Genomic DNA, 1,153,433 nt, shown 5'->3' with positions numbered 1-1,153,433 from the left:
TATCTGATCACTCTTCATCTCTCAGAGTCCTGAACTCTCACCACCCCCTGGTGATGCCTGCAGAGAGAATCCTGAGAGGTCGGTACTGCTGGAAGCCCTTGCCCCTGATATTTCCTCGTAACATTTTTCCATTCACTGACAACCCCCCACCTCTGCCCCACTTTGCTGCTACTCCGTTTTGAATTCTCACTCGCCAATGTGAGAGTTAGATCTGAGCCTAGTCCCTCCCCAAGTGCAAAACCCCATTGCCGTGCTGCCCCCCACATTGATGGTCCTAGGCAAAGTGTGCCTTACCACACTTTAACAATCCTCGTTGGTTTTTTTCCTTTGATAGAAGCACCAGGAATTGTTCTGTGATGTGCAAGATTTTCCTAGTTTACATTAACATATGTAAATGTAAATGCTTCAGGTTTCTTTTCCCCTGATGTGTCAGGATAAAAATAAATGAAACTACAGCTGACTTTAACTGAATAACTAAAGGCAACAAATAAAACAGAGACAGAAATAGAGTTGAGAGAGAGGGAGAGAATTACAATGAATTCTCTGGAGCCAGAGGTAGCCTTTGGGGTTTGACGTCTTCTGGCCTGCACACCTGGCCGGGCTGGCCGACCTCGGCGGACTGGCGTGGGAGCTGCCTAATTATGTAAGATATAGAAAGAGGAGAGAAAATCGGAAGGAAGAGAGTAGGAAGAGTAACAGAGGGCATCATGTCAAGTTTCAAACATTGCTGAAGCTCTAGCCATCAACTATAGGTAGGAATTACATAAATAGACCTTTTTTTTTCCAACAGTGAAGAAAGATTTTCTTTTCACTAGCTCAATAATGCATACTTATCGTAGAAAACTCAGCCAGTGTCTACATTAGGACTATAAACCATCCTGCCCCTAGAGCTTGCTTCAGTGGTGTAGCCCGCCCATCTGGGCTTCATGATCACAACCAATGACACTTCTGTTCAGGCCCTGTTCCATCTGCTGCTTGACCCGAGGCTTCTCCCTTGCAAGGGCATCAGGCACCCTTGGAACTGCTGGTTCCTAGGCAAGAACAACCCAGAAACACGGTGGAGTCACCCTTGACCAATGCTAACAGGAGTAGATGGAAAGGATTCCCCCCTGGGATCTCTGGGTGAATAGTATTGAGGTGCAGTTCAGAAAGCTCCTGAGAAGGTCCCAGGGAAGTAAGTTCCAGTTACCTGCCACCAGAAAGTGTGCCTGACGTTGGCTCTCCCTTCTTTGTTTCTCTTCCCGTTTCCTAGCAGCACATCTTAATCAACCTCACTGGAGGAGCCCAGAGCAAGACGGAATGTAATGAAGCAACAAAAACCACCCCCCACATAGCCCTCCAGGTGCAACACACTGGTTACCCTCTACTCAAGCATGGGATCATATCACAAGTGATTTTTTAAAAATCAGCCTTTATCATCATCATCATTAATATGTGCATATCCCTCTTTTCCTTGCTCCCAGCTAATTCCCTCTCCCACTCACTGATCCCGGATGCTCATAGGATCGTGCTCTGACATGAGCAGGCACACAGCCGCGCACACGCAGACCACCAGTCGGGCTGCACTAGAATTCTGTGTGCTCACAAGACCCCGGCATCTCAGTGGTCTCTTGCCCCAGGTTTTGTCTCAATGGCATAAGATCAGCAGGCCCTGGGGCGACTTCCTGGGGCAGCTGTGCCCAGGACGGCAGTTGTCCTCGGCAGCTGAGCCGTTGAGCAGTTTATGGGATGTCCTCGTGGATTCTCCACCCCAGGTCTTTGGTTTTACTAGGGCAGAGGAGAGGGACTCAGCACTGCCCAGAGACATTTTCTTCCAGAACTTTCTGGGGTAGATATGGTAAAGGTGTTGAAGGAAACAGAGCCTCAAAAATGAAGTGATTTGTCTGAGGCCCCAGTTGGAAAGCAGGAAGACAAAATTCCCTCACCGCCTCCTGCGGCCCTCTCCATCTGGATCAGTACTTCAATAATGCAGCGCATTTCCTCTGATCCTGACACCATGGCCTTGCAGGAGAGCATGCCTATCAGATCGAGTTTGCCCTGGAAGCAGGGAAAGAATGAAAGGAATTGCCCTCTGAGGAACATCCCAGAATAGTTCCACCAGGTAAACACATTCTTTCCTAATAGAAGCCTGTTTGGAAAAAATTGCCTTTCAGAACAGTAGTCAACTGCTGTTGCTAAAATCAGAGGATGATTAATTACAACCAAGTCCACCCTAAAAAGTGCCATTTCCAACAGGCAGATGGCAATGTGGAAAGAGCAGGGTGCAGAGGCTGCTAGTTGAGCTGCAGGGTGGCAGAGCTGGGGGTGGCCTGTGCTGCCTCACCCCGAGGGCTCTGGTGGAAGACCAGGGGTCTGTCTTGGGCACTTACATCCATTGTGGAGAATTGGATGTGTGTAGGCATTTCTATTTTTTATTTTATTTTTTTGTAAACAGGTCTGACAGTGAAACTAGAACTCAGGCCTAAGTTTCCTCCTTATTCTCAAATAAGCCATGTTTCCATAATGTCAAATTTATTTGGATTCATTTGTTCTGGGGTTAAGGCTATCATTTTTTCAATTTTAAGACAGATTAAATGTCTTTACCAAATTAACATTCTATTTTAAAGACATTTTCTTTGTTAGAATTTCTCATCAAAACCTGCTTCCAAGCACAGCATTTCTCATGGAATTAATACCACAGGCCCTTAGCTCAGCCCCAGAGCATTCTTGGCTGCTGTGATACCACAAAACCTGACAGTTGCCCATTGTGAGTTACATGCTGTTGCAGTTGGAGATCTTTCTAATAAAATTATAATAAAAGTTCTTTGAGAGGAAATCTGCCTTAAGAAATGGATTGGGAAATGAAAGAACGAACGAGGCTTGTTGTGGGAGCAAATGCCGTATATTGAGGAACAGCTCTGCATATTTATAGAGCCAGGGGTGGTTTGACAGTTGGCATGGGGTGCTTTTTGATTGGAGGGTAAGGATCAGGTGAGCCAGCAGAGTATATGGGTTGGGAACTAAAGGATGTATGTTGTAGGCCCAGAAGAACTTTATGGGCCTAACAGAAGTGTTGATGAGTCGTAGGTAGGACCATTGGGCTTTTTTACCTCTAGTATGGGAGTAAGGGGAATGAGCAGGACGGAGGTACCCCTTGCTAAGAAGATCCTGAATAAACAGGAAATGGTGGAGGGGGTGTGGGTATCCCATACAATCGGGTCAACTAAGTTAGTGTGGTATTTCATGTCAGCCTCACAAGTGGAGCAGAATGGCCAGTTTTCTGCCAAAAGGGCCAGAAAAGATGAACAGACCGATTCTGGGGCCTGACTGATGCCAGGAGCCTGTATATTGATTGTTGTATTGAATTTAGAGAGAATATTTCAGCCGAGCAAAGGAACTTGACATTGGGGCATAACTAGGAACGTCTGAGAGGTTGGGAAGTTGTCTATGGAATAGAGTAATAGGGGAGTCTTTCTTGGATAGATGGTCTTTCCTCCTACCCCAACAATAGGAGAGGTGGACGGCACTGTTTACCCCCAGAATTCTGTCAGGACTGAGAAAGTAGCTCTGGTGTCAAGGAGAAAGTCAACCTTGCACCTATCCACCTGAATCTGCACCCTAGGTTTCTGTCTATTGATCGTTACGGCCAGGGACAAGGATCCAAGGCACCGTCAATTTGAAATTTGAAAATAGAAACAAACAACTGTTCTTCAAAATGCTTATAAGTCCATCAAAGCAACTCACTGGTTTTGTGACCGAGCTGCTTTATAGAGTAGATAAGTAACTGACAGCCTTGTGATGAAGTATTTCTCAAGGCTGTGTGTTTGGTTTTTCCACTTGATTTGGTGGCTGACCCAGAATCCTCCCCAAGAGCCCTCCGAATTCAACCTCCTTGAGTCACATGACACAATACAAAACATTAATTTATCCATGATCTTCTTGGGGTGCAATGGGCACCAGGCACCAAATGCTTCAAGATACATAAACTTTCATTGACTCCTCTGAGACTGCAGGAAGGGTGGGGCTGTCGCAGACTCCGTCTGGCCTCACAGTGCTCAGACGCATCTGAGTACCCAGCTGCCCCTCTCTTTGTGTCTGAGGTGTTTCTGTAAAAAGACCCTGAAGCTCTCAGAACCGGGAGTAGAATGATTGTCAAATGCAAGATTTACCCAGCTCCCCAGCCCATAGTCCAGTGCAGTTGCCCACTGAGGACACGGCTCCTCAGCACTCCCTTTGCGGGCTGCAGTCTCCTCGGGTGACTTCTACCTTCTGCCCATGTTACTCATACTTCCCAGACATGCTCCCGCTCACATCGCTGTCTGCACATCTGCATCTTAGAGAAACCAGTCTAAGTAGGACTGGGGAAGGAAGGTGGGGAAGATGTAGCTCAGCATCGGCCATGTGTTGAGTGCCCTGCAAATGCTAGTCCACCTCTATTTTACACACGTGGACCCCGAGGGACAAAGGAGACAGGGTACTCACCCACGGTCACTCAGCTAGTAGGTGGAATGCTCAGGATGGTCATCACCCTGCATGACAGCTCTGGTCCACTGTCTGGACAAGGGCTTCTGGAACGTGGCACTGTTGACATTTGGGGCGGGTAATATTTTATTTTATTTTTAATTTTGATTTGTTCTACTTCATTGTACATGACAGCAGAATGCATTTCAATTCATCGTACCCAAATGGAGTGCAACATTTCAGTTCTCTGGTTGTACACAGTGTAGAGATGCACCATTTGTACCTAGGGTAATGATGTCCACCTCGTTCCACCATCTTTTCTGTCCTCATGACCCCTCCCAACCTTCCCCTTTGCCCAATCCAAAGTTCCTCCATTCTTCCCATGCCCTCCCCCATCATAGATCAACATCCACTAATCAGAGAAAACATTCGGCCTTTATTTTTTGGGGGATTGGCTTACTTCACTTAGCATAATATTGTCCAACTCCATCCATTCAAGACCAACAAAGAATGACCCAGAGTTGGAGAGTATTACTGATTACTGTCCGGGTCATTCTTTGTTGGGGCTTGACCTACGCATTTCGGGATGTTAATCAGCATCCCAGCTGCTGTGCATGGGTCCCCTTAGCACCCCACCTCCTGTTTTGACAACCAAACAAGCAAGTCTCCCCAAAATGCAAGATGCCCTCAGTAGGGAGGGAAGGATTCCCCCAAGAGAACCAGGGGCCAGAGAGCCAGCTTTAATCAGAAAAAGTGCAGGGACAAGGATCTGTGCTGAAGGAGGGAAGCTGAGCGGCCCCACCCAGACAGCCCCAGGTAAGCCGTCACCATCTGTGTCTTCTGACTGCAGCCCTGGCCCACCTTTCCAGTGTGTGGGGCCTGCTGGGATCAATTGTTCCACTGCTGTGCTGGTTAGAAAGTTCTTTCCTACTGAGCCCATGCCGCCTCCTGGTAACTGACTTCATCAGTGAGCCCTGCAGAGCCCTGCAGAGCCCTGCCGAGGGCTTGATCCCTCCTCATGGGCTGGCACTTGAACTATTTGAAAACAACTCATGTGTGCCCGCCCTGTGCACGGCGCCAGCCCCTCCCGGGCCTCTGGGTGTCTTCCCGGCTGCTCGGGCACTGGGAAAATTCACTCTGAACAACAAAGGCAGCGACCACACGTGCCAGGGAACTATTCTTACAGGGACAATGACATCTGGTGGAATAAGTGACAGGAATGCAGGATGCAATCCCAGAAGTGGACCCACGGGGAGCAGAAGGGCGGTAGGATGGCGGAGCAGGAAAATGCCAGGTCTCCCCAGCACCTAAGGAACTGGAGAGAAGACCCCGAAGCTATGGCACCACAACACATCCAGACAAAGCTCTGGAGTTCCAAGAAACTGACATAAAGAGCAAAAAAATAGCAATGGCAGAGAAGTGAGTGCGAAGGTTGGAGTAAGTCAGTATCCATTCAGCTGCTGGTTGAACAGAGCCCTACGTATAATTAGATAATTCCCATTTGCCTGAGGCTTTACTTTACATGACCCATATTCTATTTTAAGGGTTTCCGAGCTCTATTAAGGAGCATGTAATTTTATTCCTTCCTTTAGCTGTCCCTTATTTCATTAAGTAAATCACAGTGGCTTGCTCCTTTTTGGGGGGTGAGTATTTCTGATATCCTATTCCTGCTGCCCCTCTGAAACAGCCCAGATGCAACTCTAAGCCTTTGACTCAAGTCCCTTCTAATGGATAGATGTCCTCCTTCCTTCCTCACCAACATCTTCCTTTCCTCTGGGTAGAGGCTCATGTTATTTCTGGCTGCCCTGATCGGGTCCTGGGCAGAGTCTGCAGCAGACACTCCCCTCCCTTGAGCCTCAAGGAGTCTGGATGATGAGCACAAAGTTTGTAAGTGGGTAAAGACCCCAGCTGCCACACCGCCACTTCTTTTAAAAGTGAAATGGAAGTCCACCTTGAAACCACACCACAGCAGCTGGGCACCCTCCCGGAAGCCTCTGTTCTGCTGGAGTTATATTCATGGATTTTTTTAATGTTTATTTTTTTGGTAGCTGTACACAATAACTTTTGTTTATTTTTATGTGGTGCTGAGGATCGAACCCAGGGCCTTGCACATGCGAGGCAAGCGCTCTACCGCTGAAAGATAACCCCAGCCCCATATTTATGGATCCTTTGAGGGAAATTCCATTTCATGTTGCAAGGTCTCTCTCCCCCCGCCCCCCCGTGTGTGTGTGTGTGTGCGTGTGTGTGTGTGTGTGTATGTGTGTTGGGGAAGAGAGAGCATGAGAGAGAATATAGCAAAGCAATGTGCCTCTGCATAGTGGCGGGTAATGCTCCCCTAAATAACTTGAGCTTCCACTGGCTGGCTGTTGTTCATGAAAAGCTAATCCTTTCAGGACAGATCTATATAAACATCATGATTAAAGGGTGCCCAGAAACCTCAAATCTCTTCTGCTCCATAAGGTAAAGGCATATCTAACAGAAATCATTTTGAGGGTACTAACAAATAATCTTTTTTAAAAAAAAAACTGTCCAAATCTTTAAAATATATGAATGTACAGTGTAGACACTAAGTAGATTATAGGACTTATTTTTCTGGCTTGTTTTTCAATGTACTGCTGTCTTTTGGGAGGGAATCTGTCATGTCAACTATAATGACAGGGAAGGAGTGACTTTGTCTCACAAGGAAAAGTATAGCAGGTATTTGACTGGAAACAGCTCTTCTTCTCTTGTGTGCCAGATGCAGAAATGTCTTGAACTTAATGTGCTGCATCTCAGGGTGACATGTGGGAATTCCACATGCAGTGTCACACTGCGGTCTCCTCTGAAGCCTGGAGATGACGCTAGCAGTTGATATTGTGTGTGTGAGAGGCTTGGGTGGGTTACGGCTCTCAATACCCAGAGCCCTCCTAGGAGGGGGGACATTATCTGCGCTTTCAACGCAGATCACTTATGGTGGAGCCGCCAGATGCAGGCGTCTCACCAGAGCTGAGAGGTCTGCACTCAGGACCTACTGTGTACTTTTCAGTAGCCAGTCTGCTATTTTTTAGGCAGAACCATTAACTTCCTGAAATTGTGGGGAAGTGGAAAAGAAGGAGCAAGTATCTGCAAGAGAAAAAAACTCCTGCGTAGCACAGACTGGTAGAACAGTTTCCACTGGTGAGTGAGTTAGAGAACGGGGGCAAATGTTTGAATGGCTGATTCTAGAGTCAGTGAAAACATCACATTACCTGCACCACAGCCTACTTCCTGTGTGATTCTGATGCCTGGAGGTGAGAGGGGCAGGCCCCCTGTCAGGGTGTGGGATGGAATTCCAGATGCTGCACAGGGCTGGGGTCCTTCTCTGTGTGCCTGTTCACTGGTCAACTCCTCACCTTAATAGCTGGCTTCGGTGTGGTTTTTACATGCTCGGTAGTCATGGGTGGGTTGGGTGTCTGGTTGCCATCCTCTACTGGCTGAGACAATAGGACACAGCGTGTGTAGAATAAACCCAGATGGTAAAAATGGGTAAGGAAAAGCATTTATGTTTTGTGGGAAAGACCAGGGCTGTCACTGTCACAGCATGGAGCCAAGCCAAGTGTTGCAAGTAATTTCAGGGCAAACTAGACAAGGAACACTAAGGCTGAACCCAGGCAGCTTGGGCTGCGCTGACTGGTGGGCACCAGGCAGGGTCTGCAGATGGGCTCCTGCTCTGCCTCAGGGCCCTGTCACTGGCCACCTGCAGCTGCTCTTGGGCTGCTTTTCAATTTCTCCCTGTCTGGATTCCCCACCTGAGACAGGATGTAACAACAGTGCCTGATTCAGGGGGTTGTTGAGAAGGTACACACAGAGCACTACAGCACTGTGCTGGGCAGTGGTGAGCACGGTGGTCCTCAGGCTGCCTTGGGCATTTCTGCGTTGATGCCATAGCCAGGTCTCCTGTGCCCAGGCAGGCGGAGTTCTCGGTGGTTTATAATCACTTTGGGTCTTCTGTCGCTCACCGTTGCCCCATGAGCAGGGCAGATGCTGTCATCCCCTTTCTGCTGGTGAGGAAATGGATGCTGAGGGGATTAGGTGGCTTGCCAAGTGTGAAGAGTGGGGAGCCAGGCCAGGTTCCTGGCTTGCAGCCCAGTGCTCTCTACCGTCTTCCAGCGGAGCCTCAGATGAAAGTAGAGCAGCCTGGCGCTTGCTCCAAACCCTGGCTTGGCTGCTCGGCCATGATGCCATTACCCTTTATTATCCCCAATGGTATGCAAAGCGGGGCAGGTCTTCTTTATTGGAATTCAGATCCAAAAGTTATTGGAAATGCATTTTTAGATCCCCAGAACTTAGTGATGTGTTACAACACTGGGTGACACTAGAGAATGGCAAAGGTTGCAAAATAACCAAACCTTGCTCTAGCCCCGAGTGACAGTCTTGTTCCCGGGCTACACCTGCTCTGAGTTTGCGTTTCTCCATGTGTGGACTCGGTTGTGTTTCATGTTCTCTCTGTACCTTGCTCTGCAAAGCCAAATGGCAGTTCCTTGGGTGGCTCCTGGCTCTCCCAGGGAACTAAGCTGAAAAGCAGTCGCTCTTTTCGGCTCAGCACATGCTAAGGCGATAAGCTACACTCTTTGGATCCTTCAGGGAGAGTCAGACTTTCCTTGGGCCAAGTGACACGGGTCTTGTCCAGTTCTTTCCTCCCAGCAGGCTCCAGCTATGGACGTGTGTCTCAGCTCTGCGCAGCAGTCCCTGTGCCTGGGAGAGGCACCGAACTCCCCAGGTGGCTGGTTGGAGGAGGAGGAGGGGGCTCTCCAGGAAGATGGCACCAGGGGACCCCCAGGAGGTAAACTCCTTTTCTTCACTGCCACAGCTTTCCTCAGTTGCTTTCCTAACGATGACATTTTCAAGTTAACTTCGGCCGCAAGAATTTCCATTTCCTTTTAACTCTAAATTCTTACCACAATGAAGCATGGTTGACAACGCCTTTGTGTGTAGACTGAAACATCACCCCGATTTTCTCATTCGCTTTATCAAGTCTGCAACTTTGTTTTATCTTGTATTTAAATCTGAGATTGCCATATGTTTGTAACAAGAACTTTAAAATATAGTTTGTTCTTTGCCGAAATGCATTCCAGCAGTGTGATGGACCCTTGTCAATCACGGTGCATTTCTCCACTAGGACAGCAGAGTGGCAGTGTAGCTGCATTTCTGGGCACAGCTTCAGAAATACATAAATAACAGACATAAAAATGGTATCATAAGCGCCATTTAAAACACAATCATTTATAGAGTACAAATATGTCTTAACTCTACTAAATGAGCATGTTATTTATTTTTACTGACTCATTTACATAAAAATGCAACTCTACCTTCTCTCTCAGATCTGATCTCTGAACTAGCAGGCTAGCATAGACAAAATAGATGAAAATATTTAAAGTGCTGCAGTCATACAATTTTCTGTGTTTGTAGAACTTCAGGGGGTCTTATGGGAAAACATTTGTAAGCCAGTGTTTCTTAATAATGTTGATCAGAAAAGTACACCGTTAAGCTCATTCTTTGTCAGTTTACTTACTTGTGAAGGGATGAGCTATGCAAAATCAATCCACCAACTTTTCCTACAGTTCTGAGAGAAAGATAAGTCCCCAACAGGCCGTCCTTGGGAGGAAGGGAGGAAGGTGCACCTGAGCAGAGGGCAGGGGCGCAGGGGCTGGCAGGTGCTGGCTGCTGTCAGTCTCCCACCCCAGCAGCATGCTGGAGATGGCATTGAATTTCAGGAATTCTGGTTGCGGAACATGCCATATTAAAATTTAGAATATATAGACTTAGAATTCAATAGATTATATTAAAGGCAATTGTCTATTAAGAAGCCAAAACAATAAATGCTCAAAGCTCCTCAGCAGTTACTTTACTCCAGTTCACTCTCAGCCATGCTCTTGAGGTGGTTTCTGGGGGCTGGTCTGTGTGCAGGCAATATCGCTGGGCCGTGTGCGGCTGCCTGTATTTCCCCTCAAGTGGCAGAAGTTGAGACTCGGCCACGGTGGGAGTATTTGCACCAGGGCCTTTGCCAGACACTACAAATCAGGGCTTTTTCCGTCTCTCACATGTGGCTGCTCCACCTGCTTCAGCACAGGCGGCCTGTCCTGGCTTCTGCCTCTCAGCCCGCGGGTGAGGAGCTGGCCCTCCTCGGTCACTCAGAAGTGCCGGGCTGGTTTTGTTCAGTGTGCATCGCCTCCTATGACAGAGGCAAGTGAAGGCCGAAAGTCTCCTCCTTACCTGGCAGCCTCTGACCACCCCTGACAGGAGGGCATGTGACAGCAAAGAGCCCAGTCTCAGGCCACATTGGCTATTTATTGCCAGGCACCTACCAGCTCAGGGAAGCTCACCTTTTTGAGATTCCTCTTCCAAGTGGTAGAACACACAAAGGAGAGCCATGGCCATGAGCAACACTGGGCAGAGCTCAGGGCATTCTCTGCTCATTTACAAATGACTCACTTCACCCGTGGTCAAGGATCATCTCCTAAGATACTGCAAATGATACTTCAGTAAAGTACAATGAAAAAGGACAAAAAGAAATGAAACCTACATAGACATTTCTGGGCCCTTTCTTCATAATTATCCTCAACGGACATCATCAACTGGTATTTCCAATGCTCACTGCACATTCCCGTACTGATGGGTCAGCCTCCCAGCATAGAGCCACTCGGGTGCACTCTGAAATCAGTGATGTCGGAAATAGCTGTGGGACCTGCCTGCGAGGGGCGGCCTGCAGATCAGCTTTCTTCCAAGGCTCACTTTCCAGGTATCCACATCTCCCTCTTCCACCTTGAGTGGCTACTTCTGATGAGGGCGCTTCAGATGTTAACCGACAGCTCTTCTCTCAAGCCCACATTTCACTGCTGGTTAAAGATCTTCTATCGTATCCCAGGCAACAAGGCAACTTTCCTGCAGATAAAACCAGTCCCTGGGCTAGGAAACTCCTCCCTGCTAATCCCTTCCCAGCGTCCACAGCCCCCCTCCGCCCCCACCAGGCAGGGTCCCTGAGTGCGCATGCGCGCAGCATCCTCCCTCCTGACACTTATACCCGCGGCTCTTTTACTCTGAAACCTTCTGGGAAACGCTTAACCATGTGCGATTCTGTGATGTCAGCCCCGTCAGGCGCTCTTCCCCTCATTTTATCTGCTATTCGAGAGCTGCTATCGTGGGTCATGGGGGTTAAAGGAGTATTTAAAGCCTTAGTAACTTAATAGCCAGGTCTCATGTGACAGCCGCCCCACTCTATGGCCTGTGCCTTTTGAGGGGCAGTTGCGGGAAGGATTTTGGGAGCTCGCGGCAGTCAGCGTGTGGGAATGTTACTTCACGTCAAGATCTAAAAATAGCCCGGTTCGTGTTCACCTAGATCCTCCTTAATTGCAGAGAGTCTGCTCTCAGGTGCCATTTTCCTGATAATTTCCCTTTCTCCTGACCCAGAACACAAGTTGGGGATGGTCTTCACCTCTTCAGCAGAAGGGAGAAGCCAAGGGCCTCCTTCAGTATTTTGCTGCATGATGAAAAGGTCACATCTGAACCTTGTGTCCCATCCCCTCATAGAACACAGTTTGGTGTTAATTGCAGACACTGGTTGATGGCACTGCCCCACTTGGGGAAACATTGCTGGTCTCCTCCGTCTTACCCAGTGTAGGTTCACCCCGGATCGATGGAGCATGAAGCCTGTCTTATTTTTGTGCTTCACAGACGCTAACAACATAGAATCGTCTCTTCGTAGCCTCCAGAAATTCGTTCCGACAGATTATGCCAGCTACACTCAGGAGCATTACCAGTTTGCCGGCAAGAAGATCGTCATCCAAGAGTCGATAGAGAGCTATGGAGCTGTGGTGTGGCCAGCGGTGAGCGCATGGTGACGTTTGTGCCCTTAGTCTTTCTGAAGATGACAGTTTTGTACATCTGTGTTGCTGTGGGCAGGTGGCCACCTACTTCTATCTCTTGTGCTTCTCAAGTTGAGGATGGATTACCTGGTCCCCCAGAGATGCTGGTGGTGTGCTTGGACCCCAAAGAAGCATAGCATTTCCTTCGGAAGCATTGGTTTTGCTTTAAGCGATGTTCCTTAAACAATATTTTTATGTTAAACAAACCTGACCTTATTGGGAAGTAGAATGCAGCATGAATACAATTGCTAAGTAAAAAAAAAAAAAAAGAATATCAGGAATTTAGAGTTTAGACTTTGCCATAGGCACCTTTGGGTCACACCCACTGGCTCTTGGCCATCCATACCTCCTTGACTTGATGGACATTTTCACAGAAATATTTAGGAGGTATTATTCCACCTGATGTCACCCCTGTGACGGCCCAGCAAGGATGGTGCAAGAATGGAGGAAAACCTGCCATTTTCAAGCTGCAGGGGCCCAGGTGCTCACTGCACCTCCAATTGCCTCCATTTCCACATTTGAAACCTGGAGTAGAGGTAATGTCTAGTTCCTGACATGGTTATAACAAATGCAGGGCTACACGTAAGCCTACATTAATTGTAATTATTAATGCAACACTATTCTCACCTCCTGACTAAGGACAAGGGAGTTCAGAAAGCTTCCTTGGCTTGATGATAAAGCCATTCTCCTGGGGCACACATGGCTCTTTCCACCTAAAGGCTGTCAGCCTGAGCTTAGAAAGGCTCCAGAGCAGAACTTCTCAGCCTTTCGGTTCTGAGTCACACTGAGATCTTATTAAATGCAGACTGTGATTCAGGTGTGGAATGGTGTGAGTGTGTGCATGTCTGTGGTCCTGCATGTCTTAAAAACTCCCCAGTGAGGCACATCTCCTGGTCCAGGATCTCGAGCAGAAGTTCATGACAAGAGGTTCTCAGGAGCTGTCCAGGCAGTCCTGGGAAGTGGTAGCAAGTGAACTGGGAGAAGAGGAGCCAAAGGGTCCCCGGTTTTTAGGGTTCTGCTCCCTTCTAAGCAGAACCTTATTCATGAGTATGATTCTCTTCAAACAAAGGCTTTCTTTTGCTTTAATAAGTTTGATAATACCTAATGCCTTCCGAAGCTTCCTATTCTAATGCATTTAGCAAATAGACAACCAGAGCGGTGGTAACAGATTAGGAATGGAAACGGCACATTTGTCCACTCAGTTGTTTTACGCTAAGGCCTCAGCCATTTATGCACCCAAACCCACCTCTCTTGGGATCCCCTGAAAGCTTTAGGAGAATCGCATGTCAAGTGGGAAGACCCTCTGGGTGCCTGCAGGGGCGGAATCTGTGAAGGAGCTCCTTTTAGAGTTTGCTCACAGGGCTAAGAGGGATGGGTGTTTGTCATGTCAAAAGTTGTAGCTGTTCCTGAGAAGGCTTTTATCTCCAGATGACCTCTGACTGGGGCCAGACCCTCCTGGAGGACAGGGCAGCATGTGTCCTCTGGCCATGCCAGTGACACTCTCCTCTTATTGAATGCCTTCACAGAAAAACTCAACTCCTTCCTCAAAACTCCCCTTCTCAACTCTGAGTGCCTTGCCAAGTGCTGCAGGTTGGTGCTATTTGACACCATTGTCTCACCAGGTGGCCTCACCTGGAGTGCCCCGCCCCCTCATCTTTCCACACTTGGCTCACCTCTCCCTGGCACCCAGAATGCAGCCCTGACTCCCAGCAGCCTCTATCATGTGCTGCCCCCAACCTGGTATATATCTATCTCCCTGAAATCATTGCAATTAGTTTATAATTGGTTTGCTTACCTCTAGCTCTGCCACCAAATACCTTGGCAGTAGAGAAAAAGGTGATATTCATGTTTGCATGTGTCCATTCCCTATGCACACATGAGGATGAAATAAAGTGACTTATGGGGTAAAATCTGCAGTACTAGCCTTGTTACTGGCAATCATAAGTGGCAGGTCTGGAATCACCCTGGCCAACCTAGACTAGAACCTGGAGTCCAGAGGCAGAAGAGCATATCTATATCTGGGGCCAAAACATAAAAACCAATTATAGAGCTCAATAGTTTTTCATCTCAATGTTCCTTCCCCAGTGCTAGGCTACTTAAATAACTTTCTTATGCACAGTTGTTCTTGTTCTCTCTAGCCCAGGGCATTGCTAGTGGACACTTCCTTTACATAAATAACGCCTGGAGAAGCAATGCAAATTGAACATTCATTTTCTCTTTCCAGAAATGTCAGGACGGGGCTGGGGATGTGGCTCAAGCAGTGGCACGCTCGCCTGGCACGCGTGCGGCCCGGGTTTGATCCTCAGCACCACATACAAACAGGGATGTTGTGTCCGCTGAAAACTGAAAAATAAATATTAAAAATTAAAAAAAAAACCCAGAAATGTCAGGACAAGGTAGAGACAGAATAGAATGAATAAAGGAGAGAGATGGTTGGTTTCATGTATAATGAACAACTTGTCCATACTCAGAGTGTGGTCAGCAGGCCAGCAGGCTGGCTTCACTGGGAGCTTCTCTAGACATGCAGAATTTTGAGACAGAGCTACAAGAGAAGGATCTGCATCTTTAATAAGCTACCCCGGGGCATTTGTTGGCACACTAAAGTTTGAGAAGCACTGTTTTTTTTTTTTTAAATCCTTATTTGTTATATATAACAGTGGAATGCATTACAATTCATATTATACATATAGAGCACAATTTTTCATATTGCTGGTTGTACACAAAGTATATTTACACCATTCACATCTTTTTAAATGTACTTAGGGTAATGATGTCCATCTCATCCCACCATCTTTTATACCCCTATGCCCCCTTCCCTCCCCTCCCATCCCTTTACCTTATCTAGAGTTGATCTAATCCTCCCATGTTCCCTCTCCCAACCCCACTATGAATCAGCCTCCTTATATCTGATAAAACATTTGGCATTTGTTTTTTTGGAATTGGCTAATTTCAATATTCTCCAACTCCATCCATTTACCTGCAAATGCCATGATTTTATTCTCTTTTAATGCTGAATAATATTCCATTGTGTATATATGCCACATTTTCTTTATCCATTCATCTACTGAGGGGCATCTAGGTTGGTTCCACAGTTTAGCTATTGTGAACTGTGCTGCTGTAAACATTGATGTGGCTGTATCCCTGTAAGTATGCTGTTTTTAAGCCTTCTATACTTTGGGTATAGACCAAGGAGAGGGATATCTGGGTCAAATGGTGGTTCCATTCCCAGTTTTCCAAGGAATCTCCATCCTGCAGAAGCGCTGTTCTGATAGTCTGTTTCTTTGATGAACCATTTAAGAAAACAAGAACCCAAGAAACAACCCAGTTGTCCAAGATAGCACAGTCCTAACGAAGCTGAATTTTGATTGATTGGGAAGAGAAGTTTTCAAGTTGATACAACACTCTAAATGCAGCTGCAGGCCCAAAATGATGAAATCAGGGGAAGAAGTCGCTGTTTAGCTACATCTCCCCAATTTGTAAGAGCTGAGCTAATCTACAGATCTCCACCCCCTGCTTTTTTGGGGGGAGGGGGGGAATTGGTCATAGCTAGTATAGTCAATTTAATGAATTTGTTTCTCCAGTTTGTGACATGCAATTTATTATAACTTTTATGTTCCAGGGGTCTAAATATGGCATTGAATGAGATTTTGGTTCTTTTGAACCCTTCAATAAATAGAAAATGTCTTTCAGTCTTTAACTCTGAGGGTAGAGGGGTTGCTCCTGGTGTCCAGTGTTCCAGTTCTCAGGTGAAAGTCCTGGTTGTTCCTGTGTTTTAGGCTACAGCTTTGTGCCAGTATTTGGAAGAACATCAAGAGGAGTTGAATCTCCAAGATGCCAAAATCCTGGAAATTGGTGCTGGACCAGGCCTTGTTTCCATCGTGGCCAGTATTCTAGGTTTGTTCCTTCCTTCCTTCCTGATCGTGTTGTAAAAGACCTTCACGGTGACAATGACAGAGTGCTTTTTGTGTGGCAGGCAGGCTGTGGTAGGAGCTTGGCCACAATTTCACTCACTGTATCTCCCCAAAATGCCATGCGCCAGGAATCGTGACTGTCACCTGCAGAGATGACCGAGTCCTGGAGAGGCTGAGCAACTCCTCGAGCTCACCTTGTTTTCAAAGTGACTAAGTTGAGAGTCCAGAGGTGACTCTGAGCCCTGGAGGTCTTCACCTCAGGAGTGGGGTGGAGGGTTTGCAGTTACTGACATCTGGGGGCGGGGGAGGGAGAGACTGGGGAGCCTACTAATCACCTTGCTGTGTTCAGAATCGGCCCACACACAAGAAAGAACTGTCCAGCCTGAGCTATGGCAAGCGCAGGCCGAGGGCCTGGTTCTCTTATGATCTCCCGGAGTGTATCAGTACTCTGGCCGCCCGAAAGTTTCCAGGTGATTGTTACCATCTCTCTCTCATTTAGGAGCTCAAGTCACAGCAACGGATTTACCTGATGTCCTGGGAAACCTTCAGTACAATCTCTTAAAAAATACCCTGAAATGCACAGCACATCTGCCTGAAGTGAAGGAACTGGTGTGGGGGCAAGACCTGGAGCAGAACTTCCCCAGGGCAGCCCTGCATTACGACTATGTCTTGGCCTCCGACGTGGTGTACCACCATTACTTCCTGGACAAGCTGCTCCTCACCATGGTGCACCTTTCCCAGCAGGGGACCGTGGTACTTTGGGCAAACAAGTTCAGGTTCAGCACAGATTATGAATTCTTAGATAAATTCAAGCAGGTTTTTGATACGACTCTCTTAGCTGAATATCCAGAGTCAACAGTCAAACTTTTTAAGGGGACATTAAAATGGGACTAAATAAAACAACTTGTCTTTCAAAATGAGTCTCTTTTGAATCATGTTAGAAGTGGCACAGGCAATCGGATTCACAACTCGTGAACTTACAAGATGTAACTTAATACTAAAGCAACTTTAAATATATTTCAGATTATTTGAATAATAAAATATCTACAGAGAAAAACATAACATGAAAGTAATTTTGTTGACTTGCAAGAGTCTCAGTTTGTGTTCAACGGGTCTGACACGAGTAAGTTAATGAACAAAGGGATTTCTCCCTTGTTTCTGCTGTTGAGCTCAGGTTTTGCACTTGTCAACATACTTTTTCACATGCTTTTTGACACTGAGCTTGAAAAGGTCATTATAACAGTTTGAAGAAACTACTCATACAGATTTTAACTGTAGCAAAGGGGAAGAATTTTGAGTGATAGAAAATGTATCGGTTTCACATTGATTAAAAGTAGAAAATACAGAAACTGCTGGAATGAAGAAACAGGTTCTGTCTTAGGAACTTCTTAGGAGAATTTGTACAAATCCCCTCCCTTTGTGTCTATTACCTGTGACAATTTCAAGGTGAACTTCTTGATTGTCTTGTTTCTTTGTAATTTTATGATCAAAGTTCTTAAATATTATGAAAGAATGGAATTTTTAGTCCGATAAAAGCTATAGAAAATTAAAAAAAAAATAACATACTTAAGAAATTGAGCTTATCCTTTGAGATAGGGAAGAATTTAAAACTCTCAGCTACCACTGTTTCTTTCTTACTTTACACTGGAGATTTTAGCTAATGTGGTAAAATAAAGAAAATAAATAAAACAGAAGAACTAAAAACTGCACTATTCACAGATGATGATGATTGTGCTGTGCCAGGCTAGCAAACTTTCTGTAAAGGGCCAGATAATAAATATTTTAGACTGAGCAGGCCACTCACTGTTTCTGGAGACTGTTCCTTGCTTTTGGGCATTTACAATCATTTATTAAAAGGTTAAGAACTATTCTTGGCCTGTGAAAACAGGCTGTGAGTTGGATCTGGCCTGCAGGTCATAGTTTGCTGACTCCTGGAACTGTAGGCAATCTACAGTGGAATTACTGGAATTTGAGTTTAGCAAGCCTGTCAAATGTCAACAGGCAAATCTCAACATCACTTATAAATTCTAGCCACAAATAGAAAACAAAATTTCAATAAAGTCACAACTTATAATGCAATGTCAAATATATAGAAATAAATATATACCAAAAATATATGAGAACACAATTTATAGCAATGTTTTAAAAGCTTAATGATATCTAATGAAGAAACAAACCAAGTTTGTACATTGGCAAACATTTCAAAGCTGTCAATTTTTTTTTCCAAATTTATCAACACGTTATGCAGTCATTACCAAAATCCCAGTATGCATGCTTGTGCAACTCGTCCAGCTGATTCTAATTAAAATGAAAAGGTCAAAAGGAACAGACACACTCCTGAGGAAGAACCTGGAAGACATACTTTGAGGTCAAGAACTATTCTAAAGATGTGATGATTGAGAAAGCAGTTAGTATTGGTTGCTAAGACTACTACATGGTTATTTCTAAAAGAACTTTAAAGACACTTATAATTTTTTTTTTTAATTTAAGGGTAAAATACATATTCTAGATATAATTTCAAATATTTATTTGCCTGTGTTCTCCTTGATTGATGTTGTCAATTAAGAACCTGAGTCTCCAAGGAATACCATGGTGATGTTTTAAAATATTCCTTAATTTCTGCAGATAGATTAAAATTTCTTCTCTTTCAAAATAACTAGTATTAATCAACTAACATCAAGAGCTCTCTGATAAAAATCTCATTTGCAAGATTTTAAAATTAATACTTAAAATAATGAGAGAAAAAAATTTTTATATTCTTTTGGTTTTAATTTAAATTTGATTTTATTTTTTTAAATACACAACAGCAGAATGCATTACAATTCTTATTACACATATAGAGCACAATTTTTCATATCTTTTTATATAAAGTATGTTCACGCCAATTCATGTCTTTATACATGTACTTTTTTTGCATTACAATTTTTATTACACATATATACCACGATTTTTCATATCTCTGTATATAAAGTATGTTGATAACCAATCCGTGTCTTCATACATGTACTTTGGATAATGATGTCCATCACATTCCACCATCCTTGCTAATCCCCTGCCCTCTCCCTTTCCCTCCCACCCCTCTTCCCTATCTAGAATTCACCTATTCCTCTCATGCTCCCCCTCCCTACCCCACTATGAATCAGCCTCCCTTATATCAGAGAAAACATTCTGCATTTATTTTTTGGGGATTGGCTAACTTCACTTAGCATTATCTTCTCCAATGCCACCCATTTACCTGCAAATGCCATGATTTTATTTTGTGTCTCCTACTTCCACCAAGTAGATAAACAATAAAGTTAATTCTTGGCTGAGGCAATAGCCTTAATTTCCTTCTCTCAAAAGGGAAGAAAAATGCCTTTTGCAATGACCTCTCCTAGAATATAGAAATCATAAGATCAGGCCCCCAAAGCAGATGAACAGTTGTAGGAAATGACAGATGTCTTCACAGCTGGACAATGTTTGGCAAGCAGGGGATGCTCACCTAGATTCCTGATGACCCACCCAGTGGCTGCTGCCTCTGTCCAATGAGCGAGGGTGGGAAAGGTTAAGTCAATCTGGACATCATTCGTTCGTGTGAGTTTCAGTAACCAAGTCAGTTAATATTAACATAGGCATGTTGGTAAACGGAAAACAGAGTTCAGAAGTTGACCCACGTGTGTGGTCAACTGATTTTGACAAAAGTGCCAAGATAATTTAATTGGAAAGTATAGATTTTAAAACCAGTGGTATTAGAATGATCATAAACACACACACACTCCTGAACCTTCTTTCACTGCATACACAAAAATTAAATTGAAAGAGATCATAAACCTAAATTCAAGAGCTACAGCTATGCCAATTGTAAAACTTCCAGAAGGAACCAAGGTAAATCTTCATTACCTTGGGTTAGCCAAAGATTACCCTAGCTGTGATACCAGAAATACAAATCATAAATGAAAAAAATTGTGATCTTAACCTTATCAAAATTAAAAATCTTTACTCTTCAAAAGACACAATTAAGAAATACACTGGGCTGGGTGCAGTGGTACACACCTGTAGGCTGAGGCAGGAGGACTGCAAGTTCAAGGTCAGCCTTAGTAACTTAGTGAGGCCTAAAGAAACTTAGTGAGACCCTGTCTCAAAAAATAAAAAGGGCTGGGATATGGCTCAGGAGCATAGTGCCCTTGAGTTCCATTCCTAGTACCAAAGGGGGAAAAAAACCAACACTGGGCAAAAATGTTTATGAAGCATTTCTGGAAAAGGGGTTGTATCCAAAACTCCTACAACTCAATAATGGGACAGACAATCCAACTGAAAAAATAAGGGTGGTGGTGGCGGACTAGAACAGAAACTCCACCAAAGAAGATACACAAATGTTTATTATTTGTAATAGAAATGCAAATTAAATCCACAATGAGATACTAGAACTCAACCAAACACTAGAATAACTAAAGTTAAGAAGCTGAAAAATATCAAGTATCTGTGAGGGTGTATAAAACTTTCACACTTCGAAAGTGGGGATGCAAGATGGTATAGCCACTTTGGAAAACAGTTTGCTGGTTTCTTCCAATGTTTGAAAGGAAATATACCATTCAACAGCAGTTTTCTTTCTAGATGTGGGTAAACAAAATGTGTTTACATCGTACAATGCAGAACTACTCAGCAATATAAATAACCAATACACCCTATAGCTGGTATTCTGCAGAAAAGACAAAGTTCCCCAACACCTCTTGATCCACTGTCCCTGGGGACCAGAGTGCATGTGCAGAGACCTGCCTACAGATGCCCAGGTGTCCTTCCTATTAGAATGACACACCTTCCTTTCCTGGAGTTCCTAGGAAGGGATGTGTCTGCTTCCTTTTTCAATTTAGTGTCCTTTACTAACGATGTTGGTTTTCTCGTCTTGGTTTATAATGTTCAGACTCATGGTTCTGAGCTCATTTATTTCTTACTCTTGAAGAAACCCCCTCCCTGCAAGTTGTTTTTGGATGGGCTAGTGGTGAAAAGGGGCCCTCTTATCCATCTCCCTACACACAGGCTTCTTGGATCCTAGAGGTGAAGAAGATACACATATATTCCTAATGCTGTTGGGCTGTGAGTGCAGAGAATGAAAACTACACAAGACTGTTAATTCAGATTAAATAATTTTTGAGCCGGAGCTCACACACCAAATCCAACACTGTAGTTTCCTGGTCAGGCATAGGCTTGTCATTGCCTGAGCCAGGTTAGACAGCAAGGCTGCACTTCCAGCATTGCACCCTGGACTTCTTGGGGTGGGATAAAGTGAAAAAGAGGTGTCTTGAGATTTGTGGTGTCCCAGAGGAGGATCATGCTGGACTGTTCTGGGATAAAGATGCAGGTAATATTAGGACTGAGAAATCACATGACAGCAAAATCACCAGTAATGATCGGGAGCTGCTTATCACTGGAAATGGGTCACGGAACTAGTATTGAGCACACACTCTGTAATGTTTCTTTAAAAAGTTATCTTTACCCACCTCTTTGTTTTCAGTGGGTATGGGGCAAACGCTGGCTACTCTGACCAGAAGCAGACTGAAAAACACCATCTTACCTCTTGCATCCTTTCTTACATTATTCTTAATCTAATCACATAGAAAGAAACAGGAATGATTTTGCTGACATGTTCTTCTAGAGCTCACTCAGGTTCTCCTGTCCCCAAGGCAGCACAGTAAGATCTAGACAGAACCCAGCAGCTGCCCCTGGCTGTAACATTTGTGAAGCAATGTGCAGTCCAATAAAACCCTCATTACAAAAACAGAAGGCCCCAGGGCCATGACCAATTGATGTAGGAACCTGCCCGAGGTGGTCAAAGAATCAGTCAGTTGGCAGGGTGAGCTTGAGAAGTAGTCCCGGTACTCTTTCCAGATTTTCATTCTCTTACAGGACTAAATCTATACTATATGGGGATTTCAATGTGTGCAGATGAAAGTACTTGTCATACCATGAGAGAACATGTCCAAGTGGCTGTTCACAAAGAACTTTTGACTGTGGACACTGTGTGCAAAATGTTTTTTGTGTATATTTGTGTTTTCTTATAAAGGCTCTAATGCTTTCATCAGATAAAAAGCAGTTCTGAGTGACTTAGACTAGATTAGTTGGTAGGTCTTTTACAACAGTAAAATTCTATAGGAACAAGATGAAAAAAACCACACATACACACAAACAATTTGCTATTCAATAAGTGATTACAGATGTTTTAATATTATCTATTTCTGTCTATTTCATGGAGGCAGGATAAAAGAAGCAAGAATAGTAACCAGGAAAAAAAAGATAATAAAAAGCTGAACATACACAAAAGCCATTCACACAATAAGAACTGGAAATATATTCAAATAATTGCAAGCCTATAAGAAACGGTATAAAATAAATTACTTGTTTATTTTTTTGTCTGTAGATTTAATATATATTATTTGTTTTAACCCCCAATTTGATTTATGAAAAATTAAGACCAACTTTAGGAAGCTTCAATATTCACTTTTATTATTTATTAAAAAAAATTAAGGTATCAGAGTGCATATGGTGTACTGTGATTCCGGTTTTGCACATTTATTCATGTGTTTTACATTATTTCAACTTTAATAAACATACCACGTGTGTATCTTTACAATACCTGATAAAGAGTCAGCTGTCTGGCACTTATACACGCATTATTAATTCATTCTGATACTGTGTACTTCAAGGATGTAAAAAATGACTTGCCTATCATAACCACAAGTTGAAAATTTATTGAAACAGTTATGTTCTAGCAAATGCTACACATTTGTGAAGGTTTTATTTTTTTTCCCTTAATTGACTGTAAACATTTGCCAAAAAAAAAAAAAAAAAAAACCTGGAAATGAGGTTTTGTTAATTTTTAGTCCAATAAATAATTTTAGCTACGCTCAATGTAGCTTTTTTAAGGCCTTTATACAATTGAAAAAAATTAAAGTTGAGCGTGTTAAAACCCTGTTCATTTATAAAATAAAAAATAGAATTTTACAGGTTTGCTTTAAAAGTTGCTGTTCTGAACCTATCATGCATGTAAGAAGCTGTGACCCAACTCAAAGTGCTCGGGGTTGGCAGCAAGGTTTATCCTCTCCTGCCAGCCATCTGAGGCATTAAGAAAACACCATGATGTCAGAGTCTACATTTACATGTATTAAGCCACACGCCAGTGAATTCTCTGATAAATACACATTGTTTTAATGATCAGTATTGATAGTGGATGAAAACATGCATTAGACTAAAAATGCCACAAATTTGTTCTTATATCCATTCACTATAAAACTTTCCTTTTCAAAATTTAAAGTCTTGGTTCTTATTTTAGAATACACAATAGTCAGGAGGATACATGATGGGGAGCCAGTTTTCAGTAAAAGATGCACAATGGGTCCATCCAAGTAATTTCATCAGCTACAATAAAACACAATTAATATATTACTAAGAGATGACAGATTTCCAAGCTCAATATTTAGGGTGAATTATCCATCAACTATTTAGCAACAGTAAAGTAACAGCAGACAGAATCTTCCTTCTTTCCATCAACCAACCCTAAGTCCACCACCCATTGACCTTCTTTCTTCCCTAGTACCCAGCTTTCTTATCAACCAACCAACTTTCCACCAACTGGCCCTCCCTCCCACGTGACCATGACTGCTACAACCTTCCTTCTTTCCTCTTATCAACCTTGCCATAGTCCCTTCTGTCCAGCCTAACTTCCTTACCTTGCTACTACCACCCTAACCTCCTTTCGCTCATTTGTTCTGGGTGCCTGCTGTTAGGTAGGACACTGTTCTAGGCACCGAGATGATAGCTAACTAAACCAACTCTCCACCTTCAGGAAACAGGATCCATCAGGAAAAACAAATAAGCAAGTATGAAGTTACTGATCTGGTATACAATGAAAACAAATGATACACCACAGGGTACAGCTGGGAAGCTAGATGGGCAAGTATGGATCTCTGAGGAGGTGGCGTGTAAGATGAAATTTTCTCTAAGAGTTTGGGTATGAACTTTCCATATAGACACTACGGCAGTGTTCAGGGCCTTCAGTGGGAAGGGTGTGGTTGTTTGCAGCCACTGTGGAGAGTTTGGGTGTGGCAGAAACAGTGAAGAGGAAGTGTGGTGTGGACATGGTTGGAGAAAAGCAGGCAAGAACCCATGGGCTACAGGGAGGGGTTGGATTTACTCTAATGTGACAGAGATGCCTAGTAGGCATCAAAAGACATCTTTCTGGCTGTTGGGTGTAGAACAGACAGTAGTGGGGCAGAGTTGAGGGGAGACACATTAGGAAATAATGCCCAATGTCAATCTCTGGAAGCGCCACTGGCTTTCACATTTGTATAATATAGCTCACAAATTATATTCTATGATGAAAACCACACTAGACATAATAACAACTAGCTCCAGAAAAAGTTCTCTTACCCAAGTAAAAGATCTGAAGAACCTACTTTAAACTGTCTTACAATTTGGACTCACTGGCTAATGCACGCTTGTATACAGAAAAAGTTCCAAGGGTAAACATAATCTACAGCTCACTGTGCCAAACAATTCTGCAGAAACCTACTGATCCATTTTACATCCAAATTTAGCTTTATATACAAATATAAGTGCCCTACACTAGATCCTGAGCTGCATCTGGCGCCACCAAAACTCCCTGCTGTCATATATCATTCAGGCATAAAACAATTATGCATTCAAAGACAATTGCAGGAATAATTTCTGCAAAATTCCATAAGTTTTTTTATATTAACTTGTATAGAAAGCTCAACTATAGAGTTTCTCTTATACAACGTGATACATGGTAAAATAATTAACAAAAGTGGCCTAGGATCTCAAGTGAAGAAAATCAAATACAAGCTCTGAGTTCAATCATTTTAGGACTGTGGTATTAAAAGAAAGTTAAAGGAGTCAAAAGTTTAGTTAAAAGAAAGTTTTCTTCATAAAGGAAAATTCTGTCTTCTAATTACATAAAACAATGCATTTTTTTCTTGTTGAAAAGATCTGGAGCTAATACAAGTTTCTCCCCCGGCCCACAGAAGTGAAGAATGTTTTTAGAATTTAAATAGTTTAATGAGGTCTCTTATACACATTACATTAATTAAAGTAATAACTGGTCATGATAACATCAGTATTGCTATGTCACTGCCATAAGCCCTTTAAAAGTCTCTCGTCACTGTGCAATACTGAAGTGACACTTAAAAAAAAGACAATTTTAACATCACTTACTTGAATACAATTTTTCCAGTTTTCTTTTGTTGGTTTTTCTTCCACAAGTTTAGTTGCAAATTTAAGGCCTCTCCCATACATTTTATTTACTAATGCATGCTTGTATGCAAATGTCAAAACCTATGACATAGAACAAGATAAAGGTTATCTATGAAATGGTTACATTTTAAAGCATGTAACTTTAATAATAGAAGAATTAAGGCTTTAACAGAAGTGTAAGTAAAATCAATGTGTTACATCAAACACATTTTTAAAAACTTTAAAAAACAAATAGTGTCTTTGAAAGGACTGAGGAATTCCATAGATGAGGTAATTTATTTTGGGGAAGAAAAACAGTAATATGAGAGGTCACTTGTTGAAATCTACTTTAAAATACCTCTTCATGTAAAAGAAACCAGAGTTAACACAAATAATTGCAAAAACAAAAATTAGGGCAGGTATACAAAAAAATGTAGAGAGACACTATAAATCACTAAAATTGTAAATGAGGATAAGTTCAAAAAAGTTATCAAATTATATATACAGGTCCCTTTTGTACAAGTTTTGTACCTTTAATTATTACATTTGTCAAATCTACTTGTAATAATTTATTTACATTTTGGACTCCATTTTAGAATGTAGAGAATGTCCTCAAAGAAAGGACTCCTGTCACACTGATTTGTATTCTGGAGCCAAGCAAGTGTTTAACAACCGAGCCGCAAATGTAGTGAACAGACTAGTCATGGAATGCATAGGCAGCATTATCCCTAAGGGTCTTATTGTTAGGTCCACCAAGTGTTCACAGGCTCTGCTACATTCCCTAACAGACAGGGCCCAGGTTCTTGTTCATTTTAGCTTCCAGCTGTCTTGGCACACAGCAGAACTTCAATAACTGTTAATAACAATAGGAAACTTGTTGGGGACCTTCCATCTACTTAATACCGTTCATAACACCCTAGGGTAGGTACTGTCCCTGTCCTCATTCAATAGACAAAAAAACCGAGGTATCAAAATTAGTAATTTGCCTAAATTCACAAACTAAAAAATGGTAGAGAGGCAGAAGTCTAACTCCAGGGATGGAGTTTAAGATCTAAGTTCTTAACTTCTGTGCAATTTTGACTCTACGTTTCCTGAACGAGACTGAGTACCCTTCTATAAATCTATTCTGTACTGTGGAAGGAAATCCGAAGCGTATAGAAAAAATTTTTTCCTACTTTCAGGGTTCTTTGGTGCAAGTTACCATAGTTAATTCTGAGATCAAGCTGCTGACAACTAAAATAAAGAGATGGTCTGTGCTGGGTGAGGAAAATTCTGCTGCTTTACTTTGTGCCTTCATCGCTACAGCAAGGAAGACTGACAGAAACTTGTAGTTGTATAATCTCTTCTCTCCTCTCTCTGCAGTACTGGGGTGCTTTACCACTGTGCTACATCCCCAGTCCTTTTGATTTTTTTGATAGGGTCTTGCTAAACTGCTGAGACTGGCCTCGAACTTTGGATCCTCCTGCCTCAAACTCTTGAGTAGCTGGGATTAAAGGAGTGTACTGCATCTGGCTTAGTAGTTATATAATCTCTATTGTCGGAATTATAGCAGAGAGCTGAAGGGGACTGAAAACATTTTAATAACTAAAATCTAAAAAAGTTCATCAATGTTACATTTTTTCAAAAAAGGGTTCAGAACAGAGTAGCTTCCAATTAAAATAATTATTTAGAAGTTAGGGGGTTTTGAGGAAAATACTATCTAAGCAATCAGTAAAACCGCCCCTCAATACACACATTAGCGCATCAACAAGGTGAGGAGGCCTGAAGATGTTTCTAGAAGACTTCTCTGATTTACCTTCATACATAACTGGTTTAACTAAAAGACTATTACATGTATTTTCAAATTGCCTTGAGGATCATCATGGTTAAACAGACCCTCTGTAGACGTACAGTAATGGTAAATTTTCAAAACAGGCAGGACAAACATGAGGCACAGGGTCACGGAGTCCTCCTCAGAGCCGAGCTGAGTTCCTTTCATTCTTCCCTTCCTTTTTTGGCAGCAGTGAGGCTCAAGAGAGTTTTGTTAAAACAAGGAGCAGGAGATTACCTTATTGTCAAAAAGGTCAGTCCATTTTGTAGTTTCCCAAAATGTCTCTGACAGAGACTCCAAAGCACACTCTCCTTCGTCTTCCTTTCCTTCTGCATCACCAGCTGCTGCCCCATCGTGAGCCTGCGTGTGAAGAAGGTGGTCCGCCAGGGCACATCCTTTCCTACAAAGGGCATCTACCAGGGTGGACTTCTGTTTGTCCATATCACTGAATAGTAATTAAAAAAATATTTCACAGATTAGCAAAATTTGTTATCATGACCATATTACCTAAAATTAAATTGCATACAGTCTTTTACCTAAGATTTACAATGCAGAACTATTTTAGACTCACATATGTACATTTGTATTTTACATCAAATATGATTCCTTATATCAATAAACACTAAATGAGCCATTGTCACACACAGAGATTAAGCGAATCAGGAAGTTGTGCTTGGGCAAAATAGAATGCCATTAGCAACAGAGCTGAAAGGGCAATCAGCTCTTAACTGATTCTCAGCTACAGAACCCTAGGCCAATTCTCTGTAGTCTCCAGATTTCTTACAAAAAGCCTTTTTTCTTTTTTTGTGGTGAGAGGCAAGCACTCTACCAACTGAGCTATATCCCCAGTCTTCTAGATTTCTTACAAATAGCCATTATTATATCTTCACTTGTGGATATGGACAGGAAGACAGGTTCTTCTAGGCATGAATTTTTATGTACAAATAGAGCAAACATAATGTTTACTCTGAATATGCCACTAACCATCCTAGCATTTAACATATTAATTCATTTAACTCAATTCTGTAAGATATTCATTATCCCCATTTTGTGAAGGAGAAAACTGAAACCCTAAGAGATTGAGAATTTATCCACAGACCTGTAGTGAGGAAGTGGCCAATGTGGAATTCAGGCTAGCAGTCTGCCTCTGCAACATGCGCTCAGTCCCTAGAGTGAACTGCTTTGCTCTGGGGCAGGAACAGTATGCACAGGTGCCTGGGACATACTGACACTCAACAACTATCAAGTGAAACAGGTACCACCTTCCTTCAAGGAAAAGCAAATCTCTAGAATAGAGTGCTGATTTCTGGCATTCTGTCTAACTCATGTCAGATACAAATGAAGACCATGAAGACTGAGAGTGCTGAGCAAATGACCAGGAGGCATGAAGCTGTGGATGCCCTAGGAGTAAGACTGCTCTGAAGGAGCCAGGGTGAAGCGTGTGACACGTGGAAACACCGGGACTAATCTATAAGAATTAGTAGGAAAGACAATTCCCAGCCCAACAGCTCAGGGGCTCCGGGGCTCATCCATTAACCTTGCACACGGAGTCCTGTTAATTCAAGAGGCAACATGGTAGGGCATGGGAAGACTAAGTACCATGAAAACGTTGCTGCTAAAACATTGCCCAAGATAGGTACATTCTGTGGTCCAAAGTCCATCTGGTTCTGTGAGGTCTTACCTAAGAAGCCATTACAATTTTAACACAGTTGCAAAGTAGATAAAATTTGTCTATAAGACGCTTAACAGTTTAGCACTAAGGGTTTCAAAGCTTTAAAGAACCACATTCACTCACTTTTTGTGGAAACATATCTGAGAGCTGCTTGGTCACTCCGGACTTAAGAACAACAGGATTTATGAGTTGACTTTGGTGGCATCTACACGGCTCTCATTTACTGAGTGACCCTCTTTCTCCCACCTTTCAGATGCCCTCTCTGCAGTCTTTCATTTATGTTTTATGACAACCTGGGAGTCAGGCACAACTATTAGTTCCCTTTGTGAGAAGAAGGAGCACTGAGGAACAGAGCTGGATGGCATGGCGGGCTTCGTCACTCTCACTGTGACTGGCCAATCCTGACTGCTCAGAAAAGGGCTGGAAGGATGCAGAAGGCAAGCTGGGGGCAATCTGGGTGCTCTGAACTTGCCAAACCTGGAATAAATCACCTGCAAGGTGCCTTTCTATTTCAGCATCCTCTGACTCAGTCGTCTAATTTCCACACATCTGGAATATTCTGTTCCTATACTCTTGTCCCTTAGTAACAAATTGCTCAGACAGAATGCTCCTGTTAATTCCTAGGGCTTTCCCCACTCAGGAAAGGCAGCTTTCTCTTCTGTAGGCTTCTGTATCTTAAAATGCCGATTATATTTCATCTTTACATTCTTTAGATGTTAAGTTTTCTTAAAGTAATGTACCTTGTTCATTTTTTAAGTTCTCCCCAGTGAAGTCTTACATACAGTATTTGCTCAATAAACACCTTTTGAATCAGATCTAGTTAAGTATCCATGAACTGATCTCACTACATTTTAAGTAAATCCTAAATTTAACTTTAATGATTAAGTAAGTGGTCTAAATGTAACTAAAAGTTGGTATCAGATGACATACAAAAAAGCCAGTATCATTTTGAGGACTGTAAAATGGCCATTGTATTATTTTTCATGAGTGACTGAAGTGAAAACAATTTTGCATGAAAATGAGAAATCAATGACTAATAAGTCTGCTGCTATCTGCTAACAGGTAATACCCCAAAGGGAAAAAATAACCATTTCCTGATAGGATCTCCTCAAAAGCAACTTATCTTAAACATTGCCACTTCAAGTTTTCAAATAAAAGTATTCTACTCTAAGTCAACCTGTTCAGAGTCCAAAGAAAGGTCCCAGGAAATGGACAAACTGATCCAATGTTGTCAGAAATCTTAAAGCCAGCTTAATTCAGCATTTTAGTGCATTTTGGCTCTTTTCTAGATTTGTCAAAGTTTATTTCAAAGCCCTGACAGGTATGCTGTTTAACAGCAAGCACTCTATGATTACCACTATATCCGTCAATAGTTTTGTTAAGAGTTCAGGGTTCAGCACTCTCCAAAGGGCAGAAGCTGAAGAAAACACTTGAGATGAAAACAGTGGGGAAGAATACATTTCTGGCTCACTGTAACCTGGAACTGAGTTTCCTCCATGGATAAAATTTGAACAACACAGGCAAAATATCAGGAGAGAAAAATGGACCTTAATATTTACTGAAATATCAATATGAGTCAGAGGTGTTGTTTCACATACACTTGAATGTGGGGGAAATTATAGCATTTTCACAAAGTAACTGATGCTAGATAGAAGGCGTAGGAGACAGCTGACATCAGGGGCCATGATGAGGTTGATCGGGGAAGGTGCAGAATGGGCCTGTGACCCCTGGGGTTCTGGGAAGGCAGGTGTAACGTGATTAAGGCAGACTCCTGCAGTGGGATGGAACACTGACTGGTGTGAAGGAAGGAGAACTGCAGTGTAGACTGGTCGTGCACAGCCAGGAGCCACGCGGGAACAGGAGCCAGTGCTGAGGCCAGGCTAGGTCCGGCCATGCCTGAGTGCAGCTTGCAGGGGAGGGAGGACAGGGTGCAGTGCCAGGCTGGATGATCAGCCCTGTGGAAGGGAGTCTCATCCTGGAGGCAGAAAGGAAGGTGGCGAGGGTAGGTGCAGCAGGGAGTGGAAAAGGAGCCACGTGCGCTCCACAAGACAGGGCAGGTACATGTGGAGAAATGAAAGGCACGACTGGTCACAAACGCTGGCTTTCCCACTTCCAGAATGGCTCCTTGGCCACGTCCTCTTAACCTCCCTGAGCACCACTTTCTCCCCTATGAGACTGGGATGAAAATGTCCTACTTCACAGGTTGTTTGGAAGACTCACTACAAATGAGGTAATACATTTCAAAGCCCTAAACAGTCCAGTACACGTTGGCACTTAAAAAACAGTTAATTATTGTAATAATTAATAATATTGACAAAAGGGCAAGTTTATAAAAATTTCTTATTTGGAAAATATGAGAGGGCAGTAACAATGGCCAAATGGCCAGTGTTTTTTAATAAATTTAATTCCACTTGAAAATTACTGCTTATAAGATATTCATAAGATCTTATAATGTCAATATGAACAAGGTGGCAAGAGTTAAAGCAATTTCCAATTCCAAATACTTTAGAAAAAAGTACTGAATAAAGCAAATTGAATTTTTAAGGAAAATCATTTAAGGTAGCTGAAGCAATTTAGGTTATTACTTATAATAACTAAAGGAATGAGGATATTTTTACCCTTGCAAGTTAATGACACCCAATGTTGAAAATAAATCAGTGACAGGAAAACCGGATGCAGGTGAACTACAATGTGATAGTGAGAATTCACAGAAGGGTGGGCCAGGCATGGTGGTACATTCCTGTAATCCCAGTGACTCAGGAGGCTGAGGCCGGAGGATTACAAGTTGCAGGCCAGCGTCAGCAACCGAGAAAGACCCTGTCTCAGAAAAGGGACAAGGATGAAAGTCAGCGGAAGAGCACTTGCAAAGTTCTGGGCTCAATCCTTAGCACCACCAAAAAAAAAAAAAAGAAGAAGAAAGTTCACAGAAGGGTATAAGAGACCAAACATGGAACACAGCCTGGTTCAGACCACTGGACCATCACATCTCTCACATACACACCTGGGTGGAAAGAACCACACCAACCACCAGTAAACCCAGTTAAGCTCCAATATCTGCATACAGCCTTAGGTCTTACAAAGACTAAACTATAAACTCCCCCTTACCATTCTCCAAGGTAAAGAGAGCTACAGAAAAACTAAGGTTGCTAAATAACAGGTTTAACTTAATTTTTAAGATAATTTGTTCTATGAGGCATTACAAACTACAATTTACATTTTTCCTTACCTTTTTTTTTTGGTGGTGCTGGGGATTGAACCCAGGCCTTGTGACTGTGAGGCAAGTACTCTAGTAACTGAGCTATATCCCCAGATCCCTAACATTTATACTTTTCATGCTAAGGGTCAATAAATCATTTAAAGATTAATTTCTAGGTGCCATGCTTTGGTCCTCTCAATTTGTCCAGGTCACATAAACCCCCAAGGGGAGAGACTACTTGGTCACAGCTACTCAAACCATTCCACCCTGACACACTTAATGGTACAGAAAGCAAAATGCTTTCCTGGCTGAGTCTTAAAAGGACTGAAGAAAATTATTACAACATTTCTAAGGAGGGAGTACCCAAATATTGATAATCTTGATTATAGGCAAAACCATACATCAGAAAATAATATCCTCAATAACATCAGTCCCTAATTTTTATACAAATAACTAAGAAATGAGATGCAAGAAAGATTATTTACTGGTTAGGTACTTTTTTATAGTAGCTGCATCAGGCCTGGGGTCAGTCTTCATTGCAATATAAACTGCTAGTGCCGTCTGATCTATATGAGAAATTACAGCATTTGCAGCTTCAACAATTTCATTAAGTCTCTTCATTCGTTCCTGGGGAGAAAAAAGAGAAATTGAAAACTGGGTATATTGCTCAGTACAATACAGCATTTGATTTTTGTTATCTCGACCATGAGAGCCGGGTCTGCAGTGAGATCATCTATATCTACATGCAGCCCAGAGGCTCTGTCCTATTTCCTGATGAAGACTCTGGTAGTTGCCAACATCTCTGGAAAACATAAATATACCTAACTTACACTTCCTGCTATAGATCAACAGTGAGAGTAAACCATACATGAAGTTTGTAAAAATGTTTTTTTGGTTTGTCTTTTTACAAAGGACACCCATTTTCTGCATGTCAGAAGATTTCAGAGATGTGATTGGCTATGTTGTTCCACACATGAAAGCAGAAGTAAAAAAAAAAAAAAAAAAAGGAAAGCACTAGCTGATGAAATAAGCTGTTTTCTAATCAATCATAAAACAGATGAGAGTAACAAGATTATTATACTCATAGCGTCCAACTGTGATCACCAGAGTGCTCAGCAGTTGGCTTTTCTCCTATTCAAGTCTTTTAAGAGCTCTCTTTTAAACATACTCTAGGTGCCACCTTTCCTGATTTCTAACTGATTATGACCAGCAATTCCCTCCTGCCATGGTCCACCTTACAACAGTCTGCAACTGTGGCTCATCCTTACGAATGAGAATCACTAATGAAGTTAACACAAAGCAGGGACTTTTGCACCACACGTGTTCAGATTTCCATCTGGCCAGGAACTTGCCCTTTGGGTTAATGTCACAAGTCAACCCATAGGCTATCTTCTCTACTACCCCTTCTCACTAACCACAAGACTACTAGGTCACACCACATACATACTACATGCTACCCAGCATTGCTGCCAGTCAACTCCCAGCAGTGGCTAGGTCCTATAACCACATTAATGAAAACAGAGTAACAGGACACTTGATTTGAGGAAACATGTTTTAGTTGGCAAGAACAGACTACAAAGATAAGGATTAACCTTTATTTGAAGTACAAATCTTATCTAATATTACAGACAAAATAAGATTTATTAAAAAAAGAACATGTCCAACCTTTTCAGCATCCAGTTGATGAAGCCGTGCAACATACAGGGGAAGGTAAGTGGGATAGGTTTCTTTCAATTCATTATAAATGTCACTAGAATCCAGCCTATGGAGGTAAGAGAGAGAAACATTCACTATTTTCTTCTAAAAAGAACATTTATCTTCTGTATTTTTTTTTTTTTTTTTTTTTGGGTAGCAGGGATTCAACTTAGGGGTACTTTGACCACTGACCCATAGCCCCAGCCCTATTTTGTATTTTATTTAGAGACAGGGTCTCAATGAGTTGCTTAGTGCCTTGCCATTGCAGAGGCTGGCTATGAACTTGCAATCCTCCTGCCTCAGCCTCCCAAGCCACTGGGATTATAGGTGTGCAGCACCATGCCTGGTTTATCATCTATATTGTTTAACATTGTTTGAAAGTTCCAGTCAAAAAAGACATCAATTTGAAATACATATGTCATTGACAAAGATGGTCACTATTTGCAGGTACAAATGCTTACCTAGAATACCAAGAACAGTAAACTGAAAGTTATTTCATATAAGAGTTCTTTTAGATGTTCAGATGAAAATAAACACCAACAGCTTTCTTACATACCAGCTATAAACAGATTTGTTAAAAATAAGGAAAATCACATGCCTATTAAAAAGGAGAAAACAGCACATTCACAAAATAGCAAGAAAGATTAAAGGTCTAGAAATGCCTAAGATCTATATGAAGAAAATTCTAGACTTTTCCAAAAATTCTACAGTATCAAATAAAGAGACATAAAGCAATGTTTTTCTGTGGTTTTGATGCGCCTTTCCCTGAGGACTAAGGACGGTGACCATCTTTTCATGTGCTTATTGGCTTTTTATAATCTTCATTATAGAAATGTCTGTTGAGACTCTTTGACTATTTATAAAACTGGGCCATCTTGGAGAGGATTATGCTCAGTGGCAGAGCACTTGCCTCACACATGTGAGGCACTGGGTTCAATCCTTAGCACCACATAAACTGAATAAAAGTACTGTGTCCATCTAGAACTGAAAAACAAAAACAAAAACAACAACAACAAAAAAAACCCCAAAACTGGGCCATCCAACTCTGGATTACCGACTTGTAATTTTTTATATATTCTGATAGAAGCTCCTCAGATATTAAAAAAAAAATTTATATATATATATATATATGTAAATATTTTATATATAATATATATATTATATATATATAAATATTTTATATATAATATATATATATTATATATATATATAAATATTTTAACTCACTCTTCTCACTGTCCTGATGCTATGCCTTCAGACAAAAATGTTTTTAAATTTGAATTGTGTAATCCATGATGTTTCTAAGATTTACCATGATGTCTTCATTCAGAAACTTCAGTTCTTTGACACATTTTTAAGTAAATTTGTGTAGAAGATGTAAGGCAAAGGTCCACCTTAATTCTTTGTCCGCAGAGCCATCTAACTGACCCTGTACCTTTGTTAAAACATCAGTTCTTCCTCACTGAACGGTTTTGACATTGATACCCTTGTCAAAATACAAGTGGCAGGAAAATGACATATTTTTCTGCATGACAATCCTACTTTTGGAGCTGGGCACTCTTGGTGGAGGGAGAGAGGGAGTCTGGGGTTTCCTTGGCTTCCTGGCCAGATGTGGTATCACAATGCCCTGAGCACTGGGGTCCAGTGTTCTCATCATACTTCCCAACTAGGATGAGGTAACAAGACTATAACCAGAGAGCCCAACTGTGAACACCAGAATGCTCAGCAGTTGGCTTTTTTCTTATTCAAGGCTTTCAAAAGCAGAAGGGAATCCCCACTTCTAGAATGCATTCTGCTAGAACCTAGCCTTAGCAACAGGTGGCTGGAAAGATATGAGAAATGATGTCCTGGTTCCTCCTGAAAACAAAGTGATCCCTCTCATGGGAGCTGGGTGAGAGGGAGCCTGTGTCCACACTGGCACCAGTTTGAAGTTAAATTTCTGTTTCACTGAATTGAGAGTGAAGAGTGAGCAGTGGTCTTTGTTGGAACACCACAGACTTTCATTTTTCTTACCATTTTGTAGATATTTCTGAGCATGTTTCTTCACTTGCTGTGCACCCTTAGGATAATTTTTAGAGTGTTGTTCTTTAAAAAAATAATTTTTCACTAGTTTTACTGGGGAGCAGAATTATTGGGGTTCTCAGGCTATCATCATTATACAAGTCAATCTCTGCAATTTCACTTTTGAGAAATTTACGTTGTATTGTTAAGTTCTCATCCTCCAATAAGTCAGAGTAAGACTTTGACTCCTGGTTGAGAAACAATCTAGCTTTAAATGGGAAGGTATATTTGCATGTGGACCCACACATAACGGTTCAATCCTTGGGAATTATTTTTACATTATAAAGACTTCTGTTCCCTCCAAGACTTCATAACTGCAAGCATGCATATATAATCAGCTAAAGGGACTCTCACAGAAAACCAGTGATGAAAGAAACACTGCATACAAGTGGAAAAAGGAACTCATTCAACTACATAGAATAAAATATTGTGGAAAAAGTAAGCCTAGGGGCTGGGGTTGTGGCTCAGTGGTAGAGCGCTCGCCTAGCACATGTGAGGCAGGGTTTGATTCATAGCACCACATAAAAATAAAAATAAAATAAAGGCACTGTGTCCAACTACAACTAAAAAAAGAAAAAAGAAAGAAAAAGTAAGCCAAAACTCAAAGTTGTTGAAAATCTGTGACAAATACAGAAAAACATTAATATCTTTTATATTAAATTTAAACTGACAAGAAAAATCTAATGTTCCAATAAAAGACTAGGCAAAGAACATATTTATAATTGATAGAAGCTATACAAATAACAAATAACTTGCAAAAAGCTCAATTTTAGTGACTAAAGAAGTGTAATTACATAATTTAAGACAGCAATAATGGCTTCTTTTTGGCATCCTGTAGTAGTAGTATATATATATATACACAGATGAAATAGAAATTATATTTGCACTAGAAGGCAATTTAGCAAAACAGATCAAGATGACTTAAAAATTAATGTTTGACTAAAAAATTACACTATGCTACCTGATGGAAGTTAAAGAAATCTTTATAAAAATGGTCACACAGAATTAGTAAAGAGTTTTAAACACATATATGCTAAATGTTTAAATAGATTACACTGTATCCATAGTACCATCAACTATACAGTAATTAAAAATGGTTCTTTAATGGGTTACTAAATCACACAGGAAATGCTCATACCCCTCTGCCCCCAATAACTGGAAAGCTAGGACACATTATTATTTACACTGCTAAATGTAAAAATATAGAGAAAAATAATAAAAGGACAATGATTATCTTTGGTAGGAAAAAGTTTTCTTTCTTTTCCTTTGTATACCTATCCACCAATAAAATTATCTTCAAGAGCAAATTAAAGTGATTGAAATATTTAAATTTTTTGTCACAAAAGATTATTATAAAAATGAATATATATTCATATATATATATATATATATATATATATATATATATATATGAAACATTTAGAAGAAATTGTAATCCTACTATCCACTATTAGCAGTTTTGGATAGAATGTGGATATCTACACAATATTGTAATTGGGAAAACAAAACTAAATATCTGGAGGAATAAAACCCACTCAAAAACTTACTTTGTCATCCACTGAATTTTAAGATCCCGTAATGCTTCAGTAAACTCTTCTTTTAAATCTTTCTCTTTTTCTGAATCTTTTTCTTTGTCTTTGCTACCATTCTTAGTCTTTGTTGGTGGGGGTATTAGGTAGTAATGAACAGGAATTACATCCTATAAATGTAGAGAAAGAATTTTAGATTAATATGCTTAATTTTTTGTACCATTAAATCCTCTTCAATAACTGAATATCATGTAATATATATATCATGTTGTGTCTGAATTGTACTACCTTATATTCCAGATTCTAAGGGTCATAATACATCAAAAGTGTCCACCTGTAATCACAATACTCCCCCACCCCCAAACTTTAAAGTACTAATACTTCTAATAGTACCTTTAAAAATAAAGGAGACAAGAACAAGCTTTTCTCCAGTTGAGTGTATTTGGTATTCTTAGCTTTATAACTTATATTTGACAGAGTAATGACAGGAGTCTGTTGACCTTTCACATTTTAAATTTAAGCAGGAGAGGGAATAAGTTAAAGATATAAAGAGATAAGATCCTCATTTCTAAGTAAATCTAAGAGCCATTAACTCCTTTGTTTAACCAATAGGATTTGGTGAGCTCCTTCAATGTGTCAGACAATGCTCTAACAGATGAAAAAAAGTGCAGAGAAGGCCCTTTCCTGTCCTTACAGACACACATTCTAACTGGCAAAGTGAGAAATACACGTACAAGAAAGTAAGAGATTAATTGATTTCTGATAGTTTGAAGTCACTAACAATAAAAGAACTCAGAGTGATGGTTAGGTAAGGTGAGGGAACCAGTGTAGACAGAATGGCAATGGAAACCTAAATGGATCTAAAATGAGCACATGAATGAGTATAAATAAACCTAAATAATCTAACTGAAGAGAGAATGAGACATACCCCGTTGAGTAATTAGGTTTTGAAGGCAGAAGGTTTAGCAGCAGACACAGTAAACAGGATTTGATGAAATATAGTTAAACAAATAGATGTTAAGTACTTAGCAGAGCCTAGCGCAACAGTTTTATGCAAAATAGTTGATTTAAGACACAACTAAAGAATTCTGCTTTTAAATGACTTGATCCTATGTGGATTAAATTTTTTCCTTTGTTTTTTAATACCTCCCCATAATATTTGGAGAATGGATCACAGAAGGCAAAAGAAGAGGCAGGGAAACAAACCTAGGAATTGTGACATGGCATTAGAATGAAGGACAGGCTATGGAAATAGAAGAAAATGAACAGAGAGAAATTGTTTGAAGGAATCACCAACAGTGCTTCCTGACATTGCTGAAAACTATGGGGATGAGTAAGACCACCAGGACAGGAGATGGGGAAAGAGAAGCCCAGGGCTTGTCCCAAAGCACTCTACTATCTAGAGCACTGTGATTGAGAGAGCAAGCAAAAGCAATCTGGGGTCAGGGACACCTTGAGGAAAAACCACCATGAAGACAGGAGCAACCAAGTGATGGCAGAGCTGGGGTGGTGCCCGACAGGGAAGAAGGTGAGCTGACACCTGGCAGCAAGGAGCCTGTGGCCACCTTGGGAAGAGCAGTGCAGTGGGATAAAGGCCAAGGAAGGAAGAGAATAGGGAGGGAACAAGTCTATATATGTTCTGAGAAATTTTACTCTGTAGAAAACATAGAAATGGAGTATAAAAACATTTGTTTCATAGCAGGAAGGCTTTTCTTATGAAAAGTAATGCACTGTTTGGCAAATGAAATCACATATTACCACACTAGGTTTGTTTTGGTTATCTTTAAATCATTATTTATAAAGTTAGTTTCTCAAATGCTATCTTCATGTTCACATTAAAAATAATGTTAAATCAAAGCATATGTTCCATTTAGTTAAGTTTCTAAAAGCAGAACAAATTATGTTATCAAAAAGACTTTTACTGCCGTCATTATAGTATTTAAGAAAAAAAAATTCACATACATTGAGACAAAGATAGCAGTACAAGGCCCTATTTCCTCCAAACAGAGTTTTTCAGTATATATACTATATAAATATGTTCACTTTAACAAAGTTCTCAGTGGAATTCAATTTTGGGTATAAAATGCTATAACAGTAAATCTGAAGAACGACTGCTGTAATTTTAATAGTGTTTCAACACAAAACAATAACTATTATCTCATAATTCATTTATAGCACAGAAAACCACTTTGACATGAGATTCTGAACAAACACATCTGCAGCCATTTGGGACCCCTCTCCTTCTGAGGCCAGGGATAGGGCCTGAATAAGGGCTTTATCTGAAGTGTGAGATCGGAAAAAACAAACAAACAAACAAACAAGCTATTGCTTAGCTTTTTTAGGACCCTGCCATAGTTCTTTAGGTTGACTCTCCTGAGTGGGTGTGGCCTTGGGCAAAGCCTAGGTAAAGTGTTTGCTAATAGTCTACCACCAAGGACCTACTGAAACACTGTCTTGGCTCTGTCTGCTGCACAGACACCAGGCATCCAGAAATTAAAGATAGAAGAGGCTTCCAGTATTCACTTTCTGTTAAGGCAGTTCGCTTTATCGTCCAGTGTGTTAGAGTGAGAATGCTGCTTGCCAGGCAGCCCCCACTCATTCTAACAGTTTCCCAGACTAGGAAGAACTGTGACATCTCTGGATAGGAAAACCATGTAGTATTTATTGTAAGGCAATGTCTCCTCTGGAACTCAGAGGTAAGGCATTTTCTATTATTGTTTTAATACTGAAGAAAGAAAATAGAACTGATTAAAAATGAGAAATCCACTAAAATAATTTATTATAATAAATTAACAAAGACCTATAAAAAGCAGAAAGAAATTCCATAATAGAAAGCTTAATCTATTAGGAAAAATACAAAAGAAAAGTTTATGATGAATTATCTTAAGCAAAAAGCAAACCTTTATAATCAGTACCATTATAAATGCTAGTAAAATTCTATAAAATACTTCAGAACAAGAATTTATTATCAAAATTATAAGTCTGATAGTTTTAATTCAATTATTATCAAAAGAAAAAATGAGGCTGCCTTTCATTTGTGATATCAAAATCATTTTATTCTTTTTTTTTTACAATAAGTATCTTTTCAACCTGCTTCTCGAGGCTCAATGTAAGGTCAATTTAATAGAAATGGTTTTGTACCTTAAATCTTGATTAGGGTTTAAAAAGACAGCCAAGAAGCATCATCAGAGCAGAAAAGCTCTGAAGAGTATTCCATAGTAGACATTTAATGGTAAATAATAAATTTTTTTAATTCCACTTACGCACAAAGGATTTCAGTAGTGTTCAAATTGACACAAAGTCAAACTCACCTGTCAAACTACTCTTTTAGCAGCATAACATTGCCATTTATATTCTGATTCAAAAATGCAAATTCTCTAGTTCTTAAATTATTATTAACTGTAAATTCAAAAATTCAAAGCTTTATACAAACTAAAATAACTAAAGATTAATGCTATATATGATCTTTTAAAAGTAACTAAATTCTTTCACATTGTATATCCATACACAATTTTCTTTGTAATGTGCCTACACTGCTTATTTTAAAGTTAGAGCCTACACTTGCACTGAAGACAGGAAGGAACAGGCAGAAGTCACTATAGTGGCCAAGTTCCTCATACAAAGCCTTACTAGCCATCTAGCAATGACAATCTGATTCATTCAACTCTTTCTTACCTTGCACATCTTAACACAAACAAAACCCACCAGAATGCCTCCAAAGTCAACCAAAATATATTAAGAGGAAAGAAAGAAAAAACAAACAAACAAAAACCTAATTGGGCATGACCTTGATGATATGCATCTTCTATCTTCAATGACTCCTAGAATACTTTCTCCCCTTTCTTGAAAGCAATGACTTTCAAACTATCTTCGTGACAAACCAAAGATGCAAACATCAATATATAAAATGAAATACAGTTTTTACATGCTGCCTTCATTTCTTCAAATAAATTTACCTGACCCACAAATGGGTCAAAATGTCCACTTCAGACATACTGGTCTTTATTCTTCTATCTGGGAAGATAATTTCTGGGGTGTACTGTGTTTGAACAAAGCATTTATTGTTGTACAACAGTATGAACATTTTAATAAAGGAATTTTACCTATTATAAAATGGTGATCCCCAGTTCCATAACACTAGAAATTAAGAAACATAGTTATCTTTTGTCTATGTCTTAAAACACTACTGACTCTCCACTGCAGTTAGTTCCTGCTGAAGCAAATGCTAAACGGTGCCAGTGGAGCTTCACTAAATGTGAATCTTTTAAAATTTTCTTTGTTGAGTTACATTTGGCTCTAGCTGTTAACAGGTTCCCTTATGTGCTATGGGGAAGTCAAGCAGACCACTGGAAGGCAAAATCTGTTCATATTTAGTATATGCTTTAATTTTTTTGTCAGCAGTTCTTATTTCTGGTCCTGTGATCTCCATTGATGTCTTTTGTCTCTATCCTTCCAGAACAGGATAGATTCAAGAGCCGGGAATAAACTTCACTTTAGAAAGCTGGAATATTTTATTAATCATATCAATCCAGTTTAAAAGTGATTTTAATTTTGTATATAAGTGCTTTGGCCTCTATGGCTAAATTTTTAGGATGATCTCTTTGTAAGATTTTAGATAAACAAAATTCCAAATTTTATTACTTGATATCATATCTGTGGCAAGAAATGAATAGCATTAAAATTTTTTGATACAATGGAACAATAGGAGTCTTCCAGCAATTTACGATTGGAAAAAGCCTTTAGAAAAGCAGTATGTCAACACTGCTTGTAGGTACAGTGAAGAGCGCTGTACTGCAGAATGTAAAGAAAGGAAACTAAGGGTGAGATTTTTTTTTTAAAAAAAAAAGATTTATAATAGTGACAGAAAGTTTAACTAATATGTAAATAAGGTTTTAAGACATTGTTTTTAAGAACTGACAATCAGTACCTTTTTAAATTTTCCTTGTCGTTTGGCTGCAGACTGCCCCTGGGAGTTAGAACGACATTCTGTAAGAAAACATGCACAATCTACACAGGATGGAGACACCACCTCTGTCTAATTTTCTTCTGACTTGCATTCCACCTGCATGTGTCTGTGATCCAAATGGCATGCTTTTATACAAAGCAACACTGCCACTTCAAATATAAGTATGCTACTCTAAGAACAAATGTTTTTCAGCTTTTTATCTAAAGTATTTAGTGACCAAAGTTCATTGCTTAAGATTAAACACAAATTCAGCTGACAGTCCGCAGGATCTGATTCTAAAGGGTGTCATCACAATAATGCAAGCCTATGCATTCTAATAAAAAGCATCATTCAGGGTTATCATGAAAGTCAAACAGAAGTAAAACAGTTACCTCCCATCTGCCAAAAAACATCAGGAAAGCAAAACTACTGAAGAAAGATTCAATAAATAATGCAATGGAAATTATAATGCACTCAACAGCTTAGGTTACTGCTCTAAGAAAGTCTACCTTACTGACTACAGTTAACTAACCATGGTTCATGCCACCCGGCTGTAATTTCACAATTGCTTCTGAAACTGCAGTCAGGAAGTACAAACAATTTATGATATTTCAATTCTTTTCTGTTATGCTTGTCACACAAAGTGGACTCTTCACAAGAGTCATCTGTCATCTGGGTGAAAAGTTCAGAGCTGCAGCCTCATATCTGAAGCAGCTATGTTTCCAAGGAAATGAAATCTACAAAAAAGACTATAAGGATTTCTTAAATTCCAATATCAACCACTGACTTACTTCAAATTATACTAAAGGATAACTTAGAAATGAGACCCAAGAAACATTGGGACAAACAATTTTTCTAAGTACAAAATTCCTAAATTATGCTTCAATGGCAGTGAATAAATGACCTTGTTTCAACAGTGGCAAAAAATAAATTAGACTTTAAGATGCATAAAATTTCATTTTGATAACATTAATAAATCCCAGCATCAAATGGTAGACTGACTTAGCTTTGTAAGAACTAATGCTAAGCTGTAAGAATGCAAAGCTGTTAAGAATGATAACTTTAATGAATATTGAGCTAAAATGACTCTATGACAAAAGGTGACAAATGGATGTAAGTACCATTCTCATAGTGAATTTGTAATGAAAACACAGATGGAAAAAACTGACAAATACCTATAAAGTTGTAATATTTGTTTCTAAACTATGACAACCAGAAACAGGTTTCTAAGAGAAAGCATAATTTTGAAACAATAAAAGGCAATGCTAAAAGACATTTATTTGCCTACATTAATTATGTAAGATTTCAATAAGAGAAAGGTTTGCTCAAGTGTGAAAAATGTTGTTCATTTGTAATAAATGTTCTAATTGGCTTTTAGAAGCAACCCAAGACAATGTGATTTACTCTAATTTCTATAATATTAATGAAAATTCTACAGCATGCTTTAATTTTAAAGATTTCATTTATTTAAGCCAAGTTTGATTTGAATGTACAGGTTTCATAAGAAACTCAAGTACATCTGCCACTGAGGCAGGATGGATTCAGGGCCAGAGCACACAGGCTTGTGGAAAAGACTAAATATTTAGAAAATATGACACATTTTAGACAGGCAAATATTAATCCTGTTTCACTAGTTACTTGAGGAAAAATACTTTAAAACTGCTTCCCCTCTACCCACTGCCCATGGATATTTTCTTTTACCCAAACTGAAATGTGGAATTAATTCCTATCTTTAAAGAAATGGAAATTTTGAAACAGATAGTTTCAGTGTAAATAACTAATACTTACAGCTTTTTTGCCAAGTTCAGTCTTTGACAATGTTAGTGATCCTGCAAGGTAGCATCCAGGTCCCGCCCCTTTAGGTATTCTAATGGGAGAATTAAAGAGGGAAAAAAGCAACAAAGAAGAAAGTTTCACAAAGATAATTAGGGGAAAAATGTCAAAACAATTCTGTGCTGAAAAAATTCCCCATAGCTAAGATTTCAAAGAAATAACTTCAGTTTAAAGTGACAACATTCTATAAAAATTTTGCCTAATACAATGAACTCAAATTGGAAAGACCACAGTACAGGTGTTCACAGACCACAGTATCAGCAAAGTCATCACTTACTTGTCATCAGGTAAGGAAGTAACAAAGAATGGTTGGTTATATTTGGGTGGTAATGTCAAGTTGCTTGATTTCTTCTTTCCTAGAAGTGCAAGGCTATGATTTTCATGAATATCTAAACTCAAGGTATTAGATAACCTATGAGAAACAATAAATGGAAGGTCTTTAAGACGCTCCAGGTCACTGATTTGTTCATGACGAATCTGTAGTCGAATTGTATAATCTCCTTTCTCCAATTTCAAAGAATACTAAAAAAGAAAAACAAAACTAAACTAAACATTTGGGGAAAGTTCAATTTAATCAAGCAAAAAGAAATGACAATAAGAGGATAAGAGAGGGACACACAAGTGAACAAGATACATGCACAAACTAAATGCCTCATGTGCCAATGAGCAGACAGATCAGGACACTGAGCTGCTGCCCCTGGTCACACAGGTAGTGAAGCACAGGAAGTTCAAGTCAGGTCAGACTCCTAGGCCTTTACTCTTCCCACAACAGAATACTGCCATATTCTTGGCTAAACCAGTGTCCATTCTAGACTGATAAAAGCAATTTTTTTAAAGTTCATGGGTCCTCAAAGACACAAACTACAAAAAAAAAAAAAAAAAAGAAGTGCTGTATAATATCTAAAACAAATACACATGGTGCATGTGCCTACATATGACTTCTGGTAATGTTTACACTGTAACTCAAATGTCACACCCCTTTACATCGAACAAGAAAGAGGAAGCCAGCAGAGATCAAGGAATACACAGTGATAATGTTCATGGAGAATGGATGTTGTATTTTGCATCTGCACTTTCTTCTGAGAAGATCTGAAAAGTAACCAAAGTAACAGCACTGCAGTGATTCAGTCTGCACCAAGATGAGACTACTGCTTGCTTTGAGGAAAACAAATTTCAATCAGGGATAAGATTTCTATAAATTATAATTATAAGCACTTAATATACAGCTGTCAAATTAAGAAGTAGATTTGAAAGTGGTAACAAACTGAAGCCACCTGGACACTGCTTAATGTTCCCTTTAGCTCATTAGACCTGGGGTCACTTCGAGGTGCTCACGTACCTAGGATGATTTGCCTTCCACTTTCACATAGGTAATGGCAGTGTGTAGGAAGGAGAAATACTACAAACAGCTACACTGGGCTAGGGGTGTAGCTCAGTGGAAAAGCATGTACTTAGGATGCACAAGACCCCAGCACCTTAAACAACAACAACAAACTACAATGCCCAGGGCCCACAGGCATCATGCACGCCCTCCTCTAACCCCACACAATCAGCTTAACTACATGGCGGAAGAGCTGTCAATCTGTTCCTCAACAACTACAATAGACAAGGAAGTTCCTGCAGTTTGTAAAAGTACTAAACTGCAAGACCATGGCATCTTTAAAATGCACAAATATTACAATAACAAGAAATTAGGGTTTCGTGGGATAGTTTCTGTTAGTTCTAACAAATCATCACTGCCAATTTTATACCTGATGTGGATAGGCATCACCTGAGCCCATCTGTCTTTTGTTCTGGTCAAAAATAATCCAAAGTTGGCTGTCAAATTCTGATTCATATAACAATTCACAAAGAAGTGGGCAGCTTGGAGTTACTTCTCCACTCTTAGGCTATAAAAAAAAAAAAAAAAGCTAATTATACAATGTGGTTTATACATGTAATTTCTTTCCCTTTTTTGGGGGGTACTGGGGATTGAACTCAGGGGCACTTGACCACTGAGCCATATCCCCAGCCCTATTTTGCATTTTATTTAGAAACAGGGTCTCATTGAGTTGCTTAGTGCCTCGTTTTTGCCGAGGCTGGCTTTGAACTCACGATCCTCCTGCCTCAGCTTCCTGAACTGCTGTTTACTATGATTTCTAATATAGATTTTGAATACTGGTATCAAGATAAGATTTTTTTCATTAAGAAGTATTCAGAATGCTTTCTTCTAAAACTTACGAAAATGCAGAACATCTAGTATTTTGACACTAATTAAAGACACTTTTCTTTACAAATGTTAAAAAATACAAACATAGCTATTATGTTCTTGTTAACCAAGCAATAAATATTCTTCAAGACCTCTAATTACTTTATAAAATTGAAATCTGACAATTTATTGACATCTATTTTTTCCCTAACACCAAAACCAAATTCATATTTATCATATTTTTACTGAAATCTCACTATAAAAACTCTGATCCAGTGTTTACACTGGTTTCAAGTACTGTCACACTCATTCCACCCGGGAGCCATTCTGAGCTTTTACTCCTTCGAAGCCCCCTTCGGCAAGCTATCATGCCTGGCACCATGATCCAAAGGACTATGACACATCCAAGGCATCTAATCACTCTGGGTCAGATGGCATTAAGGAATAGGTATTACTAAAAGGTCACTACTAAATTATGCTTTGTGACTTCACATCAGAATGGTACTTAGATGAGTAGAAACCATAATTTCCTAAGCATAATCCCAAACTAACCAGGGTTAATAACTTGACTCTCTGATTCATGAAACACAATATTTCATCATGTGGATGTACTTTACCAGGCAAACACTTACTTGATGAAAGTTATATGTCAGGACCATCTCATAAAGTTGACGATTATTTGGCAAAACATCTCTTGCTCCTAAAGGTTTTGTTTTTGCACTCACTGGGCTACAATAAAGCAATCACACATTTTATTTGATTCAAAAGTTCATTTAAGAAGACAACATGGTAAGCAACAAAATTTATAACATATTACAGAAGTTACAATGAGTATTCCTAAAAATTGCTTTTTTCAGTACACCTCATAATATTTTAATCATTAACACATATGGTTCTTTATTGCCTGAGTCTTAGCAACACAGTTTAAATTTTGCAGTAAATATTACAAAGGCAATATTTTCAGGATAAAAATATTATTAAATATTGCAAATAGCTCTTAGCCCAACTAAATCTCACCACTAGGGTGGACAATCACTAATAGTGCTGAAGGACAGGTTTTGATTTTGCATCCGGTTCAAACTGCTGCTAGTGCTGTACTGCCATGGCAGGGCCATAATATGCCCTTGTCCTGATAGGGAATAGCATTTAATTTTTTTTTAATATCCTCTAATGCAAGTCACTGTACAAATTTTTACAAAAAAAGCACTGAGATTAGGAGAATCACTTTTTAAAATAGTTAAAAATGTGAAATTTATTAATGTTGTTATCCCATTTTTATAATGTTAGCAGAGATAGCCTGTGGATAGCACAGTACAGATGATTCTATTTTTTCATTTTATAATTTGTAAGCCACATACACACATATAAAGTGCGCGCTCTCTCTCTCTGGGCCACTGAGCCACATCCCCAGCCCTATTTTGTATTTTCCTTAGAGTCAGGGTCTCACTGAGTTGCTTAGCGCTTGCCTCACTACTGCTGAGGCTGGCTTTGAACTTGAGATTTTTCTTTCTCAGCCTCCCAAGCTACTGGAATTACAGGTGTGCACCACCGCACCAGGCCTCTCTCTCTTTTTTGATTATAACATTCACAGGACTTTCTAATTACCAGATTCTGGCCTATAGTGAGTGCTAGATATTAAAAGCAAAGGCTTTGTGTCACTGATACTTAGTTCAAATTTTTGAGATTTAGGGGTAAAACTTCCAAGAAGATACAAGCTAGACATACCCTCAACTACTATTCCCTAAGAGGTTCTCTTAATGCATTCACTACCACGCTGTATGCTGCTATGGGACAAGGGCAGATTAAACAATAAAAAAACAAGTGCTCTCCTTAACACAGCAAGAGTGAGCATGTAGCTCAGGTGCCTGTTTTCTAGGGGAGCTGCTGAGGCACAGAGTCCAAAAAGACCTGCCAGCATTATGAGTTCTGGAAGTGACTGGCTAAGGATGCACAAATTAAAATCAGAGATTACGTTAACTTGTTGCTTTCTGTCAAGAAATGAAAAGGCTAATGTCCATGATCCTAACGTGTCCTGACAGGATCACCTATCCTCTGTCCTGAGCTTTGCCAGCCAAGTGGGACAGTGAGGACAGAAACTGCTGCTGGGCTGCCTTGCAGAGACACATGAAGGCTCCTAAGCTGCAAAGTCAAACTGGATTCTCATCTCCAGTGTTCACATAGCTTAAGAAAAACGACTTTTCAAAGAATGTAAGAGATTCCCCACCCACCACCCACCATCAACATTTGTAGCCCCTAAACACTGAGTGATACCGTAGTGTTTGGACCCAATTCTTCAAAGTTATGCAGGGAGCCAGATCTTCGTATTTTAAGGACGACTGAACATCAAAACGGTTGATTCCTTCTGATGCGTGCTACAAAGGATATTTAACAAATTAATTTCCCAAACTTTAACTGAAAATAAAAAGTACTTTGTGTCTAATATAAATGTATCTAATGTAAAATTTATAAACACCTATGAACAAAGATTATTATTTTCAGAACCACAGATTAATTTCTCCAATAAGGTTTAAATATAACCAATGAAATTAGTTTTCAATAACACAAATAAATGACATTTAAAAATGATGAAAATATCACAGAACTTACAATGTTCAACTGAGGAGCAGTACAAACTATTCCATGGAAAGAAATGGTATAATCAATATTGACATCACTTAGACTTGCCCACCAACGAGCAATACAAAATTCAATTGCTTTCCCACCCTGCAGATAAAAATAAGAATAAATTATAATATATAGATCCCTATTTCCTCTAATTACAAAATATAAAAATTAGCTGTTTTTTTAAGCAATTATTTTCTTACTTATAACAAAACTCAAAGGACTTTTGTCATTTGTGCTAGGTGTTGTTAGGCACTGTAGATGTAGACTTAGATGATTACTGGTACTTAAATACACAATTATTTATCATAATCTTACACTTCTTATCAAAACATTTGAGGCATCTTTTGAAAGCATATACAGTAAAATAATGCTGAAAAAGTGGAATAAAAATTAGGATCAAAAGAAAACTAATTAAGAGAGGATAAGAGAAAGGATAAAACTTTATAAGGCACATTCAATAGGCACAGTTGAATTTTAGTCTAAGAGCCTCCTGCAAACTAAAAGAAAATCAAAATTATGGTGACACCTTTCTCCCTGTTAATAAAAGCAAAAAGGGGAAGAAAAACTGTTCCTAGCCCTGTTTTAAATTAGGTTTTTTAGAAATCAAGTGCATTAGAAAGTTTAAAGAGAGCAACCATGTAACACTGATGCAGTGCAAGGACACGGAAGTAACAGGAACAGGAAGCAGGAGATGTGGGAGAGACACACCCGCTCAGACTCAGAGCAGCAAGTGTGTGGAAGAATAGGGTAAGTCCACCTGTCTCACTTCTTACACTACAGCCAAGGGTAGAGACCTGTCCTGGTGAGGTAATCCGAACGCCAAACCCCTCAGATTCGTAAGGCATTAATAAAATAAGTGACCTGGAGAAAAGTGTTCCATAAGGAAATAATTATATAGAGGAAACAATTAAAACCAAGGTCCAAATTATGAAGTGTCAGAATCTACAAGATTAGCACTTTTCTTTGAGTAAATTATTCAAGAGTTAAAAAAGGATGAATATTTTTGTCTAATACTTAGGTTTAAGTACCCTAATTAGACCTCATTAGACTTCATACTTCATTTAATTTGTATGAACAAAATATAGAGTCCCAATGTGCTCTGGGTAGAAACTATTAAGTCAAATTCAAATAGTTAGTCTTAGCCCCACCAAAAAGGAAAGTGAGATTTCAATCTGTTAATCACACTTACTAGGACAGGAAAAGCTTCTGTCAGAGTTCCTTTTTCTGGAAGGGAGCAAAACTTATAGAATTCATGACTTCGATATGCTCTCTGTTTCACAAGCTGCACTGCATGAAGAACAAACTTGGCTGACACCTCAGAAGAACATGAACACACAGTAACTTCTAGAATAAGAAGGAAAGAAGCAAAGCTTTAAACTAGTCAGATTTAAAATATGGTTTTAACAATGACCTTTTGTTTAGGTAGTAACATATAAAGAATAAAATGATATACTGAAATGAAACCTGTGTACCTCCTTAAAAACATAGAAACAGAATATTAATAAAGCCAGAGGGCAGAAGATAATCTGCAGAAAAGAGATAAACGGGTATTAAACTGAGCTGCCCCTTGCTGCAAGCACCAGGTGACACAAGCAGCCCACAGGTACATAACAATTATCCTTATCAGGTACCTACCTCTCTCTTAAAGATCCTTCTTTTTCCTGGTTTTAGCTGAATGCCTCATATAGAAAAGAAGATTATAATTTTTAAAACCTCTATTATTTATCCTGGCCTAAATTCTATTAGCAGCTATTCATTCAACTTATTTGGTAATTTTTCCTAGTCTCTCCTGTCTCTCTTGATCTGTCTCCATCTGGTCTACTTCTACTTGCTTAGCTTGACCAGAAGGCAGTGCTGGAAATGAGCCTAAACCACGTGAGGCAAGACCAGCAGCTCATCAAAAGAATATTCTCTATTCTAATTCAAGGGAAATGGAGCAAGGTTCAGTTCTCTGTGGTTCCCAAGGACAAGTGGGCACACAGCTCTTGGAACCTAATCAGTTGCTGAGAGTACAAAATCTAGCATTATGACAATATTTCTAATTATTTGAAATAGTAACCATTGTAATACACTTCTACTCTAACATTGTAAAATGCTCTGAAATACTTGCATTCTAGATAATTCAATAACTTTTTAAAACAAAAGAAAGTATTTTCAATACCAACCTACACAAATCATAATCAGGGCAGTATATCCACTGTCATTTTCCACTAAATAAATATTAAATTCAATATTCAGTATTAATTAAAATTTTTTTACTCTTTAATATCATTGGCCTTGAACTGTACAATTCTGAGAAGGCCTATATGAATGCTACTACAGAGATGTTCAATTTAGCACCTCTAACCCTGAGCCCCAGAATAACTGTCAAGGATATAAATCTCAACATGGACAAGCTATGTCTCAGATGCTTCATAAGCTCTTGAATCTTTTAGTTTAAACATAATTAGCTGAAAGACAAGTTTGGTTAATTAAGCAACCTGCCCCAAGTAAGCATTAAGGTAAGACAGAGTCTGGATCTGAAGCCCAAACTTGTCAGTCTCCAAAGCTCCACTGCTCCATGCTGCCTTCCTCTGATCCAGGTTCTCTTAATCACCAAGTAAGTCAGAAGTTTGGACTGGAGGCTCACAAGGACTCTCCTTGGGGAAAGGCCTCTAGAAGCAATCCTTCTCTATGTAGCTCACTACCTCACCCTCTGAAAAGGACCTGGAACACAGATTATGCATAAAAGTATGTGTGGGGAATGAGTATAGTGCACCTCCTGACTATCATCTGTGGTGGACAAAGAGGAAGAAAGCAACACTCCAACAGGGGTGCAGTTCAACAGGATATACTGGACCCTGTTTCAATATGGCACTCTAACTTGCAGTTTTTGTTATTTATTATTTTGCCTTTACCACATTATATGTAATAAGAAAAGTCTTTCATTTCCGGTGATATCAAGAGGGAGGGAGACAGACAAACTGCATTTAGACAAATGACCAGAAGATAGTACAAGGAACCACAGAGATAACAAGCTCTTCTCAATGAGGTCTCACACATGTATTTCATGATTTCATTTTAAGCAAATGCTCAAAAGAGATATATACAAGCACAAAATGCTTTCTTAAGCCAAATATAAACCATTTTTAATAAGGATACTTATTGGCCTAGACAAGATAACCTGTGTAAAATGCTGAACAGTGTGTCCACACCCTAGAGGTATTCAGTAATGCTGGCTATTAATTTAAATTGGGTTCACATATTTATAACACATCATCATCCAAAATAAGAGGTCCAGACAAATTTTACTTACCAGCCCATGTTGCACCCTCAGGAACCTCAATGAAATGCCTTCTAATCTGACCAGGTTTAAAATGTACATCTGTAAAGGCTAGATCATAATGTGAAGATTCATTTACTCTGAAAATTAACAAAAATATTATTAAATGTGATATTGTCATAAAAATAGTTATGTTTGTAACATGCCCACTAGCACTCTAGATCTTATATAATACATGCAAGAGTAGTTCACCAGAAATGAACACTGGGACTTGTTATAAGTTGGTCATGAAACAGTAAATGAAATACCACCTTATTTTTAACATGTTAGCAGAGGTAACCTCTGGTTAGCAGAGGATAGATGATTCTACTTGCTTATTTTGTAATTAAAAAAAAACTTAAAGTATTTATTTCTTAGGTATAGGTGGGCACAATCTCTTTATTTTTATGTGGTGCTGAGGATCGAACCCAGTGCCTCATGCATGCTAGGTAAGTGCTCTACCTCTGAGCCACAACGCAGCCCTTATTTTATAATTTGTAAAATACACACACACATTTAAAAAGCTCATACGCCCCCCTTTTTTTTTTCTTAAAGGAATTCTACAATATTCACAAAATTTTCTAATTTCTAGATTAAGGACTATAGTGAATCCTAGATATTAAAATAAAAGGTAATGTATATTTTTGTGGCACTGATAAGTGTCTTGCAGCTATGATAAAAACTGGTGTTAAGCCCCTCATGTAGCTTCAAAAATGCCCCCTACTGTAAAAATAGTAAAGACAAACCATTTCCATGAGAAATTAAATTAAAAAAAAATTAAAAGTCAAAGGTATAACTACCTTCTACAGAAAGTGTATGTAGAATCAAATTCTTATCAGTAGGACAAACATTTAATGAGTGTTTATATAGGGTAGCTAGAAATGTAACAATGAGTAAAATATGATCCTTTGATCTAGACGAATTAGTGGGGAGGGAGATATTTTACACAGTAGGGACATATCAGGGAAAACTGATGAAGAGTTTTTGGTTCATTCAAAGGGAACCTGCAGAATCTTCCTGAAAGAGAAAACGTTATCAGCTGATTGTTGAAGGTCTTACACAGAGCCTTGTTGAAATTTCCATTGCACTTCTAGGCAATGTATGACCAAAAATTTAACTTCTTTCCCACATACATGCCATTTTTAAAATTAATTTCCTTAATTTCATCCTCTATGCCTCATAGGCTGAGATCCACCTGAGTAACTAACTCAACAGAAACTGGTAATTTAGAACTGCCACTTGTTTTCAGTATTCAAAATCCAATCTCACAGTTTGTTTTGCACATCCTGTTTAATAGGGTCCATATAGGATGAATTAAGATATAGTCTGACTTCAGAGGGCTCAAAGTCAAACAGCATAAATTAAATAAGTAAATTTTGTCCTGAGCCGTGTAAAGTGCCATGATGTAGAAAGACTGGACTACTTTTATTCAGATGCCCAGAAATGAGCCTGGTCAGTTAAAGGCTCCAGTGCAGCAAAGGCTTCAGTCGAGCAAATGCTCTCATCAACTGTAGAAACCTGGAGAGTCTGGGTGGAAAGCTGCTCAGAACCTGCACCTTGGTGTATGGCATGACAGGAAGCACTGGGTTGGGGCTAGAGCTGTGAGGAGTCATCACTTGCTATTTTAAGGAACCTAAACTTGATACTTGGAGCTGCCAGTGATGTATTTTAAGCAGGAGTAACATGATCAAATGTGAACTCCTTGGTTCCAGGGTGGACAGAGAGGAAAGGATTAAGAGTCTGGAAGCACAAAGTGACTAGAAAGGAGGAAGAGCCAGGAAAGCAAGGAGGGTGGTGTGGAGAAGGATGAAACAGCTCTTCCAAGGGCCGCAGAGGGCTTGGGGAAGCGGAAGGCTATGGTACTCCTTCCCGTGGAGCTCGGCAGCAGCCCCTACACCAGTATATTCAGTGAAGGGGGTGGGGAGGAGGCCAGGTTTCCATGGTTCTCACAGCCAACAGGGACCAGCATGGCTGACTACATGCCACCGAAAAAAGGGAGGAAGATGCGAACTAAGACTAAGCTCTGGTTACCTGGTTCTGTGGCCTAGTAATCCAAAAAGTCCACAGTATCCCACACATAGCTATTAACAACTTAGATGTAAAAATAAGTTGTGAACAACCTCTTACTTACTTTGCTGCTATAACCGCAGTGATGGGAACTCTGAACAGAGGCCCTGCATTGGGGGAGGCTATGTCATAGCCGCAAACCTTGAAAGAAACACAGTTTCAATATCTATAAATATACTTGTAGAACAGGGAGTTTAAAGGGATAATCTAGTCATAGAATGAATTAATCTTAAAACTGAAAGGTCCCACACATAAGTGGAACAGGTTTCCTGACACTAGGTCACATAATATTACTAGCAAAAAGCCCTAACAAATGCATATGTAAAAATCTTTAAATAATTGAGCATAATAGGGAAATGAGACATCAAATTTAAAAAATTGCTTTTTAATGACTCAACTGCAAACTAGCATCACAGACAGCATTGGAGGTAGTTACTGTTTACATACAACTACCATGTATCTAACAGATGCTTTTTCCACCTGAGTATGCAGCTCAGGTTCAACCCAATCAACCAATTGATGAATTAGAAGGAAACCTAACTGAAAAGGCTTTACTGTTCTGCTTGTTTCTCTTGCCTTCTTCACACAAGGACACATTATATTCTTACTGTACCCAACTGCTTAAATGAATATAGGTAGACCAGATGAGCTACAAACTCTGGCAAGTAGAAAGGCTGAGTTGATTCTTAACAAGAAAGCAACATCTTAGAAATATACTTGGAATTGTTTTCCTTTTTACTCTTAAACATGTTATCTACCTGCTTTTTATTTTTGTTGTATTGTTTTTTTGTTACTGGGGATTGAACCTGGGGCACTTAACCACTGAACTACAATCTCAGCCCTTTTTATTTTTGAGACAGGATCTTGCTAAGTTGCCCAGGCTGGCCTTGAACTTGTGATCCTCCTGCCTCAGCCTCTCATTTTTACTGGGAATATGGGCCTGCACCACTGCACTTGGCCTCTCAAAACATTTTAAAGAGTAAAGAAATGAAAATGAAGATATGCCAATACCTCTGTATAATGCAATCCTTCTCGTAAGCCTCTGGGGTCCACACGTATGTTTATGTGTCTACATTGATTCATGAGTTCCAAATGGCTGGGACACTGAACCCAAGATGAGTTTGAAGTTAAAGCTAAATGAAGCTGAAGGGATATTTTTTCAGAGTTTTCTGGCATTAAAAAGACCAAAAATTAAAATCAGCATTTCCTCCCTTTCATTTCAAAAAGTTCTATCTCTTGTCAAGAAAATTCAGCAACTTAGTTTGTCTGTTCTAAAATGTACTAGACATGGCACCCAAAGCACAATTTAAACAAAACTGTCATAAGTCTTCCTTGCCTTTTAGTGTACTCTTGAGGATCTCATTCATAATTCTCACCAGACACTGCTATGCCTTAAAATACAGAATTTTAGTGGACATGTTACATCATTGTGTGCAGGTAACAGAACTTGAGTGAAATAAAGACTGTCAAATATACAGTGATGAGTTTCCCTGACACCTGTTGTTCCCCTCAGCTGCTACTACTTCTCACTCTCACCTGAAAGCTCTGGCTTATAACCAAGTAGTAAACGGGAAAAGAAAGGGAATGTTATTTTACTATCAATTTAATAAAACATAGGTCACTGCAGTCCTGTCCTGCTGTTTTCCTTGGTGGTCGAGATGCTAACTGAATTACCATGGTACTGGGGTCCTTAATTGCTCTAGTTTCCCTTAAGTTTATTAACTTTTTATAGTTATTTATTTATTTTTTTTGCATTACGATTCTTAATTCACCATTATACAATAATTTATGTATAAATGTATAAACATCTAATTATATATGAGGTATGTTGACACCAAATTCAAATCTTCATACATGTATTTTGTATAACGATGAGGGTCTCCTTTCACCATCCATGCTATTCCCCTTCTCCCTCCCTTTCCCTCCCACCCCTATTCTCTATCTAGAGGTAATCTTCCTCCCTTGCTACTCTCTCAAGTTTATTAGTTTTAAATAATCATCTTGCCAATTCTTACTTCTCTTCAGACCATTGGCCACACAGCATCCCTCTGTCAAGCAGCATTTGTCTGAACCATCAGCGTGAACACTTCAGCTCACTGCCAGCCTCCTACTTACCTGTGTTCTCTGGAAATACAGGCTCAATGCCAACGCCATGATCTGAAGGTGCAGCCACCTGAACAGGATCTCGGAGGTAGATGCCACGGTTATTTCCAACAGTAACAGTAAAACCTAGTCTATTAGCAAATGATGTATTCTGAACGAGGTAGTCATAGGCTTTGTCAACCTAATTAAAAGAATATAACTGGTAAGATAAAATGGATGAAGAAAATATTTTATTACAAATTACCAATTAACTTGACGTCAGTTATAACAAACTACTATAAACAAAAAGTCAGTTTCTATATTCACTGTATACTACTCAATACTCCCTCCAACTCAGATGCCAATTCTACATTTTTACCACTAGATGAACATTCCATTTCACTCTGTTCACATTGTTAATGAATGCTGGAATTGATCCACCTGCCATTATGACTGACAAATTTTTGCTTCTACTTCTGTTTTGAATTTCCAGCCTCTATACGTCTGTTTCTCTTAGTATAACGAATCTGTCTTAACTATAAAATTTGGTTTTGGTTGTTTTTTTGCCCTACTATAACCACATAATCTGGAATTTATTTTTATTTTTTTTTAAAGAGAGAGAATTTTTTTTTTTTTTTTTTTTTTTTTGGGGGGTAAATGGACACAACACAATGCCCCTTTTTTTTTTTTTAATGTGGTGCTGAGAATCGAACCTGGGTCGCACCTGTGCTAGGCGAGTGCTCTACCGCTGAGCCACAATCCCAGCCCCATAATCTGAAATTTAGACACAGTGAATCATGTTACAATAGAAGATATTATTATTATTATTTTTTAATGAGGTAACTTTTTTCCCCCATAGCTTTATTCATTTATTTTTTATGTGGTGCTGAGGATTGAACTCAGGCCTCACATGTGCTGGTCAAGTGCTCTATCAATGAGCCACAACCCCAGCCCTCTGCATTATTATTTTAAGGGTGCTTTAAGTTTCTCATACAGACAACAATACCTGAATAATACCATGTCCTTGGGCAAATACTTCTATGTTGTCAGCCTTCACTGCAGTGTTTTCTAAAGCTCTTCTGACTGAATGAACTGTATAGTCAACATTATTAGCTTTCAGACCTAAAATTTAAAAAAAAAAAAAGAAAATTGTGTTAGTGAGCCTGCTACTGGCAACTTTCTTTCTCCAATCAGTGTAACAAGTAGTCTCTGGTTTTTCATGTCTTGAATTTCAACACTTATTTTAAAATCTCTTCTTAAAAACTGAACTCAACAGTCTGGCTCAATTGCTTGCATTGCAGACTTCACTCAAAAATCAATGCATACTGATTGGCAGGCTGCACAAAGGTGACATCAATGCACAAAGCAGACACCCAATGGCATCTGAATGATATTTTCTTTTTTAAAAATATTTTTTAGTTGTAGATGGACACAATACCTTTATTTTTATGTGGTACTGAGGAACGAACTCAAGTGTCTCACACATGCAAGGCAAACGCTCTACCACTGAGCTTTGGCCCCTGCTCCTGAATGACATTTTCTTTAAGGTACTATTGGTCAAACACCATGGTTACTGGCAGCAGATTTCAATTCACATGCATCAGGGAACTAAGGCAAAAGGCAGCTGAGGTTTTGTAACAGACCAACTAAATGAGAATCTTTAAGGACTGGATCCAGGGATTGTGATTTATTATAAGCTGCCCAGGGGATTCTAGCATGCAGCCAGGTTTGAAACTATGAGAAGGTTACAAAAGGCCTTTATACTGTTACTGATAAAAAGATGACTGCTGAACCATTTTTGTCCTCTCCAGAGCTCATGAAACACATAAAAATGTATTGTAATAAGCCATAAGAGCAAATCAAGGACATAATCAATTTTGTTCATGAGAATCCAAAAAAAAAAGAGCGCTATCAGAGGAATAGGTAGATGACCTGGATCTTACAGAATGCACAGGAATTTGGCACAGCCTGTAATCCCCACTGCTAGAGAGGCTGAGGCACAAGAAACCTAAGTTCAAGGCCCACCTGGGTTAAACACCTTGACTCACAATAAAATTAAAAAGGGCTGGGTAGCTCAGGGATACAGCACTCACCTAGCATGCACGAGGCAATGGGTTCATCCTCTAGCACCCTCACCCCACCCTGCCGCAGAATGCATAGGCGTCTGCAGGTCCGAAAAGGATTTAGGGGCAGAGATATGCTCAAAGATAGGTGACGCTGAATAGGACTAGAAATGAGGTAGAGACATCAGTGACCATCTGAAGAATTCTGACTCAAACTGGCAAATGATGTGGCACTGACAGGTGTTTTAAAATCAGTGATTAAAAAACTATTGGCATGGGCTGGGGATGTGGCTCAAGCGGTAGCACACTCGCCTGGCATGCGTGCGGCCCGGGTTCGATCCTCAGCACCACATACAAAGATGTCATGTCCGCCAATAACTAAAAAATAAATATTAAAAATTCTCTCTCTCTCTCTCTCTCCTCTCTTAAAAAAAACAAACAACAACAACAACAAAAAACTATTGGCTTTTGTTGTTATCTCTTGGCATCAGCAGAGATGAGTTGACCAGACACACGGGCAGAAGAAGACAGCTGGGGTAGTCGGAAAAGGGGTGAATGAAGAAGGCAGGGAGACCAACCTTGAACAGAGGGGCACTTCTGAGGAGGGAGCTTCACTGCAGCTTGTCCATCCTGAGTCCCAGGCCACCCTGATGGTGCCCTCTTTAACACTGCATATCATCCTAGAAATCCTCTGTTCCATTTAATTCTTCTCTATATCAGTTATCACATTCCAACGTGTAATACAAGCACTTTTAAAATTTTGTTCAAAGTCTGTCTCCCCCAATTATAACATAAACTTGAAATAGACAAGGTATTTTACATGTTCTGTTCATTAACTTAGCCTCTGATAAGCAAAGAGCCAATAAATATGTTTGCCAAATGAATGAATAAGCAAATGGTCATTATTACATAAATCATTTTCTACTCAAAACTTTACTTTGTATCCAGGACATTACCAAATAAACCATGTTTTCTCACCATGAGAACTGCAGAAAACATGCAGTCAGCAGTAGGAGAAGAGGGCGGTCACAGGCAATATCCTCACCTGAGAGTATCAGGGCAATGCCCCCACACGCGTTGGGGGAAGACATCGACGTCCCGTTCATTAGCTGAGTCCCCCTCAATGTCCAGTTAGGGACAGAAGCAATGGCTCCTCCTGGTGCACTGATACTCACGCCAAGGGCCCCGTCGGCACTAAACAGAAAGCCATTGAGGTTTGTTCATGATGGTGAAACTGGGATATATATGGGCATTCTTGAGAAGGCCACTGGTCAAATCCATTATAGTCCAACACCATGGACTACTTGTAGTCATTACATATAATGACAAAGATATCATCATGGGGAATCATGGGGGGGGTGGGGGTGGGGGGGACCTAGCACAGCTATTTTTCCAACAGGTAGCAGTTATTTTTTCCTCACAAGTGGACAGAAATCTGCCTGTGTGTATGTATATGTATCTGGGTCTATGTGTGACAGGCCAAAGATATCAGGTATATTTAGAGAGAAAAAAATAAATGTTCAGACTCCTTGGTGAAGTTTTCTACTGTTTATAATCTAATTCAGTATTGTATAATAGAAAAATAAAGTGGGTCATATATGTAATGTGAAATTTTCTAAGAGCCACATTTTAAAAAACTAACAGGAGACTGGTGAAATTAATTTTAATAACATTTTATTTAACAGAACATATCCAAAATATCATTTCAAAATGTAGTTGATAGAAAAGAATAAAAATGAGTTAGCTTACTTTTTTTTTTGCACTAAGACAACTTCAGAATCCAGTGTATACTTACAGCACATCTCAATTCAGACCAACCTCACAAGACTGGTGGCTGACAGACCAGACAGCTCAAGTTTAAAAGGACTACCTAGTTGAGGCCTTCAATAATAAGACTAAGGAGCTAAAAGCCCTTGGAGTTTATGATCACACTCATGCTGTCATCCAACACAGTTCTATTCTATTCCCCCACAGAGGCCGTTCTACCACTATGATTCTCCCCCAATCAATTGAGCTTTTGCTTCTGGCTAGAAATATTAGGGCAATTTGGTCTTACATTTTTACAGAGCTGAAGACAATGCACATATATCACTTCCAAAATGCATCAGTGGCACCTTTTTAGTGAATATCTTTACATGAATATTATTGGGTAAATATCTGTTGACCCATAAAGATGCTCACACCATATTCCTGAGTGACAAAAATACATGAACAGCATGATTTCCCATTTATGGTCAGAAGAATGACTAAAAGAATGTTTGCCAAAACATCACACATACATATATACCACTCACAGATAATGAGATTTAGTATGATTTTTACTTCCTTACTTGCACTATGTTATCTACCAATATTCACAATGAGCAATGGATATTTTATAATTGAAAAAATAACAAGTTGAAAGAGTCATGAATTTTAACTGAGTACTTTCAATTGCTCATTTTTACCTTTTCACTAGTCTGTAAACTGGCTGGCAAATCTTAAAGTATTTTCTAAGTATTTAAAAAAGTATTCTAAAAATGAGTTTAATGAATGTTTCTTTAAAATTAACAACAACAACAACAAAAATAAGTGATATTTTCCTCCTAAACTATTATACATAAGAGAAACTCAAGCCCTTTTATGTAGACATTATGGGGTAGTCTGTCTTGGAGAGGCCACACCCGCAAACACCAAGAAATAAAAAAAAAAAAAAAAAAAATGGTATGTGTAATGCTCAATACTGAAGGAGAGGAAGTGGTTTTCAAAGAAATAAAAAAAAAAAAAAAATATATGGTATGTGTAATGCTCAATACTGAAGGAGAGGAAGTGGTTTTCAAAGAGCACTATGGAATATATTCTGTTTATGATCATTAATCCATGTTTTATACTTTATACCTGTTTAATAATGAAACCAAGTATTTGCAATAATATTTCACGTGTATACAGGTAAGCATGCAACAAACTCTCTTAGAACAAATGATTTGTGAACTGATATCTGCTTTAATCTAAGCTTCCCTTACAATTCATGAGCTGTGTTGTTTTATTAAAATATATTCTTCATACATTTTTTGTTTTGTTTTGTAGTTTGGTGCTGTGAACTGAACCTAGGGCCTTACACATGTTAAACCTGTACTCTATCACTGAGCTACAACCCCCTATCCCTAGCACTTGAAATAATTCTTTAAATGTTCTATGGCAAATAAGATTGGCAAAGGTTGGAGTAAACAATTCTCTAATATTTTGTTTTTATATTGACCCTAACACATTTTAATAATTTGATACTTTAGTTAACTGAACAAAGAACACATAAACCTTTGCTAACTTTTGACTCTTAGTCATTCTTATTCAGTGACATTAGTTGGGCTACTGAGGGCAGTCTATGATCATGGTAGGAAATAAAGCGTTCCAATCCATAGAGACTGCCAGTCTATTTTCCAAGACAGTCTATAATAAAGTAATGGAATAAGATTACATTTTAAAGAAGAAATTACCTAGAGAAGATTAGGAAGATATGTGCAATTCAAAGAATTAACTTTTATCATATTTGCTCTGATTCTAGCCAATTTTTGAATCTTATCTTCCAGTATTCTTTATTATCTAATTTATACTCCAAACACATCCAACTACTAGTTACTTCCTCCCAAACCACTTAGTTTCGTATAATAAATTATTTTTATAGTACAACCTGCTTATCTTTGGGTTCAAGCTGTCCTCACCATATAGAACTCCCTTCTCTCTCAATGTTCTATCCATGCTTTAAAGGTTGACTCCAATACTACCTCCTACATGAAGGGTTCAGGTGACTGCTCCCACCTCTGTGGTCCCATTTTCTACAATGACATTCTGAATGTGGATAACAACCTTCATGCCTTGCCTATTTAGTGCTATGTTGACACCAAGATATTTGCTGATCTGAACTCAAAGTCTATTCTTCTAAATTAACTCCAAAGAGGCAAAGATATGAATTAAAATAGGCTTTATTTTTCAGAGGGTGCCTGTACTAACTGATGTAATAAGGGATTATAAAAATTAGGACTCAACATACCTCGAGAAAGATAATCAGTTCCCTGAATTAGACTAATATAGTTCAGAGGGTGTCAGCGAACCTAAACATCTGATAAACCTAAACACTGATAAATGTCATTTATCAATCAGAACTTGCTCACTTATGGATCTTATCCAAGAGGTTCAAAGGTTATAACTTCAAGAGCATGAACACAGGTGCACAGGCTCTGTAACTGCAATGCTTTAACAAACATTTAGGGCTTCTGTTACACCAAAGCTCAAATATCAAAATTATTTAAAACGAGGCCATCACCACTTATTATCTAAAACTCTGCCTCCCAGCCACATAAAATATAACCAAGTACATGTAATGGTCCCATGTACTGCCTCACCCACCTTGGGCCTCTTGAAGACCATGTGTACTGATTTGCAGGTAATTTCTCTCTCAGGGAATACTCTGCAACCATCATATCAGGGGAAACATAAGCACCAACACCTGTGAGACGAATTTTTATCATTAACAAAAGGAATCAAAATTCACTCAATGGATCTTAATTTTCCCAATGAAATCCACTGTTCACATGGATAAACTGCTTAATACCTATACCAATTCTCTCATGAAACAGAAGAGAAAATTTAACAGGGAAAAGTACCATGTATCACACATTATTCCAAGCCCTCTGCTAACTTAGAATGTCGTTATGCCATCTTTTCCTGATAATGTACCAAAAGATGTATATCTGTTTTTCTATTAGACAACTTATTCTGGGCTTCCTTAAATTGTAATAAATTCTAGACAAGCTGTTTTCCCTATTAGACTTTGTTTCCTAAGGACACATTTAGTCTACAGTGTTTTGCACTGAGGAGAGATACAATTAACATTTGATCACCATTTTGGTCTGCTTGTTTTTAAACATTTCTATTTCTAAAGCAGGAAACTAACCTATCACACTTGACGTGGTGCCACCTGGACAACCGACGGTGGAAAGGCATGGACCATTATTTCCAGCACTGGAAACGTAAATGATATTGTGCTTCCATACTGCTTCATTAATTACTTCACAGATTCTCCTGAAAAAGAATATTCCTTTGAATAACACTGTCCCATTTCTTATTTATATAAACAACAAATTACAAATGGGATTCAAACTGTAGAAGTTAAACAGTAACTATAAGGAAGGGGTGTGCATTCGAGTCACTCAGTTGACCTTCTTAAACTAAAAATACACAGCCTCTACTGCCTAAGTGTATAGAGTACCAAAATGCTATTTAAATATATGGTTACATAAATGTTGGCAGGTCTACTTTTGGTGGAATATGATATAGTGATTTTAAATGAGGTACTCATTGGATTTTAGCATAGGTAAGGAGTTATGAGACCAGTAAGTATAGGAAAAATGCTAGATGCAAAACTTTATATGGAAAAAATATATTACAAAGCACTACAATATTAGCAGTGTCTGGAGAGTAGGGCAGTAAATTGGTCCATTTCCACCCCCACTTGAAAGTATTTAGAGACAGTCTTCAAGGTATTCCTATGCATATTTTCACCAGGAATTATGTAACCCAAAAAGCTAGTATATTTAGTGGCAAAGATAAAGTGGAAATAAGGTACAACTGGTGACTGTGACTATAAGATGTGAGAAATCTGATCAGAGATCTTTACAGACAACAAGAAAACTTTACTGGCACTTATTAAAGAGAAAGAAGTTAGCCAGGTGCAGTGGTGCATTCCCATAATCCCAGTGGCTTGGGAGGCTGAGGCAGTAGGATCACGAGTTCAAAGCCAATCTCAGCGATTTAGGAAGTCCCTAAGCAACTCAGCAAGACCCTGTCTCTAATATAAAAAAGGGCTGGGGATGTGGCTCAGCAGTTAAGTGCCTTTGGGTTCAGTCCCCGGTACCAAAAAAAAAAAAGGGGGGGGGGTGGAGAAGTTAGATCACGAAAAAGAAAATGGAGTTAATATAAAAAAGGTATAGGGTAAAGATTCACCAAAGTCCCAAGTATGAATATCTGAGCAAGGAAAGAATATTGGGGAAAGATAACTTTAAAAGAATAAATGTCCAAGAAGAGGAGAATACACTCGTAGAAAAAAAAGATACTGAGGCAAGAGGAGAAGGGTCAGGATTGTGCGGAGGAAGAAACAAGAGGATGGGGTGCACACTGCAGGGCAGTCAAGTGTCCTCTCATAAGAAACACAGCAAAATAATTTCAAAACAACAAACTACAGGGTCTAACTTGGTAAAAATTCTCATTTTGAAAAGATTTCAAATATAAAGTTTTATAAACCAGATAACTGGTGTATTTTAGTGGCTTGGTGGTTGGAGACGCGGAGAGATGACTGGTAAATAAGAACTCTAAATACAGTAATTTAAATAGATACTACTGTGAAGGAAAAAAGACACAGAAACATCAGGTCAATGCCATAGCACTGGATTTGGAGCAATATGACACTGATGACACAGCAAGGGAGGAGGTGAGCAGGTTGAGGAAACACACTCTTCACGTGCAGAGAGTGCATGTGTCCAACCACCAGCGAGTTCTGCAAATTAGCTGCAGGGCCACTGAAGGGAACAGCAAGGTTTTGGCAAGCTTAGGGGTTGGTCAGGCAAGGCTGAGGAAGGCTCCAGGGTGACTGTAAAACAGTAATCATAACAATGGACAGTCTGAGGGTCTAATCTGGCTGGCAAGGAAAGTAAGGATGCCATGGAGCCATCAGTGAAAAATACCAGAGGGCTTGGTAGCCTGAAAGTCTCAGGAGAACAATTATGGTGGCTGGCTACCACAAGGGAGTGCTCAGTATTGAGATTTCAGGTATGGTGCAGTGACTGGTACTGAATCATAGAGAAGACACAGGAATTGGGGCCTGAGGGCTAGGCCACATGGTTTTCATCTCACCACAGGGCTGCTGTTGTCCACTGTGATGTTCAATCCATGTGTTTAAAATATTTCATGTATGCCAGCCGAGGTTCTACAGTAACAACTGTCAGGGAATACTCACCCAGAATTTGGCCAGTGAGTTGCTTCTCCATAGCTGTAGTTGACAAGATCACACTTATGATTTATGACTTCTATCATCTATTAAAGATTAAGAGCCTAGTTTAGGCAGCTGAACTAATTTAGTTTCTAATTTACAAAAACAGTAAGCAAATATAAAAGCACGTAATTATATAGTTTCTTGACCAATCATTCTCCAATTTATAAGTTATTTCCATACATAATAATAAATAAAAACCAAAGGGCAGGAGGAGACAAAACACTGTAGTAGTCAGTAAAAAATAAAACCAGTGTTTCTAGAATGGAATGGGATTGGAGGAGGACAGCAGCAAGCCTAGTTCTTACTAGGTTTAAAATCACTAACGTTACACGTCAAAATGAAATATGGAGTATTAAAAATTTTTAATTCCTTTTAGGCTGATGGAGCAAGCTGACTAAGATGACATTTTCTTTAAAAGTATCACAAAATTGCTTGCTGGAGAATTTACTAGAAATGGTAAGTATAAAATAGATATTTTCTTCCACAAAGGTTTTAAACCAAAAACTTTTTTCGTAATAAATTTTATTAAAAATGATTTTAAAAGTAGAAAATATTTTTGCTTTTAAAAATAACATCCTGTACACAAAATGCAGTTCAATGTATTCTTGGTAAACCAGAAGCACTTTTTAAAAACCCTAAAAATATCCAAGATTAATCATTAATCTAAATCAACAATTCATAAACACTCACAGCTCTTATGAGACCTGTGCCTGTTTCCATTGTGCTTAATCTTGTATCACCAATTTTTATTGATAGAATTTGAGCACCAGGAGCTACTCCATTCCGTTCAGGTTCTTCTGGAAAATGCCCAGCAGCTATACTAGCTACGTGTGTGCCATGAGCTCCTAGAAGCAACAAGGAAGGAAATGACAAAATATTTTCCCATATGAGAATTTTAACCATTCATTTCAATCTACATATTATTAGTCACTTCAGTCACTATATATTGGTTATATACTCTTAAGACATTTGAAAAAGTGTTTCACCAAAGAGGATATCCAAATGGCAAATAAGAAGGAAAAATGTTCAAATTCATTAGTTATCTGGAAACTGCAAATTAAAGCCACAATGAGATGCCTCTATGTAATTTTTCAGGATGGCTAAATTTCTGAGGGCTGACAGCAGAAGTGTGGGCTGGGTGGAAGTGCAAGCTGAGCAGGCACCTTCCTGCCCCTATCTACACACCTGACAGAAATGCACACACATGTACAACAAGACATTCACAAAGCATTCATGGCAGCAATATTTGTATAATTCAAAAACCAAAACAACTTTCAGGTCCATTAATAGTAAATGGACATATGGTATCATCAATTCACAGAACTGACAATTAACTGCAATAAATATGAACGTCTATGTACTGAGATGAAGCTCACAAAATAAGGTTGAACGAAAATTCCATACAAAAGGATTTATATTGTTTATATAAATAGAAAAAGGTCGAACCATAGGAAATTGCCATTATTTTATCATGTCTAACTTATAAAAGACAACATCATATGGCCCAAAGTAATGTGGCAATAGAAATGACGATAGTAGTTAAATTTGGGGTAGGGGTAAGGACACCGAGTAGAAAGATACAAGATGGGGGCTTTTACAATATTTTATTTTTGACGTGGGTGGTAGTTACACAGGATCATCTACTTTGTGATAATTCAAGGAGTATATAATTTGTGATTTGTATGCTTTCCTGTACATGTTACATATCAATAAAGTAAAATAAAAACCTAAGACTCTTCCCATACATGTTACATATCAATAAAGTAAAACAAAAACCTAAGTGAGAAGTTTCTTAGGAGACATGAAGAAAAACATGCCACTACTGTCAGGAAACCAACATAAGTACAATGATAACAGCAGGTGGCCCTGGGCCTATTTATATTAGGGACAGATGAGAGGTGGAGCTCCAGAAGCAATGAACAAGACCCTTCCAGGTGGGTTGGCCACCATGCTGAGACGACTTTGTTCTAACCAACTGCTGTCACATCCCGCAAGAAAATGTGCACCCAATGCTGCCAATTCTACTTCCTTACTTTTTTCCTAATCTTGCTGCCTGCACACAATAGTCACAGTGGTTATAGTAAAGAAGACTGACCAGGCCACAAACTGAAGAGGATGGGGAGCACCTGGAGGTCTGCTGAGGTAGTCCCAGAGGAAAACAGTTTGGGAGCTTTTAAAGTTCAACATATATTTAGCACATCCAGCCAGTTCTCCTTGAGATGGGTCCAAAATAAACAAAACCCTATTTCCACACAGAAGCTTATACACAAATGTTGAAACAACCTCAATGTCCATCAATAAGTGAATGAAAACAGTGAGGTACATTCACATGATAAAATATGATTCAGCAAAATGAGGAGCACACTACAATCACAGCAGTGACCAACCTCAAAATCACTATGCTGAGTGAAAGAGGCAGGCAAAAAAATCATATTTCTTATTCCACTTATTTAAAATTTTGGAAAATACAAAGTAATCTAGAGTGATAGAAAGCAGATCAGTGGCTCTGGGGATGTGGGCAGAGACTGGATCACAAAGGAAGACAGCTGGCTGCTGGAGGCAATAGTATCTTGGTGGTAGCTTATCAGGTATACATATATCAAAACTTATCAAATTATAGATGCATGTGCAGTTTACTGTACTTCAGCTATACCTCAATGGACCTGGGGGTGAAAGAGCTAGTCACCTTCCTTCATTCTCTTTTCTCCCTCCCCCAAAGTAACCATTTTGAAGCTAGTGTGCATAATCTTTGCATGTTTTTATACTTTCACCAAAGAAATATATACATAAATATTGCATAGTACTTATTTGGTATGTTTTTAAATTTTACTAAGTGTTTTATTATCAATATAGTTTTTCATTAAAACTAATTTGATTGCTATGTAATATTCCATAATATGAATAACATAATTTTTAAAAACCTACTGTTTTTATCCCTCGAGGTAAGAGCAAAAAGTTTTATATAAAGGATAGAACGCAGAAGGGGGGAGGGGGGAAGGAGGGGGGGACACCAAAAAAAGGGGCAAAATCCTACTTTTTGTTAATGGATATTTAGGTGGGTTCCAACCATTTTGAAATTACACAGAAAGCTGTGGTGAGGATCACTCTAAATGATTCTCCATATTCATGAGTGAATTTTTCAAAGGTGAATATATTTGGAAATGACATTACTATTTATAAGAATCATGTTGATGAATTTTGTGACATGGGTCATATGCTTACAGTCTCAGAATGGATAGTACATGGTTATGACTTTAAAAAACAACACAAATCAAACCACAGCTATGATTCTAGACCTAATCCTTTAGTGGTAATCTCTAGATTAAATTCTCTAGAAAGTTGCTTTGAGCTACAGAAATTTATTGTCTTGCTACTCCATAAATTTATCTCTCATTAGTAAATCTGAAACAGAATACCTCCACTGGTCACAATGGAGAGCAGGTTTCCATCATCATAAATATTAACAGAGTAATTCAACATCTCAGCTGTGCCAAAAGAACCATATTCTTGGGCTTCTTTGTAGTTTCTCAATACAGTAGATTTGCTCAAGTCCCCATCTTCATTTGAATCAATGCAGGCTCTGTTAATTGAAAGAAAAAGCAGGTTTCAAAATACATCATTTTCTCACCTTTCTAAAGAAGATCACACACTACAGTGTCCTCTGTTTTCTTCTTACTACCTTCCTACTCCCACCATCACAAACACAGCAATCCTTTGCTTCACAGAGGCAGCAGGAAGGGTCAGGTCAAAGAGTGCCCAGGATGCTTAAGCCTAGGCACAAAGGCCTCAGAATGCTGTCTGTTACAGACACCAGGCAGAAATCCACAGGGCCACCAAAGAAATAAGAAATGAGAACTAGAGCTCGGCCTGGAGCTTTAGGATAGGATGGTGCAGATACACGGCCTAGGTAGGCCTTAATTCCTGCTGCTTCTGTTAGTATTTAGCCTGTGAGCTGGATAGCTCATGCAGGATCCTTGAAGCTAGATGAACTATACTGAGTGCAGTCTCATTCAGACTTTGGGCAAACTTTTTTTTTTTTTTTATTATAAAGAGCATTTTCTACATAATTTTACTCTACTTGTTCTTTCCTCGTTTTGTTAGCTATTTAAACATACATGTACACACACATGTATATGTATGAAGCATCAAACAAAAATAAACAAGTGAAAGGATGATCAGTAGAGTAGAGAAAGGAGAATGGGGGAGGGAAGGAGGAGGAGAATGGGGGGTGTCACCCAGGACTGAAATGGAATAAATCAAATTCCATGCATGTATGATTTTTGTCAAATGAACCCAACTAGTATGTGTAACTATAATGTTCTAATAAAACTACATACATATTTCAAATACATTGGAAGACAATCTGATTAAAATTACATATATTAATTATTAAAAAAGTCATAAATTATACACAACATTTAACTATCAATATTATGTTTTTGGTTCTTAGACCTTAGGACATGTTTGTTTACATAAGAACTGTGTTTTTTCAAGTTAAGCAAGTCTCAGTCAAAATTGCTAAAGTGAACATTGAAAGCCCTCTAGTTTTGCACACGGATCATTTACCACAAATATCGAAGCACATGCATCATTAACAAACTAAGTATTTAGGAGGAAGGATCCTTCAAAATTTGTTTTTACACATATACCAACAGTGATATCCCAAAATGATCTACAACATTTCAAAAGAACTGAACACCTATAAGGAAAATGAAGCAAAAAGAAAACAAGTAGCACATCAAACAGAATCAGGATTGAGGTGAACATTTAAAATGTATATCACCAAATCATCTATGTTAGAAAGCGCAAAACATCTGTCTCCAAAATGTATGTAATTGGCCAGCATCCCTCCAGGAAGGCATCTAATAAGTGCTCCCATTTTTCCCTCTCAGTCTTCTGATCACCACAGTCTATCTTCCGAATGTGTCCATTTCTCTATTTCCACTGTTTCTTCCTTACCTATGCTGCCTGATGAGTTGATGGTCTATCTGTAGCTACAGTGATTTCTTCAAGTCTGATCATCTGATTCCTGCTTTAAACCATTCTACATCTTCCAATGGCTCTCATCATAATGTTGAAACTCCACAAAGGCCTCACTATCAAACCTCTACTTACCTCCCTATGTCCTCTTCCCACTACTCACTCCGTGGCCATACCAAGTTTCTACACTTCCTCCAGTGACCTCTATTCTTTTCTTCCACCTTCAAAGCTCTTTTCTATTTTCTACTTAATTAATTGTGCTGATAATTCATGTTTCAACTTAAGATGTTCCTTCTGGGAAATTCTTAATGCTTCTTAGTTTGGTTCCATGTTTAAAACACATGCTTCCACAGAGTCTAAAATTCATGGAATAGCTTCTATACTACAAAGAAGGCACTCAATAAACACTTGACAAATAATGAAAGAATTAATGAGTCAACAACATCCCACAGCAAATGCAATGACACTTTCTAGGTCAGCTTCTTATAATGAGCATCAGCGTAGAGTGACTCAACAATACAAGTATCTGCCTAAGTAACTCCATAGAGCACAAATATGAGTGTTGCAAGAGTACAACTTTATGAAGGTCTGGTTGGCTGAATTCAAGGAGCTGCTGTTGGAATCCAGAGAAAAGGAACATGGAATGAGGTTCACAGAGCATATGAGTGAGAGTGAGGAGAGGCTGAGATTAAATATATTATTACTTGACATTTTCCACACATTTCTTTGTCAATTATGGAAAGAATCCAGTTTTCATCAAGAATTACAAAGGAAATGTGACATAATGAGGTCAAACACCACCCAAAAGAAACTGATTAATAACCCTTTCTTTATGCAATTCTCTGTAAACAGTTTCTCTCCACCTGTTTTGCTCCATTTTGAATGAAATCAAGTTTGACACTATACATTCTGACAAATGCTCAAAGAAAAGAGTATCATTATTAGGTTACCTACTAAGTGCAGAGATAGGGGTTCATAATTAGAAGTGGGTAGGAAGGGGCAGACTTGACATTCTTAACAAAAACAAAACAAAGTACTTAAAGAATAGGTCACTTTACCTCCCCTCAGAAACAGGTGACATTTCTGAAATGAGAAATGAGAACATTTACAGATAGTAGCTAAATTGTAAATTCATGCTAGGTATTGTGAGATCTTCAAGAGTCTCCTCAAAAAAGTCTGAAATCAAAGTACTACAGGATATACTATATCATATTTAAAAAAAAGAAGGTTAAATTGTTTCTGGTAGCACCAGAATGCTATTTTTTCACTGATTATAATAAAATTTTCTAAAATATTCCTCTGGGATTTTAGATTTTTATCAGTTCTATTGTCTGACTAAATATCATTTCCAACACAAATATTCTAAAAGAAGTATCACGCATAGTTGTTAGCCAATGGCTACAAGTGAATCATTTTATCAGACTGCTGGAATAAGGAAACTTTCTGGAAATACACTGGTGCCCTGGGCTCTACTACTATTTAAGAGTTCAAAAGGTTTGTCCAAAACTAAAGCTGATTTGGGTCTCAAATAGATTCACTGAGTGATAATGTCACATAAACCAAAACTTTGTATAGCTCTAAGAGTTTAATGTTCTTCAGAAAGAGAGAGAGACCCTTTCAAGTGAAGATCTATACAATACAAAAAACTCACCTCCAAGCTTCACCATCATGCCATACCAGGCAGTCATACACAGGGCCAGGATCACTATATTTTTTCTCAAAAGAATTTAGCAATTCCACTTGACTTTGAAGCTCTTCCTTGATTAGTTTGTTCACCTAATTAATTAAAAAATCAATTAATATTTAGTATACTTTGTGCTTCTGAAAGTTACATCAACATATGACCAAAGACACAGTGTTAACCAATAGTAAAATCATTTTTCTCTGGAAAACTGTAGTTCAATTACATGTTAAATGAATATAAAAGGAAAAAGTTAAATTTGTATATAGGTATATAGGACATTAGTTCCCTTTTTGTTAAACTGGGGATTGAACTCAGGGGCATTTTAACACTGAGCTACATCCTCAGTACTTTATTTTCTACTTGAGACAGGGTCTCACTAAGTTGCTCAGACCATCACTAAATTATTGAGGGGAGCCTTGAACTTATGATCCTCCTGCCTTAGTCTCCTGAGTGGCTGGGATTATAGGTGTCATTGCCATGCCCAACCTTAGGCCATTAGTTCTGAACCCTAACTGTCCTTTAATTAGTGGTTCTAGGAAGCTTTAATATCTCCCTCACAAGGCTTCAATTAAATTTTCTATAACACAAGTACAGTCAGTTTTAAAAGCTCTTCGTGTGATTCTAATAGCTGTCAGAGCTGGGAACCATTTTTGGTTAAGAAAAGTACATGCATGTATTAAAAGAATAATTCAGAAGGATAAACACCAAACTGTGGTGATCATGCCTGTGAAGTGAGATTATGAAGGCTTTTCATTGATTACATTGATTCAAAAACACTTAATGGGCAAGACGTAGAACAATGATTATTCTCATATACTTATTATGGGAATATAAATTGCTACAATCACTTTATGACCTACCAAAAGGCATATACAACAATGTTTAGAATAGGATTATTCTTAATAATAAAAAACAAAGCAAGAAACAATATGAAAAATGGACAAACTGTGGTTCATTCTTGGAAGAAAACATCTGGAGTAATGAAAAAGAACTGCAGCACCCAGAGCCTGGATACACATCACACCACTATGCAAAGGATGTGCACAGAAGACCACATGCTGCCAGCTTCCACCTCACCAAAACTACCCTGTGGTACCACCAGTCAGGGAACAGCTGGCTCTGGGGAGAGGGGTGGATTTCCTGGTGCAGCTTATAGGAGAGAATCCAAAAGACACACTTAGCACTTACTTTCTTTTACCTACATATATTATGTGCTAAGTTTTGAAACACTGATACATATGTAAATTGACTTCAGCTTCAACAATTATGGAAAAATATAAAATTGACCCGAGGAGAACATTATGAAAAAGGAAAATCTGCGAGAGCATTCTACTTATTCCCCAAGCACCCAGTTATATGGTTGTGTGGCAACATCTAGATACAAGTGACTAGCACCAACTTGGGAAGAGCCGTTGTTGGCAACATCAAATTCTTCCTGTTTTCTACAGGCTTCTGCAAGGGCCACTCTGTGAACAGGATCCCAGATTTTTTCCTTCCGTTCCTTCTGCAATGACAAAAAAGTGACCTTATGATTCAACTGACAAATACTCAGTTAAACCTCAATGATAGTTTATATACATGGACTTTGATGTCAGCAGATATGATGCTCGACCATTCTCATGTGAGGGTTTAAAAAAATCACTTCTAAGGAAGTTGATGAAGTAACAGATCAATTATTAATAAGTGGTTAGTTAATTCACTGCAGTCAGAATTTAAGAGAATAAGTTTACCGAGACATGTATTTTTAATATTCATATTCTCCAATTTAAATCCTCACCTTCTCTAACAATACCTAATACCATGTTCATAACCTGAATTTTCATCTAAAATAGGAAAACATGGTATCCTGGGCCCACACAAAATTTGGGAATACAGTGAAGCAAGAGCAAGCAGAGGACCAGAGGAAGGCTGTAACTGTGTTTCAGACATGTGTTCCTCCTCAATTTCCTTCCTCTCTAGGTTTTTTTCATCTGCTTTGACAGGATATGGTTCTGTGTTATTGAAACTGGCCTTAAATCTCCAGTTTCTTTAACCCACAGTGTCTCCTGACAGAAGTCTGCTAGTTTATGAAACCTTTCCAGAAAAATAGGCAATTCAGCTAAGCTAAAGGAAAGGTCCACTTCAACTTAATCTCTTCATTTGTATGACAATTTGTACCTATGCAACACAATTAATTTTAATAAACTGCACACAACTGCCATAGTGTCTGTGTACTTCAGCCTGAAACTTTAAAATAGTACTCAGTCAGAGTTACATGTATGAGAGTAACTTCTGGTTCATGGACCCCAGGGGAAGCAAACAACACTGTGATCAGATCCTGGGGCCACAAATCTTATCCGTCAAGATCAGTTTCAAGAACTCTATCTTTTAAAAAAAAAAAAAAAATATATATATATATATATATATATATATTTATTTATTTATTTTTTAGTTGTACACAATATCTTTATTTTGTTTATTTATTTTTATGTGGTGCTGAGGATCGAACCCAGGGCCTTGCACATGCTAGGCAAGCATTCTACCACTGAGCCACAACCCCAGCCCAAGAACTCTATCTTTTTTACCATTGAAACATTGGATGTGTATCAGTACTAGTGTCACAGCAGACTTCTAAAGTGGTACTGACCAATTCAGTATCCATTAGCCACATGTTGCTATTTAAACTTAAAACATTACATAAAATTACAGTTCTAATTCCATAGTCCCACTAGCCACATTCAAATTCTCAGTAGGCTTGGTGGCTAGTGGCTCCCCTAATGGACACAGCTGATAACCAACACTTCAAACACTCTCATCATTACAAAAAGTTCTATGGAATAGCACTATTTTAAAGCAGGCTCCTTACCACTCTTACTTATGACCGAGTTGTGTTTTTTACATTGCTATTTCAGTAGTGTTAGGTCGACTGATTCTTTTCTTAATACTGAATACTAATAAACTAGGAACAAAAAGGTCAGCCAAGGGCTGGGGTTGTATGTGGTACCTCTACCACATGCAAGGCACTGGGTTACATCCTTAGCACCACATAAAAATAAATAAAATAAAAAATAAATGTATGTAAAAAAGAAAAAAGAAGTTCAGTCAAACAGCAAGAAAAAAATGAGCAAATTATAAAAACTACAGGAACAAGAATAAATAAGGAGGCCTGGACTTTAAATGAGTTGTCTTTAACCTTTATCAAGTAAAAATCCTTTCAAAAATTCAATGAAAGCTCTATGCCATCTCCCAGAAAAACACGAATAAAGTATGAGTGTAATTTCAATGTGTACAGATTCCCCAACCTTATCCATGCATTCAGAATTAAAAACCATGCCTTTAAATGGATAACATTCCAATGAACAGAATTGATTTTAAACAGTCATTTTTTAAAAAGCTTCCAAACACCCGAAATAATTAAGAGTTAAGGAGATTTTATGACAATTTTATTTTCCCCCAAGAGGAATAAAATCTGAAAAAGGAAATATCGGAGTCACTGATACTAAGTTGTACATTACCTGTATCCTTTCCTTGAGAGCCTTTGGATAGAAGTCATAGCCATTTTTAATGCCAATATGATATTTGCCTGAAGGATTTGTCCAGCTTGTAGGAATCTATAGAAAAAAGAAAATTGTTCCTTCAGTCAATGCCTCCCAATGCCAATGATTCACCACTAGGGAGAATATTTTACATCAACTCCAATAGCTCATGTTGAATTAGCAGGCCCATGTATTTGAGGACTACTTTCAATATTCTAAGTAGTCACTTAATATCTCTGACTTTTTTTTCGTCTGTAAATAAGATGATTCAACTACACTTCCAAAGTGCTTCCAAAATATACTGTCTCATTAAACCTCAAAGATTATTATTAGTTCTTTTTCCTTTTCTTTTCTTTTTTTTTTTTTTGTGTGTGTGCAGATACTGTAGATTGAACTTAGGGCTTCAGACACATGGGCAAATGCTCTTCATCTAGTCCTATTTATTTTGAGACAGGGTCTCACTAAGTTGCTCAGGGTTGGCCTTAGCAACTGTGATCCTCCTGCCTTAGCCTCCCCAAGTAGCTGAGATTACAGGGATAGGCCATATTTTTTCTTTTTAGTTATAGATGAACACACAGTATCTTTATTTATTTCTGTGTGGTGTTGAGGATTGAACCCAGTGCCTCACACACACAAAGCAGGCGCTTTACCACTGAGCTATGGCCTCAGCCCCATGATTAGTTCTTAAACATAGCCGACACTTCATCTCCTCCTTCAATAGGCTAGTGCCCCAGATAATGGAGAGGGGAAGCAATTTAACAACCTTTTCTACACTTAAAATTCCTTTTAAGAAAAAGAACCTCACTCTCCTCTACAACACCACAGGGATAATGCAAAGATACTGAACAAGAGCTCTTCGAGTCCTTATGAAAAATACTCTATCAAACCATGTTAATTACATATAAAATCTTTCCAACTATCTCACAGTATTTAAAAATAACACTTGAAGCTTTAATTAATAGAATGATATAAACAGTATGCCCCGTTTCCAAATGGAGCAAGCAAAGCAACAAAGAGAAATTAAATTACCCACCCAAATAACAGAAGTGTCAAAAACTGGAACCTAGTTCCGTTATAGAGACCAAAAAATTCAGTACAAAGGACATAAGATTTAAAATCAGATCAATATGGCTGTGAATCTAAACTTTACCAATAACAAGGGGCAACTGCAAGACTATTTCTTCTTCTGGACAAGGAAGAAATCAATCCCTATTTTAGTATTCTTAAGAATAACAAAGTGCACTAAGCATCAACCCATCTGAAATGTCAACATGTGGGTATGTATTCATGCTCTCTGTAGCACAGGACTCCAACTATCAAGCACTGAAGTGTGCAGATTATAAGATGAGCCATCAACCCCTTGGAATTGGCCGACTCATCAATCCTCACTTGTGCATTTTCTTCACCCAAGTCCCTCACCCAAGTATCTTCTGGGCAGAAAACTTTTGGGTGAACTTTTCCCACAACTAAATACAGGAAAACATCATTAAATGTGTCATTAACGATTTCTCAATCAACTAGTTATCTAGATAATGTAAAAGTTCAAATATGCTGGCTATAAACTAGTACTTATTATTCAAAACTTATCAATTTTCTTTTGATAATAGGGATTCTTAACTTTACTATTCTTGCAACAGCCCATGGAATTACAAAAACAATAATAAAATGTGACGACAGCATAGTTAATCATAACAGAACCACAAGCAGCCACTACACCACTATAGGGGCGTCATGACCCTCGGCTAATGTCAGCTTCTTTCTAGGAAAAGACTACTAAAAGCTGTGAAATGCTCAAGGAGTAAACAGAAATTGCTAATAAAAACACTGAAAAATAAAAAGGTATTAAAACATGTTTAATCAGAATTATCTAAAAGATGCAATACAATCAAAATAATCCAATAAAATAATTTATATTTAATTCTCAAATATACCAAAATCTATTTGTAGGATCCATGGAATCAGATCACAACTATATATTTTCCTTAGTGAAGGCAGATTAGATAGTTATAAAAATTACACATGAAAAAAAATCAGAGAATAAGGTATAATTATGGTTATGCTATTTAATCATAACTAAGGTAGAGTAAAGCTAACTTTAGCCTATGAGACAATTATGCAATACATTATTTTACACATTTGAGTATTGTATATAATTGAAGTTATTTTTGGTCTCTAAGAATCAAACTTTGCATTTTGACTGTTTTAAGCTGATCTTTAAAATGGTTCAAATTCCACAACCACCACAGTGCAATAAGGCTGATTTTCATGTGACATATATAAAAATCTCATTATTCTCTCAAAGAGAGAGGGCCTAACAAAGAGAACATTTTTCTTAATGAGTCAAGTGTCATTATGAGTGTTGCCATACTATTAGTAAGATCCAACATCCTTTTAGTTTTGTTGTTGTTGTTGTTATTGTTTGTTTGTATTTGCTTTTTGCCTCAAAACTACTTTGGCCTCATGGCACATGCCAGTGTACATACACCAGTTCCTTGGCTGCTGCTGCATTTAAACACTGTACTATTTTTGGCCACATCATTTAGTACACCTGGATTTATCTTTAAATTTTTAAAAAATATATAAGTCTAAATCTTAATGATTTAAAAAATAACTTCAACTTAAATATAGTAAAATAAAAAGAAAAGAAAAACAAAACAAAACACTGCTCCCTTCCAAAATTAGAATGGGAGGGGGCAACCACCCCCAAACCAAAAAGAGAACAGAAAACGAGGATTCAGAAGGTCAACAACACATTTTGAAGTTTGCACAGTAAAAAGGAGGAACTGAAACTCAGTGGGGGAAATCATGGAATATATGATTTTGGAACACTGGGTCTATGGAAAAAAGGAAATTGGACTTCTATTTCAAACTAAGCATAAAATCAATTCCAGTTGAATTCCAGAACAAATGAGAGAAAAACTGAAACTTTTTAGAAATATAAAAGAATATCTTCATGATCATGGGGTCAAGAACTCAGAGAGATTAATAAAACCTTAATCAGCTAGGTGCAGTGGTATACACCTGTAATCCCAGCTACTCAGAAGACTAAGGCAGGAGGATGGCAAATTTGAGGCCAGTCTCAGCACTGAGCAAGACCTGTCTCAAAGTAAGTGCCAGGACTGTAACTCAGTGGTAGAGCACCTGCCTAGTTAGCATCATGAGGCGGCCCTAGGTTCAATCCTCAGCACCTCAAACATATACACACCCTAATCAAAAGGTCAAAGATATTCAATTACATTTAAAAACTTCTAGGCATCAAGATTCATTATGTGGAAAGTAAAAAACATGTACAGAACGGGAGAAGACCCCTGCAACACAGGTGAGTGAAGGGCAGGTGAGCCCACAAAGTCAGTAAGAAAGCAACAGACAACTCAGCAAAATAAACAAAGAAGCAAAAGACCCTTAATAAGTACTCCACAGAGAAAAAAAATCAAAATTCCAAACACATGAAAAGGCACTCAATTTCATTAGTGAACAGAGAAGTGCAAATTAAGACCACAATATGATATACCTAGATTCCCAACACATTTTCAAAAATTAAAGTCTGATTATACCAAGTTTTAGAAAGGCAGTAGAAATACTTGGAAGAACTGTTTGGCATGACCCATTAGAGCTGGATCTCCATGAGTCAGCAATTTCACTTCTAGGCATGCACCGGAGATAGGTACAAGAATTGCTAATGAGAGCTGGGGCTATAGCTAGTGGTAGAGTGCTTGCCTAGCACATGTGAGGTACTGGGTTCAATCCTTAGCACTGCATAAAAATAAACAGATAAAATAAAGGCATTCTGTTCATCTATAACAACAACAACATGTTAAGGACAGTCCCAAACTGTAAATAACAACCATTCACCACAGCAGAATGGCTAGAATGTGCTATATATAAACCATGGCATACTACACAGCTTGGCTACTAAACAAATTACTGTGACATGCAACAACATAGAGAAATCTCATGAATCTTAAAGAATATCAAATTTTGCAAAATACCACCAAGGGAAGAAGATGTAAAATATTACAGAAATGAGGATATTCATGTGAAGCTCAAAAACAGATAAACTAAACAATGTAGGTATTCACACACCCATAGTAAAATTACAAAGGAAAGCAAAGAAGTAATTGTCACAAAAACTGAAATGGTTGTGATATGGGAGAAGGCAGGAATTTTATGAGATATGGCAATATTCGTTGTCTTGACCTGTATGCTGGATATAACATGTTTGCTTTAATCACTCATAAAACCGTACTTATGCATTTCACACACTTTTTGGATGCACATTTTACAATAAAGGCTTAAAATTCCATTCACTTTTTGCTTCTACCTGCTCATGGGAGGATCACCAGCCCTAAGTAATAGACCACTAGCTTCTCACTAGTAAAAACGATATGAATATCGTTTTTAGAGAAAGAGACTACTGAAATGTTCAAAGCACTAAGTGGTCATTCATCTTAAACTGGGAGAGGACTATATGGGCTATTTGGAAGAGAAATAGAATACAGACATTTATTTTAAAACATGACTAAGTCAAAGAAACTTGAAGGTCATACTGTAGTGTTGCTTTCTGAAAATTGTGTACTAAAGAACCGGAGAGAGCTAACTAGCCAGAGTACCAGTGCCTAATAACTGCTTTCTTTGCTGACTACTGCAAAACATCTAACACCTGTGTGTGGGTACATTTTCTGTGTGAATGGAGAATGAAGCTGGAACCAGGAAGACAGGCATAACATTTGTGTAAAGAGCAATTTGGTCTCCCACTGCCTCACTCCACATCCTTTCCAAACTTCACCAATCAATTAACTCTTCCTATGTGAGCCAGAAAGAAGTTGGGACATACAAAGCAAAGGAGAGAGAAGAAACACTGGAAATAGTCCACATGTGGTACACTCAGGCCATTATACATGGCAGAGAGTTACCAAATACTAAAGCCAATCCCAAAAAACCAAAGGCCAAATGTTCTCTCTGATATGTGTATGCTAATCCACAACAAAGGAGGGTGGGGAGAGGAAGAATAGAAAGAAGTCCATTGGATTAGACAAAAGGAAACAAGGAAAGGGAGGGGGAGGGGAATAGGAAGGACAGTAGAATTAACTGGACATAATTTTTCTAGCCTTGTATATTTGAATACACAAGCAGGGTAAATCTGCATCATGTACAACCACAAGAATAGGATCCTAATTAGAATAAATTATACTCCATGTTTGTATAACATGCCAACGTATGTATGTTTGTATAACATACATTCTAGGGACGTGTGAAACTAAAAAGAATAAAAAACAAAACAAAAAACAACAAAAAAAGTTTATTTGGCCCTCTTCCTACTCAACTTCAGGCCAAACAGGTAACTAGTATGGGGGGTTACACTAATATTTTGAGGTCCTCAAAAACAGCATCATTATCTTACAATGAAACTCACCACCAAAAGACTCTACACAAGCAAGAGAGCTTCCACACCTTGTGAAGGCCTCCTAAAGAAGAGACAGTCAGGAATGAATAGACACCCAAGGGAAATATCCAAAGTAGAAAGCAAAGAACAAAGGAGAAAAGGAAGGTGAGGTGGTACAGAAGGAGGAAGAGATGGCAGAGGTGAACAAGGAAGAAAGGAAAGGAGGAGGGGTTAGAAGCAGAGGAGGAAGCTAAGAAAAGAAAATGGGAAAAAGAGGAAGGTAAGTAGAAAGAGGAAGAAAAGATATCAAAATAATCAAAAATAAACCAGCAAAAAGAAGATCAGTAGGGAAGAGAGGAGATATAGGGGAAGGGAGGCAGGAGAGAAGGGGAGGAATGGGGATTGAAATCAAATTCCATGAATGTATGATTTTTTTCAAAATGGACCCAGCTACTATGTATAACTATAATACTAATACTCTAGAAATTTTTTTTGTAGGAGGAGGAGGAGAAAAGAAACAAGTTGAAAAAAATTATATTGTCAAAGATAAAAAGTTGCAAACATGATACAAAAACATGCCTAACATGCCTGAAAGAATATGAAGGGACTTCAGAGTTAGAAGATAATGTTCAGAAAATTTTGGAACTCTCTCACAAAGAGAAAAAGAGAAGAAAAAAGCAATAGGGGCTGGAGATGTGGCTCAAGCAGTAGCGCGCTCGCCTGGCATGCGTGCGGCCCGGGTTCGATCCTCAGCACCACATACAAACAAAGATGTTGTGTCCGCCGAGAACTAAAAAATAAATATTAAATCTCTCTGGAAAAAAAAAAAAAAAAGGCAATAAAGAGAGAACAACACAAAATTAGAGGACCCATTCAAGTGGTCCAATGTCCATATCCTAGGTCCTACTTAATAGGAATTTCAGAAATAAGAATGCAATAATTGCTTGGAAATAAAAGGCCTGAGAGTTAAGTCTTTTTCCTCTGCATGTTAATTTTACAGATAAAGTCTAAAATTAGAAAAAAAATATTAAAAAATATAAAAGTATTTGCATGTTATCTTAAACACTGAACAGAATATACTGTATTGAAAATTAAGCCTGGTGGGAGATGGAATTTATTAGAAACCTTGTAGACACTTGTCTTTTTTTTTTTTTTTCTAGGTACTGGGATTGAACTGGCGGGGGTGGGGACGAGGGTGGGGTGGGGACGGATTTGACCACTGAGCCACATCCCCAGCCTTATTTTGTATTTTATTTAGAGACAAGGTCTCACTGAGTTGATTAGCACCTCACTTTTGCGGAGGCTGGCTGCCAACTTGTGATCCTCCTGCCTCAGCCTCTTGAGCAGTTAGGATTACAGGTGTGTACATCACCACGCCCGGTGATATTTGTCTTTTTATACTATGCAGACACTGAACACAGTTAAAATTTTAAACCACCTTATACTGATGGGCTGAGAATACATAGCAGTAGAGCTAAAGAAAATATGTCATCAAGTTGAGGGAAAAAACAAAACATCAATCTTAATTGAATTAATCTTATTTGATATGGTTTTATAAGTACAAACAACTCTAGCTTTGAGAGCTAGTAACATCAGTTCAGGTGGCTTATTTAAAGCATGTGTTACTATATTTATTTAAGATTCTAAATCTGTAAGTCTTATTAATATTTTAGAGTAACATATTTCACTCCAAACTAATTCTACTTCTTGGTTTGAAAACCAGAATACTGAATCACAGTCAAATTCTTGTCATCCTCCTTACTCATTAGCTGATATACCTGGTATTACAGCTATTTGCCACTGTGCTCAGTACTTTTTCTACCTTTCTATTCAAAATTTAAAACAGAATTTGTCAACCTATTGAAAAAAAAAAATCCCAACAACAAAACAATGGCTTCTTCCAAAATTGTCCTAATGATCCCTGCTTCCTGGCAGCATGCTCCTATGAAATCCCCTCCCCTAAGACATGCTATGGATTTATAACACATGTATGGTTAAATTATGGTTATAGCCAATAAACAGAATTAAGTGAAGTGATGAGCTATCACTTCTAAGATGACTTTACAAAGATCATGGCTTTCATCTTGGGCACTCTCTGGTTCATTCACCCTGAGGGAATCCAGTTACCATGCTGTCAAGCAGCACTATGGAAAGAACCAAGGACAGCCTGTGTAACTCTGGCTAGGCCTGGCTAAGCCTGCCCCTCTAAGTAGACAGTCTGGGCCAACAGTTTGCAATCTTGAGATCCTCACTGGAGACACCCAGGTAAGTCAAACCCAGATTCCTGGCTCACAGAAAATGATGTCATCAACTGTCTATCATTTCAAACTCTGAGATTTTGGGAGTAATTTGTTATGCAGCAATTCCCCTACCACCAAATGTAATCTAAAAACATTACACACTTTGAGGCAACAGTACAAAACAAAAGTCTAAATAACATTCAATAAGATAAAAGCGCTGACCTTAAGTACTCTTCCTGAAAGACCAATAATTTCACCATCTTTTGGCTCTACTTCTGTAGCAGTGTTCACATCACCACTTCCTGTTGTATCAATGATATCAATGATTTTTGGTTTTCCGTCTGTAGTAACCTGAAAATCAAGACAATTATAATATGAATTAGATATTAGGTTTTTATCCTTAAAGAAGCACAAATGTGTGTGAATGTGCAAAACTTCTTACAAATATCTGCACTTATTTTATGTATGTATGTACATGCGTGTGCGTGTATGACAGGGAATAGACCCTGGGCCTAAAGCACACTAGTGAAGCGCTCTACCATTGTGTTGCATCCCCAAGAGAACTGTATTGTTTTAAGTCAAAAGCCTAACGAATATTAACCAGCAAATCTTATCATGAAAACACAGAATCAATCAAGTGGTTTCATATATTCATAAACACTTACAAAATATTTAGGTGTACAAAAATTCCTGACCCGACAGATCACTTACTAAAGAAATCATCAATAAATAAAAAAGAAAAATATGGAAAGTTATACAGGGAAGGGAGACAGGTGGTGTGGGCTTTTAATTTTACCTCAGCTGATCAAGGAAGGCTCAGCTGATCAGGTAACATTTGAGAAAGGATTTGATGGAGGAGAACTTTAGGGTGGATATGTGCAAAACCTTAGGGAACAAAGGTTCAGAACTATTTCATTACCGTCATAAGAGCACTGCAATCTAACAAATGCCAAGCCCCCACATCTGTTTTTCTCTAGGCTTTGCCATTTCAGGAATCATCACACATCCAGCTGCTCATGCCAGAAACTCAGAAGTCCTCCCCTGATTCTCTAGTTTATGCTTCACCTGAGGCTATCAGGAAGTCCAGTTAATTCTTCCTCTAATACAGAATTCAAATTCCTCTTCTATGATTCTCACTACCATTGTTCTGATCCTCCAAACCATTAGCAGCTCTTGTCTTTCTAATGTAGTTTACTCCTTGGAGGTCCCTCAGATTCCACTGTTGGCCCCATGGAAAGCAATACTAAAAAAGCTTATGAGGTCTCTCCTTTAAATCCTTCAGTGCACCCACAAAGCACTCAATAGGAGAGGCCCTGCTCCACCTGACTTCTGCCATTCCCAGTCACTGCCATCTCTAACCATGCTCACCTCCTTTCAATTAGAATGTACCAAACTTTTTCCTTTCTGTACACAAGGGTCAGTATTTTGTACAAAAGTCTGCCTGGAATTCTTTCTTCATTGTTTCACAGTATGCTATCTTATATTTCAGTTTTCTAGTAAAGTGTCACCCCTTCAGAAAGGATTCCCCAGTGACCTCTTTTAAATGGTGGCCTTCCTAAACTCGATTATTCTTTCATACTGTACCCTGTTTCCATCACAGAACATAATTCAATTTGTAAATACACAGATGATTCCTTATCAATTTCTTCTATCAGAAGATATGCTCCCCATAACAGCAAAAAAACCCACAAAAAACAATTTATACAAAGTTGTATTCCAAATAAATACATAATGTGGAAAATACCCCATAACCTATCTTCACCTTCATTCAAGGAGGAAACATCATTGACCTGAAGTCAAGAATAACAAAAGATTACTAATAAGTCAGACAGAGATCCTTCTAATTAGAAACCTAATTACCAGTATAAAGCACAGGAAAAAGCTTAATGAGATATGATGGCTTATTTACCATCTACTATTTCCACAAACTTTCCTTATAAAGATGTCTCTCTCTTTCACTCTCATACACATTATATACACAAATTCTCATAAAAAATTTCTCATATATCCAATTTTTCTATCCAGGTATTTTTCTTACTTTAACATTACTGGCGATCACGCCATTGAAGACTGAACAACAACAACAAAAAGAACAACAGAATTCAGGGTTAGAAAGAAGATATTTTTAAAAACCAAACTAGGTAGAATTTTGCAAAAGAGCTTTGGGAGAAGAAGGAAACTGAACTGCTAGAACTAGAACTACATCCTTTATCTTTGAGGAGGGAGAGGTGTCACATGGGAAAGCACTGAAAGCCTGCACAGAGTAATTATGGGTACAGCCAAGATAATAAGCCCTGTGTCCTGGGGTGGGAGACAGAGAGATGCTTACTGAGATACACTGGCTAGACAACAGAAGCTGCCCACAGGTTTTCCCAAAATGTCAAGGATCTAAATTACTTTATGTATCCACTGTTACCATCTTGGTGGAGGACTGATGAGAGTTGGAAGCCATTCGCTAAACACTTGCAGAGCAGACTAGAAGAAAAAGGGGGAAGTTTGCAAACTAAACCAGACGAACAAAGTCAATGTGTTTGAAATTTCAGGGGAGATATTGAAATGTTCTTTTAAGCAAGGGAAGATTTCATACGCAAAGATTATTTAGTGAATTTTATTTTGAGAACAAAATGAATAAGACAGTCTTTGCTTATAGAATGTTTACTATCAGTTGAGAAAACAGGTGAGTCAAAATAATTATAAGACTATTAATAATAGAGGTAAATATATAAAAGTATACAAAAATAAAACCCAACTTGAGGAATGATGAAAAGCTAACTGGAAAAAAAGTAATAAAATTAAGAACTGCCAGGTGCACTTGTGCACGCCTGTAATCCAAGCAGCTAGAGAGGCTGAGGAAGGAGGATCATGAGTTCAAAGCCAGCCTCCGCAAAAGCAAGGTGCTAAGCAACTCAGTGAGACCTTGTCTCTAAATAAAATACAAAATAGGGCTGGGGATGTGACTCAGGTGAGTTCAATCCCCAGTAACAGGAAAAAAAAAAAAAAAAGGAACCAATGACCTATATATGTGGTTATTTAGTTATTATACTCTATTATATTTAAGTGAGCATAAAATAGATTTTTATAGAACTACTTGTATTCTCCTTCCCCAAATTCTTCCCCCCAACTCAAGAAGACATTGGACTTTCTTATTATACAAAGATATTCCTTTTTTTCCATTCATCGAAAATATTTAGCATTATAAGCAGATTTTATACAAAATAAATTTTGATATATGCTTTCAAAGAATCTTAACTAGTAAACATGTATGTGAGCAGAAACAGTAAATTACATTTAAGTCCTATTGGTGGTATGAACAGATTGTTATGAGGGCAAAGAAGGCAAAAAATGGAACTCTGTTAGCAAGGTTATTCATATTTGAAGCCATAGGCCCTAACATAACAGCTAGTTCATATATGGTGGGGAGGCTGAACTAAATCAGTGAGTTTCTCAAAAGTAATGGGATCCAGACCTCGTTGAGTCTTAAAAGGATTAAGCGGGAGTTTACAGTGATTGTAGAAGGCCTCCTGGCAAAATACACTTCATGCAAAGGCATGTGCTGGGAAAACACCTGCAACATCTGGATGTAGAGACAGCGGAGTGCTCATGAAGGAAACAAGGGGAACAGTGGGGGCTGGAGGGGCCATGAACAGAAGAAATGGTGGGGACTGAGACTACACAGGAGGCTGCTAGAGGTGGACCATACAGGGTCTTACGTACAAAGTTCAAATCCTTGGAATTTTATTCAAAAGCAATTAGAATTTCAGATTTTTTTAAAAAAATAAAGTTTGCTTTTTAGCAAAAACAGCTTAGCTATGTGAAGAATGGATCAAAGAGAAGCTAAACTGGTGGCTGCCTCGTGTGTATTTTCTAGTCCTGCCTGTGAAATCTGCCTGGTCACCTTTATTGCCTGTTCCTCTCCCCATCTCTGTTAATAGCCAGAGTCTACAAAATGTTTAACCCAACCTTAGGCATCTGGCAAGTGCTTAAATATTTGCTGAGGAACTATTTAACCATTTACTTATCACTCCTTTCACGCTGTTCATGCTCCACTTTTAACACTGCTGGATAGCTATCATAAAAGAGAACTTGGTCCAAGGAAGTCACACAGCAATGCCAATTCACGTGTTACTCTATATATTTTCAACTGTGCCTCTAGTCCATTACTCAGATCCCATTTGGTTCTCCAAATAGCCAATTTGGCTTTCTCTTCCTTCCTTTATTTCCATCCACCTCTCACCTTAATGATGAATACATATATCTACAAAATAAATTTGTCAAAGGTAAAAGGAAAAAGTCTTTTAAAAATCCACTCATGTTTGCCAGCCATCTTACTGAATCTTTTTTAAGTGGCCCTATTTAAGTCAATACCTCATACTTAAAGTTGTTAGAAGAGTTATGTTTTCATTTGATTTTGATATTATTTGAATATTTGTTATTATAAGCAATAATATACATTTGACCTTCAAATAGTTGGTGAGTAAAAACTCAGCATAAACTCCTTCTGCTAAATATATTTACTTAAAAAAGTTAGCATTGATTTTATGCTTCTCTTGAGAGCTTTAAAAAGTCACATGTAATTAATCCTTTCAATTTTCATAGCAACAGTATGGGCTGAACACTATTTTTACTTTACAGAGTATAACTAATTTGATAAGCAGATCTGGAAATTCTACAAAGAAATATCCACAGCAATACTGCTCCAAACTTTTCTCATCCTCTTATGCTGACAAAAAAAAAAAAAAAAGTGAACCACTTAACCCAGCTGTTTTCCTCCCACATATCCCTACAAAAAGTAAATATCACAACAGAATGGGAAGCACTACTACTCTGTAACAAAGCCTCAATGAACGGAGAGTTTTCCTGTTTTAAGTCTTAGGAATTATTAACATAATAACTACTACACAAATACAGTTGCCTGGAGGAAAGGCATCACCTCTTCCTCTTCTAATTTATAGAAGCTGCCACATTAAGGTGTGTTGCACTTCAGAGCAGCAATGCAGAATTAACACCAGGAAGCAAGATTTCCAGAGAGTGGCCAGACTGCCACCCACACCCACCTTGCTCCAAGTTATTAAATTCCAAAATGCTACCTCAATTATCAGAAAGCACAATAAAGGATATGAAAGGGGAGGAACATGGAGGGAGGGGGGAGAGAAAAAGAATTATTAAACATCACTGTTTAGTGTAGAAAGAGGGCTAAGATTTACAGATGAAGAGTAAGGAAGTGATCAGCATACAGTAGGGTTAATTAGGGAAGACTTTGACTTGAATAATGATTATATGCTGTTTATTAGTAGATTTCAGTAAAAGGCTAAATTTACAAAAGCCAAAGTTTCGAGACAGATGGTTTTTAGAACTGAGACATCTTTTAAAATTACCTTTCAGTATCTTTATATGATCTATAAAGTATTTGATCTATAGTATCTTTCTATGATCTAAAGATATTTGACTAAGGTAAAACTAAATAATTTTAAAACAGCAATCAAGTATGTTCTCCTATGTTTTGAGGTTTTTAAAAATAGAAGTGCCTCGAAAGTGCACCCAAACCAAACGAAATTGGCTTCTCTTTATGTAAAACGAAGACCAAGCCACAAGAATAGATGACCCTAAACAAACACACTGCAGACAGCTTAAAAATTGAATAAGCAAAACTATTAGAGGAAATGATTCCGGAAGTGGACTCGGTTATCTTCTGGAAACCCAGTTTTGGCGTTTAAAGATAAACTATTCTTCCTAAAACCAAATCTTCCAAACCACAGCATAAAAATGAAGTCCTGATAGGTCTTTAGCCCTATCTTTCCCCCACCCCTGGCCCCCAATAATAAAAACCGTACAATTCTTGTTTAACAATATCAGCTGCCGGGTGTCCAAGACAAGAGGGTCCGCAGAGACCGCGACGAGATGGGAAGGAACCCGGAGGTGGCCGGCCTGGCGGTGCCCAAGCAAAAAGGGGCTTTCCCGGGCCACGACGTGGACCCGGGCTCCCAGGACCAACCGCGCCAGGCAGCCTGCTTTTGTCTGGGCCGGGAACACGGCCCAGCCCGGGCCCTCGCCCACCCCGCGCCCGCGGTGCCCGGGCGCCGCCGGTCCCCTGCGCGGACACCGGTGCCCCCGCTCCCGGCTCTGCCCTCTGCCTCCTCCCGGCGCCCAGCTCCCGGCGCTGCCCACCCCGGCCCGGGCTCGGCCGTAGAGCGGGGCTCCGACCTGGGAGGCTGCGTCCCGCCCGCGCCTCTCGCCCTCGCACCGGGCCCTCGGGGGCTGCCTCACCTGCATGCCCGGGGCCCCGGGGTCGACCCCCGTGTCCAGGACGGCGATGAGCACCCCCCGCCCGTCATACTCCGGGTAGCGGCACAGGAAGGAGGTGGCCCCGGTCTCTTTCTTCGGCAGGAGACCGTGAAACGGGAAGGGCTCCTCGGTCGCGGCGGTGGCCATGGACACAGGCTGGAGGACGGACGAGGAAGAGGCAAACTGCCAGGCTGCGCGCGGACGAGCAACGCGAGGACACCCGGGCGGCCGCGGGGCAGCGGCGGGGGCGAGGAGCGGGGCCTTTCCGCCGCCAGCCAATCCCGGCCCGCCAGAGCGGGGCGGCCAATCAGGCGCCGCTACGTAAGCTAACGGCGCCGCGCTCCGGAGCCGGGCCGGAGTGTTGCCCGGGCTGCAGCGGAGGGGGCGGAGTCTGGGCGCACTGCTGGAGGGTTCGGTTCTCGAACTCGCCTTTGTGGAGTCCCGGCGTTGGCACGTTTAGGAGCGCCGCCCTTTAAGCAGAAGGTTCTGGATCGAAACGCTCCGCAAGAAGGCGGGAGAGGCAGGGGCCGCGTGGCAGGAGGAGCGGGAACCCTGCTACGCGGCCGACGGTGGTTTCCGAACTTGAGGTTGTGGAGAAAACTTTCCGTGCGGTCACTGCAGGGCCCCCGCCTGGTGCCACCCGAGCAGCCGGGGCCCGCGATATCGACCAAGTCTCGAGCACGCGTTTTTTGAAAGAGAGGTCTTAGATTTAGTGGTCAAGGTTTTGTGTTCCCAGTCTTGTGCCGCTTTCGTGGGGCGTTGGGGTGGGACGAATAGGGTGGGGATAGGCAGTAGTTTCAGTCAACAGGAAGTGGGCTGCTGGCCGTTCTGTGGGCTGTGTGGCCTGAACCGGGAGACTGACAGGGGCCCCTCCTGTCCTCCTTGCTTACAGTTGGCATCCGGGACGTCTGAAAAAGTTTTGTGTTTTGTTTTTTTGGTTTTTTAAATTGAAGTTCTTAATTGCTCCTTAAGGTTCTTCTCTTAATTATCAAACCATAATTTACAGTTTTTCAGATTCACTGTAGTGGTGATCATTTACTGCTGCAGTAGTAGTCCTTTAATGATCTGTGTGTTTGTGTTCATTTCAGGGTAATCGAAGCTTTTCGTGTGCCAAAAAGCCGTTTGGCAACTGAGACTTATCTTCTCAGATAGGACATCCCCCCTCCCAACTGAACCCAGGGGTGCACTGAGCTACTTCCCAGCCCTTCCCTCCCTTTTGAGACAGGGTCTTATTTAGTTGCCCAGGCTGCCCTTGAAATTGTGATCCTGCTACCTTAGCCTCCCCAGTCGCTGGTATTATAGACCTGTGTCACCTACCTGGCTCAGAGCAGTGTTTTTATTACATTTAGTGAAATCTCGAATGACAAAGGAAAGAAGTTGGGCTGAAATAGAGTTAAAATTATTAAAATTAATTTCGTATTGTTCCAGTAGTTTTGCATTGTGTGTACGATTACATATGTGCTGCTTTTTAAGCATTACATAACGGACTAGTTGTAAGTCTGATAAACTACCATAATTTCAAAATAGTGAAGTGAGCATAAATGAGATATCTGTAACAACCACACAGATGAACTGATTTTTCCTGGTGACCGAGTGACAGTTACTGCTACTATTGTTATGGTTATTGTCTACACTTATAATTAAAGGAAACAATTATGAGTTTGGTGAAAATGAAGGTTTTTTTTTTTTTTTTTCCTACGCAGGTTTTTTTTTTTTTTTTTCTTTCTTTCTTTTTTTTTAAGTTGTAGATGGACACAATACCTTGGTTTTATTTATTTATTTTGGGTACTGAGGATGGAGCCCAGTGCCTCTCAAGTGCTAGGCAAGTCCTCTACCACTGAACTACAACCCAAGCCCCAGCCCCCTTACACAAGTTTTGAGCCCCTCAGATTCTGTGCATGGACTCCAGGAAAAGAATGCCTGGTAAAGAGAATTCCTTTGTATGCCAGTTTCGGAAGCCCAGAATTCAGGAGACTTTCCATGAATTCTCAAAAATTGTTCTAATGGCTGTGCAGTGGTTTTGGCCAATTCCTTGAACTTAATTCATTCCAAAAAGTTAGAGATGCATATTCTCTCTGATGGAGAGGAAAAGAAGAAAAGTTAATGTTCTTCTTATTTCCAATTGTGTTTACATTATCTGTAGAAAATAGATTACTTGAGCAGGATGGAAAAAAAGAATGAAAAATCTAGAAAGACATTCAACCTATAACATCAGTGAAATGGCTCACGATTTGAAATGAACTGAAGTTTAGTCCCTTCATTTTACAGATGAGGAAACAAAGCTGAACAGTTGAACTGACTGCCATGAGTTACAAAACCAGTTATTTGAAAAGGTAGTTTCCTGGTCTTATCTCCAGTATTTTCTTCCACGCCATGTTGTGCCATCTGAAAGCATGACTCTCCACTCATTGAATGGATAAGGAATGTTCATTATGAAACCTAAGTGGCAGAATTTTTATTATATTCCTGTAATAGTCTTCAAGTTATTATTTTTTATAAGTATCCCATAAAGATGTTTTATAAAAACTATCCGTTGTACAATTGTAAGTTGACATATAACTTTGTCATCATAAGATTAAGAAAGTATAATGGACATAAATACTGGCGTTCTTTAAGGAAACTTTACATCACCCATTTAAATATAACCGGTTGAGTATAACTCTTTGATGTCAACCATTGTGTTTTTTATAAAATACATTTAAAGTCATACACTTTATATTACTTTTTCTTCTTGAAAGTTTATTTCCATTCTACACAGAATTTTAATGTGATTTCCATTTATAATGGACATATTGGGCATATTGATCATTTATCATTTCTGGACAAAAATACATCTACTAATATTTAATTTTTAGAAAATTTCTGAGATCAAAGTTTTAACATTTTTCTTCAGGATTAAATTAGATTTTGATTTCAAAGTTCATTTTCACAACACGAATAAATATTCAGCTTTGATTAAAAGTTACAGATGGTAGAGTATTTGCCTAGTTTGTGTATGCCATGCATTCATTCCCAACACAACAAAAGAAAAAAAATTATAGAACAAAACAATATTTTTAAAATGCAGCTTTTGAAAAGATGCATGATGTGAATAAGACATACTTTGATTAATGACAAGTCTGTTGTAGTTACAAGGATAGGGTTTCCATGGCTGTTTCTCCTGTAAAATTGAAACCATCCACAGATAATCTTTTAGCAACACCAGGATATGGAAGTATTATGTAACTTGCCTCAAAGGTGACATGAACAAGATTCAGAAGTGCAGCCACTCCCGTTCTTATGAGCCACTCATGATAAATGTCATCTTTTGCTATAACCTTTGCCTAAATTGGAGAAAAGGTGGATTTAATGAGACAAATGAAAAGTTTAAGATAACACAGCAAAGCACTATATGCCATTATGCTTTGGTGTTTATTTCCTGGCAGCTGTCCCTCATAGATTCTGGGATAATTTTGAAAAACTGGAGCCTTTTACTAATTGTGATATTAAAACTTATTCTTGATATAAAAGTACATTGAACTGGGTATTGGACTTTGATTAAAAGTTTTACAGACAATATTTTTTAAATTATCTTTATTTGATGCTTCAGAGGCTATTACACCTGTAGGCAGTACAGAATAAGATGATTTAGGATTTGTGTCTTTTTTTCTAAAATATGGGAGACCCAGCCATAAAATGAGACGTGCAAAAGAGAATATAGATCTGTCCTTCCACCACACGCACACTGGCAGGTAAGTTTAGAAAAGAGTAGATGGGATGTTTAATTTATTGTATTGAAATTATTTGTGAGTTTGTACCACAATTTAAAAACCACTATTTTATTTTTTTGAAAGACTTGTTTATTCATAGTTTTTTTTTTTTTGAAAGACTTGTTTATTCATAGTTGATGGCTTTGAAGAAGATCTCTCAGTTGGCCAAAGAGGATGAGGAGGTCTGCCACTCTTACTTCACCCTCCAGAGATAGCAAGGAAATGGTGCAGAGGCTCTACGTCTGGCTAGTTTTTTTCTAAACCTTGATGTTTTAGTGATTCCATCTTTGTGTTTATATTTTATTATGTCTAAGTTTCTGCTCATCTGTACCAATCTGGGTCTGTCTGTGAGTTTCAATGTCTTTGTGAAGTCTCAACTTACTACCTACTAACTTCTTAACTCTGTTTTGTATATCTTCATAATACTTAAGCTTGTATTAAATTATGTGTCTCTCCTCTCTAGATGCTAACTTCTAAAGGATAGATACCTAAAAATATGGTAGGCCCTCGACAGATATTTGAACAAACCTGTGATTAGTGGATCCACTTAGTTGCTCATTTTGGTCTCTACATTTGTGTCTCATACTTTCTGTCTTGGTTGTGCCTTAAGGTTTCTGTCCTGATTCAGATGTCTAAATTCATCACTGTGTGAGACACCAATTCATAGAGGCCAGGTCATGGGCATCCCAGTGACTGGGGTGTAGTGCACCTTGGTGTCTCATGTGCAGTCCCAAGTTCTTCTGGCTCTGTCAGAACTCCATTCTGGGGTTTACTCTGCCTCTTGTCATCTCTCAGGTTTAGTCCATTGGGCTGTGTCTATCTCAGCCTTCTTCAGAGTCTCACCAGCAAACGCATATGACTGAGCAGGATGATACTTTTATCACCTGACAGAGGTAGCAAACTGTGATGCAAGTCTGATCTTGAGCAAAAAGGATAGGGAAAGAAGATTGAGTAGTAGTGTCCCAAATAAGACCTTTAAGACCTTAAAGCTTGGAATAGCTTTAACTCAATACAGATTTATTCTTCATCTTCAAGCTAAGGTGTTATATCGTTATGCATGTTTACATGTTTTTCTCCTTTGTTTGACATTCTCAGCTAAGAAGAATTTTTAAATGTTGAGTAGGTTTGTGCTTCTTAACAATTAGACAGTTCATTGAATATGGGAAAGAAACAATGAAAATATAGATAAGTAAAACAAGGCTCAGACATGGGAGGAGAAGGAAGGAAAAAAAGGGACAAAACAGTTAATAGACCAAGGTGTTAGTCACCCTATGTAAAGTCAAGTAACAGGCTGGGTGCACAAAAACTCACATAGCATTGTCCAAAACAGGAAGTGCTGAATCAGATGACAATGCCCCCGTTCACATCACTTGTCCCACTTGAGGCTGCAAGTCAATATATAGGTATAGTGAAAGGCAATATTGCTGCACCACATCATTTAGAGAATACTTTTAAATCATTCTGTAGGCTCTTTCTTCATGCTCTTGTTTCCTTTGCTGTAAAGAAGCTTTTTAGTTTGATACCATCCCATTTATTGATTCTTGATTTTACTTGCATTTTAGGAATCTTGTTCAGGAAGTCAGTTCCTAAACTGACATGATGGAGAGTTGGACCTATATTTTCTTCTAGTAGGCTCAAGGTCTCTGGTCTAATGCCCATGTCCTTGATCCACTTGGAGTTGAGTTTTGTGTGGGTGAGAGAGAGGGATTAAATTTCATTCTGCTATATATGGATTTCCAGTTTTCCCAGTACCATTTGTTGAAGAGGCTATCTTTTCTCTAATGTATGTTCATGGCACTTTTGTCTAGTATGAGATAACTGTATTTATGTGGGTTTGTCTCTGTGCCTTTTATTCTGTTCCATTGGCTTTTATGTCTATTTTGATACCAATATTATGCTGCGTTTGTTACTATAGCTGTGTAGTTTTACTTATTTATTTGTTACCAGGAATTGAACTCAGAGATGCTTAACCACTGAGTCATATCTCCAGCCCCCCCCCCTTTTTTTTCTTTTTACATTTTATTTAGAGACAGGGTTTCACTAAGTTGTGGAGACTGGCTTTGAATTCATAATCCTCTTGCCTCAGCCTCCCAAGATGCTGTGATGATAGGTGTGCACCACCACGCCCAGCATCTGTAGTATAATTTAAGGTCTGGTATCGTTATGCTTCAAGAGTCTGAAGAAAGAGCCTACAGAATGAGAGAAAACTATTTGCCATCTACACCTCAAGATAAAGTGTTAATCTCTAGGATATATAACACCAAAACAAACAAACAAACAAAAGTCAAACAAATAGCCCAATTAATAAATGGGCAAAGGAACTGAATAGACACTTCACAAAAGAAATACAAATAGCAAACAAATATATGAAAAAAATGTTCAAAATCTCTAGTAACTAGAGAAGTGCAAATTAAAACTATGCTGAGATTTCAGAATGGCAACAAAAAAGAATACAAGCAACAATAAATGTTGGCAAGAATATGGGGAAAAGGTACATTCATACATTGCTGGTGGGACTGCAAATTGCTGCAACCATTATGGAAAGCGGTATTAGATTCCTCAGAAAACTTGGAATGGAACCACCATTTGACCAAGCTATCTCACTCCTTGGTTTATACCCAAAGGATTTAAAATCATCATACTACAGTGACAGAGCTATATTGATATTTATAGCAGCTCAACTTATAGTAGCTAAGCTATAGAACCAACCTAGGTGCCCTTAGCAGATGAATGGATAAAGAAAATGTGGTATATAAATGCAATGTAATATTACTCAGCCATAAAAAAGAATTGACTATGACTTTTGCCAGTAAATGGCTGGATCTAGAGACTGGCATACTAAGTGAAAGAAGCCAATCTCAAAAAGCCAAAGATTTGAATGTTCTGATATGCAGATGCTAACATACAACAAGATGTGAGTGAGTGAGGGAAGAACAGAAGTTCAATGGATTAGACAAAGGGAATGAATGCAAAGGGGGAATAGGAATACGACAGTGGAATGAATCAGACATAACTTTCCTGTGTTCCTGTATGAATATACCACAGTGAATCTCAACCTCAGGTACAACCACAAGAATGGGATCCTAATGAGAATTGTTATAGTCAATATATGTATAATTGTCAAAATACATACACTCTACTGTCATGTATCTCTAAAATGAAAAAAAAATTAAAAATGAGAATTCTTTTAAATCAAATTCCCTAAACTGTAGGGGTCATATGAGCATTCAGCATATTCCAGCTGTTGGAGTCCTCAAGATTTACAGCAAAGACTCCCACAGGTAGCTCCCAGGCACTGACATAGGAATACTGGAGAGTGTCAATTTCTGGGAGACAGAGAATTTCTCTGATAGCTGTCTTAAGTTCCAGAACCCTCCAGTGGATTTGCCAAGCCTTCCCTACTGCATGGTTGTTTGGGACACTACTACTTAATCTTCTTTCCCTCTCCTTTTTGTTCAAGGTCCGACTTGCATCACAGCTTGCTACCTCTGTCAGACTTTGGCAAACCTTTGACTATTTCCTCTTGTATAACTTCTTGAGCCCAACAGAGAATCCTTGCTTGTCTAATTCTGTCTTGATATCTGCTTTGTGGAGGAGCCAGAGTAAAATTCTGTACATAAAATATACACACGTTCCCATAAGTATGTATAAATGTATACAGTATACCTAAGAAGTCTCAACACACTGTAGTCTAAAGCAAAGCTTCCCAATTGGATTTATCCTCTCAGTCCCGGGGAATCTTCAGAATTTGACTATGGACCTCCCAGATTGATTGCCACAGGCGCTAAGGAGCTCACTCATTTTCTTCAGTGTGCCATTAATAGCTAATTTCACGGAGGTCCCCACTTACTATCCCTGTTTCTGAGCCAATAATTGGTCTTCGGAATACAGTAGTCTCCCCTTATCTATGGTTTCACTTTTCATGGTTCCAGTTACCTACAGTCAGCTGCAGCCCAAAAATAATAAGTGGAGAAATCTAGAAATTAACAACTCTTCAGTTTTAAATTGCACATCTTTTTGATGAAACCAGATGGAATCTCTTGTCATTTCGATTCATCCTGCCTGGACTATGAATCATCTCTTCATCCAATGTATCTAGACTGCACATCTTACCTTCATAACAGTTACTTGATAGCAGTCTTGGTTATCAGTGCATTATCTAGAGTTAGGTACTATCTATGGTTTTAGGCACTACTATATTTGTAAACAAGTATACTGACTTGAGGTATAACATAGCTGATACAGTCTATGAGCTGAGAGGACTTACAAATGGGAAGTCAGACAACTGAACGATTATAAAGGAAGTGGAGAGAAATTCTGGAAAATTAAAATTGTAGAGGTCACAGACTGATAGGGCAAGGCAATGGTCAATAGCCACCCATGTCTAGCCACTTGAGGATATCAGTGTTGGGAAACAGGAGACCTGGCTTTGGGAGACTAGGAACCTGAACTTCAGTCCTGGCTGGTTTGGCTTATGATTTTAGACAAAAAATACTCTGGGCCTCAATTTGTGTGGAAGGGTAATAATGGAGAGCCCTTTTTTCTTTTTATTTAGTGTTGAACATTTTTTTAAGTTTTTAAAGTTTTACATTAGTAATATACTAAGACATAGGATTTCTGATTCTTAAAGAAGTTATCCTTTGATGTTTGGTTATTGGCTTAGAGGTTGTAGACGTCTATTATTTTGTTCTTAAGCACTTTATGAATTCCGTCTTGGTCCTTGATTGGTAAAATGATTCCATCATCTTCTTAGCAATGTTTCTTGAGGATATTCAGGGCAGTCTGACCAACCTGATGGTTCTCATGAAATTGTAAATCCTCAATTCATTAATCCCGCTGAGTTCTGCTATTTGAAAACAAAGTTTTCCTTCTCAAACAGTTTCTCTGCCATCTGGTGACATAAGAGAGAACATTGAGGATACTAGAACAATTTTAACATCGGGATAGTGAGCAGCTTTGCCAGTGGCTCTAAGACTCCAGATTGGACAAGCTGGAACAACTGTTAGTCCAAAGTGAACCTATTGTGATGTTAGCCACCACCTAGACAGCCTCCTTCTGGGCTTTAAGTTCTCTGTTTTCTAGCAGACCCACCAATGGAGGCAGCATGTCATAAGCAATCAGCTGCTAGATGTGCAGGTGGGCCCTGCAGCTATGTGGCTCAGGGCTCAGGCTCCCCACTTCTGGATAGAGGACTGAGTGCTGCAGGAGCTGGAACAGCACCCTCAGCTTGCTTGCATCAGTGACCACCTGGTGACAGTTTCCCAAGTAGGAGGGGGGCTTAGTACTCGGCTTCTCTCTCTGTGCAGCCCAGAAACTAACTCCATCATGAGCGCAAGACCCTCTCTGTGGCCTTCTCCAGCGGCTTCACTGCCTCCTCAGTAAATAATTGCTTCAAACCTCTGCCTCAATCAAGATAGTCCAGGCTATGCCATGACAGCACAGAAGCCAAGTTTCTGTGATATAAATGACATTTCTCACTCGTGCTACATTTTTACTTTAGGGGCGCATGGGATGCTGCTCCCGCTTATTTTTGCTCTTAGATCCAGGTTGAAAGAAGAGGCACTATCCATTGTAGTGGTCACCGTGGCAGGGGAAACAAGAATGTGGCGAAGCATGCACTAGCTGTTAGAGTTTCAATTATTTCTGCTCTTATTCTGTTGACCAAAGCAAGTCCTTTGGCCAAGTCCAAGTTTAAGGGAGCAGAAAAACAAGATTATGGTGATAGTTTCCCATGGTGTAAATTTCTTTGAAAGTCAGAAGGAAGAAAAGTCTTGAGTCAATTTATTCTTGATCTTAGACAAAAGATTGAGAAGCAATTTAATCAATTTCAAAGTGGTGTACTCTATTGTTAGTTAATATAAGAGAATTTTAAAGATGTGCTCCAGGACAGAGAAGGGGCCGTGTGCAAAGGAATGGTCAATCTTCTTGTGCTGTATAAAAATACCATAGCTCAGATGACTTATAGATACATTATTTTATTTCTTCCAGGATGGAACCTGGGAAATCCAAGATCAAGTTGTGGGCAAACTCAGTGTCTGGTGAGGAGCTGCTTTGTAGTTCACAAATGGCCATCTTTTTTCACTGAGTAAAATAAGGGGGGAGGGGAAGGGAAGTCTCTGAGGCCTCTTTTCCAAGGCACTAATTTCTTTCCTGAGGACTCCCATTTCATCATGACCTAGTTCCCTTCCACCTTCAAAAACCATCTCTGGGGACTGGGATTCAACATGTGAACTTTGGGTAGATATGTATATGGAGTTTGTGGCAAGAACAATAAGCAGGATATTTGAACAGCTCTGATTACTACCACACCCTCACTGATGTTCTGTTTGTTTTCGCTCTAGTGAAACATTGATAATGTCATATCTACAACAGGAAGTGTATCTCATTCTGTGGTCAGTATCCTTGTCTGAACTGCAAGTCAGACAGTGAGGGGCAAATACTCACAAATTGCCTTATAGTGAAACAGTACAGCAAATAAGGCAGGTTGTTTGAGACTCAGAGCTTTCTAGCTGTGTACCTAGGACCTGCATCGTGAATTGCATTGAGCTGTACACAGTGTCCTTCCTGGGTAGAGATTAGTGCTCCATAATGCTCACTAACTTCTCATGCTGCCTCCTACTCAGAGTAAGTTCTCAAAGCTAATCTTTGTGTGTTTGCTTAACTTATTTTAACTTTCCAGTTTTCATGCCACTTGGTTATTACCAATGGCATAGTTTTTCCATTTCTGTTGTTTTGGAGTTCTTATATGTGAGATGAGAAATGCATTAGGAAAACAGAACAGCATTATTCTTGCTAGTGCAATACAGGAAGACAGGAATGCCCAAGAGACATCTCAATTTGAAGAATGTAAAAATTTTTAGACTCCTTAAAATTGTGTATTCTTCCAGAAAGATCTTATGTATATAAAGAATACGCATACTTATCTATCTATCTACCTATCTATCTATAATATGCACATATTTATATCTTTCCTATTCCCTTTTTCACACAAATGGTAGTATAGTATACTGAAAAAATATAGTATGCTCTCTCTGTTCTATATTTTTGACATTGCAATACTTCCTGATTAATATTAGTACACAGAATTATTATTCTTTGGTTTTTAATCATGACACTATTAATTTGTTTGGATATATCATTGTCTTTTCAGTGTATATATATATTTCACTTTATTTGTTTCAAGGCTTCTTTACGAGGTGTCCTTTTATAGATTGCTTGAAATGAAAAGTTTATACAAGATTATTTTGAAGTAGTATTTTTACTTTTGGGTAGTTTCCTTATCTTATTAGGGTTAGAAATCAGTTTCTTTATTTTAAGAAGCTGTAATGCTACAGAGACATGCTGACCTTTAAGTTTTCTCTTGTGCTTTGAGAGGTCTTCAAATGAAGTTTCCAAAGTCTCTTTATCTTGGCTTCCCAAAGATTCAGTCTCTAAATTGTCTCAAGAATCTTCAATTCTGTTTTGAAGCCAAGGTACAGTTAAACTGGTCACTCTGGGAATGATAGCTCTTACTTCGTCCACAAAGTCAGTGGTGTTTTTTTTGAACCCCACTGCTAGCACACATTTTAAGCCAATGACACGGTGGAGTGTCTCACTGAGACTGGGAACCTGACAGGCAAGAACAGTTCTGTTTACACTTAACTGAATCACCTGTGAGGCGATGATGGCAGGCTTGACCGACTTACACACCAGAACCAAGAGCAGTTTCCGCCTTTCCAAGGCTCTGGTGACTTCATTAACACTGACGGCAAGCTGCTTCCTGACTCGCACAGGCATCCACCCTGACACTTGCTGGTTAGCTTCTGCCTTTTTGTCCTTCAAATTCTAACTAGTATCAACATCTAGGCTTCATCTTTTTACCCTGTGCTTCTCAAAGGTGTTTTTTCCCATTTTTTTTATTATCTTCAATTTTTCAAAGTCCAGTAGATTTGAACTTCTGCTCAAGTGTCTGTAATATGAAGTGTATGTCCTCCCTCTCCAGGGTGTTCCAACAGACAGCATAGGGTTGTTCAATGATGTCTTTAAGACTAGAGGTCTTGTCTTGTGAATGGGTGGCTTATGTGTGTTCCATTCCCCACCTTAGAGAAATTCAATCTATGGTCTCTCCTTGAGGGAAGAAAGGCTGTAAGCCACCTGTGTTTTGACAGTAGGTGATTGACTAGGCATAGTCTCCTGGCTAGAGGCAAATAGAAAGATGCAGAGAGGTATATGCTTTATGGTGGAGGCTTGGAGTGATTTTCCTGGAAGCTAAATTTCCAGGGTTTCGTGAGGCCTTAGAACCTCTGTTTTTCCAGGTCTACTCTATGGCTCTATGCAGAAAAGCTCAGGCCACAGAGCCTCAGCTTTTGGACTGAAATGTGACTCCTTGTATCCTAATATAAAACACTCTAACTTGAATTTCTTCGGAATTTTTTCTGACTTAAAAGAGTTTTAACACATCTGGTGCACATCTGTATTTTAGCAGCTGAGGAGGCTGAGTCAGGAGGATCTCAAGTTTGAAGTCAACCTCAGCAATTTAGTGAGGCTTTCCTCAAAATAAAAAAAAAAAATAAGAACAGGACTGGGAATGTAACTCTGTGGTAAAGTGCATCTGGATTCAATTCCCAGTACAAAAACAAACAAACAAAATAACTTTAACAGGGCATTTTGTCAGCTTTCCCTTACTATAACAAATACCTGAGAGTAAAATTTTTTTTCCCAGCATTGGGGATTTAATCCCAAGGTGCTTAACCTGAGCCACATCCCCTGAGCCACATATTTTATTTTGAGACAGGGTCTGGATAATTTTCTTAGGGCCTCACTAAGTTGCTGAGACTTGCCTTGAATTTGTAAACCTCCTGCCTCAGCCTGCTGAGTTGTTGGGTTTACAGGCATGAATTTATAAACAGGAAAAGTTTATAAAGAGCAAATTTATAAAGAGAAAAGGTTTAGTTTGGCTCATGGATTCAAGATTTCAAACCCTGATTATTGGTGGGACACATTGCTTTAGTTGTTATGGTGGCACATCATAGCAGGAGCATTTGGCAGAGTCACACTAGTTATTTCATGGCCTGGAAGCAAAGGAGAAGAGGAAGACAGGGCTGGGGTCCTGCCATCCCCTGCAGATCCCCATGACCTCAGGACTCCCACTAGGCCCTACCTCCTAAAGGTGCCACACCTCCCAGTAACACCACACAAGGTAAAGGGGATCCAGCCTTTGGGGGAAATTAAGATCTCAACTGTAGCACTGCATTTATTCTGTTTCACTCCAATTTCTGACATGTGTTAATCAACAAAAACATACTCTCTCCGAGTTTTCTAACAATAAATTCCTATGTTGATGATGAACATTAAATAGTACAATGAAGGAATTGTTCAAGGTGTAGTTCCTGCCCTATGTGGCTTCACTGCATAAAGCACCCCAGAGAGCACTGGGTCTTTCCATGGGCTCAGGCCAGGACCTGCCTGTCTGAAATCATTTCTAGCACCTGTGTGGGATTTCATAAATCCTAATCATCTCCCACACTTGGGGTGCCAGAAAAACCAGTTAGGTTTAGGTTTCCAATCATAAGTTGATTCAAATGATGACCCCAAGCACCCTGAATTGAGCAAGAGAGGCAGAGAATATGGTAGGAAGGCAGGCAGTCAGAAGTTAAAGGATCTTGTCTTCTGTGTTTCGTTCTGCTTCTAATTAACTAATTGACCTTTAACAAGATCTCTGTTTCCTCAACTATAAATTTGAGGGTTTTATAAGAGACAAGTGAGAAACAATACCTCCCACAGTGGCAAAACATCATTACTATTATTATAAGGAGACTGTACGTGGTAGAGATGCAATAAACCGAACCAGTCATTATCAGCATTCCATTACCTCAAGACTTAAAAATACAAATTGGTGATTTTTAAAAAAGGACTATTAAGTTTGCAAGAAATGTTTTTTTGTTAAATCAGTTTAGACATAGTAAAGAGAACTTATAAAGTTGTTTCCTTGAGGTAGATAAGATATATACCCAGTGTACATATTAAAATCAGGAAGCTGTTATCAATTAAATACTGGGCAAAAAGTTTTCTCAGCCAGTGTCTTAAACCTTGTCCAAAGATCTTAATCACCCAAGTGTTCTTATAATAATACAGTGTTCTTCCAGACCTACTGACTCTGAATCTCTCATGGAGATCTACAATATATATTTTAAATAAAGAGCCCAGTGATTCTTACTATCAGGGAAGCTTGGGAAATGCTAAGCTCAACCATACTATGTGCTGAACTCATTCCTAAGATTGCTTTTTAGTAGAGAAAATTAAAACTGGAAAGTTTCTTTAAGATCTTCTTATTCCATTGGGTAGTGTTCCAGTTATCAATTTATTGCTTTTCAGCTTCAAATCCATCCTTCTCTGCTCTGCTGTGTGATACAGATTCTGGACCCTGGGAACATGGCTCCCTTCCCAGCTGGCACAATTTTAAGATCTGCCAATTTTCTGCCATCGGTTGTCTCCAATTAACCCCCTCCAATCTTTTCCAGAAGCCTAGGATTAGACTCCACCCACCCCAAAACTGGAAAATGAATGTTTCTACTTAAAAAATTTTCTTTGGGTTTCAGGACAGTGCTCTGCTGATTGTCCACCTGTTCCCCTGCTTCAGTGTCCTCTACTAGCTCCTCCTTTTCTTCTGCCCTCTGATGTCTGATTGCTATAGAACTCAGTCTACCTACACTTAGCTCCCTGGATGATGATATCTTATTTCATGGCCTTAAGTGACATTGACTTCCTAAAGATTCCAAAATTGGAACCTCCAGTTGGACTTCCTGAAACTCCAGCTGCTTGTCTCGTATCTCCACTCGCATATACTGGATGGGAATCTTAAACTTTTCGTGCTCCAAACTTAACTGTGCAACTTCTCCAGTCTGCTCTTCTTTCAGCACTTGTCAGTTAACAGAAATGTTATGTTTCTAGTTGTTCAAGGCCAAAAATTTTGTCTCCTCACTCTCTGGTCCTACATTAAATCTATCAGCAAAATGTGTTGGCTCAGTCTTCAAAATACCCAGAATCTGATTGCTTCTCATCACCTCCACAGCAGCCTTCCTCATCCAAGCCAGTTGGTGTGTTGTCTGGGTTGGAGAGGATCCTCATTTCTCAGGACAGGCGAGGTCGACCTATAGTCCATGTGACCTCCTCTCAGTGCTTCAAAGCCCTCCATCTTTTCTGGCACAGTAATCATTGCATTGTTCCTTGACATCTTATGTTCAGGCCCTGGCTTGTGGATCAGCTGTAGACAAGTACAAGACCCCTGACCACGTGGCCAAGAGAAAAAAGGGGCATGTTGGATGATATGATGGCTTTGAAAGCTTCACCTGGACTCAAAATATGTTCCTTCTGCTTCCACTTCCATGATCAAAGCATGGGCATGCTGAGTTCAACATGACGGGAATGCAGAGTTGATTCTTGCTCTTCATAGAAGTTATGATCTGTAAGGTCACAACAAACACTAGATCAGCAAATACTAAACCCTGGCTCCAAAGTTAGGAAGTACATTGTCTGTGGTCACAATGTTTTTATTAGCTAAAACACTATTTGCCAACATCTTTGTAAAACAAGTCAGTCTCATGGTTTTTTTTTTTAAATATATGACAGCAGAATGCATTAAAATTCTTATTACACATATAGAGCACACTTTTTTATATCTCTGGTTGTATACAAAGTATATTCACACCAATTTGTGTTTCATACAAATCTCATGTTTTTTTAAAAACTTTCTTTCACACAACACTTTTTAAAAAAGTTCTCAGTAGATATTCTTGATATCTCTATTTTTATATTGGGGAAATAGAAATGAAAGCAATCTTTATCCTGGGATGTATCCAATGGCAGCTTTTTGTTCCATGGGACTAAGGAAGTCACTGAGAAATTAAAAGTTGTTTGGAAGGATCCAGGTGTGGTTGTTTTGTATATTGCGATAGGTAGAAGGGATGAGGTGAAGTGTGAAGGCCCCTCACGTCCTCCATCTTTCCTCAGACTATGTCCTGGAACCTGGGTAGAGAAAGCGCGGTCCACATTTCCTGCTTCTCAGGATGATTGATGTTCAGGCAGCAATGGAGAATGACATGCAGGAGGAACGACACACCAGGCAGATTGGTAAAGATGGTGGGCTGCCCAGTCGTGTTGTCCTGATCAGCCCCACTGGGCACTTTGGAGGCCAACACTCTGGATGGCAGCTCCATAGGACAATCCTTGCCAACCCAGGGGCTTCCAGCATGTCACTCTGTGTGAGTGGCCTCTCCAGGACCGCTAGCTAACTTTTATAAAGTCTTCCTCTGTCTCCTGATCTGCAGACTTGCCCCACCCACAGGCTGAACAATTGTCCTGCCCTATGGCCTTTTGCAACAAGCAAGCCAGCCAGCCAGGGCTAGCTGAGAAGCGGTTGACTGTTGTCCTCACACTGGGTAACATGATTTTTTTTTTCTTTCTGCCTCAAAACAATACTGTATACTGTGTCTTTTAACCAACAGTTATTTCATTGATCTGCCTCTTTTTCATATCTTATCACACACTGTACATGTTAACTTTATTACTTTCTGGATTGGTTTTACATACAAATTAACAAATTCCCTCATCTTTTTTTCTGGGATTGCCCTATTGTTGATTCATTAACATTCACTTCATGGCCAACAGTACTAACACTTGTGCCTGAATGAAGCTTATCTAATGAGAGTATTTTCTCTACAAGGTGCATTATCATCTTGTGTATGAGAACACCAGACAGCACTTTAGCATATAATGAGGAGTGTGGGCATTTTAACATCAAAATTACCTATAAAAAGCACACAAAAATGCAAACCTCCCCCCCAAAAAAAAATTCCATATCAGTGACCACAATTCCAAAAGGACACCTGTTAATCTTATGAAAGCTGAGACAAGATGATAGTGTTCCTTTGGTTGACCTCATTGAGAAATTTGTCTATTGGGCAACTTGAATTTTTCTTTACCTGGAGTAATGATTTGAAGTTACAAGTAAATTTTAGGGAGTGGGTAAACTTGCAAATATGGAACCCATGAATAACAAGAGTCACTTGTATCCTCTTCCCTTGGGACAACCATGAGATTTTCACGAACAGTAGTGGGACCTACGGCACCTCCTGGCTGACCTCCCTGAGTTAGTCTTTGCCCACTTCTCATCATCACACAGAAGCCAGAATGATCCTGTTGCAAAGCAATTCAAATTCTGTTGCTTACCTGCTGAGACTTTCTGAAAGCTGCTCACATTGCTCAAATAAAGATGATGTACTTAGGAGCGTTTGAGTGTGCCTCTGCCCCTTCCCCTACCACTGACCACTAGCATCTAACTTTACTCTGCTGGAGCCCTAGCACAGCCACTGTGCTGCACTGACTAAGTGTATTCCTTGGGGCCTGGAATGTTCTCCTCCAGGGTTCCCACTGCTTTTTTCCTCACTTCCTTCATCCCCTGCTCAAATATCTTAAGTATGTCCTTCCTTTCCAAATTACTTAAAATTGACTTCATTTTGTATTCTATTCTCTCTCATATTGCCTTTTGACACTTGCATTTTTAAAAATTCTTTCTCATGCTTGTTCATTTTAAACACTTGTTGCTGCCAGCTCCTTCGTGAAGGTGCCCAGCACAAATAAGCGAATCATTGACTACTGGAGGAAGAGATAAGGGCTCAGGTCACCAAAGTTCATTCTAAAGAACAAAGTTTGAGTTAAAGTAAATAGATACAATGTAGAAACTGTAAGTAAGATTTTCATTTGTTCCCTTATTAAATAGTGGAGCAATAGTAATTATTGGAGTTAGGTATATTCACTTGGAGAAGGGATGACTGAGTCCAGTTTTGAAGATAGGAAGGTTTGTGCTCTGGTAGAAAGTAGAAATTGTTACATATGTCAAAGAGAGGTGAAATTTGCAATGGCAGTAGTTTCAGAGCTGGAGGAGTGTGCAGTACCACACTTGTTTGACTTTTAGAGCTTACCAAGACTGAATGAATCCATATTGTCATCATTACTCTCTTCTAGCAGGGAATCTAGTAGTCCATAGGAAATGCCCTACCCTAAATAAAATGCTGCACATAAATCACTAAGATAGTACTTGGTATATAGTAAGTGCTCAATAAACAGTTATTATTAATAATAAGATTGGAAAGGAAGCTCAGATCCTCAATTTTCTCTGTCATCACTGCAGTTGTGCAGCATCCTAAACATCTCCTTTAGAGTTTTTGGAGTATCAGATCATTCAACAAATGTTCATAGCCCATCTACTGTATGCCAAATGATCCTATAGACACAGCAGGGAGCAAGAATGTCCCTTTTCTTAAGAAACTCCTAGTTTCATGGATGGTGTCATACCATGTGAGGAATTTGGGGGCAGGAACTAAATACACTGCTCAGCCAGGCTGATTAGTTTCCTTTCTTTTGTCTCAACCATGAGGATGACCTTTATAAAGAGACTAAGACCAAACTGAAGCCTTCCTTCTCCAACCTTTGGATCCCAGACTGGTTGTTTGCTCCACGGAATTTCTGGCTGAAAAACTCCTGCATGCGTCTACTGTACAGGCATCACAGTCTGAATTAAATTCTATCCTTTTCATTTTTTCCACACTCTCTAATTTTATTTGGATCATCTAGTTATTAGTAATTCTTGGCCTACAAACCAGTACAAAGAAAGAATGGGCAGAATGCACAGAAAGGTGATATGATGGACTGGAATATCCCAAATCCAGGGACACCCAATGCAAATTCTGCCTGTTGCCGACTGGGGGTGGTACTTTGATTAAATTAACTTAATTTGTTAAATAAAAAAAGTGATTACTGTGCCTCCCTCACAATATAAACCAGGTATGTAGTAGATGCTCAATAAATGTCAGTTCCACCTACTCATGTCATATACTTGAGATTGGAAGGGGTTATTGGAGAGGGAAACCATGCAGTCTGCTTATAATTCAGGTATAGTGAACAGTTAGGCTAGTTAAGAAAGACTTTGGAAAGAATAAGTAAAGTGGCATACAGACTGATAAGAATTTCAATTTAATTCAAAAAACAAAATTTTGAGCAGCAGTTCAAAATGACCCTTTAAGATATATTTTTTTATCCCTAAAAGAAAACTGATATGTGGAAAGAAGTGGTAGGAAAATTAATGTGTCCACACTTTTATTTGCAAATTGGTTAACAATGTAAAGCAGAAGTTCAGCCATACATCACAGTAATCCAGTGACAAATTGGATTCTGCTGCAGGGTAGAAACTTAAATGCCTCTTCTGGAATATTTAATCAACTGGCAAGATGCTTAGGACAAAAGTCAATCAGCAAATTTCACCAGTGAAATTAATTGGAAGATTTTTTACATGAAGGAAAGTTAAGTAGTTCTACTCAGTGAGAAATACAGCTGCTACTAAAACATTTTATGGGGAAACATGCGGTCATGATGGCAAACTTTTAAAATACATGTTCAGTTTTACATTATAATTTCACTGTAATTACATCAATAGAAATATACATTTGTTGGTTCTTTCATCCATATAAACTTTGATCCAACATCTATTTTGTTTGTGCGTGTGCACGTACGTGCGTCTGATCAAATTCTAGAAAACGTAGATCAAAACCAGTTTCTTTGGTCAGCATTGGCTTTGCAATAGTGCCACCTTCTGGCTGGAGATCGCCTTCACAAGCCAGCCCTTGTCCACACTTGTCCTTTGGTGCTTGTTCAATTGATTTTGTTGGGGAATGAATGTTTGAATTAGACATGGTAAACCAGTTCCTGCAGGCTACCCTAGAGGATGCTGGTTGGAATGTGCTAAAAGAAAAAAAAATCACACAAATAAAAGACAACATAAAGAAAACAGAACTCAGAGAAAAACAGGTAAAAATACAGCCAGTAGCAGGGATTAGCATGCTTGCTTGCTTCTGTTTGTGCAGTTCTCCTTTAGAAAGGTACATCACAACTGAATAAGATGAAGAAAGGGTCAGATGAAATGATCATCCCCAAAGGCGTAGGGATTTTCTGTAGTTTTGAACAGAGGAACTCAGTGTCTCATGACTGTTCTGGGAAGAACAACTGTGGCAGCACAGGGTAAGGGCAGCCTCTTGAAACCAGGAGTTGGGAGAGGTAGTGCCACACTCTACAGATCATGCCAACACCATAGATCTCATTAGAGTGAAGGGAGAGGAACATAAAACACGAACATAGACATTTTACATTTATTATCTAATAATTCTTGCAATAACCATGCCTTACAATGAGTCTAACCACCTTTGTAAATATGAGATCCTAGAAGCTCAAAAAAGTAAATGTCTTGGTAATGTTTGTAGAATGCATAAGTGACAGCCCTGTTTCTGACTTCATGTGTATTTTATTTGGCTATTTTTTTAATTTTCAGAAAAAGGGAAAAAAGGGAAACATGAGCTAATGTTCATTCTTCTAGCATTTACTTTGTGCTACACATTACACTAAGTGTTTTTCATATATGGCTGCATTTACTTTATAAAATAGTATTGCTTAATCACAGTGCTTTTCCCTACTTGGAGCTCAAATGTGCTACTATTAATAGCATATTATTATTGTCACTTGTCTCATCCAAGAACAAAGTCTTCCCTTCTTTTCTTTCCCTTTCTCTCTTGCTTATATCCCAGCACCATGAGATGTAATTCTAATGTGTAGTGCATACATTTATTTGCACAGATGTCCTACTGCAAAATGTGTGCTGCTGTTGTGCCTGCCTTCATTCTAACTGATGTGTGGGTGATTTTTTTTTTGTTACTGGGGATTGAACTTGGGATCACTGATCCACACCCCAGCTCTATTTTGTATTTTATTTACAGACAGGGTCTCACTGAGTTGCTTAGCACCCAGGTTTTGCTGAGGCTGGTTTTGAACTCGCGATCCTCCTGCATCAACCTCCTGAACTGCTAGGATTACAAGCATGTACCACTGCACCCAGCCATGTGCATGATTTGCTTGTCTCATTTTACTTCTTTATTCACGCAACACTGTTTTAAAAATCCTTATGTGTTGTTCTGTGTGCACGAGTGGATTACTTCTAACAGTTGACTAATGCTGCATTATGTGCCTGTGCCTCAGTTTACCATGCCACTCCCCAGGGGTGGCAGAGCAGTGCCCATCCTAATGCAAGCCTTTCAAAGATCTGAGGGTGGGAATTCCTGTGAGATACATATCTGGGATTTCTCACCAGGCAATTGAGCAGCAGCATAAGTGTTCTGATGGAGGCAAACCCACTGTTCCCCAGAATGGCTGCCAGGAATCGGGCCAGGGCCCTGCAGCACCCTAAGCTTCCCTAAATACTCATCTCAGCCACAGTGGGATTATCCAGCTTTCTAATTTATTTTTGTCCTATTAGTCTAAAATACAACCTTGTCATTGCTTTAATTGGATATTTTGATAACCAGATCATTTGAACCTTTTAAAGGCCTTGGCCCCTAATGCTTCCTATTGAGGTCTTTTGACTGGTTCTTAAGGATCTGTGGGAGAGTCACAGATGTCCTGTTAGTCCCATTTCTAGATATGCAGAGAATGACTTGGCAAGATTAAGTGACTCCTTGGAGGTCATGAGAGCAAGCTGTGAAGCAGACATTTGAACACAATACTATTCTTCTGCAAAGCTGGGCATTAGGGACAGCATGTTGTCTATTCATCTTGACCTTGTATTTCTTAACCTTGGTCATTAGATAAGAAAACTGTGGGGTTTCAATTGTTAAATAACTCTTCAGCCAATGAAAAGATGATTACCCAAAGCAAAAGCAAATGGGCTGGGGATGTAATTCAGTGGGTAAGCTCTCCTGGGTTGAATAATTGCTACCAAAATAAAAAAAATCAAAAGCAAAAGAATGAAGTTGTGTTTCCTTCGTTTGATGCATTCTTCCCCTCGCCTACATTCCTCCTAAAAATGAGTTTGTTTTTAATAAACCAAAACCAAAAGAAGATTAATTCCCCATATTTCTATCAACTTGTCATAAACTCTGTGTCATGTCATGCCTGTTTTCCTGAATTGCCTTGAAAACATGTGTAAGTGTGTAAGGCATCTACAATGTGCAAAACCCCCTCCTAGAAACCTTGAGAAACAGGCAGGATCACGATTTTACAGATCTCTTTGATTTCCATCTAGAGGACACTTTAAAGGCAAGAGCCAAATCCTCAAATTGCTTATGATCTTTGCACTTAATACCTGTCTTGATGAGGTTCTTTACATAATTCTTGTGGCAGACTGCAGACACATAGGCTATTGTTTATTCTCAAATTTAAGTTCACATTTATTCATCAAAATAAGTTTCTTATCTCTGTAAGAAGGGCCAATGATAATTTAAAATGAATTTGTAGTTAAAAAGGCATACAAAGCAGGCAGGCAAGAGGTTTAATATTATCTCATATGTTTGTCAGAGCTTTATTGCTGTATTTAAAGATTTCCACGTGACTTCACTAACACTTTAGCAATAACTAGCATTACTAATGTAGAGATTATCTAAAATGGTTAAAAGTTGGCAAATTTACTGATTAAAGAATAATGTATTAGTTTGAACTTTTTAGATGATGAGATGATGGTTCCCAGAGGCTGAGGGGAAGGGATATGGGAGAAGAAGTTGGTGAAGTACACAGGATTTCAGTTAGACAGGAAGAATAAGTTCATATCATACTTCATGGTGACTAGTTAATAAACATGTTTTCTATAATGAAATTGCAAAGAGAGTAGATTTTAGGTGTTCTTATCACAGAAAAGTATATGTGAAATAATACACATGTTAAATAGCATGGTTTAACCATTCCACAATGTAGGTAGACACACTTATATATATCAAACTATAATATATATTGCTGCAGTCTGGCTGGGCAAAATAACCGGGAGGTGACAAGCAACTTGTGAAGGTTGAAGCGGGAACTGCTTTATTGCGGGGAAACTCAGCGGGAACTGAGCGGAAACTCAAAGTAGTGGGCACCCAAGGTAGCGGGAGCCGCTTTATTGTGGAACAGCAAAAGTATATATACCTAACTGATTACACACAGCTTGACTCAATTAGCATCATCTAGATACAGCAGTCAGCCAATAAGGAATCCCCACCAACTTAATGACTCGGTGGCCTTGCCTCACAAACTACTCCTCCTGTCAAACTGCCAGGCGCCATCTTGACTTGATTTGTGGTCCCCAACATCTCCCCCCCTTTTGTTTTATTAAACAAGTATGTGGTTTAGGGACCGTGCCTGTTTTAGGTTGTCCAATATTACATATGGTCCCTACCCATCATTGGATGGTCTGATCTCAAATCGTCAGCCTCCTGGCTTAGGTTGGTACCATTGTAATTGGATCTTACCTGTCTTTGACTACCGGCCCAACATTTTTAGCCATACTTGTGGATAACAACCATAGTGGTTTTTACACAGACACCATAAACAATCTGCCACAAGCAGAAGGAGGAGGATACAAAATGCCACGATACCAAGCCAATTGACGGCTCCAAGTAAGAAGCCCTTAGAAAAATTGTACCACCGATGACACTGTCAGCAAAGATACCCTGGTACTATTATAATTTGTTGTATCAATAGATTAGTTCATAATGTATATAAGTGATACATAGTCTAGGCAAGTTCTTTAAGCAGCTTAAAGCAGAGGAATCCACCAATATGTCCATTCCTTCTCGAAGCAAATCAACTCTTTGGTTGAGCATCAGAATTCCATTTCCAAGATGATCATCAATAATGTTTTGTGTTTGTAAAGCTTGTGCCACTTGTTGAGTTACATTATTTATTGATGCAGCAGTTTATACAGTTTGTGTGATAGCTATCGCAGAAGCTGCAGCACCAGCAGCAGCAGTAGCAACAGCTGTGATGATGGTAGCTGTAATTCCGAAGTCTATTTTTGTCTTCACTGGCACTGGGATGAAGGTAGGAATTCTGGCAATGATGGCTAAAGAAAATTGTGTAGCATTCCAGCAGGCACTAAGAAAACAATTTTCTGAATAATTTAGTATATTATCCTGAACAGAATTATTAGATATAATGAAAGGGAAATGTGAAAGTAAACAAACAGATCTGTTAACCTCCATTTTTGTTCACATTTTAAAACAATCCTTGTAAATTTCTGAATTTAGGTAGATTATTTCATAGACATCAACATTTTTTTGAACACCTAGAAAAACTTGTAAGCTTAATTTTAAAGACATCTTTACTTTCATTACCCAATTTAAATTGAACTGTTTAAATCATGTGAATAAAATATATTTGGGTCCATTTTTTTTAAATTTTCATGAGCGCTCCTCATATATCTGCCAATTTTCATATCATGTATATGACATATGGACATACGCACATATAGACATACAACACATAACACAAGTGTGCACACATAACACAATAGTAAAGGCCTTGTAGCTTTTCATAGGCAAAATCTCCATTGCAATGTTTAAAAACTCCACAGTTGATCAAAAAATAGAACTGATCAGGTTCTATTAACCTAGGTCTGTATGAGCTCAAAAAATAAAATTGAAAAAGAATCCTGGCTACCACCTGGGTTTGACTCTTCTTTTGATATTCCATCCTTCTTCCTGTAACTTGCATATGGGTCTGAAGGTATTCCCACAAGTAAGCCTCAAGGTTTTTTACATTTGAAATAGGCCTTAATGGTGCTCATTATTCATTAGCCTCCAGGTGTGGGAGAACCATTGTCGCAGATGTAAGGATAGCTAAACTGGAATTCTGGATATCAGCTGTTATGGATTTGAGCCAAATCATCTTCTTTTTGGTCTGTAGAAATCGCTTTAGTTAGTCTCTCTGGAATCCAAATTGGATGCTGTTCTCCCTGTGGAAACACACAAACAGACCTCCAACTCCAGACAATCACTGGGTCAGGACCTTTCCATTGTCCTGTTAGAATATCCTTCCAAAGTACCTTGGGCTTATGTACATTTTTTGGACACATGTGCCTTTCCGTAGCACTAAGCCCTGATAAATCCAATTTTAAAAAGTTTAAAGTAAAAAGGGTTATGTTAAGTTTATCTTGGGGGGGATATATATCCCTTCCCAATTCCCTCTTTTTGTTTTAGTAAGTACATTTTAATAGTTTGATGGGCTTTTTCAACTATGCCTTGTCCCTGTGGATTATACGGGATTCCTGTTATATGAGTAATGCCAAATGATGAGCAAAATTGCTTGAAAGAAGTAGAAGTATAGCCAGGGCCATTATCTGTTTTTAACTGTTTTGGAATGCCCACAGTGGCAAAATTTTGTAAACAATGACATATAATATCTTTAGTTTTTTCTCCGGTATGAAGGGAGCCCATCAAAAATCTGGAAGAAGTATCAACTGTAACATGCAAATATTTTAATTTTCCAAATGCTGGCAAATGTGTGATATCCATTTGCCATATATGATTAGATATCGTCCTCTAGGATTGATTCCAAGATTAACTTGTGGTAAAAAGGTCACATAATTTTGACATTGTTTTATTATATGTCTAGCTTGTTCCTTAGTTATTTTAAAATGCTTTTGTAAAGTATTAGCATTGACATGGAAGGATTTGTGAAAATTTGTAGCTTCTTCTAGTATTGAAAAAAACATGTATGTCATGTGTAGTTTTATCTGCTAAATCATTGCCCAAACTAAGGGCTCCAGGCAATCCTATATGTGCCCTGATATGTCCTATGAAGAATGGATCTTTTCTGTCCCAGATTAGACTTTGTATACTGGAAAACAAAGAGAAAACAGTAGAGGAAGGGGAAATCCTACCAGCATCTTCAAGGGATATTATAGCATTAACTATATATTGACTGTCAGAAAATAAATTAAATACAGAATCTTTAAATATCACAAAAGCTTGTAATACTGCATTAAGCTTTACCTTTTGAGCTGATTTTTTGGGTACTAAAAATGTAGAAGTTTGATCAGGGGTAACTACTGCTGCTGTACCATTATTTGACCCATCAGTGAATATATTTGGAGCATTCATGATAGGTGTTTTTCTTGTCATTTTTGGAAAAACTACAGGATGCGAAGACCAAAAAGACAACAAAGGATGAGATGGTAAGTCGTTATCAAATGAACAAATAGATTCGCACATGATTATTGCCCAAGTATTTAACTCATTAGCTAACTCATCAATTTGATCCATAGTATATGGAGTAATAATTTTATTAGGAAAAATTCCAAACACTCCCTTTGCTGCTTTTATTCCTTTGAGTATTAATTGTCCTACAGCCTCAGGATACCTAATAAGAATAGTGTTAGGAGAATAAGATAAATGTATCCATAATAATGGACCTTCTTGCCAAAATACTCCTGTAGGAATATTTTTAGTTGGTCATACAATAAATAACAGAGGCAAACTTATATCAATTCTATCCAGATGCATATTTTCCATATATGTTTCAATGGGTTTTAATGTCTTTCTTGCTTCAGGTGTTAACATGCGGGGTGAATTTGGATCCGATGGACCTTTTAGGATATCAAATAAAGGTCCCAACTCTCCTGTTGGTATGCTTAGATAAGGCCTTATCCAATTTATGTCTCCTAATAATATTTGAAAGTCGTTAAGTGTTTTAAGTTGATCTACTCGTATTTGAATTTTTGGTGGGCAGACCATGGTCGAGGATAATAGAACTCCTAAATAATTAATTGGAAAATTTAATAGTACTTTATCTATTGCTATCTCTAGGTTATAATTTTTTAATAAGTTTGTAAGTGTGGCATAACATTCTAGCATTGTATTTTTATCTTTGTGTGCTAATAATTCATCGTCCATATAATGAAATACTTGTAGTTCAGGATTTTGATTTCTAAGTGGCTGGATTGCTTTGTCAACATAAATTTGACACATAGTAGGGCTGTTTGCCATCCCTTGAGGGAGTACTTTCCATTCATATCTCTGATCAGGACCTTCATGATTCAGCGCAGGGACATTAAATGCAAAACGTGGACTATCCTCAGGATGAATTGGAATGGAAAAACAACAATCTTCAATATCTATAACTAAAACATACCAGGTTTTTGGCAAAGCAGACAATTGAGGAATCCCTGATTGAGCAGGTCCCATGATAACCATCTCATTATTATTAGCTCTTAAATTCTGTAATAATCTCCATTTGCCAGATTTCTTTTTAATAACAAAAATGGGAATATTATGGGGAGATACAGAAGGTTGTATATGTCCCTCCACTAATTGTTGATTGACCAGGTCATGGGCTGCTTGTATCTTTTCTTTAGTCAGGGGCCACAGAGGAACCCATACTGGCCTTTCTGATTTCCAAGTAATTTTTATTGTCTCAGTGACCCCTTCCGAAAACCCAATCCATGTGTATCTGTTTTTTGATCTATTTGTATTGGTGCCACTATACCTTGTCCTTGTTCTCCTAATCATTTTTCTTTCCTAAAACCTTGTCCAGCCATAATAGTGGGCACATTTGGATTGATATGTGGAATGTTATTTGTTAATATTAATCCCAATTGACCTAAAACATCTCGTCCCCATAAATTTATAGGAAGATGATCCAATACATATGGCTGTATAGTTTCTTCACATCCTTCAGGATCCTTCCATTTTAATACCATCGCACTTCTATGGGGATTAGTCTCCACTCCTAGGCCTCGAAGCGTTTGAGTGGCTTGTTGTAAAGGCCAGTCTGTTGGCCATTCTTGATGAGAGATGATGCTAAGATCTGCACCTGTGTCTAGCAGTCCATTAAAATCATGTCCTTGAATAGTTAACTTTAACATAGGGTGAGAATCTAAATTTAAAGAAAGCATAGCCCAATCTATACCTGTGGAGCCAAATCCTTTGGAACCTCTTTCTACAGTATGACTAAAAAATTTGTCATGTGAGCTGTAGTATTAATAACTGTGCAATCCTATCTCCTGGTGAAATTACTGAGATACCCCTTGGAGAACTAGCTATAATTTTTATCTCACCTTCGTAGTCAGGATCAATTACCCCAGGACTTATCATAAGTCCTTTTAGAGTAGAAGAACTGCGTCCTAATAATAAGCCTACTGTTCCTTGGGGAAGAAGTCCTTTTACCCCCGTGGGAATGATTTGAACTCCCATCTCTGGAGTTAGTACTGCTCTGGCAGAGGCGCAGATGTCCAATCCTGTGCTTCCTCTGGTTTGTCTGATAAGGGAGTTAACGGATAATGTGTCCTGGGCACTACTCTGATGGTGTTGCTGGGTTCCTTCAATGCCCCATATATTTGTAGTCATGGGCCCCGGGGCATTGGGCCCCCTTGTCCGTTTTTTGGCAACAGAGTACCCTCTACAGTAGTCTGAGAACAGCATTCATAAGCCCAATGTTTTCTGCTACGACATCGTGGGCAAACACCTGGTATTTTTCTTTTTTGATCATACCCAGTTTTGTTACTTGTTTTAAACTCTCCTCCTATGGGGCAATTCCTTCTAAAATGTCCTGCTTGACCACAATTATAACATGTTTTTGGCCTGGCACCTAAAGCCTGTTGTACTGCAGCTGCCAAGACTTGCCCCTGTACCACTGGTTCATAAATATCTCTACACAATTTAATGTATGCATTTAAGTCTTTATATTTCCAAGGTCTAAAGGCCTCCCTACACCATCTATTGGCTTGTTTGTAGGCTAGTTGTTTTATTAATGGCATTACTTGTTCTACATCCCCAAAGACTCTGCTTGCTGTTTGTATAAGCCTATCCACAAACTCAGCATAAGGTTCATTCTATCTTTTTTAAATCTTCACCATGATGGTCCAATTGTGATATATTTAACAACCCCTCCTTAAAGAACCATGAGCTACATTTTTGTATCGTATCAACGTATGCTCTAACTGCTCTTGGTTTTACTGGGGTGCCTTCTTCCTTTAGCAATTTACTTAACACCCTTTCAGTTTGATTCTTACTAACTTCTGATCCCATATTTCCGTAACAAAGATAACACAACCCACTAAGATAACACAAAACAAAACTGAAACAAAAACAATACAAAAACACATTGTATCAATTTTTCTATTTTCTTGAAATGTCCATCCGTCCTCTCGCCCTATCTGTTCTTCAGGGGCGATCAGCTTTTCTCTCGTCTTATTTATTTCTAGGGACAGACAGCTTAAAAATGAAACAAAGATGAAACAAAACAAAACAAGAACACACTGTTTCTTGAAATGGTCACCCATCCTCTCACCCTATCCTCAGGGGTGAGCAGCTTACCTTGTCACTTACTCCCAAGTGTCCTTGAGCTCCCCATACGGGCCACCATTTGCCACATCTAGCTGGGCAAAATAACTGGGAGGTGACAAGCAACTTGTGAAGGCTGAAGCGGGAACTGCTTTATTGCAGGGAAACTCAGCGGGAACTGAGCGGGAACTCAAGGTAGCGGGAGCTGCTTTATTGTGGAACAGCAGATGTATATATACCTAACTGATTACACACAGCTTGACTCAATTAGCATCATCTTATTATAGTGGTGATAGTTTCTAGTTGTATTTTTTACTTTTACACATTGATGTGTCCTGGATTCTTCTTTCATTGAAATACATTGATTATACTGTTAGAAATCATTAATTTGGCATTTATTTAAATGTTAAAAATAAAATTTTGAAAACAAACAAAGCATAGAAGACACAGAGACAAACCCACAAAAATACAGTTATTTCATACTAGACAAAGCTGCCATAAATATACATTGGAGAAAAAAATATCCTCTTCAACAAATGGTGCTGGGGAAACTGAAAACCCATATGTAGCAAAATGAAGTTAAATCCCTATCTCACCATGCACAAAACTCAACTCAAAGTGGATCAAGGACTTAGACACTGTAGAACAAAGACACTGTGCCTACTAGAAGAAGAAGTAGGCTGAAATCTCTATCATGTAGTCATAGGAACTGAATTCCTCAGTGTGACTCCTGAAGTGTAAGAAGTAAAATCAAGAATCAATAAGTGGGATGGTGTCAAACTAAAAAGCTTCTTCACAGCAAAGGAAACAATCAAGAATGTGAAGAGAGAGCCTATAGAATGGGAGAAGTATTTGCCACCTGAACCTCAGGTACAGCGTTAATCTCTAGAATATATAAAGAACTTAAAAAACTTAACAATAACCCAATCAATAAATGGGAAAAGAAACAAAACAGACACTTCACAGAAGAAGAAATACAAATGGTCAACAAATATATGAAAAATTGTTCAACATCTCTAGAAATTAAAGAAATGCAATGTAAAACTACACTGTAATTTCATCTCCATTCAGAATGGCAATAATCAAGGATACAAATAGCAATAACTATTGGTTAGGATGTGGGGAAAAGGTACACTCATATATTGCTGGGTGGGACTACAAATTGGTGCAATCACTCTGGAAAGCAGTATGAAGATTCCTCAGAAAACTTGGGATGGAACCACCATTTGACCCAGTTATCTCACTCCTCGGCATATATTAAAAAGACTTAAAATCAACATACTTTAGTGATGTTGCCACATGATTGTTTATAGCCGCTCAATTCACAATAGCTAAGCTATGGAACCAACCTAGGTGCCCTTCAACAGATAAATGGATAAAGAAAATGTGGTGTATATACACAATGTGATATTATTCAGCCTTAAATAAAAATGAAATTATGGCATTTGCCAGTAAATGGATGTAAATGGAGACTATCATGCTAAGTGAAATAAGATAATCCCAAAAAACCAAAGGCTGAATGTTCTCTCTGATATGCAGATGCTAACACACAATAAGATGAGGTGGAGAATAGAAGTTCAGAGGATTAGACAAGGTGAATTAAGGGCAGGGAGGAAGGTTGGATATAGGAAAAACAGTAGAATTAATTGGACATAACTTTCCTATGCTTATATATGAGTGCACAACCAGTGCAACTCCACATCATGTACAAGCACGAAAATGGGAGGTTATACTCCATGTATGTATGATATGTCAAAATACCTTCTACTGCCAGATATAACTATACAGAACAAATACATTAATTGCAAAAAAAAAAAAAAAACCAAATGAGGCTATTATAAAAGTTAGGAATTGTATTTTATTGCCAATTTCAGATATCTAAAATAACAGTGACCCCACAATATTTTCCAGAATTCCCCTTGCAGACATTTGTGATCAGCTCATGGCTGACTTGGTATCAGAGAGCCAGGAGCCTTCTTCTTACTCTGCACCTGGGTCTGCCTCCTTAAGGTTTCTACTGCATGACAGATGGGGCTCTAGACTTTATATTCATGTTCCAAGAAGAAGAAAGAAGATAGAACAAAAAGAATGTGTCTGTCAGTGTAGTAAATACCTTACAAACCTCTGCTACCACTTGCATCTTACTGACCTTCTTTCTCTACAAGGGAGCCTGGGAAGAGGTGTTTAGTTGGCCTCATAAAAAAACCAACATAAAGGTTTTTTTTTCCATCAAGGGAAAATAAATATTGAATAGGCAACTAGCAGCATCTGACACAAATCTTAATCATCTTTTTCTTTCAGTATAGGATCACCCACTAAGAATATATGTTTAAATATCTTAAAAACATCACAAGTAATAATGAATATAAAGTCTTAGATATTAAAAAGTTTTAAACCTATAAGCAACAATATCACATTATCTGATCTTAAAAACAACTGAAAAACTGTAATAAACAAAACTGCATGATACTGCAATAAAAACAAACATAAACCAGTGGAAGAGAGAGGCCAGAAATAAATCCACACATTTATTATCAACTGACCTTTGACAAAGTTGCCAAAAATTCACAATGATAAAAGAATCGTCTCTTCAACAGTGCTGAGCATATTGGATATCTACATACAGAAGGATGAAATTGAGCCCTTATCTCACACCATATACAAAAAATCAACTCAAAATGAATTCAAGACTTTAAGACTGGAAACTCTAAAGCTAGTAGAATAAAATACAGGGAGAAAAACTTCATTACATAGGTATTGAGAAAGATTTTTTTTTTTTGGATATGACCCTGAAAGCACAGGAAACAAAAGCAAAAATGAACCAAAGGAATTGCATCAAACTAAAAGGCTTCTGCACAGTAAATGAAACAATGGAGTGAAGAGACAAGATACAAATGGGAGGAAATGCTTGCAAACGTTACTCTGATAAGGGGTTAATAGCCAACATATATAAGGAATTCAACTCAACAGCAAGAAAATAAATAGCCTGAGCAAAAGACCTAACTAAACACTTCTTCAAAGAAGACTTACAAATGGCCACTAGAAATTTATATATATATATATATATATATATATATATATATATATATATATATATATACATACACATATATATATACACATACACACACACACACACACACACACTCAATGTCACTAACTACTAAGGAGATACTATGAGATAGCTCCTTACATCAAAATTAACATGTATTGGTAAGGATATAGAAAAAGGGAGCCCTCATACACTTTTGGTGAAAGTATAAATTAGTATAGACATCATAGAAAATAGTATGGAGGTTTCTAAAAAAATTCAGAATAGAATGATCATATGATGGATCTAACAATTCCACTTCAGAGTACACTTCTGGGGAAATGAAATCACTGTGTTGAAGAGATATTTTTAACTGCTATGCTCTCTGCAGCATTATTATAAGAGCCAAGAGATGGAAAAAATGTAAATGTCCATGAATGGATAAATGGAAAAAGAAAATGTTGTGTATATACACAATGGAATACTTTTCACCTTAAAAGCAAAGCTGATCCTTTCATTTGAGACAACATGGATGAACCAGGATGACATTATGCCAAGTGAAATAATCCAAGGACAAAAAACCAAATAACACATGCTCTTGCTTATTTGTGGCATTTGATACAGTCGAACTCATGTAAACAGAGTGGAGGATGGTAGTTGAAGTGTGTAGGTGGGTTGGCAGATATTGGTCAAAGGATGTAAAATTTCACTTACATATAAGGAATAACTTCTGGAGATCCACTATGCAGTGTGATAACAATAGTTAATAATTATTAATTGTACACTTGAAAATAGCTAGGAGAGGAGATTTTAAATGCTCTTGCCACATGAAGGTAAGTATGTGAGGTGATAGGTGTGAATTAGCATGATTTAATCATTCTACAATGTATGTATATATCTAAATATATTGTACACCACAAATGTATACATGTTTTATTTGTCAATTAAAAATAAGTTAATTTAAAAATCCTAGAAGGAATTTCTCATAATCAGGGACCAGTTTTCAGTTCTGTAGAAGCTGTCTCACTGGGTTAGGTTGGAGTCAATTCTCACTTGGTAATTTATTCTTTAATCCAACAAATATTTAGCATCTATTATATTTAGGCATTCTGCCAGGAGTTTTTGGAGTGTGGATGATAATTGCCATATTTATGTCGTGCTTTATATTTTTTAAAGGACTTTGATTGACGTCTTCTCATTTAAATCTCATAAAACACCAAGAGATAGGACACAGATATGATTTTCTCATATTATAAATGGGGACATTGAAGAATGGGAGATTAAATCATTAAGGGCAATTCACAACAACATTGTGGGTCAGATCCAGATCACCAACTGGGAAATTCCGTCTCCTGGAAATTTTTCACTCCTCTGGTTTTAGAAATTGGGCTCTATTGCTAATCAGGAGATGGAGACAGCAAGCACTTGCATTCTCTCTCTCACTTTCTGTCTCTCTCTCTCTGTGTCTCTGTCTGTCTGTCTGTCTCTCTAAACATAGTTTATACAGAGGCCAGGAACTTCCCAGGTGGATCTTTTGGGCCAGTAGGGCACTTGTGTAGCTTTCATAGAAGCATTTGAACATAGATTTTGAGTTCATCTAAATGAAGTATGAAGTTAAAATTTGGGAAAACTGCCACGAGGATTTCACAAAAGTTCATCCCTCTTTTATTTCTGTTAAAACAATGCACTGTATTCAATATAACTATTAAGTTTCAATAGCCATGATTACAGCTATATTCAGGTACAGAATATGGCCAGTTCCTGAAGTGCTCCATTCACTTTTTCCCTTAGAAAAGAAGCTTATTGGCATAAGGAAGAGTTTCTTTGTTATAGGAAACCCTTGCATTCACTCCAGTGCACAAACTTCTCAGTAGGAAAGAAAGCAGACTTACTGAGGCTCAAAAACAAAAATTTAGTTTTTTGTGGATGTGAATATTAAGAAAATTTTTATGACTTTATCTTTTATTTCTTTTAAAATCTGATGATAAGCAAAGCTCCTACATGTTTGTATATTCACTACAAACCATTCATGTCATTCTGGATGTCCTTTAATCCCAAAACTAAAAGTAGTTTTGACAGACCAGATCTGGTGGTGGCTCATGAATATAGATTTCCTTCAAAGAACAAGGACTAATCTGTGCTCAAAGCAAAGAAGAACCTGTAGATGTCTTTAGTTCATCTTCTATATTTGGACCTATGAGATCATTAGTCAGCTATATTATTTATCTCCTACACAAAAGTATTTCAAGGTCTGTGGGAGTTTTCTCAAGTTAAGGTTAATCAATCTTTATTACTCTCAATTTATAGTTTCCCAGATGGTTAAGTTGGTGAAGTCTTTTTTTTTTTCCTTATTTGCCCTCCTTTAATCATTTTGAAGACCTGAATTCATGTGGCTATTAAAAATAAATAATAGGGAGACTTTCCTTTGAAAGTCTGTTATAGTCTTTGAAACCACAGCATAGAATATCATGATAAAGTAAGAATATTTATTTTTCAAATACATCATTTACATAGGAGGAGGGGTTTTGTAGTACGCCCTAATTTACCATAAAACAAAGGAATATCCAACATACTCATATTTCTACTTAGTGTGCAATATATAATTACATTTTGTCCTGAAAATGAATTACTGTATTAAGCTAACTCCTCAGCTTCCATGTATCTCTGGCTTATTGTTACAAATGCTCCTTAGCACTAAATTGGATTCCTTTTCTGTAATTGCAAATGTAATTTTCCTACCTTGCATTGTTATCCTCAGATATTATCCTCACTGATACTTTGGTGCACTATTTTCCATCAATGGACAATTCAACATTCAAATTCAATGTAAAGAAAAATAAATATTCCCACTTTATCATGGTATTCTATGTAACGTGATACACGTTTCCTTCCCTATGTTCCTTTGCTGCCTTTCTGCTGGGCTTCCAGGACACTGTCTCTGTTATCAGCCAAAGGTGACAGCAGAAGCATATAAATTTTGATACCTATGTGTATACTCTAATTCCATTTTGCAGCAAGGCACAAGGTTTGCCTTAACTTGTTTTCTCTGTTAAACGGCTTAACTTTTCCCAAAATCCACTACTAGTTTCATTTGAATTCATTCTGTCAATCAACACATATTCCCAAACTAATGCATTTAAAATCCTCTTTATTTAAAATCCAAATAAAGAATTCTGGTTAAAAAAGGCTTTTAATCTACCATCTCAAGAGACTCCATGGTAGAATCTAATGGGACAGAGAAATTCAGGCAGAGTCTGTAGCATCAGTTTTCTTTTTTTTTTTAAAATTTTTTATTGTTGGCTGTTCAAAACATTACATAGTTCTTGATATATCATATTTCACACTTTGATTCAAGTGGGTTATGAGCTCCCATTTTTACCCCATATACAGATTGCAGAATCACATCAGTTACACATCCATTGATTTACATATTGCCATACTCGTGTCTGTTGTGTTCTGCTGCCTTTCCTATCCTCTACTATCCCCCCTCCCCTCCCCTCCCCTCCCCTCTTCTCTCTCTGCCCCCTCTACTGACATTCATTTGTCCCCCTTGTATTATTTTCCCCTTCCCCTCACTTCCTCTTGTATGTACTTTTGTATAACTCTGAGGGTCTCCTTCCATGTCCATGCAATTTCCCTTCTCTCTCCCTTTCCCTCCCACCTTTCATCCCTGTTTAATGTTAATCTTCTTCTCATGCTCTTCGACCCTACTCTGTTCTTAGTTACTCTCCTTATATCAAAGAAGACATTTGGCATTTGTTTTTTAGGGATTGGCTAGCTTCACTTAGCATAATCTGCTCTAATGCCATCCATTTCCCTGTAAATTCTATGATTTTGTCATTTTTTAATGCAGAGTAATACTCCATTGTGTATAAATGCCACATTTTTTTTATCCATTCATCTATTGAAGGGCATCTAGGTTGGTTCCACAGTCTTGCTATTGTGAATTGTGCTGCTATGAACATCGATGTAGCAGTGTCCCTGTAGCATGCTCTTTTTAGGTCTTTATGGAATAGACCGAGAAGGGGAATAGCTGGGTCAAATGGTGGCTCCATTCCCAGCTTTCCAAGAAATCTCCATACTGCTTTCCAAATTGGCTGCACCAATTTGCAGTCCCACCAGCAATGTACAAGTGTACCCTTTTCCCCACATCCTCGCCAGCACTTGTTGTTGTTTGACTTCATAATGGCTGCCAATCTTACTGGAGTGAGATGGTATCTTAGGGTGGTTTTGATTTGCATTTCTCTGACTGCTAGAGATGGTGAGCATTTTTTCATGTACTTGTTGATTGATTGTATGTCCTCCTCTGAGAAGTGTCTGTTCAGGTCCTTGGCCCATTTGTTGATTGGGTTGTTTGTTCTCTTATTGTCTAATTTTTTGAGTTCTTTGTATACTCTGGATATTAGGGCTCTATCTGACGTGTGAGGAGTAAAGATTTGTTCCCAGGATGTAGGCTCTCTATTTACCTCTCTTATTGTTTCTTTTGCTGAGAAAAAACTTTTTAGTTTGAGTAAGTCCCATTTGTTGATTCTAGTTATTAACTTTTGTGCTATGGGTGTCCTATTGAGGAATTTGGAGCCCGACCCCACAGTATGTAGATCGTAGCCAACTTTTTCTTCTATCAGATGGCGTGTCTCTGATTTGATATCAAGCTCCTTGATCCATTTTGAATTAACTTTTGTGCATGGCGAGAGAAAGGGATTCAGTTTCATTTTGTTGCATATGGATTTCCAGTTTTCCCAGCACCATTTGTTGAAGATGCTATCCTTCCTCCATTGCATGCTTTTAGCCCCTTTATCAAATATAAGGTAGTTGTAGTTTTGTGGATTGGTTTCTGTGTCCTCTATTCTGTACCATTGGTCCACCCGCCTGTTTTGGTACCAGTACCATGCTGTTTTTGTTACTATTGCTCTGTAGTATAGTTTGAAGTCTGGTATCGCTATACCGCCTGATTCACACTTCCTGCTTAGCATTGTTTTTGCTATTCTGGGTCGTTTATTTTTCCATATGAATTTCATGATTGCTTTCTCTATTTCTACAAGAAATGCCGTTGGGATTTTGATTGGCATTGCATTAAACCTATAGAGAACTTTTGGTAATATCGCCATTTTGATGATGTTAGTTCTGCCTATCCATGAACAGGGTATATTTTTCCATCTTCTAAGATCTTCTTCTATTTCTCTCTTTAGGGTTCTGTAGTTTTCATTGTATCAGTCTTTCACCTCTTTTGTTAGGTTGATTCCCAAGTATTTTATTTTTTTTTGAAGATATTGTGAATGGAGTGGTTGTCCTCATTTCCATTTCAGAGGATTTGTCGCTGATATACAGGAATGCCTTTGATTTATGCGTGTTGATTTTATATCCTGCCACTTTGCTGAATTCATTTATTAGCTCTAATAGTTTCTTTGTAGACCCTTTTGGGTCTGCTAGGTATAGAATCATGTCATCTGCAAATAGTGATAATTTAAGTTCTTCTTTTCCTATTTTGATGCCTTTAATTTCTTTCGTCTGTCTAATTGCTCTGGCCAGTGTTTCGAGAACTATGTTGAACAGAAGTGGTGAGAGAGGGCATCCCTGTCTTGTTCCAGATTTTAGAGGGAATGCCTTCAATTTTTCTCCATTCAGAATGATGCTAGCCTGAGGCTTAGCATAGATTGCTTTTACAATATTGAGGTATGTTCCTGTTATCCCTAGTTTTTCTAGAGTTTTGAACATAAAGGGATGCTGTACTTTGTCGAATGCTTTTTCCGCATCTATCGAGATGATCATATGGTTCTTATTTTTAAGTCTATTGATGTGGTGAATAACATTTATTGATTTCCGTATATTGAACCAGCCTTGCATCCCAGGGATGAATCCTACTTGATCATGGTGCACAATTTTTTTGATATGTTTTTGTATCCGATTCGCCAGAATTTTATTGAGGATTTTTGCATCTAGGTTCATTAGAGATATTGGTCTGTAGTTTTCTTTCTTTGAAGTGTCTTTGTCTGGTTTAGGTATCAGGGTGATGTTGGCCTCGTAGAATGAATTTGGAAGTTCTCCCTCTTTTTCTATTTCCTGAAGTAGCTTGAAAAGTATTGGTATTAGTTCCTCTTTAAAGGTTTTGTAAAACTCTGCTGTATACCCATCTGGTCCTGGGCTTTTCTTAGTTGGTAGTCTTTTTATGGTTTCTTCTATTTCCTCAATTGATATTGGTCTGTTTAGGTTGTCTATATCCTCCTGACTCAATCTGGGCAGATCATATGACTTAAGAAATTTATCTATGCCTTCACTATCTTCTAATTTATTGGAGTATAAGGATTCAAAATAATTTTTGATTATCTTCTGTATATCTGAAGTGTCTGTTGTGATATTGCCTTTTTCATCCCGTATGCTAGTAATTTGAGTTCTCTCTCTTCTTCTCTTCGCTAGCATGGCTAAGGGTCTGTCGATTTTGTTTATTTTTTCAAAGAACCAACTTTTAGTTTTGTCAATTTTTTCAATTGTTTCTTTTGTTTCAATTTCAGCTCTGATTTTAATTATTTCTTGCCTTCTACTTCTTTTGCCGTTGTTTTGCTCTTCTTTTTCAAGGATTTTGAGATGAAGTATGAGATCATTTATTTGTTGGTTTTTTCTTTTTTTAAGGAATGAACTCCAAGCAATGAATTTTCCTCTTAGAACTGCTTTCAATGTGTCCCATAAATTCCGATATGTTGTGTCTGTGTTTTCATTAATCTCTAAGAATTTTTTAATTTCCTCCTTGATGTCTTCTATAACCCATTGATCATTCAGTAACCTATTGTTCATTCTCCAAGTGATGTATGCTTTTTCCTTCCTTCTTTTATCGTTGATTTTCAGTTTCATTCCATTATGATCAGATAAGATGCATGGTATTATCTCTACTCCTTTATATTGTCTAAGAGTTGCCCTGTGACATAATATATGATCTATTTTTGAGAAGGATCCATGTGCTGCTGAGAAAAAAGTGTAACTGCTTGATGTTGGGTGGTATACTCTATATATGTCAATTAGGTCTAGGTTATTAATAGTGTTATTGAGTTCTATAGTTTCCTTATTCAACTTTTGTTTGGAAGATCTGTCCAGTGGCGAGAGAGGTGTGTTGAAGTCTCCCATGATTATGGTATGGTGGTCTATTAGACTCTTGAACTTGAGAAGAGTTTGTTTGACGAACATAGCTGCACCATTGTTTGGGGCATAAATATTTATGATTGTTATGTCTTGTTGGTGTATGGTTCCCTTAAGCAGTATGTAGTGTCCCTCTTTATCTCTTTTGATTAACTTTGGCTTGAAATCTATTGTATTTGATATGAGTATGGACACTCCTGCTTGTTTCCGAAGTCCATATGAGTGATATGATTTTTCCCAACCTTTCACCTTCAGCCTATGTATGTCTTTTCCTATCAAATGCGTCTCCTGTAGGCAGCATATTGTTGGGTCTTGTTTTGTGATCCATTCTACTAGCCTGTGTCTCTTAATTGGTGAGTTTAAGCCATTAACATTTAGGGTTATTATTGAGATATGTGTTGTTCTTCCAGCCATATTTGTTTATTTCTGTTACTAAACATGGTTTGTTTTCCTCTTTGATTATTCCCCCCCCCTTTACTGTCCTACCTCCCACTGTTGGTTTTCATTGTTATTTTCCATTTCCTCTTCCTGTAATGCTTTGGCGAGGATGTTTTGAAGAGATGGTTTTCTAGCTGCGAATTCTTTAAACTTTTGTTTATCGTGGAAGGTTTTAATTTCATCTTCCATCCTGAAGCTTAATTTCGCTGGATACACAATTCTTGGTTGGAACCCATTTTCTTTCAGTGTTTGAAATATGTTATTCCAGGATCTTCTAGCTTTCAGAGTCTGTGTTGAGAGATCAGCTGTTATTCTGATTGGCTTACCCCTAAATGTAATCTGCTTCCTTTCTCTTGTAGCTTTTAAAATTCTCTCCTTATTCTGTATGTTGGGCATCTTCATTATAATGTGTCTAGGTGTGGATCTCTTATGATTTTGCACATTCGGCGTCCTGTAGGCTTCTAGGATTTGGGATTCTGTCTCATTCTTCAAGTCTGGGAAGTTTTCTTGTATTATTTCATTGAATAGACTTCTCATTCCTTTGGTTTGGAGCTCTGTACCTTCCTGTATCCCAATGACTCTTAAGTTTGGTCTCTTAATGTTATCCCATATTTCTTGGATGTTCTGCTCATGGTTCCTTAACAGTCTTGCTGAGCTGTCTATGTTCTTTTCCAGTTGAAATACTTTGTCTTCATTGTCTGATGTTCTATCTTCTAAGTGTTCTACTCTGCTGGTAGTATTCTCCATTGAGTTTTTAAGTTGGTTTATTGCTTCCTGCATTTCTAGGATTTCTGTTTGTTTGTTTTTTATAACCTCTATCTCCCTGTATAGTTGATCTTTTGCTTCTTGGATTTGTTTATATAATTCATTGTTGAAGTGATCTTTCATTGTCTGATTTTGCTGTCTGATGTCTTTCTTGAGACTCCAGATCATCTGAAGCATGTATATCCTGAATTCTTTATCTGACATTCCATCTGCTGCAGCTATTACCTCTTCTAACGTTGAGTTGACCTGCACTGCTTGTGGTCCTTTCTTTCCTTGTCTCTTCATACTGTTCGCGTTCCTTTCTACTTGGTGAAACTGTTGTGCTATTGAATTTTCCCCCTATATATTTATATTGGACTTGTATAGTTGCAAAGTCTCCCTCGCAGGCGCGGGCGGCGGCTCTGCCCCTCCTCCAATTGGGGCAATGTGCCTACCACGCCGGCAGGCCGCTGGGCCTGCTCTGCCGGTTGGTAGCAGGTCCGCCTACCTTGCAGGAGTGATTGGAAGCTCTGTCCCTCCGCGGGCCACTGGGCCTTTTTAGCATCAGTTTTCTAATAGGAAGAATTTTGACATCCTCACATTGAGAAACATATCTCATACAGGTTATGCATTCTTAATCTGAAAAGGTAAAATCCAAAATGCTCCCAAATCAAAAACTTTTTGGGTGTTACATTGATTTTTGGATTAGGTATGCTTAATTGGTAAAATCTGTGCAACATCAAAATTTGAAAAACTCCAAAATCTAAAACTCTTCCAGTCCCAAGCATTTCAGATGAGGTTTACACAACCTGCATAATACAATGATTCTTCTGCAGAATTGTCAAAAAAAAAAAAAAAGGAATGGATAACATTGCTCATGAATATCATTCTAAGGTAAAGATGGGAGGCGATCCTTTCTTGAGATAGAATAAACAGCTGAGGAGTATGTTATTTATAGGTGCATTTGTTTTCCTTTTAAAAAATCAGACAAGGCAGGGGGCTGGGTATGCAGTTCAGCAGTAGAGCACTTACTTAGCATGCTTGAAGCCCTGGGTTTGAACCCAGTGCTGAAAAAGCAAATCACTAAAATTAGACACTCAGAAGCTTATAAGTTAGGTAAATTACTGAGAGTTAGGTGCTGAGAGATGGGGGAGAAGGGGATGGAGCAACTGTGTTTTCTTTTTTATATTTAATGAGCTAGTGCTGCAGCAGGAGATACTATCATTGGAATGTCACTGAGCAGAGTGGGGCACATAGCTCTCAGCAACAGCTGGGACTGACTGTCCCTTGAATTACAAGGTGAGCATGTGAAAAGATTTGCTTGTATAACTTTTGCACATGATTCTTATTAGAATTTCATCCATAGTTCTAGAGTCTGCTCCATTTCCTACAGTTCTTAATTGTGGAGGGATGGTCCTCCTTCTCCCTTAAATTTGACCGGTGGACCAAATTCCTCAAGATGAACCTCCTTAGTTGAGAGTGAAACAGCACAGCCATGCTGGGAGGAGGACTTCATGGCAGATGGGAGGCTCTTTTCTTTGCAGGCAGGTGAAGCTATGAATTGTAGTAATATAGCTGCTGTGTGTTGTGAAACATCTTTGATAGAGTAGACGTGAGTTTTCTGAGCAAAGTGCCTTGAGAAGACTAGGTACTCTACATTGGTGATTCATGGTTTTGAGGATTCCATCTTTGTAGCCCACCATTCTGGCTGAAGAAATGGAAATTCAGAGAAATCAGGCGACCCCTGTATTTCCAAATATAATATACCTAAGGAAACAAGCTCATCATAAATTTCCTACCAGACTGCGATTTCCCAATTGTTTATGCTGAATTCTGTTGTGCATACATATGTGACGACTGCTCAGACGATTCCCTGTGACACCCCCTCAACTGGGAAGGCATCTGTGTAGTCTCAGTTGGGAAAGCCTGCTAAAAATGTCTTTACTTTGGCATTAAATTAGCTTATTGGAAGAATGTACACTTCAAAGTGGAAGTTTTTTACTTTTTTTAAGTGAAGTTTTTTACATTTATAATCTATTTCTAGATGATCCAGAGACTTTGCATTTAACTTGAATGCTAAGGTGAGGACAGCTTCTGCTAGCTAAGAATAGTTCCTGTCTTAATTAGGAAGTGATCAGAAAGAAGAGTTTCTTAAGGGAACATTTGGAAAGATTTATCCCTGTGATAAAAATCATGAGTCAAATTATATTCCATGCTTGTATAATTGTGTTAGAATGAACCCCAATATTGTGTATAACCAAAATGAACTAATAAAAACAAATGAAAAAATCAAGAGGACACATGGATATATTATTTTAGCAAAAACAACAAAACAAAACAAAAACACCTTTTACTATAAACCAAACATATGCTGACAAAATTTACAACAAAAGGAGAATTTTTGTAATTGTTTTTTAAACAATAAGATGAAAATTTACTTCTAAGCAGTAATGATTCAAGCTTTTCATTACATCCTAATGCAACAATTCAATTATTTGGTTATAAGATGCTTTGTGTCTATGATAAGGGCACATTAACAGGTCACTTTTTAATGCCTTAGTGATAATTTGATAATTTAATGAGGATTTACTCCTGTTATCTGCAGCATCAATGCTGGAGTTTAGTGCTATGCGAGGGTCTACACCATGTAACAAGAAGAATTTTGTGAATATGGTGACATCAAAGGCCAAAATAATACCAGCCTTGGAAAAATAGAAGTCTTCATAGTAGAAGGTCACTTCTAAGATAGCACTGGTGGTCCTCCAGTTTTGTTTTCTGTCATGAGAAAACTTATGACTTTTAAGTTGACATAGAACTGGATTCATATTTCATAATTCAGTAGGTGATTTCATGCCATTTTGGGGGAAGTTTCTGCCAGATTGGGGGAAGTTATGATTTCCCCCAACAAGGCAGGAATATACCTTCAATACCATGATTAATGTCATTTATTAGAGTTGGGATGTGGGGATCATGTATGGCAGTTAAGAAAGGGTCTAGTGCAAGAAGTAGAATGTTATTGGTGGTGGTGGTGAGGAAAGAGGGCATCCAGACCAGGGAAGCAGGGGCTGTAGTCTAGGGGGAGAAACTGGGAGAGGTTCACTCTGGCTCATCAAGTTGCATTAGAACACTAACAACTTTTGCAACTCATGTGTCTTGGACCATTCCTGATTTCCCCAGCCATCCTGGAATTGTCATAATTATGGCGAGACACCACAAGACATGCTGCTCATTGAAGTCTGTGTAACAAGGCTCTGTGTTGCTTAGGGAATGTATTCAATTAAAGAGGTAATGGCTTTCTATTGATTAGTTGAGAGCTGTTGGCTTCAGAGTAGTCTAAGAATACATTGACCTTCCAATACTGTGTCAGGGAAGACACAAAGAGGAATCTGTTGACAGACAGGAACAGGGATGCAAATACCACGGGGGGTCTTTATTTGAGTTCTGAACCCTACTTTCCCCAGTATGTGAGCTTCATTCTTGCTTATTTCATTCACTTCCTGAACACAATGGAGCACCTGGCCATTGAGTTCTTGCCTTTTTATGCATCATGATATCACTACATGGAAAAACTGTCCTTTTCTGTCTCCAATATCAAGTCAAAAGTCTTTTGGATTTTAATGCTGGAGAGGAGTTAATTTGGATTTCTTGGTCAGTCAAAGATCCTGAGGAAATCCCATTGAACCAGCTTGGTTTATGAACCCATCTGTATATCAATCAACTTTATATAAATCAGAGATTAAGCCACCAGTAAGAACCTGGAGCTGCCACTCCAGCCATGTGATGGGGGAGCCAACTCCCAGGAAGATGTGCTGGGAAGAAGCATCATAGGCCTTATGTGCAGGAGTAGGACCACTCCATCCAGTCTATTGTCTTTTAAAAATTATTGCTATCTGAGTTTCCACAAATTCCCAATCCTACTATTTGTTTCTCTAGTTTTTACTAAAAGTCTTGGTGAATAAAGTATGATAAAAACAATTTTTACTAAATTAAATAGGATTTACTTTCATGTTAATCATGATGAGAATATGTTTTAACAAATTTCAGATACTTAGTTGAGAATTAGAGATGAATATTCTGAATTTCCTTTCAACTTCTGTGGCAAAATTTTATAAGGAGTCATTTCACTGCTCTTCATATTTGCTTTATGTACACCTGTAAAGTTTAGAGGTGAAGGAGTCCATTAATCTGCGACCTTTATGAAGCATAATGAGATGGTGTACAAAACACAGAGTGGCTACTTTTTTGTGTTGGGCCAGTTGGTATAGCAGGGTGATTGCCACTGTTAATTAGCAACACTCAATGAATTAGGCAATGCCACATCCACAGGAAGTTGACTTTAAGAAGAAAGGAATAACAGGGCAGAGCTATGTTATTAGGAGGGGAGGCATGGGCATCCCTTCCCTTTCTAATCCCAGATGTTCTGGAGTCTGTTGGACATACAACATGGCGCTGGGGCCCAGCAGACAGACCATCCTATCAGCGGGGCTGCTTTCCTGTGGGGCAAGAGTGAAAGTGGCCATACCAGAGGGTGATGCAGAAGCTGTATGGGCCCAGCAGTCTGGATTTGGTACCAACTGATGAAAAAGTTTTCTGAGGAAACAAGCTGCTTTGAACCTGGTGACTGTGGGGGAATCTGAGGGAATGAAGCCACCAGGTCTGTGGGGAAAGCCCCCCTGTTGGGAGTCAAGCATGCCCATGCTGTATGTTACAGTTAGCTCATTGTTGGATCAGCCCAGAGTGGGACCTCTCAGTCATTCTGGAGGGGCTAGTTGATACAGGGTACAATGAATAAAGGCCACTTTCACCCCGGGGATCCATTTACCCGTCACTTCCCTCCCTTCTTGAGCTTTCTTCATGTTTCAAGAGACTGACTATTGTCCATGGGTTGCTGGCCCTGGCAGACATGGGTAGAGGCAGGAAAAGAAGTTCAAGTATCCATTTCCATAGCTTCTCCTACTCTGGATCCGACAGAGGGCTTCATCCCTCTTCCAAAGATTATCATTGGCTGCCACTCTTCTGTTACAGCTGTTTTGTCTGGTTTCTAGCACCGTCTTGCTGACCTCACCCGCTTAACCCACACCCATGTGCTGATGACTGCTAAAGGGGCTGACCCCTGGAGCAGCAGCCGGCCACAGTGATCCCCCGCAATGGAAATGTGGCGGCACATTGCTCCATCCTCCGTGATTCTATGGCTTCCCACCCCCCACAGTCACTATTTAAGATATATTAGGAATCTCATTAAAAGTCTCAGAAAGATTGAACTAAAGACCATCTGTTTGAAAGTTTGATATTGAACTGTTTGACTTGGACATCTACACTTACAACCACTGTGCCATACCTCTTAAATGTTCCATGAAACTTTTATAGGCCAAAATTCTGTACAAATGATAAAAATAAGGACATACCTAACTTGTCAATACCATGGGACATTGTCAATATTGTGCAGAGGGAAAAGAATGTTCTGGGAAGTTAGGAACAAATAACCATATTTGGTAAATTCTAAGCTACTGTTTTTAAAATGTTAAATTTTTCTTTAAACTCATTTTTAGCTTCATTCCTAGAAAGTCCTGAGCCCTTGCTTCTGACTGTCTCGGCTTCATCCTTATACCTAGTCAACATCCTATGACATCCACCACCACGTCTGGATTTCTTGCACCTTCTTCATAAGCACCCATCCTTATTTGTATAAATCCATCCCTTTTCCCTTCCTCGGCCCTGTTCTTCTCACCACTTTGGACCTTCTGGTGTCATGGTACTGCCAGTTGGACAAGTCCTTCCTCTAGTGTTTGAGTGAAAGGAGGCACCTCATGGGGCAGATGTAGCTCTTTTGGAATTGGGGTTGGTTGGTGGATGATGTCTTTGTGCAAATTAGGATATGGCTGCACACTCTGGAATTGTGACCCTTGTGCCAGGCAGCCCTGGTTTAGATAAGTATTTAACCCCCTAGGGTTTCTCTGCTTCTCTACCCACTGCAGTATCAGAACCCAGAACCTTAGTGAGCTTAGGTATGGGTAAGGTAGCAAAGTGCCCCTTGGAGCAAAGATTCCACTAGCCCAGGAATCTGCCACTGTTCTTAAAATTCTCTTCTTTCCTATTTGTTTGTATATGTTTAATTATAAATTTATTTGTATGATGGAAATGCCGGAAACAAGCTAGCTATCTGGCTGTTGGAGGTTAGACAGCTAAACCACTTGATGTCATCAAAAAAGAATGGTTTGAATTTTTGGACAGTTTCCGATGATAAATTAGAAACTATTCTCCAAATTCCACATTCACTGTGATTGCTCTTATGTAAAAATGAGTGTGTATACAATGATTTGAAGAAAATATTAAAAATTGTTATTCGTTGTTATAATTGTGGATGAGATTTTCTTCCAATTTCTTTTCTTTTTTTTAAAGAAATATTTTTAGCTGTAGATGGACACAATACCTTTACTTTTATTTAGTGTTTTATGTGGTGCTGGGGATCGAACCCCGTGTCTTACACATGCTAGGCAAGCACTCTATCACTGAGCCACAACCCCAGGACCCAATTTCTTTTCTCATAATTTTGGAGAACAGTAGAAAAATCTAATGTTATGCTTTGTTTGCCATTAAACAATAAATTCTTTTCTTTAAATTCACCTTCTTATTTTAAAGAAAAGCTGTTAATTTACGAATTTATCACTATGAGATAGTAGGTTTAACCATTATGTAATAGTAAAAATAATGACTAACTGATGGTGGTTTATAACTGAATCAATTGTATAATTCCATAAAATATTGTTGTAGAAGAGTTTTGCAGGCTTAAGATGGGTAATTCTGTTTCTCTTAGTAAAGGGAATATTTTGCAACCTGCAGAAAGTTTTCAACTAAGAATAGAGATAAGAAATGAATTTGTACATTTGTGTACAAGTCCACATACGTAGGATAATGATTATCTAACAAGTAAGTTCTCTGCCTGTTTTCTTTTTCTGTTTTTAAGATCTTTGAAATAGGGCTGGGGATGTGGCTCAGTGGTAGAGCACTCTCCTAGCACGTGTGAGGCCCTGGGTTCGATTTCAGCACCATATAAAAATAAATAAAATAAAAGTATTGTATCCAACTATTAACTAAAGAAATAAAAAAATGAAAAAAAAGATCTTTGCAATAGTTAAAAAAGTGTCTCACAGTATATTCCCCGAGACTCTCTCAGGAGATCTGTGAGGTCAAGATTACTTTCCTAATAATATAAGATGCTGTATGCTTTTTTCTATATACTATTTATCTATTAGGAGGCTGCAACTTTTCAGGAAAACAACTGACAATTTGTTGCCAATTATAAAATTTCAGTTTTCAAGAGAAAATTAGAACCTGAAGAACCTGGTGTCTGTCCGTATGAGCTCCACAGTGTTTCCCAGTGCTTACTGGGCTTGGGGGTGATGTTAGCAAATGTGATTTAAAAAATATTTTTAAATAAAATTACTCTGCATTTGGAAGACTTACATAATTCAGAAAACCAACATGAGCAATGCATGATATTTTAAAATCATGCATGAATAAAAAAATCTATTTGAAGAACTAGATAGGCCAGTGAATGATTGTATTACAGGGGGCAAATGTTGTTAAAATGATTTTAGATTTCATATTGCAACTCATATTTATGAAACTATCACTTGTTGATTTTTGGTATGGCCTAAAATACTATGAAAATACTTCTGACTTTATAAATACTTATCTCTGAGCATCTGAGTGTTCTTTATTTACTTCAACCAAAACAACACATGATAGATTGAACACAGAAGATGATAAAGAATCTAGCTGTCTTTTATTAAGACAAATGTTAGAAACATGTACGAAAGTATAAAAAATGCTACTCATTATTTTTACTTTTGAAAATATGGTTATTTTCATAAAAATTTGTTATGTCAATGATATAAATAAATAACATTTTAAGTTTATCTGCTTTAATTTTTTTAAAAAATATTCATTTTTTAGCTTTAGGTGGACACAATATCTTTATTTTATTTTTATGTGGTACTGAGGATAGAACCCAGTGCCCCATGCATGCCAGGCAAGCACGCTACCACTTGAGCCATATCCCCAGTCCCTATCTGCTTTAATTTTAATGAAGTAAATGTCAACAGATAAAACATACATACATACACAAAAGCTCTATGTGTAATTCTTGATGCTTTTCAGAAATTGAAATGACCCTGAGACCAAAAAGTATTGAAGCCAACAAAGTTAACAGAACCTAATTTATTTTGCTTTTCATGTTTGATTTATTAAAGACACATTTTTCTTATGAGTCTCAGAAAATATTCCTTAAATATTTAAGTTTGTCTTTTGAAGTACTGTATTTGAGAGAATCAGATTTTTACCTGTGGAATTATAATTTAAAATATCCAAGGAAATTTATTAAGTATATAAGTAGTGTTGATTAAGGAAAGTAATTTATACATTAAGTATAAAGTATTTATACATTAATTGACCATTAAAGAATCCATTATAACTTTGTTTATATTCTTAGAAATTACTAAGTTAAATTTATAAATTTAGTAAGATTTATAATCTGAACGGTAAACTCTGTATATTTTTACAAGTTACAAATTAAAATTTTTATAAATCACATGCTATTTACAACACAAGTAAGTATAGTAATCCTTTCTTTGTACAACAGAAATTTCAATATTAGGAAGTAGTTTTAAAACCCCTTAAGTAGAATTAGCAAAGTGCAGATGTCCAGGAAAATGGGACCCAGGACAGACATGTTTTACAGGGACCTGAGGAAAATCAGAGGTTTCTTTAGGAAGAACTCAGAGACATTCCTGGGGATGAGGGTGTCACAGGGCACTTGCAGGTGTAGGGAAATTCTATGGAGGAAGTAAACCCAATCGAGCCGAGGCTGTTGAAGATAACCTTCACCAATATTAACAAGTGTACTTGGTATTTTTGCTTACAGACTCACATCCCTGCCACATGGGCACTGTTACAGTGACCGTACCCCAGTTCTGTTTTACTCATGGCTCACAGTGCCTATTCTGACACACCACCCCACAGTCTCACCTGGAAGGCTCCAGTCCTATTGAATCCTTTACCTTTCCCAAATTTACTGTGCCCTTCCATTTGCCTGTTTATAGTACTACTCTAGTGAAAGTTGGAAGTTCTAGTTTAATACTAAAAGTTTCTGAATCCTACACTGATGATGGTTTGCTCTTATTTAGACTTCTGCATAACAGACTGCTCCACACCTCATGAGGGTATTATGTACATAAAAGTCACTTGCCAAGGTTTTCTAGAAAAGGCCTGTAGTGGATTTGAATTCCTCAAAGATAGGTCTGAGTACCACCCCTGGAACCTGTGAATTGGACCTTATTTGAACGCAAGGCCTTCATGGATGCAATGGGTTGGATCTTAGAATGAGGTCCTCCAGGATTGGGATGGGCCTTACATTCAATGGTAGGTGTCTTTCTAAGAGAGTGAGATTTGGTGAGTCACAGAGGGAAGGCCATGCGTGGAAAAGGAAGACTGGGGTCATGAACTACAAGCCAAGGAACATCAAGGACCACCAGCAGCACCCGAAGCTGAAGGAAGCAAGGCCTTTGGAGGGAGCATGGCCCTGTGGCCACCTGGACCTTAGCCTTCTAACCCCCAGAACCGTGAAAGAGTAAATTTGTGTTATTTTAAGCTACCAACTCTCTGGGAATTCGTAACAGCAGCCCCAGGAAAGCCCCTAATGTATAGCCTTTAACTGACTAGAGATGGACTCTTATCTGTAATTGTATGTGTCTTTATAACAGGGTATTGTTTCCAGAATTATACAGACCTATCATCATTACGGCTATATTTAGACGGCATAGTCTCATGACTAAAGTGATCTTCTTTATAAACAAGTCTCTCATAAGGTTCTAATATTTAGCAAAGCCAGAATACATATTATATATCTTTGATCTTTGTAAGTATTTCACAGGAGTAAATTCAAATGAACTATATACTTATTTTAAATAAGTAAACTTATTTATAAAGTTTAATCATATTCTATTGATTTTCCCCTCCTAATGGCTTATATCCCTTCAGTGTCAGGACTACATATTTTGGCTTATCAATTAACTTTGCTCCTGCATTGCATGACATCATATAGATAGCCCTGATAACAGTAGCTTCCATTTATGGAGTACATAGTAGTTATACGATGTGCTTAATATATGACATTTCTAAATCCTTCAGCAATGTTGCATGGCAAGTATTAACCATATTTTATAAAAGAGGAATCTGAGGTTCAGGGAAGTTAACTGATAGCTAGCATAGGCAGAATTATAATTGAAATTTGCTGTCTCTGACTTAAAAGTCTCAAGCCTTTCATCTGACCTTATTAATTTATTTTTTTTAAAAAGTTTTGTAATGTAATTTGAAATTCAAAATTTTTTTTCAGAGAAACAAGACCTTCTACATGCTCAATTATGATGAATGTGCCTTTACAACAATATATACAGCCATCAAATATTCATGTTTGAATTTCAACCTGATTTACTTCAAAAATATACTCCTCAGTTGGGTGTGTAGAATTTGGGAACATAAACACCTCTTTACTGGAAACCAGGTGAGTTTTCCTTGGATTGGTAGAATTTCAGGTGGGGGTGGGTAGGGTTTAAGGTCACTAAAGGGACCCAGGAGTTTGGGGAACAAAACACGTTGGCGTTTTGGACTATACTCACTGTATTGTCCTTTGCAGAACCCCACAGGCAACCCGGGCTCCAGCTCCCTTCTGTGCTTGGGCCTCCAAGAGGAGCTCCGTGGCCCCGAGTTTTTCCCTGCCGTTGTTGATGTCTACTGTGAGCAGCTGATTCTGATGGGGGCGGTTCTCTCCTCTGGCTTACTGCTGAGCAGAATAAAATCTCACTTCTTTTTCCCAACAAATGAAACAAGCACAGAGACCCATAGGTCCGCTTAATGGGTGAAACCACTAATACCTACGGAGAAATATGGGGCAGAAATAAAAAGGAAAAAAAGTGAAACAAGCTAATATATCTCCCATGTATATTATTTTCTCAATCCAGCAGCTGCCTCTGATTTTCTCAATCCAGGGAACAAGCGCTTACTGATCTTTCCTTTGCTGTGGATCCATTCCTGCTCTTAGGTACTCCAACCTTCTCTTCCTTATCTTCTTCCAGAATGAATGGCTTCTTTCAAAATGAATGAATGTCTCACTCTCACATAAAAGAAATCTCCAGCTCACATTATTCCTTCTCAGTCTCTGGACTCTTGAAGTTAAATGCCATCCTTTTAATTTTGGACCAGTTTTTACTAGCCTCTTGGGGGCAGCAGTCCCTCAGTACTGAATGACATTGTCCTACATGGGATGATGCTAAATTTCAAGAGAAATGGTGGTGGTTTGTTTTGTGTTCTCTAGGGAGGTAGTTGTGATGTCACCATCTTAGCTGTATACTTCAATCCGTTCAGAGAGTGAACCCATGAAATCAAAGCCAGATGTCTTTAACAAAGGACAAATTTGCTTGTTCAATGAAAGGAACAATTGACAAATTGGCTCACAGCTTAATTTAGTTTACTTCTGCATTTTCTGAAAATCTATAGTGTAAAGTTCATTTTTTCTCATTAAATCATCCAAAGAATTTGATTGTTCTTTAACTGTTTTATGTGTTTTTTTAAATGCCTGACTGTAACCTCCATGAAGTCAAAGGTTATAAAATTTATTTGTTTAACTAGCCAAGTACTTTGAATATATTTATGTAGGTACTTAATGGTATGAAATCCATTGTTTTGAATGCAATTATTTAAATGAATATTTGTGTTTCTGTTCTAGGGCAGGCATAATATCAGATAATTAGGACACAAAAATAAATGAGACATAATCCCTTTATTCTCAAGGACCTCACTTGTCTTATTTATCTTTGTGTCCTGATTCTTTATGTATTGATTTGGATTGTAATAGTCATAGGTTCAAAATTTAAAAAAATATGAAAATTTATACTGAGAAGTGCTGCTCCTATTCAAACTGCCATAAAAACCCCAGCCCCCAATCCAATCAATTTCCCATTTAGTAATGCTTATTAATTCCATGTGTCATCTTTTAGTATTTATGCAGATAAAACTAAATAGACACATATGTATGCATTTTATTATTTCCTTCCTTTCTCGTAATGCAAAAGTTAGCAAGCACACCATTCTGACTTTGCATCTTCATGGAATGTGCTTGAAAGACTGTATTCTATTTGTACATAGAGAATGCTTTTACACCATATTTTAATGGCTGCATACTATTCCATCCTGTGAATGATTGTTTAACCTAGAATTTCTCACTCTTGGAGTTATGAGGTTTGGGCTGGATGATTTTTGTTGTGGAGGATATTTGTCCTGTACAACGTAGCACATGTAGCAGCTACGCTTTTATCCACTGGATGCCAAGAGTGTCCCTCTCCCCTGTGTGACAACCAAAAATAGATCAGTACTGGTTGAGAACTCCTGGTTTAAGTATTCCTCTAATGAGGAACACAGGTTGTTTCCAATAAAGATTATCACAAGCTATGCAGTAATGATTGGTGTTGCATGCATGTTACTTTATGATCTCAGGGATATCTATTATAAATTAGTAGCCATGGGACTTCTGGGTTAAAGTGAAAATACTTTTTAGATTTTGGAAATATTGCAACATTTCCCCTCATAGGGGTTGTGCTATTTTGGACTTCCATGAACAATGTATGAGACTGTGAAAATCTTTCTAGGAAACAATTAAAAACATAAAGAAGCATGTGAATTAGGTATACCCAATGGCCACCGCATCTTCTTTTAGTAAAGAAATCAGGGTGTTTGTGCTAAAATTGAATGATATGGTTTTGTATGGGGATCCTTCTGCCCAGCCTTTTCCCATTCACCTAGGGAGAGGACAATGCAACCTCCAGGCAGAGGCTTCTGCCTTCTAAGGATGAATGAGGTTAAATCACAGGGGGCTTTGACTAGTTTTCACCAAGAAGCTATCAAGGAGAATTGCAAGTTCAAAGCCAGCCTCAGCAAAAGCTAAGCAACTCAGTGAGACCTTGCCTCTAAATAAAATACAAAGCGGGGCTGGGGATGTGGCTCAGTGGTCAAGTGCCCCTGAGTTCAATTCCTGGTATCACCCCCCAACTAGTCCCCCCGACCCCCAAAAAAGAAGAATGAGCAGGCAGCACCTGCAGGATGTTCAAATAGTTGACATAGTCCATCTGCAAGGGGAGGGCACAGAGTGAAGCTTAACAGGGCGTCAAGGATCTGAGGAAACCACTGGTTGGTCTCTTTCTCTTGGAGTCCTCATATTTCCCTCCCATTGTGGTCAAATGCCCATGCTGTACTAGCATATAGCTAAAGAGAAGGAAGAGTACGTCTAAACTAGGCAGATTCAAAACACTGAGTGAAGCACAGCAGAGGTGTGAACACAGTTCAAGGGGACAGTCAGAGTGATCCCTTCGCTGAGTAGGTAATGTCAGATTTGGGGATATTGGAAACACTGAGCCAAGAGAAATGTGCTAACAGAAGAGTGAGGGCAGGGCTAGAGACACACCAGGATTGGAAGGGTTTTGGAGCCCAGGTTTTAGAAAACCATTGCAATGGTCCAGAGGAGAGCCGATAGAGGAGTGGGCAAAGGCAGAGGGGAGGGACCAGGGACAGAGTCCGTGAGGGAGAGGCTCCTCTGGGCTCCCCAGGCTCTTGACCTTGCTCCTTCTCCAGTCTAAGGCTAAGAACACAGATCGTATTATTTTTCTGCTTGGGATCCAACTCCCAACACCTCAATCTCATTCTGAATAAAAACTCAGTTGGATATAATGGCCCGCATGCCCTATGTGACCTCCAAATTGAGACCCTGGAGAGAAACAGCTGCTTTACAGGAAAGAGGGAGCAGAGTGCAGGCTCAACTTCTCCTCGCCCTCCTGCCCTTGGATCACAAAGTGCTGGGGAGCACCAGGGGTGGCTGGTTTCTGACCCCATGGGGCAGAGGTGCATGTGAACTGGTGGGGAGGGCTGGGGGTTGGGAATTGGTGTGTGGGGGTAGTTGCTATTCTAGTCTTTAATGTAGGTGGCAGTGATGAAGGTCACAACTGAAATCAAGCAGATTAGTTCTGATTCTGTAATAGTTGAGCTTCTTGGCAGGTTGTAACTGATATTACATTCCCAGAAATTTCCCTTCTATTACTTCTGGTCCTCTTTGAATCTATCCAAAGGTTTACTGATTCTGGACTATATCTGAAGACTGTTATAGCCCTTGTTGCTGTACTTATTGAGAGAGAGAGAGAGAGAGAGAGAGAGAGAGAGAGAGAGAGAGAGGAAGGTTGGTGTACTTCACTCAGAAAAATAATGTTAAAATGTCAGGAATACTGAAGAGAATTCAAGAGATATGAAAGAAAACCATATTTTGAGATTGTTTCACTTAAATTTGTTAGCAGCCTCAAGTTATTCTCCATTTCTCTGCAGAGGGATTATTTAATCACAATAATTGAGATTTTCATTTCTAGGGCAATTTAAAGTGTTTTGTGAAGGTTTCACATTGACTCATTGTTACTAACCTCAGGGAGCAGAGAAATGTAGAGAAACACTGCACGTGGGGAGGGCGTGCTTGAAACCCCCGGAGACTTAAACACAGGGGCCATCAGCTGTTTCAAAAATAAAGCATTTGATCCAAACAGCCCTGGGAGAGTCGTAAACACAGAGGCACCACACCTACCAAGGCCGACTTAGCCTGAAACACCCAGGGGATAAAATTAAGGTGTTTAACCGCTCCGGCTCAAGTCTGTCCTTAAATCGCTGTGTGTGGATTCGGCCTTCTTGAAGTATGAATTAGTGATGACAGTACGAAGTGGCTCCCTGAAGGTCACTACTGAGAAAGCCACAGGGTAAACCATGAGCTTCCTGTCGTGCCATCGGCCTCTGCTCCACCCTGCCTCCCTCAGCCACTGACCAGTGGTCCTTTTCGGGACCCTGATCATAAGATATCCTGGCATTTTTATGTATTCTAGTTGTAATCGGCACTTACAATGATTGGTGCTTTTTGGGGTGCTTTCCCAATAAAGTGTGAAATAGTTGAAGACAAAGTTCGTCTTCTCTGGTATCATTCACTGCAAGCACAGTTTGGGGACCCCGGTGTTCAATGAGCATACTGAGGAAACAGCGAGGCGTGAATAACTTCTCCTAACTCAGCTTTCCTTTTGAACATTTGCATGTTAAATTGCCCAGAAGTTGTTGCTCAGGTATCTACATGCGTGTTTGGGGTGGAACACTGACATAAACACAAGCACTTCTCAGGCACAAGCCAGTGCCTCACTGTTACTTCTGGTGCTCAAGTCTCCAGGCCCTCTGCTTTCCACCCACTCTGGTGCCAGTTCCTCGTTCCTCCTACTACTTGACGATCCACTCGTCCTCTCAGTTCCTTATGATTTGACCACACTTCCTTAATGTCCAACATAACCTTATTTATAGCATTTTAGTTTATCTTGTAAGATGCTGTTCCTAATTCTTTGTCTGTATGAAGAAAAGAGCAAATATGTGATTGGAAATACCACTGAACAGTTGTAAAAAGAAAATCATACCAGGATTTGCATGTCACTTGCCAAGACTGCCCTCTGGCTTGTTGCAATCCACATTGGAAAGAAGACCACTGTGGCCCCTGCTCCTGCAGGCAGCTTACAACCTCATGGGAACCAGAGAGATGGATTAAGATGTTGGGGATGCAAATCAAGTCAAGATGGCGCCTGCACTTTGCCAGGAGGAGTGGTTTGTGAAGCAATGCCAGCGAGCCATTAAGATGGTGAGGATTCCTTATTGGCTGACTGCTGTATCTAGATGATGTTAATTGAGTCAAGCTGTGTGTAATCAATTAGGTATATATACCTCTGCTGTTCCACAATAAAGCGGCTCCCGCTACCTTGGGTGCCCGCTACTTTGAGTTCTTGCTCAGTTCCCGCTGAGTTCACTCGCAATAAAGTAGTTCCCGCTTCAACCTTCAAGTTGCTTGTCACCCCCTGGTTACTTTGCCCAGCCAGACTGCGGTATTAAGACAGAAAAGATTTCCCCCAACACACACACAGACAATGGAGTCTGAGTATATTGACATTATTGTGGAGGGAGTAGAGTAAGCATTGTTTATTTAGATTGAATAGAGCACACAAATGGCTAGTTCAAGATAAAGTACACTCTGGGTAAAGCCCAGATTTCTTTCTTTTTTGTTATCCTTAAGCCTGGTTTGGCTCTGCTAAGCAGATCCAACAGAAGTATTGTTGTTTTGGATTCACTTGGATAATTGCCCTCAGATTTCCTTTCCTGATTGATAAGTTTTGGGGAATTAGATCCATGTTCTCTGACTAAATGCAGCAAACCAATCAGTTATTGGCGAGGACTAAGAGGAGAACCCTATAACAGACAGCTGAGAGAAAAAGATGCAGTCAAACGACTTATGAGGACATGTTGGTCTGTGAGACTGGTCTTCATGATATTTTCAGGGACATCAAGGAGCAGGGCTTCAGGGATCTCGTGAGCTCTTCAGAGGAGGTGAGAGGCTCAGGTCTTCATTAAAAAAGGCTGAGGGCACTGCAGGGAAGACTCAGGAGCAGGGGCCCCAGGAACTGCCTTTAATGCAGACCTTGAGTCAGTCACAAGAATGCAGTGACTTCTCTGAAGGAGACCACAGCCAGAGAAGGGGAACCGGGCATCTGTGGCGGGTGAGCTAGCTGGTGGTAGAGTTGATGTAAACGTTTGGTATTGCAGGTATGTGGGGATGAGGAGGAATTAAGAAATAGGAGTTGAAATTCACTTTGGCCTTAATTTTCTTTTTTAAATTTTGGGATCAACCTGCTGGTGTCCAGAAAGGCAAAGATGACTCTTCTATCAAATAAGTCATAAAACATGTGCTCAGAATGTCCATCGCACATTTATATCCTATTATATGAACTATACAGCAAGTTCATTTAAAAATAATTTTGCAAACTTGCTTACTTTAGCCTTGAGTCATTTGCTATGTTTCATGTAAAACATTATTAATTATAAAGCACTCATCCTGTCAATCATTTAACCACACACAGACTATAATTACATAATCATTGGTTGTTAACATGTAGGTGGGTTCTAGTTTTTAAAATGTTAAATTATACCCCAAAAGAATGATATTCAATAGAAATGTATTTGATATATCTTAATTAGCACAGTGTAAGTAAAATAAATTCTAGTCATATTACACCAGTAGTTTGCTTTTTTCTTTAGTAAAGTGGAAGAAGCAATTGTTTTGCATCTATTTTTTTTCATAATAACTTTGAACAGTTTCAAAATCTATCATAAGGTGATTGTCTTACTGAACATCACTTTAAGAATAAAGTACAGAGCCAGACATGGTGGCACACACCTGTAATCCCAGCATCTTGGGAGGCTGAGGCAGGAGGATCAAGAGTTCAAAGCCATCTTCAGCAAAAGCAAAGTGCTAAGCAACTCAGTGAGACCCTGTTTCTAGAATACAAAATAGGGCTGGGGATGTGGTCAAGTGCCCCTGAGACCAATCCCCATTAACCCCTCCCCCCCACCACCACCAAAGAAAGAATGAAGTACAGGAAAGAGAAAGAGTCTGTGAAATAATATCTTAACAAGCAAAGAATTTAGATGCCCACTTTGCCTGTGTGAATGAATCATCAATTAGCTGTTCAGTTTATTGAGCCAGAAATCATCTAGACTCAAATTATGTAAAGATGATTCTAAGAATTTTGTTAATTGTGAAATTCTCAACTTTGAATCTTAGCTATACTCTATTTTTCAAAATTTAAAACAGTAGATATGAAAGGAGAAAAATGATTTTTTAAAAAATATACAGATAACCTCTTATATAAGACTTCAGTTTCTAAAAATTCAGAAATGTTTTGTGTACCTGCTCTATTTCCCTGGAACCTTCCCATCTATCTTAAAGCTGAGCATTTGCCAACTGTGGAATAGTTTGTAACAGGTGGGGATTTTGCTGGCCTTTTCTGTGGTGGTTGTTTTCTGTCTAGGAACTCTGTGTGGAAGAATGGCCAGCTTTAGGGAAGGTGTGCTTCTCAGACTTTCACGTGAACGTGAAACCGCCAGGATCCTGCTAACATGTGGATTCCACTTCCGCAGCTGCGGCTGGGCCTGAGATCGCCTGTCTAACAAGTTCTCAGGAGTTGCAACTGCTGGTTGCAGGACCACGCTTCCAACAGCGCAGACCTGGAGAAGGGTTTGGGTGTTTCAGGACTCCTCATACCTGGTGCCTGGGCAGCCTTGAGGCCAGCTGTGTGAACTTGCCAGGAAATGCCTCCCCTTGCCTTCTGACTGCTTTAAAAGTGTCAGCTATGGACAATTTCCTGATCATTGTAAATACGAAAATCTTTTGGTAAAGGCCAGCTAATTCTTTGGAAAAAAAAATTTCTTTATAAGAATTTTACTAAACCATGAATAGTCAAACATTCAAGAAACAGCAGCAACAACAAAACCAAGTAAAGCTGGAGGCATCATGTAACCTGACTTCAAAATATACTACAAAGCTACAGTAATCAAAACTGCATAGCATTAGCATAAAAATGGACACATTACCACTAGGAGAGAACAGAGAGATCAGGAATAAATCTATGAATTTAATATCAATTGGTTTTCAACAAAGATGCCAAGAACATGCATTGGGGGAAAAGATGGTTTCTTCAGTAAATGGTGCTGGGGAAACTGGATTTCCACATGCAGAAGAATCAGTTTAGATGAGCTCTTTGACATTGGTCTGGACAATGATGTTTTGGATATGACCAAAAAGCACAGCAACAACATAAGAAATAGACAGGATTACACCAAATACGATGACTAAGAGGTTTTTGCACTGCAGAGAAAACAATAAATTCTCTTATAGAATAGGGAAAAGTTTTTGCAAATCTTACATCTCTGATAAAGGGTTAATATCCAGAATATATAAGTCACTCAAACAACTCAATGGCAAAAAAACAAATTAAAAATGGACAGAAGTTCTGAATAAACATACCTCAACAGAAGACACACAAAAGCCAACAGCTATAAGAAAAAAATGCTCAACATCATTAATCATGATGTGAACTAAGACCACAGTGAGATATCTCATCACACTTGCAATAATAGCTGTTATTGAAAAGGCAAAAAAATAAATGTTGGAGAGGATGTGGAGGAAAGGGAACCTTTAATGGTGGAATATAAATTAGTATAGACATTATGGAAAATAGTAAGGAGGTTCCTCAAAAGATTAAAAATAGAATGAAACATATGATCCCCAAATCCCACTAGTGAGTATATATCCAAAAGGAATGAGATCAGAATGTCAGAGAGATATCTGCACTGCCACGTTCACTGCGGCACAACAGTCAGAAATCAACCTAAGTGTGTACCAATGGATGAGCGGACGAAGAAAATGTGATTCATAAACAAATAAAATGAAATAGTATTCACTGGGTAACAGCCCGGAGTAGCCTGGAGGACTGTGCTAGGTGGAACAAGCCAGGCACAGAAAGACAAATCCTTCATGGTCTCTCTTATATGTGGAATCTTAAACATGTTGACTTCACACAGCAGAGCCCAGAATGTGGGGACTGGAGGTTGGAGACAAGGGGGTGGGGTGACGTATGTCAAAGGAACATCTGTTAGGAGGAATAAGGTCAAGGGCTTTATTATACAACATAGTAACTATACATAAGAGTGATGTGTTCTTGGACATTTCTAAGACAGTAGACTTTAAGTGTTCTGACAACTAAAATGTTGATGCTGTGAGTCAATGCATATGTTAATCAGCCTGTTTCAGCCACTCGAAGATATACCCATATTTAAAAACAACATGTTGAATGTGATAAATATATATAACCACTTGTTAATTAAAATTTTTTTAAAATCACAAAATTAATGAGAAATGAAGTCCTTTCACACATTGTCTATGAAAAAATCATACTTGAAAATTTCAAAACTCTAAAGATAAATTTCATTAAAGTGATAAAACAAAAACTTAAAAAATAATTTTAGAATATACTTTTAAAAGAAACTAAGAAAGTAGCATCATTTGTACATCTTGAATGGAAATTATTAGTGGTTTATTAAAATCTGGGAAACACAAAATGGAATCTTCTATTCCTGGAAATGGATCTGCTGTAGTTCTGAGCATCCATATCTATCAAAAGTTTCTGTCCTAAGGGCTTCAGGATCTTTGCCTCTCACACAGTGAATGTTTTGAATTCATTGTAAAATATTATGTTTTCCACAGTTTTGGGAGGGAAAGTATAACTCATTTTACTTTTGACCTGGCCTGTAACTAGTAAGTACTGTGTAAGCAAAAAGTAAGTACAGTGTCATCTGTCCCCTGTCACAAAACAGATTCCAAGTTCTAATACATTTTAAAATTTCATGAAAAGGTGGGAAGAAGTATAAGAGACCTCCTGCTCAACATAACATACTTTTGTTTAAGTAATATCCAAGTCACATGTGAATCCCATTTGACCTTCAAAGTTGGCTTACAAGTTCAACTTTAACTCCAGGAAGGAGTTGTACACAGAACTGTTGTGCTGTGGATTACCATGATCATTGTTTATTCATTTTTGAGTAATCAAATAATTTCATTAGCAAACACACCTCTTATGGCATGCTTGACTTGACTGATGGTTTAGATCATTGTTTCTCAACTGTGATCCTTTCTGGCACCAGCAGCGTCAGCATCACCTGGGAGCTTGTTAAGGATGCAAAAACGCCGGGTCCCTCCCAGGCCCGCTGAGTCAGAAACTCTGGGGGTGGAGCCCCAGCAATCACTCTACAGGTAACTGATGTACTCTCAAGCTGAAGAATCACTGGTCTAGTTGCATTTAAATCAGCTGTTCTCGAGAGGGATGATTTCACCCCCTCCAATCCCTCATGGGGACGGGGTGCTACTGCCATCTAGTGGATAGAGGTAGGAATGCTGCTTGGCATCCTATGATGCAGCACCCCCCTCTGCGCCCCGCTCCTTTCTGTCCCCACACTCCTCCATGACAAAGATTTACCAATTCCAAACGTTCCTAGTACTGAGGTTGAGAATTCTTGGAATAAATACTTTACGGGGACTTTTTTTTTTTTTTTTTTTGAAAGTAGTTAAATGTAGTCAATAGAAAGTTGGCATGAATTAGCAAAGGTCTAGAATTCAAGTCCTGGCTCTGCTCATTAGTTGCTGTGGGGCTTCCTTCCAGTTGTCTCATTAATAAAATGGGAATAATCCCTGCCATCAAAGGAGATGATGTGCACACTTGCAAACTGTAATGCTAATGAAACGGAACTGAGGATTTTTCCAGTGGGAGGAAGATGCTAAAATAGTGAGAGCATCTGATTCAGTTGCCTGAAAATAACCAGGCTCCTTAATGTAAATCTGATTGTATCAGAGATTTTCCATCGTGTTTCTTACATCCTTCCCTGGAACGGCTTAATCTTAGCTTTCCAAGTTTTCAGTTACTGCATGATTCAGAAATAAGTTGCTTCTGGCTTCTCGCTATTCTAGAATTTCGCAAACTTCAGCCTGCATCAGAATCACTAGGAGATTCTTCTTAAAGCGCCTTAAAATGCCAGACTGCTGGATTCTGCCCTGGGAATTTTTGACTCAAGAGGTCCGGGAGGCTCCTGAAAAATTAGTTTTTTTTTTTTTTTTGGTCGAGTTCCCAAGTGATGCTGATGCTGGTGGTCTGTTGACCACATTCTTAAGAACCTCTCCCTGCCCTGTTATTAACTGAAGGACAGAAGATAATGGTTAGGCTGCTAATTTCTAATTGTCACTGGCAGGCTTTGACTGTGCACTTTTCAGTGGTCCATTGCCAAGCCTCTTTCAACATAGGAATAGCTTTTATATTCCTGGCCAGTGAAACTACCTCTCATTAATTTCTTGCCTAAAAAAACCCACTTGTTTTTTTTTCCTATTCTCAGTGATGTTAATGATTTTAGCAATTTAGTGTGATAATAGCTTTGCTTGTTCTCATTTAATTGAGGCCACTCTACTTTAGCAATCATATTTAATGACAGAGGGTGCACACTTGGCTTAAACAAGGACAGGCTGTGCTGACGTATTTTAAACCATAGTTTTGTTACCATCAGTGTTTAGCCTTAATTTGGGAATGATTGCACTACCAAAAAGAATAAAAATGATGACAGTTAAGGGTCTGAAAATCTTTGTACTTGAAATGTACCTGTGCCCAGTGTGTCTTATCTATATTTGACTCAGTAAATTGAGACATTGTCTAAAATGCCATTTCCTAGACCCCTCCCCAGAGGATGTGCTTGAATATCAGCTGCTGTAGAGAGTTTCCAAGATGGGGCCTGCACCTGCTTGCCTTGGGCTGAGCCCAGGAAGGGGAGGTCAGAGCCCTCCCCGTGCATTCGAGGGTTTGTTGCAGACTGCACCAGGTGGAGCAGGCATCTCCTGTTGGATGGCCCTGGGAGCCCTGGCACTGTACCATTGCGGAACCAGGCTTTAGAGATGGTGGCTGCTGGTCCAGTCAGAGGGCTCCACCACAGTCCCATAGTCAAGAGTGGTGTCCTCATGGCACAGGTGAGCCGGTGAGCATTCCACAATTTCTCAAAGTCTCACCAATCAGCTGAGAGACACCTGGCAGGTGTGATGTGGCTTTGACAACAAGGGAAGGAACTAGAATACCAGAAGTGTGCAAGCTGTTGAGTGCTGTCAGTCCCCAGAAGCTCATGCCAGGAAACATGTGTCCTTGGGGCACAGATGGGGGCTTCTCTGAAGGATGGAACTGGGCTAGAAAAAAATCTGAGGCCCCCAGTGATGGGGATGTGAGAGAAACTGCAGCTGAGAGCACTCCGTGGAGGTTCATACTACTCTCCCTGGGCATACTGGGGGTACGTGGCCCTCACAGCCACATCTGGATTTGCAAGTCCCAGTTCTTGCCTGTTTCAGAAAAAAATCATTTGCAGGCCACTTTTTCAGGGAAGGGAGGACACATGAACTAGAAGCAAATTTACAAAAGGTAATTATTGGCAGGTGAAACCACCTCATGAGGGTGAGCGGAGCCTAGTGTGTTTAATGATCACGTTTGTCCCCTTAGGTGTTAACAACCACGTGAGCCTTGCCCACCGAGAGGGATCTGGGAGTGTGGGAGTGTGTGTGTGTACTTGTTAGGAGGAGGTAATAAATTCAGGAGGTTTGAGTTGCTGGGACGCTAAAGTTGTCAAGGAGGCCACAACAAGAACGTCCTGTCTGTGCTTTTTTGCTTAACTGGAGTCAGATCAACACTGGAACTGTGTTTCTAAAATGTGGAGTTGTGTATCAGCACGTCTGTCAAATGAACAGGTTTGTTACCTTGGGGGAAAGATGAGGGAGGGACACTGTCAAGTCTGTGTGACGAGTCTGACACACTGGGTGCTATCTTGTGCCTGTGATTAGAATGAGCATTTAGGAGAAGGCAGGGCATGGAAATGCCCAGCACAACATAAGGTGAACGGACCCCCCTGGACCTGCCATATGGGGACGAGTTCTATGACCTCAAGCCAGCCCGAAGGGGAGACAACTAGAGGGCGAGGAGATCACACAGGACACAGGAGACAAGGGAATACTTCAAGAAGGCAAAGCTGAGTGTTGGAGACCACTAGTGTCTGATTGACCCACAGTGATTCCATTAGGCACGGAAAGTCTCTTTCTCCCTCTTTTTGTCCTAGCAGAGAACTTTCAACAGAAATCCATGGTAGTCCTGTCCTCTCTAAGATTCTCTGCGAGAACCTCAGGCGTCAGGGATGTAGACTTCAGCTTTACAAGCTTCTAGGATTTCTACTGGGCCTCAAGAGTTTGCCAATCGCTTTTTTTTTTTTTTTTTGGCATGGGGGATTGAACCCAGAAGTGCTTATCCACTGAGCCACATCCCCAGCGCTCCCACTTTTAAAAGTATTGTTTTAGTTGTAAATAGATCTTTCATTTTATTTTTTAAATTTATTTGCAGTGCTGAGGATGGAACCCAGGGTGTCACACATGCCAGGCAAGTGCTCTACCCTGACCCCCCAGCCCTTTTTTGTATTTTATTTAGAGGGTCTCGCTGAGTTGCTAAGTGCCTAACCAAGTTGCAGAGGCTGGCTTTGAACTCTCAATCCTCCTGCCTCACCCCCCCCACTCCAGTAGCTGGGATTATAGGTATGTGCCACTGCGCTGGTAATGTTGGCTCTGTGTTTCGTTGTGTGGACCCTCATTTTATATCTCTGCCGCAGTCTGGCTGGGCACAAATAACCGGGAGGTCACGAGCCACTTGTAGGCTCAATCAGGAACGAACTTTATTCCAGAACCCACGTGAACTCAACGGGAACTCCGCGAGAACTCAAAAGTAGCGGGCACCCGAGGTAGCAGGAGCCGCCTTATTGCCGGACAGCAGAGGTTTATATACACAACTGAATACACAGCTTGTTTCAATTTAGCATCATCCAGTTACAGCAATCAGTCATTATCTTAATAATTATACACAGCTTAACTTAATTATCATCATCTTAATGGCTTGCTGGTACTACCCCTCAACCACTCCTTCTGGCAAAATGCCAGGCGCCATCTTGACTTGGCTGTGGCTCTCAACATCTCCCCCTTTTGTTTTTAAACAACAAGTATATGGCTTAGGGACCATGCCTGTCTTAGGTTGTCTAATACTACATATGGTCCTTACCTGTCATCGGATGAGCTGACCTCAAGGTGTCAGCCTCCTGTCTTAGGTTGGTACCATTGCAATTGGATCTTACCCATCATTGACTACCAGCCCAGCATTATTTAGCCATACTTGTGGATAACATGCTACAAGTAGAAAGGGGAGGACACAAAATGCCATGACACCAAGCCAATTGACGGCTCCTTTTGGAAAAATTGTAGCACCGATGATACCATGAGCAAAGATACCTCGGCACTACCACAATTCGCTGCACCAACAGATAGTTGACAATGCATATAAGTGATACATAGTCCAGGCAAGTTCTGCAAGTAGTTCAAAGCAGAGGAATCCATTAATATGTCCATTTCCTCCCAAAGTAAATTGACTCCTTGATTGAGCATCACTTATTGAGTTATTATTCATTGATGCATCAGTTTATACAGTTTGTTGTGATAGCTATCGCAGAAGCTGTAGTTTGGTTTTTGGTCATCCTCTATCTTTGTATTCACCGGCACTGGGATGAAGATAGGAATTCTGGCAATGATGGCTAAAAAAAATTATGTAACATTCCAGCAGGCACCAAAAAAAAGCAATTTTCTAAACAATTTAGTATCCTGAATAGAATTAGATATAATGAAAAGAAAAGGTGAAAGTAAACAAACAGATCTGTTAACCACATTTAAAAATAATCCTCAACAGCTTTTACCTAATTTAAATTAAACCATTTAGATCATGTGAATAAAAAAAAAATTTGGATCCATTTTTTCATGAGCGCTCCTCATATATGATATATGGACATACGCACATACAGACATACAACACATAACACAAGTGTGCACACATAACACAATAATACAACACATAACATAATAGTAAAGGCCTTGTAGCTTTTCACAAGTGAAATCCCCATTGTAATGCTCAAAAACTCCACAGTCAAAAAATAGAACTGATCAGAAAAACATTAACCTAGGTCTGTATGAGCTCAAAAAACAAAATAGAACTTCATGATGTGGGAGAGGGCAATAATAGATATTGAAAAAAGCATCCTGGTTACCACCTGGGTTTGACTCTTCTTTTGATATCCCATCCTTCTTCCTGTAACTTGCATATGGGTCTGAAGGTATTCCCACAAGCAAGCCCCAAGGTTTTTTACATTTGAAATAGGCCTTAATGGTGTTCATTATTCATTAGCCTCCAGGTGTGGGAGACCCACTGTTGCAGATGTAAGGATAGCCAAACTGGAGTTCTGGATATCAGCTGTTATGGATTTGAGCCAAATCATCTTCTTTTTGGTCTGTAAAAATCACTTTAGTTAGTCTCTCTGGAATCCAAATCAGCTGCTGTTCTCCCTGTGGAAACACACAAACAGACCTCCGACTCCAGACAATCACTGGATCATGACCTTTCCATTGTCCAGTTAGAATATCCTTCCAAAGTACCTTGGGCTTATGTACATTTTTTGGACACATGTGCCTTTCCGCAGCACTAAGCCCTGATGAAGCCAAATTAAAAAGTTTAGAGTAAAAAGGGTTATTTTAAGTTTATCTTTGGGAGATATATACCCCTTCCCAATTCCCTCTTTTTGCTTTAATAAGTACATTTTAATAGTTTGATGAGCTCTTTCAACTATGCCTTGTCCCTGTGGATTGTATGGGATTCCTGTTATATGAGGAATGCCAAATGATGAGCAAAATTGCTTAAAAGAGGTAGAAGTATAGCCAGGGCCATTATCTGTTTTTAACTGTTTTGGAATGCCCACAGTGGCAAAATTTTGTAAGCAATGAGCTATAATGTCTTTAGTTTTTTATCCAGCATGAAGGGAGCCCATCAAAAATCTGGAAGAAGTATCAACTGTAACATGCAAATATTTTAATTTTCCAAATTCTGGGAAGTGTGTGACGTCCATCTGCCAAATATGGTTAGGTATCAGTCCTCTAGGATTGATTACAAGATTAACTTGTGGTAAAAAGATCACACAATTTTGACATTGTTTTATTATTTGTCTAGCTTGTTCCTTAGTTATTTTAAAATGCCTTTTTAAAGTATTTGCATTGACATGAAAGGATTTATGAAAATTTGTAGCTTCTTCTAGTATAGAAAAAATATGTATGTCATGTGTAGTTTCATCTGCTAAATCATTGCCCAAACTAAGGGCTCCAGGCAATCCTGTATGTGCCCTGATATGCCCTATAAAGAATGGATCTTTTCTGTCCCAGATTAGATTTTGTATACTGGAAAACAAAGAGAAAACAGTAGAGGAAGGGGAAATCCTACCAGCAGCTTCAAGGGATACTATAGCATTAACTATATACTGACTATCGGAAAATAAATTAAATACAGAATCTTTAAATATCACAAAAGCTTGTAATACTGCATTAAACTCTACCTTTTGAGCTGATTTTTTGGTACTAAAAATGTAGAAGTTTGATCAGGGGTAACTACTGCTGCTGTGCCATTATTTGATCCATCAGTGAATATATTTGGAGCATTCATGATAGGTGTTTTTCTTGTCATTTTTGGAAAAACTACAGGATGCGAAGACCAAAAAGACAACAAAGGATTAGATGGTAAGTGGTTATCAAATGAAACATTAGATTTGCACCCGATTATTGCCCAAGTATTTAACTCATTAGTTAACTCATCAATTTGATCTATAGTATATGGAGTAATAATTTTATTAGGAGAAATTCCAAACACTCCCTTTGCTGCTTTTATTCCTTTGAGTATTAATTGTCCTACAGCCTCAGGATACCTAGTAAGAATAGTGTTAGGAGAATAAGATAAATGTATCCATAATAATGGACCTTCTTGCCAAAATACTCCTGTAGGAATATTTTTTGTTGGTAGTACAATAAATAATAAAGGCAAACTTATATCAATTCTACCCAAATGCATATTTTCCATATATGTTTCAATGATTTTTAATGTCTTTCTTGCTTCAGGCATTGACATGCAGGGTGAATTTGTATCTGATGGACCTTTTAGGATATTAAATAAAGGTCCCAACTCTCCTGTTGGTATGCCTAGATAAGGCCTTATCCAATTTATGTTTCCTAATAATATTTGAAAGTCGTTAAGTGATTTGAGTTGATCTACTTGTATTTGAATTTTTGGTGGGCAGACCACGGTCAAGGATAATAGAACTCCTAAATAATTAATTGGAAAATTTAAGTGTACTTTATCTGTTGCTATCTCCAGATTATAATTTTATAATAAGTTTGTAAGTGTGGCATAATGTTCTAGCAATGTGTTTTTATCTTTGTGTGCTAATAATACATCATCCATATAGTGAAATATTTGTAGTTCAGGATTTTAATTTCTAAGTGGCTGGATTGCTTTGTTAACATAAATTTGACACATAGTTGAGCTGTTAGCCATCCCTTGAGGGAGTTCTTTCCATTCATATCTCTGATCAGGTCCTTCATGATTCAATGCAGGGACAGTAAATGCAAAACGTGGACTATCCTCAGGATGAATTGGAATTGAAAAAAAACAATCTTTAATATCTATAACTAAAACATACCAGGTTTTTGGCAAAGCAGACAATTGAGGAATCCCCAATTGAGCAGGTCCCATAATAACCATCTCATTATTAATAGCTCTTAAATCTTGCAATAATCTCCATTTACCAGATTTCTTTTTGATGACAAAAATGGGAGTATTATAGGGATATTCAGAAGGTTGTATATGTCACTCTGCTAATTGTTGTTTGACCAGGTCATGGGCTGCTTGTATCTTTAGTCAGGGGCCACTGAGGAACCCATACTGGCCTTTCTGATTTCCAAGTAATTTTTATTGTCTCAGTGACCCCTCCTGAAAACCCAATCCATGTCTATCTGTTTTTTGATCTATTTGTATTGGTGCCACTATACCTTTTCCTTGTTCTCCTAATCCTTTTTCTTTCCTAAAACTTTGTCTAGCCATAATAATGGGTGCATTTGAATTGATGTTATTTGTTAATGTTAGTCCTAATTGATCTAGGACATCTCGTCCCCATAAATTTATAAGAAGATGATCCAATACATAATGCTGTATAGTTCCTTCACATCCTTCAGGATCCTTCCAATCTAATACCATCACACTTCTATGGGGATTAGTTGCCACTCCTAGGCCTTGAAGCATTTGAGTGGCTTATTGTAATGGCCAATGTTTTGGCCATTCTTGACGAGAGATAATGCTAAGGTCTGCACCTGTATCCAGTAGCCCATTAAATTCATGTTCTTGAATATTTAGTTTTAGCATGGGGCGAGAATCTAAATTTAAAGAAAGCATAGCCCAATCTACACCTGTGGAGCCTAATCCCCTGGAATCTTTTCTATAGTACGACTAGAAAATTTATCATGTAGGCTGGGTATTATTAATAACTGTGCTATTCTATCTCCTGGTGAAATTACTGATATACCCCTTGGAGAACTGGCTATAATTTTTATTTCACCTTCATAATCAGGATCAATTACCCCAGGACTTATCATAAGTCCTTTTAGAGTAGAAGAACTGCGTCCTAATAATAAGCCTACTGTTCCTTAGGGAAGAGGTCCTTTTACCCCTATGGGAATGATTTGAACTCCCATCTCTGGAGTTAGTACTGCTCTGGCAGAGGTGCAAATGTCCAACCCTGTGCTCCCTCTGGTTTGTCTGATGATAGATCTAATGGATAATGTGTCCTAGGCACTACTCTGATGGTGTTGCTGGGTTCCTCCATTGCCCCGTATATTTGTGGTCATGGGCCCCAGAGCATTGGGCCCCCTTGTCCGTTTTTTGGCAATGGAGTCCAATGTTTTCCTCCACGATATTGTGGGTAAACACCTGGTTCTTGTCCATTTTTTTATAACAGAGTACCCTCTATAGTGGTTTGAGAACGGCATTCATTAGCCCAATGTCTCCCTCTATTGCATCGTGGGCAAATACCCGGTATTCTACCCCTTTGATCATATCCAGTTTTGTTAAACCCTCCTCCTATGGAGCAACCCCTTCTAAAATGTCCTGTTTGTCCACAATTGTAGCATGTTTTTGGCTTGGCACCTAAAGTGTTTTGTACTGCAGCTGCCAAGGCTTACCCCTGTTCATTAATGTCTCTACATAATTTAATATATGTGTTTAAATCTCCATGTTTCCATGGTCTAATGGCCTCCCTGCACCACCTATTTGCTTGTTCGTAGGCTAGTTGTTTTATTAATGGCATCACTTGTTCTACATCCCCAAAGATTCTGGTAGCTGTTTGTATAAGCCTATCTACAAATTCAGTGTAAGGTTCATTAGCTCTTTGTATTACCTTAGATAATTGACCTTGTAAATCTCCATGCCCCTGTAAAGTTTTCCATGCTCTAACCACAGCTGAAGCGATTTGTGAGTATATGGCAGGATCATATCCAATTTGTTGCTGCTGACCCTCATAAGGTCCCGTTCCTAACAACATATCTAGATTTCTCTGAGGATAACCCACTGCTGCATTTCGCCTAGCCATCTCCGTGCAAAATTCCTGATTGGCAACCTTCCATAACAGATATTGTCCTCCATTTAGCACAGCTTTGCACATACTAGTCCAATCTGCTGGCGTCATGTTCAAGTTGGTAATGGATTTGACCATACTTACAGTGAAGGGTGCTTGAGGACCATAGGTTGTTACAGCCTCTTTCAGCTGCTTCACTGTTTTGAAATTTAAAGCATGGTGAATTCGCTGCACTCCTGCCTCCTCAAATACAGGGCATGCTAATCTTTGAGGTCCTATCTCAGGATCCCATCTATCAACTATGGGGGTTGAGGGCCACTCAGCATATGTTGTCTCCGTATACATAGGTAGAGCTGTTGGTTGAATACTTACGCCCTCTGGTGATAGAAAGGTGTTAGTAGAAACCTCCTGTTGTAACTTGTCCCCTGATAGCCTTTTCTTCTCTAAACTTTCTTCCCCTGTCTGACTAACTCGAGAGACTTCCTCTTTTACTTGATCTAAAATGTCTTCTCCTTGACTAAGGAAACAAGATTGTACCAATGTCCATAATGGTAATATGCCAACTGGCAGATTTCCTGGGCTTTCCTTTTCTATCTTTTTAAAATCTTCACCATGATGGTTCCATTGTGATATATTTAACAACCCCCCTTTAATGAACCATGGGCTACACATTTGTATCGTCTTAACGTATGCCCTAACTGTTCTTGATTTTACTGAGATGCCTCCTTTCTCTAGTAATTTACTTAACACCCTTTTGGTTTGTTTTTTACTAATTTTTAGTTCCATATTTCTGCTATAAAGATATCGCAACCCAACAAGATAACACAAAACAAAACCGAAACAAAAATGGAACAAAAATTCATTGTATCATTTTTCTATTTTCTTGACATGTGTATCCATGGTCTATCTCTATCTCTTCCTCAGGGCCAAACAACTTCAAACCTTGAGCCAACCACTTTCCCCAGTTTGCCTGAGGAAGTTCTAGGGACAGGCAGCTTGAAACAAAAACAAAACAAATCAAAACAAGAACACAAAAAAATTGTGCACCATGATCAAGTAGGATTCATCCCTGGGATGCAAGGCTGGTTCAATATACGGAAATCAATAAATGTTATTCACCACATCAATAGACTTAAAAATAAGAACCATATGATCATCTCGATAGATGCGGAAAAAGCATTCGACAAAGTACAGCATCCCTTTATGTTCAAAACTCTAGAAAAACTAGGGATAACAGGAACATACCTCAATATTGTAAAAGCAATCTATGCTAAGCCTCAGGCTAGCATCATTCTGAATGGAGAGAAACTGAAGGCATTCCCTCTAAAATCTGGAACAGGACAGGGATGCCCTCTCTCTCCACTTCTGTTCAACATAGTTCTCGAAACACTGGCCAGAGCAATTAGACAGACGAAAGAAATTAAAGGCATCAAAATAGGAAAAGAAGAACTTAAATTATCACTATTTGCAGATGATATGATTCTATACCTAGCAGACCCAAAAGGGTCTACAAAGAAACTATTAGAGCTAATAAATGAATTCAGCAAAGTGGCAGGATATAAAATCAACACGCATAAATCAAAGGCATTCCTGTATATCAGCGACAAATCCTCTGAAATGGAAATGAGGACAACCACTCCATTCACAATATCTTCAAAAAAAATAAAATACTTGGGAATCAACCTAACAAAAGAGGTAAAAGACTTATACAATGAAAACTACAGAACCCTAAAGAGAGAAATAGAAGAAGATCTTAGAAGATGGAAAAATATACCCTGTTCATGGATAGGCAGAACTAACATCATCAAAATGGCGATATTACCAAAAGTTCTCTATAGGTTTAATGCAATGCCAATCAAAATCCCATCGGCATTTCTTGTAGAAATAGAGAAAGCAATCATGAAATTCATATGGAAAAATAAACGACCCAGAATAGCAAAAACAATGCTAAGCAGGAAGTGTGAATCAGGCGGTATAGCGATACCAGACTTCAAACTATATTACAGAGCAATAGTAACAAAAACAGCATGGTACTGGTACCAAAACAGGCGGGTGGACCAATGGTACAGAATAGAGGACACAGAAACCAATCCACAAAACTACAACTATCTTATATTTGATAAAGGGGCTAAAAGCATGCAATGGAGGAAGGATAGCATCTTCAACAAATGGTGCTGGGAAAACTGGAAATCCATATGCAACAAAATGAAACTGAATCCCTTTCTCTCGCCATGCACAAAAGTGAATTCAAAATGGATCAAGGAGCTTGATATCAAATCAGAGACACGCCGTCTGATAGAAGAAAAAGTTGGCTACGATCTACATACTTTGGGGTCGGGCTCCAAATTCCTCAATAGGACACCCATAGCACAAAAGTTAATAACTAGAATCAACAAATGGGACTTACTCAAACTAAAAAGTTTTTTCTCAGCTAAAGAAACAATAAGAGAGGTAAATAGGGAGCCTACACCCTGGGAACAAATCTTTACTCCTCACACTTCAGATAGAGCCCTAATATCCAGAGTATACAAAGAACTCAAAAAATTAGACAATAAGAGAACAAACAACCCAATCAACAAATGGGCCAAGGACCTGAACAGACACTTCTCAGAGGAGGACATACAGTCAATCAACAAGTACATGAAAAAATGCTCACCATCTCTAGCAGTCAGAGAAATGCAAATCAAAACCACCCTAAGATACCATCTCACTCCAGTAAGATTGGCAGCCATTATGAAGTCAAACAACAACAAGTGCTGGCGAGGATGTGGGGAAAAGGGTACACTTGTACATTGCTGGTGGGACTGCAAATTGGTGCAGCCAATTTGGAAAGCAGTATGGAGATTTCTTGGAAAGCTGGGAATGGAGCCACCATTTGACCCAGCTATTCCCCTTCTTGGTCTATTCCCTAAAGACCTAAAAAGAGCATGCTACAGGGACACTGCTACATCGATGTTCATAGCAGCACAATTCACAATAGCAAGACTGTGGAACCAACCCAGATGCCCTTCAATAGACGAATGGATTAAAAAAATGTGGCATTTATACACAATGGAGTATTACTCTGCATTAAAAAATGACAAAATCATAGAATTTGCAGGGAAATGGATGGCATTAGAGCAGATTATGCTAAGTGAAGCTAGCCAATCCCTAAAAAACAAATGCCAAATGTCTTCTTTGATATAAGGAGAGTAACTAAGATCAGAGTAGGGACGAAGAGCAGGAGAAGAAGATTAACATTTAACAGGGATGAGAGGTGGGAGGGAAAGGGAGAGAGAAGGGAAATTGCATGGAAATGGAAGGAGACCCTCAGGGTTATACAGTGGAGGGGGTAGAGAGAGAGGAGGGGAGGGGAGGGGAGAGGTGGGGAGGGGGGAGGGTGGAGGATGGGAAAGGCAGCGGAGCACAACAGACACTAGTATGGCAATATGTAAATCAATGGATGTGTAACTGATGTGATTCTGCAATCTGTGTACGGGGTGAAGGTGGGAGTTCATAACCCACTTGAATCAAAGTGTGGAATATGATATGTCAAGAAATTTGTAATGTTTTGAACAACCAACAATAAAAAATTAAAAAAAAAACCAAAAAAACAAGAACACAGTGTTTTTTGAAATGGTCACCCATTCTCTCGCCCTGCCCTCAGGGGCGAGCAGTTTCATTTACCCCCAAGCTTCAGGTGTTCACCGTAGGGGCCACCAAATGCCGCAGTCTGTCTGGGCACAAATAACCAGGAGGTCACCAGCCACTTGTATGTTCAAACAGGAACGAACTTTATTCCAGAACCCACGTGAACTCAACGGGAACTCAACGGGAACTCCGTGAGAACTCAAAAGTAGCGGGCACCCGAGGTAACAGGAGCCGCCTTATTGCCGGACAGCAGAGGTTTATATCCACAACTGAATACATAGCTTGTTTCAATTTAGCATCATCCAGTTACAGCAATCAGTCATTATCTTAATAATTATACACAGCTTAACTTAATTATCATCATCTTAATGGCTTGCTGGTGCTACCCCTCAACCACTCCTTCTGGCAAAATGCCAGGCGCCATCTTGGCTGTGGCTCTCAACATATCTCCACAGGTAAAATGCTCCTTATTGCGCTCCATGAGTACTCAAAAGTCTCTAAAGCTCAGACTTAAGAGAACTGATCTTAGAATTTCCATATTTAGTAACTATTAGAGCTTACTCAGATCTTCAGGGCCTGGAGATGTTTAAATCTCTCATGTTGTAAATTAGGTGTTTATTGGAGGGAACTGTCTCATCCACATGTACATCCTCAGGGCCTATACCTGAGCAGGTGATAAATACTTGTTGGATAAATCAATAAGTTTTGTGTTAAAATAACTTTCTTTGCATTAGTATTTTTCATAAAGGCAAGATCTGTGGAGGTCTAAGTTGATTCCTCCCTCCCTTTGGTGTAATTGATACTTTTTTTCTCATTTCTGTAGTGGCTTAGATATGAGGTATCCCCCAAAATTTCCTGTGCTAATTAATGCAAGAGGTGATATGATTAGATTTTGAGAGCTGTAACCTAATCCAAGGATTATTCCTATTAGATTTATTAGTAATTCGGATGGACTACGGTATTGGGTGTTAACTGTAGGCAGGTGGGGCATGGCTGGAGAAGGCGTGTCTCTGGGGGCATCTCCTTGGGGTTTATATTTTGTCTCCCTGGTTCCTCTCTCTGCTTCCTTGGCATCATGAGCTGAGCAGCTTCCCTCTGCCACACCCTTCCTCCATGATGTTCTATCTCACCTCAGCTCAGAACAATGGAGGTGACCACTGGACCTCTGACAGTGTGAGCCCAAAGTAAGCTTCTCCTTTTCCATGTTGTTCTTATCAGTGTGTTGGCCACAGCAACAAAAAGCCAACATAATTCTAATGGTTTTTTTAACCTATTATTGACACACAGCTGCACCTATTTGATGTATTTGGTTTGTTTAGCTGGGATATATGCAAACACCTGCCCTCCTGTCATTACCACAGTCGAGGTAGAAGCGTGTCAGCACCTCTTAGAATTTCTTTATGTACCTTTATGTGTGTGTGTGTGTGTGTGTGTGTGTGTGTGCTCCTTAGGGTAAGAACTCTTAGTAGGAGATCTGCCCTCTGAAGTGCACAGTGGGTGGTGTCATGCACAAGGTGTTGCACTGGAGGTCTCTAGCACTATTTATCTAGTGTGACTGAGACTTTCACCTATGGAGCAGCCACTACCCTTATTGTCTTAGGTATGCACTGTAATTCCTTGAAAGGCGCTTTGATTTGTAAGATGATTCCTAGGCTTGAAAACAAGGAGAGCTCATGGGAGATGGCCTCCTGAGCACTGCCACCTGCTTTCTAGAACTGTTTTCCTTTTCCCATACGGATCACATATGCTATCCCACGCCGGCAGCGGAGTTTGCTATGGCAGCCTCCTGTGGTTGGTCCTTGGAGGTAGCAGGGCTGTATTGGCACTTTGGACCAAAGGTATCAGAGCAGTGTCTGGAATGACAGGTTAAAAATGTCACCAGGGTCTCACAAGAGCTTCTCAGCCTCAGAAACACGTGTGGAGGTGCTTGGATTCCTACTGCCACACAGATGGGGCCAATTCTGTTTTATTTGTATTAAAGCAAGGCAGAGTGGGTCTGGAAGACTGGAAAACTTGGCATCAGGGGAAGACTTGTTCCAGGGCAGGACAGGTAGCAAGGGAGCAAGTGCTTGCTGATAGGAAGTGACCAAGTAAGGAAAGGACTGCCACCACGATTATCCCAAAGGACAGCTCATGTCTGGGGGGTACCTGCCTTTTGCATCAGGATGTACCTTACTGTTGTCCCCTCACAGCCACATGAGAAGAAAAGGATTGCCCTGTTTTTACTGAGTTTTGAAATAGTTAAAACTGTACTATACCCATAGCCACCTGGTCTCTGCAGGGAGAACCCAGAGAATGACTTCAATTTTCAACTTCTTAATGTTTTAATGACAAATTCAGGGAAAGAGTGGAATTTTTAAAAAGTTACTCACAAGTTTAAACAAATTTAAAACGTCCCCTTTAGGGAAGACTCATGTTGATCTCATCCTCATGTGCTCCTTGCTATGTGGGTCAAAACATAACTTGTTGAGGGCCACAACCAAGTCAAGATGGCGCCTGGCAGTTTGCCAGGAGGAGTGGTTTGTGAGGCAACACCACTGAGCCATTAGGATGATGGAGATTCCTTATTGGCTGACTGCTGTACTGGATAATGTTAATTGAAACAAGCTGTGTATAATCAATAATGTATATATACCTCTACTGTCCCATAATAAAGTGGCTCCCGCTGTTTCAACCTTCACAGGTTGCTTGTCACCTCCCGGTTATTTGCCCAGCCAGACTGCGGCAATAACTGGTCTATGCTGAGTAAAAATCTGTTTTGTGTTCAGGACATCTAATACCTTTGTCTCTTAAAACATTTTAATGTTGAAAGGAGGTCATTGGTCAGTCTGTTTTTGTTACAGGTAAGGGCACTGGGGCGTGCAATGATTGGGTTGCTTGTAGAATAAATGACAGAGATGGGATCAGGTCCCAAATATTTCTGCCTTCTGTAATATTTCACTGCCATTGCACACAGATTGAATATGGGAAAAAACCATCAAAGAACTTTTTAATAAAATTTTTGTTAGTGTTCAGTCATTTACATCTGTTTTTAGCAAGCTGGTCTTCCATCAGGAAGGGGATTTACCATTGTCTTGCTCATCTGTTTCCTTGTTTTCTGGTCCTCTGAGACTACTCACTTCTGGCTTCTGAGCAAAGCAAACATTTTCACACCTTTGTACTTTGCTTACACTGCTGTTGCTCTCTATGTGGCCTCACTCAAACTCCATCTCCAGCTAAGGAGGACTTCCTGACCTGATTGGGCTTTTTACTTACCCTTTTCTCTGTGTTCCTGTAGCGTTCCAAATGTAACACAGACTTCATTATAGCACTTGTCATCATATTGTACGAGAGACACTGTCCCTTCTCATAACCAGTTAATTCCTAGAGATTGCTAATGTAAGAGGAGGTCATGAAGGATACAAACAGCTCAACAATTCAGGAGTTATTTTGAATTCTTCCTAGAATGTATGTAGTTAACATCCTTGCAAGGATGAGGTACATAGCTATGAGAAATAGGAAGAGTATGTTGCTAGAATGGAGTGTACGCTCGATAAAATCTATTTTCATATTAGTATGAAAAGAAAACTCTCAAATTTTACTTGTATTCACAACTAATTTATTTATGGTAGGCAATTTGTTTTTTTAAAAAATCCATTTGCTAGGCAAGACAACTCTCTTGTCAATCATTACCTCATCTGTGCAGTCAAATCTTTATTGAACCCCTATAATGTTCCAAGAACTGAGCTTGATGAGGGGACTACAACAGATATAACAACACTTGGGGGCCTTGCTATGTACCTGCAAGCATGATGCTAAGTGCTTTACATTTACTCTTCATAAAATAATTGTATATATTTAATTCTGCATGACCTCCTTGAGAAATTGCTATTTGGAAACTTATTTAAATACAAATCACATATTTGTTGTCCATTTTAACAAAAGAATCAATATATTACTGAGTACCTACTATGTTTATGGTTCAGAAGTATTTGTACAATTTCTGACTATAAAGGTGTTATATAATCTAGGTCAGTAAATCACACAAATACAAACACTTGAATGTTATAGGCCACCTTACCAGTGCTATATCTATAATAGGTAGAATTCAAAGGGAAGAGGTGTGCATACAGGACTAGGTAGCTCGGTTGGCTCCTCTCACTAATTTTAACTAACTCCAATCTGTTACTTAAATGATAAAGTTATAACCTGACAGACTTTTTTTTTCAGCCATGTGAACAAAATAAACTTCAGTTTTATTTTTAATCTGGGCTTAAGAAGTACACTTTTCATCAAGCCTGCTTCACCAGGCTTCTTTTAGCATTCAGACAGAAGCTGAAGACCAAGAGGGGCCAGGTGGCAAGTGCTTGCTTCTAACTTACAGGAGGAAAAAAAAAAGAAAAAATTTAATTTCCCTGCAAAAACATAGAGAGCTGCTCTTTGCAATGACAGCATTTGCTTCAGCTGACCATTGTACAAAGCGTGCATGGTGTGCAAGACCACAGTCCTGGAACCCGGCAATGTGTGTGCAGGCATGCACACATGTGAGCGTGCCTGTGTGCTTTCAATCAGCCTCCTTGCAGAATGACTCACTGTGGAGTTGTCATGGGGGAAAGATGGGAAGATGAATCAGACGAACCAACTCCCTTAAGAAGCAGGATATCCACCCCCGAGCATGCCGTCCTTTCTCCAGGCTTTTCCATTCTTACTGTTAAAGTCAAGGCAGAGTTTTCAAGAAAGCTTTTGAGCCTGAGATGGCCCAGGTTTTTGTGAAAGATAAGGGGATGTTTTCAGCGGAGAGAAAGAATGGAATGAAAAGTTGATTCCTTGCCCCTGAGATTGGACAGGTCCATTTGTCACAGTCACACAAAGTGTTGCAGACTAGTTAGCCCTGAAATCAGTGTTGCTAAAATCAGCAAATTGAATTTTTTTAAAAATATTTTTTTTAGTTGTAGATGGACACAGTACCTTTATATTATTGTTTATTTTTATGTGGTGCTGGGGATCTAACCCAGTGTCTCATACATGCTAGGCAAGCATGCTATGCTACCACTGAGCCCCAACCCTGGCCCCGGAAAATTTAATTTAAAAAAATTTTTTTGTATGTTGTAGATGGACTTTATTTTATTTTTAATGTGGTGCTGAGAATTGAATTAAATTAAACTAAAATTAAATTAAATTAAATTAAAATAAACATGCCTTTATTTATTTTTAATGTGGTGCTGAGAATTGAACCCAGTGCCTCACACTTGTGCGGCAAGTGCTCTGCCATTGAGCTACAGCCCCAGCCCAGCAAATTGAATTTAATATGTAAATCAATGGATGTGTAACTGATGTGATTCTGCAATCTGTATATGGGGTAAAAATGGGAGCTCATAACCCACTTGAATCAAATTGTGAAATATGATATATCAAGAACTATGTAATGTTTTGAACAGCCAACAATAAAAAATTAAAAAAAAAAGTTTTTTTAAAAAATCTTTATTTGATGTTTTGCAAAATGAAATGTTTTCTTGTATCTCAACATAGTCTAAAGTTGATCATTACTAAAATGCTATCCTCTTTTAGTGTTTTTAAAATTACATTATCCATTGGATAGGGCTTTTCCATCTACTAGTTAGATAATAAAGTTTAACAAGTTTTTATTTCCTGTAAGTTTGATTTTATAATAAATGCTAATGTAAAAATGTGATTTTTTTCCTACAACAGACTACAATGTAGACTACAATGTAGTCTCATGTTCAAGCTGTTGCAAAAGCTGTCTGTACACACACACACACACAGGTTATGTACATCTATTTATTTCAACATATGATTCGCTTCCTCCCATGTATAGAGATGCCAATCTGAAGTTTGTGAACCACTTGCAGTATTTTTCTATTAAAATTATTTTTAAATTGCAACACTACACTTAATTTTTGTTTTAATTAGTTATACATGACAGTAGAATTCATATTGACACAGCATACATAAATGGAGTATAACTTCACATTATTCTGGTTGTACATGATGTAGAATCACACTGGGCATATAATGGCATATGTACATAGGGTAATAATATCCGAGTCATTTTACTAATCTTCCTACCCCATAATCCCTCTCCTCCCTTCACTCTCCTTTGCCTAATCTAAAGTAACTCTATTCTTCCCTAGCCTCCCCCTCATTTATCGTAAATTAGCATCCACTTATAGGAGAAAATATTCAGCCTCTGATCTTTTGGGATTGGATAATTTTGCTTATTTTGCATAATATTCTCCAGCCTCATCCATCTATCCACAAATGCCTTAATTTCATTATTATTTAAGGCTAACTAATATTCCTTTGTATGTATATACCACATTTTCTTCATTCATCTGTTGAAGGACACCTAGGTTGGTTCAGCATTTTGGCTATTGTGAATTGAGCTGATGTAAACAATGATGTGGCCACGTCACAAAAGTATGCTGATTTTAAGTCCTTTGGGTGTAAACCTAGGAGTAGAATAGCTGGGTCAAATGATGGGTTCCATTCCAAGTTTTCTGAAGAATCTCCATACTGCTTTCCAGTGTGATTGCACCAAGGTATGAGTGTACCTTTTTCTCCACATCCTCACAACATTTAATGTTGTTCATATTCTTGATGATTTTATATCTTGGAATACACAATTTCCTAGTAGACTCCTTGTGATTTGACTAACTTACAGATAAATCTCTGAAAAAGTTATTTGGGATCAATATGCCATTTATCTGGTTCTGTCATTAACATTACTAAGAACCAGACTGGCAGTTTCTTCCTCGACATAAAATTTGCCAATGTGTAAACCTCATAGTGATTTTTCTGGAAAGCATTTTTCTCAAGGTGATTTCTTAGTGGAGAAGGTCTTCGTAGACAGACTTAGATCAATTCTGACCTTTAAAGATTGTCAGGAGGCAGTGAAATGTCTCCATTCCTTGATTTTGAAAGGCCCACCCACCTCGCTTTTCCACGAAGGAGTTCCTGGTGCCTGGCTGGGCCTTGGGTCAGGTGCACACACCTGCCCCAGTGGAACTTGCTTCTAGCTCTTGTGTGGAAAGTGGACACTTGCTTTCCAGGTATTCTTCTCCTTTGAAAGGTCCTAGGCCATAACACAGCCATGCTGGGTCTGAGCACCCCCTTCCCTCTTCCCCAGATGAGTGGGAGTCGGACAAGGTAACTGGGTACTTGAGTTGAGATGGCTCTGAAGTTGAGTTCCTAGATTTAAGTTCAGGGAATGAGCCCCAGACTTAAGTGACGCCAATTAAAGATGTTAGGAAGCTAATTTTGGAACATGTTTAGATTAAATTTGCACCTCACCATACTGTCTCGAAGTGGGGCTTTGAGACAGTTGTCTCATGAAATGTCACCACCAGGAGGAGGGAGAATCTCTGAGAGGAAACCATACCTGTGGGACTGCTCACTTGGGGATTGTTTTGCCCTGGGTCAAAACGTCTATTTGTCCTCAGATTCTTCATCTGTTAAAACAGGAAAGTGGAGAAGACTGACCTTTATGTCAAATGGCTCTCCAGAGGCAGGGCTCCTGCCAAGGACATGACTGGAGCCACTTTCCCTTGCCCAAACCCTCAAACCCTCAGATTGAGGAGAAGGAAAAATCCTTTAAAACTTGTTTTTGATGTGAATTGATACCCAAACGGGGAAGGCCACAGACCTCTGTACTGCTGCTTTCACAATAGTTAAAAAGATGAGTAGGAATAGATGTGGTTGGCACATGGTTGAAAACATCTTTCTAATTCCCTTAGATTAGCATAGATTCCTGGTCACTCAGAATTAAAAAGGAATGGAAACGGTGAAAGAAAAAAAAAATTAGATGTAAACAAAATAAGTTTATAATTCGAACAGTAAATGGAAAGATTTACACCAAATATCTTTAAAAATATATATACATGAAAATATGTGTTTTAAACCTAGATGTACTAATTGCATAAATATATGCCTAGAAAATAGAGATTGTCGCCCCTGGTGCCTCAAACCAAGCATGATGCTTTCAGTGTTTACTAATTTGTGTTTTGCTTGCTTTACAACAGGAAAATTCAGAGCAAGTTAAAGTAGTTATGCGGTGGTGACATAAATGATTCACATTACTCTGCATGAATTCTGCCTAATCATAGCTAACTGAAATATTTTCTGCATTTTTTGATCAGCAAGGAGAAATCAGTAGAATTGTTGGGACTGACTAAAAATATGAGCTCTCTCTCATTAACATTGGTTCTTGTTGTTCTCCCCCTTCCCCTTCTCCCTCTTTTCCCCCTCCTCTTCCTCTCCTCTTTCTTCTTCCTCCACCTCATTAATATCCTAAAATTCAGTATTATTCAAAAAAGGCTGCTTTGTGGAATTAAAGATGTGCCTGGCGTCCATTTCTCTGAAGTGCTGTGTGCCTTACAGACTCTCGGGCCAGGCCTGGTGGGGGCCAGCAGCACCAGCAATTTACCTACTGCTGTGGGTGCCTGCTGCAATCCAGGGCGAGGTGCTCTGCCGTGGGTTAGGGGAGAAGGAAATGGAGATGGACCCTCCTGACCCCACAGGGACAGGTGTTTCCTCTAATGCTGGACCCAGAAAATGTAGCCGGTGTCATTAGAAGCTTAATGCTTACTGAACCTGTGGCCCATACAGGGACATCTTTTACAGCAGAACTTTAAAGAAAGTAATTTATCAAAATGTATGCTTCCCAAATCTAGCTAACCATTGAGCAGTAGATTTTGTTTGCTAGTTATAGATTATTAATATTCAGAGATTATCCTGAAAGATCAGAAATACTTTGAAAAATTTTTACCCACCCTAATTTCATAAGTACTCTTTAACCTTGACTACCAATATAGTTGTGACTCCAAGAATCTGAATGCCTTTGCAAAACATCATTAAATTAAAAAATTCATGGAGACAAGTGACATTAATTGGTGAATTGGAGGGAAAAACAAGCGGGGGTAGGGGTGGGGTGGGAGGGAGGAATAAAAGAGGAGAAGGCAGTGCAAATTTACCAGAAATTGGGGAATGAGAACGGTAACTGGAAATTTAGATTCCAGTAGAGTAGGTACTTGACAATAAAACTAGAGCTGTCTCCCTCTCTCTATGAAGCTGAAGTGTGAATACCTAGGGGCTGGGGAGAAGTTAAATACCTTTCAGAACACAAGTCGTTTTTCCCCAATGACTAGGAACACACTTTTTCTAACAGTTAAATTAATACCAAGTATCTACAAAAATTCAAAAAGTAATGACCTCTAGTTTTAGTTGCTCTTGTGAAAATCATCTGTACTGAAATGGCAAAGGTTAGGAAGGAGCAAGGAAAGTGCAGAGGTGCCCTTGTGAGGGTGGTAAGGTCATGGGCATTTATTTTTTTTATTTTTATGTGTTTATTTTTTGGTACCGAGGATTGAACCCAGGGGTGCTTAACCACTGAGCAACATCCCCAGCCTTTTATCTTTTTCATTTTGAGCCAGGGTCTTGCTAAGTTGCTAGGGGCCTCACTAAGTTCCTGAGGCTGGCTTTGAACTTGTGATCCTCCTGCCTCAGCCTCTCAGGTCACTGGGATTATATATGTGTGTCACCACAGCTGGCTACATTTAATTTTCCAAATGTGATTTTTTTTACAAAATTATTTTTTTCCTACTTTTTTTTACTACACAAGAAAAACATGAATATATTCATGATGTGAACAGTTCAAACAGTAGAAAGGTAGACAGCAGATATTAAAGATCTTCCTTTCTCCACTCTGCTGTGTTTCCAACTCCCCCTCCCAAGAAATAGCTACCATCAAGTGCATCTTTTACCACACTATGATATGTATGTTTGATTTTTTTATTTAAAAGGGATCAACTTATTTTGTTTTGTGACTTGATTTTATTCTAATTAACATCCCTGATACTCCTTATTCAAATATGAATGCATTTAAAAAATGAAGTAGCTTATGAAGAAAATAGCAACCCCTCACTTCTCTTCATAGTTGATTTAGCCCTCAGAGTTGGGCTTTTGGCTCCTAGCTTTCCACCTGCACCTCTCTAGATAATGCACTTTACACACCACACCTCACGGGGTCTAAGTACACGCTCTATGCCATGGAAGACAGGAAGTCAGATTTCTCTGTTCGCTTCCCTTTTCTTCCTTCCCCATTCTCCTGCCCACCAACTTGCAGCAAGATGAACTTTATAATGTGGCATTCACATTACAATAACCATGAGAACATTAATCACATTGGAGGCATAGGATCTAATATTCTTTCTCAACTTTAAGTTTTTTTCTGTAGTTAACATTTGCTCGTATTTTTCTTTGTTACTATTGCAAATTCTTGATTATACTTTTTTTTTTAAATTGGAGCTTTATGGTTATAGACATAGCTGAGTTCATCCTGATAAATTCATACATGTATGGAAATCAATTTTGGTCCATGATCCCCCCTTTTCTCTTCTCTTTTCCTCTCCTGTCTTCCCTCCCCTCTCCCATTCTCCTTCCTCTATTATACTAGACTTCCTTTTGCTCATCTATTAATTTGTATTTGGTTCTTTATGTTATCCTATGCTTCTCCCCTCCTTTTCTTTTACTCTAGCATCCACAGACGAGAGACAATATTTGACCTTTGAGTTTTTGAGTTTAGTTAATTTTGCTTAGCACGATATTCTCCATTTCCATCCACTTCCCAACAAGTGCCATAATTTCATTCTTTTTAATGGCTGAGTAGAACACCATTGTGTGTGTGTGTGTGTGTGTGTGTGTGTGTATGTGTACGTGTACGTATCACAATTTCTCCATCCATTCATCTATTGATGAACATCTGGGTTGATTCCATAATTTAGCTGTTGTGAATTGTGCTGCTATAAACATTGATGTGGCTGTGTCCCTGTAATATGCCAATTTTAAATCTTTTGGGAAAATACTCTAGAGTGGAATAGCAGGATCAAATGGTGGTTATATCCCTAGTTTTTTTTTTTTTTTTTGAGGCATCTCAGTGTTCCTTTCTACTCTCAACCTCGCCAGCATTTATTGTTGTTGTTCTTGATCAGTGCCATTCTGACTGGAGATGAAACCTTAGTGTAGTTTTGATTTTCATTTCCCTGATTGCTAGAGGTGTTGAACATTTTTTTTTTCATATATTTATTGGTCTTTTGTGTTTCTTCAGCTGAGAAGTTTCTGTTTGACTGTTTGTTGATTTTTTTTTCCTTTTGGTGTTAAGTTTCTTAAGTTCTTTATATATTCTGGATGTTAATCCCCTATCAGAGGAATTGCTGGCCAAGATTTTCTCCCATTCTGTAGGCTCTCTCTTCACACTCTTAATCATTTCCTTTGCTATGCAGACACTTTTTAGTGTAATGGCATCCCACTTGTTGATTCTTGGTTTTATTTCTTGCACTCTTTGGGGATCTTATTAAGGAAGTCAGTGCCTGCAGCTGTGTGAAGGAATGTTGACCCAATGTTTTCTTCTAGCCTTTGCAAGGTTTCTGGTCTAATTCCCAAGACTTTGATCTATTTTGATTTTGAGTTTTGTGCAGGGTGAGAGATTGGCATTTAATTTCATTTTTCTACATATAGCTATCCAGTTTTCCCAGCACTGTTTATTAAAAATGCCATATTTTCTCCAAGATATGTTTTTGGCAAATTTGTCAAATATCAGAGGAATATAGGTTTGTGGATTTGTCTCTGTCTTCTATTCTGTTCCATTGGTCTTCATATCTATTTTGATAACAATACCATATTATTTTTGTTATCACAACTCTGTAGTATAATTCTAGATTAGGTGCCTCCTGCTTTTCTTTTCATGTTTAGTATTGCTTTGATTACTCTGAGTCTTTTATTTTTTCAAATAAATTTAAGAATTTTTTTCTAATTCTGTGAAGAATGTCAATGGTATTTTAATGGGGGTTACATTACATTTGTATATTGCTTTTGGTAGTGTGGTCATTTTGACCATATTAATTCTGCCTATCCAAGAACATGGAAGATCTTTCCATCTTCTAAGTTCTTCTTCAATTTCTTCAGTTTTCTAGAATCTTTATTTTAGAGTTCCTTTACATCCTTGGTTATATTAATTTCCAATATTTTATTTATTTTTTTGAGGTTATTGTGAATGATATGGTTTTCCTGATTTATTTCTCAACTGAATTGCTGTTGTAGTATAGGAAAGCTATTGATTTATGGGTGTTGATTTTGTATCCTGTTACTTTGCTAAATTCATTTATAAGCTTTAGAAGTCTTCTGGTGAAGTTTTTTGGGTCTTCTGAACATAGGTTCATATCATCTATAAACAGAGATAGTTTGACTTCTTATTTTCCTGTTTGTATCAGTATAATTCCCTTTTCTTGCCTCATTTCTTTGGCTAATGTTTTGAGGAATATATTGAATAGGAGTCATGAGAGTGGACAGCCTATGTTGTTCCTGATATTAGAGGAAATGCATTTAGTTTTTCTTTATTTAGTATGATATTGGCTTTGGGTTTATCATAAAATGGACTTTATGAAGTTGAGGATGTTCCTTTGATTACCAGATTCTCCAGCCTTTTTAACATGAATGGGTGTTATATTTTCTCAAAAGATGGTGCTGTAGCTATTGAGAAGATCATGTGATTTTTGTCCTTAATTATAAGTGGTGAATCACATTTTTGATTTACATAAACAACTTTGCATCTCAAATGAAACCCACTTGATCATGGTGTATTATAATTTGATGTGTTTTTCAATACAATTTGCTAATATTTACTTATTTTGGATCAGGATTCCACAATACCTGATTTAAAATTTTGCATCTATGTTCATTAGGTATATTGGTCTGTTGTTTTCTTTCTTTGATGTATCTTTGTCTGGTTTTGGTATCAGGGTTATACTAGCTCCATAAAAAGTATTTGGGAGTGTTCCTTCCCTCTCAATTTTGAGAAATAATTTAAGAAAGAGTGGTTTAGTTCTTTTGTAAAAATCTGATAGAACTTGACTGGAATCCATCAGATCCTGGGCTTTTCTTTTTTGGACTGCTTTTAATTGCTATTTCTATTTCATTACTTGATATTGGTCTGTTGAGGATTTCTGTATCTTCCTGATTCGAATCTGGGCAGCTCATATGTATCTAGAAATCTCTTCAGATTTTTCCAGTTTATTGAAGAATAAACTTTCAAAATAGGTTCTTATCCTCTGTATTTCAGAGGGGTCTATGGTGTTCTTTTTTCATCTCTGATCTTGTTGATTTGGGCCTTCTCTTTCTTTTGGTTAGTTTGGTTAAAGGTTTGTCAATCTTTTCAAAGAACCAATTCTTTGTTGCATCAATCCCATGTATTCTTTTCTTATTTTCAATTTCATTGATTTAAACTCTGATCTTAATTATTTCCTGTCTTCTACTGATTTGGGCGTTTGTTCTTTTTCTAAGGCCTTGAGGGGAAGCATAAACTTATTGTTTGGAATCTCTTTAATTTTTTAATGTAGGAACTCAGTGCTATGAACTTTCTTCTTAGAACTGCTTTCATACTGTTCCAGAGATTTTGACATGTTTTGTCTTTGTTCTCATTTATGAGAATTTCTTGATTTCTATATTCTCATTTCTTCTTTGATCCATTCTTCATTTAGAGAGTATTACTCAATCTCCTTGTGTTCATGTGGATTTTATTATTTTTTCTTGCTGTTGGTTTCTAGTTTAATTCCATTTTGATCTGATAGGATACATGGGGTTATATCATTTTTTTTGTATTTGCTATTGCCTAAACTGTTATAGCATTATGAAAATCCTTTTAATACTTTAAAAAATGTCTGATAATACTTAAGGGTTTTTTCCCTGTTGGAGATTTCTAGATGAGATTTTTCTCTCTGTTCAATAAATTATTTTTATTAGAGATGTCAAAATAGTGATTTTTCTAAATCCAGCCTTCCCCCAGCATTTTTTAATGGTGGTTCTTCCCAAAAGAACAATTTTCTTTACCAACTATCCAGTTCCAGTGAAATGCAGTTAGTATAAAAAAAGCATAATAAATGATTGATTCTTTTCCTTTATCAATATTTTTAGAGGAGTTGATACATTAGTCACCCCCAGGAGAGACTGAAGACTCCTCTCTCCCCACTTTGAAGAGTAATTTTGAGTTTACAAATTTTTTAATGTATTTTATTTGTTTTAATGTACTCCAGTCATTCTTTTTGAGTGCCCCCAATTTCTCCATCTTTGGCTAGCAGGAGTCCTTTCAGTTGCTTCCCATGTCATTTTGATATACTTCTAGGATCTTTGGCTACTCTTCTTTCAGTTACAAATATATATATGTTTTATATTTGTATACACATAAATATAATCTTTCATTAAGTGTTTTACAGATACTTTAACCTATTGCCTTTCATCATACAAAAGATGAAAATATTTTATAGTAGTTACTGTTCTTTTTAAGATTACAAATATGTTATCATATTTTCTTTTATATTCTACTTTATGTTAGGTCTGTATTAATTTGAAATGTGTTTTCTTTGTAGATAGAGCCAAATTTTATTTCAGTTTTACATGAGGATATACCTAATTGTTTCAGTATCATTCATTGACTAGACCATTCCTTTCCCAAGGATTTAGAATGCCATTTTTCCCCCTCATAAGCTCGAGTTTTGTATGTATATGAATATGATGCTACTCTGTTCTACTGATCTATTTTAAAAAGGATTGGTCCTTTAAAAATGGTGTTTATCCATTGTAAATTTCAACCTTGTAAAAGCTAAGTTCAAAATCACATGGTTTAACTTTGGACTGCAAAATTCTTACTGAGGTGTTAGGTATAATATAGGGCACAGAGTCTTATAGTTGAGATGTTTCTGCATGGAACATTTTAAGATGACATACAACTTACATTTGTGAGTATTTTTTTTTTCCCTGAAAACAGTTATTTTTGGATTTATTTGGTGTCAGATGATGTGAAGTCAGAATACAGGTGGGAAAACAAAACCCATGCTAGGAAAAGGAAATTTAGTTCAGGAAACCAGGTAAGGCATTAGAAGGCCCAAATAAATAAGTAGAGGGAAGTAAGGTAGCCCAAAGAATAGCAGTAGCAGGAGTGAAGGGAAAAGAGGAGGAGATAATATTATTTGAAGAGCAGGTCACCTGGATGGTGCTGGGGGCCACCCGTCAGAAGTTAGATCCATGACCTGTAGAACTGGCAGAAGGAACCTGGGGTGCAGGAGAAGATGCAGCCCCTGCTGGAGATGTTACCTGAAGCAGGGGGAGAGGAGGAGAAATGTTCTGACTTCTTTCCTCAACTCACCTTTGACTTCCCCATCAGTGAGTTTCAGACAGCAGGGGAAATGCAGACCAGAAACACCAAGCAAACAGGGAAAGGTTGCAGATGCTGGCGGCACAGTTGGGTAGTCTAGGCTGCCATGACAAACACTATAGACTGGTGGTTCCCGCAGTGGAAATTTATTTATCACACTTGGATCATGGCAAGCCCAACATCAAGGTACCAGCAAAGTAGAGTTCATTCTGAGGCTGCTTCTCTTGACTCCTACATGGCCGTCTTCTTGCTGAGTCCTCACATGGTAGAGAGAAAGAAGGCTGGCCTCTCTTCCTCTTCTTGTAAAGACACTAATCCTGTCAAATTAGGGCCCTACCTTTTGGACCTCATTTGGACCTGAATTACTACAGAACCTAATCCAGGCAATTGGTCTGGAGGCCATGGTCTGAATCTTTCTTCTATATGTGAATTGTTTTTGGAGTCTGTGTTGGAGTTCAAGATTCAATTCTGTACTTCTCATGAGTGAACGGTGGTAATTACCATAATAATAGCAACATTTTGGTTTTGAATTCCACTATTGACAGAAAAATAACTGCATGATTCAGGGGAAAAAGCATGGAGTAAAAATATCGAAGACACTGACTTCATAGTATTGCACATTTGTACTTAACATTTTGTACTTTTCAAACTATTTTCATGAATACTATCTTATTTACTTTGCAGAATGACTAGCAAGATAGGAAGCATTATCCCTATTTTTCACATATGAGGAAATTCAAGCTTAGAGAGATTAAGTGATCTCCAGGCCCAGATATCATACAAAGTAGAGTACTCAAATTCAAATGCAAGTTTTCTGATTTTTATTATTAAGAATTATTAAGGAGAAAATTATGAAGGATAATTTTTTTAATCTTAGCTAATTCTAGACAGTTTTTTCTTTTCATTAAAAATGTCTTCAAATAGCTGTTGTGCCATGTCTACTTTACTAATTTGAACTAACATCAGCCAAGATAATCAAACATTTCAATATATAAGATGGAATAGTGTGGATTTTAGTTTTGAGATTTAATCCAGTTCATTAATCATAAAAGCCATCTGGACATTGGTATTCTTATTTTATTTCTTCTTTGGGTAGATATTGCTACATTGACTTTAAACAATTGCCTCTCAGTATATTTTGTTCTTGAGTCAACATTTAAGAAACATTATTTGAGAGTGGGCTTTGGCTTTGAATTATAAAGAGGGAGTCAGTCAGGGGGAGGCAAACAGCTGACTCATTTTCCACAATTATACATCTGGAAGAGAGCAGCACAATTGAATGCACTGCTGCTGACATTTACAGTAAGCACGGGAGGAAAGGAGCCACAGCAGTGCAAGTTGTCCTATAGGGCCCCTCTCAGTTTTTAACTGGCCAGAGGTTGGCTCTTTTTGTTCTGGATTTCTGCAAAGGTTCTACTTCTGTAGCCTCCATACTCTTAATAAGCATATGTAGAACAATATTCAGAGGTCGAAACTTGTGTTTGTTTTAATGAGAGCTCTAGGAAGTAGGATAGATTAGGGTATTTTGCAAAATCAAAGATGACAAGTTATGATGTTAATATTATATTTTTCTTCTGTCAACATAGAGCTGCATTAATGCCCTAGAATAATAGATTCAAAGAATGTTTAAGAGCTTAAGATTCAGGAAGCTGATGAAAATGTACTTTAAGTTATCAATTTAATGTGTATCAAATATATATATATTTTTGTACCATGTTCTATTTGGTGCTGGAGAGAGGGGAAAATAGGAGATAAATCTTTAGACTCTTGGAGTTTGCAACTTAGTAGAAAGGACATAACTGAACAAGGAAGATTTAGCCTGCCCAACCTCTGCTTATCCAGTCATTCATTATCCCACTGAGTGGCTGGATGGTCCTCAATGTATAAGACCAAAAATGAAGGCCCAATATTACAAGTGCCTTGACTTTTGGGGAAAACCAGGAGGGTCTCAGGTGGCCTAACTGCAAGTTCCCCTACTCACTTGGCTCCTGTGGACAAAGTTCTCTGGTCAAACAACACTCTTGATCTCCAGGACTCAGGCAAAGTGCCTGTTTATCCCTGAGTGGCGAACTTTCAGTTCCCTGCCAACCCACAGGATTATTCAAATAAGAAACCACATCTTCCCTTGGGAATCGGGGATTGCCTCACCCTCCTGTTACTGTGAAGCCTGTCAGTACAGCTTCTGCTTGCTTCCCCTTCCTGAGTGCAGTGCCCATGTGGCCCTGCATGGCATGGTGCCCTTTTCTCCCAGGCTGTGAGTATACGTGGCTAATAGCTGCTGTCAATCTCATCTGGCCAGTGTCAAATGTTGGGTTTCGCTGTAACCCTGACTCTAGGCAGGAATCCCTAACTCACCAATGGGGTCATATTCAGATAAATTGCAGTTTCTTAAAATAAATATCTACTTATTGCAAGGAATTGAGAATGAATGGAAGTACAGAAATGATTGATATCAATATAGACTACTCCTTGAAGTCACGGGACACCAAACAAATATAGAAAAATGAAAACTTAACATTGCTGTGCACCTTCCTCAGAGTCTTATTCTCATGAACTGAGAAATGGCTCAGCAACATTAAGACCTGCTTATGGATTAATTTTGTTAATGTGAACTATAACCCAATAGAAAAATTTGGAAACTTTAACGAGGGAGAGATTGAAATTTCCTATTGCTTGGTTCAAATGTTTGGCTTATTTGGAAGGTTCCATTTTTCATCTGTCAGTTTTCAATCTTAACCTTGATCTAGCAAGTCTTGCAGAAAATTATCCATCTTTGTGTCAGAAATCTACTGGGAATGGTTGACACACACTTATAATGCATCTCAGTCTGAAAATGAGGTGGGTTTTGCACGTAGCAATACTACCACTTGTTTTCCTGAAGCAATATGTCCCCTAAGGACAGATTCATCGCTTATCTCATCTTAATTAACTTATATTTTCATTTCAGTTAAAAGCAAACAAATCAGAGTCTGGCAATGCTGAAGATGAATGCTCTGCAAATCAGGCTTGCTGTGTTTGTTGGGCCGTGGCCATGGCAGCCATGACAATGGTGAGTTGAAATTAACTAGGACAATTTTGACTTAATTGGACAAAGAGAAATTAGAACAAAAATATGTAATTGCATAAAAAAGTAATCAGAACAACCATGTTGTGCCACGGAATAGAGCTGGAAATGGTGAGTCAGAAATTGTGTCCCCGATTGATGGCCTATGACAATTTGTTATGAAGCCCAGTACCAGTGTTATTATGGAGAGGTACCAGATGCCACAGTGACTTCCAGCATGCCATGCTCAGTCCATGGGATATGAAAGTCTACTTAGAGTGATTTTCTACTCTATCCTGGTACCTGTCATTTTATGGGTATGAGAGTGTGCCCTTTTATTAAGGGGGTAGAAAGGGAACAGAAAGGTAAGAAAGGAAAAACAGGATGAAGTTTAGCCTAGAGAAGCTCAAAGTTAAATTAGAGTTTAACAGTTTCTGGAACATCCAGGCAAGGAAATGGAAAGAGCAGACTGAAAGCCATTGTGAAAATTGATGGAACGGTGTAGTTATAACCACCACTGACTGAAGGTCTGCTAAGGAATGCACAGGATACTAGCTCAGTAAGGTTCTCAAACTTGGCAGGACGTTTGAAGCACCTAGAAAATTAAATAAATGAAAAAAAGTGATACCTGGTCCTATCCCAGAGATTCTGATTTAATTGATCTAGGTTTAGGCTTGAGCATATGGATGTTAAAAAGCTTCCCGGGTGCGGTAAAAATCTGAGAACCATCGATTTAATTTTCTGTATGACTTTAGCAGACATATATGATAGTCCAAATTTTAATAGTGTTACAAATAAGATTCAGAAGTTAAATTATTGAAAGTCATAGAGATAAAAGTATCAAAGCAAGGACTGGAATCCTCCTCTGCTCCATCCTGGGGCCTGTGCTTTTCCACAAACTAATCTAGTGCTCTGATTATATTAGAGGGTAGGACAGGGAGAGGAATGAGATCTGCCCCGGGTGAACCAGAGTTGGCGAGATAGCTGTGCTACCCGTTATTCATCTTTTATACTAGAAATGGGGTGTACGTGTGGAAACTGGGACTTCAGCCGCTTAAAAATGCTGCTAACATTTTGTAGCCCATGTTCCTAAGTTAAACTGATTTTTCTATATTTAGAAACATCAGAGTTGAGGTTGGTTCTCTGAGCTCCTTGACTGTAAGGAAAGAAAGGTTATATTAGAATTATGCTTCAAAGATTGAAATCAGTTCTCTTCTGTTTTATGAATGAATTGCAGTGAATATATTTGGCATTTTCTAATTTATCTTACCTCCCACATTATCTTTTTTCTAGCTCACTTTTCAAGTGACAGAGTGATTTATTGACTGTATTTTAAAAGTTCCATTTCACTGAACAAATGGTGAATATAAAAATCTGCCACTTGACCTAACACTGACTCAGATATTCAGAAGCTTCATTTGATTAAAAAGAACCCATGGAAATAGAGGCTTATAAATGTTAGAATATAAGAAAATTCCAGGATTTGTTCTTTCAAAAACCGGCAGGAAGCAATCTAAATCACATTCTTTTAGAGTGACCAAAGGCAGGGTTTACCTTTGATTTTGTAAATGACATGTATTTGTCTGCCTCCCACTGACTGCAGTCATCTTTACCTAAGGAGCAAGGAACACAGGACCACATTTCAGGAAGCACCCTTGCTCAACATCGCTCTTCCACTCTTGTTAAAATCCAGAGCAGGTTACTTGCAGAACTTGAATGGTTGGCACCAAGACAAAAATCAAACCTCTATACTGTTTAGGAATTCTTTAGCTATGAGAAGCCCGATAACTTACCAAAGCAAAACACTAGAAATGATTAAAATGATCTTGAAAGAACGAGTTGAAAACAATGAAATGTTTTATTGTAGAATAACATGATGGGGATAACCTGGATAACCTGTTGGGGTTTGATGATGGTATTGTAATTATGTGAGACAGAAAAGTTGGGCTAACACTCCACTGATAGGGAATGTTGATGCTTTCTTTGGTCTTGGAGAAACATTACCCACAGTGTTGATTTCTTAGGTAGTCAAGACAAAGTTTATCTGATGTACACTGGCAGGGTTTTAGCAAAACAAGGGCTTGCTGTTTTAATGCAATTCATAAGATTGGGAAGGAGACTTTCAAGTATCTGAAAGTTGCCAGAAAATACTTTTTCCAGGTGTAGCCTAAAGTACAATTTGAAAGAATATGTTTGCCTTCGGGCAATTTCATCCTAAGCTACTTGTTTTCTTCTTCTGCCTCTTTCTCTGCAGGACTCAGTTATTCACCTTTTCTGCTCACCTTTGCCCTAGAAATACCAACTTTTAATAGGGAGGTCAACATGTCAAAAGAGGGCAATTTTGGGGAATAGAATTTAAGTTTTAAGCTTAACTTGGGACATCAGAAAGGAGCTTAAAAGAGACCTAGTAATAGCACAGACTCCCTGCAGAAACAAAAGTCTAATCCTCTTTGAGGGAAAAGAATCCTCAATTATTGCCTTCAGTTTTTCTACAAATTAAGATGAACCAAATATAAGCTCATAATAATTCTCAGATGCAGAATGTAAAATATCAGTTATGAAATGCTTAACAAAACTAAAGGCAAAATTTTAAATCTATATGTGGTTATCCAAAATTACTGAAATACATAAATGTTTTGCTACAATATGACCAAGTCTTATTGATCTCACAAATTCAATGTTTAATGGTATTGACATACTTGGGAAGACAGTTTGGCTATTTCTTAGAAAACTAAACATGCACTTATAATACAACCCAACAATTATACTCTTGAGCATTTACCTCAGGGAAATGAAAATTTCTGTATATGTATATGAATGTTCAAAGTAGCTTTTTTTCATAATAGCTCCAAACTAGAAATAGCTAAAATGTTCTTCATGAGTGAATAAGCATATATGCCTCCATCTTGTAGAACTCTACCCCATGAAGAAAAGAAAGGAACTATTGATACTTCTAACAACTTTAGTGGCTCTCAAGGAAATTATGCTGAGTCAAAAAGTTAGTCCCTAAAGGTTACATAAAGGATTATTTCATTCAGATAACAGTTTTACGATGACAACATTATAAACATGGAGAACAGACAGCGGTTGCCAGGTCTTGGGGAGGAGGAAGGAGGCTGATGTGGCTATAAAAGAGTAGCACTGGGGACTCTTGTGGTGATGGAATTGTCCTGTATCTTGAATGGTGACATGAATCTACATAGTTGATGAAATTGCATAGACCTAAACACACATAAGCACACGTGTGCACACACACACACGTATGCATGTAAAACTGGTGGAATACAAATGAGATTGGTGGATTTTTATACGTAAATTTCCTGGTTGTGATATTGTACAATAGGTTTGCAAGATGTTACCTTTGGGGAAGTTGGGTAAAGCATATACATTATTACTTTGTATGAAAATATTAATAAAACACAATCAAGCAAAAAAATAGAAACCTATTTTAAGTTACAAAAATGTGAGTATGGTAGCATAAATATTATAAAAGATATGCATGACCTATAAGGACATAATTATTAAAGTGTATCAGGGAGACACTAGAGACAATTTAAATAAATGGGGAGAGGAACATATTCATGGATTAGGTAATTAATTATCATAATTTAATAGAATTAGGGATCCAATAAAAATTCTATTCAAAATTACTTAAGAAAGTTGATGAGCTGATTCTAATATTTAGATTTAAGGACACAAGTTCAAGAATACTCACACCTCTAAAAAATAAGATGGAAAGCCTTGTTCTATCAAAGACTTTCTATAAAGTGGTGATAATCAGCATCATCTGTTTATGGTAAGGAATGCACAAATTGATCAGTGGGAAAAGTCATGCATACATGCAATTTTTTTATTCTATAGGGCAAGTGTTGTGGATTGCTAGGGAATAAATTGTAGTAAACACTTGGTTGTTGAAATGACAAAAATTGAAATAGTGTTACTGCTTTATACCTTTTGCAAAATTAAGTTCCTGATGAATTCAGTATTTAAATGTGAAAACTTTTAGGAGAAAGTATAGAAAAATCTTTTTATAACACAGGGTAAGGAATGGCTTCTTTTTCTCCATATTTTTATTGGTGCATTATAGTTGTACATAATGGTGGGAGTCATTGACACGTATTTGTACCTGCACACAATATAACTATAAAATTTGGTCAATATCATTCTCAAGCATTTCCACTTCTTTTCTTCCTGGTTCCCTTTCTTCACTCCACTGATCTCCCTTTGATTTCCGTAAGACACCTCCCCAAACTTCCTTTTTCTTCTTTAGCTTCCCCATATGAGAGAAATTGTATGACCCTTGACCTTTTGAGTCTGGCTCATTTCGCTTAACATGATGTTCTCAAGTTCTGTCCATTTAGGACACAGTTCTTGAAATGATGTAAATAATACTAACAGAAAAAAAAGACTGAAAACTGAAGGTCAAGAACTTCAATTCATCAAGATATCATAAGGAAAGTGAAAGATGAACTTGCAGAAAATATTTACAATGTATGAAATCAAGAAAGCATTGGTATTCAGAAAACATAAGAACTATAAAACAATAAGAAAAATATAACTTAGCAGAAACATTAGCAGTGCACATTAATCAGCATCATGCAGAAAAGGGAATACAAATAAACATGGGAAAAGATGCTTAATATTATTAGTAATCAGAAAATACCGGTTGAGAGAACAGTGAAGCTGGGGGGTGATGGTATACCCTGGTGATCCCAGTTAGTAAGAGGGTTGGGGTAGGAGGATCCAAGTTCAAGTCCTGTCTGGGCAACATAGTGAGAGCTTATCTCAAAATAAAAAGGTAAAAAATGGGCTGGGGATGTGGTTCAATGGTAGAATGCCCCTGGGTTCCATCCCTATGCTACGTAATAGCAAAAAACAAAAAAGAAAATGAGATACCTTTTCATATTCAATGGATGGGGAAAGGAAAGAAGCATGTATTGATGAGGAGGTAGAGTAATGGGAAATTTTTACATACTACTGACATAAGAATGTTAGTTGCTACAATTCTTTGTAATATAATTAGGTGCTAATTGATAATTAAATATTCAGACAACCCATGCTACAGAAATTTCATCCTTAAAATGCACACTAGAGAAATTCTTGCTCATGTGTCAGGAGGTGTGTATTTGGATTTTCTTTATAACATAATTTGCAGTATCAAGAAATAAAGTCCATTTGAATGTTCCTTAATAAGAAATGGCTAGATATTTTTATGCAGTGAAAAAGTACATAGCAGAGCAGAATTAAATATAGTTCCTTTTACAAGCTTACTAGGTAATCTATAATATACCATCATTTTAATAAACCTTTAAGAGTAACAAAATTAAACTTTGTATTTATTAATTTCATTTGTCATTCAATTTGTTAATGCTGCTTTATCAAAGTATCACAGAAATGTATTTCTTACTGTTCTGAAGGCTAGAAGTTCAAGGTAACAGTGTCAACTGATTTAGTGACTGGCGAGGCTGCTTCCTGATTACCGATGCTTTGCTTTACTGTGATTTCACATTGTAGAAGGGGTGAGGGAGCTCTCATGACCTAGTCCCCTCCTTAAAGGCCCTACTGTCAAATACCATTACAGCAGGGATTAGGTTCGAACCTATGAATTTTGAGGGACACAAACATTCAGTCCATTACAATATATTTTTTAAAGGTACACACAATCCAGGGTAATGATCACCCCGGAATGGGGTGATCAGGCAGAGGTAGGGTGATGACATGGTCCAGAAGGACCACATGTAAGATGCAAGCTCCTAAGCATTGTTTCAGATCTTAAGTTAGGCTTCACAGTGACCTTAATATTGTAATGTATCACTTACAAGTGTTATATAGTGTTCGTGTTTCAAATACTAAACAATACATTTATTGAAAAAAAAATTCCTTCAATGTCAGAGATAAGTTCAAATGTCAAAAAATTCATCTTCCCATCTCATTGCAATAATACCAATTGCATGAGAAATTATATGATGGAAATCTACTGTGTTTTCAAATGAAATTATATTAATCATAACAGGTATGTGCAGATATCTGTTTGAAAACTGAATGGAGTACATTTAATTCCTCATAGAGAGCTTATGAAGGTTGAGATGATAGATATGGACTTCTTAGAATGGTGGGTGGCATTAGAATATGTTAGATTATATGGCAAAAGGGAGGTAGAGATACAGGTAGAATTAGGGTTGTGAATAAATTGACCTTGAGATGGAAAGATTATCCTGGATTAGCTGTGTGGGCCCAGTGTAAGTGATAAAGGTGCTTACAGGTGGAAGAGGGAGAGAGATAACCCAAGAAGAGGGAAGGAAGTCCTGAGGACTCGGTTTGATGAGAAATTCAGGTAGGCTTCAGAAGCTGGAAAAGTTAAGGAAACAGATTATCCTATAGAGCTGAGATACCTTATAAGACCGGACTTAGGATATCCTGAACTGTAGAACAATAAGTTATAAGTTTTGTTGTTTTAAGCTAATAAGTTTGTGCCAATTTGTTACAGCAGCAAAAATATAACATACCGTCTAGCAAGTGTGCAATAATATGGAACATAGAGAGCCAGTATTAACTTTTGGTAGCTGCTTTATAGGAAGCTAGTCCTTCTGAAGCTTATGTGTGAAGCTGCCTCTTCTTTGCCCTGGATTCAAGAAAATTAGAATAATCTTTACTTACTATGGCTCTCGGGAGTCTTAGGATGATCCTAAAGGACTTCATAAAAATTACCAAACCCTGACCTAGAAATTAAAAAAAAATTTTTTTTTTTAGTTGTAGATGGACATAATTTTATTTATTTTTATGTGGTGCTGAGTATTGAACCCAGTGCCTCACATGTGCTAGGCAAGTGACCTATCACTGAGCCACAACCCCAGCCCTGGCCTTGCAGTTTTTTAAAAAATTTATTTACTTTTTTAGTTGTAGTTGCACACAGTACCTTTGTTTTATTTATTTTTATATGGTGCTAAGGGTCGAACCAAGGGCCTCGCATGCGCTAGGCAAGCACTCTACCTCTGAGCCACAATCGCAGCCCTGCTGTTGCAATTTTTAACATCATGCTCTCATGCATCTCTAAAAAGAAGCTACTTTATATGTCTGAAGACAGATAAAGTTTAGAGAGGAGTATAATTAAGTTTTTACATTCTATCCTGCTAAACAGGAAAGGACAGAAAAAAAATCTTAAAACCAAGCAAAATGCCCTTTCTTTCATCTTGCTCTTCCCTTACTTCTCCTCCCTTGAGAAATGCAAAGTTGTCTCTCACATGGAGGGAAGCCTGATGTGGAGCCACAGGCAGCCAGGCATGTGGGGGGTGGCCTGGAAGGACAAGTAGTGCCAGAAGCTTGTCTGGGACAAAGAGGCCTTATGTGAAGAAAGGAAGTCTGGGAAGTGATGTTGGAGCCAAGCAGGGGAAAAGGAGACTTTGTGGGAAGTTGGTCCAGGTTGAAGTGTCAGAGGAGCCTGGGATGGAGAGGACATCCAGGCACAGGAGGTCCAGTACAGGTGACAGACACAAGCAGAGGATCACTTCCTTATGATGGTGTGGCCCATGGTGACTGAAACATGCTGGGTGGGCATGCTCAGAATGGCCTGGCCCAGCACAGGTCACGTTTAGAGACAAAAGAGAGTATCCCTGTGGGTGGGTCAGCTCAGTGTGGGAGGTCAGGGGTATGTGAAGGGGATGGCAGCATCTAGAGGGTTTGGTAACATCCAGAGGAACTGATCGAATAAGTGGGTATGTTAACTATTACGGGGGCCAAGTATTTTAGTATTGGAGGAGGGGCTTCATATATGGAAGGGGAGAACACCTGAATGTATTCTGTGGTGAAGAATTGGATTGGATTTGGAGGTATAGTATGAACTCTCGGTTTTCAATGTATGTAGGTAGATATAGAAAAAAAATGTAACGTGTTTTACGTATGTGTAAATATGCACATGCATGTATATATTAATATATGGATATATACATATATTGTCCACTGAGAGATTCTGGGATTAGCAATAGACCAATAAATATGATCACACTTAGAATCCAGATTTTGGCTTCTAAAAACTATCATCCACTAAAATGTATCAGAATTCCTTAGAGAAATGGCTGATTTCAGACCTGGGACTTGTGATGTCAGAAAGCACAGTATTCCAAGCTTAATGAGACCATGAGGTCACTGAAGTCAACTTCAAGGAGTTTTGAATATTCAAATTGATCACAATTTGAACACAAAATAACAATAGTGGATTATAACCCATTATATAACATGAGAACCCATGTGTCCATATTAACTATAAATAAATAGAAGAACGGAAAAATAAGTTATTAATGTACCTGTACACAAAATACTTCTTAATTACAAGAGGAAAAAGCAACTTCTTGGCAAAGAAGCCTGGCACGTGGCATCCTTACAAGAGATGAGTGTGACCTCAGTTGCTAAGGGGACAAAATCGGGTACTCCCTTTGCAAGAGCTTGAAAACACATCATTTTTGTGATATTCCTGCCACAAATCCAATCATGTAGAGAGATGAGGCAAACCCAAATTCTACAAAACAATGACTCTGTGCTCCTTAAAAAAAAAAGATTCACAGTTGTGAAAGTCAAAGAAAGGGTGAGAAACTGTATTGGGCAGAACAAGACTTCAAAGAACTTCAGAGACATGGAGCTTGATCGCAGCATGTCCATCTATAAGGACATCGGTGGCCAAACTTGTCCTTACCAGGATGAGGATTAGAGCACAGTCGTGTGTCTGTTACTTTTCTGTTTTCACGATGGAATTGTGGATGTGTATGAGAATGTCATTATTTATAGGAAACAAACCCTGGTCTGTTCCTTGGTGCTAGGTCATCCTAACCTACCAGCAACCTACTCTCAAATGATTCAGGCGGGGGGAAAAAATGTGCTATACTTTCAGTGTTCCTTTAAGTTTGAGATAGTTTCAAATTACATATTTTTTTAAACAAAGCCAGTCAGTATCAGGGTTCTCAGTGTGAAATTTCAGCATTTAGTTTTCTGTCTGCCACTCTCGTGCCCCCTGTTTGGAGGCAGGTGGACTCCTATTCATTTTGAAGATCTTCGAGGCCTCAGGGGAGCAATTACTCTCAATTTGCTCTTGACTTCAGAGGGCCACTCTTTCCTCAGGGCTGAGTCAGATTGCTGACCCAGTGAGTGAGAGTGTTTCCCCAGAGACGAGTTATAAAAGGCCATCTGTCCAGGTGCACTTTTTTTTTTTTTTTTAGGTTTCCATTTTTGAATTCTAAAATACAGTGATGTCAGATCCAGGCATGAGGGCATTTAGGGCCATTCCCAAGCAAAATAATGAATTGTACACCCCTCCAACTGTGTTTCCTCATCCAGCCTTCTTCCCAGTCCCCAAGCTCAGTTCTGGCTTTGGAGTCCCACACCCCTCCGTCGCAGTTCTGCCTGTGCTACCTTCTTCACTCCACCTGCCCCACACGGACATCTCCACCCTTCTAGGCGTCCAGGCTTACATGCTTGCTTTTGATTATCCACATTCCTGATTTTCTTTTCTTAATCAAGAGTTACTTGTGAATATAGATGGAATTTAACATAAGCAGTGAATAGAACCTGGATTTAAGTATGGAAATGTCTTTAGTGTGGAGTTGAGTTGCTTTCTACCAGGTAGACTCTTACCTGTGCTCTTCTCCTAATTTTCTACAATGTGTGTGCATTACTTTATAGTCAAGAAAATAATAAAATATACAAAGACTATAGATATATGTATGTTCCAATGAGTCAAATAGTGAGAGTTTCAAGTCATAGGAGGTTTCACAGAGAAGCCATGGTGGAAAGGCATCTCCATAATTTTCTACCTTTAAAAATCCAGAGAGACAAGCACTTTTACCCTTAGACATCAAATTAAACTCATTCCATTTGCAATAATTTACTCACTGATGTTCTTTTGAGGGTTCAAGGGATAATAAAAAATTAAATGTATATGGATATAATGGTAGCTTTACTGAGAAATCATATTATTTACTACAAATAATGGTAGTAAACCAATAACATGAATAAAAGCTGCCAATTTTTCCTTTAAAATATGTTGTATTTATTTTTAAAAAGTATATAAGCAAGACACTATATTGAATTATTTTTTCAACATTTTTACCTCATAGTCTTTTTTGGGGGGTATTGGTAAAAAATTAATCATGTCATTCAATTGGGGCATTAATATTGCATATGAAGGCAAGATGTTTTGCAAATCCAACAATAGTTTAAATATAACTCTTGAGATGTGGGGAGAGTTATGATTAATTATTCAGAAGCATAAGTAAACAGATATAGGGAGTCTTCATTTGATTGGTTCATCGATGCTTGTTAAACAGCTAAAAAAGGGTCTGGCACTTAAGAGATGCTCATTATATGTTTATTGGTAATGAATTCTATTTATTTGTAAACATATATCTTTAGACCTACATATTGTTCATATAACCATAATGACATTGCATAAATTGTTTCTCTGCCTTGCTGTGGGGGTTTTTGGCATGAGGCAGCTGTTGGGGATGTTTCTGCTTTGAAGATCCAAACTCTTCTTTACATGTGAAATCAAAATCCCAAGATCCTAGACATCAGTTCAAGTGTGAGGCTATAGACCTGGGCCATAGATTTGAGCTATTTCTCCCAGTTCAGCATTTTCTAATCACACGGGCAGTATAATCCCTACAAGAATTTCTGTCAGTTCCAAACCCAGGAACAGTTGGAGAGGTATACTTAATTATATCCCCAACTCTGGAGCATGTACTTATGGAACAAATCTATTTTTTGGCCTTTTGTGAGAAATACACTTTTTGCTTTTGGGAAAGAAACTATTTCCTATTTTTCTACTTGAAAGTTTTTGTTGTAGGGAGAACTGACAATTATGTAGTATTCAACCCCCGTCCTCCCAACCAAAGACAAGTGTGTGATGGAAGCCATAATTCTTCTCAGATGTCTCTCTCTCTCTCTCTCTCTGTCTCTCTCTTTTCCCTCTCTCTCTCTCTCTCTCTCTCTCTCTCTCTCTGTTGTTTTTTGTAATTGGGACTAGAGGAAAGCAAATCTTCCTCCCTCTCTGGTGTGATTCTGTTTTACCTCTTTTTCCTGAAAGTTAAGGGAGCAATCTTGCCATCTTTCTGCAAAATTAATTATGCCTTTTGGAATGATGACTTCAGGAAATAATAGAGGGAGTTTCAGGTGGTGCTTACCAAAATGAGACTTGGTTGGAGAAGACCCAGTGTGTGTTCTTCAGTAATGCTCAAGATGTAAGAGAAGAGTAGAAAATTGTGGAGAGAAATAGGACAGGGAATCCTAGCTAAATTTCTTTTGATTGGTTGAGGTGACAGGCAGTTAAATGTCACTCTGTCTGGCTGACTAAAAAAGGATTTACACAAGAGAATTAAATACTATTCACCTCCCCGCCCCACATTCCAAATTCCTATTTCCTTTCTGCTCTTTTTTTATGACTGCCCATGGAAGCCTCCCTAGTGTTCCCAGCCTGGTTCTGACACTGGATATCCCCTTATCATCTCTCCTCTTGGATCATAATCTGAATCTGGCACCCACTCAACATTTCTTTAATATCAACTCTTTAAGCTATAAACCCTGCTGCATACAATAATATTCAAGTTCTTTCATAAGACGTCATATTACTTAGTTAGTTTAGTGGTCTAAATCTTCCAAATTGTTCTCCAGTAATAAAATAGGAATGCATTTTTGTTAGAGAAGACATAAAGATTTATGGTCTTTTGAAATACTGGGTTTTATTCAATACAATATTTATCATTTTGGATCATTAGAACATAATGTTCATCTCGAAGGAAGTCAATACTTTTATTTGCCTGTGAACATGAAGTGCTGGTAGATTCTAAAACTGATTGAAGTAGACAAAAGAGTGACTAAGCAATGTCGGTTTGCCTCTTATTTGAAAATCTCCCACTTGTAGAAATTTGTGATTAATAAGCAAAGCCAAAAAGGCTTATTAATCTCTGTTAATCAGATAATTATAGCAAAGAGCACATCAGTGAGAATTTCACAGAGGGATATTTGAAGTCAAGTGTAGGGCAACATAAAGTGAAGCAAGACAAGATATTCAACCTTTCAGGTAGATGCAGGAACGTGTGTCCCACCAAGAACAAGAAGCATGAAAGTATCCTCTCTGCTGGCTGGTACCTGCTTCCTCTTCTGTTCTTTCAATACTGTGTGCTTTCTACCAGATCCAACATCAAGGTGGCATTGTTCCTCATTTGTTGGTGATCTGATGCATGCCAGGCTCTTTGCTAGGAATGCTGTTGACAACACACATGAATAAAAACAGTTTCTCTTGAAGGAGGGCTCATTGTGTCCCAAGGCAGATGTACATGTTCCTGTGTAAGGCACCAACACACAAGTGTAAGTGTGTCTGATTCCACTCTGGGAAAGAGGCCAGCCCTGGTGTCGGCCACTGGAGCAGGGTCATTCCCTGGGGCTGCAGGAAGCAGCCCAGGGAAAGTCCGAGTATCTCAACACAAGAGGTATCCTTGGAGTCCGAGAGCTGCAGGATGCTAGGGCATCATGGGAAGTTAGCCAAATATCAGGAGGAAGACAGGAATTTGTGAATCTGGCCATGATTAGGATGCTTGAATCAAAGGTTTCCTATTTTTTTCTTTATTTAAAAAGCTTACTTTTTAATTGAAGTATAACATACAGAGAGAGGAGTACACACATCACAAAGTGTATTTCAATGGGGTTTACCCATTCTCTTATTGATCAGCATTTGGGTAATCTCAGTTTTTGGCTCTCATGAATAGTACTGCTAACAATTCCTGTACATGTCTTTTGGTGAACATAATGATATTTTTATCTTAAGCACATGCTTCAGAGTGGTATTTCTGATCATAGAGAATACACATTTAATTTATGAGATGATGCTAAATATTTTCCAAAATAATTATCGTAATTTTATACTTCCATCAGCAGCACATGGAAGTTGCAGTATCTCCTCATTCTCACCAGTGATTTTCCTCTGTCTTAGCCATGCAGGCAGGTTGCAGTACTACCTAGTGATAGCTCATTTTGGTTTCAAATTTTATTTCCATGCTGACCAATAAAGTTGAGCACATTTGACCACTTATGTGTCCTCTTTTGTGACACATCATTTAAGCCTTTGCCTCTCTACCTCCCTTAATAAAAGAGAGATAATCTGATTTTTTTAAAAGTTGTGTGTGTGTTTTTTTTTATTTTTTTTTATTTATTTTTTTTATTGGTTGTTCAAAACATTATAAAGCTATTGACATATCATATTTCATACATTAGATTCAAGTTGGTTATGAACTCCCAATTTTACCCCAAATACAGATTGCAGAATCACATCGGTTACACATCCACATTTTTACATAATGCCCTATTAGTAACTGTTGTATTCTGCTACCTTTCCTATCCTCTACTATCCCCCCTCCCTCCCCTCCCATCTTCTCTCACTACCCCATCCACTGTAATTCATTTCTCTTCTTGTTTATTTTCCCATTCCCCTCACAACCTCTTATATGTAATTTTGTATAACAATGAGGGTCTCCCTCCGTTACCATGCAATTTCCCTTTCTCTCCCTTTCCATCCCACTTCATGTATCTGTTTAATGTTAATCTTTTATTCCTGCTCTTCCTCCCTGCTCTGTTCTTAGTTGCTCTCATTATATCAAAGAAGACATTTGGTATTTGTTTTTTAGGGATTGGCTAGCTTCACTAAGCATAATCTGCTCTAGTGCCATCCATTTCCCTGCAAATTCTATGATTTTGTCATTTTTTAGTGCTGCGTAATACTCCATGGTGTATAAATGCCACATTTTTTTTTTATCCATTCATCTATTGAAGGGCATCTGGGTTGGTTCCACAGTCTAGCAATTGTGAATTGTGCTGCTATGAACATCGATGTAGCAGTATCCCTGTAGTACGCTCTTTTAAGGTCTTCAGGGAATAGTCCAAGAAGGGCAATAGCTGAGTCAAATGGTGGTTCCATTCCCAGCTTTCCCAGGAATCTCCATACTGCTTTCCAGATTGGCCACACCAGTTTGCAGTCCCATCAGCAATGTACAAGAGTACCCTTTTCCCCACATCCTCTCCAGCACTTGTTGTTGTTTGACTTCATAATGGCTGCCAATCTTACTGGAGTGAGATGGTATCTTAGGGTGGTTTTGATTTGCATTTCTCTGACTGCTAGAGATGGTGAGCATTTTTTCATGTACTTGTTGATTGATTGTATGTCCTCCTCTGAGAAGTGTCTGTTCAGGTCTTTGGCCCATTTGTTGATTGGGTTATTTGTTTTCTTATTGTTTAATTTTTTGAGTTCTTTGTATACTCTGGATATTAGGGCTCTATCTGAAGTGTGAGGAGTAAAAATTTGTTCCCATGATGTAGGCTCCCTATTTACCTCTTTTATTGTTTCTCTTGCTGAGAGAAAACTTTTCAGTTTAAGTAAGTCCCATTTGTTGATTCTTGTTATCAACTTTTGTGCTATGGGTGTCCTATTAAGGAATTTGGAGCCCGACCCTACAATATGTAGATTGGCGCCAACTTTTTCTTCTATCAGACGCAGAGTCTCTGATTTGATATCTAGGTCCTTGATCCATTTTGAGTTAACTTTTGTGCATGGCGAGAGGAGGCGATTCAGTTTCATTTTGTTGCATATGGATTTCCAGTTTTCCCAGCACCATTTGTTGAAGATGCTATGTTTTTTATAAATGTATTCTGAGAGCTGGGGATATGGCTCAGTGGTAGAGTGCTTGCCTAGCATGTGCAAGGACCTGTGTTTGATCCCCAGCACTGCCAAACCCCCATATATATGTATATATAAATGTACATATGTGTATATATATGTCTTTTAGTCCTTTGTATGAATTACAAATATTTTCCTCCCCTATAGGAGCTGCCTTTTGGTTTCTTAACAGAAGTTCTTATTATAGTCAAAAATTTCACCTTGACTATTGAAATTAGTACTTTTTGAATACTATAAGAAATCATTTCCTACATTAAACTCATGAAGTTGTTTCCTGAAGTCTTTGCCTAAAATTTTATTGTTTTATCTTTAAACACTTAGATCTGTAATCCATTGTAAATAGATACATTTGGGCTTTTCATAGGTGTGCCCAGTTGTCCTAGCACTGTTGGTTGAAAGGATCATGTTTTCTTTCTCCCTCTACAATGCTAAATCACCTATGTCATGAAGGAGGCAGTTACATATTACAGCATTCTCCATTATGTTACATAAGTCCCTTTATTTATCCTTGCACCAATTCCACATGCTTATGCTTCTGTCTTTCTCTACAGTAGGTTTTCATAACTGTTGGTTTTAATTGTTCACCTTGTTTTTTAAAATTGCCTTTGGCCTATTACATCACCATATGCATATTAGAATCCAATGATCAATTTCAATAAATGAAATACTATTGGGTTTTACAGTGTCTACTGCTCTCTGATACATTACAAATTATGCCAAAACTTAGTCTTCATGTGACCCTGTATGCTGGAATTAATATCACATTGGGGATATCCATCAACTATGTAGGCATGCAAGTAGACTATAAATAGCAACAGTTATTTAAAAATGAAATGGAAAAAAGAGTTAAAGAGAAATGTTAGCAGTCAGTCATATAAATGTGGATTTAAGTCAATTGCAATTCTGATATTTGGAATGCTCTGCAGATACATTTCAGATTGGTAAATTAGAAATTAAGAAATTAGCAGGCAAACAAGAGCCCAGCCCTTAAACATTAGAGATTCTTTAAAAAAAACCCTTTCACTATTAAATAGCAGTTATAAAATAAAAAATTCAAAAAGTGATACCTTTATTTATATCCCTGTTGACAAGAATTTTCCCTGTCCCAAACTTTTACCAGCTGTTAAAGAAGTCTGTCACATACATGGTGAAAGAGAAGGTAGGTAGATTTGCTTATATCTATCACGACTGGTAGGAAACAATGTTTTCCCTGTCATAATAGTGAGTTACTATACTTATTTTCTTATATGAAGGGTAGCACTTCATTTTTTCATTAGTTTAGCTACCAATCTTTTGAACTACTATTGATATGATTAAGTGACTTACAACTTGGACCAACAAAATGAGAGCATATGTGAGCCTCTGAATATTTGTTCAAAATCTGACATAAATTTTATTGAAAAGGAAGTTAAAATCTTTAAAAATGTTTTCTTTTTGACTTTATGATTGAAGTTTAAAAATATTTAATAGTGATAAGTTAGCATGTCCTGAATTTGAAATTTAGTTATTATTATTTTCTTTTTTATTAAATTATTTATTATTCTAATTTGTTATACATGATGGCAGAATGCATTTCGTTTCATATTACACATATGGAGCACATTTTTTCAAGTCACTGATTGTACATAAAGTATTTTCACACCATTTGTGTCTACATACATGTACTTAGGGTAATGATATCTAACTCATTCCACCATCATTCCTATCCCCTTGCCCCCTCGTTTCCTCTCCCTCCCCTTTGCCCTATCTAAAGTTCCTCCAATCCTCCCATGCTCTCCTGAATCCCATAGCCATTATGAGTCAGCATCCTCATATCAAAGAGAACATTCAGCCTTTGTTTTTTTTTTTGGGATTGGCTTGCTTCACTTAGCATTATATTCTCCAACTCCATCCATTTATCTACTGAAGAGCATCTGGGTTGGTTTCACAATTTAGCTATTGTGAATTGTGTTGCTATAAACATTGATATGGCTGTGTCCTTGAAGTATGCTGTTTTTAAGTCCTTTGGGTATAGATCAAGAAGTGGGATAGCTGGGTCAAATGGTGGTTCCATTCCAGGTTTTCCAAGGAATTTTCAAACTGCTTTCCATATTGGCTACACCAATTTGCGGTTAAAGAGAATGTGTGAGTGGGCCTTTCCCCCCACATCCTTGCCAACACTGATTGTTGTTTGTATTCTTGATACCTGTCATTCTGACTGGAGTAAGATGAAATCTTAGAATAGTTTTGATTTGCATTTCTCTAATTGCTAGAGATGGTGAACATTTTTTCATATATTTGTTGATTGATTTGTATATCCTCTTCTAAGAAGTGCCTGTTCAGGTCCTTAGCCCATTTATTGGTTGGGTTATTTGTTTTTTTGGTGTTAAGGTTTTTGAGTGCTTTATATATCCTAGAGATTTGTGCTCTATCTGATGTGCTTGTAGTGAAGATTTTCTTAGCAAAGAATGATAAGGATTCTGGGAACCCAAGTACCTCTCATTCTCAGTTTTCAAATTTGAGAATAATTTATTTCAGTGACAACATTTTAAATTTATTTTAAAACCCCTAAAAGACAAAGAATGGGACACAAGAATTAAAACATAATTTTATCTATTTTTTTCAGAGCTTGCACCTAGCATGGAGGATGAAGTTTAAAAATAAGAATGTAGAAAAAGATATATCAGGCAAGTACTAATTAAACAAAATATTAGGGTATCAAATGACACAAACTTTGAAGAATAAGGAAGTGCTCAGCATAATGATTGAATTTTCAGTTTACCAGGAAGATGTAGAAATTTGAAAGCATGCACCTAACATATAGGGTAGAAATTGGTATTTAAAAAAATCACAAAACAGTTGCTTAAATGGAGTATTTTAAAATACTTCTCATGGTATTAGATAAAGCAAAAGAAATTAGGAAGTATATAGAATATCTAAACAAGCATCAATGAATAACCTTGATTTAATGGACAAATATAGAACGCTGCACTGGATAATTAGAACATGCATATTTTTTCAAACACATGCTGAGGCTTCATGAATGAAAAGTGCCAGCATGCCATGCCATAGACCAAGCCTCAATATAACTTAAGAAGTGTTACTAAAAAAAAAAAAATCTTCTCTTACTCCAGTGCGATTCAGTAAATAAGAGGAAATACAAGAGAAATTAAAAGCACTCTGTATTTGAAAATATAGGTATGCAGTTTTAAATTACAATTGGATCATAAAAGACATTTTAATGAAAATTAGAAATCTCCTAGAACTGGTAACAAATAGACTGCACATTAGAAATTGTATGCTCCTGTTAATACCATAGTTAATGAGAAATTTGCACCCTAAATTCTTGTATACATAAAGAAGAAGGTCTAAAATTAATACAGCTCAATTTAAGAAATAAAAAAAAAGAACAGCAGAAGCTCAAAAAATCTTCAGTGCCAACTCTCTTTTTCCTTCTCATATCAATTTGTCACTTAATGTTATTGATTCTACTTTGTACTTACCTTTAAAATTCATCTTTCCTTCTCTACTTGCCATGCCCTCATCCCATTTCTTTATTTTATCATGTTTCTAACAATGTTCTCTATCACCCTCGTACCCCATGTCTTTAATTCATTCTCTCCATCACTACAGTCTTTCTAAGTAAGAAATGTTGTCATGTTACACACTAGTTTAGAATCCATCCATGATCTGGGTTGCATAGTTTAATCCATTTTCCTCCATCATTCTTCACTGGCCAATCTCTGATTTCTTTGAGTGCAAATATCTTGTGTATCCATGCACTGGAGTGTTCCCTCCCTGGCTCCAAGGGATGTCTCTTAATTTTTCCCTATCTAGGCATTGGTTTAATCATTGGAGTGTCACTATTCTCATCAAATGTCCTGAGGGAGGTCCTCTAGGGGGGCTTCTGGGAAACACTTGGCTCTAACAAATTGAAAGGCTTAGGAGGAAATGCTTTTACTTTTCCAGTGGAACATCATGTCTATAAGAGATTTGGAAACTGTTGCTGCCCCACCTGTATCATAGGGGAATATGGGGACGACAGGTTGGGAAGATACAGGCTCTTGGGTCTTTAGCCACATCATCATGACATTGAATTAGCCAACTCTGGACTTGCCCTGTTTCTGAGCAACTCCCTATGTTGAAATCTCTCTTAGTTAGGGCTTCTGCTACTGGGAGTTGAATGCATGCTAAGCAATCCATATTCCCAACTGCTTATAGGATATGGTAGGTGTTTGTTATAAATTTTATTGGAAAAACTGAATAGCCCCATGTTGCCAGCTTCCTTTCATCAGATTTCTCCCTTTTTGTACTATCCACCCTTCCTCTGAGTGCTCCAGACTCTGTCAGGTTTAAAGGTTTATAAATACGCTCTCCTCCTTCATTTTCACCTACTGCCTTGTCTGTCTGCTAGGTGTGTCTGTCCAATCCCACCGCCACCCATTTTTAAGGTTGTAAGAATGCAACTTGAGGTGCACCCTCTTTAACAGATTTTATTATATAACAGCAGGTTTACTCTAGACACAGTGTTATAGAGCAGATCTCTAGAACTTATTCAGCTGAAACCTTATGCCTATTTAAATCAGCTCCTCATTTACCCCTCCTTGCAGATCCTAACAACCACTATTCTACTCTGTGCTTCTGTGAGTTTGATGGTTTTAGTTGTGTCATAAAAGTGAAATCATGTAGTATCTCTCCTTCACTTAGCATATTGTTCTCAAGGTTCATCCATGTCCTCACATATTTCAGGATTCCTTTCTTTTTGAAGGTGAGATAGTATTCTAAATTGTATGTATATGCAACATTTTTTAATCCATTCAATCACTGATTGACATTTAGGTTACTTGACATCTTGGCTATTGTGAGTAGTGCTGGTGTTTTGCTTTTTTAATAATAGTCATCTTGTCAGGTTTAATGAAGGATAAAAGTCATGTGATCCTTTCAATAGCTGCAGAAAAATAATTTCATAAAATTCATATTCTTTCATGATAAAAATTTTCAACAAACTAGGGACAGAACATAATTAGAGGTCATATATGACAAGTCTACAGCTAACATCATATTCAATTGTGAAAACTGGAAAGGTTTTCTTCTAATATCAGACACAGTATGCAAAGGATGCCCACTCTTGTCATTTCTATTCATGTTCAGCACAGTACTGGAAGTCCTCAGGGGAGCAATTAGGGAGGAAGAAAAGACATTCGGTTAGGAGATAAAATTGTCCCTGTTTGTGGATGACATGATCTTAAAGGAAACCCCACATACTCCACAAAAACCTGGTAGAACTAATACAGAAATTTAGTAAAGTTGTAGGGTTAAAAAAAATCAATATACAAATAGCTGTTGCATTTCTATATATTAACAACAAATTATCTGAAAGGAAAATAATTTATTCTTTTTGATGCTTTTGTAAATGGGATTATCTAGAAATAAACTTTTAACTAAGGAGGCAAGAGACTTATACACCAAATCTGCAAAATGTTGATGAAAGAAATTGAAGAAGATGCAAACAAATAGATATGGCTCATTCATGGATTGGAAGACGTAATATAAAATATGTATACTACCCAAAACAACCTACAAGTTCAACACAATCATCATCAAAATTCCAATGGCATTTTTACACAATGAAAAATGTTTTAAATTCATTTGGAACTACAAAAGACTGTGACCAGTCCAATCAGTCCTGAGAAGCAGGACAAAGCTGGGAGCATCTCACTGCCTTGCCTCAAAATATGCTGCAAAGCACAAGTGATCACAACAGTATAATCCTGGCATAAAGCAGACAATAAACAGAATAGAAAGCCCAGGAGTAACCCACATATTGACAGTCGGTTTTTTTTTTTTTTTTTTTGACAAAGGTACTAAGAACTCAGATGGGAGAAGGACTCTCTCTTCAATAAATGCTGTTAGGAAAATTGTGTATCTCCATTCAGAAGGATGAATTGGATCCTCATCAACAACTATATTCATAGATCAACTCAAAGGTGACACATGAATGATATGACACAAGGTAACCCATTATGCTATATAATGAATATGCACTGGTCAGGAAAGGCTCACATAGCCAAAAGTTTGGGCACTTCTGCAAAATATATCTTCTTTTGGAGTTTCAAATAAAGATATATTACAGTCTCATATTGCAAATATTAGGGTAAAACAATAAAGTTCAAAGGGATTAAAGATAAATGTACTAGAAACTATAAAACTACTAGGAGAAAACATAAGAGGGAAAGTTCTGTGATATTGATAAGGGCAATGATTCTTTCGTATATAATACCAAAAGGAAAAAAGAGACACCTAGAATGTCATCAAATGAAAAAAACTTCATAGCAAAGAAAATAATTAACAAACTAAATAGAGAAGCCACAGATTGGGAGAAAGTATTTGCAAACCATACATCTGATAAGTGGTTAATACCCAAAATATATAAAGAACTCAATAGCAAGAAAATGTGACTTGATATTAAAAAAAATGGGCAAAGGGTTAGAATAGACGTTTCTCAAAATAAGACATATAAATGACCAGTAGGTTCATGAAAAAGATGCTCCATTTCACTAATCATCAGAGAATGCAAATTAAACCACAACGGGCCATCACCTCACTGTAGTTAAAATAGTCACTGCCCGAAAGGTGAAAAGAGGCAGTTGTGGAGGCAAAGGAACCTTTGTGTACTGTTGGTGAGTGTTTCATTATACCTGTCTTTTCTTGTGCTGCTTTTTTTTTTTTTTTTAGTAACTGTGTTGTCTTGAGCTGTATTCAGATGTGCTGATTACTCATAAAATTTCTTCTGAAGTCCGCAGGAGAGTACTTTCAGAAGAATGCTCTGCCCAAGTGTCCAGAGTCTGGATGTTATTTTTTTCTTGCTCTGCAGTACGATTTCCTGCACCTCATGGTTTTTCCAAACTTGTGCTTTTATAAACCAAGATCTGATAGACCAGTGATTGTAGACATGAGCAGACCCACTCTTTGTTGGCACTGAGATAAAATTCTCATCTTAAATCTGTAGCTGTAGCTGTAGTTTGAATTGATGTATGGGTGACCATCCTACCAATTTCACCTCTTTTTTTTTTTTTAAACTATGGTTTTGTTTTCTCTTAAGGTCATTCCTGCTTTAGGATCTGATGAAAAATGTAAAAACACTTGTTGGTTAGGGGATGTACTTTCTGAATACTCTTCTATCCTGTTCCTACTTTGTGTTTTACTCATATAAATAAATTATGTGCTCCAGAATAAGCTATCCTCTAACCTGATTGCTTTGCCTTTGTTAGTTCTGGATTTTGTTTCCCTAATTCTAGACATATGTCAGAGACAGAAGGAGCACTGCTAGGAGGACTTGGCTCTTGTAGGTGTCAGCTCTGGGTCTCTAAGTCAAGAAGCAGGTTGCAGCAGCTACAGAGCACAGCTTAACACATTTTCAGAAGCAGATGCAGTTTAATTAACAAGAGTTGCTTATATTATATACTGAAATCCTTATATTTTTTGGTGTATTTTCTATATTATTTACTTATTGACAGTCATTTCCAAATTCTGTTTTTAAGTTGCATGTTGTCTTAGTTTTTGAGAATGTAGAGTTTTCTGAATATCTTCATGATTATTTAGTGAGCTGTTAGCAAAAGCCCCATTGAAATTGTGTGCTAAGTAAATATGAATTTGAACTGGAAATTAATAATTGTTATTGATAGACTAAAGGGATGGATATAAAATGTCAAAAAGAAGACTTTATAAAGAAAGTACTGTGTTTAAACTGACAGGAAATTTCAAGCAACACTGAGTAGTTTTGAGTTCTATTGTTCTCCCTCTTTTTTTTTAAAGGAAGTATGAAATTACTCCTTTCTGAATTGAAAATAGACAATAGTGATTGATTCCCACTACTGCATGAATACACTAGGTCATGACAATGATTATTCTGTGAATGTTAAAAAAAAGAAGGAAAAAAATGCAGGAGAATATGTAAGACAAACGGGGCCTAAAACTTATGAAATTATTTTAGCAGTCAATTGAGAATTATAGCAATAGATTTTAATTTTTTAAAAATGTATTGTTTACAGATTCTTTATCTCATTTCTGTATGCTTAATATTTGAATTTGGTTTCTCCCCCCTTTACTAAAGATTTTTCTTTAAAAAAACAATAATTAAGCAGAAAAGCATTTATGTATGTCTCTCTCTCTCTCGGGACACCACGCTTATGGGAAGCTGAACATCTCGAGGGCCATCATTTGAGGAGGCACCTGGAATCAAGTGACTGTGCTCCCAAGGTAATTTTCAGGTATGAGTTTCTCACAGTAAGAATAACCAGTGTCACACTTCATTCAGCTTTTATTTTCCAGCTTTTATTTCATTTCATTAAAATAGTTTAATAAATGTTACCAGATAGTTGAAAGTTAATTACTGATTATAGGTAGTGTTTTTGGTTATTTTTCTGGGTAAGTGGTTTAATAATACTTATTTTTCCTCTGTGAATATTTTGATATTTTTAGCTTTTTGCTTCCTTTTTTCTTTTGGTCAGCTTTAGTGAACTCTGTAGTGTTTCAAGTATAGGGTTTTTTGTGTGAGCATATGTGTGTGTGTATGTGTGTGCATGCACGCACGTGTGTATAAATTTTTTTGGACTGTATTAGCTGTCAAGTATATATATTTAACAGCTTTGTTAAGAAATAAATCACATATCATGCAATTCACCCACTTAAAGTGTACAATTTATCAGCTAACTTTTTATTGTGGTAAAATCCACATAACATAAAAGTAATAATTTTATTCATTTTAAGTGTGCCGTATAGGGGGGCATTGAATATGTTTATGCTATTGTGCATCCATCGCCTATATCCATCTCCAGAATGCTTTTCGTCTTATCAAACTGAAGCTCCACACCCTCTAGACACTCTCTCCCATTCATCCCTCCTCCATGCTCCTAGCGACCAACCATCCTACTTGGGTTTCGTGAACTTGACTACTCCAGATATAATTGCCTGAATGCAGCGTTTGGCCTTTTGCGACTGTCTTATTTTACTTAATGCAGTGTCTTCAACATTTGTCCATGTTGTAGGGTGGGACTTGGTTCCTTTCTAAGGCCAAGTAGTATTTCAGTATGTGTGTCCACAGCTCATGCAGTGCATGTGGGGGCCAGTTTATTGATCCATCCATCCGTCCTTCCAGGGGTTTGGGTTGCTTTCATCCTTTGGCAATTGTGAACACAGTGCTGCCATGAACTAGGTGCATCTCTTTGAGTCCATGCTTTGAAGGCTCTCAGTGATACACCCAGAAGTAGAATTGCTAGTAAAGTTTTAAGTTTTTAAGGAACTGTTGTACTATTTTCTATAGTGGCTGCACCAATTAACATTCCCTCCAGAAGGCATATATTTTTAAACATAGCATCCTAAAGACTTCATCCAATATTAAAGTTCCATTGACTTCTAAATGAAATGTCTTCTGAAAGCATCACATGATGAGAATTCCAAGTCCAGGTGGCCTCTGGTTTACCAATTCTGTGACAGTGGGAATTTCACCCCAGCATGTACCTAACACCATGCCCCACTCAGGGCTTGCATGTGGGAGAGGTCAAGGTATACCTATTGAATAAGTGTTTCTGTTGACAATGAGTTAGAGCCAGATGATGCAGCACTTGTCAGCATGGCTGGAGACCAGTGTCAGATGTGGCATTGCGGAAACTGGGGTATCGTGGGACCTTCTTGTTTCTCTTTATAGCATGAATTTGAGGCAAATGACAGCTCTCCTTGTTGGTTTGCCTCAGTTCACTTGAGCCCTTAATGAATAGTAAAGTATTGACATTCCCTTGCTTCTGGAATGCAGGAGTGGTTTTTAATTTAGAGAAACTACACAGTGGCCTATAGGATTTGGGGAACATGGCTCTGCAGCCATTAGGTATGTGACCTTTAAGAACAACCCCATCTTTCCAAGGCCATCTCCTCACATGTAAAATGGGATAAATACTATGTACTCTAGGAGACTATTGAGAATTTAGGTGAGGTAATGTATGTCACATGCAGTGCGTATATATGTGTATGTGTATATATGTATATGTATATGTATGTGTGTATATATATATGTATACGTATATGTATGTGTATGTGTGTGTATACACACATACACATACATATACATATACACACACATTATTGTAGATATATCTTCATGACACGTTTTCCTCTAATGTATGACTTTTTTCATTGGTAGGAAGGTCTCCAAATTAAAAGCCATGGATAGAACAGCAAAAGCTCCTATTATAAGATTTCTCTGGAGACCCCTTAATATTTTCTCTCAGTTATCTCATTAGAATTGCCTTGATCAGAGAATAAATATCTAGCATTGCTGTACTCCTTTGCAACCTATGTTACATCAACTAGAGAAGGTATAAAGTGAGATTGCTACATTTTATCTGAGCTCAAATAAAGAGACTAGTTATTAAAAGGCAGTGGTACTTGATTCCTATCAGTACGAATGCCCTGATTGCTCTGATGGAATTTACATACACTTCCCTCAGCTTTAACAAACATATTTCCATCAGCTAACAAAGGCATCAGCAGGCATGTCTTTGAAAATCCTAGAAAAAGTAAAGAAATCAAATTTCCCAAAATTCAAAGAGACTTTGCTCACTATGTATTTCAGGGAATACTTTATCCTCAAGGTTCAGAACCTGAACCTCCTTGTTCATGGTTCATTCGGCACCTTTGCTGCCAGATTAACCACAGGCGAGATATGTGTCACTGAAATGTGATTACTGCTTTTACTTTTTAACCCAGAACAGCTCCATCCAGTAGAGATTTCCTGCATTGGCAGGAATGTTCTATAATTCATTGCTATCTCACTGAGTAGACACTCGGTGCATGTACTGAGCACTTAAAATGTGTCTAGTTTAACAGCAGCTAAAATTTTAATTTTACTTTTTATAATTAAAGTTAAATAGCCACACGTGGCTAGTGACTACTAACTAATAGCACCATTTGGCAGCACAACCCTAGCGTGTCACTAGGAATGTGAGAGTTGGTACACAGTCCTATGCAATATACTAGCAAATGATCTGCACTGAGATTGCCCAGATCCCCTCATTCTACTTGTTGGTTTGTTTCAGTTTTTGTTTTTACACAAAGAAAAAGTGTTCTTCTAAACCAGAATTGACTATCATTATATTTGCTATTAGAGATATTATGAAGAGCAACGATTTACTTCACTTTCTCTATTGTTCTTGCCTTTTGTCGAGATGGAAAAGAGAGAGTGGTAGAAAGATAAGACTAAAATTTCAAAGCCTCTGTCAATTTCAATTTCTCTCTATTGCTAATGGGTAAGATCTAGATTAGAAAGCCTTTCCATTGAGTAGAAATATTAATACTGTGTGGATATGCAAAAATAGACCCAGAGTTGAGAAGCTGAAGGATCGCTTATGTTTGAACTTCTGGGTAATAAAAGATTGTCCAAAATGTCTGAAATAGGAAAATGGGGGCAAATAGGGAGGTGTGAAGTGTGGATTGGGAGGGGCAGGAGAAGGGGAGGAAGCCAGCAGGCTGGCGGGAGGCTCCATTGCCCAGGAAGTACCATCCATCCATCCCAGGACCGGAAAGCGAAAGCCACTTCCCAACAGGAAGGTTTGATTTCCAGTTTGATTGCATTTCTGCAGGATAATACCGTCTTATTTTTTGCCCTTTAATCTTTAGCAGCCTCTACTGCTCAATGCAGAGGGCTTTGTGTGGGTTGTGTGTTGGGGACAGTAGAGGAAAAGGGCTCTTTCTGATAACTTGCTAAGGGCTAAGAGAATGAAGCCTGGGTGGAGGGAGGTGGAGCAACAGTGAAAACAGCCAAAGTGATTATGAGAACATGACCCCCAGGTAAATCCTGCGTGGGGAAGTGCTCAACATCTGGAAGAGCCAAGTGACCCCCTGACATCTAAATTGCAGGAGGACGTGTAAAGTGCTGAACATTCTGCATTAGCTTGATGGAATTCTGAGCACCGAGTTCTGCACTGAGTGCCTGGCGAAGAAGTTCATGTCACGCAGCACACACGCCATTTCAACTAGAATTTTAAAAGCCTTGGGTTATTGTTTACATCATTAGCAATTCAGATTTACATTTACAATGGTCTCTTGAGGGCATTTCAGTAGCTTCCCTTATACTTTGGGCAAAAAAGAAAAATAACCCTTAATGCAGAAATGTAGTGCAACTAGATACACAAACAAGGATAAAAGCTCTGAGACTGAGGTGACTAATGGGGGTTGAGAGGAAATGTCATACACTCATGCACACGCACACACAGAATTTTTGTTGGAAATTTCCAAGAATATATTTTACAAGACCAGTGCTCTAATCCTTGAGCAATGGCGCCAACCCCAAGAGTCAATTAATAGCAGGCTTTCCTGGGAAGGAGAGAATGCAATTAGAGTCTGAGGGTTTCTCGGGTCCTGCGATACTCTCATTTCCACACCTGGAGTACCTCCTTTATTTTAATCTCAATATTCGGGTGTCTTTCTGCTGTCCTCTACTTTCCACCCTGATCCTCTCTGGGAGATTCAGTTTCATTACTTTTGTTAACTTTTTTTTTTTTTTTTTAAGCAAGTGAATTTCAACACACAGGTTGTTACACATAAAGTTGTCAGTGCCCAGGAAACGTGGTACTTGCCAGCACGCCTCACAGCATGTACTTGAAACCCATCCTTCAGGGCTTTTGGCTGAGGCCATCTGTTAGTTTTGAAGACCGGATTTCAATATGTTGGTGACTGGACTCACGCACATTCTGTCCTGCCTTTTTGCAGCTCCTCCTACAGCAAAGAATCTTTGTCTTGGAATTTAGAAAGAAGTCCAAGTCTTTTGTTTTATTATTTTTACACCAGTTCTGCTCGGGCTGGGCTCCTTTTCTTCCACCAGCTGCTGCCTCCTGGGCTGGGCTGAGCAGGCAAGTGGACTCAGCTACCCACTGCTGCTTGTTGACAAATACAGAAGTGTCTGTGAATCTATTCCTAGGGCTTATTAGATTTCCTGATGGAGAAGCAGATAAACCAGCCAAATTATATGTTATCATGTAGACGACGACCTCAAATTTCTAAGAATACTTAGTTTAAAATATAATTTTGGTCTCCAACAGTCTCCTGAAAAACAGAGTGCTTTCCTAGAACTTTTTTTTTTTTGAATGTGTTGGGGGGTTGTTTACTAGGGATTGAACTTGGAGGCACTCGACTACTGACCACATCCCCAGCCCTAATTTGTATTTTATTTAGAGACAGAGTCTCACTGAGTTTGCTTAGTGCCTTGCTTTTGCAGAGGCTGGCTTTGAACTTGTGATCCTCCTGCCTCAGCCTCCCAAACTGCTGGGATTACAGGCATGTACCACTGCTCCTGGCCTAGAAGTTTTAAGATTTTGCTTGGATTATCTTGATCCTAAATAAAAGGGGAAAATTTCTGATATCCAGTGATCTCTTATAAAGATATCTTAACTTTCAATATAAACAATTCAAATTAAACATATTATAAAATCATATTACATATATGAATAAGATCGACTGTTACACATAAAATAAAACTCATATTACATCATAAATACTTGAAGGTGAAAGCAGGGCTGGGCAGACTGTGGCCACAGACCAACTCTGGCTGATGGTCTGTGTTTGTAAAGCCTGTAAGACAGGAATTGTTTTTTACATTTTTAATGAATTGACAAGAGGAGGCAGAGAAGCGGGAATTATTTTCCCTTAAAGCCTAAAATATTTAATAGCTATACTTCTACAGAAAAAGTTTGTTGACCACTGATATAAAGGGTAATGTGACTGAAGCAGCAATTAGCTATTAAAACAAATATCATATATTCAAAAACATAAGTGGAAACTTAAAAACAGCTTTCCTAAAGTTGTCTGATAATGATCTTGTATCTGTGCCTTTAAACTTTTGTTTTATTTGATTGCTATGAGAATCAAATAGTGAAATTTTATTAGTTCTTAAGGGATAAGGCATGATTTATAAGACACTTGTAATCTAATTAAGAGAAATGTCAGTTCAGGTCAAGGAAATACCTAATGTAGCTTGGTTAAAGGAACACACTGTGCTCTGGTGGATTGTCTGAATTCTTGGTGTGTTTATACCAGATATTTGTAGCTTAGCCATCCTCCCCATATGTTATTTGTTGGAGGATGAACCTGCACAGTTCATGTTGGATGCAGAAGTCAACCGGTCCTGCTTCTTGCCAACTGCCCATGGGCTCTCTCGTCTCCCCACCATACTTGACCTCTTTGCAGTCATCCTTTCCTCCTTCTCAGAATACTTCCTTGCTTGTTTTGTTATCTCAACTCCTTCTATTCATCATTCTCAGGCCTTGGAACCAGCTTTTCTTTCTCTCCTTGACCTCTAAATGTTAGGATCCTCCAGCCTTCTGCTCTCTTCCTTGTCCTAGATGATGTGGCCCAGCTCATGCCAATGCCTCCCAGCCCACTGCCTCTGGTTCACTCCACTCCTCCCAGCTTTGGATCCACTATTGCTGCTAACTCCAGGATCTAGATCAAATGTGAGTCTGGTGTCTTTCTTTCTCTTCTTGGAAATCACTATCTTTTTTAGTGACTAGTGATTTTTTTGTTGCGTGTCTAACATAGTGTATTCAAGAAGTTTAGAGGTTCCAAATGACTTTGTGTTCTGCAAGAGAGAAGATTCTCCTTTCCTCTTTGGATGGGGTGCAAGATGGATCTTCTCACCCCCATCAGGAAGTTAGGAGAGCTGGAGCTAGAGTGTAGTTTTGGCGGGACTCCATCTGCTTTTGGCTCTGCTCCAGTTTCAGAGACTGGCCCTTCCAGACGCTACATAAACAGCAAATTCTGCACTTTAGAGGTTTTCAGCTTAGTTCTTTAACCTCCTGTTTCACATAGTTCAAAAGTTGGAGAGTGCATTGAGCAGGATTCACCTTTGTGTTGCTTCACCCACAGCCCAGAACTCAGCAAAGGCTGTGTGATCTGTGTTTGAGGCTCCACGTGTTTCTGGTGTGTCAACGCAGACAGAGTTAACTGCAACAGCTAGGCTGAGTTCTTTGCCCCAGGAGAGGTCACTATCTAGACTAAGCCCAATCCTCAGCATATGCCCAGAATAAACAGATATCTGAAGGTGGTGGTTAGAGGATCTGTGGAATGTATCAGCTCTACTTGAAATGGGTCTCTGTGTGTCTCATGTATTTAACAATGTGATTATGTAATTTTCATGCTTTTTCTAGGTGGAGGGTCAAATTGTCATGATTATTGTCTATTATCTGGAATCAGAAATTTCCTGGATGTGATATTTAAAATTTATCTTTACATCATCTCCTCATAGACAATAGGTTATCAAGCTTATCAACCTAACTTCTAATAACTCTGTGTTCAGTTCACAGATTTCTAACTTGGATGACATCACATTATCCAAAACCATCACCTCTCTCCTGAACTTCTTCTTCTGTCTTTCACATTTTCCTTCTTTCTTCAATGAATTCTTCACTCCTTGTTGGAAACTGTTTTAAAATTCAAGCTTTCATGTAACTCTCTTGGTTAAATCCCTTCAGTAACTTTTCACTGACCTTAAGATAAACATTTTTGAAAGTTCTTCATGATATCATACCTTCAAATCTCTAGAGTCCGAACTTATAACCAGCATTTCTTATCTTTTCTGTATTTTCTGACCAGACCAGCCAAAGCCCTGTTCTAATCTATAATCAGAGTCTTCCAAACTCGAGTTTCCCTTTGTATGTAATACTCTCCCAGCCTCACCTTTTCTCTTACCTAGTTCTTGCTTATCTTTTAGATCCTCCCTCAAATACCAGTTTCATAGGGCATCCTACTTTAACCCATAAAATAAATCACATATTTATAACATATACTCCCATAACATTGTCTATGTTTCCATCTTAGGATTTCCCATGATTGTATTCTATTAATTATGGAAAACACATTTTTTTTTTTCGTTTCTTTACATTTCACAGAGGCAGGGGCCACGATTGCTGTCCACCATTAATTCCACTCTTGCACAGTGTCAAGCACTTCTTAGGTATTTAGCTCTCAGTTGACTAAAAAAATAAATAAGGAATAAAGAAGCAAGTCAATGAATAAATCAATAAGTATAGAAAACACATCGAATTATGTATTAAACCAACTCAACTTACAGTGTTGTAGAAATATAATTATACGGGCATCTCAGAGCTCTTGAAAACTTAAGTTTTATCACTCACCCGTAGATGCTTACCTTTGTAAGAGATTACACTTTCTGAATCAGCTGGAACTTTGTTCCCATTCCGACTCTTCACCTTTCATTTCAACATCCCTCCCTGACACCTGTATGCTACTGTCTGTTTTTGCAGCTATTGGCAATCTCTTTCCTCTGTTCTCTTCACAGTAGTCAGTTTTGTGTACAGAATAATAGGAAAGAGAAGCCCTCCATTTAACTGTCTGAACTGTGGGAATTCCTAGTCTCCTGGTTAAAATTCCTAAAACAATGTAAAGAACTGTGGTCAGGCCTAACAATCTTGGTAGCAGTGTTTAGTTACATGAAGAAGTAAGGGTGGCTGGAAGGAGATTTTTGAATGCATTGATAATGGAGCTTTTCCACTGTATTTGGATGTTCATACTAGCACAGATTCACTACTTTAAAAGACCTAATAACTGGAGAAACCCAATTGATCTGTTCCCTGTATAAAACATGTGATGAATATTCTATTTTATTGTATATTTGAAAATTGCAAAGAGAGTAGATTTTAAGTGTTCTTACTATAAAAGAATGTGGAGTAATACACGTGCCAATTAGCTTAATTTAGTCATTCCATTAGCAATGTATTGTATTTCAGAAGATCATTTTGGATGCTGTTTTACTCATCTTCCCACTGATATGACCAAAAGACCTGACAAGAACAATTTTAAAGTTCATTTTGGGGCTCTTGGTTTCAGAGGTCTCAGTTCATAGGAGGCTAGCTCCATTCCTTGGGACTTGAGGTGAGACAGAACATCATGGCAGAATAGTGTGTCAGAGGGAAGTAGCACACATGGTCAAGAAGCAGAGAGAGACTCTACTCATTAGGTACAAAATAGATGCCCTGAAGGCATAACCCCCAGTACCCACTTCCTCCAGCCACACTCCACCTGGCTTCAGTTACCACTCAGGTAATCCCATCAGGGGATTAATTCACTAATTGAGTTAAGGCTCTCATAACCCAATCATTTCATCTCTGAATGTTCTTGCATTCTCTCACACATAAGCTTTTGGCAGACACCTAATATCTAAATCATAACATATGCCATCATTATGTACAATTTTTATTTGTTAATTAAAACTTAAAAATTTCTACTTATGAGCTACATAGGAAGGTCTTCTGCCTATTCTGAGATTCGCCATTCTCTAGGGCCATCTAATAAAATCCTCTCCAAGTCTTATGAAAATCCTCAGCATGAGGAATTCCTTGTCTGGTGTATGCTATCTTTCTTCTGTCTGTGGCACCTTTTTAGCATAGCCACAGACATTGCTTAGTTCTGCCTTATTTATGGTTGTGGCCAAGGTTGTAGTCAACTGTAAATATCATGCTTTCCCTTCTTTTTCTAATCATCAGAAAGGTAACCTCAAGTCCCTGTGGAACAAGGGAATTTTAAAAAATATGATGACAATAAGCTCATCTAAATCAAATGTGCAAGAAACTCCATTGTTCAACACAGTTGTTAGAGCCATATTCTCAAAATTAGAGTGAGAAATGTTCTATTTATTGGCTTTTAGGGACTCCTTATTTCCCCAGGTCTTCATATACTCTAAAACCACCAAAATAAATTTTAGAATACTTTCATAAACCCCATATCCATGAACACTCATTGTTCATTTCCCCTTACCAGACCTGAGTACTTGTTATTTCCTGTCTTTATGGATTTTTAAAAATCAAATCCATGTATATTATATATGGAATGAAGCATTTTATATAAGAAGAGGATAACAGTGTCCTTTATTTTGTTTCTGGCTTTTTCACTTTGGCATAATGTTTGTTTGGGGACCAGGACACATTGGTTCTATCTTTGCCCAACAGACCAGAGTAGACCATCAGCACCTCCTAGGCTGCTTTCATGTCCATGACACCAGCCTCAAAATGGCCATATCTGGAGTGCAGCTCCTAGACAGCAGTGACCCCAGGGACCCAAGGGCCCCTGCAGGAGAAAAACCTAGCCCTGACTCCTATGTCCCTCCAACCTAGGCCTGTTGCAAGAGCTTCCTGAGGATTTGGATGTCTAGGTCCTCCTCTTCTTTCTAATCTACCCTTTGTACTTTCACTTATTAATCTGAACTACTCTGCCTAAAGATCTATACTGCTTCTCCTCTAGAGTATATGATATATAAAACACAATGATACAAAAGCCACATGAAAAATATTTCTAGTTGAGAAATTTCCTGTATGTACAGGATTGGCTAAAACTTCAGAAAGATTTTGGATATCAAATTGTGAAGGAGGTGCAGATTCCATTGCTACTTACAGTTGGTTTTACCTGTGACCAGTAGAAAATACTTGGTGTTAAGATCATCACCATGGGATTTACCAAGATTCCTCCATCCTCCATTGCCATAAAAGCTGTGGGTGCAGGGTAAATTCGTTATGCTTTGTCCCTGTAGACTATGAACCCCTTGAGAATATAATCCATGCTTTCTCTATCTATGTATCTTCAGATCTTAGCATAATGTCAGTGTCAAAGTACTTACTCAAAGCATGTTTCAGAAAAAAGTAGATGAATTCATGAGTGAATAAATAAGTGAATCACCCAATGAATATTCACTTAGGGATCACTTGGGAGAGAAGTGCAGTGGGCAGGGCAGAACCCCAAGGAAAGCGTGAAGTTGCCATCCACAAACATGGTTTTGATTGGCAGGCAGTTAGTGGGAACTGTCAAAGGACCAGGCCCAAAATGCATTTAATATTGCAAGCAGGGTCTGTTGAGTTTAAATTTATCTTACTGACTGCTTCCTTGCAATCCCCTAGAATAATTCTGCTTAAATTTTAATGAATCGTATCAGAAAAATGCATGCCTGTAAACCTGTAATTTTTTTCCTTTTTTTCTACCAGTGGTTTACACTTGAAAAAGGAATTGAATTGATAGAACTCTTCACAAAGTACTTCCAGTTCTTCCTCTTTCCTGGGCACCTCACATGAAGTTAGGGGTTGATCATGTGATTGTCGTGGGACAACAGGAGGTGTTACTTGTAGTCATGACCCTTCAGATCCACGGTGCACAGCTCTTTACCGTATGGCACAACCACCTGCAATTTCCCTGTTTTGCCTCGTACCTGGAATGGGCACATTGCCAAGCAGAATTCCCAGTCAACCCTCAATAGGAATATAAGTGAGAAATAAAGTTTTATTTTAAATTGCTGAGATTTTTTGCCCTTGTTTGATATGGTAGCATGGCCTAACTTCTCTTAAGAAAATAATAGATACAAAATAAGAAAGAATCTGGATAAATACATACTCTTTTCTGGCGAGGTCAGCATCTTTGAGCCCACTCACCCTTGCTGGAATCAAGGCATTGCTTTCTAGCCTGCTAGTCTAGGATGAGTTAGGTAAACACTCTGGGTCTACAAGATTTCTACAATAATGTAGCTCAGTTCTAGACTTGTGAGGACTAGATGAGGTTAACATCTGCAAAGCAGAGCAATGCTTTGCACAGCCTAGGAACCATACACATGAAAGTTCTTGTTTTCACTTTTAGTCTTATTGGACTTGACCTTCATCTAGGTTGCCCCTTCCATTTCATTTCAGAGCTGTCTAGTCAAAGACCACACCTCAAAACAGTCTCGTGAATCACTCTGTAATTAAGAGCTACAGATATGAAAGAATAAAAATAACAACAACAGTAACAGCAAAGACAAACTCTTGGGAAGTAAAACTGAACAAATTACCTTTAGATTTAATGATCTTATCAATATATGGAGCTTAGCATTTAATTCCCACTTGGCAATGTGGCCCCTTCTATAGTTAATCATAATTTAATACTTTTTGGAGGGCAAGAGAGTGACTTTCTGGTAAATAGTTGTATAACAGCCCCTGAGTCCAATTGGAGGTTGTAGAACCATAGGTCTACACAGGAGTAGAACCAGTATGAAAAATCCCCAAACTCTGGGTTTCATATTCCTTTTGTGTGTGACCTGCCAATAAGAGATCTGGAAGGAAAAGAAGTGGGTACACCCAACTGGGCACAATGAGGATGATTAAGATCATAAGTGGCATGAGAATTAAAAATCATTACTGGGGCTGGGGTAGTAGCTCATTGGTAGAGTGCTTACCTTGCACATGTGAGGCCCTGGGTTCAATCCTCAGCACCACATAACGATAGATACCATACCTTTGTTTTATTTATCTACAACTACAAAATTTTTTTTAAAAATGAACTCATAACTATTTGGAAGCATTTTCTTTCTTTTGATTCATTACCTTTGGAAATAGAGTGACCTTCTAGGTTAGACAGCCTACGGCTAGTGTCAGAAAAATTGCTGTCAAATTGCGAACTCCATCAATCAAACTGGATTTCTCAATACATTCCAGTACTTTAGAAATCTTAATGGAAATCATACATTTTCCCATGATAAGAGGTCCTGTCTGAGCAAGACAAGCCACACCTTTACTCAGATTTGGAATTATATAATGACACTAGATAACTGAGTTGCTTAAGGTTCTGGAACCAGAAAGACCTGGGTTCAAGACTCAGTTCCACAATTTCTGGGTGAACTTGGGCAAGATTATATATATATAAGATTATATATATATATATATATATATATAATATAAAATATTATATTATAAATATAATTATTATAAAAGAAAATATTATATTATATATATATATAATATAAAATATATAATTTTTTTCCTCCACTAGGTAGATAAAATAGAACCTACCTAATAAGGTTTTGGGGAAGATTAAAGCAGATCATATGTAAAGCATCTGGTGTAGGTAATTCACTTGTGATGACATAGTAGGAAGTTTTAGAAGCTTTGGAAGAAAAATAACAACACAGAATCCTGGATGGTGAAAGTGTTGTGAGCCATTCAGCTAATAATGTGGTGTTAAATTGTACTGTGCAGAGCCTTGAGTACCTGGAGTTGGCTCAGGGACTCTGAGAGTTTGAGGCCTGGCCCAACACAACCAGGAAACTGCTTTCATCTGTTAACACATTCGTGTTTGTAGTTATAGCACTGCATTGACTATCAACAGAAAGGTTTCATTGCTATTGAAAAATAGCTTGATAACCATTGATTTAGAGAGGTTAGAGTATGTATCTGATGTAACCTGTATTATTATTATTATTAGAGTACGTATTGGTGTCTTTTCATTTCCTTTCTTAATCTCTGGATGGAGATATTTACCTAGGGACCCTAGAATCTTGCATTAAAAAGTAAAAAAGCAAATGTTGGTACAATCACAAAAGGCATTTTTATGAATTCATTGCACATTTGCGTTTCATCCAGGATTCATCACTATTAGTTACTGAATTCTCACCCTGTCCCACTGAAGTTAATCAATGACAATTAGCTTTGCAAGAGAATCCTGCATGATATGGTGATGGGAAGACAAAGAAGAAACCTATGCCTCTGACTTGCCATGCTGTAACAGGAGGAATTACTGTCACCTGTGAGGCACTTGACTTATTCTTAGCAAACCTTTTCTTGGATCAATACTGAGGTCTTCTGCATAAACCAATTAATTTTGTTATTGGTGCTCACTCACCCAAGTCATATATCAGACTTCACCAAGGGTGAGTTTGGATTTAGGCTTTTACTCATCCTACAAGGGGGTAGAAAACAGCTACACTGGCCACGGTTTCTAGAATAGGGATATGCATGATACTGTCTAACACATAGCACCTGTTTTCCCATTTAATCTCCCTATCTCCCTCCTTCCCGATGACTTCATCTGGCTTATATGTACTCTAATAAGAAGTTCTTGGGCTGGAGATGCAGGTCAGTAGTAGAATTCTTGCTTAGCACGGGCAATGCCCTAGGTTTAATCCCTGGCATTACAAAAGTTCCCCAACTCAACGGTTATAACATTTACTCTTCGTTTCCTCCCACAGTGCTAGGGGTTGAACCCAGAGCTTTACACATGCTAGGTAAACAGTCTACCTAGCTACCCCCCCATCTCCAACATTTATTCCTTTAAGTGATAGATTTCAAACCCAAGCAATCTAGCTTCAGAATCCACCAGCCTAACCATGACTCTTTACTGAGTTAAGTGTCATTTTGTAGAGGGAAAAAATTTTGGTTATAAGCCACAGGCTCATGACTAGCCTAAATCAAAGGTTTTGTGTGTTATACGGACAACCCTAAGGGAGTCATACACAGGACTAGAGGCCCAGTCTCTGAAAATCAAGTGCCTCTATCTCAGACAGTTCTCTCTTTGTACATATTCCATTCAAGAACCTTGAGGAAAGGATGACTAATCTAGGCGGAAATGCTTTCCTTTCCTTCCTAGTCAAATGGCATTTTTAAAAGAACAATATTTTGAGAGAGAGAGAGAGAGAGAGAGAGAGAGAGAGAGAATTTTTTTTTAATATTTATTTTTTAGTTTTCGGCGGACACAACATCTTTGTTTGTATGTGGTGCTGAGGATCGAACCCCGGCCACACGCATGCCAGGCGAGCGCGCTACTGCTTGAGCCACATCCCTAGCCCAAGAACAATATTTTATTTGGAAATAATTTTAACCTTATAGAAGCTAATTAAAAAATAGCATAAATGACATATAGATGAAGGTTCTACTGAACACCATCTACTACTAACATTTTACTCAATTTGCTTGATCATTTATATACCCCTTCTTTTTCTCTCCCCACATATGCGAACACATAATATCTATATAACAAACACATGCATGTATAATGTGTATGCATTATGACATCTTTATAGCACATATACATAACCATGCATAACTACTATGTATATGCATAATAGTTCTTTTTACTTAAGTATTTGAGAGCAAATTTTCTACACGACCAAATGACATCTTAAATGCATGGTATTGATTCACTTAAGAGATCCCAAGAAATAAGATATGAAAGTGAGGATTTTAAAATATGGATCTAAAATATGCCTGCCACATGGTAATAATAATAATAGTGCATAGATATTGGTAGAATGAGCAGCATCACTAATGCTGAAAGGATGGTATTTAGTAAAAGGATGGTATGTAGTAAAACTGTCTCCAAGAGTTCAAATACCTGCTCCAGAGGATGAGCCAGTCCTTGCCTTCCTGTTTGACTGACTCCAAATTCCATGCTACTCTCACTAAACCCAGTTGCCTCTCAATAAATGTGCATAAACTCGTGATTTTAAATGAGTTAATAAGCAAACACATTGCAACTGTTAGAAGCCTAACTGACCCGGAGTGTGTGCGAGTGTGCTTATATGTGTGGGTGTAGTGTGTGTGGGTCTTTGTATTTTTTGGCTTGTAATTTAATGTTCCAAACTTGGATATGTTTAATCCTAAAAAGTGGAAAGAATAGTACAACGTACATCTGTGAGTCACCACTTAGATCAACCAGCTATTAATATCGTATCATTTCTGCTTTATTTGCACGTATGTATGTAGATTTTTTTTTTTTGTTGAAACTTCAGAAGGTCTTAGCTGTCATGATACGTCACCTCCTAAAATCCTGAGCATGCACCTGCCATGGTTACATGCATTCTCATATGTAACCACAATGCCATGGTCACACGTGGTGACATTAATTAAATAATATTATTTAATACACACGTTATATGTAATATGCCTGCTATGTTCTGATTTTTCACTGGGTTATTTGGGAAGAAAGGAAATCTGAGTGTTTCCTCTGTGTTTCTCGGACTTATAGTCAGGAATGACTGCCAGATAGCAGGTGCCTCTAGACTACACAATGCTACTGTGGTCACAAAAGAGCAATATGAGCATCTTAATAAAAAGGAAAAGAATCACAGCAGCTAAGTCCTGTCCAGGAAGTGTTGTAAGGAGCACAGGCATTCGAATGACGGGCAGGACATTCAAATCGTCCAACAATAGGAGCCTGAGACTGGGATAATTTGAGGGAAGCTTAACTTTGCCAAATTGGTTTCTGCTCTGAGGATTTGTTTGTTCATTTGTTCTACAACGTCAGCCATGGTTGTAGATGCTAGTGATACATAAATTTATGGTAAAATTCCAGTCCTTGAGAACCTGAGACTACTGATGAAGCATGTCAGTAAGCGAATAATGGGAGACACAGTCCTCTGGAGATTCAACTGGTTGAAACAATCTAAAATAAATAACCTGACAACATCCAGGAGACAGCATGTATTTGCAATGATTTCAACAAATGCTATATGTGTGTATATCAACACTGCATGTAAATTAAAATCCTGGCTAAATTACATATGATATGAGATTTAGTGGACTCTTTCTCAATATTCTGTCATCTCTTTCTTGTGTAATTGAAATTCACTGGACATTTTACTTTTACTGGCTGTGTAGTATTTCTTAGTATGAATTTATAATACGGATTTAATTGTTTCCCTTTCATATAATTTACACCAAACTTGTCAGTGTCATACTCAGTTCAGAACGTAGCCAGTTCTAAACTTGGCTGGAAATTCTTATGCTGACAACCAAAGGATCAAATCAATATGTCCTGAGAAGAAGAGAAAGGATGTGAAATTTCTCATAGTGACATTCAATGACTGTAACTGCCACATGGATCTTATATCTCATCCTTTGGTAGCTATGGAAACTGAAGTTCATGCTGAGAAATGCACATGTCTAAGATTATGCAACTTGTCAATGGAAGAAGTGTGATTTGCACCAAAGTCTGGTTTACACCAATATCCACATGGGTGTGTGTGTGTGTGTTCCTTGTTCTGACTGAGGAGATTTTAATGGGTAACTGGGTGTCATGGGTGTTGTGGGAAAATCCACAGTGCAGTTTTAGAGCTATAGTCGCTGTACCCTAATTCACCAATAATGCAAAGCACTAAGCTTCTATCACCCTTTAAATTAAACAAAATTGGTTCTCCTCTTACAATTTTTGAAGATCTTCCTTTCTTACTCGTGATATTTCAGTTTCATTGACTCCCACACGCAGACGACACTTATATGCAAATATAAACATGCACACAAGAAAGGTGTGAGAATCTCAGGGCTCATCTCTTGAAATGTCAGTGGCCTTGAAGGGAAGCAACCAAAAGTCTACTGGTCTTCTCCTGTCCCTGTTGCTGTTGCTGCCACAGGGTGTCACTGTTGAAGCACAGGCAGACCAGCTGCCCGGTGCTGTCCTCTTCGTCCTCAGAACTGGGCACTGACCCGCCAACCTCAATATCCTCTCCCTAAGTGACCTGTTGACCTGGAAGTATGATCTGATCCCTGATCCCTGATTGCTCTCTGGCTTAGCTCCTCCATTCAGATGGCTCTTCCCATGGGGCAGAGTCACTAATATTCATTACACATACAAGACACATAGGTACTCGAGCTGCCTGGCTCAGGTGTGCAAACTGAGTCCACAGTCTATTGGACTTTACATCCTGTGGTCTAGGCTCACCTCTACTTGCTGCTCATATAGCTTCTTGAGTTTAGACAAATGGTGGGGGTGATCTGCTAAAGATAGCTCTATCTATTTTTTTCCTCCTTCAGTCAAAGAGAAAAAGATCTTTTTTGCTCTTGGCTGTGTGGGGGAGCTGGTTTACTAATCCAGAAGGAATGGAGGATGGAGATTACTCCTCCTAACACCATTCTCAGAGAAGGGATAAAGGCCTTTGTTTTTTAAAGTCCAAGTCTTTTTTGTTTGTTTGTTTTTTTCTATCTCAGGACAAATTTTTTTCTTTGTGTTTCAAAAGTCCAGGGCCTGCTCCTAGGAAATCATGTTTTCTTTTGGAGAGAAGGAACTGCTATTCAGAGATTAAAGAGAAAAGCAACTGATTCTCTAGTTTTTTCTAACTGTAGAGGGAAGGGGGAAGGTAGGAGTGGTACTGTTATAGGCAGGTGGCATGTGAGTTCTGGCACAATACTTCTGTGGCCCAGGCTCAGGGATCATTGGTGTAGAGACCTACCTGCTGCAGTTGGGGCACTTGGTGCATAGACTCTGAAGCAGAGGAGGTGGCTTTCAAAGAAACTTGCTGCTCTAAGCCTATAGCTGGAGATGGTTCTGTTTGGGTGGGATTGGGAGGGCAGGCTGGAAGAGCAGAGTAAGAAGGACCAGTAGCACCCATGGGAGCTGTCACCCCAGGTCTTCCTTTGCTAGAAATGGACATTTGGAGAAAGCCACCTTTGGGATTATGGAAGATACTATGTTTCTTTGATGATATAAGGGAGCATGGGAGAATCCCTGAGAGTTTAAGAATGGAGTTAGTGCCAATCTGGCATTTGGATGCCAAATCAGATTAAATATAATGGGGAGACTTTAAGCCGTGTAAGACTGCACCCAGGTGTTGAGGAACCCTCTATAGAATTACCTAAATGCCTACAGCTGCCCATCCAGCTTCAAGCCTTCCGCCATGTGGATGTGTTCCACTATTTCATGGAACCAAAGTCTAATCTTTCAACCTCAGGATCTCTGAGTCTCAAGGGCTATACAGAAACCCTTTCCTGACTCAGGTCAGCTTCTCCTTCCATCTCCTGGGTGGGAGATATGTGTTCAAAAGAAATGTGGGCCCGGTTTTGTACATGAATCAAGTTCCATCCAGGCTTTACAATATGTATGTGTCGTGTTTAGGCCATTGCATTATAGGAACCTAATTCATCTTGTGGAACAGCAGCTCTATCCCTGACCCTCAATTCATGAATACCTTTTCCTTGACCTTTGGTAGAATACTAGCAGCACTGATGTGAGAAATCATATGGAAATGTGCTCATGTGGAAATGCCAGGCTCTTTACTATCTTCTCAACTCAACCTCTCCCACTCTACTCTGCCTTCTAAAACTAGCAGGAATATGTCTTGCTCATTTGTCCTAGGCATCTTGGGGAGTTGTTGTTCTTCCTCTCCTCTTCCTCCTCCACTTTCTCCCCCTTCTCCCCCTTCTTTTGAGATGGTTATTGCTGTTTTGCCCGGCTGGCCTTGAACTGGTGATCCTCCTGCTTCGGCTTCCCCAGGTAGCTGGGACTGCAGGTTTGCACCACTGAGTCTGGCTGGGGAGTTTCTTTTTATCTCTCCTTGTTCATGATCCTTGTAGATGGGCTAGAGTGATTTTTTCTGGTCCTTTTTCCATTTAAGTTTTTCTTTTTTATTTTATAGCATAATCCCTCACTGGTTTCATTGTCCTTTTCCTGTACAATATTTCTTAGTCTAAATTTCCTCTGACTTGAATCCTGTCTGTTTGGAGCTTAGACATGGGGATGAGATCTGTCTGGATTTATTTTGGATTGGGTCTCTGATTTTCAGATCCGCTAGGAGAATAACACTACTTCCCAATTCATTTTGTTTGTCCTTATGATATTTGGACTTTTGATTTTGACTTTCCTGTCATTGTTCTTGTGTGTTACATGGCTCATGCTTTAGTGGAGGCTAGAGCAATTAGTAGCCTCCCTTGTGGATGGTGCTTGGGGAATTACAATCGTATTCTATAAGAAGCATCATAGTATGGTGTTCAGACTCCAAGCATTTAAGGACTTCTCCCATCAGAGAGATTTTGGCTCCTTAGCATCATCACAATGTGGAGAGTTGTTCTCCTGGACTGAAAGGGGGCTGAGTAGACCCCTGCTTTTGTACCTTGAGTGTTCAGATTACTGGGAAGATGTGCAGTCTTGTACTCCTCTGCTCCCAGTTAAGAACCACTAGTACCATTCAAAATGGCCCAAAGGAAAGAAGTCGAAATCCCAGGGAAGATCAAATGGTGAACACGAAATATACTGAAGAGGATACAGACCTGTCCAGTACAGATCTTGTTACTTCAGTGCATCATTATTAATTCACTGTGATTCATTAGTATGCATAGAGGGCTACAATCATTCTCTGCATAAAATGTAGATTCAGTCATTCTCATTAGATCTGTGGCATCTCAGTAAAATGCTTCCCTCCTGTCAGAATGGAAGATTCCACACCTATCACCCATGCTCAGGATCCCGTTCTGACCCTCCCTCGGAGATGTCTTGTTATTGATTACTTTCTCCCTTCTGTGTCTTTGACCCTTTTCTTTGCCCTGAGCTTTTTCCTGTCAGCATTTAAATATATATCAGCCTCTTACATCTTAAAAATCTGAATACTATTTGCCAAATAATCTTTGCATAATCTTTTCTTATAACTAGACCACTGACCAGAGCCTCAAAGAGTGATCCTACTCTATTGCCTTCTGAAGAAAAAAAGCTGCTTATGACCTCAGCAATATTAACAAATTGAAATGTCAGGACCATAATGCAATGCTGCAACCAAAGCCCATCTGCTTTTAAAACAAAATCAGGACGACTCCTCTTATGCCTCAATAGCCTGTTTGCTGCCATCATCCACAGAAGTCCAGACCTCTTCATGCATTTACTGCCACCTGAGATCCTCTTACTGTTCTTCTCCGTGTACCGTAAATATGTCTCAATTTGACAACCTTCCCCTTCGTCTCTGTTACTGTACCTTCTGGAATTCCTGCTTTATGATTGGCCAATAGCCCTCTGTATTTGTCAAATTGGGTTGCTATAAAAAAAAAAATTGATTGGGTGGTTTGAACAACAGATTTCTATTTCTTACAGTTTCTGGCATCTGTGAATTCTAAGATAAAGATGCTGGAAGGTGTGTTGTGTAGTGAGGTTGCTCTTCCTGGTGCCTCCTCACTGTGTCTTCACACAGTAGAGACAGAGTGAGCTCCAGTCTCTTCCTCTACTTATAAGGCCACTAATTGCATCATGGAGTCTTACCCTTATGACCCCATCGAAACCCAATTAATTCCCAAAGGACCCATTTGAAAATATTATAACATTTGGGGGTTAGGCTTCAACATAGGAATATTCAGTGTATAACATTATGTTCTTCTCCCCATACCTGGAACTCTTGTGTACAAAACACATTCATTCCATCTCAATAGCCCTCAAATTCTTAATGCTCCAGAATTAACTCTAAAACATAATACCCAAAGTCTTATCAAAATATCATCAAAATCAGACATGGGCAATATCTGAGGTATAACTCATTTTGAAGTAAAAATCCATCTCTCCAGCTGTAAAATTGTGGGTCTAGATAAGTTACATGATTCCAAAGCATAATGGTGAGACAGGTACAGGATAGACCTTCCCATTTCAAAAGAGAAATAAGGGAGTAGGTTTTGACTGGTCCCAAACAAGTCTCAAACCCAGCAAGACAAATTCCATCACCTCTTCAGACTGGAGAATAATCCTCTCTGGTTTTATGTTCTGCCTTCTGGACCCCATGGCACAGTGTTCTCATCTTTAAGACTGTTCTGACTCCACAGCTCTGCCAGGTGAGGGTTGTGTTGCTAAGACTTCTGGTGGTATGGACCATTGATGGTGGAACCTGTGGTAACCCCTCTTCCCTGTCACCCTTTGAAACCAAGGAATGATATTTGTGGTGATCTTTCTTTTCAGGGTCATTGTTCCCATGTTTGAGGAATAGTGTGTTAGTAGCTAGATAGCTCTGGGGCCTGGTCCTGCAGGACTTCAGACATTGACAGCCCATTGTTCCTGCACCCTCAGGTCTCCTCATGCCATTTTTTTGTTTACTCAGAACCTTTAACAGAAACATGGTGGTCCCTAAGGACACTGCTTCCCCTGAAGCCTTCAGTTGGAGGCATCTTTCCCCATCATGTGCCACGTATTTGAAAGCCATGTGGTGAGGTAGGTGTCTTCTTAATTCGCACCATCACACCAACACTTATGAACCAGTAGGCTTTTTCTCTCTCTTTTTTTTCCTCCAAAATTGCATGCTCACGGCATCTGATTCCATCATGGTATCATGAATCCCGGCGAGGGAAACAGATGGCACACTCACAGGAGGAAAAATCAAAGAATGTTTTAAAAAGAGAGCATTTGCAAGATGCAAGTAGGACAGAGAGAGACCACAAGGAAGAGTGGAGGAAACTGGGACTAGTAATAGTTGTCCCCTCAAGGGAGCACTAGGGGGTGAGTCGCCATCAGATCCCAGAATAAGAGACTCAGGTTGAATTGGCTGCCTTGAGTTATCAGTGACCTTCAGCCAAGGGACACAGCTTCATGCCTTCTGAGGAGTAAGTATGCAGACCCCCCTCCTCCAATCTACTGAGAGAATTCCTACTGACTAGCTCCTGACAGAAACCACAGGACAAGGGATCCCCTTGAGGTATTCCAGATGGAAGTCTTTGGGTCCAAGAGGAAGTACAGAGCTGATTTGATGGGCACATGAAATGGTCCAGGACAATCATTCTCTTTTCTCCCTTACTGCAGCAGTCAGCTGATCTCCTGGTCTCTCTTCTGTGAAAACTTCTTTGTCATAGCCTTCATCTTGTCCATACCTCATAACAACCTCCTTAGCAACCTCAGCATCTAGGCACATGTTCCACCCAACATCTGGCCTCTTGGTTCTTTGACTATTATTTCTTCAATGATCCTTTCCTTCCCTCCCTACCGGGCTTGCACACCCACAGTCCACCCTGGAACTTGTTACTGAAGATAGCATTGGCATTGAAATCTTCCATTTATCCCAATTTTGCAACCACCTTCTTTCTTAACAGCTCATGGGCTCAAATAATCCTACTGCAAAAATTCTTCACACCCATTAATCTTCTAAATCATCTACCTCAATGCATTCTAAAAGCCCCTTTTGCGTTGACTTGCTTGCTTGCACAATTCAGAGCCCGAGGCTGCTGCTTCTTATTACTCCTTTACCTTTTCCTCTCCTTCTGTTTTTTTTTTTTTTTTTCCTGGTGACACCCCAGTCAGTGATGATTCAACCATCCAGCCACATGTTCTGAGCTTGCATGCAGACAGCTGAGCATTGCAGGGGGGACATGATGCAGACAGCAGACTGGTTTCCCTTTAAGGACATCATCTGAGACTCAAAGGACAACCCAGTTCTGGCTGGCAACCGGTCTGGATCTGTCTTGTGAGTTGACTTCCTCATTCTTTAAGTTAACTATTTTGTACCTTTTTGTTTTTCCACAAACTTTCATCCCCTTCCTGAACTTTCCTTCCCACTAACATTTCACTTAAACATTGAAATGATCAGTTTGGAATTTCTTCTGCCTTTCACTTCCAAATCGAGAAACCTACTTATGGCTAATCTCATGCCCTCTCTAGAAGGAAGAAGATGATTTTCATCAAATTTGGGGACCTTCATTTGGCCTCCAGGTCCCATCTCTTTTTGGCCTTCTCCTGTCCTTTGATTAGATCTCCACCCTTCAGTTTTGCTTCTCTCTCTCTCAATTGGGACCGTCCCTGCATGGATATTCCTCTTCCAAACTCCAACTGAAGGTCCTAGACACTCTTTTGACTTCACTCTTCTGCTGGGAGCCATTAGCCAAGTAGGTATGACAATTTCCTTGCCAGCGTACCCCATGTTGCAGTGACATTGAATGTAGGTGACCTTGCTCAAGGACCAGGGTGGATTAGCGTGTTCCCCTTTAGGATAATCGGGTTTAGGGCGTTCCAGGTTTAAGATTATTCCTGCTGGGAATAGGGCGTATCCTGCTGCCTGAGTTCCCCTTGAGTTCTCACAGGATTCAGACAGTATATTTTGGAGATAGAAGCCCAGTGGAGTGGATTTGGGCAGAGAACGTGGATTTCCCCAGAACGTGATTGTAGACGGCTGGTGTGAGTTCAGGAATAAAGAGTTGCTGTTTGAATCTACAAGCTGTGTGGTGGCTCGTGATTGTGTGCCCAGCCAGACTGCGGCATTAGACCCGATTTATCTAACTACACTGACTACCTAACTTTAAATCTGGCTTCACTCTTCTTCCAACATCACTTGCTTTTTATATCACTTCTTCTGTCTTGGTTTGTTGTATTCTAGACCCTCATTTCCTTCTACCTAATTGGCAGCTTTTCCTCAGGCTGTTTTTCTCGAATCTCCTGCTCTATCCAATCCTTCCCTCTTCAGGGATCAATCCCAGGACTTTCTTTCTCCTTCAGAGTTCTCATCCACTTTCTTAAATACCAACCATCTGTAATCAGTTTTTTACCTCTAAGATTATGCTCTTTTATGAGGATACGAAGAAGAAGAAGAAGAGACATACAGGAAGTCACATCTATGAGTGGCCTTTTGTCCACTTTCTGATATTAAGCCTTTCCCCATCTCCAAAACAGCCCTTATTATTAGGGAGTCATAATGCTTCAGCCAGTCATGTTCCTAGAGAGAACAGTCTGCAGTCTTGATTGGCTAATTATCATTGCCTAGGGCACAGAAGGCAGAGAGGGGTCTCACTGCAGGGCTCTTTCCTTCCATTCTGAAGGTACTTGGTAATATTCTTCCCACATAATCAGAAAACAACATCATAAGCCCTCTCTAAAGAGCTGTCAATTCATTCACTTCCAATTTACAAGATCTGGCACAGAAGATAAACTTAATTTGTTACCCTTGATCTAGACAACTTCCCAAATTTAATGATATTTTTTCCTAAAGAATCTCCCCCAACTCTCTAATTTGGGGAACCCAAATTGAAATGATAAAACCTCTTTTTAAAGTGAATCAGTCCATGAAGCAGCTCTAATATCTATATCAACAAAACACTCTTCATATTTAGGTTTATGACATGATGTTTCTCTGTATCTTTTCCTTCCTGAAGGCTTAAATGCACAGTTTATTTGAAAAAATCCATAGTCCTTTCTATCACAAAAGTGGTCTTAGTTGAGATGTACTAGGCTTGCTGATCTTCTCCAAAATATTAGAAACAATGGATTCATAACACCTAAACTTTCTCTCTTGCTTGGTTGGATTCCTGGGAGAACTGTGATTCTCTACCTTCATGCAGAATACAGGAAGCAAAAAGGCCAATTGCTGGTTTTCTTTCAGGTTATCAAAAATATTTCTCTAAATGGATTTTAGAAAACAACTTCCTTCATTTCTCAGCCTGTGATCTTTCCAATCACACAAGAAAATATCCTTGGCAGCAATATTACTTCATGAGCTCATCAACTTTAGTATGAAGTCTAGGGACCAATCATGGAGCTGTGTAAATACTTGCGTCTCTCCATCTTGATTCAATTTCTCTTCTCTCATATCATGGGCATGTTTTAAAGATCTCATTTTTCTAAATTAGATACACCTGGATTGTTTGGATGCTTGATTTAATAATCATTGGCCTCATTATACTCTAAGCTCTTTATGTCTGACAGTAAAAATGTTTGGAAATCAATGTATTAGGATATTAGGGGCAATAAGCCTCCCAGGAATGAATATGGGTTTTTATTTTACATCATCTTTCTCTGAAGCCATGTCATGGAGACATATATCCACCAATCTATCTTATTTTTCTTAATCTGGTTTAAAAATACTTCCTTTAGTATCTTAATGTAAAAATTGTATTGGCAATATGAAGTTTTCTAAAATAATCAAAATATAAACTGTCCATGAATATTCTACTTTATATGATATCAGAATTTATTTTTATTCACTTTTTTTCCCCTTAGCCTGAAAAAGAGAAGGACAGGGCTCACATTTTCCCAACAAGAAACAGTTACGAAAGGTTCATTTGTCAATCATCTTTGGTATGAAAAAAAGTTGGAGGATTTCTTTAGAAAGCATATGAAAGTGAAGTATTAAGGATATGTAGGAAGAAGAGAATGCTATTAAGATTACAGTACCGTGGGCTGGGATGTAGCTTAGAGGTAGAGTGGGTGCTTTGCTTGTGCAAGGCCTGGTTTGATTCCTAGTACTGTGGAAAAAAAACCCAAAAGATTATGACAAATTATTTCATTTTGTTTGTTTTTGGTCCACTTTAAATTTTTTCTTTTTAAATGATCCATGATAACTGTAAATATTTATGTGATTCAGTGTTGATAATCAGTACATGTTTACAGTGTGCAATGATCAAATGAGGGTAATGGCTTTTTATCTACTTATATATGTATAATTTCTTTGTTTTGAGCCTTCAATCTCTTCTAGTTCTTCAAAAATCTATGATAGATAGTTATAAACTCTAACCTGTCCCTACTTTTTCTAACCTATAGTAATACTTTTCCCATTCTCTTCTCTGAGATCAACATTTTTGGCTTCCATGTGTGAGAACATGCAGCATTTGTCTTCATATGATTGAATTAGACTTAACATAATTTCCTTTACTTCTTTCCATTTTGCCACAAATGACAAAATTTTCTTCTTTTATGGTCTAATAATTGTATATGTATACCACTGTTTTAGTCAGGTTTTTCATCACTGTCACCTGACAAGAGCCATTTTAGAGGAGGAAAAGTTTACTTGGGACTCAGGGTTTCAGAGGTCGTAGTCCATAGATGGCTGGCTCCATTGTTTGGGTCTAAGGTGAGGCTGGATGACATCATGGTAGAAGAGTGTGGTGGAGGAAAGCAGCTCAGGACATGATCACCAGGACTCAGAGATAGGGCTCTGCTAAGGACAAAATGGAAACCCCAAAGGCATGTCCCTAGAGACCTACCTCCTCAATCCACACTATAGCTGCCTGCAGTCATCACCCAGTTAATCCATTCAAGTGGATTAATGCACTCATTAGGGCAAGGCTCTCAAAACCCAATCATTTCACCTCTAAACTTTCTTGCACTGTCTCACACATGAGCTTTTGGGGGACACCTTATATCTAAACCATAAGAGCCACATTTTCTTTACTCATCTGTTGATAGAAACTTTGCTTGATTCTCTATCTTGACTACTTGTGAATACTGCAGCAATAAACAGCAGATACATTTTGGTTGCTAATTTCATGTTCTTTGGATGTACACTCAGAAGCAGGATAGTTGGATCACATGGTAATTTTTTAGGAATCTCCACACTGTTCTCCATGATGGCTGTACTAATTTACAATCCCAATAAGAGTGCATGAGAGTTTCTTTTCTCCATATCCTCAAAGTAATTATTTTTTGTTGTTTTAATAATAGGCATTTTAAGTGCAGTGAGATGTATCTCATTGTAGTTTCTATTTGCATTTCCTTGATGGCTAGTAATGTTGAATGAACACTTATTGGTCACTTGTGTATAGGTCGTCTCTTTACTCTGTTGATAATTTTTTGTGCAGAAGATTTTTAGTTTGGTATGATTCCATTTGTTTGTTTTTGCTTTTGTTGCCTCTTGTTTTGGGGTCTAACCGAAAAAAAAAATCATTGCCTACATGTCTCATTTTCTTTTAGTAGTCTCATAGTTTCAGGTCTAACATTTAGGGCTTTGGTCCATTTTGTGTTCATTTTTGCACCTGGTGTAGAGACAGGGGTCTATTTTTGGTCTTCTGCATATGGATATACAGTTTTTCAAATTATTTTATTGAAAATGCTGTCCTTTCTTCAATATGTGTTTTTGGTGCTTTATTGAAAATCAGTTGGCTATAGATACGTGGATTTATTCCTGGATTCCCTATTCTGTTCCATTCCTCTGTGTGGTTTTTAAGGCAGTACCATGCTGTTTCTGTTACTACAGCCCTGTAGTGTGTCTTGAGATCACTTACTGTGATGCGTCCAGCTTTGTTTATTTTGCTCAAGATTACCTAAACTTTTGGGAGGTTTTGTGGTTCCATATACATTTTAGGATCATTTTTCTGTTTCTGCAAAGAATGCCATTGGTGTTTTGATGAGGACTGCCATTAAGCAATACTAATTTGTCATTTTACATGGATACCATCATTTTTCTTATTGGACTCCATGAGCCATACCCTTGAGATTTCACACAGGGAGAAATAATCTCAAATTTCCTACAGGTAAGGCTTTGGTATTTAATAACAGAAGAAATTTATCTAATTATTTCTGTGGTTTTAGAAACAAATAAAATTTTTCATTTTTAAGATATAATGACAAAAACATTTTAATTTTTCTATTTTAAAAACATTGTAATAAACAGTTGTTTATAAAAATCATATTTTCTGTGAATTACTTTCTTGGCTGGAATTTCAATTTAGAGTACAAACAACAGCAACAAAAATCCAAAAGGAAAGAAAAAGCCAAGATAATGGTAGAGAAGAACAACAAAAACAACAAAAAAACCCAAGTTGCTTTTTAATAAAATTTTTCTTGATTTATGGACCTTTATTTTATTCATTTATTTGTATGTGGTACCTGAGAATTGAACCCAGTGCCTCACACATGTGAGGCCAGTGCTCTACCACTGAACCACAACCCCAGACCCTTTTTTTTTTTTTTTTTTAAGTATTACATGAGAACAGGGGAAGAGGGATTTCTGTGAGTTTGAAAAAAAGTTAGTAAAGGTCGATAGACAATCCTCTTGCTAAAAGTTAGGGAATGAAATGTAAATAAAAAGCAGCAGCAAAGTGTTTTGATAAATCCAAGGTTTTAAGAAGAAAATAGGAGTATTACAATATTTGAGTAGACAATGAATGTGAGCTGGAAAGCTATGGTCAGGAAAGGGAGTATAAATGTATGCTGTGTCTGTACACACACACACACATTCAAAAATATCTAACCCTATTTCTTAAGAGGTCAAGAAACAATGACCAACTCAGCATTAACAAACTTTCATAGAACCTAGACTGTGGTCTTAAAGACAATTTACAATTTTAACAAAGTTTTTTTTTTTTTTTTTTGATAATTAACTGGGGATGGGAAATGCACATAATGGCCTTAGAATATTTTGATATGCCAGATAACAAGGAAGCTAACAAAGACTAATGTATTCATGTTAAAAGAGCTCAAAAGCCAATTCAAAAAGGTTTATGCTGACCAAAGATGGAAGAATTTGAGCTGTAATGAAGACAAAAATACGTCTTGAAACCTATCAAATACATTTAAATCCATGAGTTCCTAATTTCTATATCTTTATCTTTCTATTCTTTCTATATATCAAATGAAAGAATATCAATAATTTATCCTCCTAGTCTATTTAACCTCTGTTCCTGGGTAATCAAATAGTAGATGAGGAGAAGAGTTTCCTAAAAAATTATCCCAGTTAATAAAAACAAAAGAATAGAATTGAAACATCATTATTTTGCAAGTCCCAGTGAATTGAAGGATCTAGGCATTAAGTATCTGGTAACATCAAAAAAGGAAAAACCAGATATAAGTGCTTCTTGATGAATAAATATATCACCACTGTAACCTTGCCAAAGGCATTAAGCTTGAGTCTAATCCAGCTGCCATTTTGAAAGAAAAGTAGAGGAACATTTTGTCCTGAAGCACAAGTATGCCCTCAGCAAAATCCAGACTGTGGGAAATAACAGGTCAAAAGATTAGTTTCCTCAAATGAACTAGTTATAAGAACAGGAAAAAGATTTAAAGAAACTTAAAGATGTCACTTTTAAGAAATAGGAAGCTTAGACTACTGTATCTAGGGAGACAAACTAGGGTAAAAAAATAATAGAGGGATAATGCAAGGAAGAGAGGTGTAAAAGCCAGGAGGGTTGTCCTTTTGGAAGGAGAGAACTGTGGTTGGTATTGGATAATGTGGGGGCAACTGGAGGGGCTGGGTGGAACTTTTGCTTGATCTGTGAAGTGGGTCCTGGGATCATGAAAGGAAAAAGTTCAGAACAAAATTGGCCAATTTGTAAGCAAGAATAAAAAAGAATTTATCAATTCAGAGACTTAAAGGATTAAAAAGAGAACATCTTCTCAAATCTAAAATTAAAAGATAAGGTTGAGGAATTCTTTGAATATAACCTAAATTTATATCTCAAGGGACGAGGGAAAAAAAGAACAAAGCAGAAAATTAACAGAAGAAAATAATAAGGATCAGAACAGAAAACAGAGATGAGAAAGACTATAGAACAAAATCGACAAAAACCAGGGCTGGCTCTCATCACTATACAAAATACATGTATGAAGATGTGAATTTGGTATCAACATACCTTATATATAATCAGAGATATGATAAATCATATAATGGTGTATTAAGAATTGTAATGCAAAAATGAATTTTAAAAAAACAAAGGCTGTTTTTTTGAAAAAGTAAACAAAATAGACAAACCTGTAGCTAGACTAAGGAAAAAAAAAAGAATAAAATCAGAAATTAATGTCAAGGGCTAATGAGATGGCCTTAAAGTAAGGATAAAATAGAGAGTATTGTCACAATGATGGTTAAATTTTCTGAAAGGATTAAGGTTTTCTTCTGGTAAATCCTTTCAGTTGGACAAAGTGGCTCAAGAAACAGAATGCATGGGTGGTTCTCCTGCCAGTATGTGATGAACATGAGGTCCTTGCATTTATATTAGATGTGGGGTGTGAAATAAAAAAAAAAAGTGACTAAAATAAAAGGGATGATAAGTGACCAACACCTCTGAGAGAATTTGGTCATACACAGAACCCCCAGCTTAGAACAAGAGAGACTGTGATTGATCCGTAACAAGCCATGGAAGCTCTTGAACTTCTACCAGAAGGAAGCTGGCTGAGGAAGCTCCTCAGCCCTCCAGGTGGGCATATTCTCCAATGCTCTGTGAAGTCATGGTCAAGAATGACAGTGGAGAAGACAGGACCTCTCAGCACATTGAGCCAACGGGCAAGGAGAGCAGTGGTCTGGGAATGCCCTCCTGGAGGAGACAGCATATTGCATCCTGCAACATGAGACCGCATGACGTACTCAGATGGACTTTGGGATTGCTGTTGTTGAGTGGCTTTTGTATGCCTCACATTTTTTTTCTTTCATAAGGCAGTGTTCTGAGGTGCTCTTCCTCACTGTCCTTTGGGAGCATGAAGAGAAGATACCTTGTTTCTAGTTTCCAAGTCTTCAGATCAAGAGCCATGTAGAAACTCTTTGTATCACTGAGGCCCTAGACTGAGCAGCAAGTGGATGGAAGGGCTGGCCCTCTCCCCAGCACCCCATAGTGCTGGGTGCACTCTGTGCTGAGAAGGGACAGGGAAATGAATATTTGGTATTCAGCAGGGCAGACCCTCAAATATGGTGTTACTAGTGACCAGCTTATGGTTTTCTCTTCCGTAGGAGGATTGTAGTTCCTGACTATCAGACTTAGAGATTTTCCAGTAGTCAGTGAAATGTAAGCAGAAGTGATGTGTATTACTTCTAGGAAGAAAATTTTAAAAGTGGTTTGTTCTTTTTTATGTCCCTGGTCCTCTATAGTTACTGGAAATGTTTCAAAACTCTGTAATAATAATATATACTCAACTGAAGACACAAGAAAAGAAATTATTTATAAAAACATGTTGAAGGGCAATATAACATCATCTGCATCTAGAGAGAGTCTTTTAACCCGTCGGGGCACTAGAAATGTGGATTTCTTTAATCTGACCTAAGAATTGAGATGATCTGTCCACCCAGTTGATTTGAAGCTTGTTTCAGTCATGCCTTAGAACAGTCATCAGAGTCGCATCCTTGGCTGTCTGGGGAATTCTGATTGTTGCCCCATAGCTCTAGGATGTTGTTGCTCACCCTTTCAGCTGCCACTTCTAGACTCTCAAGTCCCCCAGGAAAGAGGAGGTGCCATGTAGAGTGCTAAAGTTTCATCATTATTTCCAACAATCTCTGATTTGTTAATTTGTTAAAAGGAAGGCATTTTCAGTGGGAGTGTTAGAAGAAATTACCTGATCTTCCATTGTCATTAGCTGAAGTCAAATTTTATTCTTTGTATTTCCAGGTTGTCTTGGAGGCACTTAGCCTGTTTTCAGGCCCTAACTGCAATTGGTTTCCTTGATGATATAATATATTGTATTATTTACTCTGATAAAACTTTTCCAATCTGTCATATTTTCCCTTTTTACTCTGTCTGTCTGAAAACTGAAATTTCAAGTGTAGTTTCACTGATCTGATTGAAACTTGGTGGATTTTATATTTAATTTTATTATTTTCTATTCTTGCAAACATCTTCTAATAAGTTGGATTTAAATAGAAAGAAAAAAGGTAATTCACACAAAAAATACACGTGAAACATAAATATAAAAAATGGAAATGGTTAACATTATTTTAGGAGAATGGGATCACAAATCACATAAATAAGAAACATGCAAAACAGAATGGAAAATTCAAAAGGTCATTGATAATATTCCAGACACTACTCAATATAATGAGAACTTCCTAATTGCATTAATTTCCTCTTAATTTTTGAAAGAGAATAGGGAGTTTCTGATAATACTTTATTTATCTGTGCATTACCTAAAGAAATGACTCACTTATCTGTTATCATACAATTATCGTCTAAATTTTAGTCTAGATTTCCCAGCATTTCTATAAGCCTTTTCAGTTTGTATCTGACAGAGTCAGCAGTTCAAGGCCGCCTCTCCTGATGTCAGAACCTCCAATGACTTTGTATGCATCTAATTGTCTAAATTAAATTCTTAATTCCCCTGGAGCAATTTCTTTTTCCTGAATTAAACACTGACTGATGAAGTCTTTTTCCCTGTGAGTTTACTTTTATGTTTATTTAAAAGCCATGGCAGAAATCCAATCCTTTGCCTGCCAAGATCAGTACTCTCTTCTTCAGGAACCTCCTCCCTGTTTCATCTAGGAGGTTGGAAAGAATATTGTCATATTCCTATATCCATGACCACTTTTAATCATCCCAGGGCTGGTCAGCTCTCCTAAAGCGATTCAGTCAAAGCATTTCTCTGGAATTTCTAGACTTGAATCTGGAGAACCAGTCTCAAACCTTCTCTGTTAGTAAAGCTGTAAGATAAAAGACCTAGGGGCTTCCAGTGGCTGTTTATTTCCTACCCTATAGAGGAAGCAGTGTTGATAGTATTGAGCTGACACTACAAGGACAACAGAATAGTGGGTAGAAGCCTCTTTGTCTTTCAAAAAAAAAAAAAAAAAACCAACTTGAGGAAGCTCTTTTCATACCCAGTGGATTCAACAGTCATATTTCTATCACTTTCATCCAAGAAAAGTCTTGAATAAGAACAAACCAGCCTGTGTGAAACTCTGGCAATGGCTAGTCTACGGCTGGCCAATGTGAATGCCAGTGCTTTAGGACAAGGGAGTTTACGGTTAGAGCAGTTTCTATAGTGAGCAGTCAGGATGTGAATGCTAATGCTGCAAATATAAGTTAGAAAGAACAGATGCACATTTCTTGCTGCTTATTCCATTGCATTTTTATTGACAAATGCTTTATGACTGAAGGTTGGTGAAATTTACAGGGTTAAATTTGGATGGGTAATACATAGGGTGTAGTAAATTAGATCCGAAGTTACCAAGCTAGGGCAAAAATCAGGGTTGGAATTTTCATGGAGCAGCAGAATAATAGAAACTCCCAGTAGAGATGAAGACTGAAGCCACATTGAGGCACAGATAAGTATAGGCGGGGGACGGGGGATGTCTGGTTCTTAAGGAGTAACAGGGATGGGGGCCAAGAGCTGGAATGAGACTTCTTGTTTAGTTAAAAGCTCTGACTCACAGTTGTGCTTGCTACAACCTGGGACCTAAGCAGTTATGAGCCTAGAGAGGAGGAAAGATAAAGACAAGTCTTTATGGCAGACATGATCTTGAAGATTTAATGTACATTATTAATATCTCTCCATGTTTAAGTGGTTACAGTGTGATAACTTCTGCTTTTCAACTGTGGTCCTGGGTCATACTTGAAGGAGGCAACTATTAGGGTGAGGGAACAAATTACCTAAACAACAACAACAACAAAATCTTCCTGTTCACTTCCATGAAGCCCAAATTTAAATTAAATGCTAAGATCTGGCTTCCTAATAAAAGCAGCAATTACAATGTGAGTTCTACTCAGTAACTTACATTAAATAACTTACTTTATAGAACAATATTATCAAGTCTTTAGAGAAACAAAGAACATAATTACATCAAATATGAACAAGAAATCATAAACCAAAATATTATGGTTTGGTAATGTGGTATCCTTCTTAAGCTCATGTGTGAGATAGTACAAGAACATTCAGAGGTGAAATGATTAGATTATAAGAGCTGTACACTAAAAGTGGATTAATCCATTTGTACGAATTTGCTGGATGGTAACTGTAGGCAGGTAGGATATGGCTAGAGAAAGTAGGTCACTAAGGTATGACTTTGGGGTTTATATTTTGTCCCTGGTGAGCAGAATTCTTCCTTTGCTTCCTGTCATGAACTTAGCAGTCTTCCTCCATATTGGCCTGCTTCACCTTGGCTCAGAGCAATAGAGTTGGCCAACCATGGGATGAATATCTGGAACTGGGAGCCAAAAAAAAAAAAAAAAAAAACGAAGATAATGGAGAGAATAACAAAGAATTAATATCTGAAAAGATAAGCGTGAATTTTAGAATTGAAGAAGACTGAATACTGAATATAATGGAGGCTCAATAAAGATAAATTCATCCATAAACATCCTTAGTGAAAATGGAGATTATCAAAGAGAAAGAGAATAATCTTAAGAATTACCACAGATTAAAAACTGATTACCTGCAAAGGACAGATAGAAGTGAATAGCTTTTTATCAACAATAATACAGGCTAGAAAATAATGGAATAATATTCTCAAAGTACTTAGAAGAAAAAGAAGTATCTACCTCAATTTTATATCTAACCAAACTGTCACTCTAATGTGAGACAAGGCAAATACTAAGAGGGGTTTCCCACCATCATCACTCACTAAACGTATTATTAGAGAGTTATTTCATCAAGATTAAAAGTGAACTCAAACGGGAGATATGAGATCTAGAAAACAAGGCTGAATACAGAAACTGATATCTGCAGGTAACTACTGACTACCCAAGTAATCACAAATTTTTGTTAAGTTAAAATTAAAATTCTTAAAGTAATAACAAAATCAGGGAGGTGTAGGCAATTTTCACTGAGTCACTCAACTGTGTTGAGATTTTTGTTGTGGTAAGAAAGAGGAGATAAACACTCATTGATCATGAAATTTGTTAGAAAAACATCAAGTTAAAATTGTGTTGGCTATCCTCAGTATGCCCCTTAGATCTATTTTTCCTTTTGGGCTTCTAGATGGTGCCTGTGAAGCCCATATTAGGAAATCTGGAAGGCAGGAGAGCAAGGGTGGTAGAAATAGCTCTTCTGTCTCTGACTTGCCCCGATTCTGAGACTCATCTTCCCATCTCCAGGGTCGTGACGCTTCTGCTGGGGTTCAGCATTGCCCCCATGACCTGTCTACAAGCTGCTCCCTACATCTTTGTAAATAATTTTTTTACTAAAATCTCTTCAAATTCAGATGTTTAAATTTGAGAGTGCTATTTGGTATCTGACCTATACAAGCAATTTTTTTAAATTGTAAACTATAAAATAACAAAAAATGCAATCTATAGCTCTGAAGCCTAAAGCAAAAAAAGAGATTCAGCCTAGTGCTGGAAAGTTCTAGCCAGAACCACTGAGCAAGATAAGGAGATAAAGGGCACTTAGACTGGAACAGAAGAAGATGAACAGTCTCTGTTTGCAGAGAACATGATTTTATTTCTATGAAATTCTAAGGAACCCACAAAAAACCATTAACAAATCAATCAGTAAAGTTGCAGAATATAAAGTCTACACACAGAAATCTGGAGAATTTCTATACACTAATAACAAACTGTTTGAAAGAGTAAACAAGAAAACAATCACATTTATAATGGCTACAAAAAGAAAATACTTAGAGATAAATTTAAGGAGGCAAAGGTTAACACACTGAAAACAATAAAACATAGGTGAAAGAAGCTGAAGAAGACAGAAATAAATTGAAACATATCCTGTATTCATGGATTAGAAAAAATAATATTGTTAAAATGTTCATAATGACCAAAGTAATTTGCAGATTTAATGCAATCCCTATCAAAATTTTGATGACATTTTCACAGAAATATTTTTTAAAAATCCTAAAATTAGTGTAGATCCAAAAAAGACCAAGAATAGTGAAAACAATCTTGAAAAAAATGAACAAAACTAGAGGCATTAAACTACCTGACTTCAAAATATACTACAAAGCTATAGGCACCCAAATAGCATGGTACTGGCTTAAAAACAGATGAATAGACAAGTGGAACAGAATAGAGAGCTCAGAAATAAACCCAGGCACTTAGGGCCAACTGATTTTTGACAAAGGCAGTAAGAACACAATGGAAGAAGGACAATCTCTGCACTAATAAACATTACATGCAGAAGAATGCAATTGTACCCTTATCTCACACAAAGATGCACTCAAAATAAGTTAAGAACTTAAACATAAGAACTAAAAGTATAAAACTGTTAACAGAAAACACAGTGGAAAATCTCCATAAAAATGGCTCAGACAATTTTTGTTTGGATGTAATCCCTAAGGCACAGGTAATAAAAATAAAAATGGAAAAATTACAACAAACTAAAACACATTACAGGAAAGCAAACAACAAAATGAAGAGATAATCTATGGAATGGGAGAAGACGTTTGTCATTCTCACATCTGTTAATATCTAAATATATCCACATAACTCAATAGCAAGGATCTGAATAGACATTTCTCAAAAGAAGAGATGTAAATGGCCAACAGGGATACAAAAAAATGCTCCACATGAGTCATCAGAGAAATGCATGTTAAAATCACATTGAGATGTCACTTTATACCTGATAGAATAACTGTTATAGAACACATAACAAGTGTTGGAGAGGATGTGGGGAAAAGATCCTTTGCACACCTCTTGTATATAATATAAATTAATATAGCCATTATAGCAAAAAGAATGGAAATTCTTCAACACACTACAAAATAGGACTACCAAATGACCCAGCAATCCCACTACTGGGTATATATCCAGAGGAAATGAAATCAGGATGTCTAAGGCATCTGCACTCCCATGTTCACAAAGCCAAGATATGTAATCAATTTATATTCAATCAAGGGATAAATGGATAAAGAAGATGTGGTATATGTACACTATAGAACACTATTTAGCTTTTAAAAAGAAGGAAATTAGGGCTGGGGGTTGTGGCTCAGTGGTAGAGTGCTTGTCTAGCATATGTGAGGCACTGGGTTCAATCCTTAGCACCATATAAAAATAAATAAGTAAAATAAACATATTGTCTGTCTACAACTAAAAAAAAAGTTTTAAAAAGAAGGAGATATATAATTTGTGACAACATAGATGAGGCTTGAGGACACTATACTAAGTGTAATAAGCTAAGCACAGAAAGACAATTATTTCCTGATCTCTCTTATACATGGAATCTAAGAAGTCTGGACTTGGAAGCAGGGACAAGAATGGTTGTTACCAGGGACTGGAAGATAAAGGGTTGTGGGGGGGGATGTTGGTCATGGGGTACACAATTTTGGTAAGAGATAGGGATAAGAGCTCTATTGTACAACATGGTGACAATACAACATGGTGACAATAGTTAATAATAACATTGCATTCTTGACAGTTGGTAATAGTACATTTTAAATGATCTCAACACAAAAAATGAGTATGTGAGGCAATATATACAATGATTATTTTGATTTAACCATTCCGTGATGTATATATCCCTGATAAATACATGTCTTTTGTCACTTAAAAATAAATAGTTGCAATAAAGGAGAACACAGCCAGTTTATGAATCCAATGGTAGGCAGGGAAAACATCATACATAAAAGGATAATAAAGGCCAAACAATCTGATAGAAACAATTCTAGATATGTCAATATTTCAATTTATGTGCATATAAGAAATTACATAATCAAAACACCAAATCTGATAAAATATTATAATCATAATAAAAAGCTAATTATATGCAATAAAATAATGTCCTATTAATACAAGATAGATGGACCTAAAATAAAACCACAGAGAGAGAGGCTAAAAATAAGAGAAATATAGACAAAAATATGGAGTATAAAAGTATCAACTTAACAAATAAGCCACTGTAACTGTTTCAATATGAAGAAAATAACACTTAACAGAAAAACCTTCGTAGGGTAAAGTGAGAAGCTCAACAGTTATAAAAGAACAAGTTGCCAGGAAACTGTAAGTCATAAACCTGTGTGTACCTAATTATAGTTTGTTCTAATACATGTTGCAGATTCATCTAAAGTGTGTATAATAAGAGGGTAACATACGCTGTTCTCAAGTACACATAAGACATTTACAGAAATAAACCATCTCTTCTCTTTCAGCGGGGTAGGAAACAGCAATAGGAATGAATGGACTATTGACTCACAAAACAGGGCTGAGTGAAGAAGCTGGTGAAAGACTCTGTTTTCTGTGAGTCCACACACACTGAGTGTAGACTGAGACAAAACCAATAAAATGGTGGAAGTCAGGATGATGGTTCTGCCTGAGGGTGTGCACATGAGGGCACAGAGGAAAGTTTTGGATGAGGTTAATATTCTGTTTCTTCCCTAGGATGCTGAGTGTGAAAATTTATTAGAACTTGTATTATGATTTGTGCATTTTCTATATTTATTATTCTTTAGTAAAAAGATTATTAAAACAGCTTAACCCTGTACCAAGCCCTGATAGATGTCTCAATATACCTTATCTCTGAACACAACATGTTTAAAAGAAATAGGGATAAAAAGAATAATGTTATCAGATGGAAAAATAAAAAGAATTATAATAGAAAGATGATAGAACTTTTAAGCTATGATGATGAATAGCATAAAACAAAGACACATCTATGGGTTTCCTTACAAATTAGTCTCATTTTGGATAGACAAATTTAATGCTGCAGAGTGGAAAGGGTTATGAAGAATTTTATTCATGCCTTGCTGGTTTACTTTCTATAAATCTGTAAGTAGAGGTGGTGTAGAGCAGGTAACAAATGATTGGTTGACTTTGGAAAAATTATTAGAAAGCCAACCCACGTGGACTTTTACTTAGCCCCATTTTTTTTTGAAGTGGTCCAAATCTTACTTTCCCATACCACATCCTTATGTCCCTAACACCAGTGTTTTGAAAAGATGGCCACAGGTGCCCTTTCTGCAGGCAGCACCATATCTCTTAGTTCAGTCTTTAAAATGACAAAACAAATGGGCAACTTAGAAATAAGCAAGTTCAAATAGTTATATTTATGTGTGTGCTCATGCAATTTCCATGTTTGAGGGAAGAGAGAAAGAGATATAATAGATATGGTCTAAATTTTAAAGCTTTCATTTGTTGGTGTTATGGGCTGGATGTCTGTTTCTCACTTAAATTCTTATGTTGAAGTCCTAATGCTCAGTGTAAGTATATTTGCGGGGGGGGGGGGGACTTTGGAAGACACATAAAGTTAGGTGAGCTTAGGAGGATGGGGGGTCTCATGATGAGACTAGTACCCTTACAGCACTAGTGTTTTCTTCCCCTGCCTCACCCCCAGGCACCAGGGAAAGTTCACCTGCGCACACAGTGAGGAGAGGTAGCTGTCTGCAAAACCAGGAAGAGAGTCCTCCCAGAAACAAAATCAGCCAGGACTTTGATTTTCCTAAGCTCCAGAACAGCGAGAAAATAAATTTCTATTGTCTAAGGCACCCAGTCTCTACTGTGCTGCTATGATAGTCCACACCAATTAAAGCAACTGGACTCATGTAGACAAAGCTGAGAATCTAGAGAGTCAGAAACAGATGTTCTCATGCTCCCAGAGCCTTGCCAAATTCCAATAAATTGGCTGGACAAATGCTGGAAATGAAATTGCAAGCATGGGTGATATAGATTTGTAAATATTTTTGATAAATAGAATAATTAATACTCAAATGCATTAGTTACAGACTGGTGGTCTACTCTACTTTCAGCTGAATGCCACTCGATGCTGACTTCTGTAGACTTAAGATAAATAATTTTCGTGCGCAGAAGATGACATTCAATAGATTGGAGAAATGTGCCTGAGAAGAGACATGTGCACAAAGAATTTAGTTTTTTTTTTTTTTTCCAGCAGTTAGAACTCAGTTGTTAAGGAATGATAAATAACTTTTAAATATCCACATAAATAACTTTTAAATATCTAAATGCTTAAGTTTGATTTTTGAGACCCATCTTTGCAAATTAGTTTAAAATGCCTACTTTATTTAAATAGCTCCTTTCAAGAAGACACCTGAGCATGTTAAAGATGGTATCTGAACATGTTAATGTGCAGAGAAACCCTTAGAAAACCAAATTTTTATTTTCAAAGTAGCAGTAAAGAGCACCACCCATGGAGTGAGCCTTGGATAGTGTCTACTCTAATGAGATATGTAACACCAGGGGAAACTTCCTCTTCAAACTGCAGTTTTCTTCTCAGAAAAAAATTAATAGTACTCATTATATTACTGAAATTTAAAATAATTGATCCATATAAAGCAGTACTTTTTCTGAGGCATAGCAAGATTTAGTTATCATCATCACCATTCCCATCAAATATAAAAGACCTGGGCTACTTGTATATTCTCCCCTTTGAGGGAGATGTTTAAATATGCTCACATTGAAATATAAAAAATATCCTTGAGACCCACTTACCTCTTGAAAATGATCCATCCACCTGAAGGTATCTTTTCCATTAGAGTTACTTTGCTCAATTGGTTTGATGAAATTTATCTTGCTATCTCATGCATGACTATCTCCATTTTCCCTCTAATGTGAACTCTCTGAGCAGGTACCAGATATTTACCAGGTAATTGTATTCAGCAAAGATTCCTTGGAAGGATAACCTATCCTGGACCATGGGTCCTCCTGGGACTCTGTTTGCTCCTGTTTGTATAACCAAAGCTAATTCCCAAGGCCAACTGTGTTTCAGGAACAAACTATGCCAAGAATCGTTCCTTGTGTCTGATGACTCAGTTTATTGCATTGGCTTCAGAATACAGATTCCAATATAGGTGCAGGATGTCGGGAAAAGGGGCATTTATTGCTGCGTGGACACCAAGATACACACAAGGCTTGGAAGGGCCTTTTCTTGTTGTTTGTTTTCACTGTAGTTTTTTTTTTTTTAATTGAAATGTAAAAAAAATGTAGAGAACACTTACATCACAATTGTTCAATGAAGTTTTCAAAACATCCATATACCTGTGTAACCAGCATGCAAAGATAGGAAATCAAACATTCAGGCACCCTTAGATACCTTCTCATTACTTCCCCCAAACAAAATACTGTTATGGTTTGGATGTGAGTTATCCCCCAAAAGCACGCATGTGAGACAATGCAAAAAGGTTCAGAGGAGAAGTGATTGAGTTGTGAAAGTCTTAACCCAATCAGTGAATTAATCTCCTGATAGGGATTAACTGAGTGGGAACTGAAAGCGGGTAGGGTGTGGCTATAGGAGGTGGGTATTGGGGCATGACTTTGGGGTATATATTTGTATCTGGCAAGTGAAGATCTTGCTCTGCTTTCTGATCATCAAATGAGCTGCTTCCCTCTGCTACCATCATGTCCTGCCTCACTCTGAGCCCCGAGGAATGGAGCCTGCTGTCTATGGACTGAGTCCTCCCAAACTGAGAACCCCCCAATAAACTTCCTCCCGTAAAATTGTTCTGGGCATATCTTTTAGTCACAGTGATGAAAGAGCTAATACAAATAGCATCTCTTCTAATAGAATAGATTAGTTTTGCTTGTTTTTTTATGTTAGTATAAATGAGATCATATGGTATGTGCTATTTCTGATTATTTGGTATTCCTTTGAACATTAGTATGTTTGTGAATTTCATTTAAATGTTCACATACTTGTAGTTTTCCCTTGTCATTGATATATACTATTCCAGTGTGTGAATATAGCATTCTTCTCTTAATGGCCATTTGGAGAGCTTCTTGTCTGGTGTGGTCACAATCAGTACTATTTAGAATATTCTTGCACATCTCTTTTGAGGAACACATGAATGTTTTTCTCTTTGGTCTGTCTACGTGGAACAGCTGGGTCTTAGGTGTACCATGTGCCTCTTTAGCTAATACTACCAGACAGTGTTCTAAAGCTGTTCTAATTCATACTCCCACTTAGTGTGTGGATACTCCAGTTGATATTTTCTTTATTTTTATTTTCACATTAATTCACAATCACTTAAACTTTTTGTGGATGTGTATATCTCAAAGTCCTTTAAATGCTGAGTAATGATTTTGAGCACTCTTTCATTAGTCGTTTGGATATCCTCTGGTGGGATGTCCCTTCAAGTCTTTTTCCCATTTTTTAAATTGAATTATCCATGTTTTCTTTATAAATTTGTAAACTTATGAAGGCATTTTGGATAGAAATCTCTGCTTAGATATGTTTTGCATATAATTTCTCTGACTCTCTGGGTTACCTTTTCACTCTCTTAATGGTGACTTGCTGGACAGAAATTCTTCCTGTTATCATAGGTTTTATTTTCCCTCCATGGTTATTTCTTTTCCAGTTCTGTTAAAGGAATTTTTGCCAATGCCAAAGTCACAGAGATGTTATTCTGTATTTCAGTCAGAAAGTTCTATTATTTTACCTGTTACTTTTAGGTTTGTAGTTAGTCTAGAATTGATTTTGTGTACGGTGTGATGTTGGGGTCAATCCACATTTTTATAACATGTATTTACAATTGACTGACCATGAGTTGATGAAAAGTCATTTTTCTCTATTGCAAGACAGTGCCATTTTGTCATAAATCAAGTACTAGTACAACTTTAGCTTTGTTTTTGGATTTTATGGTTTTTCCTATTTGTTTATCATTGCAATGATATAAGCTTTTAAAAATAGTGTTTGTTTTAAATAGATCTTGATTTCTGGTAGCATAATTCCTGCAGTTTTATTATTCAAGATTGCTTTATTATACTTGCCCTGTCATTTTTTCATATGGATTTTATTATTGGTTCTATAATTTCATTTAAAAAGTATACTGTGGTTTTATTTGAGGTTGCCATTAAATTTTTATTGAACTGAGAATTATAATACTGAGTCTTCAGTTACATGAATCTCTTTAAATCTGATTTTTAAACAGATTTTTTAATAGGATTGTATGTAGAAATTTTCACATCTTTTGATTTGTTCTTTTATAAGTAAAGTTTCAAGCACTATTACAAAGAATACTGTTTACTAAATTTTATTTTCATTTTTTTGGCATATCCACCTTTAATTTAGACCTTGCTAATGTCATATTTTAATATTTTTTAGAGAGTCTACTGAATATTTCTTATGCCTTCTGTGGGTAATAGTTCTATTTTCACATTGTGAAATATTTTTATTTATTTATTTATTTATTTATTTATTTATTTATTTATTTTACAAGGGATTGAACTCAGTGATGCTTAACCACTGAGCCACATCCCCAGCCCTTTTTTATTTTTTATTTTGAGACAGGGTCACTAAGTTGCTTAGGGCCTTGCTAAGTTGCTGAGAGCTGGCCTCAAACTTGCAATTCTCCTGCCTCAGCCTTCTGAGCAGCCTGTATTACAGGTGTGCACCACCTTACCCAACTCATTATAAAAGTTTTTGTGTAAGTTAAGCCTCTGTGCATTTCCTAAGCACACACCTTTGAAATTCCTCTCATCTACCGGAACAGCCTAAATCCTGTGAAATGGCCATGGGTACATAGGGAAATAGAGGAGGAATAAACATTGTCATCAATTCAAGAAATTTATTTTTCTAAATTTGAATTATTTTTCATTTATAGCACATATTCACAATTACCAAAACATTTTCAGGTAGTGCCAGGTTGTCTTCATTCTTACTACAATGAAATTGTTTAGGTCTTTCTTTGAGTAATTAGCAAATCACATAAAAATAAAAATAAATATTGCATTGGAAATCTATGGAGCTGAAAGAACAATGTGCTAAGACAAAGTGAACGTGGAATCACCAGGTAGCTCTTTCTCATGGAGAAAGAAACTAGAGTTTGCTGCATATCATGATAGAGCAGCTTATATTGCTTGGAATAACCTGCTAACAAAAATTATAAGAGCTGGAGAAAATCCAAGACACACACACACACACACACACACACACACACCCAAAATGGTAAAGGCACTGCAGAACCATTAGAACAGGCAAAAATTGGAAGGAATGCATTCTTTTTTTTTTTTTTTTAATTTTTTTTTTATTGGTTGTTCAAAACATTACACAGCTCATGACATATCATCTTCCATACATTTGATTCAAGTGGGTTATGAACTCCCATTTTTTACCCCAAATACAAGTTGCAGAATCACATCGGTTACACATCCACATTTTTACATAATACCATATTAGTGACTGTTGTATTCTGCTACCTTTCCTATCCCCTACTATCCCCCCTCCCCTTCCCTCTCATCTTCCCTCTCTACCCCATCTGCTGTTGTTTAATTCTCTCCCTTGTTTTTTTTTTCCCCTTTCCCCTCACAAACTCTTATATGTAATTTTGTGTAACAATGAGGGTCTCCTTCCATTTCCATAGTTTCCCTTCTCTCTCCCTTTCTCTCCCCCCACTCGTCTCTGTTTAATGTTAATCTTTTCCTCATGCTCTTCTTCCCTGTTCTGATCTTAGTTGCTCTCTTTATATCAAGGAAGACATTTGGCATTTGTTTTTTAAGGATTGGCTAGCTTCACTTAGCATAATCTGCTCTAATGCCATCCATTTCCCTGCAAAATCCATGATTTTGTCATTTTTTAGTGCTGCGTAATACTCCATTGTGTATAAATGCCACAGTTTTTTAATCCATTCATCTATTGAAGGGCATCTGGGTTGATTCCAAAGTCTAGCTATTGTGAATTGTGCTGCCATGATCATTGATGTGGCAGTATCCCTATAGTATGCTCTTTTAAGGTCCTCAGGGAATAGACCGAGAAGGGCGATAGCTGGGTCAAATGGTGGTTCCATTCCCAGCTTTCCTAGGAATCTCCATACTGCTTTCCATATTGGCCGCACCAGTTTGCAGTTCCACCAGCAATGTACAAGTGTACCCTTTTCCCCACATCCTCGCCAGCACTTATTGTTGCTTGACTTCATAATGGCTGCCAATCTTACTGGAGTGAGATGGTATCTTAGGGTGGTTTTGATTTGCATTTCTCTGACTGCTAGAGATGGTGAGCATTTTTTCATGTACTTATTGATAGATTGTATGTCCTCCTCTGAGAAGTGTCTGTTCAGGTCCTTCGCCCATTTGTTGATAGGGTTGTTTGTTATCTTGTTGTTTAATTTTTTGAGTTCTTTGTATATTCTGGATATTAGGGCTCTATCTGAAGTGTGAGGAGTAAAGATTTGTTCCCAGGATGTAGGTTCCCTATTTACCTCTCTTATTGTTTCTCTTGCTGAGAAAAAACTTTTTAGTTTGAGTAAGTCCCATTTGTTGATTCCAGTTATTAACTTTTGTGCTATGGGTGTCCTATTAAGGAATTTGGAGCCCGACCCCACAATGTGTAGATTGAAGCCAACTTTTTCTTCTATCAGGTGCAGAGTCTCTGATTTGATATCTAGGTCCTTGATCCATTTTGAATTTACTTTTGTGCATGGCGAGAGAAAGGGGTTCAGCTTCATTTTGTTGCATATGGATTTCCAGTTTTCCCAGCACCATTTGTTGAAGATGCTATCCTTTCTCCATTGCATGCTTTTAGCGCCTTTATCAAATATAAGAAAGTTGTAATTTTGTGGATTGGTCTCTGTGTCCTCTATTCTGTACCATTGATCCACCTTCCTGTTTTGGTACCAGTACCATGCTGTTTTTGTTACTATTGCTCTGTAGTACAGTTTGAAATCTGGTATCGCTATACCTCCCGATTCACACTTCCTGCTTAGAATTGCTTTTGCTATTCTGGGTCTTTTGTTTTTCCATATGAATTTCATGATAGCTTTATCTATTTCTACCAGAAATGCCGTTGGAATTTTGATTGGCATTGCATTGAACCTGTAGAGAACTTTGGGTAATATCGCCATTTTGATGATGTTGGTTCTGCCTATCCATGAACAGGGTACATTTTTCCATCTTCTAAGATCTTCTTCTATCTCTCTCTTTAGGGTTCTGTAGTTTTCATTGTATAAATCTTTCACCTCTTTTGTTAGGTTGATTCCCAAGTATTTTATTTTTTTTGAGGATATTGTGAATGGGGTGGTTTTCCTCATTTCCATTTCAGAAGTTTTGTTACTGATATACAGGAATGCCTTTGATTTATGCGTGTTGATTTTATATCCTGCCACTTGGCTGAATTCATTTATCAGTTCTAGTAGTTTCTTTGTAGACCCTTTTGGGTCTTCTAAGTATAGGATCATATCGTCCGCAAATAGTGATATTTTAAGTTCTTCTTTTCCTATTTTTATGCCTTTAATTTCTCTTGTTTGTCTAATTGCTCTGGCTAGTATTTCAAGGACTAAATTAAATAGAAGTGGTGAGAGAGGGCATCCCTGTCTTGTTCCAGATTTTAGCGGGAATGCCTTCAGTTTTTCTCCATTTAGAATGATGCTAGCCTGAGGCTTAGCATATATAGCTTTTACAATGTTGAGGTAAGTTCCTGTTATCCCCAGTTTTTCTAGTGTTTTGAACATAAAAGGATGCTGTACTTTGTCGAATGCTTTTTCTGCATCTATCGAGACGATCATATGGTTCTTATCTTTAAGTCTATTGATGTGGTGAATAATATTTATTGATTTCCGTATATTGAACCAACCTTGCATCCCAGGGATGAATCCTACTTGATCATGGTGCACAATTTTTTTGATATGCTTTTGTATTCGATTCGCCAGGATTTTATTGAGAATTTTTGCATCTATGTTCATTAGAGATATTGGTCTGTAGTTTTCTTTCTTTGAAGTGTCTTTGTCTGGTTTCGGGATCAGGGTGATGTTGGCCTCATAGAATGAATTTGGAAGAGCTCCTTCTTTTTCTATTTCTTGAAATAGCTTGAAAAGTATTGGTATTAATTCTTCTTTGAAGGTTTTGTAAAACTCCGCTGTATACCCATCTGGTCCAGGGCTTTTTTTGGTTGGTAGTCTTTTGATGGCTTCTTCTATTTCTTCCTTTGTTATTGGTCTGTTTAAATTGTGTGTGTCTTCCTGACTCAATCTGGGCAGCTCATATGACTTAAGAAATTTATCGATGTCTTCACTGTCTTCTATTTTATTAGAATATAGGGTTTCAAAATACTTTCTAATTATCTTCTGTATTTCTGTAGTGAATGCATTCTTGAAAGAGTAAGATCTACATTTTTACAACTTTGCCCTGAGGACACTTTGCTGTTTACCATGCTATGAGTGAGTGCAATCCAAACAAAATAGTTTCTCTGGATGGAGGAGACATAAATAGGAGTTCAACACAGAGCAGCCAGAAATGGAAAGGCAAAAATTGCACAGAGGCAAAAGCCACACAGGAAGGAACAAGAGAATCTGCATCGAATCTAAGATGCAAGAAAATCAGTAGAAGACATAGACTGGAAGATTAAATAGAGAGGCATGGATTTTAGCCACAGCCTAGTGCTGTGAAGCAGATGGCTATTCAAGATCCACAAATGTGGGGTGACTTAAAGAACTCAGGCTTTTAGTTATGTCGTCAGAAGGACCAGGATTAAAATGATCTAATAGTATCTCTCTGCCTGTCAGATAAAAACAACCCCCAACCCTTCCTTTTTGCTTTTCCCAAAATGTAACGGCATTTAGTTTCCCCAAATTTTTGTACACAGTGTGACAACTGATAAAAAAATGCAAAGAATAATGTATAACAGGAACAGTTGAATGGAAACCAAGAAAAATAACAATATAAAAAGAGACCCTTGGGTGATTCATTTAATGGAGCTTTCTGGTAGGAGCTTTAAAATAACTGATTAGTATGTTCAATAGAACAGGATAGGGCTGGAGTTGTGGCTCAGTGGTAGAGCTCTTGCCTAGCATATGCAAGGCCCTGGGTTCGATCCTCAGCACCATATAAAAATAAATAAAATAAAGGTATTGTGTCCAACTACAACTAAAAACTAATTTAAAAAAATAGAACAGGATAAAAAATTTCAGCAGAGGCCTGGAATGCATAAAAAGAGTAAAAATCAAGTTTAAACTTTTGCACACACATAGAGACAGAGCCATTGTTTGAAGAAGTGGCAAAAGAAATTTTTATTTTATTTTATACACTTTGTTAAAAAATTATGAAGAAGACACCTGAGGAGATATTTCACAAAAAATTAGTATTTCAAATTAAGCTACCAAATAATTACTGGGAATATACAAGATGTTGTTAACAATAGCAATGATCAATTGATTCAAAATTGAAAAATTTCAAGTTTTTGAAGTTTCAGATAAGTTTGTATGATATAATTAACATTTTGTAAGATCAAAGGACGTTAATACTTTCTAAAAATATTTTTCAGTTGTAGATGGACACAATACTTTATCTTTATGTGGTGTTGAGGATCTAATCCAGTGCCTCACGTGTGCTAGGCAAGTGCTTTACCCTTGAGCCACAACCCCAGCCCCAAGGACCTTAATATTTTTAAAAGATATCAATGTATATCCCCAAACCTCAAATTTGTATCATTAGTTTTTTGAATACTTTAACTTTTCAAAGAAGGATTTCACATAGATATGAAAAAACTGAATTTTTTCCCCTCACATTTTAGACATCAATTTTCCACCTCTTAGGTCAAAAACAAAGTTTACTGTCCTTTTTAAGCAGGTATCTGAAGTTTCCCAAATGTCCTCTCTACTGTATGATTCATATCAAAAATATCTGTGCTCCAATTTCTATGAAAAATATTATTTCTGTGGTTGTTAAAATCAGCATATTTATATATATATGTGTGTGTGTGTGTGTGTGTGTAGAAGATATGAAGCACCCATTTATGAGTTTATTGAACTGTAGGAAGAAATAGAAGACAGTTATTTTGTGTTCTTTTCCAATGCTCACTGGTTGAATCATAGAAGAATTTTACACAGATTTCCTAGATTTTTAACTTCAATTCAAAATTGTTTTAAAACAAAAGAAATTATTGCTAAATATTTAATAATCAAAATTGATAATGACTTATTTTTACTCACTAATGTCACAATGCATATGAGTGAGTTAAATTTGAAGTTCCAAAGGAAGAGCTTACTTGTGATATAAGTGGATGAAAATAAGAATTTATGTAGAAATTGAAATTTTTCATTATACAAATTTTATAGATTTTTCTAACATAAATACAAAATATTTGTTATTAACAGCATAATGAAAGTTGATTTCAATACCTATAAGAAAAATTTAAAAGATGTATTTTTTAAATTCATAGTCATCTTTCAATTTGCACAATATTCTTTTAAAAAGTATATATTATTAATACTGTGTTGACTCAAGATTTAGTGAATTTTCTTATCTTGAAAGGCATAATTTTTGCTTCAAACTCAAATCAACTCACAGAAAATTTCAACTGGTTTTGTCAATGTGGGTGAGAAAATTATAGAAAGATAATTGTTTAGAAGTTAATTCAGTTACTAGAAACTTTTAAAGTATATTTTGAGCATCTTGGTTATATAAATATATTTTTTCAAGTGAAACTTTATGAAATCAATATTGATCAAATAACTCAGATTAAAATTTAGCATTTTAATTGTGGTATACTAAAAGTATAAAATTCATTCTGGACTTTCAAGACTGTATGACTATAATTCAGAATACTTCATAGATAATGATGAATAAATGCAGAAATGATAATATTTTGCATATATTTTTTCAAATAAAATATATTATTAAATCAATTTCATCTTTCAGTCTTACCCTTTTAAATATTGCCATTAATATTTTAAAATTTCACATATGTGGCTTATGTTATAATTCTGTTGTACAGTGTTGATACAATTATTTTTGAGACAATATTAAAGTTCTGGACGTAATTAATTTGCAGAGATATCTTCATCCAACCATTGCAAAATAAAATATGTTCTGGGCCAAAAATTCACTCTCAATGTATTTCCACATATTTAATCATATAAGAATTTCTTTTGTACTGACCACACTGGAATTAAACTACAAATCAACACTGGAAGATAAATGGAAAATCCCCACATGCTTCAAGAGTAAACCTCAAGATAAATTAGAAAATAGTTTTAACCAAATAAAAAACATGACATCAAAACCTATGGTATATAGCCAGAACGGTCTTTAAAGGGGAATTTATTTCCATAAATGCATATACTGGGAAAATCGAAACGTTGAAAATCAGTAATCTAAACTTTCTCAGAAAGTCAGAAGAATAACACCAGATCAAAGCCAAAGAAAAGTTGATGGAGATAAGAGAACAATCAATGGAAATGAAAAGTACACCAGTAGTAGTGTTGTACCAAAGTTAGTTTTTAAAAGTAGAGGTTAATATAATTTACAAACTGCTGGTGAAAATGATTTTTTAAAAAGATAAAACTTGTGTGGCATACCATAAGAGGAGAGGATATTTTAAATCACATATGTCAATTTATTTAAGCTAACATGGAAACACCTCTTGAAAAACACAACAAAACTGACAAAAAAAGAAAGAAAAATCTGAAGCACTTTATACATGTTAAATAAATTGAATCTGTATTTACACAATGTATACATGTATCTATTCATCACTTGGAACTCCAAAAATGTGTACATTTTTTTTTGTTTTTAACACATTCACTAAACAATTAAATTTAAAAATAAACTTTTCCACAAAGAAGAGTGCCAGTTCAGATAGCTTTAAGTCATTTAACCTGATACAACAGAATTAATGTTTAAAATATAATACTTTACTAAAATTCAAAAAAATTCTGGTAATCAGAATATACCCTTTTGAAATTGAAAAGGCAAGTCACAGACTGGAAGAAAATATTTGCAATACATACAACAAACTTGCACACCAAAAACATTAAGGCCTCTCAGATATCAATAAGAAAAGAAAGGAAACCTAATTTAAAAAATTAGATAACTTGAAAAGACACCTCACAAAATATAATGCAAATGCAAAAAAGAGCATATGAAAAGGTGATCAGTGTGATTACTTCTCAGGAAAATCCAAAATAAAAATATGAGGTACCACTCAAAAAAGGAAATGCCAATATTGGTGCGAATGTAGAGAAATTGTAACTGTTGAATGCTGTTGTTGGGAGTGTAAATTTTTAATCATTTTTGAAAAGCTGGTCATATTTACTAGAGCTGAATGAATATATGACTAAACCCAAATCTAGATGTCTACTCATCGAAAAAGGTTATTACATCCACCTAGACATTAACAAGGATATTTATAATCTTGAGATGGAAACTAATTTCCAGTCCATTGAAGATAGAGTGGGTAAACAAATTGTGGTATGCTCAACATGGGGTATGGAGCATGGTCATAGAAAGAATGGACTGCTTCCTGTGGCAACACAAACAACTCTCACAGATAAGATCAAAAGATGCCGTACACAAAGAGTACATTTATGTTTCTATTTGTACAAATCTCAAGCAATCCGCAGTAAAAGATAACTAGAAGAGTAGTTTCCTGGGTGGGTGTTGGAGTAAATTGACTGGGAAGGTCCACCAGCAAGCCTTTGGGGCTGTGGATGTTCTTTATTCATGTGTATGGTGGATGCCCAAATATAAACATGTAAAAAGAAATGTGCTTTTTGACATGTTAAACATTTAAAATCATATCTTCAAGTCAAACACTTAAGATCATATACTTTTCTCTGTATATGTTATACCCCAATTTAAAAAAAGACAAAGCTAGTAACCATGACCAGTGTGGGAGATTGAAGGGATGATAAATGATAACCAAATATTTTTATTCTCATGCCCTGCCATTTACAGAGGTTCCAGTTTGACTTTTCCAATTTAGTATTTATTCTCCTCCACACAGCATTCCTTAAATCCAGATGCTTTTACATTCCCCTTACATGATTCCTTCAGCTCCATTCTTCTCCAGGGTCCTTTCTAAGTATAGACTCCTTGGGCCACTGCAGAAATCTTCCCCACTGTCCTGCCCACACTATGTATTCATCTCCTTCATTCTGTGGCTTTCCTAAAGTGTTATCCCAAGTTCTCGGCCAGTTCATATTCTGCATCTGCTTCCTATACTCAGAGAACTAGTGGCTTACAGACTCAGAGCAGGAGTGAAATCACTTGTGTCAGAACAACTTCCTAGCTGGAATTTTGTGGCTGCATCATTCAATCTCCTTGAAACTCAGTTTCTTCAACTATAAAATTGCCTTCCATTTCATAGAGTTATTGTGAAGTAGTACAACTTATATCTGCACCGTGTCCAACATATGCCCAATGCCCATTGAATATTAACTATTGTCACCTAACATGGCAATGTGGACTTGGAGACCCGGGAGATGAAGTTGAGAATATTCACTAAGTGAAGTTAAGATTTCAGTTCATGGATCTTGCATGCTGGCTTAGGGGGACCTATCATGGTTTTCATATGGCATAGACCATGACCCTCCACATTAAAAATAAGGTCACAATCAGAGCTGAACTCTAATAATGACTAGAATTTCTTGGTTGAAACTGCTCCTTAGCAAAGCCTTCTTGAGGCTAACTTTGTAATTTCTTTTGAAACCATCTTTGTGTGTGTGGGGGGGGAGGTGGGGGATACTATTAGGGATTGAACCCTGAACCTTCTGTATGCTAGACAAGCAGTCTACCACTGAGCAAAATCTCCAGCCTTTTTATTTCCTTTTGAGACAAGGTCCCACTAGTTTTGTGTTATACTATGTAACATGTGTCCCAGAGCAGTACTTACTAGCTGTGTACCACAAAAAGTGTGCTAACTGGCTGTGTCCCATATGAGACAAGTAACTCAGCTTCTCTTTGCCTTAATTTCCCCATTTGTATAACAGGGATTATAAGAGAACTGACTTCATAAGGTTAATGTAAAAATCCCTAGCATAGACTAAGGCTCACTAAATCTACCTGTCACCACCATCCTAGTTGTCTGTGTTGTCATTTGCATCTTGTGGTAGTAACATCTCACCTTGCAATTGCTCTCTTCTGTGCCCCAAGGGTCTGATTCCCCAAGGTTGCATTGCCTGAGCTCCCCTGTCCTGTCGTCTCGTGGGGTTTGGTAAGGGAGCTGAAGGGAGCTGAGGAACAGAGAGCAGAAGAGGAAAATCAGGGGATTTCTTTCCCCTTGTCCTCTCTGGTCCTGCACTTTGGTCGTGATCCATTCAGCTCAGAATGTCAGCCTCTGCCACCTGTTCTGGCTCTTCCTGTTCCCCTTCAACAGAGTAGTGGTAATGTTTCCCACTGGTGTTGGTGTCTGGGGAACCTCGTCACTTGTTACTTTCTTGAATGCTGCCCATATTGCTGTAAATGATTTCTTTAATAACAAATTTTCATTGATTTAACTTTTCTGAATGGAACTGACTTCTTACTGAGTTTTATGAAAACAAAGGTACCCCTGCAGATTCAGCTGAGTCCATGGAGAAGGAGCACAATCCCTCAGTTTCCCCTTCAGACGGTGTTTGAACACATGCCTTCTAACCCAAGTCTGTCGGCTTTGATCCAGCTTGTGTGTGTGACACTTCCCTGGATATGGGTCTCCTTGGTCTCACAGTGCTCCTAGTCCAATGGGTACAGAGGCAGGATGGCTAAGCATCCAGTGCTCTGTGAGAAATAGGAAAAGCATATGCCCTGGAGTGTACAATTAGAGAAATGCACTATCCCTGGAGGGTCAACCAGAAAAAGGCACTGCTGGGGTGAATCAATTAGAAAAAGAGACCCTTCTAGTCTAGCCTAGACAGAGTCCTGGCTTGGCAAATGGAGGTGGGCTGCATTTTAATCCTCAAGAGGGCCCCCTGGGTTAGCTGCTGCCTTTGAAATTTCATGTTCAGGAGGCAATATTTTCCTGCAAATAGTGGTCGTATCCTCCATATTGTAGAAAATAAAATGGAAATAGTATAGATTTTTAAATTTCAATTTTTTTCTCCCCAATTCTGCTTAATATTTTAGTTCCTGCTGCTGCTAATATTCATACTTAATTTGATAAATATTGTTTAAATTCTGTCACAAAAGTATGTTAAGTAACTTTAAATTTAATATAACACTATATCTTGTTGCTCTGCATTGAGCCCCATGACTTCCCATCTTCCACCACCTGAATGTATTTTAAAATACTGGCTTAATGGGATAATGTCAGACTTAATTTACTAATGGAGTTTTAAAACAGATACATCCAAACACTTGAGAATACCTATATAAATCATTGCTTATTTTAAATGGTAAAGAAAAACACAAATATGCTAATGTGTGTCATAGTTTTAAAAATATGTATTGATTAAGAAAAATGATTGATACTAAGGCTAAAATATAATTTTTAGTGTATTTTTCTTCCAGGTTTTTTACAAACAATAAACTTACTAAATATAACCTAAAATATTATTCTGGGTATGTCCAACTAGTTATTTATGCATTTCTATTTTCACATTTATTTAAAACTTTAAAACTAAGTAATACTCAGTAGTTGATATGTTAAGCCATTATATATATGTACTCTCTATTATTTATTTCATTCAGATAAATAATAAAGTAAAAGTACATTATTGTCTGAATACCAATAAGGTCATTAACCCAAATCAATGTTAAAACACAACATTTTAAACATTTTTGCACCTTCATAGGCAGTAATTTAATTATGTCCACTTAAATCTAATGTATTATATACGTTTGTGAGGATGTCTATTGACATGAAACAAGAATTTTTTTCTCATAATATAATCTTCAAAGTATAAATTTAGGTGGAAATTAAAGAGTCAGGACATGATTAATTATATATGTACATATTAAGGTGTTATATTGAGCAAATTAAATAACCATAATTTCTGAACTCTGGTAACATACAATACAACCAACTTGTGCTATTTATTCTTTGATATAAACTGTTTTCAAGTTGGCATTTTTTTTTTTTTGCATTTTTTTAACCTGTTAGAATATATGACACATTTTTTGGACTGAAACTTTCACATTAATTTTGATAAATTGCTTTATAAATGACATTTTATGACAGGAAATTTCAGTTTACAAGGCTAGAAACGATGTAAGAGTTGAATTTATTTTTACAAACCTCTTTTTTGAGGAAATATAAGTCCAACTAAGTCATTTGTAGTCAATTCAAAATGCAATATGCCGTAGATTCATCTTGATGCTCTCCAAAAAGTGGCTTTCTGGAAGCCCAGGTTGAGGTGCTCTGAGAATGGTTAAATGTGGGTAAAAATGAGTCTACTGGGTGGATGTTCTCATTGTCATACCAAATGTTTAGGTGTCAAGCAAATTATCACCAACTCAAAGCAAATTCCTTATCAGCAAGATGCCAGGGGCCTGTAATGTTTAGAATTGCAGCAGAGAAAACACTGCATGTATATCTGGAATTAGTTGGGAAAACTGAATCCACTTGATGTTTTCTGATTTGAGTGTCTTGGCAAAGGAATTAGGGACTTAGAACTGTTGGAAAAGTTGGGAAGTCAAATCAAGGGAACTATCATTTTTTGTGATCTCAGACGGAAGCCCTAAAAACAGATGCTGTCAGAAAGTTGGTTGGGGAGCCGCTGGGATTCTTAAGAGTTTCAGGCTATGGAGGCAATATGAGGGTTATTGAGGAATACAGTGTGAATCCCACGTCAACCCGCAGCCATCTTCAGAGAATAGTGGCCTCTTTTCTTTTGCCATCCAAGTCCTATTTGAGAGCATTTTAGAGCTAACCTTCCACCACACAGATAAATGTTGTGGGAATATTTTTTCAGCTTTTTCAGGTGAGAACGGTGTGTTGGTGGTGCCGAGCTGAGAAAGGTCATCACACAGAAGAATGTTCCTCTTCTATTTAGGTACACATTGAATAATGCTGTGCTTACAACCCAGTTATACAATTTTTACAAACTAGTATCCAGAGAAAATAATACTTTGCATTCTGGAATATATAAATCTCTCCTTAAATTGAAGAAGTTCAGTGGACAAATATGTCTAGTAATATAAAATGAGAGATCCAAAGTTGTCCTATTTCAATAGTCACAGAAATTAAGGAACCACACCACACTCTAGGCACAGAAAGCCGTCTCATCTTAGAACACTTCAAATCATAGACAGTAATGATTTCCAGCTGGGGGCACATTTCCCTAGAATAAACTATAACAAATATTTGGGTTAGTGGAGAGAAAGTGTAGTTTGAGATAGTCTGTGCCAAGATATTTGTTTCACATTGAAATTTCAATCACATTAAAGAAGGTTTGACACATTTATTAATAAGAGACACAGGCTATAAAGGTGGAGAGACATTGAAACAATGAACTATGTTGCATCCTCAAATTGTCTAGGACCAGACCTACTTGGGAATGGTTAACTCCTATCTGCCTCAGATGCTCCCCTGGATTCTTGCTGGTCGGGCAGGGAGTTGGGGCTTTATTATCAGTCGCTGCAGTATGGGCTAAGATAACGTTCATTTCAGTGAGAAATGAAACCTTGAGGCATGGTGCCAAGAGAAGCTCATATTTTGGAGGACTCCAGGGACTTCACCTGCTTTTGCCTGTGTCTCTTGGCAGGTTCACTGTTCTAGCACCATACTCTCTGATTTGCTTATATTATTTTTAGTATTGAGGGGGTCAAAAGAGGTGCTAATTAATGCTGTCTCTTCCCTCTTATTTCTGAGTTGAGATTGAAATATGAAGAAAGATGGACATATTACTGATAAAGTTGTCTGGGGGAAGGAAATTTGACCCATGAAAAAGAACTGGTCTCCTCAAGGATGCCCCCTATATCTGGAAATTCCAGTGAACATCCTAGAATACCCGGCTCTAGAGGGCAGGCTCATACACCCAGAACCCTTGCATCCTCTGTTCAGTTCTGTCTTGGCTTGGATTTTACTAAAAAACAATGGTTACAGTGTGAGTATTTTTTTGCGGGGGGAACATGGGAAAGAGGAGAGAACCAATAGCATGGTGACAAGCAACTCCCCCATCGGGAAGCCTGTTTTCATCCCACAGGGAAGTTCTAGGAAATGACGTAAACACCCATGTCGTCATTCTCTCTCCCAACAGGCAAGGGAGCTTTCCTGTGAGAGCCTAGACACGGGGAACTTCCCTCAGGCTCAGAGGTGGAGATGTTGGCAGCTGGAGTTTGACCAGAAGACATTGAAGCTGAAGGCTTGTGTGGCGGGTGTTGTCTGCTACAAGCCCTGCAAGGTGCTTAGAGAGCAGGGGATGCAGACCTGCTGCGGAAGGGAGGCCCTGGCCTTCCCACATGGAAGAGAGGACTCAGAGGAGTCTGAAAACTTCTTGGAGACAGGCAGAGCACAGAGATAGAGGAGAAATGGCTGGGCTGTGTTAGTCCAGGAATTGTTCTTTCTTACTGTGAGAAATTGGCAGGGGGCAGAGAGACCCAAGGTACCTTTCTAGATTGTTCCCTCCAGGAGAGAGGAACGGAGGTTTCCTATGTTCTGAGTCAGTGTGGGAACATGAGGGGAGGAAGAACAGGTACTAAGGAGGAAGACAGGGATGCGGAATTTAGAATCATTCCCTAAAAAATTATAGTAATTGTTAACACCAACAATAGAGAAGGAATAAGTGTGCAAACAACAAAGCTCCATCTTTTTTGAAAGAGGTTTGCGGGGTGACTAGGTCTGAGGGCTTCGTGTGCACATTGGTCTTTTTCTTTGTTGAGTTCCTTCAGGACCAACTCAATCACTTTTCTCTCTGTTCTTCTCCTTCCAGTAATCAAAGCTTTATCCCCACAGTCATAAGCTCTAAACTGTCATGGGTTGCATCTGATGGGCAGGGAACAGGCCAGAGGAGGAGGCAGGGGAAGGAAGATCTGGCAGCAGATGTTTTCCTGGTGGTGAGGATAAGCCTGCGCTTGCTAGAGGCAGCAAAGAGATAAGTAGATGCCCCAGTGGATGGAAAGGAGGATGGTAGACTGGATCAAGCTATGGGGCATATGTTATGGACTTATGCTCTTTATCATTTAAAAATAAATAACCCCAGTATGTGTGTTTTTATCAATTAAAGTCTGGTCCATAAATCAGAAGAGAAGATAAACTGCTATGACAAAGTCACACAAAAACACAATGGCTCTGCTTTGGTCTGAATTCTTGTGTCCCCCCCAAATGCTTATATTGAAACAGAATGCCCAAATGTGATAACAGTGAGAGGCAGCCCCTTTAAGAGGCGATTGAATCAGAAGGGTGGAACCCTCATCAATGTGATTAGTGCCTTTATCAAAGAGGGCCATGGGAACTCGTTGTCCCTTCCATCATGTGAGGACTCAGCAAAAAGGCACTGCTATGAGGAAACAGGCCCTCACCAACACTGGGCCTGCTGGCTCCTGGACCTTGGACTACTCAACCTCTATAATTGTGAGAAATAAATTTCTCTAGCTTACAATTTATAGTATTTTGTTATAGCAGTGCAGAGGGACTAAGATAGGCTCAGACAAGATAAAAGTTTCTTTCTTTTCATCTAATAGTGTACAGGCAGGTGGGCAGTTCAGGATGGGGCAGGTAGCTGTGTCCAGGGTCCCAGGTTTCTTCTACTCTGCACTTCACTGTTCTTGGTGTGTGATCCTGTCCTTGCTGTCAAAGCCGCTCATGCCATTACTTTGCTGTTTAAAGAAAGGAGGGAAGGAAGAAGTGGAAGGCTATCAACTTCCTTTGAAGAATGTGATGGGGAAGTTGAACATGCCACTCCTGCTCACATATCACTGGTCAGAATCTAGTCATCTGACCAGACTTAATTATAATGCAGCCTAGGAACTATGTTCTCCGTCTAGATACCCACATGTCCTTTCAAAACTGTGGTGGGCTAAGGTTTTATTACTAAAATAAGAGAAATAGAAGAGTAAAACTTGGCAACAAATAGAAAAAACATGGTGAAATAGTTTTATTTTGAACTAATGTTGTGAAAGTTCCATGTTCTATATTAAAATATAATGTACATGTTATGCTGGGGGCAGTGGCATGCTTGGTAATGCCAGTTACTTGTAAGGCTGAAGCAGGAGGATTGCAAGTTCAAGGCCAGTCTCAGTGAGATCCTGTCTCAAAATACAAATGGCTGGGGGTGTGGCTCAGTGGTAAAACACATCTGGGTGCAATCCCTTGTACCAAAAAAAAAAAAAAAAAACCAAACAAACCCCCAAATGTTATTATATCATGAAATTCTTCTCATTATACTTACTTTAAGGTTTGTTTACTATGATATACTAAAGGGAAGCTTATTTTTTAAATGAATTTGTGAGTATTGGGTTTATTTTACTTTAGCCTGATGAAAACAGTCAATTTTTTAACCAATGCTCTACATATTTACTGTAAATTCTTACAGTCTTTCCTTATTTTTACTTACATGTGTTTTAAAATTTGCCTTTGTCTTCCATTAGTTTCCATTTTGTCATCTAGTATTGATTTGAACATAGTACAGCTCAGAGCAAGCAAACCTTTTAATATCTTGCAAAATGAAACATAAATAATGGTCTGGAACTCTTGTAAACATAATATTTTTGGATCATAGTCTCCACCAATCAGTAGTGAAAGAAACCATGGCTTTCTGGCAGTCATTCTTTTTTTTTTTGGCAGGGGTGGGGAGTGGGTACCAGGGATTGAAATCAAGGGCAACTCGAACTGAGCCACATCCCTAGCCCTATTCTGTAGTTTATTAGAGACAGGGTCTCACTGAGTTGCTAAGTGCCTCTCTAAATTGCGGAGGCTGGTTTTGAACTCGTGATCCTCCTGCTTCCGCCTCCTGGGATTACAGGTGTGCGCCACCACACCCGGCCTCATTCTTCATTTTAATAGGGAATAAATTCACTCTAACAGTATAGAGAAGAGTGGGAAATTGTAGGTTCAAGAAGAGCTGGCTTGAGAAATACTCTTTATACAGAATTAGCATATAAGAAGATTCAATAATTAGGGAACATCTCCCCAAATTTTACTGTCCTTGTAAAATATCCTGGGGAACTCAGAAAACTTACAGAGCCTAGTCACGTTTGGAAAACATTGATGGAGAGTTATTTTTTGTGAAAATGGTGATGGAGAGAATTTTTTTTTTTTATTCAACTGTTTCTTTTGCATTTGCCCAGTGGTAATATATTGGGATATTCTGGAACCCCCTAGAGGACACCAGAGTGTTACAGAAGCAATATATGGTATCTGCCCATGATTTATATAAAAAATTCATTTCCTAATTGTTAGGTAATGCTATCTCACTTTTCTTCTTTCAAAAAAGAATTCTACTCTTCATGTTAATTCCAAGTATGCTTCTTCCTATTAAATCATTTGACATTAAATTCATTTAATTTAAATTAAATTCTCTTCTTTTCTTCCCAAGCTTTTTAGACTGCAATTAATCTTAGTAATTTCTTTAATCAATATGATTCTTTTGACATGTAGAAGCCATCACTAGTTACCTTTCCCACTTTTAGCTTTAATAAAACTTACTTGTTTTAAATTCTTCTACTTTAATCTAAAATTGACTGGTTTTTCCCAAAAGGTCAGGGTATTTGATGCAAATTATAATGTCTGGAAATATCTTTTATTTATTGGAACACTCAGAGAGTTGGGAAATTGTTTATTAAATTTTTATTTTCTGACAACTGATAATTGAGAAGTTTATTTTCAAAGCCAGCCTCTTCCATCATTGCATAAGTTGATTATATTTATATAATCTACATAAATTTAAATCTACTTCTGTTGCTTGTAAGATAGTTTGATTATAGCCTGCATTTGAGACAGTAGATTTAATTTTTTAAAAGTTAACCTGGAGCCTTTAAATGTATGTTTTAAAATTAGAATTCAAATTATTGTGTCAGTTTTCCTATTAAAGTGGAAGTAAGCTAGTGTAAACTTAATTCATTCACCTAAATGGAGTGAGAGTGGTCAATTTTACTTCTCCAAAATCCTCTGCTGATTTTTACTAATTTTAAGTAGTAGAAACACTGAAGTTTGTTATTGTATTTTTTTTTTCCCCTAAATAAAATCAACCAACAGCTCTATTCCAAATCCTTTGGTTTTTCTGGGTAAGTGGAGAGCTGAGTTATATAGTGATGAAAGTAGAAAACGTGTCCATTTTGTTGGACTAGACTGTGGTGTGGGTGATACATGCAGATGAGGAGTAAACAAAGTCGAGTTTAATGTTCAATTAAAGGGTGCAGAAATAAGCAGCTTAAAAGGTTGTGATTTAATCAGGGTGCTTCCTTCACAAAATATATTTTAAGATATTGGGTAGTCTTTAGAAAAGGCATGAACTTTCTCATGTGCATATACATGACCCTCTCTACAAAAAAGTAGTTTGTTTCTAGATTTCAGTGGCTGTACTTTTGACAGGCTCTTTCTAGAAATACATATTTGTCCTATAACTAGTTTACATTTTTCAAACAGCACTTTAAGTAGGATTCACATAATAAGAGTTCAAGGAACTTGGGTTTTCCTTAACGTTTGAGTTGCTTTACAAGCTCCTTTTGAAAACGGAAAAGTGGAAGTAATGATTTTTGGCTGTGTGGAATGTTATTAAACTGTCTGCACCCCCCCACCCCCCATGCATTTTCTAAGGTTTACTCATTATAATTGTTAATTTTCTTTTTCCAAATCCACTTTTAACAGAAAGCTGTTAGACTGGCTTCACGAGCCAGCAGCAGGCCGGCTGGAGCCTAGTGGAGGAGGGAGAGGGTCGTGTAGGGGCTGGGGCCGGGGCTGGGACCTGGGCGGGCTGGTGGGAAGCCTTCAGGAGGGGCCCAGGCAGAGACTGCAGTGACAGTGCCCTCCCCGGGCTGGTTGAAGCACCTCACTGGTGACGGGTCTGAGAGCACGTGGCTACGTCATGGAAAGCCAGTCTTTTCAATGCAAACTTCAACTCCTCCTCCTCCCTCTAATGCCTGTAACTCACATCCGAGGCTGGGCGAGGAATCCGGAGGGGAGATTTTCCTCATGCTCACGGTGGTTGGAAACTGGAAGAGTGAGAGGAAGGAGGAAGGGGATTTGTGGAGCTCTCTACCTACTACGAGACTGACCAGGGGAGGGGGCACCTAGATTTGCATCTTTTCTTCCTGGTGATTGAGAACTGCAGGTTCAACCCGATCCCACTGAGCACTGGCGATTGATTATTTAAAAAAAAAAGAAAGAAAGAAAAGAAAGAAAGAAAAAGAAAAAAATCGACACTGGGAGAAGGGAAGCTCTGTCTTCGGCTGCCGGACTCAGTCCCGGAGGTGGTATTGGTGTGTGAGTGTGTGTGGTGGTGGTTTTTTTTTTTTTTTTTTTTTCTCTTTTCTTTCCTTTTTCCTTTTCCTTCCTTCCTTCCTTTCTTTCCTTTTTTTTTTTTCCTTCTCTCCTAGGGGCTACACAATGGCAGTCTTCTCTCAGTAAGATGAATCCTGCTTTGCCTTCTGCAGATCCACCCATCCTCATAACGATCAAGTAAAAGGCTATGGTTTTCTCTTCGGGGATCTTTTGTGCATTACTGCTCTCCCTGATTAGTTTTGGTCTCAGTTGGGATTTCTTTGCCTTTTTGTTTGACTTCATGCTGAAAAAGGATTTTTTTCCCAACCTTTTGGTAATAATCCAGTGGTGATCGAGGGGGGATAAATCATTCACCCTGGCCGAGAAAAAACAATCACTGAGAAGTCTCAAAGAAATATACCACGTGAGGGGAAAAAACTGGGAGAAGATCCGGAATATTATCGTTTTTCCTATGGTAAAACCGGTGCCCCTCTTCAGGAGAACTGATTTCAAATTATTATTATGCAACCACAAGGATCTCTTGTTTCTCAGGGTGTCTAAGCTGCTGGATTGCTTTTCGCCCAAATCAATGTGGTTTCTTTGGAACATTTTCAGCAAAGGAACGCATATGCTGCAGTGTCTTTGTGGCAAGAGTCTTAAGAAAAACAAGAACCCAACTGGTAAGCAAAACATGCATCATGTTATGTTTTTCCTCATAATAACCTGTCTGTTGCTCATCGAGCTAGATCTGCAGTTCTGCTATGCAGGAAGGCAGGGAAACATACAAGGAACCAGGACAGTGTTGCATATAGAGGTGCTGCATGAATAAACAAGTAGCAGCTGGATCCGCGTCTGCGAACCCGAAAACCATTATCAGCATCTCTTGGCTGTGACACGATCCATCACTAGGAGGGCGGAGGAAACTTCTTTTTTTCCTAAATGTATTTGGTTGCCTATGCTTGGTGGAATATTGAAGGGTGCTACGGTTTAAGGTTGTGCCCAAGGCAGCCGAAGCTTCGGTAGTTGGCAGGAGCTAAAGCGACGAGCTCTCCCGTACTTCTGCTGCAGGTTCGGGGACGTAGCACTAGACTTTCTGATTAGCTTGCACAATATTCGCCACCTCGATCACCTTTACCAAAGTAAGAGAGGCCCCCTCCCTCGCGGCCCCGCTCCTCCGTCAGCCCCCGCCTCCCTCCCCCGTCTAGCTCTCGGTGCCCGAGTATTAACTCATTCCCTCTGTCTGCCTCTGACACATCCTGCCACTGGGAATACTTGAGCAGGGTTTATGCCTGAAGGGAACCCCGGGCAGAGAAGACAAGCCCAGCCCCTCTCGTATATGTCATTTAAATCCCCTCTTCAGAAAGCACTGTCAAACCCTGCGTCTGAGTCCCACCGGGGGATGAGTGGGGCAGAGAGTCCCTGCTTTAAGTCTCTTGGTGATCATGCGCTGGGATTCTAAAGGGCTCCAACAGGGAAACTTGCAGTACATTACATAAGAAATGCAAATGCAGGTGATTTGGGGAGCCGGCGAGGGGTTCACTTCCCCTCCTCTCTGTCTGAAGCGTTTGGGGGCGGCCGAGTTGTGGGCGAGCAACTCGGGGGTGGCCAGGCCGGCGGGCTGCATGGTGGCGGCCACCACGGGCGAGGAGGCTGCGTGCGCCTTTCCCGGAACAGCGCCTGCCTGCAGCCAGGGGCTAGGGGAGTCCCCCGACTGAGTTTAGGATGGGGAGGGACCGGCCCTGTGTTTGTGTCTGGAGCTGTGTGGGGAGGAGGGGGCGGGACCGGCTGTCCTGCAGTGGCAGCCCGGCGCTCAATGCTCTGGAAGCTGGCACTGCGGTGCAGTAGATCATGGATCTCTGTGGCCACCCTGACACCCCGAGCTCAGCCAGGGGCCGCGCTGGTACCCGGAACCCACTCTGCTGGGCAGCAAGTGGCTGCCCGCTCCCAGCCTCTGAACTTTGCTAATGCAGCTAGTTGGGGTGGTGCGCTCTGAGGGGGCTGCCGCCTGAGGGTGCAGAGGGAGCAGAGGAGGAGAACAAGGTGTGGGTGGGCGGGGAGGGAGGCAGTGGGCGTGGAGGCTGAGCACCCTTTAAGCACCACTTATGCAGCAAGAGGGAAACAGAATTTTTAGTCTGTCCAAGAGGGCCGCTGCTCACTGATGCTCAAGTACTCAGGCGGAGGAGGTTGCCCCCAGCTGGGGTGCTGAGATGGCAGTGGAGATTTTGAGAGTTGCCTTTGCCTGCCAGTCGCGCTCCGTGGTGCAGCAGACTATCTCTGTCCTGGAACCCTGGTCCTTGTGCTCCAGCTCTATCCCTGGTCTAACCATCCTCCCACCCCCACCCTTATACCCTTCTTTGTCCTAACTTCTCAGCCTTTAGCAGCCCTGTAATAGTATTGCCCCCCTGAGAATTGCCCAGGGGAAAAGCAGTATTCACCTTTCCATGTGCATTGCTATTTCAGCTAGGAGGTGTCCCCCAACCTCCAGCATCCCAGGGACACTTGCTGAGGCTTGGTTCCAGCAAAACCAACCCACATCTGCAACACCATTTCACAGGACTTCCCAAAGTGGGGCAGGTCCAGGGCTGCAGTTGGGAGGGGAGGGGCTCCCGCTTCACACCTTAAGGATCCTGGTTTTCTGAAGCCCTCTCATGTCCTCCTGTGAAAAGATTTAGCTGTCTTCCCAGAAAGGACTACTTTTGTAAAAGCATTATTGTTTAGATTTGGCCATTTGTCTAGGGACCTTGAAGTTAGTCCTTCCATAGTACCTGAGAGTGGGAAATAATTCCCCAAGAGCAGTGTATCTTTGCAGGCCTTTCTGTTTCTTTTATACATGATTTTACTGAAAACACTAATTTCCCCCTAAACACCATTCAAAACATTTTTATTACACTCCCCTCACCCCACCCACTTTCATCTCTCTGGAATAACCCCACCCCCTTTCTCAGGCTTTTTGGAAAGTGTTAAACAAATGACAGTTTATTTTTAGAGCAATTTAATTGGCAGCTTATGAATACTAAAGTACTTGTGTATGAAGTGCCGGGTTAACTCAGGATGTGCCTTACAACACAACCAATCAGGGAGTTTAATCTTAGATTGCCAGTGATTTGAGTTCCGACATGGGGGGTTGCAGCATTTAGTAGATTTTTTAAAACTGGGACATTATTATGTCACACTATCTCACCTTCTAAAAGTTTTTCTTTTAAGCTTGAATCAAACTCATGACTAGCCATCCTCTTTTAGTATTGCACTTGGCAAGTTCCATTCTCCTTCTGCTATTAACATGAGGACTAAAATCGGTTGCAGGTTTTTGATCCCAAGATAGCAGTACAACTAAGAAGTTAATTGGGTAATTAGAATAAAACAAAGACTAAAATCCTTTTAACTGTTAAAACCAAAAAGAACAGATTGACTACTACCTATTATGTTATCTTAAATCTAAAAAGAGGACAATTAACTGGTTTCAAACTAAGACGCTTGGCAGAGTACTGCAAGTACCAGTAAATTTGGTGTAAATCACCTCTTCTTATTTCAGAGATAAATATTAATTTTTCTTCCCAGTCTCCGCAAATTATGCAGCGTGGGGTAGTTTGGTCAAAAATTCCTAGGAGGAATTTCAGAGCACTGCTATATAATCAAGTTGATGTGAAAATAAGGAGATAATAAAGGTGTGAATTTAAGGATGAAGTTATTCACCTTCCCAAAAGTTATTATTAGCTTCATAGTGCTTACAGTTGTTAATAGTTGTTTTTATGTAAAATTTAACTGGAAAAGAACATGCAAAATGTATTTGTGTTACATATACTTAATGTAAATTGCAATAGTTTAAAATCTTGGATATAAATTTGCTATCATCCTAAAAATACCCAATATGGCACAGTTCAACTATTATTAGAGAATGAACACCCCTCCACACACACACACTTAAATGTCCTATTTTTCCCCACTTTGAGTAGAGCAATAGCCATGCATTTAGAATAAATGTTACCTGCTGCAACTTTAACTGTATGAGTCATGCAAGGTGACTGTATTTTGGGCAAATCATTGGACAGGAAATACTAAGTCTAAGTCATTTATATTGCCTGGAGGAGACTTGATATATTTCTTTGAACCAGTATGATAGTTTGTACTGACCAGTGTGTATAACAGGCCAGTTTGGAAAATAATCTAGGTCACTAATCTTGAAGCAAAGTGTGAGAAGAATGTGCTTGAAAGAATAAAGTCCACAATAAAGATAAATACTAAAGTAATATCATTGCCATCTGTTCAGACACATAGTTAAAAAAAAAAAAAAAGCAAAGAAAGCAATGGCCTCTCAAATGTACATATCTGGTAAGCGACCACAGGACATCCTCAAGCCTCTGTTACTTGCTAGGATTTTGGGCATGGGTCAGTGGCAAAGAGCATAGGCATGAAGAGGATGTCCTAGACCTAGTTTTGCTAAGTACTTCAGAACATCCCACAAACTCGTGGCTCAGAGTGTTTCTTTTTCTGAGCTTAGTCTCTTTCTCTGCCATGTAACTGCAATGGAACCATCAGGACTTGGTAGTACCAATTAGCACTTTCTATTTCCTGTTGTTTTTAGCTTTCAGCTCTGCTTTTGTCTTTCACTAAGCTGTTTCAGGCACCAAAGGTACCCAAGACACTTGGTAGGTCACTATTATTCACTTAGATATACACTGTATTTTTAAAGCTACTTGCTTTACATCTATTGCTGTCATGGAATTTTAAAGTAAGAAAATATGGGGAGAGGGAAGTAAAAGAGTAAGCACTTTTTACTCAGCTTGCAGACTCATTCTGGGTTTTGTAGAGTAGGGTGAACCACAAATGGGATACAGCTTCTGAATTTCTACACACTAAATATGTGGCAAACCAAGATGTAAAATTCAGACTGCATTCTAGAAGACCAAACAGGTGGAAGGTTCTTCTTCTAACATGTTTGGCTTTGGGAGTGGGGTTCCATGTACGAGGAGTTGTCCTTAGACTCCATCCAGGAAGCTTTAGTTACTGAGGGAGCAAAATGAGTTGCGCAGAATTGTGCCACTTTGAAAACCAAAAAATGGCATTCAGATAGGTTTCTGAATACTGACTTATTGGTAGAGTGGATTTTTCTTTTTTGAAATTTCTATATAAGTTAACAAATATAAAATTCAATGCTTAATAATCTAAACTTAGTTTTAATAATAAAGATGACTTTGGCTGTACCCACATACAGCCTGTTCTTCTCTTAGCATCCTTGACTGAGAAAATTTGTTCAAATGAAGCATTACTTTCAGAAGGTGCTGAAGCTAATCCTATACTATACGTCACATTTCCCACACTGAACCACTTTTTTAAAATGTTCGAACCCAGTCTTCCATGTTTTAGTAACACAAGCACTAGAGACTTTTGTGAAATGTTCTTATATTAAGGTAACAAGGACAACAACCAATGTTTTCACTCCTTTGCACATTTTGGCATCATACCTCACTCAAATTGACTCATGAGTTTTCTATAAATACTGTGTAGATGTCTCAAAATGGAAGCATTTAATCAAAATAGTTTCTTATGCTCTAAAAGGAAGCAGTTGGGAGGTTTAAGCAGTATAGTAGGATCTCCTTTATTAAGTTTTAAACCATTGCAATGTGCTTACATTTGTAATAAAAACTTTTATCCCAACTGGTAAGAACGTTTTACTCCCTTTCAGTGGGGACTATGGGTCAGGGATATATCTACTTACATATCTACCTATCTAGTGTTGTAATCTGTGTGGTTTTCATGAGGTTTTAGTTTGTATACCATGCACCAGATTTAGTTATGAGTTGAACTTGGGCACTGAAGGGCAGGGAATTTCCTGGGGGAGACTTCTCAGTTCCTTAGTATACCTCTAGAGATACAAACATACTTTTGCTATTATGCTTTGGAGGGACCAACTACTTCCTGATATTTTCCCTGAATATTTCTCTAGTTGCCACAAACTAATTTCTTTACTTAAGTCAGAATGTAAAAGGTAGGATGATGAAGGGAAAAGAAGTTAAAAGGAGGAATTCTTAGGGCTTTCTAAACCTGGGGGACAATAGGAGGAATAACAAACACACGTTTTATGAAGAACATGGAAGCTACTGTTTGCTCAACTAAAATCATCTAAGAAAATCTACCCAACAACTGTTGGGCACTACAGTCTTTATCCTTATCTCCTGGCAAAAACTCTGCTTATGACAGGAGGCAGGTTCTTAATATATTTCAGTAAAATAAATAGGGCAAAACAGGAGTCTCTGAAAAAAGTGAACTCTGGGACTATACCTGATAGTATTTATGCTTACTTCTTTCTAATAGGGCTACCCAAGAATGAGGCTTCTAAATGATAAGAAACAAAAAAATAATGGTGAAAGGTGTCACTGGTGTTAACATCAGGCTCTTCATCGGCTGTGGTAGGCCACCTGAAACATGGTGTGCAAACATGCCCTGGCCACAGTTTATAATACTCTTCCTTCTAAATCTCAAAACTTGAGGCCTGCAATCTATTCCTCACACTTGAGCTTTTCTCAAAAATACAACCTAAAGAGCCAATCACATTCTTGCCTTCAGGCATGCTCAGCCTTAAAATCTCAAAAGGTTGGTGCACCATTGGGTGCACCATCTTTCATTTTCGCCTCCTTTCCTGTAAAAGTTGAATGCATTGTTCTTTTCTCTTTTGCTCTCCTGCCTCTGAAGACGGTCACTGGGATCCTCTTTGTGGCTAAGGAACCTCTCTATTTCCATCTCTTAAAAGCAGTCGCCCCCTATCATTTCATTCTCTCGCAGTTGTAAAAGCACTCATCTTCGAACTTGAGAGCGCCTTGTCCTTCCAAACCCTGCACCATCTGTTTCTCTTGCTCCTTTTGGAGCCACTTTAGAAGGTGGCGGTGCTGGGCCGCTGTGGCCTCGGCTCAGAGGCCTGGAGTTTGTGTCGGGGACGGGAAAGTTTGGCAGAAGCCACGGCTCTGGGCAGAGAACTGTGTCACGATCTGTGTTCTGCAAAGCCTGGCGCCGGCCCGCGCCGCAGCCCTCCTCGGTCCTGTTTGCACACTAGGAGCCTCTCGGTAGGTAAGCTGGCCTCCGAGGTGGACGAGGCAGCCCTGAAGGGCGGGCGTGCCGGGACGGCCAGCGACCCAGGCCCCGCCACCGCCTCTTTTCGCTGGACGGCACAGCAGCACGTCCCCTGCCACCGAGCGCCGGGGGCTCCGCTACGCAATGCGGCGGAAGCGGCCCGTTGGAGCTGCCGTAGCGCGGGAAGTTTCCGTTGCCACGGAGATGACCTCTGACCCCGGGAGCGTCTTCCAAGGCCAGCGCAGCCGTTGCTACGGAAACCGCGGCGGCCGGAAGCCGCGGCGCTGGAGCCACTTTGCGCTCTGGCCGAGCTTCGGGTCCTCGCTGGCGCCGGGCGCGGCCCCTGTGCACCTGGCGGCCTGAGCGCTGGAGGGAAGTCCTGTCCCCACCCACAGGTGGCGGCTGTCCCCGGCCGCTCCCCAGGGCCAGCTCAGGCCTCGGGACCGATTGGAAAGAAGGACGGAGCGGAGCGTTCGGGCTTGAGCCCAAGGCCTTGCCCGCAGGGGATGAGCTGGGTGGTCTCAGCCTTGGGCTTCTCTCCTCTGCTGCAAGGACATTGGCATTGAGGAGGCCAAGCTGGCCCAGCCCCAGCTTGTTGCAACGTTCTAGGCTTCAATAAACTTAGTTTTTTACACCCAGCCCCATGTCCCTCCTTTCCTGGTACCCCTCCTGGACTGTGTGTGTAAGTAGGATTCTAAAGTCGGACTGTATCAGACACAGCCCCCTTTAGGATCCTGAACAATCTGCGCCTCTTACAAGGGTGGCCACTGTGCCAGGGCAAGGAGTGACTTCCAGGAGCTAGTTATGGAATTGTAGGCGCAGGCGCAGCCACTTTGAGCCTTGGATGAAGAGACTCTTGTTTTACTGGGGACACTCTGGGAAGCGCCTCCTGCATGTCATTGAGTGTTGTGGTTGGTGCTAAAATAGATGGCATTCCACCATTTCCATTGTATCTCCTGATGTCCTTTCCTTAGAGACTTCTAAACATTCTTGAGGAGTGGGGTGACCATTGACGCTGGCTTGTTTTTATTTCTTTCATCTTTGGGTTGTTGGAAAGAATCACTTAAGTGTTACCTATGTTTTAAAATCTCATTTGTAAATGAAGACGTTGAGAAAATTATTTTCAGGGTGTATTCCAACTCTGAAATTTATAAAGTGTTTTACTGAGTAATAACTATAATCTCCCTTTAAAACTTAATGAACATTTAAAAAGTGTCACTATGTTCCAACTTCATGCTGGAAGTGAAGGGATGAAAAGAGTTCTTCCCTCAAGGAATCTGCAGGAGAGAAGAAGAGCTGGATCAGTTCTGATGGTGTGATAGATACTGGGAGCTGTAGGCAGATGAAGGAGTTTTAAGGCCAAAGAAGAGGTCCTGGAAGGCCTATTGGAGGGAATACAACTCAGTTGGGAAGAACCACTGGGAGTTAGTCTCTTGGGAAAGGCACCTGTGTGCCAGAAATTATAATACCACTGGGCAGTCAGAGGATGTTTGTAGGAATTGGCAGGTGGTGGGATTAGAAAGTTCAAGAACAGACTGTGCATTCTGTGTGACATAATCACATTTACCCTTTAGAAACCCGTTCTGGCCACTGGGGGAAAAGTATCTTTGAGTTAGTCAAGATGGAAGGTAGAGAGGCCATAGATGAAGCAACTAAGGTAGTGAGTCATGATGTGGTTCAAACTAAAGTGCAGGAAAGGAAGTAGAGTCCATCAAAGCGGCGGGTTTAAATTTGGGAAGTAGGATGAAAGAAGATTCTAGAATTTCTACCTACAGGTTTTGATTGGACCAGTGTTGATGCCACAATCCTTTGGCCATTTGTCAGTAATGCATCCCCCGTCCTTGAAATGTAGTAAAACCTCTCCTGACTTCATATTGCGGAGCTGAGGAAACTTAATGGCAAGTCAGAAACTTCAACAAATTTCTAGGTTAACATTGAAGCCGTCAGTTTTAGGAGAGTTGCCCTGGATAAAGAATTCATTTGTTTTGACTTCAAATCTGAAAATTCTTAGGAATGGGAAAAATGCTTTACAATAAAGATGACTCACAATGATTTTTAGTGATTTTTTTAACAATTCTTTTATCAATAGCAGGTGTTTTTGTACAAAATACTTTGTTCTGTTTGAGAAGTCAAGCCGTGCATTACAAGCTAAATTTTCAGATTAACTATTCAGGTCTGGCAAGAAGAGAAGGAAGTGTGAACTTTGTTGAATTTACATATGTAAGTGTATGCACCTGCTTTTTAGATAGAAATGAATGTAGTTGTAATTAAAATGCCTTTTCCCACTCTGTAACATCTCTCTGTACAGTTACAGCGGCTCACTGAAGTATGTGTAACCTTTTTGGTAATACTCTCTTAGCGTAGCTTGGGAGGGATTATTATCTCTATTCTTTCCACTTCCTGTGTGCAGCAAATGGTATACTGTTGTTGTACTCTAAGACATAAGAAACATGAAAAAAGAAGGCTTAAAGACGAAACGAAAAAATAATATCCCTTAATTATGATTTTTTTTGAAACAGCCACTTAAAATCTGCAACTCATCTTCTAAAGTTGTATTACTATTGTGCAGCAGGTGTTGTAATTGTTAAGCAAAGAAATTAAACCCTCAGTCACTATCATTCTGCTTCAACTTTTTTTTTTTTTTTAATTTGGGGCATATTAAAAGCAGGAACCCAGTATGATTGAATATTCTCCATGCTCTTAAATGATTTTTTTCTGGGAATTTATATTTTTCATTAACTTAATTATTTTTTCTGTTACATTAAAAATATTATCCAACTCATGGCTATTAAGGAAATAAAATTTCTTATACCTCAGACATATAATAATGGATATGAAATAGAGGCAATACTTTAAAACTTTTCTTTATTAACTGATACATAAAAGCATAAAAATTGTACAATTTGATGAGGTTCCATGTGAAGCTTTTATACATGTATACATGTTTAATGATATAGGAAATACTTTTAGTGGAATGATATTAAATATGACAAATATTTTACAGACGCAGTAACAGATTTTATGTAGGGTATCATAGTCTGGTTTCTGTTGCTATAACAATACCTGAGACCAGGTAATTAATAATGAATAAAGGTTGATTTAGCTCCTAGTTCTGAAGGCTGGTAAGTCCAAGAACATGGTGCTGGCATCTGCTTGGCATCTGGTGAAGGCCTTCTTGCTGCATCAGAACATGGTGGAGGGCATCATATGATGAGGCAGAGTACATGTGCCAGTAGATAACTTATTAATCCATGAGTGCACGTTCAACTTCCTAGATTTTTATAAGCATTAACAGAAGCGTCCTAATTATTTTGAACCCTATATAATTATACCTACGCTCTAAGTAAGTGATAATCATAATTACTTTTTTAGAGAATATTTTCTGTGTGCTAGGCACACACTTACTTACCCCATTTAGCCCTGAAAACCATAGGTAGGAATTTCTATTATATTTCTGTTAAAACTTATGAAGCCCAAATGTGAAAAGGTTAAGGAAGTTTCCTGAGACTCTCCAGCCAGTAATTGAGGGATCTGGGTATATATCCAAGGGATCTTACTCCAGAATATATACTCTTAAGTCTTCATATTGCAGCTGCCCCCTAAAAAGCATATTCCACAGCATTATGTGAGAGTGATCCATAATTTGTTTCTGTGAATCATTCTGATCTGAAACTAAAAGGAGATGCAGTATGTTCAGTGTTTAGATGTCTAGAATTTTAATTATTTCTTATGAAGATATGATTTACATATATTGAAATACATAGTTATGAACTTTACAGCTTGATTTATTTTGACAATTGTGGGCATCACTGTAACCAAGACCCCAATGAAGATAAAAAAACATTCCCACACCCCAGGAAACTCTGCATTTCCATTCATGTCTTACCCACATCCTCTCTGAAAGGCAACCACTGCTTTGATTTCTCTTGCTTTAGCTTGGCTTGGCTTCATTAGATCATGAACTTCTTGAACTTTTGAGTTATTATTTTTGTCATTGTGTGATGTGTAGAATTGATGTGGTAGCTTCTGTTTTATTTTGTAAATTAGAATCTCCTAATTGAAAAGACTAACTTTTTAGTTAACATCTAGAAGTCGTCAGGAACTATCAAGGGTCACAGTTTACAGAGCTTGCCACAGTTAATGTAGATGCTGGTGAAAGACAGGAAACTCCTGGAGCAGAGAAAAAGTACTTAGGACTCAGTGTATAACAGATAGTATGAGCTTCAAGTTGTCATCAGTCCCCTTGTTACCAGATCCAGGATTTGGGCAGTGCAGAGTGACTCAGTGGATGTTTGTACACAGTGGATTTGTGTCACAACTGAGAAACTTGGAGTTTAGGAAATCCCTACTCTTCAGAGGCTTCTAGCAAAGCTGCCTATTTTTTTATCCTTCAGAGAGACAGTATGTTTATTATCCTGGTCAAGAAACAAATGTGTCCTCTAATTTGGAGGGAGACCCCATTCCTGGATTCCAAGGCTGTTTGCTATGCAAATATCCTTGGGGAGATAGTCTGGTACAAAAGCTGTTACAGGACATGTAGAAATGTCATGGGTAAGTTGTCATATAAATCTACTTCTTCAAGACAACTCTTTCTTCCCTTTCAGTGTGTCTCAGTGGTGCCAGGCTATTTCTATTGTTACAATAATGCTCTTTGTCTAGAGAAATACTTTAGGTGGAAATTAACTTAAAAATGATCATGAGGTTTTGAGAAGATGGACAATATAAAAGTCTTATGTGATAAACCTACCTGCACTTAATGACTAAATATGTAATCCTCTAGGATGAACCTCTAACCATTCAAATTTACATTTAGTTACTGAGAGAGATTTAAAATGTGAGTACTTAGTCCTTGACTCATAAGTTCTTCAGCTAAATGTACAGAGAGTAATAGGTATGAGATGGAGTTCATACAGAAGACCCATTTAGGATGAAAGGGGAAGAAGGGAAATCTTTTATAGAAGCGTGACCTGATGTGACTCCTGAAGGCATGTTTCAATTAGCAGGGGAGATAAGCAAGTTCTTGGCAATGGGAAGATGTAATTTATGTAAAAGTCAAAGGCTAGACTTATTTATGATAGAGTGAGAGGTACGGATTGGGGATTCATGGGAAAGTTAATGGAATGGTGTTTTTGGGATTAGTGGAGTTATAGTTTGAAGTCTGAAAGCCTGGTGGAGAAGTTGGACTGGAGTTATTAAAATTAGTGAACTAGAGAATGTTTCCGAAAAGGGGAGTAAGATGATTGAGAATTGCAAGATTATGGGTAGAAAGTGTGATGGATGCAACTGAATATGGGGAGGGGGAGTATTGGGAGGAAGGAGTGATTTGTGTGATTAGAAAGCAATCAAAGAAAATGTTGTTCTGTCAGTTAAAGATGGGAACCAGGGATTGATGAAAGGATGGTTCTGGGTGTGTAATAGGAGCAGAAGGAAAGTCACTCACCAGTCAGGAATGGATTAATTGAAGACCCACACTAAGAAGTTGTGGGGGCACAAAGAACCACGCTTCTCTGAACTTAAAGATGGGTGAAGTAAAAAGTGTGTGTGACGGACACTGGAGTCACCTTTGTGGAGGCTCATGAGATGATTTATTGAGAATGTGAAACAGGAAATGTAGTGAGTGGTTACGTCTATGTCCTTGATAGTTAGGTACAGTGGATAGGTAGGTGAACTTACGTTATCTAATCTCTTATATAATTTGAGGCCACTTTTCTAGCTCTGGAGCCTTTCTAAACAAGGGGAGAATGGGTTTTGGTACTCTCTTCAAGGTGTAATACTAAATCACTGTGTAGTACTTAAAGGCAGCAATTTATTTCCTTGCAACATGATGTTTTCTAGTGTCACGCCACAATGGGGAAAGGAAAAGGGTCACAGCCTATTCCTTGTATTAATACAAGGAATTTTTCATCAACTTTGTTCACATTTTTTTTTTCCTGTTGGAGTTCTAAGGTGCTGATCCGGCTTCAGTAGTGTCACATGTTTTATCAGCCCTTGATGATCATTGTTTAGTGGAGTCATGCCTTAAAGAACAGCTTGCTAACAGCACAACTTTTGGAAATGAATTTTGTTTTTTCTGCTATCTTCTAATTTGATTTGTGTTTTGGGGGGGTCAGTATCTGTGCTCTGGATGTTGTAATGTCATAAAATTTTATAAAAGAATATTTTAAGGAAGATGTCTTTTATTAAAACAAGATCAGTTGGATTATTAAAGACTAGTAGAGGAAGGGAACGGGGTGGGGGGGGCAGGAAGGGAGGAAGTACTGGTGATTGAAATGGAGAAAAATGTTATGTGCATTTGTGAATATGTCAAAATGAACCCCATTATTTTGTATAAACATAAAGTACCCAAAACATTAAAAAATTATTAATGGCTATTCAAACTTTTCAATAATGTAACTAGTAATGTCTTATAATCATTAGTTTCCATTTCGTTGATTTAGAACTGGGATCCTTATTAGGGATTATAGTTTCTAGAACCAATACTCTTAGGATCACAAGTACAATTCCCACAAAAGGGGAAGAGGTTCATTGTAGGTGGTGATTCCAGTCGTGGATATACTGTGGTAGGAGCAGATTGACAGCTTAAACCTGAATTCTGTTATTTCAGTGGATGAGTGGTGACTTAGTCAAACTTTTTGCAACTTAAGGTAAAGGCAATAGACAGTTGCACTGTATCAAAAGTCTGAATGCTGTAGTGTTAAAGGGTCTGAGGTTGTGCATTAGCATGTCTTTGAATTAAAAAGTGAAATGTTTATCCTTTGCACAGAAAGGTTCCACTCTGGACTCCTGGTCCACTCTGTGTCATTTGGGTATATACCTACTTTCTCACTGTCTCTGATGCTCATTAACTTGGATTTCTGAGAGTCTGAGGGAAGGAAGTTAAGGTCATTCAGTTCCAGCTGACTTACAACCTTATTCTTTTATTTTTATTATTCAAAGTAGAAGGACACATTGTCTATCTCTGTGCACCTTAATAACAGGTTTTACCTAACAATTCTTTCATTTCTGTTACAGTTTTAATGTAAGACAAATCTTTGACTATTCCTTTCTTGTTCTCTTTAAAATTTATAATTGTAGAAATACTTTTGAATATTTTGTTGGGAGCTAATCTTAACTTTTCCATTGTAGAATTATAAGAAAATTAAGGAAAATAATAAACTTGAGTAGTGCTGATAGATACATCAGTACAGGCCCAGGGAACTTCAAAAAATTGAAAGATAGTGAATTTCAGGTAATATACATTGGAATTATTTCTTGATTGTTGCAAGAATAGTAATAATTATATAATTATATATAGTAATAATTATAGTAATTATATATAGTAATAATTATATAATAATAATTATTTCTTGATTGTTGCTAAATAGTGAAATACTATTTTGAGTATCTCACAGGTTAAAATGTGGTTTGAGCTTTTCCAATCTTAAGGGCAAACACTCAGCAAGTTGCTAAATTAATGGGTGTGGATATATGCTAGACATTTAGCTCGTGGTTAAATCTTGGACGTTTGTGTTCTTACCCCATCTATTAGCTGAAAGAATCTTTTAACCAAGAGAGTTATTGAGGAATGGTTCATATTGATAATTTAAAAAGAGAAAGTAAAAGCTCAGAAGTATGTTTAGCACAAAAATAATTAATAATTTGTGTTTTAAATTTATGATTTTGAAATAAAAACAATATTTAATATTTATATCAGTTAATTTCTTGGCTTTCAAGCAACTTTTGTTGAAATTATTATTATTTAAAATTTAGAAGTAGAGATCTGCAGCATGGGATATAATAACTGAGCAAGACACTTTTAAGTATGTCTATTCCTATATTGTTCACTAGTCAGCGTCTTGGTTATTGGTATTTAGAGGTTAGTATAACATAAGCAGCACTTTAAACTCCTTACAAATAAATGGGCTACATAAATAACTCAGAAGTAAGGGTTGGAATCTCCAGGCATGTGGTATATTTAAATCACACTGTAGTTTCTACTATAGGTTTTAGTTTTGTCTGTTACTATGATTTCTCCTACATACCAACAGGTAGTATTAGGTGAAAAGCTGAAAATAAGACATGAAATAAAAATATGTAGCCAATAGTGCTTAAAGTTATTTAAAACTTACTGGAAGAAATGAAAAGCATTCTGAACAACTTCTATTGGCTTTTCTCTGGATAGTCATCGTGGGGCTTTTAAGATATCCTGTGTCATTGATTCTCACTGAATGTGGTAGACAGTCTTGGCAATAGTTGCTATTTCTTTTACATTATTATCTCTTAAAGACTGCTATGACTATTTCAAATCTCTTTATTAACAATTTTTATGGAACAAAGGGTGAAAAACCCTGCTTTGATGCTGTGATGATTGTTTTTTGCTTATTTTATTTGTTTTTAGTTTTCTTTAGGCACCTCACTTGATCAGGAGGGAGAAGATAACAGGCCCAATTCCAAGGCACTCCTAAAATTCATCACCTTGTGGTCACTTTGGAGGCTGATCTCCAATTTGATTAGAAGTGATGCTTTAATAAAACAAACAAAATGGATCATGTGTATCGGTGACAGTAACATTTAGCTTTTTTTCTGGTCAATATTGTAGGGTGCCCTGATATCATAGAGTGATCTTTCATTTTTGTTACTCTGGTGCTGAAGGGCCCATAGTTGTGTAACCATCACCACCATTTAATTTTAGAACATTTTTATATTAACTTAATAAGAAATCCCACACGTATCAGTAGTCATTTCTCATTTTCCCCTTCCCCATACCCTGGCAACCACTAATGTATTTTCTGTCTATATAGATTTGCTTCTTCAGGATACATCATATAAATTAAATCATACAGTATGTGGGTTCTTTTACTTAGCATAATGTTTTCAAGGTTCACGCATGTTGAAGTATGATTGATGCTTCACTTTGTTTTATTATGAGACAGTATTACATTATGTGGATATATCATTATATTTATCCATTTTTCAGTTGATAGACACTTGGATTATTTCCATTAGTTCCCACTATAGATGATGCTACTGTGAACATTTGTGTGTAAACTTTTGCATGTGAATATGTATTTCAGTTCTTTTGGGTACACAACTGGCAGTGGAATTGCTGGGTCAGATTATAATTCTATTTTTGACAATTGGAGGGATCACCAAGCTGTTTCCCAAAGGAGTTGAACCATATTACATTTCCTCTAGCAATGCAGGAAGGTTCTAATTTCTCCATATTCTTTCACAACACTTGCTATTGCCTGTCTTTTTGACTAATCACTCTAGTGGATATGAACTAGTATGGTATCATTGTGGTTTTGATTTGCATTTCTCTGATGACTAATGATATGGAGTACCTTTTCAAGTTCGAATTTACCATTTGTATGTCTTTGAAAAAATATCTATTCAAATTTTTTGTCCATTTTTAATTGAGGTGTTTGTCCCTTTATTTTTTAATTATAAGAGTCCTTTATATACTATGTATACAAGTCTCTTATCAAATTTATGATTTTAAAGTATTTGCTTCTATTCTGTTTATTATATTTTCATTTTATTAGTGGTATTATTTAAAGCACAAAGTTTTAAATTTGTTGAAGTCCAATTTATGTTTTTTCCTAACTTAAGTATTCAATATTATATCTAAGAAACCGTTTCTTAAGATCATAAATATTTCATACTAAATTTTCTTCTGAGGGTTTTGGCCCTTACACTTATGTCTATGATCCATTGTAAGTTAATTTTTGCATATGGTGTGAGGCATGGATTGATCCAACTTTATCTTTTGCATGTGGACAATCTTTCAAGGAACATTATAAAATTTTATGACACATACACATCTCTTTCTGAATGAATATATAATCAAAAGTCCTTTTTACCATTTTAATTTGCTTTGTGGAACAATGATTTTACAATGTCTTGGTATTTCAGACAAATAAATTAGTTTATCTTACATGAAGCTTAAGTAGGGATACTGTGAAATTTTTGGTAGCAATGCATGTTTTCTTTACTGTAGCTTAGTATATAAGAGCATATTAAAATTTAACATTCTTGTGCAGTGCATAAGAACTTTCAAGAAATTAAGATAGAACATGTGTAAGTCCATTCAGGGTACTATAAAAAGTACCTTAGACTAGGTATTTATAAACAATAGAAATTTATTTCTCTTAGTTCTGGAGGCTGAAAAGTCCAAGATCAAAATACCCCAGGATTCAGTGTCTAGAGAAGGCTTGTTCTCTGAGAGATGGTGCCTTCTTGCTGGATCTCACATGGTGGAAGGGAAGAACACAATCCTTCAAGCCTCCTTTAGGAGGGCACTGATCCCATTCTTGGGGGCAGAGTCCTTATGGCCTAATTATTTCCTAAAGGTCCCACCTCTTAGTACATTACAGTGGGCATTAGGTTTAACATATGACTTTTGAGAGAACACAAACCCTGAGACTCCGTGAACATTTCAACTATTTGTAGATAGTGAACTTTGAATGAATAATTTTTATATCTATAGCTTTGGTTCAAAATTATTCTGACTCTTCTATGTTTATTTTCAATACATGGCCATTTCATTAGAATAATGACAATGTGACACTATATTTACATTTAATTTGTCTGCTTAGTTTTAAAGGTAATGTGATGAAGGTCAGGATTCATTGTGTAAATTATATTTCTTTTATTTAAATTTATTCTAATTCACTTATTAAACATCTCATGCAAAATTCAGACACTCCTTGATATGAATGTCATCTGAAGTTTTAGTAAAACAAGCACTTCTGCTACAGTTTGCTCTGTTTTGTTAAAAGAAAAACCACTCTGTTATCCAAGAAATTATATCCCTGTCTTTTAAAATAGGTGGAACCTTTCCTAAAGCAGGAGGACATTCTTAGGGCTTATCATCTGAGGAATGATGCAGACATGGACTTGACCCCTGAAAGTAGGAGTTAACTCATACCTCTCTGATACTTCCCTTGGGTTTGGATATTTAAGTTGCTAAATATAATTGGGCATTATAGACAAGTTGGGAGCTGAATGGGGAGGTATCCATATACTGAACTTTAAATTGAAAGAAAAGAAACTATATGCTAGATTATTCAGTTTTATTCCATTCTATGTTGATTTCCTTTGTGTTGTATGCAAATATTTCATTGCCTTTTATTTAAATATTGTGGCCTTGCCTTGGATGTGCTCAGGGGAATTAAGACAAGAGACATTTATCTGTGCTTGAGCCAGAGTATTAAATTCAGAGCAGTTCCAGTGTTCTCCTTCTGAAGCCATCACTGGTGAGGTACCAAAGGGGAGGATGAATCTCAGGTGTGAAAAAGGCTGGGCTAGGCTTAGCTGACTTTCTAGAGAAAACTTGGAAAGATCTTTGTTTTATTTTCTGATGGAATACAATGGTTTTTCTCTTTGAGGTGAATTTTTTCCTTTATGACATCAAAGTTTTTTCAATTAATTGCCAGAGTTGAGTATCATTATGCTAGATGGCTTTTGTCTTGCTGTTCTGGCTTATTTCCTTCTAGACAAAGGCTTCCAAACCTTAGAACTGGATAGGATTGTGAACATGTGATGTTAGCCTGTTGGTTTTCTTGTTGCCTTAATCCATAGACACATTTAACACCTGGAAGCATCTACTGTATATACATACACACAGCATCCGGAAGCGTCTACCTGTATATACATACACACAGAATTAGATGTTTGATCATGTAATTCTGTGTGTATGTATATACAGGGTGTGTGTGTTTGTGTGTGTGTGTGTGTGTCCGTATTAGGTGGGTATATAGGTAAAATAAGCAGAGATATCTCTATACTATTTCTTTGTTCAGATATACTTCTTCACATCTAGAGGATTGTGTTGAATGTTAGTTTGATTTCTATGAAAATAATGATGACATTTTTATTAATTTGAATGTCTCTAATCTAAACTTAGGGGTTGAGCTCTAAGTACAACTCACCATTTTGATAGGGGTTTTGGTGATATTATTATAATATTGAAAAATAACATTTAAAAATCTGAGTTTCAATTTGCCTAAATATTTCCCTTTCACTGAAAATGTCCTCCAGAATAAGTAAAAATCTCAATATTTTATGTCCTCCTCTATATTGCAGAGGGTCTTTGGGGTCTAACTTCTAGCCAGAAGCTTGCATCTTCCTTTGTCTTGAACTGATCCAAACGCCCCCACTCTTGTTGATCTAGATGGGCCAGTCTTGAGTAATCCTGCCTCAAGGTCACTAAATGCCTCTGTCTTTTTTGTCTTCCTTTGGTATTTACTGTTAGATAGTTGTATATTTTAAAATTAATTTTTATTGCTTTTTTTAAACCAATAAAGACAGCATTCTATGTATGAAATTTAGAGTTAAAAGATTAAAATCCTATTTGTAATTTGTCTGTACCTCCAGGTTGTTTTCATTTGTTTTGCTTTTGGTGCCAAGAGAGGATATACCTCTTGATATGTTTGTATTAAAGAAGATGACATATGCGTAGCACACCTACTGTCATACCTAGCTTGCAGATGTTTATTAATTAGTTCTTTCTATCCCATTTCCTTGTCAGAAACAATGTTAGTTTCTTCTCTATATTCTCTGGTGAGTGACACATGCTAAAATTTGCAGTTTTTATCATTAAAATAATATTTTAAAGCTTTTACCTGAAGCTAGTGCTATAAGGTTACTAAATATATTTTTCATCTTTGAAGAATTTAGTTTTAAAAAGCAGTTTTAAGTTCACTGCAAAATTGAGAGGGCAGTGAAGAGAGTTCCCCAACACATGCATGGCCTCCCCCATTGTCAATAACTCCAGCACAGTGGTCCATTTGTCATAACTGGAGAACCTCCATTGACACTTCATTATCATCCAAAGTCCATAATTTAAACTGGGGTTCATTCTTGGTGCTGTGTGTACTATGGGTCTGTGCAAGTGTGCAATGGTAATATCAGCACTATGAAAATATCAACAGAGAACATTCATAGCCCTAAAAATCCTTGTGTTTTTAAAGGAAGTGTCCAAGTAAATCTTGCAGGTAGACACATTTAGAGGCCCAGAAAAGGCCTTGTTCTCTCCCTGAACCTCATTTTGTACGTATATAGGCCTCACTGTTTTTTCTTTGGTAAACCTTTAGGACCTAACATTTTTTTAGAACATTCTTTTTTTTTTTTTTTTAAATTTTGCTTAGTCGAGTGGGACAGATGGCAAGCAGTTTTAATTATATTGCTCTTGAGTTTCTAAAGAACATTGTCAAATACCTGGACTAGCATATTAGTATGTGTGCTTTTCTTACACATACTGTAGAGCTGAGTATTACTCATGTATACATTCCTAAATGAATATTTAAAGCATTTTCTAGGCTTTTATAATATGTGTATTTTACTTCATTTTTATTATCTTCATCAATTGTTTACACCTAACAATAATTACCTGAGGAGCTTTGAGGTAAACTCCATGGATCTTTCCTACTCTCTGATGTTCTCACCCTAGTTATAAATGAAGGAAGCACACTTTAAAGCAACCTTTTCATATCATTGTTCTGCAAAGAGAGTTCCCACTCCTTCACTTCTTCAGATTTAAAAGGATCTCACTTGCTGCTTTGAACTCTTCATTTTGCAGAGGGGCTTTTTATTTCCTTTCACAACTTCCTCCCTGCCTACTTCTGTCTTTGTGGTGCTGGTGGTGATTCTGCTCATACCTGAACACTGTCTGTCAATTTTTTATTAGCATGCAAATTGTGCCCCTTTTTCTTCCTTGAGTGCTTTGGCTCTATCATTCTTTTTTTTTTTCTTTAGGGGGAAAAAAAGTAATGTAGACATTTGAAGTCTACCTTGAACTTGCCTCTTTCAAAGCTTCATGGGAAGTAAGCTGTTGCATAAATGAGCATTCTGTCTGGAGTGTGGGGAGATGAGACCCAATGAGCACACTTCCCTCTCCAGGCCTCAGGTATCTGGGGCTGTTTCTCACAGCTGGCACCACTGGGCTTGTGATGGGTACTTATTGCTCAGGAGTGACAATGGATGATGATGATGATGATGATGATGATATAATAATAATAATAATAATAATAGAAAAATAATAAACATTTTCCTTTTTCTTGGGAATACCATTAGAAAACATGCAATTCCAATGTACTAAGAAAATACAGTTCGGAGAACCTGCAAGTGAAGATGGTCTGATTCAAATTGTCAGTCATCTAATTAAATAATTGATTTCCTATTGAATTTTTAATAATAAGTATTTTTGCTAGAGATATAAGACTTTAGAGTACATTAAATTTCTTCTTAAGTTACTTTGTACTTTTTTGAATATCAGTTACTTATTTGGAATTTTACAGTATTGTTTTCTTTATTTTTTTCCCCAGAGTGGCTATGAGTGGGAAAAAATATCTCAAGAGAGTTGTAGACGAGGCAGTAGTACACACTGCTGGGCAGAGCACCCTGGGCTGTCCAATGGCACGGTGGTACCTCCAGCATATGACTGGAAACTGAAAACTTGGGAAAGAACAAGGGAATAGATGGGGGGTGAGCTAGAGGGAAAAAAAAACACAGAATAGTTCTTGGACTACTTAATAAATTAAGAGGACCAGCCAGGCATTTTTATTGATAGTAGAATCAGCTGACTTATTCCTTAAAATATGGATAGCAGTGTGAGAAACACACTCCAGATACTGCAGATTCTGAATTAATACATTCTTCTTTTCTTTTCCTATTTTGACCAGGTTTGAATTCCCTCCTCCCACAAGAAAAGAACATTTAAATATATGACATAGCAGCACATCCTGTTCTTTTGGTCATAATTTTTGACTTTATGTATATAGTTTTTAATCTGCTATTGTCTTTTTAAGGAGGAGGACTTTGAATAAAGGCAGATGGGTTTTATTGACGTTTTATTTGCTACGTGAGGGTGACTTCCCTTAAAGATTGAGAATTGTTTAGCTTGTATGGAAGAAACTCAGGTGTATGTTTCTCATTACTGAAATTACTAAAACAGAAACTAAGGTTAATACTTAAAAATGAATCTTCCCCTATAAGTAGTCTTACTGTTTGAACTTAAAGTATTTATTTTACTTCACTTAGAAGGTAGGTTTTATACAATATAATTAATTTGGTTTTCATTTACAAAGCTTTGCCTATTCTTCTGCATAATTGTCATTAAAATAATTATAAGTTGTGTCAAACAGTTGACTTTCTAGACATTAAATGTCTGAAGTCTTATACTTTCAGCTACCACATTTTATTGTTTGTGTTATACTATAGGCTGGCTCTGGTTTGATCACAGCTCTGATTTAGCACCTGCCCCTAGATTTATCCCTAGTCTAGTAGTGATGATTACCCAAGTCACCACGAATGTAGATTTCATTTGTGGGGCATAGCTGTGGCAGCAGGGGTATTACTTTTTATCAGCATGAGTGACCTTTTCTATCACTCAGTGTTTCCAGTTCCGTTTGGGTATCGTCAGCAGAAATGACTGACAGATGTTTTGGCTCATTTTGCCAAAGTCTTTCTTTAACTCTGGTTCTGCTTCATTACTCAGTCTCTCTAGGTGGTGTTGCTTAGGTCAACCAAACAAAATTTTAGTTGTCTGAAATAGAAATTAGCAAATATATGTTTATTAATCAACACTTTTTCATACTTGAAATATTACTGAACCTATGGAATTAGTGTAAGTCATTAGCAACTTGTATTTTGGGGGATTCCTTCAAGTTATTGGGAATTTTAAAAAAAATTGCATAAACTTCCAATATATCTTGAGTTACTTTAGAACATTTTAGTTTAGTCCTTGATGGACAAATCTCTAGAAGGGATTGGTTTGGTTTACATAACAAAATTCCTTTCAGAAAATGTTGAATGAGGCTAGATAATCTGAAACAGCTGCTATTGACACATACTCAAGTATACACTCTCAAGTAACCTTTTACAACTTAAAAATTTACTCTATTATTTTTAAATAAAATACATAACGTATGTACTTTTACACTGATAAAAAGACTACTTCTTCCTGCATTCGCCTTTGTTACCGCTGGACAAATCTTAAATGAACCCTCTTGCACTTGGACTTCAAACATACTTCCTTTACTTTAGTTTTACAACACATGTGCCTATCACACGGAAAGGTCCAATAAAATCTGAGGTTCTGGCTAACTCCTCAGTATGGGAGGAGTATTTTGAGAGTAGTAGATGCTCAGTAGACATTTACTAATTGAACTGGTTGACTTATTCTAATATCTTCAGTATGTAATCCAAACCTGGAGAAGAATAGGTTTAAATAACAGCAGTATCCTCTTTGTTCTTTGAAACTATATCTAAGATAAATGTGACTGCAACAATTTATTTCTAATTTGCATATCCGAATAAACTTTGTCTGGTTTAGTGTAGTGTTGTAGCAAGGGTTCATGAGTCTAATAGTTAGAAGTGCCCTAAAATGTTATCCAGCCCAACTTTTCATCCAATGTTTGACTTCCTTCTATAGCAGAAGTTTTTAACCTTTGCTCTATATCAGAATGTCTTGGAGAGTTAAAAAAAAAACCCAGTTATGTAAGAATCTTCAAGGGTGAGACCCAAACACTGGTATTTTTGAAAACTCCTTAGGTGACACAGGTAATTCAGATGTGCAGCAAGGTGGGAGGTGTCATTCTATAAAATCCCTAGAAAATATTTTTCTGATTTGATGGAGGTAAAGCTGGCATCTTACTACTAAATCTAGTCTTTGTGTTTATCCCATTTATTAAAGTAGCAATTTAACTATAAGAGTGCTTAATTTGTAAACCGGTTAAGTTACATAACATAAACCGGGCTTACCAATTTAATACTCAACCATTGACAGCACTGAAGAGTTGCATTTAAATCTGAATTCTCTTCTTTGAAGTAGTATTGCAGCGCTTTTGAATGACTTCCAAAAGTCTGATCATAAAAATCACTTCAATCATTTTCGAATTTTGCTTTAGCAATAATCAAATTATTTGGTGTGACTCAGATGAACATTTTGCTCTATCTTAGAGTATTGTGATCATTTCATTTTCCAGGACCTGGGGAAACAGATAAGCGACGGCCAAATCGTTTTGTTTTTTCACCTGTACCTTACTGATTTAACTCACCATCTTTGTAGTTAGAAGTTAGTTAGAATTTTTTGAAATGTGCCAGCTTCCTAGGAAACCAGCCCTGAAAGATGACTTGGGTTAACTAAGTCCTTCCTGTTTTATTGCTTGTCGTCTTGTCTGCTACATGTGAAATTGCCAGATAAAATAGAAAATCCATGTAGATTGGGATTTAGATAAATAGCTATTTTTAGGCAGAAGTATGCCCCCAATATTGCATGTGATATTGTTATATCAAAAATTATTCACTATTTACCTGAAATTTGAACTTAACTGAAAATTCCATAGATTTTTAAATTTTATTTTACTTTTTCTGAGTCTGACAATCCTACCTCCATGCCAATATTTTGGGTTACACGTTAGACAGGTTTTATCCTAAACTAATTCTACTTTTGAATGAAATATTGTTTAATATGGGCAAAGCTTAAATTATAGCATTAAAATGGCTTTATTTGTTGAAATATTGAATTGTTGAAAATTAATACTAATAACCATAATTAGACAGTAAATATCCAGATAAAACACGTTCTCCTGTTTCTCTAGTCTCAATAACTTCAGTGAATCCTGAACATAAGGGTCTCCCCTACATACTTAGGGCACATATGATAACATAAGTGTATTCTATTTTAAGAAAGTCTGAAGTTAAAAAAGGGTGGAAGTGTGATTATTCCTTACTTCATTTTATAATTAAAGCATGCTATGTGCAAACATATCATTTATTTATATTTTACACATATTTTAATGTGGCAGTTTCTGAACATTGCTTAACACATTGAATTCTTCCTTCTAACTCTGGGTATTCTTCTTTGGTATTCATTTATTAACATTAATTCAGCATCTTCCATGTGCCAAAAATTGTGCTTGGTGTTGTCAATGTAAAAATAATGAGACAGAATTTCTTTCCATGTGGAGCTTATATTCTACACTGGAGGCAGAATATAATGCACTATAGTGCAAGGTGATGAAAGTTATAACCATAACATGAATTGCTTCTAAATATGGAAAAAGTAGCCTGAAGGAAGCTTCACTGAAGAGGTATCATTCAAACTGGGTTTTGTAGAATGAATAGAAGTTTGCCGGACAGGAAAAGAGTTCAGGCCTTTCCAGGAGGTGAGAGAGAATGGAGACCAAATCAAAGCAAACACCAAACACTTTCACTCCAACAGCACAGCCTGTGAAGGAAATTGGTTTGACTTGAAATAGTAAGCAGATGGCAGGAGGAAGGGCACTCTGGAATTGGTGTAGTGTTTGGAATGAGTAATTAAATTAAAATACAGATATGAGGAGACCCTGAAGAACATCTTATACCAGGTTATGAGTTCTGATTTTGTTGTATCATCAACTCAATTGGGTTTTAAGTAAGACAGGGGTTTTAAATCAGTAAGGACTAATTGCTGGTTTTAGGAAAATACCTGGAATGTGGACAGACAGGTGACCAGAAATTGTTGGAGTCATTGATGGGGAACATGATGCTAAGATGATTAGACCAGCTGACTAGCAGTGGAGTGATCCTATGTGGGAGACATCTGCAAGTTAGAAGTAACAGAAGTTAAATGCATTTTTCCCTTTCTGTCTCATATGAAGCAGAAAGTCAGAATATAAAAGACAGGGATTGTGTGTGTGTGTGTGTGTGTGTGTGTGTGTATACATATGTGTTATTTCCCCAAGGCCTTAAGTTCATTAGAGGCAGGGACCCTCTCTTGACAAACAATGCTCAATAAGTTCTTAAGCTTAAACATGAAAGACAAAATGTCTGTGAGTTAGCTTGCATTGCTGTGACAAAATACCTGAGATAAATAACATAACAGAAGGAAGTGTTGAAATTGGTTCACAGTTTCAGAGGTTTCAAGCCATGATCAGCTGGCTCCATTGCTCTTGGGCTGGTAGTGAGGCAGAACATCATGGCAGGGAGCACCTGGTGTGGAACAAAGCTACTCAACTCAAAGCAGCTGGGAGGCAGAGACAGGAAGGGGCTAGGTTCCCAATATACCCTTCTAGGGGCACATTCCCTAGACCTAACTTCCTTCCAGTAGGTCCCATCTCCTAATATTTCCACCACCTCACAATAACACTAGCAGCCAGGGACCATGCCTTCACCCCATAAGTGTTTGGGGACATTTATGATCCAAACCATCACAATTTGTATAAATATGTACTTTATTATTTTGATAAATCTATTAGATATTGTGGGAATAATACGGGATGCAGAGTGACAAATCCATTTTTCATCCTACTTAGTTAAGTAATCATCCAGGGGTTTGATGTATGATGATATTATCAAATTAAACTTTGTCTTTAATAACTTCTGCCTTGTGATTGTTATCATTTACTTTAAAATGTAATTGCCTAAAGTTCTTTTTTTATTATTATGTCGACAGAACTGTTCTTCTAGTTTACAGTTAAAGAATTCAATGCTAGGGAAGTCTGAGACAGATCTAATTGTGGACCTCGGATTCATGGTTGTAGCTTTGTAGCTCAGTGCTTGAATCATAAAAGCTGAGACAAAGAAATAACAAGCAGGGATGCTAACAGAAGGATTTTCATGTTCCAAGAAGGGTGTTACTTTATAGAGAAGACAATTAATGTACTATTTGTTATTACATGAATTATATGTTTCTACACTTCATTTTTTCTGCATGGCCTGTCTTTTACTTTCATGACATTTAGTGCTGACTTAAGATGCCGTTTGGTTGTGAGTGCAGTTTTGCATGGGTGCATTAAGGTAGGCACACCCGTTGAGAGGTCCTATGTGAGGTCTTCAAACACACCCAGCCTCTGAGGCAGCAATGCTTAACCTTGAACAGGTAAAGAGCCACGTGGCCCCAGAGTAGGGAGAGAGTGTGACATTGCAATCTGCCGTTGGATAATGTCTGCAGCAGGAGACTGTGTCACCATGACTCAGCACCACTCACACATGGATTCCACAGCACAGCCAACACATGGAGAGCAGAGCTGGTCTGTCAGATGGCGATTAGGGGGAGACGCTGCACCTGTACTGTCGGCAGTGCATGCCTCTCTCGTTCCCCTTTATCTGTGGATTCAGCAGGGGGAAGCAGGATGGTCTAGGCTATTTATCTTCTCACTTCTGTTGAAGAGAGCACAGGAAAATGCATGCTGTTCTACTTTTTCTATGCTGCACTGGGCATGTCGGCCATTGCTGGGAGCCCTTTAAGGAGGACATCGACAGAGGAACTCATTGTTGGGAGCCTCCTGTGGCTGAAAGGCCGCATACCATTGACCCCAGCATGCTAGTGCAGGCTGTGTGACCTGGGCCATGGCCAACACTGAAAGGCACACACGACTAGTTCTTCAGAACAGACGCGTTGTAGTAGTCTGTTCATTGAAAGCTCATAACGCATTGGTGGTAAAGTCTCTCTGGAGCATGTCCCGTGAAACTGTGCTGACTGCTGGCGCTCAAACAGCTGGATTCTCTTAAAGAAAACAATCCTCCTCATTGTCTCTTATTCATATTCTTTTAGAGGACCCAATTATAGTTCAGCTTTTCAAGTTACTGAATTTAGAGACAAGGTGGGCCTTCACATCTTACATAGCTCTGTTTGTGGGATGAAAGACCCAGTAGGATGAGGTGGCATTTAAGGGCCTCCATTAGAAAGAAGGTGTGCTGCCTTTTCTTTACATGTAAGAAAAAATGACTAATTTAGAGTAATCCTGAAATGAAGTCATTGAATTATTGTCAGGACTGGTAAATCTTTTAATGAAACTATTATCATTGCTTGACATGCAGCTGTGTGTTATGTCTTAAGTAGAAAATATGATATTTTTTGCTGGAACTATCAAAAAGCCCTGTCTGTTAGCTTCCCAGTGACACTGAGCTTTGAGTAGAAAAGAAGCAGAGTTCAAAAGGAAGAAAAGGACCTCTGAACCACTTATGGTAGCAATTTGGGGAAGAGAAAGGAGAAAAAAAACCCAATTATTTATTAACTCTTTACTATGTGATAAGTATTATTCCATTTTTTTTTGCTAATGAAGAAATGAGCTCAGAGTGGACATCATCAGAAACAGATAACTGTTTGTCATGATTTATCATGATTTATTCCTGTGTTAGGAATGTTACATAGGCTTTCCATTTTTATTCTCAAAACAAATATTTTTTTGAGGGTATACTGTACTAACAAACAGATCGCAAATTTCCATGGCCTAATAACATAAACGTTTATTTTTTGCTCATATCAACTTCATTCTAGTGCCCACTAATTTTCCAAGGCAATTCCTCCCTGTGGTTACTTGGCAGTGGAGGTCAAGGGAAGTCCTGTCACACTCTGGTAACGACGCTTAGAATGCAAGCTCCTTGTTTGTTGCTCAGGGAAATGTGATAGGAGAATGGTGCATGGGTTTGCAAGGTCTCAGCCTGGAGATCAGACATATCACGTTCCCTCACAGCCTCTGGCCAGACCCCTAGCCATGTGGACATACCTTGTTGTAAGTAAAACGAGAACTGTGAGGGACAAGGGGATAGTGGTGAACACAGCAGGCGCAGTAATATCATAATCCTTGTTTTAAAATTGAGAGGACTGAAGTTCAGAGAGGTTAATCGTGTTGCTTAGTAATTAGTAAACTTAATTCTTGAAAGTAGGTCTCTCTGAGTCTAAGGAAGCCCTTTTATCCTCCATCCCCCAACAAATGCACACACACCAAGCACCTTTGTGGTTTCAAGTTGTGTTGGATTTCTGCTAGCCAGCTCCCTAGATGGCTTACCTGATCATGACCTCCTGGTAGCCACATCTTGTGCAATTCCCTCCTCCAGGCAATCTGTAATTGATACCATATTGCAGAAATGACAGTGTGACTTCTGAGACTAGGTCATGAAAGACAGTGGTTTCTGCCCTCTTCTTTTGGGTCACTAGTTCTGGGGAAAGCCAGCTGCCATTGGGAGGGCCCTGGAGCAGCCGTGTGGAGCTCTCCCATGGCAAGGAACTGAGGCCTGCTGCTAACAGCCAAGCCAACGTGGCATTTGCGAGAGTGAGTCATCTTGAAAACAGAAATATCAACCACATCAGTCTTCAGATGAATGAACGCAGGCCCACACTGACAGCCGACTTTGAGAGAGCTTGCCCCAGCCACTCAACTAAGTTGCTCCTAAATAGTTCTTGGTCCCCAGAAATTGTGTGAGATGGCAAATTTGCTGACATTATAAGTTGATAAGTTTTGGGGTAATTTATTATGTGGTGCTTTAGGTTGTGTCTTAAGTGTCCCCCAAAGCCCATGAGTTAAATGTGTGGTTCCCAGGGAAGTACTATTAAGGGGCAGCGAAACCTTCAAGAGGTGGGGTCTAGTAGGGGGTTTTCAGGCCATGGGAAGAATTCCATTGAAGGGGCTAATGGGACCCTAGTACACTATTCTTCCTTTCTTTGATTTTTTTGCCATAAGACAAACAACTTTGCAACATGCTCCCACCATGATGTGCTACCTTGCTACAGGCCCAAAAGTAACAGGGCCTATCAATCATGGACTGAAACCTCCAAAAATGTGAGCCAAATAAGCCTTTTATCTTTATAAGTTAATTATCTCAAGTACTTGTTATAGTGACAGAAAACTAATTTGTACAATAATGAAGAACGATAGAGACATTTTTGGATTACTTTCTTCATTGTGTTTTTTCCCTCTACTCTGGGAATCTTCCTATTTATGACAGTAAGTTTTAATATGAGATGAACTATAAAGTAGTATATTTCACAGTGATTGCCGCACAGTATGATTACTCCTTGACTTGCAACGGGGTTGCACATGCCCATCATAAATTGAAAATTCCTTAAGTCAGAAATGCATGTAACATACTTACCTGACTAAACATCATAGCTTAATTTAATTTATATGGGCTCAGAATACTAAGATTAGCCTACAGTTGGGCACAATCATCTGAGAACCTATTTTATAATAAAGTATTGAGTTTCTCATGGAATTTATTGAATGATCTTCTCAATATAAAAACAGAATGTTTAAATGGGTATACTTTCACACCACCATAAAGTTGGAAAAATCCTAAAGTGAATCATTACAACTCAAGGATCACCTGGAATATGTTAGCAAATTTTAGTTGAATAAATCTTACTCATTTAATCTAGTAGTTCTAGGCAAACTGTGTGGATGTGCATATTTTTAAAAAATTACATATCCTACTAGTTCAGAAGAGACAATATTTGAAATTTATTTTCCAAAAACATGTGTCTTTTTCTGTTTTAAGGTTTTACCTGTTTTAAATTACATTTATTTTGTATTTTAAATTATATCGTGATGTTTTGAGAAAGAGAAAGCCAAGGACATTTTTATTAGTAGTTTGTTGTCAGGAGGAAGACAGAATATAGAAGTAACTGCTTGCTTCTTGGCCAGGAGAAGCATTTTCAGTGTTTTGGTGTTTATTGCTGAGGCAGAAAGAGGACAGGCTGTATCAGAGGCAGAATCCTGTGGTGGAGGACAGACTGGCATAGGGAGCCTCACCATCCTGGCACCACCAAGAGACCCGCGTGGTCTCCAGTTCACACATGGATCATGTTCACCAGTTCACACATGCGTCACAGACCTAGCTATGTCCTGGATGCTAGGTCTCAGTATTGTGTGACTATCCACTGCTGACACTTAGATTACTAACAACATGCCATGCTTACTGATACAATGACTTTATGAAGTGTCCTGAACACTAGCAGGGTGTATATTTCAAGTTTTTAAACTACTCATGTTTTACTCTTCAATATTGCTCAAGGTTTCAGAAATGGGCTCTAAGCTGGGGATTCTTGTATTTCCCAGGGTACCAGGAGGGAGAGGATAGGATTCAAACTCTTGCCAGAGTTAGATGCCTGTGAATTCCGGTAAAAGGCAACAGGATATTATTTCTATTCCATTTAACATTTCTTAATATCTCTATTTCAAAATCTTTGCTGTATTGGATGAGATGAAATTTTCTTAACAAAAGCCATTTCATTGGCTATTCATGCCCGTGGGCTCCCTTCCCCCACGAGCAAATTCTGTTTACATGGTATATACTCCCAATGTTCTATCTTGGCTGAATTTTTGCAGGGGGCAAATGATTTAACATGTTTTAAATCAAATAATACATTATTGTTAGGAACATGGTTTTGTCATAGAAACAAAGCCAAGTCAGGGACAATAATGAATATATACCATAGTCACATATGCAAATTTTGTGCATACATATACAAAAATATGACATAGGTTTATTTCCATTTATGAAAATATATGTTTATGACAGTTTGGAGGTAGGGGGTTTCCAAGGAAGACTGAAATTCAGACAGAAGGAGCCTAATCACATGGGGAGACCTTTAGAACTGATGCACACTTTAAAGGAACATTCAACAGATTTTAGGAAACAAAGGAAAACAAAAAATCAAAGTTTCTAATTAAGAGGCATACTCTCACCTACCTAAGGAAATATAATGAGAAAATTTTGATATACATAACTTTTTTTATTGATAGAAGTGAGAAAGGTGTTTACCATAGGAATATGATTGCCAATTTATAAATGAGAAAACTGATTCAAAGAATTTTAATTGATTGGCAGAAGATTTCACAGTAAAGGACAAAACTGGAATTTGAACTTGGGAGATCTGGTTTCACATATGCTTAGGTATTTTCCCATTTCCAGGGATTCCTCTGCTGGGGTATCCATATATGGCCTTCTGGGATCCATGAAGGGTTAAATTGTCATGGATACTTGTGCATATATGTGAGCTTTCCTGAATAGGGGACCCAGACTGAGATTTCCAAAGAGGTCATGATTGACAGAGCTTAGGAACTGACCTTCCTGACTAAAAATGATAAAATGGAAGAGATGGCTCTACTTAATAATTAGATCACACAAAAGGGCCTTCCCTGGGTGGAGGACCTGGTGGTGCGAAGTATTCTGATTGTAGAACAAAGAGAAGAGGGGTCAGAGGTTGGAATTTAGGTGGCTTTTTTCTTAGGGCTGGGCTGGCTCACCATTTCAGTCAGGAATACAGGCAGACTTAAGAGGTTAGGCCACACAAGCATCATACCTAAGCAGAAGACACACAACTCACCATGTACATAAGTATTCTAGGTTATTCAGATATTTCTGCTGTAGATAGTTGATTTTCTTCCCTACTACATGCTGACGGCCAAGTGCAGAGGAACTGAATGGAGAAGTTTAGAGGGTCTGTGGGTTCTGACCACTGGCTGTAGTTCCCCTGGGATAGTTGTAGTGAAGGGCGGGCACCTTGTGTTGAAAATGACCTTTGGACTTTGTTGGAGTAACTGAATAGGTTGTGACTTTCTTATGTTGAATTGAGTCCACCATGAGGTTCTGTCTGGCCTTTTAGGACAATTTTGAAACCAGAAAAACATTTCACCATGAAAGTGGTATGGTAAAGCATCCCTAATTACTCTTAACTCCCAGCATGCTGCACAACTGTGTTTAAGTGTTTACTAAGGAAACCAGAGCCATCCGATAACTACAGAAGTGCACATGGATGCTGTTGCCAAATAATTTTAAAAGTTGAGAGTAAAATCCAGTGGCACTCATGTGTTCTGCCTGTTATGGATTCATTTCCTTCCCTGGGCCACCTTCCCTATTACAACAAAGTACAATAACACAATTCCCTTTGGATCTGCTGCCATGAACGTGGGTACCCAAATAATCTGAAATCATTTGCTTAGCTGTGCCTCCCTGTCAGTGGTGGACAATGAATGGGGGTGAGATATTCACACACACCAAATTACAGTCAAGACCTTTCTTCAAGAAAGACCCACTGAGAGACTCTGGTGAGGATCCTGTAGGGCACTGAATTCCATTGCCCTGAAGATGGAAGTATCTCTCTGCTTAATGCTAAATACCAGAGTAAGGAATTTTGCCTATAAATATGTGGGGTGGATAGAGAGGAAATCAATCAAACTGTTCAAAATGGCAGCAGGACAAATAAAGAACTCCCTAAAGCTGTCACAAGCAAATGATAGAGACATCATATTTATAAAAAGTATAATATATTTTCTTCAGTCCAAGGGATGCCTCTTGTTTTTCCTTTTGGAATAATAATAAACATCAATCTTAATGGCAGTGCCATGCTATGGTAAAAGAAGTCGTTTGTAGTAGGATTTAGTGGAGAAGTGTTTGGACACTCAGTGTTCTAATCAAACATGTACAGAACCTACCCTTTTATAGCTCCATGAGTTCGCAAAGCTCTTTTAGCATTTGTTATCTCATCCAAGTGGGCTGGAGTCCTATTTCTGATTTCCTAGTTGACCATGTGAAATTTACAAAATTGCTAAACCTTCCCCAGATCACTTTCTTTTTCTTGTGAAATGAGAAAATTAACACTAAATGAGTGTCTTTTCCAAATGAGTAAACAAGATCATATTCTCTTTATAAAGAAACTAGCAACCATGATAACAGTCGCAATCAGCTGATATAAATAGTAAGCCAGCTAACCATTTGGTTGGAATTTTTGAGTGTGTCAATTTTACCTATGATTAAAAGAACTCTGATTTCTAAATATTTCTCTTTTATCTATCTATCTATCTATCTATCTATCTATCTCTTAAGACAATCATCTTTATTGTATTTCATGTTATCACAGTGGATATTATTAAAATCAAATCAGTTTGTGGATTTTAAAGCATTACACCTTAATGATTTAATTTTCTTAACATACCCATTATTTCCAATTATTTTTTTCTGGTGGAAAGTAAATAATTTTCTTTCCTTTACCACTTCAAAAGGTAATCTTTCCATGTGGATTTTATTAACATGTAAGTGTTTCTTTATTTTGTAATGTAATTAGATAAATGCATTTATGTATTATTTGACTTAAATTTTTCTCACTGAAATATAGTCACTTAAATTTTGATTTTTTTTTTCCTTACACTTATGTCAACTGTAGAAGTGTCACAATGACATTTGTTTCCTTTCTTCTTTGATTGTTGAATGAAGTAGTGATGTGGGGTTTCCCTTCTGAAGAAACTCATAATTTGATCGAGAAGAGTGACATAAATGTGTTTATTGAACTTGTAAGTGTTGTGTTCACAAAGCAGTATTGTGCACAGAGACGGAGCAGTTGGTTTTGCTTGCAAGCAAGACTAAGTGAACCCAGATCTTTCCCTTCATGTTGTAATCACCCATTTAACACTGCTGTATTCTAATGAGCAGAGCCTCCACCACATCTATTAGATATTAACTATTTAGGACAGCAGAACTCTTCTTTATCTCAATATTAGTGTTAGCCAGCTTTCCATCATATGACAAAATACCTGATAAAATCAACCTAAGAGAGGAAAGGTTCAGTTTGCTCACAGTTGCAGACCATGGTCAATTGGATCCATGGCCAGCTGACATTAAAGAGAACAAAAATTCTATGTTATTTATGTTGATGCTGAGTTCTCTATTATATGATAAATTGATACCCTAACCAATAAGAAGGAAAAAAACTCATGGGTTCAGTTTGGGAAATATGGACTCTGTAGTTGTTTTAAGAATCTGGTATTCAAAATTGTGACCGAAGACAGAATTTTAGAAATAAATTCCATGTTAATTATGGTGGAAGCATGAGAGTAAGAAGCAGGAAGAAAGCTTCAGGATAGAAGGGCAGAGAACTAAATGATGGAGGTAATCAGCATTTAAAGGGGAGGCAAATAGAGGAGCAGCAGCAAAGGGGAGAGAGGAAGAGCAGTCAGGGAAAGGTGGCTGTGTTTCAGGGAGACGTGGCTCTTGGTGTCAGTTGCTGAAGAATATTCAAGAGGAATGTTGGTGAAGAGGCTACTGGATTTGGGAGCTTAGAGAACACAAATCTCAGAGCAGTAGTTTTGGTGGCATGTGATGGGGAGAAGTTAGTTCATCATGGGTGGCTGCAGAGTAAATATGAAGTAAGAGGTTTGGTTGCAAAGAGAAAGAGTGCTGTCATGTCGTGGTTTTTAGATTACAGGGAAATTCTTGGCCATAGCAACCACATGAAGTGGGAGGTCTTAGATTGGTTCCTGGTGTGAACTAGCCAGCAATGAAAGACATCTTAGGCACAATTTAGAGAGATTAGAATAGGGATTGGCCATTTGGTGATAATAAGAAAATTAGTTATTTCTACGTATGATAATGCAAACTTGAATATGTAGGAAAATCTTAATAAAAATGAATATCAAAAAGTTTGGAGCTAGAATGTCTTGAAGTCTATCATTTGTTTTTAAAATGCTTCACCATACAAAAAGTAAAGTGATTTTAGAGAAGTTGAAACTTGCTGTGATTCCCACTCAGAGCTTTAAGTAAGCAGTGGAAACCTGAGCTAAACTTTAATATCTACAAGTCTGGCTTAATGAGCCAAATACCATTGTTCCCTGAATGCCTCAAGTTACTCTCTACAACTAAGGAACATAGTCAGTGAAAGAAGTTCAGTCCCATCAGTTAATTGTCTTAAAGTTTCCTTTAATTTCTAGGATGCATCTGACTTCTTGGAGAAGTGCTCAAAGGGTTTACAGAGCCTAGAAACGAGTCGTGACCTCAATGAACTGAATCTCTCCATTTACTTCACTAGTTTATTTTTATTTATCTCTGGAGATGAGGGAACTGAATCTCAAGTGATGATACTTCCAGTCTTGGAGCAGAGTTCAAAATCAAATTGAAGTCAATCTGATTGCAGCATCTTGTCTGCTATTTGCAATGGAGCTTTTGTATTTAGTTGAGAAACGAGTTGGATTAGTAAGAAGCCTTAGAGCACGGGCAACCCTCAAAGGTCTTCCCCTTTTCATTTATTCTTGCCTCAGTTTCCCTGCCTGTATCCTCCATGGATCTTACTTGTTGAGCCCAGGCCCTGCAGCCTCCCCTCCTAGTTGTGCTCCAGAAAGACTCAGAACCTAAAGGACTGGGAAGGACCATGTTGCCCACGCTCCTGCTGTCTGTCCTCTTCACTCTCCCCTTGTGCATTTTGATCCCCATTCTGCAGTCGGCCTCAAGTTCTCGTCCCCATTCCAGCAAGATGAGTGTCTTGTCCTGAATCCTACCTATCTTGCTCATACCTGATGTCATGCCCAGGTCTTGCCACTCCTTTCTGGAAGTAGATTCTGTTACATATTGGTATGCTTGTCTGTAAACAATTTAAAAAAAAAAAAAAAATCTCACAAGCACTACCCAGCTCTGCTCGAGTCTGAAGCCTAAATTTCCAGTAGCCAGCCTGTGTCTACTGGCACCATATCCTAAGCCATTTTGTAACTCATCAACCATAGACAATTTTGGACATCAGCCTTGGAAGCTAGGTTAATGTACTGCCTTCTCCATGCTGTCTTTCCAGACCCCGTGTCCTCTAAGCGAAACGAGTTCTGCCCGTTATAGACTCATCTCCTTCCCTGGCCACTGAAAATTCCCTCCTTAGCAGGGGGAAGGGTTGAGCATTTGACATGCTGTTGAAATGACAGTCTAACATTTGCTTTTCTTTGAGACGGCTGTGATTACCTTACAATGGAAAGCATACCAATTAATATTGCAGTGTTTTATAATTACTCCTTCACTTCCAGCTCAGACGCTGAGATACTATGTACTTGGTAATGTTTAAGGAGATGTCTTAACCCACACTGTTTTCTTTCTTTATTTGCCATTACAAGTTCCCTAAATCAGACAATGATATAGTTTGACAGCAAAATATTTTAGAATTGGCTTCAAATGAAACAGCAATATAATGTCTTCTTTTCTTTCCAGTTATGGCGTGTTTCTCTCTCTCTCTGTGTGTGTGTACTGTGTACGATGTTTAGAGTATATTATATAATAGGAACTGGCTGGCTGAGACAAGAGAACCCAAAGAATTATATTCCTACTGGAAGCAATTATTCATTTGAGGAAGAGGCAACTAGTTTATTTTGTAGGTTACTTTTTAAATCTGTAAAATATTCCTAACAAGATCTTCTTCAAATTGTATGTTATGCCATAGTTATAAAGTCACCACAAGCGGGCAAGAGGCATGATCCTGACCTCATTCAATGAGATATTGTGCATAGTACACACCTTTTTTTGTGTGTGTGTGATTCTAAGATACTTCATTAAATAGTATTAATTATTGCTCAGTGAAAGTTGTTAGTATGACTGAGGGGAAAATGGTAATCAATCCATATTTTTATGTGTTTTAGCTACTTCTAATACTTATGGATCCTTAATTTTGCTTTAAAGACATTATCATATATTTGGCCTAAATTATTGTTTTTATTCAGAATCCAGTCTTTTCATTCTATATGTGTTCTATATCCTATAACATTTTCCCCATTATATTTAGGGCTCAGAAAAACTGCAAATATAGAAAGCAAATTATTCCTCCTGAGGATAGCTTATGTTTTAAAAATAAAGCTAATTTTGAATTATTTCTCTTCTATATCTCTATAGTAGTTTCCAATGGAATAATGTTTCAACTTTCAGAAAGTTATTGTAAAAAGGTAGTGAGTTTTCTTAATGCAGAAGTTTTATTTTATAGGAGAATTTCACTGAGGTATGAAAGACTAAAAATGAATTTTTTATTTGGAACAGCAGCTTGTAACTCTAATAAAAACCACTCTACATCATCAGGAGGACTGTTCCTACTTTCCAAATTCATCAGATTATTTTGTGTGAGAGGAACTAGGTGATGAAAGGGCCACCTTGTACCTGGAATTAGACAGAGAGGAACACAACCCAGAGGTATAGAAATGCAGATTTCTATGGCATAAGGATCAAGTCACCAGAATATAGAAAGAACTGTGTTAAAAATGATGAGATATGGATAAGATTAAGGTACAACAATAGTTTCTAAGCTCCTCTGTGTGTGTATGATGCATATTTTCATTATGTCTGGCACGTACCAGGTGGTTACAATCATATCTGAATTTGACTAATGAAGATTTTTCTAGGGTTCAAGTGGAATTCATCATAGTTGTATTTCAAATGAACATTAACATTTGAAAAAGGAAATTTCATCCTGAATCCTTTTCAAAACCCTCATTATCTTGTTAGCTTTCCATTACTGCAACAAAATACCTAAAACAATCAAACTGAAAAGTCTGTAAAATAGGTTTATTTTGGATCATGGTTTCAGAGATTTCACTCTCTGGCTGGTTGACCTTGGGTCTGTGGCAAAGCAGCATATCGTGATAAGGAGCATATGACATAGCAAAGCTGCTCACCCCATTGGCATCCAGGAAGTAAGAGACAGAGAGGAAGGGGCTGGAGTCTTCATATCCCAGCACAGGCACGCCCCCAATGACCTAACATCCTTCCATTAGGCCCTGCCTCCTAAAGGATCCCCCACTTCAGGATAGTGTCATGGGCTGGGAACCAAGTCTTTAGTACATGGGCCTCTTGGGGACACTTATCCAAACCACAGCTATTACAGAGCTTTAATTTGCAGAAAGTAGTCTCAAACGTTCACCAATACCCACCTATCACGTTTTCAGAGGGAGGAGACAAACACAAACATATATACAACGCACACATGCACGCGCATGCTGTACTAGCAGTAGATCAGAGGATGACTTCAAGTCTTGCAGTAATTGGACCCTGAAAGCTCACACAGAGGCCCCACTGTATGAACCTCAGTTTGTCAGCTCCAGATTGTATTTAACCCTTCTGGCCAGATGGTCATGGTTAAAAAGTCTGTAGGTGGGGAAACCCCATAAATTCATTGGAACATACATCTGACTGAGATACGAAATCCTTATAATTAGGATGATGTCAATGTCTACTGAATGTCAAAATCTAGTTTAAAAAACAGCTCTTAGTGAACGTCACAGACAGTAATGATAGAGGGATCTCTTCACATATAGACAGACAGTCCCTGGCTTGCCATGGTTTGACTGAATGACTTTTTGGCATTATGATGGTGTGAAAGCAATAGGCTTTCAGCAGAAACCATGCTTTGAATTTTGCATCTGGGTCTTTGTCCAACTGTGCTATGTAGTAGGCTGTACTCAGGATGCCGGACAGCAGCTCCCAGATAGCCAGGTGGTAAGGAGGGGAAATGACCCCTGTTGCAGTGCACTGTGCCCCTGGGCTGTGGTCAGCCATCTTTGGTGTGTTTTCAACTTATGATATTTTCACCTTACATTTGTCGGAATATAAACCCATCATAAGTTGAAGAGCATCTGTGATTAATGTATTCCTGAAAATATATACATGAATCAAGTTTCTGTTAATGACTCATATTTCTACTGTTTTATAAGCAGATGCTATTCAGAGGAAATCAGAAGCTTTTAAATTATGCTACATTATCATTTTAATGTAAGGGCAAATAACCACTCTTTATTATTATATTTTTTAATATGAAGTTCAAGTTTTTGCCCATTGGAAATAAAATTTTCCTGAAGTGAAGTTCTCCTGTCCAGATTGAAATGATTGGGTTGCTGTTGGTGAAGACTTGTCATTCTGATCTCTCTGCTCATCCAGCTGTTTTGCATGCAATTGCTGGTGTGATCACTGTGTGCCGACAGACACGACATCTTTCCCTAGAACATGGTTCGCCAGTCCTTGTGTTAATATTTCTTTCTGAAATTGGCTGGCATGAGACATTTATAAAGTGGGTACAATCAGCAAACCCATTTTCAATAAAATACCCCCACCCCTGTCTACCCATGTGGGGACAAGAACAGTAGCAAAAAGTGACATTTATTAAATACTTCTGTTCTGAGCACTTTAGCAGTACTACCTCATTTGAAACCCACAATGTCCCTGTAACTTCCCACGTTTTACAAGCTATGAAATTGAAGCACTGAGAAATAACTTGCTCCAAGTCCCCTAGCAATAGCTGGTGGATGCCGGATTTGAATGTAGGCAGTCTGATGGCAGAGCATGCTGTTTTAACTGCTACAAAACTTAGTTGCCTTATTTGCAGGGAGAATAAGAATTCCAGGATTAAAGAATGTGTCTGTTTAGTTCTGGACCTTGACCACTGCAGTTGCTGGGACTTCTCTATATCCCAACAAGCATGGGATCAGGGCTCCCTGGGAGTGCCTGGGAGTGTGTGTGTGTGTGTGTGTGTGTGTGGCCTTTCCCTGGAGGAGGGCTGATGTGTACACAGTGGAGGACCACATGGTACCTAAGTCTGATCTACGACACATGCTCTGAAGGCATGCTACCTGGTCACCTTAGTGACGTGAATAATTTACCATAATTAAGATTTAGGGCACTTACCTTGTAAAAATGTCATGATGAAAGTAGTCCATGTTAATATCAAACAGCTAGAATTTTATGATTCAAAGTATATATGGGTCCCCGCTCCTCTTAAGACATGTGGCTATAAATCTCTGTCTGTCTCTTTCTGTCTGTCTCTCTGTATTTGGCACTTAATAATAAAGTCATACTTTATGTGTCGTTCTGGTGTTTTATTTTTTCACTTAATTACAATTTTGTAATTATCTTTCCATTTCATAAGTAATGTCAATATAATGAGAATTAACACTTGATAAAAAGTAGTTCTTAATTATTTCATTATATGAATCTATTTCATGTAAATATTAAATGTCCTTAAGATAACACAATAATTTATTTAGATGATCCCCTCTTATTGGAAATGAGGCTGCATCCTAGTTATGTGACCCAGTGGGACAGTGGACAGTGGGCCTTGGGACATTCTGAACATAGAGGTATAATCTTGCCTTTAGGTATTGAAATTGGTGTATTTCTTGACTCAGAATGCCTGATCTTTGACCCTTTAGCAAATATTCACGGTTTCCCATTGATAATGACAGCGTTTATGTAGCATACAGCTTTGTCATGGGAAAGCTTAAAGGACTCCAAGTGGTTGACATTCATTGAGCCTCACTGTACCTTTGTCAGGAAGAGGCAGGAATTCCCTATCTGAATACTGTGGACCCAAAGTCCTAGGTTTCCATATAATGGCTTCAGAATGGTTCTTGTCTTGGGAGAAACTCCCATCTTGTTCAAAGCTGCTGGATGAGTCTGAAAAACATTTCATTTCAGAGTAAAGAGTTGAATAAAGGAAGAGAAGAAGCTTTCTGGATAGGGCTGGGCATTCAGCTGGGATGTTGAAACATTTCAGTTGCTTCTCAGCAAGGCCTCACTGAAGTCTCCTTACTTAGATTTTTGTTGAAATATTCATCATTTTCTTTTTCTCTAGTTCTCCACTTAAACATCTGTTATGACCTAACGTCAGATCCAAAACTATTTTGTGAAAAGTTCTAAAAATAATAGTCCTGAGCAAGTGAATTCTTAGTGACATTATTATTGATGTCAAGGAGGGAGGGGAACTTTGAGCTAACTCAACTGTTACTCTTTCTCTGCAAAATGGTATGAGGCTTAACAGCATAGGATGTTTCCTGAGAAGAAACAAAAACCTTGGGACTGAATTAGTCCTAAACAATGTACTGTGGTGATATTTTGTTGAATTTGTATGAGAACTTTCTGTAACTTTTATAAAAATCACTTTTAGAACTTATATTCCTATACCTTATATTCCAAGTACATTGCAGAAGACTTTTAGATGACTTGAAAACATAAAATACATATTGTCAAAAGGTATGATTTTGTAACAGAATAGAGTTGAATAAAGGAAGAACTACTTACAAGTCCCTTTCTTCTTTAGAAGAACTCATGGTTGTGTCTTGGGTGGGATATGTGAGTTGTGTTAATGCTGTCACAGATTCTATGTCTTACAAGGGGCGGGGGTGAGGTCTGAACTGGCCTGAGGTAAGCAGTTCTTCCTTATGAAGCCTTTCAACTTCCAGCCAAGAGTCACCAGTCACCAAGCAACTGGACGCAGGGGCCTTTGGTATTGAGAATCCATGGATACCCGTGAAATATAATGGTTGTGCCAATCTCACTGAACATTGCTCTAGTGGGACCTAAAATACCACTTTGTTATGATCTGTGTAAGCCATGCTATGTTAGAATCTGTTAGAAAACATCTAGCCTATTGTTCTGTTATTATTACTGCATTTTTTCTATTTTCATCATTCATCTCCATTTCTTTTTTAATTAAAAAAAAAATTTTGCAGCAGGTTCTGCTAAGTTGCTCAGGCTGGCTTCCAACTTGCGATCTTCCAGTGTCACTGGGATTATAGACGTGTGCCACCACAACTGGCTATGTCTCTCATTTGTAAACATTGATTTGGTTCCTGGTGAACATTTATTAGTCTTAGATGCAGGGAATGCAAAAGTGTAAAAGTTGTACTGTTTAAAGGGGAGCCACCTTAGAGTGAGAAAATGCAGCCAGGTACATGGGTCAGGATGGCACCCAGACAGGCACTGTCAACGGTGGCTAGGTATGAGGGGAGGCCCAGGAAGTGGACAGATAAGAGAACTCTGAGGTAGGCCTTGAAGGATGAGCAGGTTTTACCAAATAAGTCAGAAGGAAAAGACTTTCTCTCCAAAGGGGGAAGAGGCTAGATGTGTACCAACCCACTATGTAAGAGGAACTGCAAATGTTTCTTTCAACAATATTGAGGAAGTGTGAACACCACACGTAACTGGGGTTTTGGGAGGAGGGTGGGAAGCTGTCATGGGAAAGAAATTAGAATGACATTAAAGTAGAATGGAGTCAGCTATGAAAATGAACGTAGATTCCATTTTGTGGTTGAACTGGAAGCAAAGGGTGGAATTGAAATAGACGGTTAATAAAATTGGGAAAAACACTCCCTTTGCATGGGATTTGAGGGGTCAAGAGTGGAGGAAGGGAACAGTTAATGGAGGGACAGTTGGAATTAATGTTCCAAGTGAGAGATGATGGGTTCTGGGAAGGGGATGGATTGAAGAAAAGCATCTACTTTGCAGGAAAGCTGAGTGGAGTGTATTGATAGGGGATTCAACATGGGGAGAGAGGATGTGTGAAAGGGAGGCTTGAATTTGGTGGAACTGTACTGAGAGGTACCTGAGGAGGAAGGTTGGTGGAGAAGAAGATGCTCCCAGTTTAGGACGTTTGGAGTTTGATGGCCCCCTGGGAGGCAAAGGTCATGGTCTTCAGCTGGGAACCTGTAGGGGTGGCCTGGTGGGGACAGCACTATGGTGATGGCAGAGAGCCAGGGCTGGAGGCTCTGGAGTGGACGAGATCAACTGGTGAGCATCTCAGAGGAGAAGGGAAGAGGACTGTGTGCAGGACCTTGAATAGTCACGCAGACTTGGTGAGAAAGGGGAGCCAGCAAAAAGACTGAGAACAGGGCAGAGAAAGACAGGAGAACCCGCAGTTTATTAGCAAACCCCATGTTGTGTCATTTCTCATGCGTTCTGCTTTCATGTGTTGTGTCTGATATTTTTTCGTATGAGTCAAATATACCTTCTTACTGGGTATATTGAGCTTATTTTTAGATGTAGGATTTCAGTTCCTTGTGAGCTAGATACTGGATTCCAATTATCTTACACGAGACACTTTAGAATTTAGACTGCATACTTTCACGTGGTATTTTTAGGAGGAGGAAAGTAAATCTAGATCCTTTTGGTTCAAGGCATCTTCCTTTCTTTCAGACAGATATGCGTAAAGGGAACAGGAAGGAAGAATGGGGATTAGAGCAATTTATTATAAAAAGGGATATTTTGAGAGGAAAATTTCATCTCTTGAAGACTCATTGTTATCTTACTGACTGTATCTTAAAAGAAGCTCTAGATTACGTGATTTCTGATGGCTGACTTTGGACTTGTCCTAGCATATGAGGGTTGCCTGGCAAGATGGTGCATAACAATAATCCCAGTTACTCTAGAGGCTGAGCCAGGAGGGTCCCAAGTTCGAGGCCAGCCTTAGCAACTTGTTGAAATCCTGTCTCAAAAGAAAAAATAAAAAGGACTGGGGATGTAGCTTAGTGGATTTAATCCCTAGTACCCGAAAAAGAAAAAGTAGATAAGGTTTATAAGTCATTAAAACAACTTGAGTCTTTAGAAGCTAAAATTCCCTCATATTTTCATTGATGAGTCAGCTAATCCTTCTGATTTCAAGGTCCTGCACACTGTTTCCCCATGGTTATTCTGCAGATATTTTAATCTTCAAATTAGTTGGAAATATGTGTGTGTGTATATAGAAGATGGAGAGGTAGGTAGATTCTGATTGAGTATCTTATGAAGGTCAAACCTATATCCTTGTGGCTCTCAACAAGGTTAAAGTCTTAATAATATGTATTTAGCAACTTCCCGGCCATCTGAATTCAGTGGCTCCCTTACCCAAAATGCTGCATTTTCAACATTGACTTGTAGGAAGATCACAGAACATTCTTTTTCCTGTGGAAATAAAGTCATAAGTGAAACTTGCATTCAAGCGTCTCTCATGTGGTGGTTTGAAATGTGTCCAGAAATTCTTTGACACATCCTTCAAATGGTGGAGCAAATTCTTCTTTGAGCGTGGGCTGGATTTAGTGACTGACTTCTAACAAATGGGAATAAAAAGCAGAAGTGACGGAGCGTGACTTCAGAGACTAGATTACAAGAGGCCCCTCGGCTTCCCCTTCTCCTCTCCTGACTCACTGGCACCAGCAGAAGCCAGCGGCCATGTCCGGAGGACTCCCAGGCCACACAGTGGGGACCAGAGGCCTTCTGCCAATAGCTGTGAGACGAACCCCTGGCAGTCGACGCCCCACTCCCTGTCGAGCCTGGGGAAGACTGCTCTCCTAGCGGATAACCCACAGCACCCTCTGACAGCCAGAGGCAGAACCACCCAGCTTGGCAGCTCTGAATTTCTGACTCACAGAAGAGGAGGCTTTATTTTGATTTTTTTATGACTCTTAAGGAGAATTTTGAGGGGCTTTCAAAGTGACTTGTCTATGCTTTTTACTTGGGCATAATTGTATTATACTTAGGACTGTATCACAGTCCCCCATTATATGTATCTTTGCTTTTTATGGTTTTAGTTATCTGAGGTCAACTGCAGTCTAAAAATATTAAGTGGAAAATTCCAGAAATAGATAATTCATAAGTTTTAAATTGTGTGTCACTCAGAGTAACATGATGCAATCTCTTGGTGTCAGGCACTATCCTGCTTGGGATATTAATTATCCCTTTGTTCAGTGAATCCACACCATATATGCTACCTGCCTGTTAGTTGCTTAGCAGCTATCTTGATTATCAGATCAAATGTCCTAGTGTTGCAATGCTTGTATTTAAATAACTCTTATTTAACTTGATAATGTCTTCAAATTAGCAATACTGGCAATTTGGGTATAGCAAAGGGAGCTTTAAAGAGTTTCCTTTAAGTATGTCTAAGTTTAAAATTTTATCATAGATATGCATGTGTAGGAAAATCAGTATATATAGGGCTCAGTACTATTGGTGGTTTCAGGTATCCGCTGGGGGTCTTGTAACATATCATTACAGATGGGGTACTCTAACTATTTTTCTAAACAATGGTCTCCCTTGACTCTTGTATAAAAGAAATGTAATGAGAGACTGAGAAGCGAGAAAGAATGGTTTTCCTGAGGCAAGAGTTGGAAAAAAGGAGGAAGGAAGAAGTTAAAGAGAAATCTGAGAAAGAAGGTTAAAAGCCACTTGGCAGTCAGTGATGGGGTGGGAGTAGGAGAGGGGAGCAGAGGGTGACTTGTCTGGAAAGGAATAGAGGCACTGTTGGTGGAGGTTCTTCACCCTTACAAGAGAAGAATCTGTTGCTTCTTAAAGACTTTGAGGTAGAATGACCTTGAATTTAAGGTGGTGATGGAAGGCAGTGGCCACTGGTCATGCACATGTAGGAAGCTCAGATAAGTTGAGTGTGCATTTATAACTGTGTCCATGTTTGTGCTTCCAGAGGTGACCATCACCTATATTTCCTGTTAGTGCTTTTCCCTTCTCAGGTTTCTATTTGAAAAGAGCAGGGCCTAATTCAGTGTGTGTGTGTGTGTGTGAATTTGTTTTTCTTTTTTTCTTCTTAGTATTAAGTTTCACTCTGAAGAAGAAAAACAGGGCCCATCAGTTCTGAGACTGCTTACCTGTGAAAGTAATATTATAAAACACTTTAGAAATTTGTTGCCTCATGATTTCCATCTAGTTCTCAGAATTTGTCCTACTTAAACCCAAAGCCATGGTTTTATGAAGTGCTATTATTGGATAAAACCAAGGAACCAAACATCATCAGGGGTTTAAACTTCCCTGCTAGAAAAATTCAACTCTTAGCTTCCTGGTTTTGAAGTTTTGATTGATAGAAAGAAAAGTGAAAGTTGTTTCTGTACAGATATGCATTTTATTATCTCTGTGGAGTGAAAATTTGCAGATTTTAGGACTCCCAAACCAGGTGGCATTATTATGGAAACTATCTTAATATGTTTTTTCAACATGTTCATGTTAGAAAAGACGAACTGCTAAGAACATGACATCAGTTCTCTTTGGGGATTTTTAAGTGATTGAAACAAGTGTTATACTCACTGTTGACATGGAGAATGTGGTTGAGAGGGTTGTGCCACTTAAGAAAAGCCATTTGTAATTAAGTAGAGAAGAGGGTGGGGGTATGGAAAGGTACAATGGAACTAGGATTTCACAAGGTTTGGTGGTACCAGTTTTGGCTGGAAAAATGGAGGAAACTAGAGATAGTGTTTGGTGTGAATTAATTTCCCTAATGTGTGGATCGTGGTCTCCCAAGAGCAGCACCATTGACATTCTGGGCTGGAGAGTTCTTCACGGTGGGGAGATGTGCTGTCACAATGGAAAGTTTAGTGGCATCCCTGCCCTTGACCAACAGATGCTGACAGTGCCACCCCTCCCCCAGTTTTGATAACTAAAAAAATCTCTCCCATTTTGTCATTTTCCCCCCTGAGGACACAGTGGCCTGAGTTGAGAACCAGTGGTGGTCGAGATAAAGCCACTGGGAAGCATCATATTCAACCTGTGTCTAAGTTTGCAGTAAGTTTGAGGAGTAAGAAATGCGTTTTTGCTCAAGGGGTGGAAAAAGGCTGGAGAGAAGGGGGCCGTTTGTCTGATGAGGCCCCCTCTGGACCAGCCGTCCCGGGTGACCACCCTGGCCTCTGTGAGCGTCTCCTTCAGTTTCATGGCATCTCCTTGGCTGTCTTAGAGTAGTGGTTCCTGGACCTGAGTGAGCTTACCAAGCCATGGATGACTGGCACACACAGTTTCTGACCCTAGAGTCCTGTTCTGGAGCCGGAGGAAGATTTTGCATTTCTGGATGGTTCCCAAATGATACTGATGCATCTCAAAGGGACCATGTTTTGAGAATCTAAACTCAAACTCCTTTGGTGCTGCCTGGCATGGCCCCCTCTTCGTTATCTTTAAGGTGTCCTTTATGCCAGGTCTGCTCTTTCTGCCCCACATGTGCATTGCTTGCCTCCTGTGCTCCTTAATTGTCTCCTTAATTGTGCTCCTTAATTGTCTTTCCTAATTCACACTCTGCACTAATGGCTTACAAAAATGCCTCCTCTTTCCTTGGTTCACTCACTGGCTGTAAAGTTTCTTTGCTTCAAACTCCTCCTGCCGCCCCATCTTCCACCGCTGGCTCTCTGGAGGAAACTTGCTCCTCGAGGGTGGGCTCCATACACATCCCACAGCTGCCAGGAACTGAAGGTTATTTGGCATTTGATGTGCTGTTTTGACTGTAGTAACACATTTTGGGGAATGTCTGACATTTCGGTTATTTCCTGAGCTGTATGTGATTCCTTGGAGCTCATCTTTCTACAGGGGACATTTGAGTATTTTACATAAACATGTAATTTTACACTTGCCCACACCAAAGCTTATCTGTGAATTTATTGTCCACTCACACATCCTCATGAGATGTCTTTACCAGATTGTATTTCATTATCCAGAAAAACCTATCCAAGGTCAGGTGCATTCTTAGAGATAGTGCCATGTCCTGTTCTTTCTTAGTCATTAAAATTTTTTTTCTCAAATAGATATAGATCAACTCTTGGGAGACTATCGGTGTTGTTCATGTGTTCATGTTGCTGAAGTACTCACTATCCAGGAGAAAACAGAATCATGGGATCCCGTTCAGATTTGGGGCTCAAAGTAGACTATTTCCTCTCTTGTGCCACCTGGTGTTCCTGGGCCCAATTATGTTTAAGTAGCTGATCCTTGGGGATCATGTGAAGCTGTCACTCATTGTAGGTGTGTTTCACAGCCAGGGAGGTTTGGATTGTAAGCACCGTTAGGAACCAGTGCTCTTAGCAACAGTGAGTGTGAGCTTCACCGATTTCTGCCCAGGCCTCGCTCCCCCTCTGCACACTTTCTAAGCCACCTTCTACCTTTACAAACTCAGCACCCTCCTGGCCAATCAGCTCCTGGCTCTCTTTCAGGTATCAACTTGCACACATCACCAGCAGAGGGTCTTCTGTGACACCCTGCCAAGCCACCATGCCAAGTGCTCTTCTCCTTCAGGACACTCTGTTCTGTGTAATTAATTATCTTTGATAATATGATGAGTCACTCACTTGCCTGTGAGTTCCCTGAGGACAGTGACTGTTTCATAGGCCACTATAAATCCCTGGTATCAAGCATAGGGCCTGGTGCCTAGAAGGACCTCAACGCTTAATGACTGGCGGCTCCGCTTATCATAACTATGTTCTCTTGAGTGACGTTAAAAAAAAAAAAAAAGTGCCCTGCTCTAAACTTTCCCATTTTGACTGGCCATGGCCACCTGTCTCTCCTTTTTTTATCCCTAATATCTAATTCTCTAAACTCTGCTTGCTTCCTTAACATTTGCTCATAGGCACGTCTCCAGGTTTCTTCCCACCTTGCCCACATGATTAAAGTTCTATTGAACGTATAGCGATCTGGTATCAGCACAAAACACGGGGAAGTGCTCTCATCCTCTGAGTGTGGTCCCTCTCTAGGACATCTTGGGACTCTTAATGATTTTAGCACCTGAGTCACTGCTGACTAATGCTGGAATTCTGATCACTGCGATGTCTCAGCTATTGGCATAATACATTTTAACTTTACAAACAATACATCATAACAAAACCAGAAACTTCAGATGAAAAATCATTTAAAATCACTTAATAATGCCACCCATCATCCAGAAACATCTAGTGTTGAAACTTTATAACCTTAAAGACTTCTCACTGAGTCATCTATATTGGTGTGTGTGGGTGTGTGTAGGTAATATAGAATGTGTGTGTATATATATGCTATGTGTGTATGTGTATTACAAGCTATATACATTACGTGTGTATGTGTATCATAAGCTTATATACACACACTCTCAACATATATATGGTTCTGTACATGGTTTCTTTCTGCAAGTAAACATAGTTCTATTCTGCCTTAGGGGGCAATATACTATAGTGGTTAAGAATTCAGGAACTGCTAGATCAGGTGTGGTGGCTCATGCCTGTAATCCCAGTGGCTTGGGAGGCTGAGGTAGTAAGGATCGAAAGTTTGAAGCCAGCCTCAGCAACTTAGCAAGGCTTTAAGCAACTTAGCAAAACCCTGTCTCAAAATGAAATATAGAAAGGGCTGGAGGATGTGGCTTAGTGGTTAAGTGCCCCTGGGTTCAATCCCTAGTACCAAGAAAAAAAAAAAAAAGAAAGAATTCAGGAATTGAATTCAAATGGACCTGGATTCGCTATCCTGCCACTTACTAGCTCCCCTCAGCCTCCTCTCCCACAGCACCTCCCTCTAGAGCTCCTGTTCCAGCGACCACGGGCCACCCACAGTCACTTCTGCTTCACACCTTCCCATCTTGGGTCACAAAGGTCCATCAAACAAAATACTCTTCATGCATTTCTTCAACTAAAAAATTATTCTTCATGTACCAAACCTTATTTCCTCCTCTCCAAAAGACTTCTTTGAACCTCATTTGCATGACTGTCCTAACACTTGCCTTTCCAAAACATTTGATATTATATTTGACATGGCCGTGATTTTTAAAATGGATGTCTCTGTTGCTTTACTGAGTGTTCTTTGTACACCCAGAACCTAGCATGTAGCGAGTGCTCAAATATTGTGACAGTGAGCTGAACTGACAGGTTGTGTCAAACAGGATGTGAGAGCAAACCTATGTCAATGATAAAGTTTTTATTTAGAAGGAAATTCAGTTTGATTTTTGAAAGTATAGACAGTTTGCAAGTAATTATTCTCATAATAGACATTGTTTGTGTCGTCAGATAACTAATTAGGGTTTGCCCAAGTGGGCAAACATGGGTATTCTTTATCCATAAGCAGCATATGTTATGATGTCAGTGGCTAATAGGTTTAGTAAGATTGTTTTTGGGGGAAGTGATTCTATTTAAATTCAGATTCTTTAAGAGGTTGGTGGAATCTTTATTAGAAATGTAGAATTTTCACAATATCTTTTTAACATTTTGGCATCTAAGTGATTTGATTAATTTAGTTTCTAATAGGTATGAGGGAATTTTAAAATATTATAGCCATAGGCTAATTTATTCATGGAGGATCACTTAACAAGTGATGAATTTCACTCCTTTCTCTTTTGGTAGAAGTAGAAAAAAGGTATGAGGATTGCTGCTGCTAACTTAATAATTTTACTGATAACTAAGAATGGAACAGATCTCTCTGTGAATTATATAATCAGCTTAAAAAGCACTCCATATTCTTTCTGTGACAGGGTATGAAAAACACAAGGCAGAGAATATGGTTATTAGATTTTTTTCCCTACAAAAGCTTAACCACGTTGTATTTAATAGTATAGTCAGAGAAAGATTGGGTTACAATGATCAAAACAGCGTCTCAAGAAATATATTTTAATGTCAGCCTTGAGTGACTTTTCTTTTTTCCTGCTAAGGAAATCTAACAGGATATTAAAAAACACATTAACCTTTGAAATATGTTTAGATTATGCTCTGCTCCTAAAGAGGCAATATGAATATGAGAGCTATGTTTAGTAGAAGGTTTGACCCATAGAGTTTGTAGAAAGAGGTCACTTAAATTTAGTTTGAAAGCTGGCATTCTCACATGATTGTCTCTAATATTGCGCCCCTGCAATCCATTTTCCATGCAGCTGGTATGGTGATCTTTCTAAAAGCAAATCTGATTATGTGATTCATCTGTTTAAAGCCCTGTAGTGGAGAAATTTAGTTCCTGAGCTTGGCAGACCAGGCCTTTCCTGAGCAGGCCTTGCAACATCTGCCCCAGTGATCTGTTCTTGTGCTCTGGGGAGCAGCTCCCGGCTCCCTGAACTCCTCAGCCATTGGCTGCTTCTTAACATTTTGCAACCTGCTCTGCCTGGAATGCATAGTCTCTGTCCAACCCTCCCAGGGATGGACTACTCCTTCCTTTGCACCCATGGTCCCCCAACATCCCTGTTCTTTGAAGCCACTCTCAACTGATTGTATATTCAATCCCTCTTCCCTCTCCGAGTCCCAGCTCTTATTATGTGTAGTCATTATCCAATGACAGGCCCTGAATGGCTCCTGGTTGAATAGATTGATAGATGGATTGACCAATACCTGAGAGACACATTACATGTTTCTACTCTCAAAAACATCCTTCTCCATAAAAATTTGCCCAGCAATTTCACAGTAAATTGCCTCCATTTTGGGATGTTTCCCTGGAACTTTGTTGTTCTACTTACTGATTTTGTATGAAGATTTTAGTTGAAAACATTGAAGATCAGTAGGCTTGCTTTATCATTTCAACTCTTACTCAAATACTCTACTTTCACCCAAGGAAACCAGCAAGGGGAGAAAAATTCTCAGTTTTGACATTTTTGATTTTTAAAAATCTATCAAAATGTGTCTTCCAAAATGTACCTGTTGACCCTGCTTCCCTGAGTTGATGGTGATGGGAGGATTTAGGATTTTCCATGAATAACAAATACAAGAAAGCATTGCTCTTTTTAGCTGGGTTCCTGAGTTGGCTTCCCTTGACTATCTAGATTGAGTCTATATTATTTTCTTCCTGAAGCCATCTTAATTGCTGGAGTAATGCTATTTCTGACTTATTTAAACTATAGAAGTCATACATTAGCAGGTAGGTATTATATATATAGCTCAGGTTTAGGAGTCACTACTGAGTTAGGTGCTATTCCTGGAGTGGATGTAGAATCAAAGTGTGGTTAAGTTAATTTTCTCCATCTTCCCTTTTCCTTTTTCATTAAGAAAATGGAAGCCCAGAATTTTAAGTGATATATGTAGGATTTCATGGTAAGCCTGGAGCCCCAGGAAAAACACTTACCAAATGCTCCCTTGCTGTTTGTATTCCAGCCATTGATTCGGGTGGTACATTAGTGGAGGGACTATTCAGGGCACAGGCTTGAAGCTAGGACTTAGCACCATGGCTTACTTTCCACTGCTTTTTTATTGTTCCCTTGCAAAAGAGTGCCACAGGGCTGATTAGTCCTCAGTGGACTGAGAGAGGGAGGCATACAACTGCTTTGTTTCAGGTGGTATCTTAAAACTACCAGGAAACACTGAGTTTCTACTTGAAAATAGAAACTTTTGAGACGGTGACTGAAGACTCCCATCGGTAGTGACTTCCATTAACAAGCGGGACTATTTCTTTCCTAGGATTATGGGGCTTCCTATTGAGCAGGTTCAGCTTGGATGACCACATGGTGTTACCGATAAACTAACAGCAGAGGCAAGGGAGAGAAAAATAGCCTGAGGGAAAAATGCAAATCATCTTGGGAGTCCATGTGAATGTACCCACACACCAGCCTCTACCTGGCACCCATCTGGTGTTCTTCCTCAACAGGTCACAGGTCAGGTCTTCTTGCTAGATGACTTTAATCATTTTGCAATTTCAAGTTAAAAACACAAAAATGGAAATGGAAGGAGATCCTCATTGTTACACAAAATTACATATAAGAGTTTGTAAGGGGAAAGGGGAAAAAAAAAAAACAAGGGAGAGAATTGAATAACAGCAGATGGGGTAGAGAGGGAAGATGAGAGGGAAGGGGAGGGGGATAGTAGGGGATAGGAAAGGTAGCAGAATACAACAGTCACTAATATGGCATTATGTAAAAATGTGGATGTGTAACCGATGTGATTCTGCAACTTGTATTTGGGGTAAAAATGGGAGTTCATAACCCACTTGAATCAAATGCATGAAAGATGATATGTCATGAGCTTTGTAATGTTTTGAACAACCAATAAAAAAAAAGAAAAAAAAACAAAAATGAAAAAAGAAAAAGTAATACTATATCTGCGTGTCAGCTTTCTATCTTTTATTCATAGTAAAAAGGGCAAAAGAATTTTGTAAAGTGTCCTGTCTTGGAGACCTAGCAGGATGGTAGCTCTCTCCATCATGGTAACAGTTCAAGTAGTGGCTTTTTAACCTTCTTGCTTGGAGCTCATACAAGAGCAGTAGTAGGTGGGAGAGGAAATGGACAACTTTAAACTAGAGAGCACTGCGAGGGAAGGAACAAAATGTGTTTGCCTTCTTCGAAGCCTGCTATTGTCTGAAACACATGGTCTGTACTTTCTTTTATTTTTTTTATTACCTTTTTAACTTTTTGTTTTAGTCAGAATGCATAGATGCACTTTGATATATCATACATAGATGGGATAACCCAGTGCACTTCATCACTGAACTCCATCCCCCTTTTATTTTTTATTTTGAGACAGAGTCTTGCTAAGTTGCCAAGGGCCTTGATAAATTGCTGAGGCTGCCCTCAAACTTGTGATCCTCTGCCTCAGCCTCCTGGTTTGCTGGGATTACAGGCATGGACTGGTCACAACCTGTCCTCTAAAGCATTTGTTGAATGAATGACTGGTTGTATAGATGGATGATGGATGGACATTATGCATCTATTTTGTGTCATTGTGAATGATACCAGATTGCCAAAATAAATGTCTCCTCATAATGGAATGTTTTTTCCTTCCATTTCCATTTGCACAAATAAGAAAATTATCCTCTAATTCTTCTCCCGAGTCATATGAAAATATTGTCTCTTTTCTGTGAAGCTGTTCATCTCATCGTACTTCTTTAGGACCCTTAATTATCCCTCTAGTTTCCTAGTCTCTCCCCTTCACAGGGCCCTTTCTGCCATACCATTTCTCCCTCCTGGTGCTCAGCTCCCTAAAGGTGTGGGAGGTCCCTACTGCCTCCTTCCCTTTCTCCTCAATTCTCTGAAGCTCAGATTGAATTCATAGAGGGTAGGGATCCCTAATTTTAAAATGAAAACAGTAATACTCCCTGACAAAGTGGTTTTTAATATTCATTTAATATCTGTTCCTAATCGACAAGTGGTTTCTCTAAGTATGAGGATTTTTTTTTTTTTTTAAACCACTATCAGAAAATACAGCTTTGTTTTCCCCCAAGTGCGGGAAGCCATTCTTTTTTTTTTTGTACTTTTGGCTTTTCTTAATTTTCCTCAAAGGCACGGCAAAAGTATTCCTCCTCTGCAAAGCTTCTTGTTGGTGTTCTATGTTGCTGTTTCTGCCTAATGCATATTTAGCATAAAGCAATGTAATAGTACATATTTTACTTTAGAAACCATCAGCATCTACTTTAGTGCTGAGTACCTAGCAGTTAATTAATAAGTACTTCTTGATCGACCCACCATTACACACGAATGGGAGACTCGCTCTTTTGAGTCAATCTGATTGTCATTTTATTACAGACTGAATGTCCATAGAAGTACATTCATCACGGTAATTTAATTGATTATCTTGTCTTCTTGCAAGAGCGTCCGCTATTATAATAAGAAACCCTTTGCCTCTTTACTACTGCCTTCTCGATCCATGTCTTGACTTTGAGGCTGGTTTGTTAGACACTCGATTGTATTCCTTTTCACATATAAAAGACCATCCAGCTGTGAGTTATTGTTTCAGAATTAGGAAACATGCTCATTAGAGGAGAGCACCAATGAGGTGATTGTGCGACCCTGGTCGTAAATTGTAAGCTGTTTGGAGATGTCACACAATTCAGGGTAAAAAGCTTGCACGTTTCATGAGATATCTGGGGCTGACGAAGACTCTGCTTTGGAGTGTGTGTGCACAGGCGGGTGTTGGGTGCGTGTGCTGGTGAGGACACGAGTTCTGAGGCTCCTCAGTTCTAGACATGTCTCAAGGAGAAGTGAGGCTGCGACTTGCTGTTGTGTCTTCCTCTTTTGGATTCTCTCAGAGAGAGAGAGAGAGAGATTTTTTGACGTGAAACACACTTGTTCCCAGTTCCAAATCACATGGCTCCCCTCTAAGCCTTTTGCCAAAATGGCAAAGGAAGCAGGCGCAGGGGCCATTTGAGTATAAAAACAAAGCCATAGACAGGAAATTCAGGGCCAGGCTCCCTCAGGCAGATTTGCAAATGAACTGGATTCAGTGGAATTTTTGTAAGTCTACTCGATTCCTGGGAATCCTCATTATTACTAAAGTCCCCTCCCCTCTTTAGTGAATTAAACAGATCCTAGAATCTTTGAAGTCTGTTAACCTCTTATCCAAACCCAAGCAGATTCTTTCCTTATTCAGGAGCCCTGGACCCTAGTTTTCTCTGGTAGCCTCCTACCAAACTAGGAAAAATGGAGAAGGGTTTGTGAGGGATGCACAACCCACCACGCATGACTTGTGCCTTTCTGATTCTTGTTTACTGTGACTTAAGTAATTTGCTATCATTTAGAAATTTCATCAACCTTTTTTGTGTGGGCCCCTCTATTTCTAGGATCTCATTTATCTCTCACTAGGGTGATTTCTAGAGAAAGGGAAAAATGTGTGACACTGCTTGTCTAAAAATGTCTCTATTCCGCCCTCATACCGGATTGGTAGATTTAAAGAATAAAGATCCTTTTCCTCTAGAATCTTAAAGCCTTCACTGCATTGTTTTCTAGTTCCAATGCTATACTGGGAATTCTGAAGCTACCTTTTCCTACTTTTTTTGTGAGGGGCCCTCTCTCTTCCTGCACCTCTTGGAATTTTTAAGTACATAATGTGGATTCCAAACATTTTCAACAGCTTCCCAATATGGAGAGATGTTCCTTCATTGTATCTTTGATAATTTCCATATAGGTTATTTTGTTTGGCCTTAAGCTATATTACTTAACATTATATCCAGATGCTAGCTAATAGGAACATTTTTCATTTATAAGCATTTTCTCTTTTTCTTACTTGTTTATAAGCCATTTGTCTTTTTGTTCCTCTTACTGGGTGAAAAAACTTTTCTGTTCATGTATTTCATTTCAATAGAGTCTTTCTTATTCTTTTATTAATCCATTTTATGACATCTTGTTCTTAATTCATGGATGTAATATATCTCTGATGATATCAAATGATATAAAAATAAACTTATTTGAATTTTCTTGTTTCTTTCTTTTACTCCCTATTCTCTCTTTTAATTTGGAAGCTTTTTTCAAACTTGCGGTAATCTTTGCTTTTCTACATGTTTGTGCTTAAACACTGTTGGGAAGATTCGTGAAGAAGTTATTTTTGTTTGTTAATCAGCCAGGTTATTTTCAGTGGGGGATCTCCAATGTCAGGATGTGCTCATTTCCCATAATCCCTCTAGAGCAGTCTTCCCACTTTCTTTTCAAGAAGCACAGCCTAGCTCTGGACATCCTAGAACAGGCCAGGATGAGGGGCATGATGTCTCCGTGTTCCTCACCCTCACTCTCAATACCTCTGATGTCCTTGAGTCCAGAGAGTCTCAGGCTCAGAATTTATATATAGAGTATTTCTCAGGAAATGAGATGGGTAGTCACTGTTATGGTTTAGATATGAAGTGTCCACCAAAAGCTCACGTGTGAGACAATGCAAGAATGCTTAAAGGTAATGATTAGAATTTTACCTCCTGAGAGCTGGAACCATCCATTGATATGGATTAAGTGGGTGGGAACTGTAGGCAGTTAGGGTGTGGCTGGAGGAGATTGGTCACTGGGGGCATGCCTTTGGGGTTTCTAATTTGACCCTGGTAAGCAGAGCTCTTCTCTGCTTTGTGGTTGCCACATCCTATACTGCTTACCAGTCATGCCTTTCTGCCATGATGTTCTGCCTCACTTTGGGCCCAGAGCTATGGAGTTGGCTGACCATGAACTGAACCTCTGAAACTGTGAGCCCAGATAAACTTTTCCTCCTTTAAGTTGTTCTTGTCAGGTCTTTGGGCCACAGCAATGTAACACTGATTAAAAGAGTAACATAATAGGTTATGTTGGAGGTAGGGGCATGAACTTAGGGAAATGATTGTTCCTTATACACACTTCCAAAAAAAGCTCTATTTTCTACCTTCTAACTCCAGGATACCCTTTCCTTACTGGTCTCTGGTTCTTCCAACTCTTGAGCTCTTTTGGGTTCTTCAGGGTAAATCAGAGCACATCTCTTGGTGACCTACTTAAGTAGGCACTTGAGTTTTAACTTTGTATCTGTGTGTTTAGTTGCATTTTATTTCATGATGGGAATAGGGGTTAGGTTATGTGGATCTTAAAAGAAATTGTTCTTATTGAGAAGATGTATGACACTATATGGAAGAGACCAGTGCATAGATACAGATATAACTCCACTAGAAGTAATTTAGAAAAAAAAATGATGAGGTCAAAGTCTAACTAATAGTAGTTACATCAGGAGAGAACCAACCAAACAGTCTATTGAAATTATCAAGGAGTGATGGAATGAGTCTAATATGAGATATGTTAGTGTATCTGTGGTGAAGATTATTTTTTCTGTCTCCAGTGGCTTCAGAGAGTGGGCCAAGTAGAACAGGAAGTCTAACTGTAAAGGATCACATGTAAACTGAGAGATATAAAGTACTAACAAATCATCTTGAATTGCTTTTCATGCAGAGAGATGCAGCAAAGCCCCTGAAGGAATAGGAGGTCTATATACACTGATGGGAAAGTGGGCTTAGGTGGAAGGTGGCAGAGGGGTGGACAGGGAATAAAAATCAGATATGAAGATAATCAAAAACCCAGGGCACATTTGAAAAGACAAAAAGCAAAATTCAAAATATCTTAGACAAATTATTTCCTGTTGGGTTCACAAATACTGTGCATGTATCATGAAGTTAGAATTCTATTCACAAAAAAAAAAAAAAAAAAAAAAGAATTCTATTCACAAAAGCCTTGAACTAATTCTTAGGCTTTATCTCAACCTAATCTGCCATTATTGGCAGTTCTTTGTAATAGATCACGAATCTGTGCAACAGGGTGCTGTTGAAGCAATAGAGCGTGTTTCCTTTGTCTTTCCTTCACTGAGTCTCTACTGCATGACACTGCTGTTTCTGGAGAGCGGCCGTCATTGGCTTGCTTTGCTGCAGACAGCCTTAGTGGCTGCAGTAATTTAGGGGCATCTGAGAGCTGAGTTTGAAGGTACATAACATACCATCAGGGAAGCGCTGAGCCTGATGTCTTCTGAGGCGAGTTTCATTTAGCAGGTGTATGCAATGTGCATTTCTAGTGAGTCACTGGATTCAGTACCTGCCTATCAGATAGGATTAATCCAGAGACATTCAAATCAACTTAAGGTTTGCCTAGGGAAATCAACTTAAAGACGATTGTGCCTGCACCAATCCATGACTTGATTGGGCCTGGTTGCTAAGAGAGAAGCTGAGTGGGTGGGCTGCTCCTGCTAGGTCTTCTGGTTGACCTCAGGTGGCTCTCTAACGGGGCTGGAGCACACCCCTTTGACATCATCTTTCTGTGTGTGTTTGGAGAGACTGGGACCTGAACAGATGGCCTCGATATGGGCTCCCATGACTACCAGGCATGCCAAGCAGGCAGATGAGTGATCTGGCTTGTTCTTTCTCTTTTAAATTGCTGTCAGCCAGGGAAAAGTGGCGAAAATAAATCAATGGCTCCCTCCTCCAGACCCAGCATGTACCTTTCAGTCATCAAAATAAGAAACATCCTGTGGCAGCTGTTGGGTGATTTCTCTGATGGGAAGAGCCCTTCGCCCACTGGAGATTCATGGGACAAATGACCAAGGAATGCCTCAGTGAGGCCACTCTATTTATCTGTGCTGTCAGGGACCACATGTTGGCTTTGGATGCACAGCAGCCGGTTTGCAGGGAGCCTGGTGATTCGCTCAGGGAAGCTTTGCGTCCTTTGCGGGTGGGTTCAGTATTTTTGGTAACTGGTTGGCAGCCGTTTTCATCTCTCATCATGAGAACACAGGAAACCATAAACAGGAACCCTGTTGAGTATCCCTGGCACTGTCTCTGGGTTGCCATTGTATCAAAAGCTTAGGGACCTCTTCTTGGGCAACACTCATTGCTTGAACTCTCCAAAAAATATTGTATAGCAAGAGGCTCAGTTCAAGATGAACAGCATAAGCTTTAACTCCTGTTTAACCTTCAAATAACAGGTTAGCCCTGGATACTGCTTTATGACCCAGTTTCCTTTTACTTGAAATAAAGACCCCCCTGCTAACTTGCTTACAAATCTGGAATGTATACGCTCACAAAATTCAAACTGCTTTTCTTGTTATAAATCATGGACATTTGATATGTTTTCAAACAATAAACATTTTACATATGTGAGTGCCATGTTGGGTTAAGATGGTAGGAAATTTTTACTTTTTGGAATGAATATATATATATATATATATGTATGTGTGTGTGTATATATATATATATATATATATGCATATATATATATATATTCATATTCAAGAGGTTTTTCAAATTTGGAAGTTTCATATGGCCTGTGGGTGGCATGTTGGATATCCCAAGATTTACTTAGTGCAGTATGGTAATCTAACTCCCAAATTTTACATAGCTTACCACATAGAATTTGTAATGTTTCTAGAAATACCACGTATAGAAATACCTTCATAAGTACTCTCTGCTGTGATATTTTTTTCCAGTTAATTTTCATTAGTTATCTAGAAGCATCCTCGGATGGTCAGGTCAAGTAACTAAAAGTCAGATTTCTGGTCTTTCTGATTTAATTTTGACTGAGCTTTTTCTTGAGAAATGTCACTTATCATGCTTCTTCTCTGATGATTAAAAATATATAAATAAAATAAAGCTGCCTAATTTGTAAGGCTTTGAAGGGGCTTCTTTTATGAATGTTAAGAAACTTGTAAGTAAAAATTATTGTTAATGATGGAAATACTTAGACCTGTCAAGAAAGATGGTAACATTTCAACCAGCCCTCGAGAGAAGACAGGTCTGCTATGAGTTAGTCATCATCTGTGGATGATGTATTTGAGGACATGATGCACAGAAGTTGAATTTATTAAAAAAAAAAGTCAGTAAAGCTCTTTTTGGAGAAATCATGGATTGCAGCCTTCAATTCTGGGAAAATGGAATTTTCCCTCGGCTTTACAAATGTGGCAGAAGGGATTTTCACTATTTTGCATCTTTGGATTCTCATTAATGTTTCACATACACACACAGAGTCAATAAAATCTGTGATTAAAAATCCTGTTTAAATGCAAGTTATATTTAAAAATATTACCATATAATGGCATCCCAGAAAAATGAGTTGCTTTTGCTATTTCATTTATGTATTTTCTATGGAGAGATGGTCAGTCGACGTATTATTCACACTTTTTTAAAAAAAAAATAAATGTTATTTTCTATTTATTGAGCTAGAATGTGACCTTTAGGCCTCAGTTTCCTAGGAAGCTCTAGGAGTCTTAGCACAACAGTCTTAAAAATCTGCCTTCTCTTTTCCTCCCCTTACAAATTACAATCAGCCACCTAACATGCCTTAAATTAGTGGCGCCTCCTGGTTCTGATGTTAAATACAAAATGAGGAAAATGAAGCTGAAGAAACAAAGTCATTTACTCAAGGAGAGTTTGCAGACCTGCAACCAGAATTCAGGTCATTGTACTCCTAATTCAGTTCGTGCACAAATATTTATTGTGCTGTGTGCCGCGCTGGTTGCTATTTCTGTGTCCTTTCCGTTCCGTTAAGAGCCTGCCTGTCTCTGCTGACAGGGACTCGCTCTGTGCGAGTTGCTGACTTTCCATACGGGAACATTTTCTTAGCATCAGTCTCTTCTCAGAAGCTCAGGGCACTTCCTCAGCATTCTCATTTATAAAGAGAGGATGCTGGACTCCCCATTCTGAACTTCCACTGTTCTATCGTCCTTTCATCCCGCCACCATGAAGAATGCATTGGAGCCTTGAAAATTCTTCATTTTGCATTTCATGAGGCTCACATCCCTCACGCTGTTTTAGTTATTTTTATTTAGCTTTGTTCTTAAGGATGGCAAGGAAAAGAAGGTTACAAAGCCCTTTGGTGCTGGGCTTGAGCGAAGGGCTCAGTTATTTTAATTTGATTACCTTTTCTTTAGGGCCCATATTTTAAATTTGTGCATCTTCTTCAATTGTAGTAACTGTGTGTGTGTGAGTGTGTGTGTACTCTGTCACAGGGTGTGTGCATTTTGAGCCACCGTCCTTGTGGCCTAGCATTATAATGAGGCAAAAGTTTATCTAATAAATGGAAGCCCACGGCACACACATGCGATGGATTGAAACAATGTTTTGATATGGGTCGACAGGATGGGGATAATGCTGATATCTGTGTTAAATTACGTAAGTTGGAACTATGTCTTTTGGGGCCTTGGGATATTAAAATATTAGAAAATAGAGCAGTTGGAGATGTAATCCTTAAAACTGCTTTTTACCTTTTGACCGGGGACAACGTAAAAGTGTCTGTTCATTTGTGGGTCATTTGCTACTTCCAAGGAATTTGCTGACTGCTTTTACATAGAGCATTTTGGGTCATTGTTTTTTAATTAATTATTTTAATAATTCTGTGGCATAGTTCATTATCCACGTTTTTCCAGTGGTGGAAGCTGAGTGTGTTGAGGTTAAACAATGCACCCTATCGGCTGCTAGCTGCGTGGAGGACTGCCGGATTCCAAAGCCCTAGCACTAACAAGAGAGAGGGAGCTAGAATTCTCCCAGATCCATCCATCCATTCATTCACCCGATACTTATTGACATATTACTGTTTTAGGTGCCAGGAAAATAGCAGAGGATAAAATAGACAAATAACCCTGATCTTACAGAGATGTTGTACTTACAGGGGTGACGGTAAGTGAAGAAATGAATAAAATGTATGGGATGTCAAACAGTGATAGCAGCTTCAGAGAACAATAAAGAGAGGGAGGAGGGGGTGACAGTCAAGGGTGAGGGGCTTGAAATTTTGCATAGGGTGGTCAGGGAGCCGTTGCTAAGAAGGTCACATTGGAGCAAAGGTGTAAGGAGACAAAACTGCAATGAGAGTGGGTGGGACTGAAGCCCTATTGCAAATGGCAAGCAAAACAAAAGGTAGAGGGCTGGGGATGTGGCTCAGTGGTAGAGGGCTTGCCTAGCCCTGGGCTCAATCCCTAGCACTGGAAAAAAAAAAAAAAAAGTAGGATCAGAGGAATTGGAGATAGAGGAGTAGAGACCACTCCTTGGCTTCAGGTGGTTCACATTGATCCTGTATCAGGAAAGCATGGGATCCTTGATTTTTAAATGCTGGAGATATCATAGCACAATTAGTTGGTAAACAGATGGTAATAGCACTTTAGAGAAGGAAGCTCAATGAAGCAAGAGAGGGCTGGAGTTTTGCTGTGGCAGTGTTCTTGAGTAGATGGGACCTCCTGTGAAGTGGAGGGCTTGGTGTTAGGAAGTTAGGAAACTGGTTTATAAAAGTAGGAGGGAAGGCAGAGGATAGGGGCCCAGGTGCTGGGAGGTGAAGAGGAACTTGTGGATTCCTTTCTGATTGCTTCTGTGTTCTCATGCAAAAGTTTATCTAATAAATCAGATCTTAAGCTGAGAATGCTGGTGGAGGCTGTGGTAGGCGAGATTCCACTCCATAAGAGGGGCCAGAACACACTTCCACAGGTTTCCTTACTTCCACCATGAAGGGGCCACTCTGGTTGGTGGTCATGGGTTCAGACTGAGGACGGCTGCTGTGCTCGTGGGTTTAATTTCAGGCATGTGAACATGCTACTCAAGTCAGGCTTGGGGTGTGCAAAATAGGTGGGAAAAATTTGAGCTTATGCTAAAAGAGTATAACACAGAGATGATAAGTATGAAATCTGAGCTGGGAAGTTGGGAACTGAGGATATAAAGAGGTAGAGTGAGGGACATTGAAAGGGTGACAAGATCAATGGATGGTAAATCATGGTAGGTCAAGCAAAATAGAGCAAGGTGGGAAGCAGGAAGTGGTGGTTAATAATGAGGCAATTCAGGGAGTATACAGTTTGCAACAGGGAGAAACAGAGGACAAGAGGAAGGGACCATGGAGCTGAAAGCCACTCTTAACGGGAAAGGGAAATCACCAAGAATCATTTTGAGTGTTCTTGGGAGGTTGTTGGTAAACTAAGTTAACTCCAGGAGGGAGGGGAGGGATCCACCGGGGATTTCAATGAGCAGCAAGTTGGTGGTGGGTTTTAAAGGAACAGGAATGGTCTGCTCCAGCAAGTATGGCTCACAGGCAGTACTGAGCACTGGGGGTCCTTCCTGAAGGAGAGGGGAGAACAGCCTGTCACCGAGCAGTGAGGACATTAGACAGTGAGGAGGACGCAGTTTGGGTAGTCTGGGGAGAAACAGCAGCCTTCACTCATGGGGCGAAGAAGAGCTGCGTCCTCAAAGGAGGGCCATGTAGATCTCAGCCTTGGAGCAAGAAGCTGATGAGCTTTGATGGACACTGCGGAGGAGTGGCAGGGTTGGGCTGTGATGGAGAGAGGGCCAAAGAAGAGCATGTGTGGAGCCTTGTGGGCTGATAATCTGAGAAAGAAGGAATGAACCAGAACTCCAGGGCTTCTTAAAAATGGCAAGTAAACTTAGTGTCGGTAGTTTCCAGGCAGAGAGTGGTGGTAAAGCCCCGTGTCCTGAGGGCAGAGGAGGGTGAGAGTTTTGCCAAGAGCATATAGATTTCTGGATTTTGCTTCCTTCATGGGGTGGTATCTCTTTCACCAGGGACCCCAAGATATCTGGAATGCTCTTCTAGCTCCTAGAATGTGAGTAGTGTTACATCTTAAATTATACAAGATATTTATACTTAGGAACTCATCTCCTTTCTTTGTGAGAATGCTCAGCTATGGAACTAGGGATTTCCCCCCTTACCAGTGTGTGATTGCTGCGCCTTCATGTATCACACTGTGCAGCCCGTCTGAGCATCCATAATGTATCAGGCAGCGCGTTGGTGCTTTAAATGAGGGAGTAGGAGGGAGCGCATAGATGGATAGAGTCCTTGCTTGAAGGATTTTATAGTCTAGAGGGGCAAGAAAATATACCAACAAATAACTACAAGGAAAATGGAAGCCTGTGATTGGTACTGTGATGGCAATAAACAGCAGGTCGGTGATGGGTTTTAAGGAAGTAAGAATGGTCTGATCACAGACAGTACTGAGGAGCTGGGGGTCTTTTGGGACGGGGGAGGGAGAAGGATAGAGGAGGTGGGGTTAGTTTCCTGGAAACATAGGAGATAGAGCATCCTATCGAGGGGGCAAATTTCACACGTTTTAGCCAGCTCATTAACAGAATTTTATAGCCACCTGCGAAGAACTGGATTTCTGGGAAGTTATGTGCCATTTAACACACAGTTTATACATGGTGTATGTTAAAAAAATTTGATTAATAAATGACTGGATAGGTGAATAATAAATCCTTCTATGAAGAGCTTCAATCTTCAAGATTATTAACTTTATTATATTGCAGACATTTCTTTTCTTTTTTTATTGGTTGTTCAAAACATTACAAAGCTCTTGACATATCATATTTCATACATAAGATTCAAGTGGGTTATGAACTCCCATTTTTACCCCAAATACAGATTGCAGAATCACATTGGTTACACATCTACATTTTTACATAAGCGAGAGAACTCAAATTACTAACATACGGGATGAAAAAGGCAATATCACAACAGATGCTACAGAAATACAGAAGACAATTAGAAATTATTTTGAAAACCTATATTACAGTAAAATAGAAGATAGTGAAGACATCGATAAATTTCTAAAGTCATATGATTTGCCCAGACTGAGTCAGGAGGATACACAAAACCGAACAGTTGGACTTCACTGTCTTCGCTTCCAGAAGGGAGAACTGAGGAGAAGAGGTCACTTTTGCTGATATTAGAGAAAATAATTGAGAAGACTCAAGAATTTTAGTTCTCTGTTTTTTTTCCCCCACAGTATTGAACAGGAGCTCCCCTTGGCTCCCCTTGGTCTACAGAGCTTCAGATCACATCCGAGTATTTGTTCTAAGTATTTTGGTTGATCCTTTCAATTCCCTCTATGCTATCCTTTGTTTATAAATTTTTTCTTTTCTTTTTTTGTGAGCAGCGAGTCTATTTAGGATATTACAGTTGTCTATGGTTGGATAAAAGAGACTTATACAAGGGATTTGGATATCTGGCCAAATTCAATTTTTTGAATTAAGAGAATAATTTGGAGTTGGAGACAACTCTTAGTAATTTAATGCATGCAATCTGCTCCATAGGAATTGATGCAAGAGTTTGTAAGACAACCATTATTGCTGTGGAATTTCAGTGGTCCTCTGTTCTGTGACTCCCTTCTGTCCTCTTTATTCTCTACAGGGTCTTATCCTTTGTACCCCCACAGGTGTATCACAAAGCAGTCAGATGGCCGGAGCTGCATGCATGTGGTTTTCAGTCAACATTACATTACCTGAAAGTAAAGACAGGTACTGAAATGGTTAATGAAGTTTTGGAGGACCAGAAAGCCCTTCCTAGGCTTGGCATGCCATGGGCTGGCATTTTTGAACTTTATTTTGAAGAAGGTACCCGGAAATATGAGCTTAGATGCTGGGAAATGAGTTTTCCATTTAACTCTTTGGTTTGGAGCTTTTGGGTCTTTGCTGTGCTTGTTCTAGGTCAGGCTATTTGGGTTTGACCTGGGAGCTGAACAGAACCTTGCTTTTGGGTTCACATTCTGTAGGGAATAATTGAGTTATCTTGATTTTTTTTTTGTGCCATTCATACACTACTGATGTGTGGCTTGTGTCTTTTAATCTTCATGGTCCTGCTTTCCCAGTCACAGTCTCCGGGACTGTGGGAGACTCATTTTCTTCACATTTGCCATTTTTTCCTTTCCTTCCTTTTATTCAATAATGTAGGGACAAATAGGATAACAGATTTTAAAGTGTCTCATAATCATTTGCGACACTTTCTTGTGTGCATGTTCTTCTGTCATCCCAACTCTATCTCAAGTCCAAGTTAACAGACATGTGGTTTTTTCCTTCCTTCAATGAGGAGGAAGTGGTGCTATGTATTCTATTCACTGTATATTTACCAGTCATTAAACTGTCCCAAGAAAATAATTTTTAAGGCCAAGGAAATCATAAGAAGGATACTAGCATTCTTTTAGTTTCCATTTATTTAAATTGAATGTAGGCTGCGAAACAGTTCTCTACCAAGTTTGGCCTAATTACACCAATAGACTTATTTGGCATTGTGTGGCTTGTAGCTATAGCATACTTAACACCACGAAATAAATTGACTGCCATGTTTCAGTGGAGAAACTTCTTTTCTTTAGTTGCTTGCATTTGACATTTTGATTATTGTTCCTGAGCTGCTTATTCTGTTTGCATTTAGTTATTATTTGAGATTATGCTTTGAAACTTGAATTGAACAGTACTCACAGTGTTCATGATTCCCCTCACATTTCAATCTCATAAATAATAGAGACTCTAAGTTTTCTTTTAAGAATGCCCAACAGGAAGCACAAAGGCCATTTTGTTTGTTCAGTTTTGCTTTTAAGCATCACCTGTGTCCTTTGGAGCATGTGTGAAAAAAATGACTAGCATTTTAAATTTATCAAGCAAAGGCTTTTTGTTTATTCCAGTGACTATCTATACACATTCAGGTTATATCAATGAACGGATTGACAAAACCAAAACAATCTATGACTTCATTGAGTTTGCATTCAGTCTGGGGTAGGCAAGTTGAAACAGACAAAAAAAAAAAACATAGTAGTGTGATAGAGAAGAATCTATACATATACGTGTGTGTGTGTGTGTGTGTGTGTGTGTAAGAAAATAATTTATAAGGCCAAGGAAATCTTAAGAGGGGTGCTAGCATTCTTTTAGTTTTGATTTATTTAAATTGAATGTCGGCTGTAGAGAATGTAGAGAAACAGTTTTCTACCAAGTTTGGCCTAATTATACCAATAGTTTTATTTGGCATTGTGTGGCTTATAGCTATAGCATAATTAACAGCATGAAAAAAAAAATTGGCTGCCATGTTGCCATGTTTCAGTGGAGAAACATGGTGTGTGTGTGTGTGTGTGTGTGTGTGTAGAGAGAGAGAGAAGAGTTAGGAGAAAAATAAAGCAGGATGGGAGATTCAGGAAAGTTGGGGTCTGGGTAAGGTTGCCAATTTAAACTATAAATGGCAAAATCAGTGCAGGCCTCTTGTAGGAGGCCAGAGCATCACCAGGACACAATCTGGAGCATGTCTGAGTGATACCAGGGCAGCTGCTATGGCTGAGTGATGTGAACAAGAAAGCATGGAAGGAAAAAGGACCAGACAGGAGATGTTCGTCAAGGGGACAACCTGCCTTTGAATGGCCCAAAGTGGTGTCACAAAATGGCCGACACTCTCTTATTAACAAGTATTTGTGTAAACATTATTTTCTTCTGTTTTTGACTTTGATCTGATGGGTTACTTTTCTTTTTTCCAAATTCTTTGGTGGGGGGGAACCAAGTACCTCCAGGTTGATTATAAATCAATATAATATTTTTAGTTTTCCCTTGGGGTCCTTTTTTTCTTGTTCCTGAGGGGTGATTGGTGGCTGTTTGTGGAGGTCTGACCCCATCTTTTACTTTCAACTTCCTTCCATTTCCTTAGAGCATTTTCTCCTTGATGTACTAAGGTTTCAAGAATCTTTTCTCTTTCTAACTTTGTAGTCTTATGACTGTGCGGTGCTGTGTCTGTGTTTATGATACTAGATTGAGAATCACAGTAAAGTTTCAAAAAAATCACCTTTAGCATTTCTAAAATTACCAACAGAAGTGACAAATATCAGTTAGTGGTTAGCAGGTGGTATGGGATGGTGAAAAGAGGGTGAGTTTTCATGAGTTATTATTTGAATGTGTTAATGTTTGTCCAGTGCTTAGGACACATAGTTTATTATATAAAAATGTAATATGTGTCTTTAATAGAGAAGGAACACTGGGAGTGGGCGAGATGCTTACATCAGGTTAGCCTTGGTTTCCTCACCCATAATACAGGGTGCATAGCTAGTGTATACAGTTGTCAGAAGGATTGGAGTCCTGTGCGTATTAGTCCTTCATGGCGCCAGGCACCTAGAAATAGCAATGATCTGACATTGCTTGAGGGCCTGTTCCCTCCCAGCCCCACGTGAGGCTTGGACCCCATATGATCAGTCCTGATCCTCACAAGGGCTACTGGATTGAGCACCCACAGAGGAAGAAATCTCATATTGGTTCACCATCATAAGCTACCCTGGGGCATAGTGCTGAGAATGTGTTAGGTACTGAGTGCACATTTGTTGAGTGAGTGAACTTAAATGCCCATTTCTCAGATGAAGAAATGGAGGTTTGATGAGATATCTAAATAACCCAAGGGATGTGTCCAATAAATGGTGGAGCAGAATTGAACCCAGGCAGTGTGACATTTAAGCCCTTAATCAGGACACTGTCAGGCTCCTATCTGTGTTGGGTGAGAGGCGCTAGAGAGAGGGTCTCCTCCCTCCACTCCTATGTCCACAGCTCCTCCTCTCCACTTGTATCTGACAGTGAGGGGACACTGAAATCTCCTGGTGGTTATTATTGTCCCTGGTTGGAAAAAAATTGTCATGTCTTTTCTTTCCCCACAACATCAGAAAAGGGAACACGTGGCAACAATGGAAACACATGTGTGCTCCAGTTCACATCACACGCATAGTGACACATGTTTACACACCTACACGCTGCTCACTGGGTGAAGATGCTCACTGGGTCTTTATCTTTCCTTGGATGCTCTTAAGCAGCAGTTTGAGGCTTAGTGAAATAATCACTGATCCGAGCTAAATATATTTCTATTAGTTTATGTAACAAGTGAAAGGGAAGCAAGCTCATCGCAGAACCTGCCTTCAAATCCCCAGAGGGTATGGCATCGTATTGCTTCCGGAGGTTAGTTTTCTTCTGATTTTTCCTGATTGATAGGATATTGGTTATTGTAGGTTATGTGTCTTTTTAGATGCTCAAAAGTTAAAAAGAATAGAGGGAAATCTTTTAAGACTATTTTTATTCACAAAGAAGTCAGAAAAGTTTTCCAAAAGATAAGACTCCTGGAAAATTCAGTCTAGATCACTTTATTAGTGATATGATTTCAACTGGACTCTAACTCTTAATCTTTACCAATGTCATGTCAATGCCTTTTGAATGGTGAAATCAACCTTTGATGTATTTATTTGTTGGATAACAAGAAAATGAAGAAATAGGGTTTTGGTGATACCAATTACATGATTCATCAATAGCAAAGACATGATAGGAAAAGAAAAGGGTTAGTGAACATGGAAATATGTTCTTATAATTCTTTCCTACTACATACTATATTGGTTTAATTTGACTCAGATTTCCAGGTATTCTTAGGGAAATCTGTGACTAACACAACTCAAATGGTTTCCAACTGATGTGTGACAAAACTTCTTAGTATTTTTTAATATATTGGAATATATCAAATGCTAATGCAGTTTGGTTGTTGTTGTTTTCTGTGTGTGTGTGTGTGTACTGCTGGGTATTGAACCCAGGGCCTTGTGCATGCAAGACAAGCACTCTATCAACTGAGCTATACCCCCAGCCCATTAATGCAGTTTTAAGAACAATTTATAAATTGATGTTGCAGCACTTTTTTCTTCTTCTTCTTTTTTTTTTTGTACTGGGGATCAAACCCAGGGATGCTTTACCCCTAAGCTATATCCCTAGCCCTTTTCATCTTTTATTTCAAAATAGGGTCTTGCTCAGCTGCCAAAGATGGCCTCAAACTTGTGGTCCTCCTGCCTCAGCCTCCTAGTTGGTATGGCTGTGGCAACTTTTAAACCTTACATTTGGGGAATAAATGGAAAAAAAATCATTGAAATCAACTTCAACCAAATGTATGTCATGGACAGAAGGCACAGGGCTTCTCCTTTACTTTTGTGCTATTTGGTAGTTTAAAAAATGCTGTTTAAAGGGTGAAATTGTGAGAGAAAAGCAAGGATCAGAGGTCAACATGGAACATTTCTCTAGCTTATATCTTTTTTTTTTTTTAATCACATGGTGATGGTTTCTTCTAAGTGTGATACACTGGGAAGAGGTAGAGATTTGACAGAATGAGAATGAATGCATATTTATTTCTTTAATGGGTATATGGAATTAGAACACGTTACAAGGTGTGTTTTAGGAATGATTTATATACACTTCAGTATGAAACTACAGATGTATTAAATCTTCTGCTGTTACAAAAGTTCCATGCTGACTTGTGTTTGACATTATTTTTACAAAGTTAAATGATGGTAATTTTACCAAAAGGAAATTGTGTAGGAGACAGGGTATGGGTTATTTTAAAAAATATATGTATAAGTATGAGAAGCCTTCCAATTTTAGGTAAAGTTTTGGATTTTTTTTTTAAGATTATATACAGTTTACGTCCAATTGGTAGTCAGTGAACTACTCTGTCACCCTAAATGCCTATGACTCAGCACCAGCCTCTAAAATTATGACAGTTATGGGATCCCCGAAAGCCACAGGAATAAATTCCCCACTGACCTTCTGGTGGACAGGCCTAATAGGTCTTTCCCGCCATAGCAAACGTGTCCCTGTAACTCTGTGCCAGGGCATATATTATTGACTTGTCATGGTGAGCCTCAGTTTTGTGGTGAAGGATGTTTCAATAATTATAGTTTAGCATCACCAAGTTGCAGGCATTAAGCTGCTGAGCTAACTGCTCCAGGAGTTGATGGCAGTACTCTGCACATCTTGGCATGACCTTTATAGAGCAATGGATAGGTGTGTTCGTAAAGTACTGTTTAAGTTCTCTTGTAAGACACATCTCCCACCCACGAGGCCTTCACTCCAGTGAATTTAGTGCTAAAGGTGACGTTGGGGGTGCTGGACAAAGGGAATGGGAGAGGAGGCCTTGTGCTAAAGGAAGGGTGCTTCAATCCTTTTGTGTTCTAAGTGTTTGAAGGTTTCTCTCCTGTCCTTCCTAGAACCAGGGGAAGCCCGTCTTGTTCCTTGTGAAGTCTGGGCTGAAAAAATGTAAAGTTTACTTTGAACCTTTGAGTTTGAAAACAATTAAAATATGGGGTTGTGCATGGGGGGGGCTGTAAATGAATCTGAACCCATTGATCAGATAAGTGATGATTCTTTATTAGTTTTATAATCACGAATCACTGAGAATTTAAAGAATCCTTATAAACTTAATGCTGCTGATTGTGAACCAGATGTGGGCTTTAATTTTGTTGTGTTTGTGTGCCCTACCAAAGTTTAGAAGTCACGTTAAGGTCCAATCAAAATCAGTGAAATGTAAGTATACTTTGGCAGTGTTCAGATGTTCAACTGCCTTAATCTGTAATCTCACATGCATGCATACACTTTAAAAAATAAAGTATCACAAAGCTTAATAACGAGAATTTTTCAGATATCCATTTATTAGTACTCTAAGATTCATTAGTAAATGAAAAATTTTAGTTTATACCTTGAGGGGTATTGCATTTCAAATTCATTAAAATGTCATATTCTTTGTAGTTGCATTGTTAAATAACTTATTGTTGGCATGATTCTTGAAAGAAAGATAATAATATGTAGCACAATATGTGTAGTTATATGGAAACTCTGTTCTAGCCATTAAACTATACACCTTATTTATCTGATACTATGCAATTAACATAGTACATAAAATTGAATTTCTATTTTCTTTCTCATATATGTCTATGTATGTATATACATATATACATATATATATATATATACACACATATTTCAATTCAGTCATTTATTGATAAGAAACTGTGATCCACAGCAATGAAGGGATTTGTCCACAACCATGTAGCTGTTTGGCACTTAAGGAGAGACTGTAGTTTGGCCTACTGACTTGCAACTTGGTGGTCTTAGGTCTACAGTGTGTGGAGCAAGAATCAGAAATTCTGACACTCTTGAGTGAATTACAGTCTCTATATATTTGAACTATACCAACTACCCAGATTACAAACTGAGTCCTTGTTCTATAAAGGCTGTTTGCAAGGTAGCTGTAGTGGTTCCATAGGAGTCTCTTTCATGTCGAGTTGGTAAAGAATCTAGTGCTAAAGGTGAGTGGGGGTGGACAAAGGGGGCAGGAAGGAGGACTTGGGCAGTCACCAACTCCATTATTATATTGTAAGTCTCTGCTTTCCAGATTTCCAGACGACAGGGACCATTGTTAGTCCCATTTCAGGGGAGGAGATGTGGTTATGTGGGCACGAGGCAAGTGGGTGTGTAGAAGATGCTGGTGAGAGGGTCTCCTGTGCTCTCGTCCTTGTAGATTTCATTTTGAAAAGCACTTGTGCCTAACAGAGGCACTGCCTTTTCTGTCTCCAACCTCTAATTATGAATAAACAAACCAAATCCCTTTCCTTAAAGATTGTACGAGAGAATGAGTCTACTCTAAAGAGGCAATGGTATAGGAAGACTGAGTGTGGGGCACCGAAAAGGAACTTGTTCTAGTCACATTTTCGGTAGGAAAATGCTATAGGCTACAGCCAAGAACACAATTTCAAGACAGCTACAGAGCAGCACTGACTGAATGCATGCTGGGGATGTGCCTAGAGTCTGCAGGGTCTGGGGCTCAGTCAGGTCTCCACCTGGATGAACACAGATGGCCTGCAAACTTTATCCCTCATTTGTTACCTTTGCTGACCTGTGAGGCTCATGAGTGTCATTTTATTTGTTATAGTTTACAAGATGCTTTCCATGATTTCTTTCATTTTATGCTCATACTTTGGGTAATAGAAATTATTCCATCCATTTTTCATTAATGGCATGACTGAGACTCAAACCAAGGATTTCTGATTAACTCCCCAGCCATTATTCTTTGTAGTGCTCTCCAGTTTCTTAGGAAGTATGTGCATGTGTGCACACACAGGCACATGCATACATTTTGAAAATGGAAATGATACAGTGTATGTCTGTCGGCTGATGCACTTTGTTAGGTACACTTCAGAACAACTCCAACAATCTGCTTCATACACTTGGAAGCTGCATTTCATTGGTAATTTGGAGATATAAGCAAAGTGGCTTCTGTTATTCTATTTATATAGACAGACATGTACACATACCTATATACATATGCAAATATATGTACATGTGTGAAATATATAGCATTTAGCATATATATCTATATCTACATCTCTGTATAGCTCATCTATATCTGTACTGTCATCATTTATAAATCAATCCCTATCTTCAGCTAGTGCCCTAAGTGTCCTCCAGAAAATGGGCAGTGGCCATTCAGCATATGCCCACAGAGCTAATTGTCTCAGAGTTGACAGAAGAACCCAGCATCTATTATTTCACTCAAGTACTTAGAAAGTCCCCCAAATCCAATGAAGGGATTTGTCCACAACCATGTAGCTGTTTGGCACTCAAGGAGAGACTGTAGTTTGTACTTTCCTGACCTCGCTTACATTTAAGTAGCAATGGCACCCCAACACAGCTACGTTTGGCTTGCTGCAGTGACAGCAAAGTTGTTTTTATGTCCCCTGCTTCATGATGCAAGTGCTTGCTGGTGCTGCTCATGCTGCCAGTCTTCCCCACCAGCTGCCCTGTGGTGTCATGTCTGTGCTCCCTGCAAGGAGGCTGAGTCTGGAGAGGCTGAGAGAGGCTGAGTAGCATAACCTAGTTCCTGGGCTGGGAGACTGGATGCTTGTTCCCAGGTTTCCCCTGTGCATGCAGGGCCTGGGTGGTCTTGAGGTGGCTACTGACAGTGTCTGAGCACCTGAGCCAAGCAGGGGCTCATTCCTCGGTCCAGGCGTACAGTTTACAACCTTTGCAGAGTGTGATTAGACATGTAATTGTGCGCCTAAATTTAGTCTACCATTTGCATATGTAATTAATTATAATACAGTTGGTTCTCTCTGGTCTCCCTTTCCTATAAATCGAATTACTCAGGGACTCTTACATGACACTAAGATCTTTTTTTAAAAGTACATGTGACATTTTGAAGGATAAAACTAAATGCTATTTATAGCACTTCAACTTCAAATTCAGAGCCTTCTGCTGTGATCAGACAGCAAGGGGGCCGCGATCTTTCAGGAAACAGCCTCAGAAAGCTTTCCAAAGCATCAGCTTCTCTTTTCAGTAGTGTTTCGTGTTCAGTAGTGACCGTCAAAACTAAAACACCCCCCAACAGGTACTTCTTCGTTGGCACTCACAAAGAATTATTCATTCCTCTGTTCCTTTATGTGTATTAAGTACCCACCACTGGGTGCCAGGTCCTCTTTCAGGTAGTCCATAGGTAGCTGTAGATGTCATTCTTGATGTTATGGGTTGAATAGTGTTCCCTTAAAATTCATGCGTTAAAGTTCTAACCTGGATATGAATTTATTTGGGAAGTGGGTAGATACAGATGTCGTCAGTTGAGATGAGGACATACTAGGGTGAGCCATTAATCCAGTATGACTGTGTCCTTATACAAAGGGGACATTTGAACACAGAGACTCCCACAGGGGAACACCATGTGAAGACAGAGGCAGAAATCAGTACAGTAATTCTACCAGTCAAGAAATGTCAATGATTGGCAGCAAACCACCTAAAGCTCGGAGAAGGCATAGATCAGACTCTTGCTCGGAAGGAAGCAGCCCTACCCTGCCAACAATTTGCTCCCAGGTTTCTCATCTGCAGAACCATGGACTGCACATGTCTTCTGTCTAAGCCACGCAGCGGATGGTACTTTGTTGCAGAGATCCTAGCAAACGAATCCATCTGAACATCTGGTTTGTGTTGGGTGGAACATTCTAAAGCTGAGGATTTAGAGTCAGGATCCTCTGCCTCTAGCAGCTCACACAGAACTCAGAGAGCTCCCTCTGTGGATAGAGTCCAAGCTGAATTCTAGCTCCTTCCAGTGGTTTAAACTTTCATGACCTCTGGGCCCTAACTGCCTTATAGGAGTGCTGAGGACTCTATCCTCTCAGCCCTCTTGGAAGCTCAGTGAGGCCCAGGTTACCTGAAACTCCAATTTCCTCCATTTCCTGAAAATGCCAAAGACTAGTAGCAATTTTTATGAACAGCAGATGGTAAATAATGGGGAGACATTTGAAAACTCGAAAGTCCGGCATGAGTGGGTCCGATTTTGATGTCCAAGCACCCAGGGTGAGGGCCCAAGTACATGAGGGCGTTCGACTTTTAAATAGGCGTAGTTTGTGATCTGGCAGGTTTTGTAGAAGGCTAGACTGGACAGGGAGGATTTATAGGAGTCAAGAAAAGATACTGTAAATAGGGCAATTTATTGGGAGGAGCTGGCAGGAGCCAGGCAAAGGTTTCCACTTGGTCAGACTGAAATTTGGAGCCTGGCTGCTGCCCAGGAAGAGTGTGGGAGTGGGGCAGGAAATCAAAGGCTGGGCAGCAGCCAGGCAGGAAAGTGGTCACATTTGGTAGAAGGGGGTGCGGGGGGAGACTGCTTCCTCCATAGTGAACAAGGTGGCAGGTCCTTCCCAGGAGGGGAGCAGTGTGCAGCTCCCCGCTTCCTGTGATGCCTAAACCTCCCAGCACAGCGAGAGTGTGGGGCCACATTTTGGCAACTGTTTAGAAGAAACAAAGGAGTTTTAGAAATCAGCACATCTACAAGCTTTAGGGGAAAATATATTCACTTATATTGAGGTGATGTAATTTGTAATAGGGAGAAAGGAGCAGAAAACTAGGAGAAAGGATGAGACCTTCTAAAATTCTTCTTACATGTGTGTAAATGAGCTGGGAGTGCTGACCCCCCATTCATAGTATCTGTATGTGCATTTTTCATCCCTCCTGTTTTTGGAGATGATTTTGGAGATCATTTTTCCAATATTTATTTTCGCTGTATAGAACACAGGTAGGAATGAAAGAGTCACAAAGAGTATCAATCGCTGGACCAACATTTACCTATTGCTCCGATGCTGCTGATAAGGAAGAGCATAGGAATCTCATTTGGAACTGTTGACTCTTACTTTGGTCTCTGCTGATGAGCTGTGTTGTGTTGTTTCATGGTCTGTTGCAGATTGGATGTAGCAAGGGGTCAGACCAGTACAAGTACATCCCGGCTAAAGAACAAATGGCATCCGCAAGGTGCTTTCTCTGTATTGCACATCTGAAAAGATAAATGCATGAAATGAATTAATGAATGGAGAGTGAGCTACAAAAGTCATGCGGAGTAGCCACATGATGGGAAGTAGTCAAGTAGATGGATCCACGACACTTAGCAGCTGCCCTTTTGCACACCTATCATCTCAAATGACATTGGTGTATACTACTTCTGATCTCAAGGATTACTCTGAGAAAGGATTATTATTTGTACTATACTTCTCGGATGTCTCATAGGCTATATGGTTAACCTTAGAAAGATATAATTAAAAAGTTTAAAAATTCTAATTCTTAATGAAGTCTGTTTCAGGCATCTGATCCAACAAACCCCTTAAATTCTATAATACAGCTAAAAAATTGCATGTCAACATTGTCAATATTTTACACATAGACACACAGAGTTCAAGAAGGCTATTTCAGGCACTTTGTAAATGCATTTGGTTTGATTTGTCCTGAGTGTTTCTCGGTGTTTTAATGTGTTGAACCTTGTAGTGAACTTGAACGATAAGTGATGTTTGTGCACAGGGTGTTCCATTTTGCATGCTGAGTGCTGAGGGTGCCACTGGAGGCTGCTCTCCTGTCCCACGGGCAGGAACGCCTGTGGAAATGCTGGTGATGGTAATGTTAGAGAGCTGACTTTGAGTCTGCTTAACTCGCAAAAAGCAGATTGTTTCTGATTTTTTTTCTATTTTAACTATTGTTGGTCATATGGCTTTTGACACCAAACAACTGCACAACTGCAACATAGTAGGATTACAGAAAAACATGATAAGTACTACGTCCGAAGGGACAGTTTAGTATTTAAGAAAGTTGAACTTTTCTCCAGGCACAAATGTATCCTTTGATTTTTTTTTTTGGTTGTTGTTTGTTTGTTATCCTGATATGTTGTGGTCCTCTAGGTTTAACATGAGGCTTCAGGTCTTCTAGTTTATATCCTAACCTCTTGGCCAGTCATATTTCCCTTAATTTTTAATACTTTATCTTCCCCAAACAATGTAGCTATGGGATTGCATGGCATTTACTATGTACCTTCTTTCACAGTGCTGGTATATAAATGAGAGGGTGTAGTGTAATATACAACAGAGTTATTTTTTTTAAATCCTGGGATATTGAAAAAGGGCATAATTTGTTAGAAAGGTAAAGAGAGGGAGTCAAGACTTTGATAAGTCTCTGTAGGACTCATTGCCTTGCTGCATTTGAGGTTTTATCTGGTTTATCTCAGGCCAGGGTTCTCCTTCAGGTACACATGACCCAAGCTTATTTAGAGGCAATGATATTTGGGACAGAAGTTTCCAACTTTAGTTTTGGCTATGCTAGGGGATCCTCAACTGTTTCAAGGAGGATGACAAAATAGCTCAGAAGTGCGTTTTAAATTTACTGGAATAAACTAATAGATGCCATTGAGGCTCATTTTCTGTAGTGATGAGATTTGACCTGGACTGCACTAAGTCCCACCATTTAGAGACAAATGGCTCACAGGTGCCAGCCCTCAGGGAGCTTAGTCAAATAAAACAGACCTGAAAAGAGGCAGAGAAGTGTTACACATACTGCTGAGAGGAGAGGGCTTGTAGGCGCTTGCTCTTGAACCTTAGGTAGCATTTCAGGGGTGGTTCTAGACCTCTCATTCAGGGTCAGGCTTGGAGGCACCTCAGACCTGGTCTCTTAGGTCTAGTAAGTGTGACTAACTCTTACAGCAAACTACTTCTTTTTGTAAAGATTTATTTTTCAGAAAGGGAGTAGCAGGATTTATAGTATTTTTTCTTTGTTATGCATTTCTTTGACCTAGTAAGAAAGGAATGTGTGTGTATATTATATAATATCTACACAGAACACCCATATATACCATATGCTAAAACCTGCAGTACATATATACTAACATATATAAGTTTGTAGCTAAAGGTAATAAAAATGAGATCAATAAAATGTTATATTTACTTTTATGTCCACAAATACCTAATCTTTAAAAAAATTATATTTGTTCTTTTTAGTTATACATGATAGTAGAGTATATTTTGACATATTGATACAAACATGGAGTATATCTTATTCTAATTAGGATCCCAGTCTTGTGGTGGTGCATGATGTGGAGATTCACAGTGGTATTTTCCTATATGTCCATAGGAAAGTTATGTCAGATTCATTCCACTCTCTTTCCCATTCCTGTCCCCAGTTCCTAACCTTTCTGTCAGATATGACCAAGGGTTTGCTTTCAGAGCCTGGTAGGAAATCCCTAAGAGTGCTTACTATGAATAACTGATTGCAAATTATTGTGATAATAAAACTAGGCTGCCATGTCTCCGAGGCAGGAGTGGTTTCTTATTAAATATTAGATCCTTGTACAAATATGGTTGGTTGGTTGAAGTAACCTGTACAGTAAAGACATATGGACATAGTCCCTTCAGTTCAGGAAATACATATGATAAAATTGAGGACATATTCAAAAGGAACTAGCCAGTGGTCAGTATGGGATAAATGTTGCTTGATCTGTGTGTTTAATAAATGTTGTGGGCCAGGACTGGGGAGAGAGATGGGTCCATCTGAGTGAAACAGGATGGTCTACACATGGATAGACTTTATTGATGGCTTCAAGTTGTCCAACTACCACACCAGGCAAATCACAACGCTGCTGACTCACTTAGGTCCAAGATTGATTTTTTATTATTGTACAAGCAGCAGAAAGAAATTTCTATCTCTTATTTTCCAATTGACCTCTCAGAAGATGAGTCACTTCTCAATATAGAATTGTTCATGAAGACGGCCTCATGACCCATGGAGTGTTCAGGAGAGTTTTCTTAAATGGCATGAGTGTGTTGGTGGTCTGCAAGTGGGCTGGCTCTTCCCATCTCGAATCGGCAGAGTGGGCCTGTTATTGCTCTTTCTGCCTGAGTGATGGAAAACAGGTTTGGTGGCTTCAGAGAAATGGTATTCAATAAGCCATTGTGTTGTTATTACCTCTAAAAGCTGATCTTATGTCTCCATCTTGAACTGCCTTGTGTTTTGTAGAGGGGTTTAGGAAACAACTGGGCAATATTGTTACTCTTCCATTTGGATCGTTGAAGAAATCACAGGGTTGATGGCTGAGTGATTTTCTGTAACCTGAAGAGTATTGGTGAATATATCCTTGAATTAAAATAAAATTTGATTTCTCTTTGGGTTGTAAATGGAAGTGGACATTTTCAATGTCATTAACTTCAACATCTACTAAAGCCAAGAATTTGAACTGTTTTGAGCCCCCTTCCCTCCAGAATATAAGGGATGTATTTCTGAGAGAACTCCCAAAGTCTAATTGGGCCACAAACTGCAACCTTCACCCTGGCCTTAGTGCCTTTCCTTCTGATTGGCACACCTTTCCCCTGACCCAGTGATGAACTCCTGCTTGCCTTTCAAGATGAAAGTCCAGTGCTACAGTCTAGATTCAGTTTCTGAGTTCTCCACTTTTGTTGTAGTTTATGAAGCCCAGGCTCATGATTGAACTTTAACTGTTCACGTACTTGCCTCCCCTGCCTGTGAGTTCCTTCAGGCTCTGGGATATGTTCTATTCTATGTGGTACTTTCAAGGTACAGTGCCCTGTCCAGAGTTGGGGTTTAAGTCATTGCTGAGTTGGTTGAATAGATGAATGTGGATCTTGCAAGGGAGCCTTGGTCTCCTCTGCTAGGAGAACTATAAGTCTGTGGACGCTGGGAAGGTGCCCTCCTGTCCTTGAACTAGATTTTCTCTGTGGCCGAGGTTCAGGTATGGGCAGGCTGGTCCGAGACGCCCTGCCTGGGTCAGGCTTCCCTCTCCCCATCCTCCTGCTTTCCACACAGCCCCTTCTTTCCTGGAGGGATGTAGGACTGTGGGCACACCAGAGCTGGTGCTTGGATTTAAGGGGACTTTCTTTGCCTTCTCTGTTTCTGGGGACATGGTTGATAGCAGAAAATAATCAGCAAGAGCTTCCTGCTTGGGAAGCTTTTCGTCATGTGGCAATAAACGTCCTTCTCTTATAAATAATCACTATTTTCTCCCCCTAGGGTTAGCCCTGAGTGTCTTTATCCATTGAAGCCATTCAGGGGCAGTTGCTCACCTTGATGGGATTGATGTGAAGTGACATAATGCCACTAATGAGGGCTCATGGGGAATAGGACTTCTGGGAGATTTTACTTCTTCTAGAATACAGGCATCCTAAACCATTGGCCGGAGTGTCTGTCCCATCCATTCTTTTAAGTAAAATTATTTGGGTGACCTTGGATAATCAGTAAATTCCCCCAGTGGTAAAACAATCATGAACATGAGCCTTCAAAGTTTGCTGTAAGGATCCGATAAGATTATGTAGGTGAACCACTTTGAAAACAAAATTTGAGTCTTATCTAGGTGGAGGCTGCTGATCTAAGTTCTCTCCCACATCAGATCCTTTTCTTACTTTCCTTTAAATGAAAAAGCAAGGTTTATTTTCCTTGTCCAGGTCTTGTATGTTGCTCATTAGGTGATATAACGGGAACTCAGGAGTACAAAAGAGAGAGCAATAATAGTTCCGTAAATCACAGACAATTCAGTGGAATTCTTTATTTAGCAGACCAGTGCCTGAAAGAGTATGTAACTTAACAAATGCTGAACAGTTCTTAGAAGTATAGTCAAACCTAAACTCTGACACTTGGTTCCTAAATTCAAATTTTATTAACCATAAATATTAAATAGTAAAACGTATGAGTTAAATTAAACGAGTGTTGAAAAATATGAGATCCTTAATAATATTCAAATACTCATTTCCATTTGGTTGACCTCAGTGTTTACAAGAGACCTTTTAGTGCATCAGTAAGTTTCCTATTTATTGTTGTTTTATTTGGTAAGTGTGATGTATCTTTTGTTGTTTGTAGGAATTATATGTAGAGGGGGACACATTTGACCACAAATACTGGAGAAGTGTTTATAGCCATGCTCAATGAGGATTTAGTTCTTTGTTTATTTTTAACTCTGGATCCTGGGTTGTATCTTGTTTTTTTCTTAAAACTTGTTGCTTTGTCTGATACTTAATCTCTGTGGTTTCCCCTTCCCCTTTTCTATAGCTCTGCTTTGGTTATTGGTTATATGACTATACTTCTGAGTTGTAATGATAGTGTTTTTCCATACCTCCAACCTGTCCCCAATGCATACGGTGAATCTTAAATCAGCCAGGTTCAGTCATGGGAAGAAGAGACACTCACCAGCACGGCCACCGTAGTTCACACTAGAGATATGTTCTTTCCTGGGAGCATCATTGCAGACTGTAGTTTTGCTTTAAAGAGCTCACACAGAGAAGACGTTTTCTTCAGCACTAATCGGGTAGCTGCACCTAGAAGATCATAAAGCTCAACTCTCCAGAGCCCAGAAACCAGGGCACGAGAAACTCCTAATGCAACGCGATCTGTTCATGACCTTCTTAGAAAAGAACATCTCGGTTCTCCCTGAGGAATGCGTCTTTCAGGTGGATCTTTCCTCCCACTCTTAAGAAATAACCTCTTCCCTTGGACCACCCAGAGCCCAGTGAATGGAGGAATGCTGGATGAGGATGCTGTCAGAGCGGCCAGCTGACTCACCCGACTGACCGATCTCTTTAAATCCTGTGTGTGTGTGCACGAGTGTGTGTAAATGTGAACTGAGGTGGGCCATATAGGGCACAGCTGGTAAAAATCAGCAGAGATATGTTGGCATGGTGGAAGGACAGGTTTGATTTAGGTCATGCCCTGAATGCAGCTCTCAGCTCCTGAAGATGAGACCCTGGCAGTCACTTCCATCCCCCAGGGGGGAACAATCTGGTATGGAATCTGGCCCCGCGTGATTGGTTGACTCCTGAGAGCAGGGACGTCAGACCTTTTGCATGCCAAGCTTCCTTCAGCTGACCGTGGAAGGGAGTGATTTCTGGTTATTAATGCACAGAGAGACAGACAGACGAACAGACAGAAGAGGAGGAAAGAAGGTTTTATTTCTTGCCTTCCTCCTTCTCCTCACAAACTGTGAGGACAGATGTAACAAAGGTACACCTGGAAGCTCAGCTTAGGCCTGAAGAGAGACGACTCCATTCTAGTTCCAAAAGCAAACTCTTTCTCCTTTTAGGTTTATCAGCTCCATTCATTTTTATGTGCCTCAATGTCACTTCTACTTTTCAAATCCCGGGATTCTGTTAGAATTTTTCACTTTGAATAGTTATAATTCAACAAAGAAGAAAAACAAAGACTTTAAGTAGGAAATGGGGGGAAGACTTCAACCAACATCCAATAGGGCAAGAATAGAACGACACTCTTACCTTCCCTTCTTTTCATCTTATGATCTTGTTAGAATTAAAGTCCTTCCAGAGTTCCCCATTCAGAGCCACACCATTTAAAGGCACACTGATGCCAGATTCCTGGGCTGGAGGGAAGCAAGGCTTCTCATTTTATAGGGAAAGAAAATGAATCATAAACTGGTAAGGTGACAAGTGAAAGTCACACGGCGACATTTGTGGACCCTGAGCATCTTGTATATTTTGTGAAACGTATTTGTGCAGGGGTGGAAAATCAGAGGTCATGGAGATGCTCACAATAGTTTTTATCCACAGAGTTTGCTAGATTCAAATTTAACTGGTGTAAGAGTAATTGAGATTCTAAGACTAGACCAGGATGAAGATTCAGAATGGTCCTTGTCATCATGTGTGGAGAAGGAGGGACCAGAAATAAGGATGTGTGCTCTCAGAAGATTGTTGTTTAATCTTATAGAGTTTTCATTAGGATGGTCTCTTGGATGACTATGTAGCTGCTCCTTCTCGTGAAGTAATGTTAACATACCATGGACTGAACATTTTTGTGTCCACCTGATTTCTGCATTTTCTCGTTGAATTTACTTCCTCAAGATTCTGTGTGTCTAAACTTCATGCAAGAGACATCACTTGTGGGAAATGAAATGCAACTTTCTTGTCTCTTTGATTTTTCTCCTAGCAGGATCTAGGCAGAATCCGCTCTGCTCTCTGGTGCTGCAGAGTGGGCTATAAAACTGCCTTTTACTGGCTGACGAGAGCAGCCTGAGAGTCCTGTCATTTCAGCTGGTTAAGAGAATGCCTTCACCTAGCTGATAAAAGCATCGGGGCTTGGAAGAGTTCCGGGGCCTCCCTTATGCTGGGAGAAAGCCGTGGCAGCATTGCTCTCATGCTGTGTGCTGTGAGTTTGGTGCACTGCAGCAAGCTTCTGTCTGGCCCATGTTGATGGCTCACTGCTCCCCTGGAAGGAGTGGGAAGCCCTGGCTCATTGCTGTGCCAGGGGATGCGTGTGTATTATATGCATGTATGCATTTGTGTGGGTGCGTGTTTACTTTCCTTTAAATCCCATTAGCCAAGTGTCAAGTACATCTGCCATGACTTGCTTTGCAAGGTTACTATTTCTGGTGTCCCATTTTTATTCAGGTCTTGGAAAACTCACTTCATTTTTCTGATTCTTTGCAGTGCTCTTTTCTCAGGGTCATATATACACACACACACACACACACACACACACACGAACTCTTCCTAAACATGAGTGGCCCTGGGATTTGGATATTTGCCATCTTCTGTCCTTGGTTCCCCCCCAGGTACACACCTCCACTCCAGTTCTGCTGTCCAATACCTGTCCCCACACTGCCTGAGTCTAACATGTCCTGGAGCAAGGGCAGATTGGTAGATTTCAAAAGGCAGAATCACAGAAGTCAGAACCAGGAAGAAATGTGACATTTTGTAGCTCAATTCTTCTATTTTGCAAATGAGGACACGGAGGCAGACAAGTAAAATGACTTGTGCAGGTCACTCAGGAAGAGCTGGGGCTGGAAACTGGGTCTGCTGACTCTCAGCCCAGTCCTTTTTCCTGAAATCATCGCATTGAACTTCTTTAGAACATTCTGATACACTGAATTTTTACCTTCCCCATATATTCTATAGGTTTCTTTAGAGCCATGATGGATGGTTACCCAATAGTCATTGAAGCTCTTTTGGTTTCTCTTGAAAGTTAAAATCAATACACTTAGAGAAAGGATACCTATTTGAAGATTCGTGAATGCTCAGCATGTTGATCTGCACATAGGAGGTATCTAATAAAATGTTGAGTCAGTCCTGCAATCAGGTGTGTGTTTGAGAAAGGGGAGGTGACTGAAGTTTCCTATGGTCAAATGCACATATTCTGAGTTGCCCATTTGGCTAATGTGCAGCCCCTCTGCCAGTGGAAAGAATCTCAGGTATCAGAGGGAGAGATCTGTTTCGTCTCAACTGTTAGGGAAGCTTTTAACTAAGATACTCCTCTTAAGAAAACATACTCATGTAGGTATACATTTCTGATTTCTCTAGAACACACCAGATAGTTGATGTGGCCAGTTGTGTGTGCAGTTCTAACCCTAGCTATCCTCTGTGCTCACTGGAAGTCACTGAGCAAGTTATTAAATTTTTCTAGGCTATGCATTCCTTATCTGCAAAACAGGGTGCTACTGGGCATGAGTGCTCTAAGAAATGGGAAGTACTTGGCTTAATATCTTGAGATATTTGCTCCCAACAAATGCTTGCTTACATGAGAGAGTTGCTGTGTGACCTGGCCCCTTACTCCTATCACCTGGGTTTCCTCATCTGCAAAATGGGGAGGACAATAACCATTATTGCCTAAGGATGTTAAGACTAAATGAATCACTATATGTAAAGAGCTTAGGAAGTTCCTATCACATAATAATATATATTTACATATGCTAAAAATATTAAGGATTAATATTGCTAAGTAAAACACTTGCACATTAGCCTGTCTGTGGTTATCTCCCCAAGAAATGGGGTAGCTCTTATTATTTTTACTCTTTCCTCCCTTTAAGGACTCTCTATAAAAATAAGTGGTATCATCGTAGTAACATTTCTAGATCTTGTACAGTGTTTAGTTTCATAAATTCAAGTTATAAGTCTGTTCTTATATATTCTTCTTAAATCAAAAAACCAGAATGACGTGTATTAATTGTCTATTGTCACTGTAAAAAAAATACGACAAATCTAGTGGCATTAAATAACATCAACTTATTTTATAATAAATCAAATTATCTTATAGTTCTGTAAATCAGAAGTCTCCCATGGGTCCCAGCTGGCTAAAATAGAGGTGTTGGCAGTCTGAGATCCTTTCTGCGGGCTCTAGAGGAGAGTTCATTGCCTGCTTATTTGGATGTTGGCAGGAAGTTGTATGTGGTGGTAGAACCAAGTCTCCATTTCCTTGCTGGTTGTCAGTTGCCCTGCCCCTCCCCTAGAAGCCTCTCTGCTCTCCTTCATGTAGTCCCTTGCACTTTAGGACCAGCAATGGCATCAAACCCAGCTCCTGCTGCTTCTCTCAGACCATGGCTGGGAATATTCTCTGCTTTTAAGGCCTCATGTGATTAGATTGGCCATCCCTGTATCACACAGGCAGGGGACTCTCCACTTTAACCTTAATCATACCTGCATAGTATTCTTGGCCATGGATGTTAATATATGCACAAGTTTTGGGGATGAGGATGTGGAGCTCTTTGCAGGGAGTATGCAGTACCATAGTTAGAATGAAAAAAAAAAAAAGTGCTCTGGCTTATGAAACTGTGGATAGTTCAAATTAACTCTATCATGAACTTCAAATTTCATTGTTCAAAAGATGAAAAGGCTCGACAGCCTCCAGAGATTTGCTGTTTTCTCTACTTGTGCTTTTGGTCTTAGGGGCCCTGGAGATGTTATTTGGTGATGATTCCTAGCAGTATTTCCAGCACAGTCGTATTTTGCGGAAGCTCAGGGTTTGTGGTGAGGGCCCTCCTTTCCTTGTCTACAGGTGACCTTCTACTTAAAGATCATGCTCAAAACTTATCGGTAGTTTCCTTTTTGGTCTATTTGTCCCCCATTTTTTTCCAGAAGGTATGATCTCTGCCCTCCCTTCCAGTGTCTGTCTCCCTTCAATCATGACGTTTTCTCTGTACTGCATTTGCCTTGGCACAAGCCTGTGTGCCTGTGAGTTCCTCCACAGCCAGGGTCATTTCTTAAACCTTAGTGCCTGACCCAGTGCCTGGTAGAAGATGAGCCTACAACGTGTTTTGGTTAGATTTTGGTGTGCTGGTTAGAAAACGAGTATTTGTCTAATCTGTTACTCAACAGTTATCTATTGATCAAACACAGGATGCAAAACTCACAGCCAGAGGCAGAGCCATAAATAGAATCACTTCCAGTCCCCTGGGGGTTTACAGCCTAATTTCTAGAGAAGCAAAAAGGGCTACATCTCTGACAAAATGAGTCGTACATCCCTCATGAAAAGGAACGGTGACCCCTTCATTTGGGGGCAGGGCAGGCCATTGAAATTAGTTTACTTTTATCTCCTAAATGCTTCCTCAGAGCTTTAAAAGAAAAGCCAAATATTATTTTAAGGCCTTCTGTCTTCAATTTCAGATTTATAACCCTTAATCCCTAAAATGTGTGATATATTAAGACCAGAGTAAATACTGACAATATTAGGTGCCCCTATAAATTGGGAGCACGTCAATTTCATCTCTACTTGGACATCTGAAGACCAACTGTCATCGGCAGTTGGGATTCTCTTGGCTTGAGCCCCACTACCTCACCTCTACTTCAAGGAGGATGCTTTAAGTCTGGGGGGAAAAAAAGATTAACTCATGGTGGAATGTCTATGTACAGATTTCTGATGAGCTTCCCAAAACAGACTTCCATTAACATAAGAAACTACAGTTCAGATCTAATTACATTGCCATTCTGATCCTCTCACAAAGCTTTTTACCTTAAGGCAGATATTTCTGTGTTGGTACTGATCATGCTATTTTTTTTCTTCATAATCACAGCCTGCTGTTGTCTTTCATATTCTGTATTGTACATCTGTTCCTGTTCTAAACAATTCACATTTGATAGGTAATCATTGCATTTTAAATCAGGACTATTGCATTAGCAGAAAATTAATGCTGCTTGGTGTTTCTTTGGAGTTCAGAGTTTAAAGTTCAATGTCTTTGGGGCTCTGTTTGCTACAGTGTAGGCTATACATTCTTGTGATTACACAAACTTATTGAAATGCTGATATTTAGGGCTCTACTGAAGGTCAGAAAAAGTGAACAAATTGTCTTTGAAAATTCCCATAATCAAAACTGCTTTGTAAAACACATTTTGGTTTTATCAGTCTTATATGCCAAATATATTTTCAATTCTGAGTTGAATTTTTTACATAATTTTCTTTTGTTATAGGGTTAATCAGGGCTTGTGATTTCTTCAGATCTACCTTTTTCCCAAAGATTCTGGGAATTCAATCCAGGCCTCAATCATTCAAGGTGATCTTTCTGACACTGGAATTCATCCCTAGCCCATTTTGTTTTTAATCTTGAGACAAGGTCTCTATGCAAATGTCGGCTGCAAACTTGCCATCCTCCTGCCTCAGCCTGCTGAGTAACTGTGATTATAGGCATGAACTACCATGTCCTGTTATAAATGGGGTTTGTATGGACATTGTTTTAGTTGTCTTTTGCTGCATAACAAATTACCCTAAAACACAGTGGCTTCAAACAAAAGTGGGCACTTATTCACTTCACACAGTTTCTGTGGGTTGGGAATTCAGGGGTGTCTTAGCCAGCAGTTCTGGATCAAGGTCCTTTGTGAGATTTCAGGTCGAGTGGGAGCTGAAGTCTCAGTCATCTGTAGGTTGCCCAGGGTTGGAACATCTGCCTCCAGGATGGCAAATGCTCATGGAGAGCAAGTTGGTACTGGCAGTTGGTAGGGAGCCTTGGTTCTTTGATAAGTGCACTTCTCCATTGGACAGCTTGGGTGTTCTCATGACATGACTGACCGCTGGTGTCCTCCAGGGCAAGAGACCTAAAAGAGCAAGGCAGCTGCTGCAATGCCCTTCATAGCCTCAGCTCAGTGACAAGGCTTAGTTGATAGGGAAGAGGACTAGAAGAGAATAGGAATTCCCGGAGGTGCGAATCACGGGAGTCCTTCTTGAAGGCTGGCTTTCAGCACCCAGTCCTCTTTGTTCTTAACCCTATCTAGCTGAGGAAGGCTGATTCTGTGCACTTATAAAATGTGATTTCAATGTCTTGACATGAGAACTCATGTTGGCATCAGGAGCTGGTAGAACATGGAGTCAACAATATTGGGTATAGCAGGTCTGGATTCAGAATCAGAGCAGCAGGAGGGATCTGGATCAGAAAGATAGGTCCAGAGAAGAGCAGGTATTGAACCAAACGCATCTCAGGCAGGTGCCTCCTTTAGAAAAGTAAATTTATGTGGTTAGGGAGGAAGACCAGTCTCCAGGGAATGGTAGGCTCTAGTGCTATTTATCCTCAGAGACAATATTTAATCTAAGTTTTTTTTTTCTGGTTTGTGCATATATTAATGGTGAATTGGGTTCAGTAGTGGCTTGGCAAACACATTTTGACAACTCAAACATTAGCATCGGCGAACACTAGGTATCTTTTTGGAGCTAAGTTGAAGCTATGCTAATTCCAAAGTTACAACAGTGGTACCCTCCATTTGCCAAGGCAATGGAGGAGGACGTGCTGAATGTCCAAATCTCTATTGCCAAATGTGATGCCTTGCAATCTATATGGCTGCTCTTCCAATCTAAGTTATCATTCAGAGTTTACCTACTGTGTGGAGTTTTGTTTTTTAATAACACTAATTGAAGATGTTTATTAAGTGTCTAAGATACATGAAGGTCATTATCTAGGTTCACTACAGCAACACAACCATGATATATGTTGTCAAAATCAAAGGGCTGTGAGGAAACAGGCTGGGTGTCTGTCTGTCCAAGTCCATTTAGCACCAGCTGTGGCTGTGGGACTTTTGGTAAATTATGTGACCACGCCCAACATTAATTTTCTTACCTGCAAAACTGGGAACTAAGAGAAACTCCCTTAAAGATTCTTGTGGGGGTTTAGTAAGACAGTAACTGCAAAACACTATGTACCTGGTAGGCAGTACAGGTTGGTTTTCATTAAATTTCATCTAGATATCCTTTTTAAAATTTTTGATTCATTTATTTATTTCAAATTATGTATTGATTTGGCAATTATGTATTAGTATCTGGGAAACAGAAGTGAAAAAACAGTCCAGCTCAGTGACAAGGCTTAGTTGATAGGGAAGAGGACTAGAAGAGAATAGGAATTCATCTTCATGGTGTGATGTTAATTTTCATAAAGAATGAAAATATAAAAATGTGTGTAAGATGGTGATAAATTCTGTGAAGAAAGTAAAGCAGGTAATGGTCAACCCAAGAGCTGCAGCTGTGGAGTAGGTGCTACTTTGTATAGGGGGATTAAGGGAATCCTCACTACTCTGCCTGGAGGACTAAGGGAAATGAGGAAGAGTGACATAGGTTTCTGGGAAAGACATCCTTCGCAAAGGGGGCAGCATCTGTGAAGGTCTTGAGGCAGACTGAGCCTGGCACAGTTGAGGAACAGCCAAGGAGTCAGTCCCCTTTGGATGGCACAGAATGAGCGAGGGAGAAGGTGGCATGAGATGATGTTGGCGAGGCTGTGGGCCACTGGCTCGTTTAGGGTTTTGTAGGTGATACTAAGGAGTTTACCTCTCACTCCCGAGGAATAGGGAGATGTTGGAGGATTTTGAGCAAAGGAGTGACGCCAATGGACTCCCATTTACAAGGATCAACATGGAGACTGTTAGCATGGCAAGGGCTAGAGTCAAAATGGAATACTTTTGAAATAGTCCAGGCACCCTGAGCCAGGCTGGTTCGGGTGGAGGCAGTAGAAAGAGATCAGGACCTGGACACATAATGAGCTCTATCTCCACCCCCAACTCCAGTTCCTACACTCCTCAAGCCCCCACTTTGCTCTCAGCCAACAACTTTACTTGTGACTTTGCTGTGAAAACAGAAGTCATCTGCTGATCCTGGGTTCCCATCTCCATGTCTCACAGTCTGTGCCCAGGACCCTTCCCTCCTGTCACTTTTTCCAAAGTGGTGCACACTTTTGTATAAGGCCATCTCTCCCACGTAAACCCCAGATCCTCCTTCGTGCTCCCTCTTAGAGAGCATTGCCAGAGCAGTTTTCTCCCTTATTATTCTTTGCTTTCCTGCCAGCTCAAGGAAAATTGAAAAAGGTTTCAAAGTATTATATCAGCAATTTTAATTGCTTTCTGCAGAGCTTCTTATTCACTGGGTTGGACATATATTAATGGTTGATCTCTGCCACCATCTCATCTGATGTATCAGCAGCCTTTAATATAATTACTCCCCCTCTTCTTCTTCCTTGAGCACTTCTTGCAAGTGCCTTCAGGAGTGTGCTTTCTCAGTCTTGCCATCAGAAGTTTCTCCAGGCCCCTCCTCAAATCCCTGTGCTGCAAACCTTGGCAGATCCAATGGCTCCTCTTCCCCAGCCCCACTGGTTCTCCAGGTGTTGCTGTGCAAGTACTAATGACTCCCAAATATGTATCTCTGAGTTCCAGACTCAGAAATCCAACTGCCCACCTCACATCTGCATTGGGATGTCTCTAAAAAGCTTCTCCAAGTCAGCAAGTCTGGAACCAGACTTTTGATCCCAAGGCCCAGGTATCTTCCTACAATCTTCCCCCTCCCAGCAACTGATAGCTCCATCTTTGTGATGATGCAGGCAGCAACTAACACTTCTTCTGTCGACTTTGCTTTCCATATATGTCTCTGGAAGAAAGGAATAATAATCTCCAGCAACAGTGTCAGATTGCAGCTCACGGCCCACTCAAGGTGAGCCATCATGGACTCAAGGGAGCTGTGCCAGTCACTCTCCACACTCTGGTGTCGTTCATCTGTGAGCAGGTGTGCAGTAAGCTTGGCTGTCAGTCACAGTGAGAGCAGGGTGGGGCAGGGCAAGATGAGGGGCAAGAGGGAGACCAGGGGAGCTCAGGAGTCAGAGGCTTCCGTTTTTGCATTTTGTCATTGATTGAAATTGGCCTTCTCTATCAATTTACAAATATTTCTATCTTCCCTAATTGCTTGTGAGCCCATGTCTTGTTCTTTGATATTCCCAGCATACTTGATAGCAGATTATTTTTCTTCCTTTAAAGCAGAAAAATCAATAACTGTCAATTGAATTTTTTCATGTTTTTCTTAGTCATTTTTTTATCAATTTCATTATGTGAAATTTTATTGTAAATTCTTTTTAAAAAGTCACCTCCATATAAATATGCATAAGGAACTGTTCCGTTCCAAAATGCCACTTTTGATTATAGAGGTATCTGCAAAGCTGAGGTAAATTAAATTTTTAACAATGTGATCAATTTTGTCAATTAAGTAGATGGATGAAACAAAGTATTTCAACAGAAGATTTGGCTTGAACTATTTAACTGTTTACATTTTATCAAATTGACCTAATGCTTGCCAATTTTCCATTTTATTTTTAGGAAAGCTAAAAGATAAAAAAATGGCAATTGCCTTTTTCCTTTACCGTTATTTCTTTATAGTGACTGTCAATTTGAAGTGTTGTTTAAGTTGGATGTGTCGGAGTGGGAAGGAGCTGGTGAGGTCAGGAGAAGAACATGGAATATAAAAAAAAGTTAGGTCAGGTGTCAGTGATTGGAAAAGGGCTCTAAAAATATCTTCCAGAGTGTGGTTGAGCTTAACATAAAAGACACATGACTACAATCATCGTCCTGAGGTACAGTGGTAAGTTTAGTCAACACATATGTGTTATATATCTTCTTGTGCTGGGTACTGTGGGTTCAGGGACTTAGTCATTAAAACAGATCTACAAACAAATACAGAATACTTGCTATTGTGGAGTTTCAACTCCAAAGGGTTTTCAACTCCAAAGGGTTAGAGTCCTTGTGGAGATGTGGGAGCTTACTGTGGTGACTGATTAGACATGAAGATCTGAGCCAGTCACAAAAGGTCATGCAGAAGTTTCATCCTGGGTGACAGAAAATGATGTTGACTGTGACTTATTTGGAGAAAGCAAGAGGATTGCACAGTCTGGACAGATGCCGGTTTAGATGTCGGATAAATAATTTCTGGAAGGGTCAGCACAGGCATTGGCTTGGAATCGACCAACAGGGATTAGGGGATTACAAAGCAGAGAGAATATTAAGCATGAGAAAAGGGCAGAAAATATATGTGATGATACCAGGGTTTTCAGGTGGAAGAAAGGGAAGATTTGGAAGAGGTTGGTGGGAGAGAGGAGCCAGGTTCTAAAGAGACAGATGCTGATTTTTGCTCTTTACGAAACAGTCATGTTTTGTATATATGTAATAGTTGATTCTAATTTTTGAATATGAGGTTTGTATTTTCTTCACGTAGCAGATTTGAAATTATATGAGATTGTAGTAGGTAGGAAACATATCATAAAATTGTAGTTTCATAGAACATGTAGCTTTAAATTATCAGTTAAATAAGATTTAATTTCAAAGGCATGAAAGATGGAATACATTATGAACAGAAGTTTGTTTGGGGGATAAGGTCAGTGAATTTTTTTTGTTTGTTTTTGGTACCAGATTAAACCCAGGGGTGCTTAACCAATAAGCCCAGCCAATTTTTGTACATTATTTAGAGACAGGGTCTCACTGAGGTGCTTAGGGCCTCACTAAGTTGCTAAGACTGACTTGGAACTTGCAATCCTCCTGCTTCAGCATCCTGAGCCCCTGGAATTACAGGCGTGCATCACAACACCCGGCTGGGGTCAGTGAACTTTTAAAAGTTCAATTCAATTCTTCTTTGAAGTTCTTGGGCATACTCCCATTTTGTATTACCCACATGTATCCCATTTTGTATTTATTGTTTTCTCAGAATCTAACCTCCTTAGGTCTCAGGGAATTTCCTTTCTCTGCTCACCCCATCTTGTTTGCCTTTTTATTCATGTTGTGGTTTTAGTCTCAAGAATAAATGCTTGGAGGAAACAAAGAGAGGAGGACGCCTTACAGTCCCGAGGCTTGGCCTCCTCCCCTCCCCACCGCCTCCTCTCCACTCAGTCCTCTCACCTGCACTGGGGAGATGGGAAATGCCAATGTGCAGGTAAAACTCCAGCCAGTCCCGGGAGCTCTCTTCCTGTTTGTTTTTCCTCTCTGTCCCTTGCCTGCTTGCCAGCCTGTATTTCTGGTAATGGGAGGCCCCTAAAGGAATAGTCCATTGAAACCTGCGTGCATGCTGAAAATTTTATAACCTTTAAAGGTGCACGGTGCTTAATCCCAACACACATTGAGTTTGGATTCTCTGTACTGCCTTATACTCCTAAGGGATCGCTAACATTCATTTTCACTTCCTAGGATTTGTTTCTCAAGTATATATTTATAAATGCCATATTTCAAAAATTACACCTCCAAAGCATGTTCCAGGCTGAAGTGCAGTAATTTTTGTGGGTCACTTTTTTGGTGGGGGTAGGTGGGTGAACAGCTGAATTTGTAAACAACCATTTAATTTCAGTAATTGTATCCTTAGAGCATCTTGCTATTCTTTAGCTTAGAAAATCCTAACAACTTGGTACAGTTCAATTTTGATTAGGATGAGTTTTCTACTCATGTAGGAAGGAACAGCTTTGTCACTATCATTGAGAAAGATAGATTCTGTTGGGGAAGGGAAAGTACATCTTAGAGATTTGGCTCTCAACATGAAATGAGAAACAGATTCACATTGAGTGTAATCCTTCTGTTGCAGAATTTATCACTAAAAGCCAAGAGAGAGAATCATGTTGCATTTACTTAGTTCTCCTCTGCACTCCTGCCTAGAGTACTTTGAAAATAGTCACTTAACTTTTGAGGAAATTATGTTGTTTTTTTAGACACTGTATTTAAATACACACACACACACACACACACACACAGAATTTTTCAGGTCTTTTGTCCTTGGGTCTGTTTTCCTACCACTTTCACATGGCATCTTATGCTCCTCATCCAAGAAGTCACTTTAATGAATTTGCTTCTTACAAGCAGCATGGTATAATTAGGCAATTGCCCTTGTGTCTAGAATCCACCAGGGAAAGATGGTGACAGAATTGCACCATCAGTTCATTATGCAACAGTGCAAAATAAAAAAAATCTGGACTTAACAAATGAAGGAATGCTGGGGAAAGGTATGGTGGAAAACATGACTGGGTGGGGATAAAACTAAAAGCCACCTTCCGTAGACTGTCTTGGTTGGCCTGTTGGGATCAGTAACAATTTGTTAATTGAAAAGACAAGTTAACAATAAAGGCAGTAAAATAAGGCTATTATTAAAAACAATTCACACGTGCCTGAAACATTTTATTTCATGTTAAATATATAAATTCCCTAGTACCTTGAGATTGCCCCATGGTGTGCTCTTTGATGATGGTGAACTGATTTGAAATCACACCCATGGCCTATGATTTCTAATTTTGGTGTCTTTAAGTGGAGCATAACTTAAAGGTGAGTGAGTGAGCTGAGTGCAGACCCTTCTTGATTTCCATGACATGTTTCTCCCCATCTTTTATGGTATGAGAACTCACACATTCAAATAAACATATTTAGCTATTTGCCTTTATCAAAATTTCACATGACAATCTATTTTTCATAGAAATAAAAATGCTCTTTGGCAATTATATTTGTAATTTCAAAAGTAATGAGATCACCAAATTAAAATAGCAAGTGCAACCTGTAGAAACAAGACTGGGAGATGAGCTGGTGAATGACAGTCTACAAGGACATTCCCCTCTGGCACGGCAGCTTCTGTGGGCACTACCATATTGCTGTCTCAAACAGAAGAAACGAGAATAATTTTGGTTAATTAAATTATTCTGATTACATCAAAATCAATAAAATAGAAGGAATAACTTTCTTTTTTTTTTTAACAAACCTCATATTTCAGAAGTGTTCTAGGTTTATGGGAACATTGGAAATAGAGTACAGAAAGCTATTATACTCCACACCCAGTTCCCCCTCCCTTGGTATCTTATGTAAGAATGCTGCATTTGTCATAGCTAAAGAACCAGTTCTGATCCATTATCACTAACTAAAATGTATACTTTGGTAGAAATCCAGTCGTTTTAACCTAATGTCTTTTTCTATCCCAGGATCCCCTATAAGATTGCATTTAGTTATTTTACATTTCACATTAGATTACATAATCTTGTTTTACATTTCAGCTTGCTGTAGTTGTTTGTCCCCTTAGGGGCCTTTAGACTGGCGGTTTTGCAAACTTTTCTTGTTTCTGAAGGCCTTAACAGTCTTGGAGAACACTGGTCCGCTATGTTGGAGATGGCTCCTCATATTTGGTGTGTCTGGTATTTTCCTTGTGTTTAAAATGTGATTATGGCTCCTGGGGAGGAGGATCTCATGTCAGTGGTATTATGACCACTGGGATATTGACCTTGATCATCCTCTAGAGATGGTGTATCATGTTTCTCTACTATAAACTAAACTCCATTTTTTCCTTGGTTTTGGTTAAATGATTCTTATAGGCAGACAAGAGGCATGAGAACTTCTGTTGTGTTTATGTGATTTTTATACAAGGATAGTTGCTACACTGAAATAGTAACATGTAAATCCTTTCAACCATTTTCTCTGGGTGATGGAATTCTATGATTTGGACTCTTTATAAGGATTTTGTGAATAGCTGAAAAAGTGCACTTTGTGTCTTCTTATTATTGCTGTTGAATTTCACTTTTCCTATGTTGTGCTTCCTGAGCTTTAGTGTCTAACTGAAGGGAAGAGAAGTTACAAACTTGTTCTTTTGGGAGTTGTTTGGAGGAAAAATGGCACTCTGTGGAGATGAGCTTCTGCGGTGTGGGATTCAGGATTTCAACACTATGCCATTCCTTGGTGCAGTTTTATTGGAATCTGGGCGAGCATTTTGAGGGCAATTTGATTTTTCTTACTACTCTTGAGTACAGTTAGCAAAATTTACTTGATAATTGCCTTGTAGCACATCAATGGATGACCTAGGCCAATCAAATGTCCATATCCATTGCCCCACTCTACAGATCATATCTAAGATGGGAAGAGATTCCAATATGATGCAAATTGGGGTTTTGTGCACCACGTTGCAAACCCCAGGAGTTCATAATCTTCCGCTTTACAGAAGAAGATGCACAAAGCCTAAGAAACATAGTTTTCTAATAAAGAACTAGACTCTTAGATAATATCAATCTATTGAAAACATTTTAATATAGAACAGAAAGATATCTGTAAAACCCTGAGCCTATCTGTTGTCTTTGTGAGCCTGGGAGACATGATCGACTTCTTTTTACCTATATTTTTGTGAAGGGGATATGAAAACTTTTCATTTTAGAATTGAAGCTCACTTATCTTACTTAAATAATAGTGGTTTCTAACACAAAGGAACAGAAATAGGGTCTGGAGGTTTAAATGTAGTCCCACATTATCAATACAAAGGAAAACCAGGCCAGTTGTTTGGTTTTCTCTTCTGTGCTCCTGAAGATCTTTATTTTCCAGTGTCATCTTGGATGACCATGGGAGCTGTGTACCTGTTTTCTCAACGTCACCATCATGTACCTATCCTTAATGTGAACCTCACCTGGAGCCCCTGAACGCTAGAAATACTTTGCTGAAAATTCCAATATTATTGTTTCCAGGTGTTGTCTGGTTTCTCTGCCTTTTGCTGAGTCTTTTGCTTCCAATGATACATCTGTATGAAGTACCATGATTTGGGAGAAGCAGCTGTTTCTTACTTGTAGAGAGGTAATCTGAAGACTTGACCTTCTTATCTCTCTGGCCTTCGTAATTCAGTTTTGTGATACTAGGCAAGATCCTTGTCTTCGACTCAGTGTCCTGAGGGAGAATGTGGGGACAATTATGACTGCCTTGCCTATCTTTAGAAAATTGGTCTTACGATCCATTATGTAATAATTTTGCAAATGTATTATAAACGGCACAGTACTGTACTAATCAAAGGGAAAGAATTTAAGGCTGCTAAGATATGAAGAAAATCTGTAGCAATCAGGAATCCCTTTTACCTACACCACACAAACTATTAGTGCAGGGATGGGTGAAGATCTACACTGTTCAAAAAAAAAAAAGTAGCTAAGAGAAACAGAAGAGAATGAATTTGTAGAGAATGTCACCAGACTCCAACATGGGTTCAGATGCACTTCAGTGGTATTGGGATCTAGGAGAACGACAATTGTTAAATGCCTGATGACAATAATTATAATTTTTAAGTATAGAAGTGTAAAAGTTAGATACCATGATTTTTAGGGTTCATTCTATCTTAAAAGTCCTATATATGACCAACTTTAAACCCACTACCTTAAAGCAACCCATTGACTAATGAGAAAAAAGACAAATGAAAATAGGTCTTTAAACATATTTTGAATATAATATGTTCACATTGAAATCACTTCAGCTTTCAAGGTGGGGCTATGAACACTGAACCAAGTTTGGACCAGTAGTGGTTCTGAGCGCTGAGCTCACTCATTTATCCTCAAAGGCACCTGAAGAGAGAGAAAAGGAAACTGAGGCCCAGGAAGAAGATGGAGTTTGATGGAGGTCACACAGTGGGTACTGATGGAACCAGACCCAGGAAAAGGGCCCTAGCTGTCAGTGCTCAAGAGAGACTAACGGAAGATTTCAATATCAGAATTAGGGGGAGAAAGCTACTTTGTCCATTGGAAAAATAGAGGATATAAAGAAGAGAAGGAATGACAAAGTACAAGATAAGGAAACAGATGGGATCAAAGGCACATCCTAGGAATTAATAACTATAATATTATTTTTATTTATAATATGAGATAATTCACAGTTAACATTAAAATATTTTAAAATAAGATAATTCTAATAGTAATAAGTATTCAGAATATATAGTTTAAAAAATATTTTAGTGGGTTGGGATGTAGCTCAGTGGCAGAGTGCTTGCCTAGCATTTTCAAGGCCCTGGTTTCAAACCCTAACACTGCAAAAAAAAAAAAAAAAAGATTCTAGAGACCAATGGAAGATCAAGAGTAAACCATGGAGAATGGACTCCACTACTGTCTAAAGCAAATTAATATGAAAGATACTTGATGGTATTTGAGTAAATATTTTCCCATTGACTTGGGTACTTGTATCAAATCATTCACAGATTCATGCCAAAAGATTTTTACTAAAGAAGTCACTTGTGTCATGATTACATAAAATTGCTATTTGTTAATGATTTTTGCCTGGCTTTTGTGAATATTATGTGTTTATGTTTTCATAATTCAGGCTTCAACATCTATTTTTCTACCTCTGAATGCTTATGAAAAATCGCTCTACCTAGGACATGTTGCAAGATTTTCCCCCTCTGTGCACTCAATTTGTGTATTATTGTATCCTATGACATTTTGAATCAAGTGCTGCTAGTACCAAGCTGCTATCAGCAGCTGACGCCAAAAATATTCATTATAACACTTCTCAGCATGCAAGTGAGAGCCCTTCAAATCACACAGGCAGAATTTACAGCCATTGTTCTTTTCTTTTTTGCATATGATACAGCCAAAAGAATGCAAAACAAAAGAGGATTTATTAGAAAATAATGCCATGGTACAACATAGTAAGAAATGAGATTGTTTGTGAAGTTTATATGAAATTCGGTACTGCATTATAGATACCTTCTCAGAGGCCTTTTATTCTCTTTTTCTGAATGTTTTTCAAGCGGCATTTTGTGTGTGGCATGGGGTGTCTTTGATTACCTCGAGGTGAAAACTACGTATATATCTGGAGATAAGTAACACCTTCCACAGTGAACCAGAAAGGAAGCAAGCAGCCTCCGTGGACGGCCTCGTATATGGCCCCTCTCTGCTGATGTATCCGTCAGGGCAACTGCAGTACTATAGCAGCAAGAAGTAGAACAAAAGGCTTATTCTCCAACAGAAGACAATTAAAAGCCAGATGAATAAGTAAGCATTATCATCTTTAATATCCAGAATGCTGAGCCTGCAACCATTGGCTGACTTCATATAAATTAATTTACTTGACAAAGTGAGGACTGAGAGTTGGAAGCCAGCAGAGCAGATGCCAACAAGTCATGGCACAGAGGAGAGTGCCTTCGGAGGTGATGGGGAGTACCAAACTCGCACCGTCACCTTCCCTTCTAGAGGAAGAAACAGAGCCTTTTGTGGGTGAGGGGTTGGGTTGGTAACAGAGAAGAAGTAGGGTTGGTGAAAAGCACCCTTCAACTTGCCAATTCTTTGTGTAGTATCTGAAAAATTGGGGTTGATGATCTTCCTTCTCTTGTTCTTGGGTTCTGGAGAGACTGAGAACAAAGGGATGGGATTGGGCAAAGGTAATTTCCATTTTAGCTTAATGAAAATATATTGATTCCTCTCTTAAAACCATGGTTCCCACACAAAGTGCTGTAACCTCAGTCCAACAGAGAGGGCCAAGTGTCACATGTGCCAGTTAGGAAGTGGTGTGGACCATTGCTGTGGTCTACGGTGTTTAAGAGAGATGCCCAGACCACTGGTTATCTCTTGCTGCCCTCTTTATGTCTTTGATTTTACCTTCCTGTTGGTGACACGGGGTTGGCTCCATAGTCTTCCAAAGTGTCATCTACAGATGTTTCCCATCTGGCTGAGTCTCAAGCCTATCATTGGGGGTGAAGTGCTTCCCTTGGTCTGGTGTATGATGTTTTACTAAGTTTGAGTTGGAAATCACAAAAGCTTCTTAAAGGAAGAACTAGATATTCACATTTAGTAAGCACTCAGGAGGTGTCTGTCACTGCGATACATACTTTCTATATGAGACCCCAGAACAAGCTGGTATCCCTGTACATGTCTTTTAAAAACACAATCATCTTGTCTACCGATCCTTAGAAACTGTTTTAGATATGGATCTCCTAGTTTCCTATTATGCATGAAATTTTAGGCAATAATATCGTAAAAGATTTACCCTTCTGCTTTGCAAATGCTTTGAAATTTCCATTTTTATTTGTTCCCCAGGGAAAGGTAGGGAATGGTTAGCAGGTAAAATGTGACTTCTTCCAAACTCTGGGTTTTTGTCAATTCATTGAAATTCATAAAAAAACAGGCCCTAGATGAACATTAGCCAAAATGCCCCAGACTGAGGCTTTCTCTAGTGGAATATTAGCAAGCTGCTGTTTTCAAAATTCTCCCAGATGATTTCTGGGATACAAAAGACAGAAGAAGGGGGAGGCTGGTTTTGTATGCACCACTGATACATGGGAAGTAATTAATGCAAGGCAGAAGGGCAGCTCTGCCTGGCTCTGGTCAGCTGGCCATTCCGCAGTGGCTGGGATTGGGCAGGGGGGAGTCCAGGTCACAGCCGAACCTGGAATACAGATAACTGTGGAGTCAGCATTCATCTGCTGACTCACTGCAGCGACTCTGAAGCATTTCTCTCCTCTTGATACTTCCAAGTTTCGTTCACAGAGATGGCAATGTGAGCATCAGGCAGGGGAGGCAGCCTGGGGTCCCGCAGTCAGAGCAGCGCCTTTAGGGACCTGTAGTATCTTTTCAGGCACACAGCAGCTGCTGGTGTCTGACTCTGCCCCTTTTGCCAGCCTCATTCAAAGGATCCCATTTTATACAGGTCACGTCTTTCACATTCTTCCCTTTGTTTCCCCTTATAGCCCGGTATCATGTGCAGCATCTCAGCTTGGGGGAGGGCAGTTTTCTGGTTCTGAAACGTTTTATTTATCCATCCATCTATTTTAATTTGTGCTTTCATATTTATTTACTTTGGCAAATGGCAAACACATACTTGATGCGGGGAAGAAATAAGCCTCATTATTAGGCTTCTTTTAGTACCACTGTGCAAGCTTTTAGACTTTTTACTCTCAAACCTCCTGAACATGCTAGCAAATGAGAGCTCTAAACATAATTTCCTTGCTCTGATGGTAGGATCAAGCCCTGGGTATCAAACGCCCAGGGTGATATTTGTAAAGACAGTATCAAAAGAAGAAATGTTTCATGTGGGAACTGCTCATGAAGGAATATAGACCATTTATACAGTTATTTGGAGCTAGTTGGTAGTTAAATAATTTCAACAGTTTGTAGCTAAAAAGTTAGCAAAATCTATATCAATCACACTTTCCAGTAAACACTGCTTTTAGAGTCATGCCCAGGAAAACAGGCAGCTTATATTTATAAAATGCTATTGCTCAATTTTAAAGCTTTCTTTGTTTTGATTTATGTGAAAGGTGGTATAAAGTAAAAAAGAATAATGTTGTTTCTCAAAAGGTTATTGGTTATATAATTTATATTCAATTTCTGCAACATTATATGTTCCTCTAAAGAAGGAATACAAACTGTAGAGGTTTGCACGTGTCAATGCAGTTCTCACCGAGACAGGGAGAGTCTCTGCTACAGAATGAAATGTCATCTTGAAGACACAGTAGATGTGGCAAGGACGGGTGACAACTACTAGGGTGGGTTAAAGGAAAGATTGTGGAGGGACAAGGCAACAAAACTGCCCTGGCGGCGGTGACAGTGTCCTTGAACCTAGCTCAGGGGTGTAAATGGTCATTCACTCCGGACCTCAGTTGAAGACCACAGCCAAGTCTTTCCAATGCAGAGGGACACGACGCTACACTGAGGTCTGGGTTCAGGTACTGGCATTTAATGGAAAAATTGGAAGTTGGCACCAGAGCAAAGCAGATCAGATCCAAGGAGCCAGAGATGAGAAGTTCTTCTCAGCCTTAGCAGCTGCTGACAATTGCATTCACAGGCGGTGCTGGGCAGATAGCAGTGATGTGAGGTTAATAATGTGCTGGGTGGCTTATTACCATTAGTCTGCTCAGGTGCCTATGAAAAATACCATTGACTGGGCAATTTATAAATATTTCTCACAGATCTGGGGACCAAGAGGTCCAAGATCAAGGCCCCAGCAGACTGTTGGTTGGGACCTACCTTTGGGCTCCCATTGCTGCCTTTCCTGCTGTGTCCTCACCTGGTGGAGGGGCCTGCTGGCTCTCTGAGGTCTCCTTTATATGGGGCTAATCCTGTTCATGGGCTCCACCCTTATGACCTTACTTTCCTCCTGTGGACCCCACCGGATGACCATCTCCTAGGGTTTCAGAATTTCACCACAGGGATTTGGGCCTTCCATCCCCTGCATCTTTTGACTTGTCACTGAGTTTTCCTTTGTCAACCAACTTCATTTCTAAAGTATTCTGAACTCAATAGAAATAACTTACCCCTTCAAGGCTAACATTTGGGCTTGCCTGGGTCTTAGACAAAGAGAATGAAGAGGTACCAACAAATTCACTCACCCATAAATAACCATATTAAGAGGAAACCATAGTTTGCAGTGCTTCCAATAAGCACGTGTCGTGAGCCTGTGACATACAGAGCATGTGTCACGCTGGAGCCAGTGTGAGCAAATCAGAGATGTCGCAGAATCTGTTCTTATGTGTCTGCAAGGGGCCAACGCAGAGGTCAGCAAACTGCTCTACTGGCTTTGTACAGCCCACCAGTTAATACTGAAAAACAAAATGAAAGAAGACTAGTATTTTGTGTTTCATGAATAATTACATGAGTTTAATTTAGGTGTGCAGACACTGAAATAAAATTGTATTGGAATGTAGCCATGTCCCTTTCTTTATGCATGGCCCATGACTGTTTTCATGTTACAGGGACCAACTCGATAGTTCCATCAGAGAACTTCTGGTCCACAAAAGCTAAAATATTTAATATGAGCCACTTTACCAAAAGTGTTTGTCAGTGGGTTTTCTAATGGATTAGAAAGCTACTAATCACGTGATCACACTGTTAAAATGATATGTGTGGAAATACTGCAGAGATGATGTGTGAACGTGTATTGTGAGAAAGAAACACTGTGGTGACCAACACCCACAGCAGCATTAAAACCTGCATCACCTGTGGGCTCACCGCACACCCACTCAGAGCGGGCAGACACTAGTGAGATGATCTCAGGAACCCAGGTGCTGACATTTCCCGCTGATTCCCTAGGGCTCTAGTGATAGAGAATCTGCAAGACAGAGGGGTGAGGACCCTGGCTGTCACTGACTAACCTTGGCACTTAAGCGCTGCAAATAAACAACTAAATAACAATTCTCTCAGAGTATGAGAAAAGTGAAAGGATACCAACTTAAAAATGAGAGAAGAGGCCACCTGTACAAATACATGAAATCACAGAAATGCATTTTACTTCATAAATTAGCAAAAAATATTTTTGTGTCATGGAGGGACTATTGAAACTTTATTAATTTTTTGTGAGAGATTCAAAGTACTTATTTTAATTCTCTGTATATCATGGAATAGTAAAAAATATAAATCTCTTAATCTGTATTTAGAACTAATACAAAGCTGAGCTTTTGGACCACTTTTCCTATTCATTATTGAAAGTAAGAGGATATATGAAAATAAGATTGTCCGCTTAATTGTGGCAGATTATTTTAGTGAATCTGTGATAGATTTCAGTTTGTAGTATTATGTTATTCTACCAACACTATCACTTTATTGGTCTTTCCTGATCATGATAGAGAATTAAAAAATCCAGATAAGATAAAATAATTATTTCCAAGTGGTGTTGATATAAAATTTAAAAAGTCAGGGCCATGTACAAAAGCCTTTGAATTTTAGATTTGTAGACAGATTCAACTTCAAAGAGCACCTTATCCTCCGATGCGACATTTGTATCATTCAAAAGATTTCAGTTCATTTGTGTATCTTCAAAAACGTCTCATTTATTCATTGATCTAACAGTTACCGAATACCTGCTGGTGTGCCAGGCCCTGTGTCTGTGCAGGACAGGCGGTTTCCATGACACTCAAGGGATGGGGAGAAAAAGAGGAAAAGCTGGACTCCAATGGCCACAGAATTACCCTCTCTAAGATTGGTCTTTGTTATGGGTGAGAGGATTACTGGGGAAGGGAATGGAGTCATATTTTATGCATAAAACAGAAATTTTTGTGTCTCTGATTTAAAAATTCCATTTGGTATATTTTCATTATGTCTTCTCGGGCCATTTATTTTAAAAATTAAACCTTCAGTATTATAAATTTGATCAATTAAGGTAGAGATATAAATTGCTACATGATCTACCCTACTGTTCTGGGTCTGAACTTTAAATAAAATGTAAGCAGAAAACATTCTGGGAAGGAGAAGAAAAAAGCATGTGTCTTCAGCAGAGATGTTTTCACAGAAAATTACCTCCAAACTGCATGTCTACTCCTTTGACAGTCTTATGAAGCAGATATTTTGATAGTGACGATGTCCTTCATGTGTCATGAACCAAGGTGGCTCTAGGTTCCAGTCACACACAATGTCACACTCTGACACCAGACACAGACATGCAAATGCACCATGCACACACGTGAGAGTTGTGGTAAGGTCCAAGTAATTTGTGCAAGGGACCAAAGCCTGGCGGTTTCCAGCCTGCTTCCTGAGAACTGTTGCCATTAAAACCCAGTCAATTTGCAAGCCCCTAAGCAACTTAGTGAGACCCTGTCTCAAAAAAATACAAAGGTCTGGAATGCGGCTCAGTGGTTAAATGCCCCTGGGTTCAATCTCTGGTACCAAACAAGAAACCCAGTCAATGATGTGTCCAGGACAGGGAAGGCTGACCAGTGATGAGCGGTGTCCTCACCAGGCTTGAGGAGGAAAAAAATAAATCTCTTCTTTTGAAATAAACCCCAGGGATTGTGTCCACAGCGTGGCTTCTGAAGAACTACACAAAGTGCCTTAGAAGCCTATTCATATTAACCAAGTACGAAATCATGATATTTTGTTTTAATACCACAAATAACTTCTGGCCCACCGGTGAAGTAATTCATTAACCGAGACTTTGTTTTGTACCATGAATTATGTGTCATTGGAAAGAAACATAACACATAAACTGTGGCCCTCTTTGATGCATTCACTAAAAATAATATCCAGTAGGCACTTTGTACAAGCAAAACACAGTGATGAGCACTCTAAGCGACAGAAGTAATACCACATGGTTGGTGGCCTCAGGAGAGTCCCTGTGGAAGCTTCATGCAGGAAAAGAAAAACGTTTCAATGAACATATGTGACTGAATGCAACGTGCAAATAAATATTGTAGCAGTGTAAGTCTTTAAGAGAAAAAGAGGATATTGTGGAAGAGCTTGAACTTGATCAGGTCCTGTGTGATGGGCAAGCCTTGGGTGGCAGGTGGCGGGGGAAGGGGGTATATAGTAAGGAGAGGTGGCATAGAGGACTAAGAGCAGGCAGTGCATTCAGAGGACAGAGTGTGGGCATATGTGGCAAGAATATGCCACAAGTGCTTAGCAACCCTAGCCCTTTAAATTAAAAACATCCATCCATGAGCATACTTAACCCATTTGTGTGATTGTTGCCTGCCTTGAACAATGAGACTTAGTTTGTCCTCAGAATACATTGTAGGAATCTGAGGTCAAAGTTTCAGACACATAGACTCAAGTTAGATCTCCTTCCTTCTAGTACTGCTTTGTCAAGGAAGCCTCCTCCCTGCACGGTAGCCCCTCCTTGGTCCCTGTCGCCAACCCTCTACCTTGAACTACAATCCCAGAGCCACACCACCTTTTGCCTTGAAGTATCTGCATTTGCTCCATGCCTTGAGCTACTACTGGCTGTTGTAACTCTGGGCAAATTACCCTCTTGTTGCCTCCATTTCCACTTATAAAAGGAAAATAAAAATAGTACTTATCTCTTTGGAACTTGTGTTGGAATATTTAGAAGCATGCTGGGTATTAATTAAGTGCTATCAAAGTACTAAGAAGAATCAAAGTTATCATTGCGGCTAGTTCACAAAGACTTGGCTTTTCCATTAGCTGCCTAAATAGATCTAAAGAGCAAAGGAGTGGTGAGCGAGAGTCAGTAGAAATAGTAGAATGGAGTGCTCCTTCAAACAGTTCAAAATCAAACCGAGAAGCAGCTAGAACAACAGCTGTGTGGTGTTAATTTTTAGTGCATCCTTCCAGGCTATGAGGAGCCAGGCTTAGTGCTGATGTGATACAAGGAGGTCAGCCTGCAATTGTTCCACCCACTCTTAGCTCATCCTGATTCCTGAAATCCATGCATATAAATCATTCCAAGAAAGTTAATTTTCAACACTTTTTTGTTATCTCCAGAAACCCAGCTACCAGGAATATATTTTATATAAAACACAGACATTCTGGATGTTCTTCTTAATGTGGTGATGAAGTCCTCCTTGAAGGAGCATATGTAGCCAAAATAATAGCATCAATCAGAGTACCAAGAACATTCATCAAGTCACAAATGGGATTTTTATAAACTCGCAACTATTATCCTTTGTTCTATGAAAAGTTTCCTCCTGACATTAGGAAAGTATATTCTTTTATACGGTCCTCTAAAGCTCTATTCCTTTTTTAAATGAGCTCTTATTATTATTATTATTATTAATATTATTTTGTATTACAATTCTTAATATACCTTTACTGTCTCTCCCATGCCTTTAATGAATCTTCTTCCTCTCCCTTTTGCAAAATATGTAATAAAGCTTAAAGTGGCACATATGAGAGGAAGAGAAAGCAAAGTGTCAGAGCTGTCCTCAAATTCTGATTTCTTTACAATAAGAAACAATAATTATATTAGGATTTTCTTTACTCATCAGTAAGAAATGTACATTATTTTAAAATAACAATAATCACAGTAAAACCAGGAATAAATATTTGACATTCTTCCTGAAATGCTTCTGTCTTATGTTTCTATTTTCTAGTTGTGTCACAAACTCAAATGTGTTCCCTTACTTCTGCTCTGTGCATTTAGTTGTATTTAATCGACAAAAATTCATACTGAAATTAATATAAAAAATTTCTTAAAACTTCAGAACAGAAAACTATCTTATACAGCATCTAGTACAATTCCACTATTTTTTAAGTGAGGAAATGGCAGTGAGAGGTTTTCACTCTGATTATTATGCAAAGGTTGTAGGTAGGCCAAGGTAGAGTTTACTAATAAATTCCCTCATTAGGACTTTGCCACATCTACAACCTTATTAGGACCTACCTTATTCATCCAGCAACACCCAATTCTTCCCTTAGCCCACTACATATATATATTTTTGAGGACCTATTTCTCAGAGTCCTTCATGAGAGGCGAGTCAATAGACTAACATGGCCTTAGGAAGTTTTCTGATCATTCTTTGTATCAAAGAGGTGAGATTTGGAGACACTCTGGGTGTGCTCTCCAAGATTGCTTTGGTGTATGCTGAACCTGTTTGCTTGACTTTGAGATGATACCAAGGGATCAACTTGTGCTATAAAACTTCTCAGGAAAAGCTACCTGTTTACTACCCGGCTTCCTGAAATTCCAGGGCCGGGACTGTATCTTCAACACCCGTTGTTTTCATCATAGACAGAAAATGTTAACATTCACCTGGTAGAAACACCTATCTTTATGTAGGTGCAAATAGTGGCAACGATTATTGCCTACTTACTGCATGCTGATGTGTTAGATGCATTGTTTCACTAAACCCCATGACAGGACTTCCATGTACTTATACATGTTTGCATTTTGCAGAGGAAATGAGACTTAGAAACTGAGATGAGGAACGATTATCCCATCGGCCCAAGCTTGTGCAGCTCGTGAGTGCCTGACCTCAACTTAAGGATGAGGGAATGAAATAATTATTCCGTGTCATTTAATATTCCCTTCCAATACATTAGGGTATAGCAATTTTGATTTTATTTTTTCAATATAAAATTGTTAAAGAGAATAATGAATGCAAAGAAGTAGTTTCATGCAAATCTTTGAAAAGACATGTTTAAAATACGTTTATAAAAGAATTTTCCAACCATGGTTGAGATACATACTAAATCTGTTGGAAATGAAAGAACACAATTCGTGGCAGAGTGTGCAGTGTGAACTTTTGAGGGGTTTAGAATGCTGGTGCAACACTTCCTTCCGGCTCACTCAATGGCCTCCATCATCTGATTCTCATTTATTTATTAGGTTTTTAGGCCAAAGTGGGTTTCATAGCTATTCTAGCAGGGACCACAAATCACTCCCCACTCTCCAGTCTCCTCCTCTTCTGTGGTAGTAGAGGATTTAGCTGAGCCCGGGGTCATGTCCTCAAGCACTCCATTTCTCAGCTTTCCCTGTAGCTAGTTGGGGGCTTATATTGGAGCCACTGCCACTGGGATACAAGTGAAAATAGTGTGAACGATTTCCAGTGCATTTGTTTAGATAGAAGGTGTACTGTGTCCTCTCCTTCTCATTTCCATTAAGTGGAAGTGAGTGTGATGGCAGGAGTTAGGGGAGCCATTGTAAGACACTGGATGAAGATTGCCTCTTGAGGACTCCAGAGAACAAGAAAGAAGGAGCCTGGTCCCTCCTGCCTGAGACCACATGCTAAGCTTTCAGAGAAAGAGGTGACATCCACCTTGTTGTGACCACTGCTCTTTTTTTTTTTTTTTATTCAGGCAGTCTGTATCCTGAAATTTATATATATTAAAAATTCAAATTGAGAACAAGGATCTGTAGGTAAGACTATTTGGCAAACATTTACATAAGTGAACCTACATGGTGTATTCTATTTTATTGCAGGACTTCTAAGATCTTTTATTACATGAGTGTTTGGGATGAATCTCCAAAAGGAAGTATGCGGAGTTTCTAATATTTAATTACGAAAATTATTCTTAAAATGGGGCATCCTGTGTAGTGGTATGTGGAGAGGTATGTGGAGAGCACTTTGAGAACTGCAACTTAAGGAAGTACGATTTTAGGAGGCTCTTAGTGTTTGAGCTTAAAGTAAACGATGAGGGCAGGTGTGGGTGTGAGGAAGCTGTGGTCCAGAGAACCATTCAATTCCACATTTCATTAGGGAGCACTAAGTGTTGTGGAGATGAAGATCCACCTTTAGAAAGAAAAAGAAATTAATTATAACTCCAGGTACCCAACCATTATGACATTACAACAGATGAAATAATTTCTCAATAAAAGGTGGTTTGAGTCACTCAGGTGATAACTATCTGAAGTCAGAAGGAGGAATGAGGATAGCATCAGGCCATCTTCTTAATTTGCATATGGGTGGGGCTTGTTGGTCATTATGTGGCTAAAGGGAGGTACCTTGTTTGCAGTGAAAACATGTGATTCTGTTTCTTTGGTGGAGTGGCAGGCAGTGCCTGGTGGAGGATGGGGGAATCTGGACCAGGTCATCCCTTGTGGCCACCACCACTTGGGAACATAGGACACTGTCTGCGTTCTTTGTTGAGATATCTAGATGGACATTTTTGGAAATAGGGGTTGAGAGCTGGGAGAAAGGAGGAATGTACAGAAATACTTTTGGAGATCATTTTCAGTGACAGTTGAAGCGTGATTTGTATGTGGAATGGACAGACAGAACCAAGAGTAGGAGTTGGAAAACAGACCATTTTAGGGACCAGTGGAGGAAGAACCATAAAATGACCGAGAAATCAGGGTCAGAGTAATAGTGGGATAAATACAAAAAGCAGTCAGGGACCCCAGGGGGACCACAGTTTGTGCAAAGACTGTGATTATCAGTCAAGGGCTGAGGGAAGGGGACACAGGGAAGCTTCCTAGTTTGGATCATCAGGAGATTGTTGGTGGCCATGGGGAGTAGGGTCAGGACTGCTTTGAAGAATGGATGAGACTGAGGAGGGAGATGAAGTGGGACAGAACATCCTAGAACATAGATGAGACACAGGCTTGCTCTGTTGGGCTGCTGTGTGGGGTTCTGAAGGATGAGCCACTCCCTCTTTGCTGGATATTTCTAAGCCCACAAAAGCATCCAAGGAGCAACAGCAATGGCAGTGCTTACTGTCTTAGGAACACACCCAGAGCCTGTAACCAGGGACTCTGTTTTGATGCCACCCTACTTTATAACCAATAAAACAATATGGTACGTTTCACCAAAGAATGGCTTGATTTCATTTAGGATGCATTTAAAATTATGTTTTATTGACCTTAGTGTAAACTTCTGAAACTCAAGTACTGGTGGAGGGGGAAGAAGAAAAGAAAGTGGTAGCAGAAATAGATGAAAAGCAGTTCTCCAAGCACCTTGCAAAGCATTTCTTTATCTTTTCCCTTTTATACTTATAGACAAGGGATTGCTTCCATTCATTCAAGGAACCCTGATAGTAAGTAAATCCTTTGAAACGCACATAGAGCTGACTCGAACCCTCCCTCTACCTTCTGCAGTCCCTCACATTTTCTGCTAATTCCAGGGGACTCCTTTTCTCCATTCACCCAGATCTGTTTCCCTGTTCCCACGAAGCTCTGGATCTCACTTTTATTTAGCTCCTGGAGCTACTCTGATTTCTATGTCCAGTGCATACCCCAAAGTGAGACAAAGAACATCCTTCAGACCAGGCATCGGTGCACACAGTGGCTTTGCTGAAGGTTCATGGCGATTAAGGTGGTTTACCTTGCAGAACCTAACACTGATCCAGTTGATGTCTGACTTCCCTGCCAGTCAGAGTGCTTTTTATGGACCGTGCCATCTGTATAATGGAACCTGTGATGTGTCTCTGCCCATCTACTTTCACCATAATGGCCTGTCTCTTCTCTTGGCACCTCCTCCATCCCTCCAGACCCTCCGTACCCTTGCAGGGAGGTCTGGCTAGCACTGATTTTTTGCAACTTTAACATAAGACATCCCCTGGGATCACATTCCCCTGCTTAAAACAGTCTGTCCAGGTGTTTCCTAAACAAAGACAAGTTCTCTTTCTTAGGGAACTCTGTTGCCAGTTGTTAAAATGGCATCTCCCCCTAATCTGCTACATAATTTTTTAAAAGTACATATGCTCTTTATTCTTCAGTGAATATGATATGTCTGGGTAATGTCGAAATAATTGCCTATTTTTCCTGCTGCATGTGGTCTAAGTAGGGACTATTATTTGAATAGAATGAAGAAGTAAAATAATTTTTATATTTAATACGTAGAGAACTACATTCGCAATACACTTCAACGTGTTTGTAATTATTATTTGCCAGGTACAGAGCTTCCCCCTTGATATCTTAAATCATGTGCAGGAGGTGGCATTGGGCTGGTCCTGCATGGAATGTACCCAAGTCATCGTCACATTTGAAAGAGAATCCGAAAGCTTCTTGTGCATGAAGCAGAGAGAGGGTAGCTGAGAGAGCTCAGGTGCAATTAAATGGGGCTCCCAAATAAGCTGATTCTGCACAAGATGTTAATAGTTATAAAGCTTAGACTTTTAGGCTGTGCTGTTTCCAAGAGGGTTTTATTTATTTATTGTTTTAATTTTTTTTTAAGGGAGCCAAGCAGAGGTGAGAAGAATCTCATTTAATGCACATTGGACACTGTGCCAGTTACTTCATCAGTGTTTGGTTTCATCTCTCAATAATTCTCAGAGATAGGCTGATGTCCCTATTTTCGGTTTAGAAATGTGCCAGTAAGAGTGGCCAGTGCATGTTATTCTATAGTCACGTCTGCCAGAGGACAACGCTAGGGTCCAACTTGGGGTTCGTCAAGCCATGGTCATCAGAGCATGGAAACACAATTCTGTATTATTCACTTCTTGAACTTGAGACTTGGTATTCCAGCCTTTCCTTAAAGAACATGAGCAAGCACGTTGTGATTCTGCAGGAGGAGGAGGGAGACAAATGTCGTATGGAGGAATGGGGCTGCTCAGGGAAGCAGTTGACTCACTATGACTACTTTCCTCTGTAGGTTTCTTTCCTATTTCCAAATGCATCAATACCACTGTTCTTATATGTTATTTTTAAAATGGCAATATGTTAAAATAGCACACTTAATAAACATGTGATGCTATTCTTTAGAGAAATGATAAACTTATATGACTCAGAGTAGGACCCTGGGGATGGCACCTGTGTTTGAAGATACAATCCATACTGTATTGACTGTGTGACCTTCAGAACATGCAGAGGGTTCTTTCTGTGGCTTAGTTTCCTCTTCTCTTTAGAGATGGTAGAAGTAATAATAGCACGATCTTATGACATCATGATGAAGATTGAGATGTATAAATACACGGAAAGTGCTTAGAATGGCACGTGGCATGTAAGTTTATTGAAATTAGTGTTATAGGCTGATGGGGGACAGGGGACCATAGTAATAAAGACATTCATATGATCTAGAACTCAAAGTTGGAACATTAAGCAGAAAACTCTAGCAACCGAGCTAAGTATAAAAAGTGAATTTTGTTAAAATTGTGCTAATTAGCTAGGCACGGTGGTGTATACCTGTAATTCCAGCAACTTGGGAGGCTGAGGCAGGAGGATAACAAGTTCAAAGTCAGCTTCAGCAACTTAGCAAGGCCCTAAGCAACTTAGCAAGAATTTGTCTCAAAATAAAATAAAATAAAATGGCTGGGGATGTAGCTAGGTGATGTGGCTCAGGGGTTAACTGTTTTTAGGTTCAATCCCTGGCACCAAAATTAAAAAAATGTGCTAATTGTACTGTTATTTAAATAACATAAAGGTAGAAATGGCCTTGATCATTGGTAAAAAGATGAGCTAGATGGTAGTTACCCAAACATCATGCTTTTCACATAGCTTATTTTCTATTGATATATGAGGTGAAAAAGAATGAAGATAGTGTGTGAACCCATCTAAAGCTATCATTTCTCTCTCTCTCCATCCATTCATCTTCTATCCATCCATCTGTTTATCCATCCAATCATCTATCCATCCATCAATCCATCCACACATGCACATATACAGAACTGGAAGGAAATACCCAGCTGTTTGTTAATAATGGCCTCTTCCTAGAGTGATAATGAGGAACTTTGACTTTTTATTTCCTCCATTAGTTTCTAATATTTTTATAAATATAAAATATATTGAATAGGATGGAGTAAGAAATTAGTCCAGTCAGTACGACATGGAATAAAGAGCATGCGTTCCTCTCAGCTTGGCTTCCTCCCTGCCTCGTGCAGAGCCTCCACTGGAGGGCTGGGGTGCACTCAGTGTTGGACTTCAGCCTTGAATTCCAAGGACATGGTGCTGGACCTTCCGTGTTTGGTGGAACTTGATTTCCTCTCACAATTGCCGTTTGCTTTCAATCATCACTTAGCTTCAAACCTAACACAGGAACATTATGATAGCAGAGAATTTTTCAGGGTATTGTGTACTCTGGATTTTCACAAAATATCTACAAAATATACTTAGAATGAAGCATGCTTTTGAGGTCATGTGTCTAAAGGCCTGAGTTTTAGAGTACATTCTCTGAAGGAATGATGCGCTTTCAGTCTGTTCTCAGTCATTCCCTGCTTAATCCACCCAGTCAGCTGATTAAAAGCATTAGCTCACAGCATCTGATGCTGGGAATGGCCATGGCGGATGTCCATATACATCAGTCTTCTGTCCACGCTCCTCTCAGAAGCTGCCTTTGTAGGATTTTTAACTTGTCCACCACTTGCTCTGTGACAGGCAAATCCTGAGCCTCAGAAGATGGCTTCCCATTAGCTCTGTCCCTGAACAAACCAGTTTACTTTACCTGACCTTCTTGTTTCTCCATCCTTGGAAAAAAGGGGGCTCTTCAGAACCCTTAGCCTGTGGCTCAGGGTGCCTCTTCTCATGGGCTATGGATGCTAGCAGGCTCATCTACAGGATTTCAGCTACAGTTTATGTGATTTCACTGGAATTTGGTTAAGGCAGGGGCAGGCTCCCACCTGGGCTGCATGCCCTAGTGGGGTTTCTCAACGGCCACTCCAGCCCAAGAGAAACATGCGGTTTAAAGCTCCTATTTGGTTCTGGGCCAATCCTTTTGCAAAGTGAATTGAATAGATATGATCCCAGTTGTATATAATTTGTAGTCTAAGACAGTTAATAATGACCTGGATAGGGATATTAAGGATGTAAATTAAACAAATAAATGCATTCAATTAGATCAGTTCCATAAGTAGGTTAAGGACTCACTGAGCACAGGAGCAGTTCTGTGGCCAACTACAGTGGAGTGTCAGAGAAGGAGCTGAATGGCTGTAAAATAAGGGGAAAAGCAGTGTTCAGAATTCAGCTGTCTTCCTCTCTTCCATTGGTAAATTCCATTAAATGAGTGAAGTTATGAAAGGTGTTCCCTCTCCTGGGATCCTACCCTGTGCTGGCCACTCTTCAGACAGTTAGGTGGTAGGCCACAGAGCAGAGCTTGGTGGTCCCCCACTCCTGCCTGGAGCTCCTCCGGGTCCCTCCCCTGGGGATGGAGAAGTTGGACTGGAGAGTGGAGTTTGAGGGCTCCCCGCCATGACTCCAGTGGCCCAATTGGGGACAACTCCTGCTCCCCCATGTGAGGGGCACCAAACCCACTGGACATTTCCCAAAGGACAGAGCATTGTTTGATACCAAGGGTGGAGTGGGACATGATCTTTATCCAAATGAGTTTTGGCTCTCCCAAGTTTTGAATAGCCTTCAGTTTAAGAAATAACTTTCCATCAGAGAAATAACCAGCAGTGTACAAATTTGAAGCAAAGAGACATTGTATTGTTTCAAACAGGAATATAAACTCAATGATGACATCTAAAATAGAGTTTCTTGACAGTCATTCTAAAATAGAACTTCATCAACTACTGTCTTTTCATTGCCTAACATCTGTTTTAAGGGAAGGTTGGTAACATTGGCTATATTCTGGTGTTGTGGCAGTGGATAAATTAATCTACAAGATACTTTTAAAAAGATTTAGCAAGCAACCTTGGCCTCCTAATCTATACTTCTTGGCTTCTGTTAATGGTGTAATGAGTGATCATGAGCACACACACCCATAAACACACCTCAAATTAGTCAAAGTCCTATTCTCCTATTATTAATGGCAATACTAAGACTTCACAACCTAATTCTTTTCATCATTTACTGTTGGCTTTAAAATACCATGTTAGTAACTAAGCACATCATTGATGTTTTTCTGGTTCTTTATATAAGATATTGCTTAAATTTAAAAATTCTCCCCAAATCGTTAAGGCCCCAACACATACCTCTCTGCAGTGTTTCAGAAGGAAAACTGTCTGTGCTGTGACAGTTATGTGTTTTTTTAGGCAACTTGAATAATGCACAAAGGACTTCAAAACTTCTCTTAAAAGGAAAGAGAATTCTTTGAACTGACAGTGAATAAACAATCTTTGCAGAGCTGCGGAGGTTTTATTTGACGCCCTGAGTCAAACACATAAACTATAAGAAAGCTTCCTTACTCTAAATATGTCAGTACTGTGGAGAAGATTCCAAGAGATCTTTGCTGAAGTGCTTTTGATTCCAGCAATAATGAACTAATGGTATATACATTAATTTCTAAGCTAGGCAGACAGAAACTTCCAAAAATCTCTATGTAGTATTATTCAGTAGTTAAGGTCTCGATAATGGGGCATTCACTTATCTATTATCCCTCAAAATTCTCACAACAACCTTGAGTCTCATTGTTTCAATTTTGCTTGTTTTTTTTTGTGGTGCTAAGGATCAAACCTATTGCCTCACTCATGATAGGCAAATGTTCTGCCACTGAGCGACAGCCCCAGCCCGAGTCTTATTGTTAATAGCAAAAAACTTAGTCTTAGACTGAGATGTTTGCTGAAAACCATCCATTCCATGGGGTCTGACATCAAAGTTAATTGTTATTTTAGATCCCACAGTGCTTCTTAAAAATAGTATATTCCACTTTAATCTTTGTACAGTAGAAAGATAGCACAAGAAGTATGTATACTTTTATGTATATTTGGTACTATTTATTGCTCTTAAATTCAATTTAAGAATATCTTGTATTAGAAAATTGGCATTTTAGTTCTTTTTCTTATAATCACCTGCATTTTGCTGGACACATGTATTAAATAGTCAAGCAAGCAAATCCAATCCAAACAAACATTCATTCTTGCTCAAATGAATACTATAGTAGAGATGGGAGGCAAATAAATAACTGATAAAATTTCAGATCCATGAGAAAGAAATGTGATAATTCATTTAGCTCATACAAGTTTGCCTTAAATAATATGCAGCATTTCTGTAGGACTTTATAAAAAGAAAACCTTCCTGGCTCTGATGGGTGTCGGTGAATGGCATGGGGTTCACTGTGACACAACAATTATATATTCAGGGGTATCACTGTGCTAAGTACCCCAAAAGAGTGTTTGAAGAGAATGTATGCAAATGGGAGTTGCAGAACAGGAGCGAGCCCACAGGTAGACAGGCACGACAGGGAGCAAGGGAGGGTCTGGAATTGTCCAGTCACCTGTGCTAGTAGCTTTCCACAAGGTGCCATTGTGACTGAACAGTGAGTCACCGTGTTTGATAGGATGCAATGAAACCTGAGAAGCTCGGGGGTTTGCTGAAGTTCCCATGATTAGAAGTGGCCGTACCTGGGTTTGGATTCATGTGAGGCTGGATTGATATCATGCAATAACTGGAGATTTTATGAATAAGTGAGGAAACCTGAAGGGAGGAGGAAGTAGAGAAAGAACAACAACAACAACAAAACCGTTGAATTTTCCTGAGAGGATAAAAGGGCTTATCACGAATTGGGAATACAGCTTGATCATCAAGAGAGCATTAAAAATCACTATTTTCTTTCCATGGAATTTCACGTGCTCTAAATTAGTACACGTAGAATATCTATTACTAAAATTAAGTTTGAGAACATGACTATTTTTTATTTCCTTCTTTAGATCACAGAATTTGCCTTTCAGCAAGCACAATGCTTATCTTTGCCACGTGGCAACACGGATGCCCATGGTCATCTTGGCGCCGGGCCACTCTCCATCTTATGAGAGCAAGCAGCTGAACAGGTGGCGAGTCTTCAGATTTCCTCTTGGTGAAGGCTGTGCACAGGGAAGGAAATTACATGTTGTGGATTAATTCTGTCTCATGCTGCTATTTCTTTTTCTCACGAATTCTATTTCCTATAAACACCATTAGTTGACGGATCAGTGGTTGGCTATTATTAACTAGGTTAGGTATATTTTTTAGTGCCCCTGTCCAAAAGTTACTCAGCACGGTTTGAACCACACCATATGTCCAGTGCTGCTGCATTTTTTTTTTTTTGTCAAAATGATGCAAGGCAGCACGGTCACACATACTACCTTCAGCAGGGGAAAGAAAGTCTGGGCCTTTTTCTGAGGATAGACATCAGATTTAGCTCTCATGTCACTGGTCTTTATTATAACATCTCATGACAGGTCCTAAGATGTGGCTTCAACAATGACAACCTAACCTGCTTTATTTGAACAAATCTTTTTTAGGACTCATGAGATACATTGTTTTATTGCATCAAAATATATCTGAAACTAGGCCTAAAAATCTTATTGATGAATTCCACCTCCTAGTTTAAGTTGAGATGCATATAGTACAGTGGTTAAGAGAATGGGGTCCCCTGTCACCGTGACATCATTCAAACTCTGACTCTATCAGTCAACATCTGTGTGACCTTGGGCCAGTAATTTAGCATCTCCATGTCTCCTTTTTCCAATCTCCAAACATGGGAATGATGACAAGTACTTTTTCAACTGCAGTTTCCTGTGTGTGTGTGTTTTTGGGTGTCACACCATTGCATGAATGCACAGAAAGTATTCGAAACAGTACTTTGTAATAGCCATTCCATCAGTGTCAGCCATCATTGCTACTGGCGCTATTGTTATTATGTATTCATTTAACAATATTTACTAAGCACCGGCTTTATACCAAGACCAGGGCTTACAGTGATGAAAAAAAGTTATGAATAAGGTTTCTGCCATCCTACAGTTTACCTTCCATGGTAGAAGACAAGTAACGGTCAATTTATAGGTTAAAAAATCAAATATGCACAGATCCATTAAGAAAAGCATGAATTAACACAGAGTGTTATGATTAAAATACAAGGGGGTGCTTTAGCTTGAGTGGCCCTGAAAGGCTTCTCTATGTCATTTAATCTGCAATTATTATTGTAATGATAATCAAGTCAAGAAGACCACAAAGAGAGGAGGTAAGAGTCAATAACAAATTCATAGGAGGGGGAACTACAGAGTGTTCAAGGAAAGAGCCAATCAGAATGGCTAGAGGGTGTGGGCCCCACAGAGAGTCAGAGAGGCCGGAAAGGGTTAGCACACAGAGGGCCTTTCATTTACGATGAGGGTCTGGATTTTATTTTACATGCAACTGAAGTCATTGCAGAGGGAAGACTGGTCACCCGTGTTTCAAAAAGATTCTTATGAACCCTGAGTGGAGAGTAGCCTATAGAATTGAAGCAAATGAGGAAACGGAGTCCTGGCAGGAAATTACTATCATGGGTTGTGTGAGAAATGGGGTCTGGTTAAAGGAAGTGGGAAATAGGATGAGAAAGAGTCAGATTTAGTTTTTGGAGTTATTTGTTATACCATGCCTCCTACTTGATCACCTATCAGACAAGAATCCAAAAAGTACTTGATGATAGTAATCATAATTCATAATCTATTTGCTGATTATGAGAGCTGTAACCCAATCAGTACCCTGCCATGATGTCCCCCTCACTTCCTTCCCAGAGCAATGGAGTCAGCCAACCATGGACTGAACCTCAAAAGCTGTGTGCCCCAAATACATTTTTCTTCTTCTTCTTTTTCTTTCTTCTTATCAGTTCTTTTGGTCCCAGTGACCCAAACCAGATTAACACAACCCACCGTATACTCTAGTATGGAAAATGGGCACATTATATTAATATGAAAAATGAAATAATGAGTTCCACGAGTGAGTAATTGGTTTGGTTCTTATAGGGACTCGCTTGTCTGGGGCTTTCCAAAATAATTCAATGGAGAAAAGATGTTTGATTTCACACTCAGATGACAGGAGAGAGTTTGTCATGCTGAAATATGAGCCGAAATACATTCTAATCAGAGAATGGAGGAGCGTGACCCAGAATTATAAATGTTCATGAAATATGTAGGGAAAATTAAGGTGTGCTGGTGTGAATGGAATATAGAAAATGGGCAAGAGCAGAGTGAAGACCATGAAGAGAAGCACGTATGAAAGTCTTGTCTTTCAGGAACAAGAGTGCAAACAACTACAAGATACAAATGAAAATCTTCCTGATAAAGATGTAGAATTTAACTTGAGAAAAAAATCACTGGATACCAAATTAACTAAAAACTACATGTGTCAATGTTAATTCTGATAAGAATTTATCATAAGATCAAGGTCAATTAATTTGATTACTACTCTATAAAATAAGAGTAATAATTTCTCTGCAGGGCTTATAGACCACCCAACTAGTATGAACACAAGAATTTGGTTTCCTCAAATCATCTTAGCTGCTTATCATACAATAATTATTTTAGAAAATAGTATAAGCATGAAAGCAATACTTCAGTGTATTTATTCAATTATAATAAAAATGAAATTGGCATTAAATTAAACTTATATAACAATTTCTGAAAGCATTTTACACAATATGTATATACAGACATCAGCTGCTATGAATATTATTAAGTAATAATATATTTATCATGAGTTGTCAAAAATCAAAAGTAAAAACAGTAGGACCCAAATAAATGAGCAAAAAACTTGAACAATTAAAAAAAAGGAAAATCAAATGGCTAAGATGTATAATTTAATAGAAAATATATATAATATATGTGTCTATATGTTTATGCTCTCTTTTAGTTGAAAGTATGTAAATTAAAATTCAACTTGTTTATCAAGTTCTTAGCAAGCAATTTGATTATATAAAAATTCTTAAAGGTTTTTATGTATTTGGTAAATAATTCTGTTTCTCAGAATCTATCCTAAGGAAAGGAAGTTAAGTAAGAAAATATTTACATATAATAATCACTTTGCAACTGTGAAGGAATGAAAACGGTTTAAATTTAAACCATAGGGAAATATTTTGGTATCAATGGTAGTTACTTCATGTAATATGGTACAGATTTTGAAATAAGATTTATGAAAATTATATAACAACATGGGTACTTCTACCAATATAAAGCCAATAAAAAGAGAATAAAAATTTATAGGAAATATCTTAGGTAGAGAGACAGTGGAATGAAAGACATTTACTATGTAGGTGTTTTTAGGAGAGGGGATATAGGTCTTTTTTTCTGCACATTTTATATTTTTCTTGAAGCAAAAGTAGTAATTTTATAACATCATTCATTTGAAATTTTATTTTAAAGTCCAGGGACTTAACATCACAGTAATCAAAAAAAAATTTTATTTGCTTTATACACAGGGCTAGGTTGCTAGGTCCTGGTGACCAATGATGGAGAATTTGCTCTGTTTTGCAGGAGCATCTAGACTAGGGTGTGATCTAGACAGACCTCAGACTCACAGCAGCAGAAGCTGGGACTTCTAAATGGATGGTGTCCATCTGTATTTTAAGGATTGCCAGGGCAAAAATTTGATTTGTCCAAGAAACTTATCACCTCCCTACTCATGCTCAACAAAATCCTCCCTTACACAGTTTAAGATCATTGTTCCTTAATATTGGCTTCATCAGAGATGAGATAATAACAACCCAACCAATACAAGGTAGAATTGTACTCTCTGGTCTTCCCAGAATAACCCTCCTGTGCCATCTGTGCTGAGAGACATTTTCAGAGCTAATGCAAAGGACTTTGTTTTATGGTCACCGTCCATTGGGAAGCATGGGGTCTGTGAGGTTGTGCTAAACATCAGGTTGGTCTCCTCCTAGCATTTTAGGACGTCTGTTTTTCTGATGCCCTGTTTTCTCTTTTTTTGGGGGTAGGGAGTACCAGGGATTGAACACAGGGGCATTCGACCACTGTTGCATCCCAGCCCTATTGTGTATTTTATTTAGAGACGGGGTCTCACTGAGTTGCTTCACGCCTCACTTTTGCTAAGGCTGACTTTGAACTGGTGATCCTCCTGTCTCAGCCTCCGGAGCTGCTGGGATCACAGGCATGTGCCACCGCGCCTGGCTTGTTTTTCATTTGTATGTGTATTGGTGCCTAACAAATCTCTTACTGTCTGCTTCAGACTATATCTTTCTTTATGATCCAATTATTGGGCTTGAATTGCATCTTTCTCATTTGAACATTATTTGAACACTTAATGAGAAGGTTCTGTTTCTTCAGATTGTTAATTATTAGATGAATTGATACAAAATCGAACACTTATATCACCAGCACAAATGACATCTAGATCTTCTTAGTAAACTTTTGAACTGTCTTCTTGTGATAGAAGTGGAAAAAATTGGTTGCTATGGTAAGTCTTTCATTAAACTTACCCAAAGACTAGTCAGGCTTTTGATATAAACATTTTTCATTATTTGTATCTATTTGAATACTACAGCATGTTTCCCTGTGTATTTTAGTGCTCTAACTTAAAGGATCATTGCTAGACTTTTCTAGATGACATGTGCAGGGTTGATTTATTTTCCATTTAAATGATATAAATTGTAGCATTATTAGTTAACTATAAAAAGTTAAAACATAGTTGACAGGTCAGAAATGAGAAGTAGAATTCTCTTTTCCCTATTACTTTCATTTCATTCATGAAAACCTTTTATTGAGGGGCTGGGGTTGTGGCTCGGTGGTGGAGCACTTGCCTAGCATGTGTGAGGCATGGAGTTTGATTCTCAGCACCACATATAAATAAATAAAAAGTAAGTTCTATTAACAACTAAAAAAAATTTAAAAAACCCTTTATTGAGATTTAAAAATGTGCTGTGTATATTTATCCAGATATTTTCCTGTACATGTTATATGTATAGTATAATAAAATATAAAGTGATATTACTTATGTAACTTTTTCATATTTACGTAACTTTTAATTATCTGTTTTGCTTTCATTCAAATGATATCACAGAATAATATTCTTTAGTATTTTCACTTAATAGAATATCATGTAAAACTTTACCCTGGCTCAGTCTTTATGGATCAGCAAAAGCAAAAACTTTTCACATCAGCCAGCGATGCTGAGTTCCTGCAGAGTACCTGGACCTATGCTGGGTGCCAGGAACATCACCCTGAGCCAGGCAGATGGGGTCTGTCCTAAAGTGCTCACATTTTTGTGGCCTTAAGGATGGTATTTATATTGCTTTCAGTTTTTCAGTAGTGCAACATTTTTTTTTCTTTTAAGATTTGATTTTATTTCTTTTATCTTTCATGATTTCAAAAGTAAGTTTTCTCCTACTCTAATGTCATAGAAGGCCCTCAAAGTTCATGATTTACTGCTTTCTTTATCTATTTTTACTTACATTGACTTTTTTGGTGTTTTTTGAAGCATAAAAATTGTCAGCTAAACTAATGGGTTTTAGCAGTTTTCTTAATACCCTTATATAATGCATTTGGATAACCATTTTTTTTTCTGGGGGAATGCTGGGGATTGAATTCGGGGGAACTTGACCACTGAGTCATATCCCCCGCCCTATTTTGTATTTCATTTAGAGACAGGGTCTCACTGAGTTGCTTAGTACTTTGCTGTTGTTGAAGGTGGCTTTGAACTCACGATCCTGCCTCAGCCTTCTGAGTTCCTGGGATTACAGGTGTGCACCACGCACCTTGTCCCATTTTTTGATTATTAATTCAACACAATGTTTGCTTGCCTTGAAAGTGAAAGAATTGCTGTTTATATTTTTTATCTCTAATTTTAGTTTTTCAGATGATTATTTTTATAGCATTAAGGATTATAACGTTTCTATTCTGTTCGATAATCGTAATTCTCATCTTTTGGATCTAGCTTTTCATTCATACTGATTCAGCACTAGCATTTGTCCTCCATACAGTATACCTTATTCTGATTTATCAATTGTTTGACATATATAAAAATATATGATGGTACATTTCATATGCCCTTGAAGTTTTGAAAATTTATTTTTCCTATATACTTCACTAAAAAGTCTTAGTTGAGTATTGTATTTAAGTTTCATTTTTTCTATTAAAATTCTGTAGGCATTTTTCCATCATGTTGGTCTGGGGAACCTGATTTGGAAATGTCCAAGTCCTGCCATAAAGACTCTTTGATTGCATCACCTATACCACACAGTGCCCAAGCAGTATCAGGTGTTGGAGGATGAGTCTCAGACGCCTTCATGGGACAGCTCTCAGACCAGGGTGTCATTCTAATCCAGTGTTTTTAAATAGAAAGTTCACCTTTGCCTTAAGGTTCAATAACTCCACCTAAATATTTATTCTCAATATTCTGCATAATTTGTTTATAAATATAGTGTGATCATTTGGCTTCAAGTTATCCTCCATAAAAATTTTCATTTTTTTATACCTTTGAAATTTTTCTGTTCGAAGTTTTGTTGTCTTCATTTTTGAACATTTGACCACTTTTTATCTTCTGTGAATATTATTTTTGCTACAAGGTGTTTATATTTTTATTTTTGTCTTGTGTGATTTGCTTTCCAAGTTCTGCTTCTTACTGGCTTCTGCAGTATGTCCTAGTGTTCTTTCAAATGTCATTTTCATCTGAGAAATAACTGTCTGAATGTCTTCAATTTCATTCCTGAAAGGGGAATTCACATTTTGTCTGTTACCTTTGAGTCCCCCTCTTATATCTTTCCTACATTCTTTACCCAGAATCCATGTTCTCTTTTTTCTGCTTATTGGAGGCAGTTCATTCCTGAAATGTACTCTTTTTCTGATCCTTACTTCTGTCCTCTTTTCTCTCTTTGGGATGAGCAGATTACCTATAGAGATTCTGCTTTTTGCCCTTGGACATTTAGATCACTTATGTTAGTTCATAATTTAGCATTTATCATTGATCTGGTGAATTTTGTCCGCACCTTCAAGAAAGATGATCCTCTGTCTTTGCCATCCTAACTGCATCTTGGACTGTCCTTTGGTGTTAAGAGTCTTACTGGGACATCACACAGATGGCCAATGTGTGTCATTGTCTTTAGGTCCGCCTCTTCTGCTCATCTGGGAAATGAAAGTTGACCCTTTTTTTCTCCATCCCAAGGATTACTAGTTAGACCTGTTTGAATTTGCCAGTTACTTTTAAGAAGTGTGCATCTTGGTCCATATCTAGAGGGGAATTCTCGACAGTTTTTTTTCTTATTTTGTACCAGTTAAATCATATTTTGCAATAGTCTTTTTAATTTCTCTTGTGAGGTCATTAGCATTTCCTAGTATTACAATTTTATCTTATTTTTCACTATTTCACTGATTTTTGTAAGTGACAATATAGGAAACAAACAATTTTTTTCTGATATTTTTTTCTATGAATCTTCATTGATATGTTTAAACACTGAGTATTTGTCTCGATGTGAAAATATTTGTATTGGTTGATAAATACTTTTCACCGTTTTCAGTTATCAGTTCTCAAAGTGTTTTCAATTCTTAGGGACAAGTATATTTATGTCGAATATATTCTGGATTCCAGTTTTGAATTCTTCACTTGCCAGCTGTGGTTTTTCTATGTAATCATTTAATTTTTGTCAGTGTTAGAGGGATAAAAATTCCTACTCACTTCACAGGGCTATTTTGGGAAAACCAAACAGAATGAGACCCCTGAAAGCTTGGAATGCTACCAGTCTCAATGCACGTGTCAGGTACAGTCAATATTTACATTTCACATATGAAAAAGCAATCCCACTGCGGTTTATAGAGGACCATTTCCTTTTTGCTTGAGCTATTTCCAGATGAACTCCTATTTTCTTGCTAAGTATGAGAGAAATAAACAAGAGTACAAGTCTGTCTTAGAAAACACCTTCCTGACGTTCGCCCAGATCATGAAACTGCTGGTTGTTTCTGATTTTGCAGAGGAGCAGAAGTGCAGTGGGCGAGAACTGCAGTGGAATTGGGGGCAGGGGTCCAGAAAGACCCACTGTGTGCTCCATGAGAAAAAATAATGGTCACCCGAAGGGTGGTAAGGACTTCTTTTCGGAGGGTGTTTTTGACGAAGGAATGAGAAAGACAGAGATGGCTCAGGTCAAAGTACATACAATGGAAAATGTATGTTTTGGGTTATGACTTGGATTTCCTTGAATGCTTTCAAAAGATGCAAGTAAGCATTAGAACTATTTTAATGGCTTTGGGTGAGGAACCATCCTCTTTGGGATACTCTGGGGCACAAGGCTTATGGAGGATGCGTTCATGTCTCCTCCCTTCTACTCTCAGTTCTACTCCCCTGTGGCTGTGCTGTGCCCTGGGAAGCTGATCCTCACCTCTGAGCAATGGGGAGCTTCGTCAAGCGAGGTGCAGGAAGGAGGAGAGTGACGGTGGGGACTTATTGCTCTTTCTTCCTGAAGGTCATTGTGGACCAGTTGTGTCCCTTGTCTGCAGTCACAGTTCCTGTGAAGGGGCCTCCTGGGACTCCAGGATTGAGTCGCCTCTCCCTCTCCTGCCCTTCTGTGTCCTGCCTTACCTGTATCTTGGCCTCCAGGATACTGTTGATACCCCATGTGGTTCCTGGACAGCCTCCATAGACTCCTGATAATAGTTTCTTTATGAACCACTTCTCAACTTACCCACTTTAAATGTGTTGTCTTCCCTGGAACCCCGGTTTCAGGACCACACAAAGCCCTTGGACCTATTTGGTTTACAGATGGCCTAGTGGCTAGATGGCTCCATCAGCTGAAATGGGCAGAACATTTATTGTTGGCCATTCTTTATGCTGGAAACAGGAGCCTAGCAAGTCAGAGAGCTGGAGCTGTGCCTGGGAGCCAGTCTTGCTGGTGGGGAGGGAGGATGCAGACTTTCCTGAGCACCAACTTCATTTTGGTATCAGTGTTCAACACCTCATTATCCTGCATCGTCCTAAAAAGAAAGGTCCCTTCTCCTTCAATTTATGCATGTGTATCATGAAGGTGAGACTTGTTTGTCAGGTTTCTCTGAACCATAAATGGCAGTTATGATCAAACCCTTTTGATCTCCAGCCACCAAAATTTGTAGTACCTCAAAATACATAGAAGCTCTTAAAAAATACAGATTGCCAGGATAATCTCTGGTCTACTGAAGAAAGCGTTGGGTGCAGCCTTTGGGTAGGTTTTATAAACTGCCTGCAGAAAATTCTGATGTTCAACCAGTTGGGAAGGACTGAGCTGAAGTTATTTCACTAGGAGTATTTATTATGATTTTCTCTCTAGGTGACTTTTTAAAAAGATCATGGATTTTAGCAATTGGTCATGAATTAAAGGCAATATGAATTATTTCCTGAAATACTTTACTAGAAATATTTTTCTCTATAATTATAATCTAATATCATTATCTCTATTAACTAAAATCAGAATATGATTTCAGATTCCATGAAAATATATTGAGACTAAATTAATAATATTGATAAAGAAATAAACTCAGGTATTATTTTTTAAACGATGCATAAAATGACAGTATTGTGCATTTGGCATTTACATATCTGCTTTTATTAATCTCATAATCTCTTTAATATTTGTGTACCATAGATAATATAAAAACTTTCCATGTTTTTGGGGGTGAAGAAGTAAACATTATACAAACCCTTAGTACCTGTACTGAATCTTATTTATATCATCAAACCATAAACCATATAAATTTTCACTAGTTACTTTTGATTTCCCCATTTTTTTAAGTAAGATAAATCCAACTTGCTTAACATCAAAGAAGTATCTATCAAATATTATGTTTGAAATGTTTATAAGTCACTGAATTCTAAGATGATACAAACTGAGAGTGTCAATAAAATACAGGTAAAAGTGAATCACTTTTATAGGGACTCATAAAATGTGTAGATACCAATGAAAATGTGTCATTTCATCAACTATTAGGCATCCAGTGTCTGATCATGCTTACCCATGAGTAGGTGCTAAATTTTGGCTTTATATGGCTATGTTGGATCATAATTACATGATATAACAAATGACTTTATGGAGTTTTCTTAGAGATATATTTTAATTTAAAATCCATCACAAATAGTTACCCCAAGAGGAATTTTGGGAAGCCTTCCTGTAATGAACAACTGCCATTCAGAAATTGCAAGCTGAAAGGGCCTGGGTGATAGGAATGACATCATCCTTTCCCTGTCCTTGTGGGATACGGAATAAGAAGTGAGCAAGGAGTAAGAAGTGAAATTTTCCCTGAGTTTCGTTGTTTGGAAGGGAGATCCAAGGAAGAGGAGGTACAGAATAATGACTCTGAAATTTTTTTTCCATCGTCAATGATCAATGATTGCTTTTGTAAAGCTTTAGGGTATTTAATCTAAATATTTTATCTTAGGCATTTATAATGTTTACTTTAAATGTGCAAACATGAAAATGTCTTATCTTTGGCAAAAACAGTACAAATATTTCTTGCATGACCACCAGGGAAAGTTTTCCTCACAATGGGAAACTGAAGATTAGCATTGACATTAGCATGTCCACATCTGTTTGTCCCGTGGAATGTGCCCAGGCCTCTGGCATGGCTGATATTGAATGAATGCATGAGCTCACTGCTTCTAGGGAGAATCACATAGCCAAAAACCAGGGAGCTGAAATGGACATCATCCCTCCGTGACTCCTGATATGGAAGCTAATGAAGCCATTCATCTCATCTGTGAATCATTTTGGATCTCCACATTAGGGAGGCTGTGGGCAAGACTCCTACATTTCCCCAGCTCTACAAAAACCCACTAGTTACCCTCTATTTTTAGGGTGATAATCTCTCTTTATTTGAAATTCAATAGGAAAAATCATTTTGCCTCTAAAGCATTATGAAATTGAAAATAGACTAAGGCTAATTTGAATTCTAGGAATATGCAAAGCTGATAGCCACCCTTGTTAGGAAGGAACCATTTAGTTATTATTTTTGAGGCCGGCTGTCATCTTTCCTTCCCCAGTTTGGGAAAAAGAGGGTAGTATAACGGGTTATTTTGGAATATGCAAGACATGTGCTGATGAGCTATAATTACATAGTGACATCTTGGGAACTGCTATTTGGATGCCGCTTCCAGCTAATTTATAATTCTTTAAAGATGCTACATTCACATTGGTTTTCCTTTGCTTTCATTTCCCCCCATTTCTTTAAAACTGCTATTGGTTTAAGTACCTCAAAGGTTTTTCTCTACAAAATGAAGCCAGTTGAATTAAAACTTCTTGCAACAGCCAAGAAGCTAAAGGTAAATTTCCTTAAATAGTTTCCAAAATCCTCTAATTGCCTCTTGCAAAACTTTTGCTTTGTTTTTGGTGCTTAGTTGTGTCCTATTGTAAGACAGTTAGACTGAATCTTAGAAGACTTTGCCTTTTTGCCCTTTGTTGAAGGCAGATGTCATTTTCCCCAGGTGCTGATCTGAAATAAAATGACATGAATTTTTTTAGATAAAACAAGTCGAATTATTTATTTTCCACTCTCTGAGTATCTCTGCCCCCAAGTGGCAATCACTTTAGGGGCAAAGACAGAGAGCAGTCACAATGGTGGGCATGATGGGAGGTGCTAAGGGCCATTGCTCATTCTCTTGAGGAGTTAGGAGAGGCTCCCTGGGGAAGTCTCTTCTTTGCTGAGACCCCTGGAACAATAGGTGTTATCCAGAGAAGGGATGGGGCCAGGAAGAGCACTGTAGGCAGGAGGAACAGGGTTCCAACAACAGGAGGTGGGAGGACAGGATGCACTGGGGCTCCTGCAAGGTGCTGGGTAGGGTGGAGTTCCTGGAGGTGAATTCAGCCCTTTTCCAGAATGTCTTCACATGTGGACAAGTGTGTTCCTCCCAGTTTGGGTGTCTAATTTGCTCTCTGCCATCTTTTAGTACAGTAAACACAAGCCAATGAGTTGGAGGGAGAAACACCATCTTGTTGCAGGGAACTGGAGAAGAGAGGCAGCTGAAGGTTTGCAGAGGAAATCAAAACACAGTGGTCACTGATACTCCCTTGGGAACAGTCCTGAAGGCTGTGTGCAGAGAAGCTCTGAGAGCCCAGCGGATGGGTCACCGCCATGCCGGCTCCCGCGGGTGTCACTTGCTGGATCCTCACCTGGTACAGAATCAGGCTTTCTGTTTTCCAGAAATGTGGTGGGATTCCCAAATTCAATGGTGAACTGGGCTATTTTTTACTTGAGATACATTGAGATTCAGTTTTTACTTGAGATATGAATAACACAGATTTGAGTATCAGTTATCTGCTCCAAAGACAGGTTTCAACTGAGTTTTAAAGAAAACTTATATAAAATTATTCTCTTCTCCCCTCTACTCCTTTCACTTTCCCTTTCCTCCTCCTCCTCTTGTTGTTTTCTTCTTTCTTCCTCTCTTGCTCCCTTTCCTGAGAGTCAAGTGCTTTCCTGAAATGTTGTCACTCTTAGCAGATATGCAAGTCCTGGACCCCCAGAAACCTACATCCCTCAGCCATGCCCCAACTGCCCACCATTCCCACCTCCTCCCAGTACTCAATTCAAATTCTTAATCCACCACATGGATTAATCCACTGGTGAGGTCAGAGCCCTCAGGATCTACTCACTTCCCCAATCTCCCACCTCTGGATGTTGCTGCATTGAGGATCAAGTCCACAACAGATGAGCTTCTGGGGGATCTTCTAGATTCATACCATAACGTTTTCTGACATTACAGCACAAAATAGGTAGAATAAATAATTCACTTAGACAGCGGTCATTCTAGAGAACTCAGGCTTGGGGTACATGGGGTGTCATCAATTTGCTGCCACCTGCTCTTATGCCACTGGGAGCATATTCTTCCTGGCTTCTACCGAAGGGGTTTGGAGAACAATACTCAAGCAGGCAGGCAAGTACCCAGGGATGTCTTACAAGGGAGCTAAAGTGGGATCACTGGGCTGAGAGGGGCATGAGAAATGAATGCAAGAAGCCAAGCAGCATCCACTGCCTACCTCCTCACCTCACCTGGGGGGTGCAGGAGAAAGGGGCAAGCCCATTGTCCAGGCTGGGTCTTCAGCTGTATCCCCAGCTGAAGGTGTAACTGGCTGAGGAGCTGTGGCAGGGAAGGACATAAGTTAACTCAGCTTGAAGATGAAAAAAATGGAGTGAGAAGATTCCTTTCTTTGAAATGAGAGTGGACCTTCGGAGAAACACTGCAGTTGCAGTCTTGTAAAAACCCACGAGTTCTTATATGAAACTCTACCTTTTCCTGTGGCTCAGTGAAATCAAATGGGAACAATGGGATAAAATGCACATTGTCAGAAGATAGATGGTTGGGAACTGTTTTGACTGGAAATGCACACACAAAGAAAAAAAAAAAAGAAAACATGGAACATTAAAATCATAAGTAAGACAGAGAATTCACTTCTGGAAAATGCTGCTATTATGAAGGCTTATTCTGGGATGTAATGATGGCAATTTTAAAAAAGATAAACTGTGGTATCTACCAGCATTTACTTTGATGATCGTCGTGAGAAAAATGTCAATTTTAATCCTTGTGGCACTATATTTTACAGCAGTCCTACGGCCTTTATTAAGCCAAATATTATGTAAGTCAATTCTTCATTTTCCTTATATACCAGATGAAGTTCAAAACAAATCACCAAATTCAGATAGATGTATTAATCTCATTTAAAAAGTAAAGACAAACAGATGTTATTTAATTGACTAAAAGTACTATTTATTTTTTCAAACAATTTCCAATTCTTGTCCTCTTGTTCTAGATTTATTTTGTAAGCCTGATATTGCATAACACATAACTTAAAGTCCAAACATGTTCTACATAGGCTAATTTTACTGTATTATCAGCATCAACTCTTAATTTTAAATCAAACAATGTCACCCATTTTTTAAGCTTCGTTTATGCTCTAGCATGAGTAATTGCTGAGGGTTATGTAATAATTTAGGACAGCTCCTTCAAAGGACTAAGCTCTGCTTAAGATGTAGGAGATTCCAGAGGATGTGTTAACTCTTTAGAGCATCTCACTCTGTAGTTCCCAAGAGAAGTTTGGGAACATTCCTAAAAGTTTTGATAAGTTGCTTGGCACTTCCGGTTTGTCTTCTCTGTTACCAACCCTTGAAAGATTTCTTGACTGCGTGTGAACTCAACTCTTAGTTGTCTTCCTCTTTCCCTTTAACTCATAGAGTCCCTTCATGTTTTCAAATGAAAATACTGCACTGTCTTTGTGCCCAACCTCTTAGCAGGTGGTATTGGAGTGATTGGTCTTTAGTACCTTTCTAATACATGATGATATATTTTTAACATTTCTAATTGCTCAAACCTACTTTTCTCTACCAGAATTGGTTCACCATCAAGCATGCCTTATAAAAGTTTCCTGACAAGGGAAGGTTTCAAGGAAGCATCCCGTGAAGTACCAAGGTTGCAGTTCCAGGAGATCCTCTTCTATCCCAAGATTAGCCCTTTAGAAATCATGTGGCACGTGTGTTATTTTTCTTCTTCTAGACATATGGTCTTAACTCAAGTAGACACGTACCACATCAGCTGGCAGTAGCTGCTGGTCTCCCAGAAGAAGTTTCAGAAGCTGGAGAAAGGTCAGGTTCCTTATCAAACTGCCCTCCAGAAACAGAATTCCTTGATGTGATAATTACTTACAATGTACACAGAGAATTACATTATTTTTTTTAATCTTTCCTCATTTGCAAAGAAGGCTAAATTTTCCATTGCACGACTTTTCTGTGTCTCTGCCTATGGGTTAGTAAGACAACTGATTGTTCCTGACAGTCTGTTTTCTTTCCTATTTTATAAGTCTAATTTATTTCCTTAAATGGATTGCTTTCCCTTCAACCCTGCTTTGGTTCCCTTCTCTCTTTGTCTCTGTGTGTGTGTCTCTCTCTCTGAGTTGATTGAAGGTAACTTGGTTAATACTGGAAGATGGCCAGATATTTGGATTTGTTCTTGATCCTGTTTACCCATTCAGCTTAAGATCAAATTTTGCTCAGATTCAATCAGAATAAATTGGAGCTATACATTATAGGAGAATCATTTGCTATTTCAGGAAGGTATAGATAAAAAAGGAAATTCGAAGGTGACCTATACTACATTCCTGTTTGATAAAAATCAAATGATTCAGTTTTGATTAATAGAAAAAACACTGAGAAAAGTGACCAGGATAAAAGGTGTTTATACTTTGACCTCTTGTTCCAAATACAATCATCAGGGTAAATTTAAATGGAACCATCTTAAATGATCAGTAACTTGGAAGTTTAATTTAGCTATTTTTCTGAAATGGCCTATTAAGACTTAGTTAAGAAATAAAGCAAGTTGGCTCCTCTGCAGGAGTCAGCTACACCTGGGGTCTTCAAGTAGCAGCCATTCCGTTTCCCAGGGGCATCGGCAGCGTGTGGAGGTGCCGGGTGGTTGTCCTGGTTGGAGGTTGGTGCTGCTGGCATCTAGTGGGTAAGGACAGAGATGATGCTAAACCTCCCACCACACCTAGGATGACGCCCCACTGAAGAGAATCATCTCTCCCCCCAAACTGTCAGTAGTGCTGCTTTGAGAACCCTGAGCTGTGCCAAAGCTGTCACAAATGTCAGATGTCCCTTACTCATGTCCTCCAACAGGGGTCTTCTGGAGCTTTGGCCATCAGAATTCTTAGAAGTCTTCCATATAAAATTGCTTCTGGCCTGGGGCTATTTAGGGTGACATGGTTCTTGGTCTCTCCAGGAGGTTCTCGTAAACCCAGCTATGAGGATCCTGGTTCAGCCACTAGGAACAATCGATAACATATGTCTAGCCGTGACCTCAGGACTGACCTAGAGATCCAGGAGACACCCCCCCCCCCCGCCCCCGCCCTGAGGCTGACTTGCCTCCCTTCAGCATTTGGGGCACTTTTAGAATGCATCTTGCTACCCTGCACTGCAGGTTCTTGCCATGGGCACTTACTATGAGAGTAACAATAGTATTCACCAGATTATGAAGGCCGCTTTCCAAGGTATATTTTTGGAGGTTTGGGGTCATTAACTTGATCTGCATTTTCTCCAAATAATGCAGAATAAATTCCCCATCCCCAACATGGCATCCACATCCTCTACAGTGGAGGGTGCAGACCCCTGTTGCTCGTTGGGGGTGTTAGTGGTGCTGTGGTTTGCAGTCCTGCCCTCATCTGACTGACACTATGTCAAAACAACATGAAGTCCGGGCAAAGAATCTGCATCTTATGTACTTCCATGTGGGGTGCTGGGGGCAGGGCAGAAAACCATCTCAATGGGATGGAGATTTTTTTTTTCCATAATCGTAAGCTTTCCAGATTTAAAAGGCTTACATGTGACTTAAAGCTTATTTACTTGTTTGGCTTAAAAAGTTTTCACCCCCATTGTTTTAAGCAATCCTCACCCTCTGAGGCAAGGATCCTTCTCATCATCCCTGTTAATTGTTAAGGTCAGCACAGTTATGAGTACTCAGTGGTGAAATCAGAACCCAAATGCTATTTCTTCCCCTTGAATCTAGTGTGTCTTCTACTCTCACGGGGCTGGACTTACTTTGGTGACCTCAGTCATGAAAGGAACTGCCTGATAAGCCTTCGCTTCTCTCCCTGCAGCCTACATTTGGCATGTGGCTTATCTTTTCTATTAGGCTGCAAACTGTGCAGAGGCCCTTTCCTGGCTCTCTTCTCTCCTAATATGGTCCAGACAGATTGGATTAGCCCCAACGATATTCAGGTGTCTGGGGTCTGTATTGGGTTGTGACTGGGCTAGTATAACATTATGTTGACTTAATTAATTTTATTTATTTGTGGGTCATAGCCTGCACAGACTGAGTTGCAGAGAAACAAAGAAAATGACTTTTGTGGGTTAGTTAATTTCATTTCAAATTTATCAATGACATTTAAATAATGAAGCACTTTTACCAATAAAGGGAGCATTATTCAGGAATTAAATGAGGCTTGGTGGAAGGACATATTTGGCAATATTATTTGGAGAATGCAGGAAGAAGGATCTAGAAAGAATTATGCAATGCGCTGGGCATCTGACCTTCCCTGAAGCACTAGGGCTATTGGTTTGTTACCCTGAGCCCCAGCCCCCAGGGTGCCTTGAATGAATTTTGAAAAGGTTTTTACTGTGGTTATTAAACAGTAAAGTATTCCAAAATATATTTGGGAAGACAGAGATTTTGCAATACACCAAATGTCTAGAACAATGCTTTTCAATATCTGTGCAATGAAAGGTTAGGTTATTAGGATGTTAATTAGTGTTCTCTGAAAAAAAAAATCCTCACATAAATATTTGGGAAATAGGAGGATTAGCAGAGTAAACAGGCTTCTCTGTTGCAGGACTTCCCAGGGAACTTAAAGTGTTAACATGCATTGTGGATCTCCAGGGGAGGAATGCACAGTGCCCATCTGTCATATTTGTGTATAAATTCCTGATCAAGACTCAACTCCACTGTGCCTGCCTGGGCCCTTTACATATTCAGTGGGGTGATATTCTTTTCCTTGGGTGGAGACTTGAATGGGGCCATGGTATTTGATCATTCTCTGATGATAACACTCCTCTTGCTAAAAAAAAAAAAAAAAGCTACATAAGATTTGCAAAAAATCTTGGACTTCTCCCAGGTCAAGGGTGGCTCAGGCTGGAAGCCTGTGTTTCAGGGAATGGTTCTCTTCTTGTTTGCCCCTTGACTTTGAGTTCCCTGACAGGACTTGGTGTAAGGTAGGAGGATTGGCGAGACAGTGGTGATCTCTCTCTGTTGCTTTCTCTCATCTTGACCAATGTCAAAGCTCACCTTTTCTCTCCTGGGGGTATTTTCAAAGGGTTCCTCCTGTACCCATGGAGGGGGACACAGGTTTCTGCATACCTGGGAGTGTTCTCCCAAACTGTGGGCCGGCACCACTCTTTCTACCTCACTCAGCAGAGGATTCTACATCTGTCAGGTGGCTTATGTGGAAAGGACCAGGTCTGCTTTCTGACCTGCATTCCCCAGACCATGTCTAGGGAGGAATTCTCAAGACTCTATCCCATGGAAGTTCAAGCCACTGTGGGTCGGCCCTCAAAGAAAATGGCCAGCCTTTCTACCAGCCCATAGTAATCGGTTCTAGAACCACAAGAGGTTTCTCATGAGGAGACTAATGGAACTACTGTTCTCTAACTCTGAAAAAGTCCTTTTTGTATATTTTAATTTCAGCATGTAGTTCAGGAGATGTCCGAGCGGTTTCCAAGATCATTCTCTTCCTAAATTCTGCTTAGGAACTGGACAATATGGAGGAGGCACTTTCTCACTTATTTATCTGAAGACTACCAGTTCTCTTCAACTGTCTCTCCTTTTCTTTGTTCTCAAGTAAGGAGAAACCCCCAACCCTTTGTCAGTCTTCCTACCATTCCTGGAATTCCCACTCATTGTAACAGACGTTCCTCCATCTTCATCTTCTAGCCTCAGCTGTCTCTGGCTTCCATTCGCATGTCTCCAAGGAACCTCATGCACTTCCACTAGATATGCAGCATACCCAGAATTCCACAGAACTCAGAGTGAATTGTTCCTTTCCAGAACATTCCTTCCTGGGCTCCCTTCATCCATCAATGACACTCTTCCTCTCCTGACCACTGAGGCCTGAGATTCTGGGATCCGTACTCCTCCTGCACCTTTGCTTTGTATGTGCCCTGGCTTCAAGTCTCAAGGGTTCTTTCCTTTCCAGGCTTTTCCCCTGTCTTTCTACTCCCTGAATTCTTAAGTGGTTCCTTCTATCATGAAAGACTGATCTGTGCTTTTTTCTCTGCCTCCAGCTTTTCTTTCCATATGCAAAATGTTTTGCGTATTTCACCTGCAGTCATCCTAAAATACAGCTTCCATTCTATCAGTGCCTGGTTCAAGGTGAATAGCTCACAATTTCCTGACAATTTAGTAATCTCAGTGATCTAGCCCTGACCTTCCTCCGTTTACATATTCACACACACACTGTGCTTTAGTCAGACGGGCCTGCACAGTTTTATACTGAGCACATTAGGTGTATTTCTCACTCCTGTCCTCTTTTTGGAGTCTCGACTATCTCAAAGAAGAAATTTATATTTGGAACTTCTGCATAATGCATGTCTGCAGCACTTCCTCATTTATCTGTTTCCTCATTTTGTTTTAGTTGATGAAGAAGTACACATTAATAATTTCTAATTGTCTGAAAGAAGGACCGTCTTTGCATCTTCGTATTTTCTACAGTGTGAACACAGTGTTCTACAAACATTATACTGCTTTGATGTTGACTGTCTGGAACATGATACAGCAGACAGAAGTTATCTTACCAACTCAGTGTCCTCGGTGGATCATGAGGATTCGTGTTTCTCCATATCAAAACTAATTCTGCCTCTTCTGGAAGTCCTGATTCCAATTCTTTAAAGGGCTTCACATGTGTGTGGACACAACTGTTAGCCATTGTGCTTGCAAATGAGATCACCTTGATTTTAAAAGTTGGCATAGATGCTAAAAGTGTAGCATTGTTTTCTTTGCTTTGTTTATTCAACACTTGGGGGCTAATTAGCAATTTGTAGATTTTAACAACATTATCATGACTGCTAAGGAAGTATAATAACTTTACTCTGAATGATCATTTGCTCCATCGATTCGCATATTCACTATGATCATTATTAAACTTTTTTGAGATTAAAGAGAGATGAATTCTGGGAATAAATCTCTCCTTAGCTTGGCAGGTATTTTGGGCAAGTGCCTGCATTTCTGTGCTTCACTTCTCTTCTAAGACAAAGGAAAATGATAATATTCACCTATCACAAATCTGTTTTTAAAAGAAAGGAATAAAACCAAATAGCTGTAATGTTTAATACAATTGAAGGTAAAGTTTTTCAATTGGTAAGTAGGGAAAATGAAAGCATATAGTTTTAATTGATTGTAGGCTAAGTTAGTGTTTCCCTTCCTATATTTTTAAATGGGATGAAATGGATCTGCCTTACACATGGGTTTGTCCCTAAATATTGAGCAATAATTCAAATTTTAGACATCAAAGGCCATTTTAAATACATATGTCAATTCTCATATTTGGTTTTGAGGATGATATTTTCCACGATGTGAACACAGTCTCCCACAAACATTATACTACTTCCATGTTGACTTTCTGGAATGGAATAGAGAAGCCCTTCATACATGCTTACCAAATGAGACAATGTCATCAAATACTCGTTTAGTCTGGTGGATAGTGTGTGTACTGTCAATGCTATTATTATCACATTATAAAATCATTTTTCATAAAGAACCTATAGGAATCAAAAAGTTAGACGAAATTAGACCAACATATTAATGGTAGTTGAGTTAGAGATGATGTATACTTTTTTCCTAAGATGCCATTGCTTATCTAATTAACTTATTCCTTCATTTCCTGTATGCTAGGCACCGTGCTAAGCACTCACCATCCAAACATGGATGGGAACACATGCTCCCTTACAGTTGAAACTGTGTCTCCGTTTTATAAAGACTCACTATGAACATTTTAAAGAAATTTCCAGGAATTGTTCTCTTTTTTAGTTGTTGATAGACATTTATTTTATTTATTTGCATGTAGTGCTGAGAATCCAACCTCCCTCATGTGCCTCCCTCATGCCAGGCAAGTACGCTACCCCGAGCCCCAGCCCCCAGGAATTGTTTTTAATGCTTTCTAATGTCTTATAGAAATTTCCAGATTTGCGTAGTGCTGTGAATTTGCCATGACACATCCATACTAGTCTTCAGGACCTTTCACAGAGGCAGTTCAAGTTGGTCATGTCTGTGATAGTTTTGGTTCAGTAAACTCACCCAAGCTCAGCAGGGCAATAGTTGGCCTTCAGGATGCTTTAAGAAGGGGCACACAGGCAAGGCTATTTGTCTCCTGGTTGAGATTTCTGAAGAGAAAATGGGATAAATACCTCTACTGCCATCCTTGAAATGATGAGTAACTGCTTTCTTTCTTTTTTCCTTTTCTTTTGACATTGATTAGAGAGAATTGGTAGTTTCCACATTTTATGAAATAAGAGCAAATTGGTGGTTTTTCTAGTAAATTACTGAAGGGCTATTATTGTGAAGTGATTTCACGCCACGGTGCAGACACATGAAATCTTTACATCTTTGTGCCCGTCTGTGTGTTCACAGAAATATATGTTTATTCCTTTGAGTGGGATCCTAGAACATTCTGGATGATGGATCAGTGTATCAGGTCTGGAAATGGCCTTCTTCACTCTGCTGAGCCACGCACACTTCAGTGTCACTCTCAAGTCCTGTATTTGTGGAGGTGACTGCTTCACCAAAGCAGTCATGATCACATAACCAATGAGCCGGATCAAATGACCCCTCATTTTCACCTAATTAACCTATTCAGCTTATTGTAGATCATACCACCGTTAAAGGACTTGAGCTCATTCATAGAGACATACCTGGGGCTTCTACTCTCAGTTTTCTTTCATCTATTTTCCCACAAGAGTCCTGAAAACTCTTCAAATTGATTAATATAAAAAATAATATAATTTTAAGAGAGAAATTTTTTCCCACCTAAAATTCTCTGCCTCTCCCTACCCCCCAACTGTGCATGTGAATTGGTCCAAGAATAGGACCTGGGGAAAACAGAGAGCACATAGGATCTGAGTGACAGCCAGGGCATGCCTGTCCCCATGCATCAGGGTGAGTTTTCGCCTCACACCATCCTGCAGGTTGCACACTCAACTAAGGAATGACTCAGACCAAATACTGAATGCAAAAAAAAAAAAAAAAAAGTCAGAATTCAGACTCAGCGTAGAGCTACCATGCTCCACAAATTCTAAGCAAAACTAATCCCAGATCTGTGAGTATCAGCTTGGATTTTACAAGAAACATGGAGGATGCAAACTTCCTTAGCAGCACTCTCATTTAAAATTCAGAATTTAGGAGAAACATTAAAGCAATTGCATGTAAGAGTCAGCATCGAAACTGCTCAGATTATTATGTGCACGTACAAATATGCCACAATGAAACCCACTGTTCTGTCTAATTATTATGCACCCCCAAAGAGAAGAATCAGCATTTACTAAATATAACAATGAGGGGCTTCAACAGGAGAAAACATCCTAGTGCAGAACAGATGGGGTTGAGAATAATAGGACATGATCAAGACCATCAGCTGAGTCTAGACAGCCCAGGAAGAGGTACTGGAGTGGGATCAGAAAGGAGAGTTTTCATCAACATAGTTGATGAAGCAATTTTATGAGTGTTTTATTTTATTCAGTGGCAGTGACGGCTCTTTACAGCTGCTGCATATAAGTAGTTCATTAATTAAATCACTTCCAATTAAAGTATTGAGTGGTTATCCTCATTCTGCCCCAGCTCCCAGGCTAATGACTTGTAGACCATCCTGCATGGATGGTCATATTCCCATACTGCATCCATTACACATGTGAAGACTCAGGAATTCAGGAACGGGGCCCGGGTCACACTGCTACTGACTGAGATCTTGAATCTGAACCACTATCTTCCTGCCTCCTTTCCATTATACCACATCTTTGATCACACCAACACCCCCAGCTTATTTAACAGCAGTGATTAGAAACTAGTTCTCCCCAACCCCGCCCCAATTAGTAGTTTTAGGTGAATAATTCAGTTGTGTGTTATTATAAATAAATGTCAGGTCTAAATATTTGTCACCAATGATTTGGGCTTATAAAATTAGATTATCTATTTTGGACTTTGAAAAATATTTTTTCCACACAGCAGAAGACCATATTCATATGGAATTATTGCCAGGAACGGTATCATTCTAAATAGCAGAATTTGTCAAACAAATTGACTACTTCCGTATTTGTTTTATCACGAAGGCCAACCTATGTCCGAAAGGCCTCAGATGACAGTGACTTAAGAAAGAGAGAAGTTTATTCTTTTCCTATGTCCAGTTAGTCTCACAGGGTACGCAGCTCTGCTCTGATGTCATTCAAAGACTTGGATCTTTCCTTTATTGCTGCTCTGCTATCCATTAGGGTTTTGTCCTCACCTTCACAGTGAACTCTGAGTCCTTGTTAAGTTCTTCTTCTAGATAGTAGGGAAATGAGAAAGCACGGTGGAGTGTAAGACAAGGATTTTATAGCCAAGGCGTGGAAGTGACGAACATCTTTTCCACTCTCTTCCACCATCAAGACTTCGACACATGACCACACCTCATGGCAAAGGAGGCTGAAAAATATGACCTCCAACTGTGCAGCCAGGTGCCTAGCCCCAAAGAACTCATTTGGAAGGAATGTGAGCAGTTGATCACATGTTAGAAAAGGTAATACCCCAGGAAGATAGGATTGATTGGGCAAATCAATCAATTACAAAACACTGGGAATAAGACAAAGGCTAAATATGTAAAGTGAATATGTGCAGAGGAGACACTATTTCGTGCTGTGGTTCTACTCTGTCCCTCAGAAAACATGTGATGGAAACTTAATCTTCAATACAACAGTTTTGGGAGGCAGAGCCCTGCGAGAGGTGACGAGGCCAGGAGCCCTCTACCTTCATGAATGGATTAGTGATGCAACCGTGGGAATGGGTTTGTTATTGTGGAACTTTGTCCCGTTGTTCCCTGTTTTTGTCTTTCTTTGCCCTTTCACCATGGGAGATGCAACGAGAAGGCCCTTGCCGGATGCCAGCTCTGATCTTTGACTTTTCAGCCTCCAGAAACACAAGCCCTAAATTTCTGTGTGATTTAAAATGACAGTCTCAGGAGTTTTGTTGTAGCAGCGCTAGGACACCCTGTTACTTCATGGCCTGGCCAGGGCTTGTTTCTTCCTGTTCGTCAGATTCTTTTTGTCATAATTGCAAACTTAAGAACAATTTGGACGGACTATTTTCCCAAATGCCCAAGGAATTCTAGAGAAAAGAGGGGCCAGGAGCAGGGCCAGCGAGGACCTCTGAACAGATGACTTATTTATGCAGGGTACAAATCTTTTCCATGTATTGTACTTCGTTTTAGCTTCCCAAAGTAGGTTATTCTGATGATGCTCATTCTACAAATGCTTTACACTTGAAATTCAGGCCAATGAGTGGAAGGAGCAGGGGATTTTGTTTTCTATGATGAAAAACCACTCTGCCTTTTACTGTCTCCACTTCAGGGTCCTACAGCCTCAAGAGGGCATTGAGTTTCTTTTCCATTTTCAGGTTCCCAAGAAAAACGTTTCTTTAAATCTTAAATACAGAGCAAGCAGAACTTGCATGGCTTGTAGAAAATTATTTCCTAACTAAAAATAAGACTTCCTGGCAGGAGCTATTTGCTGGATCAGAGCTTCAGGACTGTTCATTGGCAAAACTTTGTCTCCAGTGATTTGTCTTTCCTCATTGCGCGCCAAACAAACACTTTCTTTCTTCATTAAGTGGATGGCTCTGTAGGTAATGAAAGGACAGTTTGGCTTCTATGCATGCAAAAGATTTTTTTAATAATGGGAAAAATAGACTATCTTGATGTTGAAGTTCTTGAGCCCAAATTAGCAGAGCAGGTGGACAGATCATATTTCCTCCAGAGCATAAGCCCAGGAGGACAGTGAGCCGTTTTTGGTAGTTGTCCCAGTTCCTTTGGACTGAGACTCAACAAAGAAATATGCATCTTTTAACTTTATTGTTGTTTCTCCTAAAGAGTCCTTTTAGGGTGAGGGAAAATCAGGGTTTCCATGTCCAGTTGTAAGGCGTGTGATTTTAGGATAACCTGGGAAAATAAAACTATCAATGACATCTATAATTTGTTTACTGGGGTGAAGAAATATGGGGTTTGGAAGTATATTCTTTGTTTTGTAGGTAGTTCATAGATGCATATAGTTAGTCCTTTCCATGGGAAAGAAAGAGACAAACAGATAGGAATTGCATTGCTAGCAACATACATTCTTCTAGCTGGGATGTGTAAGAGTGTCCCTTTCTCTACAATCATCAAACCACCCACTGTTTATCATGAGTCTGATGGGAAATATAAATGCCAATTATTTTAATTTGTATTTTCCTGATTACTGGGAAGGTTGGCCATTTCATTTACATTTGATGGACATTTACATTTTACCCTAGAAGAATCATCTTTTTCAGAATTCTTGCTCATTTTTATATCATGTTGTTTTCCCCTTTTTCTTAATGATTTGTGGAAGGACTTTACATGTTATGGACCTTAAACATTTTTCTACTATAATTTGGTATTATTTTCCCCCAAAGGAGGGTAAGAATCATTCTCTTGTATTGTTTCTCCTAATCGTATTCCCCCCACCTCTACTGTTTGTATTTTCAGTCCTTCTGGATTTTGCATGTTATTCAGTGGAGGTACACGTCTTCCATTCCCTGTTGTCCTTTCCCCCCGTGACAGTGACCTCATGAGTCATCGTTCAGGACTGGGACTGCAGTCATTGAACTTATAAACTGTGTGTTTGCCATGATGCCATTCTGTAAAAGAGGGCCACTAGAAACCAGGTGGTGGGAAACAGGAAATTGGTGTGTTATTTTTTAAAGCTGCAGCTATGGGCTCTCAAATTTGCTGGAAGGGATTGATGTTTTGGGCAACATTGCAGGAGAGGTAGGAAGGGAAAGCTCGCCCTGCAAAGTGAAGACACGTCCTCGTTATATAATGTGTAAGTCAGAGAAAGCTATTATTTCGTGGCGCAGAGAGTTGCAGGGATGACAGGGTGCCTGCATTTGGCTGGCCATATGCTTTATATTCTGCCTTGAATTCAGATCACTATACATAGACACATTTTATCTGTACCCTCTAAGCTCCTGTACATAATCTTGCTGAGAGTTCTGTGTGTTATCTCCAGGAGGGTTTTCTCCCTCGGATGCTGATAAAAATGTAATAATGCACGTACAAAGAGAGGGCAGCACTGCTGGTCATACCCTTGAGGTGGGTGTGCTGTGAGTGGCTGAAGCACTATGTCGAAGTTCCTACCATACAGTGGCCCATTTTGAAGAAAAAGTCTTTTTATAATCGGAGTGAAATACTAATATATCCTTGAATCTATTTTGTAAAATTATATTCTTGATTTTTGATCCTAACAACATATTTTTGGATATTTTCCTCACTCTCATTGACATTTTTTTAAGGTGTATTTTCTTAAGTTTTGTATTAAAGGGGAGGATTTGATGGTCCTGTTTTTGGAAGGTGGGACGCACTGAGTGGGTGCATCAAAAATAATTAACAAAATGTTGGCAGATAGCAGTAAGGAGAGCAATGAATTATAAAACCCAGGGAAGTTTGTGTTTTGGTCATTTGGTGGCTCACTCACTTGCAGTAGTTCTGGAATACTTTCGATTAAGAGGCTTCTTTCATGATCTGCAGCCATTTATTTATTTATTCATTTTTAGCACTGTTAGTCAGCTGTGCAGCTGATACCATAAATCCACACCCCCCACTTACCAGCTTAGTGAGCTCCGTTCAAATCCCAAAGCAGAAGATTGGCTGTAGCCCTCTGTGGGCCTTGCTCCTTTGTGCCGTCCAGGGCCAGTGGGATCAGCACCCGCTGACAACCTCCCTCCCCAGACCTAGGAAATCAAAATTGGTGTGATTGACAAGATTTTACAATGTTTGAGAAATACCATTTTGCGGCACTAATAGAACAAGTATAACTTGGATCTTAATTTCTCTTATCTTTAGCACAGACAGGGTACATCAGATAAACGATGCATCAGATATTTCTCTGAACAGAACAAAATAAACAACACACACACACACACACAAACAAACAAACAAAAAAACCCACAAAATTCAAATACAAAAACAACCTCCCAGAACAGCTTGAACAGAGTAAAATGAAAGGGATAGCCATAAGAGGTGTTTGTATAATGCAATTGCTGGTCAGGGTTTTGGAGTCTGGCAGACTTGGGTAGGAATTCTGGTTTTGTTTGACCAGTTTTACTGCCAGCGAGTTATTTAATGTTTCTCTACCTGAGCCGAAATTAATTGTTGATTCTCAGTCCCATTGTCTTTTGACACCACTCTACACCCTACTCCATTGAGTGGATAGACAGTTCGTATTCGGACAGAATGATGTTCCACCAAATGCTTCTTCTCAGTAACTTACATTGAATTTCATATGCCCTGCCCTTCTGAGGGCAGAAATATAAACCAGACATGTAAAACAATAAATGAACTAGGAGTAAGGGAAAATGATGAGAAATCTGTATAAAAGTCCTATTAGGTTATTTTAATAGTTTAACTAACATTAATAAATCTCTAGCCAATTACATTAAAAAGTCTCCAGCAAATGTGCTTTCAGAAAATGAATCAATGATCCTGGCTCTCTGCCATCTCACCACCTGGACTTCCAATCCATCTTCGTGGCTCTGACAGTGTGGGAATGCTTTTGGTGATGATGGGATGCTTTGACCCAGTGGCTGTATGTCCATAAGTGGGTCTTAAAGGAAGGAAAAGGGAAGTTCAGTTCCTCTCTGAAATAGCGTCTGACTGAGATGTGAAATACATAAGCGACTTTTAATTTATAATGATTTAGTGCCAAAGGTGCTCATGAGTTGTATCTTTTGTAATTTTGAATAACACCACAGAAGAAAAAAAATAGTTGTAAGGAAGATACAGGTAGAAAGACAAGATATACAAGATAGGATAGAAGATGGAAACATTCTTTGCATTATACATGTTTTTAAACATTTCTGGAAAATATCTGCAAACCATTTCATCTGGAATTGTGGCATTTATTCTTGGTGTTGGTTAGCTGTTGGATTAACCTTTATTTCATTCTCTTAAAGCTGTTACTTTGTGTTTTCTTGTTAAGTAATTTCTCCAATAGACTTCAGAATATTTTGACTCAGCAGCTCTTCCTGGTACAAATTTCTTGTCCCAATTGCTTCACTTAGTAAGCATGTCAATTTAGTTAAAAGACAAATTTAATGATGATAAAAGACAAATTTAATGATGATAAAATGCTGCCCATTAAGCGCACACTGGGTAAGTAAATGGTAATTAGTAGATTGGTGGGAGAAAAAATAACTGCATAATTAAAACTTAAGCAAATCTTAAAAAACATATTTCAGGTAACATGTATCCCTTCTACCAGTTTAGAGTAAATGTCAGGATGACAGTTTCTTCCATAGATGTACTCAAAAAATGCACTCTTAAGTCAATAATAATAAATCAAATCACTTCTGTATTGAATTCAACACTTTATTATTTTAGATTTGCACTTTTGCAGTTGTCTTTTGCTAATTTACAGAAGATCATTGAGTTTTCAGGGGTTAGTTTCATACTGTGAAAATTTTTCCTCAGAAGTCCAAAGACGATCTAAAAATTATATATTCAATTTATAACTTAGATGGCTTAAAAATTCTTGGTCATATTATATATATATATATATATATATATATATATATATATATATATATATATATATATATATATTTTAAGCTTGATTTGTGCTTTGGTTGGAACAGTTTTTCCTCTCAGGTGGTTTAGAAATGTGGCACACACCCTGCTGAGTCAGGTTCTGCACCAAGGTCCCTTTTCACCTGGTAAAATCATTTCACTTCTGGGGACAGACACGCCCTGCTTGCTGGATGCTTGCTTCCAAGGACTCATGGCCACGGTCTGGAGAAGGGCTCACCAAGCCCTTTCGAGAGGTGCTGAGAGAAGAGCACAGCGGGCCCTGTAGAGGGAACTTGGGTCTGCAGGGTGCCCCACCGCGGGTACCTGTGTGCGAAGCTGCGCGAGATGAGGCCGGGAGCCGCCACACCAGGAGGAGCAACAACAGGAACGCGAAGTCCCCGGGCCTGCAGGGCTCCTTGCAGCTCTCCTCTTGTGCTTGTTTGGGAAGGTACCAGGAGGGGGATGAGACCAGAGCGTGCGATTCCTTAGAGTCAGTGCATAGGCGCCCTGTGCTGCCCAGGCTCCTGCGCAGGGGCCTTGCCCCGGGCTCTGGTCCTCTGCACTGTGTGCCCCGTTCCCTAGGCAGACGGTGAACCGCCTTGGCCTGGCCGGCTCCCACCTGCCCAGGTTCACTCCATCTCACAGACTTTTAGCAGGAGAGAAGCAACTTTGTCTGCACCCGCTGTCAATCAGCGATGTGAGCAGGGGTCTGCATGCTGTCCCCACTGACTTGGACAGCCCCACTTTGTTATCCACAGACCAAAAGTAAAGGTCCAACCTCTACTGTTGCATTTCACTCCACATCGGGTACTGACTCCTGTTCCACTGAACTTGCTACAAGGCAAACATGGCTCAGCCTGTGGGGAGCCCACGTGGCACTCTCCTGTGGCCTCCAGGACACAAACTTGTGCTGGGGTTGGTTCTGGGCTGGTCCCACCCTGAACCTCTTCTGCTTACACCCCAACCCTTTGCTGATACTGAAGTTCTCTAAAACTGTGTGGCTTCCCAGGGCTGTGTGCTGTGTTGTATTCTTGCCATCTAACTACTTACTCTTCTAACTAAAAGGGCTGGGTGTTTGCTTGGTTACCCTAAGGATGGGGAAAGAAGATGGACTGTGAATTCTCAGCCTTCTGCCCAGTGGTGAGCAATCACTGGTATGTTATTTACTGCAGGCAGAAGTCTTCCCGGGGCTGCTGAAGGATTCTCCTTCTGCAGGGGCCTGTGCTTTAGGCCATCCCTAATTATTTTTTCCTGTTCTTTCACCTGGCCTGGTAATCTCAAAAGTTGAAAGGAAGAGATTCTGTATCACATTACCCAGTTGTTTGAAGAGAGAGTTTTACCAGCTAAGAACTTGGAATAAAGATAATAAGCCATTTCTGCTTCCATCTGATCCCCTTTGAGCATCATCTCAGAAAATGTTTATAGCTTGTCTCTGTATATTCCTAGGCAGGTCTTTGCAAACTTTGAAGGACACATGAGACACCAGGGAATAAACAAGGTCTGTTGGAGTCTGGGGTCTCCACATGTAGCAAATTCTCAGGTTACCTGTGTGCTGCCAGCCCACAGATCGAACTTTGATTCACAAAGACCAAAAGTGAAAAATTTTCAGTGAATAATTTTATTAGATTGTCTCTAAAACTGAGTGGAGATTAGATGTATGAATTATTCATGGTTTTAAATTTATTCATTTGTAAAACTTTAATGACATGCTGGAATTTTGATATTGTCCTCCCTGGTTAATAAGTCTTATTGTTTGGCATGATTAGACATTATAGAAAAATAGAAACAAATCCTAAAATATAATTTCCAAAGGAATAGATGATGCCAAATGGGATTTTCTATTTTCTGTTTCATAAATTCACTGGGTATATATAATAAAGTAGGTGAATAAATCAAATTTATGAATAAAGATAATTTTCAAATGATATTTTGATTTGACCAGGCAGGTGAGATCTTATTCTTTGGGGGCTGTCAGTATGAATGTAGAGAGTATTGCGTATGTGAATGTTACAGGGTAATGGTGTGAAACAGAGATCATGTTCTTCTGATAATAAAGGTATTTTGCTTCCCCTAATGTTTTAAAACTTCACCCACTATTCTAGTGTTTTCTACACTATTTCTCTATTTACAGAAAGCAAATGTGATTCTAGATTCTGATGTACCATAACACTCATATGCCACTGGCAAGATAACAAATGCTTAACTTTCATGAGCTCATATATAATTTATTAATAATATACAATTGATGTACCTGAAGTACATATACATGTGCATATATCAATAAAATATATACGCAACTTGAGAGAACAAACCAACTTGTTAAAGATAATAATATATCTAGGCATTTCAGAAAAATGCTGAAAATTGCCTACTAATTAAAAAATTTCAACTTTTCTTTTAATTGCGGTAAAATCCATGTAACAAAATTTACCATCTTAACTATATTTGAGCATACATTTTCATGGTATTTGTAGTTTGATGCTGTTGTAGGACCACCACGACCATTCATCTCCAGAATTCTTTGAATCTTGCAAGCCAAAGCTCTATGCCCTTTAAACAACTCACCATTCCCCACTGCCCTGAGCACCTGCTAACCACCATTCTACTCTCTTTCTCTCTGATTTTGATCACTCTTGGTATCCCATATAAGTGGGAAAATGTCTACTATTTGGTAGTCAAAAGATGAAATCCATAGGTTACCTAGCAGTTGAAAATAGGTTTTAAAAACTCGACAAAGAAACCAATTAGAAACACATTCAAAGTCAGCATGATGCAATTACCAGAAGCACAAAGCCAGTTTCTCAAGGTCCTCGTTCATTTGGATGTCAGCACCTTTGGCATCTGTTGAAATCAATGGGCTTTCTACTAAGTCATGGAGGCAGTGCATGTGGTAGAAGACTCACTCTCGCATCTGATCTCCCTTCAGCTGAAGGAGCTCAGCTATGTAATCTACAGCATCAGATGAGGTGATTGGGCCAGAGGTGACATCTCAAGGTCATTCATTTGGTTCACAATTTAATTTGAGCTCTTCCTATTGCCAGGCTGTGTTACAGCCAATGAGATAACCTTGGGATATCTTGATTGGGTTCTATAAAATTACAACTTATTTTTTTAGGTAAAGTTGATATTGTTATAAATATAAAAAAACATTTGTATTTTTATTCTTTTCATCTTATTATGAATTTATTTCTGCTGTTAGTCATTTAATAACTAAAATTAAAAAAATTAAACAGTGTTAACTGTAGTTTGCTTTATTTGGCTTAGTTGTAATACTTGACTTTGGATACTTAGATGTAAGATCTCATGGGTTTCATTTATTCAGTTTCACATTGATGGTAGTCTTCTTCTCTCTGCTGCTTATCAAACCAAGTGAGAGAAAGGATTGGAAAAAAATAAATCCATACATGAATCAAAGCACACTTTAGTCTCAGCATTTTCTATCAAAATTAGTAACAAGTAATAACAGTACTAAAGTTCATTGAGCCCTTATTTGCCAGAATTGTTGCATGTACTGTTTTATTTAGTGCCTGCAATTTCCCTGTGAGATTGTAGATGAGAAACAAAGCTTTAGCAAGCTCAGGTAATTTGCAGAATGCCTATTAGTCAGAGGAGGTGAAGTCGAGTATCTGATTTCAGTCTGTTTTCCTAACCTCAGTGGACCTGCAGCAGGTTCTCCTGGGTAACCAGAGAGTCTTTGGATGGAGCCCAGGAGTGAGGACATGGAATGTGCTATCTTTGGCTGGGTTGCCAGTTATTGAATCCTTAAGAAGTAACATTTTTCCAAAGCAGCATAATTAGGATATTCATGTTAGATATGTCGAGCATCATGCCTTAGAGTTCTTTAATTCTATCTATGGAGATGTCTCCTATCACAAACTCTGCCTTCTGCTCTGGCTTTAAATTCTCTTTTCTCATCTCTGAACATTTGCAGCTCCTTCCTGTAGCCAGCTCACCTTGTGGCACTGCTGTTCACAAAGGATATCTTCCTAGGTTCACAGGTGTCAGAAGGCCAGAAAGGTGACTTTTTAAAGAAGTAAACAGATAAAAATGCAAAATGGTGCTTATTTGATGTGACCTTGGTAAGTTGTTGATTTCCAATTGCCATTCCATGTACAGTTCTTTAGCTATTTATTGAAAATTCAGGACTTAGGAAAACGAATGACGTACTCAGTAACATGATAAATCCATGTCTGAAAAAGGTATTGACCAGAGCAGCAGCTATCTCAATATGAGATGACATAAGAGAAGATAGGAAATAATGAAGAGAGTATATTTTGACTCAGGGTCCCAAGGTCAGATTGTCTTCTCCACTTATCTGCCTCCAAGGCCCTGAGTAGATCACTATGCCTCTATCCCCCACATTGGCTTGAATATTAACGATATATTTATAAAATATTGCTTTAATTAATTATATATTTATTAAGTTTCAGCAAGTGTAATTGCATATCTTTTTCAATGCTCTGTACAAGTATTATGGAGGATTAAGGGTCACTCCCATCAGCCCCCTTACTCTTCTAATTTGGAGAAGTTAGGGGCTTTCAAAAATAAGCAACACAAGTCCTTTCTAAAATAACTACCACAGCAATAGAATTACTAACAAAATGCACACACACTCCCTTTTCCTGGAATGCTCTCCACTCCTTCCACCTGCTAGATCCCCTCACCTGCTCCATGAAGCCCACCCTCCAACACTAGTGTTGGCTGTGAATGGGGGAGGTCTGTGTAAATTAATCACTATTTCCTTTGTGTCCCTGATATAATTTTAATGGATATCTAAGAAGGACATTTTTAATTTTAATGATCAATTGTTTGTTTACTTGTTTGTATCCTCCATTGGAGGACAAAGGCCTTTTCTTCATCTTGCTGCATAATTCCTGGAATGGACAGGCATTCAATAACTATTGGGTAACTGAAGCCCATTTGCCATTTTCCCTCATGATAGAGGCTCCCACTGCACACTGAACAACCTATTTCAAGTTCATCTGTGACCTTTCCACTGTCACCACCCAAAGTTCACCTGGAATTTAAGCTCCAAGTCTTCATTGAATTCTAAATCGCCAGTCACGGCCATCAGAAACCACACGTTTTGCTGTTGGAAATGGGAAACCTATTTTGTTACACCAGGAGCAAGTCCTGAGAAGCACTGAGGTGGAATAAATAAAGGGAATCCAGAAAAGGAGGTCAAGAGGGAGCAAGAGCATGAAGAGGGAAATGAGGAGAGTATTGTCGCCACAGCCGAGAGCAGCATGTCTCGGGAAAGGGAATCGCCAGCCAGCAAATCTTGATTCAGCTTCTGTACCCATCATTACCAGCAGCAAGAGTTAATGTAGGGAAGGAATGTCAGACAGGGCCATGTTATGGTTCAGACATGACGTGCCCCCAAAAGCTCACATGTGAGACAGTGCAAGAAAGTTCAGAGGTAAAATGATTAGATATCAATGTAACCAGTGGATTAATCCACTTGAGTGGATTAATTGGGTGATCACTGTGGGCAAGTAGGATGTGGCTAGAGGCAGTAGATCACTGGGCACCTGCCTTTGGGGTTTACACTTTGTCCTTGGAAACTCTCTCTCTCTCTCTGCTTCCTGGCCGTCATGAACTGAGTTGCTTTCCTCCACCACGCCCTTCTGCCATGATGTTCTGCCTTACCTCAGGCCCAGACCAAAAAGTCAGCCGTCTATGAGCTAAACTCTGAAATGATGAACCAAAATAAACTTTTCCTCCTCCGAGGTGTTCTTGTCAGGTCTTTTGTTCACAGTGATACAAAAACTGACTAAAATAGCCTGCAGAGTGTAAGTCCATACCCCAGTCCACCACCCTCTCCCTTTGCCTTACTTCAGGGAACAATGGTCAGTCTGAAGCTAGAGGCTCCTTGTGGAGATAGAGTTATAAAAATTATGTGAAATTTCCTGCGTGGAGCACGGCAGGTCATAAATGCTAAATAAACATTGGTTATTAATTTCTTATTTGTTGCATGATCCAAATGAAATTAGGAAAACAGAACTTAATATCAGGTTGTAAGATTTTTGTTGTTAGCAAACAAAGAACATTCATAAAATCCACAAAGCCTCCTGTTGCGGAGAACTCCCTTGAAGCACTGACTCCTTCTCTGTCTCCTAAGCTTCCGGTGGGGCTGGACTCTGACACCTCACCTGGGATACATAACCATTCCAGGGAACCAAGGTAAACAGTGGTGTTTGCCTCCCTCAAAATGCAAGTGAGGGTAGGAAATAGTGATATCAGTGGAAGAGGGGAGATCAAATTCAGGAGAATCTTGAGAATTCCATTTTTTAAATCAACCTGAAATGTTTGTGACTATGCTTAAAACGATTCTCAATAATGGAGGGGGTTTTGTATTTTAATATTCAGCTTGTAAAGGACAGAGGTGTGCTATGTTTAAAAGGTCAAGTAGCAGAACTTTCAAGAGCACTTCTGCAGTCAGTAAATTTGAAGTAAACAAATCCCAGCACTGGTACTTATTTATTTACTGTGTGACAATCGGAGGCTTCTTAACTTAGGTAGGCTTCAGTTTTCTTATCTGTAAAATGGTAATTGTCATAGGTAGCTCCCTGGGCTTATCTCAAAGATGGAACAGGATCACATTATCAAAAACCTTTGCAGAGCCAGGCATGGTAGCACATGTCTATAATCCCAGAGGCTCAGGAGGCTGAGGCAGGAGGATCACAGGTTCAAAGCCAACCTCAGCAACTTAGTGAGGCCCTAAGCAACTCAGGGAGACACTGTCTGTAAATAAAAATATATAAAATGGCTAGGGATGTGGCTCAGTGGTTAAGTAACCCTGAGTTTAATCTTGTATACAAAACAAAACAAAACACCTTTGCAGAAGTTCTGATACATAACAAGGAGTCAATGAGTAATAGGTATTATTAGCCTGACATTATGATGGATGGATTAATAGATAAGTAGGTAGATAGGTGGATAGACAGACAACCATTGCTTTCAGTCCTAGGGAAATAGTTATTGAGTATGAATTAGGAAATTCTAATTTTAACCTTGTTTAATCACATAAGTCAATTAACACCTTTAAGTAAGCTTGAGGGGCAATGGCCACTGTCAGGTCAGAGTAGAGAAAAAGCTATTGAGAATTTGATTGACCTGTACATCTATTAGTTTTGCCTTTTCTATTTCCTAATTGGTGCCCCATCACACAGTAATTTCAGCTACTGTCAAACAACTAGGAAAAACCCCTTCTGGTGGGAAAGCGGGAAGGCTGAGCACACCTGACGGTAAAGAAAGTGGGATAAAGTTAACCATTCATTTGGGATGAAACCAGATCTTTGAAATAGGAAAGACTGCCGTGAGAAGCCACCATGCAAGCATGTTTCTATTTTGTCACTGACAGTAAACATGAAAGGGAGTGTTGGTCAACATTAATGTTCAGTAAGAAAAGTTGGCTGTTACCCAATGAGGAACGGAGACTGTCAGATGCAAAGGGTCCCTTTGTAAACATATTTCAAATAAAGAAATCTGGAAGTGTATGTGATTCAAAAATGTGGTACATGTAATATATGATGTAAAACAAGGGCGGGTGGTTTACGTAGTTGAGCAGACAAGACGCCAGATGGTGTGTACGCTTGGTTGAATGGCACCCAAGACAAGAAAGCCTCCACCTGTTCTTTTGAGAACACAATGGGCAGAATCCTAGATCCGCACATCCCCCTTCGTTGACAACTCTTATTTTTTTTCACACTTCATGTTTCTGTATGACCTGTATCCAACATTCTAGGTTACAATCATGTCATAAACAGAATTTTTTAATCGATAAGTCTTAGTAAAATGGAGTTAGAAGGAGATGCTAGGCTGGGTGGATTGGTATTCATGGTGGTACCAATTTGTGATTATATTTGCAAACATGAAATGTGTTTCAGACATTTTGATAAATACCAGGTAGGTTAAAAGAGGGTCACAAGCATATAACATATTGCTTCTGCTCTAAAGGAGACTATACAGCAAGGGAGGAAGACAGCATCAAAAATGCAATAAGAGCAGGTGCCCAAAATCAGGTGGCTATTTTTCATGGAAGAGAAGTTTACTGAAGACTAGATGTTCAAGCAGTGCTTGAATGAATGCAAATGAACATGAAAGGGGGTGAACAGGTTGATCTAGGCTGCCAGGTGAATAGACCAAGGTAACCCAAGCTGAGAAAAAGAAAAAAGGAAAATTCCATAAAGCAAGAGAATGTGTGGCAGCGCCCAGGAGCAGCCTTGAGGGACCCCAGTGTAGCACTCCCTGGTGAAGGAAGGGGAGGTGGAAAGTGCATGGCAGGCCCGGATGTTACTCTAATCATGCAGGCTTTATTTTGAGGACATTGGAGTCTGTTAAACATGAACTAGGAGGGGAAATAACGAGAGCTGGAATTTAGTGAGACAGACTATAGGAGACTATAAACAAGACTATAAACTATGTGAACATTGGCTCTTCCATGTGAATTGGGGTGAGGATGTGAATGCCAACATTAATGGTGATACTGTCATTCCTGACTTGGACATCAAGGGTAAAACCAGGTGCCCTTACGATAAGAAAAGCTAGAAGAGGACAGGAGTGAGAAGGGAGAGGAAGAATGAGGATATGATGTGTGGCTAAAATGATCCATTTACTTCTCGTGGCTATTCACGGAAGAATGTGCTGGTGTTGCTAGAAATAAAGAACTGGTTTGTGGGAGCAAATGGACACAGATTTGGGAATCACTGGAATTGAAGCAATAATTATAAGCATGAGAGTAGGTGATGTTGCCTAAGGAGACCAGGTCCAATGAGAATAGAAATGGTGAAAAACTGGAAAAATGACTAGATTTCAGTGATGAGAATAGGATTTATAAAAGGAGACTGAACAACGTTCAGAAACATAAGAGGAAAGCCAGAAGGAAGTATTGTTGCTGAAGCATTCCAACTGAAATGTTGAAGAACATTTCAAACATATTACATTCCCAAATATTACCTGTTGTCAAAAATTGAATAGGATAAGAAATAAGAGAATATTGAAAGAGACATGATCAGACAGAAGTAAGAATAGTTTTAGCAGATAAATGGGATAAATTTAGGATGAGCATAACTAGCTATTATTTATTGAGCCCTTTCTTTGTTCTGGGTCTGTGAGCTAGAATCCTCCCAGGAGGAAGCTGCTAGGAGCCAGGGAGAGGCAGAGCACAGATGCCAGGAAGCACGTGCTGTCGCTGGGGGAGTCTGGAGCTGCGCCCCTCAGAGGGCGCCCCTCAGAGATGCAAAAGCAGGGAACCCAGGCTGAAGGTAGCCTTGGAATCCAGACGATATTTGGAACGTTTCTGTGAAGAAAAGGGATCAATTAGAGAATAAAATATTTACCGCCTGACAGTGAGGGCCAGGCTGCAGTTCTAATGCACCTGATTAGACAATGATGTGTTGAAGAAATTTTCACTTTTCTTTATGGACATGGGGAAACAGAATGATCAAAGTATTAGTAGCTGAAGACACAGTACTGCCTGTATTTGCATGAAAAAGGCAGTGAGATGTGGAAAACATGTTAAAATTGAGCTAAAACATGTTAAAATTGATCTAAAACATGTTAAAATTGAGCTAAAACATGTACTTTCCAAGTCATCTTTTATGATTACCATAATTATTAATATTAAGGTATTTCCTCCAAGGGATAAAACTATAGCTAATGTTTGCATGCTTGTATCATGTCTTATGTCGGATGGAAATACATTTCAGTATAGTTTCGATCAACTTAGAGACATGAGGATACTTAACGCATCTAATAGTTTAAAATTCATTTGGTCCATCTAACACAATTGACTACTCAGAAATACAGTCTTCCGCAGTCCTTGGTGCTTTTAAAGCTACTCTTTGTCAGTATCAGTTGGGGGAGAACCTAAAGATTGCCTTCTCTGTCCTAGGACAACCTGTGGGGATGATAAATGGAGTCTATTAATTCAACATAGGAGCACTCAAGTATCCCATGCCATGGTACACCAAGAGTCAGCACCTCTAGAAGACTGAACATAGCACAATTAAAATAAATTATTATTTATGAAAAGAGCTCTCCTTTAAGAGTACCCTATTTCAGTAGATATTCTGAAATCATACTTAACCTGAAATTCCTTACAAATTGTCTGGAACCCGATAAAAATGATACAGGTGAGAGCACCTTTCATCCCAGGGCTGTGAGAGTACTTGGTAATACACAAGAATAGCTTGCAGATATGTTCTCTATATTTACAAATTCTTCCTATTACTTATGATAGGGGAAAATTATAGGATGAAAATAATTTCAATAACATTTTGCAGCCAAATGTCTTTATTAGCTTTTAATATTTATATATGACAAGCCAAGTTATTAAAATCTGTCCTCCCAATGTCTGTGGAGACCCCCCTGACATCTCTCTGATTAATCATAGATCCACTCAAGTTCTCATTATGAAAAATCAGAATTAGTTAGTATATAATATATTCTAAAGTAAAACATTTTATAAATTAAGCTGGTGAACTATAGAAGTAAAAGTGAAGGTAGATGTTGGTGGAGATTGAAATAGCATACATGTGGACTTTGGCAGTAGATTGAAAAGACAGGGTAAAATCCTGAGGACTATTAAATGTTTAAAAAGTAGTGCAAAACTTGCTTGAAATCCACAGGTCAAAATTGACAGGTATCACCCTGCAGTAGAAAGAAAAAACAGAAAAATTACAATTTCAAATTTACGTAAAAGGAGGACTTCTGAGATAGTAATAAAGCTATAAACTGACCAGGGTATTTGAGTCTTTGCTGTGATACCAGATAAAGCATGGGGAACAATTAATTTGGGAGGTATTAAGATTACAAGTACTGTTGATCCCCTTTGGATCTCCAGTATCGAAGGCAATTTTCACTCTTTGTCTGACAAACTTTCAACATCTTGCCTAGTCCTCGGGTCCCAGACAAATACCTGTCTCTGGATCTGGTCCCTGATGTTGCTCCTACTGAGCCCCCAGACAAGTTTTTTAGGAAAGTGGTCTGGAACACACCCAAACCCCCACCCCCACAAAATTTTGGTGAAGGTATGAATTTTGTAGCTTTAGCAGTTTTCTGGGGTGGTTTTTCTCTAGATAATTTGAAACCTATATTTGGAACTGTAGAAAATGAGGTTTTAAACCAAGTGAAAGTTAGCATATTCCAGGACAGTTTGACTGACCCAGATAGCATACTGATAGAGAATGAATGACTTCTATTGAAAGCTGATTTCTAAAACTTCCCCTAAAACATGATCTCAGTATGTTTCATCCATTTTCTCTGAAATGGGATCTTGGGCAGCCTTGGAGCAGGATGGGCCTGGGTTTTGTAGGTAACTGGGGCTTCAGGCTGGAAGATGCTTTGTGAGGATGGGTGCATTTCTACTGTGTTTCGAGAAGGCATTGTGAGCGTTATGCTCATGGAGAATGACCAGAGCGACCACAAAGACTACTCAAGAAAAACGGGACACTTTCCCTGGGGATGACATGCTCTGAATGAGACGGGATTGCTGACCTATATCTTGAAAGGATATCCTCTGGAAGTAGTAGAGCAAGCTATTCGGCCTTTCCCTTAACAAAGAGAGTTAGAACTGCTAGGCAGAGGGACAAGAGAATGATTTCAGCCCTAGAGAGAATTCACTAACAACTAGGGCTGCTCCTCTTCCTGACAACCTGAGCTTTCTTGAGAGCATCTGACTACTGAAAGGGAGTAAACTGGGAATGGCGAACTATTGGCCAAAATTTCTCAATTTTGGAGATAAGACTGAAATGCATGTCTTTAACAATGCTTTCAACTTTCAAAATCACATAGTTTATAGACCGAATATTTTTTGACCACATACATGCCAGCCACTGTACTAGGACTATAAAATTCAATTCTGAATATAAAATGAACCTTGTCAGGAGGTTGTGTAGATGTCATGTAAGACTTAAGTATAATATAGGATAAGAGGTGTGATAATAGGGTTAATGAGTCCTAGAAGAACCTGGGACTAGCAGCTATCGAATCGGCAAATATTTTCTGCACAGTTGCTGTGTACTAACAGGCATTTCACTATACGTGTAGAAGATAGCTTGATAAAAGATAAAAAAGATAAAGATAAATTGTGCTTCATAGTCCAGGAACACTGTATAAAATATGCAGGGTTTGGAAATAATTCAGAAATGTAACAATGGTGTGTTACAACCTAATTCTTCATTTGCAGTTGAACTTTAACCACGTCTAGTTTTTGTTCCACCTTTTGGTAATTTATCTTTTAGTGCAAATAACTTGTGGCCAACTTTTCACTTATAATCCATTTTCTCTGTGAGATATCATCCACATCAACCCAGCACTCAACTGTGTGATCTGCAAGGTTGAAATGGAGGTGTGCAGGTTTCTATGATAAGCAGCCTCCTTTTCATTCATTTATCTATGTTGTACCTCTCCTATTTAGATTCTCAGCCCCTTAAAGATGGATGTTCTAGCTGGTTTCTTCCAGGCCCTTTCAGTGGAGCGGAGACAGACAACAGGTCTAGAGCTGGCTGCTGAATACTGAATTTGCTTGTTCTTTTAATTGGTGTTCTTAAAAGAACTATGTTTTCTTTTTGTTTTGTTTGTTTCCAAATTGAACATCCCTCATTTGTTATCAGTGGCTTTGTTTTCATTAAGTGATCTCAAGTTCTGATTTATTTCATGAGGTTTCCATCTGAGAAAATAATTTTATCTCTAGATCTAGTTCTCTAGAATTGCTTCTATAATGCAATTTGATTAGAATCACATGGATGCATTTATAAAAAAAAAAATCTGTAGGGCTAATGGATATCTGAAGACCAAGGACTCTTATGGGCGACTCCCTCACAGAATCTGTTTATGTCTCCTTTCCTTCTAATATGACAGAAGCTAGTGCTGCCATAGTCCATGTGCAGAGTGCTTTGTACTGTCATTCACTTTGGACCTGTGATCTCAAAACCTCTGCACAGTGCTTTCTGTATTTTACAGAAGGGGATAGGATATCAGGGGCATGAAGTGACTTGTCCAAAACAATGCAGCTAAAGAGAGACTGAGCTGAGATCAACGTGCATATGTCCGCTCAGGGCTCATCCTTACTCCATGCATAAATCATGTTTAATATGTGTGTTCTTATGCTCTGGAATGTGTGTGCACCAAGGAACACACCTCACAACATGAAGATTATGTGGTAATTGCAAACATTGCTCTTCAAACTGGCTCTAAGGAAAGTTACATCAACCTACAACATATGCTCTTTTGAAAAATATTTATAATATCTTGGAAAAATTAGCTACTTTAGAACAACAACATGATCAAATTTATTATTGTGCGTTAGACAGAGAAGGCTAAATAGGGAGGGCTATAGACTATTTTAACCACTTGGTATGTTTCTCAGTGATTCGATAAGTAAAAATATTTCTAACATTTTGAAAATTCTAGATATTTAGCTTTCTTCCTTCAATTTCTGCATTGGCTTATAGTAATGCCTAAAATAAAACATCTAATTTGGGATTTTAGGTATAGATTTAGAGTTTTTCCTGATGATGACTAAAAGTGAGGAGTATTTAGAATTTTTTTTTTCAGAATCTATCTTCTTAATGGATTATTTACATAACACTTTTATTTCTCTTCTTAAATGATAAATATAACCACACAATTTTGTCAAGAGAATTCCTAAACCAATTTAAACTTATGTGTCTCTTTTTAGGTAAGAACATTTTCTTCTATTGAAGTATTAGCTCATGTGAGCAGAGAAGTTTAGAATTCAAAAAGCAAATCGAGAAGAAATCTTAAAAATTTGATTTTCTTCCAACTTTTAGATTGTATGGAAGAGAAAATGGAAATCCACCAGTGTAAGATCACTTGCTAAAAGCTGTACATTTAATGTTTTCATGTGATGATTATTTGTGTAAATACTATTGCTAACAAGTTAAAGCTACATCCAAGCTATGAAGTAAAAAGTCACCCTGGGTGAATAAATGCTTCTTGGGAAGTTCTGAGGATGGCTCAGGTTTAGCTAGGGGAACTGTTTTACATCTTAGTAGCCACAGCCAACTCTACTCTGATCATTCTATATGATCCAGAGCTGTGGGTTGACTGTTGGGGCTTGATGTGTCTTAACTGAGGATATTCTAATATCAATTTCAACAGCTGAACACCCCCAGCGTCCCAGTGGTAATCCAGCCTTCCAGTTCCAGAGGGAGATGGGAGAGTGAACATGATAAATTCCTGCCTGAAGTGTATTACCGCTTATTTTCCCCACTCTTGGGAATATCACATATCCAAATTCCAGATCAATCTTCACAAGTTCAGAAGGTACAGCTCCATAGCAGACATTAATAAGATTTGAAATGGAAGGATGTTATTGGACAGTGGAAACCTGGAGATGTTGGTATCAGGCCCTGAGCTTGTTGTCTCTGGGTAACCATTGCAAGCAGGAGCAGCTCTGTAGCTCTGGGGAGGGAATATGCACCCATCTAAAGAGGCAATCACACACTCCTGAGGTTCTGGGAATGGGCAGTCTTTAAAGTACCCAAAGAGAAGCATGGCAGAGAGCGACTGTCCTTTATCCAACCAGAATACTGCAGAGAAGTCTGTTGATAAAGAAGGGTGATTGGAATATTATGTAGGCTTGCAAAGTAATGAGTTTATCACCAATTTTCTCTTAAGCAAAAAGGGTAAGATAAAAAGAAAAAAAACCCCTCTATGTTTACATTTCTACATACTCGTTGACATACTTTTATATGCATATCTGTGCCAATATATTTCATTAGCAAGCATAAAGGAGTCGATGAAAACACACCAATGAGGTGACATTACGTGGGGGCGTTGGAGGTGCAGGAGGAAGAGAGAAGAAGAAGAAGGATGAGACCCATGGTGCTCTGCCTTCATTTGATGACCTTTTAATATAGAAAGCATAGATCTGCACGACTGGATTTTCCCCCTTAATCTATTTCCTTTCTTAAAATTTCTTGTATTACCCAAAATGTTCTGAGCTCTCTAAATTTCAGTAAGGAATTCTGCCTATTGCAGTTACAATTTCCAAACCAAATATTGTTCTCTAATCTTTAGTTGTAACTTTGCACACCCAGGTGGGCTCCACCACGTGCTACAGGTGAGGCACTGGCTTGGTGGGTCCTCTTCTCTTCTGACCAAGGGCCATCCTCATGTGGCAAAGCTCTGGATCTCGGTAACAATTGCTGGAAAAGTCAGATGGAGAGCAAACTCAGCTTTGTGCTCAGCTGAGCTCTGGTTTTGAGGAGAAAGATGGAGATATGATGATAAATCTTTTTTTAGTTGGGATTGGTTCCTCTAGGAATCAATACTGAATTTGTAGAATTGGCCAAAGCAGAGTGGATGAGGGTCCAGAAGCAGATTTTGCTAGTAAAACATGGGACATGAGCATAATAGGGTCAGGATTTTGCTTCTCAGGGGAGTTTTATTTTAAGTGTCCATTTTTAGGTATTATTATTATTATTATTATTATTATTATTATTATTATTTACAGTGCAGTATTGACTCGCTCTTCACAGCCTCCATCATGCTGGGCTGGTCCTGAGCCCTTCCCTCAGTCCTCCTGGCTTTCACAGTTGGCTCTGAGAGTATAGCTCTCTGTCCCTCCCAACCCCAGCTCCTCACTGAGGACCCATCCTGACTGTACCTGAGGCCTTGCAATTGCTGGATCTGGGTGATGTGCTCTGTAGAGCTGTGCGAGAGAGAAGGCAATGTTGACATGCTTATGAATTGCCTTTCTTCTTCTGAGTCAGCACCTTCTTTTCCTGGTTTTCATATTTGCCGCTATCCTGGGAGCTTAAATGCTCATTTAAATGCACAGAGTAGGCTTTTATTTGATCCTCATTAATAGAGTGAAATGTGATTTCTTGACTTCTGAAATGTCTATCCACCTCATTTTCGGCAAATGATTCCTTAACATATGAAAAGGATCTTTTACCTAATAAAACGCGGAGGTATTCTCTGCATGCTGGTTATTAACACTGAGATTAGGCTTGGGAGATTCTGGATTGCAGTTTTCCTTAGAACAGAAAAACCTGCTAAGAAGGATTTGAGAGTACATTTTCTCCTCGGAAGGCGATAGCAATAAAACGTGTGTGTGTGTGTGTGTGTGTGTGTTTTACTCCCAAAGCATTGTAATTGTAGTGCCCCCAAAATGATGTTCTCCTCTGGAAATTAGTGGTTATTCCGGAAGTTTTAATTTGCCATTGTATTGTGTTCAGGATTCATTTTTGCTTTTACTATTGCTAAAATGTCTGGTCCCTGGTATTTAGAACACTGTGATGATAAAACCCTCCACCTGATATTTGCTAAGGCAACTAATTCTTCATACATCTACCTCAACCCACAATGAAGATATGACTGTCCCCATTTTAAGGGTAAGAGGCAGAGAGTGGGGAGATGGAAGGGACTTGTTTAAGGCCATCTGGCTGGGCTGGGGAAGCCAGGTGCAGCCCCATCTGTCCGGTTCAATGGTGTGGCTTTCCCGAAATCCGTCCTCCCTTCTCTCAGAGCTGCTCTGAGGCTTGGAGGGAAGCACATCATAGATGCAGGGTCTGTACTGAGAGGCCAACACAGCTCCTGAGAATACCGTGCATCTCCCGGCAGTGTGGGCTCTCCCTCCTTCCCTGGCCAGGCCTAGGTAGGCTCCGTGGTTTTCTTCCTGTCACTGGCTGACTTCATGCTCCACTTAGTCTCTTTGCTGATGTCTATAAATATTCTCCTACATCTCTGGTGGTTTCAGTTCACATTTTGGGGCCTATCTAGACCTCCATCTCTGACTTTTCTTTCTCTCATCCCATCTGCTCCAAGCACTTGAAAATTACAATGTCAACTCCAACTCCACCGTGAATGAGAGTGGGGCTTTCAGAAGAGGAGGCTTGTGCCTAAAATAATACACAGAGCCTCCCTATTGCCTTTCCACTCAGAAATGAGTTCTCCACCGACTTTAGTGGACTGCTACATATATGACCCTGTGCCTGAAAAAGCAGACGTGGAGATATTCAAAAACTCAAACTCTGCATCATCTCAAGAAGGGTCCGCTCTGTCCTACTTAGAACCCAACCCTTCCTGCACAGCAGCAGGGATGGTAGACATGTAGCTGAGCATGGGAGGGCTTGGCCCAGAGGTCTGTGCTCTGGTTAACATGGGTTTTGGGACCCTGAAACACCTAGTGAAAACCGTCCATGTGGGCATGGGGACAAGACATGATTTTTCTTTGGGAGCATTGGCTGTCTAGGAGAGCTCTTTTTACCTTTTCTGAATTTGGAGCCAATTTGCCTGAAACATACGTTGCATATATATTTTAGTTTTAAGAAGTACAGAGAAAAAATAAGAAGTAAAATGCAGTACCAGCTTCTGCTTAAAGGACTATTTTTAAAAATCTGGAATCAAATTGGTGAACTTTAGGTACATGTGTTCTGTTATCACTCATTCTAACTCAGAACCGGGAGGACACTGAGCACCCGGGGCCAGACACAGGCTGACCCCAGGGCTCTGTCCCCGGCCCGCGGTGCTCTTTCCTCAGCACCAGTGCCTGGCAGCTGGACTAGAGGAATGATAGCAATTAACCTGTCAGTGTCTCCCATTTTTAGTACATTACAATTTGCATATGAACTGAAAAAGAGGTAAATTGTGAAATTTTAAACTTAATTTTCCTAGAAGAGTGACTAGCGATATGCCTTTCCTTCACAAAATGTGGGTGGTGACATTCATTTGCCACCAGAAAAGAAAATGTGTTTCCCACTCCTTTTCTCATAGGTGAGTTGTTCTTTCAGGATTTATGGGAAACTTCAGGAAAATGGTCTTTCCGCACCAAACAGGAGCAAGTTGATCCAGAGAGAACATCTAGAAGGAGCTTTCTCAAACTGACACGACTGGGCTGCATATGTCTTTGCTTGGGGCAGTCTGTGTACCATCAGATGCTCACAGCATCCCCGGCCTCTTCCCACAGGATGCCATAGCAGCATTCCAGTTGTGACACCAGAAGATGTCTCCAGCAGCAGCCGCGTGTTCCCAGGGTGTGGGGTAAAGTCCCTCCCAGTTGAGATCCTTGATCTAGAAACATATATTGTAAATGATGAGCTTAATAACAACTTAGCAGGGAGGGACCCCTCCAGATGGTTGCCTGGCCTCTGCAGGGAGTGAGGAGGGTTGGAGCTAAGCAGGGTTCCAAGGAGAGAACTAAAGGATGCTTTCAATGAACTGAATGGGTGGTTTTGTCATGTGGACTGTGGGATGACCAACTTGCTCCAGAGTTTCAGAGAAGGCTGTGGAGTGGGTCCAGGGTCCATCTTTGGGTTACTTGGTGATTTACTCTCCAGAAAGAAGACCTATCTTTTTTTTTTTTTAACTTCTGAAAGTTAAATGGTGGGTCAAATCCTCAAATTAAAAATAATAGGAGACCATGGATGGAGATTCTCCATCATTGCTTCAAACTAACAGGACTTTTTTCTAATGGAAGCACTCCATCATTGGACGATAAGCAGAGAAAGGAAAGGAATGAGCAAGTGCAGAGAGGGAAGTCTCTTCCCCAGGAATGACTGACGATGGAGTGATGCTGTCAGGTGCCACTAGCTGGAGATCAGAGGCTCAGCATTGAGATTCAGGCAGGGAAGGGGAAAGGGAAGGGGAAGGGGAAGGGGTAGGGGAAGGGGAAGGGGAAGGGGTAGGGGAAGGGGAAGGGGAAGGGGTAGGGGAAGGGGAAGGGGAAGGGAAAGGTTAGGCTGAGGCTGAGAAACTGCACTGGTGACTCAGTGCCTGTTCCCAGCTGGCCAGCCGTTCAGGAGAGGGTCATCATGTCCATGGGACACAAGTCCTCAGTGGTGAGCTGAACTCCCACCTGGAAGCTTTCTCAGGCAAAGCCCATCTCTAGGCTTCCTTCTCGAGCCTGGGGCATTCTGGAGGGTACTTACTGCACCAAGGACTAAAATGCCTCCTAATAAAGGCAATGGGTAGAACTGCAGGCTGCTCTTCAAAGATCAATCTAAAGAATCTTGGCTGTGCATGGACGTCTTTGGTGCCTGGGGTATACAAAGAAGAGTTTCCTATGTTGGCTTGGTGACTGGCAGGTAGAAGGAGACTCAATTGAGCATGCTTGTTGGGGGAAGACTGTAAAAAAAATTATGCCAGTTAAATTGTTGAGTCCATTTCTTCTCACTCATCAGTGCCAACCCTCTGATTTATTGCTTTTCTCATTAACATTGACAGTAACAATAATTATCTAAATAAGTACAATATTTCAAGGTTTCCAGAGAGAACTTTCTCCTGTGGGCCTTGGATAATTGACAGATGTTCCAACAGACTCTTGACGTCATAGTCACTTACAGACCTATTGGGGGACTCCTGGAAGTCGACTTGATGCATATGCTCCATGGCATTTCTTGTATTCACCATCTAAATGATTCTTTGATCTAGTCCCAGCCCTTCCAGTAGCTGGAAAATGCAGAGGGCCTTGAGAATCACAAGCGGAGAGAACATTCTAGGAGGAATGATGCTATTTTCTAAGTACAAGGTTCTAAATTCTTTCATTTATATTTTCTCCCAGTGTGAATTACTGTATTAACATGGGGCTCCACTTAATGGAAGAGAAGTAAAGCTCTGTTAATATTTATGCTGTTTGTAAAGGTAATGGCAGAATTCCCTAGGGGGTTCACTTCATTTCATGTGCTCTGCTCCCTAAATTTCAAAGCAGGCTGGGGGGGCGGAATGCTGACTGCAGGTGGGAATCCCCTGCCTAGTGGGCTGTTGCGAGCCCTTTCCTAAGACTTCTCCATCTTTGTTGCTGTTTCTTTCAAGGTGTTGAATAATTTCAGAAGTGGCAGTTCCAACAATATGTAAAAAAAAAAAATGCCGGCAGCATTCAGCTGACTTTTCTGTTTCTTTTGTCAAAAGCCATGAGTATTTTGCACTGTAGGGGGAACGTGAGTGACAGACCTTATTTGGATTTAGTCACGACGTAGAGTCTGGTTAGAATAAAGGCTCTACAGAGCAAACCTGTCTGCAGGCCTTGCCTGGCACTGCTTTTCCCCTCCACCTCGATGTGTTCAGAGACCTGCACTTTCCAGGGCACCTCCTCACGAAGAGGAGCACTGGGACAGTTGTGTTCTTTCCATAATGATCAGTCCTGTGGTTAGGTCTGTTATGTGATGGTCAGAATCACAGTTCCCTGTTTTATTCATTCAATTCTTTCTTTCCTTTTTTTCTTCCTTCCTTTTTGTACTGGTGCTCTGCCACAGAGCCACAACCCTAGCCCTTTATTATCTTTTCATTTGAGATAGAGTCTCACTAAACTGCGGAGGCTGGCTTCCTACTTAGAATCCTCTTGTCTCAGCCTTCATTGCTGCTTGGGTTGCAGGCCAGCAATATGCCACCATGCCTAACTTCAATCTGTATTTTCAAAGCCGTGTCCAGGGTACATGATTGGTAGCTCTCACGAAGTCCATAGGAGAGGGGAGGTTTGCTCATGGCTTCCAGAACTTAAAGGCAGAGGTGGAGAAAGGTAGATGCAGCAATGACCACGATACCAAGAGGGTGCATGGCCCTGCCCTCAGGGTCCTAGTCGGGATCTGAAGTCAGGGATGCTTTGATAGCCCTGAGGTAAGATTCTGGGACTATTACCTTTGAGACTTTACTGTGCTCCATGAACTTGTGTGATGCTCTGGGTTGAGACTCTCCCTCTATTTGGAAACAGGTAGGTCAATGGTAGCAAAGGTGAGCTGGGGAACTGGCTGGGGAAGTGGAGTCAGGGCCCTCTGTCCCCGCCCTAACAACCTCTCCTGTGAGAACACCTGTAAACAAAGGGCTCTGGTGCTCCCCAGAAAACAGCTGAGCAACTGCGAAAGGGCAATTTAAACAAAACCAGACAACCTGACAAAAAGTTTTGGAAGAAGCCGAACCAAAAGTTGATTAGTCTCAAGTTAAAATGGCAGATGCAAAAATAATTTTGGAAAATAATAAAGGAGTCATATGCCCATAAATTCTCATTAGAATGAAGGGAATACATAAGTTCACAGTGAGAGCAAGGCAAGTCTTCTCTTAGATAATGCTGGGGTGAATTCCCACACAGACAGCCCTTATGGTTTCACTGTGTGTGTGTGTGTGTGTGTGTGTGTGCGTGTGTTTAAGAATAAAAGTAGATATAAGGATCTGAGCGCCTTACCAGGGTGTGTTAACTCACTCTTTCTCCACTAAAGTTCTTTTGGTTGTCTGTGTCTATAAAATAATGAGTGATTTTTATGCTGTTCATTTTATGAGTGCTCAGATTGGGAGAAATTGTAAAACTCCTTAAACCCTTTGCTTTCATACTGCCAATGCCCAAATTAAACCTGAAAAATATCTGTCCCCTTGTACATTTTTAATTGAAACCTAAATTTTATATTATTTGCTTAAATATATAGTTCCAAAATTGCAATTTTTAAAGAAAATGTTTCCTTTTTATAACAAAAGTGCTAATAGCAAGCACCACCAAGTCAAACTCAAACCATCAAAATCTTGATTCAAACATGAATCACAATGACAATCTAGGGATACCTAGACAATGAAAGCAATTATCTGCTGAATCAAAGAGAAAGAAAAAACATTTTTTAAATTGGATATATGGAGAAGAGGAAGGACACACAAATCTTTTTCATTAACTTATTGATATGAGTAAATGTTCTCCACACTTAAAACTATAAACAAATTTAAAAAGCATTAAATTATTCTAGCAATAAGTAATGTGCACCCTAGATACATGAACTAATTGAATTTTTTTAATGCCCTACAAGTTTCACCAACAGATATATTTTAAAACAATTTAAATTTTTTTGTTTATTAATCATCAATAAAAAATTTTGTTGGCTCAATTTATGATCCTAATGAAAGCCCAATTCAGAAAAAAATAAAGATTGTAAAAGCAACATTAAGTCAGGAAAGTGTGATCAGTGTAAGGCTTTGGAGTACAAATATATTACTTTAACTTCTGTGAAGGAAGTTGAATGAAAATGAGTTTCATGGAGGAAAGGCCATGATGGGAATTTTCCCTGTTAAACAAGAGATTCTTCTTGTGTTTTTAATATGGATAGTGGTGATTAGCAAATCACTGTGATGTCCTGATTTGATCCCTAACTCTTGAGAGAGATGACTTGCTGGTGCTTGCTACAATTAAAATCAGCTGGGTGGGGCACACTGTACTACTCTTCTTGGATCCCACCATCACCACCCCAGATGCTGAGAAGTTGGGACCACATTGATGGCTCACACCTGCCCCCTCCTTAGCCAATGGCCTCAGTCCCTCGCCCTGGTTCAGCCTGCAGCCTGCAGCCACTGTCCAGCTGATACAAAGGTCCAGATGCCTGGCTGTATCTGGGGACCATCTGAAGTACCTACTCTAGAGCTCCCTGCAGAATTGGCCTGAGGTCTCCACTGTAACTAAATTGAGGGCTCACTTCTCCCTCTGCCAGCCTGCCTTTCTCACATCCTTATAGGTGCATCCCAGGAAGCACCTCTCTTGCGCTCTCAGAATCTGTTCTTGAGAAACCCATTGTAAATCAGCCATTCATGAAGTGCAGGTGGGATGTGAGGCTCCTGAAGGAGTGGAAGGAGGACTCCGCTGTGAGGAGAAATGACCCAGTGGGTACAGTGGGCCTATTGCCCTTATGGTGATCATTTTCGTTGGTAACTTTTTTGTGATTTTTGTGGGATGATAGTCAACAGGAAGACCCACCCCAATAAACACTCTCCCTATAAGTCAATGCCACTTTGGTTACGCCTGGTCTATCTCCTTTCATGCCTGAGAAACAGATGAACTCAAGTGTGCAATATATGCAAATGTAATAATTTAATAATCCTGAGATTTAAAAATGCCTCAATAGATAAGACGTTGTGCTTAACGATTTGCTGTCTAACAGAGAACTTCTATGCAAACACACATATTCCTTAATAGCGGGGAGCTAGGAGAGAAGCAAACCACGGTTCATGAATAATGCAGAATTTTGCTGTTTATGCCATTTCCATCTGTTGTGTGCGTGGTATTTATGATACTCACAAGATAAACTGATAGGAGTGTGTGATCTGCTAATATGTATATTTTTTAAAAGCTTTAATTACTGTTTTTATGGAAGAATGATGTCCTGTACTCTGATTGCAAGCATAGGAGTATTAGAAAATAAAATAGCAGCACAAACAACACAAACACTCTCCAACGCCCAGGCTTTCTGTTCTTAAGTGAGTGATTATTGATGTGTGTTTCCACAGTCTGAGATCTCAGAGTGCTTACCAGCACGGCTTCTGACACCCCGTAGATGATGAAGGAGAACCAACTGATGGTGCCATTTTGCCATGCCCCTGCAGACCCTCCCCCAGCTCTGCTTCTCAGGGGCTGCCTGGTGGCTTAGCTGAGCAGGGAGGGATTGCTTTTGTTTTGCAAATGCTATATTAACTTTGGAACTTATCTTGAAAATTAAAGTTCTAATGAAGTGAGAGTCCCTAGAGAAGATAATTGAAAAGCTCATTTTTCTTCTCCATAAACTATAGGTACAACCCTGACGAAAAACTTTTTGCTCCTAATTTACAGATTATTTTTATTTGCTAATGTGGGTTAGTGGAAAATAGTGTAGACATAAGAATTAGCTTCTTCTACCATTGGGCAAGAAAATTCTTTGGTTCCCTCTTTGATTCAGTTATGAGCAATCCTCTGAACTCTTTGAATTTCACTCTCAGAATTAGGTAAATGCAAGCTTTGTGCTGGGCAAATCCAAAGATTATTTCAGGGCAGCCGACTTTAAGCATCTTATATATAGGTGGCTTTACCTTTCAGACATTCATTGGGGGCTGTTACATCTGAGACAACTAGGTCTATGAACACCGAGCTTTAGAAAAACTGACTTTCCTTTCTTTCTTAATGAAAATTAAAGAAAAAAATGTTGCAAAACTTGTTAACATGCCTTTGTTATTTTTTTCCAGGTCAGTATTTTTTTTAAATGCTTTTCAGGTACTTTGGTTCCAATTTTTAAGTTTATAAAATAAACTGCCTCTCCCCCATTTTTTTGATAATCCAGAGAAAAGATTTGTTTGTTTTCAAATTTGGCTCATTTTGATGACTATCTTCTGACAATTTCCCTGAGTTTAGACATTCAGCTTTGTAAAATGCTTCTCAGGGGTCTTCACATTAACTGAATTGAGTAAAAAAATGTGAGATCCAAGGTGCTGGGGGGCAAGATTTGCTTCTGATCATTTTGTCAGATGGTTGGAAATTGTTGACATTTGGGTGTTTAGTGGTCAAATGAGACAAGGCCCCCACATATTTTCCCCACACAGTCTGGAAATGCAGGAGATATTATTCTTTTTAGTCTGGTAGCATCTTCTTTAGAAAAGCAAACAAAATGTTGCCTATAGCAGTGTGTGAATGTATGTGTATGTGTGTGCATGCATGCGCGTGCGCGTTTATGTTTCACCAACATAAACTAGTTAAATGCATTATTTTTGTTCCAACACCTGGATTAGTATATCAAGGAAGCTTGCAGCAGTAATCCATCACAGTTCCTCACCACTGGGAGGGTCTTTAGCTTCCTCTTTCTGGAGGAAGCAAGGTCCAGTAGCCTGGTGTGTGTCTGTCCAGCTGGACAGTCCTGTGGGTGCCATTGCTCAGAGATAGTAGAGTGCTCACAGTGCTTCCCAGAGACACTCTGCCCACCTCTGTTCTAATGTGCTTCTGCAATTTTATCTATAGGCCATGAGGATTGTGAGGGGAATTTAAGCAACTTATTCCAGAGGTTTCTTAATGTCCCTCACCTCACTTGGAGGAGAGATAGCAGCTGGCTTTCATGTTCATCTCTTTCTGGTCTAGTGCCCTCCAACTTGGAGGACCTTTTTCCTTTGGGAGATGAATTCTAGGTTCCAATTTTTTTCCTTTGACTTATAAACTCTCCCTCTGCTGATCTTTAAAGATCAAATGAGGCCTGGGATCATATGTCATACTTTGTATCTCCCACGTGCAATCTATATTACATACACGATGTCCAATAACTACATATGATACCGCGGGTACTCTCATTGACTATGATGATGGTGATAGTATTGAGAGGGTCGTGTGTGGGGTGTGCTTTGTTTTAAGTTGAGCATTTCACATGAATCATCTCATTGATCCTTACCATAAAATCTATTACTAAAAACAAATTATTTCCTAATATCTGTAAGATTGCTCTTAGGAAAAAAAAAATCTTTCCTTTGTGAGTAAAACACTCAACACTTATAGAGACTAAAAAAGTTCACTTGGGTTAGCATATATGCATTCATAGGCACACACACACACACACACACACACACACAGGTCATGTGCCAAAGCCCTTCTCTGCTTCCGCAGGCTTTGAAAGCAGCAGAGAGGAGAGCTCTTCCCAACTGTCTTAAAGATGGGATGGAGTGACAAAGTATGTGCAGAGGTGGTGAGCACTGTCCCCGATTTCATCCACTTTCTCCTGAAGAAAAGAGACCTACTGGTACCTTGCCATCTCTTCTCCTTTTGTAGAACACACTCCTACATTATCTACACTATTCCCTCCTGGTAACAGGCCTCACTACGGACCTTGCTATGTAATTATCTTGGCTTTGTTACGCTAAAAGGATGTGTCCCTTTCTGTCCTGTTTTATTAAGATCCTCTCCCCAATGAAATAAAATTACTTGAGTCCTCACCCAGCTTATGGGTGGTGCCAAGCCCCCCTTGCTCTCTCTGGACTCTGGTGCTTCTCTGACCCTGATGGTGAGGCCAGGCACAGGGGTGGTTGTGCTGAGGGGAAGGAGGTCATTCACTCCACCCAGTCGCACACTGAGGTGAGATGGGACAAGAGAGACATGGGGGGCAGGGGAACTTCCTCCTGGAAAAATGGCACTAAGTGGGCTGCACACAAGATGTTTGGGGCAATCATAGACACTGTGAAGGCCCAGATCAGCCTGGCTGACGTGGGCAGAGGTGAACATCAGAGCTGCCCACCTCCCACTTTCTCCAGGTCCTGTCAAGGCTGAGTGAAAAGCCTGGTCCAGTCATGATTTTGAATTTTGCTGCTGTGGATTCAATTTGCATTGCTCTAATTAAAACATTTTAATTGGAGCACACAATCATAATCTGTTTTTACTGCCAGACTGAAGACCTCACCCACATATGGTGGCTGACCATATAGTCTTTTCCACTGAGCATAGTTAAATTAGCTATTGTGACAGAAGCTACTTATTTGATTAAGTATAAGGTGCACAGTGGGTAATGATTAAGCTTTAATTAGTAGTTGTTTCCAATTGTATAAACTCTAACGGGGTGGGGTAAATGGTCTCATGGACTTAAATTATATTTGCCCTAATGTAATTTGGTGTCAAAACTTGTGTTCATTGGTTCAAAAAAAAAAAAAAAAAGAAAGAAAAGAAATTGCAACCTTATCCCCAAAAAAAAAACAAAAAAACAAAAAAATTGATCCCAGGAAGTACATTGATAAGTGGAAAATGTTTAACATTAACTTACTCAATAGAATTTTATTTTATCTTAATATAAGAACCCAAGATTTGAGATTTCCAGATTTTAAATATAAAAAAATGTAATCCAGTTCCACTAATGTTCTCCTACTGGTCTCATTTTTTATTAAAACCAATAAATCATGTAGTTTACTTTCAAAGAGGTAATAGAAGCCTTTTACTAAATTGTGACTAGAGAGTATGGGGGAGAGAGGGCTTCCTGTGCTCACCTAGTCTGGCCCACCCACTGGGACACTTGCCACAGAGATAGCATCAGTTTTATTTTAATATCATCCCATATATTCAGTATTTTATTTTTCTTCTAAAATTATACAAAGTCTTCATATAAAGCATGCAATGTACAGGGATTTACTTCTGTGTATTTCCAAAGCAGATTCTCCTTGGTCACTGCCCAGCCTTCTGGGGAATGCCTTTCTTCCTAGTTGTTGATAGGTACTTGGGAGATACAAATTAATTTGTTGCAGTGTTTGCATAAGAAAAACATAATTCAGGAGGCAAATATATTGTTACCAAAACAAAGAGAACCACAGGCTTTGTTAAAATATTCAACTGAAGCAGGTTTGCCCCTAAGCTTTGCTGTTCTTCACGGCTGCGCTGAAGGGACCTACTCTTGTCCAGGCTCCATCTCTTTCTTGGACACAGGTAAACCCTCATGTGGTCACTGGTTATCTGTGCTGAAATGGAAAAGATTTTGGGGAGCCCGTGAGACCTACCTCCAAAGAGCCATGAAGAAGCCGGTTGGTTCTTTATGTTCACCTCTTAGGTAACTTTGGATGGGGCAAATTCTGCATCTGAGCCCTTCTCTTGCTAGTAGTCAGGATAATACCAAGGAGTTTAGAAATGGAGATTCCATAAAATAGTCTACTATTGAAGAAGAATGTTCCATTGGAAGGTCTGGATGAAATGTTGAGAAACAGTCACTCTGAACACACCAGTCAGACTCAGAGACTGAGTGCCCTGAACATGAAGCTTGTAATTTCAGCAACATCTTATATGGCAAGCATGAGAAAGTCAAATTCCATGACTCGCTCCGAGGGACTTTCCCCCAGCACTGCAGCTCTGGATGTGGTATAAAGGGTTTTCCATGGAATACCAGCATCACACTGGTGGTGGCTCACGTTGTTCTGTAGCTCTTCCCCCTGCCCTCTGGCCATCACCCTGGCCCATCACATTTTCTATGTGTAGTGTCATAACCTTGCTTTTGCTAATGAGTCTCCTTTCCTGCAGAATGAGGACCAGTGTTATCACCTCTGCACCAGCCCTGCTGATAAGCAATGTCTGCATCCTGACAGGCCCCTGGACTAGCTGGCAGTCGCAGGGGCCTTGAGGGTTTCTCTGGAGCGCTGACTTAGAGGTGGCCCAGCTCTTCACTCTCTCCTTTGCCTTTACCAGGGATGTGCTAGTCTTTAGTTTTCCTCACTCTGGATATTTGTCCCTCAGGATCTATTTCAGGATCACAAACCCATCAGTTTCATGTTGTTTTCAAACACGTCTCCCTCTCTGCCCTTTCCATTTTGTCTGTTCATCATGCTTGATGGCTCATACAACTTCTGGACCATCCAAAATTCAGCATCCTCTAAACTCTTGCTAAAGAATGAGGTGCATGTGTCCAAAGGAGATTCCATCATCTGATCCAGAAAGGATTTTCAGTGGAGCGGCAGAGGAACTGAGGCTGTGGGATTATACCTCAGTGTTACAGTTGGCCAATCTCTTGGCTTAGGGAATAGGTGAATGTTTTGGAGGAATAGGAAAAGATGGTAGCTCCCTTATTCTGTATTATTATGTCATTTTCTCCTCTTTTGCTATGAATTGCTCACAGATTTATTTTCCTAATCCCTTAGGCAATGTTATTATTCCTATCCAACTCTCATGGTCATTTCTGAAGACCACAAGTTGGAGGATCTTAAAGCAGAGTTTGATTCAAAAGTACCTGAGTTAATTTGCTGCCATACAGAAATTACTCATCAGATCTTAAATTTCAGTATTCTCATTTAAGAATTTTTGAGTAGACTTGATGAAAGAGACATTAGACTTTTTTTTTTCTTTCTTGGTTGTTTTAATGTGTGGTCCTCTCAGTGCTGTTGTTTATATCTGCCCACATCTTCAAGTTGTCAGGGCTGTTTTGAATTGCAGTGACATCCTCCGAATGTAGTTGACACTCCGCCCACTTGGTGCTATCCACAAACAGTGAGTACATGTTCTGAATGTCATTAGTGAAGATGAAGTCCAATTCATCAAGGAGAAAGCTGACAGAAGCCTGTTGGGAAAAAAAAATTCAAATGAGAATTAGGAGATTTGTATCTGCCAACAGCTCTTTTCGTGGCCCCTCGTCTCTGATCCTCCAGCCTTTACATTATTGCTACATATAATATGGAATAATGGTCTCCCTCTAGGGGTCTGGAACACATTTCCACTCAAGCACTTTCTGGCCACTCTTGATTATATATAGCACTTGTTAGAACCTGAGAAGAAGGGGTTTCCATGAAAAAGGTTATCCCTCCCTCTCTAGGAGTCCACAATCTAGTTCAGGAAGCAATCAGATAGTCCAGTTAAGCAGCAGAAGTAATTTTAGGGTATCTTATGGTTTTCAAAGCTAGTATATGTGTGTGTGCAAAATCATATATGAATAAATTAATAAATATTAATAAATTAATGTATAAATATCATGTAAAGATTAAATAAATACATGCATAAAATTATATGCATATAAACATGCACATATATGTGTGTGTTCATAAATTCATTTAATCCTTGTAGTAACCCCGTAAGGCAGTTGAGAATAATCCTGCCTTGCAGATAAAAATACTATGTAACTTTAAGTAACATTAGGAGTTCAGCACAGGCTTCTGAATTTAAAGCCTGGGGGTCTTTCTTTTGGAGCATAAATTCTTTCCCTAAATTAGAGTAAGGGTGAATCCTTGCAGTGTACTATAACTGATCAGTGCCATGCATGGCTTGCGTGGAGGAGGTGGGGCTTGAGGAAAACCTGTGCAGGTCATCTCTGATGGAGAGAAGAGCCTGTGTATGAAGGAAGAAGACACCTGACACTAGGGTTCAACTTGGAAGCCTTCAGTTACGTTGTTTTAGTGCTCGGGGACTGAATGCAGAGGGTATAGCATCTTTCCCAGTGTGTGGGTTTGGATTTTTTTCTGAAGGACTGGATTACAAGAGTGGTTATACAGTGGCCCGTGATAAGGTCAACACAGAAGGAACGTTAGGGCAGAGGCATCTGTGGAGTGGGTCACAGCCTGGGGGCAGACAGAGGAGCTATGGCACTGTCACACCCCATGACTGACAAGCTGCTGGGAACACGTGAACAAGGGAAGCTGGCGGAAGACCCCCCAAGGGACTTGATGGTGGACTTGTCCAGTCCAACATGAAGGGCTGGGATTCTGTCTCCATCGATACCAGGCTCAACGCCTGACAGGACGTTTTCCTCACCAAGAGCACCGCTGCCTGGTGCTGTTCTGAAGACAAGCGAGTGTCCACGTGAAGCTGATATGAACTCAGAACCCGGCATTGAGAAAACACCTACTAACTGTAGCAATTTATCCTAACTATTGTAAGAGGTAAAGTGGTAGGAGGAGAGATTTAAAAAGATAACACCTTGCATGCAAGTGTTTTAATTCCTTGAAGGAAAAATGCTCCATTAAACCAAGGCTCTAGACTCTCTCAACCAAGAAGCAACCAGTACCTGCCTTCTTTGTGGGCAAGATTTATTTTGGTTTGGTTGGGCAATTTCTACCCTGATGCAATGTTTGACTCATGGCAAGTGATAATAATGAGAACCACCTACACATCTTTATGACCCTTAAGAACTATGTAATAGTGTTTCATGTTCTGATTTATATGAGCCTGAGCCAGTTCTTTTTATACTTTGGGACCTTTATCATTACTGTGACATTTAGACACAAGAGGGTAATTTGGGGCTTCACTGAGGTAGCCTCAGGTTTAGAGTTTGGCAAAGCATGAGGAGTAAGCACTTTCTGTTCTCTGATGAACTTGAGCTTTAAGCTCTATCCAAAGGCCCAGGCTATCAGGTATGTTATTTGCATGTGGAAGGCATTTCAAATACCGGTGGGGAGGTTCCTATCTTCCCTCAGGGTTGGTATTTTAATGATTCTTTAAAGACATTGAATAATCAAATTGCTTTGGCAGATTTTCCTCTCAATATTTAAATGGCACTCAATTCTAAGAGCAATATTTTAAAAATCCAAAAGGAAATAGAATTTGTCAGACAGCAGAAATCTCTGGTCCTCAGAAAGAGGGACTGAAATGACCGCACCCCCACACCTCCCCTCCGAAGTCTGCTGTTCAATTTCAGCATGAATTGCCCGGCTGTATTTCGTGGTTTGGTCTCCTCTTGCTTACCAAAGGTGATTTTAGAAATCAGCAGCTGCCCATGGAATGTGACTTTGGTGGAGGCAGAAAGGTCCGCGCGCCTGCTAACTTCAGTCTGAATACTTGGCAGTGGTTCGTCCTGCTCTGGACCACAGACATCGTGGGAATGCATTTTGTTCCTCACATTAGTGTGCAGTGGGTTGTCAAGTTGGAAGCCACCTTGGCTGGGACAGGCACCGCTAGCCCCAGAAGACCATTTGATTCCTGTGCTTCTTGACCGGCAGTGTGTCCTGGTTCCTGTTCAAGCTGAGGAGAGCATCGGTGTGTGCTGCTGCTGCGGCAATCTACCTCAGATATGGAGAGCCAGGGGAAGCTCACTGGAAGAGGTGGGATGGAGGGTCAGATGACACCCAGTCGGGAGGAGGTGGTGGGAGAGGAAGCTGGAGAGGAGGAAAGAGTTTGTGCCCCGTGGGGAGATGACTATGCCGAGAGAATGGGAGGAGAAAGCTTGGCCCACGTCACTAGGACATCTGAGGCCACTTCTGCCAAGATAGCACGTTTCAAAAGGATGGTTGGTGCCTGTGTACTTAGAGGTCGCCCACGGATGATACTACCTTGAATCAGAAGAGGGCTGCTGGGCACCATGAGTGTTTCCGATCTTTTGATTCTGAGAACGCTGAAATAATTTTGTACTGATCTAAAACCCTGTCTGGACCGTTTGGAGACTTTCAAAACACTTTATCAGATTAGTAGAGTAGAGGGAGGTTCAAGAACAGAGGGAGGAAAGTGGGAGAGGGTAAGGGTAAGTATTAGGACTGGATCAGAACAAACTACATTCCATGCATTTATAATTCTGTCAAAATGAATCCTCATGTTATGTATTACTAATATGAACCAATAGAAATGAAGGAAACATGATTATCATGTGAATTTTGTTTATATAGTGTGTGTTTATCTATGTGCACGTTATGTTATCATGCTAATAGTTATATATAAATATTGTTTAATCATTTATCATATATGAGTATATATAATTTTTTTTATACTGGGTATTGAACTGAGAAGCACTTGGCTACTGAGCCACATCCCCAGCCCTGTTTGGGATTTTATTTAGAGACAGGGTCTCACTGAGTTACTTAGTGCCTCACTTTGCTGAGGCTGGCTTTGAACTCCTGATCCTCCTGCCTCAGCCTCCTGAGTTGCTGGGATTCCAGGTGTGTGCCACCATTCCCAGCTTGTTGTTTTGTTTGCTTATTTTTTGGCACCAAGGATTGAACCCAGTGGTGCATAACCACTGAGCAATATCACCAGCCCTTTTTTAATTTTCTATTTTGAGATAGGGTCTTGCTAAGTTGCTTGGGGCCTCACTAAGTTGTTGAGGCTGGCTTTGAACTTCTGAGCCTCTGGCCTCAGCCTCCCAAATTGCTGGGATTACAGGCATGTGCTACCTCGCCCAGCTCAGCTATTTCTTTACTTTAAAGGAACTGAGAAATTTATTTCCTATGGAATGGGCATCTAAAATTGCAAAAGTTTATGGGGGCAATAGAGGTCAACTAGTTTACCCCTCTCCTTTTACAGATAAAATGGGACAGAAAAGCACAGGGACTAGGCTAAGGTCTCAGGAAAAGGCAGAGCCCCACCTAGAACTCACGTTGTGTTTTCCAGGCCAGGACACTGCCCAGTGCAGTCCTGGCTCTAGTGAGCAGCTGTTGGTGCTGGTGCAGGGAGAGGCCACAGGGTCTTGAAAGAGTCCCCTACCTGGAAATGTCCCTACACTGAGGTTGACTTGATATCCCTTGTAGAAGGACCACACAGAGAAATGTTAAGAAGTAGTGGCTTAGAGAGAGTGCAATAAAACTTCAACAGGAAAATTAGAGGAGGTTAATTTGCTTCCAATGCAAATGAACACCTGCTTTTACAATGGAGCAAACTGCAGCTGTCCTCCCAGGAACCCTGGTGAAAGGCACTCCCAAAAACAGGTCTTTCCCTCCTTTTTCTCTCCACATCATCAAGACCATTCCTCTGCACCTTGCTTTAGGTTTTCCCTGTGAGGGCAGGAGGAGCAGCCTGTGGTCAGTGGTGCACTCTAAGGGTAGCCCACTGGTGACCACCTTGTACTTTCCACCTGCGCACAGACAGAGGCTGGCTTGGGTGGTGGTGGAAGGGGAGATGTTGGCGCAAGGGTACGAGGTCTCAGTGAGACTCTAGGGATAAGCGTCAGTGATCTACTGCACAGAGTGGTGAAGAGAATAAGCAATAACACATTAAGTGTTTTCAAATTGCGAAGAGTAGATTTTAAATGTTTTAACCACAAAAAATGATAATAAGTATGTGAGGCAATAGATTTGTTAATTAGGCCAATTTAATCATTCCGCATTGTAAACATATATCAAAATATCACATTGCATTCTATAAACATGCACAGTAATTTGCCAATTACAAATAAATTTAAAAATAGAAGACCAGGCCTCTCCTTTCCCCGGCTGGTCAGCCATTCTCTACTGCTAGGCATCTGAGACCAGCAGTGTGGGTGGCATTTAAATAGGAAAGATGCTTTTTCTTCCTTTTGCCTGAGTCCAGATTTCTTTACAATGGACCCACTGTGTTTTCCTCCCCTGCCTACTTCTGTTGGCTGTTCTGGAAACACAGCAATTGAGTTCAACATTTGCAGCCAGTGGCTGAAGGCCACTAGACCGGGACACTTAACTTAATATGATACGGTCAGCTTTGCTTCAAATTAAAATCAGAACCAGTAATATCTTAATTCTCTTGTCTAGACAATAGTCACGGCTGTAAATTATCCTCATAATAGCCATTGGATGGTTTCTAATGACCTTATCAAAACACTATTTGCCAATCCTATAAACTTTTTGAACATGCTGTTTAGTGTATCCTAATTAATCTATTAAGAGGTGACATATATATCTTGCTTCCTCTCTCCAAAGTGACATTTGTAGATTCAATTCTTTGCTTGTTGCTAATGCTATCTGTGATAACTACTGATCTAATTCTGTCTTCTATCTGCCAAAAATTTAATCAGAAAAACATTAACCAAATGTGATGTTCTTTTTGATTGTGTGTTTGAGATAGTAACTATTGTGTCCCTAGACACTTGGTATTGATCCTCCTAAGTGATTAACAGCTGTTTACATACACTTTGCCCAAGGTGGGATAGCAGCACATTGCTAGGCTACTAACAGTTGTGCACAACCACAAGGGTAAATGAATTCTTTCAACCACAGACTTGAAGAGCTCGAGATGTTCAGAAGATGGGCCTCCTCAAGGCTTGTCCAGAGTGCGGATCTCAGTAAGAAGCCATTTCACATTAGCAAGGGTTGGGCAGCCAATTACAAAGTTATAAGCTCAGCAGCAGATACCTGAACTGCCCATCCTAAGCCTTTGTGTGTTGGTGTTGGGGTGCGGGAGAAAGTAGGCACAGACAGCAGGAATGCCAAAATGGATTAAGAAAAGTCCAAAAACCCGGTTGCAGGGTTTTAATTTCTCTTCTTTTGGAAGCTTCTTGTCTCTTTTTGTCTGGGAAGTGCATAACTGTCCTGGGTATTGCGATCCACCTTTGTGTGGCTCTCTTTCCCCAAAGCGGCTTGCTCGCCTCTCTCTCCATTGCTCACGTCTTTCACTGAGTGGCTGTGTCTGTCTGCTTCTCCCAGCAAAATGTGGCCTCAGGGACATCATGGCTGCTGGTGACTGGGGAATCCAAAGCCCTGGGGTCCATTTCACTTGTACTGTTTTGTTTGTTTCTCTGGCTGGGTTTCTCTGCCTCCCTGAGCTTGGTTTTCTTCCTCTGAAAATTAGGATAGTGTCTGCCTCAAAGGGTCAGTGGGAAGCCTCGCAAGTTTTCAACAAAAGAAATAAATTTTTCCCTTAAATAACCAAGTTTCCAGTTCCTCCCAGTGTTTCTTAAAACTGAAATATAATTTATATAACACAAAACTTACCCTTTCAAAACGTACAAGTTGGTGACATTTATTAGACTCTGTAAACACTGTGAATACCTAATTCCAGGAGATTTTTAACACGCCAAAAAGAAACTCTTTCCTCATAAACAGTCTCTCTTGATTCTGCTATTTCCCCAGTGCCTGGTGGCCATGAATCTGGATTCATGCGGTGAGCATTTCTAAAAGTGTGATAATGCAAAATGTGGCCCTTGGCGTCTGCTTTCACTTGACATGATGTTTCCAAATTTCAGACATGTTGTAGCATGTGGAAGTGTTTCATTTTTTAATGACTGAATAGTCTTCCATTGTACTGTGTACTACCTTTGATTTAGCTATTCACTGAGTGACAGACATTTTGGTTTTCTTCCACGTTTTGTCTGTTATGAGTACTATTGCTATGGATATTTATATACAAGCTTTCGTGTGGGCATATGTTTATAATTATTTTGGATATAAACTTAGGAGTGGAGATGTTGAATCATATGGTGTTTTAGGCAGCTTTTCATCTTTGTGACCAATATACCTGACAAGAATCATGTAATGGAGGAAAAGTTTGACTCAGAATTTCAGAGGTTCAGCCCCTGGCTGGCCAACACCATAGCTCTGAGACCCAGGTGAGGCAGAACAGCATGGTGTGTGTGACAGAGGAAAGCAGCTCAGGACATGACAATCAAAAACACAGAAGTCTGCTTGCCCAAGACAAAATATAAACCCATAGACACACCCCCAGCTACCTACTTCCTCTAGCTATACCCTTCCTGCCTATAGTCATCATGCAGTGAATCTACTGATTACGTTACACGTCTCATAATGTAGTCATCTCACCTGAAGAAATACCTGCGTTGTCTCACACATATCTAAACCATAACATATGGTAACTTTATTAAGCTTTTAGAGGAATTGCCTCACTATCTTCCAAACTAGATGCCCATTTTATATTTCTTCCAGCTGTATAAAATGATTTCTACTTCTCTTTATCCTCACTAACAGTTGTGATTGTCTGTTTTTTGATTATAGCTATGCTAGGACTATGAAAGAGTATTTTACTGTGGTTTTGGTTTGCATGTGCCTGATACTAAATGATATTGGGCACATTGTGTTCACCAATTATTTCTGTATCTTTTCTGGTGTAATGGCTATTGAAATATTTTGCCCATATTTGACTTGGCTTTTCTTTCTATTGTTTTTATTACTTAGGTCTTTTATAAATTTTTTAAAATTATAAAAGTTCTTTAAAAGTGTGTGTGTGTGTGTGTGTGTGTGTAGGTGTGTATGCATATATATGTACTTTTTTGTAGGTGGTGGGGGTGGTGACAGGGATCGAACCCAGGGGCGCTTAACTTCTGAGCCACAACCTACATTCTTTTTTAATATTTTATTTAGAGATAGGGTCTTGCTGAATTGATTAGGGCCTCACTAAATTGCTGAAGCTGGCTTTGAGCTTGTGATCCTCCTGCCTCAGCCTCCAGAGCTGCTGGGATTACAGGTGTGTGTCATTGTGCTGGGCTAGTTCTTTAAATATTCTTGATACAAGACCCTTCCATATATATATTTTTTACAGATGTTTTCTCCGTGTCTATGATACAGATGTCCTTTTACTCTCATGATGAAATAGAAGAGGAAAATCTTTTAATTTTGATGAAAGTCAGCTTAGGTATTTGTTATCTCTTGTTGCTAACACTTTTGCTGTCATATTTAAGGAAACATTGTCAATCCAGGTCACGAAGAATTACCTCTATGATTTCTTTAAACAGTTTCATAGTTTTGGATTTTACATTCAGATTTTTAACACATTTTGAGTTAATTTTTGTATATGATGTGAGGTAAGATAGAACTTCGTTCTTTTGCATGTTGACATACAGTTATCCAAGACCATATGTTGAAAGACTTTCCACCTTTATTGAGTGATCTTGGCACCCTTGTTGAAAATCAATTGACTGTAAATATTAGGTTTTATTTCTGGATTCTCTGTTCTATTGATTTATATGTCTATACCTAGGCCAGTACCACACTATCATGATTACTTTGGCTTTAATGTAGAAAGACAAGTTCTCCAGTTGTTTTTTTTTTTTTTTTAAGATTATGTTTGCTATTTTGGATCTCTTGTATTTCAATATAGGTCCTAGGATCAGCTTGTCAATGTATTCAAGAAAACCAGGTCAGATTTTGATAAAGATCGTGTTTTCTGGAGATCAATGTAAGGGAGTGCCATGGTAGCACTGTGAGATCATCTGATTTTTAGGAGTAGAATGCCTTTTCATTTACTTAGGTTTTTAAAATGTCTTACAATGATATTTAATAAATTTTTGTGAACAAGTTTTATACCTTTTTTAACTATAGTTTTAAGTATTTTATTCTGTATGATGCTATTTTTAAATGGGATTGCTTTTTTGACGTTTTGTTTCTATTGCTTAGAAATAACATTAATTTAATGTGTACCCTCCAACCTAGCCAAATCTATTAGTTTCAATAAATGCTTAGTGGATTCCTTATGATTTCCTAGATACAAGATCATATCATCTACCATGTCCAGATGCCTTTATGTTTTCTTGCCTAATTGCACAGGCGATGACCTATAGTATAGTATTGTGCAGGAGCCATGAGGCATCCTTAGCTAGTGGCTTATCTAAGATGAGGGGAAGTTTTCAGTTTTTCTCAATGTCATAGCAAACATCATAGGATGTTTCCACTGGTGCCCTTTCCCAGGTTAAGGATGCTCTTTCTATTCCTATTTTGTTGAGTTTTGTTTGTTTTAAATGATTAAAGGTTGTCATATTTTCTCAAATGTTTTTGGTGTCCATTGAGAATCATGTGTTTGCCTTTTATTTTGTTAATATGGCACCTCATATTGATTGCTTTCATATATTGAGATAGCTTTCTATTCCTGAGGTAAATTCCACTTGTTCATGGTGTGTAGTCTTTCTCTTAGGTCATTGGGACTCATTTTATCAACATTAGGTTGAAAATACATGCACCTCTCTTCATAAAGTTACTTGGGGTCTGTTATGGCTTGAATATGAGGTGTCCCTGCCAAGAGCTCCTGTTAATGCAGGAATAGTCAGAGGGGAAATAACTAGATTGTGAGAACTGTAACCTAATCAGTCCAATTGGAATGGACTGACTGAATGGTCACTGTAGGCAGTTTGGGCAGGGCTGGAGGAGGTGGTCCACTGGGGATGGTACATGAAAGGGGATATTCCCCTGTAGTCCCTTTCCCTGACCTTCTCTCTCTGCTTCCTCATCCCATCATGAGCTGAGCAGCTCTCCTCTGCTGGGCCCTTCCCCCTTGATGTGCCTCCTCACTTGGGCCCAGAGTAATGGAGTCGGCCATCTATGGACTGAGACCTCTGAAACATGAATCTCAAGTAAACTTGTCTTCCTCATTGTTCTTGTTGGATATTTTGGTCACAGAGATGTGCAAGCTGACTAAAGCTGTGTGTGTGTGTGTGTGTGTGTGTGTGTGTGTTCATTCTTGTGTTTCATCTTTGTTTGATTTTGGTATCAGAATAAGACTAGCCTCAAAGAAGGGGTCAGGAAGTACTCCATCCCCTTCTGTTTTTAGGGGTGAAGTGTTTGTCAAGGATTGTGTTAATTCTTCTTTAAACATTTGTGAGAATTCACCAGAAAAAAACACTTGGGCCTGCAATTGTCTTTGGGAAGTTTTTTGATTCCCAGTTCAATCTCCTTATTTATTATAGCTCTATTTAGATTTTTTGGTTCTTCCTAGGTCACTTTCAGCTGTTTGAGTCTTCAAGGATTTGCTGTTTCTCTAGGTTACATGATTATTGACAGACAATTGTTTGTACTCTTCAATTATAATCTTTTTTAGATCTATTGTCTGTAAGTAACATTGCCCCTTCTTTCACTAATGATTTTAGTAATTTAAGTCTTTTCTCTCCTTCTCAGTCTAATGGTTTTCCAGATAAACTACTTTGGACTTATTGAGTTTCTCCATTTTTCCCTACTCTATTTAATTTATTTCAAGTCCAATATTTATTATTTCTTTCTTTCCACTTTGTTTTAATTTGCTCTCCTTTTTCTAGTTCCTTAGAATAAGTTATTGATCTGATATCTTCCTTCTCAATTAGCAAAGGTATTTACGAGAATAGATTTTAATCTAAACATTTGTTGGGTTATATTCTATATATTTTGCCATGTTTGTTTTAATTTTCAATCATCTCAAATTACTATCTAATCTCCCTTATACTTTTATCTTTGACCCATTGAGAAGAATTTATATTCTGATATTAGGAAGACTGTAATATATATCACCTGTTGGATCTAACTACTTTATACTGTTATTCAAATCTTTCCTTGTAGATATTTTACCAAGTTGTTCAACTGCTATAGGAAGTAGGCTACTCAAGTCTCCAACTATTCATGTTGAATTGTGCATTTCTCATTTTAATTCTGCTTTTTGCCTCATGTATTTTGAGGCTCCTTGGTGCAATCATGTTTATACTCATTATTATTATTTCTGGATGGAAGGACATTTTCCCATTGTAAAATATCCTTTTTTGTGTGTGTCTAGCATCAGTTTTGGTTTTAAAATCTTTTTGTTTGAGGCTGATAATAGCAACTCTAGCATTCTCATTTTGTTACAGTTTGCCACCCTTTTATTTTTGGCCTATATCTGACTTGAATCTAAACTGTGTCTCTTGTAGACAACGTACACTAGGATCGTCTTTTCTGTTCCTTCTGCCAATATGTCTTTGGATTGAGTGTTCTAATTACATTTGATATAACTACTGATAAGGCAGGATTTACATCTGTCATTTTGCTACTTGTGTTCTTTTTTTTTTCTGTTTACTCTTCCGTTATTATCTATTTTTATACTAAGTAGATGTTTTCTAGTATACCATTTCAATTCCTTTATTGTTTCTTCTATTATATTTTATTGTTGTTTTCTTAATGGTTACTGTGAGAATTACAATTATTATCCTAACAATTTAATTTGGATCATTGCCAACTTAATGTCTGCATGATGCCAAACTGCTGCTATATAGCTCCACTCTTCCCTTCTTTGTGTTTTTATAAGTTATAAAAAATCTATTATATAAATTATATAATTACACAAAATTATATAAATCTATTAAAACAGTTTTATAGGTATTGTTTTATGCAGTTTTCTTTTACATAAATAGCAGAAAAGAGTTACACACTAAAGTACCTTAATGTTGTCTTTTATATTTATCTATGTTGCTATCTACACTGGTGCTTTTAACAATTTTTCATGTGGATTCTATTATTGTATAGTATTCTAATGTTTTGGCCTAATGGGCTTTATTTAGTATTTCTCATGGGATAGGTCTATGAGAAACTAATTATTTCAATTTACTTATCTGGCAATCTCTTAATTTCTCCTTCATTTTTGAAGACTAGGTTTGCTAGTTACAGAATTCCTGATTATTACTGTTTTCCTTCTGGTACCTGGATTATGCCATCCCATCGTCTTCCGGACACCATGGTTTCTGATGAGAAATCAGTTGCTCACTTCCTCAGACTCTCCAGTGTTGCACCACTTCTGTATTGCTGTGTTCTAGATTCTCTATTTTTCACATTTGACAGCTATTTGATTATGGTATGTATACAGCTATTTGATTATGGTGTGGATCTTTTCAATTTATTTTGCATACATTCTTTGAGCTTCTTGGATGTAGAGTTTAATGCTTTAAAAATAAAATCTGGGAGCTTTGGCCATAATTTCTTCAAATATTCTTTCTGTCCTTTCTCTTTCATCTCTCCTTCTAGGACCTTCCTTTTGTGGATGCTTGTGTCACAGAGAGACCTTGAAGGCTCTGTTCATTTTTCTTCATTATTTTTTTCTTTCTGTTTGTTGGACTAGATAAGGTCAACTGCCCTCTCTTCAAGTTCATTGCCTCGTTATTCTGCCAAGACAAATCTGTTGTTAATCTCCTCTAGAGATTTCTTTTATTTCAGTTATTGTACTTTATGGCTATAGAATTTCTATTTAAAAAAATAATTTATATCTTTTTATTGGTATTTTGTATTTGCTGAGAAATCCATCTCCTATTTGCTTTTAGACCTTTATCCAAAGTTTTCTTTTGTTCTTTGAGCATAATTATAATGGCCTTTAGATCATAAATTAAAGCTAAACATTATAATCTTTGATTAGGAAATCCAGTGTAAGACTTCATATTAACTATTTTTCTTATTTGGGGGCCCTTCTTTTTCTTTGAAAGTACCATGATTTTTGTTGATAACCGTGCATTTTACAAAATATAATATGACAATTCCAGAAGTCAGATTTTCCCTCTTCACAGTTTCTTGAACTTATTTTTATTGTTGTTCATTGTTGGTTTCTGACTTTCTTTAACAACTTCTATAGTTTATCATGTGTAATGACAGGTTGCTTAATGGTCAACTAATGATTGGACAAATATTTCCTTAAATACAATTACCCCAGTCTTCCCTGAATAGTCTATATTTATGGAGGTGCATGAATTTGGTTTCCTGGTAGTCAGTTGGAAACTCTGAATTACCTTTATTTCTTCCTTGTTCAGAGCCTCAAGCTTAGTAAAAGTTGAAAAGTTAAGACCTTAGCTCTCTCCAGGAATGAATGATTTTGCATGGAAAAACAACACAAACTTTGGGCCAATAGTGGTAGAATATTATAGACTAAAATTTGTGTCCCCTGAAATTCATATAGTGAAGCCTTATATATGACGGCATTTGGAGATGGAAAGTTTAGGAGGCAACTAAGGATAGATGGTAAAGAGAACCCTATGAGTACCCAGTGAGCAGGTGGCTGCCTGCAAGTTGGGAAGAGAGCCTTCACCAAAATGATGCTGGATCATTCTAGCCCAAAAGAGTGAGAAAATTAATTTCTGTTGCTTAAGCCAAGTCATCTATAGTATTTTGTCAGAGCAGACTAAGAAAGACTTTTATAGATAGCGCATTCACCAAATTTTCCCTTTAACCTGTTTGGTCAGTTTCTTCTTTTTCCAACTCTCACTGCTGCCCAGGAAGCTCTGATGTTAAACAATCGCCACTGATTATTTTTGACAAATGTCCTGGGGAAAGCTTGTATACAGAAAGTGATCTCTGAATCAGACCAAAGAAAGTCAAACCCTGCTAATGAAGGTTTCCAAGAAACTTCACACAGAGAAAATGGTAATAATATCTGGTGATGGTGTTTTGGGGGGTTCCACACCCCTTTTCCACTCTCCAAATGTGGTAGGCTGCTGGTTCTCATGACTATCATGCTCTTGGTTTTCAAGGCTCTAGAACCAGAGTGACAGAGCAGTGCAAAGGGCAAGTTAAAACACCACAAGGTCACTGCTCTTATTGGGATTCATCTGTGTATTTTCAATTAACACTTCTTGGATTCTCCTGTTCATTAATTTTCAGAGTTGTGTGTGTGTGTGTGTGTGTGTGTGTGTATGTGTGTGTGTGTTTTTCTGGGGATTGAACCAAGGATCTTGTGCAAGCTAGGCAAGCACTCTACTAATTTCCAGAGTTCTTACAAAGGTTGATTTTGGTTATATTGTTGGTTATATATAGTTTGTTGATGTGCTCATTACTGTCATGAAGGAACAGATTTTGGAGATCTTTATGCCAATACTACTGCAGTTCTACCCTGAACTCAGTTAATTTGATGACTATATTCATTTAATGGTGTTGTATTGTCTTTCTAATATTGGTTTTATCCTCATTTATTAGACTGTGTTTGGGTTCTGAGTTGATCCCACTCTCAGATCCAAGGATTGCTCCTTACATTTTTAATCAAGTGTCATCATCCTTGACATTATTAAAATTTTGGGTGCAGTAAATCCCTGTCACAGGGGCTGTCCTGTGCACTTTGGCTCTAGTCTCTATTGACTCAAGACCAGTAACAACTTCCCAATTATGGCCACTGAAGAGTAGTCCAGACCTTGCCTAGTGTCTCCTGCAGGGCAAATCACCCCCTGTTAAAAAGCACTGTACTAAGCACAACAATACAGTCTCATTCTTTTCAACACAAAAGTTAATTCAGATAAACAAGATTTTCTCCTAAATTTTATGACAATTCCCAATCTCAATTATTAACTTGAAAATGGAGGTATAATCAATAAGACAAGTAATTATAAGACAAAATTGTTGGAAATGACTGGAGGAAAAGTTTCTTTCCTTCTTACTCTGGGTTGGGTTGTGCAAGGATGTGAAATCCTTTGAGTGGCCAGTCTTCTCGTGAAACTAAAATGGCACATCTTTGTTCATGGCATGTGGTAGAAGTTAGTACTATGACTACATAACAGATTGGGCCTCTGGGGTGATCTTTGCTGCTCACATGAGACCAGTTTAGGCAAACTCTTTGAACTTAAGCTATCACTAGAAGTTCTAAGGGATTCTATCTCTATAACCTCTCTATCAAATTCAAAGCCTGCTTTTTATGTCACTTCGACTCCCAAGTTCCCATTGCACCATTTCAGTTGTAATTGGTTGATTGGAATACTTTTTAATGAGAAGTTCTCCCTGGGTTTTAACTCTGCCCATTTCAGCTCATTCTACCCTCTTTAGTTATCCTTCCAAAGTGCATCTCTGATTTTATCACCACCCTGTTTAAGAAGTTTTAATGTTTCTTTGTGACCTACGCATTAAGCCAGTGTTTTAGAGTCATTTTCAATTTGATTAAAACTAAGTTTTCAAATCCGTCAGCCTCTACTTTTCTTCTGTGATCTAACAGTTTCAACCAAATGAGAATGGTTAACATTCCTAGAGCAGGTTGTCCATATTTTCTCTTTCTTTTTGTTTTCTTATGCTGTTTCTATATCAAATTATGCTACATTCAAAGTAACAATTAAAATAAAAAGAGACAGCCTGTATATAGATCTAGCCTTGTGTTAGATACTGTACTTCATCTCATTTAATTCTCCCAAACAAAACAGTACAATTTGCTAATTCTACTTAATCCTCTGCCACTTTAGGAAAAAAAAAAATAGCTTAGAGAAGTTAACTAATTTCCCCAAATCACACAGATAATCCAAAAGGCTGGAACTTAAACTCAGGTCTTTATAATTGCCTATGTTCTTTTTCTTGGCCACAGTACTATACTGCTTTCACTTGGCTCAACTTGGTTGTCCTTCACCTATTGCACTCTATTCCAATTCTGTTTTTTTCCAACCTGAGCTTATGTTTTAGTTAGGTTTTTCTTTTTCTTTTTTTTTGCTACTGTGATCAAAAGACCTGACAAGAACAATTAGAGGAGCAAAAGGTTGTTTGGGAGCTCAGAGGGTTCAGTCCATAGACAGCTGGCTGTATTACTTGGCCTTCCAGGTGAGGCAGAGCATCATGGCAGAAGGATGTGATGGAGGAAGGTGGCTCAGAACATGACCTCCAGGAAGCAGAGGGAAAGGACTCTCCTCATCATGTTAAATTATAAACCCCAAAGGCTCTTCCCCAATGACCCACCTCCTTCTGTCACACACTCCCTATTTTCACTTCCCATTCAGTTAATCCTTATCAAGGGGTTAATTCACTGATTGAGTTAAGGCTCTCTTAACCCTATCATTTCACCTCTTAACCTTCTTGAGTTACCTCACCCATGAGCTTTTGGGGATACCACATATCAAAACCACAACAGCTTGTGTGTTCATCTGTAACATGTGGGCCAGTCTTTTGATCCAGAAACACCCTGTCCCCTCTTTATCTCTCAGTTACCCCAGCACAGTGTCTGGCACATCATGGTAGATGACCGGTGCCTGTTTTAAATAAAGGATATGGGACTTTGACTTGTGTATCTGTTTGTTCTTTTTACATCAATCATTAAATAAAAAAAATAAAATAAAATGTAGTATGCACTGTTTTGAAGAAAATGGGAATTGAGCAAATAGTTGTTAAATTGAATGAATTGCTGAAAATTCAGTAAATCATATTTTTGGGGGTCTATCTCATTTTTTGCTTCCCCTATGTAGACCATAGTTAAATACTATGTTGCTTTCACTTTGCTCAACTTACTTGTCCTTTTCCTCTTGCTCTCTATTGCAATTCTGTTTTTTCTAACCCAAGTTTATGTTTTTTCTAACCCAAGTTTATGTTTGTTTGTTTTTGTTTTTTGCCACTGTGATCAAAAGATCTGACAAAAGACCTGATCAAAAGACCTATATCAAAGCATCTACCAAATGTATGTGGGAATTCCATTATTTCTGTGTTAACTGTGTAGGTGAGAAGGACTGCAGGGTCTATTTGTTTTGTAACAAATAGCGACAAATAGTTAATAATGGGAATGAGCCTGGTCTCAGACATCTGAAATGAATCCAGCATTTCTAGCTACGCCATTGATTGGTGACTGTGTCCTTCCTTCCATAGGGAGCTGTTTCATGGACTGTCAGTCTGAAAACAAATCTGCTTCAATGTTCTGTCTACTTTTTCTGTCCCCAAATGTGCACGGTATTTCAAAAGAGCCATGACAGGGCCCTAAGGTGGAAAGGAGAAGAAAATAAAGGACAAGAATGCAAACTATATACCAGAGCTCCCAGCCTAGGGAGCCTGTTGCTGATGCTTTACCCCGAATCAGCAATGTAGACGGATTAGTCAGGCCCCAGCACACAACCAGTTTTATTAAAGTGAGGACATCCATGATTCTACTTAATAAAAATACTTTTCAAAATTTATAGACTTATTGTGTGACATGTAACAGATTTCTTTAAACAGGAGTATATGAACATTTCCCCAGTGTGTGTGGTTCTCCAAGGAAATGATCAGTTTCATAATTATATTTACATTTTAGCAGGAAAATTAATATATACATGTCTTGCTTATTGGGGGCTCCTAATGGAGTTGGGTGCATTAAATTTGAGTGCCACATTTTCATTTGAATTGATAATCTGTTATGTAGTAGTATTATTTTTCTTACCCTTGGTTAATGAAATAAGTCTGGATCTGTTTGTCATATTAACTCAGGTATTGATTATTATGTCCATGATATGCACAGCACATGTATAATGTAGGTATGTTCCTGGGTGTGTTCCGTATGGGCACTATATGTGTAACTCAGGCATTGCTTTCAGATCCACTGTATGTGTACTGCATGTATAACTCCAACAGGTATCATATGGTCTCATACAGGTAGGGTAGAGAAAAATGTTGACAAAATTGTTTTTATAGACATGTCAAACCTTACATGTACATGTATGTTATGATATTCACATTGAAAATAGTAATTTACTTTCAGCAAAAGTAATTATAGTCCTTCTCATTAATAGTATTTATTTTTACACCATTTTCATTTGCTTTTAATTTATGAAGTAATTTCTAGTTTTATAATTGTGAAAGCACTCTAAGAATAGACCAATAGATTAGACCTAGTGGTATATATTAATATTGTTATAAAAATAATTTGCTAGGCTCAGTGCATGCCTATAATCCCAGAGGCTCCATAGGCTGAGGCAGGAGGATCACGAGTTCAAAGCCAGGCTCAGAAACTTAATGAGACCCTGTTTCTAACTAAAATATAAAAAGGGCTGGGATGTGGCTCAGTGGTGAAGCTCCCCAAGGTTCAATCCCAGAACCAAAAAGAAAAAAAAAATTGTCAACATCACCAGTTAGTAGGGAGATCTTTTTCTTTCAAAAGGGATGTTTATATTACTAAATTGGACCCCAATAAGCTATTTTGGAAAAAAAAAGCAATGTTTCTGTACCCACAGACTATTAGGCTTGTCGGTGACAATGTTCCATCCATTCTTATAGCAGCCACCTGTTTTATAAGCTGCCAGCTCTAGTTACTGAATTAAATTTTCTTTTACCTGGAAATATATCCCATTGCATTAATTTGGTAAGGCTAAGCACTTTTCCAGAGTGCTCACCAAAGTTTCCTTTAATCTTTTCTTTGTTTGAATAAATACAGCATGGTAACAGGGAAGAGCCCCTGTCTCGGCCTCTTTTCCCTTCTTTGGGTGTGGAGAGATTGAAATAGTAACTTTAGAGCAGTGCACTGCTTCCTGTGCCGTCTCCTGTCATCAGAGTGAGACTTGAGGCCAGGCCAGGCCTGTCCATCCCCTGACATGTGTAGGCCAAGGGGACCCATCCATCGTCCCTCCTCTAGGTCTCTCGGGTACAGTTCCAAATCCCAGGGTTCCCATTTCACACCCTGGGCTCCTCTCACTTTCAGTGTTGCTTCTCTAGATTTAAACTAATTTTATGGTAGAGAATTACGATATTATCTAGGGAAAGATACATAACATAAACTCACATGGAAATCTTTGTTATAAATTTCTTATTCTATACCTGATAAAGTTTAGGATCAGGATTATACATATATATATATATATGTGTGTGTGTTTGATAAATATTTTCTACTGACTACCAGAAAGGATTTAGATAAAATACAGGATTATAAGATAGATCTTTTGGATTAAATGCAAATTTAAAGTAATACAGGAAGAAGGTAAAGAGAAAACACAAATTTAAAAATTCTTGGCTAAAAAATAACATTTTTTTGATCTAAACTTCCTGGAGGTGAGAGAAAAAGGTTTTATAACCTAATAAAATGAAAGTTTTTATAGGAAGAAAGCTTTTACTTTTACTAACTTCCAAGAAATTTATTAGAGTGAAGTAATTTTAAGCAGTATCTTGGTAGAGAGCATTCCTAGATATGTTCCAAAGTCTTGATTCTATTACATAACTGTAACTATTCAATTAAAAGAAGTCTGAATAATAAAAATGAAAGATGCCACATAATATGGTGTATAACTTGAGGAAAGATTTAGAAGGTTTCTTTTTCTAGAAATGTCTCCCTCTTTAAGAATTCGTGCGACTACCTCTTCTCTCTCCACCTTCTTTCTTTCTATTTTTATTTTTTTTGGTAGTACTGGGATTGAAGCTAGGGATGCTTTACCAACTGCTGAGGTACATCCTCGGCCCTTTTTGGTTTCTTCTATTTCTTTTTTTTTATTACTAAGGTTTGAACCCAGGGATGTTTTGCCACTGAGCTGCACCCCCAGTTCTTTTTATTTTGAGATAGGATCTCACTAACTTACTTAGGGCCTCACTATGTTGCTGAGGCTGGAACTTGCCATTCTCTTGCCTCAGCCTCCTGAATAGCTGAGATTATAGGTGTGTGACACCCCACTCAGATTATCTGTCCTCTCCCATGGTTTTCTGAGTCAATATGATATAAATAAATAAAATCATTTTTCCTTGGACATTTTCTTACTTTTCTTCTCATGGACATAAAGCTTATGAATTTTGAAAGAACAGATGAGAACATCTTCCTTTTATCTTTTGTTTTTTGTTCTTATTATGGTAGTTTTTTTTAGCTTTCTGTTCTGAGCTTGAAGACGATACATGACATTTGTAGAACATTTTGGAAAATATGAAGAACCAGGAAATGTGTGTTCATAATTCTAGCAATAGTAATTTCCTGGTGATTTTTTCAATAAAATTTTAGCTTATGTGAGAACATATGCTTTTTTTACTTGACATTTTTAATGTTATTAAATTTCTCTATGTTATTAAAAACCTTCATGTTCAGAAACTACAAAGCATTTCACCATAGTATGGACAGAATGTGGCTTATGAAACAGGAGTGATGTGCAGCTTCTTACTGTTTCAGTGCTATAGCTCTGTGCACAACTTGTGAGAGCTTTTGACCTTTCTCCTTGTGGTGGTTTCTAAGAAAAGTCAATAAGCTAAAAGGTGAACGTCCTAGATTTTAAAAATGATATTGCCAAATTACTTTCCACTTCCCTCAGCAGTGTCTGAGATGCCTGGGTTGTTGATTTCACCATGTCTCCTCCACATGGCTCTTCTCCTGGCTTTGACTTTTCTCATTTGACAGACAAACATGGCATCCCTCGGATTTACCTTATATCATTCATAAATGGGAACTAATTTTGGTCACATTTAATAATCATTTATCTTTTTTTTTTTCAAACTTTCCCAAAGAATCTTACCTCTGCATCATCATTTATCACCCCTTAGAGAGACAAAATCATGTAAAGCCAAAAAAAATTTATAGCTGAGATGAACATGGTCAAGCCCTCATGCAGTCATGTGTGTCTAGAGAGCAGAAGGGACCCGGCCGTGGTCTGGTCTTTTAGATAACATGGGGCATGTACCTCCTGCCTGTCTTGGTTGCATCTCTCACTCTTTTTCTCTCCCTTTGTTCCATTCATTTTCCCCCATCAACTTGTTCTCTCCTAATCACCTTGTTCTCTCCTCCATGTGACATCCTTGTAGTTACTGGGGTTAGTGATGACAGAACGAGACAGGAAGGATACACTTGCAAGTCAGGGAATTCAATATGCAATGTGGTACTGAAGTTTTGAGATCACACTCCATTGGGAGCCCCAGATTATCCCAATTCATATATTCACGACTTGCATGTGAAACCAATAGAATCCGGGGCTTGCCTTGGCGCAGGTTGGTCGGATGGGCTATTGCAACTATTCACCTGTGTCTTTTCACTGTCCACAGTGAAATGTGTCTAGGACTATGACAGGGCTTTTGTTATTAGATCCCATGAGAACAAAACCTAGAACGTCAGCAAGACACCTGGAGACCCTGGAGACCTGCACAGAGAAGGTGGAATGTTCTTTTAGCTGTTTTTTTTTTTTCTTTGTATTAACTTTAGCTGCTCTAAAGGTGTGCATGGTTAAAATTTGCTGAGCACCTTGTATGATAAGCTGACTTAGTGCAGGTTTGTGTGCTCGTCAGTGCCAATGGCAACACCATGAGGAAGATGCTGCTGTCCTTATTTTACATCTGACTCCAGGAAACTGTGGCCTCTGTGTGTGAGACTGTTTCCCCCTCTCACCTAGTGAATAAGGGCAGTGATTTGCAACTAAGTCTGCGGATGGTGAAGCCATGCATAGCCTCTCTGCCTGTCTGCCAGTGGTGGCAACCCTTCACCTGGAGCCTGTTCTCTGCTCCTGGGCCCCACAGGTGGATTGGCCTGGGCCAGGGTGCAGTGGAGTGGGAATGCACTTTTCGTTCTGATAGTAAAAGTTTGAGTTCAGCGAGGAGCAGGGGCAAGTCTGGGTTTCTGGTTCTCAACACGTGGTAGACACGTAATGACTATTTGTTATTACTGAAAGAGAGATGCTTTTCATTAAGCTACCATCTCCTCTCACATTAAAGCAGCTTTAACTTGTCTGCAGGGCAGGGACAATATGGCAAAGCTGAACCTCATTTCTATTGACTCAGCTCTTCTTTAGCAAGTCATTGATGCCTCCTTAACTTTCTGTTCTTCAAAACGAGGCTACCAAACTCCAAGTGGAGCGATTAAGAAGAGGAAGTTTTGGACTTGAAGAACTCATGGTGAAAACAACAGAGTTTTGTGTAAGTTTGGTAATAATCAAATCTGAATTTCTGAATTCCAAAGAAAGCCTATTAGGAATGAATTCTGAACAGGTTATAGATAGGTGTTGTTTCTCAAATGGGGAAATATTTCTTTTCCCAGTCTCACATTCCTGCCAAGCTCTTAGTTTTCATACAGTGCTGCACAGTTGCTGGAGCTATCGAGCTGCCGAGGGCCACGAGTGGGGTCCCAACCCTGAATGGAAGTCAGTCCTCACCTTAGTCCTAGGTTGTCTAATACCTCTTCTGGCCTACACTTGCATATTATATTATACACTAGTATAATACAAATTTGCCTGCTGTCCCAAATGCACTGTAGAGGTATAATACCAATGAATCTTAAAAATGAATAAAATATACTCATGGTAAGGATGGGTATGTGACTTTCCATTCTGTTAAAGAGCTATAACTATATAACTTTTTACAATTAATCTGCATTTCTAAATTTAGTATTTTGCATGGAATGTTTAGAAAACATGATGAGAAGTATTTTCCTCTTAACCAATCTGAAAAACTTGCTAACACTCAAAACCAAAGATCAAAAAGCTTTGAAAGTCAATAAATATTTTAGTCTTTGTGGGCCGAGATACAAATTGATAGACATTATCCTTTGAGAGAAAACAAATTTCCAAGGAATTTGATGCAATTAGCAGCACAGTAATGACAGTTGAGAGCAATGTCCTTTTTTGCTGTATAAGCTTATTGTATCGGTTTTGTATTACAGCCATAACAAGCTCTCACAAACTTGGTGGCTCACAGGATATAAATTTATTATCTTGCCTATGTAGGTGAAGTATCCAAATGGGTCTTACTGGGCTAAAATCAAGTGTTGGCTGGGCTGTGTTCTTCTGGATGCTCCTTTTCCAGATGCCAGGAGTTGCCTGCATTCTGTAGCTCCTGATCCTTGCTCTAGGTTCCAGGTCCCTTGACACACAGGGCCCCTCTAATCCTGCTTCTCTCACCTCATTTCTTTGTTTACTACAGCCTGGAAAGGTTCTGTGCTTTGAAGCAGTCATGTGTGGCGGGAGGTCCCGCTGGATAAAGCAGGCCCATCTCCATAACTCAGGTCCATGGGTCAGCTTCCCAGGGCTGTGATAAGAAAGTTCCACAAAGTGGTGGCACAAAACAAAGGCTTTGTTATTGTCACAGTTGCAGAGGCTTAAAGTACAAAATCATGGTTTCAGAATTCAAAGTAGCATTCCCTATCATAAAATTGATACAAATCTTGAAAAATCATTCTCAGCTTTGAATGACACTAAAAACAGGTACAGAAAGCAGAATTTGGCCAGCAGGCTTTGGTTGACTGATTCTTCCTTTACACAAAAATCTTAGGGCAAAACCTATTAGAATGTTTCTAGATATACCACATAGTATAATATAAACATGGTTTAAGAATATATTAGAAATTAGTCTCAATGGGGCTTAAATACATATGTGAGAGTAAATTACCTGGTAAAATGGACCCTTTGAGTAATCTGAATAAAGCTTGTTGATTTGGCACTCAAAATCTTGCGAGTTTTGTTTTCAAAGGAGTCCCTATATCCTACTTCATGTATATACCTCTCCAGCAGATATGAACAAGAACATACAATCTTCACAGGCAATTGCTAAAAGGAGAATACTACAAGAATTTCCTCTTTTGGAAAATACTACCTCAATGGTAAAAGCATCTTTTATCAAAAATAGCTTGTTTTAATTGGTATTAACAAATTTCAATATTTGAGTAGAATCACAGCGTTGGGACGATGGTAAACCACCCTAATAGCACTCTTACTGTCAACAGGAAAACACCATCAGTCTCAAAGAGTATGTCTCAACTAAGGGAATTTTATCTGCTGACAGTTAATTGGGCAGTTCATGGTTTTGCCTTAAATGTCAATGTTAATCTTTCCTCCATTTGATTTCCACAGAAACACTCTGATAGCCAGATACACATTTGGGTTTTCTTTATATTAGTAATAAAATGTGGAGGCAGACAGATCTAATCGGGATAATAAATGTTAGGTAAGGATGAGGAGTCAACATATTTATAAATCTGATTAAGCTTCACTGGCAAATATGTTTTAGACTCTATATGATATAAAGAAACTGACTAACTATAAAGATGTTTTGAAGAGCTATGGTCATCTAGTTCCTCTCCATAGGCTATGAGGTGAGAAGAATTCTGTTAAAAATTCTAGTCTCATATTTGGGTTCTTTTGCATTTGTTATTAAGACTCCACTCTTGAGAATTAGCATAGAATAGTGACAGACAACATGGTCTTTGGTGCCAGACTACATGGGCTTAAATCCCAGTCCTACTACTTCCTGGCAGATCACTTAGCCTTTTAAAATCGCAAGTTACTCCTTTTTGAAGCATGTTTAAATGTAGCACCTCAGTATAAACTGCTTGGAAGAGTTCATGGTACATGATAAACATTATATAAATGCTACCCATTTGTTAATTACTATTATCATATCACTGATGGTGGTGGGAAGTTGCCCTGTACTCCTGAACCAATCTATTAAGGAACGTGGAAGACTGGGTCTAGCAGAATACTGCACAGTCCCCAAACCATTAACAAGTGGGGTTGTGGCTCAGTGGTAGAGTGCTTGCCTAGCATACATGAGGCACTAGGTGCGATCCTCAGCACCACATAAAAATAGAAAATAAAGATATCGTGTCCATCTAAAACTAAAAAAAATAAATATTAAAAAAAGAAGTGATTAGGGAGATGAGGGACCCAGACTTACTATGGGAACACTTGTATCAGGACCCATGGAAATGGCTGAAGAGGGAATCAGATGATCATCTGGGGTCATTCCTAGAACCAAACATGCTAGGGAAGAAGAAGGCAGGGAGGGGACCTGTACAGTTTCTGAAGGCACTGACCCTGGGGGAAAGCAGTATTTTCCTCAGTATCTTTTTTTTTTAACCTATTCCTGATTTCTGAAGGAATTCCAAGGGCAAGTAGGGACTTCTTGATGGTACAAATCCACTTCTATGCTATTTGGTATATGGCTGCACTATTGCCACAGGCTACAAAACTGAATTCCATTCTGTAACCTACCTTTGGGGTTTCTTTTAGTTTTCATTCACTCATTTTCCATTTTGTCTCTTTTTAAAAATGTGCTCTTTTTATAACCAGTTTTTCCTCAGTATCTCCTCTCCATCAGTGTTACTGTTTTTATAATATCAGTCCTCCAGGACATAGAGAGCTGTTCTACAAAAAGTGAATCAGATAAAGAACCTTTGCATTTGAGTTTAAACTATAATGATAAATGCAATTTGAAATAAAAGTAAAACTAATGCTGGATATTCAGTAGTACTATGGGCAAGTCAGGGAAGTGCATTGGAAGTGGTGACCTAAGAAGTCAGCAATGCCAGGTTTTAGTAGCCACTGGGGTAATGTTCTACATGGTGAGGGAATTATGGTTCTGGTTGGAGGGTTGTGGTTTTCCCACCTCCTGAGCCATAAATGCTTCTGTGGTCCTCACTGGTAGTGGCTCATGTTTTCCTTTCCTTTCCTAATTCTCATCTCACTCTCTCTTTAAGCTACTGAAGCACAACAAAGGTTCTGGGAATTTGCACATTCCAAAAATCAAGAGTCCAAGCTGGGAAATGGGAGTGGTCACCTGAAACACCAGTGCAATGGGGAAGCTGGTCCAGGAGAATTTGGCCCTGCATTTGTGCTGGAGATTGGGGAATTGCTGGTTTAGGATGCCCACAGGAGGTACTGTGTGTGCCCTGAGCTGTGCATAGGGCATGCAAGAGACACAGGTGCTGTGTGTTGGCAGGGATGGACTGATGACATCCAGGGGCTTGTGATATTTTCATATTCATCTATTGGAACACAGTTAAATATTTATATGTCTAACCAAAGATTTTAAAGAATGCAGTGATATCAACTTTTATGTAGAAATAATCAGAAGAAGGGGACTTTTTCTGTGACGGGAGATTTTTCTTTTCTCTATAATGTCTTCTGTGTCACTCTTGCCTTAAATAACTCTTGGTAATAGACTCCTCTTTGCACAAATGCAGGATTTCAATAAGCCATAAGGTTCCTGAGAAGTCATTCAAGCAGGTGTTTAGAATTTTGCATTCTTTTTCCTCCAAATAACTTGTTGAGGAGGGAGTGTAGGATAGATTTGGTGCACAGACATTAGCAGATGCAAAATCAAATATCAGAGGCAATGCAGGAAAGGAATCGCATTTCTAAAAAGTAATAGGCATTTTGGCACATATTAATTGAAAAAGACGATGCCTTTTCATCATGAAAAGAAGGAGCCCTGAGCATTATTCTGTGTGTAAAATGAGGAGTCTGCAATCTAAAGACACGCAGGGCACGCCAGGAGGTGGCAAAAGGACACTGAGGATGAAACTTTTTGACATCAGTGGCATTTGAATTTGGCTCGGTTCCTGCCAGGCCCTGTGTGGCTTCCGGGGGATCTGCACAGACCCAGGCTCTGCCTATCTTCTCTCCATGTAGAATGGATGAGATGCATTTTCTAAAATTCAAATTTTCCAAATTTGTAGCCAGAATTCAGTGATAAAAAACATATTTATTATTGGACCAGGACTTTAGTCAGAGGCAGTTAATATGTTTTGGATGTAAGTAGATTGTACCTAATTCACTGTGCAGTAGTTAATTCACCACTGTGGCCTTTCCCCGTGTGTGTTCTTATGAAATAGCCATCTCTTGGCCTCAGCTGGCCACCTTATTTATTTATTTAAAGACTGACATAGAGATAGCCTAGGGCAAGCACCAGTCTAGAAATAAGGAGATGATTCAAATATTACAGGTTTGCAAAACGATTTTTAAAGAATTTTTTGAAGTATAATTTACACACACAAACTGCACATAATCATGTTTACAGTTTTATGAGTTTGTATGTGTGCAAAAACCCATGAAATCATCACCACAATAGGGTCACAGACATATGCATCTCCTCTAGACGTTTCTTTATGCTTCTGTGTTTTGTTTTTGGTTTTGTGGTTGTTGTAGAAATACAGCATGCGATCTACCATTTTTAAGTGCACACTACAGTATTGTTAACTGTAGGACAGCAGATCTTCTGAACTTACTCCTCTTGTATAACTGAGATTTTATGCCCATTGAAAAATAACTTCTTATTATCCCCTTCCCTCACCCCTGGAAGCCTCTGTTTTAGTCTCTGCTTCTGTAATTTGATGCTTAGATACTTCACAGAAGTGGCATTATGCAGTATTTGCAGTTCTGCGACTGGTTTGTTTCACTTAACATAACGTTCTCCAACCTACCTATTGTTCTAATAGTCTCCAACCCAGCTCTATCATTGCAAATGCCAGAATTTCATTCTTTTTAAGCCTGAAAAATATTCCACTATATGCATGTATCACTCTTTCTTTATGCATTTATTAATGTATGAACATTTGGGTGTCTTTATATCTTAGCTATTGTGAATAGTGCTTCAATAAGCATGAGAGTGCAGACATCGATTCAAGATACTGAATTCATATCCCTTGGGTATATACCCAGTAGCAGGATTGCTATATCATATGGTAGTTCTACTTTGAATTTTTTGAGGGATCTCCCTATGATTTTCCATAGTGGGTGCTGTTTTACTTCCTACCTGCAGTTCACCAGATTCCAGCTTGTCCACATCCTCACCAATGCTTGTTACCTTTGGGATTTGGGGTTATAGCTACTCTAACAGGTGTGAGGGGTAACGCGTGGTGTTTTTATTTGCTGAGCACCTTTCCATATACCTATTGGCTATTTCTGTGTCCCTTTCTGGAGAAATGTCTATCCCAGTTCTTGCTCACTTTTTCACCAGGTTTTTAGCCATCGGGTTGTAGGAGCATCTTACACATTTTGCATTTTAGGACCTTATCAGATACATGGTTGAAAAGGTTTTCTTCCATTTCACGGTTGGTTTGCCTTTTCATTTTGTTGATTGTTTCTTTTGTTGTGCCAAAGCTGTTTAGTTTGATATAGCCCGACTCATCTATTTTTGCTTTTGTTTTTCTGTGATTTTGATGTTATACCCAAGAAATCATTGCCAAGACGAATGCCAAGACATTTTTCCTGTCTTATTATAGGAGTTTTACTTCAGGCAAGTATTTTTATAAACACCCGTGTCTACATTTCCTCAAATATTATGTTTTTTTTTTTTTTTTTTTTTTTTTGCAAGTCTATGCTTATTTTTGAGCTAGGACACTTTGGGTTAGGTAGATCCAGTTAGGTTAAGTATTATCCAGGGCTGCTGTACAGCTGTTGCTAGGCCCCAATTTGTCCTCTTGATTCATCACAGGCTGTAGAAGATCTGACTGTTTTTCATGTTTACCTGTTACATATGTTGAATATCACATATACTGATGTAACAAGAACTTAAGAGACCTGTCCAATGGTACTTTGAGATCATGTTACATATTACCCTCCTGGGTTTCTGAGCTCTTTTTTTTGCTCAATATTAGAAAGGTAGTCTCTAGTTTCAGGTGAAAAGTACTAGTGTTTTTTAAAATTTTTTTTTTAGTTGTTTATGGAACTTTATATGTGGTGCTGAGAATCGAACACAGTGCCTCACACCTGCTAGGCAAGTGCACTACCACTGAGCCACAACCCCACCCCAGTACTAGTGGTTCTGATGGAGAAAATGTTTGTCATATGTAAACAAAGAGGCACCTGACAGTGTGTCCAAACACGCATAAGCCCACACATGCTCCTGTGATGAGAAGATTCAGGTTCAGGAGTGAGGGGACTGTAAAAGTACATCTCTAATCTACCGGGCTGGCTCTAGCTTTCTCCAACAAAATGGCCCAACTGTCTCTGTTAAATTCTTCCTTCCTACATTTGTTCCTAACCTCCACCTTCTCAAACAAACTTCCAAAGGCTTGTAGTCATGGATAGTCTAATCAAACTGAATAGGAATATTCCAAGCCAGGCAGGTAGATGCTTCCTCGACATGCTCCCCCACCTGATAGATTTGTTTGAAATCACTGGTAAAAATTGTTTTTATAGTTACATTATTATTATTATTATTATTATTTAGTAGTAGTAGTAGTAGTAGTAGTAGTAGTATTTTGGTATCAGGTATTGAACCCAGTGTTGCTTAACCAAGGAGCCATACCCCAAGCCATTTTTTTTTTTGTATTTTTTTTAGAGACAGGGTCTCACTGAGTTGCTTAGGGCCTCACTAAATTGCTGAGCCTGGCTTTGAACTCTTGATTCTCCTGCATCAGCCTCCCTAGCAGCTGGAATTATAAGTGTTTGTCACTGTGCCTGGCTATTTCTACATTTTTATTCCTGAAAGTCAATATAAGTATTTCATAATATGTCTTGGAAACATATAGATTTAAGTTTAAAAGGTACACAGTAACAGTTTAATGCAGAATTTACTTTGTAATCTCTTTCAAAATATAGTTGTAGCAAAACAAACAAACAAAAAAACCCAAATGACCCAGAAATTAAAGAGTTTGTGTTTCTATTTATTGCATAATAATTAGAGGGTGAACAATTCCAATTTATGAATATATGGGGTATCTTTAATAGAATATAATTCTCCTAAAAAATTGGCATTAAAAATGATTCACTGTTTGACACACAAATCTTCTCCAACATAGACATGTTTTATTCAATAACACAATTATTTTCAGAATAAAAGAATAAACTTTCTTTTGAAAAATTACTTGTGACTTACAATGATTTTACTTATTTTATATAAAGAATTAAATATTTTCAAGTAGATTAAAATGAAAAATAAAAGACACTGAAACTTTCTGTTTTTTTTTTAATTCTGTTTATTTAATGCTTAAAAAGAAAGATAGGCTTTTTAATCACTTCCCAGAAGAATTTTCCAGATTAACCCAAAAGGAAAGGACTTCCTTTTATACCTAGATGATTAATCTGATATTAAAAGCCACATTATCATTTGCTCTTCCTTTTGAATTTGGGGCTTTTAAAGCCAGTGTTATCAAATCTGCTTTTGAATGCTTTCCATGCAGTCATTCATTCATCACCCAGTGTTTCCTTGCTGTTCTTTAAAAGTAGCACATGTCTGACAGCCTGGGCTCAGCAGGTGGTAAACACTGGTCTAAAAGAGAAGAGATGGTTAACATATCATGTCTTTGATGCAAGTGTTTTGTGTTTTATTTTAAATGCACATGTCGAAGGGCTGGGGATCTGGCTCAGTGGTAGAGTACTTGCCTAGCATTCATGAGGCTCTGGGTTCAATCCTAGCACCCTATAGATAGATAAATAAATAGAGACAAATAGACAAATAAATAAATAAGTATCCTTTTCTACATTGACTCATATGCAGCATGTTTGTATCCCAAGTTTGTGTTTATTTGTGAGCTACAGGATGCTTCAAGTTGATACCATTCTATTGTTTTGTTTTTGCTAAAATAACAAAAATAAAACTTATCCTTTTTTATGATTTCTGCTTACATTTTCAAAAACTGTCCTTGTTTTAGTGACTTTAAAACAATGTTTTGTATTGTGATTTTGCAGCTCACTGTGCTTTGTGAATTATTCCCACAAAACCTTTTGCATGAGAAGAAATGGTTGAAAGTGTGGACGCAAATAATGTAGAAGTTAGAGTAGAAAATGTTGCAGGGTACAGGACTGGCTAGCTACCAGGAGCATAGAAGAAAAAGAGCTGATGCTTTTTGCCATTAATGGGTTTTTCCTTTGGTTTTCGAGGTCTGGAAGCAAATAGAGCTGGGGAGCTAAATTTCATAGATTTTTTTTAAACTGTTGCTGAAGAACATCTTAGGTCACTTTTATTCTTGGTCATTACAGGCTTTTAAAATTGAAACATTGAACTGACTGTGAAATAAATGCTTTTGTGATGGAAGATATGTTTATAAATAAGCTGTGCTTCTGCTGTAGCATTTGTCAGTAAGTGACTTTTTCCGTAAGTTGGACTCGGGCAGCCATCTGTTTGAGTGTAAGACCAAGAAGATTGTAACATTAGCAAGAAGAGGAGGAAGGTGGGGACAAAGGAACAAAAGAAGAAAAGAAAGAGGAGGAGGAGGATGACAACAGGAGGAAGTAAAAGGAAAGCTGGTATTTTTCTAAAATTGGATTTTTGATAAACAACCTGAAAGATAGAATTTATTTCAAAACCATAATCCAAATGGCTTTGCAGCCTTCTTTAATATATCAGGAACCTTCCCTTATCTTAAAGTTCTACCATATGCCTCATAATAGAGGTGGCTATGCCTATGAAGGATGGAAAGCCGCACCTTTCCTCCAGCCCTGCCCATTATAGGGTGAAGGAGGCAGGTACTCTGCCCCTTGCTGCCCTCCTGACAGCTGAACTGCTATGAACCCACAGGAGCGTTTGTCTTCCACAGCTATGCTGTTGAAACTAGCCACGTGTGGGTCTGTAAGTTTGAATACTTTAAAATAAAGCAAATTATTTAGGTCTCAGACTCACTAGCCTCTCTTCAAATGCTCAATAGCTTTAGTGCCATCATTGGAGAGCTTGCTGTTCAACAGTGCATGTCCAAAATTGCACATGTACACACAACACACACACACACAGAGAGAGAGAGAGAGAGAGAGAGAGAGAGAGAGAGAGACACTGAGTCTGAGTTTCTAATAATACTTCCTGTAATTGGCTGGGGTCAAAGTTACCCATTTAGAGTACTGTGATTAGGAGTTTAAAGGAGATTTAGATCAAGTAACAAGAAACAATAAAGCGTTTGTTTTCAATTTTCACACCTTTGTGCAGCAGAGTAAATTTGCAAATTTTATCCTGAAATAAAAAATATTTGTTTTCCTTGCACAGGGACCTTAGTTGTTACTGTTTCTTTCCTGGATGTCTTAATGGGATAATCATGGCAATCGTCTTTCCTTTTATAATTTCCCGTCTGGAGTGTCTCATATTCTTGGCACTTGATTCAGGAGCACACATAAATCTTGGTCTGTGACCAGGTCTGTGTCCTGTCCTCAGGGGCCTGCAGGAAACCAGCTGTTGAACCCAGGGCAGGTATCCATGGCAGCCTGGGAGGGGCAGCCGTCTTTAGGTGGAAGGGGCTACAGGGACCCTGGAGACAGTAGGAAGCTAGGGACCTTGCACCGATGCCATTAGAGAGTTCAGGGGATCAAAGGTAAGGCCACATAGCTCCTCAAAGGACTGACTGAGCCAGCCTGTGGCTGTGGGCAGGCTTGCTGACTTACAGGTGATCTAATCTTTGGTGTCTGAAGCTCACAAATCCATCAATCCAAAGATAGCACCAAAAAGAGTCATCTGTGTCTATGGTGCCTGTGTAGTTTTCTTCTTCTTCTTCTTCTTCTTCTTCTTCTTCTTCTTCTTCTTCTTCTTCTTCTTCTTCTTCTTCTTCTTCTTCTTCTTCTTCTTCTTCTTCTTCTTCTTCTTCTTCTTCTTCTTCTTCTTCTTCTTCTTCTTCTTCTTCTTCTCCTTCTCCTTCTCCTTCTCCTTCTCCTTCTCCTTCTCCTTCTTCTTCTTCTTCTTCTTCTCTCTCTCTCTCTGCCTTATTCCAGATACTTTCCTACATCCAAGGGCCTCTTGCATTCTCCATGTTACTTTCTCAATTCTGCTGTGATATCATAAGCTCAAGGATCAGCATTTTCAATGGATCTGTAGCTTCCTTAGCATAGGACAGATCTTTGTGTGTGTGTGTGTGTGTGTGTTGACCTAAGCAGTTCAGGAATGGAGTAGATGTATCCGGGGAGAATAACATCCTCTGCTTCATTCCTGGGGTTCTCCTATGTTTTCAATTGGTCTCCCTTTGCCTATGAAGATCCCCTAGCCTCCCCCCCCCCGCCCACTTACCTGAGTCAGGTATGTATAGAGAGGGCCTGCCCTAAGCGATTATGTCATCTTGTTGATGCTTTTGACTATAATCAGAAACCAAGAAGGGCCTCCTTAGATTCTGGGGTAACAGGGGAAAATAGTTTCAGATTCTATATTCCTTGGGTCCTCCCTATCTCCTTCCCTCCACACTCCTTCCCTCCCGCCTTCCTCCCTTCCTTTCAGTTGCAAAACTGACTTCAACTCTGAAGAACATTGTCATGATCTGAGAAAAAACAGATATGTGGTGTATGTTACTCCTAAATCAATTTAAGGCAAACTTTCCCCAAATAAGTTATTAGCGCATATTTAAAAAATAATATGTGTGCATGGCTATTCTAAGCATGTCAAAAATAAGAAATCCAACTATGGCCACTCTCCCTGCACGGGCTCTATACAAGGCTATTTAAGCATTTTCATTTCCTGAAGAGTGTTTCAACCCACTAATCAAAGAGTATCTGTGCCCTAAAACCTGCCATGTAGGCTCTGCAACTCTAGTTTTGATGCAGCTGCAAGAAAAAATTTAATTGCACTGATGCTGTCTATCCCCAGCCCCCATTTGGAGAACTTATCAAAAATGTGCTCATCATTTCTAAAAATAATGGAATGAAAGGAGTTTTTGGCTCTCTTGCTGCTGTTCTTGTTCTGGCCTTAGTTCAGCAGTAGGATCATAACTGTTTATTATCAGGTTGATTTTCAGATAGGAATGTTTCTGTTGCCAGATTAAGCAACTTGGATTGTCAGAATAGGTTTTGCACACATTCCTTTGAGTGCAGGCCCTCCTATAGCAGCATAATTCCCCTGGGAAGAACAATATTGATTGACAGGCCTGTAGCTTCCAATTCATCGTTTAAAGGAATGGCCCCTACTAAAGGAAGAGTGCCATGCTGTGCAAAATTGGGTCACATGAAACAAAAGAAGAAACCACAGATCTTCTCACAGTGTGTCCAGACATTCAGAAGGAGCAATAGTGTCAAAAGGAAGAACACATGAATGGCAGTTTCCTGAGTGACGGCTGAGGGTGAAGAGAATCAGCGTGCACTCTCCTCATCAGGCTCTGCTGACTTGGCTCTCCTAGTTAGCCTCATTCTCCCAGGTTATTCAGACATACACTTTCTTTTCAAGAGAAAAGGCAAGGCTCAAGGTGCAGAGGATGCAGCCAAACTAAGGAAGTTGTTGGCATTTTTGAATGTGAGGGTTCATCAGAGTTCTAGGAGAGGTCTAGTGTAAACACCAAATGACCACACAATTTAATGAGGGCTTACTGCGAATTTGGCACTGAGGGAGGAAGAAGGGACCAGACAAAGGAAGTGTCAGGCTGAGTCTTTTCCTTTGGGATTCGGCAAATCTGGTCATTTGAGACATGGCCTGTGCATATCCCATATGCATTGTTTGTTCCCCATGTTTCTACAAATGAGAAGTAAAGACACTCAGTTCTTAAAAAGGAGGGTAATCCACTGATTCAGTGACTTGGCTTGGGTGAGTTTGCTCCTTTGGTAATTGTACCTACTGTCTGCACACATTGTGCTAGGTATGAAGACTGCAGCGGTGAGCACTATCACAGCACTCCTGACCCTTGCATCTTCTGGGGACAGAGTTATTATTCATCAGGGAAGTGCAAAACTCAAAAATTTCAAATGGTTGTAAGACCTTTGAATGGGATGCTCTTGGGGCTAAAAACAAACATGCTGAAAGACCAGGTGATGTGCTGTTGGGATGGGACACAGATCTGCAGGGTGAGTGCAATTTGTTCAGTTATTGGGGATCCGACTCTTTACCTAGCTCCCTATGTATATTTTTTCTTCATTCCCCAAGAATTGTACACACACTGTAGGAGTGCACTTTTTTTTCTATTGATGCTATAATCACAGCACTAGCTAACATACATTTTCATGTGTAATGGAAAGTAGTGGAGAGTTTAAGGTTTGGTTATCAATGATGTGGTTCATATATTTCCCATGGTCTGTGTGAAAATAGAAATATATGGTTCAGGATTTTTGAAACTATAATTTTATTGAAAATTTCAATGACTACATACACTAGGAAGCCATGACTAAAGAGGAAAGGAAATTAAATCAGCATATGTGTGTGTGTGTGTGTGTGTGTGTGTGTGTGTGTGAGAGAGAGAGAGAGAGAGAGAGAGAGAGAGAGAGAAATTTATACCTGGTTCTTTTATTTTTATTGATACATTACCTCAAAGATTTTGAGACATAAACTTTTTTTAAAATCTTATTGAATTGGATCTTAATTATATTCAGCATCTTTCAAACCATACTTAAAAATTTAGATCTGGTATGCTGGTCTCTAATAACTTAATGAGGATTTGCAAGTGAATTTTTCAAAGCTCAAGGTTTCCTGGAACTAAAATCCCAAATGTAGATAGTCATTAATTTGGCGGGTTCAGTGTCTCATTTTTCAAATTTCCTATTTGCTAAGTATTCAGATAGAGAAATAGACTGAAAAATTAATCCAAGTCAAATGAGTCACATAGCAACACAGAAATTAGAACTCTTAAACCTCAGGTAGTTTTTTTTTTTAAATTTAAAAGTAAAGTTCTAAAGGTATTACTTGGGTCTCCTGTGATGGTAGGATTATAGAAAGCAGTTTGAATAAGCTTGTCAAGAAGTACATTCAGAGGTACAACCTGAGGTAATCATGATTTGCTCAGTCTTTAGAGCCATTTGGTTCTCCAGCTTCTGTTACTTCTTTCTTTGAAATCCCTCCTTCTCATTCAGTAGAATCTCATTATTCCCTATGCTTATGTTCTACAAATTCACCAAAAACACAGAGTGAGCAAGTCCTGAGCCATTGTACTAAGTAAAGCACGGGGTTCTATTCCTGCAAGCCTCTGGCTGCGACGTTTTCCTCCCGCAGTCAATATATAACCTAGTTTGGCATGTGTTGCTGTTTAGGTATTCAGTGCTGATTTCTTAACATTGAACTCTTGGTCAACAGCACTATCACTTGGACCTGAACAGGACCTGTATAGCACATCTCTTCTTTGTAAGGTGTGACCTAGTCTTCCTGCACATAGGTAGCACGTCAATGCCACACACAGTGGCCACATTGAATGTCGATTCTACCAGCAAAAAGCATCAAAACTCACATCTGTGGAACTAAGCAGACCCCATGAAGACACTTGGTTACAGTATAAGAGCTAAGGCAAGAAGGTAGAGCCTCACCTTGGTCAAGCTCAACTGAGAACGTGTACATCTGTCAGGAAACTAAGGTTTTTCTCTCTTCTGCACATGTTTGCTAAGGCCAGTAAACCATGAGTATCCATTTGGGGTTGCAAATAAATTTTAGCTACCTGGTCACTTTGCAAAACAGAATCCACAACTTGAGAATAGACCACGTCCTATTTGTTTTGTTTTTCCTATTCTTATCGTCATCATCTTGACCTGGGTCCCTGATCCTTGTTTCCAGGTTTCTGCAAAATCTCCTCACTGGTCTCTCTGTAGCCTTGCAGCATTGATTCTCCCCCAGGCTGATACTAGGTTGATCTCTTCCCTTGCTTTTATATTGTCACTACCCTTCGCGAAGTTTGAACCTTTAAAGTGAAGTGGATGTTATCCAGGTACTTCAGGACTCTCCACAGCCTCTACAGTGTCTTCATCTTATATCTTACTTCTCCTAGACCAGAGCTGTCCAGTGGAACCGTGCTGAGCTAGCTGGAATGCCCTTGAGTGAGTGAACGTTGGCCTGTCAGGTTGAAGGACTGCTAAGTGTAATGGGCACCGCATGGCACAGCCATCAGCTGCCTTTTAAGAACAGTCTGCTCTTTCTGTTCCAAACATGATTTACAAACTTCTTTTTTAGCGTCTGTGCATGACTTCACCTTCTCCCTGTTTCCCATCTTGTCCTTATTGGCCTACCCTCTCCTTTTCCCCAATTTCCATCCCACAGTGAGGGAATCCATGACTCACTGCATCCCCATGGAAGAGATTTCTATGCCTTCTGAATTCCCAAAGACTTTATTTGTTTGTTTAGTATTTTCTCTTCCTAACATAATTACAAAGGGCAAAAAGTAGGGAGCAGTACACAGAATGATAAAAGAGAATAAATCATGTATCTTCTCACAGTGTGTCTAGATTCTGTCATATCTTTCTTCTCCTATACCAGAGCCATCCAGGGGAACTTTGTGCATGGCTAATATCCAAGTAGATAGCCAATAAACATCGATTGATTGTCTAATAAATATTGATTGGTTGCTTTTCAGCCTATGAAATTAAAAAAAAGCACAACCTTTTGGGGTTGTAAAATTAGGAATGGCTATGAACAGAAAGGCCCCCAAATGTTAGCAAAACACAAAGACAAAATATATTTCTTGCTCTCTGAGCCTATATTCATTGTCACTGGCTGTTACTCTATTTTAGGACCTTGGCTAATTAATCATCCTCTTAAAACTTCTGCCTGTAAGTGGCATGTGCAATTTTATTGGCCAAAGCAACTGAATTCAACTGGCCACTGCTGAACCAGGAGGGAAAGAACAATCCTCCTGCAGAAAGGGTATTGCAATATTTGGCAAAAAAGCAACATGGCTGACAACAGAAATCAAATTCATAAAAATTTCACTGTCTTTCTATTTCTGAACTTTGCTGAAAATTCTTTAAGTAGCCTACAGAACAATTTCCGGGGGTACCAATCTGAACATATCTTTGCTCTGAACAAAATTCTTTGGAGCATTCTCATTTTGCATATGGAAAGCCTGGACTCATGTAACCCCTGGACACATGTGGATCTTTTAAATCCATCCTCCTTTTTTCATCTCTGGGTTGCATTTTGGAAGCGGCTAGATCATCTGCAAGAATAAACCATCCTGTAGGGATCCAGCCTAAAGTGCCCTCAGAGAATTGTTGTGAGCAACTCTGCAGAGAGATTCTACCCTCTCTGGTACTTCTGCTAGACAGAGGATGCACTTCTTGCTGTGAGGCCATTCCTAAACTCATGGTATCCTTGGTTTTCATAGGCTGGCCTTCCACTTGCTCTAAACTGCCTTAATGGCATGGCCTGTTTACTGCTTCACTCATCTTTACAGCTATGGAGACCAGTACCATGCCTGAGACAGCTGGTGCCTAACAGATCCTTCCTTCATGGAGGATGAATAGCAAAACTCCTGATTTGGTAAAATATTTTGCAATTGGTTTGTAATCTATTTTTGCTAGAAAATAATTTATAAAATAAAAGCAAAGAGGCTGAGATGCCAATAAACTATCCAATCAGCTTGTAGGGCCACAAATGTAATTTATCCACAAAGGCCATTAATGGAATTGGGCAGAAAACATTTAGAAGTAATTACATTTTTTGAGAATTTTTGCTGTGCATTTGGCATTTGAATCACTTTTTAAAAAATCACATCAAACCCTTTATATATTTGAAGAAACTCATATAAATTCCTCCATAAGAAATAGGTGGATGTATTTTTATAGCATCACTTATTTAGAGGCATTTTCAAACCAGATCTGTTTCTCCAAGAGTTGGAAACATCATCAATCTCCTCTTTAATTGTCTTTACCACTAAGCCACATACAGATCAGAAGGAGACTTCTAGACACTGGTCTTGACCAGAAGAACCTTCCCCAGACTTGTAACATCTCTCCAAAAGTGTTTACCGAGCACACAACAGTAAAGCCTAGGAGTCTCTCACACACAGGGCTGGGGCATGTTTTCAAGAGGCCCCTCCCCAGACAGAAACCCAAGTGGGCCATTGCTATCACTTCCTGGATAATTTAGTATCTTTATCCATTTTTAACTCAAAGTTCACTCTCAATTAACACAGGGTCTTTTGGCTACACTGGGAGATTTCTGAAACTTTATTGGTTACTTTTGAAAATCAGGGCCTGTCTCCCATATTGTATGCAGTATTACTAACGTTATAAACGTGACACTTGTGGACTCTTGATTCAATGCTTTGTGATATTTTTAATGCTGCAAAGTGCTCATTTGTAAGCCTGGATATTAATCTCCCTCTCCTTGCATCTCATATAAAAGAATTGATTTTTTAATGTAATGTTCATTTATATTAATCGCTTTGGAAATTTGCTCTATGGGCATCATAATGCCAGACACAAGAATAGTTCCCAGTGTCTTTTGCCAAAAATCTGTTTTTCTAAAAGCTTTCTCTTCAATTGCTTTCCAGTAAATGTATTCCTGTGATCCATTCTTATAATTTATCACAAATGCCTAAAATAGCAGGCTTTGTTCAGCCTGTGACCAAGAGACTGAGCTTGCTGAAACTTCAGTTGCCATTTGAAAGAGCAATGTTTGGGAGTGAGCTGCAGACCCGACCCCTCCCGGCCACTCACCCTTCCAGCTTCAAAATCTGCAACTTTCTAGTTACTTCTACTAGCATCTTTTGAAAACCTTCTTAGGATCTGTAAACTCTTCTTTTACTCATCTATTCATTCCTTCCAAGAGATAAGATACCTAAAATCTATTTTTTGCTGGGACCCAGTGGTGCACACCTGTAATCCCAGCAGCCCGGGAGGCTGAGGCAAGAGGATTGAAAGTTCAAAGCCAGCCTCAGCAAAAGGGAGGAACTAAACAACGCGGTGAGACCCTGTCTCTAAATAAAATACAAAGTAGTGATCTGGCAATGTGGCTCAGTGGTCCAGTGCTGCTGAGTTCAATCCACAGTACCCAATAAATAAATAAATATCTGTCTTGTTAATTGGTAAGATGCTTTACCTGTATGAGATTTTCATTGTTCCTTTGTACCTTTCACCTTCCAATTCTGAGTTATCCAGTACTATTTATACACCAGAGATGTGCACTGTGGCATCTCTTCTACCACTGCTGTTTATCTTTATGATGAAGAAAGAAGACAAGATTGTGATTTTTTTCTTGATGAAAATATTAAAATTGGTGGCTATTATGAGCACTATTATTCATTCATTCATCCACCCTCCAACTGTTTTTTGCAGTGTGGTGGGAACTCAGCCATTAATCCAACAGTTCCTGCCTTCATCCAGCTTGGTCTCATTGAGGAATTCTTAAGTCCCTTCCTCTTATCCACAGCCTTTTCTTGGAATAACATGATTAAAGGAAAGCAGGTGGCATAAAAAATATTAACATTTACAACTAAAATACGATTACAATTTTTTTCTGAAAAGCTCCCTCGGATCGTTTTCCTTCCTTTGAAAGAACAAGCTTCCACTGCCCTTCTAGCCTGCCATGTGCTCTGCAGAAGGGTGTCTGCTGTTGCCCATCACATTAGCCAGTATAGACCATGGATGCCGTGGTAACAGGGTGGTCACAACTAGGCTGGCAACTGGAGCATCAGGATCAACTTCCCTTTGAGTATGGCAATAATAGCTGGTTTCAAGTGAGGAGAACCTTGCACAGAACATAGACATGGGATTCGAGCAGTTGCCCTTCCTTCCTTGCCTTTTTCCTTCTTAGGGTCTGTGAATTCTTCTTTTACTCATCTATTTATTCGTTCCAAACTTTACTTAGTACCTAACATGTCGTGGAAGACAGCTTGCATTAATTATCCATTTGAGTTTTTTTAAGGAGCAGTTTTTCCTTTATATTCAGTGCCCCCTACTCTTTCTTCCTCTGGGGAATCCTTTCTACTTATTTTCCTCTCCATTTTTTTTCTGTATTGCTCCTCGCCATCTGTGCTAATTTTAATATCCTCCAAACAGAAACCCATGTGTGTTTGGAAGTGGTTGAGGATTGTCTAAGGGGAGTGCTCACGTGCAGTCTCAGGTTCCTTGAGTTGAGTCCATTCAAGACACATTTTGAACTGCAGCTGGGCGTAAAGGTTGGAAAAGGACCATTTCTAGCTGTTTCTCCACCTTATAGTACCTTTTGGCCTCCACAAATAGATGTGCATTGGGAGCTCACTCATTCCCAATCCCATTCTTGCCCTGCCCAAGGGTGAGCATCCAGGCTTCTTCTCCAGGCCCAGCCATCTCTGGAGTCCGCCTTTCTCCTCCTATTCTAGTGATTTTGTGGTCGCTGATCTTGGGGGACTCGTAGCATTTTTAATAAAAGAGAAGTACCTCTGTATCCTGTGGGTTTTCATAGTCCCAGAGCCAGCTGAGGGAGATCCCAAGAGAAGCCCTTGTCAGTTACAGGTAACTGCAAAAAGTGGAGATGGCATCTCATTTCTTGGTTGAATTTCCATAAAGCAAAGCCTTTCAGGTATCCCTAAGGTGGAGGCTGGGAGCAGAGATCTGGCAAGGAAGGGCTTGGGGCAAGCTCAGTGGTAAAGAGGACAGCCCTCTCCTTCTGTTTGGGGCCTGGTGAGGATGCTGTCGCCCAGGGGTGGCTGGATGGGGTGGAATGCGGCCTGGCTGTCTTACTTTGACCATGGTGAGAAGGCTGCCCCCAGGAGAGGAGACCGCAGTATCAGAGTATTGAAAAAAATGAAACTGTTTCAATGATACACTTCATTGAGATGGCACTTTAATAAACTGGTTACAGATGCTAATTTTCTTGGGATCCGACAGAGATAACTTTTAATTGTAAGATTTCTTACAGAGAAAATTTAAAAGCGGAAACAAAGCCTTAATAGAAATCCAGCCAATACTGACTGTATATTGTAATTTGGAATTTAATTAATCAAATGTGTATTAAATTCTACTGTGGGTCAGGTATCATGCAGGGTGCTTGGCATACACAGATGAATAAGATCTGCCCTCATCTGGCAGTAAACACATAATTATGCCACCATTTGGTAAGTGAGAAAGCAGAGAAGTGAGCTATGGATGTGCCTCTGATTTCATTGTTGGGATGTCTTCCCAAAATCTAAGTTCCATTGCAGACATGGCTTTCTGCAAGCCTACCTAAGTGATAATTAATAAGGAATTCTGTCATCCATCTCTCTGTTCTGTGCCCTGTACTGATGTCATGTTCTTTCTACTATCCCTTCTCCCTGTTCTGAGAAAACTTGCTCTTCCTTTGAGACTAAAACCATGAAGTTTCCTGCACAGTGTCAGGTTAAACTTAGACCTTCTTTTTGCCTTAGTAATATTTTGTTTTTATCAGTTATTGTTATATTTTCCATTTTCTATTATGACTAGTTTTTCATGTGAAAACAAACATTGAACTCCTTAAATTTTGTTAATAAGGATAAATATTGTGATTTTAATTACTATTAAACAATTTGTAGTAGTTTTCCAGTCCACTCACTCTGACTTCAAAAAAAGATTATAAATCAATTTGTAGATCTCCAAATCCAGTTTTGAAATCCTCATAATGGAAGCATTGGTCAAGCTCAAAGGTTTAACTATATTTACCTTCCTGATAACCATCATGGGCACCATGTAGCAATGGAGCTAAAAGCAGAGATACTGAGTTGGAAACAAAGAAACAAATCCTGCCTTTGACTTTTACCTCCTTAAATATTACTTCAGTTAGAATAAAGGGAACAAAACCTAATTTAAAGGATTTTTGAAAAAATATTAGTTATTGATGGACCTTTATTTATTTGTTTGTTTATATGTGGTGCCGAGGATTGAACCCAGTGCCTCACGCATGCTAGGCAAGTGCTCTACCACTGAGCTACAACCCCAGCCCCTGAAAGGATTTTTGTAAGAACTAGATAAAGTGTGGCTTGATAGAGTGCTGTTATCATAAAAGATTATTAAATGTTGTTTTAATTTTTTTTTGTGATTACTTTTGAATCCCCCTTTTCTTCTATTCTTTGAGATAGATGGATTTCTAATTAGGGGGAATTAGGGTCATTGGTATCCTTTGGTGTCCAAACTAGAGCCCCTACCCTTTTCCTTACCCTCTGATTACTAGGAAAAAGAGGGGAAGTGGAAGCCATCACAAAACATAAAACACTTCTCTACATAGTGGCAAACTTGTCTATTAAATGAGTGCCAGGTACTCCCAGCATCCCATTATTAACATCAAGCTTCCTTTAAACTTTAGTCTAAAGTTGGAGTTGGGCTCTGCTACTCAGCTTTCCGTCACTGTGACAGAACTGAAGGAGGAAAGATTTATTTCGGCTTTTAGTTTTTGAGCTTTCAGTCCACCATCACCGGGTTCCCTGGCTTCTGGCTCTGAGGCGAAGCACAGCATCTAGATGGGGAATGTGCAGTTAAGCAAAAATGCTCACCTCGGGGTAGCCAGGAAGCAGAGAGGGAGAGTAGGGGAAGGAGCCAGGGACATGGTATGGCCTTCAAGGATGCTCCTCCAGTGACCTGCCTCCTCTAATTCTAATTGGATCCCGCCTCCTGAAGTTTCTATACTCCCAAGAGCACCAACACCTGTGAAACAAGCTTCCAACATATGGACCTCTGGGGGACACGCCAGACTCAATCCATAATATTTTAATTATTCAAACCTTTAGATACAAATTCAAGTCCTTAAGTCAGAATTTGTCCTCAGGAAAATGAGTAGGAATCTATACAAAATGTATCTCATCTTTTCATAAATCTGTTATGGACCAAAATTGTTCTCAGATGGTAATAGTTTGCATTCGCATCTCACCTACTGTATCTCATTTGATTCATACAAAGCCTATGAAGTAGACTGCACTGAGATTGTTACTGCTCTATTGCATAGGAAAAGGAAAACCTCAAAGAGGGTGAGCAATTTGCCCAAGGGAATGTAAGAAGCAAGTGGTAGATTTGGGACTATAATTCAGATTTGATGAGCCTGGAATTGAGTTCTCTCTATTCTAGACTTTCTATTCCTAATTTGCTGTTATAAAGATCAATTACTGTCATCTTTATTTCAGAGAAAAACCTATATGTATGTTGCGGGTATGTACACACAAAATTCTAATTCTTCCTTGTTCTCCACTCAACAGAGCAGCACCTAGTGTTGGCAGTTAGGTCGCTTCGCTATGAAGTTCTTTCTCTCTCTAGAAGCTCTTGAACTTTGGGAAATGTCAGATGTGTTCAGAAAAATCTCTGTCTTGTTTGAGATAATTCTGAATTCAGTTAATCATTCATTACATAGGAGAAGTTCAGGTTAATGTACTGGGTCCCGGTGGGGGGGGAGAAAGAGAGAGAGAGAGAGAGAGAGGCAGAGAGAAAGAGAGAAGGGGCCTCTGAGCTCCAGCAGCAGCTGCACTAGAGCTGTGCTCTGCCTGATGTGAGCAGGGACCTGGGCCTGCCACCGTGTGGGAGGGAGAATGAAGTCACGTAGAGTCAGAAAGTAGCTTCCCAGGCAGCCAAAAACAGACCTCTTGATCAGCCCCCTCACATCTTTTAAAATTAAATGTTCAGCAGAACTTGAAACATTAGTAGATTAACATGTCAATACATTTTCCACATCACTGCACAAAGGTAAGCTCCAAGAATAAAATGTACTGTTTAGGCACTTTTAACAGATATAAAAATTATAGGTAGAAACAGAACATGGCATAACTCTAAAAAGATCTTTCTATTTTGGAATCGAGCTTTTAGTTATTCATGGGATCCAGAACCGAGTTCTAGCAGATTCTTCAACACCAGTGATATAGGATAAATTAGGCTCTCCTAAAATTCATAGGTTAAAGTCCTAAACTCCAGGGTCCCAGAATATGACTGTATTTGGAGATGGGGTTATTAAAGAGATAATTACATTAAATTAGGTCATCAGAGTTGGCCTCCAACCAATCTGAATGGTGTCCTTATAAGAAGAGACCATGGCAGATACAGGCAGAGGCAAGACCTTATAAATATTCAGGGAGAAGTGCATCCAGAAACCCAGAGAGAGATCTTTGCAAAAGCCATTGTTGATCTTGGACTTGAACCTCTCAATTGTGATAAAATAAGTCTATTTTTTAAGCTACCCAATCTGTGACCAATGACAAGAGGTTATTGACCACAACCAATTAGCCAAGTTAGCCACAGTAAAAAAAAAAAAAGCCATCGTTTTCATATTGAGAGCTGGAAAATTTGCCTCTGTGAGAGTGGGGAAGGATGAAATACTATCAATGTCAGCATTTTAGCGCTCTATTTTGGGTAGTGTGAAAAAGTAGCCCCTGGGAAGTGAAGGTTTGCTGTGTGAACATAAACTTCCTGTGTACTGTCTCATTAGGAAAGTGGGCTAATAGTGCAAGATGGTTGTGAGACTCAGTGAGCTCATGTCAATGGAAAAGAGGGCCATGTATTAACCACGGAGTTATGTAAGTGTTACGTAATGATGTGAGTCATTACTTCACACAGACCCTGTACTTGAAGGTTAAAGTGGAAGGAGAGACATCCCAAGTTCAGCTCCTGTTCAGCCTATGATTTGACACAGGTATGGATGGACCCTTATTTTTTAAAGGAACTTTTAAAACAAGGCTTCAGAAGATAGTGAAGACCTTGGATTTAAGATCTCTCCTGGTATATAGCTCATCATAGTAGAAAAGTATCAAAGGGCTTGGAATTAGGTTCATGGTGACCTGTCTCTTTGTGCTCATAATAAAACTGCAAAAGCAATGGAATTTTCTAATAGCATTTGTGCCTCACCCCCATCCCACAGTAGAGAAAAAAGTTAAAAGTTACAGACGCTTGTTGAAAAATCTTTTAAAATGCTGAAGAGCTGAAAAGAGAGTACCATCCTCATAATCTGGTTGTCTATTACTAGAGTGCCTTTCCTTTACATTCCCACCTACAAGTCTTTTCTTTGCTAAGTTGAAAACTTCAACTTGGTCACAGTTTCCCAGCCTTGGCAATACTGCTATTTGGGGCTGGATGACTGTTTGGGGTGTCTAATGTGTTGCAGGTTGTTTACAAGTACCCCTAGTCTCTACCTACGAGATACTCCTGGGCTCCCCTCCTCGAGCTGGGACCACCAAAATGTCTTCCAATTGCCGAGGAATGCAGGGCAGGAGAAGTCATCCATCCTCGAGAACCGTAACTCTAGACTGAGGGGAAGATGCTTGTAGGACTCTAGAGAAGAATATGAGAATGAGATGCGCAGGTTGCTGCCAATACATGAAGAAAAATCTGCATTTTTCCCACTTCATATCATTGTTGGTCTTTACCTTCCGTCCTTCTTTCCTTCTTGCCTAGCCATGGTTGGGGAGGCAGGAGAATTAAGAATGACAGGGCAAGTGTGACCTCTAGCATGGAGGAAAAGTTGTGACACGGAAGAATATAAGTGAGACTGTTGGGCGCGTGAAAATCTCAGTTCGAAAGTTGCCACCTCAATGAAATAATGGCCAATTTACATCAATGCTAGTCCTTTACCTATATTATATTTATATCTGTTCTGCCAGGTACATATTATCCCCAGTTCATATCACACTATTTACTACTGATATTTATATAAACAAAATACAAAAAAATGACTATGGGAGCGAGCAGAGACTAGTAGGGCTTCCTAGGCTTCAGACCATCCAGTGCTGATGTCCCTTTGCTGATGTCCCTGTGCTGACGACCTGACTCACAAAGCCCTGGAGCTCTGGCCGGTCTGCTGTGGCTGCTTTATCTCCATCCTGTCCTCTTCTACCTCAGTCCCTTTGTGCCTGTTACTCTTCCAACTCCTCTTTCCTTTCCCCCTCCATCAATCAAGTTGAAGGTTCCTTTTCAACGCATTTTACATCCATTCTCCTTTGGTGAACCGCCCACCCACTCGCCAGTCACAGTGCTGCACTCTGGATTCTGTGTTGGTGTCTTCCAAAGGGCGCTCGTGGAGACACCGTCAGAGATGTACTCAGAGGTGGAGGGGTCCGACCTGAGTGTGAGGACAGCATCTGCAGTCCCTCTCAGAGTGCCACCTGTGGTTGTCAAATCAAGGCCTGAGGACGGTCTGTGGCCCAGAGACCTGTTTGACTTATTTTATTTATCCTCTCTTAAGTTTATCTTATTTGTACTCAGTTTATTTGTCAAAGAACCAAGTATTTTGTAGGAGATAGCATTTTATATGAATATTTCAAACATTGATTTTAATTATTTGAATAAATATAAAATGATTTTATTCATTATTTAATATAATCATTGTATTCTTAAATTATTAATCATATTATTCCAGTTATCTTAATTAATGGCCCTAATGCTTAGCCATTTCTATTTTGACTGGATTACGTTCTTGGAGGTAGTGAGGTGATCAGGTAGAGCACTTAGCACACAGCCTGGCATATAATAATTGCTCAATGAGTGTGAGCTATTCCAATTAATAAGTGTGCTGTTCTGTGTCTCCATGATCAATTTATCCACATCCTTACGGATATAAAAGTGTATGTACATGTGGACAGCATTAAGTATGCACTGTGTACTTGAGGAGTATGATGGTAGTCTCCAAGAGGCCCATCATATATATTCCAATTTATAATTGAATCCAGATAACCAGCCAGTGCTTATTGGTTTGATAAAGATAGGATGTGTATGAGATTGGGGTTTGATACTCTATTCCTAATACAAACTTGATTCCCCCACATACTCTGAGTGTACTTGTCATTTTTTTTCATATTTTAAAAAGAGCAACATTGACACAAATTACAAGGAGATTAACAATTCCTAAGAAAGTGTAATATTTAAAAATCTGATTTAAAAATTCTAGGTCATAATTGGTATGACAAAATGATTTCATAATTTTTTGGCAAAAAGATTGAGTAACCAAATTCTTCACATGTTTTTTTCTTCCTAAAGTATTTTGAACTTAGATAGAAGATTTTAGAGTAATAGTACAGAAGAAAAATGAACATTTTATGCAAAGTAAAACTTTTTTTTCCAAAACAGGAAATGTTGAGACATTATTCATTATAACCATGGAGTTTCTATGGGTGGCAAAAATAACGATTCTTTTAAAAAAATCACCTACCTTTTAGGTATAGGGAAATTGTCACATTTTGAACATTTTCCAAATTTTGAAGATTAATTATTACTTATGTTGTGTGGGCTTATAAGAAATCTCTTCAGATGGCCAAGACTAGAGAATAGATAAAACCTGCATGTTTTTTTTCTCCCTATTAAAACTCCACAGGAGAAGCATTTTGGCATGAAAACCCTTCCTAATGGGGTCAAAGCTAGACCACTGATCAGGTAAATTGAGTGAGGCTTGGCTCCTTTGGTCCTTTTGGCCTCTTTCCCACCACAGCCCTTTCAGGAAGCCGGCAGAGCTGCCCCCCTGTGTCCAGAGACTGTAGGCTCCTGTTCTGGAATGACTGCATTTCAGAAATGTAAATAGGCAGTACAAAAAAGGGCATTTTTAATGATGTTTTTGGCAGGTAAAGGAAAGGCCTTTGCTAAGAGTCCTTTTCATAAACGTTCAAACCTCTCCATTGTGGCGGTATCTACAACATGGCCACCATCCCCTGCCTGCACGCCTGCCTTCTTGGGTGTCCCAAAAGGTCTTGGGAAGTAGGCGCCATCTTATTCCTCTTCATAGCGCATCTGCATGCCAGGACCAGGCACATGGACATGCTGAACAAATGGCCAGCACTTTACTATGTCCATCGGTGGGGTCCAGGCTGGGACTGCTTCACAGCAGCCTCCTGAATCTCCCCTGGTGAAATTCCAAGGCCAAGAACTGACCTGGGTTTCAGCAACTTGGAATTGGAGTGCTAATCCAGAATGGATTCCAGGCTTGGCTTGGGTCTGTGTGCCGCAGTCTGGCTGGGCACAATCAGGAGCCACTTGTCAAAAGAAACTAACTTTATTTTTAGAACCACACACCAAACCACACATCTCCTCAGGAAAAACCCTCAGAGCCCAACTGCCACCACCGGCTTTCCACAAGCCTCTCTCTCCCCCCACAAGCTTCTCTCCACCTCCCACAATCCTCCTGCTCTTGAGGCCGATTGGCTGGGTCACATGGACGGAGCCAAAAAAGTCCCCCAATGAGCAGCTCCGTGGTCTGAAAGGGCAGGGAAACAGCCCAATGAGCATCACCGCAGAGGAGCCAATCAGCTAGATGTTGCTGGGGCCGCTGTGAGCCAATCATCAGCCGGCAGCTGGAAGTTTGCTGGCAGCTGGAAGTTTGCTGGGGCCCCTTCGGCTGTGGCTCTCAACATCTGTGGCTTCACATTGACTCTCATTGTCTCCCGTCGGCTAGTCAAGAGTCTTGATTAGGCACATTCACAAGATTCCTTCCAATGAATAATTTTCTAAGTGTGGTCTAAAAGAATTCAATAAATCACTAAATTATGCCACATTTCATTCTGGAGGGTCACCGAGGAGGAATACTATTTCTTTATTTATTAGCTCAGTTTTGATCAACATCACTGTAACTCTTCGGTGTCATAATAGAAGCCACAACTCACTGGTAGGGGATAAAATGGAACCAAGGATTAGTACTTAAGTTTCCATCAGCACTTTGGACTTGTTTCCCTTGTCCCCTGTTATTTTCTGTGGTGGTATTCTCTGTGCTCTATACGATCATTTTCATTGATGTTCTTCATGAATGAGTCAGATCAGTGGGACTGGTTTGAAAAAAAAAATGTGTTCTTCTTTTAATTTGAATCTCATGCTGTATCTCAATTTAATTAGCTATACATGGTTATTTGGAGGATTTTTATATTGTCTAAGTACTGTGATATAGTCCAAAGAGTGGTGAACTAAAAGAGATTCAGAAGGAGTTCTGATGCTGTCACTAATTAAACACACCCCTGTACATTGCTTCCTCTCACTGGGTCTCCATTTTCTCACTTACAAAGTACATGGGAAAGAATATATCTAGCTGTGATATTCATTACTTAGAATGCTGTTGTGGAGGTATTATATAAAGTCTTTGTTGAATGAATCCAGGAATTAATGAAAGATTATGTGTTTCCGCACTCCTGCACATATCAAGCATAGAAAGGGGACTGTTCTATTGCCACCACATATGGGTGGTGTGACAAAAAAAATGCTTCTCTTAGAACGTGTGAGACTTTGGTGCTCATCACACAAAATGCTTTGTCAACCCCTGGTATCAACACTGACCTGCATTGGGTAGGGTCTTCTTCAAGGTCCTACTAAGAGCTACTAGAATCAATCTAGGGTAATGTGTACTGCACACAAATGATGTGTTATACTGAAAAAGAGTAAAAAAAAAAACAAAAAAACCCTCTTTCAATGTTGATGGTCAATGGGTAATGATTTTGGATAAGCAATCAGGAAGAATTTTATAAATTATAGGAACAAGACCTGAAGAACATAAAAGTTCTGGAGTAATTGTCTTCAGTAATTTGATTTGCTTATCAAAATGCTAGTAGATTGGACTTGCTCTTGGATGACATATGGTTTTTTCCTGATGCACTGTGTCTGGAGTTTGATTTTATAAGGAATTATGTTTTCTGATTTATTTCTTTCATAGTAAATGGATTTCATTACTCTCACACTCAAATAAAGTAATATTTACGTTCTTCTCTAAATAGTCTTTCTCCCTTTTGGCAGTATTTCCTGTTGCAAATGTATTATTATAACCAAAAACACTGGATAATTTTATTAATGTACCAATATTTCCTGAGATATATTTTGAGCCTAATGTAGCTCTTGGGGAGAAGCAAACATCATTTGTCACTCATGAAAACTCCAATGATCTGGCAATATAAAGACTGTTCTTAACTGGTCCATTAAAGGAAAGTATGTATTTAGAATGGCATGGATCATATGATTTAACATAATTTTCACAGGAAAAAAAACCAGGAAACCCAAGTAAAATTGGCTTACATATAAATAAGAAGCTTGGTGGAAGGGAACTTCTACATTCCTTAATTCAATAGCTCAATGACATTCATCCAGGTTCTATTTTTTTTTCCATATTACCACTCTGTCACCATTGGTTGATTAGCTTCTGAACTCATTGTTGCAAGATGGTGGAAGCAGATTCTATTGCCCCCAAATGTCCACAGCACCCATCTCTGTTGTATCTTTTCACACACCTCGCTGGCCAGTGTTGGGCCTCATGCTCTTTTCTAAATCATTTATTAGCAAGGAAACACATTGGTTATGATTGTCCATAACTTCATCAGGATTCACATAGTAATGCTAGGAAGGGCTCAGCCTCCCCCAAGAAGCATGATTCACACTCCCACCCACAATATCTTGAATAAAATTGAGGTTCTGTTAGAATTAAAGAAAGGAGATAATGGCTTTTGGGAAGCAAGATTCTCTGTCACACTAGTCAAATAGGAATGTTGAATTTGGGACTTATGTATCAAATATTACCAGAAAATTACTTAGTGTTCCTTCTACATTTATTTTGCTTAAAAATAAGTAAACAGATGGATAGGCTAGCTAGTGAGATAGGTTAAAAATTTACTTAAAGGATGATTTAACTTTTCTGATTTAGATCATATTTTTAAAACCTGTATTTTTTAAATGTTTGTGTATTATTGTTTCACATGGAAATGATTTGAAGAACATGAACTTTTGATGTTTGTGACTTAAACTTTGAGTTGCATGACATCAACAGAAGGAGATAAGTCTGTTCCATTGGGTTTTTCACAGAAGTTAGAAGGTATTATTGGGACAAATGCTGCACTTATGAATACATGTGGCTCAGGTAGGGTGCTTATGTGTGCAATGAAATAGAAATGGGTATCATTGCATGTTGACCATAAAAGGCAACATTTATAATCTCACTAGGGGTTCTCAAATTGTACCTCAAGAAATAATTACATTTTAATGAGATACTTCAGGGGTTCTGCAAATACTGTATTTGGATGTGTTTTAAACTTATCTTAAAATCTATTAAAATTGTGCTTTATTTGTGTAATATGAATTGAATTGCATTTTGCTGTTATATATAACAAATTAGACTAAGTAAAACTAAAAAAATTAAATCTATTAAAAATTATTATAAATATCACACACTAATGTGTAATTTATCAAACTTTTACCATGTCAGAGATTGTAAACTTGTGCTACCAGTTAACTGATTTTGGGTGAGAAGCTTAAAGAATGACTTCAAAATAATGCCATACATTTCATTTTCCTATAAATTGATTAACTAACTGTAGAAGTTCTGATTCTACAATGGTCACATTCTTCTTAATACAGCCTTGGACATGTTCATATATGAAAAACAGAACAGATATGACTATAGTCTATGTATATTTTGTTCACTAAATGCCAGACAAAGTGCAGGGATTTTACCATAGACCACATAAACATCATGAAATTGTTACAATTTAGAAGGCTTTGTGCTTATTAGGAGTTTAGGTTCTTTTGTGTTTATGATGATGTATTTGTCTTTTGTGGCTGCCATAAAAAATTACCATACGCTAGATGCCTTAAACAAGAAATTTATCATTCACAGTTCTAGGTTCCAGAAGTTCGAGATCCAGGTGCCACCCTGGCCTGCTCCTGTCCTCTTGCTGGGTCCTCACACATAGAGGGAAGGAGCACAAACTCTCTGGTGTCCCATCTTGTGTTTTAGATGATTGTAGAAAGACAAATGGAGGTAGGGATTGATATCAAGGAGAAGAATGAGACATAGGCATTAATCAGCAGAGATGTCCCTGCAGAATCCAGCCAACAAGAGGGCACAAAGCTGTCCCCAGAACCTATTAATCCCATCGCTAGAATCCCATCCACACGATCCTATCTAACCCAAATCTCCTCCCAAAGGCTCAGCTCCAAATAAGGTCCTATTGAAGGTTAGGGCTTCAACATATGAATTTTGGGGGCACAAGACATTCGGTGTGTAGCAGATGGTAAAGAGTCTCACCAGATGATAGATACTGTGATGCTTCAATTTTTAGATGAAAAAATTTCCCATCAGTCTTCTCTCAGGTTCCTGGATCAGTGTAATTAAAGAGTATTCTGATTGCCAGGCAAACTGTTAAAAAACGTCTGCCATTCACAACGACTTGAATGATTCGGGATTTGTCCATTTCTCTGCAATTAAGGTATAATACAGAAATAAATTTAAGAAACAGGGAGAGGAAGATGCTGTTATTTTAAAATTTTGTGTGAATGTGGAGTCTATTCTCATTTGCTTCCTTTATGGTTCTCATGCAATTTATATTAATGCAATTTATGTCAATAAAATATAATCTAATCATGTAGTTCCATTGATGATTTCTTTTGAAAAAGCAGTTAAGATTACAATCCTGTTATAATCAAAGGTTTTAGAAGAAGAATGATGGAAGATGTTGGATGCAATGGAACAGATGATTGACTTGGATTATTTTATTCCTTACTCATAATGTTCATGGTGGATAATGGTGAGGTTTTAGGACTTTAGAGAATTTGCAGGATAATATGAACCACTTCTACTTTGTGAGAATCTGTGTAAAAATAAATACTGATATCTTAGATACCCTCAGTAGTCCTGTGAAATCTATAAACTCAGAGGTTTATAGATGAAGAAGTATGAAAATTATCCAGGATAGATGCTCAAGGCCCTGGGAGGAGCCATGTATCCCCTTGAGTGAAGACTCTTCAGGGACATCTCTGCAATCTCACACAATGCCTATGTCTCTTTCTTCTCCTTTCTGTGGGATTTGGTAGCAAAATTGGACATCAAACCCTACCTCCCTTTGTTTTTCTAGAACCATCCTAAGTAACACTATTGTATGCACTTTTATACCCTAAATACCCATAAGTTCTATTCCTGGAAAAAAGCAATTTCATTTGCCTTTTGTTGTTGTTATTGGTAGAGGTCTTAAATAGTTATTTGGGATTAAAATAATTTTAAAGATGATTTAACAATATGAAAGCAGTAGACATATAGGTTATTAACAGTTTAATACTTAAAGCTGACTTTCAAATCCAGGAACTATTGGGCAAATACAAACTTCTTTGGGTTTCCATTCAATGGGTTAATTTCAATAATATTAATTTGTAAGATGAAAAAAAGTTGTGATTTTTCTTTCTGGACAGGGTGGATTGGCAATATTTTACTAGGTGATCATAATTAGCTTTAGAATTTTTATGGAACTCTCCTGGTTTTCCTTAAAGTGGTATTATAATTTACTAATAACTATATAATTTACTGACAATTTATTATATATATAATATATATATGATATATTATATATATTAAACTGTATATATTACATTACACATGTATGCAAGTCCAAAAATCTGTGTATTTCTTTTACCACATGGGAGTGGTCCCTTAGCCCCTTACCTGTAAAAACCATAAATACTAAAGAAATCCCATGGGACCCTGGAAAGTATCTGATGGAGGAAGCTTGACCCCCAGGCTCAGATTTGGAGATCAGCTATTTCTTAAAGAGGATGCTTGCTGCTGTGGACCCTTATCAGTGGGAGGATAGATAATGGGGCATCAGGTCATACTTGCCATTTCCTGTAGACTTGTTCATGGATGGCAATGAACCATGGTGACGTCTCAAGTAGACATCAGGACAAGAGTGACAAGATCTGGAGGAAAACCTTTGCAGAAGGTGTCAGATTTGTTACTGCAGAATGTATGAAGGTTTTAAGGGGACATTTTTCAAAAGAGTAAAATATGAATTTTTTTTTAAAGCAAATAATGGGAGGAATTAGCCTGAGTGAATCTATGAAAATCTCCTGGCTTATAACCTTTAAAATTTGCAATTTTGAGAAATCCCAGTAAAATGTGGGCAGTCTGTGTTTTGATACATTCTTGCTGATACTTGTGAACTAGTAATTGAAAGTACCAGGGAGCAATCAGGATGTTAAAGGCCTGGACACTTACACTGGTCACTTTACCTACTTCACTGTGGCCTATTTACTTTGGTCCCTGAAGTTGAGTCTACCATATGCCTAACCGTTCTCTCTCTGTCTTTAAGGGCATTTCAGCAAACTTTGCACTGTTTTAGTTTTGTTTCTAGAGTAATCATCTGCTCTAGAAAGGCTCTCTTCCTTATAGAGCACCTGAAAGCAAATCAATGGAGCGATCAAACCTGAACATAGTTATTAGTATTTATCTGATATCCGGAGTGACAAGACTAGGAACTATTTGCTTACTCTGGAGAAGCTTTTTTTTTTTTTTTCCTCTCCTTCTTCTCTCTGTTCTTTTTAAGCAGTGAAACAGCTGTTAAAGATGGAGGTATTCTGCAAGCGTGACTCAAGCACATTATTGTGTGAAGACGGCAACCAGACCATGTCCTATTTTTACCACAGTGTGCATTTGCTAAGAAGAGTTGCAGCACATACCTGATATTTACAAGATGTCGATTCAGTTTGTGAACTGTATTGTGCTTGATGAGTTTAGGAGAAAATTATTCCAGGGGTTCTAACTGTAATCTACACAAATATGACTATTTTTGCCAAGTTGTAGTATTTTGCCATGTGGCGTAGCGGTTTTTATGTGTTGGCCTATTCTTCAATAACCATTTAACTTGAATAATTTTATTTACATCGATTTCCATCTAAATTCTCATGAATCATTGATGTTTCTTATTCCCTTCAAGTATGCATGCTATTTTTTTTTTTTGAGAGGATGAGGGAACAGAACAAAATGGTACATGGTTAAATATGAATATGTTTTGATTTTTCTTCTCAGACTTAAAGAAAACACGCATATCTACATATCTTAACTCAGTCACCGTTCCAAATATGGAATTTTGTCATTTTTAGTCTTTTCCCCCCCAAAACAGCCTTATTTGTGCCCTCTAGTGGTGAATGCATAAATGTATGCAGTAAGCTAGAAAAAGCTGACCTTTTTTTTTTTTTTTTTTGCTTTCAGTACATGATTCAGCATCCAAATACCTATATAATGCCAACCCATATGTATGCTGAGAGAAAAATCTTATATAATTGAGCTTAATGTATTTTCTAAATGCATCAAAATAGTGTATTGAAAAATGAAGCCCACCACTTACACAGCTTGATAAAGTTCTTAGATGGCAAAGATTTTTTCTCATGTTTTTTATGGTCCATTTGTTCAGCAAAATGTTGTTAATTTTTGAGGAAAAGGAAGCACATTTTACACAGATGAGTTTTCTCTTCTTGGAATCTTTTTTTATGAAAACCCTTCTAACGGGATGCCTTAGTCCACAAACTGTCCCTTCGCTTGTATTGATGAGCAAGCACCATTGCAAAGCCGGAGACAGAGACCATCTTGTTTAACACAGCAAGGACTGATTCAGATAGAGAGTGGCCAGATACAAGTGGATCCTATCCTCAGGGCCCTGTTGACATCTCCTGGGTGGCTACCCAGTTCTTTTTCTTCCTCCTGAAACAGACATTGTCTTCATTGGACACATCCATTTTTCTTATATGACCAGGTTGATTGGAAACCGGGTTTGGGCTCCTTATCCAAACCAAGCTGACTAGAATCTAGCTTTGGATTGACCTGAGAGAGTAAGTCTTTTCTAGCTCTATAATACATATATTTTGGAGCTCTTGATGGTCATGTTTACTTCTAGATTGTAGTGAGAGGTGGTGAGTCAAAGATGGCGAAGAACATGCAGGTGGGATTTTGCTGGCATAAAGGGGTCTTTCCTTCCCATATGCCCACTTTTCTGTTGCTTGGTTGTATAATCCAGCCTTGGATTTGATAATCCAATAAGTTCTTAGTTTTCTTAAGTTAATTTGAATTTGGGCTTGAGTTCTTCCACTTTTTGCCAACTAATGCAAAAATACTACAGGGTCTGTTGTCCATCCATCCCACTTTTCATCATAATCCAGGTTATATGTTGAAAGTTTACAGAGATGTTGCAGGCAGGTTTCCGCTCTGCTGCAGGCGTTCCCCTCACAGTGGTGTGACTCTCCCATGTGCTATAGGAGGGGTTAGGAAGCCCAGTTTTGCTCCCTTACCCTTTACAGCATCGGTTCTCTTTCCTTAGGTGCCTCAAGTCTTACTTTCCCTGCCTCTTATCAAGTCTAGGAAATCTAAGTCATAAGCACACTAGCATTCATTCACAGCAAAGCAGTATCTCTTACAGGTAACTTTCAGCCTTTCATCTCTAAAATTGAGAAAAGATAAAATTTATCTTCCTTTGAAGTCATTTTGAAATAAAAGTAGGGGAGGAAAAGCATAAAGATCTCTGGGTGAGTGAATCACACATTTCTTTTTCTCTGAGATTACTCAACATCTAATATCATGTCTATTAGATGGACTTAATAGGTTTTTGAGATATGTAATAGCAAAACTAGTTGGCATTTATTATCTACTATATGCCAGATATTGGGCATATATCAAGTGTTATTTAAATAAAGTTTTAATTTTTGTAACAATTTTAATTTTTCTCCTTACCCCCATTATAAGTGAGCAAAGCTGGAGATCTTTCCCAAGATCACACAGGTGATAGGAAGCTCTGCTATTTCCAAATGCTTATATTATGTCACTGTTTTCCACCAAAGCATTGTTCATTAATAAGTGATCCCTTTAGAAGATTCTTAAGGAGTTTGTCACTATAAGCTCAATGATACCTGAAGATTCATGCATAATGAAATTTATAAGAATTTTTTACTCTTCTTTGTTCAGTGCAGGACAATTACATTAGAATGAAAACTTTAAGTATATCTGACACTCTTGGGAGGTATGCCATGCTTGGTTTTAGCAGGCTGTCAGGTTGAAAGATTGGATGGATGAATTAGTCCCAATAGCTATCCCACCCTGAGCTCTATCCTGCTGAAAGCTTCTTGGGGTAGAAACTTCTCAGTCTTTCCTTGTTTCCTCATGTAAATAACTACATGTTGATTGTCTCCATTCTCTGACCCTGGAAGTAAAAGCCTATTCTGAGTTCTTCTCCTTCCATATTGACTAAACCACCTCTTCTTTCTACTCCCTCAGCAGTAATGAACTTCTCATCTGTGGGGCATCAGTCTTGGAACCTACAAGGTGATAAAAGGAGATAATTTCTCTGGGTTAATTATTTTATCATCTGCTAGGTACTTTGCTAAGCAGTTCATATATTTTATTGCTAATCTTCATGCTGACCCCATAAATTATGTGATATTGTCTATTTTGTAGGGAAGGGGGGAAAAAGACTCAGAGGAGTTATGAGCTTTCAAACTCCTCTAAGCTTCAATGTGGGTAAGCCAAGATTCTTCCTCAGTTGTGTTGACCATGGGGACTCTCCTGTCTTGATATCAGTGCCACCTCTGCCTTCAACAAAGGCCACAGAGACATGTGGGAGCACCGCATGGATGGAGCACACAGACTGTCAAGGGGAATTCTATTATTGGACAATTAGAACTATGACTTTTGTCTTACAATGTATTTCGTGATCAGTGATTTAAAGAGTACAGGTACTTAGGAAAATTATAGGTTTTTAATTTGATGATAGATTCTAGAACAATTACATAGTAAGAAATGAAATAATTATAATCATTAATGTAAGCTGCTATTTATGAACAACTCCAAAATTGTGCAATAGATATGCTTACATAATGGTACAAACCATTCTTGGATTTATTGCTAGAATTTAACACCCTTTGAAACATGTCCAGCTCCTTCTCTTCAGAAGCAAGTAGAAGGCTTCACCTCTGTCTTGCTCAGGGCACAGAAGGGCTGCCTCAGTCCATAGGGCATTGGAAGGTCCTCTCAGCATACCTGGCACACTCCACTGGGTCCCCTCCTTCTGTTGACCCTTTGGCATTCCGCTCTGTACTGTGTTCTCCATGTAAACACGGAGGTTCTTTAATTCCCAGATTGTCTCACATAATGAGAAGTTATGGACGTGTCTGTTGATAATGGGGACAGAGGACAGGATAAAGGACAACACGCAGCTTTTGTCTCATCAGACTTATTTTCATACTTCAGGACTTAACCTCTACAAGACAAGGGACAGTCCACTTTCTGCCCTAAGGGGCTCTTTATAAATCAGAGTCTAGGTCAACCTGTAATCCCAAGGATGGGGCACGTGATTGTCTTCCTCATCTCCATAGCCTAAGGCCACCTCCTGGGTTGCCATCTCCTGTCCCAGGACTCAATCATAACTTTCACTGTTTGGCAATGAGAGCAGCATTGCGTTCAAACTAAGCCTCACCCATCTGAAGAATATCACCTAACCTGTGGCCTATAACAAAACAGTGAAACATCTGTTCCCTCTAGTTTGTGTTATTAAACTTAAAGTGTACAGATGTTTAATGACTGCAAATTCATTTACCAAACCAGGTCATTCTGAGAGTGCAATGAGAAGCTGTCTATAATTATTACAGAACAGTAAACAAAAACTGGGATATATGCTTCATGCTACCAAGTCAAAGTTAACAGTCCAGGACAACATGGTTTGACCAAGCTTTGGTCCATTCTTTTCCAAGGACCTTCCACACAGGGTTAAAAATCACTGGAATCTAGTCTTATGCCCAAACATCTCAGTTGCATATTAAGCTATTATTTTGGAGTGATCCAAAGCCGAAACATGAATGAATAGTCTCTACATTTCTGTTATCTCAAAACATTTTATTTGATTATCCAGAGTTTCTCTCCTTAGGATAAAGTTGCAGTTAATTCTCCAAAGACAGTAACACTATCTGGTGATAAATTTTGGCTTTTAACCTTTGTCAATTGTCACAATTTTTTTTTTTTTGTCAAGAGGGATAGATGTCTGAGGTGAGGTTTCTTCAGTGTAAATACATTGTGACCACTGGAAAAAGCAATTTGAAAATTAGGTTTAGGAAAGAGTGCCTGACAGACAGTGAAGGTGACAGAATGAGCTTGTGACTGTGTCACAGCACAGAGGAGCAAAGTACCATGTTACATCCAAAACTTGGCATAATTTAGAAGTGACCTTGTTGTGGTTTCTCAAATATAATGGGCAGAATGGCCTAGTTTCGGATTCTTGTCATTAGTCACATTGTGTAAATGTTGACTAAATAATGTAATGTCTCAGCTTTCATCCCAGCCTCAATAACAGATCCATATCCTGGTCCATTAGCCAAGAATGGCAGACAGGAATGGAATGGTTCTGGGTCTCTCTAATAAATATGGAAAGGGATGGTTATCTTTTTATTTTTCCAAACTGAAAACAGTACATTTTTATATTAATATTAACTAACTTTTGCATTCTTTCATATGTTCAAGCCTGTGAACTCACTTTATCAATCTCAATGTTTTACCTTAGAATTTATTTATTTCATCTGTGGGCTGCTTCATAGCAAGGCGTGCTGTCTCTGTTGGTCCTGGGAGAACTAATTCTTCCAAGAGGATCATTCTGGTTGCTATAGTGCTGTTTTGCAATTAAAGCTTTTTGAATAAGAGAGCCCATTTTCAAAGCAATGCTGTGGGTGTGTTGGAGCTGATTATTTTTTTGTTGATTTTTTTTATTATTAATGTGGGAGTCAGAATAGCATAGCAGTCATGATCTCAAACTTGTAATGAGACTACGTGAGGTCAGCCTTTAGCTCTGCCACCTAATGTGTGATCTTGGACACACCACTTAAGCTCCCTATGCCTCGGTTTCCTCATCTGTAAAGTAGGGATAATTATGAAAATAACACCGTCTACTTCACAGCATTGCTGTGAGGACCACATGATTTGAAACCTATATAATGATTCAACCAGCGTGTGGTATCTAGTAAGTATATGATATATATCTGCTATCAATTTTTGCATTGCAGATTTTCATAATATTTTCACTGTTATGGTGAAAAACGATACAGAATGGAACATTGAATTTAAATAACTATCAGTGACTAAAGCGTTCTGGGTTGTGCTATATTTCATGTTTGGAGATCTTGCTTCCTTCAGAGGAATAGCCTGTGGCTCTGCAAAGCAAATGCATTGAAACATGTAAAGGAAGTGAAAAGATTTATAGCCAGATTCTTATGTAAAATCCCAGTGGGATTGAGTTTAGAATCCTTCATGTAGATAAACTCTGTTCAAAGGCAGTCTTCCAAGTACCACAGACTCCCTTCAGAGCTGTCTTCCCAAGTCCTTCTATCTTGCTCATTTTTCACTGTCTTTATGCTTCTTGTAATAAAAACAACCAATTAAAGGAATTTTAATGAAAATTCTGAATTTAACTCAGATAAAGTTTTCTTATAATTGCTTTCCTGCAATTGTGATATTTGTCCATATGGCATCTAGAAACTAAATGCAGCTGAATTTTTCCCAGTGCAAGTGGACTTCGTTTTACATGAGGGGCTTGTTACAGGTCTCAGTTGGGTCAGGTGGAAAGATTAAGAGGAGACAATACCATGTTCATCAAGAGGATTGTGGCACATTCTTCTAGTGTATGTGGAAACAGTTTTTAGAAATATTCTTGAGGGATTTGTTGGTTAAAGGAAACTTTAGCTCTTCCCCCTAACATGTGATCTTGGACACACCACTTAAGTTCTCTGCGTCTCAGTTTCCTCATCTACAAAATAGGAGCAATAAATGATGATAATAGTACCTACCTCATAGGGTTGCTGTGAGAACTACATGATTTGAAACATAGATTCTTGGAGTCTAGTAAGTATATGGTACATTGAAGAGGTTTGAGCTTCAGAATTTCTGAATGACAGTTACCGAGTTTTCCATTACTCCGTTTCCCTTGTCATTTCGTTCATCACTAATGGGCATTCACATCTTCCTATGGTTGAGTTTCAGCATCGTGCTGTGGGCAAGCAATGGCAATTAGTTCAACGTGTTGCTGGAGAGTTTCATAACTCTTGTCAGTTTACACTGTTTTTTTCCTCTCAATTTCTACTCCAAGGTGGCTAAGATTATTAACTTTATTATATGAAAAGATGCAAGGTCCTAAGATGCGTTTAATAGTATTTGTGGCCCATAATAGTTTTCATTGTTGACACCCGTGGGGTATACATGTTTGCCTGTGTGGTGACCTCAATCATGACACTGCTTTCCTGTGTGTTACACTTTTTAAAATTTTTTTTCTTTTTTAAATCTCAAGATGGGAAGAAGTATGCCTGAACCATTTTCTTGGGCACATTGAAGAAGAGTGCATAGTTTTGCCTTGTGATGCTATTTGGACATCGACTGAGGACACAGAAAGGACAGTCTGAAATGACTCAGGGCTCAACTGAACACAGTTCTCTCTCACACACTGAGGCCTTCTTTAAAAAGCCTGGCACCTGTGTGTTTGTTTTTCTTGCTTGTTTGTGTTCAATATCAAATGTCTAGACCAGTGCCTTGTTGAAGGAGTTTACACAACCTATGAGTTTTAATTGCATAAGGACAAGAGAAGTGACAAACTAAATTGAAGTTTTTTTTGCTCATTGATTTTGATTTTTGCTGTTTCAAACATTTGCGTAATTGGTGTGTTTTTCAGAAAGAGATCAAAGAAAGTGAAGTGTGTCAGTCTCCCCAGATTACACAGTGGAGAAAGATGTCAGCAGTCTGCTCCCTGAGTGTGCAGAACAGGCTCATGGTGGTAGAGACCAGAGTTCTAAGCAACGCAGCTGGTGGCCAACTCTATTGTGTGACATCTGGCAGCTAAATGCGTGCTCTTAAGGCTCAATTAAACTGTTCCCTAAGTAACATATCTCATTTAAGTTAGTTGTCAGTGAACAACTCATTTTTCAAAAACGTTGGGTCTGTTTCAGTAGCTTTTCAGCTCAGTACATCATGATGCACAGATCAGAATGGATATTTTCATTTTCCTTGGGAAATATTGCTTCTTCCATTTCCATTTCAATGTAAGCCTCTTGATATATTATTCTCCAAAGAAGGAGTTTTAGCCCATAGATATATAGTCCTCCATAGTACACTTCTTAATCCACATACCTATGCATACACACAAATGCATTATAGAGAGCTGCTGCAATGTGGTCTCAGCGACACCCCATGTCGATAAGACTTTCAAAAGTCTAATTCTCCTTCATTTTTTAAAATGTAAACAACCTTTTGTGTACATCTTTTATATGCATACTTGTTTAATTAGGAGAAGCTACTCCAACCTAGTCAAATTATTCTAAATTTTATGGAATAACTATGATCAAAGAGCTATTTCAAATAGTTGGCAGGATTAAAATCAGTGCAGGCATAGGACCACCATAATTATTTTAAAATCTCTCTTCCATTAAAGTATTATAGTGCTGTGTTGGTGGGAAATTGTTCATAAAAAATAAATGTATTGAGGGTAGAAAATGTGGCCAGCAATCCGTTCCAACTATAATTGCAGGAGCTAGAATGAAAGCCCTTCCGTTTTGATGGTTTGATGGCAGATGTTTCGAAGTTCCCTGCTGGCTCTGTTTTCAGGATAAATGCAGCTGCTCAAATGGAAATGTATTCAGGTCAACAAAGCACCTGAAAGTCTTTTGATAGTTCTACAAAATGCTCACTGGTCCCTTTTAGGTTTAAATAAAGGGGGAATAATGTGATCTTACATCCAAAGTAAACCATTTTAAGAGACAGAAAACTGCTATCAACTTTTTTCCTATTATTTTTTTTTTTCAATTAAAAAATTTAATTGACTCATAATATAATTGCCCAGATTTGTGGAGTATTGTGTGATCATTTCTGTCCACGTTTGTAATGTGTAGTGATCAGATCAGGATGATTTAAATGAAGACACTCCTGGCATCTGGGTTTTCATCTGTCAGTCTTTCATCTTTAGTTTGTACCTCAGATTGAACAAACCATATCTCCGACTTAACAGCACTATATTGAAAATGGTGTTTGCAAGATCTTAAATCTCTATATATTTATTATGATGATTTTCTCCTATTATACACATCAAATTTCCTAAAATATATCAATGCCTGGTGTTCTGTGCGTACACATTTTCCATTTGCAGACGTGGTGGTATTGCTCTAGAATTGCTGTGATGTCTTCTTCTTTCGATGGTCTGTGTGTCTGTGCCCCCCACGCTGTTCCTCTCCGTGGTCCACTATTCTGCAGTGCGCCTTACTCTGCAGTCCTGCTCCTTGTGATGGACCCTGGGGCTCCGTCCAGTGCCCAAGGCCACTTAGGAAGAAGACCATGGTGAAAAGCTCTCTGGGATGTGTACCCAGAGCAGGACTGCTCTGTCCCAAAGCACTTATGGCCTCAACTATCTGGATCCTTTTATGAGAATGGCTATGCAGCCTTACCCAGAAGAGGTTCTGAGCCCTCACAGCTTTGCTGACCATTGCTATTACTGACTTCTCTAATTTCTACCAGTCTGAGGGCTCTTGTGTGTTATTTCATCTTCTCTCATTGTTGGAATTTGTGTTTCTGTGGTTACCAGTGAGCTCAAAGATTTAGTTGAGTCTTCAGTCTGTAAGAGACATAAAACAAGGTGTGGCGTGCAGTCTTCTTGAGCCTAGAACATGCTTGAGGACTCCAGGCAATCCTTCAATTCAGCAAGGTCACTAGCTCTGCAACCCAAGGCATTATACTGAAGCACTTTGAAGTAGGATATTATTCTGACTTGTGTTTGACCAAAGATTCATAAAGAAAATGGGATTTGAATGAAACCCTTTGGGATGGTTTTGAGAAGAAAAACACTGATTATAGCCTACTAATGTGAATGAGATCATGGAGAATTGGGTGAGAGATGTCTGAGGGGTCTTCTTGAGACCAGACCTGGGGGACAGAGGATCACTGTAAGAGGCAGTGTCACTCCCCTTGGAGAGCGAGGAAACCACATTTCAGAATCAGAAGCTCCAGTTTGGCTAACGTCAACCAGTGGGAGCTACTGTGGTTTCTTCATGCAAAGAGCCTCAGTGGAATAGAAGCTTAACTTTCTCTAGCTCCTTGGTTTAAAAGGACGACTACTTATGCGGTGGACTCCCTCACTGGCACAGGAGGTTTTTATTGCCTGCTGTGTGGGGCAGGAGCACAGGAAGACAAAAGCAGGAGCCTGGGTTTACATGGCGATGCCAGGGACGCGCTGCTGAAGAATTTTGCTTTTAATTTAAATTAGTCTCAAGCACCTTCTTTAAGTGTGTTGATTGTCCATAATACAAAAATATCCCAGTTCTGCTTTCTATTTCTTCATTTGGTGAAAGTTCTGTCTAAATCAGCAGGGAGGGGCACGCGTAAGTCACCGCGCTAGGGCAGCATTCACCCTCCCAACAGCTTTCCAGGGAATAGCCTCTAAGCATTTCCTCTGTGACAGCAGTCACAGGTACAGTGGCCTGCCCCCCTGGAGGCCAGCAGGGACCTCTCCTTCCCTCACAGCTGCTCAGACGTCCCATGTGTCAGCCCTGCTTTCACTCTGACATCTTAGATCAAGACAGGCAGGGACAGTACTGGAGGGCATGGGACTTTCATTTGTACCCCATTTTCCTTTACACACTATTTCCTTTGTTTCTTGTTTCCTGCTTATGCTGGGTAGGACAATGGCTCCCCAAATGCCAGCATGACTCAGCCCCCCAAACTCATGCATGCGTTCCCTCGCACGGCCAAGGGGATTCAATTTGTAGATAGAATTAAGGCTGCTAATCACCTGACCTGAGGGTAGGAAGATGACCCTGGATCATCCAGGTGGGCCTGGGATCATCACAAGACCCTTAGGAGCCGAAGAGGAGGTGACCCTTCTTTCTGGCAGGGATAGAAGAAGGGACCATAGCCAACAATGCTTGTGGTCTCTGGGATCTGGAAAAGTCAGGGAAAGCGTTTTTCCCTACAGTTACCACAAGGAAGACGGCCCCAGCAACACCTGGAGTTCAGCCCACGGGGACCCATTTTGAACTTTTATCTTCCAGAAAGACAAAATAATAAATTTATATGGTTTTAAGACACTAAGTTTGTAGTGATTTGTTATAACAGTAAGAAAAAAAATCAATATAAATACTCTATTACTTTTTTGGGGGGAGGCAGGGCAAATGAAGCATGATTTATAACCCAGTAGAATAAATCTGAAATGAGGAACTTCAGTCTAAAGGTTGTTCCTTAATTCTTCATTAGAGATTCTTTATTGTACACATCACTATGTATCTTCCCAAAGAACACCAGGTATAGATGATGAGGGATTAAGGAATACAAATGCTTATGTGATATGTGTTCCTATATTGGTGTCAAATAGAGACAGAAATCTACACAAATGGAGGAATTTTAATATGAATACTTTCTCCAAATTTTGGTACAGGATATGATTAATGCCAGGAGCCACGTCCTTCCACTGTGTGGAATTCTTCAAGGTGATACAGCACTATATCACAATGAAATTATTAATGAACTTCTCTGCTTCCATGTTTAATCAGTGTTCCCCAGAAATCAATTCTACATGAAGTGAACAAGTTCCTTAAATGGGGGTTGTAATTGTCACATGGTAGGAGACCTCAGCATTAATAAAAGCCTGCCGATGGCCAGACATAATTTCACTCACCTCTTCCAACTGAAGTCCCATCCCTTTAGAAGATGCCCCTGTCTTTTTCATACACAGTCACCAGGGGTCCTGAGACCTAGTGTCCCGTGCTCTCTGTTTCCCTTTGTCACTTGCCTGCTGTGAATCTGGAATTTTGCAAGTTCTGCTGGGACAGGGAGGGTGGGGTTTTCTGAAATCAGCTCTCACACTGGGGTGAGTCAACTGGCTCATCTTTGTTAGAAAGCCCCCGAGTTCCACTTGTTAGAACTAGTTGACACTCCTTCCAGTAGAGCACGGGTCCACAGCTGCGTGATTCCACAGCCACATGGGGTTGTGAATGAGCTGCAGCTCTCTGTGAATGTCCACTCTGCTGGGAGCAGAAGTGTCTCCCACTTCCACTTGGCCAACTGGCTTGTCAGACAGGTGTGTTTGTCCATCTGCTCATTCAGGCCAAAGTCCCAGAACTGTGGTTGTCCTTGTGAGAGAGTGAGTGTTTTGCATGATAATCAAAGTAACTGCTAACAACTGCTGGGATCTCAGTCTGGGCCACTCTTCCAGGGATCCAATCTCTTAACCTTATTGGTTACGTTCTTATAGTCACCCTTTTTACCAGGGAGGAAACTGAGGCAAGGGTAAATCCAGCAACTTGCCCACGGTTTCCCAGGTGGGGTCAGGATTAAACACCAGGTGGTGTGGAGTCAAGACAGCGTGGTGATCTGGAACCTTCTACCTCTCTGCAAAGGCTGAGGGCTGGTGCTCACCAGGGCTTCTCCTCTCCCCTTGAGGGTGCAGGGGCTTGCTCCCCAGAACATGGGATGGAGGAGGGAGCCCTGGCAGAGGCAGCAGGAGTGGGTGTGCTTGCTGGTACGGTCATTACAGGCAGCTGACCTCTGAGACCACACATAGTACAAGGCTGGGAAGATCATTATTGTTCTGACGGTGGCTCTCTTGACTATCTTGTGGTGAACACTACACTTTATTTACTTCAGTTTTTCCTTCATGCAAGTCTTTGGCACCGCTCTGTGGTGAGGCAATTTCTTCCATTTTGCCTTTCCAGAAAGGCTTCTCAGATCAATCGTTTCCTGAATTTAACACTTGTAACACAAAGAATCGATTTTTAAGAAATTAAATGATTTTTAAAATCCACGATTCTCTTATTAATGTCTTTTATGGTTCTGAACATGGAGAAAAAAATCATGCTAATGATTCTTGAGATCTGATTTTCTTCCTTATGATGGATAGCTATTAAGGATGAGTTAAAACCATAGACTTTGAATTTGGGAACCTGAGAGTCAAAGCCTTGCTTTTATGACTTATAACTTTGGGGAAATTCTTTGTTTTTTCAAAACTTGGTCTACACTTCACCTGGAAAGTGGAAATGATAATTGGCTTATAGATTTCTTGGGAAGTTAAAATAATGTATACAAAATGCTTAGTCTAATGCTTAGAGACATTATTTTATTAATGTGTTTAATATTTTATTTATTGTTGGGCTCCATTTACTATTCTGAAGAGACAAATGGATTTTCATTTAAGAGAAACAATAAATGTACAGAGAGGAAACAATCTCAATATTTCATGCTGTGGGGACTGTTTGAACAGGCAGCCGGGTGCTGTGGAAGCTTGGGGAAAATCATCCGGAAATGAGTTCCAGGGTGAACTGCAGTACTCCACCAGTGACCTGGAACAAATCACTCCAGTCACGGGGACTCCTATTCTACCTACAAAAGGACAACAGTCAAATCTTCCTTGGGTATCTCATGCAGCAGGATTTGCTTTCCAATCCTGTCCACCCCCACATGGACAAATGGCTTGACCTTTCCTGGTGTTGGTTTCCTCATTGATAAAATGGGTTTAATTATGATAATTACTGCACAGAGCTGTTGAGAAAATTAAATAAGATGTTGGTATATGGAAAGTTCTCAATAAGAGTTAGTATCTGTTTATATTGTTATATCATGTGCATGAATGAATATGTAACAACAAATCCCACCACGATATGTGATTATAGTGAACCGATTAAAAATACAGGAAAATTTTGTTTAATGTTTACAAAGCTGTATTTGAGATGATGAAAAAGTTTTGAAAAAATTTTGGAAGTAGGGGAAATAGTAGTATAATGTTTTGTATGTAATCAGTGCCACCGAATTGTCTACCTAAAGATGATTGGGATGGAGAATATGGGAAGAGTCAGGGTTTCTCTGTCTTGAGTAGCCAAATGAATGATAGTGTCCATCCATTCTAGGGATAAGAGGAATCAGGTTTCCTTTTGTTTTAAATATCTTTCATTTCAGGGAATATCAAAAAATGTACTATAGTATAGAACTTAGTCTTGCTTTCGACCTGATATAATAACTGAATATTCCATTGTCTTGTGTTTTTGCTACAAACTTGCAGTATGACTACACCTCAGCCTTCCCCTCTTCTTGAGATTATGATGATCTCATGTTTGCTGGACAAAATTAATGGTATTTTTAAAACCCACTCTACATTTGCATCCTATATAGTTGCTTGTACTATCTTTTTGTCCCAGATCCACACTTCATAGTATAATTTAGCCATATTTCTCTTAGTAACCCAATTGCTAGTTTCAAAATGGAACAACATTTTAATTTTTAGTAATTCTTAATTAATACTACTTTCTGTTCTTGCCTCCCTTTATAGTACATAACTTGTTCCCAAATTTACCTGGGAATGACCAGTGCTCATTGTTGCTTTTCATGCTCAAATTTCTTTCATGTTACCATTCCTCTTTATTATCTTTGATCCTTTCACTATTCCCTGCCTTTTGGAAAATTTGAGCAGAGGACATCTTTTTAACACATGTAAGTTTGCATTGAACTCTGAGTGTACTTTGCCTTCTAGAAGAGAGCTGAAATACTGTGTGGCACTCTTTCTGTTAGTTAAGGTCATGTATGTGGTCTCTAGGTCCAAAACATGTCCATTTAAAACATCCCCATAATTGGCTCTTGTTGTGGCTTGCCTGTTATGTGCAGGGTCTTATAGTAGCTCTTCCAAAATAAATCAAGTCTCAAGCATGCAGGGAACTTAAAATCTGGTTGGAGGGGAATGAGACTTACCAAAACCCACTTCCCTTCAGAGCTCTCAGCGACATCAGCCGTACACAACACTAAACTGCTTGAAAGATGCAGAGCAACAAGAAAGAAAAAAGTCGTGGAATGTAGGGAGAATGGAAGGGCTCTCCCTGGGAGTTTGAGAGTTTCAGTGTTTGTCTATACATTTTTTTTTAAAGAGAGAGAGAGAGAGAGATTTTTTAAAAATATTTATTCTCTAGTTTTCGGCGGACACAACATCTTTGTTTGTATGTGGTGCTGAGGATCGAACCCGGGCTGCACACATGCCAGGCGAGCACGCTACCACTTGAGCCATATCCCCAGCCTGAGAGTTTCATGTTTGAATTTGGAAAACTGAGCAAAGCTTTGATGATTAGGGTATAAGAAAGAGATTATTATGAAAACATTTTTATCTACTCCTTGATATTTTGAATATTAATGTAGAAAAATCATTTTTTACTTAATTTTTTCTCCCTTGACAAAATTCCTATAGTAGCAGTACTGTATGCATTTTAATTAATTGCTCTAATGTTTTCCTCTAGTATCTTATCTTCTAAAATAATTTAATTATTGATTAACCTTGCATTCTTCCTACTAACATCTTTGTAATTTTACTTAGAATAGAAGCTACAGAAAAATGTAGCTTCTCAATGTAGTATCAAGCCTGGCCAGCAGCGTATGACCCAGAAACTCTGTTTCAGAGTTGATTTAGTGACCTTCGAGGAGTTCTTTCCTGTTTTTGTGCTTTGGTTTAGGTTTTACTACTGATAAGTTGCACAATATGGAGGTTTTTTTTCATTAGTTCATTCTTACTCTGTCTGTCTCTCTATCCATCCATCCTTCCATCCATCCATCTCATGATTTCTCTATAAATACTCTATAAATTCTGCACAGCTTAGGACAAGATCCCAGGTAATCTGATTGTTTGGGCCATGAAACCTCTGACTAAACAAACATGGTTGGTGATTTGCTATCATTTCTGGATAAAGAGCAGACTCTGGAGCCAGAGTTAAAATTCTTGGTGCTTCTATGTTCTTGAGAATTTTGTTAGACTTCCTCTTAAGTTATCTGAATGGAGAAAATATAAGCATTGACTTTGTGAGAGTCATTGTAAGGATTAAATGTTTAATAAGTAGAAACACTTAAAATCAACCTTGGAAAATTTACATTTTCCATTAGTATTTTACATCATCATCATCATCATCATTTTGGAGAATACTTATTTTAAAATTAACTTCAAGACTCTAAGACCAAATCGTTTGCCGCAGTCTGGCTGGGCACAAATCACGAGCCACTGAAGCAGGAACAAACTTTACTTTTAAACTGCAGGAAAACACTTCACACAGCTCCCGGGGAATCCTCCCAAACGCCACGAGGCTTGTCCAGGAACCCCCAGCCGGAAATATCTCTCCCGGAAATCCCTCCTCCTGCACTTCCCGAACCAATGGGAACTCTCGGGGAATCCCCGGAAATCCCCACGAGAACTCCAAAATAGTGCGAGAACTCCAAAATAGTGCGAGAACTCAAAAGTTGCGGCAGAGGCGGATAGTAATGCCTCGCCTGTCAATCAATACTGTTGGCAAAATGCCAGGGGCCATACAGACTCTGCCGTGGCTCTCAGCAATCGTTCACTTTCTTGACAGAGTAAATGCAACCTAGGAGCTACAGTGAATTCCTTCCATTATAATAAACATGCTTATGAAAAGCTATGCTTTGGTTTTCAGCAGTGGGAAGTGCCATTGAATAGTCCAGTCATGTAAGGACTGAAACATGTCCATGGGCTTTAACAATAAGGTGATGGCTGGGTGTCTTGGAGGGAGGCTCCTGATGTGGTAAATGGGGCTTTTCACAGACAGCACATGGGAAGATTGGCCCTATGTCCTGAGACACTACTGCTGTCAAAAGACCTGGAAAAGAGGAACTGATGAATGTGGATAAATGGGAACTCAGGAGCCTTTTGGCAGGAAGCTGTGAGATATAAGTGTAAGTGCCTACTGAAAGTCAACGAGGTGGGTTGGGAGGTGGGATGTGCTCAGGGCTTCCAGAAGTCTGAGGAGTAATTAGGATAGCAGGAGAGAATTCTAGCTAGAGTAGCAGAAGCCCTGCTACTCATATGTGGGTAGTAAGTGGGTTTAAAAAGACCAGACAATATACTACTGGGAAACCAGCAAACTCCTGAAGAAATGGAAGTCCTCAGTGTGTTGGATGGCATTTTACTTGGGTGAATTTATGAATAAAACAAGTTGCTTTTTAATCTTCTGCTTTTCAATACAGAACATCCCTAGGGAATAAAACTCATAACTGTAATATATTCTGTGGATTTGTTGCAATTACAAACAATATTTCAGTCATTAATGGCTTCTTATTTTGTCTTGGTCAATTTACATTTTATTTCACTCAATTGAGAAATAACATTTCAATACCAAAATAAAATTTCCTTTAGCAGAAAACAGTTTTCTTAGGCTACCCCAAAAGTCTATACTGATATTTCTGCTCATCTTACTTATCTTGAAGTTGATGTTTAATTGATATTAAGTCAAATAAAAGAAACTTTTTATTAGGAGTTTGATGACATTTATACTCCATTAGCTGTGTTCCAAACACAGATGTTCCCACTATAATTTCACCCTGAGTTCAGGAACATACAAGTCTTATAAGTGCATTTAGATAAAATATTCAAGTTATATAATGTACAATATTTTCAATGAAAAATATAGTAGTATGTAAATTAGTGTAAGCAAATATTCCCATCAAGGTATTTTTACTCTAGAACACATAACTCTCAGCAACAAAATAGGAGGATAAATAAAAAGTAAACTTTAAAAAGTCCACGAGACATAAGGTTCCAAGGGCTAAAAGTTTTCTTCTCATTGAGTTCCACTACAATTATGTATTGTTTATTATTAAAGAAGGAATCAAAATAGAACACTCTTTTCAACATTTTTAGTGATTCTTAACTATACAAATTAGATTATTCAAGTGTGCCCCTCTTACTGAAATGGATGGGGTGGGTGGGCCATGGTGAAGAATATGGTCCCCTGGGCAAAGGATTCTTTGCTAACACAAATGTTTTTAGTTCCCTTTGACAAAATTTTTCAGCTCCAGGCTGAAAAGTTAGATTTCTGGTCAGCCAGTGGCATGCTCTTCCTCTGTCAGGTGGGAGAAGCCCATCTGGGGAAGCAGATTTAGAATATGCAGGAAACCCTTATGGTAGTGCTGACTTGAGAAGATTCATTTTAGAAAAGATTTCATAGAGATCTAAGTTCTTGGGATCTGATTCCCATAAGCATTCTGAGTGCCTTGGAAAGTTGTGTGCTCTGGGTATGCATTTCCTAATTTAAAGATTGCTTCTCTATGCTGTGCTGCACTGTCAAATCTCTTTCAGGTTTTGGAAGAAGCAAGTCTTTGCAAAGCTGCATTTCATCACAATCCTGGAAGAAGTCTTGAGGGAGGTGGGTGAGGCAGAACATCTGGGAACACACACCTGTGCTGCTTTCAAAATTATTTTCTCTCCTGATAAAAGCAGTTATTTGACCATCTGTACTTTAACTCTGAGTTCCACTGGATCCCCACTTTCTAATTCCTTGACAAAGTGTCTCCTGTAGACATCACCCCCTTTAAAACTGTCAACATATTGAAATCATAATGTCCATGATATTGACTTGTTTGATCACAGTCACAAACTCTCTTCTTAGCCATTCTTTTGGACTTTCTAGCCTCTTTTCTATTCTCCCTATGTCTTTTCTCCCAGTTGAGGATTCTTTTGCTTAGTGCTGTTTCTTTCCATGTCTAACCCACATCTTCTCTTGCATTTCACATTTGTGCTCATTCGCAGTTTTCCATTACACCTCTTGACGGATGTCTTCCTGGTGGGATTTTGTTTGGCCATACCAAAAAGCACTTAAGGATGAGTAAAAGAAATGGCTCCCCAGGAGATTTTTATGATGAGATTGTCCTAGAAAAGTTTACACACTGAAGCAATAAACATTCTTATTCACTATTCAGTTATAACAATTGTTAACATTTTATTCTATTTTATGTGTGTGTACTTATGCATGGAAATGCACACATGTGTACATGTAGAGAACAAATGCATATGAGTTATATATTGATTCAAGATGCAGTCAAAGTTCATGTGTTGCATTTAGTACAAGAATCACTAGTCTCTCCCAATCTAGAACAATCTCCCTGATTCCCTTCTCCTCTACCAATGACATTGTCTATTTAAAAGACCCAGCCAGTACCCATGTTCAAGGTTGATCTGAATACCTTCTTAGAGTGTTAACTAATTCGTTCCTCTAGCCCTTATTTCTCCAGAACAAGGAAGCTCCATCTAAATACTTGATTAGATTTTGCTTAGTCATTGGCAAGAATGTCTCGTAGATGGTGCTGTGAACTTCATATTACAACACAGCAGAGGCCTATGATGTCACTCTTATTGATGTGGAAAGTGACCTGGCCAAATTACCTGGTATGAAGATCTTAACATCTCATCATGATGCCTGCCAGAACCAACTGTCATTGGTTATTAGGGGTCATAGAAATTTATTTATAATTTTAGAATTCTTCTACTAAAATTTTAGGATTCCTTTACTAATTGGCAGTGAACTACACCTACTCCAAATACATCAGAGTCAAGCCCTAATTATCGCTTTTGACCATTAGTTTTTAGAGTATCTTTTTGACCATAAGTTTTAGAATCCAGTGATTCAAAGTGACTAGTTTTTTAATATCCTTCTTAATTATTCCGAACTTATATGATTTATTTAGTGTATATTTTATAAACAACTGTGTTTTCCAAACTAGCACAGTCAGAGACTGTGTACATTTACTCACAGGTTCTTCTAAAAAGGCCCTATTAATGCCTGAGTAATTATTTGCTTTCTGGCAGAAGATATCTTTGGCTAATTTGAACTTTTCCTAATATGGACATAGCACCATTTACCCAAGAACTCCAGGAGACTTAGAGGGTGAAATTGTGTCTGGTTCCCACACCTGGGTGATAAAGACTCTTATGGTCACTGAAATAGTATTTGGTACTGCCAACACATTAAAATCTTATTTTTAAGTAAAAACTTAATACTTGAACACAAGAGCATTTTTAAAATTTCCTTATTTCTCTTATTGAATTAACGATCTTGGTTCCTAATAATATATCTACTTATTTATAATAAATACATCAATATGTAAGTACATAAATATATAAATACAATTATTTCAAAGTTATAATTTCAACATCACTACTGACCATGACACTATTGCTAGAATTTCACATTGGATTTCCTTTTGTCTTGAATAATGCCTAAAGCACTGTGTTAAAGACACTTAAAATGATTATGTTGTCTTGTGATTACTTTCCAATATGGCACACGGCTATATTCATTTTTTGTGTTTAACATTTTTAACATGTAAAGCATTTACCTGGCTCAAAGTCAAAATTCTGTAAAAAGGTCCACACAGAGAATCATCATTTCTTTCCCTATCCTCTTGACATCCTTACTGCTTCCTCACGGCCGACCATTTGGACTAGTGTGGGGTTTGTATCACCACTGTTTTTCTAGGAAAAGGTAGACAGATATACGGGTACAAGCACATATTTTTTTCTTATTTTCTCTGTTCCTCAAAAAGAAATGTGCTACATACATTGTTCTGAACACTTCCTCTCTGCCACCGCCCATCTCTTTTTAAACAGCTCATCCTCTGGCTCACCCCAACACAGGAATGTTTCCTGTCTTCTCCGGCTGTTTGGTGAGGATATGTGCCACAATTTACTCAGAGTCCCCTAGGGATGAACTTGTGAGTTGCTTCCATACTTCTGTGATTACAAACAAGGCCTCCCCAGACACTGCTGTAGGTGTGTCCCCAGGGTCGATTTCCACACAGTACTTTTAGAAGCTCTCCAAGTGGCTCTAAGATGAAACTAGGTTGAGAGTTCCTGGGATAAAGGTTAGGATTGCGAATTGGATGATTTAAAAATAAACTGCTTACACAATGGAGTATTACTCTGCATTAAAAAATGACAAAATCATAGAATTTACAGGGAAATGGATGGCATTAGAGCAGATTATGCTAAGTGAAGCTAGCCAATCCCTAAAAAACAAATGCCAAATGTCTTCTTTGATATAAGGAGAGTAACTAAGAACAGTGTAGGGACGAAGAGCAGGAGAAGAAGATTAACATTTAACAGGGATGAGAGGTGGGAGGGAAAGGGAGAGAGAAGGAAAATTGCATGGTAATGGAAGGAGATCCTCAGGGTTATACAGTGGAGGAGGTAGAGAGAGAGGAGGGGAGGGGAGGGGAGAGGTGGGGAGGGGGGAGGGGGGAGGATGGGAAAGGCAGCGGAGCACAACAGACACTAGTATGGCAATTTGTAAATCAATGGATGTGTAACTGATGTGATTCTGCAATCTGTGTATGGGGTGAAGGTGGGAGTTCATAACCCACTTGAATCAAAGTGTGGAATATGATATGTCAAGAAATTTGTAATGTTTTGAACAACCCACAATAAAAAATTTAAAAAAAATAAAAAATAAACTGCTTAGTGCCACAGAGAAGTTTGTATTCCAGGAATCAAAGGCACAGGGCAAAGTGTGAATCAGGAGGACAAAGGGGGACATACCCAAGAGGCTGCTTGAGGGGCTGGGATGAAGACAGGGAAAGGGTAGAAGCCAATAATGGGAAAAGAAGTTGGAAAGTCAAGTGTGGAGAGCTAAATAAGCCCTGCAAAGACAGAGCCACTCACAGCGCCAAAAAAAAATGTACCAAAACCAAAAAGGCAGGAGAGAGGTGAGTAGGAAAACAGGAAGCCCCAAGAAGCTGAAAAGAACTTCAGAACTAAGGGAAAAGCTGGTTGTGCTTGAAAACTCTTTCTATTAAGGAAGAGCTCACCCTCTATTTGGCTAGCAAGAGTGTCTCCAGCAGTTCCAACAGCTGAAGATCCTTCTGTCCTGCCCCTGTGTAAAGGGGTGGGTGAGTGAGGATCCACAGCTCCTGGTCTTTTGGGTCCTTTGGCTGGGTTCTCAAGGGTGGCTGTACCGAGTGTCCTCCCCTGGGCTTTTGCAAAAACAGCAAGGAGATTGCCAATCATCAGGTCTTGCATAGACCTAGATGTGTATTTTGAAAAAGTGCACAAAGACTTCTCACTCAGAGCTTTGGTAGAATCATTGAAGAAGAGCTATGTGCCTACAGCTGAATGATCATGAAGATACTCTGCAAACAGCCAGTTTTTACAGAAAACAATCTGTGTGGTCTTTGTGGTCTAAGGGGGGCTCTGTGCTCTATTTTTCCCCTTCCTGGGATTTCCCCAGGGTTTGATTAGTGTCCCAGCCCTGAAAGATGGCAGGTTGGGAGGCAAAGAAAGAGATGAGGAGAAGCCTTGACCTCGGATCCCAATGAACACAGCATCTGATCCAAACAGAAAGATGGTGCCTTTCTCAAATGAATTCTGGCTTTCCATTTTTATGCAGCAAATCCAAATCAGGCAACCTGTAGCCTAGCCTTCAATGGAGAGACAGGATGTGTTAGGGCAACTTAACTTTTTACAACAAGTAAATTGCAAAATACTTGTCATTACATTTGTTCATATGCTGATTGAATTATCAGGTTAAAACCCAAATAATTTTGTGCTATGGAATACTGGCTTCCAATCTAAGTAGATGGCAATTAAGTGGATGGTAAGTATCTACTGACACTTCTGTAGAATTATGAGTGCTACTCATACAAGATTGCTAGAACTCTGTATAATAGGGCATTATACAGTTATAATGTATAATGGACATTATACAATCTTTGGAATTCTGGATTCAACTTGGAATACCTTAGTGACAGGACTCAGAGAAACTTGCTCAAGCTGACAAACCTGTGAACTCATCTGTAAGGAATATGGTATACCCTTCAGAGTTACTATGGGGGTGGGAAGTTAAAATGTAAAGTGCAGAAACTATAAAGTGCTGCATGTGTTATAAAATAAAATATTTGGCAAATTGATTTATTATCATCACTATGAAGCATTTTATTAAAATAATCCATTACTATTTACCACATCATCCCCCAAGATAATCCAGCAGCTGCTTTACTTATTCCATACTTCTATTGGGTCACCAGGACCCTTAGGAGGGTGAGACGGTATTAAATCTCAGGCACTTAGGGAAGACCACCAGAGTGACCTTCCTTGGGCACAGAAACGGGAATCCTGGCCTCTGGAAATGAGACCAGAAGGGGTAAAGTCAAAGGGTCAAAAAAGGGTCTGACACCATCAGTGGTAATATGGAAGGAAATGACACAAAGCATAACTTAAAATTATTTATTTTTCTTCAAGAAAATGGGAACTATTGGCAGTGTATATGAGTGGAAGCAGGCAGTGGCATTTTAGGAGAGGTGAAAGTCTAAAGTGGGAAGAGATAGGACAGGAGTAGGAAGGCACAAGAGGAAGCTGACAGAGGGCAAACCCAGGGTGCCAGGAGCTGAGCCGGCAAAGGAGGGGTGTGGGGCTCCCGGGGCCTGCCCCAGCACCCGCGCTGTGGACAAGGGACACGGGTGACGAGTGTCTGTGGCAGACAATGAGAAGTCAGTGAAAGGCCAGGTCAGTGATAAGGACCAGATACTAAGTACTTTTGGCTTTGTGGGCCTGTGGTTCTGCTGGAACCAAGCTGTTCCTCCTTCACAGCAGGCAAACAGCCCCGGACAGACAGAGAACAGCAAGACGTTAAGCTGAAGGAGGGTGAATTCTGATCCACGGCTATGGGACCTATTGATCTTCATTGATCTGTATCCAATACCTATTTATCTTACTTATTCTCATTGAGAATGCAGTATTTTACACTCTCAAATACTTATCAAGCACTCTAAAATTTCCTGTTTTAAAAAAATCACAAATTTCTTTCTCCCTACTTCTTTTTCTCTTTCTCTTGCTTGCTCTCTATCTGATTGATATTGGGGATTGAACCCAGGATGCTTAAGCACTGAGCCATATCCCCAGCCCTTTTTACTTCTTCTTTTGAGACAGGATCTTGCTAAGTTGCTTAAGGCCTCAAATTTGTGATTTTTCTTGTCTCAGCCTCCTGATTCTTTGAGATTACAGGTGTGTGCCACCATGCACAGCACAAGAATTTCATTTGTTTATCAACTGTTTTAAATTGACAAAATTTTATATATTTTGATTATACAATATGATATTTTCATATATGCATGCATTGTGGAATGACTAAATCAAACTAATAAGCATTTGCATTACTTCACATAATTTTTGTCCTCTGGTAAAACGCTTACTTGACAATTGCTAAGAGAGTAGATTTCAACTATACAGTATTATATTATTGTTGCTGTAGTCACTGTGCTGTATAATGAGTTCTTGAACTTACTCCTACTATCTAACTGAACTATTGTGTCCTTTGGTCAACAATTTCCCAACACCAATCCCACAGCCCTGCCCCAACCTCCTGATAACCATCCTCCCACAATCTGTTTCTATTGATTTTACTCAAAATTATGATTTTAATTTCAATTGTGATTGTGTCTGAATCCAATATACTTGGGATTGCACATGGTGGACAAAGCTCTGAGACTCATATTGTTAAGGATATGGTGAAAGAGCTCCTCCCTAGAAAAATATATGCACATGCATGCACACACATAACTTGACATGTATGTGTTTGTGTCTACATACATATGTACGATTACAAGGGATTTATGACCACCATGGATTCCAGCTGAAGTGCCTCTGGTCATACTTTTTTTCCTTATTGTAAGCTAAAAGATGAGACCCATCAACAAATCATTGACATTATACATACAGAACAGTAAACATAATGTGAACCAGTATTGTGTCAAGTTGCAACACTTCACCCTCTTATATGTGCTGAGTCATATATATCTAAAGCCCAGATGGGACTTTTGTCTAAAATCCTTTGGTTCTATTTGCTTCTTGGTTTACTAGACAAATCAGAGAAAGAATTAAACCATGCTTCTAAGAATGGAAATCCTTGTGCCACATTTGGGCACAGGGATTACTCGATTAAATATGCAATTTTATATTCATGCTTCCATATGAATGTGCACATACACACTACACAAACATGTATATGTGTATGCATATATGTACATGTATACATATATAATGTGTGCATATATGTACATATAAATATGTATATATAAATGTGTGTATGTATATATACATATATATATTTGAATATATATATACAATATGTATTGAATATATATATACACACACACATACACATACACAAATATATATGTATATTTAAATGTACGCCAAACCATTGGGGAGATTAAAACATAATCTTCCAGGGCTAAGAATCTTTAGGAGAGCTGACATGTGTATTAACATGGTTCAGAGAGATCTAATTGATTCCAGATTTGAGTTTGAAGCACATATCTCTTCTAAGCAAATGTTTCCAATCCTTTTAACCAAGTACTCTGACTTCCAAATACACTGTCAAGAATACAAATACATGTAAGACACAGCCTCTAGGGCAGATGACTGGGAAGTAAACTGATGAAGCTAACCACATCTGCTTTTATAACAATTAAGGAAGTTTGGGTAGTTCTAAAGAACAAAGTTACATGAATAACGAAGGGTTAATGGCATGGAAAGCAGAGAAGGACAACTGTACTGATTTCCTGCAAAATTGATACAGTAGATGAAATTAAAAATCTTTCTAGAGCACAAAGATAATTTTGATCATTTTCAGAGATGAAAAATATCACATAACTATGTAATTTATATTCAATGAATTCATATTTAATGAGTATTTAATGAATTTTACTTAATCTAATTCAATGTAATACCATTATTTGGTCTAAAAATCTTATAAACGTCCAGAAGAGATACTATAAAATATACTCACATAACCCATTAAAATCATTGAGAGAATTTTATATATATAATGAGTTCCCAAATTAGATTAAATGTCTTTAAGATAACTATACAAGGTAATTCATCTTTATTGCTGAGGAAGGCAACAGTTCCCCCCATGTCCAGCCGTACCTCTGACAGTCAAGCCCTGTGACTCTGTTCTGTCACACCACCAGTAGTGGTTCTGACACATGCCTGCCTTTGCTCATGCAGTTCCATCCACCAGAATGTATTCTTTTCTTCTTGGATTCTGAATCATACCATCAAGACAGTCCAAATGCCAGATACTTCCTACGACGTCATGGGTGTCGCTCACAATCTGAAACAGAACTTGAGATGAGTTTCTTCAAGTGGTTCTGTGAACTATTCAGATTACCCTCCTGCTAGGTATGAGCCCCTGATTAATTTTTCTCATTCACATACAGCATTTACTTTGATGGAGTGTGATTTTAGTTTCAGTAAAGATAAGTATGCAGTTAGTTCTTACTTATTAACTAACAGCCATAGTGTTATTTTTCCTATGTTTTCTAGAATGCAAATAGTACATTTTCTCTTAAACCAGCCTTGTTAGAAATATTTAATGACATTTATAAGCACAGGTAAAGATGTTTACATTCAACTCTCTTCCTTATGACCATGTTCTTTCAGGGTAAAGTTATTAAGAGTGATTTGCCATTAGATCTTTTATATTCTTAGCAGTACTTGCAAATTAGTTTGGGTATTTTGGTATCAATCTCTTGGCACTATATTGACCCACCAAATATAAAATATTCAAGTTAAGCATTATTTTTGTAAAGATAATTATATATCTTGGACAAAATATTTTTTGAAGCTGAACCACTTTCCACTTTTGAGCTCCTCCTGTGGTTCAGTATAAAATCTATTGTTCTAATTGAATATGAAATTTTATAGGCAGAGATCCTAGACACATAATGTATTTTTATAGTTTAGAATCCATCACCATTTTCCCTGAATAATTATTGATTGTGCAAAATATTGATTGCAAAATGTGGTGATATATGGTGGTGCTTGGACAGTAATTGATAGATGATGACATTGATTATTTAAAGCAAAACACTTATGTGTTTAATTCAATAGCTCATGAAATTCTGGCTACCTATCTGATGAGTACACCAAAATGCTCTGAAAATGAGTTTACAGATGGCAGGCAGTTCCTATTTAAAGTTTTCCACTTAAAAGTCTACTAGTTCTCAATCACTAAAAGCTTTGCAAGAACAATGTACTAGCCAACCTCTACTGAAAGAACAAAATAAAAGAAAAGGGCTTCATGTCCCACTTAGCTACATTTAACTTGGTAATATTTCATGCTTTTAGAAATCCACTCTCCAATGGTGCAGAAACCCCTGCATTAAAAGGACTGGTTATGAGTAATGAAAATACCTGGAGATGCCTTAGAATTTCTAGCAATTAGGAATTCATAAAACATCTACAACCAAGCTAGGCTTTTTTTTCCATCCTGTCAAATATTGGAAATGGCCAGAAAATAGAACAAAATAGGTCAGTGGTTCCTCATGAAAAAAAAAAAAAAAGATTTTTTAATTGTCTTCAATAGAGGTCAGCCATGGTCAACTGAATAATCAGGGGAAAATACCTAATTACTTCTCCAGACCTACTTAATATTGGCAGCAATTTTTTTCTTTTCTCTTTAAAAACATTTTTGCATGAAATAATGGTAAATTACTTCATTTTCCATCAAAATGTGGAATTCTCACCTCCAGCAATGGCTTGTAGTGCTCTGCTCTGGATGTAGTCATTAGTTTACTGACATTAAGGAATGAGCCAACTGGCCCAATTTTCTAAGTTCCCTATCTAGCACCCTCTCAATCAAAACAGAAGAGCAGCTGTGTGGTGTGGTAGGACCATCTTACATCACAACCTTGGTATTTTCCTTATCTACATCTTATCTTGCTGGGCACCCTGGATTAGTTTTGGACACAATTCTTGCTGCAACCTGTTTTAGTTCTGGACACGTTTTACTTTTGATTTAATCTCTAAGTTATCCCCACATGCTTTTAAATAGGGCACTGTCACCGGGTTTATGAACTCAGGGGCAAAGGAAGCTCAACCAGGTAGCTCCTCTTCAGGCTTAAAAGGTTCTAGAATGAAAATCCCTTTGGTAGTGAGAAGTCATAAATCATTCATCATTTTCAGCTAGGGATAAGTGAATAAATGCTACCAACTCTGTAACCCATGGTAAGGGACCACAGTATATATATTTTTACCTTCCATTTCTTAACCAATCAAAGGGCATCATGACAGAATGTACTATTTTTGTGAGTTATTATTACAGAGTTATTAAGAGGATTAAATGAATAAAGTGCTTAGCTCAGTACCTGGCAAGTAATGCATATCAGATTGATGCTGATTGCTATTCCTTTCAGTGTTATTGAAACTTCTTTGTAGCTTCCTGCCAAGTGCAGAGCTTGCTCATAGTCAAGCCTTGAAGATGAGTGTAGTGGTCAGAGCAGAGCTGATTATGGGATTAAGGGAAAGAACAGAAGGGGAGGATGCTTACTCCCTGGAGATACTGTAGGTAAAAGTTTTATTTTGTAATTTTAACTTAGGCCACCCCTGCTTGATGTCCTTTTTGGAAAGCATTCCAAGATGGGGAACAGTAAACATGAAGTGGTAAATGAGAAGACCCCTGAAGTAAAAAGCAGGAGAAATAAGACTGAGTCTCAGTTTGTCACAACAGGGGCATGTCCCCATTTCTTAATGATGCAGAATGACTCTTGTGACACTAATAATTCTTAATATCCAAGACAGTTGGTGACTTCTGCATTATTCTTTGTCAGAGAACAGCAGGAATTCCTCCTACAGAGGAGGCTAGATAATAATCCTTATCAAATAAGCATCAAGTTTTCCCACATTCACCATCAAGTTGAAATAGAATTCTCAGCAAACATCCCTTTCCCTTTTCTGAATTTCATTACCATTGCTTGTTAGAGTATAATAGCTTTTTGTTAAGTATCAAATCAGTAGCCATCCAGAATGGTAAGAAACTCACTCTGACCCTATAAAGTATCTTGGTAGCTTTTGGCAAGAAAATGCCTTTGGTTGTCTCTTACACTGTGTTGCTGTTACTGCTGACTTATAGTTCCCTTTAAATGGCTTAACTGGGAACATTTAGGAAATAGCTGATACATATGTTATCATTCGTGCAAAATTAATCATTCATGCCAAGTTAATTGGATCAGTTTTCAGTAGAGCTTGTCTTTTATCCCTTGGTAAGTTGCTCAGTACACTAAGCACTTGGCAGCAACTTATTTCTGGTGGAGATTATCTTTTCTAAAAGAAATATTGGGAGAATATTAAGAGTCACCACTCCTGGGAGATGTATGTTGTACACTTGATTCTTATTCACCTACAGAATTTTGGGCTCTTTAGAAATGCTCTGTATTTAAGAACAAAGACAAAGTGTTTAAGATTGAGAAGGGGACCTATAACTCTATTGCCTTTTAACTACTGTACCATAATTCTTGCGTTTGACAGACAATTAGAAAGAACTTCAACACTGAATTTGAACTACAGTATTTTTTTTTGTCAAGTATGTCCTTCTGTTTCCTCATCTTTATTTTTGGGCTTCTCTACATTCAGAGGAAATTCTGTTTACTATATCATAGTCTGTTGATTTATAAAGCTATTATATGGAAAAGACCAACTAGAGTCACATTAACTGAAATATTTCATCAAGTTTCCAAATAACAACTTTCTGCATTGTTTTAGTCAGTTTTTTCACTGCTGTGGCTAAAAGACCTGACAAGAACAATTTTAGAGGAGAAAAAGTTTATTTGGGAGCTCACAGTTTCAGAGGTGTCAGTTCATAGACAACTGGCCCCATTCCTTGGAGTTCAAGGTGAGGAAGAACATCATGGTGGAAGAGTGTGGTGGGGGAAGCAGCTCACATGATGATCAGAAGCAGAAGAAGCAACTTCACTCACTAGATACAAAATATACACCCCAAAGTCATGCCCCCAATGACCTGCCTCCTCCAGCCATACCACACCCACCTTCAGTTACCACTGAGTTAATCCTCATTAGGGGATTAATTCAGTGATTGGGTTATGGATCTCATAACCTAACCATTTCACCTTGGAATGTTCTTGCATTGTCTCACACATGAGATTTTGGGGATACCTCACATCCAAATGATAACATGCATAAATGATTCTTGATAGAAGTCCAGGAGCTCAGTAGAAGGTATATGAGAAATAGAAGTATGAGAAGACCTCATGATATAGAGGGAATATGAAGACTAAGATGTGTACTCCTGGGCAAGTCACTTCATCTTTCCATGCTTCAGATTACTCAAGTTCTGGATAGTATACTGTTCTCAAAAAATTTTGGTAGAATTTAATGAGCAAATATGGTGCAGTATATGCATCAATAAGGTAACTTTAAATTGGAAGCTAAATTGTTCTGGCTCTAAGACCCAAATTGTTTATTGCAGAGTCTCACCAAAGAATCCTCAAGTAGCAGGTAGCATGTTACCAGTACTTAGCTTTGACCTTCAGTCATTGATGTTGCTGTTACTACCTACATGCCTTATCTCTGCATCTGACCTGCTGGCTAGACAGACAGACCAGAGGTACCACCACTTCTTCTCTAAAGCCAGGAGTCTGCTCTATTGCAGGACAGTCTTGAGAAAAGAAACCCCTTTTCACATCACCAGTAGATTTGGCAGTTTGCTGAAGGTTGGGAAAGAAATGGCGTCCCCTTACACTGCCATAGGGAGGGTCCCAGTGTAGCATTGCTCGAGACCCAGTCTGCAGATTTTGAAGACTGTGTTCTTTTGTTGTGTGCGTGTGTGTGTGTGTGGGTGTGGGTGTATCTTTGTCTTGTGGGATGCATACTCTGTTGTCATGGTGTCATGGCTGGGCCCTGGGGCGTTCAAGGCCATCTTCCACCTGGATGCACCAATTAACTTTATTTTTAGAACCTGGTCCTAGGTCCTGGTCATTGTGTCACACTTTTCTCTTATGATAAATTCTCTTTTCTGAGACAAGTAAAACCTAGCTTTTACCTTCTCCTCCAAACCTCACTCCCAGTAGTCAAGCTTGTCCCAGTTTGTCTAAGCCTCAGTTTAAGACTAGAGTCAATTTTGGTTTACTTCAGAAGGCTTCTAGATGCCTGTATAAATCCCTGGCGGTGAATAATTAGTCTAGGGAGAGAAATAGTCCTGACCATATCTAAATACCACATCTCCCATCACTAGTTTATTATTAAAATAATAACCATGTATCATTATTGTTTTATTAATAATTTTATAAAATATTAGGAATTTATCAGCAAACAAAATGCTAATAAACACATTAAATTATTAAATAATTTTATAACAAATGCTATGTTTATTAACAATAAAAGATTACATTGTTGAGGTATATTAATGAATTGTAAAGAACTCAGACTGGAAACAGGGCAAAGTGGGTTTAAATCTTTGCTTGACCCTTATTTAGGGTATGACTTTTTTTTTTTTTTTAGGGTATGACTCTGATGAAGCTACTTAGATTTTTTTTTGAACTGGGAAAATGAGCCAGGGAGAGTGCCATGGTAGGTGACATAGCTGTGTGAAGTTGATGAGTTGGACCCATTTCCATTTGTCAGCGACTATCTCATTCCAAGAAATCACATTAGGAGGCAGGTGGTTGAAGACTTGGGGAGGGGATGGAGAGATGGAGAGGTGCAGTCAGTGGCGCAGGCGCACACTGCTGCTCTGTATACCAATGCCTCATTTTGCGTGCATTCTGGCTTCCTGGTTTTTCTCTGTCCTCTTTCCATTGACTTTAGTTCTCATAAAATACAATGAGCTCCTTTGCTTTTCCACTCCATTTATCTTCCCCTTCTTCATTTTTATTCTCCCTGAAAAATGAATGACTTTTATAAATATGGTTAAATAGAGAAGACCCTTCTCTAAAAATGAATATGGTGGCAGGGAGAATGACCCTGCTCCATGGCAGGGCTGAGGTGGCTACGTCTGGAGCCTTGTCCCTCAGAGGTCATATCCCTTTTCATTTTTTAAGGGTCCCCTTTTTCCTTATCTATGATATCCTACAGTTCCTTTCCTACTTCTGAAAAAACTAGAAGAAAATCATCTTCTGCCCTTTATCTTAATGTATATCCAAGTCAATTTGCCCCTAGAGTACTAGGTCTAAGTTTAATTAGGTATAAAAGCTTTGACCTTGGAGGTAACCTGGGCAGCAGGGTAGTCTTTTCTGTCCTGAAGGCACAATAACCAGTGTCCCTTATAGGCCTCTCTACAATGAAGGGCAGGGGCATCCTGAGACTGAAGACTCAGGACATAGCTCCTCCCTGGTTTCTGGTATCCTCCAATTTTAGGTGTTTTCAATATAAGCAATAGTTTTAACATGTCCTGCTTTCCAAACAAATTCTTACTCATGACATGGTTCAGTATCTAAATTTAATCAAGCCAATTATGATGCACAGTGTATTTTTATAAATATTTCAATAGAATGTAGCAAGAGTAAATTATTAATTGCTGTCAATGGAACATCTTTCTGAACGGTTACATCCTGCCTTAGCATAAAAGCATGAAACTTATTTGTGAATTGCCAAAAAAAAAAAAAATCTACTTCATTCTGAAGAATTTATTCAGAAAAAAAAAAATGATAGATCTTTTATTTGTGACAAACAATTTTTAGATTTTGTAGGTCTCACACCTGGGCATATCAGTCACAATATCTTTCTAAGTTTAAATATGCAGCGCCATGACTTTCTAGAATTGGGGGTACTAAGTAAAAGAGCAAATTGGTGGCAGACTGTCGCCTTGTTTTCTGCATAGAAACTCAGAGAGCGTGAGGGGAAAGGATGCTCTATTTAGGACTGAGGGTGGTACCGAGAACTAGCAGGTGGGATTTTGAGGTGATATCATCAAATGAGCAGAGAGAGCAAGTCCAATCACAGGAGCCCAGGTAACGCTGGGGATGGGAACGCAGCAGCCCATACCTGAAACGAGAGGGCAAGGCATGACTGCAAAGATGCATTTCCTGAGGCACTGTGGCCCCCGGTATCCAATAAGCAGCAGTCTCCCAGGCTTGAGCTAATGAGGGGCAGTTTTCCTCTGGGCAATGGCTCATTTTGGCCAAAGGGAGCAGGGCTCCAGCTCGTGGTTTGGACCCCCTGAGCTCTGCAGACCTCAGTGGTGAGCCTTGAGCACTCGGTACTTGTTATTTTCTGATCGCCCTGGCTCTGTTCATGCAGAGCAGCTTTAAACGCTCCTCAGAGTATTGTTTGACAGATGTACTCTAGGACAAAAACAATCTCTCTGTAAAGGAGGAGAGGCTGGTAATTTGGAAATCGGAAAGCAGCAAAGCTTTTCAATCATTTTACGGCCCCCAGGGAGTTTTTGGTGTCAGTGGTTTGGCTCTTAGCTCCCACATTGCTTCTGTGCATGCGCACTGTTGGGTTGGTCTAAGATTTGGGGCCCTTAATCACTTGTATCATAAAGAATATGGCCAAGTGTCAAGTCTGTTTGGAAGACAGACTTGCTGCCTGATAAACATGTCCGTTTTGGTACAAGGATCAAGCAGACAAAAACAATTCCTTAAATTTACTATAAAATTTCCTGGAAACCTATTGGGAAACTATTCATCCTAGGCAGATGCACCCAAGGTAGTAGATTTTTAACACTGTTTTTGGTCAAATGCTGTTTTAAGTGCAGAATCAGCTGGGCATTGGGGAGAATGTTGAATTCTGAATCTTCCTGCTGTCAAGCCTCAGTCCCTGGGGAGAGGAATGCATGGATATATTTTGAAAGGAACATGCTGACCATTTAGATCTTGACATATTCCAAATTATGAAGTAATGAAAGTTTATCTTAGGTATTTTGTGCAACCGCCAGGGCTTTTGGAGTTCTCCGTGGATGGACTATTTTCAGGAATACAGCTGTCTTATTTCTAAGACCCAACCCCACATGGAGGGAGAAGATTGTGCTCCCTTGTCCTTTGCCTGAGGCAGATAAAAGGCATGTTGTTACAAGTGCAGGGGTGAGTGGGGACTGGTACTGGATGGAAGTTAGTCTGCTCTAAAACACAGCTTGTGATGATTTCTTAGTTTTGGATTTCCTATTGTTCCATCAAGGTCCTGGCTTCTACTTGGCCCAGTCTCAGCTTCCTGGTTGCCTTACCAGCCTGCATTACCTGTTTCAGTGCATTTTGTACTTCCTCTCACCTCAGAAAGAACGCCCCAGTCCTGATAAGTAGCAGTTTGAAATCCAGTACCTGTGGTCAACACAGAGCATCCTTGGAAAAGTCAAGTACCTTCCCCAAGTCTCAGAATCCTGGGATGTAAAACGGGGTAAACACAATTCCCTTTCTTGGTTGTTCCAGTGAATAAATAAAATCACATGGAAACCTGGGAATACCAGCCCTGGTGCATATTAAGTTTCAATGAATGTTAACTTGTTCTTATGAAATTTAATTTTTCTAAGTTTCTAAGTGAGGCTGACCACCATCCAAGTTGTTTTTTAAAATTAAAGAGGACACTATTAAAAAACACCAGGATGACAAGTTTTAGTCAGGGCTGTCTTGGTACACCAGGATACCGATCACTTTCTTCAAGGTCTGTGCCCCAATTTTAGTGTCCAAGTTTGGGTTCACCATTTAGTCACCTCTGCTCCTCACTGGGTCAACTGTTTTAGCTGACCATCAGCATCTATAGGTTTGGTTTTTCAGTTGATGATCTCTGCTCTATAGAGCTTGTCATTCTTTTGCGGGGGGGTAGGGGAGTGGGGAGGGTACTGGGGATTGAGCTCTGGGCCACTCGACCACTGAGCCACATCCCCAGCCCTATTTTGTATTTTATTTAGATCCTTTACAGGTCTACAAAATAGGGCTCACTAAGTTGCTTAGTGCCTCACTTTTGCTGAGGCTGGCTTTGAACTCACAATCCTCCTGCCTCAGCCTCCCAAGTAGCTGGGATTACATGTGTGAGTCACTGCGCCCCTCTTGTCATCCATTCTAGATTTTGCAGGTATTGAGCTGACCTTTGCTAAAACCCATCATTGCTTCCACTTAACCTAATAATTCCTCTTTCATGTACTGGATATACAAAGTAATGCATCTCAGCTCTAAAAATTTAGAATAAGATCAAAAAAGTATCTTAATTATGACAAAGTAAAGAATGGTGTGCAATTTGTATTCAAATATGTATGCCTCTGTGTCGTTGATGTTAGTGGTTTGGCTCTTAGCTCCCATATTACTTCTGTGCATGTGTACTGTTGGATTTCAGAGTGAAACAGCACATGAACATCATTCATGTGTTCTCTCCTAATTCTGCCTGCATTTCCAGGGCTTCTGAATCCTAAAATTGTGCTTCCTTGCTATCACCTTTTTTCATCAAATCTTTGCTATATGACATATCTTCTAAGACTTGGAATCATTAACTTTCTTTTGCCTTTCTGTTGTAATTTCTTTTCAGTTGCATTGTGTTAGAACCTCCAGGGTAATTGGTTTGATAATCATATTCACTCTTAGTATGTAATATAGTTATGCCTAGGCAATTCCATATTATAATAATATTATGTATTAATATTTTAATATTAACTAATGGTGCTAGTTGTATTACTTTCATATTAAAATTGACATATTATATGGACTTTAGAATATGTTTAGAGGGACTAATAATTTCTTTTAGTGTGTTAGCCCCATCAAAAAAAAAATTCCAACTCAAACTTTCAGACTTTTGTCAGGTGGCAAGAAATCTGAGGAGAGGCTCTGTTGGTGTAGAGGGCCCATGGATGCTTGTTGTCAGCTCAGTTCAGAGATGAAGTGCCTCCTGCCCTGGTTATATTTGATTCCAAACAGATATGATATTACAGGTTGAGCATGTCTATTACAAAGTGGTTGGGGCCAGAAATGCTTCTGACTTGGGGTTTCAGATCATCTGAACTTTTGAATATTTGTACATACATGCATACATATATACATATATGCATATAAACTTGGTGCTGGATTTTAAATCCTGACACAAAATTCATTTATGTTTTGTCCACACTTTATACACCTAGCAGGAAGGTAGTTTTATATAATACCTTTAGTGTACCAGTGTTTTGACTGTGACTTGTTACATGATATCAGGTGTTGAACTTTCCACTTGTGGCCTCCTGTTGATATTTAAGTAGTAGTTTTGGCTTTTGGAGCATTACAGATTTTAGATTTTTGGTTTAAGTTTGTTCAGCCTTAGATGTGACTCTAGAGGTCATGGAGGCAGTTTAGATGCCTTTGATGGGAATAGTGTATAGGCATGTGACTGGGAGGTCTAGTGTAGGCATTCTTCCATCTCTCTCTCAACTGTCTGTTATGTACAAGTATAAAGTATTTTCCCATTATTTAAATAAATGTGTTGAGATTCTGAGGAATCAAACTACTGTGTACATCGGGGAGATTACAGTTTGTTTTGTTGATTCAGTGCACTGTCAGAGGTTGCTTGCCATGTTTAAAATAACATCCCTAGTGAAAGTCACCGGCATGTTTGTCCCTGATCCAGTAGTTTTTATATATAAAAGGATTTTATGTGCATGCAGGAACTTAATTCTTTACTCTTTATTTTAAATGGGCAAATGAAAAAGAAGTAATGTTGACAATGTTCAGAAGATGTGGTGGTCAGAGTCCACCCAGGAGACAGAGATATAAGGAATTCTTAATTGGTAAAATGTTGTCAAGAGGGACCTCCCAGGGTAAAAGGGGAACTCTAGGGTATTGTGGAGGGAGAACTTCAGGAAGCAGCTCCCACCTCTGGAGGTGAGGAGGCCTAGAGGAAAACCTGGAAACATAGAACAAGGCCGTAAGGACCTCTGAATGGGGTCCTTCCAAGGAGGAGGGGAGGCTGGACTAGAGCTGGTATCTCTGAGCTCAAACAAGGGTTCTCCAAAGCTCTGAGGAACAGCAATGGTTGGTGGGTATTTCAGAGAAGAAGGGGTCAATTCACCTATTTCTTTAAGTGTTGGACGATACTGCACCCTGTAATCTGCTGTGGATTCACAAAGGCACTTTGGGAGATGAGGTATTGCAGGGGGATTCTCCCAGGACCCACAGCAGCCAAGAATTGCCCACCAGAGTCAACAGAAAGGAGCTAGCCCATTCCTTCTTTAGTGCCCCTAGTGATCCTAAAAAGAGAAAGAAAGTTGGCAGAATAGAATGTGGTCTGCAGAGTCCTAGTCTGGCACTGCCAAGCAAAGCAGGAAAAGTTTAGCACTGAGAGGCAATGAGAAAAGCCCTGGCATATCTGACTGTTTTACATTTCCTAAATTCATACTTACTCAAGACAGCCATATTATCTAGTATTGTTGTACTGTAATATGCATATTGTACGCAAATGCATGCATTTGCATATTATAATAGTATATATGCATATTTCATGTGAGTGCATATGTATAATATTCATTTACATTTTGTAATACTATGTTGTTATGAATTGATCTGTTATGATTGCCTTGTATCACAATTAAAAATTATATCAATTTAAATTATATTTATAGGGAGTTAATTTTATTCCAGGGTATCAAAGGAGATATCAACAAATATTTGTTATGAAAAGTGGGTATTAGCTCTGGTAGTGTTAAGAGCCACTAACTGGGTTCAGGTATATCACAAATACTTAGAACTTAGAGAACCGTCTCCTCCCCAGCTCAGGGCCACAGGGCCATCTGATCTCAGCTCCGAGGCTTACATACAAAAAGGGTCTCATTTGCTGTCAGATTCTTACTGAATGAGGAAATCCCCTCGCAGCACACAGTACTCTTTTTCTGGAATGGGTTTTTCTGAGTGGGAGTGCAATTCTCAGCAGTAATTCTGCTTGTCCTCTGCTTCCTGGCCCTACTTCTGAAGGCTCTGGAGACACCTAGAGGAAGTGGTGCCCTGTACTACTCTCATCTGTGCCATCTTGGTGGTAGGAATCGGAGTGGCCATTGTGATTAGGGCTTGGGGTTGTATGGAAATTACATTCAAAAACCACTTTATCATTGTTGAGCTTCTACAGCATTAGGCACTCTGACGGTTAAAAACACAGTGCATTCACTCACCACAATTTCTGGGTAGTAGATATCACACTATTTTATGGATGTGGTCCCTGCCTGCAGGGACCTAGGCTTGGGCCAAAGACCACCCAGTTGGATAGTAAAAATTGCAACTCTGCACTGCCTGCCTTTCCAAACCTACAGCCCTTCCACTTCACCTTAACTAGTAGCACAGTGGACAACCTCACCATTTGTGCAGGGTTAGTTTGACAAGTAGTACAAATACTTGATACATTAATTGATAGTAACTGAAAGATTTAATTTATATGTTGTGATGTATATCCATACAAATTTTTAGTGTGATGCTAATTTTCAAGTTGATCCATTTCGACCTTGAGTGTTCTCTGTTCAGTTTTCCCTGTTGGCCATTATGTACACAGTGTAGCTAATCACTGGACACTGGAAGACAATTCTTCAGCAGTGTCTTCTGTCATTTCATCTTCAGATCTGGCAAACAGAGTTTCACAACACAAGAGAAAAGCAGTGCAACCCTGTGAATGACAGCTGTTCCCAAGGTTTTCCAACAACGTTAGACACAAAATAAAGAGCACTTTTATATTTCAGAAATACCAAGACCTACTTGGAAGATAAAATGAGGAGTTGAAATGAACTGAAGAAATTATGCATCTGATATGTAGTTGTCTCAGCCACACAGGAAATCAGAATTATCAAAACCACCACTGTTTTCTAGTTCCATGTCTTCTAAGACTTAATGAAGCAGAATTGTCTTTAAAGACTTGGTGTCGTGACGATATTTTGTTCCAGCCAACTGACAGCATGATGGTGTCATTGTTGGCAGAAAGGACTTCTGCAGCTGAACGCTAAACGTGAACATGTCGCAAAGGTAAAAGTTGGGGAAATGTGGAGTCCTTAGATCATGGTACTGATCAGGTCAGTACTGTGGCTGTTAAAATTAGCATGCTGCTAAAAGTCCTATTGTCAGTTTTCAAAGCATTGCTTCATCCAGGTGAGTTGATGTTTCTTAGAGCCATTTTGTAGGCTTGGAAGAAAGCACATTTCACTGAAAAAAGCACTTGTTATATTTGAGTTTTGCTTTCCTCTGTCTGAAATATCAGATACCAGGTTGAATGTCTGCCAGTGCCCTCTTCTGGATATAGTAGGACACATTTATGGATATTAACCACCCTTTTTACATAGTGGGCTAAACAATTCTTCCATGACCTCAGGGAATGGAAAACAGTTGAAAATGGATTACAATTTAGTTATGATGTGAACACAAAGATACACTATGCTCAAATGAAAGTGAACACATATTTAAAGCATGTTTTCTTGGTACTTAGTTTTTCCTGTACTCAGGAATGCTTCACGAAATAAAGACTTTATTATGAATTCTGCAACCATAAAGGCAGAGACATAGATTTTACAAATATTTTCAACTGGAGTTTAGAGTGGGACCAAAGAGAGCCTGACATTCCTTTTATTGAAGTGTAATCTGAAGTCAGATCAATGTGGCTCCAAATTCTGTATTATTACTTTAGGAACAAGAACCATACCTACCTGATAGAGTAACATTGAGAACCTAGTGAGTATATTTAAGCAGCCCACATCCTACTCCCAGACCTGTGGATAGCATTTTCTAAGGTATCTGCTGTGATAAAAATTTGCATGACATAACATGTTTCTTTTACTGTAAAGCATCCAACTTGGAAAAAAAATGATTCAGATTCTATTTCTAAATATTAGATTATGGAATTTCAAATCTATAATTTCCTCAATTAAATTTAAATAGAAATCATATTTATATTTTCCAATTGTGTGTGTCCAATTCCATATGGACTGGCTTTGATTTATCAAGGAAAGATTACAGTGAAGTATTTTTACTCTAAAGCTTGAAAATATACAATATCTGTCATTTAGATGTTTTTTCATTCCTTTAGTAATGAATGAACAGTCCATTTGTTACACTAAGTTTGATTAAATTTCTAATTTATGAAAGTGGTACATTTTAATACTAACTTGTTTTTGAATGCAAGTATCATAAGATACCTGCCACACTGAGATTTATTTTCATTCATATGAAATGAAGAATTTTCTCTGATTATCAACTTTACCATTTGTGTTACTTCTGCTGACTTGGCAGTGACCCCTTTTACAATAACCTTTAATAAAATATGGCATTTCTAAAACTTGACCAAATATCAGGAGCAACTGAGTCCCTCATGCATTCCAGGTTGACAGTGGAACACTTACGTGTTGACTATGCGTCATAGAGAAATGAACACAATCAAGAATGCACAACCCAAGGATGTCTTGCCCTTGATACAACATTTCTGTGCTTTAGTTCTTCTTACATTAGATAATAATTTATGCTTATAGGTTAGCTCTGAGTTTTAAATGAGGGAGCAACACAAAGAGCTCAGTGTAAATCATTATCATTGTTATTTTTACACACATATGGAAAAAACAGAAAAGCCAGGGGCTTTGAAAACAGACAAACATGGATAATTATCATTTCCTGTAGTTATTTCTAAAATTTACATTTCCTCCCTGTAAGATGATCGCATCAAGCCAATTGGTACACAAATTCTTAGTGTAGTATATGAAGAGGGTGCAGAGCAGGTTCAACCAACACAGCAGCTTCTAATGCCATGTTTACACACTGCTTCTGTGTGCCAAGCCCAGTGTTAAGAGATGCAATGGCTGTTCCTACTATTTCCCATCAAGGTAGCATCAGGAAGCCTGCCCCATGTCACCCTGCCAGGAAGCCCTTCTACTGCTTCTACTCTTCTCTTCCTTGCTTGGGGCTTCAGCTGCTCTCAGGGCTGCATGCTGCTGTGGGTTATGCAGACCCTCAGTCTTCAGGGACAGTCACAGTGACCTTTGCTGACACCAGCCCATCAACTTACATCAGTCCTGTGTCCTGTTCCTGAGCCCACTAATCTGATGAGCTAAGTTATGGCAGGCTTATTTTGGGATCTCTGTATTCCTCCTAACAAATGGCACATTTGCCTTCTAAAGACGTTCATTTGTCAGAAATCCCATAAGTCAAGCGCTTGGAGGAGTTTCCGGTAACACAGGGGGTCAACGGGCACATCTACAGGGAGTGGAGTGTTACTCTGTCCACCCCCATCATCAGACCACCTCCTAACAGGGCTGCCTCTATTCACCCTACATAATGCTGGAAAGGCTTAAAACTCAATGCCTAGTTTCGTGTAAACTCATCTTCAAGGACAGCTATGGTTTCCTATGCCAAATTTCAATCACATTAAGAAGAATGAATTTCTTCTTTCTTCCAAATTGAGTAGGTTATTTGAGCCTGATGTGTAGAAGAAAAGGAAAGAAAAAGAAGTACTATATTTAGTATATACCAGCCCTAACATATGTAATCTTCAGAGTTGAAAATCACAAATTTTGTGGGGTTTTCTGTAGTTGTTTTTTTTAAAATGAATTTACTGAAGAAAATCATTTTATTACCTGTGAAATGAAGAGATTTGGTGAAATAATGTCTGAATTACTTCCTAACTGAGTCTATATTTAATTTGAGTTGAAATTAACTAGCAAAGTGCATTTATAGTTGAGATCAACTACAGACAATAACAATTAGGTTTGATACAAACATTGGTTTTAGCTTTTAATAGAAACTTAGTATGTAGTATAACTGATTAGCTCAAGCCTTTCTAGCTGTTGGGTTTTCAATACAGTAGCTTGTCCTTTTTCTTGCCTTAGGGACCTTGAATACTAAACACATGCTAAATCACCATTTATTTTTAGTTACAATTTAATACAGTTGAGAAAATACCAGAGGTCTGATTTTTTTTTCAGGACAGCCACTAGAATAAAATTTCAAGAGTGGAAATTAAAGATGCTTATCTCTGTTTCTACCTTTGTCTTTAGCTTTTCCTATGTATATGAGATAAAGTGATTTTCCTTTCAAAAATTTTAACCTACATCCTTCTTAAGGGACAGTTGAAAAAAAATCAGTTTTAGCACATCTGACCTTCAAAAAGCAGAAGAGGTTAAGTGGTTGGTTTCATTTCACAGATTCTTGTCACCTGAACTTTCCACCCCACCTGAGTACAGTTACTGTCACTGTACTAAAAGTAAATTAGTAACTTCCTGGGATTTTATATTGTCAGAGAGACTGGTGGGCTCACTTTACTGTTCTGATTATCAAGTTAGAAAATGGCCCATGCATTCCATTATTAAATTCTGTCCTATAATACTTGTTTATTTTAGAAGAATTCTTCTCTTAATAATTGATCAGAAAATAAAATGATAGTTATTCTCATTGAAACAAAAAGTGGTTAAGAAAAATGACATAAAATCACAAAGTATAACACATACCAAAATATTTCTCTAGCATTTGTCATTTGAGGAGAAATTGTGTGCCAGAGAATCTCCATTTAGGATTGTTTTCAAATTAAATGAACTTGGATTACAGTACCTGGCATAAACAGGGAGGTGGATAATTGGTAGTTCAGCTCTTTCTCAGCAAGATACACAACACACACACACACACACGTATGTATACACATATGCACATACATGCACACACTTGTATTTATATATGTATGTACACATCTGTGCACCTAAGTGCACACACAGGAGGTTTGGAGAGGAGAGAGTTCATGAAGAAATAACTTAGCTTTAATCTTAATAAAATTAAATATATTTAGAAAAGTATGTAGAGTATATGACACCAACTGGGCAGAACAGAGGAAGTAAATGTGAAGGCCATTTATATAATGCTTTATTTGTTTCCCTTTCCTGTGTCTCAAATTTGGGGGCCAATGCTATTTTCTATGCAAGTTTCAAGTGTAGTTAAAGGATAACTACTGGGGGATTTGGGGCACTTTCCACTTAAAGAACAAAGGCCAGAAATCGTAATAGTAGCAGGCGTTGGAAATCAATATTAATGAGGGTTTGGGGAGCCATTTCTGGTAGTTTAGTTCTCCTAGTAGAGACCAGCACAGGATTCCACTTAGCAAAGCCATTGCTGATGTGCTAATGAGAGAAAGCACACGTGGGCAGGGGCTCTCCTCCTTCAGAATGTGCTTCCCACAGCTGATTACCATCTAAGGCATCTTGGAGACCTCTGCAGAGCCTGTCCTATTGCTTCCTGCTTCCTTTCACTATATATAACTCATATCATTACTAAAATGATATTTACCTCTTAGTGCCTGAGCCGGCCTTAATTTTAGGCCATATCTCAAAATGATCATCAGATAATACTAGGTATTTTAATTAGAGTTTATATGCAAGATTTCTCCCTGAGTATCTATTAGAAAATGAAAAAGTATAGAACTGAAGTATCTTTTTAGCAGGAAAGTTAAAAGTAGGAAAGTTAGAAATACTAGCAAAGTTAAACAATTTGTTTCTTAATTCATTGATTTTTTTTTTCAATTATTTTTGGCATTTGGGGATTCATCTATGAACCCAAACAGACCCAAACATCTTAGCAACATGGAGTTTACATTCTAGTGTAACAAGAATAATTGCAACAAGTAAGAACAATGTACCTTAAAAAATGACCCTGATGGGGGAAAAATGGGATGAAGTTAGGGGTTGTGGAATGTGGAGGGTAAGCCTTACTGGGAAAATGCTATTAAAGTAGATATTTGTAGGTCAGCAGGGAATTTACCTTTGAAAATAATGAAAGATCATTCCAGGATGCAGGAATGAATTTAGCAAGGGCTTCAAGACGGACTGTAATTATGTAGTAAAGAAGGCTGGTCCCTGACGTAGACAGAGGGGTAGAGAAGCAGGATGACATCTGGGAGGTTGAGAGACAAATCCTACAGGGCCTTAAAGGCTACCATGGGGACATGGCTTTTACTCTGAGTAAGGTGGGAAACTATTTCATCTGTTTCATAATTTTGAACAAAGAATCAAGACTCTTCCTTGGCTTTTGAAAGGCTGCAGAATTGAAAACAGATGGAAGGAAAACAAGAAAGAAAAAAAAAAAACAGAAAGAAATCTTTGTTTCTGGAAATCAGGTAAAAGATGATGGAAGCTGGGGCCCGTGATAGTAATGGAGGCGCTGATAAGTAGCTCAGATATGTTTGCAGTCAGGACAAAGTCTGTTGATGGATGAGGGGTGATATTGAGAGATAAGAAAGGATCAAGGATGAATTCCCATTTCTTGGCTTGAACAGATGAACCATTGTTGAAAGTGGATAAGGATTCAACTAAATATCTGTAAGGAAAATTGGTTTACTTGAGTTGTTAAATGAGTCACCAAGATGCCCCCAGAGATGACCCATTAATTTTAGATTAAATATCATACATATTACTCAAGGCACAAGAATTTATGCTCCTGTTTTATTGTTGAACATTGACCTCATTTATATTTTTTGTCTCTTTCTCAGTTTTGAACTGTATGGGGTTTAAAATCCATCATTAGCTATTGACTAATTTTTACTATTGTTGGTGACTTCCTGATTTTAACTATGACTCCTGCAATGGATGGGAATTAGTCTTTAGGAAGATGAATGAAGTCACTTGTCAAATGCCATCCTGTACTATCTCCTGCCACTGCATTCTCTCCGCAGTGAACACAAGCTAACCTGAGAAGACATGGCTTCAAGTTTTGTAAAGAGCTAAGAAAAGGCTTTGTTGAAGGGCTTGCTGCATCCTAAATAGAGTACATTGTATTATTGATTTCTTTTTTAAGTCCCTTCTGTGAAATACTAGCATATCATAATAATTTTTCATATTTATCCATATCACAACCTCTTTAGAGTACTGTTGACAAAAGTTTATAGTCTTCATTAGTTTCTTCCTTTTCCATTTTGAAATTGCATCACAAATTTTTTGGTGCCATTTTAAATATGAATTCTTTTTAAATATATTTTTTTTAGTTATAGATGGACAAAAAATCTTTATTTTATTTATTTTTGTTTGTTTATTTTTATGTTGTGCTGGGGACCGAACCCAGGGCCTCATGCATTCAAGGCAAGCGCTCTACTACTGAGCTACAACCCCAGCCCAAATATTGATTCTTTATACTAATGATATACGGACAATTCAAAAACATCCTGGAATTTTGGGTTTTCCTGTTTGTTTTGATGGCTTAAATAATTATAGCTAATTTCATAGGAAAAATTGTTATTTTAGAGTTCCTTTAAAATAAAAATAGTGTTATTATGATTCCATTTAAAGAAACTTGCCACAGTCTGGCTGGGCACAAAATCACGAGCCACCACACAGCTTGTAGATTCAAGCAGCAACTCTTTATTCCCGAACTCACACCAGCCGTCTACAATCACGTTCTGGGGAAATCCACGTTCTCTGCCCAAAAATCACCCCCACTGGGCTTCTGTCTCCCCAAAAATACTGTCTGAATCCCGTGAGAACTCAAGGGGAACTCAGGCAGCAGGATACGCCCTATTCCCAGCAGGAATAACCTTAAACCTGGATTGTCCTAAACCGGGAACACCCTAAACCCGGATCCGCCCTGGTCCTTGAGCAAGTCACCTACATGCAATGTCACTGCAAAATGTCCTATTTCCACGAGTCCTTCCACTAAGCAACATGGGGTACGCTGGCAAGGAAATTGTCATACCTACTTGGCTAATGGATCCCAGCAGAAACTAAATCTGAAATATTAAATTATATACTTGGAAATTCATGCTACTTTTGCTTTTAAAATTTTTACCATTGATGTTCATTAATATGTAGATCTATATAACACTACCTAAAAGCTTTGGCATCAACAGGTATTATCCTGATAAATAGTAGTTTCACAAGGAAGACAAATGTAGGTATTCATACTAATATAAACAATTAAAGTATATAAGTTAATGATATGATAACTCTATGAGAGTGTTATAATCACAAGATGTCAGAACATGACTACCTTTTCAAGTCGGTAATTACGTTATTAAAAAAAAAAAAGCACGGTTGAAAAGTTACATTCAGTGAAAGACCCTGAAAGATGGTGGAAAATGCCATTGGGAATAATTAAAAAATACCAGTGGGATGCTCAGGGTGGGCAGAGCCATGGGAGCTGAAGAATGGGAAAGCATATGGAAATGGTAGGAGACCCTCAATGTTACACAAAATTACATAGAAGAGGTTGTGAGGGGAAAGGGGGGGGAAACAAGGGAGAGAATTGAACAACAGCAGATGAGGTAGAGAGGGATGATGGGAGGGGAGGGGAGGGGGGATAGTAGGGGATAGGAAAGGTAGCAGAATACAACAGTCACTAATATGCCATTATGTAAAAATGTGAGTGTGTAACCGATGTGATTCTGCAATTTGTATTTGGGGTAAAAATGGGAGTTCATAACCCAATTGAGTCAAATGTATGAAAGATGATATATCATGAGCTTTGTAATGTTTTGAACAACCAATAAAAAAAAATGACCAAAACATCACCGCCCAGGGAAGGGAAGGTGAAACAGGATGCATCATGCAGAGTCCGTGGCATTTCCTAAAATTCCCCCTCATCTGTGGATACCGATACTTATCCTTTCAGGTCATAATCACCTAGAACACTTTTAAAAATCACTTAATCTTCCCAATGTGCACATTTGAAATACGGATGGTTGATTATTGGAAGAAGGGTGGATGGTTGAGGGAGTGATGGTTAAATGTGCTCCACTTAAAAGATGGCAGGCAGGGAGCAGCACTCACAGGGTGCGGCATCACACTTGAAGAGATTGAGGAAGGCTTTGGTAGATACAACCCAAAGGTTTGTCTCACACTGGTCTAAAGCCATGGCAGCATCGATCTTGAGAATCAGCCTTGACGTCTCTCACACCCACCTTGGTTCTTTCAGCAAAGTCCATGGACACTTAAAAGGCATTGGGAGAGTGACCCCTTCCCTCCACCTCCACTACTATAGCTGCAGCCCAAGCCACCATCGTCTCCTGGCTTATGACAAAAGCTCTCTGCCAGGCCTCTTGGCTTCTACCCTCCGCTTCCCAAGTCTCAGAGCGAAAGGTGAAGCCCTGTGGCCTGCCCCCTTGCCACCCCAGCCCTGCCCACTGCATCTCTAGGTTTCTCTCCCTGCTTCTGCCTTTCGCTCCCTCTGCTCCAGCTGTGAGGAACTGCTGGTGGTTCTCACACCCGCCAGGGGAGGTACTACTCATTGATCCTACTGCCAGGTTCCTTCCTCTCTGAAATCCCAGTGGTTCCTCTAGTCCTTCCTTCAGGTCTTTGCTCAAAGCCCACCTGTGTTGATGTAGACATGAACACTTATCCATACACGTGGCGGCAAAAGCTGCACATAGCTGCCTGTTCACGCATGGTGTGTGTGTGCACAGAGTGTGTTTCTCCCCTGGAGAACGTGCACCCCATCCGGGCAGGATGTATGTGTTTTGTTCACTGCTCTGCCCCTGGCACTAAGATTGGCGCCTGGCCATAAGACTCTCAGCAAATATTTATTGAATAGATCAATGGCAAAACTATTTTTCTCTTAAATGTGATTTTCTCTGGGGGCAAAAGCAGGCTAATCCCTTCTTTCTATGCATCCTTGAAAGTTCAGATAAATTTTAGTCATTTACAACAAAAAGCAGAACTTTAAAACATCAGATTTGGAGGGCACACCAAGTGCTAAGAAAGGAAGAATTTAACACAAAGGAGAGTATGACAAGGTCCTGAGCAGCTCTGGGCAAGGGACTAATATGGCCAATAAACCTGTTCATCAAGATAAGCTACCAGGGGTTCCTTGGTTCAGCTCTGAGGAACCTAAAAAGGGTAGGAGCAGCTCTGACCAAAGCACAGGTCCAGTGCTGTCCAAGGAACCTCCAGGTGTCCTTCCTGGTGTCCCTGCAGCCTCCTCTGTTCTCTGCGCTCTCTGCTCTCCTTCCCATTTCCCACAGGGTCTCCTTCCTGCATTCTGAGAGCCAGGTGTCCCAGGACTCCACCTGGCCTCTGCTTTCTGTATGCCACAGCTGGAGGACTCTTTCATAAGGCCAAACTGATCATGTCGGTTTTGCTTAAAACTCTTTGATACCACCCTATGTGGCCTGGGAGAATAAAATTCAAGATCTTGATATAAAGGGCTCGCAATCCTTCCAGCTTTGCCCAGTCTCTAGCTCTGCCGCATTCTCGCAGACTGCTGGGCCTTTAGGAACACGGATCTCTCTGCAACCCCGATCTTAAGCCACCCCCACTCATCTTCTCTGCTGAGGTCTAGCTGAGAAGTCTTCACTGACACCAGGTGAACTGGGCGAGATGTCTTTGTAGGAGACCTGGAGCATCCGGCAATGCGGTATAGATGTCATATATTACTGTGGTAATATAATTGTAATTACGTATTTACTTATCAATGATGCCTCTGGACTACAAGTTTCTTTTTCCTTTGTATTGTGACTCTTTTATTTATTTTTAAACTGATAAATCAAAATTGTCTATACATGCATGTACAACAGGCTGTTGCAAAAGATATATTGTAGAATGGTGAAATTTAACTAATTGAAACACGCATCACATCACATACTATTTTTGTGGAGGACACTTAACACACCTGAGCATTTTTCAAGAATATGATGTACTGTTATTCTCTATGGTTTCCATGCTCTAAAGCAGTTCTTTTAAACTTAAGCCTCCTATCTAATGGGAATTTTGCCTCCTTTGATTAAACCTTCACAATCTCCCACCTCTAGCCCCTGGTAACTTCTACTCTACTTGCAATTCCTGAGAGTTTAACTTTTTAAAATTTCACATGAGTCAGTATGGCATGCCATATTTGTCTTTCTGCTTGGTTTATTTCATATAACAATATTCCCAAGTTCATCCATGATGCCACAAATGACAAAATTTTCTTCTGTTTTAGGTGGAATAATCTTCCATTGTGTATATATACCACATTTTCTTTTTCCATGTATCTACTAATGGGCACTTAAGTAGATTCCGTTTCTTGGCTGTTGTGATGAACATGGTAGCTTAGGTGTCTTTTAATACACTGATTTCAGTAGTGGGATTGCTAGATCGTATGGAAATTCTATTTTTTAAGTTTTTGAGAAATCTCCCCATTGTTTTATAAAAAGGTTAATTTACATTCCCTCCATCCCAGTGCAAGAGTTTTCTTCGCATCCTTGCCAATACATGTTATCTTTGGTCTTTTAGATAACAGACTTTCTTGCAGATGTGCGGTGATATCTCCTGGCTATAATTTGCATTTCTCTGGCACCTACTGATATAGAACATTTTTTATATACCTGTTGACCATACATATGTCTTCTTTTGAGAAATGTCTATTCTGTTCCTTTGTTCGATTTTTAATCAGGTGTTTTCTCCCTATTGCAGTGTTTGAGTTCCTTACAAATTTAGGATATTAAACTTGTATCCAATGTATTATTTGCAAATGTGCTGTCCCATTCCTTTGAGTATCTCTTGATTCTGTTGATTGCCTGGATATACAGAAGCTGTTTAATTTGATGCAGTCTCATTTGTTTATTTTTGATGTGGTTGTCTGTGCTTTTGAGTTCATATATTCAAAAATAATGGCTCAGACCAATGTCATATAGCTTTTCCCATCTATTTCCTTTTAGTAGTTTTGTTGTTTTCAGTCTTGAATTTAAGTCATTAGTCCATTTTGAATATTATTTTTGTATATATAATAAGATGAGGGTCTACATTTATTTATTTTTTAATGTGGATATCAGTTGTTTTAACATCATTATTGAAGAGTCTGTTCTCTTTCTAGTCTGTGTCCTTGGCACCTATGTCCAAAATCAGTAAATGTGTGAACGTGTTTCTGAGCACCCTATGTTGTTTCATTTGTCTCTGTGTTGGTTTTATGTGAATACCATGCTTTTTTGATCACTATAGATTTGTAATATTTTGAAATTATATTTTGAATTCAGTTAGAATTGTACCTGGTGTGCTTTTTAAATTTTTTCCCTTAAGATTATTTTGGATATTTGGAATGATTAGTGGTTCCACACAAACTTTAGAATTGTTTTCTCTCATTGGAAAATGTCATTGACGTTTTCATAGGGATTGCAATGAATCAATAGATAATTTTGGATACTATGGACATTTTTTTTGAGAGAGAGAGAGAGCAAGAGAGAATTTTTTAATATTTATTTTTTAGTTTTCGGTGGACACAACATCTTTATTTTATTTTTATGTGGTGCTGAGGATCGAACCCAGCACCCCATGCATGCCAGGCGAGCGCGCTACCGCTTGAGTCACATACATCCCCAGCCCAATACTATCGACATTTTTACATTAATTATTTCAATCCATGAACACAGGCTGTCTTTGCACTAATGCTCCTTACCTTAATTCTTTTATCAATGCTTTACAATTTTCCTTGTATCCAGATCTTTCATTTCTTCAGTTAAATTTATTCCTAGGTATATCTTTCAGCTATTGTAAATGGGTTTGCCTTCTTGATTTATTTTGTAGATAGTTTGTTGTTATTGTTTAGAAATGCTACTGATTTTCGAGTGTTGATTTTATATTCTGCAACTTTACTGAATTTATTTAGTTCTAATAGTTTTATGGTAAAGTCTTTTCAGGATTTTCTATGTATAAGACCATGTTGTCTGCAAATAGGGACAATCCTTCTTTCCATTTTGTTTTTTCTCTTGCTTAAGAGCTTTGACTAGGACTTCTAGTACCATATTCAGTACAAGTGGTGAGAATGGGCATCCTTGTCTATTTTCTGATCTTAGAGGGAAAAGCTTACAACTTTTCACCATTATGATATTAGCTGTGGATTTGTCTTATATGGTCTTTATTATTTTAAAGGATATTCCTTCAACATCTTGTTTGTTGACAGTTTTTATTTTAAAAGGATATTGAATTTTGTCTGTTTTTCCTGTACCTAGTGAGATAATCTGATGTTTTTGTTCTTTATCCTGTTAATGGGATCACACTTTCAGAGTTTTGTTGTGGTTGTTGTTAAACTATCCTTAAACCCTTGGGAAAATCCTATTTGATATGTTGAAAGATAATTTTAATATGCTATTGAATTCAGTTTGCTAGAATGTTGTTGAGGATTTTTTCACCTATTTTTTTCCTTAAGGATATTGGCCTGTAATTTTCCTTTTTTGCAATATTCTTGTCTGGTTTTGGTGTCAGAGTAATGCTGGCCTTGTGAAGTTGTGGACTAAACTTTTTGAAGTTGTGGACTAAATCTGCCTTGTTTACTATTGTGGTTTCAGTTTCTAAGGCCTTCCATATATCATATATTCAGTATGTGTTGAATGAGTAATTGTATTTCTCCAGATATCAAGGTTTAAGAGCCACAATTTAGGATAATACTCCCCAGGTAAAGGATTGGATGAAAAAAGACTTATTCCAGATAGAAACAAAAGTCTTGACCTTAACAATGGGACTATCTTCTTGGGTGAAATTTTGTCTTACATTTTGGTTAGCAGAGAGCTAGAAAGGATTAGAGAACTAAACAATTTCTGTCTCTCCTTTGGAAACACCTCTCTTCAGCATCTTTCCTTGTATCCAGGAAACCTTCCATCCTCTTTACAGCAGGACTTCCATCAAGATGGTGCACCATACTCATTCTCTGAGCATCTGAATATGGAAATTAAGCTCATTCAACTGTGATGTTCAATCTCAGTGGTGAGAAGCTTGTTTGCAGAGGTGTGAGCATTGTGAGGGAACAAACAAGAAAGAGGAAACATCCCCTCCACAAGTTAGGAGCATTTGTCCCTTAAGCCTAAAGAGTGGACTTACCAGAGCCCAGTGAGAGCTGGAATTGTGAAAAGATTCACCTTTGAGAAGTGGTGTGCCTAAAGTCAAACCATGGGCAGGAAGGGCAGGGAAAGAAATCCCCCTTCAACCCTTCCCACTGATTCTGGTCTCCTTCAACTGTTTCTCATCAACCAAATCCATCTAGAAATCTAGGGTGAGAAAATCCAGGTATGGCAATCCCTAAGGGTTGCCCCACATCTCACCCTGGCTCGAGAATAAAAAAAAAAAGCAGGGGTGATGGGTGGATATGATTGAAGACAGAAAATACAATCACAGACTTATTATACAAAAAAAGACAATCACCTGATTTATTAATCCCAACTTTTAGCTTTGGGGTCCATGGCCCACAGGGAAGATTCCCAGGCCTGATGAGGCACCACATATTCCAATATGTCTAAGAGAGCTTAAATTTTGTGAGTTTCTAGTTCAAAGTCGTTGGCCTCTCCCCATCTTCCTCTTGCCATCTCTGCCCTTGGCAGGAGCCACAACTTAAACACAGTTCTAATTTCCCACAGTTTGGCAAAGGTACTGTCAATGTACAGCTGATTCACAAACAAGGAAGATGGTTCTATGCTCTGTTGACCAGGGAACATGCTCAGAGTGGCCAGGTCCTTGGTTTCCCCTTTAGTTCATGTAGAATTTTTGTAGATGATCATAGAGTTGATATAGCTCTTGATCCACTATTCATGGTTACTTCCATCCACACAAGTGCTCCAACATCAAGGGACTAAGGGTAAGTGGTGGAATTAACTGAAGTTCAGTTTTCTGGATATCTAAGAACCAATGATTCTTCTCACCATCAAGCCCTCTTCAAGCCTTGGAGATGCCACCTTGATAAGGTTTTCAGGGCACCATTTGCAATATAAAGGAAAACATTTTCATTGTTCATCTAAAACTCACATTTTCCTGGATATCCTGTATTTCATCTGGTCATCTCACGATGTACAACACAGAATGTGGGGACACTCAGGCCTTCTAGCCTGGGGAAGTCAAGGGATACCCTGAAGATGATGGTGCAAGAGGCTCTTTGGGGAGTGCTTTGTAGTAGTTCACAGTTTGTGTCACTCACATGCCAGGCCAAATACTCAGCAGGGGATTTGTAGGGGTGGACAAAGAAAGTGTGCCATGTTCTCTGCTCTCCACCATGCCTTATTGTAACTTCCCAATATGCAACTTCAGGAAAAAGTTTGTGATTATCAGTGGTATTTGGATTGTCAAAATTCCCCGAATTGGGCTGCCTAAATTGTGAGACTGAGTCATGATTCTGCACTTGTAAACATTGTAATTTTTTCCTTAAAAGATAAAATGAAACCATTGAAAAATTATGAATGCTACTAACTCTAAGAAATTAGTGCTTACCCCTGAAGCAGTTTCAGTCCTGAGCAGTCTAGGTGGCCTGAGAAGATCCCACTTCACCTTCCACTAGTTCCAATGACATAGTCATCAAAAGTGCGTGTGGCAAAGATTTCTTCACTTCTCTGCAATATTTTTTGTGTGTTTTAGTAGTTTACTTCACTGGAAGAAGAGACCAGGCAGACAAGCTGTGACTCATCTAGATTCAGATGCTCTTAAAGGGTTATTTCTTGGTCATTTTAATGAGCACTAGAGGTTCTGTTAGTGAGCATTATTGTGGCCAGGAGAAATTCTAAGGTGCACACAAACGTACTGAAAATCAGACTCCATATACCATCAGTTTTTTTTTCCTAGTGCTGTGAATTGAACCCCATACCTCACACATACTGGACAAGTGCTCTACCATTGGGTTACATTCCCATCTGTCAATTAATTATTTTTTAAATTAATTAATTCAAAGCAATACCCCCTCATATGGATAGTAGGATCAATAGAACAAATTTGGTTGAAGCACATATTGAAAGTACACAGACTAGATTCATCTTTGTTATTCCCTACATCATTGGTTTTCCCTTTGTTCTCTCTTTTATTATTGCATGATAGTGGGTTGCACAAATGAATCGCAATAAAAAACAGCCTGCTGCAATCTTGTTTTTGTTTAGTTCTGAGTCAGGATTTGGCTGTGTTGTCCAGGCTGGCCACAAGCTCCTAAGTTCAAGTCATCCTCCAGCCCCAGCCTTGCAGGAGCTAGGACTGCAGGAGCATGCCACTGTGGCTGGCCGTTTTTAAATCTGAGCTATCGCTATCATAATATTACTAATTTAATAAATATTTATTTTAAAGACACAGAATAATGGACTTCCTAAATTAGAACCTGGTCTTAAACGCTATATAAAGTAAATAAGCAAATTAAATAATCTTCCCTACAGAAGAAAAGTAGCCTATAATAAAGAAAGTTATTTATGCTCATCATAGAACTTAAGAGTACAAGAAATACGTAGAATAGAAATCTCCTAGTACATCATCTCTCAGAGATGATGGAGATTTTGATAGATTTGCTTATATGATTGTAAACATACCATAATTACACATTTTTCCTCTGTACATTTTATTATGAGAATTTTCCAATTAATCATTTTTGAGAACATGACATGGATGACTGTTTATTATTTTAACATGCTAACTACCATAATGAATTTAATTATTATGTTATTTTAGTGTTTTTTAGTTCTTTGGAACTATGTACATGAACATACCTATGTACATATACACACACAAGCACACACACATATGTTGTGCTTCTAATATATATTGTGAGTTCCTTGATGTGGAATTCTTTAGGTATGAAAAAAATATGACACTATGAATGCTAAATCATTTTATAAACATAACAATTTATTATGTATCAATAAAATAGAACTAATTAATCTTCCTACCTACTTGTAGTACTTGTTAACATTTTTATGTTCTTTGCCAGTTTTCTATGCCAAAAGATATAAAAGGCATATTATTTAATTTGAATTTCTACTTGATGTCTACCTGAATTTGCATCCATATATTTTCCTATTACAATTTGTGTATTATTGATCTTTAAAAGCTTATCTAATAATAATGGCAATATTTTTCATATTATAGTTGAATTTATTAGTATTTTTCTTCTCTATCCTTTTCTTTTGGTTTAAATTAGAATATATACAGTTAGAATGCATCTCACATATGTTTGCCAATATGTCTTTCTTAATTAATTTATTTTAACATTTACCTATTTAACAACTTAGAATTAAGTTTTTGCAAAAGACTTGAGACAAGATCTAACCTTAACTTTCTTTATCATTGGTGGACTTTAAGGAAAACTACTTGAATGAAATAAGTTTCACTCTATTAATTGAGCCCTGGAATAGTTAAATTGTTTGAACAATTGTGCCATTGTTTTTTTTAAATGTTTTTCTAGTTGTAGATGGACACACATATCTTTATTTATTTTTATGTGGTGCTGAGGATCGAACCCAATACCTCACACATGTGAGGTAAGCGCTTTACCACTGAGCTACAGCCCTAGCCCAATTGTGCCATTATTTTGAATCAGCATATGCTAAAAGAAAATGATGTTTCTGCACATTCAATGATTGGATTTGAACTTTATTTATTTTATTTTTATAATATATTTTTATAAATACATTATTTGAAAGATAACTTGCCACTTTAAAATAATCAGTACCCATAACCAAAATTCTGAACCACACTTATAAATATTAATTTACATACAGACTAAGGAGAGGGATAGCTGGGTCAGATGGTGGTTCCATTCCCAATTTTCCAAGAAATCTCTATACTGCTTTCCATATTGGCTGCACCAATTTGCAGCCCCACCAGCAGTGTATGAGTATACCTTTTCCCCAACATCCTCACCAACACTTGTTATTGTTTGTGTTCATAACAGCTGCCATTCTTACTGGAGTGAGATGAAATCTTAAGAGTAGTTTTGATTTGCATGTCTCTGATTGCTAGCAATGATGAATATTTATTTGTTGATTGATTGTATATCATCTTCTAAGAAACAGCATACTACAGGGACATAGCCACATCAATACTTATAGCAGCACAATTCACAATAGCTAAATTGTGGAACCAATCTAGATGTCCTTCAATAGATGAATGGATAAAAAAATGTTATATATATATATATATATATATATATATATATATATATATATATATATATCATATATATATCCAATGGAATATTACTCAGCATTAAAATAGAATAAAATCTTAGCATTTGCAGGTAAACGGATAGAGTTAGAGAAGATAATGCTAAGTGAAGTTAGCCAATCCCAAAACACCAAATGCCGAATGTTTTCTCTAATATAAGGAGGCTGATTCATAGCGGGGTAGAGAGGGGGAGTGTGGGAGGAATAGATGAACTCTAGATAGGGCAGAGGGGTGGGAGGGGAAGGTATGGGGTTAGAAATGATGATGAAATATGACGGACATTATTATCCAAACTACATGTATAAAGACATGAATTGGTGTGAATATACTTCGTACACAACCAGAGATATGAAAAATTGTGCTCTATATGTGGAATAAGAATTGTAATGCATTCTGCTTTCATATATAAATAAAACATAGTAAAAAAAATATTAATTTTTTAAATAAATATTAAAATGACATACAAACTATAGAATTTTTGAATATAAACAATACTAATGTAGAAAATAAGCTCAAATTTTTATAAAATATTTTTCTATATTTCCTCAATCTTTCCTTTTTCATTAATATTTACATAGTTCAAGCAAAAGTATGGGTTTTTAAACATTGTTAGTTCAAGTATAATCACAATTCTTTGCCATTAAAAAAAAATTGCATGGTGGAAAGATTTTCTACTTGATATTGCCTTTTCCAATTAACATGCAAGACTTAGCCAATTAATATGAGATTGCAGGAACCAACAAACCACTAATTTTAAATGTATTTAAAATTTTTCTTGCAATGAAATTGGTGAAGAATGTTTCTTTATTCAGTGTGAAAAGGGAAGATGTGCTTTGGTAAATTTCAATTCCCTGGCTCGGTGTCCTAAAAATGCCTGGTAGGCTTTATTTGTTGGTGTTGGTGTAGAACAGAACTTGTAATTGTTTTAACCCATCATGAAAGGTGGTATGGGGCTCCACAGGAACTCTCTGGTGAACTAGGGGGCTTGAGGCTTGGCCTACTCTGGGACAGGTGTGAATGGTAGCAAGGAGCATTGGAAACCACTGCAGGCCTGCATTAGTCTTGGGCTTTAAGTCCTCTTGATCCAAGTGAATGGCTGAGTTTGGGAAGTAAACAGCCGAGTTTGGAAAGTGAACCCCAGGAGAGAAAAAGAAGAGCCTTTCACATTAGAGACCCAAAGACAGTGCCCGTGCCTAGGTGCAGGCAGCTGACATGGTTTATTCTTAGCGTTTGCATTTTGCTGGCTTCAGGAGGGGCAGGAACTCGCCAGTTGGCCCCAACATCACCAATTTCCTCTGCCTTGCATCAGTTAATTTACACATTTGTATTTCTAGCCCTTCTCCAGTTAAGATGTTTGGTTTTGAGACCTCAATTTACAACTCCTGTTTCCCTATTCCCTAAGTTCTTTGTTTTTATTTTTCTATTATTTGATTGAGATTTCAGGTAATTTTTTCAAAAAGTGTCAGTGAATGATATGTAGGCCAGCCCTGATTTATCCAAAAGTGTCTTTCTGTTGTCCTCACACGTTAAGTCAGCTAGGACCGTGTTTCCTTGATGGTCTGTGCATCTATGCCACTGTCCTACATTAGTTGATTGGCATGCTAATAGGGTTTGGGGGCTGTAATTAACTTTGTGAGAACTTGTGGGGTCCTGCATCACACAATTTCTATTAGTTCACAAACATCTTTTTCCTTGGGCTCTTAAGTGTTGCCTCTGTTCTTGAGGAGTCCGCATTCATCCTATCATTCTGAGTGACATTTTGCTCTCTATCCTTTATTTATTCTTTGCTGCTTGTTGTTTACAAGTTGATTTTTGTTTTTCTGACACTTCTGGGGAAGGTTCTGAAGGTCGTGTGGTAAACCAGTGACTCGCTGCCTCCAGTGAGGATGGCAGTTTTGTGTTCTGAACTCTTGTCTTCTCCCTTCTGTCTCTGCATCATATTCTAGCACCTGTACTCTGCCTGCTCCTGCTTCGTGGTTTCTGTTCTTCTTTCACAAAGTATGCATTTACTGTATGCTTATAGGAAGGCACTGTGGCCGCAGTAATCTCTGCCTCTTGATTTTCGTGACTTCATCCTTTATTTTACATGAAGCCCATGCTATTATATTTTCCATTTTCTTTGTGCACAGGGTTGGATGGAGACCAGTTCTTGTCCTACTTATGCCTTTTGCAATTGCAAGTCTGAGAGTGTAGTTCTCTTAACAGCCACAGCAGGTTTCTGTGTTTTATTTCAGGTCTGAAGACAGACTTCCTTCTACCCTGACCTCTCCATGGTTTCATTTTGAGTGACGAAAATAAAAAATAACTGCTACTATATTATTACCCAGTAGGTTCCTTCTAAGGAGAGATGAAGAATAGTGATACATGGAATGTATCTGTGTCTAGTTATCTACCACTGGTGTAAAAATGGTAGAAAACTACAATTTCATGTAATACAGAAGGAGGAAAACAAATGGATCCCTTTCTGTTACATCTGGAAAAATTGCTTCTACAAATATACACAAGAAAGACAGTGATGAATGCCAGTTTACTATTGCTCTTGGAGGAAAGGTTTTCTGTTATTTAATCTTGACATGATGATTATAAAGAATATCAAGTCAAAGGAAGAAAAACAGAACAAATAGTAAACAGAGAGACCAGTAGGAAGCAAAAAGCAGGCAAGTAATAAATCAGATAGATTTCCATCATTAATTTAAAACTGAGTATCCCCTGAAGGTAGCTGGAAACTCAGATCACCAACCCCACACTACCCTGTAGCACATTTTACTCTAAATTATACTTGTAATGGAAAGATTGCTTTGGTAGTTTTATTTCCTTTGCTTATTCACAAAGACACTATATTTAAACCTCCCCTACAATCTAGATCCGGTTCTCTCTCACTGGTGTTTTGCTCTTTTGCCACCCACTCTCTGCACATAAGGGCTTACAAGGGCATCAAATCACTCTTGGTTTTTAATTTCTTTTTGTCCTCTTGGGTGCTCATCTATGATTTGAAGTGGAAGTAGATTGGTGATTTTGTTGCCATAGTATGCTGACTCTTACTTATTTTTGTGCTAAAGTTGTAGGATGTTTGCCTTTTCTCTCAGATTAGCTTAGAAAAATTCTTAGTGATTTATCTCCTGTCCGATAAGGTTGTAATCCTTAAGGAATCATTTCCATGGAGTTAACATTTGCATGTGGTTTGCTTTCCATGGTATTCATGAAGACAGGACATGAAAATAGGTCTTAGTAGTGTATACTACCAAAGAAAAACTAAAATTTTGTTTAAAATGTTTTATTGACCACAAATACATTTGTTTTATTTTTCATGAAAATTTGCTATTATAGTTCCATTCCTTTGTCAAAATATTGCTCTTAGAGTTTACATGGTTGGTTTCCTATGCAATGGCTTAATGTGGAGTTGAGAACGTAGAAATTCAATAGCTCTTTCATTAGACAATGGAAGCATCTTAGCACATCTTATTCATCAACATTATCAATGTTTCTAAGTAATTTTCATTATATAGGTTAATAGAAAAATGGTACTTTCATAAGGCATAATAGAGGTTTTGATTTGTCAGTGGTTACTGGGTGGCCATGTAAAATACCCAATTATCCTGCAACAAAATACGGGTCTTTATGAGAGAATCAAACTAGATGGCTTTGAAATGGCCTTTTGATGATTCTGTTACTTGAAATAAATCTAAATTTTACATGTATGTTGCTCGTTTTGTGCAAACTTCTGTTGGAGAATGAACAACCGAAGGAAAAGACTTGACCTTGGGGTGAACCCAGGCATGCTCTGGAGACAGGTTCTGGAAGTGAGGTGGAGATAAGAGCAAGCAGTACTAGAGGGGGAGAAGGCAAGTTCATGTCAGACCATGCAGAGCTCTGAAGGGGCTTTATTTCTCTCTGTGTGAGCCATTAGGAACCACGCAGCTTTGGAGCAGGCACATTTCAAGAGTCAAGCAAGGGCCTTGGGGGATGTGGACAGGGAGGGACTGCACACAAGAACAGAGGTCCAAATGGTCTAAGTACAATGTGGTGAATGTGTTGACAAAGAGGAGACAGGATTTCTGCAGACTGAAGATGTTTAATTGAAGCATCACTGAGATGCAATAATAATGCTGTTCTCATTTGGACTCAGGACTCATAAGAATGTGAGAAAGTCTGTTCGAAAGAACAGTTCCTTACAGAAGCTCTGGAAACAATGTATCACTTGGGAATTCAGAAGCATACTGGAGGGAACAAATAATATATTACTTATTTGGTTCTATAAATGTATTTGACGGGAGCTTTATAAACACAAATTTAAATGAGTTGTCTATATTTGGTGGTGAAAGACTCGTGCTTGCTAGTGTTCCTGCTGCTCACTATCTTTGGCAAAAATAGCATTGTTATTGATAAGGTAATTCATTGTTTTTTTTTTCTGTTTTTGAATGCGTAATTTGTTTCTAGCTGAAAATTAAGAACCTTATGCAAATTAGATATCAGAAGAAGCAATAGCTTTTTAAGTTGTTCTCAAATCACATGCCCGAGTCATAATGGTCTTTACTTTCAGTACTTGCTAAGGCACTTATTAGCCACAGAACTAAGATTAATATTTCAAATAAAGTTACTATAATGAATTAACCATCTATTTTAAATTCTGAGTATTCTGCCATGATAATTAGTATGGATTCATAACACATTAATAACCCCCTGCTTAAAATCAGGGTGTATTTTAAGCCAAATGTTATTATTAAAGTATTAAGTGTATTCTTGTGTGCTGACATTCTTAGCTATCTGTATTTGAAACATAGTTAAATGGAACCAAGAGCTGAATTGTCTCTTCACGATGTTCCTCATGAAAATGGCTTTCCAAATGCTGAAAATAGAACTGCCTGAGCACTTTTTCATCAGATTAAACATCCACAGTTAATGGTTAAAATGATTGCTGCTTTATTTTATTCATTAATTTACTTGACAAAATTTAATAAATTTCTGGCCAAATCACAATGATTATTTTTAAGTTTATATGCATATTTTTGTTCCAAGAATCTGTTATTGTCCTTTTATTGATTTTAATATAATCTGTGTTATCTTCTTATAGAATTGATTTTCATAATTATAGAGAAGCTAATGTAGGAGAAATGTTTTTGAGGGGTGTTTTAAGCTGTGTGTCACTGTACCCAGACACACTCTTGTCATTGTTACTGATTGGAGTAAGTTATAGGATTGGAGGAGCCAAGGGTACTAGGATCCATTTGACTTTGATTCTAGGAACTGAGAATAATAGAGGATATATTAGTAATTTGCCTTGAGCCACAAGTTAGACATTATAAATCTTTCTAGTAATGATAGACAGTCCTGGGGGAAAAGTGGTATTTCCATGCTAGAATCTTCTAGAAGTCCAGTCTCCTTTCTCCTTCACATGAAACCCACACATGCCTAATAGATGGGATGGATCTGCAGGCTAAGCATAAACTGGTTAATTAGTTCAACAATGATGTTACACGAAGCAAAGGACAATGCTTACTCTTTGGGATATTTTTATGGAAATATTTTAATTTTTAAAAGAAAATGACATTATAAAATCACCTGATACTTATAATAGAAATTAAAATTCAACTTTCTTTTTAAGTTTACAACCTCACAAATTCAGTTTTACACATTTGAATTTCATGCTATATAAAATGCCTTGATTTTTAAGGCAGGCTTTTATTTTGGTTAATTTTTTTTATAAATGTATATTTGTATTCAGTTTTATATACATACTTTTTTTGCAATTTTCATAGTAGAAATAAGTTTTTCTTGTTTAGAGCTCTTTGAAAACTGTCTTGAAGAAGGACAGCTACTTGTATTATACACAATTCAAGAAAATGTAACCTGAGAGTGGATGTTTTCTGAAAAGGCAATCCAGGAGTTCAAGTGCAATATTCTTGAAATCAATCTAAGCAATAGATCTCCTTAGAAATTTTAAGGAGCATGTAAGCCTTTCTAAGCCCATGTATGAAGCACATTGTCTTCAGACCTCTGACCAAGACAGAGGCAGTCAGCATCTCCTTATGCCACCACTGGCTGAGGCTGGGTTTGCACGTCTTAAGAGCACTCAGTTCGTTTCTCAATCATGTTTTGGTGACCAGCTCAGAGCACTTCAGGAACCATCTGAAGTACAATTTATGTCTCTGGCTATGTCAAATTAAAGATGCTTACACTATTTGCATGCCTTACTTCCGTTTTTACTCAGGCTTCTGATAAGAAGTAATAATTTTTATAAGAAAATCATATCCCCTTTCACACCTGGTGGTTCTACAGTTGTTTTTTTAAGATCCATCTCAAATTCTTTCCTGTTCTAAAACCATTATTCATTTAGATAATGTAATTTTTCAATGTCCTTTGGCTAGTCTGAGCAACTTGGTAAATTAAATGTATTTTTTTTCTTTAATAGTTAACTCTAGAGAAGAATAAAGACTTCCATTTTGGACTCCCAAGAGAAGATTTCTAGAAAGTATTAAATCTATTTGGATGTATCATCAATAAACAGAGATATTTGAAGTCATTGATTCAAAAAAGGTCACCCAATGTGTTAATATGAGTTGAGTAAGCACTGAGGAAGAACTGTTAGACTCCAGACTCCATTTACAGGGCTATTGGATAGAACAAAGGGCCCAATTGAGATAGTAATACAAAAGTCTGAGTATAGTAAGAGTATATACTCCTTTTAGAAGATGTAAGAAATACACAAAAGCATAAAGAATAAAACTAAATCCCCCTGAAGTCTCACGAACTAGATACAGTCACTTTTTTTCATTTGATTTTAAATATTTTTTAGAAATAAATTAAATTGTATCAATTATAGTTTATATTTTTTTCTTAAATGAGAATGTGTCTGAAAATTCTTCAAAGACCTTATTGTCAGAGGGTATTTGACAGTTCATTGCATAGTATTCCAGCTTTATTGTTGGCGTGATAAATTATTTCTGTTCCTCAGTTGATTTTCTTGCCTTTGGGGAAGTTAACTGGCACACCATGTGTGTACTGCATCAGAGCCTCTTAATCACTTTTCATGTGTTATTGCATTGTCTTTGCTAGATCAAAATAAAATATTAATGATGGGAAACACTTCTATTTAGTTCATGATTTTAATGGTATCATATATATAATGTCCTAGCATTAGAATGGTGTCTCTAGTGTATATCAGAAGTACCAAATTCCAGTATAATGTTTGATATCATGAGTAGAAATGTATCTGCGTTAATTTTCTTGATTTTTCTATATTAGGCACATATGTTTAAAGTGAAATTTGCTCATAGCAGCATTTTCTAAACAGTGTCCTAAAATCCTTTGTTCCCCTGCTTTGTAGAACACTGATAATATTCTGTGAATAAAGGGAGTATTTCTCAGCAAGGAAGATTTGGAAGTTCTGGTACCTATACTCTTAAAGATTCATAATGTGCATTATTTTATTATAAGACTCAGAAGCTCAATAGTGCAGCAAAAAAAAAAAAAAAAAACACTTTAAAATTTCCCAAACTTTTCTGAGCAGGGAACATATTTTTATTTGATGCAGCTGTTATTATATAAAAACTACTACTTTGATCAAGATTTAGGAACTGCTGTTGGTTTTAATGATATTTTGGTCAGATTCTTGAGTAAAAGTGATAATAGTTTTGCCTGTAGTGGATAGTTCTCCTCTTTGTTAATATTTCTAAAGAAATTATTAATTATTGAGATTACATTTCATAGTGGTTTGAATGATTTCACAGCTTAAAAGAAAATCTAGAAATGGAACAGTTTTGTAAGTTTACTTGGTATAATATTTTACATTTCTTCCTTTCAGACCTTCCTCTTAAATCATTGAGAAATTTAAGTTTGTCCCTAATCATTGATTTCATTTAAATGTTCACCTTTATCTACTTATACAATAATAATTTTGAAAATAGCCTCTGCATATTTGGACTTTGTTAATCATCATTTTGTCTCTTTCTCAGCTTTTTTTCATTAAGCTTAGAAAGCGGATTCTTTGGGTATGAATTAGAACAAGCTTTTGGTCTGCTTAGTGATTCTGTTAGTTTCTGGTTTACTAATTGTATGTTTGACCATTTCATTTATTATTTTGTTAGTTTTTTTCCCCCTTTGGTTAGGATTGTTTAATTGTTCTGTTTTTTTTTTCTTGAGTTAAATGCTTTTATTGTATGTTATATTTTTATTCTTTTAGTCTTGGCCTTTTTATAATGGTATTTTGGGCAATTATGAGTAGCTGTGTAATTCAATCTAAGTGTCTTTTCCACTTGACAGAAATGTTAAAACATTTGCATTTACAACTTAACTATTTATTGTTTGCTTTTTGATATGGTCTCTTCTTATTTATTTTTTATTGGTTCTTTTTAGTTATACATGAGAGTAGAGTCCATTTCGATAAAATGCATGCATACAATATTTCTTACTCTAATTAGGGCCCCAGTCTTTTGGATACACATGATGGTGGTGTTCATTGTGGAGTATTCATAAATGTACAAAACAAAGTTTTGGTATGTTTTCAGTAGTTTACTTTCTTTGCTTCTTCGTATCTGTTCTTATTTTATGTCTAGTTTTTTTTTTTTTTTTTCCATAGCTTTTATCCAATTATCTGTGTTGGGTATCAAACAACCACAAGCCCTGTGGAGTGAAACCCCAGTAACCATTTTGACTGACAATTCGGAGAGCTGAGTAGGCTCAGCAAGGCAGTCTTAGTGTTGGGCAACTCCTGGGGTTATCCTCAGGCAGTGGTGGGGGCTGGAGGTGTCCTGTGCTTCTCGTACACCTGGAAGGTCAAGCAGGATATTAGGTGAGCAGCAAGGGAACTTATAGCCAAGACATCTACCTTCAACCTTTCCATTTGGCTTGGGTGTTTTCACAGCAGTGTGCTTAGTTCCAAGAACAAGTATCCCCAAAGAGAGGCAGGCAGGACGCCACAGCAAGGCCTCTGTGCCTAGCATTGAGGGTCACTTAGTGTTACTTTCACCATGTTCTCTTTGTTGAGGCAATCAAAAAGGCCCATCAGGTTCCAGTAGGACAAGTGGGTTAGGAAAGCCATTATAGCCATTTGGGAAAAGCAATCTTCTTGACTCATATTAGTTTATTTGCTAGCAGTTACAAGGATTTTCAGTGACATTCTTAAGGGTATAAATATTCTTGGTCTATGAAAGTGAATAGCACACTCATTTTTTTGTCTTCTTTTGGACTATCAAGGGTTTTATTTCTCCTTTCTTGTTAATTTAACAAGGGATAAACTATCTTTTTTAAAGAATTGAAGATAACCATCAAAAATTGGGAGACAATAATTTCATAACAGTTTAAATATTAGTTTAGACTTATTTATTTCTATTTAACTGATCTTAGCCCTTGGTAGCTTGGCTTTCTATTTCTTCTTCGACTGATTTTACTTCATCTCTTATTATTATAGCAGAGGTCATTCATGGGGTGATGTAGACCGTTGCTTAGGTTGTGCATTATTCAAATCCTCGCGTTGGATATTTGTGATTTCTCCACTCCTCTACACCAAGTTGGCTGTTCATGGACTTTGAGACTCTGCCCTCTGGTTGCTGTGGTCACCGTGGCAGTAGTGAGTTCTCCATCTTCCAGTATGATTGATGCACTTTCAAGCCTTGGGTCTACAAGTGAAGAGGGATGCAAGACTCGGTGTCACTATTGTTCTAAGGACCGTTCCCATGTCCAGCTCCCAGTCCTTGCCATTCGCCTCCTGGACATTCTAGATTTTCAGGGGACATTGTCTTCCTTCAATCTGTGTTTTATCTAGAAGACATGCTTTACCGGTTCTGACATGTGGAATAGCATCATCTTTATTTTCTAAAACAGGTACAGCCCCCATCTCCAATTTGGGGAATCCTGTTAGTTACTTCACAGGGTTGTGATGGGATAGAGCTAGGTACTCACTAATTGTCATCGTTCCTTATAAATCACAGTTTTCTCCTTAATTCAAAGAGAAGAAATTCCCGGTCTCTTTAGAAATTCAGTATCATAAAACATGTGGCTATTCTGGATGAAAAAGCATTTAAGAGGGATGAGGAACAACGTGTGATCTTGCACTGGATCCTGATTTAGATAAACCAGCAGTAATGGAAATGTCAGGGCAGATTAGAATACGACTGGTTATTCCCTGACACAAGAATGCACCGAAACCGAGATATAGACATTCCAAATTGAACAAGGCTACAAAGCCTACGTATTCTTTATGTGGGCTTTTGTCTCTTGGGAACAATGCACCAAGGTGTGATAGTGTCATACTCTAAAGGGGGAGGAATGATTTATTTGATACCTTTCTTATATCTGTCTAACTTTCTACAATGTGAATATACTATTCTTCAAAAATAGTAAAATACCAGTTTTATTTTTTATCATAAAGAATAATATACTTGTTAGCTTCCTGGACTAATAGAAAATCCCTTGATGAACAACAGTTAACCTGCTAATTTTCTCCAAGAAAGAAGGACAGACAGACAAACTTTTGGTCATGATCTGATAAAACTACATCAGTTAGGGTTCCTATAGAAATCTGTACAGATGTTTTCTAAGTGCTTGTGTCTAGATTTTATTTGCGTACAATACATGCATTTTCATGTATGTCAATGAAGTTCATAGAAAGCCAGGAAGCTGTTCATAAAATAGTCTTACCTTCTGTATTTGACTACAACCTCTGCTTCTTTTAATAACCACCAAATCCATGTCATCAGAATCTGTGTTGTGACAGCGTAGGAAAACTTAAACTCTGAAAAGTCTAGGTTGTGTTTTATTATAGAGGCTCATGTCCCTTGTAACACATGTTAATAAAAGAATGAAATCTTCTCAGATTTTATATCCATCTGCTTGAAACGTTTTCTTGGAAAATTGCATGTTCTGAGTTTGTGGCTGAGAAACCACAAATAATAAAGGAATATGGTTGTCACTGGAGGATTTTCACAGGCTTCCACAAATTAACTAAAAAAAATCTGCTTAGCAATGGAAGGGGGTGATCCCAACATCAGCATATGGAGAAACCACAGTATGGAAAGAATTAACCCAAGATCTAAATAATATATCAGTTGAACTTGGAATAGGCTCCTTACATTAAGATTTGTTTCCTATTCGTCTGTTTATTCATTCATTCAATCAAGAAGTATTTTGAGGTTGGTACTGAATTACATATTTAGAAAAAACTATCAGCAAAGGGAAACTCAGGACCACAGATAAGTATAATATATTATGCATGCTACAAATAGGTATTTATTCAACCAATAGATAGTTATGCAGCAAATACTTATTACATGCTTCTTGTATTTCACATACTGTGAAATTTCACATACTGTGAAATACAGTCACTGATAATACAGTGTTAAAAATAGATAAGGAAACTAAGCTCATATCGTCTGGTTGAGGGACTGAGACACTAAGTTAGTAAGATCATAAGAAAATAGCATTATTATTAGGAAAAATCACTCCTTTCTAATTGTGTAGGCCAAAGCAGAAGTACAAATGGAGACCCTTAGCTTTACATTTAAAGACCTAACGTCATAAATCAAACTCACAAGGTATTGACTGAAATATATTTCTTCTTACCTTGACAAATAGGCCTTTATGACAGTAAGATTTTAAAATATGAATAAAACAAAGAGATTTGTGTACCTAAAAGTTCGCAAAATAGTAACAGTGACTGAATTTGTCATTGCTTATATTTCTGTGTTCTGACAATGGGTCAGAGATTTTCTACCCATAATGTAATAAATATGCATGTTTATAAACAACTATATCATTACTCTTTAAAATGGACTTTTCTTGGTTTTATTTTAGTGAAATTACTAAACTAAGCATATATAATAAAAGGCATAAAATTTATACCTTTTTGGCAGCAATGAGCTAAAGGATTAAAAATTGTATTCTAATTATGCAAAATTTAAATATTTCATCATAAATGCAAGTTGAATTAAAAGTTTTTAAAATTTAAAAAAAATCATATATTTTTTTAAATAACTAATTTTCTATAATATTAAAATTACTATTTTATTAAAAGTACTAGTTACAATACATTCATATAAAATTAATTTTAATATTTAAGTATATCTTTACAAATACCAGATAATGTTCATTTTAGTTTTATAATATGTCGAGGTTACATTTCATAAATATAATACTATTCAGTATTGAATAGTTTTGAGGGAAAAGACTTTGGACCATGCTTTACCTGTTAATCTTGACCCTACACTCTCTCTCTCTCTCTCTCTCTCTCTCTCTCTCTCTATATATATATATATATATATATATATATATATATATATATATATATATAAAATATATATATTTATTTATTTGTTTATTTTTGGTACCAGGCATTGAACTCAGGGGCACTTAACCACTGAGCCACATCCTCAATCCTCTTTTGTATTGTGTTTAGAGACAGGGACTCACTGAGTTGCTTAGTGCTTCACTAAATTGCTGAGGCTGGCTTTAAACTTGTGATAGAATTGGTTATTCCCTGACACAAGAATGCACCAAAACAGTGATATAGACATTCCAAATTGAAAAAAAGCTACAAAGCCTATGTATTCTTTATGTAGCCTCCCAAGCCACTGGGATTACAGGTGTGTGTCACCACTCCCAGCTTGATCTACAATTTTTTGCTGTTACAAAATGTTTCCTAGTTGCCATGTGCAACTCTAGTATGCCATGTACTAAATGGCACCTTTGGAACCACAAATGAGAGCATGAAGCAAACAGGAAAACTTCAACTTAGTACTTCAGGTAAATGATATTTCGCTAGTAAGTATCTACTATATCTGTACTCTCAGAGAGAAAGGATTCGACAATATATATATATATATATATATATATATATATATATATATATATATATATATATCATACTCATGCCCTCTCTGGCTCTTGAGAAGTGTCTCTGATATAGGTGGTGGCACAACCTATACTTTTTGAACCACTTGGACAAAAACTGCCTTTGCTTCAGGACAAAGGGAGATGTTGACAGGTATTCTTTGGACCCAAATATAATAGCCACAAGAGCACGTATTTGGGGTTATGAACTGTATAAGTTGTTAGCAATATTTTGTTTAAAGGGCCAGGTATATTTGGCTTTCGAGGCCCTGTGACTTATCAGAACTACCCAACTCCATCCTAGTAGTGCAAAAGTAGTGAAAGTAGTTTTAGACAATAGTAAGTGAACAGTATCTAGTTATTGTCCAAAAACATTGTATTTGCACAAATAGGCAAGCTGGATCTGCCTCTGCAACTGTGGGTGGCCTCCCCTTGGGCTGTGCTAGTCCATCTCCGAAGGCTGGATCCTGGTAGCAGGAGTGCCCATGTGTTCTTTAATACATGTTTTGTGGGTGTGGTATCAATTTGCTGAAGGGTAGGGCAGAACACTGAGGCTCCGCTACCTCTTTGTAAGATAAACTCTACGAGTTGGACAGGGTAAGGAGTTGAGGTTTTATTTTAGGAGGATAAAAAGCCATTGGAGGGTATTCAACTGGAATAGCATACGGTTTTAGTTATGTCTTGAAAAGACTCCACTGACTACTGTTTAAAGAATGAACAAAGTACCGTGAGAGCAAACAAAGAAAAAGATGTAGTTCAGTCCTTCTAGGGGAAAACAATCAGTGTTTCAAAGAGCAGAAGATATTTGATCTGGGTTGCAAAGAACAAGTTAAACATTGCCAGACACTGGGTCAGGGAAAGGCATTGCAGACACGGGGAATAGGGAGTGCAAAGACAGAATCTAGAAGGATTCAGCAAGCGCTGGTGATGATCGTGAAAATTCAGATTGGAAGATGTCCATGAGGTGTTCAGCAGCAGATTCAGATCCAGGCTGGATCTGGAAATCTGAAAATCCAGGCTGGATCCTTGCACGGTGGAGAGGGGCATTGAACTGTGAGAAACATCAAGGAACTTGCCAAGTCCTTAAGTGGCTAAGGTGAGATTTTATTGATAATTAGAAAACTGGGGCTGCAGGGTGGGTAAGGATCTATAATGGGAGGAACTGATAACTTGGTTTCTCAGTAATCCAAAAGACACGGCTGAGAGACAGGAATGAAGGTGTGGGTGTGGAACAGCAAAGGGGACCTAGTTTCAGAAGACACTGTGGATAATACTGAGGGGATTTGGCAACTGAATTAAGCTGAGTTAAGAGGAGGGATGACTCATAACTACCTGGAGAATGTAGAAGCAGCAACGTTTCACCCTGCCTAGGTGAACTTACGTTTTGGACACCTTTAATTAAATTTGGGATAGAACATCCAGGTGCAATGTCTAATGGGCTGTTGAAAATAGGGTGCAGAATTACTTGGGAATCAGCAGAGTGGGTAGCTGATACCACAAAAAAGGCTGAGAAATCCCAGCAAGAGTTTGATGACCAAGAAGAGAACAAAGGAGGGTGGTCTGATCACCATTAACCAATGAGGGTGGGCAGTGGGGAAGAGATTAGGGAAATGGACAATTTCTGAATCTGAGACTCATCCTGTGGCTCCAGTACACTTTCCTCATTATCTTACAGGGAAGATGACCATGCAGAGGTGTAGGAGTAGCTCCCTCACACTACAAAACAGCTTTAGTTAAGTAAATTTAAATGTATTGCTTACAAATGATATCTATTATAAAAGGGGAGCCAAAATTCTGGAAAAGAACATTTTTAAATATATCCATTTTTTTAAAAAAAACTTTTATTTGCTTTAGGATATGTTCTATCAAAAAGGCATAATTAAAAAGTTACAGCCTTCCCTAAGGGGCTAAACAGCACTTTTCAAAAGATGATATACAATCAATCAACAAATATATGAAAAACTGTTCAACATCTCTATTAATTAGAGAAATCCAAATCAAATCTACTTTAAGGTTTCATCTCACACCAGTCAGAATGACAGTTATCAAGAATACAAACATCAATAGGTATTGGCGAGGATGTGGGGGAAAAGGCACACTCATTCATTTCTGGTGGGACTGCATATTGGTGCAACCAATCTGTCAAGCAGTATGGAGATTCCTTAGAAAATTTGTAATGGAATCACCCTTGACCCAGCTATCCCATTCCTTGGACTATACCCAAAGGACTTAAAATCAACACAATATAGTAATGCAGCATATCAATGTTTATAACAGCTCAATTTACAATAGCTAAACTGTGGATGCAACCTACATGCCCTTCAGTAGATGAGTGGATAAAGAAAATGTGGTATATATACACAATGGAATATTACTCAGCATTAAAGGATAACAAAATTATGGCATTTACAGGTAAATGGATAGAGTTGGAGAATATCATGCTAAGTGAAGTAAGCCAATCCCAAAAAACCAAAGGCCAAATGTTCTCTCTGATAAGTGGATGCTGACAGATAATGGGGGAGGGGCATGGGGAAAAACCGAGGAACTGTGATTGGGCAAAGAGGAGGGAGGGAAAGTGAGGGAGTACTGTAGCAAGAAAGATGGTAGAATGAGATGGACATCATTACCCTAGGTACATGTATGACTGCACAATGGTACAATACTACATTGTGTACAACCAGAGAAATGAAATGTTGTGCTACAATCGTGTACAATGAATCAAAATGTATTCTGCTGTCATATATACCTCATTAGAATAAATAAATAAATAAATAATTTTTAAAAAAGTTACAGCCTTCCAATATTATGGTTAACTATTATTTCTCAAATAATCTTACTTTCTAAGTTATATTTTTTAAAAAAGTAACTCAGTATTCCCTTACATAAGTGACAGCAGATTGTTTCTTCCTGTCTTAAATATAGTCTATTCTGTCTTGTCATGTTCCCAAGGATGGTGCAAAAATCATAAGTAAATGCCCATAATTACAGAGGCATATATATCAACCACTAAATGAATGTTACCCATATGTCTGCAGTCTAAAGGAATTTAAGCAATGGTATATCTTTCATCCATTCATTTAACACTTCAGTGAGTACTGTATGCCAAGTACCATGTTAAGTACACAGCACTCAGAATTAATATGGCTAAACCTATTATTATGACTTACAGGCTGTTAAACCAAAAGAAACAGAACAAAAAGAAAATAGAACTTCAGTTCATTTACTTTTGTGATTAATGATATAATCATTTGTAAATGCTAACTCTACAAATTACAAGTTTTAGGCCACTAAGTATGCTGAATAAATTCCCTGGTATTTCCTGTGAAACACAATTATAATTGACATCTAGACCACTTTAACATGAGGATCAGTCATTTCAGAGCAGTAACAGCAGCACTTTAGTCTTTCTTCTTTTCTGATGTAAGCATTTATTGCTCCGTAGTTCCCTCAGAAATACTCTTGTCTTGTAACTTTTCATATGTTTGTTTCCATTTTTTTGTGTGTCAACATATTTTTAAATTTCACTTTCAATTTGTTCTTTAACTTATTGACTGTTCAGGCACATGATGTTTAATTTCCATGCGTTTGTGAAATTTCTGAATTTCCTTCTTTTATTGGTTTCTAGTTTCATACCATTGTGATCAAAAAACATGCTTGATTACATTTCAATCATTTTTCATCTGTTGATACTTGTTTTATGGTCTAAATATAATCTATTCTAGAGAATGTTTCCGTATGTGGTTGAAAAGAATGTGAGTTATGCTGCTATTGGATGGAATGCATGTGTCTGAGAGGTCAGTTTGGTGTGGTTTGAGTTCCTTACTGGTGTTCTGCCTGATGGTCTGTCATTGATGAACAAGGGGCTTTGGATTTCCCTACTATTGTACTGAAGACCGTCTCTTCCGTCAGCTCTATTAATATTTGTTCCACATATTTAGATGCTGTGATGTTGGGCTCACATATATTTTTAAATTTTACATCCTCTAGATAAATCGATGCTTTTATCATTATATAATGACCTTCTTTGTCACTTTTTACAGTATTTGACAGTCATTTTTATCCTATATGTGTTCAGCTACCCCTGCTCTCTTTTAGTTACCACCTGCAGGGAATAACTTTTCGATCCCTTCACTTAAGTCTATGTGTATCCTTAAAGGCGACATGAGTCATTTGTAAGTAGCACATGGTTGGATCTAATTTTTATTCATGCGGTCTCCCTTTGTGATTCGGTGATCTCCTCTAGAGGAGTGTTTTTATTCCTTACTCTTTATCTTTGGCTTATCTGTCATATTTTTCTTTTAGGTTATCATAAGGCTTGTATGAAATGTCTTGTAACAAGCTATTCTAAGCTGATGGCAATTTCACTGTGACTACATGAGCTAAAACTACTATTTCATTTTATGTCCATTTTATGTTTTGTTTTTAAATTATTTTTTCGTTATCGATGGACCCTTTATTTATTTATATGTGATGTTAGAATCAAACTCAGTGCCTCATGCATGCTAGGCAAGTGCTCCACCATTGAGCCACAAAACCCAGCCCCCATTTTATGTTTTCAACATCACAGTTATATTCTTTTATATTGTACATTTCTAAACAAATTATTGTAGCTATTATTATTTAATAGTTATTATTATTTAATAGTTATATTATTTAATAGTTATTATTTAATAGTTATTATTATTAACTATTATTTAATAGTTATTATTATTTAATAGTTTAATAGTTTAACCTTCATACTAAAGATATGCGGTTTACATACCCACTATTATATTATTAGAATATTTTGAATACAACTGTGTATTTACTTATTGATTATGTTTTATACTATAAAATATTTTCATGTTACTCATCAGTCTGTTTTTCTTTCACCTTGAAGAACTTCCTGTGGCATTTCTCATAAAGCAGGTCTGGTGGTGATGAATTCCCTCAGCTTTTGTTTATCTGAGCGAGTGTTATATCTTCATTTCTGAAGGGAGCTTTATGGGTATGATATTTTCAATTGGCAGGGGGTTTTGTGTTTTTTGTTTTGTTTTGTTCAACACTGAATATTTCCTCCTACTGTTTCCTGGCCCGTGAAGCTTCTGCTGAGAAATTTGTTGTGGCTTTATTGAAATTCCCTTGTATGGGATTTGCTTCTTTTCTTTTGCTGCTTTCAGTGTATCTTTAAATTTTGGCATTTTGACAGTTTGATTAGTCAGTGTTGCTGAATTTAATATGTTAGGAACCTTTGGCCTTCCTCTTGCTGGATATTTATATTTTCCCCAGATTTGGAGAGCTTTCTGCTATTGTTTTTTCAGACAAAATTATTCAGCCTGTTTTTCTCTCCCTCTCTCCTTGAACTTCTATGACTCAAAAAAAAAATTGCCTTTTGATGCTGTCCTATAAATTCTGTGAGCTTTCTTCATTTCTTTTCATTATTTTTTCTCTTCTGATTCTATATTTCTAAAGAACCTATTTTTGAGTTGAGAGATTCTTTCTGGTACTTGACCAATTATGCTATTGATGCTCTCCATTACATTTTTTTTCATTGTATTTTTAGCTTCAGAATTTCTGTTTGATATTTCTTAATAATTTTAAAATTTCCATTAACTTTCTCATCTTAGCTATTTTTTTATTTTCCTGATTACATCAGATGTGTTTCTATATTTTCTTGAAATTTTCAGAGCTTTCTTCAAATGATTATTTTGAATTCTTTGTCAGTTCATATAGCTCCTTTTTGGGGGGTCTGCTACTAAAAGATTATTGGGTTCTTTTGGTGGTGTTCTGTCTATTTAGTTTATATATTTCTTATTCTGATACATTGGTATTTGTACGTTTAGTAAATCAGTCATCTTTTTAAGGCTCAATAAGCTAGTTTTTTTGTGGAAAGAACTTCTCCTAAGTGAGGGGTGTGTGTGTGTGTGTGTGTGTGTGTGTTTACGCAGTGGTTCTGGCACAAGTAAGGTTGCCCTGTGTAGTCTGTCTATATAGGTAGGTCAGCTGAGGTCAGTACAGATGCAGATTGTAGGGATCCTTAGCAGCCAAGGTGGTGCTCAGTAGAGGGGAGGGCTGTTGGGATCTTCAGTGGAATGACGGTTGATGTTCTTTGGATCTCTTTTTCTCCCACTGGGGAAGTTGTGACTGAGGGCTTCTATCTTGGCAGTGGATCTGGCATGTGGGGTCAGCACTGGTGTCTGATGTGTGATTCCCACAGACTGAGGGCCTCAGCCCATGGGCGTGCATGAAAGGGGCATGGCTCTGGAACCTAAGGCAGTAAAGGCACAGGTAACTCGCAGCAGAATGTGAGATATGCATGCTTGCAAAGCAAATTAGAGCAGCTCCCGGGGTTGATGTTGAGCCTGTGTGGGCTCTACCTGGTGTACAGGCTGGTACCTGGAGCATGGGAACATGCAGTGATGGGTCAGCCTGGGGCATAGGTGTGAAGCAGCTTGCTATGGTAAGCACTCTGTTGTTTGAGATGGGGTAGATGCAGTGCATCCAGGGATCCTGAGGCCCAAGGTTGGGGCATGTGGAGCATTGGGAGAAATGGCACATTTTATCTTGAAATAGTTTGACTGTGACAGTTTCTAGGGCAGAAATGAGGAGTACACAGCTTACTCCTCTCTGGTTTTTTTTTTTTTTTTTCTGGTCTGAATGGCTATTGGTTACCTCAGTGTCCAAGGATACCACGTCCAGGGTCTGTGGGTTTCCAGCCACGTGGCTGACACTGGCAGCTTCCCCCTTCCTTCTTTGCCCCTAGTCCTCTCCTGGCATCTCAGGTATGCTGACCTCTTCAGTGACCCTTCCTATGTGTACATTCTGGTTCTTTTGCTTCACTGAGCTGCTGTGGATTTGTTTTTCACAGACCCCTGAGCTCTCTCTGGGATGTTTTCACTTGTGAATAGCTGACTCCATCTGTGTATTTTTATGTGTGTGTGTGGATGAAGACTGATGTCCCTCACTCATTGGGGGCTTGGTGATGTCACATATCAATAGTGACCCTTACAATAAAGAATAGGTGGATTTATTTAATATGTTATTTCTCAATCCCCATGGTCAACCAGAACAATTTATTCCTAAGACAGGAGTGGGCATCTTGACGCCTGTCAGTTGTTGAAAGTCTCCAGTGTGCTAGGTGCAGGTACAATTCCTGTAAGTTCTACAGTGGTCTGCAAAAGTCCATGGTTAGCATGATTAAGGGATTAATGCCAACGTGGTGTAACTCCAAAACTGCGTGTTTGTTTTTTTTTTTTTGTTTACTTGCTTCTGAGAGTTTCTCCTAATCCCTGGGGTGTTTTGATGTGTAAGATTCAGATGCCTCTTTATTTTTATAAAATGATTAATCCATTGACTTATACGGTTCCTAATGCAGAAGGAAGGCCAAGTACATCCTAGAAATTTCACAATTTATTTTTCCTGTTAGCACTTTTGAATCGATCACTCACTCAGCTTTGAAAGGAAATAAGGTGCCTTGGACTTTGCGTTGCTATTTCCATATATTTTTAGAGCTTCTTCACCTGGGAAACCGAACACAGAAGCATGCTGCTAAAACAGCCTGAGCTTATACATTTGCCGTGACAGCACAGCAAGCTCCGAGACTTAAACAATTGAAATCCATTGTTCTGCAGTTCTGAAGGCTAGAGATCTGAGATGAGATGGCCACAGGTTGAATCCTTCGGGGATCATGAGACAGAACACGTTCCAGGACTCTGCCCCAGATTCTGGCTCTGTTCCTTGGCTTACAGAGGCCTCTACCCTTAATTCCCTTCAGGTTCACATGGTATTCTGTGTGCACATGTGTGTGTGTGTGTGTGTGTGTGCATGTGTAAACTCCCCTATGTGTAAGGGCAGTACACGTGTCTTATCAGAGGCCTACCCGCCCCCACAGTCAGATCTCATGTTAATTTAACTAATTATACCTTCATTGTCCTCATTTACAAATAAGGTCACATTCTAAGGGACTGGTAGTTAGAAATTCAGCTTATGAATTTTAGGAAGACAATATAAACTATGATACTGAGGCAAGCCAGCAATGCACATCAAATGACAATTTGCACTTTTACTTAATCATTTGTGTCTTTCTGGCTGGAAGTGAACTCATTGTTAGAAGACTCATCCCAAACAGAATGAATGGTTTCATAGTGACAGTGAGGCCAACAGGCAGTGGGACGAGACTGGGTGCTCCTGGAGCAATAGCTTTAAAACTGATGAGAAATTGGATTTTCAGATTTTTTTTTAATGTGGAGAAAGGGCACATTTATTGATTCATTAAACTCAAGACTGTGGAAATAAAGGGAAAAAAATTGAATTGTGCAAGTCAGTTTGTGGCTTTTATTTTTAAAATTATATATGACCTATGAGGGTTTACTGGCATATTTGAAACTCATTATCCTCTCAAGTTTATATTGATGATATTTCTCTTGTAAAATTTTCCTTTCTTATGGTTGACTTTGACTATTGATTTAAACACTGTTTTCTCAGGAGACAAATCTTTTAGTTTTTGACTTTATATCAGAATTGTTTACCTTTTCTTTGGATTTGATTATGTTCTCCCATTATTAGCTAAAAGAAAGCAACATCAAGGGGTACTATTTTGGGAGTAGAATTCATTGAGAATTAAACAATTAGTACAACATCAAGGGATTTAAAGTTGGAATCCAGAGTAATGAATAGGAAAATCCTACAAACTGCCCTATGTAGTTTTCCTACATAACTAGTGAAACAGACTTAAAAAATAAGGAGTGTACCTAAGGGAGAGTATCTTAGTTGTGGAACTGCATCCCAGCTGCAGCTACTTAGGAGTTTCCAAAGGCCAATGGCACTCTTAGCAGTGTCATCTGGTTGGATTATTATTAGCTAAATACCATGGGGTCCACCCTCCTCATACAGAGTAGCGTCTCTGACCCCAGCTAACACCCAGCTGGCCTGCAGTGTTGCTCAGGGTGGGTGATGGAAAGTGTACCTGAATTTGAAATCAGAAGACTTTTGGAGGAGTCCTAGGGCATAATGGGCGAGTCACCAAACCTTAAAGGTTATGTGACTCAACTTTAATTTAGAGACTATGATTTATCTCCCAATGTTGTCGTGACCAAAACAAAAAAAAAGGAAAAACATTACAGAAGATATTTAAATCAATTCTAGTTACTATGATTTAATTTACAATGTATCCAACACTGTGTGAATCATTTTGCAGGTACCCATGATCCCATAAGATTTTCCCAGTAACCATGTAATGTATGTATTTATTGTTACTCCCATTTTTCTGAAGAGAAAAATAAAATTTATTACTGTTCTTAAGATCACAAAAGCTTACAAGTGGAAAAGCCAAAGCAGTGATTTTTCCTATCGTTCCACATCATTAAAGAGTTCAGCCATCCCAACAAAATACCTGGTTCAGTAAGCCTAGAGCAAGTCATTTCATAGCTAGAAACTTTTAGTCTCTTCAGAGTAAACTTTGATTAAAATGAAAAACTTTATATTGGTTGGTATTTCTTTTCCTACTGAGATGATAAACGAGGTTTAATAAAGTCTCATTTCAAGGGAATGTGGGCTATACCAAGTAAAGAGACCCAATCTCTTATTATAAAAATATAGTTTTGCTTCTAAATAGGAAGCAGAAAAGGCATGGATTTAACATTTTTTTAAATGCTGATAAAATACTTATAGAGTTGATGTTTAAAACATTTCAATCCCCATTTTCTCTTGAACAAACCAGTGGTAAAAAAAAAAAATGAACATTTCAAAAAAATTCTCAGTAGCAGAAATTACTATTATGTACTCATAAATACAAAATTTAAAACTTCCAAATGTGTATGTGTGGGTGTATTTGTTTGTGTACATGTACATGCGTGAGATTGAATGAATGAATTTTTTGATATTTTATGTTATTTTTATGTATCTCAGTTTTAAAATTTCCCATTTAAATGTCTTATAATTGATGTTCCTTCAATCGCATTTAAATTTCTTATAATTTTAGGCAACAGCAAAGAAAAATAGAATACTTGTTTTGATATGTGAGTTTTGCATTCTGGACACAGTTCTCAAATTTACATCCAGAATGACCTCAGTTCTTTGAATACTATGGAGTAACACCCTCTTCAGATTTTTATGCTCAGTTGTGACACTAACCTGGCACCTGGCCAGCAGATCCATTTGTTTGACAAGATGGTTTGGTGGCCCAGACTTATTTTTCCTAAATAGTTATGGCAGTGGTAGCCATAGAGAGTCTGAGTTCCTGAGGCAGCAGCATCTATTTTGAACAAAATTATCAGTGTAGAAATCATAGCTCCAGTCCTGCAAATACACACATTTCCATTTTAAAAATATCTTCATCTGCTCATGGTCGTAAGGAAAAAATCACAGCTTTCAGAACTATTCACCTGTGCTTTTCAACAAGTGCCTGAGGATAAGATAAAGTAGCCTTCACCAACCTTGGCAGGAAATCCCTGGAAATGCTGGCCGTCACGGGCAGGACTCTGTGTGTTAATGTGCCATTTGAGGGAAGAGCAGAAGAGAGGACAAAATGGCAGCTTAATGAAAGAGTGCATCACAATGTGAACTAAAGATTGATGACTAAGGCTCCGAGTTTAAGCTTTTTAAGCTTCAACATCTGTGCTCACTTCCATGCTTTCTGCATTATTTTATTCCTGATTTTTCGTAGTTCTTCATATTTACTTCATTCTCCTATAAACTAGTAATAATTGTGACTGCTGTTCTAGTCCTGTCTTTCAAATCAAACTCAAAAAAATTTCCTGAATTACGCATTAAAGACACACATTAAAGACAAATGTGAATATGAATACTGTTCATCTGTGAATGCAGTTAAACCCAATCCATTTGTTTATCATTCTACTGACTGACATATCTTTTTGTGTTAATAATATAGTGTGTATATCTTGACAGAAATCATCTTCTAGAGAGTGACTAGAGAGGCTTAGGAAGAAGGAGTTGAGGGTCGGGTAGTTGGACAATCACGGTCTCCTGATAGGGGCAGGGATTAAAAGGTGTGTGTGTGTGGGAAAGAAAGAGAGAGAGAGAGAGAGAGAGAGAGAGAGAGAGAGAGAGAATTAATAGACTGAGTAGAAGAGATTGGAAAAGCAAAACAATAAATATTGGCACCAACAGATTTTTTGTGGGAAGGGAAAATAATGTCATAACTTGGTATTTCCTAAGTGATGGAGGTATGGGAGGAGCTAGATGTTCAGTTTTTTTTTTTCTTTCTGCCATTATGCACCATGATCATTGGATTCTAGACCCATCAATGTGATTGATACTTCTAATTCTATAGTACCTCCAAGTAGGTACAGAAAGACTACATTAGGTATCAAGAAATGAAGGTTTTTCAGACTTAATTAAGATGCTTGCATCCCATAGTTTATTTCCTTAATTTAAAACATGCAACCAAAATCAAGGGAAATAGAGGCGTGGGACACATATCTTGAATTGGGTCAGGCATCAAATATTATTGCTGATAAGATATATATATATATATATATATATATATAATTTATGGGTGCTCCTTTTGAAGGATCCTATGTGAGGCGATTTGTGTTCCACAACCCCTTTAGCCTGCTCATATATGATCCTTTTCATTCTTTTCCAGCTTGTTAAGAAACCCTCATAATAGGCATCAAGTTGCTGCATGGTAATCAGCTCTGGGAAAATGAGCTGTGCTGTTGGTTTCTTTATATGTTAAGCGAGTCTTTCTGTCCCAGCCTTCTGTGTCATTTTGCATATTTCATTACTCTATGAAATTCTAAAAGCTTAATCTTCTTGGGGGATTCAAGCACCTCTGTTTAGGCATCCTGTGAGAACTGAAACTGGGGTGTGTATTTAGATATCATTTGGTCTGTTGTTACTGCTTGTCTTTCATCTGCAAAGCAATTTTCTTTGAATAATCCTAAAGGATTCCAATTTAGCTGATACTGTCACATTCTCAATCTGTCTATGTACTCACTCAAGTGCTTGATTGAAAGAGTCTGAGATAATTCTTGGAACTCCACCCTCCAGTGTACATTTTAACTACCTAAGCTGAACATCAAAATCACTAGATGAAAGAAAAAGCCAATAGGTAGATACGGACTCTTAACTAATGTGCACAAGGAATGTCAGTGAAGTTGGGGCCACAGATTTTTGTCACTGTTTCAGTTCTGTTCTTGTACCGCATGATTATAAGAAGATACCCCTAATTTGCAGTCTACTGTAGGCAATTAGCGTATATCAGTGATGTTTCTCCAATACATCTAGAATATTTTGCTGGACATGTTTCTTCAATAGTTTCATTAAACTGAAAATGATCTGCATGTACCTTGTCAAATAGTATGCTTATGACTTGGTGTGGGAAAGTTGTAGGGGACAATGTATTTCTCTCCTCTTCTTGAGGGCGGAGGGGGGGGGGCAGTAATTTGAGACTTTTCCTTAAAGTCTCTTGTGTGACAATTAAATAAATTTGATTGGTGGCAGGATTGAAAATAATTCTTATGATGATCTCTAAGACAGTTAAACTGGGTTTAATCCAACTCCTCAAAGTATTCCTATGTCACCTGAAAGTCATGGAAAATGTTTTATATATGCATTTTTTTTTTTAAAAAGGAAGAGCCTTTACTTTTATTCCTTTCCAATATAACAAATGCTTGAAAAATAATCACTGCTCCAAAATGGACATGTAGCACAGGTTTTAAAGAAGTACATTAATTTATTTACTCATTTTCTTCTTCCAAAAATAAGGACTTAATATAATGGATTTACTAACAGCAGCTTTCTTAGTTTCAATCTTCTTTGCCATTTGGGAGGAGAAACAAAAAGGGCATTGGTTATTTTTTTTTCTTGTATAATTAGCAATTAAGGCAGTGTCTGACAGGAGAAGGCAAGTACCTGTGCACATGGAGAATCCAATTAGAGAGTGCGGAAGTGAGGCTCAGATCTTGACCCAGGGGAGACCCTGGAGGGGACGCACAATTGTTTTGGAGGTATCCCCTGTACAAATGGAAGGTTTCAAGAATAGTTGGCAAGGCTGGCTGAAGCCACCTCTGTGCCACCACTCTCAGCACTCCAGAATCAAAGTTTAACAAAACATGAGCATTGGAGACTCAGAGATCCTTCTGAGGGCCATGTTGTTCAAGGAGAGTGCAGTAGCTGTGACCGCAGTGCAGTAGGAATGTAAAGGGTGGCAGCTGCACTGATGTTCCATGATATTCATTCAATTCATTCCAAACAACTTCTCCTCCTCCTCCTCCTCCTCCTCCTCCTCCTCCTCCTCCTTCTTCTTTTTTAAAGCATCTATTGTATGCAAGGCCCTGTTCTAGATTCTAGGGACATATCACTAAATAAAAATGACAACAATCCTTGTTCTATTAGAATTTATATTTTAGTGTTTGGACATTACTTAATGTAAGAGTGCCTGTCATCTTAATGTTAAATGCAAGAAGAGACGAGGTCACAAAGGAACAGTGCTATGACCTTCTAAGTTCTCCAAGCTAGGCTATGGGGCCTGACACATGAGAAAGGGATGGGTAAACTGCCCTGATACACCGGCAATGGGGTGAATTGGCACACTCTCCGCGGTTAGCGCCATGCATGGAAGCGCCTGTTTTACTAAACCAAGCCATCTTTTTATTAGTATTCCTCCTCAACTATCGGGCAGATGCAAACTGCCTTACTATGGTCCCTACTGAACGTACAGATTCTCATTCTGTGCCAGGTAACAGGTGAGCCAAACCTCCTGTGTGGACATTGTTTCTTTTGGAAAGTATTTTATGCAAAAGGAAATGATGGATGGAGTTTTCTCTTCTTCATCCATGCCCATGGTTCACTATTCATTTCTTTGTGTTGGGTATTGAGATAGGAGCCCTGGTTGAGCTGGCTGGTCAGGGTATGAAGATGTGCATCCTCCAGCGATAGAGCTTGAGAAAACTTGAGAAGGAAATTGGAGATCTCATTGTGGATGGATGGAAAGTGAAGAATCCATGTCTGAAAGAGTTTAGTGGGGAGAGTGTCTCCCTCAAGGGACATTTCCACTTACTAGGGGAGCTTTGGCTCCTTGTGCAGGAAGACCAAAGCACTGGAGCTTTGTTGGGTTAAAGCACCCCTCTGGATGTCCTTTAAAGTGGAAAACAGTGCTTCACACTGAATAATTAATTGCTCACCTTACGCGGGGTTTCAGTTTTTCTGTTGTGCTTCAAGTATGGGTGACACTTGTCAATAGCAATGAAATAACACTTCTAAAACTAAACAGTGATTTTTGCACAGTTTAATACATAAGAACATACCTGTCATGTGAATCAGAAGAAGATAATATTATTTTTATTAAGAACTTTTTCAATACCTCACCATTCTGGAAAATCTTATTACAATTAGCAACACAAAATAGAGCCTAACTGTATCCACTTGAATTTGTAAACACTGTAGTTTCAATGACTCCCCAAATGGATTAGAAGCCTTCGGTTTCACCCCAAGATTTCTAAAGTCAGCTCTGTTACTGTGGGCACATGGCTTAAGAGGATATCCATCTGATATGCTTTATCATTTCTATATTGAGGTGCATGTTCCTTTATTTTAAATACTCATCCTTTTATTGCTCCTTGATATTATAATTAGGAGGCTTTATATTGAGTTTGAAAACAATTGTGATGGAAAGTTATATGAGTTTTATTTCAGACCAGGATATAGGAACAATATATGGTATTTGATTTTAAAAGCTGTACTGGGACTGCTTTATTAGGAACACAAACTTACAGGGAGTAGTTCAGTTCAATTCATCACTGACTGAACACCTGCTGCATTTTGGGTGTTGAGTGTGGTTGAGTAAGCATCCTACCATCTTGAGTGAGTACACCAACCCGTGGTTAGATAAGGGAGGTTTTATTACCAGGAATGGGCAAAATGGTAACCAGTCTTCAACCTTAATGAGAAGCCAGAATTATAACCAGTTTTGTGAAATGAATTAGCATAAATTAATAAAATGAACCCCACTGGATTCTACTAAAACAGCAGATGACTATGATTTCCCCAAGTATACCTGTAACATGAGGTAACAGTGACACATGTCATGCTTTTCATTTATACACTTTGGTTAAGATTCAAGAACTTTCAGGGGTTTGACAAACCAAAGCTGTTGGGAAATGAGCACGTTGACAACCAGTGGCCACTCTGTGCAATGTGCCAATGAAGACTTCCCAATATTTCATCATCTATTTATGACATCAGTGTGGCATAGTTTTGATCATCTACATTTTACATATGTGCAACTAGGATTCTAAGATATAAATTCTTCATTACACTTTCTATAGCAATTATCACTGTGAAAATACAACCTTGGCTAAAATTCTTGATGACATAACTGTCAGGCATTTAATCAGCACCCTCTGTGTGAGAGGTATTGCATATCTGGAAATGTGACAGAAATGAAGACAATGTGATTATCCTCTGTGCCCACAATTAGTAAAATAGGAGTTAGTGTGGAAGAAAGATTTGATCATAGAAATTATAGAAGAGAAAAAGTTCAACATCACAGAGAAGTGTGCCAGGGATCAGAGAAGCAAGAAAGAAATTTTCAGGGTCTCAAGGAGAATTTCACAGAGCAGACCACAATTTAAAAGGGGCTTGGAAAATGGATGGAAGTTTGACAAGATGGAGGCAACAAGTTGCTGGTGAAATTTGCAGAGAGTCTAGTCATTTGGTTTGACCTGGGACCCCCTGGAATGGTTAGTACACAGGAAGGGGAAGAGGACCACCAGCAGAAGCTTTTGAGTTGCTGAATGAAAAGGAGCAACTTCACAGTTTCTAAAAATGACTGTCATTAATAATAACAGACATTGAAAAAAAAAACTATTACACTGAGAGATATTATTTCTTGTCCACTTTGGAATTTTAAGAAATTAGGAAATTTCAGTGGTGGTTGATCAAATCCAGTGACATTGGTGTAGAGAACAAGTTTATAACCTTATATGGGCATTTTATACTTGGCTGTTATAGCACTTCATGAAGTCCTGTGGATTCCAGCTTCCTGTGGAAGCTTCTAGTTGCCTCTCGGTCATCTCTGACTGCACAGTCTCTTTCTACGCTCCGCCTCTTCTTACATGAAGACTGTTTTATACATATTCCAGCCTCATTCACGTTTCCTGTCATTCATGGCCTCTCTGCTTCTGTACACTTGAGGTATGACGTGGAGAAATTAAATGTTTGACATGACAGAAGGACTATTTATTCTTTGGGGGAGTAACTTCAGTTAGCTGAGTTGCTGTCCTTGGATAAGCAGTTTGAGACCCAAGCCCTGAGGACATACACCCCTCTCCAAGCTCAATTCATCTGGATATTAGTTTGTAAGGTGGTTAACATGCAACTGGTTTTCTCTAGCTAATTATTGTGTTGCACTTTCAGACTTTTTCATCACTGCCAGCTGCTGATTTTGTTTAACAGAGAATATGAGCATATTAGGTATTTATCCGGCTGTAGGACTTGGTCTTTCCCTCATTGCCTTAATTTCTTTCTTCATCCTTTCCATTTTGAATGTCAGGATAGAATTTTTAAGGAACACTCAATTTAAAATATTTTGAGATTTTATTCTTATTACAAATAGTGCTTACCCAAATATTCCACCGAGGGTCCATAAAAACAGATCCATACGGCAGGTTGAACAATGCCCTCTCTCTGCTAAGCATGAGGCATCTCCAAAGAAGTCTCATCCCTAGAGCTGTGATCCTGTGAACTTGTTACCTTCCGTGGCAAGAGGGTTTTGACCGATGGATTATGTTAAGGACTTTGATTTAGGGAGATTCTTCTGGATCTCTCAACTGTGGACAGGCAGGGAGAAGTGACCCCGAGAAAGGTACAGGGAGACACAATTTTGCCGTCTTTGAAGATGGAGGAAGGGAAGCCAGGAGCTCAATGCAGGCGCCCTGCACAAAAGAGAAAGGGAAAGGAAACAGACTCTCCCCGGAGCTTCCTGAAGGAACGTAGCCCTGCTGACACGGATTCAGCCCAGTGAGACCTGGGTTGGACTTTGGGCTTTAAGAACTGTAAGGCAATAAATCTTAATGAAAACTAGTTATAGGGCTCTTCTTTTGATCCACAATAGTGGATCAAATTAATTACCAACAAATGCTTCAGGCCCACGAGACAATGCTTCCCAAATGCTGCCTGATCAACATAGTCACCCATCAGTGTGAGCAGGAGAGAGAATCTGACAGGAGGCTCTGGAGAAAACCTGTTCCCTCCGGGTCTTGCTGCAGTCTCTTTCAGATTGTGTGGCTCACCAAGCAGGAGGGTACCTCCTTTCCTTCCTCTCTCTTCTTATTCTGAGATAATTAAAACATGGAAGCAAATGTTATCATTCCTTTTTTTTTTTTTTCCCTTTCTCCATGTTAACATTCTCCTTTGCTCTGCACTCTGTTTGTAACCCGGATTCTGGGTTTCTCAGAAGTCGGAATCAGAAGTCTATAACTTTGGCCTCAGGCCTGAGGTGTTGATGCTTATTTTTGCTCAGGATGGAACCATGAGGAAAGAATTTTCTTGTCCTTCTCTTTCCTCCCTTCAATCCAAACTTTCTTATCACTCCCTTATCTCTCCAGGAATGTAGGATATAGTCTACGTTGTAGCATCAGACAGTGTCATTTCAAAATTGTCTCTTAAGCACAATCAACAGCACTCACAGTGCTTTGTCCCTCTCTTGGTTACAGTCTCAGTCCTGGCACGGCTGGGTAGCCGAGAGCGTCTACTTCTCACATTGGCAGGAGGCATGGCATGGCATGTCACCACATTCCTGGGGATAGCTGAGTTAGGTATGAGAATGGTGGTCTCATCCGTATTTACCAAAACTCTTGCCAGGCTCCTGTTCCGAGAGCTCCTGACTTTCTTTCTATTCATTTTGATACGGACACAAGTAGTTCAATGGGCACATCTTTAAATGAAAGAATTGGCACTGAGCTTGGGGCCAGTGGTTCTCAAACTTCAGAGAGCCTCAGAATCATCTGAAGGATTTGTTAACCCCCCCCTCCCGTCTGTCATCTCTCTTTCTCAATCCTCCATGAGTACATCTATCCCAGTTCCTCTTCTGCTCCTGTAAGAAATTAATCCCTCTGAGCTGAGACCTTAATTTATAAAGCATGAGATTTCTCTCAACCTGCCCTTCTCCCCAACCGTCCTTTCTAATTCGTCTGCCCTTTAGGTCCTGAATATTTTGCTCGTGCTAGCCTAGACTCTAGTGCATCTTCCTAGATACAGACACAGCACTTGGGATCTAGTGTTGGTGACTGGCAGGTTAGATGTCATCGATTTACAGAGCAGCTGCCATTTTACCTGGGGTACGGGTAGAGAGGAGAGTTCACCCAGTGTTCAACCTAACTCAAGGGAAAGATACAAGAGAAAAGGAACTTAAATAACTACAAAATGCTGGGAAAATGTTACAGTATTATTACAAAAATCCAGTTCCTTCTCTGTGAGACTAAAGAGCAAAGCTCAGAATAACTGTAGCTGTGAGAAATAAAAATTTTCAGTGCAATGCATGTGAAAACACTAGGCCTGGGTCCAGCGGCAGCAGGTGACTGACTTCCTGGGTTAACCAGCGGGCCTTGTGTAATGACTCCCAAAGTGGTGGTGGTAAAATCAGCCGCTGCTTGGTTAGCAGTGGTCACATCTACTTCAAGATCACATGTGCTTGTTCAGTCACATACAGTCTAGAGCCCAAGATAAGTTAAGCGAAAATTAGGCCATCAACTCTGGATCTGTGCTGGTAAGGGTTTCAGGGCAGCACCAAGAGACCCATCCTGGTAAGCTTGCATGTAAATAAAATTATCTGATATCAATCTTCATCCAAACACATGCCTGCAAATAAAAAACTTAAAAAAACTAAAAAGGAGCCACACTTCTCCTCCACCTCCTCTTCCTGTGACCAGCTAAGATTTTACCCAAAGTATCCTTAGAGCACTGATTATGACATGGATCTTGATAACAGGCTCATTCATTGGAATAGAGGACTCATTTTAGCTGGTTATTTAGTCAGGCATCAGAGAGCCCCACCTCACACCTCTGTATTATGTTGGTTCCTTAGAATGCATTGTTTGTTATCCATGTATAATAGTATGATGGAATAGAGAGACTGCTTAGATGGAGTTAGATACCTGGGGTCCAAAGCCTGGCCTATGTACTTGACTTTGAGAAGCTTAGTAGCCTCTATTGTAAAATAGAACAACAATGGTGACCTCAAAGGTTTACAAGAATTAAAGGGGATACTGTTTGCCAAGAATGCTGGACTCTTGTGGAGCTTTAGGGTGCTGGTGATCTATCTGTAAAGCTTCCTGCATAGCCACAGGCAATGTTCCAACAGCCCTGGGAGGAGCAGGACCAGGACTCAGGGAGGCAGGTGAGTTGAGTGGGGCAAATGCAGGACCATTGTCTGTTTTATAATTAAAAATGGAATACTGTGTTCATCAGAAATGTTTTTGCATTGGTTTTGATTTTTATAAAGGTTACACTGAAGTATTACCTTGATTATTGCATTTTTGGCACCCCATGACATTTTGTGCTCAGGGATAGTGTCGAACCCTCATTTAGCTCTGGTTTGGAGAAGAGATGGGAGAAAGGATATTTTCCTTATTTCACCTATGCAAAGTCTAGATGCCGAGAGAAATGCTGCCACCATCGTCCTTTGTTTGCCTCAACAGCCAGTAATATGAAGATGCTGGCTGTACAAATCCCCTGCCTCCTGGTGAAGCTTCTAACTCCTGAGCACATTCCCACTCATTGTTCTCTCTGCAGCAACAGGAAGCACTGAGTCCCCATCAGATGCTCCGGCTGACTCGGAGCAAGATGACTTGTCATGCTCCATTGAGTCAGCTCCATCTCATTCTTTGGCATCCCAGAGCCCTGGGCTCCTGGAGGGCACCATCTCTAGGGAAATTGAGTCGTAGCCTCGGCATTAACATTCTCTCCTTTTGTATCTGCTGCCACATTACACAATCATCTCCTTTCCTGCTGTTAGATAAAATAGTGCATCGATCCCAGAATGAAGGAAGGCACAGCTATTGAAGTCATGGCAGAAGCAAAGCTTGCATTTTCCTCTGATAGGTGGTCCTCACTTTCCTAGGCTCATTCTCCTGAGATGCAGCATTTTGCTATGAATGGCTCTTCAGGCAGACGGCGTGCTGACACCACGTAATGCACAGCCCCCACCTCCCCACACCGCACTGCTCTGCTGATGAGCAGAGCTCATAGGAAGTGTTGATTTCAAATGCACTGAATGGCAATTGTGAATTTGTTTCAATGTCTGTGTTTTGCTGAATCCAAATGATTCTTTTGAAAAGAGGCTGAAAATTGATATAAGTGCCTTAGAAATAGTGAGTGTTCTAGCTGAATAGACGTTGCATTTTAATATAGCTAAGTGCCAGGTTTTCCTTTCCTTTCTTGAGCATATATTTCAGCACAGATAGCTCAGATCTGGCCCTGAGATGGGCTTCACAAATCAGAAAAAAGTAATGCTGAGATGAAAAGCCTAAGTATATGAGCCTTCCAAATTCCCCTACATTTTATGGTGGCATCATGATGTGTGCAGTAGCACACACCTGTGTGTGTAGGCTGAGATGAAGATTTGGATGACTGTTAAACTTGGTGTCCTTTTAAAGCACAAAATGCTGTTTTTTTTCCTCACAGGAATTGGTCCAACCTAAACGTACTCTCATCAAGCACCCCATTAACCATTCACTCTCATGATGATTCTCTTATTGGCCTCTTTTATTTCCTTTGTGTTCTATTATATGACCTTGCCACTGTTTGGTACACTGTGATTTCACATGGATCATTACCATCACATTTAATTCTAAACTTCTATCCATCAGATTATGCTTGAAATGCAACAAAGAGTAACACTGATCACAGTGAGACTATAATTACTAGCACGAATATCCATGGGAAGAGATTCAAACTTTTAAAGTCTACATGTAGAATATTTGCAGATTTTCTTATTGTAATAGATTGTACTAGTGTATGAAAGGATTTAAGAAAGCCAATAGAGTTGGGGTCAAGTGAGGTCTTGATTGTTGTCTCCTGCAGAATTTTGGACCAAAGCTGGCCTCCAGAATTTCCTTATTACTCTTCCTTCTCAGGTAGATTTCATAAAGAAAATTCCCAAGGAATAGAAGTTTGGCTGGTTAGAGGAGAAGATCTGGGAGGAAATGAGTAATACACATTTGGGACCCCAGGTGGCTTCCTGTGGGACTTTCCGTGAATATGGATGGCCTCTGCTTGATGCCAGCTGATGTGGCTATGCCAAATGCATCTCCAAGGGACGGCATTGTTCCTGGAGAGAGGTAGAAAGTCAGTGACAGTGTCTGCCCTGTGCCTGGCTCCCCACCAAATTGCCTGGCTCTTGCACACCAGTGTTCCACACAGTACAGCCCCACCAGGGTACAGGCACTGAAGCACACACACCAAGTGCAACCAGGCAACCAACAAGTTCCAAAATAGCAGGTTCTTTACTGAAAGCTCTCTAGGACCCACCCACAAGGGGGGAAATGCACAGTGTCTCAACATCCCTTAAGGCCTGAACAAGTTTCTGTTCCACCCGCTGCCTTACTGCACTGTGGTTGTTGCTCAACTTTCATCCAAGTTTTGTCTTTGTTTTCTGTAAAATTCCTCCGGCAGAAGGCCTGGGCACGTTGTAGCTCAGTGGTGGAGGGCATGCCTAGAACGTGGGAGGCCCTGGGTTCCAGTCTCAGCACTGCTGAGCAGAAGAAGGAAGTAAGAAAAACCGAATCCCTGGCTCTCATCCTGCCCTCCTTATTTTCTTTCTCTTCCTACTTCTTTCCCATTCTCAGTCACAGAGCCAGGAACCAGTCAGCACGTCAAGGCCTCCTGGGAGAAGAAGAAGGGGTTGAAGGCGTCCATCGGGAGTCATGCTTAGCGGGCAGAGGAGAGGAAAGCAGGAAGGAGCTGGGTCTCAGGAAGGCTTCTTCTCCCATAGCGTGAGCTCCCTGTGCAGGGCTGTGGTGCCAGCTGCTAGGTGTGGGGGGTGTGGAGCCGTGGACCCAGACAGGCTTCAGGGTCAAGCATCATTATCTTCACTTGGCAAAAATGGGCTATTTGTAACCTTCATGTTGGCATCATAAATTCAACCTCTCCCATCATTTTTATGATTCTGTTGCCAGGTAGCTAATGAGTAGATTTGTAATTTTGGAAATGAACAATAGACTGTGTTACTTTCATTGTTATTTTTAAAAATTCTGAAACAAATGAATAAAAGCCTCATGACCATTATTCTTTAAATCTAATGTTTTATTCCTTCATGAAATGTTTTATAAATACTCATTCGAATAAGTTCAGCTATAGATTTTTGTTATGGGCTCTCTTTTTGACCTCAAAGAAAAATGGATTTCTTAAGATCATGTGAGAACCATATATGATTCCAAGCTATTCAAATAAATTCAAAATAGAGTGCCAATATTGATGTCATTATACTTTCTTTTTGGTACTGTTGATTGAACCCGGAGGTGCTTACCCACTGAGCCACATCACCAGCCCTTTTATTTATTCTTTTATTTTGAGACAGAGTATGACTAAATTGCTAAGGGCCTTGCTAAGTTGCTGAGGCTGGCCTCAAATTTTGATCCTCTTGTGTCAGCCTCACAGATTGCTGGGATTACAGGCACAGCCACCATGCCCCATCATGCTTTTTTTTTTTTTTAATTTTTTATGGCTTCATTGAATGCTTTATTGAATTTTAGTCATGATTCAATTGAATAAGACAATGTGTTTTTTGACTTTTTCATCTGTAATCTCTAGAAGAATATTTACAATTCTAATTCTTAATAAGAGTTAAATGTGTCAAAATTTACCAAAGTATCATTAAACTGGGAATAAGAGGGAGAACTTTGTATGTGTGTGTATGTGTGTTTGTGTGTGTGTGTGTGTGTGTGTGAGTGAGTGAGTGTGTGTGGTGCTGGGGATTGAACTGAGGGCCTTATGCATGTGAGGCAAACACTTTACCAACTGAGCTATATCCTCAGCCCAAGAGGAAGAACTTTTAATGAAGAAAGTGTGGGTTTCTAGGTACCTGAGATCCGAGTTCTAATTGCAACACAATCTATACAAATTGGTCAATTATTTAGCATTTCTGAGTCGCAATCTCATATATACATAAAGACACTTACGTCACTGTGAGAATGACTGATGTGTGGCTACCAGCTGGTCACATCTGCCTCATTCTAATATTGTACAATTAAAAATGTTTTTACACAGATACTGTTCTGTCTGGGGTCTTTGTCATAACCTGGATTCCAGTTATAAAATATGCAAAGTGAGTATTTCAGAGTAGAAGAAAATCAACCTTATGCATATTCTTTGTGGGTGGTTATATAACCTGACAATGCCCAACGCACTTGGAGAGCCATGAATGTAAAACATGAACATTTTGCCTACTTATGATTTTTATGTAACTATATGGGAGGCATGGAAACCAATTTTATTTTGACTTCTGTGATAAAGCTGTTGCCAAACACCCTGTGTTTAAGTCGGGGTTCATGGGGAGTGAGTAGTGCCTGCTGCATTTCTGTGTAACTTGGATCTTAATTTTTTCCTATAAGATCAGAATCACCATGTGATCCCACTGAACTTCACACTGAGTGTTCACTTACCAGTTTTGTTGGAGAATAAACTCAGGGCCTGGACTGCGGTGGGGGTGAAGATGAACAATTGCTCTGAGGGAAGGGACGTGGGCCAGGAAAAGAGCCCAGGGAGCTTGGCATTTGCTTCTCTGGGCACCCAGGCTTCCCCAGAGACCCTGGGCAGAACTCAGCCTGGCCTGAGAGTGGCAAGATAGGAATCAGCCCAGACCTCAGTGACCTCTGAGCTTACCTTGAAATGGCTCTTATTTTTCAAGACTTTACAAAATAGATCATGAATCATCATAGGGCACTTTTCTGGGCAAGCCAGTTAGGTTACTCTTTCCCTGAATACATGCACCAGCCCTCTGTCCTCACCTATGTGACCCTCCCATGCTAACTCCCTCCCCCCACCCCCCACCCCCCACCACCACCATGTGTCTTTCTGTTAAAGCTGTTTGGCTGTTTGCATCATTTCCACAGGGAGGAAACCCAGATGCCTGCACACACTGCCCCTGGGAGTTTCTTATCTCATCTCTGAAGGCATCTGTTCCCTGGGACACTGATTAGAGAAGCAAGTTGATGTTTACCTCCCAGAAGACTTTACAAAGTCAGGGAGTATTTTTACCGTGGCCTCCAATAAGTTTGTCTGAAGACAAATTATCTACAGCAAATGGATGCTCATTTTACTAAAATACATCATTATTTTATAGGAATTTGGGGACTCAATAAATAACGGCATAATAAGGGAAAATCTTCATACACTTGATCTAGTATTGCTAAAAAATTGTATTGTATCAACATATAACACCTCTCTAACAAAGACAGTCTACAGTTTTTATATTTATTCACTTCTCATGATCATAAGCTCTATAGAGACAGAAAAAAACATTTATCTTTTGCATTCCCATATTCCTAGCCTTCAGCCTTGATCCAAATGTCCAAGAGAAGTTTAATATTTGTTAAATAATTTAAATGACTGAGCAGTCCAGAGCTTTTTTCTCCCATTATTGTTTGAGAATAAACTCAGGGCCCGGACTGCGGCAGGGATGAAGATGAACAGTTGCTAATGATAATTAAACACTTGTTCTTGACTCCCCAAGAGAACATTGGTTCTTCTTCTATCTTTCCACTTAATTCACTGTTTGATCTGGATAGATAATGGGAGTGGAGAGGGAGAAATAGTAATTTTGTTTCATAAATTATTCCAAGTAGTATTAGTTTTCTTCTCTCATTAAATCTCAAGGTCACATATTTCTGTAATGCTTCTCTGGCTTAGGGTCTCTAAAATCATAGAATGAAAGCCCTCCCATGGACAGTAGAGGTCTTTCTATAATGTTGCTTAAGCATGGAGTTATTTGTAATGATACAGTTCTTGTCCATCCACACAAACAATGTCATAGTGAGTTGAGTTGTTTCATTTCTCAAAATGCCTTAAAGGTTTTATTTATTTGGTTAGATCTCATCTAAGATGAAATGTGAGTAATGCAACTTTTCTAATGGTAAACGAATCCTGCTTTCTGTATTGTTCCTTCACTTAATTATTCAAATAAATGCTAAAACAGAGAATATATGTTTTATATTTTCTGAATTCATAATGATCTTAACATTGTATGCAGAATAAATGTTTTAAACTAGACTCCTGATCTGTAACCCCCGGAACTTTCTACAGCTTACAGTAACCAAGCTCCTTATCTGCAGCTTTCCAAGGCTGCAGGTGAATGCTTGTACCATTTTCAGTTTATTCTAGAAAGGACTGAACATGGTCAGAGGGAACCTAGAAGAGGGACAGTGTATAAATATGGGAATCTAGTTTATGATGGGATGGAAAAAGTTTTGCATCCTAAGTGATAAAAGGAGAAATATCTGATATTGTGCATAGCAAATGTTCGTCACCAGGTCAGCCTTTAAACCACAAGAACATCTGTTCAAGTAGATTTGCCACTTGACTTTGAGGAGAGTCGCGTGCACAAGGTAATACGAGTGGCCTATTCTACCCTCCTCTCTGATGTGCCTGTGAGTTGATTTTTGGATAATTTCCCGAGGCAGTAAGTTACCATGTGTGCTGTGACAATCATGTCACCGTTGTTTATATATAAATCGGGCATGTTTGATTTCTGCACTGATGAGCTGCAGCTTTCTAGTGTGCACAGAGACTGTGTTCCGCTGAGGCTTGTCTTCAGCCAAGAGCCCTTCCCCTATGGGAAGAGAAGGCACATTTCTGCTTCACAGAGCCAAAGTCTAGCAAAGGCTGTGAGGCACCTGGATGCTGTAAACAAGATTAACGCTCTGGGAAGGTCACAGACAATATAGTTCACCCGATGAAATTTGTTTACACCTCCAAGCTTCTCCTAAAAAAAAAAAAGATACCTGTTATTTAAAGCTTTAAAAAGGGGGATCCCCTAATGTGAAGAACTCAAGGGCAGGGTGGTGACTCAGTTCCCCCAGGCTTGGAGCACCCGGTAAACAGGAAGGGCTTGGTGAAAGCTTTAGTTAGTCCAGACAACTGCAACAAATATACCACAGCTGGGCGTGGGCAAGCAGCAGGGATTTGTTTCTTGTAGCTCTGGAGGCTCAAGATTCAAGATCAAGTCAGCAGGAGGTTCCTGTCTGGTGAGGACTTGCTTTCTTCTGGTTCCTATTTGGTTCTTTTGCATGGTGTCCTCCCCTAGTAGAAGGGGAAAATAAACTCAGTCTCTTAAGAGCACTGAACCAGCATGATCCTCTCCCAAAGGACCCCACTCCTTGATACCCTCACGGTCATGACTAGGTTTCCACATGTGAAGTTGTGGGTAACGTGGACATTCAGAGCATGGCAGGCAGGAAGAAAGGGAGGAGAGAGAAGACACCCATTCAGATGTCTCCCGAAGGCCTCACTCTCCTTGGCTTCCTCCCTTCCTTTGGGTGCTTTACTAGTGACAGTTGGTAGATTTGTTGTACTATTCTTGTAGTAAGGAGAAGAGAGATCTAAGTGTGCTTTGGGTCAGGTCATACCAAATCAAAATCCATAACTGGGCATACTTTGCAAATAAAGGGTGAAGAATAATCAGAGAACATAAGTTCCTTCTGTTAGTTTTGCTAACAGTCCCTCAGACTGTCACTTCTTTGGACATACAGCAGTAACAGTCTTTAGAAGATGTTGCTGCAGACATTGGTAGCCTGGCTTTCCACGAGTGCATGAATCTTGAGGGTGACCTACCAGCCCAAGCCAACCACAAGAGCCCACGTGCACCCATACCCGAGGCCTGTCTGTAGCTTGAACATTCTTTTCTCTAAGAGGCTTTAGGTGTCAGAAAAGGTTATGCTAAATCTAGCAAAGAGTGGCTAGCTTCATCAATGAGACGGCTAGAAGCCAACATTTCCAAGAAATTCTCATTCACATTTAACACTCCTCATGGATTTGGGGAAATTCACTTGCCATTTTACGTGAGGAATGGAAAAACTGGACAGATTCAAGATAGGTACCACCTTTGGGAGATGGTATGTAAAGCATCATTGGGAATAACTTTTCTGTTAGCCTTTTAGGATCATAGAAAGGATGTACGCTAGAGGAAATTTGTTTACCCATCCTCTTTTCTTCTCAGTTAATCTTCATTTATTCTGAAGGAAGAAGAACATTTGTGTCTGTCATTCTTATACCATCTTTTATGAATATGTGTGTGCACATGTGTTCTTATTTCCCAAGTGGAAGGAATCCCTGCCAATTTAGAGAGATGGTTTGTCCGTTACTCTTATTAGAAAGTCTGATTTTAAATCCAGCCTTCATTTGGAAATTGAGAAGTAAGTGAAGGAAAGATAGCCTGTGCTGAGCAATAAGGCTTTGTTATTCTGATCGCTGGGCAGTCTCTTTATGTTTACCAATCTCCTACAATGAGTAGAAGGACATCTCAAACCACTTATAAATAGAATCTAAGTCAAGCTGCTGATAGAGTTTGTCACTCAGTCTTTCACTGAGTTTAATTCAATGTGAATTTTGGTTGTTATATAGTGGGGACTGTGTTTTCTCACTCAGAATTGACTTCTAAAATGATTTCTTACATAAGTAATAAAGCAACAAATAAAGAAAAAGGGAAAATTGAACTCTGAAGCTTTCCTATGTGTTGCTCTGCCCATTAAAATTAAAAATAGTCATAATTATTAAATATTCTCATTATTTTTGCTGATTGACATTAACTTTATTAAGAACTAAAATTTACATACAGAATATAAACTTAATAATACTGAACATCAAATTCATACTTCTCTACAAAGTTAAATGACAAAACTTTTTACAAAAACACTTCTTCTAAAACTTTCCACTTAATATTATGCTTAAGAATCTTCCAAGAAATTAAATAGGAAGAAACCACATCCAAACTTTGTGAAGTTAATATTGCACTAATATCAAAGCAAAAAGACATCATAAAGAAAGAAATCTGATATTCCTTATGAATATTCATGAGATAATTCTCAAAAAAAAAAACCCACTAGCAAACTTACTCTAAGAGCATATAAAAAGGAATATACACCATTGACAGAGAATTTATCTCAGGACTATATTGTTGTTTAACATGTAAAAGTTAATCGATCTAAGATAGCAAAAAAATAAAGAACAAAAAAAATCACATGCTCAACTCAATCAATGCAGAAAAACATTGGATAACAGCCAACATCTTTTATGATAAAATGAAGCAAATTAAAAATAGAGGATTTTAAAAAATCTGATAAGTAGAATATACCATAAAAACCCCACCGAACTATCTCACTTAGTGATGAAAGACTGAATGATTTCCCCAGATGATCGGGACTAAAACAAGGATGTCTGTTCTCCCCATCTCAGTCAGCATCGTATTTTAAAAAGTAAAATTATTTCTAATTATAGATGGCATGATCTAGTGTATAGGAAATACTAAAGATTTCACACCTGTATGCAGAATTATTAGAACTTCTAAGTGTTTGTCAAGGTTGCATGATACGAGATTCCTATACAAAAATCAACTTTATTTCTATACAGTAGCAGTGAAATCAAGAAGATTTCATTTACAATAGCAACAAAAATGATGAAATGTTTAGGAATAAATTGAACCAAAGAAGTGCAAGACTGTACACTGAAAAACATCACAGAACATTATCAAAATAATTGTATAATACTTATGAAAATGCAAAGACACCCCCTTATCACAGGTTGAAGAATTAATATTCTTCAACTATCAATACTATCTAAAGCAATTTGTAGATTCAATGTAATCTCTATCAAAATTCCATTTACTTTTAATTTTGTAGCAATTGACAAGCTACTCCCAAAATTCATATGGAAATGCAAAGGACCCAGAGTAGCCAATAATCTTGAAAAAAGAATAAAGTTGGAGGATTCATATTTCTAAGTCACTAAAGTTACTACAAAGCAACACTAATTAACATTAATCAGACGGTACTGAAATATGGGGGCAGATATGTTAGTATTGCTGAACTGTGAGCCTAAAAGTAAAGCCTTGTTTTCATGGTTTATTAATCTTTGACATGGGTACCAAGACAATTCAATGGAGAACGAATAGTATTTAACTTATACTGTTGGAACAAGTGGACAGCCACAAATAAAAGAATAAAGTTGGTTTCTTACCTCATACCCTATACAAAAATTAATTCCAAATGAATCATAGACCTAAACTATAAAACTTTTGGAAGAAAATAGAGGTTAAGTCTTCATAATGTGGAATTAGGCAGTTTCCTCAGGAATGACACAAAATGTACAAGTCACAGAACATAAATTATACAGATTTAACTTCATCAAAACTGAAAACATGGGCTAGGGATGTGGCTCAAGTGGTAGCGCACTTGCCTGGCATGTGCGGAGCGCTGGGTTTAATCCTCAGCACCACATAAAAACAAAATAAAGTAGAGGATAGGAAAGGTAGCAGAACATGACAGTCACTAGTATGGCAATATGTAAATCAATGGATGTGTAATTGATGTGATTCTACAATCTGTATATGGGCTAAAAATGGGAGTTCATAACCCACTTGAAGCAAAGTGTGAAAGATGATATATCAAGAACTATGTAATGTTTTGAACAACCAACAATAAAAAATTAAAAAAAATAAATAAAAAAAAGATGTTATATCCACTGAAAACTAATATATATATATATTTATATATATATATTTATATATAATATAAATATATAATATATAATATATATATATATATATATATATTTATATATATATATAAATATATATATATATTTATATATATATATAAATATATATATAAATTCTCTCTCTCTCTTTCTTTAAAAAAAACCTGAAAACATTTGTGTTTCATAGGGCACCGATAAAAATGTGAAATTCCATTTCACATTATAGGAGAAAATATTTGCATGTTACATGTCTGGTGAAAGTTTTCTATCCAGAATATACAAAAACACAACCTTAAAAAGACATATAACCTAATTAAAATAGAGAAAAAAATTTAAATAGCTATTCTTGTGCAAAAACTATACAAATGACCAATGAATTAAAAAAAAAAAAAAGAATGTTCAACATCATTGGTCATTAGAGACATGTAAATACAAACTACAACAAAATACCCCTTTCCAGTCCTAGAATACCCAAGATTAAACATTCTGACAAAAATAAATGTTGGCAAGAATGGAGAAATCGAAACTCTCGTACACTGCTGGTAGAATTGTAAAACAGTGCAGATGATTCAGAAAACATTTTCTTGACTCCTCACAGTGTCAAACGTAGAGTTACCACAACTCAGCAATTCCAACTTGAGTAAAATTTTCATACCCACAACAAATAAAAGGCACATCTTTACAAAAAAGTTGTACATGAATTTTCATATCAGTGTTATAAATTTATAACATTCCAAAAGTGGAGACAACCCAAATGTTCATCAACTGATAAATGGATAGATGAAATGTGGTATATCTACACAATGGAATAAAAAGGAATAAAAATGTCTTGTTCAGTGAGTCTTACTGCTCTCCCTCCTGTTTTCTAATTCATCTCCTCCTACTGGGAACGTTCTTCAAACTCACGGGTGATCCTACGTTCTCACCTGTCTTCTCCCTTTCTTTTGCCCTGGAGCGCTTACTGGGCCCACTGTTGCATGGATAAAACTTGAAACATTTATGCTAAATGAAAGAAGACAGACAAAAGTAGACATCGTACATGATTCTGTTTATATGAATGGACCAGTGTCGGAAAACCCATGGATACAAGTCAATAAGTGGTTGTTGGGAGCTAGAGGAAGGGAAGACTGAGTGATGACTGCTGAGTACACGGTTTTCTCTTATGCTGATGAAAATTGTCTGAAATTAGCAAAGAGTGATTGTGCACAACTCTGAGGTGATACTAAAGAACAAGGAATTATACACTTCAAAATGGTAAATTTTGTGGCATATGAATTTCATCTCCATTAAACTGTTACAGGAATAATTTCTACATCCTGATATGTCTAATGTTATCATTTTTTAAAATCAAAAAGTCCTTCCTACCATTAAGAATCTGCAGCACTTTAGTTCATAGCTAAGTGAATGGAGAATCACATTTTTCTTGAAGCTCATCTATGGGTTTGCTTTTTTACCAGCTATGTAACCTGGAGAAAATATTCATCTAAACAAATGAGAATTGGAACGCTGATATTAGGATTAAACTATGACACTTGTTTTACTTAGTAGTCACCTGGCAGTCCTTTAAGCACTCCCTGGCACTGGGAGTCTTTTGTGTATGTCAGTCGCATAAAATATTTTACTTCTCATGTAGTTTCCCCATCAACAACAAGTGAGGCTTTGCTTTTTCTTTTTGCTTCTTTCCTTCCTGCTGGTAAACAACTTGACACAGGTGATTCCTCTGATCTGTTCACAGATTGAGATTTTGCTCAAAATATCAAAATGGAAACAGTTATACTTTAGTGTGCATTGTGAAAAGAGACACATAAAAAGCACTTAAATAGATCCAAAATTGATATTTTGGATCTTTATATAGCTTTATATTTTCCCTCTTTTACAAGTTAAAATGGAACTTAACATCTTACTTGAGAGCTCTTTTACTGGGATATCATTCTTACCATTCTGTGCCACCCATACTCTTTTCAGTGAGTACCTTCTTTGCCTTTCATTTGGATATTAAGCTGGGCAAATTTATTGGCTACCGGACTCCGTGTCAACCATTTATCATCTCTCAGCTTCCTGCCATTAATGTAAAACTCTCCAGCCGCCTTCATGCCAACTCAGGAAGAAGATTTGGTTCCTCTGAGCAGATGGAGTGAGGGAAAAATAGAACATCAATAAAAAAGAGAGGTTGATGTTGCTCTTTTTCCGAGAGTGTCACTTGCCGCCTCGTTTGGGTGGGACCCTGGCTCTCATGGTCTGAAGACTTATTTTTGTGGACTTTTTTAAAAAAGGTTTATTATTAGAGAATCTTCCCACAGCTCTCCCTTTGCCTCTTCTCCCCTCCCTTTCATTTAAAGAATGATGAGTTCTGGCACGAGAATTCTGTGTGTCTTTGCAGAGTACTGGGAGAGGCCACGGGCTGTGTCCTCTAAAGAGCAGAGGCTTTCCCCTCACTGGGATCCAAAACAGGCTCGATGGGACCGTTCCGGGAGACCCCTGAGCCAGGAGAGCTCTGCTCCATGACACGCTCACTGTCTGTGATGGGGAACCCAGGAAGCTGGGTGGAGCCCAGCCAGGTTAGCTGCCAAACTGGAGGTAACTAGATGCGCTCCTCTAACTTGGGATTCCCGATGAGTCATGGTATCTTGATCCTGGGAACTGGAAAGGTAACTAGTGAACATCCAGTTAATCCTCATTCATCTTACCAGTGAGGAGGATGGGGTTTAAAGTTTTACATAATTACTCAAAGTCTGACAGAAGAACTGAGGATGATACAAGTTACAACTTTCTGCTTTCCTCCTTTTGGACTATCTAGGAAAGATTACGCTACCATGTGTCAGATGAATGTGTGACACTTTGAAGACAATGGGTTCAAGGGAATCACCTGGCATTTCTGACAATGGATATTAGCTTTTCATTCTGAGTCACCATGATTTCCCAGTTAATATCTGTTGAGTGTGATGGTGGCGTTCTGCTTAGTCCAGAGCAAACCGGCTTTCTACTTCTTTTATGGATCATCCTTCCCTTGACTTCAGCTCTGGTAGGGCATCTGGCGTCTCTGTTGTGTAACTCGGGGCTGCTGCTGAGTGCACTGCAAGGAGAACTACTCACAGAAGGACAAAGCCACACAGGTGAGACTTAGAAGAGCTGAGTTCTCTCCAAGAGCTCTTTCTCCCCCATAGCGTTTCCTTAGAATTAGGAGGTGCCACCAGACCGTCACCACTTTATCTTCATTTAAAAGCATCTGCTTTTTCAGGAATGTTGCCATTTAAGTATCTCACCCTTCTCTAATTCCCAAACCTAAAGCCTATCCACTTTCTTTTCTTCATTTACCCAAGACTTTGGCACCAGTCTTGCAGCCTTCTGAGCTCAGTCCTGCTTAGTTCCTAAAGATGTCTGACCAACCCTGGCCTGGCCTGTTCTTTGACGCCTTCGTCTCCAATGTCTTCCTCCATTCTTCATACAAGTAATTTTCAGACCCTTGGCTTTCCATCACTCGAAGATATCCACTTCCGAAACCACTAATTAAAACATCTTCATCTCTGACCCCACCTGCTCTCCTTCCAGGCTTCTTGTCTGTCTTCTCCCAGTGGGACCATTCTTCCACCTTCTTTGGCTTCCCAAGTTCACAAACACTTCATTTTCTCATTGTCATCTTAGACCCATTTCTAATGATCCTTAGGCCAATGCCCCAAGCTCACCAACTGCATTTTCCTGGTACATTACAGCTGTGGAGCAATCCGACTGTCCACTCCCGTGTTCCTGGACTCCGGTTGTACCTCAATTGTGTGGCACCACCCCAAATCCTGCTTCCCTTTCTCTAAGTGTCCTACTTTTGCACTCTTCAAGTATCTGAACTTTCTTCTATTCTCCATCTTTTCTAAGGAAAATTAAAACAAAACAAAAAATATACTTTCCTCAAATTTCCAAAACCAAAGCTGCAATCTTGGGCACCTCTGAGGCCTCTTGTATCCCTCCCTGCAATAAACCCATTCAGCTCCCTCCACATGTCCTCTGAATCCCATCGCATTCTCAAGAAATTCCACTAGTGTGCTTATGCTATTCATGATGACCACCAAATGACCGCTTTGTACTAATTAATGAGAGCATTATGTTTCCCTTAAATATTTTTATATAATGCAATTTTGTGGTTTTTTCTTTTTCTTTCTTTTCTTTTTTTTCTTTATGTAAGGACGAATTTTGCTTTCCTAAAGTAAGATTATGATTTTTTTTGGCCAGGGGAGGGGTTGTTAAATATCATCTCCAGCTGTAGCTTCATTAATGTTCACACCTGCACTGACATGGAATAACCCTCTTTCTGGACAAGAGTGCAAATCCAGCTCTAAGCTTCTAGCAACAGAAGGATGATCTGCCCTTCCATGCTCTGGTGTTTGAAGGGTGCCATTCTTACATAAACAATAGAGCATACCTTTGGTATGGGTGTAGCAGAGAGAGTACTTAATTATGCAAGTCTGAGGATTCAGCACTGCCACAGACTGGCTTAAAACAGGTGACTTTGTACAGAAATCTCTAATCCATGTCTTATAAGACTAAAGACAGTATGGCGTTTGCAATCAGAGACAGGCATTTGAATATGTGCTCTATTACTTACAACTTATGTGAATTTAACAAAGTTATGACTTCTTCAAGGAAAATGTGGGACTGTTAACCTCAGTGGAGACTTATTCAAGGAAAGATGGAGTGGTCATTCATTATGAAAATCAGAGATGACAGGCACTGTACTGTAGAACAGGAAATGCAGGATCCTGGGCCAGGATCCTGGTAGCGTACTTGCTTGGCATGTGTGAGGCCCTGGTTTGATTCTCAGCATCATATATAAATAAATAAAATAAACGTCCATCAACAACGAAAGAAAATGAAAAGAAAGTGCAGGATCCTAAAATCTTGACTGACGGAAGCGGGTGATTGAGCATGAGGCATTACTGCCTCAGCTGGAAGGAGGGTCTGTAGAACCAGATTTCTCAAGTTCATAGAGCAGAGGAAATAATGAATCCTACTGGTTGGTAGAGCAAGAGATATTGCTGTCCTCTTCTGAGGAACGGTGGGAGGGACTTCAGTCCAGTTGGAGCTATAAATGCTGACCTGGAATGAGTTAAAATACGAAGACAGGGTTTGACCAACTAGTTATATTCTCAAAATCATCATGACCGGGTAGGTGGGATCATCCAAAATCTAAGCATATTGTCATGATGCTTTGCAAAATGTCTTCACTGAGTTAAAACAGAGTCCTCCTCTTATCGTATTGTATTTCTAGAGCATAAGGGAGTATTTTAATGTGATAAATTATAATGACACTTACCCTCAGCTTTGCCTGAACATCAGAGATGACAGGCACTGTACTGTAGAACAGGAAATGCAGGATCCTGGGCCAGGCTCAGGATTCAGTGAGGACATTCATAAAACATGCTGCTTGAGCCCCATTCTTAGAGGTTCTGATTCAGCCGATCTGAAATGTTGCCTGGTAATTCAGATGTACCATATTTAAAAAGGAGCTGCCATGTTTGACAGTGTTGCTCAGTGTGGCCTATGGATTTATGCAGATTTTGCTTCCACAATAAACCTACTAGAAAAATTAGTGGCAATGAACTGATCCCAGTTCTCTCATATTACTCCTTATTTCTTCTATGTGGCCTTGTTAGCTTTAAAAAATAAATAAATAAACATTTGTTTTAGACTATGTTTGAATTTCAAAGACCTTTCAAATATTCTGGTAGGCTAATAAAACTTTCTAAATAAATGTGGTCATACATATTATAATGTGGAAGGACAGAATTAGGAGTTTTCCTTAGTTTCTCTAAACCTCAACTTTCTCATTTGCAAAATGGGAATTATATACTTTAAATTGATGTGCCTCTGAGTGTCATTTTGATGGTTAAACAAACCAAAATATTTAAAATGGTGCTTTGACTTATATTGGCTCCTCAAATGTTAGTTATTATTTATAAAAATAGTGAATTTCATTTTATTTAGTTGAAAAGGGATATTATTTATGTCTAAATCCACCTAACAATCTTCCAAAGGACCTTTGGAAGGAGGGGTAATGGTTCTATATTCTGTCAGTTCATTTTCCATAACTAATGATGTATCAAATTTGAGAGAATATTTCTATTTGTTTTAGTGAACTTTTAAAACATTTAGCACACTGCTCGCTGAGAATGTTATTGAAGTTTAAAACTAAACTTGAACTAAGACTATTTTAAAAGTCTGTAGGGGGAGAAATTAAACTGTGCCTTTTAGGCATTTTTTTTTCCCATTTAGGGAACAGCATGCATTGAACTTTTAATTTTGTTGATTGTTGCATTAGGATCTTTGTAAACTAGCACAGAAGGCGCCCTTTGTGTTCCCACCCCATCCTCCAGGCCTTGATCCCCTGGGGAATTTATAATCTGGACCTGACGCTGAAGCATTGCCTCCATATTGATGTAATGAAAGGAATCTGTGACCGCCAACCCATATACCTTATCCAGGGACAAAGATTTAGAAAAAGCCTATCACAAATTCCCTTCGAAAGAATTTGCTCCAACTGCCTTCTAAGTACAAGGACAATTAATTTGTAACCAGAGTACATGTTTTTATTGCTAGTCTTAAAGGTAATGGATGCCTGACTATTCTTGTGCTATGAATCCATTGGCATCTAAGCATTTGCAAGTATTTGGATTGTGATGTGCTGAAGATTAACCCCTTAAATATTCTTAGAGTGGTATGAAAGCAGAAATGTGCACTGTTCAGCAAAGGAAGGAAAGAATGAATATGTGGTGGATGAAGTCATTAGAAATGTAAACGAAGTCCAAATTTTGCTAGTGTTCCTCAGTATGAATTTCAGCAGAGAAGAAATAAATTCTTTCTGAATTTGTATTCTTTCTGTATCTGGGCTGCAACCATACATGAATTTTCTTCTTATTTTTTTAATTTTCATTATTAGGCTCTAAAGAATAATGTAATAATATATTTTTTAAAAGGAAGATTTTGTTTTCTTTATTGTGCTTTCTAGCAGTTCTGTATTATGATAGAATCATTTACCTTCTGAAATGAATTATTATAGACTAAAATGGAGATTTGTCTTCTTGGATCATCAGTAGCCGTTTCTTTTTGTATTTTAAAATTTGTATTCCTATCTCCTATGATTGAGAAAATAGGTGAAGAACTGTTGTTTTATTTACCTTGGGATCTAAATTGATGCCTTGGTCATGATGTGCAAAATATGGTGACCATCTTCATGATTTCCTGGCTATTTTTCACAGTTAGCTACTTAGACATAATTTTCTTTGGTGGCATTCATTGTTAATGAGGGGCCTTGGTTCTCTGAGGGCCTTTGATGCTGAGCTTGGAGAAGACTGCACAGCACACCCTCTCTCCCTGCCTTTCTCTCTCCTGCTTTTCCTCTTTCTTCCCCCACCCCCTTACCTCCCTCTCACCTCCCATTCCTCCTTCTTTCCCTCCTCCACTTTTACTCATGTGCTCTCCCTCTCCTCCTTTTTCTGTTTCCCAATACGCTTTTGGTATATTTTGTATTCTTTCTGTATCTGGGCTGCAACCATACATGAATGGGTTGATCCTGTGATTTGAAAAAAAATAAATAAATTTATTTCTCATTAAAACATATCATGTTTACAGTGATTAGAATTTTTTGTATAAATTATAGATTTATCGATTTTGTATTCAAATATTCTTTCCCTGATTTACTTAGAGTTCAATACCTGGAATCAACAATGCAACCATGTTCCGTAACTTACAGTGTAAATTTCTCATCTAGCACAGCAACTTGTTTGGAGAGATTAGGCCCCATTTCAGTTCCCCTTTCTTCCCGCTGGTTTTTTTACTTGTCCTAGTGACAATGCTAAAGGCATCATAAGAGATCCGCTCAATACTTACAATGATCCTGGATTTTTTTTTTCCTCTCAACAAACGGATGGATTATATTTCCCACTTTATAACACTCATGCTCTGAGGAGCGGGTGGCATTAGCAATGTCACAGAGCTGGTGAGAGCTGGTACTCTCTGGAACACAGCACTTTCCAGCCCAGAGCCTCTCACAAGATATGTTTTGAAAAGGACAGACCTTGCTTGCAAATTCTAAAGCTTCTCCCTTTCCCTATTTCCTGCATTGCAAAGAAGGTCTCTCTCAGGGGGGTCTGGGGTTGTAGCTCAGTGGAGTGCTTGCGTAGCACATATGAAGCATTGGGTTCAATCCTCAGCACCACATAAAAATAAATAAAGACAGTGTCTGTTTACAACTAAAAAAAATTAATTAAAAAAAGGAAAAAAAAAAAGGGACTCTCTCTCAGGACTTTCAATATCAAAATTTTTACTCATGCTCTCCAAATGATGACTGGTTATGATTGATTTAGAAGTATGTGAGAGTTCACTGGGTATCATAATAGGCAAAAATACTTTTTTCATTTAAAAAATTAACTGTAGGCTGTTTTTTGCATTTTGTGCATGCCGCTCTTCAACAACAGCAGCAAATACCAGAAGAGATAAAGAGAGAGCTTGACATAAGCCTAAAAGATTTAAATGTCCTCTGCTTGGGTTCTTCTCTTTCCTCTCCCAGAGCCACACAGTCTGCTGTGGTTCAAGGCTCTGGAGTCAGGCTGCCCAGGTTCCAATCCTGACTCTACCATCTCAGTTTTTGACCTTAGGAATGTTTTACAGCTATTTTGTGCTACTTTTTCTTCATGTTTAAAATGGGACTTTCATAAATTTTAAAATTCTTGTGCAGATTAAATGTACGTGTACATTAAAAGCACAAAGCAAATAGGAAGTACTCACTCACCATCTGTTAGTGAGCTTCCTTTCTTTTGAGAGGCTCCTCTCAAACCTCAGTTCTGCTTCTTACAAGCTGTTGGACTCTAAGCAAGTCCTGTCACCTCTGCACCCGAAGGTAACTTCAGGTATGAAACAGATGAGTGCTGTCTGATGCAGTTGTCTTAAGGATGCAATCAAATGTCATATGTGACAGCCTTGTCTGGAGTGGCGGATTATGACACAAGTACGTGTCAAAACTAAAACTTTCCAAATAGCGCTTCTGCTTAATGTGGGAGGGGAGATGGGTAATGTGGGAAACTGCTCACTCTATTTCAGTTGTCAAGTGGTATGGCTGATGGATTCTTTAAGAATTGCACAATTCCTTTGGGTTTCAGGATCTGTTTGTTATAAATTCAGGTTTCAGTGGGAGATTTCCAAATGCCCATAGCCAGACAGCAGATAGTTTGTGAACATCTCAGAATTTGTTACAAGAACTTCCAATACCATTTAAATAAGGGTGCCTTCTTCCAAGAAGAAGATCCTAGAAAAGTTGCAGTACGTGCAATCAATGTTTCTCAAAATCCCTGTATTTTTGACATTTATTTCAGTAGTTTCCTTAGAAAAGCTAAGTCAATTTTTAAAAAAATAAACTTTAGCACACCTAAGTAGGAAATTATAGATATGGAAGGCTAAGAGTGATTTTAATATTAACTGTTTCCTTCTCCTCCCTGTTTGGGATGCCATTTTAATACCTGTATTTGTCCACTAACAGGAACAGTGAGATCCTCTGTAGGAGTCATGCATGATACCATTAGCAGGCATTAATACCTCAGCTTGCATCAATTCAATGTTGATCACCTAGCATCCGCTGGGACAATGAGCAGAGATGGGCTTAATAAGGCCCTGGCCCACCCAGAAGAGGCCAGTCTCCTGCAAGAGCCAGGGAGGGAGCCCAGGTAGAAGGGCTGCAAGAGCTCTACCCTCCTGAGCCCCACCCTGATCCTGGCTCTTCCTTTTCCTCTCCCTTGCTTAATTTTGTCAAGTTCCAATAGCCCATGGATTTAGTTTTCATGATTTTAACTTGTTTTTCTTTTAGGATATCTCATTTCACTATAAACAGAAATCTGCTGATTTTATCAACTGCTTCATATTTGTCTATCTGTATCCCATCAGTGATTAAGATGATTTCTTCAGACCACCGGCTTTGACAGGAGGGCAGGTACCAACCCTCTACATACAGAGGAGAGTTCCCCAAGACCCACACAAGCCCTGCTAAGAGATCCAGATCCCTACCACAGAGTGACTACCAGCTGTCCATTGCCCCAAAGACTTCAGCTTCTCTTTCCCAACCCAAGCACAAAATAGGATGATAGTGAAATTTCCATTTTCCTTCTGTTCACAGCACTGTGTGGCTGGAGCCAGGGCCTTTCTTCTTCCTCCCATTCTTTTCTTCCATCATTTTCACCAGGCGTTGTCAGGGCACTAGATAGACAAGCAAATTAGTCCACATTAGAGTCTGCTCCATACAGAACGTGATCCTGTGGCAAGGAGGATCATCACTATTTAACTCCTGTCCTGGTTGCATTTCATAATCTCCATAACTAATATTTTGTAGGGTGGCAAGAAGCCAGAAATACTTTACTACAAATTACCTTCTCCTGTAAAGCCATGAGTGCCAGCCAGAGCAGGTTTATCTGCCCCATCCACTCTTCAGTTAAGCAGATCTCCACTTAATGCAGGTGCAGAACAGTATGTCCTGAGCACATGGCTGAACTGGAGATGGGCCTTGGTAGAATCATTGTGCCCAGTCACATCACTGCGGAGCGTTCAGAGAGCTGGGTGACTGAGGCTCGGCATTTCTGTGGTCCTTCCTGAGGCTCTTGCAGGGACTGCTCCTCGCTGGATGGCCAGGCATCCTTCACAAGGCAGCCTGACGTGATCTCGCCCAGCTCGAAGGCCCAGCTGAATACTCACACATCTGTACGAAACTGAGTGTTGAGAATGAAAGAGAAGGGAAGGAGCGTGGATGGTAGTTTGTAGTTTTAAAAACATGTCGGATGAATTCTATTGGAAGCTTCACGAGAGCAGAATCAGAGTATGTCACCCTAGTAAATTGCCCCTCTTAATTTAAAAAAAAAATCATAAAAAATTAGACAACTAATAAAATTTTAAAACAATGGCATCTTCAGTGATTCTCAAAGAAGTGAAATGTAACAAAGAATGTCTTTGAGTTTTTTAAATCATGTTCCCATGGAGATAAGACTCTTAGCTTCTCACAAAGGGCACATCACTAAAATAATATACTAAAATGAACAATGGCATTATTAAAAGTAGAAAACCTAGCCTGAGCCTATTCACTTGTTAAATTAACTTATTGTGATTTACACACACGATTGTGAGAATAAAATCCCACTTTAATTTTCTTATGTGTAGTTATTTTCACATTCTCTTATTCTTCATCTCAACCCAGAGGTGGTTAAGTTGAGCAAGTGGTTTCCATCTGATATATCATCCATTATTACTATCTTTCCCCATTCTACCCTGGTGGGATGCATTATCTGTAATACAGTTACCTGGCAAAGGGAGCATTGTTATTATCATCTTTACTTGCCAAAGAGAAAGCTGAAATTGATGAGGTTAACTTATTCAAGTATTATAGCTGGTGCAAGGTGAAGCCAGGTTTTGGAGTTAAGATTTCTTGATTATAAAACCTAACATTTTCCAGAAACTGAGTTATGATCATCTCTCCAGGATTTCATTTAACCCTAGTAGCATAAGAAGAGCTTAATAAATGCTTATTTTGTTGATAACTAAATACATATAATATTGTCTTTATAGCATATCAACACACTTTGCTTTTCTTCTCTGTGTATACCTGTGAACAATAAGTAGATTGTAGGCAGAGCTGGTTAGACCGGGTTGTGTTACTTTTGCAGATCATGCACATCTCTTACCCTAAAATGTGGACCAAACCAGGCTGCAGTGGTACCGAGGCTCCTTCTCCTGCTGTAGGAATAGTCCCTGCCTTCATACCACCAGGGCCATATGCTGCTATTTTAATGGTTTGGTTTAATGGCTTCACGTCAACTTTATTTTCTGTTTCAAACCTGTTATGTAACATAAACCCACTGTGAGGGAATGTTCTGTTTCTAAACTGAAGTGAGGAGCTATGCTATTTCAACCATTTACTTAGTAAAAAGAGAACCATTTATCTGAAGTGTGAAAGTAACTAAATAGGGCCCTGAGGTAGCAGTAGAACCATCTTCTCTTTCTCTACTGTTCTAAGACTTGATGCTTTCCTCCATTTCAACTTGGATTTTTTTTTTCAATCATGCTAAATCCAAAAACTTTGGATCATGAAATTTAGTGGTTAACTTTTCCAGGGTTTCCATAGTCATTGGTAAATGTCAATGTTCTTTGTATTCTTTCTGTTTGATCTTAGAAAGCTTGACTAATGAGCACTATACTACTAAAGCATACTTCACATACTCAGAAAGGAAAGAGGAGAGAGCTTATTTCCTTTAGAAATCACTAACCAGTCTATAATTCTCCTAGTTATAAATGGGCTAAATATTTTATTAGAATTATTAACATATTAACATTAACATTATAAATGTTAAAGCAAGATATGAATCCATATTTCAAACATAATAACTGATGATTGTGAGTGTGTAGAACAGTGTTGAAGCTCATACCCTGATGGTAGATGTTCAAAATAGTAGAGAATTTTGATAAACAATTTAAAAAGTCCATAAACATCATTTTAAAAACATATATTTGACTCAAACTTTCTATTTCTTAAGTCATATCCTAATGAAATAATTTGTAACATGTATACAGATATAACTGCCAGTATATTGTTTACAATGCATGCTGAAATGATTGTCAAACTCATAAGTAACAAATTCCAACCAGTTGGTAACAGGAGATAGAAAGTTTGCCGAAAGATGGCCGCTGCGTACGGGGGTTGCTGAAGTGCTGAGCGTGGTGCTCAAAGCAGCGGCTTTAATAGAGATTTCTGTTAGAGCTCATTTCACCGTTAATCTGTAGCGGACCACTTTGCCAAGGAGCAGGAAGAACAAAGAAATCGAAAAAGAGACGCTTGGCTGCCCAGAGCCGTGGGCGCTTTGCTCCCATCTGCTTCCTCTTTCGCTTCGCTCCGGGCGGAGAAGCTGAATGTGTAATCAGCAGTGGATTGTAAGTACCCGAGGCAAAGAAAGCTCAGTGCGCCCCGCCTTCTTTTTTTTTTTTTTTTTTGAATACTTTTTATACAGGGAGAGTTTGTGGATTGGGTTTGTTGGCGGGGCTGTGGTTTCTGTGCCGAAAATCCACTCCGCGGGAGCCGCCATTTGCTTTCTGCTTGCTGTCTTGATGGCTCTGTATACACTGTCCGGCAGCCGCACCTAGAGGTTGGAGCTGGGCTGCGTGCCGAGCCCTGTCCTCCGAAGGCTGGACTGCAGCCTCGAGTGTCTCGGTGGCCTGTTCGCCGCTGCACCTTCGGGCAGAGCCTGCTCTGGGGTCGTTCTGCACCCCCCTGCCAGGGGACCCGTGCTCCGGAGGAGGGGGACGGAGAGCCGCGGCGGCAGCCGCTTGGGCCCCTGGGGCCGGGCACAGGGCTGAAGAGCTGCGGAAGCCAGGGCGGCTCTGCTACGGTCGCAGACAAGCGTGGCCCAGAGACAGCGACAGCGGCAGGGTTTCATTTCTAGAAATCTGGACTGGAAACAGAAGCAGCAGTTTGTATAATCCCAAGAACTTGCTTATACCAGGAAGCTGTAAGGGCAACATGAATAGCATTGAGGAGATGTAACATGGTGGCAGGCGCAGAGAGATCAAGTCTCTGACATCTTCAACTGCGCGGGCATAGGGAGCCGTAAACTGTCTAAATGCTGTTTGCTCAGGATCACTAGGCAATGCTGAGCTGACGTGGATCTGGGGTGTACAGGCTGGGCCCCTCAGAACACACACACAGAGCCCGAATCGTAAGCAATTAAGCTCCGGTTCGCCTGCTTCCTGTGACTCAGCACTAACGATCCCGCTGAAATAATTGGCCGGCCCTTAGGAACTTACAGAGGTAAAAGCCAACCGAGCCTTCATAAGCAGTGGCCACAGGACTGAAACGGGGATTGGGAGAGACAGTCAGGACCCACCCGTTGCATTGGTCACCTGGCAAAGGGAACAAACGGTCACCATTTGCATGGGATATCACCATGGCAGAGAAACGGCGTCACGGGCGGAGGAGATAACTGCATTGAAACCAGCGCGACAGGTGTGTAATCCCCTAGTCATCTCTCTCCACACAGCAGGGAAAACTTAAGGGCCACTCCCAGCTCTCCTGTGAACGCAATAACCAGACCGAGGGAATCAGGAGTAGCGTGGGACTCGCGGCGCGCAACTCCCGGCTACCGCTCCCACCAGTGCTGACAACTGAGGTCTCTTGCACCAGCTACCGGGGGCGTGGCTACAGGAGGGCAAGCAAATTCGCTGGGGGATCTCAGCCCCAAGCTCTACAAACTTAGGGTCTGAGGGAGGCAAACAGGGAGAGTGAGCCCAGGTGTTCATGAAAACAGGGCTCCCAGGAGCAGCAGGCCTGGCGTGTAGCCAGTATTGTGGTGAGCGCCACAGGTGAGCACGGCCTGGCTTGAGGAAACACAAGACAAGGCCCTAGACACTCAGGATTGGAGACCCGCCCAGTCTAGGAGAAAGAGCGGCTGCACAGTGAATGGTTCCCACCTGTTGAGAGGAGAAGCTTGGCCCAGTGGGCACAGCGCCACCTACTGGAAGAGAAGTTAATAGAACTCTAGGACTGCATTTATTATTATTATTATCATTTTTTTTTCTTTTTCTTTTTTGTTTTTTTTTTCTTTCTTTTTTTCGCTTCTTTTTCTTTCATTTTCAATTTTTATTTGTTGTTGTTCTTTAACTTTTTTCAATGTTTCTATTTTTTTTATTTTTTTTTTTATTTTATTATTATTTTTTTTAATTTTAATTTTAATTTTTTATTATCACTATTATTTTTCTTAAAAAATTTTTTTTCATCTTTCCTTTCTTTCTTTATTATCTAATCTTTGTTATTCTTGTTTCTTTTGTCTTTTAATTTCTTTTCAATTTTCTTATTCCCCCTTCCTTGAATTCTACTTGCCTACTCTCATTCTCTTTAGTGACTTCTTCCCTTCCCTTCTAATATCTTTCCTCTCAAGCATCAAATAAATCTACAAGAGTAAACAGTAACTCAGCAGTCAAACAGAACAAGAAGAAACATGAGCAGCATAAAAAAGCAAAGAAGAAAAGTAGTACAAACAATGAAGGACAGCCTAAATATTCAGGAGGACCTAGAGTCAGCAGAAAAATGGTCATATAAAGAACTCAAGGAATACCTTAGACAGATGGAATGGAACCTTAAAGAAGATACGAGACAGCAAATTCAAACAGTGAAAGAACACTTTGAAAATGAATTACATAGACAGATAAAAGAAGAAGTTAAGCATCTTTATCAGGAGATTGAGATTATAAAAAAAAACCAAACAATAATTCTAGAAATGAAGGAAACGATAAACCAAATTAAAAACTCAATTGAGAGTATCACTAACAGAGTGGAGCAAGTAGAAGCCAGAACATCAGATAATGAAGACAAAATATATCATCTTGAAAAGAGCCTAGCCAACTCAGAAAGGCTGGTTAAAAACCACGAAAAAAACATCCAAGAGATATGGGATAACATAAAGAAACCAAACCTACGAGTCATTGGGATAGAAGAAGGTACAGAGATTCAAACCAAGGGAATGAGTAACCTGCTGAAAGAAATAATTACAGAAAACTTTCCAGAAATAAAAAAGGAAACGGATATACAAATTGTAGATGCATACAGGACACCGAGCACACAAAATCACAGTAGACCAACGCCAAGACACATTGTTATGAAGATATCCAATATACAGAACAAAGAGAAAATACTAAAAGCTACAAGAGAAAGGAGGCAGATTACATTCAGGGGTAAACCAATAAGGTTAACAACGGATTTTTCATCACAGACGCTGAAAGCGAGAAGATCCTGGAACAACGTATTTCAAACACTGAAAGACAATGGATGCCAACCAAGAATTCTGTATCCAGCAAAATTAAGCTTCAGGTACGATAACGAAATAAAAATCTTTCATGATAAACAAAAGCTAAAAGAATTTGCAGCCAGAAAACCAGCATTGCAAAGCATCTTGAGCAAAACACTACATGAGGAAGAAATGAAAAACAATAACCAAAACCATCAGTGGGAAGTGCCTCTATAAAGACAGAGGGCGGGGGGAAAGCTAACCATGGAGAAACAAACTAAATTAAAAAAAAAAAAAAGAAGAAGATAAATAATCAAACATGGCTGGAAGTACAAACCATATATCAATAGTAACTCTAAACATTAATGGCTTAAACTCTCCAATAAAGCAACATAGGCTGGTAACATGGATTAAAAAAACAAATCCAACAATATGCTGCCTCCAGGAGACACATCTAATTGGAAAAGACATACACAGGCTGAAGGTGAAAGGTTGGGAAAAAATATACCACGCACACGGTCCTCGTAAGCAAGCAGGGGTGGCCATCCTCATATCGAATAAAATTGACTTCAAGACTAAATTAATCAAAAGGGATAAGGAAGGACATTATATACTGTTAAAAGGAACCATTCACCAACAAGACATAACAATTATCAATATTTATGCACCAAATAATGGTGCTGCGACGTTCATAAAACAAATTCTCCTCAAGTTCAAGAATCAAATAGACCACAACACAATAATTATGGGTGACTTCAACACACCTCTCTCACAATTGGACAGATCCTCCAAACAAAAGCTGAATAAAGAAACTATAGAACTCAATATCACAATCAACAACCTAGACTTAACTGACATATATAGAATATATCAACCATCATCAAGTGGATATACTTTTTACTCAGCAGCACATGGATCCTCCTCAAAAATAGACCATATATTATGCCATAGGGCAACCCTCAGTAAATATACAGGGGTGGAGATAATACCATGCATTTTATCTGATCATAATGGAATGAAACTGGAAATCAATGATAAAAGAAGGAAGGAAAAATCCTACATCACATGGAAAATGAACAATATGTTACTGAATGATCAATGGGTTACCGAAGACATAAAGGAAGAAATCAGAAAATTCTTAGAGATAAATGAAAATACAGACACAACATATCGGAATCTATGGGACACAATGAAAGCAGTTTTAAGAGGGAAATTCATCGCTTGGAGGTCATTCCTCAAAAAAAGGAAAAACCAACAAATAAATGAGCTCACACTTCACCTCAAAGCCCTAGAAAAGGAAGAGCAAAACAACAGCAAATGTAGCAGAAGGCAAGAAATAATCAAAATCAGAGCGGAAATCAACGAAATTGAAACAAAAGAAACTATTGAAAAAATTAACAGAACTAAAAGTTGGTTCTTTGAAAAAATAAATAAGATCGACAGACCTTTAGCCATGCTAACGAAGAGAAGAAGAGAGAGAACTCAAATCACTAACATACGGGATGGAAAAGGCAATATCACAACAGACACTACAGAAATACAGAAGACAATTAGAAATTATTTTGAAAACCTATATTCCAATAAAATAGAAGATAGTGAAGACATCGATAAATTCCTTAAGTCATACAATTTACCCAGACTGAGTCAGGAGGATACTCACAACTTAAACAGACCAATAACAATAGATGAAATAGAAGAAGCAATCAACAGACTTCCAACCAAGAAAAGCCCGGGACCGGATGGGTATACAGCGGAGTTTTACAAAACCTTTAAGGAAGAATTAATGCCAATACTTTTCAAGTTATTTCAGGAAATAGAAAAAGAAGGAGCTCTGCCAAATTCATTCTATGAGGCCAACATCACCCTGATTCCGAAACCAGACAAAGACACCTCAAAGAAAGAAAACTACAGACCAATATCTCTGATGAACCTAGATGCAAAAATTCTCAATAAAATTCTGGCGAATCGGATACAAAGGCACATCAAAAAAATTGTGCACCATGATCAAGTAGGATTCATCCCTGGGATGCAAGGATGGTTCAATATACGGAAATCAATAAATGTTATTCACCACATCAATAGACTTAAAAATAAGAACCATATGATCATCTCAATAGACGCAGAAAAAGCATTCGACAAAGTACAGCATCCCTTTATGTTCAAAACATTAGAAAAAATAGGGATAACAGGAACTTACCTCGACATTGTAAAAGCTATCTATGCTAAGCCTCAGGCTAGCATCATTCTCAATGGAGAAAAATTGAAGGCATTCCCCCTAAAATCTGGAACAAGACAGGGATGCCCTCTATCACCACTTCTATTCAATATTGTTCTCGAAACACTGGCCAGAGCAATTAGACAGACGAAAGAAATTAAAGGCATAAAAATAGGAAAGGAAGAACTTAAATTATCACTATTTGCAGATGACATGATTCTATACCTAGAAGACCCAAAAGGGTCTACAAAAAAACTACTAGAACTAATAAATGAATTCAGCAAAGTGGCAGGATATAAAATCAACATGCATAAATCAAAGGCATTTCTGTATATCAGCGACAAAACTTCTGAAACGGAAATGAGGAAAAACACTCCATTCACAATATCCTCAAAAAAAATAAAATACTTGGGAATCAACCTAACAAAAGAGGTGAAAGATTTATATAATGAAAACTACAAAACCCTAAAAAGAGAAGTAGAAGAAGATCTTAGAAGATGGAAAAATATACCCTGTTCATGGATAGGCAGAACTAACATCATCAAAATGGCGATATTACCAAAAGTTCTCTATAGGTTTAATGCAATGCCAATCAAAATCCCAACGGCATTTCTTGTAGAAATGGATAAAGCAATCATGAAATTCATATGGAAGAATAAAAGACCCAGAATAGCAAAAGCAATTCTAAGTAGGAAGTGCGAATCAGGCGGTATAGCGATACCAGACTTAAAACTATATTACAGAGCAATAGTAACAAAAACAGCATGGTACTGGTACCAAAACAGGAGGGTGGACCAATGGTACAGAATAGAGGACACAGAGACTAATCCACAAAGCTACAACTATCTTATATTTGATAAAGGAGCTAAAAGCATGCAATGGAGGGAGGATAGCATCTTCAACAAATGGTGCTGGGAAAACTGGAAATCCATATGCAACAAAATGAAACTGAATCCCCTCCTCTCGCCATGCACAAAAGTTAACTCAAAGTGGATCAAGGAGCTAGATATCAAATCAGAGACTCTGAGTCTGATAGAAGAAAAAGTTGGCTACGATCTACATATTGTAGGGTCGGGCTCCAAATTCCTTAATAGGACACCCATAGCACAAAAGTTGATAACAAAAATCAACAAATGGGACTTACTTAAACTGAAAAGTTTTCTCTCAGCAAGAGAAACAATAAAAGAGGTAAATAGGGAGCCTACATCATGGGAACAAATTTTTACTCCTCACACTTCAGATAGAGCCCTAATATCCAGAGTATACAAAGAACTCAAAAAATTAGACAATAAGAAAACAAATAACCCAATCAACAAATGGGCCAAAGACCTGAACAGACACTTCTCAGAGGAGGACATACAATCAATCAACAAGTACATGAAAAAATGCTCACCATCTCTAGCAGTCAGAGAAATGCAAATCAAAACCACCCTAAGATACCATCTCACGCCAGTAAGATTGGCAGCCACTATGAAGTCAAACAACAACAAGTGCTGGAGAGGATGTGGGGAAAAGGGTACTCTTGTACATTGCTGGTGGGACTGCAAACTGGTGCGGCCAATCTGGAAATCAGTATGGAGATTCCTGGGAAAGCTGGGAATGGAACCACCATTTGACCCAGCTATTGCCCTTCTTGGACTTTTCCCCGAAGACCTTAAAAGAGCGTATTACAGGGATACTGCTACATCGATGTTCATAGCAGCACAATTCACAATTGCTAGACTGTGGAACCAACCCAGATGCCCTTCAATAGATGAATGGATAAAAAAAATGTGGCATTTATACACCATGGAGTATTACGCAGCACTAAAAAATGACAAAATCATAGAATTTGCAGGGAAATGGATGGCACTAGAGCAGATTATGCTTAGTGAAGCTAGCCAATCCCTAAAAAACAAATACCAAATGTCTTCTTTGATATAATGAGAGCAACTAAGAACAGAGCAGGGAGGAAGAGCAGGAAGAAAAGATTAACATTAAACAGATAGATGAGGTGGGATGGAAAGGGAGAGAAAAGGGAAATTGCATGGTAATGGAGGGAGACCCTCATTGTTATACAAAATTACATATAAGAGGTTGTGAGGGGAATGGGAAAATAAACAAGGAGAGATACGAATTACAGTGGATGGGGTAGAGAGAGAAGATGGGAGGGGAGGGAGGGGGGATGGTAGAGGATAGGATAGGTAGCAGAATGCAACAGTCACTAGTATGGCAATATGTAAAAACGTGGGTGTGTAACTGATGTGATTCTGCAATCTGTATTTGGGGTAAAATTGGGAGTTCATAACCAACTTGAATCTAATGTATGAAATATGATATGTCAAGAGCTTTATAATGTTTTTAACAACCAATAAAAAAAAATTAAAAAAAAAAAAAAAAAAAAAAAAAGAAAGTTTGCCAATAGGATGGAATATTATTTAGCCAAGAAGTATGGTGTGACCATCATCAATTCCTACCTCCCTTCCTATCTATTTATTTTAATGGTGTTGGAGATGGAACCCAGGCCACGGAACCACACACCCTGCCTCTGTTTATCTGAAGTTCACAAGGAAAGATGCTTATGATATACGATTTAATGAAAAGGTTACAAAATGTAGTTTTAACTATGCACTTACATGAACCATGCTCAAAAGTACATGGCAACATCTGAATGAGCACACAAGTTCTTAAAAGTCATAAATATGGAGCTCTGTTTTTCCCTCATTTTAAGTCTATACATTTTTTCTTCAAAGAAAATGTATAGCTTTTTTATTAAGAGAATTGTTTATTTTGTTTCTGTAATTCCTTCATCACAGCCAACAAATAAACAGTTGGGTCCACATATTCAACTAGGTTTCTTTCTGTAAACCGCAGTGAATTTATCTGATCCTCATTGGTGACACAATGTATACGTTTGGAGTTGGTCAAATTAGACCCTGGAATGGAAGTAACTTACAAGTGGCCGTTTCTCTTTCTTTTCCACTCAATAATTAGGTTGCATGGTGACTATGTGTCCATTTCATTGGTAGCAAAAATTTCCCCTGAAAATGTGTTTGATTTCTATCAAGCAAACTGACCACCAAAGCAAGATCAAGAGAACTCCTGCTTTCCTCCTAAAAATCCCAATATTTACATCCACATTTGCTCCTCCAAGAAACATGTCAGCCATCTTGTTATTTAGTGACAGTCAGTTATCTGGGCCTGAGTAAAGAAAACAAGACTCTTGTGTGATTAATCATTGGTGTCACTGTACTTTTCTGGTGCCAGATGTCAGTTCCTCTTAGTGTCTGCCCTAAAACATGCAGAGTTGGACAATACTTACATAACCCCCAAACATAAAAATGCCTTAAGAAGTAAAGAATGGTATTATTCTGTTCTGAAGTCTCTTCATCAAATGGACAGTCAGCAGAAATTATTCCAATAGAGTGGTCTGGAGAGGTCTTTCCACACCTGGAAAATAATCAGAAACTCTGCCACTGTGGGGATGAAGAATCAATCAGTCTGTTTTCAAGGCAGAAGACCAGAAGGCCGTTCCAGAGCTTTCAGCAACAAAAGGTTGGCACCAGTCCCCAGCAGCTGATGCGCACGCACATGGCAGATAACTCGCCAATTACAGGACAGCTGGTCATCAGGCTTCTTTCCACTTCTCAGGGTCATTGTGACAGCCCAGTCTAAGAAGGTGGAATTACAGGATGTCTCAACGTCTAGAAAGCAGCTGCTCTTTATCCACCTGAATCACTAATAGGGCTGCTGCAGCGAGGGTGACTCTCTTCTCACCTGGGGTCTGGTTTCATCTCTACCTTGATCCTCAGCAGGATCTAAGACTCCTCGCTCAGACCCCGGTTCCCTGATTCCTCTATTCTTCTTCTGCTTCCCTTTAGTTTAATGAATAGCAAAATGTCTCAGACGTACAATAGAAACTCATTACAGCTCTCGTTGCATTAACTTGGATGCGTCACCGGGAGAAACGAGTCCTTGAAGCAGAACAAAGGGGAGTGAAAGTTCGTTATCCCCAGGTCACTATGTTGATGAAACCACAGGCAGTTGCGGTTCTCCCAACTCCAAATCAGCTCTCAGTGGGAGTGGGCTCTGGCATTGCCCCACAGCCACGGAATTTGATTGACAGCCGGAGTCGGATTAAGCTTGTTGGGAAGGTAGAGAAATGGAGCCACAGGGTCCTGAGCATCACCACGCTGTCAGAGCAGGTTGGGTCTCATCACCTTTTCTCTTGGGAACCACCTTAGAGTTCACTAAGTAGGTGTTCAGTAAGGTTCTTGTAGTTCTACACTCCGCCCCACTTTTAATTTCTTTCCATTTCTCACATCAATATTCTAAGTATATATATATGTTTTTTTTATTATTGAACACCTCTGCCTCAAAGTTAAACTCACTAATAACGTCTCATTTATTTAATTACACATTCTGTACTCTATGCATCATGTCTAGATCATTTTTTTTGAGTCAGAGGGAGTAAAACCTAAGAATATCATTTTTTTTCATGAAAATCCCTACTTCCTCTCCTCTAGGACCAATTTGGAGTGTTAGGCGATTAAAATAACTGCGCTGGGAATTACAGTTAAAAACTTTGTTTATAAAAATGCCATATTCTTTGTTTCCTAACAAGTGGACTTCTCTCTGGCCTTGGATTTGTGACTCATGTTTCAGACCTTGGTATTTTTCAAGGATTGGGAATATTTAGTGTGGTTTATTTTTGATACTGAAAGTGCCAATGTGTTTCGAAATTCAGTTTGGCTACTTTGGGTTTGTTTCTGTATTTGGGTGTAACGAAAGGGAGTCACATTTTATAGAAAGTAGAGAATTCCTACAGAATTTCTATGACATCATTTGTTATATGTAAAATCAGCTTGTATTCATGGGTTTACTACATAATTATAACAGATCAAAAATAGATGCCCTTACCGTGAGGCAGTTTTACCAAATCGCCCTTATCCATACATAACTGGCTTACCTGGAGCCCTTCTAGGACCTAGTCAGCATTATTGATTAACAATTAAGTATATTCATCTGTTGCTACTGTTATAAAGATAGCCCTTAGCTATCTTTATAGAACATCTCTTTATAATTAAACATGAATAGGTTTTATTTCACCAATGAGGTTTTCTAATAAACCTTTTGGGGGGGGGAATAATTTTATAGTTACATAAAAATTAGCAAGATAGAACAGATTTATCCTGTATACTAAAAATTCTATTGTTAACATTTTCTCTAGTAAGACTTCAAACTTCTTTTATTTCACTTTTAAAAGAAATTATTTGACTGAAGGATAGCATATGTATGAGAAGTACATATAGGATTAGTATGTGGTTCAATCTCAAAATCACAAACTGCTGAAGAAATACAGCACTGTCTGCACCCTAGAAGTGCTCATGTCCCCACTCAGTTATACCTCTTCCCTCTTCCCAAAGGTGAAACTCTTCTGGTTCCCAACTCCAGAATAATATTGGATCTTTTTAATCTACCTGCTAGCATGACATGTTGGGTCTGACTGCGTCCAGTCAACATATGCCATGAAATCCTGCTTCTTTTTTGTTTGTTGATTTTTATCTTAATCTTTTTTTAATTTATATATGACAGTGGAATGCATTACAACTTTTATTACACATATAGAGCACAATTTTTCATATCTTGATTATATACAAAGTATATTCGCACCAATTCATGTCTTCATACATGTACTCTGGATAATAATGTCCATCACATTCCACCAGCATTTCTAACCCCATGGCCCCTGGCTTCCCCTCTAACCCCTCTGCCCTATCTAGAGTTCGTCTATTCTTCTTACACTCCTCCTCCCTAACCCACCATGAATCAGCCTCTTTATCTCAGAGAAAACATTTGGCATTTGGTTTTTTGGGATTGGCTAACTTCAGTTAGCACTATCTTCTCTACCTCCATCAATTTACCTGCAAATACCATGATTTTATTCTCTTTTATTGCTAAGTAATATTTTATTGTGCCACTTTTTTTTTTATCCATTCATCTAGGTTGGTTCCACAGTGTAGCTATTGTGAATTGTACTGCTATAAACATTGGTGTGGCTGTGTCTCTGTAACATGCTGTTTTTAAATCCTTTGGGTATAGACCAAGGAGAGGGATAGCCGGGTAAAATGGTGGTTCCATTCCCAATTTTCCAAGAAAGCTCCATATTGCTTTCCATATTGGCTGCACCAATTTGCAGTCCTGCCAGCAATATATGAGTGTACTTTTTCCCCAACATCCTCACCAACACTTATTGTTGTTTGTCTTTATAATAGCTGCCATTCTGACTGGAGTGAGATGAAATCTTAGAGTGATTTTTATTTGCATTTCTCTAATTACTAGTAATGATGAACATTTTTTATATATTTGTTAATTGAGCGTATATCATCTTCTGAGAAGTGTCTGTTCAGGTCCTTGGCCCATTTATTGATTGGGTTATTTGTGTTTTTTTTGGTCGTTAGCTTTTGAGTTCTTTATATACCCTAGAGATTAGTGCTCTATCTGATGTGTGAGGGGTAAAGATTTGCTCCCAAGATGTAGGCTCTCTATTCACCTCACAGATGGTTTCTTTTGCTGAGAAGAAACTTTTTAGTTTGAATTCATCCCATTTATTGATTCTTGATTTTAATTCTTGTGCTAAAGGAGTCTTATGACTTCAAACTTCTTGATGACAATGGCCATTTATCTTCAGAGCCCCTTGTAGCACAAGAACTTATCTTGTACTTGGTATTTACTCACTAGTTTCAGGAAATTGGGGATAGATAGACAATCAAAGAAGCCAGTTTTAGGTCTGTTATAGTCCATAGGTAAACAAGAGTGGTGGTCATATTTATTACAAAGATGATACAAACACCTAATGTAAGAGTAATTTCTGGAGCAAACTATCATGTATTTTAAGTTTCCTTATGTTGTCTCCAAATGATCATAATGGTGGCTTTCATTATGCAAAGTTTTACCCAATTTAAATCAGAAAAGCTGATGAAATCAAAGTTTGTCCATTTCTCCAAATCGATTACCAGTTACCTTGGGGATAATACTTCAGGATAGATTGGTGTTTATTTCACATATCTTATTTATGTATTTTACGAGCTGGTTTATAAGACGAATCATGCCAGTGAAGTTTTTCACATCCCAATAGTGATGAGAGCCCTTGGAAAATACGTCACCCAAGGTCCTTTTTAGCCGACTTTGAAATCCCTAGCAGTCATCTCTGTAAATATTGCATTCACTCTACCCATGTCAGCTTGACAGGGCCTGTGCTGATGTGCACTGAGCTTCCAAAAGCAATCAGAGAAACATGCTCAGCCTATTGGAGAGCTCAGAGAATTCACGTTGCTTGAGCTACATGTGAAGAAAAGACGAGAAGCAATAAACCCTGGAAGTCTGGCCACACTGAGATGTGGTGAATGGTGTTGGCATCCAAAAGAAAAAGCTCTGCAAGTTTAAAAGCTGCTCTTTGTATGGAGAATGTTGTAATTTAAAAGCAAAGTAGACATTTTGGGGGGCTTATTTGCATTTGATTATCCATCCAAGTGGGGATTTTTATAACAGCATCACTAAAGGGATATAAGAACTAAAAAGATATTCCGTGGAAAATAGATACTAAAACAAAATGTATACAATTTCTATTAAATTCTGAGTTACTTCCTTAGAATAAATCCCAGGAATAAGATAAATCAAAAGTCCAAAATATCACCTGTCACCTGACATTCCTAGTATAATCCCTGCTTTGGAAAGGAATTGATCACTCCCTATGAATGCCTATTTCTCCAAAGTCCAATCTGCCATGATAATTATTGAGAAGTGGGTCACCTCAAAACCTGGTAAAGGAGTTAATCAATTATCATCGGTAACTAGAGACAGGTACCTCCTCATGGAGAGGGGTCATTACCAAAGGTGACAGTCATTCATTTCCATGGAGATGAGGCTGCTTTGCTACCTATAGGAAATAACTTGGCTAAAGGACCACGGTTCCAAATGGAGGCTTCCACACAAACTTCTGTATGTGGCAGGCCTTGGTCTGTAGGCTGGGTAGCCCGGCACATTCCAGACGGATCTGGTGAAAGAATTCTTTTCTATTCCCGCAGTGAATCATGTAAACATAACTTTCTGAAGTGACTCATCCCTTGTCTCTCCCTAAACATAACCAGAATAATTTCCAGCTCCTTTTTGAAGCACAAGCCTATTAGAAATTCTCCTTTTCCTCTTTGCCCAGGGCCCTGGATGCTTTATCTTCCCTCCTGATGGAGCAAATAATGCTTTGTTTTATTTTGACTCGTTTGTTTGAATGATGCTAGTCAATGCAGAAGCAGGGCCTGCCAGTTCCCTGGTGAAATCAGAGACTCATGTGCACTTGACTGCATTTGACAGCTCCTCCATCAGTGGGGTAGCACAGTTGGTTCTCTGGAGAGCTATGAAAAAGAAGAGGGGGACTTCACAAGCACAACAAAGAGGCACCAAGCAGTGAGTGGAAGACAGGGGCCTATTCCCAGATGGTCAGTAGCTGGGTGGTAACTACAGCTTCCTTGCTCAGTTTAAAGTCTCTTTATTCTGGTTCTAGATATGGGCACTGGGACTATTAAAAAAATAAACACATTTATCCTAGCAAGAGGTTCCCGTTTTTGAAGCTGGAAGAAAACTGGCAGAACAGAGGGCACGGATGTCTCCTCCAGGCATTTCTTAGCACTTTGTGCATTATCTTGATAAGTTTCTCCCATGCCCACATTTTAAGAAATAATGAATAAAAGAAAGGAGGAGAAGGAGCAAAAGAGAGCTAACACTTGGCAACAAAAGCAGGTACTTATTAGCGCCATCTGTGATGTAGCTAAGTTTACCTGCGCTTGTCATCTCAAAATGCAAATGTTCTCAGTTTTTAGCATCATATTTTCAAAGAAACGAACACATGGTTCCAGGGTCAGCACATTCCCTATGCTCCCCAGTCCACCATTAAACACAGAAACTCCCATCTCAGTAATTTGGGCAGCTTCATCAGATTTACTTTAGAAAGCTGCTATTGCCATCGAGTTAGTGACCATTTGGAGAATAGAGCCTTCAAAGTGGTTCTGTTTATTTTTACCTTTTAAATTTTTTATTTTCTCATTGAGACTGTATTAGAACATGTACTTGGAGTCACCACACCCCCTTAATTTTTCATAGGGCCCATTTCATTTACTATCCATTCATGGCCTTCTGGAATGTTCTAAGTAATATATTTGTTAGCATAGTACAGTCAGTTGGGCAAAACTTACTGGTGAAAAAATTTGAATTTGATTCGTCACATGTGACCCAGATGATCAGGTGATTCAACCTTACAGACTTCAATTCTCCCATTCTTTATGAATAATTTCCAAGTGTGACTGTTCATATAACACATTAAAGCAAGTGTTTATGTTAAACTTTGGAGCCTTGCCATCATCCACTTCCAATTCTGTCTTTTGTTGGTTTTGCTATTTATTCCAGTGAAAGTGTCTTGTCTGTTGGTTTATTGGTTTAATGTGATTATCTAGTTGACTTGCTAGTCCAGAGCAATAGTATTTATCAGTGCTTCACGGGTCATGGTGGGAACTTCTTCCAGAAGACACTTGCTGAGGACAGAATACCAGTAGTGACATTGCTCTTAATCCCTCAGTAAGGGCTCATTAGCAAAAGGACGAGATGATTCTATCAGTACTAGGCAACAAAGTGCAATGGTGACAAGCCCTAGTCTGGCAAATCTGAGAAGCTGTTCCTGAGATTTCAAACTGCCATCAAGTCACAGGTCAACCCTGTTGGTAGCCTCCATGTCTCACCTGGGGTGCACAGGGTTCAGGGCTTTCACAAGTAATTTTAGCATTTCCATCCTATCATGCTTCTTTGCAGTTGAAAAGAAATTGGTATTGCCCAGGTCAGTGGACTGTCCATCCTCTGCTGCTTCTTGGAGCCAGTTTTATGTCACTCAGATTTAGGTTACCTTTCTGCCAAAGACACCAGTGTCCACCAATGTCAGCAGAGTCCAGTGTCTCCAAAGGGAAAGAAGTAGGTTGTCTTCTCCACTCCATGGCCACGGATCCAGTCTTCTATAGCGACCTTATGAAGGTTAGGGACTGTAAAATCAGCCCAGTTTTTACTGTGCTTTTAGAGTCAACTTCTGGGACCTACAAGTGACAAAGTAACTGGAAGCTGCTCTTCTTTGACAATGGAATCAGCGTGCCTCGCTCTCATTTCAGTAGTTTGCAGGTTTTATTTCCCCCTTTCATCTCTCCTAGAGGGGCACGCAGCTGACTTCCAACAGTTTATATGTGTTTTGTATGTCTCTGTGTTCACAATGAACCATTTCTAACTGTGGAGTCGAGTTGTCCCAAGCACTGAGCATAAACTGGAACAATTTTGCACCAGTTGTGGTGACCCCAGAAGGTGCACGTGCAGGACCAGGGTCAGGGTGGCAGGTCCCCACACACCTCCCAGACTTGCGTGTGAGTCAGGAGCCCAGGCCACCATGTATGTGTCTCAAGAAGAATCTATTTCTCCTTTTTCTTCTAGGTTTCTTGGAATACTCCCACTCCCTTCTTCATTCACTTGGTACACCCACTCATAGGTTTTAAATTTAGATGTTATTTCCTTGGAGATCATTCCTGACCTACCCTAGACTGAATGAGACCACCCTTATAAGTAATTCTATAATCCCTCACGCAGTCCATAGTGCAGGATCTGTATCCCTGCAATGTATTACCATGCAATGTAGTGTTAATAGTGTTAATATTTCTCTGTATTTGTAACTCTGTACGTGAATAGGATGCACCCATGTTCTTTAAACTGGAAGGAGACAGCCAGGCACCATGGCACATACCTGCAATCCCAGCAGCTTGGGAGGCTGAGGCAGAAGGACCTCAGTTTGAGGCCAGTCTAAGCAACTTAAAAAAAAAAAAAACAACTCTGTCTTAGATTTTAAAAATGAAGTGAAATCTGTCTCAAATTTAAAAAATAGCTAAATCAAACAGTTAGAGGTGTCACTTGATGGCAAAGTGCCCCTAGGTTCAATTCCTAGTACCATAAAAACAAATAAATATATAAATAAAAAATAAACTGGCAACAGATTTGCAGATCTTTCAGTAGCCTTCCCCTCTGTGGTACCTGGCAGAGCTTAGGGTAGCCGCGCATCACAGGGTCACCTCTTTGCTGAAGTACAAATATATTTTCCGAGTGCCCAGATGTGAGTCTTCAGGAGACACCATGAGGATAGACTGTGGACTCTCTGAGGGTGTAGTTCACATCTGTTTTGTTTATCATCGCCTGCAAAGCCAGGTACAGTGCCCTGCTGATGTACAATAGCTCTTCATGAACAGTTACTGAATGAAAAAGCATGATCTTTATAGAGAGATTGAGTCTTATCAACAGTACCATAAACCTACTGCATGGACCACGGGGTAGGAAAGCAGACATCAGAAGAAACCACAATAGTTAAATGATAGCAAAAGTTTCACTACGGCCCTGATATTTGGGGAGGGAGGTTTGGAGATTTAACTCATGCATAGACATGAATGGTAGTTTCAAGCTACTTCAACAAGGGACAGGAGCAGGCGTTGCTGAGAGCAGCTTTGGGGTAATGGGTGGGAGCCCACAAGGGCTTGGAGGACTGACTTGGGGAAATTCCAGCTCTGAGGAGGCCAGTTCTGTGACCCAGAGGGCTGTTGGGACTTCCTTCCTGTGGGCTTCATAGCTGAAACAGGAGAGGCACCAACCTCCCAGGGCTGTCTGAGAAGGAAATGAGTCTGTACATAGAACATTTAAAACTGCCTGGCACACAGGTGTGCTCAGGAAGAGCTGGCACAATTATTGTCACGGGTGTCACATAAACACTGACATTAAGGGACCTGTGCTCCAGGTGCTGTCTGTGGAGACTGAGAGGTTTATAGCAATCCAAAGAGTATTCTTTACATGCATGTCTTAAGGACACCCCTGTCCAAGTGCATCAGCTTACACTGTGATTACAAATGGGGAAGCCTCAGTCATTCTGCCGCAACATACTACTGTCTTGTTTTAAATTCCTTTAAAAAGCATTTCGGCCTTAATAGGGGAAAAATGCCTTGGCCATCTTTCCTAATTAACCAGTTTTTCATTTCTAGATTAATAAAGAACAGGTATAAAAGGGTAGGGACACAAATAGATAAAATAAAATGCTTCATTGTATTCTCAAGTGGAACAGGGACAAGAGGGGATTTGGGGTTTATGTGAACAATGACAAGTTGGTACAGCCACTTTAATAATAGTTTCTTGGAGCTGTACAGCGGGGGTCTAGAGGAGCTCAGTACACTCTCCTATCACCCCCAAGACTGCTCTTTCCCTGGAGGATCTGGAGTTTGAATCTCCATGATCCAGCATGAGAATCATATAGGAGATCCCAAAGTATCTTTGAGCCTAATTCTTGTTGGTTTTTCTGTTGTAGAATTTTTGTTTTAGTCAGCTTTATTGCTGCTAGCACTAAAAGACCTGACAAGAACAATTGTAGAGGAGGAAAAGTATATTTGGGGCTCACAGTTTCACAGGTCTGAATCCATAGGCAGCAGGCTCCATTCCTTGGGGCTCAAGATTAGACAGACCATCATGGCAAAAGAATGTGTTGCAGGGGAGAGGCTCATATGATGATCAGGAAGCAGAGAGAGGGAGACTTCACTCACCAGGTACAAAATATAAACCCCAAAGCCATGCCTCCAGGAACCCACTTCCTCCAGCCATACCCTACCTGCCTTCAGTCACCAATCCGTTAATCCTATCAGGAAATTAATTAAGTGATTGTGTTAAGACTCTCACAACCCAATCATTTCCCTCTAAGACTCCTTGCATTGTCTCACACATGAGCTTTTGGGGGACACTTCACATCCAAACCATAGCACTTTCTTTGATAAGCATCTATCACTCAAAATTTTCCTTCATGGATTAAATTCCTCTTTTGAAAACAAATATTACACTTAGGATGGTTTTTCTTATTGCTAATCATAAAACAAAACAAGAGTGGTGAATCCAGAAAAGCCTACACAGAATGTGGACTTGCATAGATAATTACTTGTTTGTTTTGCAGCTTTTTTTCTCTTTTATTAATTGCACAAACAATAACATATTTTTGAAGCATATACTTGCTTTGAAATCATAGAAACTACAACTCAGACACTAATTTTGTGTGCAGCATCAATACTTAGAGTTAATGGTCACTAGTACTCTACTGCTTCCCCCACACACTGTTTACATTTACAAGTATTTATATTATAATTACTTTTGATTTCCTGACTTTTAAACAAAGTATTTTAAGCACATTTGCATGCTATGAAATATTCCAGAGTATAATTTTTATGAATATACTGACAAACTGTGTTTTAGTGTATAGATTATATACATTTTTTTTCTTTTTTAAAGAAAATCCCCTATTTTTGGATGTCTAGGTTAAGGGTGGCTTTTAAGTAATCCAAAGATTCCTTTGGGTGATGGAAACTTTCCACTGAGTTGATCCTAGTGGCAAAGATATGGAGGACAGACAGTGTATTCCACTAATAGAAAAGCAGTTCCAGAAGTCATACGTTAAAGGTCTGGCATGACATTTATCATCTATCCGACTTTGCATACATTATTTCACATCTCTGGGTGTCTTTTCCTCATCTGTAAAATTAGAATGTTGGGATTGTTTACATCCCAGCTCCTTTCAGCTCTGGCATTTTAAAAGTCTAGATAAATGAGGACAATTCATGAAGAATAGTTAACTGTGTGGCATGGAATTTTGATGGAAGCCAAAAAGTGGGGAATCATGGGAAAAGTTCCCAAATCTCTAGTTTGCAAACCTCCCCACCTGCACAAGAATTCTCCTGTCTCCCCAGTCCCTCATTGCCATCTCTAGCAGGCAGATGCTCCCATCAAGAAAAGTCATTTTTCAAAACAGCATGGTGCTCCTAGAGCTTCTATGTACATGGAGACTGAAATAAAGGAGCCCTAAGTGCAGAAAGACTTCATGTCAGGTGACACCGGGACCCTGGCCTCTAAATCACACTCTCCACATGGCTAGAGTTTTCTCCCATTTTCTTTGACTCTTATCAGAAATTCAACCAATTATGTGCTCCTTCTGACAGTATTTTTCATCACTCATAAACCCACGTTACCTCTGATGAAGATTTAAAAACCTCCATCCTCTGTTATTAAAGTGTCAAAGCATCAAATGAATACTGCTACTTTTTGAACAACAAAGTTGAGCTTTTCTCATGGGTTTGCTTCCTAAATGATGCCCCCATCTGTCCCTCTCCACTCCTACCATTTGTTCTCTCAAGCAGGTATTCCGAGAACATAACTGAAATCATTTGCCAGACTTAATAAATTATATAAACCTCTTAGGAAAGTAGGATTGATTTTTTACTTTGTGGATATTTGGAAAATATTGTGTAAAAGAAAAAGAATTGAGTAGGTAACAAACACTGAAAGCAGAGTGCACCCTCTCTAAGTGGTTGCTGATGTAAGGAATTCTACAGAGTAAGTTTTACTGTCCATCATTTGCCCCCAAGGGAAAAAAAGCCCACACAACTGAGATGGGATGGAAACTACACTGTGGTCACCATGATCATTCCTACACAGCAGCAGATGGGAGCCTGGGGTCCACATGTACACAGGGAGATTTTTAGTGTAAGAGGGTTCAGGGAAACTCTCAGAAGGTTGTGCATAGCAACTGTAAATGGATTTCAGAAAGCCTTCAGAATGATAAAACAAAAACCAACAACTCAACAACAAACATCTGAGATCTGATTTTAATCTAATGTCTTTTCTCACATGTCCCCTTTTATGGTCCTATTTGATAGCTATTACCCAGAGCAATTAATCACATTCCATCCAAAACTCTCAAAAGTGGTTTATACAATAAATAATACTATTCCTCTATTTGTATTTATCTTTAATAATTAAAATCTGTGTGAACTTAAATCAGAGTCAAAAAAAGGTCCCAGAGACCACAGGAAGGATGACATTCCCTAGGGCCTTGTAACACAGAGTAGCACAAGAAGCGTTCCAGCACACTGAGGATGTCCTCCTGCATCTGAGAGTAACTAGAACTTATAGGATATGTTTTGCATAGTTTTCTACATCTCCACTGCTCTTTTTTTTTTTCTTAAATCAAACAGCTTTTATTTTTAAAATGTTAGTTTTTCCAATTTCTGTTATTTCTGCCATTTTACACGATCTCTCATAGACTCAGTTTATACACATTCAAAAAGAGGAAATAAATTTCTTTTATCCCTTGCCTTCATTTGTAAAGCACAAATTGAGTGCTTTTTATCTGCCAGGGAAATTTTTAAGTAAAGGTATACCTCATGAAACATACGTATTAGTAAATAAATAGATAACAAATAAACATAAAATTACCTACCACAATTTTATAATAATATCCCTATAAAAAATAAGGAAAATTAAAGGGATAAATATTATAATGAATTGATTGTAAGGTATGGGATATCAGCTTACACAGAATAGGAACCCAATTTCCTCAGTATTTACTAATATAAAAGTGGTTTGAATTAATTTGAACTTATTTTTTTTTAATTTTTTATTGTTGGCTGTTCAAAACATTACATAGTTCTTGATATATCATATTTCACACTTTGATTCAAGTGGGTTATGAGCTCCCATTTTTACCCCATATACAGATTGCAGAATCACATCCACTGCTCTTTTAATGTAAATTCAATTTTTCTTCTGAATACTGTAATGTAACTAAATGAAATGGAGTATATAATTTAAATTCAATTAGAAAATCAAGAGTGTTCAGGTTACATTAAGGATTTTTGCTAAATAATTAGATTTTAGCTGTTCTTACCACATTCAAAAAACAAACAAACAAAAAACGAAGTCATTATGTTCACTTACATCACCAATAAACCATTCTACTATCTATAAGCATCCCACAACATCATGAAGTATACCTTAAGTACGCACAACAATTATTTTAAAAATTAAAAATGAGAAAACAAAAAAGAATAAAGTGGGTTATAAAACTGCAAGCCTTATATACAGAGGGAAAGGAAGCTTTTCCCCTTGGGGTCTACTTTTCCATTACCAAAGCAATGAGACATCTGAGCTCCCTAATGAGGCAGATTTCTCTCATGTTTCTGCTGTGATTACTCAGTAGCTGTAATGCTTTGGTTCTCCAAGATGGTCCCTGACCAGCAGCATCAATGTCACCTGGGAGTTTGCTACAAATGTAAAGTATTAGGCCCATCCCAGATCTAATGTATCAGCCCTTCCAGGCCTGGAATCCAGCCACTTGCTGGATGCATGCTCATGTTAAAAACTGGTACTCCCATGCCAACTAGCTGTCACACCCGTTGTCTCCATAAGTTTTAGGATTCGTAATTTTATTTAAATTCAGTCAGTCAGAAAGGATGCGGTTTCCATGTGATTGAAAGTTACACATGTGGTAACTAGTCAACTTGAGAACTCTTGAAACTAGGATGTATGTTCCCTTTCATGGTCCAAGTCCAAGACAAAAAGCTGCAACCATTCATTTCCTTCTTATTCAGCACTTACTGCAGAGGGGGTCCTCTTCTGGAACTTGTTTGTACAGCTGTGACCAAAACAAGAGCCCTGCCCTCATGGAATTTTTTTATTTTTCTACTGGGGGAAGACAGATAATAAACAGGAATTGCACGTGTGCCTACTGGGGGGCAGGAAGTGCCAGGGAGCTGAGAGCAGGGTGCCTGGGTGAGAAAGCCCTGCTAACTCCTCTGGCTTCAGGAGCCCTTGTCCTTAGGGGGCACATAAATGGAGTGGAGGGTGAGCCACAAAGACACCTGGTAGTGTCCCCAGCAGAGAGGACTGCTGGTGCCAACGCCTTGAGACAGGGGTGTGGAGGAGTCAGAAAACAACCTCATTTGCTTGGTTGGTAGGATCCTGGAAGGTTTTTTCCTTTGTGTACTTCCCTCTCTGGGAGTTTGAAGGTTGGGGGAAAAAATCTTTTCATGCAATACTAATTTTGTAAACCAGATTGTGGTCCATCACAAGTTTGGAAAGAGTAGGAATGAAAATCTAAAAAGTCACTTGTCACTTGTAGTATCAGGAGTGCCGCCTGCTCATGGACAACCTGTTTCTAACCCACTCGCAAACTAGGTTTGCCAGCCGCTGCAGCGTGAGTTGGTGCAGCTCGACTCTTTGTTCTCAGCCTCTCCTCTTTGTCTCTATTTCAGGGGGAAGAGTCCAACCAACCCGGGGCTCTCTCATCTCATCTTTTTCTCTGTCTACTCCTTTCATCTAATCTGAGTGCATCCTAGATGTTATTGTGACGATGTCCTCTTTTTTTTTTCTTCTTCATATTTTTGCACCCAAATGATCATAAAAGCCCCTAGCACTGTCTGTGCCATCAGCTTCTACTAGAGCGTGCTTCAGGCTACATGAGCACCAGTCCTGAGCCTTCTCAGAGAGTTTCTCCATCTACATGTTCAAGGCCAATCTATGAGCTCTAAAACAAAGTCCTCTCATTTCTGCCCTAACTATTTTTTCTCTCTCACTTTCCAAAGTATTCACAATTAGCATCTGTTCAAACACCAAATAGGCGGTCCCTTTCACCTTTCAAGGGCCAACTCAAATGACAGCTCTTTCAGAAAGAGTTCCCTGATTTTCTAACTAAAGAGGGTTAGTTTCCTTTGCTCTATTGTGGCGAGTGACTTCTAGTTAGTCCTTAGTCTTGCATTATAATTAGTTGCTGACTTATCTGTTACCCTTATTATATGCTGGTATATTTGAAGTAAGGAATCTGCTTTAGTCATTTTTATATCATTCCAAATCTTAAAACAATGATTCAACTAAATACTCACTAAATTGAATTCAATTTAGTATTGGGAGCTGGCACGGCATATGTTATAAACACAAGAGTTAGCTCTTATGCAGAATTTTTGACTCATTGCCACATCCTTGTGCCACCAAAACTGGAAAATAATTAGTTTCTTCTTTTCAAACCACACTAAATTCCTATTTTTGAATTTGTAGTAACTGAGAACTTTTTTCCCCCAAAACATAACTTTTGGTTTAGGGCTAGGCTGCTTAGAGTAATTCCACATACATCTTACATTGAATAACACACATATGCAAATATAATTCTTTCAAAGATGATGCAAAAGCACAAACTAAATGAGGCTTTCAATGATGTTTTAGAAAATTGCTGCCCTTCAGATATTTTTATGAGCACTTACACATGAGAATTGATAACAGACATCATGGTCCTCACTTTAGCAAGCAGATGTTCTATTCAGATTGCTATAATTATTTTTATCTTGTGATTATGATACCAGTACAAAGAATCTAAAGAGGAAAGATAGGTGTTCCTAATGGCCTTCCAGTTTGATTAGCCATATATTAACATGTCTTGCCTAATCACATAACACAATTCATGAAAGTACCATTCCAGTTCTTGTCATTATGTTGAGAATGTGCGCTAGCATGCAACTGTTTCAAATAACTAGGAAATTTAGCTCATGGGGCTTTGCTTTTCAATGAAGAATGGCATGATATATGATTGTAAACTTGGTATAACATGTTTATTAGCTCATTTTTAATTTCACATGCTACTAATTTGATTTCCTGCAGTTCCTATAAACCTCAAATTACTTCCCATTACACAATTATATTAGTTAGGAAGTAAAATAAAAATTGCACAATTGTGACTTATGGATTTGTTATTGGTAGTTGATGATTTGGTGGTCTCTTGGGGCCAAAACCAATTTGTAATGGCATTCAGGAAATTGCAGTAAAAATAAGCAGCAACATCAGACACAAAGCATCTTATTATTTGTACATTTAAAGAACAGATAACAGATATTATCAACTCTGGGCAATAGGTCCTCTGTCTTGAGATTCCTGAGAGGATGCCTAAAAATTGTAGTGGGTTTTTATCAAAATATTTGCTATAAAGTCTATTCTAAAATAAAAGAGGTTGACATTAATTAATGTTGATATTAATTAATCTGTTCTTTCATTTTTCCAACAATTGATTTTACCATTTTGAACACACAGAGAAGTTGAAGGAGCCATACACTAAACACCATATGACCGTCAACTAAGGCCAGCAGTGGATGGAATTTTGTTATACTGACTTTATCTCTTTCTTTGTATATAAACACACAGACATGTGCAGAATCATTTGAAGGTCAATCCAGACATTGTGACATTTCATTCCCCAAAACTTCTCTAGGCAACTTTTTAGAATAAGTTCAGACTAAGGTCCCTTGGCATCTATATACTATTATCTCATATAAGAAATAACAGAATTTCTTAATGTTGTCTAACATCCAATTCAGTCTCCTATTTCCCAACTTCTCCAACAGCATATTTCAGAGATTTTTTTTTTTTTTGCTACCTCCCCTGCCCCATTATTTTTCTGCCTTCTCCGGTTTTATTTGAGCATCCTGTGAGAACCCACTTTCTCTCCTATTCAATACTATCAATTATACCACTTTTCTTAAAAAAAAAAGAAAGAGCTGTTGCCCATGAATTTGCAATATACATCTACAATGAATGAAAATTGACTTTCAAATACCATCCTACCTCTTCATATGTAGTACAAGCCCCTTAGCCTATTCCTAGTGGCCTCTTATCACCTCTCATTACATTGCTGTTGTTCATTTCAGTAATTCATAAGTTATAATCACCAGATATGTTATTGTTAAAAACATGTTGAACAAATTGCTATCTATTAGATCAATTAAGGAAAAAAATGAAACATTGTATTTGACTTCCACTTATCTGTTCTTTAATACCTTTTCATCTTTTTTAAATGCTTCTGATCCAAGCTTCTCATCCATGTTATTTACCTTCTCTCTTATACACTTCTTTTAACATGTTTGCAGGAGGTCCTCTGGCAACAAAAATCTATCTCTCTCTCTTGCCAAGTCTTTATTGGTCTTTCATTTTCAAAGGATAATTTTGTAGGAAACACAATTCTAGCTTGTAGGTTTTTTTCTTTTGTCACTTACAATGTTTTTCTCTATCTCTTCTTGCTCCTATGGTTTCTGAAGGAAAGACGGATATAGTTTGTTGCTTATTCCTCTCTAAGCAAGCTTGTTGTCATGTTGACTTCTTTCTTTCTCTTTGTCTTTGCTTTTCTACAGCTCGACTATGCTATGTATAGGGGTATTTTGGTATTTTACTCTGCCTAGTGTTTTCTGAGACTTTTGGATCTGTGGTTTAATGTCCGTCACTGATTTTGGAAAATTCTCAGCTAGTATTATATCAAATATTCCTTCTATTTTTTTCCTGCTTCTTCATTATACAAAAATGTGTATGTTGGATCTTTTGGAATTATTGCACAGTTCTTGGATGTTCTGTTCCATTTTGAAAATTCAGTTTCCTCCTTATTTTTCAGTTCTGGAAGTTTCTTTTGACTTATCTTCAAGTTCAATTGGCCATGTCCAATTTCCTGATATGGCTTCCAAAGGCATCCTCGATTTCTGTTTCCATTCATTCTTCACAGGTTTATTCTTTGCAGCATTTCTCTCCATTTCTTGGAGTTTTCTTCTTTCTGCTTCCATTTCTCATCTATTCTTGCATCTTGTCCACTTTTCCCATTAGATCCCTTAGCAAAGGGATCATAGTTATATTAAATTTCTGATCTGATAATTCCAAATTATCTGCCACATCTGAGTTGGGTTTGATGCCTGTTTTGATATTTCAGAGTTATGAATATGTATGGCTTATTTTTTTGTAGGTCAGCATAGCTGGTAATTTTTTATTGAAAGCTGAGATAATGCATTGGGTAAAAGGAATTGAAGTGGCTAGCTCTTAAAAGTGAGATTTTACATTTATTTACCTGCCTGGATGTTACACTATCTTTTCTGTAATTATGGTGTTGGGAGCTAAATTTTCCTCAACTGTGTTTATTTTTGTCTCCCCTGTTTTCTTAGTGTTTTCCAAGATGCTCCTTAAATAATGCCTGAGGCCTGAAATTCTTTCAGCTGTGAACCCTTGTTTTTATAGAGGAGTGCTATTTGTATTCGGGTGAGGTGTTGGGGAAGAAGATGCATTCTGTAGTCTAATGCTTCCTTGCCTGAAACCCAAGGGAATTTTTCTTTGAGAATTTGATAAAGCTCCAGCAGCTAAAATTCAAGAACATATGGGCCTCTTCCCCAAGACTAGCCCTTCCTCAGAATTTTTAACTTGCAAATAACTGACCCTCCAGTTATTTGTCCACTAATGTTTATATGTTTCTATGAGCACTGGCTCTATCTGTAGGTTTGCAGTCCTGGATTTCTGCTCAAATAAGCTGTGATTCTCTATACTCACATGTCTTTTGGTTTTTGAAGAAGCAGTTGGCCTTCTGATCACAATTCTCTGATAGATCTAAGAAGATTTGTTGAGATTGTTCAATCTTTTTCTTGTTGTGGAGATGGGATTGACAACTTCTAAGGTTGATACATGTCAGACTGAAAACTGGAAGTCCATGGCTTTCCTAATTTTAAGTTGGGAATCAATCTATGATTATGCATTTCTATTAGTTGCCATGCCCCTTTGGTCTCCTTAATCTAGAAAGAATCCATTCAATTATTAAAGTTTCGTATTATGATTTTGTCAGATTCCCCTTCATAAGGACACATCCTTTGGTGATATGTAAAAAGAAACTAAAAAATATATTGAGTATTGGGTGGTAGCAGTTATACACATCTGTGAGTATACCAAAAAGTAAGAATGGTATGATTTAAGTTAGTGAATTCTACAGTGTGTAAATTACATATCAATCAGATTATTTTTAAAGTATACATTGGCTGTGTGACTGATGCTGAGAAATATTTTCTCTGAGATATGCAAAAATAAAATAGGAATGCACGGATATCATTTCTTTTTACTATAATTCAGACTCAATTGTGTTAGATGGACTGCTGATTTTACTTAAGTTACTCTGTTGGTTATCGTAGCTTTTTGAAGGCTGTTTAACTATCCAAAAGTTACCTATGAATACTGAAATCCAAGACTAATATAAAATCACTAGGCTCTTAACAAGCTGGGGTTGATTTTAAGCATTTCCTCTGGTTCTAATGTCATTTGCAATTGATTTTTGATGTTGCCCCTTCCCTCCCCTATAATTCAAATTGTCTAAGTCAGAATTCAGAGGACCACGTACAACCTTTCCGGGGATTCCACTCTTAACAGAGCAACAAAGATGACCAAGGTTGGCTACCATTCAAAGTCAAATAACTTGAATTGGTCAGTAAACAGAGTTGTTAATACAGAATTTGCTACAGTTACAGCATTTCAATAGAATAAAAAGTAAACTTATAAAAGAATTTTGATAATCACTCATCCTAAATTATTAATATTGTTGGAAATCATAGCCTTTCTTTACCACAGAGGCCTGGGTCCCTGGACTCTGAATTAAGGTCCTCATTCAGGGATAGTAAGTGGAGGTCACCTCCCCTGGGAACCAGGGCAGTCCACTTCTGATGGGTGTCTGCTGCTGTGCTGTGTGCAGGATTGTGAGGCCAAAGGGAGTCTGACATTGATAAACTTTATTTGCTTCACTAGGGGGTAGAAAGTGGCAGCACTCGGGCGTGTATTTTTAGTCTGCTCTTCCTGAGGCCACCTTTTATGAAATGATCATAGATTCAACTTAAGTGTTGTTCTGAGCTTTGACTCATATATTTTATGAGCACCACAGCTCATATAATCTTGAAGAGTTATTCTTTAAAAGTTGAGAAAAATATTTTAAAGAAAGTATGAGACAGAGAGAGCTCTCTTTGGAGTATTTTATTAATCTTATAATAAATCTAATTTGTGTTTAGGATGAGTAATAGGGAGAACTTGGCAAGAATTTATAGCTTAGAAGTTCAGTGAAATAACTTTAGGATGTTTTCCAAAAAGATGAACCATGCTTGCAGTGAAATATTTAACTAACTGTACAGATATCATACTAGAGAACCTAATTAAAACTCTCTAATGCTATTATGGGGAAGTATTAAGTTTTGCTTACCTGTTTACCAAGCCCTTAAGGCTAAAATATATTCATTAATTAAAAAATATTACTGAATCTATCAACTTAAATGATACACTTATAGGCAAAAAAGCCAAGAATTCTACACTTATATACATATAAAATACATACTCATGCCTATGTGATACAGTCTATGATAGCTTTATTTACTAAAAAAAAGTCTGTGGAATTTCATTGATCAATTAATTATCTCTATCTAATAGGTTAAGAAAATAATTCCTATGAAATTGACTAAGAATAGTCTGGCATTTATGAGGTAGAAGAAAACATGTTATGATATAGGAAAACAAATATCCATAACCCTTTATAATCAATGTGTAATTCTCTCTAATTTTCAGGAAAGTGAAGAAGACTCATGGGTAGTTGTTTTGCCTATAGCAGATGAAGTTGGAGGACATAAAATTCCACTTGATAATATTATTTGTGAATCAGAGTTTTTAATAATTCTAAGTTAAAATGTCAAGATTTTAATGCATTTAACAAAATGAAAGTTATAAATAACAAAGTATCTTTAACAGGGATAACATTAATTTACTTGATTTTTTAAAAGTGAAATAATTGTCTCAGGTAAATATACTTCTTTTTAAGTATATATTAAGTGAAATAAGTGATTACTAAAAGATTATTTCTATCACCATAGTGCAGGAATGATTGAACGACTGAGGAAGATTGGTAAGAGGACCTAAAAGGCATTTCTCAAGGACTCAGTGCAAAACCAGGCCTTGCCTGACACTAGGTGTCAGATCCAAAAGGGCACATCCATATCCTTAAAGGTAATGGTGTTTTCCCTCAAGAATTACACTTCAAATCCAGATTGTCTCTGTGAGATTAAAAACAAACAAACAAACAAAAAACACATTTTTTTTCTTCTGTTGCATTGGATTTTTGGTGGAAATGTTGCTTTGTTTCAGCCCTGTCCATGGTATTAGCCAGGTACCATTCTTCGTTCTTTTTCCTGAACCATTTGGGTCAGCCATTGTCTTGGTCTTGCTGACTTCTACTTGTGCCTTTCTGTGATCACCACCTCTGCCAGTGTTCTTTCCTCTCAGTTATTTTGTTCATTAACACCAGGATCAGCTTCTCCTAATTTGATCACCATTTGTCCCCATTTTCTGCCAGGATGGTCTAAGACTCTGATTCATCAGCCTTTGCTAATAACTCAGAACCTTCTCACCTTCTAAATCTGTATTATATTTTCCCATCAAAATTTAAAATCTCATTATGCAAGAACGTTGTTTTTCTGTGTGTTTCAATAATGGTTCTAGAATAGGAATAAAAATAAGTCAGAGTTGTTCTCACAGTATTTAATCAATATGCCAGAGTCAGTTGTAGGCACTGTCAATAATGCCCTCCTCTCTTTATGATCTTATGTTATAGTGGAGGGAGATCACCACTTGGCCAGTGAATCAGGTATTGTGTGCTGTGAGCTTAACTTAAACTATTAGCAAAAACAGACTTGAGGACCTCCTATAAGGTATTTTATATGTTATGTTCGTATTAGTTAATTCAACAGATCTTTTCAACCCCTACATGGAAAGCACCACTCTAGGTTTTGAGGATAAGGGTGGAACACAAAATCAGAAAAGATTATAGCTTCATATTCCAGTAGAGGGAAAAGAAAATTGACTAGTAAAAACATAGACTTGAGAAATTAAATGCTAAAACTTGCTATAAATAGTTAAAACAGGGAAGAGGGACAGATAGATGGAACAAAATCATTTAAATATGTGGTGCTCATGAATAGCCTCTCCCTTCATGTGACATTTGGGCAGAAACCTAAAAACAGTGAGGAAATAAGAGACGCAGGGGTCTTGGGGAAGAGTGCCGCAGGCAGAGGCACACCCGGGCATTAGGAGCATCTGGGAGGAAGAGCAGGGAGTTCAATCGTGCTGAGAGTGGAAGGCAGATGGGCCACAGGATTCATGGTGACAGTACAGGATCTTCACCCTGAGCGGAATGGAACTACTGGAGGATATTTAGTAGAAAGTAACATAACTGGGATTATGTTTTCAGAGGATGAAGATACTGTGGGGAAATTAGACTGAAAGGGAACAAGAATACAATTAGGGATACAATCTAAGCCAGAAGTGATAATGTCTTGGATTAAGCTGGCAGCAGTTGAAATAGGGAAAAGTGATTAAGTTCTAGATCTATTATGATGGTGGAGCTAACAAAATTCCATGACAGACTGTGTGTGTGTGTGTGTGTGTGTGTGTGTGTGTGTGTGTGAGAGAGAGAGAGAGAGAGAGAGAGAGAGAGAGAGAGAGACAGACAGACAAAGTTGTCTCTAAAATTGTTGAACTAAATGTCTGAAGATAGTATTGGCATTTAATGAAATGAGAAATGTTTAAAAAGAGATGGATTTTGGAGGAAAAATACTGAGAGTTGAGTTTTTGACAAGATTTTGGCATCTCTGTTAGACATTCAATGAAGATTCCACAGAATGCAGATGGGTATTTTGTGTGTTTTCTAAAAGTACCTCAAAAATGCTACTTGCTTCTGAGCTGTGAGCTAGGCCTAATCTTACAAGAATATCTTGCAAGACTCATCTCAAAAGTGCCTAGAAATTCAGCGATAAAAATAATAACAAAAGACCTATTGAACTTTGACTCATTGTTTTCTTATTTGATCCATAAACTTCTTCCTTGATTGTTTCTGCAAACACTTAATCAAACTTCAATGGGCTACATCTGGGAAATTCTAACTTAGAATGTTCATGGAAAAATGTTGAAATTCCAGAGTCAGGTGGCTGTAGATTCACTAAACGAGGAAACATTGAGCTGCTGTTGCTCCTAGCTCTTCAGCAGGTGTTGCCAACAAGTAGAACAGAGCAGCAGGAAACCAGAAATCAGAGTTCTTTTTCCCAGAGAAGGAAGCAAAAGAAACCCAACCTGCCAAACTAGTGGTGTTATGGGGAAAACCCTCATGGAAAGCTAGAAAATAAATGTCTAATCGTGATTAAACTTTCCCTGGATAATAGTGGTTATTTTTCTTATAATAGGTGCATTTGATAGTCAACTTAATATTAAAACAAACAAACAGGAAGTTTTAAGTATCAGATTGGATTCTTTATCTCTGGGCAAAAGCAATTTCATAGCCTCAAAATTGATGTTTCTCTGCTTTGTCTCTCTTCTCTGTACGCACAGATAAGTAATTACAAATCATGGGTGTAAAATCTGAGCTCAGGCAGCATTTGTACACCTTCTGAGCTCTTGCAGACTTGGTAGGAATAAAGAAAATGATAGATCCTGATAAATAGCTACTTTTTACAAAACTATGGATAAAGTAGGAACTTGACATGTCATTTTAATCTACTTTGAAATATTTAAGTTACATCAAAGTCCTTTTGCTTATTCAACTTATATTTTGAGTAATTTTGTTGTCAAAATGAATAGTAATGACTGTGAAAAGAAATCTATGCATAGCACTTTAAAGGATGTCATCTGGAGCCACAAAAAGAGCCGGAGATAAAGATGAAAAGCATATATTTTCGGGTTTCTTCATCTGAAACATGGACTCTTTTTCAACAAAGAAAGAGCTCTTTGTCTGGTACATGTTCTCCTGCCATGAAGGACAGCACTAATGCATTAGGAATATGTCATCTGTGATTAATGCTGATGATCCAGTGAAACACAGCAAGACACTGAAATAATGAGATTTTTCTGCATTTTAGGAATGCAATCTTCTGAATACATGGTCCACGGGATATTTTAATGTGTGTGTTGATTTGTTTTTAATTTTTAGAAATTATTTAACATGATAACACAATGAGTTCTGTGCAAATGATAAAATGCACATGACATATGATTCTTCTTTTTCTAAATAGAAATCAACATGTACCTATTGGAACTCAATCAGTTTATTTAATTAATCTGACTTAGAAATTGCTAGTAGATTGAGAATTCCCTCATACTTTAAACATTCACTCAGGGTTAAAGCCCCTTTAGAAATTGATAAAAGTAGCCTGATCATCTGCTTGTGTGGAACTGGATAAAGTGCTTCCCTAAGCAAATTTCTGAGTTAATTTTGTTGTTGTGCTGGAACTCTTGAATTTCTGGCCAATTTCTAGTATAGTCATGACTACTAATGTGATTTATTTATGCAGTTGTTTTTCAAAGTTTTAGGTATTTTGCTTTCCTAATTCTATAAAAACAGAGTTTTAAGTTTTAGCCTCAATGAATATTACAAAAAGCATAGGTTGTTTAGAATATTCCTGTGCTTTACTTGCTATAGATTATTCAGATTCTATGATGCTGCCTGCATGAATACAAATGTAAATATTTAACAACTCAAACCAATTCCCCCAGAATATCACTTTTCTTAAGATTCTGTGACCACATGTTCAGTGCAATTTAATTGTCATGATTTGTTATTAAATTCAAGATATATCTTCACAGAATGTCGATTCAATCTCCTAAAATGAGTCTATGCCTATGGGCATACTATGTTTTATAGCAGCTGATGATTTTAATGTTCTTAAAAATGATGTGAGTTAACTTTGATTAAATAGTAATGCAAGAAGTTCGAACTGGATAAATTCCTTCTTCGAGTATAATGTCTTTTATTCATTTATATTTAAATGGCTTTCAGAGGAGAGATTCAATGAGATTCTATATCTTATTGAAAAGACTAAAAACCAGATACCAAATAAATTCTTTAAAAATGATTATATATAGATATAATGTACTCATTAAAATAATAATAACAATAGAGGGGAGATCAGTAGAGTAGAGCAGGAGGATCAAGGAGGGAGAGCAGGGGAGGGAAAAGAAGGTACTGGGGAATGAAACTGATCAAATCATGTTACATGCATGTGTGAACTTCACATATAACCACAATGCACCAATCAAAAAGATGGCTACTAACAAAAATAAATAAAAATTACATGATAATTTTTTTTAAACTTGATCTATATTTTTTCTATTTATAGTGACAATAAATGATACAATGAATTCATGCTCAGTTCTTAGAGAATTTATAATTAAATTATAACATTTCAGTAAATGGCCTACAAATGCAATTTTTTTTTCACAGTTTTGGATGTGAAATACTTATGGAAAAGATGCAAAACTGAAAAGTCACATGGTCCATATTGAGATTTATTTCCCAGATATCATATGAAGTCAGTGAGGTAGACAGCCACCATTTTGAGTACTGGTTGCATGGCAGTTCCTTTACATACATTATCTTGAGACCCACAGCAATGCCACAAGGAGGCGGGTGTTATATGGATGGCTAACCAAGCTAAAAGAGAAGCTAAGCAAAGTCTCTGTCTTTTCAGGAATAATAAGTGGCAAATCTGGGTTTTGAACTCAGATCTCTCTCACTCCAAATTCCACATGGGTGACTGTGACCAAGCAGAGAGCCCAAATCACTAGGAAACACCAGCACCTGTGTGCCTTCACACTCCCTGTCCTAGGGAACCCACTTGGTGAGATAGTTCCATGTGGATGCAGGACGGATGGCCACTGGCAGGGCCTCATCCTCATCTAAGCCAAGGTCCTTGTTCTACTTTTCAGGTAGTTGGTGTTTCTCAGAAAAGCCTTAGTACAGCTCTGGGTTTGAGTCTTTTGAAATATGTACTTTATCAATGTGGCCTCAAGGCCACCTGAGAAAAATATGAGGCTAAACTCTTTGGATCATAGAGAACAGGTAATAGATTCCAATCAAGGGGGATAATGATGACCCAGGAAACAACATGAATTGTCCCAAGAAATGCCACTAAGTGGGTCTGCTAATTCTAACTTCATGTCTGGATTCAGGGCTCATAATAAAGTTATTAAAATGTTTTCTCCTTTTTGGAGATGGGATTCATGACTTATTATATTATCTTATTCCTAACAAGGACCACACTTTAAATATTTAAAATTGGTTTCTTATTAGTCTTTGAGAGCTGGCCAAAGGTTTGAACTTCAATTATACAGTATTAGAAATATTTTCATAGTAAAAGAATGGAATACATCTCAAAAATATTTCAAAATTTTACAAAACCCTTTAAAATTCCAATATAAAGTTACAGAATTAACTTGTGCCATAGGTTAATTCTGTTTTCAGTCATATTGAATTATGGGACTGGCCTGGAGGAATATAGAGAAGCAACTCATTCTGGGCAATACGTACCTGAGTAAAAATTTATTTACATACTAACAAGTTAATTCTAAAAAAACACTTTTAAATATAACTCCAACAAGACAGTACACAAACTACCATCTTTTTATCTGCTGTTGGAGGTAATCATTTGATACGCTTTCTTGGGCATCTGGGTTAATCGTATCCCTGAGAATTTTTAAGTAAGAAGCACATGCATAGAGGAGCATTACTGCATCAAGTAAGTCTGATGTATCTTGCCTCTTAAGTATAGTTCATCCTCCATTCTGTGGGTTTTGTATCTGTGGATTCAACCCACCCCTTAACCCAAAATATTTTTTTGAAAAATGCATTTGTATTGAAAAACGAACATTTTATTTACTTGCCATTATTCTCTAATACAGCATAATAACTATTACATGGTTTTTGCATAGTATAAGATATTACAATATTGTAGAGACGATTTAAAATATACATGATGTATGTGGGATATATGCGAATAGCATACAATTATATGGAAGGGATTTGATCAACTGCAGATTTGGGGATCTGCATGCAGTATTAGCACCGATCCCTCAGGGATACTGAAGTATGACTGTACTATGGGTTTCAAAAAAAAAGCATTCTTTCCCATTTTCCCATCTGGTGTCAGGAAGCTTGTCTTTGGTAAAATATCTCAGATGCTTCAGAGTCTTCTACATATTCATGCAAGGCAGAAGAGTTAGAGTAAAGTTTGTCCACTTTGTTTTTCTGTTCTCCAGGACAGAAAGAGTGACAAGAACCACAGGATGCATTAATAAAAATGAACATAGGGCTTTGTGTCTCTGCAACACAGTTCCTTAGATTTTCCCGAGATCCACCATGAATAGCTCCCAAACATGTTTAAAATGTAAATTTGCACTTTTAGATGAGATATGAATTATTATGATCTATTTTAAAGAACATTCTGCAAGTTAGACATGCATATAAAAGGATGTTGCCTTTTAATTCATCACTTTGCAGGCTGGAAAAGTATGTGTGCCCTTATTCCAGGATTTTGCAGTATTCAAAGCCTTGTTAGAATTTCCCTTTTGTAATTCTGTCTTACACTGTGGCACATTTAAAAAATACTTCATAGTGCCAAACCTTAATATTTAGAGAATAAATTTAATTTTGAAAACAAGTACTTTTAGACCTCAACCTGGTGAGTAAATTGGAAGGATATAATATTCAAGCCACGTGTTAATTAGACATGTGTATTGGATGTGTACAGAATCACGGATGGAGAAAAATTGTGTCAATGCACTGGACCCAGAGGAGTTTGGTCTCTTTTTACCTGTTGTCCTGCTCTAAGTATCACTAGAAACACTTCTTAAAAGGGTTTTTTTTTTTAAAGAGAGAGAATTTTCATATTTATTTTTTAGTTTTCGGCAGACACAACATCTTTGTTTGTATGTGGTGCTGAGGATCGAACCCAGGCCGCACGCATGCCAGGCGAGCGCGCTACCGCTTGAGCCACATCCCCAGCCCCTAAAAGGGTTTTTTTTTGAATGCCCAATTCTATGGCCACCCTAGTAACTGGTAGAATTAGAGGTTCCAGTGGCCTTTCACCCAGTGACTACACCAGACACTAATAGGCACTTCCATACCTGGAGACACACTGTCCCCTTCCTATCATCTTTTTCTTTTCTTTTGTTCTTCTTTTTTCATTTCCCCAAATGGGAAGTGGACCTGCTGTGACAGTGAGGCCCATGGCACTCAAGGTGACCCCTTCAGAGGTGGCTAGCTAACTCAGTCTAGTGTCCCTCACCCCGTCCCTCTTGCTACCCTGGCTGGTTAGAGGCTCGGCTGTTCCTTCCCGGCCCCTGTTTGGTCCAGAGTCTAAGGAGTTTGTGTTGGTTATTGGTTTTCTGAAGAGTTCTTAATCTTCAGTGGACACCTGAAGACCTTGATTAGAGCCAAACTCCAGAATCATGGTTTACATTCCCTCTCCCACCTTACTTTTTAGTTATGGCAGTCTTTTTCATTAAGACAATTTTCTAAGTTTTTCATCTTCTGATCTTTCTCAAACCTACAGGCCCCACAATGCTTTCTTACTTTACTAGTGTGTTTGTTGGACCCCACCTGAATTTTTCACCTCTATCTCATGTTCGTTTAGACCATTTTAGCTCCTATAACAAAACACCACAAACTGAGTATCTTATAAACAACAGAATTTTAAAAAAATTTTTTTTTAGTTGTAGTTGCACACAATATCTTTATTTTATTCATTTTTATTTGATGCTGAGGATCAAACCCAGAGCTCACATGTGCTAGGTGAGTAGTCTACTGCTAAGCCACAACCCCAGCCCCCAAACAACAGGAATATACTTCAACATTCTAAAGGCTTCCAAGTCCAAGATCAAGGTGCCAGCAGATGTGGTGTCTGGTGAGGGCCAATTTCCTGTCCAGATGGAAACATTCTGCTGTGTCCCCACAAGGCAGAAGGGGCTAAGTCAGCTCTCCAGGGCCCTTCTAATACAGCACTAATCCCATTCATGAGCTCTTTGCTCTGTGACTTGATGGCCTCTCAATGACCTTCTAAGGCCATCACATTGGTGATTAGGTTTCAACAGGTGAATTTGGGGAGGGCCCAAACATTCAGAACATAGCACATTTCCTGAATGGGTTTATTGCACATATCTTTGTTTTAGCCTCTTCTATGTTCCCTGTTCTGTACAATTTAGATGTAAATGAGGCTTTTTCACTAGTGTGTTAGGCCTCCTAATGGGTTGTTGGCCCTTGACTGGGGAGAGAGATTGTCTATGGAGGATGCATTGACATATTTCAGCAAATCTGTTAAAACAAGTTAGAGCCCATGAGAAAGTTTTTGAGAAGGTAACCATTTCTTCTGAGGCCCTGAAATTTTGTCACAAATCAAAAATAAACCCACACATAATCATTATTCTCTTATCAATAGGTTTCTAACAGAAAGTCTAACAAAATCATTATGATGCTGAAATTTGAATTTTATCACTTTTCCCACTTACGATAGATTTCTTTTACGTTCTCACATAAGTGAAGACTTTTAAAAACACTTCCATAATCAAACACCTTAGAGCATTTCCTAATTCTGTTTTTTATCATTGTTTATTCTAATATATAATATTTAGAAACTAATCCCTAAATCCATGTAAGTCAGAAAAAGCACTAGCCTTTACTCCATACATTCAGTTTTGATAACTTAAGTTGTTAGAAAAAAGATACCTTGTCTTTTTGCAATTTTACTTATTTAAATTAGAATTTGGGGCATATTTCTTTATGAAATAACAGTGTTTCTCCCACTATTGAACGCCAGAAGTAAGGAGATGGCGTCACTCTTGGGCTACTAATCCCTCCAAGCTTTATATAGTAGCAGTACCACCATGAGCCTTGGCACTTCTAGGTGGTAAAATGTCCCTGTGGCATGGGCTGCTGTGTGACTGGCAGTCCTGACTTCAGCTCTGCGTTCATGTTGATGGTGGGTTAGATGGAGCACAGAAGTTTCTGCATTCCTATGTCTTCTCTGGCTCGGCTTTGCCCTTTGCCTGTGCTGAGTGGGTCTGCATTCTCATGGAGGGCAAATTCCGTGTTCTTTTTGGTCTCTTTTCATCCCAATGAGTCCTGTGTAAAGCTGTTCCCTTGTTGTCCCATGAGTGTGAGAGAAGCTTTGAGGGTAAGACAAACCATCATCATTTGCCTTAACCTGTGCAGTGTTTGAGTCTATCTGCTTCCTGTGTTTATCGTCTTTCTATTTCAACTTCAGCCCTTTACCATCCTGTCCCTCTTGTAGACATCAGGTTGTGCAATGGAAAAACAAAGAATCGACAAATAAGCCCCCAGGTTTGGGTGCCGTGAGAACTGGGTGCCTGGTGCCCAGCGGAAATTATTTCCACTCTGTTCTCTTCTCCGAAAAATAGGGGTGATGTCACATATTTGTAAATCTTCTAAGGCACTTTAAATGAGATGAAGAAAGTAAAACATTTACTTCTTTCCCCCTTTTGGGAGCAACTAAAGGGCAAAATGGAAGACAGCCAAGTAAATGCTAGTCCCACTTTCTTATTTATTTATTTACCAAATAAATGTCAGCATTTTAACCCAGATTCTGTGAAAGTACCTTTGGCATTTACCAGAATTATCATGGTTTCCTGTGAATGCCTAATGAATTCAGATGATGTTTTCAGCACAACAATATAAGAGATGCATTTCTGTTTGGTTTCATACTGACCCTATTTTAATGCTCACAAAACCCATTTGGTATTTAATTTAAAAGCCAGCCCTTTATATTTTTAAACCACATATGCAAATGACCTGATTTTTTTTTTTTTATCAACTTCCTTTGACCTTTTAAAAGCATTGGCAAAAAAAGGTCTTTGATATCAGAGTTTTTCCGAATGCTGCCTGGTGACACTTTAAGCTCTGTGAATTGTGATTAAAATCAGAAACTAAGATGAGATGTCAGCTCTACTATGCAGATGAGGCAGACACAATTAAAGAATGTGATTATAGTAGGATAGAAATGTCAAGAAAATGCCATAGCAAATTTCCTCACTCTACACAGATTATAGGTAAATGGAAAACTTCATTAGCAAGACAAGGACAGCAAGGAAATTCTGCTTTGAAAATGCAACTCTATTAGAAAAGGAGATTTATCTGTTTCAGCTGGAATTTTGCACTGTACAGGATAATTTAAAACCATCAAAAGCACCCCCATTTTTATTAACCTGTTTAAATCTCCCGTTTTTTTGGAAGAGGTCTGTGTGGAGGGTTAATCATTGAGTCCTTGAAAGATAAAGCTATTATTACAAAAGCTAGCTTGGCTGATTTTTTCTCTCAAATGGCAATTTTTGCTCACTAGCATTTACTTTCCTGTTGGGAAAATTATATTCTAATCTTCTCACATTGGGAAGTGGGTCGTTTTATATTACAGAAGTTTCCAGTTAGCTTATGTTTAGCTGGTTTTGTGATTTAGTAAGCATGCAAGCTGCATAAAGCACAAACTCAAATTGATGGACATAAAAATAAGAATTTATTGGTTCACATAAAGTCTACTCATGATCCAGTGGTTCTAAGACGATACCAGGGAGCATTTTAGGTTTTGTTTACTTTCTTTACTGCCCTTCTGCCTTTTCTGATGTCAGTTCTGATCTGAAACTAGCTTAGATTCTGTTTGCAAGGTCGCTGCCAAAAATTCCTGGGTTCACTGGCTGTCTTGGTGAGCTCAAAGAAAGGAATATATATATACATATATATATATATTCTTAATATATATGAAAAAGAAAGAGGAGGAGGAGGAAGAGGAGGAGGAGGAGGGGGAAGAGGAGGAGGGGGGAGGAGGAGGAGGAGGAGGGGGAGGAGGAGGAGGAGGAGGAGGGGGAGGAGGAGGAGGAGGAGGGGGAGGAGGAGGAGGAGGAGAAAGAAGGAAAGGAAGGAAGGAGAGGAGATGAGGAAGAAAATTCTAGAACTGACCTTTCTCTGATTGGGTTGTGTTAGGGTCACTTGTCCACAAACACCAAGAGATGCTATGGTTTAGGTGCAGGTTAGAAGCCAATCTGAGATCAAAATGTGCCAATCTTCATGCTGCCTCACAGTGGAGAACACATAGGAAACATGATGGGAAACGATTAATTTGTTCACAGAAACTCAGAAATGCTATGTTTCAAAAAGCACCATGTGCTCATAGACAGACAAATCTTACCTACTGCAAAAGTGAGGTGAACTTTAGGAAGGAGAGGAGAGGTGACTAGACAGGGGACGTGAGGCTCTCACAAAGTGTTGTCAGCGTCTGGTGCTTGATCTAGTTGGTAGCTCCATGCATGTGCAGGCTTTCTGAAAATTCATCTAGTTGTGCATTCATGATTTATTTATCTTCTTCTATTCTTTTCCATAAATAACTAAAGTATAAACTTAACCGAGGGTAGAAAAGTTTGACAAGTTATTTGCGTGCAGTAACTTCCATGGAATGCCATGATTTTACCCAAGTTTCACACACTGGGAATTGAGGCACCTCAGGACACCCTAGCAAACTCATAGTGATGCTATGGGCTATTTTGAAATTTTGAAGGAAACAGCAATATGCATCATCTCCTGATCACTTTGCTCACAGCTAGCTGCACCGACTTACAACTTTCAAATAAGATCACGCTGTCTTCATTTTGATGATGTCTTATCTTTGTGAGTTGGTATTTCTAGTGCTCTGATAAAAACCAAGTACTATGTGAAAAATCAACGAGGATCAGGAACTGAGGCAGGATGGTGTTCAAACTAACTCCAAGTTTTAAAAAGTTGCACAGTGCCCAGCAGGAGCTCACATCCTAAAGCAATTGTAGCTATTGCCAAATGAAATAGAAATAGAATTACATCATTTTTTTCAATGGGCTATTAAATTGTTGGCATGTCAATGTTTATTAAGTTGCTTGGACATAAATATTTAATGAACTTATTCCTTTGGCTGAGTTGTAGTTAAAAAAAAAACTTTATTGAGACACTGAGAATTAAGGAAGTTTGGAAATCATAGGATTGTACTATTTTTGGACTGGTCAATTTGCTTCCATTGTTTGATACGATCAGTTTGGCAAATTAATTAATGAACTAAAAATATCAATGATGCATTATTTAATACTCTGCCTTTTAAAGCAGAGCATAGTTAATCAACGAAACATTCTTATGACCCATGGTCACTGTTCTGACACTCATTTTCACTCTGGATTTTAAGACAGGCAGGTGCTCAGGGTTCCAGATGCCACCCTGCAGAACCCAGCATCATTTGGCAGGCTTCGGGGCCCACGTGTGGCTCTGTGGGGCTATTGACATGAAAATGAGGTGGGCTAATATTAGCAGTCTCTACTTTGTCTAGCTGGGTTTTTAATTTTAGTAGGTTACCTCTCTGCAGCTTAGCTTCTTTGGTGTAAAAACCGTGTGGGAGACCTATGTTTCAATGTGAAAGACTCTGCATGAAGCCTGGCATGTGACAGGCACTGTGAATACTACCAACTCAACTATTTATAATCTAGCTACTCCATGCTCAATCCCATGGAGTCTAAAGCCTTGATAAGACCCAGCTCTGTCCTTCAGAGGCTAATGCACGTAACAGCAAGAGCTGGGCAATAGTTGAACCACGTAGTCATGGAGTAGAGGGTGGCCAAATGGAGGCCATAGGTGGAATGAGAACTGTCTTTGACCTGGTTGGTCAGGAAGACTTTGCCACCAGGGATGTCATGGGTGGCCATGCTGGTCCTGCAGTGTAGGTCTTTAAAAGGGCTATTCACCCAGATACAAGGGGAACGGTGGCCCTCTGGGGTGCGCAGTGTGGCAGTCCTGCTTCACAGAGTGGGGATATACAGTATTAGGGTAATTCATATTTAAAAATCTCATTCTGTGGCATTGCAGTTTAACATAGGGATGCTCCAGTCATTAAAGTTAATTTATATTCATATAAACTAATAATAAAACGAATTTAAATGCTTGGTGTGTTTTATTGCAATCTAACAAAACAGACATACTGCAGATTCAAAGGTCCCAGAGAGCCCCAACTCATTTTTCAGCTTTGTGACTTTAAAAAAGGTCTTTAACTTCTCAGAGCCTTATCTGCAAAATGGAGAAAATAGTAACTAACAGAGTTTTTATGAAGATTAGAGTTAATATATGAGTTTTAAGAATGTACCTATTTAGTGGGTCCTCCGATGGCAACGATTCTACAACTTTGTGAACTTGACAGAGACCAGCTGGTTTGTTTCTATATTCTCCATGTCTAGGTCTAGACATATTCTCTTTTGACTATATAATAGATGCTACAATAAATCAAAATGGATTAGAAGAACACTCATTAATATAAGAGATATATGAAACTTTAGAGTTATCAATAATAAAGCATTCAGTAATTATAATGAATGATACCAAATGAGATTTTTATATTCTAATAAGTAAAATAAATGTTCAGATATTTAAAGAAATATCTAAGGAAATGAGTAAATTCATAAGTAATGAATGAAATGAATTTCAACTACCATCAGTTTGGGGCTTCTTTATCAGGCATAAAAGGGAAAGGGAAAGAAGCCCCCCAGAGTGTCCCCAAGCCAACCTGCACCATTCCATCAAACATCTTTGCACATGGTGTTGACGTTTTTCTTTGAAAGAATGAGTTATTTTATTTAAAGGTATTAGAAGGTTCCCGTGACTCTAGCCTCTGTAGGAAGGGAATGACGTTTAAAAAAACATTCCAGTGTATTATTCAGTTCCCATTATATACCAAACCAGCTGGTTCAATGACTTCTTAAGAACTTCAAACCCACAGAAGTAAAGAACAAACGAAGTTCACTTTCTGATCCACTTTTTCCCTGACACCACATTTTTTCTCTGAGCCTCAAAGTGCTATGTAGCTTTAAAAACACTGAACTGAATTTAAAACTTAATTTTGCATACAGAATTTCTGTATGCCTCATTAGATAACTGGAGACATCACTGAAGAACACCATAAAAATCAATGTTATCTTATTTTCTCTTTTAGGATCCTAGGATCCTCATATTTGGTTAATCTGAAATGTTACTCTGGGGAATCCTCTAGATGGAACAAATTACAAGAGAATTTCTAGGATGTTTTTGCTCAAAGGCTGAAATAGATTGTGTTGAGTTTTGAGGGATCGCTTAGGCATAAGTCATGTGTTTGCCATGTGCCAGGGCCTGGCTTCAATGCTCAGTACCAAGAAAAAAGAATCAGGTACAGGGGAGTTACTTAAACATACACTGAAACAGATTGAATTAATGAAATGTTTTATGGTTGTTTTGAAGATAAACATGGGATTCAAGTTCAAGATCTAGATCCCTCCTGCATTATCTCCACAAGAGTTGATAGATATGTAGCCCCTCTGAGCCTCAGTTCCCCCATCTTCAATATAGGAGGCCCAAGTGGCCCCCCAGACATGATAGCCAATGGAGAGAATTTGCAAACACTGCCACATTGCGGTTTGTTTTTAAGAATAGAAGATGGTCAAGAAAGCGAAGAGATCCTTGTGGGGTAAATGGCAGTAAAACCAAAGAAAAAGGGATGCAGAATGTCCTCAGCTGTGAACGGTTATTGCATGAATAATGAGAAAGAAAAAAGGATAGTCTTCATGATGTCCATTGCCTGGGTGGTGACACACAGTGTTTAGTGCTCTAGGATGGAACAGGGGATGCCTCTTGTCCACGGGGTTCATGGCCATGTCAAGCAAGGACTCCTGCGTTCTCTGTGCCTATCTGACTTGCTTTGCCACTTCATGCAGCAAATTTTCCACATAAGCTAGTATAAGCCAACATTTCAATATGTAGAAATGTGCCAATTCTGAGTTTGAGGTGAAAAACAGACATAGAAATAGTTATGTGAAAATAGTATGTGTGAGATATAAGAAATGAGGAGTTGGGTACCATGGTCTGTACCATGCACAGGGTTCTATGAACCCTACTTTGACATCTCCTGATTCCTTCCCTGAATTGAAACCTATTGTTTAGAACTCTCCAGGGACCTTCAAAAGCTGGGCTGCTTTAAATTTACCTATGACTATCCAATGAAGAGATACATAAACACTGGGCTATCTAATTTGTCATCCTTGAGCCCTGAAGACCCAAGAAGTCCATCCCTACACAAAAGAGGACCCCAGAGTCCAAGATTTGGAGACCACTGGCCAGATTTCCCTCAGATCCCTTCCCTGGACAGCCTTCTTATCTTTCAGTTGGTGGGTTCTGTGCTAATCTCAGCTTCTAGGCAAGGCCTTCTCTTCTGCCGGACTGAGGGGATCCTAAATTAAAATGGTGATGGAAAGAAACCTGACTATATGAATCCATCTGTACCAGCCCTGCTTCCAAACTCTCAACTCTGTTCAACTCAAACAATACCCAGGTCAAAAACAGCCTCTTGAAGGATGGAATGATTTAAGAACCAATGAGAGGCTCATAAAGGACCTGTGGGGGAAGCTGTGTTTAATATCTGTGTGTCCTGACTCTTGTCCTTGGGGTGCTCTTTAGTACGAAATATTAGAAATTTTGAGCTGTGGGACCTTCCTAAAAGTTTTCCTTTTTGATCTAAAAGAAAAATGTACCCAATAGTTGTTATGAGAAGAAAAGGATTTATGTACCCAAGAGTTAAAATGTTTTATTACTTTTTAGTAAGTTTGTTAAAAAGTAGAATACATAATTTTCAGATGTCTTGTCAGGTTTATGATGGCATGCCTAATAAATTAGACATAGACATTACATCACAAATTCACCTTTACTCATTTACGCTAATTTATCTTCATTTCTGTGACAGTGTTTATCTAGTTATTGCTACTCTTGCACACATTTGAGTTACAGAGATTAGTGGTAGAATGTAATCAATTACAGCTTCCCCTGCACGCCATCAATCATAGTGAATAAAATGTAGACCATTGTTTTCGGTATTACCTGAAAGCATTGGCAGAGAGCTATAAATTCTCAATAGGATCATCGACCCAATGACTCATGGTCATTACAGTTGTAGGTGAGCTTCCAACTCAGAAAATGTTATCTCCTGTCACCAGTGTGTCCAAGCCATCACCCAGCTGATCCCAAGAGTATTCATGTATCAGATCCTCCTCCATCTAATTAGGCAGCAGGAATTTATTAGGCTTTTAATGTGTCTAAGGCCTGATAGGTTTTTTGAAAGATTCAACAAGATACAAAGACATTGGGAGTAAAGATGGTCAGTGCTCTCAAAAGACCGTTCAGTGTCACAGTGGTAGTAAAGCACAGGTGCATAAAAAAATGGGATATGTAGGGTCTTTGAAGAAGAACCTTGATTTGAAAGAGGCTCTGAGAAGAGAACATCTGAAGAACAGATTTGCTGACTTATGATGACTACTATTTCCATGGTTTTCCTTGCAGTTTGAGGGCATTATTCATGAGAAGGAATAAGAGGTTCCGCCCACACAGTGTGAATATTCTCACTGCATAACCTTGAGATAAGTGTGCTCTGCCTGTACTGCAGAAACTGATATTGGCACACATTTAGCTTAACAATTTTAACTCTATCACAATCAGATGGAAACTATTATGAAAACAGTCAAGTAAATATAGAACGGTGGTTCTCAAACTTCATGTTTGCAAAGATCATCTGAGAGAGTTAAAAATGACTTTAGACATCATCTAATTCAGCAGGCCTGAGTTGAGCCCTCAAAGATTGAAATTTAAGGTTCCTTCTGAGTGACTCAGATGCAGGAAATCCAAGGCCACATATCAAGAGGTTGTGCTACAAAACAACCTAGTGCATACCACAGTGGTGCAGGCTTGATGCTATTTTTCAAAGAGCTGAACATCATGACCTTGCATCAGGGCTTGCTGTTCTTATTCAAAGACCTGGATTTGAAAGCTATTGATGTGAGCTTAAAGTGACAACCAAACTCTTACGTTCCTAGAGCAATTTCTGAAACATTTCAAGTCCCTTTTCTGATCTGATCAGGAAACCTGCTGCAAGTTGCCAAACAGCAGCTAATTGCGTGGTGATCTTTCTGGATTCCTTCCTGGCTCTGCTCTGATAAAGACCACAAACAGGGTGCTTTCAACAGCACAAGTTTATTCTCTCAGTCCTCAAGCTGACAAGTCCAAAACCAAGGAGCACACTCCCTCTAAAGTCTTAGGGGACAATCCCCTCTGACTGCCTCCTACCTCCTGGTTGTGGCGCCCGATCCTCGGCATCCTTGGAGTTTCTGGTCTTGTAAATCCTCAGCCTGTCTGTTCACATGCGCTCCCTTTGTGCGCTTGCTCTCTGTATCCATTTTCCCCATTTTTACAAGTACACCAGCCATATTGGAATCCAGGCCACCCTGAAGACCCTGTTTCATAATGAGGTCACATTCTGAGGCAATGGGGTTTAAGGCACCAGCTTAACTTTTGGGGAGATGGGAGGCACAATTCTACCCATGTAATTCTTCACGTGGAGTTGAACAGCAGAACTCTCTGTGGATGGGCCACTTGGCAAGGCACATGTAGGGTTTTCATAACTTTTCTCTGTAGAAGAGGAGTTTTTGAATGAGACGATACACACAAAAGCCAGAATGAGAACATGCAGCAAAATAAAATTAAAAACTAGCGGTAGCTTTTGGGCGTCTCTCCATCAGGGAAGAATACACAGCTATCGGTCTCCTTGACGGAGGCTTATGAAGCTTGAACTGGAAAAAAAAGGAACAGCATGAAAGTAGGAAAGGAAAGGAAATTATATTCTTTGATTGCTGGAAGAGAAAGGAGAATCGCAGCAGAGCAGAGGCCATCTAACAGTTGGGTTTGTTTTATTATTAACATGATGCTTCCTGCACCTCCAGCGCAAGAAGATGTAACTAGTTTTCTGAGACCAGAGATATTCTCAGGATGAGGGCTGATATCAACACATTTCTTTGTTTGTGTTGTGCACTGTGATCAGAAGGATCAAGGATCAGGCTGGGCTCTGATTCTCTTCTTTCGTGTCCCCTCCTCCCCAGAACATGTGGCAGGCACTGCTACATGCAGGATCGAAGTCCCTGGTCCCTCATGAGAGCAGGCCGTTCTTTATGGGTTGATAGAATCAGCTCCCAGATTCACAGATCAGATCAGAAAGCCATTCGGCAAGTTTTCTGTTAATGTTATTGCTAGGAGCAGGCTTGTGGCACACATTTATGAGAAGAAATGATGTTTTCTGTCAAAAGAGATATAAAAAACTTTAAAATACCAATGCATAAGGCTGGGATTGTAGCTCAGTGGTAGAGCACTTGCCTAGCATGTACAGGATTCCATTCTCAGCCCATATAAATAAAATAAAGGTACAATGACGACTAAAAAAAGATTTAATAAAAAAAGGACTCCATCATTTAAAAAAATAAAAACACAATGCATTAAAACAAACAAACAAAAAGTCTCTTAAACTGAAAAAAGTCACTTGGACAGCACAATTTTTCCAAAAAGAAGAAACTCATAATTTGATATTTTTATAAACAACTATATTATCACTTCCTTTCTAATTGTCAAATACTATTTGTAAGCTTATAAACCAGATATCTAACTATTTTTTTAATTTTTAGCTGTATATGGACACAATATCTTTATTTTATTTATTTATTTATTTTAACGTGGTGCTGAGGATTGAACCCAGTGTTTCACTCATGCGAGACAAGCACTCTACCACTGAGCCACAACCTCAGCCCCCAGATATCGAACTTTTATCCTCAATTATCTTGCTAGTAGAACTGTAGTTCTTAGATGAACATATTTTATGACAAATTCCCATGCAATTAAATAATTGTAAAAATAAAAATCTTTATTAAAGCATGATATAGCTGTATCTTTTATCACTATAACTCATTATTGCTTTTCTTAAAATTAATTTATTCTAAATTTGTTATATATGACGGCAGAATGCATTTTTATTCATAGTACACATATGGAGCACAATTTTTCATTTCTCTGTTTGAACACAAAGTAGAGTCATATCATTCATATCTTCACACATGTACCTAGGGTAATGATGTCCATCTCATTCCACCATCTTTCCTACCCCCCTGTCCCCTCCTTTCCCCTCCCTCTCCTTTGCCTTATCCAAAGTTCCTCCATTCCTCCCATGCTCTCCCCCACCCTCATTATGGATCAGCATCCAATTATCATAGAAAATATTTGGGCTTTGTTTTTTGGGGGGATTGGCTTACTTCATTTAGCATGATATTTTCTAGCTCCATCCATTTACCTGCAAATACCATGATTTTATTCTCTTTTAATGCTGAGTAATATTCCATTGTGAATTGTGAATTGAGCTACTATAAACATTGATGTGGCTGCTGTTTTTAAGTCCTTTGGGTTTAAACCAAGGAATGGGATAACTGGGTCAAATGGTGGTTCCTTTTAAGTTTTCTAAGGAATCCCCATACTGCTTTCCAGATTGGTTGCACCAGTTTGCAGTCCCATCACAAATGTATGAGTGTGCCTTTTCCCCCACATCCTTTGCCAACACTTATTACTGCTTGTATGATTGATAACTGTCATTTTGAATGGAGTGAGATGAAATCTTAGAGCAGTTTTAATTTGCATTTCTTTAATTGCTAGAGATGTTGAACATTTTTTTTCATATACTTGTTGATTGATTGTATATCATATCCTGAGAAGTGTCTGTTCAGTTCCTTGGCCCATTTATTGATTGGGTTATTTGGATTTGGGTCTTTAGGTTTTTGAGTTGTTTCTATATCCTGGAGACTAGTGCTCTATCTGATGTGCATGTGGTAAAAATCTGCTCCCATTGTCTAGGCTGTCTCTTCACCTCATGCCTCCCACCGAGTATGTAAGAATCCCACGTAGTCTCAGATTTTTGCAATTGGAAATTTCTCTACATCCTAGTGACTAACACAGCACACGGAAAATAGTAGATACTAGCGAAATGATCGTCAAATGCTCTAGGTTGGCTGCAGCAGGGGTCATTCTTAACAGAGTTTCAGCCACTGAGAGAGAATAGGGTTGCATGAGAGAGAATACCCTTGGGCTGGATCCTGCCTGTCACAGAGAAACTTTGATTTTAAACACAGGAAACATAATCTTACCTGCAGGAATAGAGTCAGGAGAAAAGCCGCAGTAGAGCTATGTAGGAAAAATTATAGCAAAAATTATAACAGCACTAATTAGTGCTAATAGCCCGCTTCCTGTCTGCAAGGTGCTATTATAAGTGATTTGCATATGTTACCTTGATCCTCATAGCAAATAACAGAATTAGGCATTGCTATCACCACTGTGTCTCAGATGAGGAAACTGAGGCATAAAGAAATTAGGTGATTTGCCCAAGATTCCACAGGAGGTAAGCAGCAGAGCCTCATTCAAACCAGCAGCATGGGGCCAGTACTGGAAATTACCATGCTGCTCCATCTTCCCAGATAATGCATCAACAGCAAAAATATATGTTACACACAACTGTAAACATGAATTCATCACAGAGTCAAGGAAATTTAAGTGAAATTATAGTCAAGGAAATTTAAGTGAAGCTATTTGAAAAGTATATTAGCACTTATAGATACTATTTTACTATTTTGGGAAAAATCAACTTTATTATTTCCCAAATTTATCTTTGATAATTTTATCTATCTCAATTTTTCAGTATTTTTTCCTGATTTACCTTTGTCTTTATGCCTTTGATTTCCATCACTACTCTAGTTATTTTATGGGTTGTTGGGGTCCATGAATTCAGCTACACCCCATTTTCATATCAAAACTATAATCTGACTAAGAAAGGAGAGAAGAAAACATGGATTTAAAAGAAATTCTGAAAGTCAATCTAAGTGCTTAATAAACAATCAGTTTTAACATATACACAGGCCTACTACTAGTTTACAGGCCTGTGTAGATGCAGGGGGACTACCTACGGGAATGGTTATCTGGTTATGAGACAGTGGACTGGAGGAACAGGTTAAAGCTAAATCCTAACAGGTGGAAAAGGAGGCTCTGATTGGAGCCGCTCCAATGCCAACAGGCACCTAGAGATCGTGCTAAAATGCAGCTTCTGGAGTGGCAGGCTGGTGAGCCTGTTTCTAAGTCTCTGCACAATGCGGTCTGTGGGCCCAGAGTACACTCAGAGCACAATCTTTGTGCAATCGTTAACTGTTTAAGACTCGGTGAGCTCTGGATCAGTGTCTCCTAAGGTTGAGTATTTTCTTTCTTTTCTCCTCCTCTAGTCTTCACCTAACACAGATGGTCTTACTTTCTTCTTTTTCCTCCTACCTCTGCTTTCTTTGCCCAAAAAGTATAATCACAGTAAGTTCACTTGCCTCTGTATTTCATTTAAAACACACACCTAAGTCTTTTGAAATTTTTTTTAATCTTTTATTTTTACTTTTTTATTTGCTCTAATTAGTTACACATGACAGAAGAATGCATTTTAACAAATTGCTTACAGATGGAGCATAACTTCTAATTCCTCTAGCTTTACATGGTGGAGAGTCACACGGGTCATGCAATCATGCATGTATATTGGATAAAAATGTCCATCTTATTCCACCATCCTCCTCACACCCACACCTCCTTTTCTCCTCTCACTCCGCTTTGCCCAATCCAAAGTTCCTCCATTCTTTTCTAGACACACCCCTTCATTATGGATCAATATTTACTTATCAGAGAAAATATTCGGTCTTTGATTTGGGGAGATTGGCTTATTTCACTTAGCATGTATATTCTGTAGCTCAATCCATTCATCTGTAATGCCATGATTTCATTCTTTAAGGCTGAGTAATATTCCATTGTGTATATATACCACATTTTCTTTAACCATTCATCTGTTGAAGGGCATCTAGTTTGGTTCCATAGTTTAGTATTTATCAATTGAGCTGCTGTAAACATTGATGTGGCTGTGTCACTGCAGTATGCTAATTTTAAGTCCTTTGGGTATAAACTAAGGAGTGGGATAGGGGGTCAAATGGTGATTCCATTCCAAGTTTTCTAAAGAATCTCCAGACTGCTTTTCATAATGGTTGCAGTAATTTGCAGTCCCACCAACAATGTATGGGTGTATCTCCTTGCCAATATATATATATATATTTTGCTTATATACTTAATAGCTGCCATTCTGACTGGAATGAAATGAAATCTTAGAGTAGTTTTGATTTGCATTTATCTAATTTCTAGAGATGTTGAACATTTTTTTCATATATTTGTTGATTGATTTGTATTTCTTCTTCTGCAAAGTGTTTCTTCAGTTCCTTAGCCCATGTATTGATTGGGTTATTTAGTTTTTTGGTGGAGAGCTTTTTGAGTGCTTTATATATCCTGGAGATTAGTGCTCTATCTGAGGTGTGAAACACACACCTAAGTCTTGAAATGACCCATACACCAAAGGTACAGGATTCAAGAGACAGCGATCTGTATCTTTGTTTTGTATTCTGTTTTGCAATGCATTTTTCATATGCAAATGCAAATTTGGGTACCTGGAACAACAACAACAACAAATTCTGGGAAGATAGGTTTTCCTTGAAGCTTGGTGTCTCCTTCATAGCTTGGAACCATTTGCATTCATGGAGCAGATTCTTGGTTATATTCCTACATATTATCCTAAGGATCTTGAATATTTTGATTACATTTAGTTATGTTCTCATTATTCTCATAATTAACTGTGTCTTTGTAGCAATAGTTTAATTTTTTACATCTAAAATGAAATAAAGAAATCTACCTATGAGAGAGACCGGAAGGAAGAATATTTTACTGCTTTTTCTTCTCTTATGAGAGCGACTCAACAGGGTTTTCTATAATCTTGAAGAGTGACAGTGAAATACATCTTCTCTTTTTCTTTCTATTTCTTTTTGGTTAACTGAATAATATATGAAGTTCATCAGGGATTCTCCCATTTGATTATCATCAATAGTGGCTCCTTTTGCCAAATGATAGCTATAAAAAGGTACTTTTATTATATTTTACCATTTAAAAAGCCGGTATACATAATAATTTTTGCCTTATGAACTCTACAGATTAATAGTTAGGGCCCCAAGTTGTTTGCCTTTTGTTGAGACCCAAGGCTCAGAACTGAGGTGAATCCCTCCTACGAATCTCACTGGTGAGGGAGGAAGCCAGCATCAAACTGCCTGTCTCTTAATAAAACCCAGGTCTGTACACTCCACTTCATGGAGTGATGAATCCCTAATGTAACTATTGAGAAAATTCACATTTTCCTCTGTTTGTTTTAAAGAATATTCAGAACTATGGTATAATAATCTAACTAGTTACATAATAGTATGAAAGGCTATGAGTGTGTATGTTCTATGAAGAAAGATATTAAGGTAGGTGTGTGTGTGTGTGTGTGTGTGTGTGTGTGTGTGTGTCTGTCTGTGGTTCAATATTGATTTTTATAATACAATTTGTCATGTGAATTTTTGAGCCAGTCGGCCACTGGCTTTCCTGGGTAGAGATCCTCCATGCAGCATGTCCGTTATGTCTTGGGAACTAGGGATCCACTAGCTCCCTTAGACAGTGAGAGGGGCTACGGAGGAAAGATGAAGTCTTTGAGATGATGAACTTAACAATTTATTATAAACTACTTTGTGTCTTATGTTTCCGTCTGAGTCTTCACCATTGAAATTATGTGTCAAATATTGGAATGAGAAATAAAAAAGAAAGTGCAGGACTTATTTCTTGTCCTCTGCTTTGCTGGATGGTGCTAGGCGGCTGCTGTTTTTGGCTTAGATGCCAATCTGGGTTTTGTTTATGTTTAAAAGTTTAGTTAATGAATAATAGTTAACTTCAATGGCAAAACCCTCTGCCAGATATCCATGCAAGAGTTTCTTAATCCAATGCGTCTTTCTGGTTATGTTGCAACAATAGGCCTTGATTCTGTAGCAACCATTTCAGGAATGTATATGCACTTCTCATCATTTAGCTGTTGAAAAGACTCTAAAATGAGCTGTTCACACATTTTCTGCTCAGTATCGGACACTCCCATCTCACGAGTCTTGAACTGGAAGGTGGAAAGTAGGCCCTTTCAGTACTCTCCACCATTAAAATACATTAAGCACATTAAACTTGACATAAAAATGCACATTTCATTATATACCAAACCATTTTCACAGTTTATTGACACAAAGCCAATGTCAGCAGCAGAATAGATCACTTGGAACACATTTCCATGACTTCATGAGCTTGTTTCTGGCCTCAAGAATTGCATCCCTGTGTAGATTCCCAGGAAGCCAGCTTATCTACGGCTGAAAGCACAAGCCATAAAACATAGTCACAGTCAGGAAGAAGGCTGTGGGCCCACTGGCTGTGAGAATAATTGAAGCCACCTCTGATTAGCATTTCAGAAACAAAACCTAATAGCAGTGTAGAATGGTTTCTGGGCGATGGCCTACCAGTTCAAGTCCATTCCTGAAAAGTGAGTCCCCTGTGGAAAGCAGCTCTGGAGGACGGCTGTGATTGCCAGGCACCTCAAACGAAAGCCATCGGGCTGCGGGACTCTAGGATGGTCAACTCTGGCTAGCTCCACCCACCCACAGCCCCCAACGTGGCGTACCAATCCCAATAGACTATCAAAACATGGGGGCCTCAGCACAGGTTTTGTTCAAATGAAGAAACTGAGAGCAGTTAGCCCAACACGAGGTGAAAGCCACAGCAAGAGTGTCTTTTATTTTGAAAATAGCTTTCATTTCAGATTCACTTTAGGGAATAGGGAGTGATAGTCAATAGAGACTGAGTTATCTAATCTATTCATCCTGCCTAAAACACTTTCCCCAAGGCTCAGTCTATTAGCTGAGAGTCTGAATAACACACTTAGTCCTGATTCCTCTGGCCTGGGAGCTGCCATCATCGCTGTTAGGGGTTGCCATTTAGCTACTCTACTATTTGCTCATCTCATGGTCCTCATGTGCAAGCACACCTATGCATGTTCAGTGCACACACCCACACACTCACGCACTTAGAGGAAATTCTAAGCTGTGTTGTCCAGTTCCTTCAGGGGCCGTAGAAACATTGCTCAGTCGCTGTGTTTTATGTGCTGTATTCTCCCATAACAATTTATTGAAGAAGGTGGCCTATAGCTAACCAAAGTATATAAACCAAAAATGTATCTCGTATCCTCATTTCATTTTCTACTGCCAACCTCTTTCCAGTGCCTATATATTGCTGATGCTCTGTAAATATTTACACACTGACTAATTTTACTGAGCAGAGCAAGTCAAGGTCAGACCTGGCCTGGTTTTTCCGGACACAGAGATTAGTTCTCACATCATCTGCTTTCCTAATGATTAGATGACACATTCTGTTTCATAGGAATCCTCTGAACATGGAACATGAGGAATAAAATGTAATCCAGCCTTGCTTTTATTTGCTTTTTTAAAAATTTAAAAGAGGACCCGGTTGCTATCAAGCCCACAGTACTGCAATGAAAAGAACTTTAGACTGCAGAAATTACCAGAATCAGCTCTACTAGTTCACTCAAGCTCAATTGGTCTTTTCTGGTTGAGACATAGAGCGGGGTGGATGTTTTGGCCTAAAGTTTATAGTGATAGATTGGTGAGACCCTAGCAAGCTAGCAACTGGCCGAGTCATGTAATCAGGGTCTCTCAAGCAGTGGAGAGCCTTTAGAAGTGGGGCTATGGCAGTGGATGTGACATCACCTTGTTGGAGTTCAGAGTTTGACTTGGCCTCCACATTGTCGTCTGTTGGACCAGGACAGCCCCCAGGACTCCCGCAGGATTAAACTGTCACTCAGGATATTCAACATATGTGCAGGTGTTGGATATTATTATAGTGAATAATAATAATAACTTTTTTAAAAAGTCAGGAAACTATTAAACTGTGCACAGATGAATCTGAAGAAAAGATGACTTCAATCCATTGAAACCTAGCCTAGCACATTGTTGAGGTGGAAAAAGGGAGGCCTGAGATGATGACTAACTCCTCAAAGTGACAGAACATTGCTGACTCCAATGAGGTTGTTCAATACTCAAGAAACTCTGTCCGAGTCATAAAGGGTGACTGCACGATGGGTTATTTGCACAACTTCCTGAGAAAATATTTTAAATCTGTACTTTGATTCATTTAGCAGAAGTAGTTTAGGAATAATCTGGGTGAGGCTAATTTTCATCTGTGAGTGTCATTTGGCATCATTTAGTAAGATTGGGTGTATACAGAGGTACGCTTGCTCCTTCTGATGACAATAGCCAGGGGCTATTTGCTGATGAAAACTTGTGTCTGGTAAAACTGGTTGAGCTGGAAACCTCATGGTTAGTGTCTGCTCCAGATTTGGCAGCTGAGAGGGAAGATACCCATTTAAGCTGGGTATTCCATAGAAATACGCTTACTAAAATAAAAACGAAAGCTAGGGGCTGGGTTGTGGCTCAGTGGTAAAGCACTTGTCTAGCATGTGTGAGGCGCTGGGTTCTCTCCTCAGCACTACGTAAAAAATAAATAAATAAAATAAAGGTATGGTGTCCATCTACAACTAAAACCATAAAAAGTACACAGAGATTAGTTACCTATCATTATGAAATATATATTTCAAAATAATGACATTTTTGAAGGTCACTGGTATAAAATAAACAAATGATGAGTTATTAATGGGGGTCTTTGAGGTGCATACTTAACCATGACCCACCAAACCCCTTTGTAGCCATCCGTCTGCTTAGGCTAAGCAAGGCAGCCTCCCTTCTCCATGAGAACCTGTCTTGGATACATTCTGCTGAGCTCTGGGACTGACATTCTGACAAGGCTCTGTGACTCCTGCTCTAAGAAACCAGAACGTTCTTCAACGTGTCAGGGGACAAATACAACAAGAGCTGCATGGGGGCTGGTGCTCATGACACCTTCACCACCTACCGATGGAAACACCAAAAGAAAAACAAAAACAAAAACCACCCAAGAGTTATCTTTGCCATTGTGTCATTTCATCACTTAGGTCTACTATTCTTATGCATCAGATTAATTGCTTGGTACAAAACTTAGTTTGGAACTTTTTGTTGTGTCAGATGATAGAGGCAGTCAAGAGAAGACACTAACAAAAATGGACAGGAGAGAGTTACGAGGACGCTGGGAGTCAAGTCTGAAAGAAGGTTCTCGAGAAGCTCTATGAAATCTAGCTTCATGACATCCAACAAAGGGGAACATTTAGAGATCACAAATATGCAAACAAGCAACAGTGACTCCGTAGTGAAGACCGGAAGGCTTGTCCCAGTTGAAGGACTTCAGATTGTAACCATAGACACACTATCTTCTCATCCTTCATTTTCTTTCTATAAAGGTGAATAGTAGAACACAGTTTGCATACTTACTTTAAAGATAAAATGTTTAAATTCTACAGAATTTCTTCTAACATTTAACATGGTAAGCAACTAGTAAATGTTGTCTGGGTTTAGTTAAATACATTGTATCATGGTTACAAAGCACAAATCATCAAACAAAATGAGCTAGTTTATTAATATAACTGGAAAATCCTATGATGAGAACAATAGATTTGATATCTTGGCTGTTGTCAAATATTTGATAGATGATTCTATGAAATTTAATATGACCTATTTTTTTCCTTCAGTCCTTAACAAATTTAAGTAAGGACTGAATAGGGTTAGAATAGTCTGGGTTGTTGATATTATTAATAATGCTGATGAATTAATACTGAGGATATACCATACTTCTCTGAGGACATGGCCACATACCTTATCAAGAGGATTTCCATTTGAAATTTGGGTTAAAATCCTTGCTATAATTTGATCATAATATCAATAATATATTAGTGAAATCTGAAGCCTTGAAATTGACTAGTTTGAAAACCAACAACTTTAACATTTATAAAACAAAAACAAACAAAAAATGCAGAAATGTTGAAGCTTATCTCTTTTAGAGAAGAAGAAATACTGATCTTCTTGGGAAATATGAGTCTAATTATTTCACCAATTCTTAGCATTTACAAGACCTTACATCCAGTGAATAATTTGCTTCTTGATATCTTTATAAAATTGTTTAATGTACAGATTTTGATTGACTTTTGGTTAACTGAGAAAATGGGAAACTTCCTATTTCCACAGCTAGTATTTGATCTTAGAATCTACTCACCCTTTCTTGTCTTGGTAAAGACCATTGACTTGCATGTCATATTGTTAAGATACTATTTTTAATAGCATAACTATGTTCTACAGCCATATCAGATCAGATTAAACTTATTGTTTGGTTACAAACTTTAGGTAATTGCATATTTTTTTCTTAATAAAGAACAACATTATTAGCCTGAAATATAAGGTCATATATAATATGGCCTCCAATTGCTGTTTATCCTGCTACATTCCTTGGGAGCATATATTTCATCCAGAAGCCACACTGTTACTCTAGCTATTCACTTTAGTTAGAATCCTCAATTTTTACTCCCATTTGATTGACTATATGTACTTTATATACTGAAAACCTACTTAACCTTCATAGCATCGCTCAAATCTTTAAAGACTATAAGAACATTTCTGTCAGGTGTAACCCCTCTCTTTCTGCTAACCTGCCACTTTCTAGTTGGACTCTTTTAACCCCCTGTTTTATAACTATATAGATTTGTTCTTCTCCCTTTGCTTGGAAAGTCCTTAAAGACTGTGAAAGAGTCCAAATTATATGCTGTGTATGTCTGAATATATCACAGTGAATCTCATTCTTATGTATAATCAGAATGTACCAATAAAAATACTTAAAAGTGTAAAAATAAAAAAGAACTTAATACTCAGATTGTTTAACCTGGTAACCAACCACATTTTTAAAGTTGACCTTGACAGTCAAAAGCAAAGCCTGCTGAGAGCAAACATTTTCTTAACTAGCTTTGCCTTTTGAACGAAAAGGTATTTTGAGGTTGTGACTGCGTAAAAGGTGCCTCTGAGGGTTTGAGTTCAGTGATCCTAAACTGTTTGACATTGTGCTTGACAGATATTCAAGTTTTAATTGAGTATTTCTCAAGCTCCTCACTCTAGGTGTAGCTTTCAGAGACAGGATATTAAAAGGCAGTAAGATGTGTGCTTTCTAGCACTGAGAGCTTCACTAACGAAGATTAAATGGCAGAAAACACAAGCAAACGCAGTAGTTCTGTCCCTGGAGGTCCTGAATTAAGTGTCTCTGAAGTTAGCTAATGCTGCATTTTCTTCACACTTGGAAAATACCTAACTGTGTCAATTATGATGCATTTGGTTACAAATGGCAGAGCAACCAACTACTAGTAACAACCTATAAATATATGTTGGGTTGGTTGTGTTGTGGATTTGGAATGGCCAGAGGGAGGTCATGAAAAGCCTAGAACTCAGGCTTTTCCTATACTTATTGAGTAGATTTGTACAAGATTTAGATGCAGGCGCACTTGTATCTGCACTTGTAAGAGCTGTAAGTACCTCTTCCTTATATCAATGTGCCAAGCAAACAGGAAGAGGCTGGGCAGAATCAGATCAGGATTTTACCAAGGGGGAAAGTGAAAAGGGTATCCCAGGACCTCCCCTCTCCCATCACTCACCCCCTTCATCACAGTGACCAGGAACTGGAACCTGTAGCTATACATATCTAAGGAAAGCAGGAGAAGAAACTTGTAGACAGGAGAAGTGGAGGAGCCACACTTGGCTTAGAGCAGCTGTGTTCCATTCCCTGGGCTGAGCATATGGCCTCTATGAGCCACACCAGGGTTCTCTGGATGAAAGGGGCAGAGAGCTGTTTGGTGAAAACTTGGTATCTGTCATACTCAACAACTCAGAACCTTTTACTAACTCTTCTTTAGGTCTTTTATAGTAAGTTAACATCTTTCTGAGGAGGTTTGGGCATTTGGGGGAATGCAAGCTCTTTCCCAGGGAAGTGATGATTGACACCTTCATTACTGATGGAAACATCAAAAGCAAAACAAAAACATTTGTAAGCACCAATGTGCCTTCACTGGAATGTTCTGCTCACCAAATTTTTAGCACTTACCAAATTAATAGTTTCCATAAATGACATTCATTTACTAAATAGTACCCCAGGGGTCCCCATGGAGCTAATAGCACAGTCTTTCGAATGAATAGTCCACAGAGGAGCAGCCATGTGAGGCCTTCAGGAAGAAGATTAAAGAAACTTTGTAAATGGACTGCATACCTACCAGACCTCACTAGAACCTTGTCATTGTGATGCCCACCTGGGGTGAGGATTGCCCAAGGCAGCAGGACAGAATTTGGGGATATAACCAGGGAAGGTTCTTGGTTGAGAAAAATGTTAGGCTGCCTTCTCACTCATGGCCAAAATTCAGCCTCAACACGAAATCCATTGGCCATTTCACAGAGAGGAAAACTGACACACACAATTAATCTGAATGTCAGAGAAACCCTGAGTGAAGGAGGGAAGGCGTCATGCTTTGTAGTCCAGGACCTAATTCCCATAATTCTCTCATGCATGCATGGCAGAGAGAAAGGGAATCAATCTCTCTCTCTTTGACTCTTCAGATTCATGAGAATGAAACCGGCATAGCCACTTGATCTGGATTTAATCTATACAACACTGGGTTAAAAGAGATGAAAATCATAAAGACTGTTGCAAAGTTGGAGAAAGATTATGTTCATATTTTAAAATTTCAGGCCACATTAGAATTGGCATGTGTCCTATTTTAAAAATGTTTGATAACTGTGTTCCTTTTAGAAACTTCTGCAAATGTGAACGTTGTGTGTCAAAGTCTTTTGTTCTTTTGTTTCCAAAAAAAAAAAAAAAAAAAAAGAATACCAACTTCTGCTTCTTTGTCATTAATGAGGCTTGTGCATTGGGAACTCATTTCATATCATTGCTAAATGAGCTCATTTAAATATCTGCATTTGTGATGAAGCCGGCTTCATTAGAGAGACCTAGAAGTCTGCTGTTTTGATGGTGAAAATGTTGAGCAGCTCTGTCAAACACATCAGCCTCCTCTCCCTCCCGCCTCCCGCCTGCCTCCTGCCCTCTCTTTTCTCTCTCCCTGGGTGGGTCTTGTGAACTGCTTGGAAGCACAGTCTTCAGTGTGCAGTTGCTATGCTCCATGTTGGCCAATGAAACCTGAGGTTTTTTTAAAAAATTCATTTGGATGACTAACTACTACTAATAAAAAAAGATAAACTCTGATTGTAGCACATAATATGCTCTCCAAAGGTGTGACTGTGACTGTGTGATAGGCATCCTGCCTACCTACATTTTAGCATATTTGAAGAAACCTGAATACAACTCTAAGAGTTAACAAAAGACAAAGTGGGAGTGGAAGGCCTGCAGATGGCCCACGGGGGAAAATATCACCTCTCAGCAAAACTTTCCTTTCTTTAAACTGTGAAAAGTTTTATTTAAATTAATGTTTCTAATTGCCCTGAAAGAACTCTCTGATTGTTAGCAGTCTTTCTCCTCTGCCATTAATTTGCCTTTTGCTGTTCTCATCTTTTACATACTGCTTTGATTTTTGGCAACAACTTATTTTAAAGGAAGGTTTATTTCTGGGATTGCTTTGTCAGAGAATTTCAGCAATAAATGATTAAAAACTCTGACCTTCTTCCTAGATATAATACATAATGACATAGAAAAACGTTTGCAAAGATACTCTAAATAATGTAGTGGTATTTTAACAATTACAAATTTCTACTTTTAATTTTGTGCAACAGTTTGTTTTATTTTGTTTTGTTTTTGCTTCGGGGAACTGAATAGAAATGAAAATAGAACAAATATTCATTACTTTACCAAGAACATGAGTGAATCAGATAATATAGTGGCAGTACTAACTATAGTTAGTAACAATATATTGTATACTTGAAAGATGTTTAGGGAGTGGTTGTTAGGTGTTCTTACCATTAATAGACTATGTGAGGTAATATACATATTCTTAGATATTTATTCATTCTACAATGTATATATAATTCAAAATATCACCTGCTGGTCTGTGAGTACATACAATTTTGTCTGTCAATTAAAAACTTTCAAAAATAACATAGAACTTTAAAACACAAAAATTAAGGTCTAAATTATTAAAAAGTCTGCAGTTCATTGATTTCTGAAGGTTTATTCCATGTGGCCATTCTGAATATTCCCATTCTAAGAAGGTTGAATTCCATCCATTGCAGACCCCATGAACTACCCACAGGGCACCCCTAGGTTTAGACTATCATTCAAATCCAAAGTGACAAAAAGACAAAACAAAGAACCTCTCCATTGAGAGCTGTGACTTGATAAAGAAAAGCTAATTAATTCATTCATGTATCCAGTAAACATGGACAGCACACCTAGTTTGTTCTGGGTAGCATACTTGAGGGATAAGGGAAGCTTTTTAAAAAGATCTATGTCCTGGCACTTTAGGAAAAGTCCATTGTGCAGTGAGCAGTGGGCAGGAGGTCACAGATGGTAACACCAGATGTTCCAAGGTTCTTGACTCTGTCTGTGCAGATGATTGGCAACTACAGGTGTTCTTAAAGCAGACTGATGGAACAGAATCTGCATTTTAGATAATTTCCTCTTCCAGTCTTATAGATAAGGTATTGGGGGTAAGAAGCACAGGTAAATAAAATCCATTTATTATTTGACAACCAATTGAAAGATTCGCTCATCAAATACCACCTAGATCAGAGGTCAGCAAGACTTTTGCCTAAGACAGCAGAGAATAAATAGGTTGGGCTGTGTAGTCCATGTGGTTGCCGTCAGAGCTGCTGGACTCCGGTTGTAATGTGAAAGCAGCCTTAGGCTATCTGTGAACAAAGAGGCCTGTCTGTGTTCTAGTAAAGCTATTAAAGTAGATGTCAGGCTAGATTTGGCCTGAGGATCATAGTTTGCCAACTTCTGATTTAGATTCTTAAATGTGCATTAAAGATTAAAACTTGATTGCCATACTGAAGCTTGCTGTTTACATCCATGTTCACACAGCAGTATTCCCAATAGCCACAAAGGGAAAGAACCCAAATGCCTGTCCATGGATAAACGGATAATGGAATATGGTGTACACACAATGGAAAGTTATTCAGTCTCAGGAAGGAAAGAAGTTCTGGCTCACATGGCAGTATGGATGAACCTTGAAGGCATTCTTCTTACTGCAACAGACCAGTCACTGAAGGACAGGTGCAATTTCACTTCCCCTGTACGAGGTACCTAGACGAGCCAGGTTCAGAGAGGTAGTCAGGAGAATAATTGCCAGTGGGTGGGGGTGAGGGGAGAGTTAGTGCTGACTGGGGGGTTTCAGCATTGCAGTATGAAAGGTGCTGTAGAGACCAAGGGCAGCCATGGTTGCAGAAAATATGAATGTGCTTAGTGTCACCTCACTGCACACCCAAAATGGTTACTATAGTAAATTGTGTGTCATGGATATTTTACCAAAATTTAACAACAAAATCTGAACAACAGAACCAAAATTATAACCACCCTTATAATGGTTCTATTCCAATTCCATTTTATAATGACTGTTAGAACAGGTGGCCACAGCATTGTTGCACAGGGAGGGTAAAAGTGACGCTAGTGGGCGAAGGCACAGAGGCAGAGTCCTGGGCTCTTCTTTGTCTATTTGGATGGTTTTCTTTCTTTCTTTCTTTTTTTTTTTTTTACTGTGGATAATCACCAAACTGGCCTAAGTAGTAAGGAAACATGATTGTACTCATATAGTCAGTCCAAAGGGCATGCAGTTTGCAGGCAGATTCAACAGCCCAACTGCTGAGAGCCACAGCCAGTCGAAATGGCCCCTGGCATTTTGCCAATAGTATTGGTTGAGAGGCGAGCCATTAAGATGATGCTGGATTGATTCAATTGTATATTAGACCTTTACTGTCTGCCTCAGGTGCCTGCTACTTTGGAGTTCTCCTGAGGATTGCCTGGGGAGTTCGAGTTGGTTGGGGAAGTTCTGGGAGAGGGAGTTCCTGTTGGTGTGTGGTGTGTTCCTGGAGGAGCCACGTGGGTGGCGTTCGGGAGAGTTCCCGGGGAATGTGCTGGTGGAGTTCGGAAATAAAGTTTGTTCCTGCTTGAGTGGCTCGTGATTTGTGCCCAGCCAGACTGTGGCACCCAACTAGGTTCTCAAAGTCATCCTCGCGCTGCCCATCTTCCCTTGTCCATTGTTGGGGTGGCATTGAGGGTGGGTTTCTTCCTCAGGCTGCTAGCAACATGACAACAGTTTCTGCCACCACAAACAGTTGCACTACCATCCAGGGCGAACATAAGACTGTCTCCCTAGGACTACTTCTTAGGAATGAAAACTGTTCTCCACAGAGTCCCCTGAGTTTACTGACAGGGGCTAGGTCATGGAATAATCAGATCAATTCCATAGAGGCTCATAACCAGAATTGGGGGTGTGGGGTCATTTCCTGGGGTTCTTGGCTGCCTAAACTAAGGACAGATACCCAAACAAAACTGGACTTGATTCAGGAAGGAAGGAAGGAATGTAGTTGATGGGGGAACTGGGGTGTGCCCAGGGAGTAGAGAAAAATAATAGGTAAATCCCTTATGAGAATGGAAATAATCAGCTCGGGGGACATATAGGGATGTGTTACGTCAGATGCTGTGAGAGGATCTTTCACTATTTCCTTCAATCCTGAAGAAGGCCAGGAGGTAGATAGGAGCTTCCTACCTGACCCTCTTTTCTCAGATTAAGAAAATGCGGCTAGGGGGTCCGAGGACTCCTGTCCCTTTGGTTCCAAAACCTCTGATCTTTCTATTGCATTCCACTGTCCCTGAAAACGTACGTCCCAAAGCCATAGCCATTAGGAGGACATATACATTATTTTAGTATTTTGAAGCAAGGAGACTGAGAGGCTCAGGCTGTGAAACAAAGGGCTCAAGTTCACACAGGCCATCTGCAGAGCCAGGGTTCAAAGTCAGCCCATCTTCCTCCCCGGCAGGGATTCCCAGCCTGGGCACTGTTGACATTTGGACCTGAATAACTCTTTGTTATGAGGCTTTCCTGAGCATTGTAGGGTACTTAGCAGCATCTCTGGCTGGCTTCTGCCAACTACATGCCTTGGCAGTCCTGCTTCTGTTTAGACAACCAAAAATGTCTCCAGACTTTGGAGAAGGATCCCTGGGTGGGTGAGGATCCCCTGGAGCTGAGAACTACTGGTTTATATCTATGTCTTTGCACCATGGGGCTCTGATTTTCTAACTTGCAGCAATTTACATTCTATTTGGTGGGAGCAGACATAATGGTTAAGTCCCAAAGAGGGAAGTATTATGCTGATAGTGAATAGGGAACCCAGGCGAGCAAATCTGCTATTTAGGAGCACTCCTTTTCCAGTTAGATTGTCTGGATTCAGATCCATCACTAACTAGCTGTCTTTCATGAGTTATTCATTTTCTGTGCCTCAGTTTCCTCATCTAGAAAAGGGGAATAAAAACAACACTACTGAATCTACAGAATGCTCCCTGACCATGGGGAAGCTGAGCCCTCCTCCTGTGCAGGATGCATCTTGGAAAGTGAGGGTTTCTATTTTGAACCCGTTGCCTGATTTTCATGAGCTCTGCAAGTTGATTTCCATAATGCTTGCCCTGAGGGCTGGAGCTTATGTTTCCAGCCTCATTAAGAAAGGAATAGCTTTTTTATATAGTCATTTTCTGGATGGAGATTAAACAAATAACACCTAACCTGATTAAACAAGTGTAGCCAAAGCTCTTGGTTCTCATCTGTCCTAGGAGAGTCGTAGAAGTACAGATACCAATGTAGGCTTCCTGGGTGATTGTCTAGTTTAGGTACTACCTTCACAGAGAGGAGACAAACAAGATCAGGGAAAATTGATCATCTGCCTAGAGCAGCAGAGCTCCAACCCAGCAAGCCAGGATGGGACCCCAGCTGCTCATACTCAGTTTAGGGTGTCTCTTAAATTCCCATGGCCAGTATTTTCTCGGAAAGGTAGCTTTTGTAGGTGCATGAGTTCACTTGAGAATGCTGATGTTTGCATATTCTGCTGTTAATTGCTGTGTTCCCTAAATTAAAGAAACGATCAAATGGATACTGAATTTTAAAATGTAAATATTAATTTCCTAATAATCCTTTGATGTCCAAGAATAACAGTGATATTTTTCAAAAATGTTACTCAGCTGTTTTTTTCCAGAACAGTTGCCTATATTCCTGACTTCTGCTCCATTTAAGGGAATAAAGAGCAGGCATGAAGCAGGCTTTCCCTAGTCACTCCGTGGTGATAGCTAGAGTAACAGTGTCCACTACTGGCAAATTCGATAATTGCACTACACTTTACACACCATACTACTGAGAGTGAGTCACACTTGGCCTTCACCAGGGTGCATTTTGAAGAAGGTTTTTAAAGTGTGCATGCTGATCTAATTGTTTCTAAGGCTTAAAAAATGTTAATTTTTGGATCAGTTCAATAATTGATTATTGATTTATATGTGATTAACATGCCTTTATAAACTTAAGAACACACCATAGTAATGGCTTATATTACAAAATAATTGAGGTTTCAAATATGAAGGGAGTAGAAAACATAATTTTGCACAAAGAAATTTGCATTTAGTATTATCACCTAAACAAAATCAATGATCATTTTATGGGGATATAACAGATTTTTCTGATCACTGAAAGCAATAATCCATCAAAAATTTATCTAGGTTTTATTCTTTGGGGGACATTCATCACAGATTTAGGAAGAAGAGTAGATGACTATTGAAATGGAATTTTTTTCCCTAAATTTATTCAACACATTAAGAAAGGTTCAATCTGTTAAAGTTTTGAAGCATATTTTTGTAATCTAAGAATTTGATTCATTTAACTGGACAGTTGAACAAAAGTCTAATGAGAAAGTGGCTTATTTTCTAAGATTTCTGTGTGCTGAAGAAAAGCTTGCAGTGTGTCAATGCCAGAAACAGGCAGCAGAGGGCTCAGCAAATGTAGCTATCAGGAGACTTGCTGAAACTGAGGACACATTTTGGACTCTTCTTCAAAATTTCTCCTTGTAAAGTTCTTTGCTATAAGGGAAAACATCATAAGTATGCATTGCTAGCATGATCTTATCATGTTTGTATAATTTATGGAAATCCTCAATTAGCAATTTCTTCTAATTGCAGAAATCCAGCTTAGATAGTTGAGAGCTGGTATAGAACTTCGGTGTTGATTAGCTCTGAGGTTGGGTGATTACAGCTTTAGCGGTGAGCAGAAGCCATATTGGAAAACTGTCAATGGATGGAGGTTGTCAAATCCTATGGAAGTGTTCGAGCCTGGTCTCCACTCTGTTTGTTCTTGTCTTGTGGTGAATCTCATTTTTGAGATTTGGAGCTGTAGAGACCTAGGCACCGGGACTGGGTAGGACAGTAGCAAAAATCCTTCCACAAATTTGCCAATTTAAGTTCTGGGATTTGCTTTCTGTGATTGTTCAGGGCATTCTTCCACCTGCATGATTAAGTCCTGTCCCCTCTGAGTCCTAGAGGTGCCACCCAATATGAGTCTCATCTCCCTCAGGTGTGTACCTATTTATGTACCTTCCACGTTCTGTCCTCCAAATCTTCCCACGTGCAAATTTTATTTGCAGAATTTCTTAGGCATTTATTCACTTTTTCTCCCAACAAATATTTATTGACTTCTACTTTGTGCCAGGCACTGGGAACAGAGTAATAAAGACCCATGAGGTCCCTGTTCTCGTGGAATTTGCATTCTAGTGGAGAGACCCTAATCAATAAATGCACAAAGGCAAAAATCAGGATGAGGTATCACACTGAGAAAAGACAAAAAGGTCCTAAAAGGACAAAGAAAAGGTGGCTGTAGTTTGTCAGGCTTTTTGGACTGGACAGGTAGCAGGTAGCCTGTCTGAGGAGGGGAGAGGGGGGAGAAACCTGAGTGACAGGGAAGGGTCGGCCCTCTGAGTATTTCAGGGAGTTAAAAGCAATTTGTGCAAAACTGCTTCAAGGCGAGCCCCGGCGTTTTCTGTCTGAAGAATGAAAAGTAGGCCACCATCTCCCCGTGCTGCTTTCCACTTCACCTTGAGAAGGGCAGGTGAGCCCGGCAATGTTTTCCTCCTTCTTCTTCCACTGGAGAGCTGCGGCTACCAGGCCTGGGGCTGTCCATTGCTTCCCTTGGCTGCAGCTCCCACACATTCAAGAGGAAGAGGCGACCTTGTTGGAGAGACCTCCCAGCTACCCTTTCAAGGTGCACTTTATCCCAAAAGGGAAAGCTTGCTATTTAGGTGCCTGAGTTTCTGAGGCGCTCCCTAGCTAAGCCAGGCACAGATGCTGCCAGATATTCACTGCTGGAAAGGACCTCCAAGATCATCCAAGCTGAGCCCTCTGTTTTGCAGGTCCGGAGACGGGAGAGACTTGGCTGTTTTGCCAATTTAAGGAGGAAACAGAACAAGGAATGTGCACCCCTCTTCAGAGCAACCTGAGTGACCTTGTTCTGTCTGCTTAGTTCCCTAGCAAAGTTCTATTTTTCTCCCCAATTTTCCCCCGCTCTTCTCTTAGATCCTCTGTATCTATTGCTTCTGGCCCTTCCATTTATCCCAATTTATCCTATTTCTTTGTAAAGCATGACATTTCTTTACCTTATTTTAACATATTAGGAAATTATTTGGCCTTTGACTCCATATTTTCCCCCAAAGCTAGATAGAATATAAATAATTAATATATATACATATATTTATTATATGTAAATTATATACTCTTCCTCATAGTGAGACTTTCACATGGCTAGAACTGTTATATAAAACAGATGGACATACGTAGTCTATATATCAGAATAAGGAAAAATAGGAAATTGTATTATCAGTGCTGATATGCTCTTTACAAAGGTTAATACTCAAAATGCAAATCTAACTACAGTCAATGGTATATTTTAGAATCCTGCATAAACTTGACCCTGTAAGGTCTTCTTGGCCTAACTCTAACTTCTTCACTCAACCGAACTTAAGACAGAAGTTGGACTCACAGGTAGGGATAAAGGTAGTGCTTTGTTTGACTTTTGGTAGTGTGGAAAGTCAGACAAAAATTAGGCAGGGAATGAACTGACTATAGTTGACTAAAGCCATCTCTAATCACCGTTTAAATGAGTGTGTAATGACGCTGTTAATAACTTTAAATTCATTTCCATGAGAACTGAAGAAACCTTGACATCAATTCTCAGAGAAAAAGAGACCAAAGCAAACATATCTATGAAATTTGCAGAAGTATAATACAGGAAAAATTAGAGATCAATATAAAACCCGAAACTCACCAGCCTTTGTCCGTCCATCAAACATACAATGGCCTTCCCAAGCCACTCCAATGATGCAAACTGCTGGCTCTATGGCAGGGCTACTCCACCTGGTCCTCAGTGGTCAGGTGACCTTGTTTTGAGTTTGTTAATTCTTTGTGGTGGAAAGGGTTGTGCTCTGTAATGTCCAATGTTTAGCATCATCTCTAGCCTCTACCCACTAGAGGCCAATAGCACCTACCACCTCATTCCCAGTCATGATAAGTAAAAAATGTCTTCAGATGTTGGCAAATGTCTCCTTGACAGTTAAATTGGCCCCAGTGGAGAAATCCTTGCTCCTTGGTGAAGGTATTCCATTTTTTCAGAAGGAAAAGTCATTGTCTGAGTTCTATCTAACCCAGCAAAGGATTTAAAGAAGCTTATAGGAAGAGAAACACTGGTACATTTGTTAGCTTAAACACTGAAGATTAAATGAAATCCCAGAGACCTACCAGACATACATCCATATTTCTATCTATATCAGGCTAAGGATAGCAATTATATTTAAAGAAGACATCTAGTTTGGGGATCTCTGAGAATCAATTTAAAAGGAAAATAAGGTGTATGATTTTTACCTCATAAAAAGGAAAATAGATGCTAGTTTTATGTCTTAAAAATTTCCCTTTGGCCTATATTTTATTGCACATTGCACAGCACAATGGTATTTGGTAGTAATTTTTCACTGGGATCTAAATAAATATTCTTCCTCTACTCATTTCTAATATAAACCTAAGATAAAAGCACAGGGAATAATCATAAATGTTGATTTCAAGAAGATATCTCACACCAGATGTTCATCCTAATTCATTTCAGCAGTTCCTGAGAGAGAAAAGCCATTCCTGGTGAACATGCGTGACAGCCTTCTCTATGCCCGTGAATTTCGCTGCTGTGTAATAAGCAAATGGCTGTCAGTGATCCCCGCCTGCAAGGGGTGGTGCTTTGTATTCACAAGTGGAGTCAGCCTCCCCCACACCCAGACTGTGATGTGTCAAGTCAAAGCCTGACCAATGACCCCCACTGACACCAACACGGCCTACGTGGCTGGCAGCACCTTTTAAAGACCTCGCCTCATGGCGCCTCATCTGAAATCCTGAATAAAGCAAATGCTTGTCTGAGGAGGGTCACCCATGGGAAGGCAGCTTTCTTTATTTCAGATTGCTTTAACAGAAGGGCAAGTTCATTTTCAAATAACGTATGACTGTGCTAGGCCTGTCCCCACAAACCACCACAAACTGAGTCCTTAAACAGTAGAAGTTAATTCTGGGTCCTGGGGGCAGGAAGGCCAACATCAAGGTGTCTTTGAGGTCTGGTTCTTCTGGGGCCTGCAGATGGCCGACTCTTCTCTGTCTTCACATCCTCTTCTCTTGGTGACCACATCCTATGTCTTTTTGTGTGCCTACAATTTTTCTGATATAGAAGCCATCAGACTGGATTAGGACCCAACCTGACAGTCTCATTTTAATTTAATCGCCTTGTCTCCAAACACTGTCATCTAACGAGGTGATAAGGTTAGGGGCTTCGATATATGAATTTTAGGAAAAACATAATTCAGGGTGACAAATAGCTTGCTTGTTAACACTAACGAGCAAGGGCTTATTCTGATGCATTCATTATCCTCCACTAGTTCCATCAATCCACACGGGTCATAGATATGGAGTGAGAACTTTATCCACAGTGACAGTGGTTTCAATTCTTCTCAAATATCTTTCAGGGCCAAGACGGACTTGGAGGTGCTGTGACAAATGACAATGCCATCCCTCCGGGCAAGGGCAGTTGTGCATATTTTTCAGAGACATGAACTGTATGAAGCACAAGTTTCATTCTCTTGGTGTGTCGGGAACCCCCACCCTACCCTTTCAATCTGACATTTTGAACTGATTGGTTTCTATAGAGTCATTCATCTTTCTGTCTTGAAAAAAATATGTATCTACCCCTAACACATGGAAGGAAAATTGAGTTTTGTAGATGCTGATTGACCCTGGTGTTCTGTATTAGCTCATTCATTTCATCTTGATTCTCCCACCAAACAGCTTGACCATCAGGTGCATGTGGTCAGTTTGGGGAGACAGGGTGATTAGCTCTGATGTGACAGGAGAAATGGGGCAGGAGGATCACGGAAGGAGAGCAGCTGCCAGAGGATGGTTGTCTATGTGGGCTTGGCCTGGTGGCTCCACATTCTGGATCCTTTGATCTAATTAAAATATCTAATCACAGGATCCCCACACACTGTTGGAGTGTACCAGAAATGGCAACATTTTGATGTCAACAGTCATCAGTTAGAAGGTTGATTTTGGTGACTGGTGTCCCTTACTTGGGTTCTGGGGTTCATGACAAGGATTCATGACAACTGTTACTCAGCCATGGGGTGGCCTTTAGAGGCCCTGGAGACAGGTAGTAGCACTAGTGCATCCCTCAAAACTCAATTCTTCTCATACAATCATTACCAGATCTAGATCTACTGTTAGTTCTTCTCTCTCCTTTTCCATATGAATGCCCAGAATTTTCATGGGTTTAACATTCAGGAAGCAGGTCTGATCTGGTCTCAGAAGACTACAAATGTCACAGTACATTCTCCCATGAAAACATGGGAGAATTCTATGTAAAATTGTCTCTGGATTAAATGAGATAATATGCATTAAAAGTCTAGTGCCTGGTACTAGATAAAGATGAGTTTATGGATGATGTTGGAGGTTTCTACCACCACTTTCAATATTTTCCCCTTCATTGGAGGGTCACATGACCACCACTATCTTATTCTTTTGAAATTGCACACCATGTTTATAAATTAAAACATCTTACCTGAGGATGAAAAGGTAATCCGTGTAATGCATTCTCAAATTGATTCATCAGAGCAGGTAGATGACAGCTTGGAAACCTTTTGGAGAAAAGAGACAACTTACTGGGTGGACAGAACATCTGTGCAAGTTTGTTTTTTGGGTATGTGCTTGTTGGAATTAAGGTTGGGGTCAGTTGAAGAATCAGGACCTAGAAGCCCCCAGCCAGCCTGCTGGTGGAATAGAAAATGTCAACTTCTCTCACTGTTAATGAGCACTCCACAATAGGTACCAGGGAGCCAGATTGTGGTCCAGGTCCAGGGCTGCAGATTAGCCCTAAAGGAATAGAAAGGAGAATGTGGTCTCTTATCCATCTACTAACACTTTGCCTAAGACTAATTTTAGAAAATGATGAGCTTCCATTAATCATTTCAATTAGCTCAAAATATTTTGTTAAAGTGTACTTTTGGTAATAAGTGCTCTTCTTTTGTTTGAATTCAATGTACTGTATTTAGAGCTTCATAATCTCCTCTTGTATCTCTGTGAGCCTAAAAGTATTTAAGCAAGATGAATAAGTTTCAGAAATCTACAGTTCACCATTGCACCTAGAGAAAACGATGGGTATTATCCACTTGAAAGTCTACTAAGAAGGTAGATCTCATGCCAAGGGTTCTTTCCACTGTGAATATGTATAAAAAGCTATTTTGAAAATCTAGAATTGAGTTTCCTTTGTAATCATTTGTGTGTGGAACCATTCAGCCAATGGACATCTGCAGCAGGAGGCAGTATATCGGCCAACCTGCACCAGCCATCAGAGGGGGTCTTTCCTGTAGATAGTGGTATTGAGTGGGCCTCCTGGATTTCCAGAGAATCTCTGTGGGCATGAAGTGTGCACAAGAAGACTGGATCATTTGAGGTGATGCTTTTGATTTGATGCTCATTTGAGATCATGTTGTTATTTTTTTTTCTCATGGTATTTTATGGTGATATTATATACACAAAGTAACATGCAAATAGTGTAGATGTGAAGCTCAATAAATTATGGCAAACATCCCTGAATCCATTACCCAGATCCAGACAAAGGAAATTTCCAACACTCCAGAAAATTCCCTCTTGGTGATTTCCTATGGATTCCTTCAACTCAGAGATAGTTTTCTAAAATTTTTAGATAACATCATTTTAAAAATAGAATCATGATTGTTCTCTTTTATGTTTGACTTCTTAACTGTTCAACATGATGCTTTTGTGGTTTCCTATTGCTATCTATATACCAGTGTTTGTTTGTTTGTTTTTACTGAGAAGTAATTCTGAAATGGGGGAATATTCCAGTGTTTTTCATTCTCTCATTGATGGAGAGCTGGTTTCTCTCATTGATGGACAGTTGGGTTGTTTCCTCCTCTTGTGTTGCTATCATATATCATGCTGCCTGGAGATTGCTTTCTGATGTTGCAGCAACCACAGTTAATCACTAATTCTAGATCTTCCATGTCATGGATCACTGTCTTATCCAAGTGCTACTTCCTCCTTCGGTGATGAATCTAATTATATGTTTGAAACTAGCAAGTATTTAAAATGTTTCTTATCTCCCTATTATTTCTTGGTTATTAGAAAAAAATCATTGCTTGAGAGCATTAAGTTAGATATAGGAGTTGATAGCTCCATGCTCTGCCAACAATTACAATACAAACAATTTATGAAGTTGAAAATTGTGCTTTGCTGTGACTGATGTGTGCGTGTGTGTGTGTGTGTGTGTGCACATGGCTTAATGACAGGGACAAGTTCTGAGAATGTCATCGGGTGATTCTGGCATTGTGGGAACACCACAGAGTGTCATACACAAGCCTTGCTGGTGTGTCTCAATCACTCCATGTGACTTCTTGATGCAGTCGAGATGTGGCCAGTATGGGGTGCTGGCATCGTGACATGGCATGCTGTCTTACAGTAGATCTTTATACATGCAAGGTGCACACCCTGAGGGGACCCTGTATGAGCAGAGAAGATGACAAAGTCCTTGAGTCAGTGAAGCTGAAATCTCATCATCTTTCAAACATGGCAGAGGAGGGAAGGGGAACAACCAAGCCTAAGGCTTTGAGAGAACTGAGATAAAGGAAGCCTCGTTTTGATGTGTCTTAGTGTTTCTGGCTTAAGAGACCATCCAAATGTATTCAGAAGGGCCAAACAATGTGAATGTAAACTACTAACTACATTCCCAGTGTCACAGCCTAGAGACATGATAGGTGTGCAAACTTGGAACTGGGACAACAGGAGGTGAGGTTGGATGTGAAGTCCTCGGAAGTCAAGGACAAGGAAGAACAGAGAAGACAGGGCTGAGAAGGCTCATTTGAATGCCAGAGACTAGCAGAGAAAACCTACAGGTTACGTGCAACCTTGACTTTAATTCTCATGAGTGGATAATTATCATTGAAATGTTCTGAAACTAGAAGGGAAGGAGTGAATAGAAAGGTATTTTTTTTAGGAAAATATTTAAAGTCTGTCATATGAATGAGAGGAAAGTATTTTGTTCCATGAGCATTGTAAAGTGAGAGATGACTGAACATTTTAGAAAGTCAAGCTTTGGGCTCATTCTGGGTAGAGGATTCTAAAAGTCAAGCCATATGCAAAAGGAGAGGGGAAACTCTGTTGATAAATCGCAGTCAATAAATCATTGGAGTGTTCAAATAGATATCAAGCCACTCTTAAGTGTTGTTAGAGTAATGTAGGACCGGAGGATTATAGGACCCCTTCCTAATGAAAACTTGAGCAGAAGAGTAAATATGAATTGAACAGATTAGTCTCTGGAACTCTGTGGAAATAGCTATTTTAATTTCCCTTGAGAAACCCTGAGGGTTTAACAATATTGGTTTAACTGTGTGTGTTTCTGTGTGTGTATCTGTTTTTGTGTGTATTTTAATCTACATCAAGTGAGCAAGAACTGTCATACTATAAAATAATTTATTTCTCTGAAGACAATGAAGTTACATTGTTGGTACTAACCAGCCCAGAAAAGTAGAAAGGGAACACTACAAGTACCACATCCCTCCAAGCTAAAAAGGAAATTGTTGGATGATGTGTAGGCACACAGGGACCATCATGGAAACTAAGCAGCCCAGTGTCACAGGTTTATTTTAGTGTTTATCAATAAAGCATAAATACTTGAATCAGAGACCTGAGAGTGATAGGAATAAAGTGCAATGTGTTTACTTAGGAGCCAAGCTGACAGTAAGAGAGCAAAGCTTTACTGCAGGAAATTAATTTTGCTCTTTCTGACATGAGACCTTGTAAATATGCTCAACCTGTGAATTTTATTACTCATACATCCTTAAAAAGCTATATTGAAGGTTGTCTCAAAAGATTGCAACCTTGATTTTTCAAGGATAAAAGATATTTTGTTATTATTTTGTTCTTCTTTTCTTTTGGTTTGTTTTTTAAAAAAATAATTTATTGAAACAGTAATATTTTACATCTCTGGAAACATAAATTCAAGAATTCTAAGCACAGGACTTTTTATACCATATAAGTAAACTACGCTTTCACACTAAAAGGATAATAAAATTTCATAAAAGGCAGAAGAAAAAGCATTCTAATCAGCTAATGGATATCCTCAGCTCTCTCCTCAGCTACCTTCTCCGCATGTTACCCTCTTCCTAGCTCATCTAAATCAACATCTTTGTTAGAAAAGGGATGGGGTTAGCAACTTATGATCATGCAGGTGCTACATGCTCCTTATTTTCATCAGGGGAAAATGCAAAAAGTAAAAAAATAAAGCAATAGTCCACCACCCACTCATAATACCATTTATTCATTCATTTCCTATGTTTTTATGTTCATTGTATATGATGGCATATAGCTCTCATGTGCTATGTCTTGAGTACATTTTACATGTAACGATTCTATCTGGAATATTAATAAAAATGTGTGGGGAAGATCAGCATGTAAATAGCCAGATAAATCAATGGATCTTATTGCTAACCTAATGGGAAAAGGAAGTTCTCCATGAATTACTCTACACTTTTTTTTCTATGAAGCTGTGTCCCAATTTGGGATTTTTTTTTTCATTGGAGATGTTCTGCCCAGAATCCTCATGTTCCTCTTCTCTGTCTGGCAACTACCTATTATCTTTTAAATCCTAACTCCAAATATTACTGTTCCCATGAGACCTCTCCTGACCCATACCAGGTAGAACTGATTCTCCACTGTTCTTGCACATGCTTTACATGAAAAGCCTCCCTTAGTCACATGTAGCCATCTTCCCAACTCTGCTGAGCTTCTGAAGAGTAGAACCACTTTCTCTTGATGTCTGAATGCTGGGTCTAGAGATGGACAGTCAGTGCTCACTGAATTTCCTGAGTGAATTAAGGAGTGTGTGAAGGAAATGCATTGAACATATAAACTAAGATAATTGTCTCTATAAAAATATGTTTGTATAAAATATTGATTGTGGTAGACCAGTTTTGCAATACAAGATGTAATAATTCAGATTCACTCAAGTTATTTAAGAATAGCATACATATCTGCACAGAAAACAACGCAGATAACCCATTGGATAAATTAATAATTTGTACTACTGGGAAGCAGGAGAGACATGGATGGAGGAATCAGGTCACTGGGGGCATGTCCCTGGGGACCATATATTGTCCGTGGCCTCTTCCTTTCTCTCTCTGACTGCTTTCTGGATGCCCTGAGCTGAACAGCTTTCCTCTGCCACACCTTCTGCCATGATGTTCTGCATCATCTCAGGCCCATGGTAATGGAGCCAGCTGACCAGGGACTAAAACTCTGAAACCCTGAACCAAAAAATAAATCTTCCTCCTTTAAGTTGTTCTTCTCAAGTGCTTTGGTTACAAAAATGAAAAACTTATAAAAACAGCACTGGGCAAAGAATCACAGTGATGAGAAGCCCAGCACCTTAGACTGCTCTTTTCTTATTCTCTTCCTCCCTTTGACAAACTCGGACTGTGAAACTGGGTTTGCTTCACCCTGGGGAGGTGGAGCCCCTGTAGTTGGGAGCACTGTGCTAAAGAGCACTGTGGTTAGTGCCAAAAAAGAAGTAGCAAAAGAGCTAGGCATAGGTGACATGAATGTCCTGAGGAAGGTAGAATGATCCTCCAAAAGGCCATGAAGAGGCCACTATATAGTCATTAAAAAAAAAAAAAAAAAGACTCTTAACAAAAGTCTAGGAAACTGTCCTCTGACTCATAGCAAGTTGCTGAGGGCAAAATTTTGGACTGTGTGATATCAAAATATGTTATGTTATTCTCTCCTGTCTTTAGTCAAAAACACCTGACATAAACAATCTGAGGCTTGTCCTACTAGAACTACATCTCTGGAGAAGATCGCTAAGCCCATTTCATGGAGAAGTGAACACAGGCTGAGTATGGCTGAGCCATCTTCCTCCTAGCACAGCTGACCGCATCCATGAAGCATCGTGGGAAAAAAAATGAACCATTAACCCTGCCTGTTGGGAAATATTCATTTATTGATGTGTCTTAGGCTCTCAAATATGTATATATGATATGGAAGAAAACCTGCCAAGTAGAATAACTTCGTTCTTGACCCATTTCTTTTAACCACTGTGCTCTCTTGTCTCCGGAAGCTAGTTTAAAATGTCTGTCGGGATCTGAGAAAGGTAGAGAATAATAACACAAAAGTAGCCAGGGAGCCCAGGAGTGGGCAAGAGGAGTTTAGGGAGCTGAGCATCTTGTATAGCCCTAAAATTGTCCTTTAAAATGTGCCCATCATGTTCTGCTTCAAATGATTATTTTTTTTCCTGAGGTGCTTTCTCCCCTGTTCACATAAAACTCTTGGAAATATATTTGATTCCTTGAAAAATCTTTCACTGAAACAATACCTTGCATTTGTAGCCATACTAGATGGTTAAGGCAAATTCTTACCTAAGGAGCCAGTCTAAATTTCTAAGAGGAAAGAGCAATTATCTACTACCCCTAAAGCTACATCAAAAATGAAAAAGGAATGGGGAAAAAAGACTTTCAAAATCGATTTCCTTCATTTGGTGATAGCCGTAGGCCCCAAATCTCATTTTGTAGAGCATCACATGTTGAGCTTTAGTTTTATTTAGCTAGATTCTATGGCCCTAAATCTCATGAAATCCATGTTATAAACTCAAGAAATTAAATTCTTCAAGGATTTATGTGGGGCTTAGAAAATGCATTCTCACGATGTGCAGGGGAACATCACGGCCCTCTTCCACAGTGGCTGACAACGCTACACTTTGTTTCTTTCCTTTTTTTTTTTTTTTTGAGAGACATAATAATTAAAGTTCTAAGAAATTCAGGAAAGTAGGTAAGTAACAAAGAGGTTCAGAAAAATGATCATGTCACTCTGAGCAGGGAGTAAAGAACTGAGAAGACAGGAGCAGACAGGAGCACGAGACTCAGTCAAATAAACGGCTGGGGTTTAAAAAATGTGTGTGTGTGTGTGTGTGTGTGTGTGTGTGTGTGTGTGTGATTGTGTGAGAGAGAGAGGGGGAGAGGGAGAGGGAGAGGGAGAGGGAGAGGGAGAGAACACACAGGTGCATAGGTACACCTGTGCATAGGAACAGGAATCTTCATGGAAAATCTGGCATCCTGGAACTGTCCATGGTAGTAGAGTCAGGGGGTCACCATGGTGTGCTACTCAAGAGTTCTCTTTCCATGTGGGTCCCTTGTGGTAGACTGAATAGGAGTCTTTCAATGCTGCCCCCTCCTTCTCCCTGCAACCTGTGAAATATATTAATTCGTGTGGTACAGGGAACTTCTCAGATGTGATTGTGTTAAGGACCCTGGATTATCTTGATAGGCCCAGTGAAATTGCTAGAGTCCTCATAAGGGGAGGCAGGAAGATTGAAGTCCATGTTAGGAGAGGTGATGGTGGAATCAGGACTGGAAGGAACCACAAGGAATGGATCACAGGCCCCAGAGGGTGGCCTCCAGAAGACTTTTTAAAAATCAAGGAAACAGATTCTTCCTCCAAATCCTCCCCAAAGTTCTATTGGTATCTTGATTTTAATCCAATGAAATTGGTTTGGAACTTCCTACTTCTAGAACTATAAAAGAATGAATGTGTGTATTTTTTAACCAACTAAGTTTGTGGTATTTTGTTATAGAAGCAACAGGAAACTGATACTGTAGGTTACTGAAAAAGATTTGGAGAAAATTTAAAGATCTTTTTTTTTTTCTTTCAATGCTTATACATAAAGTGGAAACTAGGCTCAGGAATAAGTCATAGATTTATAATTATCATATTTCCCTAAGTGCATGTACTTTGGAAATTAACTTTCAGATACATATTTCAAATGTAGATTATAAGATCACAGATAGATTGATAGCTGCTTTTTCAGACTAATAGCTACTTTTTCAGAACTCCAAGGCTTCTTGTATTTAGCTGGATTTCCTGAAATCCTACATGCTGAGGTATAATTTCTCTCAGGGACTAGAGACCTCAAAGCAAGATTTAGAGGGAAGCAATCACTGAGTTTCAGAGAGCTTTTGGAGGACTATAGAATATAATAGTCCCTGATGAACTTTGAGGTCATATGACTAGAGTATGTGACTTTTGATACACTGGTGTTTAATCTCAATTGTAACTTTGCTGTCACTAAATTGTGCCAAAAACACTGTAGAAATTTTTCATGTAAAGGTATTTTTAATAAAATGGAAAAAAAATGTAGAAAAGTTTAATATTGGGATTAGAGATTATTTGTACTTATCACTTATTATTAAATTTCAAATTTTTTGCAATTAGAGTTAGAAGACATAGCATGAACTATAATATTCTCATTCTTTCTTCATCTCCCTGGGCAGGCATGGGTTCTTTTTCTGGTTTTGGTTATAGATTTCTTAAACAGTTGGATAAAAACTGTGACCCCTGATGCTATAAAACTTCACATGCGCAACTTTTTTAGAATGATTTTCAAGGAGAATCACAGATAACCCTAAACCTATTCTCAAAGCTGCTAGGAGCCCTTGGCTTCACATGATGGTACTTATTTTACCCATGGTGCTATGATAGTCAGATCCCAAATAACTGCTTCTGGGTGGCAGGTAGTATAGTAAAGAAAACAAGAGTTTGCTTATGTTCTACTTTCTAGCAGTAAAAATCTGGCAACCATGAAACATTCATGGGGCTTAATTCTCTCTCCCATTGAATGGACATCATAGCACCCACTTCATTCAATCTCAAAGCACTTCACAAACCATTACACATATATCATTTAGATGTTTCCTAAATTGAGATATATAGTGTTATTTCAAAGTGAAAGAATTATGATTTGAATATATCCTCCACTTTAACATTAATTTCATTTCCACTTCACTGTTATCTAGAAACATTTATTTTCTCTTTTTTCCTTTTAATTTACATATAATTTGACATGCATATGGGGTACAGCAAGACCATTCAACACATGTGCATACATGACCAAATCTGGGTAATTGGCGCTTCCATCTTCTTACATATATATGGTGTCCGTATCTCTAGAGCCTCTGAATTCCTCTCTCCTAGTTTTTTATGAGATATGTGATGGGTTGTGGTAAACTACCATCATCCCACCATGCTGTGGAGCATGGCAGCTGATGATTCCTGTCGAAGTGGTCTTGATGTCTGTAATCTAACCTCCCTCTACTTGTCTCACTGCTCACTACACTACTCTCTTCCTTAAGATAAACTGTTTTGACATCCACAATAGAATGAGAATATGCACTACTCATTTTTTTGTGCCCTGCTTATTTCAATTAACATAACATCTACTACTTCTGTTTTGCCTCAAATAATAGGATTTCATTCTTTTATATGGCTGATTAATATTCCCTTGTGTATACATATCACACTTCCTTCCTCTGTTCATCCACTGAGGGACACCCCAGTGTTCCTTATCTTGCCTATTGTGAAGAGTGTTGCTATGAATGTGCGTGTGCAGATCTCTTTATATGCTGATTTTATTTCCTTTTTACATACACCCCGCAGTGTCATGCCTGGCTGGTATAAAAATTCTACTCATATTTATTTTTATATTTACTTAGTGGTGCTGGGGATAGAACCCAGGGCCTTGCACATTCCAGGCAAGCACCCTGCCACTGAGCTACACCCTATCTCAGTGGTTCTACTTTGAGTTATCTAAGGGTCCGCCATAATGTTCTTCATAATGGCTGTATGAATTTATAATCCTATCAAGAGTTTATTAATAGTACCCTTTTCTCTATATCCTCACCAATATTTTATTTTTTACTTTTTTAATGATGTTCACTGTGACTGGGTGGAGGTAGTGTATCATTGTGACTTTTTGATTTGCATTTCTCTAATGACCAGTAATGTTGAGTATTTTTTTCATATACTTGTTGGCAATTTGTGTATCTTGATTTGAGAAATGTATAAAGGTCTAATCACATAATTTGACCATTTTCAAGTAAGATTATTTTGGATTTTTGTCTTTTTTTTTGCTATTGCACTTTTTGAGTTTTTTATATATTCTGGATATATTAAGCCTACATTCTTAAGGTGGTAATGAAAACAGTTTTGAACTATAACATTGGGAATTGGAAGTTTGAAGATCGTTGTTCTTTGGAAATCACTGATGCTTCATAATTATCTTTGTGTAGAATCAGAAACTTATTTACATGTTTTGGTGTGTGTGTGTGTGTGTGTGTGTCCATGTGTGAAGATGCACATGTTTATATATGTACATAACTCATATACACTAATGCAAGGACAATCTCAATCTAGGACATTTAATTCCTATTAAGGTAAATACTCTAATAATCATTGAATAAAAATTAATTATAATGTTAAATTACAGATAAGGTTGTATCATATGCATAAGCAGAATCTTTGCATTGATATCAGAAATGAAAATTTTTACCTAAAACATTTTTGGAAAATGAATAATATATTTTGTCTGCTAAGATATTCCACAATCTTTTAAAATCCACTAATTTATCACTAAAATTAATGGCATTATTATCTTCCACTACTAACTTATAATAAGGAAAGATAAGTGAATATTCACAACTTTGAAACTGAATGCTTTCCACCTTATAAATTCACTTTAATATAGAATTCTCAAAACTGCTAAGAATATTTTTCCAACTTATTAGCCAGATTTTAAAAATATACTAGATTTGTAAAGTTAAGCCATCTGTTAGTATCAATCTGGTATTTTTCTATAGGGAAAGATGCTCACAAATTTTTGGTACCAATAGTTTTCAGTTTTTTCTTTATTGAACCACAATATCAAGCAACAATAAAATTCCTTCCAGGTTTTTTTTAATAGATGGAAATCTGTTGCTTACTAAAAATAAATAAATTCAGCAAAGTTAATCAACAAGACTGGTATAGTGTTAATACAATTAATTACTTAGTTTTTGAAACTCTGAAATACTTTAACATAGCTTTAGATTACTCTTTGAATCTTAAATAAAGGTCAATAATACTATCATAGAAAAAAATAAAATATGATTTTGTACTTGGACTATAATGAGTCTTAATTAACTAGTTGAAAGTTTGTGTCAAGCGCATTGTTAACATTATTTTGGTGTTTTTCCAAATTAGTAAAAAGAAGAGACATCGATATTGGCCACATTTCCAGAAATATACATTTCAAATAGAAGGTATTAGTCCCGAAGAGAAGATGAAAATAAATGCCAATATACACTTTTCATCATGCTGAAGCCTACCCCAAACTATCTTGTAATAAATTGATTTCTGCAAAATCAATGTTGAACCCCATATTTTATCCTTAATTTAGGAGATGTTTAAGAATTTCAAAAGTGATTGACATAGAGGAAGAAACCATGTGATGAAATGGAATGAGCAACTCATTGTATGAAGATATTAAAATACATACAAAGGAAATATTTGTGGAAGAGTTATTTTCACCCCATGTGCCTTTTCAGTTCCATGCTACTAGGAGTTGTGGAAATTAAAATATCAACAACAGAGAGTTGTTTCAAAATACAGGTGCTCAGGAGCACTTAAAATCTTTTTTTTTCACTTAAAATATTTTTTTTTGTTTAGATATATGGTATCTAAACAAAACAGAGAGCACAACAGGGCTGACAAAGTTATAATTGCCATCTATAGAGTAGTATAATGCTATTAAACCATATCTCATTGATCTTAAGATGAAAATTCTTTTATGTATAAACATCTGAAATTAGTAGACTAATCCATGGAATGATATAATTTAATAAAGAGTTTTTTTTCCTTTTTTTGATATGTAAAATAATGATGCCTTTTAAATTAATAGTTTCCTAGAGCTGATGAATTTGGGAAAGTTGAAATAGTGCCTGTTGCAATGGCAGACATTAAAGAAAAACAGGCAGATTATTACTTTGTGAAAAATAACAAGTGAGAGAATTTAATGTAGACATTAATGTACAATATATGTCCTTTGGATATTTTGTTTACTTGAAAAAGAATTAATAATAAAAACTGGACTTTTTTTTAGCAAACCATGCAAAAAATTATCTATTTGGAATTCAAGACATATGTATAACAAAATCACCTAGAACATCATAGAAACTCAGAAATCAAGGGCAAAGTGCCCCCTTTAATAATGGAACCAATATTAGTAAGGCGCTTTTTTCTTTATATATTTTCTTCCCTTAGGATCCATTTACTTTTATGTTTATAGTTAAATCTGGAAAATATCTTCATATGGTTTCAAATTCTGTGATGGCCTGGAAATAGCAAATTCAAAAAGGGGCAACCTAAAATAAAGGGAGAAAACAATATGTTTTTGGTGGGGTAGGGGCTGAATCCTAAGGACCAGTAGTGACGTTCTCTCTTGTTCAAGAGAGGTCAGTGTTCACAGCCTCCAGAAAGCCCTACTGACTTTCAGACTCAAACTATACATCATGTCTGGCTAAGCTTAAGCCATCAAGCAAAGGCTTTATCCCACTTATAGGGTTGAGATTGTATGTAATCTAGATGGAATTTTAGATGTCTTGTTGCTTAAAGACATCAAGCACCATGGGGTAATTCATCCTTGACAGACTGGCCTAAGCAAGATTTTCTGTACCTTTTACTTGGTATTAACTGTCTGTCCATGCATCCAACTTCTTAATTTTTCTATAAACAAATACTTACTGAGCACCTCCTCTGCTGACGCAATTTTAAGCTCTGGATATGTGTCATTGAACAAAGAAAGATGAGATAATACTTTGTCTTTACATTTAGGCTGATACATAAGCCTCATTGGCTTATATTGTAAAGGGGGGAATAGGTAAGGAAAATACATAGAAATTTTTAAAATCCTGAGTATTTATGTAGAACTATAAAGCCAGGAGGGCAGGGATTGTCTATGTTTGTGGTCTGTGGTTTTGAATAGCTTAGTAAGTAGATTTAAGCAAAGAATTGGAGGAAGTGAGAGTCAGGGAACAAACAGTTACATATTGCCACAGGAGGTATCAGGTGGGTTGAAGATCAGCAAGGGGTGAGTGAAGGGAGAGAGAGAGAGAGAGAGATGATGATGTCAGAGAACAAATGAAGGCCAAGGTGAAACACAATAATGCCAGACACTGGAGGCCACTGTAAGGATTGCAGTTTCTGTAGATGTGTAGAATTTTGAGCAGGGTTGTGATGTCATCTGCTTTTTACCTTTAATGCTCTGGCTATAATGTTGAGGGGATATGAAGAAGAACAAGGTGGATCTCAAGAGACCAATTAGGTAGTCTAGATGATGATGGTTTGAAGGTAGCTGTGGAGATATTGAAAGACATCATATTCTGGGTATATTTTGAAAAATTGAGTGAATATATTTGGATGAGTACAAATGGGAGTGGGGGGTGGTAAAGAAAGAATGAGATCAATGTGAAGCCAAAGCTTTTGGCCTAAAGAATGAAAGGGACAAGGGTGGCTATTCTAGAGACAGGGGAGATTGTAAGAAGAGGAGGTTCGGTCTTGACCACGTGACATATAAGGTGCCAGTTGCGCATCTTTGTAGAAGATATCATTCTAGCTTCTGTTAGGCTAAATGGCATTAATTGTTAATATAGGCATAATGGAAACATTTAGAAGGGACACAAGATTTGGTGTTAATTTGAGATGGTGATGTTGGGGTGGATAGCGTGAAGATTTTCCAGAGAAGGTATCTCTGTTGAAAGCTAAGCCAGACTGTACACTTCATGAGGACAGAGCCCAGAGCTCTATTTATTTCTATTTTTTTAATTTTAAAAATCAGTTGGATTTTCTCCTACAGAATCGACATATATACTGACCCAGTAAAGACTTGACCCTTGGATTAATTAATACCTATCATGAAGAGTTAAGTGGTTATCAACAACTACTGTTTATTAATTTTCCATTTTGTGTCAGGTACAGCTGTAAGTACTTTAGTATATATGTTCTTAAATTCTCATAATAAGGATAGTTCTGCAGAAGAAGAAACTGAGGCTCAGAGAGGTTAAATGAATGGCTCATGGACACAGTTAAAGCTCTATTTGTCATGCTCCAACAGTGGTCGTAGCCACCGCTTTATATTACCAAGAGGAGCATGAAGAAGGGTCAATGAAGCATTCCAGATAGAGGGAGCAACACAAGCAAGTGGAAGTCTAAGAGGACATAAGCAGCTTCAGGAGATCTTCTAGCACAGAGAAGTGGTGAACAAATTACCTTCTGATGCACTGATGTCCATGTGACATTTGTCAGTTTTAGAAGTATTTTCTCTTAGGCCCTCATAATAACTTACTAGAGGAAAGGCAATGTTTTTATTATTAGTCTTTTGGCTGGGGAAATCGGTTTACAGGGCTGAGTTCACAAATCTAGTAAATAATGATTCAGGTTTGAACTTAGACTTCTCTCACCAAAAATGTAAGATATTTCTTTACATTTCTGATTCTTTAAAATCTTGTCATGTATCTGTTAAGAAAGTGAGGAAATATACATGGATATGGATACATGCATATACACACATATTTATGTGCATATATATATATATATATATATATATATAAAATTTGAAAAAGAATTTACAAGATAGAAATGATGCGTATGGAATATGGTGATAATATTAGGGGTCATCTGTTGAGCAGCAGACCACAGGCTGCACTAGTATATTTACCTTAAACATAGTTGAGCAGATTTTCTTATCTACATTTAAAAGAAGAGGAAATTGAGACTGAGAGAAACAAAGCAACTTTCTAGTGGTCACCGTACAGCCAGGGAGTTGTAGAATCAAGAAATATACCAAGACGGTCTGAAAAGAGTTCAGACTCCTTCCCATCTGGTCTGGAGCTACACTACCTGGACAGCACTCCGTTCGTGTGTGCGTGTCTTTATAACGTCAAAGGCGAAATTAATAGCCCTAAGAAGGTTCTGATGAGTGAGAAATCATTTTCTGTGTTATAGTAACCTTTGGATTTGTTCGCGCCGGAATCCTTTTCCAACCCAGCTTCACAAGCTCTATTATCACAGCTTAAGACAGCAGATGGCTCTCTTGCGTTTTCTTTCACTTATCTCCATCTGTAAACAACTAACCAGCGTTTTGGGGGAGGTAAGAGGGAAAATGCAGGGTGTAAGCTGAAAGACTTTGATCATTCCAATTCTGCCCGTCTCCCCCAATTCCTATTAATATAAGAAACCACAAAGAAGAGACACGACCTCTTGAGGTCTGTGAGATTCACGATCTGAATAGATACCCCTAGACCCAGGAGTCTTGTGTTCAGGCGCTGCGCCAGGGGTCTGAAAGCATCAAGGAAGCAAGCAGAGTATTTCTCTGTTATTGAAAAAGCAGAAAGGCTTTGTGATCCAAGGTGTGGTATTAACGTCATTAGAAGTTGTAAGGATTAATTACCATTCCATCCTGAAAAAAAAGCGGGGGGGGGGGGGGGGGGGAGAAAAACTGCGTTTAAGTGGGAAGAGTATCAGAGACGTGTCACAGGCAGCTTCTTGAAATCCCTGCTACTGGCCTCTGCTTGGGAACTGCCAGGGCACGGTCCCTGTCCGCGGTGCTGAATTTCAGCCTCATACGGAGGTTGGTGAACACAAGAAAGGGTCCACAGGAGCCAAGAGACCACCTCCCTGCCTACCTCCCCAACCCAGAGATTTGGGAAATGACTGCAGTATGAAAACCTGCCAGGAAAGAAAATATAGTCATAATAACACAAAGTTTAATCTCATTCTTTTCAAATTAACATACTTGGCACATACATCCAAAGTTTTAAAAACAAACTAGGAGTGCTGGTGAGTTGTAGTAGATTTAAAAGGTCACTTAACATTTTCTTCTTTGATAAAAAGCACTACAAGAAGGTTTAGATAAAACGATTTGCTTTAATCATGAATTCATTCAGAAATTTTAAAGTAGAACTTCTAAAATGCCCAAATGGCTTCTCCTTAATAATGAAAGTCAAGAGTAATGGCTCTTAATGTTCAGTGGGACTTTTCCAGTGAACCAGAAAAGGGCAGATATATGTCAATAGGCATTTTATTAGGCATGTCCATTTCTGTATAGATGGCTCTCCTCTTTATAGGCAGGTACAGGGCAATACAATATAAATACATGCTCACTGAAAATGGAAGAACAAAGACATATGAAACAGAAAATAAAGTCATAAAAGCAGGACAAAAATAATTAGCATCCCATTTTCCCCACTTTTACTATCTCCTGGTAATCAGAAACTGCAAATCTTTGGCAAAGTAGCTGCTATATTCCTTTAAGCAACTAAGGTCTTTCTTAGATGTAACAGCAAGGTGAAGAAAATAAATTTACAGAGTATGCCCTTTAATGTTAAATGTTATACATTATCCTAAAGTCAGTGTCATCTGCACTGAACCCAAATCTTCACACCCCCTCCCCATTAGATAAAATTCTCTTTCCCAAAGGAGACTTGTTAGTAAATATAGAGTAAACATAATAAATAGCAGCGGAGCAGCGACTGCTTCTTGCAGAGGCCATGAATAAGTGTGTGAAGCGGGTGTCCAGACTCCCTGTGACCAGTTCTTGGCGGCACTTCTCCCTCTTGCCTGGTGGCGAGTCTTTGTAGTACTTTCTGCCTATTCCTGAGACAAAGAAAAAGTATGTTTTGGTTCAGAACTGCTCCCAGGGCTGTCTGTGCAGTGTGTGTCCCCTTTCAGCTCTAACGCAGTCACCGGAGAAGATTTTTACAAGTCTCTTGATTATCAAATGAGTCTTCTTTCTCTGTCTTTGCACTGAATTATAAGAACTCTCGTTTTACATTTCTTTTTGCTTTACCTTCCTGTGATGATAAGCAAAATATAGGGAAGAAGCCTGGAGCAAAAGCCACGCTTGGTTCAGCCACTCCAGTGTATCCTAGAAACCACAAAATCGGTGTTCATCCAAGCATAAAGTGTTTCTCTCCCAACCTCCTTTTTGCAGGTGCCCTCCATCCTCTCCTTTCCTCTTGGACTTTCATATTTTCATATTATCCAAGACAGCACTGTCAGGTCACAGGCAGAAAGCCGAAGGGAGGAGGCAGCAGCTGTTATATTTGAATTTCAGGCACAGTTCATATGGCTTTGCTCCGTAACAGAGCTTGCCAAAAGACGGCAGTTCATATTAGAGTGTCCTCCGTCTGGTTGCTTTTTGCTGTCACTAGAATGCTGCGACATTCTTTCTTTCCCCTTTCCCATACCCCCAATATTTCTGTCCTGTCTTCTTCAATATTCTCCTGGACATTGATCCTATCCAGCTGCTGATTCCATCCGCGGGCAGCGGCTGTCATTTCCTGCTCCAAGGGCTGGCCAGGAGTTTGGGGAATGGGGTCTTTGCATAGTACGTAATAACATTTTGCCTGGCTTCTCTTCTCTCTTTTTGCTCCGTGTTGCCGTTTCAAAACGATAAACCTACCCTTCCTAACACAGGAAGGGAGAGTTCAGCAAGTTTGAGTAGACTAGGTGAGGAGCAGAGGCACCTCCTTCTTCCAGACAAACTCTCCTCCCTCCTGGTCTCCTTTTTCCCACCTCCTAGCAGCAGTGGGGGGACTTTGGTGCTAAAGGGATTAACCCGGAGAGCAGAAACCACCTCGCCCTCCAACCGCTGCTCGGAGTTTCTGTGGACCAGAAGCCACGTTCAGACCCAGAAGCTTCAGCTAAGCCTCGGCAGCCTCAGAAACCTGCGAGTTTCTTCTAAGAAAAAGCGCACGATATTCCTTCCATTCCACCTGCTTTGGCTCTGCGTTTTATCACCTCACCCCCTGCAATCCTTTCTAGCTTTCGTTTTATTATTTTAAATCATTATTATAAATACTTTTTTTTTCCGTTCTAAAGAGATACATAGGAGGGAGACCACATAGGTGGTGGGGGTGTAGTGGGGTGGGAACGCAGCGCTTTGATTAGCGATCTCAGGGGAGAAGATTGCTCTCTCCAGATGCTGATTTCCAAAGCACTTGACAATCACCGGCAGAAGCCGAGAGCAGGCGGCGGCGGCGGCACCTGCCCGAGGGCAGCTAGAGCCGGGCGCTGAGACCTGTCCAGCACGCCCTGGACCCACGGACCCTCTGAGACACTGCCGGACCCGTCCTCTACCCGGTGCTCAAGAAGGAAGCGGCCGGCTCTACCTCCCGCGGGGGAGGCGGGCCGGGCAAGAAGACAGAGCTTGTTGCGGTGGCGACCCCCGAGAGGGTTCCGGCGACTCCGGGTGACCGGGAGAGCCCGCAGCTGCAGTCCCGCTCTGGACTCAGGACTCAGACGAGTCTGGGAGGCGGAGGCCAGGACCTCGGGCTCCCGGGGTTCACCCCGCTGCGCCCCGGGCGCATTTACGCGCCTGGCCCCGCGCTAGGTAGACAGGGCGATGGGTCCTAGTCGGGACTGAGAGCCCAGACCTCTCTCCCCAACCCCGCCACACCGCCCCTCCCTCTGCTTTCCCGAGGGCGAGACTTGGTCTGCGCCGCCCCTTTCCTCTCCGGTGCCCCCAGCTCCCCTTCCTCTGTCCCCTCCCTCCCCGGACCCATTCCCTGGACCACCATGGCCGCGGCCATCGCCAGCGGCTTGATCCGCCAGAAGCGGCAGGCGCGGGAGCAGCACTGGGACCGGCCGTCTGCCAGCAGGAGGCGGAGCAGCCCCAGCAAGAACCGCGGACTCTGCAATGGCAACCTGGTGGATATCTTCTCCAAAGTGCGCATCTTCGGCCTCAAGAAGCGGAGGTTGCGGCGCCAAGGTCTGTGTGGGTCACTGTTGCGAGGTGCGCCTCGGCTGGCTCCGGTCTCCCCAGCCCGGCTGGAGCTCCACCGGGCTCGGGCATCCCCGCCCTCTTTCCCTCCTCCATCCCGGCTGTCCACCCCTCCCCAACCCCCCAGGTCTCCCTCTGAGCGCCTTCCGCGGGGAGCTGTGAATCTGCTGTCAGGCAACCTGTAGCCGCTAAAAACTCAACCCCGCCAAGAGCTGGCAAGTTGGCTGGGTGCTCTCCAGTCGCCCGCGGGCCGGGAGCTGGGAAACCTGTCTCTACTCCCTGACTCCTAGCTTCCCTGGGCAAGGAGTCTGACTGTAGGACATGGGGGAAGGGATCTTCCTCTCTGCAACTCTAGGATCGCTCCTGCTGCTCACAGTATGATTTGAGGCTCAGGAATTCCTAGGTGCCTAGCTTCCCTTGACCTCCAGAAACCTCCTGGGGTCGCGGTGCTGCTGTGATCCCCTATGGTGCCCTCAGCAGGGGCTGTAGTAAGAAGTGAGCAGAGTGTGTGCGGGGGAGTGAACTAAGGAACTAGTGTGAGATTTACCAGAGAGCTGATTATCAGATAGAGGCTCTGAGAGCTAGCTCTGAAGTCCCTTCATCAAATCTTGGTATGGGGACAGGGCACAGTGAATCCCAAGAAGGATGAGTCTGAGGGGGAGAGGGGTGTTGGAGAAGTGTAAATCCCTAATATGAGACAGTTTTAATTTAAAAACCTCTAACTACATGAACAGACAAGAAATGACTACATGTAGATGACCATAATAGTTACCTTCTATAGTTATTATTATTATTATTATTATTATTATTATTACCATCATTTTTATTTTGAGAAACAACTAGCGTCCAGCATGACCTTTTGCTGACTTTAGAATGTCAGGGTCTGAGAAGGCAACCCACTCAGGAGATGAAGCCCAGCCCGTCGTCCCTCTCTTGCTTGTCTGCACATGCAGTTGCTAAGGGTGGTTGTTGTAGGAGCATGTGGGGTGTTGTGAAAGAGAAATGGGGATTGCTTGCTTTTCATAACAGAGTGGGCTTGGCAGGAAACAGAAGAATGTATTTACGTTAATAGGAGTATGCGTTTGCCTGGCACATTGTATTCTCCGTGCTCAGCTGTGTTTGTTTAAGGGCCCTGTGGCTAGAAGACAGGGAAGAGAAGCATATGTTTTGCATGTTTTTCGAATGTATGTGTGTTCACACATTTACAAGTTCATGACCAAAAGTTTTAATATGTGGTTTTATTTTTAAAACAAAGACTAACACTAAATATTTTAAGAGGACAATGGTTCATTGTTTCAATAAGAAATTAGGGATGACTTGCTCTTAGTTTCAACCTTAAAAGGCAAACATCAGAAATGTCAGAGTGCACATCCTAAGGGAAATACAATTATATAAATGGCAGAGGAGAAACTTCTTATAGAGTAGGGAGGAAATGATCTTTCCCACCAGAGTACAAGCTTTTAGGAAAAGTGAATTTTTGCTTTTTGCTTTAGCCTAGAGCCTTCCCCAGCACACCTGTGCTATGACAAGTCTCCTGCTCTGATTACTGTTGATGGTGGAGCTCCACCTTGTCATGAGCTAACCCGTTGGCCTCTCCCCTCTTATAATCAGAGTGTCATTTGAAGTACAGTTTTCACAACAGCAAGCTCTGAATTTACCATCTCTTTTTAAAGTATATGAATGCATTCTCTTCTAAATAGACTTATTTTGATACAATGACACAGAGTTATTAAGTGCATTCTTTAAATATATAGCAAGTAGATTATAAATGTGGACAACAAACCCTATGTGTGACATTGGGTGATGAAGGAGGGTTAGCTTTATACTTAATAGATAGTTTTATATTTAATCTTAGAAAAGATGGGGTGTATTTCTTTCTACTGTACAGAAATTTCAAAGCTATCTAATAGTCGATTTCTGTTTTCAACCTTGACTGCTCTCTTGGTAGTCAAGAACCTGAGATGATACCAAACTGCATCTGAGTTCACTTCACTACCTTATTTTTGGTGGGAGAATGGAAGAAAAGTTAGAAGGCAATTTCCTCAGAACCTTTCCTTTTGTATCCCTTATATTTCCTTATAGAAAGAAATATGTTCTTTAGTGGAGAAAAATATAGACATAGATCTTGTGTGTCAAAAAGAAATTAGTTCATTAGTATTGTTAACTTTAAGCAGATATTAAAATCTTATATTATGCACATTACATATTGATAGATACAATTCTATATTATATTTAGCTCTGTATTATTATTTGAGTACTTAAGTATTATTTTAGGAAATATATAAAAATTTATATTATATAATTTATACATTGGTATATATTGATATACTTCTATATTAAATATAATTAATTAATTATGTAAAGATTATTTTGAGAAATATATTAAGAATATTTTTTTATTTCTTATGTACTCTGCACAATAATTGCCCCAGTAAGCTTTTAAAATCTGACTTGTTAATTTAAAGTTGCAACTTTTAGGGGTGGAGGTTTTATATATCTGTATACTTGCAAATCCTCAATTTGACAAATAATTATGGAAATTTTACAATATGTCAGGCCCTGCTGCAGGTGTTATCTTCAGATTGGTGAATAGAACTGACATAGTTACTCCCATGATGGAGCTCAGAAACATGGAGCAGAAAGTCACTGCATATGGGCGGGAACAAATTAATAGGAAACTACCGAAATAAAAGTCCTATAAGTTTGTAGAGGTAGAGAATTGTAAGGCAGAGAATGGTGGAGGAGAGGGTGTTCTGGGGAAGGATCTAATTAGATGAAGCAGTCAGGGTGCCCCATGCTCAGATCTACAAGTTGAGAACTGACATCTGAGAAAGATTCAGAGGTTTAAGGACAGGTAGAAAGAACGAAGCCAAGGCTTGGAAGTGGGGAAACTATCCTGTTGAGAAAAACAATTGTGGATAATACAGGCTGCCATGATTGCAAATAAAACAAAGAATAGCTCCGTATTTTGTGTCATAGGGAAAGGTAGTAGACATTTCCTAAATTTAGGAACTTTTTAATATGCATTGAGGAGTACTTAATGTAAAGAGTGTGGAGGTGAAACGCTACTCCCATCCTCACCTTCACAACCCCTCTTCCCACATAGAGCAATTGTTGCACTGATGGACTTGGTCTGTGAGGGCCATTTTCAGGATGGCTATTAGCTGTGGTCATGGACACTGCCACTCCATGCTGTCTTCCTGACTCACCTTCCTCTCCCCTCCCCTACTTCCAGAGACTCCAATCACAACTCAGAAGCCCCCTCATTAACTGCTTCAAAATCCTTGTCATTTTTTCTGTGTTTTTTTTTAAGAATGCTTAGAATCTCCCCCTCCTTTTTATATTCACCTGTTGAAATTATTCCTATTCATGAAATTATTCATGTCTCTGAAAGCTCAGAGAAAGTATCATCTCCTTTGAGAAGTCTTCCCTCATTGCATAGAATTAAAAATAACCCTCCAGTGGCATCGTGTGCTCTTGTATGAGTTCTTGTATGCTCTTACTGACAGCTGATAGTCATTACTGAGTGCACATCTTTATTTGATTCTATTTAAGAAGGAAAGTCTGTTTTCTGCATCTTCATAGGCTCTCAAATCTTTATAGAATGCTGCCCAGGCCCTGGGTGATCATCATTGCCTTGTATTGGAGTGGAACAAGGAAGGTCAACAGGTCCAAAGCTCCCAAATATGGCCTTGAACCACACTGCTCTAACTAAATCATTTTGGAAATAAAGACATTTTTTTTAAATCTGTTTTTTATTTTTCCTAAATAAATACATGGATTTTATCTTATTTTAAAGGGATTAGAGATCAAGTACATGGTTGTGAGTTATTTACAAGAAACAAAAATATAAGCAATCTCTTTTTAAGGCTTACATAACATATGAAGATACATATTTAGAGGATATGTTACATTAACTAAAGAAAGAGGAATACACAGGAAATCAACATTTCACAAATAGTTTTATTTGGAATACTAAAAAATGAAAACTTAAACAGAAAATTAATGCAGTTATGTATAATAAACATTTTATCCTAAATGCGTGACATTTTTATTTTGAATTTTTAAACCAAATAAGAACCTTGATTGCTTGCAGGATAATAACCTTTCAAAAATCTTTGGTGTGACTAATGCAATGTTTCTTGCAATTCATTTATTTTTTGGCTACTATCATAGAAGCCATGGCATTATAGGCCATGTAAGTTTAATCAGTGGTATGTGGCTTTCTTACTAACACATCTTACCTAAAATAAATTACAGGGTGTCAAAAGAAATAAGGAATGAAAAATGAGCTACTTATAATGTGTTTTCAAGTTAATATGTCATTTATAAAGTAGAAATGTATGTGCACCTACACAAACAAAACTGCTTTGTTCCAGTGTGGTATTGAAATTCATCAGTTTCCAAAGAAATGAGAAGTGTCCTTCTTTCTTACAAGGTTCTGTGCAAGGGAAGAAGTATCTACCCTCTAAGAAAGTAACCATCAGCAAATAGGAATCACAAGACTTCCAGTATTTGGGCTACTATTTTAGAGCCATTACCATATGATTATAAGAAAAAGTCAGTGTTCAGATCAAAGTAAAATAAGATAACTTTCCTACCACTAAAGACACATTTCTTTTCTTTGGAAGTGTTTTTTGTTTTTATTCTTTAGTTTCGGTTGCTTTTTTTTTCTTTTGTTTTTGTTTGCTAAGACTGCAGGAATCTTGCTATACATCTTTTGATAATACCTGTTGCTAACATCCTATGTTTTTTGTTAATTATTATAGTTGGTTAAAATTATAGCGTTTCTAAATTGAAATGTCTAGTTTTTGTTTTTTTTTTTAAACAAGGGATATTTTGAAGTGCGGTTTCTTAATGAAAAATCTTATGGGAATATTACTGTATTGTTAAATGAAATAATATTAGAGACAAAAACGTATATGTTGCTTGTTTATACATATATTTTTTTTCCTTATGCTTAATTATTTAATTATTTTGTTTTCAACGAATGGGAAATATTTTGTATAGATTTCTAAACATGGTTAACACTGCCATGGTGCAATAAATTTAAAAATGCAGTGACAAAGTGTAAAATAGCTTACTAGGTTAAGTTAGGTATAATTAAAGCTAAAAAACATGGTTTGTTTTGGGTGGAGTTCTACTCAAAGAGTCAGTTGAGTTTACATATACTTAGAAAATAGCTAATACTGAATGGTCAATTATCTGGTAAATAAATCCCTTGACAAATATTTCAGAGGCACTGAGCCCCCCTCCCTTTTCACTCCTCACATCAATTACAAATTTTACTTTATATTGCACATTAGCAGAATTTTTAGGATAGTTCTACATTCAGCAGCAAATTTATGTTTTTTTGTTAATAATTTTATGACTTTAATATTATTTTATTCATTTTTAAATTTATTTATAACCAAGCATAGCTTCATACATTATATGTATTAATGGGGTGTTACATGATATTTTGATATACATATATATTGAATAATGTTTTTATCAGGTTAAAGATCTATCTCTTCAAACATTTATCATTTTTAATGGTAAAATATTTGAAATCCTTTCACCTAGCTTTGGAATTCATGGTTCATTATCTTTATCTAAAGTCTCCCTAGTCTGCAATTTCACAACAGAACTAACCCAGTACACACTGATCACCTTTCTCTCCCACCTCCCCATACTCTCCCATCTGCTGGTGACTCCTATTCTACTCTCCACTCCTATGAGATCAACTTTTTACATTTCCCACATGAGTGAGATCATGGGGGACTTACCGTTCTGTTCCTGGCTTATTTTCAGTTTTTAACATAACTATCCCCAATTCCATCCATATTATTGCAAATGACAGAATTTTATTCTTTTCATGTTGTATAGTATTCCATTATGAATACATACTGTGCTTTCTTTCTCCATTCATCAGTTGACAGACATCAGGCTGTGTCCATTTCTTGACCATTGTGCAAAATAGAAATGGGAATATAGGTACCTCTTCAATTCTTTAAAATGCTACTTTAATAACAATTATTTTCAAACTACGAACCTCCTCTGTGTAAAGTGGTAAGTCCTCTAAATTTTGAAAATTGACTTAATTTAAAAAGAATAGCAGAAATTTAAAGGGAAAATATTTTCAATTTAATTTATTCATTTAGTTCTGGAATTCTAGATTTTCCTTCCTTTTAATATTTTACATTAATTTCATTCCAAATGATGAGAAACTTCTAGACCAAAAGGACAATTTAGATCATGTAGGGTGTATGTGATAATTTAAATATTGTTATTTTATCACCTAAGAGCTGAAGAAATAAACCCATAAAGGTAAACTCAAATATGTAAGTGACCAATTTAGAGAGGTTAGCACAATTCCAAGCCAATGGTGTTGGCATGACTAGAAAAACAGCTTAGTAATTTAATCTACTATGGTCCCACTGTTCATTTCAAGAAATTCAACTTTTTCTTGAGGTCAGAGGTGTCAAGGGAGAGCAGTAGGAATCTGGACACCATTTCTGAATTATATGGGGTAGTCACTACTTTGTCACTCAGGGGAATGGCTCATTTTATAAGGCTATTCATTTTGTGAGATATTTCTATGGAATGTATGTTTCTCTTTATGCTTTTGTGGATCTTTAATACTAGGATTAATTGGGACCCACTGGTGTGGTAGGGGACAGTCACTTGAGTGAGCCTCACCTGTGCCTGGCACACAACCAACACTGCACATGTCCTTGCTGAGTGAATGGAAGATTCTGTATTCCTCAGGATGGATTTCACAGTGCAGAAATGTCAGTTGAGATTAGTGCACACATAGCAGTGGCTATGACTACAGAGTTGTTATTAGTGTGTGGAACAGCTGTCAACGTGGCTCCTAACCCTGGTCATGTGTACTTTTGAATCTTCCCAAGAAACCTATGTGGTAGGTCCTCTACAGTATGCATCCATTAGTACACTGCTTGTCATTAATGGGCAAAACACTAATATTAACCATCTCTTCATTTTAAAAACGAGGAATTTGAAACAGCAACAACAAGAAAAATCAGTAAAATCCTCCAGTTCACATAGCTTTAATGAGTGGAGCTGGGATTAAAGTCCAGGTTACTAGACTCCAGTTCTCTTAACCAGTACTGATTATCACTTGCCATTTACATTATTTAATTATGTCAAAAGTTGATGTACTAGTCAACTTTTCATCTCTGTAAAAAATACTTGAGGATACCAATTTAGAACAGGGAAGTTTATTTTAGCTCAGGGTTTCAGTCCACGGTGGAAGGGGCTGGGAACTAGATATTGCCACCAAGGGCACACCCTCAGGGACCACTCCCTTCAATCAGGTCCTATCTCCCTAATTTGAATGGACTACTTGAAGGAAATAGTCCTTGGGAGTGTTTTCTTGGGGACATATCTAATCCCTGGCACCCTCCACCACAGACTGACAGTCCATTCAAATTATGAAACCATTAATGTATTGATCTGTTGAGGTCAGAGCCCTCAGGATTTAATCATTTCCCCAAAGCCATACCTATGGACATTGCTCCATAAAGGACCAAGCCATCAACACATGAGTCTTTGGGGACATTCCAAATCCAAACCATAACAGTTGAGATTCATTGCCAATACACAGCCTAAAAAACTGAGGTTCAAGGAGTTTGGGTTTTGTCAAGACTAATATCTACCAAGTGACACAGACAGTATTCAACGAAATCTGTCTTCCCCATTTCTTATAATATTTCATTTCTCTATTATACTGGAAACTCTTTATTAATGGAATGCATATTATTTCCCAGAGTAATAGGATGTTAGCAATATATACATCTTATGATTAGATTAATAGTTATCCAATTACTGTTGTTGGAATCAAGTTACTTTTGTTGTAATAGTGTTTTATTAACATTAAAATCAAGGATATAAGTAAGTTTACTCAAAAGTAGAGATTGTTTTGTGAGGTTTGGGGACAATTTGAAAAAAATGTACTCTATTTTACCAAATCTTTGGCTTTCAATTCAGGGGCACTTGACCACTGAATCACATCTGAGACCCTGTCTCACTGAGTTGCTTAGCACCTTGCCTTTGCTAAGTCTGTCTTCAAACTTGTGATCCTCCTCCCTCAGCCTCCTAAACTGCTGAGATTACAGGCATGTGCCACTACCCCTGGCTTACCAAGTCATTTTTGTCATAGGAATATGATGGTTTACAGATGTGGATGTGGCACATAATGGTGTTTTCTCCTTAATAAATTGCAAAATTGATCTAAAAGGACTGCTTGTAGTGTTTTAATTATTATGTAATGAATTTTGTTAAATATTCTATTACTTTTTCATTAATTCTTCAGTAGCATGTATTTTAAGTATTTCTTATTTCTAATAAAAAGCCTATTGATTACATTCACCAAGGTCATAGGGTCACAAATTGATCATGAACATAACACACTGTTAGAAACCTAAATCCTGCCTGTATTATTTTGCTGCTTTTAAATTAGTGACTTGGCTCATAGTCATTTTCTATGAAGTTGTTACATCTTATCCTTTTATTTTAATATTTTTTAGTTGTAGATGGACAAAATGCCTTTATTTCTTTATTTTTATGTGATGCTGAGGATCAAAACCAGTGCTTCATACGTGCTAGGTGAACGCTCTACCACTGAGCCATAACCCTAGCCCCTTACATCTTATGCTTAATACTGATTCTGGAAACACAAAGTTATGGAGCCTCACTCACGTGTGCACCATGCCATTTGCTTTCTGGAAGGTGCACAAAGATGACTGCTGCTGCCTTAGGAGTCTAGCCACATGCTCTTTGGAGCTATCTCACTGACATTTTATCTGGCTCTTCTTTCCTCATAACCTTACTTAATCCATGTATCCAAGAGCCTACGTATTTTGTACCTACATTTACTCAGCTATTTTGATGAGAGAGAGAGAGAGAGAGAGAGAGAGGGAGGGAGGGAGGGAGGGAGGGAGGGAGGGAGGGAGGAAGGAAGAAAGAAAGAAAGGAAGGAAGGAAGGAAGAAAGAAAAAAGAAATCACCCATCCGAACTGGTCTTTCTTCAAATGTGTCAAATGCATAGTCAATAATCTCAAGCAGGTCTTTGTCCAAATCTCTTTTAATTCTTTCCCACCCCTAATCTCAGCTGTGTCCTCATTTCCATTTCATAAATTTCCATACACTCCACAACTACTTTGGGAAGCTGGTCTGCAGATCTATCTGTTTGCTCTTCTTTTTCATCCTGAACATGGGGCTGAACTCTTAGTGCTCTGGGCTAAGAAAGAAAACCCCCAAACTGAGCAGTACATCTTCTCAGCCATTTGGGGTCATTAATCCACTTATCTTCTCTCTTCACCATAAGATTTCTACATCCTATTGTATTATTCTGACCATGAAATAAATCTGTGGTAATATATTCCACTTTAAAAACATAGCCCCCTTGGGTCGTGCATCCCTGTTGGATTAACTGTTATTACTGGCAAAACCCCGTGAGAGAGAAGTCTGCAGCTCCCTTCATCAGTCTCCTTTGAACCCTTTCTAATTGTTTTTTTCCTTCACCAACAAACTACTTTTGTCAAGGTCACCAATCCAATCCAAGAATCAGTTCACGGTTCTTTTCACACTTTTACAGTATTTGGCATTCACATTTTCACAATAAATTTGTACCTTTTTTTACAACAATGCAGGTAAATTTTGCATCAAAATACCTTTTTAGACCTATCATTTTCCCCATTTGAACCCTTCATGTGATCATCTTTCCATAGGTATGGTATATTTGGATTTCTAACTGAGTGGATTCACGATAGCCACCATGTGACCTGATTTTCTGCCAGACTACTAGTGCTCAGTTGGTACCATGGTTAGGCAGCATGTGGTGTTTCCTTACTTGGGAAGAAGAATGTGTGGATTGAGTGACTTGTCTTCATAAAATGGAAAAATCTGAATGGTTTTAAGAGTTAGTCTTAAGTTTGGTCTTTATAGTTAAATAAAATACATTTGTCATTAGCCATAACTATATTCAGACTCCTCAACTACTACCATAGCACATAATATTTGGCAACTTAAGATAGTGATTAATTGACTTAATGACAAACATCACTCAAATTCAAGCATTATATAGAAAGAAATGGTTATAAGCTTGGGAATGGTTTATTTGACATAGTTTACTTTCTACATGTAGAATGTCTTCAATGATGTGTTGGCTTTTATTATCATCTAGCAATTTTAACTAATGTTGCTACATTCACTTTTGTACCCATCTATTACATATAGATACATAATTATGAGCCCTGCTGACCAAATTAAGGCAACTTTTTTACATGTGTTTTTGAATGTTTTTATTTTACTTCCTGTCAGAATGATGAAGAGCTCCCAAAGGCATGAGAGATGGTAAAGACATGGCAACTGAAGTATTATAATAATAAGTTTATAGATCGAGTTCTATCATTTCCTCTTGCTGCGTGCTTTGTGAGTGAGGTATAGCTGTTGGTTCAGTAGCTACAATATGGACAGTGTCTTTCTTCAGAAAACTCTTGAATGCTGGACAGGCAGTTATTTGTTTTTTCCAAGATCCAATAGTTCTCTCCCTTTACAAAGGCCTTTAAGACAGTCAGAAGCTCATTGCTTAATGTCTTTCTATTCCACCACATGCTTTATTCATCTCTGAGTTTCTGTAAATAATTCCTGCCTATCCTTGGATACATCATGCCCTTTAAATATTTGTTCATGGATTTTTTTTTTATCCTTCTTACCATTTGACCAACTTACAATTGTTTAACTGTGTTTATCTTTCTGCATAAGTAAATGCCACTGGCACCTTAATCATTTCTGTGGCTTAGATTGTTCAATAATTACCTCATCTTTATTCCAGCAAACGAGAGGACTATTGTTTTCAGGAACAGAATTTCATGCTGAGGTCTAGCTTGGTGGAGAGGAGAATGCATGAAGGCACTGTCACTCTTGTGTCTGGCAGACGTCTGAGCTGAGTGGAAGGATGAGTAAACTGGCAAGTCCCTGCAAGGTAGAAGCAGTTGCCTTGGCTTTATGCCTGACAAATTTACGGAAATTGTAGGGAAAGTAATCAAACGTCACTGCGTCTGCTAGCAGGAGAGGTGCTGTATCCAACTGCTCATGCTTCTCCAACCATGGGAAGTAGGCGGTGCTATTTTCATTGATGAGGGGAAGTGGAGTACTTTTCCAGGGACTCATGCTTGGAAGCGGTCGTATGGGAAGGCAGGTCTGACTGATGCAGGGGACACGTTTTTAGAATTAACTCAATGACAGCTACCTGGTAATAGTGGTCGGCATCCTGTTCCAGCATTTTCTGTATTCCCCTGGAATGGACTAGAATGTCAGCCACAGGGTTCCTTCTTATTCATCATACTGGTTCAGTATGACAGCACATGGGGACTGCAGTGGCCACCATGACCAGTGACATGTGACAAACACGGTTCAGGGAAGTGCATTCTCTGACTTTTTTCCATATCTCTCCAATGCTTGAGGCCAGGTTAGCAACCTGTGGAGAACAGCAGAGCTGAGACACAGCCATTCGGAAGCTACGAGGCTTTCCTTGGAAAAGCCATCTAAGTCCTTTGCATTTTGGAAAAGTGCAAAAGCTATAAAGGTTGCTGAAATTTCAAGAACATGGCACTAATCAGTGAAGATTTCCTGTTCTCATGCTACTGCTGCTGAGCCAATGCAATTCTCCCCATTAGAAATGTCCCTGGTGCCCAAGCGTTCTCATAAATGTTATAATTTTTCACTTTCTGGATGGCTTATTATTGTATAGTCAGGTGAAACTGTGGTCCATAGTATGATATTAAGCACATTTTGCAACATCTATACCAACAAATCACCCTGAAGGTAAAAATTTCCTGTTTGTACTGGGCATAGTGATGCCTGCCCATAAGTCCAGCAGCTCTGGAGGCTGATCAAATTTGAGGCTAGCTCAGGAGGCTGAGAAAATTTGAGGCCAGCCTCAGAATTAGTGAGTCCCTAAGCAACTTAGCAACACCCTGTATCACAATAAAGGGGACTGGGAATGTGGCTCAGTGGTTAAGCACCCCTGGGTTCAATCCCTACTATCAAAAAAAAAAAAATCCTGTTTCGGGGTGTGAGGTGTCTTTTGCCCTGTGATCATAGTAGTTGTTAGGGATTATTTCAGTAGTAGTTAGGTATGTTAACTTACAGCATAAATATTTCTATTCTGTTATATTTTCAAAAAATAAATATACCACTTCACAACTTTAGAGGTTTTTAAATATTAACTAAAGTGTCATCATATTTGGCTGGTCTCACACTTCTTACTACTATTCCTTTGTCTTTTTTATCTACAGAATTCCCGTTTTTGTTTTTTGTTTGTTTGTTTTTTATCTTTTGAAGCAGGCCTATTGATTTTTTTTCCTAAAAAATGAATGTAAAAAATCCCCCAATCCTGCCTGCGCAGCCTCTCTCTTTCTTACCACTGTCCTTGCTGTAGCCTGCTGATCTGCACAGGGCTGTCACCTGCAGGGTGCACTGGGTCCTGCTGGGAGTTCTGGATGCACAAAGGAGACTGGGTCACACTGCCATGGCCTGGCTTGGAGCTTGTTAACATGGAGAGAGAGAGGTCCAGTCAGTGAGCAGGTTGGACAAGCCAATTCAGAAGACACCTTCCAGACTTAAATTCTTCCCTTGGGTCCTCGGTCAGTATCTCACCAGCTAGGTCTTAGAAGGTTGATACAGAGCTACATTTGTTTGCCTTGAAGATTTCATGTTCCATTTAAAGTTCAGCACGGGGACTTCTCCATGATCAGTGCTCAGTGTCTATCTCCTTGTCCCCTGCGCCAGACCCCATCTCCTCCTGCGTCCCCATTCCCTGGGCCGTGAATTTGCCATGGCTCTGTACTTCCTATTGGAAGCTCATTAAGTGGAGCCTGGAGAGTTGGTTCCTTAGTCCTCTATATAACATGCATTCTAGCTTCTTCCAGGCAATCACAGCTTCGTCTAGTGTTTAACCCTGAGACCCTTAAGCTTTGGTGTTCTTCTTGGTATGTGTGTGTTGTACGTGTGTGTCGCATATACATAAATAAAAAGATAAATGTGAAGCATGCTGCAGGGTGAAGGTAAGACATGTGGCACAAAAACAAGCCGAGTGCTAAGTATGTTTAACTCTGAATTTACACATCTGAATTTGTTGGGCCAAGCCCTGTCCTCTCACCCTGTACTCACCCTATGCCGTCTTCATCATTTTATAAAAGCCACAGTTCTCTCATATCCACAGATGTGAACATTTAGACAGAAAAAAAAATAGAGAAACCTACTCAAGTTTCTATAAAAAGTCAGTTTAATGCCTACCAGTAATTGTAGAACTTGATTCTTCCACCAGATTTTTAAAAATCTTACAGTTTCAGTACATAAGACCCAGTCACTCTAGGGGTGAGACTGAAACCCATGCAAAGGGATGAATGAAGGATTCATTCAACGCTTGAATGAAGGATTATGGGAAGAGTGACAGCCTGGGAAAAGAATGACACACACATGCATCAAATCACAGTCCTCCCTCGTATGTCCTGCAACTTGAATGAATGTCTAGGTGCCTCATAGGAATTCAGAGCTTCACTTTGATGTCCTATTAAAGGAATACTGAACATGTTCCTCAAAAACAGCATACAAGCCAGGTGTCTTGGCATATGCCTATAGTCCCAGCATCTTGGGAGGGTGAGGTGGGAGGATCATGAGTTCAAAGCCAGTCTCAGCAACTTAGCTAGGCACTTAGCAACTTGGCGAGACCCTGTCTCTTAAATATATATATATATATATATATATAAAAGGTGTGGGGATGAGGCTCAGTGGTTAAGCACCCTGGGTTCAATTCCCAGTACAAAACAAAACAAAAAACCTAGCAAACAAGTCCCTAATAGCCACTGTGGTACATTTGAAGAGCAGGATGAAGAAAAAAAATCAGATAGAAAACTGGCAAATATAATGTAGAGAGTAGCACTGGATGGACTAGAAAAATTAGACAATTAGATTTAACCAATTCAAATTGACAAATCACAACAAGCTTTCTTTGGAAGACATGAACAAGTACTACATAACTGAGTTTCAATTTTAATAACTCAAATTAGTCAAACATAGAAATAAAGCTATTGGATTTGTATTAAAAACACTGCTTTTGAAGAAAGGCCAGAATAATATGGATTGTACAGCAATTAACTGGTGGAACTTCAGGCTCTCAAACCCATGACAGGATTTGGAAGAACATCCCTTGGCGGAAGTCTCAGTAAATGGCAATTTTTCTAGTGAAGAAAGTAACTATAAGTCAAGAGGATTATTTGAAGGCTTCAGGGAGTTATTCTGTACTTAATAGCACTTACATTCAAGGTAATTCTATTTAGAGGGTATTAAACACAGGTGCTTGATTAAACATACTGATTTAGAAGTGACTATATCAATATTGGCTGCAAATATCTTGCTTCATGAGGAAAAATGTGGATGCATCCTCTATTTCATATATCAATATGCTATTTAAAGTTACATCTAAGAAACTACGTATCATGCCAGGAGTGATAGTGCATGACTGTAATCCCAGCAACTCAGGAGGCTGATGCAGGAGGATTGAAAGTTTGAAGCCAACCACAGCAATTTAGTAAGGCCCTAAGCAACTTAGTGAGACCATGTTTCAAAATAAAAATAATGAAAGGGGCTGAAGATACAGCTCAGTAGTAAGGTACACACAAAAAAGAAATTTTTGACACTACAAATAAAACAAATTGACCATGCTTTTTTTGTTGTTGTTTGTTTGTTTGGTGCTAGGTAGGTGTTCAACCCAGCCCCTCGAGCATGCACTAAACTTCTGGAAGCTTACAAAATGGTAGAAAAAATAATATGAAGAGGAAGAGAAATCCTCTAAAATGTGGAAGGTGCATTCAAGAGCCAGAATCCTTGCAGCTGGTGACCTTTTATAGACTTTTTAAATGTCCTCTCCTGGCAGAGTGGCTGCATCTGGTCCTCTTTAAGCATTTTTTTTTTTTTTTTTTTTTGCTTTGAATAGTCCCAGTGTGTTACTAAATGGATAAAGCTATTGTTTTGAGTAAAAAGTAAGGCAACCAATATATTAGCTCATAAATCTTTACCATTATCTGCGCTGAACTTCACAAAAGTCTTGATTGTAGCCATAGTGTATGTATATGCCCCAACTCATCAATATGCCTACATTAAATATGTGCAATTTTTGTATATCAAATATACTTCAGTGACACTTTAAATCATCTTTAAAGTAGACAATATTATCCATAGTTTTCAAGTGAAGGAGTAGAAACTTAAGAATAATAAGTAATTTTTCCAAGTACAGATGATCTGCATTCTACTAGATGTAGGATCCCAACCCTGTAATTTTGGATTTCCTGTGCAAGAGTTCTTTGTTACAAGACACATCCTCTAGAGTCTCTCATAACAAGTAAGAAAAAATGCAAAAGACTAGTGGAAAGGACTTTCTTCCTTCTTCCTTTTCAGTGTTGAGAGTTGCCACTTAGGAAGTGGGAGGGAGATGGTGGACAATTTCACTCCATTTTTAGAAGAATAACTCTTTATGTTGTCTTGTTGTCTCGAATTTGCAAGCTCATAAAATTTAGGAGACAATCGAACAATATCAATGTTCTTCTTCAACCTTTGGGAAAGAATATGATTCCTCTTTTTTGATCCATCCCTAGATGTTGATTTTTTAAAGGCATTTGTTTGCTTTTGACTAGAAATTCTTCTCAGTACTCCTCATGCAAAACTAAGTTGACAATACCGAACACTTCAAAAGTTTTATTAAATGGTATGTCGGATGTCACATCTCACTCTATTCCATAAATTTTATAGCAATCCAAAATTCCATCTCAATTTAAAAGCAGATATTATTAAAGTATAACATGCACTTTTAAAAAGTTCCCAAACCACATGAAGCATAATGAATTGTTTTCACAAAGTGAATAAACACACTGGTGTAAAGATCACCTGAATGAAAAATAGACCCCAAGAACCATCCCCCAACACATTAATAAACCGTAAAGGTAGGCATGCTGTTGACTTCCAACATGATATGTCAGTTTCCCTGTTTGAAAGCTTTACCTAGGGAATATATCATACAGAATATATTCTTTGTGCCTGGCGTCTTATACTTAGCATACATTTCATCATGTTGTCTCTGATCATATTTCTTAAGGTCTGCAAGGATGCCCCAATTTTCCTGGTAACTTTTCTCTTTTTCTCTTGTGCAGTTTGGCCAGGGTCTACTGCAGTTTTTAGTCTTTTCCAAAGAAGATGCTTTCAGCTGAGTTGATTTTTCTATTGTATTTTTGTATGTAGTACAAATTCTGTCCTTCACATTACTACTTTTTTCTGTCATTTTTAGAGGAAAATTGCTCCTTTATAACTTCTTCCGAGTATAAATTATGAGCTCATTGACTTTTAAACTGATAAAGAATTTAAGCATATGTGTAATATTGTAATTCACCTAAAATCACAAGCAGTGCTCTATTGTAATTTTCATCTAGTAAAATATCATATAATTCCCATTGTGATTTCTTCTTTTACTCATGTTTGTTTAGAAGTGCTTGTTTATTTTAAAAAATTAGAAATTGCCTGGTTATTCATTTATAACAATAAATCACTAAATTTCAAAGTTAAATCCAACATAATCAGAGAACAAAGGAACCACGAAGATTGAAAATATAGTGTTCAGTTTTTCTGATTACCAGGTGCAGCATTTTATCTGTTAATTACATCAAGTTTGTTAATTGTGTGGTTTAAATTTTCTATTTTTAAAAATATATTTTATTGTTGCCTCTTTTGTTAGTTCTCAAACAGCTGTGTGAAAATAAAAATCTCCCATGAAGATTGTGGCTATTTCTGTATCTTCTTTAGACCTGTTCATTTTTATTTTTTATAGGTTAAGGTAAAACTGTGAGATTATTAGTAGATATGCCCTTTTGGGATATTGTCTTTTTTTTTTTCTTTAATGTGTTATTTACTATTAGTCTATCAACATCAGTGTTCTTTGGTTTAGTGTTGCCTGCAATTATTTTTTATAATTTTAACTTTTCTTATCCTGACATTTAAGGAGAGCATCCTATACACATGGATTTATTTTGTTTTGGTTTAGTTTTGGTTTAAACCCACTCTGAAAATCTTAGCCATTTAATTGAATTATTCAATCTACTTACATTTAATTTACTGATGTACTTGAGTTTAAATCTACCATCTTAATAGCTATTTTTTAAATTTGTTCAACCTCTTCTCTGTTCTTTTCTCTTTGTATTCTTATTCTTATCAAAAATGGTATGTATTATGCCATTTTCTACCTTTACTAGCTTGTTGTGTTTTATAAATACATTACAAAATATTTTCACAATTATCCTGCAAATTCCATTTAATGTTGATTTAATAGATTATAATATAAATTTGAAAACTTTACACCTTTTAAGGCAACATTAGAACCTTGGTATAATTAGCACTTCATCTCTCTAGATTTTTGTTGTTTATTACCATGATTTTATCACTCTATGTATCTGAAATGTTATAAATGATTTATTTTCCTTTTGTCTATTATTATTATTATTATTATTTTAGTGTGGCCTACTTGTTAGGAATTCTTTCCAGTGTGTGTGTGTGTGTGTGTGTGTGTGTGTATGAGAATTTCTTTATTTTCCTTTTCTTCTCACACGTTTTTTCCCTGGGCTTACAATGCCAGATTGGAAGTTGTTTATTTTCATCACTTTAATGATGTCTTGATGTCCTTCCATTGTTTCCTGTCTTCCATTATTTTGTTCTGAAAAATGCAGCTGTAATCTTTTTATAGTTCATTTGAAGTTAATATGTACTCTTTGCCCTTTGGCTACTTAAAGATTTTCCTTTACTTTTTATTTCAGCAACCTTTCATGCTGTGCCTAAGCATGATTTTATTTGAATTGGTCTTGAAAGAGTTGACAGCACTTCCTAACTCTGGGGCATAAGGTTTCACATGTTTCAGAAATCCTTCCTTCACCACTTTATGAGTCCCACAGGGTCCACCTGCCTTCATGGATTTGATGTGTTTATGCTCTGTGATTCAGCCTGGTTATTTTCAGTTGAATTGTTGTCCAGTTACTTAATTTTCTCTTCTCTTGCTGTTGAATTCACTATGTAAAATTTCCCTTCCAGTACTACATTGTTTCAGTTTTCAATTTCCTATTTGATTAATTCGGTTCTCTGTTTAGATTCCAACTTTTCTTTGATTTTTATCAATGAATTTATTGAAATTTTTAATTTAATTTTATTTATTAGTACCAGGGATTGAAACAAGGGGGTGCTTAACCACTTAACCATATCCCCACCCCTTTTTTAATATTTTATTTAGAGACAGGATCTTGTTGAGTTGCTTGGGGTCTCGCTAAGTTGCTGAGGCTGGCTTTGAACTTGTGATCCTCCTGCCTTAGTCTCTCAAGCCACTGGACATTGCAATTATTTTAATGTATGTGTTATCTCATGTTTAGAACATTTATGCTTCTGTTTTTATTTTCTGTTTTCCTGTTGATCCTTTTCTATTTTCTTTTGTAATTTTTTAAAATTGAGTATTGGCCATTTTGAATAGACAAGCAAAGAGGTGTTCTTATCTTCCTTGGAGAGATTTTTTTTCTTTCTTTTAGCAGGTAACTAGAGTAAGGACATAAACCCCACTGACTCTAGTACAAAAAGTATCTGAAGTTGGTTTTCAGATAGCGTGTGCTGGCTCCTCTGTGCTAGTCTGCTTGGCCAGTGTATGGCTCATGGGGTTTCCAATGAAAAGCTTGGTGTTGTCCGTGGTAGCTTTAGACCCTTATTCACAGCTCCTCAGCATATGAATTGTGAATAGCTTTGCTATAGTCAGCTTCTTGCCTTCCTACACTTTTCAAACAGCAAATTCTTGGAAGAGTTGTGTACAACACAGGGCCATCTCTGGGGGACTTCATTTCTTGCTCCCAAGACAAACACCAGACTTCAACCAAATTTTTCTTGTTTCTTTTCTTAATTTAGTTTTCATATTTGCTAGGAGAGGTGGTCTTATACTGATTAGTTAATTTTAACTGGCTATGAAATTGCACCCCTAATTTTGAAACATAACCCTCAAAGAGTGGCTATCTTCCTTTGGGGGACTTCTTCCTGAATAGAGAAAGAAAGTCAATGTAACAATAAAAATCAGGAGAATTTTTGTGATATGTAAATCATGATCAAGTATTTAGCTCCAAATCTTCACATAAATCATTTGGGGTTTTAGAAAGAGAATTCTTGGCCAGATTTTTATTTGACTTGATTTTTTTTGGAATGTCACCTACTGACTAAAACCATATATTCAGTTCTAATTTCTAATGAAATCTGGGGCAAAGATGGATATTTTTGTCAACAATTATTTCTGGATATGTATCTTTTTGTGTATTATGTGTTTTGTACCATTATGCCACCAACAGTGCCAGCTGAAGTTATTTGAAGCCTTTTGTGCTCAGTTGTAAAAATTGGGTTATTCTTTCATTCTTCAAGTTCATTTCCTGGCAGTTGCTAATGGCAACAAAATTGTAGATTATCAAACCACCTTCGAGAATGCTAGAAATCCTGTGAGCTTACCTAAGAAATGCAGTGTCAAGGTTTGTGTGCCGTCTGGTTTTGGTTTAGCTCTTAAAGTTTATAAGAAGAGAGGAAATGACAGACCTTTTGCTCCAGGCTGTTCTAACTCGGGGCAATAGTTTTGTCCCAGCTGCAAACATGCATAAGAGACTGGACTAGTTCTGACAAGAAATCCAAGCATTGTCACTTGAATCTTGTGGTATATTTTGATGCTGGTGCTAGTGTAGGGCCCATTTGAATTACCTGTGTCGTTCAGAGCTCTTTCTGATTAGGGCTGTGTGCTTCCAAGCAAGTGACTCAGTTACCCTGATCTTTAGTATCTTTATTTTTCAAGTAATTGGGTATAATTCTATATTCTGCTGATCTCACAAGGAGGATTCAAATGGGGTAAGGCATGTGGGGGAGGGTTTGTCAATCAGACCCTGGGAACACATCACAAGGGTCCAGCCCAGGACCTGGGCAAACCCTTTCACATGTCCAGTGATCAGAGTCCTCCTCTGCTGCACACATTACAATATAGCCTTTTGCACATCAGATTTCTAATTTCATTCCCAAAAATACTAATATGAATCGGTTTGCAAATCTGGGCAAGAAGAAAGGGTTGAAGTTATTGGGGATTTAACTCCACATTTCTTTATTTGAATTTTGAATGACTCTTTGCTTGACATGAAAGAACATGCACGCAATGTCCAGGATAAGAACAAGGCATTTTCAGTATAGTATATAGTCCTCTTTCTTACCTGGATGGAATTTTAAAACCATCAGTTGTATGAACTTATTTTATAGATAAGGTAACTCAAAAATATAGATAAAGTCCCAAAATGTCAACTCCTCTATTTTGATCATTAACAGAATCAGATAGGAAAGCAGTCTCTTAATTCATTTTGATGATACACTGTAATGGGATACAGCACCGAGCCATTTCAGATCAAGCAAGTGTACACAAATGCACACACACAGAAAAATCCCTTTCCTTGGGCGGCAGAAAAGAATGTGATGGTACTTCTCATCTCTTCCTCTAAAGTGACAGGAAAGAAGGGGTTTTTCTTTTTTTTTTTTAATTTTTTATTGTTGGTTGTTCAAAACATTACATAGTTCTTGATATATCATATTTCACACTTTGATTCAAGTGGGTTATGAACTCCCATTTTTACCCCGTATACAAATTGCAGAATCACATCAGTTACACATCCATTGATTTACATATTGCCATACTAGTGTCTGTTGTATTCTGCTGCCTTTCCTATCCTCTACTATCCCCCCTCGAAGGGGTTTCTCTTGCACTTGGATCCCTCTGTGAAGATGTTCATACATCCTTGTTGGAATAGTTAGCTGCCTCTCCGCTGGCATACTCTTCTCCACTGTGGACTCACACTGAATATCAGAACCAGTCAGTGGATATGACCCACAAAACTGTTAAGGATCAATGTGATAGCTGGGGAGTGTTGCTAGATGAGCAGAGGTGGAATGGAACTTGAAGCCCTGGACTGGAGGCAAATGCGATAGGAAAACCACAGGGCTTTAGTGTGAGAGGGGTGGCCTCAAACTTTGTGTAGGGAAGATAGATTTGGGAAAAAATGCAAGATATTTAGATATGACTGACTTGATGACATGAACACAAAATGAAAAAAATGTTTAGGAAGCTTGATTTTTCTTCCAGAGTAGTAGTAGTAATGGTAGTAGTAGTAGTAATAAAAATAATAGTAATATTTTTTTTCTGTTGGTTGGCACACTTGGCAAATGGGCATCAATACCCTGGAGGAAAGACAGTGTATGCAGTATGAGAACCCTTAGAGTACACTTTTGTGCATTATCAATATTATTTATGGTGAATATTCAAGTATTTTATATCAAGCACAGATTATTGAGTGGAATACAAATGCTAACATTGTGGAGTAGAATACAAGGTCCTGAAGAAATTCCTGCTTACCAGTGCTTTTTGAGGCACCAGTCTGTAGACTTCACCTGTGAATACAACCACTTATTTTCTCTATCATTAGGAGTAAGAATGTTTGAGAATCACTGGAACAATTACATTACAGACTATGTCTAGACACCCTATATATAATTTTCATAAATCCTTTACTTTTATGTCCTGAATCAAACATCAGATATTCAAACAGTAGACTTACTACTGCCTCACGCAAAGTACATAAAGTTGACTGCAAATTGATGCATTCTGGTCTGTATATTTTAACTTGTTAAAGTGACTTCTCCTGGGGAGTTTTGTGTGTGCCTCAACAATCTATCAGGGCTAATGTACTTCATGTAGCTTTAAAAGGCGTCATAATTTTGAATGAGTCTTTGCTTGACATGAGAGCACATGCTATGTCCAGGATAAGAGCAAGTCATTTTAACTGTGCAAAACCAACTTTGAATGAATGAATAGGAGTTGGAAACAAACCAGATAATGGAGAAGCAATTCAGAAAGCGCTTCACCTGATAGAATCTATGCCCTTAACTTTGCATTTGAAAAGGACTCAAGGAATTCGAAAGTCTCAAATCAAAAAATGTCAAAGTCGCAATTGAAACGATATGACAAACATGACAATATACTTTGTGAAAAGTAAAATAATCCTTCCTAAGCAGTCGTTAGGAAATTAATGGTATGTATGATTTCTAATGCTCAAAAACATGTCAAGAATAAATTCATGTAGACCTGGATTTGAAGAAATCCAGAGATGGATATCAATGTTAAACAAGTCTCAAAATTTGAATCATTAATGATGTGTTTAGGAAATTATTTTAAGTCCAAGATTTCATGGTTTGAAACAAATGTTCATATTGTATATATTAATATTCTTTATGTAGCCTTAAAAGTGGGGAGAGATTTTATAATCTATTTTACTTATACATCTCAGGTACAGTAGAATTAACATTTTTTTTTTCTGTTTCTACACTCAATTCTCAATGATAGAAATGCAAATTGTGCTAAAAATGCAAAACCAAAGGTGACTGGTGCTAGAGTGAGAGGGACAGTATATTTAACATTTTTAATTACTGACATCATTGCTGGGTCGCATCCCTCCCCAATTTACTTTCTTCTTCCTCTCCTTCTGCACCACTGTCTCCTCCTCCTTCAGTGTTAAAGGTGCCGTTGTTTGTCTTCATTGGCTCTAAAACAACAACACAATCGATGTCTAACAGTTCTGGAGATTAGGATTCTGACTTGGACCTCACAGGGCTCAGATCAAGCTGTCAGTAGAACTCCTTTTCTTTCTGGAAATTCCGGGGGAGAGTCCATTCCTTTGCCTTTCCCCTTCTCTAGAGGAAGGTTAAATTCCTTGCCATGTGGCCCGTACCCCTTCAACCAGCAATGCCATGTAATTATGGCACAGTCACATCTCCCTGTCACTCTAAGGACCCTCTTGATAACACTGGGGTAACCTCACTAGCCAAGGCCTTTAACTGCACCCTGAGTGCAAAGGCTCTTTGGCATATAATGTAACATGTTCACTGACATCAGGGATTAGGAAGAGGGCCACGATGCTGCCCTCCCCAGCAAGAGAGTCACCTGAAGAGGTAGTCACAACCTAACAGTCAGCACAATAGCTACAGTTGGCAAAATGTGGCTGGCTTCATACAGCTCCAGTGCAGAGGGCAGCTAAAGCCTGGGAGAGAAGATGGACAGAGAGGTGATGACAGGGTGACTAGGACACTGCCACTCAGATGCAAAGGCTGGCTGTGCACAGCAGGCGGCCAGTGCAGGGAGCAAGCCCGTTAAACCCATCCTGTCATCTCTACCCTCCCCCCAATCACTCTCATCTCTGCATTTACCACTGGCCCCCACCCCCACCTCAGAGAAGTTCTCAGGTATTCACAGTATGATCACAGGTATGATATTTTACGTGCATGCATCAGACCCGACAGTCCAGTGACCAGAGCACCATTCTTAACATCTAGATAGGATCCTGCCCCTTGTCTGCTTGAATTGACTGACCCACGCTCTTCTCAGGATACAACTCATTGCTAATAAAATCAACCAGACCTCTTAAGATTTGGAAACTTGTCCACGTTTTTCAGCCTCATTCCTGTAAGTATCTGGTGACGTTAGCCAGCAGGTATTTTTATGTCCAATTTCCAGGAGAGTTGGACAAGCTGTGACCTCAAACCACCCAGCTAGCTAGTGACTCAGCCCAGTGTTTTTCCCACAGCGCTGCGGGAAGGCTAGCCCACTGCCAAATGTTAAATTTCACTCCTGGAGATTTCAGGATGGATTTGGGGATGAACCAGCTCCTTGTTCCATGGAAATTTGTTTCCCTTAAGCTAGTGAGCGGTGGGTGGGGCACTTCTGGGGCACAGTCGTGAGTCATAACTGTTAATTCCTTTCACTTCACGTGTTCAGTGGCCCATGTAATTATAAAGCACAGGGGTTTCCTCTCTGCTAAAAGAATTATCACATTAAGAATGTCTCGCTCTTAATTAGATTTCAGTAGGCCTTGCTGATGCCCAAATGCTGTATGTGGCTAAATGGTAGACAGTAGCGTTGAACACCATTCTCCTTGATCCTAAAACCCCCTTTACAGAATGGGTGGAGAGAGCTCATATAGAACTCTTCATATCCACACTCTTTATGTACTACATGACACTTTTCTTTAGGGAAAAATTGAGAGTTTACATAAGGGACACTTCTTTACAAATCAAAAAATGTAGACAAAAAAGTGTTTCTTTCACATTTATGCATTGAGCTGTCCGTTCCTTGTAATTCACCTTTCTTTGCTATTTAAACTCTAGACACCTGAAGCATGATCCATTGGTCCTCTTTTCGATTAGTAAGAACTCTCAGGTAACTGGATAGTCTTTCTTTGTCCGTCTTGGTCCCCTACCTTTGACATTCAGGCTCTAAGCTTCCACACTCATAGGTGAAGCCCCCACACATCCCATTTCTCATGGTTCACCCCCCGCCACCTGGACACATGCATGAGAAGATTTCTCTGTGACTGGTGAAGCAAAGTAAAACTCAATAATGTTGACTGCTACATCCAGCAGCTTTGAAAATAGAGATTAGAGTCTAGATGTATAAGCCACTGATGATGAGAACATTGTCAACTTCTTTAGTGGGTTAGTTATCAAATTACTTGTGTGTATGTAAAAGAAATGCAGTTAAGAAAAAATTGGTTTGTATGGTTTTCCAAAGAAGATGCCAAGCAACATTTATAAGATTCTTAGCATGATGTGTGACCTATAGTGAGTAGCCACTGAATGATTACTAGAGTTATTATTCTTGCTATTATGATAAGTATGTTCACTGCTCATGAACCACACTGGGTATCACACGGGGACGAGAGAGAGAAGAATTCATTCTGGTATTATTTCTAGGCAGGAGGGTGCTTATGAGAAGGAGGCAGCTATGAACTATTGAGAGCCGGGATGCTCCTGTCTGAATGCTGGCGGGGAGGGGCTCATCAACATTGGGAATTAGCTCATTTTTTATATATTTGGGGAGAAGATAGGCTGGGCACATTGTGGGGGTTCAGGGGCCAGGAATGTCGCCCCAGAGGGGCCTTGTGAAGTGATGCGAAACAGAGGGATGGAAAGTCTCCCCACACAAAATACCCGCCTCTCTGTATTATTGTTGCCAATTTTTGCAAAAGATTTGGAAGTTAGGAATTTAATTTAAATTCCTACAAAAGAAACTGCAAACGTGAATGGCTAAAAAGGAGGGAAATGTAGCCTCAGAGTCACCTCTACTAAGTTCCAGATATGGTTCTCAAACCCCATAGGCCTCATCTCATGGGGTGGTCCTCCCTGGGTTTAGTGACCCTACCTCAATTGTGAGTATTTCCCTTTGTCTTCTTCTAGATGAGAAAACAGGCAAAGTTAGACTTCTTGTTGGGCTTGCAGAGCTCCATCTCTGCCCCTATGTGAAGCTCTTCTCCCCTTCACTGCGAGACTCATCCCATCAGGGATCAGTCCTGCAGATGTCCAGGTGGAGGGCTGGCAGAAGGCCTGGCTCAGCTGTATGTGGCATCACCAGGGTGCCACTGCCTTACAGGGCCCATTGACCTGTCTGCTTTCACCAACGCATAGAAGTATGAATTCTGTGCTTTGTGAAACACTGTGTTCCGCATCCAAGGCTATGTCGGGGTACAGCATTGTCCCAACCAATATCATCTTAACCTATTTTATGTTGTCCTCACTGAGATTTGAAAGTTTTTTCCCTAGACCTGCCTTTCTGGAATGACCTATGAATACACATCTGTTTTCAGGGAGGAACTTCTGTGACCTGCAGGCAGCACGTGGCTCTCTCTCAGGCTGTAGAGCAAAGTAGACAAAACGGCTTCATCCAAGTCCTGAGCAGTCAGCATTACTCTGTCACCCAAGAACAATGTTTTCTTGTGTGACTATTTTTTTTTAAATGGCACTTACTGGGGCCCCACAGATGTGCATGGGTTGGGACACAGAAAAGTCATTGTGTAGAATGCTTCTACCCTCTTAGAAAGGCCCTGGGATCTGCAAACAGCATCTTCTGTCTTGAGCTCAGCCCTGGCACGAATTAAGATTTGCATCAGAGCTTAACTGGAACCCTCTTCACGGTAGAGGAGCTGTGCCTTCTATTTTGGTTTCGTTTGGTTTGGTTTGGCTTTTACTTTATGTTGTCTATATACATTGAATTTCAGAACCCAATGGAGATGGTTGATTGAAATATTCAAACAAGACTATCTCCCCACAGGGAGGTTGAGAGACAATTTCATAAACAGGGGTATAGCGAAGCTGGCTCTTGATATAGGGTCAAGTTTTGACAGGCTGGGGGCATAGGCGATAGCTTGAATAAAGACACGTTTAACAAAAGGCAGATGTGTAAGCAAAGCAGCACCACAAAGCAGAGGTTCTTTCAGAGCCCCAAACATGTAGGATTTGGAGTCAACTCTACCTTTTCACTAACTGGGCAACAGCAGCAAACTAGATGTGTTCTCAGATCTGGTTTTCTTCATATATTATATTGATGAGGCTGCAGATGGAAATAGATGAAGTGCATTGAATGTCTGAGGTCAAATAAGCATGTGGTGAACTCCTTTCTCTTTTTTGTATCTAATGAAATATCAACCTGATGTTTTGCTTTTGATCAGTGGTTTCTGTAATTTATTTCCCAGCACATGGAAGAATGGATTAGAGGGATGGATTTCTTCAAGTGTGGTTTCATAAACATATGTGGTCGTATTTTTTCCACTTACGTAGACACCCATGACTGAACTTTAAAATATAGAAAACATAAACTTTAAAATCTAGAAAAAAAAACTTAATTTGAAACAGAATTTTGAAATCAAATGCATTTCTTTGGCCAGGCCTGGTGGCACAAGCCCATCCACTCAGCAACTTGGGAGGCTGAGGCAGGAGGATCACAAGTTTCAAGCTAACCTCAACTACTAAGAGAGACCTTGCCTCAAAATAAAAAAATTAGAAGGGCTGGGGCTGTCACCCAGTGAGAGAGCCTCTTCAAATCTGTTAGTACATGAGAAAAGTCAATAGCTCTCTGCAGAGGTGAGAGTTACAGTTCAACTTTTTCTCATTTTAAGCTACACAGTTTTCAAAACAAAGCCTGTTTTGTCTCCAAGTCAATAAACATAGTACTTTAATTTTTTAGTTAACTGTGTATGAATCTGTCAGAAATGGCCTTCACAAAATACCACTTACTGGGTGGTGTAAAAAACAGAAATGAATTCTCTCCCAGTTCTGGGGAGCAGAAGTCTGAGCACAAGGTGTTATAGGGTTGGCCTCAGAGGCCTCTGGTTTGCAGATGGCTATCTTCTGCCCCTGTCTGCACGTAGTAATCTTTTCTCTGTGATTGGCTAGGTTCTAACTGCTTCTTCTTATAAGAACATCAGTCATATTGATTCAGGGCCCACATTAAGAACCTCTTTTATACTTAATTACATTTTTATTGGTGCATCTCAATTATTCAGAGTGGTTTCATGGTGGAATAGACACACATACATATAAAAATACACTCGTCAACTGCACTCCCCAGGCTGCCTCACTCACCCCAACTCTCCTCCCATCCCCTCCCTCTACCTCTGCTCACCCTTCTATTTTCATGATGAACCCCTTTTCCTCTGTTTTTCCACATATGCAAGAAAACACAAAATATTTTCTCTTGGAGTCTCAGCTTATCTCACTCAAAATCATGTTCTCCAACTCCATTCATTTTCCTGAAAATGACATAATTTCCTTCTTCTTTATGATTGGATCAAACTTCATTGTGTATATATACCTCATTTTCTTTATCCATTCATCTGTTGATGGACAACTGGGCTGATTTCATGACTGACTATTGGGAATTGTTCTGTGATAAACATGGGTATGCATGTACCTGAACAGTGTGCTGACTTTTAATTCTTTTGGAGAAATACCAAGAAGTGTTATAACTAGACCTTATTTTCTATTTTTAGCTTTTTGAGGAATACACATACCAATTTTCATAGTGGACTTATTTACATTCCCACCAAAAATGTGTAATAGTTCCTCTTTCCCACAGTCTCATTAGCATTTATTGTTATTTATATTCTTGAAGATTGTCATTCTAATTGAAGTAAGATGGAATCTCAGTGTAGGTTTTTCTAATTTTGTTTTTTATTTTCCTGATGGCTAAAGATATTGGAGATTTTTTTATATAGTTCTAGGCCCTTTGTATTTCTCTTGAAAAGTGTCTGTTAGTTCATTTGACCATTTATTGATTGGATTGTTTGATTTTTTTAAAATGTTGAGTGTGGAGATTAATATTTCAACAAATATTTCCTGAATAGAACCATATAGCTCAAGAAATAAGAGAACCATTAATACATGTGATGGCATAGAATCACAGCGAAGGAAATAGCAAAGAAACAACCTGACAGAAAATCTTTGCCAGCTACTCTTTCACAGAGGATTAATATCCAGAATATATAAAGAACTCAGACATGCTTAATTACCTTTTAAGAGACCTGACTCCTCCTACAGTCACATTCTCAAGTATTGGAGTAGGACCTTAACATATGACTTCTGGGGCAACCCAACCTCCCTTTGAAGTTTTCACACCATTCTTCATAAATAGAAATGCATCTTTTAGGGAGTATTGCTGTCCATCAGAAAAGAAGTGGTCTGTTAGTGTTGTCTGCCTTTGCTAATTGGATAATTTGTTCAACTGTGTGAGCACATTTCAGAAAAACCTTGACAAGGATTTAAAGCTCTGTTGTTTTCTACTGATGATCTTAGTTTATCATCAAGCAACAGAGTGAGCTTGGTTGAACATTACTCAATTCAATCTCTTGTGGAAATGACAGTGTGAATCAAGTGGAATCACCTCAAGTCACAGAATTTTAAAACCTACCCCAGTTCTACAGCACAAACTTTAATTTCCGTCTGTATTGCACGTATGTCTACACTCACATGATGTTAACCTTCTCTACCGAAAAATCTCAGGATTTGTATTTGGAAATTTGGAAATACAATCAGGTATCATTTTTCAAGTTCAAACTAAAATTTAATTTATCAAGCAACTGTTGTGTGAAGAATAATAGTTTAGTCCTCTATGTAGTTCCTTAATATGTGGTTTCAATAGGCCTTTGTTTGTTTGTTTGTTTGTTTTTGTTTTGTTTTTGGTACTAGGGCTTGAACCTAGGGGTGCTTTACCACTCAGCCACATTCCCGACCCTTTTTTTATATTTTATTTAGAGACAAGTTCTTGCCAAGTTTCTTAGGGCTTTGCTAAGTTGCTGAGGCTGGCTTTGAACTCTCAACCCTCCTGCCTCAACCTCCCAGCTGCTGGAATTATAGGCATGCACCACCATGCCAGGCTCAACAGGCCACTTCTTACTTAAGTCAAAACAGCAAAACATGTTTCTAATGAGCAAACTCCTTGGCATAAACGTCGTGTGTCCCAGAGCTGCACGCAGATGGCCATCAGCTTCCCCACCATTATCCTGAAATTCTCCAAACCCATTCATTCCATCAAGACATCTTCAGAAAACACTTTGGACTTCCTCCCATGAGTACATTCTCCTACCTGGCAAGCCCCGCTCTCGTTCCGTCATCCACGTCCTCGACAGCTCTGCCTCAGCTCGGGAAGGCTTCCACTAGCCACCTGGGTCACAATGCCAGCCTTCAGTAGTCATGTCTAGACCATTCATCTTAGAGTTCGCTGTAAAGGATGCCCATCTTCTTTGACAATTAGCATTATATAAACTAATGTTTAAATCTTCTTAAGCTGTTGATTTGTTTTCTATCTAATCCAAATCCATGTCCACATGAAGCTGTAGATTTCTGAAGTATCGATATATCCTGAAGTTCCTAGTAGATCCGGGTCTTAACATCATATCTTAGGAAAATGCTGGAATTAATTGAAGAGTTGTTAACTTGTTTTCATAAATGTGTACTGAAAGATTGGACTGGGATAGAAACCTGGAAAAGTATTAGAATTCCCAAACTCTATTATAAAAGAAAAATACAGACGTGGCAATACACGTGGTTAAGTGGTGCTTCAGAATGCTGGGCTTCAAAGTTTTGCTTTCCATTTCCTCTTGACATCCTTCACCCTTTGAAACAAGGCTCCCCTCCCTGAGGTGTAGCTGCAGACCTTGTGTACCCTGCTGGCTGCTCCAGGCATCCCCGACCTTGTGGCTTCTCCAGAATTCTGATTTTTTTTTGAGACCTGTGTCAGATCAGTTATAGATCAGAGAGGCCTTTTGGTAAAGGGAAACTTTATGCACTGAACCTAGCAAAGTGGACAGATGTAAAAGTATAGAAGCCCCTAGAGATGAGAAATTAGTGACCTGCACCACTTCTAGAGATGTGTGCCGAAGTACATTTGTATGCAGTCTTTACCAGCACTTCCTCCCTTTTTAGAAATAATAATAATAAAAAAAGCAGGAATCCAATGCTAAAGATACGGACTATAAATCCAACATAAGCCAAGAAAATCAAAACATACAACTCCAATGTTTGTCAGAAGAGATGGGCCAAAGCAGGAGGATCAGCTCCCCTACTTCCCTTCCTCCTTCCCACCTGGGCCTGAGAACATGTCCAAACAGCTAAATTGTTGACCAAATTAGCATACTGTGGCTCTGTAAACACAGAGGAGGCAAACATTTGAAATACACAATGGAAACAGAAAAATGTTGACTGCCCAAAAATAAAAAACTTGAATACATATATGAATGCAAATTTTCTCCCAGTTTTGAGTAAATATAACTCCCTTCAAAGTAGGTCTATCTTGTCTACAGCTCCGCAACTCACAGTTTGCTCTAAGAGGTATCAACACATTCTCAAACTTTCAACTGCAACAGATTTCCATATTGTAAGATTTTTACTCTAATAAGCAACATCTATCTGTTTTCCTTGAACAGTTTAAAAAGTTCCCTCTTTCTCATTTACTAACTACTCATGGCCCATTCCCTAGGAAGAGGACAGTTCATGGTTCAGCAATGTAGAGGGGGACAGGGAAGGAGAGGTGCTAAGTACTTCAAGTGCCAATGGTTAATGGACTTCCACTTCTTAAATAAAGGTGGCTCTTATTTGTTTTGCATTTTCCAGTAAATAGCTTTTTCAAACCAAGGCTGAAATGAGAATGTGCAAGTCAATGATTCTATCCCAACTCTTAATAAATGACCACCCAATCTCTTGAGTGCCTTCAGCCCAGCAAGTTGGCTCTTTCTTTCACAGGACAGCCAAGAGTGTTGGAAATTTATCCAACCTTACTGAGTCATTTGCTCCTATATTTATCCTGTATTTCTTGAGTGCCTGCGGTATGACATGCTCTTAGGTTCTAAGCACCTGGAAGCTAGCAGTGACCAAAGAGATAACAATCACTGCCCTTGTTTATGTTCAATCTGAATGTCACTCTGCTTCTTTGTCCTAATTCTGTCTTCTGAAACAACACTGAATAATTCTACTCTCTCTTTTCATGACAGCCCCACAAATGTCCGAAGATGATATTTTGGCATCTTCAAATTAAACATTCTCTAATACAATTTTTCCAAGGCCCGTCATGTCAATCACTCTCCTCTCATCTGTCAGCATCTCTCACTGTGTGCTTCCACTCATCATGTGTGGCCTGAGAACACTGGGTCCCCTCCCTGGGAGGCCAGACCATTGGAATTTAATAACAGCTCCAACCTTGCCTTACTATGTTGGTCGGACAAGTCACATAGTGGTGCTAATCTGCAGTTTCCTCATCTATAAAGTGAGGCCACCCATGGCACCTTGCTCAAAACGTTGCTCTGAGGATGAAATAAATTAGTAGAAATAAAACAGTAGTTTCTGGCCTAAAATGTGTGCTCAGGAAACAATAGCTTTTATTTTTATTGCTGTTGTCATTAATTTTGGATATCATCCTTCTACTTTTGCAGCTGGATTGTTCTAGGACCCACGTTGTACTGTTGGCTTATCAAGGCTAAGGAAAATTAGAGTGATCGGGTTTGGCTTTGAGTTCCTCTCAGTTTACAGCAAACAGCCTGGAAAAAGTAGATGTTCAATACTTGTCTGCTAAATGACACTTGGAGATAGAGCATGGGAGGGCTTTTCTCTTACCTTCCGATGTGAATGGATTTATTCCTTTAGCTGTATTATAGAAATTCAGTGATTGATGTACCATAAAGGGAATTGTTGTAAACTGCTATTCATTTTGAGCCTTAGTAAATAAAAATGGTGGAGTGGCACTTCTGGATGATGGGATATGCAGAAGTCTTGGTTTTTAGCTATGTTTATAGCTCAGAATCATCCTTCATGGAATGCTTGTGTTGAGTTCCAGGAAGTTTTTGCTCTTTATAGCCAATGGTTTAGTGTTTTTCCTCTTTTGTTGAAAGTGTCTACATCTACTTCCTCAAGTATATATCTCTGAATAACTTCTCCTTTCCACTCCTTACCTTGAGATTCTGGTAGCTCTATAGGGAGTGGCATTGATTAACAAGAGAGTTTCCATCACTGCACTCTCCTGGAGCAGCTAGGAGGGAGATATCTGGGAGAAGAGCTTAGCTGGGAACAGGCCTCACATACCTTCCTTACAAGGAAGGAACATTGAAATACTCATGAGTACGCTTCCAGTTTCCCATAGAGTCAACTCTACCCATTGAGCAGGGGTCACTGAGTAGTCCTACCTATGAACAGGCCAAAGGAGGTCTGCACCACCTCCAAAATAGTTTCTCAAACTCAGGAGCTTCAACTTTGGAGGTAGTTATTGGGTTTTGTCATGTGCAGTTATATTTTTGAGTTCATCTACTGAACTGCTTATTTACTTAGCAAAATATATTTAGAGATATGCTTCCTGGCCCTAAAACAAAATGTAATCTGGGCACAGTGGCACATACCTGTAATCCCAGCAGCTTGGGAGGCCGAGGTAGTAGGGTTGACAAGTTCAAGTCCAGTCTCAGCAACTTAGTGAGACCCTAAGCAACTTAAAAATATTCTGTGTCAAAATAAAAAATTTAAAACAAACCAAACAGACTGGATCTGTAGCTCAGTGGTTGAACACCCCAGGGTTCAATTACTGGCACCCCCCCCAAAATTAAGTAAATAAACAAGTGAATAAAAATAAGTTCTGAAAATACCCTTTCTCATATTTTTTCAAGTTTACTGTTCTACTCTGGAACTTAAGAAATCTAACAAAACTAAATGTCTGCTGTAATTCTTGTCTTCATAGTTAATGCAGTATCCTGATTGCAGCATAACTTTCACAAAAAAAGCTTTTGCTACAGACTTTTATTAAATAATAATATACTTTAATTTTAATGGGTGCCCCTGATTCTTTAATATCACACTTTTTGTCATGCTGATCCTGTATTTCAAACAATGTTAACAGCGGGACTGCCAATGAAAATGGTCTGCTCTAGGTCTGACTGGCTGTGAAAATTCCGTGAATGAGTCAAAGAACTATTGTTTTTCAGCCTCCTTCAGTTTAGGGAGTCCCATTTGTAGTTTCTGAAAGAAGTGAACCACACTGTGTAGTAATTCAGCTGAGGGTAGTAAGTTTACATACTAAATTTAACATATAGTATCTCAAACCTTGGGCTTTTTTCTATATCCTTACTGATTTTGTATTTAATAAATAAATAATTTTTCCAAAGTAAAAGTTGGGATTTTTTACCTCAATGTTAGATTTTTCTACTTCCCCTTGAAGTTCTGTCAAGCCATGTGTTCAAAGCTATCAGTAGATGAAGAGAGTCAGGATTGGTATGCGCTCTTCATGGATCCACTCCTTCATCATTATGAATTTCTCCTCCCCTTTTACACACTGGAACAGTCTTTGTTTTGAAAGCTTGTTTTGTTCTTTAGCAACATAGTTTGATTCTCATTAGCATGGTATATTGTTTTCTATCCTTTAAAAAGTATAATTCCAGAAGTTCTGACACATATGCATGTGTATATAGTCATGATAGTCATGTGCCACATAATGACATCTTGATTGATGGGCCATGTCTCAGACGATGGCCCCACAGGAGAATATCACTGAATGACAGTTTCGCATCTCATTTCATGTAAGTGCAGTCTTTGATGTTCACACAATGACGAAATCACCTGAAATGCACATCTGAGAGCGTATGTCGTTTAATGACCCATGGATCTGTCCAGTCACGTATTTACAAGCATGAGTGGATATGATCTTGCACCATGTGCAAAATTTCAAATAGGTCCATCACCCCAGATGTCTCCCCAAGCCCTTTGTGCCCCTTGGTCTTTCAACTGTCTTTTCTCTGTTCTTTACCAAACTTCAGTTTCCATCTCAGAGAATATTATGTAAACGGAATCACGAAGTAAGTGTGATGTTATCTAGTATGATTAGTTCTTAATTTCGTTCATTTTGTTGCATCTATAGATGGTTCATTCCTTCTTGGCTGAGTAGTGCTTCATGGTCTGTACACACCAGTTTCCTTATCCATTCATCTGTTGATGAATCTTTGGGGCTATTTGAATAAAGCAGCTGTAATCATTCATGCATGTGGTTTTATAGAGATATGATTTTATTTATTTATATTGGCTAAATATCTAGGAGTAGAATGGCTGGATCCTGTGGTAGAATATTGTTGACCTTTTTAGGAATCTACAAACTGTTTACTGAAGCAATTGAAATACCTTATACCCCACTGCAGTGTATGAGACCTCCAGTTCACCTGCATCCTTGCAACAACCATTCCTCTTAATCTTCATCATTCAAATATGTGTAAGAATTGTAGTATTAGTTTTCATTTCCCTAATGGTTAGTGATATTGAGTTTTTAATGCACTACTTTGTCATACATCTATATTCTCTGGGAAAATTTCTGCATAAATATTTGACATTTTTCTAATTGTGACCTCTGTTTTCTTATTATTGAATTTTAAGTCTATATATTTGAGGATATAAACTTTATTCAGATATAAAATATGCTAATACCTTCACTCAGTCTGTGTTTTGGATTTATATTCTCTTCTCTTTTTGAAGAGAAGTTTTGAATTTTTAGGAAGTTCAATTTATTAATATATTCTTTAATGGACCATGTTTTTGGTGTCCTATCTAAGAAATAGAACAGGTTATACAATTCCAGAATCCTAGGGAAGAATAAAAATATTGGTCCTGTTATTGAAAAATGATTTAGAATTTCTAGAGCATTAACCAAGTGTGTATGGACAGTAAGTACATATTTCAGTATAGATTGCAGGTTTACATTTGTCTCTTTCTGATATTCACACCATTGCCTATACATTTTACACATGTTATAAATCTCACTTTAGGTTGCTATTAATTTTGCTTAAATAGTCAATTTTTAAAGAGATGTAAAAAACAAGAAAAATATGTATCTATTGACATGTGATTTTTCATCTCTAGTGCTTTTCATCTCCAGTGTTTTTAGTTTAGATTCACGTCTCTATATATCACGTCCTTGTTCCTAAAGGACTTCCTTCAATATTTCCTGTAGTGAAGGGTTGATGATTAAAAATTCTGCTCTATCTGAAACATCTTTATGGGACCTTTGGTTTTGAAAGACATTTTCTTTATTTTATTTTATTGATTTTTTTAAAAAATGAGAGTGGAATGCATTACAATTCTTATTACACATATACAGCACAAATTTTCCTATCTCTGGTGGTATATAAAGCATGTTCACACCAATTCGTGTCTTCATACATGTACTTTGGATAATGATGTCGATCACATTCCACCATCCGTGTTAACCCCCTGCCCCCTCCCTGTCCCTCCCACCCCTCTGCCCTTGAATGACATTTTCATTGGTCTAGAAATTTGTTATGACTTTTTTTTTTCTTTCAGTATACTAAAGTTTGCTCCTTTGTCATCTTGCTTGAATTGTTAGAAACAAGAAAACTGCTAACTTCCTCATCTTTATTCCTCTGTGAGCAAAATCACTTTTCCCTTTCCTGGGGGTCAGGGAAGAAGCAAATTGCCTGTTTAACATGGGTTTTGAAAACTTTGATTATTATGTGTCTTGTGTCATTTTCCTTCATGTTTTTTACTCTTGTGTTTATTGAGTTTGATTCTTTGGGCTAATCGTTTTAATCATTTGAAATGATTCCAGCCATTGTGTCTTCAATTATTTTCTTCTTTCTTGGCTCTCCATATTTCCATCTGTAAATTCTAATTAACTATACCCACCTACTTGAAGTTACCCCAAGGCTCCCTGAGGCTCTTGATTACTTTATTCTTTTTCCCTGCATTTCATTTGAAATCATTTCTTCTGCTGTGCTTTCAAGTTCACTGTTCCTTTTATGCAATTAATAATCTACCATTAATCTCATCCAATGTATTTATTAATATCCAAATTGCTGTTTTCATCTCTAACAACTCTTTTCTGGCCAACTGTATGTCCTCTAAATCTGTACTTAGTTTTTTAAAGTATGGAATATAGGTTTAATAACTGTTTGAATGTTAACATTCTAACACCTGGATTGGTTCTGGGTCATTTTTTTTAATTTTTAAAATTTGTTTTAATTAGTTATATATGACAGTAGAATACATTTATGCACTTTGATATATCATACATAGATGTGATATAATTTCTCATTTTTCTGAGTGTCATGTCGTCACATATATACATATACTAATAATGACTGTTTCATTCTACTGTCTTTCCTATCCCCACATCCCCTCCCCTCCCCTCCCATCACTTCCCTCTATCTAATCTAAGGTAACACTATTCTTCCCTAGTGACCCCACCTTATTGTGAATTAGCATCTGCATATTAGTTTTGATTTCCTAATTTTATTCCTTGCTATGGGTCATTATCTCCTTGCTTCCTTACATTTTTAGTAACTTTTTTTTATTGGATTCAAAATATTTTGAATTCTATCTTTGTAGGTGCTGAGTACTTTGGTATCTCTCTAAATATGTTTGTGATTCTCTATGTCATTACTTGGGAACAATGACCTCTTTCTAGGTCTCATTTTCAAAACTTGGTAGGTGAAACAGACACAAGACCTTAGACCAAGGCTGATTTTCTCCTACTACTGAGGCAAGATCCCTATTTGTCCTCTGTTCAATGCTTCATGAATTGGGATTGTTTTTTTTCAACCTGACCAGTTTCCAGCCTTACGTGTATCTGAGGCATACCCATAAAACTCTTGGATCATTCTTCTCCCAAGCAGTAGTTTACTCACAGGAGTTGATAATCAGTATCGGCTGAATACTCATGAGGACCCTCTGCAGATCTCAGAAATTCTCTTCAGTGTTCTCTAAACTACCTTCATTTTCCCAGATGCTCAGCTTCAAGTGGTCAATGTAGAGAATCCACCGGACCCCCCCCCCCCACCTGGTTGTCGCCTCCTTTCTTCATGCACTGGAGTCTCTCATAAGGCTTTACTTCACACATAAGGGGGATTCTACCTCTTTGGCTTCCCCGTCTCTCAGAGGCCGCTGTTTTCCATTTCTGATATTCGGAGTCGTGCAGTATTCAATTTGTTGTTTGTGTTGTTAGGTGTAAGAGGTGACTTCTGGCCCCTGCTAGTACATGATCAAAAGCTACTTAGTCTTTTAAAAGAAAATGCAAAGTTGTTATATTCTCTAAGATGTGGTAATGGCTGATATAACATTCACATTCTTTTTCTGTTATATTCCAAGTACTGAAATTTATTCATTTACTATTTGACTAAAACTATTCACAAATATTATTAGTGCTCTTAAAGCCCTTTTGTTTCTGGAGCCATTCAGGTGCATTTGACTAGCATCAAACGTTATGAAGATGATGGCAGGAGACAGGATTAGTATTCATCACATATAATTGTATCTTGTATTTGTTTTTGTCATTTTTTTCATCAACTGTGACCAAAAGACCTAACATTAACAGCCAAAGAGTAGAAATCTTTTATTTTGGCTCCTGGCTTTGGAGGTGTAGTCCATGGCCTCGGGTGAGGCAGAACATCATGGAGGGAGATTCCCCAAGGAAGTCTGCTCAGAACATGGCAGCCAGGAAGCAGTAAGAGCTCTGCTCACCAGGGACAAAACATAAACCCCAAAGCTCTGCTCCCCAGTGACCTACTTCCTTCAGCCACACCCTACCTGCCTATAATGACTGCCCACTTAATCCATGTCAGTGGATTAATTCTTTGATCAGGTTATACCTCTTGTAATTGAATCATTTCATCTCTGAACATTCTTGCATTTTCTCAAACATGAGCTTTTGGGGGACACCTCATATCTAAACTATAACTGTATTATAAAGGATATAAAGTGTCTTTTGTGTTGAGCAGCATGAAAGAAGAAGATCATCTGTTAAAGGACGTAATTTTGGCTACTCATATGGCAAAGTTAAACCTTTTCCCTTTCTGCTCTGTGTGTATGTGCGTATTTGATTACAATGTGCTCTGTGTGTATTTGATTACAATGACAAGGTACTGTTATTTAAACACAACTTCTGAGGATTTCAAAATGGTACAGTTTCCTTCCAGGATAGGTCTTTCCAAAGGAAGTCTGCAGCATTATCAACACAGTGGTTTTCTTGAAACAACATCTTATAAAGAGGAAATAGAAGGAGGTCATTAAATGTTGAGTGGCTGTCTGAATAAGCATGGAATATTCTGGTTAATTTAACCAGGAACATTTATTAGTATATGCTGATGGAAAAATATTGATAAGAATTTGAACATTTCATTTTCCCATCTGAAAATAAAATACCAAAGTATATAGTGAGAGTTAAAAAAAAAGCCCGTGAATAGCTGTTAAACTTAAGTGTCTCACATTCTACTCACATAACAATAGCATTTGAAAATTTAAACAAAATGCCTAGCTATTGGCTTGACCATCTAGGAAATATCTATGGTCTCAGGTAGCTGGCAGCGTACTCTTTCCTAATATATATGCTAGGATAAAAACGAACATATTAAAGTCCCTCAAAGCCATCAAGCCTTTTAGAATTTGGTGTCACTGACATATTAACAAGGAATCTGAAGATGAATGCTGTGCTTGTATTTGTGAATGCTGCGGACACTCACTAAGCATCACATCAGCACAGTGAAGGAGACAGAGCAGAGCACCCCTGGGCATTGGCACTTGTGTATTCTGGAGAGAAGCAAATAGAGTCGCTCATCCTCCAGGACTCCCCGGTGTAGCAGATAATCAGGAAAGCTTTCTCTAGATGTCATCGTAATAGTGGGTTGACTTGAACCCCAGATGTTGCCCCAGAAGAACATGTTTTTTTGACTTAAATATACACAAGAATTTTGTGTATTGTCATCTTTTGCAAATATATAATTGATATTTTTAAAATTTTTTCTGAACTCAGAGCTGCTTTCCCACTGAGCTAAATCCTCAGTCCTTTTTATTTTCTTATTTGCTTAGTTGCTGAGTATGTTGCTAGATTGCTGAAACTGACCTTGAACTTGCAATCCTCCTGTCTCCTCCCCAAGTTGCTGGGATTACAGGCATGTGCCATAGTGCCTAGCCTATAACTAATATTTATGATTTAATTTTTAATTAATTACAATTCAGAAGGAATAAATTAGTGGACCAAATCACAAAACATCATATGACACAATTATTCATCTTTGTTAGTAGTTAACAAATAAGGTGGATCAATAGATCCAATATTTTGGCTCTTTTGGCCAATTCTGTATTCTGTTAGGGGCCATAGAAGTTCTAATAAGTCTCTAATGGAATAAGATCTACTAGATAAACTAGAGACTATTGATAAGATATATTTTTGGAAAAGGATGTTATTTTAGCTAAGCGCCAAAGATTTCCTTCCCTCTGGAACTTTTAGACATTGGATATTTGAAGAGCTAGTGCGAGTTCAATTCTGAAATCCTTAAATACCACTGTTGGGTCTCTCCTTGGAGCTGAGGGCCAGATGTTAAGCAAGATTCTTGCTACCTACATTCCATTAATGATCTCTCAAACATCTTCTCCTGCAAGGGGTTTTACCCACAGTAAGTATCTTAATATACCTTAACAAGAGGGAATTTATTGACCACAATAGTTTTGGGGAAAAAAAAAGTCTAAAGTTACTGGCATTTCCATCTATTCTCACTCTTAAATAATAAGATAGAAAAAATAACACATTTTGCCTTGAAAGCCACTTTTAAAAGAAATTCTTTTAAAAACAGAAAGTGAGTTCCTATCAGTAAATACTTATGAAGCATCTGTTTTGTGACAATCATAGTGACTGATCATTTTGAGTGATATAGGATGCAAATTATGGAGGGATTTATAATATTTACAATTATAATATTTACAATTATAATATTTAAATATAATATAATATTTATAACAAAGGCCTTAAAGCTCACAAATTTAACATCTAACTTAAAGACACTGTATTAGTTCTCTTCTTCTCCACTTAATAGATAGTATAGGGTTGGAGAAGTGTGAAACCTTCCTTATCCACCATAAGGGTCACGGTCAAAATGCCTATAACCAAAGATAGGTTAACAAGAAAAAAAGCACCACACATTACTTAATCAGAATTTATCATGGTATGGGAGCCTTCAGAAATTAAGACCCAGAGATCTGGGCAAAACTATTATTATGTTCCATGAGGATTAGACAGCTGTGTACAGATGTGACTTGACGAGAAGGTTGAGCTGAAGGCAGTAGGCTTGGGGAGGGGAGAGCCAGGAAAGCCTCTCTGTTCAGGGTCTTCTCGGCCTCTCTGCATCATTCCTGTCTTCTGGGCAAGGGGGCAGAACCCCTCTGGAATGAAGGTCTTTAAGAGAGGGGGGAGAGTGTGACCTTTTTATGTTTTATAGCATGCCCTGGGGCAGAGGGATTTTAGTTCCTGGGACCCACCTTGAGAAAGAGAGAGTCTAGTTTGCATGATTCACTCTGAGGGAGGAAAAGGGGTAGGAGACCAAAGAAAGGGTGAGAGTAGGTTAGAGAGATCTTGTTTCTGAGACTTCCAGTCTCCTTTAGTTCTACACACTCAGCCTATCAGAGTGCCATGGGGTTTGGGTTTCTGAGCCCCAACAACAGCAAGCTATTTGAGGGCAAGAATTAGTTTTTATATAGTATTCTACCCCTAGCCACAGGTGTAGGGTTCTGATAGACGGAGAAGGGTGGGGGGCCCTGCTAGCCACGGGAGCAGCAGTTGGATTTGAGCACAGGGAACTGTACATTGGAGGCTGCGTGTTGGGCGGCTCCCCTGAGATGACTGGAGCAAGACTCCTAGAGGAAGAGGGCTCTCGGTCACCCTGACCTTCATCCTAAGGAGTGACAGGGAGAGCGTGCCATTTTCCTATGACTCTAGTTTCCATTTTCACTGGTGTCCTTACCCCACCCTTTTTTTGTCTCAGCCCTTCAGAAAAGTTCCTGGATGTGGTTTATTTTTGCTGTTGGATCATATGATAATCCATAGCTTTGGGCAAACTATTCACAATACTATTTTCTGCTATGAGGGGTGCCAAAATCTAATTAGATCTGCCACATTTCCCCCCACAGATGATAGAGTCTTAACATTGTTTTTACCCTGTTACAAAAAACCAAAAGTGTACATTTTTTATAGATGATAGAAGAGTAACATTTAAGAACCTACACTGATACCCAATTAGGACCAAGATTTATGTATACATAAGCACTGTATCTATGATGTCCTATATTAATGTATTTTCTATTGTAATATATATATATATATATATATATATATATATATATATATATATATCACATTGTACATATTTCAGTTTAAGTGATGACTAAAATGTGCACATCACTTGGTGCTTTTTCCAGATTTCTCTTTTGCAAATCTGTGCATTGCATGAAAACAATTTATGACAGTGATGGATTTAATTTAACTCACTTCTGAGACAGTGATTGTTTTAATTGAAAACGTTGGATGTTTTCCCTGTGTATCTGAAGGCAGTTGGACTGATTTACATTTTTTTTTCAGTTCTGAGAGTTGAGGGTAATATATTATGAATCATCTTTTTTTTCTTGATATGAATGCACACTCACTTTCATTATTTCTATTTTAATTAATAGCAGAGAGCATAGTTGGTACAGAATTTCATGCAAGGTGTATCTTCAAGACATTTTTTAGGGGAATGAATTGGCACAGAAAATAGAAAATAAAAGACAAAACTGGAGGGAAAAGAGAACTAAGACAAAGAGGAGAGGCTGAATTTTTATATCTTCTTAAGTAGAGCAGAGATTGTGAATACATAAGCTGTTTTGGAAGAGAAGAGAGAATGCTAGTGATTTCAGGAGTTGAATACATTTTGCATTTTCTACATGGGTCAGTGTATGACTGAAGACATTAATTCATCTTTTAGTTATGAATTAGGGACCTGAGTTGTATATCAGCATTGAAATAAAGCATTTGTTTTTGCAGGGTTTCTATTAATTTTAACTTGAATAAATCATACAAGCCTCTTTACCCCAACAGTTTAATGAAAAATGTGAGCACGTGCCTGGATGTGAGTTTGCTTTACACTTGTCACATTTTCACTGTTTCATATCTCAAGGCATAGTGTTCATTTAGGGCAAGGATCTGTCATTATATACATATTGATTGCCTTAACATGTTCAGGCTCTTTTGGCTGACTTCGTGTTCGATCTGAACAGATCATTATTTTTTGTTAGTTGTTTGTTGTGTATTTGGTTTAACTACATAATCCAGAGAGGAAAATGTCCTCTTTGCTATTTGCATGGTTTGCTTTTGCTAGTTTTAGAAGCATCACCTTCAATCCATTTTATCTCTGTGGGATACATTTCTCTTAAACTATCCTACCTTTAAAACTCGGAAGCATAACTTATTAATACACTTACCCAGGAGCCCATAAACTTCAAGAGATGGCAAAGTACCCATTGGAGACATGACGGAAGGCCAGTGTCCCTAAGCAGCCCCTCAGAATTACAGGATGATCCAACCTGTCTCAGGTACTTTAAGGACCTGATGTTTCATGTGACCACCTGAAGAAACCAATGTCATTTTATGTATTAAGTAATGAGCAAAGCTTAACTTCGTTCTCATTTTTTGGAGCTGATAAACCAGCAGGGATTTTCTGTTGTATTTTCACATTGTGCAATGGCCCTCCTTGCCCACCGCTTGGACACCATTTCTTCTGAGGAATCTGCTTCAGTGATGGTTGCTCTTGTGGGTCCTGTTTGTGAAGGCCATTGTGTGAGATCCTCTTTGTCCCTTTTTGACAATTTTTCTCTCACAGGGACATAAAATAACATGTCGGTGAGTTGTCCAGCATATATTATGCTGAAATTGAGGCTTTCTGTGGAGTGAGAGAGTGAGGGCTGCATCTTTGTGGTCACAGTTGCTCTAGGAACTTGATTATACCTTTGCCTATGGCACATAACTCATGTGGCTATTTTCTCCATAAACTGTGCATAAAAATAGACTAACAAATGGAACCCTTGGAAATTGAACCAATCGCTATAGCTGTAGTATGTACTTTTGGTTATTCACATGTATCACTGCAATGCTAGTAGTACATATGAAATGCTATTTTCATTCATTCTTCATCCAAGTCATTAATAGGTTTTTATTAAAACCTCTGCATTTTCATTGGAAAATTAATATGCCCTCACAATAGAAAAATTAGCAAATAATAAAATGTTGAAAATTAAATATTCCAATTACCATAAAATACAATATACTTATCATTTTGTTGTATTCTTGCTCATATGCTTTGTACAGTACTTTTACACTGTCATGCTCATGTTATGTACACTTAGGTTTTACACAAAGCCTTATGATACTTGGGATTTATGTTTAAGTTAGAGATCTGGAAAGTGCAGCTCCCTGGTCAAAGTTGTGGATTGTTTTAAGGTTTTGTTGTAACTGCCATCTAGGGTTTTTCATGTTATTGTGGTTCTCACTCTTACCAGCAATGTATGAATTACTGGATATTTTATTACCCCCTTGGTAGCATTCATTCAACAAATACTTAATGCACAGTTCCTATTCATTCAGACTCTGGAGATGTAATGATGAAAAACATTACACATTTCAACTTTCTCCATGAAATTTACACTCCAGTTTGTGAGGCAGCTGTTAATCATACAATTACACAAATAGGTATTACGATCACGAGTTGTAAAGCAAAATACTCACATCTGTTCAATAGCAGAGATAGGTACATGGAGGCAAATTGTTTGCTTTCTGTACTTGTTAATGTACTTAGAAGGTTTCAAAGTTAAATAATTTTTGATGTGTAAAAAATAAGTTAAACTTATGATGAACTGGCCATAAAAGCACCCAGCGGAAGAATATGCCCTTGTCAGAGGGGTCACAACATGTCCCCATGGAAATGAAGTATTGCACCCAGACTTGGATAAGAGGAATAAGGAGTTTACTAGGGAAAGGTGCATGCCGAGGGGTGCTGGCCTGCACAGGAGTGCACGGAACACTTATGTGCAGGTGGACATTCTGGAGATAGTGAGGTAAAGGGAACAGGATAAATTATGGGATGTTTGCAGTCAACCCACAGGGACCCAGGTGAGGCTTCATGGAGGGGATGGGTGTGGCAGTCAGAGACCAGGCCAGCAGAAAAGATGGGGCCTGATCGCTGGGGGACATCTGCATAGGTCATGGACAGTGAAGAGTCACTGTGTATTTCCAGATCTGATGGAGCACAATAGGCAGGTGCAGGTGGGAAGAGCACCACAGAGAGGTAATGAGAGGCTGGCCCTGAGAATAGGAAAATGGAGAAGAGGGAGGGATACTGTAAGAAGCATCTATAGGAGACAGCAAATCATCAGGTGGGGTTAAAAACAAGCATGACCTTCAAGGGACTGACACTGTTAACATAAATAGTAAGATCAGGAGTAGAGATAGTCTTGGCAGGAGGTGGGAGAGTGCAGATGGTAGTGGAGGAAACTTTAAACTTAGAGTAATCAAGCTTCAGGTTTGGTGAGGGTTTCATGGGATGCAGATTTGTTGGTAATGCAGCCAATGACAAAGTGGAGGGGACCTGATTTTTAGGAACTTTAATCCTTTTTAATGTTTGCACTATGATTTTATATCCCACATTCACCTCTGGGTACGTAGGATTGGAGTGCAGGCATGGCTACGGCACTCTTTGAAATAGTGGAGTTTCTGTTTTACTTATTTTATTTTTTAAATTTATTTTAGCATATTGGCTTCCATTTATTTTAGGTTATTAAGAGGTTTTGGTTTAATCCTTCAGGCTGTGGAGGCCACATTCTGTGGGCAGGGCCCAGAGGTGAGTGTTCTGAGTGCTGTGCCCTTTGTCTGGTTACTTAATTTCTCATTCTCAGAATCGCCTTCCTATCAAGTGGAGGTGTGGTGAGGATTCCATGAGTTAACCATGGAATATTCTTAGAACAATGTCTGAACCCTGAAAAGAACTCAATGTTGTTGTGATTTTTAAAAACAAAAATGCGAAGCTTAGTGGAGCTAGATAAATCAAAATTAATTTGCTTTTTTCATGTAATTAAAGGAAGGTTCAAAACACTTTTGCTTTATTTTTAGTCTCTTAACAAATGAGGCCTGGCCCAAAAGTGCTCTCTGTGTAATTAAGATTCCTTAATCTATGAGCAGGTCCGCATCTTCTTACTGCCTAGCCTGATCAGTAACTCCGGAAGACTTATGAGCAAAAATATAGGATTATTTAAAAATAAGTGATGTCAGAACATAAAGGTTCAACAGAAAAATCATCAGCCTCTTAAATCCTCTGTGTTCCATGGCAATCAAGAAATTCTCCCCTACCTTTTTACTTTTGATCTCTTTCTTGCTACCTATTTTCAGAAAAGACAATAAACACGACAAAGCAAAAATCAGAAAAGAAGTCTTCAGTAGACAGAGTTTATAGCCACTCAAATCCAGCTGGGTAAGGTGCAGTAGTAACAATTTTTCACTAATGTGCATGTTAGAATTAAGTGATTTTGAAGTTACATAGTACAGAATGAGGAACACATGTAACTCAAACCTATTACACACTTAGGTATTTTCTTTTATCACCCTAGTCTTAAAAGCATCTATGTCCTGACATGTGTGTTCAGATTGCTGTGATATGGTGCTACTTAAGCATTATTTTCCAGAAGGTTCTTTCCAATTTCATATGATCAATGAAGCAAATGTGTATCATGCACAGAAACAGTTATTGGATTGTGTTTCATTTCCCAAAGACTCACCAAAGCCTGAGGCTGTTCTATTTGGGGGCAGCTATGCATTTTTTTTTGCATGTATATTGCTGGTGTCCCCTTGTTGTGTGTCTGCTGCTTCTCTGTGGATCACAAGAGGCTGGTTTCACCCTTCAGGAGTGTCCTGCTGTTTGACAGTACGATCACATTTGCATATCCCATCTAGCTATTGTGGAGAGAAGCCAGTTGCTATGGTGAGGATTATGATGTCCCACACCAAATCTAGTCCTGAGATGGGGACGGCCTTTGAAAAACCACATGCAAATATTTATTCTCAAAGATACAGTGGCCCTTTGGGAAGCACTGGATTACTAGCCTGGTTACTTTTTCTGTGAATCATCAAATGAGAAGATCAAGACTTGTGATTTCCCTTTTTGTGAATCTAAATTTCCACTGCCCTCTACAAAACTATATCTTTTGATCAAGAGTCAGATTCTGTTTTGTATAATTTTACTGTCTCTTTTGGTTAGGTAAATAGATAGGTTTATCTGTCTAATTTGTCCAGAATATTGCTGTAGCGCTGACCTCCCTGTATAGGTTGGTGCAGTTGGTTTTGTATTTTTGTGTGTGTGTGTGTGTGTTTGGTGCTGGGGATTGAACTAGGGAGCTTCCCATGATAAGCACCTGCTCTGTCACTGAGCCACACCTGCCCTCTCACGTAGCTTTGCTTGTGCTTCATCTCAGTTTACAAGTACAGTGTTCCATTCTCCTTTGCAAGTGTCTGGCCACCACAGATCCCTTCAGGCATGGAGGGCAACCCTGGATAAAAGGGGATGTTCTCTAAACTGGGACTTTTTCTAAGAATGTGTGTTAAGTATTAGCATAAATTTTTAAAAGAATACAGGTTTATCACATTTGGGGACTTTTAAGTAAAAGGAAAACTCCATTTAAAAGTCTTTAAAAAAGTTTGTTAGAGTTACAGCTTTGCAAGATCCCTGCCATCTTGAATGATAATATTAAGTTACATTGTAATTTAAAGCAATAATTAAACTAATACCTTAGTTAGTTTAATAGTTTAAGGAATAAATTAAACACAAATATATTAGTTTCATAAAATGCCTATTTTCTGGGGCTTACTACAGTATTTTCTTTACCTTCTATGATTCATACTTCTGAGACATAGAATAAATATGCTACTGCTATATAGAATGTCCTGTTATTTCTGAAAAAGAAACAGAAAACAGTCTCCCTTGCCACGTGGTGAGGCTCATGACCACTCTGTTTGCCTTTCAGATCCCCAGCTCAAGGGTATAGTGACCAGGTTGTATTGCAGGCAAGGCTACTACTTGCAAATGCACCCCGATGGAGCTCTCGACGGAACCAAGGACGACAGCACTAATTCTAGTAAGTGACTACACAGGCCACCAGCCAGCACGGTTGGGAGAAGATGCACTGCTGCTTCCGTGACATTTTAGAGCTTCCTTTGCAAAAGTTTGGTTAGTTGGTTCAGTTTTACAAATGTTACACACTAGAGTGCCAGTATAATCTTACTAAAGCCACACGAATAAAAATACAATGCAGAAACAAACGAAATCTGAGACTTTAAGGTAATTGTAAGATGATAATCTCAGGTTTTTCACACAGTTTTCCAGACTTTTAATTTATTATCATAATAGCCAAGTAAGTACACTAGTGTATTAAGATGAAAACTGAGTATGTATTTCCTTTGAATATACTATTTTACGAGGCCTGCAGCTTCTCAATGATACCTGTGGAAAATTCAAGAGCTATAAAGATTAAGTTGTTGTAAATGATAGAAATATAATTTTTCAGATTCTTTGCATTTAACAAGAACTCTTCCTTATGAAGAGGACATGCAGGCTGTATATCTCTAAACATATTGACTCAAATTTTAACCTCTTCATGGTATTGGGTCCATCATTTTACTAAAAATATCCAGAGTTTCCATTGTAATCATGTCTGTCCTCCTTTTACTATTTCTTTGTATTTATCTTGTCATGGTATGGTCTGTCTGTTGTGCCTTCTTACTCAAATGCGTTTTCCTTTCCCATATTCTGTTTATACTGATTCCCTCTGACACACCTCTTACTGCTCATGATAGTGAAAAGTAAAAGCTATTATAGTAGGAATATTTCATCATAGAAAATGTTACTAGGAGTCGATGTGCGTCTCACCACCCATTCATCATTAGTTCTTCACCTGTGGAAGAACACCATTCTATTACAGGGAATTGGCATAGATAGCATCAGATGACAGGCACTTCCTTTTTAAAATTATACTAATAATTTAAATAATTTACACTAAATAATTGTATTCAGTAACACTCATTCTGAAAGAAGCCCTTGATATAAAATAGGCTAATTTTTATGTTTGGTGTTTCTACTTGAAATATGAATATTTTTCCAACCATTGTGTTTACTATTTTAGGTTTTGGCCATCTCTTCACTTCTATTTTTCTCCAACTTCTTTTTGATTTAACTTTGTCTCCATTTTCCTTCTTTCAAATTTCTGATTTTTTTCTCTTTATGTGCATTCTATATCCTTTTTTTAAAAAAAAATGATTTGTTCCGTGCTTTATTGTTACTTTCTTTCTTTTTCTTTTTAAATTTAGGAAAAGGAAAAGTAAAAATCCAGGCACAGAGAAGCTTTTAATTCATAAGACCTTTGTCAGAAAACATTGCTCACTTGTTAAGATTTTATCAGTAGATGGGACCTTTGAAGGTGATCAATACTTCCTGTCTTTGACCCAGAAAAGAGAGCAGGTTTTTGTGGTCAAGTTCGTGCATATGTGTCTGCTCATTTCCTTTCCCATCTGTAACTCTGTACCCATTCTTCCACCAAGAGGCATTTCCTCTGGTTCCTGTTTGACAGTGTTGTGGGTCATGGAGCTTAGGGATTTGTGAGTTTCTATGTCCTCACTGTTCTCTGGCTGTCCTTGCCCAGAGTCTAATAAGACATAAGATCTTGTTCTCCATAACTGCACTCACTTTCTGAGCCATTGTGTTTTGAGTGATGTCATCCTTTTTATGACAAGAGTTTTCAACAAAGAAAATGAACCAGAGCTATAGAAAAATGCTGCTTCATTGGACTGCTTGGAAAAATAATTTTCTTCAGGACAAAAGTTTTATGAATTTTCCCCCAGCTTCTTTCTCTTTTAGAAGAGAAGTGTTTGGGGAGGCAGTAACACCAAATTGTTGACCCCTAATGATGAGAATCAATATCACTTTGAGATGTGTCAAGTAGACATTGTCTTTAAAGAGCGTATTGATTGGGAATTGAATAAGCAGCACTGTCATTTCTGAATTGGCAATGTGCTGATGGAGACAGCATAGACATGCACACACAGTTGTAGACCGTTAGACACAGAGTTGGAAAGACGAGATAATCAGAGATGCTGCCTTCTGCTCTCTCAATGCCTGTGGCTTTTCTTTCTGCATAAAATCTGCCCTCAATGGAGCAAGAAACACTAGGTCACTTCAGAAAACTCCTCTGCTGGGAACAGTCCTAAGAAAGACAGGATAGGAGCTCCAGAGAAAACACATCTGAGCCAAATCAAGTGCCCCCACTCATGGGAGTTCAATTCCTATGAAAAGACCTGGCCCATCACTCCCTTTGCTGTATTTTATGTGCACTGTAATCCAGTTAGGTTAGCTGTGTTATCATTTCAACATTTGCAAAGACTTAAAGGAGGTAAGATAAAGATTCTCTCCTTAAAAGGCTATTCAAGATTTATGATTACAAAATTTAACAAAAATTGGCAGGATTATAGTAGATTTATAAAAGCAATGGGAATTACCAATTAACTCTCCTTTTGTGCACTGTCACGTTTCAAAATTGAATACCACCATTTTTAGGATGAATTTTAAAATTGTTTTTCTTCTGATTAACTGCAATAGTCGCAGAAACTTCAGAGAAATTGTTAGCATTGAAAAGAATTTTTTAAAAAAATAAGTATGTGCACTAGAAATGCTGACACCTCCATACAGATATAACACTTAAGCTGAGAGTTTTTTCACATGGAGTCTCTAAGTACAAGCCAATGTACAGCTGCTAATGGGAGCACAGCCTGCTTGGTTTCAGGAGGGGGGTGATGCAGTGATTCATAATCATGTTTTCAGTTTTTGATGATTCTGAGCATAAACCAAGGATGTCATCCATAAACAGAAAAATAAATGAGAAATAACCTAAAACCCACCCAGATATGTCCCTAAAAGTCAACAAATGAAAAACTAAGGGCTTGAACCATGAAATCTTTCTGATTTGAGTTCAACACATTTTCTACTAAATATAGAATTATTTAGAAAGAAAAATCAGAACCTGCCTGCTAAGGTGCTTCTGTAATTTCAGATGAGAAGAGGCAAAGGGGCTCCTGGATGGTGCACCTCCATGCCCCTGTCCTCCCAGGGTTCCACCCTGATACCTAGAGGTCTCTAGAAAGGAAAAATGGAGAAAGTCATTGATGACAGGTATATGGCCCTATGGGGAAGATGCTGTAGCAAGGACTGCTTGTCATTTGAATGTGAGCATTCAGGTGCCTACATGGCCACAGTCCTAGAGGTGTATCCCTGTAAAACTACCAAATGTCAGTATTACCACACACCCTGTATTTTATTTTATTTTTGCTTTAATCTCAGTATTATCTTTTTTATTGATTTTTTTAAAAAAAATAAATGACATCAGAATGTATTACAATTCTTATTACACATATACAGCACAGTTTTTCATATCTCTGGTTGTATATAAAGTATGTTGACAGCAATTTGTGACTTCATACTTTGGATAATGATGTCTATCACATTCCATCATCCTTGCTAATCCCCTGCCCCCTCCCTTCCCCTCCCACCCCTCTGCCCTGTCTAGAACTCATCTATTCCTCCCATGCTCCCCCTCCCTGCCCTACTATGAATCAGCTTCCTTATATCAGAGAAAACATTCAGCATTTGTTTTTCTGGGATTGACTAACTTAGCATTATCTTCTCCAACTCCATCCATTTACCTGCAAATGCCATGATTTTATTCTCTTTTATTGCTGAGTAAAATTCCATTGTGTATATAGGCCACCTTTTTTTTTATCTATTCATCCACTGAAGTGGTTTTTCCTCCTTCCTTGTTTAGTTTTGGGGATGATGTGAATTATTTTTCTGTGTTGTAAAACTTCTTTTTACCCATTATAAGACTTAATAGATGGTTAATGGTAATATATATTATACTATTATATATTATATACGCACTAATATTTATGAAAATATCAAAACTTCTAAAACCACCCCTCTCTGCTTAGAAATGCCCTGCCAATAAACTTGATGTGTAAACATTGTCATAACACCCCACAGGCTTTAGGATGGCCATTCTTACCTGAACTGTGTTAGGCTCAGTTGAGGAGCTTTCTTAATAATATTAATAACAACAACAACAACAATAACAAAATCCTTAAACCCTAAAACCACTCCTAGGGATTCTGATTTCACTGGTCTGGAGATGGGCTTGGTCATTTTCTCATGTAAACATGGCCAGTTTTAATGTTAAGCCAGGGTTGAAAACCACTGTTGTATAGAAGCTAGATTATTCCACAGAATGAACAAAGTTGCAGGATCACCTTCGTTATTCTTTATCCCCTAGGGCTTATACCATCAATTTTTAATTGTGAAAAATTCCAAAAGAGTAGAAAATTCTAATTCTTAATTAGTGTATCTGTGTTTTTCACTAGCCCCCCAGCCCCATCACAGTGTGTTCTGATAGTTCTCTACATTGTGGTGTTTCCATGGATTCTTCTCTTATTGTCTTCTGTAAATGATAATATGTTATAGTTTATAATTCAGGTTCCTTCCAAAACTATGGGGGAAAAAGAATATTTTGGTATGGTTTAAAGTATATTTCTAGAATTTTTCTCTTTACCACACCACATTATTTTGGTGAGTTCATGATGCACTGGCCTTCTAGAATTATACTATCTGCCTTACATCAAATATATCTGCACTTAAAATACCACTAGAAGGATGAAGGGTGAAATAATTAGATTTGAGTCAGGTTAGAATAGTTTGCATAGACAGGTGTATGATTATGTTTTACCTTAAAATTTCGCATATGATCAGTACTGATTTTACAGTTCTTATCCTTTCAAAATGTAAGGGAGATGATACAATTCAGGTTTCCTACACAAGAATAAACTTGGCTTTCTCCCACAAAGAAGCTACAATTGTAAGGGTACCTCCTTATACCTAACAATACCACCCCATGTTCAATATTAAACAATAGAAAATGAGCAAAAGAAACATCTTTTTCCATAAGGGTATATTAATTCTCAGAATCCTATGCAATACAGCCCAACTTTAGTTTGCATAGTGAAAACGGATATACAATGAGTCATATGTGTATGTGTACCCCAAACATTCTTCTAGGGTGAGTTTCTGTGGCCATGAAGTGCTATTTTCCTTTCATCATTTGTGCAATGCAGACATGTTGAGGCCTCGGGAGCAGTAACATGTAATCATTGGAAGACAGGGTGTGTCTTTCTCCACCCTATTAGGCAAAAACATGTCTCTGAGAATAAAACAGAACACAATGTTAAAGTTTTTAAATTATGCACTGAGTAGACCCTGAGAATGAAGTCAAAAGCCCACAATTTTCAAGTGATTTGTCTTTTGTGGAATAGAGTCAAAGGCTTAAAGTTAAGATATTTTACTTATACATTTACTATAGCATTTTAGTGCTTTCAGTGCCTGTTCTTGCTTGGTCTTATTGCTTAGAATTAGATTTGAGTTAATAAAGACCTGATAAGTCATAGATAACAGCACTGTGGATTATTAACAGTTCTCTTATAAATGTTTCTACAATGAAATCTTTAACATCATCAAGCAGTTATCAAATTAGAATATGCTAGAAAACTTACTAAACAGTCATGGAAATGCATTAAGGGGTATTAAGACTTAAAGACATCAATTATAGCATTGCTAACTACACTGTGGGAACATATATAAAAATACTTTATTAACAAAGGAAGAAACAAAATACGTAAGGTAGTGAGTTTTTATCTATTAGGTGGGTAAATCTGAAAACTATTTGTTTTAGTTAGCTTTTTTGCTGCTGTGACTGAAGATCTGGTAAGAGCAATTTCAAGGAGGAAAAGTATATTTGGGGGCTCACAGTTTCAGAGTTCTCATGGTCCATAGATGGTTGACTCCTTTCCTCAGGCCTTTTATGAGGCAGAACCTCATGGTGGAAGGGTGTGTAGACAAAAACAGCTGGGGACACAGCAGGACGAAGAAGAGAGAGAAGTCCACTCAACAAGGACAAAATATAAACCCAAGGGCATGCCCCAGGGACCCACCTCCTCCAGGCACACCCTACCTGCCTTCAGTTACCACCCAGTTAAGACCTATCAATGGAGTAACACTGATTAGGTTAAAGTTCTCTTAACCCAAACATTCCACATCTTGGCAGATCAGATGCACATCTTTTCTTGGCTTTGCTGGTGTACCACGTTAGTTCTGCAAAAGTAACTTGGTTTTGGCATTACCTTTTTAACTTTGGCCTGCACTACATTGCAATAACCAATCACACCTTCCCGATGTGACAGATGAGAATAATCGTTCAACCTGGACTTTTGAAATCCTGCCTTCTGAGACTCTTCACAGCTGATGTCTTTTGGAATCCAATGGTGTCAGATGTTGTGATACTAGAACCATAATTACAGGCTCAGTTCTGCCCATTATCCCACCAGTTCTTCAGAATGCTGCAGGCAAGAATACTAAGAAGACTTATAAATTGGAGCTGCAGCGCTAATTTTACCCACAGCAGAGTCTTCTTCATTATAAACGGAAATAAAAGTTATTTAATTGGAACATCTCAGATAGTAGCAATAAAGATATTTCTTAAGTAAATGAGCAAGATAAGAGTTGTGGTATTACTTCCCCTCTTCCTGCCCACTCATGACAGATGTTTATCTTTCCAGCACTGTTCAACCTCATCCCAGTGGGACTGCGTGTCGTTGCCATCCAGGGTGTGAAGACAGGGTTGTATATAGCCATGAATGGAGAAGGTTACCTCTACCCATCAGTAAGTAGCATGCCAAAGATGCTGCCAATCATTCTGCAGCAGCAGCAGCAACAAAATCCAGAAAATTCTATTGGTTCTGCCATTTCTGCTTTAGTATTTAAATTTCATTAGAAGGCTATAGGAGCTGTTTCCTCATTATTTATCAGTGTTTGGTAATGGGAATATCGAGAAGAAGAATAATTTTAGATATTGAAGTGACTGTTTGCCATACTTTCAAAAATGCACTTGTCTTATGGATTTTCTTGCAAAAATTTTTAAGTTCTTTCCATGCATTTTCTTTTGTATTAATTTATTTTTAATTGACATAATAATTATAAACAGGCTACATTGTGATGTTTTGATCCATAAATACATCGTAGAAGAGGAAATCATGTTGATTCATATACTTACAAACTCAACAACATATTTTTTTATAGTGAGAATGTTAAAAGGTTATTTTTTCAGTAATATTGAGGCATATGATTCATTATTAACTATGGTCACCTTGCAGTACAATAGGTCACTAGAACTTATCCTGAGGTCTAACTGAAAATTTCTACCCTGTGATCAACATCTTCCCTTTCCCCTTCCCTCTTCCACTGGTAATTACCATTTCAGTCTCTATTTCAATGATCTATAGTTTTTTAGATCAGCATATTGTATATGCTTTCACTTGTATATAGATTCTAAGAAAAAATATTTTTTTTAAAGAAGAAGCAATGAAAATTCTAAAAAAGGGGAAGAGAAAAGTGGAGTGTACTATTGTCCTCATATCTGTAGGAGACTGGTTCCAGGATACCCTATGGATACCCAAATCTGTGGATACCAATTATTTTGTATGAAATGGCATAGAATCATAAATAATCTTGACAAATCCTATATTATGCTTTAAAACATCTCTAGATTGGTTATAGTACCTAATACAATGTGAAATAATATAAATAGTTGTTACTTGGCATTACTTAGGGAATAATAACAAGAAAAAGAGTGTATATGTACAATATAGATACTTATTTTTTGAATACTTTTGATCTTGTTTGTGGAACCTACAGATACTGATCTTGTGGATAGAAAAGTCCTACAGTGTATGTTTAAAGATGAGAATGCAAATTGTGTAAATATTTTACTGAAAAAAAAGCTATTTCTGACATTGAAATGTGTATTTCATGCAAACCTGTTAAGTCTCCCTGTTTTTGTGATAGTATTTGTTAGAAGTTGAGCAATTTTCCAGCAATATAGCATCTACTGGAATATTAACAAATAACTACATTCAGATACTTTATATCCATACATTACAATGCCGCCAGAATTCATTTCTGCCACAGGTTCAAGCAATATAAACTTATGCAAAGAAGATTCTTTTCATTATTTCTTGAGCAGATCCTGATTAAGTCTTATATCTCTTTAAATATGCTCTTATTTGAGTTTACATGCACTTTATTTTTACACAAATGATTTTAAAGTCTGTTTTTGTTAAACATTATTTCCTAACAAAAAACTACACCTAAACATGTTATATGTTAACAATTTATATTTATAATCTGCCGCAGTCCGGCTGCAGCAAAATAACCGGGAGGGGGGGGTGACGAACAACTTGTGTACGTTGATACAGCAGGAGTGGAAGCCGTTTATTGTAGGACAGGAGGGGTATATATACATTCCACACAGCTTATCTAATTAACATAAACTCGATACAGCAGTCAACCAATAAGGAATCTCCACACTTAATGGCTCCCTGGCTTTACTTCACAAACCACTCCCTCTGCAAAATGCCAGGCACCATCCAGACTTGTTTACAGACTCTAACAATAATCTATATACTTATATCTGCATATATATGAAGAGAGGTGTGTGGCGAGAGGGGGAGAGTTATTAAACAGAATTCTTCTCTGGGTCCTTCTGTGACATCTGACGTATTTTCCTCAGTGAATCCGGGAAAACCTCTGGAAGGGAAATACGTGGGCGCTGTGGCTTCCCTTCATGGGGAGCCTAGAGCTCCACAGGCCACCCTTGCTCTCAGCTCTTACCTGAGTTCCCTGAAGGGAGTACCTGCTGCCTGTACACAGAACTGGGTCTCACCTGGTGCGCAGTGTGTGCTGCCAGACAAGATGACCACCCAGGACTCTGAGCAGGATCCTGCTACTTTCCTGTACCCATTTAGAGAAAAGCAAGTACAAATGAAGATCCTTTTCTTGAGGATGACTCATTTCAGACACAAGTCAACTTTATTGATTTGACATTTGTTCTGTTATTTTTGTTTCTTTATTTTTCCCCAAAGTAACCTTTGAGAAGTCTGAAATCACCAGACGCAGCGGCCTCTACTTCCCTCCCTCTGTTGGTACCTTACCACATGGCTGTGCTCTGGTATGGACTTCCTTGTCAGGCAGAACTTACCTTGATCTTTTCACTACTGAGGAAGAGGTTTTTATCTCTTGCCATGAGGTTGTAAATATATGCAGTCTTCTTTAAAAGTGGGTGTATCTTCTTGAGTGTGTCCTAACCCATACTAAAATTCTGGTTAAGTCCAGTGCAGTCCATGCAGTACAGTGAGAATAGAAATGAGAAAGGTGCCCACTGCCCAGTCCAGTCCCCAGCGTGTTCAATATGGCTTCCATGCCCAGGGGCTAGGTCTCATGACGAAGCCCTGGGCAACAGCACTTCACAGGATACCTAGGTCCTGGAGATCCTGTCAGACTTCTCACTGATGCGTTTGTTGTCTTCCAATGGTTCTCCAGACACTAGACTTCTGGGCTTCCTCTATGTTTGCCTGATTCTCTGACTTACAGATCTTGGTTTCTCCTCTTCCTATCTTTGACTTTTCACTGAAGCCAGAGATGCTCTATTTGCCCAGCTCCACCCTAAGAGATCTCTGCTTGGGCCAGGCCCTATAATCCTCAGCCATCTTGTGGGAAAAGGGTTGGATAAAAATGAAAGGCACTTTCAAGTCTATACTACATCTTCATGTTCTGTCTTATTTCAACGTAAGGGGATTTAAACTTCAGATACTTCAAGGCAAAGAATGTTTTTCTATAATTATTTATTCATAATTAGTGATGAAGAGCCTACTAAAATAACAATGCAGAGCATGACATAACAACTGCTGTATGATAATGATTCTTGAGGATGACTTTTGTATTAGTAACGGTGGCAACCTTTGTCCACTCTGTCTGCGCTGTTCCAGGAATGAATCAGCTCATATAATTCTCCCAACAACCTTTTTTTAAAGCAAGTATCATTGAAATGAATACACCAACGTGCAAAAAAGTTTAAGAATCTTCCTGAAGTCATGCAGGTAGTAGTTGGAAAAGACAGGATTTGAGCCTAGTTAGTCTGACTCAATAGTTTACAGTTTTAACTCTGTTACTCTACTGCTTCTGTGTGCCAGACATTTTTTCATAAGATGGTCTGGCACCTATTCTAACAAGAAGCTACCAACATGAGATGATGTGATTAAAACCTTTAGGGAATCGTTACCTAGGAAATAAGCTTCATTTCGGGACAATTATTATGCAGTATAACCTAAAATACAATGTTCCTTTGGAAATTTTTAAGGGATAAATAAAATTACAGAATATTATATTTGTTAGGGGAAAGATTGATCATATATAATGAGTATTTCATATTCTTGAATTTTTTATATTTACTATCTAACCTTTACATTTTAAAAGCCAATTAAGAAGCTTTGAATTGAGTGATTTTTTTTCTTTCTTTTTTTTTAAAATGACAGCCCTAGTCAAGCTCAGATTTAAAGAAAAAATGTTAATGAAGACTTAGTATGGGAAATGAAGTCATCTGTTTTGAGCTGGTGGCCACTTTTAAAAAAATTTATCTTATTTGTGTGATGCATGCTGGTGTCTAATGGGACCAGTTTTATCAAGGATCTATAGATTTAGAATGTAGGTAATATAATAGGTCATTAAGGTAAATCTGTTAAATGAAAATCCCACTATGGGGCAACTGTAGGTGTATATTTTTCTATTTATAGTTCAGAAAGTTACTCTCATAATCCCTTACTGTACAAATAAAGATACTCAAAGTGTCAGATAATTCCACCATAGGGGAACAAAAAAATGTCATCTTGACTGAGATGTCAATAATTGTGTTTATTTTGCTGAAGGCTCTTGTTCCCTGCAGAATGTTTTCTCCTGTGTGACAGTAGTTATTTCTTCTGTGGTCAAAATTATTGTAATAAGTTCCTTGATATGTGTCTCAAGAAACATAATGTCCTAAACAAACCATTTGCTTGAAGATATAATGCAAACTTCAAGGTCACAGAACAGACACCAACAAAAAACTATTTTGTTTCAAAATGAGACAGTTTAAAATGATGTTTTAAAAACAGGAGTCTATCTGGGTTCAGCGGTGCATGCTTATAATCCCAGCTGCTCAGGAGGCTGAGGCAGGAGGATCACAAGTTCAAAGCCAGACTCAGCAACTTAGCAAGGCCCTAAGCACTTAGAGAGACCCTTTATCTAAATAAAATATAAAAAAAAGAGCTGGGGATGTGTCTCAGTGTTTGAGTGCCCCTGGGTTCATATCCTGGTACCAAAAAAAGAAAAAGAAAGTCTATTTTAAACCAATTTCAAACTGTGCATGGTGTTGAGAGGAACATAAAAAGGTTTTTATGTTTTGTTATATTTTGTTTTTTGTTTTCTTTCCAAACAACCTGTGACTTTGAAAGATCAAGAAAGTCCCGATAGAAAGCCAAGGTTTGGAATGGAAATTCCAAATACTAAAGAAAGACTAGGAATGAAAGAAAACTGTCATTCATTATCTAGGCAGCAATGAAGAGCAGGTGTTTCAGATGCGCTTTCTTCAGAACTGGTTGGATTCTCAGCCATCACCTGCATTACAAGTGCTCAATCTCCCTGGTTCTGCCTCCTCATCTGTAAGATTATAGATTTTTCATTAAATGCTTTATTAATTTTGAGTTTCAAAATTCAAGCTTTAGTCTGATTGATTTTTCTGAATGATGAGGTAAAAAATTTACAAAAATTGCATAAAGACTCACTATTCCTTCATGTCAGCCTGGCCTTTATAAGAATAGTATTCCTAATGGCACTGTTCAGTGTTGCTATTACTCAGGTGCCAGGAGGTCCTGGTGTTCTCCTGAAGTTACTATCTCATCTGCGTCCCTTAAGCAGTTGGCACAAGTGTATAAGAAAACTGTTCCCTTTTCATGTAGATTTTTGAAATGAACCAAGAAAATGCACTGCAGAGTTTTGCAAGCTTCGGGGCTCATCAGAAGCTCTTGGAAGGCCAGGGAAAAGGCATGTCCCTTGGATTAACCTCTAGATGCTTCAGTTCAGCGATCTGGTATGAAGCCCAGAAAGCTTGTTTGACTGAGTGTTGCCCTCCCAGCTCCCTCTGGTGACTCTATGGTTTCTTTTTCAACAATCAACAACCACACAGCTTCTGGTCCATGGGGGAGATGACGGTAACTCTAGAGCAAGGAGGTAAGAATCGGGGTCAGTGGGGATGGAGAGAAAGCCTCAGGTGGAGCACAGGCCTTCCATGTGGCATGGTGACAGTGGCTTCTTATTTTATAAAGGCGGACACTGAGCACACAGGGTAACCTTGTTTCGTCTTCCACCCTGTCAAGGGGTTGCAAAGGATGAGAGCTATGTGAAGGGGTTTTCTGGAGAATTTTGGAAAGAATTCCATGGCTGCCTGAGTATGAGGATGAGAATCCTGGTTCACTCTGTCATGACTTGAGCAAAGTTGACTGTGATGCTCTCACCAGAAAGAGGACATGGGATGGAGGAAGACACTGTCTTTGGTTTGGGGCCTGCTTAGCTTGCCCCCCAGGAGACCCAGTGGGTCATAGTCCCACTGAAGTTGGTTATAGTCCCACCGCATGATGGTGAAGCCCATTTTCCCTGAAGAAGAGATCAAGGCTGAAGGTGTACACAGATAGAACTCTTCCATGACAGATGGCAATTGATTGCCTTTTCCTCCTGCTTGTGAGACAAAGATGAAGAAATGGGGTCAATGGCATTATTGTGGTAAGTTTAGATATTAAAAAGAACCTTATTAAGTAATCCTACGTATTGCAAAAGCATTATAATATATTCTACTTGATTCTGGTCTCTAAATTAGTCTCTAAACTGTATCTCACTCACCTTCTCCCTTTCTACTTCCTATTTGGAGACCTTTCTCTCCAGAGGTCTTTTGGGTTGCGCTCTGGGGGCTGCACACCTGTCTTGGAGAGCTGTTATTTTTTTTTTTTGGGGGGGGCAGTCACTGTACAGGGTTAGTAGCTGCCGGGGAGAACAGGAAGCTGGGATTTTAGGTACCTGACCAGCTGGTGTTCCAAACTCAGAGTTGTCCCAACTAAAGATGGCCGTGTAAGTGACTCAAAATGGAGGTGGCTGCTTTCAGTGATGGGGAGTCAGATGGGGGCCAGGCGGTGGGTGGTTTTAGGTGTTGTGTTCAGAGATGCAGCTCTGTGGCATGCAGTGTTGGGGCTGTCAGCTGTCTTCTGAGCCTGTGCCATGTCTCCAGGTATAGGCAGGCTGCCTTGTGTAGGGGACTATGGCAGTGGCTTCAGAGTCCCAAAAGAGACAGGACTGGGGGAGCTCTATGTTGGTAGTTGGGGATCCACACGGGAGTGGCGGCCAGAGTTCCTGCACATGGGTAGCATCCAGGCGTCCTGTGTAGGATTGGCATCTGGGATTCCTGCGCAGGTGGATGGTCAGGAACCCTGTAAGGGTGAATAGTTGGGGGTCTTAATCTGACTTTGAGGCTTGGAGCCCTGGGCAGGCACAGGGGCCATGATTCCTGCCCAGGAGCAGCTGTTGAGGGGGGGGGGCGATCCTCTATCACTCCCAGTGAAGCAGTATTACCACTACTTGAATCACAGATCACTAAGAAACAAGAATGCTGCGTCCCTGTAGCCCACCATCTTGGATTCCCCCCCAGAATCTTAAATACCTAGAATTGATAGAACCAATTTTGGATAATGGAGTAGAGAACCAGATGGTTTAAATTCAGAACTTGTGCCTTTATTAAAATCATGCTAATAAGATGTAAAGGGAATATCAGATCGTCAGATCTATGCACCATGGTCCACAAACATCATCCTATGTCAAGTGTGCTCAGATTGCCTTATAACTATCCAGAGCCAAGAACACTGGCCCACTGGACTCCAAGACTCCAATTCAGTGAGTCCAGCATGCTTCAAGAACCACGACTTTGGATATGTAGCCCAAGCATTTCTAGTGTGGTGCCCAAAGAGGCATACTAATAGACACAGGTCTGCATCACAGCCTCACACACCACAACTTTGAGATGACTTGCTTTTATATTTCTCATTACTGCTGCTGCTGCTGATGTGATAATGATTGTGATGGATTATAAAGGAATGATGAGGTTCAAGCCCCTGGAAGTGAGCCCGAAAGATGTGAACCCAAGCTATGCTCACCTTTCCCGTTGACCAAATGAGCTGACCTGGGAGAAAGCTCATGGAGTACATGGAGAAAGTTCTGTCTGTGACCTCCCCACTCTACCTGTAGGAAGAACAGGACAAGAAATATGTCCTGGAGCACCAAGACCATATAGGGAAAGACAAGAACTATGCTGAGGCTTGAGAAAATAAACTAAGAAAAAATAAGAAACAGCGTAAGACATTAAATTTCAAACATATAATGGCTGGTTAGGAATCCTGAACAAAAGGTGTTGTCTACACCTTGTAAAGCTCAGGGGAAAACTCTGCCTAAGACAGTCAATCCCCACTGACTGGCACCTGGTGGATTGAAAGGTGCACTTCCAGACGAGAGCATCCCATCAGAGCAGATTATCAGCATCAATAAGCCCGAGTTGCTTCAGAAGTTAATGCTTTTGAGATTTTAGAAAACACTAATACAAGTAAATGTATCTCTAATAAGTCAATTGTTTTTCCCTAACCCTTAATTTCCTCTGAGAGTTAATTTTATTTATATTTATGTGCAGACTTCCCATGTGAGTCGCCTGCTTGGGGAGAACAGGCTCTTTCTGGGGGATTAGCAGGTCCCGGGTGCTTGGCCCAGTGAGAAGGTGACCTCAGTGCTTCCTTTCTGTGTATCAAGAGATGGTTGACCATGTGGGCCCATCATTATAAAATTTCTTACCTATATTCAGAACCATGATATCAATTTAGCAGTTAAAACACATATCACAAAGGTTCTGCAAGAAATATGTGGGAAACTATTTTTACTCACTTAAAAAGGTTATAATTACTGATAAATACAGGCTGAAAATTCATGCTCTTGGTATCAATAATGAGTTCCTTTACTTGCTCATTCAGCATTAAGTGTACACCTTCCACTAAGAGCTAGTGTGGCTATATCTGCTAAAGACTGGAAAGTAAGTGAAAATTATGACCTTAAAAGAAAAACCCTAAAGATCTAACAAAAAGAAAAAGGCATTTCAAGAATATCTTGACGAGATACATTGTACAATCTGGGTCTCCTCCCAGGATCTATGATTCCATGAATAGGTTTGTCCATTTCCTATGGGTCCCTCAATTGTGATGGCTAAGTAGGAAGCATTTGACCTATAGTTCTTGATTGTTCATTGTTAAGGTAGAATAAACTTTGACAGCAATTTTTATTAACTTAGATTTTGAGAGCTCTTGTATTCATATTTATTGTGCATATAACTTACCTCTGGTTTTTTTCACTGAAAAAGTGTTAGCAAAGGAGAAATCTATTTATTTTCCAACTTAGAATCACAGAAAGCACTTATTTGCACATTGCTTTCTTGATATCCAATGTCTGCATTCGAACATGGCCTTATTTTCTCTAATGAGGTAAATGGTCTTGTCTTTATGAGATAAACTTGGGGCAAAAATAATGATAAATAAATCTTGATTTGGTACATGTTACTAACACTTAAATGTAAACATTTTAAAGTGAAAGACATTAATAATTTTAATGCTATTTTATTATAATGTAGTAAAACTGCACAAATCCTTGGCTTTTGTATTTCCTTTTAGTGTCAAAGGAAAAAAAAATATAAAATTCACCATAGTGTACGTTTTTACCCTAATTTGGGGCCTGGGGTGAAAACTTTATAAAATAATGTAGTACAAATAACAAAAGTTAGGATGATCAAAATGTTCAAAAACATGTTTGTCTTCACCAGTGAAGGGAACATGGTAGGTAGTAGATGGTGAAAGTGATTTTTATATGTGAGGAGCTTTAAAGACTAAAATGATAGATGAAACTAAATGTGAGAAAGAGTTTTCCTTCTCTACAGCATGAATACTTGCAAAAACTACATAAATGCTAAGAACACAAATATACCATACAGTGAATGATAAATCAACTTTAGCATTAATTTTTTTTTTAAAAAAGGCAATAGCTACTAAATTCTGTAGAGCTGTATTTCTTTAACATGTGTTTGCAAAAGTTGGAGCCCTCATGACAGAAACTGCAGTAGACGATCTACTTAATTTGAGTTTAGAAAGTTTTCCTTCTGATTGTTTTAATTTCAGAATTGCTTTCTCTTTCTACTTTTGATAATGGGCTTATGTGAGTGCTACCTATCGGGGATTCTGAGAACTGGGCTCTGAACAGGGATTAGCTGTTTTTCTCCTTATTTTTGATATAGTCTCAATAATTTTATATCCCATTTTTTCAGTTGACTACACTGCCGTGGTATTATTACCTATTAAACAATATTGATCCAGCACCTGGTAAACCTAAAGAAATAATGATGAATAAGGCTATGCTTGGCCTGAGGAATCCAGAGTTTCTATAGATGGAAACTCCATTCTCATTGCATTTTTAACTTTGAATGACTTCTTTATGATGTGGAAGGGGCCATTGTGCTCTGAGCTAGTTAAGAGTTTCACTGAATGTTGGGTTTTGGTCCTAAGATAATCCATTCCATTTGGAATGCAATTTCCATGGAAAGGTACACAATGCACTTCTGAGAAGAACATATTAGACCTCATAACAGTGCTATCTGGAGTTAGATATTGGCTTTAAGGTCTGACCACTGAATTAAATGAAGAGATGAGTCACATATTATTAGGAATGCCCCAATCCAAGCACAGACATCATAATTGGTTGCTATTTGCTGTTCCAATAGCCACAGAAACTGGATGGGAACAAGATATTCTTGGGAGGCTTTAAGAATCATGACATTTTTGTTCTCTGAGAAGATAGGGATACTTTATTTGATCATTAATCCTGGCTTTCAGACATTATTTAGCAGAAATAGTTGCGTGAGCAAATAAGAAACATTATTCTACTTTACTTTTAAGCTGGTACATCTAGTGCCTAATGGTACCAACCTGATAAATGTTGAATATTGGTTTATGTCATATGAGAAGCACTTACTGGTATTATAGAATAAACTATGCATGCTCTTTCTGAGAGCACATTGACAAAGGGTTGAGCTTTAATGAATCCCTATTAAAGTAAATTTCTCCAATGAACTCATCTGTCTTTCAACTATGGGCTCATTATAGTACTGTATCTACTGCCTAAACTTTAGTGCACAAGAGATGTCCATCGCAGCAAACTTCCTATGGTGAGTGATCCTACTCTTATGGTTTAAGAATATGGGTTTTCTGGGCTGTAATTGACATACGGTTTTGAAGAAATCAGTGTGTGTCTTACTTATAAGTAATAGAACAAAAGTAGAACATGATACATTCCCTAGAAAGCTGCGTTTGCTTTATAGTATGAGAAACAACTATTTTTATTAGAAGCCACATAAAATGCTCATATTGCAAAGATGCAAATTCATTTACAAGCATTCTCTCTATAATTGAGATTTATGCTCATATTCATTTTGCCATTGTGCAAAATGGTAAAATGGTGGTAATAACTTGTAACTCTGGAAGAAATTGTAGCATCTACCACATTTTTAATTATTTAAGTATTAACATTTAGCATTTAGCTTGCTATCCTATAATCATATTTTGTTACCAATAGAATCAATGAAAAATGTAGAAGTAATGGAAAATTATTTTTTGCATTAAGAATTATTGGTTGTGAAAAAATTCTGTCTTGGTATATGGTAATGAATTGATACTGCAGGTTAGATAATAGCCTACTGCTCACTGGAAGCCAGTCCTGTATCCCTTGCTTTGCTTTTATTTTAGTATCAATTAGAAAACTATATTTATAGCAATATTTATAATGGAAAAGTCAACTTTTAAATTTTAAAAGTTTTCTAGACAGTTTTTACCTGGGGACTAAATATGAGGCATTCTCTTAATGTCCATGGAGAAATAAAATCTAATGTGAAATATAATATTAAAATAAAGGAGGAAATTATTAAGAAATTGTTCCACAGGTGCCATAAATGATTTAGCTACTTTTCTAATGCAGTTTGAGTCATTTGGAAGACTGTTTGATAGAGTTAGCAAAGCAAAATATATACCCAGGAGAAATAGCACTGAGGCTTTATTTAATTTAAAATTGCATTACAAAGAACACTTGCACATTTAAATGGGTAGAGAGAAGAATTACCTTGGGCATTAGTTCCTCTGTGTTTCTCTAAAAGAATCAAATACCTTAAAGTAATTTGAAGGAAGACAAAGTTCATATTAATTTTTATGCACCATTTATGCAATAACAACACACTCAAAAAAGAAAGGAGACCACATCAGCAAAACAGCTTAAACATACAGGATGTTCCATCACACTTTGGTTTTCTGAGGCACAAAAGCTAGTTCTGATTTTATTTTGCGTTTGATGGTCAGTCCTTAGTGTCAACAAGAAATTCCTCAGATTTATTAAACCATTTACCATTAGGACCAAAATATGTTTGAATTTTATGAACACTAACTTCATTAAATATTCTGTTCGTAACAGTGATCAGGAAAACTACCAAATGTGCACATTGCAGCACTTATTGTCAATTATCAGTTATCCCAATCACTGTCTTTACGAGAGACTCACCCAGGGGTCCATTGAAACATTGCATAGTTGGAAAACGATTTGTGTATAGTAATTAATACACCAGTAGAATATGAACCATTCTGATCAATACCTAATTGTATTTTCTGTGATGTCAGCATTTTATCTGGAAGACCCCAGTGTTTTAAATTGATTTTTGACTTTGTAAATGGTGGTATATTGCATTATTATTGACTTGAGGTGATTCTACATTTGGAGCAGTGATGCTAAGCATGCAAGGTGAAGAGGAAGGAACATAATGTTTAAGTTCTGAAAATACATAAAATAAGTCCCAGAGTCATATTTAATGTGTTAATGAATTATAATTATTAATTTCACTTTAGTTGATTTGTTAAGTGCTATTACATTCCCCTTAGAGAAAAGCAGAATTATTTTACTTTATGTTATGTGTCTATGTCTTTGTCTATGTGTGTGTGTTACTTGTTTATAACATTTTTATAAACTACTAAAACATAATCAACATTTTTTTCCCACATAATGAGAGGGTACACACTTAAGATTTGGTATTCTGACTGATATATACATGCAGGTATTTTTTTTCTTATTCTCATTTTGTAATACCATGAAAGTAAAATTCGTATTTAGGGCTATTGTGTGTAAGGCTATAATTTACAACTCTTGCTATTAGTAATTCTTCAAAAGCAAAGGTATATAGTTCAGTTTTTAGACAGACTACAGAGAGGGATTGATAGGTGAACAGGTATAATGGGAAGGAAATGCCCTCCTCAGAACACTAAATAAGTATAATATATCACATCAACAGAATGAAAGACTAAAAATATACAATCACCTCAATAGAGTTAGGAAAGGCATTTGATAAAATTCAACATCCTTACACAATGAAAATGTTGACAAGTATACAAGTAACATACCTCAACTTATATAAGAAAGGCCATATATAGTTAGCCATCAGCTAACATAATCCTAACTGGGAAAAGCTGAAAGATTTCTCAATAAGATCTGGAGCAGGACAAGGAATGCCCACATTCATCATTTTATTCAACACAGTACTGGAAGTCCTAGCCAAAGCAATCAGGAAAGAAAAAGAAGTACAGATAATACAAATGAAAACAAAGTTAAGTCAAATTCTCACTACTTGAAGATAACATGATCTTATGTCTAAAAACCCCAAAGATTCCACCCCAAAAAAACAACAAACAGTATTATCACTAATAAATGACTTTAGCAAAGACATAGGACACAAAATCAACATGCAAATATCAGTACCATTTTTATATGCCAAAAGCAAATTATCTGAGATAGAAATCAAGAAAGTAATCACATTTACCAATGATATTGGGAAAAAAATACCTAGAAGTAAATTTAACCAAATAGTTTAAAGATCTCTACAAGGAAGTCTATAAAACATTGATGAAAGGAGTTGAAGTGGGTGCTAAAAGTAGACATACACGTTCATGAATTGGAACAATCAATGTTGTTACTTGTCCATATTGCCCAAAATGATCTACAAACTCAGTGCAATCCATGTGAAAATTAACAGCATTCCTACAGAACTAGAAAAAGCAATCTGAAAATTTGTATAGGACCAACGAAAACCCCAAATTGTCAAAGCATTTTTTAGCACAAAAACCAAAGCAGAAACATTATACCACCTGATTTCAAAATATGCTATTAATTGGTAGTAATCAAAACAGTATGGTATTGACATAAAAACAGACACATAAATCAATAAGACAGACAATAGTATCTAATGCATCTAAGAGTAACTGATTTTTAACAAAGTTACTAATAACATGCATTGAAGAAAAGATGGTCTTTGAAATGGATGTGCTAAGAAAATCGCAAATCTACATGCTGAACAATGAAATAGACTCCCATCTCTCACCAGTTACAAATTCAACACAAAATGGATTAAAGGCTTAAATGAACACCTGAAACTGTGAAACTAGAAGAAAACATGGGGGAACAATTCAGGACTGTGGAACAAGTGGACAAGATCTCAAAAACACAGGAAACAAAAGAAAAAAAAATAGACTAAAAAGATTCTGAACAGCAAAGGAAAACAACTGTCAGAATGCAGACATACTTATAGAATGGGAAAAATACTTGCAAGATATACATATCACAATGTGTTGATATTCAGAATACATGAGGAATCAAAAAAGATATCTGCATAACAAAAATACAGATAATTCAATTTTTAAAAAGAGGCAATGTACTAGACATTTCTCCAAAGAAAATATCCAAGTTGCCAACAGGTATATGAAAAAATGCTCAACACCACAAATCATCAAGAAAATGGAAATCAAAATCATAATGCAATATTGCCTTCCTCCAGTAAGAATGGCTATTATGAAAAAAATCAAAAGATAACAAGTGTGATGAGGATATGGCAAAAAGGGAGCCCTTGTACACTGTTGGTGGGAATGTAAATTAGTATATCCATTGTGAAAATAAATCTGTGATTTCTCAAAAATTGAAATACAGCTATCACATGATTCATCAATCCCACTACAGTGTTCATATTTACAAGAAAGTGAAATCAGTCTAGGAAACATCTACACTGCAATATTTGTTGCACCATTATTCACAATATCCAAGAAGTGGGAGCAACCAAAGTGACCACTAACTGATGAATAAAAAAGAAAATGTGATGCATATAGAGAGTGGAATACTATTCTGTCATAGAAACAATGAAATCCTGTCATTTGTGACACCAAGGAGGAAACTGGATATGATTATGTTAAGTGAAATGAGCCAGGCAAGAAAGAAAGTATAAGAAAGACGAGTCTCACCTGATCTCACCCGTTCATGGAATCATAAAAAGTTGTTCTTCTAGGGATGCAGAGTCCAATGGTGTTCCCCAGAGGCTGGGGTAAGTAAAGATATGTTACAGTTAGATAGATGCAAGACATTCTTATGTGATGTCACCCTGGAGGATCACAATAGAGAATTCCTAGAAGTAAATTTAACCAAACAGTTAAAAGATCTATTTCTAAAAAGCTAGCAGAAAGGATTTTGAATGTTTTCACTACAAAAAAAAAGGAAAAACGCTCAAAGCGATAGATATATTTAGACTGAATTAAGCATCACAAAATACAGACATATTTAAATGGTGCATGATACCTCATGAATACTATAACTTTTATTTTTTAATTTATCACTTAAATTAAAATTTATAAATAATTAGATAATAAATAACTTTATCTAAAAAATATACAAAAAGACCAAATGAGCCCTGACAATGTTACCAAGCACTAATTTAAGCATTTGGACTTCTGAGTGACCTTGAGAATTCTGAATGACTTTTTTATAACATGATGATGACATTTGAAATGCTTTCTGAGAAATAGATGAAGTACTCAATTATGTTTTGTTTAATCTCCAGACATTGTGATTAGGTTCTGGCAGGACGGTAGCAATTAATTACATTAGGTCAGCAAACATTGCCATGCCTGTCATATCCACAAGAAGAGCAAGTCGGAATTTCAACAGCTGTGCAGTTGGCCCGGTAGGCATGGTGCCAGCAGCACTATATTTTCCTTCCTCTGGTACTTCTTTTCCACAGAGATCTCAATGAAGAAACTCTGGTCTAACAGAGAGTGAGTGGATGCTCTTCCTGTTCTCCTCTCTATTCTAGGGTCACTCTCAGAAAGGTTGGGAAAACCAATATTATAACCGTAATAGACATTTATACTTATGTGAGAGTGCATAGACATGCCTTTTATAATCTCAAATGAAGATTACATTCAAATAGATCATTGTTCGAAACAGAGCTCACATAATTTAAATGTTTTAAAGATATCTGCTAATAGAGCTATGTATAATAATTTCTGAAATTTTATTTGCTTGCATTAGGAATGCATCTCAGTGGTAGTGCAACATAGAAAAGTTTAATAACAGAGTTCATCCGATCTAACAGTGATTCTAAATGTACTTGGGAATATTTCAGTTGTGCAGAGAGGTTTGAGACTAAATTCCAATTCAAGCCATCAATGTAGTCACCCCTTTGAAGTCACTTGATGAGTTTAAAATAAAATCAATGGAGAAACCATTTGATGAGGGATTAAAGTATGTACAATGAGCTTGAGCATAAATCTATAATTTTTAGTCCCCAGAGTACATAGTTGGGAGGACCATGATGTTGAGGGGGGGGGGGTTAAAGTATAAATGTATTAATTCAGCAGATGTGTTGATCATTATTGCTTTCCCTGGAGAAGAAAACTGAAGTTCCCCGTTTAGGTGGTTGTCCCTTCCTTCCTTTGCCACTTCCAAAGCGTCCAGGAAGATAGACACTTCCCAAAGGATAAGTGGAAGTGGACAATATGGTGATAGAAATATCTCTTGGCAATAGGGGCCAAGGCCGGGTGCCCTCACACCTCCCATAAGTATTTTAGTCTCAGTGCCCCAGGTCGCCTGTTCCCTGCATGTGACTGGGAGATCACAGGACTCTAACACAGCAGGACCAATGTGGCTATAAGTCCTGGATATTCTGAATAAATAACATCTTCTAAGTCTCAGCCTAACTCTTTAAGGCCCCCTCAAAGAAATTATAATTTTCTTACAAAAGTCATTAATTTTACATGCATTAGTTTTGGTGGATTTTGCTTCAGTTACTGATATTTAAATGGTGACCTAAATGGAATTGTCAGTTTCATATGAATATAATCGAGAACTCGATATGTTATACTCTAAACTCTCTGGCACTTAAAATATTTAAATGATTATGCATTAAACAAGGCATATATCATGTACTCTTGGAAGAACAGATGTTTATTATCATGGGCCCCATAATCCATGCTCAAGGATTATGACGAGACAGCTAGCTACACATGCAAAGGGTATTTCTGTTTTAACATTGTCTTTTCATTGACATTTGTCAGGACGTAACTTGGGGTTGTTTTTTCCCCTTCAACAAGAGGATAAAGTAGCATTACTCACAAGGGAGAACACAAATTATTCATTATGAAGAGGTTTTTTGAAGAATCTACAATTGGCAGCATCATCATGCTTGAATAATTAGGAATTAGAATTGATATCTATTAATGTCTTAACTGAAAGGATTCGAGGAACGTAGCTAGGGTAAAAACACATAGACCGAGTTTCCTTCACTTCAGCGTTTCTTTGATGACTTACATATTGTGGTGTCAGGCATCTCAAAATTGTAGCGAGATTGATACATACAGCAACTGGCCTGTGATATAATTAGTTTAGTAAAATACAGACATCTCCAGGGCATAAATGTCATTTCAAATGTCATTTTACTTTTGCTTTTTATTGTCCTCTGGGGGAAAAAAAAATCTTTCCTAGTCTGGCAGAATAACTGAGAAAAGCAGAGCATAGCCCTGGGAAGCACTGGACATAGGTTCACATTACCTGGCTGAATTTGGTCCCACCATCTACAAGCTGTGTGATCAATTAAGTTTCTTAACTGTTCTCTGCCCCAGTTTTCTTTTGTTTTAAGTGGGGGTTTAAAGTTGTGAATGTTGAATGGGTTAAATGTGCAAAGTACTGAGGGCCTTGCCTGACACTTAGCAAGGGCTCATCAAATGTTAGTCCTGATGATGATGATGAGGATGATGATGATGATGATGAGGAGGAGGAGGAGGAGGAGGAGGAGGATGACCTGAAGAAGGCAGGGGAGGAGGAGAAGGCAGAAGCAGAGACTGAGATCTCCCTCTGCTGCACTGTCATGCTATAAATCTCTCTTCATGCAATTATAATATCATATCTCTTGGTAATTTTACATTTTCTCCTTGTCAAGATTATAAGCTGATTAAATTGAAGTGACATGTATCTGATGGCCAGGGCTGCCCTAACAATGCACCACAAACAGGATGCCTTAAAAGACGGGAATGCATGGTCTCCTGGTTCTGCAGGTCAGAAGTCTCGGATCCAGTTTCCTTTATACCTAAGTCAGTGTTGGTTCCCTCTGAGGACTCCCCCTGGGGTCTTTCCCAAGCCAATCTCCTAGGGGATCTGGTGGCCATCTTTGGTTTCCTTCTCTTGGTGAAAGTGTAGCACCATGCTCTGCTATTAACCAGACATTCTCCCTGTGTGTGTGTGTGTGTCCATCTCTGTGACTACTTTTCTCCTTTTTATAAAGAAACCAGTAGTATTAAATTACATGCTACTCTAAGAACTCATCTTAATTACCTCTTTATAGACCCTGTCTCCAAATATAGTCACATTGATCATTCATCCATAAGCACTAAGAGTTAGGAGTTCAACATCTTTTGGGGGACACAGTCCAACCCATAGTACATGTCTTATGTAACTCTCCACCCCAATAAGTGATATGTAGTACCTTATGCAGCTCAGAAACTCAAAACCATGTGGGAAAAAAAAAAGACTGAAAAATATGGGACTCTCTTTTTGTTGGAAAATTGTAAATAAAATATGTGGAAGAGAAAAGCCATCCTTGTGACTTTTAACATTTCAGTTTGGGTGAAGATGGGTCACACTATAATCTCAGCTTTGGAGAGTTTACAAACTCCATCCATCTGAGTTAAGATTCATTTTACTCCTGTTGTCTTTGACCATGGATTCCCTGGCCCTTCCTACTCCCTCGTCCTCTTCTGCCTTTCCAGGCTTGTTTCTCGTAGCCGTATGATTTGTTTGCTTTCTCCATTAGGGAACCTAATTGGTACCAAATTCTAACTTAGATATTTGATTTAGAATAACCTGCAGGTGTTGGAGCTTTGGTGACCACATTATCCCATGAATTCCTTTCATGATTTAAGATATCCTGCGGGAGCTGAATGCATTTCCAGAGTCACACAGTGAGTTGGAGAGCTAGAGGTAGAGCTGGACTCCAGACTCCCATTTGTTTCTGGGAGGTTGAATTGCCTCTCAGCCTGCTAGTCTCATGATTCTATGCCGCCCCTAGTAGGCAGCCTGGGCAAAATACACCTGTGCCTCTCTCCGTCCTGGAGCCCTCTTCCATTTCTCTCCTGAGAGTCTGGGTTTGTCATTGTTTAATAGTCACTTTTTCTCATGTTCTTTATACGTAAATCAGAAATGTTAGGCAGACAGCATTTGAAGTGTTTCTTGAAAGTCTTTGCATGTCCCGTCTGAGCATAAGCCCGGTGCACCTTAAGCATCAGGGTCTTCGCGTAGGAGGAAAGCCAGATCTCCACTTCCATCACTTCTCTCCTCAGCCTCACCCCAGGAATGAAAAGGCATGAGTCTGAAACCTTACTGCTTCCACGCACATAGTTCACTCATGTTTATGAAAATTAATGGAAGAAAAATCAGAGATTTCTGTGGTGACACAGCACTGCTCCTCAATTTAAAAAAAAATATAAGAAATAGCAGGTTTCGTTGTTTGTAAACATTTGGGTTTCAGATTGTTCCTGTTGATTCTGTGTCCCTCACAATCCTCAGATGCAGAACTGAGAACTATTCGAAGCTGCAGTTTGTTCAAAGTACACAGAGAGAATATGTTTCACCCTACACAGAGACAGAAAAAATTAGAACTGATAGCACATGATGAATTCAAATAATCAACACTATAAAGGGGCCTTAATTCAAATAAGAAGAACTGAAGGAGGAAGGAAAAGAAGGAGGTCAGAAGTTGTAAAAAGAAGAGAAAGGAGGCAGAAGAAAAAAAATGCAAGTCCAATAATTTGAACTTTTTCATTTATTCCAAAATTTATTTCCTTTTTTTAGGTTGCTTTGCAAAGTAAAGAGACTATTAATATTCATAAGATCTTTTTGTGAGTTCCTTTTTTAAAATCTTAAACTGATTTTCTCATATTTTTCATTCTTAGATATACTCTAACCTGCAGAATATTTGTAATAATCGTGAAAATTACACCTGTATGCCCTTCACTCAGGTTCATCAATTGCTCAACATTCTGCCACATCGACAAACACCTCTGCTCTCTCCTCCCCTATATTTTTGCCATTTCACTGAAACATTTAAGAATCTGGTTCCTACCCCAGCCTTGAGCAGCCTGCCTGGATGTCTGCCTCTTTTTCCTTCATTTCTCTATCCAGTGCCTGGAAAAGTCACCCCTGGTTCCTGGATTCACCAGCCCTTCCTAAAACTTGGGACAATTATAAATTTCATTCTTATTGAAGAAATGTCCCTCTTGAAAGTCACTCCTTTGACTTCCTCCTTCCTTACTTTCCAAAATTCAACTATGACATAACATTTTTCTAGGTTTTGGGAGCTTGATATTTTTTTCAATAGAAAATCCAATGGAAAGAACTGAATTGGAGTCTCCAGTATTATGCTCTAATTGTGCCCATATGTCCAGTTATTCCTGTGTTCAGATCGTTATTATTTTTTGCTTTCCCTATCATTGAGCCTGTATGTCTCTCTATGACTCAATTAACTCAGAGGTATAGAATTAAAATGTGCAGAGTGTCTAAAAGGGTTAATGAAAGGGTAAAATGATATAAGCTAGTGTGTATTAAATATGATTCATTCATTTCCCTGATTGTTTTAAAATGTGATGTCTTTCAAGAGTCATTAAATGGTTGCCTCTCAAAATGAAAAGTTAAATTTAGATTATTCTGTCGATACCATTCGGAAGTTCCTAAGAAAGATTAGAGTTCCATCTCCTTGTGTAAATAGATTTTCTACCACATTCTGGATGTTTCTACCACTCCCCCAAATGGAAGGCAGACTATATTTTAATCATGATTTTTGTTTCTGGGAGGTTTTCCTCTCAGTTTTTATACTTCATGTACTCAGTTAAATGTTTATTTTTTGTTTTGTTTTGTTTTGGTTTTGTAATTAGTAAATGCCTCAAAGCCTTCACGAGGCTTTAATTTTCATGGGTTCATTCAGCCTGAGGTAAGATGACTTCTGCTTTTTACCACACACAGTCTATAAAATAGAGGTGTCTTCTAAAGTGAAGCCTTGAGATTCTTCACTAACTTGGTAGATTTGAGGCAAGAGCTGGCGCTTCTCTAAAAAGGTAGAAACATGTATTTCATCCATCTCGTGGAGTATAACATGGAATTTTCAAAAGAAGCTTGGTTACCCCAGCACTAGGTAGTTGTCATGTGTTTGTCTACATAAGTGGACACTTAATCATGAACCTCCTCATGATCTCCTTAGTTAATCAAAAGAAGCATGGATTCCATTACATGAGTTTGTTAAATTCGATACTTTACTATACCTGTTCCCAAGATTGAGAACACTTTTGATTCAGAGAAAAAAAGAGAGAAGTTAGACTTAATTTTAACATCTTAGAGAGGAAGAGAGTTGACACAGATTTCAAGGGTCAGTGGAAGATATCTAAGATTTTGAAAGGTCTTAAATCGGAGAACCCCCCCCCCCCCAATTACAGGTATATGAAAAAGAAACTATAGTCTCTTTATAAAGATCTCCATTTTTCATCAACTTTATCAACACTACATATGTTTCTTATTTGTTTTTAACCTAAATTCTAGTCCTGCTGTCCAGGGAGGTCCCTGCTGTCTAGGGAGAACATACGAGGACATTGTAGACCAAATGTTTCAACTTCTTCAGTTTAGAGTTGAAAACTCTTAAGAGCTAAGAAGAATGAGGAATCTGTCAAGAGACACAATGGAAAAAGCAGGGTGGAATTCAAAGTCATCTCCAATACATTGCAATTGCAAAAATTCTTTAAGAATGGAAAATCCACCTGCCAGAATTTGCCTCTCTCCACCCTTCTGCCTCCCCACAGAATTCCCTTCTAATGCTGATTTTGTTCCCCACTGAATAAACTCAGAGTTTCCTAAAAAGCTTTGAAATCCTCGAACTTAGGCTGAACTGTATATCTCTAGAAAAGATTTGACCAAGGCTAAAGACATTGATGGGATAAATTCAGAGATGGTCACTCTGGCGCTCCTGAGATATAGAAGTTACTTATGTCACTCTCCAAGGAGAAACCTGAATTTCAAGATCAATAGTGTATACACTGAGGCCATCCTGTGTGTTCTTGCTGTCCTCCCCCACCTCAGCCCCAGCACCACTGAAGAAACCAATTAGATTAAATTCCAGTGGGGAAGAGGGGGTGTTTAAGGAAGAGAAGGCGAAAGCACAGCCAGCTGAGGCTGTGGTCAGGGTAGATGGCCTGCATTCTATTCCGGAGAAGGAGCTGGTTTCTGTAGGTGGGAGATGCCTGTGTTTTTAGTAGTTCTCATTTTGCTGACATGCTACTGAGTAATTCACAAAATTTTCTGGTTTCTGAAGTTACATGAAGTCTAATGAGTTTTCAAGAGAGCTGAAATAACCTTTCTTATGTAATATTCCAATTAACAAAGTAACAAGCCTGTAGGAAAGAAAATCTGGAGCTTTTTGGTCAAAAATCTCTTTTTCTTTCCTTGTTTTCAGATTTTCAATTCAATTCACTCCTTTGGAAAAGCTGAGAATGTCTTTATCTCATGCCTACGATTATTATTACTGTCATTCTGCTAACATGACATTGCTTCCACTCTGTCACTGAGTGAAGTGTAAGCAATTCCTGAAGTAGAGCCCACAAAAATCACAGTTGACTGTCATTTTATCTTCAAAAAATAGATAAGATATAGATAAATTAGGAGTAGATAATAAAACTAAAAATTGTATGCAAGATTCTAAGGGAAACTTATTATTGCATTATAAAATTTACTTTAAGATTATTACTATTTGAAAAATTATTTACTTGATCAGTGATTTTTAAGATTTTAAAGAGCAACTATATCTTCTTAATGATTATTTTAGTGAAACTTTCATTTCAACTTGATACATATGCATCAAAGCTCATATCCTTAAGGTGTCCATTTCACACTTCACTTGAAGAAGGTAAAATTATTTGTGTTGAGAAAATACAAGTGTTTTTTCATATTATTCATTTTTTAAGATCTACTATATTTAATTATGAGACATTTTTTGGATCTTCTTGATGGTAATCAACTATAAAAATTTTACCACAGCCCTACTCACATTTGCATAAGAGAAATAACACTGTTAAAAGGAAAATACTTGTATTTAAGTGGCTAATCTGTGTGTATTATGAGAAAAGTGTTTATGCATATTTAGCTTCAGATTGGTTTCAGTTTATTTTCCATTTAATGTTTGTAATTCTGTTTTAAGAGCATACATATAAAGTTATTTTCAGCTTTTTTAAATGTATGTGTAAAAGTCAAGGAAAAGTCTGGATGTTCTGATTGATAAACTGAATGAAATGTTAGTAATTTCTTTGTAAAAGGTAGTTAAAAAAATCAAGAAGAAAAATACCAACTTAGTTTAACTCAATTCCCCACAAAACTTGATTTTCCTCCCTGCCAAGACCTCTGACTAGGTTGCCTTACACCTAATCTTGTGCAAGTTCTCCTTTTGTGTATTTTCATAAACAACGCTGCAGTTGCTGATACAATCTAAACTAAACATCACACGAGCATTTCTCATTTTATTTGGTTTCACTTTGTTGTACTTTGCAGATATTGTATTTTCTATAAATTGAGTCCAGCTTTAAGCATCAGTCTGTTTATCCAATAGTGTGTGCTCAGCCTGTGTCTCATTTTGGTAATTCTTGCAGTATTTTAAACAATTTTACATTAATGTTATGGGGATTTGCCATCAGTCATCTTTGCTGATCATCATTGGAATTGTTTTGGGACACCACTGACTATGCCCATTTAAGACAACAAATGGAATTGAAACATATTGTATGTGTCTGGACTCCTCCATTGACCAGCTCTTCCTCCATCTTGCTCCATTTCTTTGGACCTCCCTGTCCCATGAGACACAACAGTATTGTAATTAGGACAATTTTTAACCCTACGATAACCTCTAAGTGTTTAAGTGGAAGGAAGAGTCACACGTCTCTTACTTTACATCAAAATCTAGAAATGGTTGAGCTTTGTTGAGGAAAGCATGTTTAAAGCCAAGAGGGCTGAAAGCTAAGCTCTTGTGCCAAACTGTAAACCGAGTTGTGAATACAGAGGAGTTCTTCAAGGAAATAGAAAGTTCTACTCCAGAGAACACACAAATGATAAGAAAAACATTCACAATATTATTGCTGATATGGAAAGAGTTTTAGTGGTCTGGGTAGAAGATCAAACAGCCACAACATCTCCTTAAACCAAAGCCTAACCCAGAGCAGACCCCTAACTCTCTTCGATCCTATGAAGGTTGAGAGATGAAGAAACTGCAGAAGAAGGACAGAGCTAGCAGAAGGTGGTTTGTGCGGTTTGAGGAAAGAAGCCTTCTCCATAACATCCAAGCACAGGTAAAGCATCAAGTGATAGAATGGCAGCAGGTCATCCAGGTGGCCTGGCTCAGGTGATCGACAAAAGTGGGCACATTGAATGACAGAATTTCAACATGGAGGAAATAGCCTCCTATTGGAAGAAGATGCCACCTAGGATGTTCATAGCTAGAAAGGATAAGTCAATATTTGACTTCAAAGGACAGATGACTCCCTTGGGGTTCTAAAAGCTGGTGACTTCAATTGACACCAATGCTTATTCACTACTCTGAAAATCCAAGGGCCCCTAAGAGTATGTGAAATCTACTGAGCCTGTGCTGGGTGGAAGGATGAATCGTGGAGGACAGCACATCGCTTTACTGAATCTTTTAAGCCCACTGTTGAGAACTACAAAGCTCAGGGGGGAAAAAGATTCTTTGGAAAATATTACTGTTCTTGGACAATGCACCTGGTCACCAAAGAGATCTGATGGAACCATGATCAGTCAGCAGCCACCAATGTCAACCACCAGCAAAAAGATTATTACTCCCTAATGGCTTAGATGATCATTAGCATGTACAGCAATTTCTTAAAATATGTACATTTTTAGACATGACACTATTGCATACTTAATAGACTAGAGCATAGTATAAATATAACTTTTATATGCCCTGGGAAACCAACAATTTCTTCTGGCTCACTTCATTTAGATATTTGCTCTATTGCAATGATGTGAAATCGAACCTGCAATTGAACCAACAAATTTGAACAAACAAATGTCCATATTTACACTAGAAGTAAAAAAAATAAGGCAATTCTTTTTTTAAAAAAAATTGTTATTGTTGTTGTTGTTGTTGGACACAATACCTTTATTATTTATTTATTTTTATGTGGTGCTGAGAATTGAACCCAGTCCTTTGCACGTGCTGACCCATAACCTCAGCCCAAATTAAGGCAATTCTTGAATGGTATATTTTTAGGTTATTCTTGGATCATGTTTTATCTTTTAAAAAATCTTTCCTTCAATATTAGGTATGATAGCCCTATTAATGAATTAGACACATTGGGAAAATGAGACACAACTCCTGTTAGATAAGGTTGTCTACAAAATTCCAAGTGAGCTGCAGAAAGCAATATGGAAAAATGGTGGAAATATTCACACAGTTGCCTGCTCCCCAGATTGTTGGCCCTTTAACTAGATATGTCCACCATTATGATTGTGGTTATACATCGACTCTGCTTCCCCGACTCCTGCCCCAAAAGGGAGAGTCAGGACTCTTTTCCCTGGGATCCAAGGTTTCTGGCAACCTAACTCATAAGATCTTTTCTGACCCATTACCCCACCTTCACCACATCCCTAAACCAGGGTAACTTTTTCTCTCCTTTAATCACCCATGACACATTGTAGTTCCTCATTAATTTGCTCTGATGCTATTCATTGTTTGCATTCAGACCTTTGTTTGTGAGTCTTAGATTCTTCCTTGACTTGCCCTTTTATACAGTCACCTCTTCCTTCTCTCTCCTTGGTTTGTTCCACACTCTCTCAGTTTGCCTTTGCTTGGTCTCTGGGTTTTGCTGACTCCCTGTTGTGCCTTCACTACTACTCCCAAGTCCTATTTAGTTTCCTTCCGTGGGTATTTTCAAGTGAATTGCTCCTGTTACATTTGCCTTTGAAGGTGGCCATTCTGGGAATCTGCTCTTTTTCATGCCACCAGAAATCCTCCCTGTACAGCTGTCATGATTAAAGCAAATGCTCCCCAAGTTTTCATATCGGATCAGGACTGTTACTTGCCGTTTTGCAAGTTCTGTGCAAATAAAGACTTATTAAGCAAAATATTTATGATCTGGAATTAGAAATGCTTCTGCTATACAAACAGGCTGAGATGGCTGTTGTCATGGTTGTGAAATATCCAATCAATTTCTAAATTTTATCTAACATTAAAATTTTCAAGAAACTTTGCTTTTACCAGTGAAGGCATACTGTATGTGTTAGAACTGACACTCATCTTTCTTAGCCCAGATACTTAAAAATATCCCTAACAGCCAAATGATCACGTGCATTACTAATCAAAGATTTTCTTAGAAGTGCATTGCATTTTCATTTTCTATTTTCTGCAATGCTCTGTTTCATGACAATTACAAAGTCCTAGTAGATGAGTGGCAGGGTGATAAGTATCTCATATGACAAGTCCCTCCTTCCAGCCTAAGAGTTCACATTTCAAGTAGGTCATGGGGATAAGCTATGAAGATGTGATTCTACTAAGTACCAGAGAGAATCGGCCCCAATGAAAGATTTTGTGGATCTAAATCTGTCCCTGGGAGTTTATGCAATGCCAGGAGGCACGAGGGAGCTGGCCTCTGGCCCCTGTAGCATAATCTTCTAGAATCCCCACATTGTGAGCCTGTGCTCCTGCTTGTTGTGGTTGTATTCAGGTGCACACATGCACTGCATCAAAACATTTCCCAAGCAAATAGTTTTATGGGGAAATTAAACTTCCTAAAACAAAAATCAATGAGAATGTACACTGAGAATATTTGTAATGACTACATTATATCTCTTCATGTCTGGGAATTTTAAAGTAAAAAATGTGTAACGGTGCTGACGAGGCTAATCCCAGAGTACCTTATATTATAAAATTGTAGATTAGATTCTTTCATAGAGCAAATTAAAAATCAAAGGAAACTCAGCCATACTGTGAGAGATCTGTAAATGGATTATTATGCCAAATGGGCTTCAAATTAGGTCCTTTATGCAGTGGGGCTCCAAAGTGAAATGTGTTGGTGGAAGGTACTGTTCTTAGGCATGATTTCAAGTCAATGTCAAGGCAGGATGTCTCTCAGAGAGGTTGGGCCTGTGACAAACATAATGTTTTGGGGATCCTGAGTCTACAGAGGAGTGACGTTTTGTCCCAAGGTCTGATGACACTAGTGTGCTGTGTGCCTGGCCTTTCTCATTTTAGTAAATTCCAAAAAATTGCCAGCACTTCAGAGCTCTTCTTCCCATCCTGTCATAATTTGGAAAAGGTCTTACTTTGGGGACTTCAGTTTGTGTCCTGATGTTTAGTTAGTAGAGGGTAGACAAAAACCTGTTCATAGTTGAAAGAACTTATATGTTTGAAACTAATTCTGTCCTTCATACTTATGTCTCTTCGGAAATATTTTCCCATCCTCCATGGGGGGTTCTTTACAATATGACACTATAGGTTAATGTAAGTCTCATTTCAGATTTCTCTGTTTCTCAAAATAATCTTTAAAATGATGGTAACTATGTTCTTGAAAACCCCATGGAGCCTGAGAAAACTCTGCTCTCTAGAGTATCCTCTCCACTCCCTCCCCAAGCCACCATCCTTTCTTCCCTAAGGGGAACTTCCATTCATCCATCATAGATTGAGGCAAAGGCCACCTTCACGGATTCCCTGACCCAGATTTGGTCATTGTTTCTCCCTTACTCCTTTATGTCTAGTTACATAATCTTTTTTTTATTATGATGATTATCATAAGGGACTGGTTTACATCACCATCTCCTACCCATAATAAAGTAAAACTACTTGAGTTTTCAGTTTGTATTTTCAACTTTGGGATCACATTGTGTATGACTTACTCAGAGTCAGTAACACCCAGGGACTTGAAATACTTACTAACCAAGGTGGCAGAACACGTGAATGTGTGCCCAGAGTGAGGGTGGAAGGGGAACACTGGCCTGCTGTCCCTCTGTGAGGCGCAGCCTGAGAACCTCCAGAAGGTGACCGTCCGGCACAGACACTCTCATTTACTGTTCAGCAGATGTCACAGTAGGAAATTGTAATGCACGCTGGCTCCCCAATGCAGGTCTCCTACTTCATCTGCTGGACAATGAGGTAGGAGAAGATTGACTCATTTTAATGCTGGAGGAAGAACTGGATCAATGGAACATTCCAAACCAGCATATTAATCTCCAAATATGCCATGTTAATCTCTAAAAATGCCCTAGCCCCAAGAAGTTCTCAAGAGTAATGCTGACTAAATTTAACTTGTGCTTTACTTTCTCATTTTAGAACCCGATCACCCCATACAGACATCCAACTCTATTGCACACCCAACACTTTTCATGTTCTCAGTACTTATTTCTTGCTGGATGCAGCAATTGTGGGTGAAGAGGAGTAGGAATCGGGCTCGTCATTGGTCTGTATTTGCCCAGGAGAGCTCTGTTTCACACAAGATCTTCTGGTATCAATTTTAGTAGCACCGGCTTACATTTTCAAAGGTATCTCAGTGTGTGGATAAATGATATAGTCACCTTAGCTACATAGGATTTGGAATTACTTTTGCAATTACCTTAGGAATTTGCATGCTTGATGTGGTGGAAATCAGCAATGATTCAGTGAAAAGAATAAACCACAGGGAGGCTTGCTTAGTGAGGCTCCGTGCTGCGCTGGTTTGGACGTGCTGGCCTAACCTCTGTTTCCTCTCTCTCTTCTCAACTTTCTCCTTTATTCTCACCATCACTTTTCACACTCCCTTTCAAGCTGTAGACACCTTCTGAGAGCTTGAGTGTTCTGCCCAGTCATGCAGTTGTCTTCGCCTGTTGACTTGTTTTCATCCACCCATCCTCTCTCTGGGTTCAAACTTGACCTGTCGAAGGCATCAGCTCTTGCCTCAGAGGGTTCTGTGTCTTTACTGCACCATTAACCATTTGTGGAGCTAATATTGCACAAGTAAAGCTCAGCTTCATCAAAAGAATGCTAATGTGCTGTTAAAGAAAGGAAGAGGGTCCTGGGTGGGTTATTAAGATGAAGAGAGCAGAGAAAGAGAGAAGAGACAGAAAAATGAAAGGTGGATGCAGTTCCAATCTGTTTTCTGAGGCCAGAGAAGAATGCTGGAAAAGGAATAGGAGAAATCTGACAACCAACAGAAACTAGCTGCTTTTCCTTATTACCTTGTATCTGAGGTTTCCCAGAAAAAAGGTTAGATATAAGACTGAGACTGCACTATAGGTGTAATAAACTTTATAGTTGAGTTATCATTAATAGATTATGATATTTTACAAAGAAAACTTGAAATATTTAAAAAATAATCTGTATAATTGGTTTCATCCTGCATAGTAATCAGGGGGGTTGCACAAACGATTGTAGTAAGTGTTCTTTTCATGTGAAAGAAAATACATTCCAGGTGTCTACTGTAAAAAAGGTGGGCTGGGGTGGAGGAGACCAGAAAGAGAGGAATTCTTACATTTGTAATTCTTACATTTGTAATACACGCAGATGAACAAAGCATCCTACTCTCCAACAGAAGATCTGAGGCATGATTCAGAGAGAGAATTGACAAAAAAGATAATTTGGGAATTCTAAGAAAAAGAAAAGTCGTGAGAACCAGCCAGCCTGTAACTGCACTAGGGTGAACTACCTGTTTCCTAGTTACTAATTCTAGGGATGCTTTTCAGCTGTTCTGTGTTGTAGTGATACTTTTATTACCACTGGTCTTAGGTTTCATGACTTCCTTGGGAACATGCGGACTTTGTTTGAGTTTAACAGAATTGGGATTTTGCATAATGTCTACTTACTATCAAGCAGCATGTACTAATAAATTGTGTTGGATAACAAATTACTGCCACAGTATAACTTGAAATGGACTAACTCATAGTTCCTTTGAATTGATAAGCAACGTAGATTCTGGGGGAACAAAACAGATCTCTGACCTGGAAAGTAGGACTAGAGTATATAAGAGATGATCTTTTTGAATACATTCAGTGGCACATTGGGGTATTGGTAAAGCACTCTCTCCATGTTGTATTTGCAATGAATTCTGAATGGATAATGTGCAAAAACACAAAATATTAAAACCAAAAATTTAAATAAACTTTTAATTGTTATCTCATTATTGTCTATATGCCACATAAGGATTTTTGCAAATGATAACTACTACCAAAGGCAAATGTACTAATTTTCATCCCAAATCCAATGGAACACATATCTTCGCATATTATGTAGACTTCTCAAACCTCATCTGCACGGTATCCATACAGTAAAATATAATGAATCTATTATGCTGAGAAGGACTTTTCTGCTTAAACTCCACATTTGAAATCATAAACAGCCCATACTTGACAGTGTAGACTCTTTATCACAAGGAGACCCAGAAGATAGCTCCTTCGATATCTTCATACAGTTCATCTTTTATCTAGAAATGTAAAATTTAAAATTACTGCAAAGTTTAGACCAGGAACTGAAGCACTGTGAAATCACACATTCTTGATTTTCTGTGGCTAGAGGAAGGTTGGAATTGTCAAGGTGTGAGAAACGTGAAAGCCAGTTTAGGGAATATATGCTCTGTGGTGTGTACATAACTTCCTAGGTGCTGTACCTATTTGATTGTTATACATATTCAAAATAATACATTTACTACTTTGCATCAAATATTTCAATACAGGTGGTAATCTCTTTGACTTGTGTCTATGATTTTTCATTATTATTTCAATAATATTTTTCTGTGCATCTTTTAAATATCAATTTATAAATAAGAATATTTAACTACCAAACTTACTGAATGGAGCCAGTTGCACCTGTAGAGAGTGTGTCATTATATTCATGGATAAGAGAGTTATTCTATATCACTGAAGAGACACTCATAAATATTTTTAAATAGTGTAGGAAACAAAATAATTGATGTTTAAGATGTCTATCTTAAATGATTGAGAAATAAGAAATAGTTGTCTGCAAATAATAAAATAAGTTATACAAACTTAGGAATTGCTTTTCCATTATGTCTTTTAAATGAGGGGAGAATGATGTGTGCAAAATGACCATGTTAATTTTTGTGAATTGAAAAGACTAGAGGAACTGCAAAGTATGTCACAATTTAAAACAAAGTTGGAATCCTTTTAAAATAGAAATAGTCCTTCTTCTCTATGAGCTACTTTGAAATAGCAGCAGGAATCCACTTTACATTGGAATTAATGGAACTGTTATTTACATTTTAGGGCCTTTCTTCTTCATTTGCCAGGAAGAGATTGAGGCTTAGCTTTTCTTATGTAACATCTGCATTGGGCACGAAGGTACAAGAATTCATTAAATGTACAGAATTCAGGGGACACTGAAACATCTCAGCCATTTTTTTCTTGAGCAGAGTTGGTTTTATTTTCTCCTTGCTCCTTCTAACACGATAGGTTCTGCTTTTTAATTGGTTTGTTTTCAACACACACATCCATCTGGGAAGATGGACTATATATTGAGTTTTCACTGTTTATAAGGTTTTCTCCATTTTGAGTCGTCCACAGGGAGCAATATGCTAACTCATATGTCGTTTGCCAAGGGCTTTCCTTAATATCCCAGAAGCAGTAATTCAACTTAAACAGCAAAATGAGCAATTGAGAAAACACAGCATACTAAACTTGAGGTGAAGATTTATATCCATATTATACTTTGAGGTCTACTCTGGATCCCTCTTCAGTTTGCCGTGGCCTTAATTAAGCGGAGAGCATCTGTTATTCAGTTTGGCTTCTTCATAACAGCATAATTGGTCAGAATATGATCCAGCTCTTTATTTCTAAGTATCATCTTTAAACACTGAATTTTCCTTCTTGTTGAAGTCAAAATCCAAAAATTTTCTCAGGATTACTTTTGTATATGGGCCTTGAATTATATTTCACCTGGTATTTTATAGGCCACTATTATTAGAGTGATCTAAGAGAACCTAACTTTGCATTGAATTTTTAACCAAAAGGTCTTAGAATAGACTATACTAACATATCACACATGGAACAGTGCACAGAAATTTATAACTGTCAAATTTATCAGGTATTAGTAAATATACACCATTATTAATATTATCACCTCTTTCATATTAATTTAGAGTAGTTTTCAGGCTTGAATACACCTTAGGCAATTTCCAAGTTATATCAATTTCTGTGTTTTTCATATCATGGTCTGGACATGTGTATAGACATCTGCGTCAATAATTTTGAAATCTCCCTAGATAATTATAACAGATACCCTAGGCTTCGTCTATCTAAAAATGTAATAGCAGATGAGAAAAAGAGAGAGAGAGGGAAAGAAAAGGAAAGAAGAAGGAAACCTATTTGAAAATAAGTGGAAAATATAAGTTTTTGCCTTGTTTGGTCATTGTTATCCCTTGGAAATATCGTCTGCTTGTTATTTGCTTATTATATCAACTTCCTCATTATTTGGGAATTTTAATTAGGTAAAAATCACGGAGACCAGTTGCTCTTCTCTTCAAAAACTGTCTTTATGGGCTACCAGTCTAGGCCCAGCTCATATTGTATTGAAGTTTATTACACAAGGACTTAATTTTTTTGTCTACTTTGCAAAGCACCCAATCTTCTTTCTCATTTACTTTAGGCCTTTAGAAGAGAAAGAGGAAAAAGTTCATTTTCTTCAGAAGAGTTCTCATGAAGGTTATTGCCAAGTGACTGAAATTCGTTGCATATAAGTACTCTTTAGTTCTAACAGTAATTTTCTTTCAAATATAAATTTAAATCTGGAATAGTGATTTTCAAGCACATTTTGGCTTCAGGCTTCAGGATGAATCACTATGCCTGGAGCAAGATCTTAGCCAAGGATGGAGCTAAGCATTCAAAGACGCCTGGACCCCTGGGACATTCAAAGGAGACAGGGATCCCCCGGGAAGCCTCCTAGGACAAGAGTAGCACAGAATTCCTGAGAGCTGCAAAAAGTTTCAGGCTCACAGATGAGTCTCCCCACCCACTATTCCTTAATATGAGAAAAGTCAGGAGGATGTTCCCATTGAAGACTGTTCTATTTCAGAATACATTGAAGATTGTGAAAGCGTCTGTCCTTGAGATTATTGTTTTTAGGAAGTTTGTCTGAAAAGCTTGTTTGCCATAAATGTGGGAGTATAGACTGAAGGATTTTAGGGTTTATAAAGTCATCTTTCTTAAAAAAATTATTCAAAAATCAATATTAAAGCATTTTTAATATCACGATTGTTAGGCATAGTTTTCAGAAGACATTATAATGATAGCCACTGTTTATTCAGCACATATTATGCATCAAACATGCCTGTGTTTTAAATCTATTTTCTTATCTCATTATCATGACATGGCTCATCTTTTCAGAAATGGAAATTACAAGAGTGTGGCAGTTCCTCAAGTTTACACAGATCCTAAGTAGCACAGAGAAGCAGAGCTGTCATTTCAACTCAGAGTATCCATATGCTTAGAATATCAGGTTTGTTTTTCATACTACAGGGGTGATAAATATGACAAGTAATAAGAAAATAACCATGAAACTACACATACACACACACATTCTAAAAGCAATGACCAAGATGTCTCAGAAACATATAGCAACACATGTAATAGCAGACTATTTACACTTGAAAATTTCAAAATTGAATATTAACAACTAATTCTAGTACTCTGTTGAACAATTAATATGATTATAAATAGGTTTTTTCCCCCACTTAATAACTCAACATTGAACTAAAAGTATAAAAGAGCTCATTATATGAAAAGACCTAAAAGAAAATATTTAATAAAATTCAGCAGTCATTTCTAATAAAAATATTTAAATTAAATGGAAATAAAGGAAATATGTAACCAAAAATCATCATTAAACATTATTTTGAGTCTAAAATACTAAAATCCAGTGACATTAAAATCATGAGTCAGGAGGCCTGGTGACCCAGAGAGAGGCCTGCCCTTCGCCCAAACAGAGAGGCCCACCCTCCGCCACACAGAGAGGTCACCCTGCTTGGGGTTCCTTATTCACCAAAGTGTGGCTCCACAGCCCAACATCAGGTTACATATAGTCTTGAGGCTCCCGCCACCATGAAACTGGGATATCTTTACTTCTATCAAGGGACAACAATAAGGACCTGTGGGCCGGGTTGCACCAGAGGTATCTCTACTAGGGGTGCTAACAGTTATCCTGTTGCTGAAATAACAAGGAGTCTTGCATGGGGTTACCTCTCTCTTTTTTCCTCCTACTAACATCCAACTTTTTATGATTACCCTTTCACTAGTCATATAATCTAATATCTTTATATTCTTACATCCTAACTCATAAACATCTCAGCCAACCCCCTTTCTACCATTAGAAACTCTAAACCATTATGCAAACCTATTGACTATATGGTAGAAGGTAACCAAACTCATCATTTCTGATTATAACAACAAAACTGTAAATGTAAAAATAACTGATCTATGTCTGCATGTTGGGTACATTGCATGCTATAATATTGATCTCCCCATTAAAGGTGAAGTATTGGTAACCTGCAGGGACCCTATAAGAAGCTGTAATACCTCAGATCAACACTGCAAGAGAGGACGACGCAGACATCATGAAAAAACAAGGGAGGAAAGTGCCCCAAACAAACCAAAACACTACAAAAATAGAATTCATAGATAGTGCAGTAGATGAAATGTCAGAGAATGAGTTCAGAATATATATAACTAAAATGATCTGGGAAATAAAGAATGAACTAAGTGAGAAGATATGGGCAAAAATCAATCACACCAACAAAGAGATAAGAGAGCAAATACAGATAGCAAGAGATTACTTCAAGAAAATATAGCTTCTGAAAAAACAAACAAACAAACAGAAGTCCTTGAAATGAAAGAAACAATAAGCCAATTAAAAAACTCAATAGAAAATATCACCAATAGACTAGATCACTTGGAAGACAGGATCTTGGACAAGGAAGATAAAATATACAATCTTGAAAATAAAGTTGAACTCACAGGGAAGATGGTAAGAAACCATGAACAGAATGTCCAAGAATTATGGGATACCATCGAAAGACCAAATTTAAGATTTATTGGGATAGAGGAAGGTTCAAAGATTCAAACCAAAGGAATGCACAATCTCTTCAATGAAATAATAGCATAAAATTTCCCGATCATGAAGAATAATTGGAAAAATCAAATGCAAGAGGCCTATAGGACACCAAATGTACAAAATTACAACAGATCTCCACCAAGACACATTATAGTGAAAATGCCTAGCATACAGAATAAGGATAGAATTTTTAAAGGCCACAAGAAAGAAAAATCAGCTTACATATATAAGGGAAGACCAATTTGAATCTCAGCAGATTTTTTAACCCAGACCTTCAAAGCCAGGAGATCCTGGAACAACATATACCAAGCTCTGAAAGATAATGTATGCCAACCAAGAATCTTATATCCAGCAAAATTAAGCTTTAGATTTGATGATGAAATAACAACCTTCCATTATAAACAAAAGATAAAAGAATTTACAGTAAGAAAGCCTGCACTACAGAACATTCTTGGCAAAATATTCCACAAGGAGGAAATTAAAAACAACAATGAAAATTTGCAAAGGTTAGAATTACAATAAAGGAAAGCCAACCAAAGGAGAAACCAAGTCAAATACCAAAAATAAACAAAAATGACTAGAAATACAAATCATGTTGCAATAATAACCCTGATGTTAATGGCCTAAACTTACCAATCAAAAGACATAGACTGGTAGATTGGATTCAAAACAAACAAGCCAAAAAACAATATGCTGCCTTCAAGAGACTCATCTCATAGGAAAAGATGTCCACAGACTGAAGGTAAAAGATTGCAATAAAATATACCATTCACATGGTCTGTGTAAACAAGCAGGAGGTTCCAATCTCATATCAAATAAAGTAGACTTCAAGCCAAAGATAATCAAAAGGTATAAAGATGAGCATTTCCTATCAATAAGACATAACAGTTATAAATATATACACCCCAAACAATGGAGCATCTATGCTCATCAGTCAAACTCTTCTCAAGTTCAAGAGTCAAATAGACCACAACACAATACTTCTACATGACTTTAACACACTTCTTTAACCACTGGATAGATCTTCCAAACAAAAACTAAACAAACTATATAACTCAATAATACTATCCATAAATGAGACTTAACTGACATATATAGACTATATTTGATATCAATGAGAGAATACACTTTCTTCTCAGCAGCACGTGGATCCTTTTCTAAAATAGACCATATATTATGCAACAAAGCAACTCTTAGTAAATACAAAAAAGCAGAAATACTACCCTGCATTTTATCAGCCCACAATGTAATGAAATTAGAAATCAATGATAAAACAAAAAATAAAAGCTACTCCAATACCTGGAGACTAAATAATATGCTATTGAATGAACAATGTTTTGCAAAAGATATCAAGGAGAAAATAAAAAAAAATTCTAAGAGGTTAATGAGAACACTGATACAACATATTGAAATCTCTGGGATACTATGAAGGCAGTTCTAAGAGAAAATTCATTGTATGGAATGCATTCCTTCAACGAAGAAAAAGTCAACAAATAAATGACCTAATATTACATCTCAAAGCCCTAGAAAAAGAAGAACAAATCAACCTCAAAAGCAATAGAAGATGGGAAATAATTAAAATCACAGCTGAAATCAATGAAATTGAAACAAAAGAAACAATTGAAAAAAATTGGCAAAACAAAAAGTTGGTTCTTAGAAAAAAATAAATAAAATTAATGAATCATTAGCCATGTTAATGAAGAGAAGGAGAGAGAAGACTCAAATTACTAACATCCATGATGAAAAAGTAAATATCACAATGAACAATACAGAAATACAGAAGGTTATTAGAAATTACTATGAAAAATTTTACTCCAATAAAATAGAAAATGTCAAAGGTATTGACAAATTTCTAGAGGCATATGATATGCCCAAACTAAATCAGGATGATATACACAATTTAAACAGATCAATTTCAAGCAAGGAAACAGAAGATGCCATCAGAAGCCTACCAACCAAGAAAAGCCCAGGACTGGATGGATACACAGCTGAGTTCTACAAGGCCTTTAAAGAAGAACTAACACCAATACTCCTCAAACTATTTCATGAAATAGAAGAAGAGGGAACACTTTCAAGCACATTCTATGAGGCCAGTATCAGCCTGATTCCAAAACCAGACAAAGACACATGAAAGAACAAAAACTTCAGACCAATATTTCTAATGAATATAGATGCAAATATTCTCAATAAAATTCTGACAAATAGAATACAAATGCATATCAAAAAGATAGTGCTCCATAATCAAGTGGGGTTCATCCCTGGGATGCAAGATTGGTTCAACATACAAAAAACAATAAATGTAATTCATCATATCAATACACTCAAAGATAAATATTATATGATCATCTCAGTAGATGCAGAGAAAGCATTTGACAAAATACAGCACCAATGATCAAAACACTAGAAAAACTAGGGATATCAGGAACATATTTCAGCATTGTAAAAGCTATCCATCTAAGACCCAGGCCAACATCATTCTAAATGGAGAAAAAAATATGAAATCATTCCCATTAAAAACTGAAATAAGACAGGGATGCCCTCTTTCACCACTTCTATTTAACATAGTTCTTGAAAACTAGCCAGAGGAATCAGATGGAAGAAATGAAAAGGATATGGATAGGAAAAGAAGAACTCAAATTATCACTATTTTCAGATGACATGATTCTATACCTAGAAGACCCAAGACATTTCACCAGAAATCTTCTAGAATAAATGAATTCAGCAAAGTAGCAGGATATAAAACCAACACCCATAAATCAAAAGCATTTCTGTACATCAGTGATAAATCCTCAGAAAGAGAAACTAGGAAAACCACACCATTTACAGTAGCCTCAAAAAAAATACTTGGCAATCAACAAAAGAGGTGAAAGATCTTTATAATGAAAATTATAGAACCCTAAAGAAAGAAATCAAAGAAGACCTTAGAAGATGGAAAGATTTACATTGCTCTTGGATAGGCAGAATCAATATTATCAAAATGACCATACTTCCAAGCACTATACAATTTTAATGCAATTCTGATCAAATTCCAATCACATCCTCATAGAAATAGAAAAAGCAATCATGAAATTCATCTGGAAAAATAAGAGACCCAGAATAGCTAAAGCTATCCTTAGCAGGAAGAGTGAAGCTGGTGGCATCACTATACCAGACCTCAAACTATACTACAGAGCAATAGTAACAAAAACAGCATGGTATTGGCACCAAGACAGATGGGTAGACCAATGGTAGAGAATAAAGGACACAGAGACCAACCCATATAACTACAGTTATCTTACATTAAACAAAGGCACCAAAAATGTACATTGGAGAAAAGATAGCCTCTTCAACAAATGTTGTTGGGAAAACTAGAAATCCACAAGTAACAAAATAAAATTAAACCGCTATTTCTCACCATGCACAAACTCAACTCAAAGTGGATCAAGGATCTAGGAATTAAACTAGAGAACTTACACCTAATGGGGAAAAAAATAGACCCAAATCTCCATCATGTCAAATTAGGCCCCAACTTCATTAATAAGACTCCTATAGTGCAAGAATTAGAATCAAGAATCAATAAATGGATGGATTCAAACTAAAAAGCCTCTTCTTAGCAAAATAAATAATCAATGAGGTGAACAGAGAGCCCACAGATTGGGAACGAGTCTTTACTACAGGCACATCAGAGCAATAATCTCTAGGATATATAAAGCATTCAAAAACCTTAACACCAAAAAAAAAAAAAAAAATCCCACAAATAACTCAATCAATAAATGGGCCAAGAAACTGAACAGACACTTCTCAAAAGAGGATATACAATCAAATCAACAAACATATGAAAAAAATAATCAACATCTCTAGCAATTAGAGAAATGCAAATCAAAACTAAGATTTCATCTCACTCCAGTCAGAATGGCAGCTATCAAGAATACAAACAAGAATAAGTGTTGGCGAGGATGTGGGGGGAAAGGCCCAAATCTCATACAATGCTGGTGGGACTGCAAATTGGTGCAGCCAATCTGGAAAGCAGTGTGGAGATTCCTTGGAAAACTGGGAATAGAACCATCATTTGACCCAGCTATCCCACTCCTCGGTTTATACCCAAAGGACTTAAAAACAGCATACTACAGGGACACAGCCACATCAATGTTTATAGCAGCACAGAACACAATAGCTAAACTGTGGAACCAACCTAGATGTCCTTCAGTAGATGAATGGATAAAGAAAATGTGGTATATATACACAATGGAATATTACTCAGCATTAAATGAGAATAAAATCATGGCATCATCAGGTAAATGAATGGAGCTGGAGAATAACAGGCTAAGTGAAGTAAGCCAATCCCCAAATCCAAAAGCTGAATATTCTTTGATAGGAGGATGCTGACTCATAATGGTGATGGCGGCGGGGCGATTGGGGAGAGCATGGGAGGAGTGGAGGAACTTTAGATAGAGCAAAGGGGAGGGAGCAGAAGGGAGGAGGCATGTGGATAGGAAGATGGTGGAATGAATTAGACATCATTACCCTAAGCACATGTATGAAAACAGGAATGGTGTGAGAATACTTTGTGTACAACCAGTGACTTGAAAAATTGTGCTCTATATGTGTAATATGAAATGGATTGCATTCTGCCATCATATATAACAAATTAAAATAAATAATTTAATTTTAAAAACATGAGCCAATCATGAAGAAACGTCTTCTCTACCAAGTCTTTAAAATTTTTGGTAATTTTCTGGTGAGAGGAATGGAAGAAATTTTTTCCTCCTTTTTTGTTCACCTTTTTGCTATTTAGGTCTAGGTGTTACAATGGGGAAAACTGTCAGAAGGATGTTTTGAAAGCACCAGTTACTTTAAACCAATTATTATAAGTACACATATTACCAAAAAATGGGTAGCTGATTAAATGGGATAATTTGAAGTAAATATGCATTCTATATTGTATCGCTATGCGTATTTTAAAGCATGCAATGGTGAACAGTCCAGTTTCCTGTTAAAACATGATGAGGATCAGCCATGTTGGTGTTTCACAGAGAACAGTGGCAGGCTGTAGCTGGACATTTTGCAGCATGCATTCCTGAAATGAGAGGCTGATCGTCTGTAGAACCCAGGAGAGTTCACTGGTGCCTCCTGGCACGGACGGGGTAATAGTCCTTAGATCCTTAATTACTTTCATGGTTTCTATTGTACTCAGAGAGTTAATATTAAGTTCGCTATAGGATTTTATGCTGTGGTTTTTTTTTTTTTTATTATTGATACGAGATATAGGCACAGATGTCAGCGTAAAAATTTCATGAACCATCAACATAAGGTTTGTTGGAATTTTATATGTTATTCTTTTACAAATATAAAATTTCTTGGTTATGGAACACATGAAAGTTTATACAGTTTTCCTGGTCCACCTGCTAGTATTTCACACAAGAGATATTTGTTGTACCTGATTTATTCTATCAGAATAAATAGACAAATAAATAAGGTACAGAAATAAATTTTAACTTAACTGATGAATTAGACTGAATTAAGATCACAGATAAATTTTAATTGAGTAACCATATCTATATGATGTCCAAAATATTGTTACTTTGTCCATTTTTATATTTAGAGTTTAATAGCTTAGAACCTTATAATCAATGAGAATATGAAATAGAAAATCAATCAGAGGACCAGGCTGGATGAATATCTTCAAAATTGCCTACAATAGGATGAGAGAGAGATTGAGATAGAGAAAGAAAGAGAGGTAAAAAAACAAAATATTTAGAGCAATGGCAATGGTTAGAATTAATTTGTCTTCCTAAATGACTATCTAGTGGACAACATTTATTTAAATATATTTTTAATTAACAGTTCCATTAAGTAAATAACAAAACAAAGTAAAACCTTTCAGACACCTTCTATGTTCCAGGGAGTTAAACATGTCAAAATAAATTCTTATCTTTTATTGCATCAACACCTATGAATCATATATTCCTGGAATGTGCAATTTACATTTTCAAATTTGTGACTCTCTACAGAGACAGATATTCCTTCATTCATTTGCCATATATTTATGGAGGATTTTCCATACATCAGGGAGTGTTCCCAATGTTGAAGGCTCGGCAGTGAGCATGGTGTGCCCCACTGTCCTCAGGACTCCTGATCCTAATGGCAGGGTTGTATATAGGCACAGTTGTCTGTGGGGTGGGGATAGGCGCCCACCCAAAGGAAGCTTTGAAACAACTTTGACACCAATGCAGCTGGCTTATGATATGCTGGAGAATGCACATTTGTTTTCCTCCATCAGAGTCTAATGATATGCTTATTTTTAAAAGCCTGGAAAACTTTATATAGTATTATTTGGTTTTGCATTCCTTTATGGTTCTCTTGGACTCAGAAGTTGCCATCTAAACTGATCTAATTCAGTTAATTTAGAAGTAGTTTGTTTAAATATTGAGGATCTTGAAAAAATTAATTTCTCTCTCTCTGTCTCTCTCTCTCTCTCTCTCTCACACACACACACATACACACACACACGCACACAGCTTCAGAAGGCTGAGTGGAGGCCACACAGTTCTTTTACCTACAGAGAAGTTTATTGTGAATCCCAAAGTATCAACCTAAAGAAAAAAAATCGGAGGCGTTCTTAAATTGAAATAATTAGAGAAGCTGAATATGATTTATCATAAATGACTGCAAATGAAATTCATTTTCCTTGTCACACTGCAGTTGTTTTTTTTTTTTTCTCTTGCTTCCAAACATTTATTTGCCCTCATGCCTAAACGCTTTTCCTGGGCAACACCGTGGATGTGCCTGCCTCGCCCACAGGTGGCTTTGTAAACAGAGTGGGCTTGCTCGAGATAAGTAATGCTGCCTGGACACAGATGGAGAGTATATGTAGGACCCTCACATGTTCCTCACGTGGGACTTTGTGCTGGTTCAATTGTGGACTTTCACTTATGTCTGTTTATTTGTGGTTTCTCACCATTGACGTGAAGTAGGGTTTGAATAACTAAATACTTTCAACAACAATCAGAAATATAATACTGATTTCTCCTGAGTTTTTGAAAAGGGGAAGGTAAAATTATGTCCCATGTGGCCATTCTTCTGACACTGGTGACTTAACAGTGCTCAGTCCTTTTCTCTACCCTCTCATAGAATCCCTCCTTCATGACAAATGCTATATCAGCCTCATTTCTGTGTACAAAGTAATAACACACACCACTGCCACCTGCCTGTTAATGGGGGTGCTTGGGAAAATCCTCTGAGTCTGTTTACTGAAACAGTGCTGAGCCAAGGATAAGCTGGTGTCCATTTCTCAGTTAGTGCCCATCTATGACTGTGGACCACCCCATATTCCCATCCTTGTCTCTAGGGTTTCACGGGGATGTCTCATTTGGTCTCTGAAAAGAGACATATTGATGGTACCTCCGTTCCTGGATGCTCAGATTGTAACAGTGCTTTAATGGGAATGTGGAAAGTGCCCAGAAATCAATACCGTGTTATGACAACTGGCCATTGCTAACCAGAAGGGAAGACTCTCATGGAATTAGAGAGTCTGCATCAGATAAAGATGTGCTCTCCAAAGGCCAGAATCGGCTAGGTGCACTTCAGCACGTCCCTCCAAGTTCTGCCGTCTCGCATTTCAGCCTGGGCTGTATGCTCACTTGAGGCGATCATTTGATCCCTAGATGAATATGATATTATTGGTTTGAGAAGTAAACAGCCATGGTGTTCCCTTGTGAATAATGCTGTGTATGAATTAGGTCTGTGATCTTGTTTGGGTAGAACATTCCATTAAATTCTATGCACTCATGTCAGCATCTAACAAAGTACATTCATGAGCTTAGGAGGTTTACCGACTCCTGCATTCAACATGAGTCTAGTTAACCCAAATCTACAATTAAGCAACAAGCCACAGAAACACTTTTTGAATTTTAATGGAAGCTGGCAAGATTCTGAATTGTAATTAAACTAGAGGTAATGAAGAATTACTTACAGATTTAAATTGTTTGTAGACTGTCCAACATCAAACATTCTATGATTTCCTCTATTTAAAATATGTGTGTGCATGCGTGTACACGTGTATACAAATATGTGTATAAATATATACATATAAATACATGTATACATACACATGCAGTACACATGCAAACCAATATTTCTATTTTGAAAAGGGGAAAGTCCTTTAAAAAGCCCAAGTATCTCATATCTTTGGACAACTTATAAGATATTGTCTTCTGTCTTCAAGTTATAAACTAACCAAACCTGTAGACCTTTTCTCCCACCAGAGAACAAGAATCTGTTTTCTCATCTGTCTCCCCAAGTTTGGTAGTATGGATGTTGTATCCTCCAAAGATCTGCGTGGTAAAGACTTGCTCTCTATGGTGGTCCATCAGGAGGTGGTAGAGCCTTTAGGAGGTGAAGCCTGGTCTTGAGGTCATAGCAGGCATGCCTTTGAATGGCTCTCAGCCATTTCCTCTTCTATTCTTTTGTTCCTGCTCATGGGATGGGTGGATTCATTCTGCCACATGCCCTGTCCATGCTTTGCTGCCTTGCCACAGGCCCCCAATCAGGGATCAAAACTGTAAGCCAAAGTAAACTTTCTCTTTATAAATTAGTTATCTCAGGCATTTTGTTACAGTAACAAAAGGCTGACTAACACACCAAGCATGGAGTAGTTTATAACCATACTAATTATTCATTCAGAAATGTTTCCCACTCTTTTTCCTCAAAAGTTAAAGTGTATATATGAAGTCCAATGGAGTTGCTAAATATCTGTGTCTGTATAGGCATTCATCACACAAAATTTTCCCATTCTAAAATGTATTCTTGATTCAAGATCATTTAGCATTGTGGCTGCATTGATTCTTTAAAAACACATAAGCATTAAGTGAGTTAGCCAATCCCCCCCAAAACAAATGCCAAATGTTTTCTCTGATATAAGGAGGCTGATTCATAGTGGGATTGGGAGGGGGAGCCTGGGAGGAAGAGATGAACTCTAGATAGGAGAGAGGGGTGGGAGGAGAAGGAAGGGGGCAGGGGGTGTATTCCAGATGATGGAATGAGATAGACATCATTATCCTAAGAACATGTATGAAGACACGAATGGTGTGAATATACTTTGTATACAACTAGAGATATGAAAAAATGTGCTCTATATGTGTAATATGAATTTAATGCATTCTGCTGTCATATATAACAAATTAGAATAAAAAACAAAATTTAAAAAAAACCATATTAAGAATTATCCCAATGCCATGCCATTTGGAAAGGTAAAGAAGGGTGTGTGCACTGAGTGTATCCACTACTCACACTCGTCGGAGCAGGCATCCTGAGGTCTGAGTGACAGTAAGGGCTGGACAACAACCTTGACTCTGGGAGCAGGGCAGTGAATCCAACCCCAGGACTGTGGAGTGCTGCCTTCCTGAGTCTGTGAGTCCATCCCTGTAGTGGTACCCAAAAGATCAGACAAAATCCCAGTTATTCCACATGCACAGAGTTGACCAGAATCTGCGAGGAAATGAGAAGGAAAGGGTCTAGAAGTTCCTTATACATAAGCCCTTATGAAAAACTCATCTCTATCTTCCTTATCTTAATTTTTCTGATATAAACTCATCCCATGCTCCTCCTAAAACCCCTCAGAAATTCCCACAGCTCCTGCTAATCACTGCCAATTTATCATCCTTTGTCCTTTTTCTCTCCATAATGGCACTATCATGGATCAGTGGTTCCGTTTCCAGGACATGTGAACGTGGGGGAAGGTAGAAAGACCAGTTTCAACTGCAACTGGAAGTCTACTTGCTTTTTACATCCTGTCTGTTCTTTGATTTCCTCAGTTCCTCTGGCTGAAAAATGCCCACCCACGATAGATGATGCGTTCTCTTCTAATTTTGTATCTTCCTCCATGAAACCTAGATGATCTCTAAAATTTCTTCACAAACGACTAACTCATCTTTCTCTTTCCTTCATATAATGACTTCTCTTTCCCTTAAAATTCAGAGTTGCTCATATATTTAAGACAGCCTGTACATGCTTCCTGGGGCTGCTGTAACAACAAACAAGCTCAAATGGGAGATTAAAATAACCAACATCAATTCTCTCATAGTTCTTGAGGCCAGAAATCCGAGGTCACTTTCAAAGGAGTGGAATTCGAGGGTTAGCAGGGCTACACTCCCTCCGAGGAATATAGAGAAGAGTCTGGGTCTTGCCTCCTTTGGTTTCTGGTGTTCCCAGCATCCGTTGACCTGTGGCCACATCCCGTCACTCTCCACCTCTGTGCTCACACTGCCTCTACTCCTCCGTGTGCCAGTTCTTCCTCTGCTTCTTTTTACAGGGACACATGTGTGGTGGGACTTGGGTCGTACCCTGATGACAAAAGATAATCACCCAATCTCAAGATCCTTAATATAAAAGCCACATCTTCAAGGTCTCGTTTTCCTTTTAAAGTAACATTCATAGGTTCAAAGGATTAAGGCTGTTGTGGCCATGATTCATCCCAATCAAACACTGCCATGCCCAACTTTGGACATTAAGTTTCTCCAGCATTTCTCCAGCCTTTCTCCAGCATCATTGAAGTACTACGTATTTATCTGTAACCTGAGAGATTTCACTGTACTGCAGAGCAGTTCTGTCTACCTGAGTTTGGTAGCAGAATTAATTGATGATTAAACTTATTTTAACTCGGGAATTGAACTTCCAACTTTTCTAGCTCATTGATGGGTGACTAGAAGAAAACATGATATAGCACTATAGGGCATAATGTAGTACTCATTAAATGATTGGATGAATTAATGAATTCTCAAATGCAGAAAGTTCTCAGGACTAAAACCATTCAATATCTCCTGGGGAAAGCCACCTTTCAGTGGACTAGGATGCAATTTTGTCTCAGACCTGTATATACATGGCAGAGTCCCTGAATCCTGGGACACTGGATGACCCTGAGCTTCTACAACAAGAAATATTCATAAAGCATCATATAGAAGATGCAATTGAATGAATATCCTATAATTTTCTCTGTTAAGAATTCAGTAGTGGGCTGGGGTTGTGGCTCAGTGGTAGAGAGCTTGCCTAGCATGTGTGAGGCACTGGGTTTGATCCTCAGCACCACATAAAAATAAATAAATAGAATAAAGATATCATAACCATCTATAATAAAAATATTTAAAAAAAATAATTCAGTAGTAAATAACCATATACAGTTTGTTCTGTATGTCTAGTGCTTTTGTGACTGACATATATTGTGTTATTTGGGTCTCACAAAACCATATGATATGGGTGGGGAGGAATTATTCTGCTTCCAGAAGATGTCCACACTCTAATCTCCAAGACCTGTGATTATAGGGAAAAGGAAATTACATAATATACATATTTAAGTTAAGGACCTTGGGATAAAATCATCCTAAGTTATTCTGGTGGGTCAAATGTATTCACAAGAAAAAAAAAAAAAGCACGAGAGGCAGTAGAGGCCGTCCGAGTAATGCAGGGTGGTGAGGACCCAACTGCCATTGCTGGTCCTGGGGATGGAAGGAGGAGCCACAGCCTCTGGAAGCTGAAAAGCAAGAAAGACAGGTTCTCCTGAGGGCCATCAGAGGGAAGTAGCTCCGCCAGCCCTGGGTGTCAGCTAGTGAGACCTGGTCAGACTTCCAGACTGCAAAAGTGGAAGGTGAATTTGTGTCATTTCAAGCCCCCGAGTTTATGTTACTGTGCTACCTAGAGATTGATTCAGATGGCGACTATTTTTGCCCCCCAATCTCAGAGAGGGCACCTGACTTTCTTAGGGTCAAACAGCTAGGAAGTGAGGGGAGGAGGATTCAGATTCAGGCAGTCTACTTCTGGAGACAGTGTTCTTAATCTTGCATTAATTTGCCTCTTCACCCATCTACAACCAAGAAGAACCAAATCTGGGGCTGGGGTTGTGGCTCAGCGGTAAAGCTCTCACCTGGCACATTTGAAGTCCTAGGTTCGATCCTCAGCACCACATAAAAATAAATAAATAAAATAAAGGTATTGTGTCTTCCTACAACTAAAAAATTAATATTAAAAAAAGAACCAAATTTGTCTGGTGATTTCAGGTGTCCTTAATTCATGGAGCTGGACAGGTCTGGCCCATTAGGGCTTATACTTTAGGGGACTGGATCTGGTTAGTCAATACTGCAGAAAAAATCTCTGCATTCCTTTCTCCTTCTATCCTTATCACAACAGTTTCTTTATTACTGCTGCACCACCACCACCCATGCGCACCTCTAGATAATTGTAAAATCTTCTTCCAAAATGAAGTGGAGAAAAGATACCTGGTTGGCAATCCACCTCTGCACTTCCACATAGCTCAGTCTGTGCTCTCAAGTTTGACCACAGTTGTTGTTTCAATTCAAGCACCACGACTCTATTCAGTGAGCAGAAATGGTCCTTATAAGTTTGACATGTAAGGGAGCTTCTGCTTAAGAAGCCTCCAGAACTGCCCAAGGCCTCCTGGGAGTAAGCAGTTAAAACAGATGTTGGCCGGATGAAGAAGGTCAAGGCTGGGGCGTCAACTAACTTTCTTTGATGTGAAGTCATAGTACTTACTAACTTAAAGGTCACAGAAACACCACTCAACCATTTTGAGCCTCACTGAATGAACCTGCAAAATAGAGGTAAAGTTTTTACCTTGTGTATTTATCACCAGGATTCAACAGGATAATGTGCTGAAAAGTTTGTTTCGTGGTGAAAATTAAATGCACTAATGATTTTAAAATGTTACCTTTCAGTGCATTTTGAAGAATTTGTCTACTTTGCATTTGTGGTGGGGTCCTTCTGCCATGGCAGTTATTTCTGAAAATTTCCCACCCTCATAGATCCTAGAATGGCATCTCTACTTAATTACCTTCTGTGGTTTCAGTTACCTGTGGTCAACCATCGTCTAAAAATCTTAAGTGGAAAATTCCAGATTTAAACAATTGATAAGTTTTAAATTGCAGGCCATTCTGAGTAGCCTGGCGAAATGTCACATCAGCACCCCCAGAAGATGAATCATCTCTGTCCAGCATATCCACACCAGGAAGCTTCCTGCCTTTTAATAGCCATCTCGGTTATAAGATCACCTACCAAGGTAGCACAGCGCTTGTGTTCAAGAATCTCTTATTTTACTTAACAATAACCCTGAAGCACAAGAATAGTGATGCTGACAATTCAGATCCACCAAAGCAAAAGCAATAAGGTGCTTCCTTTCAGCGACAAGGGGAAAGTTCTCACCAAGGGAAGAAAAACAGTCATATGCAGAGGTCGCTAAGATCTATAATACAAACAAATCTTCTATTCATGAAATGATGAAGAAGCAAGAAGAATTGAACGCTGGTTTTGCTGTCACACCTCAAACTGATGAAGGTGGAAAAGGCTGGATTAGGTGGAAAATATACCATGAAAGGGTTAGGTTTCTTCTCAGGTTCAGCCACCCACAGGGAGTCTTAGAACGTGTCCCCCATGCATCACGGGGAGCTACTATATTTAACTTAGCCCTGGGTCATCAATTACCCTAGTAACTATGGATATTTTTATGACGATGTTGGAAATGGGTTTTGAATGGGGTGATTCTTATTTGCTCCCATCTCCAGAGCAGTAAAAGGGCGACTGCTTTGAAGTGTTTCATGGTGCTGACTGGCTAATGCACTGTTGTATGGAACAAGAGAAATATAATTTACTGCCTTTTAAACCACTGTTAAACCTCTCCTTTTCAGGCTCTCACTGTTCGTCATTATGTAATTTTTATTCTCTATTATTGAGGTTGCTGCTTCTTCATAAATTAAACACAGGAGAAACCCATGTAACACCTTAGGCTATTGCACAGAGCTGATTTCACACAAATTCAACACTGATATCACTGACCCTTGACAACTACATTTTAAAGTACTTCCCCTGTGAGGAGGCACAGTGACCAGGCTGGCTGTTGGACGCCTGGTTTCTTTCCCCCATTTACCTTATTTGTGTTTCTACAAAGATTTTTTTTGGCAACAGTATTATTTCTTGACCCCCTCCCCACCCCCAAAGTCCATGCTCACCTGCATGAGATCTATTTCCCAGCCCAGAGATAAACAGCAAATGTTTGAATTCAGAATCAACAGGAACACAGCAGTCATGGACACCGAGAGGCAGAAGCCACAAATGAGATCCCTGACCTTGACTGAATTTGCCATCAGGAGTTTCTATTGCCTGGTGTGACTCTGGTAATAAGTTTCTAATGAGAAGACAGGAGTGGTAGGACAGCCAGGGTGGAGAGAGGCACTTCTCTGCTTTCCTTTCCTGAGCACATGTATAAAAATAAATGCAACCAAAGCAATCAGGAGAGTTTTGTGTTTTAATGCATTCCTTCTGTTGTAAAGCCAGAGATATTTTTATCTCAACCCAACAAGCATAATTGGAATAAAATTAGAGCATGTAAGGAATTGAATTAATCCACGGATTAAACCCATCCATTCAGAATAGCATGGTTATTATGAGCCTAATCTAAAAATCAGTGTTGGCCGTATGGATATGTGCAGCCCAGTTCTGTGTGAGTATTGAGGATACAGGATGTCCTTTGAAACCTCAATTTGGAATCAACATCACGATGACGTTGGTTATCAAGTAAACTCAGAAGCAGTTTTTACACAGAATGCTTACTATCATCTTCTTGCCAAAAAAAAAAAAAAGTTTATTTTTAAGGTCTTTTTGAAATAGCTCTAGGAATTGTTCGACAGTTAATGGGTGTCCTAGGGTGACAGAAAACAGTCATCAGGAATGAATCTGTTCATTTTAAAAGGCTTGGAGGCAGGATCCAATGAGCATATTCAATTCTCAGTGAGTAGTCTTGCAGAAATGATTCATTGAACCGAGCTCAGATCAGCCATGTACAGGCAAACCCATTGGTATTTTGGACACACCGAAGTCTTCAAATTGTCACATAGTAAGTGGTCTAACAAGTGCATTAAAGCAAATGGAAATCATCTCATCCTAGCTGTCATTCTTTTTAAAAGAGCCAAGTAATATACTTATATGAGATAGATGTGTTATTTGTTATAGCATAATACATATATGTGCATGTATATGAGAGAGATGTATGTGCATTATTTGTAATGTATAAATTATTTATGTGAATGGGCTATAATTAGGACAGAAGAATAAGGGAGTTGATTTCATAATCATAAAGATATGACATTGAAATCGTATCTTGATATTTCTAGAGTGAACATACCAGTGTAATGCATAAAGGTCTCCAAATAGTTTTAGAGGTTTAATCATAGTAAAGCTCTATTGTGTGATTCAATTAACAAAACTAAGTTGGAACACTGTGCTTTGATTTTATTCCAACTAAATTGTCCATGATTATTAATTTTATTATTCATAATTATGGTTCAAATAAATGACCTTAAACTTGAGACAATCTGTTTTTAAAATCTATTTTACTAAACATCATCAAATATTTCTTCATGTATAAACCACAAAAAAAGAACTGAAATAACAAAATTCAATGATGCTTTCTCATAAGGTGTATTTTTTACATATACCTTATAAAATATTTACTCTTTCTTGAGATAAAAAGTATGCAAAGCACATGTAAAAAGTATACAGAAAACAAGTCTTAGATGGCTTTAAATGTGAATAATACAGCATGTTTCAAAATAAAAGATGAAAACATTTTTTTTTTTATTTTGGAATACCACATTTAATGTGGAATACCAGTTACTGGCACACTAGAAAGTTGATATTATATTTTAAGATCCTGACAATACTTAAGAATTGAGCATTTATTAGTGTAATACCTCTGGTAACAGATTTATCCTCAATAATAGCCATGTGCATTTTAATTAAAAGTCATTTTCTAGTGCTTTATAAGACCTACCTTAATATTATGACATCTACTCTCTAAATGTTAACTCTCTAAAAGCTAACATTTAAAATAAAAATTCCTATTATGATTTTATAGTGTACTGGCAGGAAGATAGAACTTTATTTGTCTTCTTATAGAGGCTGTAATTTTCTTAAGAATATGAATTGCCATAAACATATATGATTTTTTTCTACAAGGAGGACTTGTTAAGTGTTCATAAGATGAGCTTGTCTATACCTATGGAATTTTTGGCTAGAAGTTATTGCTATGAATGTCTGGAAACCAACTGTTTCATAAGCTGATTTACTCTGAAGTATTACATATCAAAAACCAAGTAAAAGCTAAGCTGAACTCACGTATGTTGCAGAAATATTTGCAGATGACTCTGTTATCTTAAAATACCATACTTAATTTTAAATGTAGACTAATCTAGAATAATTTAAAAACTATTAATTATATCACTTATCAAGCTTATTTATCTAATGATAAAATATGCATACCATTTGAGCAAAAACTAACAATTAATAGATTTTTCTATATAGGAAAATAAGATATGCCAATTTATTTCAGAATGAAACAATTATAACATGGTTCTCTTTCCATTCTACATATTATATTTTCATGAAAAAGTATTTTGAGAAACTTGCACATGGGATATGGAAAGTTTGAGCTAATGAACACTTTAAGTAAATATTAACCAGTGGACGCTTTAGATATATAGGAGAACTATTTTGTTGGTTATTTGTTAATGGTCTGGCTGCTCAAAATTTGATACATATCAATGTGGATATTTAGTGATTGAATGGTATAAATGAATAAGATTAGATCTATCCTAGTAAATTCCTATGGAATGAGCCTCAGAATAAAGCTTTCTTGCTAATTGTCCCTAGGAGACAGGGAGAATTTAGTAATAGAAGAGTGTTAAATTCTTGGAACACTGAAAGAATGGAAGAAAGAAAAAGATTGAAGGATGAGTATATTCATAGCTACATGTTTTAACTGTAGGAAAGAAAATTCCCTATTAATTTCTAAAATATATAATTTTGAATTACTTCCCTTCAAAATAAGTAGAGACATCTTCAAATGAAACATGCAGTTTACATATAGACACACAAAAATCTGGTTTGTGACTTGTAAACAGGATGTATCTTACACATCTTAAAGGCATTACATGATTAAAAGCAGTTTTTAGAGGACTCCTTATGTTGCCTTTGTAGGTACATATGTAGTGTGATTCTTTCTTTTAAAATTTCACCTTCATTTTAGGAAATGTCAAATTCAACCCCCTACCATTCTTGTAATATTCTTCTAATCTGATTCAAGGTGCATACTTCATACCAGAGTGGATTTTGCTGCAGGATTAACCATAGGGGTGGATATCATATCAATTATATCATAATATTTAGGTAAAGTAGGAATTACTACAGTCTGTGCTAATTTTCTAAATAGTTGGCAAAAATTGAAAATGTAGATAAAGATTAATGGTATTTTTAAATGGCCCCTCTTTTTCAACAGTAGTAAGTGAAGTAAGATTACAGGATCATGTTTGAATCCCAGTTGCACTAGGAGAAAGTGAACCATCTCTTCTCCTCCTGCACTCTGGATGCTTCCCCTCTGACACCAGCTGTGGGTCTCCACACACATGGCTTCTCCAGCAGGCGTCATCTCTGAGTTCAGCTTTGATGCCATCTACCTGGACTTAGTGTGCAATTACACAAAATTTTCATTCAGTCTCACAAGATTGTCCCCAAATTCAAATGCCATTTGCAAATCCAGGGCTTTAGAATTTCTGATCAACCACTTATAAATTGTGGTCTCCTGAGCCTCCGTCTTTGGGTTCAGCCACTTGTTAGAGTGACTCACAGAACCAACAGAAGCACTTTACCTACTACTGCCAATTCATTATAAAGGGTATTTTAAAAATACATGTAAGCAGCTAGGAGAACATATATATAGCATGACCTTTGGAGAGGTACCTAAGGTGGGAGCTCAAATCCCTGTGGAGTTGGACTGCACTGACCTTCAGGTGTATTCAGCAACCTGGAAGCTCTCCAAACCTGCCCTTATAGGGTTTTATGGAAGCTTTGTGATGTAACCATGATTGACAGAATTGTTGCACTGAGAAGCACATCAACCATCAGCCTCTCACCTGGAGCTTGGGGATGAGGTTGAAAGGTGTGGCCTTCTAATCAAAGATTGGTTCCCAGAGCAACTAGCCTCCATGCGAGGCAAGGTTATCCATTATCTCCCCCACATCAGTCACCTAAGTTGCAAACAGAGAGACACATCACATTGGGGGTTCCAAGGGTGTTAGGAGCTCTAGGAAACTGGAACAAAGACCAAATATATTTCTTACAACAAATAAAGATATCCCAATCTTAAAATTATTTTATGATTTTAATATCAAGAATTCATTTCCTGTAAAATTATATTAAAAAGTAATTTTAAAAAGCAAGACAAAACAGTGACATAGTATCAAGAAAGGAAGGAAAGAGTGAAGGAGTGAAAACTGAAGAGACTATGGAGAAGTTAAATGATTAACAAAACTAACACAAAAGGAGTTTGATACAAGAAGCTTGGATTAATCTCAAGAAAGACATGTACATAGAAAATGAAATATAAGCCCCTCATATGCAAACCATTGAAAACTAAAGCAACGAGAAATATCTAAAAGAAACTGGAAAAAAAGAGAAAGCATCAACAAGAAAACTTAAGGTAACATATGAAGAGAAAGTACAAATCCAGAAGAAAGCAGAAAATCATCACTAAAAAGTCAACCTAGAAATCTATATTGAGAAAAAGATGTTTCAAAATCAAATTTTACATATTTTGGACAAATAATACATGAATTAATTATTCACCAGCAAATTCACACTGAAAAGTAAAAGAAAATCATGACTAAATGAAAGCACAGAACAGGAGAACACAGAACAGAGGTATAAATAAAGAGTTGGTGGAACACAGAATGTGTTAAATGTGTGCATAAATACAAGATTATTAATTATTTTAAAACAAGAACAATAATGCCTTATGGTATATGTATTTCTAATATTATATATGTATATAACATATATATGATATATATACACATGTACACACATGTATATTTGTGTGTGTATATATATATACATATATATCCCAATTTTTTCCATAACATTGGCATAAGTTTTTTAATTCATTTATAAATTTCTACAGAATTTTTGAGACAGAGGTTTTCTATAGAAATTTTGTAAAAATTTGTATATATCTTACATATATATGTATGTATATATAAGCACATGTGTGTGTGTGTATTTGTGTGTATGTATTTGCAGAAAAAGAGACAGAAAGGAGGCAGAGAAAGGGGGATGAACAATATCATAAAGGCATCTGCTTTGAAAACAATCTATCAGTTCCTCAAGTAATTAAACTTAAAATTACTATATGATCCAGTTATTTCTACTCCTAGGCTTTTACCCAAGAGAGACACAAACAGTATGTCCAAAAAAAGTGTATGTGAGTATTTATAGTAGTTTTATTTCTAATAGACAAAAGGTGGAAACAACTAAAATGTACATCAAGGGATGAATGGATAAAATATGTAGAATTATTAAAACAATAGAATGTCACTGGGCCATAAAGAGGAATGAAATTTTGACACATGCTACAACATGGATGATGCTCAGAAACATTAAGAGAAAGAATACAATTACAATGCTCTCATATTATATGACTCCAGTCATATGAAAGTCCAGAATAGGAACATTTGGGAAGACAGAAAATAGATTGGTGGTTGCTTAGGGATAGGATGAGGAAATGGTGGTGGGGAATGCTAACTAGCCACCACCCCCTGCCCCCGCCATGGTTTCTTTGTGAGATAAAGAAAATGTTCTAAAGCTGACATGGCAATGGTTGCACATCTCTGTGAATATACTAAAGCCATCAGATTTCAAAAGGCTAAATTCTATAGTGTACGAATTATATCTAAAAGTTGTTCATAAAAATTAATGAAATGAAAAACATTTATACTAGAAAATAACAAAGCCAATTTGATATGCATTTTTAATAAAACTCACTGAATATGCTAATTAAAGGAATTATTTTTATTTGATAAAACCTGACAGTCGACACTCCATTCAACAAAGCATTCAATACTTTCTGTGAAATTGGAAAAAGACAAGTTCATCATTTACTCTCATTCAATATTGTCCTGGTAGTTTCACCCAGCACAGGAAGGAAAGCAAAAGAAATTCCAACAATGAGAAACCAAAAGACTGCTGCTATTGGCAGATTATATGATTGTGAATATAGAAAACAGAGAATATTTTATAAACACTCTAATAGAATTAGTAAGTAAATTAAAGAATGTTTCTCCATATAGAATTGTGATATAAAAATAACCTTTTATATAAAATCATGAAGAAGCAAATAGTGAACTTTTTATAATGTCAGTTACAAAACCACCAAAAGGCAACACATATAGAGGAATAAATCTAACCAACATATTCTAGACCTTATCCCTGAAAAACTATAACAAATCATTGAAGAACCTAAAGAAGATCCAAATACAAAGAAATGTCATGACCAAGAATTGGAAGAGTCGATATTGTTTAGATTTGATATCTCCCCAAAATGTTCTAAAGAGCCAAATCAAAACCCCAGCAAGCTTTTTAACAGGAATTTAGAAATTGATTGTTGATGATGTAGAAGAAAAAATTAAAAGGACTTATACCATCAGACCTCCAGACTTCCTAGGAAGCTGTTGCAAAAAGAGAGTTTGTGCTTTGGGAACAAATATGAACAAATATAATAGCCTAGAAGATTATTAATATGGAAAACTGCTTGACAGAAATATAGTTTCCTTAATTATAATGAAGGGATAAAGCTACCACTGTTAATTCCACATACACTTTTAAATATAAAAGATTCTACTTCAATAGTATATCTATACAAGAGAAAAAAAGAAACATAATCTTCATTGCACATCACACACACACACACACACACACACACATGCTAAATGGAATTGTGGACCTAAATGCAAAAGATAAAACAAAAAAAAGTTTCTAAAAGATAACAAATATAAATATCTCAATAACCTTGGAGTAGACAAATTTTCTTTTTTAATTATTTATTTATTCTAATTTGTTACACATGCTGGCAGAATGCAATCCATTTCATGTTATTCATATAGAGCACAATTTTTCAAGTCACTGATTGTACACACAGTATTCTCACACCATTTGTGTCTTCATACATGTACTTAGGGTAATGATGTCTAACTCATTCCACAGTACCCACAAGCCCCTTCCCTTCTCCTCCCTCCCCTTTGCCCTATCTAAAGTTCCTCCATTCCTCCCATGCCCCCCACCCCACCCTATCGCCATTATGAGTCAGCATCTTCATATCAAAGAAAACATTTGGCCTTTGTTTTTTGGGGGATTGTCTAACTTAACATTGTATTCTCCAGCTCCATTCATTCACCTGCAAATGCCATGATTTTATTCTCTTTTATTGCTGAGTAATGTTCCATTGTGTATATATACAACATTTTCTTTATCAATTCATCTACTGAAGGGCATCTAGGCTGGTTCCACAGTTTAGCTATTGTGAACTGTGCTTCTGGAAACATTTGATGTGGCTGTGTCCCTGTAGTATGCTGTTTTTAAGTCCTTTGGGTATAAACTGAGGAGTGTTATAGCTGGGTCAAATGGTGGTTCTATTCCCAGTTTTCCAAGGAATCTCCACATTGCTTTCCAGATTGGCTGCACCAATTTGTAGTACCACCAGCAGTGTATGAGTGTGCCTTTTCCCCCATATCCTTGCCAACACTTACTCTTGTTTGTATTATTGATAGCTGCCATTCTGACTGGAGTGAAATGAAATCTTAATTTTGATTTGCATTTCTCTAATTGCTAGATATGTTGAAAATTTTTTCATATGTTTGTTGATTGATTGTATATCCTCTTCTGGAAGTGTCTGTTCAGTTCCTTGGCCTATTTATTGAATTATTTGTGGGATGTCTTTTTGCTTTGTTTTTTGGTGTAAAGGTTTTTGAGTGCTTTATATATTCTAGAGATTAGTGCTCTATCTGATGTGCTTGTGATAAAGATTTGCTCCCCTTCTGTAGGCTCTATTCACCTCACTGATTATTTCTTTTGCTGAGAAGAAGATTTTTAATTTGAGTTAATCCCATTTATTGATTTTTGGTTTTAATTCTTGAGCTCAAGAAGTCTTATTAAGGAAGTCGAGGCCTAATCTGACATGATAGAGATTTGGACCTACTTTTTTTTCCCATTATGCACAAGGTTTAATTCCTGGGTCCTTGATCCACTTTGAGTTTGTGCATGGTGAGAGATAGAGGTTTAATTTCATTTTGTTACATGTGGATTTCTAGTTTTCCCAGGACCATTTGTTGAAGAGGCTATCTTTTCTCCAATATATGTTTCAGGCACCTTTGTCTAATGTAAGATAACTGTAGTTATATGGGTTAGTCTCTGCATCCTCTATTCTGGACACATTGTTCTACAGGTCTATTTTGGTGACAATACCATGCTGTTTTTGTTACTATTACTCTGTAGTGTAGTTTAAGGTCTGGAATAGTAATACCACCAGCTTTACTCTTCTTGCCAAGGATTATTTTGGCTATTCTGGGTCTCTTATTTTTCCAGATGAATTTCCTGATTGCTTTTTCTATTTCTATTAGGAATGCCATAGGATTTTGATTGGGATAGCATTGAATCTGTAGAGTGCTTTTGGTAATATGGTCATTTTGACAATATTAATTCTGCCTATCCAAGAACAAGGTAGATCTTCCTATCTTCTAAGGTCTTCTTCTATTTCTTTCTTAACCATTCTATAGTTTTCATTGTAGAGGTCTTTCACCTCTTTCTTTAAGTTGATCCCCCCCCCCCTTTTTGAGGCTATTATAAATGGGGTGGTTTTCCTAGTTTCTTTTTCTGAGAATTTGTCACTGATATACAGAAATGCCTTTGATTTATGGTTGTTAATTTTATATCCAGCTACTTTGCTGAATTCATTTATTAGTTCTAGAAGATTTCTTGTGGAATGTCTTGGGTCTTCTAGGTATAGAATCATATCATCTGCAAATAGTGATAATTTGAGTTTTTCTTTTCCTATCGATATTCCTTTAATTTCTTTCATCTTTCTGATTGCTCTGGCTAGAGTTTCAAAAACTATATTAAATAGAAGTGGTGAAAGAAGGCATCCCTGTCTTGCTCTAGTTTTTAGGGGGAATGCTTTCAATTTTTCACCATTTAGAATGATGTTGGCCTGGGGCTTAGCATAGATAGCCTTTACAATGTTAAGGTATGTTCTTGATATCCCTAGTTTTTCTAGTGTTTTGAACATGAAGTGATGCTATATTTTATCAAATGCTTTCTCTGCATCTATCAAGATGATCATCTGATTGTTATCTTTGAGTCTATTGATGTGATGAATTACATTAATTGATTTCCATACGTTGAACCAATCTTGTATCCTTGGGATGAACCCTACTTGATCATGGTGCACTATCTTTTTGATATGTTTTTATATTTAATTTGCCAGAATTTTATTGAGAATTTTTGCATCTATATTCATTAGAGATATTAGTCTGAAGTTTTCTTTTTTTGATGTGTCTTTGGCTGGTTTTGGAATCAGGGTGATATTGGCCTCAAAGAATGTGTATGGAAGTGTTCTTCTTTTTCTATTTCATGAAATAGTTTGAGAAGTATAGATGTTAGTTCTTCTTTAAAGTTCTTAATTCCTTCAAAGAAGAAAAAGTCAACAAATAAATGATCTAACATTATATCTCAAAGCCCTAGGAAAAGAAGGACAAATCAACACGAAAGCAGTAGAAGACAGAAAATAATTAAAATCAGAGCTGAAATCAATGAAATTGAAACAAAGGAAACAATTGAAAAAATTGACAAAACAAAAAGTTGGTTCTTTGAAAAAATAAATAAAATTGATAAATCATTAGCCTTGCTAATGAAGAGAAGGAGAGAGAAAACTCAAATTACTAACATCCATGATGAAAAATAAATATTACAACGGACACTACATAAATACAGAAGATAATTAGAAATTACTTTGAAAATCTGTACTTCAATAAAATAGAAAATGTCAAAGGTATTGACAAATTTCTAGAGCCATATGATGTGCCCAAACTAAATCAGGTGATATACACAATTTAAACAGATCAATTTCAAGCAAGAAAATAGAGGACGCCATCAGAAGCCTACCAACCAAGAAAAGCCCAGGACTGGATGGATACACAGCTGAGTTCTATGAGACAAAATTTTCTTACAACATATAAAAATCCTTCACCATTTAAGACATGGTTGATCAGTTGAACTTTCTTGAAACTAAGAATTTTTTTTATTTTAAAAAGATAGTATTAGGAGAATGAAATCAAGCCACAGACTGGGAGAAGACGCCTGCAATATTCCTGTCTGACAGAGACTCCTGGTCGTAATGCAGGAAAAACTGCCTCCCAGGAAACAGGAAGAAAAAAGGTGACAGATGACTCCAACAAGGGCAGGTAGATGGAAATGGTCCTTCAGGAAAGAGAACATCGAAAGAGCCCACAAACGTATGAAAAGGGGCTCAGCACCATTGGTCATTAGGAAAATATCAAAATTACAAAGTGATATCCCTGAACTCCCACCAGAATGGCTGAAATTAAAATGACTGAGGATGTCTAGTGTTAGAGATGTGGAGCAGAAGAAACTCCCACGTATTGGATGTCGGGTGGCACAATGATTTAGGGAAACATTTTGGCAAGGCTGGCTAATGTTAAATGTGCATGTATGTAAAAGCACAGAAAGCCCATTCCTGGGTATGTAGCAGACAGATGAATGTTTGTTTCTAGTCAAAGGAGACGTTGCAGGTTGCTAATAGCAGCATTATGAATATGAGCTCCACATTGGAACGACTTGAATATCCATCGATAGTAGAAAGGACAAAGACCCTATAATGCTTTGTGGTATGGAATACTACATAGCGATGAAACCAGACACACTGTTGATACAAGAATGTGGATGAGTCTCACAGACACAATAATTAGGAAAAGAAGGCAGACACTTAAGAATACATGTCGAATTATCAATATGGATGAAACTGAAAAATAAATCCTCGTTTTTCATCATTGATGATAGAGGACATAAAGGCGGTTCAGTATGGGGAAACCCACTTGTTTTTGAATTCAAATTTAATTTTTCTTCTTAAATGTTATCTAAGAATTTGCTGTACTAGTTCAACTTTGAATCACAAACACAATGTGAAGGCTTAATCTTTCCCTTGGACATTTCATTTTTGTCCCATTGCACACTTAGTTTTGTTAAACAGTATTTATTTTATTTTGATCTATTTTCCCTCATTTTAATAACAAAGATAGATAAGATTTACCTATTCAACATTAATGTTGTACATAAAGAAACCTTGTTTTAAATGGAATATCTGCTGAAAATGTTATTTTTCTTTCATCTTTCATTTTTCTTGTACAATCTCATTACAGAACACAACATCTTTTATTGATGTAATGTGTTTTGTCAAGCATCAGAAACATTTGGTTCATTGATATATTGCTGCTGCTGTCTCTCTGACATTTTATATCCTTTGGGGCCCATGAGCAACTCTGTAGGCACGTCCCTGGGTAGCTATATATCAGTGTAATTAATTCTCATCTTAAATCTTTTACCTACTGTCAGACAAGAAATAGCTAGGAAAAGCTGATTTTCTGAAAGCATGTAGGTCCAGTGATAAAAATGATGAGTGTAAAGTTTCCCTTTTTTCCTAATTATACAGCCTCTGTCCTGGAATGCCTGCCAATCACATGCATCAGGGAGTCCCTGGCTACCAGAGGGAGAGGGAGTGTTTGCAGGGGAGCGAGGGCTGACACTCCTGAGGTGGAAGATGCCAAGGCCTGTTTACCCCCCAGCATCAGGCTCCTGCTCCATCCACCATGGGCCTTCCCACCATCCGACAGGTCCACCTTGGGGCTGCTTGGGGAATGAATGGGGAGCAATACAAGAAGAGAGAGGCACCTTCATTTTACTCCAGAAGTAAAATCAAGCAGTTGGCTGGTGTCCAGATTTTAAAATATCTTAACATATTCAATTTCACATCCTGGTTTTAAGTATCCAAATCATACCCAAATCTTTCCTATTTATTTGAAAGAAAGTTAGGTTTATTGTTAATTACTGATAGGTAGCAAGTAATGATTAAAAGACAGCATCCCTTTACTGAAGCATGGGTCCCATCCTAGTCACATCAAGTAGTCTATAGACACTGCCCACCTGGTGACCAGAATGGACCCCTGGGCTAACTCGCGCCACCTGCTGGGCCACTTTGTTCCACCTATTTGATGTTTCATAATAAAAGTAACTGATTTATAAAGGAAAGGATCTTGGGTATTTCTCTCTTATTTTTCTCCCTCCCTTAATTTTCTGCTGACATTTTCCAAACATTTAACTTAGTCACAAAATAACATCTCAATTAATTTAAAAGCTCCAAAGTATTAGGTCAATTTCCTAAGCTCTCTGAACTTTGGCTTTGCCTAAACTTCGGATAAACAGACCTTACCTTGTATGTTTTTAAGAGGGACTGTATGGGTAGAGAACACTCAGCACATGGTAAGTGCCCAGCAAATGGATGGCTGTTCTTGGTTTTCTTGTGTATTTTAAGTTGGTAGCTGCATATGAGGGCTCACACCATGCTCTGGCAGGTGAGCTTTGCAGGGAGAGACTGAAGAAATGGATAGAGTTTGCATTTTGGACCCAGAATAACAGATGAATTATGTATAGATGATCTGAGATTGGTAAAGACAGGTAGATGATCCTATTAATATCACCAAAGTAGGTAGGCTCAGGTCTGCATAGGGATCAACGCATTATAGAAGGTCATACTCTATCTCCTTTGGTGTATGTGTATTATATAAACACACACATTTATAAACATATATAACATACAAATATAAACATATGAACATATGTATGTGTGCGTGTATATATATACACGAATATATATGTGTGCGTGTGTGTGTGTGTGTGTGTGTGTATATATATATATATATATATATATATATATATATATATAAAATCCAATGGTTTTTCCCTATTATAAGAAACTAGAGGGCTCACCAAAGCTAGGATGGAGCATCTTACCCAATATATCCTGTATCACAGAGGGAGGGCCTGCAAGGCATAGAACCCAGGTCCTTTGGAACCGTCAAAACTGATACAGGAAGATATTGTATGTTTGGGAACAATTTCTCTATTAGAATTGCTGATTTGGGGTTTGATCCAGGAATATTTCCATCTAAATAAGTTTTAAGAAAACAGCAAAAGAAGCAAAAACAAATGTGTCGTTCTTGACAGTGTGACACAGAATATTCTAGATTCAAGCTTCATTGAGCTTTTGAAGGTTTTGTGTGTCAGCAGATAGTTTTTTGGAGGTTAAAAGCTGAAGACAAAGGATTTTCAAGTCCTGGCTTTTCTGTCTTAGTCATCTGGTCTAAGAGCTGAGCTTATGGCTCCATGTGTATAGTAAGCTGTCCCTCGGTGCCTTTTGCCCAAGTGAATAAATGATCCAGTGAGTGAAGGACGCTGAGGGTGACCTGCAGTTTGTCCAGATCAGTCTGTTTCTCTTATTTTGATCACCAAGATCAGAGGTGCCAATGATCTGTGCAACCAAATTCTCAGATTGTTACTTTTTGTGGGCAAACTTTACTTGTTTTCTCTGCTGCATGAGCAGCAGCTGGACCTTGGTGACACCCAGACTGCTGATTAAATTTACAGAAAAAAAAAAAAACAACAGGCAGTGTAACTTAACAGAGCAGCTTTTCCTAGAACTTCAGAGGTTAAATTCAAGCTATTTCTCATATTTATCATCAGTTAAGAAGAATTAAAGTGAAAAAAAATTTTAAAAAAGACTAATTTAAGAGTCTTGTCCAAGAAGACAGTGTAGAACCAAGTAATTACATTAGTGACAATGAAATCATGTACCTCAAGAGATGTGTGACAGAAGGAATTTAGTCGTACTAGTTGTACTTGGCCCTTCTAAATAACGTGGCATTTTTCTTTACCTGCAGTGAAATCCAAATGAGTACTCAGCTTTTACATGGAAAACAAGTGTTGTGCTGAAGGCTTATTAAGCTTCTTTTTTCTTTACTTCTTTATGTTTGAGGCATTCAAGACACTTTGTTAATTAATCAATTGGAAGTAAAACCTCACATCTATTTATCAGCGTGAAGAACCAGAGAAAGAGAGGTGGGGATAGTTTTCTAAAGAGGTGATTATATGGTGGAGAGAGTATGGGCTCCATATGATAATCAGCTCCTTAGGAAGAGAGGGTATCGCTCTCCAAGGTGTTCAGTGAGAAACCAGGCCCCATCCCAAGAGACTATCCAGGTAGATTAGCTCATGGACACTTGGAAATAGCTATCTCATTCATATTCTCTCTCTCTCTCTCTCTCTCTCTCTCTCTCTCTCTCACACACACACACACACACACACACACACACACAATGTAACAAGAATACTCTGTGATTCCTCTCATGAAATGCTTTAAATGTGAAGGAAGTAGCAAGTGTGATGTGGCCTTAAATGTTACTTTTAAAACATTTTTTTAAAAACTATTTTTTTATATTATAGGTTTAGAACCTGCCATTTAGTCCAAAACTGATATAAAGTAGCTGAGTTTTGCAAAGTAAAAATTACACTTAACTTACACTAGAGAAGATTTTCCATGGTTAACCGTAGTATCTTTGTCTTGTATAGAAATAGGATGATTTTTAAATATAATTCCCAGGTGTGAATATGCATAGCCTTTCTGTTCTGATAAAAGTAATTATTATGAAAAACATGTTGGATTTCCCTGTGTTTTAAAATAGAGTGTTGTAATCAGGCATTTATACAGTGGCATGACACTTACACATGAGGGTATAAGAAGGTTAATGAAGTACAAAAATAGACTATTTTTCTTTATTAAAATATTCAAAAATCATGCTGAGATGAACTGAAAAATAAATTTATCCAAAGTTAGGTATTATTTATGATCTGTAATTTTTTTCAGATGTCTGTAGCCATATGTAGGGATTTTTAAATAATTTTGTTCTATTAAATTGCTTAGATTAATATAGTAACTAGGTAATTATATTTTAGGGAATTAATTGATATTACATTATTTGTTACCCAATTATATGACTTTACTTTTGGGTGAATTTTTAGTCCCTTTTTTACCATGTCATATAAGGAAGGGAAAACAGAAGTTTTCAATAGTCAAAAAAATAAATGCTAAATAAAACTTTTAACACTTCCCTTTAGATGTCAGTCAAGTAAGTCAACCTTTTTATAGCCTTTAAAATAACACCAGAATAATGAGGCATTATGATTCAGCTGAGACAATATGGATTAAACATTAAACATGAAGACCTATTAGTTGGTCACTCTTTTTTTTTTAAATTACACGTTTATTTTATTTATTTATTTTTATGTGGTGCTGAAGATCGAACCCATGGCCTTGCGCATGCTAGACGTGCACTCTACTGCTGAGCCACAACCCCAGCCCTTAGTTGGTCACTCTTAAAACACAAAATTTATCTTGAAAATTCACTGGGTGCTGTGGCACACCCCAGTAATCCCAGCTGCTTGGGAGGCTGAGACAGGAGGATTGGGAGTTCAAAGCCAACCTCAGCCATGGTGAGGCGCTAAGCAACTCAGTGAGACCCTGTCTCTAAATAAAATACAAAAATAGGCCTGGGAATGTGGCTCAGTGGTCCAGTGCCCCTGAGTTCAATCCCTGGTACCCTCCCCATGAAAAATATATCCTCCCGAGTGCCTTTCCTCCACTTCCATTTACAAATGTCTGCCATTTGTTTTCCAGATTTATAATTAACTCTGTCTGCCTTTCCCCTGTCGCCACACCAGTCCACTTACTGGAATTTCCTACAAGCAGCACTGCCTAATATAGACTTCCATTTTTTCTTCCTGTCTCCCAGAATCATAAACCAGTTCTAGAAGCAGTCATTCTTCCTATAACCCAATTCCATTCTTTCCCACACTATATAGCAAAGTGCTCTTGCTCCACATGCAAAAATGCCCACTTTGTGCATAGAGCCAGGATAAACATTAAGAACACTAATAAATCCAATTTGAATCTGTTATTTTTGTTTTACTTCTTTTACTTGCATATTAGCTATAAAAAACATTATGGAAATACAAAGACTCACATGCAAAGGTTCATTGCAATGTTATTCACAGCGAGCCCAACCTTGACAACAACCCAAATGCCCGTCTGCTAGTGAGTGGGTGAACAGGTGACGTGTCCATGGAATGGGGTGCTGACTTATTGACTCCCATATATATGCCTCAAAAGCATCATGGCAGGTTAAAGAAGTCAGGCACAAAACACTAAATATTGTATGATTACATTCATGTGAAATTTCCAGAAATGACACAATTATACACAGAGAAATCAGATCAGTAGTTACCTGGATTCAGGGAAGCAAATAAGGAGAAACTGCGAGAAGCTGGAGGGAACTGTTGGGGATGACGGAAGTCTTCTAAAACTGAATTAGGGTTCTGATGGCGTAATTGTATGAGTTCACTCCAAGTCACTGAATGGAGCTCTAAGGGGAAGGATGGAGTATCAATTATGCTTCAACAAAGCTGCTAAAAATTGCAGAGATGTATTTTTAAGTTGCAAAGTGATCTCGTGGACAGTCCCATCTGATGCATTTTTCAGCTAAATCCTCCCTCCTCCCCACATTCGCCAGGTCCAGTGTTCCTTGGATGAGGGTCCTTCCATGTCATATACTCAGGAAGCAATTGTGGATCTAGTTAAAAAAAAAAATGGCATCTGACTCAGCTGTTGTGGGGTGGGAACCGGATTCTGCTTTTCTCACCACCTCCCAGCTGATGTCCCTGCTTCTGCTCTGGGAACCACACTCAGGTAGCCAGGGGTTCCTTGCTCCTCTTGATAAGCCCAGTGGATTTTCTTGGTTTCCATTACAAGGAAATGCAAACAGTGGAGAGTTTCATCCAATGGCTCACATCATGAAAAGAACCTACATGATGAATACATTCTTCATCTGTGTTGCTACCAGCTCTTTGGTCCTTTGAATTTTTTGTTGCTGCCTTTAAATCCAGCCTCATGATGGTTTTAGCTCACATGATCTCCCACGGAAAGCCTATGGTTTTAGGAACTATTGTCTCACTACAGAGAGCCTTGAGGAAGCAGCTTACCTATATTCACTTCCCTTAGAAGCAATGCAATTCAAATACTTGATGCCTTTGTTTATTTTTAAATGTACCTGTTTTTTATACTAGGTCAATTTTCAATTGTTGTTTTTTTCCTGCCCAAATACTGTTTTAGGTTTAAAGACCAAAGGCAGTAATTGGTGATTGTCTAAATCAGTGTGTGCCACTAAAACAAAATGCCTGATGCTGAGTGATTCATACAGAACAAGAATCTATTCTTTATAGTTTTTGAGACTGGAATTGTAAGATCAAGGCACCACCATCTGGTGTCTGATGGGGCCTGCTTGCTGAACCCTTACATGGAGGAAAAGCAGAAGAGGGCAAAAACTCCCTCAAGCCTTTTTATAAGGGTCCTAATCCCATCGATGGGGCTCACCTCATCACTTAATCATTCCGAAAGGTCCCTTTCTTAATACCATCACACGAACCCTTACATTTCAGCACATGAATATTGGGGCACACCTTCAGACCACAACAGTGACTTAGAAAGAAGTCTGAAATTCAGGAGACCTGAATGCAGGTAAAGGTTCTGCGGCTACCTGCACACGCCAATGGTGAGGATGTTTCCACCCCTCTCCACCTGGAAACTAGAAATATTTTTGCCATGGACCTCACCCCCCTGCAAATCTGTTGAGGCCTTGACTTAAAGCAACTATGATGAAATAACAATTTTCAAAATATATACAAAAAAGATATAGTGATACATTTGCTTTTGAGATGAACACATTAAAGAAGATCTATGGGCAAATCTAAGTATTAATGGGCAGAGATATTTTTATATTTCTGAAACAACTAAAGATAATAAGAAAATAATAAGAAAAAACATATTTCTATTGATATTATCATGCTAGATATTGGCAGCACCACTATAATTTGCTGCTGCTTTTCATAATTGGAGGGAAGGCCGAAGTTTAGTAAGAGACTAGTGAACATGAAGATGTATTATTTCCTAGTTTAGTCTGCAGTTTCTCTGAATCCTATTTTCAGTTTGGGAACCTGTTGTCCCCAGATTAAGAGCATGTACTTTAGAAATCCTTAAGGATCTAAAATTTAGCAATTAGCTGATGATGCTTTGAGTGGTAATTTTAAGTCCCAATCTTGTAACATCTTTAAGTAATTTAAAATGCTATGACACATTTCCATGAGAACAACCCTATTAGGGAAGATAAAGGAACCTAGATAAAGTTGAAGTGGCTTAGCAGAAGCCGTAGGACTGGGCTGTGACCGAACCTTTGGAATCAGGTCTGACAGTTTCTAGGACTCTTGTTCATATCATCCTTCAATTTAAGAAAATAAGTATTTGGAATTCGCGTGGTCATCTTTCACCATACAATTCAAAGATTAACAAAATTACTTATTGGAAAATTTTCAAACTTATGACCAAGGAGATAAACTTGAATATTTAGGCCAGTTCTTCATTGTACAGATAAAAAAGTGATGTTCATAAAAAAAATAACAAAATAAAGAAAGAAAGAAAAAGAAAAAACAATGGGATTCCAGCACCTCTGAGGGCAATCCCAGTCTGGAACGCTGACAACCCTCGTGAGGTTGTGTAGCAACAGGAGCTCCCACTCATGCTGGCAACATCAAAAGATTTTACTGCAAGTTTGGAAGAGCAGTTGGTGTTTTCTAACAAAATTAGACATACTCTTCCCATAGAATCTAATAGTCATGTTTCTCAGTACCCAAAGGAGCTCAAAACATGTCCACACAAAAACCTGAACACGGATGTTTATTGTAGTTTTAACCATAATTCCCCCCATACGGAAGTAACCAAAATGTGCTTTGGTGAGTGTTTGGATAATCAAAGTGTGACGCATCAAGACAATGGAATAGCATTTATCATTAAAAGAAAATGAGTTTATCAAGCCACAAATTTCATAGACATGGAGAAACTCTAAAGTGTGCATTACTAATTGAAAGAAGCCAAACTGAAAAGCTACATGCTATGATTCCAACTGTGACATTCTAGAACCACGCAAACTATGAGGTAGTGAAAAGAACAGTGATTGCCAGGGTTTGTTAGGAGGAAATGATAAAGAGGATTTTTATGGTAGTAAAAATACTGTACATCATGCTGTAATGGTGCATACATGTCACTCTACAACCGTCCAAACTCATAGCATGCACAAAACAAGAGTGAACCCTACTGTAAACTATGAATTCTGGGTGATATGGATGTGTCTGTGGAGGCTCTGGCGGGGGATGTTGACAGTGGAGGAGACTTTGCTTGTGTAAGAGCAGAAGGCAGGTGGGAGATCTCTGTGTCTTTCTCTCATTTTATTGTGACTTAAAGTCTTTTTTTAAATAATAAGTACAGCTTATAAAAATCAAGTGTCAGGCCCAAGTCTTGACCTGTATTTTTTCCAACTTTCCCTGAAGCCCCTCATCACAGAAAGTATAGGAATGAGAGATTTCTTTGCAAATCCAAGAATGGCATAAATAATTGAAGGGACAGAATATTTTGGAAACTGTAAAATAAGGCTCTTGTCTGGAACATGAACCAACTCACCTAAAGGAGGCTCTCTTGGGCAGGCGATTGACACGATGTCTGAGCAAGTTGTAAGGCCAGGAGGATGCTCTCAGACAGATGTCCAACAGAGCCAAGTTGAGAGGGGACTGAGAAAGGGACTGCTGGTATGATGAGGGAGAGATCTGGTCTTGGTGTCTGATAGCTAAGTAGGAGGTTTCTAAACCACATGGCATGTTGAAGTGGCATGGTGTCAGTGTTGGATCACCCAGTAGGCAGGCTTCATCCAGGGCAAGCAACATTATGCACTGAATTACGACCATTTGAAATAGAGTATAGACAAGATGCAGTCATGACTGCTATAAGATATGCATTTGGTTATGATGAAATGGGATTTTTGAAATCACATCTTAGTGCAATTATAAACAGTGACCAAAGACTGAAGATCTGTAAGTACTCTAAAAATAAAAAGCAATTAAGGTATGCATTCTGTTTTCAAGAAACTGATGATCCTAAGTTATTAAGAGGTCCAATTTTGGATTCAAATCCAACTCTGCCAATTCCCTAGCTGATTATTTGTTGTGTGACCATGGAGAGTCTCTTCTTCTATAAAATGAGGATAATCTTGGAGAAACCTCATAGGGATGTTGTGAGAACTAAATGAGTTTATGCATAGCAGGTTCTGTTTAATTGGCAGCTATCAATCAACACCATGACCCACTTAGCCATGAGTTAATCTTCAGACTCTTTAGGAACTACAGAGCTTAAGAATTCTGCATGACTCTGGATGAACTCTTCATGCTTTGTTATATTGAAATCCTTTAATTTATTGTGCACCATGACTGGCTCTTTATCCCCAGATCAAGAGTGTGACACTGATAGGAAAATGTTTGCTGTTCCTTTTCTGGAAGTCTCTACCTGATTTCTTCTGTTAGTTTGGGTCCTCCCAATTTGTACCAGCCCTCTCTACACATTTATAGGATAATAGGGATAGGTGTATAGTAGAGTGGAAAAATGAAGTTCCCTTTAAATATGTTGTTGCCATTTTTGATTTTAAGATAAGCTCTCCATCACCTGTACCTGGGGTGATCCGGCAGTAATAGAACATCCACAGATAAGACAGAAAGCTCTTGCTGCCATAGTGGTTTAATGGCCATTCATAAAAAGACAGACGGTTGGAATTTTTTAAACAAGCTTTCTGGAAGTAAAATTAAATTCCTGATGGGCAATTTTTTTCTGTGAAATATTTTTCTAAATATGTACATTTTTGTCAGTTCTCCTTTATATGGTATTTCATTCTAAAACACATAAAATAAGTGACAAAAAATTGCCTGCATTATGAAAAAATAGGTGTCACTGTCATACTTTTAATACAGGACACGTACTCAAGTGGAATAGCACAGGATCAAGTGTTCAAAGGCAGGACTCCAGGGTGAAAATGTGCACTCCAACATTGTGACTGAGAGGAGTGGAAGAAAGTGAGATGAACTGAAGAACAAAGTATCCACAAACCACACACAAAACCCCAAAATAAATGTTTCACATTATATAGAGAAAAAGAAATTGGAGATGAGATCATGCACTGGATTACTATACAAGTGCATTTTTCTCCATTAACAATAAAGTACTAAAAATTATAAATTTTGTTTTTTTCTGTCCAGACATGGGCAGTCTCATTCAATATAATCTTAAAAGCTTTACCTAGAAAAATATCCAAGGTAGTAAATTAGCTCAATCACTATCCACTCACTCGAAAACTAACAGCTCAATGGATATTTCCAAATAACCGTGGGTGTTTTATAGAATCATCCTACCCAAAAAGGGAGTGTTGTCAAATTATAGCTACCAAACCATATTTTATTACCAATAGATCATTTTGGTTTTGCTAGTAAGGGCTATCTTATCATTCCTTATATTTGGAATGGCAATAATATTTTTTATAATTTATTAAGGAAGTAAAAATGACTTTCTTATTGTATTTTCAGAAACATAGTAAACATTAAATTGACAGCATTAAAATTAAATATATGATATACAAAATTCTTATTTGATTACAAATGAGTAAGTCATCACTTGATTTCAAGCAGTGATTAATTAATAGAGAAATGTTCTGAGAAGAGAGGCACAAGAGAGGAAAATAAAAAGAAGAAAACACACAGGACAACCGAAGAAATGGGGATGGAAGATACAGAACGCAGGACAAAGTTTAGTATATTCATAGATGCATAAATTACAATAAATAGTTTTGTCTTTAATTGCCTGTGCTGCAAATCACTTGAGCAGAGTGCTATTTGCTTTTCTTTCTTTCTTTCTTTTTTTTCTTTTTTGTTTTTTCGTTTTTAAAGCATTTAATCCAGAGACTTCTGATTTTCAGATCAAATTCAGGACCTTTGTATTCTTCTCACCAAAGGATACCAAGCATTAACCCAAACAGATTCATCCCAGAGACCAGGAAATGTGACGTTTAAAGCGCCGATGATTAGTGATATTTTACTGCACTCTTAGGTGTTTTGGAAGGAGGGAATTTACAAAGTCCAGGTGTCCACTTCCATCATGTTCAGGATGGAAGATATCTAACCTGAATGATTCAGGTACCCATTCCCCCCGTGCCCTCCCTTCTGCCACCCAAACACACACATTTTATTGCACAGACTATTTTTTTTTCTGTTCTTCTCTTTCCAAAGTAGCAGTAGTGGAAACAAGGCAGTTCTGCACACTGGTGATTGTGTAATGCTTCAGCATAAAAGCACCATGTTCTAACATTTCCGATGTTTGGAGTATATACAAACAGAGACATGTTAAATTGTGGTATAAAGGTATATTAAAAATTGTAATGCAAAAAAAAGTTTTACATCCAAAGAGGCAATACAATTTTTTTAACACAACCTTTACCTTTTTCTCTATTAAATTCTTAAAATAATTCCAAAGGTTATTACTAATAGTCAAACTTCTCAAGAAACCCAGAATTGAATGGATTTACAGCTACGTCTTCTTTGAATTGAATGAGTCATAATATGACTTGTTTTATTCATTATCTCATTGCATATGCTCAATGCTAAAACTGATCTTTTTCCTGTCTGAATGATGAAGGCCAAATATTTAAGAAGTTTGTTTCTATTGTTTATTGTATATAAACATTATGCTCTTCTTAAAGAAATGCATATTTATTAATTTATTTCACGGACTCTTTGACGGTCAACCTGTCACACACCTCTAGACACCTGCTAGAACATAAGCTCTGTGGGAGAAAACAGTACACAGCTCTCTGACATGTTAGCCATCGTGAGCGGCTCTTCAACTGCTCCAGCCTCTCATCCACTGCATCATGCATACAGAACAGGTTACCAGACCCAAATAATTCCTGAGCTCTACCAACATCACACAGAATAACATTTCCAGACAAACCTCAGATGAAGGGCTGAGAATTTAGCATTTGTTATTTCAAAGGTATATTGTTATGGATGTCATTAAAAATAAAATTGTAAGCACCAAGGGAGTTGAAATAGCTCCCTGACATGACAACAAGTAGCAATCTTCCCAGCCACCCCATATTTAAACCTGTAATTCTAGCCAATTCCTTTCTACTGACAACTTTTAAATTGTTTTTAAAATTTGTTCTTTTTAGTTATACACGACAGTAGAATATATTTTGACATACTATACACATATGGAGTATAACTTCCCATTCTTCTGATTGCACATGATGTGGAATTACACTGGTTGTGTATTCATATGTGAACATAGGAAAATAATGTCTGATTCATCCTACCATCTTTCCTATTCCAATTCACCCTCCCTTCCCTTCATCCCCTTTGTATAGCACTATTCTTCCCTACCTCTCCCCCATTGTGAGTTAGCATCCACATATCAGAGAGAGTATTAGACCTTTGGTTTTGGGGATTGGCTGATTTCACTTGGCATGATAGTCTCCAGTTTCATCCATTTACCAGCAAATCCCAATATGTCATATCTCTTTATGGCTGAGTGATATTCCTTTGTGTATATACACCACATTTTCTTTATCCAGTCATCTGCTGAAGGGCACCTAGGCTGTTCCATAGTTCAGCTATTGTGAATTGAGCTGCTATACACATTGATGGGGCAGCCTCACTATGGTATGCTTATTTTAAGTCGTTTGGGTGTGTACCAAGCAGTGGGATAACTGTGCAAAATGGTGGTTCCATTCCACATTTTCTGAGGAATTCCCATACTGCTTTCTAGAGTGGTTGCACCATTTTTCAATCCCAACAGTAATGTATGAATGTGTCTTTCTCTTCACATCCTCACCAAAATGTATTATTATTCATATTCTTGATAAGATTTTCTGCCTAATAGAAGAAAAAACAGGCCCAAATATACATCAAGTTGGCTTAGGAACTGACTTCCTTAACAAGACTCCTAAAGCACAAGAAGTAAAATCATGAATCAGCAAATGGGATGAAATCAAACTAAAAAGCTTCTTCTCAGCAAAGGAAACAATCACGAATGTGAAGAGAGAGCCTACAGAATAGGAGAAAATCTTTGGTACCTGCACCTGAAATAGAGTATTAATTTCCAGAATATATTTAGAACTCAAAAAACGCCAAAAAAAAATAACCCAATCAATAAATGGACAAAGGAACTAAACAGAAACTTCACAGAAGAAGAAATATGATTGGTCAACAAATATATGAAAAAAATATTTAACATCTCTAGCAGTTAGAGAAATGCAAATTAGAACTACACTGAGATTTCATCTTACTCCAGTAAGAATGACAACTATCAAGATTATAAGTAACAATAAAGTTTGGCAAGGATGTGGGGAAACAGGTACAATTTACCGGCAACGTTGATGAGTTTAATTCACACACACACACACACACACACACACACACACACACTAAACTCGTGTGTGTGTGTGTGTGTGTGTGAATATATCCACTTTGTCATAATTATTTTTCTTGGCCCAATAGTCTTCTGTTCCTACTACAGCATGTCTTTTCCCCATAAAGTATAGAAGGCCAGACCAGAGAAATGATCCTTTTGCTAACAGCCCAACACAGCAAAAAGCAATTGTACCACAAAGAAGAAGAATGCCTACTTAGTAGGAGGTAGTAAATGTATATGTGGATCGTGGGGCTTTCAGAGACAACACTTAAGGTGAGTTATCTTTATCCAATTCCTAAAAAAAAATAATCATAACGTTATGAGGCTGTTCAAGTAGAAAGTTTCCATTCAAGTAGAAAGCAATTCTGCTCAGTAGAATTAGCAACAGGGGCCATTTATCACCTTATGGATTTACTTAAGAAATAAGTTAAAATATTTGTGCAATTTTAGTTCTCCTGAATAATTAGAGTGGGAGTGAAGAATGTTTGCATACCAGGAGCTAACAGAAGTCACAATGTCATGCTCAGAAGTAGTGGCCATCCACTGAGATGGTGTGCTCTCTGGAGTGAACCTAGTCTGAACCAGAGGACATCTTCCTTCACTTTACTCCTCTGTTTTTTTCTTCTATGGCACCCTTTCTGTGTTCTTTCCTTTAAAGTCTTCTCTGCCCTGCCTTTCTGAATTTAGTGGGATGTTAGACTGGATAGAAGCTTGCATGAAAAACTATCAATGGATTGTATTTCAGAAAAGGAAAGAATCACCTTAATGGCCCTAAATGTGGGTTTTATATTTAATTTGAAAATGTCTGTAGCTATGACAGAATCCCCAGGGTTTTTTTTTTTCAAGGATAATTTTCTTTGCTTCCCAAATATAACATTTGGGGGGCCACTTTTATTTCAAGTATTAATAATGATTCTATTTTTTATTAATTTTTAATTTTTTAAATTAGTTATACATGACAGTGGAATGCATTTATGCACTTTGATATATCATACATAGATGGGATAAAAATTCTCTTTTTTCTGAGTGTACATGTTGCAGAATCATATTGGTCATGCAGTTACATATGTACATAAAGTAATAATGTCTGTTTCATTCTACTATCTATCCTATCCCCACAACCTCTCCCCTCCCCTCCCGTCTCTTCCCCCTACCTAATCTAAGGTAACATTATTCTTCTCTAGTGCCCGCTGCCTTACTGTGAATTAGCATCCACATATTAGAGAAAACATTCAGCCTTTGGTTTTTTGGGCCTGGCTTATTTCACTTAGCATGATTATTCTCCAACTCTATCCATTTACTGACAAATGCCATAATTTTTCTCTTCTTTAAATCTGAGTAATATTCCATTGAGTATATATACCACATTTTCTTTATCCATTCATCTATTGAAGGACACTTAGGTTGGTTCCATAGTTTAGCTATTGTGAATTAAGCTTTCTGATTTGTTATACACGACAGCAGAATGCATTTCAATTCATAGTACACGTATAGAGCACAATTTTTTATGTCTCTGGTTGTCCACAAAGTAGAGTCACACCATTTATTTCTTCATACAGGTACTTAGGGTAATGACATCCATCTCATTCCACTGTCTTTCCTATCCCCTGCCCCCTCTTTTCCCCTCACTCCCATTTGCCCTATCTAAAGTTCCTCCATTCCTCCCATGTCCTTCGTCCCCACTATGAATCTGCATCATTATATCAGAGAAAACATTCAGCATTTGTTTTTTTGGTATTGGCTTAGTTCACTTAGCATTATATTCTCCAACTCCATCCATTTACCTGAAAATGTCGTGATTTTATTCTCTTTTAATGCTGAGAAGTATTCCATTGTGTATATATACCACATTTTCTTTATCCATTCATATACTGAAGGACATCTAGGTTGGTTGCACAATTTAGCTTTTTGTGAATTGTGCTGCTGTAAACATTGATGTGGCTGTGTTCCTGTAGTATACTGTTTTTAAGTCCTTTGGGTATTGATTCTATTATGCTTCTATTATTTTTAAAAAGTAGAGTCCAAACTAGCTTTGTTTTTAATACTTTGATTATGCCAATTAAATAACATTTTCAGGGTGCTACAATATTATTCTTTAATTTGCCATCCCCTAGCAATTAAATGATACTATTAAACTATATTGTTTTAAAATTGTGTCCCTCTTACACAAATTAAAATTTGTCATTGTATTTGACATTTATTAAATATTTGATTGTATTATAAATCCCAGATACCCAAGTGCTTTTTAATTACATTTTGTTGACATTCTGACTTGAAGTGAAAATGATAATTCATAGATTAATGTGTGTGTGAGTACACGTGCATGGAATTAATTGAGAGCATACAAGCATTGCTTATAATACCGTACAAAGGGCAGGAGTCTAGGTGTACACTCATTTGAAAACACAATTGTGTTCAAATTTTACTCACAAATTCATCTGGATGACCCACCTAACATAATGTCCTACCTATTATGTTTTCAATAAGTCATAAAATATGTGACATAGAATTTATTTTGAAGAGCTTTTCTGAATGGGCTTATACATTCAGAAAATATATACACATATAGAATATATGTGTAAGCACATTTATATACACATAAGGCTTGTACAGGCAATATACACACAAGTTTAACATGAATTTAATAGACACCTTTACATTTATATATAATATGTAATATATATATATATATATATATATATATATATATATATATATATATATATGAATTAAATGTATCATATATAGTATGTGCTAATAGAACAGATTTACATATTTATATACATACATATACATTTTTATACATAAATTTTATGTCATAGATCATGTGTATGTATGATGTATGTGTTTTTGTCAGCTTCTTCACTGCTGTGACCAAAAAGACCTGACAAGAACAATTAGAGGAAGAAAAGTGTATTTGGGGGCTCAGAGTTTCCAAGGTCTCTGGCTGGCCGGGTCTCCAGATGGCCAGCTCCATTCCTCAGAGTTGGAGGTGAGGCAGAACATCATGGTGAAAGGATATGGTTCAGGGAAGCTGCTCAGGACATCACCAGGAAGCAGAGAGAGAGAGAGAGAGAGAGAGAGAGAGAGAGAGACTAAGCTCAGCTCACAAAATATATACCCCAGAATCACGCCCCCAGTGCCCTACCTCCTCCAGGCACACCCCACCTGCCTACAGTTACCACCCAGTTAATCCCTATCAGGGGAGTAATTCACTGGTTAGGTTGAAACACTCATAACACAATCATTTCACCTCTAAACTTGCTTGCATTGTCTCACTTATGAGCTTTTGGGGATACCTAATATCTAAATCATAACAATATGCTAATAACTCTTAAATTTTTCATGCTTTAGTGGATTTAGATTGGACTGTCAGTTTTTAAAATATTTTTCCTGTAGTCTTCTTTGATTTGAATTGTCTTTAAACTGACAACATACCTAATAACTTTATAGAGTAGCACTGAAGTGAATGGCCTGTGACATTGATGTGCTCAGAAGCTTCACATCTATTGTACACTGGTCCTCTGTGTGATTTTGGTTAGTAAGGATGGTCGTTTAAAATTATTCTGAAAGAGAAGGGCTTATGCTGTTGGGCTTTTGATGGGCAGAGACAGGAAGCTGTGACCATGCATAAATCTAGCTTTTCTGCGGCAGGATGCTACTGTGTTTGGTGATCCTCACTGGATGCTTCCTTCACTTCCAGCATTGATTGTGTGAATCTGTGTGGATGACATTGGGTGAACTATTTGTGTTTCTTGTTTTGTCAGAACTCAAAAACACAGAAATCAATGTGAATTTCAAAGCCTTTGGAACCAGATTATAGCTGTCTATAGCTTTTATGTTCCTTAAACTTTTAAAATACCACCCACTATTAACAGAAATTTCTATAACTGTTTAGACATACTGATTCACAATGATAAACATGTGTGTGGACCTCCCCTGCTGTTCAAGGTCTTTAATCAAGGAAACCACTGAAAGAGCTGATTTACTTACTGTGGGTGAGTGGATCTTCTTAGTCCGGTAGCCCCAAATCCCTGAGGACAGACAGCAAACAGCTAAGGTTGTCCCTTTAAATATCTTAACCTGAAGTTCATAGAAAATACAACCTGCTGGGTCACAATAAAAACTTCAAAATAGGTAATAAAATATTCTCCTGGAATATATATTGAAGGAAAGTGTTTTCAGACTTAAAAACATGTAAATTTTCAAGCACATCCACTCAAGGAGGAGTGATGAATAGTGATGAATATGCTCCACTACAGGTGGGATCCCTTCCAATGCCACAGTTACACGTGCACGCTGGCATAGGTGGGTTGCATGGGTTTGCAAGTCCCATTTATGCCAGCACCAGCAAGAATGTGGTTTTCTGATAGTTGGATAAAACAAGGATTGTATTTGGTGAATTTACATGGTGGTCCCATTTTATAAGAATTTATATATATAGTATATTAGAGTATGATAAAGTGTGTATATGTGTGTATACACTTACACACTTATATATGCATAAAATGGAGCTCCAAATTCAGTCTAGATCATTTAAATATGCACCCCCATGAGTGTGTGTGTGTGTGTGTGTGTGTGTGCATGCGCTCCTATATATCTAGTGGAATTGTGATTTCAGTGCAGATGTACTTAGCTAGGATTTTGGTTATTTTGTTTTGTTCTATTGGTACTAGGATTGAACCCAGGGGCTTTCAACCACTGAGCCACATCCCAAACAGTTTTTATTTTGAGACAGGGTCTCACTAAGTTGCTTAGGGCTTAGCTAAATTGCTGAGGCTGGCTTTGAACTTGTGATCCTCCTGCCTTAGCCTCCTGAGCCATCGGGATTATAGATGTGCACCAACATGCCCTGCTGTTAGGGTTTTCATCTACTCGAATGTCTTGTAGGCATTGAATGTTTACACAGAAGACAGGTAAACTCCCCGCCTGTAAGACTATCCCTCCCTCTGAGGTGTGCAACATTTGTGACCTCTGTGTATCACATACCAGTAGCAATCACCACTGCATACCAAAATACCACTGGAATGCGGCGTCATCTCTTAATTACTACCCTGTGCAAATACTTGTTCTACTTCATTCATTCTGCTGCATTTTATCTGCTCTGCAACATTCTTTAAGCTGATTTCCACTGTCTTCACCCACCCAGCCCAAACTCAAAATCTGTTGAAACCCTTCTCACTAAAGCCCCTAAGGACTGTGTGTTGGTAAATCACCAGCTCTGATTTTGACCTGAGAGATGGATTGCCCAGAAGAAAGAAGCCCCTCAATGACCTCTAGTTGATGTAAACTTCTGTCCTTCCTTCTTGCTCTCTGGCCTGTGTGCAGCCTCTTCTATGTAATCTTTAAATATTGTGGTTCCTTAAGGATTGATCCAAGGCATTTTCTAATCTTATTTACCTATTTCCATGGCTAAAATATGCAACTAAGTACAAATGGCTTTCATTCTTTATATTTCTATCTTAGATTTTTCTTCTGAGCACTAAACTGGTATATGAATTCAAATTCCCACTGAAAAGTTCCACATCAGCATCTCCCAATGCCATGTTGAGACTGAATCCATGTCTTTCTGCCCAACTCTGGCTTCCTCTAGAGTTCCCTGGTTCCATAAATGCAGCAACATCTGCCCAGTTCCTTTTGCCAGAAGCCTCGGTGCCGTGCAGGACGTATCTATCATACAGTCCATCTGTAACCAAGTTCTGTAGACTCTTCCTCTTGCATACAACACTTATTCTCATTTTCTACCATCAACACAGTAGTCTGCCAAGGTCACCTCTACTCTTGCAATCTAGTTCCTGAACTGTTTTTTTAGGCACTCTCACCTCTTCTAACTGCCCCCTCTGAATAGGTCTGTCACAGAGAACTTTCAGAAACACCCAAATCTCCCCACATTGTCTCTTCCTCTGTTTCTTTGATACACTAGAGCCTGGGTCTGCAAGATATTTATGACCCTGGGCCCAACTCTAGACCATCCCCTAGATGTGTAAGTAAAATTCTGTTGGAACATACCATGTGCATTTGTTGAAGAGGAGCTGTATCTGTAGCTACTTTCAAGTTGTAGCTGCAGATTTTAGTAGCTGCCAACAGACATGATGCCCCTCAAAGCTTAAAATACTATTTGTCGGGCTGGGGATGTGGCTCAAGCGGTAGCGCGCTCGCCTGGCGTGCGTGCGGCCCGGGTTCGATCCTCAGCACCACATACAAACAAAGATGTTGTGTCCGCCGAGAACTAAAAAATAAATATTAAAAAAAAATTCTCTCTCTCTCTCTCTCTCTCTCTCTCTCTCAAAAAAAAAAATACTATTTGTCTCTTTAGAGAAAAAGTTCATCAATCTCTGCATTCAGCAAGTACTACCTATGCAATAAATAGTTAATAAATTATTTTACATCATTTTCTCTGAACACAACATAGTGCTCCTTGCTGTGTGGATCCTAAGACTCTACATAGTCCTTTATAATTGTCCTGTGGTCACAGACCTTGTGCTCCACTCAGACTTTGTATTCTGTTCAGACTTCAATCATGTGAAGAAAAGAATCATGCATTTAGCATCGATGATAAAAGAGCTCAAAAAGAGTTTTTGAGGTGGCTTTCAAGAGCCTGCTTCTAACTGTCCCTCACTCAGTCACTCACTTGGTGGCTTCAAGTTTCCACAATACTTTCAAAGGGAATGCCAGGGTGTTATGTCAGATCTTCTAAAATGGCTTCACACTCCGGCTTCCATGTAGACTCATCACAAAGTATACGTGAGGTTCAGAATGTTCCATCTTTGGATGATGCTGGTAGGAGATGTCCTACTGAGGTGTCTACTCCATAGCGAAGGCTCTCTCCACGGAGGTGGAAGTATATTCATACAGCTGAGCTGCCTTCTGCAAGTTGCACCGAAAGTGCACAGACACCCAGCATACAGGGCCTGCTGAGCAGTTTAATTTCATTTTGAAAATAGTTACCTATTTTGTAAATGGAAATATTTTTCCTACCATAGGCAGAGGAATTATCATCAATTGCTGTCCTTGGATAATGGGGACCAAATTTTCAGACTAATGCCCAACACAGATGGATAACTACCTTTTCATTTAATAGATTTTATGATTATTCTAATACATTATTACTTCTATTATTATATGCATAAATGATTATACATATGAGTTATTATTATCATGTTAGCTGTTTAATTTGAAAAATAGGTATCAACTCTTATTGGATTTTATATTGTGTATTTCAGAATAGTTTTTGAGGGAATTAAATGGCATTTGAGATACAAAGTATTTGTGGATGCCTTGCTCTAAAAACCATTTAAATACCAACGAGGAGGGTAGTCCCATAAAGGTAAAATAATATTCACTGTGATGAATAGAACAGATTTACATATTTATATACATGCCCATACATTTTTATACATAAATTTTATGTCATATATTATTTATTCAAGACCCTCCTTGTGTCTGAAAATACAAAAATACTAAATCATTAAAATGAAAATCTATTTTCATTACATGAAAAGTAATAAAAGAGGTGATTTTTATTGAACTTTCCCTCCACTTGTCTGCCCTGGGTCAAGAATCTAGAAATCCATGTGCAGCCTTGCGCATGGGCCATCCTGCACTCCCCGCTGTCATTTCCGTGAAATCATTTCTGGTGGCCTTTCTGAAAACCACTTTCAGGAGTCCTCTTCTCCTTGACTTATTCTTTGTGAGCAATTTTATAAAGGCCTGATTTCCCCATGTTTAATGATATCACTCTCCCCACTGATTTTTGCTTGTGTGTGTGGGGTGCCTTTTAATCATCCTATGACTAGTTTACTTTGGGAAGGGAATGGGAAGCATTCTGCCAGGTAAAGATAGGATGCGATATTCTTCGACACAGATAGTGAGAAACAGTGACGACTGTGGCAGAATGATACATGCTTACTATACTTTTATAAAACCCCAAAATGTTTGGCTGTTCAGTGCTTCTGTCAGTGCCACACATTATTCAACCTGACCTAAAGCCATGTTTCTCTGCCTTAAATCTCACCCCCCCCCCCCCCCGCCCCGTACTGAACTATGCAGAGAGAGTTTTTGCAGTAGCCCAGCAGAGCGTCTGCCTTCCCAGCTTGCAGGCACTCTTTGCTTATCAGAACAACAGCGGAGTCTGCAAAGGAGAACAGGGAGGTTCGGAGACATCACATCAATGTCACACTAAGGCATTGATGTGACTTCTCTATCCTTTGGGCTGCTAGATTCTATAAAACTTCAGATTTGAAAGACAAAAAGGATATCAGAGGGAACAGCATGAATTTGAAATGAGAAAGATCAGACAGGGGAAAAAAAATGTCTCCAACCTTCCTTCCCCAAATGGACTTGGGTTAAAGAAGAACCCAAATAACATTAAGACTTGAGTAATGCAGTCAGTTTCTGTACATTCACGTTGCAATAAAAATTCACAAGAAGTTCTTCATATTTAGCAAACAGTTATTTTGTGTTTACCACCTATGTACAAGGCAATCTTTGCTTCAGATTCATTAAATACCAAGTGATTAATGCTTTAATTAGTTATATACTTGTCCATTAATGGAATACTGTGGATAGTTATAGAAAAAAATACTTTAGAGTTGCAATTAGCTCATAATTTTGCAAATGTCAAGCCAAGGTCATTGGTAATGTTTCTCTCTGCTCATTACAACCCACAGTTACAAGTCTAACAGGCACACACACACAAACGCTCACACACACACACACACACAAAAAAAAAAAAAACACCTTTCTATCTCATTGCATACTACAGTTAATTGTATAGGCACATATTGAATCATCCTTCCCATAGAAAATGGAAAACAAACTTATATTCGCACACAACACTTAAAATGGAAACTTGTAAAACATGCAAAATTTTAACATCTCAGCCTATTTTTAAGATTGTTCATTGGCTTAAGGTCCTATTGAATTTTGATTACTCTCCCATTCCCCCTCCAAAAAAACAGTGAGAGGTGGAGTAGTGCATTTAAAAGTTCTGTTTAGATTTTTTCCTCACCTTTTATTTTCTAGACCAACTCTCACATGAATTACAAGGTCAAAAGGGTCATCTCTTTATGAATCAACAGAATTGAATTATTTTAATGTGAAATTATGTCATTGCAGGGTATTTCTCAGATCAAAGGCTGAGATAAAAACCAGCAAATTTCCCAGAGCTTTTCTGGATCATGCATCATTTATTAAAAAACAAATTCTTACTCTCATATTTACGGGTTCTCCAATAACAAAACACCTCTGTGGACTTAAATTGTCCACAACATGCTTATAATGTATTTTATTTTTGTAACTCCAGGGAAACATGTGAAAGATATGTGGAGACTGGAATCTGTTTGTTGTCATTCAATAGACAAACATAGCCTTTCAAGCCAGTTTTTTTTCTTCATTACAGTAAAAAATTCTTTAACAGTCAAATATGGAAAAAAAAAAAGGTCATAGGGAAGAGATGAAAGGGGAGACATTTCAGACCACAGCTGACCCAAGGTCTGCTAGCAGGTGTGCTTGGTGATGACCATCATGAATTTTCCTTTTCCTGCTTCAGTCTTTCCTTGTAGTTTCCTATCTTCTAAAAAATAAATTAAATTAAATTAAAAACTGTTTTTTTTAAAAATAGGGAAAATACTGCTTTTTGAAAAAACTTCAATATGATAAAAATATTATTGATGTTTTGAAGAGACCTAATATTTAAGATACCTTTTTTTTACTAACTTCAACCATCTGTGTTTCTACTGAGTTTGAACACACACACACCAATTTATGATAATCACTTAGTTTAGCCCCAAGATTGAGACTGCTCATTGTCTGTGGTCAGTTGATAAACTTTAATAATGAAGTAACAGTAAGATTTGCTCTCAAAGCCAGGATGTAACCTTGAAAAGCAGAGGCTGAAGTCAAAGCTTTATCTGGCTGTGACGTGATGTGTTCTCTTCCGATGAATCATCTACCAATACTTGAGCCTTCAGTGAGCTATCACTGTGGCCCCTCCTCCCCCGTTCCAACCCCACAATTTATATTTTGAAGCTATTTTGGGAGAAACTTGACTGCTTGTTTACGTGTGTCATTCCAATCACCAACATTTTCACAAGGGGGGACAATTACATGTGACAAGTTGATTGATCATTTCATTATTTTGTGTCCATCAAGTAATGATTGAAAAGCCATGGAGAAGAGTTGTACTAGGCACCCCATCCAGAAAAACGCATAAACACAACCATGTAATCCAGTATCTTGCAATCTAGAAGAAAAAGAGAAAACATAAACAATTAAGATAACATAACACGAAGCATGTTGCAATTCAAGAAAAATACACTCAATAAGCATGTCAACAATGAACCAGAAACTGAGTTTCATGCATACTGTCTCATATTGTGAGGGGGGTTTTATCATCCTAATTTTAGAAATGAGAAAACTAAGGCTTGGAAGGATGATTATTATCCAAAGGAAAATGATCAGCAGCAGAATTGGGAATAGGATCTGGTTTTCATGATTCTAGACCTAAGTCCTGCATCACAGAGAAGAGAAGATTTAGTTGTGTCCATTAAGGGCAGGATTTGAAGAGACTTGATTTGACGATGGAGCACTAGCTTGAATGCTCTTGAAAAAGAGGAAGGGCCCTAAGGATGGATTCATTTGCCAGAGGTGCTATAACAAAGTACCACCAACCAAGAGGCCTAAACAACAGAAATGGCCATCTTCTGTCTGGGCTCTCAGATGGCCTTCTGAATGTGTGTGTCTGTGTCCTAATCTCCTCTTCTTATGAAGACACTATTCCTATGGAATTAGGTCGATCTTCATGACTTAATTTCACCTTAATGATCTCTTTGAAGACTGCATCTCCAAACAAAGTCTCATTCTGAGGTACTGAGAGCTAGGACTTTAACATGAATATTGCAGCAGGTGGGAGGACACCGTTTTTCCCACAGGGAAAAGTTGTGGGGCATGAGCACCGCAGTGGCTGAGCAGGCTCAAGACAGGAGCAGAGCAGGTGTAGCAACAGCAAGAGGAGAAGGGAAAGTTGAGGAAGTAATGTCTTGATGGCTTCAGTGACACATTTCACCTAAAAAAATCATCATTTCTCACTAGGATATGATAAATGATAAATGAGAGTTTAAAAATTAAATTGGAGGCAGGTACCAGGGATTGAGCCACAACCGCAGCCCTATTTTGTATTTTATTTAGAGGCAGGGTTTCACTGAGTTGCTTAGCACCTTGCTTTTGCTGAGGCTGGCTTTGAACTCATGATCCTCCTGCCTCAGCCTCATGAGCTGCTGGAATTACAGGTGTGTGCCACCACACCCACCCCCAAAAGTTAAACTTTTGGTAAAATTTATGACATAGCCAAATTTTTTATCTTACATAACTTAGTGAAGGAAAACATAATCATTCATTGGAACTTTTTATTCTACCAATAAAAAAATACATATTATTGGTTAATTTCCTAGGAATTCCCATTATCTTGGGTGCATTGGTTGTACATTCTCTAAATGTATACAAAATTTTTACTAAATTCTTAGGATTGAATTCAATGACTTTGGAAAAATCCTTTTGATGTAAGCTAATATATCATTTTTGCCTTAATTTAGCAATATTTTAAGATAAAAGTCACAGGATGATCAAAGAATAACCAGAGCCTGTGAGGATGTGGAGAGAAAGGAACCCTTGCACTCTGTTGGTAGGAATGCAAATCAGTACAGCCTCTGTGGAAACCAGTAGGGAGGTTCCTCAACAAATTAAAAAAAGAACTACCATATGATCCAGCAATCCCACTTCTGGGTGTACATCCAAAGGAAATGAAATCAGTATGCTCAAAAGACATCTGCATTTCCATGTTTATTGTAGGATTATGGAACTATTTCTGTGCTTAGTAGAATACTACTTAGTGATTTGTCTATGAGCTAAATACAACTTTTATAGGCTGCATATCCATCTCCCACAAAATATGTACAGATTCATTGCAGCATGCTACATGAATTTCGTCTGTCCTCCCGTTGCGCACAGTGACCATCTTTGCATGCTAAGAAGGTCTTCCTGCGTGGGTTATGCAGTTGAGTGTCTTGGCCACTGTGTCCCCTCACACGCTTCTGGTTTGCTTTGTGTGCTTTCTCATCTCTTATTTCCATCTTTATTTTCTACTTCTGACGGTTCTGGAGTATGAAGGCAAAGCAGGAACAAGTGCTCACTGCCTGTGTGACACTCTTCCAAGGTGAGTCAGGGTTTGTGGGGGTAGACTCCACAGACTCACAAGGTTTCATTTCCCACCGTTGCATCCCAGGGACTCTTAATTCACTATATAATTTAAATAAAATAATCAATTACTAAATGGAGAAGACATATAACAGTTTTCTTTTTCTTTTCTTTTTAAAAATATACTTCTTGTTTATAGTTCTAAAAGGGGTTTCTCTCTTTTCATAGTCAAACAAACAACAGTTTATGAGATGAAAACATGATTCCAATTTTATCTGTACATTTTGCATACATATTAAAATATCACTCTGTGCCCTCTCCATATGTGTGATTTCACATGCTAATCAAAGATCTAATAAAACACTATATTACCTTCATTAAATTAAAGCTTTTTTTAAAAAAAAATTTAGTATAGCATTTGGGAAACTGTAGCTGCTGCCTAAATCTGAGCTGCCTCATTTCTGTAGATGAAGTGTGCTTGGATGCAGACATAGCATTTCCGTTGGTGCTCACTATCTGTGATTGCTCCAGCACACCCTCAGGGTCCAGTACCCAGTACAGGGTGGGTTGGCCTCAGGGCCTACGTTATTTACTATCTGGCTATCTACACTGGTTTGGAGTAATGAAATTTTAAATATGTGCATTAAAATATTAGAATATGTGCATTAGCAGGTCAATTAAAAAGGTTCTGTTCCATTCATGTAGGACATTTTTCTATTTTTTTATATCTTTATTTTATTTATTTATTTTTATGTGGTGCTGAGGATCGAACCCAGTGCCTCGCTCACACATGCAAGGCAAGCGCTCTGCTACGAAGCTACAATCCCAGCCCTGTGTAGCACATTTTTCAAATAGAATTATAGGAGAAATGTAATTCTGAAATATTTTATGAGATTGTAGATTTTTAGTTGATTTTCCAATATAAAGGAAATACATAATTTTTATAGAATTAGATGTTTTAAAAGCTCTCTAGTCTTTAGGAAATAGCATAAATTGTTCTTCAGTAAATTTCCAGTAATAAAGCTAACATTTGAAGTTACTACTTCTCTACCTGACAATTGTACCCAACTACTAGATTTGTTTTTTTTCATAAAACATATTTTTAATATTGAGTTCTATGCACTGATGTTTTGTTTGTCTCGGTTGTTTGCCTTGAGGCCTGGCAGTAAACAGGTGAGCAAGTCCTGGTGTGGGAGCAGTAGGAGGTGCCAGGAACAGAACTGCACCTCCTTGCCAGCTCTGGTTGGCTGTTGTGTCAAAGGCTGTATTAGACCTTTGAACTGCTAAATTTTCTGATTTTTTAGGAAAAGCAAGAAATCACAGTTTCATGTGATTTCACTTAGTTTTGAAATATAAGTCCAATTGAATTAAAAAAAAACTATGAGTAGCAAAGAAAATATTTGTGGTTTATGATGTTGAATTTATAACTAACAAGAAGTCTAGTTTTTTTTATAACCCTCTTGCAATGACAGCGTGTTTTGTGCATAAATCAATAATTCCTTTTATGATTGTTTTCCTATCACAAAAATGGCCTTCATGCTAGCTCATCTCATGAAATGAGATTGCACTAGGTTGTTTATTGGTGGTTTTGTTTATTTGTTTGTTTTGCTGGAAACTTCCAAGGCCCATATCTGCAAGATAGGCAGTGGTGAGTGGTGACATGTATCCCATGCATTGATTGTCAACCTGAGTGACACTAAAATGAAGAGCTGTCATTTTGGACCAGAAACCTCTTTGCTATATTTCTTATTATTTCAACAATTCAAAGTGATAGTGGTGCTTGGGTGTGAATCAGGGTTCTTGTCTCCTATAAGAATATCATCTGACAATATAAGGATATCATCTAAAAATTAAAGAATTGCTGTAGTTCACTGTAATTGATAATCTTTTGTATCACACATGCCAATTCTGTTTCTTTCTTTTTACTTTTCTACCTGAATTCGTCTTAAACTCTGCACTGTTAGAATGGTGGTATATTGTTTCAATTTTATTCTTTGTGAAAATTTTAGATTTTTTTACTATGATCATTTTGATTTATGGTTCATTTTCTTACATGCTGAAAACAGAGGCCAAATAAGTCCTCAATAGCATTTTCTGTTCGCCCCTTTTGTATAGTATAATTAATTGCATTTACTCTTAAGGAGTAGTTTGCACTGTCTTAATTGTATATTTAAGCACATCCAGCTTGTCCTTTGACATCCCGGAGCTGTGAAATCACTCACTTGAAACATTTATTAAACAACAATTTCTCTGTTCAGCTAAATTTGGGGGTGTTCTGGAGGAGTAAAATCAGGTTTCTGAACTTACAAAAAGTTATAATTTAGAGGTTATGGGAGGTTGTGGGAAAGAGAGAAGAGCCAAATTGTTAGTTCTCTCTTAAGGTCACAACATCTGCTACACCATATTAAATATCGATGCTTCATACCCCAAAACACTAACATCACCTAGGTTTTGTTCCTGCTTATAGCACCTGAGAGCACACTGGATCCCCACATCAACTCTCTGAAGTAAGGGGTGCCGTCTCCATGCTGTACGAGGGCACACAGATTTGAGAGGTTTCCCGTGGACACCCAGCTGGGAAGGGAAAGGGCCTTAGGTGGAGCCCAGGACATCTTTACACACCAGGCAAACTCCCCTCAGCTGCCCACAGGAATGCTAGCCTTGTGCCGCTCACAGCAAACGTGTGTCATCAACTCTTCATTAGGCCTGTGCGAGCATATGTATGCACTTCTGCACAAGCATGAGTATAGTTTCTATGTATGTAAATGAGTATGGCAAATTGCATGCACACCAAGGATTTGCAGCCAACTGTTCCGCCCTAATCCTTTATCAGTATTTGCCATAATGTGATCCAAGGTCAAGTGGCATCAGAATCCCCTTGGATACTTATTTAAAATATCCATTCTGGAGCCCAGAACTATTTAACCAACATCTCTGTGGTAAGACCCAGGAATAAGCCTTATAACATTTTCCCAAGAGGAATAATGAGGCACACTAAAGTCTAACATGTATGAGTAGCTAAATGGAATTTAGGTGTCTCAAGTGTAGGTAGTGTATTTATTTCACATTTGGTTCTTAATTCTGGAGCAGATAGAGTTAAAAGAAAATGAATAAAGCCAGGTAGGAACTCTACTCAAATTCTAATTTCTTTCACTCAAATGTAGTTGTACCCTAGAAATTAAGAGCAGCCTTAATTTACTGGATATATTTAGGAAGAGGAGGGAACTACTGGTTTATAAATAGGAAAAAAAAACAGAAGAAGTAAAGTAGATTCTATTTATAGCAGTGATGTAAGCTTGTTAAAACTAAGATTTGAAGAAAATAAAGTAAATAAAATGTTAAATTTAAACTTTCATATAAGGAATAAACTCAAATGGTTATAAAATTTGATCATGAAGCCAGGGCCCAGGAGGTAGAAAGAATATAAAGGTCATAAAGTCAGAATGATGTTAACTACTGATCAAAGTCCAAAAATCAGAGAGGAGGAGCCTGTTCTTTCAGTGTATATTATCTGCATAAAGAAAAATATGTAAAGGCAGTTCATTGAAATGTCAAGAGGAGTTAAAGATATTCTAAAAATCATTTGACGATCAATGGATGGTAAATGTTTTTTTAATACTTTCTCTTTATTAACATTATATTGAAGAGCTGGAGATGTAGCCCAGTGGTGACACTTGTCTAACATGAATGTGAAGGCTTGGGTTCAATACCCAGTACCCCAGCCCAAAAAAGTGCTTATTAACCATATACCTGTATATCATATTATTTATATTATTTTCTTTGAATTTATTCTTTATTTTTTTTTATTCTGGAAAACTACTACTATCTATAAGACCTTCATATATTCATTGCAAAAATCAGTCTTCTCATCCTAGTTTCCCATAGAGCATATCAGGTCCCTAAGATCCCTTGAATTTTGCTGGAATCTTCTAAAATGGAAGGACATGAAATCTGGGTACATGACTATGATTTAAATGTGGAAATGATTCAAATGACGAGAGAAGAGCTTGGAATAATTGCATGAATCAGCTCCATGAGGGCTGGGGAATCTGCAAAAGGTTTTAGAAGTGAGGACCCAACTAGAGGCAGAGCAGAGAAAGTGGTTTTCCCAGGAAGTCTCGAGTTCAGAGGTGGGAAATAAAGGCCCCATCCTACAAGGCTGACCTAGAGGTCAGACGCTGAGGGCTCCAGGAGGCTCTGAAAAGCTGATGCTTGGAACTTGGTGGCCTTTGCGGGAGAAGAAATCCCAAAGGGGTCGTGAAAAATGAGCCAGGAGATGCAGAAGAGAACTGGAATGACGGGAAGCACTGAAGACGGAATGGAGAAGGCTCTGGACACGCTCAACACATCACAGTGAAGAAGGAGGGCCAGAAATCACAGCCATTTGTGAATCACAGTGATCGACAACCCGTAAAGGAAGCTATGTATGGGGCAAAGGGAAACCAAGTCATGGTCCTTCCCGGGGAGGGAAGAAGAGGATCCCACAATGCATCTTGTCAGCAAGGCACAGAGAGCCCTGAAGGAATGACATGGTCCTCACCTCGGGAAGCACCCTGGGATAAGAGAGCTGAAGAAATGGCCCACGTCTTAGGCAGAGCTGTGATGCCTCCAGAACTAAAGAGCCAATCCTTCTAGTTAATAGTACAGACACAAAGTAGGGAATTATATGGAAAATGCACTCTGAAGAATCCAATTAAATGTCTGCCTCCTCTCCTGCTCGTTCTTGGTTTTGAACTTGATCACATGCAAAGTAGGCAAGGAAGGCAGGCATGTAATGTCCAAGTCACATTAAGAGGAATCGATTCTGTCTCCCTGGCAGCAACCTGCTTGGGGTTCATAATGAGTTAATTAATCAGCCTTCTGACTCAGGATGGCAGCTTTTTCTTCCACTGGCGTTTATTTCAGAATTTCCTCAGTGCTCACTCACACACGGGTAGATTTCCTGGAGGGAGGCTGGTGATTACAGTCCCCCAAATTAATTTTCCCATTCAGAATCCTAATTACAAGTTAATTGCTTTAATCTGAAGGTAGCAGCCTGAACAGGAAATCAGAAGGCAGACATTTCAGCAACCTCAAATTAGCTGGGTGGTTTTCCTAAATTGCTGAGGTACTCGAGTGCCTGCACTCCACACCACACTAGCAGAACTGCCCTGGAGATTCTAGAAGAACATAAAAAGACAACTGGAAACAGCCGGGCATTTCTGTGTGATTGGAACTTCTCAGTGGGCAGAGGTGAGTAATGGGGTGAAAAGGAGCACCAACCCCGTGAACAACCCCACAAGTTGTGGGGTCCCAGTGTAAGAGCGTTGAATGTATTGACACATGGAGGCTGTGAGGTGTCTGGGGAGGACCAAAAAGAGGACATAATGTCTCAATGTGAGAAGAGGCTGAAGTGCTCTGAAGAAAGGCAGGCAGGTGGCCGACCAAAGGCGTGGAGTGTTTCCACTGAGACCCACAGGGGTATGCACTGAGGAAGGGGAGCTCTGGCTACATTATTCCTTCCTTCAGGGTTTTATAGCCAGTGCGAAAGCAGAGTAAATATAATTAAAATTTAGTAGGATGAGCTCTATTATAAAGATAGATTGGCAGAGTTATAAGAATTCCTGGGAAACAAAACTAACTGGATTTTAGGTCTAGAACAGGGAGCCCTGCATTCATTCATACAATGATAATCATAAATATGGACGATGATGATACTGTATGGCTTTCAACGCACACTCATCAATGCCAACTTCATTTTGACAATGTAAGAAAGCCAGGGAGTATTATTGTCTTGGTTTTACAACTTACCCTTGGGCAGCATGTTGAAGGAATCATCATGAAGTGATGTTACATTTTATGAATCATAGTCTAGTACTGTTTTGATGATGCTTATTCTATAGTTTGGATATTCACTTGGAAGAAAGCAGAGTTATCTTCCTGGGATTGTGGCTATGAGACAATATACAGCATATTATAATGGGGAATACCAAACAGGTTGTGTACTGGAAGGTGGGACAGTAGTAAAGAGTAGCAGCAAGATGTGACTAATGGGCATTGACCTCCCTGGTATTCATGACCAGGAAGACAGCTGAGTTTTTCTTAAACTTCTTAAAAGAGACTCACACACCAGCAGCTGATTTAAATGCTATTTGGTTTAATAGTCATCAACTATAGGGGGAATAAAAACCTAAGAATCAAATTGGAAAAAAGAAAAAGGTAATGTACTGAATTTGTTCCCCTTCCCCCAAAATTCATAGTTGAACTCCTCACCCTCAGCACACTTGAATTTGGAGACAGGGCCTTTAGGGAGGTAACTAAATTAAAAAGAGGCAATTAGGGTCAGCCCTATTTCAAAATAACTGGTGTCCATATAAGAAGAGGAAATTAGAATGCAAAGAAGAAAGGACAGATGGAGAGGAAACCCATCTGGAAGAGAAGGAGGATGACTTCAGAAGGGACCAAACCTGCTGACATATTATCTCAGACTTTCAGCCTCTAGAACTGTGACAGTGTCCATCACTGTGGTTTAAGCCACACGTCTGTGGTGCTTTATAACAGAAGCCCCAGCAGATGAATACAGAAAGTATTTTCTTTTCATAGTGGAGAATTGGTGAATATCTACATGTCAACAGTTAAGTCTTTTCCTACATAAAACCCCTGCTCTTGTAGGGGAAAGAGGGAAGACAGGAATAGGTTACACTTAATGAGGAACGATACTTTGATAATTCACTGAAATGCAGTAAATTCATGGTCTGAACCACAAAGCTGATGCCTTGGTACCTACACATTGGGTCAGCCATGGACTCTCCAATGATGGTTCTGAGCAGCCGGTCCTGGTCTATGGTGCAGGGTGGGAGCATGTCCAGTGGCTGGGCATGTCAGCCAGGTCTCTGGACACCTGCTGGGATGGAGGTCACCAGGAGCAGTTTTGAATTTAATGCCCATTACAGGTGTTGATAGGTAACAGGGAAACTTGAGCAAAAAGTTGATTTGCCCTATGTTTTGCACATATGGAGTGGGTCCCATATGATGCTGTTATCAGATATTGGTAACATGCTGATAGCAAAAATAAAATATTGTAAACTCCATTAGTCTTTAGTGTTCCTTATACTTGATTCTCTCTACCAATAAATTATTTATTAAAGGAGTAGGAAACCCTCTTAACACATACATTTCTGTGGAGCCTCCTATCTTGATGCTGAAATAAGTTTATAATATGTAATGCAATTTACTTTAAGGTAGATGTGTTCACTTATAGTACTTTGTAATGAAACTAATGATATTTAAGGCTGGAAACCCTATACATCAAACTTCTCATTAATCAAAAATAGTATTATTTCACCTTACAATTTTTTTTAATCATCTTTCTTTCCTCCCTTCCTTCCTTGGTTCTGTCTAAGAATGTGAGGGAAACTGGGCTTTATATCTTTGGATATTTAAGTGGAGGCTGTTGTCACCAGCTGGATTGCTGATTCCCTTCAGAATGTGTTTTATAAACCCAAGAGAAGTTCTGCTTCTTACCTTTGAGAATCTTACATATCCATATGTAATACAAGAAAAATAAAGTAAAAATACACCAGTTTCATACACCTGCACATTGCAGGCATATATTGAGAAGAGTACATGTACTCATGAGGTGGATGTAATGACTATAGACTGACTATACTTCACATTCTGCACAAATAGAGTATCCAGGAGGCAACAATAACAACAAAAAAATGAAGGTATTTTGGCAGAGGTGAGATCTGCTACCCCTCCCTATGGGGAACAGTATGAATGACTCAGAGGTGATTCCGAAAGATGTTCCTGAAATAAATGGCTGTGTCTACCCGTAATTTCATGACCCTGTCAGCCCACACTAGCATCTGGGATTTTTTTCCTGAAGAGCTTATTCCTATAAGTTCCATGTACTAATTAACATACAGTGATGTGAAGGGTGACTTTATTTTGCACTAAAGCAAAGATCAAATCTGATTTGTCCAATACTGGACATCTGTTATTGTAAACATTCCAAGACACAGCAAGTGTTAAATAAATATATGCTAATACTGTGAAGCCAGGGAGACGATTGACAAGCTGAAGAAGAGAAGGATTAGATAGGAATGCAAGAATAGACAGGGAAGGGAAGATTATATTCAGGACATGATACAATTCAGGCATTGAAATGATGAATCCCCAGAATGACATCAGTTACATATTACATAAGATTCAAGTCCAAATGGAAGAAAGGGTAATGTCAGAGAGTAAACAAGCAGTGTCCTCCCTGGAACATAAATATGTAATGGTGTCTTCTTGGGTTGAGCAATATGGCAACCCAATCAGAAATGCTTCATGAATGTGGGTCATAAGCTGAAGCTTGAGGTATCTAAATAAATCAAGAGAAGAAAGGGGATATATTAAAGATATGCCAGAGAGCAGAAAAAAGTTCCGACAGCAAATTGAGTATGGCATATTTGGAAAACTTCCTTGAACTGAAAGGATGTTGAAGTACAGGAAAAGTTAAGATGAAATGTCCACTGGGACCACAGTGGAGATGGTTACTTCCAAGCTAGAGTACACGAACTTCGAATACATATGAGAAGCTCTTTGAGAAAACTTTAAGAAATCTTAATTTGGAAATAATGTACAGGATAAATCTAATAAAAGACACAGGAAACACAGAACAATTAAGCAGCTATTATAATCCAGGTGCAAGTCCACATGGATTTGAAGTACCATATTGGCAATGGGAATAGCAAAAATGAGATGAGTACCAGATATAGACATAATTTAAGTGAGAATTGATAGGACATAAAGACTTTTTGATTAAGTAGTTAAATATGGCTAATCCTTAGTGCCTGGACTCTTATGCCATCGGAGGAGAAAATTCAGGACAAGGAGCCAGTTGGGGACAGAGAGAAATATTGACTTTGTTTGGGGACATGCTGTCAAGTACCAAAGTGAGGATATTCACTAGACATTCAGAGACAGGACTGGAATTCAAATGGAAGGTCCATCATAGAAATACAGAGTCAAGGTTGCAAAGCCATTTTTTAAAAAAAGAGTAAGTTCTCTATGACCCAAAAGAACACATACTGAATCTTAAGGGACCTGTGTCCAGGGTAAGCTAGAAAGAACAAGAGCCACAAAATAAAAAATGTGAGGTTTTGTTGATTCCATTGCTGCTTTGCATCTTTTCTTACATAAACATTCATTTAATTATTTCTTTCATCACAGCTTCTGATTCAGAGTACCTTGGAATAGCTAATCACTTAAATGTAATAAAGTAAATCTCTACATTTTTTTAAACCATTACATTCATGTCCTTTGTAGACTGGATTACCAACTCAGGAATTTAAAACCAAGACTTAAATACTAGCATTCCCTTGCTAGGTCCATCCCTATAAATTAAGCAAGTTTCTTTGATGCTAAACTTAGAGATTTTAGCCATAAAATGAGGATTAAAAAAAATGCTCTACAGGGTTTTTTGTTGATTAAATGTGAAAATGCAGATCAAATGAGAACATCAAGCCCCTGGCACATGCAGTAAAATGCTAGTCCCCGGCACTTCCCCACTTCCTTAGAACATGAGCCTTAGAAGTCCACTCCCTGGTATCCCTGGGTCACACTCATCTGTCTGTGAGTCTTGGAGATCCTGTCACAGTCAGTTCCAGCCACAGGTCGAGAAGCTGAGGTTGCAGCAGAAGAGGAGCCAACGTCTCGCCTTCTCGAGGTCACACCCTAGTGGGGTCAAGAGAAGATAAACAAGTAAACTGAAAATAAGTATCTTCAGGGAGTGATAAGCTCTTTGAAGTAAAATAAAGCCGAATGAGAGAATAACACGATCTGTGTGGGAGTAGCTCTATTTTAGTTGGGACATTCAAGGGCACAAGACTTAATTGAAATGGGAAAGAGAGAGATGGTGGGGGGGGGGGGGAGAAGCCAGATAAGGATGACTTGGGGGAACAGCCCAGCAAGCACACTGTCCATGAGGCAAGGACAGCAACCCCAGGTTCAGCAAAAGGCAGACCTGGGTGGGCATTGAAGGGGCCTGAGCAAGGGATCAAGGGCAGGAGGTCAGGGCTAGAGGCAGCAGGTCCAAGGACGATGGGAGGCCATAGGAGAGTTCAGACCCAGGGGGAGCATCTCATGCTTTGGAGGAACATCAATGTCCTAAATGTGGGTAAAGAAAGCTCATGGAGCCACTGCATCTTGCTTTTCTGTGGCTCTCATTTCTACCCATACCAAGGCTCTATGAATCAGTGCTGGGCAATGAGTTCAGTTCAATGAGTGCAGCAAAGAGCTTTCAACATGGGATGGAAGAAAAAAAAAAAGAGTGAATCTTAAAGGGATTAGGAAGGTTCAGTTTAAAAGAGGAAAGTAACAGAACAAAGTCTATGTCAAGTGTGCCATACCTTTCCCTGCCCGGCTTGATACAGACACAGAAAGAAAGACAATGTCACTATGAGCAGTTGCATCATTTAGACCAAGACACCGGTGGATGCAAATCTATGATGAAGACTTTGACTTCAGGTTGAAGAAGAAAAGCAGCAAAGACTTTAAGTTGTAGATTGGCATCTGTGTAATGAATCCAGCTTTCAAAAGTTGTTGCTAGAATTTCTTACAAAAAAAAAAAAATAGAGCATATGTTGCACCATGTGCACCTGCTGGAGGATCGCAAATCTGCAGCAATATTTCTGGCTGTGGAGACTGTGAACTGCAACTGCCTCCAAAAGATGGAGGGAGCCGAGGAGGAGCCAGGGTACCTTTGTAATGCCACGTGGTTTGTAGGGTTTTGACCCTTGTTTTCCTTCAGCAAGCAATGGAGGCTCTATCAATCAAGTGATTGGGACAACTTCATAGTTATTTATTTTTGCTCTATCTTCACTTTGAATAATAAGAATTATATCACCACTGCCCTATCCATCCCAGGTACAGAGAAGGATGCTCGAGGAGATTGAAGGGGTTGCTCAACATCCCTCACTGAGAAAGTGTGTGGGCAATAATTAGGTTCTTTGGGTTCCAAAGTCTGTGCCCCCAGTTTTTCACCACAGGACAGCAGAGGAGGGGGGCTCTTCAGGGCATGAGACTTAGTACTTTTCATTTTTCCAAGGAAAAATTATTAGAGAAACAGGTAGCTGCTGTAGTTTATGTTATTTCCCCTCCAGAACATTATTCTTTGCTAGAATAGAAGGTGTTAGTTTCTATTTTTATAAATATAAGAGTCAAATTGAAATCCCATTGGTGACATATCAAATAAGCCTAATTAAATGACCATACTAAGATAATGATAAGAATTTTTTTCAGTCCAATATTCAGATCAATGGTTTCCATCTAAAGGATCTGTAATGTCAGATTAGATACATACAAATTCATTGATTTATACATCTTTTATGTTGAGTGTTCTTTACATTTATGAGAAACACTTGAGAAGTATTTCCAAATGGAAATGATATTAATTTTAAAAAGATTTTTATCTTGAAATATATCTTAATATTATTTCTTTTGAAATGTTTATTAGTCACTGAAGTAGTAGGTTTACTTCTGTTTTTTTTTATTGCAATACAACTATGTTCTGATATATAAATTAGGAAGGATTTTTGCTATTGCTAATATGCACAAATGACACCTTGTCTGTTGAAGTCTTGGTCCCAGCCGCAATCTCTGGCCCTTTCAAGTGATTTTTAATACCCCATAAAGATAAGGAGGAGTGAGGTAACCCGAGTAAGAGAGGAGTGTAGATGAGATGATGCCTTAACATCTATGACTTTTGATTATCATTTATTTTGATAATTGATGAATCTCACTAGAAGGGAGGTAGACTGTAACTAATCCATGGTTTGGTGCCTATTTTATGAAGGCAGAGAATTTTACAAATTGGTCTCATATTTTGGAAGAAATAAAAGTAGAAACTGTTTTATTTAAGGAATTGCAATCTGAATCTATGTATAGATACACATGTATTCACACATGCACACAAATACACACAACATGCTCACAAGAGTCTCCAAACCCTTAAGAGGGAAGGAGAGAGATGATGGTGGTGAAAAGGGCGGGCTTCATAGAGGGACTGAGGGTGACCAGCATGTGAAAATGGGAGCAGGGGACAAAGAGAAGGACGTTAGTGAACCGGAAATACAAGGACATGGAGCAGGGAGCTTAGTGCTCTCAATGGTCCTGAAAGGCACTGGCCCCCCTGCTGGGGAGAAGCCGCCTATGGGTACCCTCAGAAGAGCTGAGGCCAGATGCATAAGTTCCGTGCTCGCCCCCAGTGGAGGACCTTGGTGCAGTGAAACTGCAGCATTCCTGTGGCGTGGGTGGTATTGGAGGAAGAGCTACAGGCTGCTTAGCTGGTGGCCATGGACATCTTTAGATCAGAAGATCACAAGCAAGATCTCTAATCTGCACACCGATGTAGGCAGACAATTCCAATTAGGTAGAAGAGCAAGCTACAAGCACCTCCTAAGTGAATCATTTGCCACGTTTACTGAAGCAAGAATCATAGCCATCTGATTTATCAGCCACTCTCTCCAAGTAGCTCAAGGACATGCCTCCTCCACAAGTCTGGTCGCAATTTCAGCACAATACACACACATACACACACACACAGTTTTCCCCTTGGGGGTTTTAAAGGGCATTTGAGGTTTGCAGGAATTTTAAAATCTCTCTCTAACCTTGAGATTAAATTAATGTTATTTTAGATTCAAAACTTTCTCCTGTACATAGTAGATAATTAATGTAATTGAAAGAGATTTGAATCCCAGATGTTTATGCATTTGTGATCCCAGAGGCTTCCCTGGGGGAGCCATTCTCATTTGCAGTTAGCGACACAATAGAAAGGCAGCCTGTGAGCAGAAAAACAGTGTCAGTGAAATTCAGATATCAAACCTGGCTTTTTGGTGACAGCCTCCGAGCAGACTGTGGTTACACTAGGTGTCACATCAATTTCTGAATTTCACCTATTATGGTATCACAAAGACGGCCCCACAAAGCCTGCATCTTCACAAATGACCACTCCTAACTATTTCTCCTTTAATCACCACTAACAGGACAAAACCTTTTTGTAGCAAAGGGAATTTCTGCTGGCTCCCTTCTAGAGAAATGTAAATTAAAAGGGGCTACAGAACAGGGGTACCCTGAATCAGGAATTTAGAATTTAGAGGAAGAATAAGACAAATACCAAATACTTCTGAAAGGCCCCCACTTCCTAAGACCATGGGGGGGGGGTGGGTGGTGTGAGGATTTCCACATATGAATTTTAGGAAGATGAAAGCATTCCAACCACAGCACTGAGAATGCACAGCTCTCTTCCTTAAGAAATACCTGTAATTAGAGGACAAAGGTATTTTCAGGTAATTGGGTCATAAGGGTGGGCCCACCTAAACAGGATTAGTGACCTTGAGAGGATTAAGATATCTCCCATCATGAGGAGAGGAGAAGGCACTAGCTATCAACTGTATTTGCTGGTACTTGATCTTGGACTTCTCGGCCGCCACACCTGTGAGAAGTACATTCTGTGGTTTATAAGTTACACAGTTTATGGTACTTTGTTACAGAAGTCCCAACAGACTGGGACTGTGTAGCATCAGAATCACCGAGGGACCAAAAAGCACAGGTAGGGATGCATTAAGTGTGACCAGACGGCACGCAGGGCAGTGCTTTTGAGGAAGCACGGTTTTGATCAGTGGCTGGGTTTTCTTCGGCTCCCCTGCTTGCCTTCCACGCTGTGGCCCGGCCTTTTTCATTCTGAAGAGGTCAGCTTGGGAACTGCTCTGTGCCAGCTGAGATCTGACACTGATCTGGATAAGTTGGGAGGAGATTCAGTGTATTATCCCGAAAAAAAAAAAAAAAAAAAAACAGAAAACCAAGCCCCTGGCTGGCAAGCTTTGGGAGAAAATCAAGTCTGATTATTGCCCATGTCCTCAGGCCCACCGCCCTGGAGAGATGCATCCTGATATGCTTGGCTTCAAGTCGAGATGGACGTCCTAACACCACACAGTTTTTATAAGGTCCTTGCTTAGCAGCATCTGGATGGCCATCTTAAATGACAGCTGCCATTTTAAGGAAAAAGTTTCACTTTCCTCGCCCAAGGGCCTCTCTGAGAAAGGCTCACCACTCCCTCATACCAACCCAAACCTTAACCAGGGCATTAGAACCCACCTGAGCCTGCCCCATAAAAGTCCCAGAACTCAAGCCTGTTTTGCCTCTCTCCTATAGAGAGTGGCCCCTGTTTGCCAGCTCTGACAAATGAACCCTCCTGTGTCTCCGTCTTTCATTTCTTGTTTACCGTCTCTTGTTCCCCGCTTTCCCTTCAGTTTTCATTTCGGTGTTTCATGAAACCAGTACCTTTCCAGAGCCCACTTCCAAATTTTAATATCTTCACTTCCTGGCTGATTAGTTGACAGACACTGTTAAGTAAGGAGCTTTCACTCAGAGATATGCAATGAGGAAAGACAGCTGCCCTCTGCTGCTCCCATGGTGCTGGGAACAGGGGAGGCCTGAGATGTCTTTTCTGGAGACCTGTGTGTGATTTTCATCTATATTAATGGAATTGTTAACTGCATCCCGTGAATAAGAAAATGGAACTGTGGAAGGCAGTCCCTGTTGACCAGGCTGGTTTTTAATTTCAGAAAGTTGTGCAATGCTCTCCTGAATTCTCCTTGTCTCTGAAAGACATTGCCATGTGCCGATTTATGATTGCTCTTAGAAATGCAGTGTTTATCATTGAAAAGTCTGTGCTGCGGCCTGAACAGTCTAGCTCACGTGTATAATTGTTAGCAATGAAGAATTTTGAAGGGTAAATAAGTTCTCTCCCTTGGATCAGTAGCTATTAATGTCAACTGAAAGTATATTTGCATCCAAGTATCAAGGGGAACACAGCTTTTTTACCTTTCCAATTTCTTTTCACATCACCTGAGGCCTTTGGCCAGAATTGCACTTTCTCCCAAGGATCCTCATCCTCCCCGGGTTTGAGGCCCTGACCTACACAGGCACAGGGCAGTAACCCTAAGCGCATCCTTTTCCTTTCTTATGAAATGTTGCTTAAATGTAAGGAAAAAAAAAAAAAACTATTTGGCAACCTGCACACATGCAAGCACACACACACACACACACACACACACACACACAGGCTCCCACACCCCCACCACCTCTCAGAATTTCTCAGCTCTTCACAAGAATGTGTTTTCTCCTTATGGAGAAGTTGATGTGGTTCCATTTATAAAAATAGCAGCTATTTAAATGGGAAGAGCTTTCCTTTCCATCATCGTTGAGCCAAGTGTTTTTCTAAAAACATAACTTTTTTTTTTTTTTTCTGGTAGAGAAGACAGATTTTTAAGTGGATTCAAGGTTCATCAAACCTCCAAGAGTTTTCTGTGGGTTATTGCATTACGTTCACACATGCCAAAATGCAAAGTGAACTAAGAACTGTTCTACGTCTACATTTGTGTGTATATTTTGCATGTACAAGCATTGAGTATACAAACTGACATGTTTACATGAATCCACAATTATATTTACTTCACATGTAGAATTTTATATAGTGATTTTGAGAAAGGTGGGAGCTGTAGACAATATAAATTATTTTTTAAATTCTGTTATATCTACTTCAGGGAAAAACAAAAAGGCGGTGGAGGGTGTTGTATTTCTTTTCTCGAATTGCTATAAAGTCTCTTATTCATTACCACCTTTAAAAGTTTCAGTTTCTCAAGTTTATATTCATAGATGTTTATTTAGAATGACCTGGATATTTAAAATTCCACTCTCTACCCGCTGCAAGGTTCTATCATCGATATCTGACTCTCTTGAAACACATCCACCAACCATGGTGCTGTGTGTGCTGGACTGTGTAGTGGGGTGGACTAGGAGCTGAGGGAGGATGCTTCACAACCAGCAATCTCCTTCAGGTCTGAGGCCACGTTTAACACATACAGAAGCTAAGCAAGACATTGAACTCACTGTCTGACCAGCTGGATTTCAAGTGGAATCCCTCACTCCATCTGGCTGCACATCCAGGCTGCTCTACCCTTTAGGCTCCTCAGTGAGACATTCTAGCATCTAAAAATAGAGAATTATGGAAGCATTCTAATTGTTACATTCAGGGTTTACATTGAGACACATCTGCCTGCCCACTGGGCCCCCAGTCTGCTTCTCTGGAAATGAAATAATTCTTCAAGTATTTGGAAAATCTATAATATTCTACTGGTTTCAGCTTTTCCAAGCTAAACTGTTCCAATTTATTTAAGCTTTATTGGTAGCATTTATTCCTAACAGTATAATTGCTTATTATCTATAGTACTTTGGAGATTCCAAAGTACTTTCATATACTTTCTTATTTCATATGCATAACAATAACCATAGATTCTCAATTTTATAAATGAGGAATCAGGCGTAGAGAGGATAAGTCACATGCTTTACCAATTGATTCCCCAAGGACTTATTGAGTGTTTATGTGAAGCACGATGCAAAATCTTGGAATATAGACAGGTATTCACAAGGATACTACCACCCCCATAGCTCTTAGGTTCTACTGGGGGAGACATATTCATTTCTAAAATATCCTTACAGATTATACTCAGAAAATAATCACAAGTGTGTCTTTGGCACAGGTCTGCCTCCAAATCACATTCAGCCAGGCTCTCCTGTGGACACTGCCCTCAGGCAACCAGTTGTATTGGCACAAGCCCTTCTCAAGTTAAATTTCTCCATTACATAACTGTAAAATAGGGGGAGTATGTCTTTATGGTGAATTTAAAGGAGAACTTAATACTTATTTCTGTAAAATTTTGCTTTGCCGTTTTCTTGTCATCGCTCATTTTCCAAACTCTTTCTGGCCTCTTATTTCCTCATCTCAAGTTGTCTGCAAGGTTTATTATGTTCATCTGGAAAAACAAAATCCACAACCCTTCCATGTGAAAGAAAGAGCATACATTTGTCTTTAGCTGCAAATTAGATTTCCTATCAGCTGCGTGACCTTGGGCAGACAACATCCTCTCCCAGAGCTTCTGATTACTCATCTGTGAAATGAAGAAATGGGGCTAGAGAATTTCTAAGGGATTCCCCTGCATTAAAAGTTTTATGATCCAATATGTTTAAGAGTGTTATCCTGAGTTTTCAAGTAATTCTGAGTGTGTAGAAATGGAAATGCAGAGTATGCACTGGTGAGAACCCAGGGGCATCGCCTCCCACCCCACTGTGAGGAGGAAACACAACAGCCAACCTGACCCAAGAGCCACCGATGGATAGTTCAGTGTATCCTTAGTCTAAAGCAGTGGCTCCATCAAGACCCTGACAGTCTCTTTTGCTGTGTATCCATCCATCTATCTATCTATCCATCCATCCATCCATCCATCTATCTACCTACCTACCTACCTATCTATGTATCTAGAAACAATAATGAATAGAGTCATCATGTATAGTTAAGCCAAATTGGTTATTTAGAATAGTCCATAATTCAGGGGATTCAATGCATTCTTCATTTCTCCTTATTCAGGAAAATTATCTTTGATTCTAGAAGTGGTACCCCTCAGAGACTTCTGCCAAAAATTTGGCTAATAAAAGGAAATTCTTATTTCCTACTTTTAATGCTACATTTTTTAAAATATTTGAATATGAGCAATTTGTGGATTTTTTTCCTTAATGTAGCTTCACTGTCACATAATGTGTCTGTTTTACAGCAACTCTATTTTGCTCATAATATGTACAATAATTTATTTCTGTCATCGTTTTAAACTTACTAATTAGGGAGAATTCAAATTTAATTAGGAGAAAATTTTATCTACTTACAACTAGGGATAAGTGAGAAAGTAATTATAGAAACTGAAGTCCTTCTATCCTGAGAGAGGAGAAGGTAAAGAAAGAACCCACTCCAAAATATAATGCTCACCTGATGTCTCAGGCACAAAAGGAAGGAATAAGAAGGGGTGGGGCCCACTATCCCTTCAAGGACACCCACCACCCCCTTACCCCTGACCCCACCCTGCAGCTGAACATATCCATGAGCCCCACCTTATGAAGGATTCAGAACCTCCCAATAGGACCACAGGCTGGGACAATAAGAAGGATACAAACCTCAGACCTTATAAACACAATAATCCATGTCCTGTTCCAACACCTCATTTTCTTATGGTTGTGAAAGTCTACTGTATTAGAATATATTACTCACTGTTTACTATATTTATTCAAAATGTATCAATGTCTGGCAGCAAATACAATCTATTTGATACCATTATTGTTTATATACCTGTAACCACAGAAAAGATGGTATAAGGTTTTATTTTTAAACTCTCAGGAGGAAACTTTTAAACTCTGTCTTTGAAGTTCTGTGTATATTCATTATGGGAAAATCATTAAAATGTTTTTGATAAAAGAAGTTAAAATCAAATATGTGTAATCTACAGAATTCCCCAAAAACTCAAGTAGAAAAAAATTCAGAGTTTTACCTAAAAACAGGCTGTCAGCCCATTCCCTAAATTCACAGATTACCAAATCAGTCTGTATATTCTATATTCTATACCAAATACATGTTCAGTACTTTAGAGGCCCTAATTGAGTAAACACATTCATCTAAAACTAAATCCATTGTAAATATGGTCACTGAAGCTCTCTGTATCATGTCCAAAGTTTTCATTTTGGCAACATAAATAGAATTGCTACTTAGTAAAATTGGTCCACACAAATAATGATAATCTACCCATGCTTTTATCCTGATTTTTAGTCTAGCCAAAACAGGAAGAAATCTTCTCTCAGTTCAATATTTGGAAGGGAGAAGAGGCCATTTCTCACATTAAATAATTAAAGCCCTGCAACATGTTAAATTAACCTTTTGCCGTGTGTGTTTCAACAGTCTCCATGTAGTTTTGGTGAATTTGCTGAGGCTTTCATTAACCCTCTCTGTGCATACAAAGACAGAATGCTGATGTATTGCCAGTAAAATATGTTACTGAATTGAGAAGCTACAGGGACTTGAGTCTTTCCTGCAGAGAAGTATGAAGATACAGGTAGGTCTGCACCAAAACATCCTTCTGAGTTACAGATATTTAAGATATTTTTAGACTTTAAAACATCTGCTTAAATTCCTTGGATTAACCCATCATATTGTATTGGCAATCTGAAAATAGTATCAATGAGATGTTTTAATTTAGTTTTCTTGTAGTTTTAAATCTGCCTTTTCCCACTGTTTCTTGTGTCTTTCCTAGAAAAGTCCTGATATTCAGTTCTGTGTCATTATTTGACTTCAAATAATGCAATATGTCTTTGAGTGCGACTGGTTAGGTTGTTTAGAAATACAACATGTTCTATATTGTTTCTCCATGTCAATAAAGTTTTTGAAATCATCTGATTTAGTATCCAAACAGTATATTAACCCATTTTAGGTTCTTACTTGATATTTTAGACTAATTTAATAGTGATAACTTATGAATATATGATTAATATCTCTTGTTCTGTAGTTATAGAAAATTTATGCATTATTAAATTTTGTCTTGTTAATAATTTAAGTTTGCTCAACCCTGAGGTTAAGAAGACTAATACCAGTGTTTAAGCCTATACTCTTTAAAATGTAATATTTATTTGAGAAGTCATCAATTGAAATTTAACCTGTTATGTATCCCACTTGGAAGTCGATGCTTGCTATTTGATTCAAAGATTTCAGCCCATTTTTATTGTTTTACTAGCATGCATTGTGATGAGATGAAAACACAAATATATAGAAAACATAAGGAGATTACCAATATCACATTTTAATGCGTCAATAACACACATTAACCTAAAACAAACAAATGTTCTGCACAAAAATTTCAGTAAGATTCAAATCATTCCTAAGTGAATATGCTATCATGAATATAGGAAAATCCAGAAGAATAAAAACCTCATATAAATGTACTTTTAAAAGTCTTTTAGAGTACTTTTAGGTTCACTGTAAAGTTGAGAAGAAGGTACAGATTTCCCATAGACCCTACATCCCCAAACACACATAGCCTCTCCCATTAACAACATCCCCCAGCAGAGGGGTACATCTGTTTTAATTGATGAACCTACATTTTTATCACTGGGAGTTCATAGTGCACATTAGGGTTAATTCACACGGTTCTGAATAAATGTAAAATGACATGTATTCGTCATTAATGTATCACAAAGCATATTTTCACTACACTGAAAATCAGTCTTCTGTGCCTGCCCTATTCAGTCCCCACTATCCCTGGATACCACTGAGCTTACTGGTCTTTTTTACTATCTTCATAGGTTTCTTGTACACAACATCATAGAGTTGGAATCACCTATTATGTAGTCTTTCCAGATTGGCTTCTTTCACTAAGTAACTTGCATTTCAGTTTCCTCTATGCCTTTCCATGGCTTGATAGCTCATTTCTTTTCAGTGATAAATAATATTCCTTTCTCACAGTGTATTCATGCATTTACTTGTATACATTTGGTTGATTCACAGTTAGGGCAGTTATGAGTACAGCTGTTATAAACATGTATGCACAGGTTTTTTATGTGAATATAAGCCTTCAACTTCTTTGGGTAAATACCCAGGGGCATAATTACTGAATGGTATAGTAAGAATGTGTTAGTTTTGTAAGAAACCACCAAACGTGTCTTTCAAAGAGGCTATACCATTTTGCATTCCCACCAGCAATGAATGAGAGCTCCTATCACTGCATATCCTTCTAAGGATTTTAATGTATAGATGTTGTAGTATTGGGCCATTCTAATATGCTGTAGCATAATCTCATTTTAGTTTGCATTTCCTAGACGAAATTTGGTATGGAGTATCTTTTCATATGATTATTTCAAATGGAAATATTTTCATATGGAAAATAGATATGTGTGGGTATATATATATGCTTTGATATATGCTTTGTTGAACTGTATGCTAAGGTCTTTGGCCCATTTTCAAATCAGTTCATTTTCTTATTGCTGAGTTTTAAGAGTTCTTGGAATATTTTAAATAGTAATCCTTTATTAGATACTTCTTGTTGCAAATATTTACTCCCAGTATTTTATTTATCTTTATATTCTCTTCATTGTCTTTTATTGAGAATAATTTATCAGCTTTAATGAGGTCTAGCTTATCAATTATTTCTTTCCTAGACCATGACTTTCATGTCATACCTAAAAAGTCATAGCCAAACTTAAGGTCAACTGGATTTTTCTCCTATGTTACCTTCTAAGAGTTTTATAGGCTTTCATTTTACAGTTAATTCTTTGACCCATTTTGAGTTAAATTTTTGATGGGTATAAAGTCTGCATCTAGATTCCTTTTTCCTTTGTGAATATCTAGTTGTTCTTGCACCGTTGTTGAAGATATCACAGTTTTTGTTGTATTTCTCTTGTTCTTTGGTCAAATACTAGTTGATTATATTAATGCCAGTTTTTCCTAGGCTCACTATTATGTTCCATTGACACGTTTCGTTTCTTGTTTTCCCTGGTACCACTCAGTGTTGGTTACTGGAGCTTTGGAGTGAATCCTGATGCTAGCGATGCCAGTTCTCCAACTTTGTTTCTCTCCTTCAGTATTCTAGAGATTTTCCTTCCTGTTTACACTTTAGAACCAATCTTTCAATATCTACCAAATTACTTGCTGGGATTCTTATAGAGATTGCTTTGAATCTATAGGTCAAGTTGAGAAGAACTGACATGTTGACAGTATTGAATCTTCTTATCCATGAAGATAGAATGTCTTCTATTTATTAGGCCACACTTGATGTCTTCCACTAGAGTTTTACAGTTTTCCCCACATAGGCCTTAAATATATTTTAAGGTTTTTTTTTTTACGCTTGATTCAGTGTTTAAGGAGCATAATGGTTGTAAAGGATGAATGATCCTAAAATAACAGATATTTTATTTTATATGAAATTAGAGACTTCTCTCTTGACACCAAAATTTTCACGTTGTTGACTCTTATAGTTTTCTTTTATATCAATTTTAAAAATAACAAAGGTTTCCTCTAAATTATGTAAACAACAAAAAACAAATATGAGCATCAAAGACAAAAATGAGAACGCTATTTCAGACTGTCAAAAATAGATTCTCTGAAGTTTTCCAATTCCCCCCAAAAAACAAAGGCTGAGTGTTTTCTCTGATGTAAGGAGGCTGATTCATAGTGGGGTTGGGAGGGGGGGAGCATGGGAGGAATAGAGGAACTCTAGATAGGGCAAAGAGGTGGGAGGGGAAGGGAGAGGTATGGGGATAAAAAAGATGGTAGAATGAGATGGACATCATTACCCTGTGTACATGTATGAAGACACGGTTGGTGTGAATATACTTTACATACAACCAGAGATATGGAAAAATGTGCTCTGTATGGGTAATATGAATTGTAATGCATTCTGATGTCACATATAACAAATTAGAATAGAATATATATATATATATATATATATATATATATATATATGTATACACACATAGATAGATAGATAGATAGATAGATGGATGTATATATTCTCTGCTCATTAAAAACATCTAATTTGTGTAACAGGATAATTAAATTAAAGGGTACACTTGAAATGTAAAAAAAAAAAACCACAATATAATCATTTCTGAAAGAATACACAGGATCAAAATGACCGTATTGTTTTCCTTCCAGTTAGCTGCTTGTTCTGGACGTTTTTAACATTCTTTGCTTCAGCATTTCTGCTTTTGGTGACGCGTCACTCTATACTGATAGTTTGCCATCTGAGCTGCACTTCTGCCACCCTGGAGAGCTTTTTTAAAAAGTATGATCTAGGATCACACCAGACCAATTAAATCAGGATCTCTGGAGAACTGCATTCGGGCACCAGTTCTTAAAACAGCTCCCTGGGTGACTCTCAAAGGCACTGAAGGTGGCAAACCGCAGCTCTGTGCAATAGAAAGGCTGCTCCTTCATACATATTAATCACAGAGTATATTAATTCATCATCACATCGGTGACTGGAAGAAATTTTGGAACAAAGGGATAAGTAAAGGCCTGCCATAACTAAGCTACTGGAGGAGAACAATTATTTATTTTGTGCTCTTATCTCCTGTCAATAGAGATTGAGAGGATAAGCAGACAAAAATTACAAAAGAGTGATAAATTATACTTTCAGCCTCATTAAGTAAGGACTAGCATGCAGGAAATTATGAGAAAATATAGGAAAATGATCCTTTTATTGATAATATCCCCCATAGGATGACTAGAAAACCAATATATTAAGTCCTTCGTAGTCCTTGCAGTAGTTTTCTAGAATTTCTATGAAAAATTACTCCATATAATGCCTTAAACAACAACAACAACAAATAATTATTTTCTCCTTGTTCAGAAAGTACCAATCCTGAAACCAAGGTGTCAGCAGAGTTGGGTCCTTTGGAAGGCCCTGGGGAAGAACCTGACCCTGCTCTCCTGCTTCTGGTGGGTGTGGGCTGGCAGGCCTTGGCAGGCCTTGGTTTGTAAATGATTCAATCTCATCTCTGCCTCTGCCTCCACGTGCCCTTCTCTGTGTGTATGCCTCTGTGTGTTTTCTTTTAAGGACACAAGACATGAGATTTAGGGTGTGCCCTGCTTCAGTATGCCCTTATTTTAACTGAACTAATTCCATCTGCAAAGGCCTTATTCCAAATAAATCGTCTTGAAAGTCCCAGGATTTGAGAAGGACCCTTTTAAGTCTTGTATGGTAATTACCCAACTTCTCCATAGCATTTGATGCTGAGTGATAAATTGAACTCTTTTCAGTCTTCTCTGGGTACTTTGCATGTTTTCTTACTTTTCAAATGTATATGCCCCTAACCACAGATTGCAGAAGCCTGTCATATCCCTGTCTCCTTCACAGTCTGAACTTTCAGAGGCAGGAAAGTGACTTCCTTAGGTGTGTTTGTGAATACCTCACACAGTTTCTGGCTTATGCAAACCCTGAGCCAGTACTAGAAGAAAGAAGGAGAGAAAGGAGGAGGAAGAAAGAGTGTGGCCACTCACCTGCACACGGCTAGCAAGGCCTCCAGGAACATCAGCAGGAAAGCTGTGCGCCCCTAGACTGGATGGACCTCGACAATTAAATTTTTTAATATTAGCGTTCTTACGCATATTGAATATCTTGCATATGAAACATACTGGGCCGGCTGGCTAGCAGGGTTTCTCCTTATAAAGTTGTAACAGGATCAATCTGTCAAGGCCAGTTTCTCAAATTTTCCAGCCTCATGATTTTTGCAAGTACAATCTCCATGGATTTGTTTAAGAAAATAAAAGGCTTCTCTACAAACAAAAGGATTTGCTTCATGTGCTGAGCCACCTATGTGATCTTTAGTTTCACAACTCATAAATCCATAGGGAGATATTTCCTTGATAAATAGAGATTTTTGTCAGGGGAAGAGTATATAGGTATAACCTGGGATAATTCTGCCATTGTCTTTATCCCAGTGACCAACAATTCAAATGCTAGGTCACGCCATTTAAAGGTTTCATGTGTTTACAGTTTGGGCCAAGAAGAGTTTGCATGTTATTGACATTTACATGGAATTTTCAAGTTATTCTTAATTGTGTGTGTGTGTGTGTATTTTATTAGACAACTCAATTTCCACTAACTCATTAACTCTAATGTTCTTCAACTGATAAAATTAAGAGAAGGCATACATGTGCCCAAGCAAAGTGATATCAAGTAGCTCCCTGTTTAGTCAATGATAGCCGAAGATACTCTTTGCTATTGCTTTCAGATAAAGGTCGTAAAATATATGAACCAAATCAAAATACAGCAATGAGAGCTGTTTGCTCACAGTCTACCTGTGCTCTTTGTGCACATGAAGCATCACTTTGTGGAAGGGGCTAGGAGACTCTTGGAGAAATGACTGGCTGTCCTGATCTCCATATTGAACCCAGTGGAATCTCTAGCACTTAATGGTATATTAATACGCTAATTCCCTGTCAAGGTCAAATTCAACTCCATTTAAGAAGTTTTAAAAGGAAGAAATAGTTACTTTTAAGAAAACAATTTGAGAATATTTGGAAATAACTAATTAATGCATTTTGAAAATGTCTGATTTCCTTTACTTTGGGATTTTCACCTTTTCATTTATTGTTCTGTGATACTGACACTACTTTAGATTTTTTTTTAACCTGGGGTGATTTTGCCTCCCCAGGGGACATTGGGCATGGTTTGGAGACACTTTGGGATGTCACAAACTTGGGGGATACAACCTCCAGGGTAGAGTCCAGGGTTGCCACTAATCTGCAATACACAGGGCAGTCCCCACAACGGAGTCATCTGGTTCAAAACATCAGTTGTGCTAAATGTGAGAAACTCCTGAGAAGAAGAGGGAGAATGAAGAAGCTGGCTCTTGAGCTGGTGGATCTCATTTCGTTGTTAGGCACTCCCTTTCTGTTTAGAGGATTATCCTAAACCCAGGGCAAAGATGGGGTAGGGGAGCCAGTAAAGATGGGGTAGGGGTGCCCGTGAGTTTCCATTTCCCCTCGAGTAGAGTACCTCTGCTCCACACCTCTGGTAATCAAGTGCTTAACTGCCACGATTTGGTCGATAATTAGGAAACACTTTCTCACCCATTATCACATCCCATCTTCACAATTCTGTGAAGTGCTAGGGGCAGGGACTGAAATTGTCATATGCAAATCCCAGAATGGAAGCTTACAGTCAGACAGCTTGGAGACCTTGGAAGGAGAGAACTCAACTCAGGAGGGGCCACCTGTGGAAGTTGTCCCGGCATCTTGTAGCCAGCTGGTGCCTTACCTATAAAGGGTTCAATAATAATAATCAACCCATCCACAATGTGCTGTGCTTGTTATTCCCATGCTGCTGACTGCTCCAAACCATGTCAGTAATGAAGCGCTGTGTCCCTGGGACAGCCTTCTCTCAGCTCCTCTCACTTTGGTGGTCCACTGCTGTGGGGAGGTTAAACACCTTCAATGAAGCCAGAGAGGAAAGGGGAGTGAGTGCATAGCCCTGGGACTAATTCCATGTCAGATGTCCTCACACAGAGAGCTCTCCCATTCCACTCTCAGCTCATCATCTCAATATTATGCCTCTTTAGGGAAAGAAGAAGGAGGCCCTTAAAACACCGTTACATACTCACATACTCACAGTGGATCACATACTCAGAGTGGCTCACACTATCCAACTGAGCCCCAAACACCAATCAGTGGTCCAGAGAGTCTTCCCTGCCTTGCTGCTGGCCTCACTCCTGCGGGTAATGATTGGCGGGAGGTAGTCACGGACCTCTGATGGTGAACTGGTGTTTATACCCATAATCACAGCTCCCTATGTAGGACCTTGCACGTCCTCACCCTCTTCTAATTCCTACCCCTCCAGAATCCTTAGGCCAAATGCACTTACTACTGAGCCTCATATGCACTTCTACAGACCCTAGACTTGACTTTCTCTGTGATGAGAGGAGAAATGGCAGTCGGTAGTCTGAAGGATGCTCCTGACCTTTTCCTGATGGGGCTGACAGCCTGAGGCTGGGGCTCGGGTGTGTGGTCCGTGCAGCACTGAAAGTTATTCCCTGCAGCTGTGTCAGAGCCTGCCAGAGCACCAGTGGTTGACTAGCATGAGAATGTTCCTCAGGGCAAGAGGGAAGATGTGACACAGCAGGAGGGAGGTTTTGACATGATACAGATTTGGGGAAATGAAATGTGACAGTTGCTAATACCACGCAGTTCAATGAAAATTGGCACACTTCAGGTTCCCAACAGGTACTTAAGATTGAACTGTAAAGAAAGGTGGGAAATTATTCTGACTGCTCTGTGGTTGCCTCCATTCAACTAGGGGTCTGCGTACAACAGAGCCTTAGGGCCAGTTGTTTTCACTTTTCTATAATGTTTAATTTCTTCACCCAAGTTGTATAATCCCTCAGAACAACACTGGACTAAATTTTTTCTTGTATTTATATGCAGTACCCGAGGTTGTGTTGCTATCAGACTCTCAATGGACACCTTAAACAGTTGGAGTCAAAAGCACAGTTAGGCCCCGCTTACTTTAGTTATAGACGATGCCCCTTAACAAAAGCTATTTTTGGTATACTACATTTGTAAGTTTGGGGATCTCATACTTGATCTGAAAGTCTGGATTTTCCACCATGGGGTTGGAAGAGTTCACTGAAAAATTTATCCAGTTGAAGGCAGATATCATTGATTTTTTTTTTTTTTAATTTAGGGCATGCCAATTTATAATATCATGTTACTGGGCTAGATTTATCCCAATTGCTCTGTGACTTAACCTTCTTTCACATAGACACACATCCCTGCAAGCTTCGTCAAGACCTGTTCAACGTTGCTTTTAGAAGTCAGACAAAATGGTCCTACCATTTGGGTTTTGGTTTCACCACATTCATTCAAGTCCTGTAGCCATGGGGAGCCCTTTGTACTATTCAGTGCATTGTCTGGCAGGGTTTGCTACACCCATCATCAAGACACTTGGTTTCCAGCTCAGACCTCAGATCAAGTCAGCGGAATCACAAAGTACTAAAGTTGGCTGGTTTACCCCCACTTCTAACTCCTTGGCAGTCCCTCACTCAGTGACTCTCCTGTTGTTTTATTTCCCCAGAGAGGAGAGCCTTTGATTGTGATTTCAAGCCACTGGACTGTGACCTGAATACTTGCAGAGAAATGCCCACGCACTTGCTGCCAGTGAGGAATAGAAGGCATATTCATTGCTGTAACTTGACCAACAGCCCTTAGTAGACGTCTGTCTGCAATCAGCCTTCCTGCGTCTCTTGGAATACTGAAAGGGGACTTGTTAACAGGGCCCCTATTCGTGCAGGTTCCAAGCTTTGGTCTTTTTCCTGGCTGACCAAGTGACCAGGGCATCAGTAACTCAGGAGGTTAAACTATCCCCAAATATAACAGAGATTGTGGGATGGCATTCTCTTTCAAGTATTCCAGCTATCCAGAAGATCTCTATGTCATTATGTCATTTCCCCTCACTTTTAGACATTATGATAGGAGTTTGGTTTGTGTTTTCCCCTCCATGTTTCATAATTTATTTGAAGATGCACAAAACAAATGAAACTAAAAGTTATTTTAATATAAATTAAACAGAATCACACAGTTTTTATAACAAATGTCTCTTAAGTTCTTTAGCTTTAAACCTTTATTAATACATACAATCGGAAGAGGGGTGTACTAATTCATATTTGATATGAAAAGTAGGTTTACTGTATTAGAATTTTATCAAAGTACTGAATTCTTAATAGGGGGTGTCAATCTATTTATGCTCCTATCAAACAGTACAACAAACTAGGTAATTCTTTTATTTATTTATTTATTTAGGAATTTATTTATTTTGGTACTAGGGATTGAAATCAGGAGCATTCAACCACCGAGTCACATCCCCAGACTTATTTTGTATTTTTTTCTGAGACAGGGTCTCACTCAGTTGCTTAGCACCTCGATTTTGCTGAGGCTATTTTTGAACTTGCAGTCCTCTTTCTTTAGCCTCCCGAGCTGCTGGGATCACTGGCATGAGCCACCATGCCTAGAAAACTAGGTAATTCTTTATGAACAGAAATTTATTTGGCTCATGGTTTTAGAGGTTGGGAAGTCCAAAGTGGAGGACTTAGAACTTAGATCTGGTGAGAGTCTCCACACTGCACCATGACAGGGTGGGGGACATCATGTGAGAGTATGTGCCAGAGCAAGAACAGGAAGCCACCTCATCCTTTAAAAGGATCCCACTTCCATGAAACAACCCTGCGTCTTCCATAATGGCGTCCGTTCCCGAGATCTTTGCCCTCATATCCTCATCACTTCTTATGGGTCCCGCCTCTCAACATAGTCACACCAAAGATTAAACTTCCAACAAATAAGCTTTGAGGGAAGGACACATTCAAATCAGAGCAAGGATTTGGGTGATGTGATTTTTTAAAGTATGTCTTTCAAGACATTAATTCTACAAAGTGCTGAGCATGCAGACTTCAAGATTTTTAAAAATACTTTTAAATTTATTCAGTTATGTTTATTGATACCTACTCTGTGGTCCTGTGGGAGACACATGGGTGCAGAAGATTTCACATTAAATCTTGTCTGTGCCCTCAGGAAGCTCACCTTCTAGTGGAGTGAGACAGATTACAAACAAATAAGTGAAAAAAAATCAGTGAATATTGAAAAGGGAAAAATAAAACAATGGACGCAAGGGTAAGGCACATGAGGTGTGGTGAGGAGCCTAGAAGGGGTGATTTCTTGAGCATCTGTATTAGGGAATAAGCGAGCAGAGACAAGAGTCCAGAGAGAAAGAAACACAAGCCTTGTAGATCTGAGAGGAAGAGAACTCCAGGCCAAGAAGACCGCAGATGGAGCATCCTGGTAGTGGAAAAGCCCTTAGGTGGATGGAGGGAGGGATGGAGGCTGAGTAAGGAGGCCTTTGGGCTCAAGAGACCAGCATGTCTACAGGGGCCTAAGTCAAAAAGAGTTGGTTCAAGGTGAATTCATAGAATCAGTAGATTCATTTATAACCTTATACTAATTACTTATGAGTGGAATTCAATTAATTTGTTTGCATTTGAAGTACCATAAAGTTTATAATATAATATTTCATGGAGATGGATTATTAGAATGCCACTGAAGGAAATATATGAGTATTTTGCTAAAAATATGCATGTGTTTGTTCTGTCCATATTAGGATAGTAGTCATGAGGAGGGAGTCCAAAATCCACCTAAAAATCCCATCAAATGATTGATCCCTCTTCTCTAAAGGGTTAATGAGATGTAGTTTTCTCCCTTTTCATGATGAACTTGTGCTTTCTGGGACTCCATTTTGGACATCTGGACCTGAAAGGGTATTTATTCTTCCTTTTATTAGGACAAAAGTTTGTGTGTGATTTGTTTTACTCATTGGACCTTTGGTTAAAACCATATGGCACCAAATGAAATGAGAGTGTTATCTTCTATCTTGTTCCCTTATCACTTTCACATCATCTATTGCTTATCAGAGTAAGGAACATGGAACCAAAGGTCACATGATAGATGTGGATTGGACTGAATTGTGAAGAATTGATGTATGCCTAAATCCTAAAGGGATTCATATAGATTAAATTACCATTAGTGATACAATTAATTATAAATATGTTTCATGCTTTTTTATTGAATTCCACCATATCCATTTGATATAATGAGTTCACTTAGGAGCAATGTTAGGTATTATGAAGTAAACTTTTCTGAGCCAAGCAGACTCAGCTAACATTGCAGTTGTCAATCTATTTCTGAAATAGCTTCTTTTAGTTTGTAAATGCTGACAGAAGGGCAGTCCTAACAGCACTTGTTGCAGGTAGCCTAAAGTTGAACTTGGCAGTGATATCCCCCAGCTGAATCTTTGAACCTACTGTCAAGTGAGCACCTACAATATTTATTATGCTCCATGTATATCTCATCAGGTACTTGTGAAGGTTGAATTTGAATCCAAAGGTAAGGAATTCATGTTTATGTTATTTTAATATCATTTTATTACATCTAATCTATCACCCTACCTTAGGATCTTTTTAGATTCAGATTTGGTCATTCAATATAAGCACTGAAACTTTTAACCTCACAATACATTCAGTTTTCTAAATATTTCATATCCACGAAGAAAGTGTTGAAGAAGATTGGATCAAAGATTGAAGCTAAAGGCAGGCCACCATTACCCCTGTTCCAGGTTGACACAGACTCAAAATCACTTAGACATGGTTGCGCAAAGAATTTGCTAACTTCTAGCTAATGAATTCCATATTCAAAGGTCTCACATCCTGTACCTACCTACCTCTTGATATCATTCTCAATCTGCCAGTCTTCTTTGGGAAATTATGTGTCTAAAATGATGTCTTCTAGTGTACACAGTCTAGGTTTTAAGGATGTTGATTTTGTTCATGTATTCACAAGCCATGTCCTTTATAATTAATTCTAGGTTCTTATTCAAGTTATACACTGAAATAACTGGAATGTTGTTTAAGTATTTAATTTTTAATTTTGCAAGATAGAGTTTTCTCAACTTTCCAAAGCCATTTTTAATTTCCACAATTTCATAAAGATCAGTGAGAGTATATTTCAGTTGTTCCTTATAGAAATTAACAATTAAACAAACACTACTATTTGCTATATTTTAATTTTTTAAAGTCCCAGGAAGGCTTTAAAGAGTGTCCGAGTGTGGGGACTAGGAATAATATCATTAAAATGCTAAATGATATTAAACATAATATTGCCACTTGTTATTTTTTAGAATTTTTGAGGGGTTCTATTGTTCATTCAAGCAATTGTTCTGATAAAAATTGATTTAGAATAGTTTCAGCTTCCTGGGACTTGATTGTTTCTTTATTTTTTAAGGGATGCAATGTATCTGTGGGCTTTCATGGATACCAGCTGTAACTTTTCTTAAAAGAATTTCTAGAAATTGAGATTATACTTCCATCACCACCTTCATTTTAATAGAAGATGAAAAATAAGATGATAAGAATATATTGTGCACATTGAGGGAATTAGGGTGCCAAAACTTACATATTGGTCATAAAGTTATGATTTATGTAATACTTGGGTTAGCCTCAGGGAAATGATTTCTCAAGGCACCTAGTAATTAAAAAGATTTTGCAAGTACTGTGTGATGCCCAGACATTCTGTTTATTCACTAAAAGTTTATAATCCAGAATCAGGGATAAAACATGTGCAGTAATATGACACCGCTTAGAATATGGCCACTTGTGCTACAATGCAATAAAAGCAGCATCTTTGCAAAACACAAAGAATTGTTCTTTTCACTTGGGGCACAAGTAGAGGGATTCATGGACTAGGTGGCATTGGCCTGAGGCTGCAAGGATTGTAATAGTTGAAGATAAAAAGAATGACAAGTTGTTTGGGGTGGAGGGAAACACGGCAGTGAGAAGGTAGCTGTGCTGTGGCTGGTGTGTGAAATAAGTTAGAGCTTTGAAAAATAATAGCACCTGGCAATGAGTGCATAATAGATACGCAATAAGTACTTGTTGGCATTGAAATGGATGGATGGAGTGGGTGGTTGGTTAAGGCCATATCAGCATATCACGTGCTGGTGGGGCGTCACTGGTGGCTTTTGATCAAGGGAACGGCATGAACAGTGTTCTGAGCACCTGAAGCATTAGGAAGTGCACTTCATGCTTAGTTTCCATCCATTCTGTTGCCATTTCAGTCCTCCCTGTGATAGTCATTGTGACTCTGAAAATCACTGTGCGAATAGGCAGCATTTGACAATGAGTATCACACATCAAGTCACCAAATAATGGAGGTCTCAGAGCAAGTAAGCCCTTTTAATAGAAGGCAGACGCTAAGGAAGAAGCGGTGAACAGAGAGTGAGCCCTGAACACATCTATTTTATTTCCCAGATTCCAGGAAGCTATGGGTTTCCAAAGAATTTAATAGAATGGCCTTCTCTTTCATTCTCAGGAACTGGTTCATATTTCACTCAGGTTAGTCTTGATCAAAAATAGTTCCTGGTAAGGACACTTTGTCACCGTACATTGCCTTTACAAAGTCGAATTTTTTCTTTAGTTGCTACTACTTTATTCTCTGGGGGGGAAAAAATAGACACGCCTAGTTTTTATAGGCTCAGGGGTTGATATTAGATGAAGAGACAAGTGATTTCTCTGTCATCTGGGAAATCCTTTTCCCTCTTAGGAGTTTATTAGGTTATTTAGTTGCCACTAAGTTTAGCTCATAAAAAGAGACAGAGGCAGCCTCTGAAACTTCCTGGCTGATCCTTTCATTTATCTAAATTCCATTTCTACCTCTTGAGAAAAGGGCCAGATAATAAGCCCAATCTTCTTTCCTCAAGTTACAGTTCCCGCCCACGGGCAATTACAGGCTAAATGTGCTAGGATCCTGAGGACTGGGAAGTGCCACAGAGATCACTGTGTCCTCCCTCTTAGTTTCACAACTGAGAAAACCGAGGCCCCAAAGACCAAATTGCTTCCCCACCAGTAACACTATAGAAAGATCATAGATAAAATGAAAGTAGGCTAAACAGTTGTTCATTGAGTGTCATGAACTGTCCAGCCTAAGGACGGTGGATAAGAATGAGTTGTCAGGGTGGGGGACATTCAGACAATCGATCCAGGTGGCCCAGCTATGCCAGGAGATGAGAGGCCTCGCCCAGCCAGATGCGGTCTGTGTGCTGAGAACCACTCACTGCATTTCTGGTGCCCACTGATGCCTGCTGATACCACTGTGGTCTTCCACTATGCCAGTCACTCTTGAATTCACTACTGTGATCTCCACTCCACCCCAGATTCCCTGATGTTGCAAAGGGTGTGTGCTTCACCCACTCAGGACTCCGATTTCCACAAGAGAGCATCTGGCTGGCCACATCTCCTCTAGTGCCCTAGTTGCTGAGGTTGGGTGGGAGGGGACAGGGAGGTTGGGGATAGAGTCCTACTCCTTGTCTATCTTGAGATTCTCCAAAGTCAAATGTGTATGGATAAAAAGAACCCAGCATAGTTCTGCAAACTCCTACCTTTGTTTTGTTCTATTATTATTTGTACTAAGATCTAACCCTAATAGACAAGGTGCCCCAGTTAGTATTTTTCTCATACCAGAAGTAACCAGACATCTGTTGTCCTTTAAGAGGAGGTATCTCAAAGCACATTGGAACACTACCTGTTTCAGAAGCATCAAGGGTGATCTTCAAAGCAGATACCTAGTTCCCCAAGCCAGAACCACTGAGCCAAAATTCACGGGGCCGAAATAGGATTACACAGGGAATTTTGAGAACCATTGATCTATACTCAGGGTCACTACATTATGTTTCCACTCCTCCAACTTATTGCCAGTTTCTTGGAAAACAAGAAAATAGATCCAGAAAGGAGGGGAAGCATTATCTTTAGATTCCTGGGTACAGTGCCTCTGCAGTTATTCAGTTATTGTGTCTTTAGTTTACTTTGTCTTTATTATGCCTATTTATCACAGGTCTACATAGGTCTCAAGTTATGGTCTGCTAGGGCAGAAAATTAAGAGTAAGCTTCTACTTTGGACTCATTATATCTGTACTGAAGGAATTCCCATTGTGAAAGTCATGCATGCATTCTAATTTGGTATAGTGGTTTGCAAAGTGGGGTTCCCCACTACATCAGCATCACCTGAGAACTCGTGGAAATGCAAGCTCTTGCCTCCTGCTTTTGCAGACTTAGTTCTTAGCCAGCTGTCCACATGATCCTGATATGCACTCAAGTCTAAGAATGCTGCTTCAAGCTTCCATTTACTTGTCTGTAATATGAAAAAAATAATCACTTCTACCTCAAAGTTATCCTTCATGTTCTTTTCCGTTGTCATTACAAAACTAAAATAATACACAAAATGTGCTTTGCTCAATGTAAGTATTTAATAAATCATAAGAATATTATTGGGCCTATAGTTAAATTTAAAGGCTACTCGAATTTTTCTAATTGCCTAATTTCTGGTGCACCTTCTCCTCAAGGTGCCTGTGTTATTAGAAGTCACGGTAGAAGTCACAGAACTGGAAGTAAGGTTAGGTTTTTGAAGGGCTCCAGATGCTTTAAAACTGTGATACTTAACATCACAATTTCTTTATATCCTCCCATTTTTAAATGTAGGGCCAGGTTATCTATTTTTCTACGGTCTGTTAAAGCCATTTTAAGATTTATTCACAGGTGACTTTAACCTGACATTAATAAGCTTAGTGGGTCCTTAAATTTCTTAATCCAAGTTTCTTGGGACCAAGTACAATAATCTGTAGCTCTTCATCTTTGACACCCCGATGAAAATCCACAAACACTGGACTTGGCATTTGGTTTCAAAAATCAATCTTTTTGCTACTCGAAGGCATGTCAAGTGACATTTTCTCCTCCAAGAGAGGATAGGGATTGAAATACGTATTAACCCCACTAGAGGGTGACCTTTATCTAAATCCGGGTAGATAAACTAAGGGCAGCTTCCCAGCCATTGCAAGATTAGATTGTGTTGCCATTTACTCCAAGGCCAGGAGAGCTGCCCAGGCCCACACACCTGGGCAACTTCGATGCCAGGTCACCTATCTGGTGTGGTGGAGGGCAAGGGAGCACTTACTGCTAAGTTGTTGCAAACTCTGACTTTGGATGTGGGGGTGAAGTTCTTTATTATTCAAAGCAGGTCTATATTTTAAAATCTTTATCTGTTTCAATACTAATTATTGAATCTATTTTCTCTTTCTCTATTCCAAGAAAACCCCACAGAACTGAAAATAGGAGAAAAGAGAATCCTGTCCTTGTCTTACAAAAACAAGCAAGCAAACAAAAGGCTGTTGGGCTCTGTTAAGTTCTTTTTGGTGATTTAAAAATAAAACAAACATATTCTCTAGATACCAAAAAACAAGAATGTAGTCAAGATGTTCTCACTGTGATCTTAGAGCTTAGTTTAGATCAAACCCCAAGAAATTAATGTTGAAAACTAGATTTGGGTTTTCTTTCATAGCTTATATTTGAGAAGTGAAATATTGGTGAATAGCATAATATGAACTGCTAAAATCTCTCAATAGGCAGTATAATTAATTTTTTTAAACCGTCTCAGTAAATATCTTTTTGTTGCATTTAAAATTAACTCAATATTTCTGTAGCACTATGAATGTAAATGGTATTTACTTATTCTGGATGCTCTCTATACTGTATTGATTTTTACTAATTTTTAACAGAAAGCAAAAGCTTATCTTGAACGGTACCAATTGTACAAAGCATGAGACCATTTTAACACAGAATAACTGTCCTTCAAGGAGAAAACCAATTTACCTTATGCAAAACAAAACTATACTGATGAAGTTTGGGTTTCCAGATAAAATGATTTTTTATTTTTTCCACCTCTATAAACCAGAAAATACTATATTATTTGATACATATTTATTAAACCATAAACAATGGTTTGGTGTGGCATGCTTTAATCTAAATGAGTTTCTAACTTGCATCTAAGTTTATGAGAATAGATTGTCTTTGAAAAAAGGTAAGCCGTTCTTTGAAGGATGGGTGGTCTTATCATCATTATAGTCTCAAAAGGAATAGAGGACAGCTAGAATTGAAAGCTTTCTTCCCCCAAAATATACCTGCTATGCTTTGATATTAAAATAGCCTCTGAGGGCGGTTGCACAAGTCAGAACTACTCCTCTAATGATGTACACAGTCCTCTGTCGTCCATGCATTATTTACCTGAGAACATTTACTCCTATGTTTAAGATTAGATATGTCGCCATTGATTAAACAACTTCCATTGTAAAAATGCTAGAAGATATTCTTGATAACTATATTTGGCTTTTGTCTAAGCATTCTGTCTTATAATTATCCCAGCCTAAGGATGGTATGGGGCTAAGCTCTCCTTTGCAAATTAGAGTGAGAAGGTGAGCATGCCATTTTCTTCCTTCATGATGAAGCTGCTTGTGCTTTGGCTCCAATTGTCAACCAAGCATCTGGCTACTACACCTGCCTGTCCCCGCTAAGATGTGATGGTTCTTGTGCATATGGGAGTGTCTTCTATTCTCTTCCCAGATTAAGGTCAAATTTCTCCAGTTTTTTTGCATTCCTTGCAAGTTAAGGTTTCATTTAGGCATGGCTGGCTATTTTTGACTCTTCATTTCTAAGATAGAATTTAAGAGGCAATTGAAAGTCCTAAAGTAAATTAAGAGAAATACAAAAATGTTAAAAGCGGGGAACCGGGGGTAGTGTGGGGTGAGAATCAAGTCTCATTTTATTCTTAAGGTTTTCATATTTGTGAAAAAAAATGTAGATACCTTTAGCTATTTTAAGTCATACAAGAATGTCTTCCTTGCATGATTTTGACCCAAACACAAAATAATTCAACCTATCTGATTATGTTTAAATAAATTGTTATGATTTCCATATTATAAGTAGTGATGTTTCTTCAGTATTTTTGTGTATAAGTTATTTTGTGCACACATAGTAATTCATGCCTGTTTTTGTCCAACTGTGCTGATGTTGCACAGAAATACTCTACTTACAAAGATAACATTTCATTTAACTTCCATTTCTTTGGGGAAGTATCTTCTACCAAGTGTTCAACTCTGGTTTATGAGTGATTGAGGGTAATTGGTTACTGATGTTTCTCAACTGTTTAGGAATCATTGTTTTCCTCTTCCTCATGGTTAGTAATATTTTAGATTTTCAGTTTCTCCATTTATAGAATGGTGCTGTCATATAATTGTTGTAAAAATCAAAGATTTTTTTATCATTAGAACAAAGATATACTTTATGTGACTTTAAAAAGCATTAAGGACTCTTTGTAAGAGAAGGAGGTAGAGAAAGATACCCTCTGGTCAGGGCTCTGTTATGATTCTTGACAACCAGAGGCAGGCTTTTCTCCACTCCTTAATTTTACTTTATGCATGGCTACTGTGAGCCAGGAGGAGATACACATGCGCCATTTCTCCTGGTCACCAGCCATCTGCCCTGAAATGTTGACCGTCCAAACCTGGACCAGCCCTGGGAGCACTAGTAGCAGAAGGGTCCCTGAGTAGCACAGGCTCTTCAGCTGAGGGGAGTGGAGAAACAGCCTCAGAGACACCTAACCTGTCTCAGCCAGAACGGCCATGGCATTCATCCCAAAGCTGAGACAGTTCTGCGAGTACAAGATCTGGCTAGCGCAAAAGACAAAGAACAGGGCCACTCTAGGCAGTTTGACAAAAATGGTCACAGATTCTGTAACCTTTCCCAGACATGGCTGTCTGCTCTCTCCCTGCCTGGTCCCTGGAAAGATGTTTATTGATGTTTATTGATGTCAGGGACTCTTCTACACACTTGGGATACTTATGGGAATAGAGGAGGAGACAGTAGGAGGTAAGGCCAGAATGAAAGGGGTCAGTGACCATGTAGAGTCTTGTGGCCACTCCAAGGATTTTGGCTTTGAATGCAGTGGAAGTCATATTTTGCCCTGTGTCCACTCAGCCAAACAGAAAATGACATAATTGTGCACTCATGATGCCCAAGTTGAAAGGTGTAGGCGAAACCTCATTGATTTTCTATTTTTTTTTTTTTGGTAAAAAACATTTGATTTGGCCTCAAGTGCACCCTTCCATCGAGATATTTCCTTTCTTCTATTTATTTTTCTGCTACAGGATGATGTTAAACATCTCTGTTTGTCTCCCATGCATCATCTCGTCTCAGTTGTCTTTTGTACTTCCTAAAGTCTATACTAGGTCAAAATTCACATTCTCCTTTGCAGGAGAAAAGAAATCAATCAGCAATTAGAAATCAATTCCTGATTAATAGAGGGAGAAAATAGAGAAGCAAGTCGAGTGCCAGTAAATAATCCAAATATATGCTGTAAACTTGGCTTTGAAATATCATCCATCGTTTGCAAAAGTCAGCACTATGTCTGCTGGTTGTGTTTGCTTAGACTCTCATGGAAATTCACCATTAAGAGTCTATTCCAGGCACTCCAGGTGAGGATAGGGTGGAAGGAGAGGAGGGGGCGTCAGCGAGTGTCCTAGATATGTGTGGATGCCTGCATGCATTCCAAACCTAAGTTACTGAGAAGTAGGCTCTCCTGATGTGAAATACTTGGGTGAGGGTCTGTAAACTGTGAGCCACTTCTGTTTTTCACAGCCTGAAGTGAAGAATCATTTTTTTTAAGTTTTAAATGATTATAAAAAATCAAAAGAATAATATTTTGTGTCACCTAAAAACTATATTGAATTCAAGTTTCAGTATCGATGAATAGCATTTTCTTGGGACATGGCCACACCTATTCATTTCACTATGTTCTGTGGCAAACTTTGTTCCATAAAAGAGTCACTCCAGCAGAGACCATTTGGTCCAAAAAGTTCAGAATATTTTTTTGGGTCATTTACAGAAAAAAAAGTTGATCAACCCTTAACCTGGATGATCCAAGTGCCTTTCCTTCATTTTTGTGCTGTGTCTCTAAGCCCCTAAGCTATTAATATCTACTATCCTGATAACTTTTGAGCTTTACACAGTAGTGTTGTATTCCAATGACTAATGGAAAAAGGGAAATCCATTTCATATCAATGCAGTTTTAATGTTTAAATAAATTAGTCATCTGAAATAGTGTAATACAGAACTGATTAAAATGAAGAATAAAACACATTCCTGTTGTTGAATGAATGCCACTCTATCAACTTCTGATTTATCTAACACTTGAGATGACAGACACCACTAGGATCCACCTATTTGGAGAGATTTCTTAACTGCATGGCCATAATTTTCAACTGTAAAAATAATTCATTTCTGTCACTCATGTTCACACAAAACTTCTTATTCACAAAACTCTTCTTATTCAGGAAGAGTGATGTTTGTGATCAAATTTCACAGAATCTTTTAGGAATCATAATCCTTTAAACCACTAATAAGAATTTTTTGATTAAAATTTCAACAATTAAAAAATTGCAAACCACAGAATCCAAAGAAACAAAATCAACATTGCAAACAAAGTGCCTTAAGATTTTAAGTTGAGAGATGGAAATAAAATAGAATTAAGGTCTCTTTTAATTGTTCCAATTAAAGACCTAGATTTAGATCGAGACCAACATACATATATAGATATAGACACAGACATGGATATAGATATGAATGTATATATGTGTGTTCACAAAATATATATGCACATATAAATATACATGTCTATGTGTATGTGTGTATGTGTATTTACATTCATGTAACAGGTAGGTGAAACATTGCTTAGTTGCATTTGCACGTTATATGATTTGAATAGGGACAGATACAAAGAAATCATGCCATCAAATATATATCACTCATATATATCTAAAATATTGCAAGATAAAAATAAAGTTTAGTTTACTTTAATGTTACCACAATTCCAAAACAACTTCTTCTTCCACACTAATAGAAAATTCCACTTTTATTGTGAGCCCATATGCCCCAATCCTGGAAATTTTAAACGCTTTGTTGAAAACTAAACTTTACACTCCTCATAGCTGCCCCAACTCCACAGCTACCAAGGCATGCTTATGTGCCCATGAAAATAAATGCCAGGTTCTAATAGGGAGCTTCTGAGAAAATATGTCCTCCCTCAAAAAGAAAGGCAGCTCTTTCCCTTGCCCCTCCCTTTTCCATCCAGCAGCAACTGTTGGGTGAGATAAAGTCACCAACACACTTGGAGTGGCAGAGAGGAAAGAGAATCTGAGTCCCTGATGAAATCAGAGGCATTGATCCAATGTTGGAAGCAATAATCCCTGGAGACATCTGACGTGAAAAGAGTTCAATTTCTGCTGTTTAAGCCACTGTGATTTGGATGGTACATTCCTTCTAGCTGAAAGCATTTCGAAGCACATGTGTGTGTGTATGTGTGTGTACATATATACATAAATATGTATGCATGTATAGGTGTGTATATTTGCAAATACATAATATAGAGACTCACTTCACCAAGTACTTTTAATTATTCATACAAGTGATCTTTTTTATATCATTGCTCAAAACATTAATGTTTGTTAGATATTTTGTGCAAATTACTCTTCTTTTGTACTCTGTGCAACTGATTAAAATTTGCATTGAATATTTTAAACCAAATTCTGTTTAATTTTTACTTTTCTAGTTAACAATATATAACTACATTTAGAAAATAAATATATAAATCTGGTCTTCAGTGTTTTTTCTAGCTAAATAAAAAATGAATGCTTCAGATTTCTATTTTTCCTCTTTAATAGTTGATACTTTTTAAATCACAGATTTACTGATAGGAGTTTAAGTGGATAATTAAAATAGAAATAGAATATATAGTGAAGAATGCTGCCCAATCTGTATTATAATTGGGTTATTTTAATGAATCAATATGTGAATACTCTTACCTCTCTGGATTAAATTGGAAAAACTTCTCCAGAATCATATTCCTAATTCTTAGATCTTCTCAGAGGAATCTGAGTATTCCTCTGATGGAATTGCTTTGTTTCATATTTTTTTTTTCTCAGAGACAATGTCCATATTTCAGTACAATTTAGTTCTCAAATGAGGAAACCCCACGAGTGCTGTACTCAGCTAGACCCAGTAAGAATCTAGAGCAGGGTTTGGGTTGGTAAACGTTTTCTGTAAAGAGCCAGATTAATGTTTTAGGCTTATGGGTCCCAAGGTTGCAATAGCTGTTATTCAACTACACTGGTAGAACAAAAGCTGCTCTTTACAATGTGTAAGTTAATAGGCTTGGCTGTGTGTCAATAAAACTTTACATAAACAGATGGCAGGTTGCATTTGGCCTAAGAGTGTAGTTTGCTCATCCCTGATCTAGAGGTTCCATCATGCTTCACTGCCCTGGGCTTTCAAGGATTGTTTTTGAGAAATGTTTGAGTATGTCTCGTTCCGATGCATAACTGCAGAGAATCCCACTGTGGAATCTATTAAGACATTACTAATGTAGAGCCTGAAATATTTCTGCTTCTAGACTAAAGTCCTTCACACTGAGTCACCTTGGGAAGATAAATAAATTTTAAAAAGTAGACTTTTTAATGTAACAGTTTTAGGTTTACAGGAAAGAAAATTGGCAGAAAGTAAGAGTTTTGCCATATGACCTCTTACCATTACCTCACACCCACCCACCCTCCCAGTTTGTCTGTCCTGTTGATAACCCCTCACTTTAGTGTTGGACAGACAGCATGGTGAATGAGTCGATATCTATTCACTATTGTAAACTAATGTCACTATGGGAGTGGTACATTCTGTGGGTTTAGACAAGTGCATCACAATCACAATGCACCTCTACAGCCTCCATCACAGCCTTAACAATCCCCCAGGTACCCCCCGCTCATCCCCAGTTCTGCATTGCCCCACTCAGCCACCCCCACCACCAATGGTTTCTCTGTCTTCATATTTTGCCTTTTCTAGAATGTTGTGTGGTTGGAATCATGTAGACTTTTTGGACCGGCTTCTTTCATTTAGTAATACTAAAATTTTATTGTTTTGTGTGTGGCTCTATAACTCATCTTTATCACTGAAAAATGCTCCTTTGCTGTATTTTTGTTATTGTTGTTCATACATTCACCTCATGAAGATCATCTTGGTTTCCTCCAAGTGTTGGCTATCATGAACAAAATCACTATAAACATTCACGTGCGCATTTTCGTGTATATATAAATTCTCAACTCTTTTGGAGAAATATCAAGGAGCAAGATATCAGGATCATATGATCTTTAAAATGCTAATCTCATCTTGTCACCTCTGCTTGAAAGTCTCTGGGGCTTATCTTTATTAGAAAGTCACAACTCCCTAGCACACCCAATATCGTTTTTTGCTTTCCATTCTCAGTTGACCACATGGAGGCAATTCACTGGTCTAGGCCGAGACTTCTAGCTCAGCTGTTTTCTTTTTTCCCCAGATCTAATGGCATTCTCTTTCCTCTTCACCTGCCAAACTCCCACTCACCATTTAAGATCAAGATAAATAGGATCACTTTTTAGAAGCTTCTTTTCTTCTCCTACGCAAAAGTAGTCATTCTCTCTGGACTCCTGCTCTAATATCTCCAGAGTGTCATGAGAAGAACTGTATTTTGACTGATCATAGGTCACTTATCTCCTTTGATGAAAGGAAACACCTAGGGGCCAGGGATACCTTAACAGACTTTCCAACTCAAGCAAACAAGACTCGCACAGAATAGACAAAAATACTTGTCAATAAGGGAATGAATTAGTTATCATTGAAAAACGGAAACAAAACCAGGCTTCCTCGTTGTTCCTCATAAGTTCAATACTCCTGAAGCTACTCACAAGTTTCACATTTACAATGTTCATCCCATATCCACAATATCAACCTTGCTGACCCATGCTGTACTTTAGTTCTCCTAGGCAAATGTTCTGCCATTAGAGATCTGTCTGTTTCCTTACTGGAGAATCTCAGTGTGTCCATTTTCTCTCTCATACAAAATGACTGGCTTAGATTACACTTGGTTCAGAACATTGAACTCAAAGTTAAAAGAAATTTAAGCACAAATGTGGTCTTTAAATGAAATGATTAAATAAAATTGTGGTACCCAATCATAGACTTCAGCTTACTCCTCAAAGAACATTTTTGTGCCCTACAACCAACCTCTCCTTTCAGTGTGCTTTTTCTGGAAAGACCAAAACTGGCTGATTTCTCACTGACTTCCTTGGATACACTTGGGAAGGACCTTTACAATTCCTTTCTGTAGTCTCCATGCTTCCCTCCTCTGACTTCTCCCCTCCAGCCCTCACCAGTTGCAGGACCATCTCCTATTTCCTAGTCAGTGCTGTTGACCTCCCTCCCAGAATTTCCTGCTGCTGACTCCAATTCCCCTGGCCCACAGTCAGTTCTCATCCTTGTTTCCATTGATTTCTCTTTTTGCATCACATAGCCACATACGCTATAACTCCTGTTTTTCAAAATCTTCTTGTTTTCTGCACAAAGACTTCTCCAACTGAAAATGAACGAATGACATCCATTCCTCCAAATCTGAACCTTTCCTCATAATGTGTTTGTGTACATAAGATAATTTTTGTTTTTAAAAATTGTAACTTGAAGTTTATTTTCATTTTTGATGAAAAATTGTCAGTTTCTCCTGCATTTACCATTCTGCATGCATATGCAGTGAAGGATAGTCAGGAACTCCAGCAGTAGGTCTGGAATCTTTACACTGGCAATTGTGTGCTGGGCTGCTGAAGCCAGGATAAGCATACAGATTTCTACATCTTGTTTGACCTGTCATGGTATTTAGCTGCTGTATGACAGAATGACATAACCTGACCTCCATTCTGGAGGCTGAGAAGCCCAAGATCAAGTGGCTGGCAGATGAGGTGTCTGCTGAGGGCTTTGCAGTTCATATGCAGTGCCTCCTTGCCATGTCCTCATTGGGTGGGAGGGGAGAATTCTTGTCCCTTTGGCTTATTATAAGGGCACAAATCCCATTTAGGAGGGATCCATCTTCATGGCCTTATCACCTCCAAGCACATCGAGAATTAGATCCGAATATGAAATTTGGGGGGACATAAATGTTCAGTCCACAGCAGACACCAGCTTCAGTAGTCACCTCTTGAATTAGTTCACAATAGTTTGTAGTTGTTTTAAAACTCTGGTAGGGAACTCTTAGTGGAACTGAATTTTAAAATACTAATATGAAGTAAGGGAAGGCAAACCGTGCTTTGAAAATTGACAAATGTTCTCAGATACAATATTTGCTGAACCACACAACTCCTTGTTACACATATTTACAAAGTAAAAAGTCAAATATGTTCCCTTACCCTAACACATATGAAGATAACCCATGGGATGCTGCACATTGTGGAGACAGGATAAGGCTTGTTTCTTTCAAGTATTTAAAAAATTTAATTGTGGTGGAAAACATAATGCAATTCTTTTTTCATATTTTGACTCCTTTAGATACCTCATAGTCATAGATTAAATGATATAGCATTTGTGTTTTTATAACTGGCTTCTTTCATGTATTTCAATGTCCTCAAGTTTTATTCATGTTGTAGAATATATCAGAATTCCCTTCTTTTTTAAAGTGAATTATACCCCATTGTATGTATATTCTATATTTTGTTGATTCATTGATCCATTCACGGACATTTGGTTGCTTCTGCTTCTTGGATATTATGAATAATGCTGTCATAAACATGGGTGCTCAAATATATCTTCAATACCCTACTTTCAATAGCCTTAGCTAGATAACCATAAATGGAATTAATTGCTCCTTCATATGATAGTTTTATTTTTAGTTCTTTTGAGGTATTTCTATACTGTTTTCCATAGTGGCTACAACATTTTGCAAACTCACAAACAATGAGCAATGATTATAATTTCTCCACATACTTGCTAGAACACGTTATTTTTGTTTAATTGATCATAGCCATCTTAATGGATAGATATTTCATTATAGTTTCAATATTTCTTGGTGATTAGGGTGCATTCTTGTCCTTTTCTCGCTCACAGGCCCATGTAGGCTTAATAGTCTATCTGATGTCTTGACTTTTCCCTGGGCATATGGAAGGAAAGAGTTGGCACTTAAAAAAAGTAATAAATTATATCCATGTAAAAATTTTAAATGGTCATACTAGCTAACATTTTCTTTCTGTCTTCAAGGTCAATGTTTTCAGTTAAACAAAACTTCCTTGAGGGTAACAAGTTATATCTTTTCACTCCTGAATTTCTGACACCTTTTGTAAAGCCTGCCTCTTGATGGGTACCCTAGAAAAATTTGCTAAATGAATATAAAGTCTGGATGAAAGAAATTCTTTCTCACCATCTGTCACGCCCTTAGCAGGGCTCACTCTTTAAATCACCTTTCCATAGACTTCCTTTGGATTTCTTTGTTCTTCAAGTATTCATCTATGTTTTACCTGGGGCCCATTATCTCATAGGCAAGAGCCTCTATTATTAGTGGCATTGAGAATTTGCACAAAATGCTTTACACACTGCAGGAACTTCAGTTACCTACCTGGAGGCAAATATCACAAATTAGACAGTCTACCCGGGACAAAACATATTTTCCATTCTAAAATGCTTTCTTTCTAAGAGTGAGTAGATGCATATTTCTGTTTCTTGCGATAATTATTGCTAGTTTTCAGAATATAATAAAGTTTATAAAATGTAACAGAATTATGGCAAGAGAGGGTGTTTATGTAATTTTAAGGGCCATGAGAGGGACAACCCAGGCCACAGGAACAGTACTGACTGCTTAAAAATTAAATGGTCAATCAAGGACTCCTGGCTTGGGCACCTAGCCCCTTCCTGTATTCTTGCCTGCCTCGTACTTATCATCACACAGACTCTCTTCTGGGAACACAGTCAAGTTTCCTTCTTCCTAAAAGGAAGCAGGAGAAGAGAAAATCATTTTCCTCATCTATTTACTGAGTCACTCAGAGCAATGGTGCTGAACTGAACTCTCTGGGGGGATATGAATATATTGAAATTGCATACAGCATTCCATGATTACTAACATTGTTCTGGGGAAAGCGCCACTGAACTAGAGAGAGTTTGAGTCTCTTCTGAGAACAAAGATTGTCTAAGCAGGCAAACAGAGACAATGTTGCCTGGTGACTTGGGGCGTAGGTTTTGGTCTCTACCAAACCTTATACATCATTGCCTCTGAAAGTGTCACTCTTAAGTCAATATCCCTTTGAGCAGAACCCAATTCCTGCAGTTAATGGTTATGCATTAGTGCCTGTGCTTACGAAAGTAGAAAATTGTACAAAAGTCATATGGATTTTCCAAACAAGTAACATCAGCCACATGAGAACAGTCTGCTAAGATTCTAAGGACAGTTTTCACATAGAGAACATCAAGTTCTCACACAAAGCATTGAGCTCAGAGGAGACCAGAGTGAAATTTTTAATTGCAGAGTGAAAGATTTTAAATAGCAGAACAATTAATAAGCATTTATTTCTGCCACATTCAAATACCATGCACTATTCCCTGGCCTTATTTTCTCCTTCATGCATCCTGTACATTTCCACCTAATCGGTCTTTCTTCCCAATGCTTTCTTTGTAGGACACTGTCAATAGATCAGGTCAAGCTCATCTTCTCCTCCACCTCTACCTTAGCCTACAATCTTGTGGACACTGCCTAGGGAAATTGTTTTAGTCACTGTTCCCTTAAATATTTTCTCAAAGTTCCAATCCATACTTGGTTCTCACCATGAAACCCACTTAAAACACACTCCACTATTCTCTCCATATAAGCTTTATTTTTCAAGATCTGATCAAATCTATCTTCATTTAAAAATTCCTCCAAACCTTCTATGCCTACAATACTATCTACTAATGAGCTATCACAACCTGAAAAAAACATGGAGGAAACTTGATTGGATATTACTCAATGAAAGAGGTCAGTCTGCAGAGACAAATTGTGATTCCCACTATATGGAATTCTAGAAAAGGCAAAATGATGGAGAGAGTAAAAAGGTCACTGTTGACCAGTGGATTAGATAGGTGGTTGGAACACAGTGGATTTGGGGGCAATGCAGTTATTTTGTATGGTGAGATAATGGTGGACACACATCATATATTTCACAACACCAGAATGAGCCTTAATGCAAACCACAGACTTTGGATAGTACTGATGTGTCAGTGTTGGCTCATCAGTTTTAAAGTGTGTGTCACTCTGGTGGGGGATGTTGATAGTGAAGGATGATGCGGCTGTGGGGGCTAAGACCATATGGGAACTCTTGGTCCTTTATGCTCAATTTTGCTGTGAATCTAAAACAGCTCTTAAAAAAAAAGGTATATATCTCCTTACTAAAAGTACTCATAGCATTGGTGTTCTATGTAATGCATACAGCCAACAAGAAAATCTATTCTTTAAATGTTTCCTATTAAGATTTTATGCATTAATTTTCTATTTCTAATGGAATATTATTAATTATGCTAAAAATAAATCAAGGAAATAGGATGGACAACAATTTTTAGAGGCTGGGAAGGGAAGTAGGGGATCTCTGTAGTATAGAGCATGAAGATAGTAGACTTGTGATTGTGTGCCAGGAGGTATATGAATTAATTGGTCACAGCTCCTAAAACAGACAAGCCCTCCATTGGATCCAGACCTACAGAATTGTTATAAGGATTTATGACCAGGCTGCAGCATGGTACTCTCAACATACACACACACACACACACACACACAATAGTCACATGTAAGTCCCTGATCAAATCAAGATGCTAGACATTTAAGTTCCTTTTGTGAATTTTAATAATGTAATAAAATATGAATGATTATCAAACATTGTGTAATTAATCCTCAACCATGTCAATGGCTAGAGTTACAGAATCATTCTAATTTTGCAATATTGTATTTTCTTAGGATCTTTGAATCTCTATTTTATAAGAATAAACATTTGTTTCTGCTTTAGTTTTCTAAAACATACATTATATTTATAAATAATATTAAGACTAATACTATATTCAAATAGACTTCTCTAACTTAAATAAAGACAATTCAATTGTACACATATTTATACATGAATGGAAGTTCTCTTTAATTGTGGTTCAATTTTTAACACAATAGCATGGATATTTTAGAACTTTTTAATAAGCATGTGGTTAAAATATATACAGATACGTGTTCATTATTTCTCTTGCAATAGAACACCAAACTCCAAAATATGGGCAGAACATAAATGTTGCTCTGTTATCCATGTTTCCTTCATTTGAACTTTCCATCTCAGACAGTGTAAAGTCAAGAGAAAAATGATTTTTTAAATTACTTTTCAACTGTCTTAAAGAGATGGTTGCCTTCTCTACTACTTCCTCAAAAACCAGGGATTCATCCCTGTTCAGTTTTTCCTTTATATTCCATTACAAATGAACCAAACACAACTAGCACAATTTTCATGGTGGTAACATATTCCATTTATAGTACCTTCTAGAAAGCAAGAAATACCTTAAATTCATCTCTTTAAACAAGAGGCCTACTGTCCCTATTGTAAAATTCTGCCATAAATAGGTCAGAATTCACCCTACACATCTTTTTCACAGGAACATGAGTTCTGCTAGACTTACGATTCTCTTAATCCTAACACAGATTGAGTGGGAACTTTGCACCCAAAATTTCTCATTATGACCAAATCCAGTAATTCCATACACACAAGAATTTTATTTTAGAGGTTAAATCAAGATCATTGTTAGTAAGATGCCAAGGTGGGAAAAAAAAACATGTCTATTTAGTTTCCAAATATTTAATCTTTTTAAAAAATGTGTTGAGTGTTTTATTATCAATGTTCAAAATATTTTCACTATAGGAGCTGACCACTAACTGAACAGGGGATTCTGAAGAACACTCGCACATGTAAACAAAGCCTGCCCCACACTCAGATCTACCCAGGCCTAGGGATCACTGGGTCTTCACCTGCAACTTTCCCTCTTGTCTCTTCTCTCTGGATGACTTCAAGGAAACAGTTCCTATTGATTGGTCTCAAATTCCAAGCACTTCCTGACTCCTTAATTGATGCAGTTGTTTTCTCTATATGTTTATATTATACTTACAAGTATAGAGCCCTGGGGACTACTCAGTCACCAGGGACTTGGCATAGAGGCTGTGTAACAAGGTGTGCTGACACTTACAACTGATTTTCCATTTTCCCCCTCAGAGGGCCTGACTATTAGTTGGCCTTTTTAGTTGCAGCAGCAAATTGGATTCATCAAGTAAACGGAATAGCTAATTTATGAAACCAAATCTGAAAGTTTATGAGATTCCATCTGGAAATTTACACGTAGCAAGTATAGGATCAATGTGTATCCATTAGGCAGGAGGGTGGACTGATGGATTTTTTTTTTTACTGTAATAAAATGTGAAAATAACAATCATTCTTTTAAAGAGTTAGGTGAATTCATGATTGGTGGCTAAATAAAAGTGATCAAAGAATCAAGTTCTTGGGATTCTACCTCTAAACTTTTGCTTTTGATATCAGTAAAAAGCAATGCACCTTAAAAATTATCTTGGAGAAACCAAAAATTTTACTTCCTATGGCAATTTGTGCGGGGGGATATTTTCTTGGTGTTTAACCAATTCAGTGACTAGTAACAGGCCCATTTCCTTCTTAGTAAAATTTATGTTTATATTTACTACCTGCTGTTAGTAAGCTGATGGTTTCCTACCATAGTAAACTTCTAGCAAAGAAGGATTTTTCAAGATTTCTGTCCTCCACTCAGAAATCTATAATAGCTATACTCTTCCTATGTTTTGGTAGTGTTCTGAAAGTACTGTTTACAGACTGTAGCTTTGTTCTTTAGATAAAACCATAATGAGTATGGTTTAGCAGAATGCCATGGTACATTGCTGTGATTCCCAGCAACTCAGAGGTTGAGGCAGAAGAATGTCAAGTTCAAGGCCAGTCTTGGCAACCCTATTTCAAAATAAAAAATAAAAACATCTGGGATATAGTTCAGTGGTAGTGCATCCCTGGGTTGAATCTCTGGTGTTGAAAAAAAAAAAGTGTGTCTGTGTGTATATGTGTGTGTGTGTAGATATATTTTTGAGGAACCATTCTTTCTGATCTTATTTCAATTTCTTTGTCCTGCAGCTGACATTTCCTCCACTGTTATTTGTCCTTGTTCTAGGAATGCCTAGGTTTCAAAAGTAATCTGGAATTGAGAATCCCAATTCTACCTCTAAAAAAAAACATAAACAACATTGCAGACAATTACTCTACAGAGATTTGAAATGATATTTCGTAAAAGGACAGAACACAGAGGCCCACTTATGTTGTACACTTCAGCTTTATTTTGCCTGAGCGTACAAGCTGCAGTGCTTGACCTTTCAGAAGCAGCAGTGAACACATCCCAAATGCCATGCAGTCCCACAAGCTGGAGACCTGCACGTGGTGTTGACACTCCTTCCCCTTCACTGCTATGTGCAGGCAGTCAACACCGACTGTTTGACCTCTCAAATATTTCTCCAAACTCTCACGTGTCTCTCCAGTCCAGCATTCTCCCATCTCCACTCCCGATGCCCCACATGACCATTCCCTCTCGGCTGGTTTTGCAGAAGACAAACCCATGTCTTGTATCCTACCTGCCACCTTCCTTTCTATTCTTCACACTTAGTCAAGAGTGCTCTTTCTGAGCTTGTACCTGATTGTACATGTTTCCATCTGAAAAGATTTAATGGCTTCCCCTTGCTTTTAAGCAAAGCCCAAGACACTCCAATGATCGCCTCATTGGCTCATGGCTGGCACAGAACTTTCATTATTACTGCTCTCATCTTCACACTCCGCATTCTCATTTCACTGATTTTTGCCTTTAAATGTCCTGTCCCTGCCTCGGGAGCTTTGGACAGGACACCACCCTTTCCAGGAATATTCTTCATGCTGTTAATGAACACTGATGTTTCAAATCTTGTCTCAGAGTTTAATATTTTCCTTTACCAACTAGCTAGGTTGGGCATGTCTATGTGTGCTCACAGAAATCATTCCTTTTCTTGGGAGAACTTGTCTTATTTTGTAATAATATGATCATTGGTGTAAACCTTGGTCTCCCTCACTAATCTATATGCTCCAAGAGAGGATGGACTGTATCAACGTACGCCCATTACAATATCTCAAGACCAGCCCTGGAAAATGCTAGAACTTCACCAAATATACTTACCTGGTAAATGAATATATGAATTTTAGATGTCATAATTTTAGAATAAGTAGAAGGTTGTTCCTATGTGTTCACAGTTCTCAGATTTTCCAATTTATTTTCCAATATCTAGCACTGAAAAGTTAGTATTTGTAATGGTAGAGTTTATTTACCAATTTTTTAATAATTATGATTCTTCCCATTTTGTAGTCTCATACTCTCAACCAACAACCTAGAAAGTAAGATGATATCATTCCTTCATTCCTGCAAAGTGTCCTACCACAATATGAAAATAATTCAGTGCTAATTTGGAGAGAATTAAATCTTTGGCCAAGTGAACTTGAAGGGCTTCAGCTTTGTCCTAGCGGGAGTTATTTGACCTGGAGGTGGACATTCTCTGCTTCCCAATGGCTCTTTTCCCCCAGAATGTATTGCCTCTCTTCTTACTTTCCTAGCCTCTCTCATCAGCCTTTGATGTTTATCCTTTCATGTTAACCTTTAGAAATATCAAACAAGTTGTTACCAGAACCCGGGGAATCATGGTTGATATGTTTCTCACTAATAAAGCAAAATCAAAAGGAAAAAAATCCTTAGGATTTCATTATAACACTTCAGTGGACTTCCTCTGTATTCCACATTCTTGGTGATGTTTATCAGATACTTAATTCTCTTTTAATCCAAGAAAATGATTGATTTGATACTCTGGAAAAAATGAGGCCCTTTTCATTTGGTTCACATTTTCAACACCATCATCTTCATGAATATTTACCACACAGCAGAATGACGCAGGTGATGTACGGTGTGGGAAAAGTGACAGTGTCTCTGTCTGTTGCCTAAACCATTGTGCCCTCTGAGATGCAGAATCATCCTCTAGGAGGACCATGGTGTTGCTTTCCATTCTAGGGCCTTTCAACAGCGTTATTGGATCAAATAAAACAAATGCCAGTGGCCTTCGGAAATCATAAGCCTCAAAAGAAAGTATTATTACTTGATCAATGTGCTATTTTAGGAGTTTGTGGAACCTACTCATCATTCCTTTATTTGTCTGTGAATGTTTGCACTTTAATAAAGTTACTTTTTGATTCACCTGTTTTGTTTCTTTTTTTATGTATACATACCCACGGTTTAGATGGGATATGATTTTATTAGGAGACATCATCCATGGTGCCTGTGGTTAATATAGTAAAGTGTAATGGAAAAGTCTAGTTTAAAATGAGGTATAAAGAAGAGAAAGCAAAATGAGCTTGTAGATGCATCATGAAGAAATAAGCACAAAGACAGAGATGTGAGCTGGAGGAACAGAATTAAAATATGATTCAGCAGGTTAAGTGGAGGGAAAACTTGATGAAAACTTGTCTATATTCTAGAGAAACAGATTTAACATTATAGAACCAGTTGGGGCATATTTTTATATATAGATTTAAAATTTCTTACTTGACTTTAATAAGAAAAATCATAAATGTGAGAGGTTTTTCCACCCCAAAGTGTTTAGACAATATCAATAGTGCTTAGTTGAATGAGCCATTTAGTTGGATTACTAATTATCTGTACTGATGATCAAGTGACTCAGTGATAATAGCAATGGCCACAAAACCTGGCATGACAGTAAGTGTTCATTACTTGGGCACCTGAGATCAGGTGGGACCTAGCTGGGTGTCGCTGAAGACCTTGTCTTTGTCGGGGGCCCTTGGTTGTGCCCCACTTTCTCCATCCTCAGCCATCCTGGAGAGGACAAGGACCATCACACACACACTTGTTAAGACTTCAGTTCCTCCATCTTGGCTCACAAGGACAGGACTGGGCCCACTGCATGCTAAAGGTTATTGATTTGGAGAAATGGATGAAGCACTGGGGTCAATTTTGCAATTAATCACATCTCCCAAAAGTAAGTTCTCTCAATCATAAATAGCATGATAAGTGAGAAGATTTAAAAAATAATTACATTTATCTTGCTCAGATGAATGCATGTGGGCAAGTCACTTAACCCCTCAGTGTCTCAGCTGCTTCATATCTAAAATGGGGAATTAGAACTACTACCTTAAGACACAGCAAAGATTAAACTAGTGGATTATGGAAAATGTGTAGAACAAGACCTGATATAAAAGTGAACACGATTTCCATGCTAAGATAATTATCCTCATTATTACTAATGTGGAGGCATTTACTGTTGAATTCTGACAAGTCTGTGGGGATGATACACGTTATCTCAATACTTCCTTAAATGTATTTAATTTGCAATATTTTTTGCTAATATTTATAGCAATGGTACCATCTGCTCATGTTATAAGAATTATAATTTTAGGAATTTATACATGTCTATATTCTAGAGAAACAGATTTAACATTATAGAACCAGTTGGGACATATTTTTATTTATAAATTTAAAATCTCTCACTCATAGATACGCCGTAAATACTTCAGATTTTTGTTCCCATTCTCTTGTTTTTATAAATTTTGTATGGATGTTAACAAATGGGTAGCACACTTATGCCTAATGCCAACTTAAATGAAATTTTTTCAAAATGTTGTGAGCTTTTATTAATTTGTTCTATATGGTAATGAGAACATATGCCAATACTTCTTAAGCCTTAATGTAGATACTGGTACAATCCAGGATCTTATAAAAATGTAAATTCTGCTGGATGCAAATGGGTCTGGAGTGGACCTGGAATTCTGCATTGCTACTAGTCCCTGAATACCACACTTTAATATATTTATATTTAATATATTTACTTTTTAATGCATGTTTAAAACATATCATAAATGTTTATATTAAGTTAATGAAACATTAAGTCAATCAATATTTAGTAATTAAAATAAATTATAAAATATTTAAGGATAACATGATAAACCTAAAATAAAATATAATATTTAGTATATTATTATATTTAAAGATGTGTTCATCTCTAATGCAACATCTTTACTGGTGAAAATGCTTTCATTTGCAATTATGTTTCCTTGGAAACTACTTAAGTTAACAGCATTTGGCCCTGTAAATATAAGTATTTGTGGAGATTGCTTTGTTAGTGAGAATATACTTAAATTCACTGACTCCTGTTATCAAATCAAAGCTGTCTCCTTAATGCATATGTAATTATATACTTGTTTAAAGTACACACAAATGATCTATTAATTTTTCCCTGTAGGCATTAATCCCAGCCAAATACTATAAATTTTTGATTATATAGAATTTCAGATAAATAAAATGTATGCAAACTTAATTGTCTTCTTTTTGAGTTTTATCTACAAATGTCTTCTGTTTCCAACTTCCTGCCTGAAATCTTTCTATAAGGTCAGGTTGTTTTTTCTTTATAAGTGATCTCAAGAGCACTCTGCTCATCCTTTTAAAGAACTGAGTAGAGTCAGAACAGTACCTTTAAAAGATATAATTGATTTTAAAACCATGGAAGAGGAAGAAGGTTGAGTTCTTCCTCTGACCTCAGGTTAACCTCCAGTGGACCATAACTCCAAAAATTAGAGAAGGGAAGAAAAGCAACTGAGAATTCAGATTAAATGAATCATTAGAATTTCCATCTAAAGTGTGTCTAATTAAGTTGAAACTTGCTAAGAATAATTAAATAACAACCTTGTTCATGATAACAATTAGCATGAATTGCACTTTTTGACTCATAAGTTACACTCAATTTATATTTTGTAAAATTATTTTTCACTTCTCTTATTTCATGTTTACAAAATATTCATGTGACTTAATATCTTTTAAATAAGAATTTAGAATCCAAGACTTCTTGTCTCTCCCACTGCTTACTCTTCAGATGAAAAACTCCTCTAAGTAGAAATCCAGAATCAGAAACATTACTGGATTGTTGGTGGAAGGAGACTGGGGTTTTTTGATGACTGTAAAAATATAGAAGTCAGTAAAATATTCATAGATTTTACTTAACGTGTATTTACTATGTGCTACTTGCTACTGTATGTCTAATATCATTTCTCTCTTCTCTTTTTCATCTATTTTGGAATTGCTTGTGTTCTGAAAATGCTGTAACTTCATCAGAATGACTCTGGCACAGGTCATTGATGGGCCAACTCAGAAACAGGAACAAACACAATTTTCATTTAGTCATAGATCCCACCCAGATGACACAATTAACTAAATGGAACTTATGGGATACTGAGTATTCTTATTGGGAGCCCAGACTCATAGAAAAACACAAAGACTTTTACAAGGATCAAACTTGAATGAAAAGTCTTGTTCAGAGTGCAAATCACTGGGTACACAAAAATGCGTGCAATCTAAGTTTAAGGTGGGAAACTGAGCTCCTTCGGGGTTGGGTGATGGATTGACTGCCCCTGTACCAATTACCTCGGGTGGAAAGTCCTTGAACTTACCTTAAACCAGGATCAGCACACTTTTCTAGCAAAGGTCCATTTAGGCCCTGTGGGGATTAATGAACCTGAAGCAGCTGAGGAGGGCCTCCCCGAACGGTTCTTGTAAAAGCTCAGAAAGATTTCAGACGTGTCACTCGGAGTAACTAGCATAAGTTTATTAGAAGGGATAGGAAAAGGGAAAGGAGACACTCTCAAGGGAGAGAGAGGATCCTGTCAGATGGAAGAGCAGATGGCATGCCTCTCCTGCCCTCCAAGTTTGGGGGGCTCCCAAGGAAATTTTCGGGGCCCTCCCAGGTCCTCTTTTTGACTTTTGACCGATAGCTCAGGACCCGCACTGACCACCTTGAAGAGATGGTATGGCACTCAGAGAGTCTGGGATCTCAAGGACACTTAGCACCCCTATTTGTGTTCCAATGTCCTGCCCCCTTACTTGGTTTACTACCTTTGAACCCCCCTCAGCAAGCTTTCTCTGTCAAGGTCTTGATGTTTTGCTTGCTGTGGCAATTGAGGCTTGTGACATAGTTTAGGTGACAGGAAAGATTCAGGCCACCAACTAGGGTGTGACATGATCTTGAAAGTAACGTTTCCTTATGGGGATGTATCTGTGGCTGGGGGAAGTTTGGACATCCAGGTCCCCATCTCCCAGGTGCTTGCTTGTCAGAGGCTCCCTGTGGTCTTCCGTCGCCCCTCCTTGCCCTTTCTTGGCTCGCTCATTCATGGCTGAGCAGCGACCTGACAATAGGACCTCTGCCTCTGCTACTCTGAACTTTGTAGCACGATTTGGTCTTAGACCATACGCAATCAAGTACGGAGGCTCTTCCTAGACATGCCTGTTCCCCTTCTTCTTGCATGATCAGACATGTACTGAGGATGCCTGATCTACCTCAGAGGTGAGGCGTTTGGACTCCATAGGAAAACATGACATACAGTACAGGGGTCTGTGAATTGGATTCTGGGCTCAGTAAAATTAAGCTGGTCTAACCTGGAAGCCTTCTTGACCATCCCTCATCCTTCAAGCATTATTTTAATATATCTCCACACTAAAACTCTCCTGCTTCTGAAATGACAGTTTGCAATTTCCAGAATGATAGCTTACAACCCCCGTAACTTGCCATATGTGGTCAATAACAGGACACAGAGAGGTCTTGTAGCCAGAGTTGTCACAGGGGTATGGGGAGCTAATGCTCCAAACCTCGGGTTTTGTGTCCATATGAAAGAAAATTTAAAATCAAACACAAAAAGACAAGCAAGAGTATTTTATTATGGGTGAAAGTAAAATAAGGCTCCAGCAAAGAATACTCTCTCTCCAGAGAGAGAGGGTGGGATGTCACTGAGCAGAGAACAACAAAGAGATCTGCTTCCAAATTTATTACTGTCTGATGTTTACCAAGGGAACTGGGGTCCCCCTTCTGCACTTTCCACCAATCAGGTGTTCAACTCCTTCCCTTCGTAGTGGAATTTTTCACCCTAGTTTGTCATCACAGAGTTGGAGAGCAACCCATTCAGGGGGGGGCTTCATCTACAAGTCAATCCTATATTTATGCAGGTGCTAGATAAGACTTCCCTTTATGGCCTGTGCTACTGAAGAACTTTCCCTCTGATACACATGGAGAAGCCCATGGCCATAAGCCCTAACTGTACAATGACCCCAGTTAACCCTATCAGGAAATAGCCCCCTCGATCTTTCCTTGTTGACTTATTTCTTAATTGGCTCCCTTTGTTTCCACCTGGTGTTCTCAGGGTTAGTATACCTGTTTTGGGTCTCCAATTCACTTGATGGTTCATTAAAAGCAAGTCAAAGAACCCCCGAGACCCTGCTCCCACTTGTTTTTGTAAATATGGTTTTATTGGAAAACAGGCACTGATAATAACCAATAACCATGTTATTGGTTCACATTTCACAACTTATTGCTAACCACTACCTAACAGAGTGAGGCCTTCCTGGTAAAATCATCAATTTCCCGCCCATTTGTCTGCTTGTGGGTCCCTCCCCACCCTGTAAGTCTAAATAATCTTACTCTTTCTGCTTAATCCGGGTGGGGGTCATATTCGGAGAACAGAGACTCCGGGTTTCCCTCGTCACTTGCCATTGAATAGAGGAGGCTTGTCACTTCATCCAGTTGTTCTCAAGTGTCATTACTGGCTCCACTCTGGGGAAAAAGAACCCAAGATTTGGGGGAATTATCAGTGCCTGTTTTCCAATAAAACCATATTTACAAAAACAAGTGGGGGCTGTGTTTGGCCTGAAGACTCCAGTTTACCTGCCCACTAGGTTAGATACTTAGGGTCACTTTAAGTTCCGAGGTTGTGATTCTGGCAAACCATCTGGGTCAATTCATTTCTTAGGTGTTGGGGAACAGGGTCCCCTCTTTCCTCCCCCTGATCCTTTCTTTCTGAAGGCAGAAGCCTGTCTTTGCACCTGCAAGTGGCCCATCAGGCTGTTCCCTAAACAAAGACATTTCCCTGAGCAGAGGAATTCTTTGCTACTGTTAAGATAGTAAGTACCCCACAGATGGTGCTTCCATTTCAAAACCAACCACAATCTAAAAGGAGATACGAAATTTCTGTTCTAATTGAAGCATTTTTCTCGTCTCTGATTTGATGATTTACATTGGCAATGGTGCAAATTAATACTTAAGCTTCTGTTGGAGCTGAACTGTTGTTGGTTTTGTTGTTGAGGTGGTGGTGGTTCTAAATATAGGCAGGCAAGATGAGGAAAAGACACATCAAATTCCTTATCTATCTCATTTTGGCAGCCCCAAAGAGTTTATATTTAAGCCCAAATTTAAATAAGCATTCTCATATTATCACTGCCAGTTTTAGAGAGTTTCACTGTCACAATCATCATATTAGCCAACTGTATGAAAGCCATAAATCAGATTAGAGCGGCATTGGTAAGGACTTGGGGGTCCCTTACTTTTAGTTCATTTCTTGCACTCTCCATTGGACGTCTCAATCTGGAGGCCCACAGGTTTCATCTCAGCACCTTGTCCCACTCAATATTGAAGAAGACAAAAAAGTTTAAGAATTAATCAGGAAAAAAAAAAAGAATTAATCGCCACCATTAAAAGGAGATCTTATGTGGAAACCTGTATTTCTTACTTTGAAAAATTGAATCTACCAAAGGTCTAAGGCTTTTATTTTCACGTTGCAACCAGTCACTCCTGGACTGTTTGCATCAGTCTCTTGTTCTCCCCTGTACAGACCCTGAGCCGGGAGCCATTTGTTCTCATAATGGTGATGCCAGCTTGCTTCACTCCTGTGTTTGCCTGGTCATCACACACATTTGAGTTCATGACCAATGGTGTGCATAATTCCTGAGGATCTCATCAATTTCAATTATTTCAGGTTCCACTTATTGGACTTTTTCAATGCCTTCTGTCTCCCTAAAGCATATTGTAGGATTCAAACACAAAACTATTATGGTATCTACTATCAAGAACACTTTTTTATGTTGATAAATGAAACTTTTACAGGTCCTTTCTAAGGAAACACCTTTTAGAAATTAGCATCAAGGAAAAGCAAAGATTTTCTCTCTTAATTTTTACAACATATTGTCTTTCTCTTTTGGTCCCAGCTACCTTACTGTGATTCTGATAGTACTTCTCCTTTACTTGTGCTCTTGATTATATATATATATATATATATATATATATATATATATATATATATATATATATATATATATATATATATATATATATTATGTTAGTACTACTAAATTGAACACACACATAAGCTTATTCTGCAAATAACTTTCTAGTTCACTTTGCAAGAGACTGGAAATCAACACATCAGTGTTAAAGTGTCATTAACTTCTTAAAACCATCCTCCACATGTGAACAGATTTGCATTTAAAAGATACTAATAAGGCCTTGTGATTATTGCCTTGCTTGTTCAGTAATTCTTTCTCCCACTTACAAGAGGTCTCATTTGTTTATCAATGTACAACACCCTTTAATCACATTTCTCCAACCCGCCTTCCCATCCACATCATGTACCAGTTTGCCCCACAATGCCTCAGTGTAAACTAATCATAGTTCTCCAAATGTGCCATTACAGGGCAGAGACCTAATGCAGAACTGTGCATCCGTGGAGGTCCTCTCTCTTCACTGGTTCTTATGATCATGCCAGAAAGATCTCAGACACGTTGCTCAGAACAGCAGGCATGAATTTATGAGAAGATAGGAATAGGAAAAAGGGATGATCTCAAGGGAGAGAGTATGTCTTTGCAGAGAGGAGGAGGACAGCACACCCCTTCTGCCCATCAGTTTTATTGGGGGCCCCAGGGAAGTTTCCAGAATCCTGCCTAAATTCACCTCTTGATTTTTGGCAGCAGGATGACATCAGACTTTCATGTCCCCACTGTGAATGAGCTAGATCACTTTGGCCCATGTTGATGAGTTCTCAGTGGAATCTGTTCTTGCAGATTTTATGGTTAGGGGGAAGTCATCTTTACCTCTCTGAGTTCTAGGATCTGGTCTGTGTAAGGGTCACAAAAGTTCCCCTTTTGGGGGTAGATTGTGTCCTTCTCAGCTTTTTGGGGATCTGCATTTCTCCTACAAGTAACAGGTTGTTTGCTCAGAAATGTCACATGTCCTGTTGACTTAAGACAGACAAGGCTGGAGGTCAAGTGCTTTTAAAAAGAAAGTTCCTGGAGGTCAAGAGAGAAACAAGGTAACCTGCAGCCTAGGAACTGCATGGAGGCTTTGATAGCCATGCTTATGGAGTCAGAAATTTTAAGAAAATCGAGTCCCCCAGTTTTGGCCTCAGCCCCTCAATCACTTTGTCACCCTTTGAATAGACCTCATCAAGATTTCTTTGTGAGGGTCTTGATGTTTTGGTTGCCAGAGTGATTGGGGATTGTGACATAGTTTCCGTGGTAAGGAAGGGTCCGTATTACCTGGTAGGGTGCAGCAAGATCTCCAAACAGTAGTTTTCCTTAAGGGGGATGGGAGTGATTGTGGCTGGGGCATGCTCTGACTAGCCAGGCCCCCCTCTTCCAGGGGCTGGCTTGTCAGATAAGGCTCCCTGTGGTCTTTAGTCACTCTTCCTTGTCCTTTCCCGCTCACCCAATACATGGCTGACCAGCTGCCAAACAGCAGCTCAGCATTCACTACCAGTTATCTTTCAGGAGACCATTTACTCCACCTATAGTCACTGTAGTATTTTAAACACAAGTCTACCATAACAAAGATTGCATTGTACTATCATTTTTTTTTATTTTACTTCTTTTTTGTTTGTTTGTTATTGGGTTTTGGTCTGAATTTTTGTTGTTGTTGTTGTTGTTACTGGAATTAAACCCAGGACACATTACCACAGAGTTCACTGAGTTACATCCCCAGCCTTTTTATTTATTTATTTATTTATTTATTTTTTGAGGCAGGGTTTCACTAAGTTGCTGAGGTAGGCCTTAAACTTGCAATCCTCCTGCCTCAACCTCTGTGTTGCTGGGGTTATAGGCATGTGCCAACATGCCTGGCTGAGATGAATGATTAACCTGCAGTTGTGACTAATGATTTAGATTAATTTTGATTTGCTGAAATCTTTTTTTTTTAAGAGAGAGAGAGAATTTTTTTAATATTTACTTTTCAGTTTTTCGGTGGATAAAACATCTTTATTTTTATTTTTATGTGGTGCTGAGGATCGAACCCAGCGCCCCACGCATGCCAGGCGAACGCATTACCGCTTGAGCCACATCCCCAGCCCCTGAAATCTTAATAGAATTGAAATAACTGGTACGGAGTATATTTTTCTTAACCATAAGTAATAGAGAATTTATTTTAGAATAATTATCAAGTGCTTACCATATGCCGAGTGCTCTTCTAATGTGTATTAATTTATCCAGTCCTTCCAATTTCCTTATTAGTCTATGCTTTTTGTCCTCATTTTAGGGATAAGTAAACTGAAGCCCAAAGAGATTAAGCAATTTCCCCAAGGACATGTGGTCAGTAAGGAGTTGGATCAGGGTTGAACTCTGAAGATTCCATTTACATACTGAAAGTGCATGTGTGTGTGTGTGTGTGTGTGCATGTGTGTGTGACATACAAAACCAAAAAACAATAAATGACCTCAACTTTCATTAATTATGTCACTTCTCCTGAGAATGTTTTAGGAACAGATTAGATTCTTGAAAAGTCTTGAGAAAATGTATCAGACAAAAATATCTTTGAATGTTGAGTGTGTGTGTGTGTGTGTGTTGTAATGATTTATTCAGGGATATAGAGATGGCTGAAAATGTATCAACCAGTCTCCACCATCATTATGAAAGCAGTAATTCTCATTTAAAGATAAGAGAATCACATAGCTGTGAAGTCACAGGCACAGCTCACAAAACCGTATTGTGGAATCAACTTTCTCAAAGTCCTAACACGCAGGTGTACATTTGAAAAGATGTAGTATCAGAAGACCTTAAGGTTTCTACTGGGAATAAACTACTTCTTCCCCATGAAGAGTCTTCATTCACTTTTACCTTTAATTTGGTCAGTTCAGTGTAGAGACAGTGCCTTCCTAATTTGCTGAGGGTGCAAGCAGAACCCACCATGTTTTGCACATTACTCTGGGTGTGATTAGATAAGAATGAGAGTTAGACTACCCTGTGGGTCTACATTTTCAAAGCTAGAGACCCTAGTGTCTGTGAAGGATAGGAATCAGTGATCCCTCACTGACATGAGTCAGTCCCTGGCCAGGAACTTCATGTACCAGAAAGTAAATGCCAGCTCCCCTGGCCTCCACTGAGTGACCACCAGGTCAGCCTTTACCATCCCTCTCCTGACTGTAGCTCCCCTGGCCTCTACTGAGTGACCACCAGGTCACCTTTACCATCCCACTCATGGCTGGTTTTGAAACAGATTTTAACTAGTAGATCCTAAGCTTAGATGCCTTGCCATGTCTTCATTAAAAAAAAACAAAAATAAAACAAGTGGCATGTCAAAGTCTAACTTATCTGTCCAAGGCTTAGTTTCCACCAACATGGTATGTTTGTTAGTCTCTTAGGACAGGTTAGATTTATTGCATTCCATTTTATTTTATTTTCCTCACCACTCATGTGTGAACATGCACTATTTTGTCAATTTTCCTCTGAGGGAGAGCTTGGACACTGACTCAGTAAGATTCTCACTGATGAGTGAGAGAACCAACAGAAGGATATTTGGAGAAGTGAAATTTAGTGCAAGGCCAAGACATTTGTTTGGATGGGATTTTATTTGAACCTGAGGTAACATCACCTAGAAGAAATGAGAAATGGAGATTTATGCAAATTCCTGTGGGAGGGGGCTAACCCTGTCTTCCAACTATTTTAATCTCATCAGTTGATCACTGTATCTGTCACCTTTGTCCTAAAAAGCATTGGTCATTAACAAAGTCTATTTCCCTTGGAATCTATTACGCTCAGTGAATTGGTTAAAGTTATGAAGAACTCCAAATAAATTATATCCTAATAACGACACAATCTGATAATTCACACTCTTGGGGGAAACACGGAAAAAGAAAATTTCTATATGCAATTATGAGATATCCCTTATAACAGTTAGCATAAATTCAACTCTTAAAGATTCTATTTTTTAGCTCCTAAAGAATGCTTATAAGAATATATTTTTGGAAGAAAAACTAAGGTTATTTCTGCAATGGTAAAATCTATTAAAGTGAAATTAAACCTTATATATATTTCTTAAGTTCAGTTATAATTTTAAAAAGATCAGTGACAGTACAACTCTGTTTGCATCTGTAGTTTATATATTTATACAATAACACAATGCTAAGACTATTTAAAAATAGCTACAAAAACTGGTTAAGTGTCTTCCATGTTCTGTAACTAGGAAGTTTGAATTTTGAGGTTATATTTAATAGAGGTCTATCAGAAATGCATGGAGTTTGCAACTTTATATATTTTATAAACATGCATGTCAGTATATTCATTACCATTCATTCTAAAATAAAAATGCTTATAAGTATATAGAATCATCTGTGAATATTTTTTATATTAATGATAATCATAAATTATCAAACTTTATGCTGTGCATCGATCTATGTACATTATGACATTGAGCCTAATGTAATTTAACACTCTGTATACTTTTCAAAGATATTAGGTGGTTTTCAATCAGGGCAGCTTTTGATGTTTACCTTCAAGAGTTCCAAAGGGAATTTAGTGGAGGGCCAAGTGGAAGGCAAGGGTTGTAAACCCTGGAACTAGGTAATAATTTTCAGCTCTTGTCACTGTGACCAGCTAACATGACTCCTGGCTTCAACTGGTCATACAACAATAGCTCCGGTGACAACCTGTGTGACAGCTGATTGTCATAATTTTGGTTCAGTTTGTTTCTTTGTAGGGAAAATACACCACCTTACAACACTGAGCTCCAAGGAACAACTGGCCACAATTAGGAGTATCAGATGATCATGTCCATGAAAATATGTCAATCATTATACAGTGTCTTAAGTATGTATTTATTTTTGTTCACTTTATTGTGAATATATGATGCTACTATAATCTCCCTGTTTTTGAACTACTCCTTTAGTGAAAATATTGAATTTGCTCACATCTTCTATTATTAAATAAAGGACATCCATAGTTTTGCCTGTAAATACTGTATGTATTCACAATAGTATCAGATCTTTTCAATTCATTTGTATTGAAAACAACATGCAAACAATTCTCATGGGAGGAAAAGGTGTATCTAGGAATCCTTGCCATAGGGCAGACACTTCTACCATGTTGGATGAGTTTGGGGAGATTAAATTGAAAACACAGTGAAGTTTAGTTCCTTCCTCTAACTTTCTTCTCCTTTTCTCTCCACAGGAACTTTTTACACCTGAATGCAAGTTTAAAGAATCTGTTTTTGAAAACTATTATGTAATCTACTCATCCATGCTATACAGACAACAGGAATCTGGTAGAGCCTGGTTTTTGGGATTAAATAAGGAAGGGCAAGCTATGAAAGGGAACAGAGTAAAGAAAACCAAACCAGCAGCTCATTTTCTACCCAAGCCATTGGAAGGTGAGTGCTGTGTATGCATTTTCCCTATCCACTTCCTTCTTACATTGCAAAGTCAGACCTCAGCCAGGCTGCAAGGAACCTTCCTGGAGTGTTGAAAATGCTCTTTGTGTTGATCTAGATGATGATAGCACAAATGACTACTTAAGTTGCTCATTTTGATTTGTGAGGTTAGGTGTGCAATTCATTGGTAGAGCTTATGTTTTTTTTGTGCACATGTGTGTGTGTGTGTGACATTTATTTTTCCATGTTGCAAATCCTCCCTGCCTGATTATTCTAATTTCTGAGTAGTTTTAACTAATTAATTGAAAAAAAATAAAATCAATGATAGTATTACAATTCTATAATGATAGTATATTAGAAAAATAAATTTTGCATATGGAATCAAAAGCATTGCCCATTTTGATATTATCCAGGTGGAGGTAATTACCTACTGGTGAATTATTATAATTACAGAAAATAAAGTAATAATAATTGACTCTTAAAGATAGAATTTGTTGATGTTACATTATTTTCTTCCAAACTGCATAAATTATTATTCATTTACTAAATTGTTTTTCCTTTCTGAAAATAATCTATCTTCATTCACCTACATACAATGGAACCTTCACTTCTCATTTACTTTGATCAGATCGAAGGCACAGGCTATGAAGTTTTGTTAATTAGTTAAAAACTTCTGTACCTTTTTCATTAATGATTATGTCAGAAGGGTCATTTACTTTTATCTATGTAATTTATTTGAGAATTACAAAAAATATTGATTTGAGACTATTCAAAAGTGTTTTCTAAAGGAATAAATGAGAAAGGACAAAAGAGCTCAAAACTCCCTCTGGTCAAGGTCCCTCAGGTTGCTAAAAACAGCTACCTGGACTAAAGGAACCAGAACACCAGGCCCAGCCAGGGTCACACAGAAAGGCAATGGTCCCTCATAAGGTCATAGCAAGACCAAGACCTCTGCTGGCTGGGATAAGCCAAAGCAAATCTCTAACATTGCTCTCAAGACCCTTGGCATTTTTTTAAAAAGAAAAGTTCCAATCCCGTGGGTTTTTAAATATTATAATGATTGATTTTTTAAAAATCATATGAGATGTTTGGTGTCATTTTCATTTCTAGTTTTAAAGCCCATAATAATGTTTGGCTTTTAAAGAGCACATAATGTCTATACTTGAAATAATTCTGTTCCTTTTTCTTCAAACTGATTGGTCTAAAATTGATGCTACAATTCTACTGGCTTCACAGGGTTATTGACAGACTCTCCTTGACTAAAGTTTAGTTGGGCTCCTGTTTGGCCTCTAAGCCTTGACCTTGATGTCCTTGTGTCTGGCCTGCATTGTCCAGTTATATAAAGATTCTTGCTACATCAGAGAGAATCTCCCACCCTTACTATCTGGCCACTCTTGATACCTTCCCCCCTCACCTGACCTCCAACACAACTAAAAAATATTTTTTTAAAAAAAGTGTTTAGACCCCTGTGAGTTCTGTTTAATCAGAATCCTTCCTATCCTGATGCCTCTCCTATTAATATTTCCATCCACTGACCCCACCCCTGCTCCTGGGCCATGCTGTTTCCAGAATGAAGCCCAATTCTATGCTGAGGTCTCTTTCCCCTAGTGCAATAATTTCTGACTAAAACCTGCTTTCCTTACTTTAGAAGAAGTGTTTTCTATTCAAATACTTTTGTTTACTCTTCTGCAGAAGAACACATCTTAAGGAACTGCATCAAATACCTTAAGCAAGATTTTCTTCTTTATTTTATTTTTTATTTTTATTTTTATTACTACAGGAAAATCTTAGTCATCAAGGAAAAAACACACTTCAGTTTTATAATCCATATTATCTATTGAGGAATATGATAAGGATAATTTGAAATGTTGAGCTGTCAATTTGTCATGATCTATGAGGGGACAGTAAACTTTCAGTTTTCCTGAATTTAGAAAACCACTCTAGTTTGCCAATAATACCTTTATAATTTCAATGATATTGACTTCCTGTCACTCTTAATTTACTTCTTGAACAATTCTTTGGAATCCAAACAATTAACCACCAGGTCCAATCTGTAAAATGAAAAAAATTATTCCAAAGTCTTAAAATGTGAGTGAATGATTCTCATTACATGGTAGATTATAGGGAAATTGGGACGTTAAAGATTTCTAAATTCTTCCCAACTAACATATCCATGATGTGGCTTTGTTAATTCCAAGGGATTTTTGGTACCATCAGACTTGCCAATATTCAAATGCAATTTACACAATTTAAAAACAGTCCATGGTAGCCCCACAAAGACCTGAGTTTTATTTCCATCTTGCTTTGTCTTTTCACTGATTTTATATTTTGAATATAGATCAAATTGACTAAATTACTAAAACCTTGCTTCTTGACTGAGTAAATGTAATAAAAACCAGAAGGTAAAATTTGGAAAGCGGTTATTTTGTATATTCCATAGGAAATATCTGAGGGTGTACTGGCGTGGTATCATAACCTCAAGTGGGCATGCAGTCTTGGGCTGAACTGTGCTATGTGAGTGCTGAGTGTATGTGTAAGGAAGAGCTGTTCAGCATGTTTTCAAATAATTAGGAGAGCGAATTCCTCCAACAAAACAAGGGTGTGGGCACTGTAAAAACAGAGGTCATCACAGCTGCCTTAATATAGAGTAAAATTCATTTTAAATTCTCAAAACCCATACGTACTATAAATTATAGAATTGAAAATGTTAGGATAGATTAAGTATTTGGTTAATGATTGATATTCTAGGGCATTCATCTCTCTTACAGAACTTTGTAGATAATCAAAGTCAATGCTTTGAAACTACTACCTCCCCATTCCATTCCTAGTGGGAGTTAGTGATTGAAATGTGCTTCCAGGATGTGGATTAGTTCCTCTTACTACCTGGCCAAGTCACTTAACACAGGCTGCAAGACCCTTCATAGTTCCTTCAGTTGCTATATTGCCGTTCTATGCCTCTGCCCTATGTCATCAATTATGAGATTTTAATAATGTATCAAAATGAGGCATAAAAATATAAATGCCACACAGTTGCCTTCAGAAATACAACCAGAGCTCTCTGGAAGGGCCCTGGTTTAAGGAAAGGGAGTTCTTTGTGGTTGCTTTGTTTAGCTTTGAAGTCATCACAAGAGTGACTATTTTGCTTTTGAACCACTTGCGACGAAAGTAATTTAATGATCTAGGGCATGAATGCCTCACCTCAAAAAAAAAATAATAATAATTGAAAGAAGTTCAAGTGTTGATAGTAGTATGCAGGGGAAGTCTGTGTTTTCCCTTCTCTACCAGGATTAGTCTTGTGTACACACACACACACACACACACCCTTAAAGTCAAGGCCATTAGGTCCCATTTAATTTTTTCTCTTTGACAAATATAACCCAGAGCGTGTGGAGCAGGTGAAGCCCCCTGTTTGTGCATTGGAAATTGCTGCCTTAAAACCAGAAGAATTGTGTGCGTTCTGGGAAGAGCGGTGGGCTGCTTGCTGGGGTCCGCGTGTCAGGGTGGGCCTCTCCTGCACGTCACCAGGCAACATTTCCTTTCCCTCCTCCTCTCTTCCCGCCACTAGTTGCCATGTACCGAGAACCATCTTTGCATGACGTGGGCGAAACGGTCCCGAAGGCTGGGGTGACGCCGAGTAAAAGCACAAGCGCGTCTGCCATCATGAATGGAGGCAAACCAGTGAACAAGAGCAAGACCACATAGCCAGACCCTCAGGTGTTGTGACTTACCCGTCCTGAGCGCAGGTGAGCGATTTATCCCCACCAGACTCTCCTGCTCCCGTGCCCACGAGCAGCGGGACGCAAGCAGATGCCTGCCCTTGGCTGTCTCCGAACTTCTCTGTTGCAAGTGGATAAATCTCAACCTGTGGCGCCCCCCACACAGGAAGACACCTGGATTACCAGCCAAACTCAGACCATGGAATGCCCTACCAGATATGGAATGCCTTTTTAATATCTTTTCTGTGACTGTGACACTTCATGTGAATGACATACTTCACAAGTACACTCGATACCTTGCCTGCTGACAGCTACCCATAACCCTTTTTGAGTCCTGTTTCAGCGAGATCCATGTGTTTAAGTTCAATTTTGTAGCACACGAATAATATTGAGTAATTTCTAGTTAGACGCTGTAAACCTGTGCTATTATGGATTTCTCTTCTTCCCGTTTTTACAGGGCTGCTCGCTCCACTGTCTGTGACCTTTTGCAGGGGTTGTGTTCCTCTAGATCTTACGTGTGGTAGTTGGCTTAGTTCGGAGAGCAATCAGGGAATCAGGAAGCCTCCTAAACCTATTATTACAAATTGCACCTATAAAGATTAAGATCGTTGTCTCTGGCTCACATAACCGATTAAACACACATATACACTCTATCCAGTAGCAGATTCTGCGCTCCCAGGGTTGGCATTGCCTGGGTGGGAAGAGGTCAAACACAATCCATGGGACGGTCTCTAAGGTACGTGTTTGACACCCCCTCTAGTTTCTCTGTGTGTGTGTGTGTTTTATACATATCACAAGCTTACTGGTAATGGTAACATTTGCCTTGCCCAGCGAGCAAGACCCACTGGTTTTTGAGAATGTGGGTCCAAAGAATTCTGTAGGCCTTGTAGGCCTGATTAAGGTTCATTTTTCATCTATTAATCCTCATTATTGGGAAAAAAAGGAAAATAATAACAACCAAAACAACAACAAAAACAACAACAAGGAGAAATCAATCATTACAACTTACATGAAATGCGCTACCTAAGTCCATGTCCGATCTCCTCCTTCCTGTTTTAAATGAACCGAATTTAATGCCACCTGTTTGGGGCTGCCACTCATCCTCAGCCGAGCATGGGCCAGGCCGCTGGGCTGTTGTGTTCCTTTCTGCAGCAGCAGTGCAAACGTTAGTTATAAATTAGACTTTAATATTTTTGGTGTTTAATGACAAGTTTTTAAACTGGACATATTAGGAAAAAATATTTTTTTTAGCTCAGCATGCTGAGTCCAGTACTGTGGACCTCACCAGTACATACCTCTAACTCAGCTCTTCGGGGCACCCATTGCCCAAAGGCTGGGTTAGAGGGGCCTTGCCATGATCTCAGAATACCGTCTGTTGAATTATCCTAGATGCAAATAAAGGCAAACCAACACACTCCAACATCAGGTTTTACGCCATTCCATATATTTGCTTTTTTTTTAAAATTTTGCTTTCTTGATTTCTTTTTTGATTGAATACCACTAATCTCTGAGTTTAGGGAAGACAACTGGTAAGAAGGCCGTGAATCGTTGAATACATATTGAAAATTCCATGCAAAATGTTCAATATTGGATATAAAGAGCTTTAAAATGTTTAATACTAAACTGTTTGGAAATATATTTGTTAACTCTGTGTACACTTAATAAAATTCAATGTTTCTTCTCAGAAGAGTTGAGACCAAATTGAACCTCATTTATAGAAAACAGTATGTGGAAATCAATGTACCAGCCTCTTGCTGTAATTTCCATGTGGAAGGATGACCTGGTTACCATCTTACCCCAGCTGCACTGTGGGGACTGGGAAATTATCTTGTCACCGCTTTCATACATCACCATGACAGCCCTTACCCAGCATTGAAATTTTTTTGGCCTGCTTAGCTGATTAAAGGTTCAGTACAAATTTAACTGTTTATGCTTATTTCATTTTCACGTTAGATTCCACTTTAATAAATGAAGAATTAGCATACTGTTTGAGTAGATTTATTGTCAATAATGCTAAATTACAAAGACAAAAAAAATGATTCTTTGACCATTCTTGATTTGGTATACCCCATTTTAAAGCCTACTGTTTTTAACAAGATGTGCTAAACTGTATTAAACAAATTCCATTAATTAATTATTTAGGGAAGACAGGTATCCCATAATATGTGGCAAACAATGAATAGCTTGTAATTCCAATTAGACAGGCTTATAGACATGCGTAAACCATCACTCACACACACACACACACCCGAAACAGCCCCACCTATTTGTTTTTGGCCATCTGTCCTACTTGCTAGTTTCTTCGACCCCACAAGCCTGTTTACTGGTTATAATGAAGACAAGATTTATTTTTGTAAATGATGAAGATTTATGTAATGTCGTACCTCTGTTTTGTTTTTTCTTGGTTGTCTATAAGGGCATTTATCGCTATGACTAGATGTCAAAATACTTTCTTCTAACACGTGTTTAGACGTATTGCAGAGGGTCTTTGCGATTTGTAATTTAGTTGGATCATTACGTTGTGTCTGGGCTCACCTGTTGCATGGGAAGAGGACAGCACTGACGAACTGCATGCAGTAGGACCTGTGACCAAGAACTGTTGGTATGTAGAACTCGATTGACATACAGAGTTTGTCTGCACTGTACAGTTTCTGTGTTTATTATCATCTGTTGTATTCACAAATACAACATATTGAATAAAATATTTATATGAAGGCATTCAAAAAAACATTAAACAATTTTATGTAACAAAATGGAATCGCGTCACCCACAAATATAGAGCAATGTCATGTAAATAAGTTGGTAAACACAATTTCTCCCTTTTACCATGCCAAAGAAAATTTTAGCTCTTTGATAATACCTCTCTTGCTATTCTTCCAGGATAAGACTCCACCATTTTTTTCCCTCAGAAATTAAGTTTGCTATTATTAAGTACAATCTGTCACTATTGATGTTCTGTATAGTAAATATGATGGAATTCATTTGTACTAATAGATCGTGTGTTTTGTACCTCCATGTACATACGTCCATTGTTTCAAGTCCCCATAAAATCCCATTCCTTCTGCATGCATATCTGGCGTGGGAGGCTCTTTCTACTGATTTGTTATGGTAGCTGATTGCTTTGCCCATCCCTCAACAATGCTCAGAAATGTTCATTGCTTTGTTATTTCAAGTGACATTATTTCTGTTTTCTAATAAGTTTACTTTGTAAAATTTGCTGCCACTTTACTTAGAAAAATCATAGAAGACAGGCAAATAGTCCACAGTATAAAGGTAAAATGGAACTGATCATCATTTCATTATGAATCCTGGAGAATTTGGACATCTGCACTCTAAACATTCACTTGTCCTGAGTGTTTTGGAGTTGGGAGTGTAAGGAGGTCAAGATGGGCCACAAGGACTTCTGTTCCAGTCCTTCAAATTGTCCTGTTGACAAGTAAGCAGAGTTTCCTTATCACTCTGGCCACCTGCCTAAACAGTTTTTTTTTTTTTTTTTTGGGGGGGGGGGGTTAGGATCATCAATATCAAATTTGGTTCTTCATTAAAAAAAAAGGAAAAAGAAAAAGAAATAACGCTTTCTTTCTTGTTCAAGTTAGACACGTATTATTTCATTTAAAGTTTTCTTCCTAATGTAAAAGGGATGATTACTATTTGATATCTCCCCAAGAAGAAGAGACACCAAACTGGCTAAGATTCAGTTTAGAAGGAGGCAAAAATTATTTTCAATTTTGTTTTAGAAAAAGGCTATATGGAGGGGAAACACTTAAGCTAAGTGCTCTTTATATTACAAGATGCAGTCATATTAAAATCTAGAATGTATATCATGTTACCTTGGAGTCAAAGCTTAAGTTTCTTAGTTTATGAGGTGACATGGAGGGTCAGTTGACTCTCTAATGCCAAGTAGAGTTTCAAAGTTTTGACAGTGAATTTTCCAACTAAGGCTGAGTTTTATTTTTGTTTGTTTCCCATTTCATTTTGATATTTCAAGTGACATCATTTCTGTTTTCTAATAAGTTTACTTTGTAAAATTTGCTGCCACTATACTTGGAAAAGTAATAGAAGACAAGCAAACGGTCCATACTATAAAGGTAAAACGGAACTGATCATCATTTCATTATGCATCCTGGAGAGTTTGGACATTTGTACTCTAAACATTTGCTTGTCATGAGTCTTATTCTGATGTCTCTTGGAAAAGACCATTTGCCCTTGAGGTAGGTTAGACAAGTCCTTCCAATGTGCTACTAGAATCTAGACTGAGCTCAAGGAGTCCAAAAGGAAGCAGGTGTAGAGATTCTCCCCTAGTGTTTTAGGTCTTTGGTTGGTTTCTATTAAGCCCTGTGGAAAAATTTTTTCAGGGATGGAAAACAGGGTTGCAACCCAGCACTGTTGGTGAACTTGGTGCCTCCTCTCCAATTGATGTTAATCCCACTGTAACTTTTCAAAAGCGTGAACAAACCAATAAGATTTGCTTATTGTCTCCCACCCACCACAAATTTATTCTTATCTTTCCTTCCTTTTCTTTTTTTAGGAGGATATTTCTGAGTTAGTAATGGAATCAAAAATCAAAGTATAAAGAAATATAAAGTCACTCTTAAGGAGGGTAGAAGTAATGTCTTCATATGTAACTTTTCCTCCAATCTAAAATATGTAAATTCAGTGACTTCTTTATAGATATACTGAAGTTGGCACTATTACAGCCCAAATCACACATGTATGTAAACACCTGTACACACATGAAATGTTAACAGCAGACAGAAAGAAATTAAAAGATGATATTTCTTTTTTCATAGAGAAAGCATTCATTAGAGTTTCGGTACCAGGTGATTTATGCTATAACTCAGTTTGGTTCTATAATAGGTAACTAAATGGGCTCCAGAAAATGACAAACCATAACGTATTTATATATTAATTCAAAAATCAGGATAAATCATTTTCAACTTTATGAGATAATTATTTCTCAATATCTAAACTTTTACTTGGAATACATAAATGCCAAGAGCATTTTTGATGCTTTTCTTATATAGTGAAAATATGAAACAGGCAACATTTTTATTGTACTTGCTGTCCATGAAAAGGAATAATAGTGTAGAGAGAATTAAAAGAAAAAGAAACAACTGAGATTATGTGATGAGCCACAGGAATCTAAATGTAATGCTGGAGGAGCACAGTTTGGCAAACCACTTCTCAGCTGTGAGAGTTCAGAGTGGGTCTGCTCTGGAGCCCTGGAGCTCAGAATGAATTTTCATCTTTTTATGGTTTCAAAGTATTGAACATAATCAAAGAAGTACATGCAATAGAGATGTATGTGGCCCACAAGGTCAAATATATTTGTTATCCAGTCCTTCATAGAAAGCTGAACTCTGCAACATGGGAATTTGAAGGGCATCTGTTCTAAGATGGGTAGATAATGTAATCAAGTCCATTGTCCATCATCAAATAAGTCATCAAGATTGTTATGAAAAATTAAGATACGTTTGTTTGAGGCTTACAATATTTATGGAGAGGAGAGGAAAGAATATAATCATATCATTTCTCCATTATTTGTATTTCCCTTATCTTACAGAACTGACATGCTCAGTAATAGAGATACAATTAATATGGCTGAACTCCTTAATCTCAGGATAGAGATAACAATTTTATAAGTCTATGAAATAATGAGAACATTATTAATACTCAAAAAATTAGCACCAGTTAAATTTTCTCTTAAAATAATTTTCAATATTAAATTTTGAAGTAATAAAGCAGATGCATATTTCCTTATTTTTTTGGTGGTTTGACTTATGAAGCCCAAGCCATCATTCTAGAATATTTACATCAACATAAAATTTCCAAGTAAAAATTTTCATCTGAAAATAATACATAAATGATTTTGCTACGTCACTTTAGGATTTTACAAAATAATTCACATTTAGAAGAAAAAAAGTGTTTTTTTTAGCTCTAAATAATTAAAGATTGCCTAAACTAATGTGTGTAAGTAGAATTAACTGTATATATGTAAGGAAAGCCCCAATTATTGTACATTTTCATAATTCAATGTGAATTTCATACAAAGCAAAGTATCACCATTAAGAAAATAAACATTTTGTTCCTATCACTGACTGAATATTTGTAATTTCTATTTAAGCCACTTCTAGATTTTGGAGGGAATCCTCTACTGAGCTTTTAAGATAAGTGCCTTTTATTTATTTATTTTTATTTTTTGCAGTACCAGTTCTTTACATGACCCTATACTTCCTTAGGAAAGAAGTCTTTTAAGAAAAATGAATGCATATTTCAGGCTCATCCTATTTCTAACTAAATATTGTTTGTTTTTTTCCCAAAAGGCCACATTACCATGGAGTAATTCAAATAGTAAAAAAAAAAAAAAAAAATCTGATTTCTTGTACCTGTAACCCCTGACTAGGTTTTAAAATGTGATCTCTTAGTTCTAGGAACCTAAAATGGATATCCCTGAATAATATACTTTTTTGTTGTTAATTTTCAGTAGGAAAATATATTCTGACACAGAGTATAAACAACTTATGTCATTATTTATTAAAACTTTTAAATTGTACATTTTTCATAATTTCTTCCTTTATCTTAAGAGAATCTTCTTTTGTGAGTTTAAAGTGAGAATAGACAAATGACTTAATGGCTAAAAATGACCAGTCTTTTTCCTTTCCAAAGGACTCCAGATCTGGTGATTCCTCCAAACAACATCAGACCCTAAATGTATTCGTCTTCATTGTCCCCACCCAGAAGTGTGGAGTGATATGGAATCCTAGAAAAATCAGATTTCCATGAGAATATATCTTTTCTTTATATTCTATTGAGGTCTTTCCTGTGTAGGGACAAAGAGCTCTAAAAACAGCACCATCAGCACTTCCTAAGTCCAGCACACGTGGCATTTGGAGTCACAGCACTCTTTGCTGTGGGGACGGTCCTGTGTACTGCAGGGGTTGCACAGTATTCCTGGCCTCTGCCCGCTAGATTCCCATAGCACACTTCCTACCCACCCCCCCCCCCCGCCCCAAATTGACCATCATAATTCTCAATAGACATTGCCAAATGCCTTCTGGGTGGCAAAAGTTCCCATGCTGAGAACCACTGGTGAAAGAAAAATTCTTTCAGTGTTTTTTATATCAGAGTTGGTTTAACACATTTTTAATGGGTACCCAGATTTCATTCAGGCGGTCAGAAATAGAAAAACATACAATAGTGTGTTTAATCTGTCCTAGTGGTGATTATACATGACTTCCTTTGCGTTAGGCATTCTAATTGCCTAGAAAAATAAGAATCCAGTCTTTGCTTATGGAGTTGTCAAGGATATTCTGTGCCAAGCCAGATTTCACACGCATTCCCATTCCATCCATCCCAGCATTCACAGTTTCCACAGCTACATATTCCATTCCCTGCAATAAAACACACATAGGCAGCATGATCAAAATGCACCAAAACACACTATTATAAACCAGACAGCCTATTAGCCCACTGTTTAACTTATTCTCTCTAGATACAATGCAGAGAGGATAGTAGTAGCAATGATCTTACTACTACATCTTATTAAGCAACAAAAAAGAAATTTGATCTTTCAAAGAATTGAGGCCATCTATTTGGTGCCATGATCTATGAATCAAATGGCAACCATCCTGAGTCACTCCAACTGGGCTACCATGTCACAACTGTGTTATCCTGTTATGTCTGACTTAAAATATCAAATTCCTTGACAGGCCAAGGAGTCAAGTATCCCAGGACTCTTAAGCATCAGGGAGGGGCAAAAATGATGTCTGCTTTAGTGACATACACAAACATCCCTCTCTGCCTTCAGCTAGAGGTGAGGACGGCAGATCGACATGTCCTCATTTCCCCTGTAACTTGCTCAACTAAGTGTATCTTATAACAAATTGTTAGGACTCAATTAGGGCCCCAATGGCTAGTACACAGCAAGCTTTTCTTACAGCTTGGCCCTGCCTCTCCTCCCCATTCATACAGATACATTCATCCTGTCCCCTGGAAAGAACCCAGCACACCAAGGAGGGGCACCTGGGTCCTGTGTAAAATAACACACCATTTCCTACACGATGCTCAAAATAAAATTGCCATCAAGAGGTTTCTTTTCTCTTTTCAATATATAATTGCATATGTATGAGTTTGTAGGGTGGGTTACCTTGTGGGAATTTCACAATGATCATATGATCTGGTTTCATTCTTTTGTATTCTTCTAGGCCTGGGAATAATGCCAATGCTCATTAAAAATGCCCACTTCCTCTTTCAGTCATTTCATATTAACAGTTGTCCCTTAATTATACAGAAGCTGTCCTGTCTGGTCACCTAAAGCATTGTTGGCAGGTGTCCCCTGGCTCTATTGCAGACTGTGGAGTAGAACAATTAGAAGAGCTCAATACTGCACCTGTACAAATGAGACCGTCATGTTTGTCGCAGTCTCTGTCATCACAGTCGCAAAGTTCCCCTGAAACGTACCATTCTTCAGCAGAACAGATGCACTTTCCACAATGGCAAGAACCTGAAACCACAAAGGGCATTACTCACTGTCACCAAATAACTGGAGGTTTCCATCTAGAATAGAACATCGTTGACACACTGACAATAGGCTTCTAATAACCTATCTTCCAAAGGTAAAAGTTTATTGAATAGCTGGCTTCTCGGAGGGGAGCTTTACTTACTGTAATTCATAAAGGTCATCCCGGAAAGCCTTCATTATGGATCTAGACAGTTGCAATTAGCCTTGAACAAATGTCCCGAGGCCCAGTCTGGTTGAAATGTCAATGAGAGCCTAACTGGCTGCTTCTTATAGATGTTCTCCCATAAAGGTGTTCAAAAATAGTTTTTTTTTCCTCCTGAATTAAATCATGTTTTTAAAGTGCCCATTCTTTAATGGAATCTAATAGTAAATTCTATTAAATGAGGATTTGTCTGATGATTAAAATAACCACTTAGATACTTGGCTAATAATTTTGGTTTTTTGTTTCCATGAGTTTCTTAGCATAGTAATGGTGAATACCTGCATGTGCGGTGGCCCGTTGTTACAGTGCTAACATGCACACACAGGCTTGTGTATGCTCGATTTATCAGATGTCACCCTCAGGATTTCCTGCTAGAATATAGACTAGCTATAAACCTTCAAAATCTTGAGACTATGGGGCTCTAGGTTCTATAAATTTTCCCACTATTTCACCCATTTCTCCTCTTTTTGCCTCCTGTCTAATTTTAACAATTTACTGCATGCTTATTAAAATATTTTATGCTACTGAGAAATAATTTAATTAATGGAATATTTAAAATCAAGAAAAAACTCTGAGTTCAATGATATTCCAAAGAGAAGAGTGTCCTCAGTTTAACCATCTTTCATGATGGATTGAAAACACCCACCCAGGGCACCACATTCCACCACAGCAAGAAAGATGACTTTAAAATTGAAAAGAACTGCGTCCCTTTCCTTGGTGGTGGCTCTTTCCCTTTTAAGAAATGATTATTGTTAAATTTCCCAAAATGAAAATCACCTGGACAGAATGTGAAATAGTGAAAGTATTTTCACATGGTTAACCAAAATTCCAAACTTGGTGAGGTCAAAACATTTTGGGAAATGGGCAGGAATATTTAAACATAGTAATTAAAAATGACTAACCACTTAGGTGATGAAAGCCATTAAGGAAATGCTCAATATTGGCTTGTTTTCCTGAGGGTCTAGGTTGACTTTCAGACTCTTGAGCAAAATACAGACATCGCTTTGCTCTTAGGAATGACTGGGAGTCATTCTGGCAGTTGCTCAGAACCCAGAGAGCTGGTCCTCCCAGGTTGGTCTGCAAAGAATGGTGTCCCCTTCTGGGTCTCATCCAGGTATACAGTGTTTCCATATTTTAGAAATTTATTTATCCCAATTTTAAAGACTAACTTTCAAATTTCTAGGCATGGGAATGTTCAACATTCAACTGCTTGCTTAAGAAATTAACCATTTGATATATCAGCACTTCATTGACTATCAGAGAAATTTTTTCAAAAGACACAAAATTTAGTATTTTAGGTTCCACAAGTGGAGGAAGATTAATTATTTGAAGAATCTGACTTTAATTTTTTTCTAAAATATTATCTTCCTTACATTGCAAAACTATTTCGACAATAGAAGCAAATGATTTCATGTCCATGATATTCGTGTATTACATCTATGCTACCTTTTTTTAATGGACCGCAATTCATGAAAAGATCTTACATTTTATCTTTACTTATCCCAACCCTGAATTTATTCTAAACACTACTCTTGCTTCTGGAATGCTCAGCTCTAGGCCTTAGCAAAGTACTCCCCTAAAACTGGGAAGCTCAGCTCAACTTGATATGGTATACATTGGTAGAGCATTTGATGAGTAAATTCCCATTCCAGAATCTTCTAGTCACCAAATACTTAGGATAAAAACCGAGGAATGATTTTGTATGTGCCATGAAACAGTAGCTTCCCTTGGTCAGCATTTTCCTGGCTGTGCTGTTCTCTCCTGTTTGTTAATACTCAATGCATCTCAGAGGTAGGAAATCCTGCTATTGCTTGTGTAACTAGGAATAGCACAGCATGTACTAATACATAGTGTGACCAATTATTAGGACTTATTACAGCACCTTTCTTGTAAAGTGCTCTGGCTGTTATCATCAATAACCAATAATGGGGAGTCAACTGTCCCTCTCTGCAAAGGGAAAAATTAAGGGAGAAGATTCTGACAGACATAGGCTGCAGGACTACTCCAAGGTGAGCAATTAATTGCTCAGCTCAGCTGGCTGGACCTGCTTACACCAGAGGCCCATCCCAGCCCAGCCGTAGGGAACAAGCAGCTGGCCCATCCTGGCAGGAGCCCTAGGGTGGTAAGTTCATGACTAAAACACCACTAATCCATCTGCTTTCTTTCTCAACATAAGGATCCTTAAGGATATTCCTATCCCCCTCTGTGCTTTTTGCTGGCTATCATTCATGGGAAATAAGCCACATTTTCTCATGTGTCTTCTGAGCACCCTTAGGATTTAAGAAAGGAAAATAAATGTACTTTTTTTTCCATGAGAATGGAAGAACAGAGAGGATAAGGGAATTGCCTAGGACCACTCAGGCAATAAACAACAGTTGAGATTTTAATCTGATTCCATCTGCTCTTTTGTGTGCTCTCCACCTGTGATGCCTCTCACCACAAAACCTTTCAAAGAGTTTCAAAAATGAGATGCTTGTTCCTACAGATGTGATGCGCCATATTGGGGAGGGGGCAATTAGAAGAATGGAAACTAGAACATCTCTTTTCCAGGGATGTGGGACAGGGGCTACTTGGCTGAGAAATAAGTGGTTGGGGTGTACTCTGGACTTCCTGGATAATGTGGGGCCCAAGAGGTTGTCAGTGGGAGGGTTAAAGGGGTCATTTAAAGACAGGTGTTTACAGCCATTGCCACACAACAGCATCCGTCCTTAAGAACATCAAGGTGATTGCCTGGATGGAGGTTGAGGTCACCAAGATAAAAATGCTATTGTGTCATTTGGATTCAAATAAATAAATCCCCCCCAAACCCAAAAACATGAATTATATCCTGTATTCTGTAAAGGTAGCTAAATTTAGGGGAGATCTCGACACTAAGCTCATCTCTCTTGGTTATTTATAAAAACAACCTGAGTCAAGGGCAAGGCCCCTCATTCATTGCCCCACCCCATCGCTACCCTTGGACTTTGTCTCATTCACGGAGCCTGAGAAAATGCTGCAACCCACACCCCAGCAGGCAGTTTCCACTACTGTACTAACGATTCCATCTGTTACGAAGGTCACAACAATGTATCTTGTTTTAAATTTTTCTATGGAGTGATTTATTGTCTTGGCTATAACTTTGTAAAGAAATAAAATGCTTTTTCTTCATCGTCTCCTGAGGTGACGGCTTTATTCACAGCTGGTGGCACGCACACAGGTGGTGGCACGTGGGCCTCCCGCGCCTCATGCTGTCAGTGGGTCAGGGCTGCTCGGTGGAGCACCAAGGTGATCACAGGCCTCCACTCACATGTTCCCCTCAGTGGGAGAAAGAAGACTCAAAGTCCTTTGGGACCCTCAGGTGAAGGGTTTTCATTTATAAATTCAAGAAAAGTTGTATGTAATTCAGACAAATCTGAGGAATTCATAAGGAAACCCAGCCCCAGAGAACAGGCTTCTCTTTTCTGCCACCATATTGAAGTCCTCTGTCTCGAGAGTTTCTTTCCTGTGGTTCTCAGGTGGAGTGAGTGTTGGCACTACCCCTGGGGATCAGGAATACCTGATATGCTCCCATTATCCTGGGTGCTTACAAAGGACCAGGCTCTGTGACCCCAGTGTCAACCCCTTTCTTCTCTAGAAGCACTAATGTTCCAGAAGAGGAGGAAGAAAGGAGACCTCAATATGCAGCTGCCGCAATATGCACCCCCCACTAACTGAAAGTCACAATGTGCAGCCTTGGGGAAGCTTTTACAATCCCTTTTGAACTTAAAGACTCTAAAGCACTCTTCCTATTGAAGGATAAACAAATAGTTTAAACAAATCTGCTTTCAACCCTTCATTGATCTCGGGAAATACATCCATCACCCAAAGCAAACAATTTGGAAAAGCATTAACCAGAGAGAGGTTTAGGGTTGGTTTGTTTTTCAGGAAATGCCTTTAAGTCAATATTTAGTCCACCTATTTTTTTTATTTTCTACATTTCCAATGCTTAAAAAATGTGAATCTCTCCTCAAACTCTAGTGAGTTTAATAAGGATGTTTCTTTCTTGAAGAGGAACAACTCTTTTTGTATGAAAGTCACTTTAGGACATGGACTGTTATTGCCCATGCTGGGGAGTCCAACTTGGTGAGTTCTTACTGTACTTGGAACTGAACATGACTCAGCCACGGCCTGCTTGTGGACACAGTTAATGCCTTGATGGGGTGTCTAGTAGCACACAGGTACACAGTGGTTGATTTTTGAAATAAACAAACAAGCTCACTCGTGTTTTAGTATCTGTGGGAATCCTCAGCCAGCAGAATGTTCTTAAACCTGGTGTTCTTATTCTAATGAAGCTGCCATTGTGGAAACCAAGTGAAAAGATATCCGAACCTTAGAGCTGTGTGTTTGGAGCTATGTGCAGGGAAAAAATCCCATGCAGAAAAGTTAGTTAGTGGATCTCAGTGTTTTCCATATGCAGGGCACTCCCCCCTGGCAGCACCTCCTCTGTCCCTCTTACTCACCCCGGCAGGGCAGATCTATCCCTACCTCTTTCTCACTTTTCTTCATCAGCCTCCTCCCTGATTCCTTCCCTTGGTCTCTTCTTTTTAACCTCTTTCCTCCTCCTTGATTCTCCCACACAGCTCGAATCTAACGCAGGGGTTTTCCAGGAGCAGAAGCCCCCTGGGAATAGAACTGGTGGAAGATTTGTTAGGGACTTCCAGTTGGATGGAATTTAATGGAAGAGTAAAAAGAAGGGCAGGGTGCTTGCTTTAAGCTCACCGAGTGCTGCTTGCCTGCACTAATGGCTTGAGGTTCAACCCGTGGCTTCTCTGCCTGAGTACTCTAAGCACAGTTCTTGAACACAGAATTCCTGGAAACCAAGGACACTGCTGTCTATGGAAGGGAGCACATTTGTATTCATTTTGGCCTTCCTCCCAGCACCAGAGGTGGTCACAGAGTCGATTTGCTTTAATGACTGAAGTGACACTAAAAGGCCTCTTTTGGGGCTGAGGCTGTAGCTCAGTGGTTAAGTGCTGGCTCCTATGTGTGAGGCACTGGGTTCAATCCTCTGCACCATGTAAACAGCTACAACTAAATAAGCATTTTTTTAAAGCCTCTTTCAGCTGCCTTTTGGGGAACACATTATCCATGGGGCATCGTGCTCTCTGAGCCCCTGATGTGCCATGGTGGCATCTCTGGTGGGGCTCCTTGTAGCACTGCTCAGTGCCTCTAACACACTTCTGCTTCACTGTGTCTTCTTCACAAAGAAATCACATGCTCATCCTGCTCCAGAGTCGGTTCTGAGGGTCCATGAAGCTCCTGCTAGCGCTCGGCTTGGTCTTCAGAGTTGGGTGCCTGTTCTGCCATGAGGCTGCTGAGCTACGAGGGGAGCTCCCTGAAAATCAGCACTCTGAGCTGTGCGGAGAACCCCTAAGACTCCTGTGGCTCCTGGGGATGGCAAAGAGGAACAGGGTGCCTCCTAGACAGATTTGGCTATGTGCCATGATAGCAGGATTTTAAAATCCCTTCAAGAACATGCTATAGAAAACACCAAATTGAGGTGCCCAAAACTTATTATCAGTCAATTCAGAGAAATTCCCTTCTGAATTTCCTTGGTGATGTATATGTGTGTGTATGGAGAGAGAGAGAGAGAGAGAGAGAGAGAGAGAGAGAGAGAGAGAGAGAGAGAGAGAAGGAAAAAGAGAGAAAGAGAATATGTATAAGTGTGTAAATGTGTTATTCAGTGTGGGTGTGGGGGGAGATTTGCTTTTTCCTCAAATCTATTTCTATAGTCAATATTTGATTGGGTTGTTGATTTATGTTCAATCAGCTTGTAGATTTTTCACCCCCTTGTTTAATTATTATCTATTTCCTTTAATTATTATCTATTTCCTTGCATTAGGACACACCTGCTTGCCTGGAACAATTTGATTTTTAGTCCAATGAAAATTGTACCAGAATTATAGGAAACACATACATTCTCTGTCCCTTTTATAAAAACAAATATTTATTTTCCCTTTCTGTCTTCCTCACATGCTATCCCCTACCCTCCTCCACCCACGTATCTATATAATTCTGGGCTGTCGTATTGCAGGGGTGAGCTCAACAATCCTCTTTGGCCCTTTTCTGTTCTGGATTCATTGGGTGCCTAGGATATACATGTGATTGTCATTTGTCTTTACAAAATTATTCATTCTGCTTTTTGCAGCTACAACTTTGCACATAAGTGAATGACAATCTTTGCATCAAAACCCTGTTGTGTATGTCATTATTTTAGATCCCCAACTTCCTGTGGCTAATGTTCAAGCTCTGAGTATGGGGCAGGCAGAGGACGCAGTGGCTTTCCTTTGCGCAAATTCATTGAAAGATGGCTGCTCCTTGCTGCTGGACAAACCATGCGTCAAAACAGACTCCAGCAGCGATACTCACCCTTCCCGGAGCACAATATGCCATCTGCTGATTCACACAGACTCCTGCTTTGTTCTTCTGTCATGTTACATTTCCACGGATGTTGGCAGAGCATGCCAAACCATCCTCTCTCACAGACACAGTGACCACAGGAGCATGTGCCATGGCCTGCAAAGCAACCACAGGGAGGGAGTGAGAGGAGGCGGGTGCACCGGAGCTTTAAGAAAAATATGACAGCCACAGGGTCTTACTGCCTATCACACAGACTTACTTTGTAATTGGATGTTTAGAGGGAGAAAGAGAAAGAGGAAGAAACAAGCTCTCTGGACTCCTAAGGAGAAGGGCTGCAAATTGAAATGGAAATACTACAGCCATCAAAGATACCTCACCTACGAGATTCCCCCTGCAACATTTCCCCTTTTGGAAATTTCCATGGTTTCTCTAAAAGGGTTGGTGCCAGTCAGAGCTTGGTGCCACCAAGCCCTTTCCTTCCAGCCCTAGGAGAGGTAATAAACCAGAAGTCAGTAAGATCAGCCACCCCAGCCTCTGAAAGACTATCACAACAGAGATCTAGCTTAATGTGGTACATTTGAATGCAGCACAGGAGACAGATTGAGAGAAGGAAACCTTGCAATAATTTAAAAGGGAATTATGCCATCCTGGTTTTGATCCAGAGTGCTTCCCCGCCTGCATTTTTCCAGTGTGACCTCTCAGTGCAGTTCTTCACTGTGCACACGACGACACCCGAGCCAATTTGCAAGGCCAGTCACTGTGTCATTGCTTGCAGCATTTATTAATTGCTCTCATATGGCTTACAAATAAAACCAAAAGCTTTTCAGTGTTATTTAACTGTTGCTTCTCTTGACATATACGAGTAAGAGCAGACAGAAGCATAGGTGACAGTGTCTTTCCATCAGTGCACAGAAGTTAAAGACAGCACGCAGCTTGGATTCACTTTTGCCCTTTTGTTTCTTCTTTTTGCTTTGGGTTATTGAAATGTTTCTCTCTTGCTGTATACACCACCTTGCACTTGTGGCAGTTACACACAGCCCTACACACGGGCTTAGTTGCTGCCACCCACGCTCCATTAGATTGCATGATTTTCCATTTTAATTTCTTGTTTCCACTCAGCTCTTTATTTCTTTCCCTGAAATCACTCTGAATCAGCCATTTCTCTGGAAAAGGTTTACTGAGTGTTTATGGAACAGAGCTTTTCACTAGGATCTGGTGGATATGAAATCAAACATGACCGACAATGTGATCCCTGCCCTTCTCCCAGGGATACACATCATCTTCACCCAGACTGACCTGCCTCTCTGTAGCTGCTTCTCTTGACCAGTGGCTCTGGTGGGAACTTCACGGATAAACCTTGCTTCTTTTGCTCTCCCTATACTCCTCTCTGTAAAGAGGGGTTTGTGGCCAATGCCTAATTGATTTGAATTCATCATTGTGATCAAGGGAACATAACCACCCATGAATCCAGGTAGTGGTTTTGCACAACACATGACCATCCCATACTTCTTCTGTCATGTCACGTTACGTCCAGAGTCCTCTGAACAAACAAGACACTTAGTGGGCTTTTCTTGTTGGTGTTTTCTTCAATTGCAGCAAATGATGCAGCTGTTTGTCTGACACTCCTGGGCACTTCCCCTTAAAAATCTCTCTCCCACTGGTTGTCATGAAACTGGACTCTCCTTGCCTCTTCAACCCTCCTCCTTTGTATCTATTTATTCTTGTCCTTGATTCCTTTTATCCAGATAGTTCACAAGTCCTGTTGAAACTACCTCCAACTTTTCCACTTCTATCACTATCAGAAACCTTTGAGAAGCCTTCCCATCACTTCTCTCTCCAATGTTCTCACTATCTGCTTCCTACAGCACAACTGTCACTCACATCAGGCTTGCTCTCTCTTCCTGCAGGACTCCCCAATTCTTGCAGCATGAAGTGCAATTCTTAGCCCCAAACCATTTCTCCCACCTTAACCCTTCTCCCTTTAACCTGCTGACCAATCTGTGCTCCCTGTACATTTCTCTTGCTTTTCTGACCCATGTCTTTGCAGAAGTAGGAAAGCCTTCCCTACTGTAGACATTCAGGTCCTGCTTGATTTTCAAAGCTCAGCAGAAGGGACGGCACCTCTTGAAAATTCCAACATCTGCAAGTGGAACTCATTGCTCTCCTCGGAATTTCTATATGACTTTATTTTTTTGCTTCCTTTGAAATTTGTTTGCCCTCCCCCTTGTGATTTTTAGCTATCTGTCAAATGAATCCATTACCTACCGGATTCCTTGAGAACAGTTGATTCTGACTCAACACTCAGAGCGGATCCTCAAAAACACGTATTAGATTGAGGTTATCTTTCTCAAAACAGTCTTCTCGTTTTCTTCACAAATCCAAACTGAGAGCCCTAAACTGATTCTAGGACATGCTTGCAGGACATTTGGTTAGTGGACTGTCATTGGAGGACAATGGAGAGTCTTTCAGATGCTATTTTACTTTTATTTTCCATAGAGTAGATCCAAGTTAGAAAGTCAGTGTTCCCTAGGGCTATTAGCTCAGTGAATACTTTTTAATTGATTATATCTTGGGTTCTCTGTTAAAACCAAAGTCCACTTAAAATGCAGTTTTACTTAATGAATTAAGTAAAAAGTGGTCATCTTTTGAGACAAATAATCTGGGGTAGAAGAATAGACAAATAAGCTTCCAGTACTTGTCCACCAAGCTGCAGACTCCTGGTATGTTTGTGTCTCTTGCTGACCCTGCATTGGTAAGAACTGTTATCAGTTGACATTATTGGAATAATTAAATCTTTAGTGCAGAAGAAGGCATTCTGCCTTTAATTTAGAATATCACAGGGAATGACTCAATGGCTCCTCACAACAAGCAATTTAATGTGAAATTTATGTGCAAGGAAATAGGAGATTGTTTTCCATTTATTGGCTCATTTATCACATCCTTCTACAAAGTTAAATTGGCAACTATCCCAGATGATCATCAAAATGCTTTGGTAGTTAAATATCCTGATTTGCCATTTATATGACTTCCCTTTACTTAAAATGTAATTAAAATACAACTTTCAATAGTCTCTTCTTTATGCACTCTAATAATTGAAGTCATCTATTCAAGAAATATTTGTTTGCACCAGGCATTTAACAGTTGAAGAAGTAATAGTGAATAAAGTAGGTACTGGTCCTGTTCTCATGGCACTAAGAAAGAAAAGTAACAACAGCAAAAAAAAAAAAAAATACATTTGCACTATAAATTATTTGAAGATGGTGCTATTGCATTTGAAAGTGAAAACACTGTTAATGAGGGTAGTCAGGCAGTGGTTGGCTGAGCAACACGCAAGGGCTGAGAAGGAGTCAGACAGCCAATGTTCTAGGAACACAGCCTAGAAATGCAAGTGAGAAGTCCTTGGGACGAGAAAGAACTTGACACGTTACAGGCAGCGAAGGCCAATGTGTTTCGAGAAAAATGAGTCCAAAAAATGGAACAAATAATAAATTTGGAGAGAGATTCAGGAATGAGCACATAGCCAACTGTTTACTCTTGGCAAAGAAATTAAATTTATTCTAAGAGGAATGGGAAAAGACAGGGCATTAAGCAAGAGAGCTGTGTGATATTATTAACAAATTGAAAACTCATTTTGGCAACTGAGTGGGATTAAGGTGTGTTAGGAGGAAGTGAGTCTGGAGAAACACAGAAGGCGATTGCTGACATCCACTCAAAAGGTGACAGAGGGTCAAAGTTGGGTGTGGCAGTGGAAGAGCAGAGAAGGGGATGGAGATGTCATCTGGTGGATGCCTATGGAATAGGCCATTGGATTGGGCATGGTAGGCGGGGGAAAGAAGAGACTGGCTTTCTGGCTAGAAAAACAATGTAAATAAAGACATGGAAGCTTCTGGGAGGAGAGGCTGGAGACAGGCTCTTTTCTGAACCTCCTGTGTTTGAGGTATTCTTAAGACAACCGAATCATAAGGTCAAATAAGCAGCTGGACACCAGCCTGGTGCTCAGAGAGCAGTGCATAGCACTGAAAGCTTTAGAGGAGAATGCGCTCACCCAGGAAGACAGGAGTCTTGTGAAACTGCAATATTAGTACCAGGGTGCAGAATGAGAAGTCAGGTTAAAAAAAAAAAAGTCCAGTATAGAAGGAGGAAAATAAGATTGTATTTTCTCATGAGATGACAAAAAGTGCCTAGAAAGGGGTTTTACTGTGTTTCCACTGGTTTCTGAAAATTTGAGTTAAAAAAACAAGAAAATAGAAGTAACCACGGTCAGCCTTTCCCAGACCAACACTCCTGCACTGACACAGGTCTGAGTGCCATGCCCAGGGTGGCAGAACTGTTGGAGAATCATCCAAGTACACCACCCACTGAGAAGAACCTCTTTTCTCCTGGAAAAAGTGACACTGCTGTCATTATAATAGAAAAGATCCATATAAAAGGACCCGCTGAGAGAACCAGCCTAATGAGCCCTGTGCATTGCCCTGAACCTGCCTTCACCTGCCTCACCACACCTTCACTGGGACAGTAGTTCTCCAGAGGCACAACTCCATCCATCCTTTCCCATCTACCTCATCCACATCTGCTTCTGTTCTCAGTGGTTTTCCTTATTGCCCTCCCTTCTTCCACATCAAAACATTCATCAAGAATGTCCTGGACTTGAATTGTCCAATATAATACTGTCACTATCCCCAAATGACTACTTAATTTATATAGTGAAGCAAAGTTCAGCTACTTTTCAGGTGCTAAAATAGCGAGCACTTGTGGCAAGTGGCTATTTTGTGAAACAATGCAGATATAGAATACTCCTGTCTTCTTTAAGAGTTCTCTTACTCTAGGTAATGGCCTTTTCCAGTGAAATTCACTAGCTCCCAGGCACACTTCCTTAAAGCACTGCAATGTCCTCAGGAAAATGACCTCTGAAGGAATATTAATTGGATCAAAGACTACACATTGTTTCTCCCCTTCTTCATATTAGTGAGCCCTTCATTATTTTCAAGGAGGTAACAACACACCTATCTGGGCAGTTTTTGACTACCCAGGTTCTTTTTGACCCAGAGGTACTCATATGACCGTACAGCTAACAAATGAAAAATAGGAGAAAATTCCTGGTGAGATGTCCAGAAAACTGTTGTTTCCCCAAGGCAATTGGAAACACTTAGCCACTAAGTGTCCTTGGCTTTTTCCTTTTTCTTACCATTTCTTTTTTTTCCCTGAAAGATGGGCTATCAGTGAACATGACAATATGACTCATATTTTCTGGAAGGGCAGGGCAAGGGTCAGGGTCACCTGAGCATTCTCAGGCTGCCACGTCACCATCTCCCCCTGCAGTGAAAACCTGCAGAAACATTACTTGCATCAGGCATCCTGAGCCAAACATGGTCCCAGCTGACACACTGACAAATTCAGGAAAGTTTCATGATTTCAAGGTGTGATTGGGAAGACAATCTTCTGCTGCTGCATTGCCATCTCTGGTCTGAGGTCTCCCTCAACGTAAGAAACCATCCATGTCCCGCAGTCCCTGACCTCACACACTCAGGCTGCACGATTTCCTTCAAATTGCAGCTATGAACTCGAGAACTCCCTGAAGAAATGGGAACTGATTGTGTAATTAAGAGGTGGCTCTTCATTATCCCTTCTTGCTTCTTAAATTGGACTCCTGGGCAGCTATTCCAGGAGCAGAGAAGAAAGAAGAAAAGCAATAAGCAGCCTGCTTCTTATTCTCACCCTGGGTATGTGAAGGGCAGGAGGGAAGTCTCTGATTGGGCTTATATTAGGCTAAAAATTAAATACACATGAGCCAGCATGTGAATATATTTTCTTTATGGCATCTTAAAACCATACATCACTGAAAATGAATAAATCTTAGGAACTATCACTCTAGAGGAAGCTTTTTTTCCAATAATGACTTATTTAATAAGAAATCCATTTGTCTATAGGCCACATACATTATTATTGTTAATAAAAACGTTTAGAGAGAATCCACATATGGTCTAGGCTGATTGAACATGACTCACAAACAAGCTAATTAAATGAAGAGCTGTGTTGCTTCATGCTGATTTTCTCTTTGCCAATCATATTCAGGACTCTTTTTGAGGCTGTAATTTTGGAGCAGTCAAAACTGAACTGCTCAAAATTATGAAATTAGTTACATTCACCTTCAGGTATAATTGCAAATTTATCCCATTCGACCTGTGCTGACTTATTCATCCTTAGCTCTCTTGTTAGAAAGATGGATAAACAAGGTTGGCTCTTGGCTCTCATGTGCCTGCCGAGTAGGTGGGTTTATGGATGTTTTTAGTTTTACTTATTGGCTTGTTGCTAAAATGCTCACCTGCCCCACTCTGGAGTCTAGGACCATGCTTTGCTTTCTGACAACACATTGGCTATACAGAGTTTTAGACCATTTCTCCTGGTGAAAGGCCACAGAAACTCTGAATCAGGGTCCGGTTGGTAAACTGAGAAAACTATCCAAATTAGTGATTCTCAGTTTTGTTCTCTGAAGCTAAACAGAAAGGATGATGTTTATGTGTTTCACACTTGAATATTAATAAGGTTTGTTCATCATTGGCTGACAGTGACCGGGGGCAGCTAATTGCTATGGAAAAATTATCTGCAACTCCCTCCATGAGGTACAGAATTGGTGACTCTATAATTCCAGCCTCCTTCCAAAATGCTGGGCAGCTAAGGCTTCAAGGCAATGGGGCTGACGTACTGCTCTTTCCTGTCACGCAGATGGCCATGTCCTTCCTTCATTCTCCATTACAGAATGGAAACATCTGTTGGAATGTCCACCTGGTACACAGAATCAGGAACGATTCATTCCTTATGCCTCATTCTTATCATAAATCCAAAAAGGTTACATAATTATACTTCTTGTGCAAATGAGTAAATCAATGCAGACAAGGCAAATGACCTGTCCAAGTTTCTACAGCTAGAAAAAAAAAAAAAACGGAACTAGAATTCAAATCCTGGTCTGTCTAAATATGATGTCCCCACTCAACTTGCAGCATGGCACTGTCTCACTTAGCTTAAAAGGAAATGGTTGCTTCTACTCAAATGTTACATGAAAACATGCAGACAAGTACAGTATATGTATTTGTATATATGTGTACACACACACAGATAGATACATATAGATATCAATGCAACTGAGCATGCTCTATACACAAATTATCAAAATATCCAATGAAGATTCGCAGATCTAGATTTTAAAAAAGTTCTTCTCCCCAATGAAAGCCTGGAAAACATACAACAAAACGTCAATGGATATTATTTTTGGAAGATTGACGTATATGTAATTTTTACTTTGTTTTTTTTTTTCTTATATTTTTGATTTTTATATATTGAAAATAACATTAATTTAAAGATTAATTTAAGGTCCTACTAACTAAAGATGAATAAAGAATGATAAGTGGATAAAATAAAGAATTTATGTTATTCATAATAATGAATAGTGTGAAAATAAATCCTTCCCAAGGATGGTTCCAAGAACAGCTGAAAAGAGCTCTGGATGCAAGAAAACAAAATACATTTCATAACAATTATATTTCCACTTCTGTGATGTGGCCTAGCCTTGCTGGGGCCTAAAACGATCTGCATGTCTCATTCCCACACATCCAAATATCAGCTGTTCAAGGTCCAAGTCAAATGCAATTGCTACTTGAAGTGTTTTCTCATTCCAAATTGGAAAATCTTTGCCTTTCTCTTCCTACTGAACTCATTTGTGACTCCCTTAAGTTTTATTTTAGTTAAAGAAAGTTCTTGCAGGTCTTTTATCCTAAGTTTAAAAACACAATGAGCTGAGGGAGGGATGGGGAGGACCAAAGGGGAGAAGGCTGCTTACATCCACAAGAACCAGACAGACTTCCCCAATACGATGACTGGGAAAGATAGTGGAAGAAAGGCACAGCTGGAGTTTTTCAGGGGAAGTGAAGAAAAGGATCATGCAGGTAAGAGGAACAGAATCACAGTACACCCAAGACTTCTGTCTCTGTTGCCCTCCATGAAGGAAAGATGTTTTTAATAAATGGAGACATCGGTACAAGAAAAGCACAGATTCCTTCCCTCATTCGATTGCTCAAACCTGGGATCTACCCTGACTTCATCCTGCTCCTCACATCATTCAATCACAAATTCCCATAAATTCTTTCCTTAGGTTCAACTAAGCATTCAGATTGACCCTTCACCCTAGTTTCCTTTGAAGGATATGGCACAGGACCCAGGTCCTACCAGCAGGGTGGCACCAGACATCAGACAGTGTTCCTCATCCCTTCCCGTTGCCTAGGGAGGGCCTTCTCTTCAGTTAACAGGTGCGTGCAGACCAGACCCACGTTGCACAGATGTTGAGGATTCTCTGGCTCAGAACAAGCCTCATAGCCTTCTGAGCCGAAGTCTCTCCTGATGGTTCTTTAAGTAGAGCCTTTGTCAACATACCTATTGACAGAGGCATGGGACTTACAGAAAGGAAAAGCACGATGTTTTCATCAACCCTTTATGTGAATTCATAATCACTGCTGATCTAGTTGAAATTTATCCATCCTAGGTCAACATCACCATGAGCAAGATTGCCTGAAAACTTTGGCCTGCTCCCACTTTTTCTGTGTCCAGGAAACCAGAGCTAAGACTTCAACAGAGGATGGGAGTCTCTTGAAGCAGGGTGAAGGGTTTGCTCAGCCTGTTGTCCACACTGTTTCTGATCCTTTCTCCAAGCATCCTGGTGGCTCCATCTCTACCGTCCTCCTTCTAGACAGTGCACCTCCATCTCTCACCAGGGCTCATCTCCTCACATCCACATTCCCCACCAAACCCAACCCCCTACATACACATGCTCCCTCTGGCAATCCGTATTTCACTGGACAGCCAGAGGTACCTTTTAGAATATGATGTTGATGTTATTGTCTTGTTTAACTCCTTCTTTGGTTTCCTGTTGTCCTTTGAGTGAAGCTCCTAGTCGTTTGCAAATTTACAAAATCTGTCACACTCTTTTCTGCTTTCTAATCTTGAGTCACTCTGGGTTTCTCTCCACTCCTCAAACACATCGTCCTCTTTCTTTCCTGCTCTCTGAATGCTGTGTCACCCTTGTCACTTCAGCCCCTTGGCCAAGTCCATGCATCCCATTACTACCAAGCATGGCTGATGTGCTGGTGAGTTCATGAAAGCACATCGTCTACAGCAAATGATCTCTACCTGGAGAGGAAGGCATTGGAGAAGCCTCCCCCAGCCTCCAGTCTATGTTCAGTTTCCCCATTGTGTATGCTGCCTCGGGACTAGAGCCCCTCTTCAAACCTTTAACCTGTTGGCATCCCTTTGTTAATGTCCCCTGTCAAGCTCAACTATCAGCTTTAAGACAACAGATACTATTGTGATCCTGCTCCCACCGAATCTTCAATGTTGACAAACAGTGGGTACTAAATAAATATTTGCCAAATTAAAATAAATAGCCGGTTAACCAGACTACAGGAATTTTCATATAAAAATATTTAGTTAGAAATTTAAAGAAGAATCTGAAGCCCAGAAGAATGATGGATGCTAAGAAACCATCTTCAGAGATATTGGCTTCAAGATAAAAGTGAAAGAGGCTGAGATTATTCCAGGGCAACAGACATGCAGAAAAGACTTCCAGAAATCAATTCCAGGGAAACACTAAGATATGGGTAAGCTACTGCCTGTGAGCAACAAAAAGCAATAAAGCAATCGTGAGAAACACAAGAAAAGAAATACGTTGGAAGGTGTGCCTGAAGCCCAGGGAGGGTGAAATTTCATGGGGATTTAGGGAGGTGTAAGCTACAACTCTATGCTAAGAAGTGGTGGTCACATGGAATGAGAACTTAAATTGCCTATGATTTGGGCAACTAGTCCAACTAACCTCAGGCAGAGTCAGTGATGCAGAATGGTGAGAAACAGAGCAAGTTTCCATGGACTAACCCAAGAGAAAGGCAAGCATACAAGTCAGAGGCAATGGCATCAAGTAGATGATATATATATATATATATATATATATATATATATATATATATATATATATATATATATATCTTGTAGATAGAAATAGATAGATAGAAATAGACTGATAGATTTATAGTTCGAAATAGATTGACAGATTTATAGTTTAGATATTAGATGTCCCCCAAGAGCTTATGTGTGAGACGATGCCAGAAAGTTTAGAGGTGAAATGATTGGATTATAAGGACTTTAACCTAGTCAGTGCATTAATCCACTAATCAGGATTAACTGGGTGGTAACTTGGCAGGTGGGGTATGGATGAGGAGGTGGGTCCCTTGGGGAGTAAATTTGGGGTATATATTTTGTCCCTGGAAGCAGAAGACTCTCTCTGCTTCCTGGTTGCTATGTCCTAAGCTGCTTTCCACATCCATGCCCTTCCAACAGGATGCCCTACCTTATCTTGAGCCCAGAACAAAGGAAGAAGCCATGTATGAACCTCTGAAACTGTGAGCCCCAAATAAAATTTCCCTCCTCTAAAATTGCTTTTGTCAGGTCTTTTGGTCACAGTGGTGGAAAAGCTGCCTAAAACATGTACTAAACAAGACAGAATTTTTTGTATGTGATTGGATTTTTTTTATATCAACTGAGGAATATGGAAATGTTGTGGCTTGCAGACTCCTGATGGCCTATGTCTTCCTAATGGTGCCCCTGAACACTTGAGCAGATCCACAGAAAGCTTCCCTCTACCATAGAAGGTGCACTATTTAGCAAGAGCTGCTTAAACACTATGGAGATGGATGGTATTCTGCTGTTTTGGTTTGGCAGCTTAGGTTTTGCACATAAGAAGAAAGTCTATTTCATACAAAAAGAATAGAAAGGTATAATCATCCATGCCATCCAAAACTGAAGACCAGACCATCATAGATATATTGTACATTGCACTTCTGTATATGTATTTAATAAGGGTGATCTAATATATGCATTTAATATATGTAAGGGTAATCTACATGTGTATGGCACACTTATGTGCCAGGTACTGTCCTAATATTTTAATATGCGTCAATTTCTTTAATTTCACAACAATCCTACAAGATATGTTATTATCATTTTATAGATGAAAAATAGAGGTTATATCAATTTCTGAAGCCCTATATATAGTAAGGGGCCTCAGGAAGAGCAGGGATGTACCCAAGAAAACCTGGCTTTAGCCTGATGCACTGTCAATATGCTAAGTAAATGCTTAAGACAAGCATGGGAATTTGTAACCTCCTTACCATTTGGTTTGCTATGTTGTATACTTCACTGCTAAAATTGCTATGGATTGAAACATGCTCAATAATGTAATGTCCCTTTTATTTTCTTTGCAAAGATAGCCACGGCCTAGAAGGAATTCAATACCATAATAGCCAAGGCCCCTATAGTCCTTTCCATAAAGCAATGAGCAGAAAATAGAGGAATTAAAACCACATTATCTTTACCAGCTGCCTTAAAGAAACCACAACTTGAAGGTAAGTGCAAAGCTAAAGTGAGAGGCACTGGTACCCTTTCCAGTGCAGTTTAATATGAATTACAGTTGATTTTCTCTAATCCCAGATTTTATATTTGCAACTTCACTCATTCACTAACACTTATTTGCAACACTAAAACCATACTCGCAGAGCCATCCCAGGCATTTGAGAACTCAGTAGCGTGGTGAAATACCTGACTTGCCTGTGCCTCACATTCCCAGTTAAAATCAAAGAGGGTCACGCTCCACCATCCTTTTCCAGCTCTGTCCTAAATATGTGTCTTTCTCATGGTTTATGTTTTTCACATTCTCATGCTTTTTGATGGTGTCAGGTGGCCCCAGGCATAGTGTTGAAGTGCTGCCCAGGGTTTCTAAGTTCAAGAAGGCTGTGCCATGCCTTGCAGAGAAAATACATGTGCTAGATCAGCCTTTTTCAGGCCTGAGTTTATAGAGATGCTGGCCTTGAGTTCAATGCTAATGAATCAATTATGTATTAGATAAGGTGTCTTTACCCAGAAACAGAAGTAAAACACTTCATTATTGATCAGTTGATGCAAACATTGTGACCACAGGCAGGAACTGATGCCGTGTTTGTTATCCCAGTGTTCAGGGTGACCTTTTAGAATGTAACTGCCAAAAAGAGCAAGAACTGACTGTATCTTGGGCTTTTGTTGTGGAGGAGTGCTCTGCAGAGCACCTGAATGGGATGCTGAGTTCTACGTGCCATTCCTACCTCTGTATTTCTCATGATGAACTTGACCAGGCTGTTGTGAAGCATCTCTCTCTCCAGGAACTATCCCTGTCCAAGCAACAGGACTCGGAGGAGTGTGCAAAAGTGTGTGCACAGGCCTTGTGTCAAGTCTATGGCAGAGTGCAAGGTTCTGGGCTCTCACCTGAGTCAGTTACTTAAGGGACTCCTGTGAGCCAGGACAAGGTAAGTGAAGCACACGTTGTTACATATAAACAATCTTTTTAAATATTGGTGTCATCCTAACCCCAAATTTTTCAGAAGGCATCATTAGAGAATCAAAGTAAATTTTAATAATAATAATAATGTGAAATATTTTCAAGGGAAATATCCAGTACTTGTTTCCTTTACGAATTTGGAAAGAATTAAGTATCCAAAGATCTTTGGGTTGATACAATGCTTTTGTTAAAATCTAAAGTACAAAATAAATAAATATGTGGTTCTTAGAGTTAGTTTAAGTAGTAGACTAAGAAGTAACCTGATGGTAGTGATCCAAGATGGTCTGCATATCTGGTTATATTGACCGGCTGCAGGAGGATCACTCTCTTCTGCTACCTAGGAGCCGAGCAAAGACCTACCTGGACTTGCAAATAAGTTCATCCTCTGACAGTTATGTTCCATGGCACCACCGAAGCATCAACCCCCAAGGAAATAGTCTCTGTGTGTTTGAATAAGTATCTACTAAATTTTAATCAAGGTTTTACAAGGATGGGGTTGATAGCTTGTCTATGGATATTGTCTAACCTATTGTTAACTCCTGGGTAAGAGTGGACGGGACAGCTGTCAAAATCTAGATGGTGTTCAAAGAATAAGAACTTGTGAGTGTGTGTGCTGCAGGACCCAGAGAACACTCCCAGGCCCTCCGACACATGACTGTGTTCCTTTGGAAAGGATATTGTGGCAGTGGCAGTCAGACACACCCGCATCCCTTCATCCTTGTTGTTCAGTGACTCCTACTAGGTGCCACAAAGCCTTTGCCAGACACAGGACCATGCTCTAAGAACACACCTGTCAGGCATGCTGATGTGGCAGGGGAATAAACACCTGCTAGAAATGGTCATTAGGGAACCACTGATAGATACTTGAGGATTGTGTCTCACACAGGATCCCAGAGCTTCAACCCTGTGCTGAGTTGAAGCCCCAGGTGACCATGTGACTGCACTGACCACGTGACTTTCATAGACTGCTTCCTCCTTCCTGCCACAGCTCTCTCACCAGCATTTCCCAGCACCTTTTCCATAAAGCACAGCCAAATCCTTGTCTCAGCATCTGAGTTTCTATAGGGTTTCCCTACAGAGTTCCAATCTCCACTTCTCACTGCAAATCAAGTGACTGGTGTTCTGCTTTATGTACTGTACTTCACAAGTTTGGTTCATGAAGGTCCATCCCTGAGGTTCACAAGGAACTCTGCAAAGATGGACACTGTGGACACATTGGATGTGCAGCACCAACACATTAGACAGCTTTATGCTGCTGTGACCAAAATACCTGACAAAAGTAACTTAGGAGGAAAGATTCATTTTGGCTCATGGCTTCAGAGGTTTTAATCCTTAGACAGCCAACTCCATTGCTCTGGGCCTGAGGAGAGGCACAGCATGATAGTGGAAGGGTGTGGTGGAGAAGCACTGCTCACTCATGGCAGCCAGGAAGCACAGATACAGAGAGAGACAGACAGGAAGTGGCCAGACAGGAAGTGGGAACCTGCTTCCTCAGGCCATACCCCATCTGCCTATAAGTCCAATCAAACTATTAATCCTTCAAATCCACTGAGGAGGTTTAAGTCCTGATAATCCAATCAGTTCAACTCTGAACATCACGAAATTGCCTAACACATGGGATTTGGGGGGAACATTCCAGATTCAAACCATAACAGCAGAAAATCGGTAAAATAAGAACACTTTGTGAGCTGCTGTCTCACCCAATCAACATCTGATCTCATCTAATAGGAAGGCTGATTTGTTTTTACTTTATTTATTCCCCAAAGTTGGACATAAATAGAGTTTTATGTAGGGAAACACGATTTGATGGGTATAGAGATTTAACTGGTTTTAACAGAATTAACCATTTCTACCAAGTCACAAAATGTTGGGCCAAGAGGCCCATGTGGACTAATACTGCACAACAGAAAGAAGGACAACAAGAACAAGAGAACCAGACAAGCATATGGAACTTTCCAGGTGTCCCACTGTCTTTATATATAATGTTGTGAAAATTAAATGAATTAATATATATTCTGTGCTTTATGAACAAAAAATAACTACAATATGCATAGACAATTCTGATAACCAATACTAGTGAAGGGAGGAACTAACCTAAAAATAATGTTGATATAATGTGGACAGTCTGGTGTCACTGAGGCACAGGGACTGATCTGATCTACACAGCAGAGCTCATGTCCTGGGTCTGCCACTCTTTAGTTAGGGGACATGAGCTTCTCCAGCCTCACTCAAATTCCCATATGTGAAATGAAGAGAGTAGAAGTAATCTCTTAGGATGGATGCACAGCGTAAGACAAACCTCCAGCACCACAGATATTTAAAAGGGCTTTTCCTCATGTCCCATCTCACAGGGAAAGAAAAGAAGAAAATATTTCCCATCAAATTGTCCAGTGTTTCATAGTTGGGAAAGGAGAAAAGAGAGAGATGACAGAGGTGTCAGATGGCTGTGAGAGAAAGATGATCCCCCAGTCTTTCTTCTGAACATAAGATATACCTTTGGGGTTTTCCCAATAATATACTGCCGATGTACTTATAATAATTATCTTGGAGAGATGCAATTACATTTTTTTAGTGTGGTTACACATCCAGTTCAATCATACTGAAAACCCTGAGAAGAAATAGCTTGCACCCATCAATCTCTACAATTTGAAGCATCTGAAGACTGAGATACGAGACTGTGACCCCCATTCCTTCCTGGATGAGGCTCAGGTGGGTGTCTCTTTCTGAGACTCTCATTTTTGCTGCTACTTTGCTGACTGCTGTCCACCTGCCTCATTCTTTTTTTGGGGGACAGTTTATTACTTTCTGTAATCTCAAGTTTGGGTCCAAGAGCTATCATGGAAATGGTGCATCTATCACCAGTGATTTTGTAGAGCATAAACTTGGCGTGTTTTTTCTGAGTTTGTAGGATGAAACTTCCTCCATCAGTGTTTATGAGTGAAGTCATAAAAACCATGATAAAATGTTAACTTCCGGCAAAATATTTTAACTGTGATAACAAATATCACTGTACTTTGTACATAGCTCAGACTTAATGATCCATTACTATGCATTTTCCAATGCCCCTACATCAAGAGTTCAAGGACATAAAGGTCACAGTGAACCTAACTGTGTGTTGCCTTTAGGTCTAATGTGATAATGCTTTTTGTTTTTCCTCTTTTTAACAGCACTTTAAAATAGTGGCAAGGAAGATAGAAAGGCAGGGACAACAAGTGGCACGCAGACAGCAAGAGGCTGCGGGGCCCATCACCAACCTCCACAGACCACACCGTCCAGGTCCTCACAGCGGCGATCGTCACACTCGCAGGTCTTGCCATACACCCTGCGATCTCCTGGTGGGTAGCACGTGCATTTGCCACATTCACATTTGCCTGAAAATTGTAAAGAAAGGGCACCCTGGTTAGGAGAATCACAGAATCAAAGGATTCATGAAAACAAGCACAAATGCCCAGGATGTGGGGAGTAGCTGTGACAAAGGCCAGCTCAGAAGTCCTTCACAATGTCTACACGACTTTTGTTGAACACATCTTTGAAGAATAATCCCATTATCAAACTTTCTGGCTATTTCATATTAAATTCAGTTTAATGGTACCATTTAAAATAATTGAAGCAATTTATATACTTGGGCATAATTTAATATAATGTATTCTTTTTAAATATCTTTTTAATGGGGGTAAAAAAATGGTCACTGTTACCTTTCAATGTGGTATTTGAGTGATCTGTGCAAATGGTTGATTCCATAGTTCATGGAATTACTTCAATCTGAAATATTCCCAGAGATCTTTATTATGTTAAACTTAAGATTTAAAAGTACAAACATTTTTTTTTTGGAATGAGTTGGGCTCATAGCTAGACCATCCCTTAACTAGTAACATGATGATTTTCATCATTATTTCTTGAGCTGTCACTGTGTATCCCTATAACTCCTTGCACTATGTCATTTTGTTTTTATGATACCACCCACCGACTACCATTTTACTAAACAGGAAATTGAGACATCCTGAGGCACAGCCACTGTTCCTGGAGAACCAGAAAATAAGGGACAGAATCAAAACTTACATCCGTTCTCATTAACCTTCAGGATTATGCACCTAGCTATTAAGCCATATTGCATCTGAATATACTCTCAGCACAGCATCAGAGGCTACATGAGAAAGAAAAATTCTTCTGGGGAATCTTCTTGGTTTGCCAGAAATTCAGTTGGGTGACAGTGCTCCGAGACATCTGTTACTCTCTGTCATTAGCCCAACCATCATAATTACACACCCACTGAAATGAGCCAAAGATGTTCAGGGCTGACCCTGCAAAGCTCTTAGTCATTCTATTGCTGCATTTGTATCTTGTTCAGGAAATTCAGAGTTGGAAAATGATGGAGGAAATAAAAATTGGTATTTAGAATCGCATAATTTCATAGCTGTAATTACAGATAATCTAATGCAGCGATTCAGACTCTTCCCTGGCAGAAGTGGGGGGTCGGCGTCCCTGGGAAAATCTGAAGAAGGAGAAGGCAAGGGAGAGGGTTGTTCTGGTGGCCCCAGCTCATCTCCTCCTGGGAGAAGGTGGTGTCCTCTTCAGCAGGAGGCAGGGTCCCCTCCCCCGATGACATTCCCTCTTCCTATCCCTTGGTGGCCAGAATGGGGACACACTAGACAGGCACTTTTGGTCAAGAATCATAGGCTCCTAATCTTGAAGGCAGAAGGAAAGGCATAGCTCTGAGGTTGAGCAGCGAGCACCACAGCACAGCTGTGAGCAGGCAGGGTGGAGGAGCTCAGTACTCAGTGACAGCATTTAGAAGGGACAGCTATGGGACTGGCGCTCAGCAGTGCCCTTGCTTCCATGGGTTTCCTCAGTGTCGGATTGTGCAAGTTTGCACTCTGAGCCTGAAGAAAATCCTTTTTATTTTAAATCCTAGTTATTGAAGTTGGTTTCTGTAGTTTGCAATCAAGACCCTTAACTGGGGGAATGTAGGGTTCAGGTTTCAGAGACATTGGCCACAAGCTACAAAATGTCAGTTATCCAGGAGTTCAAGAGATCTACCGCAACACCATGGTGACTTGGGCTAGAACAATCTATTGTATTTTGAAATATGATACCACACACTGACTACCATTTTACTAAAGAGAGTAGATTTTAAGCAGTCTCATCCCAATACATGTTTCTGAGATAGAATATTAACACTTTAATGCCCAATTTTGTACAAGAAATATAAAAGACAGAATCCTTTGTCTTTTATTGTAAACAGAGTAGATTTTAAGTGGTCTTACCCCAAAACATTGTTGATAAGCATGTGAAGAAATGTGTATGTTAAGTTAGCCATTCCATAACTTACACCTACTTTGAAACATGTTGTACACAATAAATATAAAAATATTTTGTCAATTAAAAAATCAAATTAAATTTAAAAAGAATGCTAGCAGGCAAAACCCAGGATTATCTCTGGAAAAATCCACTGGTACGTTTAATTTAATTTTTTCAGATGTTGGGTGGCTCCATGACGTCCCTCCTACTTATATAACAGATGAGATGAAGAAACTGGGGCGGAATGACTTGCCTGAGGCCAGCTGACTGGACCCCAGTTAGTGGGAGGGTTGGGATAGATTTTCTCAGTGAGTAAGCATCTGGCCACCGTCAGGGTGGACATGTGAACAATTCCAGTAATGCTGACTGCAGAGGGAAAGAGCTAAACTCAGGGCCACCAGCCGTGCGGACTTGAGGGCTCACTGTTTCCCCACAGACAGAGGTGGGAACCACCACTATCAGTCCTGAGAGGGAACACGTTCCCAGTTACAGACAGATCCATTTTTACATTTCAGGTCATATGCATTTATGGTGAAAATTTATTCGTATTTTAAGGCGTATGGCAATTTTTCTGAATATGCATCATTGGCTTCTGTGCTTCTTTGGAAAGGATGAACTAAATATTGACATCTGTGTTGAGATACAGCCATTTCATTGGTTTCACCATAGATGGTTTTTGTCTTTCACATTTCTTGTATAAAGTTGGGCATTAAAGTGTTAATATTCTGTCCAAGAAACATTTTCTTTTCCTGTGGATTGTATTCCACATCTTTTCCAAGTGTCAGAAAATAATTAACCATTTGCAATTCCTCTTTGATATGTATCGACTGGAGTCTCATTTTCTTTTTTTCTTTTAAAGACATCTTATAGCAAGTATTAGCTGAATTAACTTTATGCATGTGACTGTAGTACATTTGAAAGGATATAATCGCCTCTAATGGAAAGGCAAAAAAAAATCAGAAAAAGCTAATTTACTGTAAATAAAGAGTGAAAAAGAGTACATTCCTCATGTAGTCACATTTTAAGGTGTATTATTTTGCTGTCTCTATTCACAACTTCTCTGACTACCAAAAATCTCTTCCACTTGGGTCCAGAAAAACAAACCTTATCATATACCTGCCAGGTAAATTCAACCATCCTTCAATGGGTCAAGTAAATTTCACCAAATCCATGACACCTGCACCTTCTTATGCACACTCACAAATACAACATTTCATTGGTGCATTGCAATCTTACATCATAATGGACTCACACATGTACAATTCAGGGTTTGGTCTATTTCAATCCCTCATACTCTGCATTTACCTCCCTTCCTCTCTCCCCAGATCCACTTCTTCTAGTCTACTGGCCTCTTCTGTTTTTATGAGGTCCTTTTCCTTTCTTTTTTCTAACTTCCACATATAAGAGAAAAACATATGAACCTTGACTTCCTGAGTCGGTTAACTTCATTAGCATATGGTCTCCATTTTCATCCATTTTCCTGCAAGTGACATAACTTTGTTCTTCTTTCTAACCAAATAAACCCCATTATGTATATATACCACTAGTCATTCATCAAATACACCAAAATCAATCCACTTTTCATGTCTTCATAAGGTTCTGAATCAATATTTATTGAATGGATGCAGTAAATAATAATCATGTGTGAACAGTTTACTAATATTCACACAATACCTGAACTTTCATGCAAGGAATTATGTTTGTTTCTCCCAGAACACATATGCATTTCCAATTGCTTGAATACCTTCACTTGCATTTCCCAGTTAGATCAAGTAAGTCTGTTCCCCCAGCAAATTCATTATCTTCATTCCCAAGTCTACTACTTCTCTTCATAGGTCCTTTATCTGGGAGAAAGGCACTGTCATCCAATCTATCACTGACTGCAAAAAGTGGTGACATACTTGGTTCTTCTCTCCTTTTATTTAATCATTCTCCTTTCAATTACAAATTTCACAAGATCTACCTCCTTATAAGGTATATCTGATTATTCTCACAATGTATCCTATTTTGAAAACTGCTGAGAGTAGACTTTGAATGATATCACCACAAAACGTTGATAATTCTGTGAGGTAATGCATATATTAATCAGCTTGGCTTAGCTATTCCATAATGTATACATATTTTAAAACATTTTGTACAAAATACATGTATACAATTTTCATGAATCTTTCTGCAAGGAAGTTCAAGGATCTTTTCCTTGAAGTTCAAGGAAAAGGGAAAGGGAACAGAGTTCCTCAACAGAGTTCTGCACTCTTGGACTAACTTGCATAGTTAGTCCAAGAGCATAGCCATTGATAGTTGTGGCCCCCAGTTGGAGACTTTGCTATGTGCCTTGCTTCTCTGTGCTGTGCATTCTACCACCCTCTCTGGGAATTCTTACCCAGCAATCTGATTTCCCTCATGAAGCCTTCTCTACCAGTCCTGTTTTGTTACCTGGAAGAATGGATCCCTTTCTCTGATCCGTATTACTTTGTCTACACTACTAGTAGAGAACTGAGCATAAATTTTATACTAGATAACTTAGCATCTGAACCTTATCATAGAGAGTGAGATCTTCATAGTCCAAATCAGCAGTGAGGTTTCCCTTTGATGTAGGGAAGAATGACATCCAGATTTGTAGTCTTCCCTGTCCAGACAAGATTTGAAGCCCAAGGTCCTTCCTTTATTTACTAAATGGTATTATTGCCATTATTTTAATGATTGTTTTAATGATATGGAGCTGTAACTGTGTCTTCTCAAATAACTCTAAAATTAACATACTCATGAATAAGAACAAAAGATTTTGCAAGCCTGCATTTCAAGCACTAATAAACGTTATTTTATGTTACATAGTGTGAACAAAATCTAAGAACAGGGACATTCAAAGCAATAAAAATAAATCAAGTAATATTTTAGAAATGAAGGAATAGAGAGAATGGAACATGGAGATAACTATGTGAGAAGAAACTAATTCTGTCACCATCAATATAATTCAACCAAAACTTGTCTAAAATTTCTCTATGCTGGTTACATACTCCTATTAAATTTTAATAATATATATAGTCTTCAAGCACATAAAAAATCACTCCAAAATTACTTTTGTAAAGGACAGCAATCCCTGTACATTATGTTTTAAAGCTTATTATATACAATAGCAAAGAAGAATAATGAACTAAGGTAGATATGGAGAGGGCTGATTAAATACATTTTACACGTTTCATATTTGACATTTCACATGTAAACTACAAAAAAATTCGAAGTCAAGACATTTACAAAATGCACAGCTGTGCATAGCTAAAATATGTTTAATTCAAATTTATATTTTCCCACAATCATTAAAATATAAGGTTAAGATAAAAATCTTCTTTCAAAGGCATGATATGTTTACCTTACAGTGTGCATTTTTCCACAAGAGTTAAATTAAAATTTAAAAATTCTAATTATTTTGCCTGAAAATATTTCTTATATGAAATTTGACAAATATTTATTAAGAATCTGTTTTGCGGGCTGGGGTTGTGGCTCAATGGTAGAGCACTTGCCTTGCACATGTGAAGCACTGGGTTCCATCCTCAGAACCACATAAAAATAAACAAACAAAATAAAGATATTGTATCCATGTATAACTAAAAAACTATTTTAAATAAAAGAATCTGTTTTGCAAAGTACTCAGATATGGGAGTATACTATTAAACAAAAGATACGCATTTGTATCTTCTCTATAAAGCTTATCTCATTTCACTAGGTATTAATTAACTACAAATAAAAATATTGAAGAATGACTATATTACCAAATACCAAACACATGCTGTGAGCAATATCACTGACCTCATAATAAAAATTATTAGTAGTATGAAACTAATACAATTAATACTAGTATATGAAAGATCAAAATATGTTAATAATTGTTTTATAAAATACCTAGCTAAAATTTGTTGGGGCATTCTCTCATTCTAACTTTAATCTTACATGTAAGTATCTCAAAATCTTAAAGTCATTCATCAATAAAGGAATTCAAAATTTTAAAATGTTATAAATATTTTTGAGCAGCGTTACATACATTGACTAATTTATATGCGGAAATGATAGTAGCAATGAAACTCTGCTCTGGGTTTATCAAATAGACAGAAACTGCATATTTGTTCTATGATTCCTGACCTCACCTATATAGATTATGACATCCTCTCCCACTAAAACTGCACTGCCTTCAAAGGTCATCTCAACATAATCTTTGAAAATTATGTTTTTCTCTCTGAATGAGTAGCATATGGGAGAAATTAAATCTCAAAGACAGTTAAAAGAGCAAGGAGGAGGAAGAGGGGGAGGCTTAGCAAGAACTTCCTTACTCTAGTCAGAGACAGCATGGTGGTCTGCTTGACAGGTGAGGATGAGTGAAAGTGAGCAAGCACCTTGGCTTGTGCTCTGGTTTGGATCTGGAATGTTCCCCCAAATCTTACACTGGAAGCATGGTTCCCAATGCAGCAAGGTTCCGAAGTGGAGATTTGACCCAATGATTGCATCATGAAGGCTCTGACTTCATCGTTAATCCATTTGATGGGTTAATCCTTCCACAGCTGAATCTCTCTGGGAGTTGAGGGGTAGCTGGAGGAAGCAGGTCACTGTGGAGTGCCCGGGGAGGATTCATATTCCCTTCGGACCCCTCCTCTCTCTCTGTCTGCTTCCTGGTTTCTATCAGATGAGAAGCTGTCCCTCTCCAATGCCTTTCCACCATGATGTTCTACCTCACCTCAGGACCAAAGCGATAGCTGTCCAGGACTGAATCCTCTGAAACCTTGAGACAAAATAATTTTTTCTACTCTAAATTGTTGTTGTCAGTTACTTTGGTTACAGTGATGAACAAATCACAGCAAAAAAAGTATAATTCACAGCAAATGTCTCAAAACATGTTGTTACTCTCTTAACTGCATTCTCATCTCAGCACGTAGCAATCCTCTGGGGACATCACTACTTACTTGGGCAGGTCTCCTGTGACCCAAACCCAGCAATCAATTCTTTGTACCACCTCATACAGCTTCTCAGAAGAGAGTTATCCCTCCCCTTTTTTGGAAATACATCCTTCCACGAGTGATTATCAGGCACTAAGTATTTCTGCTGAGACTATTTTGCTGGTTTCCTCATCCTCAAATAAATACCCAAATCTTGGATGGCTCCAAATCCATCCCACATCCTTCTTTCCTCTTTAGTTCTCAAACCTCATCCTGTCCCTTGGATTCCATAACTATCTTACATGATGAATATGCTCAATTATATTATTAGCCTAGACCAATCCTATGAATACAGGCTGGTCTATAAATCTGCTTAATAATTTGAATAGGTATACATAATAACCCATTCATGCAATATCTCTCATTATGGTTACCAGAACTGATCTAAATCAGATGACTGAAAAATGCTTATAATAATCATAATTATATTTTAAGTGCAATTTAGTAAAAATAAGATACAAAAGTAAAGAACTAATATTATCATTAGTAGATGGTGTGTTTCTATATGCAAGATAAAAATTACAAATGCATTATAATAGTAACTCGTAGAAAGTTGACTGGCAAAAAATCAACATACAGAAATGAATGATTTTTTTCTGTACCAGCAGTCACCAAATCTAACATAATGATAAATTGCACCATGTACAAGAACATTAGCAAACGTAAAATAAATGAATGTCCATTGCAATGCACCATAAAATCACACTGAAGGCCATAGGAGGAGATTTGCAAATGTTAAAAGGACATGATTTGTTATCCAATGGAAAGAAAATGTCTAGTTAATTTTCTGAATTAACATAATAAAGCAATGCAGTGCCAACTAAAATTTTATTTAATGTTTTTATATTAATGAAATATTTTCAAGTTTGAAATAAAGTAATATTCATGTAGATTGTGAAAACATAACTTTTATGTGTGTATGTGTATATATATGTAAGCAAGGTAATCAGATGTATGTCATGCGTTTACCAAATGACTAGCAATTGCATATTGATTTCTTCCCATTCCTGACCTCACCTGTATAAATCATGACATCATTTCTCCAGGTATGTTTTGGATATGGGGATTCCCCCAAAAGCTCTTATTCTAATAAAGGAGGTGAAATGATTAGATTATGAGAACTGTAATTTAATCAGGGGATCCATACAGATGGATTAATTATTTGAATGGAATATTGGGTGGTACCTATAAATAGGTAAGGTGTGACTGTAGGAAGTGGATCACCATGTGTGTGGCTTTGAGGATTATAACTTTCCCTCTTTTTTCTTGCTTGCTTTCTGCTTACCAACTGTCATAAGCTAAGAAGCTTTCCTCCACTACACCCTTCTGCCATGATGTTCTGCCTCACCTTGAGCCCAGAACAATGGAATTGGCCAGCCATGGACTGAGAACTCTGAAACATGAGTCCAAATACACTCTTCTTCCTCCAAGTTGTTCTTGTTAGGTACTTTGGTCACAGCAGTGAGAAGCTGAGGAACACACCCACTAAAATGCACTAACTTCAAAAATTATCTCGACATAATCTTTGAAAAGTATATCACATCACATTTTATTCTCTAAATGACAGGATTTATACTACCAGATGAAACTGAACCATATGAAATGGACAACTGTCATCAGTTGTATATTATCCAACCAAGTACAATGTCATCTTGTGGCAGTAAATAAATTGTATTTCTAGTGAAAGAAAGAAGAAAAGACAGAGGAAGAAAGAGGAAAAAATTTTAAATGCATCAACTTAATTAATAATAATTTGGTTGTTCAATGCTAATGGTAAAAATGGAAAGATACTCTGAGATTAGAAACAAGAAAGTTAACTCTCTCATCAGTTCTATTCCACTTTGCACTAGGTAACTTTACCAGTGGAATATGGTGAGGAAAAAAAAACCCACTAATATAAGAAATAGAAAGGAAAAACAAACATTGTTACTTCATAGAAAAGTAAATACAAAAATATAGAAAACGCAAAATGCTATTAAATAGTTTGCATTATTAAGAGCATATTAGCTGCCACATACAAAACATATGCATGAAAATCAAATGCATATTTATATACTGACATTAAACAATAACAATTTTAAGGAGACTCAAATAAGTGAAGAGGTACTTATTAAATTTTACATATCTCCAAATTGACTCTCTATTCGATGCAATCATGATCAAAATCTTACCAGGACCTCTGAAACATTAAAAGCCAGTCTATTATTCATGTGAAAATGAGAAATACCACAACCAAAACACTGTTGAACAAGAATCTTTTCTGACAGATATTAAGAAGCAGTAATTGAGGAAGTTGGGTTTTATTGTGAGGAGAGACTGAGTGGAAAAGAACAGAGAATCCAGAAACAGACCCTAGCATAGATGAACACTCAATTTAGACAAGGTGGCACTGTAGGGCAATAGAGGAATGATGGTCTTTCACACAAACTGGGCTTGGGCAAATAACTATAAAATAAAAATATTAATAATTCAAATTATAATTAAGAACTTTAATAATGGTTGAAAGGTGAGCCAACAGAATGAGAAATGCTATCAGCAATACATTTAAAAGTCTTATTTCCAAAACACATAAAGGACTATGACAATAACAAATATATGCAATCCACTAAAGATGTGGACAAGGCATCTGAGTGGGCCCTTCTGCAAATGGGAGACTGATATGGCCAGTAATATAGAAAAAAATGCTCCTCTTCTTATTCATATAGGAAAGGCAAACTGAAACACAGTGAGATTCTACTCCAAACCAATCAAATGAGCAAACATTTAAAAACGGACCATAATAAACATTGGCAATGGTTTGGAAATACAAGGCATGTCTTTATACAGAGATTCAAAGTATAAACTGGTAGAATGTTTTGGAGGATTGTCTAGCCTTATTTAGTAAAATTGATATACATGATCTTAAAATCAGCAATTCAATTCTTAGCTATATTCCCTAGAGAAAAGCATATATTTATGTACCGGGAGATGTTCCAGAATAATCACAGCGATGCCATCACTAATTGTGACAAAGGAGAAATGTCCCAAATGTTTGTCCATCATAGAATAATTACACATCAGTCATAGTCCTAAGTGGAACACTATGTCACAATTAGAAGAAAGAATTACAAAGGCATGAAACACACACGACTCTCAAGAACATATCGGAGAGTGCAAGAAGTCACCCACAGCATCATGCGTACTTGCTAAAACAAGCAAGTCTGAACACCGTAGTGTATGAGAACACACACTCAAGTGGGTAAACTTCAAGAAAGCGGTAAGTGGGATGACCACGGATGTGAGGACAAAGGCTCTTTCCAGGGGTGAAACCTTGCTGAGTGGGGAGCAGAGAGAGGGGAGCTGCTGAGACCCTGTCATTATTCCATCTCTGGACCACAGCGTGTGAACACTTCATGATCATTCACGTTGCCATAAATAATCCGTTACATTCATTTCCTGGGAAGAACGCACTACTCAAAAAGTAAGTTTGATATAATTGGTGAGCTGCATATCAAAAATAATCTGTCCGGTTACTTAACTCTTTACAACTAAATAAATTTCTAAGAAATGAAACAATTAAATCTAAAAGTATAAGTCATAAAATATTAGCTAGAATGTGACTGGAGTTTTCATGATCCTTGGGTGAGAAAGAAAGTAGACCTTTCCTTCTACTTATAGGATCAGTACAGATTGCCTTTAGGAAACATAAAAAAAGAATAGCTGAGACCTTTAAAAAATGTAGAATGCCTCATTTGCATTTTTATGAATTGAAATATCAAAATATCATTCATTAGTTTCACTGGTTTTATCATTATAAATGGCTGGAGTGCAGCCACAGTAAAATGATCTTTTAATTATTTCACAAAGTTGGAATAGAGATAGAAAGTTCCTGAAGGACAGTGAAGTCCAGCTGGGCCTGGATTTGCACACATGAAACAGAAGCTCTGACAGGAAGGTAGTAGTGATCTGCTCAGGGTGGCACAGCGAATGAGAGGTGCAAACATCACCTCTGAAGACCCCGAGGGAGGGGACAGAAAGGTCCCCTATTCCTCAATCATTTACAAAGCTACGCTAGTTTCCTTTTTTAATAGTTAGAAATTCTTGGGTGACTTGCTGCTAATGAAACTGGAACTCCAGAAGCACTACCTTCTAGAAAGGTGACCATCTCTGCTACAGGTTAGCTTTCTTAAAGGGATAGTTAACGATGTGCCATTATCAAGGTGACACCGTTTGCTTTTGAGGTTATGTGTCTCTTCCTCCTTTTTCTCCTTCCCTTCCTGCTTTTCCTCCTGTTCCTTCTTCTGGTTCTCTCCTCCCCTCACTTGGTCCCGCAGCAACTCACCCTATTGCACGCCCCTGCATGCCCACACGCAAATTCATCCTTCTACCCTATGTGCAGCTCGGAGCGGGTCAGGTGGGACATTAACCTCTGACCTGCCCCATACAGAGAAGACACATATGTTCTTGTTCAAGCATGGGCTCAGCAGGACTCATCAACTTCCAGTGTGCACATTAATTTGATCAGGGCTCTGTCGTTCACTCAACAGAAATGTGAATATTAACTATGGGTTAAGTATTGTGTCCTATCTGGAAGACAAAAAATAAAGTACATTTAAACACTCTTAATAGCAGGGAGAAAAAATATAAGTCCATGAGCCTAAAATATAAGTCTGCAGGCCTAAAGGAGGATTCTGGTGGTACAGAGTTGAGTCCTGACTTGTTGCTTCGAGGGTTAGCAAGGGAAAACCAGTTTTATGATACAATTGAAAACATGGACTCTGACTTTAAATAAATCCGGACTTTAATCTTGGCACATAAACCAGTAAAAGTGATTCTTTAGGGGAATAAGTTAAGGCTCATTCATCATTGTTAACAGGAATAATAATATACAAAGGATTATCATAAAGTTATAATGCATACAAAGTGCATGGTACAGGCCTAGCCCGTGGTAAGTACAAAGATTAGATACTATCAATGTTTTTTTATAATACCACATCTGCTAGGAGCTTGGATTTCAGTTGCTCAGATAAAGTTTGTTCACTTCCTTTCTCCTTTCATTTTTCCATAAAACAAATAAAATGTGTATTTCCTGATCCAGAATTAGATTGAGAACAGCACTGTATCACCAAAGGTACCTGCTAGTGTGGTGACAGCAGGAACTCTCTATGACCTGAATTTTTTCTCACTTTTTAAGATGGTAAAACCACACTTGCAGTACATGCTCAATAGCTAGCGAGTAATTAGAGGCTCACATAAAACAGAAAGGAGATTAGCGCTACACTAACATCGTCCTGCTTTGCCCAAAATAATAGGTTTACCATAGCAACCTGATTGCACTAGAAAAAGCACCTGCCAAATGCATCCCAAGTTCCCTTGAAATTTCTGTGAGAAGGAATTAAGCACTTGAGGACTATAATATTCTGTACCATTTCATCTTAGTACAAATATTGGGGGGGGGGGGGGCGAGAATAAGGTAATCTGCTTCAGACATTTCCAAGTGAAGAGGGACCTGCACCTTCCTTTTCAAAGCTGCAGTGAAGCTTCATACAATTCAATCCACACCGTCATCATATATCAAGTCTTAGACAAGGAACAGTCACTTTTGACTTCAAAATACAAATAAGTGTCAATCCTTCCATTTGAATACCTTCATCATTGTGTACTATGAAAGCTCAATTATGGGCTATGTAAGAAATTAGACATTTACACAAATGTTGTGGTTGTAAAATTTTCGGGAAACTGGAAGGGAAGCACAAGGCCTCAATCATCCCCATCTTGTCCAAACCAACAAGAAAAATATCCAGGGATGTTTAGCCTTTCAAATCAATAATCTCATCATTTCAACCTCAAGATTTTTTTGTAAAGCAACACTAAAATTACTCACCATCCATTTTCTTTGAAATTAAAACCCCCTAGAAAGTAGGTAGTAATATCATATTCATGTACAAATGTAACTCAAACTGACAGGTCCAAGGTGAGAAACTCAATGACTGAGGTAGGAAATGTGTAGCTTGAGGAAGGAACCAGGGTAGCCCGCCACGGAGCAGACAATAAAGTTTGAGCAACTGGCTCTCTCTGCAGGCAACACAGGGAGCCTCAGTCAGGAGGCAAGGGGTGCTAGAGAAAGAACTTTATTAGGATAAGCAGCTGATGGAAGATGGCAGGAATTCTCACACCACACAGTCATCTGGCTAGGAAATTTACTTGAGGAGATGCTCCTCAGTTCTGCAAGTCTCAAGAGCAAACACCACTGCTTCCTTGGGCCCTCTCATCACTGAGTTTGCCCTGGAGCAGTTCCTGACAGTGCACAGGCTGGGGGCTAGCTGTCCGAGGTCCCCCTGCAGATCTCCAGACTCAGGTAATGAAAGAAAACACTGTGGAGTACAAAGGTGAGGTCAGGTTAAATAGGCAGTTAGGAGGAGTTCTAATCTCCATGCTCAGCTTCAGAACCTCCTTGGATTCTGGTATGGCCCAATGATTAGGCATGGCAAAGTGCCCTGCTTCCAAAACAAGGCTTTGGGTATTGGCACACACAAATTCTATAAATCCCGGCTTATCGTTGGTATTGACTTTAATGATTACATGTCATAAATAATACATGTTAACTCTAATTTACCATAAAAATCCTCCATGGGATAAATGCCAAAGGAGAGACGCAGGCAACCAATGCTCATCACCAATGAAAGATGTATAACCAGATAAATGTTCTAAGAGAGTGCTTCTTGAATATGGATTCATTTGGGCAAAGGAGGAAGGGTGTATAACAGCCTGAGACACATTTAAATTCTTGGTTTTTTACACTTAAAAAAAATTTAAAGCATGAGTGACTATGTCATGTTTATAATACGCATTTCTTAAATACTAATTAAACTGTTTTGAAACAATGTAGACTTTATTCCCAAATCAGGGATGATTTAAAAATATAATATGTAAATTGGATAATGAAATCCATAAATAAAACACAATATATATTTTTCATATAGAACAATGAGGTTAATCTTTAATAATGAAGGAAAAATTCACCATAAAGCAATATTTTCTGCTGATTTATTTTTATTGATCTTTGTTTCTGATTCTTCCAACACTGACTTCCCCAAATCATGAAACACTAATAGGAGCATTGCATATATATGCATGTAGACATGAATGAGAATGTATGTGTCTGTGTATACATATGTGTGAAATTGGGGATGATGGAACTTTTTGTGTGAGCAACTTATTCTCAAGTGGTTCATGCCAGAAAGCTCTTGGTACTCTGCATAAATCTTTTGAAGTTTGAAATGATTCAATATAGAAGAAATTTTACAATTTAAAAATATAACAAGTAAAATTCTACACATAATTTATCTAATGTAGCTCAGTGGTGTTTTTAAAAATTAGATTTCATCAATAATTATGTGTATATCAACTCATGTATTTGACATGCAATTTTGGAAAACATTCTTTAGCATCATTCTCAAGATTTAAACCATTCCATCAATACACTGTCAAACATATGCAGAGCCTTGGAATTATACAGCTGAAAATGCCAGAAACCCAATAATCTCAAAGTTGAAGGGTGTAGTAAACTCCATTGGAGGCCTTTGGATAAGACACAGAGTTGACCCAAGTGGCTGAAGTGGGCCAAGCACTGTAAAGGCAATCAACACTCCCATTTTGGTTATTGCTTTTGTCATCTAATCTGGGAAAGTTATTTGTTCTTCTTGAAGATTTTTTTTTTCCTGTTTACTGCACAAAGAGATTGACCAGGAAAGCGCTAAAGTGTCTCAGATGTAATCATAGAACTAGATTCACAAAGCTGCACCAACTCTAACTACCAATCTTGTTTTCCAGTTAAATATTCCAGATGGGTCTGGTCAAGTGTATACTTGGTTAGAGTTTGATGGTAACTATCATGGTATTACTTGCAATTTTTAATGCAAATATAAAAATCATACTACTGTATTTGACTTCTCTTTAGATATTTAACTTGTCATCTTTCATCACAAACAGAAAGTCAACTGCTTGTGGTTCCCTATGAATCAGTTCCTTATCTAGAGAAAGGAAGATGGAGAAACATTTCTTGCCATTGACTGGTTGTTAAATATATAAATACATTTCCAAATAATGGAATTTACTGCAGCCATTAGTGATCCAGACTTATGGAAATATATATATTCTTAAATTCTAATGAATATTCCCTGTGAAGGCAAAAGAGAATAATTTAAAAGTTCAGAAACTGTGGGAAGACATATGGGAAAAGTCATTGACCATCTCCTCTACTCTCCCAAGATAAGTACATCCTGAGCCACCAGAGAGGCCAGAGACATTCGGAGGTGAACTTAGTTGCAAGAAAACAAAAGATGGCCATACAAATGAGCCTGCTCTACTATCCCCAGATAAGTGGAAGCATTCCATTTAAAAAGAATATCAAGCTGGGCGCAGTGGCACATGCCTATGATCCCAGCAGCTCCAGAGGCTGAGCCAGGAGGATACGAGTTCAAAGCCAGCCTCAGCAACTAAGTGAGGCTCTAAGCGACATAGTAAGAGCTTGTCTCAAAATACAAAATAAAAATAAAAAGGGCTGGAGATGTAGCTCAACGATGCAACACCTCTGGGTTCAATCTCAAGAAAGGAAGAAAGGAAGGGAAGGGAAGGGGAGGGGAGGGAAGGATAAGGAAGGGGAAGGGAGGGGAGGGCAAGGGAAAGAAAGAAAAAAATCAAGAATGACAGAAGGATAGTGGCAGAGTTGGAGGAAAGGAGGGAAACGTGACTCCAATCAAAGATGGGAGGACGGTGTTGGAAGACAAAACACACTAGAGGGCACATGGTTACCTGTCTATTGGCGATGAAAACCTGTCAGAAAATAAGGGCCTTTGAAATGCAGCTCCTGGTGCAAGCCCCCACACCTCTCCAACTATAAGAAATGTAGGATGAATAGTCATTTGCTTGAAATAGAGCCTAAGCTTACTTTGGGTTCCAATCTATTAGGGAAGATGAAGATGTTCTGTGTGCCTCTCCCTTTCAAATCTTCCATAAAGCCAAAGAACTTAATACGGAAGAATAAAAACAAAGCAAAACAAAACCAAATTGCATGGAAGAGCTAATTGTCAATAGCATCCTTGCCATTGTTTGAAAAGCAATGTCTTCCTTGAAGTAACAGGAAATTGCAATCTTGGCTCCTCCATGGAATGACTTTTGCTTTCACCTGATGGTTATCAAAAGTAATAGACTATTTAATCAGTGCAAACAATAATAGTTCACACCACTACTGCAGAAGCTATTCCAGCAATGCAATAAAGGTAATAAAAGGGAACAAAGAAAGGCTAAGTGATTAGATGCTTTAAACAATGATAACTCTACATCACACAAAAAGCAGTGCTGCAGGAACCCTGATTACTTTTGTCTAGAATCATCTTTGGCTTAAATACATCTGATTGCCTGAGAGACGGATTGCTTTCCATGATGTGCTACATAATGAGTCACTGCTTTAATTCCCCTGGGAATTTTAATTTGCAAATTCATTTTTTTCCTCTTAGAAGATGACAACTCCTTTGTGGGAAGTATAATTAATAAACATTCTTATTATCTTCCAACTCATTGATTATCCTCTGCTTTCATTTTTAATTTTGTTGACTTATGTCTTGGTGTGAAAATGTGACTTTACATGTAAGTTTTTAGTAATCGTCACTTTTTGAAGTAACATTATAAACCATGTGTAACAATGAAGCACACAGTATATGAGCTTTAGTTTCCAGTAATATAGAGACCAAATAATACATTGTATCTAAAACTGCTCAGTTACTGGGCTTAGGGGAAGTAATGCAATTCTCTAAGAAACCCAGAAACAAAAATTATAAGCTGCAACAAGGGTACATGAAAGGAATCCCAAGGGCAAAAGCCTATACCTGTACTTCAAGCAACAAAGGGGAGAAAGATGAACCTGAGACTGTTCAGCTAAGCTGGGAATTCTAAAAGAAGGCTACAAGAGATTCAAGATCAGTACTCGAGATCAGTAGTTACCTCTCAAAAACAAACACAAATCCTCACTGAAGGAAAATGTTTTGAAACTGAGCCCAAAGATTTTCCAGTGTTTAGCAGAAGCCACACATAAGCTCACAAAGACCAAGAAACGCACACACGGGAAACAACCCACCATCCGTGAAAGCAGCACAAGCCACATTCTTTGAGTTCTCTGTGCTTCAGCAAGCCATGGCCTAAGACCCACCTTGTCGTTGTCTTTCCTTACTGTTTTTGTCATGGGTATTTGAATACCTGTTAATCTCCACAACAGGGTCCTTTATGCGTCTCTGCCTACTGTCTTTTGTTTCCTTAGTCCTGATTTTCACTTCTGTGATTGAATGTGGGAATTCTCTGGGTGATATTCTTTTCTCCCAACATGAGCCACCTGTTGGTGGCAGATAGAGCAGGTCTATCAGCCCTAGACAATGTCCCCTCTAGGGGACACCTGGTAATGTCTGGAGAGAGCAGACAACAGGGAGAGAGGGGCTAGAGGGATGCAGTCCTAGAGGCCAGGGAAGCTGCCAAACATCCTCCACCGCCCAGGACATTTCTCCCAGGACAGTTCTCACAACAGAAAATCATTAGGCCCCAAATGTAAACAGTGCTGCTATTGAGAAACCTGGGATGGGTGAGGGTAGATTCCCCTAAGCCAAACATGACTGAGCTCTCTTGAGGCTGAATTGCATTTATCGATATACCTACCCTCCCTTCCCCTGAGGTAGAAACCTGGTGTTGTCTGCACTCACACATGCACACGCACGCATACACACATACACGCTCATGTGAAAGTTGCCTTACCAAATTGTCTCTTTGTCCTGAGATTGGTCTTTTCCGCCTCCTCTGCACCCTCCCTCCAGCCCCAGACTCAGTCACCACTCTAAGGCCTGATTAGAAATCACTGTGATTTTTAAGACAGACCCTTGCTAGTGCTCTAGTCTAAGAAACACTGATTGATCTAAAAGGTGCTCCGCGGTGTCAAAGTTCATTTTATATATATACATTAAATCTAGAATTCTCATGTGCATTTTGCCTTCAAGGCTTATGCAGATCATCAGTACTTTTATGCCATTTCCTGAGAATTTCTATCCACTATATATAGTTTTTTACTGCATATACCTCTCTTCCTCTAAATATTCCCTAATTGTCAAATCAAACATTTTAATAAGAAATTTATAAAACATAATCTACCTTTACACATAGCATGCTTAAAATCACTGAATGCCTTTCACTTTTAAATGATTTAACTGATTCTAAAAATCCCAATTTTAAAAGCAACACATAAAATATTAAAGCAATACAAGATCACTCTAAATTTTAAAAGTATGTCTTTGTAAGTCAAAAATTCCCCCATTAAATTCAGTTCCAGGGACAAATATTGTTAGTGTGTGAATGAATTTCCTTTTAGTCTTTTACCTAAATCTATTTTGCATATATAAGAGTAAATAATGCAATCTAAATTTACCTGAAATTATAGCTTATATCTTAATGAGCAGCACTTTGAAAATGATTCATTTTAATTGAGATTATTCTTTCAGGAGACTTTTTATGACACAAGTTATGGCTTGTGTTTCTTGGACTTAACTCCAAGATATGGAATTGTTTCTTAATAGGAGCAGCCAATTCAGGGACCAACCAAAACCTCTGCTGTTCACATTTGAATTCTTCCTGCTGATAAAACTTTAAATGTAGATTAATTTACTCAAAGCTTGACTAATTGACCATTTTCCCCCAAAGTGGAGAGTGAAAACTGATTTAGTCACTTAAGTCAGTAAGTAGGCCATGTCTAGGAGAAAAAAAATCACATCTCTATAGAAGTTTTAAAAAATTACCCATGAACGCTAACCAGTGGGATTCCCTGCCTTGTTGCTACCCAAGAGATAAGATCTGTAGGAGTTAGAGACCACAGACTTTGCCCCCTTCATTCAGCTTTACATTAAGGCTAGATTTACAGAGTATCACTTCTTCTCTTTATTATTTTTAGAGAAAATATTAACATGCATCCATGCATTCTACTATTATACAGCACACAGAGGGAGAGCATTACATTTTAAATTAAACATGTAAGTCTATGAAGACTGATGTTACCTTCCACTATAAATTCCAATTTCAACAAAAGGAAACCAATCTCAAAACATTTGAAATTCTGAAAAAAATAAGAACACTATTGTGGTTAAGGACGGGTTTCCTAATTTGTAAGGGAAGCCATATGTAATAAAACAGAACAAAATGGAAAAAAAAAAAAAGAGAGATCCACAGTAATACACAAAATGGGGCTAGGACTGTACCATAAGATTCTTTTAAAAGTTTGATGGACAGGGAAGGAAGTAGGTGGAATTCCATTCTCAATCCATGGGTCATTACACCATTTACCTATGGTTAGTGTACTGTCAGTTCACCAGAGATAGGACACTTCAATAAAAGCTTAAAATGATTACATTAAATGAAATATTAATAATGAATTGTTTTATTAAGAAACAAGATGATAATTTTTGTGTAATGAATTAAAAACTGCTGATATATTGCCATAAACATAATTTGAAAAGCTCATTGATTAATGCAACAAAACATGTAGCAATTATGTTCAAATTTAAATTTAAAGCATAACACACAGTACATCAGTTTCATGATGGTTAAGGCCATGTCAAGCGGCTTTTCTCCCTGCATTTGGGCTAGTCTTCCAGCAGCAGTACTGGAAACATACTCTAATCAATGAACGGCATCATGGAGCCAAGGAGGGGACTACACGTGTGGTTTCTTGTATGAAAGAAAAAGAAGTAAATGTGGTAGACATTATTGCAAATAGATATGGATATTATTTTCTATAGATTTGGAACTGCAATAAATGTATTAAAATATTATCAAAGGACATGTTCAATATGGTCAGGGTTAGTTATCCATAAATGTAAAGAAAATATTGATACCTGTTACAAACAGATTACTCTAGCAGTGGATTTTGGAAAAGCAGAGTTAAGTTGATGACCCTCACATTTCCACCTGGAAATGTGTCACGTTCTCTGGATGTTAAGCCAAACCCCAGCGTCTCTTCTAGGCCTTGCCCATTGTCACCTGTAGCAACTGATGGGAAAGAGCAAGAGCACCACACCAGTCAGCCCAGCACCACAGGTGACATACCCAGAGAGGACCTGCCTGACCACGGGACTGACAATGCAGAAGCTGCAGGCAGACAGGTGCATGCATTCCGTGGTCAGAGAGGAAAGATCCAACCTGCCTCCTAGGAAAGGAAGTGAAAGCCAGTTCAGAGACTGGAAATATTAAGAATTGGAGGACAGGGTAACTTACAATCATCACTGCTTCTTCCTCCTACGCAGGGTGGCTCTCCATTCTAACAGGAAGGTTTCCCTGCATTATCAATGTTCTAATTATATGTGGGGAAACAGGGAAAATGGCACAACAGGAATTTGCATTTTCTGAGGATAAATTATTAGTGCATTAATTTGACTAAATTTATCTTGTCTACCACCTCGCTTTTTGCTCCATTTACATATGTATGTCTGGCAACCTCTTTTTGCAATATGTCCACTCCTCCCACGCAGGAAAATAGATATGAGTGAGCAAACACCCCTCCTCTGCCATCAGTCCAGCCGCAGCCGGGCGATGCGCTGGGATTACAAGGGCAAGGTGCTGCTGTGCACTCTCCCTCTTCTTTGCCAAGAGCTCTGCCTCCATGGCCCCTTTGCTTCTAAGCAAGTTCATCATCCCTTGCATCACTTTCTCCTTGCTTATCTTCAGAAATCCAAGCTCACCGTGGGGCACTGAGGCACTCAACTGTAATACCTGCAACTCAGGAGCCCAAGCAGAAAGACCCAGGTTCCTCCTTAAGACTCGGTGAGATCCTAAGCAACTTAGCAAGAGCCTGTTTCAAAGTTTAAAATAAATAAATGAATTAAAAGGCCAGTTTCTTCTCAACAAAAGAAACAATCTGTGAGGTGAATAGACAGCCTACGTCTTGGGAGCAAATCTTTACCCCTCACACATCAGATAGAGCCCTAACCTCTAGGGTATATAAAGAACTCAAAAAGTTAAACACCCAAAACACAAATAACCCAATCAATAAATGGGCCAAGGACCTGAACGGACACTTCTCAGAAGATGATATATAATCAATCAACAAATATATGAAAAAATGTTCATCATCACTAGCAAAAATTAGAGAAATGAAATCAAAACCACTCTAAGATATCATCTCACTCAAGTCAGAATGGCAGCTATTATGAAGACAAGCAACAGGAAGTGTTGGCGAGGATGTTGGGGAAAAGGTACACTCATATGCTGCTGTTGGGACTGCAAATTGGTGCAGCCAATATGGAAAGCAGTATGGAGATTTCTTGGAAAATTGGGAAGGGAACCACCATTTGATTCAGCTATCCCTCTCCTCGGTCTATACCCAAAGGACTTAAAAACAGCATACTACAGGGTCAGAACCACATCAATGTTTATAACAGAACAATTTAAAATAGCTAAACTGTGGAGCCAACCTAGATGCCCTTCAATAGATGAATAGATTTTTAAAATGTGGCATATATATACAATGGAATATTACTCAGCAATAAAAGAGAATAAAATCATGGCATTTGCAGGTAAATGGATGGAGTTAGAGAAGATAATGCTAAGTGATGTTAGCCAATCCCACAAAACCAAATACCGAATATTTTCTTTGATATAAGGAGGCTGATTCATAGTAGGGTAGGGTGGGGGAGCATGGGAGGAATAGATGAATTTGAGATAGAGCAGAGGGATTGGAGGGGGCAGGGGGTTAGAAATGATGGTGAACTGTGATGGACATCATTATCTAAAGTACATGTATGAAGACATGAATTGGTGTGAATATACTATGTATACAACCAGAGATATGAAAAATTGTGCTCTATATGTATAATAAAAATTGTAATGCATTCTGCTATCATATATAAATAATAAAAAAAAGGACTGGGAATGTGGCTCAATGGTAAGCACCTCTGGATTCAATCCTCAGTACCAAAAAAAGAAAAAAAAAGAACACATAACATTGAAGAGCACACAAGACTGTCCTCCGTACCTCCTGTCCCCATCCCCCTGCACTCGTAACACCTGTGGAACGCCATCTGTCAACACTAGTTCGTCTGCATCCACACCCTCTTCTCTGAAGTCTGCTTTTCTTCTTACTCAAACTGAAATCTGGCTGTTGCCCAGGATTCCTCTGACTCCCTTCCTGGTTTTCTTAGAAGTCTCTCCGCCCAGACCTGTAACTGTGTGCACTTTCTCTCTGTAGGGTCTTACTCAGTCCCAGGGCTCCAGATCCATCTGCATCAAAGGCGCGATAGCTCAGACTTCCCTTCTTACTTCCAGTCCGGTGTCGCCTTCAATTTCCCATTTTATATCACAAGCCACTAGGCATGACCAAAAGAGAACCACTGATTGCCCCACACTACATCTCCTCTGCTCCTCACAGCCTCCCTTACCCTGTAGAAGACATGAGTAAATACCCAGTGACTCAGACCAAGACACCGTGAGTCCTCTTATATTGCAAATCAAAACCTTTGGTAAAATAGACTCCAGGTGCGAGCAATTGCACACCGCCCCTTCTCCTGGTCCATGCGATCCTCTCCTTCCTGAACTCATGATATTTCTTAGTTGGTACTTGTCCTCACTTTTGGATTCCTAGAGGTCATTTGCTCGCTATAGCAGCCACAGTGATCTTTCCAAAGAAAAGAAAACTATACTTTCACCCTCCCTTTCAAATCTTCCCATGACCTTTATTAATATAATAATAAAATCAAATAATTAAATAATAAAATTAATATAATAATAAAATCAAACTGGGTTTCATTGTCTTCATACCTGTTATATAGTTTTAGAGCCTGTTCCTTCCTCAATTAAAATGCATGCTTCTTAAATTCAAAGATCCTGTCCACCTTTAGCACCCATGCACCCCATGTGTGTTTAGCATATCTTTGTTGACTGGTTTTTTGTTTAACTTTGGCAATATTACTGGTGCTACATTTAATTTTTATTTGCCTGCTCCTTTGCTGATCCCAGTATTTCATTTTGTTCTTTCTTAGAACTCCTTAAAAATGGATTCTTATTTATGGCAACCTGAAACTCCCTGGCAAATTCTTTTGTATGGTTGATCTCCCTCTTCGTCACAGGAGGAACAGGTACTCTGCCGAGATGCTGGCTCTAGCTATTTATAACTCCAGTTTGTTGTTCCATGAGGATCACCACCAAGGGGCCACTCTTCTATTCCTTCTCACTCCTTCTGTGTGCTGCCCAGGGAGCCCTCCCTGAACCGTCCTCCAGTTCCCCACCTAGAAGCTGACATGTTTAAATAACTGCAATGATAGATATATCCATATATATCCACATATATCTATATCAATATATCTATATCAATATATATATCAGACATGACAACCTTCATTATTCTCAGAAAATCAATTTGAATTTTCCATATGTCAGTTCTGGGGCTGGAATTCCTGACAATGTCCTGGGACCATGGATCTGCCAGAAAACAGGCTTCCCTGAACCATTTGTGTGACTAAAGATATAATTAGTTTCTTGCTATCCCACCAAATATTCTCTGTCCACTGATTTGTGGACCCTCCACTTTTATTCCCATTTTACAGATGAGACATATGGACTTAATGAGTTTAGATATTGTACACAATGTCATGTATCCAGTAAATGTTAGAATCAGGATCTGATCCTATTTCTTACTTACTCCAAAACACATATCTTAAATCAATATGTGATGTGTATCTTTATTTTGGACAGATGCCAAAGGTTAAGTACTTATCTAGGATTTCAAAATGAAATAAGGATCATGATTTAAAACAAACAAAAAAAACTACTCTCAATCAGGGGTGGTGCTGCAAGGGACATGTCTAATATAAACATCCAAATATTCACTACTGAGCACAGGTAAAAGGGAAAACAAAACAAAACAAAACTTCATATCATCTCCTTAACAAACACATCTGCAAACCAGTTAGTTCATTTGAAAATCAGCCTAACCTAACATTTCTCCTTGAAGGAAAGATGACCTTTCCTAGTGCTATTGGTTGATATCTGACGAAACATAAAGCCATGGTGCAGGGCACTACATTTCCTTTATTGAACAAATTTTGAGGCATTTTAGGTTCTGATGAGAAAGCTGAGATGCCACAATGTTGGAAACCGAGAGTCCTCTTCAGGAAGAGCCATCTGTGCCTCTCACTCTCCCTCGCCCTTCCTCGGGCGTCTCACACTTCACTGGGCAGAGCACTCACAGGATGAGAAGATTGTGGCAAATGCACCTGGAGAACAGAACTCTGGGTCCGAGCCCTGATAGCATCTTGGAGAAGGTGACATCTTGGCTGAGTTCTGGAGTTAGACTAAATGGGTGCAGGGGAAAAACAAATGCTGGCCTCATCCTGAAGGCTTAATAAACTTTAAACTGGAAAATTAGGAAATCAAATTTGGATATGGGGGAGACTACCTTGAAAGCAACATGTTAGATTCATAAATCAAAGTGCACAAGACGGGCAACGGAAAGGTCACGCACTAGTGCCAGCGGGGATATTCCTTCACAGTACAACTGACAGATGATCACCTGTGCTACGGTTGTGGCAGAGGTGTGCAAGGAACAGACATTGATTTATTTGACTGGAAAAGAGTGTAAGCTACTACATGAGTATAACCTTCTGTGAGAAATACTATCACCCACAAGGCCAAAACCTTGAAAACACTCTTAGAAATTTCTTTCTAATTCTAAAGATAACCCAGCTATTTACTCTTCATGAGACAGACTAACAAAGATCTGATTTCCCAGCCATATTATCTATTTGTAACAAGAAGCCGATTTTTGCAGATATGCATCTTAAGGCAGCCCTGTGATGGCACCTGTTCCTTCTGAGCTTTGATGGTGACTTTTCTGAAGCACCACATGAGCAGACGGCCTGCTTCTGACCACTATGTGACCTTCCTGGATGGTGATAGTGGGCACCAAACAGATGCAGTTCACAGGAGCAGACCTGAGCAGACAGTGTCACAGACAGTCCTGGTGCTAAGAGCAGAAGATGCAGGTGCAGAAGGCCTCAAGAGCACACAATAGCTGTGAGCACACCTGCACCAGCCCCCTTCAGGCTACATAAGCTTCACTCCCTGCTTCTTGGAGAGGCAGTCTGTACTTCCCAGGGTGCTATCTCCCCTAGGCTCAAGCATAAGTCCCCCAGAGCCTCCTTCAGCTGGTGTTGCTTGCCTCTTCATGGTTTCTGTCTTGAAAGGAGCAAAAGAAGCCAAGGCTGAGCTGAGAACACCAAGAGAGGGCTATTTAATCTCCTCAGTTGTTTATTTAGCGTCCCTACTTACATTGATCTTATGCTAATTTAGAAAGACAGAAATGAATGACTAGAGAGGCAAACATTTAATATAATTCCTCACATAAACAAGCGCCAAGTTGCTGATTTCAGTACTTGTCTGCTTTCTCTCCATAAATAATACGAGGACACACCCCTTGTGCTTTGAATGATTTCTCAGTTCACAACAACACTCACTTCAGAGGCACCAAGAAAATATGAATCAGAGAAACAGATGTGTTTTCAGACTGGAATTTCAATAAAAACTAAAAACCTGCGAACAACAAAAGTGAACAGATGTTCAAAAGCCAACAGGGTTCTAAAACTAAAATCAGCCATTTCTTGATCAATATGTATACTCCTTTTCATTAAGAGGAAAAAATGTATTAATCATAATTTTATTATGGTTTTTCTTTATAATCTTTAAAATCTTATATAAGTAACTCATATCTCCAGTTTGTTAATATAAACATACATATATTTATAGGTACAGAGAAGTATGCACAAGAAGAATGCATGGGTCTAGGGAAAAACAGAGGTACTTTGGATTAGGTAGAGGGGAGTGAAAGGAGGGGAGGGAGTATGGGGGTAGGAAGGATAGCAGAACGAATCCGACATTATTACCCTATGTACATATATGATTACATGACCAGTGTGGTTCTACATCATGTACAACCAGAAGAAGTTATACTCCAATTATGTATGATGTATCAAAATACATTCTACTATCATGCATAACTAATTAGAATGAATTTTTTAAAATCTCAAAAAAAGAATGCATGACTCAACGAATTTTCATAAAGTGAATGAACTATGCATCACCCAAAGGAAGAAATCCAATATCACCAGCACCCCAGCTGTTCCTCTTCTGTCACCCATCAATTCTCAAAGGATTCTATCACTAGAGCTCAATTTTTGAAATTTATGTAACTAGAGTCTTATAGAATATACTCTTTCATGTCTAGCATTGTTGCTAGGATAAAGTTATGCAACTTATTTTTCTTGTGTTCTTGTTTTTCTAGGATAATACATATGGATAATACATGTGGATAATATTTTGATTGCTTTTAATCTCTTCTTTGGGTGACTGATGTATCTGTTCATTTTACAAAAATTCATATATATATGAATAATGATAGTTAATTTTCCTTTTCATTCCTTATATCTCTTTTGTAATTTTCTTACCTTTATGTGCTGATTAGGTTAACCAAACAATGATGAATAGAAGTGTTAACATCAGGAATCTTATTCTTGTTCCATATCTCTTGGGAAAAGCTTTAAATATTTCACCATTAAATTTGCATCTTTCATTTTTTTAATGAATACTGTCTTCAATATTTCCAACCTGCTGTTAAATCTACCCCTTGAGTTCTCAATACTTTATATTAGTTATTGCATTATTACATTGAACCTAAGTATGTTGAAATTCTATGGCTTATCATTTATTTTCTTAAACATAGACCACATATATTTGATAATAGAGATAATCTGTCACCTGTGGGTCTGTTTCTATTACCTGTATTTCCAAATGGTCCTAATAGGTTGTTGTCTTTGCTTTGACTGATTAGACATATTTTTGTTGAATGCAGAATATTGTAGATGCTTTGGGTCATGTGATAATTTTTTTGAAATAATTTACACTATTTTCTGGCAGACATTGAAATTAGGTATAAATATCCCCAGACGATTCAGGAGTGAGATAACTCTAGGTACATTGCAATCTTTGTTGGATTGATCTATCTCTGACTCACCAATATTCCTCCAGGCTTGTAGGAGAATATAGGACTGGTAACTTCTTGAAATTCAACTTTCAGATTCAATTCTTGTCTTCTAAGCATCACAAGATTTCCCAAAGTTCTAATCACTTTGTTAGTCACTTTCATCCGAGCATAAGTTTCTAAATCTTTCACTCTTCGTGAATTGGCAAATGCCTAGGAGAAAAACCTAAGGTGGTACATGTGGCTCACTTTCTCACCCCTCCCTGTCTCCAAGGTCAGGATGCCTCAGCGCTGGTGGTTTTGACAACCTTAACCTTCTCTATTTTATGTCCATCATTGCAAAACCCCAGAAAACTTAATAGCTTCTCTTATTACATCCAAGTTCTCTACTGGGCTTCCCACACTCTTAACCTGCACAAGGTAAAAATTAACAAAATTGCCCGAAGGGAAAGCATTACACAGAATGATGATTCCCAGGAAGTTAGCTTCGCTTCTCTTCTCAAGCCCTGGCTGTCTCGACAGCATTCCCATACCTTCAACTAGATATGTTTGTATACTATCCAGCTTTTCTTATTGTCTTTGGCAGTACATTTATTCTACTAAAATTATTGCATCATAGTGAGAAATGGAATCCTATTAACTTTTTAAATGTGTGGATGGAGATGTTTTTGCCACGTAAAATCTAATGCTAGATCACAGATAAATTATGAACAATTTTTTTCCACCATAAAGGATTCTGAAATTGAAAGATATTAATTTGGGTAACTCCATTTCTTTTACTCCCAAATTAATTACTGGGGCGAATTGATTTCTATAATGGTAACAAATCTAAAAAACTATTTTCAGGGTCACATGACATTTCTACTATCATCTGTCCTAGAAATTAGCTTCAAATATTTTAGTGGTGAATAAATATTACACTAACCAATACACTTAATCATATTTTAATGATTCAATTATTATATATTCATGCATAAATTTGCAAAATATAAAGAATAAAACAAAAATAATTTTTTATTTCACAATTGAGATTCTAATGCATATATTTTTGGTTTATTTATTCATTTTTGAAGAGATTATATATCATATGCAATTTTATAAAACTTAAGGATGTATTTTTAATCTTTTATTTTTATTATATCATGAATATTGCTCATGTCTTTCACTACACTTTGAAAAATTCTTTTTGTTGTTTTGTTTTAGCATGACTTAGCATTCTATTTCATTTAAACATTTTATGCTGTTATTAGACATGCAGGCTCTTTAGGATAAAATTGCAAGAGTATCTTTTAAAATCTCTGTAATTTTTAGTACTTGCTTAGGTACATTCTTTGAAATAAAACTATTGCATCAAGTGGTATAAATTTTTGAGGCTCTTTAATTCATGGTTGACAAATTACTCCATTGAAAACTTTAAGTCAAAATACATTCCTTGTGGTAAATCCTTATCAAACACATAATGTCATTAAAAAAGACATTATTTAAAAGGTTTAAATTTCTAAATCAGTGGGACTTCTATGTATACATTACTTCTTGCCCCTTGGGCTAAGTTGCTTTTAAAAAATCCTTCAATCACTTTTTCACTTAATGTTTATCTTTCACATAATTTTTAGCCATTTTTATTTTATTAAGAATGTTACATTTATCTAATGAAATACAACAAGGGAAAGCAATTACACCTTGTGGCTCCCTGAGGAGTGCCCATCCCCATTCTAGAATGTCACTCAAAGAGAAGCTCTGTGATAGGGTAGAATGTAGGAGAACATGGTGCACCACAATAAAAAGCATTCTATCCTCAAAATAATGCTTAGGATTCAGACCATGGAGCTGTCAGGAGACAGGGCAGGAGACCGTGAGGGAGAAAGCCAGGGGAAGTACATCAATCACACGGACAGTGGAGAATGCCTCCAGCTCTTGTTCTGACCCTCCCTCTGAGCACACAGTCATTGGCATTAATCAGTATTAATTGCTTTCATTACACAGAGAACAGTATTATATTGCTTCTCCAGCAAAACTAGAGACTGCTTGAGGAGTCAGGTGGAAATTTCAGTAGGAAAAAAAAAAGAAAGACGAACAAAAACTCTACATCAGATGTTAAACAGTTGGCTTTCTCCCACAAAATTAAAAAAAATGAACATAAATTGTTCCAACAAACAAAATAGGAGAAATGTAAGAGTCACTTGTAAAACAGACTTTCCAAAACTCAATATCCTTATCCATTTGTCAGGAGAGACTCGATGTCGCTCCTGCAGGAGGAGGTTATAGGCTATGAATTGTGCAGTGGCCATGCTATGGCTATGCCTGGGCCATCATCTTCATCTCTGTGTGCCTGGGTTCAGTTCCCTGTCTCAGTCACCCAGCTGCAGCCAAGGTCGGGCCAGATAGAGTTGATGCAAAGAGCCTCCAAACCAGACATGGATATATTGTTACTCTTAATTTTCTGAGAGAAATGTGACAGAAGGTGCTGGTTTGGTTTCCTATGCGCTATAATGATTCCCTGTTCCTTATGGTCAAGACTTCTATTTCATTCAAGTTTTCAATATGCATAAACAGAAGGCTCTATTTTGAGGCCACTGTCACCCTGTCCAATGTGATGTGAGTTGATGGAATGGAACAGAAGGAGAAGGAAGGAGTGGTTGCTGAGTGGGCTCCTGAATGGTTCCTTCAAAGAAGTTAAGTTTTTCGCTTACAGAGCAAGTGCTGGTTTTTCTCCCCTCTCCCCCTTCGCATTTCATCTTGTTCCTTCCTGGGACATATGCAGGAGGAAGGGACCCAGTAGATACCTCGAGAGCATGGGGGCATGTGTAGCCCCACCCCAAGATCCACAAAGCAAGCATTATTAATACTGTGGAGCTGTCGCATCAGCCCAACCTGTCTAACTTCAAATTTCTGCAAAATGAGACCTCCCTCAGAATTTCTGCAATCTATTGCTATCTGATTGGGAGCAGGGGTGTCTGTTAATCAGAGCCTAAATTATTCCTGATGGATGCAATCCTCGTGTTCTCATTTACTTCCCGACCTCCACTTCACTCTGTAGCTTCTCTACCCTGATTACCTTCTTGTTCTAGCCAAAATCCTTCTATGTGCAACAGACTGAATACGTCCTCCCAGAATCGAGTGCTTAAGATAGTACACGAATTAGCAGTCCTTTTTATTTACATAGTCTAATATTTTCATCAGGTACTTTGCATTACCTAATTTGTTCTTTTACTTGCCAATGGCTTATTTACATAAATGAGTAAACACTACTCATAAAATAAAGTTACTGGGTTTTTTATTAAACAGAAAATTGGAGCCATGGTCACGTTTTGCACATTTTTATATAAAACTGTTACGAGTGCATTTTGTAAAAGATAAAAAATGACATCTAAAGACGTTGATTTCCAAGTGTTTGCTGGATCCCCAAAAGAAAAACTTGAATCTTATTTTGATTAATTTTTTCAGGGCGAATTTGGTGAATCTTATTTTCCCTGATATAATCTCATTGTGGGTATAGAGTCCTGAGAAATCAAAGGATATTCTACTTAATGTCTTTGATGCTCCATCAGTATCCCATCACCATTATCTACAATAGATATTAGACATTGCTTCTTTTTTTTTAGTAGATCCATTTGTTAGATACCATATCTAATATTTAATTTGTTTTCTCTCCATCAATATTCAGCTTCCAAATGCATTGAAAGGGATAGAATTAAACCTAAAAATTTGGGAAATACTCAGATATATGCAGCAACAAAGCCTGCAACAAAGTGAGTGAATTCTTTCTTCTCCACCACCACACAGCAGAGGTGATGTGGCTATGGGAATCTCTGCCAATGCTGACAGCTGTTCCACATTTTCATGAGTTTCAGAAATCTACATGCCCATCCTTATTTTGAAATGGTGATTCCATTGTATGGTACAATCTGGAAGAGCACTGGTTTACAGCCACAGCAAGAGGAGAAGGAGCTTGGTACTTATTTAGAAGCTGAAGTATTTCTCACTGCAAAACCAGAAGTACTGAGCACAGCACCCCAGGAGGAGAGCCAGGGCTCCCCAGACCCCTAATGTCACAAGAGTGCAGCTCCCAGGGACTTTGGTCAGATTTAAGAGGGAGGAGCTGATCATGTCCAAGGCCCATGAAACAACAGATGCCCCTGACCCGAAGGACATGGTTAGGCCTGGATGATGCCCAGCTCCTGTGCACATTTTCTTACACTGTACTGCAGGATGAAAACCTCCTGGACTTTTCAGAATAATTTATATTGCTGATAACTCATTTTTCTCAGTTCAGATTCCTTTCTCTTATTTTTTGGTTCTATCTCAGTCACCATGCAAAATGCATAGACCTTTACATTTTTATTTTATTCCCTTTATATTTGTCACTTGACAATCTGTACTAACAATTATATTTTTTAAAATTGCCTAGTTTTGTCTGATAATAAACAATGCCTTTAATGAACACATAAATAAATAATTCTTTCCTTTTAATTGGTAAATTAGTTTTATATAGAAAACAAGGAAGTGGATATTTTGGCTCTCTTTGTAGTGTCATATGCTACATCAGCTACTTATATTTTTTGTTTGACATTTTCTATAATTATGTATGCTGCATTATAATAGGGGTATAGATAGCTGGATGCTTTTTTTTCTCTCGTTTCCTTAATTGTGAAAAAATAATAAACAACCCTTTGCAAAACGTGAAGTACTCAACTGAATTCTAAAAGTATGCTGTCTTCTCCCACTTCAAGGCATGAATTCATTAAGGAATATATGTAGGATTTACAGTCCATGTATATTATCTCATAAAATTAGCAGTCTCTGGGATATTGAGTATTTGTAGAAAAATACAAATCTATGCAGATTAGGAAGGAAATAAGTGGGAGGAAAGAGTTATTACTGCGATACTATTCTAAATATCTCTTTTTTAAATTTTCAATATTTATTTTTCAGTTTTCGGCGGACACAACATCGTTGTTTGTACGTGGTGCTGAGGATCCAACTCGGGCCGCACGCATGCCAGGCGAGCGCGCTACTGCTTGAGCCACATCCCCAGCTCTATTCTAAATATCTAATGTTTATTATTCAATTTAATCTTTACAACATCCCACCAAAAGGACAGGCTGCATAATTTGAAGGTCCTCAGCACAAAGTGAAAGCATGAGGCCCATCGATCATAAAGCACTAAGACTCTCAAGACAGGGAAGGCAGAGTGTTAAACTAAGCCCAGCACTGCTGAGCACAGAGAGATGGGCCCCCCAACAGGCTACAGACCCCCGAGTCTCTGATGTCCAAAACATCAGAACATCTGTTTTCCAGGTGAGGGAAGAGAGAGGCTTGAAGAGAGAAAGTGACTCTTTCCATCCACACAGGGAATCCAGCTGGCTCCCCAATGCCTCCCCTGACCCTAATGCCTCCCTTGATCCCTACCAGGAGTCAAAGGAGTGGGAGAAAGTCTTTCTAACTGGTGACTGAAATAACATGTAAAAACATAAATAGTCCAAGGACTCTTTCCCCCTATAACTCATGCTTCATTGCCACGTAGGACGCTATTCCACTTACTCCTTGGGACAGAGAAATATACCTAAAGGAAAGCTGTGAAGAAATACTACAAAGACTTGATACTAATGACCATAACTACATAAATGAAAGATAGAAAGGTTAGAGGGGTTTAAGGAAGCATCCGTTTAATGCCTTTATTATACAGAGGAGAAATGAAGACATACAGAGAGAAGAAAACTAAAATAAGTGTATATTTTTACTTTTATTTGTAAACTGACAGCTTATCAACTCATTGTACTCGTATACACAGAGCTTCCAATTTATGTCAGACATAAAACTCAAAGGATAAAGATACTGCAAGTTCATGCCATTGGCATGTTTAGATTGTAGTTGAGAAGAGAGATTCATATGGATATGAGACAACTAAGGAATAATCATATTCAAACAGGAATAAGGAAGTATATTGAATGGGGGAGGGGAAGATTCCTAGTGAAGTCTTGCAACCCAGATTTCAAAACATTGAGTCTTAAACACCATGTATGAAAAGTATGTAGCAAAACGTACACTAATACTAAAGCAAGTAAGTCATGGTGGATTTGTTCACCCACCCAGTCATCAACTATTTATTGTGACACCATAGGACCTGATGCACCAGAAACATGGGACAACACAGGTAGATAAGAAATGTACCCTTTATTCTGCAATTTCTATTCTAAAGGCTGAAATAGAAGTAAACAAATTTCAGGTGCTAAAAGCACTATGAAAACCATCTACCAGGCTAAGAGAGGAAGAAGACTCCAGGAGATCCTTCTAATAAAGTGAAAATAATGTTTTGTATCCAATAGTCTCTGATGTTTTGATTTAAATGTAACATGAACAAACTTACATATAAGTGGATCGCAAGTGTTAACCACAAATAATTGAGTCCATACATTTTATTCTTTGAATTATAACAAACAACAAGTTTAATCCTTCAACTCTGAATGCTTTATTTTCTGAGAAGAATTTTCTCAAAAGAATAGTGTGCTGATTTTCATGGAGTTGTTGTCTTCCTGAAAGCTGATTTAAAAATTAGTGTGTAAAGTTCCTGCCTGTAAGTATAATCATTTTCACTTGTGAATATGAGCAAAGAAGATTATAAGCTGTCAAGAATTTCCAGAGCTTCTGCCCATGACAAAATGATGGGTCCACATGCTGTATTTAAAATCCCAGCTGAATGGATAAAAATAGTATTTAACTTTCATAGCCATTATGAGCTGAAGCAATTTATCGAACCCTTCAATCAGGAAAGGAAACAAAAGACGGGAAATGGGTGAATGACTCATTTCTTCGTGTGTTGTCTACATAGAGCTGTTCTGATAATTGGATGATCTGAAGTTTAAATGAAATTGCACTAATGCATTTTGGAGAAGAGACAACCACAAAATAATTCAAAAATGAAAACAAAATGCTATAAAAGGCTAAAAGAATCCAAATGAAATGACATTTTATCATTGGAAATATGCCGAGATTACACATGATGCAGAAAAATAAAGGACTCTCAAATAAATGTTAAATAGAAAGCATGGGGGGGGGGGGAAAGGTTTCCTTATGCCTAAAAACCCAAATTGAAATCTTGTATTTTCCAGAGTAGTAAAATCCTTTGTTTTAGAATAAATCTTAAAATCAAATATTTAATTTCTTTCAAAAAGACAGCAATTTCAGGAATATTTGTGGGTTGTAATTTAAACTATTGATTTAATCCTATTTAATTTTATTGATTGATTAATTGATAACAGGGATTGAACCCTGGGATGCTTAGCCACTAAACCACATCCTTAGTCCCTTCTATTTTTTGAGAGAGGGCCTCACTAAGTTGCTGAGGCTGGCCTCAAACATGCAATCCTTTGCTTCAGCCTCCTGAATGTCACTGGGATGACAGCCTAGAGACTTCATGATATCTCAAATGACATCATTTAAAGATGACTTACCCAATTCCAAATAACAATGAAATATGTATTTTTTTTTGTTCTTATCAGTGCCCTCAAACATCAGTAGTTAAATTCACTTTATTCCATGAATCTCAGAACAAAAGAAAATTTGATCTCAGAAGTAGGATGGCCAAGAGTAGAAGATATGGTATAGATAATCTGTGAGGTGTCAGAAATTCTTTAAAAATGCGTCTCCATTTTTGGATAAAATATTTAAATAACATATGTATAATACTGTCTTCCAAACTTAAACAGCTATTTGAGGTCTGGACTTCTGGAAGGACTGATGTTTGGATGTGGGGTTCCCAGGAGTGGGGTCTCAGGTCATAGACGGGTCTGGAGACATGAGAGAAAACCCTCTGTGCTAAACCAGATCAACAACTTGTATGTAGTACTGCATTCCTGTTCCTTCTATCTCTTCCTGTCAATTGTTATCTTTTTAATATTTGAAAAAATTAATGCTAAACACAAACCATTATCTAAAACATGAAAACCTTTTTTGTTCATTAGTGAAAGACAAAATTACTTTTTACTCAAATGGAATTACGGAACACTATTAATGTCTATCTCTTTTGCATTTGATAATAATTATTTCAAACAATAGCTGAATTATTTTTTTTTTTTGAGAAAGAAGATTAACAAATATTGTAAGCCTGACATAAGCCAAGCAGTGTGCTAGTTTCTCTAATCCTCAGGTGACACCATAAGGTGACAGGAGGTGCTCTTCCCTTTGTACTTCAAATGCTGGCCCTTAAGGGCAGCAGCAACTTGCAACATACAAACTTCGTGGCAATTACAAATGTGAGGCTTTTGCTTCTCTATGGCATTAAACTACATTTCATTATGTTAAATTACATTTCATTCCTACAAATTGACTATAAAATAATGTCATTGACTTTCTTTAAAGAGGGGAACTGAGCTTCAAAAGAATGAGGAACACACTTTCATCAGAGGCTCTCAAAACACTCTAAAATTGGATACAATGACATGGAAAACCTTATTTGGTACCGTATTTATTAGTGATCCTTCCTTTCTTTTATGCTCAGATTAACAGTTGTTACTATATTTTATGGTGTATTAACTATATTCCTTTCAAATGGGGCTTTATTTTGTTTTATATGGGTTTTTCTTTCAATAATAATAGTAATAACAATTAAACATAGAAACTAATAAGTGAGGATTTGAAAGGAATATCCTTTTGAAGCTCAGTTCTATATTCAATTCATCAATTAATCTGCTGTCATCAGGTTAATTTAAATGTTAGCAGTGTTGGATCATGGGAAATGTAGTATTGAAACCCAGGAAGTTGCATTTCTGTACACGCAGAGAGCCAGGCACGTGCTTTCTTTGTACATCATGGGTAAAAGAGGCATTTGGTTATACAGTGATGGGAGTATTTATGCCTGCAAGATGCAGCTAATACAACAATAGCTTTTGAATTACCATTCCAATCATTTTGACTTTGCTGCCCTCATCATTGATTTGATTTCAAAGTAAACACATGCACAATACATTTCAAAGTGAATTCACCTCTCAGGCACACACATAAACACACCTTTATGTATATATAGAATAAGCATTGAATTGATGTAGTTGTAAATATTTTTTTTAAATATCATCATCTCTAAGTCATTGAAAATGTCTACATAGCTTAAAAATTCAGGTTTAGCAAATCTGCTCTACATTATTTTGATACCTCTTCCCATTTTTATATTTTTAGTGTGACAAATATATCAACTCTTTATAACTATGAGAAAGAATACCCGTGGATTTTCTAGACTTAGGAGGCTTTAACTTCATCCATAGTGAAGAGTTCTTTTCAGATGTAATTAAATAGTAACATGTAAAATTAATTCCTTCATGAAACATATTTGATGTGATGAACTAGAACAAAATTTATCAAAGCAGTGGACTGAACTCTAGTATCCAAATACCACAACATGTTATTTTCTCAGTACAAGATATAGTAATAGCCACACTAGAAAATACAGAGTTGTTGGAACACACTGCAGTGTTGAAAATTACATGATCATTTCATTACATATTGGAAGTGAGGAATAATCATCTTTTCTGTCTTCTACTTCCACCTGTGCAAATCACAAGCTAAAACTATTTTTAAATAGTTCAAGACATGGAGAAACATTCTCTTAAACGAAGAACAGAACTCAAAATCTTCAAAGAAAATCAATAATATATTCCAAATCATTTTTAAATGATTCCATTTTACATACAATTATTTTTCTACTCTGATTGGCCATTGTGAATTTCTTGGCTAACATTAGGCAAACTGAAAAGAGAGTTTCACACATCTTGAAATTTTTAAAGTGTATTGAATAAAAGAACATAATTGAAGGAAAAAATCTGATCATTTACCCACTGTACAAAAACATTTTCATCATAGAGTAAATTGTTAATTCTTAGAATTCTCTATGCTGTTTATTTTCTAATAGTTCGCTGGAAAAACAAGGCATTTATAACACAAATATAAATAACTGTCTTATTTGTATTGATGATTACATAAATAAAAATTGTTTTCTCTCAGATCTCTTTAGATTTTTGTTGAATTATGCCAAAATTCACTCACAATGAATAGAAATGGTGAGATATTCTCTGCATTTTCCTTAGTTACATATAAGAGTGGGTAAACACTCTAGGGACTGTTGGGAGCATTTGGAAGAACTCCATAAGCCCACCATTATGGATATACTTTGACTGCTTTCTACGTGGCTCAGTACCACATTCTTTGTTGGAGCTAATTCACACACACGAGCTGGGCATTGAATCTTCTCTACCCGAGTGCATTCTAATTAAAGGGCAGTTCTTCTGTCCTCATCATGGAATCAGCAAAGTATTTCAACAACAGCGAGCGCTATTTGAAATGGAACATTTTACATATGTCTGGCCTTTAAACAAGCAACAATTTTTCATCCTTGGATATGCTTTAAGATCAATTTTTTTAAATCTCATATGGCTACGTGACGTGGAATATTGTGACTAATATGAGTAATGTTCTTATGATTAATGAGATCATATTCTTACTTATTCTCTTGAAAGAGATGATTTTTTTGGTACTTTTATTTGCTGAAGTTTTCTAAGTATTAAAAATGTTCTCTATTCTTTCTTGTCTCAATAGTTTTTGGAAGGGAGAATGGAGGTAGGAATGACCCAGTGACTGATCATACTCCATGGGGCATTCTGTGCCACCAAAGCTTGAGAAAGTCTTATTTTCTGCAGTGGCATAGATAATTTAGGCAACCAATATTATTTTCAGAATTTTCATATGAATGATATGAAACATCCCAGAACATCACGCATTCTCATTTTCTTTGGAATACGTAATATGCATTTTAATGTGTTCCCTTTACATCTCTTAAGCTAAAACATACTCACAAAGCTAAAATATAAGAACAGAAATTAAAATGGACAAACAGCATCCTCTCCTATAAAAACAACCATTTAAAAGGAGCTCAACAATAGAAGCACACGTTCTTTCCATATCTTTAAAGGGATATATATGTCTCCTTGGTTCATTCAAGTCTCAAACACCAGCTCCTCGGCTGCTCTCTTTTCTGCTTTTCCCATTTGCCCCCTTCCTCCTTAAATCCATCCCTGCCTCACTGCAAGTAGTGACACTTGGACTCCTCCTCCCAGCTCCTTTTCTCCCTGTATTTATGACTTCCAAAGGCAGTTCCTTTGTTCATGGTGGCTTTCCCCACTGCAACACAGGAAACCTGTGAGAGCAGCTTCATTTCCTGCTTAATGCCTGCAATCACCATCTGGGAGGCTTGCAGACAGCAGGTGTGCTGTAAACACCGGCTTAAGACTGAAATGAATGAAATATTTGAGGAAGTTAGTCCTAAATGACTAGCCCAGTGGATTCTCTAATCTTTCCTTATACAATATCTTATTGCAATCTTTCCCATCATAATGGTAAGTATCTTACCTTGTATAGCCCTCACCAGGAACCTTACATGTGGAAGCTTTTATCATCCCTCCTGCAAAATTCCATTTACAGCCTCACTAGCAGCCAAAGTACCAAGGATCAACTTATTGTTTTGATATACTCAACAGAAGACTTCTTGAATAGGTGGAGGTTGTCTCCCGGTCATTCTCCGTTCCCCCATTGGAGTCTATTATCTTCCATTTAAAAAAATCAAAATCTTAGCCTATCTACAAGAAACCCACATCAATTATACTCAGAGTTTTGGAAAGTAGAGATTTTTAATTGTAAGTTTCTGCTTATATAAAGATATATAGTCAACTGACTTTGAATCATTTATAGTTAAGTTCTATGGTTGAATTGATTTTGCACATTGAGCAACATATTTGGGTTAGGAAACATTAAATTATATTTATTAAGATCTTTTCTGTGTTTGCATATAATCCTATTGACTTCTATTTCACCATTTCATGCATTATCACAACTGAAAGAAATCTCCTGCCAGAATTAGTAAATAATTTTCGATAGACTTTAATTTCTTCCTTGTAATGAGAGAAATATCTAACCAGTCAGATTATTTTGATAAGTAATAGAAAATATTTACAAAATCAGCCTTTCCCCATACCTAGCATCAAGGAGGAAGCATGGTGTATTAGCCAATTTTCTCTGGAATTTGCTGTTAGGGTCTGTAAACAAGTCAAGATGGCGCCTGGCATTTTGCCAGAGGGAGTGGTTTGTGAAGTAACGCGAGCCATTAAGTGTGGAGATTCCTTCTTGGTTGACTGCTGTATCTAGTTTATGTTAATTAAGATAAGCTGTGTGTAATGTATATATACCCCTCCTGTCCTACAATAAAGGGCTCCCACTCCTGCTGTATCAATCTACACAAGTTCCTCGTCACCCCCCACCCCTTCTTTTGCTGCAGCCGGACTACGGCAATTTGCTATACTAATAACTGCCCCAAAGTCTCCCTGACATACAGGAACCAGCATTTATTTCCTGCTCAGGTCACGTGGTGGCTGCACCTCTTCCCTGTATACTTTTCTAATTATGCTGAAGGAGCAGCTGCTTTGTGACTTGCCATTCTTATGCCAGAGGGAAAAGAGCAAGAGGGTTGAGAAGCCTTACCCAAGGGCTCTCACAGCTTCTGCTTAGGACTCCCATGAATTCCTCTTGCCTTCCCTTGGCCAAGATAATCACAGGACTAAAGCTGCTGTCAGGTGTGGAAGTCTCCTCCTCCAGCCCTCCCACTTCACATGGCAATGATATCAAGGAGGAACTGGGTACCATACTGTTGCCTGTTTCAATGAAGCCACAACAGGGCTTGCTAGCACATGTTTCACAGAACATGTTAGTGGCTCTACAGGGATAACTTACTGAGGTTTTAATTTATAGTTTTCTTATAAATATATTGAACACCTTTCCAGGTGGTTACTAGCCAAGCATATGTCTCCTTTTTTGATATCCAGTGAAGTCCTTTTTCTTTTGTAATTGGATTTTTTATCATTCTATTATTGAGTAATAAAGGTTGTTTATACATTTTTAGGTACAAGTTGTCACATAATAGTATTGAGAATATTTTATCCCATGTGTGACATCCTTTTTTCATTTTCTTAACAGTGTCCTTTGATAAATAGAAATTTATTATTTTTATTATGAGGAAGATCAATATATCTATTTTTTTTTTTGATTTGTGTTTCTTGTATCACTAGATTGTGTTCCTTTTCTCCTAGATTCTTTATAGTGTTAGCTTCTACAGTTGGTTGTGTATAGTGTGGGCAGAGTCCATTCATTCTTCTTTGACATTTATTTCATTTTTCTAGCACTACTGTTGGAAAGTTTCATTTCCTCTTTGGATTGACTTGGTGACTGGGTGGAGCTGCAGAGACCCTCTTCACTTTTGTCTTTATGGACTTTGGTGTAAACATCTTTTCATAGTCTATGCAGTTTAAAAAAATGGAGAATAATTTATCCAATACACAAAAAATGAGTTACTGACACTTTACCCTCCCCCAATATATAAAGTCCTACAATGAGAAAATTTAGGCAAAAACACAATCTCGCATCCTGTGACTAGTTCCTGTTACCTTTGAGCACACCTGTGACATTTCAACAGATTTATGATAGTAAGACATGTATAGTAAATGTGTTTGCACTCTTCTGCAATTTCTCAATGTGGGAGTTATGGTTTGGATATCAGGTTTCTCCCAAAAGCTTCTGGGATGCAGGAATATTCAGAGGTGAAATGATTGGACTGTGAGTGCTGTCCATCCTAGTTTGATGGCAGCCCTTACCCACTCTTCCTTTCTGCTTCCTGACCCTGCTATGAGCTGAGCAGCTCTCCTCTGCTGTACTTTCTTCCATGATGTTCTTGCTGCCTCACCCTGAGCCCAGAGCAATGGAGTCAGTGGTCTATGGACCGAGACCTCAGAAACCATGAGCCCCAAATGAACTTTCCTTTCTCTAAGTTGTTCTTCTCAGGTATTTGGTTCATGATGATGAAAAAGCTAACTAAAATAGCGAGTGTCTGAAAATATGACTTTTAGAAGTCCATTACATAATTTTTCTCCTCATTTAAAGAATTATAAGACATATACTTAACATCTACATATTATTTTTACATTATAAGAAAGACTGTTGGGGAACTCAGAATTGCAATTTGTTTTCATTGTACAGAAACACAAACCAAATGTAAAATTGAATAGTTTGTTTTTACAGCCAAGATGAGCACTAGTCAATAATTACAGCAGTCAAAGAATTTCTTATATGATATTTACCAATTATCACATGACATATTTTTAACCATTTCTGGTCAAGCATGTTTTCACACTAGTTTTGTGAGGTGTTCCACAGGGAGTAAAGCTCTTGGATTAATTAATTTCGGGAGATACTAGGTTGGACAGAGGTAAAGAATTTTCTCACTACAGATGCACCAGAACCTTTGACTACCCGTAGACACCAGACATCTCTAAGAAGACATAGAAATACACATATTTCTATTCGTTAGAGTGTAGGAGTAACTACAGAACCAGCAAATCATCAAGCTCAAGAAAGCACCTGTTACTGAAATTTTTTAGCAGAAACAATAAGCCATTTTTGTCTTTATTGATTGCAATAAAAGATATAGCTTCAATTAAATAACAAAAAAATCCATTCAGTAAAAGAGCCAACTAATATTAAAAGGGAACAAGTGAGATAGTGAGAAGAACAAATAAAATAAAATCACACTTGTAAAATTAAATTTTCCACTAAAACACTGAAGGGCTGACAAGGGATGATCAGGCTGGTAACATGAAATATGAATTGAAAACATCTCTAATAGAGAGGAAGTGAGTGCAGGTCAAATCGTCAGAAGGTAATGATAGACATGCAACTCTTCAGCCTTAGAATTATGGGTCTTCTCAGAGAAAAACAAGCACCACAGTCCCAGATGTGAGGTAGAAAGAATCATTGAAGTGCACATTTTATACTTAAAACCAGATCTCAGTATGAAGTTAAAAACAGCTGACCATGATCAAGAGAACAATAAATTAGAAAAAAAATTCACAAAGTGAAAGAATCAAACATACAGGTTATCAATAAATTGAGATCACCTAAAAAGGATCAAAATCTCTCATAGCTAAAACACCAGAAGAAGTAGAAGCAGTTAGAGTTAAAATATTATCATTCAAAATGTTGGATCCAAAGGTAAATTGTGTTCATGTATGAGGGTAGGGAGGTAAGAGAAAAAGTAGTTTTAATAAAGTTTCAGAAAATAAATTGCCCAAATAAAGTTCTTTATTTCCAAATGCATAAGATGGAAATGTAAATAAAAGTACTTATGGGGTATACTTATCAGATATACTTATTTTCAAAGTGTTAGAGATTCAAACCTATAAGATATGCTTCACACAGAAATTTTTTAAAACTTTTTAAATATTTAAAAATTTTTAAAAAGAAAATTTAATAAATGACCAATACAAATTGACAAAACAAATTGGCAGGGATAAAATCAAATATATCAGTTATGATAGTAAACTAAAATATTTTAATCTTCACCCTGTTAAAGTAAAAAGGAAACAAAATCATAAATCAAAGCATGTGATGTTCAAGAGATAAATCAGTTTCAAAAGAATGAAGAAAAATAGAGGTAGATTCACAAATGGAAGAATCAAATATATAGATTATCAATAAATTGAGATCACCTATAAAGGATCAAAATTTCTCACAGATAAAAACCAGAAGAAATTGAACCAGTTAGAGTTAAAATAATATCATCATTCAAAATTTTGGTTACCAATAATTTAGAAGAAATGGATGATTTAAATTTCAAATTCTATAGAATTTAACAAGAAACCAAATTGAACAAGAGGGTGGTATAATTTTGATTGACAATTTGAATGTTAATGAATATGTGAAATCATGAAATTTTTGGTCAGAATCATATACTATTTATCCATAAAAAGTGTTAGAAATAAAATGAGAAATAGGTTATTGTTATTAGAAAATTTAGTATTTTTATTTCTATCTTTAATAGACAAAATCCAAGAGGACATAAGATTTGAACAAAATAATTCATATGCAGAATTCATTATATATAACAACTTTTCACCCTTCTGTAAATAACCTTCCTTAAAATATCTATACAGCTGGCCCAGTGGCCTGTTTCATCCCAGCGACCTGGGAGGCTGAGGCAGGAGGATAGCAAGTTCAAAGTCAGCCTCAGCTACTTAGTAAGACCCTCAGTGACTTAGCAAGACCCTATTTTTAAAAAGGGCTAAGGATATAGCTCAGTGGTAAACTACCCCCCCTCAGTTCAATCTCCAGTACCTGCCCCCACAAAACAATTTGCCATAGAATATTTACAAAGGTTGGTCACATACCTCACATGCTGCATCAAAAACAAAACGAAGTATTGAGAGAATGAACAAATGAGGCACAATCAGGAAGAAACTGTTTGTGAAAGACATGTCTGTCAAGACTGCTGTCCAAAATAGTCAAAGAACAATTAAAATGTAACATTTGAAAAAAAAAAAAAAAAATGACCAAAGACATCAATGAACATCACACCAAAGAAGATATTTGTGTGGCATGAAAGGATATGACAAATGCTCCACATTGAATGTCACCAGGGAAATGCAAATTAAAACAACAATGAGACATCACTATACACAAGTCAGAGTGGTCAAACTCAAGAACCCTGACAACACCAAACCCGGGCATGGTGAGATGTAGAGCAAGAGAAATGTCCATTCACTGCTGATGGGAATGACAATGATACAGCCAGTTAAAAAGACAGTGTGGTGGCTTTTTACAAAACTAAACACACACATACTGTAGGATCTACCCAAGGTGCTCCTTGGTATTTACCCAAAGGAACTGAAAACATAACTGCGCAAAAACCTGCACACAGATGTTTATAGGAACTTGATTCATCATTGCCCGAATCTGGAAGCAACCAGCATGTCCTTCATCCGGACAGTGGATAAATAAACTGTGGTTCACACAGGCAATGGAATACTATTTAATATTAAAAATAAATGAGCTACATGAAAATACCTTGAAGAATGTTAAGTGCATATTACCAAATGAAAGAAGCCAACCTGAAAAGGCTACTATTATACGATTGCCACTATACAACTTTCTGTAAAAGACAATCCATGGAGATGGTAAAGACACTGGTGGTTCTCAAGAGGTTTGGGGAGGAAAGGCTGAACCAGTGTAGCACAGAAGACTCAGGACAGTGAAATCATTCCTGATGATATGCAAGGGTGGATACATGTCCTTATACATTTGTCCAGACCTGCCAAGTGGACAACACCAAAGTAAATGCTGATGCACTAAGCAATTCAGCAAGACCAGTCTCAAATTAAAACATAAAAAGGGCTGAGGATGTGGCTCAGTGGTTAAATGCACCTGAGTTCAAACCTTGGAACCAAGAAAAAAAATCCCTGATACAAACTACAGACTTGGGGTGAAAATGCCATGTCAGTGTAGGCACATGGTCTGCAGCAAATCGACCTCTCTGGTGGAGGAGTGGCAGTGCAGGTGTTGGGGGGATGGGAACTCTGTACTTTGTGTTGAATACTGCTGTGAACCTGAAATTGCTTGAAAAAATAAGATGTATTAAAAATATCAAAATAACCTAATACTTGGTTTCTACGAGCTATGTTCATAGCAAACAAAAAAAAATTAAAGAGATGTTCAAAACTGCATTTAAAGGAAAGTGGAATCCTACAACTCAGAAGTCCCTTTGAGAAGCAGTGGAAAAGGCAGTAAAACATAATCCCAGAGAAACATACTACAGAGAGTAACACAACACAAAATTCCAGCATTGAATCCTCATTTAGTCCTAACAAGTGTTTTCTCCTTATCTGCAGACAGGATAAAGGAGCATCTGAAAGGTTTGAAAGTGACCCATTCAAAGTCACACAATATGTAAGCAGCTGAGACAAGACTCTGTCCTATCTTCTGTCTCTGATTCCAGGCAATCAAGATACCACATTGTCTCCAGGACATAAACTAAGATCACAACTGGGAAGCATTTAGTTAGCCAATCCCTTGACTCTATAAACTATTTTTTTTCATATTTTAAAGTTTCTGAAGTTAGGATGAATCTTAAAATGATTCCTTGCAAAGAAAAAAAAATGTATTCTAATTGACTGAAAATAGGCAAATTAACATTAATGGAAAGTATCTATGGATTAGAATTTTTACCCAATTGAAAGATTAACTTTAGTAAGAATGTGTGTACTTGGACTTTAATTTAAATTAAAATCCTTCATTTGTATTTAAAATATCTTCACAAATATTGAAACATGGCTATTGTACATGCAACAAGAGAGAGAGAGAGCATCTTAAAGGTTAAGTGACCCATTCAGAGAGAGAGAGAGAGAGAGAGAGAGACTGTCAAAAGCAGAGCAATGTGGTTAAGATAGAAACTTCCAGGGTTTCTGGAATACACTGTACTTTTTAAAGACAGGTGAGAAGAATGTGATTAGTTCTCCAAATGGACCATCAGTCAAAAAATAACACCAATCAGTCATTAACTAACTTTTAAGGTTAGCCGCTTATCTTGGGGGAAAAGAATGCTATTCACTCAAAATCACATTTTATAAAAGTTGAAATGCCCACAAAACTGTTATTCTTTCCTTGCAATGAAATTATAGATTCACTTTCAAACTGCTTAATAGATCAAGGATTATGAAAAAGGTTATAAAAAAATCACAGTGATGCATATTTTAAAACAACAAAAATGTCCCAGAAAAATGTGCAGACACTGTCCATGAAGAATTAAATTTAATTTTGTTGTGGGTAATAAGATTGATAAATATTTTCTCCTGATAGTTTATTTTTCAATGTGGAAATTTTATATAACATTCCTTTTCTTCCTACCACATCTGTTACTCAAGTATTTGTAATTGTTGACATGTTTTATAATCAAATTTTTTAAATCTAACAAACAGGTTATGTTAGGCATATTGGAATGCTATAGCACTTTTTGGGGGGATGGGGGTGTCACCACAGTCCACTACAAGACAACTGTCATCTGCAAAGGTAGATATCTGCTATGATTTGGACCATAAATGTCCTCCAAAGCCCTTGTGTTAAATGCTTGGTCCCTAGCATGGCACTCTTGGGCAATGGTAGAACCTTTGAGAGGGGAGGTCCAGTGGGAAGTCCTTAAGTCATTAGGGGTGTGCCCTCAAAAGGACTGTGGGACTTGGCCCCTTCCTCCCCTTCCTCTTCCTCTCTTAGCTTCTTAAATACCAATTAAGTTTTGCTCTGCCATGTGCTATGTGGACCCCCCAACCAGAGGCCTAAATAAAAGGGGTCCTGACATCAGGGACTAGAACCTCTAAATCTGCAGGCTAAAATAAATCTTTTACCTTTATAAGCTAACAAATATCTCAGGCATTTGTTATAAGAATGGAAAGCTGACTCACAGTGTCCATCCATTTCTACCTGTTTCCAAAGCCTGTCTGCGATGATTTGTCCAATGCCCCAATTCAATCCATTATATTACCACTATGGTGATATCAAAGCTAACAGATATCATGGATCCTGAAATATCAATTATATTTCTGCTATTACTCAAACAATTGAAGTTAACAAAAGTAATATTATAAAGCATGATAAAACTAATTAGGCTTTTATCTTCAGGATTTGGTTTTTACTTTGTGATATTTAAATCTATGTCATCATGCTTCTTCTAGGGTCTGTTCAAAATCCTGAATTGAATACTATTCAGTGTTAAAAAAAAACACTTGTAGGGGCTGGGGATGTGGCTCAAGTGGTAGTGTGCTTGCCTGGCATGCGTGCGGCCTGGGTTCTTTGATCCTCAGCACCACATACAAACAAAGATGTTGTGTCCGCGGAAAACTAAAAAATAAATATTAAAAAAAACTTCTCTCTCTCTCTCTCTCTCTCTCTCTCAAAAAAAAAAAGAAAAGAAAAACCACTTGTAATATATTTCCTGGAGCTTCACTAGTGAATGCAATCATTTAAACTTAAAAGAAAAAAGTTAATTTTTCAAATGTACAAACATCAACTTTATTCATTGAATTTTTTGGGGGGGAGAGGTACTAGGAATTGAACTCAGAGGCACTCAACCACTAAGCTACACCCCCAGCCCTATTTTGTGTTTTATTTAGAGACAGAGTCTCACCAAGTTGCTTAGAGCCTCACTGTTGCCAAGGCTGGCTTTGAACTTGAGATCCTGCTGCCTCGACCTCCCAAGGCACTACAGACGTGTGCCACTGCACCCTGCTTATTTGTTGAATTTTAAGAAAGCATTTCAGAACTGTAAAGATTAAGTACATCACTAGCAAATTTGTCACAAATTTAAATTTCCTACAAAAATGTACCATCTATTTTTAAAGGGGCCAGCATAGTCAGTAATTTGGCTTCATTAAATCTGAATGAAAGGCCTTTACAATGATCTTACAAATGTTTCCCATGGAATGAAATATAAGGCTGTCATAGGAAGAATTTAATATTATTTTCTCTTAGGATTTCACAGTGACACTTTCTATAGACTCCCTTTAGCCCTTCCTCATTGAAACTAGAAACATCATGCTCCTTACCACCTTAGGAGAAAGGTCCCAACCTCCCACACTGTCTGCCATCAATTTTCACATGCCCTCCAAAAGAGTCTTCAGCTCCTACCAGGGCTCAACGCCTTTATTTAAGCAAAATATGTCAGCAAACATTAGAATGCAGATTCAGACTAAGTGGGATAGGGTATGAAATTATGCATTTTAATATGATACTGATACCTCTGGTCCAAAGAGCATACTTGTAATGGCAAAGATACTATGATTGAGAGGGCTGGTGATTGATGTCCAACCCAGCTGAGTCCAAGTCCTAACCTTCATTAGCTATGTGGTCTTTCACAGGTCATTCCCCTGAGCTCTAATTTCTTCCCCAGTAAAAGGAGAATATCTACCTCACATTTTTTAAATAATATAGGGATAATGAAAAATTTATGTGAATTCCTTAGAATTTAGTACTTAACACATTGCAAGTGCTCAATAAAAGATAGCTATTGCTTTGCTGAATATAAATACAAAGTTGGACCAGATGATTTTGGGTAATACAGTGTTTTTACAACTACCTGGCCACTAAAGTAACCCTTAAACTACACATGAAGCAATGTCATACCCAGAAATCAAATTAAGCCTGTCATCTCAGCTAGCTCATTTTATTGAGAAAGCAGACATATTAAGTCATAATTGGCAGGAACATAACTAAGACTTGAGGTGTATCATCAAAAATCCATCATTTATAACACTAAGCAGTTCTTCAATGACTAAACTCTGTGTCAAAAGTGTTTACTAAATTAATCTGTATACAGCCAGACCATCGTCACTGGGCTCATTTCTGCCACTTTGCGACCCCAGGCCCCCATCAGGAAGGATGATTACATCTACAACCTTCCACTTGGTAAAACAAGAAAGGTGATCACAAGGCTGTAACTGCATCACCAGAAGAAGTCTCCTGATTTAAAAATAAATATGCTGCCTTCGCCACTGCATCCATCTACTAGCAGGGGACCAATACACATTGACAATATTGTGTTTCAGAAGCATTATCCCGGAATAATTACCTGCTCCTTCTCTCTGTGGAATGCTATACCAGCCAAACCTCTTTTAATCTGGTATGTGGTAGGATTTTCTGATTGCCTTTTATTACAGTAAAAAATATCTTCTTCTACCCCTAAAAAATTGGAGATGAATGATAACCCATTGTCACCAGAACTACTGTGTATTTGCAGCCTACAAACAGGGAAGGTCTACCTGCCTTCCAATACCTACCCAAAAGAGGAATCTGGGTGACTCCAACCAACACTGGGGACCAGAATTTGAAGGTAAATGAAATCTCTGATGCTGAGTTCTCCTGATTCTCAATAAAATCTCTTTTCACAGAATAAGATGCAGGGGGAATATGAGCAAGGCGAGGACTGGGCGAAGAAAAGCATCGGTGTCCAAGGGATTCTTCTCCCTCCCTCCTCATTTATCCAACCTCACTTTCCTTTGGTCTCAATCCATGACCAGCTCCAGGTAAATCTATATTCTGAGCTCTGTCCCAACTCTCTTCCATGGGCAATAACTTCCTTTCCTGTTAAGTTACAGATTTTAAAAAATGTTTTCAGGTGAACACTGAAAGAGCTTGGAAAATAAAAGAGTTGCAGTTACTGGAGCATAGAATCACAATGTTTATCCAGAGAGGAGTGGTTAGCAAGGAGATGTGACTCAGAATGTGATGGCATTTGCTCTAAAGAGAAGGCTTTTACTTTTGGCCAAACAGAAGAATCCAGCAGAAACATTTGGTTGCAAATGAGATCATGAAAATATTCTTGTTCAATAAAATATATGTAAGTGAAATTTACTTGTAGAAAAAAGGGGTCAGGGTGGCTAAATCCCCATGGGCCTAGATTCTTCTCACTCTTCAAGCAACCTCTCCAGGCTCTCTCCAGGAACCCTGGGTTCAAGTTCACCCTGTGCAAATCACTACAGGGAACTGTGTACATTGCTATTTCAAATGGATGGCGGGAGGCTTTTAGCCTGTATAATGAAATGCTTACAGAATTTGTTGCTTTAGTTGTTTTATGCAATAGGAGATTTAAAAATAAGATTTGAAATAGGCCCAGAAAGCTGAACTGATTATCTCGCTCAATGTGAAGGAGAAAGTTTCTGTGTTACTTGTCCATGTTTAAACCATGCATCTCCTTTTAAATCCATGTGAATGAAAGCTAAGTGTGATCACAAGTGATTCCTTTACATCTTTGGAACTATAGTGATCCATGGATAATGAGCTCAGTCTCTGTTCGCAGGTGAAAGCAGGAGACCCGGGTTTCATAATTTTATAGAATCTTCTGTCAGGAATCTGTATGGGAACCATACACGAAAGAGTAACTATATTCATATGCTTTTTATAAAAATAATGGAATCATATTTTTCTACATAGAATGAGAAATAAAAGAGAACTATACATCAGGTAGTGAGGCAAGGTGATAAACTAATATCAATATACAAAAATATGAGACTTGATTTCATTTCACATTCTATTTTTACTTTTTAGAAAAACACTATATCCTAGAATAATTTAAGAGGCAACCTCTGAAAATTTCTTATAAGGAGCCCATCATATACTTAATATTAGCTCATTCATCAATTTAGTTTGATCACAGGATCAAGTTGAATTAATAAACAATAGATTGAATTATTGCATTAATTTTTAATTTTTTAAAAACTTGTGGGTGGTGAATTATTTGAATAGGAAAGATAAAAGCATCCAATTTAAATGCAGATGTTATATCCATTGTAATAATGTTAACATTAACAACCGTCAGTGATTTATGAAATTTACATATTATTAATGAATTAAAATTTTGTTAATCTCTTTGCAAAATTTAAATACAATCTATTCTCAATTAGAGAAGAGAAACATAAATAATGAAAAAATTTCTATATAATCTGTAATTGACTTTGGCATTAGAGCACAAGTTCAGGAAAAAAACACACACACACACCCTGAAATTTTCTTTCTCCCTTCCATTCACAGTTACAGAGCCTAGATCTAGATCTAAGGATAGTTCATTGTGTTAAATGAACTGTAGATTTTTTCACATATAGATCTCCAACTACATGAAAACCCATAACGTGAATCTGTTCTTGGAATACTTGACCATTTATTTAAAAGGACACCCAGGTTGTGGTTGCTTCGGCAGCACATACACTAAAATTGGAACAATACAGAGAAGATTAGCATGGCCCCTGCGCAAGGAGGACACATGAAATGTTCCATATTTTTCAACAAGATTCTCAAAATTAAAAAAAAAAAGAGGAAAGCAGAAATTAAGGGTTCCAAGCTACCTTTTCAAGATATAGTTATGATTTTGCTATCCAATAAATATTACTGGGAAATGAAAAAAACAAACAATAAAAAAAGGACACCCAGGTGGTCATTTACGTAATACCAACTGTCAAGCAACTGCCACATTCTAAACTCTCAAAATACAAAATGAAATAAAATAAAATCACTACTCACGGAGATAATGGTAAGAGAGATCAACATAAGCAAATAATTATAGAAATGTGATTTATGTGTAAAAGTAAAGCATGCAGAGATTCCGTTGCAGTGTGGAAGAGAATGTGATCAGACCTACATGTGAGGTTTGACAGTGGACATGCTGGGCAGAGAGAAGGGCACACTTGGGAACCTGGACTGGAGTGGCATTGAAGGAAACAGCAATGATGGGATTTATATAGACAGACAGACAGACAGATGTTGTTATTAGCTATCTTGGATGGTCATGAAACCACCATGAGGCTGAAGAGAGTATTAAATGGGACTTATCAAGCACCTAGCACAGAGCCTAGCACTGAGTAAGTACTCATTAAATGTCACCTACTATACTTTTAAAATCTTCAATTTAGTATTAACAGCAGTACATAAGACACAAGTTTAATCATACGGACAGATGTTTGTACATGGTGGATAACACACAGGCCTCCAGCACATACATGGACAATGAGCAGGCAAAAGAAACCTTAAGAAGTAGAAGACACACTCCCTGACTGCTTGATCACACACCATTGCAGCAAAAGCACTGAAACATTTCTTCCTGTTTCTTCTTCTGTCTCTGCTCCCCAGCAGGCTCAGCCCTGAATGTGAGGGTGCACATCCGCACTAGGGTTTGTGCCGCCCCTGGCTTATGTCCTTGTCTGATCCAGGCTTTGGGGATAATCCACCAACTTTTCCACTTCCTTACTTCAATTATCCCTTCAAAGCCTTCATTTGTCATTGCCGACACACTTATTCCCTTTTGACTCAGATAAAGGTCTACCTTTTCCCAAGAGGAGTCTTTCAGAGTAAAAATTTTTGAAAAAAAAGCTTTCTTTTTGCATTATCTTCATTTCAATGCATTAAGACTAGAATTCTCCTGCTTCCAATGTCTGTGAAGAGATGGACAAGAGTATCTTAAAAGGTAAGAATAAAGACACTAAAGTGTGGGAACTCTTTTCAGTAAGTATGCAAAGCTCATTTCAGGCTTAGCATCCATCTGGGGTGGATCAGCTTCCTTATCCCTTTTTTAAGTAAGGAAAAAATAGTCTGGAGGGCTCTAACTCTGAACTTTTATAACCAAAAATCTAGCTTTTCGTGGACTGTGAAACTAAGCATGAGGTCATGATTTCATTCTGCTGAAGTGTCTTCAAGGAGTCATGTGAGAAGGGAAATTCTGTATAACAAATAAACAAAGATAGAAACACTGAGGTCCCGGGCTACCCACTTCCCAATTTAAAAAAAAAAAAAAAAAAAAAAAAAAAAAAATATATATATATATATATATATATATATATATGGAAACTGATAATGCAACATAAATCTCACTCCACACACACTCAAGGAGGGGATGGAACACTGCCTTGGGGAGGCACCCACCTGCACAAAGCTATGCATCTAGAGATACTTCCCTGTTGAGAGCTCAGAAAACTATATATGATACTCACATCACCAAGGTGCCCAGATGCAAAGGTCAACAGTCCTTCAAGGGACTGTCATAAACAGGTACAGATAGGCTTCAACTTCTACACCAAAACAGAGAAGGTCTGAGCCACTTCTCCTATTCCACCTCATGAAGGGTTTGCTTATCATTCCATTGAAGGTCAATAGCAGGATGTAGAAATTCACTGTTCTCTACTTTGGGTACACACCAGGTGCAGTTCTTCACTACCAATCACTAAAGACACAGAGGCACATAAACCATGGAGCTAAGAGCAATTGACCTTCAGATTTCTTCACTTGTGGGGGTCACTTCCACAGCTCTGGGGGAGACCCTAGAGTATGTGACATATATTTTGAAATGTAAGAATATTGTACTGAATTGATCCAGTCTATGCTCTCTTTCTATTCCAACTTCTACCTTTGGCTCATACCAAATGGCACTGGAATGGCTCCAAGTACTTTTGAAAAAAAGGGAAGTTGAACAGAAGACACATCTGTTTTGATATTAGAGGAGCTTCTAGTCACTTCCATGTCTTCTCAGGCCATAGGAAAGGCTCTGGGAACATTCCTCTGGTCCTTTGGGGTAATGACAACACAAAACCAAAGATCAAGTCATGACACTCTATGCACTCTATCATTCCCAACACACATCTGAGAAGGTGAGAAGAAATGAGTTTGAAGTATACAGAGCCAAAGACAACAAATTTATAAAATTATAACTATATCATACTCTGGATATGTTCATAGTATTTGTCTGCTTTTAAAACATGCAATTTATACTGATTGATTTTTCAACCTAAATTAGTATTCACATTACCTAATTTTTTATACCTTCATTTTATTCATTTATCTTTATGTGGTACTGAGGATCAAACCCAGAGCCTCACATGTGCTAGGTGAGTGCTCAACCACTGATCCACAACGGCAGCCCCACACATTACCTAATACTGTACTTATATTTTTAATTCATTTTATTAAAAAGAATCCCAAAAATGTAGGCCCTACAATATATGAATTTACATATCTATTTTAGATAAAGATGTTCACCCATATGTGTGCAATATATAATTACATTGTAGAAACATGAAAAAAATTCAGGCAATAAAGTTGAAATCTTATAATTATGTTCATGAGCCATTTAAATAGAATAATGGATTAAATGATGGAATAATGAGGCATATTATGCTTGGTCAAAATATCTTAATATAGTATATGAACTAGTTAAATACAATGTATCAAGACTACATTACAATATGGAATAAATTATAAGATCTTAAATTAGTGCTAAAAAGAAGGTATAAAGTTGTGTTTAAAAACAAATCTCCACCAGACATGGGGGCACATGCCTGTAATCCCAGTGGCTTAGGAGGCTGAGTTGGGTGGATCATAAGTTGAAAGCCAGCGTCTGCAACTTAGTGAGGCCCTAAGCAACTTAGCAAGACCCTGTCTCAAAAACAAAAACATAAACAAAACCCAAACAACAACAACAAAAAACAGACTGGGGATGTGACTCAGTGGTTAAGCACTCCTGGGTTCAATTCCTGGTACAAAAAATAAAAAAATAATTTCCACTAATTTTAAAAAATGTAAGAAAGAAATTTACCTTCATTAATCTCTTTGTTTATGCCTGTATTTGAAATACTACCAGTAAAATAAATAATCTCTTTAACATTATCATTTTTAGACTGTGTGTAAGAAGCCTTTTGAAAAAACACAAGGAGTACATAAGTCACTCGGAAACAGATTCTGGTGTATTTTCTGGTGATTATGATGAAGACTAATTCCTAAAATTACTGTATTAGTTTCCTACTGCTGCTATAACAAATTACTACAATTTGTAGCTAAAAAAACCACACAAATTTATTAGCTTACAGATCATAAACTGGTCTCCTTGGGCTCTAACATCAAGGTGCCCACAGACTGTGCTCCTTTTGGAAGGTCTGGAAGTTTATCTTTTCATGGCTTTTTCAGGGTTCTAGAAGCTGCTGGCCTAACTTGGATATTGGCTTCCTTCTCCATCTTCAAAGTCAGCAATGGCAGGCTGAGGCTCTCATGGGGAGTCACTCTGATCATGATTTTTCTGTGTCTTTTTTATGTACAAGTACTCTTGTGATTACATTGGGTTCACCCAAATAATCCAGTATGACCTAATTAACAATCAGTTCCTCTTTGCATGCAATCTAATGTATTCACAGGTTCTGGGGATTCAGACATGCATGTCTTTGGGGGTACATCATTCTGTCTACCACAACCACTAAGAATTGCTTAGTCTTGAGATTCTGACCTTTGATTATAAATCTAAAAATAAGTAATATATCATCTGTCCTACACTAAGAAGACTACACATAATCAAAGATCCTCAAGATCAATACCAACCTAAATACAGCGTTTATCAGTAAAAACTGTCTGCTCTTTGAAGTCTTACAATTTCACATCTCACCCCTCCAGCTTTGACCCTAAGGGACAAAGTGTAGTACTCCATCATTCCCCTTGTTGGGCACAGATACTGGTTCAAAGGTGATCACTTGGCTCAAGCTATGTCAGGCAGAGTTTTCTTTAAGCTTCCAGGGAAGAGCCTGGGCCAGGGAACAGTGAAAATGCAAACTTACAGGATGCTAAGTTTCATGTCCTCCTGAAAAATATTTACAGAAGGCACAGTAAATATTAAATTGTCGATGGAAGAAGAAATGTGTGTGCTGGGCACTACTGTGTGTGTGTGTGTGTGTGTGTGTGTGTGTGCATGACAGAGAGAAGGAATAGGTTGTTTAAATCCCTTTACCTTTCATTACAAAAGTCACTTTTACCCCGTCCTTCTTGCTTTGTGAGCACATAAATCATTTGTTTCTGGATGTTTGAATTGGGATCTTGCCATTTCCATCCAAAAGACTCTTAACTAAAATAGATGCTGTGTAATTTTGTTATATGCTCAGTGCTGTAATTAATGACAAATGAATTAAAAACATAATTAAGAAAGCAGAGTCCCATCAGGTCACAGGAACAGAACAACTCCTGATCTGTGCCAAGCTGGGCTTGCTGGTAAGTGTGATCTGGTCCCAATGATGACTTATTACCTGCAGTCGGGTCCTATAGGAGACATCAACAATGTTCTCTTGAACACTTTCCAAATTCATTGCCTATATAGGACAAGTAATAGCAAATATTCTCACTAAATGTCATTCCCCTCACTATAGCCAGTTTGTAGCATAGAAACAAAGTCCTTCAATTCAAGCAGAGGTTGTAAGCTGCACATACAGAGAGGTAAAATAATAGCTACCCAAGTCATTTCACTAAGTAGTAGTGTCATCTTATACTGCCAATGTTATCATGCATTGAATGAATGAGAAAGTGAAAGGATATGCAATGAAAAAATAAGAACAAGCCTACGAGGTTGGCCCTGAATCACCCAGTAACAATAACCATCTATTACTGCTCCTTCGTGATCTGTTCATTCATTTACAACACTGTTTCCTAAGGCTATGTGCTCTATCACACTGATGAAAATTTCTTCAATAATTTGGCCCTAATCCCAAGATTCACAGGGACATTCATTATCCAAAGATAAAACAATAATATGATTAAGTGTTGATTAGAAATAAGTTTATAGACTGGCTAGTTTTCTAGGCATATAGAAATTGTAAAGCACCAATTATATTTCTTTATTAAACTTTATATTTGTTAATAAAGACCTTATTTTTACATAATGAGATGGATCTTCTCAAAACAGTTCCAAGTAAAACTTGATTAGTATACAAATTATACTTCTTCCCTTCATTTCTGTATCCCTGTTATTTCTAGAATGCCAGGTTATAAACGTAAAAGCATTGTGTCCCTAACCATTCATTAACCAGAGTGGAGACTCCTCTCCTGGGTAGAAACTAAATCCAAAAGCATTATAGAACAAAGATACTTCGTTTCTGAGAATAAAGTGAGAAAGGGATTTTTTCCTCTTTAGCTTGAACTTTGCTTGGGTTTCCATTTACCCTAACAAAACACTTTAGTGACAAGTTATCATGATGTAGAATAATAGGACTTGGGGTTTGGTCCATTGTGCATTTCAAAATTTAATCTTATGAACGCTTTTTTTTAAAAAAAAATAGAAAAATAGAAAGCTAAAATCTTAGATTTTATGCAGTGGTTTCTAAATAATTGGCACCTTTTATTGATATTACAGGGTCTTTTAGAATCTGTCCAAAGAAGTTGTAGACTCTCTCTTCATAAAAATACTTAAAAATACATCAATTCATGCCATTTTAAAGAGGTTCTAATTGGCTGTTACCCAACCACCTATGTTGTACCAGTTCCAGGATAAGAATTCCTAATACAGCATTACAAAGATTCCTTATCACAATTCAAATTATTCTGATTCAGGAACCACATCAGAGATTAGCTGAAGGAACACTATAAAGGTTGAAAGCAGATCTGAAGGTCCTGAGCAATCAAGGGGCATGGAAGGATATTTTTATGAAACAGCTATTCCCCCCAGCATTTATACCAAATCCTTCATAATCACACTGAAGACCTATCTAAAAATACAGATTCTCTCTCCCACCTCAGATATGGCACATACTGGGATGAAACAATTACCTAACGGATACACTATATTCTTTTATCCTTCTGTGTTTTTGACATGATTTTCTGTCATGAAAATTATCTTTTCTTTTTTTCCAAAAGCAAATCCCTGGGCCCACAGGATCTCCCTAACTCAGTGTCTCAATTCCCCAGGGGAAGGTCACTCTCCTTTCTCTCCCAAAGCCCAGAAGTCTTCCCTCCATCAGACCACTGTAAAGAGTTGTGTGTGTGTGTGTGTGTGTGTGTGTGTGTGTGAGAGAGAGAGAGAGAGAGAGAGAGGACACAGAGAGAGAGAGTTTCCTTCTATGCTGTGCCTATATCAACTTTGACAATTGCTTAGTCAATTTGAGCTACTATTTAAAAAGATACCATAGACGGGGTGGCTTATAAGAAACAGACATTTATTTCTCATTGTTTGGGAGCTTGAAAAATCCCAAGATCAAGGCACTGGCAAAACAGAGCCTGCTTCCTGGCTCACGGACAGCACCTTCCTGCTGTGTCTTCACATAGTAGAAGCATCAAGCTAGCTCTCTGGGGCCTCTTATTTTAAGGACACTAATCTATTCACAAGGACTCAATCCTTATGACCAGACCACTTCCCAAAGGTCCCATCTCTACTACCATCACCTTAGGGTTAGGCTTCCACATGCTAATGGTGCAGGGAGGGGGACAATCATTGAGACCACAGCAATGCACAGCACAGCACAGAGGCTTACTCTCTGAACAAATGCCTCAGGTGGAGGCAGAGCTGATTTCCACTAAGAGGGTATAATGGGTTCTTGAAAAATATCTCCCCCCAAATCATGCCTTTCCACAACATCAGAGTGTCATCCAGTTTGGAAACAGGGCCTCTGCAGATGTACTTAGTTAAGGCCTTGGAGATGGGTCATCATGGATTTAGGGTGGGCCTAAAGAAAGAGATTTGGACAAAGAGAGGGGCAGGGAAGACAACCAGGTAAAGAGAGTTGGAGGCTGGCACACAGGAGCCGCCACAAGTCAGAGAAGACCGGGAAGGAAGCATTCCCTAGACCCTTTGGAAGGACCATGGCCCTCCTGACACCTTGATTTTAGACTTATGATCTCCAGAACCATGGAAAAATGAATTCCTGCTGTTTAGGTTACCAAATGTATGGTTACTTGCTTCAGCAGCCCTAGGAATCTCTCCTAGGGGGTGGGGCAGGCGTGTCTCAGTGGTGGACCATAGGGGTCTGCTGCAGCTAAGGCAGAAAGGGCTCCTAGGCGGGTTTCTGGAAGGGCGTCCGAGGACAAGCACGACTTTCCTAGGACATTTCCTAGCATCGATCCTGAGCAGCCTCTGGACAATGTGCTGAGATTTAATGCTATCCTTAAATAGGCTAACTGCTCCCCTGAGCATGGTGCCACTTCTCAGCACGATCCCATCTTCCAGTGCCTACAAAAGCACAATCAAAAACATGGTTACAAAGCAGACAAGTCCTCCGTTAAGCAGCCAATCCAAACCGAAGTCCTGGGCAGTGAAGAGATCCTAGGGAAATAATTCAAATCTGTTGGTCAGTTCTTTGATTAATAATGGAAAATGTGTTCAAGTTGGTCTTAACTCTGAGTCATCCACAAAACTCTTAGTTTTATTCATAAGGAAAAAAATAATTGTGGGGCATGGGCCTCCTCAAAACACAAGATGGCATGTTAAACAAAAGACAACATGGAAGCCAGTTAAGGAGTGCTTTTGTGGTAACAGAGCCAAACAGCATTTTCCTATTTAATGTTATCATGGTTGCTCCAGAGAAGGAATAGCTAAGTATGTCCCTCCATATTATCCTTCGGTCCTAAAATTCCTATAGTGAAAACTCAAAATGTATTTCTGAGACACTTTATTTTCTAGTCTCCTTTACAATTTATTTCATTCCAATTATCATTCACTTAAAAAAAAAAATCTTAGTCCTGAATGTGGTCAGTGTTAGAAGGTGCCTAAGAATGTTCCCTGCTCAAGGCTCCCCTCTGCTGGCCCGCCCCCCACCCTGCCATATTTACCCTGCTTTCCCAGCCTATTCAGCAGAGCAAGGGACAAAAGCCCATGCAAGAGCAAGTCTTGTACAACTTTTAAGCAGTCCTTTAAGCCTCGTTTGCTCAGTGGGTAATAGGGCAAAAACTAAAGTGCCCGTCCTTCTGTGACTGGACTATACCTGCTAAACAACCCTGCAGAATGGTGGTTCTTAATGGGACCTCACAGTGGAATCACCCAGTAAGCTTTTAAATCCCCGATGCTTAGGTTACCTAGCAGACAAATCAAATCAGGAGATAACTGGGCACTCGTTTCTTAAAAATACTTCTGCAAGATCTAAGTGTCCTTGCTTCCTCTATGAACTCTTTAAGGAAAAAAGCCACTTGACTTAGATCTCTTTTAGAAAATCTTCATTACTTGAGTCTAAGATTGTATAAATGACTCTGTTTCTATTTCCTCTGGCTATCTTCCCTCAGTTCTCATTTGACCCCTTCCAATATTCAAATCTGGCCAAGAAGGGGCTCCTCAGGAAGGTTCCTTGGCCACCATACCTAAGGCAACCCAATGCCACCATGGCCACTCTATCATACTATCTCAATTTGCTTCAATGAGAAGCTCAATGACAGTGGTTCCCTTGTTTATCAGCCCATCCACAGCACCTCAGGTGGCTCTATATACATAATAGGATCCCCAACAGACACATGTGGATTAGGTGAATGATTAAAGGAATTTTGATCATGGTTTTACTCTTAAATTCTACGTCTTAGAGATCACTGATATGCCATCCACTTGAATTCTTGTAATCCCTTGTAATCTATGTTATTTTAAAGTTAAGAAAGAAATTTCGCATATAGTGTCTGAATTATTCCTTACAATATCTTAGAGGAAACAAGTTATTATAGTATCATTTTTTACAGATAATAAATTGAGGGCCCCAAAAGCTAAAAACAAAACAAAACAAACCTTTTCAGGTCACGCAATAAGTGGTATGAGAACGTCTTCTCTAGGAGGATGTCATGATGTCTAGTGGCCTTTCCTGCCCCTTCTGTGGTATCCAACTCCACAAATGGAAACTGGTTGACTAGATAAGGCTGAGAGGGAAGGCAAAATATTGGCAACCTGATGAAGTCTCTCTAGCCAAGAAGGAAACTCATGCCTGGGAAGAGTGTTTTCAGGACCTGAAATAAGCCAGGGGCTGGAGTAACACCTATGAACAAAGGTGATGTCAGCAGGTACGTGTCCTGTCACACCTTGGTGTAGACCTCTCACACCTCCAAAATCTTATCTACTAATAAGCCCCACCTGAAGACTGCAATCCCTCTGGATCTCTCTCTTTATGTAATAGAATTATACAGATGAATGTGTCTAGACTCAAGCATGAATTATGCCACTTGAGTTTTGCCACAGTCTCTTTTGTAATTACAATAAACCACACTTGGGAGCATGAGTTCTGTGATTCTGTCTCATCACTACAACTACAATTCAGTAGGAACATTAACCCTACCCACCTTCCAGCTCAGCAAGCCAAGACAACAGTGTGAAAGACCTTTTCAGGTTATCGTCTACTCTCTATTTTCTTGACATTAACATTTCTGCATTCTTCAGTTAACTGTTGTGCAATACAGGGCTTTGGGGAGAAACCCTGGCAAAGCAGTTAATATTCTTATAAATGACTTTATACATGACCTCAAAATAGTTGCTGTTTCATCCTTGGGACTCTCCAAGTCTCAAATGTCTCACTACTGCACTATGCCAGACCATTTGGTATTATTTATCAGCATCCACATGGCACGGATATTTCAAACAGCAAAGAGGCTAAAATTATTTAAAAATTTAAACAGGAAGCCAGAGAATCCTGTTTTCCCTCCTTTCTCCAAATAAAAGACACCACATGAGAAATAAATATTTATGGAGAACCAAAACTCATCCATCTTAATTATTGTATGCCAGATGAAAGGGTGCCACACTGAAGAATACGTTACTCTGTACTCCAAACAGATACTTGGTAGAAGGCAGACTGAAAGCATGCGTGGGTGAGTCACATGGTTCCCACGAGGAGGAGCTGGCTCTCCTTTCGTCTAGATAGCTAGGCAAAATCAGACTCCAAGTCCACTGTGAAGGTGAGCCAGAAATGACAGGTGTGAGTCCATGAAAGTAGATATACAATCTAGGATCCAAATGAGTCAGAACCCAGAGTCAAGTTCACTTACTGCAGAGAGAGTAGAGAAAGGGAGGAAATGCAGATTTACAGAACTCAGTTCAAAATCACCTAGAAGGATTTTGCTGCCATTTTTGCCTAAGACTTGCTGAGTTCCACACCTGGCAAGTGGTGGGACCCAGACTAAGTCACAGTCTGTTCAACTGCTCACCCTCGGAGCAAGAACTCAGTATCACAACTAGCTTCGGTTCACTTTATATATATATCCAATATCAAGAAAATGTGACCCTGAAAATGATAATCTGACTACTAAAAACAATTGCCATTTTAATAATTTGCTGATACAAACAATTTTGAATAAAATAATTTTGTATTTGTGCTTGTTTTCAGATTGTGTCAGTAGATATACACAAGCACGATTTGAGGTTCAGGGAGGCAGAAGGAGGCTCATGTGAGGAAGTAAGGTATCTGTCTTGTTCATGGAAAGATCTGGATCTCTGTCACCTTAGTTTTATTTGGCAGTTCAGGAATAATGCAATATATGGGCCTTAAGCAAGATGAATCTGACACACTCCCCCCGAGAATTCTAAGTAGTGGGAAATGGGACGGCAATCTTGAAGGGAACCAAGGATGCTTCCCCTTTACAAGGTGTTTCTGGAAGCCGGCAGGAGTGCTGGGGAAAGAGGCCACAACCACTCCCCCAGGCCTCCTGGCAAGCCAGGCAAAGGAAAGAAGGGTGTGAATAACTACCAGCTCTCCAAGGGGCTCGCAGCCTAGGAAGACGTGGAAAGTATCACTGATTGGCGCAGGTGCCAAAGAGCCGGTCTTGCCTGTACCATCTAGCACTTTGGAAGAGGGAAAATTTTTATTTTTTTATGAACACATTTCTTATTGCTGCTGCTGTTGTGTGTGTGTGTGTGTATGTGTGTGTGTGTTCCTCTCTTTTCTTTTAACATTCATTTGGTCTTTTCTTCCCTGTTTAAAAACTTTGGCATTTCTCCTGCTTTCCCTTTTCTCCTCTTTTTAACATTTTTCTTCTTTCTTTTTTCCTTGTTTTCTTTTTCTGTCTTTACCTTTCATCTTAATTTTATTTTTTTAACTTTTTAGTTTACTGTTATGTTTTACCCCTCCCTTTTCTGCCATTATTGTTATTGGGCTTGCTGTTTTATTTGGTATTTTCTTCACTTCTTACTCTGTTTTGCTGCTGTTGTTTTTCTCCCTCCTGTGCAGGGATGGGGAACCTGAAACTTGAAGCATGTTGGGTGGGTGTTCTGCTGTTGAGTTACACTCACAACCCAGCTTGGAGAAATTTCAACTTACTGCAGCTATTACCTACCCCAACTCAAACCCTGGCAGAAATGTTAACATTAACTTAAAGAATAGGTGAGATAAGAGCCCACCCATTGACCAGCCCCAACTAGGCGCTGCTGGTAGAGGCTGAAGCCACACTCTGTGACATTCACCTATATAGCAATGGCACAGAGAACAACACAATAGTTGTGGACACTGCATCTATAAGAAGGGAACTCTGTATAGGTTTCTCCCATGATACACCAAGCCACACAGTGATGACCAGACTGCAGAGTAACCACAGATGGTGCACCCCACATATTCTGCTGTCTACAGCATTCCTGCTGGAAATATCAGAGGAACCCCACTCTTGCAAGACCTACAGAGAAAGCAGTTCCCGCAGGCTCTGTTCCTTAAGCATTGTGTCAAAACCCACTAATCACAGCCAAAGAAGCCACAGGGAAACTATGGTGGACAGTGTGAAACAAAACTCAACATTTCACAACAAGTTAGTATCAAAGGGCACATCATCAAAAGAAGGTCCTCACATAAAAGTGGAAGAGATAGTCATCCTAACAGATGCACAAATCTTAACAGAGAAACATGGACTATATGAAGAATAGAATATTATTAGGCAACACAAAACCTCCTAAAGTTCATAACTCTCTAGTAACTGATTTCAGTGATGTCAAAGTAGAAGAAATGCTGCACAAAGAATTCAAAAGGATAATTTTCAAAAGTTTAATGAATTCCTAAATGATACAAAAAAATCTGAATTAATTAAGGAAGACAAGTATATGAATGAACAATTAAATGAAGAGAATAAGACTCTGAAAAAGAGGCAAACAGAAATCTTGCAAGTGAAAATTGTAATACGTCATATTAAAAACTTATTACATCACCAATAAACAAGCATCACCAATAAACTAGATCAAGTGGAGGAAAAAAAATTGTCAGGGCTTAAAGAGAATGTTGATGAATTATCACATTCAGACAATAATGAAGACATTAAATAGTAAACAGAATATACAAGATTTATTAGGCACTATTTAAAGACCAAAAATATGCATAATCGGGGTATATGAGGGAGATGAGATACAGACGGATATTATGGAAGTCTATTTAGTAAATTTCCCAACTCTTGGGAAAAAAAAACATGGACGTCCAGATACAAGAGGCAATTAGAAGGCAAAACAGAAATGATCAGAAAATAAGCCCTCAAAAACATTAACTGCCAAGTCACATGTAAAGGCAAACCCATTTGAATGACAGCTGACTTTTCAGCAGAAGTTCTAAAGGCTAGGAGAGTATTTAATGATGAATTTCAAGTCCTTTAAAAAAAATTAAAAACTGCCTACCTAGACTACTGTACCTTAAAGTTTTCCTTCTAATTTGATGAAACAATAAAGACCTTCAATGTTAAGCATAAACTGAGGGATGTCCACTAAACCAATATTTCAGAAGATAACCTAAAGGAATCCTACATTCAGAAAAGGAAGAGAGAATGGGAAAGAATAAATCTCACCAGAAGAGTAGATAAGCAAAAACAAAACAATAAAAAAATCAGTAAGAATTAATCATTATTAATACAGAAAACTGTCAAACTTCTAAATTAATAAGAGAGGAAGCAATTAGTATAAAATATTCAAACCACCAGAAGAAAACCAAAATGACAGCAACAAGTATGTAACTTTCAATAATGACATTTACTGTAGATGGTCTTAATTCTCCAATTGAAAGACATGGATTGACTAACTGGATTAGAAAAACAAGACCCAACAATATAATGTCTGCAAGAAACTCATCTCACCTGCAAAGACATATGCAGATTGAAAGTAAAAAGGTAGGAAATGATATTCTAAGCAAATGGAATCCAAAAGCAAACAGGAGTAGCTGCACTCACATCTGACAAAACAGACACTAAATCAATCAGTTCAAAGTTACAACAAAGGTTATTACATATTAATAATTGACCAAGAACAAATAACAAAGCTGGGAATGATGGCACATGCCTATAATCCCACCTAATCAGGGGCCTAAGGCAGGAGGATTTCAAGTTTAAGGCAAGTTAAGAAGACTCTGTCTCAAATAAAATAAAATTAAAAAGGCTGGAGATATAGTTCAGTGGTAGAGAACTTGCCTATCATGTGTGAGACCTTGGGTTCAAACTCCAGTATGAAAAAAAAGAAGAAAGTATCATAATTATATATGCATACAAGTTTGGAGCACCCAATTTTGTAAAAAAAAAAATGCTGCAGGACACAAGGGAGAGAGAGACTCCTATACTCCACTATCGATTAGAATTCAAATCCTGCCCTAACCAACAGATACACCATACAGACAAAAGCTCACCAAAGAATATCAGAGTAAAATTATAGAATAAATCAAATGGACACAATAGACATCTACAGAATAATCCCATCAACAGTTGAAGAATACACATTCTTTTCATTAGCACATGGAACTATTTCCAGAATAGTTCATATCATACATTAGGCCACAAAAGTCTTGGCAAACAAAAAATACTGAAATAATTTCTTCCGTCTTATCAGAACACAATGGAATGACCCTAGAAGAGAAGCTACAGAAATAATACAAACACATGGGAACTGAAAAATACACTTTCGAACAAATAGTGGGTCATTGAATAAATACATAATGGGATGAAAATTCCATAAGATTAAATGAATATGGAAACACAACACATCAGAATGTATAAAAAATACAGTAAAAGCAGAACTAAGAGGAAATCTCAAAGCTACGAGAACCTATATTTCAAAAGCAGAGACACCAAATATATAACTAAATGATGCCTCTCAAGGTCTTAGAAATCAAGAGCAGACTAAACCCAAAATCAGTAGAAAGAGAGAAATAATAATGATCAGGGCAAAAAAAATGAAAGGGAAATTCAAAGCATATAAAAAAAAAAGAATATCAAAAAAAAAGAATTGGTTCTTTGAAAGAATAAACTGGTAAACCTTTAGCTAAACTAACCAAGAGAAAAATAAGACCAAAACAAATTATATGCTAATAAACTGAAAAATCTAGAAGCAATGAACAAATTTCTAGACACATATGACCTACCAAACTTGATTCTGGAATATATTTAAAAAAAAAACTAAACATATCAATAAGAAGCAATAAGACTGACAAGTAATACAATCTCTCAACAAGGGAATCCTCAGGTACAAGTGGATTCACTCTTAAATTTTCACAGACTTTTAAGTAATAACTAATACGAATGTTTCTCAAACTATTACATAAAATAGAAAGAGAAGAAACTATTCCAAATTTATTCTACAAAGCCAGTATCTCCCTGCTAACAAAACCTGATAAGAATTCAACAAAAAAAGAAAGAAAGAAAGAAAAAGAAACTAAGACTAATATCCTTGATGAATACTGACTTAACAATTCGTAATAAAACCTTCCAAATTGAATTTCAAAGCACATTAAACAAACCATACACCATGATCAAGCTGGTTCCATTCCAGGCATGCAAGGATGATTCAACATACACAAATAAATAAACATAACATAGCACAAAAACAAAATCAAGGATAAAAATCACAGAACATCTCAACAGATGCTGAAAAAAAAACTTTAATTAAATTCAGCATCCCTTCATGTTATGATTTAGAAGGAACATACCTCAACAAAATAAAGGCTATATATGACAAACATGGCCAACATTATACTGAAAGAGGAAAAACTGAAACATTTCTTCTAAGATAAGGAAAAAGATAATGCTGTCAACTCTCACTTATTCAATGTACTAACTAAAATGATAGCCAGAGAAATTAGGCACAAGAAATAAATAACAGGGATACAAATAGGAAAGACGGAAGTCAAATTTTCTCTGTCTGAAGATGATATGATTCTATACTTAGAAAACACTAGAACTCCACCAAAAGACGCAGAATTGGCAAATTAAGCAAAGAATCTGGGTTAAAAATCAACACAAATATATCATTAACTTTTCTATGCACTACTAATTAACTTTCTAAGAAAAAATTCAGGAAAGCAATGTCATTCACAATAGCTACAAAAAGTAAAATATCTGGGAGTAAATCTAACCAAGGATATAAAATAACTACAATGAAAATTACAAAACACTGAAGGAAGACATTGAAGAAGATACCATAAGGTGGAGATACCTCCAATATTCATGGGTTGGGAGAATTAATATTGTTAAAAGGCTCATAGTAGTGAAAGCGGTCTACAAATTCCATAAAGGCTCCATCAAAGTGCAAATTACATTCTTCACAGAACTAGAAAAATTAATCCAAAGATTCATAAGAATTCACAAATGACCCGGAATAACCAAAGCAATCCTGGGCAAAAGGAGCAATGCTAAACGCATCACAGTACTTTACTTCAAAATGTACTCCAGAGCCACACTAACAAACACAGCATGGGATTGGCATAAAAACAGACACATAGATCCATGGAACAAGATAGAGGGCCCAGAATAGAACCACACCTCTACAGACAACTGATTTTCATATATATATGAAAATAATATACATGTTATAACATACATGGTACATATAACATATACCAAAGAAAAGATTGCTTCTTTAACAACTGGTGCTGGGGAAACCAGATATCCACACACAGAGATGGAAACTAGACCCCATCTTCTCATTCTGTTAAAAAAAAATCAGCTCAGAATAGATCAAAAGACCTTAATGGAAGACCTGAAACTTTGAAACCACCATAAGAAAAGATAAGGGAGACACTTGAAGTTATATATCCAATAGCTCGGAAAACAAAAACAAGAATTGACAAATAGAATTTCATCAAATTAAAAAGCTTCAGCACAGCAAACAATCAGCAGAATGAGGAGACAACCTACAAAATGAGAGAAAATCTCTGTCTACTATTAATTTGACAGAAAGAATATTCAGAATATATAAGAAACCCCAAATACTTAACAATCCAATCAAAAAGTGAGCAAATTATCTAAATAGACACATCACAAGAAGTTGTATGAATGGCCAATGGTCAATAAATAAACAAAAAACTGCATAAGGAATGCATATGTCACAATTACATTGAGATTCCGTAGCACCTCAGTCAGAATAGCTGTTGCAAAATAATAATAACAAATTCTGGTGAAAATGTAGAGGAACACGAATCCTTACAAGGTGTTGGTAGGAATGTAAATTAGTATAACCACTATGAAAAACAATATGGCAGTCCCTCATAAAACTAAAATTAGAACTAGCATATGATCCAGCTATACCACTACTGGGTATTTATCCAAAGGAAATTAAGTCTTCATACAAAACAGATGCCTACATATGCATGTTTACTGCAGAATGATTCACAGTAGCCAAAATATGGAATCAGCCTACATGCCTGTCAACAGATGAGCTGATAAAGAAAAATATGGTTTATATACACACTTTAGCCATATAAAAGAGTGAAATCATGTCATTTTCAGGGAAATGGAAAGAACTGGAGGACATAATGTTAAGAAAAATAAGTCACATACAGAAAGACAATTACCATATTTTCTTTCCTATGAGAAAACTAAAGACAAACAATAAAAGGATGACCTAAAAGCAGAAGAGGGTCTGTAAGGGGAGGAGAAGGAGACTTGAGCGATGGCAAAGCACAACAAGAGCAAGAGGGTACACAGGAGGGTGGACATCATCAAACCAGGATATATGCATCTATGAAAAAGTCACAGTGAACCTATGAATTTATATAATTATTAATTTTTTTTAAATGAGTTTGCTCCCTGTTCTCTATTCAAGTTAAGACCGTCTTGTTTCAGCATTTCTGCCCATACTTACTCCTCTACTTGGAATATCCATTTCTAAATTATTGTCTTTCTAATGCTACTCATCCCTGCAGACTCAATTCTAGGTTTCCCTCATTTCATAAAGCCATGTTTTTACCCAAATACAGCAAATGATTTCTTCCTCCTCTGACTCAAAACCTTAATCCTTTCTCTGAATACATTCCCACATTTATCACAAATGCTTATCCCTGTGGTCAGCACACTTTATCTGAAAAGGGCTGTGTGTTAAATATTTTAGGCTTTGAGGGCCACATGCTCTCTGGGGCAATTATTCAATTTTGCCAGGATAACAAGAAAGCATCTGTGGGTAAACAAGTGTGTGGCTATGTTCCAGAAATACTTTATTTGCAAAAACAGATGTAGAGCTACTGGCTCTAGTTTCCTGAACCCCTGGCTTAGCAAAAAAAAAAAAAAAAAAAGCTGGTGGGGTGATCATAATGATCATAATGTAATATTGATTAGATTTGATAAAGAACATCATTTATGAACATAGGAGGCATACATTGTCTAGGGAGTATACAGTGTATTACATTTCTGAATTTATTTTGCAACTATCGCACAATGCCTAGACTACTAATTTTTAATAGCATCTGTATATCCAAGAGGAGAATCAAGGTTCTGACCAAGCTACGTGACCCTGAAGCTTGGTCAAGCTTGATGGCAGCCTGCCTCATTGATTTTCTATTACCAAGGACATCTGCCAAGAATCTGGTTCCATGAAGATTAGGGCTGATTACCAGACTGCTGCCCACTCAAAATATCTGGCTTTCCTGTTTACATTTAGTAAAATCAGGTAAATAACCTATGGAGACACACACTGTATCTTCTACCAAGATTTTAATAGAAATAAATATGTAATTGTAGTAACAAAATTGTCCTGATTGTCACGTTTTATTTTTAGCTTGCTTACAGAAATTGGGGTTGAATTCATTTTTCTATTTTCATTTCAAATAGATTTTGACAGTATATGTTGCAGCCTGTATAAGGAAGTTTTCTTAGCCAAAGAATTTCACTGGTTTTCAATTTGCCACATAAAAATGATGCAGAATGTAATAAAAATTGAATATTTATTTGGACTGATTCCTATCTTTGATATAAAATATTCTGTTGCTATACATAAAATACTTAAACAAGATTTTTGACTGGAATCTATGCAAAAATTACTCATTCAGTGTTACCTGGTAGTGATATAATTTTATGGACTATGGGTTAGAAAAGCCTCAGGTAATTTTTTAAAAAATGTGATGTTTATTATGTTTTCATTTAGTTACTGTATACCATAATTTAATAAACAAAACTATTAAATCAGCTTCTGAATTCTCCTTTTCCTTTCTGTCTGTTGAATAAGAACATATCAAGAAGACAAGCAAGCTAAAATAAAAGAGGGGAAGTGAGGACCATAAATAATTGTCCACCAGAAAAGAGAGCTCCCAAATCACCCTTGGCCTCCATTCTCTTAATCATACCCTTTAAAGTATGCACATTACACTTCTAGTTTAGTAAATGAAGCTCCATCATATGATTGAGAGACTCAGTACAGAATATGATCAGGACCTTCAAGTGGACCACAGTTCTGGGCACCTGCACCTTTGGCTGTTATGAGAAAACACAGTGTCCCAATAGAGAAGTGCAAAAGTGTCAGGAAGACATGGAGAAAGGATGCTAAAGACTTCCTCCTTAGTTCTCCTTGGATGCCAATCATTTTGCCCCATACTCTCTTTTTAAAAGTCACAATAAATAACAATTTTATGCCTGTGCTTTTGTGAAATTTAGGATGCATCCACAGTTTAAGATGTTCTAATTTTTTTCTAAGCAAATGAGCAAAAGGCTCCCCTCTTCTAGACCACATATCATTATCATGGGTCACTGCATGGTAACGGCATATAAAAGCCAAAATACCAAGCACTGTAAATTCAAAGTACTCTCAAAGAAAGAAGGATGTCTCCCTGGTGGTCCAAGAGTGAGTTTTTACTGAACATGTTAGGCATAACACAACACAGTCCACACTATGGCTGCTGACATAATTCACCAATTAATTAATATTTGTCCCCATTTGAGTCACACTTAAAGCAGAATTCCTCCTGGATAAGAAGAGTAAAGAGGATGATTTTTCACAGCAGTTTCTTCATCTTCTAGGTTGGAAATGCCACAGAGTCTGCAGCACTTGTGGATAGAGTGGATTGATCTACCAGGACACAGAACAGAGGAAAGCTGAATCACCCTTGCTTCCTCCAAGATCTTCTGGAAGAACACACAGGGGTTCCCTTGTCATGTGGTCACTCAGGATGTTCCTGCCACCATTAACTTACAATAAGGCAGCTAATCAAGCCAAGATTTTTTAAAATAGAATCAAAATCACAACATGTGGTATGGTACTTAATTGAGAATGTCTGGAGAATTTCCAATAGTACAACTTTCTCTCTGTTCCTAATACATAACATCTTTGTAAATATGAATAAGAAAATTAATGATTCAGTGGTCTAAAACCACATGTAGTAGAAACACATAGGTTTTAAAAGAAAACAAGTATGCATCATGGAAACTACTCTTGATAAATACAACAAGAGAATTGGAAGATGTGGTTTGCCAATACAAGGGAGAGATGAATTATGGCTTCAAATGAAAAATGTACAGATGGTGTGAATTTGGCATGCTATTATTCTTTCAAAGTATGATCCTAGGTAAAGAAATTGGGAAAAATTGCCCAATTCATTAATTAAAGCATGCTAATTGATAAAAATGAAGCCATAGCTTCTATTTTCTGGACGTTCCAATATTAAATAACTTACTTTAATTTATCATTCTTCCTCCATTTCATATCTTTCCTACAGGGACATGTGGCTATGTGTTTATGGAACTAAGCACAGGCAATACTTCTAAGAACAAGCCTGATCAAAGAAAACCACAGGGCAGAGATGACTGTATTCCCAAGAGAGATGGTTTACCCCAAGGACAAATAGTGATCAAGAAGACAGACAGTGAAAACACGGCTTTCTGAGTAGCGATGCCTGCCAATACAGCACTTATATTGGATGATCATGGAAATCAATGAAAGGAGTTTGATAAATGGCAAAAGTTCACAGCACGTACAAAGAGCAAAATTCATCTGGGAAAGTGCATTATCTAAATTGTCACTATCAGTGGGTGAAAAGAACCATTCTAATGCTCCTGATAAGAAGGTATATTGGTGCAATTTTTCTAGAGAATAAAAATCATCTGATCTTTTATATTTAAAAAATGTAATCCATTTTTATTTATTTAGATCTATGCATTCCACATTCAACAATAAATACTAAGGATTTGTGTACATGTTCTGCTACAGGAATATAAACTGTGGCACTGAATAAGAGACAATATGATTTCTATTATATGAGGATTGGTTAAATTCTTTTGCTAAGACCATATGATGGTTACTATGTAAACAAATAATGGAATATTATATAACCACTTCAATGATTTCGTATGATATTGTATTTGTAGCAGGGAAATATATTTATTATATATTTTTTAGAAAATAGCATACTAAAAGAACAAGTAAATTATCTAAAATAATAGTTCTGGAGTCAGTAAAACTGTATTAAGAGTTTGTATTAAAACTTGCACCTCTGATGTGAAATAGCAAACTGTTCTAATTTCTACTTCATTTTTCTGTAAAAAGAATAATAATTATACTTTTTCCTACTTCATTATGTTTGAGGAAAGTATAAAGAAAATTCATTCAATGTTCTTAGCATTCCACCTGTTGAATAAATTCACATAACTGCTGTTTTTAGAACAGCATAAATATCTCATTTGTAAAATGTATGCTTATATTTTTTTGATTTAGCTCTTGATCCTGATAACCTATACATACAGATATTAACCCCCAGTGTTCATGTGATCATCTAGATCATTAGGTTTATATGTAAACTTGTTGTGTTTGCTTGCCTGTTCATTTGTTTTAGGTCAACTATATTTCCTAAATTTTTGGAAGACAGTATCAGTCAGTAAGGAGTTCTGCTGCAGAACAAATCCCAAATCACAGTTTCTTAAAACAACAGAAATTTCTTTCTCGTTCACATTAGAGGTTCTTGGAGGTCAGCAGAGCTTTCTGACAATGGTCCTGTTTCCAAAACCCAGGCTAAGGAAACAGCCCCTATTTCCAGAACTGCAAATCCTCAGGCCAAAGGGAAAAGGGGATTTCAAATGATGTCCTGCCTCTCAAAGCTTCTGCTTAGATAAGATAAACATCCTTTGCTCATATGTATTGGCTAAAGTCTGACTCTTGCTCAGAAGAACCTCAGTAATAAAGATGATGTATTTTTAAATCAAGAAGAGTTTAAAACTAATCTATAGCCTATCATAAGTCCATTAGTAGCTGTTTCTGTTAGTTCTTTTCAGTTATACATAACATTAGGATTCATTCTGACATAATAATTATAAGAAGATGGATATAATTTGTTCTAATTCAGTCCCCAGTACTTCCCATTGCCCTCCTCTCTCCCCCTTCCCTTCTCTATACTCCACTGATCTTTTTGCTATTTACTTTTAGTGTTTTGTTGTTGTTGTTGTTGTTACCAAGGATTGAACCCAGAGCCACTGAGCCACACCCCCAGCCCTTTTTTATATTTTATTTAGGGTCTCACGAGGTTGCTTAGGACCTTGATAAATTGCTGAGGCTGGCTTTGAACTCATGATTATCCTGTCTCAGCCTCCTGAGCCGCTGGGATTAACAGTCATGTGTCACCATGCCTGGCTAATTTTAGTTTATTTTAATGTCTTAAGGGTGAGATTAACTGTGGTATATTCACATATGTATATAGGAAAGTTAGGTCAGACACATTTGGCTGTTTTTCCCCTATACTGTTAGCAGAGCACCGATATGTGAATTTAGAATGTGATTTTCCACTCCTAATCTCAGAAGCAGAAACTAATAAATAATTTTATATGTACATGGATTATAGATGATCCATCATGAAATGATATCTGTAGGTAATAAGAAATGGAACACAAGTAATGATTAATAAAGAACTTAAGAGATCATATAATTTGTTTTCCTACCTTTGAAACATAATGCTCCCACTTAATCACCACCAGTGGAAGCAAGGAGTCTCAATTCATTTCTGGTAAAAAAAAATTCCATCACCTGACCTCTGCAGAATGTGAGAACATCCTACAGGAGGATTTAGGCTTCTGGGCCTTTGTTTGTCTTTGGGCCCCAGCTGGTGAGCCGCTGAGGCTCTCAGGCTTGAGAACTGATGGGCCTTGTAATTGCTTTCTTCACTCATGTAACCACAGCTGCAGCGTTCATTCAAAAATTGCAAAACTAATCCAGTTTTCATGTTGGATGTTTGCTTCCAAACACCCAGTGCCAGTGAATTTGCAGATGTAGTTTGAAGAACTCCAAGGTCTCTGACCACTGGTCTGAGCCTTGCACTGGCTGTCATAAATCCTTAGTTTTTATTCTCCCTTATTCTACCTTCTATTTTGCTCTGGTTCCCTGGAAGATCACTGCACTCATCAAGATCTCCTTTTCCCTGTAAAGAAACTTATCATTTATTTACAAAGTATTTCTCTGACAATATAGTCCTAGGCAAGAAATTTTTTTTAAAAAATTACTTAACTCATTAATTAAAGCATGTTAATCCATAAAAATCAAAGATAGGATTTCTATTTTTTATAGGCTTAAGTGAATTTAATGACTTTTAAGTCAAAATTCTATACATGCATTCAACATCTTTTTGATAAAATATATTTTAAATATATTCCATTACTTTCAAATGATAGCTAAATAGTTACTCTTAGAAAGATAAGAGACCAATATGTGTTGAAGATCAAGCCCTGTCAGAGTTTATTCAAGATCAATATGATGTCTACGAAAATGCTCTCACTATTGTTCTATGCATTAAAAAAAAACTTAGAGACCAATGAAAACCCACTGGAATCTGTATACTAAAGTGATTTTCCATGTTTGAGAGGTAATGTATGTGCTTTCTCTTTCCTCGTTATATAATTTATCATTTTGTTCTTTAAATTAGAAAGAACTTTTGAATTTTGTTGCAGATTTTTTGGGGGGAGTTGACATATGCAGATATCCTTATTGGTAAATAATATAAATATAGTATAGAAACTACTCTATTTACTTATACTATATACATAGCCACTCAAGGTTATCTTATAGAAAGTGAGCCCTTTAACTTAGAAAATGCTGTAAGATATTAGACTTCCCTGTGCTTTATCACTTTAAGATGGTAGCAAAACTATATCTTAACTTTTCTCAAGTAAACACATTTGGAAAAGGTTCTCAAGAACAAAATCTATTTTGAGATACAGTTATTTTCTTTCCCTCCCTGCATGAAATTGTCCCCTATAGTATTATAAAGTTATGACAAGATAAACTGATTTATTTTAATAAGAAGAGACACTGATTGGGCTTCCTATGTCCATTCTTTTTCATATGAAGAGGCACAATAGGTAAGCATTTTGTCAATATTAAATTGTAATGAGAAATTGTTTGTTTTGCTGTAGATTGTAAGTGAGGGTAAATGATGTTAATCTGAGGGATGATAATTTTGATTCTTTGATACTTCAAAGCACAACAGGCATACACAGCACCATCTGGCAGAATTATTAAAGCAAGTGGAGAAATAGTTCCTCTCTGGATTGCTGGTGGAAGATGGGGCTAGTCAGAAGTACTTCTGAAATTAAAACAATAAATCCTTCTACCCATAACCTAGTATCCTATTTATAATCATTAGAGGAAAATATTGGTCATGAGAAAACACCTATAACACACACAAAAAAATTTGGAGACTAGGGAGTTTTCTATACAAAGAAACTGGTAAGTAATAAAAAGCCAGGCAAGGACAAGATATGAAGAAATTGGAACTGCCACCACTGATTGGATCATAAAATGTTGCAACCACTTTAGAGACACCCTCGTAACACTAAAAAAGTTACATGTGGTGTGATCATATGACTCAGCGTATGGAATTCACTCACAGGTATGCACCCAAAGGAATGAAAACTCATGCCAACACAAAAGCTTTTGCATGAATGTTCACAGAAGCATCATTCATAAGGACCAATGAGTAAAAGACAAGCAATTATCCAAATATCCATCAACCGATGAGTGGATAAACAACTATGGGATATCCACACTGTGTAATATTATTAAGCCATAAAAATCCACCAAGTACTAACACACATTACAACATTGATGAACCTTGAAAACGTTATACTAAGTGAAAACATTATGTTAAGCCAACCACAAAAAGACTACACATTTTGTGATTCCATTTATACAAAATATCCAGAATAGATAAATCCACAACAGAAAGTAGATTAGTGGTTTCTACTGGTTGGGAGTGACACTATGGGGGGGGGGTTCTAGAAAATGTCCTAGAATTAGTGGTGGTCGTTTCATAATTCTGTGACTATATTTAAAACAATGAGTTTTGCATTTTAGAAGGCTAAATTTCATGTTATGTCTTAATTTTAAAAAGTAGATTTTAAAAAGAGATAAGGAACAGAAAATTAAACTTCTTCTCCTTTCTTCTTTCTTAAACAAAAGTTGTAATAACATCAATTATCAGTTCCTCTGGAAGTACATTTCATGTAAAGTTTGCTATTCCCATATGAAACGTGAATTTGTGTTTCTCATTTTGACAAAAAGAACAAACAAGCCACTTTTCCTCTAGGTGAATTTTTCCTTCTGAAATTATGCTGCTCTGGTAGTAAGCACACATCTGAGTCTATCTTCTAAAATGACAGCACCTGTTCAGGGCTGTTTATACAATTCCTTTGCAAAAGCCAGCCATCTCCCAAAATAAGGGTAGTGGGTTTCATAAATATCAGCGCACAATTGAATCATCTCATTCAAAAGCTTTAAGTAAATATACAAACTGAACTTAAATAAAAGAGTAACACTGAACAGAACGAAAGGGAACTGAAATTGAGCAGTCCTCAAAGCTACAGGGAACTACGGACAGTGTGTATGTGCATGTGTGTACAAGCAAGTGCACATGTGTGGGTGGGGCAGTTGGGGGGAGATCTTTCACCATGTAATTCCACTGGTCAGTGGTGGACTGGTTATCAGTTCCGATAACCAACCTTCTCTCATGCAAGTGCTCTTCTGTAAGACTCCCATGAATAGTATTCCTCTGATGCACAGGATTAGGAATCAGTGACAAGCCCCAGAGACCACACTCACCCCTTCCAGAGCAGGGCAGCTCAGCGCCTCCCTGACACTTCCTGATGCTCTCCTCAGCAGACAGCAGGCAGGAACGTGGGTGCTCACACTTCTTCCCATACCAGCCTGCTTTGCAGTCACATCTCCCACAGTTACACTGTCCATGACCTTGACAATGAGAGCAGGAAAAGAGAGAAAGAGAGAGCATGAAGATAATGAAGGCAGAATTAGTTTTTAGTTCTCATTCTAACCGTGAACGTCAAAAATGAGCCAGGATCGTCACTGACAATATAAAAACATTACTGCAAAGTCACAATTTTCCCAAAATTATTAATGATTGGTTTATATTGATTGATTATGAGGGGCAGAGAAAAGCAACAACTACAGCTAAGATAAACAGTTCAGAGGGCTGTAACCTGGGATCTACCGAGTTCCTGATAAATGGGATTCTATTGGTCTGTTGGGACCCAAAAGGAGCGGCTGATGGATTCAGTCATTAGTTCATGTGGAGAGGAGCCGTAGGAAACAGAAAACAAGTTAATTTTGAAGAAGGAATTCGTTTCTTTCTAATGAACCGCTCAACTGATCTTTATTTATGAAGATCCCATAGAAAGGCTGAAGAAACTTAGAAAGCCTGGGGCACAGACTGACAGAGGCAATGAAATCTAGAATTTGGGAGTTGATCTGTTTTACCACAGTTTTACTGGGGCATAACTGGTAAATAAAAACTGCACATATTTAAAGTGTACCACATGAGGTTTTGATACACATATGCACGTGGTGAAATAATCACAAACAGGCTAATTAGCATATCTCTCACCTCACACAGTTACAGTTGTGTGTGTGTGTGTGTGTGTGTGTGTGTGTAGAACCATTTAAAATCTACTCCCCTCACAAATTTCAAGTTCACAATACAGTCTTACTAATTTTGGTCACCATGCCATGCCCTAGTTCTCCAGAACGTGTTCATTTTATAATTCTGGAAGTTTGAATGCTTTGATCAAGGGCTCCCCATTTCCCTCACCCCTGCTTCTCAGTTAACCGCCCTCCTATTCTCTGTTTCTGGAAGTTCCGATTCTTTTCATTCTCACATGCATATAAGGGATGCAGTACTGGTCCTTCTGTAACTGGCGTATTCAAAGGTCCTCCAGGTTTATCCAGGTTGAGGCAAATGATAGGGTTCCATCTTTGCTTTAGATGAATGCCATTCCATTGTCTATATTTAGCACATTTTCTTTGTCCATTCATCTATCAACAGACACTTAAGTTGTTTCTCTATTGTGAAGAATGCTATAATGAGCATGGGAAGGCAGATATCTGAGATAAAGATGTTACTTCCTTTGGATACATACCCACAATATATTAGGTCATATGGAAGTCGTATTTTTAATTTTCGGAGGAACTTCCATGTTTTTCATAATGGTCGTACCAATGTACCATGCCACCAACAATGGGTGTGTATTCCCTTTTCTCTACATCCGTGCCAACACACATTTTGACTTTTTATATTGGCATTCTCACAGGTGTGAGGTGATGATTTATAGTGGTTTTGATTGGCATTTCCTTGATGATTACTGATAGTCTGTACTTTTTTGTGTATTTATTGACCATTTATTTTCTTCAGAAAAAAAAAAGTCTATTCAAGCTTTCTGATCATTTTTAATTGGGTTATTTGATTTTTTACTATATAGTTGTATTAATTTTTATATATTTTGGATATTAACCCCTTATTGGATCTATGTCTTTCAAATATTTCCTTCCATTCTGTAGGGTGTTTTTTCCATTTTGCTGATTGCTTCCTTTGGTGTCTCAGAAACTTTTAAATTTGATATGCTCCTATTTATTTATTTTTGCTCTTGTTTGACTGTGTTTCTTGTGTCATACTGAAAAAAAAAAAAGTCACTGTGAAGCCCAGTGTCATGGGGCCTTTCAGCTTTGGGACTTAAGCCTGAGTCTTCCTGCCATCTTAGGTCGATTTTTGAGTATGCGGCAAAATAAGGATCTGATTTCATTTTATTACATGTGCATAGCAATTTCTCCAGTGCCATTTATTAAAGAGCTACCTTTCTTCCTGCTGTGTTTCCTTGATACAATTTTTATTGGTTCTTCTTAGTTATACATGACAGTACAATCTATTCTGATATATTTATACAAGCATGGAGTGTGTCTTGTTCTAATTAGGATCCCAGTCTTGTGGATGTATGTGATGATGGGATTCGCTATGGAGTACTCATATATGTACACAGGAAAGTTATGTCAGATTTATTCCACCACCTTTAGATCATTTTCTTAATTTCTTTTCTGGATATTTTGTTGAAGCAAGACCTGATCTTCTGGAGTATCCACACTTCACCTTCTTCTGCCATTTACTAAGTACCACATGTTTATGAGGCCTTTAGCTAAAACCAGTAGCCCCTGTGGAGTTCCCAGTCCTTAAAAAACAGCCTCATAGATACAAAAGAAGTCAGAAAAAATATTAAAATTTTGGACACTTTGACACAGTTTATAAAGAATGTGATGAACAGTGTATAATACAGCAAAAAACAACTCATCAATTGAATAGTGGGTTCGGCTCCTGCTTCTGCTAACTACAAAGTGGGGCTACTCGTGAGACCTCTCTGAAGTTCAGTTCTAAATTTTTAAACAGAAAAATAATACCTTATCTATCCACATTTATTGAGAAGTACAATGTGTATCTTAAAATGCTACATGACAATGAGCTGCTGTTATTTTTATTCATTTGAGCCCACGCATGTAACCAAGTAGAAGAAAGCCTGATCATTTCTACTGAGCTTTTCTCAACTCCTAATAAACATCCAGATATTCGTCATTGCAGACCAAAACCAAGTAGATTTCTATAATTGTTGCAAAAATGCATGAAGAATTTGAAGGCAATAGAAATAATGTACTTTTTAAAAGTCAACTGGGGTGATGCCGATGGGTGAGAACCCAGGCTGTTTGTCTTTGGCATCTGATTTAATGTAAATCATGCAGAATGCAAACTGGCCTTCAGTGAAGCCTGGTCCTTAGATCACCATTCTATGAGCTTTCTGGGCTCACCTTCTAGTTTGAAGAAACTGGCAATCCATATCTACCAGAGCTTTTCCCCATTTATTAACCTTGTTCTTAAGAAAATTCTATAAAATCACAGGTCAAAGTGAGGTAGCATGTTAGAGGTCATTGGATATAAATCTCTGATTGAATACCATATTCAATTCACTGAAGGTTTCTTGAGCACCTACTATGTAACAGATTCTATTCAACAAAGGTCTGTCATTAATCCTCTGACTTGGAGTTCATCATTTTAAAGGAATAAAATGTGATTGCTAATAAATACATATGGCATGAATATGATCATTTAGAACTTCCAAGAGAATTTTTCTAGTTTATATATATATATATATATATACACACACACACACACACACACACACAAACACACACACACACATAAAGAGTTCTGTCCCATAGGTTGTTTGGTTCCATGGCTTTTCACCATTTATCACACCTTAAGAAGTTTCTTTTCTTCTTTTCAATCCTCATGCAATTTAGGACAAACACTGTGATCAGAGATAGACTGAAAACGCATACATAAATAACAGTTTTTAAAATCCAAACCTTTACCATTTACAGTGTAATCAATTTCATTGTTTAATAGAGCCGTGACTTTAAAATGCTTGTAAACAAGAGGTTTCATTTCAGGGACAGTTAGATGTCTTAGGAAGAGGCTAGACAAAGCATAGAACATATTACCATTTGCGGAAGACTAGTTGACACTATAACAGCAAAACTGAAAAGCAGATTGGAGGAGGAAAAATCTTTACTTTTGGAAGTTTAAAATGGCTGTAAAAATCAGAACAAAATGTCTAGCAGAGGAGGGTGCCAGAAGTCTGTAGCTACCCAAGAGGAAGCCACCTGCTGCTGTGGCCCATCTGAATCCATGGCAGGGTATGTGGCTGTAAGAGGCTTCCCAACCCTGGGCAGGTAGAATGACACAGAAGCCTTGGGGGCAAAGGCAGGTGCTGAGCAAAGCCCATGACCAAGGAAGCGCCGTCCCAACTGTGGAGCTGGCACACATGTTCGGAGCAGTCACTTTCTATCCAAGCTCCATTCACATGTCGACATTTTAAAAAATTGTGGTAGAATAAACCAAATCGTCAAGATGATCAGAAGTTAACACAGTGAGATGTTCAGAGTTAGAAACCCATTCAGTGAATGTCAAAGGAAGTCAGGTTACCTGTGAAGGCCTTAATTGGTTTTAAAGGAAATGCAGATGCCCTATACTTGAAAGAAGAAATCTCTGGGAGTTCTTTGCTTTTAAGTCCGAGATCCCCTTTGCTCTCTTGTCACTCTGTTTCCCACAGTCAGCTTGCCATTCTCTAAGCCCTGTTCTCCTAAGGCCCTCTTATTACTGTACCTCTAATGTCCTATCCCTTTGCCATTTCAGTGCTTTGCTAAAATCACGGGGGAACAAAGGGTGCAGCTTATAAGCTCCTAGAGCATTACTTCCTGTGTACTGACTGCCATGTCACCAATGTCATTGAGGATTGTTCCAATAAACCCATGCTGAACTTTCAGTCATTGTCAACTTTAAGCAAAGCTGGGTGGAACACGTATGTGTCCTTACTTATTCCGTGAGTATGATGAGCCCTCGTTGCCTGTATTTCCCACCTCAACCTTGAACCTCAGTCTTTGCTTTAGCTACCCCAATCCTGTGGGTAACACCCCTGCCAACTGATGGCTGGCACACAGTAGGGCTTCATGAGATCAGGTTTCTGCTGTGCTTGGATGTGAGATGAGACTTTGCTCTGAACAACCAAGTCTCAAGGTGGAAGACTACTGTGGAGTCACCCACTTCTACGTCCTTCACATTTACCATCAGGATTCAGTATCCACTGAAAAGCACCAAGCTGAGCAGAGCAGGGACACTAAAATAGGAGTGACTTAGGTAAGCCACCCATAAGGAATGAAGTTCCTGAGAGCCACTGAACAGAGGATAACCAGCCTACAGGATAAAATAAGGGCAGGGGATGTTTTCTGAAGGCTTCATCACTTTGGGATTTTCTAAATCAACTTGTCTCAATGAAGATCATAGAAGAAGCAAGTGTATAAGTAATAGAGAGGACTCTAAAAATCTCATCTACCATAATGAAAAACAGTGTTAACAACAGCATTGCCTGACAAATACTTATTAAAGATTGACTGATGGGAGTTGAAACACATATATAATTTGGCTGTTTCGGTAATGAAAAATCATATACTACATTTTCCAAAAACTCAGTCATGTGTAATCAAAATAAATTTCAGATTGATAGAAATCCCACTTTAAATGAAACTGTCCATTTTCTACAAAATCCTTCATAAAACTAAATCAGTGGAGTCAGAAAAGCAATTAGAAATACAAATGATTAATACCGGAGTCTGAAGAAGCTGTTGAACCAGAAATGACTTGGACATACCAGTCATTGCACCCAGATTCTGAAGCAGGTATTGAGCCTTTCAGAGAAGACAGGAAATGGTGACATAGCAATTTATCTTCTGGAATTACTAGTTCCAATTTCAATATAAAAGGTATTCCAAAGAGAGAGCGGGGAAACATTTGGTAGGAGTAAAATCAGGAAGGTGAAAATGACTGGTTTTGACAGAGAAGAGTTTAGACATGATAAGATGTGTTCAGCATGAAAACCCTTCACATTGCCCTAGCACGTTACATCCGGGGCTTTTATAAACAAATAATCAGAACAGCATAAAAGAAGAAAATTAGCAGATTTTTTGTCCTTGATTTAGTTTTGCCACTATCCTCTTTGGGTCTCGTCTCAATTTATCTTTCAAATGAACAGAATGAGCCAAAGGAAATTTTATCACATTGATTTGGGATGTAATGCTTCCACGCGCGTTTGTCAAATCTTTGTGATTGTTAAGCCAGGAGGAGTTAATTTTATCGCTTCCAACAAGTATTCTTTAAGCTGTGTAGGCAGAGGATCAACAAAATAGAGATGAAAGATAGAGACTGATTTTGTTTATCCCTGATCTCAAACATCAGAATGATTTAAATAAGAGACCCACTTTCCAAGGATCTACATGCATGTATTCTCTCTCTCTCTCTCTCTCTCTCTCTCTCTCTCTCTCTCTCTCTCTCACACACACACACACACACAGACACACACACACACACACACACACACACACACACCAGTGAAAGGGCATCCAGTGCTCAATCTTGGCAAGAATTGCTGACTGTCAACGTGGTTACAGGGTTGTAATCTACACTGCCTGGACACGAGGGTTCACAGCATGACCGTCATCAGGTGGCACCCTGGCCTGAGATGACAGCAGCTAGACTTGCTCTCAGGCTACCCTAAGAAGGGTGTTGACAATAAACTGCAGTTTTTATTTATAACTATTATGCTTTTATGATTTTGAAATATCAGCCCAGGACAAATTCAGCTGATTCTACTCCGAGCAAACACTTTCTGCTACAGAGTATCTTTCTTTCTTTTTAAATAATAAAAATAATATAGCCATGAAAACATATCTAATGTTTACAAGGAAGTGCTTACAAAATAACATGCTGGCCATCAACAGGGAAAAGCTTCAGGGAAAAAATTAGACCTAACTAGTACTTGCTATTTTTAAAAATTCTATTCAAAGTATTGATTTTCCTGACAACACACTCTGAATATACCTAATCATTTCTATCAGTTTCTTTCCTCAGTGCTGTGGTAATCCACAATGATGAATTTCCCCACATAATACACTTCTATCAAATGAATCTATTTTCCAAACTATGCAACCCTAAGCCAAGATTCTTCTCACATACCCATCATTTTTGCAGGCAAGAGAATTTGAGAGATAAAGTTTAAGATCACACTATAGTGTATTTTTCCAATTATAGGATTTGGGGTAATAAACCAGGGCAATAAAGCACCATCAGAGATTCAGGATTTATTTCAGAATCAGGATGCAAATTGAGCATAACAAACAGAATAGTCAGTACATCAAGCCATGGCTGGTCACTGCAGTGTGTGTGTGTGTGTGTGTGTGTGTGTGTGTGTGTGCAAGTCATGATTGCGTGCAGGTGAATGGACAAACACACACAAATACCAAGTGGATGACAAACAAGAGGAATGAAAACAAAGAGAAAGAAAAAGGACTAATTAGGGGGCAGGAAGTGTGCTGCATCCTGTCTGACCCCATACCCATGAAGCCCTGGGTATATTCACATCTGCGTGAATTATTAATTAGATGAATGGACAGAGTGAGCATGAATGAAGAAAATGAGAATGCCAATTAAAAGCCTCAACTGAAACTAATCCACCCAGAGATTTCCCTTGGACTTAAATAAAACCAATATTCACAGGATGGCAAGAATGGCAGCTAAAAATAAAACTGCATTTCATCTGGGCCCTATTTCATCCCAGCCTGTGAGAATCTCTAGAGAATATTGATGTAACTGAATTACTTCTGTCTCATAACACAAAGACATTAACATACTCAATAATCAACTGCATGGTACCTGTCCTACCGTGAAACTTAGACTAATAATTAGGAAAATTGTAAAGTCTGGTAACTCTCGAAGCATAATACATAGAATTCTATAGATTTATTAAGAATGAGGAAATAGCCCAGAGATTGATACCTCCCCAGATCATTATGATGTCCAGAAAAGCTTAGCTCTATAGGAATTTGGGCATCCAGAGGATAGTTCTCACAAAGTAATTTATTTCCAAAATAAAGTAAAAGAACTTTGTTTCATCACCTGGAGATTAACTACATAATGACTTAGGCTGTACCTGTTTTCAGATGACACTCGATGGCAGTGTGAACCTCATCAAGGTATTTAATTTCTCTGGAATGATTTCCTTTTCTGTTAAAATGCAGATAAGAGTGTCTTTCTCCCAGAGTTAGTGCAAAAATACAATGAAATTATTTTGTATGAAGAGCTCTGTAAGAGTCTGACAGTGAGATCTCTGTTAATGTGAGTTTCTTATTTCTTTGATTCCATACTCTAAACCTGAGAGCCACACTCTGGAGGACTGGCCACACTTGTCTCACTTCAATCAAAGAACGATAAGATCACAATTACAGACTGAGGTCTCCTAGTAGCTCAAACTGCGGCTGACGGCCAGACACTTCTCCATCTCTGCCTGTCCACACCCGCGGCACAGAGGCCACATAGAAAAGGATGAAGTCAGCCAGGCACAGTGGCACATGCCTGTAATCCCAGCAGCTCAGAAAGCTGAGGCAGGAGGATCCAGAGTTCAAAACCTGCCTTAGCAAAAGTGAAGCACAAAGCAACTCAGTGAGACCCTGTCTCAAAATAAAATACAAAATTAGGCTGGGGATGTGGCTCAGTGGTCAGTGCCCTGGGTTCAATCCCGGGAGAGAGGGGTGGGGGGCGGGAAGGGTGAAGTCTTCTTTCCGGAGCTTTCCTGATTAACCCCACCAGCCATGCAGCCACAACTGCCCAACTGCCAAACTTCCTCTGCATCCTCACAAGCTAGGAAAGAAAGCAAAATTCAGGGAGAGGGAAACAGAGTGGAAGTGGGAGAAGGGGGAGAGGTGAAGTGGGAAATTCGATTCCAGCGAGCCCACCATGGGGACACCTGCTCAACCACAGCAGCTCTGAGCCTGGATAAGGCACGGGAGCAGTTAGCTTACGAAGAGACGCAAGTGTCAACTGAGTGCCATTCCTCGTTTTGTCCTCATGGTGACACAGACCAGCTCACAGGACCCTGAAGGTCACTGTAATGAATCTGTCAACACCACTTGAAAGTCAGAATCAAGGTTAGGAGTGTAGATTTAACAAGGAGAGTATATTCAGGTTTAAGGGGTGGGGGTGCCAAATCAGCAAATTACAAATGTAACTGTAAAATACAGCCTGATTTATTGTTCCTTTTGTTTTCTTAATTTAAACTGAAAAATCTACATTTGGCTTGCCAATGGTCTTCTATGCTCATGATGTCTGAGCACAAACTGGATGATAACTTCCTGTATGGTCCCCACTTTCAGTAAATGGTAAAACATCCACCCAGACAACAACACTAGAAATAGGACCCTAGCACCTGTCTGTCTAAATCATCACTAGCTCCCCGTTGCCTGTATTATAGAGCCTGGTTCTTCAGCACAGTAAAAAGTCGCCCCATTGTTCTTCCTCACTACCTTTACTTTGACCATCCCTTCCCTTCCTAGTTCATTCTGTTCATTTCAAACCCATTGTAATGCCAGGCACAGATCACACCCCTCCATTCCTCCGGCCTAGGATGCCCTTCTCACATTTCATTACTTGCAAACCCACCTTTCAAGGCAAAACCCCACATGTGTGTGACCCAATAGCATCCAACAATGCAGGAGCCTTGCCTGCATCACCACCTCTGTGAAGAGCCACCTCACCCTAATTAAAATGACAGCAGCCCCTCAATATGTGTTTGGCAGGTAGAAGCCACTCAATAGTTGCTAGCCATTTTATTACTGTTGTGTTGATATGATGATAATGAAGAATACTTATCTATATAATGGATGAGAGGGGTAAAAACAGAAAATAGTGTCCCAAAAATATTTAGCAAATGCTCTGGAGGAAGGAATCATTGAGGACGGAAATCCTTCTGCAGTGGCAAGTTTGAGCAGCGGGCTTTCTCGGCCTTTGAGGTTACATAATGGTGATTGCACAGGGAGGCACTTTTATCTCCCTTTGCTGGCAGACTTTCAGATCAGAGCAGCTTTCTATCTATCTCCATGCACCCACCAGTCTGTCGGGCTTAGAAATAAATGTATATGCAGATGCCTCTGCCCTCTGGATCGTCAAACATAACTGGACTGAAAATCTGTAACTGCATTTTTGCTTTTTGCTAAGTGACACTCTTTCAGATAGCTCTGACTGCCTTTTTATTGATGTTATTCAGTTTACCATTAGCTCTTCAGCTGTGTTTTTTTTTTTTCTTGGCATTTAGATCATGACATCCATCAAGTGAAGGATCATATTGGTTTCTTTTATTGATGGAACCAACAGCCCAGATGTTGCCCAGTCCCTGGCAAATAATATCTGCTCCATTAATATTTATGGTATAAGATTTTTGAATCCATTTATTGATATTCAACTCTAGCCTATATTACAGGATGATGGTGTAAAAATCCTATCAAAGAGTTGGTGCAGAGAAATATCCCCGACACTGTATTATCCTAAGGTTTGTAATATGCTACTGTGGTGTCCTGATGACAACTATCCTGTTCACGAAGCTGCTCTGGTGTCCTCAGAGTTGCACTGAGTGGGTATCTGGAGCTAATGGTCCTCTTCAGTGAGGAATTAGACTAATTTTAAGAAAGCACGTGGGCTTCCATCGTAAGCCTTGGCCAAATGTGTGAATTCTACAGAGTTTCCCAGGTTACGAGTAGGAGCTCTGCAAATGCCCAGAGCTGTAGAAACATTCGGTTTCTTCCACAGTGTCTTCAAGAATCGGAATCAATCTGGAAAAGAGTGAACAGCCTTTTTATGTAAAGATAGGAATGAGAGGAGCCCTTACCTGAACAGAAGTCATCGGAATACCGGTCGTAGACAGCTCTGCAGTCCCTTTCGTCACACTCACAGGTGTCCCCGTGAATGTCTCCCCAGTCCCCAGTTGGATCGACATCGTGGCAAGAACATTCACCACACACGCAAGTCCCTGGGTGGAAAAAGGAATTTCATCCAGGTGCAGTCGAGAAGAACCAGGAAAGAAAGCATCTCCCATGCTGCTGCTCTTTTTTACTTGGAAAATACACATTTCAGATAAACATGTTCTAAAATGGAAAATCACCCTCTGAATTTGGTAGCAGAGAGTCCTAACAAATAAACAACAACCACTCTCATCTTTGATCAGGTGAGACAGAGGGACTTGTCATTAGCACCGTGTTAGTTTCTCTCAAAGAAAATGCCACAACAACTAGCACAAAGTCATCTTTTCCCTCTAGAAGCTTACAGTCTGTTGGCCAAAAAGAAAGCTAGAGAAAGAAAAGAGCCAACAGTGAGAGCAGGGGCACTTGACATTTCGTCAACTAGGACATACACGTGTGTGAGTTCAGGAGGGAGGGGTCAGCGTGGGCTGGAGGGACAGAGGAGGAGGAGAACCTGAGGAGGCTGAAGGAAGCGGGAAGGTGGTGGTGGGCATGGGGGTCCCAGTGCCCGCAAAGGAAGACTGAGAAGTCAGTTTGCTGGAGAATGAGTCCAGGACATGGAGGATGCTCGGCGTCCAAGTGAGAAGTGTACCTCCGTCACTAGGATGTGTGCAGATCATCAGTAGCCATCTTTAGGGCAACAGCTGATCCTCTGGGGGCAAATAAAGTTAGATTTCTTTCCCCACATCTCCCCCCTTTATATCAAAATAAGTAGTAATTGAATGAAAGATTTAAATGTACAAAATAAAACCAAAAATACGAAAAAAAAAATCCTTTATTCAAACCCCCAAAGCAGAATTACTAAAACTATAAAAAGAGACAGATTTAACCCCATCAAAATCTGGATTTTGGTTCAGGAACAAAACAACTTAAAAAAAAAACACTAAAGAAGCTGATACAAACGTTCATATGTATGCCAAAAATAAGTGCACATTCACAAACATGAATATCTCTTAGGAATCAAGACATAAAGGTTAAATATACCTGAAGTAAAACAAGCAAAGACCAGGAACAACCTAGGAAATTTCATAGAGAAGGATGGATGGATCAGTGTAAGCAAGGATTACTAAGGGCCAGGCTGAGGCTTTAAAGCAGCGGTGAGCTGGGGTTACTCTGGATGCCTGGCTGTGGAGGCAGAAAGGACTGCCAGAATCCAGGGGTGGTACAGGGTAGGGCAAGAAGCATCTCCCGCTCTAAAGTGCAGGACAGAGCAGCAACTCTGGGTGGCACCTTCATGGAATGCACTCTAGATGTGGGGTATTGTCCAGCGAACTGTCCACTTCAATCAATACTTCCAACAGAAAGGAAAAGCACAACTCAGGAACATGAAATGTGATTATGTTACTGAAAAACAGCTAGTGACCGGGCATCCAGCAGAGGAGAATGAGTGTGGTAACAATGTGTGTGTCCGGTGGATTACAAAGCCCTCATTAGGAGCAATAATCAGCTTGTTGCTCTATGAACACGGGAAGAGAAGCAAAATATGTTACTCAATGAATAGAATCAAACTACAACCTGGTACGGATAGTATGATTCAATTTTTGTGTCTACTAAGAAGAAAGATAAAAGTAGTCATATTCCTTAGGAGGGTGTCATGGTTTTGATGTGAGGTGTCTGCACAAAAGCTCACATGTGAGACAATGCAAGAGGTTAGGGGTGAAGTGATTGAGTTATGAGAGTCTTAACCCAATCAGTGCATTAATCCCTGATAGGGACTCACTGGCTGGTAACTGCAGGCAGGTAGGGTGTGGCTGCAGGAGGTGGGTCCCTACTCTCCCCGTGCTTCCTGACCATGTCCTGGGCTGCTTTTCTCTGCCACATTCTTTCACCATGACATTCAGCTTCACCTTAGGCTCCAAAGAATGGAGTCAGCCATCTATGGACTGAGAACTCTGAAACCGTGAGCCCCCAAATAAACTTTACCTCCTCTAAAATCCTTCTTTTTTAATCTTTTGGTCACAGTAGTGAAAAAGCTGACTAATACAAAGGGCACGGGAGTCACACAAGTGAATTTGAAATTAAAATTTTAATAATAATTTAAATAAATAAGTACCCAAAAAAGTCATGTATCTAAATACAAAAGGATGCTATATCTGGTTGTTAAGATGATGTATCATTTTCCCTTTTCCCCTTATCCTCTATCACCTGAATTCTTTTTAAAAAAATGGATATGTTCTACTATCATAACAGTATAGATGATGGAGGACAGGGACCACTGGCCACTAGCTCCTCAGGCCTCGCATGAGACTGAGAGTGCCCCAGGTGGTGGACGACCAAGAACATTTCCCATCACCGGGTGGCTGTGCCTGCAACCTGGTGTTGGGCTAAAAATCAACCCAAGGCGAGTGTGAGCAGGGGCCAGTGTCTCTCTTGTCCCTAGGGAGGCGGTGATAAGAAAATGTGCCAGAGCAGACAGGAGCGTGCCTTCTGAGAGAAAAGGCCCATCTCAGTGCTCTGCGTTCCAGTCCCCTGAGCCTTCTGAGTTAGGAGCCTCACTTAGGCAGGCTGCAGGCAGTACCATGGAGAGGTGGCCCAGTGGGCGTTTCCAAGGGTCACCTGCCACTCAGAGCCCACACAGCTCTGTGGCAGAGCCTGTCCCTAACCACAGCCCAACCCACCTCGCTCCTGCCTCTCCTGGTTCAACATCTGAGCAGTCCCATTCCACAGCAGCACAGCTCAGGCTTCACACACTGACAACATGGGGTCTAGGCACCCTATCAAACCAAAAGGACTTGAGCAGAAAATATGTCCCTATACATGAAAAGAAGCACAGAGTGAATTAGTATGACAGACAGCAAGATCTAGTCCACGGAAAGAGAGGACTCTATGAGGTTGTGCTCTGAGTTTAGGATTCTTGATTTCCTCTTTCTATTACAGAACTTTGGCACATGGAACTCTTTTCTCAGTTTTTAAAGCTTTCCAGGTCAGCATGACCTATTACAACAAAAAATTTGTTTATGAAAATGAAAACAATAGTTTTCTCGCTTTCTAGAATTTTATCATTTTATAGAAGGAAACACAGCCATTATTTATGCCTCAAGATAGGCAATGGTCCAGTGTGGCCCTCTTTTATCTACCTCAAAGGGAAAAATAACAAAGATTTTAAAAACTGTCTAACAAATTTGATTTTACATCAACTATCAAGTAACTGTAGTTTATATTTTATCAGTGTGAACAAATTTTTAAAAAAATTCCTGCTTAAGATCAAGTTTAAATTTCACAGGGCTATCTGATGAATAGTTTCAATATCATGTTCCTATTACGGCAGACAGAAGTTAAATTCATCTACATCAATTCTACATTTTAGACAAGACTTGGATTTACTCATAATTAAAAGGAGAGGGTTTTCTGAATGCTCTCTGGATAATTAGATGCTCATACTGCCGATGGTTCTGTTAGTCAAGAGACATTTAGCAGAAGTATCTACAAGAATTGCCTTTTAGCTGTACTGTGCTATTTCTGGATGTCCGCCAAAGAAATTACTGTCCCTATGTCAACCGTTTGTTCAGTGAAGCTTAAAGAATGACAGCAACTTTCTTATCTTTCTGTTTTCTGCTCAGTAAAGAACAAGAAAGAGAAGATTGTTGGTAAGCACTGATTTACATCGAAGTAAATGACATAAAAGACAAGTCCCTCCCACACTGAAGGAAATGGAGAGCCGTGTTAACAATTAAGAGCTCTGTTTGCCTCCTGATGATGTAGTAGCGTTTACGATGACACACCTCTGTTACTGCAGACTCTGCCATCAGGAGCTGTGCATCTTCGCTTGCTTTCCCAGGGGGGGATGTCGCACTGGAATTCGCATTTGTCTCCATGCCAACCAGCCTCACAGTAACAGTTTCCACAGTAACACTTCCCATGGCCTGTACCCAAAAGAATTTTATACAGTGAGGAAAAAAGCAACTTTTCAAAGCAGTATTAGCTTTCCACGTCTTCCCAATTATTTTTGCCTTTTAAAATAATATGAACCCCACATTCCTTACTTAAAATAATCAGATTATATAGTTTTCCTTCAAAACATCATGATTACACTTATCCCAGCATAACTATGTAAATAGAGTAAGCTAGGGTGTCTTTTAGCTTGACCTACACAGACAGCAGACCCAACCAAAAAGTATTTCTAAAGAAATGATGTGAATGACTATGAGAATCTATTACTTTGCCATCTCAGATGCAAGCATCAAACGCCAATGAATGCACGCATCCACTCTAAGGGCATTTCTTGGATTAGTTGTTACATTAGTTTATTTGAGATCCACTACTGGGGAAACAATGGCACATATTTACTTAGATAAACATTATTAATGACTGAAACATTTTGAAGCCAGAGGAAATATTTCATCTTTCCATTCAACTGTGTCGCACGAGCCGTTGTGTTTTACCACATGGAAAAAAGGTTTCCAGCTAAGTCAGCGCTGAGTCCTGATTTAGACCAATAAAGTACTGTGGGCTCTCACTCTCACAATCAAATTCTTCCCCTGTGTCAACGAGACACAAATGACAGTTGGGGATACCTGTCATCTTGGGTGCAGGGGCCACTGGTTCAGCCCCTATTCATCCCCAAATCCCTTCTGGCACCCTCTCTTCTTTGTGGGTATGCCATCCCAGTATGAATGAACGTTCTTATTCATGTTTTGTTTCTTAGTCTATTCTTTCTACGTTAGACGAGTTCGTATTTATCTGTCTATGGAAAAAGTTTTTGTTCCTCCAACTTTCTTCTCCTACAGCCAAAATGACAGAGGACCCATGGAAAACTGACTGTGGAGCAATTTTTCAACCTCTTCAAAGCATATTTTTCATTCTAACATATGGCATCTCTAGTCAATGACAAAAGCATTAGTAGGGCCTATGAAACTCCCATAAAAAGTAGAAAACACAGAATATTCTAGTCTCCAGTACCACTGGTATTTAACAAATGGTGTTTAACACTTCCATCTAACAGATGTGCATTCAGGAGACAGAGAAAGAGTGATGAAGAGGAAAAGCACTCTAGGAATAGAGAGGAGAAAGGACTTAAGAGTAATGTCATTTCTTATCTAAATGAGTAAGTTGACGAATCCATAGAAACCTCCTAAACCCATAGACAATGGCCATTTCTATAACACAATTTGTTATTTAATTTGATCCCTTAAACAAATGCAAAGGATATTAAATGATTTAAGCAGCAATAAAACATAGTGTTCATACTATGTTAAAGTTATACTATGTTAAAACTATAAAGTATGTTATAGTTTTATTTATTAACAGAGATATCTATGTGCACACACAATGAAATTACATTTATAGCTATATCACAAACCTCAGGAACTTGAGGAGATACTACAAAAAAGCATGATTGCATTCACTTTTCTTCTTATGAATCAAGTTTTAGAAAATTCCATCAACTTCTTAGGATTATAGAAATTACTAGCTGTTTAATGTCATGAAATTTTCACATATGGTTTTATATATATATATATATATATATATATATATATATATATATATAATGTGTGTATACACACTTAAAATATATATATATATATATATATATATATATATAATATATATTATATATACATATTAAGGATAACCATAATACTAACAAATAATCATAAAGATAATTAATTTATACCCACATTCTTTATATATTTATAAAATTCAGTTCTGAATTAGGGTTCTATTAAGAAATCATGGTGTTAAGGGTGAATAAGAAAACAAAAATTATGTAAAGCTACACCTGCCTGAGATAGAAAAAAATTAAACAGAGCTTATATAAGTCAAATGAAAACATTGTAACAATACACACTGTGACAACTGATATAAAATGTAAGCTTTAGGACAACATATATTCTGTGCCATAAACATAACTCTGCACTGTGTAAACTGATAGAGCAAGAAAATCTCTTTATATAGTGCTTCATGGATGGACTACAGAATCATCTTTCAACAGATTGGTTTCATCTGAATGACAATAACATGGAAAGACCTACCATCCTAGACAATGTCATCCCCAGAGGCTCTTTACTAGGTTCTGGTATCTGTGGACAGAAACTTCCCAGAAAATTGCCTAAGCTCCAAAAGTGAAAATAACAAGAAGAAAGAATGAAGTTGAACACTTCCTGTCGTGCTGTTTCAAGTTAAATTTGCGTATTTCCACATGCAGATGGACCAGGCTTTGGTGATGTTTGTTGGGACACCTTGGCCCTGCAGCACACACTCCTTTCTTATTTTTTCATCTGTAGTAATTGGAAATCAAATATCAAGATGACAAATACATAATATCTGTGGGAAGAATTATCTAGCTTTTCTAATTATTTTGGACTGAACCCTTTAGGGGAATTTTCAGAGACATCTAGATGAGGTCACTAACATAGAAAAATAAATTAAAGATTCTGGGTTTTTGTTGTTGTTGTTGTTTGTTTGTTTTTATACCGGTGGGTTCTGTAGCCAGGAGACCAGGAAGAAGGAAAGACAAAGCTAAAGCAAGAATATCTGGAGGAGGCTACCGTGGGAACAAAAGCAATGCAAGGGGACAAAGGGACGGATTGCCACGTGCTGGCCTATTGGATCCTGATTCTCCAGGGAAACACTCTCTGAAACCACCTTTTCCACATACAAGACAAGATTCCACGGACTGCAATCCTGAAGGGCATGAGTGAAATACAAGTTTCACAACAGGAGAGAGGGATTTGCCTCTCTGAAGTGATTCTTGCTACTCTCTGCTTCACTCTTGTGACAGTCAAGATTGCATATGAGACATCTGGGCCCAACTTGTGGGTGGAAGGATGGGAGAAGGAGGCTCTTCCCATGAGCTGCAGACTCCCAGGTATGAGTCTGTGCTGAGTGGTGAGGGGTCAAGACCATTCTTTTCAGAGTCAGTCAGAAAGGAGTCTGAATTCTACCATGAATGGGGGAATGACTGTGGGTAAATTGTCCAATTTATCCAACGCCCCGTTTCCACATCTGTCCCTGTGGTTAGACGTAACTCTTACTCTAGAGTGATCTGTGAGATATGACATTATGAGTTTGAAGCATCTGTTGCAGTCCTAGCACTAGGAAACCTACAAGAATTAGTGCAATAGGAAAACAGCTTGAATAATGATGGTTGTAGAAAAGTTTGTAGAAGAGGTTATCTAATCAGATATGGGGCTGGCTATGGGAGGTAGGTTCTAGGCTAACAGCCTAGTGAACTGCCATTTACTCAACAGGACACAAAACTCTCTGAAGGTTTATGATTTAAAAACAGAATGAAATTAAAATATAAAGTCAAGAGATAGGATTAAAGAGAATAAGAACAGCTAAGGTGAAAAGGAGAAAGATGACGTTCCATTTAAACCACTTCAGAGCCCTGCAGATGGTGCACTACCATAATGATGTGGCTCTCCTCCAGGGACAATCAAGTTTCACATTGAAAAAGCACTAGCCACTCTAAGTGCTTTAGGCTAACTCCCTTCTGTATTTCCCAAATAAGCAGGTTCAAATTCAAATAGCACACCAGAGCAGAAACCTATGTGGAGACAAAAGTATGGTAAAAGTACTTCAATAAATTTCTACAGTTAATATACTTACCTCCACATATCTCTTCTGTTTCATCATCTATGCATTCTCTGTCATCACACTCACAGAATTTACCATAAACAAGGCCATTTCCATCCGAATCGTCACATTTACACCTGCCACAGTGACATGTACCTAAACCATTAAAACAAAGAAAGATTGTTTATTATGTGCACATAAGTTACAGCTAATAAAGTTCTTGTCTTGTTTCTTTCAGGTGAATACACAATTCAGTATTCCAGTTATGCATTTCTGTGGGTACGATGAGGTTGAAAATAAGCTATTCCTTTTTGAGATTGCCATGGCACAGCATTATATTTTATATTATGCAGCTCTTATTATTGACCTCTAATAGTTTAATGAATATAATTTGACCTCTTCAGTGCAGAGGTTGTCCCTTCAACTGATGCATAAATGAATATCTGCTGATTACACCTGAGTCTGAAGTGAAATAAAGCAGAAAATTTGAAGCATTGTGAGGAAAGTAACTTTGCTTATCTTTCTCACCAGGATTTATTCAATGCTTTGCATAATGTTTGAGCACACTATTTACATAATAATATTTTTGGAATTAATTTCTTATCCAATGCATGAATGGAAAGCATATACACCTCTGATAATTTCACATCCTCAGCATGAACTTACACCTTTGCTCTTAATGACAATAAGACCTAGTGGGTTTTCTTAGGCATAGATTCCTGGAGTGTCACAGAATCTCAAAGCAGCTCAGAGTGATAGAGACACTGGAGTCATCTCGTCTACCATAGCCATGTGCTTATGCAATTCTGAAGATCTGATTACATTCCCCAAGAATGATTTCATTGACAGTAATATCACATTCAGATGGTACCAGAGATAAGATGTCTTCTTAAGAAAAGTGTACTTTTATATATATTCCATGTTTAATTGGTTATCATAGCTATAACTATATAAAATTAAGACTTTATCATCCATCAGATTCTACTCTAATCTCTGGAAATCCAACAGTTCAAGTCAGCCATAATCCTCTTCTCAGAGCTAGAAATCAATGTGATAAAATAGAGAAGTGCAAAGTGCTGCAAAAACACATAGCAAGGGGATTTAGCTGAGACCTGGAGGCCAAAGGTAGAGTTCCGCAGGAAGCAGCTGAAAACTGAGAGCTGTTTTAAAAAAATCGCTAAGCGAAGTGAGTGGCAAAGAGGTTCAGTTACAGCAAGAGACAACAGCAAAGGTTCAGGGGCAAAAGAGGATAAAAGGAACAAACTCACAGAACTTTGAGTTTACAAAATGACGTGAAAAGTGTAACAAAAGGGGCAGTGGGTGCAAGTTTTATAGGTCATGCCAAAGAATTCCGACTTTAATCCAATAACAAGAAGTCACAGAAGTGGTCTCAGGAAGGGTTAATGAGACCAGGTATGAATTTATACCAGGTGCTCTGGTTGTCACATGGAGAATAAATTGAAATGAGGCAAAAGTGGACATGAAAAGAAGTTAAGAGGCAGTTATATGTGTCTGCAGGAAAGAAGGTAGACACCAGGTGGAAAATGGCAGTGAGTTTAGAAAGAAATAAACATATTTGGGGAAATTTCAGGAGAAAGAACACACAGCATGTGGTGGCTGATTGGAGAGATGAATGAGGGGGAGGAAACAAAGATGCTATTTGGCTTGATCGACAGGATATTAGCAATTCTGGATGTGGTGCACTGGAAAAGTATGGACTCCAGATTAAGGTAGACATATAATTGAATCCAGGTGTTAATCCTCTCTGGCTATGCATTTTCAAGATCACTTTCATTTCTCTCTTTCAGATTATAGATGTGCAAATAGATGTGCTCTAGCTCCTCAAATACATTGTCTGATTATTTTTCTAAAATCACTGCTGTGTATAGTCCATAAGAGGCTTTCAGAAAAATTTGAGTCCTCCCTCCCCTCTTATACCACTAAGATATTGAGATATCATTCCTATTCCAAATACTTTCTCCAGATTCACCTTATATTTGTGGGTCCTGAAATGCCCTTGTTTTTATGTCTTCTGTGTGATTCTAGGACCCAGATCATTTGCAATTTACTATTATCTATAGGTGTTTTTCTCTCATAAGTACCTATAAATGATGATTATGCAGAATTTGAGTTTGTTATTTTCTAGCTTGAGAATGTGCATGTGAATTTGACTTTTATTAAACTTCATTTTTTGTGTTTATTTCCTGAAAACTATTTTACTTTTATAAAAGTTATTTGAAAAGAGGTAGACTTTAAATTTTTGGGTGCATTATAATTATACATAACAGTGAGATTCATTATGCCATATTTATATGTACATGTAACATAATTTATCTATCTCATTCCCCAGGACCTTCCCTTTCCATCCCCTCCCCTTGATTTGCTTGCTCTGCTCTACTTATTTCCCTCTTATAATTGTTATTGCTATTTTAAATAGTTTATACACACCTATATGGGATTCCTCTCAGTATATTTGTACATAGACATGGCATAATTTTGTTATTTTATTCCCAGTATTTTCACATACCCTTCCCTTCTCCCCCTGCCTTTTTTATCATCTTTTTCTACTCTATTAATTCCCTTCTATTTTAGTAAGATTCCCTTTGTTTTTATTTCTTTCTGTCCTTTATGTCTAACTTCCATGCATGAGAGAAAAACATTGGACCCTTGGCTTTCTGGGTCTGCATTATTTCACTTAGCATGATGTTCACCATCTAATGTTACAGTTCATGATGTTGCTTCATCTATTTTTTTCTACCATCCTTTTTTTATTTCATATTTATTCATTCATCTTCTCAGCCTCTCTCATATTTAGTCATTAAACTGTCTGGTGACCTATGTTGTTTTCAGCAAAAATGCTGTAGGAGATAATAAGATTAATAGCATTAAATAAACCACAGACCAGGAAGAAAGTTATCATTGATAAGATATACACATATATATCTTGCGTAATCATACACTATAAAGCCATTAGGGTTTGTGTGTGTGTGTATGTGTGTGTGAGTATAGACAGAAGATGCATGACACAAAAGCATCTGTAACAGATTTGAGGCAAATGCTATGCAGAAATGATAAACCTCAGGCTGGCTGTGAAGAAGGGAGGCAGAGAGAAGGAGTCAGTTCTTGAGTTGGCACCTGTATATGGGTAGAATTCCAACAAGTGAGGATGAAGAACAGATTTTTGATGTTGAGGGAAATGCCTAGCATAGGGAATAAGAATGGAAATAAAGAATCTGACTTGAGTCTGGGGAAAAGGTAGGCTAAAGGCAAACAGTGGAGACCAAGATCACAGGTCAGGGATTTAAGATTGCCTGCTGGAATAAAAGGAGTCTGCTATGCTTGGGAGCAGAGAGTAACTTGGTCAGGGCTCTGTACGCAGAAGGTGTCCTGTTGTCTATTTTTTGCTTTTTATTGACATCCATCCTCCCACCCCCGAAAGGTGGAAAGAAACAGCCTGTGCTTCTGAATTCTGCAACTCCTCCCCAATGTCCCCCACCAGCAGACTCACTCTCATCCACACGTGCGAACTGTTCCTGGCTGGTGTGGGAAGTTTACAATAGCTCAGAGACTTCCTGTTTCACCCATCCAGCAGAATTCACAACTGAGCCTCCAAGACATGGCATATGGACGCCCAGGCAAAAGTGCCAGACTCCTGTGTTCGGGCTGTGTCATGCTGCTTCTCTTTCTTGGTTGCCAGTTAACTCACTCTAGGATTGGTCTCCTGCTTTATACCAGATTATTTTAGCTCTGGTTTTTCATGCAGCCTAATATAGCCGACTAGGATGACTTACCAGACTTGAACACCAGTCCACATCCCTGTGCCAAGGTGCTGGAGCCTCCCCTCGCTCTACACATTACCACTTTTATGGGTTTCTCACAGAGATAGTTGGTCCCCAACTCTATCTCATCCTGCTCTTCAGTCTTATGCCCAACCCATTTATTTCCTCTTTCCCTGCTGCTCCAAGCTACTTGTAGAGGACCACATTGAAATATGAAACAGAAAGATTACAAGAGAGAGGCTTTAGGCTAATGAAATTTGTAGGAAGTGGCCTGAAATGGGCTGGTGGAAGTGGGTATTAGAAGACAGACAGGTGAGAATGAGATTGCTAAATAGGAAAGACTTACATATTGAGATGGAAGTGTGAAGGAAAAGGTTCAAAGTAACATTGAGCATAAATTTACCCCTTGGCCCCATAATCTCACTCCTGATCAATTACACTGAAAGATGCACCTCCAAAAATACGAAAATACACATGGACCAGACAATTCCATGCATTATTATTTGCAATTTGAAAATATCAAAAACTCCAGATGCCAAAGCATAGGAGATTGAATAAGTCATGCCACATTCAGACAATTCAGTACTATGGTTTTGAAAAAAGAATGAGAAAATTTTCTATGAACTGATACATAGTGAATTCCAGGATATAATGTTGAATGGCAAAAGCAGATTTGCAGAAGAACATAGTGTGCTATCTTTTGTATAGGGAAAAAAAAGAAAAACGTAATAATATATCCATATATCTATTTATCACTACAAAAAGAAACACTGTGCAGGCAAAGCAGAAAGCAATGAAGCTGATTCCCCAGGATGCTGAGAGTAAGGTAGAAAGCTTTGGAGGAGAGTGATGATTCTCTGAGGACTCTTCTGCATACATGTGACTTCTGGAAATGTGCTCTGTGTACTGTGCATTACAAAATATAACTATATTAATGAACAAAGGAAAGGAAGGGGAAAAAACTAAAACTGAAAATAATACAAACTAAAGATGCTCAATTGTACTTCAACTTACTATCATAACCACACTAATGGGGAGAAAATAAAAGGAATCCAAGTAACTTATGAATGCAGCATTTGATGACATACTCTAATCTTAGGCACGATTAGGGCTAAATGAGGGTGGGGAGGGGGTATATGGGGAACAAATCTTGGTCTTTTTTGGTAGATTTGTTTTGTATTGTTGTGCATATGAAGCAATTCTGCAAACAATTGCAGATGAAGCATAGGATTGAAAAAATGAGATATGAATTTTGGTATATGAAAATATGGAATGGGGAAAGCAAGAAATTACCCATGTGGGTGGACTGGAATTGAATATATTGGTGTAAAATCATTATTTCTTACACACATACACACGTGTGCTTCTATGCCTGTAGATATATGTATGGAAATTCATGCATGTATGCATGTGTATGTACCTGCATGTATTTAGTAGTGTTAATGTAAATTAGAGAACAGGTTTTAAGAATCCCTGATCCCTGAGCAGGTAAAATCAGTTAGGACTCATGAGTGACCTTAACCTTTCTTGATTGGTAAAAATGTGTGCAACTTATCTTGTATTTGGGAAAAAATTAAAATAAACATTAATATATGTATTTATCTCTACAAAAGGAAATACATGTGTATTGAGATATTTCTTATAAATCTCAACATTGGAAAAAAAGAGAAAAAACAGAATGTGAGCTCAACCACTCAAAAGCAAACAGAAAACTTATCATCCTTTTTTTTTTTAATTTTTTATTGTTGGCTGTTCAAAACATTACATAGTTCTTGATATATCATATTTCACAATTTGATTCAAGTGGGTTATGAGCTCCCATTTTTACCCCATATACAGATTGCAGAATCACATCAGTTACACATCCATTGATTTACATATTGCCATACTAGTGTCTGTTGTATTCTGCTGTCTTTCCTATCCACTACTATCCCCCCTCCCCTCCCCTCCCCTCCCCTCTTCTCTCTCTGCCCCCTCTACTGACATTCGTTTGTCCCCCTTGTATTATTTTTCCCCTTCCCCTCACTTCCTCTTGTATGTACTTTTGTATAACTCTGAGGGTCTCCTTCCATTTCCATGCATTTTCCCTTCTCTCTCCCTTTCCCTCCCACCTCTCATCCCTGTTTAATGTTAAACTTCTTCTCATGCTCTTCGACCCTACTCTGTTCTTAGTTACTCTCCTTATATCAAAGAAGACATTTGGCATTTGTTTTTTAGGGATTGGCTAGCTTCACTTAGCATAATCTGCTCTAATGCCATCCATTTCCCTGTAAATTCTATGATTTTGTCATTTTTTAATGCAGAGTAATACTCCATTGTGTATAAATGCCACATTTTTTTATCCATTCATCCATTGAAGGGCATCTAGGTTGGTTCCACAGTCTAGCTATTGTGAATTGTGCTGCTATGAACATCGATGTAGCAGTGTCCCTGTAGCATGCTCTTTTTAGGTCTTTAGGGAATAGACCGAGAAGGGGAATAGCTGGGTCAAATGGTGGCTCCATTCCCAGCTTTCCAAGAAATCTCCATACTGCTTTCCAAATTGGCTGCACCAATTTGCAGTCCCACCAGCAATGTACAAGTGTACCCTTTTCCCCACATCCTCGCCAGCACTTGTTGTTGTTTGACTTCATAATGGCTGCCAATCTGACTGGAGTGAGATGGTATCTTAGGGTGGTTTTGATTTGCATTTCTCTGACTGCTAGAGATGGTGAGCATTTTTTCATGTACTTGTTGATTGATTGTATGTCCTCCTCTGTGAAGTGTCTGTTCAGGTCCTTGGCCCATTTGTTGATTGGGTTGTTTGTTCTCTTATTGTCTAATTTTTTGAGCTCTTTGTATACTCTGGATATTAGGGCTCTATCTGAAGTGTGAGGAGTAAAGATTTGTTCCCAGGATGTAGGCTCTCTATTTACCTCTCTTATTGTATCTTTTGCTGAGAAAAAACTTTTTAGTTTGAGTAAGTCCCATTTATTGATTCTAGTTATTAACTTTTGTGCTATGGGTGTCCTATTGAGGAATTTGGAGCCCGACCCCACAGTATGTAGATCGTAGCCAACTTTTTCTTCTATCAGACGGCGTGTCTCTGATTTGATATCAAGCTCCTTGATCCATTTTGAATTAACTTTTGTGCATGGCGAGAGAAAGGGATTCAGTTTCATTTTGTTGCATATGGATTTCCAGTTTTCCCAGCACCATTTGTTGAAGATGCTATCCTTCCTCCATTGCATGCTTTTAGCCCCTTTATCAAATATAAGATAGCTGTAGTTTTGTGGATTGGTTTCTGTGTCCTCTATTCTGTACCATTGGTCCACCCGCCTGTTTTGGTACCAGTACCATGCTGTTTTTGTTACTATTGCTCTGTAATATAGTTTGAAGTCTGGTATCGCTATACCGCCTGATTCACACTTCCTGCTTAGCATTGTTTTTGCTATTCTGGGTCTTTTATTTTTCCATATGAATTTCATGATTGCTTTCTCTATTTCTACAAGAAATGCCGTTGGGATTTTGATTGGCATTGCATTAAACCTATAGAGAACTTTTGGTAATATCGCCATTTTGATGATGTTAGTTCTGCCTATCCATGAACAGGGTATATTTTTCCATCTTCTAAGATCTTCTTCTATTTCTCTCTTTAGGGTTCTGTAGTTTTCATTGTATAAGTCTTTCACCTCTTTTGTTAGGTTGATTCCCAAGTATTTTATTTTTTTTGAAGATATTGTGAATGGAGTGGTTGTCCTCATTTCCATTTCAGAGGATTTGTCGCTGATATACAGGAATGCCTTTGATTTATGCGTGTTGATTTTATATCCTGCCACTTTGCTGAATTCATTTATTAGCTCTAATAGTTTCTTTGTAGACCCTTTTGGGTCTGCTAGGTATAGAATCATGTCATCTGCAAACAGTGATAATTTAAGTTCTTCTTTTCCTATTTTGATGCCTTTAATTTCTTTCATCTGTCTAATTGCTCTGGCCAGTGTTTCGAGAACTATGTTGAACAGAAGTGGTGAGAGAGGGCATCCCTGTCTTGTTCCAGATTTTAGAGGGAATGCCTTCAATTTTTCTCCATTCAGAATGATGCTAGCCTGAGGCTTAGCATAGATTGCTTTTACAATATTGAGGTATGTTCCTGTTATCCCTAGTTTTTCTAGAGTTTTGAACATAAAGGGATGCTGTACTTTGTCAAATGCTTTTTCCGCATCTATCGAGATGATCATATGGTTCTTATTTTTAAGTCTATTGATGTGGTGAATAACATTTATTGATTTCCGTATATTGAACCAGCCTTGCATCCCAGGGATGAATCCTACTTGATCATGGTGCACAATTTTTTTGATATGTTTTTGTATCCGAGTGGCCAGAATTTTATTGAGGATTTTTGCATCTAGGTTCATTAGAGATATTGGTCTGTAGTTTTCTTTCTTTGAAGTGTCTTTGTCTGGTTTAGGTATCAGGGTGATGTTGGCCTCGTAGAATGAATTTGGAAGTTCTCCCTCTTTTTCTATTTCCCGAAGTAGCTTGAAAAGTATTGGTATTAGTTCCTCTTTAAAGGTTTTGTAAAACTCTGCTGTATACCCATCCGGTCCTGGGCTTTTCTTAGTTGGTAGTCTTTTGATGGTTTCTTCTATTTCCTCAATTGATATTGGTCTGTTTAGGTTGTCTATATCCTCCTGACTCAATCTGGGCAGATCATATGACTTAAGAAATTTATCTATGCCTTCACTATCTTCTAATTTATTGGAGTATAAGGATTCAAAATAATTTTTGATTATCTTCTGTATTTCTGAAGTGTCTGTTGTGATATTGCCTCTTTCATCCCGTATGTTAGTGATTTGAGTTCTCTCTCTTCTTCTCTTCGCTAGCATGGCTAAGGGTCTGTCGATTTTGTTTATTTTTTCAAAGAACCAACTTTTAGTTTTGTCAATTTTTTCAATTGTTTCTTTTGTTTCGATTTCATTGATTTCAGCTCTGATTTTAATTACTTCTTGCCTTCTACTTCTTTTGCTGTTGTTTTGCTCTTCTTTTTCTAGGATTTTGAGATGAAGTATGAGATCATTTATTTGTTGATTTTTTCTTTTTTTAAGGAATGAACTCCAAGCAATGAATTTTCCTCTTAGAACTGCTTTCAATGTGTCCCATAGATTCCGATATGTTGTGTCTGTGTTTTCATTAATCTCTAAGAATTTTTTAATTTCCTCCTTGGAAAACTTATCATCCTTATATAACCAGGGTCTTCCAATGGGATTGACCAAAAAGGAAAATTTACAACTGTAACCAATTAAATATTTCATTTGCTTTACTTGTATTTTGGTCAAAGCCTTCCATTTGCATTCTCTCAGTGCTTCTGAACCACCTCTGTTTTGGAGATGCCCAAATAATGAATCATTCTTTGAGCAAATAAATTCCAAAATTATATTGTGCCTCACTCTACCTTTTTGACACTAGCATGTTCATTAAAGAAATGGCCAAGAAAAATACACCCCAATATAAATAAACTTCCTTAGGTATCACAAATTTTTCTTTCAACATTTTTATTCATTCAAAAAGAACCACAGGGCTGGGGTTGTGGCTCAGCAGTAGAGCGCTCACCTGGCACGTTCAAGGCCCTGGGTTCAATCCTCAGCACCGCATAAAAATAAATACATAAAACAAAGGTATTGGGTTCAACGTTTTTTACAAAATAAAAAAATATTTTTTTTAAAAAAGAACCACAGTTCTTTGTATATACAAAAAAAAGTAAAAATAACATATTAGTAGAAGCAAAACAAAATGAAACAAAACAACTGAGTCAGATCCCAAGAACACAAAATATAGCCTGAGAAGGTTTAAATATCTAATCTGAGACAATCTGTGCACAGAGTAATTGAATATAAAAGTGTCTGACAAACCATTGAAATCATAGGAGTTGTGATTCCAGACTGCTAATAAATTCCATGTAAATAAAATATTGAATAACAGGCAAATAAGGGAAGGTGGCCATTTGTGGAAGAATGTTGGGTGTCAATTGGTAAATATTGAATTTGGATTTCAGAAATTATCATTTTCCAATCATCCTCATAAACTCTCCATAAGAGAGAGTCTTAATTTTAATGAGGATTGGGGTATTTGCTTGCTTTCAAAGTTTTTCCCCATAGCTGGGTGACTTGTAAAATGGGTAAATCAGTGATAAAGTCAGTAATAACAGGCGTGACATCAGACATCACCTTGATGCGTTGGTCAGAAGTGATCCCCCACAATCCCAGCAGATGGACATCACCAGCTTTAAATGAAACATTCTAAAAGCACAAAATCATCTATCTGGTATCTCACCTAAGAATAGATAGCAAGAATCTAATCATGAGGAGGCATCAGACAAGCCCAAAGTGAGTAACATTTTATTTAAAAAAGAAAAAGATGTTCGGACAATTTTCTTCAAGGTTGTCAGTGCTATAAAGCCAAAGTCAATAGAAACTGCCAGATTAAAGAAAGCCAAAGAAAGAGAACTAAGTATAACATTGTCCCTAGATTAGATCCTGCAAGGAGAAGGAAATATAAAGAACTTTGTTGAGTCAATTGACAAAACCGAATGATGGATGGTAGGCAGTTAGATAAAAGTACTGTACTTTTTAAATTATCTGTTTCAATGTTTAAAATAAAGTACAAGTATAGATATCTTAGAAATGTTTTAATTTTATCAAATAGTTTATCATCTATCAAAACAGTTCTGTGTATTTTCTCCTTTGAAATATGTTATTGTGAATCATGAGAACATTAAGATTCCTAGACTAGCCCTCACATGGTTATAATGCATCTTAGTACCTGAATTTGATTATTTAAAAGCATAATGAATAAAGTAAAAAACAGATAACTTAAAAAGCTGCTGGTGAGACTGCAAATTGGTGCAGCCAATATGGAAAGCAGTATGAAGATTTCTTGGAAATTGTGAATGGAACTACCATTTGACCCAGCTGTCCCTCTCCTAGATCTATACCTAAAGGACTTAAAAACAGCATACTACAGGGACACAGCCACATCAATGTTTATAGCAGCACAATTCACAATAGGAATGGATCTAGATGCCTTTGAAAAGATGAATGGATAAAAAAAAATGTGGCATATAAAAATGGAATATTACTCAGCAATAAAAGAGAATAAAATCATGGCATTTTCAGGTAAATGGATAGAGTTAGAGAAGATAATGCTAAGTGAAGTTAGCCAATCCCACAAAACCAAATGCCGAATGTTTTCTCTGATATAAGAAGGCTGATTCATAGTAGGGTAGGGAGGGGAAATGTGGGAAGAATAGACAAACTCTAGATATGGCAGAGGGGTGGGAAGGGAAGAGTGGGTGTATGGGGTAATCAATGATGGTGGAATGTGATAATCATTACGATCCAAAGTACATGTATAAAGACACGAATTGATGTGAGTATACTATGTATACAACCAGAGACATGAAAAATTGTGCTCTATGTATGTAGTAAGAATTGTAATGCATTCTGCTGTCATATATTAAAAAAGTAGAATCCTAGTCTTTATTAATAAGTTTGAAAGAATGAATATTTTCAGGATAAAAGGGGCTACTGTCTGTGTGCAGGGGTGTGCAGGGTGCGTATTGTTGGGTGTTCTGAGTCAGAGGTAGAGAAATCCTACCTCTGAAAGAAAAGGAAAGGCTGATGTGCTGAGAAGTGGGGAGAGGAGCACGAGCACAGGAAGTGACACGACTGCTCAGACCACTTGTCTTGGTCCCTGATGGGTCCTCTGGCACCGCATGCTGGGTGTGGCCCTGATTCCTATTAGCCGAGCACCCTTACCCGGCTTCCTCTATACCAAGCAATCTGCAGCAATCAGATGTGGAAAGGTCCTAGCTCTGATTGCAGAAGGGCCCTACCAGTAATGCAAGCTTCAGCAAGGGAAGGTATTCGTTCAGCAGGTCAAATCCTTGCCCTTACACATGGAGAACACTGGCTCCCTTCCCTGGATGTGCATTAGGATCATCCTGGGAGCTTAACAACCCACTGAAGTCCAGCCACACCCCAAAGCACCTAAAGCAGAACTTCTGGGGAAGGACATGGGCACTGACATTTATCATTTACCCTTTGGGATTCTCATGTTCTACCACAGTCAAGGAAAAACAACTTTAAGGCTCCACACACCCAGATATTAAGAATATTTAATTATAGTAACACTAGCTAAACACCATTCCAACCTAAACTGCAACTGCTTTGCTTTACATGGTTTGGTTAATTAATTTTTATACCTTCTCTGCCATCTTCTAAGAAATAGTTTTAAATGACTCTGATGCAATATAAAAATATTTCGGTCAAACAAAAACTCTCACTGCCATTCTATTCTTCAATGTGTTTCATATCCAGTATTACCTGAATCATCTATAAAATTAAAAGCATTTGATTTTATTTGATGCTAAGGTATAAATTCAAAGCACCCTTGATCTGTGGCAAATAAATAAAAAAGCTGGTTACATAAATCTTTTCATAAGATTTAATCCTCCATTCCAAATCATGGCTCCCAATTTACATAAGATTCTGTGGGAGGTGGTTTGCAGTGAATACCATGCTCCAAGGCATGCTCTGAGGAGGCACCGGAAACAACTGGAGAGCACCAAACTTGCCAGTCTCAGCAAGATGACATTTTCTCCCTATTGATTTATCTAAATTTCACTTCTAAAAAGAATACTCAAAAGCAGCTTCACTCCATTTCAACATTTCTCCATGCCTACAAATTTCCATTAAAAAAAAAAAACAACAAGATTTGATTACTTCACTTCAGAATCTTCAAGGGACAGAATTCTTACCTGCATTGGAGCAGATGACATCTTGAGAATTCTTGCACATTTGGTTGCTTTTTTTCCTTGTCAGGTTACAGTTGGTTGGGTACTGGCAAGCATCCCCAGACCACCCCGCATCACATCTGCACTTCCCGCAGTCACAGGTACCATGGCCTGAGGATTTAACAACATCCAGTGAGACTCAAACTGTCTTTCTACCATTGTAACAAAAACTCTTAAGGGTGGCATCTGTTCAAGGGTGAGCAATAATAAATTGAAACACACATATCTCTCAGAGGCTAAGGGATAATGCTATTATCTATAGTATAATGCAATATAAGAATTTTATCTCAATAATCAGCTTTGATAAATGATTGTATAAACCTTAAATTAATTTATAGAGAAATCAGGGTAATACATCAGAAATCTAATAAACCACATGGTCAAAAAGTTTTGCAATCAAAATATAAAAATCTACTTTGTACCACAGAATTTGAGAAAAAAAGCCTAGGAGGAATATTTTTATTTAATTGTATTTCATCATGCCTAAAACCACAAATTCTGAATGAGGAAGCTTTGTTTAATGAAGAGCCATTAAACTAAACATCAGTCCTATAGTTATCTGAATTAAACAAGAAATGAAATTTTATGGATACATAAAATATCACCATGGGATAAGATTTACACATACAAGTAAATCCTTCTTCATGAAGAAATTTGGTTCAAGAATCAAAGGTATAAGAACTTCTGTCTCCATAGAAGTTTTCCAGTCCGTACTGATCTCCATCACCAGCGATCATCCTGCTTTTAGGCGATGTCAGTTATATGGCTGTGATCCTAAACTGCATTAAAAGCCCTCCTTGATGGAGCCCACAAATGTTTTTATCGACTGCACATTAGCCTGACCTAAGTACAAAGCACCTACACTTGGCTCTTGTCCTCAAAGAACTTACAAACTTCAAAGTCAAGGCTGATAGATAAAGAAGCTGGTGTTACCATTGTCCAGAAGTGTTTGCCATTTCATGAACAATAGTCTGTGACCTACAGGAAGAATGGGGATTTTCGGGACTATCTGGTTCTTGGAAGTTAGGCAGGGTTGGAATGGGTTGTAGGGAGAGAATGTTTATATTACTAAAGATAATAATACTAGGTCTAAATGTCTAAGATTCAGAGACCTCATAGAATGAATCTTTGATCTGGTGCCAGCAGTCAGTCATTTGATGTGGCAGCCAGAATCCATAGGATGAGGTGCAGGTAGTTGGTCAGAATTGATAGCTCAGAAGCTGCCTGTCTGTGCGTGTTCAACAGAGCCTGAATCGGATTGGCTGTGAGTTTAAAACCTCTCTTCATGTGTTCCAACCCTTGTAAATGCTTTTATTTCTGTTGCATTTGTCAAATCAATTGTTTCTGTTTTGCAAACAAAGTCCTGCAAGCACCTATTTGAAATTCGTTATACTCACTTGACTCTGTAAGTTGATCATATCATTTTGCATTCCTGTTTGTCCTCACACATTCCTGTCAGTCCTGGCCAACTTGGTATCATTCATAAGCACAAGTGATCCTGCCTGTCAGCAGTCCAATCTATTTGTAAAAGGGTTGATCCAAATTCTTGAAATGGCTAAGCCTCTTTTGGTAAATTATGTATCTTGGAAACTGTACTGACTCCTTCGTAACATTAATGTGTTAGGCTGAATCACATGATATTGCCAGCTTTGTCAGTTGAGTATCAGATAGTTCTTATGGCTCATTCCAAAGAAAGGGCTTTATGTCAACAGTAAAGAAAAGTAGAAATGTTTTAGAAGATAAATGAGTTTGATATTAATGATTTGCTGACCCAAGGATAAAAGATGACTCAGTTCTTTTATGGTGGGTTGAAAATCTTAGACCTTAAGGTACAGTATAGGTAGCAGAGATGAATCAAAGGTTAACACGTTTTTTTGAGTCAAGGATCACAATTCTTTAAAGGGAGCAAAGATTAAAATGGGAGGGAAATAAGGAAAATGTACATAGGATAAGAAAAAACTCATTCATCTCAAACAGACCCAAAGAAGCATTAGTAGATGCAATATTCTAAGGTGCTTATTCCACACAGCCCACAGAGGCGCAGTTTCATGAAACTCCCTCAATGAAAGACTCTAGGATAAAATAACCCTGGGAAGGAGTATTTTGTATGCACCATGATACGTACTGGTACACTGAAGACCCCCCAATGCACTGTCCTGAAAATGTGATTTATATATTTATTTATTTATTTTGACTATAGGGCCCCTTCCCTCATGAAGAGAGTTAGCATCCTGGGGACCCACTCAGGCCAACCCTGGGTCTGGTGGTGTGTTCTCAGCACTTCCTTTAGCATCTGCTCAAAAATGCCAGGGGATGTAGGGAAGGTTACTGCCTTCAGATTCTTTCTCAACTCCATGCCCAGTAAAAACCTCTTTGATTCATTTCTCCCCATTTAGTAAAGCTAATAGAATAGAAATTGATTTTTGACTGTCAAAAATTATCAAATAATAGGCCACATACCCTTATTTGGAGGTAAATATATTATTTTTTTTAGAAAAGAAAATAGTCTTCAGACCATTTTTATTATTTTTTCCAAGTTAATAAGAGTTTCAACAGACCTCAGGGGATTAGATTTCTATATTATTGTGCCAAGGTAATCTCCATTACAGGGTCCATAATATGGCTTCAGTAAAAGACCCCATTTTTCAAAATAATTTACCCCTTATATATCAGTTTCCTGGATTCCCATAACAAAGTACCACCAACTTGGTGGCTTAAAACAGCAGAAATCTATTTTCCTACAGATCTGAAGGCCAGAAGCCAAAATCAAGGTGTCAGCAGTGTGGTTCCTCCTGCAGGGTAGTTCTAAGGGAGAACCTTCCCATGCCTTTCCTGCTACTGGTAATTATTGGCACTCCTGAGCTTTGTGTGGCTGAGAAGGCCCCTCCAGTCCCTGTCTCAGACCCCCACACCCTCTCCTCTGTGTCTGTGCTGTCACCCTAAGATAAGCACACAGGGCACTGGACTTGGACCTCCCTACTCCAGCAGGACCTCACCTTAATATGAGTATATCTTAAAGATCCTATTTCCAGACAAAGTCACATTAACTGGCACAGGTGCTAGGTATATAGATCCTTATGGGGAAGGTGTTCAGCCCACAACAGTTGCAAATAGACATCTGTACATTCATCTTTCCTAATCCGAATTCAGGTGAAAGGTAGATCACTGTTTTCTCTTAAGATCTTGAGAAATTGGCTGGCCCAGGATGGCAGCTAGGCCATCTGCCCCTCGCCTCTGCCCTACAAAGGAAGGTCCTGAGAACCCACATGTACTTGGGCACAGCTCCACTACTGGCGGCTCTGCCATCCCTCCCCTCTACTCCTCCTGTAATGGGCTCTCCTTAACCACTGCTCCAGTCTAGAGAAATGAACACTGCCACAGACCCAGGGGCAGGCCAAGTCTGGGGGAGAGTTTGGGATCTTTAAGGTGGAAAGTTCTCAGTCCCAGGCACCTCAGTGTAAGAGACAAGACGTGACCATTTCCAGGGGTCCAGGTGGCCACATTCCCTTGGCTTCTCAGACAATCCCCACCCCCACATGGTAACAGTTGGAGGACCAGAGCAGGGACCCTAAACCACGGGACCCAGGACAGGACTCCTCCTACCCAGGCTTAGGGGTGGCCTTTGCTGTCCCAGGCCCACATCAAGTCCTAGCCAGCAAAGGCTTTCCCATTCCTGACTGTCTAAGCCATTCCAGCTGTTTCTTCCCCAGGCAATTCAGTTCCCACAACTATGAAATGTGGTCTTAAAACGAACAGAGCAACATGCTTGAGAATAAATCTGTTGACCTTCAGATAAGTTCCCAAGGAGTCGAGGGAAACCAACACAAAACAAAAATGTCAGAGAAAAGCAAAATGACTCCTTCACCAAAGCAATGGGGACGAGGAGGGGAAAGGCCATTTCTACTGTTTGCAGGGTTGTCATGGTGCAGCCCGGCACCGGGAAGGATGCCAAGCCACAGCACAGTGTGCGTTCAGTATTGTGATCCTCTTTTCAGGTAAGAGTGCAGAAGCCTGGCCACTTTCTCCCAGGCATGCTAACTTCTTGCTTCTCCTTTGATAAAGGAAAAGTATTCCAACAGAATAACATAGGTTTTGTGAATCCTGAATAATCAATAATCAGCAGCTCTGCAATTACTTCCTTTTTAAAAAAATTTTTAACTACGTAATGCCAAGGCACTAATCTACTCTAGTCAGTGGTGAAATTTTCCTTAAAAAACATCAAGGGAACAATGCAGGCACTTTTTATTTAGTTATTTTTTTAGTACTGGGGATTGAAGCCAGGGATACTTTGATACAGAGCTTTATCCCCAGCTCTTTTTTATTTGTTATTTTGAGACAGGGTCTCACCAAGTTGTGTAGGGCCTCACTAAGTTGGTGAGGCTGGCATCAAACTTTCAATTTTCCTGCCTCCTCCTCTGGAGTTGCCAGAATTACAGGCAAACGCCACAGTGCCCAGCAGATACCTAAACAAACTGCCTTAAAATGGAAACAAAGATTTTACCAGCATAGAAGAATTTTTAAATATCAACTATTCATTTGCATATATCAATGAAAAAATAATTGTAAATTGCTCTGCCAAATATAAGAAAGAAAAAATAAAGATGAAAGGGATAGCGCTTAACTCTCTCCTCCAAGTCTACTAGCATTTTGCATAAAAATAAAATGTACTTATTAAATTAGCTACACGTCTGTGGTCTCAAGACCTAATGAAATATTAAATAGGTAAAAAGTAGAAAACTAGCTAGCTAGATAGAAGTTGGTAAATATGTAGATAGGTAGACATAGATACAGAAATAGATGTAGATATATAAATGTAAATATCAATAGGTATGAATAAGTGTATCTATATATATGTGTATGTATATGTATAAATGCTGGGGAGAGGTATTGGCCAAATTGAATTGTTATACATATCTGTATCTATATATACACATACACCTATCTGTGTACATATGCATACACACACATTTTTTCATGTTTGCAGTGGTTGGGATTGAACCCAGCCTCACGTATGGTAGGCCAGCACTTGACTACTGAGCTACATCCCCAGCGCTGGGTAGAGCTATAAATGATGATACAAATGTACATGAAGATGTAGATCTAGAAGTAGATATGGATATCAGCTATAGCTAGATTTCATGGAGATCTTGTTTAATGACAAACTTGTCTTTGTCACACAATCCCAGTAACTATGCATAAACTTTCTTTAACATAATAAGGATGGATGAAGAAATCAAAGAAGAATACCCCATGTGCAGGCTGTAAGGAGGTTCACGGTCAGTAAATATTTTAAAATAATAATAAAACTGATTAAATCTCATTTTATATTATCAACAACAATGATAAGCAATGTCAGTAATAAAATACTACTCCCTGATAAAAGAATCTTTGTTGACCTAATTCCCAAATAATTGTTAGTTACTATTGAGCTTTAATAAAATGTTTTAATAAGCTACAAATTAGCACATTGCATTATTTATTACCTAATAAGCATTGTCTACTAGAGGCAGTTATTTCTGAGCACTCCAGTTAGCATCCCAGTGCATTCACACTCAGCTGCTCACATTTGTTTAAACATGATTTTGAGATCATTTTGGACTCACAAGAGAGTTGCATGCATGGTAATTTTATACACCCTCACCCAGCCTCCCAATTGCTAGCATCTCACACAACCACAGCACAATAATCAAAACCAAAAATTAATATTGTTCAATATTATCTGCTACACTCCACAGGGTCATAGAAATACCCTGTTTCTATTCAACATATTCCCCATTAATTTTAGCATTTTTCAATTGATCTGACCCTTAGTATTTATCACTTTGGTATTCTAAGGGTAATTTTCTATTTCCTTCATCTTTTCAGCATTTATTATTTTGAATTCTTCTGTAAGGAATAAGGTATACAGTCCCCACATTTAGTTATTTTTTTCCTCATTTTTATTGTTACATCATATTTCTACATATTGATGAGATCTATTGTTATATATTCATATATGCACACAATATAACAATTCAATTTGGCCAATACCTCTCCCCAGCATTTATGTTCACGAAATTATTTCTTTATATCTATATGTCCTTAGGGTATTAGTTTATTTGAACATTATATTTAAACAATTGCATTATTTGTATTGTTGCTCAATTTTCTTATCTTTGGCTATTGAAAACTCAGGTTGGTAGGTTGGCTCCTCTGGTTTTTCTATGTGAACATAGATATGAGCAAAAGAAGGTACATATATTTCAGTACATTATTAATTTCTGATTCTATAAGATGCTTCAACTTTTACTCGTCCTGCTCGAGTCCTGTAAGGAGCCCTGGCTTCTTTTATTTATGAGTGGTACACTGAAATATTAAAATCTGGGCAATAAACACTGAGATCTGAATACTAAGTCTCCCTGGGTGCCACTACTTTCAGACATTCTCAGAGTGAGTGAGGAAATACGTGCATACATGTTAACCAATACAGACACATATATTGTCTATATTTTTATCTATATTGGTATTTATGCATTGCATAAATACACACACAAGCATACACAAATCAAAACAAAAATGCACAATCCATGCCGAGTCCTGCATCTCCCACACTGAGTTGTGCCCGCCTTTCTTGTTTTTAACTTCCTTCTCCAACCGTGAGAAATGTGGCCCTCATTTGCTACAGGATCTTTACTTGCTCATACTACTATACTCATAGAATAGTTTCAGAACTGCTTAGAAACTATGACTGATTAGAACACTGTGTTTGTGCACAGTTCTTTCTGTGTTTAACTTTACAAAACATTGTTCGCCAAAGTTTCTTAAAGCAGCACTTGACACCGTGTGTATTCCATCTTGGATTCCAGCCATGCGGTGGTGGATTTCTATTTAAGTTTTACATTTAACACGTGAACTCTGTAGCGTACAGCTCAATGGGCTTTGACAGATGAATGGAGTGGCGTCCATGGGCACCGTCCCTCCAGAACAACACCATTACTCCAAACCTCTCTCCTGCTTCCTACTACATGATCCCCATACTGTCCCCCAGTCCTTGTCCACTGCTCATCTGGTCTCCCCACTATGCCATAGTTAGACCTAATTCATAATATTGTGTGAATGGAATTGTATAATAACATACAGTCTCAGACTTGGCTTCTTCCACTAGACAAAGTGCATTTAAGAGTCATCTTATGAAGGTGTAAATCCATAATTCCTCACTCTGTTTTCTTCAATTGCTGCCTAGGATCCTGCTGTATGAATGCAACAGAGTGGATCTATCCATTTCAGGTGGAAGGACATGTCTGTTGGCCTGCAATGCTTCGTAACTGTTAATAAAGGCTATAAACATGTGAGTTCAGTTTTTTCATGGATATGCATTCTCATTTCTTTTGAGGTGAGAGATTGCTGGCTCACATGGGACATACATATATAACTTTACTTCTAAAACAAAGTTGCCAAATTGTTTTCCAGAGGAGTGCAGTGTGCATTTCCCCTTGGTACACACGAGAGATCAATTGTTCCACGTCCCCTCAGCCACCTGGAATTGGGACCTTCTCTTTTTCCTTCCTCCCTCCCTTCCATTTTTCCTTTCTTTTTTTAAAAATATTTTAGTCATTCTAACAGCTCTGCAGGGGTAGCACATTGTCATTTTAAATGGCATTATCCAATAACTATAATGATATTGAGTATCCTTTCATATGCTTTTTGGCAATTAATCAATTTTTTGCCCACTTTTGTACTGGACTGTTTTGTTGTTGTTGTTGTTTATTTGTTTGTTTCTGTTGAAATTTTCAGTTTTTTATACATCTTGTATACAAGTTCACTATCATAAATGTGATTTGCAAATATTTTCTACCAACCTGTGGCTTTTGTGTCATTCTCTTTTTTCCCCATATTTTTTAAATTAGTGCATTATATTTGTAAATAGTAATGTCGTTTGAAGAGCCTCCATACTGATTTCCATAGTGCTCATTCTAATTTGCCATCCCATCAACTGTGTAAAAATGTTCCCCTTTCTTCACATCCTCACCAGTATTTATTATTCGTATTCTTGATGACTGACATTCTGAAGAGAGAACCTACAGAATGGAAGAAAATCTTGGCTCGCTACTCTTCTGACAGAGGATTACAATCCAGAATATATAAAGAACTCAAAAACTTTACGCCAAAAAAAGTCAAATAACCCAATTAATAAATACGCAAATGAATTGAATAGACACGTCTGAAAAGAAGAAACACAAATGACCAAAAGTATATAAAAAGTGTTCAACATCATTAGCAATCAGGGAAGTGCACCTCAAAACTCCACTGACATTTCATCTCACTCCTGTCATTCCCTTTTAACAACATCTTTCAGAGAATAAAATGCTTTGATTTTAGTTAAATTCGAATGATCGAATTTTCTCTTCAACAATTGTTCTTTTTGTATCTTATCTAAAGACTTATCTAAGACATAGTCTTAGATGCTCTAATTTCATGGTAAGTATAAAAATTAGATGCTGTAAGATCGCCACCTTTTCAGTATTTTGTTATTAGTTTCCTTTTTTTTCCTTCCCCCTTTTTTTTCTTCCCAAGTGCACATTTATCCCCAGACTTTGGACCATAGCAAATTTCCTACGCTTTCAGATCTTGGATGAATTCAAGAGCACTGGAAATTTGCAATTTGTCCCACTTCTCTTCCATGCAAGGGTAGAATGACACCTTCTAGCTCTCTAAACCTTACATGGAAACAAAGATCTTATGTTCACTTTGAGAGTAAGTTCACTGAGGGTGTGGAATTAAAGCTCACTTTCCCAAATCCTACAATACGACATAGCGCTGCATTTAAACCGAATGTGTGAAATAAACAATGATAGAACAGAGATTATAGATACAAAAATGGATAACTTGAGTTACTTTCAATCCTATGTCACTGTTATGGTTTGAATAAGTGGTTCCCCTCAAATTTCATGTGTGAGACAGCACAGGAATGGGCAGAGGTGAAATGATCAGATTATGAGAGTGGCGATCCAATCAGTGGGTTGATCTATATGAATGGATTAATGGGTGGTAACTAGACAGGTCAGGCATGGCTGGAGGAAGTAGGTCACTAGGGGTGTGCCCCGGCACATTGTATTACCCCTGGCTCCTTGTATTCAAGCCCTCTCTGCTTCTGGCTGTCATGAACAAAGTAGCTTCCCTCAAGCACTCTCTTCTGCCATGATGTTCTGCCTCACCTCCCGCCCAGAGCTATGGAATAGGTCAACTATGGACAGAACCTCTGAAACTGTGAGCCACAATAAACCTTTCCTGATCTAAGTTGTTCTTGTCAGGACTTTTGGTCACAGTGATGCAGACCTAATACTCACTCTTGATAATGACTTGGAATACTTGTTTTAAACTTTTAAACAGCACATACAACAATGTGTAATTTTTGAGATAAGTACACATTTTTGTTCATGCATGAAGTATTTAACCGAATTTCAGTAATATGGTTAAAAATTGAAATGCTTTCTTCTATTTTCATTATTCCTAGCTTTAAAATAAAGAACAAAGCAAGACCACTATTATTGTACTTCTCACTAGCTCTACTGACAAAAGTTTTATCATACTGAGAAGAATGGATGATCCAAATTCATCCTCCAGTAGTCATAAATACGTGGGGTGTACCACTGCTGGAGCTGTGCGGTAATCTTGACGCAGATGTTTCAATCTGAACACTGACAGCTCAAACCCATTTGCTTTTATTCCAATGTGTAAATACCTAAGACCTGCACCGTGTCCTATCACCCAGGGGATCCCAACATGCTTACCTAACAAGAAATACTCTCAATTTTCTCCTACTCTTTTTGAGCCGTTATGCATTCCCAGCCTTCCCTGGTGGTAAGAAACCTAAGAATTAACTATGCTACCTCTAGAATTCTAAGACTCCATTGTCTCATAGTATAATTTGAGATAGAAACTTGGTCATTTTCAAGATGGGGCACCAGTCCCCAACAGCTTCTCAAGCTAACAAAAAAATGGCCTTTTAGGTGTTTCTGCTTTTCAAAATGATCTTGGGAATATTTTGAGGTGAACAATGGAAGAATTCCATGTAGGGTCTATTGCCTAGAAATTAAAAGGTCTGGGTTTTAGTCCTGCCTGGACATTAATAAGCCATGTGATCTTGATGAGGAAAATGGAAGAGAGAGGAAATGGACACCCAATAACCACTGGCTTCTGCTACTGTGAGAAGTGCCTTATGAAGGCTAATCTGTTTCATTTTCACAATGAGCCAGTGAGATGGATTTTGTTTTTCTATTTTGCAGATGAGAGGACTAGGGACTAGTGTTTAAGTGATTTGCTCAGTTTGCATAGCTTATGAACCCAAAATCTCTGTTTTCCTCATTGCAGCCAATACCATTTGTTCAGTTTCAGAAGGCAGTGGACTTAAGCGGACCCTTTGCTCTAGAAAAAGAGGTGGGAGGAAGAGCTGGGGACTGTGGCTTGATGGCACTGTTTTGTTTGTCCCTTTCCTTTTGGAACTCATATGTCCAGAAGGTTATGGTGCATAATCCTTCATGAAAGAACTCTTAACCGTAAAGTGATCGGAGTTTATTTACCATTTAAAATGAAATCATATTAAAACCAACATTAATAGCATTCTTCATCTGACATTACTGCATTCTTTATCTCCAGTTCTACTGGTTTCCTGCAGAGTGAACTCCACTCAGGCTCAGGGCTTCAGAGCATGGACACATGACACTGTGTTCAAAATCCACTTCCACTGTTTGCTGCTGGGTAACTCCAAGCAAATATTTAATCTCTCATATTAGTTTCCTGGCAAAACACGGTGTCACAAACTGGGTAACTGCAGACACCAGAAATGTTCTATTCTGGAGACAAGATGTCTAAAATCAAGGTGACTGCAGAGCCATGGTCCCTTCAGACTCTGAGTAGACTCCTTTCTTGTCTCTTCTGAGCTCCTGGTGGGAGCCAGTAATCCTTGGTGCTTCTTGGTTTGAAGGTATATCACTCAGATCCCTGCCTCTGTCACTACATGGCCTTCTCCCCAAGACTATCTGTGACTCTCTCCTTATAAGGACACCACCCATATTGGATTAAGGGCCCATCCTACTCTGCCATCCCTCATCTTGAGGAATTACATCTGCAATGCCCTGCTTCCATCCAGCTGTCACCCTCTCTGCTGAAAGCATCTGGAGAGCAGCTGGCCTGAACACAACTGCCCTGATGATCACAATCCTAAACTAAAAAGAAGAAGCGAGTTTGCAGAATAAAAAATGGGTATCAAGTGTAAATTCTGATCCATGATTTTCCTTCTCTCATGATGAGAGTGCATGTGTGTGTGTGTGCACGCGCACACACACACACACATACACACACAATCTGATCATATACCAAGTGGGTTTCTGGGTTACAGAGACATGAAATTTTCCTGGAGGAAGTCTACATTTCACAAAGGCATTATGCAAACATACTCAAAAATTAACTCAATAACCAACTGAAGCTGAATAAGGATTTAAAGACTACAGTGCTAGTCAATGTGCCAACAGATAAAAGTGCATCTAAAGACATGTATATATGTGTGTTTGTGTGCGTTTATTGTGTATATATATATATTTTTGGTTATTTTTAAGATTTCTCAAATTCATTCACATTCATAGTTGATCTTAGAATACTACCTATCCTTGAAGAAAAAACAAAACTATAAAATGCAGCACAAAGTTCACTTCTTTTTTTTTCAGCTTAAGATCTAAGGTTCTGATACAAACCAGTAGCTTTCAAAACCTGGTTTCCTTTGTTTAGAGAGTGCACAGAACATATTTGGGACACAAGGAGAAAACACTAAAATTATTTACCCATATTTCCACAATGCTATAATATTATTTCTCTTTAGCCAGATCATGAGGCACACTATTGATACTGTCACTTTTTATACTTCATATATTATACTCAAAATCTTTATAAAGAAAAAACACATATGTTAAAAGCCATAATCCCATAAGCAAATATGCTACAGATTCTACTTAACAATGATGTTGTTTAAGGATTTCTATGACATGAAGTTGGTAAAACCCACAGAGTATCCTATAGTCACAAGACACTGTCTGGGGAAGGCAGAGGAATCTTTGAAATATGTGAGTCTATGAAGAGCCAGAAAGATTGCACTTAGTGATATTTTCTCTTTTTTTTGGGGGGGGGGGCGGAATGGGAGGTACTGGGGATTGAATTCAGGGGCACTCACACACTGAGCCACATCCCCAGCTCTATTTTGTATTTTATTTAGATATTGCAATGAGGAGGACACCATTATTTGGAAAACCATACTGAATCGGCATGAAAAGTGCACAGCAGAGGTCCTATGTGGGTCTCTGGGGAAGGGCACTGGCCCCCCTCAGCAGGAGTGCGATATGGACAGAGAGAGACAAAGGTGGAGATCCAACCTGCATGTCCCTAGGGATCATTTGCAAATTTTCTCTGAACCAGCTTGGCACAGTTTCAGCAGAATAGAGCTGCTGTTTATTAAGTAAATGACAAGCCCATCAAATGGTGTGTGCACCCAGCAAGGTGCAGGAAGCCAATTTAATTGACTACTAACTGAAGAGGACATGGTTAGAATGTGTAGATGAACTGATAAGGACACCAACCCCATGGGAAATACAGCTGTGGTAGTCTAAGGTAGGAACTAGGAAAACTAGAGAAGCAAGAATATACAGGTAACAGCAAAGCCCTCGAAGCTATGAGCAGTTTACTCCCAAGGGCCCTATGTCCCCTTGGCCCTTAGATCTTGACTCGAGGGGAAACCATTAATTGACTGAGTATACTCTAAATAAAATTGCTACCAGTGGAATAAGGGTTGCATTGCCAACCATCCTCCTCATTCATCTGGTGAAGCCCTAACTTTTGGGCCCTCAGAATGTGACCTTACTTGGAAATAGGGTCACTGCAAATGAAAGCAGACAAGATGAAGTTATGCTGGAGTAGGGTAGGCCCTTAATCCAATTTAAGTGATGTTTATAAAAAGACAAAATATGAGCGGGGCACAGTAGCACATGCCTGTAATCCCAGCCGCTCAGGAGGCTAAGGCAGGAGGATCTCAGGTTCAAAGCCAGCCTCAGCAGAGCAATTCATTGAGACCCTGTCTCTAAATAAAATACAAAATAGGGTTGGGGATGTGGCTCAGTAGTCAGGTGCCTTCGAGTTCAATCATCGGTACCCTCCCCCCCAAAAAGAGAGAAAATATGGACACAGGGATGTGACCACAGGTTGGATGCCATGTGAAGATAAAGACCAGGGGATAAGTCTACAAGCCAAGGAATCCCAGAGTGCTAGTAAACCACTCTAGCTCAACCCTGGGACCCAGAATAGAATGCTGAGGAAGAACCTAGCCAAGCATTGATCGCAGACTTTTATCCCTGAGAACTCTCAGAAAGGAATTTCTGTAGTTTAAACCACCCAGTTTGTGGAACTTTGTTACAGCAGCCCTAACTAAATAATACATATAGTTCAGAGTATAGTTTAAAAGAATCACAAGAAAATGGAAATGTATCAATTTGCATTTCTGTTTAGTGTTTCAAAAGGAGTGTCAGGCATTGACATACTCAACAAATTATAAATCCATATGTTCAAGAGAGAATCCACAAATGATGGCTGAAGTTTGCCTGCATTTGCAGAGAAAGCATTTAATCTAAGTGTTGTGCCTGGCGTACCCAGGGCCATCCTGAATAGATTAGAAGGCAAAACCTTCTGAACAAAAGTATATATTGCTTTTTGTTAGGTTGTATGTAAAGTCAGTAGAAAAAAAAATCATGCAATAGAAATCCCCCAGATAAAAAAACACTGCTTAAACTCACTAAAAAAAAAAAAGTCAAAGCACTCTATGGCTCATCTTTGATCATTCCACTTAGGACTCCTCCATTCTCCAAACCTTATTTTCTATGAAACAAGGCCATCTCTGTCTGAAAATAAAGCCTGTCCTCCACTATGAACCAATGGTATCTCTACATCCCTGTGGGCTATGAGAAGGCTCCCCCATACAAAGCTTACAAGTTATGTTTGAGAGATAGACTTTTAATACACAGGGAACTTTTATGGCCTATTAAATAAATCTGTGTATTATCTAAATTAAAAACTACCAGTGATTACCTTATGGTCAACAAATGCTATGATCAATCAATTGTTTGGAATATTAATTTCTACTCACCCAACTAAAAAGAATCATATGGCAACAATTTATTTTTTTCTTTCCTTCTCACTTAGTTCAAGAATTAACAAATATCTATATTTTGAGCTATCTTTATTACAAACCCTCTAATTGCAATGACTATTCTATTAATTCCTAACTCCCTGGGGTATCTCTGCTATAAGCTGTTATGAAGTGGGTAGTTAATAAAAGTTATTGACAGCTTGGTTGACTTGACTTTAAAAAAAAAGGAATAATTCTCTTGCATGCTGGCAAAAGGACTTTAAGGTTTGAATGTTTCTACAATACAAAATCAGCCATCCAAAAAATAGATATTTGCAGTTGGCATGGAGACTAAACTGAGCTCATTACTATTCATTCTTAGAAACTTTTTAATCACTTATGAAGTATTTGCAAAATTTAAAAAGCAATTCATGCTTTTGATTCCCTTTAAGAAAAAAACCCTAGATCAGTAGACAGAAAAATTAAATTGGGAATAAAGGCATAGGGCAAGGAGTATGTTTTCAGGATATAATGGTCCCTCACTCTGTTCTGATCTCCCTCCCTCCCTCCTTTCTTGAAAAGTAAAATTCAGAGGCAGTTCACTCAGTAAGTAGAGTTCTTAGAGGAAATACATTTATTGGTAAAAGAGAGGCAAATTGTACTCAGGTGTGCAATCAGGTGATCAAAAAGGAAAGGAAAGGTTGCTATAGCAGCCAGTGCAGCCTGCTGTTCAGAAACCACTGAAGCTAAGGCACTTGGAGATGGAGAAAAATCATGGCAACGGTGCAGCCATTGCTCCAAAGTAAAGGGCTATCTTCAACAAAAATACAGTCCATTCTAAACTTCCCCACCCCTGGCCAGGGTATTGCTATTCCTGATGGATGACTGTACTTCCTCATTCCTCATTCTGATTTTTTTCATTTTAAAATTGTTCCAGTCATTTCTAAATAATGTATCTTAACTTCTCTTTTGCAAAGGCATACTGGTATTTCCTTTGGAAAATAGCTTTACCAAGTTTACAGTGCATAAAATAAGTATGGGTTAAACTTCTGAGTTACAGAAAACTGACTCACAAACTGGCACGAAAACTAAAAAACTTACTTATAAAAGAGGAAATGTGTGGTGAATGTATTTAAGTGATTCTTCCGAGTGTTTAAGCAATCTCTTGAGTCGTTTGCTCAGCTCAGGCACCTTTGAGCTGAGGTGCAAAAGTGACATTCCCACATGTGCTGTCCTTCATCCTACCCCTGTGCTTCCTTCTCCAGCCCCAGAGCCCTCATCCACTCTTTCTCTGCCTTCTGCTTCTTTGAGGGTGCCAATTCTCCATTCTGTATCTCTACTTCACCAGCATTATTACCAATGCTCATAAAGTTGAGCCAATGTCTTTTATTCTTTACAGAATACAATTAAAAAACCATGAACTCAAGCCCCGACTTTCAGCCTCTATCCCAATTCAATCCACCTTTTCTTTTTGAATCTCTAAAAAGGGTAGTTTACACTCTTCCTCTTACCTTCTATTCATATCATATTTCCATCCCACTATTCCACTAACATTTTTCCAGCTCAGATGAGTAATGTGCTTTCATAGCCTAATTCCACTGACATTTCAGATCCTTATCTTACGGGCTGTTTCTATCCTTAGACATCTTCTCCTTCTCTCACCTTCTTCCTGACCTTCTCCGCACGCTCAGTCCCCTAAATCACGGCTACATAAACAGCATCAGCACAACCATGTACCTACTATATCTTAGAATGAAGCAAATAAATGGAATGAGAAAATAAGGGACATTTATTCTGAAGAAAGCTAATTAAACCTAAAGATAATATGCATCACTGTGTCACTAGATTTTAAGCAGGCTTGGCTAAGTTATGTTCTATTATGTTTCACGCTCATGATGTCTGGTGAATGGTTGTAAAACACAGAAAGCAAGTTCATGTGGATCAGAGGAAATATTAAAAAATCAAAATCCACAGCTTCTTTGCATATCTAGATATCCAAGTTTCAAGAAAAATAAAGTTTAATCTGCCACATGAATATCTTTATCATTTTATTAAATTTAGTCATATACCGTGCACTGTTCTGAGCCTTATTTGATTCCTCCTAGAATATATGTTAGAGAGCTTTTTTTAAGACCTATGAAAGGGAACTGAGATTAGATTTTTACCCTACTTTAAAACTAAGGAATTAGCTTTCTACAGTTTCCTGTGTTCCAGCAGAAGACTGTTGGGTTAGAGTCAAAGACCCTTATTACAGCCACAGCAGCGCTGGAACATCCGTGTGAGACAGTTATCAGAGCCACTTCCCAAGGAGCAACACCGTGTGGACTGAGTCACACCACACATGCAGTGGATTATGTTAAGAGAGGCATCCAGGATAGGGGATCTGACTCTCCATGGTGAGCAGTAAGCAAGCCTGAGCTTCGCTGCAAGAGGCAGGATTTTGTAAAACTGGACCATAAGTAAACTTCCATTTGCTCCAGAGGAAAACACCCTGCCTCTCTGCCAAGACTGTTCTTTGCACAAACATCCATGAACAAGTAGTCTGGAAAAGGACCAGTGCCTGTGCTGAAGAAAGGTAAGGAAACATGAGAACCACAGAGAATCTTCTCCCGATACCCATTCATATCAATATCATAGCCCATACATATCCACTTCATTCTTTTTAACAGAATGCATAGTGTTCCACAGCCACAATACTTTGGCAGTCTTTTTTTAGTGTACATTTAACTAGTTTTTGATAATTTACCAATAAAATATTGTTGTAAGCACTCTTTCTTACACGTACATCTTTGTGCAGAAGTGTGAATAGATCTGTGGGATCAGTTTTTGTAAATAGAATTCATGGAGTAAATGGTAGGCATATTATTACAATTTTCATAGATACAGATAGATGTGTTTCCAAAACTACATTCAATATTGTTAGATTTCTCTTTCTAGGATGAAAATACTTGACAAGAACAACATAAAGGTGGAAAAGTTATTTTGGCTCATGGTTTCAGAGGTTTGATCCAATGGGAGCGAAATCATTACTTGGCCCTGAGGTGGGGCAGAACATCATGGCGGAAGGGTATGGTGGAAGACCACTACTCTGTTCATGGGGCCAGGCATAAGCATTTGGAGGTGACCCCTCATATCCAAACTATAACACAATAGAATATATTGCATATATTCCATATCCTGTGATATATAATGTGTGTTAACCTAAGTAATAAAAATTATACTGGATATTTTCATTAGCATGTGTCTACTATAAATGAGATTCAACATTCTTTTATTGGGTTTAATAAACCATTTTTGTTTTGTAAATACATTATTTTTCATTTTATTATCTTAGAATTTTCTGCTTATATATTGCCTATTTTTCTATTAGATTGTTGGACATTTTCATGATTTTATGAGCATTAGATTTTATAAGTTAGTGATTTTGGTCTTTTCATTTCCAATATATTGCAAATTTTTTTCTTAGTTTATTGTTGATCTTTGAATTTATAAATGGCATGTTTTTCAAAACAAAATTAACTTCATGGAATCAAATTTATTCATTGTTTCCTTTGTGAATTCCAAGTTTGTTATATACATAAGTTTCTCACATTCCTAAAACATATCACCAGATTTTCCTCATGGTTTCTTTTGAAAATTTGGTTTAGTACATAAATCTGAAATTCTTTTGGTGTAAGAAGTAAGGTAAGTGTCCATGTCTTTTTTCCACATGACCTACTTGTTTTGAGGCACCATTAATGAATGATTTATGTCTCATTGATTTAAAATGCCATGTGTCAAATACTATATTACGGGATATACATCTTTATTCTATATGATTTTACCTTGATATGTATATCAACTCATGTGATATGGATATGAATTCATGCCAAGCTATTGTGAAGGCTCCAGTGTATTAATGGTCCTTTCAGATAATTGATAGCCCTGGTGACACTTTTTGTTGTTGTTGTTTGTTTTCAGTAATTATCTTTAAACTCAGAAATTTTCAATTACAGATACTTTTTAAGTCCAAAGATTTATTGGTCTTAGAACTTTTTGGGTAGAAAAACTAATCACATTAAACATAAAGATTACTTTGGGGTAAATTCACAGATACTATATATAAAAACATTATGTGTGTATTGTAAAAACAATAGTAAACAGTGTAAAAACGTCTGTCAATTTCAACAAGTCTACTACTGTATTATCCTATTACTTGTAAGGATCATTTTTACAAAGAGTAATTTTGTTATGTTTTAAGTATATAATAAATGTGAACAAGATAATGATAATTTAATAGTTAAAATAACTATCTTATTTTTAGTTATATTGTCTTTTACATATGAAACAATGTTTAAAATGACAGACATTATTCTTCTAAGGCATTAAAATTAATGTTATTTCATAGGGAAGGGCTATAGTATATGTTCTTCTCATATATAGAAAATATTCACCTATTTTATTTTATTGCCAATTTTTGGCATAAATGACTTAAATTTTATCCAATAATTTTTTAAGCACTATAGACATATCACAATTTTCTTAGATTGGCCTCTCAATATGATAAAGTATACTTTTTAAAATATTCTAAGATTAAAAGCAATCTTCTCTTTCTTGTACATATACCAGATATATGCAGCATTTGTTTGCTAATAAGGTATTTCAAATTTTTACAATCCAGTGAGTTTGGTATAGAGTTTTGTAATACCATATTTGGGCATATTGCTAAAGTTTAGCAGGCTTTAAGAATAAACTTTGAGAAAATGTATTTTGACACAAATACATATTTTTAGTTAAAATTATAGGATACATGCCTCTTTCTTTTTTCAAACTGTAAACTGTAAACATTTCTTACATTTTTACATTTACTTTATATTTGTTACTTTAATAACTACATTATTTCATATCAAGTCAATGTACTATAATTTACTAAATCATTCTGGTATTGTGCATTCAGGGAGAGAATAATATTTTATGCATGTAAAAAATAATAAACTTTGGAAATTTTCCTTATTTATACATTAAAAAATATTTTTTACATAAACTAGTCTTATCCTTAAAAGAGTGAAACATTTTGTCTTATTTTAAGCATTTGGTGTTGGTAAGTCATAAAAAGAAATTGAACAATGTAACTGGATAATAGGGTATTCAAAGTTTGTTTCATCTCATGTTCATTGGGGAAATATTTTTAGAAAATTAACTATTCCTTCTAGGCTTTAAATTTAAAAGCATAAATATTATTTTGTTCAACACCATCAGATCCTTTTGTTTATGTTTATAGAAATGTTTTAGGGAAAAGTTTTCTCCTTAAATACTTATATTACTTAAATAGAAGAACATAGTAAAATTAACATAGTAAAAGACAAGATTATAAAATAATAATTCATAGAAAAGAATAAGGAAGGACTCATTATAGACCAAAGCAGAACTTATTAAATTAGAAAGCAATTACAGAAATAAATGAGACTTATAAATCCAATTGTTAGCAAAACGGCAAAGTGATTGAATATCATTAAAAAACTAAAAACAAGGAAGACAGGTGTTCACAAAACAAAGAAAATGGAAAAATCAGCAACAAATTCTGAGAAAAGAAAATTAATCACTGAGTTTATAAAAGATCTATAAGTATAGTAGAGGGAACTGTGAACACGCACAGAGCAGGCCCAGCGGCCTGCTGAGGGGCAGAGCCGCCCCCCACCCCCCTCGCCTGCCAGGTAGGGGAAGGGTGACCACCGACAGAAAAGGCCCAGTGGCCCGCGGCGGGACAGAGCTTCCAATCACTCCTGCAAGGTAGGCGGGCCTGCGACCCACCGGCAGAAGAGGAGCAGCCGCCTGCTGAGAGGCTGAGCCGCCCCCTCCCCCTGCGCCGGCATAGTAGAGGGAACTGTGACCAAACACAGAGCAGGCCCAGCGGCCTGCTGAGGGGCAGAGCCGCCCCCCACCCCCCTCGCCTGCCAGGTAGGGGAAGGGTGACCACCGACAGAAAAGGCCCAGTGGCCCGCGGCGGAACAGAGCTTCCAATCACTCCTGCAAGGTAGGCGGGCCTGCGACCCACCGGCAGAAGAGGAGCAGCGACCTGCTGAGAGGCAGAGCCGCCCCCTCCCCCCCGCGCCTGCAAGGTAGTCGGAACTGTGACCACCATCAGAACAGGTCAGACCTGCAACCGAGAGACAGAACAGGCCCAGTGGCCTGAGGAAGGGTAGAGCCGCCCCCCCCCCCACGCCTGCAAAGTAGGCGGACCTGCGACCCACTGGCAGTACAGCCCCAGAGGCCTGCAGAGGGGCAGTGCCGCTGCCTGCGCCTGCAAAGTAGGCAGAACTGCGACCACCGACAGAACAAGCCTAGCGGCCCGCAGAGGGACAGAGCCGCCGCCCGCGCCTGCAAGGTCGGCGGACCTGCTACCGACTGGCAGAGCAGGCCCAGCGGCCTGCCGGCGTGGTAGGCACATTGCCCCAATTGGAGGAGGGGCAGAGCCGCCGCCCGCGCCTGCGAGGGAGACTTTGCAACTATACAAGACCAATATAAATATATAGGGGGAAAATTCAATAGCACAACAGTTTCACCAAGTAGAAAGGAACGCGAACAGTATGAAGAGACAAGGAAAGAAAGGACCACAAGCATTGCAGGTCAACTCAACGTTAGAAGAGGTAATAGCTGCAGCTGATGGAATGTCAGATAAAGAATTCAGGATATACATGCTTCAGATGATCTGGAGTCTCAAGGAAGACATCAGACAGCAAAATCAGACAATGAAAGATCACTTCAACAATGAATTACATAAACAAATCCAAGAAGCAAAAGATCAACTATACAGGGAAATAGAGGTTATAAAAAACAAACAAACAGAAATCCTAGAAATGCAGGAAGCAATAAGCCAACTTAAAAACTCAATTGAGAATACTACCAGCAGAGTAGAACACTTAGAAGACAGAACATCAGACAATGAAGATAAAGTATTTCAACTTGAAAAGAACATAGACAGCTCAGCAAGACTGTTAAGAAACCATGAGCAGAACATCCAAGAAATATGGGATAACATCAAGAGACCAAATTTAAGAGTCATTGGGATACAGGAAGGAACAGAGTTTCAAACCAAAGGAATGAGCAATCTATTCAATGAAATAATACGAGAAAACTTCCCAGACTTGAAGAATGAGACAGAACCCCAAATCCTAGAAGCCTACAGGACGCCGAATGTGCAAAATCATAAGAGACCCACACCTAGACACATTATAATGAAGATGCCCAACATACAGAATAAGGAGAGAATTTTAAAAGCTACAAGAGAAAGGAAGCAGATCACATTTAGGGGTAAGCCAATCAGGATAACAGCTGATCTTTCAACACAGACTCTGAAAGCTAGAAGATCCTGGAATAACATATTTCAAACACTGAAAGAAAATGGGTTCCAACCAAGAATTGTGTTTCCAGCGAAATTAAGCTTCAGGATGGAAGATGAAATTAAAACCTTCCACGATAAACAAAAGTTAAAAGAATTTGCAGCTAGAAAACCATCTCTTCAAAACATCCTCGGCAAAACATTACAGGAAGAGGAAATGGAAAATAACAATGAAAACCAACAGTGGGAGGTAGGACACTAAAGGGGGGAAAATAATCAAAGTGGAAAACAAACCATGTTTAGTAATATAAATAAACAAATATGGCTGGAAGAACAACCCATATCTCAATAATAACCCTAAATTTTAATGGCTTAAACTCACCAATTAAGAGACACAGGCTAGTAGAATGGATCACAAAACAAGACCCAACAATATGCTGCCTACAGGAGACGCATTTGATAGGAAAAGACATATAGGCTGAAGGTGAAAGGTTGGGAAAAATCATATCACTCATATGGACTTCGGAAACAAGCAGGAGTATCCATACTCATATCAAATAAAATAGATTTTAAGCCAAAGTTAATCAAAAGGGATAATGAGGGACACTACATACTGCTCAAGGGAACCATACACCAACAAGACATAACAATCATAAATATATATGCCCCAAACAATGGTGCAGCTATGTTCATCAAACAAACTCTTCTCAAGTTCAAGAGTCTAATAGACCACCATACAATAATCATGGGAGACTTCAACACACCTCTATCACCACTGGACAGATCTTCCAAACAAAAGTTGAATAAGGAAACTATAGAACTCAATAACACAATTAATAACCTAGACTTAATTGACATATATAGAATATACCACCCAACATCAAGCAGTTACACTTTTTTCTCAGCAGCACATGGATCCTTCTCAAAAATAGATCATATATTATGTCACAGGGAAACTCTTAGACAATACAAAGGAGTAGAGATAATACCATGCATCCTATCTGATCATAATGGAATGGAACTGAAAATCAACGATAAAAGAAGGAAGGAAAAAGAATACATCACTTGGAGAATGAACAATAGGTTACTGAATGATCAATGGGTTATAGAAGACATCAAGGAGGAAATTAAAAAATTCTTAGAGATTAATGAAAACACAGACACAACATATCGGAATCTATGGGACACATTGAAAGCAGTTCTAAGAGGAAAATTCATTGCTTGGAGTTCATTCCTTAAAAAAAGAAAAAACCAACAAATAAATGATCTCATACTTCATCTCAAAATCCTAGAAAAAGAAGAGCAAAACAACAGCAAAAGAAGTAGAAGGCAAGAAATAATTAAAATCAGAGCTGAAATTAATGAAATCGAAACAAAAGAAACAATTGAAAAAATTGACAAAACTAAAAGTTGGTTCTTTGAAAAAATAAACAAAATCGACAGACCCTTAGCCATGCTAGCGAAGAGAAGAAGAGAGAGAACTCAAATCACTAACATACGGGATGAAAGAGGCAATGTCACAACAGACACTTCAGAAATACAGAAGATAATCAAAAATTATTTTGAATCCTTATACTCCAATAAATTAGAAGATAGTGAAGGCATAGATAAATTTCTTAAGTCATATGATCTGCCCAGATTGAGTCAGGAGGATATAGACAACCTAAACAGACCAATATCAATTGAGGAAATAGAAGAAAACATCAAAAGACTACCAACTAAGAAAAGCCCAGGACCGGATGGGTATACAGCAGAGTTTTACAAAACCTTTAAAGAGGAACTAATACCAATACTTTTCAAGCTACTTCAGGAAATAGAAAAAGAGGGAGAACTTCCAAATTCATTCTACGAGGCCAACATCACCCTGATACCTAAACCAGACAAAGACACTTCAAAGAAAGAAAACTACAGACCAATATCTCTAATGAACCTAGATGCAAAAATCCTCAATAAAATTCTGGCGAATCGGATACAAAAACATATCAAAAAAATTGTGCACCATGATCAAGTAGGATTCATCCCTGGGATGCAAGGCTGGTTCAATATACGGAAATCAATAAATGTTATTCACCACATCAATAGACTTAAAAATAAGAACCATATGATCATCTCGATAGATGCGGAAAAAGCATTCGACAAAGTACAGCATCCCTTTATGTTCAAAACTCTAGAAAAACTAGGGATAACAGGAACATACCTCAATATTGTAAAAGCAATCTATGCTAAGCCTCAGGCTAGCATCATTCTGAATGGAGAAAAATTGAAGGCATTCCCTCTAAAATCTGGAACAAGACAGGGATGCCCTCTCTCACCACTTCTGTTCAACATAGTTCTCGAAACACTGGCCAGAGCAATTAGACAGACGAAAGAAATTAAAGGCATCAAAATAGGAAAAGAAGAACTTAAATTATCACTATTTGCAGATGACATGATTCTGTACCTAGCAGACCCAAAAGTGTCTACAAAGAAACTATTAGAGCTAATAAATGAATTCAGCAAAGTGGCAGGATATAAAATCAACACGCATAAATCAAAGGCATTCCTGTATATCAGCGACAAATCCTCTGAAATGGAAATGAGGACAACCACTCCATTCACAATATCTTCAAAAAAAATAAAATACTTGGGAATCAACCTAACAAAAGAGGTGAAAGACTTATACAATGAAAACTACAGAACCCTAAAGAGAGAAATAGAAGAAGATCTTAGAAGATGGAAAAATATACCCTGTTCATGGATAGGCAGAACTAACATCATCAAAATGGCGATATTACCAAAAGTTCTCTATAGGTTTAATGCAATGCCAATCAAAATCCCAACGGCATTTCTTGTAGAAATAGAGAAAGCAATCATGAAATTCATATGGAAAAATAAAAGACCCAGAATAGCAAAAACAATGCTAAGCAGGAAGTGTGAATCAGGCGGTATAGCGATACCAGACTTCAAACTATATTACAGAGCAATAGTAACAAAAACAGCATGGTACTGGTACCAAAACAGGCGGGTGGACCAATGGTACAGAATAGAGGACACAGAAACCAATCCACAAAACTACAACTATCTTATATTTGATAAAGGGGCTAAAAGCATGCAATGGAGGAAGGATAGCATCTTCAACAAATGGTGCTGGGAAAACTGGAAATCCATATGCAACAAAATGAAACTGAATCCCTTTCTCTCGCCATGCACAAAAGTTAATTCAAAATGGATCAAGGAGCTTGATATCAAATCAGAGACACGCCGTCTGATAGAAGAAAAAGTTGGCTACGATCTACATACTGTGGGGTCGGGCTCCAAATTCCTCAATAGGACACCCATAGCACAAAAGTTAATAACTAGAATCAACAAATGGGACTTACTCAAACTAAAAAGTTTTTTCTCAGCAAAAGATACAATAAGAGAGGTAAATAGAGAGCCTACATCCTGGGAACAAATCTTTACTCCTCACACTTCAGATAGAGCCCTAATATCCAGAGTATACAAAGAACTCAAAAAATTAGACAATAAGAGAACAAACAACCCAATCAACAAATGGGCCAAGGACCTGAACAGACACTTCACAGAGGAGGACATACAATCAATCAACAAGTACATGAAAAAATGCTCACCATCTCTAGCAGTCAGAGAAATGCAAATCAAAACCACCCTAAGATACCATCTCACTCCAGTTAGATTGGCAGCCATTATGAAGTCAAACAACAACAAGTGCTGGCGAGGATGTGGGGAAAAGGGTACACTTGTACATTGCTGGTGGGACTGCAAATTGGTGCAGCCAATTTGGAAAGCAGTATGGAGATTTCTGGAAAGCTGGGAATGGAGCCACCATTTGACCCAGCTATTCCCCTTCTCAGTCTATTCCCTAAAGACCTAAATAGAGCATGCTACAGGGACACTGCTACATCGATGTTCATAGCAGCACAATTCACAATAGCTAGACTGTGGAACCAACCTAGATGCCCTTCAATGGATGAATGGATAAAAAAAAAGGTGGCATTTATACACAATGGAGTATTACTCTGCATTAAAAAATGACAAAATCATAGAATTTACAGGGAAATGGATGGCATTAGAGCAGATTATGCTAAGTGAAGCTAGCCAATCCCTAAAAAACAAATGCCAAATGTCTTCTTTGATATAAGGAGAGTAACTAAGAACAGAGTAGGGTCGAAGAGCATGAGAAGAAGATTAACATTAAACACGGATGAGAGGTGGGAGGGAAAGGGAGAGAGAAGGGAAAATGCATGGAAATGGAAGGAGACCCTCAGAGTTATACAAAAGTACATACAAGAGGAAGTGAGGGGAAGGGGAAAAATAATACAAGGGGGACAAACGAATGTCAGTAGAGGGGGCAGAGAGAGAAGAGGGGAGGGGAGGGGAGGGGAGGGGGGATAGTAGAGGATAGGAAAGGCAGCAGAATACAACAGACACTAGTATGGCAATATGTAAATCAATGGATGTGTAACTGATGTGATTCTGCAATCTGTATATGGGGTAAAAATGGGAGCTCATAACCCACTTGAATCAAATTGTGAAATATGATATATCAAGAACTATGTAATGTTTTGAACAGCCAACAATAAAAAATTAAAAAAAAAAAAAGATCTATAAGTAGAGAGGTGATAAATGTACTTGTATATATATGTATATTTGTACATGTATAGACATACAAATTTCTGATATTCAGAATTTACATTATTTTATAGTCTCCCTTTTTTATTTTATTAGTTCTAATCAGTTATACATGACAACAGAAAGCTTTTCAATTCATTGTACACAAATGGAGCACAACTTTTCATTTCTCTGGTTGTACATGATGTAGAGTCTCACCACATGTTCAGTGATACATGTAAATAGGGTAATGATATTTACCTCATTCTACCATCTTTCCTACCACATAGTCCCTCCTCTTCCCTCCCTCCCCTTGGCCCAACCAAAGTTCCTCCATTTTCCCCACACTCCCTGCCCCCATTATGGATCTGCATCCACTTATCAGAGAGAACATTTGGCTTTTGGGTTTTAGGAAATGGCTAACTTCACTTAGCATGATATTCTCCAACTCCATCCATTTACCTGCAAATGCAATAATTTTATTCTCTTTTAATGTTGAGTAATATTCCTTTGTGTGTATATACCACAGTTTATTTATCCATTCATCTATTTAAGGGCATCTAGGCTGGTTCCACAGTTTATCTACTGTGAATTGTGCAGCTATAAACATTGATGTGGCTGTGTCCCTGTAGTATGCTCTTTTCAAGTCTTTGGGTATAAACCAAGGAGTGGGATATCTGGGTCAAATGGTGGTTCCATTACCAGTTTTCCAATGAATCTCTATACTGCTTTCCAGATTGGTTGCACCAATTTGTAGTTCCACCAACAATGTACGAGTGTGCCTTTTCCCCAACGTCCTTGTCAACACTTATTGTTTGTATTCTTGATAAGTGCCATTCTGACTGGTGTGAGATGAAATCTTAGAGTAGTTTTGATTTGCATTTCTCTAATTACTAGAAATATTGAACATCTTTTCATATATTTGTTGATCAATTGTATATCTTCTTCTGAGAAGTGTCTGTTCAGCTCCTTAGTCCATTTATTTATTGTGTTATTTTTTGGTGTCAATTTTTTTGAGTTCTTTATATATCTTGGAGATCGGTACTCTATCTGACGTGTGTGTGGCAAGAATTTGCTCCCAAAATGTAGGCTCTCTCTTTACCTCATTGATTGTTTCCTTTGCTGAGAAGAAACTTTTTAGTTTGAATCCATCCCATTTATTGATCCTTGATTTTATTTCTTGCACTTTAGGAATCTTGTTAAGGAAAACGGGGCCTAAACTGATGTGATGAAGATTTGGGCCTACTTTTTCCTCTATTAGGCACAGAGTCTGTGGTGTAATTCCTAGGTCCTTAATCCACTTTGAGATGAGTTTTGTGCATGGTGAGTGATACGGGTTTAATTTCATTTGCTGCATATGGATTTACACTTTTCCCAGCACCATTTGTTGAAGAGGCTATGTTTTCTCCAATATATATTTTTGGCACCTTTGTCCAGTATGAGATAACTGTATTTATGTGGGTTTGTCTCTGTGTCTCCTATTCTTTACCATTGGTCTACATATCTATTTTGGTGACAATATCATGCTGTTTTTTGTTACTATAGTTTTGCAGTGTAGTTTAAGGTCTGGTACTGTGATATCTCCTGCTTCCCTCTTCTTGATAAGGATGCTTTGGCTATTCTGGGTCTCTTATGTTTCCAAATGAATTTCATGATTGCTTTTTCTATTTCTATAACGAATGATTTGGGCTTTTAATTGGGATTGTATTGAATCTGTATACAGCTGTGGGTAGTATGGCCATTTTGACAATATTTATTCTGCCTAGCCAAGGGCATCAGAGATCTTTCTATCCTCTAAGGTCTTCTTCTATGTCTTTCTTTAGTGTTCTGTAGTTTTTATTATAAAGGTCTTTCACCTCTTTGTTAAATTGATTCCCAAGTTTTTGGGATTTTTTTTTTTTTTGTTTTGAAGCTATTGTGAATGAGGTAGTTTTCCTAATTTCTCTTTTAGAGAGTTCATAACTGATATATAGAAATGCATTTGATGTATGGGTATTGTTTTTATATCTTGCTATTTTTCTGAATTCATTTATTAATTCTAGAAGTTTTCTGGTGGAACTTTTTGGATCCTCTAAGTATAGAATCATGTCATCAGCAAATAATGATAGTTTGAGTTTTTCTTTTTTCTATTTATATCTTTTGTCTGTCTAATTGCTCTGGCTAGAGTTTGAAGAACTATGTTGAATAGAATTGGTAAAGGAGGGCAACCTTATCTTGTTCCAGTTTTTAGAGGGAATGCTTCCAATTTTTCTCCATTTAGAATGATGTTGGCCTTGGGTTTACCATAGATAGCTTTTAAAATGTTGAGGTACATTCCCACTATCCCTAGTTTTTCTAGTGTTTTGAACATGAAAGGGTGTTGTATTTTGTCAAATGCTTTCTCTGCATCAATTGATATAATCATATAATTCTTATCTCTAAGTCTATTGATACGATGAATTATGTTTATTGATTTCCATATGTGGAACCAAACTTGCATCCCTATAATAAACCCCACTTGATCATGGTGCTCTATTTTTTAAATATGTTTTTGAATGCAATTTTCCAGAATTTTATTGAGAATTTTTGCATCTATGGTCATCAGTGATATTGGTCAGAAATTTTTCTTTCCTTGATGTGTCTCTATCTGGTTTTGGTATAGAATGATACTAGCCTCATAGAATAAAGAAGGGTTCCCTTCTTTTCTATTTCATGAAATCATTTGAGGAGTATTAATTTTTCTTTGTAGGTCTTGTAGAACTTGGCTGTGTCCTAGGCTTTTCTTGGTTGGGAGGCTTTTGACGGAGTCTTCTATTTTCTTGCTTGAAACTTATCTGCTTAAATTGTGTATGTCCTCCTTACTTAGTTTGGGTTGATCATATGCCTCTAGAAATTTGTCAGTGTCTTTGAGGTTTTCTGTTTTACTGGAGTATAAATTTTCAAAATAGTTTCTAATTGGATTCTGTATTTCAATAGTGTCAGTCATAATGTTTCCTTTTTCATCACAAATTTTAGTAATTTGAGTTTTCTCTCTTCTTCTTTTCATTAGGGTGGCTAAAGGTTTGTCAATTTTATTTATTTTTTCATAAAACAAGCTTTTTGTTTCATCAGTTTTTTAAATTCTTTCCTTTGTTTCAATTGCATTGATTTTAGCCATGATTTTAATTATTGTAATTTTTAATTTATTTTAATTATTTCCCGTCTTCTACTTCTTTTGGTGTTGGTTTGTTCCTCTCTTACTAGGGCTTTGAGATGTAATGTCAGGTCATTTATTTGTTGACTTCTTATTCTTTTCATGAATGAACTTTCCTCTTAACACTGCCTTCATAGTGTCCCAGAGATTTTGATAAGTTGTATCAGAGTTCTCATTTACCTCTAAGAGTTTTTTTTTTAAATCTCTTCTTGATGTCTTCTGTTACCCATGAATTATTCAATACCATATTATTTAGTCTCCAGGTATTGGTGTAGTTTCTATTTTTTATCACTGATTTCTAATTTAATTCCATTATGGTCAGATAGAATGCAGGGTAGTGTCTCTATTTTTTGTATTTGCTAAGCGTTGATTTGTGGCATAACATATGGTCTATCTTGGAGAAGGAGCCATGTGCTGCTGAGAAAAAAAGTGTATTCACTCATTGATAGATGAATCTATATATGTCTGTTAAGTCTAAATTATTGTTTTATTGAGTTCTATAGTTTCTTTGTTTAGTTTTTCTTTGGAAGATGTATCCAGTTGTGAGAGAAGTGTGTTAAAATCACCCAGTATTGTTGTGTTGTGGTCTATTTAATTCTTGTAGTTGAGAAGAGTTTATTTGATATACATAGATGCTCCATTGTTTGGGGCATAGAGATTTATGATTGTTATGTCTTGCTGATGTATACTCCTTTAAGCAGTATGAAATGTCCTTTTATTATCCCTTTTCATTAACTTTGGTTTGAAGTCCACTTATCTGATATAAGGATGGAAACTTCTGCTTGCTTCCACAGTCCATGTAAGTAATACATTTTTTCCCACCCTTTCACCTTCAGTTTGTGGATGTCTTTTCCTATGAGATGAGTCTCTTGAAGGCAGCATATTGTTGGGTCTTTTTTTAAATCCAATCTGTCAGTCTGTGTCTTTTAATTGATGAATTTAGGCCATTCACACTCAGAGTTATTATTAAAATATGATGTGTATTCCTGGTTATTTTGGTTTATTTTTGGTTTTTAATTTGACTTGGTTTCTCCTTGAGTGGCCTTTACTTTAGTGTAGTTCCGCCCTTTGCTGATTTTCATTGTTGTTTTTCATTTCCTCCTTGTGGACTATTTTGCTGAGAATGCTCTGTAGTGCAGGCTTTCTTGCTGTAAATTCTTTTATCTTTTGTTTTTCCTGAAAGGTATTTATTTCTTCATCAAATCTGAAGCTTAATTTTGCTGGATATAAGATTCTTGGTTTGCATTCATTTTCTTTCAGAGCTTGGTATATGTTGTTCCAGGATCTCCTGGCTTTGAGAGGCTGGGTTGAAAAATCTGCTGAGATACGAACTGGTCTCCCTGTATAGGCAATCAGATTCCTCTCTCTTGCAGCCTTTAAGATTCTATCCTTATTCTCTATGCTAAGCATTTTCATTTTAATGAGTCTCTTGAAGACAGCATATTAGTGTGAATCTGTTGTAATTTTGTACATTTAGTGTCCTGTGAGCCTCTTATATTTGATTTTCCAATTCATTTTTCATGTTTGGGATTTTTTTATATTATTTAATTGAACAGATTGTACATTCCTTTGGTTTTAATCTCTGTCCTCTATCCCAATAAATCTTGGATTTGGTCTTTTGATGCTATCCCAACATTCTTGGATGCTCTGCTCATGGTTTCTTGCCATCTTCACTGTGTGGTTAACTTTGTTTTCAAGATTGAATACTTTGTCTTCATTATCTGAGGTTCTGTCTTCCAAGTGATCTAGTCTGTTGGTGATGCTTTGTATTGAGTTTTTTTATTGGGTTTATTGTTTCCTTGAGTTCAAGGATTTCTGATTTTTTTCCCCTAGAATCTCTATCTCTTTCTTGAAGTAATGTCTGGCTACCTGTATTTGCTCTCTTATCTCCTTGTTGGAGTGATCGATTTTGCCTGCATTTCTCTATTATTCTTTAATTTGCAGATCATTTTAATTATGTACACTCTGAACTCCTTCTCTGACATTTCATCCTCTGTGCTATCAATGGAGTCTGTTATTTTACTATCTCGGTTTGCTTGGGGCACTTTCTTCCCTTGTTATCTCATGTTATCTCTGTGTCTTCCTTTGTTGCAGTGTGCCTCTGAGGTATTACAGTTTCGACCCTACAATCTTGTAGTGTCCCTGCAGATTACTTGTGCCTCACCATGGCACTGGGCTTCCTATCCCTGGCTGGTGTCCCAAGATGGATGGTATTGCAACTAAAGATGGTGGCAGCAGTAGCAGAAGTAACTCAAGATGTCAGTGGGGGTGTCCCAAGATGGATGCAACCGCTTTCAGAGGTGGGGCTGAAAGGGTGGGCCTTACACTGTCTATCACACTTTGGGCTGCCTATTTAGAGATGCAGTGCTGAGGTCAGCTGTGCTGCAGAGTACAGCTGCCTCCAGGCCCAAGGTGGAGGCTACAACATGGGGAGGGCTATGGCTATGGCTGCAGTGTCCCAAGATGGAGACGAGTTCGGGGAGCGAGTCACTGGTAAATGAGGAGACACAGCATGGTCCTCTGCTCTGTATGGGGGCAGTTGTGGGCCTGGACTCTCATACAAGTCAACAGGGGCAGTTCTGTGCCTGGGCTTCTGCATGGGTGGACAGGGCAATCCTAGGCCTGGGTCTGGGCTCAGGCTGGGTCAGCAGGGGTGGTCCTGGGCCCTGATCTGGGCCTGGGTCCCATGTGGGTCTGCGGGGTAAGTTCTGGGCCTGGGCCTGAGCCAAGGCATGTGTCCTATAGACCGACCCCTTTTCTTGCAAGTTTCAAAGGAGTTTTTTTTTTTCAAACATATAAGGTATTATTTGGGTTTCATTTTATCTAATTCGATTATTTTACTGATACTATATTATTAGAAAATTCTTCAAGTTTTTATACTATTTTTACCTCACTCACTAGCATCTTCCTTAAAACAGTGAATTGAGTTGAGATTGTAAATATTGTTTTTCTTCATGGTGAAAGTTTCTTATTTCTTTTTGTGTCTATTAAATTATATAGTTCAGGAAAATTGACAGATCCATCTAAATTTGCAATCACTTGACAAAAATTGCTCACTGCATTTTTACTTCTATATTGACTATGTAATTGATATATGCTACAATACTTACGGGTTTGTTTGGGGGTGTTTGTTTGGTTTTGGTGCTGGGATGAAACCCAGGGCCTTGTGCATGCAAGGCAAGTATTTCTACCCACTGAGCTATCTCCCCAGCCCTATGGGGGTTTTGTTTCTTTGCTCTTTTCATGTTTATTTGTTGCTTTTTGCTTCTGTGTGTTTTGTTACTAGTTTATTGTTGTGGAGGAGTGCTTGCCTAGCTCTCCACCTCTACTAACAACAAACAACCAACCAACCACAGGAAGATCTTCCAGTTTGCAAAGACTTAACATTGGACTTTGTCCATTCTTTCTGTTATTTCTATTTGTTTGTTGTTATTTTTCACTGTTTCATTTTTGTTAGATTTACCCACTTTTATTTTTACTTGGACCCTGAAAATGTTCATTTTTGGATTGTTTTATTTTTGCTATGTGAATTGTTATATCATGAATACAAAAGGTTATGAAACCCAATACGAATTAATACCTAATAATCAGACGAACACCTCTGAATCCACCCTTCCGATCATGAAAAATCACCATGAGTACCAAAGCCCCTTTCTCACCACTAAACTGCATTAACCTCTTTGTTTGTATGTTTATTTTTTTTTATTTGTAAAATTTTATGTTTAAGTGTAACCATATATAATAGTAGGGTTCATCATCTACATATGATTTATTGTTTGTACATGGACAGAGCAGAATTTGATAAATCTCTTCCCTCAGTACTTCCCTATGCCCTTTCCTCCTCCTTCCCTCTCAATTCCATTCCTCTTCTCCATACTCCATGGGAATCCCTTCTATTTTAGTGAGATCTTTTTTTTTTTTTTTAACTACTTTTGTCTCTTCTTCTATCTTCTGTATTTGAGAGAAAATATTCAACCCTTGACTTTGAGTTTGGCTTATTTCACCTTCCATGATGTTCCATATATTTACCAGAAAATGACATACTTTCATTCTTCTTTACAATTGAGTAAAATTTCATGGTATATATGCCACACTTTTTTTCATTCATTCATCTATTGCCAGGCATCTACTCTGGTTCCATAACTTTGCTGTTTTGAATTGTGCTAATAAATATTGATGTGCACATTTCACTATGGTACACTGGTTTAGTTCTTTTAGATAAATGCCAATGAGTGGGATACCTGGGTCATATGGTGGTTTCATTCCTTGTCTTTTCAAGAATCTCCATACTACTTTCCAAAGCAATTGTACTAATTTGCAGTCCCATCAACAATGTATAAGTGTACCATTTTCCACACATCCTCAGCCAGCTATTGTTATTTATCTTCTTGATGATTATCCTTCTGACTTGAGTGAGATAAAATCTCCACACAGTTTTAATTTTCATTTCCTTGAATACTAAAAGTGCCGAATTTTTAAAAATAAATTTGTTGGTCATTTGTATTACTTCTTTTGAGAAATGTTCATTTACATAATCTGCCCACTTACTGATTGTGTTGTTTATTTTATATTTATTTGCTTATTTATTTAGTTTTGGTATAAAGCTTTTTGAATTCTTCATATAATCTGGATATTAATTCCCTGTTGAAAGAGTAGCTGGTTAAGATTTCCTCTGATCATGTATTCTCTTCATGCTCTTATTTCTTTTTGTGCAGAAGTTTTTTTTTTCATTTGAAGTCACCCACTTATTTACTGTTGGTTTTATTTCTTTGGCTCTGGAGTTTATTGGAAGTCAATGTCTGCACCAATATGCTGGAATGTTGATCCCATGTTTTCATCCAGCAGTTGTACCCCATGTTTTCATCCAGTAGTTGTAGTGTTTATGGTCTAATTCTAAGGTCTTTGATCCAATTTGAGTTGATTTACATTTATTTCTTTGCATTTATTTACACTAGCATTTCATTTATATAAATGCATAAACATGGTTTAACTTAAGAATTTTCTAAGAGTTAGAAAGACTCTTGTCACTCAATACTATATTTTTTTCATAACAATTCACACTATATTGTATCTGTAAATGCATCCAGTGTGTTACCAATGGCTGCACTTCATTTTCACTTTAATGTATCTCATTTTATGATTATTTTAAAAAATTATTCTTTCTTCTACTGTAGGAGTTATTTCCAGTGGTTGTCATTATCTAGAATGTGACTGTAAACAGTTATAATACTCAAAACACCTAACAACAACTAGGAGTCACCAGTCTGAGCACATTCCAGTCTCAAGCCTACCTTCTAGGCTCTGTCTTCCTCTTTAGCAGCTGGACCATGGACAGGCCTGTGAGGGCCTGGAGAGGGCCTGCAGTGAATAGAGAGGCTTGAGGACTTTGGAAAACTTGGGGAAACATCATCTTACTAACTTCCAGAGAAGTCCTCCAAGATTACCAACTATAATAACTTAATCAGCTCATGCCAGCTGAATACTGCCCTAGTACTGAGCCTCCCTGAACACAATCAAGGGTTTTTATTCTCAGACTTCATTTTCTCTATTCCATTTCTTAACTAGAATGTTAGTGCTGTGAGAACCCAGACAGTTGTGTCTTATTAACTGTGTCAACAAAGCCTAGGAAAGATGCTTATTAAAGTTGCTCATCTGCTACTTCCCTGATAAAACATTTTTCTCTAGTGCCTTCTTCAAAAGTCATTTTTAAACAATATTTTCCTTCAGTTTCTAAATTTGAAAATAACTCTTCTATATAGATATCATCTGATTGATAGGACATGAATTTTCTTGAACAAGTTGATTTTTGTTTGTTGATATTTAGTGGATTCTCCCATAAGACTCTATCATTCAATCCACTAGCTTTTACCACTGCTTAAACTATTTTTTTCTAACACACATTTCCTTTTCTACAGATTTAACTACACATATTTTCAACAAAGTAATCTTGAATTGCATCTTTGAAAATCCTTCTGCTCCACGTTTTCCATCCTCTTCCATAGGTAGATCAATTATGGTCATATTGCATGCCCTTGTTCTCCTTCATTATAATTTGTCTCTACTCATTAGTATAACACTTGGCTATTTTTTTATGTCATTCTTATAATAGTCTGAAATCTGTGTTCCTTATTCCTGATTGGTCTGAGAATGTCTATTTTTATTTTCTCTAGACTCTTTTAATACTTCCATTTTTCTCCTATATTTTAACCAAAACACTGCAAGTTCATTTAATGTGTTTTACAGGCTCACAGCACAAACCTTAAAATTCCAGACTCTATAACTGGGCTGCTGGTGATCAATCACCACTACACAGCTTATTCACATGCATTTAAGCAAGTTATTTAACCTAACTACCTGTCTTAGAAGGCTCACCTGCTAAGTGGAGAAAATACTATGTGCACTATAGTTTCATAGGAATTAAATCAGGTGATAACTGAAGAATGCTTAAGAGTATTTGTAATATAATAAAGACTATATAAGTATTTGATAAATCCTTTCAAATTTCTCTCTGAGGAAAAGGACCAAGGGGAGGGAGAGGAGAGGTGCAGGGGAGTGATATTGGCCAATTTATATTGCGTGCATGTACAAATATGCAATGACAAATTCCATTAATATGTAAACTATAATGCACCAATAAAAATTTCTCTCTGTGTTCTTGGAATGTTCTCCATGACTATGTGGCATGTCTTCTGTGAGCTTTTATTTTCTGGAAGCAATATGTCCATTAGCTTCTTATAAGGGAACTGTTCACAATTTTTATCGGTTTCATAGTGAGATCATTCTGGTGTTGGTTTTTTATAAACTTTTGTTTGATTCCTTCGTATTTTGCATTTTTTTCTTGTATTATTTTTCTACAGGATTCATGCCAATTTCCTAATTAGCATTCATCATTGAATGAGAGGAAATTTTCCTGGAACAATCACTTTTTAAAGGATAATGAAGAGGGACCAGGTAAGTGAACTTCTTCACAAATATTGCTTTGCACAGGTGTGAAAATACTTCACTACCCATTTATAAGAGTACATTTGATTATTCAAGTGTTATCTGAATGCACAAGTTTGATGAATACCGTTATAAAGTTCTTTACAGAGGAGGTAGTTTTCGTTTCCACCAACAGCTAAGTCCATGCTGCTTCCTGAAGTTTCTTTGTTGGTGCTCTCCCTCTACTTCAAATGCTTCTTGACCCTATGCAGGGAGAGCAACGTTTCGCACACTCCCCTTGTGCCACGCACACATCACGACTTCACTAGTGCATAACCATCTTCATGGGCTCCATTAAACTGGTTCCTTCTTCAGGACAGGGACTGTGTCTTCTTTTTTTTTTTATTCTTGATTCCTGGCCAAATTGGGGGTACATAGTAATTACCAAAAATCAAAACTATGTTTGATAAGCATGTGAAAAAGGAGGGTAACTTCATATGGCTTGCCCTTGTGTACACCACTGGTAAACTGTACAAGTAGAGCAGGAATCCATTTCTTCTCTCCAAAATCATACATTTTTGCTCTAACTTTTTAAAGTTATAGCAATACTAATTAAAAGACCTGAGTCTAAGTTAAAAACTTGTTTTTCATGCTTTAGATTATAATTATCTTTCCAGTGACTCTTGCAAATGACTCTTATTCATCCTAACATTGGCAAAATTATGGTGTATATTTGCATAGACATTAATAATCAACTTTAATTCATAGGCTATTTTAAAGCTAATCCAAGGACAGTGTTTATCTATGTAAGTAAGGTTATATAGGTAATACAGGATTTTTAAAACCTCATAAAAGCATTGTATAATTCTTTGATTAGTTGATTAAGCTTCAACTACCAATTGTAGATAATTACAACTAAAACTCAATTGCTCTTCATGCAAGTGATCTTATAATTACTTGGATTTGTTTTTAAATGAAGATACCAACTACCTTTAGAGTCTATACTAATGTAAAATTGACTGGGAGTTGGTTACAGTCATTTCATAGGGATCTGCATGACAATTTTAATTCTCTGGGGAGAGAGAGAAGAACATTTCTGCTTTAAATGAAAAATACATATTTAAAAATTAATATTTTAGGTTAATTAGAGTTATTAAATCAGCCTCAAATCCAGAGAATTTTCTGAGATTATAATAGTTCTTTATGTTGAGTGAAATCAGTCTCACAAACATCAAAATTTACTTTCATATCAACTTGACTGTTGTAAAAGCCACGCTGTGACAATAGCATCTCCAAACTGCCACATCTCATCAGTCCTCATGCTGAGTTCAAAACCTTCACTGGGAATGCTGTTTTTCTAGACTAAGTTACTTAAAAAAATTAATCTAATATAATTCTGCCACTTGAGTTATGTATTCTACTTTAAATATTGCTTGAGTTCTTTGGCTAAAATTTGTGTTACTTCTTGGTCTTCTTTGCAAATAGAGACAGACTATCCTGTGAAGCCCATCTCTGACAGCCAAGATGCTTTGGGACTCTCAGACCTGGCTTAATTTCTGTGTATCAGGGCTGATGACACACAATTTGACCAGAATATTATGAATTTCACGTTTCTCAGGAGACTGATCACAGAAAGTGAGAGAAGGTACCACTTTCAAGTTGTCATCTGTATCTCCTCAGGTATCTCTCATCACCATCAGGGAGAGGAACATGATGCCAGTATAAGTTTCAAAAACAAGTCCTTTAAAAATGCACATAGTTTTCATAATAGACAAAACATCTCCTCAAGGTGAATATCAGCAAAGAATACCTATGTGTTAAAGCTGTATTATATGCATAATTTTTATGTTTTTATGAAATAGTTAAAACAAATGTCACTTTAAAAATAATAAAGTAAGTTAAATGCCATTTATTTCTTGAATATGCATCAGTATCACTTGTCCTAGATATTTTCTAGGGAACAATTACTATATTAACATGAGATTACAATGAACTAATTTAATAAAAAATCATCCTCTGTGTTTAAGTCACTATCTGTGTAGTGAGACAACCCTAGGAAAATTCTAGAGGGTTTGCAACAATTTACTTAAAGACTTTCATGAGATAAATAAGGTTTAAAATTGAGATAATAAAGGATGGAACTAACTTTCATGGAGTGCCTATTACGGCTAGGTCCTTGACATTCATTAACACAATGAATTATATGCCACAGCCTTATGAGTCGGGATTGAGAAAGCAAATATTTCGTCCAGGGAGACCAATTGACTTTTCTCAACTCACAGTTGGATTACATCCTAATGTCCGTGACCTTGCCTTTTCTACCACACTTCTCATCTTCAAATCTCTCTCAGTTTCTCCCTTTCTCCAAGATAACTTTCAAGAAATTACATGGCTCTATGTCAAGTTATTTTAGAATTATACATGTTTAGACATTATGTGAAGTAATCTTTTCTAGATTATTTATGCTAAAGAAAGCCTATGTTGTTTTATGTATTTCCTTTTTTGAAATTGAATGCTTCTAGAAGTTAAAAAAAATGCTATCTTGTTCTAGTGGTAAACCTGACTTTAGGGAGGAATGGACACTTAATACATTTCTTAGAGAAAATAATTACAGTCTGGTCTTTTGATTACTTGCCAGGCAGAGGCCTTTTAAAGAAAGAAGCACAACTTTACCCAAATACTTATATTGAAGGACAAGGAAATAAATTGTGGAAAAAATGCAAAAGAGATTAAAATAAAAAAAATTAACCATGAGAAACAGACTTTAGAAACTCTATCCCAACACAAACTAAGCCAACTGTCAACGTGTGACTTACAGTTCCTAAGGGCCCTGAGCAAAGTACTCAGGTATGACTTTCAGTAGGATGACTGTGAAGCAGGGCTTTGAAATGGGAAATCTTACCAGGAAAATGTCAGTTCTGAAGGACCAAATTATCTGTGAAGAGCTTACAGTCATCCTGGGACATGCTTCTTGTTGATACTGTTTGTTAAGACAATGAGAGTTAGCTTCAACATGTTCTCAGTTCTGGAAAAATCTTTGGCAATCAAGAGAACACTCAACTTATTCTTCAAAAAAAAAGAGTCTGGACCTAGATAAAGTTTGGAGAAAGTTTTCACAGACTCGAGCTCCCAGTCAGCCTAAATTCCAGAAAGTCAAAGAAGCATAGAAAAATGTCCCCTGCCATTATTTTCCTACACAGGAATCCAAAGATGGTTAGAAAGAGGCTAAAAGCCAGAATTCATGTATCTTGCACAGGATGGTCCTCTTTGCCAGCTAACCTCACATTCTTTGACTAAGGAGCAGTAGCTCCCAGACCTCTGAGAGGGGGCAGAGACTCGCCACGTCAAGGTTGGGGTCCACCAGAGCTTACTCTTCCCACTCTTCTGCTGGAGTATAGAGAACTTCATTCCTTGGACTAATGAGTAAATACTTACTTACAGAGATTCCTAAAATACCACCTGTGAGGATTTAAATTTAATATATTTTCTCTTAATTCCCATAACCGTACTGCAAGAGCCTGGACAGCTAAATCCCAGTGACAGCAAAGAGAGAGGAGAGTGCCCTGGCCTCCTTCCCTGGCCAACTCCGGAAGCCAGAGTCACATGGAGCAAAAGCAATGGTGGTTTCGGTAGAGAAACTATAAAAATACCAGAGGAACACCCCAAGCAAAGGGAACAGATGAAGCCAGTAAGCACAATAGCAAGTCACCTCCTAAAGGGCCTGGGATCCTCCCTGCAATGACAGCAGAACAACTTTTGCTGCACTCTTATCTTACCCTGCATAAATCTCAGGCTGTCCTCCCCACATGGAGTAATAATTATGACAGCAGAAAAATCACACACTTGTACAGATTTGTACAATATAAAACCAGACATCCCCGGATCCTCAACACAGTTCAATGAGCCTTTTATTTTGTCTTTTTTTTTTTTTTAACTCCAGCACCTCCCATCACCCTGTGACCTTTGTGAATCTTTTGCTCCCTCTTCCTCATCTCTGTCCCTTTCAGTCCCAAGAGACTGCCTTCCTTTCTCCCTCACTGAGAGGACTGAGGCCGCTGGGGACTAAGGTCTCTTCCAACTGACCCTGCCAGTTCTGATGTCTGCACAAGCCCCTACAGGGTCTTCCATGAGGGCCTTACAGATGAATATGGACCTGAGATTCACTCTTCTGTCTCCGCCTGGATCTCTGAAAGGATCTTTCTCCTTTCTCTCAACCTGTCCCCTCTTCAATGTTTTGCCATCAACCTAAAAGCATTCCTAGTTATTGTGCCTTAAAAATTTAAATAAAATAAAAACTGGTGGTAGGGGGGGTGGGCAAGGCAAATCCTCCAACAACCTGAGAGTCACCCCTGTTCTCGTTTCCTCCCTTCCTTAGGAGCCCGAGCTTCTGGAAAGAGTAGCATACGCCTGCATCTTTTTCTCTCTATCCCCCAAGAGGGGTTCACCTAATTCTTGCTTCCTCCTTGAACCATTCCTTGCAATGTTTACAATGGCATCAGGGTTGCAAATGCAAGTACAATAGCCCACCTTGCCAGGCCTGGACTGAGCAATAGGATGCTGTTGACTGGCTATGTATTTTTTTTTCTTTGAAAAGCTATAAGTCTTCTATGACACTGCTAATCCCAAATACTCTCCTATCTCAGATTATTTCTTCTTTGCTGCTTTGATAACCTCTTATTTTTAAATTTGCAAAGTAGATAAATATTTGAACACCTGATCCTTTCTACTTCACTAATCTTTAAGGCTACTAATGGAATCCTTCAACTTCTTTGGTTTTAACTTGTCTAAACTAGCTGTCAAATAGACTGCTTATCATTAAAGGAGAATGTTTTGTGAAACATTAGAAATGCACTGAGTTCAGCTTTAGCCAAGATGCTTAGCTAAATGCTATTGGACTTCAGCTTTGGAATCAGAATATCCAAATATCTACTGCAAAATCTTCTCTCTCATCCCAAATATTGGTCCCATTATGCCTAAGGTTATGTCATAATAAATCAATTTCAGAGCATTAATAATATGAACATGGCTTAGTGTTTGGATTTACTTTTAACTTACAACCAAAAGGCTTTAATGATTACATTTAACATTTATTTAACATTAAATATAGGGGAACATCAGACCATAAGGATCATATTTCTCAAGTTAATAAGTAAAGCAACAAGAACCTTCATGGAAAATGTAAGAAATCATGTGACAATTTTAAGTCTGTTCCTAAAACTAGTGAGAAAACATCTTGTCAAACCCAGCAGGGAGCTTTATTTGGGGACAATCCCAGGGTTGTAAAGGAAGTAAGGCTTCTCCTAAATGGTTTTCTCAGGGAGAGGAGGGAGAGCAGAATAACGTGTCAACACACCTGTCGGCAGTGACCTGCCCTGGCAGAGGTGGGTGGGGCTCCTGCATGGGGGTAATGACAGTGCAGCAGGGTCTCCACAGAAACTGTCCATGACTGGATAAGGAATTGTCCCCACGTTATAATGTCAAGGTTTTGAAATGTAACAAAAAAACTTTTAATAATAAAATTAATATCAATAAAGTGTTTATCAACTTTCTGGTACATTTTTGTAATCCTAGAAATGAGAACTGCATTCAGCCTTGGCCTGAGATGGGCTGAATATTGTTCTCAACATTGAAATATGATACCAATGATGGATTGTTAATTTTACTTTAAACACAAGTTTTCAAATTTTCTATTCCACATAATGTTAAGAGTCAGGACCCACAGTTCTTGGTTTCCACTGATGATCATAATCATCCTTAAGATAGTGAAATGATACCAGTTAGACTTGTGAGTTTGACCAGTCTTTCCTTTTATCAAAACAGTCTTATAGAAAAGAAACGATTTTGCAAAATAAGAGCTTAAAACTGTTTGGAAAGTGTTATACTCTCCATTTACAGCTTCACATTCAGAGAAGAATTTCATTTGATTGTTCTCTTTCTTCTCTCTAGTCTTCAGTACCAGGAACTAAAGAGCTCCTCACAAGCACAAACCCTCAGTAGACCATGTGCAGTAGGGCATGCAGCTATAATCTATGGAGATTATAATATAAGAGGAAATATCATATTCAGTTAACATCTAGATATATTATACTAAGTTTCAAAAATATGTATTTTGTACTTTGCAATTGGCTAAAAGTTATTCAAGCATCTCTTAAGCAGAACAATCATGAACTTGACACTTTCATTTGCAATGAATTAACACATCACATTTCAGATAAGGTACTAATATTTACTTTATGAATGTTCTTTTTTTTATTGGTTGTTCAAAACATTACAAAGCTCATGATATATCATCTTTCATACATTTGACTCAATTGGGTTATGAACTCCAATTTTTACCCCAAATACAAATCGCAGAATCACATCGGTTACATACTCACATTTTTACATAATGGCATATTAGTGACTGTTGTATTCTGCTACTTTTCCTATCCCCTACTATCCCCCTTCCCCTCCCCTCCCATCTTCGCTCTCTACCTCATCTGCTGTTGTTCAATTCTCTCCCTTGTTTCCCCCACCCCTTTCCCCTCACAACCTCTTATATGTAATTTTGTCTAACATTGAGGGTCTCCTGCCATTTCCATACGATTTCCCTTCTCTCTCCCTTTCTCTCCCCCCACTCATCTTTGTTTAATGTTAATGTTTTCCTCATGCTCTTCCTCCCTGTTCTGTTCTTAGTTGCTCTCTTTATATCAAAGAAGACATTTGGCATTTGTTTTTTAAGGATTGGCTAGCTTCGCTTAGCATAATCTGCACTAATGCCATCCATTTCCCTGCAAATTCTATGATTTTGTCATTTTTTAGTGCTGCATAATACTCCATTGTGTATAGATGCCACATTTTTTTAATCCATTCATCTATTGAAGGGCATCTAGGTTGGTTCCACAGTCTAGCTATTGTGAATTGTGCTGCTATGATCATTGATGTGGCAGTATCCCTATAGTACGCTCTTTTAAGATCCTCAGGGAATAGTCCAAGAAGGGCGATAGCTGGGTCAAATGGTGGATCCATTCCCAGCTTTCCAGGAATCTCCATACTGCTTTCCAAATTGGCCTCACCAATTTTCAGACCCACCAGCAGTGTACAAGTGTACCCTTTTCCCCACATCCTCGCCAACACTTATTGTTGTTTGACTTCATAATGGCTGCCAATCTTACTGGAGTGAGATGGTATCTTAGGGTGGTTTTGATTTGCATTTCTCTGACTGCTAGAGATGGTGAGCATTTTTTCATGTACTTGTTGATTGATTGTATGTCCTCCTCTGTGAAGTGTCTGTTCAGGTCCTTGGCCCATTTGTTGATTGAGTTATTTGTTATCTTATTGTTTAATTTTTTGAGTTCTTTGTATATTCTGGATATTAGGGCTCTATCTGAAGTGTGAGGGGTAAAAATTTGTTCCCAGGATGTAGGCTCTCTATTTACCTCTCTTATTGTTTCTCTTGCTGAGAAAAAACTTTTTAGTTTAAGTAAGTCCCATTTGTTTATTCTTGTTATTAACTCTTGGGCTATGGGTGTCCTATTAAGGAATTTGGAGCCCGACCCCACAGTATGTAGATCATAGCCAACTTTTTCTTCTATCAGACGCAGTGTCTCTGATTTGATAGATGCCCTCTATCACCACTTCTATTCAATTTAGTTCTTGAAATACTAGCCAGAGCAATTAGACAGACAAAATAAATTAAAGGCATAAAAATAGGAAAAGAAGAGCTTAAATTATCGCTATTTGCGGATGGCATGATAATATATTTAACAGACCCAAAAGGGTCTACAAAGAAACTGCTAGAGTTAATAAATGAATTCAGCAAAGTGGCATCCCTGTCTTGTTCCAGATTTTGGAGGGAATGCCTTCAGTTTTTCTCCATTTAGGATGATGCTAGCCTGAGGTTTTGCATATATAGCTTTTACAATGTTGAGGTAAGTTCCTGTTATCCCTAATTTTTCTAGTGTTTCGAACATAAAGGGATGCTGTACTTTGTGGAATGCTTTTTCTGCATCTATCGAGATGATCATATGGTTCTTGTCTTTAAGTCTATTGATGTGGTGAATAGCATTTATTGATTTCCGTATATTGAACCAGCCTTGCATCCCAGGGATGAATCCTACTTGATCATGGTGCACAATTTTTTTGATATGCTTTTGTATTCGATTCTCCAGGATTTTATTGAGAATTTTTGCACCCAAGTTCATTAAAGATATTGGTCTGTAGTTTTCTTTCTTTGAAGTGTCTTTGTCTGGTTTCGGGATCAGGGTGATGTTGGCCTCATAGAATGAATTTGGAAGTTCTCCCTCTTTTTCTATTTCCTGAAGTAGCTTGAAAAGTATTGGTATTAATTCTTCTTTGAAGGTTTTGTAGAACTCTGCTGTATATCCATCCGGTTCAGGGCTTTTTTTGGTTGGTAGTCTTTTGATGGCTTCTTCTATTTCTTCCTTTGTTATTGGTCTGTTTAAATTGTGTGTGTCTTCCTGACTCAATCTGGGCAGATCGTATGACTTAAGAAATTTATCGATATCTTCACTATCTTCTATTTTATTGGAATATAGGGTTTCAAAATACTTTCTAATTATCTTCTGTATTCCTGTAGTGTCTGTTGTGATATTGCCTTTTTCATCCCGTATGTTAGTAATTTGAGTTCTCTCTCTTCTTCTCTTCGTTAGCATGGCTAAGGGCCTGTTGATCTTATTTATTTTTTCAAAGAACCAACTTTTAGTTTTATCAATTTTTTCAATGGTTTTTTTTTGTTTCAATTTCATTGATTTCTGCTCTAATTTTAATTATTTCTTGTCTTCTACTACATTTACTGTTGTTTTGCTCTTCCTTTTCTAGGTTTTTGAGGTGTAGTGTGAGTTCATTTATTTGTTGGTTTTTTCTTTTTTTGAGGAAAGAACTCCAAGAAATGAATTTCCCTCTTAAAACTGCTTTCATTGTGTCCCATAGATTCCGGTATGTTGTGTCTGTATTGTCATTTGTCTCTAAGAATTTTTTTATCTCCTCCTTTATGTCTTCTGTAACCCATTGATCATTCAGTAGCATATTGTTCATTTTCCATGTGATGTAGGATTTTTCCTTCCTTCTTTTATCATTGATTTCCAGTTTCATTCCATTATGATCAGATATGGTGCATGGTATTATCTCCACACCTTTATATTTACTAAGAGTTGCCCTATGGCTTAATATATGGTCTATCTTTGAGTAGGATCCATGAGCTGCTGAGAAGAACGTGTAACCACTTGATGATGGTTGATATATTCTATATATGTCAGTTAAGTCTAGGTTATTGATTGTGTTATTGAGTTCTATAGTTTCTTTATTCAGTTTTTGTCTAGAGGATCTGTCTAATGGCGAGAGCGGTGTGTTGAAGTCACCCATAATTATTGTGTTGTAGTCTATTTGACTCTTGAACTTGAGGAGAGTTTGTTTTATGAACATTGCAGCTCCATTGTTTGGTGCATATAAATTGATAATTGTTATGTCTTGTTGGTGGATGGTTCCTTTTAACAGTATATAGTGTCCTTCTTTATCCCTTTTGATTAACTTAGGTTTGAAGTTGATTTTATTCGATATGAGTATGGCCACTCCTGCTTGCTTCCGAGGGCCATGTGAGTGGTATGATTTTTCCCAACCTTTCACCTTCAGCCTGTGTAAGTCTTTTCCTATCATATGAGTCTCCTGAAGGCAGCATATTGTTGGATTTGTTTTTTTGATCCAGGTTACTAGCCTATGTCTCTTGATTGGTGAGTTTAGGCCATTAACATTTAAGGTTACAATTGAAATATGATTTGTACTTCCAGTCATGTTTATTTTACTTATTTATTTTAGTTTGGCTAGTTTTTACTTTTTGGTTATTTTCCTCCCCCTTTACTGAGATACCTCCCGCTGTTAGTTTTCGGCACTATTTTTCAATTCCTCTTCTTGTAGTTTTTTGCTCAAAATGCTTTGCAGTGCTGGTTTTCTGGCTGTGAATTCTTTTAGCTTTTGTTTATCGCAAAAGATTTTAATTTCATTGTCAAATCTGAAGCTTAATTTTGCTGGATACAGTATTCTTGGTTGGAATCCATTATTTTTCAGCGTTTGAAATACATTGTTCCAGGATCTTCTGGCTTTCAAAGTCTGTGATGAAAAATCAGTCGTTAACCTAATTGGTTTACCCCTGAATGTAATCTGCCTCCTTTCTCTCGTAGCTTTTAATATTCTCTCCTTGTTCTGTATGTTGGCTATCTTCATAATTGTATATCTTGGAGTTGGTCTATTACAGTTTTGAATGTTTGGGGTCCTGTAGGCTTCCAGGATTTGGCAGTCCATTCCATCTTTCATCTCTGGGAAGTTTTCTAGAATTATTTCATTTAATATGTTGTCCATTCCTTTGGTTTGAATCTCTATGCCTTCTTCTATCCCGATGACTCTCAAATTTGGTTTTTTTATGACATCCCATATCTCTTGAATAGATTGCTTGTGGGATTTAAGCATCTTTTCTGTGTTGACTATATTCTTTTCAAGTTGATAAACTTTGTCTTCATTATCTGATGTTCTGACTTCTACTTGATCTTGTCTATTTGTAATATTCTCGTTTGAGTTTTTAATTTGGTTTATAGTTTCCTGCATTTCTAGGATTACTGTTTGATTTTTTTTAAGATCTCTATCTCCTGGTAAAGCTCGTTCTTTGCCATTTGAATTTGTTTGTTTAATTCATTTTCAAAATATACTTTTATTGCTTGGACTTGCTGCCTCATGTCTTCTCTAATATTCCTTTCCATCTGAGTTAGGTATGCCTTGAGTTCTTTCCCTATCCCTGTTTCTGATGCTTCTAGGTCCTCCTGTAGAATTAAGTTGTCCTGCATTGTTTGTACTCCTTTATTCCCTTGTTTTTTCATGATGTTCACGTTACTTTCCAGCTCTATTTGATTGCTGTGTTTCTGCTCTCTTCTATAGATTTGTTTTGTTTTTGTATATCTCTGTTGTCTCTCCTTTGTGTTGGTAGACTATGCCTGCTAAAGTGGATTCCGCTGGGAAGGAATTCCGACAGCCGAGCTCCAGTGACATCACCTCTCTGCTATGGCTGGCCCCAGGCTCCTTGTTGGGGTGTCCGAATGGGGGGTGGGACTGGACTGTCTCTGGTTGGTTTCAGCTCCCAGTCGCTGGCGGGCGGGCGGTCTCCAGCCGCCCAGTCGCGCGGGCAGCCGGCGGGCGATCGGTCGCCGGCGGGTGAATGTTCTTAAAAGAAAAGTTAGCTTCTTAGATAAGTAAAACATTACTGCAATTGATTTCATGTGCTTATTTTTTTTTAATTTTTTATTGTTGGTTGTTCAAAACATTACATAGTTCTTGATATATCATATTTCACACTTTGATTCAAGTTGGTTATGAACTCCCATTTTTACCCCGTATACAGATTGCAGAATCACATCAGTTACACATCCATTGATTTACATATTGCCATACTAGTGTCTGTTGTATTCTGCTGCCTTTCCTATCCTCTACTATCCCCCCTCCCCTCCTCTCCCCTGTGCTTATTTTTTTGTTGTTTTTAAAAATTTACTCAATGGCATCCATATCACTAAAAACATTAACATATCTTCAAATAACTTACTTTTGGGAAATAATTTGAAGAAAAACCATCTAGTTCTTTCAATAGAGGTGTGTTATACATCTTATTTGATCTTAATGCTAGAGAGTAAATAATATAGTATGAAACATTTAAGACAGATCAAAATCACTATGAAACACCTAAATTATTTAGATAAGGTAGATTCTTAACATGACTATTAAGTGAATCAGTCATGGCATGTTTCTCAACACCGAGAGTCCCTATATTCAGAATGGTCATCACTCTAAGGATTCTGCATCAAAGACCTAGTCTATATGTGGAAATAATCAGACATATATTCAAACAATTTTAAACAAACTATAAAAAAATCAAGATGTGAAATAAAAAATAATACTAAAATAAGAAAAATGTTTAGTGAGTAGACAGTAGCTCAACAAACTTCACTTTAAGGTGGGTTTTTGAGGTCCTCTGTCAAAGGGAAGGACCAGCAAACTGGGGGCTGGGAGGGGCAGAAACATTCTTAGGGAGAACCCAGGCAAGCAAAGCCCCCTGAGGGGAGGGGTATCATCCAGGCACAAGGAACCCCATTATGCACTGCATAAGAACAAGCAATCAACCAATAACATTGTAGAAATTACTCATAAGAAAAAAGAGACAATGATATTCATCACTATATTATATTCTAAAAATAAGCACAAATGCACTTGATTCCTATCAAGTGTGACCATATCCAAATACACAGTCACTATATACCATACCCTCTCCTCTTGGCCGTAGTTTAGTTAGAGTTCTGTTTTGACTTATTCTAATTAAGTCTTTTTAACACAAGTAACTGTATTTTTAATTATCACCATCTATATTTTCCTATCATCATTTTGATAGTCAGAGAGATGTTCTTTATTAGAATATTCTAGACATATTCCTGAGAGCAATACTCCCTGAGTTTTGTGTATATATAACTGAGCTTTACACTTTGGGGGATTTACAAAATTGTTGGCTCACAAGTTCTTTCATTGATTATCTTATTTTCTTCTAGAATAAAGCACTGCTGCCAAAATTCTGATAATAGCATAGTTTTCTTTTTCTTACATCACAGTGTTTTTCCTACATGCTTTTTATTTATTTATTTTTTTCATTCCCAGTAGTTTTATTAAAGCATAACTTGTTCTTACTGATTATGCTCAATATTTTCAGAAACCTGGTATGCTCTGTTAACATGGAGTTTTAAACCTTTTTGTTCTTTTTCTCCACAGTAGAAAGTTTTCCTTGAATTATAGTTTTTATATCAGATCGGTGCCTTGCTTTTGTTTTCTTAAGAATGCCTATCATCCACATCTCAGAATTACCCATCCTTGGTATTTATCACTTTCACTCAAATTCTTTTTATCTGTTTCTGCATTTCTTTTTCATTCTCAATTTTCTTTTCAACTTTTCAACTTTGTTTCCCTTAAGATATATATACAATGATATAGAAAATTATAATGATATAGAAAAACAGGAATTCTCACACATTTTGGAGTGTATGCAAAACTGTCAGTTTCTTATAAAGTTAAACAGATCCCTAGGTATTTACTTGAGAAATAAAACACATGCCTACATGAAGACCTGGGAACACATGTACATCATAATTTTCTTTATGACAGTCCTAGCCAGAAACAGCTGGAGTGCCCATTAATAGTTGAAAGGGGAACCAAACAAGGGTACATGCAACACTAATACAGACTGGCCTTAAAAGCATGCCGAGCAAAAGAAGTTGGATATGAATGATTGCAGAGAACATGGTTGTTCCAATGTTAAATTCTAGAAAATGCAAACCAACATCAGTGACAGAAAGTAGCTCAGTGGTTGCCCATGGACAAAAGGAGGAAGATAATGATAGGCAAGGAACTTGAAGAAACATTTGGCAGTGACAAAACCATGCTGCATCTTGACTGTGAGGGTGATGTCACAGGTGTGTATGTCATCAAAGTTCTTCAAACTCTACATATGTGCGATTCACTGAATTAGAATTTTATCTGAACTAAAGTACACTTTCAAAAAAAAAAAAAAAAGATTATAGCCAGGGACAGTGGCACATACCTGTCATCCCAGCAGCTCAGGAGGCTGAGGCAGGAGGATGGCAAATTCAAAGCCAGCCTCAGCAAAAGTGAGGCACTAAGCAACTCATTGAGATGCTGTCTCTAAATAAAATACAAAATAGGGCTGAGGATGCAGCTCTGTGGTTGAGTTCCCCTGAATCCAATCCCCGGTATATCCACCCAAAATTATAGAGACATAACTAGGTGAAGCATATAAACTCAATTGGCCTAAGCTCAAGAAGAAGCTGCTTTAGAATATTTGGGAACAACAGGGAAATTTTACTTTAAATTTACTATTATGTGATATTAGAAAATATCATTGGTTTTCTTAGATTATGATATTGTGTTGATGTAAAAGAATGTTCTTGTTTTTAGTAGATGAAAAAAATTATTTGGACTTCACTGAAATGATGTGTACCACTTATCAAATAATTCTTTAAAAATGTAAGTAGGTGATAGATAAATATATGATGATGGAAGATAGACATACTAAAACTTATAGAAAAATACAATTGTTAAATTTAGGGGTTAAATGTGTTTATAGCATTTTCCTTGAAACAATCTGTTTATTTCAAATTTTTATAACAAAAATCTGGAAAATTCATGAGGACAAAATTTTCATTGAAAATTATGGAAACAACAGTTTTCTCTCTTTAAGAAAGAGAGAAAAAAATCTAATGGAAATTGCTAGAAGGACACTTGGAGAAGCTAAACAGAAAGCCACAATAATGGGACGAGAACAAATTACTTAAACAAATTACTCAAGACAACTTTCGAATTAAGATTTTTGAAAGAGCATACTCTATGTTTGTGAAAACTGAACTATGAGAATCCATGCCAAGATACATCCTCTAAAATTAACCAGAGTGAAAATAAACATAGGATTCTTTGGGCATCCAGGAAAAAAGAGCAAGTTGTGTATGAGGAAGAAAATGAGGGAGTCATTCAACTTCCTAGCGGCACCAGGCAATGTCAGACAACAGCAGAGCCGCGTGGGGGTGGGGGGTAGGATGCCACTCCTGAGAGCTGCTTCTAAGCACATGAGCTTCTTCCAGCAAGTGGTGGCTGGAGGTCACCTGGGCAGGACTATTTGTGTCACTGGATCCCTCTTTGCTCTCTTGGCACAGTGTTGGAAGCCATCTTAATCCTAGGATAAGAAAGGGTGTGCAAAGAACCATATGTCACATTTCTCTTGGATGTCCTCTTGGACCAAAATGCAAGTGTTTGGTGGCATTGTTCCACAGATTCTGAATATTTCATGACCTCCAGACCTACTCCATTACTTATTTCATGAATCTCTGCTGATCAGGTTCTCCAAAGAAAACATATCTACATATATCTGTATATCTATCTCTAAGGCTGATTTTCCAGATTTAAAAAAAAAAAAGACCCCAAACTAGCTTTGACTCCAGAGGCCTTAATTCCACAGTTCCAAATAAAATGCTTGTATTTGGAAGAGGAATAAATCCAAAGATAAAAATGGTGAAACAGACTTCTTGGTATGAAGCAATCAAAACAAGGATGTTAGTTTTTCAAAGAGTGAAAACAAACAAGCACAATGAAATACACGCACGCATACACACAGAGATATAGTGACATGAAAAATCCATGATTAGATGACACTGATTTGGAAAACACAGAAAAGGCAGTCTTGACAACCAAATGTCAAAATACATTACAAAACCATATAAGTAAAAACCATATGTATTGGCCTAAAAATTAACAAACAGATCAATGAATAGAAGAGTCCAGAAAATGTAAATCAGAGTATAGTATATGATAACAGTGTCATTTCAAATTAAAATTAAAAAAAAATTTAAATTGGGGGAAAATGGAAGTTATCTAGCCACCTCACACATTGCACAAGGTAAAAACTTATAAATCAGTAAGACCAATATTTGGAGAGCAACATGGGCAAAAAATATGAGCATGTACATTCACAGAACTGAATGAATTTAAAATGATGAAGAAATAGTTGAAGAAACCTCATTATTACTAGGTGAAGTGAAAATCGAAGAGGTGGTTATCATTTTTAAACACTATCAAGATTTCTCAAGAACCAATAATCTTAAGATTCAGTGAAAATCTGGGTAAAATTGGTTCTTGTACACACTATGGATGATTTAATAAATTGGACTCCTATTTTTAAGGCCAAGAGATTTTCGAAAGTTAGATGTATTCTGTTCCTTGGCATCCAATCAAAACAGTCACATGTGTACCTGGAGGCACATGTCAGGCACGTGTGATCACAACACTGCAAATGATCAGTGGACGCACAGTGCTTTAGAAGCATCACATGTCCTGGGATACAATCCAGTCATCTTTCCACCCACCACATGCAATTCTTCAGCAAGTCCCAGAGGAGACACCTTCAAAACATGTCCCTCATCCATTTACTTCTCAGCATCTAACTACCACTGCCCTCTGCCACCATCCTGGGTCCTTTTGATTCCCCTAAAGTTGTCTCCTCTCTTTTGCTTATCTCCCTACCTCAGAGATCCCATTCTATTCACAGAAGTGAAAATCAATAGATTTAAAACAAATTAGATCACATCACAACCTACTCATAACTAAAATCCTTTAGTTGTCTCCCACGACTCTTGCGATGTGATACCTATTCCCCACCCAGAGGACCCCAGAGGATGGGCCCTCTCTGACTCCAGGATTCCTCCTGGCTGCAACCCCGCAGGCCACCTTCCTGTTCTTCCAGCACTTCACACCTGGGCTTGCACCGGCCTCCCATTTTGCTCTCTTTCTGTGTGGGATGCTTCCCCAGAGCCCACCATGGCTGGCTTATTTACATAATTTATTTTTCAGTGAAAACAGCACTGCATCTGAGAAACCTGACCTGATTAGCCAATATCAAACTGCTTGTCTTGCCTAAGTCATGTCTCTGGCTTAAAATTTCTCATAGCATCTGTCACTCTCTGAAATTATTTTCCCAATTTTGCATATTCTTCACTCTCCTAATCTAGCATATGAGTTTGATGAGGGTAGGGAGTAGGTTCATTACTACATTCTAGTACAAAGGATGGACAGTGTCTAGAACATAGCATAGAGAACTTCATTTGAGATAAAGGATGCATCTACCAAGACACAAGATAATAATGACTGCAACACTAAACATGAAATTAATATTAATTTGTTCTGGGATTGAAAATAAAATGAGATGTCATTATTAAAAAGAACTTTATAATCTTTAAATGTTATACAACAAAAATATTTTCATCTGTGTACATATCGACTGTTTTTTAATAAATGAAGAAATGGTTAAAAAAATGAAAGAGAAATAGTAACAGTAAAATACCACTAGACTACAACCATTCACTCCTTCTAAAGAGTAACACATTTCTCTTCAAAATGGTTTACATTAAAAACAAATAATGGGATTTAGATTACATCTGGATAGGAGAACAATAAGAAGAAAAGACCTGATCTTTTTCTAGGTAATGACAAAGGTATCTCTGTCTTTGCAGAGTAACCTTGGGACAGAATAAAGTGCTCAAGAGAGTTAGGAAAAGGAGCTTATGAAAATGTAGGTTTGATTCCTTTTCGTTTTAATTATAATAAATAAGATAAGATGACCTCAATTGACTTGGTATGGTACCTGTTTCTCCCACAACAAAATCCTTTCTTAAAACTGGTTAGCCAATTGTAATCAATATTTAATCAAGCCTTGGGAACAGTGCTTGAATGACAAACCATAGAGTCTATTCATCAGTGTAGAAATCACAGAAAGATGATTGTCCCTTAAGGTCACTCTACATAATACAACATTTTATTTTCAGAGAATACTGTCTGATAAAAGAAAAAAAAAACTTCTAAGGACCAACAGTGTTTAAAATGCATTGGGTACCCTAATGAAGAAAGATTTTCTCTCTAGCTGGACAGAAAACATTTGTCCATGTTCAAAAGAGCTGGGAGATGACTTTAAAACAAATTGCAAGAAACTAGTTGCAGGTATTTAGCTCACTCATTGGTTCTAAGTCAGCAAGTACCAAGTGGAGAACTGACAAACAATGGGCTAAGTTGGCATTAGGCACGGCCTGCAAGGCAGCCTCTGTACCATGACAACTGTCTTCATATACCTTATGCTCTAGGAGTGAAGACAGACATTAACCATGCAATTGCACAAATGAAAAATTACATCAGTGATGATAGCTATAAAAAAAAAAAAAAGTCAGTTGGCTTGATGACTAAAAGATCTTTCCCCCAAACAAGGTGAATTGATGCTTTGTGTGGCCTTCCCTATTCTAGACATCTAACTCTGGTGTCACATTTCAAGTATTTTATTCAAAAATAATTGCAAAATAAGGGTGAGAATACATTGAACTCTACAATCTATCTCACCAACAAAAGAACCCAGTTATTTCTTTTATACAGTAAATCATGCTGGGGCAATGTGAGATAATTACAGACAATCTGAGGCACGTCACCAATGATACCAACTGCTTTGTGAAAGGCAATCTATGCTGGAAGTGGGAAATCTTTAGAAAAGGACAACTGTTCCCTCCTTTAAACTTCTGCAGAACAAGCTGCTTAACTTGCAGTGTAGAGGGGAGCCCATTAAAGAAATGAGAATTGTTTTTTTTTTTTTTTCTCTTTTTCCTTGATCTCATTAGGAAGGCATAGATTAATCACACTTAGCTGCAGTAAAAAATGGCTCTGTCACTTTCTCTCCTTGGGACACCAGTCGAGGGAGGGACGACTCATCTGGACGCAGTCATACTCTGGCAGCCACCGTGGTCTGAGGAGCATGAGTCAAGCTTGAGCCAGAGCCAGATGGTCCACGCAGCAACTCTTGTGACAGCACGGAACAGTGCCCCTCCCATGAGCAGGCCCTGAGTCACTGACACACACTGGACTCTGGGAAGCAAGCAAGGGTCACTATGGTGGAGCAACACGTGAGCTCGTGAAGCAATTCTCCTTCGACAGTCACAAACCCTCCAGAAACGGTGAGGTGCACCCATTTTAAGTTCAGAGTGTTGTCGGGAGAATAAAAATCAGCAATCTTAAATGTGAACAACACACATCCCTGGAGTAAATAAGCCAAGTGTTTCGTTTTGACATTTTGAAGTCACCTACATTAATAGCACAAAAAAACAAGCATTCCTCCAGAAGATTCACTGTCAATAAAGGTACATGGTACTTTTGTCAAAATACGCTATCTAGAGAGTAAGAATTCATTAATTTGACATTCACTTAGCAAAAACACTCTTGGCCTCCTACAGAGTGGGCCGTGAGCTGCACTCTGGACAGCATCCTAGCCAACTTCACGGCCAGCTCCCATGAGGACAGAGCCCTGGGCTCCTTGGCCAAGGCAAGTAGTCATGGGAAGAATGAAAGGGTGACTGTGTCACCCAGGCCTGGGCCTCTTCTCCCATGAAGAGGCAATGTAGGGTGACTTTCCGATTACTGAAACACGTCCACCAATCAAATCAACTTCCTAAGATATCTTGGATCTAAGCCCAAATATTTATTTCGAGGAGAAAGAGCAAGGATGGGCAGTAGTAACTTTGGTATCATAGAACAGATATGCTCTAAGGAAAGGTAGCTATTGGGCAAATCTTCATAAAACAACACCATTTCCATTTGGTTACATCTTTAATATGTACAAAGGAAAACCACCCCTGCGGGATGGAGGGACGAAGACTTTGCATGAGAACAGAATGAAGGAAGGGATGAGATGTGTCACCTTCAGGACAGAACCCACAAGGGCTCCCTTCTCCTTGGAAGACATCTCTTCAGTTTTTGATCGTGCTCTTTCTACTTGTCTTCCTGATCAAAAAAAAAAAATTATCTTCTGGAGTGTGGGTTTACAAATCTGACTTTTCATTCTTTTCATTAAATGCAAATACCATGAGTGTAAGAAGTCCTGACTTGCTTCTCACTGTAGTTAGGAAATGGTAGGCACAGTAAGTCGTAGCTACTCAGGAAATATTTGCAGATCAAATAAACCCAGGTCAACATCCCACTGAAGCATCTCACCATCTTTTTCCTAGAATACTCTAAAGTTGCACTGACCAGTCTCCCTGACCCTAATCCTCTCCCTCTCACAAAGCACTGTCCCTGTTCATCTCCCTAAATCCCAGTTCTGATCAAGTTATACCTCTTCTCAAAAGGCTCCAGAGCCTCCTCACAGCTGAACTTGAATTCCTCCATGACATGTGTTAGGAGTAACAGAAATCATCAGCTCCAGGGCTGGGGCAATGGAGGAAAATCGAATGGACAGTAAAAGTGTTCCTTTTGCTCCCCATCTCCTCCTTTCCTTCTCTCCTACTCTCCTTCTCCTTCTCCTTTTGTACTTTTCTGCATGAAAAATTAGTCGGCTTCAAGGTTCTTAATTATATAATATAGACAAGGTTTTTATGCTACAACCACAGCTACGGTACTATTATAGACTGAACTGGGTCTCCACCCCCAGCCATCATGTGGGACTACACATTCTCCATCAGTGCTTGGAGACAGGCCTTTAAAGAGACAAGGAAGGTAAAATGAGGTCATAACGTGGGGCCCTAATGTGATTGGGCAGGTGTCCTTGCAAGAAAGGGAAGACACCAGAGCTCTTGCTCTCTCAGTGCACACAGAGAAAAGACCACGTTCAGACACAAGGAGAAGGTGCCAATGGCAAGCCAAGGAGATAGGCCTCACCAGAAACCAATCCTGAAATCACCCTGACCTTGAATTTAAGCCTCCAGAACTATGAAAAAGGGTGTGTTTCTATTTGAGAAAAACAAAACTAAACTAAACGAAAAAAACAAGAAAGAAAGGAAAGTCGCCAGCCTAGAGGGCAGCTGTGATGAGCATGTCTGATTGCGACTTCACTTGAGCACATCCGAGATGGAGGGTAAGGCAGGAAAAGGGGCAGGGAGCTCTTCCATATCCCTGTGGGTCAGATGAAGAAGATATCAGTGCTATCCCAGGTGGAGAAGCAGTGACCGCCTGCCCCAGTCTTTGTATCCATGAGACTCTACTCCATCCTTCCTCTGGCTCCCACCCACTGTCCTCTGATCTACTTTCCTGCTCCCACCCCCCACTCTGGCCAGCCCGGCCCCAGAACTCTCTGCTGATCCTTCAGTTCAAAGCGAGGTCATTGGCGTCTGCAGGTCTTCCCTGGCCACCCACGGAAAATGCAGCCCTCCTCAGCCCAACAATCCCTATTGCCCCTTCCCGTGTAATTTTTTTCTGTTGATTTTATCACCATCTAATAATTTTAATTTTTTTCCTTTTTTCTTGTTTATTGTCTGTTTTTCATATTATAATGAAAGCTCCAGCTGAGCAGATTGTTATTGGTCATATTTGCTGCTGTATCTTCCACTTCTGGAGTAATGCCTAAAAATGAATTAATTGAGTGAGTGAATGAGTGAATGGCTGAGGAATGCTTTTCCAGTATTATCTCAAACTATGTCTCCAAACACAGCTCTTACAAACAGCTCTTACCCAAGTTTTGTTCTTTTGAGACTACTTGATTGACAAATATGCCATGTATTTTCCCATCCCAGCACTGTCTACCATCCCTTCACTTGGTAACCCTTCATTTTCTTTCTCTCAAAATCATAGCTCTCAAGCAGCATTTTGATTTAAGACAGGAGCTGGCTACCAATGAATTATGCCCCAAAAGTCTTGATGGACTTGAGCTACTTACCATCCTGCTTGTGACCTTTTTCCGTTTCCTCTCAGGCAGGCCCTGGCCACCCATCTGTTTGGAAGCACATCTTGTCCTCTGATGTGCTCAGGCCCCAACTCCTCAGGCCCCATGGATCTGCAGGTGCCCAGAAATTCTCTGCCCTGGCACACTCAGCTGAGCTTGCTTTCCTTTCTAGCCATTTGTTAAATCCCTGGGCTCCAGTGAGGCAGCCTTGCAGTGTCAATCACATCCTCTTAGCACCCCTGTGGAGACAGCAGGGTGTCCTAAGCACCATGGTGGCCACCCTTTAGGAACATCATTAGATGCCCTCAACTCTATGGAACCTGAAAACAGGGGGAGATGGAAGCTGAGGCAGAACTCAGCATGCTTCCTGTCTAAAAGATGGCTGGTTCATTTTCATCTCCTAGGAGTGCTGTGTTCCCTCCTTTTTTGCTACTAGTATACTTTAAGAAACAAAACGTATTTTTTTAATTTTTTTTAGTTTTCAGTGGACACAATATCTTTATATTTTTATTTTTATGTGGTGCTGAGGATCGAACCCAGCGCCCCACGCATGCCAGGCAAGCAAGCCACATCCCCAGCCCACTACTAGTATACTTATTTCAAGGGCTGAGGCTAAAACCTTCCCATTGCAAGATTATACAAAATAAATCCTGCCCCATTAGAAGCACTGCCAATGGTTGGTTAAGAAAGAGAAGACAATAATTTCATCTGGAATTTTTTATATTCTTTTTTTGTTATTCTATTTTGTTATATATTAGACAGCAGAATGCATTACAAATCACATTACAAATATAGAGCACAATTTTTCATATCTCTTCTTGCACACACAAAGTATATTCACACCATTTGTGTCTTCATACATGTACTTAGGCTAATGATACCTGTCTCATTCCTTTGCAGATATAACTCAGTTGACAAAGTGCCTGTCTCACATGCACAAGGCCCTGGGTTCAATCCCAAGCACCACCAAAAAAAAAAAAAAAAAAACAGTGAAATGCCATCTCCTCATCTGGAATTTTGATCATACTAAACAACTAATACACTATTGGGTTTATCTCATGTCACAAAGTTTGAAGGAAGTCCCACAAAAATTTATTCAAACTATTGAATCTATTGAAGGTTGGAGTCTTTCATGAAATTTTTCAATAGGCAATGTGATAATGCAGAAAAAGATGTTCACTCCGTTTTGATTTTATCACTAGTAATATGTTTAACATTTAGATTCTTTCTTCAAAAAGATACAACATGCCCATACATGAGAAGTTGCCCAATACTCTTAAATCACCTTATGCACACATGGGTTTATTGTGAGCATGTGACATATTGTATGTCAGCGAGTAAACAGTGACCGAGCACATGAGACCCTCAGGTGAAAATGGTGTTCTCCCCTCACCCCATCTGCTAATTGGACACACCATGAGTACCTGTATCACCATGATCATGATCATCATTGTCACCAACACACACACACACACACACACACAAATACTCCTCTAACAGGTATTAAAAATAAATTAATACTATACACTGCAATTCTGCTATTGAGTGTGTTAGAATTCATAACCGAGAATCAAAGGAGGCTTGGAAATAAACCTTTTCAGAATAATGTGAAAAATGGTATCCAGGCCTCCAAGTAAAATAATAAGCATAGGATTAATGTAAAATGTTGCTACAATAATAGTGCCATGAATGCCATTATTGCCTGACATGGACTTTGTGAGGTAGAATCCTATTTTCAAGGCCATTATAGAGACCAGGAAGATCCCTAGGTTAGACAAACTGAGATGTGCTCAGTGATGGTACTATTCAATATACTGCTCCTCTCCCTTTGAATTGGCTTCAAGTATTCATTAAAATGAAGTAATTAATCCAAATCAATAATTAAGGAGAGGTTCTGAATGGCAAGCAAGATAGCACTAATAGAATTAACACACGTACACTGGAGGTGGCACCAGTTGATACAATTGTAAATGTGATTCATACTGTTTAGACAGATGACTAAAGTACCTGAGGAAGACAGAGACAAATTAGATTTATCCAGCAAAACAATATGGAGTTGAACAATTATATTAATATACTTTTTAATGATGATGTTTAATCAAACCATCTCACGCTGAAAAAGTTACTTCAAGATTAAAGACACGATTGTATGGCTCCTTATGAACTAAAAGGGAATTTATTGGCTTTCAGCTGGAACAGAAGAGAAAATTCAGCTTTGCTGACCAAAAACCTCAGTTTAACAATCAGTTCTTTTCTTTACACTTTCATTTGAGGTCACAAAGTCTCTTAAAAACAGCAAATACATAGCTATTCTGCCAAGTATGGGGAAGATGACAGAGGAGAAAAGGTTGAGAAAATAGGCCTTTGGGAAGGGTAGGAGGGCAGCCTTGAGGAGACTCAGGAGGCCCCATGACCCACCAGGGGACAGATGTGTTGGTGTGCACTTGAGCAATGGTAGCCTTACAAGCAGCAAGTTAGGACAGAGCTCTCTTCAGTACAGCTCCGAAACCCTGAGGCTTTCACTTGCAATCTTAGGGAAAGAAGGAATCCCAGCGTCCACACTCTGGCTGGATCCCAGAAGACGCAGCATGTGGTTATAAGCAACTTGCATTTCTTGAAAAAGCTGAATCTGCAGACAGAACCTCGGGGACTACCCATGTCAGGAGGCAGGATTATGGTACCAGTTGTTGATGTTGGTTCTTAAGAGAGTGGTTCTCCAACTTAGCTCCACATTACAGTCACCTGGGCAGCTTAGAGAACTCCTGATGGCTGGTTGCAACCTGTCATGCTGATGTAGTTAGCCTTTAATGTGGCCTAAGCATGATGAACTAAAGAGGACAGATAAATGTATTGTGCAGCCAAGGTAGAATGCCAATTTTTGAAGAAAATTTTATTTTTTTAGTTTTTGTTAAAGAGGTCCTTAAATATTGAAAAAAAAAAAGAAAAGAAAAGCATGCATCAACAGCTTCAGAAAAGAAGGTCACAGAGCTCCTTGGTGACACAGGTACTTATGGGGGATTAAGAGCTGAGAGGCAGGTCCTTCCCCATCACCATGTCTCCATGCTGGGATTTCAGTCTTTTGGGTTTTTGCCTGAAATGTAAATATCAAGTATTGCTAGGGACAGAAAGAGGCAAGGCAGAATTGGCACATCCTCAAGTACTTCCTTTCTTCTCATACCCAGAATGAGCGGGGAAAAAAGCCACATTCCTCCCTGGTGACCAAAGGCTTAATGTCACCTCAGCTGCAAGAATTTTGGCCATAGAAACCTTTGCAAATAAATGTCAGGAGGAGACTTTTGAGCCAAAGTTCATTTTATGCCAATTCAATTTCACATAGTCTAGATAGGAACAAAGTTTCTCTCTAAATGGTAAATACATAAAACTGGAGCAATGTCTTAATTCTGAATTTCAAGATGCAAGTAATTATTCAGCAATCTTAGAACCCCAAATCACTTTGCTTGAAATTGTTTGAATGTATTAATTAAAATATTTTCAGATAATTTTAGACCTAAGAAATAGAAACTTGAAAATAATAACTATGCCAGTTAGCAAAGACCTTTTTGAATAAAATCTATCTCACCCAGAAATTTTCCCTTGATTTTATTTCAGACTTCCATGAAAAATGAAATACAACACAATTTGCTTGTGGACTATGGTAAATATCCAGTCACTATCAAAAAGTTTTTTAGTTTTTTTTTTTAACTTTTGCTTATGCATGTTTTGAACTAGAGATCAGACTTGATCTTAAAAGGCAGTTAGTTACTAGTTGTAATACTGGGAGTTTCCTTGAGCAGAAATGAAATGCAAATACTTGGTGAATATTTTCAAATCAAAACCCCTGGGAATCATGGGGACAAGCTGGACTAGATTGGTTGTACTGTGGCTGTGAATAAATGAACCCTCTTTGATTACCAAAATAGATTTTACACCATGATAATGTTATGCCCGTGTTCCATTTAAACATGGTAATCTAAACTCAAGGGCTGGAGTGCTTTTAATCTCTATTGTTTCATGGAAAGAACACATTGGTTGGGATAGAAGAGGATTCAAAACAGAAAGAGCCTCTGCTAAGAAATACCATTTTAAAAACATGGTTTAAGGCAATTTTTTGAATTGTGTTTTAATCTACTTTGGTAAATATTAAATACACCAAAATTTGCTCTATTTTTTAATTTTTTTTCTCTAAAGAAAAGCACAATCAATAATTCTCAGAGTAGAAAAAGCATAATGGATACAAGAGAACAGATTGCTTTATTTTCTCCCATAACACAATATTTCAGTCTAACAGGCAAAAAGACAGCATCTAGGTGTGGGTGTATAATTGAGTTAATAAGGCCCTCCATGTTGTTATTCTCTTTGAGGCACATTTAAGTGCAGAAACAATAAGTCATGCATTCTAGAAGAAAGTAACTGGGAAAGGTAGAATTGTGAAACACATCTCCAGTTACGGCGCTAAATGAATTGTGGTTTAAAGCACATCACACAGATCAACCTGATGACTCACTGGAAGTGCTTTGCCTGGATTCAGAGTGTTCCTACAGAAGCTGGTTTCTCAAATTTGTTCTGCTGTGAATTGTAGCACCTTCACCTGCTGACATGCCCCCCTCTACCTCAGGGCAGAAACCTGCCGGCACACAGAACACCGAGACAGTACCTGGGTGGTCAAAGTCAGACAGGTTTTCAACAGTAAAAGAGATAAATGGAAGAGCTCAGTTCTTCCAGAAGCCCTCAGAGTTTCCCTTGAAACTGGGACTGGGTTTGAGCCAACACAAATCAGTAAGAACCAGTGGAAAGACCCACAAAGGAAGCACTGGCTCTGCTCCTCTCTAGGGGAAATAGCCACAGTTTACAACATTGCTGCTCTTAGCACCACACCCAAACCCCACCATCCTGGTCTGGAACATTTGGTATAAAACACCAAAAGCTGGAATAACAAAAATACCCTGAGTTTTAATTAAGGACTTTCTACATAGCTAACTTTTGGTGAAAACCATACTCCTGTGACTAGAATCAATTATATTTTACATGAAAATTTATAAACATTTCATTTCCAACCATGAATATATGTCCTGCTTTACTAACATCAATATATAAAATATGGAGTCACCAATTATTAGGTATTATGTCTATACCATAGGCTCCAGAAGCCAAGATAAAATCAACCACATAAATCAATCACTTTATTTTAATAAAAGGGTTCATTCTCAAGTTTGCTCATTTCAAGTATGTTGTATGAGAACACCATGAGTGGCCTTGGGATAATTTACCTGTAGACAGCTATATCATTAATTCCTGCAGTAATTCAACCTGCACTTCATGTTAGCTGTACATGTATCTTTATACTGAGAAGGAAGGACTATGGGAGCCCTCTGGTGGCCAAGATGAAAGTACTCATTAGCACAACCCAAATTCCTGTAGCCTGGGGGCCTCAGGAACAAAGGTAGATGAAGGAAGGGAAGTCCAGAGAGGGGTGGGTATGTGCGTATCACACCAGCTTTTCTCCTAATTTATTCAGTAATCATTTTAGATCAAGGTTAAACTTTCATACACAAGGGATATCAAAGGAATGCAATGCAGGTATCAAATAGGGGTATGCATAACAAAAGCAAGAAGAGAAAGTGGGAATTTCATACTATTAACAAATGTAATAAATAATAGGTATAATTAATTTTTATATCTATCTTCACTTATAAATGTTTAGTTTCTCCCACTGCACAAATGACATTAAGAAATAAAGAGATTTGAGAAAACAAAGTAACTCCTAATAATGATTCCTAACTAAAAATGTAATACTTAGATGTGATTCATTAAATAACACCTTGGGGACCTAGAGGATCTCATGCATTTCCAAAAGCACTTATTTTTTTTTTCCAAGGGAGATATTTATACACCTCAGGCTATTAAGTCACATCAATTTCAATGGTGAAACAGCAAGTTTTTAACAGATGCTGACCTGTGGACCACTTTCAAATCCACATTTCCCCCCACCCTTTTCAGTCCAGAAATAAATGTATACCTAATTACTAAGTCTCTATAAGCCAATAAACATACTTCCTGACACAATGCAAGAAGATGGGGGTGTCTACAATGGACTATTGAGGATGCAAGTTATTTTGTCTCTAATTTTAGAATGCATTCCCATTTATACATAATTACATGAAAACAGATCTACCAAATATTAGGAAACTTTTAAATCTCACAACAAAGTAATAATATTGTAAGAAATATTACATTCTTTATGCGTTAATCTCATGTGATTAAATTCTTATTAAAAATGAATAGATATATGTACATTTATATACAGGCACTTTATCCCCAGTTTATGGCAATTACACATTAACTGGTACTCTGAGATCAGAACTATTACATGTAAGATATTTTCCAAGATTATTTAAGTATAGAACATTATTCATGCAAAATAATTACTGCAGATGTGAATAATGCATCCTTATCAGAAATTCATTACTTGTAGGTCAATTTCAGAACTTGATTTCATGGGGCCAATGGTTCTTCATTAGTTTGAAGTATAATTATGAGTGACCATATTAAAAGCTTTAGCCTTACAAATACAAGAGAATCGTAAAGGTGGAGGAATTCTACCTCTGTTACAAATGCTAATTTTGATGAATGAAAATAATTTTGAGGATTATATGCAATCTCTTTTAAAAGTATAATGTGCTTTGAAAGACATAAGAAATTGGTGGGGGAAGTGTGATTATTTTGTCCTACCACCATCATCAATATTTTGGCTCAAGATAATAACATTCTCAAACTTTAGTGTGCACAAGAATTACATGGGAGGCTCACTGGATTCCTGAGCTTCCTTCCACAGTTCTAACTGACAGGTTTCCTGTGCAACTACCTTGTGCCACAAGCAGCTTGGACCCACCTAGTCTCATCAGTGTCACTTTCACAGTAGGTTTCACATTTGCTACATCTGGGAGCCACTTGCTATACACATTTTCATATTTATATATTCCATAACCCACTCACACTCCCTGGAATACCATAATTATTCACCAAATGCATTGCTAAATGAAAGAATGCAAGATTTTTAGTGGAGAACGAAGTTCCAGACAAAGTGAATTCTCTAGGACAAACAAAAGAATTTCCTTTCACACAGATGGGCAGGACACAAAACACTTCTCCGTGCTGGCACAGGAAACACCCAGGGTGCTTTATAATGAGATCTGTTATAAGATACTCTGAATCCCAGCTTCAGAGAAGAAGGCACAGATGTGGGGCCAGGGCAAGACCCTGGATTCAGGATCAACTTAACCAAAGGTAATCTCAGATGAGAAGCCATAGGCCCCACGGCATCCAGAGCAGAGAAGGGGTCCTCTGGTCAAGGAGCTAAAAACTTTGCTTGCAATCCTCTGTGTCTCAAAACAAAGGGCTGTTCACCTCCTGGAAGGACCTCCTGCTCACTCATAGACTATGTATAACAGTCCCACATTCTCAGAGCCTGGATGAGTCGTTCATACAAGATCTGTTTTCTTTTTTTTTTTTTTTTAATTTTTTATTGTTGGTTGTTCAAAACATTACATAGTTCTTGATATATCATATTTCACCCTTTGATTCAAGTGGGTTATGAGCTCCCATTTTCACCCCATATACAGATTGCAGAATCACATCAGTTACACATCCATTGATTTACATATTGCCATACTAGTGTCTGTTGTGTTCTGCTGCCTTTCCTATCCTCTACTATCTCCCCCCTCCCCTCCCCTCCCCTCTTCTCTCTCTGCCCCCTCTACTGTCATTCATTTGTCCCCCTTGTATTATTTTTCCCTTTCCCCTCACTTCCTCTTGTATGTACTTTTGTATAACCCTGAGGGTCTCCTTCCATTTCCATGCAATTTCCCTTCTCTCTCCCTTTCCCTCCCACCTCTCATCCCTGTTTAATGTTAAACTTCTTCTCATGCTCTTCGACCCTACTCTGTTCTTAGTTACTCTCCTTATATCAAAGAAGACATTTGGAATTTGTTTTTTAGGGATTGGCTAGCTTCACTTAACATAATCTGCTCTAATGCCATCCATTTCCCTGCAAATTCTATGATTTTGTCATTTTTTAATGCAGAGTAATACTCCATTGTGTATAAATGCCACATTTTTTTTATCCATTCATCCATTGAAGGGCATCTAGGTTGGTTCCACAGTCTTGCTATTGTGAATTGTGCTGCTATGAACATCGATGTAGCAGTGTCCCTGTAGCATGCTCTTTTTAGGTCTTTAGGGAATAGACCGAGAAGGGGAATAGCTGGGTCAAATGGTGGCTCCATTCCCAGCTTTCCAAGAAATCTCCATACTGCTTTCCAAATTGGCTGCACCAATTTGCAGTCCCACCAGCAATGTACAAGTGTACCCTTTTCCCCACATCCTCGCCAGCACTTGTTGTTGTTTGACTTCATAATGGCTGCCAATCTGACTGGAGTGAGATGGTATCTTAGGGTGGTTTTGATTTGCATTTCTCTGACTGCTAGAGATGGTGAGCATTTTTTCATGTACTTGTTGATTGATTGTATGTCCTCCTCTGAGAAGTGTCTGTTCAGGTCCTTGGCCCATTTGTTGATTGGGTTGTTTGTTATTTTATTGTCTAATTTTTTGAGTTCTTTGTATACTCTGGAATATTAGGGCTCTATCTGAAGTGTGAGGAGTAAAGATTTGTTCCCAGGATGTAGGCTCCCTATTTACCTCTCTTATTGTTTCTTTTGCTGAGAAAAAAACTTTTTAGTTTGAGTAAGTCCCATTTGTTGATTCTAGTTATTAACTTTTGTGCTATGGGTGTCCTATTGAGGAATTTGGAGCCCGACCCCACAGTATGTAGATCGTAGCCAACTTTTTCTTCTATCAGACGGCGTGTCTCTGATTTGATATCAAGCTCCTTGATCCATTTTGAATTAACTTTTGTGCATGGCGAGAGAAAGGGATTCAGTTTCATTTTGTTGCATATGGATTTCCAGTTTTCCCAGCACCATTTGTTGAAGATGCTATGCTTCCTCCAATGCATGCTTTTAGCCCCTTTATCAAATATAAGATAGTTGTAGTTTTGTGGATTGGTTTCTGTGTCCTCTATTGTGTACCATTGGTCCACCCGCCTGTTTTGGTACCAGTACCATGCTGTTTTTGTTACTATTGCTCTGTAGTATAGTTTGAAGTCTGGTATCGCTATACTGCCTGATTCACACTTCCTGCTTAGCATTGTTTTTGCTATTCTGGGTCTTTTATTTTTCCATATGAATTTCATGATTGCTTCATCTATTTCTACAAGAAATGCCTTTGGGATTTTGATTGGCATTGCATTAAACCTATAGAGAACTTTTGGTAATATCGCCATTTTGATGATGTTAGTTATGCCTATCCATGAACAGGGTATATTTTTCCATCTTCTAAGATCTTCTTCTATTTCTCTCTTTAGGGTTCTGTAGTTTTCATTGTATAAGTCTTTCACCTCTTTTGTTAGGTTGATTCCCAAGTATTTTATTTTTTTTGAAGATATTGTGAATGGAGTGGTTGTCCTCATTTCCATTTCAGAGGGTTTGTCGCTGATATACAGGAATGCCTTTGATTTGTGCGTGTTGATTTTATATCCTGCCACTTTGCTGAATTCATTTATTAGCTCTAATAGTTTCTTTGTAGACCCTTTTGGGTCTGCTAGGTATAGAATCATGTCATCTGCAAATAGTGATAATTTAAGTTCTTCTTTTCCTATTTTGATGCCTTTAATTTCTTTCGTCTGTCTAATTGCTCTGGCCAGTGTTTCGAGAACTATGTTGAACAGAAGTGGTGAGAGAGGGCATCCCTGTCTTGTTCCAGATTTTAGAGGGAATGCCTTCAATTTTTCTCCATTCAGAATGATGCTAGCCTGAGGCTTAGCATAGATTGCTTTTACAATATTGAGGTATGTTCCTGTTATCCCTAGTTTTTCTAGAGTTTTGAACATAAAGGGATGCTGTACTTTGTCAAATGCTTTTTCCGCATCTATCGAGATGATCATATGGTTCTTATTTTTAAGTCTATTGATGTGGTGAATAACATTTATTGATTTCCGTATATTGAACCAGCCTTGCATCCCAGGGATGAATCCTACTTGATCATGGTGCACAATTTTTTTGATATGTTTTTGTATCCGATTCGCCAGAATTTTATTGAGGATTTTTGCATCTAGGTTCATTAGAGATATTGGTCTGTAGTTTTCTTTCTTTGAAGTGTCTTTGTCTGGTTTAGGTATCAGGGTGATGTTGGCCTCGTAGAATGAATTTGGAAGTTCTCCCTCCTTTTCTATTTCCTGAAGTAGCTTGAAAAGTATTGGTATTAGTTCCTCTTTAAAGGTTTTGTAAAACTCTGCTGTATACCCATCCGGTCCTGGGCTTTTCTTAGTTGGTAGTCTTTTGATGGTTTCTTCTATTTCCTCAATTGATATTGGTCTGTTTAGGTTGTCTATATCTTCCTGACTCAATCTGGGCAGATCATATGACTTTAGAAATTTATCTATGCCTTCACTATCTTCTAATTTATTGGAGTATAAGGATTCAAAATAATTTTTGATTATCTTCTGTATTTCTGAAGTGTCTGTTGTGATATTGCCTTTTTCATCCCATATGCTAGTAATTTGAGTTCTCTCTCTTCTTCTCTTTGCTAGCATGGCTAAGGGTCTGTCGATTTTGTTTATTTTTTCAAAGAACCAACTTTTAATTTTGTCAATTTTTTCAATTGTTTCTTTTGTTTTGATTTCATTAATTTCAGCTCTGATTTTCATTATTTCTTGCCTTCTACTTCTTTTGCTGTTGTTTTGCTCTTCTTTTTCTAGGATTTTGAGATGAAGTATGAGATCATTTATTTGTTGGTTTTTTCTTTTTTTAAGGAATGAACTCCAAGCAATGAATTTTCCTCTTAGAACTGCTTTCAATGTGTCCCATAGATTCCGATATGTTGTGTCTGTGTTTTCATTTATCTCTAAGAATTTTTTAATTTCCTCCTTGATGTCTTCTATAACCCATTGATCATTCAGTAACCTATTGTTCATTCTCCAAGTGATGTATGCTTTTTCCTTCCTTCTTTTATCGTTGATTTTCAGTTTCATTCCATTATGATCAGGTAAGATGCATGGTATTATCTCTACTCCTTTATATTGTCTAAGAGTTGCCCTGTGATATAATATGTGATCTATTTTTGAGAAGGATCCATGTGCTGCTGAGAAAAAAGTGTAACTGCTTGATGTTGGGTAGTATATTCTATATATGTCAATTAAGTCTAGGTTATTAATTGTGTTATTGAGTTCTATAGTTTCCTTATTCAACTTTTGTTTGGAAGATCTGTCCATTGGTGAGAGAGGTGTGTTGAAGTCTCCCATGATTATTGTATGGTGGTCTATTAGACTCTTGAACTTGAGAAGAGTTTGTTTGATGAACATAGCTGCACCATTGTTAGGGACATATATATTTATGATTGTTATGTCTTGTTGGTGTATGGTTCCCTTGAGCAGTATGTAGTGTCCCTCTTTATCACTTTTGATTAACTTGGGCTTGAAATCTATTTTATTTGATATGAATATGGACACACCTGCTTGTTTCCGAAGTCCATATGAGTGATATGATTTTTCCCAACCTTTCACCTTCAGCCTATGTATGTCTTTTCCTATCAAATGCGTCTCCTGTAGGCAGCATATTGTTGGGTCTTGTTTTGTGATCCATTCTACTAGCCTGTGTCTCTTAATTGGTGAGTTTAAGCCATTAACATTTAGGGTTATTATTGAGATATGGGTTGTTCTTCCAGCCATATTTGTTTATTTATGTTACTAAACATGGTTTGTTTTCCTCTTTGATTATTTTCCCCCCTTTACTGTCCTACCTCCCACTGTTGGTTTTCATTGTTATTTTCCATTTCCTCTTCCTGTAATGTTTTGCCGAGGATGTTTTGAAGAGATGGTATTCTAGCTGCAAATTCTTTTAACTTTTGTTTATCGTGGAAGGTTTTAATTTCATCTTCCATCCTGAAGCTTAATTTCGCTGGATACACAATTCTTGGTTGGAACCCATTTTCTTTCAGTGTTTGAAATATGTTATTCCAGGATCTTCTAGCTTTCAGAGTCTATGTTGAAAGATCAGCTGTTATCCTGATTGGCTTACCCCTAAGTGTAATCTGCTTCCTTTCTCTTGTAGCTTTTAAACTTCTCTCCTTATTCTGTATGTTGGGCATCTTCATTATAATGTGTCTAGGTGTGGATCTCTTATGATTTTGCACATTCGGCGTCCTGTAGGCTTCTAGGAGTTGGAATTCTGTCTCATTCTTCAAGTCTGGGAAGTTTTCTCGTATTATTTCATTGAATAGATTGCTCATTCCTTTGGTTTGAAACTCTGTCCCTTCCTGTATCCCAATGACTCTTAAATTTGGTCTCTTGATGTTATCCCATATTTCTTGGATGTTCTGCTCATGGTTTCTTAACAGTCTTGCTGAGCTGTCTATGTTCTTTTCAAGTTGAAATACTTTATCTTCATTGTCTGATGTTCTATCTTCTAAGTGTTCTACTCTGCTGGTAGTATTCTCAATTGAGTTTTTAAGTTGGTTTATTGCTTCCTGCATTTCTAGGATTTCTGTTTGTTTGTTTTTTATAACCTCTATCTCCCTGTATAGTTGATCTTTTGCTTCTTGGATTTGTTTATGTAATTCATTGTTGAAGTGATCTTTCATTGTCTGATTTTGCTGTCTGATGTCTTCCTTGAGACTCCAGATCATCTGAAGCATGTATATCCTGAATTCTTTATCTGACATTCCATCTGCTGCAGCTATTACCTCTTCTAACGTTGAGTTGACCTGCATTACTTGTGGTCCTTTCTTTCCTTGTCTCTTCATACTGTTCGCGTTTCTTTCTGCTTGGTGAAACTTTGTGCTATTGAATTTTCCCCCTATATATTTATATTGGTCTTGTATTGTTGCAAAGTCTCCCTCGCAGGCGTGGGCAGCAGCTCTGCCCCTCCTCCAATTGGGGCAATGTGCCTACCATGCAGGCAGGCCGCTGGGCCTGTTCTGCCAGTCGGTAGCAAGTCCGCCTACCTTGCAGGCGCGGGCAGCGGCTCTGTCCCTCTGCGGGCCGCTAGGCTTGTTCTGTTGGTGGTCGCAGTTCTGCCTACTTTGCAGGCGCAGGCAGCGGCACTGCCCCTCTGCAGGCTTCTGGGGCTGTTCTGCCGGTGGGTCGCAGGTCCGCCTACCTTGCAGGCGTGGGTCGGGGGGCGGCTCTACCCTTCCGCAGGCCACTGGGCCTGTTCTGTTTGTTGGTTGCAGGTCTGGCCTGTTCTGTTGGTGGTCACAGTTCCGCCTACCTTGCAGGTGCGGGAGGGGGGGGCGGCTCTGCCTCTCAGCAGGCCACTGCTCCTGTTCTGCTGGTGGGTCGCAGGCCCGCCTACCTTGCAGGAGTGGTTGGCAGCTCTGCCCCTCCGCGGGCCACTGGGCCTTTTCTGTCGGTGGTCACAGTTCTGCCTACCTGGCAGGCGCGGGGGTGGGGTGGGGTAGGGGGCGGCTCTGCCCCTCAGCAGGCCGCTGGGCCTGCTCTGTGGGTGGTCACAGTTCCGTCTACCTTGCCGGCGCCTACAATTAATGGGCTGTGAACAGGATGTTATCAATCATCTCCTGCAAACTGGCAGGTCTGAGCTGGGCTCCATGAGGCAGAGAAACTCCAGATGGCGAACACCCCAATCCTCCTAACCCTTTGGGCAAAACGCACGCTGCTCGAATCCCTTTCTCGTTCCTTCCTCCTGAACGAGACGCGGTGGAGAAAATGATGCGCACGTAGATTTGTGAAGCAAATTCTTCGAGAATTTCCTTTGGATGATCACGAGGAGCGATGGAGACGCTGGAGACAGGTGCAGGGCTGGCTGGGGCTGCCGGCTAAAACTTATTCTCCGCTGGTGGGCGGCGAGGTCCCCGGCCAGGGCCAAGGACCCCCCGGTTCCCTGCCCCCCGGTGTCGCCCACTTGTCACGCCAGGCTGCTGCATGCGCTCGGCTGCAGGGGAGGTGGCGTAGTTTCTCTTCCTCCCACCTCTTCTCACTCACTTGTTTTTGTAGCCGTGGGCTCCCCTAATGCTTTCCTCTCCACAATGTTGTTTCATTATATCATGTCCATCATGTGACACCGGAGAGGCCTCTCTATGGAAACTTCCAAGATCTGTTTTCAATGATGATAAAAAAACCCTCATGTTCACTCAAAGTTGCAAATGCATTTGTTCACCTCTTCCCAAGAAAAATAAACATGAGCATCACAAAGGAATACACCAAAGCTGAACATTTCTAAATTTGAGACTCCAAAGCAGAAAACAGAAATTCTTTCTTTAGTGGATGTAAATTTTAAGAAGAAAAGGAGCTGGAAATGTCCTCGATGCTGAATGGCATGAAAAGAGGCAGAGATGAAGAACAAGGGTGAATACAAAATGGGAATGGAAAGGAGAGCGAACTGAACCCAGCCAGAAGTGGGGATGTATAGAATTACCCGGGGAAAGATAAGGGGCCCATAACACACAGAGGAGCAGATCGATAATCAAACACAATGGCCAGTGGAAGGTGGGTACTTCTGGGGGATTGGAAGCAAGGTGACTTCATGAGAATAGACAGAACTAGATAAGCAGTGAATGACAAGGAAGTGTAGACTTCACAAGAATACACAGCACTGTTGGTCAGGGGGGGTATTGTCTCAGGAAAACTCCCTTTGGTATTTTTATCAGTGTCCCTTAACAAACAGAGTCCACAAAGAAAGAAGCACAAGACTCAAGATGCCAGTTCTTTGGGCATAGACATAATTTCAAATTAGCCTGGCAATATTCCAGTTGATTTGCAGACTGAGGGAGGAACTGCTCATTTCGGCATGTCTGGAGGAGGATTCTCCCTCCTGCCTTGGAGGCCATAAAGTAGCCAGCTCGGTTTCATTTTCTATTACAGCATAACAAATCACCACAAATGCAGATGCTTAAAATAGCATCCGTTTAGTATCGCACAGCTCCACGCATAGGAAGTCTGGGCACAGTTTAGCCTGTTTCTCTATGAAGGGGTGACATGAAGGTACCCATCTGCCTGCACTCTCACCTAGAGGCTCACACAGGCAGCACCCAGCTGCCCAGCTCCCATGGACTGCTGAATTCCATGGTGGAATTCACTTCCTGGTGGCTGTAGGAAGTCAGTAGGATTGCTTCTCCAAAGCCAGGAAGTAGGGGGGACAGCCTCTGCTGCTTTGAATCTCTAACTTCAGCAAAGCCCTGGGCCTGCCTTTAAAGGGGTCACCTGATTACATCTGCCGCACCTAGTCCATCTTCCCTTTTGATCAGCTCAGAGATAACAGGCTAGGGACCAGACACATCTGCAAAATCGCTTTACCAAATCCCTGGAATAACACCCACCACTTTTGTCATATGCTATTGGTAAAACATGTTCCAGTCACAAGGAAAGGATCACAGATGGCATGACACTGGGGTTTCATGAGCAGGGGGTGCCATCCTATTTGACACTCAAATACTATCCTTTCAAGAATTTTATGCCTGGATAGGTGGGTGCATGCTTTCTGCACATAAAAATCATCTCCCATTCTACTGCTGGAATTTTTTCAAAGATTGATCTAAGACAAAGCCAATAAATGAGGAAAATGAAGAAATCAGTAGATTTCTTTGCTCAGTATCCTTTGTTTTTCCAAGGATGCATATTCTGTTTAGGTAAGCATGTTATTGTTAAATTATGACATGAAGTTAACAGGAAACTTAAGAAGAGTGTTTTTCAAAGAGACTAGTCTAAGGAGCTTCAGTTTATAGGTTCAAACTTTAAAGGAACCAGAGGTGTGTACCTCTGTTTACTCCAGGTCAGACCCTGAGAATGACTGGCCTCATACTTGGCTAATACTAAATTTCCCCCATCTCCTTGCCTGTGAGAAGTCACTGGCATCAGTTTCAAACCTGGAATTAGGTCCATGTACAAACCTTACCATCTGGTACTAGTGATATTCAACAATAATTACTATTGAAATAATCACAACAGGTACTAAGGCACATGTTTGGTGGCATCATTTCAACCAGAACTTTATTCACTTGTGTGAAGAAAGGCAATATGAAGGATGAGTATTGCAGTGAGATTTTCAGGTCTGCTTAAGGGACAAAAAGCATTAGTTTTGTTAATTTCTATATTTATTTCAGTTTTGGACATACTATTTATACATATTTATGAGATACAGGATGATAATCCAATGTATACATATAATGTATAAAATCAAATCAGGGTAATTGGTCTCTTTTTGTCTGATTTAGGTTGGAGTTCTTAGTCAATGTTTGCCGCAGTCTGGCTGGGCACAAATCATGAGCCACTCAAGCACCAACAAACTTTATTTCTGAACTCCACCAGCACACTCCAACACACTCCCCGGGAACTCTCCCGAGCGCCACCCACTCGGCTCCTCCAGGAACACACCACACCAACCGGAACTCCCTCTCCCGGAACTTCCCCAACCAACTCGAACTCCCCAGGCAATCCTCACAGAGAACTCCAAAGTAGCGGGCACCGAGGCAGACAGTAAAGGTCTAATACACAATTGAATCAACCCAGCATCATCTTAATGGCTCACCTCTCAACCAATACTATTGACAAAATGCCAGGGGCCATTCCGACTCGGCTGTGGCCCTCAACAAATGTTTTCTATTACCTACTAATACCAGCCATTTTGAAATTTAGGAAAGAAAAGGATTTGTTTTTAAAACATTAGGATATAATTTATTAAAATAAATTTGATAAAAGAAGTGATTCAAAGTATTAAACCATTGAAAACAACAAGGAATTTTCAAGAAGAATATCCTTCTGGTCTCTGGATGAAGATTTTGATAAAATGAAAGAAATCACCAAGGAAAGAATGAATTGAATTGACTACATAGAAGTTTAAAATTTAATACAGAAGACAACAATGTAAATTTTAGTTTTTAAAAAATATGACCAAGTGTGGAAATCCAGGATATAATAAAACTTGGTAAATACAAGGTAAAAATAACTTCTAAACTTCAGTAGGAAATGAACCAAGATTTAAACATAAAAATACAAATCCTGGTGATGAAATCATAGGATGGGAGCCCTCACCCACTACTGCCAGGGGAGTAAGCAGGGACAGTGTTATTACAAAGCCATTGTGCAGATGCAAGATGTAAGGTGGTCCTGGGGCTGGGGCTGGGGCTCAGTGGTATAGTGCTCATCTAGCACATGCGAGGTGCTGGGTTCAATCCTCAGCACCACATAAAAATAAATAAAATAAAGGTATTGTGTCCAACTACAACTTGAAAAAAAAAAGATGCACAGGCTTTGCTGCAAAGACACTCATGGCTGCAGCTCTTACAGTGGTAGATCAGAAAGAAGTGAGATGTATAACTGTTGGTAAATCAATCGTATTACAAATGTGCATTAAACTTGTAAAGCCCTGGCAAAGCCTTAGATACTGGAAATATAGTCATGAATGAAACACATCAACTTCTTGCCCACCTGGAGCTTACATTCTAGTAGAAGAGATAGGCAAGAGACATCAGAAACAGATGATCAGAAATTCTAAGAAGAAAATTAACTGGGCAGTGAGAGTAACTTGGCAAGTCCACCTGTGAATCAGAGGGCAGGTGAGGTCCCTCTTTGGAGGTGACTTTTGAACTGAGATCTGAAATATGTCAGTTGTGTAACCAGCTGCAGAGAAGTGTCCCAGATGAAAGGAAATAGAAGTACTACAAAGATAAGTGTACAGGAAAGAGTTCTCTTAAAAACTATGGTTCCCAGAATCCCTTATAACCAATACCCCACATACGATCTAAGTTTATGGAGCAGATTTGGAAAGAGAACAGGATCAATGTGAAGTTATTTCCAAAACCTCAGTCCTACAATCTTTTCCTTCAGTTACTCTGGAGTAACTGCTCTGGAGTAATTGATCGGCTCTGGAGTACCTGAGTTCACTGCACCCATTTTGCCTTAAAACACTAGCCAGAGTTAGCGACACACAGTTAACATCCCCTAGGTAAGAATGCATGCACAGGGCAGAAAGACCTGTGTAAAAGAACTCATAGTCTTGTGCAGTAGACAAAATGCTGGGTGAGTTCCTGCCTCATGCTTTTTCTATATTTTTAAAATACTCAATAATTTTTTAATATTTTTATCATTAGAAAGATTTAAAAAGCATTCTAGAAATAGATATTATTTGAGGTGGGATGATAAAGAAAAATCACTTATTTGTTCAATACAATCACAAAAATAAAATCACTTATTTGAAAATAAGCCATTTATTTGTTCAAGTATCTTCTAGATGCTCACTCTGCTAAGCACCGTCTTTGGTGTTGGGGTTAAAGCAGAGAACAAGGCAGATCATACTCCTTCCCTCATGGAAATTCTGGTAGGAATAGTGAAAAATGAAAAAAAAAAAAAAAACGCTCAGATTTCACAAGGCTGATGAGGAGCCAGAGAGGAAGGCTTTACATCTATCCCTTTCCCCCGCAGTGGCCTCTTTGCCCAGCACCCTGGCTTACTTTATCTCCTCCTCTCCCACCCAGAAGCCTCCTCCCTCTTCCGGATCTTCCCTGCATCTTTCTATTTCCATTCCTGATGCAGAAAACCTCAGCTCAATTACCTCTTCAAACCCATCATCTCTACTGAACAAACAAATGACTCTCTTTAAAATCCACAATCCTTAGAAATTGGAAGCTTATCATTTTTCATGTCACACTGGGTAATCAGTTCAGAGTCAAGACAGATCTCAGGAGACACACATCCTACATGTCACACAAGTCAAAGGAAATCAAAAACCCAAGTCATGGGGAAAAGCAAAAGAAAGAGGTCTTTAAGCTGAAGCAAATTTCATCTCAGTTAGAAATTCTCCTGTGTCAGACAGGAACCACTGCTGTTTTGGAAATGTTCTTTGGAGCCTTAGGTGGAAGTGGGCAGAGGGTGAGGAGGCAGGGTAGGACCACAGCCCACACTGCCACCATGTGTCCTGCCCAGTTTGCCCATATAGGCACCTGCTGTTCACCCTGAATACATAGCACATCTTCCAAGTATTCCAGAAACTTACTGCATGCGGTCTTCACAGCTGCTATAAAACAGTGCCTCCCATCAGAACCATATTGCTATTCTGATACAGACGACTCTAGAAAGGTAGCCTAGAGTGAATGAATTTCAGAAGTTATGGCATTGTGGTTGCCATAATTTAGTTCTATCTTTTACAATCAAACAAGTTTAACATCTCTTCTCTCTTCAATGTCACGGTTGCTATATAAAAGTAGAAAGATATTGCCTCCTGGTATTTTGTCCTGAATCAAACCAAGGTCTAAAATTCAGCACTTCGGGTACATCTTGTGTAGCTCAGCAGTACATTACCACATTTTAGGACATCTGAAGTGTTCTCGAATGTCCTCTGGTTAGCTCCACATTGAGCACATTGCAGCAGGCCCATCTTCAAAAGAACGTTCACTTGGCAGGAAAACCCACCTCTTCAGAAGTGGCCGAGACTCTCGCTAATAGATCTCCTTCTTTGTCACCATGGCACTGTCCTGCTGTGGCTGATAGGCAGCCAAAGAGGCGAACTAGGATACTGGCACCCAGCTGCCCAAGCAACTTTCAAATCTGGGGCCTGGTCCCAGCAAGCTCGGCTTCTTTTCTGTCGGCAGTTAAACCATTTTTGAAGAAGTGAAAAGCTGGCCCACAAAGTGGAGCACATGCACTCAGTGGTCAGTGTCAGCCATCAAGAAGAGGATGGCAAAGCCCACTACTGACCCTCCTTCAGACACAGGAAAGTTCAGAGCTCGTCAGCCTGATGGCAGCAAAATCCTCAGGCCTTTCACGGTGTCCTCCCAGCACCAGGTCCAGTGCCTCGCCTCGAGCTGGAGCACTCGGTGACGGCTGGATGAGGTTGGGAGTCGCTGTCTGTTGTGATTCCCCTGAATAGGTTGAGCCCAGGGTGCCCCGGGCATGTGGAACACCCATCGTTTAAATATCTCATCATATTCTACTCTACAGATTCACTCACTTTATCTTCAGCTAGACTGTGGGCACCTCAAGGACACAGAGGACCCAGCAGGCACTTGGGAAGGGATCATGAAACGTGGATTTAAAATGCCCTTTCCAAGCACACTTATACGATAGGAATTATGCATTCTTGATTGTCAAAGCCAAACGACTTAGAGGCTTAGATATCCTTTTAGACAATTCTACTGATGGTCCTCTGACCATGGAGAAATCTCATTCAAACGCATTTTCTTTGTGTGAATGCACTCACGGTTAATTTTGGCCTTTTGTGAAGGTCTGAGCTTTAAATGTTTATAATAAATAAGTCAAGTGAGCTTGAGAGTCGGTGACAGCTTAAAGCACAGCGTGGACACCCCAGATGCCTCAGTGCTGACACTTCATGGGGAGAGACCTGCTGGACCCTCTAGTTTACCCCTACCTCTTTCCACTTAGGGAAAATTACCCCCACTCGCACAAAAAGGCTGAGCAATGCTGTTTCTTCTTTGGCATTATGCAAAGGTGCCACTTTCTCCAACAGAGTGCAATGGCATTAAGGAATTAGCCAGGTATATTTTTTTTCCTTAAAACACAGACAAGACAGAGAGAGCAACTAGCAAAGCAAGGTAAAACCATGTGTCAGCCAGCTCTCACTTGCCAGGTACTTTTTGGCTTCTTGACATGATCTTTCTGCAAAATAGTTGTGATAGGCTTCTGGCTAAGTTGTGTGTGGGGATGGGGGTGGTTACTCATGCAACATTTCTGACTTCATTGTGTATTTTATTGATGCCTTCCTTTCATGTAAAATATACACACTGGGATGTGTTTAGATTTATGTCTCCAAAATATATCGATTGAAATGCCAACTGTAAAACTTCCATTAGCAATGGAAGGAGAATAGCATTTTAATACTCTTGATAAATGCTTTGACTTAGATATTTAAGAAAATTCAGAGGACATTTGCTTTCTTGGTTAGTGGTATTCCACCTGTGTAGAGTTCCCATGCACTCTTCTCATCCTACTTAATCTTCAAAGCAAACCTGAGTTGCAATGCAAAATACTGTCAAAGTCTTGGTCTTGGGAATCAGATTGTCATTTTCCACTCCCTGGATTGTAACTATGAGAGAACATGGCTCGTTTTCATCCACTTTGTGTCTCTAGTAGTATATATCAAGCACTTAAGGGATGAAGGTTTATAATAAAAACAGATTTTTTAAAATTCATCCATTCTACTCATAGTGCTTTTGACAGCCCTCCTGGGAACATACCATTATAAAGCAGAATAATTATTTTTACTAATTATTCCAACATTTAGCAACAATATATTTTCTTACAGTCTGCTTTTAAAATATGCCTTATCTTTTACAGATGGAAGGCCATGACCATATCTCAGCTCCAGCTGGAATTTTTCATTTAATCCTTGCTGTATCTGGTCACGTTACCCTAGGATGACCATCAGGGTTAGAGTAGTAATTTAGGATTACGGACATCTGGACTTGAGTACTTCCCCTCTAACAGTGTATCACCAACTCTCCACATATCATGGGCTGTGTTTAGTTATCGGTTGCTCTGATGCCCAGAGTCTCCTTCATCTTTAACAGTAAGAGGAACAGCCTCAGCTCTGTCATTTGTCACTACCACTCAATTTTAGCTGATGAGGTTGAGGAACAATTCTTCCCTTCCAGGGAGTAAAACCCACCAAAGAAACCAGTTTCTTTCTTTCTCTTTCTTTCTTTCTTTCTTTCTTTCTTTCTTTCTTTCCTTCTCTCTCTCTCTCTCTCTCTCTCTCTCTCTCTCTCTCTCTCTCTCTCTCTCTCTCTCTCCTTATTTTTGATCAATTTGGACTGTGTTCTCCCAAGCCCATGGGAGGACTTTTCAGAGCGCCCAGCAGTGTCACATTCAACAGCAGACTCTCTGCTGAAGAACACTACACGGATCTAGCCCAAGGCCAAGGTCCTGACCTTGATTCCATCCCCAAAGCAGGAATGTGTCCATTTTCCCTTCATCACTACTGTGAACTATTTTCCATTCCCTGAGCTTGACTTTCAACTCAAACTCTTGTCACCATTTCTCCCTCAGGTCCAGCAATTCCTTCTGCAGAGTAGACCCCATGGGAACCTCCGTCCTATCCCCGACATGGTCAGATGAGCACCGCAGCTCTGACCCTGACTTCCAATGGTCTTCGGAGTAGAGGCTCATGCATTTATATCAAGTGCACAACCATATTTCCCAGGTGCTCTGGATCCTTCTGCCTAAATCCTGATTTATACCTCCCTGTGTTTCACAGTATAGAAAAAACCAGAAGACTTTAAAATTGATTACCCCACCTTTTTTTTGACCAAGTATAACATCTGGCTGATGGAAAAGAACACTTGCTTCAAATTCTGTGCTGTTGAACAAACCACTATCAGATTAATGCCTTCTTATTGGGTACACATGAAGTAAGTCCCCAGGAGTGCCACATGTGAATGAGAAGAAGGAAATCGTTACAGGGCACAACTGTAGGTGGAGAGGTGTCATGGAAAAAGACTGAGGAACAATCCTCTTCATCCTCATTCTCTCTTCTCTCCAAGGGAATGGTCAGTAGAGAAAAGAAGCATCCCAAATCATTTTTTCTCTTCTATCGCTAACACTTACAGTTTGTAAACAGGCATATGAGAATTTGGGTGGAAAGAGCCCCTGACAGTTTTACTAGTAGCATCTCCTTTATGCTGTGCTTGCATAAAGGATAAACATTGTGGAAACAAAGATTGCAATTCATTTATACTCATCTCTTTCATAATTGTCAGCATGAGAGATTAAAACTTATCAACAAAATGTATTTCATTAGTCAATATATGAGCTAGCCTATTTGTACCCAAGCAAACAGAGCCGCCACATAAATAGCACTTTTCAAAAATGAATTTACTATATTAAAATTCTCTCTCTCTCTCTCTCTCTCTCTCTCTCTCTCTCTCTCTCTTTAAAACAAAATGAATTTACTGTCAGGAGAATCAACGATGTCTTGTTGGCTAAGATGCCATTCGGACTATTTCAGAGGGAAAAGACTCCTGTGCTCCAGGTATTCCACCATGCCTGTTACATGAGTGAATAAATAAATGAAAGAATAGGTACTAAGATAACAATTCCTTTTGAAGGGAGAGAATGGGGTCAAATTTGAGAAGCAATGTGTGGCTTATGGCATGGCCACAGACTCCAATTTCTTATCCTAGTATGAACACAAGAGTTCAATGTTCTCATAATTCATTATACCCTAATCTTTGTTTTATTCAACAACATAGAAATATTCAATTGGAAAAATTTTAATTTATATAAAATTAAAGACTATTAACAGCTTGAAGTGTTTATTAAAGTTTCAAAGAGCACTAGTTTAAAAAAAATTACATTCTCATGCACATGAAATCTATCCAATTCTGAAATTAGGGTGTCTCCTCGTAGGCTGATGTACATCCTCATTCTGTCTGCATCCCATCTGCTTCCATCAGTGGGGCTAACCCAGGTAGCCCTCTCTGGCAAGACGGGTGGCTGAAATCTTTGGGGAGAGAGTATATGCAGAGTATGCAGAATATAACTGGCTTATATTTGACCTTCTTGTCCTCAGTGTCTCCATCTTTATGATTGCTTGCTTGCTCTCTTGAAAACGTTCTCCCTCCCTCTCCCCCTCCTTCCCCACTCCCCCCTCCCTCCCTCCCTCCCTCCTTCCTGAGTACCACATTCTGAGCTGCTTTCCTCTTCTACATCTTTCTTTCCATAATGTCTATCTCATCATGGACCCAGAGCAGTGGAGTTGGCCTTCTATGGACTGAGACTTCTGAAACCATGAACATTAAGTAAATTTCTTCTCCCTACACTCTTCTTGTCAGATGGGTCCTTTGGTCACAAAATGAAAAAAACTGACCAAAACATTGACCAAGCCACTATTAGAAAAAAGGCTAACCCTTTTGCCAGGGAGTAAGTCTGCCTAAGTTCTCACTACTTCTGAGAAAATCAGAGGATTAATTAACAATTTAGGGATTTTTTTAAATTCCACATAATTTGAAAGAATAATCATCTCACAAGAATTTTGTGGCAGTTGGTTAATATTCTGAAAGAACATTTAGTTCCTTAGGAGAAAAGATTCACACAAATATAATAATATGGCATAATAAACTCATTGACAAAGAACAACAGGACCCTTTTAACTTGGCAATGCTATAATTATATCCCTCTAAATCAAACTTTCATTCCCCTCTGTCAGCCAGCAGGGATTTCACTATATTAAATTCAGGGTTATTAAAAAAAAAAGAAAAAGAATCCAGTGGAATCTGTCCATAACTACTCAAGAAAACAATTTATGAAGAGATACTTCAGGACACATTTTATTTGACTTTCTGCTAGATATTTGAAGCAAGCAATGATTTTGAAAAAATGTTTCTATCTTAACCATGATGAATCAAATAGAGGATATTATGAATTTACATCTGAATTTACACCTGTTCCTTGCTATCTGCAGGTATTGGCCCCAGTAACCCTGAAGATACCAAAATCCATGGATGCTCAAGTCACTTACGTAAAATGGCATATCTGCGTATAAGCTGCCCCCTCCTTTCATTGCCTCTAACTTGTTTGCCATACTTAATACCATGTGCACGCTATGTAAGTCGCTGCTACACGGTATTGTTTAGGAGAAAATAACCAGAAAAAAAAATCTGTCCATGTTCAGGGACTAGTGGACCAGTTCTGATAAGCCAAACTGGTGCCATGGGATTGAACCACAGCCTACAGAGGCAGGGATTCTGCCCCATGAAGTGGCCACACCAGGAAAGCTAAAGTGAGGGGAGGGAGTCTCCGAGCCTAGGGAGGGAAGTGACATCAGCAGCAGGTAGAAACAGGCTCCACAGGTCAGGAGACACAGGCATCCCAGCCCTGAGCCATCTCCTGATTCTTTTTTCACTTCTCCTCCAATTACTGTTCTAAACCTTTCACACATTCTTCCTTTCTAAAGTCAGGGTCATCCATCATGGATTCCTATGGGACTATCTGAGTACAGGTGGAAGAATGAATTGCCAGAGTCGGTTCAGTTCTAAAAGACTCACACTAAGGGGACAGGAAAAACCTGTGAAAGGCACTGACCCAGCCAGAAGTGACAATGCTCAACTCCCTCGCCTGTTCTCTGTGATCCAAAGTTCTAAACTGTGTTCCAAAATTGAGTAGGGCATTCTAGGGTGCAAGCCTGAGGGGGAGAAATGCACACGAGGAAAAGACAACTGCAGCACGAGCCAACAGATGCCCTTCTCCAGCAAAAGCCAAAGACTTGCACCTCCTAACACCGCAAGGCAATCACACTGCAGCCACCTATGCCCCGTCACGGCCTCTTCCATGTGGCATACCTCTGTGCAATCATAGACGTTTAGACACAGGGCAGAGGTTGATAGAGTTCAAAGAAAAGTAGGACCCAGGAGGCAATCTCCAGCCATGGCAGGTTCTAAAGGGATAAATGTTGTGTACCGTAACAAGAGGACCAGGCTGAATGTGAGCATTTGAAGCTCTTTTTCTGCAGAGAGCCAGGGAACAAGCCCAATGGCATTAAAGGCACAGATAACACAGAGTAATGACACACTGGGAGAGGACATCTGGAAACCCAGCTGAGACCTCCTTCATTGGCCACACTTACTACTAGGCTCAAGAAGGTAAGATCAAAGGTTTAACAAGCTGACTCATACACCATAGTCCTATATATTAGTATTTACCCAAATAAACTACACAGGTCACCTGTATATTTTTTATGTGAATGATATTTCACCTCTTCTTAATCAATTCTTTTATTTCTATGAAATGCTAAAGACCTGATGAACCAAAATTATTTGACTCCTAAATGAATCCAACTATAGATCTCTAGACCCAAGCCAATCCAAGTATCATGCCTCTCCAAATGCCCTGGATAAGCAAGTCAATTTGTGAAGATATTTCACAATTATGAAATTATATGCAATAGAATTATTATGATACATATTTCTACAGAAGAATATGCCACATATTTCTACCGTAAAACACACCATTACATAAAATTATTATAACAATCTTAGTTATGCATCCTACTTGAGAAGTTAAAAATCAAAAAGCTTGCCCATATCTGCAAGGGAAATACAATGATCACACATTAAACAGGAGTCTTCTCATTAGTTCCTGGGGAAACCAAGATCCACCACTGGAATCTCAAATAAACTGTAATTTGACAATGGAAACATCTCCTGGCAGAAGTCACATGAAGTCTCAGGTAAAAAACACATTTTGGGGTACTAAAAAAAAGAAAAGCAAGAACATTTTTAAATGAATGGTCAGATATATTACATTGGAACTTGCATACCAGGAGACAGAAATCATCAGACAGAGGGAAAACTGACTGGCTGAAATCCTACCACAGAACCAAATGTGATTGGAAAAACATTCCAATCATCGGTTGCCATCAAATTTCCCCCACTTCCACTGAAGTTGTCTGAAAATTAAACCCTGCAAAAGGAACACTCATCCTTGAGCCTGACAGCAGGGAATTCTGTACTTGCCTTGAAGGAAAAACAACTTGGCTGAGTCAGAAGAGACAAACACTACTTGTCTCAAGGACTCCTTGGTGCCAGGCTCAATTTCCAGGTAATCTCCAGAGATCACTTGGTATCATCCAAAAGGACTGCTCTGATGCTGCACGGTCACTCGAGAAGTCATGTCCCCAGCTCAGGAGGAAAAGCACCAGGCTACGGGGACATTGCGCTCCTTGACTCAGGAATTCCATGTGGCCAACTTCAGTCAAAACGCATCAAGAAGAACCAGAGTCTGTCTTTTCATTTCCAGCCTCCCTCTTTGATTAGTGTGTCCCGTTACAGAGAACTTTCAGAAACTCAATGCCTTCCTGTTTTCAATGTCCTTGGCCCAAAACAAAAGGAAAAATTGACATTGCAATTATAATTTTAGGAAATGGGTGTGGTACCACAAGGTAAGTAGAAGGAGAAATAAAATTTCATCTCCTGTGCCAAAAGCTGGCTCTCTTCCCTGCTATCCATGTGACGGGGACCAAGTTTCTGAAACTCTATAAGGTCTAGATTCTAAACCAAGGATCTAAGGACTCAAAAAAGCAGTTCCCTATAAGGAATACAGTGAGGAGTAAAATCATCCTTTTCCAGCACTTGCCACAGTGCCTTGTAGCCTCGCTCTGGCCACTTACTGTTAGTTATAATAGTGAATCGATTATTGTAGTTAGCTACAATAATGACTCAATCACAGGCAAATATACGTACAGAGCCAGAAGTCTCCTTTCTAGTTTCTCCACCCCATAAGCACAGTGTCTCCCTCCCCTCTCACACAAGAGCTGTGCTCAGAAGGGCAGGCTGCAGGGCTTCTCCTGTATCCTCTTCCCTGGGCTGTGCTACCTGCTGCCCTGCTCCTGGACTCTGGGGCACCCTGATGTGGCTGCTGATGCACCTCCCACACCCAACTGTCCACAGGCTCCTGCATCACAGGTCCACGCTCATCTCTGGATTTTGAAAGTCACATTTGTTCATAATACAACAGGAAGTTGTCACAGAAGTACCATGGAATGAGAGCAAGGGGCTCAAGAGAGCCACTACTCTGGACTGGATGTGTCCCCCAAAAGTCTCTGTGTCACAAACCTGATGCCCTGAGTGGTGTTACGGGGAGTAGCAGAAACTTCAAGAGGTGCGGCCTAGTGGGAGACACCTGGGTCACTGAGGCTGTACCCTAGAAGGGTACCACGGGATCCCTGTCACTTCCTCGTCCTCTCTTTCACTTGCTGGCCATGAAGTGAGCAGCGTGGCCTCACCACACACTCCAGCCAGGCTGCGCTGCCTTGCCACTGGCCTAAAAGCAACAGGGCCAGCTATCACACACTGGACCCCCCAAAGCTATGAGCCAATAGAACCATTTCCCTTTATAAATGGGTCATCTCAGGTCTTCGTCACAGTAGCTCCCTACCTCAGCCTCAGAAAGAGGATATTCAGCTGTATGGGAATTCCTGTTCCACATGGTGACCCCCGACAGATGCATGGCTTGTGATTACAACCACTGGAATAATAAGAGAGAACAACGGCAAGAAAGAAGCAGAAGATAGTACAGAGAGAAGGATGTACGCTTTCAAGGGAAATCAAAGGCCATGGAAATGTATTACGGATATTTGGGGGGAAACAATGCAGTAAGAAAAGACTTAAAAATAGAGTGGTTGTCTGTAGGAGTAAAATTAATTACAGTCATTCTTCATGAGCCACTTGTCATTCATGCCTAATTATCATGCAGCACAAGCAGAATTAAGTATATTGTTAAATATTAAATCACAGAAGCCAATTTTCCAAGCTTGAAAAGACTTTTGAGAACATATAGGTCAAGCCACTTCAGCTACAGACAAAGAATTTGAAACTGGAGGTGTGAACTGACGTACTGATGATCACAGAGCTGTGCCCAGGCCTCCTGACTGCCAGCCTCGGGTTCAGTCTCTGCTGGACATCACCCTGTAGGGAGCCGATCCACCTTTGGAGTGCACAGATTTGACTAGTGCATGAGATTCTCCACCGAGCACTGTTATTTTGAAATAGAAATAGGATTTCAACCCTGGCTTCAATATGTTATTTTTTAGATATTAACAAATCATTCAAGTAGACATACCCTGTAAGAAATAATAACTCTGGAATAATATAGACTGGAAAATAGAGATTTGGTGGGGAGAAATTGACAGGAATTTGTGTGTAGGTAAATTGTCGAAATTGTGACTGGTGGGAAAACTAAAGAAAACCAACATAAGAGAGCAAAGCTTGTAAAATTACCCTTTTGTTATGTATAGTGTAAGATATAAGATATTAATTTTTATCTTAGCGCATTGCTTTTACCTAGAATCAATGTCTTGCTTTCCCTGTCTTGAGATAAAGGAAAACGATGCTGACTTATAAACTGTAAGTTGATCTATCCAATGGGAGGGCTTCTTGCCAACCATGTCCCACACAGACAGCATGAAATCCCATGTACCTCCTGGCAGCTCCAACTACAGCCCCCTCTGAGCCCTCTCCCACCTCTTCTAACCAAGCCCACCCTTGTGCAAGGCAGACCCCTCCTATAGCAAGATTTGAAATATATCAAAAATCATAATGAAAAAAAAATCTTCCCTCAATTGTTACCTATTTGGGCAAAAAGTGTGCAGCCAGCAGCTTGTTATACAAACGGCAATACCACCTGGAGAAGCAGCACCCATACATGGGAGTTAGCAGCCTTCAAAAGCCAGACCTTGAGAGGAGGCGGGAGGGCCAGACAGTCTCATAAGAGGACTCCAGGATGGGAACAGGGAAGCAGCCTTGCAAAAGGGGGGACTGGTGTCTGCATCTGGAATGAAGCTGGAGCAGCATTTGTGCAGGGGCTGAGAGAAATGCAGGGGAGGGCAGGGTGCTGACAATGGTATCTAATTTCTAAGAAACTAATTTGGAAGACAGTTAACTTTTCCATAAGAATTGAAAAGAGCTGGCTCCTTTTATAATTTCACTGACCAATTTATGGACCTGCAGGCCCAATTGAAAAAGATTCAAAAGGCTCCCTTATCGATTAGGAGCATCAGTCATGGAAAGCAAAGAAGCAGAGTACGTGGGAGATTAATCAGCATCCCTCTCTAACAAATGCATTTCTCCTCCCTGACGGCACAGGTCACACTGTCGCAGGAATGCTGTCTTATAAAACCAGAACTCACTACAGAAAAATTTAATCATAGAAAGAGCACCTACAAGCTCACCAACCTACCACTGGTGGCATTTCATAGAAGTCTCCATTCTTGTCTGTATGCATAAATATTTATGGTTTAAAGTAAAGTGGACATGGGCAGTGGTTTGGGATTTTAAAAGTGGATCATATTTTCATCTACTAAGTCTTCATACCTGTCATTTTAATGACTGAAAATGATCATGTTGAAGTTTTATAATTTGCTTTATAATATTTTATAAACAATTGGCCTACAACTTGTTGCTGCTGTAGGCATCAATGCATTAAAAAGTTTCCTGTGTACAGCATTTTTCTCCTTCTAGATGATTTCCTTAGGATAAATTTCTAGAGAGCATATTGGCTCTAAGGCTGGAATTTTGCATGTGAGAAAGTGTACATGAAACATATGCAATAATATAAAATATTAAATGTAACATTAAATAGCATACTTATTTGAACAGGGGTGGGTATGCATATATTTTCATGGAGTTACATTTTCTGACTCCAGTGTTCTATTTTTAATTTTTTTTAAATTTTAGTAGAAGTAATTTTAAAACTTCTTTAAAGAATAATTTATTAAATGAAAAGTCATAAGATCAGAAGAATAATTGGATGAACACCAAAACTTAGTTGCTACAGTTGATATGGAACTTAAAAGCAAACTTCATTTGAGATAAGGTTAGCTTTGAGATTTTGAGGAAGCCACATAATCTCTTGAGATTTCAATGTATTTACATAAAACAAAAACAGACAAGCAAATAAAATACCAAATAGGAAGCTCTAGATCCCTTCTTGCTTTTTAGCCCTCAGTTAGCCTGCAGTATTGTTTCATGAGAATGCATATACACATGCTGGACATTATATCTTGTCACTGTAAGTGGCTGTAAACATGTCTCTTTGAAGTGGCTGAGTGGTGGGATACTTAGGTAAATGACATTGAAAGGACACACCTAAGTACGTGCTCTCGAGTTCAGTACAACAAAATATAATTAGTTTAAAATGTCCAGATAAATCTAACCTGGCAAATCTTTTAAATAGATCTGAGACCAGAAACTAGCAACAGATGGCAACAGATTCTGCCCAAAGCCAGGCTTCCTGTAACCTTGAAATCATGAAAGGTCCCCAGAGAGGAAAAATCAGATAGACTCTTAGCCAGGATTGTCCTCAAGACAGATGAAGCTAATGGACTTGTGTCAAAAGAAAGAAAATGAGATCGATGTCCTCCAGGCTAAGGTCCTGGAGGGAAGGACATTTTGCCATCAGGCATGTGGAATAAATCTTCAGGCGAATGGAGGACAGATGTGGAGAATGCACTACAGGATGTACAGGTGACAGCCACAGGACACAGCACCAGGAGAGCAATGTGACTTTCCCAACACAGATCAGCCACTCAGACCACGAGAGAGAACGCAGAATGGAACCTCAGCCAACATGACTCACTGCAGCCCTGAGGATCATCATGAGAGCATGCGACATGAGGAGCATGTCTTCCAAAAGTAAGTGACACTGTTGGTATCTCTTTGAAAGCTTCCCCAGACTTCCTGAGGCTCTCATCCTTCAGCACAGCTTGGGACAGAGGTGAAATGAAATGGCTCCATTTCAACGGAGTAGGAAAGTCACTCAGCTCAGCTCAGCCCTGTTTGTGAAAACTAGAGGTGTCCTTAGCTCTAGACAGCAATGCCCATGAATAAAACTTTGAAATTACTAAAGATGATTTGAAACCTCATCCCACCAAAGTCTAACATACCCACCTCCTCTTCTTCCCATCTACCCAGTTACTATTTATGCAAGAAGTCTTAGAGAGCATCTACTATGTGCTTAACAAAGGATTTATTCCCAGAAAAGAACTGCATGAGGGGATTCTTCATAGAAGTATTTACCCTGAGGCAGCCCAAGGCATCTTTACCTGAGTGCACAGGTTGAAAGGGAAAGAGGAAGTTTGGGATTATTACAGAAGCCATGCAAAGGGAGAGGAAGAGAGATGACTCCGCTTCTAAAATCCAAAGGAGGGCTGCACAGCGAGGATGTGTCCTGGAGAGCCAGGCTCCTTCCAGAGAAAGGAGCTCCTAAATTCCTCTGTGGCTACCATGTACCCGACTGACAGTCGATGGTGAGGAATTAAATGTTTCACATGATAGAATTCCCAGGATGGTGAGGGGGAATTCAAACACTGAGGAATTCCAGGGAAAGAAGGCAAAGGGGAAAGGGAACAGAGAAGGAGCCACAGAGGCAGAGGCCATGGAAGTGAATCCTGATCCCCCTTCTTAAGTATTCGGCATGTGCTACCCAGGCCCAGCCTCATTTCCAGCTCAAGAGATCACTGTGAGAACCACAGCAGGAAGTTCGTATCCACTGCAAATTATAAAGAGGCCCTAAAACCTGTAATAAATAGTGTCAGCTCCGATGAGCCACATGGATTTCTGTACTCTAAAAAGAACCCCATTTGTTCCATTTCCCTTTTCTCAAAAAACCATCTCCTAAATGAATAACTGCTGAGCGTGACCACAAATACAGTCATATATTTATTTGAAGCATTTGAAATTCTAAAACAAGGAGCTATATATAGCCCAGATTCTTCTGTGAGAAAACAATGTCCATCCAGATGATTCAAAAGTTGTCACTTTGTAAAGCAATTTAAAATCAAGTATAACATTGAAAATGATCCAAAGAATTATGCCATTAAGAAAATGGCAAGACAGGATGGAAGGAGAACTGTTAAAATTAGTGTTGAGACATAGACCCTGTACTATAATATCAAGCCCTAAGATCCCTTCAAATGGAACAATCTGAATGAAACTTCAGTTTATACCTCCCATGTAAATTTGGGTTCCTTTGGAGGTCACTGGCCTTACAAGATGTTTGGCAATGGTGAGGACAGTGAGATTCTCGCGGTGAGGGGAGAGTTCATAACACGGGTACTAGAACTTGGCCCTGATGGCCTCTACCTCTCATGACCTTGCATAGGACAAGGTGGCTACAAAGGAGGAAATGCATCTTGGTCATAATCTTCACTCAGAGACAGAGAACCTGACAAATTTCATTTAGGTCAAAGTCGCTCACAGTAATTTACATAGGAATAAATTATACAAGCACTTACAAATTATATAACAAAAAAGTCATTAGAATCTTAAAACATGATCCCTATAAACTTTTCAGACCTTGGCCCACCCAGAAACCAAGAAAGACTTTACAACTGCAACATGCCAGCCCAGCACTTATCAATAACGGGACAAGTATGAAGAAGAAACTTTAGAGGGTAAGTATCCTTGGCTTTTGAGCAACCCCAGGGATTCCCAGATTATCAACAGAAAAATATGTTACTTAGTGATGATTTCACTCATCGACGGAGACTCCACCCCTCTCTCCCAAATCTGCAGAACTCAAATCTGAAGCAAGGAGATCAACAGAGTCAGGCTGGGGCATGTTGTGTGGCCTACCTGTGTTAGGCTTGGTGCATTTTTCAATATGTTTATTTGTAGTTTAGCTTCTTCTCTGTACCAAATTTCCAATTTCATACCCTCTGAAGCTCCAACATTCCAAGATTCCTCTCAGTCTTCCAGACTCAGTCAAAGGGCACCTGCTGCCTGCTAATCACAGGCAGAATGATGGCTTCTCACTGTGTGTGAACACACACCGTTCACACCTCTGTTTGTAGCTTCACTTCAATCAGTCTTGTCTTCACTAGCTTCGGGGCTGGCCTGCTTCTTTTTGCTTAGGAAAACTCAGTGTATAGCAGCTACTTTTTAAGTGTTCCTCAGCTCAGCTCAGCCTCCTATGACAAAAATACTACAAACCGGCAGCTGACGGGGTATTTCTCCCTGGCAGACCCTACTTCTTCACTTGGAATGCTTGGAAATTCAGTAACAAAGCGCTAGTAGGCTCAGTTCTTGGTGAGGCCTCTCTTCCTGGCTTGAAGATAGCCACCTTCTTGTTGCATCATCACAGGACAATGACAAAAACCCCTTCCCCTTCTTTTAATAGGGGCACTAATGCCCTCATGGACTTCACCACCAGGACCTCACCTGAGCCTCACTGCCTCCCGAAGGCCCCATCTGCTGGGGACCAGAACCTCAGCACTGACAGGACATGATAAGACCCCTACTGCGTGCCAACTAAATCCAATAGAAACACCATTCACTCTTACTAAATGCTCCCATCGCTACAACTAAGCTGAGTGAGTCTAAAATAAAATGGCATTTTGTTTTCGCCTTGCTCCAGTAGCAAGCAAGCATCCCACCAAGACCTTTGGTTCACCCCGCGATGGTTTCTATTTTTTCACCATGTGAGTCAGACAAACCGATTGCTATATTATCAGTGTGCATCAGTAATTCAGTATCCGTTGACAAAAATGACCTTATCCCTAGCAGGATATTGTTTCCTCTAGTGTGAAAAATAAAATCAAATAAAAGTTCTCCTAACTCCTTTCTTTCAGAGGGCCTCTTGCCAAATGCCACTCAGAAGCATGCTGCCCTGGTATTATTTACATCCACACTTTTCAGAAGACTATTTTTTTTTTCCTGCTACAGATGTTATGATGTTAATTTGCATTTGCAAAAAAATCGTCTGAATATTGTCATTTAAGTGTGATATTTTATTAAATATTTCTCAAATTTATCTACCCCTTGATTTTCGTAAGGACACGATGAGACAACTGTCTTTCTCCCAGTGAGAATCAGACTTGGGAGAAGGGAAATCAGCTGTTTAGTGATGCAAAGCCAAAGTGAGACCCACAAGACTCTCTCTTCAATATTTTTCCTACCCTGAACCTGATGTCTATCCAACTCTATCAGCTGCTCTGTCAAATACAGACTAAAGTTTTGAAGGGAAAAAAATATATATATATATACATATATATATATATATATATACATATATATATATATATATATATATATATATATATATATATATATATATATACATACATACATTGAGCACCTCCTACATAGCATGCATTAGTAGATGATGAAGCGTTTCATAAAAATTTAATGGGTGGCCAGGGCAAAAACTTATTTCAAAGCTGTAAACAGTTTATGACTCAAGGGAAGAAGAACCTCTGCTTGACCTCTGCTTTGGAACATGATTGTTGTTGTTGTTGTTGTTTTAAAGCCACCCAGATCAGTTGGCCAACCTCTTGTGCATGTGTTCATCCATCTACTCATCCTTTAGATATAGAATGTCAGAGCTGCATGAAATGAAATAAAGGAAGGCACAATTTCATAGCCTTCCTTTAAATTTTTTGAACCTTTAGCGTGAAATGACAGATGCTGTCTTGCAACTCATTTTAAGGTAGATATATTTATATTTATATATAAATCTCCTATAAGAAAAATGCACCCTTATTTTTGTTTCCAGAACATGCCAATGTATATCTTGAAGTCATAGGGGGGTTCCATGAATAATATCTAGGGTACTTAGCACTATGCCTGTGCACACAGTACATGCTCAGTAAACAACACTTCCTGTTAAAATGGCCTGTTCTTCAGGTTACTCAAAGCAATAGAGGCTAGGGCAGCTTGAGTAGCTTTACCCCCCGTGTGGTTCTCACAAGGTGGAGTTAAGTGTCAGCCAAGGTCCTCCAGGCTCCAAAGCCTGTGACCAGGAAACCTTCCAGTGCCAATTCCTGAAAGTATTCCAATTTTAATCCCTTTAAAACAGGGGACATGGGAAAACTAAGTAGGAGTAGGTCCTGAATTGACTTAAAAGTAAAGGAATGAACTCTGAGATGCCTTATACTGTTCTGTCACATTACGGAGACAGCTAAAGTATATATCAAACTAAAAATTATACTTCTTTAAAATGAGAGTAAAGAATATGCAGATGGCTCTGTAAAGGCCAGGCCCTTAATACAAAAAGAAAGTGCTCATTTGACTCCAGATGCACTTGATGTTTCAAACTCTCCTAAATGTCAATGCTAAGGCTGGCTCCTTGGTTGGAAAAGCACAAATTGTGTGATCCAAACATCCTCCAGGAAAGACCATGTCTCCCTTGGCTGTGAGTCCCAATCACCGCCATCTCCTCTGCCCCTGCTCATCACAAGGGAGGCCCCCACCGTCCTCCATCACAGGCTCCTTAGCCTCCACCTCCCTGCACGACTAGACACACCAAGCACTCCCTTCATGCCAACATCACGCTGAGCACAAACCTCGTTAACCCTTCTTCTGTCTTCCCAGGCATCGTCTGAACTAGGGAGGCTAACCCTTCCTTCTGGCTTTAATGAACTGTAGAAAATAAAACCTATGAGCTGAGACTGGATATGCTCCTGTGAGCCCCCACATTCAGTTCCTCGAAAACCTGAGGCCTCCGCGTGCACATCACCAGGGACCCTGGTTATGCACATCTACAGCTGCCCCTCCAGGAAGACAGGCTTGGCAAAGCCTATTCCAGCCAGGTGACTCTAAAGTTCACCCAAGCTTGGAATACTCCGAGTTAGGCCACCAGTGATAACTCTATACTCCTGACATACTTTAACTATATATTAAATAGCTTTATTTTTAAAGAATTCTTTTTTTCCCAAATAAATTATAATTGTCCATTTTATCTCAATCTTCATTGCCAGAATTTCTACGATTACAACCATGTTTTTAAAGTATAACTTTCTCTTTTTAGTGATGTTGGTGTAAACCTCCCAATATGGCCCTTCCATTTTAACAAGAATGTTGGTAACAAATATGGTATTATTTTAGGTCACAGGACAAGGACAAGCTGTTATCAACAGGCTCCATATAATTTCCTGTGTCCCTCACACTTCTCCCAGCAACTGACCTGACATCATTTAACATTAGCTGGAGCTCCCTGACAGGATCCTAATCCTTGCCTTGGAGCTGTAACTACACTTGTTTTTTTGTGTGTGAAATTTCATGCACTTGGGTAACAAACTAAACAGGACATTTTTCTTAATAAAGATACAGTAATGAAAAGTAAGACACGTTATAAAAATCACTATCAGCACCTACAAGCAATGAATTTGAGGTTTATAAAGAAGTATTTCAAAGAATTTTTTACTATTAGAAAACGGTGACCTTAAATTTTTTTTCCTCAGTAGACTACTGCAATTTTGAAAGCATTAAAAAAGAAGCTATCTTTTAATATCTGTGCCTTGTTGAGTATGGAAAATTAAACCACACAAGCAAAATGTGGGTTCCTGGATGTATGCTTATGTCCTTTAAAGTGCCAAAAAATTTCACTGACTGCATAAATGAATAAGATATAACCACAGAGAATAGCAATTAGCATTAGTGATTAAAATTAGTATTATTTACTATGCTAAACATGACATTCAAATTCCATCAAGAAGTCTCAACGCTGCAAGAACCTAGACTTTTAGAATGTGCAACCCATGTTGCTATCGGCACTGTTTACCTTTCCCCTACTTCTCAAATGGTCTTTATTTCCCTTCCCCACCAAACTACTCTCACTTTTTAAAAATCTCATTTGCAGCCACATGCTTCTCCTCTGACTTCTGTATAGCACACATTTACCCCTGTAGTTACCACTTGAGGTTCCTTGTGTGGATTTGTGTTTCCACCTGGTGTCAAGGACTTCCTCCAAGGGTTCCCTGAGGGCAGGTCAGCTAGTGGCTGGCCTTTGAGCTTTCACGGTTGTTTGGAAAGCTATTTCACTCAGAATTGGCTTGTAGGTTGACATCATTTTCTTAGTACTGTAAAGACGTTCTTTCCCTTACCTCTGACTAAGGGAGATCTGCTATCACTCTTATATTTAGTCCTCTCTATATATCCAACATGTGTCTTTTCTCTAGTTACTTTGAGATATTTTCTTTATCGCTGATGTTGAGCAATGTCACTGTGAACATTCTTGAGGCTTACAGCGCTCCTTGCGCTGGGTCATATGGTTTTCACCAAATCTGAGATGCTTTCATCCATTATCTCTTCAACTATTGGATAATGCTGCTCCCCTCTCTCACAGGCACAGACAGAAGGCAGCATATTAGACCAGAGAGCATCTCTTGGCTCTCGGTGTCTGGTACTTCCCTTTATGTTTTCCTGCAGTATTAGGGAAGAGTTTTTATGGTATGGATTTTTACCTTTCTATATTAGGCGTGAGAAGAAAGTTCAGAAAAAAATAATAGATGTCATCTTTCCCCGCCCCTTTTCATCCTGAAACCTCTGTTTTATGAACAGTTGCTCCTCATTCCTTTGCCCTTCTCAAAAGTATTCCAGCATTACCTCCTCAGTTTCCCACCTCGTCCAATACAGCCCCCTCTGCTCTCCCAGGTGGGAGATGCTAAACACTTTAATCTGGAATGAAGAGAAGGTACAATGCTTGGCACCAGAGCACATCTTCACAGCAGAGTTCAAGCTTCATGCACAGAGCACTTTCTACCTCTTGGTACTGCAACCATAAACCTGTTACTCAGTTTCCCAAAGACAGGAATTGCATATTTTAAGGTGGACGCAGTGGTGCATGCATGTAATTCCACCAGCTTGGGAGGCTGAGGCAGGAGGATCACAAGTTCAAAGCGAGACTCAGCAACAGCAAGGTGCTAAGGAATTCAATGAGACGCTGTCTCTAAATAAAATATAAAATGGGGCTGGGGATGGGACTCAGTGGTTGAGTTTGAACTCGGTGCCTCTAAGTTCAATCCCCAGTACAGAATTGCATATTTTAGACATTATAACCTCTATACTATCCCTGAACTGTCTTTTGTAGTAGTTAATTAATGGTTGCTGATTAAACAAATCACAATTACGTAATACAACATAAATATGTTAAACTCTTATTTCACATCCATATGTAAATCCTTGGCTCTATATATAAGAAAGCAGTCGATTTTCAAGGTTTGCATTCCTGAAAATATGCTATTTTATATGAATAACCTTTCTAATAGTTGCATACATATTGAGTCAAAAATATTTATACACATGTCGACTTCCAAACTGTATTCTAAATTTTAAAATTAATCAAACCATATCAAAAAAAATAATCTCTAAAGAGTCTACAGTTTCTCATTAGAAGAAGGAAAGCATACTCTGCATTAAATAAATGATCTATGGACTATTGGGGTTGATCAGGTTACATATAACAGCTGCCTGACCATCCAGCATGTGTAAATACCAGTTAGATTTTTACAATCACCTTGGCCAACAATCTCTCTGAGAGTTACAATATCTATACTAAACCCCATGGCAGATAGAAGTATTGCCCGTGATGTGCCACCTTGCAGAACAAGGTGAATTTTGAGACTCACATAAAGAGTATTTTATTGTATTTTTATTGGCTGTATACAGATAGCTGGGCAATTAAGAATGGACACCAAGTCTACTGGCTTGGTCCTGTGACTCCTTGTGTCCACTGACATGTGGCTGTGAAGTGCAAGTACAGGTTCAGAGACAAAGCTTTAAGAGACTATGGAAAGATTAGACAAACTCTAGATAGGGTAAAGGGGAGGGAGGGGGCAAGAGGATAAAAAAAAAGATGGTGGAATGAGATGGACATTACTATCCTAAGTACATGTATAAAGAAGACACAAATGGTGTGAATATTGTTAGTATACAAGCAGAAATATGAAAAACTGTGCTTATGTATGTAATATGAATTGTAATGCATTCTGCTGTCATATATAACAAATTAGAATTTAAAATAATTTTTTTTTAAATTGTAAAAGATAAAAGAGAGAGAGCGCACGCACGCAGGTGCTTCCTCTGATCCCAGTACTACTGTCCTCCCCCATGACAGAAGCAAACCCTGGCTAGCATAAGAATACCATGCAGCTGACTTAAGCCCAGCCCACAGTCTGGAATCCAGCCATGCTCTAGCTGAACCACACACACACAGGAGGGAGAAACAAATGGTTGCTTTCCTTTTAAATAAGCCCCTGGATTTGGGGGTGGTTTGTAAGTCAGCATTCTTACGTCAATATCTATAAAGTCCTAAGAAATAATATGATAGAAAATAAGATATGATTCCAGCCCTTGAGTATATAATATCCTTGGAATGGCTTGATAATAATAATATTGACAACAATGGTAAGAGTAGCTGCTATTGAGCATGAAATACATGCCAGGGACTTTTCCAAATCCTCATGTACTCAATTACACTATGAGAAAATGAAACAGAAGCCAGAGGAAATCCACTAACTTTACAAAATCACGGGGTTCACCATGGGCAGAATCAGCTTTTGAACTGGGGCAGTTCTTCTCTTTCAGTCTCCTCACTATACTGCCTCGAGAATTTTCACATATGAAACAACATTTAATTATTGCAGATTAATACCCCACATGGTAATTCAAATTTGCAGAGAGGGATTTAGTATGACCTGAGCATCTGTAACCTGGTGGCATGGTGCTACATGGTGTAACTTAATAAGCGGAATGGACTACACAGTTCTGATGTCAGACAACATGTGATCTTCAACCTTTCCTCTTTCTCTGTCTCCTGGCTTTATCTTTGCAGTAGCAAGATCACTTACCCTGCCACAGGTCGTTAGAGTTCAACACCATGCAATAGTCACGTAGCAAACCCAGACAAATGCTGACTGTATTGTCATTACCTTAGTTCAGATTCACAATAAACTCATTATTGTACTTAAACAGATGTATCCTGTGAAATTTTGCCCTTCCAGAAAAAAAGAATTTTGTTTTCTGGACTATTGCACTCCACTTCCTAATAACCCCTCACATGCCATTCAACCCCTGGTTCTCTTCCTGAGCTGCCCAGTTGACCCTTCCATACAGAGGGTAGCAGAGACTATTATGATTTTTGAAAACTACACATCTAGGAGGTGAATTTTGAGACTCACATAAATAGTATTTTATTGTATTTTTCTTGGCTTTGTGCAAATGGTTGGGCAATTAAGGATGGACACCAAGTCTTCTTATAGAACAGTAATGCCCATGTTCTACCACCATGTGCCATGGGCATTCATAAATACAGTCTTCCCTTGGTATGTATGGGGACCATTCCAGGAACCCCCATGGATTCAAAATTGTGCCCTTGTGTAAAGTGGCATAGAATTTGCATACAACCTATGCACACCCTCTCAGATACTCTAATGCAGCATAAGGATATACAATGAAAAGGTTATGTAAATAGCTGTCATGTTCACTGTTCCTTATTATAAGGAAATAAGGACCAAAACAACAAAAACAAAAAGTTTGTACACGTCAGTTATAGATGCAGTGTTTCCTGAATATTTTTGATCCACAGTTGATTATATCCACAGGTGCAAAACTCACAGACATGAGGTGCAGAAGATAATTCTTTGTGAAACTGAGAGTTCTAAAATCCTCAAAGAATGTCAAGTTTTCAACGTAAGCCAAAGGTAACAGAATTTTCTCTTTAGTGGTCAACTACGGCAAAATCTTCCCACCACTTCACTGAAACTGCAGTCACTGGATTCAATTCCTGCTGCTTTGAGTGGTTCATCTCCCACTATCTGATGCTAAGATACCTTTGCCTTCCAGACATCTTTTGGAGATGTTTAATGAATGCTTAACTCAAATGAATTTAACTCAACTGGGGCTCAGAGAAGATAAGTGACTTGCCAAAGATCATACAGGGGGCTTGGGGTATACCTCAGTGGTAGAATGCTTGCCTTGCCTGTCCTAGGTCCTGTGTTGAATCTCAGTAACACACACACATACACAAGAAATAAAAGTTCACACCGTAAGAAATAATAGTAGAGGAAGAACAAATCATTTTTGTTTTTATTTCCAGTTCCCAAGCATTTTCTAGAACAGTGTGCCCTACTCCATCCTGTCTGTACCTGCCCAAAGGAAACATTACTAACTCAATAGAGACCAAGTTAATGATAGGTCGCTCTGCTACCACTCAGATCTTAAAATTCCACATCTCCCATATTGGCAGGGATATTTGAAATACAGAATGAGTAGATTTTAGGAATCCTAGGCAGGCTGATGATGATGTGTGGGGGATGTCCCCAAAGCCTTCGTGTCATGACCCAAAGCCAATCTCCAAGGCGTAAAGCCAACCTTCGTGAGGATGTAATACAAAGTGTTCAGTGTTCTAGAGACTCTGTCTTCCCCCACTCTGCATTTCTGTTAGTTCTCATTGCTTCCATCCCCAAAGGCTAGATACACATATTAAAAATTGCATGCCTTTTGAATTTTGAAGTTCATATTATGAATAATTTTATGAGCAAAAAGGAGTGAATCTCTAATGTGGTATATTCATAAAAGCCAAAATACATAATACAAAAATAATGAAAGTTAATGTCCAGGAAAATCACAAGTATGTAGATTCAGCCCATCTGCCTACTATTTCTTTCACTTTCATAGACAAAGAAAATTACAGGTTATCGAGGAGTTTCTTCAATCGCTGACTCAGGAGAATCATTCTCACATGGATAATGGTTGCTACTAAATGCAGTCACTCCAAGAACTCCAACTACAGCTGGGAAAATGCTCTATCTTGGTATGACCAATAATTTTGTCCCAGTAATTTCTGTTACCTTGACTTCGTTTGACAGTAAATGCATAAGGGACTCCTGCCCAGTACCTCCCCGTTTTTTTTTTTTTTTTTTGGTGCAGTGTGACATAAGATGGAAATAAGAACTACAATCTGCTTTTCCAGGAAAAAAAATATCAGCAGAAGTTATATTTTGCAATGTGAAAATATAAAAATGATGTCACTAAAAATTATACCTTCATTTCAGTTCTCCAGAATTCATGACATGGTTTTGGGACAACTTTAATATTAAGCTTGGAGATAAGCCTACTATTGATTTTAGAAGGAGCAACTTTCTTCTCAGAGCAACTTAGTATGTAAGGTGGAGAATAATTATTTTGAATATTTCTTAAAGTTATTATGAAAATTGAATGAATTCAATGAAAAATATTTTCAAGCAAAGCATGCAGCAATATAAGTTGATATTTTCCCATTATTCTTCTGTATTACGAATGTAGCATTAAATTCAAGACTCAAATCCATCCAAGAAGGCAAGTGAGAGAAGTCTCTCCACTACATCAAATATTTTCTTTCTTTAAATAAATGAATTATTTTCAGGTCAAGACTGCTCTTGGAGCTTATATAACTAATGCTGTTGACCAAGAAAATAAAAGTCTTTTGTATTTTGGAAAGGAAAAGGCTTAAATGGCCAAGTCATTTTGTTTAGAAAAATAACCAGCTTTGTCTAACTATTTTGCACAGCAGAAAATGATAGCTTTGAAAGAGCAGTAATGATCAATTAGGAAATACATTTACCATGTTTTGATTTTCTGACTTGGCTCCTCATTCTCCCCCTTTGACTAAGTCACAAATGTACAGCTAATGCCTTGCCATAAGAGAAGTTTCTAGGCAATATCCAAACTCATTGACCTCTTTTAAAAGGATATATTTTTTTTAGCCTGCCTTTTTTCTAGGAAATTTCTTGGTAAAATCATGAAACAGGAAACTAGGGTGGGTAACTATTCACTTGGAATAATTTGATGTTTGAACCAGTGACTCTGTACAAACAATTACAATGCTAAGACTCTTGGCAGAGGAACGTATTCTACCACAAAAGTTAAGACTGGGGTAGCTCAAGGTCAAGCCAGGCAGTACCCTCACCCAGGGCTGACTTTCCTTTTCCCGTTATAAAGCGTCATCCTTCTACCCAGCCTTAAGTAAGATGATTTAGAGAAGACAAAGAACGAGTTCTATTACAAACTATGGTTTCTCATTTTCCAGGAAATGTGATTTCTTGAAAAGACAAAGCACTCTTTTTCCAAAGAAAATGAGATTTGCAATCTCCTTCCAGCTCCCTATCTTTATCAATTTAAGAGTTAATGGAAAATAGCTTGAGAATTTACCTGCATGGGGCTCTAAAAACACTCCAGCAAATCCCCTGGCACACACAGTCCCAGGGGTGCCAGGCTCCTCCAACTTCTGAGAAGTGATTCTTGCACTTGAATCCCAGACCAGGATTGGAAGCTAAATTTCCCAAAGGACAAAGGCTTCAGATGGTCCAGTTCCATAGATTTGAAGCTTCCCTTTGCCAAGATCAGCACTGTACAAAGACATGTTATTAACACTCTGTGTGGCTGGGGACTTCTTCATGTGGGTCTGCAAACCAACCTGCTCTAGTGGGGACAGCTGCATATACATGCAACAGCCAGTCGGCCAGAGAGCCTCCGTGTGCACCTCTGTGTGGCTGTGTGTGCAATGTTAAATGTGAATTTGAAAGGCCAAGTTTTCTTGTATCAAAAAGCACACAGCAATAACATAAAATAGAAATTGCCAGAAAGTTCACTAATAGTTCATTAAAGTAATATATCCCTGCCACAAAACACTACACATTAAAATTCTATTTCATATATATTATTAAATGAGAATGAGGGCCAGGATAGACCTTTTTTTTTAGGAACAATATTTTTCATTTTATTTTTTTTGTTTGTTCTAAATAGTTACACATGACAGTAGAATGCACTTGGACACATCATGAATAAATGGAGTATAATTTCTCATTCTTCTAATTGTACATGATGTAGAATCACACTGGTTAAGTAATCATATATGTACACAGGGAAGTAATGTCTGATTCATTCTACTATCCTTGGTACCCCTATATACCCTCCCCTCCCTTCACTCCCCTCTGCCTAAAGTAATTCTATTCTTCTAGCCACCCCCACACATTGTGAATTAGCTTCTGCATGTCAGAGAAAACATTCAGCCTTTGTTTTTTTTGGTGGGATTGGCTTATTTCTCTTAAAATGATAGTCTCCAGATCCATCCATTTACCTGCAAATGCCATCATTTCGTTCTTCTTTAAGGTTGAGTAATATCCATTGTGCATATATACCACACTTTCTTTATCCATTCATTTGTCGAAGGACACCTAGCTTGGTTCCATAGTTTAGCTATTGTGAGTTGAGCTGCTATACACATAGATGTGGCTGCATCACTATATGCTGATTTAAATTCTTTGGTATAAATCAAGGAGGGAGATAGCTGGGTCAAATGGTGGTTCCATTCCAAGTTTTCTGGGTAATCTCCATACTACTTTCCATAATGCTTGCACAATTTTGCAGTCCCACCATCAATGTATGATTGTGCCTTTTTCCTCATACCCTTGCCAACATTTATTGTTGCTTGTATTCTTGATAATTGCCATTCTGTCTGGAGTGAGATAAAATCTTAGAGTAGTTTTGATTTGCATATATTTGTTGATTGATTGTATTTCTTCTTCTGTGAAGATTTGTTTTTGTGACATTAAGTTTTGTGAGTTCTTTATATATCCTAGAGATTAATGCTCTATCTGAGGAGCATGTAGTAAAGATTTACTCCCATTCTGTAGGCTCTCCTTTTTCACGTTACTGATTGTTTCCTTTGCTGAAAAGAAGATTTTTAGTTTGAATCCATCCATTTATTGATTCATGACTTTACTTCTTGTGCTTTAGAAGTCTTGTTAATGAAGTTAGGTCTTAGGCTGACATGGTAAAAATTTGGACCTACTTTTTCTTCTATTCAAAAACCAGACAAAGACACATCAAGGAAAGAAAACTTCAGACCAATTTCCCTGATGAACATAGATGCAAAAATTCTCAATAAAATTCTGGCAAACCGTATACAAAAACACATTAAAAAGATAGTGTACCACAATCTAGTGGAGTTCAACCCAGGGATGCAAGTTTGGTTCAACATATGGAAATCAATAAATGTAATTCATCACATCAAAACACTTAAAAACAAGAATCATATGATCATCTCAATAGATGCATAAAAAGTATTTGACAAAATACAGCACCTCTCATGTTCAAAACACTAGAAAAACTAGGGATAACAGAAACATATCTCAACATTGTAAAAACTATCTAAGGTAAGCCCAAGGCCAACATCATTCTAAATGGAGAACAATTGTAAGGATTCCCTCGAAAAACTGGAACAAGACAGGGATGGCCTCTTTCACAACTTCTATTCAACATCATACTTGAAACTCTAGCTAAAAAATCAGACAGATGAAAGAAAGTAAAGGGATACAAATAGAAAAAGGACAACTCAAATTGTCACTATTTGCAGACGACATGATTCTATACTTAGAGGATCCAAAAAATTCTACCAGAAAACTTCTAAAACTTACAAATGAATTCAGCAATGCAGTAGGATATAAAAATCAGCATCCATACATCAAACATGTTGCTATACATCAGTGATGAATCTACTGAAAGAGAAATTAGGAAACTACCCCATTTACAATAGTCTCAAAAATAAAAATAAAATAAAATAAAATACTTAGGAATCAATCTAACAAAAGAGGTGAAAGACCTCTACAATGAAAACTACAGAACACTAAAGAAAGAAATTGAAAAAGACCTTAAAGATGGAAAGATTGTCCTTGTTCTTGGATAGGTAGAATTAATATTGTCAAAATGGCCATACTACCAAAAGTACTATGCAGATATAATATTCCTTTTAAAATCCTAATGACATTCTTCATAGAACTAGAAAAAGCAATTATAAAATTCATTTGGAAAAATAAGAGACCCAGAGTAGCCAAAGCAATCCTTATCAAGAAGAGTGAAGCAGGAGACATCACAATACCAGAGACCTTAAACTATACTACAGAGCAATAGTAACAAAATAGCTTGGTATTGGTACCAAAACAGACACATAGACCAATGGTACAGAATAGAAGACACAGAGACAAACTCATAAAAATACAGTCATCCCACACTAGACAAAGTCGCCAAAAACATTCACTGGAGAAAAGATAGACTATTCAACAAGTGGTGCTTAGAAATTTGGAAATTCACACGTAACAAAATGAAATTTAACCCCTATCTCTCACCCTGCATGAAACTCAATTCAAAATGGATCAAAGACTTAGGCACTAGAACATGATAAGACTCTTGATGACACAAAGCAAGAGAGAGGGACAGAAGAAAGAAGCCTGTGTGGGGGTGCACATTTGCATTTGTATGCATATGTGAATGTTTATAACATACTTATAAAAGCAAAGGGAAATATTAACACATATATCCTAAATTCATATTGATTAACCGCAGGGATTAAGATTAAGACTAGAGAGAGTTTCAGCACACACGCTTATCATCCTTGGACTCAATCACATATGCTTAGGTCAGCAGAAGCAAGGACCTCAGTCACACATCCACAGTAGGACTAAATTCTCTCCACACCAAGTCACCAGAAGCAGATTCTCTCCCAGAGCCTCCAGAGAGACAATGAGCCCAGTCAGCTTTCTGACCTGCATAATTCTAAGAAAATACCCTTTTATTGTTTGGGCCACAGTCTTGTGGTCCTTTGTTATAGCAGCAACAGGAAACAAACACAAGGGCAGAATATGAAAAACAAGGCATTTTTTAGTCTTACTTCAAAACTCTTCGGACAGAGAATTCTCCAAAAAAGGACCACGTGGGGGTCACTCACCTCAAGGCTATGAACACTGTGTGTCTCAAGGTCAGATGTAACTTTCTATGTCTGAGGCCCATTGAGCTGAGCAGCCTTTAGAGGATTTATGATAGCAAGAGACGTGGGATGTCAGTTTTAGCATCATGTCTCAAAATATATAGACTTTTGAGAAACCTATGGAGGAGGTATATACTTTGCAAATTTAAAACACGCCACACAAATAAATTAGTTCCCATATGTTCTCTTCTATTTCTGGGGAAAATTTACCTAAAAAAAATAAAATAAAAAAACTACTGAACTTATCCCTTTTCTACTAAATGAGATCTAAACAACATAATGTTATAAATATGCTCTTCTGGAATGTTCAGGGGCAGGGATCTTGGATCTTGGGTAGAGCTGCAGAGTGCTTTCCACGTTAGCCAGTAAAATTGAGAAAAAATGGTGTGCATACTTGGCACCTCATTTCAGGATGAAAACCTTTAACTGTCATATGTCACTTGGGGTAAGACAAGATGCATCTACGGAAAGAAGTGAATCTCCTAGGGTGAACTCCAAAAGAGACTCAGGGGAAGCAGGTGGCAGAGAACTCCAGATCATCTTCTCCAAAACCACAAGTGGCACAAAGACCACCATGAGAACACACCAAAAGAACAGCAGGCACGAGGTGTGTGTGGTTGATAATCACCTCCCTCAGAAAGAGGGTGGAGGGACAGACAGCTTCTCACAAGCTCCGTGCCTCTGACCTGGGGGCACAGAGAGGTAGGTCTACATCTCAGGGCCAGGCAGGGAGAAAGAGGCGAGAAGCAGGATTGGATGAGACGTGAAGAAAGAAAGAAAGGTGGAAAGCAGAAAATGACTAAGAAAGGGAAAACCAAAAAATAATCCTGCAAAATAGGCTTGGAAGGAAATTATTCAGCAGTCTAAGAAAGAATGCAACCCAAGGAAAAAGCAGGTCAAAGAGTCCTCAGACAGACCAGGAAGATCCAGCAAGCCCAGTGCTCGAGAACAGGGACGTGCCAATCCCACTCAAGTTGCTTAAGCTCAGAAAAGTCAGAAATAGCTGCAAGAAAAAAAAAATGAGTCCTATTTATATATTAGGGGTGTTTCGATGTATTTTAATTATCTTATACTATCTGTGCTTACACATATAAACCAATGTTTATAAAAATGTCTTATATATAATCTGAATAAATGTATAAATCAGCTGCATCTTAAATGTATTTATACTTAAATACAGAAATTATTCTGAATATCATGCATCATGATATAAGGTTCTTCATTTCCATAAGGATGTTGTCCCCCCAAAAAACCCCTAAATTTCAAAGGAATTAAGTAACTGGGTCAAGGTGAACACATCAGACAAGTCAACCAGGTCAATAATTGAGATGAGATGCCCATCCAGTCCTGGACCTACTGCTGGTCAGTAGGGCACAGGCTCTCCCTGTGTGAGCACCAATTCTTCACTGTACAGCAGCCCCCGGTAAAGATAGTTGTTTTCATAAGGACTTAAAATCACTGGCTAGGAGTTGCCAGGTCTTTCTCCTGCCTTCTTTATCCCACCTACTCTCTCTCTCCCAGGCTCAGACCTACAAATTCATCATCAGTTTTAATTGATCATCTTACCCACCCTGTTGATTCTGTTATTAAATAGCCTTTAAATGCCCTCCTTCCCCCCGTGTCTGCCCGCTGGACTTACATGTATGCAGGACCTAAGCTCCGTCACCCATGAGAGCAGGCTCAGCTCTCCCTCGCCACAGATCTCCCACCCCCTCACAGGGCCAAGCCAACCCTGTGTCCTTCACAGTCCCCAAACAACCCCATGCCACCGCTCCTGAACCTTTACCTTTCTCTGCACTCAGAATCATCACAGCCTGCCTTTCAGATTTAAAACCCCCCTATCCTTAGAGACTTCCGTTAAATGCTGCTTCTTTTAAAAGAACTTTGAGCCACAATATTTAATCCCTGCCTCCGAGGAATCCTTGAAGAAACTTGTAGACATTTTATCCTGCACTGTACCACAGGTATTTGGGACTTCTCTCAGCCTCTTGACTCAAAGCTGAGGGGCCATAGAGCCCTCATCTTTCACCCCCTTCAACAGCAGAAGCCTAGCAAACACTTAGTACTCCATAAGTGTTTGCTAAGTTGCATCCAATTAGCGTTCCCAAGTACTAAAACTGTACTGTTTTTCTTTCTTTCTTTTCCCTGTGGTACTAAGGATTAAAATCAAGGACATCTACCCTGAGATACATCTCCAGAACTTTGTATCTTTTGAGACAGGGTGTCACTAAATCGCTGTGGCTGGCCTCTAATTTGCCTCAGCCTCCTACCTCAGCCTCCCAGCTCTGGGATTATAGGCGTACACCACCATGCCCAGCTAAAACTGAACTCTTATAAATGACATATTTCAAAAGCATTTCAAAAGCATTCTTAAGAAACCAACATTTTACTTAAGTGTAATCATAGTTGTTTTGGGGGTTACCCAGAGATGCTTTGCAAATATCAACTAAAAGTTTGTTTTCATGAAAACATCTTACTGTTCTCAAAGACACAGTCACCAAAATTAGTTTATCCACTAACAGAGGATCACATCTGTAGGAACAATCACTGGGCCAGACCTCCATGCTATAGAAGTCAGGGAGAATCATGAGCCATGAACAAGTACACGCTGCAAGAAATAGATTTTTGATAGTCTGAACATAATCACTTTCAACCAGCTAAAACTAAAATAAGTAAGTTTCTTATGATTCACAGGATAACAATCCCAAAGGATTTCACTTTAAAAGGGCACAGTATGTCTAATACAGCTGCTCTGAGGCTTGGCCAAAATAACTATCCTTGCTTGACCTTTTGGGCCTTAAATCAATAACAGACACAGAATACATGAAGAAAACTAAATTGCTCTCACTGTACCAAATGCCCAACAACCATAAGACAGTTTATCTGCTGACTATCTGTCCATCCATCTATCCACCCACCCATACTAGCCCATGATTTACACATCACTATCATCATGTTTAATCTAGAAACACATTAATATGCATTGAGCATTCACTTTGTGTCTGACACTATCTAAGTGTTTCATATACATTACACCTCACAACAATTTTGAAGGTAGTCACTGTTAAAATTTCTATTTTACACATGAAGAAACCAAGGCTTAGGATGTTCAAGTGACTACCCCAGTTGACACAGCTGGTAAGGCTGGGATTTGAATCCTGCGGCACAGATTTCCCCAACAGCACACTCTTCACCACTGATGATAAACTACCAGAGCAGGATTTTGTTTCCTTCATGGAGGTAGAGAAGGCTTCTAGAAGTTACACTATTTTTGGAAGACACCTGCAGGGCTTATCACAGGTGGAGGCCCAGGTGTACATACAAATGGAAAACCGGCTATGTTTCCACACTAGTTATACAGTGGGAACTCCTTCTTGATACTGGAATTGAGAAACTAAATCTGAAGCATGCAGCAATCTGAAACTTGACCTGAGCATATGTGTAAGAACTCTTCAGGGCCTGGAGGGCATGGTCAGAGTATTGTCAGGGGCAGATTCTGCACAAGGCCCTGGAGAGAAGCCTCAATGGCTTTGTCAGCAAGGTGAAAATGGCAAATGAACACAACTATTTCATTCCGCATTGCAATAAAGAGAAACATTTTGCCTTGTATATAAATGTACCCGCACATGACTCAGTACTGCATTTCTACCAGGAAGGAATGTGGTGACTACAATGTTATGAATAAACAACAAATCACTTTCCACTGGAGGAAAAAGGTCCCTATCTACCACAGCCTTCCTCTGCATAGGCGGCAGCCAGGATTCTTCAGCAGGGAGGTTTATCTGGTGACACTCATTTGCCAGATTCGTCAGTTGAAGGCTGCATGTCAAACCTTCTCTAATGAAACAACAAAGAAAAAGTCCTGGAAATTTTGTTCAAAACTCTTAATATTAAAGAGGGCTTGTCAGAGGCAATAAAAGCCAGAGAAGTTGGGTAACAGTTGAATCAAGAATGAAATATCAGAGACATTTAGCTCTCATTCCAAAGGGTTGGTTACTCTTAATAATTCTGCAACATGTGGGGCAGATGAAGTTAGAATAACAAGCTGTGGAAATCAGTATTTTAAAGATTGGTAAACAAACCACATAGAAACACCTGTGTCTCTCCAAATTACCTCCAGGACTATTTATTTTTCCCCCACTGCCAAACAGCACATATATTGAGAACTCTCACAGTATACATCTGGGCCCAGGTGCCAAGAAAAAAAAACATTTTGCTATAAACTCATTTCTGATCTCTGTGTGTTATTGTTGGATGTCTCAGTATTAGCTGCATCAAGAATAAAATAAGTTGCTATTTTTCCCCCAATTCATTTGCCAAACCCTACTTGGAATGCATGGTGTTGTCCCTCACTAATGGAGTTCCTGTATGGGTGACAGTGAACTAACTGAGGCTCTTGGCCTCAAGTAAATGACTCGTTTATATGAAACTGGTAAAGAGGTCAAGGGTTGTTTCTCTACCAAGGAATTTCTTGACCCTTTCCAATATCAGAACCTGAATCACTTCTTAAAAATGTGCAAGGGAAATGAATATTTTGCTCCACCCTAACAAAATACCAAGTTCGACGGCAGCTCAAAAATTCAAACAGCTAAAACAATACAAGAACAATTGCTTCGAAGAAAATATGTGCCTGTTTATTTTTTTTTCCCTTGCTCCAGTTTTCTGATGTGCACACCTCAGTGAACTAGACCCGTTTGTAAGTGTAAAGGAACAAATCAGAATTCAAAGACAATTCCATTCTACCCGCATGGAATTCAGGAAGGTAATTTCCCCATGGAAATAACAGACAGACTTATAATCTTCAAATATCATGATTGACATTCTGGATGGGGGAGGTGAGTCCAGCAGAGTAACCCCATGAGTGAGGATATGGGGAATTTGGTCCATATAAGGAACTTTAATAGTGGCAAGGGGGATTTAGAATTAAGTGAATGAAGATTACAAATGTTGCCTCCAGGTAAGCTGGGACGCAGGGGAGAGGAAAGTATTGGGATAAAGGCTGCCAGTCAGAACCCACCTGCAGAAGTGCCACCCCCGCCGTCCGCAGTGACTCACTTGGTGCGGTCTCAAGGCAGGCGCGTCCCCGCCCCTCGCAGCCCTAAGAAGTGGCCCAGTCCAGCGGGGCCGGGCCTCGGCCTTACCTGCGCAGGTGCTCCCGTCGTAGGTCTCGCACACCCACTCGTGGCACTCACACAGCGGCCCAAAGTAGGTGCCCGGCTCGGTCACGTGACAGATGCAGACGCCGCACTCACACCGGCCCTGGCCGTGGCACAGGGCGCCCCCTGGGGGCTGCCCAGGTGCTCGGCACCGGCGCTCCGACTCGGCCCGGGACAGCCTGCAGGGGGCGCCCGACGAGCTTCTGAGGGGCGACAAAAATCAAGGCCAGGCCAAGGGTCAGACACAGACACAGCCCTGACTGCTCCCAGCCCAGTTTTCCTGCCCCGTGTTCACCCCACAGGCACGGGTCTGCAGCCTGATCCCTCTGGGAGCCCCTACAAAGGCTGTGTTTTTCCCAAATCGGTACCATCCACCTGAGCAATAACCACGATATAAAATATGACCTTCTTCCTGGTGGATAGAGGTGACCTAGCCCTGCCCTTGGTGGTCGGCGCTGAATCTTATATGCACATTTAGATCAAATGCAAATGATCTTTCAGGTCTTCTTAAAAAATGTTCCATTGCTATCTGCTGGCCAGAGGGTGGTTATTTGGTGGAAAAGAAATGAAGATACAGAAGGAGTTACATATTGTGGTCATATAAGAAATAAAGCTTTTTAAAATTGGCTTCAAAAAGCAAATGAACTATTTAGCAATTGTGATGCACCTCAAAAGTCTCTTTCAGAATGCAAAACAGACTCCATGTAGATGCTGTGGGAAACAGACAATGCAGTCTTCTGGGCTCTGAGATCGTTCTGTACTTGTAAAAGTACACCTTTAACTCGGGGCAGAAATTCCTGCTGATATGTGTTTGCACAAGGATAAATGATATTTTTTTCTCCAATGATTGTATTTTTCCAAAGGAAAAGCAAAGGAGAGAGATGAAGCAACACCAGGGTAGACATAAGGAAAGCAACAGCAACAGGTTGAAGACCGTTTATCGCATGCCCAACTTAGTGTCTGCTCTTGGCTTGGGACAGCCGTTTGCAAGCTTCAACCCTGCCACGCAAAGCAGGCAGCTCTGCCTTAAAGAACAACAAACCTCACTTACCTCAGAGATGGCGAGAAGCTCTGAGGAACAGCTGACAGCCCTGCGAGGAGCAGGGAAGAGGCCAGCAGCAAGAAGTGCCCGAAGCCCGGGGGACACATGCTGAGCTCCGGGCTGTGCGGCTGGCGGGCGGGCGGGCTGCACTTCTGCAAGGTGGGGCTCAGTGGGGGGAAGCGGCAGGAGGCAGAGGCACCACCAGCAGATGGCCGGGCAGACGGACCCAGGGACACCCAGGCTCACAGGTCCAGGCTCCACCCGGAGTGGCAATCGCGTTGATGAGCCGCCTGTGAGGATTTGGGCAGGCACTGCTCTGGGCGGGGTGCTGGTGCCAAACCCCTCGAGTGGAGAGTCTAGGCAGGGAAGTAATTAGAAACAGTTGTACAAGCAGATGGTTTATTTTGACATTATATCTATAAAAAAAAAAAGTATCCTGTTCACAGATTTGAGAAAATCGTTACTTTTTTCAAGTAGAGGCCCCAGAAATGTTTGACAAGAGAATTCTGGGGCTGACTGATATTAAAAGAACTGTTAAATAACCCCCCAAGTTGCAAAGAGGCAGTGGGGAGGCTGGTGACAGCCAATGTGGACGCTGGAGGAGGAAATGACTTTGGCCACACACTTTTTAAGTAGATGCTCCATTTGGGTATGGGGGAAGGGGGTGAGAAAAACTGGCAAACTACAACTTTTTCTTCTATTTATTATCCTTTGTTTTAAACTGTGGGTATTTTGTTTCTTTAGTCTCTAAAGAGTGTGTCATGATTCCCTTTGCTCCAGCCAGTCGCTTATCACACCACATTTTTTCTTGACTTGGACAATTCAGATTGTAGCTGTCCCAAATTCACCCCATCCTCCCCCTGATATTGAGTGTGAGAAAACAAAATAAAATATCTATTTATAGTACGAATCATACTGAAAAGAAATCAGTACTAGGTGCTGGTCCCTTAATATATCCTCTCTCTAATTGTGACAATGACCGCAAGTTGGTTTATGCATTTCACATCTATAAGGTGCCAGGCACTGTGCCAGCTGGAGGGGTACAACAGAGAACAGAGGCTTGGTCCCGCTCTCTCTGTGTGCTGTTGGCTAGTAAAACATTAATCAAAACAAAAACAAATACAAAGGACAAATAGGAGGAAAGAAAAGTTACTTCCTGATTAGATACAGGCACTCAGTCGCCTCTAAGAAGGTGGCATTTGTGCTAAAGGCTGAGAGAAGAATAGAATAAAATGGGGTGATTATGGGAGGGGGGAAACATTCTGATTTTATTCCCACTTTAAAAGAAACTGAGAGCAAAGAGACGAACTAACTTGCTTAAACTCACATAAGAATCTAAAGTGGGATTTCAGCTGAAATCCATGGGACCTCCAAAGCACATGCTCTATCACATGCTTTGTGGTTACATGCTCTGTGGTTATCTGGATGAGGTAGAGAGGGGAAAATGGAGAGAACAGACATCTTCATTCACCCTAGGAAGAGCACTTTACATGTAACAGTTCCTCCTGCAAAAGAGTTGTTCAATCGCTATCTGTGATTCTGTGGCCTTAAAATCAGGGACAATCCTGTAAGAGGATAGAATTTCTCTCTGGCATAGACATCAATAGATAGAAAAACAAAACCTCCTGCCTGAAGGTCCTCTGATCATGGCTCTTTTCCGTGTCTACACCTGTCTCCAACTATACGGAAGAGGGGCTTTGCATGGTCAGGTCTCTGTACCCACCCCAGCCCATACAGGTAGACCTCTTAAAATAGGTAACCCTTTGTCAGCCATAGATCCAGATATGCAAGCAGACTTAAAGGGATTTTCCATCAACAGGTCATCCTAGGAACAGGTCAGCAGTCCTATGAGTGGTAACAGAGAATAGGAATTCTAGGGGCTTGAATACCCAGAATATAGCTCAGGGAGTCTGGGTTGTTAGGTTCCCGGGATCACATGAACTACTTATCCTGTAGGGAGGGGTCTGTTTGGAGGAAAAACAGAATGGGAGTCCACTGGTTCAGAGACCGAATGTGAATCAGCGGTTTTCAAAGTGTGTTCCACAGACCAACAGCATCACCTGGGGTCATATTAGAAATGCGAGTTCTCAGGCCCCGACTCCAGACCTACTGAATCACAGGGTGTATTTACATGATATCCCCAACATCTGTTTGCACACCGTGATTAGAGGAGCCTTGCATAGCATGCGGGACCCAGGGCTAAGACTGAGGGTGACCAGATCTAGGATGGTACCTCTGCTCCTAGTTCACTTTCTGGTGCTGCTTCCTTCCCACCCACAGGTGCAACTCTGAGAGGTAGGGATAGGACTTCCTGAAATGTCTAGAGACCTTGGTGATTCAGGGAACCTGGGAGTAACAGAAGGAAAGCATCCGTCCCAAACCCTGATCAGGGATATGCAGTGAAAACATGGGAGATTTAATAAATGAGGCATGTATTGTTTACTCTTTTGCATATTTTATGAAGGAATAAATGAATCACTGTACAGAATTTGTGTGAATGGGGATGAAGAAGAATTTTTTTTTAGCCTGTACTTTTCTCGTACAGTGTAGTGGTCAATGAACAATATTATCTATGTTAGTCAGTTTTTCATTGCTGGGACATAATGCCTGAGGAGGAAAACTTAAAACAAGGAAAGATTTACAGTGGCTCGTGGCTTCAGAGGTTTCAGTCCATGGTTGGTGGGCTCTTTGCTGTGGGCCTGAGGAGAGGCAGGACACCACAGGGGAAGGACCTGGAAGAGGAAGGCTGCTCAGCTCATGGCAATGGGAAAGCAGAGATCAAGAAAGGGACCAGGGACAAGATGAACCCTTCCAGGACACACTTCTAGTCACCTCATCCTTCAAGCAGACCCCTCTCCCATGGTTTCTACCACCTCTCAATAACTCATCCAATTGCAAATTTGTTGGGGGATTAATCCACTGATGAGGTCAGAGTGCTCAGGATCCAGTCACCTCGCATAGGCCCCACCTCTGAACACTGCTACATTGGAGACCAACCCTTCAACACATGAGCCTTTAAGGGACATTCCAGGTCCAAACCTTAACGTTATCCTTATGGGCATGCAGCTGGGAGGTAAAGGTAGCATCTATAAGGTGACTGAGAGAATTAAATATTTGGCTCATTATGTTCTTTGATTCAGAAAAAAAAAACACTCCCAATAATTTGAAATAGTTATATGGTGGCTGATTTACTGACTCTGTGAAAGTCTTGAATCCATAGAAACTCTGTGAAAATAAAAGTAGAAATTCAAATTTACTTCTTTTAGCAAACTTTTTGTTATCAAATATTAAATGCTTTGAAAATGCCCACTTCCTCCCTTTCCTGGTTTGTAAAACCTCAAAGACACAAGTGCTACTTGGAAGGCCCTGAATTTCTCATTTCCCCTGACTTTGAAGCCCCTAAGTCCTGTAGGGGACAAAGCTGTGAGTTGGATGCATGATGAACCTGTGCACGTGGACCCGGACTCAAAGGGACTCAGTGCATCTTAGCCCTCAATGCAGTCCTCAAATCCCCAGGTCCCAGCATCACAGGATTTCAGGATTCAGGAGATTTGTAAGGTTGTTTTCTTCACATTTAATTTTGACCATATTCAATGTAACTGCCAAGTGGTTAGGTATAGTCGATAAGAAAATAAAAGGTAAGGGGACAAGTCCTTTTCTGAGAGCTGCTCTGAAGTTTCCAGCCTTCTGTTTCAGGTCTACTTCAAGGGGTCATTGAAAATAATATCCTTGGCATTAGGCTCAATTCAAATATTTGAAGATATGATCATGTTTTCTCCAGTCCCATTACCTGCCCACTTCTCTGCAAATAATTCTACACACCTTGAAGATAAGTCCTCTCATTTCCTACATCTCTTCCTTGTGTACAACCCCAAACCTTCAGTTCCCTAACTTCCTGAGTGTCAAGTGTCATTGTTTTGTCTGTGGTGGATGTCTTTTGTAAAGTATGACATAAACAACTGAGACCATTAAATGACGAGCTTTCTAAAGCATGTGGAACAGATCAGTACTTCCAGCATGCTCATTTCGAATATTGTATTTCTACTAATAAAATTGAAGGTCACATTTGCTTTTCTGACTGTCATTTTGCCCTGATTGTGTGCTTGTCCCAGTGATTTTCAACCTAATACAAACTAATATTTATTGTTGTCAAATTTCACCTAGTCTTACTTCTTTAATCCAAACACTAAAAATCACTGCAGAGACTGATTTCATGTTTCTCTCACCCTTCCAAAAGTAAATATGATGAACATAGCTTCTATATCTTCATCTAAATAATTGATTAGGTAGTTGAAAAAATATATATTGGATTATAGGAGCTGTAATTTCATCAGTGGGATCAATCCATTTGATGAAGTAACAATTTTTAAAATATTTTTTTTGTTGTCAATGGACCTTTATTTTACTTAGTTATATGTGGTGCTGAGAATTGAACCCAGTGCCATATGCTAGGCAAGCACTGTACCAAAGAGCTACAACCCCAGCCCATGATTTAACAAGTTGCATGGACTACTGGGTGGTAACTGTAGGTAGCGGGGATGTGGCTGGAAGTAGTAGTTCACTGGAGGCATGCTCTTGGGGACTGAGTCTTTTCTCTGTGCTTCCCAGCTCCTATGAGCTGCCATACACTTCCACCATGATGTCCTACCTCCCTCAGGTCAGAAGTAATAGAGCCCACTGACCATGGACTAAAACTTCAGACACTGTGAGTCAAAATAAATCTTTCCTCCTCCAGGTTTTTGGTCACAGCAACAGAATGCAAAGCATATGCCATTTCCATAACCTTCTAACTGGTCTCACTACATCCATTCTCATC

At 38.5% G+C, this 1,153,433-nt stretch overlaps 4 protein-coding genes and 2 pseudogenes across 9 annotated transcripts; 3 read left to right on the top strand and 3 right to left on the bottom strand.

Annotated features, from left to right (window-relative positions):
* The first annotated feature begins 9,114 nt into the window (after nucleotides 1-9,114).
* On the top strand, nucleotides 9,115-17,125 carry Mettl21c (methyltransferase 21C, AARS1 lysine). Its single transcript, XM_027938785.2, has 4 exons — nucleotides 9,115-9,241; nucleotides 12,130-12,281; nucleotides 16,097-16,214; nucleotides 16,731-17,125. Exons 1-4 carry the CDS (start codon nucleotides 9,115-9,117, stop codon nucleotides 17,123-17,125), a joined length of 792 nt encoding a protein of 263 aa, XP_027794586.2.
* A 5,559-nt stretch (nucleotides 17,126-22,684) lies between these two features.
* Nucleotides 22,685-89,862, bottom strand: Tpp2 (tripeptidyl peptidase 2). Of its 4 annotated transcripts, XM_027938847.2 has the most exons (30): nucleotides 89,614-89,862; nucleotides 83,572-83,700; nucleotides 75,706-75,801; nucleotides 73,611-73,715; nucleotides 72,179-72,303; nucleotides 68,964-69,127; nucleotides 66,238-66,392; nucleotides 65,512-65,588; nucleotides 63,454-63,581; nucleotides 62,907-63,006; nucleotides 59,569-59,717; nucleotides 57,467-57,582; nucleotides 56,494-56,662; nucleotides 55,390-55,547; nucleotides 54,443-54,519; nucleotides 52,306-52,412; nucleotides 50,200-50,354; nucleotides 48,993-49,109; nucleotides 48,657-48,757; nucleotides 47,018-47,114; nucleotides 45,949-46,086; nucleotides 44,475-44,719; nucleotides 44,153-44,231; nucleotides 42,347-42,385; nucleotides 37,438-37,589; nucleotides 33,800-33,896; nucleotides 32,631-32,761; nucleotides 27,504-27,711; nucleotides 25,439-25,558; nucleotides 22,685-23,623 (listed from the first exon to the last, which is right to left on the bottom strand). In XM_027938847.2, the coding sequence occupies exons 1-30, from the start codon at nucleotides 89,776-89,778 to the stop codon at nucleotides 23,534-23,536; spliced, it is 3,789 nt and encodes a 1,262-aa protein (XP_027794648.1). In that variant the 5' UTR covers nucleotides 89,779-89,862; the 3' UTR covers nucleotides 22,685-23,533. The 4 variants fall into 4 exon arrangements, with proteins under 4 accessions (XP_027794648.1, XP_027794649.1, XP_027794650.1 ...); XM_027938848.2 differs by lacking the exon at nucleotides 42,347-42,385; XM_027938849.2 differs by lacking the exons at nucleotides 22,685-23,623; nucleotides 25,439-25,558 and having other exon boundaries at nucleotides 27,581-27,711; nucleotides 32,620-32,761.
* A 10,757-nt stretch (nucleotides 89,863-100,619) lies between these two features.
* LOC114095546 (ribonuclease P protein subunit p38-like) lies at nucleotides 100,620-109,105 on the bottom strand (annotated as a pseudogene).
* Nucleotides 109,106-266,742: 157,637 nt separating this feature from the next.
* Nucleotides 266,743-899,936, top strand: Fgf14 (fibroblast growth factor 14). 3 transcript variants are annotated; one of them, XM_027938886.2, is made up of 5 exons: nucleotides 266,743-266,950; nucleotides 739,852-739,962; nucleotides 746,531-746,634; nucleotides 896,036-896,234; nucleotides 899,800-899,936. In XM_027938886.2, exons 1-5 carry the CDS (start codon nucleotides 266,743-266,745, stop codon nucleotides 899,934-899,936), a joined length of 759 nt encoding a protein of 252 aa, XP_027794687.1. The 3 variants fall into 3 exon arrangements, with proteins under 3 accessions (XP_027794687.1, XP_027794689.1, XP_027794688.1); XM_027938887.2 differs by lacking the exon at nucleotides 266,743-266,950 and adding an exon at nucleotides 692,337-692,529; XM_027938888.2 differs by lacking the exon at nucleotides 739,852-739,962.
* Nucleotides 899,937-906,964: 7,028 nt separating this feature from the next.
* Itgbl1 (integrin subunit beta like 1) lies at nucleotides 906,965-1,148,908 on the bottom strand. The gene is made up of 11 exons (XM_027938908.2): nucleotides 1,148,627-1,148,908; nucleotides 1,147,561-1,147,778; nucleotides 1,037,868-1,038,014; nucleotides 1,025,328-1,025,450; nucleotides 1,021,499-1,021,639; nucleotides 1,017,647-1,017,787; nucleotides 1,007,148-1,007,294; nucleotides 930,712-930,828; nucleotides 915,061-915,207; nucleotides 908,340-908,453; nucleotides 906,965-907,341 (listed from the first exon to the last, which is right to left on the bottom strand). The coding sequence occupies exons 1-11, from the start codon at nucleotides 1,148,722-1,148,724 to the stop codon at nucleotides 907,250-907,252; spliced, it is 1,485 nt and encodes a 494-aa protein (XP_027794709.2). The 5' UTR covers nucleotides 1,148,725-1,148,908; the 3' UTR covers nucleotides 906,965-907,249.
* Nucleotides 981,356-981,454, top strand: LOC114095628 (U6 spliceosomal RNA; annotated as a pseudogene).
* Nucleotides 1,148,909-1,153,433: the final 4,525 nt, after the last annotated feature.

The sequence above is a fragment of the Marmota flaviventris genome, chromosome 4 (genome assembly GCF_047511675.1).
Source record: "Marmota flaviventris isolate mMarFla1 chromosome 4, mMarFla1.hap1, whole genome shotgun sequence".
NCBI lineage: Eukaryota > Metazoa > Chordata > Mammalia > Rodentia > Sciuridae > Marmota > Marmota flaviventris.
Note: the sequence above shows the minus strand (reverse complement) of the source record. Positions and strands in the feature narration are given on the sequence as shown.

What these genes read in the sequence shown, in the direction of transcription:
- Tpp2 (XM_027938847.2), bottom strand. Translation starts at nt 89,778, where the DNA reads ATGGCCACCGCCGCGACCGAGGAGCCCTTCCCGTTTCACGGTCTCCTG. An exon ending in CACCACGTCAAGTGTGATAG is followed by an intron (nt 63,007 to 63,453) that starts GTTAGTTTCCTG and finishes TTCGTCTCACAG; the next exon opens with GTGTTGGTGCTTATGTTTCC. An exon ending in AAGGACATGGTATTATTCAG is followed by an intron (nt 56,663 to 57,466) that starts GTATTGTTGTCT and finishes TCTTTTAATTAG; the next exon opens with GTTGACAAAGCCTATGACTA.
- Itgbl1 (XM_027938908.2), bottom strand. Translation starts at nt 1,148,724, where the DNA reads ATGTGTCCCCCGGGCTTCGGGCACTTCTTGCTGCTGGCCTCTTCCCTG. An exon ending in AGCTTCTCGCCATCTCTGAG is followed by an intron (nt 1,147,779 to 1,148,626) that starts GTAAGTGAGGTT and finishes GTCGCCCCTCAG; the next exon opens with AAGCTCGTCGGGCGCCCCCT. An exon ending in CATATTGTGCTCCGGGAAGG is followed by an intron (nt 908,454 to 915,060) that starts GTGAGTATCGCT and finishes TTGTGGTTTCAG; the next exon opens with GTTCTTGCCATTGTGGAAAG.
- Mettl21c (XM_027938785.2), top strand. Translation starts at nt 9,115, where the DNA reads ATGGACGTGTGTCTCAGCTCTGCGCAGCAGTCCCTGTGCCTGGGAGAG. An exon ending in CACCAGGGGACCCCCAGGAG is followed by an intron (nt 9,242 to 12,129) that starts GTAAACTCCTTT and finishes TGTGCTTCACAG; the next exon opens with ACGCTAACAACATAGAATCG. An exon ending in GAGCTGTGGTGTGGCCAGCG is followed by an intron (nt 12,282 to 16,096) that starts GTGAGCGCATGG and finishes CCTGTGTTTTAG; the next exon opens with GCTACAGCTTTGTGCCAGTA.
- Fgf14 (XM_027938886.2), top strand. Translation starts at nt 266,743, where the DNA reads ATGGTAAAACCGGTGCCCCTCTTCAGGAGAACTGATTTCAAATTATTA. An exon ending in GGACGACAGCACTAATTCTA is followed by an intron (nt 739,963 to 746,530) that starts GTAAGTGACTAC and finishes TTATCTTTCCAG; the next exon opens with CACTGTTCAACCTCATCCCA. An exon ending in TCTACCCAAGCCATTGGAAG is followed by an intron (nt 896,235 to 899,799) that starts GTGAGTGCTGTG and finishes TCCCGCCACTAG; the next exon opens with TTGCCATGTACCGAGAACCA.